The following is a 1,030,213-nucleotide window of genomic DNA, read 5'->3' as shown; positions in this document are numbered from 1 at the left end:
TTCAAAAATGGCTATACATTCTGGGAAGTATGCAAATCAAATTGCTTTGACTATCCATATCATTTTCCAGAATGTCATAATGATTCCCATTAAATTTTATCCTGTTTGGAACTGAAAAATATATGTGACTATACATCTATGAGGTAATGAGACATTATAAGAAATTCTACATTTTTACAATAAGTCATTATATCCTCCATATTTAAAGCAAGTTTAATAGATTAATATATTTTGAATTGAAATTATTAGAAATAATAATAATAAACTTTATTTTATATAGCACCTTTAATGGTGGCTTTTCAAAGCGCTTTACAGAATGACAACAACAATAAATAAAAAGAATACAGAAGATAAAATACAATTACAATATACAGAGGAGACTGTGGATGGTGGTACCAAGAAAAGCAGAGAGTTGAAGAATGGAACCAGTTCACTAAAGGCACTAAAGGTTCACTAAAGGGGACTCTCTGATATCCTTGGGCAGAGAGTTCCAGAGCTTGGGGGCATAACAGGAGAAAGCCATGTCACCCCTACAATGTAGACAGGCTTGGGGGACAGTAAGGAGACCAGAATTAGAAGAGCGAAGGTTGCGAGGTGGAAAGTAGGGTGATAATAGTTCAGACAGGTACTGAGGTGCCAAGCCATGCAGAGCCTTGTAGGTGACCAGGAGGATTTTAAAGTCCACATGGAATTTGACAGGAAGCCAGTGCAAGGACTCCAGGATAGGAGTAATGTAATCATTTGCACTAGACCTGGTCAGGATTCTGGCTGCTGAATTTTGGACATAATGCAGTTTGTTCAAAGTAGATTTAGATACCCCAGTGAGTAGAGCATTCCAATAGTCAATTCGAGAGAACACAAATGTGTTGAGCAACTTTTCAGCCACAGTTAACGATAGCATAGGGCGTAGTCTAGCGATATTTCTGAGGTGAAAAAAAGATATTTGACAATATGCTGCACATGTGTCAAATGTTAAGCCAGAATCGAATATAACCCCAAGGTTTTTCAATTTAGATTGAAGCTCAAGTACAGAACCATCTACAGATAGGGTTACAGGACTGGCTTTACGAAGTTGATGAGGGGTGCCAATAAGGATGACTTCAGTCTTAATTCAGGTGGGTAGCTGCGTCAGCATGCGTAGGCTGCAAAGGAACAAGTAATAGGTTTATTCCATGCTTAAAAAAAGAAGAAAGAACATATGTAGCATCTTACTACATACTATACATTGAAGGACCTGAGATTCCTCAAGAAGTAAAGTCAGCTCTGACCCTTCTTGTAAATGGCCTCAATGTTCTTAGACCATTCCAGTCTATCGTCGATGTGCACTCCCAGGTACTTGTATGAGTCCACCATCTCCACGCCACTCCCATGTAGACAGGAGTAGGTTTGTCCCTTTTCCTCCTACCTCCTACCACCAGTTCCTTCGTCTTTGTTACATTCAATTGCAGGTGGTTCTCCTCACACGACTCCACAAAGCTGCTGACCAGTCCCCGGTTCTCCTCCCGCCCACCCTTGATCCCACAATTGCAGAGTCATCTGAGAACTTCTGCAGGTGGCATGACTTTGAGTTGTATTTAAAGTCCGAAGTATAGAGGGTGAAGAGGAATGGAGAAAGAACTGTCCCCTGAGGAGCCCCTGTGTTACTTACAACCTGTTCAGACACTTTCTTCCAGAGCACAGGGACTCTCTCCAAGCACAGGCTCAGGTTGAACAGTCGCTGGAGCACTCCACTCAGCTGATCACCACAAGCCCTCAGAACTTTGGGACAGATGTTATCTGGTCCTGTGGCCTTACCCTGGTGCAGCCTCTTCAGCTCCCTCTTCACCTGGTCAGCTGTGATTGTCAGCCTGGCCTGGTGGATGGTGCTCATAGCACTGTCAGTGCTGCAGGTGTTAATGGCGGAGGTGTTGGAGAGTGGCAGCTGTGGGGGATGGGGGCGTTGGGTGTTGTAGCTGTAGGTGGCCATGATTGTGGGGGGATGGAGGAGGTGTTGGGCAGTCGCAGCTGTGAAGGCTTACGGAGCGTGTGGCAATGGGAGGATGGGTGTTTAGCCACAGAGGGCCCTGAATCAAACCTGTTAAAGAACTAGTTCAACTCGTTGGCCATCTCCAGGTTCCCCTCTGTTGCACCCCCAGCCTGTTTGAAGCCAGTGATCTCTCTCATGCTCCTCCATACATCCCTCACACTATTCCTTTGCAGCTTGTCCTCTACCTTCCTCCTGTAGACGTCCTTGCTCTCTCTTAACTTCTGCTTTAGTTCGCTCTGTACACGCTTGACCTCTTCCTTATCCCCCCTTCTAAAGGCTGTCTTCTTGTCATTCAGAAGAGCCTTAAGGTCGCTGGTGATCCAGGGTTTGTTATTGGAAAAGCAGTGTACGTCTTTGGTGGGGAAGTTAATATAGTCAGTGACACAGTCCACCATGCTGTCTATGTCGTCCCCATGTGGTTCGCACAGCACATCCCAGTCGGTGGCCTCCAAAGCACCACGTAGATCCTCCATAGCCTCCTGAGACCATCTCCTCACAGTTCTCATTGTTGCAGGTTGGCGCTGGACAATAGGCTTGTATAGTGGTGTAAGCAAGACAAGGTTGTGATCCGATCTGTCTGAGGTTGTTTTGGTGATTTTCATTGATGTGAGAGAAGTAGGTTGATCTAGCAGACTCTATAGTAACCTTATATTTAGACAAGTAATCTCTCCAAGCCTGATAATGTACATTTAGGCCAGAAAGATGCCACCTACGCTCAAGTTTGCGAGAGGCTGCCTTCAAATTTTGCAGATGGTCGTTGTACCAGGGGGCAGGGCGAGAGAAGGAGATGGTTCGAGTTTTTAAAGGAGCAAAGGTGTCGAGGGTAAATAAAAGAGCACTGTCACGTAACTGTATTCTGTCCTCTAGAGGGTCAGTGGAAGAGAAACAAGATAAGGAGGACAGAACAGAATTTGAAAACCTTGGGTGATCAATTGATCGCCAGTTGTGGAAATTTATAGAGCATGAGGGGGAAGTGTTAGAAACAGGTAATTCCAGGTTGAAAAAAATAGCTAAGCGGTCAGAGAGGCCTAGATCAAGGGGAGAGCAGTGGGAGACAAAAGAGTCATCTGCAATAATTAAATCTAAGGTGTGTCCTTTGTTATGTGTAGGGGTACAAGATCAAGATCAAAACATCCCAATAGATAAAGGAAGTCTTTAGCCAGACTAGAAGACCTTGAATCGATGTGTATATTAAAGTCCCCTAGAATAAGGATCCTTTTAAACTTAAGGCATAAAAATGAGAGTAAGTCAACAAACTCACCTAAGAAGGCTTCACTGGGTTTGGGTGGTCTATAAACTGTGGCAGTAGTAGTAGATTGGGGGATAGAAACATTTAAAACAAGGCACTCAAAAGAAGATGGAGGAGGTATAGTAATAGGACTTAGATTGTAAAAAAAGGTTGTAAATACATGTAACAATGATGCCCCAGAATTAGCAGAATGATTGTTAAAACTATATATAGCCATTTATTTACGTTTTACCGCAATGCACACCAATTATGATAAGAGTTTTAGTCTTATTGTGAGACCAATACATATATTTTTTTTATATTTTGCAGGTCTAAGAATAGTCTGTGCTTCACTGTCCTATCCTGTGGCACATAATTGTTGGTTTATTTATACCATCTATTATTCATAACATCATAAACCAAACTGAAAGCAAAGGTTTACTAGGTAGTAACAGAGTGGTGTGGGGGAGGTTTCTCAAAGACCAGATGTACTCAGTACTCAAACCAGCTCTGAGCTCCCTGAAAAGATGTGAGAATCTTGTGAAAGCTTCTGAAATCCACAAGGAATCCCACTGTGTGAGTACAGGTGTTAATTGGGTATCGATTGCATGTTCAGTTTAGACTTTATAAGCCTCTTTCATTTCACCTTTGCTTGTTAAACCAGGCAATACTGGGCTTATTTTCAAGGCATCTCTGCCTGTATCAGATTACAGTAATATTCACTCCTGGTCCTGAAAGGCAGCGGTCCATTTTTATTGGTTTTATAGTTCTTAATGAGTAAGGACGTGGAAATATTTTCATGTTAGTAAAGACCAATTAAGCAAATAATTGGTTTAAATAATGTCATTAGGGTTCCAGGAAGGAATTAAAACCAGCAGCCATAGTGTTCTTTCACGACCAGGAGTGAATAAATATCAGTGACCTTTCACAATGGTTCCCAACACTTGTCCTGGAGAAACATACTGTAGCGTCTGCTTGTTTTCAACCCTGCTGAGCGTCAACTCTCCAGTGCTAATTGATTGCTTAATTGATCTACTCACTTGTTTAGACTTTTATTTAACTTGTATCTTCTGTCAGTCCTGAATGTCAAAAATACCATGCTTCAGGGGTACAATATCTAACAATTTTAGCATGCAGAATTTTACAGTTTCTTGCTGACCATTATTTCTGACTAAATGGCCTTTACTAGTTGATCAGTTTATAGTTAATAGACAAGAGGGAGTGACACTATGTTTTGTCATGGATGTGTATCACAACAAAGTTTTTTTTGCATCTCAAAGCCAAAGAATGCCCTCATTTAATTATTTTGATGCTGCAATCCTAAAAATAAAATCAAAACACTTATTCTAAATTACTGTAATGGCATATGGTTAGAAACAACTCAGCTACCACAGGCGATTGCTTCTATCAAGTGCATTTTATTACACTACTAGAGAATTTATTGTGACAGTGAATGTAATTTAAAATTGTAGCTGTGGATAAACTATATTTTTGCATTTATCTATCAAATAGAACCAGTATTTTAAAAATCATGCAAATAAACTGTGCTGAAAACATAGTTGTATGGACCAAACTCCCCTCCTGAGGTGTCAGCATATTTCAAAGCCTATAATGAGATGCGTTACTGAGTATAACTCAACCTTGCAGAGCAGTGCAGTGTAAAAGAAACAAATGCAGGTTTCCCTACATGTGTCTGAAGTCACATTTACGACCTTAGTCCTGAACAAAAGATGGGATTCTGCCACAGTGCACGTAATAGACTGCATCTATTTGTCTCCTGTGAATAGAAGAGGTTTCCAATTACAAAGTAACAAGGCAAATTCACTTGACTATGCAAGCTTAGATTTTAAAAGGTTTTTCAAAAGCATTACGGCAAGAATATTTTTCTAATGACAGATGAGTTTGTCTGCTGCAAAATATTTAGCAGCAGTGCTTAGAACGTATATAAAATGCTCCGGATCAACCTTGTCTAGTCTGAAAATTAGTTTTCTAGGAAAGTAATTAAAAATAGGGCTCAAAGCTTTCTGTTTAAGCATAGCAGGTAATAGGCTCATACATTAAGTAATTGCACTTGTACTGTATATTGCTTTTCATTAGTAGGGATTCCAAAGAGCTACACAGATGTAGGAGAGGGCCCACTTCCTGTGATAGAAGAGCTGCCTGAGGGATGACATCACCTGAGGGATGCTCGCGGCCATTTTTGACTGCCCTGCAGATCAAATGGAGACGCGAGAAACTGCTTCACCATCTGAATTTAGGAGAACTTTAAGCAGGCCCAATTGCACAAGTCCAGAGTGGAATTCAGCCAGGACACTGGCATTAGCACCTTGCTCTCGTGAATTTACCATGGAGATCTTTAAAGACCATACGTACTCAGAACCTCGGTTTAACATCTCATCTAAAGCACGAATACTAATTTGTTACAGCAAGCAAGCAGCTCAGAGCATTAGTGCAGTCTTATTCTTTGTTTTCTTTAGAACTGCTGACCATGTGTGGGCTAATGAACACTGGGTTGCAAAAGGCCTGGAGCAAAAAAGACTCAAACATGTAAGCCTGTACCAGTATTGACTTAGAACAGTAAGATACATAATCACCAGTGCTTAGCTGAACTGTTTCTCTATCTCCTCTCTGGAGATACAAAGAACAGCCTAGTAATGACTAATTGAAAATGCCAGCCAAGCTCAGTCACTTAGAACTATGGCAGAAAAAACACTGTGACTATGAATATCTGATAAGGTTATGGTTCTAATTTAAAAGGCATTAGATTTGCATTTACAACAGGTAACAAACTCAGGACGTTTCAGTAAATTACATGTGACCTCTAAGAGATCTTGCAAATATTAATGCTAATTAGTTTTGTTTTCCTCTAGGGCTCTCAGATTTCATTAAACGTTTTTTTATTTGGCTGATTTACAGTATTTCATAGATAAAGGACAGACGCAGAACTAAAAAAAGTAAGTAAAACAGGATTTGTTATAATTGTGTATACTGTATACATAACAGTATCGTATGGATTATTTACCAGCATGGGAGACCTATAAAATATGTTATTCTGTTTTACTCCATTGGTTCTGTAAAAACATAAAACCACTGCCTCAACAAGGCCCAAAAAACACTTTTTGCTTTCCATGTTCCATGAACATATTTGCAATTCACTGCATTAACAGGACACAGAGAAAATGTGAGTGATCACAAGATTTTCACCATATTCAAAAAACAGTTCATCGCCACTTTACATGCAAAACCCTACAGTATTTCCTGGCTTGTCCAGCAGAGCAGAAAAGATACATTGTTATCTGAGGACCATCATTAGTTTCTTTCACTTCTACTGATCTTATCCTGATGATCTTTAATGATCTGTGCATACGAGCAGTGGAGGCTGGGAAGGTCAGTTCTGAAATAGCAGTTGTGCAGAGCCAGCAATGTCTGTCAGTCTGCTGCTTCAGTTTGGGAATTTGTAGAGGAGCAATGCAAGAGGAAAAAAAATAAAGAGGTTCTGAGAATATGATAAGCACAGAGCACAAGGCCTCATGTGAAAAGGTCAGGATAGTAAAATTAGAATCGACGATATTACTCAGCGACACAAATAACCAGCACAGCTTGTATTGACAAGCTGTAGAAATGGTAGGGTCACAACCCCCACCCTCCAAAAGGGCATATAGATCAATTCCTCAAGACCTACACACAGAAATGATCCTGCATTATATGTAGTACATATGAACTGGCAGGGTGCAAACATTGTTTTCCTTATCTGGATGAGACCTCAACAGGAGTTTCTAAAAAATAATCTATAAAGTTTTACTCTTGAACTCCACAAACATCCTGATTAATAATTGTTTTTAATCATAGTTGTCATTAAGATGTTACAATAATCATGGAATTCTGAATTTAGTGGGAAAAGGTTTATATTCAGACAATAGATTTACTTGCTGATGGTAAATAGCACTGCTTATGTATTGAACTGGTGTATAAATGTTCTAAAAAAACATTTGCTGGCCCTTGCGTGATTTTTTATAAAAGTGAATCAAATGAAAATGCATTCTTGTGACCACTGTAATGGCCTGGCCTTTGTCTAAATCAAAAACAAACATAAAAAGATTTTGTTGAATTATGTTTTGTTTCAAAATAAGCTAGTTCTCTACTGATTCAACTATACTACAGATGGCATGATTTCCATAAGGAAAACAATCAAAGTAGTAAAAATGCAACAAAAAAAAGTGAAATCATGCTATGTATTTCAAAACTGGCAGTTGCCTGCTCTGTCATAAATCCTTTGACACAGGTGCAAAACACCACTTCAGACAATGAGGAAGAAGTGCATTCTGGGAACAGATTGTTGACATTTTGATTTGTTTCCACACTGTGTGGGTCTGTCTTTTAAGATTAGATAGCCAAAATTAAAAAAAAAAACATTATCTACAATTCAGGGTGGTTACACTTTTTTAGGCTTGTACGACATGGCCATTTTATTCCTCTTCTTATATCAAACATCACTTAAGTCGTACCATTTTTAGTTTAAAAACAAGTATTTCACATAAGTTGTCCCTTATTGCATTTTATTTAAAAAAAAAATCCTCAAACTAAATCTAGCCTAGCCTTTTACTGATATAACTTTGATATCTATAGAAGGCTGGTCTCAATTAAAAGCTGGAAAGGAAAGAATGAGTTCAGCATTAACATTATATACCAACTATTTTAATGCCACCACACAAAAAATCTAAAGTTAAGTTCATACCTAAAACTTATTGCATAATAATCTATTTTCATTCTAGTGTAACTTCATAATACATATGACAAAAGCACAAATACTTTTTTGGTTGCTATATTATATGTATATATACAGCATGTATTTACTGAGCTGTTTTGTTAGTACCTCTCTATAGGTTGTATTTCTGCACCACATATTAATTGTGCACTGCCTCAGATAAAGGTGTCAGTTAATAAGCAAATAGCTAATATATTAACTTCTGGTAAAGAAAACATGATCTGCAAAGGGTGGCAAAGAGCATAGATTTAAATGATTTTTCCTTCTAAAAAGAAGATGTGAAACTGGACCATACCAGTTCTGAAAGAGCACCGATAACAGCACCTGTGACTATGTGACTCAACAGGAGGAAGCTGACGTAAGATGATACTGTACACCTGAAATGGCAAGAGCTCTCTCCACCTGCATGATGACATGGAGCCACAGCCCACAATGACACAGCAAATAACACAGTAGACCAGCATCACATGAGATCCATCTGGGTCTGGAGCATCTGAGAAAACAGCACCTGACGGTGAAATCTTTGTGCAGCAAATGTTTACAGTAGCTGTTGCGTAAACTAAAACCACAGTAATGGTACACACATCTGGCTTACAGCCTAGTTTACCCTGGAGCTAACGCCTTCCTTCTGGCTTTACCAATCACAACTGTGTTTGCACAAACAAACCATTTTACTTTCACCGGGTTATGGTATGCAGGGAGTGAAGGGGATCCCGTAGGGCACTGAGAGGCAAATGAAATTCAGAGATGAACAGCTTGCCTCTTCTGATCAATATAATCTCTCCACGCTTCTCACTGTGCTGCCAGAAATACCCACTCAGCATCTGTCTTTGGCTTTAAGGTAGTTTCCCTGTGGAAACGGTATCATTTTCACCAGAAACAGTACGCCACATGCAATGTCATGTGTCACACATCATATCAGAACTACATATAAAATCAGATTTTCTTATATAACATTATAGGATGCCAGACTGTATATAACATACGGACAAAAATCTGAAGTGTGAATCTTTATGGATCTGGAAGACCTGAAGCCCCTACATTAGCATTAGGGGGATAAGCAGTGGGTTGGTAGCTGCCATGCTAAGTCCGTAGCTCTGTCTCCCTGCCCCCCGGGTCTGTATCATTCTTGCAGAGTCAGGCCAGCCAGTGACAGGCTCAGCAGGCCCCCCGAGACACGCAGCACACTCATGAGCCACAGAAGGCCAGCAGGCAGAAGGGAGAATCTCAGCCCACATGACCAAAGCAAGCAAATGTCAGGATCAGAGCAATGACAAAGGTTAGAGCAGATTTAGATTTTTGATTTGTTTTACATGGCAGACTTCTGTAAAAACCCCGGGTCTCAGATACAGCGTCTCCCTGGAGTTTTTAAAGGTGCTAGTTACTGTACAGTGCATGACTGGGTGGGGAGGCATGAATCTAGTCTATATTTTAATGGATGCAAACATATACCAAAAAAGAGACATTGTAAAATACTCACAAAACACCTAAGGCAGTTCTATGTGGCAAACTCAAAATAAAAATGGAAATGAATTAATCTTCGCCTCATCTTGTTTTTCACACAAACCCATATCTTCCAAAACAAGAGATTGCACAATTCTTCCATCCCCTGTTCGTTCATGCCCGCTCAGATTCTAATTTGAATTGCGTGTATTGCTGAAAAGAAGTATATCCATAGATCACACAACACAGCATTTGTTCCCCATTGTTTCTGCTTCAGATGTTACCTTAGCACATTAGCGGCCCAAGATGTGCCTTCTTTCCGAAAAGCTCCCTGATATGAAAACATAAAATGTATAAATGATTCTGCTGGTGGTGTCACAGTACGAAACACCCCTGGGTCTGAGCTAATGGGGCCACAAGATAAGATGGATGATTCACTTTTTTGCTCCCTAATAATTATTTGAAGGCGAATGAAAGTATGGTTTGCGTCCTCAGTAATTAGGCATTGTGCTTTCCGTCTGTCTCGATATTGTGGCGCCCCTGGAGTATTTTCATTATGCAGCTAACCCTTTTTGAGGTCACTGCTCACCAAACCATACACGTTTACAGCTGACAATAATAGACCAGCCCCAGAGAAGTGCCTGTGATGGCAAATACTCTATTTTAAGCTGAAATTTACAGTTAATTAATGTTTAAAATAAGCCTTTTGGCATCATTTACTCTATCTAAATGAGAAAATTGATCATCCCACGTTTATTATTCTCTTAGTATAATTCCTCACACCCCGGAATGAAGAAATCTGAAATAATACTGTTATTCTCCTTCATAAAAGCTACACTTATCTCTGCTTTGCAAGTGTTTTACTTATTACTAAAGACCATGAACTAAAATGTGTTGCGAAATGTGTTTCTTTCATGATTCACTAGTTTCATCTATGTTCTATGTACATCTTTGAACACTTGGTGTAATTTCAGTTTTACAAGATGACTTGTTCTCCTTTTAAGTGAAGGAGGATGGGTGGAATAAGGAAGTGGAGCACATTCTTTTGCTACGTCATTAAGTGGTTGTGAAACAACAAAAAAAGTAGCTGTTCAAGCGTCAACGAGACGTTTCCTGTTCCTGATTAAATGTACAAGAAAACAAACCAGCCTCCCTGTGTGATTAATATTTTTATATGGGTATTATTTATATGAGTGTGCTGTATTATGTCTGGTAAATACGGTCCAGGATATTGTGGCAGAGGTATAGGTTATAATTAATGGACCCTGTCACGTTTAGAAACCTTCATATGGGAGTGCTTTCAGTGTAATGTTGAAGTTGTGTTGAAATGAAACACACTGCATTTTTTATTGATCAAGCAAACCAAAACATTTAACTTTTATTAAAAAGTATTACAAAGACTTTTGCCCTTATGAACTGGAGGGTTTGTTGCAGAGGTCCATAGCAAGACAAAAAAGATTAGACATGAAGTTGCCAAATAATTACTATTCCATTCCCAAGTCAAATGGAACCCAATAATGTGGTAGGATGAAGCATAAATTGATGTTCTGCAAAGGCTCACCAGTAGTTTTGGTGATCAGCACTGTTTACCAGGATATTTGCGCCAGAAACTGGTGCCCCTGTCACTTATAAAGTTGAACCATGAATAGACTTTACAACCCAGTATTGTATAGCAGTAGGCTCAATGACAAATGCTTAGGAGACCATGAATCCAGTGTTTAGGTTTCTTCTTGATTGGTGGCAAAGTGGTTAGCATTGCTACATTGCAGTACTGGGGCCCTGGGTTCAATTCCTAGGGTGCTTCCTGCATGAAGTTATGTTCTGCCCATGTTTGTGTGGGCTTCTGCCAGGTATTCCAGTTTCCACCCACAGTCCAAAGACATACTGGGAGGTAAATTGGCTTTGGGAAGTCTGGCCCTAGTGTGTGTGTACTGTATGTTTATGTCAGTGTTTCTGCTGCAATGGACTCATTGCAGGGTGTATCTCATCCAGGGTGTATCCTGCCATGTGCCTGTTGCATGCTAGGATAGGCTCCAGCTTTCCCATGACCCTGTACTGGATAAAGCAGTGAGGAAATGGACGGATGGATGGTTTTCAGTTCCTAGCAGACTATGTTATTGGTTGAAGACCGCAGGTCCAGAGTGCAGGCCACACAACCTGGAGAAACTGGACAGATTCATAATGAAGGAATGTTCTAATATCCCTTATGAGGAGTTTAAAAATGTTTTCAAGGTTACAGTCAAAGTAGGTACACAAAATACTAATATGAATGGATTTGAAGATAGAGTATTTAGTAATATACATAACTATTTTGGAGGATGGTCTAGTAATACACACAATGTTGAAATAAATACACATTTTGTATGCAATTCGATTTCTTTGTATTAGAAAATACTGTATGTACATCAATGTTTTCAATTTTAGTGATAGTTATGAAATGGAAGAATACAGAATGTTTGGTAATGCATTTGAATATACATAGATAACACAATAAAACAGCATATTACTGTGAAATAAATATTGTTTTTGAGGAACAGTTCACCTTTTTTACCATAACTGTCAAAATACTCTGTTGTTTTATACAAAATACAGATTACTGTATTTTCATATTCTGCTACTGTGCATACTGATTTGCATAATCTGATTCTGACGTTTTATCTTTTATTAAGTTTTGTTAAGTATTTTGTGATTACACATCATCTGTTACAGGAAATTAGTTTTATGTTAATTTGATAGATGCTCTGCTTTTATCACTATAAGTCAGTAGTTCCCTGATCCATCCCAGAATTGTATATTTTAGAAAATTGAAGCCTTACTTGATCTAAGAAGTTGCTTCATTTTAATATTCGCATTTTGCTTCTAGTCACAAGTTTGGGATTTTATTTAACTTATTTAAATATAACATTTAAAGCTCCAACGTGTTTAATAGCTTGGAACACAGTTTAAATGAACTTTTATATTATCAAGACAGTAAAGGGTTTGATTGTGTAACTGAGGGCTCAGATGGGTCAAAAACCAGCAGGTGTTTGGATCACCAGGACCAAGATTAGGAAATCTCTAGGTATTCATTTCAATAAAAAGACAAATATGAATAAATGTTCATGAAAACCACATTCCACATATTATTATAGACATGCTTTCCATATTTGTGGGTGTAATCCCATTGATTTAATTTCAAGACATGTCTGTCTAACAAAATAACTAATGAAGTCAGGGATTCAGAGATTGGCTGTGCCTGCAGCTAAGAACTGAAAAGGAAATGAAAAAATTCCCCTTTTGTTTCACACTAACACTGACGATAGAAAAGACGGTACCACTGCTCAGGGAACGCTCCGAAGTCTTATGGTTTTTATGATCCAGTTTATAAAGTCTCGGTTTACTTAAACGATCAAGCAATTCTACCAAATAAATGCTAAGAGGATGTTGGTAAAACATTAGCTAACACATCACGTAGCACTCCAAGAATCAAGCTTCACCCCTGCATTATAGTGAGTACATCCCCAGTTCACACTCTACTCCTGTACCACTACTGCACATGTTCTCCAGCAGCTTAGTGTGTGTTGGGTAGGGGTTGGGTGGGGATAAGTAAGAGAGAGAGAGGAAGACTCGCACAGCTTCCAGCGTTAAGTAGTACAGAATGATACTGTGATTCAGGACAGCGGATGCACCGGACAGCTGCTCAGCAGCTCTTAAGACGAGCATTTAGACCCAAAGCGTCAGTGCAAGAATTCAGTGGTGCGCATAGCGAGTCATTTCGTGAGTCTGGGAACAAAATTACATTCTGCTAAAGTCACAGGTGAGTCATCGGGGGGAAAAAAATGAAGGCACTAGGACCCAGGAGACTTTGTGTCTCACTAAGAGGACGGTGAGGGAGGGGGTCCTATTCTCATACTGACGTTTCTGTATCGACGTGCAGAAAGAAACGTGATTCTATAGTATAAAATCGTAGGACCAGGGGAGGGATCGGGAAAGAACCGCGACAATCGAGCATCATCGAGGTAAGAGCGTCTGTTACTGCAGTTCATTATGCGACTTGAGAAAAAAGTAGCCAGAGTGAACGACATCATCTTAAAGGGATTAAGGTGCATTATGCACTGCTATAATTTATTTAGTGCCAACAAGGCACTGTTTAACGCATCATCACATGGTACTGATGCGATTTAACCTGGAAAAGACGAATTTGGATTGATTGATTTCTAATGATTTTATGTTGACTGCATGTCACGTTTTGAAATGGTGGGGATTTAATAAAATAATGGGTTTTGAATTATAAATTTTAAATTATAAATCTATTTGGAAATTATCCAATTACATAACTAAGACCTTGTTGATGTCACCCCTGTTTCCAAGGCGAGTTAGATGAAGATGTAACAGGTTATCACACATTTTGTGTTGAGCCGGTGGTAATGATATCACGGTTTAACAGGGCACTGGAACAGGGGAAGAGCAGTAAATTGGTCTTTAAAATAAATTGTCGACGACTATAGGCTTTATCTAAACCGTGTTTAATTCTTAGGCGTTCCGGACACCTGATAGGCCACTGATGGAAACGTTAAAATTACAGTGAAGGCAATTAATTACTGCCCAGTTAGTTCACACTCATAAATGAAGATACATGTATAGTCGTTGATATTTTTATAACCCATAATACAATCAGAATTATACCATATATTTAATATAATTCATTTTACTTAAGAATTAAATGAGATTTAATTAAAAGGACGAAAGCGGTATCGACAAACACAGAATCATCCGGCAGTGTTTTTTTTTAAACGTGACAATAATACCAGCAGTGCTTGCATTCGCGTAATTTCACGTTGTACATCGTTTGAATTCTAATTTGCTACATTATTAACGGATTACGGATTGAATTACTTTATCATCACCCTGAAGTCATAGGAGCGCATTAAGTGGGTGAATGATTATGTCGTGCCAAAGGATGCTTTCTATTCATTTTCTCCTACGTCACGGCCACATATAGAAGCAGGAGCTTGAGTGATGTGAAACCGGTTGGGAAGAGAGGGTCGGGATTTAAAGAATATTTAAAACTGGCATCGTTTGGGACAGACATGTACATGAAATATATAAATAATGAATACATGAATTGCCTTGTTCCGGTCTGCATTATAAAAAGAAGTCCTGTCACGTCCCTCACGTCTCAATGCAGACTGTAGTCATCACAGGATACTGTAGGACTGGGCATCGTTTTACCGGTACACAGTTCGGCTGGACTTTAGTTTGAGGGCAGCTACAGTGTTCTGCTGGCGTAGACAATGAAACAGGGTCCTGCCTTCCAGCTAAAGGCTTATTTTGCTTAACTATATGCGGTCGAGCACGACTCATTTTTTCTCAGAATGTAATAGTTGCAGGAAATAGTGCAAATAGGAAATGATCAAATACTTTTATTGTAGCCTACTTTTGGTCATGTTTACGTCAGCAGAATAGGGGGAGATTTTTGTCGCTTGAATGGACCACGTACAGAATAATAGCTCTTGCTTAATACATTATTTAATCCGGGTTTTTACTATTCGTACACCATTTACTTTTAGAGCGGAAAAAACCGGTGAGTCCTTTAGAAATGAGAAGAAGCTACAACATGTACGAAATCAGTAACATTAGTGGGTGATAAGTAAGCTGGCACTGTATAATGAAGTCCGGCATGATTGTTCACCAGGTGTACATCAAACACCCAAGCAGCAGACCCACAATATAATTAACGTATAAGTAGTGAACAGAATCGGCGAAACGGTGGTTTATGCTACCTGGCTTTCATCGTTCAGGTTTTTTTCCAGGTCATTCCCTTCAGGGTCGGTGCCTAACTCGACCCTGAAGAGTAGGAATTACTACAACATATAATATTACTCTACAGGCTACACTGGATGGTGAAGATTAACGTATTAGTGGCTGGTAACAGCTGCGAATTCATTAAACTACATCATGGAAGAAACGAGTCATTTCTTCAAATATAATTTCCGTTAATGTCGAAGCTGAAACACTTTAACGATACATTTGTTTTTTTAAAGGTAATATTTAAGATAATCTGTAATGAAAATAGCATTGTGTCCTGAGCAACAACGCGGAAATATTTTGACATCAGTGACACAGTTCTTATATTTAAACCACGGCACTTAACAGATATTATCTAATTTGAATAAAGTGAAGGAGGCATCGATATATAGTCACGTTTCTGATGGTCTCCATTTGCCTTGCAGTTTTTACGCGCAACCAGATAACCTGAGCAAATACCGGGGGTTTTTCCCCCATCACAATCACCTAACTGTACATATACCCTGTCTTCCCGTTTCATAATATTAACGTCACATTCATATAAAAGACGTAGGCAATTCCTCGAACAGTGCTTTGCAATGTTCTGCTGAGCAATTCGTACGTTTGGCAGAGCAGTGAAGGAAAATTTCTCCGGTAAAGAACTGACGAGCTTCAAATGACAGACTGAGCTGCCTGGCGCTAGACACAGCAGGATCAGCGGCACATATTTGTGTATGTGTAAATCTGTGTCTGCTTTTAGCAGTGCCGTAGACATGTTGAAAGAAAAATAAAGTGAGCTTTTCTATTGCCCTGTTACTAACAAAATAAATTCAGTAAAGTGTAAGCATGTCAAATTAAATTAGATGGCACCGATATGGAAGTATATATGAATAGAAATAGAAAGTGATATAAAAAATTATGGAGTTGTACGCATGCCTTTATTAATTTAAAAACACACACCCAACGTACCATTAATATCAAAATGAAGTGCTGGAAATATTTTGGCAGTAACACTTGCTCCATTTGCTTCAGCGTCTAGAATGTACCTTTGCACCAAAGTATTGCAGTATTCATATGGGCTTTACATTTCTTTGCAAAATAAAATTTACTATCTCCAGTGTATTTTTGAGGATTAGGTGTGGTGAAATATTTAGATACTATTTTCTGGACCTACAAGTTCTTGCATTGTTTACCCTTTGTTAAATCTGACAAACTGTTGTGTTTTTACTTGCTGTTTGTTAACATTTTGCTGGTCTGGTTGGAGTCTGCCTAGACAAACATTACAAGTTTAATATTTCTTTCATACGTGGATACTTAATGTCCAGTCATTGAATGCTGAAGTACTCCTGATTTTATTTCCCAGTCCAAGTCCTGTAAAACTATCAGGACTGGCCATCCAGAAACAGGCGTCATTGCTACCCATCTTGGAAACCTTTTTGTGCCTACTTTGTATTCAATAAATGATGTGCTAGTTGCAAATACAGCTATCTAGAGCAGTGGGACTGCAGCAGGAGATGTATAGTGACCTTGTTTTATTCCATTAATGTCAGCTCAGGTTGTGTCTGAGGATCATAAAGGCTAAGTGCAGTGAGTCACTGCTTGTGCTGCTGCCATTTTCCTCAGTCTCCACAGTAAGCAGGCCTGGCAGTGCTGTTCACAAGCAGGCAACAAAATTGTAACTGCTGCTAGAACCAGGGTTTTGTAATCAATGGAAAATAATCTAATCTAAATCCAGGTCCCAATAGCTGTGAACCTCAAGGTTTGATTTCCTAGCAGATAAGATGCTTGGTGATGGGTGTGAGCAGGCCTGTGCTCCATATTTGGAAACAAACATGTTGAAATGGTTTCAAACAAAGACCTTACTTCTCTATTTCAATAAAGTCGCTATATCTTTTTAGTCTGTCAAAGGAAATGAACCAAGTCGAACTTGTTCACTATATCAACAATGTGACAGGTAATAAAAATGGATCTAGTACCTTAAAAATACAAATCAGAGGTATCAAAAAATAAACACGAAAGTATGCAGTATCAGTATAAAATATTCAGATGCTTTATCTGTTAGAAATGGGGCAACACAGCTGTCATAGGCTTACCTCTTGGTATAGCACGTGTTACAGCTGTAGCAGTTAATAGTAAAGCTGGTCTCTTGTTTTTTCTCATCACAACTGCATTAGAACAAGTAGTAGGTTTATTCCATGCTGAAAAGAGAAGAAAGAAAAACAACATTTTGGCTGAACGTGGTTTGTTGACAAAGAGAAATGTTCAGGCTTTTTTAGGAAGAAATAGTAACAATCTCAAAGAGGAAGTGTGGAATGAATTTGAATTTTATCTAACATATTACTGTTGTTCATAACCGAAATTAATCAAAGTCTGCAGTTTGTACTGTTTCTTATCCCTTGTATGTCCGAGAAGAACTGCAGAATTAGGAAGACATTGAATTTTCTGCTGTTGTAATGAGGGTACAATATACAGGACCTAACACAAAGCATTGGTCGAGGAACAGAAGCCCCCTAACACAATAGCTACAACAGTGAAGAAAATTATTTGTGATTTAGATTTTGTCACTGTACTATACATAAAGGTGCTTTCCCTGTATTCACTTAAGAGTTCTAGGGAATAGCCAGTTTGAATAAGAATAAACAGAAGCTGGGACAAAGCCCCCATTCTTCTGCTTAGCATTAGAGGAAGTAGAGGGAATTAAAGAGATGCAAAGCCTTGGGTGTTAGGATATGAAGCCCAGTTGGAGAGGGAGGGGGCATTGTGATTGTTCACCTCATGTGCTTTCAATTGCTGTGTCTATTGTTATATTAACTTGAATTTTTTACATTCGGGCTCATTGTAGGGCACTGTGATTTCAAAGGCTTTGAAATCTTTTGTCTTTATTCTGTTGTGCAAAGCGTGTTTTTGTGCTCTTCAGACTTTGAACCTACCTGCTGTAGTTTTCATGTCCTTTTGTCATGCAGAAAAGCTGAAGGTTCATGAATATTCTCCAGCTGACATGTTCTTCTATAGACTACTGTTGGCTAAACATTTCAGTCTAGCTGAAAAACGAATAAAATGGATTTTGTAAGTTTCTTCCTAATAAATCAATCCTGTTTAGAAGACTTCTCAACCTTTTGTTAGCAGTTCAATGGAGGCATGAACCTATTTAAATCTACTAATGCAATAATTATGGACATACCCGCATTAACGCAACTGTGATGTTAATGCCACTGGACAGGTATGAAGCCGGAAGAGTGCTAAAGGGGGTGTGTACTTTTTCAAAGCGGAGGTAAATGTAGAAGCATTACTTCTACATGGTGGTTTGTGGTTCGTCACAATAGTTATTTCAGACTGCGTGAACATCCCAGGATTGCCTTTGGGGTGTAGTGGATTGGACATGCTGTAGTATTTATTTTTTATATAACAATTATGTCTCTTATCTCACAAGTGGCAGCTCTTCAATCACAGCGTGGGCTGTGCACATTTGTCACCACTGAGTCCCCTGTCGCAGCTTTATAAATGGATTTGAAATAGGAAAAGGTGCCATGTTTACTCTGCTGAGTTTCGCATTTTTCTTCATCAGACTGCTTTTTCCTACATGAAGGAACCTGGGGTGACTTTAATCTGAGTTTTGTGGATGGTTCTTTAGTTTTGAACTTGCTCCATTAATAGGATCTTAATGGGATTTGACCTCAGCGAACTTTGTTGTACTGTTAAGAACAGCGCTAGTAATGGTCATTGTAACAGTAGTAATCAACTGGAGGTGAGTTAGCAGGTGCAATTGGTTCAAATGGGTTTCTAGGTTTGGAGGTACAGTACACCAATCCGTTGAAATCGCAATCTCTGCCCTTTGCTCACAGAATGTTGAAAATATGAATTTTAGTACGCAGGATTGAGATAATGTGATGAATAGACGAAACCAGCCCACAGTCATGCACAGAAGTAATTGAGTCACAGTCACTGGTTGGAAGTGCTTAGATTATTGGAGGTTTCACCGTTTGTCACTACTTCTGTGGTTAGTGTGTGTGTGGTGGACCTCAAAGCTACTTGAACCACATATGCATTCATCCACCTTGTTTTAATTTGTCCTCCAGAGACTTAGATTTAAGGTTTGTATGTCAAATTAGAGGGTAGGTTAAATGCACAACACCTCATATTCAGTGGGAGCCATATATTATTTTCAGAAGAATCTTTGGAATATCATAAGAATAACAGGGGGGTCTTCATAATGATCTGGGACCGTAGACTCATTTAGATTTGAACGGCTGTCTATGAGTATGTCTCTGGCAAAGACAGACATTGCATCATTTACTGCTAAGGCAGGGGATGATGATTAACCAGCTGACTGAAGACATGCAGGGGAAGAGAGAGGACTCCCTTGGCACCGCAGTTTGATCCGTTTCAGGATTTACAAGCTTTAGGCTCTTATGTAAACCGGTATCAACAGGTGCTGAATATTTCAAGCTTCTTATGTTATTTTAGGAATTCGCATTGAGATAGGCATGCAAAGTGCTTCTTCAGCACAATTTGTGCAGTGTCCTGCAATTTGTAAAGCCTGGAATGGATCAAACTGCTATACACTGAAACCTACCCATTTCCATGGAATGGGAAAATCACCATCAAAATCATGTAGCTCTGGACTTGTAATTGGAAGGTTTGAGTTTTAGTCCCACTGGACATTGGACACTGCTTTTGTACACTTCAGCTAAGTACTTCGTTCAGATTGTTCTGGTAAATCTCTGTGCATGGATACAAAGTAAGTTGCTTTAGGCAAAAGCATCAGGTAAACTAATAATTGTGAAAGCGACATTGCTGGCTTCCATGAGGGATCTATAAATGCTGGATTAGGGTCGGGATAGAGAAGAGTTCAGATTCCTGCCATCAGCCTGAAATCCTGGTATCAACTAGAGAGAATCTGAAATGTGTCTTGTGTGGATCAACTTGGTCCTGGTGTTGTGTAAGAATATACCTGGATTGTCAATACACAGTGTTTCTGGTTCTGTTTTAGTGATGCTAAGTGGACAATTCTAATGGTGTTGAAATAGTGAGGCTTTCTGGGAGGCCTGAGACATAATCGGGGATACATCTTGATTTTGAAGTAATGAAAATAAAAACTTGTAAATGAAATGCAAAAAAAAAGACAGTTCTCTAGAGACTTGTTTGTTTGTGTTTTTCTAGCTTTAATCATGAGGGCATGTCCAATAATCTCTTCTAATTCCTCCCTCCCTGTGTCACATTTTCAGCGAAGTGGATTATCTCTGTAGTTCGTCCTCTCATCAGCTGTAGTTTGCCAAGCTCCATGCAGGAATAAATAGTTGCGTTGCTTATGAGATAAAATAACATTTACAAAGAAACCTGTTGGAACCTGAAGGCTAACTGCACCAGAGTCTGCACAGTCATAGTGACTCTTTGTTTCAATGTTTGTATTAGAGGAACAAATTAAATGCGATTACATACTGCTCAGAGTGTACATATTGAAACTTCTCAATGTGATGTCAGAGATGGTTTGATAGCCTTCTCAATAGCTTTTAAGTACTTTACCTCAGTCATAACCAAAATGTTAGCCGGTGTGCCTTTCCGGAAAATTAAAAAACAGTCTTCTGTACTAAGACAGTCAAGGAAAGAAAGTGACACTGTCAGATATTCCGATAATCCTATCACTACCTGTTAATGTGGCTTTTATCATGCATTTATTTGCCATTTAAAATTTTAAACTAAAAATATCGTAAAAATTGATTGATGACTTCTGATGAGTTATGACAGTCTTTAGAGAGTACCGTCCTTCTTTTATGTTTACAGCCTTGTAAGTGAAGTTGAAACAAACGGCCAGCAGACATTGATATTCCACTTGACAGTAGTAAATTATAACAATAAAGAAGGGGCTCGGTGAGTTTTCTGTGGTGAGCTTCATGGGGTCCAGTTAAAAGCCAGATGGGAATATGGGGCTCTGTAGTGTGTGTAAATCTCTCTTTAGCAGAAGGGATTAATCGTTTACTGTTCAAACAGTAGGTGATCTTGGAGGGCAACACAGGCATACCTGGCTACCCAGAAAGGACAGACTGTGCCTCCTGTGTCAGCAGGAAAAGCAGAAACAGTGCTACTCTACAAGAAATACTGAGGGATTATAGCAACTTTTTTCCCAAAAATCTGATCCCAAAATTCCCACACCTGCCACACCTAAGAATTTGATTTGATCTCAAAGCCCTGTGTCTGTGACACAGACAGTCTGAGGCTCATCCTCCATCACATCCTGTTGGCAGATAAGGATGACATCATAAAGAGCTTGAGATGAAGGAGCTGGTTGCCTTGAAAGCTCCCCTAATCCCCACAAGATTTTCTTCTTGCAAGGGGTACATTAAACTGTATTTGACCAACAATACTATAGTAGCAGTAGCAGTGGACTGCCTTTCTATGGAGTGTGTTTGGATACTCTTGTTGCCCTTGGTTGAGAGTCTGAAAACATCACACAGAACAGAGTAACAGCCATGGCATTTAATTTAATCAATGTTACAGCTTGAATGCAGACCAGGGCTTTATTTATTTATTCTAAAAGCTCAGTCACCATTTTCAGCTGTGACATATCTGTGTGCTGATTTACAACAATGGAGATAGATGAGAGAGATTAATCTACCTGCTTTTAATGTAATTCTGCACTACTCAATAATTAAAAAAAACATACAGCTGAATTAATATTTTTGGTCATCAATTAACTTAATTTGCTGTAAGACTGATTTTTTGTTGGTCTCACCACATACACTGTTGGTTATGAAAATGATACAACAGGCTCCAAAAAAAGCATACTAGTTGTCTGAGATGAACATGAAGTGCTTATACTGTAGCTGCAAAGACTTGTAAACATTATGTTCTGAGGCCATTTATCAAGATTTAATTAAAATCAATTAAGAAAAAGCACAGGCTTTCTAGAGGACCTCTAAAGAACTGTAAGAACGTGGCTCATTGAATAGCGTGGACAACCAACAAAAGCAGAAGGTAATCAAGTCCATGGCTTCCTGTGTGGGTTTAGACCCTGGTTGAAAGGAAATGTCAAGGTCTTATTTTAGGAGCAGGATTATTATCCAGACACCCTCTTTAAGGGGAGCTTCTGCAGGGGCAGTGGGAGGAAGGGAGGGGGCAATTTTTAGCTAACGACTACAGGAGGAGAGCCAGAGATAAATACACAAAGACACATGAAAAGTTCAGACAGATGATCACATGCAGGGGGCTAAAGGGTAAAATAAGTGTCAAGGACAGGCTATCCTTGGAGTGTCAGCCTCCCCTCCATCCCACATAACGCGAACTATCTACAATGTTGTTTGCAATCTAATTCATGTTTAATTACTACTGCATTACCCCCTGATTTAGCGATGAATTAATCATTTTCACTCCTAAGGGAGCTTATTATTTCTCTATGATCTCTATACGAACTACATATAACTGAAAAGGCACGGACGTCACCATTAAGACCAAACGTTTAAGGAAAAAATAGTATCTCTATGGGCTGGTCATTTTTTTCCCAAGATCCTTGTGGTGCTATAGCTTGGGGTGAGTATCCCTGCTGTTACATTTAAAGGCCAGACTGTATTATTGTACAATGATATATTTGACTTCCCTGTCCCAAGGGAGTCTGTTTTTATCTGCAGAGAGGTATCCCTGTCTCTTTTGGCACCGTTTTGAAGTTTCTTAGCGGCCAGTTTGCCCTGGTATACAATAAGGAATTGCACAGAGGGCTACAACCTACCTAACATTTGTGGCTCATAGACGTCGTAGCGTAATTATAGCAAAAGGGTGTTGGCTGATGGCTGGCTGCTGACAGCTCCCTGCCGTGGCCAGGAGATAAGAGCCAGGGGAATGACAGGCATGCCAGGCCGCTGCCCGGCCTGCCACTGGGGCTGTGCATCTTGTCGGAAGAGCTGTCACTCCGAGCGGAGCCTGGAAAGGGAGGCGGCCCAGAACGGGTCGATAATTAATAGATGCAAATGCACTCTAGTGCTCTGGACCCAACTGTGGCGTCCGCCAGCTCTCTGGGTGTGAACGTCAGGGGTCCTCCTGTGCGTTTATTCTTCAGGATCTCTCTTGTATTGTCACTGGGGTGGTGGGCATTCAAGGAGTTTGGGGGGCTGGCTGTTGAAGTTCCAGAGAAAGCAAAAGTAGCACCAGTAATGCAAGAAGGAAGGAACAGGATAAAAGGCAACAAAAGAACAGTAGCCAAAAAAGAAAAAGTAGGTAGACCTTATTCTAGGCCTGAATGCATTAAAAAATATCATTTAAACTTCTAGAGACATTGGCATGCAGTAGTGAGAGGGAATGAGGAGTCATTTCAGGCAACATGAGGTGAAATATTGTTATACATGTGTCTTTTTTGCTTTGGTCAGCTATATTCTAACAGCATTTGATTTTTTAAACAGTATATACAGGACCCGTCAAAAGCTTGAGTACACCTCATTGAAACCAGGTTTTTCATGATTATCTGTGCTTTAAACTGTATAAACTTGCCTAATTAATATTTAATTACATGATATGTGTTCTTATAATCTTAAGTGAAATGCATTGAAAATGTTAATTTTTCATTTCATTTCCATTAAAATGAACACCTAAAGCAAGCAGATTTCAGTCTGAAGCCTAGGTTACTTACCAGGTTAGTTTGACTGGTACTGTATATTTAGCCAGAATATTACTGTGCTTAATAAAGACATAATGGAATGATTAGAAAAGAGAACCCATCAACCATCTATCTCATTTGGCTTTTTTGCTGTGTCTTATTGAGCTGAGGATCTCATCTAGCCATTTTTTGAAGAAGCCAGGATATCAGTTTTAACAACATGGCCCAGTTCCACAAGTGCCTCCTAGGTTCTTAGTTTCAAATGCATTTCCTTGTAGTGTCCGCCTGTGTCCTCTGAATCGCGTTTCTCTGCTGATTCTGAAGAAGTCTGTGGGATTGACTTTGTCAGTGCCCTTGAGGATTTTGAATGCTTTTATCAGATCACCTTCTGGCCTTCTCTCTTCAAGACTTAAAGGGGTTCGGTTCTTTAGCCTGTCAGTGCAGGCCAGTCCTTTTGTGTTCGAGAGTAAATCTGGTGATCCCAGATCAGAAATATGTTTTTGTATCTTGTGACTCAAACTTGTGCACTGTATTCTCTTTTTAGTCTTATCAGTAAACTGTATTGTACTGTTTTAATGTAACATTCCTTGATTTGAATTCTACACTTTTAACTATGTATCCTAACATTCTGTTTGGCTTTTTAAATTATTTTATCTCATTGCCTGAACTGAAAACATTGATTCTTATTGATTACTTTCCTTACCTTTGACCTCTGCTGCATTGCCTTTGGTCACCAGAGAAATGCCTATGTACAGTATAAATCACTGTTTTTACAGCCCCTTCACAAAAGACACTAGCATGCACGCAGACTTATGTCCCTTACTTAGCAAGAAGTCTCTAACTAGGATTTACAGGGTTTAAGGGTTGTAAAACCTGCCTTTATAAAACACCTGCCCGTATTTTGGTGCTGCATCCATCTCAATGCGAAGTAAAATGTCTCTAGGATATGAACAAAAAGGAATGCTGACTTTCCTCTGCCTGTTTTTCTTGGGTTCCTTGTAAATTGGCACCATAGACGACTATGGACCAAAACACCTTTCCGAGCTGCAGCTGAGACAGGGTAAATGGAAGAGATAATCTAAGAATTTTGATTTCAATTACTTCATAAGCGCATTCATCCAGATGCCAATGTAAAACATCCATGTCATTTAAAAAAGGACTTGTCCGAAGTTATTTTAAGCACAGAATATTCTGCAGATTTGTGTATGTACATTTATGTGCATAAGTAGATGTCCTTTATGTCATTCTTCAATATGGGTATTCAATTAAAGGCAGTGTTGTTAGCTGTTGAATGTGAAACGGGCGATTTTTTTATCAAGTGTTTTCCAACCCACTTAATGTTGCCTGGCAAGTGCTGACAGCTGAGTTGGGGTGGAGTAATGTGACTGCAGGCTAGGAGTACTGTGCTGTTTTAGACGAACAGTGTAAAGAGAGCCGGAGCCAGACACTGCAGTAAGGAAAAGATCATATTTCTGCTGTGCACAGTCTGGCAGTTGTGATGCATGTGAAAACATTCTCCAATACAGCACAGTTAGAACTGCCTTAGACAAAGGTCTCTTAAATAAAAAATGAGCTGTACCAACAGGGATCCACTGAACTTTACTTGGTCAGACAGCAATAATCTTCACTCTTATTCAGCATCGCTCAGAACTCTTATCAAGACCCATGAAATGCACTTTGGCGAAAGTGATTAAGATCCTAAACTTGTCCTGCATTTAACATATTTTTTTAGTCTGACATAGCAATAAATACCAATAACAAGATGGAAATGCTAACTGTTTGCATTGTGTGTAAATATTCATTGCCACTAAGGAAAATACTTTGTTCTCACTGCAAAATTAGCTTCACCTCAGATGTCTTTTGATCTCGATAGAAAGTAAAGTATTGCTTTGTTACTGTATTGACAGTCATGTATAAAAAACAAAGCCAGCTATCATTTGATTGGTTTTGAAGATCAAGAATTGTCTGAATAATTTCAGTCCTTTATCGAATGATCAACACACTGAAGAGTAACAAGAGTGAAATATTGCAAACCGGGTAGTAAAATGAAGGACGGAGGTGGTTCGTGCAATCATTCCTGTGACTGTCACTAGTCTCTGTTTCCCCACAGAAGTGAGATAGAAGGGCAACCATGGGCGCAGTCGCACTGGATGATGGCCCCAGTGGGGTGAAAGCTCCTGATGGAGGATGGGGCTGGGCAGTCCTGTTTGGTGGTTTCATCATCACAGGCTTTTCCTACGCATTTCCCAAGGCTGTCAGCGTCTTCTTCAAGGAGCTGATCCGTGAGTTTGGCGTCGGCTACAGCGACACAGCCTGGATCTCCTCCATCCTGCTGGCCATGCTGTATGGAACCGGTGAGCTCTCCTCTCTCCCCCCTCACCATGACGCTGCAGAGACGTTCAGTCTTAACAATCGATGCCAAAGAAAAAGTCATTTTTTATATTTAAGGCTGGACAGTGCGTTGAACAAGAAACCTTTTCTACTGGAAAGGTTTTAGTCACGAGGTACAGACATTTTTAGATCTTATATCTTGGCAAATTCTAAAACATACATTATTTAGAATAAGTATGAATATTGAAACCCAATTGAGGTCCAATTTGATCATTTTGCATTATTCAAACATCTGAACCTTTTAAGAGGTGGGAAAAACTCTTATCAGATCCAGGCCTTATATTATTATACCTAATTATATCAATTAGAGCCAACCTGAACAAAGACGAGGGTGTGTTGTACCCTTCAGTGACCTCAGAAGAATTGTTTTTTAAAGTATTTAAATTAGTTTAGTGACTGACATTATTGACTTCAAATCTTGGCCAGTGTCATCAAGTTTGCCAGGTTTGATGATGATTTTAATCAGCTGTCCTGTAAGTGCTGGAGATTGAGTGCAAATCTTTGTCTGTGCTCAGGTCCTCTGTGCAGCGTGTTAGTGAACCGTTTTGGGTGTCGACCAGTGATGATGGTGGGAGGCCTCTTTGCTTCCTTGGGGATGATCATGGCTTCTTTCTCCACCAGCATCATTCATATCTACCTCACCACTGGAGTCATCACAGGTAACCACTCTGTCCCTGCTGGGGCTGCTGTTCTCCACTCTCTGCTCAGGAAAAACAACCTCCTAGACTGCAGAGTTCAGTTTATCAGTGCTGCATTTTATGAGTTTGGAAAGATTATTTTGTGCTTGGGGAAAAAGCTTGTAGTGGACATCCCAGAGGTAACTTGATCTCTGCTGACTCTGTTTTAAAAAGTTTTAAAAAATAAAAAAATAAGCTTAAATAGGACCTAGTTTAAACCTGGGGTTTAAGGAAGTCCGTATCCAGTATACTGTAAATTGGTTACCCACAAACTTTTGCTGGTGTTTTTTTCTAGGTTTGGGTTTGGCTCTCAACTTCCAGCCTTCTCTGATCATGCTAAACAGGTACTTTGACAAGAAACGCCCCTTGGCCAATGGCCTGTCTGCAGCTGGAAGTCCTGTCTTCCTTTGTTGTCTCTCCCCACTGGGGCAAGTTCTGCAGCATGAGTTTGGCTGGCGTGGGGGTTTCCTCATCTTGGGGGGCATGCTGCTCAACTGCTGTGTCTGCGGGGCCCTGATGAGACCACTGGAAGCTCCCAAGAAAGCAGCAGACCAAGAGAACCTGGAAGCCAAGGCAGTGCAGAAGAAGCCACACAAGCTGCTTGACTTCTCGGTGTTCAAGGACAAAGGCTTCCTCATCTACACCATTGCAGCCTCCATCATGGTGCTGGGGCTCTTTGTGCCACCTGTGTTTGTAGTGAGCTATGCCAAAGACTTGGGCAATGAGGATACTAAGGCTGCTTTCCTCCTGACCGTCCTCGGCTTCATTGATATCTTTGCCCGGCCCACTTGTGGCATCATTGCAGGACTGAAGTGGGTGCGTCCACGCTGTGTCTACCTCTTTAGCTTTGCCATGATCTTCAACGGCACCGCTGATCTCATCGGCTCCCTTTCCACTGAGTATTCCCACTTGGTGGTATTCTGCATCTTCTTCGGTATCTCCTACGGCATGGTGGGAGCACTGCAGTTTGAGGTGCTCATGGCCATTGTGGGCACAGAGAGGTTTCCCAGTGCCATTGGTCTGGTACTGCTTATGGAGGCCATAGCTGTGCTGATTGGACCACCCTCTGCAGGTCAGTCAAGAGATTGGCCTGATCTCTTTCTTTGATTTTCAGCTTCCACCTCCCTTATTTAGATTTGTTTTTTAAAATTTTGCTACACCTCTCAGTTTGAGCCTATAAACCTTGTAACATAGGAAACTTTCCTCACATAGGAAAGATGGAGGAAGTGTAGGCAGACTCCATTGACCTGCCTACCTTCAAGTCAATTGACTTTCGACACATCACAAACAACACAGCCCTGTGCAGAAGGTTCAGCACCATTTGAAGGAGAGGTGTGACTCTCATTGACAGCACTGCCTGCAAACACACAAGCCAACTAATCCCACCCTAACCGCAGCAGCACTCAGCCAATTGCATGCTGTTGCTGAGGAGTTACTAGTCACAGTCGGATAGTGACATTACCTAGGCTCAAACCAGTGCTCATGGCACTCAACCAGCACATAGGCAAGTACACTAACTCATTGAGCTATTCAAGTGGCCCCTCAAATAGTTTACTTTGATCCAAGTTTTATCTCTTCTGGAGATTCGTCTCTCATAGATGATCAATCGGAGCACTGCTACAGCTTTTAAACAGTAAATCCAGCCTCACCCTTAATCAGTTTTCACAAACCGTCAGCTCAGAAGGCAGAAGTTTTCCTGTAAATAATGAGTAGAACAACACTCCGTACGTCTCTACTTTGACGCGTGGCAAACAGGAAAACAAGTGTGGCACCCTCTGTTGAAGAGGAAATTGGTTGAGTCTGGTGGTTGATTAATTCAGCAGCACCTCTTAAACATTAATATGAACAACACCTATTACATATTAATAAACACCTATTTTACAGCACAAAATGCAAAATATTCATTGCTACACTCCCCGTTTTAAGGTGTCGAATTAAGTACTGAAACCATCCGATGTCATTAACTTGGTTAACTACCTGCCTGTGCAAAGTGGAAGAAGGAAGTACATTAACCCAACTCTTCATCTTTTCTTTACACTTGCAGGGCGGATTCTTGATGCAACCAAGCGTTACATGTTCGTGTTTATGGTGGCCGGCGTGGAAGTGGTACTCTCAGCTGTGGTGCTGGCCAGCGGCAATTTCTTCTGCATTGGGAAGAAGCCAGCGGAGCCGGAAGTAAAGCAGGAGATGGCCGTGACAGCTACAGAAACGGAGCAGCTCAACAAACCCCCTGAGGAGGAAGAGGAGGTTGGGAAGGAGCTGAAGGAGGAGAGTGAGAAAGAAGACAAGGACAAGGACAAGGAGAAGAGGCCAGACAGTGTGAAATTGGACTCCATCGAGGTGGAGCAGTTCCTCAGGGACAATACAGACAAAAACGGGGAAGTGGTTACAAATCCAGAGACCTGTGTGTGAGAGGTGGGAGGTTAGGTAGCTCACTGAGACTAGAGACACTAAGCAGGAGGGAGCAAAACAAAAAAATATATATGTTTCCACAGAGAAAATGGAAAAGTGGGACAAGCAAGGATGTTGAAAATCTTGTATTTATTTTAGCTGTAATATAGATGTACTTTCTAAGGCTGTGCCATATCAGGGCACACTCCTAACAGGAAAAAAAATTAAAACAAAATATGGACAAACAATACAGATGCACCGGAGATGCACTCCACTCGATAACTAAGTGAAACAGCCAGGGCGGGGGCATCTCCTGCCAGAACCAGGCCCGTTTGTATGGCTCACTCAAGCAGTTTGTATCTCTTGTATCTTGTATCTTGTAGAAAACGGAACATGACATCACAAAATACTAGCAGGGATTGTCTGCTCCTGGTCTCACGTGTTTCAGAAGCAGAAGGTGATTGCTAGCGTGGCACCTGGTAGCTGTGCGTGGATCAGCAGTTTGCAATGTGAGGACTGAGAGTTCTGTAGCTGGTGCTCATGGGGAATATAATTCTGCTTCCTCTGTACCTAGTGTCTGTTGCTTCTGTGAAAGGGACTACCTACCTGTACCTGTTTAAAGGGAAGATCTGGGGGGTATAAGTGGGTCCCCGTCTGCAGAGGGTATAATAAAATGAGCAAAAAGGGAAAAGAAATCTTTAAGTGCCGTAAGAAACAGGGCCACACTGCCGTATTTTCAGTGAGCCGGACTGCAGCTGTACAATGGCGATCAAGGGAGAACTCTGGTAACCAGCCTTTGACAAGATGTCACGGGCTATTCAGAAATATATTTCAGGTCTCTTGTTTTGAAATGAAACTCCTAGAGACACTTCAAATCTATTCACAGTATTTATTTGCTAGATACCTGTATATGGTTCACTCTTATGTAGATGTTTCTCAAAGGGATTTAAAGTCAGCATATAAAGTATTAAGTGATTATATCGCTCCAGAAAAAAATACCATCTGAGGTATGAAATTCAAAACCCGAACCATAAAGTTTACAAACAAAAACCATGACGGGGAAGGGACATCATTTAATGAGCTGTGTATTGTTAAAAGACCAGGTGCTGGGAAGCAGTGCTGCCTAAAACAGAAATATTAGCAACATAACTGATTTACTGGTGTGTTTGCAGTAGAAAGAAGACTGTGTGCTATTTTGTGTTATATGTTGTCTATAACTGTGGGACTGCAGCTTGTAATTGTTCCGATAATGGGTTGAGGAATTAATTCCACTGGAGCTAAAACTTGAATTAGTAGAGCAACAACTGAGCTAGGTTTTGGGGTTCTGAATCTTACATGCAGAAGCTTATTTCTCCCCAGAATTGCAATACTAGCATAGTGGGAGCAATGTGGTGAGAAGGGAGAAACATGCAAACAAGTGCCCTCAATGTGTCCTGTCCTGTTAAAATCAGAAAGTGTCACTTGTGCTTACTGATGCATTGAGACCCACAGTATCTCTTATGAGAATAAGGCTGGAAAACACACAAACTGCAGTCTACATCAACTGCTTACATTGTCAATTTAATTTAATTTTTATTATTTTTATTTTTTTATTTTCATCTAATCATACCAGAATGAGGAATTTCAGCCCAAAGTTTTAAGGTATATTTTTAATGAAAGGAGGATATGTTGCTTCTGCAACCTGTTATAATTTAATTTTTATATCTTAAATAAAGAAAAATAAATGGATTCAGAGTTCCTAGCTGATGTGAGGTAGATTCTGATCTACACCTGTATAGGTGTGTCTGTGTGTGGCACACTGTTTTAAAAGCTTTGCTGAGTGTTGTGGGAATTTGTGCGTGTGTAGTATAGTAACTGGCAATTAAATAGATTTTAATACCAAAAACTTTTATTCGGTCAGATGGCTCTTAACCAGCTTCATCTCTAATGTTGATGTTTATGATTATAATGTTTAAGGAAAACAGACTGCACGCTGTGATAAACTGGACATTTTGTGGTAACACATAAATGTAAATTGATTTTATAAAAACAATGAAGACATTCTTCATTGAGGGCTTTTTAAATGTTGCTGTCTATAATCTGCTCCTTGCTGCTGCACAGAATGAGTTCAGACAGTGAAAGACTTGAAGAGGAAGGTCTTTGTTTGGACTGAGAATAATCAATTGGCAGAGAGCATGTAGAAATGAGAACAGCCATGTCTTCGCCCATTAGGATAAAAAAGTAAAGTCTGGAGAATTTCTTAGGATCCTCATAAGCTAATAAGCAATACAAATATACCTTCAACTCTCAAAAACATGACACAAGATCCATCATAAAGATCAATTAATTTACAAATAAAGGTAAAATACTTTCAATTACCCATGATTTAAACTTAAAATTAGAAATGTTTATGAAGTACTCTTCCTTTTCTTTATTCACTGCTGACCCACCAGCAGGAGAGAGTTATGGATAAGGGTCAAAATGCCTGATGAAAGCTGGATTCCATTTGATGGCATTGATTTCTGGCCAACAGCAATAGGCAATACAGATATTGACTAAGGAGAACATCAGTAGATGTATACAAAAAAAAGCAATTTCCAGCACCTCCTGTCTCCCATTCCCTTCATCACAGCACTGCAATCCACTCTTTTAATGAAATGTCTACCACCAGCATTAGAGAAGGGGCTTAATATTACATTAGATATAATTTGCTAGTGCCTTAATATATGCACAGGGAATGTCTTCATAGCACCTATATATTGCAAAGTCCATTCATGCCCTAAAATTATAATTCCAAAGAGTTTCCTGAAAGAAAACAGTTCCTTTCACATTCAAAACACATAATGGCATCCAACCCATCTTTTCCATTCAACTCTAGTCATACAAAAGAAAGAACAGCGTTAAATAAGATGTAGAGTAAAATAGCCTTGCTTTCCTATCCAGAGATTCCTACAGATTGATCCTCAATTTTCATAACCAGAGATTCCTACATTTGGATCCTCGATTTTCCTATTCAGAGATTCTTACAGACGGAACCTCGATTTTCAATTAATGGAATTCTCACCTTTTGCAATGGGCTATTCCAACTGGGCAGTCGGGCCAAGGAGTTTAAAACCTATTGCACACATCTGGCCACTTGCTCCAACCCTTCACAATTTTGAGAGGCTGAAATAAACATCCATTTATGGTCCTTCACTTTGATCGGCACTCTGTGCAGCACAGCTAAGTGTCACAGCAGGCCAGCTTGGCGTTTTCAAAGATTTTTTAATCTTCTGTCTGACCGAGGCTTTATACATTTGTGTCTTGAACTAGTATTGTGCTTGAAAGTTACAACAGCCATTAAACAACAGTGTTCTTTCACCTCTTCCCTTAGCTATTAGGAAATTAAAAAAGGGAAAGACTGTCTTCTGAGTACACATTTCATTCATTTCTTAACTTTTATTTGCAAGCATATTTTGTTACCTTTTCATCCACAATTCAGCATTCACAGTTAATTGTAACTTGCCTCTTCCAACTGTTTTTTGTCTCCATTAAAGCAATTCCTGTCCAATACTGGGTGGTACAGTAAGTCATATATGAAAACAAATTCTCTCTAATCAAGATTCTAATTTACAAAATCCCTTTTTGGCAACTGTATGCATTGAAAAATGCCTCCTATATGTCTTAATGTAGTCCTTCATATATTTTGCAAGTTTAAATAGGACATACAATTACAATCCTTTATAGAAGATATCTAAAAGGCATTTTAACTTCTTCTAGGGAGTACAATATAAGTAGTCTTTGTACTGTTCCTTTCCACGTTTGAAACCTCTGTTCAAGTACCTCTGTACCTTCTGAAGAAGAGTTGTGGAAATACAGAACAAGCAACCCAGCTATCTTGATGAAGTCGACACTCTGGCTTCTTTCAAGATGACATTTTTGGATATGGTTTCTTCGTTACCTCTAATTGGAATACCATCTATTTGCACCAGTACACAGGTCTTGTTCCTCAGTATAATGCACCTTTCAACATTTCTACTGCCTTCAAAAGGCTTGGTGTTCTGTAGAGGAGGCCAATTCTATAAAGAGCATACTGTCTAGTTACCTTCGTTTTTCTACACATTTTATGATCGATTGACTGAAGACATGGATCACTTTATTGCATTTCCAATGTCACAGAGAAATAATGTGCAATATGAAGCTGTTTTTTATCACCTAGTGTCATAGGGTGGGCGATTAACTACTTTTCCAAGACCTGGTGCCTGTGAAATGAGCTAAAACTGATGTTTTTTTCATTTTATTTGATAAAAACTAAATCAATAAACATAATTCAGAATTATTAGGAGCCTAGTCATTGAGAAGGCTATAATGTGAGAAGTAATTTCAAAAGTATAGGTCAAATTTCCATCTTTTTCACTGTTGGTGTTTGAAGGGACACGTACTGTACAAAGATATTATATTTAACCTGGAAAGAGGCCTGAGATGGATCAGTTCAATAGCTCTGAGCTGTCTGAGCAGTCTGCTTGGGATTAGCATGATATTTTATGCCCTTGCAGCTTCAGTCTCAGTCTTGTCTGAGTTGTTTTAACGGAGACAGAACCTTTTGCTAGACGGCTAATAGAACAGACCAGTTACTTCAGTAAATCAGGCGCCTGTCCTGTAGTGTTTTTGCAGGCTCTGCTGGATGCTGAACATTGTAATAGTCTCTATAACAGTATTTATGTATTTGTGTGTGCGTGTGTGTGTTCAGTGTTCCTATATGACTTGTATCAATGTATCATGTTAAGAAACATAATGACTGTAAACTGCTTGAAGCTGAAAAGGGGAGGGGTGTCCTAAACTGGTGAATTAATCTTTGATGCTGATGAACATTTGGTTCTGCACACTGAAGCAGACTGCTTTGCTTTCGTCTTTGTGCTACTAAGAGCATGATAGCATGTACCAGGTTTCTGAGTGTTGCAAAAGGGCATAAACTGCCACATAGCACTGCCATCTTTGATCTTTCTGGGACCAGTCTTTATATCATGAGGACAACAGAGAAAATGTACCTTATGCCACATTACCACCAGGAAAACTGCTACACAATAATAGACCTTGTCAGCATTCTAATTTGCACTTCTGTAATTATGTGCAGAAAAGACACCCTGTGGGTGTCCAAAAACTAATGGCATGAAGGGATGGTAAAAGGAAAGCTAAACCCCATTTGATCAAATGCACACTGAAGTGCATAGTCACGTCTGTCACATTAATCATATACAGCTATGCAACAGTACACCATTCCTATGAAATGCAAACACGCATACTATGTATTTTTGAGAAATGTGGATTACATAAAAATACACTATCCACATTCCTGACAGAAGAAGAAAATAATAGTGGGGTTTAATGAAGATGTTCAAATATTAATTTTGAGCAGGAAGTATTTTGCACTAGCCTTCTTAAAGCCCGGAAGTCTCTAAACTAACCACACTTTTAACATAGATTGTCATTCCCGTTCAAAGAGTCCTGTACAAAATGTGGCAGTTTGTCCATATGAAGTGCTTTGAAACAGAGGAATGTGGTAAAAGATCGAAACTCCCACAAGCATAAGGCAGAGGTGTGGGTCATAACATTCTGAGTCTTTTGTAACATATCAAGCATGTAGACGGTGTTCCCTGAATAACAATGTACGTCTACACAATTCAAATCACAGTGGTACATACTGTAGTTCTAAAATATTGCTGTTCAAGCATGGAAAAAGACTGAAACTGTTTTTGTGTAAGTGCAAAACTTACATGAAATCAAAGACTTCACCTTTAAAGTTGTATGCACGGAGAAAATCACATTAATTTTCTTACTGCTATTGACAGTTGGTGAAAAGACTAGTCATGGTGCAGAGTTATTGTTCTTAAACTCTGAAAGGGATAAACCAGCGATGAGCAGAGTTTCTCATCTACCAGACCATACGGCTTTCAGTTGAAAAGGCCACTATAGACCATTAGATCTCATTTACTAATTTCGAGTGGAGAACAAACGCTACCTTCTCTGTTATTTAGATGTTTGTTCTTCCCCAAGTGTAAGGATAGCACTACAATATCAAGGTCATTTCAATTCCTATTCTCATAGATAAAAATAAAAGCAATATTTTCTCCCCAACCTGATTTTCTCTAGTCCCTAAAAACCCAGGGCACATCGTTCCTGAAAGACTTATCATTTCAAACCAAGGGGCACTGCAGGTAAATCAGGAATTCTCCACTAACCATCCTTGATCTTGCTGTATCACTTTTTACTACCAAGCCCTGTACTGCTGCTAACTGCAGGTCCTTTGCAAAATCCCCCCCCAAATCAAATGTCATTAGATTATACTTAGAAAAGTAGAGGTCTGCTGTCTCAAGTCGTCTTTAGCATTAAGCCTAGAAGGCTAATGATCTTGTTTGCAGCTACAATGTATTTATATTGTTGCAATATTATTATTGCTGTTTTGACCAGAATTCAGTCTGCTGTAGTGTGCTTCTCAGTCTGGGGTGCTATTTCATTTATAGCCAGTATAAAGTCAGTCATTCCAGGACCCCCTCCAGAGTGCAGGGAAGAGGTAGTATTGAGGGTTGTGAAACTGTAAAAAAAATGTTTTAATTTTCTAAGATATTAGAAAAACAAGGAAAATTTTAAAAAACGTTATCTTACGGCCAGGATTGCCCTGTCCGTCTACACTGTTCTGCGAATGCACTTTACTCTCACCTCACCTGTAGAAGATACTGTATTTTTTACATGCTTTTATAGTGACCTGTTGCAAACCTAGTCAATAAATATTTATTCTGTTGAAACACTGTCTTAATTTTGCGTTTTTAAACTTTTTTACATTTTGCTTCTCACACCCATCCAGTTCGGCACTGCTAACAGTTACAGATGTCTCTGTTCAGCAGCGCTTGTCCTGCACCTGGAGAACGACAAGAGGCAGACAAGTACCACAGTGCTGTACAGAAGGGTTGGTGGACATCTGCAGTAACAGCGCATCCCTCATTAATATCACTGCAAGCCTGCGGAAGCCAGGAAATACCGTTTCACTGAAAGAACCCTGGTCCACTGCTAATTGTGCACTGTCACTCCAGGAACATTGGTCACAGTTGGCTAGCACTATGGCCCAGGCTCGGACCCACGACACAGGATAATTCTTCTTTCAAAGTCAGGGTGGATCACACTGGTATTATACATTTTAGCCTAGGAAGAAGGCAAAGAAGAGAAGGGACTCAAATGCTTAAAATACACAAAAACACATTTGACAAAGTAAACCAGAAAGTGGTTCTTCATTAGCCGCACGGGACTTGAATGCTCCCAAAGTAAAAGTGTGCAATTGTCTAAGACACTAGTCCACCAGTGTTGGGTGGACTTTATTAGTATTCTTGACTTGCCATGGTACTGCAACACTTGTTGATTTGTCATTGAGAAAATCCTCAATTTAGGCTATTATTCCTGTAAGGTTACTATGGAGGTTACCAAATGACCCAAGGATGAACAGTATAAACAAGAGAGTGTGTCTGAGGATCTCAGTAAGCAAGCCTTTGTTCTCTATGGGTGGTACAGGGAATATAATTGGTTAATTCGTGCTGACTGCAATCACACGGACTCCCTCCAGCACTGGTTAGCCCTAATCATGTCCGGGACAATTAAGGAAAGGTGACTCAAAAACTCACAGATAGCCTTATTTTCCAGTGTGCTCATGCAGCTGTCAAAAGAAAGAAGACAGTGGAACTGATACAGCCAATATGTTACTCCTTTGCCTCGGTGAACCTAGCTGAGGATCCAAGCTCTGTTAAACGAAAGCATGGCGATTCCCCAGAAACACATGGTCAGCTTCCTTATTTCGGCCTGCAAGGAGCTGAACTGTGGCCACCCCTGGAAACAGTTGTCACGGCAGCTTCTACGGAGACAGCAACACTTGACCTTCTCTCACTAAACTCATCGAAGGAGATATAACATTTTAAAGATCACAATTTCTGGCACCATATTTATCTTTCAGATACATAAGTTCTACAGCACAACATGTCCTGTCAAGAAAAAAAAGACAAAGGCTGAAGACGATTGCAGAACGTTTTAACAAATAAATGTTTGGGATATTAAAACAATTGGAGGCAAACTTACTAATTATAAAAATGTATTACTTGACAGAAGTTGCCTAAACTCAGACATGATAATAACTCATTCCTCAGAAAAGTCATATTTGATTATTTGTTTGGGTGGATTTTTATAGCCCCTTTCTGCCTCCCTCTATTTTGCAGTTAAGAAACTGTGAGGATAAATAAATCTGGAAAAAGGAAATGGGGTACAACACTTTTAAGAGGAAAAAAATAAGACGGTAAAACCCCAGTTAAAAATACCATGCTGGCAGAACCCTAGGGAAAACTTCTTGGCTTCTCTATAATGACAGCGTTGAAAACTGGTGCTCTGCTGAATTTTCTCTGCTCTTTTCTCTGGAATGCCTAAGCTCTTCAAGACACAAGACCCTGGGTATAACACTGCCCCAGAGGAAGCAGCAGCACATCCCATAATCCGCTTAATGCAGGATTTGGACAGTGTGGGCTACCTGACATCTACTGTAATTCCCCTGTTAATCCGCTCCAGTTCTTCTACAAAAGCATGTTTTACTGAATATTGAAAAATTCACTTGACTACATGTTTCTTTTTGGGGTACCAAGCCTCCTCATCCTATGGCCAGCAGGCAACCCCTTAACCAAGTGGGTCAAGCCAATACTGCTATACTTAATAAACAGAAAGCACGTGATTCTTGGATCTCATGATCCCTTTCATAAACGGAAGTTCCCAGCCGTTTTAAATTGGAATCATTACTTCTGTTATTCAGATCTTTGGCACATACCTTACATTGTGTTGCATTCACCCTGCCTCCACCTTTGCAACCCTCCCAGGATCAGCTTCTCTCTCTGAATAGGGTTCCAAGGATCACCATCCCCTTGACCAGGAGGCTACCCCCTAACCAAGCAGGTTAAGCCAAAACTTATTATACCTTAAGACAGCATCTGATTCTTAGATGTCATTATTCCTCATGAACTAACCCTGATCACTGGAAATTCACTCTTCTGTCTTCTGCCTTACTCTGTTTTGCATGTATTGAACTCCGTGGAAAAAAACCCAACACATCGGTTGAACTGTTCAATTGCTCCATTTAAATATGCAAGCAGTGCATGGGGTTAGCCTGGAAATTATGCTGGGATTCAACAGGTTACGTCACCTCATCACTCATGCCCACTGAACACTCACATGTGAAGTGATTTAATGCATATGCAACAATCACTCACGTACATCACTGTCATTCACGATCAATGAGGAAAACAATAACGCCAGACACATTTAATCAGCATTCAAAATTCTTATACAAAAATACGACACATTTGACGCTCAGTAGGTAAGGATGATTACCCACCTTGATTTTAAGAAGAACAGTATATAAAGAAAAAAAAGATTACATCGAATAAACATCATGCCCTTTTAAGATTTCCACCTCTCCAAACAGCTGTTGTATATAGCTAAAATGCCCTTGCCAGCTGTCCTTGCTAGATTGATTACAGCCGTTATGTCGCTAGCTCTGCATGGTAATCAATATGGAGCACCACTGCCCTCCCTATCGCTATGGTGATGAAACGTAGATGAGAGGTGGTGATTGAAGACGGACTTCAAAGGCAACCATTTCTCATGCTTTTATACACAAACCACATAAACAGGCTAAATGCACAGATATTTTATTCTAGGATACTAAGAAGAAGGCAAACTATTTTATTCATTCAGTCCCATGAGTCAGTAAATTACACATTTCCAAAGATGAACACTCTCAATAAAAGAAAAATGAACTAAAGAGAATGTTCTGAAATCTCAACCACACAATCCGCAGAAAAATCAATTTTGCATCAAGCCATCCCCTACAACAGAGAAAACGAGGTGGTTTTACATTTAAAATCATGAATAAACTGGGAATATGAGGCACGTCTCAATGCAAGGGGCTGTAGAAGTATGGAACAAACTACCCAGCCACATACAGTAGTTGAGGCAGATAAGCTTGTTTCTATTAAGCAAAGCAGGATGAGATCTTTGGATCAATAAGCTACTATGAAACATGCCACATGGGTTGAATGTCCACCTATTAACATCTATTCTCCTGTTTACACACACATGAGAAAGGCTGAAATATTCTGAAAACCCAGGGAGGTGAATACCCTGTGATATTTTCTACTGTTCATTATCATGCACATTTAACAGAAGGCACAGCGAGAAGGACCAATTGGATCAGTGAAGCTGAGCAATGACATCACTGCTCGGTATGTCTGTTTATACATAAACTAAAAAACAAGTGGTCCACAAAGTGCAAACTGAAGACAATGTGAACAAATTTCTCTGGTTTATATGAAAGTGTTTAAAACACGGTCTGTATAGCCTGTAGTCAGCTGCACACCAACATGTCATAAATCAGCCTGGTCATACAGGAAGCCAGAGAAGATGCAATCTAATTTCTCCCAGGGACTGGCTAGTGGCCAGGAGAAGAAAACATTGCAAAAACAAAATAAACCACAATTACAACTGAAAGGAAGATGTCAAACCTGCATAACAAGAAACTTAGCGCTTGAGCAATCCTTGGATCTTGTTTGAAATGGAAAAACATCATTTTCAACAAATCCTCTCACAAATTGGGATTTTGAGGGGGAAGGGAAGGTGTTTGGAGCCATTTAAAAAAATGAAGATAACAGCAAGCAACTGCATTTTTCATATTGGGATTAAGTAAGGATTACATTAAATATAGAATGAAATACAATTAGTTCAATATCTACATTTTGCTGGAAAGCTAACCTTGAATCATGCTTAACCTCCAATTTTCAGGCATATCTACATGAAACCTTTTACTCACCTGAGTCGAAAATGTGCTTCGATTAGTCTAAATATGAATCCCAGTCAAATCCTGCTTTAAACGTATGGTTTAGCATGTTTTAGAATTTTAGACTGAGTAAAGGTTAGAATTAAAATAATGTTGGTTTATGCAAAAAAAAATAGGAGAGGTTAGAATGATGAATGTTTTTCAACCGCTTGATTTCAGACCATTTTATGCTGCAATTAATGTTACAAAATGCAACATGAATAGAAAATTGCCAAAAAAAATTAAAGAAAAGGCAAAACATTACAATTCTTACATTACAATTGCAACCTAGAACACAGCCATGATGTGTTGAAACGTTTAAGGTTTTGGGGAAAGGTAACCCTAACCCTTAGCTCAGGCTGAACCCCAATTTGTCTGGAATCTATCAGAAACCATCTGAAATCATCTGACTGAAAATGTGTCAATCCAAATATTAGTCAGAAGCAATCAAAATCACCGCTTAAAGTTCTGTATTTTTTTTTTTGCTTTGATAACATCAAAGGGCAGAGTGGTGGCATTGTGGCGAAGGATCTGCGCCTTTGGCTGGCAGATTGCCGTTTCAAATCTCATGGCCGGCAGAGGAATCCTACTCCATTGGTCCCCTGAGCAAGGCCCTTCACCCCAACTGCTCCAGGGGTGCTGTATAAATGGCTGACCCTGCGCTCTGACCCCAAGCTTCTCACTCCCCCGTGTGTCTCATGGAGAGCAAGCTGGGGTATGCAAAGAAATTCCTAATACAATAAATTGTATATGGCCAATAAAGTGATCTTATATAGATTTGTGATAATTTTCATTTGAGACATGCCTTTTGAAAGGTCATAGGAACAGCCATGATGTTTTGACAGAGAAGCCACTAAACCTTGGCTTCAACTCTGGCAGCTTTTCAATGCAAAAAAATACTTAATTGGAATCAATTTTAAATTGCAAATACTTTTAGTAATTGAAGATGGCAACTTCATTTTCAAGAAGTTCCACCTTTGTGACAAATATTGCAAACATTGATCAACAGCGACACCTGCTGGCTAAAATGAAAAAAGTAGCACCATTTTAACCAAATCATGGAATTTAACAGTCTAACAATTTAACAAGGGAAACCGCAGTCACAATTTCTCAGGTTAGTTATAAAATCTAGGAAACAATACATTAACGGTGTATATATTATATATACACAATTTCGAATTAAGCGCAAAATTCTAAACTTTGTTAAAGTTCTGTAAATCGCCATGTTGTCGCAAACCCCTGGTTTCAGCACAGGCAAGGGCGAGAGTTCCCACGAATTGCGACATGATGATAATGACTAATGTAAAGCGATGTACGAGCGAATAAGGACAGATTGTGCAGCAGACATTTCACCGCAAAAATGTTCCGACGTGATTTGCATGCAGCGTTTACAAGACTGGGCAAAATCGTCTAAGTTCAGAACTATTTCTATTGGATTTAGAGATGTATTCCCAAACCTGTGTGTTTACAAGAAAGCCACTGCACCTCTCCGAGTTCTGCCTCGTTCTGAATCGCAGAATATGGCGTTGCGCCAGCCTAGATATTTCGTGATGTAAATTACAGTGTACACTTTACTTGTATTTTATCCGATCAGTTGAGGCCGGTCCTTTGTTCACTGTACATTGGACTAAATCTTGGACTTTTGGTGACTACGCGTTTACTGTTGCTGCTTCTCCGTTATGGAATACAACTCGGGACTCTACAAAATACATTTTCTACAAATCAAAACTCAATGCTCATGTTTTTACTAGGGCTATCTGTATGCTCTCATTTAACTTTTACTTTTTTCCTTTATAACCATTTAGTGTGACTGGTGCTTTATAAATTATTAAAACTCTTCCAGTACTCTCATTACATAGTTTTACTAGTCTGGAGTATAGAAGGACCAAAGTGTTTTCATTCAAAACGCTGGATACTAACCCACTAGAAAATGTAATCTGTGACCTAAAAAGAGTTGGGAGGTATTGACATTTGACAGATTTTTGCAGTTTCTTAAGCATTAAAAACTGAAATTGTGGCTGTTTTGGAACTGTCCTAGATGCAAGCATTAGTGCAGGTGGATTGCTGATAAAACGAGTCAACAGAACAAGTAATTATTAATTTATTTACACAATTTTAAAGTACACAAATGCAGTGGCAATACAAACAAAAAAAATAGTTTTACAGGGCTAGTAGAATACCATTACACAGGATACAGCAGAGTCCATGTATGGAGGAGTTGAAAGGAGTACAGCCAGCAGTAAAGGGACAGAGACTGGAAAAGACACGGACACTATGGCCTTAAAAGCTTTCAAACTGGGGAAACAGTGGAAGGTAGAAGGCAGGGGAAAATTGAAAGGGCAAAAGCAAGGGCTGCCTCCACCAGCCAGAGTTGTCACATTGATGACATATTATACAGAAGCCATGTTAAAAGTAGAATGCCCCGAACCAGAAGCTTCTGTCCCCTGCAGCACTTTTAAAGCTGGAACTCGTTCACTGAAGAAAAAAAGATCCGAAGCTTTAGTGCATGCGCCTCAATCCTGAACCTCACCAATGCCGATTTGGAAACACTTGCATCCCATGACAGGCTACCTTTTCTAAACCTTTACACTTAAAAACGATTTCAAGTTTGTGCCAAAATGGCACTTTATCAAGTCTTGTATTCATTCATTACATTGCACAAGAGTTAGGTTATCGTATTGAAGATGAACAAACTGCAAGCAAATCATTTTGGAAGGTAAACTTCCTAATGCAGACATACTAGATGAACACAAAGCTTCATTCAGAGGTTTTCCCTCTTGCTTGCTTCTGTTCACACCAGCAGTTAAGTGTCATACCTGTGTACCACAAAGGGAGAAATCCCGACAATACCTTTGTTGAATGATATCAGATATTTACTTTCATGGCATTTAAAATTACATTCCTTGGCTAAAGTTTTAACAGTCTAATGTGAAAAGAAGCCAACCTATCCTCTCCTCTATTCCATTCTCAACGGAAAACAACTATTTGACAGCTGAACGCTGGTATGGAGAGCAGATGCATATAAAAATAATTCCCATCAAGCATTACCTAAATCAAGAGGAGATATAAGTCCACAAGTGTAGCACCAGTGCTTCTCAGAAGAGCGATTCTTTTGGAAACAGTTATCAAGTACAAGTGAATTTGAACACTAACCTTCTACCCAATTAGATGGTTATGGTACAAGTTAGTCTAATTTCATAAAACAGGTGTTAACTGGGATTACAGGAACAGTTTTTAGTGGCCTTCATTCCACTGAAAAGATGGACTTGAAAAGCAAGGGTCCTTTATTAAATGAACAACAAAAAGAGATCTAAATAAACACAAAGAAAGACTTTCTTTGAAGTGACTTGGCAAAATAAGTACATCAGGACTGCTGGTTGTGGAGGCACAAGCACTAAAGCCATTCAAGCAATATCAGGTGCCACCTAGCCGTACATTTCTAAGTGAGGCCTGATAAACAGTAGGACTGAATAACTGAGTAAGAATCACCAGACAACCAATGGAAAACATTTACATTTCTATTGTACAGGTATTTCACAGCTTTGAAATAAAAAATAAGGGAATGCAATATATTATACAGCAACAGTCAATTGACCAAGATGGTGTTGATGTGGAAGTCTCTCAGATAAACAAAAATAACCCTAGAAGATTTCTAATATTAAAATATGTAAGAAAAAACACCAAAAACCCCTTTAGATTTTGATTTCTTCTGCATTTTCATACAGATCTTTCACTTGTTAATGCGTACAATCTGACAAACAGTCCTCCCAGACAACCTAGACGACTGCACAGTAGTGGTCACCAGTGCTAAAACTTGGGAAGTTACTTACAATCAACTTTGAAGAAACAGAAAGGGGCCTTCATAAAAACTAAAAAATAAAAATGACAAAATAAAATCAGTTAGAAATTCACATGAAACCTTTACGGATCTTAGAAGGAATTTCAAGTCTTTTCTTGAAGTATGAATGCTTTTTCTAATTCCTTTTTTTTTTCCTCGTGTAAATCACAGACAAAAGCAGTACACCGACACTACGCATCTAAACAGACCGGAGCCTGTTGACTTTAGCTTTAATATAAAAAAAGTGAATTAATGTCTATCATCATACAGTAGGATAGTAAAATTATTCGGCCAACAGTGGAGGGAGAAGAGAAATGGCGATTATACTTTATTCCGTGTGGTCGGTCTGCTCAGTGAAGCGTCTCTCGAAGGCCATGGCAGCGGTCAGCTGCAGACTGCGGGCAGCTCTTCTTGGTATGCCAGAGTGGCAAAGGCAACGACGGCGCAGAAAGGTCCGTCTCCTGTTGGTGATCTTCCGAGAGAGTATGTTACTTTCTGAAAGGCATTTAAATGTTTTTTTTTTCCTTTTAAAATTGAAAAAGAATCTGCTGTTTGGGACTGAGTTTTCGGTAGTTGCGGAAGTGAAGTTGTTGGAATAGTATTAGTTACAGATCAGCCATGCATTATCAGCCCTCCATGGCGCGGTGTTTTCTTTCATCGAGGTACAGCAGACTGGAGACCACTGGGGGTCACACGAGACAGGATCTGTATGTGAGGGAGACAGATTTGTAGAAGGTTTACTATACAATATTCTCTGGATACAGGGGCTTTAACAAAAACATTTGGCACACAGCTCATGTCATATTCGTCAATGTCCCTGTACTACAGTTTATGGATGGAAAAAGAAAAAATGGATATTCATATATTTCAGTTCTACCTCTGATCTGAAAGGTATACACTTAGTAAAAACTCCTCCGATAAATGATTTGATTTTGCATTTAAATAAAACACATGCGATTACAAATGGCTTGGTAGGCAGATCAAATAAAGTAGGAAAAATGCTGGGTGGCGCTTCAAGAGAACATCATCGACATGAGAAGAGTAATGCTGTTACTTCATTTTGTCTTTCATGTTATCACAAAATTCTAATACTTTGCATTATACTAGTCTAATAAAATAATTATATTTCTAAATAGTTCTAAAACATGTAAGTTACAAGTATTGGCCATAAAATGAGACATGCGCCTTTAGACAAATTCAAGACAAATGCAATGCTTGCTTAGAGAGAACAGAGACAATAGAATATCAATGTCTTCATTAACTGATAGAAGAAAATATCTGCTCAAACCCAGGGTAGGCCTTTTCATCTTCCTACTCTTCATCTATAACAGAATGAGACCTCCTTGGTGCTGCAATGGTAAGCAAACTTTACCAAGTTTAAAAACCCCACGTTGAACACAAGCAGCATTGCTTGCAATTTAGTTCAACCTAGCTGATGTGGAACAATTGTGCTTCTTCGCATATTACTCAATATTCGCTTATTTTTGACCCAATTAAAACTTTCAACAAAAAAGGCAGTGAAGCTACTGGTACATGAATGCAGTATGCCCGCTCAGTGTCTGGTGAAAAAGGAGGCATGCAGGAGCAGGGAGAAGGAGGTAAAGGAACAGCAGAGCAAGTTCAGGGAGCTCCCACACTTCAGGAATGAAAATCAAAAACTTCAAAAGTTTGATTAATTCCAAGCAAATCATTTGGAACATTCAGGGAAGAAAAAAGTAATCAAAACTCATTTCATGCGTAAGTCATCTGATCATGTCTTCTGTTACATTTTAAACACTTAAAGAACAACTATGACAAAGGGCAAAAACGGCTGTTCAGAATTAGAGAAAAATTTCATAAAACAAGACACCTCATTTTTAATTTTTTAACATATGTACCGAGACATTAATATAGAAAACTGCTGCTAAAGAACCTGTACTAGCTGAGGCTGTGAACACAAAATACTAAAGACATTTTAAGATAGCAGCTGATCTCCCAGACAAAAGAATGGGAGATGGGAAGCCAATCCAGCAAATACCCTCCATTCCATGGATCACCTATAAAGGGGGAAAGGAATTGCAAAAATTCTTCCATCTAGAAAAAAAATAATACGGAGTTATAGCTGTGCTTTCAGACATGCACACAGTTTAGATGTCATGCAAACTTGTAAATCTCACTTGGAGCTGTGGATTTGAAAAACACTGTTCAAATCCACAGAAAAGCAAAAGCTTTTCACAAGATCACCAATTCAGAATATGAAGGAATAGGGGTTAGATTAGTCACAACAAGTGTCCCACATTCTCCAGTGTCTTGCCATGTGACTTTCCTTTAAACTTGCTGTTGTCCGACTGTCTTCCGTTAAAAACAAGATGCCCGCTAATTAAGAAACATGGTGTGCCTATTTTCACTTACCATCATGGCTACTGAATGCTTTGCCTCAATACCTCAAGCACAGTTTACAGGTGATATTGATCACAAACTCCGATCCTGTTCAATTGGCATTTAAGGTCCTTTCAAATGTGAAAAGTTTATGCACTTGCTTTCAACAGTTGAATGACAATAGACAAGTAATGTAAAATCATTTACAATGTCAGTTTGTTGATTAATAATCTAAAAACACCCTGTAACTGGAGGGAATTCGTCAAATTGTTCTAGACTGCTAAAGTCTGTAGTGAAGACGAAATGACAGCCAATCAAATTTTAAAAGGGAGGTATCCATCCATTCTCTAATGACTTCATCCAATTCAGGGTTTGAGCAACCTGGAGTCTATCCCAGCAAGCAACGGGCACAAGGCTGGGGAATACACCCTGGATGGGACACAGTCTTAGGACTGTGGGAGGAAACCAGAGTGCCCAGAGGAAACCCAAGTGAACAAGAAGAGAACAAACGCCATACAGACAGCTTCCCAGGTCCAGAAACCCAGGGACCCAGTTCTGCAAAGCAGCAATGCTAACCATTGTGCCATTGTTGCTAAAACGGAAGTACTGTAAGTCAATGTAAAATAACGAAAATATAGTCACATTTGATGCAATAACAAAATGCAAGTCATACTGCATCAAATCATATACTTTCAAATTAACTGATTTATTGAAGAAAAAACTGCTTGTTGAAAGACAAGAGCCAAGGTGCATTTAAACAGAATGCTGAGTGTTCCATGATTTCATTTTTGGATCATGCAAAATCCTTTAAGATGCAATTAGCTCTCTTTTTATCATCACTTGAGACCAAGGTTGCAATTTGCTCTCTGAGTATAGGATGTTTATAATTTACCACTACTTAAAATCATAGCTCTGATTATGGTACATTACACATTCTGCTGAAAAGAACAGCTGAACATCTCATTTGATAACTGCCAAAAAAAAGCACATCACTTTCACATGGTAAACTGCTCAACTAAAATTTGAATTAAAGGAGCTCTAGGATAAGTGATTAGTTTCAACCTGTACAACTGAACTTGAAAGATTGATGAGGTATAACAGCAGCTGTGATGTGAAGTGAAAAGCAGCTCAGACCTTGTTTCATAATTGGCAATATTTCTTGGTTTTTAACAGGGAAACAGAACCAGCCAAAAAGCAGGTTTAATGGGACATGATGCAATGAAAAATAAAAACGCAGAAAATTACAAATCATTCTGCATTTTAAACCAAAAATTCTATTGTAGAGATAAAATTAAAGATTAACAGGATTTCAATGTTCGGACAGCCAAGGTAAAAAGCATGCTGGGTAATCAGGCATCTAGCACAACCCAAGCATTGCAGACAGACAAGAAGCAAAGCAGCAAGGCCAGGCACTATCATCTACTGGAAGATCAAACATTTGGAACAGGACAACTGAACATCATAAAGAAACCTTCACAATTGAAAGCAGGACATTTGAATCAAATTTCATAAATATTTTAATTTCCCCAGTTTTGCTTGACATCGGAACAAGACTGTTGCTCTTTTTCAAATACTAAAACAATGTAATGAGTACTATCTATCAAATTGCAAGTTTGTTTAAAAAAAGCTTATGAAGCAATCAATGTCGTAATTCATGTAACGGAGAATGATGCACCAAATGTGTGAGTAAGGGAGAGGAAGGGCCACAGCAGTGACTCTTTTGTTCCTTCATAGCCTTTTAAGATTGAGAATACAGAACACTGGTTGAAATAGGATCCTGAATTCCGAGAAAAAAGACGATCAACCCAATACTGAATGACCACATGAAAAGGGACAGGCATTTTACAAGTTTACCATGCGTCTGTGATGGAAGTTTACGTTTCAATGTCATAATGCTGACTGATGGACCAATAAATGTTTAATTTGCAGTTTGAAGGTTTCTCAATGCTCTGTGGTTAATCTTGCGTTTCTCCACATTAGTGCTTCACTTTTTTCTAATCCTTTAGTTTAACAAGTCAGAGCATTTAGCTGAACAATATGAACAGGCATCTTGGTATATTGTAGACTATCAGAATTATTCTGTTCGCACAAACGTGTGCATCAGAGTGACAAATTTTCAATCCTGGAAACAGTACGAAATTTAACACTTCTATGATATGGAATAAAGGACAAGCTCTGTTGTGAACAATTTAATACAGAACTCCTAAGATGAGTGTATTTCTTCATGATTCAGATGCTTACACAAAGTATCGGTAATGTACTGAGGTACATTTTTAAGGTTATATTTTAAAAATTTGCTATTAAAAGCTGCAATTGGTCCATACAGACCAATATTGCAGCAAGACTGTATAGTCTTATAAAGAGAATGATGATCTGGGTTCCATTTCACATGCCTTGTGAGTTCACTGGGACAAATCAAGTTGACTGAAAATACTTTGTGTACGTAGGCAGAGTACACTTCTGCAGTATTAAAGCACTTCAGATATTGGGATACCTACACAATCCAAAATTTAACATCAAAGCATTTGGAAACATCAGAATTAAATTCTGAATAAATGTTCTTTAGCCCCTATATCTATCAATCCTGAATATCAAATATTCCAATTAACTATTCATGACTGCATAATTGCAAGTCAAATTACTGTACTCCCTTTTGTACACAGTTAACCACCAGTCATCACGCTGCTTATCCATTAACAGCAAAATAGGTTCCTTTCCAGTCTCCTTTTCAGTGTATACTGAAGTCACTTCATTTTGACGGCTCTCCTGCTCATCAAAATGAAAAGCAGTAGACTTTCCACTAGTTTCTGGGCCACAGTGTGTGCTCATTCGTATATCTGAGATGTGCAAGTATGTGTGCAATCTACAATGATATGGGACCCAGCTGAAACTCACCCGGTGCTGCCTTCAAACAAGAACGTGGCGAGCAGCTACTTGCCGTGGTGATCGAAGGGAATGCTATTCTGAGGTGGGGGGGAAAAGACAGCCATTTGTGAAGAAAGAATACATTACAATGGGGCAAGTAAATCAAGTTCACTGCTCCAAAAAGTACACATTCACCTTTTTTCAGAGCACTGCAGAAAAACCATGACTTCATAATCCAACCTTTAACTGCAAAAATTAAACCTTTCACAAACATTCAACAGAATGTGGAGCCTAATTCCAGAATCTGTAGAACAATTTCCAACTTCCCCCAAAGTACTTAATGCAACAGTTCCACTGAATATCAAAAGAAGCTTAACTTATAAATGTTATTGAATTTGTTGAAAATTGACATTTTATGAATGGTCTCGATGTGACAAGATAGATTGCTAGTTAATGTGCAGATTACAATTTGACATCTTCAGTGATAATCGACAAGGTGCCTTACTATGATGGACAAATGTGTGGCCACTATTGACAGCAGATACAGTAGGTCATACATCTATGACAGCTGCTTTGAACCAGGTTAAAAATGCAGTCTTCTGGAATTCAGTCCCAATCTTCTAATAGAGCCTGTACAGGCTTGTCTGTTCATTGGTCCTGAGCCCTAGATGCCACATTATCCCAGTTCATCCTACATTGGGGGGCTCGCATCTTGTGAGCTTGATATCCACAGCATAAGTATCACATTGGCAGCTCTCAAGAAAGCCATTGCTACATGAACAGCATGTCAGTCTTGACAGAATTTGGCACATCAGGATGAGGAAAGGGTAGTAAGTGAGATCCCAGGACTTCATTAATGTTGCCTTTAATCACTACAAGTGGAGTTGCGTAGTGACTACATGCTCCTGCCAATTTGGATATTTCCAACAATCTCGGTGAGATATTGTGACTTGTGGTCTCCCAGGTCAAGGCGTATCGACAGTTCAGCTGTACCATCTTGGCAGGTGAAACTAATGGCTAGAAACGCCCTAGACAACAAACTGTGCTCCGACAATCTAGCCTCCAACATACAGATGACAGAATGGAGTTGTTCACCTGATAAGAAAGTTCACTTGCATTTCATTCTCAATTTTCACTTTCAGACAATCAACAAGTTAAATCACCTCATTAAATGAGGTGATTTAAGTTTACAAAACCGTTAAAAACCCAAGTGCTTCACAGGTGATCATGGATGATTAAACTAAGAAATATCAAAACACTATCCATATACTTCCTAAAAACATACTTCTGTAAATTGAGTGATAAGTTTCTTTTGATGTTCAGTATGCGATACAAGCTATTGCAGTTTTCCAGTTTTATAATGAATGTATTAATTCAGTTAACAATGGAAATACCTAAAAAAAATCTGTTTTGAAAGCACAATTCATCTATGAATAATTATACCACAACAGCATGAATACAATTCAGAGAAAAATCATTACAGGGTTGGATTACCAAATCATGTCAACAGACATGCTGGTTTTATTTATTAGTTACCTTATCAAATACAATAGTCCCAAAATATGCCTTCACATTCTCTTACGAAACCATCAGCCAATGTCTTCAAAGACCACAGAACAAGTGTGCAAACAATCTCGCCGAGTATAAACATCAGCCTCTCAGCCATTTAAATTGTGAACGTGTTTCAATTTAAACACTCCCATGCCAAAAGCCATAGCCACAGCTTTAGCCAGAAGACCACAACCTCCCTACAGTCACATCCAACGCTGTAAAGAACATCTTCACTGAAGCCACTGGAACTGAAGACCATCCAAGATTCCATTGTGTACTGAAAGATTATACCCTACAGTTGAAGACCTGGATTTGGCTGGAAATCAGTTTTCACTTGAGAAGATCAAGAAATAAATTCAACCTGCCTCACTAATGAATACTGCAAAAAGAGAACAACCTGCAATAGTATTTTCTTTATAATTCTAGGATTAGTGGTTAAATCCATTCAACTGTTCAATAAAATCTTATTCTTCATGTTCTTACCCTGCCATTTCCAAGAGTTCAATGACAAAGAATCGAGCCAAAAAAAGTTACTGAAGTTTACTAAAATTCTCCTCTGAAGTGAACCCTTTTGGCAAATAAACTGTGTTAAACTCTTTTCACTGATTGGGAAGCCAAACAAGTTGGGGAAAAAAACTCAATGAGTAATAAATTTAAAAACTGAGTTCAAATACAAATCCAAAAGTAATTATCCCCTTGTTCATTTTACTTAATGGGAATAAGAAATTTGTAATATTAGATTCAAATTTATCCACATTTTTCCTAAGCTAACAAGAGGCTAACATTAAGATCTCTTACATATGAAAACCTATTGTGTTCCACTTTTTCCAGTGTAAACCATTACATAATAGAAACACCAAAATCTAAAAACTCTGGAATATGTACCACTCCACTGGAATGTTTATGCAGGAAAAAATACTAAGTCTCATTAATTAACCTAAAGCTTACTATGGTTGTAAGCAATGACATATTACATTGAGGGTAAGGTGCAAGGGTTACAAAATAGCACCTGATACTTTAGAGGCTTGCATTAGCACCAACATTGTACCAGTAAGGATTATAATACCATTTTGCAATTTCCAACAAGTACCACAAAAGTTCCCACTTTGTGGAAAATAATTTAAATTTCTTTTCTCTCTCAGGGAAGGGAAGTTGGGGGCTCTTTCTGAAATAAGAGTCAGTGCTGAGGAGTTTTGTAATGTCTTGGATCCCGAGTTAGTCGGGGATGTGTGCCATGGGACTAGCTCGTACCTGTGATGTGGACATGCGCGAAGTGTCTTGCCGTCCAGTGAGGTCAGAGGATGAGATATTGACAGGAGCGCCGCGGTGTAATCTCATACTGACTTTGCGCTCTCTCTCCATTCCAGATACTGGGCGAGGGGATGTGTTTGCTATAGGCAAAATGGATAGACTTAGATTAATTTGACTATGGTAAATCATTCAATTCATTACTATTTTAAATGAACAGATCTGATACTTTTTACTTTATCTGCTTGCGTGAAAAAATACATAATTTAATTCCTGAAAAGTAAACTGCTGAAACAGCTTGATAAATTTTCCTCGACAATGCTCCATACGGTAACAAAGAATAACCTAAAATTACAAATGTAATAGTGTTACGGTTAATGGAAATGACTGAGGAGTTTCAAAAATCTCGGGATAACAGTTAAACATCTAGCATGTGTCAACGATTAGATGAGGTTCTAAGCAAGAAAGGAAGAGTTCACTTGGGTCTGAAGCAGTGATCAACAGAATAGTCTGGTTTACCTTGGTTAATTAGGTTCTGGGTAAATGATTAAGAGTTATCAACAGTTGAGAAACGGGATAAAAACAGGTAGGTAAAGAGACAGAGAACAGAAGGTGGGAGGTTTTTGTGCTGATTAATCTAGACCAGTATTTGGTCTAGATTAATCAGCAATTAATAAGACAAGTATTTGCACCTTAAGAGAGCTTGAGGAATCCTAAGTTGAAAAAGCCTCTTTTGGTTAGTGAATACATTTTTAGAACAGGGACATAGGTTTTCCATTTGTGGGTGGAGCACTGCCAGCCATTTATATGGCATCCCAGGATCTGCGCCTGTGGCTGGAAGGTTGCTGGTTCAAATCCCACGGCCCTTAACCCCAGCTGCTCCAGGGGTGCCGTATAAATGGCTGACCCTGCGCTCTGACCCCAAGCTTCTCTCTCCTCATCTGTGTGCCTGTGTGTCTCATGGAGAGCAAGCTGGGGTATGCGAAAAGAAATTCCTAATGCAAGAAATTGTATATGACTTAAAAAGTTATCTTATTTAGGGAATCTGATTTAAGTCTCCACATCCTGTACTTAAGTTGCTCACTAATTTTATAAGAGAATGAACGGCAACAGTAAATTAATCCACCTACGTTCTACCCATAATTTTCCACAGAATTACCACCAATTAGGCCTAAATTTCAAAACATCTCCTTAGGGCATTAGTAATCCATAACCATACATGAATGACTGTTTTGGGACGATTTTGCAAATTGTATGGTATTAATTATAATTTGTTCTGTTATACCATTCTACAATTCCAGTATGCAGACATTCAGTTTTCAAATTGCATCTTTTGTGTCTTTCCATTTCAAAAAGCTAATTGTGTTGTTCCTCAGAGGGTTCTGAATATTGCCAAGGAGAGTCAGAAAGTGTTTTTAAAAACTCTCAAGGTAACTCAAGGAAACGCTTCAAACTAAGTCCATGGTGCACTGGAATGTACCAGCTGTTTAAACTCAGAAAAGGATTCAGTTCCACTTTGAAACTTTGTGCATACCAGTGTGAGATGTTGGGGTTAGGGGTGTAGGTGGGGCAACATCCTGTGTTCCCCTAGGTCTTCCCGAGGCAGAGGGGATGCCCCTGGTTGCAGGGTTTCTGGAGTGTCTCAGTCGCTCCTCTCGGTCTCTCCTCTCACGCTCTGCATCCTCTGCTGCTCTGTTGGCACCCTAAAGCCAGATGTAAAATGCATAAATCTGCCCAATACCTTGCAAAATATTCAACTTACATCTTACAAGGAGACTAAGGATTTTGACCATTGTATAACCAAAGGTGGTGAATGTTTATAATGTCTGCCAAGAATCAAGGAATTAAACACGAGGCTTGACAATAAAAGAATCTTGAGGAGACTAGCTTTAAAGTACAGTTGACTGACCCTCATTTATGCGTTAAATAAAAAAAAAAGAAACCACACTTACAAACTTCAGCATGTTCCAGTCAAAAACGTAATCGTATGAAAAGCCCTGTCTGTGAAACAGATTTCTGAACAGCTGTCTCAGGTAGGAGTAGTCTGGCTTGTCATCAAAGCGCAGGGAGCGACAGAAGTTGAGGTATGTGGCAAACTCAGCTGTGGAGAAAAGGTCAGTATTGAGTTTCACGGCATAAAACGTCATGGGACAATTACAACTTTGTTGCAAAATCTTGCTGAGCTTGGTACATACAGGGGTAGCCCTTGCAGAGGACCTCAATGGGGGTAGACATTTTCTTCTCACTGATCCGCTCATATTTTTGTCTCTTAGTAGCTGCTTTCAGGCCCTGCCAGGGCAGAGACCCTAAGTTGAAGTACATCAGTACATAACCAAGGGACTCCAGGTCATCACGACGGGATTGCTCTGTGGGATGAAAGAGAAAGTTTGTAGCTATTTTAAAACTTAAGTCAGAACAAGATTTCAAAATTCAGCTGGCAAAATGATATGAAGGTGGCAGAATGCTGATCTAGAGAAGTGTAAAAATAAATAAATGGATACCAGAAGATGCATAATTTAACACAAACAGGATGAGCACACTGTCTTAAGATATTCAAGGCATCTACAGACAATGCAATCTCAACAGAAAGTATAACACCACAAAGGTTGATACAACGGGACTAGGGACATTATTCTAACAATCCAGTTGGCAACTTGTGACCATAAGCCACAGGAGAACAATAAAAAAAGTGAATTCAGCAGGTTCCTGCACATTGCATGTTCTAAACCATTAGTTCCAACCATGGTCCTGGGGGACGACTTTTGGGTGTGTATGCTCCAAGGTAAGCTCTTAAGTCATCGGCAAACTGATTTCAGGTTTAAATTTGGGATATTACCAAATTTGCTTTCAGCTCTTCAAACCTTTTTCCCATCAACCCTGTGTCAAATTAAGTTTCAGAAATGATTAAAAAGGGTCTGAAAATAAAAAAGGTATCATGGAAGTATCTGATATCGTCGCACCCAATTGCTGATTATAAAACAAATTAAGGGTGAGCAAGCTGAGGAAAGGCTATTTAAGAGTTGAAGGGATGGAAAATCTTGAAATATGAATTTGGATATTTCCAAAAACTAAAGAGATTAAAGTCAATAAAAAAATAGAGATTGAAAAATAAGATGGAACAAAAGCCTGCATATAGAAATCCCCCAGAACAGCTTGAACAAGTCCAAGTAATTAAACTGCCCTAAACACAAAACAGGAACATTATCTCCAAAAAGTAAACCTAATTAGAAACACTAAATTCTAAAAGCTTCTTTCACACCCAGAGCATTCCAGATTCAAGAGCCGCAAACAGAGACTTTAGTCTAAAACTTAAAGAATACACTTATGCACAAATCAGTGTAGAGGGAACTGAAGAAATGCTGCACATGCTGCCACATGTAAAAGTACTCTGGGATCATTCTGGATGTCAAACATAACTTTTCAAGCATTTGTATGCCAGGTACAAAACTAAAACATTTAGTTCATGCTCTTCTTCAATACAAAACTGTGAAATTTTGTGACAAAATGATCACCCTAAACTTTAATTGGAGAGAAGCCTTAGCAATCTCAGGACACCTCCTAAGAAGATTGCCCGTCGTACCTATTCCCAGGTGTGTGTTGATAGAGGCATAGCGAGCTGTGCCAGTAAGATTCTTGTTCTCGCGGTAGGGAATGTGCTGGTGTGTGCGGGCATCCCGGTATTTCTTGGCCAAGCCAAAGTCAATGATGTAAACAAGGTTGCCTTTCTTTCCCAGCCCCATTAGGAAGTTGTCTGGCTTCACATCTCTGTGGATGAAGTTCTTTGAATGGATATACTCAATACGGCTGATCTGAAATAAACAGTTCAAAAGCAGGTTAAATACAGAGAAGCATGATATTCTTGGCAAAGTGAATTTTATCTTTGGTGCACACATTTATGATCTGTGCTAGAGAATCTGTTAAATACAAGGAAAATTTAGTATTCCCTAGCAATGCTATATTCTAAAATGGTAAAGCTGATGCCAAAATGTAGATTATCATATTACATAAAGGCAAAATAAATGTATATTTTCTACTTCACCTTTAATAAAGTACAAAGTAATAAAATAAGGTGGGTAATCACTGAGAAAAGGTGTACACATACTGGCTACCTCCCTTACCATCTGGTCTGCAAGAAGCAAGACAGTCTTTAAGCTGAATTTTCGTGAGCAGAAATTGAAGAGATCTTCAAGACTGGGCCCAAGTAACTCCATGACCATCACATTATAATCCCCCTCAGCACCACACCACTTGATTGTCGGAATTCCCACTGTACAAGAAGATGATATCACACCATTAAAAAGTCATTTCCCCCCCTCCTGTAATGTGAATATCATTAGGGCTTTAAGCAACAATCACTGCATATATTTTCTCACATTGAAATACAAAGGTAACAGCTCCCTCTTGTGGTGTATAAATAGATTTTAGAAAAGACTGAAGGTGACCTACAATACGTAGTTGTGAAGCTCTGCACTGTAAACATGAAGGACAGAGGCCATTTGTGATATATAGATGTGATATAAAAAGGTCAACGCATTAGCCATCAGTGTCTTCAGTAGTGCCTATACCCTAATGATATCACAACTGCATGCTATAAAGCACATCAGAAGCATGACCTTGAAAGTAATGCAGGATCGCTCAGTATTAAAACTAGCCACATCAAACAATTGCAAGATTGTTTTTCAACATGTATATGATTCAGCGCATTATCGAAATCACAGCTTTAAATTGTTGCATTTTCACTCAAAAGTGTCATAAACCATGGCGTCACCCCATTCTACATTGAGGTCTACACACCTCCTGACTAATATGCAATGACTTTGAAAAATAACTGTGCTACACTGCTACAAAGAAATTGTGCTACACAAACAAATGTGATTCAATGAGTATGGAATAATCATTTCACAGCACTAGCACAGAACAGCTGCTGACACTTCTTCACCAAACCCTGCAGACTGTAGGCCTGGGCTATATTCTCCTCAGCAATGCATGTCATCACTCAGCAGTTTCCACTACTCACCTTCCAGGTCAGCTATTTCTGTTTTGTGCTTGGCAGAACCAGTACTAATTCTACCCCTATAAAAAAATGACCATTACCCTGTATCCAAGTGAAAGTCTAAATGGCATTACTTCCTGTGTCTGCATTTATTACACCTAATTTAGAAGCCTTTTCATTGTATTTTACTTAGTTTATATCCATTGCATATGTATTAAATTATATCTGGTTTTACTTAAAAGAAAGCTTATATTCGACACTTAGAAGAGTACTGATGTTCTCAAGGTTTCTCAATGCACTGTAAGTACAGCAATTTCCTAAGCTCCAGCAGGGTGAGAGAGAGACCATGAACAGTAAAACAGTCACTCCATGAAAAGATGTAAAATGCCAGCTCAAGGAATCAGTGAAGATAGAAGGAGGACAGTTTCTCACCAAGAATAAATGATAAGGAAATTGATGGAAGGCAGACTTAGCAGAAGGCCAAAGAGCAATGTGCATATAAAGAGAAAAATGCTGGGCATGTTTAATGGAGGGAAGATTAACAGATCAGTGCACACATTAAGCCTGAAGCTACCACCAAGACTGGTCACTCCAAACCATTTCTTTAAACAAGAAATGCAGCACCATAAAATGCTACGACAGGCTAATCGAAAGAGTGGCATGCATTTTACTTTCCAATCAAAAGCACTAGGAAACAATTAAATATTAAAAGTAGTGCTCCATAAAAACACCTGTGAACTTGCTGCATTATGGGGCTGTTCATTTCAGATGGGAGGGTGAGCTGGCAGCTGTTCAGAGTATTGAGAGGTGACGTCTACATATGTGCAGAGCCACATGGGAGTGCACCTCCACTGACCCTATGGCTGACAGACCCAGTATATTTACAGGAAATAAACCAGACAATTGCCATTCAGCCGAGTACTGCAAGGCTGAAGATTAAGACTGATGTTAAATGCCTCAAAATCAAGAAAAAACAGGGTACTGCTATTTTAAAAATAGCAGACCCAACAACATTATGCTCCTACTGCAACCCCTAGCAACCTATCAGTATTATGTCTGTTAAAGAGCAAATTGTTACCTAGGAATGTTCCAGATTTTTGGGACTCACTAACAGTTTTGGGATTTGTTGTGTAGCCTGTTTTTCCTGACTTTCTCTGAAACTAGAGAGACAAGATGCCTATATCACCTGACTACAGGTATTTGCAGATACTAGAGCCAGATCCTCTGATACTGTCCCTTTCGGTCATCAAGTTAGAATAACAATCACCTGATAAGTAATCACTAGAAAAAATGACGTATTGGGTATTAATGTGCATTAGAAAAAACAATGCCAAAAGGGAAGTAGCATGTGGCCTTTATGAAAAAATTATTGATGGTATTAATTTTTAATAGTCACAAACTATAGTTTATTCTCATTTTGTGATATTCTGAATTCAGATATAGAATTGGAAAAGAATGTACAATCCATGTTTAGGGGAATTTAGTCTGAATTAAAAATCCCACACAGGTGGTGGTATTTTACTAACAGACCTCAGCAACACTTTTGTATTAAATGGTAAATTAGTTAAACTGCTACTTCATTTATTGTGTTTTCTAATACATTTTTCATTTTACAACTTAATTCATTCTTGAAACAGTCTGTTTAATTGGTTGTTAACTATTAGCCTTGAACTGCTTTGTAATCATTAGTACTTAAGTTAACCAATGTTTACTGCATAGTGACAGCAACCTGAAGATCATGTGCTTGGAAATACACCTACATCCTTTCCTTCAAATGATTTACAACCTCCTCTAACCACTGCACATAAAATCAAATTTTAACATGGAGTGTATCTGCTACCCAGCTATCTGGCTGCTTAATACAATCCATGTCACTTCTCCAGTGATCATGACAGGCTGAAAAAAGCCAACCTGTTGATGACCACAGTCTTAAAACTACTGCAATGTAATTAACAAAATCCCAAATTTATAAATAATTCAGACATTTTCGGAGCTGTGCCAACCAAGGAAGAGACCTACAGGCAGAGCACAGTAAATGGCAGACTCAGCCAGTTAAAGCATATAGGAAAAAAAAACAGTTGAAGCACAGATCTTCCCAATATTTGCCAGACCTGAAGCTCAGTTGTTTAATTTGTGTATGCATTTAAAGAAAATGGCAAAAACATATGTACTTACACTAAGCCTGAAATGATTTATCTCTGTAAAAAAATTAGCAGTTCAACATCTGCAATTAGGGCTGTAGTAAATCACAAGTGCTGACATTAAGCAGCATTACAAAAATCAGTAGCAGATAACATCAGTGGCTACATCCTTAGTATTTTAATTTATGAATATGGACCAAAGGCAAAAATAATTGTACAGCTTTGTGATAGCTTGTTAGGAGTTCTGTAGTTACTGAAATAGGACATGTTTAAGAACCTCGGTCAGGTAAAAAAGTCCACATGGTAGAAAGAAGGGATTAATGCCCAATGTTAAGAAATGTTCTTTACTGTCCAAAATTGTGAAGGGGTGTTCTATTGTGCTTTTTTAAATAAAATCAAGACTCACCTCCTCCCTGCATCATTTTGTATATTTTGCTCTCGATGTGAAGCTGAGGGTGTTTTGTTTTCACACATTCTAGTTTTATGGCCACTTCTTCTCCGACCGAAATGTCTGTACCTAAAGGAAAGAGAAAACGTATAAGTAATTGTCTGGGACATGGGGAAAAAGCCTCAGAAGGTTAATACTCCATACAACAGTCATGTATAACAAGGAATTTCTGCTTACAATTTGCATTTCACAAGATATAGGGAAAGAAATTGTGAAGCATCAGGTTTGTTAGCCTCATATTTCACACTGACTAAAAAGTGTTACAATTATTTCAAAACACAATGTTCTTAAACATTCCAGCATCATTACATTCAATCCACTCAATTTTTGGGCATTCCATTCTCTAAACAAGCTTTGCAATAAGAAATACCATGAGTCTGTACTACACTTAAAATGTTGCGTTTCCAGCGTCTGCATTTTAATTAAGACCGATTTAAATGGTAGAAAAATGAGCCATGAGTGGCTACGTAAAACAGTGACATTTAGAGGGTTTATCACAGGGGAAATGCAAACCAGTCAGTCAGATGAAGGCCTTCTATAAAATCTACTCATAACCTTCAGGTGCTACTGAAGAGAAAATTTGTCAATTAAGAAACCCAGTGTAACACGAAGAAAGTTAAAAATCATTGTGAAGACAAGTTATTGAGTGGTAAGACTAATAAGAAAACAGCCAGCCACAACTTCAAACTTCACAAAGTCTACACTGTTTCAAGGATGTTTATGTCCATCTTTATCAACACATGCTTGAGTTGGTGCTAAAGTCCATAAAATATTTTTACGATGCATGACCCACTTCACAGCCACTGCTGCAAAACCATTCCACACCTGCATCCAACTGCACAGAAGTTTAAATGTAAGGATAATAAATTTACAAGGGGATAATCACAAATAGGTTAATCTGGTAAATTTTCAACATTTTATAATGCAAACGTGTCTTAATCTTATGCCTTAAAACAAATGTTTTATTAATACCATCCTGTGCTGAATATTCCAATCGGCTTTAAGCAGATAAACATTAAAAGGAGGAAAGCACTGTAGACTAAAATAAGTACAGAAAGTAAAATGCATTAAAATACAGTAAAGCACAAACATTAAAACAATAAATTAAAGGTTTTTACTTTTCAAGTTTCAAATACAGTTCAGGGTCTTGATTCTTTGTATGTATTGACATACAGTACCTATGAAATGCTATCAGTCTTGAGACTGGTGAGCTTCTACAACATAGGACAACTAGACATCTATTCTGAAATAAAGCAACTTTCAAACTCATTTTAATAACGTGGGGTACTGGAGAAGAAAAGAAAAGGGAATCACCCAGGTTCTGAAAATAATTTGCAAGTCTTAATCATGAAAATCAAAAAGATCAAAAGGAAACAGCAGTAATATTATTTCATCTGAATACTGCACTACTTGAATATTAACAAAAAACTTGAAACATTAAATACTGTTTCTTCAAAAACTGCACCAGCACAACTCAGGAATGCATAAAAATCACTTCACATTTATCACAGTGAAGTCTGACGGAAGCAGCCGTGTCAATAATTGTTGCAGTGGAAATAACTATTCAAATTTATGTTTACATTATTTATATTAAATAATTCAATTACAAGAAAAGGGAATAACGTGCCCATACCATAATTGCTTTATAATGTGCTTCCCAAATGCTTTTTAAACTTCACTCCTTGTTGTGGTCCTTGCAAAAGTAAGTGAAAATTGAGTGCAGTGCCGTTTTCCTTGGACAGCACACTTGCCACAGAAATGTGTTAATCTTAAAGCCATCCACACAAACTCAAACATCTTTTAAAAATAATCTTCTGGAGTGTTGTCTCATTGTTCACCAGCTAGCTTTGTTTTTCAGTTCAGCTGCAGGTCATGCCTGCTGATGTTTCCCCAATACATGTAAAAATGTAAGACGCAACCTTATGGCTATAACAGTTCAACACTAACACTGTTGTGCCAGAGTAGCACTTTATTACTACAATAAACCATACATGAAAACCTGCCTGCAGTCCAGCCTATAAATTAGAACTATAAGTCTAGTTTTGGAATATTTTAAACCATAATCATTCTGAATTTGTGAATTGCAATGTAGATAATACAAACTGTTCACTCAAAAAACTAACCGAAATTTTGAATCGCACACCTCTGGTTTTAATGACTTTCTTCACGCTACAAGAGATCTGATGGCCTGACTTACTTCAGAAGTAATTAAGACCTAAGAACCTCTCCAGCACCTGATGTGCAACTAAATCAAGCTGATTTAACATTATAAAGTAAGAAAATTAGTGGACTAATTTTGCTTGTTTTCTTACTGAAATATGCAGCTTGGCTGTAGAAAACACTTGGGCAGGTGACCTCTAGATTAGTAAAATGTTCAACATAGCACAAAAAATCACGTACACACCTGTTGTGATGCCACTACTAGTAGCAATGGTAGCTTGTACTCCTATAACATGTAGAACAATCTGCTTCTAGATATTCCTACACACCACTGTACCTGCTTCCTTGCTATTTAAAAGGCTTCTTTAGTGAAATGAAAATCACAAAGTAGGTATTGGTCTCAGTGTCAAGGCTAAATTCTGCTTTGGACTGGAACAATATTGCCCATCTAAAAGTTACGTCTCACTACTGCACCTTATCTACTGTATAAACAGGCTGCTGGCACAATGGTTGCTGCACGTCACTCAGGTGACAGAAGTAAAGAGGTTTGGGATCCTTTGAGACAAAACGCGCTAGACACATGGAAGGAATTACATTTTGTGTGAACTCTTCTACAGAAAAATACTGCCCATATAACCGATACTACCCTAATACAAATAAAAACCTGATAGATCAAACAGGCATTTAGTGAGAGAAATGGCCCTGTTTGCCTGGTGCTCAGTCTTACAGGGGAACCCCATAGTGCTATCACTTGGACAATCCTTGCCATTTGATACAACCACAGACCCATATTTAGCAATTCTGACTATCTTGTCTTGCACTTCAATAGCAGAACTCTGAAACCCTCACTTCATGTTAGCATCCAACAGATCTTTTCCCCTCTTAGCTTCGTAAGTCTACGTATTCATGGAAGACCTGTCTAAACACGATTATCCTCCACCCACTGGTGTGCAATCCTAAGCAGCAGGTTTGGGTTATGAAACCTCAGTGCCACTGTTATGGCACACAGCTCATTGATTTATTTACACGGCTTTAAACCTCCCACCTCCATAACCCTACGGCAAAGAAAGGAATACTGATAGGAAACAGTGTGCCATCTTTAATACATAATTCCCCCACTTCCTAATGTTAGTATGATTGTTTTTTTAATCCACTAGCATTTCCAAGATGCACCCCATTCCCAGCAACTGATATCAATGATATCATAATCTTGAAATGTATGTTACATACTGGCTGCCTATACTTCCTAACACCAGTTTCTTAAAGTTGAGATTAAGTGTTATTCACTTGTGCAACATTTAAATAAGAACTAGGAATCAACCATTTAAAAATACAACGTTATTAAAATTTGCATTTCTGGATAACTTATACCCCTCAGTAAGAATGATAATTATAGTAACACTCTTATCCTGTTATTGGTGGATCAAATATTACCAAACTATTGTGTCATTAAGTAAGGCAACACAGTAAGTAGAAAACCTGCATTACACTGAAGATTTTTCAAATAGCCTTCAACTTCTCATATATTGATACTTCATAAACTGTAGCACTCAGGTAAACACTCATCTTCAGGATACTTTTAAGTGCTTCTCAAAGCAAATGAAGCACACTGCAATGCTATGGCATTAAGGCATGAGTCTTTTACTCTTAAAATAGAAGACTTCAAGGGGACCTGATTCAAATATTTAAAATCCTCATACATATTGCCAAACCACTGGACTTCCAACATAGGATTAACAAACCAGGAAATAAGTGGAAGCGAAGAAGAATAGCATTTAAAACTCAGATAAAACAGCACTTTTTACACAAAGTGTTACTGGAATGTGGAACATGTTCTTTCTAGATTTCTTTCCAATTTCTTTCTAGAAAGGGCTAGATGATGTCTCTGATCACTTAGGCACTAGCAACTAAACGGCAAGTGGCAACCTCCTCTACTCTGAAACATTTACGTTTTTAACAGTAGAATTAATTCATTTGTATGTGAATCACTATATAGCAGAGGCACTGATGGTGCACTGTGGCATCAGCACATGATTCCCCTGCATTCTGATGAAAACGTCTTGAAACCCCCATAATATAAGCCTCAACAAAACTCAGGGAGGACAGAGCTGGCACAGTCCTAGAGGAATTATATCACTTCAGATGGGTAACTACTCCACTGTGCAAATGATGCGATTTACATCTCAATTGAGCTTGAGTATTGTTTAAAGTAGGGAAGCAGACGGACGAAAGCCCTCACAAAACTGAATAGTCAATCCCCACTGCTGAAGATACTGATGCTTTCTCAGATTCAATAAAAAGTGACAGCATGTTATCACTATACATAAAAATAAGAGATCTGACAGTGCAGGGCTTAACTGTTCTGCTCCTGATCAACTGACCAAACACTGAAACACTTTAAAACCCAATCTAAAGACCTGGCTTTCAGATTTCACACTGCATTCTTCAGACTGTTTCAATGCTACTGCAAAGCTAAGACTATATTTAAGGGACAAAGTTGTTGCAAAGTGTGGGACATGGCTATAATAGTGGGTTTAAAGAAAAATACATCACTGAAACAAAACTACAGTAGCTAGACTCTCACCAAGGCCCTTAATGTTGAACAGCACAATCAGTATAGTAAATATCCACTGGGTATCTGACAAGAACATGTTATTTAATCATTTTGGCACTGCTGTTACTTTTAACTGTTGATGTTATCAACTAAATTTTATTAGTCCCAACACTATGTTCACCTACAACTGCCATTCAGTGCCAGAGACGGGTCTAAACTTATCCCTGCTTCAACAACAGTGTAATCAGCACAAAAATCCAAGCTCCCACTTGCATCGCCCTTACAGAAAAACAATGGTCGATTTCAGTTTATCAGGCAGCACAGCACAAAGCAAAAAAAAACTTGATCTGGTCTTCAAGGGTTTTTCTAACCAGCTGTCTTAGACTACTCTAAAGCTCTGCTTTAGCTTTGCAGTAATATTGATGCACTCATACATGTACATGACAAACCAAATTCTGAAAGCAAAATCATAACAGTGAATCAAATAGCAGAAGATAGTAAAAATGACTAAAGTCTGTAAATTTTACCCCATCCCCCAACCTCCCACATGAACAAAACATTTCCTGAAGGACTAATCTTTCATTTAATTGCTGGTATTAAATCTATTTTTACAATTTAAAAAATACTAAGGTTATTTCCTTGACCATCATTTGACAAAATGCACAGCACTCTACAAACTTTGAATGCAACAGTTTGAGATGCAGATTAAATCAAATGTAAAAAAAATCCCAGAATGAGAAAAGGGATTGAAGAGGCATTTCAGCATATTCCTGCTTGTGGAGAGGTTTAGGTGTGTATACTACTAGCTATATTATCAAACCATACCAAAAAAATAACCGGTGGGATAACTTCTTTTAAATCTGTATTCAACCTGAGGTAGGAAAAATGTAGCCTAAACAAGTTAATCCAGACTTGCGTGAACAGTACATATCATGCAAACTGCTTGAGTCTCCTGAGAAAACTGCTACATGCATAAGCCTATATGAAGTTGTGACAATGCTAATGGAAATGGAATGGCTTAAGCTTAAAAACGATTACCAAAGAACCAAAAGTGGAATAGCAAATTACTACATTAATCCTGAAACATCCCATCTTGCATTACATTGGATTTCATAATGAATTCAAGCTACAGAATGAGCTAAGGGGGTAAGAGCTAACAGAAGCTATGCTCCTCATGGCATGGCAGACTAGCCAACTACAATGCAGTTAGCTTACTATTAGATGTGGCTGAAAGACGATAGATCCTTTTGAGTTACAAATCTCCCATTAAAAAAAGCAAGACTATTCCCCAAGGTTTAGGATTAAAGATAAAAGTCCAATAACCATATTGCATAATGAAAAGTGTACTTTTTCTCTAAATCTTATAGATCTCTCCCCCCCTACACTATCACATGTATTAAAACAGTCTCACAACACTTCTACTGAATCTGTTGTATAGCCATATTTTTTACATTCCTTTCTAGAGCCAATTTTCTGAACATTTAATATTAACAGAATTAAAGAGGTGCAAGTGCAAAACTAGAAGTGTACAATGTTTTGAAAATGTATGGCCACATTTTTAATGTTGAAACCAAAACACTGTCTGCTCAGGAAGTGGTGGAGTTGACTATGTGCCCGAAAGCATAGAGGAAACGGGATGGGTTCGATTGAAACTGATTACAAAGCACATCCTTGCACACCTCCCCAAACAATCACCTTATGTTTTCACAGCACTGCAACATGATCTTCAGAATCATTTTCTAAAAACATTGCCGGTTTAAGCCCAATTTAGTCAAGGTGCTTTGCGAGAGAGAACAGCTGAGTTGACGGCTTTTAACTGTAAATCAAGCCTCAGTTGACAAAACAAAAACCCTTAATAAAAGCAAAGCAATAATGATTCTATATTTAATCTAATCTCTAGTGTCAAGACCGCTTGATGAAGAATGCTAAACCAATAGCCTTCACCTACAATACTGACCATGGTGCAATACACTAGTCAGAAACTTCATATAGTAATAACCAGACAAATATTACACAACAGAATTGCCAATTAAGCAAAACAAAGCAAGCACACTGGACAATGTGACCAAGAATGAATCACGTGGGATACGTCAATAAAACCTGATCTCCTTAGAATAGTCACACCCGATGAATGGCAGCATGGTCACCACACCAAACTACCAAAGGGAAAATCCCACGTGAAAATATCAAAGGAAAGAATTCCCATGTCATCTACTCCAGAGCATTCCTGTCATTCCCCCATCTCCTCCCAAAAAACTACATGGATCTTCATCAGACACTTCAGCCCAATTATATCACTGCATACCTTCTAAGAACACCTTGAAATCCTAATACTAATTTATTCTGAATACTGTAATTTGTTTTTTAAAACACAATATTGCAACACTTCCTTGCAACATTATACCAGCAGTTTATAAATTATGAGAGTGATTAAATACTGTTATGCAACTGTGGTGATTCAGCTGGTGCATTGAAAATAAACGTGGCTAACTACTTATGAGCTTATATAAAAGCTCCAATCTTTCTGCTCCTGGGGAGGGGCAGAGTCTGACCTAATCAAGGCATGTTTCACTAGGACCCTTGCTGAGGAACAACAGAAAACAACTGCATCAACTCTCAACAGAAGTACATCATTGGCAACACTGAAAAACAGAATTGCATGTGTATTCACCCAGAGAGAATACATTACCCTGTCGATAAATTCTTTTAAAACTCATTGGTCACTTTCTTCGTACAACAGTATTTATGTAAACACTAGGCATCAACACCTCCATAGAAACAAATCCTGTATCAGACCTTTACTGCATAAGAAGCAGGACCTATCCTTCAAATAAAGAATACTTACAAACCAAGCTAAACACTTCAAAGTTAAAGAAATGGAAAAGTGAGCCACTGAGCCAATTCAAGAGAGGAATATGTCAATGGCAGCTCAAAGTTCCCCTGCCATTTCTCCACATAAAATAGCATCAGGTTTAGCAGCATCAGTATTTTAGATGGAGATGTAGCTCACAATGTGGTGTCATCATCAAGACTGCCACGTTTAAACTCAGTGGGGGTGAAAGATCTAAACAGTTGCTGCACTATGGAAGCCCCCCTAGTTTCTTGCCATAAAATACTACGCAATTTAGTACAACTGCTTCCACCAATTTAAAAGTTCAATGAAGTTATTACTTTTTTTTTAAACAACTCACAACTAACAGAAGGTCAATGAAAGGGTATAGAACAAAGTTCCTAGAGATGCAAATAAATTAATTTTAACTAATGAAGTAATTTTAAACTGCAAGATAAAACAGTTTTCTGCAAACAACTTCAAATTCTATAGCAATACATCAATGAAAAATGATTTAACGTCCACAAAAACTTAAACCATTACAGAATTCTTGAAACAGTGAACAGACCAAACTTGACGCATACAGTATGGCAAAGATGTCAACCCAAAATTAACACCAATTACTGAAATTCCAATTTAAAGGTCTTAATTTGTACACATGGAGGGCCTATTTGTTGTAACAAGGGTTTGTATATTGGGATCCTGAAAAGATAATAAGACTATAAGGCTTTTACCCCAGTAAATGTGAGGATGGGCATATTTTCCCACCCAAAGAACACATTAAACCCCCAGTATGGACAGTGAACAGTGGTTTATCCTTTCACTATCCAAAGAAGTACTTTTTCAGCCATTTTGCTTCTAGCTTCACCTATATTAACCATTGCTTCAAAAGCAAAGAACAGAGCACCAATGGCAAACTTATTTCCTGACCAAGATGGTTTTTAAAGTGGCTTTTATACTTTCCAGTTGCAGGGCTAGGACATGACTAGACTAGTAGTGGTCAGATCCAAGTCTTTTTACTGTTGGTCAGAGCAGTAGGAATGCAGAATAAGACAAGCTAAAGCACAGCATGCTAAACTATAAGCCTATCTAAACAGTTTCAATCATCAGTTAGATGGAAATGAAACAAATAAATTCTGTGACAATGTGACATCTGTGCTTCAGACTGTGGTGTAAACTACTGAGAAAAGGTGCCTATGGTCAGATTACTTGACATTGGGACTGCAGGGCAAGATTCATCACTGAGCTGGAAAAATTGAAACTGCAGTACTAATGAAACCTGACTACCCAGCTTGTCACTAAAACCAATTCTGTCCTGCTTAAATTTAAGGAGGTATTTTAAAATGCTGGAGGGGAGGAAAGTGAATGAAAACATTAATGGATGAAAAGTTGCTTTTCAAACTGCAGTTTACTGGGCAACAACAGAGCACTGCCCTGACATGTTGGAAGAGAGGATCAGGTAAGGCATTAACAAAGCGTTCTGAGCATATGTACTCAACACTAAGACTCCCAATAGTGACTGACGTCTTTTGATCATTTCAAAAGACTGAAAACTTGTAAACAGTTTCAACCACACAGGAAACCTCTTTATGATTTGCCTAAACAGTAGCAGACATGAGAAGATAAAACTTTTTTGAAGCAAAGGGGAATACTATGAAATAGATGACACTGGATTCACCTTTCATTTCTAGAGCAGAACATGTCCAAACATTAATGCAGTAAATAAAACCTAATACAAACTCAGATGAGGTAAGAGTATTTGTATGAGGACACCTCCATGCAGAAATACAAATCAAAACAGAAGAAATGTCATTACAGCTGGGGCTGTCAACTGTATTGAGCACAGCAAGACCAACGGACGTGACTTTCTAATATCGCTGGAAAAAAATAATTAGCAAAAAGTGTACATATTCAAGATTCAACAAATTAAAGAAAAAGAACATCACATTTTGCCTTGAAGGCACTGACCATTTAGTAACTCTTGGCAAGAAATGAGTCACAGAAAAGGGGAGAGGGTGATCAAACTGCACCCTAATCCACCAGTGCTTCTGATTTAGAAGAGCAAAGGGTGTTAAATGCCTTCTCCAGCTGACCGTGCCTTCACTCCACCCTCCTAGCCCTGAGGAGTGGGAGTTCTGGATAGCAACACCACAAAGGCACTTTGTTACTGAGAAGGGGAACACCCCTGGAACTGACAATTTGCATAAACCAGTCAAATCCCATCCTGACCCCCAGCAAAGCCTGCTTAGCTGCAGGAGAGGAAGACCCTGAATATAAGTCATTGGTAAAGCTGATGCACTACTTCTAACATAGTATAGATTCAATTTTATTCCCAATAAAGTTACAAACCAAAGGTGCTGCAAGTTAGCTCTATGCATTCCACCACAAAGGTACAAGGCTTTGAATCAAATGTTTTCTAGTCAGAGCTGTCCTTTAAAAGTGAAAGAAAGAAATTAGGAAAAAAGACATGACCCAGCTGTGGTTTTCTCTGGTATTCAAGTTTCCTATTAAAGTCTTCAAGTTGTAAACACCTGATTAGACAGCATTGACTCCTAAAACAGAAAAGAGGGAGAAGCTCAAGAAGCCTTCAAAATCAACACAAAACTTGTCTAAAACTACTACGCAACAGATAATACTGCAGCATGTAATGAATCTAAAGGCAATTCATGGGTTTCCAAAATTGAACAGCAACGTCAAATCAGCTGACTTCCACCACCACATAATTAGACTTCCAAACACAGGAAAATAAAACAGTACAAGAAAAACACACCATCCTCCACTGGTTCACTCCAAAACGATCTTTAAAATAAAAGATCATTGCAGGTGTTCCAGCAAACTACCAACTAGTAGTGGTGCAAAACTTAATGCTTCAATTACTGATTAGTGAATACACATTAGTGAATCAAGTTAATGCATCAGAACATGTCCAATTAGAATACAATTTTCAAGTCTCCTGGTGCCAGTTTAAACTAAAACATGTCAGAAGTTCATTTCTTTCAGTTGTAGTACATTGAATATACATGAGCGCGCTGTTATAATAGACATTCAGCACCTACGTGTGCACCTCAGCAGCAGGCCTATTTCACTGCAATTTTCTTTATTTAAATGATTTCTTCCCAGATATTCAAAAAACTGTCGGAACCTTTGAAATGGTAGGGTGACTAAACCATACATTATGCTTAGTTGTGTTGCTCACCTGTACTTGAACGGACTAACATGTGCCTAGCATGTGATTTTTCTGCTGGTGGTAACATTGTGATAGGAAAATGATCATGTGCTGCTATTGTGTTTATATTCTTTATATGCATGCAACAAATTGATACATAGTGGCCTGTATTAGATATACGCTATACAAAATCTTCCAAGTGCTTTTTGCTTGTTGCTAAATGCTCCTCCCAACTAACGTTACAAACACTGCTGAGCTCATTGTGTATGTACAGAATTATAAATTAAACTACAAGCCAGTTACATTAAAAGGATTGCTGAATTTCTAATGACTGATTAAATACCTGGACAGGCAAGTTTACATCATACCTTGTAATTAAAATGGCTTGTTTATGAGATCAGACACAAATGAATAACCATAGTAGAGGTAGAAATAGCAACTTAATAAGGTAAAGGGATATCTTACTATGCCTTTACTTAAAAACATAAAAGCACTGATTATTGCAGTTGACTGTTCAATAATCACATGCAAAGCTGGGCTATTCACTGAACCACTACCAACTAGCATTTATTTTGTAACTTGCAAAAAGGTTATAATGGTTAAGCTTCAACTTGTAAAAGACCAAAACAAAAGAGCAAGTTAAACTCAGAGTTAAGCTATTATAAAGCAAGTATTTGTAACTGGTGATGTATTCACTTACAACTGCTAACAACATTCTTTGACACCTTCAAGGTTAATATCAGCAGCCATCTGACATGTCTAATCTTTCAGAAGGGAAAGAAACTGATGGCAAACAAGCTATAACACCCTCACTAGGACCTTGGGGTGACCAATCTGTATAAGAAAACAGTTTGTGAATTCGCTGGCAGGCCACAGCATATTAATATTTGATGTACACCTTCAAAAGAAGTGCCCGTATGCTGGTCAAGGAGTAGCTGGGAAAGACACATTGTGAGTATTATTCAAGGATCAGTGTTGGAGAATTCTAGATGGGCTAAAACAGAACCTGGACAAACACCAGAGTATTAATTTTCTACATGAAACAAAAGAAGTTGGGAAAATGAAGGCATGCGTAACCTACACTGGGCAAATAAATCTATCAGAGAACCCAAAAACAAAGCAAAAATATAGTCCGTAAATGCCACCCATTTTTACACTACATTCACTAAAATAGGGAAATTAAACACCAAGACTGTACAACCAGGGATAAAGTAAACAAACTGCTGTTAATCTCTTTTTTTCAACAAAAAGGAGAACTACATGTACAGATCCCACAAGTGGTGCTTAGCCTGACATCAATAATCAAATTACTCTTCCTAGTACAGTGACAAAATTGAGCCACTTAAACAGCTAAAAAAAAGCTGTTTTTAGCAATGTGATTAGCAATCTGATGCACTTTATTCATAATCCAGATAACCGCTGGCTAGAATGAGAACAATGTTCCATAAACATTCTTCAATTTTACAACTGGCTAGTTATTAGGATATTGGTTATTGATGTTGGGAGTTAGTGTCATAAGAAAAATGTTTGACTTATATGAAGATCATGCATGAAGTCACAAAATGAAGAAAAAAAGCAACAGCAAAAAAGATGTACAAAATCTAGTGGTCATACACTTCACATTTCAGATGGATGTGAGCATTCAAACACACAAGCATTCACGTTCATATGCATTCTTACCCAACAACTTTTAATTAAAAATGAAAACCTAGATGCATATTGGCAGGAACTATCTACTGGAACACTTGCTGTAAAAATGGTGTAATTTCAACAACTGAGATGAGTACATCTCTTACAATACTGAACATCTCAAATTTAAAAAAAGACTTAACTAATTAAGATCTAAAATAAGTTTTAAAAAAATCAGGATGCAACACTGACTGCATGGCAATAGACAACATGGCCATGAAGGCTGCAATATTCTTTGCCTTTTCTTCCTACATAAACAACAGAATGTGCTGGTCAAATATGACTTTATAACCAAGGCACAGATCCCTCAATATATTTTTTTTATCTAAGTGACACAAAATTATTTTAATTTGTATTTATTATACAGTCTTTAACATGTGACCAAAGTTCCACCTCATGACAAACTATAGCACTTTCCACTGCTGCACTGTAACATCTGGCTGCTTTCAAGGAAGATGACGTGCAGCACACTTTGTTCCCTGGGACTAAGTAAGACTCTGGCATAGATGGTGCAGCATAACCCCGCAGGCCTTTTATTTCCGTCTTCAATTATCCACATCATGAAAACTACACTAGAGCCAAATAAAACCTATTACACAGTCCCCGATTCCCCAGCTCTGTTAAAGTATTCCCGTGTCCAAGACCTATAGCAAACATGGTGTGACCACCTGGTTCTGTGCAGCAATACAGAAACAAGCCTGTCACAAAGGAATTCTTCACTTGTACCTGCTCGATTTCCCACACTCAGCTGTAGTGTTATGGGTCAAGTCTGTCATCAGGACACTAAGTGGTATTCCTAATGCTATGATTAAGTTAAAAGGGTAGAGCTCAAGCAAGAAATACTACAGAACCAGAAACATCTTTCTCTTGTTGCTTCTGTACATAAGAGTATTTGCAAAATGACTTCCCATGCCACAGTCCATATTTTAAGGACTAGGACACCAGCAATACTAACTTGAATACCAATTTATGTTTGAACCATGCAGCCACCATTTTGTATTAATATAGGAAAACTGACAAGTATAAATCAGCTGATGGCAGTAAAGCATGTAGTTTAATAGGTCTAAAAAAATTGCTTCTCCAGATCCGGAGAAACAGGCCCTTCCAGTTTTGACATCAAATAAAGGTTTTTGCAGTTTCTCCAATCAGAGCCAACCATACAAGAAAAGGCAGTGAGATTAAACATTATAGAGGCGAGAAGGGACCGCTGGAGAAGTGGATAGTCTGCTGACCCTGATGGGGATTCAAGTAACCCAATAGAAGGTCCTTAACTTCCAGCTCAGACTAGCTGTAACTTTACCAAATAAACAAAAAAAACTTGGGAGTTGAAAACATTACAGAGCCTCCAGGTCTGATGCCAAAACAAGGACATTCTGAAGATCAAATGGATAGGACTAAGAATAAACACTTCATGTTATTAAACTTCAGTCAATGACAGAAACTCATTTTGATTTGCTATAAGTTGGTTTGCAAAAAAGCCAACTTACACTAAATCAGCAGTATGAAGTTAGTGATACTGCGCTAAACACCAGCATAACCAAGGCAGACTAAGTGTTTGAGCATCTGTTGACTACAACTGATGTAATAGGTTTTAGGTTTCATTCCAAAGCCATGATTAAATCCGTATTAATTAATTCCTTAACATGGTCTCCATGTTAGCAGCTGCACAAAACGTCCATCACAATGTACCAACATAAAAACTGTTGCGAGACAATGAAAGACAGAGAGCCTTTACAGAGGTGGCCTTGTGTGTACACCCAAAAGGAGATATATAAAATACAAAGCTGATTTAAGGAGAAAGTACAATTCATACAAAACAGCTCATCTCAGTAACACCATTTTAAAACACCTTATAGCTACTGTCATAACAATGGACTTCTAATGATGTTCTATGGGAATCTACATTTTCTCGTATCAGACAACCAGTGAGGACTTACCAGTCCATATTTATATCCCTGTATCGAATGCATCTTGAGAAGCCAAACCAGTCTGTGACACTAAAGGAAAATGCCTACCTCAATAGTAACAGATGACATCCATATGGGAAAGGTCACCCCCAATCAACAGGGATCGTCTTACACATCCCTTATACCGTTCGTCTTGCCCACAGGCCTTCTGGCTGTTTCTGGTGTTGTGTTATAATACTGGGGGAAACTTATCCTCACCTTTCCAACTTTACACCAGACAGCCAGAACTGGTAACCCACGAGATTCACATCCAGACCACGCTTAATATGCACTGAGTGCCTAAAAAGCATACAGGCGCTGCAAAGGACCATTGTTGGACACAAACAAACCCACCCGTCGTGACTCCTCTTCCAAACGAGAATCTGGGGGAAAACAGAACCTGCAATTTGCTCTACACGTTTTTTTTCCGCTAAATAAAGCATACCAGCCTCCCAGATCTTACAACTGCACACGTTATATAACGCATACTCTGTTTCGTTTTGATTTACACATCAACATCTATTTTTTTACACCCCCACCTCTTCCACTACGTTACGTGTGGTGGTGAACAGGATTTACTGCTACACAAGCCTCTTCGTGTTACGTTTTAACCGCTCGGAAGCGAATGTCGCCTGAAGAACAATGCACCCTCAAGAGAAAGGTCCTCCTGTTTGATGTTTCTCACTTCAGGTTCGACTGGGAAATTGATCAAAATACCGAAATTCGGATAAAAAAAGGACCATCCTCGGTTCGGAACTCCTTTGTGAACCCAGAACGCCGCACGGTGTATGTGCTCTAGCTACACAATGTAACAGTTAACATCTATGGTTAAGCAGTAACTAACCACTGGTAAAGAAAAGTATGCAGATCACAAAACAGCGTTTGAATTGGGGGGATTTGCGTACAAAAAAAACGAGCAAAAATACGTTTGTTTTGTTCCGGCTTGCGATGGCTGTGGAAACCCGAAGGTTCAAAATGCCAAGAAGCCAAGTGTCAATTTCTGTTTAACATAACAAAGGGATCTTCCAATTAGGTACAAAAACCCGAGATAGCATTGTGTACGGCGCCGTTTCCAACACTAAAAGGTAATATAAATGAGCGGCAGGCACGATTCACTAACCGAAGCCCTTGTCAGAGAAGTTGTTGGAATGAATTTGTTTCGGGTTTATTTTTAAATAGGAGCACTCCCGTCTAGTAACAAGGGGGTTGAGATACAAAGAGCTCGATTAGTTACACATCGCTTCACCTTATTTAGTACAAGGTATCCTAGATTCTGTGAAAAGGAACAGGATACAGCTAAGTTACTTGGACACATTTATACTACGAAGCAGATAATGCAAATACGGCACAGTAACAAGAAGTGCTCGTCACAGTTTAAGGGGAATGTTACCTTCTACTACTACAATTCACTCAAATTGCAGACCGTTTTCATAAATGTCATAACACAAGCACCCGTGTTCTTACACAAATGAGCCCAACTTACCTTCGTCCTGTCCAAAAAATAACTGTAGTTAAATTTCAATCTACAGAATCAATTTAGTCCACTTACCCAGATAAATGTCTCCAAAAGATCCACTTCCAATTTTCCTACCCAGTCTGTATCTGTTTCCAACTCTCAGTTCCATGGCTTTAATTCTTATATAAAAATGTAAACAGGAGTAATTTTCTTAATCAAACCCCCGGAAGGTTCGATTTAAGCCCCTAATAATATCCGAAACCTTCAATATTTCCTCTATATCTGCCCTTTTCACCACTCTCCCCCTTCCTTCCAATTTTTAATAATATTGTTCCTTCTGTCACAATCCAATTTTCACCATTCCTTTTCTACCTCCCCGATTTTCCAAATACACCAATATGGGGCTTATCTGAAAGCTTGAAATGTGTAGATTATGTTCTTGTTGTTTCGGATGGCATCCCTCTTAACGGTGGAGAGGATGGAGACGGATTTTAATGGCTATCTTCTCTAGCTTAAAATACTGACTACCTCTGCTAACCCCCTCCTTCTGTGTGAAACAGTCTGCCATAGTCCTGTGACATCACTTCCCCTAGCAACAGTGGAGAGGGGGAGGGGATTGGGTAGGGTCTGAAACAAAAACAAGTATAACGATGGATTGATTCAACCTTCTTAGTTTCTTTTGTCCAGCTTTCAAAATAGCGTAAAATAATATGCGGCTGTTTTTTTTTCCAAAAGCAATCTCTACAATAATAAGCTTCATAGGTTATTAGTAGATAACATGGACAGGACAAGATGTTCTCAAAAGACATTGGGCTATTCAGTGGGAAAAAGTTAATTCCTCATGACTACAAATATACATTTGTATTTTCAGTTGTATATGAAGCATGCGAAATGGTTTTAATCCTTTCATTGTGACAATAATTTAATTTAAAAAACATCAGTAAATATAAAATAAATACTGAATATGTCTGAAACCATTGCTAAATAGACACATAGAACATATATCCTTCCTGTTACATAGCTATACTTTTCCTTTAGAGCCTTAGTTCTATAAGCAAGAATTCCAGTTGAGTGACTATGATTAAATGTGTTGTAAATAGACAGAAGAGCAATGTGCCCCGTAAAAGACAAAGATAAACACACAGAACAATTGTTTTATATGTAAATTCTTGTAATATTGTACAGTATGTTGCTTCTTCCTGAAACAACAAAACAGTTATCACCTCATGTTTTTGAAACCATAGGCTCTGTGTCTGAAGCTAGAACAATTATTAAAGAAAGATGATACAAACATTTGTATTTATGTTTCTAACAGGGCCAAAAATCGTGCATTTTTAATTCACTGCTTTTCTTCCATCTTGTTCTCAAAGTTGCTCTGTTCCATGAGCACCGTGCACCTATCCTTGTTGTTTACACAGCTTCCAGTATTGTTCCAACTGGTTGCCAAACTTGTTTCTGTGGTAACATGTCTTCTCTTCAGTCTTCCTGTTTACACTTCAAAAAGCGTAAAAAAATTCAACTCATCTGTCCTTTGCCTGAAACAACAGGAAGTGATAAATGCAACCTTTTTTTTTCAAATTGTTTGTATTTTCTTATAGGGCTGGAATGTAATTATTTTAGTTGGACATCATAAAACATAAATGTATTGGTATCAACTAAAGACAGTCAACATTTTTCTCCAAAAGGCGTCCTTACATTACTATAATTGCAGTCAAACAAAATTATACTGCATCAAAAAGGAAGGTTCTGAAATATTTGATCTTAACCTTTTTTGACAGTACAATATGCTTTAGTAACAAACTTCAGTTTCTGTGAAACAGCAAGTCTTATTTTTATAGTCTATGAGTAAATGGATCTGTTCTATGTTTATCACATTTTTCATACAACTGTTTTCAGAAATCACTCAAAAAACTCATCTGCCTTTGACTAAGGGCCCACTGAGTACTGTAGCAGTTTATTGCTGACCTTTCCTTTCTTTCCTCCTTTAGGCCTTCTAAAAAGGCTTGTTCTTTTTTAGAAGTGTTATTGCTTGTTGAACTGTTCTTATTTTATAAAAATATAATTTCTAGGTTTACTGAAGATATCCTTGAGAGCAAGATATTTATTTCCGCTAAGACCATCCTCTATAAACCTTGCTAATCCATAAATCTTCTGAGTTATGGATTGGTACCATTTATTTAAAATGTATTTATTACACAAGTACACAGAATTTAGCTACATTTTGCTAACATAAACAAGAATACAAAAAATCCTAGAAGAAATGTCTTTGACAAGTATAACGTACCAAGGAAGATTACATTTAATAAATTAGTGTTTAATCTTGCTTCAGATACTGGGTTCTAAAGCAATCTTAAATAGTATCTGATTATAATAATGAAAGTCTGAACATACTATATCCCATCACATTTTAAAATCTCTTGATTTATTTAGATTTTTTAAAAATGTAAATAGGTGTGCTTACATCAAAATATAAAGAGCATATACAGTATATGGGGCAACCATTTTTTCTGAAGGCAAGACAAGAAATGATATTTTTTAGAATCCACAGATTTTAGGATATGTCCAAAATTTCATATAAGTTTTCCTCAACTTGTATTTTTGATTTTATAAAAATAATCTCCATAAGTCAAGTAGAAATATTTTATCTATGCATTTTCCAGACCGCCAAGAATATTATAACAGATTAAGGATGTCTTTGGCCTGCTCTTTTGCAGTGTTTTTACATTTTTACCACCCTACGTTTTACATTATTGATTCATTCATCAAATACTTCTGAGCTTCTGAGCTAATATGTTTTGACTAGAAAAATGTAAGGCCATGGATTTTTTTTACAAAGCTATCTGATGAATCCTTTCTGAAGATTTTTTGTGCATAAAAATATTTCAGATTGTTTCACAACTGTGACATCAACTCACTTATTTGGGTTTATTGTTTCTACATTTGACATTTTCCTTTACAAGGATGCACTTTGAAAAAAATGAAACACATCTTTTGAAAAACCAATGATTCAGCGTCTGTTTTCATGGCTTGCCATTTTAGAAAGTGAAAGTGTTTATGGGATTGGTACATCTAACTATAAACTTTGATTTCAAATGATCCCTAAAACATTCTTAAATTCAGAATACTCAGACAGGAGAGCTTATTAATTAGTTAAATATTTCTACAACCAGAAACCTAAAGATTATATCATGTTGGATAGATGGTCTTGTGGAGGTGTGCACTTTGATGGCACAGGGATGCTGCTCTTTATTAATTGGACAAAACAAACCTTGAAAACACTGAAAACATCTCTCTGAAAGAAGCTGTAGACACATTCAAATGAAGTGTCATGAATGATTTGATCCCTAAGTAATTTCAGATGACAGATTGTGCAGCTGTAGGATAATATGTATTTTTGTCTGTAATGCAAATCTGTTTTTCCCCCTGCATTAAGATCAATGTTCTAAAAGTATTTATTTAGTGTCATTTCAAATTATTTTAACCAAAATGGAACATGGTGTAACATGGTGAAAGTGATGAGGAACATTTTGTACAGTTTGTGCTTAACTCATGGTTCACTAAACTGATACCATGATGGTACGTTTCAAAATTCTTGGAAGAACTTAAAGTCTGCCAGTAATGCCAGGTGTTAATTTGAGATAGATATCAGTATCAGTTCTCATTGTGAATACAATCAGTGTCAAATCTCCTGTATACTATAAAATGTGTTTTGCATTCATGTAGAATTAAGAAAAACGTAATATATTGATTTAAAAGGCACAAGGTGTGGATTGCTCCTTTTATCGTGTAGCTGTTATTACATTGAAATTATTATTATAGTTATTAATGTTGTGCAGTTTGCTTGGCATTTTATGGGATTAGAGAACAAGTTCCACTTCCAGACTCTTGTACATGCTTATGTAAAAGGGTTCATTTGGTGTGACTCTGTTACAATCACATAACCCGCTGGAGCTTAAAAGGTGTTGCAATCCTCATGAGCTCATCTCAAGAGCCTGTTTAGGGTGCATTTTTAACTACAGCTCTCAACAGGCACTATACACACTGTTAACTGTATTGTAGCATTCCTGTATTGGTACCCATTCTAAACTGGTTAATATTTTGGGTAAAATAAGTCTCATATTCAGGGTCTTATCATTTTATAGTTTGTCTACTAGGTGTTGTTACAGCAATTGTTTTGGTACAATCGTCAGCAAGCTACTGCTGAGTAAATTGTTACTTTGACCATATTAAAGGTATTACAGTATGTAGAATTTTCATTCTTGGTTGGTTGCAATAATTTTGATTCTTGTATTATAAAGATTATATACATCATATACTGCAGACAACATACTAAAGACATTGTACAGATGACCATACAACACTATAATGGTATTTGTCAAATGAATTAATCAAAGGTGAATTTCAACATTTTCTTTTTTCAAATTACACGTTAGTTTCTCCAACATACAGATATAGATAAAGACAGGTTTGATAACTACAAACTACTATGCTGTTACCAAAGTGTATTTTTCTCATGTTAAGCTACAGCAACAACATCTGGTTTAAACAGCTTTTATGAATATTTTTGTTCACAGGGGAATATGACAGGCTTGGATAATTATAAACAGAGCACATATCCATGTATGTATCTCCTATTCAGTGGAAAAAAAACACCAAATATTGTTTTTTCCCTCAGATAGGTTAGCAGAGATCAAAATCACAGTTTAAAAAGGTGACCTCACATTAAGGTTTTATGGTGCAGACTTACCTGTGAGACTAACTTAAAACTGCTGTTTTGCCCATAACTTAGTACCTGTGTGAAAGACCAAAACATGGTGGCTGATAGAGATAAGGACAATTGTGGATGGGCTACATCAGCCTCGTAATGTTTGTCCTCCATCAAACTGTCTTCTGTCTGGCACACCACTAAACTAAGCAGTCTTCAAGCAAAAACTCAGAGATCATATAAACAAAGACTGCGAAATCTGCTCCTTGCACTTGGATGGCTTCAGATTAAAAAAATAAATTCTGATGATAGCATCTACTGTAAGCAGGCTACACAAATGTAGTTTGGGATGCTTTCAGACATCCTTCAAATAAAGTACAAAATATTTTAATTCCCTGTTGAACAAACAGATGAATATGAAAGGCTAGATTTAAGGAACAAAATCTGCAGGGAGCTCTCAGACCTCATCCTGTGGCCAGAGCCCTTTGCTCAGAACTACATGTGAGAAATGAGGTTAGGTTAAAAACAACTTCAACTCTACCTGTGCAAAAGAGGTTAGATTAAAAACTAAATTTTTCTGCATGCTTTGTTCATTACTTGTTCATTCCATTGAAGGCACCTCTTTATGATATGTAGTAATTTGCAAATACAGTAGCTGTGCTCCGGACTGCTTGTCAATGCAAAACCACAACTGCGCATGACTCATCTGTGAAACGTCACACTTTGGGTGTCCAGCTATTTTACTGCATGCTACTTGAGTCTGTCATGTAACATACATGTGTTTGTTTCACCCTGTTGACACTATATTGAAAGCTGTAAAAAAAGTGTAGCACTGCCTGCCTTGGTCTTTAAAAACAGTTCACAACTGTGTTTTCCAGTTTTATTTATTTTTGTGACATTTCAGATTTGTTTTCTCCAGTCTGGTAAAGACTTTAGCGGTCACCTACAGTAACAACTAAAAGTACAGCCCAGCATTCTAGAAGGAGAAGTTTATGCTTTCTCAGTCCATCTACATCACCTTTTCAACTGTCACATGCACTGTATGACTACTGCTAAGCTACAGAGCTCTTGAGGACTAAGCTCAGGCAATTTCCTCATTTTCCATCCTGATGGTTACAGCATTCTCTTCCATGGAATTTTCATTGTAGCCTGAAGCATCTCTTTAGATTCTGCTCCACCTCTCTTCCCACTATTACATCCAGTTATCCCATCACCCTAAGCACACTTGAACAAAACCTGAATTCTTTAAAGAAAAATAACTGTTTAACTCTTCTGTAGCCCCCATTTCGTATTTTGCATGAGGAATTTTGCTTGTCCAGAACACACTTTATAAAGATTATAAGTAGTGTTTAGTAGTGTTTGGGTACTAGTACCTAACTGATTCAAGGATTTTGTCTTGAAGGATCACAAGGAATTTGTGTCAATAGCATCTTTAGATCTTTAGTTTTAGACACCCACAAATCTTCATGTAAAAAGCCCCCTGCTTTGAGCCCTAAATACACTCCTTTAGGTCCCTGTTGTACCATTTGTCCCAATTTTCAAGTTAACTAGAAGATCTCTTTTCAAAAAGATTCAGTAGCTTAGGTCAGAGATGTGGCTGACCAATACAGTCCACGCTGGCTTTGAAAATGTCGCTTTGAGGGACAACTTTTGCTTTCAGTCACTTGAACTGTTGTGACCAGTAAACCATGTGGCAGACTTAAAGATCCCTGGTTTTCCTTCACAGCTGAAACTCAGCCCCAAAAGTACACAGAGAGTGCCTCAAGGTCATTTTAACTTTACTTTTTTTCCTAAACATTATTACGAAATGAGCCTTACCAAAGGCATGTCCTGACAAGTCTCTGACCAATGAAAGTGCAGCATGATTTCTCCAGGTGGTGCTGCGCTCTAGCCCAGAAGAGGTAAAGAATGTGCTATAGATGCCTGTACAGATAGCAGTTTCATCCCTCTGTTTCCTCAGATCTGGGCGTGTTGCAGTTCACCTATCAGGAGGATTTGAATCATGTAGTAAAAACTAGGTCAGAACACCTAACTTCCATACTTGCAACTATTGTAGAACGTTGTGTCAGTTATAGGTATGAGGTTGTATTGCAAAGAAACATTTTAACATAGGCCTTGCAGCTTATGCTTGGTATTCGCATAAGCAACACCCACTTTTCAGGTTCTCTGTGGATTTCATATTATCTTCTGGTATGCCTCTGTAACTTCTATGGAATGCGCATATTGATACAGTTTGACACATGTTGCCAATTTTAATAAAATTAATTCAATTTAAAATTTAAGTTAGTAAGTTAACTCAATATCTTTTTTTTTCTCTAAATTTCTTAAACATTCCAGTGATCCTCTGTTATTCAGGTGTATGCCATAGGAGCTTTAAAAAATGACTAAAATGATCATTTCAATATGATTGTAGTCCACCTCACAGAATTGCTGCTATGTGTTGTGCTTTAGGCTCAGTGGAATTAGCTGTCCCTTATTTAGCCAGAGCATCCTCTATAACTGGTTTCCACAGCTCTGTGATCTCATCCCATGAGTCAAACTATACTCAGCTTCCTGATTCTAAAGAACAATGCCTATCTATATCTGTTTTGTGGAAGGACATCCTTTAAAACCCAATGTGTTCAAGGAATATGAAATAATCCCTGGTATTCTATAAACACTGGGTAGGAATTCAGGGTAAAAGCTGCCTGATGTTTGATGTTTAAATCGGTAGATATTAAGTAAACAGTTTTCCTTAAAGCGTTTCCAAGAATATAACAATCAGCCTTAATTTAACATTCTGTAGGTTTCACAAGATATGGAAAGAAATTCCCCAAATGGCTACAAATGTTAATACTCCCTCTTATTAGTAAAATGAATAAAGAATTAAGTCAAAACACCCAAAAAGGACATAGCTTAGGTTTATGGCATAATGATAGTTCTAGTGGATTTCTCTTATCATATACTGTTATAGTACTTGTATTGTTCCATCCGGAGTCTGCTACACAGCTGCAGAACATGTAATTATTATAAGTCACAGCAGAATACCTGAATACCTGAAAGATTACCAAGAGACATTGGAATAATGCTTTAATTATGATTACTGATCAAAATTAAAAACATCCAATAAATTAAATAAGGCACCACATTATATGGCCAGAGTGTTGTAGAAATCCTCATGGAACTGAGCAGGCTATTTACTGGCTACAGTTGCATATGAGTCAGCTGCCCTTACAACTCAGATACATTTGGTCACGTAATATAATTTGTTAATGATTCACAGATTTTATACAGCACACTAAAGTTATTCAATATATTGATTGGGTATGTTCTCTTGAAATCCATGTCTTTATTGACTAGCTTGACAGTATGTTTTCAGTGGAAATTTAAAACACAAAGATATAAAATGGTTGCATATATGAAATATCTGTGATGCTCTTTTCTAAGAGGAACCATGTTATCAGTAGTTTTTCCTCTTAATTTCATAGATGAAGTCATGGAACCACAGTATTTTAATCTCCCACAGCTCAAACCCAAAGTAAAAAAACTGTTTCAGTTTCCATCTTTTTCAATTTAAGGAGCCCAAAGATGACAGAAGCTAAAAGATCAATGATCATTTAGAAGGATTACTAAAATTAGAGGACAGGTGTGTTTGGTTTTCACTGTGATATTGTCTTTTGTTTTTACTTTTACTTTAATTGCGTAACCATCCTTCTGATTGCTTACCCTTCTGAAGGGCAGTGTCACTGTAACCTTTGCCCTCAGAGTGGATGAAGGCATGGTCCTCTTGCCGAAGATAATGGAAGGTTTATACAAGGATCAGAACAGATTTAAGAAAGATTTAAATGCTGCTTAGTGTAAAAACACAAGTAATCCTTTGGTTTTTGGGTAACAGGAGTTTTTTTTTCCACATGCTTAGCCACTGGGGTTCAGCTTTCTCAGCTTTATTCCAGACGTGCATTGTGCTCTTTTTGAACAATACTGATCAAAGTTGTGTGCTTCCTGTTTAGAAAATGAATTGGTGCTAGTGCTCGTGAAATGTTTCAATGCAATGGTTTATAGGTCAATCAAGAGAACAAAGCAGCTCGTCTGCAGTGCCTGATTTGCATTTCAGGTTTAAATGATAAAAATATAGCTGGGCAATGCAAGATGTCATTGACATAGTCTACCACAAATTTTCATGCTTGATCTGAAACTCTGGCTCTGTGATACACTCCAGCTTTATGACTGGGCGAGTGTATGTAATGTATTCATGAGGGTGAGATATTCAGTAAAATGAAGGCATTTATAATAAGGTTCACTTTATAAAGGTATGAGTTTATATAAATTTCCATTTAAATGGTAATAATTATTTACATTTATATAGTGCTTTTACCCCAAAGGATCCCAAGTTACTTTATACATATGAGGGGACCCACTTTATCCTCCACTTAACTGCAACATCCCCCTGAGTGACACACATCATCCATTTTACTTCAATAGCCCCGCTACTAACAGATCAGACAGAGACGTGAGAAATTGCTTCACCAACTGAATTACAGGTGAACATTAGGCAGGCCAGATATTACAGAATGGGATTTAGCCAAGGAAGACCACCACGTAATGGTCCACCAACAGCAGCAGCAACTTGGTTTTGCCTTTATTTACAGACTTGCCTTTATTTAGCGAATTTTGGTGAAATTTAAATAACTTCATTGAGCGGAAGCAACATCACACGTTTCTACAAAAAAACCCAACACATCTTAACTACTACCATTGAGGGATACACACAAATGAAAAATTACTAAGGCTTATATGAATGAAAACTACAATTTTAATACATTTCGATTTACAACTGAACTGTTTCAAAAACTATAAAACTCTCATCACCAGGGAGTTCGATTTTGTTCTTCTGTCAGGAGTTGACTAAAGCACGGATACATTGACCAACTGATTTCTGACTTCCACTGTCCACACAGATGTACAGAACATGGATGTATAATCAAATGTGGCAGAGTCTCCAAATAAATTAAAACTGATACTAAATAAAAATATATACATTTTGAGAGATGAGGCTAAGAAATAGAAAACAAAGTCTCTGTGCTGGAGAGAAAACTCTGTGTGAATCACTGACAGGCTACCCTTAGCAACCTCAAAACAATCAGCCCACCTTAGTTACAGAACGCCCCTTAAACCCTGATGCAATCCAGAGGGAATTGTGATTGGTCGGGATGCGGGCTAGACCTGAATGGATCACATGGCAGCACGGATGTTGTGTGGATTACATAATGTGGGTCTCACATGTTAAGCAATGCGCTGAGCAGGAAGTTCCTGCGCCTGTTGTGTCCAGACTTTTGCATAACATGCTGAAAACTTCTCACGGAGTTTTAACATATTGGGGGCGAAGAGGGGGGAGTTTTGCAGCTAGTTCGTGTTTTAAAATTTGACTGGGCAGCTCTCTTTCAGTCCTTAATTTATACACCATTGGCTAACAATTATTCTTGCTCTATCATAAAGACACGTTGATACGTTGTATTTATTTAGGCACTTTAATAGTAATTATGCTTTTCGTTTTCTGTGCATATTTAAGTCGTATTTAATGTCAGTCGTCCTAGATAAAGACATCTTCTAAGCTAATACTATAAACTAGCATGGTTTGACTGATAGTAGTCATTTTTGCTTTGTAAAACCTTTTGTAAGACGAACCTTATCTTCATTTTTAAAAAAAATTAAAAAGTAGTGTAATATAAAACGTAATGTAAAATGTTTTCGCAAATTTATTGCAAGTTATAAAGACTGCAATGTATAACGTGTCATTAATAGAATGTAATCGATTCAAAATGTATTTAAACATTCTTGTCACGTTTTGCATGAAATGATTTTATGTTATGTGGACGGTAATTCAGAGCGCATGCAAGCTTCAGTTATTAAGGCAAACAAAGGGACTGTGATTATTACCTAACAGCGGATCAACACTAAAGCTATTTTCCTATGACGGCAAATTCTCGGGTTATTCAGTTGGGAAAAAAAGAGGTAAAAATACTAAAAACATCTAGCTCCCTGTAAAACTCGTGACATGATTGGGATACTACTCTGCTTTAAACACTCTAAGGCAGAAACAGTTCACAGGGATTCTTGGCTTGTATAGGGATGATCACATGCTACTTATGGCTATAAATATATAACTCCAAGCCATAAATAAACCAAAACACACGTAAATGCTTTAAGTACGCTGCTACGCACTCACACAAATGAAATCCAGTGAATCGCAAACACCGCATCATAGCGATTACCTGTGAAGTGTTATAGATTGTAATGGCTGTGGTGATAAAGATTTCTAGTTCGATTGAGGAAGGAAACTAATGTGGAATAATGGTCTTAGGTTTAAAGTTTCTTGTTTTATGATCGTAAAATCTGGCCTACCTACTGTACATTGCACCCTAACTTCAGCCACTTCAGTAAACTCTCTTCTCCACTTCGTCGGGTATCTAGCGGTGCTGCTGGCGCATAATGGCCGCCCTCACGTCACGGGATGTCAACATATGAAGTATATTGGTTCCTTTAGGATAAAATAGGTTGTACCGAGTCCAAAGAATAGAAGTACTTCATCTCCATCAAATGGGCACCAGTGTGAATGTGCTTATGGTTCAGTGCTGTATTTTTAAAATACAGAAATGTGTATCGTGATAATCCACTCTTTGCTCTGGAGAGCAGACTGGCTCTACCCTGATTTTGAATCAGTGGTTTAGGACGAACCCAGACTGAAAACTAGCGTCATGTGGTCACATAGGTTAGTGTAAGGTACAGTATTTGTAAGCCAGGTTTCAAAATAATGCTATTTTATACACGGCCAAATGAGATACTGACTTGGTATGTCTGATTAATCATGTGATGGCCAGTGGGATTGCTGTGTATTTTATTTCACACATTTATAGTGAGAGCTGTAGCTTTATATCAGTTACTCTGAAGGCAAAACATGTGTTTGTTTTCTGTCAGTAATATATCATATTGATTCCAGTTGTGCTACATTCTATTAGAAGATTTGTATATTAAAGGTATTTATATTAGTCGCTGCAGATAGGGAAATGATCCCAGATAAAAGATGAAAGACTCAGGAAGTAGCAAAGAGCAGCAGACTTGAGGGAGAGACATGGAGAGATAAGGCTGGAATGTCCTCAGCTGCACTACTGCTGCAATCAGCTCTGTTTTCCTTGTTCCTTCAGGGCTTGTGTAGCTTCCAGAAATAGGAAAACAGCTCACACAGCACAGTCAAAATCCACATACCACCAGTTCACCAAATTTAATCACTAAGGCATTCATTTCACCAAGTGAGACAAATCCCTATTGATAACATAAAGGTTCTGAGGTCGATGGATCAAAACCTTTTTCCAGTCAGGCGTGTTGTTTCTTGCTAATAATGCAAGCTCAGCAGCTTGGATCAGCTTCTGCCACAAGAAAGTGGGTCAGACTGAACCCACCGGTGAGAGCTGTACAGAGACAGCCCCAGGAGACCTTAAGTCAGACGGAGGCTTGCTCAAAATGATTTTCTAAGCTACGGCGCATAACAATATTTTATGCTCAGTTCATGTTTTAATATTAGCTCAATGGTGTCCACAAAAGAAAATAACCAGGTAATTTTCTTTTTGCTAATTTTAGCAAAGAAAATTGCTCCTTTGGTCATTCATACCTAATTGATTCAAAGACCTTACTTCACCAAGTCATTTTTGAAAGCAGTCGGGGTATCGGCTTAAACAGAATTGCTGGGTAGCTTGTTCCAGAATCCTCACAATCCTTTTTAGCCCAAAATGCGGTGTGTTCAATATCACACTACAGTCTTTAATGAATCCAAGAGTATTAAAAATGAACACATTTCCAAATTATATTTAAGGGCTTCTTTCTTCAGGCTGAAATATTCGTTTGTGATTCTTTGCACAAATATGGAGTTCCTTCAACTTTCTGAATTTACATTTTTCAATGTTTTCAGGTTTCTATGTTGTTGTGCCTCATAATATACAACATACGATATATGACAACGTTTTTTGATTAGACATTTCCTCAGTTGTCAATCAGGGATTTACTTACAGTGAACAATAATGTCACACACATTACATTTTTAAAATGTTATTTTACCTTACTGCACCCACACAATTTTTGTTAATACCTACACATAATTAAATTAAAATTTTCTACATTGTAGCTTTGCAGGATGAGAATTTCTACGCGATAAATCAATAATATCACCGACTGGGCTGGTAACAAGGTAATCTTTTTTTACAAATTGGAAAAATGTATGATTTTCCAGGATAAAAAATTAAATATTCAATTTTTTGGCATTATTGCACATTATTTTGTGATCAAGTCTAGACTGACCTCTAATGGACATTTCACAATACTGCTTTTAGAACATCAAGGTAGATTGCATGTAAAAACCTCTATCCATTGAATATACATTTCATGTTATGCAACTTGCTTATCTGAAAAGCACTTTTCTTCCGTGACCAAAATTCAGTTGACTTCTGACATGAGCCCCGCAGAAGGAGCAGTTCTCAGGTGTAGGAATGTTTCATACCTGTCGTAAGAAAGATGGGTAAACTGACACTCCAGGGGATAAAGGAGTTTGTGTGACAGCCAAGTCCATAAAAAGTGATGACAATACCAGTCAGAGATGCCTGCCTCATTTGGCAAAGTTTCTTATCTGGCTTCTATTCAGTACTGAATTTCAAACCAATACCAAAACCTCTCATTCTGAAAACACAACCACAAACCTTTGTCTTGATAATTTTCCTACAAGCAGAAATGTACGTAGATACACTGATCGGCTTTCAAGAGGCTTCAGATACGATCTCTTAGAGCTTTATTTAGAACAACAGTTCATATGAGTCACTGAAATGTATTTTGGAAACTCTATGAGCTGCTAGTGTTTAAAACAATTTTATGATGGGTAATTTTCACCAGTATAAGACTCAATATTTTACATACTGTAAGGATGATTTTATAAACCTTTTTTGAAAAGGCTTCACAATTAATTTAAAGGGATAATATGCCCTTCATGCAGAAGCTCTTACATTAATAGAATATGACAAACTAATTGATATCCACTGAAGTATGGTACAGCCACTTACATTAAGAGTATTTGCCTTTGAATGTGAGAAATATACTTAATTCAAGGAGGGTGGTTTTTGCTCAATTTCAGCCATTCACCAATGAGTTTGATCCTGATGGTGTGTGATATCAGCAGGACACACAGGTATGAATATTTGACTTTAAAATGTTCAGCAAAAGAATATGCTTATTGTGTGACTAAAGATATATGTAAATACCCATTTTATTATTACTATAGAAGGTTTTTAAAATGTCCCTCTGTGTGTAACATTTAATGTGACAACATGACTAGATCAGGCAAATCATTAAGCCTGCTTTTTTCACTTAGAAAGACAGCTCTGTTGATGAAAGGGCTATGTACAACACTACTGATGCGAGCATCTGACAGATGATTACTTCAAACATTCTATATTCTAGTAATCCAATAGCGTGTGTATTATGATGTGCTGTCCCTTTAAGAATATCAAAGGAATCTTGGGATTGCTGGCAAGTGCTACCAAACAGAAGCAGTGACCTCAGATGCTTCATATGTTTTCAGGATATTCTCTTAGCTTTTTATAAAAAACAACAGCTGTCGGCAATCCAACCTCCCCTCCCTGCTGACATGCCTTCCTCCCTAACAAAACCGACTGTTCATTCTCCATTCCCTGAGCTCCTCGCTATTAATTGTGGAAGGACTCTCACTCACTGCAGTGTCTTTGTACAGCAGGCTGAGTGTCTCAATGGGCTAGACATGTACTTATATTTATTTATAGACACTTGTATTCAACTTTCTCACCTTGACCAGTAGTAAGTAACATAAGCCTCATGCATGTCAATTAACAAATCTCACATCAACACAAAAAAGTGTGCTCTCAGTACATGCTGACATCTTAATTAAAAAGAATCCTGTGGCAAACACTGAAGGTGTTACTCTGGCTGCTACTGTTTACCTTTTTGCTGAAAGGGTGTCCCTGGAGGATCTCTTTGATGTGAGTATAGGGCATAAAGTTCCTCTCCTGTTCATCTTTTTTCTTCTCCTGGTATACAGTATCTGCTGCTTGGCTCAAGATCTGCCCAGGGAAAACAGGCAGCCCAGCCTCCTCAGGACTCTGTGAAAAGGGTTATTCTTGTTCTGAACCAGAAAGAGTACTGAGGTGTGATCTACTAAACCCCAAGAAGTCTTGCCCCAAATTCAGGGCTAGAAACTTCCATTGGGGAGCTGAATGCTGTCCTTGCAGACCAAATCTCCTTCTCTTCAAAAACCTGTCAGCTTCAGATTTATTTACACTTCAGGGATATAAACACATTTTACAAAAGCTCTGACATTGTTAAATGAAAGTTGTCTGATGCAAACTGAATTGCAATTATTTCTTATATACATAATCATTTATACACACTGCACCACCCTGAGAAACTACTGCTGCCAAGTTACCCCAATCAAGCCAAGTCAGTGGCGTTAAGTACAACCAGTAGCGCCACTCTAGCCTTTTTAAGGCTTTTAAATCAAATAGTTTTCACATTAAATCATATCTGAGCTAAAACTTTTCAGAGCCATAAATTGTTATTTTTCCCAAGAAAATATCTTAAAGGCTAACCGGTCACTGATAAAAAACGTCTTAATCTCAGGTTTTGGCATATGTTTGGCATTGATGACATCATTTCAGAGCTGAACAAACAAGACATTTTGTGCCTGGTGGAAATAAAGCAGAGGCAACATTTTTACAGTATTTAAGAAAAACTTTTCAAGAGCATAATATATTATGAGCAACTGCAGACATAAATAATTGATACAGTTGGAATTCCAATGTCTTACTCTATCAGCATAAAAGCTTGTGTATCGTGGATTTATTATTCTTTACAAGAATCTCTGATGCATAGGATAGGAAAGCAGAGCTAATCTGAGCTTCCACAGAGGGAATGCAAGAAATTTAAAGGAATTATTTTAGACCCAGACATGGGTGCAGCATTAGTGAAAATAATTGTTTTTTTTCTGGAGATATGGAAGAGTGAAGCTGGCAAGTGTTAGCAGTTCGAGCAATATTTGAGATTCTTCACAGAACTTGAGAAACTGAAACGAGGAAGAAAATTCAGTTTTTCTGAAGATATCAGAGCAATGATAACATTGACCTTTTTATAGGATCAAACCTCCCCCCCCCAACACCATCACGTCTTTCATACCTGCAGAATCGCTAGGGAAATTATATCCAGAAAACTGCCACCAAAAAGGCTTTTTTTTGCAAAAAACAATATAAAAAGTCACTCAAGAATCTGAAGCATAATCTCTTAAGCCAATGGTAAAATCCTTTGGTATGCTTTTTTCTTTATGATTTCCCCAAAACAACTCCTCTCCCTAAAACCAAGGCGTGTTGGCAGCTGAAGGAATTCCAAACAAGAGCCATTGATAAACAAGATGCAAGAGAGACATCAATTCGAAACAGAACCTTCCTTCCTGTTCGGACTCTGCCCAACCAATGGATATTGACGCTATAAAATGAAGATGCTGCTTTACTTTTAAAAAAATCACTTTAAAAAACCAACTTTCCCCATCCAAAAAAAGCAAATAAATTGAGTAAATAGAGGTTGGGTTTTGTTTTTATTTTTGTATTGGTCAAACTCAAGCCCAGTTGAGCTGCTGGTTTCAATTAAAAAATGTTTTGTGATGCATACTGTCGGCCCTGTTCCAGCACACATTTGTGTAACTCTGTGCCACACAAAGAGGAAGGACCATGCACTGGTATATAGCTTAGGAAAAGTCAGTAGACCTCCAGCTACACTGATGATATAATCAATTATTTGCTTTTATATAGTGCTTTAACATCAAATATCCTCAACTATATGACATATAGGAGAGCACCCACTCATCCACCACTAAAGGGCTGCATACACTTGCATGAAACACAGCAGCTGTTACGTGTCCCTCTACACTGCGTGAGAGATGACTTCACTAGCAGAATTAAGTGGGAACTTCAGATGCCAGGCTGTGCAAGAGAAATGTAGCTAACTGGTCATTACAGCTAAAAGTCTTATTTAAAGGATGGCACCTCCTGCAACATAGTATACCATATTGTGACATGGTGCTCTTACAAAATTTGGTCCAGTGGGAAGAACAACACCAACTGGTCCACAAACCGCTCTCCCAGCAGCACTCTGGTATTTCTTGGAAATCTCCCATCCCAGAACTGATCAGATGCTGGTTCAGCTTTGCTTAGCTTGTAAGATCTGCCAAGATCAGGTTAGAAAGGGGTTATGCCCCCATCAGCACATCACGATCACATATTCAAAACAGTCATGATGATTTTAGATAATGAGTGACACTAAAGTTGAATTCAATGAAATACAGTAGCATAAACATGCATCCTATCATCCAGTGGCAATGAATCAGAGACCAATCTGAAAGAAGTCAACAACTGCGTATATTTGGTTCACTTGCTAACAGCTGACAACCAGATGTCTGAAACAAAAGGAGGAATAAAAATAGACATTAGTAGTTTAGGAACATTAAATATAGGAAAACTGTCATTTTGCCTAGCAAGAATAGTCTTCAATTATTCAATTATTAGTGCTAGGATATTGGTTATTTTATCAAATTCAAAAGGATACAGGGTCTCATTTAATTGCAGGCTCTGTAGAATATACTTATGACAATACTGTACTGTATATATTTTATATTTTCTAAATATGTAGTGCCACCTAGTGTTCAAAGGAACATTTCAGCTCAGATATTACAGTACATCAAAGGACTTGACTCTTCCTTAAAAGGGAAAATGCAAGACTTTTTTTTATCTGCCTGCACTGTCCACTAGGGACAAGGATCTTAAGTCCCATTTGATCCAGGCAGTGTCTGCAAACAGTTCTCTATCCACAGAGCTCTTTCCATTATCCTCTGGGCTTGTGAGGCATTCTCGTGCCAGGCCCTGATGATGAAGTTTAGGCAGGAGAGAGGAGTGCACAAGGCTCTTTCTTACTCCTTCCTCCACCGCCCCCCACCTCTCTCGTTGCCTTGTTCTCTGCTTGCTTTCAACCCTCCCTTTCTTCCTATCAGCACTCCTCCCCTCTCTCTCTCTCTTTCTCTCTCTCCCTCGCTCATTTGTCTGGAGCTCCCAGCATTCCAGCTGAAAGTTGTGCTTGTGGAAGTCGGATTTAGATGCTAGAGACCCAGTGACAGCAGTGCACAGCGAGAGCAAAACCACTGCAGCCTGACCCGCACAGCATCTCTGAAGTACGATTACGCTACAGAAGGCTGCTTACTGTCCAGGAGCCTGATTTAACAATATAACAGGTAAGGCTTTGAAATAAACATCTGTTGAATGAGCTAGGGATTCCAATATTGGAGTTTCTCTTTTTTGACCAGTGAGCTCTCTGTACACCAATATTTCAAATTTCACAAAATGTAGTGAAATGTGAACAAAATTCTCCAAAAAAACTGATGCCACTTGATTGTCATTCTTATTTACAAAATAAGAAAAAGAAGAAGTTGTGTTCCTTGATAAGCATTATGTTACATAACTTTAAAAAACTGTTTCATCAAGGGGAAAACTGAGCAACACAGACTAAATTAGCTGAATGTGGTTTTCAACTGTTCTCTCTGTTGGAGGTTAGTGAACAGGTCTGATTTTAATTTGTTCCACTCCATTTTTCATAAGTTTTGTGTTTTTTCATAGCTTGGTCATCATAATCCTTGATTACATAATGTTTTTATTGTAAAATTGCCTGTGGAAATTTTCAGAAAGACTTAGCCAGCTTTTTTTTTTCCTCTCCAAGAACTGAATTTAAAACTCTGGCAGAGCTTATGTGGTCTGTGCAAAGAAATAGATGCCTATTCATATGACAGCTTAGAATGGTGTTTGCTTTTTCTTATGAGTTTTTTTTTGTACTTCATTTAATGATACTCTGCTGCATAAAGTTTCTTTATTTCATAGTTTTGTCAACAGTTGTACACTAAAGGTCAATTAATTTGATAAATACTTCATTATAAAAATTATACTCCTTGGTAAAAATCCATATTGCACTATATTGTTGTTGTAGTTTTATAAGGTGACAGTCTTGAACAAGCCAAACAGAAGCTGAATGATACAACCATGTATTAGACATTACATCCAAACATTTGCTAAAACAGGTGCTTTCTTCCCATTTCTATTATAAATCTGGGTATTGAGCTTCATTAAGTTTAAGTGAGGTCCTTGTAAAAACTTGTTAATGACTAGTATTCTAGATCCTTTAAGAAGGTAAACTAAATGCTATTCATTAGCAACCTCTAAACAAGGCAAGCTCTCAGATTTGTTTAGATGATATTTAAGTGTTTTTTAAAAGAAGGGTTCAAAATAGACAGCTAAAGAAAATACACCAGTTTCCTGTGCTGAGCTGAAAAAACAAATAAAACACAGCATTCCCAAGACAGAGAAAGAAAGGGTCTGAATGGTGAGCACAAGAGGAGACTCACAAAAAAAACTAGTTACATTGAAAAGTTGTTTAGAAAACGCATGAATAAGAGGGTAAAAGCTGAAGAGTTACTATGGTGAACTTGCAACAGTGGCACAATCACACACAAAAGTGTGTAAAACTTCAGTGTGGGTTGAAAAGGGCAGCCTACCAATAGCTTTGAACTTCTCTTGTGAGAGGTGAGGTGATTTTATTCAGACTCCTAATATTAAAGGTGTGGTTAGAACAAAAAACAAGCCTGCGCTGATTTCCACGACTAGCACAGCACATTCACGTACAGGCTGTATGGTACAGTACATGATATAAACAGACTGCACAAATTCTAGTTCTGGTGGCTGTCTAATTGTCATGGAAGCAGAGTTTGCACCCAGGCAGATCTTAACCTGCAGAGAGAAAAGGATACTCCAACCAGCTGCAATGATTGACTTGTGTTTTGAACCTCTCCAGCTCAACTTTCCCTAGAGGTTAAAAATGTTTTATGAGCCTCAATAAGCATATGATCCTAAATAAATGATAAACCTTCACTGGAATAATGTTTACTTTGCTTTTGTTTTAAGGAACAAAACAAAAGCTATAGAAGTTTTCTGTATGATACACAAACTATGTAAAGCTTTAAGGACTTCTGGAGCAGTGCATTAGTCCCACTTTTCCAATTTCAATAATATTGAGGGATATTTTGTTATAAAACAACTTTTTACATTCTTTTTTAGTGGAACCTTGTTAATAAAGTGCAGAGTTTAAGGGTTTAGTAATTTTTTTTTTACATAAAGCAAACACTAATAAAGTTCTGTAAATGTTTACGTTCTCTTAACACTGGTCTCTCTGCATTGTTTGAACATATATTCTTGTTACAAAACTTTGATATAATCACATACACTTGAAATACATTTCTGCAAATACATTGTCCATATCACACACCACACAAATCTGTCTGCTCTTGATCAATAAGAAAGGTTGCAAGTGTGATCAACAAATCAATAGAGACAGAGGCACAGAGACTTTGCAGTATGTGCTGATGCAATAGGAGTGACTATTTAAAAAAAAAAACCTTTACTGCACATTGGAATGTAGTTTGTACTTGCATCCTCAAAAAATGTCAGAGCTGTTTTGTGTTTCACAGAACGGGTACTTTGAGCTGTGCATGTTCAATAAAGAAAAAACACAGGAGGTGAGGGGTTTTGATTATGACCGGAGCCCATTCTGTGTTATTCATCTTACATTTGTCCATGTAAAAGGGCTACAGTAGGCGCCTGCAGCGCCTGAACAAGCTCATACAAGTCACCTTCCCTTCACTGAGCTTTTTCATTGTTCAAAAAGGCCACAGGCTTGCTCTCAGAGATACTTAGTGGGCTAGTTTATTCACATGCTACTCCGGCAGCTGGAAAATGAATGAAAACAAGCAAATGTAAACACGTAGAGTGGTTTGTGCAAGTTCATGTGACAGTTTAACCACCCCCACTCTCCTCTCTATTCTTCTGCTTTGTTGCTGACATTGAATAAGTGGGTCCATAGCATTTGTCAAGGATTTTGTTCTTGAGGTATTGTGAAGCTGCCTCTCTGTCAACCCTGGGCTGTATAGGCAGACAGGTGCTTTTGCCTGTTGAAGGTAAATAACGTGCTAGGCTTCCCTTCATTACCTGTTAACCCCATCTCAGGCCTATGCAACACAACTTCATTATTATTTTTTTTATTTTTTGCTGTGACTGGGCTTGGGTGCCAGCCAGCTCATGATACCTGCTGCCTGACATACTGTAGATACAAAAAAGACTGCAGGAGCAGTTCGCATACAAAGCCCTCTCCTTTCCAGACACCGGGAGCTTTGCACATCTCAGGACTGGCTGACAGGCCACCATGCTGGAATTCATCCCACAAAGTGCACTATGCTAAGAGGTCAGTTAGCTACAGAGGCTTCTATTTGTGTTGTATGGTGCAGAGCAGCAGGAAGAAACATTCACTTAATTCTACTTACCAAGAAATTAGATTTTATTTCACTCCATCCAGCTTTATTCTTTGAAAATGGGAGGCTTTATACCTTATTCTCTACTCTTCTTACTTCGAGCAAGAAGTTCATAGTGGCTTTGCATTTGAAATACAGAAGGAAGCCCTGACTACTGAGTAGGCAGGCATAGCCTTGCCTTTCACCACATAGGTTTAAATAAAAATCTTGTTCCCTTTCCAGAAGATTGGCCTGGGAGAAATAACATGGAAAAATAAGTGGCCCGTATAATGGAACAAAAAATTATGAAGAGACAGCAATTTCAATCTAATTTCAAATCCTGGAATTATTGAGAGAGAGGCTGCCATTTAATGACTAATGACTTACACATATCTGCAATTCCCATAACACAGTAAGGAACTTATGCTCTTAATGCAAGTCAGCAGAGGTTCACATTGGATTTTGTGAAGCTGCTCCTGGGTCTTTAATTAGCTTGGCCTGGAAGTTTCTTGACCAGATTAATAAACCTCGGATTTTTTTACACAGAAAACTAACAATGAAAAATTCCTTTCTGCTTTGTCTAACCTTCAGTAAAGGTCCCTGAAGCCTGACACCGCCCTGAAACATCTGAATAATCTTATGTTGACGGCATGAAGACTTTAAGATTTGCTTCAGAATCTTTCAAAGTTTCTGTTTAAAAAACAAGCATTGGGATGCACTTTACAGTATGCAAACACACATTTATGACCTAGTTTTGTTTTAGTGAATGCAAGCATTTTTGGGGATTTTTAGAGAATAAGAAACTTTCCGTAATACTGTATATTCTTCCTTATTGCATTTTTCAATATTTTGCTAAAAATAAAGAAGAGAAAAAAAAGAAAAACAAATGATTTGTAATGTAATAAATTCTAATAACTGGAACCGACCATGGGCAAATCTTAGAAAAACGGTTTCTGTTGATTGCTGTTTTAATTTTATTTTTATTTAAAAGATTAAGATCTTTATTTTTTCTGGATATGGAGTGAGGAATATGCAAGAACTGGATTCGAAGTATGTTTTTTTGAACACCGTAGACTTTTCAAAAGAAAATCCACCTTTCTTGCAGAAGCTGAACTTTAGTCTCCATTCTTTGGTTCTGAGGACATTTAATGTGGGAGTTTTCTGGTGTTCACCAAATAACAAGCTTGAGGGTGATGATTCCCAGTCAGGGGATCTCTGGGGAGCAGGAAGAGTTATTACATACCCTGATTATGTAAGTCATTTATGTTAAGGTCTTGAGCACGCATTCCAGTTCTTGACTGATTGCGTTTAAAAGCAGTGTGAGAGCAACAAAGCACTGGAACAAACTGCTGAGGCTGAGCCCAGGAGGCAGGAGTCTAAGAGATCAGATATGGACTCAGCTGTGTGGAAAACAAAGTGTCAGATATAGTAGCAGGAAAAGAGTACACATTTCTTGTTCCAAAAAAGACAGATTTAGATTCAGTAGTTCTATGATGTTAAGACGTGAAATATTGCTGAACTGTCAATCTGATAAAAGAGCAGTAAATGTTTAACTCTGGGATGAAGCAAGTGCCAATAAAAGTCCTAGTATTAATCAGTATACAAAGACAGCTGCTGCAGCTCTTTCTACTAAACGGTTTCAGAGCTACAGAAAATACGCAGCCTTGGAAAGTATACAGCTGGAAGGTCAGAGTATTTCCTGAAAAATGTTAAGAGGGACCACTAATGTCACTGAAAGAGACCTTGTCCAGTTTTGTAACTTTACATTTACTCTGCTCTCCAGTGAGTTGCTATGCGTTTCCACTGCTAATTCCTATTTAATTTGCTTTACCAAGATCAAGTTGTACTTCAGTAGTGTACTTTTATTTATCCAGCTAGTAAACAGCTCTTCTCATTCAAGTATTACTGCAGATCCACAGCATAATTCATTGTTTGTAAAACATAAAACATAAGTGGTCCCGTTTTTACATGGATTATTAAGTATGTATTACCTGGTATTTTATATGAGAACTAAGGTCAGATGACAGGTAATAGTAAACATCAAAAGATTGGTTGGAGATTATTACTCACAAACACGCAACTTAATTATTGAAGTACTTTGATCTTTTAAAAGATTTTCTTTTTACTAATTTTATTATAATGTGTGCGTTATTAATTTTCATGAAAAGACCAAACTTTACATTGTACTCAAGTAACTATTTACAGGAACAAAGCAGTGACCTAATCTAAGATGCTAATTGTGGATGATGAAAAGGTTTTCTCAAAATAAAGCAGCCCTGAGACACTTTGAGCATGATGAAGCAATTTACAGCTAGGTAAAGTCCAGACATGGAGAAGGCATGATGCATAGCAATCCAGCAACGGCCACAGCAACACAGAGTAAAAGGGTTTTATGGCACAATATGAGACATATCAAAATGTGCAAGAAAAAAATGTACAAAATGAATGACGGACTGTATGACAGACTTTATCAGGTAAGCAACATTCTAAGATGTGTTGTTTTCCAAGGCTAACAAAGAGAACCAGTGGAAGTATCTGTACTGTGTATAAGAGTATTTTAATAACCTGTTGGGCAACTGGTAATTTCCAGGCTAACTCCCTAGCAGTGCTGACGCACTTACGTATAAAGCTGGGAGGACTAGAGTCCTCGGCATCAACTCCTCTTGGTCAGCAATGTAACAGTAATGTGCAGCAATGAAACTCATAGCCTCCTCCCTCCTCCCTCCCATGTCCCCCTCTCTTAATGAAACTCATAGCTGTCTCTGGACCTAGAGTCCTAACCTTTACTCCATGCTGGCCCAGGCCTAACAGTGATTAACCGCAGCGACTGACACCTGTTACACAAAGGATTCTCACCTCTCTCTCCTGGGACACTATGGCTGTGGGTAACACAAAAATAGCTGTCTATTGCCGAGTCACTAATACAGACAAGGTGCTGTAGGAACCAAGCCTTGCAAAGTGGTTCAAAATACTAGAATACAATTTTGCCATTGAAAGTTAAAAAAAGTTCAAATAAAAGCTTGTGAAGTTTGTCACGATGGTCTTTTGTTTGTGCACGAGTACCCTGTTGGCTAACTTTCAGGGTCTGTTTTGAAACGTGAATTCTGTATAAGAGGACAAAATGCTGGACTGCTTAACCTGCAATGGCTTTACAACAGTTAACATCCACAGGCCTGAGAGCAGCAGGGGGTGGTAAGTCTAGGAAAGAGCATGAGACTCATGGCAGAGGTAACAGGCACATAAATCTTCTCGGTGAAGTGTCTTGTGTGAGCCACGCAGAAGGTAAACAGGCGGGCTGTGCGGACTTAAGAGAATGTGTCTCGCTGACCGTTGGCCAAGCACAGCAGAGTGGACCCAGATGGGGAAGAGGCAGAAAAACATGGTATTGAGCAAGCACCCATCTCTCTGCCATTTTACTGGGAGAGGTGGACAGTGTCAGAGCAAAGCATGCTTTCCTTTTCATCCTTTTGTAGGATACCGTTCAAAACATTTACAATGATGAAATATTTCTGCTTCGTATAAAGACCCTCCCATCTTTATCTAAAGCCATGTTACTCACAGGTTTACCGAGAGTAATAAATATTGTTTGGTAAGCTATTCTTAATTTTCAATGATGCCACATTTCAGCTTATACTCATCTGCCTTAGCAAATGATAGTCAAGGTGTTTTAGTGAATAGACCAATACAACTGGACATCTAGTGTTCTTCAAGTTCAATTATCTGAGACTTATTATTGTCAAATGGCCCGTGTGTAATTTTTTTTCTGAGCTTTTATAACACACAACATTAACATCCACAGTATACTGACAAGAATAAACAAAAAAAAGGAAGTGGAATAACGGAATACAGTAACTTTTTGCCACTCCCCAATCCCAAACAGGTATTGCTCTTTATCCTATTTTAACGACCTTCTAATACAGTAAGGTTAAACATGTTAAATAAAAAATGGCAAGCAATTATGAAGAACAAAGAAATATGCAAGTTACTTGTCCCTCAGCTTTGACAATGAATGTCTCCACACTGCCTGTTTCATGGAATAAATCAACCCTGTCATTCACCTTATATTCTCATGAAATTTTATCATCTTACTAATTTCACAGTAGGTTTTCAAGAGCAAATGCTTAGTTCAATAAAAAATGGCAAAACCTAGTCAGAGGATACTACATTAATATACAAAAAATGCAGCCTGACAACAGCTGACCAGAACAGAGTTTTTTTCTGTTGCAAAACTATGAATCACAGGTTCTAAAAAGAGCTGTGTTTTTGGCCTGTTGTGCTGCTGTATCCTTCAGGGTTTGGCTGGCTGTACTAGGTTAGCTCTGCACAGCACTTGAAAGCCTCTGATTCTATGACAGAGCAATAAACAGCTGGAAAAAGACTAAAATAAATAGAAAAGCATCAAACTCTTCCAAGCCACAAACACAGCAAACAAGTAAGAGTAAAAAAAAAATATTTTTTCAAGTTCAGGACTCTTCCAAAACTGGATAGATGTATTCTGTGAATAGATCCATGTATTTTGCTAATTTTGCTTTCAATTTTCTTAGTTACTGCAACACCTGTACAAAACGATCATTGAATGAAGTAGTGTGCAATTGGGTTTGGAGAAGAAATCAATATTTTCAGTTTATTCCATGCTGAAAAAAAGAAGAAAGAGAACACAACGTTTCGGCCGTGGAGCCTTCTTCAGGTGTCACCTGAAGAAGGCTCCACGGCCGAAACGTTGTGTTCTCTTTCTTCTTTTTTTCAGCATGGAATAAACCTATTACTTGTTCCTTTGCAGCCTACGCATGCTGACGCAGCTACCCACCTGAACTAATATTTTCAGTGCTTTGTGTGACATACTGTAGTTCGCCACTTGGTGAATTCCCTGAATTAATCAATGCTTCACGTGGTTCGTACTGTACATAAGCTCTTTCTATTACAGGTATAATGTTAATCCATGGGACGCCCAGTCTGGCTGTCTGCCTGTCTGTCTTGGTGCTGTCCTGTGCAGGCATGGTGCATGACCCATATAGAACTCACCACTCACAACCCGACCTGGAGCAATCCGAATACAAGGAGGAGCCCTACGCATCAGAACCCCAGCTGAAGGAGTACCACAAAGGCACCAGGTGAGCCCGGCTTTGCATCTCAAACCTTAAACTTTCCTTCTTAAAAACCTGCCTCTTTCCCAGACATTGAGATGTGTGCCACTAATCTCTTCGTGTAAAATGCCAACCAAATCTTTTTTGTAAGGTTCTTCCACACTGTTATTTTTTTTAAAAAGAAATGTTTAAGCACATTTACTCTGGTCAGCAAAATGACTTCCATGCTAGAGTACGAATGACCATGCTGTCGTACGTGTGTTCTTGTAGCTCATGGGCTGAGCCAAAGGGTTTGGGGTGCCAACGATGCTGCGATCCAGAAGAAGAAGCCCCTCAGAATGATCCCCCCTACCGGGTTGTCCCTCAAATCAACATCACCATCCTGAAAGGTAATTGGAAACGCCTACATCACCTCCAAACCCCACTATCCTGCCCACTTCACTAACCCCTGTGCTAATGCACAAATATTGGACAAATACAGCCTGGTAAGAATAGATGGGTACAGACAGGTACAGCATGAAGAGGACATGAGGATGACAAAGAACATTCAAAGAATGGTGATTAGGTATATAGAGCATGTTAATGTATGCCTTCCCCAAACCTGTTTTGGCTATAGAGAAAAGAAAAACTATCTCTCTTAAAGCATGGCCTTTTTCATTGGGTCTAGGCAGGAATCGATCCCGGGACCCTTGTAGTACTAGTGCCATGCTCAGAAACCCTGACCCACTCAATCTTCTATGTGGGGAGGCACATTTTCAATCTGGTAGAGCACAGTGCCGCAGTTTTAAAAGAGACAGAGGATCAATGGCATGCTCACTAGCAGTTTAACAGCCTGGTCAATCTTGTTTTTTTAGAGTTGAAACAACAAACAGGGAAAAGAGAATGTATTTACCGAAAGCTGTGTACTGAAGTGCACGCTGCTGCCCTGTGTCACTGTCATAACCACAGGAAGTACATCATAACTGTCAGGCTACTGTGGAAATCTCCACACTAATTTCCCAATGCATTCCAAGACAAGATCCAAGCAGAACAGGTTTTCCACTCTGTCCATAGAACAGAACAAAGTTCTAACAGGAGGACACAGGAAGTCTACTTGCTGGGGAGTAAACATGCGAGATGTGAGATGATTGGTTCTGAGGTCAGCTGGGAACTAAGGAAAGGAAACGGGACAGCAACTTTGGTCTGTGGCTTCAGTCTACACCCTGACATTAAAAACCCTCTCGAAATACTTGTGATTGCACTTCAACTGGTTAAGCCATACTTCTCCTGGCAGGATTAAATGGCTTCTTTTAAAGATGCGCTTAATGAATATAATTAAAAGCTGGGTAGCGACACATCAGCCACCAGACAATGCTGGAGGGAACATTCTAGACAAGTTTTCACCACATCATCCTGGCTTTGGAGTTGACTTAATCAATGGATGCTTCACATGACAAAAAGCACAAGCTATTTATACTACAGAGTTGAGAGAGTTTAAACGCATTGTAAGTCCACTAAAAAAAAAAAAACAGTTGCAGCACAGCTTTGACAAGCATGTTTGAAATGTAACCTCTAAGAAACAACAGCAAAATGGCAAAAATGATCAATCTGAAGACCACATAAAATGCGCAGCCCACAAAAAAACTTACAGGCGATGTTGCTGATAAATTATTATTGAGTAATTTGTCAGTTCAAATCATTAAATCTAATTTGGTGTATAATTAAGTAACAATAGGAGATGTTATTTTCCACAAACTGAGGTGACTTGATAGGGAAATAGCTCTCAGCCATTAAGAGGTGCTGCAGCTGCTGGACTCACTGTTTGTCTGTTTCCCTAGGTGAAAAAGGGGACTGTGGACAGCGTGGTCCCTATGGCAGAGTGGGGAAGAACGGCAATCCAGGCCCGCGAGGCCCCACTGGACTGAAGGGCAGCAAGGGCACCATAGGGCTCCCAGGGGATCCCTGCAAAACCTACTACTCAGCCTTCTCTGTGGGTCGCAAGAAGGCCCTTCACAGCAACGAGTACTACCAGACGCTGGTCTTCGACACCGAGTTTGTCAACCTCTACAACCACTTCAACATGTTCACGGGCAAGTTCTACTGCTACGTGCCGGGTGTCTACTACTTCAGCCTGAACGTGCACACGTGGAACCAGAAGGAGACCTACATGCACATCATGAAGAACGAGAAGGAGATGGTCATCCTGTACGCCCAGCCCAGCGACCGCAGCATCATGCAGAGCCAGAGCCTCATGCTGGAGCTGGAGCAGAACGACGAGGTGTGGGTGCGGCTCTTCAAGGGCGAGAGGGAGAACGCCATATTCAGTGATGACTTCGACACCTACGTCACCTTCAGCGGCCACCTGATAAAGGCCAAGAGTGAGGGCTAGTCACAGCCCCAGGTGAGAGCTGTACCCTGCCAACCCTGCCAGCCTTCTGTCATGCTGCTGTGCCCAGAGGATACACTTAACAAGCCGGGAGGTTGGGCGTCTCTTCAGACTATCTGCTTATTTACTCAGCTATCGACTCCCTTGTAAAATATCACTCTTTATATTTACTCAAGACAAAACCAGATATTCCAAGTGGCTTTGGGAATGTGTTCCAGGGTGATTTTTCAAAGCTTCCCGTTTCCTTACTGAACTTGCTCCATCGAGTAAGGAATTGCTGGCCTGTTCCTGGTTAGGGGAATTTACTCTACATGAAACCAATCCCCTTCTCTCCCCTCACCACTCATCTCCCCATCCACAAAAAAAAAATCAAGAAACTCTTGCACTGGATCAAAATGTGTGGCATCAGGTGACCTGCTATTGTTTCAAAATGAAAAAAAAAGATGCAGTAGCTTTGTACTTACACATATTCAAAAGAAAGTGTAATTTGCTTCATTCAGCTGATGAAAAGAGCAATATGCCCATTTGGTAATGTTGAAATTTCAACAAAGACCATTTCTGTCTTTCAAATGAATGACAAGGGTCCTACCAGCATGAACGGAGAATGAGAATGCTAGGAGGAATCCTGTTGATTAGTTTCCTGCCAGCAGCACATTCTTATTCTATTGGTGTAATGTTCTTTGCCTGGACACAGTGCTGCTCTATAATAAAATCACTCAATGTTTTGTTTAAATTTACATGCCAATTTACTCATTTCTGCAGAAACAGATTAGTGTCCTTTAAGAAAATATGAGGGAAATTACACTTCATAAATCAGTACAATGAAGGGCATCCACATAGTCTAGACTCTGTAAGAACATCCTCTGCAGAACAGACATAAAATTTCTGAGGGACGCAAATTTGAAAATGTTATTTAATACGGTGCATAATATATTACATACCTTATCAGAGCGCCATGACATTTATACTGCTTTCTTTTGATATTCTTGTATCTGCTTGCATACTTGTGTTTGAGTAAGTTAAAAGCTATTTAAAGAGTACTTAGCCTTACTAACCACAGAACTGAACAGTATTTGGTCTGGAAAGGGAGACACCAAGCTGCAAATTAGCAACATGCACTTATTAATATTTTCCTTAGATTTATTTTTTTTAAAGAATAACTTATTTAAAACATATATGTGGAAAAACGAGACTTTCAATGTAGTAGAAAAGCCTGAGTTGAACAAAACCATTTAATATTTAATTGCAAACCTTCATCAGTGACCTTCTCCAAGGTCAGATGTGTTTCAGGTTATGGATTACAATCCTTAAGGCTTAAAATACTTTTCCTTTTGCAAGATATCTAATGCACCAATTTTCCTGACGAATGAACATGTTCAGTGCTGGTTCAATGATTAGCTTGTACTGGACCTCTTTTCAATATCTTGGGTGACCAGAGCCGTATATCATACCAGAAGGGAAAACGCTTCTCAGAATGGGAATTAATGGTTCTGCTTCATCCCCCTTTAAATTATTTATCCATAAATGGGGTCAACCAGAACTGAGGTGCCTAACCAATTTCATACCTACTACTGACACATTTTATACCCCTTGATACTTCTTACATAAGAATGGTGCTTTTCACTTTCCAAATAAAAGTTATTGCTCTTTATGGTGCTAAAAACGCAATCAGCTACAATCCCAATTTCATGAAGATAACTTCATTTTAATAAAAATACATTTGTATATTTGAAAAAAAAACTTATAATGTTAAATTTGCTAAACATTATTGCATGTTTCATTTCTGTCAGTAGGTTGTGCCACATATAATTCAGAGTGCAAATGCAGATGGTAATTTAAAGCTTGGACAAATCTGTCAGCAACAGGCAGTCAGTAAAATGAGGTATAGCTGCATATTCCATCAGGCTTTTGTTCAAGGCAATACAATTTCCCTTTCCCTTAATGGCACTGTATCTGCACACTCTTAGAAGAACGTTTCGCAATGAAGATACTAAAGTGAGTCTTGATCCAAGTTAATGGCAATCAAAGACAATCAGAAATCTGACTGAGCAACCATGTGCAGATTATATAAACTCCATGCAGAGCAAACGAGATAATACTTAGCAGAAAAACAGAAGCTGTGAGAAAGGAAGATTTTATTGTCAACCACTGTAAATGCTATTTTCTTATATTTTTTTTACATTGGATTTCTCTTTTCCTGCTGGTCAGTTTGGAAGGATTTTTTACAACAAAAAATAATTTTGTATTTCATTTTATATACCGGTTAAAGCAGTATAATGTGATGCTTTATTAGAATCACCAATATTAAATTGTTAAACTTGCCAATGTGTGAATGTGTTTCAATTGTTTCCAGTTGCAGGTCTCAAGCTCTGAGGATGGTCCAAGACAAGGCATGCCAGCACTTTGCCTAGTTAACTAGTGTTTTGTCAGAAACTGCAAATATTATGTCGCGCTGAATAGTGAGTGCTTCCAAAAAGACTAAGCCAGGTTTCTGTCATAGAAGTGCGATTAAAACAGGCTGCTTGGAGCGCAAAGCACAGTGAGCTCATCGAGACTGCAAGTTAGGAAACGTACTGTTTAGTTGTGGGAGTGCCAAGAGACATTTAGCTGGAGAGAACCTAGTCAGTAGGCCATTCTCCTCTTCTTTAGCAAGTGTCAGCCTATCTGTCAATGAGATATTACAGTAGTTTACTTTGAAAGCCTTGCTGGCCTGTATACAGACTATCCTTACCATTATTGTAGAATTACTAGATCTCTAGTTTTCGAGTCACACCCCTAGACCTAGAATGGCATATTTAAAGAGCAAATGGTGGTGTTTTTATTAGAACCAGACACAGATGTTCAAGGTGTGTTCAGGACACCTGCAATAACATTTGATGTTACCTCAGCATATTAAATTATTGCTTTTTCCAAAGGAAACCATCCATCCATTTTCTAACCATTTTATTCAACATACCTGTTGGGTCGCAGAGGAGCCAGAGCCTATCAGGGCAAGCACGGGGCACAAGGCTGGATTCACCCTGAATAATAATAATAATAATAATAATAATAATAATAATAATAATAATAATGTTATAATTATCATTGACTCATCCTGGATGGGATGCCATTCCATTGCAAGTATTCCTGAGTATTGCAGTAGAATGGGAATTTAGTTAAAGCTGTAGAAAAAGCATGTTTGACAGCACTGTTTAACCAAACTTGGGTGCGCAGATGTATCTTTCTCTTCAATACAATGATGGACAAATCTGCCAGTTCCAGGTTTTTGTTAATGGTTCTTTCTGTCTTAGCTCATTTTAGATAATTATATATCTGGTCAGAGCCAGCCTGCCACTTGGATATTAGCTTTGGTTTTGCCAGCCACCATCTATAATAATAATTATTTACACTTATATAGCGCTTTTTCTGCTCCACTCAAAGCGCTTTACAGGTAATGGGGACTCCCCTCCACCACCATCAATGTGCAGCATCTACCTGGATGAAGCAACAGCAACCACAGTGTGCCAGAACGCTCACCACACATCAGCTATCAGTGTTGAGGAGAACAGTGTGATGAAGCCAGTTCACAGATGGGGATTATAAGGAGGCCATGATTGGTAAGGGCCAATGGGAAACTTGGCCAGGATGCCGGAATACACCCCTACTCTTTTCCAGAAACGCCCTGGGATTTTTAATGACCACAGAGAATCAAGACCTCAGTTTGACATCTCATCCGAAGGACGGCGCTTTTTTAGAGTATAGTGTCCCCGACGCTACACTGGAGCATTAGGACCCCAGGAGACCCCAGGGTGAGTGACCCTTCTGGTCTCACTAACATCTCTTCCAGCAGCAACCTTAGGTTTTCCCAGGAGGTCTCCCATCCAGGTACTGGCCAGGCTCACAGCTGCTGAGCTTCAGTGGGTTCTTGGTTGTGAGCGGCCATTGGGTCTGTCACGTGCAGCAGACCCAATCTTCACAGAAGCTAATTAATCTCCCAAGGATGTCTTTGGACTGTGGGAGGAAAACGGCACCACACAAACATGGACAGAGAATTGAACCCAGGGCTCCAGTGCAGCAATGTTAACCAATGTGCCACCATCCACATCCCCAAAGGCAGCCATTGCAAAACCAATTGAATAGTAATTGTGAGCTGTACTGTGCATGCCAATGTCTGGCCCTCTTTTTAATGATTTAAATATTTTGAAGGAAATAAGCCATGCATACTTATGGAATTGAAAAGGCCAGGCAGCAGCAAAAATAAGCTGAAAGGATAGAAGGGATGGTTTGGGTATAGAACCCACTAGCAACCCAACAATCACACTGCACCAAATGAACGGAATTCATTTGCAATCTTTCTTAGGTTCAATTAAGTCAGAAAGGCCAAGAGACCAGCTGGAACAATAGCTGGCAGATATAGGAGTCAAGAAAGCCCAGACTGTGAAACACTAGGGTACAGATCACTAATTTGAATTGGGGATATGTCTGTGTCACATGCTCTTGGATAATGTTTTCCATCTCGGCATAAATGCGGCAGCAACTGATTTTTCTTTCTCAGTAAGCTCAGGGGGTGAGGAAAGAAATCCGTTCTGATGTTTTAACTTGTTGACGTTTTAACTTGCGGGCTCCAGTAATCTGTAGAGATGGTCCTCTCTGGGGCTTGGACTCATTATATAGCTTTTACACACTTCTAAGCTTTAGCCCACTATATTTTGAGCAGGTCTGTAAATGTACTGTGGATTTTTTTAACAACCTCAGAAGCCAAAGCAAGCCAGCAGGTGCCAAACAAAATCAAGAAATTAATATTTTGCAGATAGGCCAACTAATCCCTACTCCACCATCAGCTGCTTTCACCCTGTTCACCGATACTTGGGGAATCCCAGTTTTAGGCAGCTATTGGCATTGAAAAACCAGGTTTTAACGTACAAAGTCTGGGCCATAAAGCTCCAGGTGAGATTGAGACAAGTGAAGTTTGGTACAATTTAATTGTGGGTTAAGATTTCAAAGCAGACTTGTTAGGAGATTATTATCAGACATTCTAATCAGAGATGGGTGAATACTTTCAAAGCCACACTATGTAACAAAACAGAAAAAAGGCAAAGAGTTGTTAATATTGTAACGACCGCGGGGTTCGGTACGGAATGGAGCAGGCGTAAGACTCAGGAAAAGGCGTTAAACACATGTATTAAACAGAACCGAGGAAAGGTACACACAAGGGGACTGGGGAGTTACAACTCCAGACCTATACTAACACAGACACGGAAGGGAAGAAGCCGGCTCATAGTCTCCGCATCCTTATATACAGTCCCGCCCCTTTCCCACAAGTCCCGCCCCTCAGGCGCTGTTCCCAGCCCACCTTGCGTGCGCATGGCTGAAGGGGACGGACGGAGAAGCCGAACCTAGTCAGGAAACCAATTTACAACTCATCTCTTTTAGCATTTCAGTTAAAATTCAAAGAAGGTTTCCCAGGAAATCTTCATGGTATATTAATTTCAAAGGTTTGCGGCCATAAATTGAATGCCTGATTTGGAGACCTGAAAACGAACCGGTCTACATCCGAGAACTAATGATCCTTAATCAAGAAAAGAAAAAAAAACATATTTTATCAAGCCCAATACTACAAATACAAATCAATAGATTCCTTTAAGTTCAGACATTAACATTAGACACTGTTCTTTACGTTAACACGTATTTGTCCTTACTTAATTCTATATTTCGGTCCGCTATTTCTGGATTTGTACCTGAGCGCTGAACCGGCCAAGCTCCCCGGTCCCCGTGTGACTAAAACAAGTGCAGCGATTCGCTAGGTTATGGAGACCTCCTCGCCAGGCAGCCAATCTGAAGCAATTAGGAAGTGTATTCCCATAAGCAGTCCGGTGTGTTTTGAAATAATTTGCAGTTCGGAATTATTGCTGCTCGTCGTTTGCAAAGTTTCCACCTTGGAAAACGGAGGGAAGATTTCGCAGCCGAAAAGTGGCGCCCGAGAGAGAAAGAGGGGTGCGACAGAGAGAGCTGCCGATGCAGGAGTATTAAAGCTGCAGAGAAACGAAAGGACAAGGCAAGGATCGGAGCTCACACGAACTCCCTGACGTCGGGCCTCATTAAAACTTCACCTGCCGCGACAAGTAGCACTTCATGCATGTTTTAATCCACGCAGATGGATTACGTAGGCGATTGGTATTATCTCCAGTGTATAATGGCATTAGAATTGGACCTGGAAAAGATTTGCAGTAAGAATGTGAAACCAAACAAATGCTAAAGATTTAACTAGGGCTCTCGCGTATGTTGTCACATATAGATCATTTGGAAACTAAAATAATTTCTCAGCAACAGCACACGCTGCAATGAATTAGTGGGAATGGGATGCAGTTTTCTATTACAATCAGTAGTGCATCTCTGCTTTGCACACCGATCCATGTCCTACAGCTCTTAATAAGCGAGCACTCCCACCAGACATATCTGTACCGGTAATATTTTACTCAGCGAGGAAGAGTTAAGTTCTCGCAGCAGAGCAATATAAACCAGTATTGTTTTTAACAAAAAAATCTACACGAAAGAGTTAATGAGATTTATATCATTTAAAATATTTGAGCTTTAGAGTATTTTCAAATGAAACCTGTAATTCCATAGACGCACAGAAAGCTGGAGCTTCAACACCAAGAACAAAAAACATGTACAACGGTACACCACCTGGTGGAGCCTTTTCATTACGGGAACGACTTTGTACTCAATTAACTTGTTCAGCGAAATTCAGTTTTCCCATTGTGTCTCTCAACTCTCGCAGAAAAGGCAAACAGTAAAATATAAAATTAAATTAACACACTATTATTAACCAAATCTCTGCGGGCAACAAATCTAATAAGAAAATTAATTCTGAATTTAAAGTATCCAAGGGATCTGTTAGAGGTTTTTCTTTTGACTGGTTGTAATTTCACTTTTTCAGCATTAATAAGATAGGAGATAAACTTCAGTATAAAGAATCCTCAGGGATATTAATAGTACCCTGGGCACTATGCACTCAATGCTAATATAGTATAACTGTTGGACATTTTTGAATATGAAATAAATTTTGCTAACGACACGCTACAAGTGACAATTTCATATTTAATATTGATAGAGGTTTGTCGTTCAGAGTTAAAGCTTCACGTGTGCTACTATATTTTTCCTTGACGCATTTTTCTAGACGTCTTAAAGCAGGGGCACTCAGCTCACACCTTCCAGGTCTGGGATCCAACAGATTTACTTTGTTTCTCTACGTCCATAGCTGAAGGGCAGGACTACATCTTGTCCAGTTGAACCTTACTTGGATCATTATAACCCTGCTCTTAGTCTTCATAAATTAAGAAGACTTAGAAAACCTGCCGTTGTCTGGACCTCTAGTTGAAATCTTGTGGTCTACACCTAGACACTGAGCGGTGGACCTCTTCTGCCCCCTACTGTATTTCGAAGGTACTTAGTTTACCCTCTGAAATATACAGTACCATACGGTGCGTTATTTCCATTTTAGTATGAGCCGATGTTACTTCCAGTACGGGCAATTGTGTTTTGGTTACTAGTCTTTTTCCCCCCCTAGTATGGAGTCTTCCTTGGAAATGCAGGTCGTGTCTGAAGTTGTCCAGTACGAAATATCATCACCTCTGTCAGGTACTTTTACTGTCTGTAAATAATTCTATGATCAACAAAAACATTTTGAGACCAGTGTTCTGAGGTGCACTAAATTTTCCCCTTCAGAAAGTCATGTGATCAGAAGTTTTATCAAATGTTTTTAAGACTTGTTTATCCTAATAATTTTAAATGTTTTGCTTCCTGGGGGATTTGGACAACAATTCCAGTAAGATTAACTTAGTTTTTTAAAGAAATATCTTCATGGTTTTATTCTCTTGGTGAATTACATTAGAAGATCTGATCATTTTCTTTATTTTGCTTGTAGTCTGCTGCGTGTTAGGGAAAGCTAATAATCTTAGTCCCCAGGACATTTACCCAGATATTCTGACTCTTCTTTTACAGCCAGACATTATGACCGAGACACCACAGAGCCAGTCAGCTTCAGCCTGAAGTCCCTGAATGAACTGTTGTCATGGGAACCTAGTGCTTCTGACCTTTTCAATGTGGCCACTGTCCCTCTGGCCTCTCGACTGCCTCCTCTGGCCAGTGGCCAGCCCAAGACACTGGTCTGTCACGACATGATGGGTGGCTATCTGGAGGACAGGTGTGTGTCTGATGTGGGAGGGAATACAGAACTAGTAAGCTCTATACTGGTGGGAGTTTTGCACAAAGGTTCAGTTAGCATTCATACCCCTGAACTGTCAGCTACTGAAGTGGACATTGGAGGCATTGAGTAACTACAGAATCTACTTTCTGAGAACAGAAGGAGGCCTTTATTTTTCTGTCTGCTATAAAAACAGTGATAGCCTGTGGTAAAACTCGCTCAGCTGCCTGGTTGAGCAGGAAAAGGTCTGTTCTAAAATGAACAAACCAAGCGTTCATTTTTCTGATTACATTTTTTATTGATTTTCTTCCTCCACAACATCGCCGTAGAATTAGTCAACAATTGGTTGCATACAACAATCGTACAATGACGAACGGGGAAAATATGTAGGTTGAAATGTAATGGTACATGAAAAACAAAGTAATAAGAACAGCTTTGTTCTTATTTTGTTTTAAGCGCCAGAATAAAAACACTGGGAAAGGGAGAGAAAAATAATCAAAGGTGAAGAGGTGTACAGTATGTGTGTAGGGGAAGCAGTACAACACTTCTGAATCTCCAGTGATTTGTCACCTTCCACATCTTCCTTTTTTGTGCTTTGATTTCTAGAAAGCCTCTAGATTTCTAAATTTCTAAATTGTGGGAGTATGGAACAAGTTGTTGAAGCACAGAATGCTGATCGTTCTGTGTTAAAACTTGAGTATTAATGTGGGTAATAGTACAGCTTTTGTACGGTACATTTTTGGCTGTGCATAATGTATAGTTACAGTATGTGGATTTTCCAGTAACTGTTTGATTTGCTAGGTAGCCAAGATAGATGGAGTGTTGAAGAGATTTCAAGTAGACGAGTCAAAATTTATTCAATCAAAGTGTCCATTTGTGTCACCGTTCTGTCACCCGATCCTGTCCTTGTATCACAGGTTTATCCAGGGAGCAGAAGCTGAGACAGTCTATGCCTTTTATCATTGGGAATACATCGACATCTTCGTCTACTTCAGCCACTACCCGGTCACCATCCCTCCTGTGTCCTGGACCAATGCTGCCCACAAACATGGTGTCTCTGTCCTTGGTGAGCAATTGGAAGTTGAATTGCATTCTTTGGCAGATTTTGGCCAATCTGGGTATCGTTTGAGAAGTGTGCATAGCCGATTTTTGTCATCACCTGTCTGTGTGTATGGTTTCTCTGGCATACAAGTCCTGTTTAGCTTAGAGCTGTTCAACATGTACTCCCTAAGGTAACTCGATTGCTTTGGAAATATTAAATATTCAAGGGGGATTGTAATGGATTGGAAGTGGCCTTTACATCGGGCGGCACTGATATTGGTTGTTTTTTGCTCAGATTTTAAAAGCTACTGCTTTGGCTTGTCAGGGTTTCTTTTCATTTAGCAAAGGCTGTTTGCCAGAGCCTAACCAAGCATGCAAGTCCTGCACACAAGACATTGATTGAAAGTGATTCCAGGGCAATTGTTTGAGTCTTTGTCTTTCAGGTACTTTCATCACTGAGTGGGATGATGGGAGCAAGATATGCGAGACCTTCTTGGCTGGAGAGGAGCCTTACCGCTCAGTAGCCGACAAACTGGTGCAGATTGCACACCACTACGGCTTTGATGGCTGGCTGATCAACATAGAGAACCCTCTGAGTGTGAGTGGCCAAGTCTGAGAGTCTTCTCCGCAAAAAACAAAAACACAGGGTGATGCCTTAAGTCAGTCTTAAGGACCTCACGGTCAGATTGCTGAAACACTTCAGAATTCACCACTAATGAATCCACTTCCAAGAATCCTTGTACTTCTTCCTCTTTTCTCACTCTGTTGGGCGTTGTGAAAATATTGCCCTTTTTTCCCCCTGATGCACTGACGTGTGACAGGGACAGCGTGACAGACTCCCTCTGGTGTTTGTCTGCAGGAGACCGCGGTGAAGAACACCCCTGCTTTCCTGCGCTACCTCACTGATCAGATGCATCAGCGAGTGGAGGGCAGTGTGGTGCTGTGGTACGACAGCGTGCTGCAGAACGGGGAGCTCAAGTGGCAGAATGAGCTCAATGATCAGAACAGGCACGTTTTCAATGCCATCGACGATCTTTACATGAACGTACAACCCGCCTTGCTTTGAAAAATAACTTTGCTACTGTTATTATTTGACATCATTATCTTAGGCACACAAATCTACTGAAAACAAAATTGAACTGAAGTCCTAGTACCTAAATGGAAGACGTAGTGGACGTAGATTGCCTCTTTTCATTTACCTTCTAGCTTTCAAATGACTTAGATGGCCTTAAAATCTCTCTTGCTTCTAACCTTTATGTTCTAACAGTTCCTAATCACTAGTTTTAATTTCTGGTCTTAATTATACAGTTTATAGAGGAATAAAACCCTCATAATATTGTGTACTTCGTCACTCCTTAATCACAGGTCATCATGAGCTGTGGTCTCTATCTGTGTCTGAAGGGTGTTTTTCCAGTCATGTGATGGCATCTTCACCAACTACAACTGGAGCGAGTCAAACCTGGAGGCAATGGTATCCCGTGATGCCAAGCAGATGGCCAACATCTACGTGGGAGTAGACGTGTTTGCACGAGGAGAGGTGGTTGGCGGGAAGTTTGAAACAAACCAGGTTGGTACTTAGCTGACGCCCTCACCATTCGTACCAACACTAACACTAGGGCCAAAACTAAAAAAAAAGCATAAGAATATTGTATTTTGGGTATAAAATATACAACAAAATAACTAAGTCATTGCTGGATGAAGCATTCAGGTCCTATTTTTCTCTTGGTCCCTATAACATCAAAGGGAGGGTGTAAATGCAAGCCGCGAGGTCAGTGTCTTGCATGGCCATCATCAACGTCAATGCCTGTAAGGCATCTGTGCCGCTTAGAGGCTGCCACACTGATGTGTTCTAGCTGTTGCAGCGGCTGTCTGAAGGCATTTGGCAAGGCTTGCCATTCAGCAGGTTAAATCACCTTCTTATCTGTGCCCATCGCAAAATCTCTCACTAACGAAGTGATTTAGTCATAAAAGCACCATGTAACTCAAGTGTCACCCTCAGTCATGAAACATCAATTACTCAAGAACCTTTTATCGATATCTAAAATCTGTAGATTTTATTTTTCTAAAACAACATGCATGCATTCCCATAATACAATAGTGGGATACTTTTGGCATCCTAACAACACCACGTGCTAGACCTTCACAGTCTGTGTACTTTCCTAATTCCACCCTCCATATAGCTTAGGGAGATGAAGGAATCCCCCTGGGTGTATTCAGGCACAGGCCCAAGCAGTATTATTAGTTTTCAGTCAATGTTCTAACAGCCCCGAAGCACTAATTCTGTTGCACACACTCTGCACAGTTCTGTGGGGCAACTGAATTATAAAGCGCTACACTTCACCTGCTTTCTTGTGTGTCTTCCAGGCCCTCAGGCTGATCAGGAAACACGGTTTCTCAGCTGCCATCTTTGCTCCGGGGTGGGTGTACGAGTGTCATGAGAAGAAAGAGTTTCGGCAGAATCAGGACAAGTAAGACCTGCCCTCCAGGACAGCTGTCCTCTCCTTGTCCCTACAGGAGCAACTGGTCTTTTGCCAATGCATGGAGTTACCACAGCCTAGCGAAAAGACTGAAATCCACTTGAGAGTGCAGCGTCTGCTTTGTGGCTAGATATCAATGATCCCCGCATTACCTGCTTTGAAGAAAGACAGAATTTATGTCCGCAGTAAATCACTTTTCCCATAAAGGGAAAAAAAAATCCAGTGCCGGGATTATACAATTTTCTATTGCTTTTTAGTATTTAAAGATTTTGTTTATAAGTTTAAGGCCAATAAAAGCACAACACAAAGGACAAAGTGCCTATAGTTTATACTTTAGGAAATGTAAACTATCAATAGCCAAGGTAAAAAGAAGCCTGTTTGAATCTTTTTTTACTGAAGACAGATTTATACTGTTCATCTTGGCACTAGGAATAAGACATAATCTCTTTATTTTCATTGCAAGGCTTGGAGTTCTGCCACTGAACCACTAGAATGAATAAGAAGCAATATAACATAAAATAAAGAAACGACAGGGTTTTTTTTATATAATGAAAGATATGTAATATGATTTAAAAAGCTTTTACTAGTGCGCAAAGTTTAAACATTGTTATAAATAAGAGATGAAAATGGATTAGCGTTTCAGGGTAATTGACAGTAGTTGTTTGAAAACTCCAAGCAAAGCAGAAAAAAGTGCAAAATGGTTCAAAACAACATCAGCAGCTCTCTCTTTTCTTCATATTGACTTAGGCCCATTGAATTAAAACTTTGACCCACCCAACAATCATAAAATCCAAACCCAATAGTTCACAGAGGTTTTCATGAAGTATTGAAAAGTATCTGTCAGTCAGAAAACTGTTATTACAGGAATGCTTATTTATATAAAAATGAGAATGTTTACTCTTTGTGATTAGCGGGGTTATTTTTATCATTATGAGATTGAGTTGATAAACCATTGCATTGCATTGCATTCCTACTCTGCTTACACTGTTACATCACCTCAACTAATCTTTAAAAATTCTCTTTCAGTTGATAACATGTGTTGGGGAGCTGGGTCTCATTTGAAAATTACCACCTTTGCATACCAAAGGTTAGAGGAAGAGATGACATACTGAGCCTCCCAGTTTTTTAAATAAAAGCTCATGTCCATATAAATCGTATCATATATTGTTTTGCTCTGTTGTTGTCCTCAGGTTTTGGGGCCTACTCTCCAAGTTCCTGCCCACTCATAGCGTCTCTCTCCTTCCCTTCGTCACCTCCTTCTGCCAAGGGTTTGGAAAGAGCTTTTTCTGCAAAGGAAAAGTAAGGACAGAACCCGTTTAACTGTCTGTCTGTTGACCTTCTAGGGCAGTTGTGAATAAAGATCCTAGAACTGGTCCTTGCTGGGCCTGCTCTGTGTATGTAATGATCGTGGGCACTACCTGCTCTGAGGAAATATATTGAAGATCTTTAGTTGTTTTGTATCAGTGTCCCCATGTCTGTTTGACACATCCAGCATTTGATTTTAGTAAATGAAAGGCTGGAAGGGGTTGGTTGGATTTGCTCCTTGCTTTTCTAAAGCATTTTCTCGTCTTTTTCAGCTTGTTAGGGTATGGTGGTGTTATGTCTCTGAATATGGTTACAGTGCGGCACAATGTTTTGCTCCAGACTATGAAGACCAAATTGACATTATGCACAGGAATGTCTGGGATGTTGTCATAGCAAGGGTGTAAAAGGTGATGTCACGCTGTGAAGAGCTTTCTTCAGCCTTTCCAGTGCAGTTCTGGTATGGGAGTCATAAAGACCAGAGAGTTGCAACTGCTAATGGCCCAGTAAAACACCAAAAAAATGCTTGTAAATGTTTAACTTCTGTCAAAGATTTTTTTGGAGTATTTTTAGAATCAAATTCTAACCAAACCAAAAGAATCTAGAACAACTGTGGTTGAATTAGTATGCTATAATGTCTCATTATCAGCATTATGAGTAGAATCCCTGTTAAGTAGTTTAAGTAGGTAGCTGCGTCAGCATGCATAGGCTGCAAAGGAACAAGTAAAGGTTTATTCCATGCTGAAAAGAGAAGAAAATAAACACAGCGTTTTAGCTGTGGAGCCTTGTTTGGGTGTGGAAGGCCAAAGAAGGCTTCACAGCTGAAATGTGTTTCTTTTCTTCTCTTTTCAGCATGGAATAAACCTTTACTTGTTCCTTTGCAATCCCTGTTAAGACTTTAGAACCATTCCTTTTGTAATCTTTAGGTGTTAAAAACTGATTTGTTGGCTTGGATGTAGATTGTTGGGGTCTTTTTGTTTCTTTAGGTGGAGGAAGTGAAAAGCTGGTTTAATCTGAGTGCGCAGGAAGTGCAGCCCCTTTTCATTGATCACAGCTCAGACGACGAAGAGGGTGGCTGGGTGAGGACCCGAGGCTGTCCTGAAGATGCCTGGAATGGGGGAAGTTCCCTGTTGATTGAGGGGATGATTCCTTCCACACATTCTAATATAGCTGTGAGGTGTGTTCATCACGTTTTCTTTGCCAGAAATGAATTCTCTAGTGGATGCAGTAAGATCTCCTCCTGTAATGTTTGAACCCTTCAAGAATTCTTTGGGATAGAAAGAACTATACAAATAAAAACTATTCTTCTTTTTCTTCTTATGATTATTATTATAGCATACCCAAATCCGTCTGCTTCAGTTTAAAGGACAGTTTGTCTGTGTTTGGAAATCCTGAAGATCCACTACACAAAAGAACAAATTAAAAAAATGATTATTCTTACAACGTTCATGGAGAATGTAGATCCTTACGGCTAATGTTATCAGTGCAGATCTCGTTTCAGATTTTGCCGTTGTGGTGGGTGTAATAGCAGGGTATCTCAAGATTCAGAAGCAAACAAAATTTAATCTTCCTTTACTAAACACTTTCTCTGCCAGAATGCATTTTATTCTGTTAGGGCTACACAGGGTTCTCAGTTAAGGGATTCTTTGGACTGCGTAGGTAGGATTTTAGTTCTGAAAATACATATATTTTAATGTTTCTGAAGTACAACTATTTAAACAGCCAGTACCAGGCTCTCTGTAAGTTTCTTAACATTTTGAAGCTGTCACATCCCATCTGTAAGGAGCTCTCTGGATTTCCTGGCAAAGTAGTGACTGTATGCTGCTAATGAGGGAGAAGATGGGAAATCTTAAATAGCTTGATGACTTAGTCCTGACTTGCCTGTTCATTGAAATCTGATAATGATCTTTATCTCATGCAGGCTGTTTTCTCTTCATTCTACAATTCCTACTAAGACGTTTGTCTCCTTTACCTACAAGCTAGAAGAATCTCCCAATGTTAAAGTTGCCTTGGAATTGAAAACCATTGATGCCCCTGTCTGTTTATACCAGGGAATCGAGGACGTACCTGGTATGTAAATAAGTCTGAGTCTATTTATAAGAACTGAACACCCTTTGTAAAGTGCAGGGATGGTTCCAGCAGTGTGTTTTGTGCCTTTGCCAGAAATCCTCTAAACACTTAAGCAGTGCTTTTGGAACACAAATATTTCTAGATATCCACCCTTGCGCACTCGAACATTTCTAGCACGTATTTGCATGATAAGCATATACTGTAAGTGCTTATAGATATGCAGTGCTAATAAGCATGTGGTATGAACTAGCCTGAAACTCCAAATACTAGACACAGAGTTAATCGAGACATTAGATTTTGACCTGAAAGTAAAGTTTTCAGAGAAAACAGAGACGTTATCAATGTGCAAATTAGTGTCCTGTGCCATGTGTGTTTGCAGGCACCAGCGTGCAGCCTCAGCCCCTGCAGGAGGGGGAGAGCTTGGTCAGCCAGTTCAGGCACCGCTGTGGGCTCAGGGACTCAGAGGGCTGGGTCACCCGGTAAGATGACCGCCGAATGAGGGGACACAGGTGGAAGGGAGTGAATTGTAAAAAAAGCCCAAGACAGCACACACAATCCAAGTCCAGACTAATAACGGTCTGAACCTGTGAACTTGTGATGCCTGGACCAAAAACGTACTCTAGCGAGCAACTTTAATGGGAGTCTGCACTCTTATTTTGACCAGGGGTGTTTTTCCAGGTGTTTTCTGGTGGAGTCGAAAGGCTGCTTGCTTCGGGACATCTTTATCAACGTGTCCCGTGAGATCTCAGGGGAGGAGGCCTACTTTGTCTGCAGAGTTGGAGAGATTAAGGTCAGCAGGCACTTTGTAAGGTCTAAGGATAATACAGCACTAGCTTAACCTCTAAACCATGAGGAGTGCTGATTCTTTTCCAGTGGGTTTGCACAGTTCTCTAGTTTTGGGGTTTTGTTCTTTTATCCTCATTTTCTTCCTGCATATTTTTGTTGAAATGCAGCTGCTAGCTCATTCCTGTGTTAGCATCTCAAACTGACTGGCAGTTCTTGCTATGAGCTGGGTTCCTAGAATGAAAATTTGAAGGAGGCAAGGTAACAGTTTCCAGTAGTATATGATCAAGGTTATTAAAGGAATATGAAATGAACAAGAGAGGAGGGGTGAAGTTTGTAAGCATTTTTTTCTGTAAAGGTGATATCATTCTTTTATGCCTCAATTCTGTCAAAAGCTGGATTTGAGAGTCCTGATCCTGCTAACTGGGGGACAAAATGTCAAAGAGCTTCCAAATCCAGAGCAGCAGGAAATATTCCTGTCTTTTAAACACAGGAATCAATCCTCTGTGCTCACAGCAGGCCTATTTCTACAGGAAGAAATGTGCACACAGTTTGGCCCACCTTTTCCGACCTAAGAGACTGGGCTTCAGAGTCAGAATAAGTCACAGGTGGGATGACTTCAGAGCTCTCAGTTTAGCCCACATCAAAAAGATCACATACAGCTCCTCTCTGACAAGTGAGAAGCAGCAAAGGAGTGGCAGGGAAAGAGTGTCCCTTTCTTTCTGCCGTAATCTGAACAAAAAGTTGAAAGAAAGAAAATATACAGTGCTAGGAAAAAAGGAACATGTACAAATGAAAGAAACCCGAAATATCTCTTCCCTCCATCACGTCCCAGGCCACTATACTGTTTAGACACTTTCAAAGGAACGCGATTTCTGGTCTTTCAAGGATATAAACAGAACTTGTGCTCAGCCATGTACTGTAGCTTACCTAGAGCATCACAGTCCTTTCTGTTTGTTCATGTCTGTTTGGAGAGTGTGTGGAGTCATTAATCCCCATTCAATAAAGCATCATGCCGTCATAAATCCTAAACTCTGTTTGTCCAAGTGATCTGGAAGCAGTTCTTTGTACTTCAGCGAATCACACAATTTGTCATTATCGGCCTTTGCTGCGAAACGGCAATGAAATCCGTCCGTGTCACCTGGCAACATCCCTGACCCACGGCACACCACGTGGTAAGAGTCACAGTAGTGGTTCTCCAGTGTGGTCCTATTGTTGTACAGGCACAAAGGCCTCTTTACATATACGTTGTCTGAAGACATTTAGAAAGGCAAATGTTTTTAAAAAGCCCAGTTAAAAAGAAATAAAATGCAAACATGGACATAAAATAAGAAGGTTGAGAGGTCAAAGGTTATAAGGCTACAAAAGAGAATATGGATAATGCAAATGTTCTCCAAGAGGTTGCATTCAAGTGTAATTCTGTGGTATTTTGGTGTCTATTGTTTTAGCCCAGTTGAGGAGGTCATTAGAGGGTTATTTCAAGCTCAACCCGCTTCGAACAGAGGCTTCCTGTTTCTCTTTCTCTGTTGCAGATTCTGGATGTTGAGAACCTGACTGCTATTCCTGCGCCTGTTCGGAACCCTTCCTTGAGTGAGGTAGTCTGGCGAAGGGGCGTTGGTAGCGGAGAGGGGTATGTCCAGAAGCTGTATTTCAATGCCACCCTGCATTGGCAATACCCTGCCAACCAGGCCAGACACTTCCGTGTCTACTGGAGGCGCCTTCACGACCCAAATACACAGGCATCCTCTGGACAGGAGCCGCAAGTCCTGATTGGAAGGGCCTATGCCACATTATACCGTGTAGTGGACTTGCCTGTGCCAGATGCTCGGGACACTGCCCCCTGCTGGCTGGAGTTTCTGGTGGAGCCCATCACCAGGGAGGGTTTTGCAGTATCTGAGTCACACTGGGGGAGACTGGTCTTGAAATACACTGAGCCAGCACGGGCAGAAACAGCCACAGGCGTGTAATAACAAAGGCCTCTGCGTACGCTTTTCACACACACCAGACAATGAAATATCAAAGTTATGAAGCAGAAAGTGAGACTCATATAGCCCTCACAGCAGTGTTTTCACTTCATAACAGGGATGGCTAGACCTGCTCCGTGAATAGCGAGCACTGTCTCGCCTTAAAAAAAATGCTATTGATGTATTTGATCAACAGGGAATTTATTAAGTCGAAAAGTTTGTCCAAAATTTTGTATGCTTTTTATTTGTCATGGAAAAAAACTTGTGCTCTTCAGGGAGTCATGAAAAGCAATTAAAGAAGTATTGCAGTTACAAACTGTTCTGTAGGATTTGTTCTGAATTCATCTTCTGCCCACTTTCCCGTTTTCACTCTCTGGTACTCGCCAGTGGTTGATACTCATTTCCGCAGGGATCACGTACCAAAGGCACTCAGAACAGAAACTGAGCCTAACTCAAAGCTAGGTGAACCGAAGTTAAGGAGTCTGGGAAATAAACGTTTAATTTTAGTATACAAGGAAAACACAAACTCGGATTCATTGTTCTGATCACATTAATTTAAGAGTTGGCATCATTTTAAGATTTTAAGAAAATCCAAGGTTTTCTTTTTTCAGAATAAAACATGAGGCTTTAGCTTCGGCTTGTACTGAATCTAGGGACTGATTTGTGAAGTGAATCTTAATAATCTTGGTAAATTTCTGTAAAATGTTGCATTCATTCCCATGATGTATTAGGTCATTAATGTGCTATTTAATTCTGCCCTTGTTATCATAACACAGCTTCTTTACTCTTATAGCATGTGGACTGTAAGAAAAGCCTGACAGGTTCCAAGGAATTGTTCCTGTAGTTTTAAAAATATTCTTTTAGTTGTATAATAATTGGATTCTTATGCATAACTAGTGTAACACCATGCTAGGATAACACTTTTTGCCAATCTGACATCCTGTGCCTGGCCTGACCAAACAAAATAAACAAAATAAGCAAAGAGCATAGCCTCCCTGGAGCTGTGTGGCTCTTAAAACCAGCATTTCTGATGCTGCTTAAATGGACTTGTGTGTGTGATTTGGGGTGGGTGGGTATGTGTGCGTGCAGAGCCCTTAAATTGTAGTGCAGTCTTGGCTCTTCTTCTCAGATTTAGTTGAATCAGGAGGCCTTTTGTGTGCTTTAAAATAACAAGATGGTTTTAATCAGGTTTGCCGCTTGTGGACACCAGAGGTTTCTGTTGTGTGCTTGTAATGGGAGCAGAGTTGTTATGCAATTCCAAGCACAGTGCATTTTGCTCCATCAACTAGGTACATTTCTAATATTAAGTATACAGTATTTATTCAGTTTTTGTATGCATACAGTGTATTCTTCATTAATAATTTATTGTGTTTGTACATTTTGTCAAAGAGCTTTACACAAAGGAACATATCCACTGAATCTAGGTGATGCACAGCAGCCTCAGTACACAACAGAATAATATCACTGTTCTTATAGCTCTTCAGGATCTTTAATGAAATTGTCAGGACTTCAGGTTACTCAAGGATAGCACAATGTCCCAGATCACCATTGGATATTTTGTGGTCATGGGGAAAGAGCACCACTTACTGGTCTCCAATCTCCTGGTGTCTAAGCCAGTATTAACCAGGCCCGACTTTGCTTAGCTTCTGAAATCTGATGGGGTCAAGCTACTAGCTCTTCTGTACTTTTTTGTTAATATACTAACTATATTCTCCTATATACCTATATAAATGTCACCTGCTGCGAATTTTGGAGAAGCTAATTTAGAGGTGATATTTCATCCTGGATTAACTTTTGACCCTCAGGTGAGGAACATTGTAAAATCATCATTCTTCTATCTCCGAAATATCCCCAGACTACCTCCCATGTTGTGTTTAACTGCAGCAGAAAAGCTGGTCAACACAATTGTCTTTTTTAAAATTGATTACTTCAAAACCCTGCTCAGTGGGGTATCTGCTGTAGTTCCACAATGAACAATCTCCAATATGGTCTGAATTCGGAAACCAAAATCCTGACCGGGATGCCTGGAAGCGATCAGATTACCCCTGTCTTTGCACTGGCTTCCTATCAGGTTTTGTGTTGACTTCAAAATCCTCATGCTCACCTACAGTTAAAGCCTCACACCTCGGTACCTATCTGACTATTGTTATACAGTATGTCCCCCAAGCTCTTTTACACTCTATGGGTGACAGGGCAGGGCCTTTTCCTGTTTTGCTCCAAAGCTCTGGAATTCTATCCCCAAGGATATCAGTCAGTCACCTTCCCTGAATGCATTGAAAACTAAACTCAAAAATGTCTTTCTTTTCAGAAAAGCTTTTATTTTATTTGTGTCTGTGTTGGCTGTATTGCCTAATCAGTATGTATCTCCTTCTCTACTTCACATCACTTGTTTCTCATATGCTTATTTTTGTAATTTTGTAACTTTTATTTTAAGTGTTTTTAAACTAACTGTAAAGGGCTTTGAGATGCTGCTTTTGTAGGTGCTATATAAAATAAAGAATACATTTTATTATATTTATTGTTATTACTCCCATTATTAAACCATTATTATTGTTTTAAATATGAGCTGTGATTCCTGCAGATATAAGATTGAAGTGAGTATTTATGGTTTTTTTTAATATATAAGGAGGACACTGAGAGCTTCACTTTTTACATTTGTTCAGCAGATCGTGAGATTTGAAACATCACTTCCTTAAGTGGTCAAGGGATATGCCTACAATAGTAGGGTTTTCATCTCAGGACTATACCACAGTGTCCACATGAGGGCAGGCTTGTCTGTGGCTCTTGGAGACAAACTGTCTCAAATGCGGAGCTTTTTCAACAAAGAATTTCACAATCTAGCATGAGCGCTGGATTTTATTGTTTGGAGAATGATTTCTCTTTTTAATATATGACTTACTCTACATCATTGATTAAATTGAGAAAAGATGGATAAGTAGGTCTAGCATCATAGTACAGTGCACATTAATTGTTGTCGATAGGAATACCTCCATTGAAAATAGTTTTCTTTTTAAAAGTTCTTCATATGAGGGATGCATATTTTCATTATTTTTGAACAGTAAACAAAGTAAAACCTTATTCTAAATTTTCATTTTTCTGCTTTTTAACTGCTATTTTTGTGCAGATATTTGATCTGCCCGTACAAGTTAATTACCTTTACAACTGAAAGATCATGAATCATAAATATGACTTCAACTTCCTAGATGTGAAGACTCTTACGTCAGTAGAAAAGTTTATGCTGGAGATCCTACTGTAGATATATTATTCACTGGTTACCCAAAGAGATGAAACACAGCATTCTGAAAAGGGAACAATGGAGTTTTTCCTAAAACATTTCTGATGCTAGGAAAGCTAACTGTTTATAGAAACTGAAAATGCATACATTTCTTTAGAGAGAGCTAGAAATAAATCAAAATGTCTTACAGAGTGTGCTCAAGAGAACAGAAAGATGACTAGAAACAACAATTAGTTCAGGTGACATACATGATCAAAGACAACCCCTTGCAGCCCAGTTGTTCAAGGAATTATAAAACATTGAAAAATGTACAACAGAATCAGCACTAAAATCTAAATGACCTCTCTTAGCTGAGTGACAGTGAAAAGCAGGTTTCCTTCTTGGTTTGAAACCCTGGGGTGCCTAGCATTGTGAAGTATAGCTATCAAGGTGCAAGATACATATTCTATACATGAAGGCCACCAGCAATATCAATTTTTAATTTGAAACGAACTTTGAATATGTTGCGGCATATTTATTAGCATATGCCGATATATTATAAATAATCTGTGTCTAAAGCCTACTGGCAATATTAATTTTTAATCTGGAATGTACTAAAATGTATCATGGCATTTTTTAAAATGTATTCCTGTAGATTTCATTTTCATTACGGTTTATTGTACATTAAAGATTGAACTCCAGCTGCTCAAAGAAAAAAGATGTGTGGGCCACAGGCTGACATCTGTACATGCAAAAGGTTTGCTGTTTTGAGACCTGTGTAAATACAAACGATTTGGTTTTCCACAGGATAATTCAAATTCTATAAATACATCTACAGAATTGCAGACACAATTGTAGGTAATTTGCATTGCAACATTTTTCTGCAATTTTAGAATTGTTTAGATGGTTATACTACATTTATTTGTCAATGACACATCTTTTAATTTTATTTTACACTCATCTTAGGAAGTGGTAGGTAAGACATTGAAATAAACAGTTTATTTCAGTTAACAATCATTTCAAGTACTAGGTGCCTGTATTTCTGTCTACAATTATTATAGCCTCATGTACAGTATATGTGAATGTCAGTATAGAACACTATCCAAAACAAACTGCTATACAGTACATATAATCCCTGTTCTAACTGCTTTATCCAGTACAGGGTCTCAGGGGAGCCTGTCCAGGCATGCAACAGGCACAAGGCAGGATATACCCTGGACAGGACACCAGTTAATCACAAGGCACACACAGACACACAAACACACCAGTTTCAGTCTTCCCAGAAGGCAGTTAACCTACCAGTATGTCTTTGGACTCCACACAGCACCCAGTAGTAATGTTATTTCCAACCCTGGTATTTGTGTTTTTAACACCTTGTTATGTATGGAATCTGAGGAGAGTCTGCAGATACCAAAGTTGCAGATAGATGTTACTCAAGCATTGAGACGAAGAGGGAGAAATGAACACTGCTCATGACTTTCAGCCAAGTGACCAATGAATCTGAAACTTGTAAGTAAGAAATACATACGTTGGCTATGTTATCATCTTGTAAACAGTGGAATTAAGGTTGTGGCACACTTATGTTATTTGTATTAGGATTATAAATCTGGTATACTACAGAAATGTCCTGTTGTTTACAAGATTAAAAACTGCATCTTATGGTCCAGCCCTTAGAAAAGGAATATTAAGGATTTTGTCCCCCAGCCATACTGTTTGTGTACTACAGTAGGTTCCCGCTTCTGTCTTGGCCAAGAAGAAGGGAAGACATTCAAAATGCTTATAAAGCGTTTGGGTGATCTATGTCTGCGGCCAGACTGATCAAGACACATTTATGCTGGGGGAGCCTGGTGAAAGTGCTCATTTTATTGTTCTAACCTTGTAAAAAAAAAAGGAAGAGAGCAAAAAAAAAATCCCTTTAGATTGAATTGCAAGCTTGGCTCCTTTTCTCGGATTTAGCTGAATTGGAGGCCTTTTGTGTGCTTTAAAATAACAAGATAGTTTTAATCAGGTTTGCTGCTTGCGGGCCCCAGAGGTTTCTGTTGTTTCGCTCGCGCTCTGATCTCCGCGAAGAACCATTACGCAATGCGAAGGGAAGCTCAGGAATAGAGCTTGCTGTAGAGCTGGCCGCTTGATGCTGCAAATTACTGTCTGAGCACTGCCTTTAATTATGCAGCGGCATGCAATATCGGTAAAATATTATATTTTATTGTGCATTTCTTCATATTAAAAGAAAATGAAAAACCATCCAGGGGCTCTTGAAGTGCAGATTGCTTAAGCTATGTTTGTTGTGGAGTCTTCTGAGCAATTACTCAGGAAATGCCAATGTGTTCCGGCTTTGAGCACGCGACCTTTGACCTGCAGGGCCTGCGAATGTCTCCCTATAGTCAGCCACAGCAGCCCCTGTTCCCACTTACACTTGCCAAGACAATGGCAGTGTCGCCACTTGTTCTCAAGCAAAACACCATGAAAAAATAATCAGCTTCCTTCTTGGAAGTATTAAACATTAATACACATGCCTTAAACTCCCCAACGCCTCGAGGGAGTACACTTTTAAAGCCTTAAAAAAAAAAAGAACGATTAAAAGTTTTTTTTTGCACAAAATAATTAAATCACAAAATATGGGCATCGGGGGGATCAGTCTGTTTTGTCTTTTCCCTTATTAAAATCTTTAATAATCCACAGATTTGACTCTACCTTATCATCCGAATTAACAAAAGTTTACATTCTGAAATATTTTTTCGCCCTCTCACTGAGGGATCTCCAAGATCCTTTTTTGCATTTTTCTGTCTCATGCAATGATTCAGTTTTAATTGTCTTCTATTAGAGTTTAGGTGCCTAGGGAGTGAGGGGGTGACTCTCTGGTGACTAAATATCATAAAAACATTTATTACCTGTTACGCTGTGGTCACAGGCCTAGTGAGGGACTATAAGCATACAGTGGGGATGTGTAAAGAGGGTACTGTATGTACACTTCAATTTTTTAATGCAGCTTTTATGGGTGTTAAATTGCAAAATAGCCTTTTAATGTGTACAAGCTCCAGATGCCTTTGTCTGTCTACGCTTGGTCTTTTCTCTTGGGTTTTTAATATAGTTCATTAATTGGGACATTAAAGATTTATTAGGATTATTTCAGACATTCTTTTCTTTTGTAATTAAACTCTATCAAATGCAGCCCTATGAGCACCATGGCCATTCCACAGTCGTAGCATTTTTCCTTCCAAGAACAGATGCTGAAGTTCTGGTTTAATGGCGAAAGTTTCTAACTTAATTACACTAAATAATTAAAGAATTAAATACGCGAAGCAGCCCGCTGGCAAATGCCCATACTGTTCCAGTTAGCTGTCAGTGGGGTCTATTTTTTTCAAGTACGATGCTTTTAGGGCCCATCTAGAGAATTTTGAAACACTTCAAACTGAATATTGTTGTGCAATAACCCTACACATCCATGAAATTAGAAAGGAAAGGGTCTCCTGAGTGAGTCATGAAGTAGAAGTCTCCATCTGGGTTTTTCATGCTTGGGATTTGCTGGTTCGTATCCAAGCTGTGCCACTTGTCAGGCTATACAGCTCCTGAATGGAGATGCAAATGCTACCTGGGGTAGAGTAGAGGTTGAAGGGGGTTGTGGAGTTTTATGAATTTGTGGACAGAATGGTGGGCTTGTGATATACTACCAGTCCGTATTACATGCTCCATTTTAACTATTGTAACTTGGATCAAAAGGAGGAATGTATAGGCTCTGATGATCAATGACAAAGTCTTGGAAGCTTGTTTCTGCCAAATGAACATAATAACAGTTACAAACGAGAGGAAGCCATTCAGCCCAGTCAGCAATTTTCGTGGTTAATAAGACAGTGTTCTAATTTGTTGTTACACTAATCCTGGATTACCCAAGTCTACGTGTAACAGTCCACTGTTGGACAGGCGCTAGGTGGGTTGCAAGAAACTAGCAATGTCTGTGACGTGATTGAGCTAGAGTCCTTTTTACAGACATTGATCAGCTAGTAAAGCTCTGAATAACAGGAGCCCCAAAGAAAAGTGCCAGATTCTTCTACCCAGAAGAGCCCTTGAAGAAGAAGTACAGTGTCACACAGAGGACAGTACTCCAGGATGCGTGTCTGGATGCGTGTGGGCAATACGACCATGAGTGCCTCCTTTTTTGGATCGGGTTCTAGAGAGGTTCAGCAGAGCGTGGAGAAATGCTATGAGTTCAGTATCCCCTAGTCCCCCCCCCCTCCCCTGCAGCTCTGACACCAGCCCTGCAAACAATAAAGGCTCATTTTGAGAAAATTAATATATCTGCTGCTGAACTTCCCTGCCTCTGGGGGCCCTAATCGCACAGATATAAATTACCTGACGCTCATGAAAAATGAAAAATCCTGCAGCCCCTCTCCCCAAGACTGTACAGTCAATGTTTCTTGTGTGTTCACACCAATCTTTGATTCTATTCTTAATGATGGCATTATGGATTATATTACAAATTATTTATAATTTTAAATTACATTTTAATACTAAATTACAATAAAAATACAGGTTTGATTCTATTTAAATTAATTTTACATGTACTATTCAGTATATTTATTTTCAGAAGAGCTATTGAAATTTAAATACACACTGATTATGTGGTACAATTTTCCCCCACCTTTCAAACCTTATAACCTTCTTAATTTATGAAACATGAATGTGAAAACGTGTGCGAGACAGGAATGTCCTGATAGCTGCTATCTGACTTTTGTTGAACAGTTTGAGGCAGCTAACCAGAAACACTACAGCAGGTGTTGTTTTACAAAGATATACAGTATGTGTGGAGTCTGGGGTCTACTGTTTTGGCGGAGGGGTGAGTCCTCACGCGCCTCTGTGTGATAAAGGCCATACTACAAAAAAGAGGGTTGATGACAAATTAAGAGAATACAACAGAGATGGTATAAAAGCAGAAAAAGAGCAAATCCAAATATGTTGAAGGAAAAAAATCCCGTTTTTAATTTGATTTTATAACACACTGTTGTCTTAAGTTGTGGCACTGAAACCGGGTCACGGAGAGGTTAAAACAAAGTGTACCATACTTGCTTTATTCTCCCATTATTGCAATTCTCTCAGTGGCAAACTAACAGCTTTAAAAAACTCACTACAAATAACCTTATCAGGGATGCATTCTCCAGCTGTCACTGCAGCAGTGTAATTAATCGCTTTACACATTCATTTTTTGTCAAACACATGCCAATGGCGTGCTTCTCTCCCAGGACAGAACTGCTATTAACTCCAGATTTACATGCGTGTCATTAAAGCCCAGGATCCCATGCTGGGGGTGCACTCCACAGCAAAGACTGGATCTGCTCCTTCCCTGTTGATGGCTCTACAGCCAGTCAGTTTGGAAATGAAGCTCTCCTGTCTGCTTCCACTTAAAGTGGTTGGTCCTGCTAGTGCTCTATATTTAAAGACATGGGCTATCTAGAAGCTTGCTGCGTTTAAATGAGTTGCACACATTTAATGACACAACACCAGTCACGAAAGAGAGCGCACACAAATACATCAGTGTAGGGCAACTTTCTTAAAGCTCAGGGATCTACAGTATGTCAGCGAGAGGAGATAGACAAGCTGGAGTATCTGTGTGTGTGTGTCTTCTGGGTAGAAGGTTTACTGTCAAATGAGACAAGTTTGTTGTTTTACTTGTATTTGTATTTTTGTTTTTTTACTGGCATGGCATGATTAGGTAGAATAGCTCATAACATTCTCAGCAGAAATAAAAGTCTCAGATAATCCACTCAAATGGGATGAGAAAGGAGCTGAAATTAAATCCAGGGAAAAAATAGATGATGCCGTGCATCAGCTACCCAATCTGCTAAAGCTTTCTAACACTTTAAAACAGTCTGGAAGGGTTTTGCAAATGCCAACTTTTGTTTTATTGAACCAGACTTAGATAAATCGCCTCCTTTGCACAGACCCGTCCCTTAAAGCAGAGTGTAAATGGGGCCAATAGTCACAGGGGCCCATAGCCATGGTAGATCTCAGTGGACAGTCAAACAGCCCTGAGTCCAGGATTATACTCCCGGAACGTGCACACACTCATGTATTTTGTAACACGTATTGATGTGTGCGTGTGTTTGCCCAGTCTTATAGCTCTTAATCTTCATTAATGCTGTTGATTAGGCTTTTGCTTTTTTTTTGTAGGTAATTAAGAGGCAACATTACATTTTGTTCAGTGGAACAGTTCTATTACAAGAGGTTTCACACTTTTAAAGAGAAAGTCTGCAGTTTTAAGGCCTATGCTTTTATTCTGTCCTGTACCGGCTATGTTCTTTTAAAAAAATAAATAAAGCTGTTTTTTTTTCCAATGCTGCAGTTCCTTTTTGAAAAACACGACATCTGGTTTATTAGACTGAAGATTCTCCTGGACCTCCGAGCACATTGAAATCGCCTTCTGAAGTTTGTTCTCAGGGAAGCCAAAGATTACTTTTCAAATTGGAGGATAAAAGGGGTGTGTCCTAGCTGTAGTATTTAGGTGTATCGAGACACTGGCCATTAACTCCAGCAAGGAGGTCACCTCTATGGATTTTCTCCTCACGTATTTCAATATCCAAACACCCTTCTGGCTATGTTCTGTGTAGTTCTGTGGGGGAGCAGGAAAGAGAGTAAGATGTAAACGATCTTCACGGAGAAAAGAAAGAGGGGGAGGGGTGACATGAGAAATACTTAAGATGTAAATTCATTGCGAGCAAGTGTCTTTCATTTTCAAGTCAGGCGGCATGTTTGCTGTGGGCTTGGAGATGGTGTCTGGGCACACACAGATCCTTACTTGTGTTTGTGCTTGTGCCGGGCGCGTTTGATGTTGTGCGTTTGGAGGTGACTTTAAGTCACAGCGCGGATTAGAGATCTCTTAGCCTCAATTTGCTATCTGATGACCTGCATGTAATGAGCTCTGTGCATGGGTGGGTGGGGGAGGAGGCAGTGGCAGAGAAGGGTTGTCAGGTGAATTCACTCCCATGCACTCACAAAAGCCTTTTGAGCTGAACACAAATATTTACGCATGTTTGTGTGACTAATCCAGCCTGGCTCAGAGAGCAAGTCCCTTTCCTTTCTCAGCGTCTCAATTATTTTCCTTTTTATATTCACTCCCCTCTCCATGTCCTCATCTCAAATGACTTTCCTATTGATTTTATAATTATTCAAACAATTGGGCGAGAGGGTGAAGAAAAAAAAATAAGGTTAACTCTTCGTTCCGGCATAATTTTCACATCTACGTGTCTCAGAAATTAATAAAACGCTGATAGACGGTGTCAGCAATACTTATCAGTAGTTTGGTGGCGTTTATTCATTCCATGCTCCACAGTTATTAACATTAAACCCTTAATCGACGACAACAAAAATAATTATTGAACAAACACTAAGCTTGAAGTGTGACCAAAATTTAATTTTGCACCCAAGGTCTTTCACCCCTGTTCACCACAGAGTCAATTGTGAACATTATGTTTTAGTTTGAAGCCTAATGGATTCTGGAGTTCAAGAAAACCACACAAGAAAACCATCCAGTTAAAGGTGGTTGCAGCCGTATGTTAAAATACAGCAAATAATCGACAACAAAATAAATATGGCACCACATTGTGTGCTTGGGTTGCCTTTCTTGAAAATGCATACCTTATCAAAACATACAAAGGGGAATGAATCAGAATAATGACAAGTAGCTTACAACTACATTTAAGTTCCTTTACATATTACTGGGGGTCAGATACATTTAGGATCCAAAGCCTTTAGATGCAAACATAACCCTGCAGTAATATATGCTGTACAATGAATTTTAAAGCAAAGAACTTTAACTTGGACTTGATGGTTCAAGAGGGCTATTTTTATGTTGCAGGTAAAAGGGACACAATGTCTGAAATCACCCATGGAATGAAAAGGTAATGGAATGTTTTTCCTTTACAAACATAGCTTCTGTCAAACACGGCCTTTACCCCAGCTACGATGACAGTATATTGATTAATGTGCTGTTTTGACAAAAAGGAAATGCATTTACGTATTAAATTGTTCATGAGCGGGGGGCACTGCAGTTTTAAAAATGAAAAATGGAGACGGCTGCCTCCGCTATCTCTTAATAACCCTACTATGAGACATGTGAGGCACCGCTGCTTCAAAAGTGACAAATTTTAAAGGGGATTTATTCCGTGGCGTGAATTACCAAGTATAATTAAAACCTTAATCTCTTTTTTCCCCTCAACAAAACAATTTTGTACTAACCCAGAAAAGCAATCCAAAATTAATTTACCGCACCAGTGATTATTATTAATGCGTTGCCAAATTTTCTTTTTACATGGAACAGCGATGAAACGATAGTCTTGTTGTAACATGCTATATCCATGTGTAATTAACACAAGCATTACATTTCACCCAGGCCTGCATGGTGTCTTAATAGCTTCTTCCTTAGGGATGCCATTTTTAGTCTTGTTTTGCCTTTGTTTTAGCTGTTTTGGAATTCAAACACCTTCACCAACCCCCACGTGTATCTGTAAAAGGCAGAGAGAAGGGACTGCACTTGTAACCTTTCAACAGTTTGTGTTTCAGCATGAGCACAATTAGACACACACAACTTTCATTTGGCAGTCATCTGCGATCAGCCTGGGAAAGCCCATGTTATATCAGTGTTAAAGAGCAGGGATCATCCCCTGATGCTTCCTGTAGCCAAGACACTAGAAATTACTGGGCATGACTTATCAAACAGAATGATATGCTAATACTGACCATCATTGACACAGGCTTCGCAATTTTCTCTGGCAATCTTACACTCTTGCACTAAGCAGAAAGCAAAGATGTTCCCCATCAAAGCCTATTTAGTCTTGTCAAGCTAATTATCATATCAGACTGTAGAATCCATTCATTACCCTGACTGCTTGCCAGGTGTGGCTGGTGCCAGTAATGGAAATTCATCTAATAAAGTGCGAGATGGTTAGTCTGGTTTAGTTAGAAAGAACTGATGAATGCTGTCCTTTCTTCCAGTGTTGGTGCAGCTTTGTGCGGCAAACAGTAGCAAGTGTAAATGCACTAGGCTTAGAAAAACTGGTTAATCCAGTAAGGCTTATGGTGTTAGTAGCTGTAAGCCACTTCTGGACAAACTTTATGAGCTGTTAGGCTTGGACAATGGAAATACTGTATATGAACGAGTAAAAAGTTGTATTCAATGCCGAAAAGATCATGGAATTCACCCATTTCAGCATGGAATAAACCTATTACTTGCTCCTTTGCAGCCTACGCATGCTGATGCAGCTACCCACCTGAACTACTACAGCCTACACCTGCTGCGACCCACTATGCCTTCCTCCAAATCTTTTTCTAGATCTCTTCGTCATACCTTCTCTTCCTCCCTGTGCCACTTGCCCCCTTCTCTCACTAAACCAGCATTCCGTCTCTTCACAGCGATCTGTTCCAAGACCAGGCTTTCTAACCACCTTCTATTCCTTCACAGATGTCGATGACATAATATCATTCCTAAAGGATTTCGCCTAAAATTTAATACCTTTTCTTTTGACTCTGATACCACCCAGAGTAACACTCAGAGACTTCTAAAACAATTTTCCAGGAAACGAATGCTCGTGTTTTCTTTCTTCTCTTTTCAGCATGGAATAAACCTATTACTTGTTTATTTACAGCCTACGCATGCTGATGCAGCTACCCACCTGAACTACTGTATGTGAAGGTGTACTCATTCACTGAAGTGAGTCTGGCCAGCCTGCTTGGTTACAGTAAGAGTCGCAGGTGGCCTAGTAATTTACTGCTGGGAATATAGTTACCCTGTTTTGTGCTACCTGCTTTCAGGAAAAAAAAACCCAATGCCATTTCAAATATTTTCTGATGCTGTGCTTGTGCTTGCAGTTTGCCACAGCTTACCTCTGGGTGCACTTACCTCAGCACACAGTAACAGCGTCTTCCGTTGTACACCCCCCAGCTCTGTTTCTGCACCATTGTGGTTGCTGTGTCTGGAGGCTTTGTTCTCTGGTAATGGGTACCACAGCTCAAGCCTATCCATAATATGGGGGTTGGGGCAGGGTGAATGACAAAGTGGAAGGGCTTGGAATCAATGTTTTAAACAATGAAGAGCTGTTTGTTACATGGCAAACATCCTCATTTTTTAGGGAAGGGGGAATCGATGCTTTGTTTGTTTTGTTTAGGTAAATGATCGTCCGTTAGACAGACAGATGCACTCCGTCTTGTGTCCCGAGGGAAAGAAGACAAATTGGCATCAAATGCCATCTTCTCTAATGCAGGTCCAGCCCCTCAGCTCTTGCTGTAAACCAGTAAAGACTTTGAAGGGGTGTATGCAAAAAAAATACCTTGTATCATCTCCTTACATATTTTATGAAATTCTGCATTTGATTTTGCTGTTGCTATTGGTCCTTTAACAACACCATCTTTTCCCCTTTCAGACACTTCCCAATCTTCTCTTTAACTGGTGTGACTGATGTGTTATAATGAAAATAAACAAAAACCTGAACGGCATCATCACTCTTTCTTCCGACTGCTGTTGATCGATTGATTTGGAATGAAACCATTTTCTTGAACTTAAAAGGCACCAGAAATAAATGTTCAAATGTTTTAGATTTTAAGATGTGACCTACCTTTACGCAATTTCTTGTGACAAAGAGATATCCTTAGAACTCCTATGCGGTTTAATTCATAAAAACAGATTTATAATGAAGGTCTTTAGCTGTACATTGATTGAGGGATTTCTAGTTTAAAATCTACACTGTCACTCACTGTGACTAGACTCACCCAAGAAGTGGCATATAATTAGTTGAAGGTTACTGGGTTTGCAGGCAGCCTAAGTTTCCTCAGCTCACCACAAAATAGCAACCTGTTTGGCTTTTCAGGTGTCTGTGAGTGAGCAGGGTCCTCAGTAAGAGCTGCTTCAGTCCTTCATCCAAAGCACGGACAAAAACAGGGTGGAGAGGTGGCCTAACAGAGAAAATATATCTGACAATGATTTCAGTTTAGAAGAGCCAACTTTCCCAGAAACCAATGAATCTATCTATCCGTCTATCTTTGGACTGTGGGAGGAAAGCAGAGCACCAGAAGAAAACCAATGCTAACAGAGAGAGAGCATCCGAATTCCACACAGACAGGATCCCATACATGGAACTGAACCCAGGGCCCCAGCTGCAAGTGTGACCCTTGTGGTTCTGCGCAGTCTCGTACCCTCTGCCGCTCCACCCCGCAACACCTGGGTTCGTGAACCCGGGTCTCCGGCGTAACGCAACAGGGAACCAACCGCATGAGCTAAAGGAGACGTTCCTCAGCCCAGGCGGCCGATGTCCCTGCTACGCGCAGGGAGGGCGATGGCGTCACCGTGGATGAACTAGCTCCGCTACACCAGGCATCGACGCTAACCACTGTGCCGCCATACTGCTCCAAAACCAAACTAGAAAAGTGCCAAAAAAAAAACAACAGCACTTCTCCATTTCGAGCTCCATTATTCCACTATCTGGTGCCAATAAAACAGCATCATGTTGCTTATAGCCTATAGCAGTAACACCTTGAGTTCAAGGTGAATTAACAGTACCCCCCCAGAAAAAAATAATTAACACAAAGCAACTTACAATACGTCAAAAAGATCACAGATTCTTGTTGAAGAAAGAAATGTTTATTAATAATAATATTAATAATAAATAATATAATTATATAATAAATAGTACTGTTCATTTAAAGCACATTAGAAGCATACAGAATGAGAAGAAACAAAGGCAAAGTTTAGAGTACAGAGCCAGAACAGCAGGAGTTTTCTTTATATTTTTAAATATATCTTTTTTAATTTGTATTGTTTCGGGACAGTTGCAAAAAAAAAACAGAAAGAAAATTATATTTTTTTGTCGCGAAGAGACAGTGAAGCACATGGAGAATGTTTTTTTTTATAATACAAGAGTACAGAGGGTAAAGGAGATGGAGAAAAGGGTTTTATGTACAGTTGGAATACAAAAAAGGAGTCAGTTCTGTAAGCGCACACGAACGGAACGGGAGGGTCGTCTTTCACGGGGACAGCCTGCTAATTTGCTACACCAGCCACCACCCTCGGGAGGGGGAGGGGGGAACGGGAGAGGAGACGAAGATGAACGCGAGAAGGAGGTGCTTTTTCACACCAAATGCATTGTATAAAAAGCGTGGACACGGGAAGCTCATTACAAACCGATCAGCGGCTTTTGTACCATCTCTGTGGGAAGTTTGGGAACGCTAAACTTACGTAGCAGCTTCTGTAAACAAAATAATTCAGGCATATATTTACATTGCTGACACATTGCTCCCTACAGCTCTCTGCCTTCTAAAATTCTAAAATTTTGGGCAGAGAAATTTGGCGTTTGTTTAAAACAGGAACTCTTCGCTTATTCCAGCAGCAATGGCATCAATGAAGCTGCTTGAAGAGGGGAAGACTTTTTACTGGGAAGCGGCAGTCAAATTTACTTTTCTGTCAGTATGTGAAAGCCTGTATATTATAAGTATGTACACGACACATCAAAGCAGAAAAAAAACTTCTGTGTGTCTGTATATATAGACACAAACACATACTGTATATATATGCACTGTATATTAACATTTCAACATGCCAGGTTTAGTCTGAAAGGACCATCAGGATTCACTCTCTGTTATCAGAATGACATGCTTTTAGGCTTTTGTTTGCGGTTGAGATCTAATTGAGATCAATCACAATATTTAAGTCTAATAATAGTTAAAAGTACTTAATTTATTGTAAGAAATTAGACTTAATTAAGCAAAAGATTTTTCTAGTTTCCTTTGCTCCAGATTTAGGCACATCAATACAGTTTCACTCCAGTGACACTAGTGCCTCATGAGCATACCTCATCATAGCAAGTGGGTAATGAGTAGAAATAACTTGAGGGGAAATAAGAAAAAAGATCAGCGTGATTTTAACTTTTCATGGACCATAATGATGAAAAACCTAGGCCTAAAGACATCATCTAGATAAATATCTAAAAAAAATAAGTTTTCATCCCTACAATGTTTAAAGGTTTTGATTTTATTTGAATCATTTAAGACTACAGCCTCTTGCTGAGAGATCTCAAACGTTATACTATATTCTAAAATCATATCTTGGTTTAAGAGAAAAATGTATATATTTTAGCTTACATCCCATACACAACTATATTACCTGTTAAATTTAAATGCTTTCCACAGATTTTCTTAATAATGATGATTTTATTTTCTTGTGAATCTACACAAATTTTGGAATCTCAGGCTTGCGTTCTTGTGTTCTGTTAGAGGAAAAGCAAAAAGTATTCCCCAAAGATTTCTAAAGTCAAAGACTGACTTTTACCAGCAGCACCTCATTTTTCGTCTTCCAAAACAACATTCGGCGTACTAGAGTTAAGGTTTCTCATTTACATACATTTACAGAACACGGTTTTAAAAAACACAACTTTTACATAAAAATTTCCAAGAGTTTCAAGTACATTCAGTAGCGGAACGTAGAAAAAAAAACAGCAAAGATGCAACACTAGTCATAAAAAATCTCTCAAAAGGTTACAACATGTAAGGTCCTGTCCAAAAATCAAGGTTTATATCACCACAACTTGGATTATTAAGGTAAAATACGTCCTGAGGGCTTGCAAATCACAAATAGAAAGGATTAGAGTCCATTAATGCAGCATTCAGAAATTATAACTGACTTTGTACCATGCTTACTGGCATGTTATAATATAACATTTAAATATATAGGAATCTTACTGAGAAGCAAAATTTATTGAAAAGGTATCACACTCTAATGAGACTTTGTTCGCAAACCCTTAATTAAAGTGGTGCCTGTCTTATACCACATTTCATTTCTTGCTGTACTGGGCAAAAGAGGAAGATGAATGACTGAACTTCAGTGAAAATCCCAAAGAGACAAGCAGACGACATCAATTCTCTTAAATTGTAGCCTGCTTATAATTTGTTATGGTGTATTACACTTTACAGCTACCAAAAAAAGGATGGATAAATAAATAAAGTTTGCATACCATTTGTTTTTGGACAACTATGCCTGAGGAAATTCTATATTATCAATCACCATAAATGTCTCCAGAAACTGTGAGCTGAGTGGTAAACAACAGATTTTTTCTTTCTAAATAAATTAACAAATTAATTCACAACAGTATACTCTGCATGGTCTGCCTGGAGAGTTTGTTACTTAGGTCACATACATACAAACAAACAAAAAACGACAAAAATGTGTTTTCAAATAGCTGTCTGTTGAATGTGTTGGAATTTAGTTGACAACAGAGAAGATTTAAACTGAAAAATGTGAACATGATAAAGTTCTTTTACGAAAATCCAGGTGCTGTCTGAATGTTAGACACTTACTCTGAGCTGTAATATACAGTTGTGTTGCAGCTAAGTAAAATCTTAAAGGAAATATAAAAGGGGCTATTTCACTGAAATCCATGTTTACCAGTCTCAATATGTTATTACAGAAGCTTTCTTGCAGATAGAGTGCTTCCATGTGGAAACAGGACGTTTTCGGTTTTAATTTCAAAGCTGGTCCACAGTCTGCTCGGGACTGTCTGGGTCTTTCAATATTATCAGTTACAGTAATTATTTCTCAGTTGGTAGCAAAATCACTGTAATCACAGTTCTAACCATCCAATACAGGTGAGATGACAGGAGAACTGAATACAAATGCTGACTGAAAAGTAGGGTGTTTTGTGAAACTATTTCTTTTTCTGTGGAGCTATAACCTTACATAACATATAACTGTAAGTCACTATGCATTTCTGTCTAGTACAGATGTCTGTCATAGCTAAGCCCTGGAGCAATTGAGATCTCCTCAGGACTGACATTAGAAGGATTGTGTTAGACATCAACACTAAGTGCTTCAGAAGCTTTTTGCTTGTAATCTTAACATTATATCACTAATGATATAAAAGATGGGTAGGGAGTGGTTCCCTAGATCTGAAAGTCATTGTATATCAAAATACTGCAGTTAATACAATGTCTAGCAGAAGTAAGTGGCAAACACAAATGTACAATTATTTGGACTTTTTAATGCATCCTAAGGCTTTAACAATCACAGCAAATGAATATGTCTTGATCAATATTTATTGATACAGTACTGATTTTTTAAAAAATGTTTTAAATATTTCAGTTGAGTCAAACATAAACACTATGGTCAAATAGGTAGGAGCCTCACAGCTTCAAGCTTTTCTGTTGTTGGAGCTGGAAGGACTACAGAACCTGTACAACACTGTTTCTGCTCCATGTCTAGTGGGAAGCCCATGTTTGCCATTACTAATATCACAGACATCCGAGCAGTGCAAATGGGGATTGGGGCCACACATTTGCTGCTAAAAAAGAGCTAGTCCCCAAAAAAACAAGTTTTTGAAAAGCCAGCCATTGGCAAACGCAGCTTTGTTGGCAGTACTGCTCACTATTATTTTTTTTTCTTTTTTCTGCAAGTTCTAGGAGAATCTGCCTCTGGTGGTCAGGCTGTCTCCCTCATCTAAAGTCAAGGGACAGTGTCTTGTTGACAGCACCTTTCTTGAGGTGGAGTATTTCTAGTGGTCAGTTGTCAGTAGGCCCTGGGCTCCATGCTGCCACTTGGGCAGCAATCACTGAGATGAGCAGCAGTTTCCAATAAGACCCTACACTGCTCCACAGCTCCACTTGCTCCAGTTTCTCTTTGTGCTCTAATCCCTGATATGACTCGTCAGAGGCCCTGAGATACCCCGTCCTGAAAGAGGGCCTTCGGATTGCATGATTAAATAGGTGCAAACATAGACGGGACACCCCCTGCTCCCCACCATCCTCACACCAGGAGAGGCTATGCGCTCCCCCTTCCATTTCAGTCCTTGACACAACACCCAAACCCCCCCTCCCCCAAGTCTCGACTGTCCGTTTTTTTGTTGTTCTTTTTTTTCAAGGTTTTTTTTTTACATATATACTTTTCTCAAATCCTTCAACTTAAAAAAGTTTAGAAAAATAAAATGTTTTTATGACGACCGACCGCTTTTTTTTTTCCCTCTCTGTTCTCTACCGCTGTCGCCGTCCTCCCTGCAAGGCTGTCCCTCGTGAAAGCGAACCAACTCCATACCTGCCCCACTTGAGCTGGGTTGACGTTTCTCCGCCTGGACGTCACCCTGCGCTTTCCCCTCTGACCGCTGGTCAGCCTTGATAGAAGGATTCCTTTTGCTTTTTTTTTTGTTTGTTTTTTTTTCATGGTTGTCGTTTTTTTGTTGTTTTTTTTAGTTGTTCGTTCTCAATTCCGCCCTTTTCGGTGATGTCCGCCGTTGCTCATTACATTATTCTTTTTTTTTACTAAAAATAGAAAAAAATAGGCATAAGTTTATAAATAAAGAGTTCTGGTTACAATTTGCATACTCTGTAACATTTATAATACAGTTTAGTAATAAACCCTTTATTAATCCTTAATAGCTAATGAATTCATAGTATATTAACCATTTATAGACTTTTTAGAAATCCAGTTATTAACATTTACATCTGTAGACTTCATATAATTTGTGTTGTAATATAAAAAATTGGAACAGGTGCCTTATATAGTGCACATTTGGCCATCACTCAGCTGTGTTGTCTGATCATTTTTTAATATATTGACTCAAAAAATGAAAACATTTTATAGGTTGTGTTTTGTTAGGTTGTCCACCTGTCAACTTGTCAATAATGCTAACGTTCATAGGTGTTTGTAAGTACTATATTAACAGTTGATATGCTACTGTATTTATTCATTAATAATTAAGTATTAATAAAGGATTGGTTTCTGTTTTTCAAAACTTATTCCATGAAAAGTGTTAGTGATTTTGAATATGTTCATTCAAGGGACATAGAGGTTTGCATTCTGGGAGACTGTGCATAGATAGGACCTGAAGTGGCTTTTTCTGATCCAAATGACTGCAGTGCATTTCAGGGTTCTGAGTGAACAGCATTCAAAATGAAACATTATGCCATGGTGATTTTTTTTTAATCAAAGAATATTAGTCTGCTTACATAAAACCTTGTATAGCCTCCTTGTTTTTCACATAGGCACAGCTTTTCTTATTTTAAGTGCAAACTATATACAAAGTATATAGTTCTAACCAGCAACATATATTGTGTAGAAAGAAAGCAATCTTGACTGCTTCAGTGGGGGAAAGAAAGTACATAGCATTGTTTGTATAGCCAAATCATTTGTAAGAGTGTTAAGAAAGTCTTAGAAGGTTGCAAAGAGTAACCTATCTGAATTAGTTTTAAAAAAGTGAAAGTGTTTTATTTGGTTTTATGATATGGACAGTGCCCCATTTGTTGTTAAATTTTTCATAAAAGGAAAAAAAAAGTCAAACCTAACATTCTTTCTGGTTAACCAGCAGGTGGTCATTCAAATATGGTGGAGAGTTCAAGTAATTAATAACAGAAATCAATCTCTATGTTGCAACAAGGGTAAAGCAAATCAATGGCTTAGAAATGGAGTGAAATGGACTCTTGAAGGAGGGTAATGAGTTGCTTTGGGCTTGTTAAAAGATGTTCTTTTTTCTGATAAGAAAAAAAAGATTTATTACAGAACATGAGTTCTTGCCTATAAAAGGGACTTCCTTGCACAAGCCCTGAGACTGAGATTAGAATTGAACCAACATAGTGATACATCTTCAGCTGGATGCTTGCAGATTCTTTTTTAATGACAACCTACTGGAATCAAGAAGCTGTGGAAGGTACCTAAATGTACTCAGATTTTAGTTTTTTTTTTTAAATTGTCTTGGGGCCTATGTGGTATTAGAGACTCCCTAATTCAGAGAGATATTCAGCACTGTATAGCTCTTCAGAAGAAAATAAAGCCAGACTTTAATTTTAACATCACTTTGTAGTTTCTCACACCACCCTGGAGAAATAAACAGATGTGCTGCGGAATACTAATCACACTCAATAATGCAGCTCAGTCTGCTACGCAAAGCCTGTTATCAGGATTCACAAGGGTTTTTTTTCCTGAAGATCTGCTTGACAAACACAGAACAGCCCAACACCGGTACAAGGACCTTGTTAAAAGTAACACAATATTAGACTTCCTTCTTTCTAACAAAATATGATGGTGGACAAGAATTTGCAAGATCGGCAATGTCAAGCATATTAATCACTCTGGGGGAAGAGTGAAAGGGGAAGTTAATGGTTTGAGAAAACCTGTGTTGCGTTTCTGCTCATCTTTTGATGCTGTCACAGCTTGTCCTGCATACTGTAGCTCTCTTCATTTCTAAAGTGAATAGAAACTCCACTACTGTGCCAGCTGATATACAGTATATTCACAGTTACCGTAAGCAAACATCTGTCCCTGATTTGTAATGGAGTTATTGAGATCAACTTATTAAAAGCAGCAGTAAATATCTGTACTGACAGGATCAGAATATAGGATTCCATTTTTCACCATGTGTTTCATTTTAGTTACAATTACAAGGGAACTGTAGTTTAATCACAAAGGAAATGCTGGTCAATGCAACAAAAAATCTGGTGACTGAAATAATTAGGGGATGCCAACAATCATTAAGAAACCTGAATAGTCTCTCATCATTTTATTTTCCCTGCAGTGAGAAGCCTCTAAGTGAAACTGGAAGCAAAGTCCCTTGAAAGAACAAACAAAACATGATGCAACAGATAATTATTTTCAATAAATATATTGAAGTGTAATGGTAAACATTTAAATGTGATCATTCTTAATTTTGTTAGGCAATCAAAGCCATCAGTTTCTTTACTGAAATATGTGACATAAAATGAAAACAATATATTAGAAAATGTAAGCAGAACAGAGTAAAATAATTTTTTCTTCATTTTGAATTCAGTTCCACACATCCTTGTTTTACATTCAGTAGGTTCATAAAAACTCAAAGTACCAAAGGTACAATACATTGAATACAGTATGATCATTAACATGAAAACAGTATAGCAATACACAAAAAAAGACCACAGGATAGAGCAATAGATATATAAAAGAAAAAGGATTCAATGACAGAGTGGTAATTGCCAACAGTGTACATGTAATTATATCTAGATTTTTTTGCTTTGTTTTGTTTTTCTACAAATCTCTTGACAGAATAAAAACAACATTTGAACAGACTAAAAAGGAAGAGTTTGAAAATACGCAATTTTAAATGACTTCATTAAAAAAAACCCTGATGAAGGCCAATAGAATGAATGCACCAAAATACAAGGCTTACTGATTCCTTCTCTTCATCAACCCTTTTATATAGCATCTTCAATAGACACTTGCCCACGAATCCCAAGTCTATGAGAATAAAGATAGACATCACTGATTCAACAGGTTCAATCTCAGCTGCAGCAATACTGTGGATTGCTTCCTTCCATAGGCTGGTAAAGGCATTTTACCAACAACTGAGAAATTTATCGGCTCTGATAACTGATCCATTTTACTCTTCACAGCACGCTGTTCTGTAGCTTACACCCCACGGTCTGTGTGATGCTGATGTGTGTCCTTTATGGAAGAAAGGCTAAGTGAAAACAGGATTGGAATCTGTCCTTCACACACACCTGGTTTTTACAGCTGCCTTGTTCTAATGTTAGTTCAAAGACCAGATGCCATACAAGAATTCAGGCCCACTCAGCACACTTACATGTTTGCTATAGAAATACACCACCCCACAGCTTTTGAGCAGCGCAAGGCTGTTGGGCAATGGGCAATACTCATTTCTGTGTTATCCTTTTAGAGTACAAGGCAGTAAAAAATTGTATGGCATCTTATCTTCTGGACACCAGCAGTGTGGTAAGAGGACATTCTGTCTTGGCTTGATTTCTTCGCACTGGTCGCCAATTTGCGACACCGATGTCCGCATTGTATTTCAGCTGCCTACAGTGGAAGAATAGAGCACCATTTTGGAGTTCCGTAGCAGCTATTCAAAGCTCATCTATTGCAGACTGATGTAATGCAAAGCCCAGAAGGTTCTACACAAGGAACTTTTCTGTCGTGTCAAATGGGTTAAAATAACTAATTGAAACCATCTTCTCATCATTTTAATTTACAATATTTTACAATCACAGTCTAAAGTAAAAGGCCAGTGTTGCGCCTTCATCCTCTTTATGTGATTGGCACTGCATTACCTTTGGTCTCAAAACCATTTTCAGCTGTAGCTCATTTCTTTATTCAGGGTTCTATTTCTCATTCAGTTGGCGGAAACGAGAGTCTGTTTAATGCGCAAAGCTGGTGATAAAACGACATTTCTGGGTCGTTTTGTTTGGAATTTTGTAAAAAAAAAAACCACACACAGCTGTTCAAGTCCTTACTAAAATAGAAATACATGACATGTTGATGAACATTTGAGAACTACTCCAGGTTGTCACGCCAGAAGCTGCTTTTGATTAGCGACACTGAAGCCCATCCAGCAAAAATGGGATAAACTATAAAAAGACTAATGTGGGGAAAGAAATCTTGCCGTACTGCCATTTTGTACTGGACACTAGCCCATGGTGCCATCTTACAAATGACTGCATTAACGGAGCCAATTAAACTGGCAATCATTTAATGGCTTCACTGCAGCATCCATGCAAGAAAAGGGATTTCATCACATCAATTGGCAAGCTGTAGGAATTAATTTAGATGCTTCCACTCTCCCTGTATTCTTTTACAAAGGTTTATTCATGCAATTAAAATCTTTCTTGTCAAGGTAGGTACAACAAAGTGGAATTAAAAACAAAGAAAAGTGGAGTGGCTCTTTCTGACAACCTTATAATGCTGAAAGAAGGGCCCAGCGAGTGATGGGAAATAATACACACAGGGTCAGAAACAAAATGGTTTGGTAGTTTAATTTTGTGCTGGAGTTGACATGGTCTGATAGGTAACGATGGGGATAAATCAATGAATAAAGAAACATTGACATTTGGCAGAGTTTTCATAGGGGAAAGTGATTGTATTAACTGTACCTACTGTATATCAATGCATAGTACATGTTCTACTCTAGAGATGTGTGCCCTGGCCCTGGTCTTGGGATGAACAGAGGCCCACAATGAACGTTTCTTTTTTTCTTCACATTTCTTTACATTTTAGTTCAGAAATTTAAAAACTGGTCCAAAGTTGACGTCTCCTACCAGTTCCATCCAACATCTCAAGAACTGAAAGCAAATTCAGAAATATGTCCCAGACAAAACTGAAATCAATCAGCCAGCAATTAAGAGATCAGAAAGGGCAAAGACCTGAAGCCACAGATGTCTCTCAGGACCAGGGCTGGGCACCCCTGCTCGGGAGTTTAAGGGTATAAATTGTTTAAAGCCCTTCAGATTTTAAGCCAAGGGACTTCATTTAATTAGAGCTAAAATGAAAATTTGTATATATAAAAAGGAAAGTTCGATTCTAGTGTTTAAAGCAAAATGAAATAATCTCATTTTTTATTTATGTTTTAAGAAGAAACCTATGTTGTTTGCCTATTCCATAATGGAGGAAGTTGATGCATGTCAATCCCAAATCCATACAAAAGAAAGGACAAGGGAAGTCATTTAAAATTGTGTCCATCACTATTGACTGAAAACCAAATAAACCCCTTTCACTTTCAGAGAGCAGCTTTAATTCCTATTAGTAATTTTGACACAGTGAATACATACAATAATATAGCTCAACAACACACACTTCACAGAGTCATGTAATCAGAAACATCTATAAAGACATCAGCTATCTCTCCTCTTCCAAAAAGGTATAAATAATGTTGTTTAAAGCATTTTTTCCTGAATTATATAAAAATGTCCCATGGTGTATCCCTTAATAGCATATATAAAAGGAAGAACATTTTATTTTCTAGTTCAGTGTTCTACTTTTCATTTAAATCTAATTAATATACTATAACAATTTTAATATACTAATAAATACTGTTTTTCAACACCTTATACTATAATACACAAGTACTGGTATGCATTTAGTTAGCTCTATAAATCAAAACACTTTGGAAATGTTCAAAAACCAAGATAAAAAAAATAAATTTAGCATGACAGAACTGTGGTAACAAAAATCCTTAAAAGACATTTTAAATGTTATTTACAATTATTGACAAATATATTTTATGTCAGTATTTTTGTGTTCCATTACCACATATAGCTGGTTTTAAAGGATGTCCATGTCAACTAATTTTTCCTTCTTCTTTAAATATGTTCCGCTATTGTTCCAGACTTGATTGTTTTACTTCTGTTTTTAAATATTTGCAAAAATGGTGCTTGGCAATATCAGAAATCAAAAGAGAAAGTGCATTTCTATAAAACACTGCAAGAAACAATATTGCTTTCAAAGCATCCAGAGCAACCACAGAAACAAAAATAAGGATTTAAAACAACATTTAAAAATGTGAAATAAATTCATGGCCCTGCAGAAGTTAGAGACAGCATAATATTTCAAGCTGACAATTTTCAATCTATTGATCCATTACCAGAGAACTGCTTATTTCTGGTATGAACTGTGGCAACCTGGAAGCACAAGGGGCAAGATGGGACTACACTCTGGACAGGACATAAGTCCATCGCAGGGCAGAGACACACAAAAGCATGCAGGGAATATGTAGTATGAATATATAGTATTATGATATTAATGATAATGATAACTGAGCATACACTTTACAGGGTCTTATTACAAGTTCTATTTTTTGTTTATCTCACTTGACAAACCGTAACTGGTAAAGTTTGGATTTTGATCAGATTCATTCAGAAATTTATACTGAGGCTAATCTCTTTCTAATCGTTCTTGAAACCATTTATTTTCCAGTTAAAAGTCACAGAGGCTGTAGCTGTGTTCTGTCAGTACAGCTGAACCATTGTTGAAGAAAGCTTTTGGTACTGAGCATAAGAAAAAAACTTATGTTTGAAAGGCTGGCTTGTACATGTTGAACATACTGATTCCAATCCAACTATTGCGTCTCAGTGTAAATCTTTGGTCTGATTTGCTTGGTCAAGAAACTGCATAAGTAAAAGTCTTAATGTGCATACTGTATGATTTTCCATTTTTATCAGTAAAACTCTTTCTGAATACATTTTACTTAGAATCGAGGACTATTCTGTCGGAGAGCAGGAGAGAGTTCTGTAGCAATTCTCTACAGTAAAGAAGACTCAGCTCCTTTTCACAATGCAGCACTGGTGCAAATGATCCGCTCCAGGGAACTGATGTGATGGCTTGAAGAGAACTGGGAAAAAGGTAAATAACCTGAAATTGCTCCCAGGAGCTACTGAATTGATCCAACCTGGCTTCCAGAAAATTGTGTTTCCTGGCTTGGATCCTGAAATGATTTGGCTGAGTGTATGTGTGCATTTTAGTTTGGTGTGATATTGTGTACTGCACTGAGAGAATCATTGAGGAGTAAACAATAATGGGGTTCCTAACTGTTTCTTGGGAACACAAGCCTCCACTAAACAGGCCCTAAAATGTGGAGGTGACTGATCCCATGCCTGGCCATGTTGCTAACCAACTCCAGTTTGGGTTTCCGTGAGGAATTTTGGAGTCTATTTGGAAGCACCTAGAATTTGGAATCTTGGTTATCATGTTTGACTTTACTGTGTCCTTTTTCCATCTTGCGTACATTTTTAAAACACACTAAATAATGCTTGTAATCTGCATAGAAAACTGTACAAGGTATTACAGTTGTTGAATATACAAGGGGCTGGGGGTATGTCACAAGAGTTCAGCACATTTGTTTCTGTGGAGGTACCTTGAACAGAAAATAATGAGCCTCATGGAATAGGGTTCACTATATTTGCACAAGCACTATTTGTATCCCCTCTGCCTGGCTTCTTTGGGTACTCAGAGGTGGTAAATCTGTTTTTCTTTGCGTCACACATGCCCTCATAAACAATATTAATTGCTAGGCCACAGTTACACAATCAGAGAATTACAGTCTAAAGTAATTGAAATGAAAAGACATACAAGATTTAATCCTCGTGTTACATTTTCCTTCCCCACGGAAAACGAACAGAAAAAAAAAACTATTTTTTTGTAAAAAAAAAACCCAATCAAATTCATATATCCCAATTGCTACCTTCACATCTGAGAATCAAGGGGAGAATATAACGTCTGGTACAACAGCCGTAGCAAGTATGGTAATAGACTGAGCTGGCTGTACTAAGCGGAGTTAGTCTAGTGTATCTTCAAATGAGATCAGTGGTTATTGACTCAATGGTGTTATCTCTAATCTGTGAAGTAAATTGCCTTGGATGCTAGTTTCCTGCAGAGTCTCTTTTTCTCCCCCATAACTCCTCCTTACAATGCCATTTGGAGAGGGCTGCTATTTATCGTGTGCCTTGTAAGCGTCTGTGACTCACTTGTGTTCCCTCCTCTTGGAGGGTATATGATCAACGTCTTTAGCGTTCAGTATTTGAGCACCTCAGAAGTTTATCGGCTTATTACTCCATTGTCTCCTCAGTCCCGAGACGTGGGTGTGTTATATTAACTAAAGGAAATGCACTATCATTGTTTCTCAGTACACTGCACACTGAAAACCAGGTGCCAGGTGTAAGGATACCTCCCGGGAATATTAGGCACAGGAAATAAGCCAATCTCACTTTTTCTGTCATGAAGAAACACTCCAAAGGATCTTTCAAGCCATAGAATGAAAAAGACTTCTAGAATTTCTTAACGGCTGATTTTTCCTGTGTGTCAGAATTTTCTTGTGTGTGCTCACTCCTCACATCAGGTATGGTATTGTTCAGCTAAAACGTGTTAGATAGAATTCCCCGTGTTGTTTCTCACAATAGATGTAGCCTGTAAACAAAAATCAATACATTCCAGTGACAGAACTGTTCCTTGTTCTTCTTTTCTATGCAATGCTGGGGCCTTTGTAATGGTTATAGCAAATTTAAAGTTTAATTTGACTTTTTTTTTTGCCCAAGGTGGTAACTTCCAGGATTTTTCTTCTCAAGTGAATCATGGAGCTAATTTGGAAAAGCAGAAGTTATCAGGATTTGCAGTAGTCAGGCCATTAAACGTGCATATATTTACTTAATGGGTAGCAAACCCGTGCAGCATTGTAACTTCAATTTGACTGAAAGGGATCTTTTTGTGGCAGCACACAGACCAGAGCAGCAGGGATTGATATAGGTATCACAGCCTTATAACCAGCAGTGGTAAAGGAACACTCTATTTTTACAAGCTCTCTGTTATTGGTACTATTACATCAGTAGCACTATAGATCCCTGTGTTCAAGTTAAACATCACTCTATTCCCTGGCTAGAGAACTATGGCTTTCCCACTTCATTTCATCAGGCAACCTTTTTTTACCATATCCTTTGTAACAGAGTTAGGCCTTATGAAGATTAACTACAGAGTTAACAACTTTGAGAGGAGCAATTCTATAAACCAAATGAACTGAAAGAGCCATAGTTGCCCATGTTTTCGTGGCCTTACTCCACGTGTGGTGATGACAATGAGCAGGCCCAGAGAGGTGGTACAGGTGAACTGCACTCACCCTGCAGTGCAATCACAGATGTTGAACAGGCACTTTTCTACTGTTCCAGTTCTTTCACTCATCACAGCACCAGCTAATGCATCTAGTCGCCAAAACAGTAATTTAATAACACAGATCTGGTAACGTTCTGAGATCTTTCTCACAGCGGGGAGTCAAAGCTCATGCTTAGCCCTGGAAGCTGTGGTAATGAAGACTAATCTCAGCATTAACCACTTGCCTTTGCCATTAGTATTATTATTATAATCTCCCTGAAGCTTGGTTCACTCTTGTAATGTATTCTTTCTTCCACACAAGCTTAGTGGTAGCATGTGACCAGCTGCCTTTTCTTATTTCGGGTACTAATAACTGTTTACTGCTGTGCATCGCCACATTAGTCAAGAGTCCAATCCCTTCGTAGGATATAACCCTGTTTCTTGGCACTCTATTTTCATATTTATGTCGACCCTACTGTAGGTGAACTATAAATATAGTATTCACTATAGAATGTCTTCCTTGGCATCAACAGTCTCAAACTCCTTTATCTCTTTACTCTTCCCGAACCACTTTTAATACGAGAGAAACAGAACCAACAAAAGCCAGCTGAACAAAGGAGAGCTTTTCAGAATCCAGCAACGAGAATCTTGAATGAGGTCAGGAAAGTAACACTGAAACAGTCCCCTGAAGACTGAACCTCGATCACACAACAGGATCTTTTGAAGAGTCGCCCTGATCGAGGCAGCCCATCCCTTGCACCTTTCTGAGCATGCTCATTTTAAGACTCCCGCCTCCCCCCCACGACCTCCCATTCCCTTCCCTCCCTTCAGAAATGCTTCCGAAGGACCCTCTCCAAAAGGGAGCTACCTTTCAGCACACAGACGGACAAGAGCCAGAAATACATTTGACAGAAATAAAAATGAAGCAAAGTATTAAGAAAAAGTTGCAAGAATCTTCGAATAAATTGACAAGGGGGATGGGGGGCCATGGAGGGGAAGAGGCCATCAGTGTGACCTGGAAGCTTTTTTGTTTTGTTGTTTTAGTTTTCCACGAAGAAGGAGGTGTCTGTTTTGTTTTTGTTTTTTTGTTTGTTTTTAACCATTCAGTTGGGGTAATGTTTCTCTTTCTTTAGTAGGGAGTGAAGCGACTGTACCCTCCTCTGTATAGGCTAGCCTGCAACATCAAAGATGAAAAAAAGTTCCAATCAGTATTAAGAAGAAAAACCGGCTGTTGGCTCTTTTTTTCCAAAACTTTTCTTCCCTTTGTAATTTTCATCCTGGACAATATTGTTCTTGTAAATGAAAAGCATGTAGTGGGCTGTAATGCACATTTAGAAAGGTGTAGGCACATATTTGTTTTGGCTGTGATTCTTTAACGTAATCCTGAATGAGGAGCGACTTGGTAGTGAAATGTCGTCAAACATCATAATCCTTAAAATAAAATTCGGGTTTAATCTATTGGATTGTACATTGCAATTGATATGATTCAGATTTTTTTAGCTACAATGGCAAATAAGGAGCTATATTTATTTGTAAATACGTCTATTTTTATGTCATGAGTAAAATTAAGGAATACTGATTACATACAGTACCAATTTAAATTGGTATTGTTACAGATATGTACTGTGCACCTGAAGTGTGTTAAAAAACTTTCTTAATGTGCATCTCCTGTCAAATGTAAGTCTCCTAGTCTAAAAGGCTGTATTGTGCACTAGTGGGAAGGGCTTCTTTCTAATCCCTGCTAGGCTTTGGTAAAACAGAGTGAACAAATCTATAATGTGCTCTCTTTAAACTGCGCTGCAGTTTGGCCTGCCTCCGAAGGCTAAAGTCAAAATCTTCAAAGGCTAAATTCTCCTAATTTTAGGGAACCCTCTTACTCATGCAAAATCTTCATAAACGTGGCATAAATTTGCAATTTCAGTGCGCTGGAAATGTGCAAAGAGAATTTTGTGCAACCTCTAAGGAACTCATTATTGGACGGCTTTCTGGTGCAAAAAGCATTCGTCTTTCCTTAGGAACTATTAATCAAATATGATTAAAGAATTACAACCAAACCAGTTCTCCTAGGTTTTCAGGCGAGCACTTTTAAATCTACTTCACAGTGTTTGTGCGCCATGCATTTCTGCAGAAGCATTGCTTATTCACTACCAATTCGCTTTTCTCATTAGCCCACGCATCCCCCCTCCCACCCAAAGCAAACCTGCATCTTTTTAAAGGGTGCAGGAGAAGTCTTTTTGTATGGCAAAGAGGGGGGAAATTGCAGAAGAAACAAAAGGAAGAAAATTTGAAAAAAAAAGGAAAGAATAAAAACTTCAGCAACACAGGCCACATTTTTAATTAAGTAAATGAAGAGGAAAAAAATTGTCTTAATTAATGAAAGCTTTTAGCTAGCAGCTGCACCGGGGAATTGTACGGTTTTAAAAATCACACGCATGTCGGCTTGGTAAATTCGAGTCATTTGTCTAAAGCAGAGCGCTCGTCCGATAAACCTCGTGGGTAGGGGAGTTGGGTGCGGTGGAATCATTTTTTCTCTCTTTCTCTCTCTCGTTTGTTCTCTCGCTGTAATCTCCCACGGCACGCCGCTGCACGCGCTTGATGGTCATTAATCTTTCAAAAAAAAAATCCTCAGCCCCCACCCCCCACCCGGAAAAGAAAACAAATCGTACTGGGTTTCTGTATTTGTTTTTTTTTTTGTGTGTTTTTTTTTGTGCTTTTTTCATCTTTGATGTTAGCTGCAAAAGCTAGCTAAAAACAAACATTAACAGTTTGACTGCATCCCTGCAAAATTCACAAGTGCTAAAAAAAAACTTAAAACTTACATTGATGTCATTTATGCAAAAAAAATATAAATGAAATCAATGGGATGCTTTCCCTTTATTTCATGACATTCACCAGAGAGATGCAACATCCCTTTTCATTTACTAACGTGGCAAGATCTCAGAAGCACATGCTACCTGGAATTAACCGGTGATCAAACATGTAGGAAAACACCCTGCATTATTTCACCATCCTTGATGAAATTGCAATAAAGAAACAACAATTTATACTTTATTCACATTCATCCTAGGTGCTGTTTCAGCCTTCACTTTTTTAAATTAAATAACAGCATTCTTGTGAAGAATCTCCGTATAAATGTAAATCTACACACATGATGTTAATCGAGCACGTTAAAAAAATCCCTTCAAAATCTACCTAAAATTCTGCTTTATTCCAGTAGGTTGTGCTAAAGAACATTATATAGATTTCTGTTTTTCACTCACCGGACCAGCTTTTTTCTTTTGCACCTCTTTATTGAAAGATAACGTACATCTACAAATGTTTTAAGGTGTGATTTCTCTACTCTAAATAAATATGAATTTCAGAAGCTTTGAAGAGGGAAATATGAACTTACCATAGTACCAACACTGTACGTGGCGGCAGGACCAATTGTGTGGTGATACGGGTCTGCGGTTGCATAGACTCTGCCGTAACTACAGTGAAGACAATTCAGACAGGAGTTTCAATAGGAGTTTGACAGACCCTCTATGATCATATTGTTTCAGAAAAATTAAAAAAAAAAAATTTGTTTTCTGATGGATAGAGATTATTTCAGAATCTGCTGTAATACAATGTAATACAACACCATTCTCTCTCTCAATCCACATAATCAAAGGCAACTAAAGTCAGTAATTGTAATATACAGTACAGTAGTTAACAGAAATGAAGGTAATTAAAGCACCGAAAACACAACAACTGGTCCTCAGATAATTAAAAAATCAGTTTATGTGTAGATTACGATCAAATAAATTGAAATAAAGATGAGCCTTATACCATCAAAGAATTTGCAAAATAATAGCCACACAAACGCTTGCTTTATTATTCTCGGCGTATACGTCACAACCCCGTTCTAAATAAACTATACACAGTGACAAACAATGTTTTGCGTGCAAACCCAAAGTCAGTGTTACCACAGTCAGACTTGAGTTCAGACAAGTACCATTTGATTTCTTCAGAGGAATTACCGTTACTCATAAGTAACTGCTTTCAACTCCCATCATCACTTTTTCTTCCCAAAGGCTTTCTTTGCACTTGAAATTAATTATATTCAGCACGGTTAAACTGCATAGCAGGTGACCACAGCCCGTATTTTACGGTGATATCGTGCTGTATAAGCGTATATTGGATTTTTTTTTCCATAGTGGGAACTTTTGTGCCTGACAAGGGCACTAAATCTACCTGAGGAGTATTTGGCATGGTAATTGAGTGGGCCAGTCAGACTGTCCTTGGCTGCTGTTCCACAAAGCAGAAAGGGTTCCTGTGTGTGGTCCTCTCCACAGCTCTCCGTGCCTGCCTGTGTCTCTCTTTTCTTGTTTACTCTCCGAGCAATGTGGGGAGACTACGAATCTTTTCATTGTTGGCGGTTCGGAACTAATCCTTCCAATTTCCTTCTAAGGCGGGACAAGATGTGTCTTATTTATTTACTTTTACTTCACTTTTTTTTTTTCAAACGAATGCTTTGCAAATGAGGGTCTGTAGGGAACAGATAAGGTTCTCCTCACTAAGGACTGAGGGCACAAAATCAGCAATAGCAAGGAAAGGGAAAAAAAAAAGGGAGGGGGATTATTTTGAAAGCGGAAGAACCAGACCTACACATGGTTATTATATACATACATAATATCAGATTTAACTGTGTTTTGTCATCTCGGATTAAAACATCAAAGGTTAGACCTGTTCCGTGAAATTGGAAAACGGAGACGTATTTTCTGGTTGGAGATGCGTTTTTTTTGGTCAAAAAAGCTGCAGGGGAATCCCAAGGTGGAACGAAATATAAGACTACACCTGACAGAGGTCCACACATAATGCTCAATAACTGTTATCACTGATATAGAGACTACAGCCATGGGTATGATATTCCCTTCTCTGTCTCCTCCACAGTGTCCAGCTGCTTCCCAGCATCCATCATGTGAATGTTGTCATGTCTAACTTGTTGCCATCTTATCTTGCAGTCAACCAAAATCCTCATTATCCCAGCAATGCGGCCATTTTGCAGACGGTAGGATAGCTTTTAACCAATTGGAAGGAGTGCACCAACTCAGAATAATCTGCTAAATTAACTGTGGAAATAACAAAAATGATAGTGCTGTGCCACAGATCATGCCCTGGTGTAATTCCTCTAAATCTCCTCAGACAGACTACTGCAGAAAATAATTAATTAAAATAAACGAGAGTTTGTTTAAAGAAAGTGGAACACAAACCATGAGACCCTGGGACCTTTAAAGACTGGACTACATCCACTGAGAATTTCTCAGGAATGCATGTGCACATTCTTCCATAATCCGAAATATCAAATTGAGGTTAGGCAGCTATGACTTTTTCAAATTTTGTCTTTAAGAGACCCCTGCTTGAAAAGGCAGAGAGCGGTTTCAATATTCAGAAGTTACACCGTTCTGTTTCTTTTAACAGACAATGCTGAGCTGAAAACCTTTACTTGGGAAACACTTCAAACTCCATATTGCCAAGCACAAAGCAGACAGTTAAAATGCCAGGCAACATCTTTTCAAATCCATGTTAATCCAATAGACAGGAAAATAGGTCCTCTTATTCCAAATAAAAAAATAGAATATAATTACTTTAAAGCATCCAGAGAAAGAAAGAAAAGCAAGAATGAAATAACTCCAGCAGGATAATGCAGCTGTCCAATTTCTGCGCTCACCGATCTCCCTGCTCATAATTTGAGCTGCCGGGAGTTCTGATAAATCTTACATTATCTAGGGTCTTCAGGCTTCCAGGCAGGGCGTATGTTATCACAAGTGACACGCTCAATCTCTCCAAGATTAGATTCCCAGCTGCCCTGATCCAACCTGACAGGGCCCTAGAAGGTCTGGATAAATCACTGACAGCTCCCCAAACACCACAACCTAAACCCCAGGGGCTGAAGGACACGACGCAACAGGCAAAAAGACGTCCCGCTGAAGAACTGCGACTGGAGGCGCTTCAATCCTCGTGTATCCAAACTCCTTCTATAACTAACTAAAACAGCAAGCGGAAGTATGTCTAAACTCACGTATGCATAAGGAAGGGTATATTGTAACCTACCCGTGCACAATGGCTTTAGTTTTCGGTCGTGATACAGAAGGGCACATACCTCTTGGTTGTTGAAAGGAAGAAAATCAAATTAAACCTATTTAAACTATTCAAGTATAGTTTAATTGGCAACCTATTATTCAGCTAATTCAAGATATTCCAGATTCATTCACCGTATCAACAAAACATTGGAAACTGGACAGGCCACTAAATCTGAGCTCCTTCTTGCAGGTAAAATGGCAATGCCACTCCCAGGCTGAGGGGGGCACTGTGGTGAAGCACCTTACCTGTCGCTGTAAGCAGCTGCAGCTGCGGCGGCGGGCTGGGCATATCTGTACGCTGCGTAACCCCCCTGCCAATGACACAGCAGCGTTAAACAGCATTTGAATACAGGTCAAAGAACATTAGAAAGGTTACAAACCTGAGGAGGCCATTTGGCCCATACTGTACATACATGGTAGTTAGATAATCTCTGGAAAGTGGCTTCAAGGATATTGCTGGGTAGCTTGTTGCATATGTAGGTTTGACTCAACGTGTTTTTAAAACCAAGACAAGCAACCAAGACAGGGAGGATCCTAGAGGCCAACACAGAACGTACTAGGCTTTCTTAGAGAGCCAAGCATTCTCCCAAATACTCACTCTGTAGGTCACACTCTATTCACAACACTGCATTTAAGAACATGTACTGATACTGTAAGGTCAGAGGTGCTAAACTTGCCATAATCCTCATCAGGTAATTTTAACTTGACACTCATGCAGGCACTCATGTTTTGTATCCCTACCCCTCCCCCCCTCCCCAACACACAGTGCTTTTGTCCACAATTCCCAAATTGCTACTGATAGGATTTTGTATTTTTCAATTTTTAGCTTTGGGTTGCTAAAAATAAAAATGCAGAGGGGGTGGCTTCAAAACAGGGACGCTGTGCAGGAATCCTGAGGTGCCAAAATATTTTTTTAACAAGCTCTGCTCTTAACACGCTGTTGCCGGTAGAGCATTCTGCTTTCCTTTAAAAATTAAAGCTGTGTGTGTTGGTGTTAAAAAGAGTGGGTTTGGTGAATTACATAGTGAGACTCTAAGCAAGAGTAGTGCTCCTTCGGGGAAGTTTAAACAACTTACGAACAATAACCCCAGAAGACTGCAAGTGAGCATTTTCTCTTGTTTGATTCATGATTAAGATATAACTCTATGTGCATTTGAGATTGTTTTGGTGGTACTTACTGTGATTATCTACTTCAAAGAGCTGTAGTGGTTTACAGTCCACTTACACAGACTATAATATTAAGGTGCTCTGCACAGAAGCCCGGCTTTAACTAGGGTTTGGAATTTTGTTTCCCCCTTACTACTGGAGTGTATTAGGGGGGAGAGGGAAAGCGGAAGGTGGGGGTTGTATTTGACACCTCCAGCCTTCCCTTTCTTCAAGCGCTGCTGCGATTAATGAGCTTTTAATTAATGCACCAGGTCCATTTGAGGCCTCTGGCAGACTGCCATGATGAGATTTAATGCAGGAGGCATTGTTTTACAGCAGCGGAAGTAAAAGAGAAGATTGATATCAGTCTTAACAGGGAGACCTAACAGATTAGTGCACATGGAAGTGGGTCTGTGAGCACGGCAGGGCAGCCAGTTCACAGCACCCAGGCCTAAATGGCTCGCCTAGAGACGCAAGGGGAAGGCAATATAAGAACTGCCATGCTTGGCAAAACCAGCTCGGAGGGAGGGATTGTATTGTGCAGCATTAAAGAAATCACATTTTTAAATGTGCTCCATAGAAAGCAATACTGGGAATTTGTTTTTTGGTTTAAAATCAGCCTAACATGAACGTGAGCCACACACAGTACACAACTTGTTTTAGAGAAATGTGATGAGACTTCAAGATTAATTATTTCATTAGTGATTATTTCATTGTCTCATTAGTGACACGAGCATACACTTTATTGACAGGAGAAGAAAACTCTTTTTTTTTGGTGAGATTTTCATGTTTTAAGTGGGATGATTCTCAAAGCTAGAGTGTGGCTGAGACGATGTTCTACCAGCTGGGATCTGAGCTAAAATGAAATCAGGTCACTGATGTTGAAAGGCTCCAACATCTTTAAGCGTGCTCTTTCCCCAGGGACCCTTACTGTGTTCAACCCTGAGCACCTAGCACAAAGGACTCAGCAAAGCATTTAGAGATTCTTTTGGGATTTAACACACTGGGGCAGCTGCCTTGTGATATATCTGTAAAGTAACTGTACTTACTACCATGGATGCCTGAGTTCATGCTGGTCCACAAATCACCAGCAGACAGGTTTAAACCAGAAAAAAAAAACAATGCAGGTATTTGCTGAACATTGCTCAGATGATAATAGGCATCATTTTCTTACTTCTTCTGCAATACAGCAACTTCTAATTTGTGTGACTATATTATTTTATTATTTACTGCCTAAGTGGAGAGAGGCATGTTAGTTCTGTTGCCTCACAGCTCTTGGGTCCTCAGTTTAAATTTGGACTTGGGTGCCTTCTGTGCAGAGCCTGCACACCCTCCCTGTGTTCAGCTGGCTTTTCTCTGGGTGTTCCTTTCACTTTTCAAAGACATGCTGGTTAGGTTAATTGGTATCTCCCAAATTGCACATGTGTGTGTGCCCTGAGATGGACTAGTATCTCTGTCAGGATATAGCCTTGCCTTTTACCCTGTGCTTTCAGATCTCTGTGGCCCTTATCAGGAATAAGTGGGTTTCTGATAACAGATTGATGGAAGCACACCTAATTAGTATCCATTTTTGAAAGTGAACTTGCTCAGTGTCAAATGTAGTGTAGGTTGTGTAGCTACATTGCTGAACTGTGCAACCAACATATTTTGTTTGGCAGGTTTTGAAATGCTTTACTTTATACCCACCCGACTTGGAATCACTAACTGTGTTTTTACATTTTGGCTCACAGCAACGACAGCTGTACCTACATTGCGAGAGCAGTGAAGTGCAGACAATCTCCTCTGACCTATTCACCCATCTAGCCAATAGACACAATAGTAGCCCTGCCCTGACTTACAGGAGGTTCGGTACTGACTGACAGAAAGCCATGTGCCTCACTGATGGCACTGTGAGTTTGGAGGAGCCCAGATTGTGGCAGAGGTTGTTGTTTCAGTGGAAGCCAAGAGCCCTCCCTGATAACACCCTGAGGCACTGCCACTTGGGGAATCCTGGTCACAGTTAGCTAGTGGTATGACCCAAATTCGAACCTGCCATATATGGATAGTATTATATCCATAGTATATAATAGTATTCAACCTGCATTCAGAGTAAGCAGCTTTATCAACTGAGCCACACGGGAGCTTTCATAAATATAATATTTTCCTATAGTTTACAATTTTTTCCAATAAGCGTCAGTTTGACACAAGTTTGGGTACATAAAATGGAATGAGTCATTTTGGAAAAGCCTTAGTTTTATTTAAACGTCAGGTGTTTATATTTTTGTCTGAAATCATCACTTGATATCCACATTCCATTGCAAATAATATCTTTGCGTGATACAGTACTGTCTAGAGAGGCAAGGGCTGGCTCAGAGTTCATCATTGCCTCCATCTGATCACCTGACAGCCTAATATTTTCTGACAGATAGTATTAGATGTCAGTTTAACAAAGGCTGAGAGTTGACGACTGAAGTATTAGTATTATTTTCTTTCCATTGTGAAAAATAAAAAAAAATACCAGAGAAGTCTATTTGCAGTCAGAGCAAAAGAACTTGACTGATGTTTATTGAGTAAGAAATGCCACCTTATTTAAAAAAAAAATCAATAGGTAACGACAAACATCTTGCACATTAAGCCAATACGGAGGACGAAAAGGGCAGAGAGGGGGAGCTGGTGTTTTTCATGCAGGGGCTGGCACACAGAGAGAATATTTCCGCACAAAACAAAACTAATACAGTACGTGGGACTTTGCCAACAGTGGTAGCAGAAAAGAGCAGTAAAAAAATGTCCGACAGGGGGAGTGATGAAGTGATGAATCCAATGGCAAATTGAAAGGGCACCAAAATGCACACCCTAGCTGTTTCCCAGTAGCCTGTGAAAGTCAGGAGGCGACACGTGGAGGGACTGCTAAGAGTAACACACTCTCAAGTGCTCAGAACCATATACAGTATGACATCTTTTCATTGCTGTGTGCTTGCAAATGTACACAATGTGCATGGCATTGCTACTTCTGTACTAAATGGAATAAGCTTACACCCTGCTTCGCAGCAACCAAGACAGTAGGGCAGAAATTATCTCAGTCTACCCATAGCAACAATTAAAGACTTCACCTTGGGATTTGCAAAGTGAAATTTATTTTTTACTGCTTGGTGCATTCAATGTTCTAAGGTAGTTTTATAGCAAACAAAAAAGCTACATGGATCTGATTAAGTGGCATGCAAGCTTGACTGCAGACAAAACAGCAAAAAACAACTTCAGTATCCTAATGGACAAAAATAAAACAGCAAACAGGAATGGCTTACTGATGTGCTTGGAAGTTTTATCCTTTCTACACTTTGCATTTTATACTTCGGACACTTCCCCTGTACATCTGTATATTTCTAATACTTATCTTACCACTGTTTCCATTTTTTCAAGTTACATATCAGCTGGAATGCTAAGAAAGAAACTGCAGTTGCTCCTGTGCTTACAACTGACTGAAAGGTGAGTTAGTTTGACTTGACCAGTGGGTATTGTTTTTAAACGGACCTGACGATACCCAATAAAAAGGGTGCAGATAGATCTTACACAGGCTGGTGAGGGCAGCCCTAGAACCTGTCTAATTTTAGAACGCAACCCCACTTGACATCAGCTTATGAAAGATTCAGACTCACTCAAGTGCCAAGGTCTGAGATCACAGTGAATCTGCACAGCAGAGCATCGCTGAAGGGGTTTTAAATTTTGTTGTCAGGCTTCTTGGCACGGCACGCAAAGACCTGATCAACACAGGCTTGGCAGCATTGCAAAAAAACATTCGGTAAAAGCAGGTACATTTATCAAGAGACTTCTAATTTTTTATAAAAATTTGAGGCAAAAAAAAATTAGTTGTACTTACATAAATTTCTGCACCATAAAAGCCATCTTGGTAAACCACTCTGTGAAAATAAGCAGGAGGTGCAATAAATTATTTTACAGAGGATCTATTTTGCATGATCTGAATTCCAGTTTTTATATTGTTCTGATTAAAGGGCCCAGATGAAGACTGAATGCCAAATACTACCTGCTATGGATGTTTTCAAATTAGTCTCTAATTAGAGAACCATTGAGATGGTTTTAAGAGAAACAGAAAGCAATGTTCACTCTGCAGATAAACATAACCTTAACTTCATGGTTGTGGATGTTTCCTGTTTTTCCAGTCTGACATAATAATAGCTACATCACAGAAAAATAACAAATGGCACATAAAGAAGAAAAATATAGTGATTTCAGAATCAAAGAACAATTTTCTACTCTATTAGAAGTGCTAGTTTGTTCTATAATAGCTGTTGAGCTGTAGATCACAGGGCCCACCAAACAGTAAGAATATAAACAATCTGTGTGACTATAATGAATAAATCATATAGAGACACATGAAAAAGTTTACAAAGTTAGACTCTGGGTTGAAAGAAGGTGGTTAATCATCTGTGAAGACCAATATTAAAATACAAATTACTCTTATGAAAAGAACAGAATGCCAGATCAAATCGCAGAAAAGTCCCATTTTAACATGTTTTAATCTTCACTTAAAAATTTATCATGCCGCTGGCATTTCCTTTGCCCCAGGCAGGCTTTAAGGAACCACCAACAAATTAATAAATTTTTCTATTACTTAGAGAATGAGAATGAAAGAAGTGTAGGAATCGTGTGTCATGACAAGGACTTAGATCATTGCATCTGTTGTTTGACGAGTAAGATGACCAAGACAAAAGCATCCCTGTCTCACAGGGGTCATCTTACCAAGTGCTTTGTTCCCTGGAATACTGGAAGAATTTTGCAAAACCTGCAGCCTAAGATCCATAATATTCAGCTTGCTTCTTAAATTTAATTCAGCCTTGATTGAGTTTGTATGTGCATGTTCTGGAAGTGGAATCATGAGGTTCCCTGTGAGAGTAACAACAAAACATCAACCTATGTTTCCTTCATAGGAAGTCAGAGAGGTTGGGGGAATGGAGAAACTAATGATCTAAATCACTTAATATAATGTAAATCTTGAAAATGAAAGGCCCGGATCAGAAATTTAGATCTGGGTTGATGCAGCCGTCTGCAGTAACTGTGGATTTGGGTTTTGATTTTTAGAATGGAAAGAGGCCTCACAAGCTCATAAGCAATGGGATATATACTGTAGGCTTCTAGCCACAGACTGGCTTATGCATGTATACTTACGCTCCATATGCAGGGATGGGTGGGGGAGGGGGGGCAGCACGGAATGTGTTGTAAACAGCACGACCCCGGCCTCTCAGGTGAGCACCTCTGTAGGCCACTGCTGCCCCTGTGGTGGGGTAGGGGAAGCCAGTTACTGCAGGGAGACAAGGGAATTGTAGTGTTAGACAGCACAATATAACACTCAGGCAATGATCAGAGTCCTGTCCCTGGTTACATGATATAGCTTAATTACTACACACGTCATGTATTAAATATAGATGCTGTTTCACTATGACATTGGTTTTAATCTGTTAAGCTATGCAATATCCTTAAACACCAAAACACTTAAAGAGAAAACTAAGGGGAATTTTAGCTTATGTTGCTTCATGCAGCAGGCCACAGGGAAACAAGTCAGCGTGTGCTAATTAAGCAAATAATTGGAACAATTAATTAAGTCACTTACAGTTCAGCTATATCTAAAAGCAGAAAGCACTGTGGCTCTCTAATGCTAGTGTCACAGATCTCTGCTTCAAAGGAATAGAAAAGCGGGGCTATAACCTGGAATTTACACAACTATTATAGTCTAATATAAAGAAAATCTACTGTTTTGTTAAATGAACCTTTGTGTTCAATAAAAAAAGCTCCAAAAGGTATACATTTCATATTTTCATCATCAGGTCTAGATTTTCAGTATTTGATAATGGATTAAGTACAGTAATCTTTTTTTTTTTAAAAAAAGGACAAAGTTGAATTATTTTAAAAAGAGTTTTAACAAATTTATGGTTTTGTCTAAATGGATATGTATGCCAACCTCAGAATTGATCTTGCACCTATGCAAAACAACTTGACATATTTTAGCTAAATAATCAGTCAAAGAAACAGTAAGACTCTGAAGCCAACTGGATTACCCATGTTCTGCTTGTTCATCTAAAAAGTCAAATTGTCAGTTGTGAGCTGAAGAGAACCTTCACCTCTGGTATGATGATTTGCAATAAATATAAATATAAAGCATTATTCTTACAAGCTGGTTCTTCAAAATATGTAAGAAAATGTAAAAATATCTGTACAGAAAAGGCTTAAATTTTGCAACCTTCATGAATCCAGGCCTCAGTCTGAGGACACTGTGCACCTTCTCATCACATGAGTCAGTGGTGAAGAAGATGTTGTTGTAGGTACTGACAGATTATGTTGACACAAAGAGTGTTGTACAGGCTACAGCCTGGGTTACATTAATACCCATTTTCATTGCTCAGATTTTTACCTAAAAATTCCAAGTGACTGTTCAATGGTACTGTACACCAGCAGTGCCCATCTGGGATTTGAACCCATAACCATGCAATTCCAAGTACAGAGCTCCTAACCATTAATCCATACAGCTGCAGCTGACCAACTACCTACAAAGCTCCTCTCTATGAGGTCAATTGAAAGAAGAATGAGATGAACAAATCACAAGAAAACATTACTTCCCTAGGGGAAAAAAACCCTGTGTGCACTGAGAATCACTAGTCTAGAACAGGGCTGCCCACATCTGGGTTTTATGGCTCTGAACCATCCAGTAGTTTTTGTAGAGCTCCTTAAATGGGTTTCAGACTGTTGCTTGAGGGTTAACTTGGCTCAGTTTAAAATTTACGTGACATAGTATCTCCTGAGATTCTCCTGAAGTTATGTGCAGTTAGTGATTTAAAGCAACTACCTAAACCTACTAATGCTTTTTCCATGAGGACTGGGTCTTGAGGGTCTTCTTCTAGAATATGGGTCCCCAGCTCTGGCCACAATATAGGTTTTTAGGTCTTACTGGTTATTAAATGATCAACAGCTAAAGACCCTTGGAAAATTGATTGATACGATATGGTTTACTTTTGATTGAACACCTTTAACCCTTTTTCCTTAGATCCCGAGCAGCGGAAGTTGTGAAAGTCCTAGAAAATATGTTGTATTGCAGTCTTGGAGAACTGGAGTTAGGGACACTTCTTCCAGTAGACCACAGAGTTAGGTACTACAACCAGAAATCCAAAGGTCCTGTGTTCACTGTACATGAAGCACCTGGACACTCAGAATGTGTTGACAATCACAAAGCACACTGCAACTGCTTTGCTCAATATGGACTAGCCCCAGTCTCTGAATGCCAGAACAACTGCCATAAACCTGCCATATCCCAAAAGCTCTCCAAGATTTACCTATCTCTTTCTCTTTCCCTTCCACCATCAGTGCTATTATTATTCTCTACCCTCTCTTTCTTTTACGAGAAGAGTGCTTAATAACATTTATTACAACCTACTTCAATTTCTATACCGGAATACCAAAACAGAGGAAAGACTGCAGCAGGGCGCGACAAAGAATAGCGAACCTTTCACCCTTGTGCTTGCACAAATTTCCCTGTATTTTAAATTGACATACTACACTGCCCAGTGCAGAAAAATGAGAACCAAAGAACTGAAATGATGAGCTAAACTATCGGTAGAGTCTCTCTGCCAGTATACCTGCATAACATTATTTTATATAACATTATCATGAGAATGATGAAGTGTGGGATCATTGTTAAGAACTGTTGACAGAAAATTTTAAGATGAAAATAATTTATCTTAAAAGTAAGAGTTTTGATATATGACAAACTATACATATATAAATATACACACGAAAAACAATCATTTTAGATTATATTTTTTATTCTGCACTATGAAAGCCAGCGGAAAGCTTAAATTATTTTTATGCATGTTAGATCACAAACTAACAAGAGGCCCTCAGATTGAAAACCTCATAGCCTTAATTTTCTGCAAAATGTTTTTCATCCCCTCCTCCACGGAATACTACTCTACCTTTAATAAGACTGACAGAAAAAACAGAGATGTGATGTTTCTAAGCACAGGCAGGTTAATGTTTTCTGCCATTAACATCACACTTCATTAGTGTTTTTCAGTGAATTAAAACAATACATCTCTATTGCAGAAGAGACATGCTGTGTTTGAAAAGAAAAAGTTAAAACAACAACAGCTAGAACACTGTGGCATATTTTGCTGAGAAGCTGAGACCTTCCAGGGAACCCAAAAACTAGTGTTCCCTTTTCCTGCCACACATAATGGAGAAGACTGGCATTTTTTAAATTTAGTGTTTCGAAATTCACTCTAAATCATCTTCAATTAAAGCTACTATATAGGTTCACAAGGTATTATACAAGAGTTCAGTTTTTTTAAGCGCCTTCTGCACTAGATGTATAGATTTTCCTTTTTTCTACCTACATGTTACATAGCTTTGTGATGTATGTGCGTGTAATCCTGAAATGAGTTATAGGTTAATGAGGTACGCTGATTCAGTAATAAACAATAAATCAAATGTGCTGTCACATTATAAAGCATTTTTGAACAACAATGCAAACTGTGCTCCGTTCCACAGTGGTTTCAGCATCTTAGTCTGAAGGAACTTAATTTTCATGAGGAAGCCTTTTGAAAATAAAGACAGCACAAACTTAATACAAAAGGACATGGTACTGTAGTTCTGAATTAGGATTGTTCGAGTAAGACTTTCATGTACAAAGAGGAAATCCCTCAAATTCACTTGAGCTGGTCTGTGTTAAGGTTATTTTCTCCAAACATATTGTATTGTGGGATGTGTAACCTTCTAGTCTGATACTTTTCTGCTTAATATACATAGCATGAAAAAAACAAAATACACAGGGGATATAAAATAATGTTTCTTTTCTATATCTTGTGGACTAACCTATTACTATTAGTTACTAGTGTAGAATTTCCAAAACCACATTCTAGCACAGTTGACCCTCAACACACCTGCTTATAAAAATCCTTACAACAGCAGCCAGTAGGCTTGGAGAGTTTGTGACGGTCTTCCGACTATATATATATTTTTTAACATTACTTAAACTACAGCTGCTGTAGTTCAGTTTATTCACGTCAGGCTCTGGGGTGTTAGTATAAAGCAGTCCTTTCTAATGTATAATAAACATGCCCCAGAATCACTCAGTAAGTAAAAAAAAGTTTTTAATAAGCCAGAACATCCCTTTCTACATGATGTTTTGAAATAGAACCGCAATGCATTATTAAATGGGTACTAGTTTTAGAGCATTGGGAAATAGCACTGTGGTTGGTATTGGTCTCTTCTTACCAATCGGTGTAAGTTCTTAAGCATGCTTCAAGGTAATTGGAAGCATAGGTACTACGTTATTCTTTTTCTTTTAATATGCCATTGTAGGAGAATTCCCCTGTACAGTTTGACACAACCATGGCCTCAGCAGCCCCTTAGCAATCAAGCCGGCTGTGCATGAAGCAGTCTGCATCACCCCAAATTATTCTCCGATTTTCCACCACACTGCTTCTTTTTATATTTCAGTCATATAAATTTAAAGATGAACACTTAATCCAAGCATTGGGACATTGAAAAACAGCTTAATCTAATCAAGGAAAGGATGCTTAATTATCCCCTAAATTTATCCTCCAACAATTAAAAGATCTATCTACATGCATTAAGGCAGTAATTAGGGTTTTTGTCATTTCCAGAGCTGCTTTGGTTTAATGCTTCCTTAACAAGCTTTGCCCTCCTCATTGCAAACCTAGGCTCTCGTATGAGGATTCATGAGTGTAGTAATTTCCCATTGTGTAGAATAATTCACTGATGTAATGTCCCATTGTCTCCTCACTCACTCAGTGGTGACATCAAAGCCAGGCTGAGTTTGTTCCTTTCAATCTCTGTTAGGAGAGTCTTTAACCTTATGTGAGCCTGTGTTAGGTTCTTGTTAAAAAAGACATGCAAGGTATCCAATGTTATTTAAATACTACAATTGTGTTCAGTATCTGTTTAGAGTTCTTCCAAAAGGGACTGGGATAATTATTACTGCAGCTACTTGTAATACTTGTTAATAATCATCAGCCAGGCCACAATATTGCAGAGACTCCTTAATCACTCTTTTTAATTTGTAGGCATATCAGAATGAAGCTAATAATAAAAATCCTAATATGATTAAGTATAATTGTGCGAATATCAAATGTCTGATGTTATGCCATGATAAACTCTTCATTCCCTTTGTGATGTGGATGTTTGAGAAACTGTTTTGCTCGCAACTCAGGATTGAACCCTGGCTCTGAGATATCTTCAAACTTGTTAGCCTAGAACATTTTTATGATATACAAAATACATGAATTAATTTTTAAAAGTCTTCTTTGTTTTGTTCAACATGGTGACAAGCTCTAAATGCATTGACCTAGGGCACAGTCAATCAATCAGTATTACATTTCCTTCATTGTCCTTCATGCACACTCACTCTGCACTGCTTTGCAAAGACAAAAAAAGGCAAGATTAAACAATTAGGTTTCCAGCACAGGGTCAACAGCAGTGCCCTGTGTCTACATTTCTAATTCGATCTAGAAGGGTTTTCCAAAACTTCCAAATGCATGAGCTAGCTTTGTGCTTAACCAAATGGGGCTGTAAACACTTGACTGCAGTCTGAGTTGGGTGGAATTCACTGACTCTGGGAAGAAAAGCGAGGCTTTCCTGGAAGAGGTTAAAAGCAGGCAGTCTCCAGACCTCATCCGTCATTCTCCTGAATGGGATTTGAGGACAATAAACCTGTAGCACTAGGACGAATGGAGACGAAGTATGCTGTCACCATGCCACGATTTATGGTGCCCAATTTCGCTGATCTCCCGCACAGAAACGAGGACTGATAAACAGTGATTAATCGCCTTTACATCCCATTTTATTCCTACCCAAAGTATATTAAATGTAGCCATAATTATTCTAGAATAAATCCATAGGCCTCTTGCACAGGATTTTTGGGAGAGGTTGTGAACAGGGTCTAGAAACTGGGATTTTCCTTATACTCACTATAACTACTTTCGAAGATACATTTCATTTGAGATTTTTTACTCCATAGCCACCTCTCTCTTGGGAACCAGTGAAACATATGGTGTCGTTTAGGCTTGGCAAACTTTAGCGCCGTGTTAAGACGACTTGAAAAATTAGCATCCAATAAATCTCGCAACCCCCCGGCTTCGAAGCCAGAGAGCTGAAGTGGTGGACCACATTAAATCTGATTTGATGTGATGTTTTTGGAAAGTGTGTGTCAGTATGGGTGTGTGTGTCTGTGTTCACATGCCTAGTGTGGGGGGGGAGGTGTCAAGCAAGGGAATAGTGGATGAAGGGAAGAGGGAGGGGGGGAGCTGAAATAAAAATGATAAATGACTGCTTTCTGTCACAGCCGGTTATTTAGAGGTTCGCAGTAAAGCTGTCCGGGAATGAACAGATTTTAGTCTAATGAGCAAAAAGGAAAGCCGTTAAAGTGGCGAGATGTGCTCAGCACTTCTTCCAAATGAAATAATACCATTTCCCACTCATTAAGATGCAAAGGGTTTGGATAAAGCATGGCAATAAAATTGCACGTGGACCCAGAAAAAAACCTGGAAAAAGTCAACATTACTTCATGAAACAATCCATGAAGAATACCAAACTAAAACAGGCCCCCTGCCAAGAAAGTGCTTTCTCTTCATCTTCCCTGCAAGTTAACTCTGCAAAGCAAAAGTCAATCTAGCATGCTTTGATAACCCATCTGTTTGTATCTGCAGACTCCACTATAGATTGTAGATCTCAATAAGATGGCCCAGGGTGAAATGCCTTGACTCTAAGTCACTGCTTGTTTTCCAGTTTTGTATCGTGGGATTCTGTGATCCTTCCTTTCTATCAGTTTATTTTATCTTTCCTTTCTATCATTTGTATTTGTATCATTTGTATATAACATTTTTCCTTCTGCATTTTGACATCTGATTTATTCTGAATTACTGTCATATTTTGGTTTCCTTTTGTTTCATCTATAATGCTGTAAATTCTGAGTGGTGTAATTAGGAATGTGATCTGATTCTGAAAAGAGCTGCAACAACGTCTGCATATCAACTAAAACCCCTTTCACTGAAAACACCACTTAAGCCACTGCAAAATGTATAGTACTAACTGCAGTCAATCAATGACATTTTCCTGCCGATGATTAGTGGATAATTTTTCCTTTAAATTGGACAGGCCAATATTAGTTCCAATCATGGCTCAGGAAGCTATTTTGATGTCACCGTTTCTTCACATAATGCAGAAAAGACTGTGATCTGATTGAGGTCAACAGTCTGAAGGCTCTATTAATTAAGTCTCCAGATTCAGTTTTGCAGGGCACTAGTTTATTAATACTGGTGTAGGGCAATGACAGGGCACTGAAAGCAGAGATAATTTGAATCGAGAGGTCAGGGTGGCAGGGCAAAGGCTAAAGTCAAAGGTGAAAGCACCTTTCACTCAAGACTAGTCTGGGAATGATCAATGACATCACAAGCTCCACTCGGTGCTTGGTGTACTTTTCCCTGTGACACTGTCTCGTATTGTATCTTAAGCTTTGTGGTCTGACAGTAGCCTATGACTAACAGGGTCAAAACAACACATGTTGAAAATCTACATGGGATCCCCAGTAAGCATTGACATGCTCGTTGAAATCACTCGGATACCAGTACTTCAAAACACCAGAAAAGGGCAAATTGGTACTGTATGTTAAAAACACAGTTTTGGAAAAAAGGATATTGTTTGAAGAAAATAGCTCTCTAAGGCTGGCTTTCTACAGTTGGCTTTGCCATATTCACGCTCAATTCTAATAGAGTCTTTTTTCTACCTTTCCAATGACTTCATTTTTCTATTCATGTCTGTATTGTCCAATCCAGAAAAAAGCTAAAGCAGCCCTCTGCAGCTGACCACTTTCCATAACCTCATGGAGGACCGTTATTGCAATCTTTTACCATGCATGTGCTTCTGACTGTGTAGCCATCTCCTTTTAGTTCGGTTTTATTGGAGGATTCAGCCGTATGGTAAGCAGTACCTGGGTCACACACTTCATGGAGTTTATAACGAAAGATCGGGTGGAATGACAACAGCCAAGTTCAATCAGATTCAGCTGTCAGTAATTCTCAATCAGTCCTGAGTATTATAAATACTATGTTATCCCTTTCTCATACATCTTTAACATCCCATCTCTACCTCATCTCCACCTTTACAGCTGCACCTTGGTCACTCCTCCCTGTGCATGGGGGTCCCAACCTCCTCGTCCTCTGGCCAGTTTAGCCCTCAGCTAAGCAGGTTAAGCCAGTTTTTGACTAAACCACCTCATAATCCTGTCAGCATACTTAATTTGGTGTATTACTCATAGTGAACAGGTACATTTTCAGTTAGATGAAAACTACTAGAGCCATACAGCTTCCAGTTGTTTACCTGCATAAAATTCAGGACCATAGACAGCTCCCACCACTGGATTCAGCTTCCACCCTACAGGGACACAGTGGAAGACAATATTAGAACTTCATATATCGTAACACACATTGAAATCATTAACCTAACTATTTACAGAGAGAGATCTAAACGTGATATGGAGTCAAAAGAAAAACCACGAAAGCAATAAAATAAGAGAGAAGAGAAAAATTGAAGAGGGTGGAGGTGAGGTTGAGGAAATGGTGGCTGTCTTGGAAAAAAAAGAGAAAAAGACTAGAAAACTAGAGAAAGGAGGAAAGGTAGCAGTAAGTGCTGTCCAGCTGCATGACAGTGACGGATGGAGGCTGCAAATCGCCCATTTCTTTTAAACCAAAAGCGTGGTTCGCTGATGGCAAGTGTGTGTGTGTGTGTGTGTGTGTGTGGGGGGGTGAAATGTCCACTACTTTAATTCCTTGCTTCGTTTCTCCCTCCTGCGCACCGATCAAAATAAATGAAAATCACTCCAAGCGCTGGCCCTGTGATGGCCTTGCACAGAATGAGCTATGACTTTCCCATTTAATCCCACCATCGTAGTTCCACAGATCTAGCTACCTACCCCCAAAAAACACCTGGCTTCCTGTGTGGAGAAGCCCAGCCTTGGAGTGTCTCTCTGACTCCCCCGCAGCAGTGTACACCACGATGACGGGCTTAGGAAGCCAGCTGAATGCTTTTTTAATTTAATGTTCTAATTTGCCTTGAAGTGATTATTATTTTATTATTATTTTAATCCAATTTAATGTGCTACTTATTGCACATCCTATTATGTGTTCTGCCTCATTTGCATGGCCTATGATATGTATTCACTAACTTTTTCTCTCTGCACATGCTGATTTTGCCACTGCTAATTATACCAGCTAAAGAGCCTTTGAAAAGTCTTCTTCTCCAAGTCAATGGTCAACAGCCAATCTCAGTTAAAGGATCAGTTATTCATTTTTGTTATCATACAAATGAGATATAAAATATATATGGCAGATATTAAAGTGCCAGTGATACAACCACTATGAGAAATGTGCACTGCACAAAATAATGCAGACTCTGTAACATAATTAATGAGGAGAAACAACACTTTTTATTAGTTAACATTTTCACATCTTTGCTAAGCACACAGATGCATAGAATGCTTGCCTCAGCACTTGATACCAACTCAACCCGCTGCAGCAGGTTATACACAGGTTCTTAAGTTCTTACCATTTGTGTAAGGGTTTGCCACTTTTTTGTTTGTCATTACTCTTGCTGTTGCATTGTTTACCTGTTTCCAAAGACAAAACATCCCGAGTTACACAACATTCAGCCACAATGTTCCTTGAGATGCTTTACAGACACTTTATGATGATTGTCTTTCCTGTAGGCTGCACAAAAAAAATGTTTTAAAACTACAAGTGAAAGTCCTGAAAAAGCCACACATTTGTAGTGTTTATTCGATTCCAGAAATGCAGGGCCTCAGTGGCTGTGGGGAGTGCTCTTGTTTAACTCCATGTCTGCTGGACTTGTATGTAAACATGGTTTGACCAAACCTTGAGACGGGGTACCATAGCAACATACTACCTGTCCTGTGAATAGCCCACATGACAGTACTCATGCTGGCCTTTTCAGATTCTTTCTAGTGCAGCTTTAATGTTTCATCACTGATTCCATCCATAAAAAGTACTTTTTTCCCTACATATAAGACAAATATCTGTTCAATTAATAAACAATAGTAAAAGAAAACAAGTGCACCACTTTCACTTTAAAGATCAAATGTTTTAAAGCAGGATCTACCAAATTCAAAAGTCTTTTTGGATATATTAAAGAAGATGTGACTTCTTTAAAAAATTTAAAAGTTGATTAAGCATTATTTTTGGTTTTCAACTTTAGAAATGAAAAAAGTAACATTATTTTGTTTCTGACCGTTAAATACTTGAATTTATTCTCAGTATTTTGTCTTGTCAGACATGAAAGAACAATTAAATAATAAGAACAGTTAATGAGTCAATGATTTGGAGAATCACCACATATCTTTTTTGTTACTTTAGCACAATGTACAGACAGGAAACTGGACTTACACTGTTTTGTAGCAGGGTGTATATGTATAACACCAGAAGCCAGTCAGCCATTTGCATAAAACACCATACATGCTCAACATCTTAAGCCTCAAATATTAAGTCTTTCTATGGTTTTGGTAACTTCCTTTATGCTCTTAAAGTCAAAGAAAACATAAAGGAGAAACAAAGGAGGAATTTAAGTTAAGGTGTTTTCTGCAACAGGCCATAGATCTTTAAAAAGACACAATATCCAAGCTTTCAGCAGTTGTTCACCATTGCTAGGGGTTGGGATATCTCAACAAGATTCAGTCTGTTAACTTAAAAGAGGTGGTCATTATCCTGGAATCTTGTAAACAATGCCTGACATCTTACTTCAAAGAAATACAGTGTTTCCTTCAGCGATGAGGGAGTGTAATATGGCCTCTGGCAAAGTGGTGCATTTTTTAACGCCATGTTAGTATTTCATTCTCATGTTAATTATCGCTAATGGCTTTAATTTCCACAGGGCCACAGCAGGTCATTTAGCTTAAGGAAACAACGGGTTTTAACCTGAATTGATAAATAAGCCTATGTATTGTTTATACATCATGTGAATTATCTTAATGGTTTGGGTAGATAAAAAAGACAAGTTAAAAAACAGCAGCAGAAGAAAGATGGAAAATACTTCTAAGTGTTTACTCCTGAGTATACTATATGAAAGAGAAAACAAACTGGAACTAGAAAAAAATAACAAGCAGGCTTTAAAGGAACACTGGCAGTGCTTTGATTCTAGCTCTTAAAAATGTGTATTAATAAAGCAGGCACTTACTCACAATAAATAATTTACAAATAGCAACAACAAATCTGAAACTTTTCTATACTGTATATTTTCCCTCAGGAAATTGTGTATTTCTTAAATTTGATCCTGTTTGTGCACATACAGTATTTCATGTTCTAAAAGTAAATTGTATACAGTCTTTCAAACAAAACTGAAGAAGCTGTTGTGTCAAATACGTAGATGTCAGGCTCAGTCTGGGAAATATATAAGGGGAGAGGTGGGAGGAGTGAAGGTGAACAGAGGACAGGACAGGCACAGGCAGGCAGTACAAGGGATAGGGAGACACAGGGAGAGGTGAGCGAGGAAAAGTAGTGGAAAAGGAAGGCACCTCTATTTTGCGTCCCTCTACGATTGTACCGTTTAGTTTCTCCCGCGCACGGTCTGCGTCTGCACTCGTTTCGAAAGTAACAAACCCAAATCCCTGTGAGCAATGGCAGGCCAGCCCAAGGAAGGAGATGAAGAAGGTCAGAGAGAGAGATGGGGGAAGAAAAGAAAAGAGAGAGAGAAAAGAACACGTACAAGATAAGTGGTACACGGTAAAATTTTAAGCAGCCATCAAACATGAGCTTGTTAGTAAAGTACAGTATCAAGAAGAAACATCAGCTACATTTGGAAGAGCAGGAGACAGACAAAAGCAGCACCTGAATGATTCAACGTGATACTTTATAAAAAAAAGAGTCCAGTTTTTCCTTGCTACTATCAGTTTACAAAAATACAAAATGAAAGAAGAAGAGACAAATTGTCTGTTATGCTTAAAAGGAAAACAGAAATGTAATTGTACAGAAGTAAAATAATATTTGTGAAAAGGTTTCTATTCATTTTAGAAAAGAAAAAGAAAAGCAAAAGTTTGACACATAAAAGGAGACGATAAGCAGTCTAGACCAGTCTAGACCAGCAGTCTAGACCAGTCCAGATGCAAGGCAAGTGATTGTTTTGTCCACAAATACAGCCAAGAAAAAAAATCCTTCTAAGTACAAATCCCTTCAGAACATCATAGTCATACAGTGAAAGTGAACAGTTACAGATAATAGCATTTATTGTAATAACTGAATAATGAGATGGCTCCTTTTTGTGGTGAACAACTTTGTGAGTTAAAAATTGCAAGAAACAATTGTAATAAAACTTGAGATTTTTAATTTTTAGGGGATTTAACGGGTTGTGAAAACAAACGTCTGAAAACGTCTTGCCACTCACAGTCAGCATAATCCTAGATAAACATTCACATTTGCAATGTGTATCTCCTTAAGCCACCAATTTTGCAAAGCGGTAGAATTCCAGACTCGTTATGGCAGTAATTAATACAGGCTGCAAAAGCATATTTACAGTGTAAAATTCATCCTGGTGCATTTTCTATAAACACTATATCCAAGTAACTGTTGTTTCACATCACTCCTGTTCAAGAGAAAAGGCCATTTAATTTCTCCTCATGGATTTGTCACTGGTGAGTTATGAGGACTGGTAGCCTAAACCTGATACCCCACCACAAGCTATTAGATATACTCCATGAACAAGTATGTACAACAAGTCCCAGTCTTTTAGTTTATATATACTATGCAAGTATGGGACAATAATTGCTTTCGGAGATAATGCATGTGAGCGCTGGAGAGCAGCGTGATCTGGTATGCATATACAGGTTCTTCAGCCCTACGTCTAGCATAAATAACACCGGAGCCGTCCTTGGGGAGAAAAAGATAAAAAATAAATTTAAAACTGAATTGAGGGCAAAATTAATCCTTTTGACATTTTGTGCTACTGCGTTCGCCCTCTTTATTTTTTTTATCATGCACAAATAATTAGCTTACACAGAGGGAGAGAGGAGCCACCATTTTTCAAAGGAGACAAACATATTGAATGCAAATTGCAAAAGCTTCTTAGAAAATAGATTGTTTATTAATGGTCTGGTAGGTTCATTATATAGCAAGCAGGGTGCGGAAGAGGCATCATGGGTAATGGCTTTGTTGGGCACAAACAATAAAAGCTTGTTCTTGTCTAGAAAGCAGTTTCGCTGGCACTTCATCTTCTTCTACAACATAAAGCGATGGCTTCAGGTTAAAGTGGATGGGTCTGGGTCTCTGTGACGAATATCTATGAGGGAGTTTACGCTTGGAGATTTCTGTGGGGTCTTCTGACGGTAGCCATTTATGATGAGCAGAGGTGTACTGAGCATCTTATGTCTGCATTAGGAAAAAGGTGAACTATACAAGGCCAACAAAGTCATTGAGGCTCATCTGTTCCCCAGGTAGACCACTGGATAGCTTATACTGCTTTGAGCTTTGAGAACTCCCAAGGAATAGTTAACTTTTTTGTTGTAGGCTGTGATCATGAGAACAGTGATCTGTGTCTTTTTGTGGATGAGCTGGACTATTTATAGAAACAATGACCCTTGACTAAGATTGAATTCCGGGGTGACAACTAAAGGATATGTGCCTTATGAAAGCTTATGAAAGCTTACCCTGGTGATATGTATCCCTTTATTTTTCCACTTTACCTTGATTTTCTATGTTCTAAAATGCTTTCATTATGCTTTGCTGTTCACTACACCATATTTGACTTTTGCTTCAATACAAGAATGCAAAGCAAAAGTAAAAATCAGTCACCAAAGCAAATGTAAGTTACAAATCACAGGGGAAGAGTAATAAAATTACAATACATCTACCATGGTAAACTTTCATCAAGAGGAATCTCTGTTTGTAGATTCTCTGCAATCAAATGTTTGTTTACCACTGAAGCTTTGCTCCCATAACCTGACCACAGAAAACCTATCCTTTATCCTTAAGATTAGAGTACCACTGTCTCCGGACTTCCTCCCTCTGTGAAGTCAGGATAGCATTATTTATTTGAAGTTTTGGTTGATGTTTATCTCTCTTCAGTAGACGTGTGAGGAATCAGTGAGGTTCTCTCTTACTGTAAGCTAGCACACTGCACACCCAGAGGTGCACCTGTTTCCTTGTGACTAGCAGAGAAAAGTGCCTGCTAAGGAGCTGCTCTAACAGTTCACTCTGTGTCCTTTGGATCTCTTAAAAAGAAAAAGGGGCAGCAGCAGTGAACATTTTATATGTAATTCCACTGAAGTAGAAGAACGTTTTATCCAGTCAATAAAACCAAGATCATGTGATCAGAAGATGCCATGATGGAAATGCTGCTCTGAGTCCAGCATACAGTAATATGGCAATGGTAGCTTATTGCTTTTATTTGCTTTTTAAAGGAAGGTGCTGAGGGTTGAACTCCAGGCTGCTGAGGCGACTGGTGAGTTGGAGGTGATCAATGTGTCACTGGCATCTGGAGACAATGTGAGGCGTAATTATCAAACAAATGAAAGTAAAGAGAATAATGGACAGATAACCGCTGTTGTTCCAGCTCACTTACCTTGGAGCCTCGCTCGTTAAAAATAATTTCGACGTCTAAAATTTTCCCAAATTGCTGCACAGAGAAGGAGACAGAGAGAAAAGAAAATAATTAGAACGCGTTACTTTTGCACTTTGTCTTGAGTCTCAAATGCCTGATTATAATGCTTACAGAAATAGAACGCCCTGCTCTATTTGTGCCAATCTAAGCTACACTTTGCTTTACATTACAGGCTGTTCAAATCATTTTTTTAAAAAAAAGGTCTAGCAGTCACTTCCCCCTGTTCAACAGACAGTTTTCTTTTTTACAGCAGATCCCTATGGCGTACGTATAATTTAGTTTTCAATTATAAAACTTAATTTAATAGACCCAAATTTTTACAGTCAGAGGGAGGAATGGTAGGAGCAGTGCATTAAGAAAGTATAATATAATTACAGCCCTGCATGAAAAAATCATTGTGCATGTATAAATAATGGCAGAAATAGAATTTTTACATAACCACAGGCATGCATTCTATATAAATAGATCTAGACACAAAACTGTAACCTTCAAGGTCATTCATTAAGTTTGTTGAAATATAGTTGTTGTTACGTAATGATATAGTTGTTGTATTGATATCTCTTTTTATGACTTTTTAAATCAACAACCAAACCAGTAATATTTAAGATATTCCAATGAATTAAGTAATGTAAGTTACAGTTTTCCCGTATAAAGATATATAGTGAAACACAAATTAAAACCTATGCAGACTCTTTTCATACTGTCCACATGCAGGTTCCTGAGAGCTTTTGTCAGGTAGAAGTTGGTGTTGACAAGACTGCCCCGTCAAACATGTCCAACAACTGCTTGATTGGGTCAAGACAGAAGTACAGTGGGGCAGTGAATGAAGTGAAATATATACACTAAGTGGCCCTTGTCTGGTTAAAAGATCACGCTGGTGTTTACGTGACAATAGGTGGAACAAGGTCTAGAAAAAATGCTACTGACATAACATTTTAAGACCGGCTACAAGAAGATCATCCCAAATGTCACCACTGATGATGATATTTTTACTTCACACAGACCACCGTACACCTTTTTGTTGCTTTCTTTATCATGTCAAAAGAGACTGAAAACAAGGCTTCATTAGAAAGCACCAACCTTTGTCAATATCCGGGGGGTTCCCATCTACCCCTCTACAATTCTGCACACATACATCCAACCTGCAGATGTGTTCACCATTGATGTGGAGTCACGTTGTGAGGAATGCTGGGTGTCTGTATTAGTTATCTAAGGCTCTCAGTCACCAGATGACTGGTCTTTCACAACACCCAGCAGCTATTGCAATAAAGAAATGATCTCAAATGATCCCAGCTAATTCCACCTGGGTAATTACCAATACAGTAACTGACTGGATCTGGGATGGTCATAGCCGCAATTGGCCTTATTGAGCTAATTTATTAGACTTATACACATGCACACCTCGCCTTTACATGTCCAAGCTCACAAGCACCCTATTCACACCACAAGTTTGTCATCACACTTTTTGGTATTTTCAAGCACAGGAAGTAATTAGGAGTACAAGGATGTGAGCTGATTTTCCACATGTTCTCATAATGTCATTACTTAGAATAGTTAAGAGATAAACTATGGTGAATTTCTAAAGTGTCTTAGTCTGTAGTCGTATGTTTGTCAGTCCTCATGCAACTTTCCCACCACGTAGTTAAACAATATCGGGTCATGTTGTCCTTTTCTGTTTGCAGGTATTCCAATAACATTCCACTACACACTGACATCATTTCATTTCATCTCCAACTTGAAAAGCAAATGCACTTTCAAAACAAAGACCTTCATCAAACTGTACATAGGAGCACTGATTGTACATTGATGGGGATAAGATCTTTTATTAGTTTAGTGGCACGTGTACTTACGAATGCTTTAAATGATAGATGTCAAAATTTTAATGACAACATCTTTTTAGGTTAAGTGATCATAATCAATTGAAAGTCTAAAGAAAAAAATGTTTTACATTTTCAGCATGGATGTACAGTAAAACACTGTCTACTGTAAAAATGAGAGATCAATGGGCACCAGCACTACTAAAATAGCATATTGCTCTCTCTTGTTATTTGCCATATTAGCACTTCCCACTTTCCTGTGAAATTCGCTGGATTGTTAAAAACTATCATTATGATATACCATATCATACATGGTATTTTCTTTTTATCCAATTAGCTTTGCAGCTTTATGTCATTCATTGAAAAACAGGATTTATTCAGGAGCTTTTGATTGCTCCCTAGAATTGAAGACTATTGACTCAGCATCTTCCTGCTGGGAACTGTCCCAGGTTTCAAACCTCAGGTTTGATTGTCAGCTGGACTGCAAATAAGAATTGCACTGCGATTGTTGAAGCTGAGGTGTAGTTTGTCAATGGAAGAAATTATTTTTGCAAAGTAACACAGATTGTATTGTTCATATTTGACTTCATGTACCTCTACAGCTACGAAAATGAAAGCATTTAAACTTCACATCACACCATCAAGCTTCTGCATGAGGCAGATTAACAGTGATAAGCACCTGTTCTGAATTCCAGCTTTGGTTGTCCTGTTTCAGCCTTGTTTGGCTTATAATAATTCAGCGCTTTATAGAACAGAAACAAGACCTTGAATAAGGTGGTTTATTTCCATAAATAAATAAACAAACAAGCCAAAGCTCGGCAAAGTCAAACCTTGCAATTTCAATACAGAGAAGAAGTCTGTCTGGTGGATCCATAAGGAGGGAAAACGAAGAAAGTCCAAAACAAGGAGAGCACTGTTTTAGACTCTCATTTTCTGGAAAAGTCAAGATGGATGTAATTTTATTAAATAAAGTTTATCTTTATAGATTATTGGCTTAGAAAAAAAGGAATAAACAAAACTGATAAACAAATATGTATTAGTGCGTCTGTCTGCCTTTTCTCCCTCTTTGCAAAAGCAAGTCTGGTGGTCTCAAGGGGTTAACAAGCTTAAGTATTCAATTTAACGGGTTTGCCTTCAGATCATTAGAAAACAGTGGAATGAAAGCAAACCTTAAGTTCCTCTAATGACTGGAATGAAAGCGGGTTTTAATTGCTGTCTACAATGGCCGTATTATTTCATTAAAACTAATTACCCTGTCAAGCAGTCCGCGTCGGCTTCATTTCAGCACAACAGGGAAGAAATGGGCCTTCAAGGCGCACCGCGCTCAATGGGATTGATCGTTCGGCTCGGCCACTAATAAGGTTAGGAAGAGACTGCTTTTATCTGCCCGAGAAGGGCTTTGGAGCACAGTACACAAATTGAGGGGTCACCAATGCAAAAGAGGCATGTTACGTCTTTTCCAAACAACTCCAGAACAGTAACTACTGGACATTTCTGTTGCAGGTCCTGCTCTATTATATGTTTCTGCGATCCCACCAAATTGTTCGCATGAATCGAGGCGCAATTTTCTACTAGCCTGAAATTCTCAAGCCTGAAATAGACAGCTGTTTCTTCACATCACCCTACCCTTGTACAGATGAAACCATTTTAACAATGTGACTAAATTTAACATGCCCAAGCTTTTACTGCTGCGAAACCGTTAACTAAATCCACAAATGCTCAGTTCATTGTGTCTGAAAAGCCAGACCTAAAATCTCAAACCATTTTGACCATTTTGGACGAAAGAAAAACAACCTACATTATGCATGGATAGGACAATGTTTTATTAACTTATTACAACGCACTAAGGCTATTCCTTAATGACCTGTACAACTACAAAAGTGAACATAAACTAGAGAAGCTAGACTAGAGCAGGGTTCTCACAGTGATTCTGAACTATCATATCCTTGTCTCACTCTGCTTATCAATAATAAATGAATAAACAAGTTCTTATCTGCTTCTGTCTGGGATCATAAGGGTGGCATCTGCTCTCAGAATTAATAAAAAATGTGTTTTATTATCCCGCTTGAAATGCTTGAAAATGAACAAAAAGGTTTATTTTAAAATCTTAAAAGCAAAACAAATGTAATGGGGACAATATGGACCAGTATATGAGTATGAAATCCCTACCAAGAGCAAAACTAAACTAAAAAAAACTGAAGCAGGAAAATGTGCAGTGTATTAATTTAGGGCCCAAATGAGCTGAGAAATGCACAGAGCTTTCAATAAACCTCAAGAAAATACGCTGCTCTGATTATTTGTATCCTGTTCTGCCCTTCACCATTCAAAACACAAACTGAAATTTTCCCAAAATGTTTGCTTACATCCACAAAGCTAATTAAATCCTTGGTATACTGTGAGCATTGGTTAGTAGATACAAAGTCTCCAGGAGACAATTTTTGCAGCTGAAGCTCTTCAACTATTGCTTGATTTTATCTTCTTTTTTGTCAAAGGAAAATTAGCTTCTTACCTGTTTCTGTCATTTGATTTTTTCATCAGGATTCTTCAGCCACACACTAATATGAGTCTTGATATACCCAGAGAGACTCTCCTGAGGTGTCAACTAACCTGGTATTAGTTGGTGAAATTGGCCACTTTGTTCACAGACATTTTAATTTCTGTCTACAATGTCATAACCAAAACCACTAAAGACATACAATAAAGTTACTATAATTTCAAAACCACTGCTAGGATACAGATGTATTGCCCATTGCACAGAACTTGTGTCCAAGGAAGGTTTGACAAGCTACTAACCTGCAGAAAACATTGTTTTTATTTCAACTTCCTGTGTACTTTTTCTCAAAACATGGTAAAAAAAAAAGAAAAAAATAAGCCATCAAGTACAGGATAACAGCCTGCACAGCTTGTTAAGATCAAATTCCTTAGAAGATCAGATCACTTTATTGGCCCAATACAATTTCTTGTATTAGGAATTTGTCTTTTTGCATACCCTAACTTGTTTTCCTGAGATACACAGACAGGAAGAGAATCTTGAGGTCAGAGCACAGTGTCAGTCATTTACACAGCAGCCCTGAAGCAGTTGGGGTTAAGGGCCTCGCTCAGGGGGCCAACAGATTAGGATTCCTCTACCGGCAATGGGATACAAACCAGCAATCTTCCAGCCACAGGCACAGATCCTTAGCCACAGAGCCACCGCACCCCATTGCCCGAAACCAGCCTGTAAGTGTTTTTCTGTCACATAACATATCTCTGTTGTTTTAAAAATAGATTATTAAAAGTTAATAAAAACATACTGTATCTAAGAGAAGAATATAATTTTAAGTTATAAAGCATGGATTTAGAATGTTCCAAACAAGCAACAAGGACAGCTAACAACACTAAAGCATAAAATAAGATAGATTCAACTTTTCCAGAAGTTTTGATAAGATCTCTCATAAAAGCATAGCACTAAAATGAAAAGTTACAGGAATTCAATACAATGTATGCACATGGATCGTGAACTGGTTAATGAACAGGAAGCAGTTTGCCATCTTAAGGGGTATAACCTCTAATTGGGCCGATGTAAGCAGTGATTCATTTGGCTCGTTGCTCTTCATCATCTATATGAACGATTTAAACCCTAGTATAGTTAGCAAAGTTAAACTTGCAGACGATACAAAAATAAATGAAGTGGCAAATACAGAAATACTGGGAAAGGAATATTCAAAGACAAGTGGCAAAATAAAACTTTCCAGTGATAATGGGTAATAGAAATGTATTCTGTGCATATTGCATGGATGATTCTGAGATTCAAAAATACATAATATTCAGAAATAGAATACATTCATGTTATATATATATATTTATGTAACTTTTTCCACATCCTCTTCAATACACTGTGTGGAAGCTATAAACCGGAATGTGTGAGTGTACAGCAAAAACTATGGAATTAGGTTCAGTGGAAGTTAAATTCAAGGTTTCCAAATGCACTATTAAGGAATCATTTTGAAGATTGTGTTCAGATGTTGTCAAATATCTCTAAAAGGATATTGCAGTCTTAGCAAGAATTCCAAGAAGACAAACAACAAAATGATTCCTGGTCTCAAGGGACTGTCATATACACACAGAGTGAAGGAGATAAATCTATTTAGTCTAGAAAAAATGAGATTGAATTGTTATATTAGATTGTAACGTATAAAGACCCAAATTCACAGTCTCAACAGAAACACTTTTTACACTGTAGAAAAGAAGGGAGTTTTTCTTATAAAAAGTGTAAAATGTTCTGTGCAATTGGAAGTTACTATCATTACATGTGGAGTGCTGTGCTGCTTTTTAAGCAATCATTTTGGAAAGGTATGTTTTCCAGGCATTACATTTAGTTCAGTGGATTTTAGGCCAGTGCTGACAAGGACATTTGAGTCAGTAGCTGCTTAAGTAAAGGCTCTTAAAGAAAGTACATGCTGTACCGATCATTGCATCCTGAGACTTAGGGGTTGTGTCCATGGCCTAATTTTAAATGAATAATATAATTTGTAAATATCAGAAATAAACAGATGTTAGGGGCAGGGCCACTTTCTAGTTAACCTGCTCAAGCCTTCTGCTGCTGCAAGCCTGCTATAAAAACAAAAAGATTTTATACCAGCTCCCCGCACTGTTTAATCTGATGTTGTTAAGGTGAGTCCTTTAGTAATGACGGACTGTTCTTTTATTAGAGGGGCAAGGGGTGATGAAGTGTCTCATTTACACTATGAAGACGTCATTCTTCACAAACAGCTGGGCTTTGAGGTGCAGTGTCATTAAATAAAAGCAGAAGGCATGGAAACGGTACTCATCATAGATGCCTACGCTTGTCTAGTTTATATCTAAATATACATCAAAGGGGTGTCCTTTAATTACTGCAATACAATAAAGTCTTGAGAGCTGCCATCTCTAAAGACCTCTTTATGCAGTGGTAAATTAATGTCAGTGCTGTACAAAGGATGATCACAGAGGAAGGAGGCAGCTGCTTGGTGTTCTTGAGGTGCACTTAGAATTTAAAGACACACTTAACAGACATTTGAATATTGTCTTAAGAACCGGTTCTACTTAAATAACTTCTTAAAGCAGCCAAGTGTACTCACAGGAGCTAACTCTAATACTTTAAGAACTATTTTATTACCTTGCATTACAACTTCACACTTATAGTTCTAAATCCCTGAGATATATTTTTCTCTTTTTTCTTTTCTAATTTCTAAACAAGCTAATATGAGGTTTAACGGTGAATGCTTTGTAGCAGTGTTGTTTTGAGACAACATGGGTCTTCCTAATCTTTTGAAAAAAGACCAGACGACTGCTTAATTCCCACAAGTGAGGAATGATGTGTTGCACAGAATTTTTATCAGCCTGTTAAACTATTTTCGACCTACCTGTTAGACTATTGTTTTAAAAACACTAATTTCATTTGACAGATGTGTATATAAAGAACAGAAAAGTAACTCTGAATGAGTTATGCAGTTTATGCAGCCGGTGACTTTCTTCCTTTTGATTTAATTTTCCATTTAAAAGTATAGAAATCCAAACTGTGAATTGAGAGGGCCAGATAAATTCCTCTTGCATTACAGTAAAATCAAAGTTTTTTTCCCTCAGAAATTCACCCAGTGTTTCACATAGACCTCTGATTTCAATTAGAAAACCAAAGTTTCTGTGCAAAAACAAATCCCTGTGAGGTCATATTTCATATATGATAGCTTGGGTGCTCCCAACGTTGAGTCCATTGTTTTGTTGAATGCCATAATATTCCAATATTGCTTTTGTTTGCATTGTTCTGCTGTTCATGCAGAGATGTAACAGCACATTGAGTCAGTGGCACATTATGGCAATTACCTCCAGAAAGCACAAGCTGCACAAAAGTGATCCAATTCAAGCCCATTGTAAGGCACCAGGAAACTGACGGGATCTTTGTTGCGAAGTGCTAGCTCTGTATACTCCGATTAATTCAAGCCTTATTTCATTGACAAGAAAGGGAAAAGTTTGCTGAGCTTCTAGATTTGCATGATATTTCTAAAAAGTTGTGTGCTTAAATGAGAAAATCAAAGTCTCAGGGCTAATTAGAAACCAATTTTAATTCCAATTCCAAAGGACTAATGCTGAAAAAAATCAATCGAACAAAAAAACTCCATACGAAAAACATAAACAAGTTTGTGGTGGCTGAAATTAAAAAGAGTAACTTACATCCTGGTTCTGTCAGTCCTTTTTCAATGTCATTAGTTAATTTTGGCTCCAGGTTTCCACAATTATATAGAATGCACTGTCAGTTTTCACAGAAATAGGTTTTTTTTATCCTTAATTCACAATGAACTCTTTTAAGTTTTCAACAAATTCTGTTTTTCAGAGAGATATATTATCCACAACCACACAGTACTTGAGCACACTCAGTTTAAAAGTCACATTAACGAATCAAGTACATTCAGTTCTTGTACTATGTCAAGACGCTAGACTTGGTAAGACTGGGTTCACTGTTGAAGAATTTTCTTTGTCTCTGTGCTGAGATTGTTTTTTTTCATTAGCATTTTGGAAGATTTCAACAAAACCATGGGAAAGAATATAATTCAAACAGTGAAACAACAACATACCAGAAAAATAGTCATAGTGAAAACTGACATTCAGATCTGACATACTTCCTCTTATCTATCCTTGGTTACCTCAGACATCTGTAGAGTGCACTTTCTTTATCTCAGGCCAGCTCTATTTCTTGTGTCTCTTCTCTTTCCAGCCAGTATCTCAGTGGCTAATTGCTCTTCAGCACTTGAGTCTTAATGAATCCTTGGAGACTTAAAGCAATAGAATTCCAGCCACCCTACTGGCTTCCTAAGATCTTTCCACAGGAGTCCATGAGCATCTAATTAGGATAAACTCCCTTTTAATTGCTGTGAAAAATACTATTAATTATGCTTCCACGCCTGGGACATTCTATCTTATAGCGCTCTACAAAACAAGGATGGGGAAGTCCTTTAGAAAATAAAGGATAAGGTACCTTTGGAGTGTGAAATAAAGGACTGTGAACAAAAACTGTTTTCACGTTTTAAGTTAAAAAATAATTTATGAGTCTTTATAAGATTAAATGTTATTGTCCGCTGCACTCCCAGTAAATGTTGGCTCGAAGTCTTAACAAGCCACGCCAACAGAGCATCAGTTTTATCACATTCGAGCAAGGCAACGCTGCAGTCGACCATGCTACAATCGATTGTACCTTGCTACAATCTCTATTTACAGGAGACTCAGGTTTAGCAGCACACTCCTCCAGCAGTGGAGTTTGTGTGGACCATTTGCTTATCTTATCTTTGACAGAGACTGTTAGACACTGGTACACTTCCTGTTTCGCTTTCTGGGTTTGTAGCCAAGACGTTCACACACAAGACAGCACAGTTCCAATAAAGACGGGAAGAGACCCCTGTCACCAGATGCCTCTCACAAGCAGGAACTCAAACATTGGAAAGTTTCTTGGAATATTCTTACTGCTTGAAGACATGGAAAACATTCAGTAAATTCTCTTTAACATTCAAGGGACATCCAAACAGAAAGCCCTTGTTTGATAATTTGATTTTTTTTAAATTATAATTTTCAAACAGAGCATTTTAACACTCCTTTCTATTTTGGGAAAGGTGTGGATCCAGCCAGCCACCCTGCCTTTTAATCCAACTTTGTTCCTCACTAGGTCCCCTGCACTAGCTCTTGGGTATGAGGACTGTATACTCTCTCCTCCAGAACATTCATTCTGGAGCCACTCGCTGTAACTTTCTGTGAGCTCCATAGCATCTTACAGCAGATTTAGCATTCATGGGAGGAGTAATGAGTCTTGTTAACAATAGCACAAATTCACGGATACTTGGCAAGGGCATTGACAAACAATGGCTTGTTCTTAGACTAGAAGCCGAGGATATCATGGCTGATGTAAGCAAGTCCAACCAATTGTACGTGACCACTTGAGTAATCCCATTTACAGATAAGTTATGATGTAGTTAGAATATTGAATAGATTTGTGAAGCGTGAGTGTTGGATATAAACAGAGATATATTACTGTTTAAGACATCTCCATCCATTCCAATGCAAAACGAACAAAAAAATGTAAGATCATCCAGTATTCAAAAGGCATACTCCTCCCATAGAAACCTTAAATCTAAACTTTTTTATGTAATTTGACAGACGCTATTTTTCCTATTGTAAATTGTCTACGATTTAGAGTGATTCTCCAATAGTAACATACTGTACTACTGAAAGGATGTGTGACACTCCAAATCCCAAATGTGTCATCATAAAACATTCATCATCTTGTATTAAATATTCATTGTTTAATTTAGAATGTACTAAAATGAACTCCTGCACTTATGATTCATAGGTTAAATTTAAATATACCTATAATGTGCAAACCCACAAGAGTTACAATTAAGAGAGAGATCATTCGGTTTTTTGTTACAATACATTTTTTATGTATTGTATGTGTGAAAGGATCATATAATGAGTAACTGCAGTGCATGAAGTGTTATAAAAGACTTTAATTGAAAGTGACAATTTGAAAAGTATATCTTTAGCAATACCAAAGGTTGATGGCCACAATGTTTGCAATAACGATTTAACTAAGTACTAATTATGTATCAACCTACAGTATTTCACTTTTGGTGAAAAAACAAAGCTTTTAGAGGCTGTTAGAAATCTGACCTAAGTTTAAAAAAAACATCAACAATGTGCTTGGCAGCCTGTACTATCTTTGCAAAATGGACACAGGCAAGGGATTTACCCTGTGCAGTGTACTGTAAATGCTTGTTTTTTTCACTGTCGTCTGTCCACACCATTGTGAACAATCGGCAAAACATTTGTGTGAACTAGCCAATTGTCCAGGAACTCACCCCAAACATTTGCCGTAAATCAGGGTCACGGAAGCGGAAGGGGATGTTAGAGACATGTAACCGTTTGGGCTGCTGCTTCTCTGAAGTGTCTGCAGGCTGTAGCTGTAGCTGCTGTGAGCCCTCTGTCTGTGCCACCTCATCTGTCTGCTGGAGAGAAACAAAGCACACGCTGTTAATGGGTTCCTACCTTGTGTTTGTGTTTTGGCATCCACCACATTACATTGCAGAAAAATGGGTCCCCTTTTTCTGTCTCTAAGACTATTGAACACTGATCCTGACAAAAACAACCACATGTTTTAAAATAACCAACCACAGTTGGCTCTTAGTTAAGCTTTCAGTCATGCTGCTTAAAGTTATATTTTTGTACAAGCTGAAACAATTAAAAGAATACATAATAAATATTGTAAGTATTATACAATAAATATGTTCAACATGGAGGATTGTAGATAATGGTAAAAAACTTGAAAATGTAGATTGTAAATGTAAAAACCTTTTACCCATCCAGATGAAGATTGCTAATGGCTGCTCATGCCAGGTGTAAAAACCTTAGGAAGGATATCTGAAATACTCCTTCTATTCAAAGCCTGAGCACAGATCTGTCCATCATGTTCACAGAGTGGCTGTGACTGTGGCACTTTACAGGATGAATGCTGTGCCTTTGAGCTCTTGTCTGTGACAACGAAGATTTATTTCAGACACAGAAGAGTCTTCATATTACCAATAAAAACAAAGTATTGTCTGATCTATCTGGGGATGCACAAACACAGTCTGTCTTTGACAGAGTGCCCAGACAAATCCAAAAATATTTAACTACGAAGTAAAGAATGGAATGCTTGTGATGAACAGCTGGCGAAATTTCAAAATACAAAAAAACTATTTTGGAAGAACAGAAAATACAGAAAATGTGGAGAATTAGAAATAAAGATGGAAGGCTTTTCAATTTAAAAAGTGTATAGAAATCAGGGACAGAGTCTGGTCTAATGAGAATATGCTGAGAAAGTATTGGTCTTTGCGCAAATATTTAAAATAGCCCCATACAACGATATACAAAGAATGAGAATGTTTTCTTTGTAAGGGCCTTAAATAAGCTTATAATGATGAATGGATATATCTTTTGTCTGGTCTATAGCCACAACCATGCACATTGGGCCTAAAGCACTTGGTTTTGTTTTTTAATGGTTAGTTAAAACACAGCTTTTATTCCTGTATCGTTTACTTCCAATTATTTCCCATTATTGTTGCATGCATCTTTTAGGGGGACCAGAAATGTTGAATGCAAATGCAAACCCCTATTTCCTTTCTAATTTTTTCATCAGCCTTTTTATTCATGTCCTCTATTCTTTATTCCAATACATACAATGTTGTTAAGACTGTTACTCTGCAAATTATAATAACTAGTACTACGTTAAAATAATGTGTGATAGATTAATTTAAAGTGTGTGGTATGGAATTGATGTATTAGAGCTCAGTGTCATGGATTTCTGGGGCAATGCAGTGCAACCAGGTGTCCCCAAACTGTTTCATCGCATCTGTCTAACAGACAAAGAAGAAATATGTTAATTCCAGAATAGCCAGGTCACCCGGTGCCTAACACAAGCACCAGCAGTGAACCAGAAAGAATTCACAAATCACAATAAGATCACTTTATTGACTCTATCCAATTTCTTGTATTAGGAATTTGTTTTTACACATACCCCAACATGCTCTCCCTGAGATACACAGACAGGGTGAGAAGCTTGGGGTCAGAGTGCAGGGTCAGCCATTTATACGGCACCCCTGGAGCAGTTGGGGTTAAGGGCCTTGGTCAGGGGCCCAATGGAGTAGGATTCCTCTCAGGCTGCAGGATTTGAACCAGCAACCTCCCAGCCACAGGTGCAGATCCTTAGCCACAGAGCCACCACAGCACCCCTATTAAATGTTAGTAAATTAAAATAACAGGAGAAATAGTAGGGCGAAGACAAGGACTCAAAAAAGCCACATTCCAACAGCCAGCAGTCTGTCTCTGTTGAGAACGGACTCCTCGCAGAGACGGATTCTGAGCTGCACTAGGCTCCTCAGCTAAGTACACAAGAGGCTGTTTGAATAAGATGTGTAAATCAAAAGGTCCCCAAGGCATTCCTCCTTCCGCACGACATTGAAGAGCTGCTAGCACAAACACTTCCACAGCATAAAGTGTCTGGCTCATATACACAGCACAGCAAATACACTGCGGAGCGGCTTTTTTGTTTGGGAAGACCCATGCACCTCCAGTCCTCCAAATATTGCCCGTGCTGAGTAGTTCTCCATCTGCAAAGATGCATTTTGAATAACTGTCATGACATTTGAACTTATGTCTGAACTGTGAAAAAAATACTTGGGTCTGAATTGTCTTACATTGTAAATACAGATTAGATTCTTGGCACACTTGCACCGGACACTCACAAATCCAGCTAATTTTCCAACTCCCAGCAAAACCTTTGGTTAAGTGCCAAAGCCCAATACCTCTAGGCTCCTGAAAAAATGGATGCATTTGTGAACTGCATATCCGTCTTCCCATTTCAGGTTGCTAATATCAAGTAGCTCCTGGCAGCTGGGAGATTAGTTGCTGTAATGAAAGGATGAGGGAAAGGGCCTCTTGAGTGCGACATGTGTTAGTGTGAGAGGGGTTAAGTGGTTGAGCCAAGCTGAGGGGGGGCTGGAGGAAAGAGGCGGGGAGGGGGGGGGGTGCGGGGGGAGATGCATTACACTGACAACTCATGACCGAAACATGGGCGGGGGTGGGCGGAGAGGGGTGATCAGGAAGCTTCAGGCAGTGTATCGCTGACTCTCATCTATCACAGAAAATGTTGCCAGTTTTGTAAAACCAGACCCAGCAGTCCCTGCATACTGTAGCAACAGTGCACGCGCATCTATTCGGCCTTGTGTCTGCAGCCACTTGGAACTAAATAGACCCAGACATGGCAGTGCTACTTTGACTCCTGAGGTGCTCTTTCTCTGCATTGGAGTGCTGAAGTTGTCCTGACTTGAACTCCACAGCTCTGAATACTGTTTGCATTGCGGCTAGAAGACTTACATTACAGCTTGCACCACAAACTCAAAGCACACATGTATATCACTAGAACCTCCTTGCTTTTAGCCTTTGGTAGTGTGCTGAGTTACTGTAATAAACAGTGTTCCCTGTTCAGTGGTAAGGGATAGATGTCACACAGCAATTCTAAGTAAACTTGAAGAAACACAACATCCTTGGTGGTCTATAAGGAAAGCTGCACAATAGTGATGTCTTTTTTTTAACCATTGTGTTAACATAAATGTGGTGGGTTTTGGTGTGAGATGAGTGATTGCTGGGGGGGGGTTTAAACAAGCCAAGACTCTTTTCAACTGTCACTGAATCAAACTGCTCCCACAGACCAGCAACCATCTAGCCCAGCCAGTCTGGCAAACACAGGAGCAGGCCTTTTTATGCTAATTACAGTGGTTCTCAGCACTCCAAATACACAGTGATAAAGACTTAAATAATTAAAAACCACTCTGAAAATGTGTTTGGTGATTATTTATCGGCGCATGGCGTTATTGATTGCCAACAAAAAGCAACAGTGGCAGACAGTCAGCCTCTTTGAAGATGAAGTACTAGCAACAGTGTTGGATTCCAACTTCTGTCCCCCAGCTCCTCAGCCCTCCCAAACTAATTGGCCTATTGTAGCTTGGCTGTCTCCCGGCTGTGCTGTTCGGTGCCTGAGTGCGGGTCGCTGAAGTCTCGGCAGATAGATGGGTTAAATGGCTGCGTAATTACAACTCGGCGTTACTGCTTCCCCTGGAGTGCCGTGTATGAAATCTCTCTGCCTCCAGGGCTGAGCGGAGCACATGTTCTATATCATTTATCATAAACGTGTCATTTGTGGTTAAGAGTCTGGGCTCACAGCAGTTCCCATCAGGAAAGGAAGAGAAAGTATAATAGCAAGTTTAACAGGTAACACGTACCCCCTCTCCCAGTTGTACTGCCTGCCTAAAAAATAAACAATGACTAAAAGATACATACTGTAGGGGCACCTGTGTACTTGGGAAATTAGTTTTTCATTAAATATTTTGCATATGTACATTTTCTTGTCTTTCGAAAAGGAAGGTGCCTATCCATTCACTTATCCCACAATACAAAAGCTGGAGATGAGTGTGAAAAGCAATAAACAACACAACTATACACTGCCATTCTATCTGTACTCCATAGGATTTTCTTCGGGGATACTTCCTGTTTTTCTTATTTATGTGCATGTTTGGGGAGCCATATAAGTTTTTCTTTTAAAATAAATAGGAGATAAAAACGGCCTCTATAGAGCAACAAATGTTTCAGAACCCTTTTGGAGTATTAAAGTGTAAACTAGGCTGTCATCTGCTGTTGGCTTGGAGATTGCGTTTCTATCTCTTCACGGTACACTCCCTCTGCTCTCATGCTTACTCTGCATTCCAGGGCTTATTCCCGCTCTCCGTCTCCCTGCCAGCTCACAGCCCACTTATCGGGAAATCGCTGTGAAGGAAAAGAGCTCTCCTGTGTGGTAAAAAGTGGCTTCGGAAGCAGAGAGTGAGAATACAGACAGATGCGCACAAGATACAAAAACATACCCCCACACACACTACTCACTCACCCATTCACCCATTCCCAGGGCTCTAAGATAACCGATCTGGTCTGCAGGAGGACCAGGACTGGGAGACAAGACTGAGAGCTTCAGCCAGTCTGTGCTTTGCTCGGTTGTATGCCATCAGGGGATAAAGAAAAGCCCATTCCTTAACAATCTCTTTTACCACCTCTTGAAATTCTTGTCCACCCCTCTGGAACAGTCCTGAAGTCTCCAAGGGGAGAGTGCAGTGTTATACTGAAGCACATAAAGAGGAACAGAGTAGCAGCACTTCACTCAAGGATGTGTCTGGTGGGTTTAATCTAATTACCCCAGTACCAACTCATCCCCCAGCCTCCCTTTTTCACACCGCTAAGGAGCCTTCTACAGGGGTTTTAGTTTAGCAATTTGTCTTTTAATTTGTGTTAATTGCATGTTAATTATATTGCAGCTTGCATGTGCGGCATCTGTCTTTCAGGAGATGAGGTTGCAAAGGGTTTTTCTTTTTCCTCATCTAGTAAGAAAATAATTAAAAGCCTCCTTCTTTGGAGATACCATGCTCCTGCAGTCCTGAAAACTGGGAGACTTGAGATCAGGTGTGTCACAGAGAACCTGCAGGCTGCTTCAGTCTCTTCCCAGTTCTTTTTTTGTGATCTAGTGCTTATTATTATTTAAAAGAAAGCACGTATCGAAATCACCCATTCACAAGATGATAAGAATGCAAAACTGGAGAAGCATCAGTTTTGAGGTTTGACAACAAATTGAAAAGATATAAATGTTATACATTTCACTGTTGAGTGGGTGTAGTTTTATCACTTATTTTGAAGCTATGACAATATAACACAGATGAGTATCTCTGGTATCTAATTCTTCATGTTTCCCATTGAGAGTACTATACAGTACTACTAGACGGTTCCTCAGTGATCCTTCTAAGGAGGTTTCTCTCTTTGAAACTCTTGACGTTTGGCGAATGACTCCCTTAACATAGAAAAGGAAACATTAAAAGAATTTAAAAAAAAAATCTGATTTAAGATTATATTTTCCTCATGACGCTAAGAGGCAAGGCACAATAAAATGTTAGTGTGAAAAGACCCTGGAACAGACATCTGGAGAAGACCCCAGCTTCCTGTGGCCCTTACTGGGATAAGTGGCTTTCTGAAAATGGATGGAGGAATGCAGATGTGTACGATTTTCTATGGACCCGTACAAACAGGAAAAAGAGAGTCCTCCTGCTTGAATCTGACTGGTCCTGTTCGTTTTGTCCATACTTAAGTGTTAGTGACCCTCAATATGCTTGTTAGTAATCTCTAGCGTTGCACTTCTATGACTTGCAGACCCCTTAGAAGACAATCTGTACTCTTTCTAGTGAGGAATTATGCTGCTCTACACTGGCAACAGTATTGACAACAAGGATCTTTTCTATGCATTTGAAATCATTTCATTCTGTGCTGATACTCAAACTTTTGCCCTGATTGTCACTATAGAAGATTCCTTCTCGCTTCATGGCACTGCGTTGCGTCCCTGCCAAGCAAGCCTGGAAGAGCATCAGAGTGGTGAGGCTGCTGAGGAAAATAATTGCCAGAACATTATTATACAAGACCACCTTCTGCACCCCTCTGTGGCCCTCCCTCCTCTCTCCCATGAGTCCTGTCACTCCGGAGGTGGTGTGAGAGACTCCCGCTACGCAGGCTGTTAGCTCGGTGAAGTAACACAGCTTCTTGTTCAGTCATTTCTCTAACATACTCATTCAGTGTTATCTGCAAATCACTTCCGAAGTGCTCTCCTCAGCACTTTTCCCCTTGGAATGGCAGTACAACCACATAATTGAAACTATCTGATTGGAAAGCTGCCAAGCAGGTAGATTACATCCGATTAGGGTGATACCGGCGCTTCACTTAAAGGGATTAGACTGAGCCACTTTATTTATTTTTTTTGTTCCTTTTTTTTTTTCAGAAGGAGTTACAGACAATGCTTTTTGTCACTTGCCAGCACTTTGGGAGAGAAAGGCTGCTTGCTGAACTGTTGTCACAGATAGCTTAATATTCCAGTGGCAGAGTCCTCGGTTATTTTTTTAAACATCTTTTTAAATATTCCTATTTTCTTGCAAAATACGTCACACAGAAATGTATTTATGTATTTTTTATGGCATTTATATGGCCCATTTTAAAGTGCTCTAAAATAACATTCGATTCTTATTCATGTGTCTCGTTCAATTATTGATAGCCGCATTATTACGTTATTACACTTTCTGTTACTCAAAATTGTTAGTTGTGATTTGCCGCTAGAATGTTAATACATGCATCCTTACATTAATTCAGGATTACATTTCAATAGCAATTCAATATCAAATTATTTAACAGAAGAATCAAATAAAAGAAGGGGTTTTAGGAGATTCCAATGATAATTTAAAAATTCATCAAAACTACTGCCACTGTCACCATGAATAATAATATTAACAACATCAGAAAAGGGAAACTGAAAAGAGAATGATCTGCACTGAATAAGGTAGACTGTGTTATATCCTAAAATTGATATAAGTCCCTTCATTTAACCATATGAATTACTGTGATAATGCAAAAAAATACGACATTTCTCTTTACATTTTGGGTTACTCCCATTAAACTTCAAATATTCACTTGAGTTATAAGTTGAGATACAAAGCTTTCTTCAGTTTGTAAATGAAAAAGTAGACTTAAATGATAGAAAATCTACATTCTTCACATATTTGGTAAAATCCAAACCAGATAGTTTTTTTTCAACCAAAGAATATCTGGAGGGCTTCTGCCCATTGGGTTTTAAAAAGATCTGCTTACTACTTTCATGTGAAGTTGTCTGAACTGGCGTTTCGAGAAAGGCTTAAGAGCACTGTGTGGACAACCCTGCGAGATGTCCACGAGGATAACTTAGGACTCAGACTCGGCACGAGCCTTTTCTGGGTTTAATAAACCGTAAAGAATACATGCAGAATAACAAATCTAAACTCTAAACACAACAAGGGCACAAAGGAACAATCCAGTCAGACGATGCTCTGTGAGGAAACGCAGCATTCGTTTTTACCGAAGAAAGGGTGAGCTGCACTCTCATTACTTTAAGGGAAACACTCTGTTTCATTATTTTTGCGATCTTAGCCCTTTAAGTTATAAATAATAAAAGCAGTAAGTGCTGAGCTGGTCACAAGCGATTTTCCCATTGGGTTTTGTAATCAAAGCCGACTCTCACCGTCTGACACCAAAGCAAACAGGAGAGGGCTGTCATTAAACCAGAGGAGCTGAATGGCTGCCTGTGAGAAAGCCTCTCGACTGAAGCTTTCTTCTCTTCCCATTCCCTTGGGGATTAGACCAGTGCTTATAATGCATTTTACTGATGTTTTGCCTATCATCATTGGAGCCTCTGAGGCAGAGTTGGAGCTATGTCCATCCACAACCTCAGACTGGGTCACGTCACTTTGCACAATATGAGAAGAAACTGGGATGTGACAGGGTCAAATGTGAACCAAGATCAAACGGAAGTCCGCTGATGGAAAAAATGAACTATTATAAAAATCTGCTTAGTATGTCACGTCTCTGAGATACTGTGTTATGTAGCCTTGCAGTTGTGTTCCTTGTTCTAGTTGTTAAGAATTAAACATTATGAGAGACCACAGAGGCCCACTAGTACAAATCAAATTTTGACAAATCAAAACATAGCAAAGCGCAAAGAATCCTATCAGGACATGTATTCACAACCATCTTCCCTCTTCTCTTCCTTTTGATTTATTTTAACAACTCCAGAAGATGAAAAAATATAAACAAAGATTTATGGTTCAAAAAGCTAGAAAACAGTAATTTAATGGTAGTCCTATCAAATGTTCAAATCCATCCATCCAATTTCTAACAGTTTCTTCCAGTTGAGGAGCTGGGGCCAATCCCAGCAAGCAACAGATGCAAGTTAGGGTACACTCTGGACAGGATGCCAGTCCATCACAGGGCAGGCACATAGACACAAATACACTCACACCTAGAGCCAATTTTCTCTGAAGCCAATTAAGCTCCCAGTATGTTTTTGGACTGTGAGGGGATGATGGAGCACCCACAGGAGACCCACACAAATAAAGGGAGAACATACAAAATACACACAGCACCCAAAGGACGAAATTTAACCCAGGGCCCCAGTGCTGCAAGGAAACAATGCTAATCACTGCACCACCATGCCACCCCAAACGTTAAACATTTGAGTACTAAATGAAGAATGTTATATATATATAAGCTATCTTGAAGAGGAAGAATGATTATAAATTAACTGACAGTCAAAAGAAACACAATACATGTATGTATGTAACATTGGAAAACAGAACATTCAGGTTTTGTATACTGATTTAATATTTTTTGGCCTTATTTGCATTAAAGGTTCATTGATGCTGAAAGTGATGCACTTAAGCGACCCTCAAGCTCTAACTCATCTCATTTATTAGAGTTCACTGGGCACAGGTGATGATGAGGTAATTTAACCTGTTCAATATCAATCCTATTGAAGATTAAGAAAGGAAAACTCAGAAAAGAACAACGGATTATGAAAAGAATAATGTTTTCATGTCATCGGTATATTGGAACAACACATCAAGTGGTTTTATTAGAAGTTCAGCCAAGTCCTCTTAAGTGATGAATCAAGGTTTTGTGCTGAGCACTCTTATTTATATCAATGAGTGAATATGCAGAATGATATACTAATTGTTGGGTGCACGACTGACTAATCTATGGAGAGGCACAGGTGAGATGGTCTGGGTAGGAGAGCTTCGTTGCTACAGATCTCCTTTTGTAGTGATTGATGGCAACTTGATTGTATGGTGCTACATGAATGAAGTCATGAGACCTTACATCCTCCTGTTCCAGTACAGTAGGCTTAATCTATGTTGAGAACACTCTGGTAAGACAACAACTAGACTTGAGCCAAAGTGAATGTTTGTATGATTAGCTGGAACAAGGGATGGCTTGGAAGCCTCAGAGATCTGTGAGCAGGCACAGGATTGTCCAGGTTCTATGACAGGAATGGGACAGAATCCCATAGGATTGCATCAGCCACCTGGAGCAAAACTTTCATCACAGATGTACCGCTTATATTGCTTACAGCAGTGGCCCCACACTACACATTACTCGCCTGTGACCTTCACAGTAGACCTCACTGTTGATGACCAATGTTAATCGACATAATGAATTCACCTAAATCACGTCTGTTCAATAAAAACATGTCAGAGCTACAGAAAAGATTGCAATTTTCCAGACGATCACTTTGTTTCAGGTTCGGCATAATTCCATCTATTTTATTCATCGTTTCCAGCAATGTTTTTGCCTCTTTTTCAACAACAGGTTTTGTAGCATTTTTACTGTTGCAATTGTACAGTATGTGAAATCTTACTCAGCTTTCGTCTCTTCTTATTATTTCATTATGCACAGGGATCACAATAAGATGGCCTGTCATGCACATCTGGTTGTAAGCTTATTAATCTAAATATCTCATACAGTACCTCTCATGTAAGAGGCTTTATTTTGCTGTGATCAAGATTTCAAAAGCTTTGAAAGCAAGAGAAAATATACACCCTAAATTCAGTAGATGGAAGCAGCCAGTGGTTCCCTGGCGAGCAAGTAAAATTTAATCATAGGGCAATAAATAAGGCATGCATGTTGCAGTGCCATTTTAATTCTTGTATTTCTGTGTTTGTTATGCGCACTACTAGTTCAGAAGCGGTGTGATAATTGTGCTGATGGTTGTTGCACCACTGGGTGACTTACCGGTACTGTCGTTGTGCCGGTGAGGGAGGGCGTGCTGGAATCGGTGCCCGGCTGCTCTGAGTGCGTCTGTGTGGGGGTGTAGATGGTCATGGCATGCTCGGGCACTGTGCTCTGCCCCGTGTAGTCCTGCGTGGGGTGGGGGTGTGGCGCTGCATACTCCGCAGGAATCCCGTTCTGAGGCGGCGGGGGGTACTGGGCCGGGGGGTACGGCTGGGCCATCGCTTCTGGGGGGGCTGTGGCCTCTTGGTTACCCTGTTTTTAACAGAAAAACATTTGTTAAATGTGATGCTAATCGTTCAGCTCTTGCTTAAAGAGAGGCAAACCAATGACCCTCCTCCCCTCCCCATCTCCACCCCTAGGTCTGTGTCGCTTAAAATTCCAAAACTGAATTAGGAGTGCCATTTTAACCCTGATGATGCTCACAATGCACTGCAAGGAAGACAAAACACATTTTTTAATAAGGAAGAAAGAACCCTAGAGGAATTGCGCCCATACTGCAAATTGCTTTCTTAAAAGAATGCTCTCATTTAAAAACAATCTAAATTCCACAAAGGGTGTTTGGAAGGACAAAAAATAAATAAAAAATGACTGACGCGAGAAAAGAATTGATTAAGAAAGGAACAATAAGATGCTTATCTGGAGGGAGTATTTAAAAGCAGATTCACTAGAACTGGATGAATAAATAAAGAGGCAACATTCAAATCTACATAGGATATCTGCGTGGCTGAAGTTTCTGAAAAGAGTCTTTATGACACAGCTGTTTAGACTCGAAGCAACATTGGGGAATACGTACACCATGGTCTGAAGTGCAGTTGGGAGAAAAAGGAAAGAAAACCGATGTAAATCTAATTTCAACTAAATCTGGTCATTAGACGCAAAATCTGTCTTCTGAAACCACTAGAAAATAAATAACAAAAAACATATATAGAAAAGGGTATTCCCTAGTTAGCTTTTAAGCAGCATACTATCAGCTAAAATTGGAAGTGAATGAAAACATAAAAAAGAAAGCAGTAGAAAATTGGTAGAGAGCACATTTTGGGGTCTCGTTTTTCATCTCAGATCACAAAAGGCTGGGGAAATAAATGCTGTCCTGCAAGCTAAATAACTTAGGGAAAGGGCTATCATATCGCGTTTCAGGGCAGATTAAAGAATCGCTTGATCATTATTACCCAACACACTTTATTTTGTAGAACATCGTTCGATAGCAGCACAGGGCTGGAACGAGGGGAATCTAAATTGCTCTCTTGGCAAGCACGAGGCGAAAGATCAATTAACTGATAAATTTTTGATTATAACCTTTGATTTAAATTACAGGTTTCTAATACTAGCAGCCATTTCCCTTCTGTGGGTCCCCCCCCTGCTCTCTCTTTCTCTCCTCTCCAGGCTGAGTGTCAGGGTGTGAATTAGAGTCATCTCGGTTTCTCTTTCTTGCGGTCAGTCCTGGCTCCTGTGCAGGCTTTGTCCTGACACCGTCCTGTCACTCTCAGCACTTGCTTTTCGCTCCCAGGAAAGAGTAGCCTTTCACTGTGATTGACAGCATCGTGTCTCTCTGGGATTCCTTCATCGGGCAGGGGTCATCTTCGCTGTCACTGTGTGATTGCAGGGGTAAGGCAGTAAGGTGGAGGGATGGCGGGTAATATGCTCTCATTTAGGGGGTATTAAGTGTATAGGGACATCCTGTCTGGGGGTAGGGTGGGGGCTGAGGGGTGTTATTTGAGGATATTAATCTAATACTAATCTAGGCTTGCCCTTTGAGACTCAAGCTTGACCCCTGAGCTGAGAACCTGCCACCAAAATGTACAGTTTCTCTCGGAAGCACAGAACAACAAGAAAGCAATAATCCTATCAGCCAGAGGAAGTTGTCTTTTTTCCAGAAGCCAGGAGACACTTCAACATCCTATCCATGGCTAAATTCTCGGTTTCCAAGGGCTAGCTCATAAGTTTCAAATCCATTAATTTATTGACTTTTTCCAGCAAATTGTTTCGTTGTCTTCTTTTTCCCACACATTGTCAAAGCCCAAAACAATTTAGGGAATGTGTCCCATGATCTGCTTACATTTCAGTCTATGTGTTCGAAGTGGAAAATAAATGATCTGTGGTACCCTGGTCCTTTTCATGGAACACTTTCAAACTCAGTATTGTATGTCTCCACCTACTTAATATTGTAAGCTGAGATATCAGTGAGCCATGTAAATTTAGTTTTTGCAATAATAACTGACAATAGACCTAGAATGCATTCTTTCATTTTTAGTCCTCTGACCTACTGTATTGTAAAAGTATGTATAATGTATGGAAAGTACTTTCTTTTTATGAAAACTGACCACTGATGCCTTCAGAACGTTAGATTTCCTTTTAAAATGAAAGTAAATTTATATTCCAGATAATTATATAATATTAACTAAAAATAACTGAAAGTATTTTTTTAAAACAGTGGGGAAAAGTACATTTTTAGTTACAGGAACAACAGGCAATTTAAGCCACTTTTGTTGCTTACTGCCACACTTTGAAACAAGTATGACAGCATGTAAATGTATCAAAAAATGTATCAGGACACTACAACAGATAACTAACATTTAAAAGGGGAATACAGCTCTAATAAAAAGATCATATATATTCTTGAATAAGGGAAGATTTCCAAGCAAGACAATAAAAAATTCAAACCAAATCAATGATTATTATTTCTTCCATTCATCTGTTTCGGAGATATAAAAGAAGACTACAGGGAAGAAAATAAATACAAATGTTATTTCAGTTTTCTTTATTGTTATTAGCCTTTTCCACTGACTAAGCAGCATTAGCTTTCACAGTGCGCCATCGATGATGTTGAAAGAGCCTCTATTTAATAAGAGTGCAGAGAATTGCATTAATGTAAATGTAGTGGAAACAATGAGAGCCGCAGTCATTGACATGTTGGCAAACAAATGAGACTGTCCTCTGAATTAGGGAAATGCTCCATTATCCAAATGAAAAACTATTCTGCTGTACCAGCTAGGAAGCTGGACAGACTTGGCGAGATCTGGATCCCAGGAGGGCTACAGCTCAGTCTGGGGGCTAGCTTGATGTTTGACCCCAGTTGTCTCTTCTGTACTTCCATGCAATGTCTCTCCACCCTTTCCCGGTTCTTTCCTCAATTCAGTTCTCTTCTCTTCCTTGCTTACTTACTAACCTGTTGCACACTGACTTGATCCTTTATTTTAACCTGTCTTTGTAAAGCAATGTGAGATGGTGCTAAACAAATGAAACAACTGAGTTGGGACTAAGGGAAAAAAAAGCTAAAGATGAGTGCTCTTCATTAAACTGTAAATGCACATGATTGCATTATAGCATCGAGCTAGACTTGAAGGTTACCAGCATCTTTGCCTCTACAACATGTCCCAGTAAACCATTCCATATATTGATAATGCGGTTTCTTACTATTGCAGTGAAAATGGCTTCTAACAAGTTGGCAGCTGTATCCTTGTTTTCTGCTAATTTGAAAGAGCTACTGGGATCATCGTGATTGATTCCCTGTAAACGTCTGAAGACCACAATCTAGTCTCTTTCTGACATTCAGACTCTTTAAGAAATCTGAAACTCCCCAATTGAACCTTCTCTTCACCATGTTTTTTACTGAGTCTGAAAAGACTCTCCTCCTCGCTTTCTCTGCCTCATGCTGTTCGTCCTGCTTTCAGCCCTCCTCTCATTCTTTTAAACTTTCTTTTCACCAGATCCCTCTCCATCCCGTGTCTATATTGTGTAATCTGGCCATCTCCTAGTTTCCGTCCACCTCTCCTTCTCTTCCTTCAGTTTTACATGGATGACTTACAGACAGGCTGAGCTTTTGGGAGATTTGACTCAGATCTCTTAACGTCTCTGACAGGGTCAACGAACTTACCAGATCAAACCAAGTGCGTTGAGAAAATGTGGTGAGGGAGCGTGTCTCAGCATTACATTACTATAAAACTCATTGCTTCCTACAGATCTTCAAACAAGGAAGACAAGCTCCTTGTTGTCAATGTGAATTGCATTTTGTCAAGAAACAAATAAACAAAAATCTTATTATGTTTGTTCTTCAAATGAAAGGAAGTTTTCTAGATTATATCCTATCCAATATTTTTTACGTTACATTTCGATTGTAAATCCTGCTTGGGTGTTTGTGCGTATTTACACAACACAGTGATTACATTATATATATTGTATGTTTACAACCAATTAAGAAATCTTGCTTTGAGCAATCTGTAAGAATAAAGGCAACGACGGGACCTACTGTAACAGTTAACTTCACTAGAATAACATGACATGAACCATGAACCATATGAGCTAAATATAGCAGGTTCATAGAATTAAATCCCATTGTGAAACTGTGTGCTGATCTGTTGACAGATCACTGTTTTTTATTGACATGCCAAAAGGTATAGCTCTAAAAAAAACAATTAGAAAAAACAGAGTGTAAAGTACAGTTTAAGCCAGAATTTAGTTTGCTTGCAAACAAATTGCTTTTCGATACTCTACAAACAAAACCTTATTCTTGATGCCAGTGCCTCAAACCTGATATAAATACCAGTACTGCTACGATTGCCAAAATGTCTTTTTAACTGACAGACAAGGACAAACACTGGTCCTATAGTTTGACGAGAAAATTGTCTTCTCAACCCGTCATAATGAGTTTGGTCAGGATGTGTCAACATCAGTGACCTTTATCATTGCTGTCCGAGTTGAAAAGAAAGACCAGAAGGATTCTTATATATTTGAGGTCTTCCACAGTATGTTAATGCATAAGTTGGAAAAAGCTTATTTGTGACACGAAAGTAAAATTGGACACAAAATAACCAGAGCTCACGTGTTTTAAGTTACACATTATCCTGGTGGCTGTATGTCCTTTACAGCTTTGAAGCAGCTTCTGTATAATGCACCACCCATTACTTCACACTTGTTGACAGGTCACTGTGAACAAAGGAAACTTGAATAGGCGACATAAAAAATTGCACTCAGCCTCTTTTATGAAGTTAGAAAAAAATTGCTTGCCTTGAAGTTTTCTTTTTAATAAACCTAAATCAGAAATTGATATTTAATATATCTCCCTGGCGCAGTGCGTTACGTTTTAATGCACTCGGCACCCTTTCTCTCGGTTATAAAAAATCGCCGCATCCACTTGTCGTAACGCTGGATGTTATTAATGTGGAGGAAAAGGGAAGAGAGAGAGGGTAAAAGAAGCTCGATCAATGTGACTGCAGCCGCTACACGAAAACATCCCCAGATCCTTGTCGACAAATTGCGCTGGTAAATGATTTCTCCTATGAGCTAAATCATATTATCTGTTCCTCTATCAAGGGTGCCCCCCTCCACCTCCACTCCCCCGAACCAGCACTGCAAATCCGAGTCAACGCACAGTAAATGAGTTTATTTCCCACAAGATGGGAGAATGCAGAGAAGAGAGAAAAAACAGACTTGCGGCTTCAGATTGCTTCTTTAACCCTTTGTTTAAACTCAACAAATGCAGAGATTGATTTGTAAAAACTTCATGGGTTTGGAAGGGACCTTCTCTCAGGCCTATCCTTTTGGCCTGTCTCCATCTCCAGCTTTCTCCTCCTACCTTTAACTCATGCATCTGGCCTCCTTTTTGTCTCAACAAATATGACTGATGTCTTTGTCACAGTGAACACAGACAACATTTTGAAACCTATTAGTTATTTGTCTGCTTGACAGCAGCAGATATCTAGGACCTATATACCCAGTATACTGTACACTCATGAAACTTGGTTGAACCAATTACTTTCCATGGTGAGATCCAAGTGCTCCTGTAGGGTATTATGCCACCAATAAAATTCATTTCACTGTTATTTTAGCTCAGTGGCATCTTGGTTAGCTTTGCTGGTTCATAGCTCTTGGGTTCTGGGTTTGATTCCAGATTGGGGTGCCTTCCTGTGGCTTCTCTGGTATCCTCCCAAAATCCCAAAAACATGCTATCTAGTGTAGTGTCTCTAAACTATTCCTGCATTTATATTCTCGAGATTGGGGTGTCCCTACCAGGGTGTGTCCTGCCTTGTACCTTAGACTTTGACTCACCTTGGCTCTGTATTAAGTAGACACTGAAAAGCAGGTGAATGGACCTGGATCTTCAAAATTATTTTAATGGCCTTTATAAAATATTTAAACTTGCCATTATTATAACATCTTCGGGATAAAGGTTTTGTGATTATATATTTTGGACATTTGTTTAAAAACAGATGGAAAATGTATTTAAATTGCAAGTAATACTTACACATACTGTAGCTACATGTTTAAGACTGTTCACTTAAGACCCCATGCTAATGTCTTTACAATAGCTGGCCTTGCATTAGCCTGTCTTTAATTTCTGTAAACACACCATTAGCTTACATTTTCATTTGAATGATTTTAATAAAAGCGACAAATGACGCCTACAGGGATAAAACAGACAACTTTGAGTTTAACAAGGGCGGAATTTACATTCAGGACTGTTTGCAACTTTAAAGTGGGTCCCTGGGAGGTAATTAAATGCCTCTATACAGTTTAGCTTACAGTCCTGTAACATTGCCAGTTTGCTTTGACCGTGCTAGGCTGCACTATTGTGGACTATAGTCGGTCCAGCCAGTATTGATCTCTCTGTGGAGCTGCGGGCTTTTTAAAACGCACTTCTATTGCACAAGGACCTGAGCCACCCTTCCAGCCCTATTATTTAGAAGCACTCTGCTATTGTAAATTGGATTGAAACCTTACTTAAGAAATCACTTCCAAGCAGAATTTTGTTTTGCAATCACACATTCCCCCAGTGCCTAGGCATAGGTAACCCAGCTTCCCTGAGGTGTCAGTCTTGGGAGTGCTGCTGCTTTCCAATTCAGCCTCCATATCAGATGCCAGCTTAATTTTGCACCAAGAGCTTCCCTCTGTCTGCCTGTTTTTCTTCCCCCTTTTCATCACAGCATCAGAGAGAGAGATTGCCCTTCTCCCGAAACCAGATTGGTGGAAACAAGGATTTCTATACAATCAGGTGACTCAGTTTAATAAAGCCACTTTAGATAACCGTTCAAGTACAGAAAAAAGAAAACGGCATGCAATTTTTGTATTTGTATTTCCTTGCCCAGAGTCATCAACCTGCTAGGAGAGTTTTATAGTATCGCAAAAGCCAAAGCTGACAGTACTGTATATTAGGCATTTCCCGATAGAGTCTAACCAGACTGTCTTGTCATATCTTATTTTTGAACAAAATGAATTTGAACAAGTTGTTGTCCTTATAAAATCTACAATTTCACCACCCTGTCTTGTTATATTCAATAGTTCTTCCTAATTATGTATCTATCCATCAGTTTTATATACACATGTGTGTTACATGAATGGGAGGCACACACTTTTGTAGCGGAATCTTCATGTGAGGCTCAGACTTTCCCACATTCTGAAGTGACAAGAAAGTGTCACTCTGATGAAGAGACTAGGAGGATGTTTTACCAGGATTATGCTTGCCTTGTTGAGCCTACATCCACAGGGCAGAACCAGTGAACTGAGAGTGAAGGGAGTGACACTACCTTTTCTTAGGTCCCTAAGGGGATCTTGCTGGAGCTCCCATCGCATTGCTATGGATCATAAGCTGGCTTGCAAACCTGGCACAGGGTCACTGGCAATACAGGGCAAATAGGGATGTAACCGACAACATCACACACACACTTACTGTACATTTCCTAGGAAAGGTGTTCCACATTGGCTTTCAAAAGCACTTTCAATCTGATGTGAAATGGCTGTGTGGGAAAACTTAGTTTTGTTTGTTTTTCCAGGAAACGAACCTCCTAATAGATTTTCTTGCTCAGGATGCCTCAAGACCATCACCAACAGGCATGCCATTTTCACAGAGGAGACGTCTGTTAAACCTAACAAGCAGTTCTGGGGTCAGGCAGTTGAGTCAATGTTGACTATAAATCAAATGCACCATGAGAAACGGAGGGGATTGCAGAAGCACTACTGAAGCCATCGTGCTTGAAAATGTAAATCTCAAACCAATAACCTTTTATTTTAACATAGTTCACAGTTGATAGTTTTCATTTTAACAGGATTTTATATTTACACAGATGTTTTGCAAAATGCACACATCTCACATAGATAAAAAAATGTCTGTCACATTTTGGTAAAGGCCTGCAAAATTGCACTTTATGAACAGTTAACAAGCAAGCTGTTAATATACTATACAGTACCTACAAAGTATTAACAGATTCTGAAATATAAATTAAACACATCCATAGAATTAGGGGTATGGTTTAGGCTATGGTCAGGACTACAGTTTATTACTATCATGAAATTAATCTACAGCACAAGGTGTTCATTATTATGATTATCATATTATTTCTTTAATACTTTCATTGCATATTCTATTTCTAAAATATTTACAGAAGGTTTCGGTAACACTTAATCTAAAGTGTTATCTAAAGGTCTGCGTGTCAGCAAGTACAGTTCAGTAGTCAAACCCAGAGAGGAGAATGCACATACTGTCTCACATGAAAAGAAATTTGAAAGAAAGTGTACATTGTTTAACTTGTATCAAAAGCTCTCTATACAGCAGAAAAGGAACACTTTTTTTGTCATGTATGAATATAGACAAATAAAAAATAAATGACAGTTTCATTTTTCATTGTTTTGCTTCAGCTGAACAGCATGCCCCTAGGACCAATCCTAAAGGCTCTTCTGCTTTGGCAGCTTGCAGAGGGAAATGATGTAGAGAGAGCTGTAAACGGGCAAATAAGGGCCTTTTCTCTGAGAGAGACAAAGACATAGATAATCCTATATCTTTGTTGTACAAAAAAAAAGAGAAAAATGTCACGGATTCCCTATGTTAAAAAAAAGAATGAACAAGTATTAAAGAAAAGTGGAAATGTCTCGATCTGTTAGAAGGAGGTGATGTAAAACTCCAAAATCAATTGATGTAATATAAATGAAACACTGCACCAGATGAGCATTTTAGTGCAGCGTGTAAACATGCTTTAAACTTCTTATTTTTCATTAATATTGATGAGCATCTAATTTAACTTCTGCAAACATCAGACATGGAAAGGCACAGAAAGACGGCTAGGAGTGATTTCTCTAAACACAGCAGACATTAAATCAGCAAACACAAATAACACCAGTCCGGCTGAACCCGTTTTTAATTAAACAAATTAGACCATTTATTTTATTTCTGCACTTTTTAGAAAAAAACTTCCTTTAAAAAAAACCCATAAAAATCTTTCACTCTGTGCTGTTCTAAAATGAAAACTCACAAGATGACCTTTTCTGCGTGCAATATTGCCAATTGAAAGGACAACTTCAGAGGAATTTCACAGAAAATAGACTTTAATAGTAATTATAAAACACCAGTTTTCTTACAAATATTTGTTTCAATCTTATAGAAAGTAAAACCTTTTAAAGGCCTTCAACTGAATTTGTGTTTAAAGACTCAGCTCCAGAACATAACATTTGTGAAAAGTTTGTGAATTAACTTGCTGCGTTTATAGAGCACATTTCATGCCAAAGCATCTCAAAGCACTTCACATACAGGAGGGAATCACCGAAGGGCAACACCCACCTGGGTAACATGCAGTAGCCATCTTGTGCCAGTAGCTACACAACAAACAGAGCACCAAGAGAAGTGAGCAATTTTTTCACCACCTAAATTAAGGGGAACTGTATGTGGAGAAGATAATGCAAGCCCAGTGGGGGATTATAGTGAGGACCCCCATTGTTTTGATAAGAGTCAAGGCATCTTCAATGTCCTGTCATCAAGACTCTTACAGTACAGTGTTACCAATCACCAACCTAGGACAGTGGTTTAGAAATTCTGATATAGAGAGGAGAGCCACTGACAGGTCCAGAACACCACATACAAAAGCAACCTGATTTTTGTGGGGGGGGGGAAGTCTGCCATTTCAGTACCTTCCAGGCCCAGTCCTGTTTCTGAGATCTGTTGCGATCAGACAACAAATAGATAATGCTGCTGTAAGAAGAAGGATCGCCCTTTGACGTTTTGAGCTACAAGAAACTACAGGTGCTATAAGTGCACTGATGTGTTTTCCCCTAGTTAAATGGTTGCAGAAGCACGGCTCTGCTGTACCGTTTTTCTTTTAATGTACTACTGAACCAAATAAAAGGTGATGTCAAGCGGTCAGGCCTTTTTACTATGTTTTTTTGCTGTAGCATGGAGAAAACTAATTAGGATCTGCCCATTTTAAGCTTAGCCGTTCCTCTTCAGGCATGAAATAAGGAACCAGGTTTGTATGAAACCCTTTATCGGATTTTTTGGTTTCCCCAGCAGCTGAGCAGAAATGTACTTTGCACTGCCTTTTAACCCTTTCCATTTCAACAAAACATTAAAGATTTTCAATAAAGCCAGAATCCTGTATTCTGCAACAACAGGGTGATTTGAAGGTTTCAAGGCTTTGAAAAAAAGATGTATTCAATTATAACTGGTAGAAATACCTAAAATGGAAGAGACATCTATTAAACCTGGATTATTCATGTAAACCTAAAGCACATAGTGGACATTGTAAAGTAAACCTCAATGTAAGTTCTTTTGAAAATATACATGAGAAAGGTCAAATAGAAATCTATCCTGTTCAGATAATTTTTACTGCTGATGACCCTTTCACAAGACTCTTGCTCTGCTTCCAGCTCAGCTCTCAGTTTACAGTTACTGTAAATGAATTTGCCTAAAAAATCAGTTTTTCCTCGTCTTAAGCAGCTTTAAATTTAAAGATGCTTTAGGAGCTGGCAGAATTCCAGCCCTCAAGGTCTGGAGGTGACCACCACTGTTTTCTACTCTGAAATGAAGAAAAACAACTCAGCCGGCATTTATGGCATAACTTAGAAGGTGTAAAGTAGGAAATATCCTTTAAAACCAGTAAACTTAAAAGTTCTGTCTTTTAAAGGAAATTTTCATCAATATTAGTCCCGGTACTTGTCTTTGGTCCTGTAAATACCTTACATGCCCTCACAAGGTTGTTCCTACCAGACTGTTAATTATTTGATTGATTCATTATTGTGCAGAAGCCAGGGGATCCAATAGAAAGACAACTATGATTGGAAAATATTTACACTGGTTGTGACCAGTGCAGCAGTACATTAATGCATTTTATGCATTTGCCCAGTTTAGAGAAGAAATTAAGTGTTGTGATCATAACCATACAGTATCTACACTCTGAGCAAGCCAAGGTGGAAAGGTCACACATCGAGGACCAGACTCTTCACAGAAGAAGGACCTTTATTTCAATCACATTTCATGAAGATCTGCACAGGACGACAGAATCCTCAGTTTTGAAATGAAAAATAAAGGGTGTATGTATAGTATAGTATACATCACCCCCCTCCTCTTCCTCCTTTCCCACTCCCCTCCTAACCTCTAGCACAGCAGCCCCTACCTGAATAGCTTCATAATTCCATCGTGTCTAATTCATTTTGTCCCCTGACAGCAGTTTTTAATAACTTTTATTAATTAGGGCTGTCGGATGGCTTGTCGCACGGAATATTATTTTATTCAGGGACCATTAGGCTGTCCTGTTTCGCAACCGGCACTATTCCCCATCAGCGGCAGCCACAGGCTCCGCGATCTATAACTCTCTCAGCCTCCCTGTTAACGGCCACGTTCTGGCGCAGATTAATCCCCGGCGCGCTGACAGCCAGAGGAATGGAGTTCCACTCACCTGAGCAGCACACTGCCCCTGTCAGGCGCAGGACTCCTCCGATTTATAGCTTTAAACATCTTTGCAGAATTTTTTTTTCTAGTCGTAGTATTTTTTTCCCCTTTCCAGTCCTGTAGGCAGATGTCTCGAATTGACTGCACTGGGTACTCCCCTTCCTCTGCTTGCCTCTCACCTTTCGTCTTTTTTTAAGGGTTGGTTGCTTAACTATTTATTGCTCTGTGTGTTTTTACTTTCATTACGGATGATTTCTCTGAACTGGCTACTAACTAGTGTGCCAAGTTGCGCCAATCAGTTGGCCTACAGAATGCTCACACCACCTGCAGTGATATGAATGGATTGAAGCTCCCCACTGACCGGTGCTGAAAACTAGGCCTGGTGTGTTTTAGAAAACATTGTTTCAATTGTCATTTCTTACTTGTTTCGTTTAGAATTTTATTATGGCTAGACAGTGGCAGACGACAGAAGAAAAAGCATAAATCTTTTCAAAAGACCAAATAAAATCTCCCTTCCGGTGTTCAAAGTTAAGCTGTTTGGAATTACGATGAAACACATCCAGAAACTGGGTGGGACACTTCTTTCTAAAAAAAGGCTGGCACCTTTTCGCTGTCTCAAATTTATTTGCTACAATGCAAGTTCATGAAATCACTTGCAAATCTTTGATTTTCTCTCTCGGCAGATATTTAACTCCTATAATAAATCATGAAATGCTTTTTCTCAACATTTGCAAAACATTTCTCAACATGAATTACAGCCAATCTAAAATCACCCACCCTGTGATTTCATTTAGAAATAAAAGTAATAAAGTCCACAGGTGGGGAGTGGGGAAGCTCTGAGGATATCATGACTGACTTCCAGATGTGACTTTTCAAATTTTCATAAACCTTTAATACATATGTCAGATCCCAGATTTCTGATTGAATAGTACTTTACATTCATAGATTCCCCCTATTGAAACTGTCTAATTATAAAGAGGTATTTAAAGACAAAATCATGGTGTATAATACTGGGAGAATCCTTAATGCTCTGGGAATACAGAATGTTGTAAATGCTAATAGACCCTCTTTTATACCCCCATTTTGTAGCACAATCCCTTATATACAAAGCTTGATTTTAACACTGTATCTGGACAGCAGAAGCTACAAATTTAGTGGGAGCCAGAGCTTCTGCAGTTCATTGTTTGCAGTAAAACACTAAAATCCTCCTTCTTTTGAGGGTCGAGTGTCAGAGCTTTGTCAGCATATGAACTGCAAAGAACAAGTGGAGGTTAAATCCACACTGAAAAGTATAAAGAACTAAGAAAAAAACTATTTCGGCCTTGGATCCTTCTATAGGAGTCACCCAAAACGAGGCTTGGCACCTGAAGAAGTCTCCAAAGTTGAAGCATTGATTTTTCTCTTTTTTTTTTTACTTTTCATGTTGGAATTAACCAGTGCTTGTTCCTTTGCTTCGCCTTCTTCTTCCCTCCCCAGGTGAATTCACAAGTGAGCAAATAAGAACGGACTCCACTTTTGATCTCTTCTCGAGCAAGATCTCCTGTTCACACGCTGTGCCTAATTTATAAATGTTGCTTTGCTAGAAGTTTTCAACCTATCATCCAGCAATCACAATATATGACAGCAAGTGAACAATACTGTCCTTCTGCTGCTGTGATACCATATTACAATTCAACTGATCTGAAGCCAGTTTTAAAAAGTGTCAACAGAAAGACTAAAGAAACTTTTTGCCATGCCACTCAAAATCACCGCAGGTTATAATATGTATTTAAAGATGAAAAGAATCCAAGCCATGCTAACCTTGTTTTGCTAGCACCATGATCCTCATTATTATGTAAGGAAACTGGTGTCACAAGGAATCATCGTGTTTATGCATCTGCTTTAAGCAATTACTTCAAGTACATGCAAAATGCAAAAAAAAGCACTGTAAGTACATGATTGGTATTGCTGTTATCTATAGTCAGTAAATGCATTCTAGACACATAGCAAAAGTGTCTACTGGTACACAAAAGTTTAAACACCTGTCCTTATTTATTTTTAGCTCTACATGTCAAATTGATTCTTTGATACTGCTGTGCTGGTTTTGTAGCTTAATGGTTTGCATCTTAGCATGTCTACAGGTAGACACGTCCAATCAATCCAGTAATGGATGTAAAAACACAGCCTGGCATTTAAAGAAATGTTCTGCAATAAGGGGGAAGCTGAGTGACAGAGCTGGAATGTGCAGTGCGCCCTCCTCTAGCTCATGCACAGAACCCCACAATGACACAACAGCACAAAACATCCACCTCTCTCCTTATATCGAGGTACAATAAGAACGTCACTGACCTGTCTTAAGGGCAAAAAACCCCCACTATCACAAGAAAGAGGCTGTCAGGGGAATCATGTACCTCAATTACACAGTACCTTTTACACCTCCTCTGAAGCTGTCATCTTGCAAAGGATCTGAAGAGAACCATTTCTCTATACCGGGTAATTGAGCATTCTTCAGTATATAACTGTCCGCTAGTACCATTATTGAAACCAAAAGAACCTTGTTCAAAATGTCCTCAGTAACTGTATTAATTCTTTAGCACAAGTGGGCTTTCCAAAAGTGAACAAGAGATAGATCACCCACAAATGAAGTTTCGCCATTTGTTCTAAAAAAAAGAAGCATAAAAGAAGTCAGATTAGACACACAATTTCTGACCAAGGACTTGTCAGCTAATCAGAATAATATGGAATCATATTTTTCTATAGTTTGACACACAGGGGGCACCAGGACTGAAGATGTGAACCTCAAGAACTACACTCCTGTGGCTTGACTGTATTAAGAGATCCCCAAAACCCTCCTCCCCTGTGTCCCACAGCCCTGTCCCCTAAGCGAGGCCTCAAGTGCAGCAGCATAGCCAGAGGAGGCTGATTTGAATTCTCTGCATGTCTCCAGTTCACTCGGCCGCTTGCAGTTCCCACTAGACCTGCTACATGATATTCACTAACCCCGGTAACAATGGCAAACATATGTAAATCAGGCGCGGTGCCGGATTCAATCAGCCCTCGTCACAAAGGCACTGACACGCTCCACACAGACAGCAGGGCAGCATGGGGGATGGCAGCGAATAGCAGAGCAGGAATAAAAGGACAAAAAGTAAAACTTCTGACTTCAGCTCTTTCATATTTTCTTTTTCCTCCTTTCTTTCTCACTGAAAGGCGGATACAGTACATTTTGTAATGATACAAGCAGCCTGCTGCCCTTTCTTTGCCAATGTAGAACAAAAAGGGTTTTGTTTCAACACAGTCCTGTCAACTGAAATCCCCCACTTAGTCCCTTTCCCTTCTGTGGCAGAGCTCAGCTAATCAGTGGCTAATTCTGGCTATTAAGATCTGGAAGATAACTTTGGCTCGTTACACTCCATCTCCCCCAAACGGTTAATTAACTGTCGTGGAGGCCTTTTTTGTCATCTTTGTCCACCATCCCTCCCCTCACCCGAATTTTTGCAAAAAAGATATTACCAATACTAATGACCCATGCTGCTCATCTCCTAAATGAGAAGGGTTATTAAGTATGATTATCTATGAAAAAATATTGGCGATATTTTAGATCTGAGGAGGAACCCACAGAAAAGCTGCTATAAGTTTAATTATGAATTCAAATTGAATGGAAGTGGCACTGTAGTAAAACCATCTGTGGAGATGCCTCAATAAGCTATTCAGGTGTTCAATGTTAGATTAATAGGTACTACCTTAGTAAAATAAATGATCAGTTTTTATACAACAATCTAGAGGTATTTACACTGATTGCTATCACTCGGTGGATATGTCCTCTGTACATCTGATGATCCTATGGTGTTTGGGTTAGAAGTGGCAAAGTCAGTTGACCATTCTGGAGAGGAGTGGAATATTGCAGTCACAAACCTATGCAGACAAGCATGTACAGAGTAGCAGCATGGTGGATAACAAGTATCAGGTTGATGAATTCATGCTTAAAGAAACATGAATGAAATTAATGAAAGGGCCTTTAAGCCTTACTGATTTGCTGTGTAAAATGAATGTGATTTTTCTGTGTGGTACATAATCAGGAAAGGAAGGGATACAGGGAAACTGCAATCAAGTGAAAAGTTTCCAAACTCATCCTCATGTTTTCATGCTTTGTTCAATGGCGGTTTTGAGAATGAGAGTCAGGTTGGCCCTATTAGAGTTGTGACAGGAAACAGCAGAGAGATAAGTGACGTTTGCAGCCTGCCTTCAGACTGGAGGCCTTCACTGAGCTGAGAATGATGGGAGTCAGACTGACAGCTGACTCACAGGATCAGAGGAGTGATAAGAAGTCTGGAGTAGGGTGAGACTACCCATGAGGAAAGGATCCAGCAGTGAGAGGATCCAGCAATGACATACAGTAAGTGGAGCAAGATGGAGACCTCAATAAGAGACTGAATCTGGAGTGAAGGTGGGACAAAGCCAGGAAAAGAGAGGTGGAAATCTAACTTTTTGTTCAGTTACTTCAGACTTTGGAACTGAAGATACAGATTGTTCTTTAATAAAAAAGGAAACTATGAAGACAACATTTTAAACATTAAACAAATTCTTTAGGTCTGCAAGACTGCAGGGAAGCTCTTTTGTTTCAAAAAGAACCTATAAAAGTTGTTCCCTTATAAGTATCTTATACTTGGGCCCTGGACCCTTGAGGTGTGCTGAAGAATGCTCCAAGGCTGAAACGTTGTGTTTTCTTTCTTCTTTTTTTTCAGCATGGAATAAACCTACTACTTGTTCCTTTGCAGCCTATGCATGCTGATACAGCTACCCACCTGAACAAGTATCTTATATCCTGGTTAAAAAAGTTAATTTAAGGAATGCACCTGAGACCTAGAGAGAAAGCAGTTGCACCACGTATTTGGCTCACCAAACGAATCAAGTGGCTGTTAAGTCTTCTTTTTACTTCTCAGGAAAGCTGATGTAAACAGAATTATTCATTTTGAGAAAATAGGCCTTGACTGAAAATCTATGTAATGTCCGGTAACATTTAGATATAACTTGCTCAAAAAATATGATCTGCTCTAGTGCCATTAACCTGTGATGTCAGAAGTTTCTCACAATATTTCAGAATTTATTCACGGTTCTTCCAAAAGAAAGTTTCTGAGCTGTGAAGTCATCAGGAGGTTCATGTGACATTTTTAATGGAGAAAACCTGGTAAATCTTTCATGCTTTAAGACTGTTTCATTGTAGAATTGCCAGTTCCAGCATGATAACAATGGTGAATTATTAATTTCTCTGTTATTTGAAGGTTTCACTCCTGGCTGCCTTGACTTTTAAGACTCCAAGGACTGATTGGGCAATGAGGAAGGGGGTATTCTCCTTAACTTTCGTACTCCTTTGTGACCTGGCAGCCACATTGGATTTTCATACAGCCCCCCTTCTGCTCCCCGTCTCCCTTCTCAGCTTGTCAGTCAGCCACAGACCTCTGGTCATCGCCTTCATCTCTTTTCTTACAGGAATCAAAGACCAAGACCCTTTTTAGCCTGGGGAGAAGGCAACTCTGATCAGCTCTCCTCCCAGCAATGATCAATAAAACACTGCTTCCACAAAATTCTAAAATGGAAATCACCATCAGGTTTGATGGATTGAAAGTCAAGACTTAGTGAGTACTGTCTGAAATGAGCACTGCACCAAATGTGGTAATATTGCAGCCGTATTTGCATGCTGCCAAGTAAGTTTGGATCACTGATTACCTCAGCATTACGTTTGCAGCAAAGCAAACCCCTTATAGAAAGAACCAGACATGAACATGTATCACAACCTTCCATTAAGGAGATCTAACTGTATCTTACAGATTAACTGCAATGGAAGTGGTGGAAGTAGGATTGAAGAGTAAGAAATAAACTTCCCAGCCATGCTGTTGAAGTCGATACCCTAGTTTCTTTCAAGAAATGACTGGAAGAGATCTTTGGATCAATTAACTACTACTGTAAATCCCAATGGGCTAGAAGGGCCTAATTACCTCCTCTGGTTTGTAACCTATTGTATTTCCTTATGTAGTAGAACATCATTGCTGAATATCAAGAACTACAAATCCAACGGAATCCTTAAAACTAAGAGAAACATCAAAAGAGAAGCAATAAGCTGAAGATTACACAGTGTACTATCATGCAATTCCTAAACAATAAAAAAAAAATGTTTGCTATCACACTCCCAAGAACAGGCTCACCCACATCAATTAAATCTTTTTAATTGGGTTCTGAGCGCACACCTGGTTTACTCTCTGTCAACTGCACTGATCCGTAGTAATCAATGTCTGTATGTAGAGGGGGATACCTACTGTGTAGAAGGGATTAAATAAGCATTCTTCTCTTTAGCAGTTTCAATGGTTTCCATGTCTTCATTCATTTAAATTAGACATAAGAACAGTAAACTCTCGGCATTCAAAATAAGCCACATGACACAAGCGATATGTATTCAGCTCTCTTGTCGTCTACCTACAGCATGTATAAAAAAAACAAATAAAAACATGAAAGTCAATGCAGAAGAATTTGTTTCCACTACAGGCTGCATTTTAATTCAAGTTGTTCACTGTTTTTAAGATGTACTGCAAATCACATATAGTTCCTTTATTATAAGATACCCAAGAGTGGACATGCAAATGTAATCTCTTAGAATAAGTGTCCTGGGAATTCTGAGCTCCTATAGGGAATTATTCTCATTCAATTTCTATAAAGTTCTGCTGCAGAGCTATTCCTTAGTGGCAGCTCCTAACATAACGTCTGGAGAATTCCTTAGACACTTTATAGGGACTGGGCCACAGCAACCTATAGTGTGATGTTCAAGAGTGTTTCCACCGAGTAAAGAAATGCATACAAAAATCCAGACATATTTTATCAGGAAATGCTATATTGCAAACATGATTGTGTAGTTCCTTTCATTTCCTTGTATTTAAGCCCAGAGAAAGTTGAATGAAAAAATGAAAAGTCTTTAAAAAAACCTTCAGTAACAGGTTCACTGGGTCTAAGGAATAAAGTCATTCAATGTAAAAACATTTTTTGGGGGGGGGGGGGGGGGGGGCAGATTGTATAATTTGGAACAACTGCCCCTCTGGAACTTTCCATGGTAGGGTAAGGACAGCTGTCAGAGTCTCTCGTGCTCAAACGCACAAGATCTCAGCTCTCTGACTGTCTAACAGTGCTATATGCTTCAGTCCCTCTCCACAATGACAGCTGGTGAAATAGTGCCTGTGCTGAGGAAAACTGAACCAGCAGTGCACACTACTGGAATCAAAGTCCTCAACTCAGAGAGAGAGAGAGAGGGTGTGTGTGAGAGAGAACCGACACAGTAAATAAAAATACAATTTCCCAGAGTGACACTTCCATTCTGTTAGGACCCTTCTGAACTGACGGTAATTATTTTAAACATTCTGAAAGATGGCTTTTCCCTGCATTATCCCCCCCCACCCCAACAATACACACTTACTCAACACTCCCAAGCCCCATCTCCTATCCTACCCAAGCCCCCTCCCAATCACAAAATCTCTCCCTCACAACTCCACATTTGCTCCGAGTTTGTTTCTTTTCCTGTAATAAAAGTGCCCGAAATGAGTTCCATTTTCATGCCATCCACAGCAAACCAGTGAACTGCTGCACGAAACAATTCTGTCATCGTCTGTATTTCATTACCGCTAGGTGCAGGAGGTGTGCAACACTTGAGACAAGACACTTGAAATATATATAGAGAGAGTGAGTGCATTATTTTAAATTCAGACTAGGTGGCACAGATAGTTTCCCTAGCTTTCTGTTCACCTCAATTGACATCAGCTAATAAAGAGAATTTATGATTCTCTCCAATTTATCAAAAATTGCTTCTGCCTCTTTAAATTTGGATTAATTAGCAAGGTCAAACTTCTACACCGGTTAGTGGTTAAAATGAAGAAGGCTCCACAGCTGAAACATTGTGTTTCTTTTCTTCTCTTTTCAGCATGGAATAAACCTATCACTTGTTCCTTAGCAGGCTATGCATACTGATGCAGGTACCCACCTGAACTACTTCTGCTTAAAATGTATGTTCACTTTGCTTACACTGCCTAATTGTATGCTGTACCAACTTAAATTATGAGGACCTGGAAAATCAATTATGAAACTGAGAGAACTGAATTCACATTTCAATAAAACATTTGAAGTTTAAAAAAAATATATGTATGCCCAGGTCTTTCCAGATTCGAGAGTTGGACTGAGTCAAGCTCTGTGGTAAAACTAAAATTTGCCTGCTACTTCATTTGTTTGTTAATCTAATTAGTTTTGAGACAGATCTGACTCCTAACCTAAAAGGGGAGTGTATACAGATTGCAGAACCGAAATGAAAGGGCATTTTCTTATCATCTAAGCGGGAAATAGAGTTGCCCTGTATGACTGTATGCTGCATGTTTTTCGCTTAGAATTCTTAGTCAAAAACCTAAAGAAGGTTATTGCAGTAAGTATCATGCTGCACATCTAAAAAATTCAAAGAATGTCTGGATTAAAGAGCACGAATTATAATACTTAAACTTTTATTATCCGCCTTTTAGTATTAGGGGGCTATCCCTGTATTCCGCTTTAAGAAATCCCAGGCTGGGAAAGAGTTTGTGACTGTGGAAATCCACTGTCTGCTCAGCAATGTGGAATGAGGGTCAAAACGATCCTAAGATCACAACTCTTAAACAAGCCTAATGAGTTACATTAGTTTCATTATGTTGCAGTTAATCATTTTCCTGATGCGCTTTTAGATTTTAAGGCCACTAAGCTTAACCTGCTCATAAGCAGCGGTAGCTTACACATTCTTACAGCTCTTACATGAGTAAAGTGTGAATGTCTGTTTCTTCCTCTGCTAGAAGTAGCTTCTAGCTATGGTGTTACAAGGTGCATTAAGTGCACTTTTACACCTTTCATGCCTAACAATTTTCTTTAGGATGTCATCTACTCTGGAATTTTTTTTTATTTAATTCCTCTGAATATAAAAATATTCAGAGGTTGGTACTTAATTTCCTCTGAATAATTCAAACACCATTTCTGTGAAATGGGTGTTTTCACAGTGGACGCTTACAGCACTGTCAGCAGGAGCACTCATTTTCCATTTCATCCCCTCTCTGTAGACACAGCCTTCCTCAGAAGAAGCCCTGCTGCGCTTGCCTTTCCACTCCAACCAAGGATATTTACCTCCACTCAACATATTTCCACGCAGAGTATTTAAATCAAAGAAGCTCTCAAGTGTCAGACAAATCACACATCTGCCAGTTCATCAGTCAGTGCAACTCAAGACTTTGTGTCTTGCGCAGAGACAAACGCTTTTCTGTTTTCCCACTACGTAGCAAGGGCTCTCTCTCTCAGGCTTTTGTACAGCAATAAAGTCAAAAAAGCAAGTGAAACATACCTAAAAGTGCAAACAAAACACTTTATTTTTCCATAGCAAGCAGATCTGTTGGTTCTCAACTGTACATGAAAGTATGTCTTTCTCCCTGCCAAAAGTCATTGACAGCACTTATCCTGAGGTGTTTTCAGTGTACTTCAAGGTAGGAATCTTTGCTGTATTTTTCTACCGACACTGGGGAATTCAGTTACATTGTAAGTTTCTTTTCTGGGGTCGGAATTCCAACATTTCTTACAATATTCCAGAATTCTCGAATCTGTCTACAAGAAGTCGGTATTCAAAATTATTTTAATTTTAAAGCCAAATTAACAGATTAATCACATTGCACATGGGTGTGAGTCAGGTGTGTGTGGGGGGGACTCTTCTATTACATTTAATGGAATTGGAATAAGTGGATTTTTTTCAAAAACGTTTATATGGTACTTTGAACCTTTAAAATGATATGCTTTAAATGAAAAGAGATATATTTTGGAAACAAACACGGGACTGAAAATAAAACTCTGCAGGTATGGTGGCAGGTCTAAGATCGCATCACTCAGTCACTAAGCTGCAGCAACACACAACCCTCCCAGGTGACGAGCGCAGTGTAAGCGAACTGTGAATCAAGGCTCTCAGGGCAGTCTCAATATGTGACAGCCATTGGCTGTCTGACTTGGGCAGGGCAGAGGCTGACCAGACAAAGCAGTAACTGTCAGTGGGGGATCGAGAAGGTCCCACCTGCACTGTGGCCATTAAATACCTTGACAGTCACAGAAACAGGGTTCCTGACCCCACTTTCAGGTTCGATACGTTAACCCTTCTACTTTCTTTCTTTGCTAAATTGTTGCCTTGAATGACGTGAGCACTTTTCTTCCTAGTTCTTCAGTTTTATTGAATTTATTTTTTGGGTCCTGTTATCTGATCAGCTGGCCAATAGTCTGACTCCCAGAGGCAGCTTTGACTCCCTTCAGCGCTGGTATATTCATCTTGAGTCATTAGAGGCTTCTCTGGTGTAGGTCTGCGCAGAAAGTGAGCAAGAACTTCTCCAAACAAGCTGTATGTACTACTCACACAGAAGACCTAATACATCCTTTTTATGTTATTTGGGGTTTTGTAGTTTTCTTCCCAACCCTACAGCAGGTTCACTTACGCGTACAGCTGATACACAAAAAAATCCTAAAATTGCTCTAACGTGGAGCTACTGTACATGGTGAACCTGCTTGGCTAACTATAGCCCTAGGCGGTCTAAGCGAGGACACCTCCTGATCTTCAATTACAGTACTTGGCTGCCAGTTAGCGTGAAATGGGAATTAGGGTAGGAAGGGGTAGCAAACCAATAAGTGGCCCCATTGACTTCCTTTCACAGGGCTTGTAATCCACAGTAGGCTGGGTGTGGAAAGGCTACAGACAACACACATGCTTTTAATGGGTACCTAGTGGAGTGAAAGGTGCAACCCCCCATGGTGAATTAAACCTGTTTGCTGAAGGGAAGAGAAGCTGGAGCAGTTTGCAAGGTTGGATGATTGCCGGTAGGTAATCAAAGGTTTGAATTCTGTTTTAACAGTCACCACAAAACCATAAAAAGGGAAATATGATCATGGCTGAACACAAGTGCCCTCAGTTCAACACCATTACATCTGAAATGGTCCACGGATAAAAAATGGATCCACAGCAGGACAAATACATTGACTTCATTTTAATTTAAAAAATGTTGGCATTGATTTAAACTTAAAGTTATCACATTATACCGAATCTTATCAAGGTCTATGCATTTTATGTCATTTTTAATTTATGTTATTTTAACTACCCACATGTTTTCTTTCAGAACTGAAGAACTGATTCCAACTACAGCTGTCATCTGTTGTTCTTGGATTTATTTGTTCATTATTGTGGTTTTAGAGTCGGGCTTGTTGGTTTGGTAGGGAAACCATGACACATGTTTCTTTTGTCATTTCTAGAAGTAATCTAGAACATACTCTTATCAAAAAAGGTAAAGACTAGTAATGGGTAGTTAAACCATAAAGGATAATCAAGATTCAAGCATGAGTTGAATGAGCCAGTAAAGGTGCTTACCATAAAGCACATGTTGAGTTCTATGATCATGTTGGTATGGGTTCAAGCCTGCATTAGGTTACTAGCTGACTGTGACCAGCACTCCCATGTAACTGGGAGATTGGAAAATTTGGTGAGTTTCTAACAGGCAAATTTCAAATTTAAATCATTTAAGAAAGCTGGAGTGACTTCACTGTTGTGGAAAGACTTCCCAAGATAAGGACACGTACCAAACTTAGAGATCTGGATGTCATGGAAAAGATCCTTTGCTTGATCCTCGATCATTCAAGAATTTGCTAAGAGGTCAGTTAGGTATTAATTTAACTAGTGGTGAGGGGCTGAAGGGTCATATATTATGATTAGGTCTTGACTTAAAAAAAAATCAATTTTTAATTGAGTGTGCTGGAGACGGAGCCAGGCCGTCCATCATTCTCAGCTAATGGGATTTCCTTCTGGGTTCGGACTGCTGACTGTAGCAGGATTGCAAAGGAGGGCTCTTTTAATTTTAAGCACTAATATCATACATTATACTGTTTTAAAAAAAGGATTATGAAAAATAAACCCAGCAATCTGCTTTGACCACAGCTGGTTAATGAGAAAAGGTCCCTTTTCCTTTGTAGACCATTTATCTTGTCAAATGTTAATATCCTTAAAGGTCAATCCATGTCAGAAAGGAAAAATATGCTTTGTTAAACTTTCTCTTCCCTTAATGTTTTTCATTTTCATTTTCAAAAAAGTTTTATGAGGCTTTGCTGAACAAGTCCCAATAATAATTAGGATAAAATGTTATATATATATAAATTGATTTTGAGAATTTCATGAAAACAGATCTCTGTTGGCATAAATTATGGATCAGATCAACTTTGAAACCCCAAAGTTAATATCTATATATAACTTCTTTGATTTCTTTAAAGTAGCTGCAATGACCTTCCAAAATTTTAAAATTGTATATTGATAATAACTCTCAAGTTAAACCAATTCCTAGGTCAGTAAAATTTGACTTGATGGAAATTGCTCTTCCAAGGTAAATTTATTTCATTGTAATTGCAGGTAACATTTCTACTGTAGAACATAGAGATGTGAAGATTCCATTTCCTGTTATTTGAGGCACAGAAATAAATATTTTTTAAAATAAGAAAATGTTCTTTGGCGAATGGTGGCAGGGATGCAGTCCTGATTTATGGAATAATAATAGGGATATATGTCCAAATCTTTACACATGCAAACACACAAGAGTTCTACATTAACTGCAACAATAAAGAAGATTTCTTAGCTTCATAAATGAGATGGAGTGGAGGTGGGGTGGGGGCGTAGGTTATGGACCATGTATGAAATCCATTGCATGCCATTCTTTGAATCATTGTTAAATAAAGGATTGCTGAAGATCATAGATACGAATCTGAGAAGTGTTCTTGTTCGGATGTTGTTTGTCAAGTTTAGCACAGCCACAAAGGTGGGGATGGAAGGATGGAGGGTGGGATTGGGGGTGCACCAGAGCAGGAATTTTCTTATTTTGAATTTTCAGGTGGAAGAAGGAAAGAAAAAAAGAAAAGAAAAACCTAAAGCACAGGTCCCGCCTGTGACAAGTGCCACGTTTGTGCTTCGATCCAGCCTTCCTTTTGCGCTAATGACTGTCAACATGGCAAGCAGGCCTCTGAAGGGAAAGAAAATTACTCGCTGAAAAGCAATTGACTGATCCCCATCATTTCTCAAGGAACCAGTGACCTGTGAATATTTCATTATGGGAAAAGTCGTGCAGTCCATACGAATGGGACCCAGGACTTCAGCCGCCCAATGCAGAGCTGTAATTCAGGGGAGGCGCAACACCAGCCCGTGCCTCTTTTCCCCCTTTTATTTCAATGCAAAGAAGAGGGTTCACAGAATGGATTTACATTTATAGCAGTTTATAGCAGTGTCAGCATGACAGTTAAAAAAAATAAACAGCAAGATTTTAATTCGCTGTTACAAGTTTATTGAAGTGTTTGCTGCTGGCAGAGATGGATAGCGCTTGGAATTGGAGGGAGGGAGGAAGGGAGGGAGAAACAGAGACAGAGAAAGGCCGATGCTACATGGGTGGAAAAGGGGTTTGTATTACCCAGATCCAAAACCGGCCTGCTTTGTTCAAACACTAGTTTTCATATATATTTTGTTAAAGCCTTGGAGAGGTCTATCTGTATAATTCCTAGACTACTCCTGTTCCTCTAGCCCTTCAAGTGCATAAACAATACGATCACTACTACTTGGATGCATCCTGATCCGGTTGAAAAATTATGGACCCAACTTCATTTGAAAGTGTATTTACCAGCTACCTACATGTTTGTATCTGTGCAGGGTCTGTCTTTCTGTAGTAATAATGAATCTTTTGAAAGATAAAATACCAAATGCTTGTGATATTACAAAGTACAGGACACAAAAGAGAAAGCTAAATTCTTTTCTTGTTTCAGTATGATAGAGTGCAAGAGCTTTTGGAGTCTTTGTCAGGAGACTAAAGTAACCAGAGCTGACACCGTCTGTTTTCAGAGGTAGCGCACACTCTGAAGATTGATACTCAGATTAAAGACATTAAGTCTGGTAAACAAATGTTTTGGCAGTAAACACGCAGGACTCCAGTGTATTAACTGGCAGGCTAATGCTTTATAAATCCAACATCCACTTTTCTTTTGGAAGTTTGACTACCTAATTGACTCATTTGTGCCGCTTAATAAAATGCTGTGTAATCCTGATTTATCTGCAGAACTTGAATAAGAGCAAACAAACAGACAAATAAAGGCATAAGCAAAAACAAAACAAATACAGTCAACCACAATGCAAATGAGAAGCACTCAGTAAGAGATCATTTTATTTTATTTCCCCTCCAGTATCAGTAAGGCCGTTCGCATTTTCAGCTGAAGTGGGCAATTTAAGTACAGAGCACTGACAGACTTTAACCTGTACACTGTCAACCTAAACAAATGGGACCTGCCTTCCCAATACTGGGCTGTCCAAAGGTGAATTCCCAAGATTGCACTTTTATTCTATCAATTTTGTCATTGCAAATACCCTGATTTTACAATGTGACTTATGTAATAAAATGACAATATTAGGGCAGCGTGGTGACACAATGGTTAACATAGCTGCCTCCCAGGGCTGGAGCCGGGTTCAATTCTTGATCTGGGATGCTATGTGTGGGGAGTTTGCTTGTTCTCCTTGTGTTCGCGTGGGCTTTCGCTGGGTGCTGTGGTATCCTCCCATAGTCCAAAGACAGACGAATAGGATATTTGTCTTCTGCGGAAATTGGCTCTAACGTGTGTTTGTATCTGTGTCTGCCCTGCATTGGACTGGAGTCCCATCCAGGGTGTATCGCCCATTGCCTGCCACGATAGTCTCTGGCTTCCCCTTGACCCTAAAGTGAAATAGTTAGAAAATGATTGGATGATAATATTATTCATGGCTAATGGTGCTTTTAAAAAGTTTGTTTGTGGCACAAAAAGGAAACATTAAGGAGGACAGTCACAAATTCTGTATTTCAGAGGAGTAATTATATGACTTTTTTGTGGGTTCCAGCAGTGTAGATCTAAAACATCTCAGGACTCCTTGCACTATTTTTGGCTAATTACTGTATGTGTTGTTTCCTAAACAATTATAGATTTATCACAGAAACAAATTCAGAGGCTCACAAAATGAAGCAGTGTCCATTGAAAGCACTGCCCAACAGCGCATCACAGCTCACAGAAGCAGCATTTTGGACTGCTCAGCTTCAGCTCAAATCAAACAGCAGACACCACTCTCCCCAGCCCCCCACCCCCCGCCCCCCTTGCCCACCCCCTCACCCTACAGGAGTTCATTTCAGAGAGTAATTTCCCCCCCAACTCCCCAGAGAGCAGGACTCAAGACCGCTGCTGCCATGCAATATTTTTTCAATCAAAGCCGGCGTGACAACAGGGTCACACGACAGAAACACTGGAAATAATATGTGTCAAGCCGGTCTCTTGTTAAGTAATTCAACAAGCAGAGTCACAGAGTGTTCCCTATGCTGGGAGAAAGGGACAGAACAGGGAAACTGCTGATCTAACAGTTAAAGCATGAGTACATAAAGAAAGGATGAAATGCATAAAGGAAAAAAAAATAAAAGCAGAAGCCAAAGCCTGATCATATATTGGATACCGAGGCACTGGTGTAAGTAATTGAGGGCGAGGTTAGAAAACAAGCGAGCTTGGATCCCGAGCGGCTGACAATTTCTACACGTTGTAAATGTTACAGCACAGCAGAGAATGGCAGCAGGGGGCAAATTGTCCACAACATGTTTTTACTATGGGAAGAGTCGGTGAGGAGAGCTGGATGAAAGCTTGTTCCGCATTCTAATAACACAGGTTTGATGATCTGCAAAAGCTTTGCGAATTCAAGAATCCCTTTACTTTTTATTGAACATGACAGAAAGAGACATGAGAGAAGAATTTCAAAGATGGTAGTGGGGGGCAGCTTTCTTTTCTTTCATCCACTGCAGATATTCGACCCCGGCCTCTGGTGAAATATGAATCAGTCTTTTTAGCTTATCTTCCTAAAATATCTTTCTTAATAAACTAGAGTCTCTCCAAGCTATCCCGGCCACTCTTCATCTAAATGCTTGAGGTGAGAAACATGAAAAATGATGTCTAATCCAGAATGAGAGCATACAGCCAACACTGTGACCGTGGTCTTAATACACACACAGGTGCAAACATAAGTAATAAGTAAGTAAGTGCAAGAAGTAAGTGGTTTTCTAGCAAAAAGCTCAGCTGTAAAAATGCTGAGTTATTAATTTCTTTCTGAGGCCAATTAAACGCAAGAAGCAAACTTAATTATACATATTCTACACAGACCGAAAACTGAATGATGGTGCAACGAACTTTGGTAATCATTTACCTTTCAAAGTAAAATGTTTATTCATTAGTATATTTCGATAAAAGTACTCCTCGCCTTTCTATTTAGGTATGTGATGGCGCTTTGTATATAGGGCTCAATAAACAATAAATATAATATCTCAATCTTAATCTCAATAAAATAATGATAAAAATATGGATATATAAATGAATATACAGTATATCTAAAAAAGTCTAAAATATCTTTAATTACTTAAATCCTAATTGATGAATAGATGCAGAACATGCCTTTTTGCTTTTAGTTTTCACCATGTTTTGAGCAAATCCAGTCCAATGTCCTGTAACTGCAGACAGTGCCAATATGGAGTAGACCATTCCAAGGCTGCTAAACCCATGAAGAGACAGAACAACCAACAACCAAGCCTTGGTCAACTTATCCTTAAACTGGATCCAACGCACCTAATATGCATTTAGTTGCGCAGTAAGGGATGCCAAGCTGTTAGAATTCCTCTGCGTTTATTGCAGAACTCTACAGTTTAGAGATTGTGGATTTAAATCTGGGTATTGTCCTTGGCTTGACTGTGTGTGGGATTCCTCAAGTAGGGAGGATAGGTTGGATTGGAAACTGGCCTGCATTGCTTTTGGCTTGCTGATTATTGCCTGCATCCTTGGTGTGTTATCAGTGCTGCTGTAGGTGAAGTGAGGTGGCTGCACAAACTGGAAGGATGACAGTGCATGTTTCAGAGAATGCTTCTTCATTTCTTATGCGTTGTACTTTTCCACCAAGCTATTTAACAATTAAAATACTGGATTATTGTAATACTTTACTAGCGTTTGCCTCTGGGTGTGTTCTTAGCCTTCAGCATGTCTCGAACTCAGCTGCTAGACTTTAACCTGATCCAGGTCTTGTAACATACTGTATTACTTTTCTATTACTTTTAACTGCTTTGCATTGGCTGCCTGTGAAGTCTATACCACCTTTTGACTGTAGATTATCCTTTAGAGTACCGTAATATAGGCAATGGTGCCTTCTCAACTGTGCACATACTGTACAGTATTGAATTAAAAATCTAGGGCTTTGTTTTTTGACATTCATCTTATAACACTTTTCTGCATTTAATATCTTGCTTGTAGATAAGTGCAAATTAGCTACAATAATACATTTCATATTTCAAATGGTTGCTATTGAACTGGAAGAAGCAATATGCTCTTGAGTTTCTGAGGAGGCAGCGCTTTCTTTAAAAAGTGTGGGTGAGCAATGCAAAAGCAACAAAATGCTTGGATATTGTCACGAGTATATTATACAAATCAGGAGAATTACTTATACGATGAATTAATTAGACCTTACTTTTTGTACTATCTTCAGTCTTGGTCACCACAAGTAAAACACTGCTCCTCCTCTAAAGATAGTATGGAGGAGAGCAAGCAGTCTAATTTCTGGAATGAAGGGAATATCAAAATCCAACAGACTAAGGAAACTAAATTTTTTTAGCCTGGATCAGAGATGATCATACACGAAATAAATATCCTGAAAGCCATTGACTAGTCAGCTCAGAAGACACCTTCAAGATCAGTAGTAATGAGAGTGGAGATAAAGTTTAGTGCCATTTATCACAGAAGGATTCTGGGAATCTGGAAACAGCTCTTCAGGTCATTGTCATGAAATCAAAAATAGTCAGCAGTTTAAAAACTTCACTAGAAAGAGAAAAAAGCAGGGAAGAACTAATTTTAGTTTAACTAAGTAGGGACCCACAGAACTTTGGCAACCTCAGTCAAGGGGAACCTGAACAATTATAGACACCCAGGATGGATTGCTGATATGTAATGCAGCTGTTCAGGATTATACCCCATCTCTGCACTGGGAATGTGTCATTATGTCCATAGAATTCTCACCTGATCCCATTGTATCCCATGGTATCACTTAACCTCACGTCCCCTTATAGTCTTTGCTAGAGAGGCTGATAACAGAAGACATGCCTAAATCAACTAAGCACATCTGTTATTTTTGCGCTCATTAGCCATTATTAAGCAAGTGCGGTTAAACACAGCTTTGGGCCGATAAAAGCTTGCATTGTTTGCGAGCTTTACAGCTGCCTTATCAAGGATAGGGGTATTGTGCTAATAAAACAAACGTTGAGAAGGGCTGACTTGTGCCACAGACAGGCACTTTTACACACATTTGCATAAAGATGCTGAAAAGCAGATTGGCAAGCCAAGAAGGAATGGTGCCCATAGGTGAGATTGGCCGTTGTGGTGACAGCGTTACAACCTGCCCGCTCCGCTTTCGATTTCCCTCACTAAAATGCGGTGAAGCGCGGGGCCGAACATAAAACAGGCGAAATAATTTTTTTTTTAGAAAAAGCATCTTCTACCCGTTCCTGTCTTTGTCAGTTTCTCCTGATAACATTTGTCAGCCCTTAAGTTCCATGAAGTGGAAAATGGACTTTATTTTTATGGTGTGGCAAATTAAAAAACTTCCAAGTCCACCTCATTAAACTGGAGTCCCTCCAAGTTAACTAGAATTCCCCAGCAATGGAGAGATGGTACTGAAGTGTGAACACTTAAACATAAGGAACATTTTCCCACACAAACCACTCCACTCACTACATTGCATTAATATATGCAGTATATATACAGCATAAATAATAGCTTGCAGCATGGATTTCCCTAATTTCTGAAAGGCTTGACCAGTCTGTCTTAAAAACTTACAGATCATATAAATAGTGAGTCCAGTGGAGTATATTTTATGCCTATATATTAATATATACAGTACTTAGGTAATTGTTTGCTTCATGACACCTGAATCATTCCCATGTTAAAAAAGTATAATACTAAAAATACTGATTTAAAAGTAACATACAGTTGGACAATATACACTGATAATGAAAACATTGTCCTTGGTGGCCTTTTTAGACAATATGGCTCATATGGTTCTGAGTGCCAGGCATGACAAATTCCTTTATGAATAGATTTTTTATTCTTCAGGCTTTGACATTGGCCCTTCTCCCCCCTCCTCAGCCACTTCTTGCTAAAAAGAGGGTAGAGAATCATGGAACCTAGGTAGACAGGCAAACCAGCCTGTTTCTACTCCTGCAGCTGTGGGACTGTTACTGGGAAGCAATCCATAAACTACAGAAGTAGTGACGTCCTCCATGCCATTAAAAATATATATTCTAAACCATTAAGCTAACTGCTTTACTGCGGGTAATTCATGTAAAGGCTGCTATGTTACAGTTTGCTGCTGGGCACAGCTAGATGTTTGTCTCCTGTTCTTTACTTTAGTACACAGCAAAAAATGTTTAAACAAAACATAGTAAAACTTTAACCTTGACCTCAGAGGGACTCACTTGTCATGAATGGTAAGGGCTTTAGAAAGGGGGGTTGTTGGGATCAAAACCCAGCTGGTGCACTGCTTTTGTACTGTTGAGTGACATACAGTCCACTAAAAGTCTTGGCTGTTTAAGTGGACCAACTTGTAAATTGCTTTGAAAAGTAGTCTTTGCAAGCTCTGATCCCACATCCGGGAACAGCTAACACGGTGAAACTAGGACAAAGTAATGTAAAAAAGTCCACAGGTGCCAGATTGTCAGATTCATCATTATCTAGAGATAGACAATGCAATCCTAGAAGAGAGATTTCTTCCTAAAATCATACAGTTCTTTTAAAGTTTCTTCCCTGCAGAGGCTAGTTTCATTTGCATTGAAAATGCATTGATCAGTTTATACTTCATACACATTCATATTTGTAATGTGTAAAGCGCACTATTTAAATATGGAAAAGTGCCTCCAGGACTTTTGTATAGGAGATACTGTAAAGTGATTCTTCATAATAGAAATAAAAGACTGGACAATGTTGTGTCACTACTCATCTACACCTGACCCCTATCCATACCCCTGAATCCTTACCCTCTACCACTTTATAAACACCTATTAATGATCACAAGGTACACTTGCATTGGACACAATAGATAATGAAAGAGATACTGGCTGGGATTGGTTTAAATGATGCAAACTCCATTGTGCTCAGAAAGAATCAATCAGTGCTTTTGAAATTTTTTGCAATTCTAGTCTATTCACAAAGGGATAGGAAGCAATTTTAAAATGGAAATGCCACTTGACTGACAAAGGAAAGGAGGAGCACATGCTGGAGGAGAAAAACGATTCCTGAGTACAGTACAACCGTTTCGAGTAAGATTGGTGCCTCTCAAGACTAAATGTTAAATGTTATTGTTATTGGTGAACTTAAAAATCTTCACTGTCTTAATTAACATAGAAAGATAAATATGTTCTGGTGGGTAGCTGTGTCAGCATGCGTAGGCTGCAAAGGAACAAGTAATAGATTTATTAAAAGAATAAAGAAACACTCTTTTTCGGGTGCGAGGGCTCCACAGCCGAAAAGTTGTGTTTTCTTTCTTCTCTTTTCAGCATGGAATAAACCTGTTACTTGTAAGATAAATATGTGGATGGTGCATTTACATTTTACCATTACAATTTGTCCAACAGAGTGCTCACAAGAGTTCAGCAAGCTACTTCTTCCTTTGAAGAGAAGCATTTAAGTGGTTAACATTTCATAAACAGTTGCATGTGGGCTATGCAACTGGAGGGAAATCCTTGACAAATCTGCAGTAATATTTAATAAGCATCTAATATAAAATAATGGAGAATGGAAGACTGCAACCCCTCACTAAAAGGTATCCAGGATTTTCCTTATCTAATTTCAATAACTGTGGTCAAAACTCCCTCTGTAGGCTTAGTTCCTCACCACTATCTTTTAGCTGATCTTAGACCCACACACCTCAGGGTTTCAGTTTAGTTCCTGGTTGATGTCTCTGGCAGACTGCTGAGAGATAATGTTTCAGCCGGGATTGTGGGGGACCTCATTATGGTGGGACTGCCAGGGCTGTTAAAGATCGTCTTTTCTGGCAAGGAATATTGCTAAATCTTTGATGAACTGAGTCACCACTCTTCAGAACCTATCCTACCATGATGTCTCAGCTTTCCTGAATTTCTTATGAGCAGCAGAAAACAAACGTGAAAAAATAAAACACCACACACAAAAAAAGCCCATCACTTTAAACCATGAGGAAGAAAACCCACAGATGACTCAAAAGGTCTCCAGCAGACCTGGATTAAGATATCAGCTTCTGACGTTTCATTCAGCAGATCAGTTCATCTGCTCATGTGATACAAGATCTTGAGCTACATTAGCCATATACTCAGTAGCAGTGAGATGATAGAAACAAAAAAAACAGAAGTTCGAGAAAACCATGTGTTTCAGTGGTGTTTGACATTATTTCTCAGTATGAAGCATTTTCAATTACAAAAAATCTTTAAAGAAGCAATAGCCAATATAGCAGTTTCAAAACTGCTTTAAAATTATATTAAATCAGTATAAAATCATAACAAGTTCCAGTGAGAGCCCTGAACACAAACATGTCTTTCCCAATCTTCATTGGAAATTGTTGTTTTGATTCTTGGCTTTCTGCAGTAAAGATCATAGAGCTTCTTTAAAACTTTGCATTCTTCTCCCATTATTATTGGTTTTGTGGCCTGGATTTTGTAACTGAAGCAGGCTAAAGAGCAATGCACTGAGTTATTATTGAGCTGAAGTCTGAAGAAGCTTAAAAATGAACACTGAAGATCCTGGTTTTGAAGACCAGGTCAGGTAAATACGACAAGGATAAGCAGTGTGGCTTTTTGGGGAAGAGTAAAAAGCAGAGCAATATAGAACCAGTGATAAAGTCATTTCATCCAAAAAAATAGGCACTTGGACAGAGCATGGAGATGCCAGGAAATGAACCCAGATGGTCTAACTCCAGGGTAGAATACAGTCTGCTCTGGCAGCTGCCCCCCAAGCCCACAGATTTCCCTTATTGGCACCCAGAGGGACTTAGGGTTAAATCTCCTTCAGTAACATTGTGGTGGTTTTGAGGGGTTTAAACAACAGAGAAAAATATTGCACAGGATGTCATTGTCCCTCTCCCACAAGAGGCAAATGTGATGAAGCTTGCAGCAGATTGGACTAGATGACTGGAACAAGGGAGAAATGGAGAGACACCACACTGGGAGGGTGTAGGATGTCTCTTCAGGAGGAAGAAACATTGGCAGGCTTTCGTGGAAACTAGCTGGTAGCTTCCTTTCACTTTGATAACACTTACAAGGAAAAGAAAAGGCATAAAGGGAATCCCCAGACAAAATAAAATAAATCTGACAGCAATTCAGCAGACGTGGGAGATTTCATATTGCAATAATAATTCTGCTCAATGGAACAATGAATTTGGGATATTTACATTCAACTCCTACGGGTTACTTGGGAAAAGGTAGCATATACTATGATTTCCTCATTACTGTCATCACAAAAATGAGAGATATTATTAATGCTGCACCTATGACAATCTTCTCAGTAAATGGTGGGAAAAGTCCTCGAAGATTTATAAAATGGACTGTAATGAAAAAACATCCTACTAATACAGAATGCCATGAAAGTAAGAGTGAGCCCTCCCAGAAACATGCTTCCCATCCACCTCTTGCTTATTTACACAGAGCCCCACTGCCTGTTGTTCTGTGGGCTCACCCACCCCTGAGCCATATCGGTCTGAAGAAAGTGACACTTGAAACATCACTCTACTGAAGGGACAATAAAAGACAACACATTGGACTTTCCGTTCCTGCTTACCCAGGGACACATGACAGGACTAGTACAACAGACAACCAGGCAAAGGGAAAACAAAAAGCTACACACAATGCAGATCTTAATGCCCTATAACTAAATATATTGCTAAGTACGTATAACATACATAAAACACTTCCATGCACGTCTAAAATCATCTTAAAATACACTGTGGGAGTGTTCTACATGCAACTTCTTCCAGCTATACTGATGAATATCCGCATCAGTCCTAGTAAAGACTACTTTGCCTTCTGAAGCTAGAACTGACATTATGCAGAAGTACTTATTGTTATGAAAGGAGTTATATGGAAGAATCCCTTACTTTGGCAACTATAACACAACAAATGGTTAAAAGGTAACAGGAATATCTTAGCAGCGATATAGTCACAAATTCACACAAACCCTAGCCAACCTGCGGTCCTCAGACCCCCCCCTTCTGGAAAGATGGTGCCTGAGGGCTGGCTCTCTGTGCAGCTCAGTAAAGGCCAGGGTGATGGCTGAGGAATTAATTGAGGTAGTTTGTTTCACACTGGGGAGTCTATTAAATGCCATGTCACTAAGATGCCAGGGGGAGGAGTACGCAAACAATACCCAGAGAAATAAAAACCCTGAAGTTTCAGGCTAGTGAATTACCAAGACTCTTTATAACCTGAATCGGACGCCCACTAGCAAAGCCCTGCCAGCCTTCTAATCAGCTGCGTTCCGCCCGCCTGTTCCAGGCATCGATTCTGAGAGCTGTTATCTGAGCCCCTTCAATAAGCCGCTGGGAAAGCTGGGGCCATCAGCGCCTTCCATTCTCTTTTTATTGTCCTGCTGTTTTACATTAAGGTTTGTCCTGATAGTAAAGGCCATCTCCCCAGCAGCCACAATGAAGTGCTGCTTTGCACCTCTGACTCCATCTCCCACTGCAATCAGGAAAGACACTGTTTCTGTCCCTTCAGCTATATCAAGTGGATCAGTGCCCCTGACTCTCACTGCTATTCTCCTAGAGGAGCGTCCCCACAGAGCTGCTGAAGCAGTGCTCTCTGTGTGGAGATTACTTATGGATGAAGCAATTAGCAGCAGTTACCATCTGAATGAACACTTGAAAAGATAAAGAAGAGATTTCTGTAAGAGGAAGTAAGAAGGTAACACCATGAAGATAACAATAATGAAAGGAAATGAAAATAGTCATTGCTATGACCTTATCCACAGTCTATGCTCGATTGCCACAAACAGTACTAGAGGCATGTTCAACTATATATAAAGAACTGAGTTAAACAATAACAGCTTACACTCGAAACCCAAGCTTATCTGTGACCTTTAGCTTTACAAGAAGGCACGGGTTAAACCAAGTATCCTACTCTACCATCTACTCACCAATGTAATACAATGCAGCAGTTATTTTTGTACCCTGGGGGTGGCTAAAGAAGGGAGGAAGGGCATGAAATCTAAAAACTGAGGGTTGCCAACTTTTGCCAACCAGTTCTGTGGTCAGGGATAGAACTGCAGTCTCCCTCAGACAATAGGAAGAATTGCTAAGAGTAAACAGAGAGAGGATTTAGAGATCTAGTCACAGAGTTATACATACAAATTTTGAGGGACAGAAAAAACATGGAAGACAGGAAGAGAAGTTGGAATGAGATATACTGCAGTCTTCCTGTAAATGAGAGGACTTCACATTGAGCATGGCCAAAAGTCAATTCCATTGATTTGGGAAAGTTCTGGGCTCAGCCCGAAAGTGAGGATTAATGAAACTGTGCCGTGAGCTCTTTGAACAAGCACCACAATGCAGGCCCTGAAAAAGTTTTGTGAAAATGCATATATTCCAAGATCAAGTTGTGAAGTTGAACAAAGAACAATCTGGAGAGGGACTGGTATGTAGTTAATCTTTTTTTCACCACACAAGCATTTTTTTCACTGTCCAGGAGACCACTCTTATGCTATTTTTGAATTCCCTTTCAAGTCAGGCACATACCTGATAAATAAAGAAACATATAAACAGGGATGAGTTCATAGAGCCAGAGCAGGCTGTCAGTGCGGTACATTCAAGCACAGGGGCACACAGCACAACAAACCAAACACTCAGATGAACCAGAAAGAGAAATAAAAAAAGAAAGCCAACAGTAACAAAGTTTTTCCATAGTGTGGAAAAAGCAAGAAAAAAATGAAAGCACCAAACAAGAAAATCATCACATAGATACCCCTAGCACTATATCACCCTCTTGTGGTGAAAAGTCTCTTTTCCATTAGTGTCTCTGCAGGCCAAGTTGCTGATAAGAGTCATTCTTTTAACACAAACAAGGCAGAGAGAAACACTGGACTGTCTCCAGACAGCTGTCTCTTTACTTTCACTGCACTCCTGCTTGGTTTTAGCAAGTTCAGCCCGAAATATTGACTGGCAAGCACTCTGCCCAATCAAATTAATTTTCTGTAAGACATGCCAAAGGCTATGCTTGAGAAAATGGAAAGAGGTAGTGTGGGGGTGGGGTGGAATAAGGTGTAGAGAGGACAGAGAACAGAGGAAGGCAAGATAAATAGATACGAATCCTGAAGAAATGTATACAACTACAATAACCATTTATGCTGGCAACACAAACAAAAATCAGATACTATGTATATATGTCTCCCTAGAGTCAGCTGATTATGTTATTCAGAAAATCACTTTGATAATTTTGAAATGATCCTTTTTAAAATTGACTCCCCAACCCCTTCATACAACAAAAAAGACTAATTGTAACCTAGGGGAAGATTTAAAATGAATCAAAGTAACACATGAAAAAATACAGAAGAGCAAACTAATAAATAACCTGCATTTGACTTTCCAGTCAGGAATATGTAAGATTATACTGTAATGATAGAATTGCCACCATTTCTGTCAGGCTGTTGTTAAACTCCCACGGAAAGAATTGCAACATACCATAATCTGTATTTAAAATAACTACACTTGAATAGTAGCATTATAAGAGCAAAAATAATCTATCAAAATGTGATTAATGTCCTTGGTTCCATAGCTTATTGGGCTGCAAAATAAATATCCCAGGGCACACCTACGTGTAGATACTAAATAAGTAATTGTGATGGATACATCATATTAATAAATAAATGCATTAAAAACTTTCACTTTTTCCACTCATCTGCTTCTTGGTATTATAGAGTGGTCTAGTTGACCACAGTTTACCATTTTACCATAAAGAATAAATCATTCTTAATAACATCAACTGAAACTATTTACCAAACAAGAGCCGCCCAGTAGTGCATTCTGACAACAAGGTGCTTAAAGTGCCATAAAGGCAAGACCCCATTGAAGCAAGGTCCAATTGCAGAGCTGAATCCAAATGTGTCTGACAGGATTTGAGTCAGGCTGAATAAGCAAGTGAGATAAGGGCAAGTCATGTGCATAGTTTAACACAAAATAAAATATTTATTCAATAAGTGGTACAGCATTTTGCCCTATGAGGAGCTTATTAAATTTTTAGACTTATATAAAAAATATAGAAGGTAATGCTCAGCAATTGAAAACAAAAGAAGTGGTGTTGTTTGTACATGGAGGAAGAGAATCACAGAATTGAGGCCTGGCCACCTTTACGTGGGCATCTCACAGCTCCTTTACCACTAACCCTGCTTCTACAAAAGCACATGGGATATCATTTCTCAGTTCTCATGATTAACATGAGGCTATTCAGGCAACAATTACATCTTTAGCCATACAACCTGCTCTGAATTCTGAGTATTAGTCCTGCAGATGAGAGTAAAGGTATGGAATGCCCAGCTCCCTTACTGATAACACCTAGGAACTGAGCTCTGAAATCCTGGGAGAAACAACTGAATGAAGCTAATCACTCCTATAGTACATGTCTTTGGAAGGTGAGAAGAGTATTCGGGGAAAAAGAGTAATAAAAAAAAGTATTAGGAAAAGACCAGCAAGATATGGACAACACGGAAACTCCTGAGACAGACGCCCAAATAAAACACAGGACCGGGAAGTTATGAAGCAACAGTATTGACCACCAGGCCACCTTACTGCATAGCGTATAATTAAATAAAGTAGCTGACCAAATATAAGCTATAATGACTGGCATCACTTCTGTATATAGTCCTATTTTGCATTGCATACTTTCCAATAACACAAATTTCTTGATCCTGTCCTGGCATATTCTTTTCAATCCATCACCTCATGATCACTAGCAAATCTGAAGTTGTTAAAATTGTATGGAAGCAAAATCTGGACCATAGGATGATGTGGTAAAGATTCAAATTGCTGTCTATTAGAAGTAAGGAAGGTCTGCTGGGAGTCAGTGCCTGCCTACTTCCTAGAGTTTGAACTCACAGTTACCAGATCAACATACTGTGTGGTTTTAATGAATGACTTAAAGATTTTTCATCCCTTAGGTGACCGCTTCCACTCTAAACAATCAACATAACACTACCAATGCGATGCAGTGCAAAAATGATACCTGGTCACTTACTATTGGAAACTCATCATACTGTATCAATGCCAAACAGTTCCTTTTTCCTCTGCTCCAAATTGATGGAACCAGAATTGAAAACACGCACAAAACACAATCTTACTAGACTTCTTTCCGTACAATAAATTTAGGTTGGTGGCAACACAGTCGGAATTTAAAGTGAAGTCCAGTGGTTAAATTAAAAGGGTTTTTAGCAGGAAGTTCCTAATTTGACTACTATGTACAACTCTGACCCAGTTATTTAACCTCCGGGTGTTTTTGCTGTAATGACTTAGTAAAGTCACTATGGAAAACAGTCTCTACTTATTATTATTATTATTGTTGTTGTTGTTGTTGTTGTTATAACACCGCAGGACTTGATATGCTCAAGCAGCAACACAAGTCACACATTCATGCCTGGTGACTCAGTCAAGAGGACTTCCAGGACCACACAGCACAGACTGAATCTGAAACAAGCATTCTAAGGGAAAGGAGGTGCTGATTTAACAGCAAAGTAGGGCAGAATAGTTAGGTGCTTGTTTAGGTGCCAGTGTGCCAAGCAGCTTAAAAAATAGCTTATCAAAATAGAGTGATAAAGATACATGATTAGATTAAACTGAACTAAAGTTAATTAGCTGGACCTGTTCAAGCATTTTCTACTCAAATTGCATTCTTAATTCACCCAGAGTTTAGGTTATGACCTCTATAGGGTAAATGCTGAAAGCTATAGTTGCTCAGGAGCTATACAGTATCTAATAGACAGGTTTATTACCAGGTATGTGAATGCTACAGAAAATGTACTGAAATGTGGAGGAGATATGGCATATGGCAGTTACCTTCAAACAATTTTATACAGTAGGATATGATCATGGAGTGCTGAAACAAGGCAAACCTACTGCCAGTGATAAGAGAGGTAATTTGGGTCTTCAAAGTATGAATGGTCATCTTGTTGCACTGATTTGATCTTTTCTGGCATCATCCTAATTACTCAGATGGGTCTATTTCAATCTCCTGATTTACAGGCAATGGTTACTTAGGTCTTGTGGTGCAATATATTTAAGAAAGTTTAAGTCTAAACTTAAAGACATAATTCTATCTATGGAAAGAAAAGGAAAATTACATTTCATTTTTTCCCAGCAGTTTGACACACTTCTATCAGTTCCTTGGTTCTTCAACATTTTGGTGAGGTAAATAATAGAGAAAATAATGAATAACTGGCTGTTCTATTTGTTTCTGTGTTGGTAGAGTACATTCACTGAGGAACTGTATAATGTTTTCTGGCACCAGACTCCTGTCAACATGTTTCCGCTATAATCACAGAAGTCGCTCAGTATGAACATCAGTGGTCATCTGGTGCTGCAAAGGGACCCATATCAATTACATTTTTTTAGCTGTGAAACAGTGTTTTGGGAAATTAAAATCTCATGCTTTAAATGACATGAATGCATATTGAATTAATGTCTCATTGATGAAACGTTACTTGAATACAAAAAAAAATACAGCTCGTCTGCCTTCACTGCATTTACCGTATGAACCAATACATTTCCATTTCTTCTTTTATCAGGTCGGCGGCTAATTGATTTGGATATGAGGACAGAAAATCTTTTACAATCAAAAAAAAAATTCTTTGTTATAAAATTGAATTGGAGTGGACATCTGCTCTTCTAAAGCTGGAGTCACTTTTAAAATTCATCCATCCATCTCTAGCTATTCCAAAGCTATTTGGAATTCCAGTTATTATGAATTATGGTAATATCTCCCCTTCAGCCAATCAAAGTGCCAGATTCCCATCATTCTGGTCCTCAATGTGGAGCTTCAAGATGTTGTTGAACAGAATGAAAGGCTGTTTGTCAATCTCAGGGGGCTGGAGAATAACCATAAAAACTTATCAGCAAAAATGGGGATGTTACTTATTCTACAAAAATGTATTTATAAGATGTTAAACATATACATGATAAAGATATATGTTTAACAGTGCAAAAAAAAATCACTCTTCCCTAGCTAATGTACAGCAAAACTTCAGCAATTTTCCCTGTGTGATTTGAGATAGACTGCTTGCTCTCAATTACTGTAAATCGTCCGCAAGTGAAGTGTTATGAAACATGAACCGAAGCTGAATGCTGACTGAACTCATACAGAACTAATTTCAAGTAAACATTCGCAGTGGACTCCAAGTGCATTTATTAGAAACGCCTAAACAAATGTATCAGAGACATAGAAAAGCACTTACTGCAATCCTTGGCCAGGGTGGACATCTGAATATTCATCTGATTTACAGTCTGTGTACTGTGCGCCTAAGGTTTCCGAGTAGCACCACCTAATTCTCAGCACCAATGTGTAATCTTTGACCTCTTTATAGAGTATATAATATACTTTTCAGGTGTAGCAGAGGGTATCTATAATGAATGAGACATGAATTACTATAGGCATTAGTAATGTATGAGCTGGGCTTTGGTAACGCCGGTCTGGGTCCTGAGGTCTCACCCCCACCCCTCACACATCCCCACCCACTGCCTCCTCTGCTATCTGACCCCCCACAGCACACATGCTCACACACACACGCTCACGCTCACACTCACACACACACACACTCTAGTAGCTACACTAACTCATGTTACAAGCCACAGTGTGGCTGACAGCCCCTGCACATTCAGCAGCGCCTGTCCGATTTGTATCTTGCTGGTGCTCGGAGTTTGAAAAGGCATGCTATGCCTCGGGGCTGGCGTTTACCGCTCTCAGCTTTTCTAAGCAGAAATGAGATGACGCCGTGCTTGCAGGAAGACGACCAAGCACTTTCTTATCCTAGTCCCAGACGCTGCTCTCCAGCCACTGCCTACTTGTGCAGGCGGGCACTGCCCCTCTCCCTGGGGCTGCCAGTTGGAACAGCAGCTCCTGCAGCAGGGCAGTGCAGCTGTGTGCAGATGCTGTATGTACAGATGCGCCAGGATACAGCTGGATTATATGAAGGGGATCGGAACTCTTTTCTTTTACTCTGCCTACAGTGTGTTTCCTGATTTCCTCCTTTCTAAAAAAAAGGATTTTCTAAACCAAAACTTGACAACCATATTCTTTCTTTTCTACCTGTAGTATTTGAATGTCCTTGATAACAGCGTTTTAGAACCACTGAATTGAATTTGGGTCATTATGTGATCACTGATAATTATTCTGTTTTTTTATTTTAAATTACTAAAGAATATTTAAAGAATAAAAAAGCACTTTATATTTACCAATCAAATATAACAGTATTAAATAGTAGTTATAGAAAGGAAAGCAAACAGGACAAAGGCATTGTAGAGCTCAGGTCAATGGCTATGAAAGCTTGGATGAACTGTAAAAAGGGCTCTCTTGTCTTCATTGTGGGCTCTTACTTATCAGTGGCAGAACCTTCTTTGAAACCCAAATTCCCTTTCTGGGTCCACAGTCCCCTGGTTAGTGTTTTAGACAGTACAATCAAGACTCACACAGTACAAAGTAAAGAAAAAAAGACCAAAGCCCAGGCCAGCAGAACTCTTGGTTCTTCAATATTCTTATCTGAATATTGAGCAATATTCAATGTAACAAAATGTATTGTAATGAGTGTAAATATAATACTACCCTCCCCATGTTTTATACTTTATAATTATGCAATAGTTCTTACTATTTTACTTTATACACTTTTAGGATGAAATATACTGTAGGTCCAGGAAAAATAAAACAAATTGAATTAAATCCAATGAGTCAAAAGCTAATTATATTTTGACACTGAGCAAAACATTTAAAAACAGCAAATTAAAAATGTTCTTCTTATCAGATGCATTAATAAATCACTAGCATGTTTGAAACTACTAAACCATACACAGAGCAACGTGTAAAATCTTGTTTGCATGTCCCTATATGCCATACCCCCCCACCAAAAAGATATTATTATAGTCAACCACAAGAAAGGAGTTGCTAGACAGGAAAGAACGTAATATGTTTCTCATGAAAAGTTGAGGATGAAGCCATTATGACAGCATACATCACTCATCAACGGTTTAGAGGGGTGTAAAAGGAGACATAAATCAATTTTGCGCCAATTATATCACAATGCAGAACAGCATGAGTGCAAAAGAATTAGCCGCACAAATTTGAGTATCATGTTTGGCTAAATTGATCCTTTAAAAAAGAGAGAGAAGGAGCAAGAGAGAGGCAGAAAGAGAGAGAGGAAGCAGAGGGAGTCATGGTTAGTTACGAGAGTTTAACAGAATTACCTGCGGCAGGCGTGCAATGCCTAGATGAAGCTCTGAGAGTAAAATCTATACCCCTGCTGCAATAATTGGGTAGATAATGACTCTAAGAGAGGTCCGTGCTGTGAGCTATGCCAGACAAGAGAATCATCTCTTCCTCACGAGGGCATAGATACACACCCCAGATAACACTCTTACAATCACACATGTACAGTATCTGCACACTTTTCATTTATCACCTCCTTCAACGGGTCAAATTTCTGTTCTATTTCTATGTTGGGAAAACAAAACAGACCTGGCTCTATATGCAACTCAGCATCATTAGACATGCAAGTAACTGAAGTGAAATTAGGATTTTCCACCTCCAGTTAGAAAAAAATCTGGTTTTCATTTAAAGAATCATATAAAACCAACTGGGTTTTAAATCCAGGAGTAGGAAACCCCTTCTGTACATTATGGTCTATTTCATACATGAAGAATAATAACACATTTAAATGAGAATAAATATAAACTAAGAAATATAATGATGCTGTATTTTTCTGAAAATGCCACATAGGTCTCATCTGTCAACTGCTTCTGTAAATCATGCTGTAAAGAAGAATTGTCGCATTCATGCTAGATGCCACTTTGAAATTTACTTAAAAAATTACTAAAGAGCAAGTTCACTCCCTCCGAAGGACAGTTTCACAGTCTTTTTGTTCAACCTTTTTAAATGGTTCCAACCATTACAAAGCATATGTAGACTGATTTGAAAACAACCATCAAACACTGTTCATTAAGACAGTAAAAAAATAATAATTTGAAGATTAAATGCACAAAGGCAATGCTGAATATTTGTAAATTGAAAAAAAAAATTCCCTTCAGAAATAGTCTGAAAATTCTTCTTATCTGCTCCAATTCAGTAGAATGGACAGACAATGAGTGAAAGTTTGTCATGGATACAGTTTTCACTGTAACCATCAGTTTTCACCCCCAAAAATCAGTTTTCACCCCCAAAGCCAGTAGACAATTTCCTTAATAAAACCGAGATTTTCAAAGACCTACTTTGAACTTTTGACCCTTTTCAGGTCATGATCTTTTAGCCTGCAATGCCCTTTGCCTTACAGCTGCATAGAAATGGATTAACCGAAGCTGAATCTTCATAGAAAAGATATCAGCATTCACCTACATGATACTAATCTTTACCAAATTATTGCAGTAATGCTTAAGAATTTTTCTTGTTTTTCTTTTGATGACGGGACAAATCTGCATCAAATATCTCATCTATGCAGGGCCTCTCTATATGCAAATTGCCCTTTGATCATGTTCCCTTTTTTGTGTAAGGAACTGAGACAGGCCAATGAAGACCACTTACAGCTATTGCCTGGAGCAGTTCTACCGTGTTTATTTCTTCAGAAACAGGTTCATTGGAAAAACAACTTTGCCTCCAGAAGACAGTTTATTTGTAGTAAAGTGATAATCCCAGAACAATCAGATGGCTGTCTCTATTACGAGTTCATGGCGATATACAAAGCAGAAAAAGAAAAGGGAAAGATAAAGGTTATGGCATTTCACCAGGCCCCTGCACACAGGCTTCACAAAACACTGTCAGATCAAATAGGTATGATAGTGTTTTCCTCTGGTTTCCATAAGTGGGCTACAGAAAGCTTCACTGCAGTGTGAAGGTAATGTACATGACTATGGATGAGACTTTTTAAAATGCGTTTACCCATGACGGGTGGCACGAGTGCAGTGATTAGCATTGCTATCTTGCAGGACTAGGGCCCTGGGTTCAATCTCAGACCTGGGGTGCTATTTGCTGAATTTCTATGTTCTCCCAATGTTTGCGTGAGTTTCCTCTGGATGCTCTGGGATTCTCCCACAGTCCAAAGACATACTGGTAGGTTATTCATCTTCTTGGAAAATTAGCCCTTGTGTGAGTGTGTGTGTGTCTTTTGTTTGCCCTATGATGGACTGGCACCCTGTCCAGGGTGTAGCCTGCCTTGTGCCCATTGCTTGCTGGGATAGGCTCTGGCTCCCCTGCAACCTACTGCAACAACTCACAACTGGCAACCCACTGAAGCTAAGCAGGTGTGAGCCTGGTCAGTACCTGGATGGGAGACCTCCTGGGAAAAACTAAGGTTGCTGCTGGGAGAGGTGTTAGTGAGGCCAGCAGGGGGCACTCACCCTGCGGTCCACGTGGGTCCTAATGCCCCAGTATAGTGACGGGGACACTATACTGTAAAACAGGCGCCGTACTTCGGATGAGATGTAAAACCGAGGTCCTGACTCTCTGTGGTCATTAAAAATCCCAGGGTGTTTCTCGAAAAGAGTAGGGGTGTAACCCTGGTGTCCTGGCCAAATTTCCCATTGGCCCTTACCAATCATGGCCTCCTAATAATCCCCCTCTATGAACTGGCTACATTACTCTGCTCTCCTCCCCACTGAGAGCTGGTGTGTGGTGAGCGTTCTGGCGCACTATGGCTGCCGTCGCATCATCCAGGTGGATGCTGCACATTGGTGGTGGTGGAGGGGAGTCCCCATTACCTGTAAAGCACTTTGAGTGGAGTGTCCAGAAAATCGCTATATAAGTGTAAACAATTATTATTATTATTATTATTATTATTTTTATTATTATTAATTGGAAGAATCAGGTAGAAAATGGATGGGTGGGTTTACCCAAAATTCCTACCTTTTTATTCAACTGGAATTTCACACTGAACTCTCGAGAAGTCACAATAAACTGAGCCCTTTCAGAACTGAATACACATTAATAATGACACAAATGTTTTTTAGCTATGGCAACTGGAGTCTTCACTGTGGAATGTGTGAGCTACACTTTAATGCAGGACCCATATGCACTCATGAATTTTGTTATTTATATTGAATAACTAATCTGGCAATGGAAAACCCCATATGGATCCCTGGAACTTGAAAGATTATTTTTGAGGTAGTGGTGATGACAAACAAATGTGCATGTGTTTCAAGGACCATCCCTGCAAATAAAGAGTACAAATAAAACAACCCCCCAAAAACATGGAGGCAGAAAAATAATTCTATTGCATATAATATCTAACTTTCATATATAAAGTTAAAATGCTTCAAGTATCATTATGTTAAGTCACTGCTGTATGAGAGTCTCATGAGTTTTTTACATATACAGTTTATATATGAATGTTAACACATAACATGTAGAGTCGGTACATAATGTGGACTTTAAAGTAGTCATATGAGAATATTGAAGTCATTTTCATATTACAGATGAAAGAGCGTCTTCACATTAAAGTAAGCATCTATTATTTATTACTTGAATATATATATATTTAGAAAAATAAGCCTTATAATTTATGCACAAATGTTGTGCATTTTGTGAGCAGTGTCAATTATCAGGAAATTTCACACAGCTCTGAAAAATCTCACATGGTTTCCTGAAACTTTAAAGTTTATTTTCTGTGGTTGTGATCTGCGACGCTACTACACACAGAATGTAAACTGACGGTGGAAAGGCTAACAACATTTGTGTAGTGTTGTTATGAAATAAGTAGCAAACTAGGTCCCCAGCAGTTAGTTCAGCACTAAACAATATCTATATACACTATTCAGTGTAAATCCATGGTATTTTGTATTTTGAGCTCATCTGCTTTTTCTAGACTAAGAATGAGAAAGAAAACTTAACTGTCTTTCCAGTGGCTTCTGATACTGCTCTTACCACACACACACACAAGCAGGCTTTGAGACACACTTGCTTAAATCACCATCTGTGTAAAAACTGTAATGATCCCTCCTTGAAGGAGCCAGTAGGTATGTAAAATCAAAGCTGTGGTAGCTTGCTGATTCATGCCTTTTCCTCCCAAAACTGTCATTTCAGATGTGTTAAATCATGTCCTGAACAGAAAATGGTAATGCCTATTTGAGTAGCGAATGACCCAAAGGCTTGACCTCCAGCAGATTCACATGTTTCATCATTGATATGTTCCTAAATTACAAACTGTTTAATAACAACATACTGTAATAGGCTTGATCTGTTTTTGCACTATAGCATAACAACTAGAAACAAAAGAATGTTGCCGAGTTTCCTGAATCAAAAAGAAGAACTGGACAAAATGTACGTATGTTTTGGAGAAAAAATAAAACGTTTATAGACCGCCTATAGATCTGTTCAGTGAAAACACACACTTCAATTATAATCAGAATTAATACTTTCAAAGCTTTTAACTACTGCATGTAGACATACAGTATACAACAAGCATCAGAGGTAGTACTTCACTCTGTTATTAAAGGAACTGTGTTCCTTGTAAACACAATATATATATTCATATATTGATAGATGAATGGAATTAGCCAGGTAAATGTAATGCCAACATTTCTGTTGGCACTGTAAATTTCCAAATCCTAATATAAATAAAATAGTCTATAAATATTTTAACTTCCAAGCCCTACCGTGAGTTCTGAGTGATATGCATAAATTACAATGTATAGGCCAGCATAGGCCACTTACAACATCCACTTGTTTGGGAATTTCAAAAGTAAGCATTTTGGTTGGTTGATGGTTGCTATGTTTTGTATCTTACACTTTCTTTTAAAGTTCCAAAATGTCATTTAAATTAGTCTTATGGTTGTAGAAGAAATGAAAAAAAAAAGTAAAACAAAATGAGACCATCTAATTTTATTCTAGACTAATTTGATCTACAGTATTATCCCTATTTATACATATCATCATGTTCCTGTTCAACCCTAGAGTTGGTTAATGGCTCCTTCTGAGAATTACATGTCAACCTCACAGACACACTTTCATGTCACCAAACCATGTAGCCAATCAGTTTCATTCTTTTATTGGGAATAAACCCATTAGACTTCTACTGCTATGGCCACCACATCAAATTGACCCATTCAGTCTGTAAATGTATGTTTCTACTTAAGAAGAAGTTGAAAGTACATAAGAATTTTTTTCACTTGCTGTATACCTGCTTGCACATGAGAAGAAGATAATTTCCAAGTATCATGCAAACCCAGTAGCTACACCATGTGAGGTGATCATTGAGGGCAATAGCTACAATGGCTGTAGTAATTTTGGTAATATTTAGACCTTCAAAAAGATTTGTGTCCTTTTTGATGGAGACAGGAAAAGGTAATAATGCAATGTTAATAATAATTAGGTTCTTTCTCTATTGTACAAACATTACTGTACATTCTTATTTCAATAATCTTTACAAACGCAACAGACTTACAAGCATTCTAGGCTTAATGTGCACTTTGACATTCCAACAAATTCTACAAGTCGTTTTAGGGGCAGTTTATTTAAATGATAAATGTCAAATAAATCTTTTTCACACCTACTGTATGTGAAATGGTACAAATAAGTCTGCTCATATTCAAACATACAATCCCTTTTGCATAACTTGTTCCCGTTTTTCCAAGTCTGTCTGCCCCTATTAATTTTTTTAATCTTGTTATTTTAATTTTTCAGTTGAATTTTTTTCTTTAAAAAAAATACATGGCTCCATCCTAGACTTTCACTGTTAAACTTTTACAATTGCTTTCATTACAGGGGTAGTACATTTTATTCCTGATGAACCTTGGAAAATTACACTGATTGTGTTTGATATGAAGAAATAGAATTACCCCCTTAAATCTCTAAACTAGCTATCCGAAGCAATACTGCAAAAGGACATGACTAGGCACTGTTCTGTAGGAGATGCAATAAAAAGAAAGAAAGCAAGAGTGTTAACCCTAGGGTTGCACTTGAATCTAATAAAGTCTAATAATATATGCCTATCCATAACTGAAAAGAATTTCAGGTTTTCCCCGAAACCTGGTCATGTTCTTTTTTTGTGCTGTGCCACTGATTTAGCAGATGTGTGCCTTGCTGTGTTTCACCCCTGAGGTGAGCAGGCTCTTCATTGATTGAATGACTGGTTGAGCTGAGACGCCATTATGCAGAAAATTGGTACAGTACCTTCAGTTTTGGTATATTTGCTCAGGCCTTACATTGGAACCTCAGCAGCAAAGCAATCCGACTCCACTTTCAGGCACACAGAAAGACAATGTATAGGTTCTTTTCCCAGACATGGTCCCCTATTGACCAGATGGCTTAGAATTATGTCTACAAAATACCTCCCCCCACCCCTCAACACATACTCGATACTTCTGATGCCTACTTAGCTATAAAGAGGCCGAGGGTCAATTTTTTCCAACTCCTTCTTCTCCATTTAACTAATTTAACCACGCAATAGTAACAAATTTCATTTTATTAGAGCTAGGCTTTTCAGTAGAATTGAATTAATAAAATCTAATTTTCTCCAAAGTGCTGAATGTGTAATTAAAGGGGGAAAAAAAATGATGTTCCTGACTGGCTAGCAAAGCGTGGCAGGCTGCTTGTGGGAGAGAGATTACGAGAATGTGCGTGTGTGAGCACCGCTCGTGCGTGTGCGAGGGAGTGCGTGTGTGACAGTGCATGACGGTGCCGTCGCGCGAGCAAGCGTACCCGTGCAGGGAGGTGAGCGTGTGTATCAGGAGTGTAGTTCACACAGAGGATTACATTAAGTCGACCAGTACAGATGAAGCAATATCTGGAGGCTGTTGTAATTAGGGCAAATTCAATTTGACTCAAATACTTCATTATATACCTGCCAACAACACAACAGAGTGATAGCCATATTTTCGTTTTCAATTTCTTTTTTTTCTCCCTTCATTAATGGTTTGGAATTAATTAAATGCCAAAGAAAGGTAAAGGCTTGTAGCACTGGGAGATTGCATTAGAGCCTAGCTCACTGAAGCCAAACCTTGCGCAGAGTCTTCAGTGCACAGCAGTCTTTGACATAAGTGACTGGCATGGCAGTCACAAGAAATGATGCGTGAAGAAGGTCATGCATCTAGGAGATTGCTGGTTTAAGTGGAACTTTTGCACTGTGTTAATTTTTGCAGTTCAGTAATTCGTCAGAATGCCATCATGTAATGTTATTTCCTTAGACATGCCCAAGACACAACTCCTTCTTGCTGTTTTCAACGTCTTTTGAATGTATGTCAGGAAATTACTTATCATAATAAGCTTGAGATGGGACTTGCTTGGATGCTACCACACAATGCCATATTGGCTTCAGAAATTCAATAAAAGGATCTTTGAAGTCCCTGGAGATATGTGTGAAAGCTTATCATGGTGAACATGCAGAATACTTTTCCAATTGCTTTTTGTGTTGGCTGCCAGGATTCGATTCTCTCAGGCACCTTCCAGGCCTGTACCCTGAGACATTGGTACTATACATACCATTCCGTGTCCCTAGTCACAGGAGAATTCAACACTATTGAGGTCCCTAGAGGATTATGTCATCACAATGGGCTCAAGGACCAAATGAACCACATTACACATGATGATGCTAACATGATTTTGGCATGTATTTAAAGGTAAGTATGTTGACTTTAATTTTGGTCACTGTGCCAGCACAGTGCTTTATTAAAAGGATTATTTAGGACAATTCAATTCCCAAGTGTCTTAGTCACGGAAGGTGTTTTTTAGAGCACAGGTTAAGACATAAAGTGCACATATTTGAGGTTCAGTTCTGGCCTATTTTAGTAAAAAACCTGGACTGAGAATGACCAAATAGTGGCAGATAACAGTCCAAAAACTGAAAGATCAGCTAGGGATGTATGAGAAACTCCACATGAATCTGACACACAGTTTCTGGAGACAATTGTGTACAGTCCAAATAGAGCAACAATGTTTTTATTTCCAATTGAGGGGGTAGGGAAACAAAATAAATTGGCAAACTCAAATTAAAAAAAATTAACAAGGAAGGTCAGCATTTATAACAAAAATACCTCAGGAGCAAATGAACAAACTGAAAGAGAAGCCATTGGCCAAGATTTGTCAATGGATTTCATTGGGAGGAAAACTAAAGGAGTCCACACTGAGAAATAGAGGCTGCTGATATTTCAGCACATTCCAATTAAGGTTTTATTTCTCCCCTACCTAATTTTAGCATTTGCATTAATATGAACAAGCTCAAGTTTTCCCTGAGTTATTCAGACATAAATTATAAGAGAAACTGTGTTGTGGGGCTTATTTCATTTTATTTTCTCGTTTTTGAATGCATGCGGGACTGTTTTTTTTTCACCCAATCTTATTGAAATATTTGTTTTCAAGGCTCAGCGGCATTTAATCTTGTGGAGATCCTATTTTTTATTTGTCTGCGCTTGATTTACTCCTCAACTCACACTGTTTACCCAACGTAATTTACAAGCCATTTGGAGGAACGGAAAAGCGAATTTGAAGTACATGCCCTCTGCTACAGCACAATGTCTCTTCATAACTGGAAATGGGGGAGGGGATACTGGAGAGAGCAGGGGGGTAGTGTTTGTTTGCTGAGCTGACATGTGAAAGAAGGGCAACTTCTAATCTCTCACAAAAAATGAACTTTACAGCATTAGAAGGTGTTTTTTAGGGTGCTGTTAAGGAGGCCAGGTACTATATTTTAGTTTATGTGCTGTAGAAATAAAATCAGAATTGCAGAGATCTTTGGTGAATAAAATACCAGGGCACACCGAGAAAGTTTCAAAGCAATATGTCACAAATATTACATTTGGAAAAGTTATGACATTTCTACACATGCTAAATCTCTCTTATAATGTGATTTATTATAAGAATATGATTAAGCAGTAAATTATCCTGTTTGGATTTTTTTAATGGAGTTACAGAACAAAATGGCAAACTTGACTTTTAGATTTGATACATATTGATACACTGGCAATAAATGTGTGATGTACAGGCAATTGATAGCCTTATAATACTAAGCCTGGAAAGAAATATGACAAAAGCAGTGAGGTTGTATGCTAGAACTCTTTATCTATACAGTAGGCAAGGGCTAAAGGAGAACACCAAAATCTCAAGCTGTATGAACTAGTGCTTCATAAAAATATTTTTTCTTTCTGCTTTTCATTCCCTTCAGTTCCCCTTAAAGGTAGCCTCACCTGCCGTGGAGGCTGCCAGGCAATTTTCTCCACAGCAGAGGGCTTAGTGCGTCCTAGCTCCATTATAAATGGGCTTAGAGCACCAGCGCACACACTGCTTACTAATGCATGAGACCTCTCTGCGCTCCTCAACAGGGAAGCCATGCTAAGCCAGCCCCATCCATTAGCTGCCTCGTCCCACATATTCAAGCAGAGCAAGCTCAACTGTATGCAGAATGAAACACAGACACCACGGAATGAGGGATTATTTGTACAACAGACAACTTTTAAAATCAAATTAAACTGCTTCCACACCAATTTGAAACTCCTGGACACTACCATTGCTGGGTAACCACAGAGGGACTACTCTACACAATCTCAGTTCTTACATCAATACCAATGTGTAAGATACAATGCAAAACAGTGTGAACAAACGTGCTACCGATAATTTAATTGAGATTTTAAGAGTGCACTCTAATAGTCTTATAAAGACAAACATTGTATAAAGGGTATATGGGCTCTTATCCCTGAGTGAGAGGTTAATCACTTGTTTAGATTTCCATCTAGAACTCTGAACGGATGTTTGTAAGCTTATAGTAACGTTTCAATAAGCTCCCCAAGAAAGACTGAGTGACAAGTGATCATTTAAAGTAGCATTTGTTTTTGTATTTGCTTTCTGAAATCATTAGAAAGCTCTATGACAGGATGCCAGGTAGTGCTGCATTATCTTTGATCTCAATTAAAGGCTGCAGGCACTGAACCCGACCAGAGCTAAGCTATAATATGATTTTGGACCGTTCCAACAAACATCAAAGCTCTATGAAAAAATCTGTAGAATATTTCAAATAACAGGGAGTAAAACAAATTCTGGTCTAATAACATGTAAGACTGAAACACAGAACTTTAGGCATTGCAACATCGAATTAAATAAGCAGCCAAGACTAGAAGGTAAATGATCGGTCTGGAGCAGATTGCCTTAGGAGAGTCCCACAGGACCGGATGGGATCTCTGCGGATCTGTGCTCCTTTCCTGCCTTCTCTTCGCAGGAAACTGCTGGGCTACAGACTGCCCGAGGGCTCCTCAGAACACTGCTTCAAATTAAATGTTAGTCAAGGGATGCTTATCAAATGAGCATTGTTCAGTAGTGCAACCAAACACAACAGAGGGCTGAGAATCCTTGGTGACTTTCCAGCATAGAAATTGCATTGTAAAAGAGGAGAGGCTGGCTCTGCAGAGAGTGCAGGCCTGAATGGAAGAGGTTAGATTTTAGGGGGCAAGTTGCTCAAAGAAGGGCAGAGCAAGGCCTGGGTGCCAGAGATGGTGTAGCAAGTGCCCCCGCAAAATCCTGACAAGGCTTAGCTGACTGAAAGCCACCTCCCCCTAAAAATAACTTTGTGATCCATCACCCATTCACATATGATTGAGGAAGAGAGGTAATCAATAGGTGGGCCTCGTGGCTGCCAATGTCAGGGATTTCTCCCCGTCAGAATTTATAAAAAAGGAGGTGTGAGGTCGGCAAAGTGCTTTCTGAAACTGCTGAGTTGCTTGCAGCCCACTGAGTTTATTCTTCTTATCAAATTACAGCCACCTCAATAACGCTTCCACTGGAGGAAGGGAGAAGATTTCAATCTTTCATTCTGCTTCTTTCCTCCAAGAAAACAAAAGCATGTCAGCACCAGTCATTGGGAGAAAAATTGTTCTTTGGTGGCATGGCGTGATGGCAGATGGCAGCTGTTGACTGTTGGAAGAAAAGCTGATCATGATACAAGAAAGTCTACCCTTCCATCCTGGTGTACTACTCTCTGATGAATTTCTACTGAGGTGCAGCAGAAACTCAAAATAGGTAATACAGAAGATTTACACTGTCCTTGGCCCCAAAATTATTTTTTGTTCCATACATATACTGTGATACGCAGTAATGGTAACAATAGCAATGCTTGTCTGTGTGTTTTGTTTCTTAAAAACATCTCTTAACAACTGAAGCAATTAGTTCAGTATGTTCTAAAGCAATTTTCAAGCAGCCTCTAGTACACAGTCTGAGATGTGTTGGGAAAACAGCTGTCAAGAATATTTCTGTGGAGAAATCGAAATGAATCCATCATTTTAACCTCCCTTCTACATAATTTTGAGTTTTGTAATGTTAAAATGATCTCTTTTTTACTTTTCCCTTTGTGATCACATGAAAGATTGGGTATGGTAACAATTCAGTTTCACAATGTCAATGGGAAAGACACGTGCAAAGAAACTGGAGCTGTTTTTTTTCTTTTGTGATACTTCCATATCAGAGGATGATTTCATCCAGTGTCACACCTCTCCTGCCTGCACAGATGCCTACAGTTCTGATGATGTTTTGAATTACTGTAATTGCAGATGATATGGCATTCTCCACCAAGTCTTAAAACACTAGTCTGCCAACCTGTCTCTTTGCAGTTGCAGATGCTTCAGGTTTTGCAGAAAGACACACACACAGGCACAAAAAGAACACTCAGCCTCAACAGCAATCATCTTAATTTCTAATTATCCTGAAATAATTTATGCAAATGAAGGTTAATTTAAACTTATTGAAACAATTTCTGAGCCACTTCTTCCTTGGAGAAGGTATACAAATTAGCATCAATATTTATCTTGTTTTTATTATTTAATTTCCTCCTCAATCCCACATTAATTGCCACAATTAGCACTAATTAACAGTTCGAGTTATTAAGGAACAGCCTGTTGATTAGCTTTTTTTATTGAAAAGTGTCATGCATCTGATTTACATGCAGCTTTCTTTACTTCCAAATTTAAAAGAGCTATTCCATATAAAATAATAATTCATGCTTTATTCTGTAGCTTTGGAAAAAAGCTTTTATTTAATAACTTCATTAAAAAATAGTAAAAGAATCTTGGTCATTTTATTCTCCACATCTAAATCCTTTTGACTTTGTTTTGTGACTGTATTTTAAAATTAAAGTGGGTTGGCTGGAATAAGCTTACAGAAACTGAAATGAAGTGAAAAGTGAAATATTCACTCACAGCTGGCTCTGTAGACTGACTGTTGGACTGAATTTCGAAACAAAATCATCCTAACTTCTCAATTTGGATGGTTTGAAACATCGATAATGTTTGCAAAACTTTCTAAATGTTGCAGGTTCTTTAAATGTTAAGAATAATGTATGTTATTACTTCACATTACATTACAAATTATCCAATATTACTCTGCTTTATAACTGAGCAAAGTTGCTCTTGAAAGTTAAATTTGTGCAAATAATCTTCTCTTGCATCATGGAGCAGATTAGTCAGAGAAAAAGCACTTTTACCCATGTAGGGGAGTTCAGTGGTGTCTCATGATGGGAGGGGCTCAATGATGCATCATAGGAGGAAGGAGATCAGTGGTGTCTCACAAGGGAGAGGGGTTCAGTGCTGCCTCTTAAAGGCGAGAGGCTCAGTGGTGTCTCTTAAAGGGGAGGGGTTCAGTAGTTGACCTAAGGGGCTAGGGGCTCAATGCTGTCTCTGATTATCCTTCTATGTTTTTCTCCCTCACCATTGCTTTCGACACCACACATGGATTATCAAACAACATGGAGTGTTGACTGAGCGGTGGGAATCCTGTAAGACTGCTACACACTGTGATTAAAGCTGAAAAAACCACTGTTTCATTGCTTATGAAAGAAGTGCAACCATGTCTGTGTATCTACTTTTGCATCCCAAGGGAATATGAATGTTTAATTCACTGCCTTGTTAAAAAACATTAAGCTTTTTCACTGGTTCATCATCTATATATTAAAACTTTGCATTTTATTTTTGCATTTAAATTGGCACTTGTATTCATGTGTTAAGTGGGAGGAAGAGAAAGAAAAGCAAGATGTACACATTGTTTAGGACAGTTACGTTATTCTTAAAAGAAAAATGCAACCCTTACAATATTGGGCTTTTTAATTAAATACATTTAATTATTCCTAGGTAAAATAAAAAGAAAAATAATAAGCATGTTCAAAGAACACAGAGCATAAATGGACCACAACATTACATCCTGAAAACAGATTTATCCAAGTACAGTCCAGGTTGGACAAAACCATTCAGTGGTAATTTTAACATTGTGAGCTAAAACACATTCTTGTTGAGCCTCTTTGAAAAGTGAAAGTTATGGACAGATTCCCCTTGTTTTAATCAATGGCATAGCTACTCCTTGGCAGGAAGGGTTTGCAAAGAGAGAGTGGGGCCAGTCTGGGGTGCTCAGCCCTGACAAACTCTGCTGTCCCTGAGGCCTGCAGCTTTGCAGGTCCAGATGGCTGTGAATACGGCAGCACCATGGAGAGCTCCCTGAAGGTACTGCTTGCTCAGTGGCTCTATTACTGCCCCAGCACCCTGAAGGATCCTGCTCCCACTCTGCCCACAAGCAGCCAAGTACAATGGAGGAATGCAGAGCTCACACTTGGGAAGGCAGAATGCAGCACATCTCTCTCACAACTGACAATACAGTGAAAAATCATGGACCTCAAAGCTCCATGAACACCAAGCTCTACGAATGCTCACTGCCTTCCCAAATTGTTAAGACAAGGAGCCAAATTTCAGTTTTGCTGAAAAAATCTTAATGTGTGATGTCATTCAATTAGAAGGTGTGAATAAAACAATTTAGTGTTTTGTCTAATGCATAAACAGAACCTTAAGTACTCTGCCTTATTTATCTATGAAGAATGTCTGACTATTTGATATCATGATTCTTATTACAGTAATAAAATGTTTAAACAGTTTTTATATAAAATGAAAACAAATACTCAAAAACACCTACAGAAAGTTAAATTCTCTCTAATATGCAGATTTTCAAAGAACTCCTTCCGACCACGATATTATAACAACAGGGGTCAATCCATTCCTTTACAGTTCACCATATCTCTCTTTTTCTTCCTTTAATGCTATTGTCTTCAGCAGATAAAGCAATTTAACAAATGCCTCTTTTTCGTATGTAGAAAGAGTTAAGATTAAAAGATCGAGAAACAGTTCTTCTGTTTTTGTGTTGTTTAATACAATTTTAAATTGAAACAGGTTTGTTAATATGAGGCATACACTGGAATATGTGCAAAACAAAACGACATCATTTTATTACATCCATGGTAATGTCATTATATGAGTAATCCAAAACCATTGCAAATAGAGAGCACTGCTGGCTGTTTCTCTGAAACTGGAAGAACTAATAAAATCAAGTAAAATTCATTTTGTTGCAGGAATAGCAATAATGTCTTGAGACGAATTTAGTTCTGTGTAGTTGTTTTTCTGTTTAGAGAATTTATTTTCAGCCTTCCTCAGCTATTAGCCTACTGCTCTGTATGGAATAAGCTCACTTTTTTTCTCCTCTTCAATAAAACTAAAACTAGCAAAAAATTCAGCTAACGAGCCCCCATTGCAAGTTAAGCATCACTAGGGGAAATTCTCCAACCTTTCAGTGCAGCTTAAAATTTATCAAAGGATTTTTGGAATAATAAGTATAAAGTATTTTAGTTATACATTCACAAAACAATTAGCACCACTCTTCTCCTTTGTAAAAACAAACTGTTATTTTCCAGTAGTGTACTGTTACCATAGAAGCTTTGAGTTTGTTCTTAACAAAACATAGCATTACCATTTTTTATTGAATAACGGATTTGTCTAAATTTCCAGAGAGTACCTTCAAGCTACTTCCTTAAAATATCTATAAATGTCTTTTTTTACAATGGTCTGCATCAGGCCATGCAGCCTACCACATGTATAGTGTTTGCTCCATTTTATGCACAGTGTTTTGTCGACATTATTATTCCAAAGTTGTTTGCTTTAATATGCCACAGTTCTGTGCTTTGCTGGCATGACTGCTGGTCTAGACATCTAAAAAAAACGTGGAAATAAATGTCAGCAGAACAAATTCTTTTTCGCTGTAGCTCTGTTTTGTGTGCGTGTATGGATAAGCTTAAAGTATTTATTTCAGGCGAAACCCTCTGTAGTTTTGATGGTCTTGGACTGTCATTTTATCTTGAACGTATAAGTAAACTCCATTTTAGGAAAATGCTTCTTCCAGTTAATGCATTCCATACACTGGATCATGTGAGAATTATTTAACTCTGGGTTTTAAAGTAAAAATAAAAACACTGCAGAGATTTGGTATTAATAACCTATCTTTCTCACTGTATAGTGTGTACTTATCTCACAGCTCTGTGTTATGCAAAGTCAATGTTTCAGTGTGAATATGTGGGAGTAAACAGTCCAGCATGATCTATACCTGTTAGTGCTTTATAAATTAAATAGCCCTCCTGCACTAAATACAATAAATCACTGGACTGTATTGCTACTGCACAAGCTTCACTCACACAGAAGTGATGTGTCATAAACATGAAGTCTACAGAAAATCACATCATACTGTATATGATGGACAACAGTAGTGTGACTTGTTCTATGAGTGCTGCTAGTTAGCAGACTGCAGTCCTGCTGACAGGAAGGACACTAGGCAGGATGTGGCCTCCAAAAAGTTAAAGCTACAGTACATTTAAAAAAAAGGTAAAGTAGACACAGAATAATAAACAAAATAAAAACTTCCCCAAGTTCTGACATGCAAACACTATTGATTTTGCTGAATAATGCCAAACACAATAACATTATTCTATTTTTGTTAATATGTTCATGATACAATCCATAAATCTGGTAATTCCTAGATAGCTTGGATATAAGTAGTGTCAAAACTCATGAAAGCTTCAATAAAAACTTTTAAAAGTAGCTCAAACGGTGAGGTATGGTATACAATGTTCATCCAAATCCAAATCTAATCCAACACACAGGAAGCAGATGAAAATGAGATCTAGCAGTTCATTAGCCATACCATAATAAGTGAAGAGACCTTTTTTAAAAAAATCAAAAAGTTGTTAAGTTTCTCTGTGTTTTGGTTGGCAATTTTAACCGAAAAACAAAGCCTGTGAGATGATGTGTACATGGAAGGAGAGTTGTGCAGAGGGAGAGACAGAGGCAGAGAGTATGAAAGTGAGACGGATAGGAGAGCTGTCTTTAAACACTTAATTTATGGAAGAATTAAAGTGGCTGAGCAGATGGAGATAGATACAGTGGGACACAAGCTGTCTCACATACACCAGCCCCCGTCGTAAATTACGCTGAGAAATGGAGAATTTATGAGGCACAAATATCTCACTACCAGCCTATCATTTCCTAAGCACTGTCACAGTAATTCTCTCCAAAGCTGTCCAAACATTCAGATAAAGAAGAGTTGTCCAGGGTAGGAGAGGAAGAGAGAGAAATCAGGGGGAGATGGAGAGAGAGGGGGTGGGAGAATTGTTAGAGATAGAGTGATAAATCAAGAAGGGACAGATCTGGATGAAACTTTTCATTCATCTGCTTAGAAAATTAGTGAAACACAAAAAAACTGTCTTCTACTAATGAATATCAAAACTTCTTTTTAGCAATTCTTAATATGATTTCCACTGTCATGCTAAATGGGGAACAGGTAGCCATTCCAAATTTACAAATTGTCTGTGCCATCATGTCAAAGCTGAATTTGTATCTTGCTAACTTAATTTCAGTATCATATTTATAATAATCCAAAAAAGAAATGGCATGGATTGAGTTACAGACAATCATGTTTTATAAATTCAATGCAGCACCAGCGGTTAAAAATGCTAATAAAATCCAACAGAGGCTTTCTTCTTGAGAAGTGAATAAAAGTAGAAAGTGGGAAAAAGAGGAGACAAAGTCATTAAGAATTCATGTCTAACTTTGTGATGTGTAAAATATTTTCAGTGTGGACTCACTCTGAGATTTTCGGCTTATAAGGGCTTATTAGAGAGCAGGTACAGTACAGTACAGGGGATTGTATGAGCACACTGCCCTGCAAGATTGGATTCCCATCTATGAAATGTAAGCACATCACCAGGAACACAGAACATTCAGCTGCAACAGCCTCCAATTTACAGAGCAATTTTCCGCTCACTCACTAGAGACCAAAAATAAGTCTTTTTTTTAATATTAACACCCCACACAGCCTTACAATTTAAATCAAATAGAGTTAATTAGCTCCTCCTGGATGAATGTCAAAAAGAACTCCCGTTGGTTAATTTTCAAAGTAATTTATTACAGTTCATTGAGGGAACCAGAACATACTATGATGAAGTAAGATAATACAGTTTTGTGTCAATTATGAGAGCTATCTATTTTATCAATATAAACAGATGGGTGATTAAATTATTTCTTCCCCTTGAAGACAATATCAATACTGACAGTACCACTTCACATTAAGAGATTAATTGCCTCTTTGGTCCATTCTAGTTTTTGGCAGTCGTTTTTGGTGTTCCCCGTTCTCCTTAAAGATTTGGATCAATTGCTATCTATATTTCCTTTTCTTAATGAAAATGACCCTAACTAAATATTAAATGAACGCATACATCAGTCCTGCTTTCATTTTGACAAGCCTTAAAATCAGAGAGCTGACTAGGGAGAAATCTTAAGTACACAAAAAAATTTTAAGTTAGGGGTTTCAGAATCTGGTTTTCTTAATAATATACTCCCCATAACAATAAATATAATAAAATACCCCATCCTTCTGTGTGTGGTTTCAAGAGCTGGACATTTATTACCTGCTCTGTATCTCTCTCAGTGCCGAACAGATTTTATGACTGAGTGTGTGAAGTTATGGATGAGCTGCGCTGACAGGACCAACAGAGAACGTCATGCCATTGCATAGAGTGCTAACAAGTAGAGGGTGAGAATTCAGACTGCAAAACGTGACAAGTTCATTTGGCACAGTGCTGGGGTCAGGCTGGGACCACAGGAGGTGCTGGTGGTGGTGGTGGTGATGGGACTGCTGAAGCCCCCATGCCAGATCTCCAGCTGGCTGCTCTTCAAATACGGGCGCTGCCAGCGAGGGGCTGTGAGATATCGGGCAGCTGCTGCCATCCCCCCTTGCAGAGCCTCCCTGCAGAGCACACACACAGAGGCCTGGAGAAACAGGCACCCGATTAGATTTGTGAGTTTTTAAAGGCAAGCAGCTTCCTCTGGGACCTAATAAAACCTCATAAGCACATTCCGCAAAGCCCTGAGGCAACTAGCTTCCCAAGCAGCTCACCTTGATAGATGATTTGGGGAAAAAAAGCACGGAGGAGACTACATATACCGGAGTGCTGTATGCACGCGAGTGGAATTGGTGCAGTACTTAAAACCGCATCCTTGAAAATGAGACCCAAACTAGAACACTGGAAAAGATTTCTAACAGAAAAAAGTAAGATGTACTAAATTGATTTTTCTCATATTTCATACTAATTTTCTTTGTTATTGTTCCAGAGGACATTTTTAATACTATAGAATACTTGTGCTTTGAAATGATATAGTAATTATAGCCAAATACTTTCATGCAGATCAGCACTTTCAGCAATGCCGTTATAGGAAAAGCAAGGGGATGTGCAAACTCCATCTCTAGCCCTTGCGACGACACAGGGATTTGTTTCAAAATGATGCCTTAGCACCACTCATTGGTCACACAGACCTCATCTACACCATTGTCTTAGCGTCCGGCACAGCATAAAAAGTAATTATTTTTTTTAATTCACCAGCCCAAAAGTTAATGTAATTCATGTAAATCTTTAAAACACAAGCTCTTTGCTTAACCAAATTGAACAGACATTTTTTCAAGAAAAAAAAGATAATGATAATGTACTGATATGGTATTATTTATTTACTAGAGTCTTTTATTGTTTAGCGTGACAGTTCAGCAGTCATTCTTCTTATGTCCAAAATCATGTTTTTTATCTTTAATCCCCTTCAGTTCAACACCTGGAAGTTAATGTAAACACCCCGAATCTTCTATTCCACAGTGCAGATCCCCACACCCCATGAACAGATAAGAAGTCCCCCCATCATCCTCCTTTCAGCCACCCCAGGCATAGAGACAGGACAATGAAAGCTGTGACACTGAATACCAGATGGTATTGATCTAATAATAAATTAGAAACATAATAATCACTGCTAGCTTGAGTCAAACACTGCAGGACAGAAGAAAAGAAACAAAAGGAGTAAAGATGGAGACAAGTAATTGGAATCAAGCTGTTTGAACTGCATTAGCCTTAAGACAACTGCCAGCCCCCTCACCGTACAAGACCCCCATCCGCCTTCTAAGCTACAAGCTTGTGTGAAGTCAGGGAAAATCTATATGCAAAAGAAAGGTTTTGCAAAAAGCTATGTGATGTTCTCTCAAGTCTACAGTCTGTAGTGCTGCACTTGGTAACTACTGCTTCATGGTAGATAATGAGTGGAGAAAACAGTTCAAATAAGATCAGCTGCCCTCGGTTTGGTTTCAGGTGGTGCTAGGAACAGTTATTGATACAACATAATAATGTCAATGATGTCAGTAACGATACTAAAGCTGCCTTAATATAATATAATTGAATATAATAATTTATATTCAAGCAATCCTTAAAAGATATAAAATGAGAAAACTGAGAACAAAATTACTAAAATGTTGTGTCAGAAATCCAATACACTTGTAGCTTTATTTGACTATACTCTCAGATTACATTTAAGATAAGACAAGATCCCTTTATTGTCCATAGTTCTTGTTATAGGAATTGGTCTTTTCGCATACCCCAACTTGCTCTGCATTAGACACACAGATAGGGAGTGAAGCTTGGGGTCAGAGCGCAGGGTCAGCCATTTACTGTGTATGGCGCCCCTGAAGCAGTTGGGGTTAAGGGGCTTGCTCAGGGGCCGAGCAGAGTAGGATTCCTCTCCCGGCCTTGGGATATGAACTGGCAACCTTCCAGCCACAGGCGCAGATCCATAGCCACAGATCCATTTGTATTCTAAACTAAACAAAACACTATGATTCCGGACAGTACTTAGTGCTGGTGATGTGTTGGTCAACAGCAACAAAAAACTGCAATATATCCAAAATGTTTCAATGGGTGAACAATCAGTCTAGTCTTCTATCTTCTCAATAAGTGATATCAGAGGGATTAACTGCTGCTGCTAATATTAGGCTTCATTAGAAGGTACTACCTGGTCCAGAGAGATGTCACTGTTGCAACTCTGAGAAGAACAAACAGATTATACCCACAAGTTGACTGAAACATTCAGTTTCAGTTGAAGAAATAGTGCAGAATTCACTTAACATGTACTGTAGGAACTGTCTTTATACAAAAGGTACATAACCAAATAACAACACCACCTCTCAGCTTAACAACAACAAAACAAAGATGTTCCTAAACTTTCCTAAAGATCTCACTCGACAGTAGCAGGTAATAGTTTAAAGACCATATTAAAAGCCAGTGTAGTGCTAACCACCCTTTAAAACACTTGGATAACACAACAGAAAGATTCTCAACAGGATCTCAAGCAGAAAAACTCACAGCTGCAACCAATGCATGAAGAAATAAATATCAGACTAAATAAATGATGATGATGTAATAGAATAATAAATAACAATATAATGCCGTCACATTCTCAAAAACAATGCATGATTAAAACCCCTGGATTATGAAACAGAAGTACCTTGTAAGTATGTTTATTAATAGCATTATCTTTGAAAAGGAGACCTTATATAAATCTGATGCAGGGTTTTTAGATAATTGCAAAATACAGAGATAAATCATATGCGTAAGCAATATTTTCTATGTAAATGCAGTTGCTGTACATCATTTATTGATGCTTTTTAGTGCCTGGAAAGCACTTCTCAGTACTAACAATGTTATTGGAGTGAAGAAGATCATTTTTTAAAGCCTTAGTTATCTTCTTTTGCAATTTTGTTTCATACATTTAAGAAAACACCAATTCAAGACAGGTGAACCGTAACAAGATGAAATACAATCTGCAAAGTGTCTAGACATACAGTGTTTAATTTTTAGATTCCCTCCAGAATTACAATCATTCATGGCATGATTTGCCTCTGGAAGGAGAATGATGTTGCACTAAAATCTAGCTGCCTGTAAACTCAATAAAATCTTTTTTTTTGATGAAAAGAAGGTAAAATTTAAAAATAACTCAATAAACTAAAGATATAAAATTCGCCATTTTTTTTCTTGGGAACTAGAGCACGGAACCCAGGGAGACAGGATTAGAACACATTTTTAAAAAATGGTGTTGAATGCAGACACTGATTGACTGAAAAAAGACTCGCTAATCCCATGTAGCTTCTACTCTCACCAGTCACAGTTGTGTACAACACGTTGAGAACAAAGACAAGACACTTCCTGCTCAGAAGGGTTTATGTTCTCTGTGTGAAGTACCACGATACCCTAAACACAATGAATCACTAATTTTAAAAAAATTGCCTGGTTCATTTCTTGAAATTATGTGATCACTGCTAGCTGGTCCATAACCCCTGAGAGTTCACTCTCCCGTGAGTAACACTGTTTGTGTGATACACTTTCTTCAGACTTCAAGCTACTGCTATTTCTAGCCCATGGTAACAATTTACACAAGTAAAAAAGTAAAACAAAAAAAAAAGAAAGCAAGAATTTAACATGGAAAATCCAAAATGCAATATATATGTATTTCAATATTCTTTCCACCTGTTTTCAGGGAAACACTTTTTATTTCTTCCCTTAGCTTCTCTCTAATAACAATGTGGCTGTTCTACCTGTTAAATCCTTTCATTAAAACAGAAGTCTACATACACATAAGCAATGACAAGACATACTATTCATGTAATTTGATTGTCACCACACACTAAAAAAGAGATTTAATTTCTTTGGAAATGGAGAGCAAATAAAAAATAAATTGCAGTTATTGTTACTTATTAATATTTGAAAGGAATTGTGAGGAATTAGAGATACAGTAGAACATTTTAAAGTTACATTTACAATGGGTATTCAATGTTGTTATATTAGATAGATGGACAGACACATAAAATGTGTGGTCGTAATTTGTACTCTTATGTTTAATGCTGCCTAAACTTAAAAAATTGTTGTGAGGGGGCTATTACATGCCCTATTCCTGAGATATGGATCGATTTCAAATTCCCCCATTGTTCTGTTGAAAATCATTGTAATTGTGATGATAGATGAGGGCAGATGGCAGTTTGTGTTTTCAATTGTTATGCAATTTATCATCCTCTAGGAGGGAATTTCAGAAGGTTCTAAGAAAACAGCCATTTTCATCATCATCATCATTATTATTATTACAACCCTTTTCAGAAGTTTCTTTTCTTTCTATTAGTGTATGACATTTAGAATGCAATAGAGCTAGCACTGTTCAATTTGTTTAAATATATACGTCCATTAATGGTAAGAAAACATCCATTAAACATTATGTAACAACAAGAAAAAGAATAAGAATAGGAAAGGAAGACTACTCAGAATTCAGCACAATTGTTTTTCATGTAGTATTCAGCCTACTATTAGGAACATATGGTTTATAATTATATATTGAAAATAATCAGAAAACCTCAGAGGTACAATCTGGCTGTGTACAGGGAAAGAGGAAAAGCTTACAGTAAAAGAGCAAAGAAGAGCAATGGAGGAAACACATGAAACAACCATGCAATACTGGACAGAATTTCAGACTTGTTTGTCCCTAACAAGTGCCGTACCAATCTCAGAAGAAAAACCTACCAAAATGTTTTTCACTAAAGAAGTGTGAGAAAGAACTGTCTCATTAACTATAATGCAACACATTGGAAATTTAAAAGCGATCTTGTGCAGTCACTCTACGTTTGCTGCTTTAGGATCACAGGGAGTGCGGAACAGTCAGATTCAACCCTGCTTGCATCTAGGAGCATGGGGAAAGCTCAATTCTCCTATCTATCATAAAAAACAGCAGGAAAATATAAATGGATTTATTACAGTGATGAAGCAATGATTGAGCAGGGAGACATTCTTGTTTGACATTAAGTACATCATTGAGGTGTTGCTTCTGATTTCAAAAGGCAAGGATTATGACTTCCCTTGCTTTTTAAAGTCCAAAATTGTTTTTTCCTTCTATTGGATATTGATTTCTTGTTATCAAGAAGCTTTTCACAATCCCTTCTACACAATTGTTGTCTACGTCCTGTGATTACAGTAAAGTAAGAATGCATGCAGGGAGGGAATGGGGAGAGGGAGAGAGAGAAAATTCTGCATTAACAGCATTAAGGGGAGACTGAGGCAAGAAGGAAAAATTAACTAAGTAAAAAAAGACAAATATGAAAGAGGAAACCAACCCCAAAGGAAAAAACGAATTGATGTTAGTAAGGCCGAAGGATTAACTTTATCTAAGATCTGAGGCTGTAAGAGGAGTGTACGACTGGAAAAAAGTATCTATTTCTACATCGCAGTGAGGGTTTGTTTAATCTAGGGAACCACTGGTTCTGCGATTCCATTACACTTTTGTCCCAGTCCTTGCAATCCTTACAGTGGGGCTCCAGTGAGTGTACTACACTCATACCCAGCTCCTCACTCCACTCACAGAGGCTGCACTTACTTCAGGAGTGTGATCACAAAAATGGCCTGGTCACTCTCCCCGATGTGTGCTCAGTAACGGCTCTGCAATGTGATACATTGTGCCGTGCTCAACCAAAGCCCTAGCCACTCTATTGCATTAAGACTGCCTCGAGAAAATATGGATGAATAAATCCAGTTAAAGGATTTTGATAAGATCAGAAAATGATTTAAAAAATAAAGCAAAGCCATTGTGAATCAAGGTTTAATTTCTAACCTTCCTAATAAAATGCTAATCCTGACAAAAACATCCTCCCTCCATTTTCATGTTCTAAAGCTGACCTCAAATAAAATTGGGTTTTGTTGCTTGTGGATCGTTCTCAGCAATTTGTAGTGACGAGAATACCATGTGTCAAAATACTGAATGGCCCTAAAAATGTGAAAAGGAAAACAGAGCTAACATTAGCACAGAAACTGAACAGAACTGAAGTGATAGCATTCAGTAAGACTAATGTACACAGCATGTTGTTCAAGATACATGGCATATTAAGTTATTCTTCAAATAGAAGTACACCTTTCCATGTTGCATATGTTCAGAAAATATTTGCATTGTGCAAGACACATCTGTCAGGACATACAGTATGTAGATGTTTTTCCTTGAAACAGATTGTGTATACCCTAGATGTATTGATTTTTCATATGGGCAACTAACACTATGACAAATAGAACCCTGTTAAATGATCCAACAATCATGAGCAATACTGATTTTGCATGTTTTCAGAGGGAGTTGGTAAAATGAAGTCTCCTGCATTCTCAGTCTTTGATTGTAAAAACCCACTGTCAAATGCACAAGGCTTGCTGTGAAGTTTATTGTTAAATGAATCAATTTGACATGAATAAAGCTATGGTTTATGAACAAACCTCAAATCCAAGGAGAAACTGTCTATTTGCGACCAAGTTTAATAGCGCTGGTACTAGAAAAAAACAGTAGTAAGACAGGAAAGAACTGTGTGAGAGAGTGGCTAACTCAAGAGGTAACAAATCAAAATTGCACGTAATAAAATAAGTGGCATTAAGAAATATACTGCATATGAAATATGCAAACGTGATTGTTTAACACATTATCTAAAAATATTCCTGTAGGTTTTATGCATGAAAAATGTAAAATATACAAAATTCATGGTTTAATTACATTGAAATAAATGAAAAATTGATAAGGGTTGCAAGATAAGGAAAACCTAGATATGTTTGTTTTTGAAATAGGATATAAAATACTTCAACTTCAACAGTGCCATAACAGAATAATGAAAAAGATTTTTACAACTTGAAGAAATAATTTGATGAAAATGGAAATTGTAGTTTATTTATTGCCATATAATAAAACTGGTTGCCACATGAAAAACTGCTACCTTTCTGAATTAGAATGCAAACAACCGATACCGTTTGAGAGGATTCTAACACTATTGAACTGATCAACTGGAAAAAATGCTAGAATATTGAACTACAAAATGATTAACTTTGTTGTGATGATTTTCCTCAAGACAAAAACTCTGAAAGGGAACAGCTGCAATTTATTCTTCTGTTACATATAGTATAGTTTAAAACTATCTTTAAAAATTGCTTTCGTGGTGCTACAATGCTACTTATAGTAGTGTAAATAACAAAAATATTGACTGATAACAGAAATGAACTAGCCTAAATAATATATTGTATAGGTTTTTGCTAAGTATTTTATTTTTTCAGTTTATACTGTACTTCATGCTTTAATCTTTATTACTAAGGTATATGTAAGCCATACAAAAAAAAACTTTTTGTAATTAACAGCTAAACTACCTGATAATGGATAAGTTAGGAAAGAGTAGCATAATTCCTGAGAATGAATCATATATGATTTAACTATAATTATTATAGTTAAAACAGCAACATACTGTACAACAGGTTCTCTGGATTTCTATTACAAGTTTTACTTTTAAATTCTACAACACAGAAGCTGCAGGTAAAAACGGAAAATCTGTTTACCAGGAATCTGTCTTGGAGTCTAATATAAAAAGGTGCCTTTTCTAAGAGACATATGGTCGGTTAACCTTTTCCAGCAGGTCAAAAGGCTTAAGAAATTCTTCTAACGCTTTTAAAGTGTCTCATTTACTCCTACAGCAGTGGTACAGGGCATTCCTCTTAAATGAAATCTCCTCTTTAAATGAAATCTCAAATAAAAAAAAATCCCCTTCTAGGCTTATGTAAGCATACATTGCTAATGATGCCGCCATAAGAATATAAGACATTAGGCAAGACTTACAAATACTGTTTCTGTTCGTAGCTGTCAATAGCAAATTATCCAAAAAAGGATAACTGTCACTGCATAGTTAGCATTCACTGGTCCCCTGGGAATTTTAACCCTTTAGCCTCCAATTGGTGATTGATGCCATTCATTATGTGCAGGATCAAGCTGTAAGTAAAGAAATAAGCCAATGTGGATTCTATCCAGCATCCATCTTACCTTCTCTCTCACACATTGTTAAGATGAATCAGTGAAGGTATTAGTTACAGTGGCTTAAATAGATCGCTGTTCTGTGGTATAAAACTCTGACAATGTTACATGCATCAGGTTAGGCCCCAACTAAGGGGATTCCAGAGTTAATGCTGAAATTTAAATCTATATATATACAGATCACACAGACACTACAACTGTTAGCTATAAAAATACTACAGAGATCGCACATCTGTTGCAATGCTAGTAATTTATGGAAAACTATACAATACTATTTATTGTTTAACGATATTGTATATGAGTAAAGATTTCCACTCCCGTGAGACGTTGTGAGTTGCTTACACAAGCAGATTTACTGCATAGTATTGACTTAAAGAGTTGAAAACCAGCAGCGGTGAAAAAGAAAGATTATACTATCAGAGTAAAAGAAATACACAGAGAATAACAATGAAAAATATCGCTCTGCTTTAAGAAAAACAAAAACTTATTACAAGCATACGGTATGTTCCTGCAAGAGTAAAGCAGCAGTTATTGCAGTGCTATTTGCAAGCATTTCTTTTCCTTTTTTGCATGCTTAAAATATTGAGCTGGAGCACTTTTAAAAGCAACATCTCATTTGTATAAGAGCCTAGGTGCTGCGCTGTGTGACACACTCACACACGCGTGCGTGCATAGCTCTCAGACATCGGTAAGGCTTACTGCAAATCTTAACATTCCTTCACTTTGTACATACACTACATATTCACTGTTGCTGGTCTCACTGCCAAGCAGCAGACTGAACAAATCAAATGGAAAAAGAAACTGCTGTTTGCTCAGTAAGAAATAAGACTTAACAGCAGCTTCTGAACAGCAGCAAAAAGCACACAACGCGCCTGGTAATCAATTATCCAAAGAGGCACACAAGAATGCAGCTGAAGTGCTAGAGAAAGCAGGCCGCAGAAGGACTAGATTCCCGAAGTCCTGATTTTCAATTTGTGACTAATAAATTGGATATTTTTTCCAACTTCTCTTCCCGAGGTAGAATGTAAAAAAAAATAGGAAACACTTCATTTAAAACAGTAATTCAATGTAATTACTTGTGAGAAGCACAGATAGATTTCAACAATTTAAACCGCCTTACTGAGGCATTTGTCTTAAAACATCACTCTGCCTCTGTTTAACAGCAGCAGTTTTCTTCTTTTTGGAGCAAATCATTAATTAGAATAAACATGAATCTCTTATTGTTACTGTACCAACAAAATAAAATGAGAAAAAAAACAAACATTAGGAGACAACAATTATCCAGTTGCCATAATGCAACCCTTCTTATTGGAAATGAAATATATGTACAAAATGTCAGTAAAGTGCTTAAAACTTGTGGTTGTTGTATGCAGTATACATTTTGGGATCACTCTACTAGAGAGTTGAGTGGGTCTGTGAAAACATTTGAACTGTTCGTCAACCCCTTTTACTCCTCTAACAAATTAAGACTGAGAAGTTGACAATCGCTCATAGTTTTACAAAAATGAAGTTCTGGTTTTTCACAGATAAGGCTCACATTCAGAGATGCTAAGAAAGACTATGCATTTTTTTTATTTATTCAGTACTATCCTTTGTGCCGATTCTCAGTGGAAAATGTCATATAGGAAAACGGGACTGACAAGAGCGACATAAATCAATAATCTTTCCTGCTATTTTCTGTTTAATTTTTGAAGTTCATTTTTAATCCTACAGCACACCAACACTAAACATTCTGGGGTATTCTCAAAGTTCTAACAGCCATTCTGTCTGTGAGATTTCACTTTCTCTTTGTTGCGCTACACACAGCGCCTTTTCAGCAAGATGTGTAAAAAGAGAGCTGAAGGAAAATGCAGTGACCCGCGAGCCTGAATCAAACTGCTGCAGTACAACAAAGAATGGGTCAAAAGGAGGGCGGAATGGAAAAAAAAAAGTTCATCTCCTGTCTGAACTATCTCAGAGGGTAATTTTACAAAACCCGGCTCTATTGGATTTGTTCTGTAGGTAGAATCAGGTACCTTGGTCAGGGAAATGTGTTTTAAAAAAATAAAATAAAAATTCCAGATATATCTTATTTTGTTGAATCTATTTTTGAATCAAACTTCTCCATAATTACAACCTATAAATAGCATTTAAAAATCAATGAGAGACACAAATATTGAATCCTGTTTGATTAATTGTTCGCCTTTTATTAACTGTTGACACTAATAATCCTGGTAACATTTTTTGTACCATATTTCTTGACTGTAAATATCTATTAAGATGTGCACTTGTGCATGTGAATGGATACAGTCCTTGGTATTAGTTCATATTTGTATAAAAAAAGTACCAAGCTTTTTTTTCCAAGATCAGACAAGTCTTAGAAATAAAACCAAAAGCATAGAACTTTATTGCCTCCTTGCTACTTAAACTACTCTTATTTCGCCTCCTGTATGTTTCGCAACTTATCAGATTTATTTTGGATGAAATTAACAAGCCCACAAAATCCTATATGCATGCACAGTCCAGAAACTGCATTCAGCTTACTCTATTCATACAAACACATCTTCTTCCAATAAAGTGCATCCACTTATACTCACACACATACGATATTACACACAGTGCCCACAACACAAGGAAATTGGCCACAGAATACCGGTCTTTTACCAGCTGACAGCTGCTGTGTAGTAATGTTTTGGGCAGAGGAGCAGATTTGGAAAGGCAGTAGGCAGTATGCAGGAGCCATAAAGGTGATCTGTGAGAGTGATTTGGAGGGAGGATGCGGCAGGTTAGGTCTCAACAGCCTTATTATTTTTATACTGCTGCAATAACAAACTGAAGGGAAACCAACAGTCTGCTGCTGCACATGTTGTTGGTACTAAAACAATCACACACACACACCAAACAACTGTCCCCCCAAAACGAAGAGAAAATGAAATCTGCCAATTTATGGTCATTGTCTTTTTCCAGCTTTTTATGAAAAATCTGTTCCGGTGCCTTAGTGGTCATACAAGAAAAAGTCAGGCTTTAGGAAGTCTATTTTGTGAGATGAAATCTCTTATACTGTACAACATATGTATTCCCACGTAAATAAAAACAGTGTTAATTCAAAGGTTTACGTTAACTGTCATAATCCTGACTTTAAAAAGGGCAATTTTTACAATGTAAATTTAGGAGTGCTTGCATTCACAGTTTATGAGTTACTTTACAAAAAATAAATACTTATATATATTGTATTACTATGAAGGGGCCTCATTATGATTGTGCAACTATAAAAACTGACTAAAGTTTAGAAACCACCCTATTCCTTACTGTCAATTCACAGCAGTTCCAAAGTAAACCCGATGCTGTAACCTAATTCCAACTTGCTACATCTACATCAGCTCACAACAAAAGCGGCAGTTTAATAGCTAACTTGAAAAGTGACAATGCTTCTCTGAAGATTTGAGATGAGGGGAAAGAAGAAGAAGAAGGGACAAATAAAGGCAGTAAAAAGAACAAAACAATCAACTCGCTCTCCGTATCGCTCATTCACTCGTTCAGTTCAGCTGCCCTGCACTGATGCATCAAAAAAAACACAACAAAACTTCGGGATAAAAGGAGGAAAAGAATGAAAGGAAGGCAGATGATCCCAAGCTGTGAGGAGTGGTGGGTGGGGGGGGGGGGAAGGCGACAAGAACACAAAGCAGGCACGTGCCAGGAGGGGAACACCAGAAAGAGAAGAGGATGAAAGGAGGGGAGCAGGTCTTACCTCAGGAAGATAGAGGAATGCCGGGGGACACTGGAGGGAATGAGGTAACATCCCAGAACCGGAGAGCAGCAGACAGCCCGAGTTGGCCATGGAGCACAGCATGTGGTAGCGGGATGTTTTGCGCATCAAGCAGGGAGATCCTTGTCTCTCTCTCACACTGCCTCTCTCTCTCTCTCTCTCAGGCTCTCTCTCTTTCTTCTCCTCTGCCCTTTTCTTTTCCTGCGCTTTTCTTCCTAATTTACCTTCTTTGTACTGAATGATTTCTTTATGTGCCTTTCCTTAACTCGAAGAAACAGGGACACACAAACACAGTAGGCATGCATGTGCCTGGACTCTCACACTGCCTCTATAATCAATGCTCTACTATTTACTTTAGTAGCAATATAAGCCAATATAAGCATGTAAAGGCAGAGGGGGAGGTTCTCAGTAAATTGGGAGGGGTAGCGGTGAGGCGGGGAGGGAGGGGGGGGGTGTTAGAGGGAGTGGGGGTGGTTGTGAAGTCTCTCGGGTATTCAAACATCAAACAGCCCACTGTATAAAATGAAGAGAATGTCTAATGACATTACAACAGCTGATCCTCAGCATTAACCCATTATGGGACAACACGATCTCCATTGTGCTGTTTTTAATTTGAGACTCCTCGGCAATTTCTGTGTCCTCTGTTGATCACATTTCTATTTTCAGGGAACCACACTACATAAATACATCAATATGGATATAAATGCATTCATAAAATCCTATATCATGCAAAAAGCCTGCAGCATTTAACAATCAGCATATCTTTTTCATATTTTCTAAATTATTCTGCATAGTTGATGTGTTTCTAACATGCGACAGCATTTTTATATCAAACTACCACTGGCAGAACTGAATACTGAATTAGAACAACAAACAAACAGTATCATGCATTTGGAACAATTAAAATAAATTATATTGCTCATTCACAGCTTGAGTACATTTTTCCTCACTTCTTATTTTTCTGTTTGGTTCAGAGGAAAAAAATGAATGTTAACCTTCTCACTGGTAGTATTAAAACAGATCTTCAGGACATGATAGATTTCTGATAAAAAGCAGATATTTTATGGATGAAAGCTCTGTAACTACTGTGTTTCTGTGCAAATTGCTAAATTCCTTATTCTTTTAACTCAGTTCCTGCTAAGGTGTGAGAAAGCTACAATTCAGTTTACAAGCACAAATTAAAAATGTTGAATAGAAATGAGCTTCAGTTGCAGTTCATCTCAATGTGTGCTCTGCAGGTTTACCCTTTAGATCCAAAGACACCAGATGTGCCTGTACTGTAGATATGTGAAACACCTGCTGGCCCCCTTCTCTGTCTCCCCACCTTCTAATGTTTATTAAATAGCCTGCAAGCAGAGCATCAGAGAAGGACACTAATGCAGGTGCTGTCAGATACTCCCCAATCCTTCCTCTGTAGGACCAGTCACCCTTTTTGAATTCATTTGTTTCCATTTTTTAAATTACAGTTGCTTTTTTATTTTGTCTGTTTGCATACAACTCATCAAATCACATGAATGTAAAAATAAAATGTTCAAAAATAGATTAATTTTGTTCATTACCTCTCAAATTTCAAATGTCCTCCCCCAAAAAACCTTTCAAGATTGACAACAAGCCCCTTAATGTATGTATACGTTACAGAGTAATGTGTAACTCTGTAGAAACATCAAGCAATTCACGGGAAAGGCACTTCTTTTGATATTGGTCAATTAAACTAATCATAATTTTTATTTTATTTTACTGTGGGACACTGTTGGATTTTTCACTAAAAAAGATATATACTGTTAATATTATATGCTTCTTCGTTACCGAATTTGCAAGTCCAATCACCCTGGATAGATCTGAATATAAAAAAAAAATATATATAGGAAAAAATATTGTTTTACTTCAAATAATTACTTTTTTAAACATATCAAATGGAGTTTTATCACATTCTGAGTTACAATTGTATGTGAATTTGCATTTGTTTTCACCCCCCACAAATTTTTCAATATTTGCAAACAGTGAGCAAAATATTTGTTCTGACTCTAAGGGATAGAGTCTATTCATCCTCAAGTATTTGTATTTGCTCCCAATTACGATTTGTCAAAGACACCATCTGATAATAACTTCATAATTAAAACATAAATGTGTAGGGTAATTAATTTGTGCACAGTAAGGACAAGAGTACATTTAACTTCTAAGAGATCCAGCTTGCATCAATGATACAGAAGTGAGACTTTAAGGGCCATGAATTCTCTATAATGACGAATGTAAAAGCAAACATATTTACACAATTAACACGCAATATCTTTAAGATTTAATCACTAGCATTGCAAAAGGAGTGACTGCTCTTCCCAAAACATGGGCAGTCTTATTCTCCATTCACCTGTAAAAATACCCTTAAACTACGTCTTAAAAAAGACCTGAAATTCAGCACTCCGTCCAGTTTTCCTATGCTCACTGTAGCTATAGAACTCCAGTGTGTAGACCGCTTTCCTGGTCACCTACCTTATTAAAATTTACTGAGCAATAACATAGTTAAAAGTCAGTAAAATGCAGTTAAATCATGCTTAAAGTGTGGTGAAGCCTATGGAAGCAACTAAGAGCACTTTCATTTGCTTGTTTCACAAGTCCATTTGGTAACAAAAGATTAGTTCACATCAGCAGACGTCTCTTCTCTGAGGTAAGGGAGTTATTTTTTACTCTAGAACAATCTTTAGGACTGTATGTATGACAAATGGATTTACCATCATGTATGTTTACTTTCATTTTATCTACGTGCATTTGTTTTCTCCTCACAGGACTATGTGCTTTGAAGGAGAGACAAGAAACAACTGGAGAAGATGGCATGCCTGACAATTTGGCTAAGATAGGCAAACAGCTGAAAAAATCAAAATGCAAATTAATCTAAGTGATAAGTGTTGTAGTGGAAACAGAGACACATTTGGATTTTAATTATGCTTTGATGTAATCTGAATTTTACAGGGGTGAAAGCTCTGATTTAAAGAATGTCAGGGGGTTAACAAAACAGAATTGAATAAACATCATCGGTATGAAAATGTGTAAGAGAGCGAGTGTGTCTGGTACCTCCACAAGGCTTTTCCACTTGAATCTGAGCTTTGAATTATTTTCAGTAGGGACTGAAAAACAGCCATACGCTGCTGCTGGCAGACCCTTCAGACCGGCAATCTATTTCTCTGCCGGTTTTAAAAACAGCCCCTCTTCTCATGATGTTGAACAATCAATCTATCCTACCATGTTTTACCACGGCTTTCTGTACCAGTCATTGCTATTATTATTCGCAAATTCTACTTTGGTTTACAAGTTATGATTTCGTTTCGGTGCCTCACCACTCTTATTTATTTTTTGATGCAGTCAAGCGTGTCAATCCTTCTGAAAGCAAGGCTTCAAATCTCTTACTACACGATGTGTAAATATTACCTCACTCCAAGAGATCATGGTGACAGATGACTCCAAACAGTATAGCATCCACTTTTGAATTCTGAAAGCCATGGTATAATAACAGACTTAGTATGCCACAAAGAAACAGCTTGCTAAAGGAATGATTTAACCTTTAAATTCCCTGTAATATCCATCTATCCATCATCAGAAATTTGGGTATTAAAAATATGCAGGTTCTATAGTTTTCTTTTCTGTTTAGGTTTACATAAAAAGTTGTCATTGAATTTGAAGTACAGTACATCTAGTGATCTCTGTAGTGAAGTATGAGATTTGGAAAGAAATGCAGTCTTTAAACACCATGATTTGTTTAGACAAAAGGTATGACAGGTGTCCTACCTGGTTCAAATGTATGTCAATACAATCAATTAAAATATCTTAAAATCATAGATAATGCTCTTTTTAATAAACAGAAACTAGGGTATAATCTAAAGCCTTCATTCATTCAAATTGATCATTTAAAAATCCTTCAGTCTAAAAGAAGAAAAGTAAGCAACAATAAAGTTTAACAGCGGGTAGCTTTAGAAAACCATTTATGGCCCGCAAGTCTTAAATAACTTTATATATGCCACTGTGGTTTAGTAAGTAAAGTAAACAACTGCAGTTATACAGTATATGCTTTATATTAATATTTTACTTCTGACAATTCAATTACAGTTTGTAATAATGCAAAGTGGCTGTCAGTTAATGGTTTGTACAAATACCTTCCTAATTTTACACAAGATATTTTTTTTCTGCAATAAAACAGATGCACCAAATACACCGTAAATCTTTGCACTGCAGCAGCACATACTGAATACCACATTGCTTAACATATTCGGATAGTAGAAAACGATGCACCCATTTTAAATTTGACCTTAAGAAACAGCAGTGTTAGATGCACTGTATTCTTTTAATAAACCTAATCACTATCTCCAGAGCACTTGCAATAACTGCATTATAACACCATCTTAAAGATCTCCAAGTGGCAAAGACATAGAATGATTTAGTGTAATATACAGTAGCTACAATTTCATCCGTTAAATCTGAACTCTATACCTTTCTGGGCAACAGAATACATAAATGAATTTCTGAACAACCACCTACTAAAGCTTTTGTCTGTTTTAGATTTGGAATTACCACTTACTTGTCTATTTTATGCCAGCCAAAATCAGAATATTTATCAATTTATTTCACTACCACTGTAAACCAGGAAAGGAAACAAAGGAAACGATAACTTCTACAGGATTAGCAGGAGGAGCCAAACTTTTACCCACCTACATAATAGCTCAGTCCATTGCGCACCGCCCTTCAACAAGTCCCAGTCACACATAACTATTGGCTTAATCAGTGAGAGCTGGACAATATGGCTCAATCTGCAAGTACCTTCACTGGCTGCCTCAAAGATTTTACTATTTGTAATTGGATGTCAGTTACTTTTGTATTCTATAATTTCCACTTACTGGATTTGTTTTGTTCTCCGAAATATTGACATGTCTTTTAACATTTTGTTAAGGAACTGTACCAATGGCCTAATAAGGTCAGCATCTGTGGTACAGATGAGCTTTAGACAAAACATGCCCAAGTCAGGTGGGATTTAAAAACAGTTAAAGATCTTAATTTCGATTTTCACATTGTCTGCAGAAATGGGTTGGAGATGGCATGGGCCATTAGATTTAAAGTAAGGCTATATACAATCTTAAATTAAAAAAGAATAATGTGGTCCACGCTGATGTTTAAGAAAAAAAAAGATATTGTCTCTTGCCTAGGTTCTTGTTAATGTAGCTGTTGCCGATTTTTGAATCAGCTGTGATTCTGAGAGTAATAATAATGTTGATGTTATAATGGACGTTGTGCAATTAAATCTACACTGAAGCAACAATATGATCTGAGCTGTTTTCATGCCAGGCTAGTGCCATTTACCAGTTGGCTATTGTTTACTGTCAAAAGAACAGAAGAGGCTCTACAGTGACTTGGCCAACCCACGGCCCTGACACCAGACTGTTAATAGCTAGTAATTAAAAATGAGTTATGAGGTGTATGAATGGCAAAGGAACACTGCTTTTCTACAGCAAGCTTAACTATACAAGGAATTCCAAGCACTCTCCAACAGCGTTCAAAAGCTGTGTGAGCTGGTAAATAGCTTCTGATGAAAATGGGACTCTTTTCTCCCATATTTTCTCTCCAAATATTGGTTCACCGTGAAGATTTTTACTAAAAATGTTAAATTTCTTCGACTTGTAGTGATGACTTCTGCTCTAAAAGCCTCTATTCTTCAAAACCAACTGCTTTTTTTATTGTGTTTGAAGGATTCAAGCTAGCATCCCATTGTTTTGTGATTGCTGGCTGTGTCTCTAAGCACTGCAGAAACCTTGGAGACTGCTGGTTGATTTCTCAGATTAATAAAGGTAATATGCATCATTAACTGCTAGCAGAACTATTTCAAATTATAAAATAAATTCTGAAATATAATCAATGTTAAGAGCTCTGTAACATTTTCAAACAACTTGTGAACAAAGGATTTAATTCCCTAATAAAAACAATGTAAGAGTCAATAATACTGCAGATGAGGCTGAAACTAAATTGTTACACTCAAAATGACCAAAATAAATTGACCAAATTAGTTAAAAAAATAGTCTGCTTATAGCCTCAGTTGACCTATGTAGTGTAGTATATCTACCTACATGAAGACTCAGCATACAGCTGTAGAAATAGATAGTCTATTTGCAACCTGTACCTGAAAAAAGGTTATTCAATACTTCATTCAATAAAATGGATATTTCTTGTTAATGTACACTTACTATATTTGTCAGTGATGCTTCTTTCATGTTTAGTGAGTGCTGATTCATTGCACAAAATAGCATTTAAGATGTTTTGGTAAATTTACTAATTTACAGAAGAGTGCCAGAGATCTGAAATCCAGGCATTTACAATACTTTAGCTGATTTTCTAGAAGATATTAATTGCCATTTGCTAGATGAAGGAATATTCATAAACCTAAAAGAGGCATCAGGAGCAAATAAACACAGAATAGTAAACTATTTAAATAAAATGCTGAATTTACACATATATTATGTAGGCTGCCAAATTTCACGTCTACTACTACATATATAGTACTAAGCACTCAGGGCTGAACTGGAATCCCTGCTCCACTCCTCGGACAGCTGTAGAACAACTAAATAATTTCGCCCTGACCACACTGAAACAATATCCTCTCAGCAAATAAATGTGAAGGACAAAAAGACAGCAGTGAATGTGAATATTTTGATTTTTCTACCTCTTCTTTTTCCAGCAATCTCAGGCTAAAGGTTACCTCCTCTGCGGGGCTGGTTTATACTGTGTGATAATCCTGCAGTGGTAGGAGACAAGAGGGTGAGCAGGGTGCTGTGTGAGGGCTTTGCTGTCTGTAGAAGGGTCGGATTACTTCTGCCAATGAGGCACCTTGAAAGCTCTCAACCAGCGCCGCTCAAAAAAATAACGAGAGCTGGGGAGCAGAAAATTGAAGCTTGCAAGGGCACTGGAATGCAATAAAAATGTGGCCAACCTGCCGCTGACCCCCTGTGACCTTTGTCTCTCTCTTCCCCTGAACGGGTCAGTGGAGGGTGAGAGAGGTTTAGTCAGGGGTCAGCCAGCACGGATAGCACCAGCCACCAGGGGTAACGCAAGACGAGAGCTCATGGCAGAGCTCAAGCCTGGGCATCTGGGCGCACACACGGCACACAAGACAGAACAAAGGCTGCGTCGGCCTTGCAGAAAGAAATCATGTTAGATCAATGACAAAATATTAATCAGAAGGTGGATTCCAGGACTTGACAAGTCTGTGTTTTTGCCATCGAGCTATGAACCCACTGGGTTTCTTACACCTATAAAAAGTCTGAGCAAACCAGTTCATTTTGTCTTTTATACCGAGAGGTGATAAATTCACCTCTTCCATATTAATTTTTCACTTGGAAATGTGAGTTTAAAATGCCGGGGGCACATTTCAACAGTACATTTTATTGACATTCTCAATTCACTTTATTAGTGCTCACTGCATTGCACAATTTTTATAAAATCAGACATGAAAAGCTCCAAGTTTGAAGTTACTTTTTCCAGATGTTCACAGTCTTTAGCAATTTCATAAGGATAGCAGCCATATCCAATTTTTTCTAAATTAATTTATTAATTTTTGTTGGCTTGTATTAACAATAAATAGGTCTGAGTCAAAGAGATACACAGAATAGTTTTACAGTAATGTCTTAAAAACATAAAGATTAACGTATAAATATATCAAAATGACTTGGAAAAAAAAATTAACATGCTGCCATCAGAAAATGTTTTTTCTGAATTGTGCTTTTTATCAGCACCAGGAAGACATAATACACATTTGCAATTTTTTTAATTTTGAAATTGAATTTTTCAAACACCAACCTCCTGTTCACTAGGAGTAAATGTACTTTAGTCTAGATAAAATTCATCAGCAGGTTTCTTATAAAGACTATCGAAATTAGAAAGTTTTATTTTAGGCTGCTTGATAGCCTAACCATGTGAAAATTAAACTTCAATATCCCCAAGGTTCTAAGTATTTGATCTTCATAAAATCTAATGTAAATATGGCTTTGTATTTTTTATAGATTATTTCTGTATTGATCTTTATGTAACATTGTTTAAAAAGTTCAGTGGGAAGTTTTTAATTTTACCCCTGCCTTATGAGAACTTAAAAGCCCTATGACATTGAAACTTCAAAGCTGCCGTGGTCTAACTTCAAAGGGGGTTTGAACTTATTGAAATATTTCTTTTTTCTTATTCTCATGGCAGATACTTTCTTGTTTATTGACACAATGCAAAAACCAGGATTTGAAAGAAAGGGAGGTAGGAAAGGGGGAATTGCATTTAAAATACGGGAGAGTATAAAAGGTACAAATGCCTGACGGATGTGGCCATACAGTACATAGCAGCCTTATGCAAAAGACACTGGCGTCTACAGGAAAGTCACTTTCAAAAGCAATGTCCCAGTTGTTAGAGCCGCATATGAAATCAGGAACGCCCGTATCAAAGGGGGCTGAAACTTGACAGGAAATTCGGCAACATTAGGAATTCTACTGCCTCCATCTCAAAAGGTTCTTGTCCTTTGCAAGGTGGAAAGATAGCAAGAGACTAAGTTAAGGCCTTCTTCTTTTCAGTTCCATTTGGAATTTATTTTCCCCTTTGAACTCCAACATTCAGAACATTTGCTTATCTTGTTCTTTATTGTTGGACTAGATTTTGCATGAATGGTGTAGACTTCTTTTTTAAATTTCTATTTCAATTGTACAGTATATCGTGTCATATCTGTTGCTGGTTTGCAGTGTGTGAACTCTGTGAATCAGTTCTTCTTTCTACATTAGGCATTATTTGTAGTTCTAACTATTCCAGTTATATAGAGCTGTAGCTATAACTAATGACAGCCTGAAACAAGGTTAATTCACTTATTTAATAACTGTAATAAATGCTGTTTAAGCTTTGTTTGTCAAGTACTTCCTCATCTAAGTTTAAAAACTCATTCATCCAAGAAAGTGTTAGCAAACTTGTTCAAATGGATTAAATGTACAGTATCTTAAGTCAGAATAGGGAAAAAGTGATTTGGCATCTCTGTCAGAGCTGCAGAAGGTAAATCTTGTAAATCTTTACAAGAAGGTTTTTGAATGAGATCTTTGAACAACAGTTTTTGCTGGAAAAGGTATATAAAGTGGGTAACAACTCATGAAGTGTGTAAAAGAAAGTGGATTGGGAAAGAAATTAAAAGTAACACCGAGATTATAAAGAATGTATCTTCTAGGACCCAGAGCAAAGCACAGGTGTAGTTTTAGTCATCTGCCTGTTATCCACTCCATTTCATGTTTGTCTTTTTTAATCCCCCTGATGATCTGTTATGATCTATAAAGTGCTCAAGCTCACTTACTGGGTGAGACTTGATATTCCCAGTTGGTTTGGTTGAAGTCCAAATTGCCTGCCTTCATTGCATGGTTACATCAATTGAGTTGCTATCGTTACACTCTTAAACACTAGGGAATCAAGAGGGGATGATATTTCAGCAAAACCTCTCTTGTACTATCTAATCACAGGTTCACTTTATTGCATGTTTCCTATGGTTGATCTTCATGTAGAAAACGCCTGATTTGTTTTATTTCACAGTGTTGCTTTTCTTTAAATGGTGCTTGCTTAACACTTAACACATACTGTACTGTTCTACACATCGGCTGGAACACTGAACACTGTGTTTATTTCCGTGTCACTACCATGTCCAGTGAAAGGAGATGGAAAATACAGAACCTTAACAACTACTGTGGGTAATTTCATACAAGTAACAATTAACTTGATGGTTTTGATACTGTTTTACATTTTATTTTAAAATTCAACATTTTAAACAAAACAAATATGACTTGAGCTTAACAGAAGGGTCTGTTGCACTACCACTGCAGAACTGATACCCCCTGGAGAAATGAGGTGTGCATCTAAGTCTCCCTGATGGTCCACACCCCAGAGAAATTGGCCTCTGAGAAACTAAAAATTGTAAAAATGGTCAAAAGCACAGGGGCATGTGGTTGCATGATGGAAGTTCTGATCATAGGCAGAGATTAATGGAAAGAGCAGGCACAGCCTTACCAAGATGGCAAGAATATGATCTTCAGCATGGTGGTCTGCTGATGAAAAAAATGTACAGTAGCAAGAATTTTAACCCCAGGAGTTTAGTGGGCAAGGTGAAAAATAATACTATATTTGTCAGGTAAATTCAAAATTAAAGCAAAGTATTACTTGTATCTAAATGACTACAGTTAAAAAAGATATTTCACTCCTGTTTTTAAAAGGTTCTAAAGCATTTTGCAGTATTCTTTCCGTTTATTAATAACTGCGAAAATCACCAAAGGAGAACTATTTACACATTTAGTACAAAAGTACAGAAAAGCTTAGAGGACCAGAAGTGATTTTCACTCATCATTTCAGATTCTGGTGAGCACAATTTTAGCACAACTGCACCTCCCCTCCCTCCTGCAACAGTGTTTCTGTTCTGTGCCGAGTCAACTGCTCTGTTGTCATTGGAAGAGGGGAGGTTTTGACACACCGATGTATGGCTGTATCGCGAAATTGTTTTCTTTATGGTTCCATCTGTAGTGCAAGAGCTCAATGGAAGCTCCTGTTCTCGACTAAACTGTAACATACCGGAGAATTTGTCATTAAAACAACAAAATGGCCCTAGCTGTATAGCATAAATAGATTGTACAGTAACATAGTGAATTATATCTAAAGCAAAGATTACTCAGTGTTTTGCATACTTTAAGAACTTCTTGCATGACAAAGTATTTTTCTCTTTTTATTAAACAAGAGTAAATTAGCTTTGAGATTCGGACCCCATACTGGGCATGGTTTTATTAGCAGAGAGAATAACACATCATGACTCAAGTAAAATGAGTTTATTAGGAAATAATTAAAAATATAATTGCAAACTAATTAGCATACCATTGTGTCGGCACCTTCGTTGTGTTCAGGATTATTAGATTGGTGCATAAATGGTGGATTTAAATGTTACAAACTAATTAGGATTTCATGATTAATGCATACCTAGCAGTGTTTTTTTGTATAGTGTTCAATGGATTCTTTCACAGTAATTTGTTACTATCTCAGGTTTAAAGCATGTCTAATAGTATGTTAATAACCGAGGATCGTCCAGGGAAAAACCTAAAGTTGCATTTCATTCTAAATTAACTTTTCATGCAGCATATTACTGTTGTGACATCATATTCTGGAAAATGAATTGCCTGCTGACTGCTGAACATTTGAATATTCCCATTACTACGTTTTTTTCATGCGAATATGATTTTTATTGTTATGATTTTGAAATTGTGCTGAAGTAGCTTTTTTTTTCTTGTTTGCGCTCCAGTGTTGCCATTTTGATGACCCAAAACTTATGCTGTAGACTAGAGCTTCAGTAAAACAATTCAAAGTGAAGAAATGAAACAATTTCTTTGAAGTTATGTGCGATTCAGTTGTTGATGTTAAGTGTTGTCAAGTTTATTTGCAAAATCAATTTATCAAAGCATTTTATATTATTGATGATTTTCAAAGAATTTTATTTTATTGTGAACTAGGAAACACACAGTACTTTATGAAAAATGTCAGAGTAATTCCATTCTTCTCTTGGATTGGCCTTTGATAGTCAGCTGCTCCACACTGCCAATCCGAAAACTCTATTCAATTCCCATGGCACATTTTTCTTAATTATTAAAATATTCCGCTGTATTCCTGAGATAATGCTAGACCCATGTCATAATAAGTCCTGTCAGGGGTGTTATTTCAGGCCATGTAGTCATTCAATACAACATTAATTAAGTAAAGATGACTACAAAATAGAGCATATCTGGAAATCCAAAATCCCCCCATGATGATCACTTTAGTTTAGGATGTTCTGTTAAAAGTGTTAAGGGGTGTTTCGCACTGCCGAAATACACAGGAGAAACTGATTCATTGAATATTTTTAAGAAGCACTAGATAACTAAATCAATGAGTTATTAACATCAAAATATTTAACTTCTCCGTTAAGAACTTTGTTATTAATGCCATTTCCTCAGACTAAAACGCCAGCATTCCTTAAAGGGGAGAAAGCAGAGCTTTATTCTGCAGTATTCTGATTAAGGTCATGGGTTTAATCACAGTGATACTCTTACCCCATGGGAGATGGGTGGATTTTAATAAAAAAAATGATTAACAAATGCTTTTATGTCAGACAGAAAGCAGATATACATTATATGTACTGTATATATATATATCGAGTCCTGCTGAAAAGTTCACTCAGTCCCTTGCTGTGTGGTGATTTGTGTGGCATGCCAAAGGGAATCTCCATAAGGCTGTCTTTTCATCTCTCTGGCTTTAGGCAGGAGAGCACTGTAGCAGAGTGCAGCGCTGGCACATAATAGAGGCCCTGACACTGTAGTATTTCATCCAGCACATGGACCCCAGCTTGCAGTTTGGGGGACAGAAGTAAAGACAAAGACCATTCTGGGAGGCCAGTTGAGTCCCACAGGAATAGAGCAAAGGCTCTAAAGCTCAGCAGCTCAGTTGTAAGCAGCATGCATCACCTTATATAGCTGCAAGATAAGAGTCCATCTGTAATGTCAAGCGTACAGTCCCAAAGTGTTTTATGTTTGATCTCCATAAATGGAGCACTTGCTGTATTTCTTGAACTGAAACGTAATGGTAAGAAATGAAAATGATTGCAACTAAGGCAATCGTAAGAAGGCAAGGAATCAGATACAAAATCTCTTTTTAAAAGCTAGTCAAGGCATTTTGCAATCAACAGTATGCGCTTGTCCATAAACATTTGTGACAAAGCTTCATGAAGAGATCTGCAATCAGATTTATTTCTCTACCCAAATGCACAAAGGATCAAATGTAAGTGTACCTCTATATTTAATTGCTTTGGAAAGTCAGTAAGATAGATTTATGTAAATTGCAGTAAAGAACACAGAACCTTAAGAAGCAGAAACAATGATTTCTTCAATCCACATTTTTTGCCACTTTTGCATGCATATTTAATAACATTTTATTTCTTAAATGTTCTTGTCTCTTTGCTTTGTCCTTCCTATTTTAGAATTAAGAAAATGTTTTGGTAGCTAGTAAAAAGGGTTTGGTTTAACCACCAAGCCTCATAGCAATTTTATCTCTATTCATCTACTAACTACTAACTCAACCTGAGTTTGCTGCAGCTAGAAACATCCATTAAACTACACAGAGCACTGCCTTTTTCCATACTGCAGATACATTTCTCACTGTTTTTTCTGGAATGTACAGTGTGAGAAAGCAGTGAAACTAGTTTGGAGAAAAGCACTGGAAGCATCTAGAAAAACTGTGCAAAGCACCTTTTCATGAAACATTGAGCTGCAAATATAATTTTATTCATTAAAGTGCAAAGCTTTTCACATATCTAGCAACATTTGTGATTTCCTTAGGCTCTCAAACCAATAAGTAATAAAAAATCATGTTTAGAATCAATTTTGAGTTCTTAAGATAAAACTGTCTGGACAATACAGCCCTGTCATGGCTGGTAGTCTAGAGAGTCCCTTTCTAGATGTTACTTTCATTGTCAACCCCTCCTCCTATTTTAATCAGAGATCAGATCAAACTCAGATCATAAAAACTTGCGTGTTGCACTTTCATCATCGGTCATTGCATTATACCAATTGTAATATACTGTTTGTTAAAAGTAAAACCAGGGGAGAAAATTGGTGAAATTTTTTTCAAATACTACCTGGTATCTGTTCATTTGGAGGTTCAGAAAGCTTTCCCCAGTTCATCAATGGCCTTTTTAGAAAGTTTCGGAAACACACATGTACCAACTGTTTTTTTAACTACGTTTTTCAGAATTTACATTTATTCTTAGTCAACAGGGCTCATTGCCAAAGCCCTTGTTCATACCCGGGAGAGATAAAGACAATAGATACATTCTCTGAAACATGTACTGATAGGCCATTTATTATTTTCCATTATGTGGGTCCACAGTAACCAAGCTGTGGATACTACGATCAACAGAAATGTTCTCCAACTCCTGATTGTTTGTATCAGAAATCTGTAAGGCCTAATATAAACTCTGAATGTTAGCTGAGCCAGCTGGGAGACTTCAATTCGGTAAATATGAACTTTTCATGTTGTCTAAGCACATGCATGGTTAGTGGTAAAAAGCAATGACTTTCTAGGTGGAACCAAAACAGAGCTTTATGAGTAACACTTTTATAAACAGAAAAGGCACCTTTGCCTACCTGACACTACACCATTCTCACAAACTTCATTTTTCTCTTTGAAAACTTAGTAATACGAAAGGAAATGGAGTGACTGTATTCTGTTTCAAGGTAAAAAAAAGGTTGGGGGGCAGTGCAATACTGGAGAGAAAAGCTTGGAAGTGGCAGGACACAATCTGGGCATCATATATTATCTATCAAGCGTGACTCGTAAATTTTCTGTCAGAAGCCACCACTGATTTATTCTCACTCCACTGGATGATTCGACTTAGCTCACAGTGCCACCTCAGGCATATTCGCCACATAACTCCACCTGTTTTTTTTTTCGATCTTTCCAAACATATGTCTTGAAAAAAGCATTTCGCAAGGGGGAGACAGTCGCCGTTTCCCATTTCAGGAGGCGTGAATCAGGTGGGAAATAGGAAAAGTGAAAAAAAAAAGATGTTGCAGCAGCTTGAGTTGAACAGCTGTTTGTGAGCAACATATATATCCAAAGCACTAACTTGTGTTTAAAGATTCGCACAAGCCACAGTGCAGTCTGAGTACACATAAAGTAATTGCATTTGAATTAAATTACTAAAACAAAGCCAACAAAGGCAAATTTGAGAAAGACCAGTATTAAACTGTTATTACGGAATGAACAATTTATTTCCAGCTTCAAAGTTACAATCTTAAGATCAGTTCAAAGTAATATGTCAGGCAACTAGCACTGACTGCTGGATAGGTCTGGATCTATAGATTAAAAAGAACCCCTGACTAACTTGCCTCACCTTGACACAGTAACCCCAACTGAGGCGCCCTGTGAGGTCAGTAGCTGTGACCTCAGCTGACCTCTGTTTTAATCAGTTCAGCTTTTTGGCAGCATCTGCAGGTTAGGCGTACAGGGTGAATGCAGAATATGTCTAGGTTAGGAGATTAGAAGGTGGTTATCGATCCATTTTGCCCACCTACAGTTTTCTCTGAACAGGTGAAATTTGAAAGGGTGTATCCAGCTGGCTAAACAAACAAAAAAAACAATACATAAACAACATAGGACCTACCAAACTTACAGAATGGAACAAAAAAAATAGTTAAATTTTAAAATAGATATCTCATCTCCGCTGATCAATTTATGAGGTTTACCTGGACAAAGAAACAGTGCAGAATAATATGAGAATGAGGGCTGGCATTTCTTGGTCAAGAAGGATATTGTGCATCAGCCTCTTTAAATTAAATATACAAATAAACAGTCAGTCGCGGAACAGGTGCATATGGAAATGGCTTATGTATCTGTGATGGCTGGGAAGCTGGTGTTATACAAAACAGAAATGCCCACTGGCAATGCTTCTTAATGTGCTGCCGCTGCAGTGTGTTACTACAGTTGTTAAATAGCGAAGAGCAGCTGGCTGAGACTTGAGCCTGGAGCCCGCGAGGCGGGTACCAGGTTCACTTGAGTGGGTTATGAAGTAGCATGGACAAGTGGGGCTGTGTCAAGCCTCAAACACGATGGCCCCCAACTTCCCACATCGATGTGAGTTTCAGGATGTTCTTTATTTTCAGGGTGAAAAAGAAACAGCCAGTCAAAGCCCCCTGAAGGAGTAACCAAACCACCGAGGGATTCACATACAGTATATGTATATATACAGTACAGCAACTGTTTTTACAAATGCCTCAAAAAAGACTTTTCTCTGGGAGGAATGTGACATTGGGCTGTGGATAGAAGTAGCGTTCAGTAGCAGAAACTACTTTGCTTTTGATTTCTGAGCTCTTTTCATGTGAGATTTTTCCAGGAGCCATACAGTAGCTCTCACTACATATTTCAAAGTGTACAGTGTACCGTAAACTGTACAAACCTGTATTACTGCCTAGACTTACAGTATATAGGCCCTGAAGCAGTGTATCATTTTCAAATAGATTGCCTGATGACCAGTGGCATTGTAGCATGTCAATATAATACTGCTTTTACTACGTATTTATACAAAGTCTATAAATCTATAATGTCTAAACTGTACTACATGTTCACTTTTTATTTTGTTTATAGAATTACAGTAGTTCCGGTAAGGTACTTTCCCCAATATTGTATTTCCCCCTTTTGTTCAGTTTATGTGTCCCCCTCCTCTTAGAAGGAACTATATACAGTATAACTACTTAACTGTGAAACTGTGATGTTTGTACAGTATGTAAACTACACGAAGACATTGTCCCTGCCTGAACCTTGTATTGAGCATTTTAAGTAACACTGGCAATATTAGATTGAAAGCGTTATTTCATCCATTAAAAAAACAAGTTCGAGGACGGTATGAGCCATCTGAAAGACGTCATGTACGATGTACTGTATGTTAAAAGGCACCACCAACTGTGTAGGCAGAAAGCGACTGCAGTCAAAACAGCCCATTGATCACAAAGCTGTTCTTTTCAGACAGACATATGTTACTGTGATGTGCACATGTCAGCATTACTACTGTACTGAATAATGTCTGGGAAGAAATCCACCTCAGAAAAGTAACTTAAAAAGTAGTGTTAACACAAATCTAGGCCAAGATAAATAATCAATTATTTCACATCCTTTGAAGAATTCTAAACAGAATATTGTTTTTTTTTCACAACATACTGTAATTAAATGTAATTAAATAGACTGTAAAATGAATGGGCATTTCAGTAAGACCTCCCTTTTATGAAGCCTAAGAAACAATTTGACAATAAAAAAATGGACCGAAGGTACAGTATTTCTCTTATTGTATATTATTGTTCAAAAACACTCTACCAGGGCTGAGCTAATCTCTTCACTGCCTTCTATAAGATGCAACACAGTAAGTTCCATCTGACTGTTCCTGCGCCATAATTGTACAGTTCAAAAGTATTTTTAAAACCTTTTTTTTTAAAGGGTCATCAGTACCTCGGGATAGAAACACACAGAGAAGGCAAAGAAAGATAAGGTGCACTATTGGGTAAACTCTATACACAAAAAATCTGCTTGGTACTCAATAAGGAATTCTCACATGCACAACTGAAACAGATTATATGTGTTTCATATATGGTGCAGCAACAATCAGATGGAACTAGTTAATTTCAAGATTGTACAGAGAACCTATGCAAGCACGCTGCCTTTACCTAACCAGCATTTAAAGCTACAAAAATAGATGCATTATATTCAGAGATTAAGAGATGCATTCAGTTCAGAGTACAGTCAGTCCTAAGAAACGAAAAAAAAGGACAAAACAGTTCCTACACACTCTATCCTTCGCCCAAGCCTTTCAGCTACAGTATGGAGGTCAGCTGGCTTTGGCTGCAGTGATAGAGCACCTGTATGCTAGAAATGTTAGATACAGGGTGCTATGCCTGGAAGTCCTGCAAGAGGGCTGAGTAAGGCTGTGAAACTCAGGTAATTCTATTATAACTGTTGGGCATGAGCAAAAAAGATTACAAGAGAGAAAGACCCTGCATGTAACTTTATAACTTATTGATGTGTCTGCTGGACACAGCCTGAGGAGGTGCTGGGGACCTAGTTAGGGAAGCTGCCTCTTGGTTAATAAAAGCCTCATAAGACCGTATTTCCCGTTTTCCACTGGCTCTGGAAAGGGGCAGGAATACAAGGTATTTCATCTTGAAGTGGTTTAGTGCACACACATGCCCTGGGCTCTAATAGGTGTGAAGTGGAATGTGCAAACTGCACCCCAACATCACCTGTGTTTTTAATAGGCAAATGACTTTGTATCCCCCTTTCCACTTTTTCTTACTTACTTCACAACCTTATGGTTATCTAAGACTCTTTGATGCTTTTCCTGCTGATATTTATATTTAACATATACAGTATACAGTATATTTTATATGTCATCTGTAATATATATATAACATTCATTTTTCAGGAGAAATAACATTTCTGAAAGCATCTGTCTGGGTGGGATTGGAGAAGAGGAGGTAGGCTTGTGCAGGGTTTTCCCCAATGAGCATCCCCAAAGAGGCTCCCTGCTGCACTTTCTCACAAACAGCTTAGTTTTACACCAGCCTCATTTTCTTCTATGTGTTGGAGTACTTCCCAATTATCTAACCAGAAACAAGAAAAGATAACCAGGCAGAACAATCACACAATGATATGCAAGAAGTTTGAAATACGAAAACAGAGATTATATCTGTTAACGGTGGCAGAGTTAATTACCTCTGCAAGCAAGATTATTAAAACATGCAGTCGTTTCACATCTCAAGCTTATCTGCTCCATGTAAAGCTGAGAGGAGTTGTCCGTGGCAATGTTTCATTTTAATAAAAAGTGCTAGCGATACTTCTGTGGAAAGGGTTTGATCAATGGCTGGTACAGTATGTAGGCTGGTGGATTCTGTCTTTCTGAAGTCAGCAGGTAAAAGACTACCTCATCAACTCAAGGAAAAGGCAGCTCATGCATGCTAATTCACACGAGCACCTACTTATAATATCCTGTACCATCCACTACCTGCTAAAACAGTCCAGAAAAACACTGCGGCAGGAAGAGACAGATTGATGCAAACTCATGGAAAACTGACACACAGACCATTGTTTCCTGATTCATCCTGAATCATCCTGCAATGTAAATACTGGCGTTATTTTAAATACACTAAATACACAGTCCTGAATTTTCAAAAGTGTAATATTTTTTCCCCACCATAATGAATGTTTTGTGGTTGTATTGATTAGCTCTACACATCTACCATAAAGTAAATGACTGCTCGTTGATTGGTAAAAAAACAGGTAATTACAGTAACAACTAGCAATGAGATCTAATCTAACTACTGTATAAGTCTTTTACATAATAATGTATTTTATTTTTTAGAATTCTTCGTTAACGATCATATACCGTACCTGCAGTCCAGAATGGGTATTCTCAACCAAAATTTCCCAAACCTCTAGAAATCGTATTCTGTAAAACTGACACAAAACGTTAAAAGTTTGCGTTTGAAATTGCTCTACGTTTGAAATTATGAAGAAGTCACCAAACTATGAAGAACAAAGATCAAAATATACGACACAAATTTAATTAGTGTTTTAACACCGATACATGTCCATTCATCCATATGCTGCTACATACACACAAACAGACTCACATCCAGGGTCATCAGTTCTGCAGTGCTTGTTGTGCAGTTGTTATAAAAGGTAGTCCATGGTACAGATCAGAAGAATATGTCTTTGAGATAGAAAGGGTTAGGAAAAGAAGGCTAGAGCAATTTTAAAAGGGGTCTTGCTGCAGCATTAGAATTCTAAGTATTTAAGTAGTGAGTATAAAAGCAGGTCCCGGGAGCCTGATCTCTCTAATCTACAAATGGCTTCTTGCTATTAAACTGCTAATTCTGGGGATTAAGGGATCCCTGAGAACACAATCCCCTTTCCGAGTTTTTCTGAGTTTGCTGAAGGTGCTGGTTTAAATATTAATGAACTGGATATCTAAAGACTGAGGGAGAGCTGAAATTAGCAGCATGTAATTTTGCTTTGAAAATTTGTAACTAGCTGCCTTTACTGAATTCAGTACCCATAATCCTACAGTTCTCCCAGATACCAAACACATGCTTTCCTACTAACAACCAACTCTGGAAGAGCAGGGAAACAGTATTAATGTTTAAACAGTCAGAATAACTACAGGCTAATTTCTAACAGTTGCTGCACACTGTAAATTGATTGCTGCTTTTCTGTTGTTTATTTTTGTTTCCTTTTACCGACAGTTGCATTGTATTCTCTTTTACTGTGACCAGTACTCCACTGAAAATACAAATGTAAAGCTTGCAGCCTCAGTTTCCCTTTCACATCAAACAATTAGATACTTGCATAAGGTTTTTGCTTGTTTTGCTAAAAGAGACTCCTGACTTCATGGATTAAAATCTGCAGACAAGTATGAGCTAGATATTTAATAATAATAACAACAACAACAATATCAGCAACAATATCAACAACAATATCAATAATAATAATACTAATAATAATAATAATAATAATAATAATAATAATAATAATAATAGTTATTATTATTATTATTATTATTATTATTATTATTATTATTATTATTATTATTATTATTATTATTATTATACATAACATTCAACTTTAGATCACTTGATTCAATTCAGGGTTGCAAAGGATCTGGAGACTATCCTGGCTATCAAGGGGCACAAGGTTAAGAACTCCCTGGGACGCAGGTCCATCACAGGGCAGACACATACACAAACATACATATACTCAGACTAGGACTAAATTTAAAGTCTATGAATGTCTTTTAACAATGGCATGTCTATGGACTATGGTTCTAAACCGGAGCAACTAAAAAAACAAACAAATGACCACAGGGAGATAAACTCCTGGTTGATGCCATGCCAGATCCAGAATTGAACCCAGGGTTATAGCACTGCAAGGGAGCAATGCTAACCACTGTGGCACAGAGCCCAACATCATTATCACCATCATTATACAGTATAATGCTTTTCATCCAAAGGATCTCAAAACGCTTCACATAAGAGGTGACCCAGTTTGTTAACGACTGAAGTGTAGGACCTACAGTACATGGGTGAAGTAAACAAGACGTAAAAAATGGGTGAAGTAAAGAAGTGACAAATGACTTCTAAAATGACAATGATCAATTGGACTAAGGATCAAATACAGGGAAGCCAGATTTTACAAGCAAGTGGAAATTTACTCAGGATACTGGGATTTTCAATTCAGCTCTTATGAAAACATTAGATGACATGGGATCTTTAATGATCAAGTTTTTAGGACTTCAGTTTGGTGTTTCAGGACAGCACCTACTACAACAGTGATCAAAATACAGGGACATCATTGTAGTTCAAAGGGAGGAGCACCACCAGATAGTTTTCCAACACCGTTTGTAGGCTGAAGATTCTCAGAAGACTTCACAGTAGAATGTCAGTATTCTACATTTATTTTTGTAAGATGACAGGATGTCCAAAAAAGTATAAACAAGTCAGGTCCCATTTTATCAAAAACATTACAAGATGATCAGATCATCTGATTACGTAGATGATCAAACTCTTTATGTAATTAATATAAAAAATTAAACTTGAAAACTTTATCACAAAAGTCAAAGCAAGTAGAAAGAGTAATAGAGGTACTATTACTGCATCATTTAAAGCAATATCACAAGATGTGCACCTTGTTGTGTTTTTCTTAACAGGCATACAACAGATATCTGTGGAATTCAATTTATATTATAATTCCATAACAAATCCATGTAGGTCTTATGGATACATTTTCATTCCTTCATTTAAAATACAGATACCTGACATGAGAATAAAATATTATGCACCAACAGATGCTAATAGGACACTGTCTCTTTTATTACTCCTCATGGTTAAATTAAGTCAGAAAAATCATTTTAATATTAAGGTTTCAATGCAAAATATTTGCTTTCCTTCAACAATCTCCTACTGAATGCAGCTGTTTCTTAAAAGAGGCAAAATTAAGTTTTATTTTGAAACATTTCCATAGATATTGAAGATAATCACTATTAATGGGGGTTGTGATGAGGCATTATACGTGATTATACACAGTAAGTATACTACATAATAATTATAATTATTATACAGGCAGGAACTTGTAGATACTACATTAATAATATCACTGTGTTTGTTAGTTTTATTTGATTTTCTTATTTTCAAGCCCAACTTTTCCTTGTGGGCTGCCTGGTGGCAGCTGTTTTCCCTTTATCTTTTCTCTGCTAAAATATTATTTTTAACAATCTGTTTTACTGCCTGTGAATGGTTCCCTTGCACTCCATTACAGCTGTAATATCATGCAGTGACAATGGAAAGACCTCCTGATAAACAAGAGGATGAATTGCAATTGACTACTGACCTAGTACAGCTTACTAGCAAATGAAATATACACTTTCACACAGTGTAGCAGGCCATAAATCTCCCTTTATTGAAAGATGAAATTTACAAAGCGTTAGACTGTGCTTAAACAGCTAACCTAACCCAGTTATAATCTGCACAAGCAATCCCACTGTAAGAACTCAAAATAAAGACTTTCAAATGAGCTACACGAGCTTCAGATTAAAGTGTAAGTACTTTTAGAATCAGTTGAATTGGTACTGGATAAGGAAACTGATATTTTTCAGATTTAAAATATATTACCTGTTATCTCTATTAAACTTTTCATTAGTGCAACAGGCAGGCTGCAGCCAATAATATACAGTATTGCCACATGTCCATTGCAAGCTAGTTAAAAACCTATCTGTATTTATGCTTAACATAACCAAGTATTACAGATTTAATAAATACCTATTCAGTTACAAAATGATCATACTGAAGCAATATTGAATTTAAGTATCATTGGGCATTAAATCCTATTTCACAAAATATTTCTAAAAACAAATAACATGGAGTACTACTTACTGCTACTCGAATCCATTAGTTTGTTTAGTGTAATATATACCCTTAAGAACAGGTTCCATAAATGTTGCAATATTCCAACTATTTTGGAAGCTCTCAGTGATACTTAGAGTACAACAGTCAAGTTCAACAAGCAGACACCTACATTGACACTGTGGCACTACAGAGTAAATACCAAATATACAAAAGCTACATCTACAACACAACCAGTCTTAGAAGTGTTGTCAAAGTAAATGCAACCACTGGTCCAAAAAGATTTCATGACTAACTTATTGAACCCTTAGATACACTGAAGAGTAAGTTCTTTCAGAAAGGTTATGGTAATACAATATAATCCAAAGGTACTTGTTTGCAAACACAGGTCATCGGGAAAACATGATTTGCATGACTGAGACACAGTGATCAATACTTTACAAACTGTTAGTGACGTGACTTGATTCTGTTTGTTTTTTAAGAATTTATTTTTCAAAGCTCATGACTTTGCTGTCAAAATCCCAACAGATTTACTGTCACTGTTCTACCCACAATGAAATTCTTGGAAAAGTCCTGACATGTTAATGAATACTGGAAACATATTGACTGATAGATGTCAGTGTCATGTTAATTCATGTAAAGAACTGCATTAAAGATGTTCTTTTCATTAAAAGCATCCATGCCCAAAGTTAATAACACCTTACCCTCGCACTCTAAATTATATGTGCAAATAAAGGTTCTCGTTGGATTTTCCTTTAAAGATGGTATCTCAGCAGAGACATATATATTTTTAGATAAAGGCGTTTACTTTAACTCATATTAAGCATCAGGTGAAGTGGGGAATGACCATAGATGAACCACATGACACAACAGTGTTGTAGAACGTGGTTCATTTTCATAGCAAAATATATATATACAGAAGCACTGTGTGCCAAATTTAATTAAAAGCATATCAATCACAAACTGAAATGGAACTTCTTGTTTCCATCAAAATTAATTTTATCACTTTTTCACATTTACGCACTGCACTTAACCAAAGCTACACTGATGTGAGTGCCAGATTCTTAAGGTATTAACAGCCTATAGCTCCCTTGTATACAATATGTGCAGCGACTAGTTGATAACCAACCCTGCCTCTGAACTGGCTCTAGATCTGTTCCACTTGGATCAGATTCTTCTCTGTCCAGTCTGTGTCTCGACAACTGACTCACTTTGGTCCATACAGGGAGACCTGATTGGGTTTCAGTAAATTTTGCTGTTGACAGCAGAAAAATGTCAGGTTTGAACATTAATTCTATTAAATGTATGAAGGGCTTCAGAATCTAATCAATGGTAAATGAGTTATGACATGCATTTTGACTTCAGGACAGAAGCTGTAAACATTTGGGCTTGCTTTAGCAACATTGTGCTTAAGACTGTGATAAAAAAAGGTTTTCTTCTCGCACGGGGCACATCCAACAAACAGTGGCTGCATCTCTCCTCATACCATCAACCAGCCCTGAAGGTCAACAGAAATACTCAGATGACACCAAACACAGAACAATGCAAGCCAATGACTCAATCACCTGTCCTGTCCTGCATTGCCACATAAACCTATCCTCCACAATAAACAGATGCTTTTCATGCTCAAGAAAGTAATATTATCCATCGTAAATTTCCCATTTCCAGTTTAAAACTCCACATCAAAGCAATGCTTGGTATGAAATCCTAAAGAGAAGTGGAAAAAGATGTGATATTTTTATATTTAGCATCAGCAATGCTGATTACAAGTTGGAAGGAGCCTGAAAGGACATTTTCTCTTTTTAAAACATTATAACACCAAACAATAACCTAAACGAAACAATGCAGAGATCTTTGCTTAAGCAACCAAAATGAATTTTAACTTCATATATAGTATGGAATGTTTACTGTACTTAGAAAAGGCCACAAGTACAGCAACCAAGAGAACAGAACCATTAGCAACACATACACTTTAGGTCAAGAAAGAGGTCTCGTGGATTTTTTATAATTAAAAAATACAATAATAGTTTTTTTTATATCCCCAATTTTGAATTATAAGGTTGGTTCATCACTACAACCCTTTTTGCAATAAACCCTGATGCATAAAGAGCAGAGTTAAGCAATTGGAGAGGACTGAATCCCTCGATGCCACTACTTTCACAGCTAACAGTGCAAGTTCACAGTCACTCAAAAAGTCTAAGGGGTTTCTGTTATACAACACAGCAATGAAACTCCAGTGAACTTTAAACCTGAGCCTCAGCCAAAACCATGCCACTACCTGGTTAATCCTCGCTTTATGGGGCTAGTGACACAGCCCAAATCCGCAACCAGCAATCGCTGGACAGCAGGGCCTCACCTGTACTACGTAAGATAGCCTTCAGAAAACAAGCTACTTGGGAGACCATCTGACTAATTTGGTTTTAATTGTAGTCAAAGAGGAGACGTTAAAACAAAAACTACAAGCTAAAAATCCAAGTAGACATGAGGTCCTAATGATGGTTAATCTTGCATGCTGTGGAAGCTCAGAAATTTCTAAGGTGGTGAGACTAAAAGAAGGTGGTAGGGTTAGTTGTGTTACTGGTTTGTGGCCTCTCAGATCTACTGTACTCACATATCCCTCTATGTGTTCTCTGCTACATTTAAACAGAGCTCACATCGCATTCTAGATTATTGTAAAATAATGTAGTACAACCATTCTCAAAATAACAAACATTTTTCCTTTACATCAATGGTATTGTACTACCCTGAATGCTAGAAACTATGATACTGTAACGCTTACGGCCGACAAGCACTGTGTGTAAGAGCCGGCGTACCAGAGCGGGTGACGTCACCGCCCTTCCCTGTGATAGCAGGACTACAGCTACTGGGCTGTAGAGAGATCTCTCTTTAGCTCACGGGGCTAGGTCGCTGCAGAGAGACGCGGAAGTCCCGGGTTCGAGCCTCCAGTCGGGATGGGGTCAACCAGATGCTGCAAGGGCGCCTGCCAGAGCACCCGTTGCGTTACATTGGTGTCAGAAGCGGGGTGGGATAGCCCTTCGCCGGGGACGGCGATTTAAGCGGGGGAGAGTGTAACGCTTACGGCCGACAAGCACTGTGTGTAAGAGCCGGCGTACCAGAGCAGGTGACGTCACCGCCCTTCCCTGCGATAGCAGGACTACAGCTACTGGGCTGTAGAGAGATCTCTCTTTAGCTCACGGGGCCAGGTCGCTGCAGAGAGATGCGGAAGTCCCGAGTTCGAGCCTCCAGTCGGGATGGGGCCGACCAGATGCGGCAAGGGCGCCCGCCTGAGCCCCCGTTGCGTTACAATACTTTGTTATCTAGTTTTTACTTACTGCAACCTATTTGCAAGAATTTCCAACAGTGATTGTCAGACTAAGTTTCATGAACATCATCTACTTTGCCGTCTTAGAAGAATCGTATACTGTACAGTAAGTTTAGTTTCTGTATAGCTATAGGACATAAACACAAGGGTCTGCAATAATGTCTTAACTGACCTGGGAATCTCTTTAGACTTAGACACAATTTTCCTTTGACCTTGTAAAACTTCCCACCCAAATTCTCTGCAACTGTGAAGAATCATATTGAAATGTTGCATTGAAACTGGATTGTGGAAAGTGCAAAATGTAACAATGTGAATCTTGCCAAAACCATTCAATATCCACAAAACATTTCACAAACAAGGGCAGATTTAGTGTGGACTGAAGTGGTGTTTAATATAAAGTCCTGATCCATTTTTTTCTTGGTATTTATGATGACAAAATTAAAGACATCCAAATATTATTTTGGGTTCAGTCTGGACCACTTAATCTACTCCAATGATAGTGTCTTGATATTTTACCATTTGCTGCAAGCTCATTTCCAATCCTTAAAAATGTATGTACTGTACACTTCCATCGTAAATTCATGCAGTCGTGTTACGGTAAACATCAAAAGAACAGTACAGCTAGCATCTGTGCAGTTTCTTATACATATGCAATAAATATTGCATGCTGCTGTCCATGGGAATATCCTGTACTCTTGCAAAAAATATATTATGACAGTATATAAACTAAAGAAGTACTTGTGATGCTGTGATTCATACATGGACAAATTAAATCCATATGTAAAAACAAAATGGCTTTGTATCACACAATAAAACACATCCTTTGAAAATCCTTTGATGCCTCCTACACCATTTGATATGATCTGGGCATGTAAAATAACAACAGAGGATTAGCTACAGCACCCTATCATTAATAAGAAAATATATTGTAATAAATCTTTAAAAAATTACTATTTTATCAAGTCCATCCAAATCAACTTCAATTCATACATTGGATGAAATAATAAAGAAACATTATCAGATGAGTTGTATTGTTAATACAATAAACATTAAACAGTAAGACCGGCAATATTTATGGTGCAATACAATTGTTTTCCTTATTAAAATATTTGATTAGAAGCTGGGATATTCACGCATTAAAGGTGACACTGCACTAAATAAAATCGATTCATTAATATTAGAAAACTGCTTACACAGTCCATATGTATTTGTTTTATTGCAGAGAAGAGAATCTGCTGTTAGGGAAAATTGCACTATGCTTTTCTGAGAAGTGTGTTACAAGCATACTAAATTGGGCACAGTATTGTTTGCATTCAGACAATTTACAAGAATGAATCTACTAAATTAGAAAAGCCATTTTCCTGCATATATCCAACCTATGCATGATCTAATACTCTTTTTAGACCTTACAATGGTATACATTACAATAACTTTATGTCCATACTGTGCTACTGAGCCTATGTTAGCACCCAAGTAAAATTACAACAATGCAACAACATGAGAGGAAAAGATTTCAAATGCGCAAATACAGAATTTTCAGAAACTTCTACACTAGCGATAACGATATATGCAGTTTTTCTTACACAGTCCAAGCCATTCATTTCTATCACTGTGAAAATGACACAGGTACAATTACATTGAAAGTGTGGCCATATCAGGAACCAAAGAAGCTCAAATTCTTTGGTTCCTGATATGGCTAGAACAGAATTCCAAATAAACAGAGAGAAATCCACATCACACAGGCCTATAGGTGTGCTCTTATGTTAGAAGGTATTTCATGCCAGAAAAAACAAACATTTTTTTCAAAACAATTGGTTTGAAAGAAACATAAAAAACAATTGCCATCAGAATCCATTAACTTTCAGAGAGCAAATGACAGAAACAAAAAGAATTGGTCTCACAGATCCTATGCTGAAAGTGCTGCACTTAGGTGACACCACACTTATTTTAAACCCTTTTAGTCTTCACCAGAGTGAGGTTAGGACTACCTTCAGATACAATACAGCTGGAATAAGACATTGGATATGAATTCAATAAAATAATCTTGGTGTGTGTTGGCAATGCTGCATCACCACTGGATTCAGGCCTGCAACACTTCAGATGTATGGTGGAAACATCCATTACCTGTCATTGAAATACGCCTGGATTTGAAGTTTAAACTAAACAGCTATGGTGCGTTAAAATAGTTAAACCATTTTACTTCAGGAAATAACACAGATTGTCAGTGGGGAGCACTGATAAAGGGGAGTACTTAATGTGATAGTTAAAATAAAAGTTTAAAAATGAATCTGAAGGAGCTACACAATGATAAAGTTCCCATTAACACAGAAGGCAATGTAATGTACATTGCACTGTTCATAACAGTAACCATTCCGACCAGATGAAGTGATAATCTGTGATGAAACTTAAGTTTTGTCTTTAAGAATGTGGAGAAAGCATATTACAGAATTTTAAACAAAATGGGATGTAGGATCTGAAATCAAAAAGCATTTAGTCACTGTCCTGTTTATAAGTCTCTATCCTAGTTTTTTTGGTGTTTGTGAGAAATTCAGCTTTATTTTTGTTTATTTACTGAACATGACCTGATTACTCGATGTACTTTCTTTGTCTGATGCACAGAAATGACACATAAAGTTGTTTCTGCAACATCCAGAGTTGGTTATTGTAATGCTTTACTTGTTGGTGCTTCTATACAGCCTTTAATAGGCTTAGCACACCATGTACACAGTTCTATCACTGTCACTTACTGTACATCCTAAGAAAATCTATATCTTGCAGCCATATAAGTCTCATTCAGACATTCTCACATTGGATGGTTAAATTTAGGATCGATTTTAACATTTCAATGTTGACTTACACAGCAATGGGTGCCCTGGTTCCAAATATTTATTTTTTAACTTACGAATATGAGCTCTGAACAGTAGGGGAAGGGACGAAAGGTTTAATGAAGAGGTATTGAGAATTTGTCTTTGATCATAACAGTTCCATTTCATCGTCCTATTGAAGTTCAAGATTCATAAATCAGTCACACATCACGAGCGTGCAGTGCACCTCACTGTACAAACACACACAAAAGCAGTTTGTTCCCATTGGTCTAGGGGATCTCTGTGTAGAACTCCACAGACCTGGGAGCATAGGAACACAAAAAACATATGAAAGAATAAACAAAAGGAGCCACTTGCTTCAAACTTTCACTGTTGTCTGTTTGACAAATAAAGGGAGGAAGGAGGAGGGAGAAAAGCTTGCGTGAATGCTCATAAAACCCCTTACACAATTTATTGGGAGTGTTAGAAATGTAGTGTCTCCTCGCGGGTGCTGAGTGACCTGGGTCATGCCAGCGAAGCAGTCTATTTCTCCCACTCCCTTTGACACTGTCTCTCGATTTGGGTCATAAATCCCCCCAAATCGGTCAATAACCTATAACGTTAATGTCACTGTCCTGCCATTAATTTTATAGCCCGTGTGTCCCCTCTGTATCTTAATGACCCATGACTGAGAGCGCCGAGAATGTAACCAGCTACATGCTGAATCCAGCTCTCCCCTCCACATGACAGGCTTTTACAGCTGCTTGAGGGCAATCAGGTGGTACAGGGGCTGGAGTATGGGTGACACAATTAAAGATCATAGGTAACCAGACGCCCTGTAAAACTCAGGGAGCCATAAACATTTATCCAAAGGTGACGATCATCTCTGCTTTTTACAACGTATGGTGAAAATATCAAATTATATTTAAGTGGAAAGGTGACAGCACTTTAGTCAGTGAGTGGACTATGTGGTCTTTCGATGACTTAATCCCATCTACAGTATGTTACGGTTTCATACATTTTTTGCTTGCTTTTCTCAAACTGAAATGTGTCCTCTCTTCTTTGACCCACAGGTGAACAAATGACCCTGAAGGCATACAAGAATTCTCTTGACCTCACTGTCAAGCCAGCCCTGTTGTTTTGCTCACTCGACCCTGATCACAGGGGCTCTATTGATTTCTAGATTTATTTCATTTCCATACAGAGGAATCGTTGATAGTGTATTGATACCGAACTGCGGCACAGTAAATTGCTACTGGAAACTCCTCGTCATTGGGGTGAACCCTGGAAAAAAAAACAGAAGCAAAACCAATTCAATCCCATATTGCAGTCGTAAAGTCCATTAGCGGGATCGCTGACATTGAACAGCGCTGGAGATAATGTCCTGAAGTGCACTAGGTGTCACACCGCCTAACGGAATATGGCAGCAGATAATGGCATGTCCAGATAATGACCCGTCCCGAGAGGTCTAACCATGTGCAAACAGCTCTAATGATAGCACGTATGATAAGACATTACAAGGCTCCGTCTATATCCGTATTTATATTCTTGAACAAAGCAGGTCCCCGATTTCCCCAGTGTAGATATCCTTTGTAGTTTTGAAAAAAAAAATCTCTCTCTTGCTCTAGTATTTAATCTTCTTATCAGAGGCACTACAGAGATTAACCAGGTGCCACACTGCAAAACCCAGCAAGAACAGGCAGCTACTGCATGATACAGGACTTATCATCACCAGAGTTTTATTCACCATTCCAACAATCCAACAAGAATTAGCTGTACTTCAGCCTTGGTCGCCCCCTGGGAAAGTTCATAAGTTCAAAGACCAAAGCTACAGCTCTTTAGGCCTTATTTCTCAGCACCCCTCCTTGTTTGGAAACTTGAATTGCAGATTCCCCCAAATCCCACCATAACTTCAATCCATTTTCAAAGCAATGAATCACGGCTGTTAATGAGCTCCCAAGCAAAGACAGGGAATGGTCGAGGCACATGCAGATGATTTGCAGTAGCAATAATTTATTAGACACACACACATCAAAACACAGTATAAACATTATGGAAAATGAACACAATTGTGAAACAGGATTCAAAGTGCATAGACTCTACATAAATCTGCTTGAGAATTTATGCATTATTAGTGAGGGAACTAAGGGAATGCTCACACAACCTAGTAGTTGAACTTAAGGAACACAGATCATGTCTGGAAAACAGAATTGCTGCTTGAAGAATTGCCTCAAAAATAGAAAGTATCAAAAGTTATTAAAGCTGTCAAGTAAGTGCGTAGCGACAGGGCACCATAATGGGGAGAAAAAAAAAACACCAATCAAAAGCTTTTGAAGAAAACGTGAAGAGGAACTGTTCTGGAGTACTAAAAAGCCTACTAGACACAACTTTGGATATTCAATGTCTGAGAACACAGATCAATTAGAATATCAACAAATGAAAACAAGCACTTCATTTAGCAATGAGACATCAAGACCAGTGACTTGCCGCAGAGAATTACATGGGTGATCAGAGCTGCTTCCGAAAAATTCCCCTCTTCAATGAATATGAAGTGGCTCTTGGTTGTGCAAATGAGCCTGACCTTCCGAATGGTATTTCTTAAACTAACTGCTGCCACGGCAGCACCAGGAAATTTCCAAAGGCCACAAATGAGCAATTGTGAGGGATCGTTTTTTATAATCAAGCACAATGCATTTTTAGTCGATGCGCTCTGAAAGTGATAAAGTTACATCATAAAAGAGGCTGCAAGCAAACCTGCTCCAGTCCAAGTCTTGTTATTAACCTTAGGTTTGCTAGATTCACTGTACAAACTCCCATGACTGTGGTACTACAGTTGCTTCCTCACACAGCACACATACAACAAGACAAGTTTATACCGTATCATCTTTTAGACCCCTTTTCATGACCTGCCACTGTGTGTTGCCTTTTATTCTTTATGCAAAAATGTATTTAAAATGACTTTTCATTCTTCCATGCTTCCACTGCTAACTGCACAAGTCTCACATTTTTCATAAGATAAGTTCCACTGTCAAATTCCACAAAATATTGCCAGACCTTCTAATTATAGTGATGTCCAAATGTTTAGACTTTACTTACAGAGCCTACGACTCATCAATGCATGCACTGTACTTCTTGTTCTGTTTTATTTACTGTATTTCTGTTGAAATTCTTTTTGATTGTATCACCCTATACTATAGCACCTTTTACTGTTTAGTAAATATTTTGAATGTCACCTTGGGTAAGGGTGTCAGCTAAACACTAAAAACAATAATCTGAAGTTTTTTCAGCTTTTCTTGTTGCTTTTAACACCACCAGCAATCAAATTCTGTTTGTTTAAAGAAACATAATTTCCACAAATATAAAATAAAACTATTTCTGTTGCAACTGCACATTTTCTATTCAGAATGAATAGAATGAATATTGATTATTGCAATATATTAAATTTAAAAATCACTTTGGTGTGTTGATCCTCATTTATTCCAGTGTTATCACAAACATTCTTAAACTGAAAAACTACACAATGTGTTCAGTACAGAAAATACGACTGACATTTTTGGTGACACCATACTAGGAGGAGAATTTTTTTTTACTTTCATTTGAGAAGTACAAGGTATCTCTCAACATGTATTTAAGAGAAAGGTTATAAAGTATAAATTACTAGAATAACTTAAAACGTATTTTTAAATGTTCTAGTAACTATGAATTTGAAGACTATTTGGACAATGCAATTTAGAACACAAATGCAGTGTGAAAAATTATGTAAAAATACTGTATACTATTTTGATCAAGCTATAGGGATGTTTTTAAATGAAGAACAACAATTTGGATTTGAAAATATTTTGGGCTATGTAAGAGAAAGGCGGACACAAGTTTCAGACATGATTAAAAAAAAACACACAGAAGTGTTTGCTCAAAAGGTCAAAAGCCATTGGATTTCTCATGACCGGCGTGTAGGGTGTGCAGAACATCAAACAATGATTAACAGCAGATGAAGAGCAACCAAGGTGGGAACAAGTAGTTTGCCATCACCACCAGAGAAAAAAGACTGCAAAGCCAAGTGCAGGCCACATGACTAATTTAACTTACCAAGAGAAGAGAGACTGAAATGTGTACTACAGTATATACCATCTCTCTACATACATATACACCTGCACTTTTTTCTGGAAAGGAGCAAAACACTGCTATACTGCATCAGTTAATTCTCATGATTTTTAATAGTTGTAATAAAAAGTCATATTAATGATGACCTTCCATAGTAATGTGGAGGTGACAGGGGATGAGGAGTGTCACTCTGCATATTTCTCTCTCTGATCCCTCTATTCTTGGACAACATGTACTCCATTCCCCCACTCCTGAGCTGCTGGTACCCACAGGATCCTAGTGTGTTGGCTCTTGAGTACACTTTGTCTTTTTTATACAAAACAAATTAAAAAACGCAGCCCTTCAGGGTATCCATTGGTCAGTACAAAACTGACTATTTCCTGCTGGGAGGCGTGCGACTCTGAACATAGATGTCAGAAACAGCGATGAAGACATCGCATTGTAAGAGTCTTGCACCAGGTCAGAGATCCGGTGCGTGATTGTACTAGTGTTTTTACAACCCGAGAGCTACAGTCCATTTAATAATCAAAGATCTTATTAGTGATATATAAAAACCTTGCTTTCTTTTACTAACAAAATTTCTAACATTCAATAGACAGACAATATCAAAGACTATAAAAGAGCCATCCATAAAATACTATTATTCCTGTACAAATGCATAATTGAGCATTCATTAAATAATATTTTCACTTCAATTTGGCACAGAAATGCATATCCATTCCCCACAAAAACATGAAAATGTATGCAATGAATGCCAAAAACACCACGCCAAATTTAAACAGAAAAGCTGGGCACACTTACTGTATGTAAATGTGTGTGAATTGGAGGTAGCAAACTGTTCATTAAGGTGGACTACAGTAATTGACTAATGATGGTAGAGGAGAAATAACGTCAAAGAGATCTGCTTGTTCAAATCTGAGAAATTATGCTTTTTCACCATCACTAAGCACAAAACCCATAAACACATGAAAAAACCACATGTGGATTTTTGATTAGGCCTCGTACATTTATTTAAATCATTGCAGAAAGAGGGAAAGAGTATGATTTCCATTACTCATATCAACTAACGGAAATGGCAAAGAGACAGCTATGCGTTTTAAATATTTTTCATCGGCTTGGAAATGCCAGTTTAAAATGAAAAGGGAAGAGAATTATTTAATATCCGAGAACAGATTTTCTGTGTGACTCCTACTTTGCAAGATGCTTCTAGCTTGGGTGGATCTTTGCTTGACAACTTTTGTCCATTTTTCATTGCAGTTAAGAAACACAACATTGGTCACTGTTGATTTCCCTGCACCACATGGACTGGAAAGACTAAACTAAAGAAAGGGGCAACAACCTCATTTGGTAAACAAAATGTTGTTTTTAAAATATGAATTCAAAGGTATTTTAAAAGATCTATTTGTTAAATCGCAGTAATATTCCAACTTGTGGATGTGAACAGCATCCAGTATAGTGTTTTGTGGTCCTATATCTGTACCAGTTGAACGGCATCTTCAAAACTTTACAGTCAAAAGGAATTGTAACCATAGGCCATCCCACAGAAACAGCAAATATTGATCCCAGCACTCTCCATAAGAAAATACACTTAAGTGACATATCCAATAATTAAGAGAATTTTCTGATATATACTCAAAAATCCTTAAAAAATCAGACAGCTCGTGTGCTAAAGTTGTTATTCGCGAAACAGATACACATTCAAAATATGTTTACCAGCCTTACTTGATCTGAAATGTGAAAAACTAATGATTGTATTTAGGGTAACCTTGCAATAATTCAGATTGATCGATATATAACTTTGGCAGATATCACGTTAACATGACTTTGATCGAATCAGAAAGTAAGTGTGCGCAAATAAATAACACGCGTGAGTCTTTTTGTCGTCCTCAACAGACCTCCTTTGAGATGTGATGAGGTGGTCAGGCCTCAGCGCACTTGTTATTTAGAGCAGAGGCAGCAGGGGATGGTTCGGTCGTTAAAGTATTGTTTTAAAGAAGATTGCCTTCTTTGCTAGCAATATAGGTGGGAGAGGAAAAGCAGGGGAACCAGTGAAGAGGCTGAGAGTGAACGCGTATGAGACAAATGGAAGAAAACACAGCTAACAGGGAACATGCCGTTATATAGCAGAAGAACGAATGACACAAAACCCACGTCTTCACACTGTTTGCGTGGGGCTCAGCGTACAGTTCTAGTGCAAACTTTAGCAGCACAGCATTTTTTTTAGTTGAGGCAAAGGGGACAGGTGAATAAGAAATCAAGGTTGGTGAAGTACATACCCAAAAATACATCATCATTTCGGAAGCGGGGCAGGTGCGGCCGTTCGATGGGAAGGATGGGCAGTGCAGAAGGACTGGTCCGTCCAGGAGAATCAGAAGGAATAATGTCCGTTAATCAATCTGCTTATCGGTCCTTCCTCCTCTTGATCTGTTCTTCCTCGGCTGTTTCCCACTGCTCAATTATTTTAGGTTTTTTCACTCTTTCTTGTTCTTACCCCCCCCTCCTTTTCGCAGCCACCGAGAGAGAGAAAGCTGGAAGGCGTCGGGAGCTCCTCTCTTCTTCTACTTTTCTCCCCCTTTCCTCTCCCCTCACTCACGCTCTCTCTCTCACTCTCTCTCCCCCTCTCCCTCTCTGTCTCCGGTTCTCCCGTATCTTATTGGTGAATCTTAAATCACTCGGTACAGTACAGTAGAGTACTGAGGCTCAACTAGAGCAGGAACATTCGGCAGTTTGCGGCTGCTTCCAGCATTCCTGCTCTGAGGTTCTTTATTCCTGTGCAGAGAGAGGGGAGCTACCCTGGATTCCGAGAGATGGTACTGAAAAATTCAAGAACCAAGGAGGAAAGGTTTCTTTTGCTGTTGTTGTTGATGTTGTTGGGTTCACTGTTGCTTGAAAGCAAGAGAGAAAGAGAAAATGAAAAGAAAAAAAGAGAGCCTGACTCGATTCCCTTTCAATGTGTCAGCCACAGGAACATAACAAAATAGTAATACCAAACTAAGCTGCAGACAGATTCCAGAGAAAAAAGGAAGAGCAGATAATGTTTTCTGTATGTTTGTCACTGCAGTGGTAGTGAGCTGGTTGATACTACGGTGTGTGGGAAAAGGAATTGCTGGTCTCAGTCTTAGAGTGCTGTGACCAATCAGGAGTCGGGCTTTGTGGTTAAATGCTGAGGGAATAGCTTGACAGGTTTGTGCTGTGGGTAGGTATGGATCATAGGAGTAGTGGGATAGAGGAGAGGAGTTTGTGTGAGTGTGCAAATGTTGTTTGTGTGTCTTAGATGTGTGTGTGCGTGCTGGTGTGGTGGTGCTCAAGAAGGATCTGGCTGGAAGGAAAGAGAAGAGGGGGTTGGGGTTCTTTTAGACAGCCTTGTAACATCTAGCCTGCCTCAGCAATTTTCAAACCTTACCGTCAATACCAGACTGGTGCTCTTGCTCTTAAGTATTAACCCCTGCACTTCTGCAGATGAAGTAGAGGAAGGGGTTTATGAGGTAAGAGGTTATTGTGAGATTTTTATTCTCATTTAATACACTGCATGTGAATGATGCACTTTGTACAGATGTATCGAAAACTCATTATACATGCCAGTAATTTTGATGGAGCCAGTGCACATAAAGATAGGGTAAAATTTCCTGCCGATTTAAATTGAGTCCTCATGATGTCTGTTTGTCACGTTCTCCATATTCATTTCAAAAACCGTGATCAACACAAATACCACACATACAGGCTCTGCATTTAAATAATGGCCATTATTTTTTGACTTTCAAACTGCACTTCTTTCCAATATTTCTATCTATACACTTTATCTGTACTTTACCAAGTACACATACATTAGTAAACATAGAATGCACCACTACCTGCCTTTTTCATTCATCTTTGGTGGGAAAAAAAGAAATGCTTTTCCAGCTACTCAGATTAAAGAACATGCTTTTTTCACATGCATCTATTTCAGGGTTCTCTCATAAATAACTTATGGGAGAAAGCACCAATGGAATGGGCTAATGCGCAGGGCATGAGGGGGTTCAGGAATTAAAAAGAAGGGCACCATGGAGCAACACAATCAGAATCTGAAGGTGTTTTTAACAACACATAATCCTTGCACCTCCTTTTCTGAGAACTCATTTACCAATGTTGGGGAGAAGAGAACAACTGAATTCAGCAGCACGGAGAAAGCCCAGTTGATCAAGTTTTTTTCAGTCTTTTTCTTGCTCCCTCTTTCTTTCTTTAATGTGAATTTAGCCTGGCTTCTTTGGATGTTCTGTGTTCACATCAACTACTAGAAGACTGCCTCTGGAGCTTTTACCTTCCACTGTACAGACAAGAACTCTTTATTTTTTAAAAGATAAATTTGCCATATTCTGTGTCTGTTTATTCTTTGTTCTGTGACCCAAAAAATTTTGCCAAAATTTTATGATACTGCCTAAAACTGCATACAAAAACAGCTGAAGACTAAAGGACTCATCCCTCATTCTAGCCTGGTCTTTCACTTCATGAACCAGTTCAGAAACTATTATTTAGTTACTGAACCCAGCAAGAAAGTATTCAACCTCAATGATCCCTTAGCCTAAGAAGAAACTCAAAAATCAAGGTACAGTAGCTGTGGTGTTGTAGGCTAATTGTTTTCTTCGTGGCCCATGGGAACGCAGATGTCCAGGAGGTGCCTGTGGGTTCACTAAGTGTGGACAATGGTATACCAAGTCACGAGAAAGACTCATTTAATGTTTCCGTGCAATGGTACACTGTTGTAAAAAGCCAGTAAAACACAATCTAAACAGACACAGGGTGTTGGGATAAGTTATAATAAAAATGTAGGAAGCCCATACTGTACAACCAATCAACCAATATGTAATATGTGTACCTGTATGCCCTTACATATTTACCATGGTAAGCTTTCAGGTATTAGTATCTTCTACTCAGTAATTGCAGTCACTTTTCATTTTTTAAATCTGTCCAAAATATTTATTGTACAGGATCACTTCTCCCTGTTACCATTAGCTATGTATTCCAACCTACAACATTAAGAGTGTGATAAGTAAAATACAAAGAAAAGCTGCAATATATTATCAAGATAGTAAAAACATTTTTTTAGTCAGCTTTACCTTCAAATCAATGCAGAATTGAACAACTTATCTTCACTGATTAACCTTTAAGACTGTTGTGAAAAAGCACAGTAGACTTGCCTGGATATGCCATGCACTGCCATGACTGAGTTCTTAGTCTTGACCAAAAAAAAAACATTTACACTGCACAAAGGCATATGACTCACTGCTTTCCTGGCACTGAGGATATTAAGCTCGGCAATGGCTTTGCGCAAAAGATCATATATAAAGAAACATCCAATTGTTCTTTTCAGACAGAAGTCATCTGCTTGAATCCAATGCCCTGGGCTTTGAAATTATGAGAATGTGTGCTTTTGACCATACAGTCAACCTGCATGCCTCTAAGCCTGGGAAGGTTCTACCAGAACTGTTTGACCAGTAATCTTTTACAACTTTTAAAACCTAAGAGGAGATGATAATGAAAGACACCCCTGTTGCTAACAATTTTATGGAGGTCTATTATTCAATACTGGCAAGAAAAAAGCTGCAAAAAGAAAAAAGAAGGGAAGAATTGGCTAGATAATTGTGTCCAGAAGATACTCTCGGGAAACAAGACAGTCAAGATCCACACAAGGTGTTAGGACTATTAGGATAGATGAGTTACTAAAAAAAAATGTTAAGACTGTGAACAATTAACTTCAATCAGATTTCCCTGGAAAACTGACCAGACCTTCTGCTTTAGAGCTTACGGTTTAATACTAAGTAACTATGTAGTGCCCTTTGTTGACAGGAAAGGAGTTTACTGAAAAAAGTGTTTTCAAGAACTGTACTGTACCTAGCCTAACATTTCAAACAATCTTTTTCAGAAGTAGGAGTTTCTGCCTGCTAGACACTTATTGTCATGAAGATATAAGGAATGTTTTACAAAAAAAATCTAAATGTTTTTACATAAATTCTATTCTCAAATGTACATTTTTTTCAAGAGTGCAAGTTTTGTATTTTTTGAGTTATTTGAATGTTAATCTGTAAAAATACGATACATATTTTTTTCTCATACTTGAAATCTGATAAAGTCTCTACGAGTCATTAAAATTATTTTAAAAATTGTAAAACAAATCCTCTATATGTCAAAAGAAAAAAAAATCCCAATATACAGCATGTTGTTTGAGAAAATAATGGTCATATACAAGTAAATGAGCTGGTTTCTTCTAAGTTAAGGATTATGAAATATGTTTAAAACTCATTAGAGCTTTAAGTTCACTGTTACTATTTTATCTGTTGTACTAGTCTGGACTGATTTCTCTAAAAAGAACATATTAGATTGCCAAACCCAGTTTTTATTTGTCAATATACAGTCTCTCTACTTTACAAAAGATTGGGGTGAAAAGCGACCTTTGAAGACTAGAACAAATGATTATATATATATACACAAATATACACAAACTGTCCAATGAACATTCTTTATGTTCCATTCCCCAGTGTTATAATGAGGGGTGTACGATAATGTAAAGAAGATTTCCTTGCTCTTCGACAGGGATCTGAAAGTCTTACACACGAGAGAGCGCAGCTCAGCCTGATTATAGCTGGGCTGCTGTCAGGCAAGAGTGCGCCAAGCATAACACAGAATACGCTATAATGAGGGGGATTCTTTTTACAATACTTCATGCCAAGCTACCACAACTTTACATCAGCACAGCATCAGTGCAGTTGCCTTCTAGAAACAGGTAACGTAAAGTATAAATAGAATATGATAAGTCTTAGCTTGCAAACTAAACAAGTTTTACATTGTCAGCATCACACTTTTCTCATTATTGCTATTTTTTTTTGCATTTTAGCCCAATAATTAATTTCACAATCAGAAGCATTTCTGTAGCCATCATTAACTTGCTCATGATTTTTTTCTCTTTAGTTATTTGAGTGTCAACTTAAAACGGTGCTACAATTTTCCACCCGCATGTGTAAAAAAGAATACATGTTTTTCTACTGTAAAATAATAGCAGCTTACGTTTCTTACATGTCTTTTAGAATGGATGTCTTTTAGAAGTGGTTCTCACAGACATCTAAATCAAACGTGAAATCTGACAGTGCAAGAATATCATTTAACCAAAAGTAAAAATATTCAGGTCACCAATTTGAAATCTTACAACTCAAAAGTAATGTTATTATACATATTGGACTGCATTTTTGTGTTTTACTAGTTAATATATTAAAGATACCTATGAAAATTACATATTCAATAATATTTAATATACATGCATTTTCCACAGAAAAGAAATTGAATTATATTTTACAAACTCATCAAAAAAGACTCCACAATGGGCTGGTGTCCCATCCAGGGTGCTCTGATTCACTGTTGCAGTCAAAGAATTAAGCTGTTACTGTGGCTGGATGAGTGGACAGATAAGCAAAAGTTTTTTTTCCTTAGCTTTAAATCTGTTTAAGTTATTTTAAGAAAAACAGCATATTTCTGAACACAAAGTAAGAAAACATTTAATATGGAAATTTGCATAAGGTCATCAATATATTTTTTCCGAAATACCAAAACATATTATACAATGTACCCTTGCTTTCACTGTGAGATACATACAGTACAGTACAAGCATTGCATAAACTGATAAAAAAAAACTTCCTGTTCTCACCAGAACTCCAGCTATCAGAAAAAGCTTCATTGCAAGGACACCGATACCATGTAGGCAGGGCAGAACAGAATACATTCATCTGATGATCTTTTTTTCTATTACCTAACTTTCTCGTCCCCCTTTTGTTCTGATCTATAATATCTTTTTATTTTGTCAACCCTCTCACAACCAAGACCACAAATTTATTAATGTATTTTTTTAAACAATATTAAAATGAGTGTCACAACACATGTAGTTGTACTGTTTTCATTATTTTCACATTGTTCACCTTCATAATTCACTTTAGTAGCTTGCTCCTCAATGTTCTGAATAATCTAACATTATACTCTTTTGTCCTGAAAAATACTGTACCTAAATGCTTTGGATTCATCGCTTGTGATTCATGATAATGAGACACGAGACAGGATGATGATCCCAAACTAAAGCAGGATGTCTTGAGTGACCAATCCCATGCCATGTGGGATCAAGCATTATCAAGTTGAAGATTAAATTCCATTCATGCCAGAACCAGAACTGCAATCGGAGGACCTGTCCTAAAGTGTGTTTAACACATTAAGACTGACATCACTAAACCAACCCTTAAGTAGGCATTGATGCTCTCACACTCTTATTAAGTTTCTTATACAGATATCAGAGGACTTGGTGGTTTTTCCTGAATACTGTACATGCACTTCATTCTGGTCAAATGAGACAGATTCAGTATTCAACAGAAAACATCAGCAAGGGTCTCCATATTTATGCATAAATTACAGTACATACAATCAGAGCCCAGTGGCATTGTGTTTTGAGAGCGATCAGCAATAGATACCTGTAGTTCTCAATTATCTGTTGATTGTAATTTGGTATTAAAGGTTTATTTACAATTGTTTTAGTATTCGCAGTTGAATAAAATTATTACCTTTTCAGGCCTTACTAAATGAAATAAAGATGCCATTTAGTTGTTCCACATCCATCAGTAATCTGATAACCAAGATGTATTTTAACTTCTGCTTTTTATGGTATATATACTGTACATATTTGTATATACAGTATATTGTATATATATTATATATTAGCATATATACAGTATTTAGTCTGTGTATTTAATGTTCAAATCATAATCTAAAAAGAAACAAAAACTCAGTACTGGGCAATTTAATTCAAAAGGTGTATAACTAAAATATAGATCTGTTCCAAAGCAAGATTACTTGCACATGAAAAAGCCCATAGTGCTATTAATCCATATACAACCACAAAACTGCAAGCACATCATTTTCCTTCTACACACAAAGCAAGACACCATGTTAGTTTCACACATGCAAATAACACTCTATACTGTACACTTTTAAATATACTTGGAGAAACATTACACTGGTTTAATAAAAATGTACATTACTCAATACTGGAATACAAACTAATGCTAATGTAATGTTCCTGACATGCTTCTATTGTTCTTCAAATACTTTATATTTTCTTCAGAAATTATAATGCTAATTTTGCTTCAGAGGATTCCAGATTAGATTGTATTCTTAGAATGGAACCAACATCAGAGTTCCTTGTGACACATTGGGGGATACACACTACATTAATCTTTATTAATTCTTAATAACACAGAAACTTGTAATTAAGCACTGACATGTGGTACGATTATAGTGCTTAATTAAAGTTTAATTATGATCTGCTAATTTTCAATTAGTTTGTATACATGCATCTACATTCAATGTATTATTTAGTGATATTTATCAGTCAGAAGAGATGAAACGCAGTGCCATTCATTATCTAGTACAGTAGCTGTGCATTTCTAAGAAAAACGTACAGAGGATCTGTGAAGTGAGATCAGTTCTAAAGTGAGATCAGTTTTGAGCTATACTCTCTGTGCTGAGGGCCTCAGATAAGCTCTATGACTTATAAAACTAGCAAGAAAACTAAAACAGTCTATAGCCTATTTTAGTCTCTCCCCCTACAAAAGATACAGTACAATATCAAGCACATCTGTTGTCTCATTTGTCTGGCACTTAACTTAATGCCTCCACCCTTTACCTTTCAGGTTTTCCAATCTAGGCGCATGACATTTTCAAAGACTAATACACTCAAAACAAAATACCGACTTAGGATTCTAAAGCACTTCAGAAAAACTGCAGATACTTAACACAATAGTAGCACAACATAATGGAGACTGCAAGATGTTTCTTTCAGGTTAGTGCTGGACACATTCAGCTTACTGTAGACAAGCTAGTGTTTCATTAATATGCTTCATTTCACAACAACTTTACTCCAAACACAACAACTTTACCCCACGTTTTAAGAAGGGTCCACCATAATCTCAGGTTATTTCCAGTAATAACATGAAAGGAAAAGAACAGGTAAATCATAGGAAACCCCAGCACTGCACTCACCAGTCTTGTGACGAGGGGTACCCCAAAATGCCAGAAGTGATCGTTCAGCAGCCCACTGTACACTACGTTTCCAAAGAGAGCAATGGTTCCAGATTTGCACAAAGCGTTCCCTGGTTTGGTTTCTGTGGAAATAAAGAAGAATGCTTGTCTATAGGACTGTTTGGGTTTTATTTGACACCAGAGTGTTGGAAGTCAAATCTGATCCTGCTATACCAGTTCCTAATCTAAAACAAAATGTGGAGTCTCTGAAAACACATACTGTATGTTGTACTTATCCAATTTTGTTAATTATTTTGAAACCTAGCAAACAACTCTAAGCAACTTCATACAGCCAAGTAAAATAGTAATTTGCAGATTACCAGAGTAGAAATACTGTATACGGCAAACATATACTTAATCCAAAACTATAAGCAATAAAATATACATCAGAAAAACCTTCATAGCACTATTTCAGTGAAGTGATACTGGGAAACTTTCCACCTCATGCTCAGGAAAGCAGAAGGGTGGCCAGTGACATTCCCAGGAGATCCCTACAGCTCTGTGATTATACCTGATTATACTGAACTCTCTGTATACTTGGCATCAGAATCAGGTTCTGGCTGCTGATCATAGCCCTGGTCATCCTTGCTTTTAACTGTTCCAACAACAAAGGGCCTGAACTGACACTCTGCCTCTTGTCTTTGGCACTGCATACTATCATACAGTATATCGTGTCTACAAAAACTAGCACCATCTAGTTCCAACACACTTGCCATGCAATAATTTGCAGCACGGTATGGCAAGTAGCATACTGTTTACAGTTCCGCTATCATCATTGATTCATACACAACAGAAAGGAACTGCAGCAGGCCCTTAACTGTTCTGAGCATTTCTGAAACATTCACATTCAGTGTTTGCAAAAGTTAAAAAGATAAAGAGCAATTCACAAATATCTTTACACCAGTCAGTCACTGCACAGAGAAATGTTCCATATAGCCAATATCTTTACCATTCCATTGATCCTACAGAGTTTAATCACGCAAATGCTTAGCAACAAGCAAAATTAAGCAGAAGAAGCAAGTGGATAGTGGTAAGAAACACTATTAAAAATAAAATAAAAGCACAGTTAAAATGTCATTTTTTGCGGTTTTTCGCTGCAGTGCTGCATGGATATTAATGTTATTAATGGGACTGGCGTGAGGGCAATGTAACAGCTTGATTGTTTATAGCTGCTGCTATCTGCAGTCTCTCTGGGCTTGACTGTAAAGCTCAGGGTTCATTCTGAATGAGCTCCAACTGGTGATATAGTTTACAATTACTATATGAATATTAATTGAAGAGGCTTAGCTCCACTGAATTAGAGCGACAACTTTATATATTGATACAAAACGAAGCAGGGTCCTACCACCCCAAGCTCGTTGAAGTGTGGTTCGATGGCTTTAAAATATTTTCTACTCAAATTATCAAAAAGTTTGAAGAATGCTTTTTTGTTTACGTCTCAAAGGACTTCTCAAAGGATTTCAATAGAAAACTAGCAAAAGAACAACAGATGCTCATTTACAAAAGCTTTTATTCCATATTATGCTTTTTAATGTTGGTAAATGTATTTAATCATTTTTAGTAGCCTTGTCTACTGTACAGTATATTATTTTACATTTGATTTGTGTAACATCTGCTTATGGACTGAGAATGGATCTTCTTGTACTGTAACTTGATTCCATCATTGAACTACGCAAAGCCTATTGGCAAACTAAACTGCATTTAGATTATCACGTAATGCATTCTTAATTCTAAGATAGCCACTCACAAAAGGGTGTAATTTATCAGTACTAGGACCTGTCACAGGCAGAATTTTTTTATTGTTTTATTTATTTTTTTCTTGGCTGGTTTGAAGATTTGATAGTGCCTTTAAACTGGATAAAATGTCAAAGCTGTCATAAACATGCAAGTAGAAATATTTTAGGCTTAATAAGGAAGCAATAACATCTCAACACACAAAATGGCAATAACATCATCATCCCTAATCTGGCATCTCAACATCTGTGTCAACCTTTCATCAAGTTGCCTATTTGACACTGTGCAGTAATTGAGATGGTGTATTTATGACAAACAGAGTTTAACTAGACACATAAAGGTTTTTATTCCTGAAAGTCCCTTTCTGAGTTTTGCAAATAGTGTGCTTTTTGTGATTAAAATATATATTGCAATTCATAGAATCTGACCAAATGCGCTAGATTCATACAAACCATACAGTATACTATCCCAAGAGTGAAAGTATACATTTTTTTAGAAAACACAATAAGTGGCTAACAGTTAAAAAATAATGGCCATTTCAATTTAACCAGATTAGACAAAAAGTGACTCCGAGTAGCATACTGACCTTTACGTAGCACAGAATAGCAGGAACTGTCTTTTAGAGGCAGATAAAGATATATGCGGAAGGTACTATTGATTCTGTTTCAATAATAACACAGACTTTGCCTTAAGAGGGTCCCGTAATCTGTTATTTTAAAACATGCATCCTGTCCTTCCTTAAGAGCCCAAAAAAGCAATGCATTATCGCCTTCTAGTTCCGCATGGACACCAGAAGGGAATGCAGGCGTAGTGACCTACTGTACAAATGGCTTAAGTGCTGAAATTACAACAGCTGCAACAACAAAATATCTTTTGAACTTGCCACATTTAGGATGGTTATGAATAGGTTTTCGGTTAGTTTTACATTTTTTTTTTTAAATATAACACCCGCTAGTTTTGATTTTTATCTGTAATGTGGGCCAATTGTAATCAGAAACATTACTATGCTGTAGCTACTTCAGAAACTTTCACTGTCACACTGCACTGAAGCATATGGGACAATCAGTAAATTGTCCACACTGACTTGGAGGCAGCCAGTTAAGCATTATGAACTTCAGCTGTGCACATTACCTATACTCTTTCACACCTTAATTCCTGACATGCATTTCCAATGTTCACTGTTACTAGAACATTAATGTAGAAGAATAAACACAGTTTAAACCATAATATTCCAAAAGAATTGCAAACTAGGACATAGGAAACATTCTAAAGCTAATAATGTGGAATTAAACATACATGCTTCACAGCTAAATATGGCAGAATTATGTGATAATAACATTTGAAACAATCCCTATAATTCTCAAGCACAACCCAAATCATTGTATAGACAGGATGTAAATAGGGGCCAATATATTTCTTCAAAAAAGAATATAAGAAAAAAAAACAGTGTTATACACCACTTGTCTTTAAATAATACCTTATTGTATAAGACAGCTCTAAGTACAGCAATCCCTTTCATAGATGTAGGCTTGACAGTTTGAAGAAAGGAGTTTAAATGGGTATGAATGTACCACGACCAATCCTGTTGGAATTAGGCCCGATATTACAGGATTAGTGAAGGTGTATCATGTTTGCCCTTCTATTTGTTTGCCTGCCTGCAGCAGAGAACTACAGAATCTCATTCTGACAACTCAGCAAGAGAAGGTGGATGTGTTTTAGTAGGCATTTAGAGTTCCTGTTTTCAGATTTTATATTCATTTGTGTCATGACCATTACCAGGACAAGTAGATTGAAATAGACGGATAGATGGGAATTACTTCTAAGGGTAGGACTATATATTATTACTGATATTTATTTTTAATAAATATTAACAATACAATTTAATATATTAATAGTAATAATCGTGTTAGAATATTCTTCACAGATACAATGAGGTATTGAAAACACCAAATCTTATATGATGTTTTATGTTTTGATCTTTGGAATCACTAAAACCAATATTAGATTTAACATTTAACCATGAATGTTTTTTTTTAATTCTATTTTTACATTTTAATGAAATATAAAAAAATGGGAGAAGTGGTGGAATGGTGGTTTAGCTGCCTTGCAGAACTAGGGTTCAAGTGCTGGGTGCTATCTGCGTGGAGTTTTTATGTTCTCTTCATGTGTTTTGGGGTTTTCTCTGTGTGTTCCTGTTTCCTTTGACAGTTCAAAGACAAACTGGCAGTTTTTCTGGATTGTGGGAAAATTGTCCTGGTGTGAGTGTGTGTGTTTGTGTCTGTGTGTGCCCTCCGGTGGATAAAGTGGTTAGAAAATGAATGGATGAATAAATATTTAAGAGATTTTTTTGTGAGTGCTTAATACAGTGGGTATACACAGTATGCAATTGCTGTATATTATATATAGTAATATAATATTTGTGCATGTTATCTTTAAGAACAGCTCAGTTTTTTCAAATGAAAAGGGCAGAATTGCAAATAGAGGGATGCTCTTCTGCTTTCAAATGTTTGAGCATCAAGGGTTACACATAGATCCTGAGCTAAGCCTGTTTCTAACGACTTTGCACTTTGCTACAATGCAATAAAGGGAAACAACAGTTTAAATAATTCAGGCCCTGAGAAAGAGATGGGGTAGGACGGGGCTTGTTCAGAGAGAAGGACATGAGGTGGAGGGGGCTAGCTAAAGGCTGGGAAAAGCCTGTCTATATTGCTGCAGAATGGCTCATTTAGCCCATGCCACATGTTATTAAAGTTGTAGTGCCCCACCCCCCCCCCATTTTACCAAAAGCCTGTAGGGCGCACAGTAAAAGATAGCAGCATTTAAAAACAACAGTAAGGCCTGCAGCTCCAAATAAGAAAATAAATGCATACCTCTTAACCTCTCTCTCTTATCTGTTCCTTCAGGTCCTGAATCCTTCATCACTCTATATATAGTTTATATCCTGCAAATAAACTGTAACGGGCATGGGGCATTCTCCTTTTCAACAACTCTTTGGGATTATAGTGTGCACCAGCTTCAGAGCACACTGCTCTATCCCGTCTGCTGCAGCCTGGAGCATGATCTACACCAGGTCCAGCAGAGGCGACATTACAGTAATTTCAACACTGAAAATTCAAGAATACTGATTGAAAGAAGAAAAAAGAGGCAAAGAATAAAAGGCTTTAAATTTAATTTATTCTAGCTGTTAGTAGTTTTGTATTTTTAAATACAATACAGTACACATCTTGCTAATACAGTGTAACACATTCTGGAAACAGAAGGAAACAGTCACAATGGCTCCCTCCATAGTTATACAGTACATGCACTGGGTTTTGTTGAAAGCCATCCCTTCAATATATAGAAATTGAAATAAGGAATTAATTTAAATTTACCTACCCATTTCTTTTTTGGAAAACTGCAAATTTCTACACCTGTTTTAGTTTCCATCTTTAGAACCGCCAAATATTGTTGAATGCGATGCACTGATGCTAGTGTACCAACCCTACATTTAACTAGTCAGAGGTGGTGCAAAAGTCAACTGTATTTTATCTCACTGCAGTCCTGACAAACAAAACAAGGCCTTTTGTGCAAAATGGATTTCAGACAGCTTTGCCAGATATAGCCAAGGCCCTGACATACCATACAATAGTCAAGATCAAGAGCTACAGAATATACAGTACTAAACAGCAGATTCCCATATACTGTAATCCCAGTAGTGTACACCGGTTGTGTGTCAATGCTTGGACACTTCATCTTACTGTACAACTGCCTGCTTGAATAAACACCAGTATCCAAGCTAAAGAACACATCTCTCACAGTCAGGTTAGGCTTTTATCTGATGAACTAAATTATTTTTGTCATTTGTGTAATAAGCTGGGCTATGGAACTCCTGTCGTGAGGAAATTGAAGATGCATTTTCATTAATTATAATCCACTAACTGCACAGCACAACAAATATAATCTCTTGGAAAGTATGATGTAAAGTGAATTTTAGAAAATAATGATAATATTGCCTAACATTTGAATGTGTTAATTGCTACGTTACAACTTAGGTTTTTCACTTCAGTCTTTACTGGAAGGGTCCTTCCAAAATTCCCTCCTGTTCCCTGTCCCACTCTTACTGTGCTCTGCGGGAGAGGGAAGTCAGCACCTCATTCCAACCCAAACACAGCAGCACTAGCAGCCAGTCCATATGGCTAGCACTTCTTGCTGTTCCAGGACATAAATCAGCTCAGCCAGCTCTACAGTAGAGTGAGAATCGAATGAAACTTGAACAATCACAGTGAGAGATGCAAACACAAACAACAGAACCACAGTATCTTGAGGGATTGAAGTATTCAAAAAAATATATTGCTTTCCTAAATGATGACCCTCTGTAAAAAAAATGAAAAAAATGCTTATGTATCCTTCTACTGCTAAACACTGCTATCTCATAAGTTCATTCAGTTTTCTGATTAATAAAAGCATTTCATTCTCTCACATTGGATATAGCTGCAAGGTATACAGGATTAATATCTACCAAGGACTTCCATCAGCCTTTAGGAAAGCAGAGGTGATGAAGACAGGAGAGCACTTTACTATACAGTACAATTCCATTTAATGTTGCTTTGATTCAGGTGGATGCTACCATCTTCGCTGCTGTCATCATCATGGTAATTTACAGCACACATTTTTGTGTGCAAAGCACTGAGCTACAAAATGACAGAAATAAAAACAGTGTAAGCAATCCATTGAAGTTACAAGTGCAACAAGAAGTAAGTTTCCAATATAAATCAAAAAGTTAAGAGGTAGCCTCCTGTTTATCTCTAGAGACTAAGTCTCAGAGCACAGTGAGAGTCAAGTTTCCCAATAATCTGCAACGTCAATACAGACCATTAGTGCATCTTTGTGCATGTAAGCACTAATAACTTTTAGTGATCAGTGGAATAAAGTCATACATGCTTTAATCTGTCAGCTCTGGTGTTTGGGCAGGATGGACAAACCAGCAGGACAGCTAAAAGGGTTGTAGTGCAAGCTGAATGCTGTTCAGAGATGAATGAGTATTGTAGGTCTTTTCATTGACAAAACAAAAAACCACAAATCGTGGTGCATATGTAGCTTTTATTGGTCAGCAACACTGTAAAATGCCATATAAGAATCATTTAAAAAATCAAAATAGAACAATAAACAAAGTGCATTTATCAGTTTTTGCTCATTTAAACCTTTCACAGTGCTGGCTTACAGTATGTCAAAATGTGCCTTTGAAAATTCCGTTATGAAGTATAAAGAACACAGTGGCGGGAAGAGGCAATAAAAATAGAATGGGAACTCAGAAAAACTTTGTAATAGAGGAAATGACTGTTTCCTTAGGATTATGATTCGTCACGGTAAATGCATGACATATCTGACTTCATCCTCTCTTTTCTTTGATTTTTTCATGCTTGCTGCTCTATTGTTGTGTGTAGCCTGCTTTTCTACTACAGTCTAACATAATATATTAATATATGGGTAAATCAATGCTCAATGTCCTTACAGATTACCTCAAAATCATAAACAGCCCTGACAGGAAATACAGAGTAATACAATTTAATTAAACTCCATATCCCCCCAGTGCACCAAATGGGAAAATAAAAAATGATTAAACTGGCAGTCAAATAAAACAGCTTTTAATTGGCATACAGCACAAAAGCTGTTTGCATGTTTATTTAACATTGCACTGTATTAATAAAAAATTAAACCCCTAATTGAGTAAACTTGCACAGGCTAGAGTGCGAGCAGGCTGTGCTTCCCACTGTTTAATGGACTGTGACTGAAAAATAATCCCAGGCTAGTTTAATACTTCTGCAGTCATACTTGATGAAAATCTTACTCTGATTGGCGCTCCGCCATACATTAAAAAGCAATCAAAGCTACCTGTGCCTGATGGAGAATTCCCAGCAGAGTAGGCCACTCAAGCCCAGTGTAGACAGGGAGAATCATTAGCGAATATCCACCACGCTGTCTCAGATAGGACAGGGAAAAACGTTTCAATAAGCCTGTCTTCTCCGCCCCATTCTGCAGTATCCAGCTCAGCAAGTCACTGGAGACAGCTGTAGAGTTTTGCCTCTCAATCCCTGTCAGTTTAGTGTGCCGAGCTCTGAAACAAGCTCCCCTTTGATCTACTACCAAAATCCAACAGCCAACCCTTGTCTGCCAGCTCGGAGTATGGACGTGATCATTACAGCATTATTTATTTATATAGTTACCTTCTCTATCCAAAGGTACTTTTACAAATCTGCAAAACACTAAAAGAGCACGCAGGTTCCAACACAGTCAGATCAAGTGTCCTGGGTGTCCATGTGTACATACATGACAAGAAGACCACACTTTTTGTAATCTGAGGTCTCACAGACTTTTTCCAGGCACACCAACCTGAGCCAAATCCACCTTTATCACAAGGATATAAAGGAAGCCCACTATAAGCAGAACTGTAGGTGGACAGGAAAACTAGGAGCACAAGTTAAAAAGGCTGTAGAGCCAGTTGAATGCTGTTCAGATATAAATGAGTAGATCTTTTATTTGTGTCAGTCTTCACTGACAGAGCACAAAATCTCTCTGTTGCAACACATATTTACTACTATCTAATTTACTGGAATTATGACAGATGAAGAACACAGTATACAGTATACAGAATACAGTAGATATTATTTATTCAAGGATTTCTTAATAGTAAGGTAATGTGTCTCTGCTGTGAGCTTGATCATTCATACAACTTCACTGTTGAAAGTATTAGGCACACAGAGATTAAACTGCTAGAGAATAGACACATAAAGTACTGTACATAACATGTATAGTACAGTACATAACCAGTTCTGTGTTCTATTTACTGAGAGAAAGTTTGTGATGAAGACTGTTTTGGTCTCGAAGTGTTTATGGGAATACTTCTTATAAACAAGTTTTATGATTTATTCAAGTGTTGCGTTCAATTATTTTTCTCATTTTGTTTCCGAACAACAAACAATTCTCTTTTTATTTAAGTAAAAATGGTACAACCAGTCTTATACTGTATACATACAATAATCTTTAATGTTCTTTATGTCAAAGAGGTACAGTATGTTAGGCTGCTCTCTAAACATTAGCACCAGTAAACAGCAGTGTGAGTATTCCCAAGGGCTAGAAAGTCGTCTGTAATCTGTGGGAGCTTTACTCCACATTTGCTACAAGTCCTTACTGGAGCACTGGGAAACCAGTTAATTTAAAAAATTGAGCTGGCTGGACTACATAATGTGATCAATGGTGATTTAATGCTTAAATCTGGAGACAAATTAATGTGCTTTAAATTCAATTCAATCCAGTTAAAATAAATTTAAAGAATCAGAAAGCCTTAAAAATTAAACTTTTTAGAACCAATGCTCCAAGTATGCTTCTGAAGTTGGATGAAAAAAACTTTTAATTTTGCTTGATTGAAAGTGAAGGTGAATAAACAACTTTTTTTGTTTGCAGTTACTGTGAGTCAGAGATAAGAGTGGTATTTGAGTACAAGAACAGAACTCAGACCTGAAAAGCAATAATACTGTACGTGTGTGTCACATGAATTTGTGTTCATATCACCGGGTCTCCAGTTCTCAAGGTTTTGTGAAACTTAGAACACTTTTGGAAGTTTTACTTGTAAACAATTGCTATTTAATATTCTCTGCATTACATAGAATAAAAATTTATAATTGTATGCTTTTATCTGTGCAAACGTAAAATAAATCATGGTCACTGATAAGTTGATGATTTCAAAGTACTATCTTGACATACAAAAAACAGATTTGTTACATTATTAGCAAACAATTTAAATTTTGCACCCGCAACACCTGTTTGTAGCACTCTTCTGTATATTAGGACTTTTGTCCAGTCAAAAGAGATGTACTTATCTAACAATTATACAGTATTAAATAGTTATCCCACCAACAGTACAGCAATAATAACAGACTTAAAATGCTATTCACTAAAGAACGGCTTGAAACACACAACAAATCCAGAAATCCTAAAACGGAGATTTAATCATCACTGTCTCTAATCGCCTTCAGGGACTTTCAATGTGTGCGAGCTGATACATGTAGCCTTTTCTGGACTTGAATGCCCAGAGGCAGCTTGTATTGGAAATCCTGCACAGGAGGTATAATTGAGAAGCAGAAAGGGGGTCTATTAAAGATCAAAGCTGATTGATTGGACGTGACCTTGGAACCCGCGTTTTCTTGCGAATTGGCCCAATGGAAGCATTCCATTAACAACCGAAGGGTCAGAAAAGCCTTTGTAGGAACAAGCTGCCTTCAATTGGTGGATGGGAACAGGCAACACATCCTACACATACAGCAAACTCTGTGCCACACACAGAAATAAAATCCCTGCTCTTGCTTCTTTGATTCTGTCTTACTAAGGCAATGAAAAGTGCCACAAACCAAGAATGTTTAAATATCTCAAAAAGTATTTCCAGGAATATATAGAAGGTGTAACACACGTGGGGGGAAATTCCAGTGTTTGCAAGACATTCATATGAGGTGGGCCCCAATAATTCATGCACATCGTCTTTTCCCCAAATAGTACAGTCACTATTGGCTGCATTGGAAGATTCTCTTGCCTATCACTCCTCCCAGGCAAGAACAGCCAGTTGAAGAGATCGAAGATTGGCATCTTTGAAATCATCATCCTGGGCCTTAGCTTTCAGGAGCTCATTTGTTATGCAGGCTGTGGGTGTTTGTGAGAGTCCAACTAAAAATACAGCAATTAAAAAACTTTGGTGCTGCATTGAAACATTCATGCTTATGAATGCTTTGCAATGAAAAAAAAATGAGGAAAAATCATTAGGATGATATCAGCTTGATCTAAGCCTATAACATTCTACAGTACGTAAGATAGAGATAATGCCTATGCCTACAAGTTTGCAAAATTCTGGTATGGGAAAAAAGTGAGATATTAAAATGTTTGCTAAATAACATGCAGATTTTTCAAGGTTAAATTTTGCAACTTAATGTGACTATCAGCTTTTTACAAGCACATGTGTGTTATGTTCACTGAAATGAAATTCTGCAAAATTGATTTTCATATGCTGTGAGTTAAGTGTGTTGAATTATAGGTGAAAAGAATTATAATGATGTGTAACAGTGTAACTGAATTGTTTTGGTATTAGAAAACAGAGTTAATGGGGCCTGAACCCACTTTTTACATTGCTAGTTCCAAAATTAAACCATACTAAATATTGGAACCACACCATATGGTTGGTTAACAAAGAACATGTTGTGTTAAATATCATACTTTTTGGAATTATATTCTGAAATACACTGTGATATTCCACCATCTCCACCTGCCCTGGAATGCATCGGTTACAGCTAGCTTGCGTCCAACTCCATACTGGGCATTAGTTTGTAACTTGTGGACTGGAGAGAAGAGTGCCACCTACTGGTTTATCAACACTACCTCCCATGGCATCCTGATTTCCTTAGAGGTGCTACTGTATATCCCAGTCTTGCATAGCTTCTAGATTTATCAAGCTGAGTCTTAAAGGTTGTATAACAGACAGTAACAGTAACAGTAAGGAAAGTAAAGTGTCTGCCTATGGCATTTCAAAATGTTTTTTTTCCCATTTTCTCCTGGAAAAAGCAGTAAATCTTTACCCATAATCTAAACCAAAGCTGAAACAATGACACAGAACATATATCAAAGCAAATAAGAAACAGGATATTACACAGAAAAGAATGAAAAATTCATAAACACCTTTAAGTATCTTTACAAAAGCCCTCTTTCATATCAAAGTGCCAAAAAATAACATAGCATTACAAATGCGAAACCAGTGAAGACAGCTCTGGTGTCCAAACAAGCATCCCAGACTAAACTTGTTTTAGACCTTGTAAGTTACCTTTACAAAGTAAGAGGATTCAATGTCCCGCTGAGACTTGTTGTAAGAGATTTTTAAAATCAAATCATTACAGACAGCTTCTGAGACTGGCATATTACAAGGAAGTCACAACACATTAATATTTAAACTTGTGTATGGTTTTTATACAATTCATTGATTCAATTTAAACAAAATCATTTGAAAGTGATTACTACAAGTTAAGCACAATTGCATTCGATTAGAAATGACAGAAATAATAATAAAAAAGAAATCACCCACCCTAAAATGTTTTGCTACTCCTTGTTATGTGAAAGAATACTCAAAATGGTAGAGAGAAAGGGGCTTTTCATACAACACTTCTCTTGCACTGACTGATGACCTGTCTCTCATTATGTGAAAGAAAATATACCTGCAGACACAGTCCAAACAATCCCCCATAAATTTTTGATGGAAGCTCCCTGCCAAAACAGAATGATTTACATGATCATTGTTGCAAAACTCTTGCATCCCTCATAGCGAAGTCAGCCACCCCTACAAAACTCAATAACACACACTCTGCCAAAATGTCAAACACGCAAGCTGTAGTATTTATTACAACTCAGACCCCTTTACTCATAAAAGTGCCATGCTAGTCTTTTTTTTGAAGAGAATAGCTTGTGCATTTTCACACTGTAGCTGGTGTAAGCACAGCGCAGTTTGAAATGGAAACGTGTCCGATATGGGGGTTACAGAATAACTAAAGTGCTGCAATACCTGTCTAAGGGCATGCTGTACTGAGAGGAAAAAAGAAACATCACTCTCCAGACACAGAGCACAGCCACCACAGATGGTGAGAAAACAAATGCCTTTTTGTCAGTTGTACTGAAGGGGAAATTCTGTTGCATTTTCTGCATTTCTAGATCTTAAAAAAATGAATTAGAAGAGACTAAGCATGTTTCTGCTTTCATAAAAGAGAAAATCTTTACCATCAGCCATCTCCTGAAGGGTAACCAACTGGCTTTTCTTCCTGAGTTTAGGAGTCTAGCTGAACACTACACTATCTAAACACGTAATCACTGCTCTATCTTTATGCAATTAGCCCCAGCTGTTTAATGAAACACTGAAAGATCTGAAATCTTTTTTGGGGGGGATGAGAAAAGCTGATGGTGCTCATATGCCCTTATACTGTACCCTTTCTAAACTTTTTCATGAAGGAGCCAATTGGGAATTGATGAGGCAGGATTCTGGAATGAACCAGGTGCCCTGTCAACTTGATGCCTCATCTCTTAATTGGAATTATACTCCAAATTACAGTTATTAATTAATTCTGCTATATAACAATAATTAATTATTAATGATGCTACAGTATATAACAACAACTGGGTATTGTATTTGCTAGGTCAGGCTAGGTCAACTATCAAATATCAACTGATAGGTCAACTATCATCTGTGTGTACCCTGCGATGGACGCCAGTCATTTTTATACTGTATCCAGTTAAGTCAATTAAGAAAACAATTATAAACATTCATACTGAATCTCAGATTTACACAATATTTTTAAGAGCACCTTTTGAGTGAAGGTTCTTGTTAAAGAGTTTGAAAGGTGCCCTCGAACCCACAACCCTCCAATCCAAAAACAACAGTACTACTCATTATTCCACACTTCCTCCCCTATTCCTGCTTGTGTAATAGGGCCCAGATTACCAGTTTATTTAATGTCTTAGCTTTTAGATCACTTTACTAACACTACAAAAGTATCTGTAAACCTAAAGGACATTAAGAAACAGTGTGCATTCTGAATTCTACTACCCTCCAATATATCCCACACAAATAAATCTTCATACCAAAAAAGTTTAGAATTTTTTGTTTACACAAGGTTGGAAACATCACTTTCTCAGCATTATAATCTACTTTGCTACTGATACTGTATGAAGATGTAAGTTACAGGAAGCTATAATATTCATAGTCTAACCTGGCAGAAGCTGTTACTACAGTACTGTAGTGTATGGGCTTTTATTCAGATGAATTTCAGCATGGTCGCTCAAATCATAAGCAACAAACCTCTACTATGTTTCTTTATATTGAACAAATATTGGGCAGAATTGTTCAGAGCAAACCTGCTAGCCTTAGAGAAAGAAGGTGTAATAGGATGATTCAGTACAAGAGTAGGTGAAAAGTAACTCACGATTCATGCGAGCAATCCACACGTTTCTGTAATATCTAAACAGCTACACCATAAAAATTTCATAAAATCAATAAACTTCCAGAGGGGCTGGAGATGTAAAGGATTTAATATCGCAAAGAAAAAAGCTATTATTTCTTTTTTAATATATATTTTTTCCACCTGAAAATTAAGAGAAAGTGTTTTCCAATGAATCAGCGATTCTCTAAAATTATTCCCACTCATCTTTTGACATTTTACAAGGGAGGAAATACTTTCTAAGGTTAAAATCTAAGGTTTTGTTTATTCACTATATCTGCATATTCAAATAGCAATAAATAATTTTGCAACTAAAATATTTACAGGTCTGCTCTGCTATTGAAACTAGCCAGAGATATTGCACAACCCATCATAACACAAATATTCTAAATTTAGATTTGTTTTATTAGAAATATCACAGAGATAGCAGGGAAAAATCACAGCATCTTTTTCAAGGGTGTCCTATGGCCCTAAAACCTCTCATGGTACATCAATCACACTCTGCTTCCTGGTGTGGAACAGATCAATACTGAACACAGCAACTCATTGATATTGGACAGCTCCTGACTAAGATATAGCATAACTTTTTTGCTGCCTAGTGTAGCAATAATCTCCAAGGTCAATCTGAGTCATTCCAGATCGTTGTGATACATTGATACCAAGGAAATGTGGAAGGCTGCAGCTCAATAATGTGTTGTGAATGGTCACTTGTAAAGACAAATGCATTTTCTCTACTCTGTATAGGCCTGTTATACAAAGAACTATATTATCTTATACATAATATGAAAAATATATTTGGACCAAATTAGTGTATTATTTTTAAGACCACAAATGATCATTTTCTTTATAACCTCTAATTTGTATTTACTTAAGATTCATTCATTCACCTTACTTACTACAACCACCATAGAAGACAACTGTTTCTCTATTAATCACCTTATTATGTGCTGTGGTCTTTGCATTTTAAGGATAATAAATGCTATTAATATAAAGTGTGATTAAATAAACTGTAAAAATAATTTGCCTTTCAATACAACAGCATCACTCATATAGTAATCACTTGTCATGAAGGATAATAGTCTTCCAAGAATCCAAAGGTAACTTACAAGACCAATACAGGAACTGTACAGTCTTTGGTAGGTTGAGGTTGAGCAAGTGTTTTAACATGAGATATCAGGTTGTCTATTCTGCAATTTGGTCATTATGAACTCTCTTTGATTCTTTCAATTTGCTTCTACCTGATGAAACCTTTGAGTCTCAAAGTGCTTGGTTCTTTTCCATATATATTCATTCCATCAGGTTTGGCGAAGGACCATAATAATTCATAAGAATAATTCGTGTTTATTTTTTCTATATCTCTGAAAAGCTTCTTCTGTCCTTTTCTGGTGCAAGCACCCTGGTTTAAGTGGGAGAAGGCCTACTCCTGGAATCTGAAATCTGACCCCTGTATGTCACAACCAGCCCAGCAAATTTAATTGCAGATGGTCATAGCTTCAGTGATTGTAGTGTCTTGAGATGACATTGATATTGGTGTGTCTATCTTCTCACTTAACAAATGAAATCTTCTGCAAACAGCATTAATGATACAAGGGATCCTGTCTGTAAACAAGTGTACCATGTCACTCAAATATTGAAAATAGAGTTGGGGAGGAAATGGACACGTATTTGAATCTTATAAGAACTTCAAAGGACTCTGTAAATATTTTAGTGACAGTTACTGCAAGCATACAATAACAGGCGAAGGATGCAGATGAACTTTAGTGGACATCTACACTTCAGGAGCATCTACCAGAATACCTCATTATTCATAGTCAAACATCTTTGTAAAGTCAAAGAATGCTAAATACTGTAGAGAGGTTGATGTTTCTCCTGACGTTTTGCCCTGTAATTGACAGGTTGTAAAAAAACATACTGACTGTGCCTCTGTCAGTGATTGTCAGCAGAGAGATTGCTCTGTAATTTCCACAGTTGGGTGTGAACTCTTTCTTGAAGATTATTAGAATCATGGCATCCTAGAATCCATTTGGGATTACTCCCTCATTCCAGATCTGAATGATGATAACATTGAGTTGGAGAGTTATTTCCTGTCCACTGTGCCTAAACAATTCAGTGTAACATAGGGCACAAACACAAACAGACCTTGTGGCAGTAAATCTGTTCTTCATGGCCAGCTTCTTCTGTTTGGATATTGCAACACACTGCCAAGCACAGAAAGACTCGCGCTTGTGATCAATTAGCTCATTGATTACCTTGTCATTGTAATCAATCGAATCCTGGTAAAAGTGGTAAAGATAAAAGTAGATCCTAAAATGGTGCTCAGTTGCAGTTTCAGCTATCAAAATTCACTTTGATTCACTCTCTTGCCACTAATTTTTTTACAGCCATCTCTGTACCAGATCATATCTAGAATCTTCCAGACATCACTTTCTTGCACCCAGTACCATTAGTGGGTCTCCAAAGCCCTTAGAGGATGAGCTGGGGATTGCAGATGCCTGCACATGGCATCTTTTAGTGTGGAAAACCACTGCACAGCAGCTTCCACACACTTCTTGACAGAAAGTAGCGTAAGCAAGCAGGCAGTTTTCAGGTTGGCATGGTGACCAAGAAAATTGGAAGTCTCATTAGCTGTAGTCTTTTACTGTCAGAAAAGCCATTGTGATATTCCAGTTTGGTACATCTTCTTCTACCTGTTCTTCCATGTACAGTGGGACTTGCTTGTCATTAGCCCCATGTATGGAGGATGCAGAAATCGTAGCAGGCCTTCACCTTTTTACTTCACCCTGCCAATGCTGCCCCTATGTCAGTCATTGTCTAGATTCTAAGGCTAGGAAGGGACATAGAACTTTGACAGTCAGCGTCATCAGTAGAGATGTCTACTGTAGCATTACCAAATTATGCCACATTGGTAAAGCATAGTGAAAGCAAAACATGCATATATTTAAATAAGGTGGGTTAAAACGATCTGAACTTACAAAGGTGATACTGGGCAGTGCAGAGAGTGTTATTGCAGAGACTTTGTATGTTTTACTACCAAAAGAACTCTTCAGTAGCCTGTTTAACACCCAATCCAATCACTAATCACTGATTAACACCGTGGAAATCCTTTTCATCCCCAAGCATTACTAATTACACCCCATGTGAATGTGGACTTAAACACCACTAATAATCTCATTAATTAACTAATTATCACCCCTTATGTCTATATATAAATATTACAGGCCTTAACAACCTCTAGTGGCAGGTTAACGTCTGCAAATTATCACTAACCAAAACAAGATTTTTTTTCTTTTTTTAACATCAGAGTGTTTTCATTTTATTTTATTTTTCTAGACTTTAGTCTGGAATAATGATAGCCTTTACTGCCGTACTGAATGATTATAGTGTAAAGAATAGAATTAGTTTTACTGTATTTACATTCAAAACACTGGATGTATTTTAGATCTATGTGTACCATGTGAAAAAATGTGCTGAGAAAAGAAAGGTTTTAACTTATAATCATGCTTCTGTTTCCTAATGGATTGGTATACCTATTCTGTACTGACATGTCCAACCCTCCAGTAGTTCGTTCTACTACATATACTTATACCAATCAGGCCTGCAGAATCTTTTCTTCTGGAAAACTGTCAATCTATGTTGGTTGGCATCCATATGTAGAGAACATATACTGTAAATGTAAATGTACATATATATGACATACAAAAAGGTCTACACTATCCAAAAAGATTAGAAGAAATGCTGTATAAGCAACTGTAGAGTCACATACAACAATATGGGAATGATGTAGAGAAATGCATCATCAATGTTTGCAAAAGCAAGAAAATTATGCACACAGTCTACTGTTTGGCAATAAAATGCTATAATTTATGTGCTCAAACAATTTCACCGCATTCATTTCACACTCGGAGGCTGGGCGCTAGAGAAAAATAAGACAGGGCTTTTTCTTTATGGTTTCTTTGTGTTCATACATGCAGCAAGCCGGAGTACAATGTTTGGCATTCCACCCTTCTTGAATGTTGGTGTTTAATATACGCATGGAAAAATTTTGCACGGCACCTCAGAGGGTTAACCGCCTGACTAGTGGCTGAATTCCGATTGAGAATTCTTATGATAATGAAAGCTGCCTGCCCCTGGCCTCCCTGCCAGCTGGCCCCAGTGTGAGCGATGCTGTAAGGAGGAAGCCATTAGGGAAGTGCTGGAGGTGAGCACTAGGGCCCAGGTAATTAAGTACGAACACAGGCAGGGAAAACTAGGCCTCCAGATTTATGTAGCTTAATAATGCACACACTGCACTCCGTCTCCCATCTCAGGCACACTTTACAGGCAATCTCATAAAGCATTAACTACCTGACCATTCAAACGTACTCCATCATTCTCTATTTTTTCTGTCCTTTTTCTTTTTTTTTTCCTTTTTTTTTTCTTGAACAGTCTGCCAGCAGGCACCTTTCCCTGTGTGGCATAAGTGTTAGCATAAGTGCCACCTGCCTGTCTGCCAATGCCTGGCGAAGCAACATCACTGACGAGTGAAGTACAGAATAACAAGTGTTTCCCCTCCTTGCCCTTTTCTCTATTTTATACGCATTAGCAACAATTAAAATAACGCCTCTTTTGCAGAAAAAAAGGTCATGGGCTGAAATCCTGGAAGTACATTATCTTAAACAATAAGTCACATCTATTTATAGATCCAGAAATGAATAGTTTGTGCATGTTCCGTATCATGAAAGCATGCAGCGCAAATGTAAATAATTGTGGGTGAGGCACAAAACACACCACTCCAAGATAATTCATCTGCAAAAGAAATTAAGCAAAATATGCTCACATGATTCATTTGAATCACAGTGCTAGATTATAGTTTGATTATATTGCTTTCATAATGTGAACCGTCCTCAACAACTGTAGGACATAATTCTTTTGTTGGCTTTGCCATTGATCCCAACAAGGAAGACAGAAAGTGAGCCAATTCCCGGCCTTCATTTTATATAGTTCTGATACATGCTGTGTAAATATGTTTTAAAGACGCGGAAATGCTGAAAAAACGTCCCGTTTGTATGCTTCATTCAGTGAGGAATTAGTCTGACACTATATCCTTCATATGTCCATACATTCTGCTAGAAAAACAGACTTTAAATCATGTTACAGTATATTTATAAAATCAGGTAGATGGAAGCAGATGGACTTGCTTTGCTGGGTGTCTCATTATAAACGGACACAGTGTATTGTCTGTCCGGGGGGGCTGTATATGAGTGAAAATTCAGAGGCTCCCTGTGGCTGAACTGCTGTTGGCTCTAGCTGAAGGGCCAGACTTCTTGCCACTGATGTTGAACTGTGCATGTTTGAGGAAACAAAGGACTCTGGCAAATGATGTGGACATGTAATCAATAACAGACTTACTGACTCATAACTTGCTGGTTAGTAGCTTTGTACCTACATTTTTGATGAGATGTCATCACTCTGTTATCGGAGACGAAGAGTAGGAAAAGAGCTGCTCTGGGATCTCTTTCCAAGTCCATCAGTTAAATTCTGTAGTTTGAACAAAATAGATCAGGGTGCATATGAAGAGATAACTTCCTACCTGCTTGGTAAACAAATCCATATTCATTCCCAGAAAGGCACATTCTAAAATCTTTCTAAGCATTTAAAAACATGAGTGGAGGCAAATGTTTCTTTTTAACACTTAACAGTAAAAGGAGCCCTGTAAGTTAACAATGGAAAATATGAAGAAAGACGCATTTTGACAAGGTGAAATTTAACACAGTGATATATACTGTAGGTTTGCAGTATCTTATGTATAATTATGTGCTATTGTAAAACAGTAGCATGCAGCTGTAAGGGTTGTGTTTCTGTCTGGAACCTGTTTATGTTACTCTTATTTTACTTTTCTTATTTAAACTCCTTATGTTATTTCACTCTTCTTATTTACTCTTCTAGGCAGCAGCTATATCTCCCCGCAGCTCTCAACGCTACCCACTGAAGCTAAGCAGGGTTGAGCCTGGTCAGTACCTATTTGGGAGACCTCCTGGGAAGCTATGGTTGCTGCTGGAAGTGGTGTTATTGGGACCAACGGGGGGCACCCACCCTGCAGTATGTGTGGGTCCTAATGCCCCGGTATAGTGACAGGGACACTATACTGTAGTGGGCGCCGTCTTTCAGATGAGACGCTAAACTGACTCTCAGTGGTCATTAAAGACCATTTCTCGATAAGAGTAGGGAGTTATCTCAGTGTCCGAGCCAAAGTCTCCCCCTCGGCCTTTACTGTGACCTCCAACTTGTCCCCATGTATGATTGGCTTACACTCGCCCTCAGATGGACTGGTTTACCCTGCCTTGAGCTCGTTGCCTGCTGGGTAGGCTCCGACTTCCCACGACACCGTATGGTATAAAATGGTTTGGAAAATGACATACTGTAGTATGACATTTACTCTTCTTTGTTACTCTTCTTATTTCAATAAGAAAATTTGATCCCTGACTAGGTAAATGTGATAAACCATAATGATTCACCATCATCACATTGCATAAGCAATCTGGAACATCTTAAAGATTTTTCGGTGTTCCTGGTACTTTTGCCATGAGTGAAATGCCCCCTACCGCCATTGGAGGTCATGAGCAATTTATTGGCCTTAACTGAAAAAATGCACAAACAGGAAACAATGTTTAATAAGCGTTTGCATTGCAACAGTTGCCTTACTCTGCATCATTGAACAAAAAGGTTTATGACATTGCATGAATTACTCAGAACTCGTCAGAAGCCTGCCAACAGCTATTTCCTGTCCGCAAGTTTGATTAGCAGTTTTGTTCAAACCAATCTGCAGTGCAGGCAGTAGGGGCTAAATAGTAAATAGCATAACATCTTACTTTAAAACTGCAACTACCAAACCAGATTGAAATGCATAGTGTTGTTAGTTTTATATCAGCACTTAAGTATACTAAGTAGACATTTCATTTGGCTTAATTGGACCACTTTTCCTTACAGATAAATTATAAACATATTTTTGTGAATTTTATTCAACATTTCATTGAGGTTTTTTTTTATATAACCAATGAGCAGGATGACTCAATAAAAACACAACAGGTTGTGTAAATAAAGATATGGATTTCTCAATAAATGAGAGGACTGGCCTCCACATCCCTCTTTGCTTGAGGTTTCTGAATATGTCTCGGCATGAGCGTAATACTTTGTGTTATATTCCAAAATCAAGTAGGTAAACTGGGCAAGGGAACAATGTGAAGTGCAGCACGTACAGTATATTTATTCCTATCAAGCCATAAAGCATGTTTTTATTGTTATCTTAAGTGTACATAAGGACACAATACATATTAGTTTATGATTCTCTCCAACTACTGTATTCTCAAAGTCTCCAGTCCCCAGTTTAACCTTAAGGTTTAATCCTTGATGATAAAAATATGGATAGTTCCTTACTATCACATCTGAACTAACGATTCACCACCACGAGCTCACAGTTACAGGGCTACTCACATTGTGTACAGTCTATCCAGAATTCATTATTGTAAGTCAAAAACCCCAAACTGCTGTGATTGGCTGAACGGAAATGTACTGTACTGTAATGCTCAAGTGTCAGGGTGAAGATGGCAGCACTAAAGCACACAGATCCACCGCTGTTTTCCTATTATATCTCCAGCAGCGACTGCCTCTGCAAATATATCTGATATATTAATTATCCTACAGTGCTTCCCCTTGCTAATAGGAAACCTGTTATTAAATTTAATTGAGCACATAAATTAAGAATATAACGCGATTTTCGTAAAGTGGGATTTCTTCTGCTGAGCTCAAATGGATTGTATCAGTGAATCATCAGTTTCTTTTTTTTTTGAATAGTTCTATTTAAATTAAGAATTCCCAGAAGAAGAAGACTGTGAAAAGTTTTAATGAGTGAACAATGCAATTTTAATACTGCATTAGAGAATGAAACTGTTGGTTGACATTACTGATTTACTCTTTCATCACCGCTTTTATCACAATTAAAAGACCAAAAAAGAGTGCCGAATACACTGACAACATTTAAAAACCAGTACCAGTTAAGCTAAAGAAATAAGAAATACTATTTAAGGTGGCAGTTCTAAAACTAACGTTTTCAGGGTAGGCTTTATAAGTAAACGTCTTCCATCATAGAATATGCCATGCAATGGATGGCAGTTTTTAACTCCAACAAGCGATATAGTTATAATATTTCCCATAGGCTAAGAAGACTGACCCACATCCAGAAGAACTATTAACATGTTATAGTATACCTGATTGACAACCAGAGCCTAATGAGTCAGGGATCTGACTTGTCTTTTGATTTTAGGTTCATAGCCCCCAGGCGCATGCAGTATTCTGCAATACTCCGTCTTTCACACATGTGAAACCATGGACTGGATTTGGGAATGACAGGTTGTGGATAGAGTACGTCCAGATTTCCACTCCTTGACTAGAAACTCCTCTGCTGTGCTCTCTTGTTCCATGACTGCCCACAGTCTGCTCCCCACTGTGCTGCCCACACACACTCTGTTTATCACATGGCACTCCATTTTTTGGACTAGAGCTCTGCATATTCCACCTGCCACAGATGTTACCTACCTGAAGCAGCCAAAGAAAATTTTAATGTTGGAACAATGATGAACAACCTCTTTACTTGGGGAAAAAAAACAAACAAAATGCTATTTTTCCAGGGTTGCCAGCTTCTGGAAAATCTATAATTACCATCTGGGCCTCAGAAGACAGCAGGTTTGTGTAGGGGCAAATAAGTTTGAACAGCTGTCTTCCAGAATAGGGCACTGAAGGAGAAAAAAAACCTATTTGAATTGCACAGTATTCCAGGTGGATGAATCCAAGGGGGTATCTGCTGATCGCTACACTGGATGCCACAAGTCCACAGCAATAAGGCCACTGTCATCATTACTGTGCAGGGAAAGTTCTATTTTATGAGAAGATCTTGCTGGTAAATTTTCTGTCAGGCTGGTGTAAGGCAGCAGTCTGGAGGTGGTTTAATAACAGAATACCTAGAAGGTCATCAGTCCCAGTCATTCAAACTAATAATAAAAAAATAATAGCAAATACACTTGAGAAATCCTACTCTATGCAATGTACTGAGAAGCTCCTGCTAAATCACAACTTCTAACTCCCTGATACCTTGTTAAAGCTCAGAAATATTCCACACTGTTCCTTAATGGGTACTTGTTGCAACATTAGAAGAGCCTTTTTTAAATATATTCTTTGTAAAGAGTATGCTTGGAGTACGAATTATGTTTACCAAGTGTTTTGCTTTTTGCATTACAAAAATGGAAAAGAAAAAAAAAGCTGTTGAATTTTATATATGGAAAAACAAAGTACCTTTCCTGCAAAGAAGTCATTCATTAACATTCAGGAGGGTTGTTTTGCAACAATGGTGCCTATTTTTTGTTTCGCACTGGGATCAAGAAAGCTTGGTTAATTTGTCCTCATGACATAAAGACAACATCCTTTATGGGATTTCTACGGGAATTGATTTTGAAATGCATAGCGGGGACCTCATGAGTTGCTGTCTGACGAGCAGACAAGAACAGTGTCTGAACACACATTTCCTTCTGCAGAAAAAGACACATACTAACTCAAAATTAACCTTGAAACTTTCCTTGTTCATTCACAGCCAATCTGAAAAATAACGAAGGTTTGTAGTTTTAGGGGGATGTCACACTGTTTGAGATATATTCTCCTGTTGTGTTAGAGAACAGGAATGTGCTGTCTTACATTATTCAATGTCTGAACAATGCCGGTAATGTCTTCTGTATTTTAGGACAATCAATATTGAAAATAAATTATATTTATTTCAATGTGCATTTATTCAATATTTACTTTTCTAACATTTATTTCAAAGTTTTATTATTTTATTTGTAATTTTGACATAGAATATCTTCCATGATGCATGATTTTGCAATGTGTTTACAACAATGGATTTTTTTTCTATGCTTGCCCTTTTGTTTCTGCAATAGGAAACACACATTTTTCAAATCTCCATAAACCACCTCTTTTCAATTTATTTTCCTTCTGTTGATTAAATCAAGGATAGTAATATTATTGTACTCTTTTAACCTGGTTAAAGAAGATTCACATGACACTCCTTCACATCTTCTGCCAGTATAGATTTGGTCATGATCAAATAACTCTTAAACTCACTAAAATCTTCTCAGTTGTCTCCTTAAGCCAACTGCTCAGTCTGTGCAGAACTAGAATTCTGCTGATTTAGATGACATTCCACTCATTCTGCTTTTGCAATGTGTGGACATTTCAAGCCTTTAGTGCATAATGCTGTACAGTTGATCTCTCAAAGCTCTTATTTTGCTTCTTAAAAAATGTCACTCATTAGAATATTCTAGCTACAAGAAAATATTGCTGTTAAACTCAAACTTAAAACAATTTCTGAAGGTTAGTTCTCAGGTTAGAAGCTGAGAAAAATGTCACCTAACACGTCATGACCAAACAAGCTTTCTGAAGGTGAGTTTGGGTGAGTTCTAATACCATAAAGTGCCTCTTCCATATTTTGGATCTAACCTCTTAATGAACTTGTCTCTTTCTTTAGTACTGTAGTACTTTCTTTAGATGCCGAGAAAGCATGTCATTGCTTGGTATTGAACTACCTGCAGGCTGTTCTAGGATGCTTTGATTTTCAGTATTCATTTTCATATGAATCATTTACACCCTATGCAATGGTCCCATTATTTGTTTCCAGACCAGGGGCTAGAGGCTTGAAGATGAATTACAATTGCCAGCTTACTTTAATGTTAAATTAGTCTACCAAAAGAATGGTGGGTTAAGCTATCTTTCAACAGACTGGACTTATAGACGCCTAGTCAATCTCACAATCCAGTGATATTGTGAATAACATTTAGGTCAATCACTGGAATGAAAAAAACAAACATGGCTGGTGGCCATGGAAATACAGTAGTGATACACATCAGCAGAAATATCCTGCCCCTTGGAATGGTATAATGTTGCAAAGGGCATTATTACAGGACTGTTTTCTGGAATCATCACCGGTAAGTATCCATTAAAGGGCAAAATTAAAAACAGAAGAGGTGAACAGCTCTGTTTTAGGACCCACCCATATAAAACCTAATGTAAAACACTGGCTTGGGTCCTGAAATATGAAGTCTTTGTTTGTTCCTGTGAAACTCAAGCCAACCACTGAAAACTGCTGTGAAAATATCTGAAAGTGCCTAATGATTCCCTGTGGATGGCTCAGCTTCACAGTGCAATCTAAGAAAATAAAGACAGCTGAAAAAACAAATAGACATGACTGATGCTGGTTGAACAGTATCCGTGTTTCTCGGAACAGTGCTGTACATTTTCAAATGTGTTACTAGCTTGTAGTCTGATGTTGTGGCTGCGTCTGGTCAGTACTGGGATGGAAGATCCCCAAGGAAATCCAGATTACTACTGTAAGTGGTGCTTGTGGATTTACAGGTAGCACTCTTTACTACCAGACAAGAATTTCCAATCCAATGCCTACAGTATAGTACGTACAGTATGAGAAGTTAAAACAAGGTTCCAGCTGCCTGATCATTAAAGATCCCATGGCACAAAAAGAAAGGGAGTCTTGGCTTAGTTCCACTCGGGGCTGGTCTGTTAAGTTTCCCTTAGTCTCATTGATGAAGCAGTATCTCAGTTCTCTACCTCATCTGCTGTTTTGCTGGTGCATAAAAGGGTGCTGCACATCAGCCAGGCAGGTGCTACACTTCAGTAGTAATTGAAATGGGTCTCCTCCTAAATGTAAAGTGTTTTACATTTTACATTTAAGATCCTCTTATAAAAGGACTTAATATTGATTATAAAAATAAAAGCATTAATTACTATCAATCATTTATGGATGTATTTAGTCTGTAAGGTGTTTATTCAACTTCAAAATGTTTACAATTTAAATTATAAACTGCAAATCAGTAAGGAAACAGAAATGACCCTTAGAAATTAAACATTTAGAGTTTAAAAAATATACCGAAACACCACATTTTTATGTATATATCTTTTTACATTATTAAATAAAATACAATATTGTAACGCATATGGCCGACATTGCAGGTTGTTCGAGCCAGCTTCCCAGTGCAGTGACGTCACCACCCTTCCCTGTGAATAGCAGGGACCTCAGCCGCTGGGCTGAGGGGAGATCTCCCTGGGTTTGAATCCTCAGTGGTAGGGGGGCCAACCTGAGGCAGCAGCAGTGAGGGCACATACTCATGTGAACCTGAGAGTGCTACAATATAAACTAAAATGGAAATGTCAACCTTTAACAATTGAACAAATAAGAAGTAATCAAAATATTGAAAATACAAATCATAAATTTAAGTGAAGTGCATCAGTTGTTGTCTTGACAAAGTTTTGTAACTTTATTAAATAAGCTTAGATTTCAAGTATGTTTCTTCCTACAGTATGCCTCAGTTTTCACATTGCCAAAGCAAACAGTGAAGGGCCATGACTTTTGACTGCTAATGGTTTCCATGGAAACACAGATCTAAACTGTTAGCCTAAGGAGTCTACTTTTTTAGAAAATAATTAGTATTAATTTTTTATTCAACTGACTATCTTGTGTTATACCAGTCTAAATGAACAGATTAAGACAATCTAGTAGTTCAAATTAGTCTAATATAGCATTATGCAACCAGCTATAGGTCATTTCCCTCATTTCACATTGGACAGAGGAAAAGCAAAAGTTATCATTATTGTTTGTTCCTGCATTAGAACCACTGGCACAGTATTAGATTAAATGCTATTATCAATCTCTATTTCATACAAGAGACCAAACATTTTTATTTAATTCTATACTGTTGACGCTCCCTTGTTTCTCTCTGATATTTCTAGTTTGCCCTGTTGAAAATAGCTTTTCATAGGTAATTGTGACATCTTCATAGAAACCCATAGGTCATATTTAGGTTACTTTCGTAAGGGTAGTCCATCACGTTAAGAATCTACTTGAGACTATTACTTATTTGCTTAACAAATATACTTACAGACAACCAGAACTTACAGAATATATAATCATACATAAAATATATATAATTCAAATGCAGTTATAAAACTACAATAAAAGAAAAGATAAGTAACATAGGAAAAACAAAACAGTGTGGGAGGCACATGTTAATATGCATTATAGCATAGAGAAGAGTAAAAACAATAAAAATTTACACTTAACAGCATATACAGTACAGTAGGTAGGAATCACTGATTACACCAAAGAAAGAAGGCTGTGTAGCAGAGTACAGTACGAGCTGGTTGAAAACATTCACTGCAGCCTGAGAGAGATCAAGGTTGCTGTTTTAACAGACAAATCTTAAGAAGATACAGGTGGTGGTCAGGGACTGCACATTTTATTTCTAACACCACTACTGAGACAAGCTGAGAAGGAAGGGAGAGGAGGAACAGCACAGACAGTATGAGGAACTCGAGATGGACATGGACAGAGTGGTTATGATAGTGATGGACACTAATAATTGTCTATAAATGGATGCGTGTAGCAATACGACGCCAATTAAGGGACTGGAGTAGTGGTGAGGCATGAGAGAGATGACGTAGTGAAAGACCAGAAGAGTAACAGAATTCTGAATAAGTTGGAAAGGGTGTAGAATGTGAGGTGGAGGGACTATCAGGAAGAAGTCACAGTAATCCAGGTGAGAGATCACCTGTGTCTGAACCAGAAGACGATAAAGACATGTTAGTGAACATGGAGCATCAGCTTCATGAAAAGGTGGCACTTGGTTATAGTCATTTGCAGCTTCATTTGTGCATATGGGCAGATGAATGGCTAGATTGCTAGTGCAAAAACTATGAACGTCTGGTCAGATGCTTTTCACCTTCAAGGCCTGTTCAATTAGGACCCCTGTTTTTTGTGTGAGAGCACATGGATATTTATTATACTTAATATTTGCATCCTTGGCATGCTGAAAGAACTCACGACAAGTGAAAACCCAAACTTTTTGCACCTATTGATCTGCCCTCTCCTTCTCTGCCCATCCCCATCCATTTATCATACTGTATTTCGAAGCTGGTGGTTATTTGATTACTAATCAACTCATTATCATCTATTCCGCTAATAATTATTTTGTCAATACAGCTGGATTATTGGACCAGAATTCTGAGATTTCCCAGTTCAGTATCGGCATATTGAGTAAAAATTACTCTTGGCTTAACTGCTGTCTCATCAGGCTGAAAGAACATTGTTTTGCCTCTTTTCCTTTCTTGGGCCAGCATGTTTTGATGGGACTTGCATTCTGGATACAATCGTTTGTTTTGATTTACATTATTAATATTCTTTTCAGGCTGTAAAATTGAACACCTTTTGTGACAAGACTAGATTTTATTTAGATTTGTATTCACCATCTACAGCAATGACCACAAAGAAATTAGTGGTTTTGCCCCCAGAAAAATATCAAATACAGTATCCTATTAAATTAAGCCTAACAACATTTGTCAAATTGCTATCTTTCAACAACTTCAAAGTAAAATCAATGATCCAAAGAAAAAATTGTATTTTTGTTATTGTTTTTAACTGAACTTCAGTCCAGTTGTACTATATATATATAAAATATATATTTTGACCTGAACATGATAAATTGTGCAATATAAGAACTGGACTTCCAACATCCCAAGCAGGCAAAGTATTATATCTCTTAAAAAATAAAGGTGAAATGACTAGACAAGAATGTATAGTATTCAAGATTTTTAATTATTTGAACAAACCTTTATACTTCTACGTGCATTCTCAGCATAAATGCCTGTTAAATAGAGTGCAGAGAACTAAATTAATGAATTATTCTGTTTTCTAGCCTCTGTTTCAGAGAATGATGACTGGGCAGAAATGCTGTCTACATGCATGTGTAATATCGACTTTAACCCTGGATAGTTCTACTTAATCCATTCATATGACTGCTGACTACGGTATGTTGATTCAGAGTGTCTCTTTTCAGCTGGACCACCTGCCTATTTGCACAACAGAAGAGATATACAAATAACTTTCCCTTACATATATATTTCAATTGGCAAATTAATAGAGTAAATATGATTCACAGGCTCCACTGGATGTTTCATTTACGTCTGCTAATTCATCTTTAAGCCTCTAACAGAGCATAGGGAAATACATAGTGAAGTGAATCTTCCATTCTTTCTAAAATGTGGAACAATTTCTGACTTCAGAAACATATTGTCGTCTTTCTGGAAGCTGATAAAACATCAAATCAAGAGAGCTTTAGATTGTATTTCTTTTGGTTTAAAAACAGGGAAAAAATAAGGATCTATTTAAATGGTATCACTTGCTATGAAGGTAAACTTGCTATAAAACATCACTACCCCCAAAGAAAACGGTTTTAGTGTCAATATTTTTTTAGTGGCAGACAGCAATATATTTAAGGGATTGACTTTTCACTCTTAGCTCCTGAGTGATATGGTTTGTTTTGAATTCAGGAGAATAGGAGTATTCTGTGGCGTCCACTAGCTAACATTAAACCTGCTGACAAGAAGGCAGCATGAGTTTGGGATATTGCTGTTCTGTGAACAAGGGAAAAATTCATAGTTCATCCAAAAAGAAACATGTACTTGTATATTTCTAAAGACTTGCCCTGTTTCCTTTTATTTGTACTGTACCTCAGCTTATGAGCAATTATGAAAAAGCCACAGACAACATTGTGCAAACTCAGCAGCCAACAGTGCCAGCATTCATTTGCCATGCTAAAATTGAAAGCATTGCAGCACCTTGAAAAACAGCGAGAGTACTAAGAGGTATTAAAAGAAAGAGACTGAGATCACATAAGAATGCTTCAGCTCTTAGCAGAATGCAAATGCTCCGAAACTATTGGAGGCCAGGAAAAAGTTCTTTCTGCTTACAAAAACTTTAGAGTGCATAATACTCTAGGAAAAGAAAATATTCCCTGAACTCAATAGAGAACATAGCCTCAGATGTCTCTGACGGGACTATGTCAGGGTCCAGCATGGTACAGTATTATCAAGTTCATACTAAAGAAAGAAGTGATCTAAGATTCAATACTGCCGCACTTTGCTATACAAGAGGACCTGCATCAGCAGAGGTAATGCGTTCTGCAGAGCTACTCCAGTTATTAAAGCATGGCTATAACTGTGCTTTGCTTCTGTATTAAAACTGAAATTAATTGAAATAAGCCAATTCAGCACATGCTGTTCAGCAAGTCCCACACATTTCTGTACTCCATTGGTTTTGTTCGTGTCATTATCATTAGAGGTTATGACCAAAATTAGCTGCAGCCTTCCTAATTATCTGACAGTCTTAGCTAATTACCCTGCTTCAGATTCCTACCACTGCTCACGAGTGGGTGACCAACTTGAGCTGAGAATTGAAACACAAATTTGTGGCTTCCTTGATGGTGACCCAACACAGATGTTAAAGTAAATAAAGAAAAAAAAACGGCTTCCAGAAAAATACATTTATTCAATGATATCTTTTATGTCTAGATTAACTTCCCTCCAGTGCTTTTGTTAAACTGCTTTCCTCCTTAAATCAGCTCTCAAAGCAGCACACATACTGTAAAGTGTCTGCTAATGTAAGTTTGCTGATATACAGAAGAGATACTTTATAAGATCAACTGTGTTTCCATGTAAATATTACTGAATGTAACTATTTTAATAAACTGGCTATATATTTAAAATAAAAATGAAGCACATTTGATGGAGACAGAAGGATTCTAACCCATTCTCTTGTACTCTTTTGCAAGGTTTATCGTATTTCCCAAACTGCAGATGTCCTTGTTTTTGCCTACTCCAGAAAAAAAAAGAAAAGGGAAACGATGTGATTTGTGATGATCTACTCAACTTTAGGACACTGCAAATCAATTTCTAGTGATCAGCCAGTTAATTTCCATGAAAAATAAGCATAATTACAACATTGGCTAATCAATCTTCAAAATCGTACTTGCTCTTGGTGTTTCAGGTTAATTGAAACGAAGAAAGAAATGCCGTAGCTACAATTCCAAGGGGAGGGCTTGTTTAGAAGGACCTTGTACTGGGTCACATACTGACCTGGGGTTTGTTTCTCTTACTAATTATTGGAAAGGTCAGACCTGAGAAAGTTTCAGTGATGGAGGCTGCTGGGAAAGGCAGGGAAAGCACTGAGCTCTCTCACATATTCTCTCAATTTGGACACATAACTCTGTCTTAAATTGTTACATTTCTACTATTTTTATTACAAAAATCAGAACAGTGTGTCTTGCTCCATTTAAACCTTGGACTTGGAATCTGGACTGAAATGTGTTAAAGCACTGTCCAACACAAATAAATTTGCTCTAGTTTTACAAAACTGTGGCTTGATTTCATGTCGGGGGAATAAATCACAAAGGCGACTTTAACTTTTAAGGCTATCATTTAATAGAACTCCTCATAAAAGAATATATTACTGCAGTTTATTAGAGTATAAAAAATAGTGAAGCATAACAAAATGAAAGCCTGCAAAAATAAATGTACAGTACCTGAATAACACTAAGGGGTGGTAATGAAATGACATTTTAAAGCTTTTTTTTCTAAATCTTTGTAATTACCATCAACACTTAATTCTTCTTAATGAAAAGAAAGAAGGGAGACTCTGAGTTGTCTTTCATAAAGTGAAAAGGACCCTGCAGATGTGCTACAATAAAGTGACCTGTAGACAAGGACCGCTGGCCCATTCCTGATAAAAAATCTTCACCCTTCTTTGACCGCTCAGCATCATATTTGTTTTCTTGTTTGGGGTTTTTCTTCCAAGCGCTGCAGGAACCAGTATCTAATGAGCAGCCACCCACCCTTTAATTCGATCCAGGCACGTAACCCTTAATCTGTGACTTAACCTGCTCACCATGCTCTGGTGCTGGCAGGATAAATTATAGCTCCCGAGCCTAAGGAGGCAGAGCTGTACCCCTCTCTCTCGCCGCTTAATTAATTCACCAGGGAGGCTCGCCATGCTAAATATAATTTCAGATCAAAAAAAGGTTTCAGTTTCAGTCACACTCCTTGCCCCCTGCCAGGAGACAGGGTGAGTGAATCAGGGTTTTTTTGGGGCTTTTTACCTTGTGCTGTTTCACACTAGCCTGTGCTGCAGCACAAGTGCCACACAAGAAGCACAGAAACGTGGACTGGATTGGTGGATTTTGGGATGGTGTTCCATAGATTCAGGGTTCAGCAGGAAAATTCCAATACATCTATTTCTCCACAGTGTTACTGCCTCTGCAACAATGCTTTGACAGTTTGGATTAACAGGTGTATAAGTCTTTCAGACACCCCACATATATTCAATCAAATACATTTTCATCTTTAAAACCAGCTAAAAAGGATTGTGGACCAGCTTGGAATTCTGTAATGCTGACCCCTACAGTTTGTTTGAAATTGACACAGTGGCAGTGACAGGGTAGTGGCATATTAAAACTGTCCTTTTAAAAATCAAGGTTGTACAGCAATTTAACGATATGCATCCCATTACATGTCTTACAACAGTAAGACATTAGAAATGTGCTTTCTTCCACTTAAAAGGGGAAAAAACACTGGAGAAAATGTCAATTGAACAACATAAACCTGTATTCCAGCCACTTTCAGGTTTTCCAAAAAATTGAAATCTACCATAAGGCTCATACATTACCATTCCCGTTTTTATAACCCCCATGATGTTCACTGTGAATGCACTAGAGTAAGCACCTCTTAAATACTCTCCAATTAAGTCATGATGCAGTAAGTTGCATTCTAAAAGCGAACACTTAAAGTCTTTTTTAAATCACACAAAGGGAAGTGTTTATTACTTTTGTCCGTTGGAACTAATTTTCTATCAATTTGAGCTCATGCTACCGCGAAGGTGAGCAATCTCTGAAGTTCAGAACTGATTTATCTCTTTTCATTAACTTAATCGATTCTTATTCTCTCCTTTTTTTTCTTTTTTTTCCTGTAGCATCTCATGTTTTATTAAACAGTCAGGCTACAAACCAATACAGATGCCCACAGGGAGAAGACAAAGACTAAGGTGGTCTTACTGCACAAACAAAGCCACGCGTTGTCACTCACTCTTACTCTTCCAGAAGCTGCACTCTTGCTCAGCAGAAGGTTTTTCTTCTTTGCATTGGCAATAACTTATATATTTTTAATGTTTTATCAGTTATTACAACAACACATCCTAAAATATCTAACATGTTGTAGATTTCATGTCTTTGCCAAGTGTTACTTCAACGTCTAATGTTTACTCTTTATAGAACTAATATTTCTGTGGAAACAGTCACACATCATGTGACTTGTCCTATCACCAGCTTGAATACATGCAGTTTATAAAAGAATAAAACACTTCCACTGTTTAGAGAATATCAACTGAAGCCGCATGGCTTCTTTAATTTTAATGAACAGTTTTGTGGTAGACAAATAGGCAATAGCTTAAAAGACATACATTTATTACTACAAGACACGAAACCACTACAGGTGGAGTGAATTCCAGATCCCAAAACACTGCATTCAACCGTTGCACACTGAATTTCTAAAACAAACACTACTGCATAGATGGATTGTATATATTTAGGAGGGAAAGTAGTAATCTGTTTGTAAAACAACTGATCCTACACAGATGCTGCTGCTCTCAACAAATGTTATAATGAAATGACCTGCAGCCCTTATCTACAAATACATGCAAATATACATGACTGAAAAACTTTGCCTGGTGAATAAATATTTTCACAATTATGTAAACTATAGTTCCTTTCAGAAAATGATTATCTACCTTGCCAGATATTTTTACTGTGTATTTCTCCCTTTTTAGTACAGTATAGCACATGGACACATGAGCTGTGGGTTATTTTCTTGGAAACCATTTAAGAGCCATCTGGTCTCCACTCAACTTGGGCTACGATTCGATTAGATTAACGCAGCTGCACAAAGTTGAGGACTCTTGGGGGTTATGCTACTGTTTGTCGCACTATAGCTGAGCTATAGTATCAGAATTTAGGACTAAAGGAATCCTGGGGCAGGTCTGGTATAAATTAAAAAGATTATTATCATCATTCCAACTGGTGGTTTTATCCAAAGTGACTTTCAATGACCTGCATATTTTACTGTATATCCATTTATATCCATTTTTGGGGCCTGTTTGCACAGTTGTGTTTGTTGCAGCACCATCTCGCTTGGCAGTACAGGAACAGTTGTCTCCACCTAGGATCTGAACCCAGTCAGGAGTCCAGAGTCCCAGCCACCATTCCACATGTCCAGAAGTATCCCATTCACACCCTCCCTTCATCTCTCACAGTATTTCTGTTTTCCATCATCTTATACTGCCTGACGGAGAAATCAGTCACCGAACAAGACTAATGATGATTGCTTTGGCCTGCTAAGTGCCCAGATTACAACACTTTAGGAGGACGCACTCCCCGCCACACGTTACAAGTCTGACATTTCAGCTGACAGCTGTAAAGCACCTGCCTGATGGAAAACAAAACACACCATGGAACACGAAGGTAGATTATGACATTATGCAACACTGCAACCTAATTTCCCCACCTGACAGGCTGATTAGTAGCTTAAGTAAGAATTACTGTTGTCAGTGAGTAATATGTTCCAATCCTTGGAAGTGAAGAAAATCCAGATCTTTCTTATATCCTTAATATGACATGAATGAGAGTAATCCAATTTTTTTCATAATGAATTTCAACACCAATGAAAGATTAAAGCAGTATCAACAGTGGTTCTGTATTAAACTGTCCTTTACTATTTAGAATATGACTGTATAACCCAAAGAGAGTGTTAATGTATCTATCAGTTGAGCTATTTATGCATGATAGGGACTAGCATAGAAAATAAAAGACTGTTATTTGCCACCAGCTATTTCTTATTTGAGACTCCCAGATTTTGTATTTCAGCATGTTACTTTCTAGCATGCGTTAATGAAAGTACGCCAAAATACACCACTCACGCTCAATACAGCAATTAGATGGTTAACTATACCATTCAATAATAGCCTGAGGACATGTGCAAAAATAACAACAACTACGGAAAGAAATGGAAGTTTTCACGAAAGATGGACGTTGCCCTTTTAAGCAGCAGAAAGAGTCATAATAGCGCTGCGCCTCACACTAAAAGCATGAGTGTCGTTAAATCAATAATTCATTTACTTTAATGAGATAAGTACTTTGAAAACTAATTGCAAACTGCTCCATTTACTCGAGCTAGTTAGGACCTTAATGCAAAAAAATCTCACTGCTATTGTAGCAGCGGGAAATTAAAAAAAAAAAAGGAAAAAAACTCTGCAGGGGTAGTCTTGGGTAAATATTATTATGGTGAGCTACACTAACCTCTGATTGTTTCAACATGTACATACAGCAGTCTCGGTTCCCAAACTGCTTTTCCAGATGTAGAATCCTGTCTGCATACAAGTACACATACAGTACACACACTGTGATTTTTAAGAGGAAACCCTTGACTGTAAACTGTGAAAAGAACAGTTTTATCAATAAATACAAGCACAGCAGTGGTACTGGATGTATGCTCTACATGAGTGTCAAGAATGTTTCTGTGTTACACCGTTAGGCAGGGTTTTATCACAAAAAAGATATATTTAAAATATTTGATTAACAGCTCAACACAGGAACATTTTTAAATGACAGTGGTTAATTTAGATTTGCATTTAATATAGGTAAATAGTGAATATCAGGTAAATGAGAGTATGGAGAAAAATAAAACTGTTATATTATCAGAATCTTTCAAGGCCAATGCGATTAATCCGATGCCTGCCTGAATGGAAAATCATGTCCAGCTTGTGAGCATGACCAAACCATAGGTTGTCTTGAAATTCTATTGTCTCCAAAAACTTGCAAAGAGATTACGTGTAAGATTCTAGGAATACTTATCAGTACACATTTTACAAAATAAAAAAGTTTAACAAGACACTCCATCAATCCTTATTAGGGGCAACTGTCAAATAGTTGTTTTGAGAATTTTTTTAGTGTCTCTCTATTTGGCTTCTCTGTTTTATACTGTCACGAGTGACCGTTAAAGAATAAAACCATAGAAATGCAAAAAGTGGACATAGCTATTAAACACACAGCATGAATGATCTAATCAAATCTAAACAGAGCATATGGTAACTTGCTTGTTCTCCTTGGAAGGTGTTTCCAGACTTAGACAACAGTCTGGAGGGTCCTATGATCAACAGATACAGGTGTGGATAAATATAAAAACATAGAGGAGAGAAAGCCTAGTGTTTGTTTTACACAAACAAAGTTTACATTCCCTGCCTCCAACCCAGTCACAGGCAGTAAACATCCCAGAAGGAGTCTTCAGAAATTGAATCATCACTCACCGCAAAAAAAACAACAACAACAAATCTACGACAATACACAGCAGTCAACATCAGTAACTACAGTCAATTTTATAAAAGTTGGAGGGGGTTCCTTCTGTACCAATTTAATATTACAAAAAGCACTCTGCATACTGAGCTAGCGTGTTACTCCCATTTGCTTTATTACTCAAAAATAAATCTTCCCTGAAGGCTATTTCCTCGTAGAGAAGCACAAGCTGCTTTGTCCTGAACCCCTGCAGATTTATTTATTTATGCTTCCATTCATTCATTGTTAATGAAAAGGCGCCTCTGTGCAACACTTCCTCACCTCCGTCTCATCACCATCCCTCCTGCGCTTAGCAAGATGATGTTTGTCCACAGGTTCTATCCTCTCAGCTCCAGCACTCTCAGATCAGCCCTGCTCACTAATCAGAATTTACTAATCTATCTAGCTGATGCTTTTATCCAAATCGACTTAAATTTGCACCTATTGATGCAACTGGGTATTTTAGCTGAGCTATTGCTTAAGGATAGAAAAAGCAATACCACAGGTGGGATTTGAACCTACGGTCTTCCAGCAATGAGTCCAGAACCCATCCCACTACTCAACAGATCATCAGCCCAAGAGCTTTCTTAAACTATCATTCACTCCATTCACCCTTGTCGAATACTGTATATGGATATTGTTGGAACACCTTAGATACCAATCACAGTCCAACCAGATACCTGTAAGAAAACGGGTTGGATGTGATTCGTGTAAGTCTGAATTTCAAAGTGTCTGTGCTTCAAATTAACAGGATGGCCCATATGCACGTCTAGCTTACAATAAATGAAATTCATTGGTGAAGAGCATAGTTGAGAGCATTGAAGAGCATAATGAAAAGAACTGTACTGTTGTATTTAAGGTAATGGTAAGTAAAGACAAGTGTAAAATTGCACACAAATCCTCCATACACTCTACCTCTACCTCTATCCTTCCTACTTCATATGACAGCATAACTGTATTACCCATTAGGCTACTTGTGTGAGATGGATCATGTCTGCTGGCTGATTTTACAGATTAGCTAACAGGTGGGAAGACCAATATCTGCAGCTCTGATAATTGCATAATGAAATTTTCCAGAAGACCCCCTCAGGCCACTTCAAACTGTTCATCCTCTCCATCTGTGGTTTAGAGAAAAAACAAACTAAAAAAGGGCTCTTTGGAATTCAATTGAGTACTGCATCCTTGCCAGTTCACCCCCACTGCCTAGCTTGGGATACCTTAGGGGAGAACTAAAAAATGTATCTCTAACTTAGATTTACAGGCTAAGAGTTGGAATTAGATCTGGGAAACAGATTACATTAAGCATTTGCTGCCTATAGATTCCTAGATTTTGCAGATATTATCAGAGTAAGGACATTGTAAGAGCATGGGACCAACTATAGGTTAAATCCAGCATGGTAGAATCTCCTAATTTTGCCTGATAAGGTCACGTAAAGAAACCTAAAGAGAATGGAGAGAATGGAGGATTTTAAGGAAAGCTGAAAAGTGACTTGTAAGAGCCACAGTTTATGTTTTTAAACTGTATGCTTGTGTGAGTGTGCTGTACAGTATGCCTGTGTTTTTGAGCAAATGTGTTGTTGTTTTTCACTGTGACCAATTCTTGAGAACATTCCCATTAGGCAAGTTGTAATTTTTATATTAGATTTTTCTTATTGTATTTTCAAATTCTGAAATCATCACTGTTAAAAAATGAGACCTCGTGTAAGGGGTGTGTGGAAGGGTGGTGTGGTTGTTAGCACTGCTGCCTTGCTGCCTTTTATCAATCCGTTATCAATGCTGCCTTGCATTCCAACCTTGTGTGTGGACTTTTCGTTTGCTTCCAATGTCTGCAAGTGTTTCCTTTTTTTAGACACCAAGTTAACTATTAGAAACAGTTGTTCCTGTGTACATGTGCCTTGTGATGTACTGCTGTCCATAACAGAGTCTGGGTTGTTGTAACCCTTACCAGGAATAAGTGGCTTTCTGATCATTGTTTTTTTATGGATTCTCTGTCAAGTGGTATCCTCTACAAATTGACTGTTTCTACCCATGACTCTCTAAGTCTGTCAAAACCCTAAAATTTGCTGATGACACCACTATAGTGGGGTTAAGAAAACCAACAAACTTAGCACTGAGCTGAAGTTGACAGTCAATAAAGTTATTAAAATCGTACTTGTGGCCCTAATGCATTGTTGTCTTTGCAAACCAGGAATAAGCAGCTTTCTAAAAATGGATGTACAGTATTAAACATATTTTTAGTTTTACCTTTTGTCTTTTTTAAATAGAAAGAAAATGGTTGAGTCCCTTCAGGATCAGTTTTCTAAGTATAACTTTCTGAAACGTGCATATTTTCTTTTTCACTGTGATTTCATAAAAGCAAACAATGTCAATACAAATGCATGGTGTGTTTAACTGCTTGTTCAAGCATGCAACACCTACTGTACGGTAAAATCAGAGATACTGCATTTGGTTGCAGACACTGAAGAAATGGGTTTATCTATTTATGGTTAGCTTGGAGCTTGAATACGAATAGGATGTCAACCTTAATAGAACTACATATACAGGATATAAAAACAGAAGAAGAAAGCCCTAAAAAATAAAAATGCAAAACAAAAAGCAGCCATTAAAACATACTGTAATAGTCCAATGACATTTGTATCTATGACTTCTAAATGAGGTATACTGTCCAGAAAGGCTCTGAAAACAGCCCTACAGTAAATCAGTAGATTTTACCAGTAGATGGATTTTAATAAGAGCCAGCCCTATGTATTGTGAAATTCTCAAGCACAGGTAAAATATAGATTGTTATTACAGTACATTGGGAGGGCTTCTTTGGGGAGCAAGCACTATACCACTGAGACTTTCAGAGAAAAAACTCTGGGGCTTTGAGAGACAAGAAACATAAAAGACAGGAACATGAACTAAAATATGTTTGGTTTGTTTTTGTTTTTTCATAGCATATGTTTTTTTTTCTGACCTCTCTGTTAATGGGCTGAAAAATGGAAAGAAACCCTGGAAGCAGCACATCCTGTTTAATATGCACAGCGTGTGGCTGGATCAGATCAGGGTTCAGGAGACTTGGAGACAGTGGGGAGTTGTGAAGGTGTTCAGAGACATGTTGGGGTCTTTGAAAAGTGGGACCCCCTAGTTCTGTTGTCCTCCTCTGAAGGAAATCCCAGGGTAACTTATGTTATTTTTTAGGCTAACCTGCTTTCACTGAAAGTGATTTAATTACATTAGTATGCCATAGCAGAGACTGCATTAGCAAGTGTTTAATCAGATTCAATTAAATTATAAAAAACAATGAAAGAAAATGCTGCAGGTCTGAAAACACATGGGTCAGGTACTTTCAAGTGTGCTCTATGAAACGGAATATTTTAAGACTTCAATCAGAGAAAAGGGTTTATGTTATGCATACAAGGTTTAAGTGGTCAGGAAATGTTAAAATGTTTGTTTTACAAAACAACTCAATAGACATGGGGTGAGTTATGGAAATTAGCATGCCATGTCTTACTCTAGTTAAATAGTGGAACAGTTAAGTGCACATTTTGCAAAAAATCACTCTAATCACAGTGATATGAGCATCTTAGAAGGGAACTGCAACTCTAGCTTTATATTTCAGGGTTAGAAAGATCGACCTTGATGAATGCATTTCAAATCACAAAGAAAGTAAAATGTACACAGTAAAGTTTAAAACCTACAACTTACATCACAAAATAGACTGCATTTCCAGGTGTGTGGAGTGCCATATTGCCATAATTGTCTGTGATTCAAAAGGAGGCAAAAAAACTTCCAATGATATGATGTGGCCCTAATACGTTGTAAACAGCAGGCTTGTGATCTCATCTCGTTTAATTCAACAGAAATATTGCTCTCAACTTAGAGATGGTTTTGCCATGCCAACTCTGCATGCAGATCATGTTGGAACATTTCTGCGGTGAAACGTGAGCTACACAACCTGTTTTTATTCACTTGTTCATCTCATTACATTAGTTATTACAGTGACTAGTAACCAGGAAGGTTAAGTTTAAGTCACAATTCTCTCAAACTCTTGCTCGCGCCTGTGGCAACATGATGACCATGCAGTACTGTATGTCCAGAAAGTTCACAATTTTGGTTTACTTCGGAATTTGTAAAATATCGTGACACCATCAATTAATTTATCTTGTAACCAAGATTTAATAACTGGTCAGAAAAATTTAATTGGAAAAATTGGAATTAGAATGTTGTGTACAGTTTTGGTCAAGGGGCTTGTAGAATCTTGTTTGTAAGTTTTCATATATTTGGACAGGATTGTCTGATTTGAGTGATCTTTGTAACTTTTTTTCAGTCACTTAAATATTAATTACAGCATCTCCAAAGCAGTTGAATAAGTCTTTTTTATAGGTTCTCCATGACTCTCTATACCATATAATGCTATACTGTATACAGTAACTGCCATTCAGATGCAGTAACCAAAGCAGCAATGGGGTATAATAATATAATAATATACTGTAGTGTATATATTAATAATAGATAGTAATATACCAAGAAAGTATATTTGACACTAACCTACTCCTAAATTAGGAACAAACAAAGGCTAGTTCTATGCTAAAACATAGAAGGGAAAAATAGATCATTTCAGTTGTTGAGCCTTCTTCAGGTAAAACCTTGTGTATCTCCTTTTTGTTTTTCAGCATTGAATTAACCTTTACTTTTTACTTCACAACCAATGCATGGTGATCCAACTCCTAACTTGTACCTCTTAACTACAGTACATACACTACCGGTATTCGATTAACAAATTAGCTGACACAGTCCCCATGCACTGATGGTGCCTGGACATACTGTACACTATGACTTCACCATCTCCTGGACATGTCTTCTTGAAGCATTACTAGATGTAAATTTGGTTTTGCTGTCTATTGACAAGTCTATCTATTCAGCAGTCTGAATAACTAAATTGGCATGGTATATACAACTAAAACACAAACATTCAGAAGATTTTTTCTTCTGTTTAAAATCCTGTACACCATATTTCAGCTTTATAACAAGCACAGCTGCTCAAATCTTTCTGTTGCTTCATTAAAATTTACCATGCCTTTCACAGTAGTGATCTACAAATACACTGCACTACAGTTTCTAATATATAAAGAGTTTTTCTTAGATAAACAGTGCATATTTTGCAACTAAAAATTGAAACTGTTCTAAAGTTCTTATTTAGCAAATATTAATGCAACAAACAGATAACATGCTACACTTTCAATTAACACATTTATCTCTGCGTCAATACCTGGTAAAAAGCTCAGGATCCTGTATTTTTAATGATTACAAGATATTAAATGGTTTAATGCTACCAGTGCTGAAGAGCCATTATAATAAAACATTTATTTTATAAACTACTTCCTGAGATTTTAATTCTTGTCCTTTAGACACCACCTCACATACTGTACAGTAGTGCCAGAAATTGTACCAAGGGGTACAAGCAATGGCAAAATATTAGACATACTTACAGCAGTCTATCATTGCTTCTCCTCCCATTTTGAATTACATTTGTTGCCAAATATTTTTTCTCTACTTTGATAAAGAGCTCACAGTCCTGTCCCCTATGGTGTTGGCCAATTTTTAAAATTAGATTTGAATTCAAAATATTGAACAAGAATTCCATAGCCATCCCCTGCAGATACATTCACCAGCCATGTTTCATTTTCCTGTCAATTCCTTTGTAATGTGTTTTGGCATCTCATCATGTTTAAAAGCAAGAGGACAGTGGAATTGGTGAAAATGGAGAAAGTATTTGTACACAACATTTCAATGTGATGCTCAAATCTAATTGTCCCTAGATATACTATTTCCTGAGTATATAATATGTGATCATACTTTGGAGTTTTAAGATTTCATTGAAACCTTCAAGTATTTGGACTTTTACTGATTTAAAGATAATAAGGATGGTCAATCATTTATGTTATCTATGTATTTGTGAATTTAAACAATACACCTACAGTACTTGTACTGCGCTGTTTAACACACCTGTTAATGACATTCATATCAACCCATCTATATCATCTTGTAGTTATTTCTGTAGTAGTGCCTACACACAGAAAGATAAACATTTTAAACCATTAATTCTATTCAGACAATATATAATTTGGAAAAATTCCGCTTTATCAAGCAACGCAAGAAATGTCAGCAAACAAGAGGTGAGCCATCCTTTCTGCTTGGACAGCTGTGATTCATGGCGTCTCCTAAGAAATGAGGGACACTAAGTGGGAGATGATGTGAACGGATTGATAAAAGAGAAGGAGAGGGGGGTGTGGGGGTGAAAAAAAAATGAATTTATGAATACTTTCAGCAGAACGCTCAATAGACGTCTGCCTCAACCCGTTCCTTCCTCCCAGCCCCCCACGGTGTGAGTGCGGAATGATTTAAAGGTGCTGAGATTTGTGAGTTCAACCCACGGCCAGACGCGCTGACACCTCCATAAATCACCCAGCGCAGGGTGGGCGCAGCCAGCCATACTGCCTACCTGCAAGCTGCCCCCGAGCCACGGCTGAATTGCTGACACCTTTTTTTCCCTTCTCTGGCCACCGAATTTCAAGCAGGCTTTTAATTAGCTCCAGTTTTATTCCTCGGGTTTCGAGCTCCACTTTTTAGCTATTCCTTTTAACATTTTACACTTTTGCCTCCACAACACCTGTTGACGATCAACATCAAGTGCCACAAGAGGAGCCATTATTCAGGCATTCAATCAAGACCATGTCAAGATGAATGCTGAAATGAACCTCCGATGGGAAAAGTAATTTTTTGTCTTACAATTTTATATTCTTTGCCTCCTTTTTCAGTATGATTAATTGCTTCTTGCATTTTATTTTCAGCTTCACCACAGTCTCCATCAAAGGTTTATCCCTGTCCCCTAGTTTGCAATGCTTTTTGTTATTGCTTTTTTCCAAAGAAAATTTCACTCGCCTATGTTTTAGGTACTTTATTTCTAAAGAGTTAAGGCTTTAATACCCGTACACTTACTCACAGAGACACTCACATGCACTGTGATGAAACACCTCACTGATCCAGGTGTGCTGAAGAAACATGATTAACAAATGCAGGAAATGTGTAGCCCTTGGCACCAGTGGAATATACCAAGGTGAGCTCACCATCAAGACAGACACAAGATGTCAGAACGGCAAGAACCTTCACCTGGTGACTTTTAATCAGCCTGGCACTGTCACCACCCTTTTTAGGATAAACTTTAAGGATTCTGAGCGTGCCATACCCTGGCATTCTCTGGACCTGTACTGGAGGCCATGCGGCACCAGATCTTAATTAAAAACCCAAAGCTCTGGGGTCTCCTCACTGTCATTCACACAGGCCAGGGTTAGTGCAGAGGCAGGCGACTGCATTTGCTGTAGAGAAAAAAAATGAGCCAGCTAATAAAAATAAATTATCAGCATTATACTGTTACCAATCATTCCTTTATAATCCATGCTGTTTCCTTCGCTTTGTCCTTGGCGCTAAGCTATAATTAAACATTAGTAAAATGCAGTTATATCCTCATTTATTAGAGTTGTGACGTGAGCTCTTGTTCTGTCTCCTGCACTGCTGTACTGAAGGGAGCAAGACAATTCATTTAAACAGATGCCTGTTCCTTCATATGATGATGGACAGGGATATGTCCACTGATGACCCCTCCCATGCTCCACACACACCGATACATACTGTACTTAGAGTACACATTCATACTAGCAGATCTTCATTTATCAATCACTGCAGGCCAAAGTTCTAACATTTCTTATTTTTCAGGTTAGATGATACGTCCTGAGCAATTTGAACAGTTTTGGCAAACCTTTAAAAAACAAGAGACACTACTGTAGGTCCATGCATAGATTTAGCTATGTGTCAATGAATAGTATAATAATAATAATTCCTAAATAAACTTACAGTACAGTATACAGTATAGCACTTTCCTGGACACTCCAATCGAAGCACTTTACAGGTAATGGAGACTCCCCTCCACCATCAATGTGAAGCATTCACCTGGATGAGTTTACTCTAATACACTGTAATGTTGTCTTTGTACAGAAGTACAGTACAAGCACTTTTCAAGACAGAATCCTTGTCCATTGCATTTATTCCTTAAGGTACTTGGAAGTGCTCAGGGTGTCATGACCTGAGGTGACAAAGTTCTTCTAATATTCCCACAGTTCAAACTAAAACCAAATTACACTGTTTGAAAAAAAAACTAACAGCCAAGCCAGACAGAGACAGACACATCTCTGCCCAGGCTCAACCCCTTGTCCTACACAATTCCATTATTATGATCAGTCTGTAATGAGTCTAATGTGACTCTTTAGGTCTCTAAATGAGTAAATGATTGATTTTAAAGCTAAGGCTCATGTTACCAATGATGAAAAGCTGTTTAGTATCAGTAGCTTGGGGTCTCATAGCTGTCAAATGATGCTTTTGGATGTACAGAGCCACAAGGTATCACAACTACAATAATGAATGCACATTGCAACACAGCATTGTCACTCCCTTGCTTTCACAACTGACATGAAACACTGAATTAAGAACTCTTCCTTTCTTGGCTACGTAATACTCATAAATGCATTAGCAGCAACATATTAGACAAAAGATATACCTTTTGATTTCTCTTTTTCTTATTAGTATTATATGCAGGGTGGCATTACGCGGGGGCGGGTCCAGTGTGGGGGCGGAGCCCTGTTAGAAGGGCGATGCCTCGCCTTTGTAGTCCCAGCTGTCCTGGCTTCCAGCTAACACACCCTGACAAAAGGAGCAGGGCCACACCCAGAAGGGGGGTTGCACCCGCGTAAGGTTTTCTTTTTCTTTTTCTTTTTGCCTGTCCCATCACGCACTTTCTCTGGGGCAGGCATTCACATGCATTTTTGTTATGCACTAAGTTCTTGTTTTATTTTTAACTTATGCGCCCTGCTCACCAGACTGGACCCCGATAAATACGGTCAGTGCAGTCTGGTCACTGCTGTGCTACCGGCTCTTTTTTTCCCTAGGCTAGACCCTGTTAGATGGGCTAAGCTCAGCCTGCAGGTAACGCAGCACAGCGTTACTCTTTGTTTTGCCTTTTTGTTACAAAAAGTGGAAAAATGTATTATTTTTTATCCCTGCTACCCTCACGCGGGGCGTTGACTTTTTACCGGTGCTCGCCGCGGTATTGAGTTTACAGTACATCTTCACAGGAGTAAGAGAGTTTACAGTACATCTTCACTAATTGCAGCCATTTTTAAAACTGAAATTAGTGACCAAAGACAATATACAAAAGTATTGAAGTTTCTCGTTATATACAGTTCTTGTCATGTTATCATGAGGTGAATAAAGCACAACAGGATGATAAGAAGCTTAATAAGATGATTTTAAAAAATGATTTTACTTTAAATATTCTTTGAACTTTCATTTTAAAATGTCTTTTCAGACTACCCAATCAAGGCAATGATTTCTAAAAACTAAAGTGTTTTTTCAGATGTGAAAACCACGTGCTTCTTCCTTATTAATAGATATCTTTCTCTATTTCACTAAGAGAATTTTTTAAAAGAAAGAACCCCTGTTTCAGGTGCTGCTCTCATGTGTCACGTGAAAATGGGCTGTGTATCGATCACCCCCCTAATTAGATTACAATGAAAATACAAAAATACCTTTGGATGCATATATTAGTCGTTCCATGGGACAGCATTGATTTTTAGCTATTCATTTCTTCATTGGAACAGTAGGAACAATTCCTTCAATAAAGAGTGGGAAAGACTGTGTTGAGGAGAGGGGAAGAGCTGTCCTCTGCTCCCATTTCCCTCTAGGAGTTCCGCCACCACCAGTAATCCGGCAGAGTCTCGCAGCCCTGCAGTGTGTGGATCAATCAGAAGCATCTCAATTAATCTGGCGAGTGGCGGATTGATCGGGACTCTAAATCGGGTCAACAGGATTGTCTATTTAAAGGCCAGGGCCCCTTAATCATCATTTCAGCTCAAATAAAGTGAGAAGGCTGCCATCGTATTGCTGTGTATGTTTGGTACAATGGAGCCCTTCTCAGACACACGCAGCTCTCATGAGTTCATGAAAATAAAATTTTGCAAATGCTTGTCATACCACAAAAATAGTAATTGGTTCCAGTGTTGGGGTAAAATTTCTGTATCCATAAGAGATGTATCCATTTGAAGAAGTGTCCACCATTGTAAGGAGAGACATCTGACAAAATCAGTGAACTTTGAAGATGAGCCATTTACTTGCTTTGAGAAAACTCAGCACAACAAGCATTTTCTTGTTTTTAATGAGGATTATACTATACAAGCTAAAATGGATTTACTGGTGCATGATTTGCACCAAGAATGCCTTTTAGTAAGTAAGAGGGTGATTGTCAGTAGAATTCCTTTAACAAGATAATGCAATTGAAACAGAGCACATGTTTAGTAACACAGCATTCCTTTCTCCAAAATTATTTGGTACAACAGGAATAATAAATTCACTACAAGGGGAAAGGGTTACAGTTATGCTTGGCAGAAAGTGATTTCCAGCATTTTTAATGCTTCAAAAGAAACAATGTGAACACAGGTTAAGACTTCGTATCTTATCATCTACCATAAAACATGTTGTACTGTATATCTTCAATTTCATTATTATCTTGCACTTAGCTTGGTCATTTACAGTGATATGAGATTTGATCAGTTCTTGTCCATTGTATCCTGCTGTTTGGTGAATCTTTGGAGTATCTATCCATTATTTGATGTTCCTCTTTGATCAAGGGGCTAGTTGAAGTAATGAAATCTAACCCCGGATGCCTATCTGCACTATACTAAACAATATGAGTTTAAATTCTGATCCAATTCTCAGACAGGATCATAGCTTGATCCTTCTATTTCAGAACCTTGGTTAATATATCTATCATGTTAGCAATATATACAAGGCAACAACATGTACCCCACTTTTCAGTTTGTGATAAGTAACATGCCTTACCAGTACCAATGTTCACATTTCCTCCCCAAAATCCACAAATGCCTTTCTGTCTGGAAAAAAAGCGGATATTTCTGCAGGATTGCCCTACAAATTATCATTTTCTTTAACAGCGTAAGGTATAAATATACTCTAGTATAGAGAGCAATATAGATATGATACAGACAAGTGAGCGACTTGGAAATGCTTAGTGAGCGTAGTTGATGTTTATCACAGCCTGCCCTGCATGAAGAAAAAAAATGAATGCTAGCAGAAAAAAACACTCATTTATCATTCCAAAGCTAACCACAAGATTGTAAATGCAGCAAAACGGCTAGTATTCTTTGGCATTTAAACATTTACAGGTTCATTTCTGTACTTGTGTATCTGAATTTTTTACATTATTATAAGTTCCATACATCCATCCATTTTCTAACTGCTTTAACAAACTCAGTGTTGTAGTGGAGCCAGAGCTATCCCGGTGAGCAATGGGCGCAAGGTGGGATACACACTTGACAGGGTGCCAGAAGTTCCATATACTGTAAAAAACTTACATAGTGTAGCATCCATACCCTCTCTCCAAAATTACCACCAGAGCTGCTAACATATTGGTTAAAAAAATCAGTGGGTCTGATCTGCAAATGACAAACTTTCAACTTCTGCCTCCACTGAGCCCAAATACACTCTTGTTGATCAATCTCATTAGTACAAATGGCCCATACTCTGTGATTACCATAATCCGTCAACTGTTTGTCACTTTTGTTCAACCATGTCTTGCAGAATGCGTCTGCAAGTTTTTGTGAGCTTCCTGATGATGCTTAAGTGGTCTTGGTGATATCTGTCTCTCTCCTTAGAACAACCTCCACTGGGGGAGATAAAAAGAAAGACCTTTCCATCCTTTCTGCCTTTTCCAACACCTGGGGGAAAGACAATGGCTCTAACAATATCATATCTGTAATGCTGGGTTTTGAGAAGAGCTCACCATGTCAAGCAAACTTTCCTTACATGCCAGCACTTGCTGCTAAACAGTTATGGAATAGTTAACTATTTTTCAAAGGTTTCAACAAACATGAAACAAATGAACATCTTTTCCTTTTGAATTTGAAACCGTGTTATTATATATTTGAAGTTGCAGTTCTAAATGTTTAATGTCTCAAAAATAAGTCCAGCAATTAATCTGCCTATTTACTCATTATTAAGCATATACTGTACTGCATTTACTGTATGTACACCTAACCCTTAAGTAAAGGTAGTTATACAGCACTTAGAGACGTACTGTAGGACAGGTTAAATTATGAACGCATAATACTGCCACTCATAGTGCAGAAGGTTTCGACGAGGTTGTACATATCCCAAGGGGTACTTCTAAAGGTCATAGAAAGTATTACAGGATGAGTCAGTAATACAAAAAGTTAATTCATTTGATTGAATGTATTATTCAGATGTATTTTAAATTATCTCTACATGTCTTAGCATTTATTTCAAAATTAAAATAACATCTGAAAGTTTACTTTGTTACTGTGTACTTTGAAATTGTCACTTAATGGCATACTTGGCTAATTTCAATTCAGAAGGTTTTAGTAACACGGTGGAAGAGCCCTTGTATCATTTTTTTAAATACTCCAAAATGGATATGCTTTTCACTTGCTAAAGAAAAAAAAAGAAAAATACAAAAAAACCAAGGTAAAAATCAAAAGTGAAATAATATTATACAGTAGCAGTTCCTCCTTGCAGCTTACTTACAGTTATACAGTAAGTAAAAAAACATGGACTTTTTATCAAGTATATTGTTTCGTTGAAGGAGTTCTCAAGCCATCATTAAAAATGGAGACATGTGGAGACAAACATAAGAAGTTCTTCACAGGTAACATGATAGAAAGCTAAATAAAAACCCCTGAAAATTCCTTTCAAAATTTTTCAATTCAAAACGCAAAATGAAAGGAAACATACTGTTTAACTGATAATCCATCCATCCTTTTTTCTAAGCACTTTATTCATGATGGGGTCATGGGCGTTACTAGTAACACTTTAATTATTTCTCCTTTAAGTGCAAATTTGTAAAGTAACCCTTCATAACTGGCAAACACAAATTATATACTGTAGATTCTCAAATAATTACTTAAACTGCATGAGATTGTTAGGGAGATATAGGAAATCTGCAAATGAATTCAAGAATGATAAATCCATACTTGGATAAAAATGGTTTGCAGCTGTTAGTATTTGTTTCCTATGTTGAGGAAAAAAATCAAAACAACTGATATGCATTTTTGTATTAAGTTGAACAATGTTTATCAAAGTACAGTAATTAGGATATATCTGAACATTTCAAGAGGCACTCAATTAAGGAGAAAAGTACATTAAATTACAAGCTAACATGATAAAACAGTACAATGCATTTCAAATAATAATAAAAAAATGTCTTATAGAAATGTGTCAAAGATTTAAGCCAAGACATCTTTACTATTTGGTATTTGGGGGTAATTCAGCAGTGAAACCAATTGTTTGAAATGAAAAAGTATGTGTTTTGTTAAATGTAATTTGTCATAAATTTGTCATAATAATCCAAAAATGAAAAGCTATAAACATCTGCCTTGAGCTGACATTTGTGCCCAAGTGCATATAGTGTGTAGTGGTCTACTGTCCTATTTTAATAGTCCCATGATGTTTCAGGGTGTTGCTAACAAAGTTGTCAAAGAAGATGTTAATGAGAGCAGGGGAATGTGGATAACAATGGTGATTGTACTTATTCCCTTTAATAACCTAATCAAATACATCATGATCAGTTTTCTGGATCATCGATTGTACCAGTGAAATAATTTCACAATTAATAACACTTTGGAAGGTAACTGTGACAGTTGATTGTCTATGTTAGGAGAAGTTAGTAATGAAGACTTTACAACCCCTACAGCTATGCAGTTGTTTATTTAAAATATTACACATTTTTTGTCAGAACCAAGGAAAGCCAGAAGAATCTGTCAGTGGAAGAATAAAACATTCTGAGCTCTATTCTGTACATCAAAGCCTGAGTTTTGGTTTTGTCCAATGACCCTTAAACCTCACACAAAAATATACTGTACATATATAACTATTGTAGTGAAAATTAAAAATACACTTGAAGTCAAATATCACAAGTGAGCAAGCTTTGTAAAAGAGGAGAATGAAAAGTAATAGACATGGAAGTCACAGCACCAAGGAACTGACATTGAAAGCAATAGATTTCACAGAATGTATAGGCTCTAATGTTTGGTGTTTGAATTGATTAAGAAGCTATTGTGTATATATACATAAATAGCCATTCAAAAAGCCATAATCATTGATGCAAGAACAATGAAAGACACAAGTATGCACTGCTTGAGTAATAAAAGATTTTCTGTTTACCATCTCCATTATAAAAGGCAGCCTGTCTGGGAGAGAATTTGCCCAGTGAATGATTCATTAATCAGAAGACTAGTCCAAATAAACTAGGAAATCAGCTTTCTGAGGTTAATCATATCCATCTTTACAATATTTGTAAAGTATTTAGACTATACTGGTCACAGCACAATAAATCCTAGTGTTGACCAGTGCACCATTAGAATGACAGCAGTTTACCGTTTATAATGAAAATGATCTACAGAGGCTGTTCAGGGGAAACGTTGGCAGCTGAGAGACAAAGTCTCTGCTTTCTGTGGGCCAGAACACATCTGAAGTTGCAGCAGAGAGAGTGGTGGAGTATTTTAATCACAGCTGAATGTTGTTTTTGCCCTTGGCAGACCTGATTGAAGACAATGTGTAAAGATGTCATGGGAAGTTCTACGCCAACTCTTGTACTTTCCAATCTAACTAGCAGGGTAGTGGAAGTGTACTGATCTTAAAGGATATTAAGGATACTAAAGGAATCTCCTTTAGTACAAGAAATACTTTTGGTGCAGGTTAATGGCAACCTTTCTGCACAGCAATACATTGACAGAGTCTTTAATCTAAAAGTTATTTTCTTACTGGGGTCCCATAGATCACCTGTGGGATCAACATGCCAATGCTATCAAAAGGAGACTACAAAAACTGTCCAACCTTTGCATGCTGGCTGCTCATTCTGCCAGAATTGTATTAATGGTCGGAGAGGTCATAACTGATGCTAACTATGGAATGTTTTCGTTTTGATAGTGTTGCATTGTAAATTAAAACATTTTGTGTTTTCTGTATTCTGGTTTCCATTTTCTGTGGTTTCATTTGATAACTGTGTTTATAACATGATTAAATCTATTGGATCTGAGCACTGCATTTCATTTGTGCTTCAGTATACAGTACAGTATATACTGTATATATTTTTTTTCTGATTTGCAGGCAGCTGAAGGCAGTAGAAGAAGAGCATTAGAAGTATCCATCTGTGTTCTGAAATAACGGCAGGAGCACAAATGGAATGCTCTAAAATATTTATCACAACCAGCCACTTCTCATGTGAATGTTTGAGTGTTTTTCTAAATGATGAACTGGTGATTCTCCTTATCCGTCTGGATATGTTCCACTTGAAAACGTGCAGACTCTGGGTAACACTGGAAAAGAGGCAGTCTCTTTTCTCTGTTTTTTCTCAGAATGTGCTCAGCCTTCAGCTCGTTAGCAGTAGATCAGCTGCAGTGCACTTGTCTCTCACTTCAGAATGGTTTTCTCATTGTTTAACCCTTTAATCTCCCACCCCCTGCTGTTCAAGCTCCAGAAGACCTTCTGTTCCAAACTGTAGTGCGCAAGAACACCAGGGCCTAGACAAATTCCAAGCCAAGATCAAACACTGTACACAGTCAGATCTGAAACTAGTGGCCATGCGTTATGACTCATATTACATGTGACTCAGATAGATAGGTGAATTACAGTACAAAGGTGAAAGCAGTACACTGCTTGAGGTCAGGTGGGATTTAAAAGTACCATCTTTTATTTTTGTTGTTTTAATTCTATTGATAAGATGGTAATATTGTGGTAATCCAAAAAAAGGTACTAAAGAGGTCTGGAAACAGGGGAGTGTAGTGTTAGCTCTATGAATTACCATTGTTTGCTGTTTATCGAAAACTACTTCTTTAGTAGTTCATTTCTTAAGTTAAAAACCTTCATGTATACAACTAACGGTATCTCCAGTCTATTCGTCTCCTTGGTGTTGTAACATTGTTTTGAGTTCACACAATTCAAACACTGTTACCAGTCTTTCAGTGTGCCATTGTTCAATAGGAGATATCAGTTCTGCAGTACATTATATTTTATTACAAGTTTGTATAAATAATATATTAAATAATGTATAGACAAATGTGATTATTAATTTTAAATGAAACTCATTTCAACCATTGGAGCAGACATGATAAACTACAGTATACTAACAAAGCTATATATTCAATAGAGCATCAGAGACACTGTTTGTACAGCCATTTCTGATTTTTTTTCTTTTTTCCACAACTATTTATGTAGCACTTCATGTTCTTCTTTAAGGAAATATCACACACATTTGCACACATAGCACAGTATTTTTGTTATTTATGTATTTTGAATAGGTCACCTGCGCACTGGACCTACAGTATAGTACCTGTTGCATTCAACTGAAATGATAGTGCTGTTTGTCACTCTGTAAATAAAGAGTTGTGAGGGGTTTTAGGTTATGTTTGAAGCCAAGGGACTTAAATGTAAGTATTGTAAGAATGATGGTGTTGTAATAAAAGAAGCTATTTTATTTATTTGTAACTTTTGGTCATTATCCCCTATAGGCAGAGAGAATTCCCATTAATTTTCTCTATCAGCAGGAAAGGGTGAAGTTATGTTTCGACAGGATCGATTACATGTAGCACACAGCTCGTCTCCGAGCATAACTATTTCATACTGTGTTGCACTTTTTCCCCTCCCTGCCAGCACTCTATCTTCCTGAGGGGAGGCAAAAAGCAGAACCCAGGTGTGCAAATCGACATTTGTGCAAATCAGTTGATTGCCACATTCATTAACTGATAAATCGATTAACGAGCATGCTTTTTCTTGAAGAGGCTGACACACAATGATGGGACGGTTTCAATGCTTTTGCAGAAAAAGAAAGTCCCGCAGCTGCATTTTTTAATTCTTGCTAGTGTGCTGGCATACTGAAAGTAGCAGCACAAGCTATGCTCAGGAAGCGTTACTTATGGTTACCTAAAGCCTAAAAGATTTTACAACAGAACAGCAGTTGCATTCAGACTAGACTTTACATTTGGCTATGCTAGAGTCTCCTCAAACCCAAAACCCCAAAGAATAAAATAATAATAATAATAATAATAATAAACTTTATTTTATATAGCGCCTTTAAAGGTAGCTTCTCAAAGCGCTTTACAGGAATGCACCTACAGTACATATTTTTTACAATCAGAAAAAAATAGATTTCACAGAATATATATGCTGTTCTCGTGATAGTGTATACTTTAGATAGTAATGGATTTGTGTTACTGAAATTAACATTTTTATTTCCATACATCCATTTTATACAGTATCTCCTTTATCCAATACAGGTCACAGGAAGCCTGTTCAGGCAAGCAATGGGTGCAAAATGGGATATACCCTGGACAGAATGGCAGTCCATCACAGGGCACATACAGACACAGACATGCAATCACTAATAGGCTAGTTTTCCCAGAAGCTTGGAAGTGAATCCAGGGCTCCATGACACCCGTATTTGTACTTTTTTGAAGAAAATACATCACATGCTGCACCCTTTTAAACATACTGTAAACAGCAACCCAGGGTCTCTTAACGTTGGAGTTGTTAAACCAGCTGCCACCAAGAACAAAATATGAACAAAATGCAAGTATTGCATATGAACCCCTCAAAGTTACACTTCCTGGGAATTTCACTTGATCTTTTGATAGGCTGTAAACACAGATATCAGGCTTTGGACATGAACTTCTACAGATTGATTAAATGGACAACCTACAAAAAAAAAGCTAATTTAAAATGAAAGGTGGGGGGGTGGGCTTGGCCTCTTAAAATAAATCAGGGGTCCATGGCAGATTTAATCAAAGAAGACTGTAGCTTTCAGGATTAAATGGGCAGTTAAGAGTGTGCATATGGGCGCAGTAGAATTACCCTAACAATTAAATGTAGCTAACTGCTTGCAGTTTTGGGATTTGCAAGAGATGCAAAAAGATGTTTAGGGTGGACAGTTTAATATGGTCTGAAACTGTTCCACTTTAATGCCCAATGGTTTGTGTTTCTTTAGTGAGAATTGGGGGGGGTTAGGTGATAAATAATGTTTGATCTCAGATGAGTTACCAGAAATAAATGTTGATGTAATGAAATGATCTCCCTTGTACACAGTACAACAAGACATTAGAATAAAAAATAAGGTAATAAAAATGTACTCAATCCAGTTGCAATTTATTAAATTTCATTAAAGTTACACTTTAATCACACTGTACAGCACTAAACAGCACATCCTATTACATTTTATTAAAAAAAAATATTTTGACACAGTGCAGTATGTGTATTGTACAGCACAATGGATTCAAACTTTACAAAGGTACTTAATAAAAATACAAGAGTTTCTGTGTCCTGGCTTATTTTACATTTTAATTATGGACTGTATTTTTCAAGGGGTGTACAATATAAAATGGAACATTGCTCACATGAATAATGCTCTGTGTACACCAAAACATTGGAATTTAAATGATTTAAATAACAGTTTTTTTGGGTATGCTTGGACACTTCTACGGTTTCCATACATCAGATTTGTTGATATGCCTGTTTCTGTTTTCCTTTTCCATCCCCTAAGATTCCATCAATGGGCTCTGTATTCAGACTATGTAGGTACTGCGGAAAGCTTCTCAATCCGAAGTAGAAACATCAGGAGGGAATACAGTGCACAACTGATTGCGACCAAAGGACGTTTCAGGTTTTACACACCAGATGCTAATAATCCTTCATTATAATCAGACGCTGACCTTTTTAAATCGATCATGACAAAGAGGTTGCCTGTGATAGCACCAGACATCATGATCACAGAGCCTCAGGACAGCAGGTCAAAGGTCATTCATCCACTATGCCTTTACAGCAACAATAACAAAATAAATATGATATAAGGATTGATAGAGAAAGAAGAAAAGCTTAGTGAGTCCATAAATGTTTTACTCATCTTGTACTCAAAAAAAATATATATACATACATTTTTAAAGTGTTTCACTTGTTTTGAAGAGTTTAGAAACACAAGGGAAGGGATGATGGGTTTTTTGGATACCAAACCTCACTCAGATCATAGAAGGCTGGGATGAAGAGAGAACAACTGGAATCTTAATACAAGATGCCTGTTCAGGCATTTAAAGCAATGATCTTTTGCATTCAGCCTGTGGAATTTATTGAAAAGATTCAATTAGCATAGGGGTGAGACAGGAGGTGTTTAAAATTAGACAGTGACTTTGGCAGCAACCTGTTTCTTCAAATGATAGGATAGATGTGCCTGACTGATGCTGGCCAGGGGGAACTGCAAGGGCAGAAAATTGGAAAGTGTAGAGTTGAAGCATTTGATTTACAAATGATGGGACCAAATGCTGAGTTACTTTTGGTTGATTTGGATTATTTTTTTAGTGGATGGTTGTGTTTTAAGAATATGTACAGAGCTTTAAGAGGACACTCTCCACAAAGGCTTTCTATAAAATAAAAATACAAATTATTGGACGTTTTTTTGCAGACTTTATGCAAACTGCACTAACATAAGGGTTTTACTGTAGGGGCTGTGCAGTTATAGGTTTTAATTGAAAAGCATTCATGATGTTTCATGATTCAGTCGAGTTTCAGTAGCTACAAGCAAACAGATGCAGAACAAGTCAACACAAATTCATAGCCATATGGAAAAGAAACACAAGCACCAGACCCCAGCTATATGCCCTGTAAAGACACACACACCTCCGCAACCACACAGAGAGCCCCCTCTCACAGCAAGACACAAAGTAACGACATCGACCAGCAGGCTACAGCACCAATGTCTTCAGCGGGTTGGAAATGAAAAATACCTCAAATACCAGAGGTGGAAGGGCTGACAGGGCTCTAGCTAACAGCCAATTTAATGGAAAAGAAATGAAAAGAAAAATTAAAAAAGAAAGACAAAAATCTCTATTACAGCCTGATTTAAACATATCAAATATTACAGTGAGTTCTGCGCCCTTTGTTACAGACAACAAAGGGAATCTGAAATTCATATAATTTTATCCCCTTTTTAATTCACGTGTAGCTGGTAACCAAATCCCCTATGACTTGATAGGAATCTAATTAACTCAGATCAATATTATATCGAAATCTCTTTCTCTCTCTCCTTTTTCTCTATTTCATTGCTGATTTAAACACTGTGAATTTAATTGCTACAGAATGCCACCCTGAGAACAGATTAAGATCAACCAGCTCCTTAAAGAAAAGAAGAGGGCTGTGGGTCCATCTTCTGTTTTAAGGACAAAGTATTGCATATTATACTGAAGGGCATTAAAATTCTAATGAATGAGTAATATAAGCAAAGGATTTTTTAATGTTTTTAATGTCTCTTTATATGATGGTATAAGAAAAAGTTAAGTGCTATTACAAAAGAGGTGTTTATTGCTGTTTCAGGCACTTAAAGTAGATGTTTGCTACACCTAGAACTTACAATTGCAAACTTTGAAAGTCCTTTTTATACATTTTATATTTGTTCTTTGCATTTGTTAAATACTGTACATCCTTTTAAACACTTCACACTGCTAAAAACCACTTACATTTTTTTTTCTGAAAAATGGCTGAAACGATTGTCTATGTATTTGTGGTCATAGCACAAACTATAGATGGCCGAGACACACAGTTGTCAGATCCCATCACTCTGTATGTAAAACAGATACGAACATGCTTGTTCGAATTGTGCGTGAATGTGTTGATGATGGCAGCTGTGGTTGGTGATTCTTTGCTGTATGGGTCACACGGTCATTTAAAAGATAGCTCTCAATGCTTCATTCTATAATTAACCACTCTTATGTACAATACTGTATGTACACTAACATTTACAAAATATATATTTTGAATAAAAGCAATTTGAAAATTAATTCCAACATGGGGAATTCAGTGACATCATTCATGGACAAAGTGCCACAGGGGTAGACAGTGAGAATTTAGAAATGGATAATGTGAGAGAACCTAATTGCCAAGATTATGCACTTTGTACAGTATGTGAATTAAACCACTCAACCTGACAAGCACTGTGCCATTGTATCATTTTCATATATTGGAGAGTGATTACCTACCAGTTATTATAATAATCTGCTTAACCTTTTATTTTGCATTTATTGAGGTGTGATGATGTACTGTACTATATTGCTACAGACCTTTTATACCATAAAAGTGATAACATTTCTCTTTTGAACAAATATTTGTTTTGTGCAATAGGTTACAATGTTAAATGTTAGGAATTACTGAATGAAAAAAGTATCCACTATTCCAAAATAGAAAAAAAAGCTGGAAGAAAAGAAACAAACCCTACTCCTTTGCACACTCGTTAGCTACACTGTGTGTGGAGGGTAGATCAAAGAGGTTCTGCTATGGGCTTGTTTGAATCTATCATACAAAGCAATGTTATCCGATTCTTGGAATCCAAGGCACAGATGGAGCAGTTAATCTAAAGTTTACGAGCAGAAAAGCATATATTCAAATTGAGTTTAGAAATATGCAATTTTCCTCTCCCACACTCTGAGTAATTTCTATTGTAAAAGGAGGATAAAGCAATGCAGAACAAAGCACTACATTGTAAATATAAGTAATAAAAATTCAAAGATGCTTTCCAGACATGAAAGAGTTAAAGGTGGCAAATTGCTGATTCAGTGAAAAGCAATCATATTTGGAGCAGTAAGACAATAGGGTGCAGCCATATGCTGTATATAGCGCAGTTGGCCTTTTCTAACGTGGCTGTGTAGATTAATTATGCCCATTGGAGGTAGAGGTCAATTACCATAAATCATACTGAAAATAATATCATCAAACCTGCATTCTATAATTGGCTTCACATGTCTTATCGCACAACCTGATCATTTTTTAGAAGCAAAATGTTCTCAGTCATGTTGTCTGACATGCCCCAGACTGACTAGCCAGGTCATAAAGAGGGGATGCACAGATAAAGAGCTATCAGAAAAGGGCACTTGATATAAACTCTTCTGGCCAGAGCCAGAGAGATGGCTGTGTCTGCTCCACTCTGATCATTTACACTGGAAGGACTGATGCTTTTCATTTACTCATTGAAACACAAGAAAGAAATGTTCTGTGACATAGGTCACTTTGAAATTAAACAGGAAACTTTTCCCACAAAACAACATTTTCAACCAACCTTGTTTAACAGATGACTTTTAATATTCTGTTTTTTAAGGGTTTCTTCTTACTGGCAAGAGCTGATTTTAACTTGATCTCACTCCCAGTGCACGCACACACAGGAATCTGCGACTGTCTTTATGCTGACCTTGCACTGGCTCTAATGAAGAGCAGATTTACTATTCTAAACTCCATGGGGGAAATGAATCACTACTATCAGGAAACTTTGGGGGAAATAAAGTGCTTTTGCATTGAGAGCTATCTTTTAAATGACTGTGTGACCCAGACAGCAAAGAATCACCAACCACAGCTGCCATCATCAACACATTCACGCACAATTCGAACAAGCATGTTCGCATCTGTTTTACATACAGAGTGATGTGATCTGACAACTGTGTGTGATTGAATAATTTTCCGCTTTGCATGTGATATCTGTCCCCCAAAGACCTTGCAATGAGAAAAATGTTACATCTCAATTGAGGGACAGAGTGAGGGGGAGTTTAAATAAATCATATTCTCATACATAAAGCAACAGTTTGCCTACACAGTTACTTCTCAGTTGCTAGATGGAATGACAAATGACACTGGTGACTTCTCAGACCAGGGTAAGTTTGTTTTAAATCAGCTATTTTTAAAATGTCATGACTATTTTTGTGCTATTATACTTTTGAAAGAGGATGGATTTTTTCAACGCATGCTTGTTTTTTTTAAATAATTCTCTACTACCACTTAATATAATGTCTACTATTGATAGCAGATTCCAAGTATAAAACCAGGTGTTTGCAAACTTAAGTGGTTTATAATTATCCTATATATTTCCTAAGTGAAATGGCATAAGGCAAAATTCAGACTTACCAGGAAAGCAGAGAAAATGGGTCTCCTACAGTTTTGTATTGAAACTATACATATACTTATATAAATTAACGATATTAAGGTTTACAAATGCAGATTTGCTATTGATTCTAAATATGAAGAGTATTTTACTCCTGCTAACAGAACAAAACCTTTTTTACGTGAACAGAGCAAAACCGTTTGCTCTGTTTTGTGAGTGTACATACTGTATAAATAGCAATACAGTGCACTGAAGCAGTGACAGTTGTATTACATGACGTTTTTGATTATGTTTTTTTGTTTTCAAGTTTTCATTAAAGTTTGGAAAGTACAGGTAAATGTTTATATCTGTAAAATGAATCATATGTACATACAGTAAATCAGAGCTCTGTTCTATAGTGAGAACACAGAATAGGAAAACCCTTCAATTCAGATAGTAATTTACAGTAAGAGTTTCACAAGAGTTTCACAAAGAAGTCCATCTAGTCATTACCAAAGCACAGAAGACCAATTAAAGTGAAAAGGTACCTGTCCAAACATTTTTAACCCCTGAATATTGCTCATTAAAATGATGATGAACCTCCATTTGTCTTCCATAATGTGATGGCTATAATGAAACTGATTTTTCCTCACTGTGGGGTTCCTTTATAATTACCCATGGTTTTAATATGTTCTAATAAGTTTGTATAAAAACCAGAGAAAACGTTAAAGCTTTTGCGTATGACTTGTCCTGGTGAATCAAGGTCACATGAACTTGGGTTTAATGGAAAAACTCAGACTGGTGGGCTACATAATAAAACAACACTAGGGTCCAGTAATACCAGAACTATAAATGTCTCTCTAGCCATATTCCCCCATGTTGAAAAGTTTATTATTTTTTCCAATGAAAAGAAAAATAATATATATCTAAGATACTGCAGTGTAATCTGAGCAAATCACTAAGAAATGCAAGAGTAATCAATTATATTTTTTCTTCTGTTCCCTTTTGGGTTGGTTTAAACATTCCCAATGGTTCCTAATTGAGGAGAATGTTACAGTATATTGCAGTTTAATCAAGAACAAAGTGGTTTTAAATAAACAGATATTAAATGAGTTGTTTAAACACAGTCTGCAACAACAATACCACTTAAGTTTATGCTGCAATAACCTACAGTAGGCTGTGTGACACCAGGTTTAAAATGTATTTTTCTAGATGTGAGTTCACAAGCAGAATTCAACCTATTCAGAAACACAAAGGTGTATCATTCATACACAGTTGTACACTGCAGTACAGGACTTTGTAAATGTATTGTAAACACATGTCCTAAATTATTAAGCAAGCTAAAGGATGCTCTATGCTTTTGCAGCATGATACACACGATGACAGTTTGGATACACTTTAACAAGTAGCTGCCTAAGCACCCATGGACAGGCATTAAAAATGCAAGCGCTGTTTGTTTTCATCTCTCTGGCACTGTCTCTCAAGACCCATATTTCACCTGCCAATCAACCTATCAGCTGTCACTGACTGCATCATTTCCAGATTCTTCAAAAGTACAAAACTAGGTGACACTGGAATAAATTTGTCCTGCTAGTGACCAAGGGCATAGTTGTCATGACTTCTAAGACAGTGCTGAACTTGCAATTACTTGATAAAATAATGACAAACAAAACAACAATGTTTAAACTTTAACTGGTACATACAGTATTTGTCCTCTCAAAATCATATACTGTATATTTAATGGACTTCACTTATTTAATTTTTGTAACAAGACTTAATAAACTCCCATGTTTGTAAACTAATAACATTACTTTAATATTATTTCCCTCATTTCCTTTTTTTATAAAGCATCGATTACCTGTAATACTGCGGGTGTATCTATGTAATTGCCTGCACCGATATTTTACAGTATGTAAGCACTACCAAAGGTGTTAAAATGAATGGTCAGGTAGAAACACAAAGTCTCAGAAGCACAAAGTCTCTATCATCCTTAATACTGTTATAGTCAGTCTAGTGTCAAAATACACAATACAATTTGCAAGAAACATTTTAAAACCAGGTATGGGATGAGTGCTTGTTATGTAAATATTCAATATGACCTTTTTAAAGGGTTTGCAATCCAATAAATACTAATTTCCTGATGATCTAATTAGTCTCAGAGGGCTTCTTTCATTTATTATTTAAAATAAAACCACAGACTATCTAATTTACTGGAATTATGACAGATGAAGAATACACTACATATTATTTATTAAAGGATTCCTTAATAGTAAGGTAATGTGTCTCTGCTGTGAGCTTGATCATTCATACAACTACACTGTTGAAAGTATTAGGCACACAGAGATTAAACTGCTGGAGAATGTGCAGATCTGCTCCAGGGCACGTATAGGAGATCCTTTAATTAATCTTATGCAAGGCTTTAGCAGCTAATTTTACTTTTTTCTTCATTCATCTTGTACAAAGGGTGAGGTGCTAACATTACTTAGGCATTAAAATTCTCTATGTAAGACTAAGCCCTGAGATTCAAGGCCTCTATGTCATGTAACAATCTTAAACCCTCATTCCTACAACGCATGTCAACAGCAGTAGCAGCATTCCACATAACGTAGTGTATTAATTGTGTTTACCTATTCTTTCATTGCAGTTCACCCTCACTAAGAGAGTGCACAAAGCAGAGCACAAAACACATACTGTACAGTAGTTTGTTAATTCATACACCCACCGTAGCATCTCAGCACATTTCTCAAAGAGAAAGTCCACAGGTGAACAATTGTCAGAGGTAACATTTATCTCTTTCAAAGCCTATTTTTAATTAATTTGCAATTAATTTATGGAACACACATTCTGTTCCTTTTTAAATGTTTGTTTCTCCTGTTGTATATTTTTATTACCCTCAATTACCATTTATGTTTGGGCAATGGCAATTATCAATAAGCACAATCTTTCATTTAAATATGCAGGACACAGCATTTCAGTTATTTATTCTGCAAAACAAAACAGTACGCTAATTGCAGGTACTGTAAATATAAGAAGACCAAACTTCAGTCCATAGCTGTTATACAGCCACTAGATAAATCTTTTTGTTTTCATAGTGCATTCTTACAGTGGTTTCCAATCCTAGTCATGGGGACACAAACAATTTGGAACTGAGCTCTTTTCTTTAAAAAAACTGCGTTTTTAACTCAAAATTTAATATAGATCTTAAGTTACATATGGGACACAGCTCCAGAGAGCTACACTGATTTATATTTATAGTGTAAAAAAGAAAAGTGAATAAATTAATTCCTTTGTCAGGGGCTTTAAAATTTAGACTGTTCTTAACAATAATTCCAATTATAAAGTCAGTAGACTACAAAACAGAAGTCACAGAACATTAAAATAGTAGCCCCATTTAAAAAAAAACAGCTTTATATTGATTTCTTATGGAGCCTTAAAAACATCATGGTGATATATATTTCAAATTAATCTTAAAATTACTACAAATACAACATATTTACAACATTAATCTTGTACTGTTATGTCTTATTCACTTATATTGATCTGTTGTAGAAATAGAGACAAGAAGGAGGAAATTTAAGAATGTTAAAGTGCCTGTCTGCAGCACAGTGAACTGACCAAATGTGTTGATTGTGTGTGAAATGTTCATGATGGCGTTGTGTAATGAACAATCACGTAAAAAACACCTTTTTTCATTTATGGTAAATGATCCCAGAAATTGAAAGAATTGCAATTTGACTGAGAAGATGAATTATTGGGGAGAAGTTATAAAGACATTTCATATGAAGTCAAAGGGAAACTGAAACTCAGGAATTCTGTGACAGTGACAAACTATCCCACAGATCGGAGATGGGCAGGTCTGGGTCTCGAGAGGTGCTTTTCAATTAGTAACTGATTAAGATCCAGAACAACAGGTGATGGGATGTCTTATCCAAACAATTAGTTCAATTAAGTAATTAAAATCAGAAAAGGAATTAAAGCCCTTTACACCTCAGGGAGTAGAGTTGTCTATTCCTGCCATAGATCAATTATGGAGAGATGAACCTTATTACAAACACTGAATATGCAAGGTTTTATCAACAGAGAACGAGTACATACTGAGTTGAAACTACACAGAGCTTGTATATATAAGATCAACACCTATTATAAGTGTACCTGTATGAGGATGTACTGAAATCCTGAACTGACAGTCAGAGGTAGCTGTACTGTACATTTCTCCCCCATCCTCCATTTCTGCTTTATTTCTTTCCTGTGTTCTTGGTTTGGGTGACCAAAGTGAAAAAGCCAAAGTAATTAAAGCCATTGCTCTTTTGTACCCAATAACTCATTAGGACTGCAAATGGGCAGTAGCTCCAGGGGCTCCCACAGAATGCAATTTACTGTTAAAATACCAGCCTGTTTAACAATTTATATCATTAGGGCAAGTAACCTGCACTAATGCAATTTGTTTTGTTAAAATAAAAATTACAGTACCCCTGTTTTAGACTTAATCTGAACCCATTTGTTCATTATATACAAAGTGCTATAAAGTGTAAAGGGTAGAATAATTGCTTTGAAGCCTTAAGTATTTCACCTTTTTTATTGGGTTTTGCATGCAAAACAAAACTTTTATGGATTTAAGGTGAGGATGTATATTTGTATAACATGTAAATACAAATCATTGCAAATCATCTTGTCACTTTTTTTTCAAAATAAGTCTTCATACAGCTCATCTTGGAGGGGCTTGGGTTTGGGGCGTCAGTCACAACAGCCTATGAAAAATGCAGGGTGACCTCTGTGTCTTTGATGATAATCTGTAGCAGAGAGGAGCAAGTACTGTACATCCTGCAGCAAAGGCTCTCGGCACCTACAGCCTTGTTTTTGCAAGGGGTCAATAATATCACCGTCCAACGGGACTGGTCAACACATTTACAGTCTCACTCTGCAACAATCGATGACCTCACAACTTAACTATGCAATTGTCAATCACCTTACAAACTCACTCTGCAATGGTAAATTATCATTTACAGCTCCACTCTGTGTCAGTCAATAACTATACGGTCACACAGTACATGTCAGTGTTCTTACTACCTTTTGTTACAGTAATTAATGCCTGATTTGTGCAACCAGAAGCGAGAAATGAAAAATATTATAGCTTTCATAATGGTCATTGCCTACGTACAGTGGCCTACAATGACAGTTCGAACTACGGTTTTACTTTGATGAGAAGTGGTCACTCTACAATCTCAGGGTCTTAGAGCCTTTATTGACATGAGTCATCGATCACAGAACTGTACTTTGTGGGCTTAGTACAGTACATACGTAAATTGTATTCAGAAAAATTGCAAAATTATCTGTAGTCTATAGAAATAGTGTATCTATACATCTAAGCAACATCACAAGTTGATTATCATTATTTTTAGAAGAGGGAATTTTTCTGTAACAGAATATTTGGGTATTCTTGAGAAGGTTGCATCTAATGTTACAAAATGTTACAATTTTGCAATGTTTCTCTCAACAAAGAGATCAAACAAACAACTTTGTGTAAATAAGAAACATTAAATTGAAAAATAGTAATTCACAATTAAATTAAAGTGTAACTAAGTCGGTCCCTATCTGTGCATACTTGAGATGAGCGCAGGTGTGGTAAAATCTTCTGGCAGTTGCTCAGACCTTCCCACTTCTGAGAGTACGGAGAGTCCACCCAGTGTCCTGATTCCTTCTGTTCAAATCTGTTTCGTTGCACCTTCTTCTCCTCAGCAAGTTTCCTGGTTCAATTCCACATGTATTTGGTGAGAATCTATAATCAATGCTTTTAGACCATGTATTATTCTTTAGAACTCAGAGCTTTTTTTCATTGAGCACCACTCATACAGTATGTTGAGTTTACAGAAAATGAACAGACAGTCCCCTCTATATTTTGGAGTCAATTCCTCTATTAAAGAAGATCATTCACACAACTATTTCTCCATCTATCCATCCATCTATATTTGTTCTGGTAAAAAATGAGTTCTGTATTATGGATTACATATTTTAGGCTGTCAGGAAAACTAGCTTAATGAGGTTTATCAATCCAGACAAACGGAAGGTATCTACCTTGACGAGCTGATAAGTATGTTCTCATTCACTGGTTCTTATGCAAGCAGGATTGCAGCATTGCCCAATCGAATAAAAAAAGGAATTGATGAAAGCTTGGCACTGGAGCAAGAAAAATAATTTATTCCATAAAAACTACAGTAATCTTTCTTCAAAAATGACTATAATCTTTCTTCAAAAACTGCTGTAATCTTTCTTCGGTGTTTCCAATGTGCCACGACATGATTGCCAAATGCATTTTACTATATCTTCCTGTAAGGTTTCTGAAATGACCTTAGATCACAAAAGATGTTTTACAAATCTTAGCCCTTGGAAAAGGTGCAAATGGCAGATAGGAACTGCATCATTAAATATTTAATTTTTGAATTTCTCAAGTGTTTCCCACCCTAAATCTTTAATGAAGATTAAACTGTTCTCACAAAGACTAATCAACATCCTTAAAGATAAGAATCTGAGTGTAAGAGATGTGTAATGGAGTCCACAGCTCCCACCTTTGACACATACAGATGCTTCACTAACAAACAGACTTCTCGCACACAGATTACTCTTGCATACAACCTGATTCTGTGAAAGGAGTGACTAGGCTGCATTTCACATCTCAAAAATAACTGTTAACAAGCCTGCAATGTGTCAATGAATGGATCTGTGGGTGAGTGTGTCACAGGAGCGTGTCCATATGTCTCATTGTCTCCTGCATAGTACAGGAGTTGCTGCTGATTCAAAAACAACTGGTGATTTTAAATTGGATGAGTATATCATAAAATATAATGGATGATACTGAATGTCTAAAAAACAGGTTAATTTACACAACCCATGTAGGTAGAGCTAGGCCAGTCATTGGGCATGTTGTTATGGTGGTAAAATTTCAAAGCTCATTCACTTATAAATATACACATTTTCTTATGTGTAAATATACACAATTGATTAATATTTACAGTATGATTGATAACACTGTGTATCAAGGAATTGTCATACGTACAATATATATTAAGAAAAATAAACAATGCTGAATATTTCTGTATGCCAACATACAGTACAGTAATTTCTTCCTGAAGTCTAGTCTTCTGGGTTCATTGTAAGCAAAAGGACTTCTGAATGCTACAAGAATAAAACCTAAATCATGTGTCCACCTATTATTAAGAATAAAAACTTGGTTAACCAAACTAACCAAAATTAGCCAGTGACCTACAGCTCATACAGTATCACACATGTTGTTTCACTGCCCCTTTCTAAATACAAGGTAATATTCTTATTGTTTTTCTTCTATGTTCAGAATATTTTGCCACTGTAACAATCAAGATGACTTTTAAAATCTTAGATATGCTGTCTGAGGATTTGTGAAATTACCAGATGACTAAAAGACACAATAAATAAGTGCATAAATTATATTTATTTTTGAGCAAATCTTAACAAGGAGTGTGCCCATCCCTTGATTTAATAAATTAATTACAAGCTAATTAATAAAAAAAACGGAATAAATATTTGAATGTTTTCATCAAACCCTACTCAGTTATACTGGTTAATTATGAATAATTTTGTAACTTACTGTAGCTATTACAAAGGTTGGTGAAGACGCTGGTAGTTCATACTCGCTGAAATGGAGTGCAATGACTGGGACATTCTCTCACCTTCCAAATGGAAATGGAAAACTTCAGGTGTGTCAAAAGGTGAATAGCTCCCAAAGATAGAGATGTGTCAGTGAAGCATATTTGAACATTCTCATTCTGGCCATAAACTATCTAGCAATTCTAAACTGTACAGGTATACAAAATGTTGACAAATCCTTTCTTTTTTTTCAGTGGAGTGGTACAACACAGTAATTCCAATTCTAATCATTTAAGTCAAATATCTGTTTCTTTCATTGTAATTGGTTTGACTTGAGTAAAGGGGACTGGCGAAGGTTGTGGTTGGGGTTAACATGGTAAACTCTATAGGGAGCCCAGGCTCATGTGTGATTTATAGGGCACGCTGTTTATTGACATATGAAGTGCTTTACCAATAGGTCACCTGTTCGATTTTAGAGCAGGTCTGTTGAGAAACCAAATGGACACAAAACAAAACATGTCTATTGGTCTGTTACAGTAAGGATACGTTTTCTTTCCAAAACCTATATTCTTAAAACTCATACTGTACACCTAGGTCTATAACTCTGCCAAGCACAAATAATTGCTGTGAGGCAGATTAGCCCATGTGAAGCCTTTTAGATTATACAAACCTAAAAATTCAAGGAAAGGTTAACTTCAAGGGCAGTTGTACTGGCATAATTCATTATGAGATACTACACACATGCATGTACAGTAGATGTTCTCAACTGATTAATCATCATCATTGTTGGAACCTATCATGCACATTATATTAGAAACCCTAGGCTGAAATTATACAGTTCAGAACATTGGGCTCCAACTTTCAGCAGTACAGAATGTGTGCCCCCAATCAATCAGGGAAGGAACACAAATCAAACATGTGCAACGACTATGAGTCTACTCGAAGATTTTTCATTCCACACTTCCATGTAACATGAGGCAGCTGTATTAATAAAGTGCCTTCATCTGTTAATCTCCTCCACATAATTTGTTCATGACATTCAGAGGAATAAAACCCACATACACACAAAATAAATATAGAATGGTGCACACAAGCAGAAATATATAAATTGATTCTCGTCATAGCATAAAAAAGCCCTCCTTGACTCTTGAATTCAGAAAATCGATGCATTGCAAACGTAAACAACAACAGGAATGTGAACTCCGACTGAAGCAGAAACAGCTGACACTGCCACAGAGATTGGAAACTCATCGATATCATGTCATATTCCTTTCAGCTGACCCTCCTGGACTGTCAGAGAAGCACTTCAGATAAATAAGAATGTTATCCGTCCCCCTAAGAGACTTCAGAAAGCTTTCCTTTGTGAGCGAGTGAGAGAACCATCTGACAAGACCAGTCAAACCCCCCTCCTGGCAGGGAGAGGAATGAAGCAGGCAGCCACAAGCGGCTTTTATCATAAATACAAATCTAACAGCAAAACCGATCAGCAAAAAAAATGGTAACAAATCCATCGGGAGTTAGGAACAATTTTTTTCCCTCTTTTTATAAAGTTTTATAAAAGAAGAAAGATAAACAGAAAACATGGCCTGGTAGGACAGTGGGAAAATGGATGTAATATGCTGGTTAGACATATTTTTTTACTTGTTCTTGCTAAAGTCCGTAGGCCTAATTTACAGAGAAAAACCAAAAGATGTACTGCATTTCCCTCTTGTTGACTACAAAAACAATAAATTACTTGAAGGAATTTTGATGCTCAAGTTTGGTTTGTTTGCACATTATTATTTCAAAGTACAGTGGGTTCTGAAAACTTGTGCAGTCTTTGGTATATCAGCCTCAAAAATGTTGACAAGACATCAACGGAGTTAAGTTTACTATGTGATTTGTTTCACTTAATTTTAAATATGTTCTTTTATTCTAAGAGACAAACTTCTGTCAAACAGACACACTTAATGAATATTGTGCTCCTCACAGATCCAGATATTTGTTATGATCCAATGGACCCTTTAAGGCCTGGCTCAGAAATGGCAATCCAGAAAAGATCAAGGCTTCACCATCAAAGCTAAGTAATATACAACTGTGTAGGTGTCCCACCTTGTGTAATGGTGATTCTTGATTAAATTGCATTAAAACAACTAGCCTATATTTGAAACAGGGCCAAGAGAAGACATTTGTATCCTGTTTCTACTGCTGTAAAAAATAATGTAAGACTTCAGTACTGAACATGATACCAACTCTATGCAGTTTGCAAAACCACTGGAAACGAGACCTTCATGTACTGTGACAGAGACAGCAGTAAGACTACATCAATGCAATTTGCAAACAGCACCTTCACTGTCCCTTCAGCCCATGCAACACACACACTCCCATATACACACACATCAGCATGGCACGAAGAAGAGCTGACTTCAACATTTTTCTCCACTTCACAAAAGTAGCTGCTCATGTCAACATGATAAATGAATGAGAATGGAGAACTGTGCACACTTATAGCAGAGTGCTAGAGAAACAGATCCAGCATGGCTTTATTTTATGCATTGTGTAAATAACAAAAATGAAATAATAAGCATCACTTATGCTTCTTACTTCAGAGAGATGAAAAAATAGTCACTCAAATAACTATTGAATTATTTACATTATGATGAGTGTAGCATTAAAGTAAGCTAGAGCAGGGTATTGTTAAATTGTTTGTGACTGTCTTCCTGCAAAGCTGATGTTTTAAAGAATCACCAACATGTTACCACACACATCAACGTTTTTATTTCAGGCTTCATTTATTTTATGTTAATCAAAGCTATATGATGTGTGATAGTTGTATGTCTGTGTTCTGATTGGTATCACCCAAACTGGGCAGGAATCTATTAATAACTTTTATTATAAGAGTTTATTATAAGAGTTTCTGTCTTTTCCTTAAAATTTAATCTGTGCCTTTTTTACTCATTCCCTGATAATGACATAATGTTCTGGCAATCAGAATGGTAATGGCTATTTGGAAAATATCCAGATTTTATTATTTAAAGGAAAATATATAGTCGGTGCTTGTCAGACACTGCCTGGCAGTTTGGCTATATTCAGCAGACAAGACATATAGGTGTATCGGCCATCTCACTCATTAGAGGTCATTGGTATTTCAGTCAGAATTGCATTGTGCATGAATTTTGTTCCGGCAAAGGGAAGTGATTAAATTCTTCACAAACCAGGGTTTGTGGATATATGGAAAAATATTTATAGAAATGAATGACTGGGCTGGTCCAGTGTGAATAAAGACATCTATCTGACTTATACTGTTTATAATAGAAATTTGAAAAAATCAACTGCCTGTCCTTTTCACTTTCTACACAAAATATTTTTGTAACACTTTAGTAATTGAGAATATATGAGAACAATTGGACCTTTGTTCAAAACATGCATCACCAGGTTACTGGCAATGGATTTAGGCTCCATTAATACATTACAGGTTATGAATAGGTTATAAATAACTCATTCCCAATATACTGTACAAACTAAAGCAATACCAATGTTTATTTGATCATCAAAGCTATGAAGTATTATCCATCCATTTTTTATTGCTTCTTCCTATTAAGGGTTGTCAGCCTTTCCTGACGGGCAATGGGCGCAAGACAGGATAAACCCTAGATAGGACACCAGTCCATCACAGGGCGGATACACAGACACTCACGCTTAAGGCCACTTTTTCCCAAAAGCCAATTAACCTACCAGTACATTTTTGAATTGAAGGAGGAAAACCGGAGAACCCAGAGGACGTATTAGTTCAACAAATTGTATGGGCACCTTTGGAGGTATAGATCAGCAGAGGAATAGATCTGGATATTTATAGGCAAGATCTATTTGATCTCAGGATAAAAAGATGAAGCCACAAGTACAAAGGAAAAGGTCCTGAGAATTGCTTAGAAAGGATTTCTAGTGATTTGCTTTCATCATATGCTGTGGTATTATCATTGTTTGGTACAATATATAGAAAATGAACAAGGAAGGAATCCTGTCTTAAACTGCACATGTGCTGAATAGTATTCTTTTCTGGTTTATGGGACATGTGTCAGTTTAAGATTTGTGAATAGGGGATTATTCAGAAACAACAGTACAGTAGTGAAAGGGGAAAAGTATTATCTTTATCACCTCTCCCTTGATGTCACAACAGCCTATCTTATTCTCCCTGATATGGAGATAGCTGTCCTCTATGAGTGAGAGCATGATGTTATACATTACCTAAAAAGAAGGCCTCAACCACAGTACACTCAGTACTCCTCTAGAGAAGGAACAGAAAATAACTCAATTAGCAACAGAATCAACTAAATACAGTATCACTAGGTTATGTTCTTGTAAGTCGTTAGGAGAGCCAAAAAACTCATCATGTATTTATAATATCTACATTGCTCATTAAAATGGGAAAGAAAGATTAATGGGCAGTGGGATCTTTTTATTACATTTGATTGAAAAGAAACAAAATTGCTGTGGATTTCTGCCAAGAAAATCAATAAAATCTACACCATGATTAGAATGTCCACCACATGCACACAACACTCAGCACCTATTAGCATAATAGACCAGACCCTGCAATAGATTACAGAATTCTAAAACATGAACACACAAGATTAAATGTATCTAATCAGTGCAACCCTGCGTATTGACACACCCAGCTGACTTCAGTCAAGGAAGTACAGTAGGCTTGGTTTCAGTGGTGTGATTTAGGATTCAAAACTTTTAGTTCCCATTTCATATTAAGATATCATATTAGCAGCAGTGGCATGACTCAAGACGTGCAACATCTCCTCTACTTTAAAAGTTTTTGATCCAAAAAGTAATGTTTCCTGTATTTTATGTCAGAGTTAAAGATAAATGTTTGGTACCACCTGGTGGACAGCGGCTGTCGTATTTTAAGGTGAATTTATCATTTTATCAAGACCAACATTTTTTTTTATTTTCACATTTTTTTCCCAGGGACTGTTAATAGTAGCTACTGCACAAGATCATATGACTGAAAAACTCTAATGCAATAGCTGTTGGACAAAACTTTTTCTATACGTACAAACAGCATATGAAGCATGTTTACAGGTCATTTAAAAGCAGCTTAGTTACGGTGGAATAAGGAAGGGCTACCTCAAAAATCATTCCGTGCTCAACACCTGGCTGAGCATCACAGACTCTGATAGTCAAGGGGGAAAAAAAGGAAGCAGAAATCCTGACTCATTTCTGTTCAAGCATAAAGAAAAGAACATGAAGAGTACAACACAATGTAATAAATTAAATCAGAAAGTTAATCATATTCTACTGAAATGTCTCTAATGGATTGAAATGAACCTAATTTTTAGCGCTTATAGAATGAATGATTAGCTGTCAATAAGTGTCTTATTAAGTCGACAGGGTTTAGTTAATATTAATTGTTAATATTAATATTAATATTTAGTTCATAATTAATATTTGGTTCATATTCATTGCAATAAAAAACTATTATAGCGCTCATACAGAGGCCAGAGACCACTGACCTCTCCAGATACCTCCGTAGACGAAGCAAGGTCAGGGACCTCTTACACAAAGAGTGGTGAATGTATGACAGAATCTTAAAAGATGAAAGGTAGATATGGTACTTCACTGGACCATTAGAAGGCATTTGGATCAACAGGGTCTTAAGAATAAGATGAAGCAGCACATGACTTCCTTTTCATCATTGCCATTCTCACGAGAGAATAAAGAAGCCATTCAGCCTTTCTAGCTCATTTGTGTCATAGTAGCTAATTGATTCACGGACCTCATCCAGCCAGTTCTGGAAAGAAGTTGCATTATTGGCTTTGACAACAGAGCTGTTTGCTCCAGCTATTCATAAAAGATGGTTTACAAATATAAACTCAATGTTAGGTCTTCATTTTGTCCACCTTTTAATGTGTGCTAGGCTGTCTTACTAAAGCCAAGTTTTGAAATTTCACTTCTTTTTTCTTTTTTGAAGGTTACAAATGGCACAGTTGCCATTCTCTAAGAAATTGTGGAGTGAATAAGGCACTGGAGTAAAAAAAAAAAGAAAGAAAAATTCTCTGGAAATCACCCAGCCTTCCCATCCATTCCTCTCCATGTGAACAGCAGTTCTGGCACACTTCACACTCGCTGGCCCCCTCCCCTCCCTGACAGCCCCACAGGTCTTGTTGGAGACCCATGTGTCGACAGGAGCCTTTCAGTACTGGGTCCTTTCTGGTGCTAATCAAATACCTCCCTGTCCTTCAGTTGCTGCTTTACTCTGAATTTCAAAACCCATTAGTAACAGCACTCGGTTGTTGCCTCCAAGTTCTCAGATCAGGCCTCCTGGCACAACGCGTTTCTGTGCTGCAGACCCAGAGATTAATTGTTTTGAGTTTTGTTTTTAATTGAACACAATTCTTCTTCCATGGAAAATAAAACCTTTGGAAGACCGATTTTGAGCTTTTTTATTTTAGTAGATTTTGTATGCTGTATTATTGTTGTTTTAATTGTAATTGGGGATTTCAAGACTCATTACCTTTTAAGAAAACATTTTTATATTCAGGATTCTAGAGAGAAAACAGACATGATATCAGAAGATTTTGTAAACTGAACTTTTTTTTTTACTTTTTTTCAGTACATTTGTGGAACTGCTGGTGAATAGCTTAAGGCATGCTGGAAGATATTCTGGTTTTCCAAATTTAAAAAAGAAATCTCATTAAAAAGATGAAAATGATTAGCTTTAGTTCAGTATGATCAGTGAATTCCAGAATCTGTTTTCAAGTGAACAAATCAAGACAATTATACTTTTTAAAATTAATATTATTTTATCACCAAAATGACAGTCACGTTTGAACCTGTTCATTTACAGCTGTAGCTCAGAATCCATATCGTTACATGCGATGCCTCTTGCTTCATTTCCGAGTTTTGCTGTGTCTGCCAAAGAACGGTTTTCATCCCATCTTTCAAATAAATAGACGTGTCCAGAGAAGCCCGGCTGAGATGCCACATCTCATTTCCAGCCGGACAGCAGGGCAGGAGGGCAGCATTGGCTATTCATGAGCTGGCAATCTGCTTAGGAATTGCAGTGAAGAGGAGAGCTGGACACTGCATGATCATACACTCTCCCTGTGAACTGGCACATACAGAGCTAAGCACAACACATTTAGCTAGAGATCAGCTGGTCAGTTTTGATTATTGCGCAGCCCTGTGATATAAAATAGGCAGCATAGCACCTATGAAGCAGACACTAGCACATTATTTATCAAACAAGTCTGAAATCCAGAAGATTACACCACTACTTTGGTGGAAAGGGGTAACTTATTTTATATGATGGGGGCTCTGTGTTACTTTCCGTTTCCATATAAACAGAACAAGCAGGCAAGGGGTGTGCTCCTTTTAGTGGCCCTTCTGCAACTCAGGCTTAACCAGTTATTTACAGAAAAGTGTGCATTTCATTAGCAGGCTACAGACAGGGCAGGATACTCAATGGCAAGCATCTGTGCGGCTCTTCACTCCAACTCTTTCCAGCAATCCTGTGAAATCATCCAACTTTCTAATTAAAGTCTTGTCATACCAATTTTGAGTTAAATCCGATAAACGCCCCAAGGGGGTCTTAACAAATGCTGATATAGGAATACCAGGCTGTGTCTGTTCAGTTTGCCTGTGCCCTTATTAAGCGGGAGGAATTTTAAGCAGATGCAGATCTTTGATAGTTAGTAAACCCACTTGTCATGAGTAAAAAAAAAATAATTGTAGGCAATCCAGCTACATAGCTAACTGGTCGTACTTATCCATTTTTAGCACAGGGTTCTGTACAAGTCAGAAACGACATAAGGACACTGTGCAGTCCACAAAAGAGCAATTTTCTGACCATTCACATGTGCAGTGTGCAATCCAGTACATAACAAACTGAAATATCAGTGTGTTCTGAAGAGAAGTGTACAGGTAATACAGAGTAATAGAGAGATGGCTCTAAATAAACTGCATAGAAAATTAACTTCTTGACAGATACAGCAATTAAATGGCAAGAAGTGATAGACAGGAACAGAGTAAAAGAGAAACGCAAGTAAACTGACAGATTCACAGAATACAAGTGCAAGCCAATAGCTGCAAATATGCTGTCAGCAATGGGGGCATTAAACAGAGTACTAGATTAAAACTGGATTATTTATATGAGGTCCCCAGGGGTTACCAAAGGTTATGGTTATTTAAAAAAAATTCAGAGAGCTTGAGAAGATTGTACAGATGAATACACTTTGATATGGGGTTTATGAGTCTGCAAAGCAATCTAACTCCAGGTCTCCATCATGACCCCGTCCAAATTGAGAGTTCCCCTTCACCTGCCTGGGGCACACCGGGGTTCTTTCTGAAATGCATATGGTCGAGTGTCTAACAGCGGCGATTTAAATGCAAAACAAACACACCAAAACAGTGAAAGTGGAATATTGTGTGTGCACTTCCACAGGAGTAATTGGGTTAAGATTGATCGTTTTCCTGGCAATGAGATTTCCATTGACGGAAAAGTAAAAGCTGCTTGCGTGAAATGGAGAGGGTCAGTAACTGGGTGCAATGATTTGCACATTTATTCAACTCAACGTAATTTGGCTCCCCCACCCCACACACCACTTCATACACACACCCTTACCCTCCTCTTATCCATGTAATAAATCGTCAAAGATGAAGAATCCTTAGTGTCAGATCTTACATCCATTTTTATTTCCAATATCTCTTTTCTATTTCTGCAAAGTGGCCAGATTTTCAAATTGTATATTATTGACTGTTTTGAAGCTTGACCAAGTGAGTTTGATGTAAGGTATCAGAGGTAATGATATCTGAGCCACTACAATGCAATGACCAGCACTGCTCTGGACATTAGCCAGGACTTGCAACCATTAGTCTACAAAGAGGCCTCAATGGCTTTGACCTTGTTCAGTAATGGCAGTGTCAGAGCAGATTAAAGCGATACTCAACACCATGTAGCGCTTAACAAACTCATTGCTTTCCACTGCTGTCTCTTTGGCTGAAGGTATTCTCACAACAACTTTGATATTTTTATTCAAATGTCCACGGTCATTTATCATCTTGGAATGCATTCCAAACACATCTTTACAGAGCTCTCAAGAGCAATAGGAACTTCCTATGAATTCCAATTTAAGTTTAGCAACTGTTAAATCTTCTTTACTTTAAAACTCAGCACACACTCTCAAGACAGTCATAAGAAAATACTAGGGAATGGATAAAGAAAATAATAACAAGAAGAAATAACAAAAACAACTACTTGACACAGTTGAAACATTTTTTATAACATTTCTAAAACTGAAATACTGTACACATTAATCACATTTTAGGGCATGACTAATACTTTTTTCCAGTTTGAACAAATGTGAAGAATGTTATTTTTAATCAAAAGTACTTAAATCTACTGTAGCTTTCAATGACTTGAGGCAAATACCATTAAATCAACAAAAAAACACATTGCTGAGTATGCATACTTGAAACCTGATGATTGTTTCTTTCAACTCAATCCATCAAATATGGCTGTAAACAAAGTACACTCAAAGGTTCAGATATTAAGCAAAGAGTTTGTTTCCGGTACATCATGAAAGACAACTTTAGATCTCTGAAAGAAAATACCCTTCCATAAAAGCAATACAAGAAGGGAGCTAGTGTCTGAGAAACAACACCCTTCACTGAAAAAGTAACAGTGTCTGGTGAAAAGCACGTGTAAAACAAAATTAATGTACCACAGAGACAGAAGGCATACCGTACAAAATTGGCGAAACATCATGATTTTTTTATTCCAAATCTTATATTAATGGACTTACTGTATGAGATGCACTTTACAATGTATAAATATTGCAAATTGCATTGATACAGTATGTCCACATTAATGTTCTAAATGACATAACAGTGTCAGAGGCATGGCAGTGCAGTGGTTAGCATTTGTGCCTGAGTTCTGAGTGTTGAGGTCCAGGAACCAATTCCTGGGATTTGTATGTTTTCTCAGTGTTTGCCTGGGAGTGCCCTGTTTCCTTCCACAGTCCAAAGACATGCTGGTATGATAATTGGCTTCTGTAAAATTCTCACTGGTGTACAGTATGTGTGTGCAAGGGTGCAATGGACTAGCGTGTATCCTGCCTTACTCCCAGTGCTTTCCTGGATAGGGTTTTGACGGCTGGAACTCGACTGGAACTCTGATGTGATTATATACAATTTTTTTGAAAAGTGTATTTTAATGTAGAACACATGGCGCCTTTCATGAAATGTGCACAGTACTTAAGAGGTTATGCTGCAGAATCTTTGAACTTTTTTATTTAATAAATTACATCCACGTCTCAAGTTTCATTTTTATTCATTGGAAATATTGACATCTTATATAGATCGATGAAACAGTTAAAGTAAGTACAGACAGCTACCTTTCAGCTACAAATTCTTCAAGGTTATAGCAGCTAACACTATAAATAGAAAAGGTACTGAGTCTTTCCTACTTAAGTTAAATACAATAGTATGTTCTTGAATCATAAATACTGAACTGATGAACAGCAGTGCCTTTGGGGTCCATTTGACACTGCAAAGTTCTACAGCAATTTCTGAAATAGGAGGTGGAATAAATCAGTTGCTTAATGTTGCATCTTCTGACCTCTGAAAGGATGACACTGATACAAATTTCTAGCTTTGCTAGAAAGCCAAAAAAGAGTAACATTTAAAAAAATCAAATTTACATAAAAAAATCCTGAACAGGGTTACAGCTGGAACAAGGCATACCTGTTGATGCCAATTTATCACCGCAACTGAAGCAATTAATTTTTTACAACTTATTCCTGGTCTTATTATTGCACTCCCAGCAAAATCTCTTTAGGAGATACTTACTGCACACTGAGTGATATACAATAGATAGCTGGTTGGATAATCAAGGACTTCAGCTGTCAAATGCCACAACTAATCCCAAATTCATCAGAAAATTGAGGAAAGAAGGGGGCAGCATTATACTGACACACTACAAAACATGGAAGAGAAAAAAAATCAAGTTTCAGCTGAATTAAATATGGAGTTATAATACATATGCAAAGCTTTTATATTAAAAAAAAATACATCAATATTAAAAACTTGCTGTGTATTGCACTACATCAATAGAGCCTGTACCTCTCTCTGTCTTTCGAACTCCCATTCTCATTCGGATAAGTTATTCTTTCAATAAAGTCAACAATGTCTAACTCATCACAATTAGTGGAGCAAAAAGGAAGTGTTAAGCATTGGTGCATGGGGTTTCCAGAATTCATAGGCTGCATTTTTATAAAGAAGAATACTTGAAGCCAAGTATTCAAATATTCAGAAATCTGAATTCAGAACTCAAGGAGTCATTTAAATGGAGAAATTATAGACTACCAAGAAAACAGAATCATTAGACAAAACCGAATTTAGAAACATGCAGAGCAGAACACATAAAACACTTCTTCACACAATAAACTGGTATTCTGAAATAGATGCCCTAGTCAATCTGCAACCTTTTAACAGGTGGGATGCAATTGATTAAATCCTTAGATCATTAAACAAATTGCACCAAAAGAGTCAAGAATCTACAAATTCAGAAAGTCTCATGCTCTTGTATTTACACAACTAATTCTGAAGTTAAACATTGAGAATTAAAGGTATAGCAAAACTGAATAGTATTCCATCTCCTTTAAAGCCCTGTCCAACATCATGCACATAAACAGAAGGAAAAGAATAGAAGACAAAAAGCTGTAGGTAACAATCAATGGTGGGATTATGGGATATTTACATTGCATTGCAGATCATCTTGCTTCCAAAGGATGCAATCCATTAGAAGTCTGTAAGGTGATCAAGTTTGACAACTGCAAAGCAAAAAAATCACCAATTGACAATGCTGACTGGAAAGTCCTGGGAAGTCCTAACCCTGATGCTGTTCTGGGATAAGGAGGGGGAAATCCATTGGGATTGAACATCCTCACTGTGAGCACTTAGCTGAGACCAGACAGAGCAATTGGAGCTGAACTCCATCTTGCTGGGTTCAGTAGCTCAGCAATAACCAGTGATTGGGTTCAGCGGGTGGAACAAAGGTCTCGGCAGAGGGTGAGAGCAGAGGACAGTCCTCTTCAGTCATATGAGGGTTGCACTAGTGATGTGAAATTTAATGGAGGGGCACATTGTCAGGAGCAAGGTAAAGGAAGATAGTGGCAAAAATCTTAAAATGAAGAAAATCATTCTAGGTTGTATCATGTGGTCAGTGTATGTGTAGGGACAATTTTTTGGGGGGTATCCTGATATACAGTACCTTATGGTGTGACAGGGGTGTGGAGGGAAGGGTTTAGGGTGAATCTCCGTGCTGTCATGTTTAGAAGGTGCAGATGTAGAGAAAGACTCTGCATTAGCTTCCAAAACCATCTCTCCAGCCACCCTGATCATCAGTTAATGTAATGACAGGCTGTGGTGCCCCCAAACAATTGGTGAGATAACTGTTTTGATTGCAGTGAAATCGTTCGGCTTGTAGCCCCTGCTCTCCAGCGACATTGCTCTGTGCTGTGATGCTAATTCTGTTTCCCGCATCATAAAAATGAAAATCAAATGCCTGCAGCCCCCTGCTTTCCCTCCCCCACTTCTTCCTGCCGTGTGGGGTGAAACTAAAGATGGGTATGAAGGACGTCGATTGAAAAAGTATTCAGTGTGCAATGGAGAGGGTTAAAGAGGGGGTGCACTGATTGACATTAGCAAAAAGTTTCTAAAATATAACACTGCCAGATGTTTGACAGTATTAAGCACTTCTTGCATAGTGCAATCAATAGACAAGAGTCCTGGGTTACTCTGGCACTAAGGAAACTGGGTTACAAAATCAGATTTGTGATATAAAAGACAATTAAATAACAAAATGTGCTACAGTAAAATTGTGATAAATTAAGACACTGCTTGCAGTTGGGTTATCTGCATAATGTTACAGTATGAATGTCATGAAATTCTAAGAGGGGAGGTAAACCTTTGATTGCATTTCAATATGGATCAATGCCATTTAAAATCAAATGTGCTTGCATTTGATCTTATTTCAAATAATTTTAATTTTAATCATGAATTCAATATTAAAAAAACATGGCAAAACAATAAACAAATACGTATTTGGGTCACATTAAAACAATTATACATTGTTAAGGTTTACGCCATGCAGAATATTAGTAGATTTCCTTCTTCTTACATCTTCTGTTAGATTTTTTTTCTAAATAAACTTGTGACTTCAGCATTTTCAATCTTTTTTTAAAAGGTTTTGCTTTTTTTCCTGGAACCAAAAGCCCTGAAAATCAGCCTGTGAGCTGGAGGTCGGAGGGGAATCCCCTGAGCTCAGAGGGAAAACTCTTTGCAATCACAGAAAGAACAAACAGAGCTCACCTGTACTAAACAGTATACTGTAGATCAAGCCACGGTAATTCGTATGGTAAAGGAATCATTTTTTTAAAAAACTTTTTAACAACAAGTAGGGACTCCAAATTTGACTTTCCATGGAAATTAAAAATACAATCAAACACTTAAAAATATCCTCTAAAAGAACAGAAACACTTTCATAAAAATAGCCTTATAAAAGGTTTTGGGGAATATTTAATTATCAGAGATAATTATCAGAGAGAGTTTACACACTGTCTACTCATAGAGTGCATGTTTTAATGTTTCGTAATCAATTTTAAATACTCCAGTGAATTGGGACAACACTCACGTTCATTTTATAATGGAAGAAAGCTAAGATTTAGAACTGGCTGCCCTCTAGCCTTGGTAAAATCTGGATGGTCCTGCCAGTATCAGTGGGGAAGACCCAACACCGCTGCCACAAAGTGTCCATATCACAGCTCTGCCATCATGTCGCTGTTTAAACACAAGAATGCTGCTGCAACAGAGGTTGAAATGAAAAAAAACAACCAAAAACATTTAATGTGGAAATGCTTTTTTTTTTTATTGCAGCTTCTGGTAAATGAATAAATACATAAATTAATTAACTAATTTAACAGAAGGAACCAAAAAAAAAAAGAATTCCCAGGCTTATTTCATACATGCCAGGATTAGGGACAGCAGCAGAGAGAGAATTAAAAAGGGGGGGAGGTGGGGGTAAGCTGTTATTTGTAAATAATATTTAATTAATGAGATTTTTAAATAATAGATGGGCCATATGTAATTGCAGGCGTTTTACGATGGCAGCTTCTGCGTTGCAGGGCTCTTTCTCCCCTTTTCAATTACAGCTCCGGAATAGGAGGGAAAAAAGGGGGCCTAGTGGAGGCTGAATTAAAGAGGCTTTTTGTCGCGTTTAATATCAATTCATTCCATGGACTGCTGACACAGCCAGCTCGAAGAGCTCAGGATTTATGGCTCCCTCTAATGGGCATGCTCCGAATCAAATTCCTGCCGTCAGCAGAAAGAAGCTGCCGTCTCCCTTTTAAAGACGCAGCCGCCTTCCACTGCGCTTCAGTCCACTCCGCTGAGTATCGCAGCCGCTGACAACAGGGGCGTTGCTGGTCAGCTGTACTGCATTGGGCCATTAGAATAGGGAACACAAATAGCTCCCCAAACAGGGAAACAGGGAAAGGGTCATAAACAGTAGCACTTTCTTAAACATACAGAACGCGGCCAAAGGTGAGTAAAGCAGTCTTCCCTTTTCTTTTCCGCAATTCACAGGATTCCAGCCTTGGCTAAAGAAAAAGTATGCTGCGTTATTTAAAGAGGAGTCTTGATTCACGCCTTTCAAAGTGTAAAACACCGCTAGATTTTTTTTTTTACTTCAAAATCCATCATAGTCTACAGTATGTTTGTGATAAGGAGAGGGCTATTCTCTTCCAGATGAGTAAATCTGGCCAATTAAACAATTTGTACTGTACAACATATATAATTTCCACATATACTGTATACGTATGAAACTGGATCAAGTGTTGAAAAACAAACAAAAAAATAAAATCTCAGGAAACCTTCCTGAAGTCTGATACAATTTCAGAAGTATCACAGTCGCCAAGTACAGGGTAATATTACACTTCTGTCCCAATCCAATTGATGTACTTCCAGATCATACAACATGCCACCTTGTATGAAAGCCTTAAGTAGTATTTACAGTATTTGCTGCATTGCATGACTAAAGATGAGGTTTGTATGGATATCACACTGTACAGAACATTGAAAAGGCTTCAGCAACATGATCGACATTTCACTTTTTGCGCCAATTTTTCATTCTTCCCTAAACTCATAATAGAACTATGCAGGGGTTAACATGCAGAAGCTGCCTTGACTCCTGACTTCAACAGGCTTGGATGTGCTTTACTCATCTTTTAGAGAGTATACCTCACAGATACTGAGAAAATGTTTAAGCCAGCGAAAGTGAAAATGATCTCTGATAATGCTTTTCCAATAATGGCGCTGGATAATGATGATAATGCAATGCGCCCATGTTCCTGCACTAATAATTAAGAAACGAGCTTTACTTTAGCTGTTTAACTATTTTCTCATTTTAACACTTCTAATGCATCCCTCCATTTTCATTATACTTCTGTATTTCATTAAAGTTTGTAGTAGTTTGATTATTCTCATTAACACAACCTTATTATTTTTATCAATAATTTGGCATTTAAATTCAAACATTTTCTAATAGACTACATATTGTGTCTACATTACTCTTCAGTCTCATACATCACAGCCAGTAATGTATTTCCATACTTGGGAGTGCTATTTTGTTACAATATCCATTATAATCCATAATAAAATATTCAACCCGCCTAGCAATCAAAAAGTCCTCTTAGTGCCAGTGATTGAATGAATTGAGCAGTGAACCTAATAAGACAAAGTACAGTGCTGTCATTTGTTTGCAATGTGCACGGATGTTTCAACAGTTCAATATGTTATTATAGATTTGCATTGCTTGACCCTGTGCATGGTTGTTCCTTGTTCTATTGCTAACCATAAGAAACCAGTCGGGTTCATTATAAAATAGCTTCAGCTAAATTAAAGCTCCAGTGTCCCACCGTCAAGTTTAATTTCCAAGATAAAATATTGGCCTAACTCCCTGGTGTCTGTTTGCTTCATTGTTCCATGTTTAGCTCTGCCTTCTCTGCACTTTTATTATTATTAAATGAGATTATATTCCTTGTTAGCAGACCTTTTATGTTGATTCAATCGCAGCGTAGTTGTGTAATTGTAGCCGAACACCTCTCCAATGTTTCAAAGTAACTGCCATCTTGCAATGCTGTAACTGCTTCCTTGTTCAATCAGCCACTACAGGGAAGTGTGCTGATAAAGTGCATTAGAAAATACCTCCCTGCAGGGAAGTTATTGATCAACCTGTGACCACAAACAATAAAACATTTTGAGGACTTTTCTCTGTTAATTGTTGCAGAAAGGGCTTCAACAAAAAGGTTTTCCAAGATTTTTAATTTATTGCCCATTCATTTTAATTCCCACCGTGTATAAAATTTTGGTTCACTTTTACGACAATGTAAATATACCTTAAACATTTAATATTTATGGTCATAAACCTTGCAGTGAGGCCTCAACTAGCCATAGCGCCTACAGGGAAAGCTCAATAACTGACAATAATTTAATAACATCCATTCCAGCTAGAACCCATCCTTTGGAGGAAAACTGAATGTCATTGTAAAGCACCTGATATTATGATCCAGTGAACTTCATTACACTTTTTAATGCCATTAAGCACTTTTTCTGTCTCATCTGATTTTGAGTTTGTACAAGTATAAATCCCAATTCGTACATCATATCCACAAACAGGCCCTAGTGCTTGGTTCCATTCACATGGAAAAACAGCATTTTTTAAAAAGAAAATGCCACAGTGGAAGGCCACTCTTTGACCCATTTGTAGAATCACACCTGCTTTCCTCCCAGGTACTGTACATTCACTGTGCACGGTCTCAGGATCACAGCAGGGATTTTCAGATGGTAGATGGACTCCATCAACAAAGAAACATAATATACTTCCAGTCTTAAGCATTCTAGGTAACCACTGATCGTGGATTTGTGTGTCTTCCAGGGTACATCCTAGAGAAAGTAATCGCTACCGCAGCACTGTTGAGTCTCTTTCTTCCTACACAGTACAAACTTCAACATGTGTTTTTCCTTTTTAGCTCTAGTCAGAAAGAAGGTTATGAATGCACATTAATGTTTATTAAAGTAAACACTTACAGTAGTGCAAATACATATATCTAGCAGAAATGACAAATCTCTGTCCAGGTCAATTGTGAGATGTCAAGATACAGTAACTAAGATCTTTTCAGGATCAAACTGAAACAGAAAAAAGCCACATAAAATGGTCCCTGGCTGCCGTGATTAATGTGCAATGCAGAGATCACAAAGATTTGTGTTCTTTTTCACTGTTAGAATGCAAATTTAAAAAGCTTTTTATTTTTTCAATAAAAACAGCCACAATGGTGTACACATTCTTCCCATGGTCAATATAAAATCAAAAATGTTATTTCCTTTAAATAAAAAGAAATGTATACATAATTTCAACTGTATTCAATATATGCACCTAATGGAAAACAAACAAAATAGCTGCCAAATGCTGTAATATTGTCAGCTTATTAGGATATAGTTCATAGAGGTCATAGAGACATTATTACAAAGTGGTCTCAAGACAATATCTAATAGCAAACTGATGTATACACTCATAGTCAATAGTTTTTAACCCTTTCCAGGAAAATAACTTTCTTGAGCCCTGACAGCATTTCTCAGATCATACCTCATAAAATGATAAAATACAAAAATGAAGAGATTAGGAGTGCAAGAATAAAGAACTTCATTTTAAATATAATGCTAAAAAGTAAATAATACAGGAAATGCTTTGAATAATAAATCATCCTCAAAATAAATGAGTTCAGCACACACATGCAAATTCCAGAACTCAAAGCATTCTCAATAGGATGCTGAACAGAAACAACAATCTTTGTAATAATAAGATTTATTTTAAGTAGGATATTTGAAAGCAATCATTTCAAAGCTTACAATACATGAAAAGCACATAAATAAAAATTAAATTACAATTACAAAGGTACATAAGAAAACTCTAGCACAAAGGACAAAACAATCACAACAAAAAGCATTTGTAAAAAGTAAATCTCATTGTTAGATTTGAAAAATGCCCAATGTGGCCGATTCACAGAGTTCTTTGGGGATTGTGTGCCAGAGCTCTGAGTACAGATCGTAAAGTACAGACAAACAGTGTGCCCACAGAGTAGAGACACCAGCCAGATACTGAGGTGCCATACCATTCAGAGCCTTGAACATAAGCCTAAAGAGTTTAAAGAACTCGAAAGAGCACACTGATGCAAGGAATCCAGACATGTGCTTTGACGACTAATGCATGATTATGTCAACAATAGAGGGAGTCCTTACACATTTTCACAAGGATATACCGTAAAATATGAGGCATATTGGACACACTTGACCATCTAAAAGACAGGACATCTTACAGGATGTTGAAACAAAGTTTTTGAGTGGAGAGCAACACCAGGTTGTTTCAGTTGAACTTAGAATGAGAGAAGTCAACATTGTAAAAGAGCAATAAGATCCTCACAGTGTTATTAGGCCTGCTACAGAGAACCTAGTAAAATGAATGAAAGGCGGAAAAACAATCAATAAATAATTCCAGCAGATACAATGATGATCTATGAAACTATGCCCCGAATTTGCTTTATGAAAGCAAATCAGTTCCAATCAATGCTTGATGGAGGTCACAATGTACTTACTGTGCATGTGTGTTGTTCTGGCAGATAATATGGAACTATCGCTACATGTTGATGTTAGAGTCAAATGACCAGTGTGCCATGTACAGTACAAGGGAAAGGCAAGTTGATATTGGTTTAGTTTGCTTATGAAAGCTAACTCAAGACAGCCAAACATGGGTATTGCAGTGAAAGATACACAGACCCTAATTTACTGAAGAGGGAGAGACAACAAAGAAACAGTGCTATTGTGTGAGGAGAAGGATCTAGGGACCTTGAAACGGATATCTTTCTTTTAGACCACAGTCCAACAGGCTGTCCCAGCCTTCAGATTGGCAAAAGCGACTTCTCATACAGTGAAGAAATCCCCAGCAATAAAAGACTCTATCTGGTGAAGACTTCAATGCTGTCCAGGTTCCAAGGAGCGTACATTACTCTAACAGCACCCAGTATCCCCATCTACTGTCTCCTCTCATTGTATATTTTCATTGTGCACCTCTTGTGTATTTTTTAGATTGTTGTTCTTCTGTAAAGTGCTTTGAGAAGCTACCTTTAAAGGCACTATATAAAATAAAGTTTATTATTATTATTATCTTCCTGGATTAAACTCTTTTTTTTAAGTGGAAAGAAAAGATATTCTGTAATTATTATAAGCTGCATATTAATGACAATTTCCACAATGGTTTAGTGAGGTCAGCAGGAGATCTGAAGGTTGTGCGTTTGATATTTAACTTTAAAGAAGATTTTTTATATTTTTTTACCTAGCAGTTACATAGCACAAAAACTATGAAAAGGACAAACCGGATTTCCTATTATGGCTAGTTGCATTTGGAAGTTAGTGTTCCAAGATTTATTTTTCCTTGCATTTTAGCCATACAGGAGTAGCTTTTCAATTTATTTTTATGTACTTATTTATTTTTTAAGACAGCCAAATTTCCTGTCAAGGCATCCACCTACTAGACTGAAGGAATGCTGCATCTTTAAAACATAAGACAATGATAAAAAAGGCTCATTTCACCACTCCCACACAAAATACAGGAAAATAATGTAGGACAGAAATGATTGTATAAAACCATGATGGTGACCTACTGAAGTAGCTTTCTCTTTTCCACAGATTTTTCTCAGCTGGGGGAGAGAAACAGTCCTCCAAAACAAAGAATCAGAGACATTTGAACATGTTTACTTGATTCACTTCATTTTTTTTATCTGTTTTTTAAGTCATCATGAATTTAATTACCTAAATTGTATAATTTTGGGGGCGTAAATTGTATCTGTCAGGGTGAGACTTAGCATACATGAAAACATAAGAAAGGTTCAGCCCATGTTGTTCTTTTGGTTGCAAGCGGTTTACTGTATGAATCCAAGGATTTTGTCAGCTGTTTCTTGAGGGATCCCACAAAAAACTGTAACAATTAACAACATCTTTGGACAATTAGTTCCAAACCCCCACAAACCTGTGTAAAAAATGCATTCAGTCATACTTGTTCTCCCTCTTAGTTTCTCCTTGTGTCCTCGGGACCTTGTCTTACTATATTGGGTTTGGTTACTACCCAGAATTCCCTCTCTGGACATCTGGTTTCACAGTCAGTTAAGGTCTCAGGTGGAAAGAGTTGTGGTAGAGTGAAGTGAGAGATCTCAGCTTAAAAACAGCCAAGCAGGTGTCTGAGAGGTATTCTAGCCAAAAAGAAAAAAAAAACACTGAATAAGGGCCAGACTGAAGAAATGCTGTTTTAATGAAGCTGAGGTACTTTGTTTCAGGTTGTACTGTGCTGGTTTCATGACCTGATTGTCTATTGAAAATTTATTTTTACCATCATCAACTAAAAGAAAAAAAAAGGTAATCTGACATTTTGGTCCCTGAGGAACTAAAATAATCAGCCTAAGTAGAAAATACGCAAAATACACAATAGGACAGGTGAAATGATGTTCAGTTCTACAGGTGAAATGCTGCAAACAAACCAATGTCAACTACAATAATTTATTTTTCATAGAATAATCAATTAGAACACAATCAATTAGTTACTGCAATTTCAATTTATACAGTATGTACACTGTATAACCTGTACCAAATTAAATTACATGGTATTACTGTACAGTAAAAATCTAGAACTGTCAAACAGTATACAGTATGTTTTAATTTTAATAAGAAAAGTTCAAAGTTACAATGCATAAAATATTATTTTAAGAAGAACTTAAAAGATAAAGTATGCTGTAGTAATTTTTCTAAATGATCATCTTTGGGTTTAGGCTTGTCTAGCTGAGAAATTCCTTTCCTTTGTCTGATTGCATTAACATCCCTAATATACAGTATCTGAGGGACAGTATTTGCTCTATTCCCATCTCTAATATTGTGTCCAACTTGAAGATTGTGATTACTGCCCATATTGGTAATATCCTGATACAGTATGTATTACTATATTACAACATTTAATTTAAAGGGTTATATGAGTGACATTTTTATCATAAGATTATCAACTACAACATCAGATCTGGAAGAATTTTAAATCAGACTATAAAGCCATTGACCAGGTGGTAAAACATTTTATACCGTACCAACCAAATAAAAACAATACACTTCTCATGTAGGTCTGCAAAATATTTGCAAAATCGTGTTTTAAATGCTGACATTGTTACAGTACAGTATGTATCATCACAAGAAGCAGCACAGAATCACGGGAGACATATCACAACATATTCAGCAAGTAAAGATCCTATAGGATAACACACAAACCACTTTCCATCAATGGAGTGCTGTTTCTCCATCTAGATCATCTAAGCAAGTTTTGAACAAGAGAACAAAATGGAAATTGTTCAACCCTGAATGTATTCTTCCACAAGCTATCATATTTCTTTAAACAAAAGAACGTACAAGTTAAACCATTCCATTCTTGTCACTAGCCCCCAGTTCTCTAACCCCCCCCCCCCCCCCCCCACACACACACACCACTACCAAATAACAGCACTGACCTGCCCAGCTGGGGGTCTCCATGTATAGCAGGCTGTGCCGTGTGGTGTGACTCACTTCTGCTACAGGTAGCGCTGACCCCTGCAGATGAGATGATGTAATAGCATAAAAGCACAGTAGCTACTAAAGGCTGAATGCTCAGCATCTTTTAATCGATGATCTGTTTGTTAAAGAAGGAAACAAAAATAAATATTTAAATACTTCGAACCAACCCCGGCTGTGGAACAATTCCGTGTGATACAAAGGCAACTAAACTATAATTATTCTGCGGTATTTCTACTTTAATGTTACTCGTATTTCAGGTCTTCCTGCCTTGCTTCAGTCTTAAATCTTCATAGACATACTGCTAATTACTTCTGCATATTTAAGGAAAGGTAAGACAGTCTCAGGCCCATTATATTTGTCTTTAAAGATTTTTGCCCAAGGTGGAGTAGGAATTAGTTCTGATATTCATGGGATATAATATAACTATTTAAACAGATTCGTTTTTGACAAACAACTAAAAAATAATTAGAAATGTAAGAAATATTTTGGTTTTTCATCATGTTTTCCGGCAGGGCCTCCTTTGCTTTCATTTAATTTCTAAAAACGAACAACAAAATGTTGCTTTCTTTTTCATCAGCATCTGCAATGCCAAGCGAGCAAAGCAGGGTTTTGCAGGGTTTGTCTATTCAGTTACTAGAATGAGAACCCCATAACTTTTTAGCATTTACATTGATTTTTCTATGTGTACCACAGCACTACAACATATCAGTAAATTGTCTCCCTTTAATTAAAACATAGCTTTTTTTAAAAAACAATCTGCGCTTGAAGTTAATAAGCTATCGGAGACATTGTTGATCCCTTCGTTTAGTGTGAGATGTTTTATGATAGGTGCATCACAGTGCCCTGCTTCTGGATTATACACTAATTCCCTCAACCAGCCCCCCCTCACTAAATGACTTATTTTGTTGTGCTTCTGTAGTGTAACTAATCATTTTCTAATCAACTCTTCAGGCACCAGAAGCAGCCAGGCGCTTCCCTCTGAGCCAGTCTCCAGTGCACTCTAATTATGCAGATGGAGGCAGGAGCTCGTGAAGAGAGGGGAGAGGGTCCTGAAGGGCTTTGATAAGCTCAGGACAGCCAGCAGCTTTCCCCCCTGCTTCTCTTCACTCCAGCTGCGGTTTGCTGTTATTTCTGTACGGACAGAAGCACATGTTCAGATAACATACATACTGTACTCCACACTACACACCGTACTACACATATATACTAAGCCTACCCACATGCACCCCATTGACCTCTCCACGGCCACGCCCTGTCTTGCCCCTTCACCCCTACAACCTGTCCTGCTTTGTTCTTTTCACGGCACAATGATTCAGAAATACTTTTCACTTACTAAGGGGGGCCAAAATATGAGTGATCAGACCCCACAGGATTGGGAAAAGGTATACTTCAAGATGAACTCCCTCTTTTGGAGATCTCTAGCTCACTAAACTTAGATAATTTGCTTTTTGTTTAAAACAAGTGCAAATTAGTTGTTACTCTTACTGCAATAATACATATTACTGTAATTAATAAATACATAATGAAAATGTATGTCTTTGTTTACTGTATATATCTTATTTTTAACACAAATTTTAAGACTTTGTTAAAAATAGTATAGCCAGTAGCCATGAGCCAGCTACCATACCTACAAATTTTAAAGTCTGTGGCATTCTTTCTTTAGCAGCTGCATCACTTAACACAGAACCTTAATTTTATCTAAGGACCAAAGAGCATACCGCATCCTAAGAGTTTAAATGATGTGCTTAGGCAACCTGCAGCCAATCAGAACTTGGAAGCACCTGGCGATAAGTCCTTTCTTGAATTGCTGGACATCCTAACTGCCTTCGCGTAGTTATAAGATATAGTAAAGGCGAAACAACATTGGAATTCAGTGCTTCAAATCAGCAACAGAAGAGGGGAAACACAGGGGAACGTGCTAAATTAAAAAGGAATAAATGACTAAAAGACTGATGATATCATAGTTCTCTATGAGAACCAACAAAAGCTGTAATTTGTGAGCCTGCAGCACTGACATTTGCTCTGTTTTTTTGTAAAACCATTATATCTATAGATCAGTTTAATGTGAACTATTTTAGTTACGTGTTTATGGCAATGCTTTTATGAACTGTTTTTAAAATTATTGTGCAGGATGCATTTTTAATCATAATGACTGCAATTTTAGCAATAATGTGGTTATAATTAGGATCGTAAAGAAAGAATTGTTTGCACTGTACACTGCATGGTCTCTCTTGGGTTTAGTAACAGTACTGTAGCTGTTCACATTTTTTTGCAGGATTGTCATTTTTTTTCCTTTCAAATCCCATGGTGTTTTGAATTCCCAACTTGGTAAAATTATGCTTACTACTGTATATCAAAACAACTGGGAATATGCCTTTTACAAGCAAGTATGTAAAATAATAAATGAGGCAATCGAAAGAAAAACTTAACATCATACAGCCAAGTTATTTTGAGATGACCTATGGTCCATCAAATCTCCACCATATTCTGTAAATGGAAAGGTTGTGTGGGTTGTCAGGTTCTCCAACATAAAGAGTGTGCACTCTGTGCGTGAGTTTATGTGTGTAGTGTAGCAAATGACCTGCCCTTTGTGTGCTTAGCCCAAACCTGGCACTAACCCAGAACTCAAATCTCTGAACCACAGAGAGCTTATTGATTTTTTTACCCACAGAAATCATATCTCCCACTTCTTCTCTCTTTCACTCCCCTCCTTCCTTTAATTAATTGTGATCCCATGGTTCTTGGTATTTTTTGGGAGCTGTGCCAATACAATTTGTCATTTTATCAGAAGTAATTAAAAGCTGTTCTTTTGCCTGTTGCATGCGATCTGTTTAATTGTCGAAACTAAAAGAAAAACACTGCCAAGTAACACAACACAGGGAACAAAACATATAAAAAGTCTTTTTAAAGCCTTAATTCTGTAACAAGATAACAGTTTAAACAGTTAGCTCTTTTGTACTTACTTAATAATCCACCACTAAATGACAGTTGTTTTTCTAACATTCTAGAGACAATACAGTATATAGTGATTTAAATATCCAGCTTCAATGCCTGTGTGTTTTCCCTTCTCAATACTAGTTCTAATGGTAAAAACAGATATTTTGCATTTCTGTCTATGTGGTTATTTTAGCAGTTTCCAGAGCAGCACAGCTACTGATATCAACAACATGTTTTATTTGTTTAAACAAAGTGTATGTTTTTTGTATGTATCTGTGTGTGTAAAACATGGAGGAGGATTGGAGGCAAAACATACAAATCATACAAAGTATTATCATAATGTATAATTTCGTATAATGTATAAAAAATCCTTATAGCATGAAAAACTAATGTTATGAAATGAAGTGGTAAATTCTTATGAGCAGATGTCTGTTGAAGGCCTTTCTCTTGAGATTTTGGGGGCCTTCTGGACAAAAAGATTCAGCAACAAATCTTATGCCAGCAGTGCTCTAACATGACTACATTGCTTTTCTGTACATCTGCAGTTCAAAATGGGAAAGGGTTAAGTACTGTAGGAGGTGGGAGGTTTATAAGGCACTCAGAATTATCTAAAGAGTCCCTTGACCCTTACCTTCAGAGGACTGCAGGGTGACTGACGCTGATTTGATTAAACTCACACTAATTCATCACAAGCTTAATCAAATAAAATTTAATAACTCTGTAATAAAATTTCAACAGTCTCTCAAGAACTCTAGGCAGGGTATAAATAGCAGAATTAGTGGCTACAGGTTCTTTTGCCAGACAGGTGTTTCATGGCAGACAGAAGCAACATTGTACTATTTAAGAATATTTCTTTAGTGTAATATAGCAAATTAATAAAGTGCCATGCAGTTTCAAATACAACTTTGGTTGGAAAAACAAATTCATTAAAAAAAACTCAGATGGCAATACATACAAAGTAACAGTACAGAGTATCCTGTATATGAAAGAATATCACAGACAAAAACAAAAAGGATAAAAAGAGTACCGTACATCACAAACAATTAAAAAAAAATCAAATACCATAAGTAAAAAGTTTGGAACTGAGAAAATAGTCACAGGCTCAAAAAAGCAATTAAATTCTGCAGTAAGATTTTTACACAGGTTTTGTGCATAGACGTTTACACATAATATGCAACTTGTTTCTAGGGATAGACAGTAGATCAGCATCAATTGAATTAGTAGAGTAGGTACAGTACAGTACTGTATATAAGGACTGCAGATTCACAACAAATTTATCAGTAAAGTACTTCCAGACCACTTAGTGAATTGTCAGTTAACAGTGACAATTTATTTTAAGGAACAGGTAAAGGTTTATTCCATGCTGAAAAGAGAAGAAAGGAAACACAACGTTTTGGCTCGAGAGTCGTCTTCAGGTGTAATTCCACACCTGTGACTTGAACAATTTCTTTTAAACTGAGAATTTTGTGAAAACATTTGTATACTCAAATTACAAAGACATCCACTGAAGACACTGAAAACGATTGTGTGCTACTAGGCTAAGAGTAATGAAGGCTCAAGATTGGAGAAATATGTCAAATGCAAAGGTGTAAAATTACACTGGAAAAGTTACATGGTAGAATCTAGAATAAACATTTATCCTCTAAAATTGAAGCCAGTAAGGCAAAACTGAGGAGACGTGTGATAAGCAAACAGAAAAGAGTGATTTTACTTTATAATACTGCAATTGATTATGGGTCCCTGCAGCTTTGTAACCTACTTTAGCAATGATAACGCCCAGCTTTGCCTCATAAGAGATTTAATCTCTAGTCTACAGTTTTGAATATTGTCTTTATAATATTCTTTACCAATAGCTTAAGCATTCCTTTGAAGACTGCAGATGGACACACAGGAGGCAAAGAATTACATTGCTCTTTGAAAAAAAAACATAAACTCACCATGGAAAAGATCCAAGAGGTTTTGAGATTCATTGCTTATGCCAAAAAAGGGAAATGCTCCGAATGTTTAATTGAACTTTTTTTCATTTACATTACTATTCTTCATAAAACTTCGCTTACCTATTTGTTTTATATTTATGGATATTAATGCTGTAATAACGCGTCTCTGTAGCATTATCCCTAGTGATTTGGTTGATGTATATCTGATAAGCATGGTGTGTCCCAGGAAAGTAATTGCTGTCTTAGGAATGTGCTGTAAAGTACCATCTCTTGGGAATCAAAGAGACTTGGGTAGATAGAGGAAGACTCGTAAGCGCGAGTGTGTGTGTTTGGAGGGTTGGCTGCAGTAAGGGCTGAGTTGCGCTGCCAGTTGGAGCTATTTCGGGAAATGAATCAAGTGTTCTTTCTTCCCTGACAAAAAAAAAGTACCCATAAGGCACACCAGCTCCTATTAACCACTGCCCGATCACTTTAAAAGCCATCAAGGAGCTCATGCCATGCCGAAGCAGTATCAGGGAGGCGTGCTGATGAAACAACCACAATAGAGCACCAGGTCATTACTCAGAGAAGATTGTAGAACGACGAAGCGACAGCTCCGAGCCAATTATAAAAACTGGAGCGCTTCACGCTAGACTCGCTGCTTGGCGGGGGCACCCTGGCTTTGTGTCTCTAATAAACAACATGCAGAAAATGTTAATGATAGCTCTGAAATGCCACCTCGCACCAGGGGCAGCACTGTTAAATAATAATAAAAATTCCAGATAAAAATGGATAGAGGATTGGGTGAGGGAAAAAAAACACTTTCTTAAGGCTTGTCTTTATTGAGCTCAGTCAAGAAGATTTTTTTTTCTGTTAGGAGTTGCTGAGAGGAATACATTAACCCAGGTGAATGGAGTCTGTAATTACCCACAGGCAACATGTGCTTACAGAAGTGTCCATTCCCTGCCTCAAAAAAGCAGCTTAAGGCAAGGGAATCCGTTTGGACCTCACATGTAAGGTACAAACTGTAAAGGTGTTTCTCCAGCAGATGTGGTCTGCCTTAAGCACTTACTATACTATAACACTACACATTCAGGAAAGCACCTCCATTTCTCACAGCCTTAAATTTTAAACAGATTGCTAGTCAGAGATGAATGCTGAGAAATAACAGTGACTCTTTCTCCATGACAACACTGATCCTTAAAACCAGCTTGGATTTTGTACATTTGGCTTAGGCACATTTCCGTATTGAAAGATAGTCTTTTACGTTAGTTTTCTAGAGAATTCAAATACACCAGGTCCTTCTCTGGTTACAATTTATTTTGAGCTTACGGAATTGCAGGCATTTTCCAATTGTGTCAGTAACTTTTGGTGGTGGTGGGTGAAATCCTGTGTGAAATTATTGAAACATGCTCATCCCGACTTTCACATTGAGTGGAGGTTAAGTAAAACAGAAGGAACTGACAGGAAACTCATGGCACAGTATACAGAGAATACACATAAGATAAATAAACTATGATAAGTAACAAAATTATGGGAACCAAATTCAGTGACCAGGAATCAGCTCGGCTTCACTTACACGTTCCATTAGCAGTGACAGCTGTCACCACAAAGAAGGGAAATACTGTACTTTCATTTCGAAACCAACAAATAGATTTGAAAGACTTTTAATATTAATAGCATACATGTCTCTAATTATTTTATTATTACTTTCTAACCTTTGATTTGAGTAAGACAAAATCAACTGCATATTAGAAGTGGAAAAATAAATTATGTAGATTAAACTGGAAGATCTGGAATAATAAAAAGCAGATGGAATAATGCAGGGAGCCTGCTGATGTGGGGAATGTTAAAATGAAATATGACAAACAGTAAAGCCTATGAAATAAAATGAAGAAAGAAAAAACACATGAATAATTGCAAACAACGGGATGGTTTATTTCCAATTTGTGTTGATTTAAGAAAACATAAATGTGCACTAAAAAGTAACAAGGAAGTAAACAATATCTATAAAAGCATGCTGTGCTTTGTTGTTGGGGTCTCATCTGTTTATACTAAACACAAGGTTATGAAATGTAATTTCCTGTTCATGTTTACTTTGTCAAGATTAAGCAAAAAATTAAAACAGGGCTTATGATCTGTGAAAAAGGCACACATTTTATAGTGCTTGTAGAAGCCTTTCTTTATGTAATAAATCCAAAATATATTGAAATTGTCCCTTAGCCAAAGACGATGTTGAAAGAATGGATTTTTTAGGTGTTTCTTTGAGATGGTGAGAAATCTGAATATATAATATGAAGGAAATGCTTTAATTAATTACAAAATCATTAATATGTTACATTTCCCTAGACATCCTTTTATATGGACAATTATGGACAATATATTTCAACAGCTGGGAAAAGGATACAAAAATGCAATATTTGGTATGATTGCATGTTATCGCCTACAATTTAACGATGGCATATTGAAGATACAGTACCACAAAGAAACAGAGAAACCTAACATTATTTGTTTAATACACCTGAATTAAGGGTTCAATATGGATGCAATACCTGTGAAGACTTCCTATTAGAATATGTTCATTCAGATATCGTGTTAGCTGACCTGCAATTACAATAGAATAACTGACAGTGATTGCTAAACTGTTACTGCACAAGTGCACCTCTTTTTCTGTTTTTATTAATGTGCCTCGGAAAATACCGAGAAGCAGGCTCGCCCTGGTAGAGAGAGTGTTGAGTTCTAATTATACCAGTGATGCAGACTAATCATGTTATCAGGGCCTGCGATTATGTGTGTGGGCCCACGTCTTTTGATATTCTCCCATTAATCCTAAATATAAACACTATTACCAGCAGCTTGCAATCGTTCCTTTCAAATGCTCAGCCAACGGACATGGAGAGCAAACAGCGGTAACACGTGCCTCCAGTCTTCCAGCTTGTTCTGTAAAAGACTGATCATACTCTGCAACTGCAAAGAGGGACAGGACTGTCTCAAGCAGTTCTTTCTGTTTTGACACACTTTGAAACAGACACACGCATAACTCTGAGTTTTGGGCACTGCTTTAAAAAATGATTAAAATTAAATGCTCCGAGAAATGTGACCAATCAAGCTCCTGCTCAATTTGTGTTTCAGTCATGGCACCCAAAAAGGCATCCTATTTTTTCACTGTGATAAGTGCCATTTTAACAACCCATGAAGGATGTGGAGTGTGGAAGAAAATGGACACAGTCACTCACCTAAGGGGATTTCCTGGTGCTTGTTTCTTTAAAAACTTCAAGCCCCAATAACAGGAGCTCAGAGCAAGCAAGCACAGAGAAAATTGATTTTCCATTCATTGCAGGTTTATTGTTTATATCAATAAAAGGTAAGAGGATGAATAAAACAGATGGAAGCCATTCATATGTGAACTCTGAAATATTAGTCTTACTCCTGATGTTTATATGCAAAGGATCTGCATATAAACCATATCCTTTGTCCTTTTTAGACAAAGGATCTGGTGTTTATATACAAAGGATTTGTACTTTATGCTTTAGTCACAGATATTTGTAAAACATGGATTGCAAATGCATTACAGATTAAAATAATAAAGAACTACAAATACAATAATAATAGAAAATCAAAGGAATCTGGTATAATTGAATATGAAGGTGAATAACTTTGATTGCATTTGTACCATTGGTTGTACGTCTGGTATGAAGGTACAGTTTAAAAAACACAGCAATAAAAAATTCTCTCCAGATACTGCTGGAGAGTGACATAGTCCCCAATAAGTGGAATTGAACCCCCTCATCATATTATGGAGGTCCTCAGCAAGGTGAACTGGAGAAGGGACTGCAGTAACTTACAAAAATAACCAGGGTTCAAGGAGTGCAAGACACCTCTGTGAGGGGAGACTGTTCTGCATGACCAAAGCTTTTTGGAGAGCTGAACATTTTGTAAGCACGAGAGTCTTCATACAGGAAACTAAATATCAAACAAACAGATAATCGTGCCCTTCAGGAATGATGGGACATTATGTTATTGGAGGGTATCATTGCAAGGTTGGCGCAACATCAGCAGCTTCAAATGTCAGGCGGAGCTGTGTGGACTAACCTGTCTCTTTACTAGAATTCTTGAGAATTTAGCACCAGCACACTGGTTTACATAGAAAACCAAAAGACTCTCTTGATAGCTAATATCAAATCATTCTTATATGTACAGTAGCTAAGGTAGCCCAGGGAATTCAGTGCACAACTGAAAAGAAGTGACATACTATATGTAAGCACTGTAATAATTTGGAAGGAATAAGGTGGAATGTACAGTATATACAGGTATGACAAACACTTGGCTCAGGGAGAACAGAACAGGGAATGAAATATAGAAAAAAATGAAGAGAAAATTAGGAGGGAAACGCAGAGAGGTGGAAGCTGAAAGAGTAAAACCAAAAGACCGCTGACTATGAGGTGCATGTGGGCAAGCGCATGTGCCAGGCAGGTGCAGAGTGACGTGTGCACACATCCATTTTCAGAAGTGAACTCTATTTCACGGGTTAGTAAGAGACGCGCAGCGCTGTTTGGGTACTACGTCTCCCAGGGAAGGTTTATTAGGTGCAATTCCATTGAGAGTCTGGAATCAGTATTTGCTGTTTTGGGTGACAGTCACTGAGCGTTCATGGAGAAAGATGACATAGCCCTTCCTGAACTGCCTTTCTGTGCTACTGAGGAGGGGTCTGACAATTCAGACTCTGAAGTTCTAGGCATCAGATAGGAAATTATAAGATAGGCCACTTGAGCTACCATCAAACCCACACAGCTTAACAAAATAGAAAAGAGTAACTCTAAAACCGCAAACTGGGCAGAGCAAAGGCACCTCAAGTACAATCATAACAAACATCTACTCAATACAATTGCAAAGGCGAAAAAAGGAAGGCCACACACTTCAACCCCACAGGAAGAGCCCAAAACACCACAAAGTTTGTTTTGTAATAAACAAACAGAAGAGAATATAACTTAGAACTGATCTCACACTTAAACCAAATGATAATATTTGAAAACAGCTTCCCAGCAGCAGAAGGGCAAACCATTTGGTTTTAGAACCTTCAAATTGTGGCCTCATGGTTATTCTAGTAGTACAATATAACCATACAACTTACATTATAACAAACTGAAACAATATCTAAAATGTGACAGTACCTGTCATGTTATTATTTGCAGTCTGATTTTATAAATAAAAAGGAACGTTATCTATTCTAGAATTACAAGCAGCAGCAGGAGGATGAAATATTCCTCTTGTTGTTCCTGTCTTCTTTGACCGCTCTATGGAGAGCTGTGGACAGAGCACACTGGGGAGCAGAGTGTCGGCTTGAATTTCATATGCAGTAAGCCAGGAAGACTGAGACAAACTACAAGCAATAACAATAATCGAGAAAATTGCTTCTATACATGAAAACACATTGATAACAGCTGATATTACCCCAGATCGTACAAGCAGTTTAATTATTAATCATCTGAAAGTGTCACTGCTGTAGCCCAGAGCAACAGCCTGAAGAACAAGTGCTGTGCGGATAAGAAGAAGCCAACATTCTCTTAATAACAGCCACTGCCTATTTTAAAGTAAACGTTCATAGGTCCAGATGTGCCGATACTAGAGCACCTGCAGTTTTAGTCACATCAGCGCAAGAGACAATCTAAGGGCAGTTAGTGGCAAAAAAAACATTAGATTTGAACAATAAAGGAAACAACTTCTATCCAGACCAGGAATGGTGAATTAAAGGTAGAAGCAGAGACATTCAAAAAAGAAATGTATTAAATTAATTCATCACATTTTTATTTTCTTTTGTGCTCCACAGACTGTGCTGTTATCTAAGGGCTATATAAGTGCAGTTGAAACCCAATACTCCGATATTGTATAAAGTCTTTTATTCACCTGGCCTAATGTATTGCACAGAGAAATACAAATAGTGTCATTATGATGCATTGGGGCTTTTGTTCTAAATCATTTACTGTACCATCGTGATCAGTTTACACATTGTTTCTTTCCAAATAACATAAATCATTGAACATCTAAAATTAATATGAAGATATCAAGGACTGAGTTTAAGTCTTTAAAGGAAGCTTGGTAAATTTACCAGAGTATTTCACTATGGCTTTACTATAGTTTACACTTAACCATGACAAGACCATATTATATATTGTTAAAGGTTCTAAGGACTACATACAGTATGATCGTATAGCATGATCCAGTATAGTATATTACAATGAAGGCACACTAAAACAGTATCAAACATGTAATTTACTAAACAATACGGTGTCGGGGGGAAAATGGAGCCTACCCAGCAAGCAACAAGTGCAAGGCAATCATACAAGGGGACAATTTGGAGGCCATGGTAAAGGCAGAGGGGTAAAATTGGCCCAGACACCAGGATAACTCCCTACTCTTATCAAGAAATGCCTGGGGATCTTTAATGACCAGTGAAAGTCAGGACCTCGATTAAACTTGGTCACACTTTTCCAGCAGCAACCATAGCTTCATAGGAGGTCTACCATCCAGGAACTGACCAGGCTCTACCCTGCTTAGCTTCAGTGGGTAGCCAGTTAAGAGCTGCAGGGTGATATGGCTGCTAGCTCATATAAAACATGTTACAAGTGCAATTTACCAAGGCACCTTCATACCTTGGGTTTTAACTTTTCCTTTTTATAAACAGGCAATGGCCATTGCAAAAGAATCAATGCATCATAACACAGGGATCTAGAATAATATAGTAACAAAAGCACCTCTTGTACAGTAGTTCACTAAATAGCTCCTAAATAATGAATACATCTAATTTCAGTTTGTATTCATCCTCCTACTTCATGAAGAATGCAAAATATGTTTTATCACAATCGTACCTTATATTTTGTCATAATAGAGTAGAGCCACAGCACTCCCTAATAATATGTCCCCATTACTGGACTGTAGTGCTACATACTACACTGTCACCTTAGGTTAGAGATGTCCAATCCTTGTCTTGTAAGGCTGATGTGTCTGCAGGGTTTTAATTTCAGCTCAGCTCTGAATGAGCTTAACCAGGTGGTTACTGTCTAAACCAGACCAATTTACCAGATTCCAGCTATTTACGTGCTGCAGCATTAAAAGAGACTTCAAAAACCTGCAGACACACTGACTGGCCCTCCAGGATCAGGATTGGACAGCTATGCCTTGGGTAAATCTTTTTCCCACCCTAAGGTTTGAAATGATTTTGATTTAAGAGTGTTTCTCCAGTAACAAAACCCACGGCAGCAAGAGGGCTTTATCTTGCCTGCACCCAGTCACTCAACCTTAATTTTCCTGGGCACATAAAAATTAGGAAATGCATAAATTACTGTAAATGAAAAGAGGAAGAAAAAAGAGGAGATAATATTAGACAGCAGCACAACAAGGAGCAACTTCAACTTGATGTGAAAAATGAAGGTGGGATTCAGATGAAAACAGAAGAACACAGGCTCCCACATTCAACAATCATTACTGCTCACACACGTGATGACACCCTATAGCTTTTAATTTTTAATGTAAAAAAATATTCATCCCATTCATTATTTTAATAGTTTCATTTTTTTTCTCCCCAAAGTGATGATTTACAGCCATAAAATCCTGCAGTTAGGTTGATAGGGATTTATGGTCATTTTTGGACCACGTAGCCTCCAATCATGGTTCATTATCCTGACAGGCTATTAAAATGTCTGGGTGATTAAACAACAGCTTTGAGCTTAGGTTGCACTGCTTCTACCTTGCACAGGCATGGGTTGAAAAAAAATATCTTTGAGAAAAATGTGCACACACCAAGAGTTCCCTAAATCTTTTCACAAATAAAAATAAATTTGCTGTGGATTAGAACTAATACACAAGAATCAAAGGCTCGTCAGTCAAGATTAAATTGATTTTAGATTTACAAGTTGAATACAGAATGAGGAAATGGAGATCTTTTGATGATGAAAATGTATGGCAGAGAAACAAGTCTGGAAGAGCGGTTTTCATATACATATGTTAAAGAAATTCTTTGAAATACAGTAAGTGCAGTGTGGGTAGTTAGATGAGCGTGTATATACTGTATACAGTATGTGGGAATGAGGTGGAACACAGTAAAGATCATTTTATTGGCCATATACAATTTCTTGTATTAGGAATTAGTTTTTATGCATACCCCAGCTTGCTCTCCATGAGACACACAGACAGGGAGAGTCATTTGTACAGCGCCCCTGGAGCAGTTGGGGTTAAGGCCCTTGCTCAGGGGCCCAACATTCTCCAATATGAACCAGCAACCTTCCAGCCACAGACGCAGATCCTTAGCTACAGAGCCACTGCACTGCCAAAGCATCCAGTAGAGTGTTATAATAAATGGTAATCAAAATCCTATGAACCCAGGGCAAACTACATTAAAAACAAAGCAGAAGTCAGAATCTACAGTAACTTTCTCATTTCCATAAGTAATCTTTTCACATAAGGATTGATTATCACTAGTTGGTCACTGATGACTCATAAAGCTACTGTATATCATGAAACACAAGGATCTACAAAAACTTTTTTCACACATTTTTCATACTACAAACTAGATAGTATTTTGATAACACCTGTTATCATATTATTTATCTGCAATGTTCATTCAGGATTATGAAATTCCTTATACTGGACATGGAAGGTGTCTAAATAAATACTTTTTTACATTTTAAAAAACATATTAAAAAGATTCTTGTTTGAAGACTACAATGGGATCTGATAAGTAATTAAAATCTTCGAAGGGATTAACAATGTCAACTCGGCAGTCTTCTTCAGAATAAACAGTGAAACATGAAGAAGTGGGCACAGTTTAATTGATGTGGAATCTACTGTTTGTGGAAAGGCATTAAAACTGAAAGCTTGAGGAATTACTTTTCCCAAAAGGTGGTGGGAGAAGGAATATATCACCCAACCATTTTGTAAAACATGATACTCTGTCTTCTTTCAACAAATGGTTGGATTAGATCCTTGGATTAATTAACAACTAAATACAGTATCTAATGGGCTTTAAGGACCAAATGTCCCCCTATCATTTGTAACCATTCTTATGTTGTTTTTAAACAATGAAAGAACAAAACACAGAATATCATACTGCAGAGAAAAGAGCAGAATGCACTTCTGGCACTTGAAAGACTTGCTTTGATCATATGTTAGATACAATATGTATTACCTATAATTAAGACTTCAGGAAATTTTAAGACAGCACCATGGAGTTCCTGTTTAAATGATTAATGAATTTGATTTTAACTAATTTTAAGGATACAAAAAATGTACAATGCATGAGAAGTAATTTTAGCTGTTCTTTATTCAAGTTTAAATTATTATGCCTCAGTTGCAGCATCCTTCATTCAAATATTACAAAATTCCAAAAGAAAGCACACCTAAAAATATCCTGTCAACGACCATACAGCTCTCCAAAAAGAAAAGCTTTTGTGCTTGCTCCACAGAATGCTGGGCTTAAAGGAAACTGACCGTGAACAAAACAATGTTTTGAAAATTGCTTTTTCTGACTGCATGCGCAACATAAATCTCATGGCTACAGGTGTCATTACTGATCCCCAAAGCAGCCCATGTCTGAGATATACCGCTAACTGACAGGTACGATAATTGCCGTGTTGGGTCTCCAGAAACTTGGCTCTGTGACGTACTGGAAGACAGCTGGTGCCACAACAGGGACTGCGACAGTGCCGTGAGGAAGAGCCACTCCTGATTGAAGAGTTCATCTCATCAGTCTCCATAAACTGGGTGGAGTTGGGCACCATGAGTCTACAGTATATTCTGCAGGTATACAGTGTGCATGTCACTAAAGCTACTGTAGGTGCCCTTTACACCAGAGAGATTTAGTACTCAGCACACAAAGACAACATACAGTAATGCTAGAAAATTTATAATTGAAATTTTCTTGAAACAATTGAGCATGGACACTCTAATGTGATATTAATGGGTTACACTGGGAAAGTGCTTTTTGAAAACAATAACAGAAAAAAGTTCACTGTGGAAAACATATTGCCAAGTGTAAAAAAAAAAAACAATGAAAATCTGATTGCCATGTTTTAGATTGGTGTTGTTTACATTTTCTAAGGTGCTGTGCAAGTGCCGATTTAAAGAAAATAAATAAATATTTATAGGTGAAATTTGGTAATCCTGTTGAGAAAAGGCATGTTGAGAGGTTCACATGTGTTATTTACCAGTGCTTGGCAACAAACGTATGGGGTAAGACCTCAACAGCTTTATTTCATTTTTTCTCCCTCCACTTAAGCTCTTTATAGGTGAGGAGAGGCAGTCAGAGGATTACATAATCCTTTTTGCAGAAATTCATCCATCACTTTTCTTTCAGTTTTATTATAGCCAAATTGCCTGGAGTGCTCAGAGTGGAAACGAATTTCAGCAGGTATGGCATATCTGTTTAGTTTGCAGAAAGCACAACCACTAAGGAAAGGAGAGATGTAGGAAAAAAAAACTTCTTGGGGTCTGTCCAGTCAGGGCTTGATCATGATGCATGGTTATGGACCATCTGCACTATGAGACAATAAATTTATGATTATGGCAAGAGAGCTAAAAGGCTGTCCATTACTGTAACATAGTGCCCTCTGTAGAGAGCTTCTCATCACGCACAGATCAGATTCAGCAGTAAAACTGGACAAGGCTCCCAACATTAAGCAAATTTACATGCTACTGCCATGTGTCAATCAATATAATGCTGGCAGTTATTGACACGGTGGGGCAGATTCAGTCAGTCAATTTTTTTTCAAGATCTGTTTTTTAACAAGTTGCATTGTGTCGGAGAAAGGCGAATCATATTTCTTGCACGGCTTTTCAAGTGTGTGCATGTGAGAGAGGGAGACAGCGTGTGTCTGTGTGAAACGATCATGACACATAAAAAGGATAATTCTGCTGACAATTGTGGCAAGACAATGGAAAAACACCCACATTCACACCCATGCGTCAATGACTCTTGGTAAAATATTGATTCCTAAATGGCAGAGCAATATAAATTGTGTTAAAACCTTTATACTCTATCAAACACATCCCTTACACCCCCCTTCTCTCTTTCAAATAGCTTTAGACTCCCCCTCAGCTGCAACTACGGATACACATTCTGCGCTGGAAGGCAGTGCCTTAGCGGCTATAAATGAAAAAGGTTTCAACAACACCTTGGCAAATTGATAGCAGGGATCACCTCAAGTCTGTCATGTGTCCACTGCTGCAAATAACACCATGTGCAATTAAGAAAGTAAGCAATCATTATCTTTGGTCTCTAAAGTAGAATGTTCCCTCAGCAGTTTTGAAAGGCTAGTTCTTGCTACCAGTCTGTGATGGGTCGGCTTCTGTGCTATCTATGATGCTATTATCAATAAGATGTTTTCTGTGAGGTGCTAGTATATTACAAAAGCAATGCAGATCATAAATGTATGCAAATACATTAATCAGCCAATGCTAAAAAAGCTTTTCAAGGGAAGTATGGACACTAATATTTTCGTTCTGCTAATAATTAAGAATATCAGATTTAAATTGATCAGATTATCAGTTTAAGGAAGTCTCAAATGACAAACTTACATACTTCAAAACAAATATGTTTTTTTCATGCACTTCTGCATCATTCAACAATTAATGTTAAGTATTGGTGCATTAGTTTTTTCATTTTTATTTATGTCAAGGAATATATACATTTTAAATTATGCCATTTTAAAATAATTATCTAAAATGCCACTTATGTATCAAATGTCAATAAAAAGTAACCCATAAATTAAAAAATAAAAGATGTTCAATTTTCTAACTTTAAACTGATGCAAACTTGTCATCATAGTTACACTGTTACACACTTTAAAAAGAAATAATGAGATTCTATTGGCTTCCTTATAAGATAAAATTTAAATTACGCAGTGCATCTTACTTCAGGATGCAAGTAAGGCTATTTTTAAGATACAGAAACTTTTTTTTGCAGAGTTAGTAAGTTCTTCATTTCCGGGCAATGCATCTTAATTCCCACCTGATCCCATTTGACATACAAACCAAGATCCACAGAATCCATTAGAATGATCCAACGCTGAAAACAAAAATATTAAAGAATATGAATAAAATCATTCAGTAGTCTTGCAACATATTCTGTACCACAATGCTTTTTCGTGGTAGATACTGATCTTGTTTCTTCTTTTTTGTTGCAAGTTCCTCAGTCATGACATCACAGTCATCAAATGCTTAGGTAATAAAGTAAATCTGAATCTTTTTCTTTATAGAGTTTTCTTGCTTCAGTACCTCATACTTTAAGAAGTGCAGTTTCACTGTTGTAGGAGTTATTCTGACTTAGAGGCATTCAATCATAATCCTGCAGATGGTAGCTTTGCACCATTTGCTCTTCAGCCTAGCAAAGACACCAAATGCTTGAACCTGCCGTTGCTCTTTAACTGTGCAGGATTAGTATTGAAAAACACATTATCAGTAAGATAAAACTCACCCTCACCCTGCTCACATTCCCTAATAGTGGGTGAACAATCCATCGCTTGGCGAATTCTGCATTACAATGTTAGGAAGAACCAATGTTGATGGACAGTAGACATGGTTCTTATAGTCTCTTCCTTGTACTCAAGGCTATCATCCAGCCTACACTATTGGTGCTACTTTATCTGCCTCTTATGAGATAAAGATATGCCCCTCAATAAACAACCAAAACCCAATGAGACTATACAAACATTTCAAGCAATTAACTATTATATAATTAAACAATCAGTGAGCTATTCACCAATCTGCAAGTTATTTTAGCCATCTTCATGAGAACACTATTATTACTACAGCCCTAAACTGGGTAGTGCATCACAGCACAACACTTTAACTTGTCAGCTGTTGTGCCTGATGTCCAGAAGCTGTCAGCTGTTACTACATGGCATTCCCAACTTAAACCTTATAAAATAGTTTCAATTTGATTTATTCACTTTAGTGATTCAAGAACAAAATTCAGAAAACAAATGTGACCCTGAAGGAAAACTGTCTGTATATTTGCTTGTTACTTCTTCCTAATGTTTGAAACTGACTTCAGAAAGTATCTTTTCATAAAATATTGCAGATGATAGGTAAGAAAAGTAAAAGCAGTCTCTTGAACGTTTTAGCTGGTTCAAAGGCAAGACTTACCACTGTGAAGAAATGAAATAAAAACTGCAAAAAATGTATAGTACACATTTTGCCTTTAAATAGCAGACATACTGTAAATGCCAATAGGGCATCCCACAGAGTGAAAACTGGCAAAGCTACTATAGTGAACCCAATGTATTTAAAATACCAAAGCCCCATCTGTGTGTCAAGATTTATGTTTATCCTTTGCTTCACTTTTAACCAAGTTACATTTTTTTTGTATTTGATACAGTATTTTGATACACTACTTATGAATGATATGACCACATTCTGAAAGGTATCATCTTGTGCTCTGCCTCTCAATCCTTCAATCCACAGACTTTATTTATCAGAAGATACTGGCAGTGAGTGGTGCCTATGGGTGAACGTCAAGGTCAAAGTCAATCTTTACTCTGTACAGCCAACAGAGTCTTACCAGGTCTAACCCAGTCAAGGAATCAAGGGAGTTTAGAATAGTAGAGTAGATCATGGACAAGAAAAATGACAAAAAAACAATGAGATTTAACTAAATGTTCCATGTAGAGCTCTTTAAAGCTTCCTTAAACCTTGTGTGTGGTCTAACCCTGTGAACTGACTTCCATGAAGAAGTCAATTTTAGTCTTATAACAGCTCCGCAAGTAAACCATTTCCACTAACTGTGTAATTTAAACTGAGTTCCTCATCGACCACACATTTGAAACCAAAAGAGCCAATCATTAAATTAGTTGATCTTAAAACAATCAATTTGTATGACTTTGGGTTTGTTTCAGATGTGCTTAATCCATTGCCCTGTCGCTTACAGAAAGGAAATCGCTGATGTCAGCAGGGCTCATCCTGTCTGCTTGAACCTTTCAGATAAATCGATAGAGCTGCTTCTGTTTCCTTTTTTCTCCTTTTCCCATTTTGGTTGAGGTAAAAGGGAAAGAATGGGAGGGGGGGGGGGAGTGGTAGAGGTTGTTGTAGGGTAAAAGGCAAATAAGTGTCTGACAAGAAAGATAAAGGGTAGGTACTGTTCAATCTGCGGTTTTTCTGTGATTGTGTCCATCATTCTAGCCAGCATGCATAGTTTTTGGGAGGGAGAGATTAAATAAAAAATAAAAATTTTAGAAGCATGTCAGTGCCATTTGAAGAGGGAGCGAAGCACTGCAATCGCAGTAAATGAAATACGTCACATCACTGCCACTGCCTTAATTAGGCCTGTCAATCACAGAGTCTAGTAAATGTCAAGAAAACTGTCTCCTTTCACCCCTCCAAAATAGGGTGTCTAGACCAGGCAAGACTAGAGCCTTGCTTTCCTTTGCTTTATGAAGTGCAGCTGAGAATCATTGGGGAGTAATAGTTTCTTAACAAGAGCAGTTTAACACACTAGTTCATAAATGACAAGCGACACTTTTCAAACTCTAAAAGAGAGTTGCAAAAGTGTTCCTGTACGTAAAAGCACAGCCAAAAGTGGCAGTGATCCCAGGCAGTGGGTTAGTCTTTGGCTGGACTGCTCCAGCTCTAATAAAAATGGGAACAGCAATTATCTTACCTTCCCAAAATTTAAATTAACTGTTAATCCATTCAGCATTTTCTCTTTGACACCTATACCAGTTAGGGAGGGATAGGGACCCTACACTTTTCATCGGAAGGATTCACTTGTCGAAGCTATTCACTTGCTATTTTTTAATGCATGCTTTGAGTCCCACCACATCTTCAGCTGAGCTAGCAGAAACTGGAGTGGTGATGAATCTCTCAGCGATGGTGCTAGGTCACAAATGCCTGGGAAATCACAGGGGTCACTGATGTAAGGTGTAAAGACCCAATCGTAAGCCATCCCAACTGTGCCATCACTTGACCACTTGTGTGCCATCAGGACTTGGAGAATGCTAGTCACAATCAGCTAATGACATAATCCACACTGGGCCTGGTGATATTCTTATCATAGAGTTCAATCTGCCCTCCAGATAAAACCAACACTGTTTATCTTTTTTTCTACCATATCAAGAACAAACATTCTCCTAGTTGCTTATTTCAGGAGTTAGAAACTAGAATAATTAGTTCAGAGACTAGAACAAAGAAAGGAAGCTGGGCCATCTGCTTTGGGATAATGTGCCTTTTCGATCAATGACTAGGTCTCTAAATCAAAAATATATATATATACTTATTTTAAGCTGAGATGAGCCTGATATGAAATGCTGACAAATCCCAACAGCATTTTTATTGTCAAATGCAAGAGTCTGTTTTGCTTTACTTGAAAGTACTTCACATTCTCACCGAAAAAGAACCAAACCAAAATCTTTTGGGAGTTTTGTCAGCATCAAAAAACTGTTGGAAATATTGAAAACAAATCAGCAATTTATTAAACTCAGATTCAATATAAAACAAGAAGAGGAATTGGTTACTATCAAAAGACAGAATGAAACTCAGCCCATTTCTGTCTATGTCTCTTGCAATGTTTTGCTTCCTCTAGGGTAAAACAAATGAAAAAAGCTGCACAAATGCACAAACAAGTGAGTTGAACAAGAAGCTTGCATAGTCAACGTCTTTTTTCCAACTGGCTAACTGTGCATAATCAAGCTATGATTGACAAAAATGCCCCTCACATGGAATAAAGAAGAGAGTTACTGTACAGTAGGTGTTAATGTTAAACAACTGTTCTGTTTGTCTGTTTTCAGTTTTCCTCATTGTGATATGATTTATGATAACTGAAACCTGTTACAAACTCAGTATTTTGTTTTACTTTTTATCATCAAACCGAGTGTTATTATACCATTTTCCTTACAAAACTATTTTTTGATGATGTAGTCTGTGCAGGAAAACTGCAAAGTAACAGTATGATGTGACACCAGGATTTGAGGCACAGAACTGTCTTTTTTTCCACTCTTTACATCCCTTTAATAAATAATCCTCTACGACCAAAAAAAAAAAAAAAAAAACATAATATAAAAAGCAACGTGAGAATAACCAGTGCTGCATTACAGGGAATTTACTTTAAATGGAAAGAAATAAAACACGTCTCTCTTTCAGTGGCTCTTTCTCCTAGCTGTGATTGCTCTGTTCTCCGTCTTTCCCCTACAGATACAGAAAGCGAGGCAAAATAAATGTTCAATTCCTTGCCTCCCCCAAAGCCACGCACTGAAGGAACACTGTCAGGGGGTATTAGAGTTAATGAAAACAATGTGCTTTCCTAATCACATTGCGCGGGCCTGCGTTTCAGCTCTCTGCTTTATCACTTTCTATTCACCTTAATATTCATCAAAGCTGTTGTTTTATTTATACCCCCCTCGCCTTTCTAAGGCTTTCCCAACCCTAACAACCCTCCTCCTCCCTCCAAACCCAACACCACCCCCCTCTTTCTTCTATGAAACTTATTATTTGCTCTTTGTGAATAAAACATAAACCTTCCCTTGAGTTGTCAACCTAAATTTCTATTTTTGCGAAGAGCAGCAAACTTTATAATGTGAGCACTTTATTGAGGGGGGGTACTGCTTGAAATTTAAGAGCTTAAAGTGCTGAAAAACAAACTTTTAATAACCACCTTGCGCATATGTCTTCGGTTACTCTATGAAGTTCCACTTTGTATATTTTTTACGACTACTGTTGTTGTAATATTGATTTCTAGTGCCGTCCCTCTTTTGACAGGCATGTCGTGGTTGATATTTTCTAAATGTCAAAGAAGATGGGAGGATCCAAGACACAGGCAGCTCATCAAAAACGAGGTGCCCCGAGGCGCTTATTTAAAATAACAAATTGTATATCTAAATAAATATATAAATGAACTGCACAATCTTCAAGGTCTGTAGCATAAAAGAGATGAAGTCAAATAGTGGGTGCTCTTAAAAGACTATACATCCTCTGGCTGAAGCCTGAGCTCTTTGGACAGTTCGTAACAAACATGTTTTGAAGTCAAAAGAGTTGAAAGCTATTTCATCATCAGCAGCAGAATTATAATTAAAAAGCTAGAAACAGCTCATCTCTGGAGCCAAGACAGCAATATATATGGCTAAACAGCTGATATTATCTGTGTATTCAACATACTTGATTTCTGGTACCTGTATTTTAAAGCCCATTGGCTCATAATGGCGAAGAGAAATGATTAATTCTATAGTCAAGAATGGGGAGACTCATTCATGTGAAGTTACTTGGAGAGCAAATGTAAGATGCTGTATCTCAGAAGAGTGCACCAGTCCTGCCTTCTAGATCTTCTGCATTACCCAGTACTTGAGAATGATGGCTTTAAGACACTTAGTATTTAATGGTTTTCTTATTTCACGTGGCTTGAAATTTACTCTATCCCTGCAAAATATTTATTTTGTAGGGATCAATAACAACTACTGACAACAGGTGTATACTGTTATATGTCCTTGCAGTTCATATTGTACATTTACAATACAGACATATAAAGTAGTAAAGGAGCAAACATAGACAGCTTTTAAACAGTAGAGTCATCATTACATTGTAGGTCAGCAAATTAAAAGACCAGAGAACATCTCTACCTGACTTAAGCTTTATTAAGTTAAAGACACACAGAAGTGTAATGCAAGACTGAGGGCCATAAATTAAAATGTCAATAGGTAAAATCATATTGAAATGTTGTTTAAAAAAAGTGTTACATCAATAAAATTCATATTAACATGATAAAGGAGCCATTATAAAATAAAGCATTGATTCAGATAACAACCTTTCTCTAGAATGTCCAGACTAGACATGTTAATAATTACCGCTGGGTTAAACTGTGTGGAGGAAGAAATGATTCAGTATTACCAGGGGAAGGACTCCAAACTAATCATGGGCTCTACCAAAATAGAGGGATGATGCAGAATTTGGACTGGGGGGACATGAAAAATAATTTGCCAGATTTTTCAGTGGATCGGACTGGTTAAAAAGTGATTTGTCCGATTTTTTTCTCAGTGGCTCATGTGTTTAAGGCAGCACAGCTGAGATCTTTGTGAGGAAGGACAAAATACAGTATCTTCATTTTGATTACTGTTAGAGGTTCAAACACTAGGAAATAGGTTTCAGATCCTATCACTGTGGAATTACAGAGGAATTATCCATGGGGACTAATTGAAATCATGGAAGCAGAGCTCCAGAAAAAGGCTCCTTGCACCAGACAGAGGAGCTGCTCTTTTGGTACTGAAGATAAAGAGAGAGTTCTTACAAACAGTGGGACAAATAGACACTTGTTGATCATACTGTAGATGCAGAATTTGATGAATAGCTAATTGACAAATAGCTTTTTAAACAGTAGAGTCCCCTCAACTGAGATGGGAGGATAAAATAATCAAATCTATAGTTTTTTAGTAGTAGTATCTATAGTTTTAAGAATTGTAACCATTTTATGGGACTTAATAGGGAGTGTATAGTTTTAACAGAACACAAACTATGTCTGTTTCATTACTACAGCAAACAGGAAGTTACTTTATATGACTCCATGTTTTAAGGAAGAAAAATAATGCCTGACAAAATTGTCTTTTACTCCCCTGCCTTGTTATTATATCCGTGAGTTTGCTCAGCTACCTTTTAGTTCAATAGCTCTCAATAATGAAGTAGTGTATGTGTTTCTAAAGGTAATTATTAAGCATTGGCAATTGCTAATGTATAGTGGACTCCAAAAAGACTTTTCTGGTTCAGCTGACAAAGGGTCTCTACAACAACTCTGTTTTTAAAAGGAATGTTCTGTTGCTATAAGAGCTTTGTGGCTTTGGCTTTGTTTTGCAAGACTGGTGCACGTCAAACTAATTTCTTGCACAGAACTGTGAGATCACAGGCTAAACTGAATTAATTTATATTCAAAGACTTCAGAAATGCAACATGTATTTTCATCCTTAATTAATATTAATTATGCAATGCTACCTGATTAACCTGTCGGAATACGATACCATGAAAAGTTGTGATATGCCTGTAGAAAATGTTAAAGCTCTTGTTGTCTTCTTATCTCTCGAATATGAACTGACAAAAAGTGTGACAACAGATGCATGATATGAAATGTGTACTTGTTATTTTGCATATGTAAAGGTGATGTTTGCATACATAAAAGGCAACAGTTTTAATCATACTGCAGTCATGCTAGAGCTTAGAGAAGGAGTGCTGCAGGCAATTATATGAACCTTCATGTTGCTACTCTAGGGCATTTAAAGCCAATTTTAAGTCAATCCATCTACCATTACTGGACTCTAGCAGTGCAATGACAATTATTTTGGACCCAGTCCAATTAACACAATCAGTAAAATTGGAGGACCACTAAAGGTAATGTTTCCACATACAGTAGGCAACACCACTGGCTCTTAGTTCAGCCGGGCAACCCTGAAAATAAACAAATCTGGTTATAGACAAAACACAGGCCATTGTGAGACGCAGATGTCCTTGGTAATGCCATGACCTAATTTACAGTGTACATGACTGCATGGATGATAACTTATTGTACATTGACAAATGTGATAAATCTTTGTTCTGCATATTATTTGGCAATTGTAAAGCACTTGCATTAGAACTAGAGAGGCCACATAAGGTGTCATGTAGTCTATTGTACGGTACGTTAGAAAGCAATATTGAGAAGATTAGAGAACAATCAATCAATCAATCATTTAATCTTATTCTCGCATTTACAGTGCCTTTCAATTGAGAGCATTTCTTACATATTCTAGATTGATTGATAGTTCATGTTTTAATCATTATTTAGAAATAAACATCCATGTTGATACAAGCATTTTCTCTCACTACCATATAGAGGAAAAGATCAGAGATGTGTGTTGTGTTGAAAAATATGCTAGTGCTGGAAGAAATCAAACTAATAGTCCCCCCCCCCTATCATTTTACCCATCCATTTCCCAGCGTATTGAGAAAACCTCATCACATCAGCACAAACATGTATCAATGAAAACAATTCCTACTGCAGGTTTTCGAGAAAAATAATACTCAGTCCCCATTATTTTTCATACAGCTTCATCTGCAGAAATTTGTAGCAATATCTTCTATGGATATGAAGACTCAAAAAGAAGCAATCCTACATTTTCAGGTAAAAGGCACTGTTGTTTATTTGCACTGTAAACACTGTAAATGAAACACAAAAGTAATGCTACACTCTTTCTGTCATTGGCATCTCATATAATTTGTTTAATTCTCCTTAAAAACAATTACTAGAAATGGAAATTTTCATATTGTGTTTGCTGATACAAATGGTGCCCAGAATTGCCTGATATTCATAAAAACAGAATGATTATAGATGAGGGGAGGCCATTCAGCACATATAGCCTGTTTGGTAGTAGTTAAATGACCCAAAGATCTCATCCAGCCACTTCTTTTAAAAGGGATATCGGCTTCAACAACAAGTCTAGGTTATGCCTATTCCCCACAGCCCTTTGGGTAAAGAAGTACTGTACCCACTGTTCTCAGTTTTAAATGTACGTGCATGCAGTTTCCACATGTGTCCTCTGGTGCCTGTTCTGTATGGATAGGTACAGCGCCTTTAACATGTTGTGCTTCTGTGAACAAGCAGTGCTCAGAAACTGTCATTTGACAGTAAACAGAAGTGAGAGAACTGTTAGATCCTGTTTTGAACTTCCAGCTCTCACAGTTCTGACTTCTTTAGCAGTTTCTGAGGAAATCTGAAATAATCTCACTCAGCTATTATTGAACTCTTTTAATTCTGCAGCTGCTCTATGCAAAATGCATTTTCAACATTTATCATTAACCGTATTGAATGTCAGCAATAGTCCATATAAACGTTGAAATTTTAGAGTCTGACGTCTGGAAATGCTACAGAAGCAAAGTTATTTGTAAAGGTGGGCACTTTTGTTGTTTTATGATCACACTTTGCTATCCAATGCAATAAAACATCACATTAAACACTCGCTCAATATAAACAAGCTGTGTGTGTCAGTGTCTAGTGTTTACAGTGAGTTTGTATGGATAAAATGTTCATGTGGGACTGTACAATTTCTTTATGCATCATACTGTAGGTACTTCTAATTGGGAAGAAGTGCTGACTAGGGAAAGCGTATCTTTAGACATTTATTTTATTTTTTTTAATCATTGTTTTGGTCAAAAAGCAAACTGCAATAGGATAGTAAACCCAGAGATGTGTGGGACTTTTACCAAAATAAATACACTGAACTGAAAGGGAATTTCAATTTGATGGGTCAGTTTTGACTATCGATTTTATCGAGGTTATGTTGTGGATGAGTTGCAGGGCACAATTGGTGGTATTGTTCCTCTGCACACTTACAGTACACACTCTGACCCAAAGTAGACATACACCAAATAAGTCATTCAGTCTTGGTGAGATGGAAGAACAGCTTGAGTAGGATGTGGCAATTATTTCACAAGATTCTAAAACATTTTCAGCTTGTTCCACTCTTAGTCTTCTAGAAGGAGCTTTCCGTTGAAAGAGCATATTTACTCTACTGGGGTGTTCCACTTAGCCTTCAAAAAGTAACCTTTATCAAAGGAATTCCCCAGTCACTGAAGTTAGTATTACTATATATATGAGTCTAAGAGAGAGAAGCCTGGGACGGGATGTCTTAAGATCATAATTAATTAGTGTGCCCGCTCTCTGCTAAACAAACCAATGTCATGTTCTCTACTGATAATATACAGTACAGCCCGCTTGCAAAAACTGAGACTGAGGCAATGCAATACAATGTATGATTTTTTCCATTCTAATTTTTTGTTTTCTTTCTTTCCAGTCTGACTCAGTGACTGTGTGACAGAAAATGAATGTACTGAGTTGTTGTTGGCATACACTTGAAGTAATTAAGTCAATTCAAGTATTAGTTATGTGCATTGAAAGAAATGTAGCACTATCTACAGTATGCATTTATGTTGTTTTTTTTTAAATACTGATTTTTGTTATTGAGCAAATGTTTTTGGCATCATTTTTTTATAAAAAGAAACGTTGGTGTCGCAAAAAGATAGCTCCTAATTGTAAGGAATAGGTTTTCTTGTGGTCAATTCATCTTCTCTATTATTGTGTTCTTTTTATCATTTTTTGTGAAATCAGTGGTTAAAAATTAGGCATCATCCCAGTCTTAAAAAATAAAGATGTTAACCCCAGTAAACATGGAAGATTTGTTAGTTTGCATAACAAAATCCTGTAGCTATTTCCTCTTAAGCCCTCTGTGCTTCTAAGTCCCTCCCATATACAGTACTCAATTGGGGTAAGTGGCACAAAGCAAATTCAATGAATCGCTTAAATACCAAGGGAGCAACTTAAGGGCTGTGACATGTTGGCAATGAAAATTCACCAGGAATATTAATTGGTAAAATAAATAAATAAAAGCACTTAAAAGAAAAACAAAAACAAGAAAGAAAAAAGCTATAGAGTGTTAGAGACTTTTTTGTTTGTTTTGCTTTACTTCTCTAATATAATTAAATTATATTCCTATGGAAAGAAAAAAAAGCCCTACACAATATGAGTTTTAAATTAGCTTCTTTAAAATTATACAATAACAGCTGTAAAACAATTTGTGCTTTGTGTATTGGAGATAATTGTTCTGAGGTTTTTTCCCTCCATCCTCAGATTTTTAATAGAAAGCACAGAGAAAATATCCTTGTTGAGCATGACTGTGTTCATATTGATTAACAACAGGGATGGAAAATAAATTGAATAATAAATTTCAAAAACTGTTGTACATTTCAGGTTCACTAACTCAGGCGGAACTAGTCTTTTTGCAGTGTCTACAGTTAAAGTACCTTAGTTAAAAATGACTGAGTTTGCAGGGATAAAATCCTTTACATCTTTATAAGGCTCTGGTATCATTTTCTAAAGAATAAACTAAGCCTTTCAGCAGTAAAACATTAAATACATTTAATCTCATGGAAAGTGTTACTGAAAGTCGTCTTTATCAGGTTGTGTTAATTTATAAACATGTTGCTAATTTATTCCCATGTAATAATGGCATGTTTATTAGGACGTAAAACTGGTTGGTTTATATACAGTTTAGATTATTCTTTTTGTGTTCAACAAAATGTCAATGACTTACTGACATAAAGAACATACTGTACAGAAGCCACTTTCAGTCTGTTCTATACAACATTTTTTCATTTTTATTCAGTTTATTTTTTTGTCCTAGTCTCTTCTTTGAATTAGTAGGGTTTTCAATATTTGTTATCACTGAAAGATGTATTTCATACTGTATATTTCAAATATGTAATGTAATATATAATTACAGCATATGGCAAAGGAACAAGTAAAGGTTTATTCCATGCTGAAAAGAAGAGAAAAGGTTAAAATCAAGGTTAAAATCCCTGGGAAGGGGAAAACACAAACACACGCAAAACATGGAGGTCCTAGGATGACGAGGCGAGTTCCTCCTGGCAAAGTTATTTAAATTTCGCATTAGAAAGTCACATCTTAAAAAGGAATAAAGTTAGAAATTTTAGTCATGACTCTTTAAAGCTCTATTACTGTAATGAGAGCCTGTCCTCCCATGAAGCGAAGTTTAGGACCCTATGCAGATGGTATAATCCGGAAGTAAGTGGAAAAGGACAACAGGGCAAACATGATGAGGAATCAGGACAGGATGACAGACAGGGGGGCATGATGACGGTGATCTGGTGCTCGGGGGGTATTGGCACAGGCAAACAAGTCAAAAACAGTCCAAGGGGGAAATCCGGGGCACAGTCCAGGGTCCAGGAATCGGGAGAACCATCAGAGACAGATTAATTTAAAATCTGGAACCGGATCCGGAACAGAAACAAGGAGTAAAAACAGGGTAACGAGGCCGGGCACTCCACTGGTAAGCGGATCCATCTCCCAATGCTGAGCCAGGAATAGTGAGAGCACCAGGCTTAAATAGTGACAAACAGGGGGCAAGTGCACGTAATAAACTAAAATACAAAAGGGTCAGAGCGCCCTTAAGAGGAAGGATGACGATCGTCACAATTACTGAATATAGAGATTGAAAGCTCCATGTGAATAATTAACTTGAAAGAGCCTTGTCTTAAGAAAACTCAAAACAAATAAATGCTTCTTAGACTAGCAAGAAATACTACAGTTTAATTTACAGTACATACAAGGTCACTACATAAAACCTGGGTAAATCAAGGAACATAGACATATTTCCCAAACTGTTGCCTTAGTAGTGTAGAGTATGTTATAATCAAATATTTCTGAGACTTATTTATCTCCATAATGAGTATTTACAGAGATGGGCAAAGGTGGACTTTTCCCAGTCATTTCCTAGCTTGCTGCAGTTGTTATAATTTTTTCATCTTTTTTATTTTTAATTTGGCCTATGGTCTGCACTTTTTATTGTTTAACTTTTATTGTTTACGTACATTACAGAATTTGTTCTCTTACTTCATTTGTATCCAGTATGCATGGCCTTTTTAATACAGCATCCTGCTACTATTCATTTATTTGGAATATTCTGGCATTGTGGGACTATATTTTTAAACAGACTTTTCTTAGTTTTGGAACGACTGCCTAAGTCAGTGTTTCCACAAACAGGAACGTTGACAGTAGAAAGTGTGGCCCTCTCTTCTTATCCACCAGACTGTTGTTCGAAGGCCAAATGTAAAAATAAAAAAAAGCATACTCCTTCACCCAATAAATCAAGCAAAACCCACCAATACATACTGCAATGTTTAAACTGCTTGAGCAGCATTCAATATTAATGCTTCTACATTTATTCATTTTGCAATTCAATACGTTTTAATTAAAAAATAATTTGATAAGAACATTTCTGCACAATCAATAAATCTTTCTTCCAACTTACACTTTAATGAAAGGGATATTAAACTTTAGTTATTCTTTAGTAATTTATACACCTCTCTCGACTAGAATAACAGTCTTCCACCCAGACAGGCAAGGTTTCACTGACTCAGAATAAAACTAGATGGCTATCCTTGACTGAATAATACAGTGGCCATCTTCATCAGGACACTTCATTACAGTAATCCTTTATTTATCCAGATTTAACCAGAATCGCATTTCATATGGCACCATGATCAAGAGGCTTCCACCAGTGTTACACAGAACGTATAAAGAAAAAAAAGTAAAGGATAATCAATAAATCTGACACAGGATGTGATTTTAAAGCTGCCCCTACATTTAAAGACATAAAGTATAAGATAAGATGTGAACAGTTGAACAATGGTGCTGATTTGTTTGAAAGTATGTTTGAAGGTTAACTTTTCTAGTAAATACAAACAGTACCACACATTTACTGGCAACAGGCATTCAACACCAGCTTTAATCTCAGAAACGACATGTTTGACAGATTTAAATCCTACCGTAAATTGAAATACATTTGGAAATTAGCAAATTCAGCAATATGTCTTTACTGACATGTAATTCAGGCACATGGTATGAACAGTTGCATAATAGTACTGATTTGTATGGTCAATATAACAGACATTTAATAGCAACGTTGATCTCACAAAGACATCATGCTGAATTATACATTAACATCTTTCAGTTTATGTGCGATTTTTTAAAATATCATTCTATGTCAAAGTATACAGGTAAGCATGAATTCATATGGTCAGCTTACTGGACAGCCATCCAAAAGTTTGACTAGTGCAAATAGGGAGTGTGGTGCAAATGTATTCTTTCTGTACAAGATGGAACAGCCAAGCTGTAGAAAAATGACCTATTTAGTGGTTCCAGATTTTTTGACATGATAAAGATCTGTGTGGAACTGAGTTCTTTTTTATCTGCAGTTTAATGGATCCTATAAAGTGTAGTATCTGGAAAACATCCTAGTTTTACCAGAGTGAAAAGCACAGTACCATATCTAAGAGAAATGGTGCCAACTAATAACAGATAAAATAAACTCCTTGGGTCCAAGAAATGATTCATCACTCTCAATTACAGGACAGCCCTTTTTGGTAATAACTTTAATGAATTAACCTCACTGAACTCTCCATTCTTCCAGCTACTAGAAATGCAATAAATTTTCTTTCAAAACTTCTGGCAGAAGCTTTTCAAAGAGCTGAGGTTGAAAATTCACAACTACTTCCCAAAAGATATAAAACTTGCAACACTTCGCTTTAGGGAAAAAAAATATGGGCAACTGCCAGAAATGAAAAATAAAGAAACGTAGGTTAGCAAAAGGGCCTTAAAAAATCAAGAGAAATTATAAGTAATGAAATAATTAGCGCTGCCACTGCATTAAACAAACAAATCAGGCAAGCAAAGGAGGGCGCTACTGAAATTGGACACAGAGTCTCCCAGTAAGTGATGATTTTATTAAAATTTGTTTTCAAGCTGCTGGCTCAGAGCCCTGTTCTTAATGGAAGGCTCCACGTCACTTTCAAACTCTTAAGTGCAGTGAGAATCTTGATGTGCTTGATCTACTTTTGTCTTTCTAGTAATGCTGCTGAATGGATCCAGCAATCAGAAACTAATGGTATAATATCTGGAAGTTACTCTTGCCATTTCATGCTCTTTTCCTTGGAGATGCTAATAAAATAAAAAAAATTAAATAGAGTGTTGACATTTTTCTGATTCTATATATCTGAATAGATGCAAACCTCTGTATTTAAGGGCCACATATTGGTAGGTTTTGCACCTTCAGGGAAGCATACATGTTGTGCTCATAGACCCCAGGCTAAATCCTGGAGCAAGTGTTTTGCAAGTTTTTGCGTGCTTGTGCAGTAATCAAATGTAGAATCAGAAATATTTGTATGGGATTCCATCAACTTAAAAAAAATGCAGTTACTACATTTTTGCTTTCTAGGTGGTTTTATAAAATCTGATTAGGAGACATTGTGCTCTTGGAGTCTTAGAGAGGGTGAACTTGATCTGTTTCACAGCAGTAAATAACCCCAGTGAGAGGTCTTCCACAGTGAACACTGTGCTGCTGCTGGCAGGCATGGAAAAGAACTTCTCATAGTGTAAGAGTTGAGTTCCAAAAGGACAAACTCCTGAAGAGATAAACTAATGATTGGTGGCTAGCCTTGGCTAAGGTTTGTTTGGTCTACAGTAACAAGGGAGCAAAACAATCGTTTGCAGTGTCATTTAATAATGGCCACTAGCAAATCTCATAGACTTTCATGCCTCACTTGGGTAATTCATTTATTCTGCTCCTCTGCAGTTTGGCATTTGCTGCGTTTTAGTTTCTTGCCTTCCAATACAGTTACAAAGATTTCCAATTGTTTGCAGACAATGGTTTCAGAAGGCTATAAAGGGTCATCGATTTGGGGTTTTCTTGCAAATATCCTTTCCCATACAGTGAAATGTATCTCACACTGTTGCGTTCAGCATTTCTACACTTTAATAGATAGCTTATTGAAATTATTTTGATTGCTTCACCAAGAATGTGTGGCATTGACTAATTCAGCACATTTACAATGAGGTCTTTGGGGGATGGAGCCAGCTTTAAGTTGTGCAGACAAAGAAAGGTATAAAAATACAGCAATGAAGATAAGTCCAGCAAATTCAAAAAAGAAACATTGATATGTAGCATTTGTAACAATTATTAATGCACTTCTTTTTTAAATACTTCTTTCAGTTATTACATTGCACATGGTAAATAAGACTGCAGTCAATAAACAAATACAGTAATTCAAAGTGACAAATAATTGATTAAAAATTGCTATTACCAATGATTGAGAAAGTAGGTGAGTAGATAGGATTGGAATTCATACTGATCAATGTGCAAAACTCATGGAGTGTATGATTGATGTTAACCATGGCAAATTCGGCAAATGACAAGAAGCCTTACAGCCTTCATAGCCAATCATGCTGATAGAAGATGACTAATACAAGGACTTTATTTCACTTGTTCCTGACAGATCTTTGGCCATGTTAGGTCATGGCTTAAATAATGCTTAAGTAATGAAAAGGAGAGAAAACACTTTATCCTTCTGCATTTAACATGTTGTTGAGGGAGCCTCTTCAGTGTTTCTACATGTGGTTTCTGGATATGAGAATCATTAGAAAACCATTTCAAATGCTAGAGGCCCTGTCTAAAGAAAAACATTACTGTCTGCTGGTCTACGAGTCCAGCTATGCTATGCTCAGTCCAGTCTGAGTATCTCCAGCATTAAAACAGATATTTTAGAATAAACTGTTCAGAGTAAACCCAGGGATGCCAACTCCTGTGATTTATAAATCCAGAAAATCTCTCTTAAATAAGTAACCTCCATTACTCCTTTTGTCAGGATGCCCTCAAGGCATTCCTTCCTCAAAATTATCAAAAGAAAAATCTTGCATTTTAATTCAAGCAAAATGGCAAACTGTTCCATCTTAACTAAAATAATAAGGTACAGTATAGAGCAAATACCAATGATGCCAAGATTCCAGTATTGAGGAAGAAAGGCTTGTTTAACACAGCATTTCTTAGAGACTACTAACTGGGTATTCCTAGTTATTTACTCCTGATTCTAAAAAAAATGCAATGTTCAACAAATGTGAATAAACTGAAGCAAAAACTGGTGTCACTGTCTTCAATAATATAGAGACAAGATGAAAGGACACCTAAGACAAATGTGCATGCTTACATTAAATTATGCTGGACTCAAAACACTAAAGCCATACCAATAAAGCAATCAATGCAAAATTAATCTCTCAGACCTCAGAGGCTCTTTCAGAAGTTGTACAGCAGGTGAAGGGAAGACAGCACAATGTCTTTGTAATTCAATGAAAGATGCTCAGGCTCATTTGGATGGAAGGTGGAATGTTAATTTCATCCCTCTCTCTTTTAACCTACTGCATTTTAAAATAAATATGAGTATTTGTGATGGAATAATTCTAGCGGCGGTTGAGGAATTAAATTTGCCCGCAGTGCCATCGCGGGCACACTGGGTCAGCAAAACAACAAGCAGCCAAACAGTAGAACTGCTGGGAGGTGTCATCGGGTCAAGGAAGCAGGCAGTGAGATGTGTTATTTCTCTAATGGCTCAATAAGGCCAGTTATAAAAATGACCTGTTATTGCTTGTAATATCTCAAATGAAGAAACTCTTATAAAGTTTGATATTGCATTAAAAACACATTCATTCAGTTATCATATTGTTGAGTTGGAATATCCATCTCATTTCCCAAAAATATGTATTTCTGTAACTGAACACCAAAAGGTGAATTACTGTAGGTAAGGTCCAAACTTCCCAAATAATGATGTTGTTGCCTCCACTCCCTTTGGTATTACCCAACTTCGGGAGTAACACAATTACTGCTGAAAACTTGCCTACGTAAACTGAAGCTTTCAAGCAAGTTTAGCACTGCAGGAAAAAAATTGGAATTAAAGTCCTGTTGACTTGCTCCAGCCCAGTGACATCTGACTGGGCCTGGAATATAATCTGTCAGACTGAATGCATGCTTCTTTGCCAATAATAGGTGCCATGTTTCGATGCCAGTGCATGCATGGCAGAGTGGGATAAGGCTGGGCACTGTGGAGCCAGGGGAGGTCATGCTGTCTGGCTGGCTGACAGGCGCTCTGCAGGATTAGGCGTGTGACATGGCTTGTTTGGGGACACTTGACTGGGTAAAGCTAAACTTTGAGGACATTGTTTATTCCAGCAAGGCTGGAACGCTAAAGGCTTCAATGTTTGTAAAGCTGCACCATCACAATTGCACCTACAAAACCCAGAGACTGGTCTTTACTTCCCAAGGAAGCAAAGCGAACAGGGCTGGCACGTGACTGAAGGAATTGCAACTCAGCACTATGCTGGCTTTCTAATTTTGTATGAGTGTACTCAGAAATATTGTATCATATTAAGTTATCACTTGGACAGAGAAACGTTTACCATCTGAAAGAATAAAAGTTTTTTTTACTATCAAATGGCTTTAAACAACAAAAGTTTTATAACTGCAACATCTTGCTGAAAAAAGGAAGGATTAATATTGGTATTAACACAATACACACAGAAACAATTAAGTACAACATGTCTATGATGGAGATAAGGGATTACAAAAAATACTGAGTGACTAGAAAATAGTACTTTCAATATGCAGAAAATCCTTCCAGTCAAATAACCAGACTAAGTGGCAGGGAATACGTGGTTGGCACATGAGGTACTGTACTGTATGTGACAGAGTTCCATTATCTTCCATAATAATAATAAACGTTATTTTATATAGCATTGTCTGTGGAAGATCCCGAGATATAAGTTGTACTGTAAAGTGGATGGACTGGTAGAAATAGTAAATGGGTCTGTTTGATTTCACACATCATTATCTTAATAAAAATCTCAATTGAATTTGATGCCCTGCAAAGTGAATAAAACGTGGTTAAAAATATTTAAGAACCTTGCGGGACACACAGCACATTTAGTTCAAACTGTTCTTCCCTCTGGTTGGACATATGATTTGATGGGGAGTTCCTCATATTATAGCATGAGTGAATGACTTAATGGCCTCTTCCAATTTGTAGACGTTCTGCTGGTCTATCACAAATGGCATTCTGGAGTTCCTAAAAATTGGGATATTCAATTCGATGCTTCAAAATTAGCATCTGAAAGAAAACGTAATCCTGTTAATGAAAACACTTTAGTACAGTTCCAAATGTAATTCACTGTTACTTACAGGTGGCTTGAGTAATTTCCATGGAACATTGAAGGGTTTAATATTACAAAATTTGTCAGTTGAACTCCGTTAACCTTTATTTGAAAATAATTAAAGTTCAATCTTTATACCTGCATCTACTGGTTAAGGAAGAATTTGTACTAAGTAGGGATACATTGATTCTCGCAAGGCTGACTTCCTTTATTTGTCCTGACTGAGAAAGAAACTAATAAGGTCAAGAGAGGTGAAAAAAATATATAATGCACTGGTAAGGTAGATAAAACATTGCTTTCATGGAATTGCCCCTCCACCTCCATCATCTGCTTGTCTCTAAAAAAAGTGTAGTGTTCTTTAACAGTAACAAATTCTCTCCCGTAAATGAATGTTGGCTTAATGCTACTGCTCCTACCCACTGTGTTTCTGCACAATTAGCTCCAGCGAAATCAGGAATCACGGCTCAGATGGGGAGCCAAGATGAATGGTGAAAGTTGTAGAGGTGAAGGGAAACTGTGAGAAGAAAAAAAACACATGTACATGCACAAGCCAGGGAAGTAATAGCCATTGTCAGCAAGCTTCCTGGTCTTAATGAAAACACATTGCAGAGCTCTGGCATGCCACATTCCATCCTGGCTCAGGGATTGGGCAGGTAAAATAGCAAAACGCCACATTCTCCACACGCCCCTTCCCGGGAGACCACTTTAATTACACAACACACCATGAACAGGGGACTAAGCCTACTGAGTAACGTTCTCTGATACATTCGTCAACTGTAACACCTACACACTTCACACAATGGAAAGGGGGCTTTTGTTAAGAAACTGTGGGGGTGACAGCAAGCTGGGAAGATGGCCTATCAAAAACACAAACAGGGTTTTTGAGGTGTTCTTACATGTGATACCATCTCTCCCAGTGAATTGACAAGTAAAAGTAAAAACAAAATATATAAAACTTGAGCTCTCCAGTCCTGACATTGCTATAAAAAGTTTACATTCGGCCTGTACAGCCCCCCTGCAAGTTGCCAGGTGCTTGAGAGTTTTCAGTGCTGTCTTTCATAGACACGGTAGATGATCCACATCATTCACTATTGAAATGCAGCAGCCATTGTATGCCAACAGCCATACAACAAACCACGTGAACATTGTAATAGAAACTTAAATGATCGTGTACTGTAGTTAGGACCCTAGTGTCTAATTTCTCATTTAATGTCTCATTTTAATGATACAATCTGGTCACCGTTCTGTTGCAATGGATTGGAAATTCTGGTACTGTACAGAGGGAAGTGATCAAACTACTAGTCTACAAATAACACTTACTGTACATCAGAAAAGTGATTGTCTTTAGAAAGCTCTCAACTCTATACTGACAAAGCCCAGACATGCTAGCTTCTGTCTGTTTACAAGGTGGTAATGCTGCTGAAAGTTTCGTTTGGTTTCTTAGATTATCTTTTATTTTAAAGGCCATTGGCATGCTGCAGGCAGGCATCTCATGTGCCAGCGTTGCCAGACACTATGGAGTATTCCACTCCACTGTGTCCTGACTGCAGAGAAAGTTTCAGCAGACCGGCAGGACAGATGACCATCCAAGATCTGGTCACCGTCGAGTGACCACACCAGAGCAGGACCGACACATCAGATTGGTCCATCTCAGAGATCGTTTCAGATCTGCCACTGGTACTGCTGCTGAAACTGCCGGCAGACACAATGCCCTCATCAGGGACAGGACAGTGAGGCTCCATGCTGCTGGCCTTAGAGCAAGGAGACCTGTCAGACGCCCCTTGCTCACACCTCTTAGATGTCACACCTGACTGGCTTGGGCCAGACAGAGGCTACGATGGACTCGTCAGGATGTGTCACTCTTCAGCCTGTTCCACGCAGACGGGAGGGCCAGAGTATGGAGGAGGAGGTGTTGCATTTCTTTTTTCCATCAGTATATATACAATACTGTATATTTATATTTTTCCTTTCAGCAGATAAAAATGAGTGCCAATCCCCCCAGTAAACTTGCCAATAATGAGAAGTTCATTGACAATGCTACTGTAAAGTTTTTTCTCTCTAGAATTTGTGTAAACACAGTTTATTCAAAAGATTATCTCATAATAAATCTGTAAGGAGCACTTGAGTTGCAATGTCATCGTTTTTGGTTGGGGTTTTGCTATGAAATTACTGAATATCCACTCCCGGTGTGGAGATGTATGGAGACCCAAGCATAGACTTGTAGCAAGGGACACGCATATTGTAACGAACAGTTCTTTCCGGACCCTATGCGGACGACACAGTCCGACGGAGTGGGGAAACACTGGGGAAACATCATGCAGGAAAACGGGGCTGAAGACAGGGGGGCGTGTCCAAGGTGCGCTGGTGCACGGGGAAGGTGTGGCCGAGGCGAACAATCCAAAAGAGTAGTCCTTAGAGAATATCCAAAAAACATGAGTAAGTCCAAAACCAGGAGATCCATCAGAACAAAGAATTAAAACCACGAAGGTCGGGTCGGAACCGGCGGACGGGGAACAGGAATGGGAATGGGAATGGGAACAGAGGTTAAAACCTTAACGGGACCAGGCGCTTCCAGGTCCCGGACTCGCATGATACGGAAATCAGATGCAGAGCCCGGATGACCGTCAGCGCCTGGCTTTTAAGGTGGGCTGGGAATAGGGAGCAGGTGCATAGAATAAAGTCACAAGTGAAAGGGCTGGAGCACCCTTAAGGAGGGGGGACTATAATCGTGACACATATTAGTGCTTGTTTTAACTGGGGAAAGGAAAATGAAGAGACGATATGCTGCTGTTTATTGATTATGCAGTTTAAAATACCAGTCTTATGTTTGGGACTTTTTGCACTCATCAAAAGAAGTGCAAAAGCATTCAAGAAGATTTTCTGAAATAATTAACTTTGTATTTTACAACATACTGTACAGTATAAGTAAAATAAATGCTGGATTAGGTGAACTGCGGCATGCATTGTGAAGGCAAATGGAGTTTTTTGTCTAGGTTTAATTGGAATCTTTAAACAAATTATGTTGTTTTTTAAAAAAGTGAAAGTGAGAAACTGAGTGACAGCCTAGATCCTTTCAAAGCTAATTTAAAAATAAGCCAGTGCGGTGAGTGCTGGATATACAGTAATTTATAGTGTATAGCACAACACTGTAATGAAACTGCATATCCATTACTGGTACCATGGACATTTAAATCACTATTAATGAAAAGCAACCTACAATACATTATGCTACATTCCTACAAGCAAGCAAAAGAACACAACAGAGAAATTGTTTTGTAGCTACCAACAAAGATCAAGTTCTATGGCTTTAACATTTTTTAGAAATATTTTCCAAGATTCTGCCTCTTATATATTTTTCCTTTCGTCAAAGTACAAATTTGCTGAATAGTCTAGCCTGCCTTTACACTGTACATTTCATCTTATTTATTCATACCCACGACCCAGAGTTGCTTTACACAGAAAAGAATCAATGAAACAATGCACAACAGAATCAATAGAATTCATGTACAGCAGAATGCAGTGAAGACTGCAGGAGATAAGCAAATTTGCACCTGCATGTCAAACAACATTAGTTTTTGTCTGTGTCTGAACAATTTGCTGTTTATTTTACTACAGAAAATATTAATTTATTCACTATTATGTGGATGGTCCATCAAGGAGACAACTTGATTTATCTTGGGATCACATTCCTGTTAAAGATTTGAATGAGTGCTCCCATGGGTTGCACCTTTATAACATGCAGTTTGGGTTCTTACTGTGTTTTGGAAAGCACATGTATTTCAATCTATGGTTTCTTCCCACGTTGTGTAAAAAGGAAAGGAATGATACTGTGAACTATGGGTCCTTGCATCTAACTAGCTGTCTAACCAATTTCCATTTCTAAAAGACCTAACCAGCAGACATCATTGATCTGCTGAAGAGGATGGCACTGTACTGTATCTCCATGGATGTCTACACATGATAAGGCATGCTGGGCATTTTCATGTGATTCACAACTACAATTGATCAGTTCCCCTTCAATTTATTCTATATATTCGAAACTAAAGATGTACACTTTGGGCCCTTTAGTCAGGTTAGCCAAATTCTAACCTACTAATTATTACATAATATGTTTGTATAATAGACATCTTTTCCTCTAAGCCTCTCTAGATCAGACTATTTTTCTTTCTTTATCTCTCTTAATTGTTTTAGGGCTATTTAGAGAGTTTAGTTGTAACTTTCAAACCTAGAGAGTATTTTGTGCCTTAGGTTACTGTTATACAAAGATGTGTTTTTCTCAGTTTCTAATGTCAGTGGATGAATTAAAATTACCTAGATTGAGGGAAAAGGCTCTCACATTTAATTTGTTCCTGATTCCAAATAACGCTTTCTTCTATGAATAAACGTTTATACTCTTCTATTTAAGATTACAAAATACCACACAAAGCAAGGTGGATGGTATAATGTAATCCTCATCAGCTTTAGCTAGAGGCATTAAAATCAATTTCTTTTCTAAGCAGGGCCACTCAATGCATGTGCTCTCCAATCCACTCCAGTCCAATGAAGGACTGTTTTTTTTCTCTTACTGTCCATAATTATTTAACTGAATCAAGTAACAATCAATTAGATAATTAAGGTGCTGGTTGAACAAACAATTGTGCATTAGAATGGATTACAAAAGATGCAGGTTGAGTAGTCCTCATTTAAGTCATTAGCAATTGAAGGGTTTCAGATAGGAGTGTGAATATTCCATGGCATTAATACTGTAGATTGAGATTTTTTTAGGCGCAGGATAACTGAACTCTAAGTGTTCTCATAGACTTCTTAGCTGGTTTGAAGATATTTTCCCATGAGCACAAGACTAATGCAGAGATGATAGCGATGGAAGTATACAGAGATCAATAGATGGTCAGAACAAGACGTACTCTAGGCAACACTGAATAGATCTACTAACTACAAACTCATGTTTCAGTCAAAATCTGTGTGTTGTCTGTTAAGCAAAAGCTGTGTTGTCACACAGTAGATCTTAATGCAGCAATAAGAGGAGTTGGAGACACGTAGATTTTGTCAATATTAGATATGGAGGATTGATTTTGAGTGTGTGTGCCCCTATGTTTATATTCATTTTTCTCTCATTAAGTCTCATAGACCGCATTCCCTTCTGAATTATAAGTCATTTGCTTTTGGATTCTTTCTTTTTTTAACTTCAGCTTTTAAATCCCTGGTGTTAAAGATTTAAAAAATGAAAAGAAAAGGTATAAGAAAGTGCAAAATGACCAGTTTCCAACTGATGTACTGTACAGGGTGAGATTAATAAAGACTTGTGGTAAGTAAAGTGAGCAAAAGCAGATAAACCAGTTGGGCTAAGATTGATGCGCTCTTTTCTCCTCTTCTCCCTGCTTGCACTGGCACTCTGTGGGATATTCCTGAACAGACCTGGGTTTTCTTGGCAAGAGCAACCTAACCACATAGAAACACCTCACCTCATTTATTACACAAAACAAGAATCTCCTGAGAACCAAGCAAGTCTTGATTTGCATTTCATTAACTATGAAAGGAAAATGCTGTAGTCTTCTCACAATAATTTGTCATTGCTTCTAAACTTCCTTCTTTTTCTTATCACGATTATGATATTCTATATCAATCTCCCTTCAAGGAACACAATGTGTACTGCTGCAGCACACATAAAGTTTTCTATAAGAAGAAAGAGTATCATTTGGTTTTGAAGTTGGGCCATTTCAAAAGGACAGCCTTTGTCAACGTTTTTGTTCATTATGCGCCGAAGACGAAAGACTCAATTTAAGAGAGGTGAGGTACAGCATCCTGCAGATGTTTATATATTTTGCCTCCCGTATATCTGCACCATTCAATAAATGTTTAATCTTAATTGTAACTGCAAATCCATCAGTATTTTTCAGATATATTGTATATGAATTATATATCTTCTTAGGCAATAGGGTCAGGAGTGAAAACTGATCATACAATGCTTAGGAGTAAAGACAAAATTATTATTACATATTCTGAGAAACAAATTTTGGCTGTGTCAATTTCTTTGCATGATCAGTATATCATCAGTTTTTGTTGAAGCAAGACATTCTATCTTTATGATTGGTTTAAATTGTATTTTTTTAAAGAAAAATCATTTTAGAGTGTAATCCTAAACCTTAATCCATGTTTCCACTTCAAGTGAGGTCCACCTGAACATTTTAGCTCCCAAACTTTGCCATTCCAGGATGTATCTCCTAATGAAAGTTCAAGAAACATATCAGATTGAACTTTTGATTCATCTTCTTTAACAGAATGAACACACTTATAAACAACTTATTCTCAAACTTTTCTGCAAATTAAAAGCATAAAATATAGTTGCTACCAAAAAGCCTTGTTTCCTTGTAGAGAAAGCCTGCAGGGATTATAAGGATTCTTTTTTACTCTTTTCCACTTACTTTGGAAAAATAAGTACTTTTTTTAAAAACTGCTCGTGTTTGAAGGGTAGTCAGCAGGTTTTGCTGGAACAATTAAGCCATTAAACTTCTAAAAAAACTGGGGGCTTACATCAGCCAAAATGATGGACTGACCATTTATTCCAGCCCCTATAAAACAAATATTCCTATGCTGCGCAGTTTAAACTGAAAAGTCACTAAAATAATTGTATGCCTAAAACGGGTCATATTTTGAGCAATGCACTCTACCATGCAAACTGCTCAAAACCTCTTCGGCCAAATGTCTCTTTACTTCATGAATGAAAAATTCAAACAGAAAATCAAATTCAAACAGGATGAACATACAGTACTGTACTGTATGTGAAAATGGGTTTCTGTGTAAACCAAGATAATTGAGTGACCGCCATTGCTTTCCTGCATTGCTGATTAACTTCTAAGTCTTACCCCTGCTCATGTTTGTAACTCATGTTTGGTCAATTACTGTAAGTACAACTGTGGTACCATCCTTGTGAACAGACTATTACTGTATATGAAATATACTGTATGACACACTGCCATTCCTGCAAATGCCAATATGGCTGCACAATTGCTATTTTGTTTCCACACTGCTTTTGTTTTGGGAACTGCTACCCCTATTGAATTTAATGAGCAGCCAACACTGGTTTCTGGTTGCTTTTTAGAAATTGCTGTGATAACCTTGTGAATATGTGAAAATGACCAACCTTACCTCATCTGACCCAGTAAGGCCTCTTACACAACTCTTCTTGAAAGTCAAATTTTCAGAGACTGTTTAGTCAATTACCTCTGAAGCTGGAAGGGATTCATTCTACAGGCTTACATGTATGTTTGAAAAGTCAAACTACCATTGTCTTGTGAATTACTGCCCTGACTCACTTGCTCACTTGATCTGCTTCAGAATTGCTCATCACAAGTTGCATTGATACTACTGAATGTACACTCACACATCGACTGCTTGGTAAAATGCTCCCAATAACACTACCTGTTCTTCTTCAGAAATTGTTTGGCCAATTAACTCTAGACTTTTAAAGTCTCATTTTAGTGACAATACAATCATTTTGAAATGAAAGGCTTGCTTAAACAAAAATGGCTTCCTGGCTGAAATTTTGTTTTCAGATTGATACTTACTGTACCACTGTCTGAGGAACCACTACATTCATGAGAGTGACTTAAAACCTTGCAGGTTTTATCACCTGCTTTAGACTTACATCTCACATGTTGTAGTTTTACACCTCTGAGTGGTCTTCACCTGGTGAAACACATCTCATTCTGCTAACTTTTCTTCTTACTGTTTGACAACAAACTCCAAAGTTGGAGGGTGCCATTCTAGTTTGCCATTAGTTCACTTAAATTGTTTAGGGAAGTGGGTAGGGACTTCAAAACTGCTTGCAGCCTTTCTCATTCTCTTTTTATCTTACTTAAAATATAATATTCTACTTATAAATGGTTAAATTCACAATCTGTATCACATAACATCTTATACATTATTAAAATAAAACATATCAAAACATTTGTCAAAAATGTAATAGTTTAATACTGTTTGTAAGCAAACTTCATAAGGTAATATAATAAGTACATACTGTATGTTATAACAAATATCTGTTCCAAATATTACTGCAAGTAGTCTGCCTAAAAATACTGCAGTTCTGATGGCAGAGAAAATTGAACTGCTTAAATTAGGCCAATCAGATTGAACATAACTTGGGATATCAGTGGATTTCCTTATACAGGGAGTTAGGTACAAATACTGAATCATTCCTCTACTTGGTCTACAAATAGTGTTTTTGTGAAAGCATGCATTCGTATTTTCTGAAGCACTGTAGCCTTCCAGCCATCAGTATCTTGCTTTGAATTCCTTTACCTGCCTGCTGCAGGTGGGGGAGAATTACACACTCAGACGCACAGCGACAGCGGCTCATTATGTATGTGCAGCAGCCCCTTTCCTTCCTCACCCCCACATCTCCCGCGTTTTATTGCCGTGCACCCTCCATAATAGCTCCTCACATCTCTGAACCCCCCTCTCCGGCTCAGCCCTTCTGGCAGCAGTGATCAGCAGGCACGGAGCCTGCTGCTGCGTGGATTTAATTGCATGTCATAATGAAATCTCTTTTGATGAAGAACAATTCAGCTATGGCTCTGCCTAATCAAATTAACAAAGTCTTTTTTGATTTTCAATTATCTCCTAGTGGCGGAACACTTTATCCCAGGCTCCAGAGCGACGGGCTGACAGGCACAGACTAACAATTAAGGAGCACAGGGGCCACTGTTCGGTAAATGTAATGATGAGACTTGCATGCTTTCTTTATTTACCCCTTTGTTTGTTCTCACCTTCTATACTTAAGTACTTATTGACTGTGCCCTTTTTGTGCTGGTGAGATCAAAGGTGTGGCAGGCTTGGAAAAACAGCTTCGCTTACCAACACCAGTCACTCATCTAAGGGCCCAGAGGAAGCCAGGGTCAGCTGACTGATTACAGCAGCCTCTAAGCTAGAACCATTTTTATTTTTTTTTCTTCTTCTGAAATGACTTGCTTAATTTCACAAAACTTTAAAATTAGTGTCAGACATCAATATAGTCTGTCAATGTGTCTCAGCTCAATAGGATTAATTAAAAACAACCATTCTCTGCCAAATTTGGGAATGTACTTTGGCTTAATTACATTAACCATATTAAAGTCCATAAAAGAAAAAAATATTTTATCTACGAGTGAAGAAAATATTTGCAACAAACATACAGTACATGGTTGTAAGCAATCAAAATACATCACCAACCCTTTCCCATCCCTTATGTGATACACCCTACCTTGACAAATAAAGGAGAGTGCATTTAGCCAGCTTGTGAGTTATATCTTATAAAACTGTCATTATCACCTCTGGACTCCCAGTGAAAACAGCCTTCAGGGGATTTGTTTAAACCCTACACAGAGCACTGCATATTAACACTCTTAATCTTCACAAGTCTCCACTTAAGACATACGTTCACTCCTGAATCAAACGTATTAGACAGATATTCTTCTGAGGATGACATGGTTTTGCTCATGTGAAAAGCACTTGTGCTGAAAATGTGACCACGCATAAATACTTTATTTGAGGAATATATAGTATAGTATAAATGCTATAATCTATTTTAGTTATGTAATGTACTGTAAGATATCAGGTACAGTGAAAATTAGTGGGTTGCGTCCCAATACTTTTGTTCATAACATATTTTGTTTACACACCCAATAAAGTATTTCTGTCCTTTTCTGCAAGACACTGAATTGCTGTATACTGTATACATAGTATGGATATTACCTTTACATCTACAGCATATATATATAATTTCCTGTATTATCTCCTTTAGTAATCAAACAACAAGAGGCTTTAGTAGTATTTCCTCGTGGTTTTACAATTCAGTAGAATTTGTACTTGTGCATTAGAGGAGATGAACAGAAGATGTCTCCACCTTTCATTTGTGTGCTATTTTCTGTCAGTAGAGAAAGTAAAAAGAAAGCCTCGGAGCCTTGTTTCTTTACACTATTTTTAAGCAAGTAAAATCCTTTTTATTTAAAACACCTTCTGTGAGCATTAAAAACAAACAGAAAGCCTGCGCTGACAACATTCGACAATTGCCAGCTTAATGACTTTGAAATGTCTGCTTTGTTTTCCCATAAAAGATTACCTGGTGAAAGAATAGCAGCCATGCTTAAGAACACAATTAGACATTGTGTTAACACTGCATCTGGCACAGAAAAATAAAAGAGCACATATTACAGCAGCTTTGCATTTTTTTCACATTGTTTTAATCTCTCATTGACATGCTCATTCAAACAATATGCCATTTTAAGGCTCACAGCTCTGAAGATACAGTACCATTGTTCGTAATTATTCCTTTGCATTTTGCATTTTTTTTCCAATATTTGGTCATTCTTAAGTGCTACTTGTGACCTTTCTTTAAATGGAAAAATACTTCAAAACTACATTATAATAAAGTTGATCAAAACAACTAAAGTGGCAATGATGTTTGCGATGTAGCATTTTGGATATTTACAGTATCTAACATTTAAGAATATCATAATAACTTGGCACTGTGGTTTGCATTGTTGCCTGGGTTCAATAATGGACCTGGGTACTTTCTGCATGGAGTTTGTATGTTTCCCCTGTGTTTTCATGGCTTTCTTCCAGGTGCTCTGGTTTCCTCCCACAGTCAAAAATCCTACTGGTAGGTTAATTAACGTCTGTGAAAATTGATCCTAGTTGTGTGTGTGTATACTGTATGTTTGTGTCTGTCTGCCCTGCGATTGGACATGTGTCCCTCCCTGTCTTGTTTCTTGCCGAGATATGCTCTGGCTTCCTCACGATCCTGAATTGGAAGAAGAGGGTTGAAAATGGACAGATTGAAGGAAGTAATAATTTTCAATGTTATATTGGAATGCCTATGTGACAAAGGCCTGGTGCACATGACCTCTGTTCAGGTCAGTTACTTATAAACCTCTGCCTTGCTCACTTGTCCTTGTTGTCCTAGAACAAAAATACATTTTCTTAGTTCCTTTTGGTGATGTATATTATTGTAAAAAGTTTGTCCAATGTATACTGTACATACTGTAGGCTGTTTGTTCCAGTCTTATCCACTGTGGATCTATGTAGTCTTCCTCTTATCGGTTTGTTCCACCATTTTATGCCAGGGTTACAGAACTTGTCTCACTCCTGGTTTAAATGGAAGCTTTCTATCCATCTAATTAATATGGGGGTGGTGAAGGTTAGGGTACTTAAACTGGCACTCTTGGTTTTCTGTGTCTATCAACCTTGTCTGTGTGATAGTAACACAGCCTGGTGTTTGTAAGTTTGTTTTGAACTGCTAGTAGGAATTAGCTTGGAAAGGTGCAGATTAAAATTCTGTTGAAAGTTCTCTCTTTTGTGCATGTTTTGCAGCATAAGAGCAAGTCAGTAAACAGACAGATATTGCTACTGTACATTACAGACAGTACAAAGGAGTAGCCACTTTTATTCAAAGCCTGAAGGGAATGTCGTACTACAGCAGACTAAAGGAACTGAATCTCTTCACTCTGGACCAAAGAGGGGGACGTGAGGACTTGATTCCAGTAATCAATATCCAGAAAAATACTGACCAATTCAGCTCAGGGGGCTCCTTCAAGATCAGCAGCAACATGAAGATACAAAGACAAAATTGGAAGTTAACTTTAGCGTAATGTAGGACTGAAAACATGAGAAACTTCTTTATTATAGAGCATTGAGGGAGCTGACTGTGGGATCCTTTATGAAAGGGATAGAATAAGAACATTAAACTCCTAGCAATCAAATGGCACCATCTAATTTGCAACCTTCCACATGTTCCTGTGTTCAGTCCATTACACATCCATCGCAATGTAACATGTAAAAATGCAGGCTGGCACTCACCAACAGTACATGGGAGAAAAATTGCTTTCAGAATAAAAGCACTTTTTTTCTAAAATGGGCAATGCTCTCTTTTTGTGATAAAGAACATCCTATTGTAGGTGGTAATAACATTCTCCAAAAAGTATAACATACAATGGAGGTAGTTCAATAAAACACATAAGTGCTTTAGGCCAGATTTACTGAGCATTTATACCAAAAGAAATGCACCATTATGTTCATTTACTAAAAGTTAATGTTTAAAAAATTGTCTATTAAATGAGAAACAATGGTAATTTAAGGGCCTTTACATGAACCAACATCCCTTGTTTTTTTAGTAGCAGTCTAATGTACACTGAATTTTTATTGTCTTCTTTATAAAAAAGACAGCAGGCCCCCTAGGGTTCACTTGTCTTTGCTTCATTATGACACAAGCTATATGTAGGATGCATTAAAATGTACACATGACCGATTTATTTAAACATTTTCTACATTAATAGATAATTTACCAGTTCTAACTGCTTTCTTAGACAGATAAAATGCAAACTTTAGAAAGGAGAAAAAGATTTGTATCTTGAGTTAAATTTCAAAGTTGAGCAAGCCAGGATTTTTAGAGACAAGCATTTCTATAGCATTTCTGTAGCACTCCATACATGCCCCAAGATACAGTATAAGCTGTTAAGTATATCTTTTTTTCATAAAAAAGATATACTTACCTTTTTTAATTTAAAACTAGTTCCAACAGATAGGCAGATACCCCATCATGAGTTCAGAACAGCGACTGTTTACAACAATCCTTCTGTCAATCTTCAATAGCCACTTATTTCACTACAGGGAAGCAGTGAACTGCAATGGGTGCAAGGCAGGATACACACTGAGACACAGAGCAGAGAGTAATGTGAAGGTCAATTGTAGAGACACTAATTAACCAGACAGCATGTCCTTGGAGCACATGGTAATAGCACACATGGCCAATGGGTGAACATGCAAATTCGAAAGAGAATAGTGTTCCAGGCCACAATCTAGAGCTACAGTATGAGGCAACAACAATAATCACCATTGTACTGTCCTATGCATTTAATGTTTTGTAACAGCATGGAATAAAATAATATTATGTTAATATACTGTACATAACTGCAGTGTAAACATTTCAAAAATGGTTATTGTATTACAAAAAGTGTATGGTGATACTTTTAATATTAAAAGGTGCTTCATTTTTATTTCATACAGTACATTAAAATTGTGTAGGTGTGAATTACAAATGGGTATTATTTGATTCATTTTTTTAAGAATTTTGTGACCTAGGTCAAAGTGCTTCATCCATACCAATGTGTTTCACAATATGTTACATGTCACATTTTAGTTTAAGCACAGGGAGACAGCCGGACATAAAGGAAGTAATTTTCTCGTTTTGTGTTCCATCACTGCTTTTAACCGTGATCACTCAGAGAGAGTGATAATCGCCTAACCTGGATGGCACTGACACAGTAATTTGACCCTTTAAAGAGAGCTTTCAAACAAGCCTGGCTAATTGTCATTAATTTTAAACTATCTAATTGCTTTCTGTTCCCTGAAGAAACCACACATGGAAAACATACAAGGGAGATCTGCATATTTAAGAAGTCTCATAGGCAACACCAAAAAATGTTCTTGATACCTAGTGGCTACAAAAGAGCTGTCAATTTTCCTTTCTTTAATTGTGCAATATGAATCTCAGGATTTTGCTTCATAACACCCTAAAACCCTACCAACTTAAATACTCTAGACGATGTTTGTGTTATACGCAAACAACTTTGATGTCTGGATACAAGCAGTAATAGTGCCAAGATTGCATAGTGAGCCATTACAAAATGTTATTTTTTTAACATTCTCCATCTATAGCATCATTCAGTTTGGATGGTGTTGCATTTTTGTGCTTTTCAACATTCCAATAGTTTGGTTTTACTGTACTCCAGAAGCCCTAAAAATAAAGTGTGCTCAAAGTAGGAGCCATTGAAATGATTGTGTCTTTTATTAACAGAGATTAGTGCCCTGGTGTCCTTAACCAGTCTCAATTTTCTGAGAATGAGACCCCCACACACATGCATGCCACCCTCCCTTCCCTGGACACTTCTCAGAGTTAACACTTAATGAATGGAGCCTCTGTGTGGAAACAAAAAGCCTCCTTCTGTCAAGATGTGCCTTTATTTCTGCTCCTTAAGAGTCCAATTATTGCACAAGCATTAAATGTAAAGGTCAGTTAGGCAGCAGAATGGGCTTCTGGTGGAGACGATAATCGAAGAATTATAGAAGTTATTAAAGGGAGATACTGAGAAGGAGAGAGGCTGGCTAACGTCTGATTCACAGCGATAGCAGGAGCTGGTTCAATAGATTAACACTGTGAGGAAATTACACTTTCCTGCTTATTTTACACAAATTAGTGTTTCTTTCTCCTCAGTTATTCTTTTCTTTCACCCACCTCCCCCCCCCCCCTTCTCCCACCCTTCACATGAACAAGTCTAGAATGAAATACCATTGTAGGTAGAGTTGTAAATGTGAAGTGAAGAAAATGCTGCAACAAAAATAAGAGGGACAAAAAGTGAAACACACAAAAACACATCTCAGCTGTGTTTTGTGTGAATACAATCCCATACATTTCTCATGTTGTTGTTCATGTGAATTTAGAAAGAATAATGGATTACAATCCTGAAAAGAGAGAATTAAATAAAGAGAATTCACCCTTCTATGACATCTAGAAGCATTGTGGCACAATTTGTACAGGAACAACATTCTGTACATGTACTGTACAGTAATTGTTCATATTTCAGTTTTGCAGATCATATATTTACTATTGCTTCAGAACAAAAGCATATTCTTCAGAGGCTTCTGATTACTCTGATGATGTTTACTGTGTGTTTTAACATTTCCTAAGATTTCTATAGTTTTAAGGATCTATAGCTTAGATATTTACCTATTTACAGATATATAGCTTTCAACAACATTTTATTAACAAAACACTAAACACGCACTATCCGCAATTCACTGCTTTGATGAAAACTGATAAACGTGAAGACATATAGGTTAACATGTCAAGCCTTTGTTTAACTGCATTATCTTCAGAAACCTCATACTGTATACAGTATACAGAATAGTAGACATTTTTGCATGACAGAATGGGCTTTGCCATTTTAACATAGGCAACTCCTAAATGATGATGTAATTAGAATACAATTAAAGGAGACCTCTGAATAGTATTTTATGCTCACATATCAGCTATTATAAATTCACATCTATGATAGTGCATCACTAAAGAAAGTTTAATTATGTGTCGAACCAGTGATCCCGAAGTACTGTGCAATCTGTTGACTGGTCTATGTTGTCTGATATTTTCCCACAATTCTTTCGATGTGCTTCAGACATCTCAATCCTCTAACTCTGTTCTTCATTGTCAGCGTATGGTTATAAGTACAGTAGGTACTTCATAGGATATGAGGTAAACAGGCTTGCTTTAGGGATCTGAATTAGAAAAATGGTTTTCACGCTACTGTATTAAGGAAACTGATATCATAGAGCTGCATTTTTACCTTTGTGTGCCAGGATGATACCTATACCTTTGGCAAATTCAGAACTAATAGTAAAATTGTTTGAGTCATGAATCTTGAACTTGAGATGTTACCTGAAGAAGCTTATATTTTTCCATGTTCACTCAATAAACAATAAACGACAAGAACTGGCATTGTTGAACTGAAACAGGGCTTCAATGTCTTCTTTTTGATAACCGGCAACTGTTTACATTTGGTATTATTTTGGAAGCCCTGGAGGCAGGTCTGTTATGATGTATCAGAACTTACCAGGTTACGTGCAGCATTTCTTTTTTTAATAACCTGCTAGCCGTGTCAGACAGGGAGACAGACACCTAAAAGAGAAGGGGCCCAGCTCATAAATTGGGGTCAGCTCTTCTGTGCTTTCAGAGGCAGGAGATTGGTCTCAGTACAGAACTCCTCTTGACTGGTGCTTTTCTCTCCTTCTCTATTTATAGTTACAATGTGTAATTTATTTACTTTATTGGTTTAATAAACCATATCACCTTTGACATTGTCCACTTGTATCCCTATATTAATGCACTTGAAGGCAAAAATTCAGCAAAGAACAAAAGAAAATCTTCTCTGATTTATTTATGATCCAATTGGAAAAAATATTCTGAAATTAATGCTTTCATATCTAACCCTTTCTAACTCAAGTTAGGTTCTTAAGAGGGATTTCAGGGACAGACAGTTCACAGGAGAAAAAAAAGGTTCATGGATAGAATTTTCCATCACAAAGGGGATTTAGAATAAAGACTGTTTTAGCTAAACTACAGCTGGAGGAAATGATGGGTGGGTTTGGATGGCTAATGAGTTTAATTAATAATGGAAATAAATGCAGCGTTAAAATTCCCTGGAAATTAAGCTTGAAATCTGAGCTATATGGATTATTTTTCTGCAATAACATTGCACTGCATGGTAACTGGCAATCTTTCTGCAAACAAAGACTTGCTTTTCAATCTGACTTATGCTGGGCAAGGCTGTGAGTCTTTGAAGAAAGTAACAGCAACTGAGACCCAAAGGCAAATATACTGTAAGACTGCAGTCCACTAGCACTTCAGTAAATAAGCTTAACTACAGGGCTTCATCATTCTACCCTAGGCTACAATTCAATGTGCTGTAAGAATGCAGTTTTTAAAAGTGTGTTCTCTGTTCCAAACACAAAAGTTGAGCACTCACAAGCATACTGTAATTACTATCCACCAGGCAGTGATACATCCAGATTTACCAGTTTATCTATTACTAATAAGAATTTAAGATGGGTAAATGCACTCACAGCCTATTCTCTATTTACACAGCCAATGGGTAAACACACTTCTGTAAAAAGCACAAAAAGAAAAACTAGAAAAAAACTCTATTGTGCTCTTTCAAAAGAGCAGTGTAAGAAGTGATAATTAACTGGTAATTAATTTTGCAGTCTTTATCTCAAGGACATTTTCTGCTCTTCCAGTGAATAATGAGGCTTTCAGTTTAGCAAAAAGTGCTGTTTTAATATTTTTGATTTTTGCTTTTTTGTGGGTAATTAATCTCGTGTTTCTTTACAAAAGACTGAGTATGTCAGCAAAGCACTGGTGGGATTTTTTTTTTCTTTTAAACTTTTTTTTTCCTATCTGTGAGGCAAACATGTTTATAAGACACCCTGTGTCACACATGTGCTTCAAGTTCAAGTACAGTCCAAAAGATTTGTGTAAGACCTTATTCCTTATTCCCGATTTCCTAAACTCATTTTTATCTGTATTAACAAATTCATTGCACATATTGTAATATACTGTAAGGTAATTATTCTGTTTCAAGGGACAAAGCCACCTGCACTGTTCCTTGTGTTGTAGAAATGACTTCTCTTGCAGGACAGCCTGAAATCTGCCTGCAGTGCACTGTGGCATGAAGGAAGTTTCTTGCTTGTGTACAGATACTGTAGTCACCCAAACAGACTACAATTTGAAGGTACTTTAATTGTGCTGCCCCAGAACTACTACCCTAAAATCTTTGTTCCTTTTTTGCTTTACATATATAAATGCTTCATTAGAAATGTGACATCTGCCCTATGCCTGATTCCTACCACAAATTATTAAACTAGATTCTGCATCACAATCTGAAAATGTTCTGTGCTGCTTTAATACTGTAGATACTGCACATTAGGCTCCTGCACAATAAACAGTGAAAATGCTGAGAGAAGGTAAGATTGTTAACTACTGTAGTTAGTGATAGTATTGTGGTTTGAATGAAGGTTTACCAGGCATTATTAAGAAAGTGAAACAAAGAGACGGAGATAGGTTTTTTGCTTCAAATGAAGAACAGCACAAAAAGAGTCGGGGGTCACCTGCATCTCTGATGCAGCACAGGATGTTTCCTGTCCTTTACTAATATCTCTCCAGCCATTAAGAAGCAGAATGATCAAGGTATAGCACCATGGTCACTGTACAATACAACTCCTCTCAAATAGACATTAGGTTTATGCTTTCTGCAACTGCACCTCAAACACAAATATACAACCATGCGAAGGATTCTGATGTCATTCAGTGTACAGATAAAGTTTAAACAAAGAAAAAACAAATGCTTACAGTTCAGAAGTACACTTTACTTCCTTTTCATACCGTACTGTTCAGATACTGCAATGCCCCTATTTGAAACTTTGTAGTATGTTGGCTCCACCTGCTGGTCAGCAAAGAAATAAAATACACAGCCACAGGATATGGTCCCTTTCCAGGTACAGTAAGAAATGGGCAGAAGGCAGGAAACATCCTGGACAGGACGCCAGTCCATCATAGGGCACACAAACACAAACGCCCATACACTCACACCACAGCCATCAATAGGCATCAATGCTTATCACTGCTCCATCCTACCAACCCACATTATATATTAATGTAATAACAAGTAATAACAAGTGATCTATGAGGTAATTTCGGATCTACAAAGTAATTTCTGTATAAGCCCAGTCTTGTGCAAAATATCAACTATACAGTATGTTGTAATTAGAAAACTGGAAAATTTACATAATAAAGCATGGATGCATTTCATAGTTAATAGCAGTTTCTAATGAACATGCACATGTACAATGAGATGACATACACATGTACAATGAGTGCAGAACTGAACCCTCTTTATATAGTAGCAACATTATTTGTAAACTGCACCCCACATGTTTGGAACTATGGCAGTAACATGTCTAGGAATATATGCAGTTTATAGATGTACATACACACAGATTAGAACAGCAAAAAAGCATTGCTGTACCATATATCTTAAAACATGTGTGATCTCATGAAATAAGTTAAATACAATTGCATTTTGAAATTGTTAATTGCATGATGTCCAAGAGCCTTTTCTGCAGGGATTGGAAAAGGTTTTTATTTTTCTGATGATTTAACATTTCTACAAAGATATTTTTGTGAGAGCCATCATTTACTTAATAGCATGACACTTCTGCACTTAGAGAAAATGCTATCAAACAGCTCTCTCTGCTGTCTGCACATGTGAATAGCAGATGGGACATACTGCAATTTCTTATTTAATGGAATGAAAACTCTAACATTTTAAAGAGAGTTTCAGTAGATATCTGAGCATCACTTACTAGTGTTTTTTTGCATTTATAATGAAAAACCAAATAATGCCCAATGTTTTAATGAATAAAACGTAATATTTCACTACAAATGTCCTTGATTGAACTATGAACTTAGTTATTAACATGATTCTAATTAGATTTTCATCAATCCTATGTTTATAAAAGTGTACTGTATTAGTAGTATATACAAGATATATAATCACATTTAAAACAGGTATACTTTGTTGCGTTTGTTCTGTATATTCCTTTTTCACATGTACACTGAGGTTCAGACTGGAGGTTGAATGGGTGCCCTTTAATTTCAGACTGAAGTCTGTACTGTTGATACTTTCCAAGATAATTCAAGATAATTAAAGGGTACAGTACATCCCTTCCAGGAGGACACTGACCTTGAGTTCCATTTGGGGGCGGGGTTAAAGGAGGTTTAAGATATCCACTTAAAAGGTAGTGTAATCATAACCAATAATCAGATATTTACAAATTTAAAGACAAAAGGAAAAAAGTTTTATTACAGTACTTTTCAAAAATGCTAAAAAACATCTCATCGACATCTTTCCATGTGGACTTAACCTTTAACATCATACATTTCCTGACTGTGGTAAATGAAATATCTGTCTGTGCCTCATTACCTCTGTTAACTGCTCCAAACCATCATTGCTGTTGTAGCTGCTGTGAAGCATGCAAAGTCATTCGAAAGATTTTCATTAAGTCTGCAACAAACAATCTGTGACAATTATCTTCTTGACAGTGATCAGTATTACTGATGAGTGATGTCTTTTTTCTAGGCTTTTCAGTATAGAACCTGTAGCATTCTATTTTATATTTCAGAATGTAGCCTTATATAGAAAATTATTTACTAAATAATTTATTAAAACTCATGTAACATGAAGTTCTTCTAAAGCTGTATAGCTGCCGAACCCAGCCAGAGTCAAGAAGACTGGCTATTAAAGGCAAAATCATTGAAATTGCCATTTTAAAATAAACTGAATTATTTGACACCACGAAAAGAAATTAAATCAATTGTTGCTGTAATTGAAAAGTGCTTGTTTTTTTAATTGTTAGAAAAAATGTAATAAACACGAAGTAGAGTTTTACAACATGCTTATTCAAAGCTATGTTTACTGTTAGTAAATCCTTATACTGTACTACATTAGGCTAACAGGAGGTTTCTAGTGTTAATGTCTAAGATTGAAACTGTTTAGATGTTCTCATCTTCTTCTAATGTTTCTTCTGGATAGACAGCTGTGGTCTTAAACCACTGCAATTTATTTTCTGTGCAGTATTAGTATGCTCATCATGCTCTGTGTACTGACATGACCCCAGGACTTCAAGATGTGCAGCCCTTTTCTCAAACACAAATCCACATATGTACAGTACTTAATAAGGTCATTGCCAATTGTCAATTTCCCACTCCCTTACCTAATAACAAAACTGGGATTTGTGTGAAGAAGGGCAATCACTCAGGCCTGTGCTCTTTAATAAACAGATGCAAATATTAATAAATTAATAAATTTGAGTGTATTAACAGAATTGAGTTAAACAAATTCTTGAATGCACACATTGTAAAAATAGCCATTACAATAACAGTCTAACGGAATTTAAATATTAATAATGTAATATCACACTTAATAAAGCGAGCATGGAAAGAGTGCAGTGCTTAGGTTTGTCCACAAGATGTCCCTACCATTAAAGAAATTTTTCAGCTGTTGATTTGTTTTGACTGTGGTCTTTAACCTACTACAGTAACTCAGACTACAGCTATCATGTTTCATAGACGTACTGTACATACAATTCAATTCACTTTGACTTGTGTTTAATTTTCAACCACTAAACGAAACAAAAAAGTGAGGTGAATTTTAATCACAGTTAATTAAATGCCATTGCAGTCTGTGATGTGAATTTATGTTTACTTTTTAACCGCTGTCATGCTGAAGGACTGAAGTGTTTAAAATAAAGAAAACATCTGAAATTAGCTACAGCAGACACTGCAATCTGTCAGTGAAGTTAAATATATACAGAAGATCCATTTTAGCTTTAGTGATCAAAATATATTATAACATCACAGACAAAAATAACTTATTCATGATATATTTTAAGGTAGAACTACAGGTAATTTTTACATTTTCAATTAGTGACTGATTAAGATCAAAAAGAAAATTGGACAACTTTTTTGATCAAATCACTTTAAATAATCAATATTGGAAGAGGAATGAAGTCAATTACTACATTGTTAACTTTACTCCAGTAAAACAACCAGCTACTGTATATAAACAAGTGCAAAAGTCAGTCAATTTGGAGTGTCTGATGAATTAGACATATTTAACTGTACCGTCCAGTTAAGAATTCTTTAAAACCTAATAGAGACCAGTTTATTAAGCATCCCTTGTAAAGAGGCAGTTTACATTCTTATTACATTACCAGTAAAATTAACTGCTAAGCATTGTGGTTTAGGTCATATCAAAAAACAGTTTCTAATTTCTGCCGGGACCAACTGAACTAACTAGGGCATGACAACTATCAATTGCAAAATATACTGTTCTTGTGGCACCACTAGCAATTTAAAGTACAACTGTTCTTTAAATTGGGCAAGAAATAATGATGTATTTATACCAAATGCTGATACCAAACTAAATATAGTATTTTAAAAAATATTATAAGCAACGTAACAGATACACCAGGAGAAAACAAAATGCCTGCATTCATTCTCTGCATTTAAGCATAACAATTTCATTGAAAATGAAAGAAGAAACAAATGAAACTTAACAAATTATGCCTACACAATAATTAGGATAAGAAGTGTGTCCATCTGCATCTAATTTGACAAAATCAATCATATTTTAGAACACTATAATGTAAATATAGTTTTTGAATTCAGCCAAATTCTACTTTATCATTTCAGAACTACATTATGGAGATGTTAATATTATTTTTTCCTGTAATGTTATGTGTATCTTATTGTTATATTGCCATGTTTCTTGAACATAAGTTTTGCTATATTTACTGTATGCTGCACATTTCTCAGTTCACGCAGTTTGTGCGGAAGGTGAAGAATAAGTTGAGTAACTCTCCAACATGCATTTAAAATCAGAGAAAATGAAAGTAGTTCAGGTGGGTAGCTGCGTCAGCATGCGTAGGCTGCAAAGGAACAAGTAATAGGTTTATTCCATGCTGAAAAAAAGAAGAAAGAGAACACAACATTTCGGACGTGGAGCCTTCTTCAGTCACCTGAAGAAGACTCCACGGCCGAAACGTTGTATTCTCTTTCTTCTTTTTTTTCAGCATGGAATAAACCTATTACTTGAAAATTAAAGTAGAACAATTTATCGTCACACTTTTTTGTACAATTCATTACATTCTAAAAAAACAACAACAAATAAAACTACACAATGTAAAACAAAATGCTTCAACAATAAATAGCTTTTTAATGATCTCAAAAGTGCTTTTGAAATAGGAAACTGATAATCTGGAAGAGTCCTGCTCTGAAAGTCAAGCCGTATAGAAACCAGGATTGATGGAAAGATGTTTCAGCATTTTGACGGGGAGTAACGTAATTCACAAAAGTGTCATGGATGTGGAGAACAAACTAATATGCTGCACACTGGGATGCTATAAGAAATGGTTTGATTAGATTCTTGGATCAATAAGCTAAAGACAAGCAAAAATTGAAGTTGGGACATATTGCCACATCTTCTTTCACAATATTCTTATGCTCTTCACCAGGTAATCCTTAAAAAGCTTTACACTTCATCAGAGATTATATCAGCCTCGTAAACTACAATTATGATGCATGATGTTGAACTCATTTGCTATAAATGCTTGGGAGATGTTGATGCCTATCTTCTTAACACTGGCAGAGAAGGCAGCTGGAACTTCCTGCCTGTTAATCAGAAATCTCCACCTCTGGATCCCATAAAAATTTACTGAACAGGGGTCTCCATTGTCTGCTGCCATTCTCAAATAAATTAAGTGAACGATGGCCGCAATGGGGACAGAGCTGGCATGTGCTTTCTCTCTCTCTTTGGCAGCACTGTCTAAAAGTAATTATACATGTTTAATAACTTCCCACACTATAAAACCCCTTGTTAGAGGAGCAAGGAGGTCCAGTTTAATGACAGTGATAAAAAAGGAGAGGAAAAGACAGAGATTGGCGAGAAGAATAAGGGAGAGGCCTGCTGGCCCTTTTATTAGCTCCCATCCGAAGCCCGTTGTTAAAAAATGTCAAGGAAATTAGCAGGCAGTGTCATGTCGGGTTTTATGGGAAGAAGTGAAAGAAGTCAACTCCATTGGTATGTCAGAGTAGATAACACTTACTCATTCATTATCCTTAATCGCAAACTTTTGCCAAAGGTATTGTACAAGCAGCTGAGTCCATGTGGCATTTTACTTTGTGTGCTCTTGGACGGTCTTCTAAGAAATAGTCTTGACTCAAGTTATCATCTCTAATTCTACAGAGGGATAAAAAAAGAAAAACTTCTGGTGAGGAGAATGTCTTGCGGTATGTTTTTCGCTGTAAGCCAGCTGGCTGAAAGAGATGAAATAACAGCTCCAGCTCAAAGCAAGGCAAGCTCTGCCGTGAAAACCTGGCCCAGTCCGCAGCCACTTTATTGAGACTGCATGTGATCCTAGGGATGTGCTATTCTTATTCATCTGTTCACAGGTTCTTTTTGTGTGATTTTTATAAAGCACAGTGCAAGAACCACTGAATTAGAACCATTACTAATCTCTCCCTCTTTCAAAAGACAAAATACTGTAAGATCTTTTGAACAAATATGAGGGCATTTAAATGTAAATGTATCAATGTTTACAGTTAAAATGTTCAGTTAACTGCTAAAAAGTAAGAATCTTTTCTCATAACTCCAACCATTGATTTGGTTACTATATTTTTACATAACTATTTTCAATGAGTATCTTATTTTAGTTTCTTTTTTTAAATTTTCTAATTTTCTTCTAGGGAAAGCTGGAAAGAAAACCTTACAAATTCCTCCTCTGCCTCTTTCACGATTCGCAGCACTTTCTGTGTGCAAACAGGCTTAGTGCACGGGCATCTGATTGGCTAACTTTTTTTTTTTTTAAGGCATACTGCTGTGTAGAGGACATTCCTAGTCGGCAGGTAGAGGAAAGCTGCTCAGGAGGTCATCCGGTGTAAATATAACCTGTGATAAATAAAGAGAGGAACCCTCTCACTGCCACGTCCGCTGCTCCTTGCCAGGCTCCACGGCCTTCCGGCTGCTGGCGCTTATCCCAGCCCAGACCAAGGAGCCCCGCAAACAAGGCCTGGCAGCCAAGCCTCCCCTGCTCCCCCCTTCCCCTCCTCTCCTTGCCCGTTTATCCTCAAGTCACTCCAGCACCATGCTGCTCCACTAAACCAACATGCTGTACTCCGGCAGCACTGGCACACAAAGCAGAGCCGGCCCATATGTCCGCATGGTGGAGTGTGGGTCTTTACATCTGTTCATACCAGCACCACCCGCTACGGGCCAGCTAACCTGCCGACACTGCAGACTCACACTCGCGGACGCAAACATACATATGAGGGCAGTGACACACACCCACACACCTCGGCCTGCTTTCAGGACAGGGCCATCTGATCACGCCAAGCCAAGGGCTCGCCAGGCTGGGAGCCTCTGCACTCCTGCTGGAGCGAACCAAAGGCTGGAGAGGGGAATGACTGCAACACCAAGGATGCAGTGCCCGGCTTCCAATACACGCTGCTCCTTTCTCTTGCCCAATGGCAGGAATCACAAGTTTTTCCACCTCTGTGGTGGAGCGCTGTAAAGGTAGGCGGAATGATGGCAGCGACATTCTGAAGGTCACCACACACTGAGAAAATGTGCTCTGAAAGACCGTTGGGAGAAATCAGAAGTCTAGCCTTTCAAGGGTGCACTATTTTCCAGTGTATAATGGCACTGATAACCTTCACAGGGCAGCATTATATTCTAAAGAGATGATTTTTCCCCTGAAGTTATTTCATTAATTGTCTATCAGAAGTTAATCTATTGAGATCAATTACTCAGTATCAATGGGCACTGGGAAGCATGAATATCATTTTATGGTAGTTCCACAGAGGTTAGAAGTGAAACCATACAAGCTCTTTTCACTTGTATCTTCACTATAATTATACATTTTTTTCCTTAATAAAGACACATTATACTAGTTTAAAGCTTTGCATGAACACGGCATTATGAATGTAGATAGATAAACCTATTAAAGACTGTATTGGGATAATATTACTTAGTAAAAAATAATTACATCCACGTAAGTACTCAGCTGTAACACATCATGTTATTAATTTTTTTTAAATTACATTCATTTTAAAGACAGAGTGCCTGACAGTACAGCATATGATGCTAATTGCTGTTAATATGAAGTCGCACAACATTTGTATCTTCATTTGTACAAGGGCCTTGTTGATGAAAACACAATTACTGTATTTCGATGCTGTAATTCAGAAAACGTCTGCTCGGAAAAATACATGTTGTGAGACTGTTGCAATGGGTTTTCCAAGAGTCCCCCGACTGGGAGGCCTGTATTTTGGAGAGGTGGGTTAATGGCTAGTCTGTGCAGAATGGATGAGAGGGCCCTGGACGAGCCAGACAGTGGTTCAAGTACTGTATGAAGTCTGCACTGCAATGGTCCGAGCTGTGTGGGTCAGGTGTTCAGAGCAGTTTGAGTCAGCAGTTTGACAGCACATGCTATGTGGTCGACTAAAAGAACAATTGTGAGCAAGAATTCAGGATTTCACTTTGAAGAAGAATTTTCTTTCAATTTATGTGAAATGGGAAAGTGGGCTCCCAACTATCCCTTATGAATATGTCAACATTTTAAATGGTATAGCTTGGATTAATTCACTACAAGACATCGCCAATGAGCTATTTTAATTACTAATTACTGTTACCATTAGTCTATACTATTGTTGATGTGTCAAAACAAATTTTGAAGTGTTCTATGGTTGTTGTAAGGGATTGTTTCACAAAGAAGATTCGAACTAAGGAAGATAACCAAGCATAAGGTCATTTATTTCTTTACTAGAGGATCATAATCACAGTTGCCATCCCCTAAACAATATTCTTTATTACTTTTTGTATTTTCATAATTAGTAGAGGGTGCTACCAATCAAGTGATGTCCCCAAAATCAGAACGATGTACACAAACACATTTTTGTCCCATGTTTGCAAAAGAATACGCAGGATTTATAAATTAGATACAAAATTAAATAAGCTACTAACATTCGAATACTACATTATGCAGAAAACATACAAGTCACTTTTATGTACTGTTCTATATGCAATCTTGCATATCTTGCAGAGAACAATGTTCTCTGAAGTAAATCCTAAATGCTGGTTTTCAGTACAGGAAGAGGTCAAAATTGTATTACTCCCGCTGAGCACGGATACAAAGGTCAACAGGTGATAACTTTTATTTGACAAAATATTAGATTTTCATAGGCAGGCTTTTTGTCCAGCTAGATTTTCCCTTGGGCTGAAAAATAGCCCATGAAAGTCTTAAAGGCTATCCAATAAAAAAAGAATAATTTGAAACTCCTTAACCTCTTTCTTTATTCATGAATTCCCACTGAAACAATCTTAAGGTTTTTACAAAGGGTAGCTCTGCAAAAAAATGGTAATTTTCATCTCTGTTGGCTTCTCCTTGAATACAAATAAAATTAATTACTGTACTTTAAACACAAGTAGCCTGCCAGCTTTTTTTCCAGTTTACAATGATTTGGTAAAGAAGGCTTTTGGTTTCAGATCACATTGTGCTTTGCTTCTTACTTTACTCCTTTGGATTAAATTTAAGATGTTGAAATTAGGATGCCTAAGGGTCACTAAGGAAATAATAAAAATTATAAAATACAATAACAATATACAGTAAGCCTTTGGATAACATTTAGGGTTTTAATGTAAATTCCAACCCTGACATACTGTACAGCACTGTACTGATAAGTATTCTTGGTCAATGTGGAAGTATTTTCTGTGCATTTATATTTTTCTTTTCTATTCTGATGTTCACGTTTAAAGCAACAAACTCTTTTCAAATTTAGCAAAATCTAAGAAAAAACAAGCAGTTTAGAACAGTAGTGATCAGGGCAGGCCACATTTTCCAAAGCACTAACATATACATCTAAGTTTATTGCTTCGATTCTTGCATTGTCAAATGTCAAAAAAGGGGTTTACAGAGAATGAGTTTTGAAACATCTGGCTTTAATGGTCATGATAATACTATGTGGGAGGAATATTGTGGTAAACTCAAGATGCCAAGGTGAATATCTACAACATGCACAGGATCATGCTATCTACTAGGGATTGTGATTGCTTTAGGGTTCAGTCTCCTGCACACCATTGGCCATTAATTTGCACATTTTTACACATAATGAAATTTCAAAGCTGCCTTTTCTTTTTTCTAATGAGGGAAATTAGCACTTTGTAACAGATGTGAGAAACATACGCTAATGGTGACCATCTGTCACTCATCACTGGGAGGAAAAAAAAATGGTGCTAGGTCTTAATTTGATCACCTGGCTGAGGACCAGACTAAACCAGGGATGTAGGAGGGAAGAGAAGACCTCCAGGCAAAGAAGGAACGACAAACGGCCTAAGGAATCTCAAAATCCTGGCCCTTGAAGATTTGCCCACACTGCAAGGCACGTCAATAAACCGGTTCAATTTTGCAAGTCAACACCCCATCCTGTGCATAAATTAGCATAATATAGTACAAAAATGAAGATGCATGTAAGATTGTCCAGCCGCCTGCTTGTTTTAAGACAAGTACAGTATGTTTTTGAGTGATTGATTTTAATCAGTAGGAACTGGTGCACCTTATGCTTAATGTTGTTACTGAGTACTTCTTTACTGAACAGTTTATTGCACTTTATAAGTCAGGGAAGTACCTCCAGGGAAGACCACAATTTTATAAATGTTACTTTATTCTTGGAGTCTCGTATGTGCCTTGGGATGAACTAGACTGTTGTATTTGAACAACGTCTAAATTCCAAGTTAATGTTTCCAGTTGTATGCAAATATTTAAACCCTGTTTGTCTTGTATAATTACGCAATTCATGAATTCATTCGACTTCATCACTTGACACATAGTGCTGTACATGAAGGCTAGAGACAGAAAAGCCCGAAAAAGAAAAAAAAAAAGAAAACCCAAACATTTTTTAAAAAGAGTATATTTCTTTAGGTGTGGAGCAGGGAAAATTTGATTCCTTTTGTGCTACCTTGTCAGGGACAAAGAAAACAAATGGACTAGGAGAACAAATGAAAAGTACTGACCCATTAATCACAATGTGTAATGATGGCTTAATTATTTTTTAACTAGAAAAAATCTATTTGACAACAGGTGTAAATTAATTCTTCATTGTTTTAAAGAATAATTGGTCCAGGCTGGCTGGGAGAGCTTGCAACGTAATTAAATCCAAAGGCGTTGAAAATAAATGAAGTGGGGAGTTGGTGTGTACGTTTCTGACAGATATTAATGTCTTCCAAAGAAATTTCAAGACATTGTTAATAACACCATCATAGACGTGATCTGTGAGTCTCAGGGTAGAGCAACAGCAGGATGTTGTGGTCAGATGCTTGGTGGTAAGACAATGTAATGTGTTGGACTTAATAACATGTCTTGTCTTTCATTTACGGAACCTGAAGTCAAGTAAACCCAGATCAAAGTGATGAAACCGCTTTTCTGATCTCTCTTGTCACTTTGCGGAGGTTTTTGCCTTCATCTCTGGGAACACACATGTGCAGCCTTTTTAGAAACAGCCCTTCTTTTCATTAGGATTTCATAAAACCAAGAAGCAATGGTCCACATAACAACAGCCACACACTCTGGCTTCGGTGCGATTATATTGTTAGAGGAGTTTGTGACTGCTGTTATGGCAACAGGACAAGCGTCACCTCTCCAGTAGTGGAAAGGAAATTGGAGAAAATAAATGGGGTCAAAGTCAGAAAAACCAAATCGGATTTCACAGACTGGCACTTTCTCCTCCTGGGCACTGCTCAGGATCGACTTTTCTAGAGTGGGCCACAGCATTCCATCCACAGGGGCACTGGTCCCCCTCATGTGTTTTTTTCCCAATAAAAACTATTTATTGAAAGTTGTCTTGTGTAAAGATTTAAACAAGTTTTGATTTTTTCAGAGAGAAAAGGCCTAATTTGCTCTAGTGAAAGTATTGTAATATATCACAGTAGAATGTTGTGTATTTATTCATAATAATATAGAACATTAATAATAATAAGCTAATACAAAAAAAAGAACAGTGAAGTAAATCATTTTCAAGAAAACAAATGCAATGGATTCTAAACAGATAATTATAAAAACATTGTGTGTATTATACTGTATATAGTCTTACATTTGCTTACTGTGTAGATTTTCCATGAAAATTTGAGTAAAAAACCTAAATACAAAAAATATTATAACACTGTGCAGCTAGTTATTATAAGGAAACCAGCTTTTTTTACTTACAGGACATGGAACCAGCATTGTCTACTGCAACAAATCTGCTTTGAGCAGAAATAAATAAAAATCGAATTAAAAACCAAAAGGAAGGACGGCCAGGACTTTTGGAGTAATTCCACTAATCTGTAGCCATGAGCATGGCTCTAGACAGCAAAGGAAAGACAGTCTCATCAGCTTTTCAGATGCTGACATGCACAGAGAGCCCTTTAAGACTTACAATATGAGCAGAGGATGGAAATGTTGCTTATAAAAAAAGTAACATAGGAAGCAAGCCAGTAAATCAGCCCCAAGACTCTCCTAAGAATTGAAGTAAAAATAATGAGTACAAAAACTGGCTGTTTTATTTCCGCAAGGAATGAAAACAACTGAAGTAAGGAGCCTGTGTGAATGCAGGCCAAGAAATAAATGCTTCCTCACATGAAAAACACAGATAGGAAGTAATTCAGTGTCTGATGGCATAATTGCCATTAAGCATTTATTCTCTATTATATCTGCAGAAATAGACCTAATCAACACAAAATTTATTATTAACATTAATAATAGTATATACTGTATGTTTAGCCATGGAAATGCTGTACCTTTTTTATCCAGAGCAATCACTGCAATTATGTTTGATCCATGGGTTTTATTTTGATTGTGAGAATGAGAAAAGAAAGCGGATATAAGTCAAATAAATTCTTGCCACTGAATTCATGTGAGTGCATTTTATTGTAGGTTATGTGGTGGTTTAATTAGTTATAGATCTGTTATGGTTTGTGAAAATCCAGACGAGGAGTAAATAGCATTCAAAGACTGAAAAAGCGGGTTCTAAAACTACTGACTAGGTGCCAAAGTGGTCTGAAAGTTACAAATGAGAAGGAAATAACATAAAAGAATATCTGTTCACAGTCTGAAAACAAATGTATGCTTATTAAAACTGTCACCACTGTAAATACATGACTAAATGAAGACAAAATAGTGTTGTCAATGTTAAATGATTTTGTAGCATATTTGACATAATATTATACAGTATACAGTAGGTATTATTATAGAATATCTTAATTAAAAATATTAATACATTAATAGGAATTATGGGTATTAAAAAGGTAAAAGTAGAATAAAAATAAAATATTCCATCACATCACTCATATTAGTGCAAGCTAGAGCTTGTGAATTAGAAGTCAATTACAGTACTTTTGCATTGTATTTTAAGAAATACCATTAAATCTGTGATGTAAAATGTAAAAAAAAGTACATTTTAATTCAAGGTATATAGTACTTATCCTACAAGTACTTATACTGTTATTGTATGTTATTAACAAAGCATCTCTGAAGTGGTCCTGTGACAGCTTCACTGAGCCCTAAACATGAATCTACATTTTTCTTGATCTAACAGTACATGATGGAGGGTAACAGAGATGTCAGTTTCCCATTCCACATGAACTTTTAATTACTTATTTGACCTAATTGTATTTGAGCTAATTGTTTGCTTGATGAGACTAGTGTTCAGATAGTCTCAGGTCCTCATATTGTAAGCTGATGGCTTCTTTAAGAGTCTCTGAAATCCTATTGCAAACAGCCCCAAGAGGACCGAGGCTTAATTACTGTACATGAGACTTACAGTTACACTAGTGTCGAAGTGCTAGTCTCAATGATTTAGTCCCTTTTGTACAGGCAGTAGTCAGAAACTACGACCTGATACACATTGTGGAGGACATCTTATGTTTTGAGAGTTGGACACACCCATCAGGCCCCCACAGCAGCAAGTATGTTAATTTTACCTGAGTTCTTTATTACCACTTAGTCCAAAACAAATATCTACAGTTATTTGACTCTTTGAGTCTTGTCAGGGGTAAAACTTAAAGCAGAATATCACAAAAAATGTTCTAACAGGTTTCAAAGAATCATTGTTCTTTGACAATAACAGGTGATTTTCATTGTCAGAGAAATGATATTCAAAATAAATAACGCTTAGAAGCAAAGCCCTGTGCGACTTTAAAGAATTGACAGAACTCTTCAGTGCACTGTGAAATCAGAGCAAATTAGCAAGTATCCATGTTTTTTTAACCCTATTAGAGTCCATTACCACTTTCTTGGTTATTTACACAGTTTATTAGAAACTGTAAGCCTATTATTCATGTTATTAGTCATTTGAGGCACTAGTAATTTCACACACTAAGGTAACACATTGAAAGTTTGTGCCACTCATGACAAATAATAATCATTGATTAACACTTGAGACTTAAAATAATCCTTCATTGTGATCCATGTAAATCACTAATAACAGAAGAAGAATTGAATATTTTGATTAAGCCACTTAATTTCTTCTTATTTGAACTTAAAAGCTTGAGTCCTGAAAGCACTCTATAAACCAATCTTATGAAAAAAAATACAGTAAATATTTGGAGAATAATATGACCAGTGAAGTACATACTGTACCTATACATGAAATCCAAATGCACAGTACATCTTTTAGCAGAGCCTACAGCACTTGATAACAGAATACACTCAAAGACCAGCTTTCCTTTTAAATGAAACTCCATGGGCAGTGCTCAGAGAGACAGAATCATATATTGCTTTCATAATAAAACCTTGGAAACCCATGCAAATAACTGTGAAATTGCAATATAATCATTTATGTAAATGGCACGGATGCTCTGGTGAAGCTCCATTATTCCCCACACACTCTGATGAAAGGCTAAATGAAAGTAAAAAGTAGAAAAAAGAAGAAATGCTTCTGTTTCTAAGACAAGAGAAAAATCAATAGCATAAAACTACCGAGAAAAACCTTTGATATACAGTTCAGAATGAATGTACTGTAGAACTTAATCTTTTTTTTCTTCATCCCTGGATACTTAAACTTTTGGTTTAAAATGCAGATGGTGCTTCTGCATTGCCTTGGATAAGATTAGAAACCAAATTCTGTGAAAATCCAGCAGTGGAAATAAAGGTTTTGAACTTGGACCTGAGCCTTTAAAAAGCACAAAGTATAATTACAAAGATCTGAAACTTAATTTAGCTTGGATACTGGAATAAAGAGTTTGCTAACGACTAAATGCAAGAACATAAAGTGTGACACAGAACATGCCTGCATCTGTCTTTACTAACTTGTCATTTTTAAAAATGCATCTGAAAATGTAATTCTGTCATCAAATGGCACTGTGTTATAAAATCTTGATGACCAGGAAAGGATAGAAATCATCAGTGAGTTGTACTGTACAGTACATGCAACATTCCAAATGTTCAAATATGAAGAATAAAGAGACTTAATTCAGCAAACTTTAATCTGTCTTATTTGTGCTACTTCATTTTTATTTACCTACATTATTGTATTTTAAAAGTGAAACAAATTTCAAATGAAAACAAATGGCAATCAGAGAACATTATTTGGGAAGATTAAACATGACAGACTGGGATATAAAAAGATACCTAAAGCAACAGTTACAGTATAAACAAATTTTCAACAAACATCAATCCCTGATAATATTCAAATTCAAAAATCACAAATATTAATTTTGATACTTGATGGAAGCATTTGTATTTCCTAGTAAGAGGCTTATTCTATCTATTTTGTGAAACGTTGCTGTCATATAATGAGATGACAATTTGTAATAAAGAATTTGATTTAATCCAAACCCACATTCACAGTCACATTTCAGACAAAGCTAAATTGTCCTGCACTTTTCTGCGATTTATTTAATATACGCTTTTATGTAAAGCCTTATCAACTAATCAAAGTCTCTTATTTATATTTACTATTGTACTAAACATGTCTAATAACATTAGCAAATTAAAAAAATACACTATTAATATACTGTAGTAATTAAAGTTTCAAACAAGTTCTTTGAACTCTTAATTGATTTTCAGTATATTCAGTATAGAAACTTTCTAGGCATATAACTGTTCTTTGCACAAAATGTGTAAGAAAGGCAGCTCCAGAAGTTTTCATAAGGTACAGCACTTAGTAAAGCGGGGCAAAGCACAAGGCTTCATTTTATGAAAAGTCTTATTTTGTAGGTTACAGAAGACATCTTGCCATCTCACAAGGTGCAAACTGCATTTGCTTTGCGACTGACATTTTAAACTTGACACATCATAAAGCAGCAAAGACAAGTTAGTAGATGAAAGTGAGCAGCATATTGTAAGAGCAGTGACTCATATCATCTAAATGTCTGTAATGTTTAATTTCTCTCATTTGCCATTGATTTGGTCTTTGTTTCAGTGATCTTGCTTTTCATGCACTGTTTAGCCTTGACATTTTTCCAAGTTGATTCTTTATTATTATTATTGATATCTATGTGGTTGGAGCTGGATGAATTGCTTAAGCTGACATATATAGTTTTGTTTATTCAGGGTTGCGTATTCCTGGTCTGCCAGTCCAAATGCCGTCCTAATGCAAACATGTAACTTTAAACCTTTCAGATAAAAACTCTTCCACAGACCACAGTTTGTGGAAAACAGAAATGGAACAATCCGGAAACAAGAAAAAAAGGTGTCATGGCAGCATTGTATTTTTGACTGCACCTGCCATCTTCCTCTGTTTAGGTCTGTTGCGCTAAGACTGAAAATATGAGCAGGCATACGGGCCTGTCAAAATATTTAGGTTTGCCAGTGTGACAGACAATGGAGATGATCAACCAGGGGAAGCTCCTCTCCCTTCAAAGAAAGATCACAAAATTTGTGAAAAGAGGAAAGTCATCTACTGTACACATCCTAATTAAGAGAAAGCTACTGATTGCCATCTGTGTTTAAGTTTTTTTTTAAATCATGAAGATTTGAAATGATGATGGACTTGCCATAAGCCCACAATTTCGTATTTGCTTATGGCACGCTGACAAGAACATTTGAAAGGATATTTTATGTCAAATTAGCCGAGAAAAAAACAAAACAAGCTCCAACATCTCAGTGGAAGGTACTTCAAAATACAAGGATGAAATGCATTGTTGCAGCTGGACGGAGAGTGAGAAATTAAGAGTTCTCTGCAGACTCTGACTTGGAGGTGGACTTGAGAGAAGTGTTTAAAATAGCGACATTTCTACAATGAGAACACGGGGATGGATAATGAAATAAGGCCTGTATGCATTTAGGACTGAGATAAGGAAGTACTTCTTTAAACTAAGGGCTTGTGTGGACCTGAAACAAACTACCCTGTCCTGCTGTTGAAAGTGTCCCTTAGAATCAATGGGACAAACACTTTAGTACACACACTAGAGAGAACAGGTTCCCAGGGACAGTATCAGTGCACATCTGAGTTCAACCACTGTTTGCAGCCAGGATGGCATGTATAGATCCTCAGTAAACATTGGTTGATACTCTTTGGTATTTGTTGAAGTTGTCCATGAGAGCATGCTGCCCATGGTACTATTTGTTTTATGTCATGTTTAATTGATCCCAAAAAGCACAATTATTATGATAATGTTTTTATGAATATGACAATTTTATAAGCATTCATCTCTATCCTGCTTCAAGCCTGTGGCTCTTAAGCATTAGTTTATATAAAATGCACCTGTTATGTTAAGGACTATTAAGACTAATCTTCTTTGATTTGAAACGGCTGGTTCATTGTTTTAGAAGCTAATTACATTCAATGTGCTAAATATCCATTCACTGCAGACATTTAACTGCTTTGATGGCAATATAAGAAGAATATCTATATTTAATGTTTATCAGATTGCAAGCTTGCTTTGTAGAAACATATTGCATTTTCATTTAGTAATTGATTATTAAGATGTCCTCCTAATACATATTCGAGCCTAATATCACCCAGTTTCTAGTATCACCCACTTCTAGTTCCAATTTACAAAGAATTTTGTTGTTCAAAATGTTGCTGATCCAAAATAAAAACAGATAATGTTTCCATCAGAAAATACTTAGAAAATTACTTAGCAGGATCATTTAATAGCTAGAATAACTTGTTTTAATTCTGCAGTTTACAAACTGCATTACATGGATGCAATCAATCTCAAAAGCACTTCCTCTGAGTTAGCACATTGGACCACAGAACATCTACAGAAATAACGACAAAACCCATCCTTAAAAGCAAGGGAAGCAATGATCTGTTATCCAAATTGTGGATTACCTTTCTATGGCAAATGAAATAGACTTCTTCACCATTCAGAACCCTTTGTGCTGCCCTCAAAGTGCATTCCTGATCATAAGCATGTTATGGCAAGCTGCTGAAAGGAATATCAGGACCCTATCTGGTAATCTCAGAGTGTTAGGCAAGCAAGCCAAATCACTAGGCAAAGACGCAGTCAGTAAACAGGCAAAAATCCAAAAGACCAAGGGTTAGGAACAGGAAGTAAGAGAGAACAACAGGTGAGGTAGGAGCTCCAATACCAATACCAAGCGCTGACTGATACTTAATGACGGGTTTATAAGGAGTTGCGACTTTTGTGGGGTTAGTGAAGGACAGCTGAGACTGACTGATTAACACGTGCGGTGGTGCTTTGTGGATTTAGCCGGCACTGGGGACTGGTTAGAGCGTTTTCTGGTAACAGGTTTCTGATTGCTGGTCGTAAACGTGCAATAAACTGCACATTGCAGTGGTACATAAAGTATGCTTAAAACAGTTTCATAAACACAGTTTTTAATTGGTTATTTATAAGACTCCTTTTTCACCATGTTTCACCTTTAGACAATGTGACTCTAAGGATATGAGCATATGAAAACTCCACCAGGAGTGCAGAAGACATTGTGCACTGTTACTAGCAGGTCTTAAGACTGAAAAGACCAAAAATAGCCTCCTAAAAACCAACTACTACTAACACTGTGAGAGCCCTTTATATACAGTACCTACACTAATCACTAAATAACACCCATGTGAGAATGTGTAATCTAGCCCTGACCAACAATGTAATGATAAATTAATTGACACCCAGTACAATGATTTACAAATGATGGAGGCCTTTGGCGACCTGTAGTGGGATGTTAGCTGTTATTACAGTTAGTTTAAAGATTGGCCTGCCACAACTTCATTTCAGATTGACATGATTAGTTCAGGGGGCAATAATTAGCATTTCTGCCTTGCAGCTCGGGGGCCAAGGGGTGAAAACCAACACTAGGGCTCTACCTGCTTGGAGTATGTACTGTATGTTCTCCCTGTGTTTGCGTGGGTTTCCTCTGGGTACTTCGTCTTCCTTTTCCGGACATACTGGTAGGCTAATTGACGTCTGGAAAAGTTTACCCTAGGCATGATTGTGTGCATGTTTGTGTCTGTGTGTGCCCTATGATGGACTGGATGAACTCCATCCAAGACGTGCTCCTGTCTTGCGCCCAGTGCTTGTGGTTAGAAAATGGATGGATGGTTGGATGATTGGTTTAGTCAGGCTGTCTGCTACATAAGCAGGACAACATGGTAATTTTCACCTTTTTCAATTTTCAATTATTTATTTTAATTTAATAATATGCAAGAGAACTGTCTCTTATTAATGCAAGACCTAATGTATCTGTCTCATATTAATGAAAGTAACATTTCTACTATTTTGTTCATGCCCTGTACTGTATATGACTAAAAGCAGAGTACTGCATGTTTCCTAGGAAACACAGGTGGAGCACATAGGTTACAGTTCAAAATAGGAATAGTAATGTCTAGTCCTTCTGTTGAGTCTCTCTTGACCTAATGGTCAGGTGCCATAGAAATGTCACGTTTCTAAAAAGAAATGAATGTACAAGATTGTACAAGCTTTCCAATGCAGTATTTGTAACTTAGATTAGATTGTGATTATTCAACAATAGTAACATAGTTAACCAGCCCAACAATGTTTATTACTACTCCTTATTTAAAATGCTTATTTAACATAGTAACAAAAGATTAGTAAACATCATTACAGTATGTGTGTGTAGTTCAGGTGGGTTGCTGCATCAGCATGCATAGGCTGCAAAGGAACAAGTAATAGGTTTATTCCATGCTGAAAAGAGAAGAAAGAAAACACATTTCGGCTCTGGAGCCTTTTTCGGGTGTAAAGGAATGTTATGTGTGTGGGTATATTTACATAAAGGCTTATTCTTTTATGTTAAACCAGACTGTTGTATTACAACAGGTTCTTTTATCATTGTAGGACATCTGCGAGTCACCAGGGTGAAGGATGAGTATACATACTGTATACAGTAGGGCTGCACCTGTCACACTGGAGGCCAGATGACTCAGGTATAGTAGGTGAGAGGGCTGCTGAGCTCATCTCTGTGAAGCCAGTTTATTGACAAATTTCAGTCTAAACCACCAGACAGATGTGATGCCATCATGGTCTGCTAGTGTCGGTATCATTCCAGGTATTGAGGCTGCAGCTCCAGATATCAAATATTTTTTTAGTGATTTTATAGTTACATTTCTTGCAAGAGCAAGAATGCAGCTCACTCACTACAGCGCAGTTTTGGGAATTCTGCAATTAGGCATACTAAGGTACAGACCAGACTAACATTATGAGAGAATGAGAATTAGCACATTCCTTGAGATACATTACCCTTTCTGGATCTAGGTATAGGATGAATTCCATTCCCAAAAGACAGGAGGACAATCCCTGCAATACCAATGAGGCAAATATACTGTATATAACCAAGAGTTCTCACGTGCCTTAATGCCTTTTATATAGTAAAAACTGTAAATAATAGCGATAATAATAAAACAGTCCCAAAAAAATATCAACAGCTCAGGTCAAGAAAGATGTTGGTTAAAAGAAAACATTTTAAGATTTTTGTATAAACAATGAAGAACTACAGAGTATTTGTAGATAGAGGGTGTTTGAACCTTTGAGTGTAGTGTAGAGGGCACGTTTCCATCTCGAAGACAGTGTCCCTTAAGTATTCAGTAATAAATTAGCATGTTGAAGGCTCTATACAGTATTAAAGCCCCAGTCCTCATTTCAATTTTTCTCTCTGTTAATCCAAGTAAGTGTAATGGATTCAGGCTTCACAATTCTTCTCTAACAATTCCTCTGGAGCGAACCGTGCATGAAGGCTAGGCTTAGTCTAGACTGGCTTCCTTATGCCAAGGAGAGAGTTTAGATCACACCTCTGCTTGACAGCATGCATATGAAGTAGGGATTTTGTACAAGGGCAGGCAGATTTAAACTAAAAGACATTGCTCTCTTAATTCTTAAGTGGATTACCACCTTTTATAATCGTTTTTTCTTTTGGACTACATGTCAAAAAGGAAAAAAGAAGCCAAATAAAAAAAACACCTTAAAAAAGAAAGAAAAAAACATTGGACTTTATTTCTTAAAACCAGTCTGCAACTGTTCCATGTGACCATAACATTCATTTTAAGGCTTTTTTTTGTGGCACACCAGAACTGACTATTCTCTACATTAGGATTTCCAATTTATGTGGTACATGAGGTTAAGCACAGTATCAGTAATGGATCAGGAATAAACAACTGTTTTCATTATGCTGTCTGCTTAGTAAAAATGTTTCGCTGCTCAAGTACTTTTTTTAAAAGAAAGCTTTGCCCTTAGATTAATACAAATGTATATAAGTCTCCTTTGTAACTATTCGAGCATTATTGAATAATTCAAAATTGACCCCTATGTAGATCTGGGAAAAACCGTGATTTTTAAATTAACATCCTAAGAAGTATTTTCTACTGAGTTTTGAGCCCTGGAGTCGTTTCACTCTCATTAACGAATGCTCACTGTAGCCTCTTCAGAAAGGAGATCAGTATAATGACTTAGACAATATCAGTGCAGCAGGATACACTTTCACACAAATTATCACTTCAGCTTAACACTTCATTTTCAGAGCAGGATGAGCCTTAATAAGGGTCCCGAAGGAGGTGGCCTTAAAAACACTAGGCTGTAATTATAATACAACTTTTCATAATCAAAAGTTTTAAAGCTATGTACAATGACAAACCATTTTCATTACAACAGAATTTTCTACTCAGAAAAGCAGCTCTTGGAGTTTTGTAAGAGAGGAGAACTGCAAAGCTTTAGCTCCATGTCATCTTCTAAACTCTAATGTAAACTTCCTAGGGTATGTAACTCACATCACCAGCCTCTACCAAAGAGCAAAAATGCTAGAAATCAATTCAGTTCATTTTTCTTGGGCCCAGTGTTACAAATACCTTGTCTCAACCACCTGAAATATGAAAGTATATACACACATATTTTTGTTCACCAGGCAACATGAATCAACAACATAACATAAATATAAACAAGCCTCGACACAGTTCAAGGCTCCGCAAAAGTAGTATGACAACCAGGTTATAAACTTTCATTGGTTGTTTTTTTTCCCCTGCTTTCACGGTATTAAAAAGAACTTTGTTTTCACTTTTCTGCTCCCTGATATGTGCTTGTGCTTATTGTCAACCGGAGTGGTTTCAGACCTGCATGTGAAGTGGGGTAATTTGAATTCCCTCACCGCTGTCTCAGACGCAGCAGGTAAAAGAGGCATGGAAGGAAGTTCTGAAGAACTCAGAAGTTCAAGGCAGAGAGAATCTGCAAAGAGCGGAGGCGGTGTGCAGAGGGAGATGGAGACAGAGAGGACTGCACATGGAAGGGGGTCTGTGTGAGATGGAGGTAGGAGGCGGTGATAGTGGGCATTGATACTGCTCTCCCCTTGTCTGCCTGTGATAAACAAGATGGGGAAGCAGAAACTTGCTTTTGAAGACTCCTGATATACCTTTCCCTCTTTCTCCATTTTCCCTGCCTCATTATCAGGTTCGATAAAGGATGTGGAAGGAAAATGCAGGGAAGGCCTGAAAAACAAACAGTTCTGTGATAAAGGACACTTCATCCCACATCAGACTGAGTCTCTAAAGAATTCAGTGCACCTGTGCAGCAAGATGGCAGCTTTGCGTGTTCTGTGTGAATTGCAAAACTTCCTTTAACTTATTTGCAAAGAGGAGAAGCTGTAGTAAGGTTGTGATATGGTATAGATTGGGTTGAGATTGGTATGTGGTGTGCTGCTGTGTAATGAAGGGCCATGATATTATACAATTTAGGGGTAGCCTACCAAGCTGAAAAGACTGAGCTTGGGTGTCCTGCTTCAACACATTAAACATGAGCAACATGAGTCCTGGCTTCAGTATCCATTGCACTCCTTGAGTGATAATGGGTCTCATAAAAGCAGATGAAAAATGCAAATAAAAAAAAGGGTAACTCACTCAGCTGAGCTGAGCTCTAATATACTGTATGGCCTTATCTAATAGGAACAAGCAAAGGTTTATTCCATGCTGAAAAGAGAAGAATGGAAACACAACATTTCGGCTGTGGAGCCTTCTTCGTGTGTGTCAAGACCCCCCCGTGAAGAAGGCTTCACAGCCAAAATGTTGTGTTTTCTTTCTTCTCTTTTCAGCATGGAATAAACCTTTACTTGTTCCTTTGCTGTATACAGTATGTGTGTTCTGAAGTGGGCTGTTTTCCTGTCAGCACACAAACAGCAACTCTGAGACTCATCCTTCACCCTGGTGACTTGCAGATGTCCTACAATGATAAAAGAACCTGTTGCAATACAACAGTCTAGTTTAACATAAAAGAATAAGCCTTTATGTAAATATACCCACACACATAACATTTCCATACACCCGAAAAAGGCTCCACAGTCGAAACGTGTTTTCTTTCTTCTCTTTTCAGCATGGAATAAACCTTGACTTGTTTCTTTGCAGCCTATGCATGCTGACACTGCTACCTACTTGAACTGTTTGTATGTTTCTTTCACTTAGAGCTCTGGTTTCTTCCCATCTTCTAAAAAAATGCTGGCTATATATGATTTTATTCTTAATTTATTCTTAATTTTCCCTTTCTCTCTGGCCTTGTTGTGCCACCCAGGCAGAGAGCAGTTACAGTATGCTTATGTGCGTTCCCTTCTCCCTTTGGCCCTCAGTTCCAGAAAAGGCTCTGGTTTTTTGTGACCCTGTCCAGATAATCTACTTTCTGCATGTTATTAAACTTCTGAAGCACTTGAAATTGTGAAATGTACAGTAAAGCCTTTCAGGAGCATCTTCTATCAATTTACTGTACTTTCAGGAAAACCAATCAATACTTTTCCGTGAACAGCATTACGATCTCTAAACTAAGAGATTAAGCACTTTGAGAAGCCACCTTTAAGGCGCTATATAAAATAAGGTTTATTATTATTATTGTTATTATTATTATTAATATTATTATAAACTATGTGGAGTATGAGGGGATGCAAATGTCAGCCTTTTGTCTGGAGGAAAGCAAGCACTTTAACTGTGGAGGTTCTCTGCCTGTGCTTTGCCCACTGGTAGGTTATCCCTTTAAAGCTTTAATATGATGTACTGGTAAACACCAGTGGTAAACTTGCTGTAAACAAATTTCACATCTCCATGACAACCATTAAAAATAGATCTAAGCCCAGCACTCCTTGCTGGTAATCCATTGTGCAGTTTCTCTGAAGCTCTTTCTTATAGCTTTCTAATTACATTTTTTTTCTTCCCTCTGTGCAAAAAAAGATTAAAACCTCCTTAGAACTATCCCCTTCTCTAATATCTCTTCTCTGGGCTATCTTTCTATATATTAATGAGGGCAACCAAAAATGTTTTTATTGATCGTGAAGGATATGCTTACAAGTGCTTGTAACCCTTTAAGGGAAGACATCCTGCAGTAAAGCAAAACACAAATTTAGAAAAGACAGAGAAGTTGACCCACAGCAAAGTCTCCTTCAAAGAACTTCTTAGGATTTATTATTTGTTTTTAATTTCTAAAATCTATCTATGGCAGTTTTCTGTTAAGACCAGAATATCGGAAATATCACAGAATCCTGAATTTTGGGGCATATATCCTGGTTGGTACAGTATGTTATGTGTTATTTGTGTTACAGTATGTATCTGTATGTTTATACTGTACAGTATGTACTGTACTATGCAGTACATGTACAGTAACTGTTGTTGCTCCTCCTTGTATGTTAGGCTCCCATATGAGGGAGCCTAACATATATGGTTTTTGTAGGCTCAAGGGATAGTAAGATCCCTAGGGAATCCTTTGCTGTTCCTTGTGGTGGAAGATGACTGTCTTCCATGGACCAGAATATGATTGACAAGACCAATAAGAGATTCACAGACTTCCAGGCAGGTTTATCAGGAGTTTGAGTGACTGTGACTTTCATGCCACAGAGACTAAAAGTGCATCTTGGGTGTAAGCTGGTTTTCATTAGATTTGCTGCGAGACACCCGATCAAGAATGCAGATCTTGTGTTCCTGCCCTGGTGTGTTTCTGTTAAAGAACTCCATATAATCCCGCACTGGCTGACAGGAAACATTACATGCCTAGCCTCACTACAATCACCCAAATGAGGACCACTTAGGGTAAAAAAAACTTTTAAAAGTATTTAATATTGTTGCTTTTCTATACAGAGCAAATGTAGCACATCTCACCAGGGAGCAAGCCAATTCTCACAATGAAGCAGAACAGGTTTTATTTTTTTTTCTTTCTAACAATGCCTTCAGGAGTTTTAAAACATCATTCCAATGATGGATGCTGCATGAAAAAGATCCCTCTAGACAGCATACCTGCTGTGAGAAAAGACAATCAAAAACTTCTTCTGACTTTAAATTTGATGGTGTGCATGTTTAAAGCAAAAGTGTCAAGTGATTTCTACTGGTTTAGAGGAAAGGCAAATTCCTGAGGGTCTCTTATCAATTCATCAATTGTTTCCAGACTATCTCAATTCCAGCGGTCCAGGTTTTTGATCCATCTAGAAGTAATTAATTATTTTCAGATCTACACCACTTTACATTCTCTGTAAGACACTTATGTTTCAACTTTAAAATAAACAATGACATGTGAATTTAAAATGTAAAACGGCACAGAACTCAGACTAATGGAAAGGATGATTTAAAAATCTCATGTGATGGCTGGTCCCAAGGATTTGAATCGAGAACTCTGGCTAAAAATAATGTAAGAGATGTCACAAATACCATAGTTACGTCCATATAATCCTTTCAATACAACATGTGTTGTTAGTCGTGAAAGAACTTAAAATCTTTGAGAGACTTTTAGTAATGGCATTAATACCCCCAAAAATCTATAAAGCTTTTTAACTACAGCTACAGATTTCAACTGTATGATATACTTATATAATGTCTGTCAGTAAAATTAGATTAGTACTGTAGTATTATTTTGTAAATGCATGCAAGAAATAATGTTTAAATATTAACATTTCTTGAATTATGTGCAAACCAGCAAATTTTAGTCCACTCATCAAAAGCCATAGACAAACTAGCTGTGTTTGTCAGTATTGAGATTTAAAGAACAGCTAAAAAAAAGTTTACACAAAGATAAGCTAGATGAGGGGTGGGGGTTGCAAGAACGCTTCAGGAGGTGTTATGCATTCTTTGTTACATAAGTACCTCATTTAAAGTTTTTCCTATAATTCACATAATTGAGGTGAACTTCTTTTTTTTGCAATGCACAGTAAAACCTACGTACAGTGAAAGACCTGAGATTAAGCTATTTTACAAATCACTGACAGCTGTAAGAGAAAAAAACTGTCAGGTCTAAAAAAAACCCTAAACATCTAGCTTCCATGCAATGACAACAACAAAACAGACAAGTGTGTGGAGATATTAATGGTTGTCTAAAAGAGTTCCACTGTCATTTCTTTGTTTCTGCTCGCAAGAAGGGATTACTGTATTCTGAAAGATGTCAATTTTTACAAGAAGGTTCAGTTCAGACAGCCTAATATGAAAGTTACGTATAATTTTTAAATATATGCTGCCTGGAGGAACATCAGAATACCAAAAGCACGCAGTGTATCTTATTATACCTCCATTAACTAACCACATAAGGTTTAATTGTGAACTATTAAACTTGTAGATTTGCTCTGTTTTTAAATGTTTTTACACTACTTAATATATCATTTGGGTAGAGAAGGGGAGATTGATATATCCCAGAAAATGAAATTCCATTTGTAAAGCTAAAGTTGATCATAGTAAGCCAATTTATGTCATGTTCTCCAAGAATGCTGTTGCTGAGTACTGTACGTGTCTCAAAACACAAGTTTCACCCATGCAGGTAGACACGTATATATTTATCAACCAAGAGATTTCCTTTAACATCAGAGCATACAATTCTGCTAGATTTCTTTGTGGTCTGGTATTCCAATGTTGCACACAGAAACTCCTGACTGTATTTTTCGCTCTGCTGACTGCTCTTGACACCCACTATCAGTGTACATACATCAGAGCTTCAAACAACATAAAAAAGAAAAAAAAAAGTAAAACTTCTCAAGAAGAAATGTTTCTGTCCAATTTGTAAGATCTCCCCGTCAAAACACTGTGTGCTTTCTGACTGTGGAGGCCCAGGTATATTCTATCAAAGGACTTTTGTTGCCAGAACCCGTTCTAGTTAAGAACAAAATGCAGCGCTCAAAAAACTTCAAAGGCCTTAGCAATGTTTCTAATTTGTACCTTGCCCTTTTTATTGTGAAGTTTTCTTTTTACCCAAGATATTGTTTAAGAATGTCATACTTGTTACTGAATAGTTCTTTTAAGCACTGCTAAAAATAAACAGAAAAATAACCTTAGGAAAATAATGTCTTTGAATTATCTGCCTAAATTGCATATGCCACCTGCAATGTTACACTCTCAGTTTTTAAACTAGTACAAGAAATTATAGCTATGATAACAATTGTTCTGCACTCCTAACAAGATTTTCCTTCGGACACAAAATGCTTGATCAAAATAAAAAAGGCATTTACTATTCCTGTCAAGTGACTCATAGCAGTTTCTGATCTGAAACAAAAACACACTCAAGAATACCATATACTATACAGTATTTGTGTTCCATAGTTTCAAAGTTGTGATCAATATGATGGTTGGCAGACCACTCTAAGGTCTGCTAGTGCTCTAGTATTTGCTTAAAGGAAATCTGAATTATATTTAGTGTAAAAAACAACTGAGGTCACCGCTAGTACTATTGCCATTTTAGTTTCCTGTCACACATTCTTTAGTTAATTCTTATATTTCTGTATTTAATTTCAAAGTGCCTTGGATTGATGTTTTTACTGTTTATACTCAATTGAACACATTATTTATTTAAACAAATAAATTTTAAAAAATCGTATAGTACCTGTTGGTTTCAAGTCCCAGAAAAAAAACTTTGAATTTTTTATCAGCTGTGATAATCCTGCAATCCTGCATGGAAATATCAAACAGTTTTTCAACCATCTTACACTGTCTTGTAGCATCTTTAAGAAAGATTGCAACCAACTGCCCTATACACAAGCAGAAAGACCCAAGATTCAAAGCAAGACCTTACTAAAAATCCCTAGCACAGGGCGAAGGCAAGAAAAGCAGCTTGCGTGTGGAGAGAATAAAAAGGGTTTTGCGCAGGAAGAGCCTCCAGCGTCTAGCTACTACTTACAAAACCCCGCACTTCTAAGCAGAGGAGACATATTAGGGAACGACTATAACAAGTAATAATAAGATGTAACATTTTACAGTTGCCTCTGTTTCAAGGGTAAAATTTGAAGGAAAAAAAAAGCAATTTCACATTTAATATCTGGCACAATGAAAGTTTGCTGGAGTGCTTCTCTCTTCTGCACCTCTTGGAGCTCTGCGCCTGCAGGGGTGAAGAGTGGAGAGCCGCACAGAGTTAAAAGTGTTGAAGCAGAGGAAATTTCAAAGCTTCCCCTGCAGACATGCTCCTTCTTTATGCATTTTAATGCTGAGATATTCAAATATTCGACTCCCAATTTTTATTTCAAAAGCAGTTTTTATGTGATTAATGGTAAGCAATGGTTTAGAGGGAGAAGCCTAATTTGGGGAGGTCTCTGGCTCCTCAGGGTTAAAGGACCTTGGAAGCTGTTTCAAATTCAAGAATCCTGTGACTGAATTAAATTGAATTAAATTGATTTTTTGAAACAGGGTTGGGGGTTACAAGGTGCTCTTCTCTGTAGAGGCTGTCCATTAGTGAAGCTGTTATGGCTTTGCCTCAAAAAGCACATCTGGAGAATGAAGGCCCTTTCTAGTAAAAACTGTTTCACTATGACCATCCCTCCAATATTCCTCGCTTTTCTTTTCTTGATCTTCTAAATAAAACCAATATTACAGATTCACTTATTTAGTGACAACATATTCCTGGATTAAATTGCTGATACACTTTTTTTATCTCAATCAAACAATATAAAAACTAGAAAAATAAAATCCCTTTGTGTGCAATATTTGACTATCAGCCAAATGCCCTGATTAAATAATAATAATAATAATAATAATAATAATAATAATAATAATAATAATAATAATAATATCACCTTGTAGCCTGAGCTTATCAGAAGCTGAGAAGGTTTGCCGTGGTCAGTGCCTGGAGCTTTGCTGCTGTTTTTAAAAGTCCCAAACTGGAAAATGCTCAAGACTTAATGTTTACTTGAATTTAAAAATACCACTACATTGTTCATAATCAGAAGGGTGTTAATGCCAGTGTTCTGGCTATATTGCACTCTGGGCTTGCACAACCTGTCCTCCCTAAATATCCTCTTTATTGATTTGAAGTGAACCACACAAAAAGTAATCAAAGTGTTACAATTGCTCATGATAAAAGTACATAAACTTTATGGCAATGATTGTCAAGGAAGTATGACATGTTCAAATTGAAAACTTAACAGCATAGAGCCATGAAGTTAGCTTAGATGTCCATTACCTGCTGTCTTTTATGTACTAGAAACTCAGAATTTCTATATCATTTTCTCTGGAATGCATATTTCTTGTCAAATGTTTTGAATACACATCATGTGTCTCATCTGTATTATTTTATGTATTAAAAAATGAATACCTGTTAAGCCAGAAAATTAGCTGTGTTCACAATAATGAGCTTTATTCACAATAATGTTATGTAACACGTAAGAATGTTTAACGAAGTTTTTTTTTCAATTCCAGCAACTCTTCTCAAATCAATTCCCAAGCCCACTTCCTTTTTTATAGTCACAGATTTGGAAATAGGGCTTGTTGTCAAGAGGGCAGTGGAATAAAAACACTGGAATAGACCCCAACACTAATGATCATTCCAAAAACAATGGCTTTAAATGTGGCATGCTACAGTATGTTGCACACAGTGACATGACAGTGCCATGTCTCGGCCCTCACAAGCTTTTATGTCCTTCTAGTTATGATCTGTGGTTGGCTCTGTATGTGTTTCTGATGGTTCTCAGCAGTTGGCTTTAAGGCACGATTGAATGTTATAAGTCACCCACCCACAAAAAGGGCAATTAGCCCTAACTTCAGAGAGAAACAAGCAATAGATCAATTTTACCTTGCTCTGCTGTAGTCTAGGAATTAACAAGCCCAGAGCCTGATTCCAGTTTCGGCCCACGCTAACAACCCCTGCCGGCAAGGAGCTTGAAATTTACACCGGCCTCCAAGTGTTCAGCCATCACCCTAGTGCTCTATAGATCTTCAGTTTAAAAAATAAATCAAGGACTTGCATGATTCTGTCTCTCAAATGTGTAAATTATAAATCTGGGCTTAAATATACTGTGCCTTTTAGTGTATAAATGATAGGCCACACTTTTATATACACTACATTTTCATTTCTAAAGCTAAGTCTGTGTTTCATAATGTCATTTTAATGTGTTATTTCTTAGAGAAATATGACAACCTTGCACAGTCTATTACATTAATGCATAATTGATAAATCTCTGAGGCATTCAGTCTTGTTTGTATGCAGAAACACACAAACGCATGGGATAAGGGATCTGTCATAAGCACACCTCGTGAGGTGTCTCCCATCTAAAGGATACTCTTTGATCAGGTTTCACAATGGGGTTGGACCTTCCAGCTCTGCTTTGGCTGGCTCTACAAACAAAAAGGGTCAATGAGACAGGAGCATCTGCTGAATATTCATGCTGGTGGCTGGACTGCCTTCATGTAGCAGATACCTGCGAGCCAAGTCATGTACTAATCTGCATGGACAAAAAGCAGACTGCTCTCCAAACTCTCCTACAGGCCATATGCTCTGTGCTCAAGGATCAAGTGTCAGCCAAAAACAGTGTCATTTTATACCTTCCTCTGCAAATACAGAACAACAAGCCCTTTCAGTGCCGTTACAATCTGCAGCCCATTTGTAAGGCAATTACAGTTAGTAAAGCTAATCGGACAGAGAAAACATCCCTCTCCTCCCTGTAACTGATAAATGGTTGGCTCTGTGGAGACCAGCACCCCCACACTGTAGTTGTTCTGACAGGAAGTCCATGAAAAGCTGTCAATCACAGGGATCAACAAAGAACAGATAATAAGCATTTAAATCTATAGCTCTGAACAAAAGAGTGAATTTGTCAGCAGACACATCAGTGAACAAAGGGTTAATTTTTGCTTTTTTTTTTTCCCAAAGGGGAGCGATTGTTTCCCACAGCCAATCCAAAGACTGTCACTCAAGACTCTTTGACCTTGTAGCTCTGTCTGCTCTGACCTCTTAAGATGTGTAACTGAGATCATATCATAGCTAGCAATACCAGCGCTAACAGTGACAGTGGAAATTGATTCTGCTACATGAAATTCACTCATATCTCAAGGAAAAAAATGTTATTTATATCTAGTCAGTACTGCAGTCCAGAGATGTGATCATTATTGCCATAATCATTATAACCTGACATACTGCATACTGTATGCTGTTGTGAAGACAGTCACTGAGAAATTGTACAGTGCACAAACACAATCAGCTCTATTGAAGTCAATATACTATATGAAAATAAATCAACTTAATAAATGCGAATTTTGATAAATATTGTTTACATTTCATATTATTTTGTCTATACTGCTATACCGTTAGCACTGACTTTACAGTACACTCCATAATTGTTGTAACCTGGGAACCATTTGACCAAAAGGCTGTATGGGATCATGACAACAAAGCTAATATACTCAAATATAGAATCTAAAGCATTTATGGCTAAATATTAATTCTTAACTAGCCAGGATTGGAATATGTTAACAGCTATGAAGGTAAATGCTTTTTGATGATATCAGATTTTGATTTCAGTAGGGGAAAGGCACTTTGGGACTCTTGCCAAAACCCTGCTGTCTGAGTCAGTTTGGTACTCTATTGAAAATAAAAAGCTGTATCTTAATTTTTCAGTGTTTTAATACAGACTGTAATCCTGATTCTATCAAATCTTCCAGGCAGGCAATTTTTCTTAAAGTATTGTTGCCCCTCACAACCCTGTGATGAAACTCTAGTTTCAAACCTTTTTTTTTGTCCAGACCACAATCTTAAACATTACTTGTACTGTATGTCACATGATTCATTCATTCATTGCTTTTTGTTTCTCCAGACCAAAGGGTAGAAAACAAACAGAATATAATTCCTTTAGAAAAGAAATCTAATCCATTTAGATAGATAGATAATACTTTATTAATCCCATAGGGAAATTGATGTGTTACAGCAGTCCAGCCCAAGACAAGCAAAAACAGACATCAGAATAGTTATAAAACAAAAGACAACAAAATAAATAAACAAAAAATAAATACATAGGTGTGTGCAAAATGTGATGATCATAATCACTATAAAAACAATAAAATATGTGCAAAATGTGCATAGGTTTATACAGACTGATTGTTGAAAAAGTACAATGGAGCAAACATGCTGTCCATAGACGAGCAAATGAAGGGCTAACAGCGTTATACACCCTGACAGCCGCCGGGAGGAAAGACCTGCGGAAACGTTCCCTTGAACACGGTAGCTGGAGGAGTCTGTTGCTAAAAGTGCTCCGCTGCACTGTACTGCATTTAAACCAAGGAATTAAAAACAAAAACAATGATGCAAAACCTCCAGAGGTGTAAGTCTTTAAACTCAGTATATCTTGTTGGATTCAGAGAACTGAAGTGATATTAACAACCTACCTGTATAAGAATAAAATGTCTCTAAACCAACTCAAACTTCCAAAGATTTCAAGCAAAAACCAAGCAGCGGGTCACACCTGAAATTTAAAGGAGCCAGATGATCAGTGTCCAACATAACACAAGTCAAGAAAAAAGACATTTTTTTTCTGGGAAGCAAGTTTAGTCCATTTCTTTGAATAGTCTTGGAAATATCTATGTTTTATTACCTAGTTACCAGAACTGAACACTGATTATGAAAACAATGCATTTCATGGTACATCATAGCAAAGTGCTGTACAAAAAATAGACAAACAAAAGTGAGTTTTAAAAGTGACTGCTGAATTTGATCTGGATTGGGATATAATTCTACAGTACTGGAGAAACAAAAATCTGATCAAACTTGAGCAATATATATACAGTATACAACACATTATTCTGTACTTTTTATGTGCTTTTCTAGTCATACAATACTGTGCAAAATTTCTACTGTGTGCATTTTACAAAACAGTATTTTAGGTTCATGTACTGTACTGTATATGCACCTCACATGAATCAATTTGATTGGATTGGAAAATATGAAGGTTTAGCTATAATTAAACTTAATTTTGGTCTCTCGTGTATAGTTTACCCTGAGTGGCTGTGATTACATTTCTGAAAATTCTGATAATGGTGAATTAAAGACTGTTTCTTCTTCTTTCTAAACTCCTGTATTAATAAGAGTCAAAGTTGTTCTAAGAGTAGGAAGCACTAATGGAAGCTTTGAGTACATTTTTGATACCACACATGAGAACTAATGAGAAAAGGTCATTAGGTTAGATATATTTTAGCTCCTGATTATGCTTGTGATGTAATGTATAACAGTTCTGCATAACAGCATGTACTGTATAAATGTATAAAGGTTTTCTATTTACTTTTTAAATCTCTTTTCCATAGGGTCTGAGAACCAACAGTGATAAATCCTCAAAAAGAGGTGTTATGAGTGGATTTCATGTAGATCTAAAGAAGTTTTCACTTCAGACTCAAATAGGCCAGTTTGATGAGTTCCCAAAAGCCTTCTAAATAGCATATCAAAAAATATTAGCGTCCTGGCCAAATTTCCCATTGGCCTTTACCAATCATGGCCACCTAATAATCCTCATCTATGAATTGGCTTCATCACTCTGTTCTCCTTCCCACTGACAGCCGATGTGTGAATAATGTACTGGCGCACTATAATTGCAGTTGAATCATCCAGGTGGGTGCTGCACATTGGTGGAGTCCCCATTACTAGTGAAGCGCTTTGAGTGTAGTGTCTATAAAAGAGTTATATAAGTGTGAGCAATTACTATTATTAACAATATATATGCAGTCTAGCCAGAGGTTTGATTATTTTGTCATGAAATATCATTCTATCATTTAATTTGGTCTGATTCAGTAATTAGAATAACAATAAATACTGTATGTGGCAACAGACAGTACAGTATATGCTAATATGAAGAATTTGACAAAATCAGCAGTGCACCTAAATCTATAATTTCATCAGCAGTCTTCAAAGTGCCACAGTGTATTACAATGGAAGTCCATTCATAACAGAAAGATTTCACCATTTGTAGTGATGTTGTTTTTAACAAACACTGGTCTGAAAATGGCTGCATACCTCTTTAAGTCCTCAAAAATGTTTGTTACAACAAGTTCTCACAAGTCACTGATTTAAGCTAAAAGTATGAGTAGCCAGAGGGCCTCCAAAAAAGCACCTTCAACTTTTATTGCCCCCTCAACCTGCAGCTAAATAATTTATGGTGTCACTAATAGTTGTGTCGGCACCATAACTGTGATTTGTTTGCTGGAATACTCTGAATAGGTTCACTAACCTTATGGATGCCCTGTGGAGTGCTTTGGAATGCTCACATTAAAGACCTGACAGAAATGTCAATTGCTCTGCACTGCAACTTTGCGTTCCCCTCAGTAGCACAGCTGATTCAAAGGAGAAGAGCCACTGTCTATGTGAATTTCAAGTGAGGTCATGAATGCAGCTCTCCTTGCGACAAAAGGCAAAAAAAAAGAATAGTTAGAAAGTATAAAGTCAAAACCATTGAGGGCTGGGGCCTTTTAAGACCAGCACAACTATAGTTCTCTCATGATAGAGGCCTGGCTCAGGAGAGAGCATCACTCACTATCAGGGCATGGCCCTAGTCCAGGTGCGGCTTCTTCACTAATGAGGCAGGGAGTTGGAGAGAGAACACGATCCGCAGATCAGGCAAGGAGAACCATCCCTCTGCATACATTATAACTTACCTTTAACACTATCCAGGCATGTTGAAGTGAGGGGTCTGTCTTAATTATCCAAGAAATATTGCATTCATTAAACAGGGCATCCTGATAAATAGATGTTTTCAAGTATTTATTGCCAGCACTCATACTCTATGTCAGTGATAAACTGTGGAAATTAGGAAAAGCAAAATGAAAACACTGTTGGGGAAAAAAACTGCATACCGGATGCACGACTTTCATGTTCCAGATCAATCGAAGGTAACTGAATACACTATGTGTATGGTGGAATATGTTTGAAAACAACGAAATCGTCTCGTTGAATCCTACCACCTGTTCACAGTACAACCTCCAAAATGAAATAAAATACTCTGTAGTACTGAGCAATTTAAGATGTTTCCTAACCCTGGAAAAAACCAAAGTAGCTTCAAAAATAACTTTCATTGAAAGCAAACAAGACAAGCATCTCTGTCTAGTAAAGCCCAGTAAAAGAAAAAAATCTTACAAATACATCTAGACACCTGATTAGTGTAACACAAGCAAAATATTAACACAAAATGTTAAATTGATTAATAAATATTTCCACAGATTTAGTAACAGTAGTGGAAAAGGATGCTCTGTCTATCTATATGTATTTTCCTATGATCCCAGCTAATTCCCCAAGGGGAATTTGAGATTTTATTGCTTGAATATAGCTTTAATATAGATTTTATTCAGCTACTGGCATTTGCTGATTCTTCTCCTATACACATCTAATTATAGTTATCTACACTTATTACGTACTGTCTTCTGCTAGGTTAACAGTTTGCTATTTATATTGCTATTACTGTAACTGCTTGCACCCACTAGGTATATTGTTATTCCTTTCAGATCTCCATGTCCAACTTTCATGCTGCAGATGTAGCCTCACAAACGCCAGGGATTTCATAGCCTTGATTGGTAGAAGGTAACCTAATCATCTATAATTGGTAGAATGTTTCTCATTTATCTTGGCTAACTTTATTGATCACTCTCACAGGCGGCCCATCATCCACTATAAACAAGGCAAGGGAATGTCAACAAATATTCACATGCTCACTGACCAGAAAGAAAGAGAAATGTACTTTGATACTTACTGTAACATCAGTCACATGTTTTTTTTGCTTTATACTGTATGTTGTCTTAGCTAAGATAAGACCTGGCTTCGAGATTTCAAAATGGGCTTTGCATATTTATTTTCTAGTCAGTGAAACTATAAAATTACCATCAGAGTAAATTTATATATGATAGAAAAATATGATAGAATTTAAAGATTTATTATTGTTTAAATTAAACACAATTATTGTGTGTAGCAGATCAGTCTGTATGTTTATGGTGCCAATGAAGTTTTTCATGTGCTGAGCATTTTCTTCGTAGTGCCAAGTCATTTTGTCTATGCTGTAACAAATGACATTTTCAGATTGTCCCATGTGCATAAAAAGGATCAGTGATCAGTCCTTTAAAAGGCAAGCCTGAGAGGTGGTGAAGAAACCACCCATGCAACATGGAAAATATAATTAAATTTACACCTTTCATTTAAATAATAATAATAATAATAATAATAATAATAATAATAATTAGTAGTTCAGGTGGGTAGCTGCATCAGCATGCGTAGGCTGCAAAGGAACAAGTAATAGGTTTATTCCATGCTGAAAAAAAGAAGAAAGAAAACACAACATTTCGGCCGTGGGGCCGAAGGGTACACCTGAAGGGTACTCCTGAAGAAGGCCCCACGGCCAAAATGTTGTGTTTTCTTTCTTCTTTTTTTCAGCATGGAATAAACCTATTACTTGTTCCATAATAATAATTAGGTCTTACAAAATGTAACCCCAAAAGGCTATTACATTGCAAATTTCAATACAAACTACAAAGGGGGTCCATTTCAAAAGGTACTTTAGATTCTGTAGTTTTCCTAGCCTCTGGTTAAAAAAGACCTTTCTTCAATAAATTCTACTGTCCTAACAGTCAACCCAGATGAAGACTTTTCATTTCACATATTCATTAAAAAGAAATATTTAGCCTTGATAAAAAGGAGAAAAAATCTCAAAAGGAATATTTTTTCGAGTGTCTTTCAGATCAAAACCTAATGCTTTGATTATTCAGCCTTTTATAGATTTTGTACAGATGTACAGTGTACTGTATATTAAGACGTAAACAAAAAATCTTCAGCACAGCTTTTAATTACCATACCAATAAAAAACATATTAGTTAACTAAATGCAGCAACAGGGATACGACATAGTATAGTGCATATTGATTTTATTGTACTGTATATAATCAGTTACTGCTACAGTATGATTGTTCAGAATTGTTGGAGTTGGAGTGGCTTCATTTTTAAAATGTAATGATGCATTGTTCTTTTTTTTAGCTCTCTATTTAATTTACAGCATGTACAATTTATTTAAAAGTTATGACTTATCTACAGTATGTGTTTTTATTGATGTAAAGTTCAAAGAGAGATCTACAAGAAATTATAGTCCATCAGCTCAGAAGGTATCAAATTTAAAATCATGCTCTTGTTTTTACATGACCAACAGGAAAGCCCTGATAAAGTCTTCCTTTATTCTGATCTCCCTTTTAAACGCAAACATGCTGAGTGAAGAGGAATGACAGGATAGTCTGTTCAAACTCTGGCGAGATGTACAGAAGAATAGAATTAGCTTGAGTTTTAAAACATTTCAGCAAAACACTCCCTGAGCAGAGTTCATGAAGGATACTTCAGAGCACTAATACTCCAGAGATCTTACAGTACATGTTGTTGTAACGCGATTCTTCATAGACCAAAGCCACAGGTGACACCACACAGGTTTAATAAATCACCACTTCACTGTTAGCATGATGCCTTTGTAATGTGGAAGCATGTACAGAGCACAAAGTGACAGATACAAAGACTCATAGGGTACACATTAGGTAAACTCTTGTGCATTTATAGATTGGATCATTTTATTCAAAACTACCAAACGATGTTCAAATGCAATATTTTAAGTAAAGCCAAGAGTCTAGTTGTTTCTTAAAGCATTTGAAAAAGCATTATTCTGCACTTGACCAATTAAAGAATTAAAGAAAAAAACATATGATGAACATTAAAAATATTAATCTCATTTCATTACTATGGAAAGAAGCATGTATCTCAACTTTAATGTAGAAATTTTAAATTTACACAAATCAAAGAATAGAATCAGAAGATTTTTTTGTTGCAATCATTAATGCATGAATGAGAGCATGATGGGGAAAAAAACTGTTCTCTAAATATAAAAAATCCATTATTTATAATTATAAGTACAGTTATTATAATTATATCTCAGCATCAGTACTGGCAATTAGTTGTTTTCCTTGCTTGTCTTTGATCTAATAACCTCGACAATATTTTTAGCTCACTACACTACTGCAGAGCTCATTTGCTCGTAGTTTTCAGACCTTCATTATCTGCATGTGCTCTGGCTTGAGCCCCCTCTCTGCACCAGGTGCTAAATCTATTAAATTATTCCAGATCTAGGTGTAAACAACACAGCATTCTAGGAATACAGCATATGTGTGTTGATTAGGGGTATTATCTGTGGGATAAAGTAGACTATCATTCACAAAATAAGCTCGAAAAGACCAGAATCCTTATATCACAACCTTAACCTCCTCAACAAGCCATCAATGCAGACATCATTTAGATCTTTGCTCTCGAAATGAGCACAAGAACCAATTTACAAAGGCAACTTTGGATTGAAAATAAGTACTTGGTGGGATATACAGTACTGTAGTTCTAGGTCTGGTTTTATTCTCAGCGACGGCCATTTTCAACATTTCCACAAGTGCTACTGACAAGAAAAGTTAAAAACTGTGTATGATGTGGATGGCAGGGGGAATTCAAATTTGGAGCACCTCCTACATGCCCCCAATATTTTCAACTGCACCTTGAACACAAGCACAGCATGGTATTACATAGACTGGCACAAACGTTGCCACGTGGACCAACAAATTTGCTCTGTGAAGCAATAGCCAGATCATTAGTAGGTGACATTGATATGCCTGCCTTGTACCGAAGGTGCTTCATTCAGTTAAAATCCAGAGATAATGTGCACAAATACAAAGCTGGCCCACTGCGTGATGTTTGTCCTTCATTTACTGTACGTCCCACCTTAACTTTTGTGGTTGTCCTGTAAATACAGTTCCTACCATTAACAAATGAAAGAAAGAACTGACATCATCACAAAACAGCACCATTTGCTGATATCTGGTGGGGCTTCACCCAAATGGAAAATAATATACAGTATCTAATACTTACAACAGGAATTAGCTACATAGTCAAGTTTCTGAAGCTGACATTAGCTACTAGTAACCAAATGAGATTAACTAAATGGCCACTGATTGCATTTGTGGAGCCCAGTGATACTCTGTCATTATGTTACCATACTGAGGGGGTGGCCGTGTATTAGTTAACACTACTGGCATGATGACTGCAACCAGATTAGTACTGTAAGTCTGATGCCCAATAGACCTATTCTAATAGATGTCCAATTTTGTTTGCAGATGTAGATGTTTTTGTACTAAAGGGTACCCTCTCACTCCTGGGAAGTTACACATAAATGATCGAAGTTAGGTTGATCAGGTGTTTTTTCCAGTCAGTATGTTTGAAGTATGTTGATAGTGGATACAGTAGATGCACTCCGATTGTCCTATGAAAATAATTTTTCACAATTTCTGCACATGACATTTCTGGACCCCATTTCAATGCCAAGACATTGTGGCAGAGTTCACAGAACTGGCAAACCTGTGTATATTTTTAGTGTGCAAACAACAACTTTGCAGGTGAAAACTCACAAACATACAGTACATTTTGTATGGTCAGTTTCTTATCATTTTACCATCAGAATTGAATGAAGAGTGAAAAAACAAGACACGAGCACATTCCACATATCCTACAAGCACATTCCATTCCATTGTAACATCATACTCAGATTAATTGATAAATGTTGTACATGTATAATTAATAACTATGTGAGAAAATACACGCTGAGTTTCTTAAGTGCTTCATTATCTGTACAGAACAGCTTCCTAAGTTTCTGTAATTCTGAACATTTATATCACACATATAGTGCTCATTAGCAGACGTTAAATTTCCATTGTGTTGAAGAATCAGACGCAGCTCCACTATCATGAAAAAAAAACTGTTCTTGATATAGGGTTTCCAAAATATGAGGACTGGCATTAAAGATGCTTTTGACACAGGAGTTAAACTCCAATTTGAAAGTGATTCAGGTGCTCTGATACAATTATTTACACCCACCCATGCTGTTTAGTTATATAACAAGCTAATAATTACAGGTGTTTTTCTGATTACAAGTTGGCAGGGATCAACGCCATGAGCACTGTGAGGTTACAGTATGAACAAACATCATCAACGAGATACAAACAAGAGAGACATCTGTGGAGATGCTCCCTCCAAATTTTCAAGGAGCCACATTTGTAAAAGCAATCTCAATGGCTGTCATGGTACTGTAGAGAACAATTTCACAATATACCTTATTCACAAGAGTCCACTAGTGTTTACCTGCCTTTAAAACACTGAAGTACAACACTGATGAGTCTAGAAAAGACTTTTAAGACTCTGTGAAAAGACAGCTCATATGCACGTATGGCACTTCATTCATTGTTACCATATTATGAAAGAAATATTTCCTCAGGCTTGGTTAAATAAAGCTGAACACAAACTCTCATTCCTTTCCACACTTGAACATATAAAATCTGAAATCATGTGTTAAAAAGGTTTTAACAGAACAAGAGCATGCAACACATGAAAAGGAAAAAGGGGGAAGACTAAAGTAAAAAGGAGCAGAAAAGAAAAAGCCTATAAGAATAATGAAATATCCTGGAGTTTTTGAATATCTTGTACACACGCCGAAACTTCCAGCTACTTGCACCAGCTGCAACTGCACTAGTTGGTCAAAACAAAAAACCAGAACACTTCTATGCCGCCTCTCAGCTTAGGACTCCCTTCCTCTCCCCTTCCTCCACCCCCGGCAACACGAGCACCCTACACAAAACACCTCTAACCCTGACAACCGCACAAGAACCTCCAGCTCTTTGTTGTGTCGTTCTATGTCTTGTTCCGCACACCAGCAGGAAAAATATAACAGATTTACAAAAAAAAAAAACTGTGTAAAAACAAGGAAGAAATTAGCATGACAATACTCACAGTAGGATAATCCAGGCGGTCGCCGCGGTGGTCCTCTCCACGGAACCTGCACACAAGACAAAACTCCGTATGAGCGAGGAAGAAAGGGGGGGTGAAGTCGACCAACGGTTGTACAAACTGAGAACAAATAAATACCATCTGAAAAAGAAGACACGCCAAGGAGAAATAGAAAAAAAAATAAGGGGTGGGCTGTCTTAAGGAATAAAAAAAGAGACCTAAAGAGCAGGAGAGTGTGTGTTCATATCTGAAAGGCTTTTGTTTAACCACTACTCCCTACATCCTTATCTCAACCAATTTTCTAAATCCTTTTTTTTCTGACCATACAAAGAGATTTCACAAGTCCCTAGTTAATAGAGAGATATGTGTATAATATATATATACACTAATAATTATCATGAAGCAGAGATACCTTGCATTAGTGGTCTCAGGGGGGAATTAAATGCCACCTTCTACATCTACTCCCCCTCCCTAAACCCCTTCATAAAATGTGTCTAATGTTGTAATGCTGTAAATGAGCAGGAGCTGTCCCACTGGCATTGAAGTAATTGCTGGCAGTTTCATTTTTTTCCTTTCCACTTGCTGGCTGGTACTGAGCATTTTTTTTCTTTCCTAGGCATATGCCGCTATTAATGTGGCTTCTGTCATGTCAGCTGCTCCATCAGATTATTTCATCTCCGATCCCCCAATCCGTGTCAGAATCAAGTGTTTCGGCTCTATATCATCAATGCGAACAATCTGTTGATCAACAAATTGCTTCTGAACGCATCTATCCTGGCTGCGCTTTTGACAGACCTGTCGTGCAGAAGAAAGCAATGAAATTCCTCCTTCCCTTATCAGTGCTCACAGGACGCTGAGCACTACTTTACAGAATAACTTTTCTTCTGTTTCTTTCAATAAAGGGATGCTTTGAGTAGAGATTGCCTTGACCACATTCACAGGAGCAGTTAAACACAAATATACACAGCGGCGGCAGACTAGATTACACATTTTTTGTGAAAATAGGAGGCAAAGTACAGTAGATTCATTCTGAAGTACAGCCTTTTGAGTAGTGTCATGAAAAAATATTACGGTACAAATATGCCATTGTCCCACTCCTCTTGTAATTTTCATCTCATCAACATCGACACATCAACTAATTCATTACTTAACGGCCATTTAAAACCAGTGTGGATGTTTAAAACTGCATTAACCAGGTGGCTCCCACAAACTTGGGCAGAGGCGTAGCACCTGATGCTGTTTCTCTAATTTTAAATTATGCTAATCATATTTATTAATTAACAGGAATAGGCTGCCATTATTACCTTAACATACCCAATACTTCACCATTATATTGTGGACACAGTTTTCACAACACTTCCCTGTTAACAATTTAATGAGGGAAGTAATGTTAATTATCTAGTGCACTGAATAGTCTCTCGGAAAAAGCAATAGGGCCACAGTGTCACAAATTAAAACCACTGAGAATCCAACACAAATCAGCTGCAGTTTTCATGAGTAACTACATTACATGCTTTGCAAACTAGGTTATATTTCTATTTTAAGCAGAAAAGGAGAAGATCTGCTTTGTAATATCTGCTGATAATATGATCCAGACCCATTTGACCAAAGGCCCTTTTCTGAATATTCGAAGGCAGGTCACTGCACCACCACTGTAGACGCGAAAAAACGATCCCAGCAAAATATATGTGAGCCTTAAAAAGACCACAACAAGAAGTCTACAGACACAGGTCTGGTGCGAGTTTCCCATCAGCCACAAGAGGCCCCCCATGATGCATTAGGCATACTGTATCTTTTTCATGTGGCACAAAATTCCTTAACAACCCACATGAATGTGAAAATCTGTGTAAATGTAAAGATCTTTGTATAACAAAATCATATGATACAATTGATAATTTCCTCTTTAAATAAATCACCTATTTTTGCTCCAATATTTACAGTACATGCTGAAGAAATATTTGCTTATGATCACTCCTGAGAGAAGAAATGAGTGCTACAGTACAAGCATGTGCTAAAACCCACAAGCTGTTCAGACTGAAATGGATTGGTGAAGTCCAGAATGCAATGCTATGGGGTTGTGCTTTCCAATACTAGATTTGTGCTAGTATTATAAGATCAGGTGTCAATTTGTCTCCCCTAAAATGGTTGAAAACCATTTCTAACCTGAACTCATTTGAATATAAACATGCTCATCCTATCTTTGAGCCCACTCACCATGCTACAACATTTCCTCTTCTAAACAGGAGCCTGCTTTACAAAAGAAGGAGATACTGTAGCACAAGATTCTAAGAGGAGCTAGGTTCAGCTAAAGGACCTTACTACTGTACATAGTAGAATATGGGATAGTCAAGGGATATATATATAATTAATGATGTGGAGAAAGCAACCTCTCATATCCATGTGATCCCTAGAGTTAGAAAATAAACACGAACTTCAATAGCAAAGAATGGTGATTCATAAAGCTATGCATGGAAAACAGTACTACACAGCAATTAAGTGCAGGGAACAGTTTTTATTCAGCAGGCATGTTTTCTAAAAGAATTCCTTTCCTCTCATAATCTATGTTTCAAGGACATTTTTCTCTCAAACATGTTTAGAAACTTTACATGGTCCTTAAAATTAAGACTGTCGAAAATGCTTGTCTTTTACTTTACTAAGTGAAATATACTATATAAAATTAATAAAATGAAGCAATTTTAAATTGTTAAAAAGCAGGTCCCTCTCAGCACTTTATATACTCCACTACATGTGATTATGAAACATCAGAATTCAAGTTAAAAAGAGCAGAGAAGAATTTAGTAACTTTATTTCCCTGCCATGTTTTTCAAATCTCAACAACAAATCCCAGCTTCCTCTTTCTCCTCATCTATAATCCCCCTAACAATCCAACCAAGACTGTATACAGTACTGGCCACTGGTATGTTTTCAATTGGACTTAAATATGTTTATGACACATTTCTCCATGCTGAAATGCATCCAATTAGAGTGGGTCAGTACAGTGAAAGCCAAAAGAGGCCACTTCAGATCCACAGCCACTTATTCTGTTACTGTTCGGTGATCCATCACACTTTTCTGTTACTTTCTTTATTTTCTTCTTCCTCCCAAAGGGCAACAACTAACTCCATCACTGGGACAAATGACCCATCAGTGCCACCATTCATCAGAGTCTGAGAAATCACAGTCTGTGCCCACACAGCAGGCCAGCAGTTCATATCCCCAATCTGAAACACCTTGGCAGGAGACATTCCAAACAAGCCTGACCCACAGGCGCACACCACTGTGGTACACTGAGCCGTGCACTTTGCTGCTGTTTCAAATATGGTACATATTTATAGCCAGTCCTTCTCTTCAATGCTAAATAGTCAGGAGACCACACATTATGCCTCTGTGTGGTGTACCTGATTGCACTGGCTCAACTAAAGATGAAAACAGATTTGAACAACTGCAAGGGAAACAGCTAGGCACCTCATGTCCAAAACAAAAGCTATTAATTTTGTTACTACTGTAGCTTCAAACAAACCCTTTTTTCCTTAGTGAGAGGTAATTAAATACAAATTTGTCAGTGACTCGCTGAGGGAACAGAAGCCTGGCTATGAGGATGAGGCTAATGGAACCTCTCCACTAGGTCAAATGAGCCAAAGAGCTGCCTTAAGGGCTGTGATAGGATTGAGGGGAGGGTGTGAAGCAAAGGATGTTGGGTACTAGTAAAGCAAAATAGCTGTTTTCATAAAGTAATCATTTTTACCTTGTGTTTTGAACTTTCCAAAAGCAACTTCTGTAAGTTTAGCTAGTGGAAATATTCTGTCATTTTTAAAAGAGCCAAATTGTACAGTATGTTTGCAGATATATCTTTTGCATAGGTATTCAAACATCCAAGAGGTTCTCCTTTATCTTTTAAAATATTTTTCCCCAGCTGTAAACAAATTTCTAAACGTCCCCCTCTAGTATTTTTTTTCCATTTTTATTCATTGAGGCCCAGGGAAAATTAAATAACTTTAATTTGATCAGGGGATAATGCATGTCCCTGTTAATGGGAAGGACAGGCTTTACAATGTGGTGAGATTAGTTAGGTGGAAGCATTGTTATTAATTAAGACAGCCTAATTTCCATGAGTCAAAGCACAACGTGCTGGAACAGTGTGGTGCAACAGAAAAATCAGGATTTGAAAAAAAGGAATTGGAAAGAAAAATAAAAACAGAGGGTTGACAGATGGTCTTTCATCAGAAATAGCTTCTAAAACTGACTTTATACAATAGGACCTGCATTTTTTTCTTTGACTTAATTTTAAGCAATTAAATACATTCTAATTCTCAGGAAAAAGAAACACATGGGGACAGTTTCTGGGTATAGCATCTGGACCTGGTTTCCATGGAAACTGATCCAAACTCAATAAAGAGCTGCACAAATCTGCAAGGTGGATGTGGAAGGTCTCAGGAAATGTGAGAACATGTACAGTATAATGCCTAGAGCAGCAGTGAGCTCTGAACCCTCACCCCTGCTTTTGCAGGCCACAGTTTGCAGGAAGCTCTACACTCTGCAGTGGCTGTAAATAACCTCAGCACAGGTCTCAAGGTCTTCAAGAATTAAATCCATTGCTTCTGGACATTTCACAAAGTTAATCAAATTCAATCTTATGATCAAGATAAAACATCTTGATTCCTTTGTTATTTGTTTGTCATTCTCAACCCATGCATTTTCTTAAGGTACCCTTTTATGAATGCATTTAAATCTTTGTGCATGGCTATGAGATGCCCAGCATATATGGTTCTCAGACCAGATCAGCTAGAGTTTTCCCACAACACAAATTCAATTTCCATGCATCTTTCTCTCTGCTAGTTAAAATGCCTTTACCCAGAAGCAAATTGTATGCTTATACAGTTTGGTTCATTCTAAATCCTGGTGTCTCTCAGATCAGGCATAATCATTCTGAGATTTTTTCACACAATAAGCATCATACATAATTGTGCAATTAAAGATGATTCTCTTTCTAAACATTATAATGTAAGGGACAATGAGATATGGACACTTCAGGACAGATTTTAAGTAGATGGACTAACATGTCACAAACAACAAATAATTGTCAAGAGTGAGAGATTAACTTTCTTCACAGGTCACTCATTTACTGCTAATATTAAATATTATACTGTGTGAGTATAAGGAAACAAAATGCCTAATCCAATTCATCTGACTTTTAATGACCCTTTCCAGAGACCTCTCTACGTGAGAAAGTCATAAAAAGTGTTATAGTTCTTTGGTTGTGAAATGTAGACCAACATACAGTGGAAAAGTGAAATAATACAGCACTTTGAAAGATTAATTTTGTTTAAAAAAAGTGTTATTGTGTCATAGTAACCTCTTCTGTAGCAATGAACATGACTTGTATCATTGGTCCTAAAGCTGCTCAATTTACCACAGCATCACAGCATTAAGAAAATGCTTAACGTACATGAGCTGATCCCAGTGGACACTAGTGGTGACCCCCCCAGGCGGGACTTCTATAGACAAATCTCCATTTCATGTGGTCACAATTCATTACTACAACTCCAGTGCAATGAATATACGATGAATACCAAGTGAATGAAGGAAGCCTTCCCTAAGCTGCCTTTAAAACCAGAAAGATCTCATGGTCTATTTGTTATTGTAAGAATGAAAGCTACTACTACTACTACTACTACTACTACTACTACTACTACTACTACTACTACTACTACTACTACTACTACTACTACTACTACTACTACTACAACAACAACAAAAGTAAAGGCTATAAATCTCAGTCTACTTCTCATCCTGAATCCTCATCCTTTATCAAAGAACTCGTGCTATGTGGAATGAACCTACAAGAGATCTCTGGGGTTAAAATTCACATTAAGAAAACGCACTAGATATTTTCCAAGATTATAGTTCTAAGTAGTGATTAAATATCACAAATTCTCTGTGCCAATGAAACCTTAGTAATAAGAGTTTGGATGCAAAGAACAAAGTGGGGAGCATTAATGTTAACCCAATGCAACCTGCTTTGAATACTAATTGTTGAAGGACAAAGAGCTTATATAATCATACATATTCATGAAGCAGAGACTTCCCAGTATATAACACGTGACACTAGTGAAAAGCTGGTGCACAATTGTTAAACCACCATACTGTATAACCCTCTAAGAGATGAAGGGAAAGGCGACCACAACAAAAAACATGCTTCTGATACTTCATACAGTATATGTACTTTAAAATACGTGAAAAGGCTATATCTCCTCATCACGCTTTCATTTAATAACAGGTATATGATCAAATTTGAAGGTATCGTAGTTCATACTGCATATTTTTCAATCTACAGTACTACTAAAAATTGAATATTTTGATAGATGATAAAACAATAACATTAAATGTTATTAGATTTAGAGATTTCTGTAAATTCCATCTACAGATGTGAGGAATGTGTGGAATTCACATTTTGGCAATTTTTAGCACTTCTTCTGTAGATGTACAGAGAATATTCACAAATTATCTGTGAATTGAACCCCATTAGTAAAGCAATTTCTAACAACTGCTGTATATGTAAGCTGAGCTTATTAATTTTACAGTGTATCTGCCCACTTCAAAGTGCAAAGTAGATCAAACTTTTTACAGAGCAAAACGCCAATGAGAACTTTGGACTAAAGGATGTTTTTTTTTTTTTGCCTCGTTGCAGTATGGCAACATTTCAGATGAGGGCAAAAATATTTTATAGATCATTTCACCCACCCACAGCTCTCCACTTGTAACAGAGTAGTCACAGCTTTGTCAAAAATAGGTGGTAATCTTAATCTGGTACTTGTTATCATACATCCTCTGTCTGTAGCATACAAATGATGGCCAAGGCCGTTAAAAAGTTAGAAGAAAGCCATCGCTGAAGTGCATAACTACACTCCAGTGTTTCTCCCAGAGGGAAAACACCTCATCCATCTTTTAGAATTCCAGGTTTTGTGATTACTTTCTTATGGAGGGTATAAAAAAAAACCCAAAATAAGTCAATTTCTTTCTGAAGTAAGAGTTCAATATGAAGGATCCAGTCAGTGGTAAAGGTATCATCTTATATACAATAGTGAAAATCCCATTTGAATGAATGAATACATAAGCAAGGGAAACTCCGTAAAAGTTTTATGCAGTGTAAAATGGAATATTTTTGAATAAGACATCAACTTTAATGAAGTTAATAAAGATGTGGGTACATGAGGTTATTTATAGGTCAGTCTACCTTTTCTCCTAAATGCACTCAGACAGGTGTTCCTGTCACACAGTGCATGGGCATCTCACAGCTGCTGCTCCGATACAAAAATTCCTGCTGTGGCAACTGTGTTCACTCCATCTGCATTTCAGCTGTTCTTATTACAAAATTCTCTGCTAATTGGAAGCATGCCTTATTCCTCTACACCTTAATTTCTGCTTACTGCCATGCTCTAAGATTAAGAAGATTAAGACACTGAAAATAAAAAAAAATGTGCAATTAGAAACTGTAGATTGCACAGCTAGTGTTGACTCAAGTGCTTTGAAAAATTAAAGTTATTTTAAATAAATGTAATAATGATTGCAAATATAAATTCACCAGCATCCTTGTCTTCACATAACTAAATGCGCAGGATTTGCAATCAAGTTTTGTTGTATGCAATAAAGCCACTTCATATTTACAATTTTTTTATATTACAGCATTTCTTATAATTAGCAAACATTTTTCAGATCTTAGGCTTTAAAGACATTGCTTCCTTGTAGTGCTTATTCGCTTTTCAAATGCAAAATCTACTGTAGATCTTTAAGACTTGAGTGGACAATTCTACCATCACTTAAATAGTTTTTAATAAATGACTTTTTCTCAATGTACTGTATGCATGTATTTATGCATTCATAGTCACACCATTTAGCTATTCAAACATATTTTTTTACTTATCTTCACTTTTTCACAATTTTAACAATTTCAATTAGATTATTTCCCAGTTTTTTTTTATTCAGCTGAGTGTTTTCCTTGAATTTTGAACAGTATTGACTACAGAGGAAAAAAAATCTCCAAAGAATATGGCTTTCACACAGTAAGTTTACATTAAAGCAAGTAGAATAAATGCCTTCTTGTATTATCTATGGTTATTTTGTTTTCTCCATAATGCAGACCTGCACCCTTATCTAATACCCTACATTTTCTAATTATGAAAAATATAATGTAATTAAGAGATTTGCTCCATGTTTTTAATTTGAGCAAAAAAATAAATGTAATACTTGTAGACGTAATCCCTCTTTGAAAGAAACAATGCCTTTACATCATTAAGACAATTGCCAGGACATGTCAAGCCAGACAGCAAGATCTCAGGCCTTAAGGATGTGAAATATACAGTACATGTACTTCCGCTCGCATACACTGCATAGCTTGGGTCTCATGCTGTGTGAGTAAAAGTCATATGAGCAGCGATTCACATGGGTGAGTTTCATTAATTAAGCATGATAGGTTTGTAATTGGAATAAACTACAGTCATTTGCACTTTTATGCCTTAACCGATAATCATAAGTAAACATTATACATGGCATGTTTATGTGGAGAAGTGTATCTTTTGAGCTTTAAAAGGTTTCAAATCAGCGAGTTCAAAAATGTTTGCAGCAAATTTGAGAGATTTCTCTTTTTCTAAACAAGAACCTTACATGCTACGTGGCTGTGGGGCACACCGTAGAGCGGGAGAACCTGGTAGCTCTTCTGCAGAGTGAGTATTACTCCTATATCTCCTCCAAAACTTCCAAAACTGAATTACAATATCTATAGTGCAGGTAAGGACGTTTGTATGCTGTAGGTCAATTCATCACACAACCACAAAATAGCCTGTAATAAACATTTCAGCATCTCCCTTCTTCATTTTGATATAGTGTGCTGCACTGAAGAAGATGGATCTTAAGTTTTTTGCTGATGCCAGTGTCTTCTCCTGGCCTTGAGCCCTAGGAGGGAGTGGCACTGTCTGGCTGGGTGTTCTGGGAACCATCGTCCGGAGCTGCAGCCCACGGGAGTTGAGATGATTTCTGCTTTGGATACTGAGAGAGCCTTGAGACCCAGGAGCACAACATATCAATCACACCACCCGCCAAAGCCTCCGGGGTTCTGTAAACGATGTACCAAACCAAAAGCTGTCAGGCGTGATTTATTAAAATATTACGCAGACGAAATTAACAAAGAAGCTGGTACTGTTTCACCGATCTCCAACTGTAAATAACATATGGGGGGGGGGGGGGAATCAATGCAAAAAATAGGGAAAGCATCATGAATATTCAATTTATATCTTATCTGTATAGTTTAAATAAAATCTATTATTAAAACAATTTATCCAAACGGTTTTGCCTTGTTGAACAATCATAAAAACCTCATCAACTGTCTATTGCACTTCAAATATCCAGGACACAGGTATAGTATTACACTTCTCCTCATCTGCTGTGTGCACAGGATTGAGTGGCAAAAGTAACTTGACTGAACCTTGATTTGCTGCTCACTTCCTACTGTCTAGGTATCTCAGAAATTTGGCAGGAGCACTGCAGATGTAAAAAAAGGAAGAGTATAGATATTGTTTGATCAATTACAGTATGGATTTTGAATAACACCTTCCAAACCAGACTATGAAAAAGGGGAAGATTCTCCCCACACATTTATTATACAGTATATACACTATAAAATACAGATCACAATTTTCAGTTTTCTACATGGCAGATTCAGTCTTACCAAAGGTGGGTCCTAATTTTTGCTTGGGCTCTTCCCCTTGATACCTTCTCCCGTACCTCCTGTAACCAAACTCCTAGTGAAGTCCAAATGATTAAAAGGGGCTTGACCTCTTCACAAGCTTTCATAAATTAAAGGTGGTATTAATTGCTTGCTTCTTCACTGGAATTTCTCTTTAGATATATAGTTTTAACTTGAACTTGAACTATATTGCCATACTGTATGTAACCGGTAGATGTACCAGTGCAATGGAATTCTTACTAACAATCTCTTGATTGTTAAAAAGTGTTAAAACACAAAGTGCAGAGAGTGCATCAAGACAATATACAAACAAACAGTAGACAATGTACAAGTAAACTGCAGGACTGTAGATGAGCAATAAATAAGAAATTATAATGAGGTAGATGGTGTAGGTGTAGTCCGAGGGGCATGGCCGAGTGTGTTTGGCAATCGCATTGTTTGTGGGTAGAAGCTATTGAAGAATCTGGTGGTAAGTGTACTTGCTCTTGTACCTCTTGCCTGAGGGCAGTGGGGTAAGGAGCTCGAGCCCGGGGTGGTGACTGTCCTCTGTGATGGCCAGAATTCTACCATGGTAGCGGTCCTCATAGAGCTGTTTAATCCCTGTGAAACCACGGCCGATGATCTTCTGGGCCACATTCACCATCCTCTGCAGTGCCTATCTCTTTCGAGAAGGTGTTGCTGTACCACACGGTGATCGCATTGGTGAGGATTCTCTCGATGGTGACGTGGTAGAAGTTCACCAACACAGGTACTGGCATCCCCCATTGCTTGAGGCACCTCAGGAAAAAGAGGCACTGCAGAGCCTTCTTCAACATGGAGTTCATGTTGACATTTCAGGTTTGGTAACTTGAAATGTGAATTCCCAAAATCCTAAAGTTTTTGACTGTTTCCACTTCCGTTCCATCAAAACTTAATGGGCTGTGAGTGTGCGGCATGTGTCTCGCTATTAGCTCTTTTGTTTTAAATTGCATGGATTGCTTTAACTTGATTAAAATCATCCTGTTGTAGTAAACCATGAACTCTGCTTAACTATCAACGTAGCACACAGCTCTAGAAAGCAATGAACACATTCCAAGACAAGACAATTCCATTCCCCGCACCACTTTTCCTCTACACATTTGTGGTCAGTTGTGAGACGAGCAGAAAAAGAAAATAGATTTGGAAGGCTGTGATGATGATGGGACTATACTCTGCATGTGAGGTTCTTATTACAGGTATGTGAGTTTTGTTTTTCGGCTCAAGTTCATAAACCTTCCATTTCCTGAAAGTGATGTACAAGTATCACATTTGGTTAGTACTGTTCTCCTGTAGCAAAGACATTTCTGACGTGCTGTTCAGAAGATGTGCTATGGGCATAACATTTTGTTTCTGTTCGTTGAAACTATTATGAAAATGCTGGAGGTACTGCAGAAGAGAAGTACTGCAGCTCTCAGGAGTTTCTCTCCACTGTGCCCTAGAAGCTCCATCAAGCACACCAACGACTTTCAAAGGCTTCCTTTGAGCTCCACACTAATCATATCCTGGCTTGTAAATCTCCTGAGCTTGAAAATGACTTCTAACGTGCAGCTTCGCATTAAAAAGGATTCACCTCTAGATCCACAATACAATTCAAAGCAATTGTGCCAGATAAATAAGGATGAATTGTTTGTCATTTACTCTGCTGCTCTGAGAACATCCTCTTGTGAAATGTAAAGTGACAGGTGTCCCTATTTGCTCATGGGGGGCTGCGTCATTCTCTAATGAAGCTGTAGAGAACAGTCAGCCGAAGAGAAATAGACTGTTGCTTGAACTCTGAAGGACAGACAACCTTTAATCACTAGGTCTAGGTGCTATAGGGGAACTAAGGTGTGGCTACAAAATACCAAAATTAATTTCTTATTAACACTTGACTTGTCTAAAGTAAAGAGCAATAGCATATTCATACCAAAATACAAATATATTCAGTCGTTTAGAGGAATTCTCATTGTCAGTTGCACGATCTTGGTTTTGGTCATGCACTGCCTCTTTTACAAATTATTATAAAAATAAAGTATATATAGTATTGCTATTAGTCAGTGCTTAATGATTCCACATTTCTTACACAAGCTGCTTTGAAGTTTCCTTAATATGACTTTGTAATGTATTTTTATTGTTTTAGGCTAATGAATTAAACACAGCAGTACTTGCTAAAAGGTTAATCTCCCTTTTAGATACATTCTATTATTTATTACAGAATTAGAACTTCAGAAGAGTATTTACAGATGCTTTTTTGCCCATCATAATAGATCTGAAAACACATCACGGGATCTGAAAATGTTTTAAAATGATTGACAGCAAAAAGTATCATATGCTTTATCAGTTTACTGACCGCTACATTCACTAGAGTTTTGTGTTTACTTCACCATTTTTGATATGCCCCTGTTTTCCTTAGAATCTTACTAGCACCTATTGTTTAATAATTGGTCTTGGGTTTTTAGCTGTCAATGACATTTCAAAAACAACATCAATATTAGGTGTCAAAGAGTCAGGTCAGGAACTGACCACATTTGGTCCAAACTGACCTCTGAAAGATAACGAAAGATGGGGTGTTTGGAGACAGATTGTGCTCAAACTGTGGTAAAAAAGAAAGCTCTGAGGTGATTGGTTATGGAAATGGTCATGTTTAGTTACAGGATAAAACCTAAGACCAACCATGTCTTAGGGCAGAACACTGCTTTAGCAGAGTTCCAACACCATATACTGTATAGAGCAGTCGAGGAACAGATCTGAACCCTGAGAACAGCGGACTCTCATTAATGACCAGTCCTGTCTTATAAATCATTTTAAGTAAGCAGGTGAAAATTTAATTTCCAAAGAACTAAACAGAAAACAATCAAAGATAAGGTCCTATAAACGTCCACTTGTAAATATATTTAAATTCAGCTCCAACGCTTGTTCTCTTTAGACTGCTCCAGTATGGCTGGGCCTTTGCAACAGCATCAGAATGCCATCCAACCCATCCTTGAATCCCTAAGCTTAGCTTACCAGTTCTTTCCCAAGTTGAGCTTTTCCATGAAATGGAACAGGTAAGGGTTTGTTCCATGCTGAAAAGAAAAGAGACAATATTTCGGCTGAAATGTTGTCTCCTGCGCATGCTGACGCAGCCACCTACTTGAACGTCTTTCCCATGAAACACCTTTTCCATTAACTTGGCCTACTGTACCTATTTCTGCTTGGATTTTATTTAAAATCTCTCTTACTTTTTACTCCTCTTACTATGAGCAGTGTTATTTCAAATCCCTCATGTCATCCTCTCCAGTCTTCTTTGTCAGTTGTCTCTTCTTTCCCTGGTGGAGAACCAGATGCCTGGAAGCTTCAGGATTTTTCATGACCTTCTGTCAGCTACTTAAAAGCCATGGTTTCCCTGTTTGTATGATTCTACATTGTAAATGCAGCGTTGTGTATTACATTGTCAAATATTTCAGTTAGATTTAACGACACATCAGAGTCCTGCATTTTCATTAATGAAATATGTTCACATTACAGTATTACTATATTAATGCATTAACTTCAATTTCATTGGTACTTCTCTAAATTACTTTGTACCTTTAGTATTTTACATTTCAATTATATTAAATTAAATTTATCAAAAGGATCCACCATAAATATTATTATGACTGAACTATAAGAAGTAAAAGAGCAATAGATGCCATGCAGAATGGACCTTGTCCAGTCTTTTCTGTTTCTCTAAGGTGAGATGCAGGCATAAAGTCATGTGTCATTGCTCCTGCTAGCCTAACCTGCTTTCAGAATGGTTGACAACCAATGGGAGAAACACTGGAAATGATTTCTCTTAGATCAAGAAAAGGCCCCTTTTCATTTTTACAAAGGAGAAAACTAAAAAGGCTAATGATATCACACTGTGTCAATATCTGTGAGTGCCAACCTATTTCCCCATGGGTGCCTATTTGGATATGAAACTAGGCAGCTGATTCACCATTTCTTTCCTCAGAAGTCTTCAGAATCTTTTTCCTCTAGTTGCGAAATACGTCAATAAATTGAACCTTTACCGCTAAGCACCTGTGCTCTTGAAATCTAGCACCTGATGAGATGCATTTATTCTGTTTTAAGATATGTCTGAACAGGGTTTAAAATCTCCAGAGACCTAGCCTTTTCCTTTACGCCTGCCAAGTTAGAGAGTGCCGATGTTCACAAGCCTTCAGACAAATTTTATTTGCATTCATCCAACCGGAGCCAATGTGTAACAGCAGCATTACCACCTTGTAGCCTGATCGTGTCAGAGCTCAGACGCTAGGCAAGGCTAGGCTTGGTCAGTACTTGCACAGTATAGGACCTTTAAGGAAACAGGTGCTGCTTTAAGTAATGTTGGTGACCCAATAGCAGTCTTCCCTCGAGACCATAAATTTCAAACCAATGCCCCAGTATAGTGACAGGGGACACTGTTCTATAGATGGTGTTGTCTTCTGAGATGTTTATCTGAGGTCCTGTAATTAAAGATCAGATAGCATTATTTCTGCCAAGAGGGGCATTAACTCTGGTGTCCTGGTTAATGTCTGCTCTAGAGTAGCAAAATCTGGCCTCCCTAAACTTCCCCTGTAATGAAAGTGTTGAAGCAGTTTTTCTCTACTCTGTTGTGGGACTGCTGGTACATAATGACTTCAGGTGCAGATGAAGTATGTCCCCTCCTACATGTGAAATACTTTGGTGTACCCTCAGATAAAAAGCAGTATACAAATGCTTGCAATTATTATTGTTATTACGGTTACTGTTATTATTACAGTACAAATTTGACATGAGAACTGTAATTATAGCATTTCTTCAGTGGTGGCACTGTGAGCCATAACTTCAATAAATAAAGGCAACTAAAATGATTTTCTCCTAGTCATCTGTATAATTACTGTCTCAAACATAATCAGTTCTTCAATTTCAACTGTGAAAGATAAGGTCTGTATAGTTTCTGGTGAACTCAATCCCTTTTCTCTCCTATCTGCTCCATCTACATGTCACTAATTAAATCTGCAAAAATGTTACAAACCACTCAGGACATCTGAGTGATCTGAGATACCAGATTATCGCAGCCATCAGAGGCATTAGAAATGAGTTGCTTAGCCCACAGGTGGCTGAGCCATCGATCGGAAAGGGCCATTAGATACAAAGATGTCAAGGTAGATTACTCTTGTAGCACAGCAGTTTGCAGGTCAAGCATTTTGCTGGTCAACAATAATCAGAGAGACACAGGCCTGGTGAGATGATACAGTTCTGTCTGTTTGACAAATAACACTACGGCTATCTGGTTAGTACTGCTGAATGAGAATTGAGAGGCTGTGGACTGAAAGCTGAGGTTAACAGCAGTGAAGGACTAAAGTACTAAAAGATTCTGTGTTTGAAACCCAGCTCAGATATAGTCTTTTATTATAGACAAGTTGGGAAGAATAAAATTTCTTCACCAAGAGCAGCAATAATGGGCAACTTCACAAGCCCTCTGACTCCCACACAGATTCCCCTTTGCTCCTTAGCTGTAGGAATCCATCAGTTATATTTTCCTTCAACCTCAGCAGGTCAAACTCTTCTTGATCACTTGTTTCAAACTACCATGAAATGCCTCAGCCAAAGAACTCATTTTTATTTTTATGTTTTTGAGAAAAAATATTACTGATTAACATAGTCATTTTAATGTGCCAAAACCTTTCTACATTTGTAACTTGCAAAAACTAATACAGAATAAGAATGTGAATTATTGTTGAACATATTAAACATTCAAGTGTATGAGTTAAACATTTGAACTTTGTGCATAAATGCTTGTTAACCTTTTAAGTATTATGGCAGTTGATTTAAGTCCTGATAATTTCTTGTAAAGGGAAATATGAGAAATACTGAACAGGAATTTGAAATGTCATTATAACCTGATTATAATACTGTACATTTGTTATACACCCTGTTTATTTGCATAATACTTTGTAAGCACTTTAGAAACGTTAAAATTAAAGCACTGTTTTGGGAGGTGCAGAAAATCAATAATAAGTAATAAGGAGATATATTACATTATTAATATCACTGTACATAATCCAAATACTATATTTTAAACAATTTTATTACTTAAAGGAAGCATAGATTATGATGTATGGAAATGACCGAAGTTCATGTTAGGAATTCTCCTAACACCTAAACAAGATTAAATTAACAATCAAAGATCAAGAAAATTACTGTAGATGGTACGTTAGATAAAAATATATAAATATATATTTGATTTTATTTTAATGCACTTAATTGAACAAATCTTTTTTTTCTTTATTTAAGGTGCAGAGGCAATGCAGGGCTCAAGCTATAGGAGGTTTTCAGGAGTTGTTAAACCTGACTACCTGGGCATTAAGGATCCTGTGATTGAAGCATTTTCTCACTTCTACCTGAACTGCAAGGTACTGGAGCTGTCTGCCACATGTCACCGAAGTGGCTATTAAACTTCCGTGGTGGATGAAGTGTCTATCCTCTTTTGTACAGTATGTAAAGTGCTTTGGGATTCTTCAAGATGAAAAACACTGTAAATATGGGAATTTAATAATTAACCATCACAGGTTATTATTCTCCATACCATCCTCCGTTTCTTGAAGATTGTTTAAGATGGAAGAACAAGATCCCTCCAAACCTCACAGCCAGTGAGAAGAAAATTTCTTTCTGCTCTGGTCTGCTTGTAAATAAAATGAAACAAATTACACTTTGGTGAAAAACGCTCTCTGATCCCAGATATTCTACAAATTTGCAAAGAATTGCAACAGTATGCATTACAATATCTCTAGTTTCAAGTCATATTGACAGGCATCAAAAACTGCTGATGCCACCACAAGTAATATTTCAGCATGCATGTTTATACAGTAACATGCTGAAATTAATATATATATATTATATACTGTATTAAGAAAGGTAGATGAATGAAGGTAATACATATATATATATAATATATTTAATAACCTAATAAACTCCACAAACATGTATATGGAGGTTATTAGGTTATTAAATATACCGTATAACATTTTTATATACAGTGATGACCAGTGCAGGAAAGCTTTGGTACTTAATTAATCACTGTAGAAGACATGATGCATGAATCATGTTTTTGTATTTTATTTTTATATCCCAAAATTTTTAAAGTTATTACTGGGTTCTGCTGAACACAAGCAATAATGTATAATCAGTACATTTTTAAAAGGATTGAGATGTTGTGGTCATAACAAACTGTCTGCCCTTGTGTGCTTCTATGTGTAAAGCCTCTTCTCTACAAGTCACTTTATTTTCTTCCAGGTAATTGCTGCATGACAAGGTATCCAGAGGTCCTGATTTACTCTCAGACAGCAAGAAAAAACATGGAAAAGTGATAAATAACGGGAATAAAGCTGAGAGGGAACAAGTTGTGGACCTGGCAGGGTTAGCAGTAAATCTTGAACACAGACAACAGCGGAGATGAGCTTTTTATTTGAAGACGTAAGCGCAGTGACACAGTAATGAGGAGAGATGCACATGCTGGAGGGCCCTGTGTTTCAGCAGCTAAGCACTCTGAACCAGCCACATGGAACTTACATTGCAGTTTACATAACACGTTTAGTTTTTAACACATGGAAGAACAGGGGGAAGTGAAGTTGGTAATTTCACAAAGAGTTCTTCCTGTTCACTAATTGAGACACAGCATAGTCTTGCTCTTTGGCTATTTGTAATGCATTGGTCCAAGCATTGTATCCAGCTGTTTCTTGAAAGCACATAGTATCACCAATTGGGTAAAGTGGTGCAGTACCCTACTGCAGTTCACATCCTTAACAGCTAACTTCAATGCCTCAGACTTAATGCACGTCTGCACTATGCCCTTTTGCATGGTCTACCATGTTTTTTTTTCTTTCAATAGTACATACTGTGTTTATGGCTCTGGCTGTATTGTGTGATATGTTGTAATGTGCACTCTACATTGTGTGGTGTTATCTGTTGTAATATACAGTATATGCACTGAGAGATCAGCGTGAATAAGTTTTCCAATGTACAGTACATACAGTATGGCAATAAACCCCTCTACCTACCTCTACCTGCACTTCCTCGAACGAATACAGGATCTACACTTTGCAGTATATTCCAGTGCAATTCAATTCCTTAACTATAGGTAGTGAACTGAGTATTTAGTAAAAAAAAATACTAACTGGGTTTCAGAGTTGCTTAACTTTGAGTGCAAGTTGACCTTCGTGGCCCAGGTGCTGTGAGTTTGAGTAGGTAGTAGTAGTTTTTTAGTACTAGTTTTTTAGCTTTTAGTAAAGCTTTGACCAAGCTTTAATTATAACCCCCCTGCAAGGTGTTTTGGTGCCTGCGCACATGTAAATGTGACCATTCCCTCCCAACTGTAAAACCATAAAATGCTGCTCAGATGCACTGTGCTACAGAATGTGCAGTTTGTGTTTTCATATTCATTAATTGCAGGTGAGCCATTGAATGACACACCTGTAAACAGACTTTTAGTGAGACTGCATGCCCTAGTTTTATGATGCTCTGTGTAGGGTCAATAAAGACAAACCTACTTCATCTGTGACCTTGCACAACATGTAAGCAAGCCTCCAGAGTTTAGTGAATCCAAACTGGCTGGTTCACTAAGATTAGATTAGGGTCCTATGAGAGACATTCTTGTGTTTTCCTACATAATCCTTGAAGTATCAGTATTTTTTCAACCTAATTCAATAATATTTCTTTCATCTGGGACTCCACTGTACTGCAAAGTGCCTTGGGACATTTGAAAAGAAGTTATACAAACAACATTTGGAGAAGTTATGAAGAAACCCAGATGGTTTTCCTACTTGTCAGATTTTTTTTTTCTGCGGGGGTGTTTATTTTTGTTCAATGCAATTTGGGTTTTATTAAAATAATGGTTCTCCAAAAACAACAAAAACACTCATTTATGTATTCAGTTTTTACAGTTTCTAGTTCATCTACAGTTTCATTAGCAAAAAAAAACCTGCCATATGTGACTTTAATTTTAGAATAGTATGTTGCATTTATAGCTGCAGCAAAAAAATAAAATCATTAAAAAAACAATCTCCTTTGGTCTGAATTCCTTAGAAGGTCACCTTAAAAACTATTCTTTTTTGAGTGCTAAATTGTTGAAAATGATTACACATCAATTTCACAAGTTGTTTATTTCAATTTATTAAATTATATTCAGGTTTGTTTCCTTGCCATCATACAACTTTAAGCAAATACCTTTTTGGCTATTACTGTATATCTTACACCTCTCAATCTTGCTGTACATTAATCACAATGAAACAGAACGATTACAAGGTGTAATCTTTATAATCTGTCAATTTCTGTCTTTCCTAATTGTCACTTTTATCTTGGGAAAAGGCTTATTTTATAATCAGCTGAGAGCAGCGAATAAATATATAGCTTCACTCTCCCTTGCCAGTTAAATCAAAGTACATTCCTTCTAACAAAGTCATGAGAAAAAAGAATCTAACATTCCATCTGGTTATACTGACAGGTGCAATGCCAGGAATATGGAATTATGGGATCAGATAACTTTTATTATTTATTTCATAAATCCAAAGAGGTCCATTAGCTTCATTTGGTCCTTATGACACCACAAAAGTCAATGAGACAATGTGCACTCAAAATAAATAACCCTTTTATCCACCAGACCAATTCTGTTCAATGAGATACTATAGATACGGCTTCTTGTAATCTGCTCAGTCACACCATCTCATTAACTATTGCATTGCTTAGAATGAAGAACACACACACAACTCAAAACTTCCAGCAAAGCAAGATATACAGTAGCTGTGCGAAAATCTTCAAAACGTCAGCCACAGTAAATCCAAGTACGAGAATGAAAGGCTCTCTCACAAGAAACTCAACATTTAAATAAATTCATCACCAGACACCAATTACTGTCACTGGGATGTTAATTACAGGGTCATTAAAATCCAAGAAGGTGTGGTTGAAAGGTTTTTCTTATTAAACATATATGCTTATATATTGACTTTAGTCTTAACAACCTCAAGGTTAAATGATCATTACATTTAATTAGTTTATTCATTTAGTTTTAAAAGGTGGCACTAATAAGGGTGCAGAGGAAAATACAGTAGTTGAATTTGACAGATTGTGTCTTTCAGTGCCTGAGTTTTAAATGAACTTTACAGGTGTGTTTTGGGCAGGCACCAAAGGAACAGCACATTAGAAGAGGTAAGAGCACTTTCCTGCACTGGAAATTAAAGCCAGCATTGTCAGAGACAATAGTGACAAATTAAAAAGAGTCACTTGACACCCTCATTATCATAGAATAACACTGCATATAAACGTTTGCATTGCAATGCCTACATTTTATTTATAATGTTTTTGTCAAAGTATTCTATCTAAATTCAATGTTTACGAAAACGGACATATGATCAACCAAAATGAAATCTGTAAGCATTACATTAGCAGTAAACTAACTAAAACCAAGTGTTTATCAACAGGAATTTTCCAAGTCATGTTATGTTTTGGTGTTCTCGGTAAGAACAGACGTTTTCAAAACCCATTTGCAATTTTTGAAAACTGTGTGAAAGCTGTTGTCAGCAACTGCACAGACACACAATAATTACACAAACACAAGAGACATGAAAAAGCCGCACATTTACTGTACATACAAACACATTATTCAAATGCACAGCATTCACTTCTTATACAGCTGATTACTCATAGAAAAGCCCTTGTCAAAGCTAATGATTCTCATACAGTACACTGTGGGAGTAAAGCACTGTAGAGCTTCAGCTGTGATACAGGGATGTGGGAGTGGAGCTCATGGGCCGGCACAGTATGTGGGAGGCCTATTGCTAAACACAAGATTCAATTCAGCTGTTTTAGTGGGAGAGGAATTTGCCCTTGCCTTACTGGTTTGTGGGATGTTGTTTTTTTTCTTCGTCTGTTGTTCTAGATTAATGCTGAGGAAGCAGTGGGTGCATGATAAGGTGTTTTCCATGGATTTGCAGTGCACTATATTATGAGTGGGCAGGCTGGCAGAGAACTATGCATGGCATTACTGGATACTAAAGGCAAAGTGGGTCAGATTGGCTTGGATGATTATCACCGTGGGTAGCTAGAGGCTTAATGCTAGGTTTGGCACTGTATGCATTCCTATTTTGGTTTCAAAATTCAGATTCTCTTGTCTATAAATTGGGTCCACTACACACAACCATAGATCTTTGATCCCATCCCTGCACAAAACTGTGCCGGTGTACCAGGAACAAAGAATATAGGTGTTTTTTTGTGCGTCAAACAAACGAAAATTAATGCACACTCTGTATTCCTGTGGCCTGGGGCCCACAGTGTTAAAAGGCTTGCTGATAAAATTTCAGAACCTCTTAGACAATCCATGTAGCTGTGAGAATGTGCAGAGGGTTAAAAAAAATCCCCAGCCCTGACTGCCATTTGCCTTTAAGCTGTGAAAGTGAAATGACAGCTTTAAAAAAGGAATATTAAAGGGAAAAATCTTAACTATAATCTGATTACTAAGTAGCTTGAAGCACTGCATTGTGTAACTGCGCTGACTGGAGAGCTGTAATATGAAAAAATACACTGCAGAACCTTTTCTTAAGTTCTATAAAATGGATGGTTGCTGAGTTATTTTATAGCAAAAAAAAAAACCCTGCTCCTGAATATGCTGTGTCCATACGCTATAGAATAAAGATAGAGTGAATGAAATTGCTATTTTTAAACCTGTTAATTAAGGGTCTGCTAAGCAAACTACTTTAAAAGGAAGAAGTCTCAAAACTAGAAGGAAAATGTCGTACTTTATAAATAGAATCCAGCTTCCATGCACACATATTATTTAGCAGCTATTTGTTATCATCACAAACAGGTTAGTATTTCATTATGAATCATTGCAAAACACTAAAATTTGCAGTGAATCTAATAAAACTAAGAGGCTAAAAATACAGAACTTGATTACACAATTTGCATTTGTATACATTTGCTGTACATTTAGAAGTTAAATTCAACTTTAGGGTTAGGGTTAGGGTAAGGGTAAGGGTTAGGGTTAGGGTTAGGGTTAGGGTAAGGGTTAGTTTTGTTAAAATAGTCTTACTGTGGGTTTATTTTAAGTGCAGAAGTAGTTTACTTTTCTTTAGTAAATTTGACCCACTGCATTTTAAAACTGCAAACCAATATTCGAAAACAAAATCACCCAATAAAGTTCTGCTCCATGTAAATGCATAGTAGAGAGCCTGTAAAGCTATCATGATGTGTCAGTAATTACTTAATTATAATCGCGTAATACATTGTTCTGGGTTGTCTGTAATCTGCTGAGCTTTTTGACTTGTTTTGCAATACTGCTGTAAGCTGTTTTGGCTAAAAAGACCATGAAAAGAATAGCAAAAGCCCATGGGACAAAAGGCACAGGGCATTAGATAAAAGCCAAGACCGAGACTTTAAACATACAAGCACAATATAAAAGGTTGCTACTGCATCCACTGTTTTATGATCTGAAGAGGGTATTACCCATTCAACTTTACTGTTACCCTGTACATAAATAACAACATTGACCATGGATAAAGAAGTTCAGACATTTATTATGATTCATGCTTCTGCAGAAAACAGTTTTATGTAAATCTGTAAATGCCTGGGGATGATGGATAACAGGCCCTGAAATTGACTATTTGGAAATGAATATAACAACTAACACATTCCCCTTACCACTCTCCGCAGAGCGGAAAAAGGCTCAGTAAAGTCACAGTGTGACTCGAAGTACACAAGGTTCTTTTTCTTCTGGTCTTTATCTGTGAGTAGTCTGACCACTTTTTTTGTCGCTTTCACTTTATACACCCCCTTTGAAATCGCCAGTTGTTTCTTCATGTCTCTGCTCAGAGCAAAGACTTCTGGAGTGCATGGAGAGATGGGGAGAATGCAGAAGGGCTGGCATTTTCACACAACCTGCCCACTCATTGAGACATTCATCTTTCAACACCATGCAAGCACCTGACAGCCAATTGGAGGAGCATACGTTCCTGCATACAGTACTTCCCGACAATTTGTTGTACCAAGAACCCTGGCTGAGTAAATCTCAGCACCACCCTGCCAAAAGTACACTGCCACTTGTGCAAACCCAGTCACAGTAAGAAAGATTTAAATAAGATTCCAATAGGCAGAATTATTTTGGTTACATACCAAACAAATTCTCTTACAAATGCGCAAAATGAAAAAGAAGAAATTAGCAAAACAAAAAGAAACTAATCTGTTCATGTTTTGGCCTTCAGCAACAAATTAAACAGAGAAGTAAAAGGTTGTCCTTAAGGATTTTTACACTTTGTCTCCCTTAGTTTCTGAATAGTCACTGTGGGCCATGTCAGTATGATCTCTAGGGTACCCTGGTGAACAGCATCAGGTGTCACTGTAATCTACTCCTAACCTAACAAAGATCTTCTTCAAAAAGATTGAACTGGGGACAATAGTAGAACATTCTTTTTGATTCTATTGAATCACAAGTATTGTCCCTATCAAAAAAAAGGATACCATTAATATGATAACTATAATTTAATTTAAATTTTAGTTGTTTTTTTAAACTTTATGTAAAAGAGAAATAAATTATGAAATCTTCCCAACTTAAAAGAGCTACGAAACCCCTCTCCTAACATCCTCTTAACCTTCATCTCTCTACAAACTCAGCTCGTCTCCTGGATTCGCACAGCTAACCAAGCATCTACTCACCATCAACTTGCTGCAACTGTGAACTGAAGTGAAACCAACATGGTCTATAAACTGAAACAAAAGGAACTCAGAAGGTCATCTCTTCATAATTCACAGACACACAAGAAACTTCAAAACTTTGCTTTTGCTCGTTTCATTTACTTTGCTTCTAATGAAAAAATAATTACTGACAATCCTAATAGAGCAATATTCTGCTCTAGGATGGCAATGAAAATCTGATCATTAAATATATATACAGTATATACAGTATATTGTAAATTGTACATCATTTACTTTTTTCTTCCACTTCAAAGCTTATGCAGCCACAATCTACATTATGTTTATACATAATTTGTGTGCTTATATAATTTGTTTTCATTGGCAAACTTTTTCAGTGAAATATTAATTAAAACTGCACCAGTGGCTATTTTAGAATAAACCAAAACTTTGTGAGGCTTTTATTCATTAAAAGTGAGGTTTACATGCACGTGGGTGTCTTCTAACTTCTTTTTATATACTGTAAATTGTACAGTATATGTCTTTTCTTTTTGATGACTTATTAATGCTCAGAAACATTGTGAGAAACATTAATTGTTGTTTATGGCTAGGGCATAATCAACATCTAAACCAAGGTGAAAAGTTTTTAAGTTCCCATGTACATGTACCGTATTATCAGGGAGCTGTTCACTTCAAGTAAAGGTTGTAGTAAAGTTTAGTCCAGGTGGAACTACAAACTAGTTACAAACTTAAATGTACATTTGCAAACCTAAGAAAAGTTAAAGATTTTCATTTAAACCTGCATTAAATCTATTTGTGAATCTCTGTCAAATTCCATAAATTAATAAAAGGAAACAGTGCCTCTTTGTCCAGCACACCCCTATTTTATACACACTGCTTAGATACATTTATTTAACATGAAAAATAAGTTCAATAGCCCTCCAAAACTTAAAGTAGGTTTTATTAAGATGGAAACAACCACATGAGATCCAACGCAAAGACAGCCCATGAATCTTTAAATTAAACAACCATTAAACAAATATCCATTCTTCCACTGACTATCTCATTTCATAAACAGTGTAAGGCTTGATCCATTTGCTTGTCCATTGGAACACAAATTGACAGCAAGCTGCTTATTTGAAGGAAGCCAGACATTCACAGAGGCTTAAACATTAACAAAAACAGATTAAAGATGGAGAAAAATTGGAAAATGATGATTACTTGTTTGACAATTTCACTAAAACATATTGATTTTCAGGAGGCTACTAATGGATTCCATGTTTCTGAGCCATAACCAGCCTGTCAGTTACACTATCATGAAATGTTAATATCACTTTCAAAGCTCTGCCTGCATTGCCTTTGGTTTGTCTGCTACTGCAAGAATTCTCCTCTTTGATTGCATCTGTAACAGGAAGAAATACACCCTCAATTCATATTTATACCTTAATTACCATAATCGCAAGAGCAAATTGATCATAAATGTTATTTTCTACAATGTTTTCCAGATGGAGCTGATGTTTTAGGAAGGCCTATCAAATGAGAGTTCTGTTTAGTTTATTATTAAATGTTTTTTTAATAGCTGAAGTTGAAACTCAGCCACCAGATAATCTTCACAGAGGGTTTTAAGAAGTGCAATGAATGGTATATAAAAATGTAAACATACAGAGCCCAGTCTTCATGTTTTGCCTCTGTGAAAAAATCATGCAACTGTGAAAGGATGAGTTCTTACATTCTCAAACCGTAAGCAGGTCCAAGTTAATTTTATAGTCATGTCTTTTCCAATTGTGCTTGTACCCTACATTCAAATATTTATTACAAATGTGTGTTTACCTGTGACTTCTTAATTCAACTTTTTAATGATGTAGTTATTTGAGAACTATTTACATTCATACAGCCCCTTTAACCTAAAGGATACCAACGTTCTTAAAAAAAGTTGACAAAACCAAAGAACCACAGACATTCCGAAACAGATAAACAAAAGACAGATTGCATATCCCAGAAGACATATCTATCTTTCCAATAATCTCTCACAGGATAGATTATTGAGTTGCAGTTTGTGGGTAAAATGTGGCCAAGGGACAAGGAGAATTGAATGCCTACAAAATGAGTTGGCCTACTAAAAAAATCATGTGTCCTTGAAAACCATGCACCTTAGAACAATGACATTTGGAGCCCTTACAAATGGGACCATAGAGAATATATCCCCATGGACAAAGACATGACATGCCATCATAAGGTATGCTGGTGATTTTATACCCTAACAATGCACTGTGTGCTCTCTGGTAAAGAAAATACAAAACAAATTGATTGAAATTAAAAAAAAAAGATTATTCCTTGGTGTGTAGATTTCTAAGCCAGTTGGTTGAAGAGGTCACAGAAATTTCTAAGCACCTTAAGCCACTTGAAGCTTTCCATCTCATTCTTACTCCTTTGTCCATCTGCTCAAACAGGTGGCTTAGACATTTTTGTCATAGCGGGTTATTATTTAATGTTGGAAATGAGGGAGATGTGATTTCTGCTAACTAAAGTGTCAGGAACCATCGGTGTCCTACATCTCTGATGTCCCTTTCCATCTGTGGCAGTTACAGGGCAATGACCAATGCTGAAAAGAGAAAACAGTGCACTAACAGGCCTAGACTGAAAGATAGGTCTTTGCTATCTCCTGTGAGCTTAGCATGTGACAGTGTGGTCAGAGAGGTGAGAGCGGATCTCAGCTCTTGGAGATGAAAGCCTGGCAGGAAGAAGGAGGGGGGCAGGGGCTTAGATTTCACGCTGAATGATTGTAGCGATTAGGACTGTGGGCAAGGTGGGCTGGTTGCGTTTTGAAGAATGACCATCTTGTGCTCCTATTGATGTGTCACAATGATTGAGTGTTGGAGAGGAAGCAATGTAATGGCTTCATCAGCCAGCACAGTGCATGCCGCAATCTCATTCCACTCACAACACACATCCCCTCCCAATCACACTGGAAAACTGTCAGAATTAAACAAAGCTGTCGGTCACTCAACTCTCCCCTCCCCCACCCTCTTCTTTCCACTTCCTTCAAGGCCAATAAAATCTTCCCATTCTTCAGGCTTTAAGAAGCCAATTAAGAAGATTGTTTTCTTTCTTTTTTCATTTAGGAAATACACTAACGTGCACTCCGCTGATGTCTAATAAAGCTTTTATTTGCCACACTTTTTTTGCTATTTCTTAATGATCCTCTGCTCTCAGATATTATCAGAAATATATTGTAGGTTAAAACAATAACTAAGCAGATATTATAGGAGCCCCTTGCATTTCTTGTTTTAGCAATTGTATTCCATGCAGGATGAGCTTTAACATGACATGCACTGTAAAGGTGGTATGGGAGGAAACACACTAAAACACATTGCAGTGAGTATAAAAGGCCAAAAGAAAAAAAAACACTATGAGTCTGAACATATCATTGGTGGTAGATACTTTGAAAATAAGTACAATCAGATGTAAATCAATGTCTTTTAATGTTTTCTTAATGAAGACAGTTTTTGACCTGCCTCACCGATGAAGAGATTTTGAGGTTTCTTATTCTCTGAAGACTACGTTTTGCTCATGCAAGTGCCTTGACTTTATGAGGCCCTATCAATAAAAATCAGTGCACATAACAATGATGGCTATGAGTTCTGTAATGCTTTCTTTAAACATTGCCATTCCCATATAAAGATAAAATTTCACCATAAAGTAAAGATCTCATGGAGGTTTGGATTTAGGGAAGCAGGTGAATATTAAATTTTACATATATTTTTGTTATATGATCTTGCTTTTGATATAATATATTTTAAGGGAATTAATTTCATAGATTAATTTCACAAACTGTGACTTCAGTTTTCATGTAACTGTAGTAGGTATATGTGCCGTCCTTTCTTCCCACATAAGGTTGAGAAAATCAGGACATGAGTGAAACTGCCATGACAAAAGACACACTTTAGTCGCAGTGTGGTAATACAGTATGCAAGAAGAGCAATTTCACTGAAATTTGCTTTAGAAGACCACTTACTCTTTTTTTATTACTGAAGATAAAAAGGCTAGAGAATGGATTTAATCTGTGATCGGATTAATAAAAGTTTTTATAAAGGTTACATTAATAGCACTTATGATCACGTAACCTTAGTATATAACAAGCTTATGAAAGGGTGTATTAAACATTACAGTCAAAGAAAACTAATAAAGTATCAAAGGTTTAAAAAAACAGCAACAACGTGAGTGCCTGCTTGATCACATACTGTAGCTGTATACACACAGATACAAAAGGCATTTATTAATCTGTCGATGTCCTCAACATTATTTACTCATTGGAAATTAAATTGTAAGAAGTGAAGTAAATGGAAGAATCAATTCTGTGTGGAATGCAAAGTACCTTTTCCTTTTATGTGGATAAAAAAAGACCCCATTATATTTTGTTGTCCTGCGGCACTAAGGATGTCTAGTTGAGCAAGTGCCAATTTGAAATATCCCACACAGATTTTTATAAATTTATAATAATGACTTTCATTAGTAGATTTCAGAAGTATTTATGGTCCACTTTTCTTTTTCAATTTGTAGTACTTTAATTCCGCATTGTGTAATAGTTTCTGTCGCTATTATGAGCAATCATCAACCTACATATGGTTTGAATAATTCATATCAATATTTATTAGCACTCTGTCATGCTTCTACAATTAACTAAATAATGATTTAGCATCAGTTTAAAGCCCACAAGCTGGGAGATGGCATTACACAGCTAAGAGAATGAGAGAAACGACCAAACAAAGTGTTACTGCAGAAGAATGCTGTGATTAGCAGGATCAGTAATATGATCATTGTATCAAAATTTTCTTTGCATATTGAAAAGCACAGAAAGTACTGCATTAAAGTTACTTAATTTAACAATTTAATTTACGCTTTCTTGTGAATGAAGTGAAACCACAGTAATTCAAGTTAACCCCAAACTAGTACAAATTTAGGTTTACCATATTTTAAAAAGAAATAATTGCTGTAACCTAAAACTCATTATCTCTGAATACTCAATTAGAAAAAGAAGAGATAACTTAATTAATGTTTCCTGAAAGTTTGATACAGAAAAACATTCTTCCTTTCACATGTCAGGTTTCTATATTATTCTGCAGCATCACAGTGACCTAAGTTTACGGATCATCCTATTCTTTCACGGTCAATAGTTTTTCATTCTCAGTCATGAAAATGCTCTCTACCCTCTTCAGTGATACATAAATCTAATCTGTCCTTAGCTGAATTTTAATTTTACATACAATATTACTTTTAAATCAGCTAAAACAGAATTAGAGTTTAGTGCCATATCCTATCCTACAAAAGTAAAACTATATAAAATGTGTTTCAATTTCAATTTATGTCCACAATTCTGATTACTTTACATATCTTTTACTTTTTGACTCTAAAACTTCAACTTTCATAAAATACTTTTGTATACTTTTATAGTATTTTAAACTATTTTATTGTGTTTTCTCAATTCAGACTTCTTTAATGTTTTTTAAATACAGTACCTATATATACTGGTATTTATTTCTTTTGACTGATTTGAAACATTGTTCTATGAGCTTTAGTAGTGACCTTTATTATCATGTAATGACCACAGTCATTACTCTACTCTGTAAATTTGACAGCATTAAAATCTTAAGCTCTAATACTGTATATAAATTGTTAGGGTTTAGCATCCCTTCCTCTAGGGGGTGCTCCAAATTCCCGAGTCCTAGTTTGATTGACTTATTGATTGATTATTTCCAGGTGTTAAGAATCAGTGTTGATATATAAGCCTAGAGGTCCCGATACTCAGAGCTCAGCGTAAGGACACGGATGTCCAGAGGCTCGCCTATAACCAGACCGCGGAGTCGTCTGAGGGCACAGGCCTTGCCAGACGCATCACACCCCTGATCCCGGGGGTCTGGAGGACGGGGCCCCGTATGTTCTTGGACTGTTCCTGATTTCCCTGTGTCTGTCTGGGCGAGTTGGATGGATCGCCCAGTTTAGGATCATTGCACTGGGCCCTGACTTACTCCCATGGATTAGCTTGTACCTGGATGCCCTGTTTTCCCCTGTTCACCGGAGCACCTGTTGTCACTGAGATCTACCTTCACGAATAAACCCTTGTGTGTTTTCCCTGATGTCCACCTCCTGTTTTCTCGGGTTACACTGCACTGCATAGGGTCTAATCAGCAACACTCCGTGGAAGGCTGAGGCCCATTTATGACATAAATATGGTAACAATACTGAAACTCTAAATGCTATGTTTGCCAAAGAACTAAGAAATCAAATGAAAACACAATTAAATTCCATTGCACATTTGCTGTTTCAATTAAAACAGACGGAAAATATTAATCACAAAAATCATGGAAGGTAGAGCATACATTTTACAAGCAAGAATGTCTTTTAAAAGGATAGACTATGCTCAGAATTCACAATGTCACTCTGATGAACGCTAAAAACATCAATGCAAGATAATTCAGGTATATGTTATTACCACAAGTAGAACACAAATCATTTTTCTTTTATAGTTTAATTCTATATTTTGATGTCTATTTCTGTTTTTTCTTTATATTTTCTGATGTATTCTCTAATGAGTTAGCCTCCTTTAGGAGCACAATTATTTATCTGTAGAATAAGTCTAATTTCGGTAATTTAAGATTTTCCCACAAAAACAATTAATGATTATCTATGCAAACGCATAACATTTAAGTCTGATTTGTGTAGTTTTGTTTTTAGACAAAATCTTAGAATATGATTACCCTTCCCAACTATTCTATGGATAGTCAGGGAACAGACGGAATAAACTGGAAGGGTCTCAAATTTCCATTTTATTCTCTCAAGAAATATCAGTGTTTGCTTCCTGAATCAAGACCTCAAAATTAAAACCAAGTTGCTGTAACAGTGGGTTTGTGTCTAATGGATGATGGCTAATGAAAGAGAAAGGCCCACCTCCTCAAAATGTCACTCTCTAACCCACAAGTGGCAGTTTATCATCAGTCACTGAATTCACGGCCAGACAGAACAGTGACACTACTTTGTCTGTTCCAAAAAGTTACAAGAATGTCAGGTTATTCCTGTAACCATAACATTCTTAAATTATGTAATGGTCATCTTTTTGGCAATACTGTTGTGTGATGCTGTGCCATCTCTAAAATCATTTTGCAGATCATAGGACCAGTTACATCCAGGTACTAGAGCCTTGAAACTGTGTGGTTCTGGAATCAATAATAGTGCCATGTTTTTCAGTATAGGTAGGTGTATTCAGGCACAGATTACAATAAAACTGGTGCAAGGAGACATCAAAGAGTATAGAGTTCTGAGGTGCAGAGCTCTATATCTCCTAATGATACAGTATAAGGTGTCCTTGTAAGATTTATTGTTCCTAACAGGCATCTTAGTTGATATGAATATACTGTACAAGTCATTCACCTTAGGAGTGGCAATATCCTTTTGTCAGGAGTATACTCTATGAAATGACAATTCTAGATTTTGTAGTTAACAACGCACTGACAGTGCATCCCATTCCCAAATTTAATTCCAATATCCTCAACAGGCAGGAACCTGGAAAATCGATCTAAATGAGTATGAAGGTGAGTAAGCTTAAACATTTGGTAAAATTCACCCAATCTTCACCAGCAACAACACACCAATATGGTTAGTGTACAAATGGGACAATGAAGACCTACGAGCAAAGCTTGAACTTGAACTTTATTGCCATATGTAACCGGTACTGGTACAATGGAATTCTTACTTACAGAAAGTCTCTCGATTGTAAAACAAGTGTAAAAAACAAGACAAAGTGCAAACAGTGCATCAAGACAATGTACAAACAAACAATAGACAATGTGCAAGTAAACATGTAGTCAGTTTGAATGTAAACAATACAGACGTGTAAACAATGACCGGAGATGTGAAATAGATAAGAAATCATAAAGAGGTAGATGGTGATGGTGTAGGTGTGGTCCGAGGGGGATGGCTTAATGTGTTCGCCAGTCTCACTGTTTGTGGATAGAAGCTATTGAAGAATCTAGTGGTAAGTGTCTCTATTGTCTTATATCAAAGCTTAATATTGGTTCCTAAAAGAAAAGGCAAATGGATTAACTGAGCCATCTAAACTTGTTATGATATTGTTAAAGAGACTTTTTATTGAATTCAGATGGGATATCTTTAAAAAAACCTTCCATGTGCTTCTGCCACAGCACACAGCAGTGAACATAATGTAATCATGTAGTGGACATTCAATAGCAGTGCACATAGGAAAGCTCACTTGATAACCATGCCACTTTGAATTACACTCCACTACCACTTCTTCACATCTCAGCATAAGGTCAATAGCCCTCCTTCTATTGTGGCTGATCTGCGATAAGAGCATACCTGCTAAAACCTCAGTTTGCCAAAGAATATTGCAGTTTTCAAAGCCGAAATTTAGCTCTTTTCAAGCAGTAAATGCAACCGTCAAACCAGATCAGCCAGCAGCATTCTGCCTGAGATTGGCTATGTCCTGATAATATAATGTCAGTGAAGTGTGAGACTGATGAATGTTTTAAATGGGTAGCAGTGCAGGAAAATATTCCTCTTTGTTTTTCCTCTTGTCGTCTTTTGTGGATGTGACTGAACTGCACCCTTTTCACTGAACAAAGGGGCTTTTGAAGATTCATCAAGCACAAGACCAGCTCTTCAAATTGCATTTTCACTTTTTAGAAAACCAAAGTGATCACAGACATATCTTAACCGTCTTTTCCAATGCACATTATAATACTTCAATCAGCATTGTGACAAAGATCAGATTTTCAAGGTCCCAAATTTATCTGCATCCTTGAATGTACTGTATGTTTCATGTCAACATCCTTTAAAGGGATTGTACTGTCCATGACTGGTGCTAAATTAAGCAAGCAAAAACACCATGGTAAAAATGCCAAAGTAAAGCATAATACAATTTTAAATCATGATTAAAGCATAGTTAGGTCTCTTACATCCTGTAGTTAGAAGTACCTTAGGTATCATGCTTCTATGGACAATGTGGTATGTGAGGTGTGAGCATGCCCCGCCACTGTTGTTTCAAATAAAAAATGCATGGTCCTACTCTGTGGTCATGTGAGTGTAATAGGATTAAAGCCCACTAAACCATGAATTGACAAATCCAAAACACCTAATAGATAAAAGAAAAAAAAATTGGGAAACTACAGAAAACAAAATGCAGAATATACTGTAGTCATGGAGAAACCAACGGAAAGTTACTAAAATACAGTTTAGAAGAGTATAAGAGGAACTGTAAAATGAACTTTCAGAATAATATACTGTAACACCTCCAATTTACCAAATTTGAGATAAAACATTAAAGACACTTTCCATCATGCCATGTTGAACTCCCATGTTCACAGTGGTGTTTCACACAAGTCTTTCTTTTGTTTTGAGAACCAAAAAAATCCAGATTAGATGTTTTGTAATTCTACTCTTAGCACTACAGAATATGTTCAGTTTTGCCATTTTTAATGTCGGTTACAACTATGAAAGGGATCCAGTAATAGACTATAATTTAGGAAAGACACATCAGAGGTAACTGGCCCTTAATTTCAATGAACCCAGCCACTGAAAGCTCTCGTTTTTACAGCGGGGGCATAGACAGCACAGAACAGCTCAGTGGCTTAGATCGTTTAAGAATAACATTGTGTGCTGTCACTGTTACACAATTAGACAGCCTGCCTCAGAGAAGCTAGAGAGATCAAAATCACAAAACCAACAAGGACACAAACAATAATAACAATAATATTAAGATTTCATGCCGTTCCTTGAACAATGGGAAAGAGATGTGGCACAGGGCAATAATTATACAGCACACAATGAATTATAATAAGGGAAATTACAGGTCAAGTGTACCCACTGTTTATCATTAGAATCCACAATGTTCACCAAGGGAAGAGCTCAGTACACCCAGACACACTTAGACATACAATACAAGAGCAAAATAACAAAGCTAGCTATATAATGTTTTTTTTATTTTTATAAAAAAAACGCTTTCTCCATCAGCATTTGCCTTCATTAACACCATCTGACTTTGCCAGTTAAGGCACATAGTATGAGAATTCATAAAAAAAGTACAAAGGTTTGAGTTTAATGATGGTGCGTTAAGCAGAGCTTTTTTGTGCGTTTTTATTCAGCTTGTACAGTATATCGGGATCCGTTAACTGTTATCACTTGCATATTTCGAACATAGCGGCTCCCTTGGACATTATGAATACTTTCGAGTTCAAAAATTATTTTGTTCAAGGTACTTTAAAAGTCATAGATATGCCAGAGGAAATAAGAGCAGCAAAGAGAAAAAAAACGCAAGTAGGCAGTTGTATTACATTAAGAGGGGGACTGCGTGGTGTGGTGTAGTTTACATAACAGGACAGAAATCTTTGTATTGTTGCAATCCCTCATCCCTCCTGTTTTATCTTAAATTAGAGGTAACTGAGAACATTAATGCTTGGAAGTAATTTTCAAAGAATCCTTTGAGGTTTAACACCTTAGTTGCTGCAGATTCCTTACAAGAGAAACTTCATAAACAGTCTTCCAACATCCCAGTATCACTTCACCACAGACAACATTGTGTTGACAACGTGTAGCCTGTTTCAGGATAAATGTCCGGTGTGGTGCAGACTGAGACCAGCTCATATGTCACGTCTCTTAAGAAAATAAGGAGAAGCTAAAATGCCACTTAACTGGATTATTGCACCGGCTAAGATGAATACAATTTTATAAGAAGTATCATTACTAACATTACCTTACTACCATGTAATGTAGCCCAACAAGGTTACATTACTAACAAGGACTTGCCTCCTGACATACAGTAAATTAGATAGGAATGCAAAGGCAAAAGTCTTGGCCAGTTTAAGCCCAAAATTTGACAGATATTTACTCATTAAGAATAAAACATTTTCACATGCAGAGGTAATGTGTCACAGAAAAAAATGATTAAAAAAGCAATTGTGAACATAAAAGGCAGATTCCAATATAATTGTGAATCTATTAATACAGACATCATCGTTAAAAAGAGCAGTGGAACTGAACAAGCAATTTAAGTCTGAATCTCTCCCACCAAAAAAGAGCTATCATATGCAAATGTCTCTGCACCAGACCTGCTGTATCTCCTGTTTTTTTTGGAGAGTTTTATGATCCAGGTGACACAAATCCATTAACGTAATGGCAGGATATTTTATAGTTAGACTTCTGACACTTTTCTTGACAGAACATAAAAAATAAATCATACAACTTAAACCACATGACTTTGTTAGAATCCTGGATATTTCAACTCTGACTTCTCTGAATTCTCCTAACCACATTTTAGTTTTTTTTTACCTCCCATTTTGAATATTGTTTTGATCTTTATTCAAAACCAAGAGCAAGAGATGTTTGCACTGCTGAACCTTTACTGCTAAAGAGAAGTAAAATATTTCAAGCAACAGTAATGAGAAGTCCTCACATGCTTACCTTGCTAATACAGTACACTGTGGTAAAGTGATTTCTTCTGGCATGCAGAGTGATGAAAAGGTGAACAAGAAGCATACAGAGCTTTTGATATTGGAAAAAAAGGCACACCACAAGCCATCGTCTGGTTTGTCGTTGGTACAGGAGGGAACAAAACTTGGCTTTATCTGTTAGTTGCTGCCATAATGACCTCTACTAAGAAGACAATCTCTTTATTTATTTTAAATAAGGTTCTTAAAATGATCCATTTAATCAGACTCTAGAAGTATCTGTACTTTAGTGTGACATTAAATGATGCTCACTGATCAACAGTCCTCTTCAATCATGACAGATGATGTTGTCAAGTTGATATTAATATTAGAATAACTGGTGCTGTGTACAGTACATTGGTGAGATTGGTATTATTGTACAGAAAATGTTATTATGTATTAGATTGCATTTTCTTTTAGGTGCATATTCTAATTAAGTTATTAGGAGATTAGTGTTGTAACATAGAACATATTCTGTCAAAACCTACTCTGTGTTCACTGTGGAGTGTATTATACAAAACTGAAAATGTTTTCTATTGTATAAACAGCAGCATTAAAGCTTTTAAATTAAAGCTTTTAAATCAAAGCAGCTGTTAAAATAGCTTATATTATCTTTTCTAACCTCTTCAAAACATGCAACATTCCCTGAGGATGCCAAGGTACAGAGACAGCCTTTAGAGGCAGCTGTTAAGGGGTTAATCTCAGTGACTGTGTGTCAGTTCTGCCCCCTGCTGGAAGGGCTGCATCTGTCCATTCTTCACAGAGGTCAACATTTCCATTCCCACCTCCGGCAGGGTCCTTAATTAATCATTCATTAGAGTAATCATCACCAGCTCAGAGTGTACCAGAAACTGCAAAAAAGCCCAGCTGTGAGTGCAAACAAATCAAGGAAGCCAGGATGGAAGAAGAAAAGGAGGTTAGAGTAAAACTAAGCTTTTATTCAGCGGGAGTACTTTTGTATTGTAACGTGTGAACTGAAAATATTTTTCTGGCGCATGTTAAATTTGTAGACAGCAAATTTGTGCTGATCAAATACCAAGGTGTATTAGTACATTCTTCCTAACTTTATAGTATAGTACAGTAAAGTGTCTTACAATTCTGTCCATTGCTGTAACTTAAGAGGATGCACTCTTTCTACTCAGATCGTTGTGCTGTTCTTTAACAAACTAGCTAGTCATGTGAAGAAATTAGCCAGTAGCAACCAAGCAGGTGTGATGAGCTGAATGACCTCCTCTTATTTGTAACTATTCTTATGTGAATACTTCTTTTTGTATGGATCCTGCTCTCTTACAGAATACACATTGGAAAAAATCTACTGTTTTCTGTATATGAGCTTTGCATTACAATAAAACAACTATAGTTAAATCAAATGTTATACTATTTGTTACTTATTTGAGAAGTAAATTTGTATTGGCATCTTTATATCCTGCTTCTGTATTCTAAGCCTCCAAATGACCTTTTTTTTTGTAAATTTAGGACCTGCCTGGCTCTTTAAGGAGTGCAAGGTCTTGAAGTGACTAATGTAGTCAATTCCACTTTAATATGAGGTACAGTGAGTTCAGACTTAAAGCCCTCTGCAGTGGGACCTTTTTTCCTAAAGAACTTGATCTTCCTCCCAAGACCTTAAGAAATCAGTATCCTTTCTTCAATATACCATTTTTAGCCAAAGTAATTACAAAAAGTTTTGCTGACCAACTTTATGACCATCTCAGCAGTAGTGATTTGCTGGAGAAATTTCAGTTTGGGTTCCACTAAGGTCATAGCCCTGAAACTACTTTACAGAGAGTATACTATGATGTTGGCGACAGACTCTGGCATGCTGCCACTTTCTCTTTTGTTAGACCTTTCTGCAGTCTTTGTCACTGTCGAGCATGAGATTTTCTTACACTACCTGTAGTTTCCTGTAAAACCAAACCAAGCAACTGCAGACTAACACATAAAATTCTCACTAATACATACATATATAGTATATCATTCTTATTTCTAATATAAGACAGAACACATACATCAGTCATCCTGGTGGTTTAACACTGAACAATTTTCACAGTAGGGTCAGGGTAGAGTTAATGCACTTTGAGAAGATGGAAGGTGACCCGGAGACAGGTCAAATGAATGAATATTGAACTAATTTGCAGCAACATGGAACATAAATCTCAAGTAATTCCTGTAACAATGTGAGATGGCAATGTAAATAGACAGTCTTGAGATCTGTCATGATCCAGATCCAGATGTTTCCAGATCTGATGGCCTTAGAAGCTCACAGATGGTCAGTAGTTAGAACATCTTGCACTGCAATAAATGCTTAAAACACGTGAGGCAGACAGTGATCCCAAGGATAGGCTCCTATCCGTAATTCCGTGGCTGGGTACCACTTTAGGGGTAAGAGAATAGTTGGTCACCGTTGGTCAAAGGGAAAAAGACCACTCCCAAAAAACAATGAATTTGGGGACTCTGACAAATTTAAGTGATCTTTTAGTGGCCACAACTGCACAGGCTTTGAGATAAAAGATAATATAATAAGACATTTTTAAATCCTTACAAATAAGATTTCAATTAGTCAATAAAGTGTACATTTTTATTTCAACATTTAATAAAACACATACCATTCAGTATTTTAATATTGTTAACTAGTTATGATATTCACCATTTTATATGATGACCTCTGAAAGGGGTGACTGGAACTGAGAAGACTGAGAAGTTATTATGCAGAGAATTAGAGGAATGATAGGAGTGCACTTTTGAGCCATCCTCCTCATTAAAATAATTCTGTTCTTGAAGCCTAGACTCAGCACTCATGCTCTTGGGATTAGTCTGATTGCTCTTTAGAGAGATGAGTCTAAAGCTCAAGTATTTTGTTTTAAAAAGAGAAAGGAAGATATCAAGTGGGATCTTGCCATTGTTATAGTTGGGTCAAGTACAACTAATAACTGACAGCATACAAAAATATCAAACAAGGTGCCAACTGACATCAACATATTTAGTTATGGTATGTAGTAGGTGGAAATTATATAGGCAACCAAATTAATTAATTATCACACTGCAACAGTCTTTCGTGCACATTCATATTTCTTTCACAATTATAAAAGTAAAAGTATGGAGGATAAGGATTAATACTAGATTAAAGTATTTAATGCTTTTTTCATTCTGCTCTAGGTATTAGATCCATATCAAGTGATAATAATGTGTTATTGTGTTCATTTGGTGGACATACAAAAGATTTTCTGGATAATCTACAGTAAATACAGCAGGAGAGATTAACATTTTTCCTTTGTGAATGTTTTGCTCTTTTATGCGATATTCAAAGTAGCATCACTGCCACCACCTCTCCCAAACTCCTGCTAGAACACTTTCTAGCTGTGTATAAACATAAATGATGAGAGGATTTCACCACACGCACCGCCAAAGAATTCAAAGACACAAAACTGTTCAGCTGCTCAGAGACAATAAACATTAATAATGCAGGAACTGCATGTTGATTATGTCTTCTCTTGCTAGATAAAGGTTTAATTGACCCTGTATTTAATCTCAGAAGCTTTTTCACATCCCGCACTAGATATTTTTAATATAGTTTACCAATATCAAGCCTCAGGCATTTTTAACCTACATTAACATTTAATTCCCCACTTAAATTCCCACCAATCCAGCATATTTGCTTTCTCAGCAAGGCCAGCAGAAATTAATCATGAAAGGAAGGAAAGAAAAGGAAAATACACAAATGTGTGTACATGTGTGTCTATCCTTCGGTGGATTGGCATCCTATCCAAGGTGTACCCTACCTTTTGCTCATTGCTAGCCAGGATAGGCTCCAGCTCCCCTGCAAACCTGAATTAGAAGAAGTAGTTATAAAAATGGATGAATATGAAGAACTGTGTATTCCAAGTACTTCTCTCAAGTCAGGTTGTTACTACTTAAACAGTAGTAACAGTAGGGGCGGAGCAATGGCTCTGTGGCTAAGGATCTGCACCTGTGGCTGGAAGGTTGCTTATTCGAATCCTGCTGCTGGCAGAGGAATCCTACTCCGTTGGGCCCCTGAGCAAGCCCTTAGTCCCAGCTGCTCCAGAGGCACCGTATAAATGGCTGACCCTGTGCTCTGACCCCAAGCTTCTCTCTCCCTGTTTGTGTGTCTCATGGAGAGCAAATTGGGGTATGTGAAAAGACAAATTCCTAATACAAGAAATTGTATATGGCCAATAAATTGATCTTATCTTATCTAAATTCTGAAAGTATTACAGAACCCTACAGTATGTCACAATAGCTCACAATGGTGTCCAAAAGCTTGCCATTTATGCTATGCCACCCCCATGAACCACACTATGTTCAGTATCAAAGAATATGTACAGTACATTGGATATTGCTCCTTTTTTCCAGTTATAAAAATAATCTTTTGACCTACTGTATGTCAATAATATAGTTGCTGTAAGTCATTCAGTTAGACAAAAACTGCTATTCCATCAAATGTACTTTGTAATTTTGATTTCAGAAGTAGCAATTTTTATGTTCTCCCATATTTTAAAGTCAAACTGCAAAATGCCCCTTATGTATTTTTCTCCAAGGTTAATGTGCAGTTTGTGTTCAAATTTCAGAACAAATATTCCTTCTTTTTATAATTACATCAACTCACACACCAGAATACATGTAGTAATGAGACCTGACTTCAGATATTAATAAGACCAGAGGAGAAAAAATAACTTATTGTATTCTTTCGCATTAAAATTCACAATTGATGCCATATTAAACATGAATGCTACAGGGACAGCCCTCTATACCACTCTGACAGAGCAGTCTTTTTTTTTTAGTTTAATGACTTTCCCCTATAGGAGATACAGTTGCGTTCAAGCAGGATTGAATTGAACAATTTACACTTGTTATAAATGAGACTACAGTTACTGCCATCACATACGGTTTACAGTATTTGAATGAATTATACTGCCATATTGTATATATACATTCATTAGAAATTAAAATACAAATAACATCATCTGGCATTAATTGCATTGCACACAGAAATGTAAGTTATGTGGCATACTGTATTTCTGAATCTAAATAATCTGCATCATCCACTTAATATGTTCAAATCAGAAAGAAGAATATCAACGTGCAATTCTACACCAGAATCCAATGATCAGGGTGTCCTTAGCTCTTGTATAAGTTAGCATCAGAAAACCACTGTGCTGTTTATCTCTTAAATTCTCAGAGATGTTATTGATAGTTGATAGTTTTGAATGTTTGCCTTCCTAGAGGAAAACATCAAGTTTTTATGTAATTGTGCATTAATAATCGAAGAATCTAGTCTGTTTTCAAGTTGCATTAAGTTAGAACTGGTAGGTGGGCTAGAGATGTAGACTGAAAATACAGCTACTGTAGGTGGTGACTTTAGAGTTTCAGAGCACAAATAAAATGATTGGCAGTTTAGTAGCACAGTGACACGTAAAGAGTAGAGTCCAAATGTTAATACATCCGTTACAAATGGATATCATATCTGTGATCAGTAATGTGCAACCTGAGTGATGCATCCTCTAAAACTTCCATTAGCAACATATGAGAAAACTGCCATAAAACTCAGTTACTCCTTCAATACATTAATAATGCAAGGGAAAGGAGAACACCAACACAGAGAATTTGTCAGAGGTGAGCTTGTCATGAGTTGTCAAAGGAAGGATAACACAGGAGTTTATCCTGACAAGCCCACATAACATAACATCATTGAACAAGTCTGCTCCATGCCAAGACATGGAAACAGTCAAGACAGAGCACACTTTCCACTTTGCACCTAAAATGAAAGAAATTCAATGACTTTTGAATGAACCTGAGGAACAGAAGCAAATCCTGGCTTCCTGTGAAAAGGTGATTAACTGCGAATGATATCCTATAAAAACAACACATGGCTGATAACATGGTGTGCTGGAAAAGACTTTGTTTTTACTTGGCCACAGGAAACCTTTCTAGGGTGAAGGCTGTCTGTACAGACATGACAGATTGCATCTGAATGAGATGAGTTCCACTTGGCTAGAGGCAAGGATCTACAACGAAATTCAAAAACTAGAATGGAACAGTAGAGAATCCAAAGAAAATCAATAAAGGAGATACAAAGGGACTAATGTCAGAAAATGGATCCCAAGAGAAGAACAAAACATCAAAAGGCCAGATAATTCAGTGTTTACACCTTGGGAGAGAATGGACAGAAAATGAATCAAGATAATCTACTTTAATCACAGAACAGTCATCCCATGACAAAGAACATAAAAGTCAGGAAAGCAATGGCCCAAATGGTTTAATCAATCAATTAAGAAACATTTAAGGAGCAGGAAACTACTTTATAAAACTAGTTAAAAGAACATCATTGAATATAATGAAAGGAATTACAGCCACATGTAAAAAAAAGGGATATTGGAAAGTCCAAGAAAGAGAAAAAAAATACAATGGAGACTAAAATAAAAAAAATGTCCAGTAAAAGATTAATTAAAATGTCTCAGAGAAAATGGAACGTGTAAAAGAAAATTCTCCCATATATTAAATTAATATTTCACCCAGGTACTTACCAAGGAAGACACCGACAACATGCCTCAGGGTGGGAAACAGAAAGTCCTACATTAAATAACATTAGTATTGAAGGGGCAGAACTGTCACAGGTATTAGAAGCACTTAAGATAAACAAATCTCCAAGACCTGATGGTATTCTATTGTCTGTACTTAAGGAAACAAGAAATGTTATCCACAGGCCATTAACAAAACTCTTCCAGCAGTCACTTAAGGCAAGAATTATACCCATTGACTGGAAAATTGCTAATGTAGCACCTATCCATAAAAAGGGTGACAAAATTGAACCGTGTAATTATAGACTAATAAGCCTTACTTCTATTACGTGCGAGGTTTTGGAAACAATAATTAGAATTAGACAGATTATCTGTAAGGCAAGAGGAACTCACTGCTAGTCAACCTGAATTGGGAAAACTTAGGTCTTGCTTTTGAACATTTAACAGGAACATTGGGATACAAAAACAATGTGATATTTAAATTTTTAGACGGCTTTTGATAAGGATTAGCATAAAAGATTAATTGTTAAATGTATATGTGATACAGTAGGCATCCGAGGTAATACACGGATTTGGACTAAGAACTGGCTATTATTTAACAAAGTACAGAAAAAGGAAGCATTCTCAAATTACATAGGATATACTGCATTTAGTGGAGTGTCACAGAGACCTATATTAGAACTGTTGGTCCAAATTTCGTTAAAGATTCTTACTGTATATACAGTAGTAAATTAATCAGATTCACAGGTTATTCCATAATAGGCTGATTAGCTACAAAATTAAAAACTGGACAGACACCTGGCAGATGTCATTTGATGATAGACAAGTCCAGAGTCTTACATTAAGGTAGCACAAACAAAATAAAAATATAAAGTAAGAAACTATGAGTTTAAAGAAGCTACAGGTACCTATGAAAAAGATTGATACATGTACCTCTTTCAGACAAAAGGCTCCCAACTAGGTGTTGAAGAACCCTTGGGGATCTTTAAAGGACAAAACAAAGAAGCTCTAGGTTTAGCAGAAAGCACACTTTTACATAGAGCCATCAGCTCCTTTAGAATACTGTGTACAATTTCGGTCACCACGTTATTCAATAGATATTGCCAACACTTAATTAGTTTATATAAGAGACCAGATCTATTCCTGACAAGAAAAGATAGTATGACTGGTTTTTGTCTCACCCATTGTTTGATTTGAATGGCAAGTTGATTTGTGGATTTCACCTTGTGCATGGTTATAACTGACAAGCAATTTATTCATGCTGCCAAAAGGTGTTGATTTGCTCCAGACACGTTAATTCCTCTTGTTGAATATGAACGATCCATGCAGGAATCTGTTAGTGGTACATACTGTAGATACTCAATGTTACCAATTTGGTAAAATTCTTATTCGTACCTTAAAAGGTTTAGAGAACTCTTCTGTATGCAGCCATGGTAGTATGCGTGCTGGAGTGAAATGAATTAAAGGATGCATGAAAGAGGACAGAATGAACTTGGTTGCTGCACAGCTTAATACCTTAAACAGAAACACATTACTTAATATTTTGTGATCTGTATGCAGATTTGTATCCCTCCAAATTTTAACTGTAATATCTTTGAACTGTAAAAATGTTTAGTGTTGCAGCATACAGCTATTTTTACAGTACATCTTGAACCGATTTGTTTGAATTTTGCCGTACTTAGTCTGAAGTGTAGATTAAGGCATTCATCACACACAGCTTGGTAATACTTCCTGACATACTCCATGAAAAAAATATATATTACTTTACCAAGAAGTGTATACTGTAGAAACATTCTGTAGTGTCTCAGAACACTACTTTTGATGAACTTCCTTCTTTCTTTGTAACTTCCTCTGCCAGTAATTTCCTCGCTTTTACACAGCTCGGGTTCATTTCAGAAAACGTTATCTTTCCGATTTTTGTCCAATTTGTACCTTGCCAGGCAAGATGTTTGGACATACTTAAAGATCAAAACCAAACTTTAAAAAAGCTGGAGAAGTAGGTGGTGATATGATAAGCCTTTCTAATTGTAAAAATACGTTCTAAATGTATTTTGCTGTCCTTCACCATGTCATTAACATTGCAAGAAGATTAACAACAATAATCCTAAGTGAATATGTACGATATAGATCTGTGCAAATGATCCCATCATGAAATGTCAAAAGCCTGTCATTTGTGTATGTCAAAACTGAGTTTAGTGAATTACACCCATTGTCTCCTATTGACATAGTGAGCTAAACTGGTTTCCCTACACTGTCAATTGTATTCAAACATGGATTGACCCTCATTTGTCTAAGGGTCTAAGGAAGTTCAAAAACTAACCTCCATTCCCATTACTGAAGAGAATCCAAAAGTGTTGTGATGGCATTAGCTTTGCCAAGTGAATTTCTGTAAAGTTAGCAAGGGAAGACCTCAGTCTTACAGGAAAGACTTCTAAAATTTGAGCCAATAGCCTGATACTACCCTTTGTCCATTAATACCAGTGATAAGACATTAAAATAACTCTAGAATACAAAAAGGTTGTGTAAATATGCCAGATGCCTGCACTGTGTCTTCAGACCCATACTTTACTAACTAATAATCTATTTCTAAATAGTTTAAAGAAATTTCCATACATAAGTACATTTTTAGAAGACAATTAATAACCTTCATTTTAGTTATCTTCATTAATACATTATTAATGATGATAAAGTTAAAATAATAGAGCTGGAGTAAGTTTAAGTCCAATTAATCTGAAGCTAAGGATGACATTTATCACATCTGTGTGACTATTAATGCTTTATAAATATATTTCATTTATAAAGTCATTTACGGTTACTATGATACCTCAGTAAAAATTACATTTTTAATAATACACCACAATCTGATATCTTTAACATCACTTCTAGTATATCATGGTTGTCATAGCACCTCCCCAGTATCACTACAGGGGGGAAATGTTTTGCCAGAACACTTGTACTGTGAAATTTTGTTTATAGACACACAAATACTGTACACACATAATTAAAGAACTTTAATGTAGAGACATACTGAAATGCTTAACTAATATGTACACTGGAACTCTTTTTATCTTGTACAGTAGCCTGCACAAATTGTAGTTTCACTTTACTTTAGAAAACTTCTTTTTAATTAGACAATTTCATGATATCTACTTAAAGCACAACATTGTGGAGACTTTTTCTCCACAATATGTAGCGTTACTCTAATCTGTATATCTCACAAGACAAGCTTTCCAAACACACACATATTGTAATTGCTTTGAATTCTACAAGGAATTTTAATGTTGGGTACAATGACAGACAGATTCAAGGATTTCATTTATGCATGGTGCAATACATTCACAAATCACATCATTCTGCAGATGCTGAGTGTAAGTATGGAATTCTGAGAAAATTAGATCTTATTTCAATGCATGCAATGTGAGAGAGTTAACTCTGTGGCTCAACCAGTAAAGGCATTCACTTACATTGCTGGTTGACAGCTGTGGCCCAGTCATCATTGGTTTAAGTTTGGCCCATTTCAGCAGAAGACCGTGACAAGTACCACATAGCCTTGGGCCTGGGTGGGGTTTTTTCAGCTATGGTTCCCTCTCTTTTGGCTCAACAGCAGCTCCTGGTGCCTACTGGGTGCTAGCAGTTACAACAGTGAGAGTCACTGCATTGCTCCTCCAATTGCCACTCACTCTCCTGTAAAACAAGGCTCGCTGGCCCCTTTAGCCTAACACGAAAGCCTCTGACAGATAGATGTGTCAGAGGAAAGTTTCCACTGGTGCTCATTGCCCTTGTGAGGTGCAGGGATTGTAGCCACAAAAAGCCAAGCTAAAAAATCAGTGTCAATTCCAAATTCTGTGGGTTTAAAATAGAAGAAAAATGGTGTTTCCAATTTAAACTAAACAGCATGTGGCTGGAAAAAAAACTGCATATTCTGCACAGCAGGTCTGTCCGTGTCTGAGAGAGTCTGAGAAACTTTCTTGAGGATGATCAGCCTATATCACCATATTTACTGTCAGTAAAGGGGGAATGTAGAAACTGGGAGCTTCCAGAGGACTGGACATGCTTACTGGCTGTTTACTGGCACTGAGAAAAAAGGACAACAACAGATAATGCTATTTTTAATGAGAAGACACAATTTTTTATTCCTTAGCGTCTGAATCAGGACTTCAGCACTTATAACGTTGATTTTAAATGTTACCAATCTGCCAAACAAACCTGAATGTAGTTAGGCATATGCTCTGCATGTGGTTTATTTTTATCTCCCACAATAGTTCATTATATTCTTTTCAAATACACATGCACAAGGTACTATATTACACACAGTCTTCTTTTGGGTCTACATTTCATCATCATATTTTGATAAATGGCATGAATTCCATTTTTTTTTCATTTAACTTGTTAAAACCACTCTTTCAGTTGCAAGGGTGCATAAATAAAAAAAATATCATATATCTACTTGTAATAATAGAAGATAAAAAAGTGATGGCCATGTGTAGGACAAACAGAATACATTATGCCTGCAGTTGGGAAGACTGTGCAGTTCTACAGCTCTTGAGACGAGACCTCGGATAAATCACTCGTGTCTTCTTCACCTCATGAAATATGAGGTCTCTCTCGCGTCGAAGAATAAATGCGGCATCCCATAGGCAGCCATTAGCGGTTTTCTATTTATAAAAGTAATCCGGCTCCACCATGGTGAAGCAAGTACCAGGCTTTACAGTTTCGCTCAGAACAGTGCAGCAATCCTGCTGGAAATCGACTGCCTCAGGCTGCCTCGCTGGGGAATTCCGCAGCACAGGACTACCGATTCGCTTACCTTTCTTTAGGGAGTTTTAGCAACACCATCATTTCAAGAGCTGTACATTCGCAGCCCTCACAAAAGCACTGAAGCAGGTAATCTAACTGCTGGCTACCGTTTTGAACCCCATTGGCAGGTACACAAGTATCAAATCAGCAAGGCCAGGCTTTCTGAGCCAAGGCAGAATGCCTCCTGCTTCCACACTGTCAGAAAGCCTCATGTAGTATTCTAGTTCAGTTACAGCCAAAACCAGGCGCTGTGAACACTAACCTTTATTTTCATTTATTTATTAAATTCTCCGTTTGTAATCTGGAACAAAAGAATGTGTAACTGGAATGGGCTTACTTTTTTAAGGCGTGAGTCAGTTTCAGATACAGGCAACGACAATTAAATCTATGATCGCAGTAGATATATTTGTCATGTGAATCAAACATTTTAATACAGCTCTGTTTTTCTTCAGGTGTCTAAGCAACGTGGATCATGGCGAATAAAGATGCCTCGAATGTGGCTTGAGCTAAACTGAAAACAGAGTGAAAAGAACCCATTGAATTGCCATAATCCTTGTGGAAAAAAATACAAGAGTAATCCGGGGAAACACTAATGCACCCTGTGCATGCACACTCTTATAGAAATCAGCTAATTCCAATGCTCTTTTTCTTTTTCCAGCCAGGCCTAAACTGTTTTTATAATTGAAAGCTATAGGCTACCACATCCAAAAGAGAAAGCAGAAAAAAGAGCAACTCAGCCCTCAGGCTACAGTCGAGTGACAGCTAAAGACGGAGTAAATGAGAAGCGAAGGGTGAAAACAAAAACAGCCCTCCTCCAGATGAGAGCGAGGATGCAGAGGAAGTCCGTGAGTTGAGAAAACTGCTTTTTGTGTGCCTTAAAATATATTTAAGAAAATGGCCCTACAAAGTCAGTAGCGAATAGTGTACGTGGGAATAGCTGCACAATGGAAATTTTAGTCTCTATAAAACAAGTGAATGGACAGAAAAGCAGCAAATTGGTTAGCAAAGTTGTTTCACAGTGCTGGGTATGATTCCAGACCAGGGGTGCTATCTGCTTGGAGTTTGTATGTTCTCCCTGTGTTTGTGTAGATTTCCTCCAGGTGCTCCAGTTTCCTTCCACAGTCCAGGGGTTGCCCTTGCTGGTTGGTTGCAGAGGCTCTGGCTCCCCCACAACCCAAAACTGGATAAAACAAATTGAAATTTCTTTCAAAGTCCAGAGGGGCCAAAACACTTAGCTTTCACCCCATATCAAGATATATTTTGGCAGAGTACAGAACATTAAAATTAGAATGGGAATCAATGGGAAGTCCCCACAAGAATAGCAATAAAATGTGCGAATGAATTTTGCACACCTCTTAGTTTGTTTTCTCAGTGGAATTCCTGACAGAAAACAGGAATGGAAGGAGGATAAAAAAGGACAAAAATCCTGGTTATGGAGCCCAAGGATTATTCTGTAACAATAATAATGCAATCTTTAATCATGCTTTGGGTTGGAAGGGGACTGAGGATTTCTCATGTTCATTGTTTCTTTTTTAGAGTAGACCTGTAAGAGCTGTAAGAACTGTAACATCTGTGTTTTACATGAATGTTAATGCACAATCTGGCCGTCTTGAGCTCCTCCTTAATTCACATGGAGCAGCAACGTCTCACACCATTTCTGCTGTGTAGTGTGACTGCTGACACATATTGCCTGTTGTGTATCATTCAGGGGGCTTCCGCACTTCAATGGTGAATATAGTGTGTTCCTTTTGCTTCATAGGTAATACATACTGAATTAATGGGATCCAATGCAACAAAAAAACGTCTCATCAACAATAAAAAAAGGTAGTAGCTGATTAATCTAAGAATCACATCTAGTCATGTCCTAAAAGAAGTCAGGGTATCAACTTCTACAATGTTACTGGCTATCTTGCTCCAAACTACCACAACCCTGTGAAAAAGGGAGTTCCTCCTGTTCTCAAATTTAAAATTACCTTAACAAATGACCAAGAACAGGTATTTCCCTTGTTTTAGGCAGGTGAAACTACACGTTCATAATTTAATACACAAAACTAATCTCTGGAGGCAATACAGCAAGTGATTAGTGTTTATTACACAATAACCTGTTGTAGGTTAGTCACAGTGAGTGCATTTAAGAGAAAATCAAATTATCAGAAGTGCTGTTATCATTAGTATACAGTTTTCATTGAGAACTGTTCTGCTGGGCTTAAGCTAGTGCACCATTGAATTTTCAGGAATTATTGAATAACAACTTATCCTGGTTGCCAAAGATAGCTTTAGTTAAGCAAAATGCAAAAATAAAAATTGTACCCCCACACACAAAAAGAAAGAGACAGCTACAGGAGGCACTTTATGTATAATATGCATACTGTATAAAGCATTGTTTTTATGACTAAATTATAAAAGTATTGCTATATTAAGGTATGAAAAAGGTGAATGCTGAAGGAGCTGGCAAATAATATGCCTTTAAAGTGACATACTGAATATCTGCACAAATTGGTTTATAAAGGAGAGCCAGAGATAGAAAATGAGACAACAATACAGAAAGAGATTGAGCAACCACAGCAATGGCTCACTACTGTACCGTGCTGGGTTCTCCTGTAACATTACTGAGTCACATTGGCATCAAACTGTTAAAAAAAATAAAAAAACAACAACATCCTTTGTGCTTACACAAGCCTGGAGTGTACTGATAAGATGGCTATCCACAAACACGCTTTGCCAAGAGAATACGATGCCCCTCAGTCATTGTTCTGTTCTGGAAACTTTGAAAAAAAAGGTGTGTGAAAGAGAGCTTAGGATACAGTCAGCTGTCATTTATACAGTGGTTTAATGCACTATCGGCACAGATTTGAACCGCACATTAAGAACAAGCAGGGTGTACTGCCAAGATATTTCAGGATTAGGTTTTTGTATTGAGAGAACTTGCAGTGCTCAAAAACGGAAGTGTGAGCTCATTTACTCAATGTTAAGCAGTTGCCAACAAAATTTAGAATTAAATGGGACAGCAGTTTATTTATAACAAAACATACAAAGAAAGCAGTCTAAACTGCGAGTCAGAACTCTAATTCACCTGCCCAGTGATCTGCAAAACTAAAACAACAATTATTTTAATATTATCCGATTATGTGATTATTTCAAAAGCCAGATTCTCTAATGAGCAATTACCACAATTACAAAGAACAGAGTATTCAAGAAATCACCTACAGTATTGCAGTATTGCTGGCTTAACTCCTGTTCTACACTAGCTACCAGCCAGTAGTGTTTAATGTAAATTAACTACTTTATTATTTAAAAATGAAAAGGTTCAGATACAAAGACTTAAATACTACAGTATACGGCTAATCAACACTTCAGCATTGTCCTTCTCATATGCTTTTCCTTCTTTGGACAATGACTCGATTCTGTGACAATTTCCTACTGTCATTTTAGGCATTTTATTTCCAGCAAAGAGTTGATCTTAATAGATCTGTTTTCTGGTACAAAAAGTAGTCTTTTAAACTTATGGAATTGCGTAGTAGAACAAACGATATTAAAGATGAACAGTTGACAGTCAAGCTTGACTGGTAAATGTGATGGATTGGTTTCATTATTAGCTTAACATTGTATATTGGTTGCTCATGAATAGTTTATCTTGAGTTATTATGATCACATTTTTGAAGATTCCGATCAATTTGAATTAAAGATTAGAAAGTGATGAACTTGGATTCTGATAAAAATTATTTGTGTTGCTATAATAGTAGAACACTAGTTAAAACTGTGACAAACTTGTTGATGCTCAAGATTCATATTTCACATGGTTGTGTCTAAGATGTCTTAGAAGAATATTTGATCTGAACTTTGTCCACTACTATTAAGGAGTGAAGAAATCCAAGGTTCTTTTTTATCAACTATCAATGTCCAGTTTAAAGTATGTTTGTTCTTCTGAAAACCAAATAGTGATAGATTAACACTTGCATACATTCTGTATTATCTTTTAATAAAGGTTTTTCCTTAATACAGCAGATACAATAGGAATTACTAAAACTTAAATAGTGAACACTATTCATTTTTAAGAAGCACATCTTTTCATGAATATAGGACCAATTCAGAGACAATGTTCTGCACAGTTCCTGGATGTTTTTCAGACAATATAACTATCATTTGGGCAAAGGCACTATAGATTAGTTTAACCAAGGTGTATCTTTAGTGTTCTCTTTTACTTCTCAAAGGAAATGCAACTGATCATCAATGTTTTCTAATAAATCTAATGGCAGCCCACTGGCTGAATGAAGCAGCATCACGATGGACAAGCCCTTCTTGGAATCTGCTGGGGCCACTGTATTTTAATGCCGAAGATGAATTTGCTTTTCCTTGTCAACTGTTTAGAAAACAGAAGATAAATCTGTGGCTCAGATTGCTCTGGAAACCTGAGGGGAATCAAGATTGAGCTGTTGGACCAGGAAAGATAGCGCTGGCAAAGTTTTGATACAATTCACATCTTAATATAGATCTGCCAGTTTCTACCGACATTGCACTTTTTTCTTTTTAAACTGGATGGAGTTTTCCATTACGCCATGCATCACCAATAACACAGCCGTTGGTAATGTCATTTTATTCCCTTGTATTTCAAAGTGTCATTTGTGACAATGGCACTCTGAAGGGTAAACATGATTATGAATAAACATGCTGAATGTGTACTAGTAGAATAGTAGACTCCACAATTGTTACATTTATTTAGGAATTATAATGTTAATTAAAAAGTATTTGCTTTTCAACACTGATTGAACTCACTCTTACTGTAAATTAACTATGTAGATTTTGTCTTGATGCAATAGCCATGGTCAAATAAAACAACTTTCAACTTACTTTACTACATTTATAAAGCACTTTTCATCTCAAAGGATCTCAAAGTGTTTTACAGGCATTTCATCCACCACTGAAGTGCTGCACCCACATGTATGACACATTATGCAGCCTCAATACACACCAGATCAGGTTGAAAAGTGAGAAATTGCTTCACCAATTGAACTAAGGATGAACTTTAGCTATGCTAGATCCAGCCTTAGCTCAGCATCTGAGATGTGATGAGAGCCAGCTAATTGTGAGATATGAGTATATGAGTAGGATGGCAACATGTGGCAATGATCGACTGTACTGAGGATACCTTTCACTGTTGGATGAATGTACACCTATAGAAATACAGCCAAAAAAGACCAGAACAGGATATTGACTCTGTAACTGAACATACACATTTATCTTAGCAGAGTATTCATGTATTCCTTTGATGAAAAGCACAGGTGCAGTACTTGATTGTCTGTGATGAACTACAGGTAGCTTCCCATCCAGGATATAGTTTGAAATCAGCTCTGGGTGTCATAGCCCTAAATAAACTGCTTTCTGATAATGGATGGGTAGATGGTGTATTTAATGATGAGGAATGATTAATTTCCTTTAAGAGACAATGTTAAGCAATTTGCATAATCTTTTTTGTTAGTTTTTTGTTCTGTTTAAAGGACATCTGAAACACAAAGAGAAAAGGGGTTACTGCAGCTCCCTCGCTGTTACCTTGCACATCCATTTTTAAAGAACCACTGCAATTGTTTTGGAGGCATGCTATTTAAAGCCCTGTCTCTGTAAGTAATATACAGTAATTATGGCTTCAATGGAAAGTCTGAATATACCAAATTGTTCCTGGTCCCTTTACTATGTTCTGTGAAATCCCTAAAGGGTAATAACGAAAGCTGTTAATTTAATTGTCATGTATAATTAATCCAAACAGTTCAGTACCTAATGCTTTTGAAAGTGTGATGGTGAGAGACAGAGGAAATAGTGCAAGTGTTACAGACTCCACAATTTAACAATAAACAGTCATTCAGCAAGACTGCACCCTCAAGCTCTCAGTCTAAAACTGCATCTATCATTGTCTCTTGTTTGTTTTACCTTTGCAGTTGAATGTTTTCCATTTGTTCACTGAACTAACTTAAAAATTTCATTTGGGCTGAAAGACCCTATGTCCTCATTGTACCAACCATCTGAAAACACAATGCACACTAAATGTTTCAATATTTAGATTATGAACCAAGTTCCTCAAAATGCCAAACACCTGTTTCCATCGTTGTCTTACAAAAATGACTACAAAACTGAACAAGAAAATCTAATTTCTGCTGAGCTCTGAGATGGTCAAATCAGAGGAAGCCTTCAAGAGCAGCAACAATACAAGGGACTGGACAACCTAGACAATGTTTGCCTACCTTTTCTTTCAAAAAGTTTGGAATGTGCTATTTCATTTAATTTAAATAACCATCTCATTGCAGATAACCTCTTCATACCCTTCAAATCTGTGTAAAAATTGCACCACACAGGAAATGCCCTTGTTAAAGTTACCAACAATCTTGTTATGTCTGCTGCTTCTGGGTCTCTAATACTCTTTATTATCCTAGACCTCAGTCCTGCTCTAGACTCTGTTAACCATGACATCTTACTTTCTCATATTGAGACTGTGTTGGAGTTTCTGACATTATCATAGACAAGTGAACTTCTACCCTACCGATCACCGACACTTTCTCTAAAGTTGGGTTGATTAAATCTGGTATTCCTCAGGGCTCAATACTGTTGTCTATTATTATTATTATTATTATTATTATTTACATCCTATCAGATTTTGTTTTTGACTTCAAAATCCTCATGTTTACAGTATGTGTAAGGATGTACACTACATGATTTGGCAATTTTAAAAAGCCAACAGCAATTACAGGACCAAGCCACATCACTATATCACTGAAAGTGACTCTGTAAGACCCTTTAACAAAATGGCTTTTAAGCACTGGATCAGATCAAGTTTGCTTGTTTTTCCATTCAGAGACAAAAACTAATTTTGGCATGGTTTAGTCCTACAATGTGTCAAGAGTATATTGTTGAGACTCTGTTCATGTCCTGACAGAAACTCCATTTTGAAGTCTGACTTGACAGTTTGTCGAAGGTACAGAGGTCAACATTTTAGTGTTTGGAGTCCCGGGTATCTCTTGAGGTCACTGCAGCCTGGCCTGATGTGGCTTGCAGTTATTAAAATGTAAAACCAGCGAGAGTTAAGGCTGAAGTTAAGTACGTCTAATCGAGATGAATGAGTCTGTTCCCTGAGCCTCCCAGCGGATGCGTCTGTACCCGGGCCCTCGACACTTCACTCATTAATTACCATGAATTAATGGTTTTATCCGTGGCAAGTAAATAAAAGATTGTCACAAGGCCACGAATCAAGTGCAGCTTTTATTAAATACTGTGAAAATGTCAGCCGGTTAGAGCTGAATTAAAGAGACAAACAGATCAAACTCCATTCCAATCAAAAATAATCTTCATGTTACAAGATTAAATTATCCATTCCCTGTTCCAGAGAGGCTCAAGATGTATTGTCTTGCTCCACTGTAATTCCAAGATTAGAGACGGCAGTCATTTGTAACCTGTGCCTAGGAGCACCTCTGAAAAGTCCCCTGATTGCAGACTTGCAGAATTGAGATGAAATGAAGTTATGGACTGACAGCCCTAGAGACCAAAACCCCAATTTGGACAGTTATTTAGCAAGCATGTGTTTTAAAGTGGATTCCTTGCCTCAGTTTTACCACTCGTGTAAGCCTGTACAACCATAACTCTTTCGACTAAAATACAAAGGAAAGAGAGTGGCAACAATGCTTTAAAGTCTACAGAAAGGTTTTTCAAAACAAAAGAGGGAAATGTCATTTAAAATAAGGTTAGCTGGCTTCATTTCCTGCCATTTTATGCACATTTGTACTTTAAAAAATGTTACTCTTATATATACTTTCTCAAAATAATAATAGAAGCAATGATAATCCTGATGATGCTTAGCTATTATTAAGCATAAAAAACAGTAGCGCAGTTGCTACATCTGAAATAATGTATGGTGACTTTAACAGGAAACACTCATAAGGGATGCCGACCTGCAAAACACACTCTTCAGCTGGCTTTATATCCGCACGCTAGTTTGATCTGTGTGTCATATTAACACTGTAAATTATCCTTTGAAACCTAATTTGTATGTCATTGCTCAAGGTTATGAATTTTTGAGAGAATAATGTGCATTAATTACTTTTTTTTGACTGACAGTTGAATGTTTCTTACCCATTTCTAGCGTGTTTACCCAGTCAATCAATAAACCTCAGTGGAGGAAAAATGTAAATGAACTTAAAATAAGAAGAGAATCACTTTGAAGTAGCCTTGGTTACTTTGGAAACGTTTGCAGGGCTTGTAGTAAACCGCTAACATACACCGCAAACAAAGCATTATGCAAATCACTTGCCATGAATCACTACGAAAGGGTTTCATAATTTCATTATTATTAATGGGCTTTGCCAGTCCAGGGGGGTCATCTTATTTTTTTAATAGAATGCAGTATTTACAGCATAAATAGCATGAGTTATGTGGGTTATAAGAAGGGCATAAAGCTTAAAATACAATTTCCTTTTTTGAAGGCTATAGTTGATTTCAGTTCTGTCCCCATATCATTCACATTTATGAAGCTATCAATTTATTTTACTTTTTATAGGTCAGCTCTTGGCTAACATATTTAAATTATTTATTAAAAATGGTTTACAGTTTTTTTATTCTAATAAGTAACCAAAATATACTGTTTGTGCATCAGGGACCTGAAAAAATGTAAACATCTACCAAATAGTGCTAGGCTTCTTGTAAAATGACTGCCGAATTCAAAAGTTGTAAAATAGGCTTATGAGTCATGATGGAATTTTTGTTTTTAATTTCTAGGTCAAAGATATAAAACTGCTGAAATAAAAATTCTTAAAAATCCCAATAGCAATGAAGATAATTACTGCTACTATTATTTCAGTTGTGTCTATTATTAGTGGAATTCTACATGGAGTTGGCTGTCTGTGATCATCAACACAAATTAATCTGTTTTTGCTAAAATGTGTTTATTACATAAATAATAGGGCACTATATTGTATGTCCTTGGAGAATGTGAAAACTAATCGTCTCTCGAGGGGTCACCTTTACCTGGCAGAGCTTGAGGGACGAGGAGCTATGATGGGGAAGCTATAGACTTATTTGGAGGTAGCAAGGGGAAGATTAGAGTATTGATTCAACTGAGCAAAAATCTCAATCAGCGGCAGGTTGGAGTTGGGGCCGTGAGTGTGTGTGTGTGTGAAAGAGAGACGGAAGGCTGGAGCCGATCGCATGGTTCTGACTGCTGAGTGGTGAGGGGATTGATTGGTGCCTTGAAAAGCTTGGATAGCTGAGCAGAGAGAGGGGCAGAGAGAATTATTGTTTCCTCAGGCAGTGGAGACGGAACACCACAACACAAGCCAAGAAACCCAATCAAAGTTTGTTTTGCAGGATATTCACTCTCTCTCTCTTCAAATCCACATCACATCTCTGGGAATGCAGGAGTTGCAAGGTGAAGAAACTTTGGCAGGTATGCCATAGCCCCAATGGCAGTTATTATGTATGAGGTTATCATAATTTTAACTTTCATTTATTTATTGACACTAGATTTCATGCCATATTACCTTCAAATCTAAGAAAAATCAAAGTTAGAAGGAAAAAGCATTTAGAATGTCCACATTTTGCAGCAAAAAACTAGTGTCAATAACACCTCAAAATGTCTTGCTGTACAGTTACTAAACACTGTTACATGCTTTCTAAGGGAAAGCTGAGCTCATGCAATACTTTTACATTTTAGTATCTTATTAGTATAACTCATTTAATATTATCACCTTATCATATTACTGTTTATTTCTTAAAAAAACAATTGATTGTGTGCTCTAGTTGGAGCTTTGTACAATGCTTGAGATAAAACAGCAGAAGCAAATGTTTCCAAACAAAATTGAATGCCATCTTCCTGAGACATTCAGTTGCTTACTTTGCTTTAGAGCCCAGTAGGAAAGGGCCAGAATGTGGAATTTCCAAAAACCAGTGATAAAAAATCAGATCAATGTATAGAAATACCGTATATATTCAGAAAGTAACAATACAAAAGTGCCAGGTAAGACACAGCAGCCCTGTCTCCCGTTTTGCTGACCAGTCCAATCTTTGATAAATTCTGAGGCACCTCGTCTCCTCCCTCCCCCCCCCCCCATTCCGCCCCTAAAGCTTCCCCCAGTCTGCTGCCACACCAAGTCTGCCTCCAAGGCCCTGTCTTGCAGAGCAGATGGTGGAGTGGGAGTCAGGTACCATCCTCCTGGCACCACAAACATCTGTTATCATTACAAAATGCTAATTGCCATCAATCAGGACAGCACCTAACCACATTTATATGCAGGGATTGGAAAGAAGAAATAGAAGAAAAAAAAAACGTGATGTCTAAATTTCCCCGAGAGTGATGTTCACCGCATGTAAAGTAGCCAAGCAGTTTTGTCTCTTTTACCTTGTTAATCTGAGGACCGGAGATGTGCAGTAAGGTGCTACTTACCTTATTAATAGTAGATGTCTCTTAATGTAATAACAGCATCCATCAGCCAAGGCTGCACTACACAGCGAGACGCAGGGCTCTATCCATTTAGAGAAATAAAAAGGCACTTGCTCTTAGGCTAGAAGTGGGATGGATGTAATGGAGTTTAAGCGAGGGATTGTATGCTTTAATGTAAAGCCACGACTTAGATGTTTCTCCCAAAAAAGTACACGTTTATTTATACCACATTTCTTTTGAGCTGTACATCTTATTAAATAAGCTGTGATAGTTCCTTCAATAGAAAATATATTACACATAAAACAACAAACAATATTAAATCTACTATAAAAACAGCCATTAAGAGAAGACAAGGAAAAGAATACCAGATTCAATAACTGCAGTGTGAAGAAAGTTTTCTATTAGTTAAAGTTAAAGTGGTTAATAAATTAATCACCCTATGTAGCCCAAGTTAGTGTCTTTATTACTACCCACAGACATTCACTTTTCTACAATTTTCCTACACAAAGCCTGTTTGTCCTTGGTATAGGTCATTGTGAAAAAGATGCATCAGCCTCCTGTCTCTGTGCAACTGGTGTGGGGGTCCACATGGAAAATGGTCCATGCCAGGGCCCATGTGAAGACACTTGTGTTTACGTCTGTAGCCAATCGGAGAGAAGAGGCTGACTAAGCTTGATGTTGTTGGATCAGCATATTCTACCCAGCACTGTGGGATAGGAGTGCCAGAAAGGACCACTGTGGCCGGCGTCTGCTAGCTCTGCAATGATCTCCCCATCTTCTGCTGCTGCACATATGCACAAACCTTAGGGAATATCATTGCTTTCATGGAAACATTAGTCGGCTTAGACATTTGTTGTAGGCTTGTATTCCAAAATGGAACCATACTATTGCAGAGCATGTTACTATTACCAAATGTTTTTGCCTACCATATTTACCATTGGTGTTCCCAGCAAATACTATCCAATATCACCCTTTTACATAAACACAAATTACAAATGGACAAAAAAAACACAACTGGTATAGTGGATGTAATCAAGAGTTTTAAATAGAGATATTAAAATTGGAGAAATGTGAAAATACATTTATCATAGAATCATATGAAATGTGATGTGTCCCCTGAACTTTCAAATTAAAAATATTTGAATGACCCACAGATGTTCCATTAGACTCAAGTCAGGAGGAAACACTGGCCATGGCTAGAGCTCAACATTTTTTCCTGGAAGTAGTCCTTAGCACTGTGTGGTCCTACATTGCTTAGTAGGATGGAAAATGTGTTGGTTCACGGAATTCAATCAATGTATCAATGTGTAGAAAGGTCAGTACAGTATGTTGATTGAGATTTCTTTCTACATCATAATACTGTACATCCAATACCGGGAACCATCCTCTAGTGGTCTTGAACAACAAACAAATCTGCATACTCTAAGATGTCTCCACACACACTCTCTTCCAACAGATCTGTCAAGGGCAAAATAAGCATCAAAGAATAAAACACTCCACCACATGCAGTATCTCTTCATACGTTCTTTGGCACACGAAGGCAGTGATATCGTCTCTCAGCTGTTAAGTTGATCCCAATGAATGGCCAACGAACCTGCAGATCATTTCAGGAAAATGATGATATTCTGTTGAAGTGTACTGTAGGTTGTCTCCTCCTAAAATTTCTCTATCTGTAGCCAAAAGGCTCTGAAAATAATTACATGGATGGATCACACAGATGTGATGGTCCTGGGTTGGTATGGTGACTTTCTCTGAGGACTTAACATGTCTCAAAATGTCTAGTTTGGTGGTACTACTCTGTTCATTTTTGAAGCAGGTGTTTTCATTCTCTGGGTACCTTCTCTGGGTACACAGACAGTAATCATCTGTTTTTTTAAACTATGAGAAGAATGGTACGTTACTTGAGTTGTATTGTTTATTTTTTAATAAATTTCTGAATATAGGTCTTGTGATTTTATACAGTACAAGTGCTGAGGTACTGAACAAATCAGGTGTTTGAGTTGAGATAAAAATGCTAAAATACGTTTGGAATCTGATTAGATTTTTTTAATAATAATTTGAATTTAATGAAGTACAGGAAAATATGTGACCATGCCCACTTAAAATTGCCCAGTGAGCTTTTTAGGTAAAACTAGCCTGAAATGTTCATGTGGGTTTTTGTTGCACATTCCCTGTTACTTCTTCATTTATAGGGAAATTCAATTAAACCAGCCCAACTAGTACAGCTATGCAAGGGCATTAATGTCAAAGTTACTTGGTGAAACTAAGCTCTAAATGTATCTGTGTCTGTGGGAAGATACTGTATGTATTTGAACTGCAGATGGAGATTTTACTCCAAAATTGTATAGGAAATAATTGCTAAATCAGTAAAAATTAAAAATCTAACATCAAAGTCTGCTTCAAAGTAGATATGGATTAAGTTTTAATCTTCATTTCAAGAGTATGAATGTTTTGGCTTGTATGTAAAATGCATGTAAAGTGTTTTTGAGATTAGGTGATCATTATTATACTCTACAGATAACAGTACACTGTTACTGTATTTCAAAGTATCTTTTCAGCTGCTGTATCTTTTTAGCTTTTCACATAAGCATCTCTGGCAGTTAAGAATAAAATAGAACAATTGTTTGACAATATTTGTCAAACATGCTAGTATCAAAACATAATTGACCAAGATCAGCCTTTCCAACGATTTTTAAAATCTTTCTTACAGCTTTCTGAACTATAGCTTTGAATGTTTTTGCAACAGCTCAATTTAATTTCCTTGACTTGTTTTTTATTAATTTGTCTTGCTTCTGGTTTATGCTCCTGAAAAATTACACCTTCTCTTACTTATGTATACTTTCTTCAGGATATACATATTTACAGAGAATAACAAAAGGTAAATCTGTAATCTATACCAGAGCTGCAACAGCAATTCAGCAAGCCAGAGCTCATCTCAGTTTCTGTAGCTTTAAGCAGACTAGAGAGCATGTGACTCCACCTCTGGAGAGGATACCAGTCTTTTACCCCCAGCAATGTTGGTTGACTTAAGTGGACTGAAGCAAATGGGGTAAAGTTCCTCTCTCAAGAGTACAATAGCAGCGTCAGTTGGTGGGACTTCAATCCAGTCTTCATGACTGTCAGTCATGTGTCCAAAGGATTACCCGCTATGATAAGCTGTTCCATTGCAGACAATATAAAAAATGAAAAATAGGTGGGAGCTAGTGTTAAATATTGCAAGGGACCACAAACGTGAGAACCACAAATCGGACCCAAGGGGAAGCACATTCAAGATCAGAACAGGAGGCATATTTTTCCACAAAGGCTTTGGTGGAGTCAAGAACATACTGCTGTGCCATGTATTTGAAGCCAATATCCTAAATTCCTTTGAGTTAGAAAAGAACATCAGATCAAATAGCTGCTAGAAACCAAACAAGTTTGTTGTAACCTTTCTTAAGTGCATGTCTGCAGAGTGTCAGAATAATCTACACAGACAGATAACAATATCAGCATTACAGTTAGCTGTTCAGTGGGCTGTGTGTGTTAATTCCCAGGGAGACCAGTATGTTGGAAATCTGTTGAAGGTCTTGTCCATATGGACCATGAGCAGCTCAGCCAAGTCTAATTCTCATACTACGAAGCACATCTGGAGCTCGCTTCCACTCTTAATTGCCATTAATTCCTGAACATGCATATTAACCAACACACAACAGCAAGACAAGGATTATCAAATGAGGGAGCCTGGGACCCGGGTGAGCATAATCTAGCTCTCCGTTAATAAACACACCTGACTAATCCTACAGTATAGTTTATACTGCTGGAATGTTTCTGGTACATGAGCCTTACAGTACAAGATGTCACAAGTTAGAGGCAGAATAGAACATAAGATTCGTATTGCGACTCTATTATGAGATGCACTGTATAATCCAATTGAACAACCTGCCAGAAAGACATTACATTTGTAATACTGGAACTCTATAAAAATATCGTTATATTTTGATGGTTAGGGTATAAGATAGCCTTATCTTTCATTCTTAATTAATTCTATATAATTAATATAATAATATAATTAATTCTCCCAATGTTAAGATCAGCACAATGTATTATACTGTATGAAACCCCATATTAATCTAAATCTTTCCTCAATATTTATTTTCATTATAAAACACTCACTTTAAAGCATTATCAGATTAAGTTCTTCACTTTGGCCCTTGAAGACTAGTTAATATTATAGTCCTTGAGCTGAAGCACTGTGGGTCTAGAAACCTCTTTTAAAGTCGACTTTAAGTTGATATTAAGAAGGAAGGCTGCAGCTGAGCTGCAATGTTCATGTTATTGCTCCCCCATAGTCTTCAGTAACACCTCGAAAAGATCCTCTTCTCACTCTTGGCTCAGATTGAAAAGCAGTTTTAATAAGAGATTTATTTAACTACTCTGAAAACGCGTCTCAATTGCAGTCCTAATGGGAGAGACAAGAGGTCTTGAAAGAATTCACAAGCACCTTGCCTGCTGCTTTGCTATTTGTGAAGTGGTCCCCGACAATCAGCTAGAAAAACAGTGATTGTCAAGGGATGTCTTCGCACACAGAGTGGCAGAAACCACTGTGCAAGGCTGGGCCACCTGCTCCAAGAGAAACAGGCACACAGACTGTGTTTCCTAATATTACCCCGAGACTTAAGTTTTCATTACCTATCAAGGGGCACATAAAAAAGCAAAAAGAGTAAAAAAGTGCTGTCATCCTCAGCTTAAGACTGGAGACTGGCAGGGTGCCAGAATGCACAAAGTTTAGCTGAAAAAAAAATCCAATTTTGAGTTATGGAGCAGATGTGTTCTTTGATGAATTTCCAAACCAATACAGTTTGGACAAAAACATTAGAAGCAGTGGTAGCATAGGTAATAAAGGGGAATCGCAGAAAACAAATCCCTCTCTTTTGCCTGACAATATCCCTAGCACAGCTCTTGACACCTCTCTTTAAACATCCCTGGAAAGAGTTACAATGCTGCAGTCTTGAGACACTTACTGTATGCCACCCCACACAATTCAGCAAACATCTGAAGTGTACACCTCTACAGTATCAATATTTTGCCCTATATTTTGGCAACAAAAACTTGTGGCAGTTGTCCCCACACTGTGATCATAAACAGAGCCTATATAAAGAATGCTCAACTCCAGAGATTGCAGTGCCTATCCCAGGAAAACCACAAAACTGTAGGATTATAATTTTTCCTAAATTGCCAGTCTCTTGAAATTTGAGTAAATGTACCTTTTAATCCATTTAGCACGCTTACTTAATTAAATAAGAAGTAATTGGTCTTGGTCACTGAAGATTTCAAGTTTTTATTCAAAAAATTCTATACATTGCTTAATTGAACAAATTACCTGCTTAAATAGGTGAAATGAAAAGTTCCCAATTTCCCAATTCTTCAGAAATTGGAAAGTGTAGTGTAAGCCATAAAATCTCCAAGACTGTGGTTCTCTAGGACTAGTGCTAAGAGTGTGACCATTTAGGGCTTAAAAAAGGATGGACTTTGCATAAAGGGATTTGGGGATCTCAAGCAAACAATCCATTAATGATGTTGAAGCACATTCCCTAGTATCCTTCAAGCGACAACAGGACAAATTCCTCAGATCAATTATTTTCTACCTAGCTGACATCACAAGAGTTCTGATAGAGGGATGGTGTGGTGGCTCTGTGGCTAACGATGTGCACCTGTGGCTGGAAGGTTGCTGGTTCGTATCCTGTGGCCAAGAGAGGAATCTTACTCTGTTGTGCCCCTGAGCAAGGCCCTTAACCCTAACTGTGCCAGGGGTGCCATATAAATGGCTGACCCTGTGCTCTGACCCCAAGCTTCTCTCCATGTATATGTGTCTCATGGAGAGCAGGTTGGGATATGTAAAAAGACAAATTCCTAATACAAGATACAATAAATTTTATATGGCCAATAAAGTGATCTTATCTTATAATGGTGCTGGAAGGTTGTACTTTTGGGTACAGTATATTAGACATAGCATAGCACTGTAGTCAAGTTACAGTCATTGTAACTTAAATTGCATACATGTTTTTAGAAGCTTTTATTTAGGTGATGTTTCATACACATTAAGATATCAGAATGATGTAAAATCTCAGTGTTATAAATGAACACTGCAGCAGTAATGTGTTTACATAATACTTTGGTTGTGAAAACATCCAGAACTTACTCTGTGTAAAAGAAGGCTTTAATTGCCACAATACTTCTATGCTAAGCTGAAGTTTTTTCTTATGGATTTTATGCAATGTTACCTGGTTAGCTGGATAACAATCAAATGAATAAGATATGCCAAATGAATACATTTATAGCCTGGCTTATGTTCTTATACTCTAAATAACTACAGTATAAGTGCCTCATTACTTATGAGACTATTTTGGAATAATGAATATTTAGGCTGTTGAGTGTGACTCGTTTGAGTTAATTTGACTAACTGTGCAGAATAACATCACTGTCAATGACATATCTTGAATTTTAGGACACATGGTGTGTTTCTATACAAAAGCGTGATACAGTATAACTAGTGTAGTAGAGATTATATTGTTCATCATACTACAGGCCAAACGTAATGACTTCCTTCTTAATTACTGGAAGTTAAACTAAGATGTGGCAAATTAATTCACAGAAATGTAGCCTCTCAGGAGAAATTGCAGTTTTAGATCTAATTAACAGGATTGATGTTTTCAAGCTGTAACACAACTGTCACGTGTAGGGCATCTTTTAAGGAGGGGGCAACTACATTATGTTGAGCAATATGTTAATTGTAGATAGTAAAGATTGCTTTCAGTTTGTGGCCAGGACTGATTACATATAAATGAGCAGGGGAAAAAGCAGGACAGCAGGACTTGAAATAAATATATATATATATCAATTTCAGATTTTCCATTAGAACTGTAAGCCCTTGCAACCTGCATGTCAGAATGAAAAATACCTGCAGTGGATCCCCACTTCTAATGTTCAATTATTCTTTTTAATTCTGTACCCTTAGATCTTAATCATGATTAAAGAGTGGACAAAACTACTAAATATCACTGTTTAAAATATTTGGAATCCCCTTTTATAATGTTAACATGTTATTGTTAACTAACCTTGTAGTGTCTAAACACTTAATGCTCAGCATTGTGTCACTGAGCAAAACAATTAGAAATATACTCAGTCTGGCTTTTCAAAAAGTTATGTATTAATTTTGTAAATTGAATTTTAAATATTTAGCAAAATATTACACTAACTCCCACGTCCCTGTATTGAATAAACCAGCTCGAAAATAGATGGACGAATTACACTAACTCTGTGTAGTTATACATGCTCCATCTATATTTTAAGTATGTCACGCGTAAAATTAAAATTAAACGGGGTCCCAACTTTCCTCACATAAATTCCTAATCAGTTTCTGGAAAACATTTTGAGAGGCAACAAATTGGGGATTCATTTCTCTCATTCCCCATAGTAGGATAACAAAAAGTATCTTAGAAAGTGCTCAACTAACTTAAACATCGACGGCAACATATTCTCAAAATAAACAGCATTCTAAAATAAATCAATGATGGTGAAATAAACTTGTCCATGCACAATTTTCTTGAGAAGCACAATCTGTTCTCCAGAATTTGCTCCTTTTGTTTCTGTTCTAAAGGTCATAGCGTTTGTTGTTGCAATCCTGAGACGAACACCGAGAATCAGTTCACAAGTTGAACTGCCAGCGAAGTGTCCTCCCCCTTCCCAGCAGGCTCATGGCTGAGTGGTGAACTGCACCTGTCGTGATGGATGTCACTTTAACGGCCTTTAAAAACAGGCCGACAGGCCAGGGAGTGATGAATAGATGTCAGCCGCTGAATCACTCAGAGATGATATATGGGCAGCCATGTGTCATCGTATGGCAAGGATGTGTGGAAAATACATATTTCACACTTTTTCTCTTCACTTTAACCACACAAAAATTCTCTGGGTATTCCTGGCTCAGCGGGTGTCTGGATTAGCATTAATGTTTTTGTTAAACTTTCGTATGCTGTATGCAGTGTGTGTTTGTTTTTAAATGTTGGTATCTTATCTACCGATTACAATCTGGAATATTGGTAAGGAATTGCTGCCAATGTCTTAACAGCTCTACTGTAATGCTTCTGTATTGAATCTGTATTCATGGAAAATATCAAAATTTTCATTAGCACAGCAAACTCCTTCCAACCTGTAAGACTGTATCAGAAGTACTTTTAGGGGTCCTCATACTTTTTGTTGAATTGCAACTTTCACACAAGAACATTGAATCATCAAATAGACTGTTCATCATGATTACAGAATCATAGAAATTATCTCAGATCATTCAAATAATTGCAACTCCTGTTCTTACTATGCATACTTGTTTGTTGACAAAATTCTTGCATCGTTGAGAACAGTAGTAATGGTTTTAGAACATTAGGTATTAGGCATTCCACTCTACCTTGCTTCTTTTGTTCAATAGTCCTTGAAATTGACAGCTTGTTTTCCCAAGTTTGAGTGTCAAAGTTCAGGAAACCTTGAATTAACCCAGGTCATCAACTTCAGTGCAGAAAACTCAGCTGAGTGGATTGTGAAGTTTAAGCACCTAAGACTTTCAGCAAACACTTCCCTTCGTTGTTCAACAAAATCAATCTCAGCTCAAAGACAGCTCTGAGTTTTATGCAATGCCTGTTGGCTTTGTGCAAAAAATATCTGCAAACACTGCAGTGGTGAATACTAGAAATTTGGTTTAAAAAAAGTATGCACTCTGCTGAATGCCTGAATGCAGAACCATTCCTGACCGTGAGTTCTGGATATTGACTAATCCTGCAGCTACATTGTTAGTCCTGTCATGTAACTCAGACTAGCCCAGAAATGCACAAGATCTACGATTCACAAGCTCTGAATTATTCTAAACAGTTTGCTGCAGTAAATAGCCGCAGTCTTTACCTCTAACAATTCTCTTCTAAAGAATATTCTATTTTGGCTGTCATAGATTACTATTGTAGCAAAACATAAGATATGAATTTTTTATTACCCCAAAAGTTCTCTTTAAAGATTCTGAGTCAAAAAGATGTTTGTTTGACCTAGGAATCCTCATTTTTCACTTGTGTTCAATGATGAGTCAGAGCTTTTTTCCAGGTATTCTTACATAGAAGTGTGTCTCAGATCCTACTAAGATTAGCCCTTACCAGCACCTAAGAGCTACACAGATCCTCCAGTACCACTTCAGAGCATCTACTCAGATAAACATTGACTTTCAAAACAAATTAATCATCCGCTGAGCACTGGCAAGCTGAATGAGAGGAACTGAGAGGACTGGCACACTGGGTGAGAGCTGCAACTATCACAGTCATATCTCACAATGAAACTGCAGAACAATTAGGAAAACACTATAAGATTTTTCTTTTAAGAAACAGAATTAGAAGTAGCATTAAAAATGTGTTACCATCTACTGGAAAGGATAATTAAAGTACCCAATTTGTATATTATGTACCTATGGTAGGTTTCAGTTTCAACAGTTCGTTGCCTGAGGAGTTAAGAAAATACAAAAACACATTTATTTTTATTTTACCTTTCCAAGAATTCTCTAAGAGTATTGGAAAATGGCCACCAAGTATGATTAAACCTCCAGGAATCAGGTTCTCTGAACAAAAAAATATATATATTCTGCTCCATAAAATACAGAAAATTAATTCTGCAAATAGGCCCACAACAGGCCAGTCTCTGAGTCTTTTTGCTTTGGATTGTTTATTTTGCTTTGCCTGAAGGAAAACTAAAACAGCTCTGACTTACAAATTTTGTAGAATAAAACAGATAATGACAACAGGTCAAGCCACAAGTGAGCAATGTCTGGTCTCCTGAGAGAAAATGATTACTGTCACATCCTAGTGACAATCATACTGTAGATAATCCTATTTCTCACATGAAGCTCAAATTATATTATGTCACATTATATTTTGCACATGCTATCAAAACTGGATTAAGATATGCCAACTATCTGAAAAGACAGAGCCAGATTATTGGAGGGAAGAATTAAAGCACATCATTATGTTGAGCTGTCTGGTTTCTAAGCAACAATGATAGCTTCTCTTTGGGTTTGGAAACACAGCATATATAGTTTGTATACTGTGAGCAATACGCCCAGATGAACAGATGGCTTCATCGCAGTGAGGAGATTTGTTTTATATCTCCATCAGACCCTGCCAAGCGTTAAACGTTTTTGTCATTTGTTATTTTACGGGATGATGTATACATACTTAAGCTAACTGGGAGCAAGTGTTTCTGATTTTTTTTCTCATCTCCCATCAGGGTCCTCTCTACCTCCTTATACTTGTATATTTCTGAACCTCTGGAATACGAATGAAGATGTGAACAATCAAGATGATTCAGTACTTAGGCCTGAAATTCCAGAAAGAGAACATGTGTTTTTTCTCCCAGTCAAAAATGCGAAAATTCAGCAGTTATTGAAGGAAGAGCACACTTACACTCAGCAATATAGATTACACAAATACTTCATGACATACAGTACACTGCAGTGCAAAAGTCTTGAGACTTAGACTTTAGTCTGTTATGAGAATAACAGAAACTTGCCATTTAGCAATCTTTAATTCACATTGATCAGAATCTTAACAGTACTTGAACAGCCAATATGAAGGGTTGTGTTACTGTAGCTATTCCATCACATTTGCCAATCAAATCTAATTGTCTCACTGTCTGACGTGCCCAATCTTAAAAATGTTTGTTCTAGTTTGCACAGCCATAAAGCTAGAAGCAATATTTTTTATTGGAAAGACTAGATCTATCACCATTAAACTAAACAAAAAACTGCTAAAATGTCAAGTGAGAAGTGTGGAATGATGCAAAACATTGAGTTTTGCACGGCAGTATATACACACCTTGAATGATATCACTGGAATAGTTGACCTGGTAGAGAAAATATTTAAAGTCGAATCTCATCCCTTTTCTGGACATATAGGTATATGTGAAAGATTACAGAGTTTAGAAGAGATTAGAATCAAACGGACGGGTGACAACAACCAACTTCAATTTGATGTAAACTGCCCTAACCCTTAAACCTTCCTAATATAATTTCCTAAAATACGAAAACCATAAATAGCATATGCTATCCTCTTTCTCTTTCTTTTGCATTCATCTTCTGCATCCATCCATCAACCCATCACCACCTTTTCAGATACCCCTTGGTTTACTCCTCATTCTGCAAAACAGTCCTAGTGTCCTCATCCTTAAACTAGGAGACTGGTCCACAGCCAAGTGTGTTAAACCAAATTTTACTATTATTTAACACTCAAGCATTTCTCAGTGTATTTAATTTTAGGATGTTATTCCTTGTAAAATAAATTCTATCATAAATGATTGAATCATAACTGATTATTCTTTGTATACTCCTGCATCCATTCGGAACATGAGATTATTACTGCAGCTTTGTCAGTTACTTTGTACAAGTGTACCCAGTTGTGGGAGATAAAGCCTGTGCACACTTTACTCTGACACGTACACTTGTCAGATCCAGCCTCCATTTTCCTCCCTAGCATATGTACAGTAGGTGAATTAAGCCTTGATTATAGTAATACATAATGCACTGGCAACACTGTGGCCTCACAGGAATTCAGCAAGTTATGAGACACTGTTGCAGGATAAGCAAAGGATGTCCTGGCTAACTCAAGCTCGAGCTCAGAGAGAATTTTGGCTAAATGCACTCAAATTACATCTTATCTACTGCTGTTGTATTTTATAGGTATTGTTATAATTATCAATATTGGTGTGTCTTTTAATTTAATTTAATCCACAAAACACAAAATTCACAATTCTCTGCTCCACATTGGAACACATACACTTCTCATATCAAATTATATGTACAATTGTGTATCGTTGTATATTTGCTAGTATAGGATGTTCTCTTAATAAGAGCTTTTCTTTTTAATAACAGGGTGTGGTTTAGAGTAAGCATTAACTTCAATATGTGTTATGTGAGATGGCACAATATGAATCATTACATAGGGCCATCTTTAAAAAAAACAGCAGGAATGGATTTGTCAGAGATGTGCTCCAGGTCACGTTTAGCAGTTAAAAGGCTTGAAGAGATTAGCCTCTAACATTAGTATTAAGAGATACACACTTATTAAAATTGATACTTTGGTTTTTCTTCATTGTGTTTTGCTGGTAAAGTGACAATAAGAAGCTTTCCAGTGTCTGCTGGAGAAAGGTACAAATGGCAAACTTCTCTAGATGTCATTACTTATACAAGGATGCCCTTGGGAGTCTTTGCACTTGTTTATAAAGAGTTGCAGCACGGTCTTTCATGCTGGGGTGGGGAAATGAGCCTTCCTGTAGCAATTTGTCCTGGACGCCACTGTTTTCAGCCCCTGCTGCTTTTCAACAAGTACGGAGGAACCTCTCATTGGAGCTCATGGAAAGGAACCCAGCTCCACGCCTCATTCAAGTGCAGAGCATTGCATAGCACCATGCTGGGGGTGGCGGTAGCCTGTGTAGGAATTGACCCCCTGACCTTCTGTCCTAATGTTGAGAGTGCTGCCTACTGAGCCACCATTCAAGCATGGCTCTGTGCTGTCAGGCACAAGAGCCCTTTCAGAATGTTAATGTTAATGCCCAGCCTGATGTGCTATTGCATAAGATTTCTGTGATATGACACTTTCTCTCCAAAAAAAAGATACAAACACATAGATAAAGACCCCTTCTCTTAAAAAAAAATCATCATTTGTTGCCCTGGCAACAAATCACTGAAAATGTGGCATGAGAGAAGCTTTTTTTGGTGAAGAACAAAATGTAGTTTAACAAGTTCTGACATCCTTTTCATGTTTCATCCCACAGCATTTAAATCATAGAGTGCTTAATTGCTCCAAGGCAACATTATCCCTATTGCCTTCTGCCACTGGCCTCAATTCAGTGGATACCTCAGATACATCTTTGCGCTACACAATACAGCACCTAGTGATGCACATAATCCTCTCAGGATCTCCTCTTCAAATTGAACAGATTAAATTCTAGGGTGATAAGACCAAACAAGGTTTTCTTTCTTTTTCTTTTACTTTTTAGGTATACCATCTAATCCAAACAACAGATCTTAGAAATCAAGATCAGCACAAATGCACAGCATATTTTTACAGTGTTCACATTTTTAGGGAGTATCTTTAAGTTCTCTCAAGACTCACTTAGCTGCAGTATCTGTGCTGATTTTAAATCCAAATCAGGCTTACAGTCTCAGAGCATATAGTCCTCAAGGCTCCTGCTATTCCAGCCCACTTTCACAAAACAGAATACTCTGTGCTTGTAACTCTTGTAATTTAAAGGATGAAAGTGAGAAAAACAGGGCTCCAGCACTTTGAAATAGGATATATACCGTAAATTAAACTTATTTGTTTAGCTAGTCTTTCTGCTTTGGTACTTCATATTTCCTAATAAAACATGTTTCAGAACAGGGAGTTAGACATTTTTTTTAAACTATTCGGAGGCAAAGTTAAGTGTGCAGCAGCAACCTGAAGTCCTGGGATACAGAGACACCTGAGGGTCTTAAGTGACGCTCAATGGAATTTTCGTGGATGTATACAAGAAGAATGGACATTTCAACTAAGATTTGAGGAGTGCAACACTATAAGCAATGATATTTACATTTGCATATATAAATGTGCTTCAATATCACCTGAAATTGATTGTCCTTGACTCAAAATACTATCATCTGGTAGACAGTATAAGACCCACCTGTGTATGGATGCCCCTAAACTGAGATTCCGGGACTCTTTGCCTCAGTCTGCCCTCTCGTCTGCTCAGTGATACAGTCTTTGGTTCTGTCTTAGCGTTCAGTGAGGCCTCACAAGTTCAGCATCTCCTCTTCAACACAATGGCCTTAACTGCAATGGAACAAAGAAATGTGGAGTTCACTCAGTTTTCAGTATCTAGAAACCTTAAACACCTTAAGCTTAACCTTAAAACATCTCAAAAACCTTAAACACTACAACAAAGTATTCAGATCCATAAAGTTTAACCCAGTCCAAGGGAAAAAGGTGAAACCAACCAAAATGGTAGGTTAAATAGTCCATTTTCAGCAAATAAAGCACTCACCCAGTTCAGCTGTTCTTGAATAAATATGTGGCCTTTGGGATGCAACAGTGATTTCAGATGTAAAGATTTTTTTCTCCCTCTTTTGGCATGCTCACAAAATTGAACAATGAATACTTCTATCAGAATACACTGTGCGATGTTACATTATACACGGAATTGCGGCCTCCAGAGGCTCAGGCACTGCTTGTTAAAAGCTAGATGTGTCAATATCTATGGTTATCACCAATGCACACCTGTCTGGGAGGGACGAAATCTAAGCAGACAGCAGTGTACTGTACATCCCATATCCCTGAGGAAATACTCCAGCACTGCCAAGCCCAGTAGCCTCTGCTCCACTAGGGTCTCTTAATGTAAACTGCTGGAGGTCAAATGGACGACAGATGTTGCTGACAAAGAAAAATACAAGGACTTTAAAGCATACCTGCACATCTGTAGAAATAGATAAGGGCCAGTTTACAGCAAAGAACCATCAATTTGAATGTCCTTGTTTCCCCCTCCATACAATTTTTTTCTTCTTTTTTCCTATTTGACAGATTTGTGTATGAACTCCAGTTTGGAGAAGATGGTCCCAGTTCACTTTTTTATCTTAAGTTTGTGAGGGTGAAGTGCAGTTACATTTTGTCAATATTTCATTTCTACACACCTTTAGTAGAACTGATAATACTAGGAAATTGATAAAGCCATTATACTCTTTGTAGGACTAATCAAATAATGATTTTGAACAGAATGTTTTTTTCTGCTATAAATGATCATTTTCTCAAACAAAACAAGTCCAATTTCAGAGTGCTAAAAATGAAGTACATTTCTAGTTTATCATGTGAAGTACTTAAACTTTCTAAATCTGTTTTGTTGGGAATTGGGTAATAGGGTAATATTTGGTATGTAATCAGAATATTAAATTACATATTTTTCAATGAAGTTGGCAGCTTCTTTTGTTCTGAAAACAATGCAGGTAAAAAGATCAAATTAAAAAATCGTGCAACAGAATATACATCTGTCAGACTCTTAACAGCACTGTTTATCGGTATCCTGTATCTGTTCCTCACATCACTTGATCAAGGTATCCTTACACAAAGCTGAGAAACACAATGCTGGGCCAGACAGCTTTGAACAACCTGGAAGCACAATAAAGACATTTATAACTTTTTATTCCAGTCTGTTCCTCTGTTTCTCTGTCCCTTGGCTGATTTGAAAAGCCAGCTCAGATTGATGCTTTTTTCTGACGGTCCAAAAATAAAGGATAGGTTTCTTCTTTTCTGTTTTGAAAAAAACTATATGAACTAAGATATAGTAATAAGGCAGTGCCAAAACATGTACCTTAGCAGAAACTAGTTTTACTTGGCAACATGGGAAACAGCAAGTCTCTTACAAGCAATCTTAGTGCACCAATAGAAATCTATGTATAGTACTCCACTGTAACAAAATGCTGAAATAATCTGCTTGAAACAAAAATGACATGTTTGTGTGGCACAAAACTCATGGTTTGGTCACAACCTTTTCTATTCCAAAGAATACAAATCCATATACAGTACCAAGGGCACACGTAATTTAGGGGATTTAGTAGGACTCTGACAGTCAATGTTGAATTCGTAGAGTCTATTATTATTTTTTGCCTGTTGAAACCACATTAGGGTGGCACAGTGGTTATCATTGCTGCCTTGCAGTGGTGGAGCCCTGGGTTCTATGCTGGACCTGAGGTGCTATCAGCATGGGGTTTGTATGTTCTCCCAGGGTTCGTGTGGGTTTCCTCTGGGTCCTCTGGTTTTCTCCCAGTCTAAAAACATACTTGTAGGTTAACTGGCTTCTGGAAAATTTGGCCCTGGTGTGGATGTGTTTTTTGTCTGCCTGCCCTGGGTGTACCCTGCCCAGGGCCCATTGCTTGGTGAGATAGGTTCCAGCTCCCTTGTGACCCTATTACAGTTTTTCTAAATAGTTAGAAAATAGATATAGAAATAGATAATACACCATGATATTACGCTCACAAGGGAAATGCTAGAAACTCTTGCAATTTGCCTCTGACTTCGACTAAATGTAGCATACAATGTCTCTCTATGCTCCTGCAGAATGAATGAAATGCTACATGGACCTTTGGTACAAGGAATTTTGATCTGTGGAAGAGAATTTCTATGATTAAATATGAGTTTTATACCAGACAAACATGTTTCCACTTCCAGGGAACTATTCCAGTGTTTTAAGCACCTGCAAGTGTCATATTTCAATTTCGTAATGTTTTCCATTAATTACATTGTGATAACCAATTCCTAACACATCTAAACTATTTTTTTTTGTTTCAAGTGTAATTGTGTTTTTGATAGTTTCAGTAATAGAAACTGATATTATCAAATTATGGTCACCTTAGAAGGGTGAACAGTTAACCACTGTACAGTAGCTCAATGCCTAATAAAAGTGTGATTTCTCTTGCAAAGGGGTTGATATTGATCCACTCACAAGCTTGTAGAGGCAGGTCACCAATTGGATTTGCCTCCACAAAATAAATGTTGCTGGATTTTCCAATACAATAAAGTTGCAAAAATATTTTAGAAAACATGTCCATGTTATTTCTTTTCAGTCCTTTACATATGCAAAAACAAAGTAAAAGAAAAGAAGTTGATTGCGACATTTAAAATACACAAGAGGAGATTGCACTTTAAACAAAATCCCAAAACATTTTGGAGACAATAGTGCTTGAAGGTGCTTTCCAGAAACAAAAAAAAAGATCAGACAATTGCTATTGATTGATAAAAGCTAATTGTTAATTGATAGAAGTTAAAGACAAGAAGAGTGAAAAAGTGTGTCAACTCTGAAGTATCACCAGTCATTTCATATTGTTTTTATTTTTGTTCAGAAAACAAAAAAGATCACACCTTGGAAGAGATGGGCAACGTAAAACTCAATATGCTCAGCACAGCTCTAGGACAGCAGTCATGATCCTACTACAAAATGAAGCCAGAAGATCTGTCAGGATGTGTTTGTGTGTTTACGAATAGATCTGAGAAGATGTCACCCAACCAAGAATTGAATTGAGGAATATGGTGTGGGATGTACACAGCTCAAATATTCCTCATCCTAGGAGACTTTCCAACCTCAGTTGCTCAGTTGGCATCATCTGCCCATGCTGCTTGGCTACCAGCTGGTATAGATGGTAACTTCTTCATGGGTTGTGTAACAGATTCAAAAAATGTCTGGGTTTTACACAGAAAAGCAATAGTAAAATAATAAAATACTGTTTTCAAATTTTAAAGCACTTCATTCTGACATTCTACATAAATGACCTGGTAAAAACATATTGAATCCAATTAGTTGTTTTATTCCACTGAACAGTATAAGGATAAAGTTTCTAATCAGATATGTAATTTGCACATGGTCTACAAAATATTTAGAGAGAAGTGAGATAGGATTTTTGTCATGAAAATCTACATACTGTAAAAACATTCTGATTTGTTAGCAGCTCAAATGTCATGTAGGGTTTATACAATACATGGGCAAAATCTTTTATTGATCTTTGGTAATTCTCTCTCAACCAGTAACCAGTAAGTGGAGATGAATTATTTTATAAAGGCTCAGATCACAGCCCCCCCTCCCATTGTGTGTATAATAAGATCTCAGATACATCTCATCCTCTTCCAAGGAAAAGAGAGATATTGCAGGTTGTTGTTTTTTTATTATCAAACAAATTGTGTTTTTTGTTTATTGTGTTGTGTAATAATGCCTTTTGGCTACATCCTTCAGTTATAGCTCATAAAGCAAATTCGTTGCTCTCTTCTGTGACAGCCTGCTGAATAAACCTTGTCTGAAATGTCCTTTCATGACAAACAAGCCCCATCTTCCTCTGCAAATCTATTGCATTCCAACACACACCCACCTTCCTGCCAGCCTGCTGCCCTCACCTCCACCGCAGACACCTAACTAGGAAGGCTCAGGATCATCAGAAAGTGGCCATAATTCCAAACAATGACACTCTAAATTTAGTAAAATGAGAATTTATACCTTCTGTTTTTCTGTATCACTATATTAGATGTTCTCCTCTGATCATCATCACTTAAATAAGTAACTCTATCAATACACAAATACATTACAAAGGGCTTTAAAGTAGCGACAAAGTAGCTGCTGCAATATAAATGCATTTTTTTAAATTTTTCTTATTTGCAGCAGAGCAGGCTGAACAGTGAAGAGCCACAGATAAACAAAGGTTCACAATCTGTGGGCACTAATTTCTTAATTAGGAAATGACATACAAATGTTTGAAATTAAAATGATTACATTTCTGTGATCAGCTGCAATCACAGTGCTTATTAACGATTTATTTATAGGAACTGCTACTATTTATTTCCAAATCAGATTGGAAGGAAGAGAGATGTTTTTGAGGTTCGTGTAGCTGAAACACTTATATGTACTGTAAGGTAGCGTATAAACAGGTGCTTCTCATTCTTTTGTCAGCACCCACTCCTCAATCATCACGATGCAGCACCTTCAAGCAGAGCTTCCTCTCTCTGAAGTTTGGAGAGGTGACAATTTTGATTGATGCGTGCACTGGTAATTAGCAATCTTAAAAGACAGAACTTCGTGTTCAGAGGCTGATTAAGGGATAGAAGGAAAAAAGAGGGAGCAAGAGTGAAAGGAAGAAAAAAAGAAACAATGCAGCTTTTAAATTTCAATCTGAAAATGCAAGACAAATGCAGAACTACACATTGCGGAGAGTGTTATTGTCTTTCTCTGTTAAATAACTGCCTGGCTCTCCATTTCCACTGCAGGTGCTGGAATTTTGGAGCTCCCCACTTCTCTGCTGAAGTGCTAGGAGAGCCCCATGTGTCAGCCTGTGATGGACGATACTGCCTCCCAGTGCTGCTTCCTTGCCTGCAGCCACAGAGCAGTCAGCTGTCTCCTCATCCAACCCGAAGCGGCGCTAAGACAATGAAGGCTCCCTCAGGCTTTGCAAGCGCACCTGCCAAGCATAATTAGGGATCATCTAACCCTTTCAAGCTGCCTGTGCACAGTTAGTAGGTAGCCTCCAGTTGCTCAAGCTGTGGTTTTGCTAATTCTCCAAGTGCATATGCTACTGTACAGAGTGTATCATGCTAAAACTTTAGCTCACAAAAATAATCAAACAAAATCCAAAGATCTTAAGTTGTAAACGGAAAACAGAGAATCAAAATAATCCCAATGACCTGGCCAATAATTCATGGTTTTAAAAAACGTCCCTTCATCTCCTAAATGAAGCTGTCATTCACTTTAGGAGATGGAGATGAAATAATTTTGAGCTGTAAGCCTAAAGAAAAACACATTTTTGGTATTCATGTTCTATGTTCATTCATGAATATGAGTGTATCTCATCCTAGTGTATATCTGATAAAGATGAATCCTCAGCTTTGTCAGCTACTGTATACCAAAGCTTCACATTTAGTGCTGCAACTGTTTGTACAACCTGACAGAACAACGTCTTGCTGAACTCATAGAGGGTAAAAGTCCTATTAAAACTCAGTGATCTTAAGTTGATTCATGTTGATGGCATTATAAATATAATATCTTATAAGGATACAAATTGTGATAAAAAGGAATTAAGCTCTTTAAAATCCCCCTCCCCCACAACCAACATTTTTTAGCCGGGAATGCTCTCATGGGTGGTAGTCATTATTAAGAGAAAAACAGCAGTAAATATATAACAACAATTTCCCTCTCCCTCATGAAGATGTGGGCAGTTGAAATCTGATGAAAATTTCTTTATAGGGATAAGACAAAAAGACTGCAGAAATTGTCAGACTTGAAGAGGCTGGCAATTACCAAGCAATACAATCTACACCAACATTAGCATATTAAAAGGGAGATGCTACTTGAGGACTAAGATAATGACTGTATGCCTAAAATAACTTGTTTCCCCTTAACAGGAGGAACACACAGTATTTTAAAAATGAAAATACTATATACAGTATATATAAATCATTTGCAGAAGTAATAGGGGAAACACTACTAAAAAGTGAATTAAACAAAATAGAGTAGTTTAGTTAAAGTAGTAGTACTGAGCAAAAGAGACCCTCCATGGAAAAATTAAATGACTTACAGTACAGTATATACTGTACTGCCTGTTACTATCAGTATCTTACTTTCATTTTAGTAAAGCAGTTTTGTGTTTTCTAATGGCATTGGGCCAGAAATGTCAGAGCTACAACAATTAATCTACTGAATAAATCCAAAGGTTAATGATGTGTCTGGTTTCACATATCTCACTATGTGACAGTTGTCAGGCTACTCTGTGCAGTGTATCTACCTATGCTAAGATGAGGCTGTTAAGGATTAGAATTACTTAATTAGGTTTTGTTGGATTCTACATATATATAGTTAATTCTGCACCTTCAAATAATCTTAAAACATCAAGGTGAAGACTTCAATCTCAGGGAAACAGCTAGTTGTCTGAAATTGAGCAACAGACCTCTGAGACTTGTTTTCCAAAGACTGGCTGCTGAACAGCCAGAAGCCAATCTAAAGGCTGTGTCTGAAAGCTGTACAAGTACAGTAATTGTTTGGTTTCACCAGGCCATCATTTCTGTGCTGCTGAATGGCAGATCATGACATGTACTGAGGGAGTCCTGCAGTCACAACAAACTTCTGACCCACACACTGGAACTTAAGGAAGTAAAATAGATTTAACAGCCCTGCCCTCAGTGCTCTGGCCACTGGAAGAACTGGAGCCTCACTGGGCTCACAACAGTAAGCCTTGCATGTCACCATAGCCTTGGGTCTGCAGTGCACCAAGATGACAATGTGGGATGGCCAAGAGAAAAGGCTATAGCAGTGTCACATTATGGCCATTTCTGGGCAAAGTGAGTGGGAAGCACCTGACCAAAGCATGTCATGGTCATATTGATTTGATGGCTTCACATCTTTCAGAGACCAGTGTAAGGGAACCCAGTTTACAATATTTCTGAATAAAATGTAATTTTGTTTGCATCACTTCTGTCAGCATTGTGGATAAACAAGACTGAGAGTTTCCTGCAAGGATTAGATCACATACAAGTTAAATCATTTTGAACAGTTTTCTGTCAAACCTGCAATGATAAGAACGGTTTCTGTTCAGCTGAAGAATGTTATCATTGCAGTCTTATTTTCTCATGTGTTTGCTCAGATGTGTTTCTTCACCCTGGTGTGAGTTGATTTTCTGTTTTTCTATAATTTGTCTTTTATAAACAGTGTTTAGACTCTAGCGGCTGCTGTGAGGAAACCTGCGCTGTGTTATTACCTGTCTGCCCTGCTGTGCTGATCTGCCTACAACACCTTCCTGTTTACCCACTTCAACTCTTCAGTTTCATCTATAAATGTTTTTTGTGCCTCAAACAAGACTGGGCTCTTCTTGCCAGACTGCATGACTTCAAGGCTCTATCCCCACCTTATTTTAAAAGCTACAGTATAAAAGGTGTTCAAAAGGCACTACATATACTGTATATATCATATTCCATTGAAGACTAAGTCTAAGTCTAGATCAGCACACAGCCAGACCTTGCGACAGTAGGTGTAATAAAATTGAAATGTAGGATGAGTGGCATGATATCTTTTCTGCTGCCCATATAACAATGGGCAGTCAGTCATCCTTTCCACTGGTGAGTACTGGTGAAAGCTTTAAATAGACGTGGCCATGGCGCCGTGACAAAATCAAATTACAAACCACAATAAAACAACAACAAAATATTTTTTCTTCTTATACATTGCATGAGTCTTGTGAAGGAAGGAATACTGACATGACATAACATTAATATTGCTGGCTGAGATGTCCAGACAAAACTCTTGACAAACAAACACGTTCTTTCTGATGGTTTCTCGCCCTGGCCTGACTCTGCCTGACACTGCCAGTGCTATTTGTGATCTTGACACACTGCACAGTTTAATTGCTATGTGATTGACAGGAGCCACTTTGATTCTTAAAAAAATTAAGCCCCTTATGTAACATTTTTAAGAAATATACTCTATCACAGTCAGAGCCTGAAAAGTCATCGAGCTCCTGATACATAACTCTCTCCTTTTACTTTCACCTGAGTGAAGAGTTAGATAACTTGAGAATAGAGCCAATGACTTTATCTTTGACAGTTTGTGCTACAAGCTACCTGGAGCACATCTGAATGCATATGTATTGTCATATTGATAAATCATCTGAACATTAGTTTTAGAATATGAAACAACTACAAAATCGTATCATATTTTCTGTCTATAATTTAATGTCAATAAAATGACTTTAAAAATTAATTCATTAAAAATGGTTATTTGTTCAATCATATAAGTAAATCAATCTTTACTGTCACTTCTATTAAATTAAAATCTCAAAGTGATTGCTTATAAAGATAGTACCACTTCTCAAAAGGATCAAGCATAGATTTTAAGGCTTTAGTGGTGAAGTACAGTATCTTCGTCTCTCTCCCCTGTGCATGTTGTTTCTTTCTCTACCCAATGAAACTTCTCATTAGCTGAACAGACAAATGTGAGGTTTCCTCTTAGTCTGACAGCTAACCCATTTATGCTTTGATACCCTTTTATGTTTTAATAATCTTAATAAATAAAAACTTAAGACAAGGAAAGAATTCTTTGACTTTAGGACTCATGTTCTTTCATGCGCTTTTTCTTCTCCATTCCCAATACACTGTAATTCCCTCCTTGCTTAATTACAATCCCTCAGAGGAGACAGGCGTGCTGATTAACATGCGTTCCCAGGTAGGAGCTCCGTGAAAAGCAGCCCTCAACCTACAAGGTCTGATGGCCATTATCCAATCCAATGGCAGCCGCTTGATGCGGATCTCTAAACCAGCTTTTTTCCGGCGCCTTAATTAGCTTAACAACTTCTCTTCTTTCTTATAAAAAGAGAGAAAATGAATGATAAACTGGGACAGCTCAAGGAAAGGACAGCTCCTGCATTCTGAGCAACAGGAAAGTGCCACAGAGTTGACAGCTTGGGCCGCTTCTCTTATCCTGCTCAATCCATCTCAGCTCTCATGCACCAAGGCTAATGTTTATTTATTTAATTGTTATTGAAAACCTCAAAGTCACTGGATTTCTTCAGAGTTACATGGTTATGTTCACTGATTTTGCTTCCTTCAAATAAAGTGGACAGAGTGTTTACTTAAACCTCTTCCTTCATTAGTACATCTGTTTGGACTAAGTTTTCATTCTATGGGCTTTCTCTCCTTATTATATATTTTTCATGACAGACACACCAACGACTATTGCAACAAAAAGACATGCAATGCTGCACAGAATAAGATACAAAACAATTGGTTTTACCTTCACTGTCACCACGTCACCACCATGAAATCACCTAAAGCGTCAAGCTGCAAATACTATTTCCACATTACGTCATCATTACATGTACATCCAGATGCAATGATATTATATGACACATAAAATAAAAACACCCTTCTTTCTTGTCATTAGAAATCTTTCAAAACTGTCCTTCAATGGTTTAGCAAATTAAAGATAAGTTTATATTTATATTAAATGAATTAAATAGCATTTACTACCAAATGAATATCTACTTAGAATAATAAAATGACTGAATTATCCTACAGGTACTTGATGTGTTTATTTTTATTTCTTTTTAATACTTCTCCCATACCCTAGCAACAGGCACATGTGGACATAGTTTAGCGTTATCCAAAGTTACTATGGTGACGGTTCTGTAACAGTGACGGAATCGTGTTCTTACCAGAACAGTGGTGCCAATTAAAGGCTGAAGGTTAAAAAAAACAACGAAAATGTCAACACACACGCACATATATAAACAGTAAATATATAGAGACATACACAAGTAAGTCAATAAATAAGTGAATGTGTGAATTCATCTCAAAATGCAATTCATTTGTGGGGAAGATGTATTTTACAAGGCAGTGCTCCTGCACATCCTTTCAATTCTGAACTGCTTCACAAATTCACTAAGATCCTCAAAACAAACTGATGCTGCCCAGTAACTGAGATATTCTTACATTGCCACTTGGACCTGTTTGTCATTGATGAAGTGTCTTTTGAGAGCTTTCTTCTTTAGGCCTAAGAGATGGAAATTCAAAATTTAGTAATAAGTAGATAATTCACTTTACTTATTTACCCATGCTTGTTTTGTAAGTTTTTCACCATGGTGGCAGGTAGCACCTAAGAGGATAATCAGGGACCTTCTGTCTCACTCCCCCTTTCCTGCATTACATATTCCTCGCACTGCGTTCTGTGCAAATCACTTTTCCTTTCAGCCACCCTGCTGCGGGGGTCTAGGGTGGTCGATTTCACTAGTTTTGACAACGTAGCTTAAATTAGGTCAAAACTAAGAGGTGTTATCTTCTCCCCGGCAGTTAAATCATAACAGTAATGAGGCAGGTTAGAGAATTACGCCCACAGGCTGCTTTATTCATGGGCTTGAAGAAGAAAAGAGAGGGAAAAAAGATGTATCTGTGCCATCAGGCTTGCAATGAATATTGTTTCTTTTACTTGACTGATTATAGAAATACAGGTCTAGAAAAGCAAAACACTTTCCTCGACCAAACACAAATGATCAAAATTATATCTTCTTTCCTTAAGTGTATTCTGAACAAAAGACCAAAAGCAGCGCCTCGCTGATTTTCATGCTCATTTGAGTATGAGACGAGATAAAAATAAGATCTTGGAACTTTTCGATTTTTCATCAGTTTCCAACTATAGCTGTTTTTGCTTTTGTCACACACAAATAGTGCATATGTTGGAATTGTGCAGGTAAGCACCCAAATAGTAAATATTACAATAGCTGCTGTATGGCCTATGCACTTATGTGACTCACTACAGAAACCACAGAGAGCTCAGGAATATTCTAAAAGGCATTGGTAGCCCATGGACAAAGATTGTATAACAGGATTGATTTGAAACCTCACAGAGGAAACAGAGGTGCTTCCCAGTTCTACAATAACAAAACAGTTGAATTATATGAGAATTCCCACTAGCATCACACAGGCAACAAAAGATTACACACCATATCTCTTTTGTGAGCACAGCCTTGTGTCATGTAGCTGTTGGCATCCACTGCCTTGCATGCTTTTGGGTTTATTCAGTATGGCAGCTAGTGACTGTTTCACTGAGAACTGTGACCATGTGAGGTGATGAGCTCCAGGGAAAAGAAGAAAAGTAAGGCTACTAAATAACCACTAAATGAGCTACTAAATGACCAGGGGAACTCCAGCTCATTTTTACTATCCATCTCTGCCCTTCTTGCTTTCTCAGTCTGATTTTCCCGTGGACTCTACTTTAGAGTTCTTTTCCTCTGTTTTCCCTTGCCTACCGCTCCAGAGAGGCAAGTGGGAAACAGGTTTAACACTATACTTTTATGTTAAATGATAAACGGATCCCATGTCACAGACCGCTGTACAGTAAGGGGGCCCCAGGACTTTCTAACCTCTTTTTTTTCCTGCAATTCTCCTTTACCCATGCTAAAAGAATGAGAAGACTCTCAGACAATGACATGACCAAGACACTCAGTGGTCACTGAGTACTATTTTAGTGTGATTCAGTCACGTGCAGGCTAATATAATTACCCTAAAGATTTTCTTCAAATTATTGCCTGATATAACCACTAGAGTTTGTCCTGAGGGTCATCAACACTGTCATGGCAGGGGAAGAATCAGCAGAAAACAGGGTGATATTCATAAAGAATTAGCCAGTAGGAAGCTAAGTTTTGTAGTTGTGTAAAGGTGCTTGTGAGGAGTGTTGCTGCACGTTAGAAAAAGTGTTTGAGTGTGGGTGTTTGTGTATCTATACACATATGCGTGGAAGCAGAGGGGGCTTCACAGGAGGTTGACTGTTTATTATTGTCTTCGGCCCACTTAGCTCTGACAGTAACAAAATGAGATGGGGAGAAAAGCGAGTGCCATTAATCACAGTGTCGGATTGGAGCGCCAGAGTGGAGAGACATCCATATCCTGTCAGTCTCCTGGAGAAGAGGAGCGTAAAGTGATTTCAGGCTGTCTGTCCCACAGCCGGCTCCGTGGACCCCCTCCAGTACGGCTGTGCTCTGGCCACTCGGATGGAAAGAGCTGGAGAGCTGGTGATGTGTACTGTATGTGGGGGTGGGGTACTTCTTCACACTCAGTCTCTTTCACCACTTGGCTTTAACGTCCTGACTGCCTCCTGCTTTCTTCCCAGAACCACCTGTTTCTGTGCTTCCAGTCCTGAGTACAGAATTTCAGAATCATCAGATTTTAGGAGAGTGTCTTTGATTGGTTTCTGGGAATCTTAAGGTCAATAAAAAAGCTTACTCTCAGCACACCGATCCATCTTTTCTTAAAAGGAACAAAATCCTCAAATTAAAGTGACATCTTAGATGTCCTAAGGAACAACTGTTGCATGAAAGTTGTGTTGTAATTCTAATGAACAGCAGTGTCCTTTAAGCCAGCCCATGTCCAAAGGACACCTTCCTACACCTGTGTCATGAAACACAAGAAAAAAGAGAAACCAGCTTTCTTGATCACACAACACATTCAGGGTATGCTGTAATAACTGTGGTTAAGCTCATTTAATTTGTACTCAGTTTTTTTTATTAAAGCAGGGAGCAGTGACCAATCTTTCCATTGCAGAAAGACATGCTGGGAAAAGTGTAAAACTGCAGGTGTTGTAATTAAAAAAAAAATCAAGCTATTAGCCAGCCCAGGTTATTTTTTTTCACTATAATATCTTTTCAGCTCCACCTCTATGAGACGAACATATAATCACTGTACCAGCTGTGCCATTTCATTCCCTTTCTTACAAAAACAGAAATCCATCTGACATTCTCTGCTGTAGGTACAACACCCTATCAAAGCCCACCAGAGACAGAGTACCTGGACTCCAACACTCGTAGCCTACTTTATCTGTCTGATTGACACATCAGCACTCGACAGCCACTCAGCAGAGTGAACAGCACTGTGTGCTGGAATCCACTATCGCTGACACCCAGATGTGCAAGTACAGCTGTTCAACAATTAATTCCACTGTGTTACCTACCTGTTTCTAGATAGACTACTAATAAAAGGTAGTGTGGTACTCTGCGGGTCTAAATATTTAATTACAGCAGCAGGTGTTATGTTAATTCACACTGCATATTTCAGAAAACTGAAGAGAAAGAAGGTGGTCACGAAGTGTCAGAAAGCGTGAAGGATGGAGAAAGCAAGGAGGAAAACTAGGAAGAAGAATAGAAATAATAGGACAGGAAATAATGCGGATTAATTTCAGCAGTTGCTCCTCTGAAGCACCTCTCTCATCTGAAGATGCAGCATCTACCTCTGGAAAAATAAAGCTTTGAGAGGAAAGAGTTCAGCCTCTCTCAGGTCATCAGAATTGGAGATGGAAAGGACAGGCTTGTAATTCACCTCACAAACAGTACAACTGCCTGAGGATAACAAAATGCAAAGTGTTCCAAATTTCACAATGATACTTAAGACAACAACATGTTTCTTCAGCAAGCAATTTAATTAATTAATCAATTAATTCAAATCAAATGACAGCATTTAGCACATTATGACTAATTATAGCTTGCTACCAAGTCTATCATTTTCCAAGCTACTCTATTTTTTGTGTCAGAAAGTCTAAGGATTACGGCAAAAACTATCAAACACATCCCTTCCTTATTTGTTGTGAAAGACAAAATTCTTAAATTAAATATCCTTTCTTCTACATAGATATTTCGTCAATTAGTGTTTGGATTCAATAAAAAAAAACGTTGTTTTCTTGGGAAATGCCATCCACATGTCAGCATTTAGAGGCTGACAGCTCCCACTCAGTGCTCCCTCAGAAGGCTTTAGTGTCAATCGAGAAGAAAGCCAGTGGATGTGAAATCCTGCCTCGCAATGGCCTGGCGACCTGGGCTGGCCCGGGGGACTGTCTCTGAGCTCAGCCCTGGCACCTCGTCGACGCGCTGCCTGTCTATCCCAATCCCAGCACAGCTTCTCGGGCCTGTCAGGCTCCACTTGTTAGAATATTTATTAGCACAGAAAACAGCTTTTCCTCATTCCTGCTGTCATGTCTGAGAGAAGAAAATGGGAAACTACAGTCCACCAGCCGTGTCTCCTAGTATTTCTCGTTCTTGATCATTACATTATATAAAAAACTATTTCCATATCATGGGGAAATTTTGTTAGCAAAGACTTGGTAGATAACCAGTAAAACAAATCTTCCACTTTCCCCTCTGCTCTGTTTCTTTAGATATACAGAAGACTTAAAAATAATGGATGAAAAATTGAGCACAGTAAATGCTGTCAATGGATTATTTTTTATTTACATAAAAGTCAATGCACAGTGGCTTCATTCAGGGTGTCACTGGTGTATCACTGGCTTAGCTGAGCCTTGTTAAGCTCAGGTTGTAAGACTCTCTATGGGACATTGGTCATCAAGACGCATTGAGTCTTGCATATGGTCATGTAAACTTCAGGGAAGGATGACTCATCAAGCTTAATAACAGGCTCCTAAAACTAATCCAATCTGTTAAATTAGTGAAAGGTGAGACACATGGGGAAAGCATTTGCTACATTTGCCACGTCGATACCCTATGGGGCAGGTTTTGGTTAAGGTATGGTTTCTAAAATAAAGTCTTCTCAGCACTAGAGGGAGCTGCTTTTCATACAAATGCTATCATTGGAAGCATGTGGTGTGTTTTTGTGTTTTCCATTATGTATGTATTTACCTGTTGTAATTTATTTTTTGTTTTCTGATCAGAGTAAGCCTATGGCCCGAAGCACCCTGTCACATTCTCTGTAGCTTCAGTAACCCCCAGGCTACAGTTTACTGCTACTGCTCTCCAGAACAGGTGTTACGTGAGTGCTTTATATCTGCTTGACGGGCTCCATCATGAAATATATATATATACAGTAGAAAAAGGAATACTATTTATGAGAAGAGCTCTAAGCAAGCAGGAGCATCTTTTTTTTTTAAATTAACTATTTTTCTGGAAGGTCATGGGCTTAACTCACATAATAGTTGCCATTCTGGTGCTAGTTTACAGGGAGCAACAGGTTGTTATTTCTATAATTATATTGCTGTCAATTTTCCCAGTTTCCCACTTGGCAAGTATTAAAAGTTGCTGAGGTGTTAAATTTGAAATCATTTGTAGAGACACTGCCAAAACTTAATGTAAGGCTTTTTATTTTCAGCAATGCCAACAAGAAAAAGCAAAGCCAAACTGGTAAAAATACAAAACATCAAATAAAGAGATAACAAAATAAACTATGAATTTATATTGTGCTTCTTTTTTAAAGTACTTGGAAGAAGGTTTTGAATAGATGGCAGTGGATGATTAAATCATCATTCTGTTCATGGTGCAGGTCTAGCACTTCACTGCAACACCTCTCTGCCGAGTTCCTCTCAATATTTGTCTGAAAGAGTGTATATCTCTTTTAAAATGCGTGGCGGTTATTATTCTTTCAACTAATGACTTCCAACCTAATGAAGATAACCTAACTTATTTTATCTCTTAGACATGCAGGATTCAAATGAGAGTGGCAGGTTAAAAAGGCTGTTGAATTGAGCTCATCTATCGCTAGAAGCCTCCTAGAGGAGATGTCCTTAGATTAAAAGCCTGTGAGAATCCTGCGCCCCGGAAGGGCACAGTCTGCTTGTTTGAGCAGTTCTGGCAAACTTGCTGCACAAACCTAAAGGAAATCACTAAGCCTGAGTGCCCTGACCTTCACTGACTGTGATGTATGGATTGGAGTTATATGACATGGTCAGAACGTATCAGTTGTGCACAAACAGAGCCTTTCCAACAGTCAGTTTTGTGCATGCACATACAAAATCAAGTTATTCACATTTATATGTAAACAAAAATTAGAATGTCACCACATTTTTTACCATAGAGAGCATCTTCAACATAGTACAAACAGTATGTACCTGTATAGTGCATTCTGCTTGACTTGGCCATTACAGTACTCTAACCCTAAGCATATGCAAAAACAGTAGTTACATATTGCCAAATTCTTTATTCTCAATATAAGATTTGACTTGCTTTGGTTGTAATAAGTGGATTTATTTAAGATATCAGTATGGATTCTTTTCAATTGTACATTTATTACAGTCTAGTCTTAATGTAGTACAGTATTTGAAACAACAGATTAAACAAAATCCTTCTTATTTAATACTATAGCTTGTAATGGCTATAAGAAGAATTAGTTTCTAATCCTGGAGAAGGTTAACGAAAAGGAACAATTTAAACCCAATTGGAATCTTCTTTAAGCCCTTCACACAGCTCAGGTAAAACAACATTGGGAAACTTCTATCTGATAGCACAAGATTAACTTGAGGCATCATTAGAGCTAGAGACACTACATTCCCTCTTTTGAAGGGCTATCAACATCTCTCATTAAAAATGTCCCATGCTGCCCAATGCAGGGCCCCCACAGGGCGCAATACACCTTTAATTAGCTCTCTTACTCATTAGTTTGCACCAAGCAATTAAGTGGCTTTCTTTACAATGGTTTACAAGAGGACAAAGGAATCCCGTGAGTTATTAAGGAGAAAGTAGGCTCAAAATCAGGAGTTCAGACAAGACTCACTTTCTGAGAAATATAATCCAAGACTTCAAACAGCTCAGCATCTGTCTTTTTCCATCTTTGTTATCAGACAGCTCCCACCAATCCAAGGAAAATAACAGCAGGAGCTTATAAAAATTAAAAGAACCAAAAGGACGGTACAATAATCACTAGATCTACAATGATTTTGGATTCACATTTAAAAAAAAAAGATTTATTCAAGAAACTTTGTTTTCATGTAAAGCTGTGGGGCAGGTTGTAGGCCTCATTCTGTTTATCAAGCCCTTATTAATTCCCCTTCCCTGAGTGACTGAAGAAGGTGCCTTTTGAGAAGCTTTTCTGCCCTCACATTCTGGTGCTGAGTTGCAGTAGGTTGGAAGGTACTCCTTAGAAGTAAGCAGGCCTCACAGAAATGGTGCTGTGTCTAGTGGATAGTGACAGGTTCACGTTACGTGGCCCAGTTCTGTGAAGTGTAGCTATCAGGTACAGTGCTACCACACAGTGCCACATTTAGAGACCTTCTGCCACCACAATATAATTCTGTCACTGCTAAATAAGCCAAGGCATTCTTGTTAAATTACAGATTAGATACTTCTAAGTCTAGATGCATGATGGTCTTTGAACCTTGTCTCAATTGTATGCAAGATGTCACCAATCAAGAAGCTTTTTTATTATTTTATATTGCCATTATTAATAACTGTTTCATAACACCAAAATAGAATTTGAATGTAAAATAATGGGTTGACTACCTGCAAAGGCAGACGTTTCATTGTTTGAATACATGAGTACTGATTGTATCCTCACCTTCTCAAAACTGCAATGTAAAAATATTCAGTGTTCTCTGCATTCATATAGTAATTGCTTGGCATGCACATATAATTTAGAATCTTACACTGTTGGAGTTCTCCTCCTCTTTTGTAGTTTGAAAATTGTCTGAAAATTAAATGGTGTAAATAAATGTGTTCATTGCAAAATAAATACAAAATGTGTTTTAAAATGAAATGTTGAAAATTATGTTGAAGTGCTGCTATTAGTTAATTTACTAATTAAATCAGAAAGCTTAAGAAAATATACTTTTAAAAGACTCATCTTGCTGTTAGGAAATTATTTTATTTTTTCTTGGGTGCAATATTGAAAAGACCACTTGTGTAGAACATTTTGCCATAACATCTCGACAGAACATAAGATATGTTCCAAGAAGCTGTGAGGCTTCCTTCATATATTTATATAAATGCATGGCAGGCTCTTGAATGCTGTGCCATTTAGGAGAGACGAGCCAATCTGCATGTTTGTGACATCTCATTTTACGCCTCAACATCTGAGTCTGCTGGAGAATCTCGTTTATGTTTGCAGAGGAGTTCATGCTGAACAAAGTGATCATATCACCAGGCATACTCCTTTTTTGATGTGTTTTTTCTCCGGCATTCTCAACAGCTGCCAAAGTTTGAAAAGAAGGCAATGGAACCAAATGAACTTGGTCTATTTTCTTCCATCTCATAAAATCACAGAAGAAGTAAAAAATGAATACTGTCTACAGTCACTTGAAAAGTTCTACATTGAAACAGTTAAAAAAGAAAACTTTACTAGGTCCTAAGAAGAATTTGGGGCAGACTATAAATTGACCAAAGAATCGAACCCATTGGTGGAAGAAAGAGATAAAGGAAGGTAAGTCCAATTTCTATCCAATACAAAGCTCAAGAACAATATATATTTCTTTAGTACAGATAAGTCATGCTTTTTAAACAAATCCTGTAGGTTGAGTTCTAAATGAACCTAACCAAAATACTGTAAATCATGTTTTAAAATCTTTGGATGTCAGCCACAGCTACTCAACTGTTTCCTTGTCTGGACAACCACAAACCTCAGCTCCAAGCATATTCATGCCATCCATAAAACTGGTTGAAGCTTTAATTAAAGTGAGGGAGCTCTGTGATCAGAGGCTCTCAGAAATGCGTGTCTGAAACAATAAATAATAATGGGAAAAAACTTCAATGATTAGTTTAGTGTAGAGCATAAAAACTACTCCTTTTGTGGATAAAGCTTAGATAGCTCAGAGAAAGTTGAAACTCATTACCTAAAAACGGTAACTATCTGATTTGACCTTGTGTAGTAATACCTAATTTATAGTAGCCAAGATCGTCATAGGGAACTCATTAAGGGAAAGCAGTTTCAATCTCTGAATCAGTGACATCTGATTGATATAAATAATGAGATTTATACCAAACCAGTCACCACAGGCAGACAATTTGTCCTATCCTAAATACCCAAGGAGCAATCATGTTTTGAAGAGCTTTTGTTGTTTTGAGGAATGTCTGTTTTATGCCCCCTGGTTGAGTGCATAGCATGCCTGCAGTTTCAAAGGTGACTTTGAGGTTAAAAAAATATTGAAGGTTACAAATCCCATTGAGTTAAGATTCAACCAAACACAAGAGACAAAATCATAATAAATAATTTAGCATTATCTCAAAAATCATAAAATAGACATCAGAAACCTAATGGTTTTCCTTCTTTCCACTGTTAATTAAATGGGTAACATAAAAACGCACTACATATCTGTTTTTTTGCTTTAGGGTTACATTCAGAAATTTACTTTCAAATAAGCTTTTAAATCAATCAAAATTCTCCCACTTTTCTTTTGAGGGCTGTGTATTCCCTCAACAGGCTTTGGTCTCAGATTTGAACAGCAGAAGGGCTGACCTACTGTGTCCCTTTGTTGTGGCATCTAGCCCCTCCATTAACAGCAGAAAATGCTGGTAGTCATGCTATCCACACTTACACCATATGTGGCGTTTCAGTTAATTACTCCTCAAAAAATTGGCAGAAGACATAAAATAACAGCAGGTAACAGTTACAGCCCAGAGCAAAAACCAACAGTGACTGGTCAACACAGACTCTGTGATCATCTATTGACTATTGTATATAGAGTGCAGTCATCCTCACAGCAGCACATTCATTAGAGATCAAGGAAGGTGCAATTAGCAAGAACCCCATACCGGCTGATAATTACCTTAAGACATCTATTTAACCAAGGACCATTATGTATCAGTTACTCTTTCCTATCAGGAACCACACAGCATTTATGCCAAGAGTTGTCAGGCAAAGCCATGAATAGGCCGTTAGTGGCTGTGAACAGCACTGTTGTGCCGCTACCTAATGAACAGAAATGGATCAAGGATAAAGTTGAAAAGTAAATTCAAAATCAACCACATTACTTCAGCAACTGGAAATATTACATTAGCATGCCAGATTTATGAGGAAAAAAGTTAATTTTACTGCCAATAATAAAACACGCATGTGATCCAATTGTATTTAGTAGATGTTAAAAATAGGGACGAGGAGAAGAAGGGACAAAATAGCTAAGTAAGAAAAACAATTTTAGCTGTTTACTGTGCTTAACAAATTAGTTTAAATTCAATTGTATAATGTGTGATAGTATGTGGAAAGTGTGAATCGTGTTAAACCACGTAGTGCCCAACATCTCTATATTTGGCAAATAGTAAAATTATAACAGATACCCCATTACTAGAGAGCACAGTTGTAGAGAATTTGGATTTCCCCAGATTACCTGCTAGGCAGTACCCAAAATGCTCTCTGATGAACACAGATAACATTTTGCAAATATTTCAGTCTTTCCACAAGTGTAATTCTAATATGGCATCTCATGCCAACACATAGCAAGAGCTATAGTGCTTTGCTCTAAGAAGCTTGGTTTTGAAGTGTTACCCAACCCACCTTATAAGACAAGATCACTTTATTAGTCATATACAATTTCTTGCATTAGGAATTTGTCTATTCGCATAACCCAGCTTGCTCTCCATGAGACACACAGACAGGGAGAGAAGCCTGGGGTCAGAGCACAGGGTCAGCCATTATATAGTGCCCCTGGAGCAGATGGGGTTAAGGGCCTTGCTCAGGGACCCAACGGAGTAGGATTCCTCTGCCAGCCATGGGATTTGGAACAGCAACCTTCCAGCCACAGGCATAGCTCCTTAGCCACAGAGCCACCGCACCACCCGTCATAGTAGCCCAGATCTCACACCATAGGATTTTCATGTTCGATTCTACAAGAAATCCATTGATAACAACAAATTTCAAATAATTGATGTGAGAATGAATCACGGACCAGCCAATAACACTTAAGTTTGTATTTGCAGAAGTGTATGGATGTGTAAAAGATAAAATGCTAGAGAAGGCCTTTCACTATAATTAAAAGACAGCTAGTAAGTGTATTAAGTGTATTTGGGGAATAATTCACAGATTCACTTTTCCTTTCAATGTCACGAGCAGGAAATAATCTCCAAATAAAAAGCAAAGGATCTACAAAAATGATTAAATGAAGAGTCAAAAATGACCAAGGGGTGAAATTAATGGGTGAAAATTACTTGACAGACCTTCTATGGGTGTTAAATTCATCTGTGTGATCAAGCACTGTGGAGAAGCAGTGTAAATACAGACTGTAAATGCAGTGTGTAAAAACCAGTGACACCATTTGCCACGTTAAAGCCAGAGGTGTTACTCGCATGGTGCTTTTTCCAAATCAGATATCTTGATTTTTGACTACACCTGCTGTGCATCCTTTGCTAACATATCTGAATATTCTCTGTATTCAGAAAATAAGTATTTTATAATGCAAATTAAACACCAATGCAAATGCAATAGTCTTCTGCCAAGCAAATAACATATGAAAGTATTTTCTGCAATACATAATTTTGAGTTTGAAGCAAAGAAAATGTGTTCTTAAGCCAGTCACTAAGTCTTGTATTTAAGTCTCCTGCCAGGGTCCTACACAGGATCACCTTTAGATATAAATCTAAAGATGTTACCTTAAGGGTAAGAAAAAAAAGAAAGATGGGCAGCCAGAATATTCGAAGAATGAAATTGAGTCTCATGGTTGCCCTATAATGATGCTCATGAACTTAAAATGTAATTTTGTTTCAACATTTCTCATCTATCCAACAGCATGTTTAAGTAACTGTCAGGGAAGTCAAAATGAAATTCTAAACTTTGGGCTGAGTAGTATTAAACTGTGTCATTCCTTGTTTTATTTCTGGACTCTATGAAGCAGAAGTAATAGAACTGGTGATGGCTTGCCATTCTAGATTCATAAATGAATGTAAGGGACAGTATCTCTGTATTATTTTAATGTTCACTCATCAAGCACCTTCCTTTAATGAAACGATCGCTGACAGCCCGCGGCCTCATGTGGATTATTATACCTACTTTCTCTGAACATGGCCTCCAGACACAGAGCAATCAGCTACCAGGGTGCTTACTTTCACAGCCACAATATAGCTTGCGCTAGCTTCTGCCTATGGAGCTCAACCTGTCAGGTATATGGCACAGTTAATGCAGCACCGATTTATATTTTATGAAGTGCTTTAATATGGAAGTTTCTCTTATTCATATGCACAACAACACCACCAATAATAATAATGGCTATGAAAAGTAATATTCATCTTGCAATAAGGACAGCAAGATTACCCTGTAATTTCACACAAAAAAAATGTGGTAACTGCTTTCCATAGCTTTATGATAAGATTAATTGTGAAACCCATTGAATTAGACTCAAGAATTCTTGTATCTGCTCTTGACCTTCACAAGGCTGAATGTGGTTGCAGACTGAGAGAAACAACGAACAGAAATCTATGAATGGGAAATTTCTCATGACAGAAAGAAAAGTTTCGATTCCGATCTGTTCCAGGAGGACACAGGCTCCTTCTGGACCCTTTGAATATACTTGAAGTGGCTAAAGAAGAAGCACCACTCTTTTCGTAGTATTATTCAGCTAAATCAAGGCATCAACTTTGTAGTATGTTTCACAAAGCATCCCAGAGTGCTTTACAAAAATGCCACAGCTGGACTTATCACTGTGCACTGAAGTGAGCCACCTCCTGCAGCTCAAAGCAGCATCCATTATGTAGCAACATGCCAAATGATCAGAGAGGAAATTTCTTTTTTAAAAGAGAAACCGGACAGAAAAATTATTTAATCTAAATCAAGACTGCGATCATGCCGATAGCATTGTACATTACACTTTTGTTACTTTTCAATTATTTGTTTTCCATCCTATCATTTATTTTGGTTTGTGTGGAAACTTATGTCAAAAGACCTACTTCTAAATCATACCCTTTGATACTACTGGAAGTCTGTTGTTTTTTTGTTAGACGTTTGTGAGTCTTGTTGAGCAGATCATCACCATTTATTTTCAGTGATTTCATCCGTTTCAACAAAAGGACTGAAGTGATGCTGCCAGCCTTAGGGAAAACAATCACAAAGCAAAGTTTAGAGTTCCTGTGGTTCCCCCTCTTCTTTTTACATCTATTTTTTTTTACAAAAAATGATACAAGCCTTCCAAGTGCGAAATAAATATGTGGGGCTTGTAAATCAATAGATAGTAAATGAAAGAAAATTGAATCTACTACAGCAAAATGATATGCAGAAAATTAGCCAAACAAGACAAACCAGAAGCCACAGCAATAGACACAATTAATGACAAAGGCAGTCTCAAAGCCCCAGCTCATTAGTCTCAAACAGCCCCCTGTGTGCTGGCAACACTTGTGCACACAAATGCAAAGGAGAACTGGTAATGTTAATGGAGCAGTGCCCCAAACTGTACTGAGATAGTGAACTCTGGCTGCAGCCTTCTGGTGCACCTGAGCAGGAGCCATAATTACATATGTTGACCAAAACAGGTACTGTATGTGACTAAATGAAAAAAAATAAACAGAGCATTTCTTCCTTACCTGAAGAATGCCAAGCAGCTACAGTAGGTGTGAGTAAGAAACTTCCTCTGCGTGAGTGGGGTCTCTCGATCTGGATTCCTGTGTTTTTTTAAGGCTTGATTTGCATTCGCAGTGCAAAGTAGGGATGGTAATTAGCGGCAGTGATTAACCGGTCGGAGGAGCGGGGGGCTCGGATGGGAGCAGATTGATAGAGCTGGCCCTCCTAACCCACACGGGCTCTACTGCATTTTAAACAGGAGGGCTGGCCGCAACCGCCAGCCAGTGATTAATGTTGACACAATAAGAGGAGACCATCCTGTTGACATCCATTACTGCACTCTCTTTAACGAGTCCACACAGCTCCACAACAAGGGTCTCGAGTGAAATAGGGCAGACATTCCGCCTGCTGCTCACACCAGGCCCTCTCCAGCGGTGTCTGAGGTAGAAACTTTCCCAGGTTGAAGGGTATTCCTTTCCATCCTGTTCACTGTAACTGAGAGTTAAAAAGTGGCCTCCTGATGTACGTGGAAACACTAAACATTCATTTATATAAACTAAATTGACTGAGAAAACTTGCAAAATAAGGTATAAGGAGATGTATCAACTCAGGATCAGGAAGGTGTCTAAAACACAGCTTGACACCCTTATATCCTGCAAACTGAAACTAAATCTACTGTACTATACAGTATATTCTTCAGCACTATCATTATCGTCTGCCATAGGTACTGATTAATATCACTACTACTATTTTTATTACCACAAAATGGCTAAAAAATCCCCCATTCAATTAGGAGCATAAATATCATTAGCACAAAATGAATACAATTTTAAAGTATAAACTTTGAAATTTTGCATTCCACTGAAGCCTTTTGCTGGTTCAGAAATGTCAATATTGACTCATTTCTTTGTTAGATTGCTCTGCAAAGTGAAAGAGAAAAACAAAATATCTCACACAAGAATGTCAGGTTGCCGCTCTGCTCGCACCAGCAATAGGTACTCAATTAAGTGCTGAAATGTCAGACACGCAAAATGTTTCTGATTTAAAATGAGGTTTGTAAAAATGCATTGAAGGATGCTAATGCTGAGGTAAATGTAGACAGAAGTACGCTACTCGGATGGTAAGAGTAATGGAGCTAATTCAGGGGTTGACCATTTGGAATTGGTTGGAATGCTAAGAGAAATAGGCTATAAAAAAATAAATGATAGTGCCGGCCATACTGTAAATGCTTCTAGAAATGCTCTTCCTTGCAAGAAAATGTGTTAAAAATATTAATAATATAAAACTATATACAGAACATAACTGAATTCAGAGAAGCAGTTGGCTATCTAAAGAAGACAGCAAAACCATTCTCTTTCTAATGCAACTCAATTTACAAATGTTTGACTTCCCAACATTCAGCATAGTGACTGTGATTAAAAGCTACAAACCGCTGTGCACCATGTCTTTCATTTGAAGGCAGAACAGAATGCTCTATAACCATGACTCACAGAAATCTATTTATTGATCTGTCTCCCTATTGACTGATTGGTCCAAAAATACAATATTTATTAAAGAGATGCTTGAGCTTGCTCTGGTATATTTGACACTGGGTCAAAATGACCTCTGTTTGACCAATTACTGTATAGCTTTTGAAAAATGACTTTCAAGAAGTGCACATTATTTTAGGCATTGAATGTTGGGGTTTGGGTTTCTAAAATTCTTTTAGGCTTCTACTGCTCTAGACACATAAACACCTTGTACAAATGCAGCAAGAGACATGCCATACATCCTGTACAATAGTTTCACTTACTATTGCCCTAAATCAGAAACACATGCAGGTAAAACCAAACAATCTTACACATTACTCTCACTTTAAATATAACTGCCTGCTAAAATCAGAATTTGTTTGTATGTTCTCCCCGTGCTCACATGAGTTTCCTCCAGTTTACTGCAACTGCCGTAAGGCATACTGGTAGATTAAATGGCTTGGTGTGTATGGCTTCAGTGTATGTATCTGTGTGTGCCCTGCGATGGAAAGGCGTCCCATCCAGGGTGTATCATGTCTTGTGCCCATTGCTTGCTGGGAGAAGCTTCATCTCCCACACAACCCTGTGCTGAATGAAGAGGTTGTAAAATGGATAGATTGGGTTAGTTGAGCAGTGAATAAACTCAAAACTGCAGACATTAATGCATGAAGAATCCATTCATGATCAATAACAATTAATTGCATTTATACAAATCTTTAGATCAAGAAAACTCAAAGTGCTTTACTGTGCATCATGAAAGGGACCCACTTTATCCAGCACCCACCTGGGTGACATGTGGTAGCCATATTGCTCCAGGAGTCTCGGTACACAGCTGATAAGGTGAGAAATCGCTTAATCAATTCAATTTATAGGGAGAGCAGATAGACCAGACTGAGCAGCAGGGTACAATTTACCCATGACATCAAAGATAACACCCCCACCCTTATGAACAGCGTTATAGGGTCTATCCTGGACATGGAGGTCTCTTATCTCAGTACTGACAAGGCCCAGTCTTACTTAATGTCTGAGATCTGACAAGATCAAACTACCACGTGGTAAAGCTGCTGTATTAGACTAAACACACTAAGGTACTTTAGTACTTTAAAAAACAGACCTTTCAAATTAAGATAAAAAGTGTTCTATTGGTTACTAATTACAAAGCTTAGTGGATGGTAGTGCCAGTAGGAAATGAAAAAGACATTTTTAAGTTACTATTACCTCAATAGATAGACCTCAACTAATAAAACTAATGACATGCCAGGTACAACCAATGTTACATCAAAGATTGTTATTTATAGTTACATCAAAGAGTTAAGAAGATTGCTATGGTGACGGAGTTTTAAGAGTTTGTTTTATACAGTAGGTAACGAGACAAACTATAAAATGTTCTGTGGGCTAGCTAATAATCTTATTATGTAACTTCAGAATGTGATGAAGAACCAAAAAGTGCCACATAATCCTTGAATATATCACAGAAACTGCTTAAGAAGGGGTCTTGATTTCTTCAAAAAAAGAAAAATTTAATACATAGCTCCCCAACAACCACCACTACATCCAACTACCCTACCCAATTTGAGATCACAGTATTGTATCTCCCTTTCTCTCCCTGTGCCTGAGGTCTGATAGTATCGATTGGACAGTCGGAGCCAGGAAACTCCAAAGAGACTGGAATAATTACAAGGAGATAAGGCTATCTACTGTAATTAAACACTCTCTCCTGGCAGGCACTGCTGCTCTCCTTTTTAAGCAGAAAATAAATTATCCTTCAGAGCTTGCCGCCGCTGAAATATAGGAACAATTAAACAAGAATTAATTCTAATTCATTCGCGCTCCTATCACTAAAAGGACATATTTTAACCACAGCATTATAGAACTATTAAGTGAAAATTAATTGTGAACGTATTTTTTTGATCAATGTAATAAATTACTTTTTAAAGTGCTCTAAAGTGATTACATTAAACCCATTGTCAAGGCTTTCATAAGGTAAGAGATGTTTTTTTTTGCCATTTTTTGTATCACACATGCACTTTTTTAATCACTGTGAAAATAAAAATTATGTGCTTGACCATCTTGCAGGCACTCTGTTGAATCCCTTAAGAGACAGAGCACAGTAATTCAAATATATGACAAATAATATCTTTTTTCCTTTGCTGTTGTGCTGCATAAATGCAAGAAATACAGTACGTTTAAAACAAAGCTTTTACACCACTTTTCATCTGAAGTTGTAAGACCCAGAAACTTTACGTGTATCCCTTAAATACAAAGTTTATAACAGCTAGTGATAATTCATGATCAACTACTCAATCCTGACTGGAATAATAAATGTTGTAAAAAGTAAAAAAGAGTTAAACATTTCTGTGGGGAGATCAGCCCTAATATACCGAAAACTAGTTTTGTGCTTCTACCAGCTACACCATGGAGGCACACTAGAAAAACAGCAAATATGGTCAATAGCTGACTTACAGTATCCATGATCTGGCTAAATGTGAGGGAAGATAGGATATAAGGGCTGTAAGAAATGATAAAAAAAACAAATCAGAAATGACTTTTAATGCGAATGAAAATCAAACATATTCAGCAGAATCTATGCAGAAAGAAATCTTTTAAGATAAAAATGCAGTAATAAACAAATATTATCTGAGTAATTTCAGTCTGAAGATTCTTATACTACAATTTAGAACACAAAAAGTTACATGGATGCTACTGTGATAAATTATGTTATCATTGGCTGAAAACATGTGTTGTTTTACAGCAAAGGCATAAGACCTTCTGGCCTAACCTTGATTTAGCAGGACTTGAAAGAGGTGACATCACTCAAGGTGACAAACCCTCAGAGTAACTTAAATGAAATGAGCCCTTCAAATAACATTTAGAGTTGTTTATTTCTAGTTTTGCTACATCAACATTTTTTATATTATGATTTCAGCCAATTTTCCAGTGGATTACTGCAATGTCAGGCTTCTTACTCCTGGTGGACCATTTTAGATTTTCTGGGAGACTGTCAATGCAGTTTGGCTTTGAGCAGTTTTTTTCTGTGCCTTTCCCAGATTCCATGTAAGACTGAACACCACTCAGAACTTTTTAAAAGAATTTTAATCAGCATACAGCAACCTCAAAGGTAATTAGCTGGGGGATAAAGCTTGGCTGAAGCTTTTGATTTCACTCCTGTTTGAACTGGCGTTAAGGAGTGCGGCTGGGATGCATTGCTCTTCTGGAATGCCCCCAGCATGCACTTGAGAGACAAGACCTTGTCGTGCTACCTGGCAAGTTTTTGAGCTGAACTCCAAATAGCTTCACATTTATTGTTAATGTTTGTTCTTGTTTGAAAATAGCCTTTACATTCACCATCATCCAAAATTCTTCTAACATGGGAAACCCTCTTTTACATGATGAACGTATACTCTTCTATACTGTACTTGTATACTCTTTCACTTGTATACAACCTTTTGACAAATCAAGTTCACTGAAATGATGCATCATGAATTTTAAACTGCATATTACCTTTTACATGTTACTTTACAATAGTCCTCTGGATATGAAGCACTTTGAAATCTATTTTACTTTTGAGAAATGAGGGGATGAAACAGAGCTAACAATAAGGACACAATGTATCTGGGCTCATAACACCTTTTACATATCTTCAATTTTATAAGGCCTAGACTACAGACACAACTGAGTAATAGGTCAGGGCACTTCATTTAGGACCCAATTAAAAATATAGTGCTGTTCATTACAATAGGAAACGTGCTTATCGGCAAAATTTGTAAATCACAAACCGTTAATATAGAAACACAGCTGAGAGTATACATCAACTAAAGAACTGCTGAATAAGACATCTGAATATCTGAGAGAATGAAATACTTACACTGGTGTGCACATTTTTAAACTTACTCTCTATACGGTTATTAAGCACCCTTTAAAAACATTTGTTAGTTATATTGAAGGCGAGGTTATACTGCAGGTTTTGAATAAATGAGCTCATGTAACTGCTGACCTTTGTGATATGGCTCCTAGGATAAAGTGCAAAGAATCCCTCTCCTCAGTGTGTACCTTCCTATGTGGAATCAGCAGCCCCCACTACAGATTGTGGAGACAGTGAGGTGGCCTGTTCACTTGAGCACAGGTTTAGCCAGAGGACACTGCTGTCAAAGAGACGCAAAGTCAGCGCAGAGAGGCGGCGTGGTACAAACACACCAGGCGCCCCAGCCAAAGGACAGCAAGGCTGTAGCCTGCACAGGAGAATGGATGCTCAATTCCAGCCGGTCGGGCTCCACCGCCAACCTGTCACATAGACAGAGCCACCTTGCCCAGTTGCATAAAACTCATATCAGAATGTTTCTTAGGGTTGCTTCAGGATTTTAATAAAGGGGGTGAACACGTTGACATGACTATGCAAATCAAGGGGAAAGGCTTATATAATTAATACTTCAAGATGTTTGTAAGACAAAAGCCAGACCCCAAATAGTTTTCTTTGCTCATAAATGTCATTTCTATGGTCAAACTGGAAATGAGACATTCCTGATGAAGTGGTGGACGACTTTTAGGACTTACAGTAGTTTGAATATTTAAAGAATCTACACAGGATTGTTATTTACCTGAATATGAGGGGAAGGGGCAGATGACATGTGATACCTATGGAGAAGCTCTGGCCTCAGCCATGCTGCAGGAAACCAGCTGGGGTGCCAACAGGAAATGGACAGAAAGACAAGCCGACAGTCAGTACTGGCACACGGGAGAACCTCTGTAAAGGTCATGTTAGGGTAGATGGGACATTTCTCTGCTTTGTTTACACACGATAGGAGATGATGTATCCGAGGGCCAGGGCGGCTGCTAGAAACGCAGCTAGCTGTCAGGCGGTTCTGCTTGGCCGGTCAGCAGCGCAGACAGAATATTTTTAGCTGAGGGGAGTGTGTCAGTTATTAATCTCCTCCTCGACGCACTAGTGACAGGAGCTTTGCTGTCACACGGCCTCCAAAGGACACAGCCCTGGGATGCAGAGAACATTATTGTCAACCCAAAGGCTCCCAGGAAACTGCCACACCATGAACACCACACTGAAGCTCTTTCCTGGAAGACACACTTGCTGCAAACACAAAGGTACAAGGTTTTCTGACAAAATCTGTCAATTAGAATTAAGCAAAAGCTTAACCCTTTTTTGGAAATTCAAAAAATTACTTATTTAAAATTACTTATCTCTATTAAAAGTTAATACATTGTCCCGGTGCGAAACAAAACTACACTGAAATTGCAGTAACTACATATAAGGTTTACTGCACTGTTTACTAAGAGGTTCAATAAATATTTTCATGTCAGAAAACACTACCTACAGTGAAACTCACAAAATAAAACATAAGCAAACCCAAAAACACTGCTACTCATGGATTTAATTAGGTTCCAGGATGGAAGAACTCGTGGTCTTATGGTACCATGGGGCTGCAGAGCTGTAGTCTCTCTCTGCAAGTCAATTCCTTAGAAACGCTAAGAGAAATTAGCCCTCCAGAGTACCATTCCACTGCCTTGAGTAAGGATGTAGGAGGTTATATTTGTCTATGATAGATGACATGGAAAATAGGGGCTCCTAAGAAGATTTACCATGGTATCCCCCTAATTTTCTTGGAATTTTACAGTGCACCATCTTGTTATGGCTTACATAAGACAAGTTACAATATAAATATGAGGACACCATCTGGCCCATCTAGCTCATTTGGTTGCAGGTTTGGTCTCTCAATATGTCATGCCCCCTCATGATTTACCTTGCTTTTACTGTGGCTTGCAAAACTTCAGGGTTGCTGTTCATATGATATCCTGTACTATAGAAAAAATTTATCAGCAAAAGACAGAAAACACTCAAGACAGAAACATAAGACAGGTCATTAGAATTGTTCTTATTCTTACTCTCATCTTTCCCTCTGTGTCGCTTTGGTAAGTGATAGTTCCTCATTTCCCCTTTGTGTTATTAACTTATTAACACATAGTGTAAAACCTCTTCCATTCTTTCTGCCTTTCTTGTTCACATAAAAGTAACTTAAATGGTATAGCATCAAGTTTATTCAAAGTTCTTGACATTTTCTTTTGTTCAACACGTAATTGTGTTTTAAGACAAGACAAAAACTTATTTCAGATAAGTCAGGATCACCTGTTAGTATGTAAACAGTGGGAAACTCAGAATTTATCTACTTTAATAGAAGACACACAACCTGCCACTAGTCCAGAGCCTTAACCACTACTCCACATTGCTGTCAACTGCAACTGCAGAGCTCGACCATTAAGACTATAAAACGGTAAGGATACTGAGTCATCTTTTCGGTTTCCTCTTTTATTGAAATCTTGTCATTATTTTGTTGCCACAGTATCATCAATGCAACTATGTTTCTCCTTGTCATACACAACCATGACTTGCTTTGGGTAAAACCTACTAATACCTTTGGGTATTAGTGCTAAGGGCTCTGGACTCATAACTGGAAGGTTGCAGATTTAGACCCCAGTAGAAACAGTGATCTTGTACTGTTGAGCAAGGTTATTCACCAAAATTACTCTAGTAACATACCCAGCTGCATAAATGTGTGCAAATGTAAGTTGCTTTGGATCAAAGTGCCAGTCAAATACATTAGTAATGTCTCTGAAAAATGTTGTCACATCAAAAATAGAGTTTCATTTTCTTTTATAGTTTTTATATAAGTCACATGATTTTATCCTTTAAAATACTTAACTAGATTTATTTTATTTTTTTCCTGGGCAGCATTTTGTAAATAGAAGATGTTAACAGCAGATTTTGGAACACAACTGCATATGAACTGGTTTTATTAGTTCTAATTAGTTACAGGTATAAGTAATGGCAAATTAAGAAGGAACTTGAATAGCCACTGTTTTGAAAACTGAGCTGGTTAAGATAGGTGCAGTAAAAATAATTGGCACAATACTTTCCTCAAGAGTAGTGTAGGTGGAAGGTGGATTTCATTTTTTTTTCTTAAAGTCTTAAAATGATAACTTGGAAGGCATGGGGGTGGGGTATAAAGTACACTTGTAAACTCAGAGAGGAGAGGCACTTGTGCTCCTATTATGAAACGTTCACTTCAAGTCCTGACAGCACTGCGATATTAAAAAAATAAAGAAAGTGAGAGAGGAAAACAAAGTTGGCAAACTGTAAATGCAGGAGTATGGGAATATGAAGGATGACTACTGAATTTCGTCACGCCTAACTTCTTTTTTTTGTTTCATAAGATTCAGAACAATCTCAGCGGTTTCCTCCTTCAGGTGAACATCTTAAATAAACAAAAGATTTTTCATCCAACATGAAATTCCATTAGCAGAGAAAATAATATTGAGGCACTCGTCTCCAGGCTCTCCCCATTTGAAAAGGGTAATCTCCACACACGTACTGCCCTCCCCCTGGGACAATTATGTTTAAAAGCTTTTAATTTTGAATACAATTTAAACACAACCTGAGAATTTAAAAAGGGAACTTCAAACAAACAAATAAGAATAATAATTCTGAAACATGAGCTTCTATAAATTCCTCAAGGGAACTATAACTTATTTGAATCACAGTTTTTAATTTTAGACGATTACAGATGAGGGAAAAGTCTCTGGCTATCCCAGGCCAGGTTTGAAAAATGACAAAAACATAAAAAGGTGAGGTAGGATGCTAGTTGAACCCCTGTTTAAGATGTGTTAGATGGACCTTCCTATGTTGATTTAGAAACAACATGTGTTTTTTAAAGCAGGAAACTTTAAAAAATACAATTACAGGCCATGCTTGTTCATTCTAATAAGGGCATAAAAAAAAGAGAATGTAAATCAGTCAAAACAAACTTTCTCCTACCATGAAGCCATGAGAATTCCCAAGCTCTGGGTTCTCTCTCTTAGTTTAAATTCTGTCCATAAAACACAATCTTCATGTCAATAAAAAGATAAAAATAAATATAACCTGCGTGCATGCCATTTATATACCACACATTTTCTTGTCCAAATATATGTACGTTAAATTTATATTATGAACTATAAGAGTGAATCTATAAAAATGTTGTGTGTAAATACCACTTATAAATAACAAAACAGAGAAAACAAAATATTTCCCTTATGTACATAATAATTTCACCATTTTGTAGGCAAGCAATGATATGTTTTACTCACAATATAAAGAATAATATGAATATATTTAGCTTCAATTTAGGGCAATGTTTGAGTCTTATTTTACATACATTATGACACATTCTGACATTTTCCTATCAGAAGCTGAACCACTGAGGATTTCAGTAGGTGACATGAATACAGTTATCCTGCACCTTTGAAACAAAAGTTGTTAAAGATTTTAAACAGAAACCTTACATTTTTAGATGATATATTTATATATTCTATTGTGGGATTCCATTTAGACAATTTATGAACGACAGTTACTGTATGTAGTTTGAACATGCTCAGAACTGCAATGATTAAGTATTTTACAAGTGAACAATACAACCACAATTCTGATATTCTTCATTTTTTAATAATCAGTATAAGAGTGTAGCACAGTATACTGTGACAAAAGCACAGTGTAATGATCGTAAAGTACACAGAAGAAAGGCTAGCAATGCAAGTAATATGAAATGTTGGTGAGTCAAAGAAAATACAGTGAAATGAAGGGAATACTGTGGTAAAACTGTGAAATGGCCATGCATGTGTACTGGGGCAAGCTTTCATAATGGAAAGCTTAAGGATATCACCTTTCTCTTTCGCAAACAGTGCAGAGAAAGCAAAGGAGGCAAGCTTCATTATTCCTCCATTCCAAAGGGGCCAGTTTCAGACTGGGCGGTAATTGCAGAGCTAGAGTTTCACTCTGGCACCCGCTTCATGTTTTCCTGGCTGACCCTCCCAGCCTTCATCTTTATCCAATTATCTGCTGCCCTTGCGGAGAGCCAGCATGTAAATATTCAGGCGGGGGGAGACCCAGCTCAGCGTGATCCCAAGCTCAGCTGATCAATGTGGAAACGAAACGCGACCCACCGCGGATGCACCTTGACAAGGCCACAGTCCCAAGGACCAGCTCCTCGCCTCCACACAATTATATCAGCAGAACTCGCAATGACAAACAGCTGCCCAGAATGCTAAGCGGAAGGCCATGTGGCTTGGCACATTATATCAGTCAATCGGTATACCTGAGGGCAATTGTATACAGGACCAAGCACATCTCTCGAGAAACAAGACGGGCCTCCTGTGAATTCAAAACAGGCAGAGGAGAAACAAAAATGTATGATTCAGAAACGTCCCAAATCTGCCTTAAGAAAACCTAGTTAAAAACAGCTTAGTTAGAAAATTTAGTGAGCTCCCTCTGGCACTAGTAACCTCCTGCGGGATGAGTATTTCATCTAAATTAATTGAATTAGACCAGAGTTAAATGACAATATTTGGGAAGATCAGAATCAGGAAGACAGATACATTAACAGATATATTCTCTTAATAGCTCACCTGTCTTGTTGATTAAAATAAATAAATGAGGAAAAATGTATGCTCATTAGTAGCCAACACAATTTGAATAAATGAGGTCATAGTTCTTAAAATCTAATTAGAGAAATATATAATTAAAAATACTGAGAATATTACTGGTTAGTCTATTAATGAACAGCTTCATCTGATGTATGTATTTAGATGAAAAAGAAGGCTTGTATCCAATAAGAAAAAAAGTGAACACTAAAATTACTAAACACATTATTGAAATATACTAATGAACACTTTAATAATTATAAAACTAATAATTATAACAAATATGTCTAAGCTGGACCTTTTTTGGTGCCTGCTGTTTGCAGATTTAGCCATTCAAAATTTGGTGTAACAATGGGAGCTTAGATGACCACAGTGTTCAACTGTATACACACATATTCTCCTATTATTTCCTGACAAGTCTTAATAAAATAAGAAATGAAAGATATGAAAATACTATGCAATGCATTTAAAGATAAAATCAGTAGTCCCATGTTCAAAGATTGTAGGCATTTTAACTCTTTGCTTGCTAGGCATAATTTTGATTCATACTTAAGACCATTAAATTCATATCTAAATTAGAATCTTTTTGTCTTAGAATAAAGAAGTCAGGGCATGAAATCACATAAGAATGAAGCAGTGTTAAGCTAGAGGTTAATGTGTTTTGCAGAAAACCTCAGTCAATACCAGTAGTTTCCAAAGAGAATCATGCGAATGTAAGCCAGTAAAATGTTAATAAGAGAGTGCATCCACACCAGAGGCAATCTAATAGGTGGTATGTTTCAAAATATAGTGATAAATACAAATTAGCTGTACCCTGCATGTTAAAAATCTCTAGTATGCCAAAAATTGAGGTATAAACTCTTTGAATACACATTCAAGTTAATTATAAAGTGGAACAAGAACCAATTGCTTATCAGATGGGCTAGCAAGAGCAGAGATGATATTGACACACCATGTTACTGATAATCCATATTGATCTAATTTCCTTCCCTATGGAAAATGACAAGATCTCAATTCTGCCAATAAACCATGACTCTCCTTGCACCTGAAAACTCCTGACCCTTGACCTGACTCCCTTCCACTAGCTGTCTTGGCATCTGTTCAAATCAGGCCATTCTATAGTACTGCCTAGTCAGCAGACCTCTGCACCCTGCTCACCCTTCTGTCACCTTTAAGTAAGACCATCCCATGTCTTCAAACACAGCTGTAGAACTTCCCTAGTCCAACTCTTCTTTTCCCAGATTAGTTTCCACAATAATGCAACTTGCATGTTTTACCCCCTCAGTGCTGAGACTTTGAATAGAGTACTTTCATATTTATTATCTTAAACTGGGGTACGACATGATATTTTTTGGAGCTATTTGCATTCTTTTATTTGTAAAATACATTTTTTCTAGAAGAAACCATGTATCAATAAACTCAGCCAACTTATAAAGTCAATGTTCTAGGAACGGAATTTGGAATGGGTGGCATCACACACACATTATTTTTTTATGAAAACACAAACCAATATCACCCAGCCCAATAACCATCCAACACATTAAGAACAGAGTTTTTATCCTAGTCCATGACTGTCCAAACATAAAGGTTTAACTTTGTTCAATCTAATGTTGCATCCTTGTCATAAATAATAAAAATAAAAATACAAAAGGAGTAAGTAGCAACACATCTGTGTTGAACTTGCATTTAGCTTGCTCTGGAGATATTTTGTCAGAAGAGTGTTCAGATTCTGGGCGAGTTCTCACAAATTGCCTCAATCCCCTGACCTCCACAGTGCCAGGAAAACCGTAGCGCATTTCGAGCAGTGTATCAGCCTGCCCAGTGACCTGAAAGCTGTGCCTGGTGAATTAGTATTGGAAACCACACCAATCTCTGTCAATTATGCTACAATATTTGCGTTCTAACCGGCTCCAAATTGAATCAGGGTGCAATCATCAGTTTAAAGGGCCCCAAACCAGCCCTTTCAATTCTAACAGCGCCAAAGTTATACATTTCATAATGGCTGTCTCTCAATAATAAACAAGAGAAATAAATTAGATTCCGAGGCGAGAGTACATTTATGCAATTTCATTATGCCCCTCCTGAGCGGGCTGAATTTTCTCAGTGATATAAAAAATGAGCTCTCAGCAACATTCACGCTGAATAAATGAAATAGTTTAACACTATAACAAGCAGAGTAAAGAGCCCAGGAGCAATGTCAAATCCTGACACACACCTCTCCTTAGTGAAGCATGGCTAGCTTATACACGAAGAAACATACACATTATGATACAGATATTTTGTGACACTAGGAGTCATCTAATCAATTTTTGATGAAACACAAAACAGTGTGTCATATAATTTGCAGATATTTGAAAAGCTTGTGATCAGTGAGATGTCCAGCTTGAAACAATCTTTAGTTGTCTGATAAAAATATTAGTACCATGTGTGGTTTCACTTTAAAATGTGCTCCTATGTGGAATTACAAGCTACTGTATGCATTTTCCCCTGTCTTATTTCGAATTAATGGAAATGATTGATTGATTCTGACCATAACAGCAATCTCATTTTGCGGGCAATAAAAGTTTCCTTCTTATGGAATGCAAACCCATGGAGATGGCTTGTAATTTCATACTGTGTGATGTTCTTGCCCAAACACTGAAATAAGGATTTCAATCATGTACTTTTAATCAACACTTAGAACTATGTAAAGACATTAGAAAGAAGCTACCTTCTGTGGAGATCTGTTTTTAATAATTAAGAATAATTCATGACTAAGTGAGATATGAATAATTGTTTATAAGCACAAAAGTGTATTTGACCATATGAATAAGATACAGTATGTAAATCTGCAGGTAATATACAGTATGCAAGGAGTTCCCAATGAGTGTCTCTTTGGAGATACTGCATGTACAGTGCAGTATGTGAGTTCATATTAACACACCTGCATGCTTCTCTTATCTACTGAAGAAAGTAGATTGTTTTTCATTTGAGCATGTACACACGTATTTGCTTATAAAACAATTCCATTCTTACTGTGTCTCGTAGTAGTGTCTGTGTATGTGGAAGGGTTGGGGAGTTTTAACCTTTGGCCACAAAATTACCTTTGTTTCTTTAATAATGGCTACTTTACCATCTCAATTAATGCTGAGCTGTACTACCAAATTCTACCCACAGATAAACACAGGTAGAGAGATATCTGTAAATTAATGAGTTTGCTTTTTTGTGTTTCAATTGAGAATCACATTCATTGTTTGCTTTCATTTTTAGAAGCCATTTCTGAAGTTACTGATAGCAAAGAATTACAAGAGGCAGTTACAGAATATAAGTCACCATCCCATGAACTCCAGTGGCAGTGATTTTTCCCCATTGTCCAGCAAACTGAAGATCTTCTTCTGCAATAAGAAACACACCTTGTGACTGAAAGACCCAGGCACTGGCAACAAGAGCACTCAAGACCACCTTTTTGACGTGCAGCAGTCCATCAAAATCGAAGAATTTTGCTTGATTAATCAGGAATGAATCAATACACACATGGGACAGATACTGAAATGTTAGATGTCAAGCCATCCTTTTCTGTACTGCAACCTGATCATCAGCTCAACCTGAACAATTACAGAATTCTATCAACTTTAGTCATTCCGTGGGGGTAAAAGAATTCCGTTGGAAATTAAAACAAACTTCCATCAACCTGGTTTTATGAAATTTTATCAATAATAAGACTCCAGGGAGATTTGCATGCACCAGTAAAACCAATACTAATCAGTAACAATTATTTTAAAAAATCTCAGAACATTTTACAACATTTAAACTTCATTCCTTTTTTACGCTCAGCACAGGCTGATTTAAAAGGACTATAATGTTTCTTCATGACATAACATGACCATAATCCATGCTTGACTAATGCGGTATGTCAGTTATAATTTCCACAGTTAACTTAAATAATAAGTGAAAGACATACAGTATATATGAAAGCCTGTGCCCTAATTAAAAGTGGGCTGTATCCTAGAAAGCAACAAGTAACATTTAAAAAAAAACACGTCCTGCTGTCTACATCCATTCTTTGAAGGAGCTCTTCATGGTAGAGTAACAAGAGCTTTAGCAGCCAAAAGCCTCCTCCAATCCTGCTTGCCTTTTTCTTTCTCTCTGCTTTAAGGTAACTCAAACTCAGCCTAAATTATTTCAGGAGAGGCACAGCAGGAGGTGTCCTACTGGATTGCTAGATTTTTGGGGAATTCTCATTCCGTGCATCGCAGCTCTCTTCAAACTACCTTTGTGGCCAGGGATCACAAGGAGCTCTCCCCTCCTGGCACTGGAGGAGCAGTCACACATAAAGGCAGGGGAGGTCAATGAAATCAAACAATGCCGGACGCCTGACTGACACATCAAAAGTTCTCTTCTTCCACCCGGCTGCGTTAAATTCTCTGCCTCCCTTCCCTTCCAACCAATTTCACAAAATCCAAGGGGAAATTCCTAATCCCTGCCTCTCTGAAAGGATGTTTAATCAAGCTCTTATTAGCAGAAACCATGGGAGCATTTGAGGTGCATTGTACCCGGACTTTTCCCCAAGCTAAGAGGCAAACAGAGCAGAGATGACCTTTTTTCATTACAGAATTGTCAGCCTTCCCATTTGACTTTCAATGCAATTATTTATTTGTTTTTGCCTTGTCCATTCTCCTCATCAAGTCAGTCTTTCTCTTGATTTTTCTGTTGTGTCTTTCTTTCTCTTCATTCCTTTCATGCATGTGAAGGGGAAATAAAATCTACAGTTTTTTTAATTTCTTTTTTTTTGGGGGGGGGAGGGGGGTGTTGTTGCAAGTGTCCTCTGGCTCCCAGAGAATGAATTAAACATCACAGTGTTGGAGGGAAGTACTCTGTATATGCAGAAGGGATTGAATGCAAAGAGTTGCTTCCTGTTGGAGCCAAGCAGCAAAACTGACAGCAAGGCTTTGCTAAGGGGATCGAGTACGTGTGGAGGGAAGTTTGACCTCCAGGATTCGTCCTCTGCGTGCTTGTCCTTTTATTCTAAAAATGTTCCCTTGCTGTTTTTTCTTCTACTCTTTCTGATCTTTTTCCTCCATCCTGTCTCTTTTCATTCACTTTCTGCAAGCTGTTTCATGTTCACTTCTCATACACTTCTATAGAACCCTTTAATTAACATGTATGCCAAACAAGCATTCCGACACATGATTCTTAGACACTGCTTGCAAGGGTAACTAATAAAACAGCCCCCTAAAGCATGGTGCACTCTTCTGCATCTTGAATATTGTGTACACATATTGCTGTATATGGGTTTAAGCTGTCAATTAAAGCTGATTAGTTCAAACATCACTCTAAGCATATTTCAGAGCAGTGACAAGATCTTGGAGATTAATCCAAGATAGATATGAGTGCTGCAGGCACTGATGTACAGGTTATAAGAAGCGGGACAGCACCTGAATGAATGTATAACTTGCAATAGTGGAGTTTACTAGAACAAACTCTTTAATTTGGTTGGGAAGCTGAACAAGCAAGGTTACAAGTGAGCTAGATCACAAGAAGAACTGGATTAGCATCTGCACCAGTGAGAATGCTTAAAAGACTATAGAACACCAAGGACGTGGAAAAGAAAATCAAAGGTAGAGCGTTTAGAATACTGTCTCTCTCCATAACATTGTACAATACGAAACATGGGTTCTGAACAAAACTGATAAGTTACAGCTGAGATGGCACTCCTGCCAGGAATACTTGAAGTAGACAGAAGAGACAGAAGAAGGACTGTGAACATTACACAATAATTTTTAAGTTTATCACCAGAGATATTTGGAAATCATTCAGCAGAGTCGATTGTTTTAATGCACCACAAGGATGGTATGGACAAAGATGGTCAGAGACTCACAGACACATTTGCCAGAGATAAAATGCTGTAAGTGCTGTAGAGGAAAGTTACAAACAACACTTTGTTTTTGAATGATTCATTCAATCCTCTACAAGCCACATCCAGGGTTACCCTAGACATGTAACTTGGTCTTCAACACAGTTAGAAAGGCTCAACTAACGGTCTGGACACAGCACAATTAAAAAACTGCAAGAACCTTGTATCTACAGTATTTACTGTATCTAAACATTAAAAAACAAAATTAGTTCTTAAAAAGGGATTTACAACGTCAAAGGTAACATGAGAAGGAATTCCTCAAAGTTAAAGGAAATTCAATAATGGTCAAAGGACTAATATACAGTGCAATCTTTCAAAGAAAAAAACACTTCATTTTGTTCCATATTCTTTCCCTTGTAGAAAAAAAGACAATGGAAAGTATATGCTAAATTGGTTTAAATTGCCATAATTGGAGGTTTTCACCACAAAAGCTGGTGTCTTTACAGTTCTAGGTTTGATTTATGGGCCTGGAATTTTTAAAATCAGTTCTTCCCACTGCCATAGCAAAGATTATCATTTTGCAAATACTAGAAGGAACAGATTGTATAAGAGCACAATATGCTAAACTGGTAAATTAAACTAAAAATGGCAACAGTTCAAATTTTAAAAAGAATAAATGTTCAAAATGCTTTTTTTTATTTCAGCAGTAAGGCACTATGTTGAATATGACCTCCAATTTAAAAAAATAACAACCAATGAAAACATTATGAGTTCTTACAAGTAAGGTTATTATGATATGAAAGACTTGAAAAGTCTTTTTACATTTCTAGGACTGTCTCACTGTTAATTAATGTTATGATTTCTGAACAAAGACAGAAGTTATGGCTCTAAAATTATTCCAGTGTTCAGGCCTGCTGGGGCAGTCTTAGTCTTCACACCAACCATAACAGATTCCCAGGAGGAAATCTGACTGCTGCAGTTATTCTGGTATGATCCCAGCTCCAGGAAAAAACCTTTATTAATGTTCCACACACTCTCCCAGTGCAAAGTGCCCTCGGCATTAAAAATCCACTGACATCAACTCTAACATATACTCCAACTCTCCATTCCCATAAGGCCTTGTGGCTTATTAATATTTTTGCATGTCAAATCAAAATGTGCTTTTGTCACTTGAGATTTCTCCTCTTTCATTTTTTTCTACATTCATAAACTCTGAATATTTTAGATGCAATTCAGACTCACCAGAACAGTTGTTTCAGAAAGAAGACACTGCTCATTATGTACCATTAATGATGGGACTGCTCTGTTACTATGTAAACCTTTCCTGACATACTCCTGACATACAGTGGCAGAAATCCATTCAATGTTAAACAACAAATACTTCCTTTGTCAATTGTCTCCTTAGAGGAGTGGACTGAATCCTACAGAAGAAACTTTGGAATGTTAGAAGCTGCATGACATGAGACATATTTGTTCCAGATCACCAGCAACCCTTTCATAAAAATAAACTGCTAATTCTTTTTTGTTTTCGGTTCAGCAGCTATTAATCTTTACAGTACACAGAACCTATTAGGTAATTGACCTTGTCTCCTGTAAAGTGCCTTTGCTTTCTGCTTTGGATTCCAAAACAACTCTGTGGTCAGCCTGACTGATTCATTATTCAAGCATCCCAGTGTTGAACAATCACATTTCCTGAGACATTAATTAAACAAGTTCAGTTTCCTGTTTTGTGTCTGAGGTTTCTATCAGTTTCAACCTGTGACTGCTATTCAGAGCATTTTAGGTCACATAAATCGAGTGCAATTTGTACCATTTTTAAGAAATATTACAGAATTTATCACAAGCACCTTTGAAAGTTTTAATAATGCTCCGTTTTGAGCCGCTTATTACAAAGCTTATCATAATACCTTCCCACCTGTCATTCCAAAGGCACCTACATTGAAGAATAAGGCCTCTAGATAATGTTCTGAACATGTCCCTCCAAAGCCAATATTTCATAATGCAAAGTACAATATATCTCATGATTTATCCCTTTTGGTTATTACACAGGACACTTGAAATGATCCATTGGTTTATGCTATCAATTGAAACATGATATATCAGCGTTGAAAAATTGACTATTATCTAGCTTGATGTTATATAGAGATTTTCTCTAACGAGCCAGTCAACCTTCACATTGTAGCCTATGCCCTATCTGTTTCATATGAGTTTAACAGAAATATGTTTATGCAAAAAGAAAACACAAATGGCAAAAGACAGAATAACTGTTTTCATTTACTTCAAACCAAAAATATATTTCCATTTATTTTATCATAATATGGTAACAGGATATGTACAGTAACTGGAAGATATGGTGCATAGAGAATTTTAGATGGTGAATGGTATTACTACAACTGTATCTGCAGTGTACATTGCACGCCCTGGAGACAGTGGAGTGAGCCAAAAAACAGGTTGGTGGTGTGTAATAAACCTACTATGGACAACTACACCAATGCCAATTTATTCCTGCCCTTGACACAATACAACTTGTTTAGGGAATAAAAATGCAAAGTTGTGGGAATATGGAACAAGCTACTTAACCATGTTGTTGAAGGCATATTTCATGAATTGGCTGCATGGAGGCCAATTAGGTACTAGGAATCAAACAACCTAGAAGGGCCAACATTTTCTTTTGTTATATAAATAAGTGAAAATGTAAAAAAATTAAAACTATTAGACATTGCAAACAAAATCTGTTCAAAATAATGGTATATTTTTCTAAAGCAACATTGTGCACAATTATTCACACCCCTGTGCTCCTCCTTTGGCTTTCCTATAAGCACATCCTATACTATTTTAATAGGTTTAAGAGGTTTAAGCATCTTTCTGTAGAGATGAAAGTTAATGTACAAAGTGCTCCAAATATAAAAGCCATATCAATTAGCTTAGACTGGAGAAGAAAACAGAAGTGTTCCTCAAGGACCAGAGTTGGGAACCACTGTTGTAATTGTAAGGCCTGTGCTTGCAAACTGCTTTTTTCAGTTCATCCTTCAAAGGTTTAATTGGATTGAGGCCTGGGAGATATTGACAGTCAATGAAGAACATGTGCCTTAAATGTGCTTGATGACTTGGCAGTAAATTTGGAGCCGTGCCATTTGCAACCAAGCTTGAGATTGTTTTTGGATGCATCAGGAATATACCCCAATATACTTTGGAGTCCATCTGTCACTCAGTTCTACAAGTGCACAAAGACTTATACAGTATATTAAAGCAGAACAGATCTATTTTGACTCCTCACAGAAGGAAAGCTTCACCTATGTGCTAATTAAACTGATATTGAGACTTAAAAACTGAATTTGTGTTTCATTCCACCTCATAAGGTATCACCTGCAGCACTTTAGGAGTCAATTAGTCACTCTTTGGCAAATACTGTATATGTTGGATCTTCTTCTGATGTCAAGGAATTAAGCTGATGCAGTTTTTCTGGACGCATCGGATCCTAATGATGTCAGGGTTAACAACTACACGATTAGCCGTGAACATCTTGGTGATGTACATCACAGTTAAAAGTGCTTTGTTTTTTTAACTTTCATTACAAATGAGGAAGTTAACAATCTTTTACCTTACATCTTTGGACATTTCTTTGCCTTTCACTATAATGACAACTGATGGCACTGAATGTTTGGTGCTGTGAATATCTTCATTTAAAAATCAGATGACAAAGAGGGTGACAAAGAAGCTTCTAAAAAAACAAAGTTTTGTGCTAAGTGAACTGACACCTCCAAATTATGTCCTGTATGCACTTTTGTGAGTCCTGCAATGGACTAACATGCCATCCAGAATGTACCACACCTTGAGCCCACTGTCTGTTGGGAAAGGCATACAGTGACTCTGTACAGCATGCTGTTGAATATTGATGGAGGTACGATATTGATTTATTCTGTACTCCTTTTCATATATTTTATGACACTGCCATTTTTGTGCCAAGACAACAAATAATAACTTATTTAATAAATAAATGTAGTAAATTTTAATAAATTTAAAGAACTCCATAATCTCTATAGCACTTCAGACACCATGTTATAATATCGAAACAGGTTTGCTTTGACAAATATTTACTGTATTTATTTACTTCTGCAATGTTCTGTAGTTAAGAGTCTTTTTCACTCAAAGTCTTTACACCTTTCCCTATATAAATAAGAACCAGTGACATTATAAAAACTAGTAAGAAACAATGAATTAATCATTTTTCCACCCTATCGGAAATATCAAGACTATTTTCAGACTGTAAATCTTTTAGGCGTCTTCCGCCAGGAGGCAAAAAGGCTCTGTGAATCATCTTAAGGAACATGCATTTGGTTTGACAACATGATCCAGCACCTCTCTACGCCCACTTAAAATTCAGAATAAAGCCCAGCGGTTTGTCATCAGATGGGTACATAGTCCCCTTGCATCCCCTATTAACACTCATTAGGGCTTTAAAAGCTGCCAAATTGGTGCTTTTTATTAGTGTGAATGCTTATAAGTTTAGGGATGGGGCCTGTGCTTTTTCTTTTTTCCAGTATCACACAGATAATTGAAGATATTAGCACCTAAATTGTTAGAAATATGATCTGCAAGGTGTGTGTTTAAATAGGAATGGTGGTGACAGCTACTGAGACAGCCTGCCTGCGTGCTGCTGTAACGAGGGACTGTCAGAAGTCGCTCTGTGTTTATCACGGATCATCTCAGGGAATTTAAAACCCGCACCTTCACAATTCAATTCTTTATAACACGTCCTTTATCCAGAATGATTTACACAGGCTCAAGCCCTCTCATTTGATGAATGAAATGTTCTTGAAAGGTGTCAGCAGCTGACAGCAGTGGAAACTGCAGTCCTCTCTCTATCCTCCTATCCCTTGCAAATGCAAGGACAGTGGAGCTGCACAGCAATTTCAAAGCTGGCTCCTATTCCCATGCTAATGCCAAGCATTTGTCGGCACTTTACCATCTGAAATATCAGGCATCATCCATTCAATATGCTTTTGTACATATTTCAGCTCTCAGCCTTTTCACGCAATGCTAAAGATACCCCACCTGTTACACAAATTTCTAAATTTAAAGATTTGAATATTTCAGCAAAGATTGGAAATCCACAGGTCACTGAGAGATATGCAAATACCCAGACTGAGTCTGTTTTTTTATCATTGACATTATATTTCAATTGAAAGGAATAATAGTGGCTGTTCTAAATCTGCATACGACATGATGAGTGTGAAACACACCACCTTTAAAATCTTGGTATACCAATGTGACAGTTTCCTGTGGAAATCAATCATATTAAATCAAATTGGTTGCCTCCTTTAGCTGATGCACAAACAGGAACTTGATTAATATCTGAAAACTGAAACAATATGAGGAGACAAGCAAACAATAGGGGGAATACAAGATAAAGCATCATTTACATATATTACACACTCATGGTCCTATATATTAGGAACTCAAATGAATGGATTATCAGTGACAGCCAGTGACTTCCCTGGCTAGAACAATTCCCAGAACTCAATCCCAATTATAGCCTGTGGAACATGATGTTCAATCCACATACCATTAGTCAATCCTTTTGAATGAATTGCATGTGTTTAGGCTTTAAATATTTCAAAATCTTGCGAAATATATGTCAAGTCCTGTACAAGGAAGTTTTATTGCTGGCAGAGGTTTAACACATTATTCATTGGTGTGACTATGTGTAACCACGTGACAAGGTGGTGGCACACAAGTCAGGAATAGCATCTTCGCACAGGCTGGTAGTTAGACCCCCATGTATAATAGCTACCTATTACTATCACTACGGTAAGGCATAAAAGGGACCCGTGATGTGGACGTGATCAGGAAATTACTGAGGGTGTTTTATGGAAATTGTAGTTCCTCAGCAAAGACGGAGTCTGTGAGCGATCATAGCCAGTTTCTAGACCTGGCTCCCATCGGATTGATGTTAACTCGTGTGTTCTAGTAGCTAACTAGTAGCTACTGCCTGCCTTGAGGAAGTATTAAGACAGAGTTACATCTAATTTGCAGAACTGTAAGCTTTGTTGTGGCCTTTTCTTTTTTCATATGCATGGTGAGATGGAGGTGAGGTGAGGTGGAGGCATGCAAAAAAGCAGGGGATAACATAGTATTTATAGTGTTTTATGTGAGGAAGTGGCATCTATGATATAGAATTACACCCGAGTCTGACTGAACTCGGCTGCTGTCATCCCTCCCGACCTTTCGTTATAAAGTCAGTTAAGTTGCAGGTAGAAAAAAAAAATCATAATCTTTTTAGGTTACCATTGACACTGGACACTAACTAAGATAACCTAGGTCCAAGCTTTAGCTAAGACAGCCTTTATTGTATAAGCCAACTGTATAAAGATGCCCTTGATGCATATTTTGTAAATATAAATACATGACAGGCAGAATTACAACCTATGTCAGAGACAGTGGAACCAAAAGGCAGTGTGGACCCCTCCTTCAGGAGCCCTCATCACACCTGGTCAAGCACCCAACAGAGTGTGAGAGACAAAGTGTTCAACTTGCATTCAAATACAATACAGAAACACATTTACAAACCACTTTACATGACATGCACTCTCTTGCCCGCAAGAAAACAACTACATAAAACTATACAGTCCCTTAAAGTGCTGTAACAGACAAGAACCAGTTTAATCAGACACAAAACATATAGATATTATACTCCAATATGTGATGTCTTGTCAAATAAGCTCTTCCATCTATACTTACATGGTTTTAAAATCGGTTTACAGCATAAAAAAGCAGTTCCACACAGCACAAACAGTTCTAGATTATATATAAAGAACGTACACCATTTATCCTACTCTGCTGATAACCCAGTAATAGCTCAGTACAGGCAGTACAGTCTCAGACTTAATTATTAAAAGACAAGCAGTTGTAGGCTGTGGAAGATTTTTCATAGTGTCTTTACAATTGTAATAATCCATATAATTTCACAAGAATAAAGCATGTTTGCACTTAACAATGTATTCATTATACTGTAAGAATGAGTCACTTATGGAGGATCAAAGATGTTTGAGGAAATGGTCTCATTCTGTCTGAAATTCTGCTGCATTTAACTATAAATTGAAAGAGCAATTTGTATTAGGAAACAGACATATTGATAGAAAAGTGAATATAATCTTTAGAGCCACATTTATGCACAAACAGTATTCTTCCACTAGATTACAAAAAGAAATGTGCTCACTTCAAGTCAGAGACGTCAAGCCTGTTTTGGAGTTATAATTTATAAAATACTATCCCTGTACAAGTCAAAAATGACACTGCCCCGAAGGAAGAAAGCCATATCATGAAACCATTTTCCTGCCACCTTTGTCGACAACTAAGTCAACAGCTCGGAGATTTCCATATACATACTGCATTATGGTAGCTTACAGCACCATGCACAACACAAACGCCTTCAAGACAGCTAAATTGCCATTTAACGTCTGCTAAACTGTTTAGAACTGAAAACACTGACATTTTCATTAACAATGCTTTATATATTTATTTTTTTAAAAAACATGCTGTTTTAAATGCCAAATTAATTAGCACTTTGAATTTACCAGGGATGTCATTATGTAAGATAACCTAGGGATAGATAGGGTAGAAGTTTTTTTGGCTTGCCACACAGCTCATGATTTTAACTGCAGTGTTTGCATTATATGTGGCACAAAGACGTTTCTAATACACTGCTAAGGAAGATGATTTCTAAGTTTGAGTTTAGTCCAATCACAGAATTCAATTAGAATTCATTTTTTAAAAGGGCCAATATGAACCTACCTGAACAAAATCCACTTAACTTTTTGTACTTAAACATTTAGAAATGTTTTAGGTTCTTTAAGGTGAACCATAATGATGTGCAGCATGGAATTCCAATCTTTTATTCTTTACAGTCAGTCCATGACGAATCTAGACACCTAAGCATCCTTTTAACACAATACCATCTCAAATCTGAATGAAACTGTTACTAAGGGTGTTATGTATTGTTTTATTATTAACTGGTAATCTCAATTTTTCCTCTCTGAATTGAATAGACAGCCATACAAGTATAGTTTTAGGTTTTAGCAGACCCTATTTGAGCTCAAGTCATCATTGGTTTTCACCGCAGAACATTTTTCTTGGAAATGTGCACTATATAAGGATTGATGATGATGAACTGATGATGATACAAGTCAGTACATTAACCTTCTCAAAACCTGTCTTCAAGTCTCCCCTCCATTAAAAAATCTGAAGAAGAAAATTAGAAGATTTTAAAGTATTAAAGTCCTGGCTTTTTAGCACATTTTGTACCTGATCACTAGTTTGAATCTAGGCTGTTTTTAACTGACTCTGAGCAGAATTCCCCAGGCATAGATGCACATTAGGATGAGAAACACCTGCAATAGAATAGGTGCACTTCTGACAAGGCACATTTGGAATAAAGTAGGCACTTTCCTTATCCTCTTCTGTGATGTTACCAGGGGCTTAGCACTGTAGCAACATCCCTCCTGTTAGCTGACTTGTTTACCAATTATTAACTCCTTACTTTATTATTTGAAAAGCAAGTAATAGTAATACTTGAAAAGGGCTGGGGTGGAAGGGTAGTGCAGTGGTCGGCATTGCTGCCGTGCAGCACTGGCACCCTGGTTTCAGTTCCTGACCTAGGCTGCTATCTGCACAGAGTTTGCACTGTATATTCCTACCGTGTTCACATGGGTTTCTTCCACATGGGTTTCCTCCCACAGTCCAAAAACATGCTGATATATCAATGGGCTTGTGGGAAAATTGGCCCTGCTGTGGGTGAGTGTGTGTGTCTGTGTATGTCCTGTAATGGACTGGTATCCCGTCCAGTCTGTACCCTGCCATGTACCCATTGCTTGCCTAAATAGGTTCTGGCTCCCCTGTGGTCCAGAAATGGATAAAGTGGTTAGAAAATGGATGGATGAATGGATGGATTTTAGGTATCTGTTCTCCATGTCTCCTTGAATCTATAGCTCCTCAAAAGGGTAAACATCCTACTGGGAATCTGAGTGTCAGAGAGTAACTGTAACAATAAGTTTGTACTAAGTTGAGATTAAATTTCTGTACAGAACTTCCTGGGTAACACAGAGTAATGATTCAGCCCCAGTGCTTGACCACATGTGGAATAAGAATAATTTGCAAACCTATGACAACATTGACCTCAGTGAAAACAAATGGGAAAAGCAAAATATGTATTTCTTGGTTCATTTAACTAGGGAGCACTTATAATAAGCTAATATGTCTAGCTGGCCATTTCTGTAACAGCTGATGCCATGCATAGATTTCCAATTAAAGAAAGATTCAGCATTTTGTGATATTATCCAGAGATTTTCAATCACATTTCCTAAACTCCTTTGCCTATTTTTGAATAATTCTTATAGTTACAAAAATACAACATAAGTATATACTGTACTTTATATACAGTTTTTATTTTGTGGCAAGGCTGTTTTTGTGGAAGCTCTCTATATAATTTAGTTACACTTTTATATGCAATTCACTGGCTTACTGTAGGCCCACAAAAGAAGACATCTGCCTTATCAAGCAGGTCAAATTGGTATATTGACTTAAGCAGAATGCCTGATTGAGAGCAACTTACAAACTAAAGCGAAACAAGCAAATTGTGTTCAGGAAGTTAAAATCATATTTTTTTTATTCATATATAAGCAAAAACATAAAATGTTGAATACAAAATTGAATTATAGGAAGAGCGACTGCAATCCCAATGTAATCCTACAGAAAAAAAGGAATATTACAGACCTGGTCATTTAGTATTAGCCTGTGAAAAACTTACTTCATTTAGGATGGGGAAGATAAGATTGTGCCTATTTGGATATGAATAATTTACCATTCAAATTTAATTAGCTCTTGTCCTCCTGATACAATCATTCCCCCATTACTGAAGCTTTTCACTCTGCATTAGGATAAAAGCGCTAACACAGGACTGCTCGTTTTATGCACTTGAGATGGCAGCCATTTAGTGAAATAACACGCTGTTTTAAAGGAAGAGAGGAAGAAAGCTTGCACAAGTTATTGTCTGGGTGTGAGTAGATTTTTGCCACAGGGTCTGCGCTCAGACAACAAGATTAACTTAGCGTGCATTTATTTTCTGATGTGAAAAAACAAGCAAGAAAGCAGGAAAACACACACAGCAAATAACACCACTGAAAGTAAGCATCTATTGCAACCCTTTCATAGAACTCCATAAAAATGCTAGTATTACCAGTGGAAATGGATTGCATTAGTAAGAAACATAGCCCACATTTCTCACTCTGTTCAAATACAGTTTATAAAGAAGCATAAAAATGGGATATGATCTCATTCTTGATAAAAAAAATAGCTTGAATTCAATTTGAAAAAAAAAGTAAAGGTTAAACGCACTTTTTTGGGAGGGGGATATCATTTTTGTTATAAAGCAAGGGAAGACTCAGAGCATTACATGATCTCTACGGTTTAAATGCAATTTCATTCTATTATGGCAAGAGATGAAAAGCCATAACAAGAACCACAGGAGTTTAGGCAGAAGCCTCTGTTTACGTAATCCATAAAATCACACCCCAAACTGGAAAGAATGTGCAGAAAGAGAGACAACGGATATTTCTTCATTTTAAATCCACAGCCCATGCTCCTCGCAGCCTTACTGGAAAATGGATTTAGAAGACAGGCAAGACTCTATATAAATGGTAACATTTCAACATTTATGTTTTTTTTTATAAAAGTAAATTAGAACTTGCATTTGGTGTAAAAAAAAAAGAGTAAAAGCACTTTAGATCTTTCCCTTCCCTGCTGAGGAACAAAATGTTGCTCAATGCAAGGCTGAAAACAAACTCAAAAGTCAAAGTTCACATCCTTAGATGGACAAAATTCCAACACAGGGGTTTCAGGGCTTACATGCTTAACATGGAAGCTTGGAATCAATTGTAATCACACAACATACTATGTAATACCAATCTACAGTATGTTTCAATGGTAGATTGAGAAAAAAACACAAAAGGAAGGCTTCATCAAAATTTTAGATACTGTCCCTGTAAATATATGGAATATTACTATATCTCACTGCTATGCAGGCACTTCCAAAGTCAATCACTGTTATGTTTCTCTGTTATTTATTTATGCACGTTGTTGATTTTTAGCCTCTAAACAGGCATATTATTAGAGATGTGTGTGCATAACCAGGAGGTTCCTTCACCATTTTAGTGTGCTCATTCCCTTACGTTTCAGAGTTTGCTGATTTGAATCTCACTGTTTAGTGTCCCTTGTCATTACCCATGAGAATAAGTCTCCTATGGTACTATTGGAATGTGTATTTAAATTTATATTGAGATTTTATGATCCACTTGGTTGCACAATTCAACTAAACTACTGTAAAAATCACTCAATTAAGTCACTATGAAAAATCTTTTGTAAGTAGAGTGCACTACTGGCCACCGGTGTTTTCGGCAGACTTGTTAGTTGGCCAGATAAATTCAGGTGTTATTACTGGTACCGCAAGTGCTGATCTGTTCTTTCTCCCTTGTCTTGGTTGTGCCATTTTTGCTGCTTGGATTGCAGTTTGAAGCAGGAATCCCTTACATTGTGCACTGTACTTTCTGGTTGACCAAAATTAACCTTTTTCACAAGTTGGGGCATTAATAAAAAACTTAAGAGTCAATTCTATTTTTCGCATATTGAGTAAGAAGCCATTGAGTTTTCTATCAACATGTTAACAATGCACTTCTAGTTTTGTAATAAAACAGCTTAAGAATACAGTATGTTCTGCAGAAGAGAATGCAAGTCATTATTTTCTCATGTCTTTTCTGTATATGATAAAACTCTTTCATCAAAACATGGGCAATTAATCCCACTTGACTTGAAATTAACAAGTTATTATGATTAGATCGCATTTTTCTAATATAACTGATTAGTTCCTGTTATCGGTATTGTTTCTTTTTCAGATTTGCATTACTTTTCACATCAAGGAATGAACCTACTGATATGAATTGATGTGACTGCAGCAAACCCCAGGCACATTAAAACAGTTATAATTATTTTAAATTGTCAGATTATAAGATTTGAATTAAAAAAGTCTGCTTGGCTCTCACTCCTTTCTTTCTAATACAGTTATTGCATAGTTTTATAATAAGTGGCAAAGGCTTAGCTCATGTCATTAAACAAAAGCTGGATCCTGCAATTCAAGAAATTTGTCAAGTTCGTCTTTGCCTGTCAAGTCACATCACCAAACTAGCAGCCATTTATTAAAGAATATTAGCCCTCTTCAACTAACACAAATGTTTATTGTTAATAATTATATCCAGTTCCAAAAAGCCACTTATTAAATTGCAGCACCATGAATTGTGTCAGCAGGCATGAGGAAAAACTAAGAGCATGTAACTGCTCCCACCCTGGACAGGGTGCTAGTCCGTCTAGAGAGACTGACATCTTACAGCCAATTAAACCAAGCCGGTGTATCTTTCAGTGACAGGGAACCAGAACTCCCAGGGAAACCCACATGATCATGGTAGGAACAGGTACTGTAAGGCTTGCATGGGAGGTGCCGCAGTTCAGAATCGAACCTAGGATCCAAGAGCTGTGCTTCCCTGTTAAGGATTCCATTTTCTGAACTTTACAAAACATATGACAAAAGAAGCATGGACCATTTCCCCCCATTCCTGCAACTAACAGGAGTCTGACTCTAATTAAAATCTACCAATTCAAGGTCTTTCTTTGATTGACCGTAATGCTTTAGTAATCTTGTCTGCCTACTCTGACCTACCCTGTCCTAAGCAAGGATTTATGGCACCCAATTACTAACTGAATTACCTAACACACCACACAGAAGAAGGCACCCTGCGGTAAGGGAGGCCAGGACATTGCTCCTTCAGAGTAGTAAGAAACCTGCTACCTACAGCACTTACATATAGTATGAAACCTTGAAGAAGGAGCTTCATAGTCCTTGGCAAGGAAAACACTTGCTCTACTTACTACCTATAATACTCTTCATTTGGAGCCATAGCAGAATACATCTTTGGAATCCTTCCCCTTGCTAGAATTTAAGTCTCAAGTGAATCAAAAATCCCAATTTACCAGCTAGGACTTTCTGCTTGAAAACATCCAAAATGCACAGATCACCACTGGTTCATTTCTCTGTTAAAGATACAAATAAGATCACAGGCCAGTTTATTGCTACGCTACTAAAAGGTACATTAGTTCAGGATTATATTACCATTACAGTTAATAAAAGAATAACAAAGCATCACTGTACTTTAGGGGGATAAAGAGAAATTGTAGGAGCAGTAAGATATTTCTGGGGGAGAATTAAAGCATCAGCAATCATAAACCCAAGAGAAAGTTAACAGATTTACATTAGCATTAACAGTGGAAGATGGCTAACATAATGTTTCATTTCTGCAACACTGCAGACAGACGAATTATCGCTGTTAGTGTCAGTATGAATCACAAAACAAATATTCAAAAGATTTATTGTGATAGATCTCCCAAAATGGTTAATTGCTTGAATTGAAAATTAAAGAAGCAATCACATATTAATGTTGCATCCCCAAAATGTAAATTCCAAATAATTAATAGGCAGTGCTGATTATATATAAATGTTCATTTCCAGATGTGAAAGACAGCAAATGCGGCATGATATGTTTACCACAAAACATTACAAAGAATCAGAGAATAGAGTGGTTCACCCAACAGAGCTGCTAGCCCAAATTCAGGTTGACCCAAATTCATCCATCATGGGTTTGAGTCTGAGGTGTGTCACATGTCACTGTGACCATTGAATAGGACTGCATTATACCTGTACTAAGTGTTATGGGACAGAGACATATGTTGAAGTGGATATCAAATCAGTTACATAAATCTCTTCCTGTATCAGTTTCATAAATCTCTTCTTGTATTACATTTTAGTCCCTCACCATACAGGATTAAGACATCAATTTTAGTTGCTATATGACAAAAATGGACACTGTTGCTCTGGTAGCCTAAGGCCAGACAGATATGTCACATGAAGATACATTAAGTAGCCATCTCAAACCAGTGATCTAGGGGGACAGCCTGTGAGTTGGTCAAGCCTTATTAATGTTCCTGAAGCTCCATATACCAAAGGTTAGCAAATGTGTATACTACCATTGTTGTTAATGTTACCACAGTCAAGGAAATGTTTTTCTGCCTTTTGCTTTACATTTCTAAGCTCTGAACTTGAATGAACGGCAACTTTACTCCTTGCTACCTGTGCACAGGGGATTCAGAAAACAGGAGCCAGCATAATAAATGCTGTGACAAACTTTTAAAAAAAAAAAGAAAGCTGAATAAACCTGTTTAGGGAGATGCAAAGTACTACACAGCAGATGCAAACATCTAGCAGGAGGATTTAAAACAATAAAAACCCTTCTTCTGCTCACTGGGCTCAAAGCAGTGACAGCTGCTGCTATGGAGACAGGTGGAATCTACTTTTCTTACACATGGACTGCGAACGCTGTATGCAGCCAAATCATTCATATGAAGACAGTCATTGAAACCCAGAAACCAAGGTCTTAAGACTTACTTCCCAGACAAGAACACCTCTCCTTTTCACCAGTGCCCCAAGTGGACATAAAGGTAACTCAGTTAATAGCAAGTAGCTATTGCAGGAATGCTTTAAACCCAGCAATGGGATTCAAGGCTCCTCCTGTAGAGAATTAATGAGATAGAACTTCTGTACCATAATCTTAGATCACAAATCATTTATTCAAATGAAAATTACTCTGACACCAAAATAACTAATGGGTCCACAAAAGTTGTCAAATTATATTAATTGCCTAATTATAAGATTGCATTGTTGGTCTGGGGTTACAGAAGGTCTTTGTCCTAACAGCACTATAAAATGGGTTCACAATAATTGGAATTAATGCAAAAAACAAGAATGAACAACATACAGTACCTTGATCTTGTGCTGCTAAACAATCCCCCCCCCACCATGTTGTCCTAGTGCTTTGTATTCATATAGCTCAGTGATACACCTCAATACAAGTCTGCTGTTTTTCCATGACTAGCTGGAGCACTCTTCAAAGTCAAGCTATTACTAAAATACTGCTTTATCATTTTCCACAGAGAAAACATTCCTCACATTTAAACAGATATTAAACAAGGAACTAGGTTTCTCAAACTCCTAAAGTGTCTCTGAGAATTATTTGAGACTAACACGTAGTCCTGCACAATACTGTTGACACAATATGTTTCAAGACAAGAACATGTCAAAGGATTCTGTCAATACTGCCGTTTTTCTTTTAGCTCTACTTTTTAGAGCCAGCTGTTGCATCCAGGTCAAGATCAACTTCTAAATACTGTACCATCAACAATAGCCTCAAAACTTATTCATAGATCAACTTTTGATTTCATCAAGGATATTATAATTGTCAACCAACCATACATCATGCGGTCCATTCTGACCTGGGAATCAGTAAGTTGCTTTTTAGTAAACTCATGTGTTGTCTTTTTATGCCATTTTGGATTTCTGCCATAAACACCAAAACAAGAGGTCAAAACCTCATATGGTGTTCTTGGAGATATTATATCTAGATGATGTCATAGCTTTTCATAAATACCCCCATTGTTACCTTAATGAGTTAGAATCCCAAAACACTTTTATGATGCTACATTTGGGTATTACATTCTTTGTAGTTAACCATCTGCACCATTACGCATGGACGTGTCCAGTGTGGAGGAGGAGCCCTGGTAGAAGGGCGACGCCTCACCTTTGTAGTTCCAGCTGTTCTGGCTTTTAGATGAGCCTCACCTGGGCAGGTCGTATAAAAGCACACTAGACATGCCACGAATGGACGAGCAGGGCCACCTCCGGAAGTGGGGAGGGAGTTGTTTGCATTGACAGTCCCGGAAAGGGACGTCACCAAAGTAAGGCGCTGTTTTTCTTTTGATTTTGCCTTTCCCATCACGTTTTTCACCGGGGCACGCATGCGCACATGCACCCTTTTTTGCGCATTAAGGTTTTGTTTTGGTTTTGCCTTACGCGCCCTGTTCTACCAGACTGGATACCGGTAAATAGGGTAAATCCAGCCTGGAGGTCACGAGGCCCAGCGGTACACTTTTGTTTATTTTTCACTCTTGTTGTGTTATTTTCGGTCCCAACTAACCTCACGCCGGTGCTTCCATCCTCTCACCCAGGGCGTTGACCTTTTACTGGTGCTCACCGCAGCGCCTCCCACTACACACTGTCACACATCCCATTAGCCTAGAACTTCCCAATGATGGAACACAGTTCAAACTGGACTCTGTAAAGACTTTGTTCTCATACCTGTCACTCTAGTGGTTAAGGTTGAAAATCTTTAGAAAATATCTGACTCTTTCGATGATGGCACAGCATGGAGCATTTTTCCTAAATTTTCTTTAATCCCCAGTGGGGAGAAAAATCGATTTCTAAAAACTTCTATAAGTGTTCTAAGGTTCTGTGAAACCATCAGATGACTAAAAGACATTAGAGAATTAAATTGAAAATGTTTTCATCATTAATCTATACATTGCAGACATATAAATCTGAACATTGTGCTTTTAGAAGTAAATTACTAGAAAATAATATGTTCTAGCTATTATATAAATAAATTCAGTTCTGCATTAAATACATTTGTATCACTTTTTACTTCGAAATTTTAATGAGAAGAATCAATATGGAGGTTAGTGTAGTTACTAGACTGTGTCCTTCTCAGCTGGATTCAGATGACATCCAAGTAGTAGAAAGAGTCCTCTTCCAAACTCTTTAGTATGCTTATTAGGATTACAGTGTTTATATGACAGAATGCATTGCACTAAAGCAGATGTTATAAATAGGTTGACAAACACAGAAAACAGCTTCATGAGTTCTGTTGCAAGAACAGGTGATGATTTTTCAAAACTGAAAATTACCTTTTGCTTTTCTTATAACCATAGTTTAAGGTGAGAAAGGCCTTTAAAATATATAAAATATATATATGACTTGAACATAGCATCATTAGTCACACACAACATTAAGGAGAGAACTCATGTGATGTTTTTTTTTAATATGCAATTTATATGAATTCAGTATTAATCTAAATGTTGATTTGTTTTACAAATTTGAATTAACAGTACATGCATCTTTATTACTTCCTATGAGTTCATTACTGTTTCATGCACTATTAAAATAGGAATCATGATTAATCAATGGGAATCATTTCAGTGCCTTTTGGACAACTATTTTTAACTGTTTGGTACAATAACTTCTTCTTTGCTTCTCTTTGTACAACAGTTTCAAATGTCTTTGTGGAAGTCAGCTCTATTTCCACACACTGCACTAAAATGTCAATTTTATACTTAAATTGTGCAGCTCAAGACTCCATTGTTTTTTTTTTTAGTTTTATTCAAAATATGACATTGGACATGCACATTATTTTCTGTGAAGGACAGATTCCCTATTTTTATATCATCTGTCTTTTGCAAGTTCTGAAAAATAAGGGCAGATTTCATCAGAGAAGCACAAAGCTAAATGGCCGTACAGTGATGGGATAAGTTAGCTCTACCGGATCAAAAAATGTATACAAAATATAAATAAGAAGACTTTTGGCAACAGTTTCATTCTGAGTTCACTCAGTTATTACCCCTTTTGAGGTAGATTGCAAAGGCTACACTGCCTCTGACCAGCAGGGGGCTCACTGTGGGACTGACAACCCTGAGGATGACTTCAATACCTTTTATGTCATGAATAATGCCCTGTCCACCCCTATGGGGGAGACCATTCAGAACTCACTCCCTGTGGATAAACAATGTTCACCAAACGCTAGCATTTAGCATCAAATTTAACTCAACATGTGCACTATCATCCTCTCTACACACATCAGATTAATTGATGTTTGGCCTTAGGGAAGAATGAAAAAATCTTCCAGCCACATTCTCTGTAATTCTGCATTCTTCTCCAGTGCTATACATATAGAAGACCAGAACTTTGTATGCCTTAAAAAATTGGCATACAAATTGTATAGAAAGACCACTATACAGCTACACTACTGTACCTTTGAACTTCCTAGGGCTCATGGAAGTATAATAACAGTCTTATCTTGATCATGTGTGATCAAGTACTCACTATTATTTGCCTTTATAGACCTTTAAAAGAAAAGCGTGGTGGGGATATGGGGAAAAGATGCATGACATTGAGTCCTTCTCTGTGTGTAATCTGTAAACATGGAAACAAGTCACAGTCACTTCTAAATTACAAGTTCGATATTTTGAATAAAGTCATGGTCTCCAAACCATACTTTAACTGGCTAATTTCCAAACAAAGCACTCCTTAGTCAGAAAAATCTATAGAAATTGATAATGCCTGAGCTGTAAACGCACTACTGAAAAAACAAAATATTTGTTTTTGTGATCACCCAGGTAACCTTATGAGATGCAGTATCTCAGTACTTATATGATGCTTCCTCATTGACAATGGAAGGTACTTCAACACGGTCTATACCTGAAATCTTAGGTGTACTGTATATTGTATTGTACTGTAGGCATTATTGTCAATGTCTATTCACTTTACCTGCAGATGTTCAACTACAGCTCCTGCTGTAATTCAGGCACATTTCTATTGTCCAGTGTGAAAAGCTGTGCTAATGCATTGTAGATTTGGTTGCTTAATGTTGTATTGTGATTTATTACAATTAGTCCTGTCACATGACTTGCTATATCTTAGTGAATCTCCAATGTCATTACAGTCTAATAGTGTACCCGATTATGGGCCAATCTCTTGTCTATGCTCTTTCAAAAATATCTCAAAGACAAACAGAGCTGATTTGTGGTGAGCATTCTGGTGCACTATGGCTGCCGTCGCATCATCCAGGTGGATGTTGCACATTGGTGGTGGTGGAGGGGAGACCCCATTACCTGTAAAGCACTTTGAGTGGAGTGTCCAGGAAAGCGCTATATAAGTGTAAGCAATTATTATTATTATTATTATTATTATTATTATTATTATTATTATTATTATTATTATTATCATCATTGAACCACATGGTAGAATGTGTAACGAAATGATAAAAATAATAATCCAGAGCTGCTTATTTTCTTTAAGGGGTATTTCACTGACACAAACCTTGAATGCAGGCGAGGCACACACAGTGCATGTGTAACAGACACAGAGATGGGGGAAGAGAGAGTTCCTTGGCCTAGTTGTCAGATGTGTATGTACCTTGATTGGAATATTGTCATTCTGTTATTTACAAATGAAAATAAATCGAATCCTCCATGACCTGACCTCCATTAGAACACTTATTCAGTGCTGATGAGGCGTGATAACATCTGCTATCGATCAGAGGAAAAAAGTCAGCATGGCAAAGGAACAAAAATACCTCCCCATCACGACGAGGTCAGCCCAGGCAATTTAGGGAGATTGATCAGGACTATGGAGCTGCCCCTCAGGGCTACTTGAGACAAATTAACACAAATGTCTGAAATGTGTCATGCCCACAACTATTATAATATAGTGGGAAAAGTCCCAAATCTAAATGCTAATCACCTCTTTAAAAGCCTGCATGTCCTTTAACCAGGAGTAGGAGAACTGAGGTATAGATCTTTGTGTCTGACAGCTCACTGTTGCAATATTTTAACCCAAGTTAAACCATGACTTGCAAAAGACCCGAGTAAGGACCAGTGTACCAAGAAAAAAAGATGACCATCTAAAAGCTATTGAATTCAACAATTAGTAAGATACAAGTTTAAGAGTCTGATGCTATTGTTCTGGAACCCATGCTGATTTTTCAGACATTTCTCTAAAAGCTTTCTGCATCAAAAAGAAGAGCTGAGTATGAATACTGTGATAAGGAAGCAAAGGATCACTGAAGACCCTTTATCAGATATTAATGTGGTTGTGTGGTGTTTGAGCAGACCTCTGGTGTCAGGAGTTCCCACAAAAAATATGCCAACCTACCGCACAAAGACTAGGACATCAAACTGACACTCCCACTCAATGAGTTTTGAAAGTGATAAAATTGCATTGATTGTGTATAATGAGGGACTCTTACATTCAAGTTAATATTGGATTATTAACATTAGCATTATGATTGTTGTATTTCAATTTGATCTAATTATTCAAGCAGAGTTTTAAAATAGGCCTTAAGGATAGAAGAAACTGGCCAAACCTGTATTGAAGAAGTAAAGCAAAAAGTGATTCACTCAGTATGAGCAAAAATGGCGTCTTAGAACATAAGATAATTTACAAACAAGAAAAAGTCTTTCAGCTCATTTAGTGTGTTTAGCTGCTAACAGCTAATTGATGAGAGAATCTCAGTTAGTCTTTTTATGTCTATTTAGAAACCAATAGTTTTAGTGTTTCTTCAATTACAAAAGACCTTTAAGTGCAGATCTCCCAGCATTTCAGCAAATTAATCTTCCTTTAAGATAAACATTTGACTATGGAAAATATTCAAATCAAAGAAAAATCTTGGAGTGTGTTCTATTATTTGGTCTGTATTAAGTATCTGTAGAAGAATGATTGTGCAGAGAAATCTGTACTTACTCTCTTATATAAAAGTAATGTATTCCAGACCTACTATGGAATTTCCATAGAAATCCACTTATAGTGAGCATACAGAGGTAGGGCACATTACCTGTCCCTTCAACTTTTTTAATATATAAAATTCTTCATTTGTGTCAAGACATGTCCTTAATGTCCACAATGTTCAGATTTATAGCAATATAACAGAAAAACACCACCCTCATTGGTAATTCCAAAGATTCCCATCAAAAATCTCCAGAAATGAAAAAGTGCCACAAAAGTGATAGAAATACATTTTTTACACAAATACACAGTGTAATAAAGACTTAATAAAGTGTAATAAAGACTTGACCAATATCGGCTCAATCCTACGGAAGCTTCTTAACACCACAGAGAAAAAATATCTATTGCGTTTATATGAGATAGAACAGTGTTTAAATTAGAAAATTATTGTGTTTATACTGGAAAGTGTTATGTTTAAATGAGAAAATTATAGATAGTATTGCATTTCTATGCAAAAATGTACTGTGGTTACATTACACATTCATTAATATTGTCCCATGTCTTGACCCCAAGACTTAAAAACGACACGCGTTTAACGCAGGAATGCTCATTGACACGGTTTTTACTGTACTTTATGTATACAAAGTACAAGTGCTCATTTAGATTTTTTTTTCCCAAAAGAGGAGTATGATGATATTCTTCAACTGTTAAAGTTAATGCAGTTTTGCATGGGATAATATGATTGCATATGTAATTAATGATATTAATAAAGTGGGCTTTTTTAACACAATTCTATCTCATATAAATGCAGTAGGTTTTGTGTTTAAATGCCATACTATGTTGCATAAAGCAATAATTTTCTTGTTTACATTTTCTAGTATTAAATATTTAAATACTATCTCGTATAAATGTGATTTTTTTTTCTCTGTGGCACTAATAAGTTTCCATATATTCCTCCACATCCCAACATTTATTTGGCACAAGAATTCCAAGTAGGAAAAGTAATATAAGTATATATAAGTAAAGACCAGATCCAGTGATGCTATGGGAGAGAGTGTGGATATCCACACTTCTAGGTAAGCCAGCCACCTCCCAGGTAAACCAGAGATCCACATCTGTTTCTGCTGCTGTGAAATATCAAAATTGGTCCTTATTTAAAAGGAACACCAAATGTAAGAGCAAGGAAATTGTTGTTTTGAAATGTGGAATATGAAAGAAGAAACCTGTTACTTTAACTTAACCTGCACGATCCTAAAAAATATTTTAAAACTACCTACAGTTCCCGACGGATCTAAGAGACAAAGGACAAGTTTCATATGATAATGCCTATGGGTAAAAAATACTCTGCAAAGAACATGTAAGAGAATCATTTGAAGATAAAGATTTTTAAAAGTTACTTTTGCAGTATGTTGTCATAAACATTGTCCTAAGAAATTTAATTCATATTATCAGTCCTTATTTCAAATATAAGTACTGCAAAGATGTGCATGAAACTTCTAAAGAAAACTGTAGAGGAAGATAACCTTTTTGCTTTACCACCAAAATCTAACAGCTTATGCATTGAGTGTACAGACAGCCCAACTCCCCAGGGGATACTACAGGCATGTTTACAGAAAGGAGAAGTAAAAAAGAGCCAGGTAGCTCATACTGAGATTTTTAACAAATGAAGACCATCCTCATTAAAATAAGGTACAATGTGCATAATTTCATTCATTCCAAAAAAAGCATAAAATTTGACAAAAATATATTGAAATTGTTTACTGTGACAACATGTGAAGCAGATTAAATGTCAATACCAAGGACTCAGAAGTGATTATCCAGCAGCACTAATTAAGATAGTCCAGCTTTCTCCTTTACAAAATTTAAAGGCAATAATGCAGACCCCGACCAAATGATTTTATACCCTGATGGAGCATTCAAATCATCAAAAATGTTTCAGATATGAGGAAGGGATTAGGAAACATTGCCTACATACAGTAGAACAGTATACTATTCAAAAATATAATTCAAACAATGTTAGAATACATAGTTAAAAGCACAAAATTTAGATCAAGAATGATGCCACATGTTAAAACTGTACAATGCACTAGTAAGACCTCATTTTAAGAAATGCCCTTCTTGTACAGAGACCTGAATCTGATTCAAGTATTTAAAGTCCTCAAAGGCATTGATAAATTCAACTCAAATTGTCCTGTCAGAATTATGTTGAAACACAAACCAGAGGACCAAGCAGAAATAAGGTGGAAGTGCATTTATATCTAAGAAGAGGAAACACTTTTGTTATATGATACAGTATATTGTGGGAGTGTTCATGTTCAATCTGGTATCCTGGTATCTTTCAAGATACAACATAGGATCTTCATATCATTTAGCTCTTAGCAACCAAACAGGCTAAAGAGGCCAAATAGGCTTCCTTCATTTATCAATTTTCTCACGTTCTTATCTTACTGTATCTACATAGAGTGATATGCAATATTGTGAAAAGACCACAGAAGAAGACAATATGTTGTGGGTGAACGCAGGCATCCCCAATGCAACTAGGATGAATACATTGCCTATCAACTCCATTTCTGAATTATAGGTGTGTAAAAGGTATGTATAGAACAGATTCAAAACACATATAATCAAGAAGTGACTACAGATATTGCCACTCAATCCACTGAAAAGTCTCCCCATTATCCAATAAATGAGAGGCACAGGGAGAAGCAATATCTGTAGCTGTGAGCACAAACCAGAGGCAGCAGCAGGCATTCTAAAATCCAAGGAATCTTTTAATAACATCTGTCTGGTCATGGTGTACTAGTTTGGTCATGTAGGTTTTCATCACACAACAGAATGGACTATTGATCTTCCCTCAATAATAGGTAAAGTATATAACAACTGTATACTGTATAACAGCTGTATTAACTCTTTGAAATGATATGCAAAATTTCAAGTTGAAAAACCAACTGGGGCCCAAAAAGTCAGATAAATTTCAGGAGACATGCCATCTATGCCAGATGACTTACAGTATGCTCATTCATGTTCTGCTACGGTATGTCTCCTTTAGCTCATACAATGTTGTAGGTACAGTACCTCCAGTGCGGATATCTCTGCAGGAGAAATAAAACCAATGGAAGAGATGGAAAAATCTTAGACTATTTTACGGTCACATAGGATGTCAGAACTGTATCATATAGAATAAAAAGGTGAAATGTGGAGTTTATCTTGCACCCCCTGTGCCAAAGTGTTCATTACTGTGGAGTCACAAAGCAAATAAACAGATGAGTCAACTGTTAAAGTAAATTCTGTCTAGATCTATGCATAAGAAATGTGGCACAATGTCTAAGCAACAAATGTTATTCTTTTCTAACAAGTTTGGTTTCCAATGTAGTAGAATCAGAAAAAGTGAGTGGTTAAACACATTCTAGAAAAGCTCTTTTTTTCCAACTGAATAATTTTACTAAAATGGGATTATGTAATTGTGAAGCAGATACAGTAGAATTATTTTTAATAAAGCATTTGACCACGTCCCAGAAATTGCAGGGGTCATTGATCAAGCCACAATTCAGTCCAAGAACCTCCTCCAATTTAATCTGAATTAATGTCCAAAATATAGCAAGGTTTTAAAATGGCAGCAAGGGAAAGTGAACACTTATCAGCTTGTATGGTCTTGCAGAAATTGGCTTGGTGATCCAGTAGTGACTAGGGCCATCTCAGCACAGTGCACAAAAAGAATAAAAAAACACCTTGGGAAACAGGTACACTCATGTCCTGGACCATGTCACCCCAGGAATGTCAGATCAGGGTTCTGGAGGCCTGAAATACTGGCAAGTATTTTAGCTCTCTTTAGAGCAGCAGCACCTGAAAGGCTTAGAGAAGGTATTAAATTCCCAGAGTTAAATAAGTAATTAGCTGAATGACTGTAGCTTATTAAGAGTGGAGTTGGAACTGAAACCTTCAAACTCTCGGGGGCCTTCAAACAATAAAAGTAATTTCTCAGGCCAAGGGGTTAAAAAAGTGCCTTACGGTATATCCACCACACCCAGATTAGACACAGAATTTCTGAGCTCTATAGATGTTAGAGACCAGGCACTTCTTTCTCTTTCTACTTAGATTTGTCAAGTGTATGACAGCATTCATATCATATACCCAGAATCACACCAAAAGTCAAAAGGTTCCAGCTGGAATTTAGGCAATCTATGTTTCAATCTTTGCAGATATACAGTACTTTCACATAATATTAAACATATACTGTAAGAACTATTGAACTAAGAACTATTCCTATTGTATGTAGTAGATATAAACAGCTGGTATGTGTCATGGGTTAATTTAGTCAACATACATTCCAGGACAAATAGAAACTTTAGTTGTGGGTATTAGTGATGAGATTCAATATCAAAGGGGAATATACAGTATGTCTTAAATATAAAATATAGCATAGCAGTCCCTAGGTCAAAGTGCAAAGTCATAATATCAAAGAGAGAAATAAAATGTCTAACCTTGCCCCTAACAGGATACCACCAACACCCACATCCCAGAAAACAGATGAATGCCCTTCAAAAAAACCCAAGAGAAGAGGTTTGGGAACCCTCCCCCCTTACAGAATTTAGGTAAAAGTCAGCAGAGAAAAAAATTGTCCTGAGTAAAAACCATCTCTCTGTAATACCTCTAGAAAAATATTCTAAACACAGAATCAAAATGTCATACAAAATGTATATACTGTATATGTACAGAGTATATATTTATAAACAGTCTCAGAACAAATGCTAGGTTGTCACTTTGGATAAAATAATAACATTGGCAGAAAGTTTACGTCAATGAAAACTCAGTTCTAGATTCTACTCAATGCATTTGGAAAAACTCTGAGGTGATGCCACTGCGTGAAATCAAAAGTCAGTCACAACACAGGAATGCAGACAAAGAATAAACTAGGTCAGATCTAACCCCCATGCACAGCTGTAACAAGTGAATGCCACAGACAATTTTAATGATCTGCAAAACAGAGTTGTTATTCTATCCGGGTGGGCAGAAATGCATACTCCAAATCTAAGGAATTCCTCTGTTGGTTGCAAGCTGATGTAAACAAATGCTGCCTGCCAGCCAAAGAGGGCATTGAGCACTGTCGGGATAAACAACAAGGAGTGGACACCACCTTTTTCAGTGATTTCTTCACATCAGAAAAGGCAGATCTCACCTGGGCTTGTAACCAGTGAGCTCACAGAAAAGATATTTCATTGCCAGCAACTACTGCTGAACGCTGTATTGTTGTGCATTTCATATATAAACTTTGATTGATTGATTGGGCAGGCACTGGATTGTACAGTAATCTGGGTATAACTTCAGCACTTAAGCATTCAATGCAAATGGGATCACAGCACTTGTTTTTCAAATATATTACATTGGGAATAATAAGAAAAGCAAACTGGGCAGGAGACAAATGGCGCTCCAATCTTGAACTACCTTGCTGTGTGCAGGAAGTTTCCAGGTCGCATGATTGTCCAGGTTATTTAACAATTTATATAAAACACGCTGAAGCCTAGAGTTCATTTTCCGTGAAGCAACAGTGTCAGTTCCTCTTGAGAAAACAAGCTGTAGTCTTCATTGTCCAAAGCAAATTCCTAGAATGTTTTCTGTGCAATGACTATGTAAACAGTTATAGGGGCCAAACTGCATTGACCATGAATATACACCAGAGCAGAAAACAGGAAGGAGTTCTTAACACAAAGTGTAGTTAGAGATGCATGAAGAGAGGTTTGATGTGTTCCCTTGGCTACTAGCAGCCAAGCTAGGATGATGGGTTGAATGGTCTGTTATTTGTGTAATCTTTATCTTCCTCTGTTACTATACTTATGTTCTAAGGAACACTGAAGAACTATCTGCATTTGCTCATTTTTTCTTATCCACAATGTTAATTTCCCAGTTTCTATATTCCATATGTCCTATTCAGAATGGTGATGGAAACAGTGCACTACACAGGATATGCCTAGAATCTCCACAGGAAATTTGAATGCTTAATTCTATTTAGCTTTACACCTTGTCTTGCTTCTGGATAAATAATAGTTCACTGTAAAGCATTACTGATATAATCACTGCACATTAAAACATTTTTCATACACAAAATACTGTATAACAGGCATACGACATGCACTTTCTTAGGATAGCCCTGCATGAACTAATAAATCTACTGTATAAGGCGATAAAGGAATAAACTCAGTACATCCAATTCAATTTAAATCAGACAGCCTGTATTATTCCACTCTTTATTTCCACCAAGATTGTTTTCTCTTGGTAGCAAAATACAAACTAAAGTGCTTTAGCATAATGCATGTGGAGAGAACGTTTTGCTGAGGAAAATGTAGCTATCTTGCCCTGTGTAGAAATAACCATCTTAATATTCTGCATGCAGAGAAAACATTTTTGTTAGATAGGAGTAGATTTAGTCATGCTGTTTCCACACAATATATACCAGTGCATATCACATGTCTGAAGAAAGCAGTTGGGACATCTATAGAAAAGGAAGTTAAGGACTTGCCCTGAAAAATAGCAGAGCTGCAGTTGAGAATTCAGTAAAGGACTATATCCCACAGTCTACCTATTAGAGGAGAGGCTAGCAAGATTGAATCATGCAGGTGTTCCACTCAGAAAAACACAGTCAAATAAAATCTTTGTGGGACTATTCCTTATAATCAATTCAAATGTAGTAGTTCTTTCTTTACTTACTGTATGTCCACCCATTGTAGCACTTCAAATTTATTGCCTAACAGTGTTCCACTGCACATTTCAGGTTTCATATTCCTTAAAAAATTCCCAGGAAGTCAGGATTTGGTAAACCTAAAAATGTCCTTACAGGGATCTGAGCATACTGTATGTAACCATGCATTCCTTATGTTCTCTTTAAACACTGCTTGTAATTGTAACATAAGAATCCCCTTTACTTTTTCAATGTTACAATCCAAAATATCTTATTGCAATACATCCATTACATTGAAAACATTAGAAGGATTTTTCAGATCATTTTTTATCTGCCACATTTATTCAGAGTGACTTCCACTTGCACTCATGCAGCTGAGTGTAAACCACTAGAGTAATTTTGATAATTTACTCAGGGTACCACAGCACTGCCCAATATGGAATTTGAATCCAAAACTTTCCACGACTAAGTTCTACTGAAGAAAATTCAGCATAAGCTAAAGCAATAAAGATATATGATCCCTAGACTGTTATGTATTCTTATGGAGTTCTGAGGAATATTTTCATCAAATTCTGAGGGTAAATAATGAATAAGATGCACTAAAAACTTTCACATCTGTTAGAAAATAGTGTAAAAATATAATAAAGATTGCAAATAGGAGGATGCTTTTTGTCCTATCCTAACTTGAGTTCAATCATCTGAATTCATATTATTGATACTAATTGACACAGAATGCTTTGTTAAAGTATTTTTAGGTTGTCTTTCTCTTTTTCTTTCATTGTAATGTTTACTGTTCTGTTAGGTCCAACAGTTTAGTAGCTATAGGACCTCTTTCTTCATTAGAATTTGCTGTGTTCTGAGTCTTACCACGGCAGCAGACGTCAGAGGTCAGCCAACGGGAGGCAGCTGAGCACAGTGCTGACAAAGTATCAGCATTGCTGAGGATGAAAGGTAATAGCCCTCTCTACTAACCAGCGTGAGTGTGCTCCAGCCCCTGACAGACACATTAAGTCTGCAGTGCGTTCACCAGCCTTGGTCAGAAGCATTGTGTTAGTACAAGACCTCGTCCTTTCTATACATGGTGACTGAAAGTCAATAAACCTCCCTCTCAGGTTAAGAACCCTGATTAGAAGAATATTATGTAAACTGGAAACTGCATTGTTCTAAAAAAAACACAGAAAAACAGAGAACAATACATCTCCCTTTAAAATGTTTTAAGACATTTCAGGCTTCTCCATGAGCTTAATTAGAGGTATCTAAAGCTGGGTTCCAAGAAGATGTCTAATTAAGCTGAGGAACGATTAATTATCATAACAACACTGTCTGAAATGCCTTATCCTACTAAGCACTGGGAATATGTTAGTTTCTCAGCAATTTTATCCTCTTTATATTGAATCAATTCATCTTGATTTGAATGTAAAATGGTAAAAATGTATGATTATGAAGTAAAACATCTTAGGGTTAGTACATTAACATTAGCTAACATTAGCTAGTAGCAAATATAGACACACTCCATTCTGTAATACAACAAATTTGCAGTCATTAAAGATTATTATGGTATTTCACTGCAGAAGTCCAAAATAAAAAGTTAAAGAAAAGCTGCAGTGTCAAATGTTAGCTAAACACTCAAAACACCATAAATTCAAAAAAATATAAAAGAACTCGAGAGCATCTCTTCCTAAATAACACTTAAGTCATATAATGTCCATAATGGAAAAACAGAATGCTTTCACAATGCATATTTCTTTTTAATGTTGATGGTAAGACATGGGTCCCCCAGCAATACAAATGAGACAAGGATTCTAATCGCAGTTTCTATCTGTCATAATGATCTTCATTAATAAAGACCTTTGATAGTGTAAATCTCTTTAATGGGCTTTGGAGAAGGATATCTGACATAATCTGATACTGTCTTAATGGTCTATAAATTAAAGTCTTTGTCAACCTGAGCAAAAGAACATGGCACCTTATGGAAATTATATAGAAATTACATGCTGTCAGGGGGAAAAAATCCATACCTGAACCTTTTACACTGCATACCAATTTCAACTCAGCACTTGTACAAGTGCAGCATGGGTACATTCTAAACACCCATATCTTAGGTGCTGTCGATACAAAACACACACAAGCTTGTTTCCACTAGCCCATAGTAGTAACAGGGGGGGCATTCTACCACAGTATTCCGTACTTATTGACAAAATGTCAAATACTGGTTGATAACAAAACTCCCCTTTACAATTCCTCTTTCTGATTCTGCAGTGGCTTTCTATCAATAAGTGGAAAAAAGCAACATGTGGATATTCCAGTAATGATTGATTTCAATGAAGCTAAAAAAACACCATAACTCCTTCATAAACACTACACAATATGATATAAAGACAGGCATGATCATTTAGAACCATTTGTGCAAATGACTTTACAGGCACACAATTATTTGCAACGGTTCATAATACAGTGGTTTCAGCTCAAAGCTAACAGCAGAACTCCAGGTAGAGGGAAGCAAGATGAAAATGATGGAAGACACCATTAAGGACCTGAGAGCTGACAAGAACGTTCTGTAACGCAGCTTAGTAACAGTGGTCCTGATGTGAAATTTTATTTTGCTATATACTTCCTTGCATATTCTTTGTTATACAGTGTTTATTATGGAGTTCCAGTATGCTGGCGTTTTTCAGCAGCAATGAAGGAAAGCATTACCAATATGCCAATAAGATCAAAATGTACTGTACATGGTTGCTGTAAAGAAGAACTAACATTAACTAGACAGATGAAGAAAAACTTCCCTAACAAGGCATGTCATTTTAATGAATAAATATGTACGTTATACTCTTCAAAGTACACTAGTGGACTTGGCTGGTGAGTACAATCTCATCATGGAGTCAAAACTGCAGAAACCGTCAGATGCAAGTATTTTGTATTGTATCTCTGCACCTTATTTGCTGTATTTAGTCCATATGCACCATTCTACAATGTATTTCAACTTCACCTGATCGCTTTCTGCATTAGGTTTATGTTGTACCTAGTTTTGCATACTTGTATGCATTTTTATTACTGAAAATGTTCTCATCCACAAAAGTGCTAACACTAATGTTGTTAATAATTTGAATAGACAACATGGATATGAGCTATCTTTCTACCCGAGTCTTTTTTTTGGATCTTGAGAAGCATTGTACTATTATTAAAAGTCTCTAAAAGCATGATTCTGAAAATGTTTCTGAGATTATAGCCTTTAGAGAAATGGAGTCTATATGCCAATATAAACCAGACTGGAATTGGCCTCACCTGCATACCTATGGTGAAGGATCAGCAGCTTTTCAAGGTTCCCTGCCTGTACTGCAGGAGAGTGGAGGCAGACATGATTTTTCTGCCCTCAGTGAACCGGATGCTAAACAAGGCTCCCATTACATGTTATGGTCAGTGCTATTTGAAACAAGTTCAGTAATGTTCACCTTTGATAGTTACAGTACTCTAACAAATAGAATTTCCTCACACTCAGACAAGTGTAATTATTTTTTATGACTCTATTCTTTATCATACATAATGTTATTTTTGGTGGACCAATTACCAAGATCTATTTTCTAATGTGATTAATGCTCTAGCTTTATCCTATGCAGCAGTGATGACAGCCTTGTAGAAATGGAAAAGGTGATGAGCACGTCTTGAGACGGGGTAGAAAGAAACCTAAAAAAGAGAACAGCAACAGAAAACTAAAAAAGACCAACAGCCATATTCACTGGTCCCTCCTGTTCTCGTGGCTGACGATACATAGTTAAAAAAACTATCCAGAGGTAACTGCTGGATAGTTGGCATTTTAAAGTTGCTATCCATTATATATACACGCTTGGATTATAAATGTCTATAAAATAATTTAAAAACAAACAGTAATAAAAGATGTTTTTATGATGCACTAATACTCTATAAAAATGTGCTGTCAAAATTTTCTCCTGCTCCTCGTTTCCTGGACTGTAGATCAGGAAGCGTACAAGCTGACAGCTGAATAAGATGTTATTTTTTTTCTCCGTGTACCTCATACATTTTTAAGCTACATCTATAAATAAAATAATCAGACAATTATTATGCGTCAAATAGCAATTGACAGATGTGCTGACCTTCTGTCAGTGTGTCATGCAATTGGAGAGCTGGGGGTGCTTATTAACACATCTTTCTTGGGAATGTCTGGGATTGGTTTATCCTCAGATAGACTGCATATAAAACATATTATATAAACAGTAATGGATAAAAGTATTCACCCTCCTTCGTTAGCTATGCATAACAAGGGAAATGCATTACAAATTTAAAAGGCAAATACAATTTAACTATACATTGCACACGACATTTGATCAAAACTGCATTCCTAAACTGAATTTGTAGGCTTGTTTGATTTCAGATTCCTGTTTTTGGTGTGCAGGGAATGTAGTAGCTAATTACATACCTTTTAAAGGTGATTGCTTTAAAGCTGGCTTTGTCACTTGTTAACAGCTTCTTCTGCCTGACCACAGAGTGATGAGCTTACCCTTTTAAAGTTACAATTGTCGATTAATTAGCTGTTCAGCACTCTATATTAAACAGCTTATATCCTAAATGCAAAACCACCTGCTATCATGTTATTTGGTCACAATATAAAAATAAATCGTTGTAGCCATTCAGTATTGTCCATAACATTTAAAAGTGTTTGGACCAGGAGGTTTGTATTAGTTAAATCCAATGTTTGATTTTCAAAATATGTTTACATTTCAAGTCTTAAAGCAATGAGAACATATTAGTTTTAAAAGGTGGAGAACATTTTTAAATTTCAAAGCCCTTTTGTCATGGATCGTTGGAATGATTAAATAAGCCAGAAACTCTGTAGATTAATAGGCCAATATTTACTGCAACATTTTGTACGCAGCAAAAATATAAACTTGTCTTTCTTTAGCTCTTGAGCTGGGGGGAGGGTAGGACAGACGTGGGTGTGCCAGCCATCCAATGCAATATCTACAGATGTTGTGACACATCTGCACAATCACAATGGCTTCTCTTTATATGGTTTGAAAGGAGGAAAACCCTACTATGTAATTTACTGTACAGTATGATTACACGCTGCATGCATAAGGTACAGGGCCTGACAATATGTGTTACAGACATGTTCAAAATTATGACACATACCAAGGAAAAATGTAACTTGAAAAATTAGGCAACAGACTATAGTGTCATTAGGTACGTGAAAATGAAATATATATACCATATATCAGGCATGTCAGTTTACCTAGTGTGATTAAGACCTAGTGACCACTACTGGAGAAACACTGAGTACACCCCAGCTTGGATGAGGTGCCACATGGAACACAGTGGACCCCTGACATCTGCATGAGACTTCTTTCTTAAAGTCAGCTTGTTCCTAACTTGCATGTAATGGAGAATTCTTAATTTTTCTTTGCATTACCATATAAAGACAAATAGTAAGTCACCTGGAAAAACCTCTGCTTATTTTTTTCTTGTTTGCATTTAACTAAACAAAGGTGTACTTTTCTTTACTGCAGGTATTTGAGCGCCATGCTCTCTGTATAAAAGTATTCAAAAAGAATGTCACTCAGTCAATTTATTGTCTGGGCACAACTGAAACACAAGACTCTATTTTCACACCCTGCTCACTAACCGCAGTAGTTTTTTTTGGCAGATAAAGAAAGTTTATCGTATGCAGTATGACAGTATGTTACATGTATGGTATTAGCAAAACCTCCTCACAGCTTCAGGGTCCTGGGTTCCCTTTCACCTTGGAAAACCTGTCTTCATGGAGTTTGCACAGCTCTCTTGAATTTAGACAGGTTTTCAACAGGTGTTCCAGAGATCACCCACCCCTCTGCAACAGTAGCGATATGGTAAATTGGATGCTCTCTTCTGCAGCTTTCTCGACAAGATGGTTTTATTCCTGAGAAGGAAATGTTTTTGCTTTGTTTTATATTTTATGTGATGTCTTCAGAAATGAAATGGTTCCAGCAAAGCACCTAGAAACTTTAATGTCATAGATAATATTATTGGTGAACCTTAGCATTTACAGCACATGACCCAAATAAGTGGTAGAACTCCATATAAAAACTCTACTCAAATTAAAATTGAGTAAATGACTTAGCCTTGCAGGTAAAGAGTTAATATTTTTTCTCCAGCTCCTCCTCTCCTAGAAGGACAGGCTGGCCTGAGCTGAGCTGTCAGTTTTCTCCTCTGTTACATGGGCTTGATACAGAGGAGCTGGCAGCAGCGATGGATGTAGTGTGCTAAGGGTTTATGTAAAATGACAGCTACTGCTAAATAAAAGCACACAAACTCCGACAAGGTGGAGGAAAAAAGGACAAGTGCTTGGCCCTCGGTTCACACAGCTTTAAAATGGGCTTTGCCCATTGAAGAAGTGGGACAATGTAACTGAATAGTGAGCAAGTGCTCACTGGACGCAATTGCTCAAAACAATTTTTGTCAAGTACACTGAGACAGCCATCACAGATCACCCAAAAATATACAGATTGACAATTTTAAAAAGCAACAACAAATCTTCAGTGTCACTTAACTACTGTGAATAATGTAATAACTTAAATAATGTGAATTTGACAATTCTGAATAACTGAATGTATTTTTCTTGGTGAAACAAATCTTATCATTGTTATCTATCAAATATACAAAATACAATTAAAAATGAAAAGAACTTACTACCAACCTCATTGCCACTGAACATGTTGGTGCTGGCCTGCTGACAGAGAGACAGGCATCACTTAAGCAGGAAAAACAAGATTGTAACCGAGGGGTCAGAGTCTCAAAAGCCTGAACTAGCATCTAATTCATCGATGTTCAGGTATGCCTATAATATGCCCCTATTGTGCACTAAGAAGAGGAGCAGAGTGGTCATCATGAAGCAGTTACACACAAAATGGGGCAGAGCGGTGGCTCTGTGGCTATGGATCTGCACCTGTGGCTGGAAGGTTACTGGTTCAAATCCTGTAGCTGGCAGAGGAATCCTACTCCATTAGGCTCCTGAGCAAGGCATTTAACCCCAACTGCTCCAGGGGTGCTGTACAATGGCAGACCCTGTGCTCTGACCCCAGGTTCTCTCCTTGTCTGTGTCTCATGGAGAGCAAGCTGGGGTATGCAAAAAGATAATTCCTAATGTAAGAAATTGTAAAGGGTTAATAAAGTAATGTTATTATATAAAAAACCCAAATTGCCCACTACAGATTAAGCATTCCAAGTTTTGTCTCCAAGTTGTGTAACACTCTATCTTGCTCTTATCAGTGACTCTGTCAACCTCTTTGGTTTTAAGGTCAGCGCTTCATGTCACTTTTTGTCACTTGGGAAGGTGACTATCCAAACGGATGCTGTACCACTGTGTCGACACATCCTCTTTTTAAAATGATAGCTACTCCAGGAGATGCTTATTAATCAAATGTAGATGTAAGACCAGGGACAAAAATATTCACAGCATACTCCTCACAGAAAATCAAGAGATCGGAATGCATGTTTATTACAAATAAATACGTAGATTTATATGCATGGAGAAACATATTAATATTATTAGGGGTTTAAGGATAATTACAATATTATTAGAGGTACAATAGCAATACTGCTATCTTGATAAGCAGTCTTAAAATGTTATTAATATATAATTAATAACAATGGGCATAGAAGCAAAAAGGTGACTTTCACAGTGGCTTGGCTGTATTTCTGGCTAAAGAGTAATGCAATCTGCAAAAAAAATCTAATGATCATCATATAAGGCTAGATTCAAAATGTAATGCATTTTCTTAAGTTTAAATGTTTATTTGTACTTGGACTTTTGTCTGCATTTTTTGCGTCTTAATTTTAAATTATGGTAATGATAACAGCTTTCTTAGCTTGATTCCCAATACTTATTTAACGTGGCACAACTCTCAATCTGCAGGCTCTATGATTAATCGATTAATAGTGACACATATCATCGCATGGCAGACGGAATCAAAGAGGTTCTGCTGGTACTGCAGATGCTGTCGGCCAGACTTCTCTTCTTACTATTTATCTGAAATCCAGCCCGGTGGCAGACTGAACGCCTGGCAGACATAGAGAAGATTCCTTTTTGCTGGGCACGCCAACTCTTTCACGAGTTAATACAAGTTCACCCTTTTTATCCCTCCCCCCTCCCTCTTTCACTTTTATTCAATCTCACTATCTTCCAACACCAGCCTCATGAAATACCCGACACAGCCACAGAGCAGATCAACCGGCTGCAGATTTTAGTTCTGAGGCTAGACCTCTCCTCATTACGGCCACGCTCGCACTGTTCTCAAACCCCTCTCTCTAATCACTGCCACCAGACCCTGGCTAAAAATGAGATAATTAACGCTGGGGCTCTGCCTCAAACAGCTCGCATGTTAAACAGCTTTTCCGCTTGTTTTGCGGATTCTGTCAATGCAGGAGACCCCCTGGGGACCAAGTCGCTCAAGCCATCCCTACAACAATTTCTTTCAGATAACCAACTCTCCCTGGACCAATTGCGCCCACACAAAAATCCCACTTCAAACGACATGTGGATAAACCAAGTCTTTCCCCAGCCAGTCAATCCCCCCCCCACCAACCCAAGACTACCCCCCCACCCCGTCTACTCAAGAAAAAAAATCAACAGCTAAGCTTTTTTTTGTTTCTGTGTTTGTAGTCTTGAATTGACTCTTTTTTCATGTATCTACCATCCTTCCTTGAATCTCCTGTGAACTGACTTTTTTTCTCCTGCAGTTTTTAAGGACAATGAGCTACTTGTTTATCTCTCGATTGTGATCTCCTTTTTTCACTTTTACAAAAATTATCTTATTAATATCATAAATATTTAACCCTAGTTGTGGGGGAAAAAAACAGATAACTAGAGAATAGGGACCATACAAAGGGATTGTGCATGAATTTTTCACACTCTTCATTTAAATCCCTCATCTATGCTGGCAATTCCTCTGCCTGCCTTTCATGCCAGTACCAGACAGTCCCACAGGAGGCCCAAGCAGAAACACCTCTGCTTAATCTGTCTCTTCGAACAGCAGTTTAGTTAAGGACTGAAATGCAACCCACCCCAAAACACTCTTCAATCAATGCAAGACAGTCTCTTCTGTGTTGCGAGTGATGTCATTATGAACTTACTATGTTGTTCAAACCTCGGGACTAAACAGAGAATCCATTATTGTTGTGCAGAAGTATATTCTATGCATACTTAATCTGACTTCACAGCTTCAAGATTACCTTCCCTTAATATTTCTGAAACCGCAAAGAAGAGGCATACAATAGTATCACAGAACACATCATAAATCCTTTACTTCCACAATACACCAGATTGTTTTTGCTCATATTGTATTCATCCATTTTTAAATTATCTTCAAAAGGTTAGAAAATATTATAGGAATAGATGTTAGAATTGTGAAATATGCTTTTAAGAAAGACAAAGACAAATAAAAAAACAGTAAATGGTATTTAATCTGAGACTTTGGAATACAATTAAACACACAGGTGTAGATATTCCAGGTGACAGTAGAATCAGGACCTTTGGAAAATAATTAGAGGTGAGGTGAAAGCCAAAGGCAAAAACAGAACCAAGGCAACCAAGGGAAGCTATGTTGGTAAATTGCACAAGCAGTAGAGAAAACAAATAAGTCGAACTATTGTCACAATACCCTAATAAAGCAGGGAGAGATGGTTAGCTCAGCAATAACCGTGTGAGTGGGATAGGAGCTGACTCTGGGCTATGGGTGAAGGTGACTGATTTATATCCTCATGTTCAACAGTGATGAGAATGGACATAAAAAAAGAAGAAAAAATGTTCTGTCGAAAGAAAAAAGGTGAATTGTTTCTCTCTTTTTTATTACTTTATGACAAAGGGTTATTTCCCCAGAGAGACCAGGACACTGGATTATCTGACACTTATGTAGTAAGCACCAGACAAAAAAACAGGCAGCGTTTAATAGCCAGTACCATTCTGAGATCAACATCGTGTGCACAGGACAAAAATAAAATTAGGTAAAAAACAACTGTTACATGCAAGCTTAAGAGATGTGTATTCACCTTAAATAACCTCTATTTAATTACAGAATTAAATGAATTTAGGCAAACAGAAAATCAGAAACCTCTTCTCTGGCTTTCCCTTCAGAGACACAGTATACTGTACTCTTTCATAGATACAGGGTTCTGCAAGACCAAGCCATGCAACTTGACCTCTGCATTAGTGTCCAAACCTCTGGCTTGTAGATTACACTGCCTGGTAGCCTGCATAAGAAAAAAAGCAATCCCACTATACCCTGCACCACTAAGTCAAATTCAACAGCACCATCTCTGGAAAATGTGTCAATCAACTTACATGTACCAAACAGAAGAAATAAACTCACCTGCCACCTTTTCATAATACTTTTTAAATAAGTTAACTTTTGTACAGTATGTAATACTGTTTGCAGCAACAGACTGTGGCACACCATTTTTAATTAAGGAACGAAGCAAAACTTTGTTTAATTTTATGTATCAGAATGAGCACTATGCCACATCATTCTTCATACACTGCATTGCGATAAATAATAATGACATTTTGACCACCTCATTTTGACCTATCCTGGCACATGCTATATATACAGTAGCCTCTAAATTTACCCTTTGCCCTAAACTAAATGCAACTAAAGGTTGATTTAGCATGAGAATTCAAATGTGTATTGTGTCATACCACTGGTGAGACTTTCCTAAAAACAATTTGCATTCCATTCAGCCACATCTTTTGGTCTCACTGGCTTGAGGATTTGGAAAACTCTTTTTCCTTCTTTTGACATTCTCGTGGGATTCAAGAGGTCATCCTGGGATGGTGGTCTTGGACTAATGAAGCCAGCATTTTCTCCATCATTCCCCTTGGGTGTGAGTCACCCTTACAAAGCACTTCTTTGACCACACACTCAGGCAAAACATTCTTGCATCCTCTACCTGGCAGTATAGCAACCATCTCATTAGCCTTGAACATCTTGATGGTGGACATCACAATTGAAAGTGATAAGTCTTATAGAATTTTTATAACCGGCACTAGAGGTGTTCAGGTCAACAGTCTTTTGCTTTAGATCTTCGGACAATTCTCTGACTTTCCACATGATGACACAGTTCTTAGTATTTTGCTTCTGTGTTCAGCCACCTTTAATGCCCTATGTCAATCATGATGACTTGCACAAGTTTCTACAAACGTTTAGGCTTTTGTGAAACTACCAGATGACTAAAAAACTGCAGAATTAAATTTCCAAATTATTTCCAACATAATTACAGGGAATTAATACCTTTAAACTTTGCATACATGAGCAAATTGTTTTACAAGTATGCTGTTGTAATATTCAATCATTCTTTTAATACATTATTATGGCATTTGAATACAATACCTAAATATCAACGAACTATGATGTATATATCCAGAAATTTCTAGTTACAGTTCATTAAGGGTGTGAATAGATTTGGAAGCTACTGCTTATTGTCAATAATGAAGAAAAAATAAACAATCCTGGCTAAACGAGCAAAAGTGTGGAACATGTTGATCAAAGCTATTTTTGTTGTCCTCTAGAGAGTTCTAGAGATGATGGTTATTGCAGTTGCTGGTGTAGCTAATTTGTTTTTGGTAAAACTCCCTGCAATTCCAACACTGCAACCCAAGGCCTCAAAATAAAAACTAAAGTACAGGTGAAGTCACAATCATGTAGCAGTTCTCTGCAAATACAGCGGTGATAGAAACATCCATGTATCTTTATTGTTCCTAAATTTTAAACTCTAAATTAACATTAGGCAGATTTCCCCAAACCACTTCCTACTAGAAAAATACATGTAGGACAACACTACAATCCATGATAACCTATGTCAGGTCTCTGAATCAAACTTGCAAAAAATGACTCTCAAATGTTAAATATAATAAGGTATGTCTGCATACAGTATTTTTTGCTTTCTCTCATCTGTTATGACTTGACCATGATTTGTTTTCTAATATTCCCAGTTTGGAATCGACAATTTCTAATCACCTTGATTCAATTAAATCCAATCATACAGGACAGATGGGAAAGACAGCACACGTATCTTATTTGTAATGTAAATCCACACATCTGACGAGAGGCCTAGGCACCACTAGATGGATGCAGTTCTCACGATAACAAGCTTGCCTGCACCTGGCTAGCTACAGGGGTCACTGTGGTGTGACAATCTGAGAATCCCCTAGATAAGTCATACCAGGTGATCACCTGTAGCACTTAGCAGATGTTGACTGGCTGTACAGGGTATCCCAATCCCAGATGGATAATGTTGAAGCCCAGATTCCTACTAGGGATGTCTGGACTATAAGGCTGAGCCTGCATTCTGAACTAGGTGCCTTATCTGAAGGAGCCAATCACAAAATTCCAGTAGGTGTATTTATGCAACACTATTTCTTAAGGCACAATTATCAATAAGTGAAAGCGAATAATATTGCAATGCCACCAGATGTTGAGATAATCTATTCAAATACTTTGAAACTAGAAAAGACTGAATGAAGTAGCTTTTCTGCAATTGTGACTGCTACGTAGCAGTGTTCAAAATGTTTAAAAAGAAAAGGCTTGTAATAAAAAAAATTGAACTCAACCTTTTCGTTCCATCTCACAGTAGTGTGGTCTCACACTACAACTCCCTCTTTCTATTACCTGTCTTCTTCCAGTTTCTAATTCCTCCAGTAGCATTTAGTGATTTATTTAACTGTTTTTATATTTCCTTCTCCTGGTTTGGCTTTCACATCAGGTTACCAATAAAAGTTAAATACACTCTTATGGTCTCTCTAAAGATGATCTCCTGTGATAAGTATAATCGCAGGATATCGGATTTCAAAGAAACCATGATGATGGAAATTCCTAGAAATCTGTGATTCAGAAGTTAGAGCTTTTTTTGTTTCTTTTTTTCATATCCCTCTATAGTGTTTGACATGGAACAATATTCCTGCCATTTTTTTGGTGCTATTTTCTTGGCATTGGCAGTCTAGGGGCCTTCGGGTTTTTTTGTGGATTTCCCTACATCTGCTTTCTTTCCCCAACATGGGTTCCAAAAATCCTTGTTCTATTAAAGCTGAACAACAAACCTCCCCTCACAGCAACACCTCAAAGTGACTGCTCATGGCCTGCCATCTTACAGGATAATGTTTAATAATGATCACCCCAAAGCACTGCAATCACAGGGTAAGATACAGAGGCGGATTTTCAATAGGTATGGCTTATGTGAGCAAAGATAAATGTAGCACATGGTTTAGCAGGCTCCAAATCCCCCAGTTTTATAAATAGGAAGTAAAATTGAGCTCTGAGCAAAGAGGGGCCTGTGTATTAAGATTCAAATGTAACACAAAATGCTTTTTTTTTCATATGAGCAATAAATTCTCATTAAATGTAGTTCAAATCATGGTTTTGGTCTGTGTGCTACAATGAGAGCTTTATTGCTCATCTAGAGTAAAAGCAAGTTCATAAATGCTGCTCTACCTTTTGTAATTTATTAACTGAAATGCTACCATATTAATTAATTTGTATAGTACAACACAATTAATAGCCTTAAACTGAACCAAAGCAAAAGTGAATGAAATTGAAGTATTTGTCTACCTGTCTTAATAATTAAAATGCGATCTTTTGCATCCATAATAAAAATATGAATAAACCCCTCTTTTCCTGTGTTGAGCATCCTCCCAGCTTCCAATGTATTTTGCTCACCAAGAGTATAGTTGTGTAAGGTCACAGATTACACAACGTGCTCATATACAAAGGTGTGCTTTAAAATCAAGGCTCATGCAACGGACTATTTTAAGTTATAGCCAACGACTTCTTTACCTAAGTCAACGTTCTACTCTGACTGACCTCACTGCAAAATGTCCTTTTCAAATAAGGAATAAAAGAAATTAAATGCTGAAAAAGTGTGCAAATAAGTCTGTAAACCTGGATTTGAAATATTCCATATGCTTCCTGGGCAAAACATCGGCTCAATATAATTACTGTATGTATACTGTACATTTGTTTTCAATTTCTATAAATTAAAGCTTTTGTAAAATGTATCAATATTATTATTTTTATCAATATATCACTCAATTGCATGGTAAAAAGCATTTGTATTAACAAAAGATCACAAAAGACATATACAGGGAACAAACATTTCACCTATAAAGTATTAAAGGACAATAATTTTAAATATTACAGAACACCAATAATTCCTCTAGGAATCATTATACAATCATAAAAAAAAATTCAAGCTTTCATTCTGCAGTGATTCTACAGGTTTTCTGAAGGTCTGTAAGACACACACTCACATAATAAAAAAAAAACAAAGCTTTCCTACCAGTGCCAATAGAGACAAACCAAAAACCCCTGCCCCTCTGCACCACCCTGCCTGGGATAGAGGCAGCAGTTATCTCCAAGCATCTCCTGAAAACTTTACAGGTCAGGTTTCTCCACCTTTCGTCTCTTCTGTAGTTAAGGCATACAGTAGCTGAAAAAACCTTGATCACATCAGATAGTCAAACATCCTTTATAACACTGCACCAGTTTAATACTGCTTAGAAATCTGAATGTTCCAACAAGGGTACAGACACAGACGCCTTGGCAGATTTTATCACGGAAACTTGCTGCAAGGACACAGGTCTCATTCACCCAGAACTCCAAACCTCAATTCCTCCAGCTAAATGAAAATAAAGAAAAATACAGCTCTGTAAACCATTACATCTCTCAATGATATGTCTACGCGTACTTGCATTTTGACATCACATCACAAGCAAATTTGATCATCTTCGTCAAAAAACAAATCCCAGTTCTAAATTCGTAACCAAAGAAACTGATTTTCCTTGTCTAGGTTTTGAAACACAAATGACTCTTGTTTAAATATTTTATAAAGCTATATTAAAAATACCAGTATGCCAAAAATAAAACACAGCTCACACAATGCTTATTCTTTTTACAAGTGTTGACTCTCATGCTTACAGCAAATTTGAGCTGCTTAAACAGACAGATAAATAACTCAGTCACCAGTGCCAATTTTATTAGCTAGTAACAAGTGCAAGGAATTGGAACTGGCATGTGCCACTGTTGCTTTCCTTATTAGACCAAGAGTACACTTCAGAGGAATTGCAATTCATGTATTCAGAACAGAACCGGTGTCCGCACTTACCAGGCTGTGATGTGCTATCATATAATATCCTCCAGAATACAAATGGACGTAATAGGCAGGAGAAGATCTCAGCCAAAACCAAATCAAAAGCACTTCACTACCAAGATTGGAGCTCTGAATCTATGAAGTCATTTACCTTTTTTGGTTGTGTTGCCTGTTTGCATTTGGGATGTAAGATGCTCAGAACTAAAATTATAATCCTGTAAAATTCCTTTAATACTGTGAACCTCCAAACACTTTCCTCCAGAGATTCTGCTGTGCCACACAGGAGAAAGGTGTATTTTAATAGGTTTTGCCATTTTTTTTACCCTTTAATCATGGATCCTGTATCTACAATTCAGCTGGGTTTTTTAGATCTTTTCTTTGTTTTCATTCTATTTTTTATCCTCTTAGATATAAAATCAAAATTGTGATTTCACATTTTGCAGTGAAGTTCTACACAACACCAGCAAACACCTTTTCAGGTAAAAAGCATACCTAAAAAAATATCAATCAAAATGACAAATTCTAAGCTTCATATTACAGTCCTTTCAAGTGGCAGAAAGAATATAAAATTGCTCTTTCAAATTCTAAAACCATTTCTAATTGTGTGCGCTTCAAAGAGCGTTGTCTCAAGAGTTACTCTTTACTCCATTGCATACCAGTTCAATCCAAAATTCTCACAGTGCATATTTTGACCTTGCACATATTTTGCTGCTGCTGCTGCTGCTTTTTGCAAAGAGATTAAAAAAAGAAATGGTCATTTTGGTTTCCCTCTGATGAGTTCCTAAAATGATACTAGAATTGTTGTGCGATACTTGCGCAATAAGATAACTATCACACATAAGAGTCATACAATATATACAGTATGTGCACATGTAAGTGTGTGTACATGTCAGTCTGAGAGAAAATGTGAAACACTTGTCTACTTACAGTTGTGCTCTTATTTCCCTCCAGTCCCACGCAGTGTCAGAACCTCATTCCTTCAGCTGGCATCCCAGGGCTGGGCAGTGAAGTGAAGAGGGTTTTTTTCGCTTTTTCTGTTGAAGGTATTGGTAGGAGGGAGGGACTGAGGTGAGAGAGAGAGACAGAGAGAGACAGAGAGAAAGGGTTGGGGTGCGTGCACGCAATTTGTCTGCCGGTCCAGGAAGAATGGTTGTCTTCAGTGGTCTCTGAGTTGCAGGCTGCAAGCACGCTTGCATACAGCTTCTAGCCTGCACTGTCAGGCACACGCGTATACAGCACACACAAACACTCGCACGCTTACTTGCTTGCTCTGCTCACACTCTGAAAACACATCACAAAGAGAGAGAGAGATAGAGAGACAGGGAGAGTGGGGGGGGGGTCTGCTGACAGTTTCAAGCGAATGTTTCTCTTTGGCTCCAAGCACTGCACGGGCTGACAGGTACTGAACGATGGCTTTGAGAGGTGACCCCCTCCCCACCCCACCCCCATCTCCCAACCTACTCTCTCCACAAACACGTAGCCCACCCCCCCTTTCCAATTAACATGACCCTCCCAGCAGAGAAATTAGTGTTTTCAAGACTCAGGCATGACTCAAAGCTGTCTCCTGCCTTATCTGATCTTGTTTAACTGTGCTGTAATCAAAAAACACAGCTGAGCTATATTAATACAAGTATAATAGTTCCACACGGGGGGTCTGGTGCGAGCTGCAATCATCTCACTGGAGTGAATGTGCACTCCGAAGACCGAGACACAGCAGTAGAGGAGAGGATTTAGGGTAATTTTATTATTATCATGATTGTTGTTAGGGGTGATTCTGCTTTGAAGTCCATTTTAATAGACCAGCACATTGCAAAAAAGGTGAACGTTTTAGTCCCTTCTAATATTTTTTCTTTTAAGTTTCATCTTTGTTATATGTAACACATCCTTCACATGAAATCTGCTGAATTTTTTATTGCCATCTTTGTATTTTGGTACATTTTTTCCCTTTAGTGATAGGCTTAATAGGAACATAACATAAATATTTAATATACAAAGAACATAGCTCTGAATGCATGACTTTATATCAAGTTGTATATACTGTATAACACTGCGTTTGATGATTTCCAATATCCGTGCTTCCTTTATCGTAAATCTAAACATCCTTGTTTTCATCCAGAGTTAAAGCTCCAGTGACCGCTTCGTTTTCTGAAACAAAATCCCAGGACTGCTGTTCTCTGTCCTCTGCCATGACAGAGTGCACACCACAGAATTCAATTAAAAGTGAAATTAGCAAAGGATCCTAATCTTATAACAATGATCTAATCTGTAATTCGTTAGCTGGCATTCCCCGGAGGTCTTGGTTGATGAAGTGGCTCAAAGCCCCTTGGTGTTAATCGCAATGAGATGCACATTAAACACTTCATCACCGCAGCATTTTTTCTGTACAGTCACAAGTTTGCAGTTCTTTTTTCATTTGTAAGTTGACAGCAGTTTTCATATATTTATTTATACATGGACATGTTCAAAGATGCAATATTGATGAGGGCAGCTAAAGACAGTAGTTACTGGAAGAAATTTGGGCTGGGCAGTGTAGCAACAAAATGTGAAGACGATTAGTAGATCATGGTTCAAACAATATTATTTTATATTCTGTAGCTATTGTAAGAAAAGGATAATCTAGTGCTGATTCAGTAATCTCTTATGATGTTCAGAAAATGGAGTAGAGTTATATTATACATTAGCAATAATATAAAACCTTTCCTATTATACAGTTTGTCAACATGAAAGGTTGATTTAACATGGAGTTAAAGACTGATGAGTATTGACAGCAAACTGCCCTCTCACCTTCCAAGGAAACTTTTCCCTCCAGAGCCAAATTTTCTTTGCTAAATTAAATTCAATTTCATTAACACATGCAGAGTTGAGCAAAGGAGAGCTGTAGATCAATAACAGACCTCTAATCTAGGTTTCATCTTATAACTTTTTGGTACCCAATGCCAATAATAAGCAATTTTTGGTAGTAAGCAATTGTATTCAAGAAGTCGGTTTATTTTCCTTGAGCACGAACAGAGGACCACTTGAAAAGAAGGTGCAAGGGAATACTGACGTAAACTCAGTTTGATTCAATGTCGTCCTTCTCACTCATTTGGAATGATAATGCCCATTTGGTCCTTCTTATGGATGCTTCTCCATATACCACTGGAAGATTAAGTTGGGATTTAAACTGATGTGTCCTTCATAGCTCTGAGTTCTAACTTACAATATCAAGCACTTTTCCACAATATACCAGCAGATTCTCATTGTGTTTGGGTTTCCTGACAGGTCAAGTGATGCGTAACCCCTCTGTATTTCTTAATAAACATTCTTGGACTCAAGAGGATTTACATTTTTACAGTGAAGCAAGCGGAGATACAGAAAAAGATGTGGATTGGTTGAACTGTATTGCCCTGTGTTTCTAAAATCAGACAATGTTTACTCAGTGTCCATATCTATTGGCTGCTAATAGGCTTGTTACCTGGCAACATTTTATACTTTAGAGGATTGTTTCTGCTCTAACACAAGTGGTGTGTATTAGTTCAGGACCAATTACAGACACCACCCCCAATGTGCACACACAAATACTGATTGCTCTACTCCACTTATTTAACTGTCCTTAAGTGCAGATCCCTAATGGTCACCCATCAAAACAAGTTAGTTAGTACCCAGTGGCTCAAGTAAAACATGTCATCCTCCCTTTGTCTCACCAATTCATTTCTATGATTACTCAGGGAAAAAAATGGAAAGCCTGAGTCCATACACGTGTTAAACCACTTGTTAAGAACATTCTCAAAACATTCTCAATAGGGACTAAAGAAGGTTTCCACTCTTTGATATTAAAAAAAGAGCCACTGAGTCCAATAAATAGGTCATGTGACACAGATAATCCTGTTATCTGTAGAAATAGCATCATGTACTCCTTGGGTCAATTTTTACATGGAATCTGATCATTCTCAAGATATATTTTCAAATCCTTTTGTATTAATTTTGTGAATACAAGATGCAGATGGTAGTTATGGCTATTGTCTTAAGAGAAAAGAATTTTAAAAAGTGCCTTTTATTGCATAATACAGAAGCAGACCTACAGTATCATTCTAACCTACCTGCAACTGAATTTGATAAATATATCTCTATTATTAAAAAATGCAAAGAAGAAAAAATGTGAACTGCACCTAGCCACCATATTATGGTTAGCAAGGTTAACCTGTAGTGGATGCCAATCCAGCACATGCTGACCTGAAATGCAATTAAAGACAGAAAATCTCGCAGCCCCTGGTGATGTTTTCAGATTGTGTCAGGCATGCTGTCACCTCTCTGTGAAACCAGAGGCCCTGAGCACCAGGGAAGCTGTCACAAGCACTTCCACTCTCAACAAGCACCAGACACTGCTACCCAACATGAGACCGACCCATCAAACCGACAGAGAGCCAGGATTAGACACCTCCTCAAAGGGCTGTGAATGTAGCTACTGTGTGAAATGCATTTGTGCCCTTGGTGTATTGTGGCAAGTAGATTTGGCTAGCTAAGAATACGGCAAAACAGCAGCTTAACTCTTTTTCAGATCTTTCAGTGTACAAAATTCTTCACTGGAGTTTAAAAATTGTGTTTGTTTGGAAAAGACTGCTACACCTAACTTTAGCTGGAAAATGTTTTTTTAAGTAAAACAGCTGCTTGTTGTTCCGAAGGAGCTACAGTAGTATGCAATGATCGCCTTTCTCCATTAGCCTGTGTCAGTCTCTCAGTGGCATAAGTAGGCTCTTTAGGGCCTGCGGCAAATTACCTCTGCAGGACGCCCCTTGTCTATTTTCTTTATTTTGTCTTTATGCCGATTGCAGTAGCTCTAGATTATACTACTGCTCAGGCAATCAGTCGGATTCAGCTAAAACAAATCTAATGCCTTTCTTTAGCTATAACACTTGAGTTACAATGCTTGAAAAGAGAGAAAACACTAAAGGTTGTTTTCCCTTCTGGTGAACAAAGCTGCTAAAATTGGCCATAGCATTAACCAAAGGTGGTGGTGCCTGACTTTTTTTTTTTCATTTTTTCTAACAAATAATTCTCTGAAAATTGATTTGTGTAACAACTTCCAAGCCCCTAGCAAGTGGCTTTAAAGCTGCCATGTCCAACAATCAGGTACAATTTTACACTTCAGACATGTTCTATTCTGTATATCAGCCTTAAATACATTCTTTCAGCAGATTATCACACTGCCTGCTGCTACCTAGGAGTTTGCGTGTCCACCAGATTTCGAGACCCTCACATCAAATTTAAATTGTTTTTCTTCTTTATAGAAGCACATGTAGGATTGGAAAAGTGAGGCTGGGTGAACTGAATGCCTTCTGCATGGCGTTCCATAGAGTATAACCTACCAGTCACAGAGTGTGAAGACACTGGCAAACCCACTCCTTGCAGTAGTAGAACCACTCTCATCGAGCCTCCTTCTCAGCTGTGGTTCAACACAAACACAGCCAGAGTGGAAACGGTGGGTTCCTGCGTTGGGCACATGTGCCACAATGCCACCTGCTGTCCAAATACCACAATTCCTGCACAGGCTTATCCAGGGAAAATACAGAATTCCTGAAGATGCATTTGTTTAAATTATATCTCTAAGAATTTCCTTTGTTTCATACCATAAAATGAGCCTTGTTTGTCTTCCTTTAAACACTGATGATGAAATATGATTTTAGAATGACTTTAGAGAGTACAGTTCACTTTGAGTCTAAAAAAGCATTTAAAGTGTAACCTGTTCTTTCAAATATTATAAATGTGTAAGAAAACAAGTTAAAATGCAACCAAAATGTCAAGATACTGTAAACAGACAGATCCTTAAAATCTGGCTTTCCTGCTATATAATCTTGTATTAACAAGTTCTGATAAAGTCTGAATGTCATGGGTGATAAAAATCAAAGTCAAGCACTCTACATAAGTCACCAAATCCTGATGTGCACATAACACAAGCATGCCAATGGAGTGGCATATCTACGCAGAAATGCTACATACTGTATGAGTAACAGAAATGTTTGTCCATTTCGTCTTAGAAACACCTTCTACACTAATTATGTTATGGATATTGTTGATGTGCATGTCAACCCAGGTAATCCCACAAGTATTCGACTGAATTAAGGTCCAAGGATACAGTGACACTGATTTCAGATTGAAGCAGAAAGTCTTGAGCGACCCTAGCTCCATGGGGACAACATTATTGTGCTGAAATATAAAGGAATTGCACAGTGACGCTGGCATTTCCATCACAATTGGTAGAGAACAGGTCTGAAAGTATCATCAATGTATCACTGTGTGGTGAGATAACCATGGACAACTACAAACATTTCTAAACGTGACATTCATGGCACCCCACATCGTTAAGGAACTGCCACCAAAACAGTATCATTTTCTTACTCACAGTAGATGTCAGTGAAACTGGGAGCCGTTCACACCTACAATCATGTGCACATCCCAACACACAAGCACAATTTCTTTACTACGCATGTGCTGCCACTGTTTCTCATTTCTCATGCATTTCTCAAGCAATGCAAAAAATAAAAACGTGTGCAAAAAGCAATTATGTCCTCTGATATTTTACCTCTTATAATATACACTTAAAAAACAACAACAATCAGTTAAGAGCATATCATTATATGGAGATGGAAAATGTTTTGCATTTCTAATATTATCTATAACAGTCTTATTATATATAGATGCACAGTTATAGTTATGTACTGTATAGACTAATTATTTGCAAGACACTGCTACATCTAAGGTGTTTATTAATTAATAAGAATTATCTTGCTTCAATTAATAAGAGTTATCTTGTTGTACATCTTGACAATCTCAACCAAAATGTTGACGCATTAAAGAACAAGAAACTGAACTGCATGCAATTTCAGCATTCACAGGACATTTCTGGACTTGAGATAAAGATATAGTTGACTTGAGATGCATACAGTATGCATACATAAGGATGTCCTTATTGAACCTCTGGGTAATACCCTAGGTTGGTTTAATTGGCCAGCCTTTTTTGGCACATGGCATTCAAGACCAGAGAATGACTGGGGTTCGTGGGAGGATTTCATGGCCTATGAAAGGTCTATAGCCCATGTTGTTTTCTTGCACTTTTGGTGAGAAGTACCAGGGGGAGCTTGTTTTACATTGTTCTCTAAATATTCTGACTGTGATCCCACTGTGAAAGCACAGCATTTAACATATGAGGCTTTTTATCCTAATTCACAGTGAAATGGCTTGGCGATAGAGGCCTGATTATATCAGGAGAACAAGAGCTAATTAAATTTAGTCTGATCACTGAAGAGTAAATTATTTAGCATCAGAGACTGAACTCCCTTCTTCAGATCCTGAGCTGAAGCTTGCAGTATTAGTCAATTCCTTTCCTTTTTAATGCCACTTAACTATTTTTGTTTTTAGCAGATTTAAGAGTTTTCTTCAAGGGGAGTGACCATGAATGCAGATGAGAACTACAGTGGAGGTATTAGAACGACCAAGCTTGGATGTGATTGTCCACAAACACAATTGGAAAATTATCTCATTTTAAATGCAGGTGTACTGGAATTCATGGTTGATAACTATCTATACAAAATAAATTGAAAAAAGCTTCTCATCTCTCCCTCAACATGAAATAGAATCTGTAAAAAGGGGCAAAAAAGATGGATATGAACCAATCCCTGAAAGTCCCACATATATTATCCCAAACATCCTCTGAATAGTTTTATTGAAAGGCAGTCAAAGGATAGATGTTTCAGGTCAAAAATGCTTTTGTCAGACCTCACCCTTGCTGTATATCTCGATAGACCATCTCAGCCAAAATGGTGCTATAAAGAACAAGGAACTGAACTGCAGGCAATTTCAACATTCACAAGACATTTCTTTAAATTGATGGTAATTGTCACTGAAATTAATTAGTTCTGTTGTCCCTACTGACCACGAACTTTACCTTCTCTTCAGCAGTGGAATCCACTGTTTCTTAATAAAATTATTTCTTAATAAAAACTGGGATTCTGGAGAGATTCGATGATCAGTTCCAGGAGGCTTTTCCCACATTCCTTCTCCACCCCAGGGGTGCACAAATAATTTTTCGATTTATTTTTTTCTGTTAAAATGTTCTTTTCTTCATGACCATTTAGCTTTTTCAGACACACTGCTCTGTAAGTGGCGAGTGGCTGATCTCCTGCTGTAACAATCTGACTTTGAGAGAAATATATCTGTCTTAGAAAAAGCTTTGGCACTTGGGGAGACAAGTTTGAGGTTCAGTGCCTCTTGATCCTGGCAGCAAGGAATCAACTGTGATATTCTGCAGTTATTTATCCTTGTAAATTGTTTATTGCCACTCTGTTATTACAAAACACTATATGTATCACTCTACTTTTAATCTAATTTGCATTCACCTCTACAGGGATTCTTATATAATACTCTCTAGGCAGAGTGTTCTTTGTTAATGGAAATTTTAACTTAACAGACTATGACACTGGGTACTAATATACAGTATGGTTATCTTGGTGGGGGTGGAATTTTTCAATTCAACAGAAAAAAGATATTGGTTTTGGTTTGCTGTAGAAGTATTTCATAGTTAGAACTACTGAAGCAAAAACAGCTTTGGAAACAGGGGTCCAGGGTTATAACATAAGTACATTTTTGACAATTCATTTAAATCGGCATGCTGGAGTTTCTTCTCACTTGGCAAAAATAAAAAATAAACACTAAGAGATCATTTAGTTTACTTTTCCCTTTCCCAAGTACCCTCTCTGAAAAGCCAATGCACAGGACAATTGCCATACAGCAGATCCCCATAGTAATGCTTTGCCACATACCTGTATGTTTTTCCATGGACTTTTTTCCCTCTAAAAATATGCAATCAACTATTTTTTGTATTTTATTTCTCTGATTATTTTAAATCACTTGTGCTTTACAATCACTACTTAGGCAAAGCAATTAATTTATCCCACAATTTAAGAATGCACACTATGAGATGCAACACAGAAGATCACTTTGGGCTCAGGTGCTCTTTGGCACTCTGCTTTCCATTAAATTGGTCTGAAGTATTCAATATTATTTTTATGTCATGCCACGCTAACATTTTAAAGAAATTAAGAAGGCTATTAAAATTGTTACTTATAAGAATGAAAATCCTGTTGTCATGGAGATGCAAACTGGCATTATGCTCTTGAAACAATGCCAAATTTAAAATAAGAAATAGTGTATTTGGAATTCCTTTTTAATTTAATGCCGAGACAAACTAATTTTCCAGCAAACACATTTATTTTTTTAAATACCTGTCTAGAATGCTGCATAGGTTATATGGGCATAATGCAGTGAGGTCTAGGAGATTTTCAATTATAAATTCAAAAATCAGTCTTAGAGATTAAGAGAAGATTAAGGCTTGGCTTTAAAGTTCTTTAAGAGACACCTGAATGAGGATTTAGAAGTATTAAGTTGCTGTTCATATGCTTTAAAAAATAAGGAAACATTAAGTGCATACCAAGCTCTAGACTGTCCTTACTTCATCCACATTCCTGAAGTCCTGTATGTGACTCATCAACAGCTGAAGGGCCAGTCTTTATGAGAGTTGCCTCCAGCAATACCTTTACCCATGAAAACTCTTAGGTGGAATGGGCCACATAGGGTAAAGTACACTTGAGGGTGGAAACAACAGTAGTGTCCACAGCACAAACATGAACCAAAAACCTCCCAGAGGACCAGTTTCAGATCACATCTAGGTGAACAGGTGAAAAAAATTTGTTCAGAAGATCTAGTCTGCAATGCATCTCTAAAGGGATGTCAGAGGGGGCTCACATTCTGTTACACTTATGCATGTGGGAATTAAGAATCGTGTATTTGTGAGAGAATTGTGGGTTTTAGAATGCTTAACAAGACATTGAAAATAGTGTAAAAATGTGGATGATACTGAAAAAGGAGGCAAAGAAATTTTATTTCTTTAAATCTCCATCAACTATTCCCATCAGTACTGGTAACAACAGATTATTAATTCCAGTGTCATCACAAAATATCAGGTCTTCATAGACCTGAAAATCTAATGAACAGGGCTTCACCAGAGCCATACTATCCTTTTCCACCTCTGTGACAATTTTCAGCATGTAGTTCAAGTAAGGTATCTCTGAGAGTTTGTTAAATAATAAACTGTTGTTTGGTTCTGAATTTTAATATCCTGTAAATTGCTTAAAAGAAGGCAAGTCAAGAAGGAGGACAAAAGACAAGAGAAAGAAAACATGATTCCACATCTAAGATTGTCTTTTACCAGGGAAAGAATCATTATTTCGTGTAAAGACAAAATAATTATTTCTAAAAGGAGCTGCCTCCCCCACAGTGTCACAATTTCTAACCCTCAAAGGGAGTGTGGCTGCCACAGCCAATCTTTTATCCTGTCTGTGCTTAAAACAGCAACAGCAACAAATACTAAACCAGTTTTCCAGAGAGGAAAATGACTCGTCAAACCTGTACAAAAAGGCCCAGAACTTAGAGCCAATTGTATAAACTAAAATACATGCAAATTCTTCATGGAGTACATGTTCAAATGCTCCAAATATCATATTGTAACCTCCTATGAAACTAGGGATTGACTAGTGCAAGGTTGGATTGGAGGTTTAATGGAAAGGTTACATTTTCTTAAACAAGATAATGACCTAAACCTAAAAAAAGAGAGGATACTTAAAATACAGGAAGCTCCATTTGAGGTTACTGAGAATGTCCAGTGCTAACTATAATGATACATGCATAATAAATGCAAAATACAGCAATACGTGTAGTTTGAGTACAGACACCAAAGGGAAACTCAACATTTCCATGACATTTGAATTCTGGAGGGCTGCACATAACCATGTTTTAACATTTCTGATCTATTGCATACACCAGCAACCTTGATAAGACACATACAATATTTACCAAGGATTATTTGTCATTTATCTGTTTATGTATGGTACGTTAGCAATCCAGATCAGGGCACACAAAACCTTTTTTCTTCTATCTCAACACTGCTAGCACTGCTCATGTCAAAAAGAACCCTGGTGAAACCAAACCTCTCCTCAATTCATTAGTGATTATATAGTACTACCAATACTTGGATTAAATAAGGTACAGTACCTCAGTGCCTCAAATTATTTTTTTTTTGCCGATTTTGAATGACGTTCCATCACATATAATTATCTTTTATATTATATTTTACATTGTCTTTTCTGTGTCTACAGTAGATCCTGTAAAAGATAAAAGCACTCACTGGTCTACCATCACTGATATTCATACAGCAAAATCCATTCATAAGGAACATTAAAATTTAAATTAACCAATTACCTCACCGCTAGATCAAAGTGAGAACCTTTATCTAGACAAGTAAAAAAATATTTACAGTGTACACAGCAAAATTTGATCTGAATCAGAATAATTTGCTGTAAAGGAGGTCACAGCAAGAAAAAGCAAACTTAAAGCACTGTTACAATGGGTTTTTGCCCTCAAGGTAGGGCAAATGTAAAAAAATGTTTTGTTTTAAAAATTACCATGCTCTGAATATGTATTTGTGAAATGGAGTAGTGCATACAAAATTGTACACAAATTGTTTACAAGGCATACATTTGTTTTATCTATGGGCTAAAATTCTGATATTCACTTCACCAGGCAAGGTAGAATTGGAGACAAATTCATGTTTCACCCCTAAGACACAGAAAAGTACTACTTCTGTACCATCAGTTCACAATGTCATCTACTCAGAGAGGAGTGCATTGTTTATTCTGTGGCACTAACTCACATTAATGGTAGAAATGGCACCAGCGATGAGAAACCTGAATTTAACAAATGTAACCAATGGCATTGCAAACTATCTACTGAGGATCTGGGGCTAAATAAGAAATAATACGTTCATTCATTGGAAGACACAACTACTGTAAATGTGAACAAAACCCCAGACAGCAAAAATACAGAATGCCAAGGATAAGTATGTGAATTATCCACTTATTTTTAACACATTTCAATGCACACCCCAGCACTTCTGCCATGGTTTCACAAATTCGTGGATAGCCTTTTCATAAAACGATTCTGGATGGTCCTTGGCCCATTTCTTGACCAGCCACCTGGACTTCATTGGCATTACTCAAGCTCTTACCTCAGAGAACTTCCTTTATCAGGCTGAAAAGATAATCACAGTCTTGTGAAGGAGCAGTCATACTATACGTGCAGAGGTTCCAAGGTTTTCTCCATCTGTGAAACACTGGGTAAATTCTCTTAACCTGTCCCGTGTGGAATTAGCTTCTGTCTGAAAGATGGCCACATTATCTCATGAGATAGCAAAGCACCATGGTCAAAACATCAATATACTGTAGTTCCTTTTCAGAAATCAGCTTCTGACAGGTAAGAGAGGCAAATGACAGACTTACTGTACATTTACAGATGGTGGATTACTTCAAGACAGAAAATCACTGGTCATTAAAAGGGGTATTTTTGTTTCAAAAATAGTTTATCACTTTTTCAAAATTAAAAAAAAAAAACGTTTTTTGGTAAAGAAAAGGTAAAAAGGCCTTCAGTGCATCAACAAAAAAAGAATGACACTCAGGGAAAGATCTACCACACAGAATAAAAGGCAAACTTATTCTAAAAAAACAGGTAGGAGTTTTTGAACCTGGAAGCTAATTAGGCAGGTCGCACCATTTGAAAAACTTATTTTTTGCTCTTTTTGAAATCAGTCACTACACAATGATTTGAATTCATAAGTACATCTTTTCAAATGTACAACATTTAACAGCTTGTTAATATTGACTATAAACCTGTGTTCCCCAACAACTGGCAGAACTGTGTTAAACAAAGAATACTGAGGAAAATAGATATTTCAGCAGTTAATGTGCAAAAAGCAGTTGCTGTAATATTAAATGTTGACGGTAGTGACAGTTCTCCTCATAATGGGAAAGTCAATTCTCATAGCTTCAAAATAAATGCCTCTAAGCCCACAAAACAGAAAGCAGCTGCTGTTTCATCTGATACACTTTAAGCAATATTTGATTGCATATCATACTGACTGTATTGCAATGTTAATTACTGCTTAAATTTAAATGTATTTTTATCATACGTTAAAGAGTCAGTCTTAGAAGGGTTAGAGTATAAACCAAACTGCAATTGTTCTTAAATATAGAACGTTACATTGTACAATTAAGTAAGGATATGCCAAAAGTTTTATTTTCTGAAAAACAGGATTTCAACATTAAGATAGATGTTTGGAATCTTAAACTCTATTAGGTAGGTGAAATACATAAGATACAGGAAATCAGCATGTCCATTAATAATTATATTAATTCTAACATATTAATAATAAAATAGTTTAAGACATTGCACTTAGAAATAGGGTAAACATTTGAAAACTATCTTTATGCAAAGTTAGATTCTTAGAGGATAGGATGGCACGGGGTAAAATTATATGGGTTAGTATGAAACAGTATGAAACTTTTGCATTGTAGCAAAGCTCCTGTTTCAAAAAAGTTGAAGACAACAACAAAAAAAAAACAGTTGTGTCTTCAATGTCCTCACAAGTACTTTAAAATAACTATGGTATTTTTTTTCTAGGTACGCAGTGATGGAGTAATATATAAGCAGTTTTTTTTTGCAGGACACCTAATTATAAATCTCTACCAATATAAAATTATGCCTCACAACAAAAGGTAATAAACCATAATCAAGTCATGGGGCTCCCCCATAGCTTTCTGTATAGAAATCTATCATGCCATGTTTCAAAATCAATTTCTGCTTCTGTTTTTCAGCCTGTTGAATCTGATATATTCTGAATCTGTAGAGTAGCTTTTTTTAATCAGAGCCAAAGGAAACAGGCAAAACAGCCAGAAAAAAATGTACTGTGTAAAACTTTGAAACAGTAAGTGAGGTATGAGGTGTATCTGAATATCTTATCATTTGCAGAGAGGGTTTTCAGATCAGTTTCAACTCCTGGTCTTCGCTGAGGGCAATGAAGGGGATTATAGCTCTCACGCCGTGTGCAAAGCAGCCCAGCAGTTGTCTTATGGTTAGGTCTCTTGGGAAGGGACATTATTATTCATATTGTATTTGCATAAAGCCTTAAGGTCTGCTATAGACATTAATTACCTTGATACTGCATTATTCCTTGAATTTGCATATCACACAAGTCCTTAAGTACTTCCCAGTCTATTTAAAGGTCAGTTTTAATCATTGCTATAATAAAAGTGAATATTTTTATTACAACTTGTCTCATTAAACTCTATTCCTAATTATTGGAAATTATCCTTCACAAGTGCATCAGTTTCCTGTTTGGCAAGGCTATTGTGAGGTTACTTCCTGTACACTGGGCACTTTATCATCTACACTAACCACAGTTTTCTACTCAGTGATTATAAGTGTTAATAAAGCAATGCCATTTACTAAGAAAAAGTAAGGTACTATAAAACTATTGTAACACTTATGGCTGACAAGCACGTCACCGCCCTTCCCTGTGATAGCAGAACTACAGTTACTGGGCTGTAGAGAGATCTCTCTTTAGCTCACCGGGCTGGGTCCCTGTTGAGTGACAGGGGAGTCCCGGGTTCGAGCCACCAGCGGAGCATGGCCAACCTAATGTGGCAAGGGCGCCCACCTGAACCCCGTTGTGTTACAGTATGGAGTTTTGTAGATCCATATAAAGAAGAGAGCAAACCTTTATACATTTTAGTCATAAATCATTGTTAGAACATACGATGTATAAGAATGCATTATAATGCATAAAGATAGAAGTTGTATATTTATAAGAGTTCTTCCTGAATCTATGAATTCGACATTAAGCTTTAATAATGCAAATTTATCATGCAGTGTACTGAAATGCAAAATGTCATTAAACTGGTAGTTTCTGGTAATATTCATCTGATGAAAAGATTACTTAGTTATACACCATTTAAAATTAAGCATACAGTCTAATTACAGGTATTAAGAAAATCACCATTAAAACAGTGTATCACTCTAAGGTGTTGCTGCCTGCAGTGCAATACAAGGCTACTGTAAAACTGTTTAGCTGGCTGATGACAGACGTACGGACACATTTGAACAGAGGGCAAAGGGAAACAGAGCCTCTTGGCTGTTTCCTGTCATCCCCTGTCCTGGTATATTTTTGTTACTTCTCACCATTTACTGAAACTTCCCCCTGTTGACATTTACAGCCATTACCTACAAGCGGAAAAGCACCCTAAATGTCATCAAGTGTGACTGAAATGGGCCAAAATTGCTGATTTTCTACTGAAGTATAAAATGCCAGCTCAGGGGCCTTATAAATAGCAAGAAGCAAGCAGTCAGCTGGAGTTGGGCTGGAATGACAGAGCGCCATGGACTTCTCTGATGAATGATAGAATGGCACTCCATACCTTGGACTAGGTGAAAAAACAATGGTAATAGACAGAGAATATTCTGTATAAAGCACGGCTACTTACATTCGCATATACTCTTGCTTTCAAAGACTCTTGCTCTGAAAATATGTTACTAACTATTAGAAGTAAAAACAATGTTGCCACAACAGTTCATCAAAACAAAACAAGACCCAATAAGACAAACAACTGCTGGTAAAGATTGTTTGGCCTATGACCCCCAAAATCAGCATTTATAGTTGTGGTGAGAATACAATTAACAAATGGCAATGTGGGGTTCCTGTATAAAATGCATGTCTGCCATTTTGTTTTTAAACTACCACTTTCTTGAGAACTGGTAAACAAATTAATTGAAACTTGCCAGATCATGTCAAAAACCAAAGATACATCTGATTTACACCTCAAAAGATTCTACAAACATTTTAAGATGCACACAAGGTGAACACTCACTTTGCAAAACATGACTTATAACACAAACAGCTCCTGCTAAAAAAAACATTAGACCAATCAACACCAAACGTTTTTTTATGCGTAATCCTCAACAGGATGGTAATTTCAAAATGAGGTTATAAATTGTAAGCATCGCTGCCTCACTGCTCTGCACTGCTTTCCTCTGGGCACTCTGGTTTCCTGCTAGAGTCCAAAGACATAATGGTAGGATAATTGGCTTCCAGTAAAATTGGCCCTTGTGTGTATGTCTGTGTGTGCCCTGTGTTGAACTGGCATCCTGTCCAAAGTGTATCCTGCCTTGCACCCACTGCTTACCAGGGAGGGGGGAGGCAGCCAGACCCTTTCCAGTATTGGATAAAATATTTAGAAATTAGATGGATGGATGGCTCTTGCATGAACCTGTAATTCTGCCTGACTACATTTTCATTTTGTCCTTGTCAAATTGTGGTCCAAAATACAAACTCCCCCCACCTTTTTGGAAATGAGCTGTGACTGATGAGTAAACAAGCAAACAGATACTAGACAAGCGGTGCTTGTAACTCATTGCAATTGCTATAATACCATCCTTGGCCTCAGTTGCCTTCTAGTGTTATTGATAGAGATAGAAATTTCTGGACAACATTTATGCAACAGTTATTTGCTAACACGCTTATAGTCTCATGAGTTTAAAAATTATTTTCTCATTTTTAACTAACATGGTTCATATCAGTGTACCTATCTCATTAATACGCCATTATGATGTAGTAGTAGTTCAGGTGGGTAGCTGCGTCAGCGTGCGTAGGCTGCAAAGGAAGAAGTAATAGGTTTATTCCATGCTGAAAAAAAGAAGAAAGAGAACACAACGTTTCGGCCGTGGAGCCTTCTTCAGGTGTGAGAGAGACAGGGCAGTAGGCAAAGGTAAAGTAGCGGGAGAACAAAGGTTAGGAGGGAAGAGGAGTGAGAGGCGGGAGCAGGGGACAGGACTACATTATGATGTAGTAGCTAGATATGGTATTAGTAAAGGTTCAGTTCGTGTACTGGACGTACAGAATACAAGTTATCAAAGCACATCATTAATGACAGCCTGTACTCTCATCTCTTGAAATGATAAAAGTTTCAGCAGCAGAGGTCAAAATGAGATTATAAGTACTGACAATCTCACTGCGAGGCATTGTTAAATTTATTATGAGACCGATAAACTGTAACAGGAGCCAGTCCAGGCTCTCGCGAAGCGTAGTTCAGGACCCTATGCAGATGATATAATCTGGAAGTAAGTGGAGGACAATGGGGAGGAGACGACGAGGATTAGGACAGGTTGACAGACAGACAGTCTGGAATGGGATCCGGGAAAGGGGCAGGGAATAAAAACAGGATGACGAGGCCAGGTGCTCCGAGCCCCGGACTCAGATGGTCAGGACGCCATGATGAAGCCTATGCCGTCGGGTCTCTCCTGGAACTTCTGGGAGGTGGGCTTCCGGGCATCCATCTCCCAATGCTGAGCCAGGAATAGCGGGAGCACCAGGCTTAAATAAGGAGGGGCAGGACTGGAGACAGATGCATGTAATCAGGTAAAATACGAAAGAGCCGGAGCGCCCTTAAGAGGAGAGATTACAATTGTGACACTGTACTGGTGAAAAACGTATTCTCTGATGTCTCTGATTTACAATGGCAGCTCTGAATCTTTATTATCCATCTAAATAACATTTAAATTTCTCCTAAAATTGTTTATGGGATAACGTACAGGTAGTTTGAATTATGAGTGGGATCCCATCTTCTCACGTGTTTAAAGCATATTCCTGGCAGCTGAAAGGAATTCCACTCAGCAATTCTTTCTGATTTTGTTACATTTTCAGGCAACAGGCTCCACACTGCCTTTGGAGCCATTTGTTTCTTTTCTTTCACCAATATGACCTTATTGATTCTTTTATTAGACATGACCCACGGGCTTTCTGCTTCACTCGTTTTTGCCCATATTTCCCCCTTTAAAAAATTCTTCTTATTTAGATTATTTAAATCTGGTTCTAGCTGACGATTGTGTGCACAGTACTTGAATTCCAAAAATATGCAATAATAAAATGATTGCTAGTACACAAGTATTTTGAATAATGTACCAGGACTAATCACTTCATTGTTGTTAGTCATAAATTAATCCATTAACAAACTTTGCAGCAGACTGGCTCCTCTAGTCTGTGCACAAAAAAGTATGCTAGGAGTAGGATGTGGATAAGGTTTATGTTCCATGCAGATATTTGCCGATATTTCAGGAGCCACAAATACTGATAAGGTGTTGTAAATTGGAACTGTCAGTATGTTATATTGTAGTGCCGGCACTAGATTCCAACATTACAATTGCTCAGATATTCATTAGTGTGGTATGAAAACTTAAGACTGGAGTTTTGGGTTGTTGTATGTGTGAAGCACTATAAACTATCCTTTGTATCAGACAGACAAGGTGGAAGTAATACATTAATAGAGTACATAGTGTAACAGACGTTCATCATTTCTGTCAAGAATAACATATCAGAAAGAAGGACTTTTTGTTTGTGGATATATATGAAAAATGTTTGCTAATGCATTTGGATATCAGTCTGCACTGTAATTGTATATTGCTGCACATACAAAGGCAAATGAACAAGAATTGAACAAGAACAAGAATGGCATTGAACAAGAACACAAATCTGAAACAAGAGTGGCCTCTTTCAGGTTTGGAAGTGGATAAATACCTGAGAACAAAATTGTCTCATCAATTGCTAATTGTATTGACCCTTGCTTAATGTTAAACTCTTTCAGACTCTTCTTTACTGCAGTACATGAGGCAGATCACAGAGGATCAGTGCCTGCATGCAGCCTTGACCTATTACACTACCTGTATATAAACCTGGCATTTTCAGTCTTTAAGAATGTGTGAAATGCTTCTGTTAGTAGAAGCAAACAAGCTGCTCTAAAGTGGGACACTTACAAGGAAGGTATGGAGGGCTCTTTACAGCAAAATGTTGTAACCTACTGGGATTTGCAAAGCACAGTCTTTGGCTCTGATAATGCTTCCTGGACATCACTATCCAAGAATTTATCACAGCTCTGTCTCTGGAGTATTAAACTCAAAGTTAAACAGTAGGGTGACTTTTTGAAGTCCTCGAAATGGTCACTTAAGATGAGGATATAAAAAATGTTTCGGTCCCCAACCACACAACCAGTCATTTTAATTAACAACCACATTTTAATTAAACATTGATTACCTGCTAATTAGTCTAATGATTGTCCCCAGATGAGGGGAAATAGGTACAGCAAGTGACAAGCAAAGAAAAATGAAGAATCTGAGCCGAGTGGAAATTGTATTTTAGATCCCCTCAGGGGCAAATGTTTTGTGATTATTTTTGTCTGTTATAAATGATGCTTTCACCACACATTTCTCTAATTTATGTTTGTCTGATGGGGTCCCGAATGACTGATGCGTGGTAGATTGAGTTTATACACATTTTCATCAAATTTGGACAATTTTCTGCCACTGGAAAAAAAACGGGGACCCACTTAGATGCAAATCTATATTTTGATAATAAAGGCATTTCTCTGACAGAAAAGCTACTTGGCAGCTACTAACCGTGATTCTTACATCTCTCTTTTGAAAGTCACCATAGCAAAAAAGGCAATTATTAAGAAGTGTTTTCTGTATTTCAGTCCCTTTTCAGCTGCTATTTTTATAAATCTGTCACCTGCTAAAATCTGTGGGTTAAGGATACTATTCATATGTGATAATGTACAGAAAAATGCAATTATAATATACCTCATTATACAGTACTCCCTGAGAATAATGGCACATTCTCTGTATACTATGCTACATGCTTGTTGTTTTTTAAGGTAACATTTACTGACTAAAAATCATTAAAATGCTACAGCTACTAGCAAACATACAGTACTATACAATATTGGTCAAGAACAAACAATAAATATAAGTTACAGTAGGATATATGTTAAGGCATCATTTGACATTGATTTAAAAGCATATAAAACACAATTTACAATCTAGGTATACTCGTATGAAAAATGATGAAGGCAAACAATTTTAAAACTCAATTGTTTTGAAAGTATATACTCTTATAAGGAATTACTTTGTTTTATACATCCTTGGAACATATTAACATGATAATTAAACTCTTTTTTGTCAAAGAGACACAAGACGGAAAGTACAGTAAATCTTGTTTAAGATAAATATATCAGTAAAATTTACAAATAAGAAATGAAGAAGGGTAATACCTGTTGGCAATAGCTGTAAGACTTGAGTGATTGTTTTAGGGTAAAAATAGTAAAACCTTCACATTGTTTTCTGTCAGGATAGCAGCACTTGTATTTATGTCCCCGAGAAAATATTAAATGAAGATAAGCCAGTCATTGCTTGGAAGACATCAAGACCAACCAATCATTGTTTGGGTGATGGCTCCAGAAAGACAAAGAAGCTGTTGTCGTGTACTTGACTGTTTCCAAGGATACCACAGCTTTGACCTCTCCTAGAATACTTTAAAGTTATCTGAGTCTGAAGTGGAATTATGGCTCTGTTTTTGAGGTTTCATTAACTGAGATCTATCGTTGGTTTTATTTGTTTGTGACATGAGTTAGATGATTTCTGTTAGGTTGTATATTGCTTAGGACCAAGAAATCCATATAACATGGCAACCTACCTGATGTGCAAACTAAAAGCAGACTAATTCAATTAACTTTTTGAGGGAAAAACAGGTCTTTGGAATGTATGTCTTGTACAATTATGAGTTGTAACAAGATAACTCATGTGTGTTCGTGTGTTTTACCTATCATCATGCAGAGATAATGTAACATCTGGATTCCTGTCCACCTTCCTCCAGGATTACAACACTGGAAAATATTACTTCTAGAACATTGAAGTATGGTATAACGTTACCATGGTTACCACTTGCATAACAATCATAGAAAACTCAAGAAAATATTAACCCAGTACACACGTGCACTGCAGATATATTAACAATTGGGTGAGGATTTGAATGTCTACAACTTCCCTAATTCATCTGATTCTGGAAAATGCCATGCCACAAAGGAAACCATATGCTGGAGCATAAAAGAAATGCAATACTCAGGTCTAATGGATTCAGTCTAATATTTTAAAAAAGTTACAAAAATCAAACAAAATGTTAAAATGTAACATCCGTTTCATTCAATTTTTTAACATGACACTATATTAAAATGAAAACATTACAAATGTACAAGTTAGTATTGGGTATGATGTTTCTGAGCATTAGCACAGTCCTGGTTGTGTTGACATACTATATATACATGTACAGTACCTGATCAAAATTCTCTCATCCTGTTTATATGCAGTTGTCTCCTGTTGATGACATTGGCAATGTGCTCCTACAGATATTCTACTGGATTAGTGTCAGAAGAAAAAGCTGACCATGGCAAAATTTCAGCATTTTCTCAAATATTACTATAATTCTAGCACTCAGAAGACTTGCTCTAGAAAACTGACACTTCCAGATGTAATTACAGGATAGAAAAGACTTTGGTAATATATTAGTGAGCAGTAAAATTGCCCTTTATCTGCACCAAAGCCAATCTTATGTTAAAGGATATTGCTCCCCACCCCCATCCTTTACATTTACGCCATCTTACCAGTCAACGTGATCAATGCTATAGTAAGTATAACTTTCATCACAATGTTGTCTTCCATTAGGTTTGTCAAGGGCAAAACAGCATTTGTAGATGAATATAATATACCATTTCTCTCTCTTCCACTACTTCGGAAGTTCCCTGGCACACAGAACATGAGGATTTTATCTCTCAGCTGTCAGTATGTTACTCCTGTATTGCCATCAAGCATGCAGATTTTTTTTTTACTACTACTCTTTTTTACACACAATTACACACATGGATCAGACTTCTCTCACAGACAGGCAACCTTGAATCACATAACATGCAGGTGGTCTTCGTTACTCAAGAGGAACATGGTCAAATATTTCACATTTCCTGCATTTACTTAAAGTCCTTTTGAAATGTCATTTATAGAGACTTTTAACTCTGTGGTTATTCTAGCTCTAGTCAAATACACCACTAAAAACTTTTATGAAATCAGATCACTCAGTACTTTGACATACCCATGAACAATGCTACTCAAGACTCAACTATATCACTATGCACATATGTAAAAAAACTGTTTCATTGTGCATCAGTATATTTCTTCTTACATAAAAATGCTCCCCAATATCAGTAACCAATATTTTACTTAAATGTTATACGTTTACTCCTGTATTATTTTCTCAATTCATTAGAAAATGTTGATGGAAAACAAGCAACAAAATACAATATCAAAATGACTATCTTCAAATGAGATTAGATACACCAGCAACATTACATTTTATCTGTGGCTGCTCCATACACCTATTTTTAAAGCCCCAGTTTATCATTGGTTAGTATTGCTTTCTCGCAGCATTGTGGCCCAGGGTTCGATCTCAGGTGCTGTGGCTTCCTCCCACAGTCCAAAGACATACTGGTAGGTTAATTGGTGTGTGGGAAAATTGCCCTGGTGTAAATGTGTAGGAGTACTTGTGTGCCCTGTGATGGACTGGCGTCCTGTTCAGGGTGTATCACAGTTTGTGCCTGTTTCTTGCTGGGTTAGACTCAGGCTCCCCAGCAACCCTGAACTGGGTGATGTGGTAAGAAACTGGATGGATGAAAATTTTGCCTTTATATAAAACCTATGTTTTACTATTCCCGGATCCATCAGTACTTTGTTTTTGCATAGTATGGTCCTCTTAAGTTAATAATCACTTTTCACGTTTTTGTTCATTAACAATGTACCTACATGTATTGCATTTTGTCATGCTCTACTAAGATATTATTAAACAAAAAGCTGTGTTTGCTAGCCATTCTGGCATTTTACTTCTCTAGGTTTTACCACAATCTACAGAGGTTTGATGCACAGCGTCTGTGATTTTTTTTTCTAACTCCAGAACACAATTAGGAACCTTTTATTTACCTCTTATGAAAGGTAAAGTGAAAAAAAATCACATCAAAGAAGATATTCAGACAAATCTTCTTGTAGCAATTTACACTGCTCATATTCACCACAGAGAGGCTGAATAAGTCAGGAAATAAACAGTCTTGTATAGAAGACCTACATCCTCAGTAGAAGCAAAAAAAAGGCAAAGGGAAGAACAGCAACAAGATGATACAGTATCTTAACTGTCTACATTGCTGTGTGTCACAGACTCACTCCACCTCAGGAGCAGTCAGACTGAGACAAAGAGGTGGCAAGGACATGGAGCTGAAGGTCAGGGGAAAGGTCATGCAGTGGGACAGCTGATGCAGCCATGCCTGCACCTTGGGGAACAGAGAGACACAAATCATGTAGAGCCAGGGACACCAGAGGAGCCTCCATCATTCCCAAGGAAGTAAATAGCATCACATATTGATCTGTGTTCTCTTCAATTTGTTAGTAAGCAAGGTGGGGAGAGAGGAATGGGGTTGGTAATGGAGGTGGAGGGGGCACTACTAGCACAAGAAGAAGGCTACAGTATGAATAAGCAGAAGTAATTAAACTGCACAGTTCTGCATAGAGAAGGACCTTTTAAATGTGTAATATTGAACATATGCAGGTCGACAAAGTCTGTTCTCTATCATATGTGAGGGAACAAGGAAAGGTTAATTCCATGCTGAAAAGAGAAGAAAAGAAACAACGTTTCAGCCATGGAGCCTTCTTCACACCTGAAGAAGTCTCCACAGCCGAAATGTTGTTTCATTTCTTCTCTTTTCAGCATGGAATAAACCTTTATGTTTTCCTTTGCAGCCTGCGCATGCTGACGCAGCTACCTACTTGAACTATATAATATGTGTGCTATTTCAAATTGGACTTATACAGCAGCAAGGCAAGCATAAAACCTCCCTACAGTATGTCTCCCTATGCTCTGACAAAACAGTTTCTTTTAAAACTGAAAGCACTCCAAATCTGGTCTTTTGGCCCTGTAAAGCAATTATACCTCTCACTAAAGAATTGGTTCAACTACAAGACGAGTAGCTCTTGTACACAATATGTATACCAATATTTAACAAGCTCTGGTGGTGAACCAGCCTCTTGGAATGAGGACTGAACAAATCCATTATTCAATCAGACTTCTAGTTCAATGGTACTGAGTTTCAGAACTTTTCAAATTTAAAAAGAAAACTTCACAAGTGTTCAGTAAAAAACAGCAAAGTGAAATTCTATCAAGTGTCATTTCCAGAAGGTGAATTGAATTTTCAAAAATAAATAAAAACCAAGTAAGCAAATATTCCTTCATATCTGGACATTTCAATACAGCAAAACCAGACTATACAATGTGGCTGAAGGATAGCTTCCATTAACATATTAAGTAATGAACAGCTGAATGGATCCATATGTTTTAATAACAGGAAAATCAATATACAATACACAGTCTTGGTAAATGTCTAAGCAGCTAGAGGAAAATGTTGAGAGTATTTTAGTTCTTAATTATGATATAATATTCTCACAAGGGTAAATGATAAAAAAGGCATAATATAGCACAAATGTAATAGGCTCCTTTAGCAGAATCATTGATTTATGTTCTGTTCTCTTTCAAGATCATTATAGACACATTTAGAAAATGAAAAATGGACACTATCAAAGTTAATCTGAATGTCAAACATAAGTATCATATTCAGCAATGGAGCAAAACAATAAAAACATATGTGGTGGTTTTCTTTCTTTTTAATTTGCCATCTTACAGCAAGTATTCTTTTTGCTCATTTTTTTTCATCTTGCAGTACTGTAGTTCTTCAACAGTGATTCTCTTGATATCAGTCTTAATTATGTTTAAAGTTATTGCCACTTACTATGTGATATTCTCTCATTTGCTCTCTTAACCCATTCCTTTGCATTGTTATTATGACCATACTTCTGTACTTTATGTACATTGTGTTACATTAAATGTTCAATTTCTACATCCATACACTATGTTAATATGTGCAAAATACCGGGGTATAAAACCTGACCAAAGACACCTAATTGTTCAATTTTTCTACCTTCTTGCCATTTATTTTAATTTTGATAGTTATTTGTCAAATATCAATTTAAATACTGTATCATTACATTACTTTAGAAACAGAAATGCATAATTCAGAACACTCAAACAGGCACTCTGCAGACCATTCAGACAAGCTACTGTAGCAATGTAAACTGTGATTAAGAAACTACAAACTCACAACAACTTTTACATTTTTCTTATTAGAAAACAGGCTCCTTGTATCCAAATAGAAATAAAAAATACCTTCAAAATATCCTGAAAGAAATGTCATCACATTTAAGTAAGACATCAGCACATAAGAAATAAAGGCAAAACAGATCACTAGGACACAAAATTCAACCAGAAAATAATGGTAGCCACCAAAATAAATACGTAAAAACACTAACAAAAAAAAAGAAAAAAATCATACAATTCAATGCTAAGTTACTGGATATGCTGTTTTGCAAGATGGTAAGGTTGCATATCACTGAGGAAAACAATCTGTTCAGCTGTACTATCAAGTGAAATGATTGAAGCATGAAAAAAGTAAATCTAAGGCTAATGATATGGAAAAATATGTTATGGTAATAAAAGAGGAAGGTAGGATCACAGTCAGAAACTGAGAACTAATTGTTAAGAGATGTGATCAATTTTACAAGAAATTATAGAAGGACAGCAGGACCAGGATTGCAAATAGAAGACAAATAAGATTCAGATCATGGATGGTCATGGATGAAATACCAGACATTCTCCCAGAAAAAGTAAAACATACTAACAAGCACGTGAAAAATGAAAAAGGCATCTGGAGATAAAGGCATATCAATCAATACCTTCAAAAAAGGAGGAAATGAAGCTGACAAAGGTGACAAAGGCATAAGTGCACATTATGGAGACCTCAAGAATTACAGACCAATCAACTTACTACCTGTAATATACAAGATTTTCAGTAAGGTAATCACAAAAACATTACACTATAACTGGAACAATCAGGATTAAAAAGCTAATCCAATGCTACAAATACGTTACAAGCACTGTGACAGACACTTCAAATTTCCAATGAGTGTAAGATCCTATTATGTATAAGGTCCAGCAATTATGATACACAAATGTATTAAATATTTACAACAAGGGTTTTGGACATCCTAAAAGGTAAATGCACTGAAAAGACCTGCATTATTCTAATCATCCACATTTACAAGTAGAAAATGTCAATAAATCTGCACAAGTGCTACAAGAGACTCAAAATTGGGAAAAGCTTGCCAAGGGGAGACATTACTCCTGACATTTATTACAACCACATTGGAACAACTTTTCAAAACAGCGGATTGGGAAGGATAATGTCTGAAAATTAGTGAAACTCACTTAAATCACTAACAATTCACTGATGACATAATTATATTTGCACTAACCCAATGGACCAATTTCAAAAACTGTGCAGCATGGAGCTAGCAAAAAAAGCAGACCCTTAAGGAAAGCTAAAATGTTTGCAGTATAAATATATAATGGATTTTGCTGAGTCAACACCCAAGGGCCAAACGTTTTCATTAAGTCAGAAGTTGGGTGTGCATAGCTTTTGATATTGGGTTAAATACAGAGGAACTATGAAGTATTTTAATGGAAAGTATTTAACTTCATTTGTTGGAGACAGAAACAGAAGGTGGTGGGAGTAGAGGAAGGCTATCATGCAGAACCCATTAATTGTTCTCCTCTAAATGTATTTATCTCAAATACATTATTTTATTAGAAGCTGTTACTGTATTTCTGATATGCAATTTAACTCTCAAAGCCGTCATCTCTCCATTCCTAAACAGCTTCAGAAAAATATTGAGTGAAAACAAAGAAAGGAACTAGTTGAACAAAATAAATATATAATTCAAAAGAAGATTACAATTTAATGAATGATAAAATAACTATGTGAATAGTTGTAATTAAAATATATCTGATGAAAAATGAGTTAAAAACATCTCTTTAGTAGTATTATATTAGGTGAACATTAGGGTGTAGAGTAATAAAGAAGTAATGAAAAGAATGCAGAAACAATTTCATTACTTTCACTACAACTTCAACAGAAGATATGTGTTTTAAACTAGAAATTCATTACAGCATTATTAGTAATAGCATTAGCAGCAGCAGTAGTAGTACTGTAGTTGTAACCCTCATGAGGACCACCAAACTGGGTGAATGGATAATTACTGTATGATTATGAGGATTATTATAATTATTTGCTTTGCAAATTCCCTTATGCAGAATGACTAACTGCACTACATTCATCTTTAACCACCTTTCCTCCAGGTCACTATATAGTTTTTTTCATTAGGCATTATTTTCATGCATGTTATCAAAAATTGAAGGCTACCAGGCCAAAACTCTTTCATTCCCCCAGTGAAGTTCAGTCGATTGCTATTCAATTGTCCAGATATAAGTAATCCAATCTTCCCTGGCAACTATGTCAGTATACCTGTATCCCATCCATCAATCCATTATCAGTCACCAGCTGTCTATAATCTTTCCAGTTAGCAAAAATAATTTAAATAAATGCAAAGAAACAGTAGTTGAAATTATTTCATAAATGCCATTTAAGGAAACAGAGGTTTTGTGCATATTGTTAAAACAATAAAAGGAAATCTCACCATAAACTCAGATTTGGGCAGTTGACTAGACAGAATTGGGTATACAATAGATGTGTGAGATGATATTTTGTATAAAATTAAATGTTAAATGTTTGATCATACTCAATTGTATAAATGATTATCTTTTTTCAAAATAAATTTAATATTTTTCCCATCTGCAAGGCATATATTTCTTTTTGTGAAAAATGAAATAAATGTTGAGACTGGTAGACGACTGAATTAAGACAGTAAAATCTCATTCTCTGCTAATTCTTCACAGGGTTCAGTGATGATTATGAGTTTAGTGGTGCAAGGAACAGCATCAAGAAGACTGGCATGGAGCAATCGATTTCTGTTTTTACAGAGTTAATTTAATATGGGCTATTTAAACTGGCAGGGCAGAAAGAAATTAGATTTTATTTGGTCTTTATGGATTTTCACCAACTGAAAGCTGCAAAGCGCAAGGGGGTATAGTTTACAAGCCCTGACACCATTTAAAATATCTAGACACGTAGAAGGGTAATCGCTGTAAATTACTTTTCATTGATTATTCGATATTTTAAAACATCATAATGTTGTTTTCAACCCAGCAAAAAGTCCTAACGTTATTAATACTTATTATTGTTGTTGTGAATGGGTTTGGTGTTGCGCTTTGCAAAACTACTCAGTTGTCTAAGTAAAACTTCTCATTTAAATTTGTGAGATTGATGTGTTTTTTTTCCCCTTTGTCATCAGAAAGGTTTTGTATGTTGATGTGTTTGTCATTGGGGTTCACTCAAACATAGAATTGACATGAAAATGAAAATAAATTCCTAGATCCTGCTCTACTCTACTCTGGTGTGCTTTTCCAATTTGTGAAGGTCTGGTTAGCATTCAGAAAAATGCATCCATTTAGATTCAGAACCAGTTAGTGAATAAAAAACAGTACGGATAAGAGGTGAATGCTCAAACAGGAGTGATGTTATTAGAGGTGTACCACAGGAATCCATACTAGGACATTTGCTCTTTCTAATTTATATCAATGGTCTAGATGATGGTGCAGTTATTAAATTGGTGATGTTTGCAGATGATACCGATGATGATATAAATTTAAACTTTAGAAACTGCAAACTAAATTTAGTTTAAGACTAACCAAACACCAAACAGATGTTTACGTTTTTACAAGCAGAGGACAGAGCTTGAGAAAACTGTTTAAAAAAGCCTTTGGTGTTTAATGTTGACAAATCATTTACTTTTACTAAACGATGTTTAGTAAAACGCAAAGGAAAACAATGTAAGGATATATTTAAACACACTGAGTTCATATCAAGGGATGTTACACCACATCTTCCCTCTCACACACCCTCCAATCTCTACCTACTCACTCCCAGTATTCTGCTGCTTCTCCCACTGGATCTTGATCCTCTTTCTCTTCCAGAGTAATAAAGCTACCATTTGCATTCAGGAACACTTTCTAATAACCTATTCTTGGCTGCCACCCATAATTTCCTCTATAACAAATCTCTCCTTTTGGGCTGTTTTATCTGTTCTGAAAAAGCTCTTATTACACCTCTCTTGCCATCCCTGATGTCTCACCCTTTCAGAACATCTTCCTCCTCTCTCTGCTAAAACCCTTTAGTGGATGATACAAGCATTTAATTTTCCTCTTGCAACACTAGCTTCTTGATCTTCTGCAGTGTGCCTTTAACTTGACACGTTTCACAGAAACCGCTCTCCTTTCTGTTACCAGTTCTACTTAGTTCATTCTGCTTACCTCTCCTTTGTCTTAATTCTTCTTGATTTTGTTTTTAGGAACCAGCAATACCTACAAAACACCCTATTTTTTAAGGGAATGGCTCTGCAGGATTGGATAGTGCTCATGTGTGGTGTTTTGGCTTCATTTTCCCCTCATGCAATGAATGCAACATCTGAAACAAACCATCTTAAAAGAGCACCTCCTGTTTTCCATCAATTATTCTGGACAGACGTATTTTTTATAGACTCATGTAAAGTGCTAAAATTACAGAATGACAGTACATGTACAAACAGTTGGCAACCCTACAAATTGTTGTATGTTTTTAATGAATTTCATTTCCATTTTTAATGTTGACGATGATCATTTGTTTTATTTCAGTTTCTGACAGACTTATTGTTGTTACCTTAATATGCATTAACGACCTTTCCTTGTACTAATATTAAACGTACATTTTCTGTATTTCAGGTTGCCCTGGATGAGAACTTCTGCTGGTAAGTCAATAAATAATATCAGCACTGCTTAAGCCTGAGCTAATGCAACATATTCTGCCCCTTTTCCTTTATAAATGATGTCATGCCTTTCCATTAACTAATAGCATTGTTCTGCAGCACACAGCTATTAAGCTACCAGATGCCAAGTCTTCTGTTTACATTGTTGGCAAACTGCTGTATCATTTTTTTCTTTGGATTTCATGCAAAATGCAATCCCTTCCTCTTGATGTAGGTAAAAAAATGTAGATTATTTATTGCCGTGTCAGGTTCCTGTGTCTTAGGGCAATACTAATGGGAATCTCCGACTTGTTTGATGAATAAAAACCTTATCTGGGAGGTTAGTTGTGGGAGTGAGCTCTCATTATTTCTACCTAATTATCAACAAGCAAGCAGAATTTCACACAGCATGGCCAGGTACGCCACATCATTAAAGCATGGCAGTCTTCCCTTCTGTTCTCCGGAGTGGAGAGAATAAAGAGGGGATGAAAGACATGCTCTAACATGGAGGAAGACTAACTGGCACAATTAAGAGGAGTTAGCTGTGACCAGTTCGTCTAGGGTCCTACTCCTGCAACTACAGTTGGGCACAAATGCTCCATTCTGAGCACTTCGTAGTGTGGAAGGTTAATATACAGATCTTTCAAGCTGCCATGCTGGCATGCCCCGGGATCAAATTCATTACAGGGTCACAGGCCATTTTTTTTCCCTTGAAGCCTAGATTCCAATGAACGTTTCCCCAGATGGGATGTTTATGCACAAGAAGGTTAAACAGCACTTACTACTACTGCTAAAGTATGCAATACCATTACCTGCATAATTTTGTGATTGATATAGTTCACAAATTCTTTTATCCCCTTTATTTGCTCAGTGGAGAAAAAAAAAGTTTATAGACTGTGTGCTGTTTCTGCTGTCTGTTTACACAGACCTTGAGGGTGACATACCTTCTGCTGTTTCCAATAAATACATTCTAAATTAATTAAGAAGATGCTTGATATCAGGAAAGAGAGAAACCTGCCTTGTAAAAGACAGAAGTCATGTTTACTTAAGAAAACTGATTTAAAATGTAAGTTTTGTAGGGAGATGGCGGAAGCTGTTCTGTTCGCTTAATCTACATCAATAAAATCTCCTCAGTAACAAACAGGTACTGAAGGTGTCTTCTGTCTCTCAGGAGGTGACTGCCTAGCTCGAAAGGTCACTTACGGGAGCTGGCTGAACAAGGTGTGAAAAGGAAATGGTGTCATATGCTCCTTCACCAGGGGACTGCAGGAACAAGCTGCTAATGGAGATGTTGAAAGTTCCCTAATTTCACAAATTAGATCTCTCCATAAAGCTGATGCTTGATAGATAAGCACAGAAAGAGAACATTGTCAATAGGAAAAATCGAGAGTGGGATTTAACCACTGCTATTCCACATCTTCTCAATATTTTAATATCAAACCAGTCGGCAAAAATCAAATTTGAAAATATCGAATAACGCAAATTTGTTATTGTGGGACTCCACCCAGGAGTGGCACAATGCAATTATATAATGATTACAAAGATGTTTTAGAGGATGAAAAAGTAAAATAAGACTCCTGAGTGGCTTATTTTCTAAAAGCACTTTGCTAAGAGCATGACTGGGCTCTACAAAACAGGCATCACTAATTTGAGCCTGGCCCATGCCGCTATGATTAGGACTCCCCAAATGATGGCATACTGTACAATTAGAACAATGTGGACTTGGTAAGGTTATAGTAAGTTAACCAGGGCTTCTCTTGACTTTTTGACTCCTACAACTTGCTGACCATGGCAGACATGCAGCTACAGTATGTCAGTGACAGACACTGTCCATCCACTCAGTGCTCATTCTCCTATAAGATGCAGTGCAAAAAAAACAACGTTAAATGACAAACACCTGTAGCTGTAAGAGGAGAAGGTCCAAATGTCTCATTTGCACCCACAGAGATACAGGAGTTGGTACTGGAGATCCAAGCATTGAAACATTAGAAATGCCACATCATGAGAATCTACAATATAATAAGACTCAAAAGGATACTTTTAAATATTTCCATATATATAATGTAAAAAAAAATGAGCAAACAAAAATGCTCTACTTTTCAAAATTGTTTCAGTTCATTTTTGAAAACACAGAGTAGAGCTTTCCAAAATGTGTGCTGGGAGACACTGGTGTGCAATGGAAAAGTCTCAGTTGTGCTGTGCTGTGATGTGAATCAGAAGAGATGGAGGTTAAGAAGTGTGGATCAGGGGCTTTGTGTAGCTCTTTTCAGCACTGAAGCAAATATGAATCAGTCATATTCAATGGAGCCAACTCCCATTTCACATTGAAATTCTAGTCAAAAAGTGAAGTAAAAGTAGTTCCCATTAAAATTGTAGTCTACAGGCATGTTCATATTTGAAATAAATGTTATTTCTTGTAATATTAGCACCGATTATTTTGAAATCATTTGGTGTGCCATGGAAAGTCTAGGACATTAAAAGTAAAGCTGAAAAGATTTGGGAGGAACTGACTTAAAGTATCAATTTCCTCAGAAACACTAGTATAAAAGCACAAATGAAGGATTTAATTAGTTCTATCTGGAATATGCAGAGTACTTCTGAGAATTAAAGTGGAAACTTTCAACTGAAGACAAATACTGATATATCCACCTGCAATGTGCTATGCACTTATTTCAGTAACATCATAGAAACACACCTTGGGCATGAAATAACACATCACATTAAAATGTGCTGATCCATGTCATTGTATAAGAAGGAACCTTAAAAAAGGTGCTTCCCCAAATGGCACACAATGGGCATAAAATGTAAATCTTCTCAAGAATTCTTAACATTCACATAACAGTTCCCAAACATGCCAATATTTATCAATACAGCGTCCATACATCAATGCAGTCAGGTCAAGCAGATCATTCACTGAAAATGAAAGCATCAGAAATCACTCTTTCCCTTACACAACGACTTTCAACAAGAAGGCCCTTCACAAAGTAAAAGGAACTCTGTGTATACAGTATGTAACAAAACAACATACAGTATACCCCTGGAAACAAAATGTCTTTAAAACCAAACCTTCATAAAGCCTTTTAAACTGCATTGGTGTTTCATAATAAAAGCTGTACTATTATCCAAAATGATGATAATCATTATCATAAAAAAGGCTGCTACATAATATTGGGACATTGTGAGAAATTATTATACAGGGGCCGCGGGCTATTTGGCTTAGCACCTCGATCAAGGCTATGCCAGTCTCTTTCCTCTAAAGAAGGCTGTACAGATGCAATTTATAATATTTTGACAGCCAAATAAACAGTTCTGCTGCTAAATTGAGTGAAAGGTAAAGTATTAAGAAGTCAAAACTGTTCCAAATGGAAGCTTGAATAAAATAATCTCAGTTTAAGATCTATTCTTGGCCAGCTAATTTAAATTTGTTCAGGGTGACAGCTTACTGGAAAACGTTATAAAGAGACATAATGGATTCCATTATTATCAGCGGTAGAAAATTGTAAAGAATGTTAACTCTCATTATCAAATCTTTCCTGTACACTATAGAAATGTGTTCTTAAATTACCAAATGTGCCAAAAAGGATTGCATGGAGCAAATACTTTGAGATATAAACTATGATTTATATTGGAAAATAATGAAATATGTAAAACTACAGCTTCACTGTATCTTTTATAGGGTGCCCTTTGCTGTTTGGTTAAATGTTTTTTTAAAAACTCCACATTTACCAAGCCTGGTTTAATAAACGGTGTTCATGAACCAATTGCTGTACTATGAACAGTATGTCTGATTCTTACTAAACCTCAATTGGAGCTTTTTTTGAATAACTGTAAGAATAATGTAATTGTGCCTTTTGTTGTCCATTTTTGTCTAGGTAATAACACTCTTAATAATGCAAACTCATCTATATACCAAGGGCTGATCTGATCGATTTCTATGCCTGCAGGATAAAATAACCATTTTTTTATTACAGAATGTGGCACTTGAAGGGAATCCCACAATGATGCCTAAAGCGCCAACCTCTGATTATTTTGGGATTACCTCTAAAAAACAGGTGCTTGACACAATCCAAAGGGTTTCCCTAAGGCTTTTGTAAAAAAAAATCTAAACCAGTGGATTACATGTTGATCCAATCAGTCCCCTGTCTTCCTTTAGTTTTGTCACAATTTATGACACAGAAAAGAAATTTATAGGTCTGACTTTACAGTGCATTTCTGGCATTACAATGATAGATGAAATGTTTTGAATAGCAAGTCAACAAGGAATGACAGGTGATCAAACTGACAACAAAATATGTGACAGTTCTGTCTGCTGTGAGTATGCAGACTTGTACTTTGTGTGTGAGGCATGTGTGTCAGGGGCATAGCCAGGAATTGATATTTGGGTGGGCCTGTGCAAAAGTGGGTGGCCCCGGCTCTAACTGACCATCCTGCCAGCATAGAGGCACCCCTCTAATTTATAATCTAATCCTCAAGCAGTATAATCAAACAGCAGAATGTGCCCCGGATGTGTGTAATGGGTTTTTCTATCATTAATTGCTCGAAATAGAAAATATGATGAAGAAAGTCTGAGATTTTTAATGCAGCTGTTGTTTAAGAGCTATTCTATCAAACCCCCAATTTTTTTTTTTGGTCTTGCTGTTTTTTTTTGTTTTTTTGCCTGATTGGAAACTGGACTGTTTTCATGCCATGCGAACTCAGGTACATGTCACCTACTCTCAGGCACCATAGCAGAAATCTATAGTCATACTTTAGTTCCAGGAATAAATGCCTTGGGCCGTTGAAACTAATGTATGAATTTAAGGAGCCTCTTACAGGGGGTGTAAAACTGACATCCCAACACAAAGGGTTTCTATTTATAAAGGACGGATGAAGAAAGAAAAACGTCCACACGTGCTGGGAGACGTCACCATACAGCTCCGTTACAGGTTTCTGAACCTGCACTTGTTTAAAAGGAACAGATGAAAACAGACAACAGCAGGTCTTCACATTGATCCCTTTATTACAAATCAGTGAGGGACATATCCTACATTGGGGGGAAAAAACTAAAGTGTGCGCGTATAGTTCGAGGGTGCAGGTTATTAGTTTTTTTAATGTGGAGGACGCAAATCGCACTGGCACTGATGCCTTCTCTGAATTCCTCTGACCCACACCCTGCTGTGACAGCACGCCAATCCCCTGACAGAAGCTTTGATTAATAGCACCTTTCAATCCACTTTTCACATCGCCACGTATTATTTTTTCTTTCTTCCCTTTGGTACTTCAAGACTCGAAAAAAATGACAGGAGTTAACACATTGAATTGAGAGGGATGGTTTCCTTGTGATTCAGAAACACACACAGACACCCCCACCCACCTGTACAGCCCCATGCAGGATGTTTACAGAGTTGTTGAGGGCTGCCATTATTCCTTACTCTGAGGGGAATGGGATGTCACAACCAAGAATGGTATGTCACAATCTTGACAGACGAAGCGACTAAAAAGTTTTTGTTGTCATGGCTCCTTCCTCTCAACAAGCAATGCCACTCCAAACATTTCTTAGAGAAAAAGGTAACAAACACTTGCTGAAACGTTATTCACTTATAAAGACAAGAGAATTTCAAATGATAACTCCCCCTTTTATCAGTTTGCTTTTTAGTCCTTTCAGAGACATTTTGCCACTTAGATAACATCAGCTTAAACTCGTCTTCTTGACTCGCAGTTACTCAAGTCACTAAACTGAAATAAAAATAACTTCAAAATGATACTTGCTGTCTTCAATAGCTATCTGAGGATTCAGAGTTCAGCTGAATGGCAGCTACTCAAGCAACAGCATACTTAGACCATAATTATTTTATTACAAATGTAGTCTTGTCAGTCAGATGTTAAAATCTGTCAGTCTTGTTAACAGCAGTGTGAATTGATAAAGATATACTATCTTTGCATATCTGATCTGTCTTGGATCATATGGATGGGACTGTATGCAACATGGCATAATATTACACCTTTTAGACCTGCATTTGTAATATTCATTTACTATAACAGAATAACATTTCTAATTTTGTATTTTGTCATACCTTACATCTTTATCAGAACTATTTGTGATCCACAGATTTTGAAAGAAAATCAAGGAAATCCACAACAGAAAATGTAAGACTATAACAGTAAATTTTCTAAAACAAAATAAAGCACCAATACACACAGAAAATACACACTTTATTTACAGAATTCCTTTTAAATCCACTATATATCTGATAGCTTTCACAGTAGTCCATTTGTTCACATTGTGTCCTTGAACAAGATACTTAAAATCAATACAAGTTATTCTCTAAAATACGTAAATCAAATATGGTTTATAGACCATAGAAAACAGAGAAAACAAGAAGCATGCTGGTGAAACAACCAGCATTGTTTTCAAGAAGAACTTGAAATAAGAAATTCCTCAAGGGTGCAGTGAGAGCTTGAGAGGCACTGCCAAAAACACAACACCATTAACTGTCAATGAAAGCAGATTCTAGTTGGTAAAAGACAACTCTGCAGAGCTAAACTACGTGTGATTTATTGTGGAACTATGCCTTCACTTTGGATTGGTATCCAGCTTATCACTGCAAACCAGTACAAGCAAACAAAAGAGCCAAGTAAAATATATAAATGTGTTTATATTTTTAACTGGGAGTACAACAGTTTTATGTTTTCTTCTTAAACTAGACAACTCAAAAAAAGAGTCAAGGTAATTGAGATAAAAAACATAATCCGTACCATAGGCAGGCTTCGAAATTACCCGTGCAGACATTAGTTAGGTCCTTGTTTCTTAACCCATCAAGAGCTGACAGCAAAACAATGCATCAAACAGGTGACAGAAAGAGACCAGAAGGAGAGTAAACCAAGGATTCTGTAATCTCACAGGACACTGAGAATGTGAGTGTGTGCAGTACCTGATTGAAAGAAAGGGAGCAGGAAAAAAGAGTACAAGAAGCCAAATGGTTTTGAATAAAATGGGCTGGTTTCTCCTGCTGCCAGGAGTGACTAATGCTTGTCCAGGCCAGAGCACAGCATCCCCTTTATCCTGAGTATCAAAAAGCAGCACAGACTGTCTTTGGGAAACACTGATACAAATTAAGGAGGAGGTTGCATGCTCTGAGGAAGGAAAGCTGTTTTTACTGTTCAGCAGTTCTAAAAAAGAAGAGTTTTCTGAGATTTTTATTCATACAGTATAAGACGTTTTACTGTGACATATGCACTGGACAATGTTGTGCCATTCGCTACTTATTTAATGATTCATATACTGTATTTGAAGTTGTCAATTACTAAATTAGATTCATTTGGTAGCAGAAGGAAATAATGCTTAAATATGATAAAAATTACATGGTACTCTATAAAACCCTATGATCATTATGTGAGCACATTTCCCTGGAGATATAACAAAAATATTAGATAAATGTGCTTGTTACACAACATGATGAAATTACATTAACACTTAGAAATTAAGAAATATAGCTTTCATATATAAAGTAAATGGTCTAAATAATTTTAAATCTTTGCAATGACCACACATTCTGAAACAATTTTTTACTCAAAATGTTAATGAAAATTTGCAAATTGAGAAAACAAAATATTGAGAAACAAGCACAAAATAGTACTGTGCACACATTACACTAGATATGTACTGAACACAGTACCTAATTATCTTTAAAAAAACAAGCATTTTTAGAAATGACAAGGTACTAAGAACAACAATCTAACTATAGAATACAGTACCATCTTTTTTCTGCCATATAACATCATGAAATGGAACAATCTTAATTGATGATAGGCTCTTTTAATTGCAAAGTAAGTAGTTTAAACAACTTCATAATATGCAAATTACAAATGAATAAAACACATTCTTCAAGACTACCCTACCTTTACAAAGATGTTGGCTTATTAACCACACTTAATCAAGGCTCAAAGATAAACAATTAAGATTCACCTATAAACAATTAATTATGACTCACAAGCCAATTATTATGATGAACAAATCAATAAACAATTATGAATGTCAGATAATGCATCAATCACAAGTCAGTGATAATTAAGGATCATCAAGAAACAATTAATCACAATTCGTTAATGACCATGATGAATCACTAAACAATTCAATAACAATTCACTCACAAATCAAAAACAGAGATGCTACAAGAACCAATAAATCTTTGCATCTCTTGCAAAGTAGCAAGCGTTACAGCAAACAACTAGATTTTCCTAACAATCTGCAGTATGTGCCAAGAAAAAATTGTATAAAACAATATACCTTTGGAAGCCTATTAGTGCCATGGAGGAAAAAACTTTGTTTTTAAATTGAATAACATTGCATTAAAACACAATAATTATTGTATTTAATTAATAATTATTGTGTTTAGAGGCAATCTTTTCTCATTTAAATGCAATACATTATTTTTTTCACAAATAGACACTAATAGACTTCTGTACATACCCAAAATCGACATTCATTATGTTTTATCTTAACAATATATTTTTCCCCAGTCTTAAAAGCTGAGCATTAAAGAATATAAAAGCTGTTTTAAGTCAGCTTATGTTTATTTTACCCATATTTTCTAATTAGTAGCAAGTCAAAGTGCAGTTCAGTGAAGAATTGAACTGAGTTTTAATTTTTAATGAAAAAGGCCACTACTGGATAACTCCAGATAAGATATATAAGGTTCATGCCACAAAGTGCTCTGAATTCAAGCAGTATTAAAGGGATTTTTGTAGTCCAATTACAGATTTAATTACCTTATGTTATTACCAATTTATGACCATTGCATACATATTAGATCTATAGAAAATACTATATAAATAAATAAAATAAAACACATAGCATAGTATCTGTTCCCAATAATGTTATCCCCACATTTCAGTTATTTCTGAAATTTAAAATGCACTCAACCTAGGGTCAGGAGGAACAGCCCTAGTCTAGGATCAGATTTCTTCAATTTGATATATTAAGATAAACTTTTAATTTATTCAGTCTGTTTTGTGGATCACAGTATTTATGCCTGCTAGAGTATAGTGATTGGTAATCAGGAAGGTATGTAAGAAAGATGAGATCATAATACTGGAAGATTTCAATTTTCCACATATAAATTGAGACATGATGCTGGGAACACAGAAGTTGAACTTGAGTGATGATAATGATTGCTTCTTAACCCAGTTTGTAATGGTACCTACTAGGGAAGATGACCTTACTGATCTACTTTTTTTAAAACAATAGCTCACAATTAGATATGTGACCACAGTATTCAACCTTTTAATCTATTTCATCTTGCAGCACAGAATCACCTATGTGATATAGGTAGTGCAACATCAGACATGACTAATTACTGTCTTATGCATTAACATTAACATTACTGGCTTAATTAGATCAATGAAAGTGTTCATGTGCTGCTACAACCCTAGACTACCAGCAGATATACTGTACCAGAGATTCAGGACCAGGATTTGTCTGCCCTAGTATATGAGTATATTACTATTTCCTACAGGATGTGGATTGCTTTGCATTTATCACTAAATTTGCCTACTAAAGCAACAGAAAAAGCTCAAACAATACTTGCACACTTTATTTATTTAGCAAAAAATGCTAGTAAAATTCAAGGGAAGTGATATTCAAGCTTTACAATGTACTGATAAGTCTACATTTAGAATACTGTATTAAGTATTGGTCACCTTACTACAAAAAGGCATTTTAGCCTTAGAAACGTTTCGTACAAAAGAATCAAGATTTATTCCTTGCCTTAAGGGATGTTGGTCAAATAAGGACAAGTTAAAGGAGCTAACTCTTTTCAGTCTAGAACAAAGGAGATTAAGAAGCATCTAAGTATAAAACATTTTAAGGGGGGTGTGCTGGATTAACCCAAGGTACTATTTCACAATCAGTAGTGAAACAAGAACGGGGTTCACAACTGGAAAAGAAAACTCATTTAGAACGGAACACAGAAAATGCTTCTTTACACAAAAAGATGTGGGTATCAGGCTTCCCAGGCACAAACGCAATCCTCTTTCACTTACAATACCTACTAAACTAATAAATGGACAAATACCCATTGTTGGGAACCACTTTATTGTCTGACAGCAGCAAACATAAACATAAACATAACATGGTAATATGAAGATATATATATACTGTACATTTAAGAAAGTCAGAATTACAGGCAACAGCTTACCATGTTTGTCACTTTACAATTAACCCATGAAAGCGTTAACTTACTTGAATAATCAATTCAGAGATATTGTACATGAAACATTGACCATGTCTGACATTTTGAACATTAGAATTTCTGGTTGTCATATCTTATATATACATGCTAGACAGAGATAATACCCATGCCAGGAGTTCCATAGCCCATGATTTCTGCTAATGCAAATAGACCGACTAATGGTGTTTCAGGTACACAACTTAATAGCTTAATTGGAAACCAGTTAGATGAAGCCAGTCCACTGACTGAACAAGTGCTAAAGTAGCACCCGATCTCAAAGAAGAGCAATAGAACTTAACCAAGAATTAATATTAATATTTCAATAAGATAAACTTTTAAATTTGAAATCCACAAAAGATGCAGGGTTGGTTCATAGATTATAAAACATGATTTAATGCAATGTATCAGCATTCATTTCACTGGCTAATAAGACATTGAAGAACAGAATGGTTAGGGGTATAAAAATAACTAAATACTTTTTTCTATCTTAATTCGCCTAAACTGGCAACTGACATCTAAATCTAAAGTAAACACTCAATGGATAGACAAAGGATGACCTTTCATTCACATTAAATAATTCTAAACCTTTTAAAAATGGCTTTCAGCTCAGCTTTGACATGGTTTTTATCCCAGTGACACTTAACTGTCCATTACTTGTGGCTGGGCCAGTAATGAGTGCGAGGTTTCTGACCTCTGTGATCTAATGAGCTAAGTGTCACAGTTAAAAAGTCTTCTGTGCTGTTTTCAGGGCCAGACACCTCCCTGAAGGACAGTTACAGAGTAATTTGATGCATCGTCTGCCTCGGACTGGTCAATAAAACAGTGAGACTGCTGCCAGAGGCCCTGAGCAAGATTAAACCACAAAAATCAGAAGCAAGGATCTTTGCAGCCATTCATAGGTAATTTGCAATTTTTACCAGTCAATCACTTTTTTCTCATCTGACTGGCTCATACAACAGTCCTACATGCCAAAACCATGGCAGGCACACATTCTTGTGTACATACTGTATAAGAAAGTGCCAGGAGCCCATGCTCAGCTATCGGATTATGAAAAAAATGAGGGATACGTTTTATGCATGAATATGGATGCACACCAAAGATGCATGGAGTGTGTACATTCCTAATGATTTCCTTATTCAGTTTCCCAGGTCCCCTTTATTTATTTATTCTCCAACAAATGAAAAGAGTTACACAAAATTTACTTTTTTTCTGACTCCATACTTAAAAAAGCTAATTCCTTCTCAGTCTTTTTTAATATAAAAAAATGCAACATTAATTTTGTTGGAATTCAAAGTCTTAATTCAAGTATGGAAGCAATAGATAAGTGTCCCATCTCTGAATTTCCTTAAGTTCTGGAATTCTCAAAATTGTCTTGGTATTTATTAAATTAAATTGGGTGTTGACATGAATTTGGTGTTAAATAAATACATCTTGATAATCTTTTGATAGCTTCTAATTGTGTATATTTAAACTATATAGGTGTTGAATTCCTTTTAAACTCTTCCTCTCAAATGCAAACATGCTCACTCACAATATTTATGTTTTTAATTCAGTATCTTTTCCTCCCATTTCCCATGTTCTTCACATCTGTATCTGTAGCCACCTACAGATTAGAATCACAAGAAGTCGATGCATTAAAAAAAAACACCTCCCTTGCTGTCATCAAGAAAAATGACGCTGCCATGTGAGAAATCCGCCGGGGGTTACCCACAATTCACAGAGCCCCGCTGCACAATAAACGTTTATCAATAACTTTGGAGCGCACTGTAGAGGGTATGACTTTTATGTCTCTTCTGGAGTTTGTTAGCTGGGAGGGAGGGCTTCAAGAAAGGCCAAACACTTGAAAGTGCAAAATCCCACCCTCTTTAACCTTAAGAAGGATCCTCAGAAAATACTGGTTAGTTCAGCATTGCATAAGTGATCCTCCTCCTTATTTCCCCAAAAAAAGATTAAGAAGAGATTTGTTAACGCTTTGCTAAATTTTACAGTGATCTACCAGAGCTTTTATTGCACTGATTAAAGGTTTTGTAAATTGTCGCACATCAGCACAACAGCAAATGCGTTTTCCTAATCCACCCACCCATTGCATGCATTTGCAATAGCTTTAATGTCTTAATTGTGAAATTAGAATAATAAAAATGTAATTTCTTTTGGGAGAAATGCACAATTGCTTTGTAATGTTTTATTAATTCAAAAAACTATTTTAAAACGAAAGATTGCATCTGTGTGTTGTGTTATCAACAAAATGGGGCACAGTTTCAGTTAAAATATGCGTCTCATTATGCAGAATTGACAGTAGCCTGAAGCATGCCTACAGAGTATAATTCTTCTACTGTGGATGTAGAAAGACCAGCTGGCAGTGATGCTGTCAGTCTTGTCATTGCTTTGTCATTTAACAATCCCTCCTTTGAAAATCAAGCTATTTATTTAGTTCAACAACACTCCAAAAGTTTATAACACACCTTTTTATTTCAGATTAACTGAAGAACAAAAAAAAAACTCACCAGTACACAATGTTACAGCATATCTTACAATTGTTAGAGTATAAAAAGTTTTTGCTGAAGAAATAAAGGCCATTGTGTGAATTGCAATGTAGTAGTTTAAAGTGTCATGTTCATTTTTCACATCTTGTCCCAGGACAGCTTAATGCATGCTGATGAGTCTCCCATGATAAAAGTGACGAAGGGCAAGCGCAAGCAATTCAGACAAGAATGGCTATAAGGTCATCACATGAAGACAGGAATACACGTGGTGGCAGTTGTGAGCGCACTGCAGTGAATGATATCCTAATGTTTCTGGCAGGTCATTAATAAAATCATGTCATCCTTACATTGGCTTTAAAACTTTCAAGCTTTAAAATATAGGTTTATTAATTTTATAGAAGTCAAATAAATTAATGAACCTGGAAAATGCTTACTTTCCATCTGTGTGTGCACATACATGATGACCTGGAGAAGACCAAGTCCTCACCAGAAATGTGGATACAGCAATGTTCTTTCACATTTTTTACTTTAACCCTGTCTGCATTCTGGGATAGTAAAAACAATAGAAAACACTGAAAAAATATTTTGGAAGGATCTAGCCAGGGCAGATACTCTAAAGAAAATGAACCAAATCTTTTTTTTTGCTTCTCAAACTATAGCATATCTATGATTTGGATAAAGGTAGTTGATAATTTGATAACTGATAATTGTTCACATTGTAAGCATTGGATAGTTTTTGGATTTAGAGCAATTGTAAGCTGAGGGCAACTTACAGCAGTGAAGATTGATTTGTTTGGGGTTTTGGACAATCAATGAATCAGAATAACCAATAGATATGAAAAACTTTAGTCTAACCACGCTACATGTTCATGACATGATCGCACATGTACTGTGTTGTACTGAATGTAAGTGAGCATTTATAAAGTCCATATGCTTTTATGTGAGTCTGCATTTGTGTGTATTTGGTTGATGAATGTTTGTATGATAAGTGTGTATTTCTGGCATCTTGAGATGTACATAATGTACTCCCCTTTGGCTGCCATGCTGCTCCACCAACCAGGAAAAACAGGGGCCAGCCGGCTGACCGGAGATACACTACTGTTCTGTTTTCTGGGAAGAGGAGCTCTCTGGCAACTCACACTGAGAGCCAGGAACTACCGTGTGAACACTAGCCAAGCTTTGACACAGCGGCTAAGCTCAGGCACAGAACTCTCTTACATTCTCACAGGCATGCATGATCCCAAAGCATGCTATTTATACACATAGTGAGAAAAAGCCCTTATTTTCTTCAACACTAACATTTATGCACTACTAGAGAGAACTCCACACAACGTCATAACAATCCTTGTTTTACCCGTACATACTGTACCAGTGTAAATCCCCCTTAATAACATATCAAACAGTGTTCTCCATTCACATCAGTAGGCTTTTTAAAAAGCAAAATAAATTTCTGACAATCATGTGGAAACACTATCACAAGAACTGCATATGCATGGGGTTGGCAGAAACTTCTTTTCAAATATAAGTAGAGAAGAGAAAATTTTGAAAGGATAGCACCTATTATCCTGAGGAAAGCCAGGATAGGGGCAGGAATCTGATTTTGATTACATAACAGGTTCAAAGACCTTTTCCACCTGCCTTCCACAATGACTCCTATTGTAAATATTATATTTTGCTCTTCTGCGTTAATTGAACAGTAATGAAAGATGACAGGGCATGGATAACTTCAAACTGCAGAAATGGCTACTAGTACATCTGCATTTGGTTTCCTGTGTACCCCCAATAAATTGCAATTTTGGTAGTTTGGTTATCTCCTAATAAATGTGCAAAATATATGAATATGTATAAAGTTTTTTTATTTTGTTTAGTTTTCTACTTGTTTAAACAATCTCTTGTCTGTCATATGAAAGTTATAGGGTAATAAAAAAGAGGGTCTGGTTTAATCACAACCCTTTATTTCTCTTTTCAGCCATAGTTACAAAAATGTCAAGTGCCACCGTATCTATGCCAACTAAAGCTTTCCAATGACCAGGTGAAGATGAAGAAACTCAAAGAAAGCTGACAAATACTGACAGACGTGCACATTAAGCTACTAGAGCACAGTCCTTAAAAAAGAAGCCTGATAGAGGAATCATAGCAGAGGCACCCTGTAGGCTAGCAGATCACCTACAGATATGTTGTCGAAGACTACCTTAAGGCTGTGTTTTATTAGCTCTATGTATATACATGTATAAATAACACTTCTACTACCACAGGGGGTCTCCATTCCTGGCCCTGGGCAGCTCCAGTCCATGACTAACCATTTTTCGTAAATGACCATTAAATCATTAATTTCTGAAGATCGAATTTAAGTGCAATTTCTTAAGTAATGTAGAGATCATCTTTGACATAAATCAGAATACCTATGACCATTTAAGGACCGATTTACCCTTACTAGACAAAATTTTGCCTTATTAATCAATAAATTGAACACCTAAAATTTAAAGTTACTGTCCATCTCCCAATGCTGAACCCAGAATAGCAAGGGTGCCAGGCTTAAATAAGGAGGGGCAGAACAGGGGGCAGGTGCATATAATCAGCTAAAATATGAAAGAGCCAGAGGGCCCTTAAGAGGAGGAATGATGATCGTGACACTGGATACCCCAGGTTTACCAACTATGTTGTACTATAACAATTCTATTAACAGATAAAAACCTAGTGATCCCACAAACACATTGACGCACTGTGGACTTAATTTTCTAGTGTACCAATTAACTTTTCACCAGCATAAACAGCATGGAACTAGAACTGGACTAGCAGCAATACTGAAAAGGAGATGTTTAAAAAAACAGCAGATCAATGCCAGTTATTCTTATTACAACCTCTAGAGTAGACCCTCTGGAGTAAGGCTGCTTTTATTAGTGACAAATGGGCAAAAGCATAAAATTACAATGTAGAGTTGAGTCAAGTCAAGAGGTACAGTGTTAACTAAATGAGAAGAAAGCAGGAAAAATCATTCTTAGTTAAGTTGCATCTGCTACTCCAGTTTCCATAACAACTAATAAACTCACCCCTTCACACATCATTAAGATACTGTCTTTAATCAGCAGGGGCACATTTAAATCTACATTACCAAAAAGGAGGGGGAAACTTTTTTTTAATGTAAGCATTGTTTGCAGTTCCTTTACCTTTTCCTTTCCCGATAACCAACAGAAAAAAATTCTGCTGCTCAATATTTGATCATACTGGTTTGTCTGTAACACGTTTAAGAATCTGACACAAGAGTCTTACTCCTCACGGGACAAACAGTGCAAAAATAAAAGCCCAGAAAAGTCCAGAATTGAACCAGGGGCACCAGTATTGCAAGGCAGTAATGTTTACCACTGAACCAGCACACCACCCATGATTTTACTTATTCAATCAAATTTTGTAATGAAGTATAACAGCAGGTTCTGTATCACAGAAAGCACTGAAACTTAAAGCATCCCTTAATATGGTACAGTCAGAAATACATGAATGGCAGCCCCACTGATAGCAATAATATTCAAATAAAACAATATTTGCCAACTTTCCTAATTATATGATGACCATCATCTAAAAAGTTTCACACATCAAATATATTAAACCTAGAAAGCTAGTACTTAGCACAATAGCAACCCCATTTAGCATTATTGCTGGCGTATTTATTTTTTCTGCATAATTATTTTTAAATTACACGGTGTAATTGCTGCACAGTTTTCTCCCATGTTTCTCTCCCACATCCCCTAAACCTTGCCTGAATAGATCCAATATTTCCTATTCTATTTTAGGCTGTGATCAACAGCATACTTTTCATGCAGCAACTAGAGAAAATGAAAGCAAATCCCTGAAAGAGTTCAAAGGTGGGTGTTTTACCCACTAGAGTACAAAGAGCATGACATATGCTGTTAATGGAAATTTAAGTAAGCCTGTACAAGATATTTCAGCTCACTCTGCAATGAAACTGAACCAATCATCCATGCAAATGAATTCACATACACAGACATATATATATAGATGACCTTTAAGACTGAAACTTTATAATAACTTAAAAAAACTGAGAATGGCAAGGACAAGCTCAAGGTTTAAACATTTGCTCTTAATTCAGTCTCTAAAGTGTCTCAGGATTATAGTTTATGAGGTAAAGATATATATATATAAAGTATGAAAGAAAGCAAAAGAAACTTGCTAAACTGCTAGGAGATTCTAATATCATTTGAAATCATTACAGACTGCTGTATTTCAGTCTGGCTTCTGCACCACTAACCTTGGATGTGTGCTGGCAAAGTAGGCCGGTCAGCACTGAGATTCTGAACAGGAGACACGTTTTCACTTAAGCATTCCACTCACCAGGCGCCCAGGGGGTTATAACCCTGAGAATCTGTATTAGTTCAGCTGGAGTCTCCATTAATACACAGTACTGGGCCACACCATAACCTTTCACTACTCATCTCAAGGGTGTCCTTAGAAAAACGTAGCTTTGTAACAATTGCTCAAGAGGACTTTCAAAGTGACCTCTTGCTAAAGTCAGTCAAATTTGTTTTCCTTTTTCATTTTTTTCTCTTCTCTCTCCCGTTCTCTTTCATTCTCCGTCTTGAAAGTTACAATGGTCGATGGTGTCTCTGCTTTACAGCGGTGCCTGTCAAAGTGAAGGGATGGTTACAAACCTCACTGGATTCAGATTAGAGCCTTTGTTTTCTGCTCTTTTCCAGCACTTCGGCAGGTACATAGAACTGGGGCTCGGTTCTATAATCCTGGGCTTGAGATCGTCTTTGTGTTATCTGCCACAAATTCACACAAGCACAGAAACATGACACCCTACAAGACTCCTTCATTCTGGAGGCAACATGAAATAATTCTACAAGATTTTATTTTGGGTTCAAACTTTTTTTTCAACTGTACTATTGAGATCATATAAATCCTCCAAACAACTGCCGACAGCCCTTGACATTATTTATACCATGAACCCATTCATCCATGAGAGAGAAACAGTTGACGCAGTAAGGAATTAGGGGCTCTTTTAAGACTGCATTTACCACTGTGCACTCAGTTTTGTTTTTGTGTTTTTACACTACTACTTTTGTGGAAGCAAAACAGAACAAGCTATCCAGCTGTATGAGATCTTTGATATCAATTACTTACAAAATACAAAATGGAGTAAAATGCGCCAAATATCCTGGTATAGTTTGTAACTGTCAGACATTCCTATAATTTTAAACCGGAATTTCAGCACATTTACCAAATATCAATTCACAAGTATTCAGCTTTACCCACAGGTGTTCAACTGAGCTAAGAGATACCAGTACAGAAGCTATTGAGTGGCTCAACCAGCATGCAAATAAGCTCCGCAATCCAGTAAATTTGAGTCTGGGTCATTTCACTACCCAGTAGTGACCAGGATTCCTAAAGTGGTCAAACACAACTGGCTCAGGAAACACCTCCTTATATCTCACTGTGAAGCCTGTAACAAAAGATGGGGAGGTGGGGAGGTCAGAGGACTCTATAAGCACGTCTTCCTTCTCCCCACACTGGTCACAAGTGACAATTCCAAAGTGCCTTCCTTATGCCTTATTATATACCAAGTGGTAATAATCAGGAAATAACTTGCAATTCTATTTTTTTAAAATATGTATGACCCTTGCCATTCAGGAACAGACATCATCCTGTTGAAAGATTAAGTGTGGAAGGAACAGACATTTGAAGCTATCATTAAGATAAAGCTGTGTGGTGAGATTATCACTGACAAAAATATCTTTTTGACAGTGGGCATTAGAGAAAAAATAACTGACATTGCTGCAGAGTGATTATACGTGGGAAAACTGTACCTATTATGCATGCAAGTATAACCTAAGTTCATGGAGACACACAAGAACACATTTATTAACAACTGTGTACTGTCACACATTTTGCCATTTAGTACTCAGGAAGTAATGAGGAGTGAAAAATGCATTTTACAGGCATAATGCTACACTTAAAACAGGACTATCAGATAGCATTGCCTTATTGTTGATTAAGGAGAAATAGTTGCTCATTTTATTAGTAATTTGCTCAATAGCCTGCTTAAACACAAATACAGGAATATCTTTAAACCTCCCTTGCTCTAATATTAATAAAAAAAACAAGAAATGAAAAATCAATGGTTATTTATAGATGCAAAGTACAATTTTATTTTTTATCCTTTTTGTGAACATATTGTTCAGTTCAGGGGTATCCAATCCTGGTCCTGGAGGGCCAGAGTGTTGGTAGGCATTCCAACATAACTCTTAAAATATGATTTTTGAATAACAAGCCATCTGGTTACTGGTTTAAATGGACTTGATTAACAGCTGATCCTGTCTCTTCAAGCACAGCTGCTTTAGAGAGACCTTGAAAATCTGCAGACACACCAACCCTCCAGAGCAAGGACTGGACACTCCTGCTTTTATAGGACCTCAGCTTTTCCCTTTATTGCCCTGCCCCATCCCAGGTGTCCATTTCAGTATGTTGATCTCCTATTGTACTACCCTATCAAATGCCATGTTATCATGACCCTGGGAATCAGACAAAGTGAGCCATTTGCCCTACAACTTCTTCCAAAGAGCTAGGCATGAGGGACAAGCTCGCATGTGAGATCTCACTGTCCATTTTAATATTCCCCCAAGAGCGAAAAACAGGCAGAAAATCAATACCTTCATTTTTTTCAATATTAACAGAAGGACATGAAGAAAAGAACCCCCAACCTCATGCTATAAAATCCAAGATTGGTTTTAAAGCCATTTGCCATTTTTATCTTTGATAGATCTCAAGACAAGCCTCTTGGGCAGAATTATTTGATTAATTGTTTTTTCTCTTTGTTCTGACTTTTGTGTGTGTGGGGGGACAGGGGTGTATTATTGAGAAAAGTTTGTGTCAGTTCTCCCTTTGCTGTGAATCAGCGGTTTTCAAGTTTAAACTGATGTTTAAGTATATGAAATAAGAACACTTTTTAAGTACATTTTCATTTCACATAGCATACCGATCTAGTATTAAAAGGAATATAGCTGAGAGAGTTACTGAACAATCTCTTCTACTTCACACAAAGAGACAAAGGATCTGTCACAGTACACATACTGTACACATACAAAGCTTGTATGCATATGAAAAGTATGGAAACCAATATAAACACATTTTCCATTTAGAATAACAAACACGTTTATAATGTTTTAAATTTCAATATTTTGTTTGGTTAGAAGAAAGTTTATGACAATTCAGTAAATCAAGAAACTTTCTTCCTAAAGAATTGTGCTCTGTAGAATGTAAAGTATGTATTCTTCACCCTACTCACTATTAAAGTCCAGTTTAACTTCTTGATCCTTAATAAACCTTGGAGAAAATAAACATTTAATTACAATTATTTGGATTGAATTTGAAAATAATTATTTTGAACAATCAGCAGTTAAATAATAACACACTGTTCCAATGTACTGACAGCTGATTTCTTTTTCAGACCTAAGGCACTGTTGGCAAAATGTTTCAAACCACAATCCAAGTTTCTGACCCAAATAGCATCTGTTCAATTTTTATATCTATGCTCCTTTTAGAAAACAAAAACACTAACTTAATGCAAGGAGTATAGATTTAAAAATGTTATTGGGTATTTGTACTGGATTAAGATATTAGCACTGTATTTAAGTGATACCATGATAGCCAAACTGATATGATTGAATATGGATATAACTGGAAAAAAACATTTCTAAATAACAACAATAGTTAGTGGTTTATAGTTATGAAGGTCTGGACAACTTCCTTTTTTCAAAGAAAGAAAAAAGCAAAATATCACATAAGTCTGCTTCATTTTTTGCACTGTATGTTGTGATGAACAGAGGGTTTTAATCAGACAATAATATAAATTCCAGGGGGTAGATGGTGCACTCTGGCTTGCAGGTCTGCATGAATTTTAGATCAAACCTTGAACAAGATGCTGAGCCAGGTGCAGATGCTGACTTGCAGGAAGTTCAGGAAAAAGCAGGACAAATTAGCATGATTACAGAAAACCTCCCTGTAGAACAGGTGCCCATCTGTCACAACAGTAGTTAGGTAATCTGGTGGAAAATCATATAAGATCCGACTGCCACAGGCTGCTCCTGTTTAGCAATGCCAGTACAAGTCTACAAACAGAATTTCAAATCATCAGAGCCATTGTTTCCATTCTGCTTATAGAGCTCCACATGATATTGATCTCTATACACTATATATATATTGATCCTGAACATGTGGGTGTGAACCCAAGAGGAGACTTTTCGATTTCTGTGTTAGATATTAATAGTTTGGGGGCTCTCAAGTGGCTCAACCTGTACATTGTGAACAGTATTTTCCAAGCAATAGCTTACAGCTGGCAGTGCACCAAAGGGGCAGGGCTGGCACCAGTCAGCTAGGAAGGTCTTATGAGAACAAAGACTCCTGAGCTTGCAGGTTTGCAGTGACATCAACAAAAGATGCACCACTCCTCCAATCATCCATGCCCCTCCTACCAAGCAATGTGGAGCTCGCAGCATGTCACATGGCAACTGACCCATGCTGATGGTCATGTCGGAGCAGCATGTCTGCGGGTCTAATTTTCTCCTGAGCAAGTGCAGGAGGCATCACTACAGCCCCTTGATTGAAAAAGAGTACAGAACTGTATAGGAATGTAAAAAAAAAGATAATTCCAAAAATATAATGAAAACAGAGAAACAAAAAATTCACAGCACTTCAGAATTTGATGCCTCACAAAGTGTCATTACAATGGGTTTAAGACATAACAGATAAAAAACTGGGAAAGGAGTACTTTATAATGTTCAGTAAGAAAACATGTGAGGGATTAAGACTGAACTACGGCATGCCGCTGATAATGCCAGCTGTCCTAGGAGTCTGAGGACGCGGCTGATTGACCCAGTCAGGCTCCACACTTGTCAAATCGGGTTTCAGTTACAGAGGCTGTCCCCAGCCCTGTGCTCGACCCCACATAATCTGGAGCAGACACTCTCCCGCTGAAGCACAGTCACACACAGTCGCTAAAAACCTCCCTGATCGATCTCCCTCCTGTGTCGGCAACAGCATCGTGTTTAAAATTGCAGACCTGACTGAGGCAGTTTTTGCTGGCTATTAAAGAGAATCTTTCCTGCATTTATCTTGATCTCTTTGTGTTGAACAGGATTTTTCAAGTGCCCCCTTCTCATTTAAGTTTCATGCATGACGATGTAGAGTAGAATAATCTTCCTACAATCTTCTTTTGAGCTCATGTTATTTGCTGAAATTGATAAGTGAAGGTTACTGACTAGCTGTTGAACTCATGAGGTGCTATTTATTGTGAGAACCATCCTCTGGGCTTCCAACGTCTTCCCAGATGCATGGGTTAATATACGGGATACAGCATGCCTTGTGCTGTGTAATCAGACTATCTCTAATGGCACTCACCTATTAAAATATTAACACCAAAGAAGGACAGTATGTTCTACACAATCAGAATGTGGAGCACTGTAGTTTACTGTGAGAGCTTAATTGGTCATCCTGTACAAGGGGTTAAATTATGAAACACAATAATGGAATAAGCTCGGCAAGTATAGCAAGGAGGTCACAGTGAAGCCAGTTCAATGGTGGGAAGTTTTGAAAAAAACAAGCTTTTATCTCATAAAGCGAGAATAATGGGAATAATTTTCAGTTCACTGGACACATGCAACCTTGCTCAGAAAAAAACAGTCAATTGATAAAAACGAACAGATTACTCACCAAGTGCTGTCTAAAAATCTCAATTAGGAAGGAGTGAAAGAGACAGCAGCACTGAGCACAAAAGGGTTACAGAGGGCATCTTTCCTATTTTGTGGTTTCTTCACCATTCATAAGTGTTTAACATAAAGAATCTTTCAGAGGGAAGAATTCATCTGACTGGAGAAGTGGGAGGGGTCTTCAATATCATTGGTTGTGCTGAGGGAATATAACTGAAAAATAAATCTTTTGATTCACCCTGATGTTCAAAACTCCAAAGAATTCATGACAGTGAAAGCAGAGGGCAAGCAACAGCATGACTAATGTCAGTCTAGACATCTTTTTCATTCCCATGGCCTATGAATGAAGAAAAGAAATGCAGTAACATATAACAAGGGAAAATGTATTAAATCTAATAGCCCTGTAACAAAAACCAAGCATTCAAAATAATGCGTTTCGATGGGATTCTCTTATCGTCATTGATTTCCAATAATAGAGATAATATAAAAAGGGGGTAATTACATTGTGTGAGAAGAGGTCATCCTGAACAAATATCATTATCATCAAATTAGAAATGAATGCTCGTTTAGTTTACACACAGTACAGGAATGGGACCCGGTGGACCAAGCTGTTACAGTAGCGGTGATGAGAAATCAGAAACATGACTGGCCTGATCAGTAATTACTTGTACAGAGAAACCCCATGGTGTTACATTCCTTCCATAGAACAGAAACAGTTTAGTCTTTCTGGCTTTGCATCCAGTCACAAAAAGAATAAAGAGCACTGAAAAGAGCAGAAGAGTTTCATCAAAACAATCTAGACATAGAAGCTAACACAATGACTTAATATGCACAGTTGCAGAGAATATGGAAATTAAATAAAGAAAAAAGCAACACAGACACCATGCATCAATATCACAAAAGTGGACTAGATTACTCTCAAGGTCAACTTATTTTAAAAAGACAGGTTAAATAATTATTATTACAGGTTATAACAGAATTCCATGCAATATGAGGTTTGCTCCTCTTTAAGTGTACTCCGCAGTAATCTGCCACTATAGCCTAAACACAAGTACTGAGCAAAAGCAGTTATTGGCTTGCTCTGCAATTATCTGAAACACGATTATGTGTGTAATTGCATAAAGCAATGTGAATGCCGTCTGGTACTTTGCATAATGCATGAAGATGCATTGCTGCTTCCATGATGACTAGATCTGAGCTGAACTGTGTCCACCGAGGTCTCAGGGCATTTCCTGCAAACTACACAAATTAAAAATCGCTGTTAAAATGATACTGGCCTGTAGTCTAGCGAGTGGTTTGTCTCTGCTGGCCCAGGCTGCAGTACTGATTCAATATTCCATTTCCACTCACTGCAGTAATTAAATAACATATAAACCAGAATAGTAAGGCTGAAGGAGTGTGGATGTAATACCTGACCCTTAACTATTAGAGACAAGAATTCATGATTAAATCCGGTCTGAAATTTCTAATCTCTCAAATTCTTATTTAAAAACAATTCTGTTTGAAAACTGTTTTTGTAACCAAGCAATAATCTCTGGTGCAATACCATTATATACAGTAGCTCGTGTCTCCCTGTTGAAGCTACAATCTACCTGTATAGTAACATGACATACCTGGACCAAGATCTCTTTCTTACATTGTTCATCAACCTTATTGAGCCCTTCATTCCATCAAAATTATAGAGCAACATTATTCATTAGTGGTATTTATTTTACTAAATATACAGCCAGCACAGGTTGTTTGTCTCCTCCCCTACCCTCTGTCCCCCCTCCAAAGCTGCTCTTGTAAATGAAATGAGACTTAACCATGCGTTTTATTCATCAATCTCGGTGTGATGGCTGCTCAATCCTGATTCATGGCTCCAAACCTTTTCTGCTCCTTCATGTACAAATACTTATGAATAACATCCCCCATCCCTACCCCAATGCCACCCTTTCCTGGGACAAAATACTCACAGGACACCTTTTCCTAGCCTGTCCCCTACAAAGCAAACATTACTGTCTACCAGAGGGATACCTCGAAATGTGCCAGTGTGGCACATTTATGGTAAGTCTTGTACCTCTAGACATCATGAGTTTCTTTACATGGAACATATTTGCTTCTATTCCAATTCTGATGCAATATTGCCACCCTTACTATATGACATTCACCAGATCCCTTCTAAAAAAAATGTTCTGAAAATACTGAGCTGTTTGGCTGAAAGAGACATCCCTGTTTTGTTATAACCTCCCTGATACTTTATTACAGAATGTATGATGTTTAAGTCCTTACACCCTTTATGATACATGAAAAAGGATTACTACTGGTCACCAAGTGATCAAGAGTTGTCTTCTATCATTTGTAACTTTCCCCAATTCTCAGTATACCCAAAGTAATGCCCTCATTAATGAGAAATTGTCTCCCATGCTCATCCCCATTTATTTACACTCTTTGTAGTGATTATATCAGCTGAATTATTTTACATCTTCTTTTAAAATCCAGATCCTCATTAGTCTGCTGGTGGTGCTGCTTCAGTACTCTACCCATATGGAATAAGTAATATGCCCCCAAAAGGACAGGATAACTTTTGCAGCAAAAACATGTTTTCTTAAAGCAATACATTTCACACAATGTATTACATATCAATGCACTTTGTATCAAGCACAAAGAGATAATTAAACTCAAGACTTAATACTGTGTTTTTCCTGTAGGTTCTATATATGCTGCTGACCAGTGACAGGGTGTAAGAGTTTGCTTGGCCAAAGCCATTAGCATAGATAAGCTAGACCTTCTATGGTCCCTTGTCAGTGGCTGTCACGCTGAAGCTAAAGAAGAACGAATGGTGCATTAACCCCAAGGATTATCACATGTGCTGTCCAGCCCACAGCCTGCGAAAGGGATTAACTCTCCAGGATTGGTATCAGGGTCTTGTCACTCAGTGCTGATGAGGCTCCCTCCTCCACCACTCATGGAGCAGAAAGGGATACCTTGTGTTTGCCAATCTTGTTACAGCTGCAATGTAATTCTTGGCTATATTCCATGAGACCCGTCTGCTTCACCTCTAATTACATATTGTCACCTGTCCTCATGAAATGGCACAGTCTGCTGACCATACATCACACTAGGAAACCAAAGAACAACTGACAGTTGCACTATGTTGCGCTATGATCTCTTTGTAAACAAAATAATGAAACATTCTGGACAAAAAACAGTCTCTTTTTGGGATTACCATACCGGTGTCATCCAAACCATACAAAGAGTCAAACAACAACAAAAGTAAAAGTAATGTTTCATTTGTCTCAGTAAGTATGTTTTAATACCTTAAGTACTTCTTTAAACCTAAGACCACAAACAGCACAAATGCAGTCATAAATTAAGATGTAACATATTACCAACACCTAAATACACTGCATGATCAATTACTCTTTGATTAATCAGATCAATAAGGAAATATTAAATAAAAATGGAAAGGAAATGGGAAACTGAATAAATAAGTGAAACCTTTACTTCCATAACAAATAAAGAAAACATGAAATATAAAGTGTCTTTTGAATAAATGGCACTAAAGAAGATTATAAATACCAATGGGAAAAAATACACCATCATCATGTTAACACAGTAAATATGCCTGAGGGTGGTTCCATGTATTGGTCCTCTTGGACAATATACTGTATACTGTACATTATATACTGTACAAGGCTATATATAGTATGTTGGATGCAAAACGTTGAGCTTCTTCTGGAGAATGAAAAAGTTTGTGCTTTCAGCCATATAGAATTAATCAGACATAATTGCTATCTCCATGGAAAACATACTGTAAGAGAGAACAATCTGGCTTGTCGTATCTGATGAAGGTGACACAGTCTTTCTGTTATCAATATGCAGGTTTTCGCCAGGCTTTTAACTGCAGATGGCCAGCCTTATTCTTGTTCTTCCCAGGAACCTTGCTCTTGTAGCACAGCATGAATCTGAGAAAACCTTCAATTTTTGTAATTGCCTGAAATTTAGTAAATAGCACTTATCGTAGCTGTTGTTACCTATTCAATTATCATTTAGTTTATAAAGGCTTGTTTATTCAATTGTACCTAAGAAGTGTTTGAATGCAGGAGCACTGAATTTTCTACATCAGTCCCATGACTGTGTGACTGAAGGCTTATCTCTTCAAGTGGGATTCAATTTGGTAGGAATCCTCTCACTGTGAGGCAGAATATAAATTTAACTCAAACTTCACTGTGCTTCTATATGATTTCTAAAAATGGATTGTTAATTAGTCTGTTCCATTCATCAGAAGTAATCTTGGGTAGACAAGTCGAAAACAATTGTGGAAAAAAATTAAGCAGAGAATATTTCTGTAGGTCTCTACTTTTTTTCCATCACACTCTACACCACACTATTTTAATTTAGCAATTTCGCAGTGACTCTAAAGGTAGGGTGACAAATTGTTCCACTACTGTGTCACTGTACGTGGCACATAAAACTCCCTTTTCACATACTGTGTCCCAATGTAGTTGACACACGCATGTTGGTAAAAGGTAATAGCACTCACTGTGTCTCGGTGACCCAGTGAAAAAAGAAAAAGACTTTTCAAATACATCAGGCAACATTGCTTCATGACCAAAATAGATTTTTTTGTTATGTGATGGAGAATAATAAAAAGAAATTAGGATAATGTACAGTGATCTTCCAGATCAGAGGCTTTAAGAAAAAGAATCAAGCTATTTTGCATTCTCTGATGTCCTTCCATTTGCAGAAACCACTTAATCCTTAGAGGGCTACAGGGAACCAGAGCCTAACTCTACAGTCATAGTGTAGTATCACACTCTGGAGGGAACACCAGTCCAGCACTGGGCAGTATAGTTCACTAACACAGATATGGAGGGGAATTTATAGACTTGACTTTGGACTGTGGGAGGAAACCAGAAACTGACTGTAACTCATTCTCCCATTTCTCACATTCCTATTCAAAATAACATATCAGAAACTAGGCCTAGAAACTTTACACATATAACATTTTGCCCTAAACCTTTTTTTTCTGACACACAACTCTTTTCAGCAGAGAATGTGCTTTATGGTACCAATGATTGCAAACAGGAGAGCAGTCAATCAAGGCCAAAAAATAAATACATGTTTTTAATGTCTCTCAATAGAAACTGGAAAATGCAAAATGAGTTATTTTCTGGTTTTCCGATTTTTGATTCAGAAAGATAAGCAAATTGAACTGAATGTACACAGTCTGCACATGGACAACAATGTCCTGAGAACACAAAATTATCTCATCAGGCATTATGCTAATTTTAATTTGAACTCCCAAATTATTCTTCTTTCTGTTTATTCTTTATTCATAACCAGCATTGGCTGTATTCGTTTAATAAATCAAGATTTCTTGCTGAATTGAAAACACCCTGTCCTCTGTGCCTTCCCCTGTTATACACGTCAAGGCAGTTAGCCGTGTTGCTGCTTCAGTGCTGAGAAGTCAGTGTGCGAGGTTTTTTCAGCTAACATCAGCGGGTTGAAGAGGATACAGCCACTCTTACACCGCTCGGATCGCCTTGATCTGTAAAGAAAATTTAAATGAGGTTTTCTTTTTTCCCTTTTTTTTAACCTGCTCAAGAATGGGTTGCGGTTGGCTGCCCTGCCAGCAGCATGCTCCTTTGAAAAGAACGACTTTTTAAATTACCCATAAATCACTGTCAGCACACAAGGGGCTGCCGTTCTAACACCCTGCACACAGCTAAAGCAGGGTGCCTCGGTGGCACAGCAATCTCAGGACTGTTCCAGGCCAGGCATGACTTTTTTTTAGCTTTAAATGACAAATACACATATTGTCACTGATTTAGCTCACTTAAAACACTCAGTCATTTAAAGTTTCAAAAGTGTTTAAAATCCAGAGCCACCGTGATTTCAATCACTACAAAAACAGCATCTGATGGAACACGTCTGGTCTACACTACTCCTATACCATTCCTGGTATCTTCCAGGCTTCAGATTCAGTACGTTGTCAAAAATTTGGATACCTGTAACAGCACTCAAGAGAATAGTAAAATCTTACAAAGAGTGATAGCTGACAAAACAGCTCACTAAGGAATCATGTTGCGGAGGAGTTGCGACTTCATTTCCAGACTGCAAAGGAAGTAGTGAACAATGGCATACAAACTGTCTAAAAATAACTTGTTGCAGTTGCTGTTGTGAATTTCATAGAAAATGAAGGAGGGACAAATTTCTTCACACGGAACAAAAGACAAGTTTGAGTATGAACCTTCTACATCATGTGTGTGTTGACCTTCTCTGAAGTTTGGGAGAGATGTTATCTCAGCCATCAACTGATCTAAATCATTATCATTGCCAGCATTCTTGGCTCTAGTATGCTGTATGCATACCATAAACAAATCCCCTTTCTTCTGCACTTCACCTCATTCAGCCCTCCTCCATCCCATCACCACCTTTGTAGCTGGTTAAATGCTCACTCCTAAGTTCCTTGTCCTATGGCCATGGGGCTCGCACCATAGCCAAGCGAGTTAAGCCAAATCACACTATGACTGAACACTCAAGAAACATTCTGAAACACATTTAATTCTTTGGTGTTGTTATTCCTCATGAAGTTTCTTTTGTCTATGACTTTCAAGCCATTACAAATGCAAATGAATACAACTAAGTACTGTTCCCACAGGTATGTATTGAAGGCATCTTCGTTGTTTACAGACGTTTCCATTATTCCATTCTACCCTGAAACCTTTATACATGTAATAATACACGGCACACACAATCCTCGTGTTACCTTGGTATCACTATTTTTTATTTCCCTCCTCTTAATTACATCACTTACTTCATAGTAAACTCAATAGTAGTGTGTCCAACATCAGCAAGATAACAGTGCTACTCTATGGTGTAGCTAGGAAATGCATAATCCATACAAAAATGCATAACAGTCACAAATGGTGCTGTATCTTCCACTGAAGCTTAAAGTGAAGTAAAGCAAACTATAGGGGTTAACCAAAGGGTATACTAAATTCAACACAATTTTGAAAAGAAACACTGTATCCTAATTAACTGATACTCGTATAAATATATATAGGAAGAAAATGTCACATAAAGTGGCACCTGTCCTATGAATAAATGGTGCCTCCCAGTGTTGAAATCTGTAAAACCCTGTCCTGAATTTGGAATAACCCATTCGTGCAGGTAATGTCTGACATGTTGTGGAGCCTGGGGCCCATAAGAAACACATGAAGATGTCTATCCCATGACAGCACAAGCCCAAATAATGCATCTTAAAGTTAAATGTGCAAATAATTATACGAAAAGTAACTGTATACAAGAGGTGGTGGTAACATTACTGTTGAATTACAAAACAATTTCTAAAGTAAAGAGTGAATGTTCAGTACAAGATAAAAAAATGAATTTTCATCTTTCATTTGTATCGGTCTGTAAAATGTTAAGACAGAAGAAACATAAATTAATGTCTGGAGTAAAACAACACAAAGGCAAATGAATTTCATATCTCAGCTAAAGACTTGGCATTTAATTAAAGTGCTAAAAAATAGCTGCTTGGTCGACTGACAATATGAACTCTAGAAATGGATTAGGGAAATGAATTATTAGCTTCCAACAACAGAAAGAGAATGACAGAGCTGCTCAGGGCAACTACGAGGTGAAGCTTAACAGGAGGGTGGTTATGAGATCTCACAGCTGTTCATGACAGCTGCCAAAACAATCCTGTTTTGGCTTGTTGGAGGGCATCTATAACCTCAATCTTCTACAAGAACTAGAACTGAATGAAAATTCAATTGAAATTGAAAAGTACACTACAAAACCTCCCTGTTGCTAAAACTATTTCTGAGAAAGGCAGCAAAGAGGCAGGGCTGATAAAAGCAGAGTGTTCTGTTCCAGTGTGAAAGCTAGTTGTAACTGATGATAATACCTCTTAAATCTTTAATCGCTGTTGTTCTGTTACCAAGCTAGACCCAAAGGTGAGGGTCTCTTGCTTATTGTTTTTTTTTACATCTCAGTGTGAGACTTTACTCTTTAAGAAATGTATACCATTCCCAGTGTCTTTTCCATTGCACTAGAATTTCCTAAGAAGACAGTTCATCAATTTCAATGAAGTTCCTACATGCCAGACCTCTATAAATAACCTTGTCAGTTTTGCACTCTAGCTGCTGTAGATCATACTTTCCAATTGGTACCAAACAGGAGTCTTAAACTGGTCCTCGTGATGATATGTTAAGGTCACAACGGAGTTAGCAAAAAACCTACACAGAGGCAAGTGAGTGCAACATACATTGCAATGTGTCTTTCAATTAAAGATTTTATAGCCCTCTAAGTGAAACCACAATTTAATGCATTTTGGCATCCAAACATATTAGGAAACAAGCAATAAGACACATGGAAATCTCCGGAAGCAAAGATTTAAGCCAAGCTAAAAGTTCAGACATGGTATCATCTACTCACATTTATAGCTTCTAATGACAGACCTAAAGAATAATTAGCATGGCTAAGATGAATTATTATTCTATTATTTAGTTATTTATTAAGTTATTTCAGCAATCTCCAATATAATATCAAGATTGGTATGGTAAGTGTAGATACAGTCACAGGGAGGCAGGCTTACAGAAAGATATAATGTAATGACCATAATAATCATTATACCATTAAATTTCCCTCAATGTTGTCACAGAGGAGCCTGTCACGAGGTACAGGTAGCACAGGAAATACACTATTTATACACGTTCTGTAGAACATTTGCTAGATAAGTTCCTGAGGGTGCACACTCAGGGCTTGACTAATAACTGCTATTACTTAATTTCACATACATTCACATACATAAAACACATACTTAAACACAGGAATGAGTGAGTATTGTGGTGTGAATGGAAAGCGCACTCAAAATGGATGATACTCACTGTTTGTTTGGTTTTGGTACTTCCAGGTTGGGTCAGCCTATCATGGCCTCAGAAGGCCAAACCTAACCCCACTTCTCAAGGTTTATTTATGGGGATGGGAAAAACCACATGCATGTAAATTAGAGAAATGGTTTGTTCCAGAGGGGGAGGGGCTTACATGCTATTTAAGATGGCTCCTCAGCCTAAGAGCGTTGTTGTTGGTGGTGGTTGGTGAGTATGGTAGTGTGACTAAACACTGAAAGAAAGCAATAAGAAAAGGAGGATTTATCTTTATTTGAAGAATTATTTTTGTTCCTTTTTGGGATTTTGTTTTTCTGGTATAGGGGACTGGGAGCACTGTAAATAAACTGCACTTATTTCACTTGAGTGCTTTGCGGCAGAGCCAATCTTTTCTAAAACGGACCCACTTTGGCCTTCCTCAGGCCATTGTGTGACAAATGTCATAAGATTCATCAATATAAAGTGCTCGCTGTAGATGACAGCAAAACAGCAGGCCAGTAGGTGGAACCAGAAGCAAAGATGAAAAACTATAGAAAGATATCCATATCTATCCTAAGTCAATTATCCATACCAATATGTTTACCGACAACACCTTTCTATTGGTGTTGACAGTGTCAAACAATACAATACATATAGTAGAGTAATGAACCCTAGAAGCAAATATGATTGATTGATTTCTGTTATTAATCTAGAAAAATACAGTTGTCCTTTCCCTGCCTCACTTAAAAACCTGTCTCTAGAGCAGGGTTCTCAAACATGCAACCCACAACGGCTTACATGAATTAACAAAAAGTTACCAATAAAATTCAGTCATTTTGGTCATTTGATAAATTTCTTGTTCTATTCATTTTCTGTTTCAATACTGTAAATTGCCATGGAAATATTGTAGCACCCTTGCCAGGAAGCGGAGGCGCACCCGACTAATGCAAGTGCCTGCAGGCTGGAAACTGTAGTCGGGAAATGGTCTGAGGTTTGCAGAGTGACCACTAGGTTACCTTACTTATGTGAATAGTGACTATAAAACCTAATGTCAACAGTAGTTCATTGTTTACTCCTGTTTTTTCCCTTGTCTTGTAAGTACCCTAACCCTGCCTATGTGTCCTATTCACAGCCCTTGTGAGTGCATTAAGCTGAGGAGCTGATGTGTACGTCTCTGTTACCTGATTGCCAGCTGACAGGAGTGCTATCAATAAAGAAAGACAGAAAGGTTTAAGAGTCTCTGCGTCTGCTAGAATCTTAGTAAAGTTTGGCGGTACACATGTGAACAGATTTTTATGTCAATGAAGATCAACAAGTCAGTTTTACGGTCAAGGCTCACTTATAAACATTTAAGAACAACATTGTGGTTGGCTACATCACATGATATCAGGTCTAATGTTGACATTCTGGTCTATGCAAAACACTGTAAACAAAGCCAGCTAGAATGAAGAACTTCAGAAATAATCTCACATGATGTCGAGAATATTGAGTAAAGTTTTTTATGTTTCAAATAAAAAAATCAGTTTCAAGTAATTTTTTCATATATGATGCATTTTGTATGTGTATGAATGTGGCCCACCAATTAGCGCATTTTATCTGATGCGGCCCCCATATTCATCTGAGTTTGAGACCCCTGCTCTAGAGCATTTAACAGCCTTCTGGGGGCTTGACTGAGTTAAAGGTTACTACAGGATGATATGAACTGAACCAATGCCAAATATAAGTTAATGAATATAATAGAGTATAATGAGTTCTTATAACCTCTTTATCTTATCTTTCAAAAGATAACATGTCTTCTTTGAACCTAAATCAAGGACAGAAAAAAAGTATGTTTGTCCATGGGGCATCTGATGGGCATTGATAATGGCACATCATAAAACATAGACAAAGCAGGCAGTGAGACGCATTAGGTGGTTACCCCCACCAACAGGAAACCATGCAAGATGCAGTTACAGCCGTTTTCTTTAGAACTTTTACTGAATATTTTTATTTTATAATCTCCCCATTAAAATACTTTATTATGATGGGTTTTAATTTAAGACAACAAAGATGAGAGCGAATTTCCAACCACCAATAACCTTGCAGTTACAGTCTTTTGGGATTTTGAAAAATACCCACATTAACTCTGGATGAGCACATCTGTTTTTCATGATTTCTACCAGTTACAAATGCACACACAAATATGGTTGAAATCTTTCACATTTTAAATAAATCATCTACAGTCAATTGCTTTCTTATTGGAAAAGTGATGCACTCATCCAAGGTCAATTAAACAAATTTATTTGAAACTATAAAATACAGATGTACATTCGAGTGAAAATTCAAAGATAATTCACTCTCAACTTGTTTTGTCAACATCACCAAGACAGAGGGATGGATTACAAAAATAGGGAAATTCTTAAATGGAACAACTTCTCTTATACCATATCCTGCAAGAAATGTGCAACAGAATTCTGTGACTATAGTTATCCCTGTGACCTGACTAGTGAACCTGCTCTCAGCTCACTTCATATTTTGGGCTGCTGAGAACAGGAAGATCAATTCTTTAAAAAAAAATTTTCAGACAGCAGCAGAAACATTCATTGACTCACCAAACTTCAAATGTCCGCTGTTTATCTGTTTAAATTCATCATTTCAGCTGAACACAAGGAATTGCTTCAAAGTTGGATAGCCAGAACTTTGTTCATACACTTGAAGCTTTCAGGTTCTAGGCATTTGTTTCATACAGCTTTTTCGTTTAATTGTTTTAAACCTCAACAATAATTGCAGTTGTTTTTGCTACTAGTTTATCTAAAGAGTTCATTTTTTCATTATTTAAGGCTTCCAGGGAGTGGAAAAAATTCTTAGGATAACTGGTCTACCTAGTAACTTTGTTCTAAAGACATATACTAGGACAGATTTTCCATTACATTTTAGACATATAAAAGAGTCGACCACATAGGTGGCCTGTTCAGTGAATTCAAAAACCCTTTTCTTAAAAGGCACAGAAAGTATTTTACCAAATAGCTCCAAACATGGTAGTTTGAAACATGCAGGGAAGCCTAAGAAACTGTTTGCAGTGTTTCACGTATTAGGAGTGCTTTTTGTTTTAAATTCTCACATGTACACCATATTTTCTAATTTTTCATAACACAGCAATACTGTTATAAAGAATAAAGTTATAAACATATTCCTAGACAGGGTTTGGACAGAACTATCAAAACAAAAGACTACCAGCAGAAGTGGACTAATATGTGTTTGGCATGAGAGAATATTTTCAGAACATATTTAAATATTAAAATATGATTTAGCATAACTGTGTTAAACGCATCAGCATGCTACTTTCATGCGGTATCATTTTGATTTTGATTTTGTTCTTGTCACCATCTTTATATGGCAGAAAATCAAAGAATAATCATTTAGTCAAAAAGCAATTGTTTAGAGAACAATAATTGAAATAAGAAAAAACAATCACTTAAACGAGCCAATGAAGCAAAAAAAAAATCTGCTGAACAATTGCAATCTGGCAAAGGAGATAAACTTTGTGATTAGATAAGCAGGAAAACTTTGCTCATCATAAGCCATGTGCATAGGAGCAGTGCGCTCAGAGGGCTGCAAGGAAGAAGCAGTGTGTGCAGCTGGCAGTGTGCTGATCATGGTGTCGATGCTGTCTGTGTGCTTCCTGCTGGCGTCTCTGGCCCTCAGAGCTCCACTGAGCAGCACTGCTCCCTGTTGTCGAAACAAGCTGCTGCTCATCTCTTTCGATGGTTTCCGATGGGATTATGACCAGGATGTGGACACGCCAAATTTGGACGCCATGGCACAGGATGGGATCAAAGCCACATATGCCACACCACCGTTCATCTCCATCACCAGCCCTTCACACTTCACTTTGATTACAGGTGACCTCATTGCTTATTAAACCGTTTTCCTTTATCACCTTAATTCCCCAGGGGAACTCTTCTTTGTTGAGAAATGCTTATTGTAGTGGGGGTGGCATGGTGGTGGTTAGCATTGGTGTTAGCTGCATGGAGTTTTTATGTTTCTCTGTGTTTGCGTTCCTCCGAGTGCTCTGGTTTTATCCTGCAGTCATGTTTGCAGTCACATATACTGGTAAGTTAACTGGCTTCTGAGAAAGTTGGCCCTGGTGAGAAAGTGTGTGTCTGAGTTTGTGTTTATCTGATGCTCAACGGACTGGACTGGCATCCTGTCCAGAGTTTATCCCACCATGCATCTGTTGCTTGCCAAGATTGGCTGCGACCCTCATTTGGATAAAGTGATTATAAAATGGATGGATGGATAGATGGATAGATAGATGGTTGCTTATTGTTGCAGTCATGAACTAATATTCCTCTTTTAACAACTGCCCTACAGCAAATAGCCATTGCCATATCTCCTAAGCTGTAAAATTTAGTACAATTTTACTTTTTTCAGGGAAGTATGTGGAGAACCATGGTGTGATTCACAACATGTGGTTTAACACAACCACCGGAGAGAAAAAGCCATACTACATGACTCAGTTTGTTAATGAATGGTGGGACAATGGCAGTGTACCTATCTGGATCACAGCACAAAGACAGGTAAAGAATGTGTACAGTATTGCTAAAAATGTCACAAAAAAGCCACAGTGGAGTACAAATCCTGTAAACTAAGCTTCAGATAATGCAATCTAGTCTAGTTTTGAACTTAAGTAATAGTAATTGAAAGGGTACAAAGATCTCTTTCCTAATTTGAATAATTTAGGTGATTTCAGGATATGGTAGCTTTGGGAAAAAAGAAAACAAGATATTTTAGACAAACGAGTAATTTAAAAAACTGTTCTGTTCTGTTAACAAGAGTGCTTGTTATGAAGAACAAGCCAAGTTAAAATGAACCCTACCTCAGCTATCTTGATTTAGTTAAGTGTTCATGACAGGCTAGCTTGAAAAACAGGGTGAAGTGCCCTGTCATGGATTTATAGTTTAGAGGTTACAATTTCTATATCAGTGTTAGAATATTGCCGATGAATCATTGATACCTACTCTATGATGACGACGAGTTGCGAGTTAAAAGTTATCTACTGGACTATGATTTAATGACGTATATCAGCATTGCTTAAATGTTCAACTATCAGTTTTTCTAATAGAATATAGTAGTTGAATGAATAGCACACTGGTAGCAATTACAAAACAACAGTCCTGACATGAGCAGAACTTCTGAAAAATAGGTTCTGACAAATGGTCCTTGCATGCATGAGAGAAAACATGTTTCTTCCAAAGCATTCTGAAAAATAGCATTGCCATGTCCTCTCTCTGTGTCTCACTCTGGCGATGTGCATGATGTCCTCCACCCAGGGTCTGAAGGCAGGTTCGCTCCATTTCCCTGGAACTGCTGCCACCTACCAGGGTGAGAAGGCCCATCTGAGTGAGGTGGAGCCACGTTTCTATGACTATTCCAATGAGACTCAATGGCGGGAGAACGTGGACAAGGTGATGGACTGGTTCACGGTACAGCACCTGGACTTCGTGGCACTGTATTTCGGAGAGCCCGATAGCACCGGACACAAATACGGACCTGACTCCCCCCAGAGAAGGAACATGGTAAAGCAGGTCGACCGTACTGTGGGGTACATACGCAGCGTTGTTGACCAGCGCAGCCTCACGGACCACCTTAACATCATCATCACTGCCGACCACGGAATGAGCACTGTCCACAGAGCACCAGTGGTCCAAGAGATCACCCTCTCCAAGATCCCAGGATTTTCCTTCAAGGACCTCCAGTTCCACATTGTGGATTACGGCCCTGCCAGCCTTCTGCTCCCCAAGGAAGGCCTGCTGGATAAGGTCTATAATGCCCTGAAGAACGCACACCCAAAACTGCATGTGTATAAGAAGGAGGAAATGCCCAGGCGACTGCACTACTCCAAAAACTCCCGCATTCTGCCCCTGTTTCTATATGCAGATCCAGGATATGTCATAAATGGGGTGAGTATGCTAAAAATTCTTCTACCTTCTTCACACTGGCAACAACTTGTACAATTATAGTGCAAACATGAAGTTCTCAGATTAGCACCCACATCCATGCATTGCTTGCCTTTACTAACCTCTTTATAATTCCAACAGGAGGGCAGAGATTTTTCTTTGTTTGCATTATGAGTTTACAGTCTGAGACTGATAATGGAAAATTTTCATATCTCTCTGGGGCTCCTGGAAACTAAAGGGAGTGATTTTGTTTTCATCTCACTCCCAGTGGCAAGTGAAAACAGACTATTAATCCCGTAACAAGCAACTGCATTTTATCAACTCAGTCCCTGCTGGGATATAGCGAGGAAATCACCATACATTCATGCAAACACTATTCTGGGGTTTTCTTGAAATGACTAGTATGAAGTATTAAAAATAAGGGAGTCCCTGTTGTTTTGAAAAACCATACTGTATATGACTTTTTTCCTATCACTGTTATATAAGTGTTAATGTCTGGTAGAAAGCACAATCATCTTGGCAGCTTGCGTCTTTGAGGAAAAAATTACTACATATTTAGAAAACTATATGTTGATAAGATTGAATTGAAGGGTAACTATTGCCATCCCTAGTACTGTTGTACTCTACATTAAAAAAGATTCCCTTAGGACAGAAGTACAATCAGGTGCTAGTTTTTTTTTATATATACAACTGGTAAGCATGTGGACTGAGAAAAGGTTACATTAAAAATAAAAATTATAGATCTGGGCTGAAAGCTCATATTGGGTGGTAGCACAGTCTGTACTAAAACCACTTTTCTTCCTAATTTATGTCAATGATCTAGATTCAGGTATAGCTGGTAAACTAGACAGGTTTACAGGCCACACCAAAATAAGAGGAATAGCAGATGCTATTGAAGCAGGAAATAAAAATTCAAAAGATCTTGATAACATTCAAGAAATGCAGAGTATTATCTGTAGGTAGTAGACATATAACTACAAATTCAAAATAGGAAGTGCAGTGTTTAAAGAGGCTGCTTATGAAAAAGCTGGAGATAATATGTTCACATCATTTATATCCTCTAAACAACGTGAGAAGGCAATAAAAGGGCAAAGAAGTTAAAATGGTAGATTTTAAATCAAGGGATATACTGTCCAATGTACTAACAGAGTCTTATTCAGAATATTATGTACAATTTAAGTTACCGTTATAGAAAATATCTTTCTGGTCTGCCATCAGTCCAGAGAATATATTAGCCACCAGATATATTCTGGGATTTAAGAGAATATCCTATACTCATAGACTGAAGAAGCTGAATCAGTTTAGTCTTAAACAGAGATAACTATGAGGGAATCTGTGAAAATCCTAATTCAAAATCATCAAAGGCACTGATAAAATTAACCCAGTGGACTTGGACAGAATGAAGAGTGAAACATGAACCAGAGGACACATGTGTTTAAAATTAGAACAGGAAGTCTGTGCACAAATGGCTGTATGAGTATGGAACAAGCTACACAGCCATGTTACTGAAGATAATAGCCTGGTCTCCTTCATGAAATGGCTGGGTGAGATCCTTGGATTAATTAAGTAATAACTAGAAAATCGGCTATATGGACAAAATGTTCTTATAATAAAACATATAATGACTGCTTATACCTGATTTTAAGATGTTCAAGACTAAGCAATCTGTTTTCAAGTTTTGCATGGACAATTTACTCATTTGTTTTTCAACTATAGAGCATGATTCAGCTGAAGGAAAGTAGTTTATTCTTAATAATGGCAAAAAAACATAGTTTGTTTTTAAAGCAAATTACAATACAAGGAAGGTTTTGGCAAATATACCAGAAAAAAATACAATTAAGGGGAATCTCATTGAGAGTGCATCTGGTTTCTGTATCATTTTTCAATTGATTTGTTTAAACATAAACTACACTAAACCTCTTTTCCAGTTAAACTTACAATCGGAAACACTCAAGGGACAATAACATAAAATACAGACCTCAACATCAAGCTGTTTGCTGAAGTAAGCTGTTACTCAAAGTTTTCTTTTTAACCATGCTTTTAAATATAGTTTGTAATGTATGACAGTTAATGTTTATGTTTCCCTCACTGACTTCTGTGTAACAATATTTAACAAAGCCATACTACAGTATTCGATAATGGGGATATATTTAATCGCTATTGTAGTAATAGCTGATAAAATTAAGCTAATTGTGCAGCAGGAAGGACAACAAAGAAAAATATCTTAAAAATCCATATTTTCATCATTATGAAATCTGAACTGTTTTTTTCAAATTAAGCATTAAATTAAGATGTGTCTAATCTGTTCTATTAACAGCTCATATATAGTATTCAACTAATTTAAAATGAAATTAATTCTTCTACTAATTGAAATAAACGTTAAACGTTTAAAATGCCGCTGTTGTAAACTCAGGATTAAATTTTTAGTGAGACAGTATCGCCCTCTGCTGGTTGTGATATGAACATGTACTCCTATCAGATCAAGTAATAGGTTTATTCCATGCTGAAAAAAAGAAGAAAGAGAACACAACGTTTCGGCCGTGGAGCCTTCTTCAGCAAACAGCTTGATGTTAAGGTGGTTCGCCAGAGTGAGTTCCTTTGCAGCCTACGCATGCTGACGCAGCTACCCACCTGAACTACAACCTCCTATCAGATCATTACACAAAAAGCATGTGTAAAGTGATATTGTATTGGGGAAACTATAATTTCTAATCGGTTTAATTAAAATAAAAAGTAATAAAAGTAAACTAAAAATCTCAAAACGAAGGGTGAATATACAGAAATAGCTCGATCTCTTACAAAAATGAGAAAAAATCGGCTCCTGCTTTTTCTTGTGCATTTTTACCTTGAATAAGCGCGCCTTGTATTCACACTGCATGCTCTTGAAGCAAATAACCAGCCTTTAAAATATTTTTTTTAAGTTTTATAATAAGAACAGATTCCAAATACCATCTTACATATTCACGTTTGATTTATTTGGCAAGAAACATACAGACTGATCAATTCAATTAAGCGAGTGCCACTGACTACGGTGAGCAACGAATGTCAAAGTAATCTTTAAAGTAACGTATTTTTATTGTTGTTTCCTAAGTTGATTCCAGTACAGTTCAACAATGGGGAACATGGCTTTGACAATGACGCCATGGACATGAAGACAATTTTCCGGGCAGTAGGGCCAGACTTTAAGAAGAACCTAGAGGTGGAGCCCTTTGAAACTGTACATGTGTACGCACTGATGTGTCACCTGCTGCGCATTCAGCCCGAACCCAATGATGGGTCACTGGAGGTAACCCGGAACATACTGCAAACAAAAACAAATGAAGGTAAACAGCAAAACTGTAATTACTGTACACTACTGCCCACTGTATCGTCATACTTCATTCATCTGTGTCAGCGACAAGTTTCAAATCCTTGGTCCACAGAGTCTGCCTGTTCTAGTATTTCCATATGTAAAATATACAATTAAAGCCCCGATCAACATCAGCTGTTTTTTAAATGAAACGGGGCAAGGAAACCCAATTTGCACCCAGTTCCTTAGCTGGTACTGAGATAATAATATTATTATTAACATTAAAAATCCTTTTTACATTTAAGAACAAAGCTTTAGAAGAACAGATTAAAAATTAGTAAGTTGAAACCAATAACAACTTTTTTAGAAATTACCTGGATATAAATGTAATTCTATTAATCAAAGGGGGAGTAATTTGGGAAGAAGAATGCGCATCCACTATTCTTACACATCAGTTACAGTAAAAGCTACTTTGTATTCTTCCTTTAATAACACAGATATCCTTGTTTTTCCACACACATTTTAAGTAATACAACTTCGAGTTACTTAAGATGACAATTTAGAACTTTCCTTTCTAAAGGAAATAACAACAGAAGAGAAACCAAGTCAATCTGTAGGAAATGAATCCTGATCTGCAGCCCACAAACACGTTACAGTATTTGTTTCTGCCCATCTGATAAGACCGTAATCTCTCAGATGGCTGTCAGCTCAACCACTTCACACAGTTTCAGAAGTCTGAGAAAAGATAAGACAAAGGCCAATTAACCCAGACAATTAACTTTAGACTTACATATAAAACTGAATAATCTTAGTATTGTTAGGTATAAAGTTAACGATCCAATAAAGAGTAATATATAGAATTGACATGTTGCAACAAGAATTCATCAATTTATAAATTCCTTAAGAATTTCTTAACCTCAAGAACTAGCAATTCACTTTTCAGAGATGCGAACATCATAAACATTTTGCCTTGTTCCACCCTGACCATTCAATATTTTCCCTTTGTTATGCAGAAACAGTTCCAGGCTAATCTTCTTTTGGACATTTGCACCATATTGTTTTAAGCAAATAGCCTTAAATCTGTATTTAGTGGTACAAAATCTAGCCACCTAACTTTATGGATGTGCTGGGAAGAAGTTTGTGAATTGTTCCAACTTCAGGCTTTCTGAACTGAGCACTTGAATAAATGCCCCCCAAATAATAAGGTAAATACTCAGTTTAAGGTAAAAAAAGGTGTCTAAGATACCACCTTTATGTAAAAGGATACACATTTAACTGTCAGCAGATACCCTTTTAGGCACAGCTAGCACCTCTCACAGCATAATATTACCAGTTCATGTAAACTCACAAATTAATGGGAACCCAAATAAATAGCAATTATAATAAATCTCTTTAGATTCTCTATATGGCAAAATATGTATTTTAAATGCATTAGAAAATATAATGCTATTAATGCACTTTTACTCAAAGACTCTCACTAAATAAACCTTGTTCATTTACCTCATCAAGAAAGAATTACTGTATATAAATTGTCTGGAGGACAGAGGGAAATGTTTGAACAACCCGAGATAAATCTGAATTAAGTGGCAATTATACTGTAAGATGAGACAAGGCAACCCATGTGTCTTTCAATCAGATAACTAATCATTGCTAAGTCATCTATATCTTATCTTTTTACAGCTTGATGAGTGTTTTTATGCTTTAACCAATGTTGTGAAAGGCATCTGCAATCCCAAAGAATAATGCTGTAAAACGTGTGTCATAAATGGGCACAGTAATGTATCTAATGGTCTAGAGGACATCTGTTGAAGATTGACAATGAGGACAATAAATAAGAGTTACTTCATCCCCACCACAGCTCCTACACACAGATGTATCCACACATACATTTTTATAGGTAATGTTGACTGTGCCAACATTGTCTAACCCATTCAAATAAATTAATAAATAAGCAGAAACCCTTAAAGATTTAGGATTGCTAAATGAGCACACTGGTCTGTAAACAGAGCACTTCATGAATCACATTAGGCTGGCTATTACGTTGATCTAGGAAATGCCTCAAAACAATTATTGAGCAGAGGCATTTATCCGATGAACTAATCTAATGCAGCAGAAGCAAATTTGAATGCAGAGTAAACTCATACTGTACTACTAACCCAAAACAGTAGTGATTTTAAACAGTGGTGCTACTGTCACCCAAATTTATGTTTTGATATTTACTGCTGCTAACAGGTCTTTCTATTGTTCTCCTCTCTGATGTGTCTTGAAGGCTTTGGTGTCCTGACCCAGGTATTCATTGGTTTGACTGCAGCAGCAGGGTTCCTGGTGGTGGTGTTTGTCATCATCACTGTCCACACTGTACACAAACGGAGAAAGAGCCAACACAGGTACAAACAGCAACTTTCTGCAGCTTTTGTTCTGCTAAGTTCTCTCTTTGCCTTGTCAGAAAACAAAAAAACACCACAGCTCTTTTCCTAACTATTTAGTGTATTAAAACAAAACTTGTGTTGGTTCTAACAGACAGAATATAGTTTATTGTGAATACAGAAAGCATGGTGCAGCATAAACCTTGGCTTGATGAAGAAACATAAGAATCTCATCTGAACAGGAGAAGTGATGGGGTACCCAGAATCCATCATTTAAAAAATCAAATCACTATCATAGGTCTCAACAATGCAAAAAGTACATTAATGGGAACCCACATAGATAATGGGATAAACAGACTAAAAGGTGTCTTGGCATACGCACAAGAAAGCCAATCAGTTCTTGTAAATGAGTTTCAGCTGTGACAAAGATTTATAAAGAAAATGTAGTTTCTCTTTGGGACCAGTAGCTTTCCGTGGCTTAATGCGAGTTTAGGTGTTTTGCAGAAGATGAATACTGTGGTAGTCAAAAATACTTTCAAACACAGGCTACCTTTGTTCCACTAATGCGGTGAGAAAGTCTGCAGGTTCACTTATGAGAGCAGCTAGTTTGTTCTAACAAATTTCACACAACTGTGGTGCAGAGAAGGATAGTCTGTGTGCAGGTTTGCCTCACTAGATAGCAGGTTTTCAAAGCAAGACCAGTATTTGTTGCAGGACTTCTACCGCAGACAGCAAAAAAATATTTTTTGCACTTCTTTCATTTTGTCTTTTGTGAAAACGTCTCTGGACACCATACACCGTATGAGAACGATAACATTAGTGGTGGCGGGGGGGCATTTCCTAGCTTATTACAAGATTAATTAAATCTTTTACCTTTACCTTCCTAATTCACTCCTTGTCTTTTTACTGGAACAAACAAACTCTGAAAAATTAAAAAAACAAATACCTACCCTCTAAACCCATACTTGGACATGTCCTAGAGCCACAGTGCCCATAAATTCAATTAAATTTCTCTTAACTGAGGAGTATTGGCCTGAGATGGCTGTGTTACGAACATGAAAATGCAATAATAAGAAGTTGCGACTTCTTCTTTGTATTTGATAATATGACTCATTCATAGTAACACAATCAGCAAAGCATCACATGTGCACTTTCAGTACACGTACAGGTCTTTTTCAAGAGCATTCAAAATATTCAATGACAAAACCTATCACATTAGAATTTGCCAGGTTTCCCGAGAAATACACTATATTAATACAAGCAAGTTAGATGGCCTATTATATGGCGCAAAGAAATAATTGAATTGCTTCACACGTACTGTAAGTAAAACTGTGGGGACAATGTGTTTACGGACAAAGACAATGGACACTGAAGTCAGTGCAGCTGTATACTGTACCACATTCTTTGAATCCTGTTTTTTTTTTACAGATCCAAGAAGAATGGTCTAGATGAAAAATGCCCCAAGACAAAACAATCAAGATTTTGATAGTGCTGTTTAGAATATGAAGAGTACCACATCTGACCTTGTGAACACTACTGATGAACATGCTAGCAAACTTCAGTGAGACCTCCATTTCACAACAGGACACCAAGAACAAATGTTGCCTCCTATGTACTTTATGAGTTCATAAGTTAGCTATGCCAGGTTTTACTGTATATGCTCTTGTTATCTTCTTCATCTAAGAAGCTTTGTGTTATTTAAGAACATAAGTAATTTATGCCTTGGACACAGTTGACATTTTGCATCATCATATAGAAAACCTTATGTAGATAAGGGATCACATCTTATCAAGCCAATGAAGTGTGATTCAGTCCTATTGAATAATAGCTTTAACTTATTCAGCAAAAAAAAAATCCATACAATGCCTACAATGCCTAACAATAGCATTACCTTGCAAACTGGAGGCCTTTCTAAAAACATTGAGAGGTAATATTCATGTTGGCTTTTGATAACGAAATTGCAGGCCATGGAAAGCATCACAAAACAAGCATATTATTCTTAAACAGTACAAAGAAGTGTTGTGACGGATATTTGGATGTGGGTCACTTTATTTTTATTTAATTATTTAATGTTTTTTTCTTGCAAAGCTGGCTTAACTTCAGATTCATTGAGTATCATGAACAGGAATTTTAATGAACAGAAAACCCTTTTACAAAGACAACGGATCACTCATCAAAAATGAACAAAACAATAAATGAAGAAACACGTTTTAAAAACTCCATCGACTTTCATACACAATGAAAGGCGCCACAAACCTGAATTTACTTAATTTGCTGAATCACAGACATAATTCTCTTGAATTTGTACTAATCTTGACTGCCATTTCAAAAACAAATTCTCAGGATTTTGCAAACAGAAGAAATGTTTACTACAGATTTAAAGAAAGTATCTCTTTTTTCTATTTTCTTCATACAAAACTGTAAAAAACTGAAAGCTTTTAAATAGGTTTACCTTTCATAAAGGGACAATATTAAATTAATTTTAAAACGAATCTCAGGAATATTCTAAAAAGTGGCAAGGCAAATGACATTAAACTGCTATTTTTCACATAATATTCCAACAGCAGTAAAATAAATAAAATATTTTAATTTTGCTATAAAGTGTGTGAATTAGTCTTCATTACCATGGTGCCAAAACCCATGAAGGAGTAATAATCTGTAAAGGAGCACTACAGCTTGTCATGAGAAAAGTTCATTAAGTAGTTTCTAGTGGAAAGGAATTAATAAATGCAATAAGTGATGATAAAAGTATCCGCACAGTTGTGAAAAAGTGTCATTAAACATGAGAAGGAATGACAAATTTCACATTAAATGGTCTTGTGAGCCATTGAAAATTTCTAACATGTTAATGGATACTTTAGATCACAGTAAACAGGACATAACAGATACAGTAACTACAGGATCTATAGAAGAACTGTATTTGTGAAGTATGCGGCTGAATAACACGATTGATTTTGTGTGCTCATTTCACTATATATTATAAATGCATTATACTGTAGGTGTCATGTACATGTGTAATATTACATACCTATTTAGTTTTTACGTGAATATTTTAGATGGTCTTTTATCTACCCGCTATAAAATTGGTTCTATTCAAAACTCCCATTTACTTGATAATATACAGTATCAACTTAACAGAAACAGCATTTCACATACAATAAAAAGATATTGCTTTCTATTTTAACGTTATATAACACTACAATTTTGCTGAATGCAGGAAAGAAGAAAGTTACTTTGCATCTCCGATAAACATCACGCACAGGGAAACACAAAGCAGAGCACACAAGTGGAAATCGTGTGGAGTATGGGACGAGCTACCCAGCCATGTTGTTAAAGCCGATATCCTGGTTGGCTTGATGAGATCGTCGGGTCAACTAGCTACTTACTATCAACCTAGCGGGATTACTTCTCGTTTGTTATCCTTTCTTATTGTCTTAACATAAAGAACAAGTGATCCCATTTTCACCCAGTGAGTGGCACTAAAATCAATCAAGGCTCAAGGTATTTTAACAATTATTATAGGAACTATCGGTCAACATTTGTTTTAGCTTAACTTTTGAACGCAGGAAAAGTTTTTATTGTTTACCAATCGATCTTAAAATAAGTTGTTAATTGTAAGTTACAAAACACATGCAAAACTGTTCTTAGTAGTTCCAGTAGTAGGCTTATAAATAATAATTACAATAAAACCTCGTGCATTTTTTTTTCGAATAGTTTTGTTACAAGTCACTAAACATGCTAAAAGTTCAACCAAGTAATTTGTTTTACACACGTTTTTAAAATAAATGTAAAGTCCCATAATCTGTATATTACATTAAAAATGAGTTTAAAACGCTGTGTTGCTACGTTCTTTTAATTCCGTTTTAAGTAAAGCCGTATAATTATCGGCAGCAGCGAATAACCCAAGATAGGCATATTCTTTGTGGTTCTGCTCTTGGTTGCAATTAAAAGGATTTCAAACTGCAAACAGCCCTACACTTTGAACCCAATTTAATTATGAGGCTGACCTAAAACAACATGCATGTCTATACAAGTGCGTAAAGGCAAAGGCCAAAAAGATAACCCGTCCTCTCCAAAAATCAAAATCTCTCAAATTCGATTGGCCGAATTAAAGATTTCAGGTACAGAAAAAACTACAAGAAAAACAAACAAAAAGTGACGTCTAACTCAAAACGTTTTCTACAAGGAAAACGGTACGGTGCGGGCAAAGGGACAATCTTCATGCTTGTTTTCTTTCCGCCCTCTTTTTTTCTTCTCGTTTAATGAAAGAGGTATAGTACTGCAGTAGCCATGGAGGAGTTGAGCGCCGTGGGAGAACAGGTTTTTGATGCTGAATGCATCCTTAACAAAAGGCTCAGAAAGGTTAGAATTCGGCGAAGACGATACTTCAGATTCGAAAATATTGGCTCGAAGAAGGATTGCGGTGATCCGCTGACATTTTCACTCTTTATTTTTGCAGGGAAAGTTGGAGTATCTGGTGAAGTGGAGGGGGTGGTCATCTAAGTAAGTGCTCGCTGCTAGAGGCTCGAACAATGAAAACAACAACAACGTGTCGCTTGTTGCTCCTCCAGAGCTCTAAGTTGCTTCTCGTTGTAAAAGACTTTGTCTAGATGAGCAGTAGAAAAACATTGCAAGACAAAAAAAGATCTCACGATGTGTTTCTGTAGTTAGATTTTCATTAAAGCTGTGAGCACAAGTTTAAGCTAGAACCGTAAAAAAGTAACCGCTCATTCAACAAAACACGAACACAACTGGTCTGCATTTGAGCTTTTTCTAACCAAATAAGTACCTCCAGTTAAATCAACAATTCTACTTCGATTGCGCCGTATTTGTCCTATATTATGTTTAACCTTTTAAGGTCTTTTTGAAATGCGTTTTGAGGCATTTTATTGATCGAACTGGACTGTCTTGGTTGTTGTTTTGTCAATAATGTATAAGTTAAAATAGTGCTGTCTGTATATTTAGCTTTTCTTTATCTAAAATTCGCTATTTTTTATTACGTCTCGTGTGATAAACTGAATTTATTTCTGGAGGGAAAACGCAGAGTTGATTTGAATAAAAACCGTTATTGATGGCAATACGTATATACAATACCTATGCCTGAGCTCTTGCACATGCCCCAGCATGAACAATTCCGATTTAAATGTTTGTTAATCGGATTTGTATATTTTTACCCTCTCGATTTAAATGTCGTGCACCTTATTAACAATGTTATAATGGGAGAAAAATATATACACTCTTTGGGGGGGGGGGGGGCGGGGGAACGAGTTGATATTCTAGAGAAAGCAAATTAAAAATGTTGTACTTAAGGAACACTGTCCAATATTGCAGACGCAGCTGCCCTACCAAATCTCTCTGGGCTTTCTTTACTTGTGCATGTTCCCATTTCACTGCCCTGTCCCCCTCATCTATTCTCTCACATTGTTGCTGCTAATCCTCCATCGATGGGACCTTGCCCCTCTATTCACTTCGAGGTGTAGCCTTCCTCTTTCTTACGTGTTCCGTTTCCTCTGCAGTAATACCGTGTTACTGGATCTGAGAGTGATCAATGTGATCTGATCAGTTTTAATGTTCATCTGATGTGTTTTTCCATGACATCTTTTGTTCAGATTTTAATTCGGTTGCATGCCACCTTTGATATAAAGTATCAAATTTCGTAAGGATTAACCAACAATTTAACTTTAATGTGAATGGGAGTTTTTTTGTGCGTTTGTGAAATGCTAGTCACTTTGAAGCTCTGCTTCCCTCTTGTTTAAAGTTTTAATCTGACGTTCAATCCAGTGGGTCTGTTTGTTCCTGTTGAATCCCTGTTGTGTTACTTCGTTCTTGCTTTCTCATGTAAACACTTTAATATTAGTTTAGATTTATGTTCAAATAAATAATGAGAGTTATGAGAAGCGAGTAACATCATGAAGTTTAAGCAGTGAATATACACCTGCCCTTTCTCTTTATATTTACACTTTATTATTCAAATATAATAAAAAGTTCATCCTAACAGAACACTTAAAACCAAAATACATTCTAATTAACTAACATATGTAATCTAGACGTAAAATGTCTAGACATCTGTATTATGTGTAACATGTTTTATATAACATCTGTTTTATGTTTAAAAAAATAACTTAATTTAGGTAAAATATAAAGTGACCGTAAAGTAGTATTTCATTGGTAATACTTACTCATTGGTAATACATTAAAAACAATATTCTTAATAAAAAAATGATTTTTAAAGTCTCAGTTTAAGATGATCATTATTTTTTATGTATAATGGTTGGTAGACTGTTCATACAGAAATTTCTTGCTCTGTATCACAGTTCTGTAATTACATTACAGCTATAGTTTTCCTTTGCTCATTTGCATAGCAAGTGCAGTGAAGACTATTCGTTTATATTAACTGCAGTGAAGCCAAGTCAAAATGAAAGTGTGTGGGTTTTATAGACTTAAAACTCACCACCTTCTCTTGGTTCAGAGTTTCCCTTTGATGTGATGTTGTAAATCTAGCCTTTTATAGCTCTTTGAATACTAAAAAAATCTTGTTGGCAATGACGTTAGAATTTCATTTTAAAGTTTCAAAGTAAGAATTGTAATGCATAGACACTCATTAATCTGGGATTACACTGTAAAAATAGCGCTAAAGACATTGCACAAATCAGAGTTAAGAGGTAAACTTGTTACTAAAACTGGGCAACTAACAAAGCTCAGTCAGGAATGTATCAAAGAATTCCAATTCTTTGGCAGTCAGAGTATTCAAATATTTAATTTACAGTGCTGACATTTACAATTTCCGTCTTTCGGATGAGACGTTAAACCGAGGTCCTGACTCTTAGTGGTCATTAAAGACCCCCGGGCATTTCTTGATAAGAGTAGGGAGTTATCCGGGTGTCCGGCCCAAATCCCCCCCCCCCCTCGGCCTTTACCGTGGCCTCCAAATTGTCCTCATGTATGATTGGCTTGCACTTGCCCTGCGATCGACTGGCGCCCCTTCCCTGCCTTGCGCTCGTTGCTTACTGGGTAGGCTCCAGCTTCTCGCGTATGGTATGAAGCGGTTTGGCAAAGGACATGACATTTACAATTTTAAGTTACAACCAAATGACTCAAGACCCTCCCTCCACACACACACAAATACATTAAATTACAATTTTTTGGAGCCCTTCTTTATCAGACATATATTATTATTATAGTGTCACTGGATTTCATGACTGGAAGTTTTTTTTTTTAATTTATTTCAGACACAATAGCTGGGAGCCTGAGGAGAACATCCTTGATCCAAGACTGCTGGCTGCATTTCATAAGAGGTGAGTAACTGCTGGAGCTTCAAAGCAAGGGGTCTGTGCCATAGAGCTATTAAACATCTTTTGTATAAACAAATGTACAGGAAAGCTGTGCCCTGTAGTGAAAGACAATAAAGATGGAGTAGCATCCAATTCATCGTTAATGGTTTAATATATCATTTTGGATATTTTTTTCTCTTCTGCGAATAACCAGGTAGTTTAAATACCAGGTCCAGATTTCTCCACAATTTAAATACCGAGAACAATTTCTCCCTGGCAGAAAGTTCAGACTGCTTTGACTTTCACTATATGATTTACAGGGAGTGCCATGGGACTGACCTGGCAATGGTATGAATTGGCAGCGTATGCAATGCAACACAAGATTTTGAGTAATTGTTATTTTCACCACCCTTCAAGGATTGTTTAAATGCAACATTGTGTTCTGTACCATTGTACAAATATGCTGCTGCGTCCTCATACTTGGAGTTACTTTAACGTGTAATGTTTAGGTTATGAAACTTTTTTTCTTCCACTGCATCTGCTGTAGAACAAATGATGACATGTTTCAAAACAATGCCTGAAATTAAATAGTGGAATTGACTTTGCTATGTAAAAGCTTTGTTTAGATACTGTAGGTGTAAGTAAATATCTTGTTTTACATGTAACATGGACAATGTTAGTGAACAGGAAGAGAAAAAAAACATAAAACAGATTACAATTGGCAACGATTTATGATTGTATAATCTGGTTCTCTGTTTATGGTTATTTACCAGTTACTCTGAAGAGCACTGCAGGTAGTTTTTAATTTAACTGCGAGATATTTCACAACATTATGACACAGAGTCTTAATTCTGATACACAGAATTGGTCACTCAATGCTGATTATCGCTGGTCACGTTATGTTAGGGCCTATGTAATATGGCTTAAACACATAGATCTCCACAAGTTACCTGTTTCTTTGTGAAAAAACTAAAGTTGCACAGTTGTAAAACAAACTGTGCAAGACTAGATGTGATTTCAAGTGGAAAAGGTGAAGGCGGTGATACAGGAAAAGGGCTTTTAGAAAACTATGAAAGTAGTGGCTGAACTACCCACAATATGAAACATGGAGGGGTATATTTTTCCTACTCTAATTTTTTTTCTCCATTGCACACAGGAAACCTAATCATACACACAAAAGCAGCGTGGGTATTTAAAGAATTAGTTTCCTGAGGGTTGCATTTGCTATTCCCTGTGTGGGTTTAAATTTTTTTGTTTACATAATAGAAAGTTAGTTCTGCTTTGAGGCTTGAATTTTGATTAAATAGAAAAAAAACTGTTAATGTCAATAATTTATCCCCTGTGCCAAACATAACCAGTACCTTTTGTCAGTACTTCTTGATCTCAGTCTAAACTGACAGCTGTTGCTCCTTTTAAAAAGAGTACCTGTTTATAGTGAATGTCTTTTCTTCATCACCAGGGAACAGGAAAAGGAAATTTTATTCCGCAAAAGAGGAAAAAGGCCCAGGGGAAGGCCACGGAAAAACATGGTGAGTATAATTTATTTCTGACATTAGGGACAGTCTCGACAACCTAAATATCTAGTGGATTTGAATAGGATGTAACCACAGACATCCTGCGGAGGACTTAAAATGGAGAACTTAAAATGATAAAGTAACTTGGCTCATTTGCTCAATTCCTCAAAGGCAAATTAGTGAAACTGAGGTTTAGGGGTAAGATTAAGTTTACAAGTAATATCTGTATTAGGCCATTACGAAATAATAAAGATGTTCAAACAAGTTCAAATTCCTGAGTCCATTCTAATCAGATGGAGTGTCCTACCAGGATTTCTAATGAGTGTCCCCTCGCCTGTCTTGTATGGTTTAGGAAACATCGGCTCCTGTAGTAGCAAAATCAAGCAGCTCTTCCTCATCATCATCTTCATCAAGTTCGTCTTCGTCCTCTTCCTCTTCGTCCTCTTCGACGTCCTCCTCCGATGAAGACAATGACCCCGAGACAAAGCCGGGTCCGCGGAGCCGTGAACTCCACCCAGTGCCACAGAAGAAAGCTCAGATACTTGTTGCAAAGCCAGAGCCAGTGAAGAAGAAAAGAGGAAGGAAAGCCCTCCCCCCAGAGCTGAAGGCACTTAGACAGAGCAAGAGTCCCCGCAAGGCTTTAAAGACAGCCGCTAAAGACTCTCCTGTCGAGCCAAAAGTTGGCATCAAGAAGCCACTTCAGCCAGCTAGCTTCACTTACACAGGATTGAGCAGAGGTACAAGGGACTTTATCTCTGGCAGTTCTCAAGGCGGGGGCTCTTTCACACAAGGCAGCTCTGTGAAAAGCTCTTTGAATACAACTGGAGCCAACCGGCCTGTGGCCACAGCCAGCCCTTCCCTTGGCAGACTGGCTACAAACAAGAATGCTTCAGACTTCAAACTGTCTGTTTCTGACGTAGGTAGTAGCGCAGGGTTAGACTCGAAAAGTGCTGCCTCCAAGTCCTCTGGAGTTGCAGCACTTAATTTACACAATTCAAAACTATCCAGCAGCAATCAGGGTGCCCCCCAGACGCCTCTCGGATCTCCAAATGGGCAGAAGAAGCAAGAGGGGCCTGGGCAGAATCCCGTGGCACGGCTCTCGAGCAGCAAGCCAGCTGCTGTACCCTCCCCTTCGAAAGGCAGCACCAACCAGGCACTAAGCCTGCAGGCACTAAACCTACAGAGTGTGAACAAGACGGCACAGAGTAGCACCCCCTCAGGGAATGGCACCACTCAGGGATCAAGCCTGAAGAACACAGGAAGTCCAATCAGAAAAACTATGGGTAGTACCGCTAGGCATACGAACAGCTCAGGACAAAATGTCCCAACTACAGGGAACCAGCATCCTGTACCAAGAAACAGCCAACCTGGAGGAGATGCTGGAAAGCTTGAAGAAAACAGTAACAAGGGTCCAGTTGAAGGTGAAAAGCAGAACAAAAGGACTGGGAAAGTGGAAAAGAGCTTTTCTCAGAATAACCAGTCAGCAGATGGTGGAAGCAACAAGCCAAGGCAAGAGAGGACATCTTCGAAGGACAGCAGCAAACCTACAAAGGTCCTGAGCGAGATGAGCACTGGGGAGGATGAGACCAGTTCCGACTCAGACCAGGATTCCCACTTCTCCAGTAACAGGCAGAACATGTCCATTGCTGTGCAGACCAGCCAGGACTGGAAGCCCACACGCAGCCTGATTGAGCATGTCTTCGTCACTGATGTCACAGCTAACTTGGTCACTGTGACAGTCAAGGAGTCCCCAACCAGTGTTGGGTTTTTTAACATCCGGCATTACTGAATATGCTGATTGGCACCTCTTCACCATTGTCTTTATTAAACTGGAAATACCCTACCTAGGCATGGGGACGTTAAGCAAGAACAGAACATGAATTTAGGGGAGGAGATAAGCTATAAGGTCACAATAGAAGAGGCCTTTTGACCCACCTAGCCTGTTTGCTGTAGTGGTGACAAATCTAAGTATTAATAATTATATTTGTGAGCTTTTCCATCTTGTGCTTTGCACTTTTTGTTTATAGTATTCATCTCTTCATCCTTTTTACTGATAGAGAACAAAGGGAAATTAAGAATCAAAATATTTTTCCAAGGCAGACCTGTAGTTCCCAAAAGTCCTTCTTTGATACATTTTTGAGAATTCCCAGAAATGCTTAAAACATTTTTCTGTGTTGTGATCTCAACTGTATTCAGATGTTTCAGAAGTAATTAAGGTTCCTTTTCCAATTATTCTAGATATTTTTCTTCCAAATGTCTTTTAATACTGCTCTTTCCTAAAATCCCTTAGTTTTTAAGCTTATATATGCTCTTCCCGCTGTTTGTAATGATTCAAAAGGAAATTACACCAGCCCAAAAAGTTTGCAAATAATTTTAAAACTCAAATTAATTGATTAAAAAACACTACTAACCTGAAGTAGACCTTAATAATTAAATCTAAATACATTGCGATGGCTTGTAGGTTACATGCAAACATTTTTTAAAACTTTGTAAAACAGGCAAATGTTCTACAGAATGTTTATAAAGTGCATTTTTCTGGAAGAGTCAGTTGCTTCTAACTTTTGCATATTCCCGATTTTTTGTTCTTTCTGCTGGAAAGACAGTTTGACCACAGGCTTAAAGGTTTGTGTTGATCTGATAGGTTACATTTAGAAATGGCCAGATTTTCAGATGATGTTTTCAATTTAGAAATGTGTGTGTTTGTAGGAGTCCTTGAAAGCCTGGATTCACCTGCAGCTCTTCTTGAAAACACCTTATCCTGATGACCAATGTTACTACAGAAATCCTGGACCCAGAATATCTGATTAAAATCTGCCAAATCCTAAAAAATCATGAATGAATTAGAAAACGAAACAAACATGTACAAATCATTTTATGCAAATTCCAGTCTGCTTCCAAAACCCTGTGTAAACCTGAACCTTGAAATATATGCATCTATACCTTTGTGTCACTATTACACAGTTTACGTGAACTTTTTATGCTTTATTCCTTGGGTCTGTAAGTAAACAAAAGCTCTTCAATCTATCCTGACAAAGTGATACTTCTTTTAAACATGTGACAAGATAAGGAACCCGTTTATTCTTGAAGTAGTCTTGGAATAGAATGAAATGTCTGGTAACTACTTGATTTCAAATTTCTGTGAGACTATCACGTTTCTCATCAGCCCTGGATGATGTTTTTTCTCAGATTTGGGGGCATTTGTTCGTTCCAGAACTTGCCTTTTACACCCCAGGGACCACCATTATTGTCTTATAACTGGTAATATTTAAACTGAACAAGAGCACAAACTTCTCAGAGTATTTGAAGCAGTGGTTTTGTTCTTGTCGTGTGATGGTGGTGTTGAAAACGTTTTCTAGATCAGACTGCTGTACCAATGAACGAAATGTTGGTGGTTAAGTCTAAAACACAACCAAACCAACAAACAAGATTACCAAAAACTTGATTGGTTTTATATGTCCTCTGTCTTCACGAGTTTCACAAATATTAGCATAACCCTGGAGAAACAGCATTGCTGGAAATATTTGTCAAAGCAATGCATTAGTTACCTATTCTCTACACTCTTATTTAAAGACAAGGAAGGACATTGACTACCAATCGCTTGTTTGTTTACCTATTCAAGGTGCTTTACAACTCAGTCTTGCTGGATACTTTCCTCATTATTCCTGCAAAAGTGGAAAGGTCACATGGGCATTCTAAAGAACAGTGGGACTACAAAGAAAATCTCTTGATACAAAACAAAATGCATGTCTTTTCCTTTCCTAACTGTGGTGAAAGGCCATTAGAGACTTTTTTATTGCAAAGTTTGAAATGGTGTGAACTTTGTTCTCACATACATACTGTACACAAGGATACAGTGTATCTGCTACACTGGAGGATATGTGGAATATTTGGAAAAGGGAAATGTCAGGGGAAACTGAACACCTTTGGCAGACTGTGGGATTTTTTAAATGTGAACAATCCATTTGAGCTTAAAACGCAACAAAATGCTAAACAGGTATACATTTCAATGGACCTTCAATGTTACTATCATTTTGCATGACAAACTTTTGTTAAGTGCTTTTTGGCACTTCCTTTCCATACTTAATGTATTAGCAAGCTTTTGTAAAGCAAATTATGTTGAACAGTTCATGAAATCTCTCACATAAACACACTTTCTGTAAGCATCTGTCTCAAAATGTGATTTACCTTTTAAGTTTAAAATAATTGAGACAGAAGTGCAGAAAAAATAATGGCTGGATAAGTTAAAGGAGTGGACAGATGCAGCATTTAAATGACAGCAGAATTAGAAAAGAGAGATTTCTTAACTGTCTCCTCATAATTCTTCATGACCAAAATTTTCTGCACAAATGTGTAACATTAGTACTGTAATATATACTAAATCCTGTTTCTAGGCCTGTTTCTAGGCCAAACAGGGAAATAAAAAATGTACAGTGTTGTGGTGACAAATCTAAGTATTAATAATTATATTTGTGAGCTTTTCCATCTTGTGCTTTGCACTTTTTGTTTATAGTATTCATCTCTTCATCCTTTTTACTGATAGAGAACAAAGGGAAATTAAGAATCAAAATATTTTTCCAAGGCAGACCTGTAGTTCCCAAAAGTCCTTCTTTGATACATTTTTGAGAATTCCCAGAAATGCTTAAAACATTTTTCTGTGTTGTGATCTCAACTGTATTCAGATGTTTCAGAAGTAATTAAGGTTCCTTTTCCAATTATTCTAGATATTTTTCTTCCAAATGTCTTTTAATACTGCTCTTTCCTAAAATCCCTTAGTTTTTAAGCTTATATATGCTCTTCCCGCTGTTTGTAATGATTCAAAAGGAAATTACACCAGCCCAAAAAGTTTGCAAATAATTTTAAAACTCAAATTAATTGATTAAAAAACACTACTAACCTGAAGTAGACCTTAATAATTAAATCTAAATACATTGCGATGGCTTGTAGGTTACATGCAAACATTTTTTAAAACTTTGTAAAACAGGCAAATGTTCTACAGAATGTTTATAAAGTGCATTTTTCTGGAAGAGTCAGTTGCTTCTAACTTTTGCATATTCCCGATTTTTTGTTCTTTCTGCTGGAAAGACAGTTTGACCACAGGCTTAAAGGTTTGTGTTGATCTGATAGGTTACATTTAGAAATGGCCAGATTTTCAGATGATGTTTTCAATTTAGAAATGTGTGTGTTTGTAGGAGTCCTTGAAAGCCTGGATTCACCTGCAGCTCTTCTTGAAAACACCTTATCCTGATGACCAATGTTACTACAGAAATCCTGGACCCAGAATATCTGATTAAAATCTGCCAAATCCTAAAAAATCATGAATGAATTAGAAAACGAAACAAACATGTACAAATCATTTTATGCAAATTCCAGTCTGCTTCCAAAACCCTGTGTAAACCTGAACCTTGAAATATATGCATCTATACCTTTGTGTCACTATTACACAGTTTACGTGAACTTTTTATGCTTTATTCCTTGGGTCTGTAAGTAAACAAAAGCTCTTCAATCTATCCTGACAAAGTGATACTTCTTTTAAACATGTGACAAGATAAGGAACCCGTTTATTCTTGAAGTAGTCTTGGAATAGAATGAAATGTCTGGTAACTACTTGATTTCAAATTTCTGTGAGACTATCACGTTTCTCATCAGCCCTGGATGATGTTTTTTCTCAGATTTGGGGGCATTTGTTCGTTCCAGAACTTGCCTTTTACACCCCAGGGACCACCATTATTGTCTTATAACTGGTAATATTTAAACTGAACAAGAGCACAAACTTCTCAGAGTATTTGAAGCAGTGGTTTTGTTCTTGTCGTGTGATGGTGGTGTTGAAAACGTTTTCTAGATCAGACTGCTGTACCAATGAACGAAATGTTGGTGGTTAAGTCTAAAACACAACCAAACCAACAAACAAGATTACCAAAAACTTGATTGGTTTTATATGTCCTCTGTCTTCACGAGTTTCACAAATATTAGCATAACCCTGGAGAAACAGCATTGCTGGAAATATTTGTCAAAGCAATGCATTAGTTACCTATTCTCTACACTCTTATTTAAAGACAAGGAAGGACATTGACTACCAATCGCTTGTTTGTTTACCTATTCAAGGTGCTTTACAACTCAGTCTTGCTGGATACTTTCCTCATTATTCCTGCAAAAGTGGAAAGGTCACATGGGCATTCTAAAGAACAGTGGGACTACAAAGAAAATCTCTTGATACAAAACAAAATGCATGTCTTTTCCTTTCCTAACTGTGGTGAAAGGCCATTAGAGACTTTTTTATTGCAAAGTTTGAAATGGTGTGAACTTTGTTCTCACATACATACTGTACACAAGGATACAGTGTATCTGCTACACTGGAGGATATGTGGAATATTTGGAAAAGGGAAATGTCAGGGGAAACTGAACACCTTTGGCAGACTGTGGGATTTTTTAAATGTGAACAATCCATTTGAGCTTAAAACGCAACAAAATGCTAAACAGGTATACATTTCAATGGACCTTCAATGTTACTATCATTTTGCATGACAAACTTTTGTTAAGTGCTTTTTGGCACTTCCTTTCCATACTTAATGTATTAGCAAGCTTTTGTAAAGCAAATTATGTTGAACAGTTCATGAAATCTCTCACATAAACACACTTTCTGTAAGCATCTGTCTCAAAATGTGATTTACCTTTTAAGTTTAAAATAATTGAGACAGAAGTGCAGAAAAAATAATGGCTGGATAAGTTAAAGGAGTGGACAGATGCAGCATTTAAATGACAGCAGAATTAGAAAAGAGAGATTTCTTAACTGTCTCCTCATAATTCTTCATGACCAAAATTTTCTGCACAAATGTGTAACATTAGTACTGTAATATATACTAAATCCTGTTTCTAGGCCAAACAGGGAAATAAAAAATGTACAGTGTTGTATTTTTTTATGTTGACACAATGGCCTTTTACTCTATTGACATGATGTAATCAGTGAGGTGCATTGTAGACATGTGCCTTGATTATGAAGAAAATGTGTATGCATGTCATATAAAGCACCTATAGTAAATCACAATTTAGAAGGTTACAAATAGATTAGGATTATTACTATCAGTATTGGTATAAGGCTGTTAAAATAGATTTGTTTGTCTTTTTACGTGCTATAAGGAGCATACAGTTGGGATTGATGTGATGTAGATGGAGGAGCTTTACAGAATTTGTGCATGAAAGAGAAATTACTTTGAATGTGAATGCTTGTGTGAACAATTTAGCATTGTTAGAACAGCTTGCTATTCTTCAGCGATTGCAAGCAAACTATCTCAAATTTGATAAGGGGATTGAAGCTGCAGTCAGTCAATCAGGCCCTATTTTGTATTTCATCTCTGCTACACACTGAAGGACAGTGTTACTGAAAACAGCATTTAGAAAAAGTCATGTATTAAATGCAGTTGTAAAGTGTATATATGGGGTGGGGGATAGTAATGGAAAACAATAGAATTGATTACAAAAATCCAGAACCATTCATTCAGGAGAACGATGTGACTGAATCGCTGTTTATAAAAGTAGATAAAGTTAGCTGTCTTTCATACATTAAGTAATTGGTTGAACAGAAAAATCATAAAAAAGAACACAGAAAACAGCCTCTGCACCACAATTCAGCTGACACCTCTTGAAAGATAAGTCTATGTTCAAGTGTGTATCATCTTGAGTTCTGTGTACAGAATGTAACCAGTTTTACAGTGATGCACCAGCTAATGATAAGTAGCAGACTATAGAATATTAGTCTTTCTGCTGCTCACGAGTGGGGAAAGAGTGATGCAGGAAATGCGTTGAACTCATCTAGCTACTATTTCTTTATTCTGTCGAAAAGTAATCTGACAGCCTCAATGCAAAGCAGAGTAAGGAAATGATGCCATTCCATTTCTTGTCAGAGAATCGAGTTTTTGCCAGCAGGCACTCGGAAAGTGATGATGTCTTTACTTAGCTGTAAATACAGATGTGACCAGGCTTTGGAGTCAGCAAACCTTACATATGTACAACAGATATGCTGACTACCAGGTTTGATGAGCTTTTACATTTCTTGAAAGTCCATGTATGGATAAATGTATAAAACTGGAAAAGTATTATTACAGTTCTGACAAACTGAACACAAAGCAGAGTTGCTTCACCATCTATCCTAAGGGGTGGTGTTAATATTTTTTAGGAGATACAGATCACTTTGCTCCTTGTTGCTTTACCATAAGGGCACTCAGGAGATCTGAAACTCAGCAGCAGGTCTTCAATTTGCAGTTGGTGAAACTGTAATAACCAACGAAGATGTAGAAAGTAGGAATGTTTGTTTAGGGTTTTGGATTTTAAAATAAAACTGGGACTGTAGAAAAATCTTTGCAAATGTGGGCTTGGTGCAAAGGTTGTTATTCTGGTCGACCCGCTATCTCATACATGTACAGTAGGAAGGGCAAAAGAGCGAGAACATCCGTATAACCTGAACCACAGAAACTGTGAAACGTTGCTTATATGAGCTGCAGGAGTTCTGGATGCATAATCACCTAAGCCTGCAAAGAGACTGGAGTTATAAATCTGCAGGTCTGATAGATGTTTCAGTTCACGTTTGTACCTGCCTTTTCTAGAGGTGCTTCTTCTCCATTAAGTTTATGTTTAGAGTGAAGACTGTATCTAGACACTATTTATTTGAAAAAGAATAGCAAGGTGCTTCAGGTCTTTTTATTGTTCAATATTTTTATTAACCTTAATAAATAGTACTTTCATAAGTGGGTTTCTCTCTTTGTGTGATTTAAAGTGTGCTGTGTTGTAACATCTGCTCATATTAATAGGTATTCTAGTATTAAGTCTGAGGTCACATTGAATTGCAGATATCAGTTTGACAATGCATATTTTATAACCCCCCCCATTACCTTAAAATGCATGTTTCATTATTATCACTTATCAGAATGTTCATATACATGGGACTTTGCCAAGCCATAACTTTTTATGCAGGCTACTTAGTAAAAATGAATATATTACAGCCTGAAGTATGACATTTTACGTGTTGTTCGTATGGTCAGCAAAATTGTCCTAAGTCAAATAAAATACTAGACCGCAAAGTGGGAATGGAAGACATGATACCAGTGGTTTTCAAACTATTAGAATATATTAATATAAATCTACTTTTTCTCACCCCTACCCAAGAATCTGAAAATAGTTTCTGTACATCAGATTATTCTTTACATCAACTACTCTAATCTCAAAATTAGTGCTAACCTGATCTATGAAACTAGTGCATGATTTTGCTTTCGTGTACACAGTGCTGTGCGTGTTCAGACACAAAACCAATGACATACTGCTGGATTCACAAAACTTAAAGGAACAACACCTTATTTAAAAGATCATGACTGCCCCAGTGAGAGAACATGACAGCTGACAAATTAAGCACCATTATTTTTTTTTATTTGAAAACTCTTGACAAGTGGAAAAAATACTTGGTTTACATATATAAGAGATGGATAATTTACACCACATGGTTTTTATGTTAGCAAATAATTTGCAATAAAAAACTTTAAAATATTTCACATTCCTCACATTATTCAGACAGATACAGAATGATCAGAAATTGTATCAACATGCATCTTTAACATTGCATGTCTTCTTCTGCATGCTTTGTTTGCATTCAGAATGCTTTGTTTTATTTTAATTAATTATATACAATTTAAAGCTGGGTACCTGCAGTTACATGATACTGAAAAGGAAATTGATTGGTTGTATTATATAAAGAATTCAGTTATATAAGAGCTCCAATGAATAGCTACCCAGAGAATGGAGTTCATCACCCCATAGGCAAATACATTCTTCATTTTAACCTTATCCCAATTATGGTTGCATTATAGTAGAGTTACTGCAAACAGGGTGGATTAATGAGAGAGGGGTACCACTCCTGCACATTGTGGATCAGGAAATTAAGTATAGTAACAGCAACATGTCTCTGGGAGTTGTGAGGAAAACCTTAAATCGGTGGAACATGAAACCTGCGCATACAAGGTGCTCCAGCTTGGAATTAAAACCAGTATCCTAGTATTGTGAGACAGCAACATTAACTGCTACATGACTTTGCGGCCCAGTTGTGTAATTGGAGTTTTGCATGAAAACCGGTGAGGTCAACCCCTAACCTTGCCCACTATCGGGAATGTCTGCAGGTGACTCTCCTTCTCATTATCACTCTTGCTGCAGCTCCCTGGCTCCCTGTTCATGCAGAAAAATTAGTATTCCAATAATTTCATCCTTATGGTCAGGTCTTATATTGTTCACTAAGCCAAGGTTAAGTCAGTGTTTAAAATTTCATATTACACTTTATTACATCTTAAAAAGGGATTGTCTGAACAAACTGCTACAATTGCCCTGTTCCAGAGTATTTACACATTTCATCACAATTGTACTTGTAAATTGCCTTTCTTGATATTTTAGTCAATATTCTTTACAATTTCCTGACTTTCATATATATATATGTTTTATGGGTTGTCTAATGACATCGTGATTCTATAAGCTCTATAACGCAAGTGGTGTTATTATTAATCTAGTTATTAACTGCATAGTTTCCATTTTTTACATAGTGACAACTTAATTCTGTTACAGATTAATATTTGAGAGGGGGTATAAGGGGTACAAATGAAAAATAATGAAAAATATGTTTAAGAAAATCTCAGTTATTTCTTGCCTTGAACACATACTGTAGCACATGCATTCTAAATAGGAAAACACACAGAGATCATTTAAAGCCATTGTATGATATCACCTATAACTAATCCTCAGTCCTGGCCCAGGAAAGCCACAGTACTGCATTTAGGTAGGGAAACCAAGCTCTTCACAAAATTAGCTTTAGAAATGTTTTTAAATGTAATTAAAATTAATTTAGTTAATAATTGATTCAGTTGAGCCACTAAGAGCTCAGGCAGAAACCCAACCAGTCATTGTGCTCTTTCTATATCCTGAATAAATACAGATTATAATTAGTTGTAGTACATTTTCCCTTTAAAATTCCATCTTTATAGTCAAGATAAATGTAAAATAAAACTAATACAATTAAAGCATAAGCTATATGAAAAAACGTCTTTCTGGTATTGTTATGCTCATTCACAACTAGTTTCTGAATTTGTATTCTGAACTTTATTGTATCAGTCTGTGTACTTTTTGCAAGTTATAACAACGGGACTTTTGTGTTTGACAGTACAGGTGCTCTTGAAAATGATGCAATTCAGAAATGTACCTGGAGATGTCTCTGTTGCCTGTAAAATCAGTAGACTTCTACAATGAGCCCAGTATCATGTTACATATACTGCACATCAGTGACTAATTCTTGACCTCAAGGGCCACTAACCAGCTGGCTTTACAATTCATTTTAAATCATCAGCTTCTTAAGGCTCCAATTTGTCCAGTTTTCATAAACAAGTTCTTTTTTTAAGAAAGAAAATGTATGAATTTCTGATTGACTACTCTGTCAACTGTAAAAAAGTAGAACTGTCTACAATGTTAGAAAAAAAAATAATACACAGGATAAATTACACCAAGAGAGCTTTCTTTTATAAGAAAAGAGAAACACAAAAGTTTGAAAAAAGATACTATTCCAGATTATAACTATTACTGTCTTTTTTTGTTTCCTGAAAAGTTTGTTGGTACAACAAAAAAGTCATAAAATATTTTAACAGAGCACCAATGTTAAACAAGCTTAATTTAAATATTAATTAATTTAAATATAAAAATTTAAATATCCAAAGTAAAACATTACAATCTCTTGTAAAATTAGATTTTACACAGTGGTAAGTAATGCCCAAGGCTTATGGACAGGGATTTCTCCCGTTTAATGAAAATGTGAATCTCCTTACTTCTGTGTCTGCCTTTAAACACATAATGTAAAAGGACTCCATCTTGTGGTAATTCTAAAACCATGCATTATACAGACAAGAGTACAGTGAGCATTTTAGTTGCTCTGCAAATGCCTTAAGACGTTAGTCATTCAGTACGTCCTATAACTTGCACAAGTGAAAAAGTGCATTCACTAGTTTAAGAGGTGTAAGTTTTCACGAGAGAAACTACTTCAGCAAAAAATGCTTTCTCTCAGGTCAATTGAATTTGAATGGCCGAGCACACACTTAACTAAGCTGACATTCGACCTATAATGATAACAGATAAGCAAAGTGGTCTGGACCCTGTAACAGAGGATAACTGATAAAGAGTTCAGCAGACTGTAATCTTAGCTGAGAAACCACTTGCAGAAAAAGTTTAGAGGACATTTAGAAGGACATGAAATACTGTTCCCTAAAGGTTTGCACCTTCTAATTGTACAGCAAACATAGAGTGACATTTTGAAAACCTCTTGTGACCACAGGAAAGAAAGAAGTAATAATTTACTTTCATTGTTGTATTCTTATGCGAGTACCACAAGAGTTCTATCAAACACTTTAAAATCATTAGATTATGATTAATCTTATCTTCAGTTCCAAAAGGAGCTTTCTAAGCTGCAGTCAATATTAATACCCAACACATGCATCCAGTATTAAAACATGGAAACTGAACCAGCCACTATACACAACCTTACAGCTATGTTAAATTTGTAAGGAAGTTACTATTAAATAACACCTGACAAAACCATCTTCATTGTGCCATATGTAAACTATTAAGGGGTAATTCATATTTAATGTCTTATTTAAAAAGAGCTTTGAAATAAAGTATTACCACAAAGTCCAAAGTTAAACCAAACATCAGAAAACATTTTATGACTGTCAACAGCCTGCAGTTAGAAGTGTTCCCTTGTTTCACGAGTACACTATTAAACAGACTTTTCTAGCTAGCTCCTCCAAACTCAGTCTACATTAAATGTAAATAACCTAATTTAATAAAGATTATCTAAAACATTTGATAACATTTGGTCAATACATACAGTACGTAGTCCAAGCATAGTGTAAAAGTCTAGCATCAGCTAGTGCATGATTGATTCCTTTAATGTGTACAGTAAGTAGCAAATTTTGCTTTATTGAGGTTCATTTTGTAGGGCATTTATAAGATCCTTTTTTTGCAGATCACAATTTAGAAATGCTTGTTTGCAAGTAATAAACATATAATCTGCACTGTGGAGTGGTTCCAACCATCAATTAAATTTAATTAAGCATCAGGTAATCCAAGATTAGTGATAATAAGGGTCTGTGAGGTTTTACCACTGGTAAAACTGATACATTTATGACTGATTTCACAGACATGTTAGAGCTAGATTTGTTTAACTGAAATAACATAAGAAAATCCAGGTCTTATGCTGATCTGGGACCAGTGAGTTTGCATTTGGCAATTATTACTATCTAATCCATCCATACATACATTTGTGCATTTTGTAAACCAATTATTTCAATTAAAGGTTACATGGGAGCCAAAGCCTATCCCAGCAAGGAACAGGCACAAGACAGGACACACAAGACACCCTGGACAGGATGCCAGTCCATTACAGGGCACACACAGACACACCACACACATACTAGGACCAATTTCCCCAGAAGCCAATTAACCTACAAGTATATCTTAGGGCCCACACAAGCACATACAGAAGAGAACATACACAACTCCAGACACATATTGCACCAGGTGCAGAATTGAACCCAGGGCACCAGCTCTGCAAGGCAGTAATACCAAGCACTGTGCCAGCATGCCACCCCATTTCTTACCAACAAAAGAAGCTGTAGTATGCTAATAATACCAAATTAATGTCTTACTAACCAGTTTAATATTTTGCAAGAGCATACTAACAATTTTTAACATTCTTTAATCTTTCTTAACGCAAATCATTTGGAGGAGATAGTACCTGATATTCAATATAAAGTTCTATTTATTGTAGAACTTTATATTGTTTTCAGTAGTGGGTCAGTGACTTACACTAGAGTCTTGGGTCTCTTGGATTTTAAATAAAGTTGTCTTCTACTGCTGTTAGAACCAAGTCAATGTGTAGTACATCTGGATCAATTCATGTTGTATATCAGTATAAACCAATGAAGAAAATGCAAGTACTGCTATGTAAGTCAATCAGTAATACAAAAACAAACGTTAACAATATTTAAAACTTACTTTTCTAAATTATTATTCTACTATGATTTACAATCATTAACTTTGCTAAAGATTGTGTAGAAAACATTTCCTAAATAACCATTTAACAACTGTTTTATATTTAGAACACTTTTTTAAAACTTAAGTTCATTTCCTCAGTTAACATTTAGGTAGGTTTACCCAATAAACTCACTACCATTTTGTCCAGATTTCCTCTCTCAGAAGCTCTTTGCACTAAAATATATTAAAACATCTTTCTGCTGGTATGTCCCTTGACATTTTTATGAAATATTTCTTCACTTGTTCCCTGATACAAAAGAATGTGCACTGAAAAATGAAAAGGTTTAGAGGTTTAGCAGAGTGAAAAGCAGTATTTTAACCCTAACATATCATTTATTTATACATTTCTCCCCTGACCTATTAAGCTTCCTAGGTATGGGCAGGTCTCTTTGACTACTGCTTTACTAAAATTCTACTCAGACACCACTTAAAATAGTGCAGCAAGATTAATCACAACTTCATGGTGAAAGTGACGTGGTCAGCAATTAATATCTACTTGCTTCAAAATATGAATGAACAATTCTCTATTGACAAAATGGTGTACCCCCTGATTTCATACCCCTCTCACCTTCCCTGTGTTAATGATACCTTACGTTCAAGCTCGTTTCTTTTTACGTTTTTTTAGAAATCTTTGCCAGTTCATAAGATGTTGTCAGTGCTCTGTCACTGCAGCATGACTTTAGTCTTCGGGATGAAACAGGCTCTGTTTAAATTTCTGCCCATAATAAGGGGGAAGGTTCCAGAAGCCATTGAGCATGAAAAACTGCATGCTTCTATTATTAATAGTTTGGAAGACTGCAAGTGGGTCCACTTGTATCACCCTCTTCTCCATTCCCCGTCACTACCCTTGCTGTGCATTTATTTACACACTGTTAAAACATCGTATGAAAAAATAAATGACTAACAGAAGTTATCATTACACAAAGCTACAGATTCAATGATTTATAGAGAAATCCTGTCCAGTTCTGTGGAATTTTCCCAAAATAAGTTCATGTAAACAGCTCGCGACAAAGAGCCACTCAGTGCTGCCTGGTATGCATAAACAGTTTGAACAGTGCAGTGCAGTGTAATCCCTACAGGACTACAGGGCAGTCTGGAAATATGGAGTCTCCCCTGGCAAAATAAGCCAGACTCCAATCCATCTTCCATCGCAATAGCACAATTCTGAAATTATTTCATTCTATGAGCACCTTAGTTCTCCTATAACGTGCTTTGCACAACTGTCTTTTAAGATTGTTTTCATTAATGCTGAATTCTTCCACAGACAAATACTGTAGTACAAGATGTTCTGGCTAGCTCCCATTTCTAGATTTAAAAATAGGTATTCTCTTTTCATGAAAAATGCATGAATTACATTTTTAATATTCTAAACAAAAACAGGGCTGTTTTATTATGAATCTTTTACGTCTTCATATGATTACAGTAGCTTCCATACATTGGTACTAATATGTCAGTTCCATCCTAGTGGTCAGCAAAGGAAATCTAGCTTTTATAGCTTCTAAAGTGTAAAAAATGAATCTGTCAACTACTGGCATTTATGTTCTCTGAATGGTAGCTGATAATATCAGTCTTATTTACAGTATGTTACATATTATTGATCTGTTACAACTACTTTCACTAGTAATTGAATTTATTTTTCTGTTATTTAGGTCACATTGTCACAAATGATTTAGATGCTAAAGGCAACACGTACCATTGGAGAGGTGCATGCTATGAAGAAGAAGAATGGAAAGATAAAGAAACAGAAGGATAAGAGAACCAACAAGAATCTGTGACATCGCAGGCAGGTAAAAGACATGACACTATATACAGTACTTTACATTTAACACAACATGAACCCATTAACAAATGAGAGACATACATGTATGTTGAGAAAGAAAATATATATATATAAAGTAAAATATACTGTACAATCATTTGTCAAAATTAAGCAGTTTAATATCCATGGGAATAAAAGATATACAGGAATAAAAGTCCTATTGCACTTGAATCTTGGTAGTCTTAATTGGTACCATTTATTATTTGTTTGTTTGTTTGATGTAGATGTCTGATAGCTGTAACTGTTGTGCACCAATATGTTTTCTGAGTAATATTATTATCCAGCTTAGTCTGTTTTTATTGCATGTGTTAAGGTTACCAAACCAGGCTAAAACAGTAAATGTCTGGACAGATTCAATAAAAATTCTTTAAAGTGATTGTTGTAGTTTCCACATTAAAAGAGCAAAGTTTTCTAAGGAAGAACAATCACTGTTGGCTCTTCTTACATGTTGTATTTGCATGTTTCTCAAAAGTTAACATAAAATCAATCATAGTATCAAGATGTCTGTAACTGCTGACAATTTCAATTTCTTGCTCCTTAATGACCATTTGTTTTGCAGCTGGTAGTTGCTTTCTAAAATCAATTATCATGTCTTTCGATTTTGACGCGTTACGTTTAAGGAAGAAGTGGTTACATAATTCAACAAAATAATCCACCACAGGCCCAGGATAAGTTGTGGAGAAGACTGACATTGACAGAGTCATCAGTAAACGTAATGATGTGTCCTCACAAGGGCTTCTAAAGCTGTCTGTATAAAGAATCTATAGAATGTAGGATAGATCACAGCCCTGAGGAGACCCAATGGAAGATTAAGCTGCTCTAATATAAGACCATTTACTTTCTCTTTTTGTGATCTGTTGGTATAAGATCCAAAAGTATAAGATCCAACCAACAATATTAAAGTCTAGATTAAAATTGGGAGAAGGGGAGAACAAAAATGGTCTTTGGCTGGACATACAGCAAAGAGAATGAATCACTGTCAAACAAAGAAAAGTTTGAAAATTCCGGAATGCCAAAGAGGAATATGTGGAAGTTACAGTACCTGGGGATGGTTTCATCTGGCGGTGGCATGAAAAAGCCAGATGATAATGATGTTATATTTGTAATTTGGGATGCCCTCTTGTTCAATTCTGTCTGCAGGCATGTTTTATGTCTGTTTTACCAGGATCCTCTGTAAAAACAATCAATTAGCATATACTACATTACTGTTAGTTAGAGCTATTTGGTGTTCAGATAATTCTGTGATACAACAATGTTGTAATTTAATACAGACTCGTAGAACAATATGTTGAAGCAAACTGGCAATCGTCATTTTAGTGCTATCAGTGCCCATTATTGGTCTAAATCTAAATGGGCCAGCAAATGCTAGCATGGCTGTCCGTGATAAATGAGGGAGTGGAATTCACCATGTATAAAAACTAGATCAAAAGTGGCACCTCAGGGTACAGAGGTGTTGCTGCCAAAGAAGTGACGATAATTAAATAAGAAGTGGAGCAAAGAGCTGCGCTGGCACAGCCAGTAGGAAAGAGCAGTGGAGAGGGAGGGGGCCCGGATACCTGTGAGGGCAAAAGAAGACTGATGGGACAAAATCACTTTCTCAAGAAGTGAAGTGAAGAAACAAATGAGGAATTCAATTCCTTTTTTGACACTACTTTCCTAGATCTATTTTCTTCCAGAGCTCTTGTCTTGCCCAAATAGTAATGATAGTGGTTTTTATATGATGCATGTACAGTGTTCTTAATGGCTTTGCAAGTGCATTGAAGCAAGGAGCAGAGGTTTATGCTACTAGTAGGCTCTTTAAATGATATTACAATAAGCTTTGATTCCAATAAGCATGTCAACTTTTGCAACGTAAAAGGAAAGTAGTTTGCAATGACATCCCACTTGTGTGAACTGCATTTTTAATAAGCATCTAAGTAAGATCCTATTTCTGCAAAAATAGGTTTTGGCTGAATTATTCTCCTGCATTAGGAAACAAAAAAAATAAGAACTCTAAGAAAAGATAGGAGAACATTTGATGGATCTTTATAATTGATTTAAACTCGTTAAGGACCAGTCATGCCACTCCATTAAGTTTGAATATGTGATTGATTAGTCGCTGCCTCTTGCTGAGGTGATTACCAGTAAGTTTTGGAAGAGTAAAAATAGGATGAAAGAAAGACTGAACAATTAAAAGAGATGTTGACTACATTTGTTTAAAGATTGTATTGGAGCACGTAGCATAAAATGGATCTATCCTCTGCCAGAACCACAACACGAGTTTCATCTGATTAATCTATTACATTGTCATTCAGGAAGAAATACTGTAGCACTGTAAATTTTGTTTATGGAAAATCATTGGCTCATTAATTACACATTTATCATTACATGTGTTGATGTTAAAATAATAAAATCTCATTGTCATTGTTAACAGTATTTTGTTGCTTGAAATGCAAATGTCAAAATTAACTATTTTTATGTCTTAAATATAAAGTGTTGCGGAGCCATACATGGTACTCTAGGAACTAGAGTAAAGTAGTAAAGTAGTAAAGTAGAAGTGAAAGTATATTTGTTTTCTTGTCCCTTGAGTTTTCTAGAGTTATTTTGTGTTTCACGCCTATCCATCCTCCTCCTTAGGTTGCCCACAGTGGCTCCGGATAAGTATTTGCTCAGCTTGAGAAAAAATACCTCTTGGAGCCACTGCTGTTCTTGTGTTGAAGTGTGATCAGTCAAAACAAACACTGTGCTGGGGAGATTGGTCAGAGCAACTTAAGTGGTTTACAACATATATTATCCAAAATGCCCTAAACTTCTCAGATCTAAGGCTCATATTTAAAAGTCACTTCACCAAATATGGATAGCTCACCTCTCCCCCTTAAGCCAGAGAGAAGCCATACCTAAGAAAAACAGACTATCTTACCTTGTCTGAGGAATCGTGTATCCAGTCGTTACTCATAATGTCAAATGATAAGAGCTATTCAGATGTGCACAAGGTTAGAGCCATTAAGATTTCCAAGGCAACAATTTGCTGTGGAAGAAATATCACTCACTGGAAAACCAAGCAATTATATGTAATGTTGAAAAATAGTATGAAAGTTTTCCTTTTGAATATGATAGATAATGATTAAGCTTTTTTATATTGTTTTTAATCATTATCCTCCCTCTTTCAAGGCTAAGCTTTTGCTTTATGCTTTAAGAGCTCCATCTTTTCTTTGTTCTACAGAGTGAGTGACAATGATTGTGCTGCGGCCTATTTAGGCATTGCCTGCAGTGACTAAAAGAAATTTGTTTTCTGATCCAAAAATGAAGAGATGATTCACAAAGACTTGATATTTTGGCATTTGTTTATTCCCTTAAAACAAGGAGTACACCATTCCCTAAACGTGACTGTTACCCATTCAATTTCTCCTAAGAAAGCTCTCCTACAGTATGTGCTCTTTTAGAGTGGCTTCCATGTTACAGTTCTATCTAGATAGCTTCATTTCAGTGCACAAAATGAAGGTTTATGTGGAGTATAAATGTGCTTTGGAATCTTTAGCTGTGAGAAAGAGAGTTGTACTAATGTGGGCTGTTCATTTTGCCTTTATTAAGCTAATTGATAAATACATATAACCTGTATAGGAACCTTTAAATTATTAAATTTAATTTAGGTATTACCAGAAAGTGGTTCCCACCATTTAAAATTGCAATTAAGCCTTTTTTTTAACAAGAAAATGAAAATATGTCTACTGCACTTCATGCCTTCTCTGGAGAGGGCTGTGTGGGCCCAGATCATTTCAAAGAAAGCACAGACATCTGAAACCAGCACATCAAGCAAGAGGTTGGCAGAAAATCTAAAGGCAACAAATGAACTGGTTGGCTGCTGTCTATCCTTACCCTATTTCATCCAAATAATTTTATTCAGTATATAAAGCTAATGGAGCTGTTTTTGGCACCACAATATCTTTAGTTTACCAGGAATAATTTGCATATAAATATGCAGTTGCTTTCAGAATCTTGACAGGGTCAGTGTTAGAAAAATTACAATATTTTTAATATTACATATGTAACAGGATATATAGTCAGATTCCAACAACTGGTGTGAGACGGAGAGTATTTCTGAAATGAATTGCAACTTGTAAAGAGCAGAAAAAGGAAGTAACATTTGTTCCTCCATTACTTAAAAGGCACATGGGTGAAAAAAATATAGATTAGAACTAATACGGGTTATTCATTTAAATAAGAGCCCCAAGTTAGCATACATCTATATAATTGTTAATGATCACTTCAATGTTAAACTTACTTTGAAAAATCTTTAAAAAAACACCGGAGCTCTACAAGTGTAGGTCTGCAGTTGATATATTATTGGTCATAAGTGCAGGGCAAAGTTCAGACTCCATAGGGAAAGTGATGCTTCCCCAAGGCACATTTAAATCTTTGCCTGTCTAATATTGATTCAATTTAAGTTTTTATATTTTTTTTCTTAGCTAGACTGTGGGGGTTCTTTCTGTGCACCCTACTGATCCATCAATTTATCGGAGGTGGGGGGTGCATTTCCTTTCTAACCTTAGACAGGGCAACAGCACTCTCATCAACCCTCAACCCAAATGCACTGACCTTTATCCAGGGACTGAACACATAAAAAAGGCCATATTGGACTTTTATGAAATTATGGGCACGCAGAATGTGGGGGATTCTTCTGCACATAGGCCTCATCACAAGGTATTGCTATCATACATTCCAATACAATCTTTAATTGCAAATTAATTGCTGGAAATTGTCTTTACCACAACAAGATAATAATTTCAGTTTTATGTGTGGAAATTAGATACACATGATACCCTGATATATTTCAATTTGTTAAAGCTCTTTGCAATGCTTTTGCATATACTGTACACATATACAGTATATACACAGCAACTGTAATGCAATAAAAGCAAACCAAAGTTACAACTAGAGACTGTGTTAGACAGTTATTGTAGTAAAAACCATGTTAGACTTGCATAACGTAATTTTAATGTGTACCTTGACATTACAGCTCTGCAGGGTCTAGGTAAAGGTCACTTAAATGTTATATGATCTGGAGGGAGCCTCAGCACCAGGAGACTGATTATGGCATATTACTGATTGCAGTCCCCTGGCTCAAATTCAATTAGATATGGACAGCTGAATTTAAAAACCCTATTCTACACTGTTGTTTTTTGGATTAATAACTTAAATCAGCAGAAAACCTCTAATTTTATTCAGAGCACAACAAGGACTTTCATTTCATAGTAGACATCCTTCCGGGACTGGTAGCTTTGGAAACACACAATCTTGTTACATGGATTCCTGCCATTCCTCTTCCTACCCATATGCTTCAGATTCAAATCAACGGGACAGGGAGCAGTCTAGACCGATAACTCAGTGGAAGGACCCCAAGATGGTCCTCCCTGCCTGAGCACTGCAGAATGTCTCTATTGGTAGATTTCACAGGTCATTAGTCTGGCTCCGACCACCACAACTTCCAGTGGCTTTGGAGACTAAGGCAGACAGCAAGCTTTTCTCTGAGACGAGAGCTTATCTGGCTTTATGTTTGCTAAATAACCATATCTGTCTCACAGCAGTAGATAAATGTGCAGATAAAGAACTGTTCCTTAGGAAACCTGAAGAAAAACATACATCTTTACAGGCTTTTGGAAAAATAACTAAATTCAAACTGGCTTACCAATTGCCATTCCAAGTAAAAATGTTCAATAATACGTATTTTTGCTGTTTTTGATCAGTCTTTGCAGTTTTCAAAATTGTTCATTATATATGGAAGTTAAAAAATGTAAAACACTAGGGACAAGGAAAAAAGTAGTAATCCTTTATTTAAGCAAGCAAGAGAAGTATCTTGCTCAAGTATACAGCCGCAGTGTCCCACATGAGATTCGAACTCACAACCCTCTGATCTAGAATTTGCCCCCCTAACCACTAGTCCTTATTAAAACAAATGAAAAACTACATATTTAAGGAAACAATTTTAATAAATTAGTTAATAAATCAAAAACCTTTTTGGTTTTAAATTAGCTTATGATTGTATTATCACAGAATAATATCACATACAAATAGAGGGAAGACTAAGGTTTCGGAAGGCACTGGAATATAAATCAGAATACTTGATATAAATTTGCTTTCCTGTTGAATCCCGTAGAAGACAGGAATCTATGACTTCATTGTGAACATGGGTCAGATTGTTTGGCAGAGTTTGATAGTTCTCTTACTATACAAAGTTCTGTAGGGTGGATGGCGACTAAATATTCTTAAGAAAGGAATTCATGTTCAAGGAAGTCATGTTCCTCATTTTGAGCACATTTAATAGACCATATCAGTATCAAGTATAAGTATTAGACAATATAAGACATTTTCACATATAGTACCTAGTAAGGCACAGAAAGTATAGTTTATGTCTTGAAAGGGATGGTAGTGTGTGCTTGTGGGCAGCAACAAAATCATCCATAGTGATACTGGAAAGAAGTGATAAAAATCAATCATACAACTCCATATGGAGACTGTTAGAAAATCTCCTTCAAGAAACATGCATTACATGCATGCTGTAACAATGAGCACACAGCAATAAAGGTGTGCAATATGACTTTAGCAGAATGTACATGTAGAATCCAAGTTGAGTCATGCAAGATGAATACAACCAATTATTGTCATTACATCAGTCTTGGTGTTTCAGAGGGAAAAAAGTAATACTGTCAGACTGCAGGAGGTAGTTAATCTTTATTTGTATAGAACTGATCAGGCCAACACAAATCTTAAGGATAGAAAATCTAATTTTCAAGGCTGCCGCATTTATTAAAAATGAGGTGTTTGAGAAAGGAAAATAAAGACATGACTGACAATCAGACTGAAAAGCTATGTTACTATGAACGGTATACAGACAGATGATTTCCTGTTGAGACACCAAACATGACTGCAGCCATGTCATCTTACATCTTACATCTTACACCTGTCATCTTATAAAGTTCAGCATATGCCATTATTCAGAATGCAATTTAAAATAATCTCTTCATTCTGAACCACATCAGGACTTGAGTAAACACAGAAAACATGCATTCTTTACAAAATGCAAGGAATTTAGAATTTAGAATAAAATTTCTGTGCATTTTCCTGCCATCCAATATGTTACACTTCTAATGTTGTCTTTTCTTTCACAGTGTTTTGTTATTTGTAATACAGAATGTCTTTTGAAATGAAATGTTTTGTTGATAGTGTACCCTCTGTTACTGTTCTTTTGAAATTTGATTGTGATGATTTTTCCTGTCTCCAGGGCTGTCTAAACCATGTGGCAGAGCATCAAAATAGAAAGACACTTTTAGTTTCTTGCAAGCCTAATAAACAATTCCATGGAAATAAAGACATATTTTCCATTCCTTTCTTTGTATTTACTCAGTAAAATCTTTTTTTAATATATGTTGATTCACTTATTGTAGCCCTGCATTTCTGTGTGATGAAATGATGTTAATCCACGATTGCACTTGGTATGCGAGTTAGAGGGTGTGAACTCATGATTATTCATCCTCATTCACATGATCAATACCATCTGTGAGAAAGCAAGCTTAAACAAACGCTCGCAATTAAAGACAAATGCATTAAACGCCCTGGAACTTCTTAGTCAAACAATGGCAAGCACTTAAAGTATATTACAGCAATATTTTAAGTGGTCCAAACTGAGTTTATTTGAATAAATACAACAAACAATTGCAATGATGTCTGCAAACAATATCACAGCATTTTGATTTAGATAATCACTGCTGCTTAAATGGAGCTAATATTTCAAAATCATAAAACGATTTTTAGATCTCCAAAAGGCTGTATTTGTGTTCACATAAAACAATTTAAAAACAAACAAATTGTAAGTGCAAATCTCAAATTCTGCCTACACATGTGGAAGTACACGGTTACCCAAATAAAATGATAGTAACAATGGAAAAGAATAATAGGTTTAAATGTTACACCATAAACTCCAAGCATCAAAAAATTATGTCCTCAAAAAAGTATTCATTTTCTTAAAGAATACATTAAGCATTTTAAAGCTTCATGGTGAAACATGCATTATCAGTTAACCACTGTCATTTGATCATTCATTAACCAAAGCTATGTTATATGATGAGGCATCACTACTGTTGATCAAATGGGAGAGAACAATAAAGCTCAATAAGGATACCTCCTGGCTTTCTTCAGGGTTGTGGCTGCAGAAGGCACAATGTCACTGTGCTTTCATCTGCTTCACATAGGACACAGTTTAAAATTGCCTTCACAGCATTAAGTTGGCCTTTTGCTAATGACATCCAGTGCTCTATGCACTGTTATTTCCAAACATCCAGGCAACTGATGAGTTTTCACCTCGGAGATTATTGTTGGGATAATAACACATTTAGCCTCTGACTTCCTTTGAGTGCTAAAACACCTCTGGGATGAACGAATTAGAATCCAGTGGGCTACTGTTGGAGCCACTGCTCAGAATGCAATCAGAAAGCACTCAAAGAATGCCTGGAATACTAAACAGAAAGAATGTGAGTTCCCATCGTTAATGGAATTGAAGCACTTTAGGTGGAAGCATTTTTGTAGCTCAAAATGGACAAAAACAAAAAACGCACAACACATTTCTAATGGTTTATTCCCCCCTAGTAGTATATTTGGCTTGAATATAGGTGCACATCAGGAGTGCTGTGCTGGTGTACATATGGGGATATCCCATAAAAATGTTAGACATAAATCCATGCACAATGTTGCTTTCCAGCCACAAGACCACTGGCATAGGAACAGTTGTGGGGAGAATCAACCAAGCAACTAAAAGGCACAGGCCAGCATAACCTCTGCTCCAGTTAGAACTGTAAAGGCGTTGCAATATTAAAAAACAAAATAAAGTCAAGTATGAGGAAAACTATTCTCGTACTGTTTTTAAATCACTAATAGGTGTCTTTCTGCTTCACCTTCAATTCAGCAATTTGTGATTATATCAAAAGGTCCAAAGTAATTGAAAGTAATAAAAAAAAATCAAATATTAAATAAAATGAGAGAATTTCCCTTCCTGAAATAGAAATTGACATTTTCCACATTTGTATCCATACATGTTAATGGCAGACAAGCAACAGCAAATTAGTAAAGCTTAAGATACAATGGCATAGTTTTCATGTTTCTCTTATAGAGTATAAGCAAAACCAGTGTCCCTACACTGAAATGCACACATTGAGAACAATATGTTGAGGGACAGAGGAAAACAGCTGTCTGAATCTTGTACCACTAGAGGGCACAGAATCACTAGACTATTCTGAGCAATTTAAAAAAGACTCTAGCCAAAGAGATTTCTTCACTATTGTTTAAGTCATCTCCCTAATATTTTGAATAAATCTTAATAAACTAGTAGAAATTTACAGCTGTAAAACTAGTTTATGCATTAAAAAGAAAGAAAGACGGTTACAGTATGTATTGTACAATTACATAATTGTATTTTCAATCAATTTTATTACTTAAACCATGCAGTTGGAATGAAAGTCTGCTCATAAGTGTAAATTAAAAATAATACTAAAATCACAATGTTGTAGCAAGAGATCATGTTTTAATTAGCAGTTCAATATAGAAGAAACAGATTGTACACTTATACATAGAACAACTTTTTCTTTGTTGTTTCTACGAATAACATAATAAATCTGCAGTTAAGTAACAGAATGAGTACTGGAAGTTCATCTGAAACTCACCCTTTTTATATTCCAGGCATCAAGAAAGGAATAATAGAGAAAAAGTAGTAATGCTTATATTTTAACTTCATTTAATTACCCCATCTAACTAAATGGCCACTAAGACCAGAGAAAGACTTCACTTTGTGATACCATGTTCTCATTATCTTAGTCATTGGGTGACACAGGATGATCATGTGCAAAAGATATAGAAGCAATTAACTAAAGGGTAAGATGGCCTTCCATCCTTCTTTTTCACTCTGGGGTTGGAGTTTTATGAAACATGATTCTCTCTAATTTTTGAGTGTATGAAAACAGCATCATGAAACTGACACAAATGTTTATACTAAAACAGAAAAAATGTGTTAATTCTAGGTTTTTGTAAGAGACAGGAAAAGAAAATCTTTTCTCTACTACTTCAATTTTAATCTTCTTTTGTTTAGAGGAAGATGGTGAAAGATTCCCCCTTAAAGCTTTTCTCCCCTCAATATACAAACCACATTTTAATCAAAAAAAAAACAGCCAAAGTTTCACACGTGCTGCACTGAGCTGTTCTACAAACTGAATATAAGGTACTTTACACCTTATTAGCCAACTGCAAAACTTGCCTTAGGGAGAGAAATGTTTCTCCACTAGTAGTTCAGGTAATAAATCAAAAAGGTTTCTTTCTCTTTCAACCTGATTCCTTGTCACATTCAGGAGTAAATGTTAATGTCCTTGCTACACCTTGAACTCACAGCAGGCCTTCACTTTTTCCTTTATCTAACTTTTTATACTCCACTGTTTGCCCTGGGTAGGGAAGTTTCTTTTTTGGACCACTGTGCGCCACCTTGTAGTCACTGAGCTTTCAAAGCTATGATAAACACTCTTTTTTGTGTGTGATTCCTGCACTGTGTGTGCCCCTGTTTGCTCTTCAAACAAAAAGGCAGTTTTTCGTCTCTCTGAAAAACCTCCACTGAATGTGCACCATATCTTGGGCATGTGTACATGAACTACAGGACTTGTTTCCTACAACCATGGTGTTTTGGAAATGTATGAAATACAGACCCAAGACAATGGAAGCCTTTCAATCCATACAAAAAACTGAGGTCACTACTTTCAATCCTAAAAAACGTGAGCTAAGTCATTATGACTTCTTATTTGGCATGTCCTTTTGGTTTCAAGTTCATTCTATCATGCTGTAGCCAAGACCAAGATAACCCTTCTCTACACTTGTAGATCAATGACAAATTCAGGTCCTAATGATTAAAAACAAAATATTTTCTTATGTTAAACACCATGCCTCTTGATTGAAATTAAAAAAGGACCAACATTTATTATTTTTAAACACCGCATACAAAAAAAATTGACTAACATAACTGCCACAAATTGTTTAAACATGTTTAAAAAGGTTAAACATGTGCCAGGTTTGTCTTTAACAGACTGCTTTTAATTTTGTTCTGATACTGAAAGAAAGTCACATGTTTTGGGGGGTTGAACAGAATGTTAAAAATAAATTAAGTGTCAGAGTCTAAACCCTGATTATATACAGAATCTACATTCGAGTATATGAGACTTCCTGCAAAGCACACAAGAAGTTTTGTTTAAAGAAAGTGATGTTGTGAGATGTTTGATAAACACATGTGAGTGACTTCAGCAGATCACAATTGTCTTGTTTTCTTCATTTCTGTGAGGGTTTTATGTTTGTGTTTTTTTAATTGCCATAAATAATTGTCTGACATTTAGGAAAGCGATACACACAAAATATATATGTAATTTAATACATAATTATTTGGGCTTCATATCTGAAGCAAGGGTATTTACTCATTCATTGTGTGTAATACAATTGTTAAATGTAATTTAAAGGAAAAAAGTTTAAGCTTAATTGCACACAGGTGCAATCATCCAGGTGGATGCTGCACATTAGTGGTGGTGGAGGGGAGTCCCCGTTACCTGTAAAGCGCTTTGAGTGGAGTGTCCAGAAAAGCGCTATATATGTGTAAGTAACTATTATTAAGTGAAAAAGGAGTGAATTTGCACTTAGGATTGAAGCAGAATACATTTATGTGTACAATGGGTTGTGGGTTTCTGAAAAAAGTTACCCAGACTCATTCTCTTGGATCCTTCAAGGAAAGTGTGTGTTAGTTACTTGGATCAATAAGCTATTGGCAACTAAACACTCAAGTCAGGCCCACTGGTCTGATCTCAACAGTTCTGATATTTTATGTTATAACTATAATTATTTCTCATGAATGCATCTAAGCTTTTCCAAATAGTTATTCATCCCAGCAAGTGGTAGTTCACATATCCTAATGCACTAGGTTATAGAATGTAAATATTAATGCCCACAACATTTTTGAAAGTTTCTGAGTATAACTGGAATTAAAAGCAGATATTACTGCATTTAAAAGGTGTTTTCTACATTTCATCTTCCTGACCTGGTGTTCTTAAGTGTAACAATAACTTGTGAAATTGTTCCCTACAGAATTCTAACATGACACATTTTAAACAGTACAGGATATATTTATTCCTCTTTTCTTAATGAATTAATCTACTATTTTAGTACATAGCTTCATAATAAGGAAATGATCTTCAACACACACTCTTAAAAAATGATTATTAGGATTTGTCAGCTTTAGCACAATGAAACAAATATTTTATTTTTAATATCTGTTAAGTACTCTGTATTTCTACCATATAATTTTTAATTAGTTGAGTGATCTATTTAAATGGTATTTGAAAAAAAGGAACATGCTGAACAATGAATGATGTGAGATCTCCTTGCAAGCGACATGTTTTTTTTTTATTTTAATGTTAAAGAGAAATAAGGCTCAGGAGATAATGATAATGAATTACTGAAGGCAAAATAATTTGTTTAAAGTTCAGCAAAGGATGAATAATGAAGTATTTATGAAATATCAAAAGAAATCATCAATTACAATTAATTTCTTGTCAAAGAGCTCAGAGATATAAGAGCATTAAGAACAAGTAGCTAAGGTGCAGTGAAAGCTAATGAACCATTTCCTTGTTAGGACAGTGATAAACAACACTGAAGAAGGAATTGCAAATGGGAATTCTTCAAAGAACTAAACAAACGTATCTAGATTCTCTGGAAACATCAATTGATTACAAAAAACTTAAGCATAGGGTACAGCATTTGGAGTACAAATATCTCCCTGTAAAACTGTTCTTTCTTGAGGTACTTTTAATCCTTGCTGGTAGAATGCAAAACCAGCATCACATACAGTATCAAGTTTGTGGTAGGAAGACATTGATAAACACTATTTACCTGATAAAGGAAGACCTAATGACAGTCTTCTACAATGTGCAGGCTACAAAAGACTGTTGATAAAGAAATGCAAAATGATCTATGTAACATTATCACACTGTGGAGCAGAGAATGTTTAAGATCAGTGCCAATTGAAAATGGCTTAAATGTTAAATTCTAGATTAGTGGATAGCATGGTTACCAGGGCAGCCATTTTGTTAGACCATTCCAAAACAGAAAGGATACAGTAAATTGCTTAAGAGTGAAATTGATGTCAAAACTCAATCAGATAAGCATTTTTTGACTCTTCACTTTTATTTTAGTGGGGACTCAATCCTGTGTGCATCTCATCTGAACTCTGGACCAGGACTTTAACAGACTTTAATCAACAAGCCGGGCCCTCTAGTTTTAATTTCATGTATGAAATAAAGATTTGATTTGGTTTAACTAAATTATCATTCTGATGATAAGCTACGCTGCATGATTTTAAGGGCTTAAAAAATTACCTATACAGTACACTTTTTAATAAATATTGAATCAGTTAAAACATACCAATAAAAACCACAGTGGTGCAGCCCTTGAGGACTAGGAATGCCACTTCTCTGGTCTAAAATCTAGAGTGGACTTTGCAGCCTGCAGGGTGAGCTATATCTCAAGATCATAGCGACTGAGAGGATTCATAGAAAGGAATAGAGCTGCTGGAGGTAGCTAAAGGATGGAAAGAAGATAAATTAATTTGGCACCTCTCCAAAAATTGTCCAAAAATCCTTCAATTGTTCCATTCTATCTGGACAAAAGCTTATGCAGTGGCTTGACAGTACAAAGCAACTTCACTCAAGAAATAGTGTACAAATCACAAAATTAACAGTCCCCTTTATTTAATTTATTTTTCTATGTGAAGATTTGCCTAGCATTAGCTGGTATTCTGGCTATAGAGGGAGGACTAAACACTGAAGAGTAGGACAAACCAAAACAGACTCGGGAAATAAACAATTCCCTGGTGTCCTTATGACCTGAGCAATGAAGGTAATGAAAGATCACCTTTTTAATTAGTTTGCACTGCTCTAGTATGATGCATGGCTTTAAGCATCAAGTAATGCACATACAATTAAAACATCAAGAAAGAAACATTTCTTTTTTAATCTGATGAGTGGAAAGAAGAATAAGATAATAGTAAATAGCATTTTAACTGTTAATTGAAAACATCAGTAAATTCTAAATTAGAATTTACAGTACTACAGTAACTGCTAATTACTTAAGCTGTTGTTTTAAGTGCTACATTCCACTGAGCTCTTCAGCAAAATGTTTTTTAAAAAGCAGATATTATGGTTGTGACTCCCTTACATCTTTAAATAGCTGGTCACAGGTTTCAAACTATCCTTTGCAATAGCATGTACTCCAGGCACAAATCTTTTGAAATTTACCACAAGGAGGTAACAAATAAATGGCATTTTTACGCTTGGCATCCCTAGACGGTGCTACTCTGCTTCATGACCACAATGTGCAATATTGTATTATTAAGAACATACATCTTGGAACTTTGGCAGTGCTGCTCTGAGCCATAAATTTAGGTGCTCATCCACACTGCAAATAAAGTGATATTGTATGTTTCTTTATTCTAAATGTAATATTATTTTTTGATTACTACTATTAAACAAGGATGGCAATGTTGGGTTGCTCCCTGTTCTGATTTACTGAGGACATTCAGTAATTTTATTTCTTAAATGTGCTGACATTGTATCTTTGGCATGTATTTTAAGGACAGAAACTCAAACATCCCTGCTATAAACTCTTCATATGACTATATATGCACAGTATATGTTTTTGGATGTGTATGTATTGTTAAATACTGTATTTTAAACCTCACATAACAATTTCACAATTTAAGATAAATTGTATTAGCATGCCTTAACAGTTATTTAAGCTGTAAGAATTTAAACACACTGACAAAACTGCCTGATCTAAGCATTACTTAGTGATTACCTTTTATCAAGAGATATAGAGGCCTAACCTTTCTAATGAGTGAGGATGTAAATCACTCAGAATGCCTAAATAATGCTCTCCTCTCCCTCCCAGCTTTGCCAAAATTCCAGAGTGGTACCATTTTAATGACCACAGATCATTCAAAGGATAATTACGATTTAATTTGAAACACAAATCCACAGAGAACATATGAGGATCAAGACTGAAAATACATTAAAAAAATTGGATTGCAGACAAGTTGCAGAGTTACCTAGGGTATTGGATCAGGGTGTGTACTGTAATTCCTGGCAGGCTTATGTAGTGGATGAAAGGGATGAGTGTTGAGATGTTGAGTTTGTGCCTTGTGTTTCTGGCTACTGCACAATCAGAAGTCGGGTAAGAACAACCTAAAGTGCTCCCCCACAGGGTACAGCATGATACAATGAGTTACAAATTGGATGGAAATTGTAAACAGGTTTTAACGATGCTGCTGGTCTTCTGGATCTCATTCTCACACAGCAGGAGGACTAGGCTAGATGCTGTTGGCTGAAGGGGGGAAGCCCCCCACTGGAAGGAAAAAAGCTCCCACTCTGTCACAACCCTGGGCATAGGAAGGAAGGCAATTAGGGGTGTCAGCTCAAATATTGGACCAGTCCTGAGCTCTAAACTTGTCTTTCATCCTCCTTCGAATGAAATTAACGTTCCACACATTGGTGCCAGAAATGTCTTCATCTTCCATTTGGCCTTTGGCGAGACACACTCAATACAGACCTTTTTTTAACTATCCAACTAGATACAAGTGGATTTTCAGTGTGGATTGGAATTCAATTCAGAACAGCCAAATATCTCTAGGAAGGCCAAAGTTCTACCACTCAGCAATAGTTGACTTAATTTTCTAATTCAGTTTCTTGCAGTGAGGGGGGAAAACGTGAAAATGTCACCAGTAGTCTTGTCATAGCAAGTGGTAGCAATCAGTTTCAAGCAGGCCCCTCCCTTCACAAAAGCACGGCTTCTCTCCAAAAATTAAATCCAAGCATTGATAGTCAGTGGGGCTAGAGGGAGCAGCAATATTTATGTCAGCTGCCAAAGAGGAAAGTATATCCAAGTTATATTAGAACAATACCTTTCTGCAAATGCATGGCACGTACAGGTCACAATTCTGTGGTTCAGGCACTAAAATGCTGGAGTCAAAGAAACATGAAAGGAATGATGGAAAACTGACACGCCAGGTATTGTGTGGGTATTACAGAAAGGAGTCATGAACTGAAACAGTGTGACAGCCTGCCAAGTGAAGAAGAACAAAGGGCTTGGAGCAGAGTTTTTGATTGAACAAGGCACTGCCCACAGAGTCTGAAGTTTTCATATTTACATGTGATTTTGAGGAGATAATTGCAAAAACATTCCAGAGCCGAGAACAATGTGATCTAGCTTTGTTTTCTTAATCCGTTAATAAAATGCATAGCACCTACAAAGCAGTTAAAAACAATCAAACTACAAGACAAACAGATGGAACTAGATGGTAAACTTGGAGTGGTCTCCAAGGTACCTCTATAATAAAGATAAATATGCTTTTATTTCTTTGAAAGGCTTTGTTTTAAAATTGGATTAAAAGCAAAAAAATCTAACCAAACTGTCTCTTTAACTTCTAAGGAAGAAGAATTTGTAATGCAATGTTCAGTTCAAATACAATCTTCTATACAAATATTTTTTTATAATAATGACATCTACAGACATGTAGCTGCATTCTGAGAATTGTACATTTGGTACACCCCTAACTCACCAAAAAATGATTATTCTAAGAATGTGAAAATGAATTATGCTATCAACTACTTCTGATATTTCTTTAAGAATACTGAATAAGAGGAGTTACTGAAGTGCTGATGGACACTCCAATTATACATGTTTTTGGCATAAAGACTTTAGTAATGACCTGTTAATGAATTTGGCTAAATGGAATGTACTTTAAAACAATTCTTTATTTGTTTGGAAAAAAATGCTGTAAGTAGAGCTTTGTATTACACTTCACTCAGGATTTAAGATGAACAGACCCCAAAAGTATGCAACACACTAATAGACTTTTAAATATTTAAAAAGGATACTGTAGTTGTAGAAACTGGCCTGAACAATACCAACAAAAATACTTCAAAGACCATCCACACAAAATGGCATTTAAACAAACAACAAACAGACATAATGAATACATGATACATGTTTTTAAATCCTGCAAAAGAGTATTTTCGGTACATGAGCTGGTTCTGGCTGGAATGGAGTGTAAACTGATGTTTACCTCATATGAAGGTAGGTTATGCTACATCGCCAGATCACATATTAAATGGAACATTCACTGGAAACACTTCCAAAAACAGAGACTTGCTATTATATACATCGTGACTTTTATATATGTTTCTGGATAACATATGGCTTAGCAATAAATAATATGCTCAGAAGTCAGTATGGAGTACTATGCTGCCTCCCCAGCGCAAACAATCATCTGATTTTTAGCCTTTACAAGGAGATCTTTTATAATTTTTTTTCAGAACATTCTTGTGCAGCATTTACTCTCAGCCTGATGTTGTCAAGCAGTACCAGGGAACTAGAGCCTAGTATAGTATATCCCATTTTGTCGATATGGAGAAAAAATGATTAATAAGGATTATTAAAATTTAAAACACCACAAAAACAGAGCATGAACATCAGACCAAGTACCAAAATAATTAAAAAAAACACAATAACAAATAACAAAATAAAGCTGCTAACTTTTAGTTTTACTGCAATCTGGTTTAAAAAATAACAAGACTGATTTCCATGAACTGTCTAAACCACCTTGTACATTTACGTTTCTTTTGAGGTATCAGATTGCAAGTTAATCATGCCATCTACGTACCACCACAACTATTTCTTCAAAACAGCATCTTTTTAATTTACATCTAGATTGGTAACCATTTTTTTGCTGAAAGAAATTCCAGTTGTTACTACTTACTAAATTAAACTTCAATATATCAAGGGAAAAGTATATAGTATAATAACAGTTGTATAAAGCTGTTGCACTTGTGAAATCACTTATTTCTTTGATACTACCCATTGCCACAGACACAAACTTGGATTAAAGGGGTATGTGCTACTTAGGGTTCCAAAAAATAGCAGGTTCAATTTTTTGAAGATTCTTAACATTCAAGACATACTCCACAAATCATCTTAGTTTGGCAGAAATCCCCCATTGCCATTTTAGCATTCAAGAGAGTTCCATAAATTACTGCCAGATCCTACACACTTGTCTTTGCAAATTGGATTTCTTTGGAGTCCAGCACTTGAGTAGGTGAATGTGGATTACATGAAACTGTTACACTAGGAGGTGTGATATAGAAGTTTTAATTTAATGCTCTTGACCTAGGGACCTAGAACACTCTTCAATGTAGGATTCAACTTCTCCTGGATCAGGCTGCTGGGATCTGACAAAATTAACAAGATTAGATGGTCGTCCTTTTCCATTATTTAGGCCTTTGGGTAAGGCGATTGTAAGGAGGATTTTTTTCTTCTTAATTTTGAAACTATACATGTTGGAAGACCAGACAGCCTAGCAACTTCACACTAAGCCATTGTGTGACAAGAGCTGGTGTCCTTAGGAAACCAAGAGGACAGTCTGACCTACAGATTCAATATGCTAACAAACTGCTAGTGTTGAATTTAAATGGAGATTTTATTAACTAGCACATGTAGAATTGCTAAATAATTTCAACACGAACAATGTTTTTTTGAGAAACGTGGCCCATTATACAGATCACATTAATTGTTTTGTGATAAATATTTTATAGAAGTAAAAATCTTCATAAAATTATTGTATATGAGAATTGGATTCCTACTGTACATATACTAATATGGCCACATGACCACCATTACATTTCCTTTGTTAATCAAAATGTTTTTTTTTTAAAACAGCTTTGCCAACTAAATCCAGACATGAGTTTAATATGATGATTCATTTTGGTGACTATACCATTAACATCTGTTACACTACTATTCTTGTGTACATCAAGATGTTTTATTCTCACAACTCAAGCTGCTTCTTTCTTTGGAAACCACACTGATTTAATCAAAATTGGCATGACGTTCTAAGTTCCTGTGATGATTTGCCTACCTACTTTAGGCTATTAATAGCATGGCAAACTCTCTGTTCAAAGACTGTTGGGCCAATTAACCCAAAATGTAGTACAGTAAGTATCATTCTAGTGACAATACAGTTTAACATACAGTACATTTAAATGAACTTGCTGCAACTATTCACTAAATCCAAACATTTTCTAACCACTTCTTCCAAATCGGGTTCACTGGGGAGCTGGGACCTGAAAGCAACCCAGGAAGCAACAGCCAAAAGGAAAGGTACAACATGGATGGGACACCAGTCCCTCGCAGGTATCTTTCTAACAACAGTTCAAGTAGAATACAGTGAACTAAGTTTCATGATCAATACAGGATGACCACCAGAACACCATTATGTTCTGTTGTCAATACCACTTCCTCAAATTGGTCCTGGGAAAAAGGTGCTTCAAAAATGACTTGGTAGGTAACATTTTATATTTGTTTACTAACAGTTCTCTCATATTGTTAACACAGACAGTGATTTTCTAGAAAGCCCTATATGTTTCTGTTCTTCCCATTTTTAAAACTGCTTGTGTTTGAAATCTTGCCAGCTGACCAACTTCACGCTTGGTAGGCCACAACTAATTGTTTTAATCTACTGTCATGACACTATCACTGTGCATTTCTTTACTGTACTGTCACAGATAAAAAAAGCCGAAGGGAGGCTCTGTGTGGCGCTGATAGTTTTTCACGCACAGTAATCCAAAAATGAAAATTAATTTATGAGGCAAATAAGATACACAGAGATAAAAAGCAATTTAAATAATGCAAGAAGTTCTCAGAATAAAATTGAAGGGGGTGGTTATCGGGCAACAAGCATGAACAATAACAACAAAAGACAGAAGACTGATCCAATATACAGTATAGCATTCGATTGCCTCCAGTTAACTTTGAGATAACATAGACAGAATGGAGATGTTTACAGAAAGAAGAGCTGTCATTATCTTTGGATGATCCCCAAATTCCACTCATGGAGAGCATCTGTTTTCTGTGCCTGTGCTGTGTGACTGACATATGGTGTGAATCATCCCAAACGTGGGTGCCATCTCCCTGTGACTAAAAAGAACTAGAAAAGTTCTTTTAAGAATGAGTTGGAGGAGATGACACGGCCCTTGGAATTGAAAACATCACAGTGCTTCTGAGGGATTTCAATTCAGATGAGACCCCAGTAAAATGGTCTCACTGATCAATTTCCATGAATGTGGGAATCTTGCTGCCAAGCTGTCACAGTGAAATGTCTTTTCTAGAGTAGTGCTGCAGGAAAACTAGAGAAAAATGAACAGGCTTTTCAGTTTTTTACGTATTAAGGTGACAAAGTGGTTAAACTAACTTACGCTTTTTTAGCCAGCTTACCCTTTTTTTGCCAGTGCTTGGCAAAGAGTACAAGTGTATAAATGATACCCTTTCAGTAAATAAGGTTTGTAAAATGTGCCACATTTGCCCACAGTAAAACTGGCAGCAACAGAGGCAGAAAGCTCTCAGGGACAAAAGAACCCCTGGAAAGTGAATGATCAGAATGGAATTACAATCAAAGAACAAATGGACTTTAAAATATGTAAAAATATATTTATTTTCTATTAAATTTCTTGTTTTATCTCTTGTTTTAATGAAGCTAGTTTATTCAAGCTGTAGCTTGTATTTGCAAAGGCAAGGAGCTATTTAAAATAATAAAGAAGTATTGTTCCAGGTTGCACATGGCACAGTGGCTGGCATTGCTTCCTCGCAGCACTAGGGCCCTGGGTTTAATTCCAGACCTGGCTATCTGCGTGGAGTTGATGTATTCTACCATGTTTGTGTGCATTTCTACTGGTGCTCTGCAAAGCTAAACTGGTAGGTTTCTTGGCTTCTGGGAAATTGGACCTGGTCCAAGTGTGTTCATGTTGTGTCTAAGTGTGCCCTGTGAGGGTGTCGCAGTTTGTCCCGCAACGGTGTCCCATCGGCCTTGTGCACATTACTTCCTGGGACAGGTTCCAGCTCCCCTGTGACCCTGAACTGGGTGAAGCAGTTAGAAAATGGATATATGGATGTGGAGTTCATTTGCATCACGTTTTCCCTACAACATTTACCTTACAACAAAATGCAAATGGACAGATTGTGAAGTATCTCTAAAATGCGATATGAGCTAAAAAGCTTTATTGAACTATGGTGCCAATAAAGAAACTCAAATATTTTGATAGGCCTTTGTGGTGAAATTGAAGAATGGACAGCTTTTTCAGTTCTATCATGTCTTTAATAGGATGGCATTCTACTGGCATTACTGTCTCAACATGCTTTGGTTTTGTGTTCTTGATTCTGTTCTGAGGTACCTTTTATTTGGAAAATTCCATGTTCTCATCAGATGTGCCTGGGTTTTCCCTGGTTCCCTCTCAGATGTGCTCTACATTGTCCCAATGTGTATGTGGTATATATGGGATACCAATTACAGAATGTAGACCTGCATGTCAGAATAGGCTGTATGCTGCCATGACTAACATTTACAACTCAGTTATTAATGTAGTCATATAAATTAACTAATAATACAGTTTTGTAAACTTTTGTATGAGCTGGATATACTCTGAGCTTCTCTAAAACTCTGTAACCCTTGAGTGTTTTTGTACAGCCCAAAGCTAAAGCCAAGACGCTATGAATTTCCTGATGCACAAACACTTTTGGGTATGGAAAAGAAACCCTTGAGTGCAGAGTTTTTTTGTTTCATAACTGGTGCAGGAGTTTTCCTTTACTGTAGGTATAGAGAAGGCTTTTTACATTGATAAAAAGCTTTTAAATGGTTAAAAATACTATTTTTAATAGATATCTCACTGTACTGAGGGTCAGCACAACAGCTGCAGACGGAAATATTACACTTCTGACAAACATACTTTAGGAGCACATCAGTGCAGCTCTATCACTAGTTGTAAAACTTCATTTCATGCACAAACCATAAGGTTTCATTCTGAATGAATGACCAGTCTGTGCTACTGTAATATAAAATCAAACATGAGCTTTGTATATCCATGGCGTTTTATGTCTTGTTTAATAAGTCACTGCTTTGACCTTGCTTTGAACAGTTTGCAGCAAAATGCCCTCAGTTTTTGCGATAGGGCAATCAAGATAACAACAATTATTTTTAAGGGACATATACAGTATATAGATATCACTTATCTAAATATATAGATCTTTTTTTAGTCACTAAGCTCACAATAAGCCTTCATGTACAATTTAAAGATATTCTAACATCATGATTTCAGATCAAACCTGGTACTACCACACTTGTGCATCAAAGCACACATAACCTCGCGTACCTTGAGTTCGGTCATGTACTGTACCTGGAGTTAAAATGCCATGACCTGACTGAAAAAAACAGCACTTATGCCATTTTCAGTGGCATCAACACTGAGTCTGTTCAGAGAAAGATGCAATGCAGTGACCTTCCAACAGAACAACCTGAACCAAAGTTTCAAAGGCCTCCAATTAGTAGACATGTGGGAGTACCCACTAAGCTGGCAGCAAATACCATTTCACTGGCTTTCTTCAGATAAAGCATTTGACCTTTTCCAAGTCTATCTGTAAACCATGGGGAATTTCATTTAAAAAAAACAAAATAATCATAAAAGATACTGCTTGCGATGTATTTGAATAGCATGGCAGTAATTAATTGCAATTTATTTTTTTTGTAAATACACGAAGAGCAAGCTAATTAAAACTTGGTAGAACATACTGTATTATACCACAACATGACGATGTTTCAGCAATCAACCGGGATAAAGAAGCATTTTTAATTTTTCGAGCTCCAGAAAATATTTGTGGCTGAAAATATTAGACATCCAGGTAGGATGTATTAATCTGGGTTATGCTGTGTGCTTGAAGAGGTGATTCTGTGTAGCAATATGCTATCTTGATGTGAAGTATTTTTTTAAAACACCTGACACAGGAAAATATTGGCTTGAATGAAAAAAAAAAATAACCAAAATGCTAGTGCATCTTCTCACTTCTATTGATGTATGAAAAAATACAGTTTATAAAAGTTGATTCTCAAAAGACTGAATTCAAATGTGTGAAATTTTGTAACACCTGGGCTTATTGTAGCTGCTCTTCGTTGAATTATTTTCAATGAGAACAGAAAGCAATGAAGGAACTAGAATTGGGCACAGCATGGTGGTGCAGTGGTTAGCATGGTTGCTTTGTAGCACCGGGGCCCTGGGTTCAATTCCAGACCTTGAGTGCTATCTGTGTGGAGTGTATGGTCTCCCTGTGTTTGTATGGGTTTCTTCCAGGTGCTTGAGTTTCATTGCACAGTCCAAAAACATACTGTACTGGTAGGTTAATTGGCTTCTGTGAAAAAAGGCCCAGGTGTTAGCGTGTGCAGGTCTATGTCTGTCTGCCCTGTGATGGGCTGCTGTACTGTCCAGAGTGTACACCTGTTGCTTCCTGGGATAGACTCTGGCTCCCCTGTGACTAAATTAGGAGAAGCAGTTAGAAAATGAGATTGGTAAAGAATCTTTCATTTGGACCCAAAATCACATATCATATTCAAAATTGCAGTTAAAAGTAAATAGATTAAAAGACAAATTAAAATAAGATTATTTTGTATTATCCCTGGACTATGGATGTTAAGCAAGTTTTTGTTAAATTCTATTAAATTTGCAGATTTTTAATCCTTAACACAAATGTTCATGTTGTGGACATTTATATACAGAACAATAAAATAACAGTCAAAAGGCTAGCACCTCTTCACAAAAAGAAATCATGGTGATGTTATTATAGAAAAGAACATGACGCTGATACAAATTAATTTTGCTTTCCTTGAAACCGAGTTGAGCAAGCTGTTGAGTATACAGTAAGACAAGCATTACTTAAACTTATTCTGATGTTCCACTAGAATTGTAAAGCTCCCTTGAGGGTGGGATAGTGAATTTAAAGTAACTCTGATGCTGAAAAATGTTATTGTGTCATGAGAATTGATTATTAATTAATCCCTTGCTGTTGTTAGAAACTTGAAATACCCTAATGAGTAACATTAAAGATCAAACACTGGCTTGGCAAAGACATGGCCCATCTCCTCTTTTTACAGTCTGTACTGATCTACGAACATCACAGATTGTTTAATACCAATGCAAAACTAAGAACTCAAAGCATATACTCCACACTTGGCTCCGAATTCCTCATTATGAGAAAATATTGCATTAAGTTGCATAAATCAATTAACTTGTTAAAATGCTTTCATGTCATGAAGGAGTTTTATTTGGAACCACACATGCTTTGAACCTCAGAGCAATTAAGCAGTTTTGCAATGCTGTGATTGCAGGCCCAATACTTTGAAATCTTGGATTCAAAATATATCAGAATGTTCCACCAGGGAAAGCTTGTTTGTTCCTGTTAGTTTTACTGTAGAATCTTTATTTCATTTCGGTAAACAGCAATTAAAGATCTTAGTCAAGAAGGACTTTTGACTAATGAAAACAAATAATGAAGTCAGGAATATTATCCCACAACCGAAAAAAAAAACAATAGTAGACTGAAAATAGTGCATGATTGGAAAAAACTTTTAAAAAAAGAAATGAATAAGAATAAAACATCTGTGAAAAACATACAAATAAAACTGTATACAAAAATAACTGTTTTACATTCCTAACCCATTACATTGGAGAAGGTAGGCAACTCACTTCCAGGTGAATAAAATGTGATTAGCATATTAAGTAAAATTGTTATTTCAAAAGAATGTTTGACTAACTCCTCATTAATCAAAATGTTCTGCAGTTCTGTAAAATAAAAATGACTTCTGTCAACCACAAGGTCAAAGCCTCTAAAAGAGAAACATACACCATGTACCGTTATCTCAAAATACTTTTTTTTATCCCTGTGGGGGGGAGGGGATTAAAATTATCCTAATGACTGCAAACAATAGTGAAACTCTTTAAGTCTAATGTTCTCTGGATTTGAATCATGCAAAGTCATACTGAATAAAAAGTGTAGATGTATCATCTTACCATTTGTATATTTCAAAAGAACTAACCCTAGAACTTGAATTCTACTTAAGTTGTAACACTTGTTTATATACACTTCTATAAAAACTATAAGGATTTACAAATTATAAGAATCAACATTTTACTCAAAGCTTCCACTTGCGTTGTAAACTATTTTGTCAAATATCATTTAATAATACAGCTTAGTTGGGGAAGAAGAAAAAAGGCATTCCATTTACCAACCTTTAGTTGATATTGATTAAAATCTGCAAAAATGTGATCACAAAAACAAGATAAACTGTTCATGAGCAGGCAATACAAAGTGTTGTATGAGGTAATCCATCATAAAAAATATTAAAGACACAGTATTGGGTATTCTTCATTTTTAACATCATTTGATCCTCTGTAGTGATGATTCTCACCAGGACAAAAGGATTTACAATGGATGGCTGATCCTCCTTATCCTCCTTTTGTTGCTGTTAGTGGACTGTTAGTTTAAATCAAGACGGCTATAATTTCAGAAGGTCACCCCAGAATTGTGCAAAATACCTAAAATGGTTTTCACAGCAGTGCTGTATTAGCCAATGTTCTAGCAGCTAAGTCCGATATTTAAAAGTTCCTTGCTTACTTTTTAAGATGTTTCATGCAGTGTAACTTTGAAATTATATAAAAACACTTAAGAGACAGTGGGGTAAAAAGCTTATAAAGATTGGTAGCTGTATGACAATGAGCACTATTTAGAGTTATAAAAAATTGGTTGCAATGATTGATTGCAAAGGATTGTGTCATGTTTTCTGGTCATCCAATTACCTATATCTAAAAATCCTTTCTCCTGTGCTGCAGGGTCTATCTTTGAGTAATGATATGCTAAAAAAAAGTTTTTGAAGAGTTAATAAAGTTAATCAAATCTGTATTATGCTAAGCGATTAGTGGAAGAAAAGGATTATCAAAACCCATGATAAGTAGGGCTTTAATGAAATGTCAGCCCTGGTGTTACAATGTCATAACTTCCTTTTGACAACTTGCTTCACTGCAGTGTTTCAAGGCAAGGAAGATATGAAGATTTCTAAACATGGACAGTTGTTTTAGGCACTTACAGTAGCTCTGTGAAAACAAATACTATTAAACTAAAATTCAGTTCCTTTTTCCCCCACTAACTGCTGTTTTTACCTTCACTAGAGTTTACAGCATGTATTGGTGGTCACCAAGAGCAATGTCAACAATTATTACAACACCCAAATCTTCAACACTGCATTTTTACAGCTTCAAAGGCATTAAAAAAACTATATAAAATCTTTCAAAAGTAAATTGATAAAAGGCAACAAAAAGAGAAATTGGAATGGAATGTTAAAAGTATCTACAATTAATGCAGAAATCAAATCTTAAGGATAACAAAATCACCTTTAAATTGAAGTCCGAATACAGTATGTTCTCTAGGGAACGAACAAGATGCAAGAACCCTAACACAGCATTAAAGAAAAAACATTACTGAATATTACTAAAACTTTTATCCAGACTTCACTGGGAAAATATTTAAACTTGTTTGGAAAGAATAATCCACATATTGCAATTCTTCTCTATTCTGCCTGTCATGTAATTTAATGCTACATAATGTGTGTCTATCAACGATAATAATAGCAAAAAAAGGCTATGCTGACAGAACAAATAAAGACATTTAAAAAAAGACTAAAGACCTTGGCAAGATAGAGATTTATTTAGTTTTGTGTTCTTGTTAGGATTTGAGTCGTGCAAAGTCAAACTGAATAATAACTATTGATGTATCATCTCAGCAGTTACCTTCAGGATAACACAAACCCTAGAACTCGTATTCTGCTTTAGAGGTAAACCTTGTTTATATACACTTTTGTCAACACTTAAGTCAAAGCCTTCATTTGTGTTTTCACCTATTATAGCACCTTTGACTTATTAATACAGCTTAGTTTAGGAAAGAATAAACAAAGCTTGCCATTTTTCAACCTTTAATTGGCATTGATTTGAATCTACAAAAATGTGATCACACCAAGGTAACAAGGTAAACTATACATGAGCAGCTAATGTAGTAATAGCAAAAAAAGACTATGCTGACAGAACAAATAAAGACACCAAAAAAAGACTAAAGACCTTGGCAAGATAGAGATTTGTTTTTTAACTATTACTAAAGTAGAAGTTTGCTTGTCTATTAAAAACAAATGGCTTAAATCCAAAGATATTTTTTTCACATTCTAGATCATTTTCAATGTTTTGCCATTTAAGGCTGCAAATTAGATAACCTGTTTCATATCACACTGTCTGCACCAGATCATTTCCCCTTATTTGAGCTATTATTTTACGAATAACAGTAAGTTATGTTGTTGTTTGCCATGGTTTATTTGAGCTCTCCACATCCCTCAATTTTTTTTCCATGTCAAGTTGCTCGACACTACTATTCATAACCTCCGACACTCAAAGCACTCTTAAAACACTCCGTGCAAAGAAAAAGCTAATACATCATCCAGAATGCAATCCACAATGTTACATAAAATTCAAGCAGTAATTGCTGAAAACATAATTTTTGTATTTACTACAAACTCAACTTTACATATTATTCCTTGTATACCTAGGAGACATTTTTTATCCAAGGGAAATGTTTGAATTAAGGCTAAATCTGTATGAAAGTAAGGTTTTTTTATTGTTCTCATTGACCCTACATTTTTTCTTAGAGGATTGTGCAACGTAAAATGGTGCTGATTAAGTTTTGTGCTTTCTGGATACGGATAATACTCCTTGCTCACGACTGGAAAAAAAAAAAGAAAAAACATGAATCTCCACTTGAATTATCTAAAATTGGCTGGCCATTAAATTAATCATTTCATAAGCCATAAAGTTTGTTATGGACACCTCTCAAAAGTCAAAACTTAAATTACAAATGTATCAGCTGTCCAACATGACTGTATACCTCTTACTCCAAAATCCAAGGTATGACTGTGCCTAATGGTTGGATGTGAATAAGAAGCTCACTCCACTTTCTGCACTTCATTAAGAGCCAATTAATTGACAGACATTCTGATGATTTTTAGAATTCTGTTGTTGCTTGTTTGGAGAGTAAGTCAGTTTGGTAATGGGGATGAGAAAGGAGCACCCAGGCAAATGGAGAGAGGCTCTCACTGGGTGGAATGAACTAAAGAACTGCAGGGAGGGCAACAATGGAAGAAAGTGAAGAAATTAACATTCTGAGGTGTTTACTTCTTATATGTATGATTATGCATGTGCTAATATGGCATGAATGTCACCTAATTCTATCAAGCCAAACGGAAAAAAACTACATTGTAATAAGATTATGTAGAGTTTTGTACAAGAGGAAAACGTGTTCAAGCTAGTGTTTCATCAGGCAAAACGCTCTGTATAGTAACAAAGTGTCCAGCAGGTGGCGTTGATGTATATTTCAAATGTGTAATAATTTAGATGGAAGAGAGAAATAAATTTGAGTGTATTTAAAATGGTCATACCATTTTTCTCCAAATAAACTTTTTCTCAAAATATTTCAAATGGCTGACAACATTTCACTTGGGGAGCTCTAAGAATGGATGATAAATTTGATTTAAAAGATTATGCAGTTTTGCAGCCTTTCCTAAAGTTGATTTACAAAATTCAAATAAACGCACTGTGAAAAGCATATCATAAAACAGATTTATCCTTTAAAATTGAGAAACAAAGCTTTAAATTATACATGATCTCTTAAATTTACAAAAAACTTAACCCCAAGAAAACAAGGTGGCAATATTCTGACCCTGTTATAGTTCACAAAGAGCTCCATTGGAAGTAATTAGGTTTATATTTAAAGGGTCATTACAGGGCCCTGCACACCCTGCTCTGAATCATTGAAAGAATTATTGAAAATGCAATTACCTTTTACATGAAGTAAAAAGGGAAGTATAATCATATTAGTTCCATTGAACTTTGCCTTGCATTCCAACTGAGATTATTACCAACACGGTAAAAAGAAATGTTTGTAGGCATGGATTAAGTGTAGTCTTTAGAACGGAGAGATTAAAGATTTTTTTTCTGTTTTTATGATCTAAAGAGATTATCTATTTGAAGACCTGAATTGTTTAATATTCCATTCAGATATAATTCTTCGGTTAAGGAATCCATCCTTATCAAAAGGTAAAGCAGTCTCACTAAATTTGGGTGAGGTCATCACATCTCATCCTCTCCAACTGTACAGTTGTCCAGCAGCTATATCACCCCGCAACTCACAACTGGCAACCCACTGAAGCTCAGCAGGTGTGAGCCTGGCCAGCACTTGGATGGGAAAGCTCAGACTGCTGCTGGAAGAGGTGCTAGTATGACCAGTAGGGGGTGCTTACCTTGTGGTCGTTGTGAGTCCTAATGCTCCAGTATAGTAATGGGGACACTATACTGTAATAAGGTGGCCTCCTTTGGAGGAGATGTAAAACTGAAGTGCTGACTCTCTGTGTTATTAAAGGCTATCACTGGAAAAAGTAGGGGTTACATTGGCATCCTGGTCAAATTTCCCAATGACTGTTACCAATCATAGCCTTCTAATAATCCCAATCTATGAATTGGCTTCTTCCCACTATGACTGCTGTTGCATCATCCAGGTCTGTGTTGCACATTGGTGGTGGTGGAGGGGAGTCCTCATTACCTGTAAAGCTCTTTGAGGGGAGTGTCCAGAAAAATGCTTTATAAGTGTAAGGAATTATTATTATTTGTTGCCTATTGAACTTAAACTTTATTGCCATATGTAACTGGTACATATACTGGTACAATGGAATTCTTACAGAAAGTCTCTTGATTGTTAAAAAAGTGTAAAAACGCAAAGTGATGACAGTGCATCAAGACAATATACAAACAAACAGTAAACAATGTACAAGTAAACAGTTTGAATGTAAACAATGCAGACATGTAAACAGTGACTGCAGATGAGCAATAAATAAGAAATTATAATGAGGTAGATGGTGTAGGTGTGGTCCGAGGGGCATGGCCAAATGTGTTAGCCAATCGCACTGCTTATGGATTGAAGCTATTGAAGAATCTAGTAGTCAGTGTCTGTATGCTCTTGTATCTCTTGCCTGAGGGCAGTGGGGTGAAGAGCTTGTGCCCCGGGTAGTGACTGTCCTCTGTGATGGCCAGAATTCTACCATGGCAGCGGTCCTCATAGAGCTGTTTAATCTCTGTGAGACCACAGCCGATGATCTTCTAGGCCATATTCACCATTCTCTGCAGTGCCTTTCTTTCTCAAGAAGAGGTGTTGCCGTACCACACGGTTAACCCGTTGGTGCGGACGCTCTCGATGGTGCAGCGGTAGAGGTTCACAACCATAGGTACTGGAATCCCCCATTGTTTGAGGCACCTCAGGAAATAAAGGTGCTGCTGACCCTTCTTCCAGATAGAGTCCGCGTTCACAGTCCAGGTTGAGGACAGTTATACATCGGCCTGACTGAATCCTACATTTCTGGGTTAAGAAGCTCAAAGGGTAAGGTATACAGTTTCCTCAGAGGCAAAATGGTCAAGCTAAAGGAACCATAGGATAATAATTTTACTTTACTAACTTATGAGACATTTCAAGATTTCAAGATTTCAAGATTTCAAGAGACAGGAAACCAAACCAGCAAAATTGCCAATTATGAAAGATTTAGTTTAATGTGTGTGTACAGAATGTATGAAAAACATACAGGGTGCCCTTTCTGATAATATGGCCTGCCTTATTTGACAGCAAGGCTAGAAACAAGCTAAAAAATATACACCTAGGTGATGAAAAGAGATCTGAAGAAGGTTCCACAGTCGAAACGACGTGCATATTTTCTTTTCAACATGGAACCTTTTACCTGTTTCTTTGCAGCCTACGCAGCTACCTATTTGAACTTGTATAACTAGTTGATACCAGGCAGAATTCATATTAGGAAAATCTGACCAACTAAAATTCCAAATGTTTTGGGACTTTCATTAATGTTTTATGCCTAAAAGTGAATACGCTGAGCCAATCCAGATACAATTATTTTCCATTTTATTATGAGTATTCTAGTATGCTCTTATTGACAATGAATAAGACCGATAAAAAGTGAACGCTTTAAATTATTCATATTCAAAAACGGAAGAAAATTAGTTCTGAGGTACAAAGACCTAAAACAAAAGCTCTCTCAGATCGACACTTACTCGGACATAACCGCGCAGCATAAATGATCTCCGCAAATTACAAAACACAACGTCGTTCAAAATGTAACATCATAAGCCCTTCCTGATTTGCCACCAGATTCCAGCAGCATTTTGTAAACACGTTGCCATTTTTTAGAAAAGAAAGAGAAAATTGTAGCGTGAGGCAAATTAACGGTATTTGACAGACTTAATTGACCATACTACGCTCAACTTCTTAGCAACCCAATGGTTTATTTTTCTTATAAAGCTCTGTCCGCAAAGTGTTTATAATGGATAGATAGGCGTGGGAGTAGAAACACAGTGTCTGGGATCTGTCAGCAGTAGCAAATACTGTGAATAAATAAATCCCTGTTACACTATCAGCAGTTACATTTGTAAGGGGTTGTTACAGCAGAACTTCACAGTTTGGGTGAAGTGTGTTGACATTTTAAGAACTTGGCGGGCATCCCGTGGCAAGCTACGGTTTTATTAGCATAACTTGCGTGTTTCTTCGTACCGAATCCATCTCGTAAAGTATTTGTGCAAGGGGGGAAGACGCAGTGGGAAGCCGGGAATAAACAAGTTGAAGTATTGGCTATCTTCGTGATGAAAAGACTGGGGGGGAGATCTTCGAATACTTACTTCGAAGGAACGCTGGATGTAGGCTAATGAATGAGGGGCATTAAAGATTATTTGGGGACTTGTCAAAAAATTTTCTAAACAGTTCAGTAATTTAGAAACGTAAAAAATCTCAATATCCTCTTTCTTACTGAGACAAGTGAAGTTTGTTTTCCTTGACTGGAGACTGAAGGTAGCAGACATCGGAATATTTTTACATGTGATCATCCATCCAGCGTGTCTTTCAGGCGCCACACAGATTAAATGAAAGAATCGTAAGATGAAGGTCTTTAACATTTAATCCTTTTACAAAGACCCTTCAGATTGTCTGGGGGTTAGGGTTCTTTTCTTTAAGAGAAATAATGCCGCTGTTCCTATTTTCCATAAAGCGAATGAATGTTACAATGTCTGAAATAAAAAAGGATCAGATTTGCAATAATATGAAGGGCTGTAGAAGACAGGCTACACCAAATAACTTTTAAACAAAATAAACCATAACTCGATTTTTGCTGAAAGGTAGGAAAGTATTAACACAAAGTCTTGAATTATGCCTTTCCTTTCTATTCTAATGTTTAACGCCTTGTTGAGCGTAGCATAGCAAATGCCAAATATAGCTATAAGGATACCTAATTCATTCTGAGTGCAGAAAACGTAGTAATAATAGGAAGATAATAATCGTGACAGTGTTATTGATAAAACTTTAAATTAGGACTGAAAGGTAAATTCTGCGAATAAGAAGATTTATTCTTAAACATAGACGAAGGCGGCTTTTTAAAGTAAAACACCACTGGTATAACCTTTTATTTTCCTTATCACATGATAAGTGAAACGCCGATAAAACACTAGCATCTTAATTACCTTTATTACACTAACAAAACGAGCACTTATATTGCAATTAAATAAATAAATGCATTAAGCCAGACTTTAAAATGACAACGTTTTTAACCCTCCACACTCGACTTGCTGAAAAAGCCAGCTTTGTGTTTTACGTCTAGGGCAAACAAACTGAAGATGAATAGTAAGTTATGTGTATTAAATAAGCACTATAACTTAAGGAACTCCCGGAATGGGACGCAATGGACAAAACAGTGATGCAAGTTGTTAGTATTTTAATATTTTTCGCACTCTTATACGGTGACCAATCTGAATATATTTATGCTATTTTGTTCAATTCATTGCTCATGGAATATGGTTAAATAGAGCGTTGCTCTATAACTGCATTGCTACTTAGTCTGAAATGTTCAGAGCTAATAGGACAGAATCGTATCGCTTCAAGTAGTTTGTGGGGGAAAGTCCGGCGTGTGATGGGATCAAGTAGGATAAAGCTAGGAAGGTGTCTGCGATAAAACGTCTTTGAGAGGCAGTGCAAGGGGTCAAGTTTCAGCAATGTCTGTCCACAATAGTAGGTGTGAAAGACACGTGTCTCCTTGTAAATGAAATGTCAAGGATAGAAAATGAGCGGACATCCTTTCCAAAGCATCATATAAAGCACTGAATAAAGGGAAATAAAACTCAAGAAGACAGCCAACTCTTACCAAAGTCGTTTTAGTGGTTTACTTTTAATTTCTTTACTGGCATTTTACTACATGAATATAAAGAATAAATAGCAGGTACTCTTAATTTACATGATTAATCATTCAAATTTACCTCTATATTTACAGCTCTCGCAGCTGCAGAATTACACTGTAATTTATATATTGCCGTCTGAGGTCCATAAAACCACTTTTTCCGAAGAATGGAAAATAGCTTTAAAGTCCTTCAATAAACGTCTTTTTTGCTTCGCAATGCGAAGTGCTCTTCAATATAAATATAAAGATATATACATTACAACCAGGATATTTTTCCCAAATACAGTAGACGCTGGTTATGCATAATACTGACCTTTTTACAGGTATGTCATTAAATGGCACCACATATACATAAAATATACATTCCTACACTCGGCAGTGCATATAAAAATAACCATGTAGCTATTATTTATATTAAAAGTTCATTTCAGTTCGAGCAGGAGCATTTGCATTCTGAGATAATAGGGTACTGAATTGGTATCCAAGCGCATTTCTGCCCTGTTTTTCGCTGCAGGCACCTCCATCTCAAGATCGTAAAATGGGCCGATTTGGCAGGTTTGCAAACCATCCCTTCTGGAACAGAACAAGACCTCTTACTGTAGCAGCTACCCACTTTCACATAGCGCGGCCAGAATCTGTTCCCGAGGTCGTTCCACGTATAAACAACTGGGCAGAAAGCGTAGGACCACAGCCACAGTTGCAGCCTTCTTCTAAGTTTTTTACTCGGTTTGTGCTTCTTGCCATGAAGAAAGTCAAAAAATTCCATGGATTTGATCTCTTTAGGCATTGCCCCGGTAGGTTTTTGCCTAAGTTCCAAATCAGCCAGTTCATCGTTCCCAGTGTATTTGTCCTCTGGGGGAGATACAGACATATAGTGAGAGTCAAAGTTGCTGCCCAGTATACTTCTCAGTTCGGTCTCGTTAAGGTCCCTTTCCTTAGGGTCAAATACAGGGTCCGGGTGTTCTATAAGCTCCACAATTGGTAAATTGTCACTGGGAATGGGACGGAGGTGATAGTAATGTTGGCACATTCCTTCTTCTATTGTAAGACCGAGGGACAAAACCAGTACATACATAGCTATAAAATACTGTGAATGATGCATCTTTCACAAACGTGAAGTAAAAAGTTACAAAATATGATATAATAATCCTTAAAAAGCTGGAGCAGGCATCCAGTTAGTTCGTAGATTAGGAGTCAGAAAAGAGCCAGATCCTTTGTAATTCTTCGCTGCAAAAGGCAAAAGCTGGTACCACAAAGTTATCTCTTGTCCCACCGCTCCTCTCTTTTAATGTTCTTAAACTTCAGGTAGTTGCTTGCACCATAGCAACCAGTGACTCTAGTAAGAGTAATTGAAACTAGTAAGTCCAAGGATACAAACCTCCTGTCGTATGACAACAGAGTCCATGGCAGGGGTGACTTAATGATCCCTTTTAAATTTTCAGAAAAGGTAGAAAAAAGTGTACACATTGACTTTTCTACATATAATTCGTTTGTGGCAGCATCAAAAACCCTCTGTAGACTCTGACTCTTGCTTAGTTGTTTTTACTTTCACGCGTCGTACCAGCTTCAGTCCTTCAGCACTCAATTTTAAGTCCAGAGGTCTCAGTATTAGCATGTTTTCTCTTTTTCTTTTGCTGGAAGCCAAACTGAAAATTACCTGGCTCGTCCGATTTATCCACACGGGCTGTGATGTAATCCATAAACCCATTCTGGATGTAGGTTTGTTGCCAGAGATCCCCGACACCTCCTTCTCTCTGGGGGCGGGGGTGGGGTGGGGATAAGGGGTGGTCGGTCTTGGGTGTCGGAGCTCCGAATTAGATCAGTTGGATTTTGCACGCCCTCTACTGGGAGATACGCATTCTTGTAGTCTCATTGTAAAAGAAACCCCCCGCTACATCACCACCCCACATTTCTGGCTTGTGGTAAGCAGAACAAAAAGGAGTCGATTAGTTTTATTGATATTTTTATTATTTAGTTTGAAAGGGAACATTTCTTTAACAAAAACAGGGCATGAAGTGTTCATCATGAAAACTATAACTTATATATAGTTTTATTTGGGTATTTTAACTGCGGCAAAACTTGTTTGGAATGATATAGAAATATTATTTTCGCAGCATTTTTATTCTTAATGTTCTTAATTGAGTTTTGTACATAAAGAATCCCCAAACGTCTCAGAAGACATTTCTGAATAAGCATGTAGCAGTAGCCAAGGACTTAATGATCGGTCAGGCAGGTCACATTTGTTTTACAACATCTTTATTTAAATGTCACACCACTCAACTCAATCGCTGTCAATAAATCACATGCTACCAAAATTGAGAACGTGTCGACTTTTTGTATTGAATGCACCAGTGTGCGTTTTCGTGTACCGATAAACTGTGGAACTGGGGTTTTACGAGGCGCCTGTCCCAGAGCTTAGTGGAGCCAGAATCCTGGGTGTTCGGCTCCTGCTATATTTACGCGTCCCTGGCCTCTATATATCACTGAAAGGTGCAAATCATCGCCCCGCTTCTCTAACTATTGTCTCTAAAGGCATCTCATGCAGTGGTGAGCGCATTTTCTTTCAGCAGAGTACTATAAAAAGTAACTCTTGTTTCGTATAGACAGAATGAGAAGTTAAAGGCAAATGGGGAGGTTGTTTGTGTACCTACATTTTATTTTGCGGACGTTATAGTCAAGGTTAATATCCAGTAAGTGGTGGGTATAGGAGCGATAACTCCATGTTAATAAAGATCTTTCCAATATATGCGAAGTTCTCTACTCATCGTGGGACACAGATTAAGAGCACAAGAGGGAGTGAAACACCAGGATCACAGTAGTCGGAATTTCAGTTTTGTGGCAGGACTTATGGTCATGTCTAATGCATAAACAGTGCTAGTGGGAGGAAAACATCAACAACAACAAAACAATGCCAGGAATTTTTGTAACTCTGCCCATTAAGACAGATGTCAATTAAGATAAATCTCAAAACTGTCGTCAAGGAGTAAAGATAAGGGGACGGTGATTAACTGAAGCATATAACAGTAATGAAAAAGCTTCAAAAGTCGTCTAGTGATTAATTTGTTCCAGCTACTGAACGGGCTCAATACATAATCCAATTTCCCTCCCATGTTATATAAAAAGACCCATTATTAACAGCCACAGAGCTCAGTAATGCTTTATTGGTAATTATCTAATGACACTTGATGGATAGCTGGTTTATAGAAAACGACAAATATTTTTTTCTGAACCACTTAATTTTCCCTGCTGAAAAAAATGTTAACCTCCATTTTCAAGCAGATGGCAAGAACACATTAATCCGCGTTTTGTTCTGAGCAAACGACTGTGGTTTACTATAATATTAATTTATCTAAGTTGCGCAAAGGCACCTTAAATAGTGCTTAATAATTACAACGAGTAATAAGTGTTTTTAAGCCATGCAAACATCATTCTGTTATCGGTGAAAAATGTGATGTACATCGCCTAAAATGAAAACTGGTAACATTGGAAATAGTCCGATTGAAGAAAGGGGAAAAAAGAAACTATTTTAATAAGGTACTTCTTCACAGTGTTACTTCTCTGTGCAACAATGAGACGTGAGTGTAGTAAAACAAGCTGCTTGATCTCTTTGCTACTCTTCTCTTTCAAGACGAAGCCTCAAACACTTCCAGCTGTTTGTATTTACCCAATATCTAAAGTTACATCTTAAGAGTGTTTGCCCCTCTTAATAAAAACGTCCCGGGTGCTTCTGTCGTATACAACTCAGTTTTAATGAAAATCTAATTTTAAAAGCCAAGTAACAGGCTCCATTGTGGTGATGAACACTGATCATGGAAATTTATAGGCGAACCTTTGTCAAAATGTTCAACGTTTTGCAATATTTTCACAAAAATGAAAAGAGCACTCAAAGACGAAAAGAGTTGAAAGAGCACTCAAAGACGTTCCATCTGAGTGCAGAGTCGCGTATGCTATAAACAGATTTTCCAGACTGCGAGAAACTAAGTTAAATAACATGACTAATGCACTTGACATTTTAAAGATTCATTGCGCATGTTACTGAAAGTCACGGTATTCACTTAATTTTAAAGTGTTGCGCCCCCTGAACCGTTCTGTAGACTGGAGTGAAGTTACACCTTGTTACTTGCCAATGACACCCTGAATAGTATGATACACGGTATTTACGTACCTTCACGAATCCGCACTAGATGGCAAGTTATTAAAACTGCCGTAACTGAGACACTGAGTAAACTTTGGAGCAAAAGTACTTCAATTATGTAATTTTACGCAACTAGCCTTCCCAGATGAACTCGTAACATGTCGAGGTTATACATAGACGTAATTAATACAGCCAGTTCTAAAATAATATACAACCTTAAACTAAGTCTATTTTAATTAGACTCTCAGAAAAAAATGGAGGTACACCCCACCCCCTTTTCTTTCATTTACACACATACAAACGCTCTCTCTCCCTCTCCCTCCCTCGTCTTCTCTCTCACACACATTCCCTAGTTTTAACTGGCGCCAGGTTCTCAGTACTGCCCTGTGTTTGTGTCAGAAAGACTAGGACAATATTTCAGTGTGGAGCCAATCCACAGGGAACCTCTCAATAAAACCTGACCAAAATAACTCCCTAATGAACAAGAGCACCCTTGCTTGATCCTGCAGTAAGTAAGCAGGCATGGAAAATCATTATTATTATTATTTATTTGCTTAGCAGACGACCTTAAAGTCTTCACAATCCACAAACCTAACAAACTGTCTAATGGTATGACTCGTCCTTTGAAAAAATGAAAGGAATAACTTACCTGCTGCTGTATCTGCAATAAACTATCCATTTAGATAAATGCAACCCTGTTCTCTTTAAATTAGCTATTTTACTCATACACATCAACCAGTGGTCCATTTATCTAGTTAGAACAGCATGCCTAGTTTACATTCAACCCGCAGTGCCAAGTCTGGAAAATTCACAGCCATATTTTAAAACTGACAAATTAAAGATTATAAACCATAACAGAAAAACATACACGTGTTCAGAAATGAAAGACAAATTACATACAGTATTACTCTCGGATAGCGCTTAGTGCTCTTATGCAGGGATACACCTTATCGTATTTACGAACAAGAAACGTTCTCCAATATTCCATCTAGTGAACAAGAGGTAACATAGGTGACAAGATACAAAGTGTATATTTTGTTAAATTGCCAACACTCAACACAAAGATACACTGAAAATAAACTAAATTGCAATACACATCTTGGTCCACATACAGTACTTCAGTCGACTACAATGAAACTGCAGATTTATTAGGTCTCTAAAGTTGTAGCGCCATTTGATCTACATTGTGATTACGATGTAATTATCATTTGCTTAAACGACTTGATTGCTGAACAACTCTTAATTTATTACAACAGCAACAAAAATAGTTAAATTTACTTTGTTCAGAAAAGGTAATACTTTGTTCTCTACAAATACTCTGGACAATTTGAAATACGAGATTCTCTCTATTCAAAGACACCGTGAGTTTACATACAGTACACGGATAGGCTGAATTGGTACTATGTTTTCTTTTGATTTGCATTGTGAAATTAGGAACGGAGAATGCTGTGACGTACACAATTAGCCCCCCAAAAATGACCATTAATATCTTTGGATTAGATGATGATTTACAATAACCACAGAGAATTAACATCTCAGATTGTTCAAATCAAAAGCACCACAGTGCATAGTAACCACTAAAATCTGGATTTACCAAGTGTCACTTTTCACCAATTCATCCCTCAGTAAACCTGTCAAGGCTGCGTCCTGACTCACCTTCGGTATCCTTTTCAAAAACAGAACGGAACATTGCCAGGAGCACTTCGGCATATTTATAATTAATTAATACGTTACAATAGACTTTGCCAGTAATTACAGTTTCATTTTGATCAAGCACATGAGTCATACCAAACAGACACGACAGCTTTTAAACCTGGAACACTGTGAAATGTTCGAGTCTCACAAGTTTCTTAACAGGTTTTGAAAACAAGTCAGAAACATAACAAGGAACATGTCTCATACATATTCTGAAAAGGTTTAATATAAAGTATATTCATTTCAACTTCTACGATAAAATAAATAGTTTATTTATTAACTTATATTATTAATGAAATAACTAACATTTTTTCTTTCCGTTGTACAAATAAACTGTCGTCATAGCCGCGTTTAACGTTCTTGTGGAAGAGGGACAGTGAACTTCATTTCAGTTGTTTCAAACAAAGTCCAGAGCAGGCCTTCGGTATATATCGTTAAAAAAAAACGTACATAAAATGCTGTTCAAGTTATGCATAACGCGTTAATTAGTTAATTTACATATATATTTTGTTAGTGCCCTCCAAAATAATGTATTTGTATCTGTATATGAATTGTATATAAAAATCTGGACCATAAGAATTGATGAGAATGTGTAGAGCTGACGTTGTAATCTGTCTGGGAGAACTAAAATAATTACATGTTACATAAGAAGTTAAATATATATTTTTTTAATTTTCGGCTAAAGGCAGCGGGCGTAACCGAAGCACAGTCGGTGCTTACCGTTCTGTTTGAACTGCACATACTCGCGATCCTCACAGTATTCGCACCGAGATGAAATGAGTTTCTTAAATGGAGTTTTCTTCTTACAGGTGAGACACACAGGTGCGCCACATCGTCAGAAACTGCACCTTATACGTAGCCAGACGTGATTAGTATTTAGCTCGTTGGTGAGTGGACGCTGAACAGATAAAACAACATTAAAATGTAAAAATGTGATTAATGTTCGTTCCGCACTTTATGCACTTAGGCAATTTATTATATTTATGAGACACTCAACTAAAAAAATCTAGCAAGGATCTTACTTCATAACATCACTAGTTTTACACTTGACATCAAAAGTTGTTCTTACCCATCTGAACATGCACATGTACATGTACTGTATATACTTGATAAACTAATCTGTGACATACAGTACTCTTCTACTGTAATTAGTATAAGCCTACTTGCCATTGATATCATAGTACTCGAAGCAAATATCAAATATGTTGAAGTAGTTCAGTTGGGGAGCTGCGTTAGTATGCGTAGGCTGCAAAGGAACACGTAATCGGTTTATTCCATGCTGAAAAGAGAAGAAAAAAAATGTTTCGGCTGTGGCGCCTCTTTTGGGTCAAGGTCCTCCAGGTGCTCTGGTTTCCTCCCACAGTCCAAAGACGTAATGGTAGGTTCCTGGGAAAACTGGCCCTGGTGTGAGCGTGTGAGCATCGGTGTTTATGTCTGTCTGCCCTGTGATGGACTGTGTCCCATCCAGGGTATACCTCATTTTCCATCATTACTTGCCTGTCGGAAAAGCAAGAAAGCAGTTAAAAATGGATGGAAGTTAGGGAAGAGCATATTTTTATTTAAAATGTTATATGAATAAATACATGTTCCTTTGCACATGATACCACACATAGGTTGTAAATCAGAGAGAAAAATACATGATAGAAAGGTTAAATATAAAAGGTTTGTAGGCCTAATTAAATTTGGACATAATGTGGAATACAAGGCTTTCATGACACCACTTTCACATGAAAAAGGCAAAGTGGGTTTTGTGATTCAAAATATACAAATTGGTTACACAGGAGGCTACAGTGACAGAGGTATCACTTATGGGTTTTGTTGAGTGACCTCAATTCGGTTCTTGAAAAAAAGGGGCTAAAAACAACCGATTTTAAATAGAGCAAAATGTCAAAGCAAATCCTTTACTTCTATACTTTTCTATACTATTCTATACTTTTTAATATTTATTAATTATAAAGCTAAAGTTAATAGCTTTAGAGCTTCAGAAATATCCTGATTCCAGAAAAATAAATTAATGTTATTCTTACCATAAGTGATATACTGTATGGTCAAAGAACTTTGGGAGAGGGAATTATTGACAACATAATGCCAGGCTCATTAAAATAAAATAAGCTCTGCTCATTATTGAGATTAACCTTTGCCATTTTGTTGTCCAGTTAAATGGTATATACTGCCTTTAAAAGATAATGCTAAATATTTCTCTCCCACTGTGAGATCTATTTTTGGTAAATTCTACTTCGTTGTTCAAATCCCATTACATACAAAGATTAGCCAAACACAGGTTTTCACTTTGACGGCAACCTTTGAGGTTAATACAAGTACATTAGTCACACCTATGAGCATTTATTCTTAAAACAGTCGCAATGTTTAATTGAAAACACATTCTAGCCCTTCAGCTGATGTCTTTTTCCAGTAATGAAACAACTTGAAAGTCAAACATGAAAGGTTATCATGATATGTTCAGGCAGGCTGATCATACAATGTTTCTTCAGCTGAAATATGAAGCACAAGGGACACTGTAGACAAGCATTAATTTGTTATCTGAAGTTACAGAGGAGCAAACTTCAGGGGCGATTTTGCTAAATGTAAAAAGGTAAAGAAAAGGCACATGACTGTCAAAGTCTGTGTTATAGACAATTTAATTGAAGTTCAGTAGCCTAATATTAAATGGGGAAAAGGTCTCCTGGTGTTTAAATTTCCGCTTTGCTTGTTTCAGTTGTTTCTTTATTTCTTTCTTCCCCTTTGACTTTTAAATTGACCTTGGAGTAATTTTCTGGACTAATACTGTGACAATACATGTCGGGCGCCAGTAGGATGTGATATCTAACTTCACAGAGGAAATGGGGGTAAAATTATGTTCCCAAGATAAGAAACCTACCAGTGGTGACAAAGTACTAAAACATCTCAAGAATAAAAGTTTGGCCCAGGGGAGCATATGAGAACACATGCTATGCATTTTCAAAGACAGCAGTTCATTGACAAAATGTGTGGGATTAATAACTCTAGAGGAGTAACTACAGGCCTAGTCATATTATTTCCTGTATTAATATGGCACTTACTAAAAATGCAACATTTGCATATGAAATTCCATATCTATAAATCAAGCAGAGCACACTTTGGTGTTAACACATACATTACAGCTGTTTCCCTCTGTCATTAATTACTTTACCAGATTGCTTTTACTATTTGTCCAAATGATAAGCAATCTAACAGTCTTTTCCAAACTTAGTCAGGAAATATTAATAAGAATGAAATACAATGGACTCTTTTTCTAACCAGAAAACTGTACTGTCTATGGGAATGACAGGAAGCATTTGATTCTTTAGGAAATACAAAGGAAAGACCCTTGAGAGTTTTTCAGAAGCTCTTACAGATACTGTACTCCTTTTGGAATTGTATTTTAAATTGTATAAGGATAATCTTAGTGCCTAAAGTTTTAAAGAACCCCAATAAAACATGGGTAAAAGTAATTGTTTGTTGATATGGATAGTTGCCAACTAGCATTTTATTGAGCAATGTTTTTAGCAGCATGATACCACCTCAGAAAGACATGGTGGTTTAGAGAGACGCCTGTTTAATTGAGGGACTTAAAAAAAACAAAAAAAAACAAAGTCAATTTCCTTAACCAATAAAGCAGCCAAGGTAATAGAATCCTTTTCATGGTCTGCTCCTTCACTGAACAAATTTATGTGTTATATGAGGGATTTCTCTTGTTACTTGGGGGTATGTGATAAAAATGAAAGCATACAATGACTTCACAGGTTTTATACATTCCCTGCTGATTTTTAATTCAATGAGATATTCCAGATTACAATTCTGGCCACCATTTTAAAAACGGATCTTAAGGCATGCTCAGGTAACCCTTATTAACACACTGGTAGTGTTTCATATCTGTTCTGTTTTTTAAATCTGCATAATTAGCATTATATTAACATTATATTAAAATGTGTCATGTAATTGTTTTAATTATGCTATTTTAATTCATCCTTATTAATCAAAATGATGTTTAGAAAAAAAACATGATTATATGTCTACAATGCAAGTTCTTTCTTTGCTTTTGTTGTTGTTCCAAAATATATAGTGAATATTTTTTAAATAAAAAAAGAAAGGGAGCCAGGCTGAAAATATAATATCCCCTAAGCCTTCATTATGCTCCCATGTAAGCTGTCATAAGAAGATAATCATGCTTCATATTTGTTTGTTGATGTTTTAAATGCACAGAAATGCCTCATAACCGAAGTATAAGTCTTTTGAAAATCTGTTAATGTACATTATGTAAGATTAAAAAAATGTAACCGTTATATGAGTTCATCGTCATGATTTTCTATCTTTAAGTGCAGTGAAAGTGGTAAACCCTCATGGAGGAACTGCAGAGAATTCTACACAGAACTACATTATTTCCATAGACGTGGGATTCTCGCTGTATTTCAATTTTCCTAATTGGGCTTATTACTGATAAGAGAAGACAACAGTGGCCAGAGACTAACCAACTCATCTGAGGGCTCTGAGCCTCCGTTTAATTGTCTGAGGCTGAACACTGATGTTCATCTGTAGTAATAATGGCTTGGCTCAAAACTGAGATTAGCAGATTAATGCTTATTTGCATTTCTCCTCTCTTCTGACAAATTTGGGTAGGAAAAATAATACCGATCCAACATTTCATTTTCCATATGTTGCTCTGATGCTGATATTAAATAAATGCTTTATTAATTAATTAATATTGCTACCACTGCCAGTCATTGTAATTCAAATCACCAGCTTTACCTTTTCAAAATGTAATGGTACTCTCTTGTCTTTCTGAAATTTGTTGCAGCGTGTTTTCCTATGTAACAAAGTTCAAAATGCTTCTCTATAAAACTCTCAGGAGAAACTGTGTGGCACTGCCAACCCCAAGCAATACATACCGAATCAGCACGTAAGGAGCTCTGATGATAAAAAACAAAGCATTCTTAATCTTAATAAAAATCACTGCCCCCACCCCCCCCCACCCCCAGTTGTCAGGGCAAAATTCTTTATTCTTTCGTGACCTAGCCAGATAAAAGATTTTGTCGTTTGTTTTGTTTTCGTTCCCCACAAAGGCCTTTGAAGATCTAACAAGAAAGCAATTTGAACGGTCGATTTGTCAGGGTGGCTGCCTGCGAGGGTTTACTGCAGCTCAAACTTCATGCAGGCCGACTCACAACCGTGCGTTAGAGCTTCGGACCACCTCAGCAACAAGACGCTGGACAAGAAATTCAGCATTATTTTTCTCTGCCACAATTATGTGAACTTGTACCATAGATACAGGTATGGACATCCTGAAATCTTAGTATCATTGCACCACTTACATAGTGCTTTCATTGCATTTGAAAATATAATTTATTCATTGGCTTTGACATTCCATTTCTTGGAGATTGTAGTAACTACCAGTGACCAACCAGTGGACCTGGAGCCACTTTAACTTTTTGCTCCTCTAGGTTTACCCCACAGTGCTTGTCTAGACTAGGTCAACACCAGCTGAAAGGTAACTGAAGCTCCACCTCAGTACATGCAGAAAAAATAACTCATTGGGTTCTAAAAATGGTAAAGAATGATGTCTGGGTCAACAGAGCACAAATTGCGCAATACTGGTGTAGTCCAAAACTTTCTCCAAGCACTACAAGACAGAAACATCAGAAACAGATGGTACTTCAATTTTATGTTTCATTTTTTTTGTGCATGCTGCACAGTCTTTTCTTCTCTCTGAGACACTTGAGGCACCACAAACATAATGGTGAATGGACATGTCTCTTGAAAATTATTCATTTAGTCAAGTCTGAGTAGAACCATACAGAATTATTCTTACACTCTCGATAATATGTATTCCCTGGATTCTATATATACTGATGTAAAAAGAAAACGCAGTAGTTTTAGTTTGGGCGGCATGGTGATGCAGTGGTTAGCCCTGGGTTTAATTCCAGATCTGGGGTGCTATCTGCATGGAGTATATATGTTCTCCCTGTGTTTGCGTGAGTTTCCGACAGGAGCTCTGGTTTCCTCCCACAGCCCAAAGACATACTGTTAGGGAAGTGGCCCTGGTGTGAGTGTGTGTGTTTACGTCTGTATGAGCCCTGCGATTGGCATCCTACCTTGCCCCACTGTGTTTTAGGATAGCCTTCGACTTAAATGGGAGTCCTGTATTGGATAACGTTGTTAGAAAATGGATGGTACGTTTTAGTTTATATCAATACCTTATTGGATACATACTTCATGCTATTAGTTACTAGGTGTAACTATTATTTTTTTTTGGAAAACCAAAATGCACAGCTCAAGAAATGGGATTTTCTAAAAATGTCAAATGCAGAGCCAATTGGAGTTGAGTTAAATTTCCCAAACTTAGTAGAGTAAAAATCTGTCAAGTAGCTATTCAAAATCAAAAAGACATGATTTTTATTTAGGCAAAAAAACTAAAAACAAATGATTAGGGCCTGATTACTATTGTCGTGATTGAAGGAAGCGACTGGAATAACAAACTCCTATCCTCCAGCAATTAGAAATGAGTGCAAAGAAACCAGGAAACTGACCCTGTAGCTCCTTGTCTGCGTGGAAATGTTCTGTATGTTTGGGGATGTATAGTTCAGGGGTGACATATCGACAACTGAGAGACAAGGTCAATCTTATGTGGGTCACAGAACATCTAAGATGGCAGCTAAGGAAGTGGTGGAGTTTTTTATTCACTGATGGATTATGTGTTGCCCTTTACAAACCTGATATAAGACACTGTGTGCAGACACATTACGGTGAGTGTTACGTTGATTGTGAAACTGTTCAAGCATACTGGTGCAATGGTGGAAGAGAGAAGATGTGAGGAGAAATCTCTGGTAACACAAGAACAGCAATAGTTTTGTTTGCTCCTACAAGCCAATCTGTTTAATGTTCCTTTAGGACAAAAGTAAGACCACACAGTAACTGAGTTACATTGGCTTGACTTCATGGAACATGTGTCAAGGTTTTATTGTGGCCAGCTTTTTTTCTTCTGACTAATAAGAAATCCACTGGGCAATACTGTCTGCAGGTAGTAACCACGAGCAATCTTTATACCTTAAAAGATACTTTATTTACAGAATATATTGAATAATAAAGAACATAATAAAGATCATCATCATAGGCGGTTGATTGTTTATATTTTGACAAGTAACATATTTGTCTTTACTGCTACTAAGTACTCACTTTATTTGAAACTACTGTATATTGTATTTGCTAATTAAATTGGGTGGCCAGCTGTTCTGAGTGCTCTAACATTTGGAGACAGTACAATGTGCACAAGTAATTGAATAGCTTAATATATTCAGACTAAATTCAAATAAGTAGTAGAATAGCTTAATATGTTCAGACCAAACAGTGTTTATTACAGAAATTCACAGCGCTTTGCTAGGGGGAAGGTCACATGACAGTTGGAAGAAGTATGAAAAGAGTGTGTGGAATAAACAAGAATATGAGGGCAAATAAAAGGTTGTGTACTACAGTAGCTTCAGTTATGGTACTGCAAAAGCCTGAGACCTCAATAACTAAAGAGGAATCATTTTCAAGGAACAGGCTCAATCACATGATTTTTTTTACGTTCTTTCCTGTAATTTGCATGATTACTGTTGTCCATTCTGACTAATTCTTTTTTCATGCTTGTGAAAAGTGACTTCCTCCAAAGGAAAATGTATACAGGGAGTTATAAAAGTGTTCCACATGTCCAAGCGCCTTATCTGTGTCTTTCTTTATATGCCTTATCTAATGTGTGTGACACTAGGCTGCTTCCCCTCAAAGCGTCCAATCAATGAGAATATTTGTTTCCAGAATCTGTGACATTTATCACCAAAAGAATACCAATCACAGATGAAACATTCATAAAGAGGAAAAAATATTCAATAAATAAGTACAAAAAACAAACAGTAAATAAAGGAAAAATACTAGAAAAACTAAGATAAAAATTGTACAACAAGCTGTATGCTGCAGAATAATGATAAATAATTATTTGAGCTGTATAGGAAAGTATCAATTTTAAATAGGCTCTGACGTAATATAAAATGTAACATTCATGACATGACTGACATTATTCATTGATAATATATCAATATGCAACCAAATTGATTAGCTATAGCTTTAGCAACATGTTCAAATCAAAGGATTAGAAACGTCACCCACTAACAATTCTGATCAACCCCATGCTGAATATCAATGGCTACATTTACCAAGCATAGCATCCATGCAGAATGTGCAGAAAAAAAGTTTACAATCTTTCAAACTCTGGTGTCATGTAGCTTAGCAACACAGCTAAGCAACAAACCATAAACAAAGTTTTTAAGTCCAACAGACTAATAGTTTTTCTAAAGCTCAAAATGTACAGACTAGGGACTATTCTGCTACCATCGTTAGAAAAGTGATTTACTATGGTAACTAGCTGACTTTGATTTGCAAGGTCTTCTATAATTTGTATTTTTTTTCTTCTGTTATCGGGAAATATTTATACAAAGTAAATCCTGCATGACAACACTGAATACTCTGCTTTTCCTACTAAGGCAAAAAGACACATTGCTTGGGGGATCAGTTATTTAAACACTGGTGTACCTAACTGGAGATTCAGTCGGGTGGGGGCAGGGTTAAGAGTTTGAGGATGAATATTGGCTCTGACAAGCCTTGTGAAAGTCAATTAAAACATCCAGAAACAAACAAAAAAAAATCCTAAAAACATTGACTGTTCTCTCTTTTTGTTCCATATCTGTTGAAGAGTCCGTCACAGTGCAGCAATCACCCTAAATAGGACAATGCACCTTAGTGTTTCATATATATGGTTTTATAAACTCAGTTTCCTAAAGGCCAACAGTAACAAGTGCAGTTCCTGTGTAATTAACTTACAATTTAATAAAATAATATTTAATAAAAATACATTATTACATACAATACAGAGTCTATAAAATCTCTATAGAGGATAGAGGATTACTGAATTACAAGAAAAAAAATGGAAATAGTGACCACACAGCTGAGTTTTAAATGCATACGTTTTTGACAGTCTCCTTTTTTCTGCACAGAAGTATAAAACTATAGCAGTTTCTCCCTTTTAATCAGGTAACCACAGAAGCCCTGGTTCAGACTTGCTGCTATGGATGTTTGGTCTTTCTGTTACTATGGACTCACTCTGACTGACAGTTTTCCTCTGTTTAAACCTAGTAAGTCTGAACACCTTGTTTGCCTAAGCCTTCACCAATTAATCAGACCTGTATTGAGCTGAGTTTCACTGAGCGGCATTTTGTGTGGTCTTTAAAGAAAATTCTATTTCTGAAACTGTTGCCTGTTTGTTAGGTATCAGATCTCATATGAAACCTGTGCAGAAAAAGTTGTCCCACCAATGTTATTTCAAATTGAATTTATATGAATGGTATCATCTTTATTTTAAAAACAGCTGTTTCAGTTTTTAGCAGGTTAATGAAATCTATGTAGATACTACTTAGGTTTGGAGCGATATTGGATATTGTTTCATCAATATATAAGTTGGTAACGAAATAAGTACGAACACAAAACATATTTCATAATTATTGCAGATTTTCCATAAAACTTTTATACTATGCATTGCAAGTAAATAATCTAAAATTGTGTGTGAAAGCTTTTTATATGGACAGGTTAAAATAAGTCCTAAGCCTAGAATAAATCAAAACTTTGCCCAGCCGGTCAATTGCCAGTTATCTGTTTACCAGTTATCTATAGTGGATTTCTTTTGAGTAGAAAGTTGCAAAGTGAAATCTGGCATAAAGTAGTATGTTTACAATTAGGGATTTGCAGGTCTGATCTGATTCTGTGCCCCAGGTTAGCAGATGGATCAGTTCTTCATTGCCTTTTGTTACAACTCACTTGTCCATTTTGTTATTTGTGTGTTGTGATTGGTCAAAAGTCGGTTAACAAAATTATTTAAAGCAATTATTCTAAAGCTTGCAAATAAACAAGACTAGTGTGCTTAGTTCAGGAGACCAGGTGTTAGTTTCCCATGTCAGTAAAAACTCCTGCATATACATGCTGATTTAATGTATAAATGACAACAGTGACAGTACCTAATAATATTGTGACAGAATCAGCGAGTGCTGATGTGCTCACTAACTGCAGAATGAGTTTTCCACAGTAAGAAAATAAGCGTAGCGGTAATAAATGAAACCGGAGTGATGTAAAGGTGCCTGGCACAAAAACACTGGGTAATCATTGTACCAGCCAGACCCCAAGCCACCCAAAAGGAATAAGGCTGGCATTTTATCCAGCCCAGTCAATGTTGCCTGTATATCCCCACTTTATGGGGACAGAACTTATCACCATCTTGGGCTTTTGCAAGAATGACCCTCTCTAGTAATGTTACAGTACCAACATTTTTTTTTATTTCAGGTACAAAACGTCAAATAAAATCTTTCAGATATGCATGTATATAAGTTATGTTTCTTTAACTTTGTAAATACCAAATACCAGGGACAATATAAACAGATATTTTGATAAGGGAAATAACTATTTAATCTATCTAATGATTTGATAAAACCCTTCTTTACAGGTTTGTACTACAGGCAACACTCCTTGACATTTCATAACGTTTATTCTTTTCGAGGCATTTTATATGGAGCAAAACAGAAATAAAAGAAACTGAATCTAAAGCTGAACTGAAGCTAAATTTTATGGCACATTTTCTATTTTGGGGTGGCAAAGTGGTACAGTGGTTAGCACTGTTGCCTCACAGACCTGGGTTCCATTCCTGGGGTTCTATCTGCATGGAGTTTGTATGTTCTGCCTATGTTTGCATGGGTTTCCTCCAGATGTTCCAGTTTCCTACCACAGTCCAAAGACATGCTGTTAGGTTAATTGGGTTCTGGAAAAATTAGCCCTAGTGTCAATGTGTATTAGTTCCTGTGTGTGCACTATGGTTTCCCATCTAGGGTTTATCTCATCTTGGGCTTGTTGACTGCCAGGTTAGGCTCCAGTTAAAGGAGTTAGAAAATGGATGGCTGGATTTTCTCATCTGAATTTATGTGGCTTATTGATGCCAACCACTGCATTGAAGATATCATTACCAAGACTGAATGTGTGAACAACACATAAAACAAACAGAACAATCAAAACCTTTTGCTGTTATTTTTTTGTTTCACTGTAACAAAAGGACTCCTTTTTAGACTTTTATTGTTTTTCAGGGATACAGTCACTTTAAGTGCAATAGTGTACAAATAATGAATGAGCAGACACACAAGAAGATTTTACATTGACATGTGAAGTTATTAGAATAGCATTAAAGCCACAGAAGAAATAAAACTAGTATTTTACAAATATAACAGTGGCACATCTTTATTTTTTGAAAATAAAGCAATTTATTACTTTGTGTTTCATGTTACTGAGAACTGTTTATACAGAAGTGGTACACCATGGGTGTATAGTAGAAGTACAGTAGGTGTGTAGAAGTGGGGCAATTAGGTGCACTACTTCATAATACCTGGGACCTAAAGAAAAAGAAAAATATTGTAAAGTAATACTGTCAAAACAGAACGAACAAAGAAAAGATCAGAGAGCAAACAAGAGCTTGTGACAACAATAGAGTGAAAAACTGGACTGGGACAGAGAACAAGATGAAAGGATCAGAGTTGGACTAACAAAATTGTGAACTGTATCCCTGGAGATAAGACAAGACCAACAGGGATGTTTTTACAATACAGGAAGATTAACATTTCTGGAGCAACACAGAAGCAAAGAGCAGACTGTGCTAGGGGAAAGAAGGTTGGGATAGAGCTTTCTCAGGAACCAAGATTGCTGGTACACTGTTGAAGGCAATAGCACACATGTCTAATGCTTTCATTCAAAGATGAAAAGCAGGACCTAATCAGTGGTCTTCTCTGTGATGCTGCCTTTAGCATCAAAACTGAACAAAAATATTAATTCATAATTCATGGTACAATTAGTTACTTGAAAACATATGAACCAAAGAACATTTTGTAACCTACTTATGTCCCTGCCTGCTGGAGTTCCTATGACCTTGAATAAAGGATATGTTTTTCATACTGCTTTTGTAACTTCTTAAGGTCTTATTGAAACACTTACACTTGATAGTTTTAAGGATGGGTTTGTGTGGTCTTCAACCCAATAGGAATATGTGGGATATCTTAGAGTGCTGCACTAGATATAATTCACAACTGAGCATGTCTCATATAGAGCTCTGTCAGCTGCTGTTGGTCCTACAGTATACCTAGTGAAGGCATTCTCTAATATTTTTGCATTATATACACTATAATGTGATAATATAGATTATTATGTTTATAATGCATTTTTACCTTCAAAAAGGTTCCAAGTCAGTTTTAAATACTTGAATCTTCTGTTTTTTGTAGTATCCAAGCCACTTTCTTATTGATCTTCATTTATCAAAATGACTATTCAATCCAGATAGTTAGCAAGTTTATGTACATTGATGATTCAGATAAATTTAAAGCCACACAATTGTGGCTGTCCAGAAAATGGGATTGTGACTTTCTAGACAAAGGGCTAACTGCCCTTTTTCTCATGTTAGGATTTTTTTTATAACACAGTTCATTTGTGATTAAGGATTAAGCCCAATCAGAATTTTGTCTTTCTTATTGTGAAGTGTTTTGTTACTTTTCCTTAAACAGCTGCCCTAAGGAAGATGGAAGTTGGAAAGTAAATTCGACCCACCACTGCTCTTTAATAGGGGTAAACATAGCACTTATTTGTCATCAACCTTCACTTTCATATAATTCCTGTAATCCTAAATTACCTAGATTGATTTTAATATTTATTCAGTGAAAAAAAATCTGATGTTGACACTGCAAAGCTAAAGGTGACAGTCTATTCCCAATGCACTGAGTCTGGTTAAAATGGAAAAGCAAAAAGGTTAAGGATAGAAAGACACTAACACAAAGAATGTCCCAAGCTAATGCTAAAATCTTGCACTAACTACATAAAACACTGCAAATAGTAGGTTTTTGTTTCCACCTAAAAATGTAAATTATTGATTGGTAACCAATTGTATTGTTGGATTGTTGGCTAAGTAATCAGGAGTGATTTTTATTAATAACATTTAACTTTGAGTCTGGTACCCCAGAAAGGAAAAAGGTTAAATATTTGTTAGGCTACTTGTTGTTTACTTATGGACTGTTAATGATTAATTTTAAGTATGTTCTTTGAAAAGCTAGTTTTTACATGCCTCATGAATTACTAGTGTAACTAAATTAAACGGTTTACAGAACAAAAAATGGATGCTAAAGGTTCTCTCCAGCTGACTCCTGTTTCATGATGACATGATGTAGCAGAATTGATATATTTGTTATAGTTCTTTTTACAATTGATTACCTAAAGTTTAAACAAATTTTGCAAATAAAGACATTTTAATGGGAATATGTGAAATTAAACATTTATTCAATTAGGTAGACTTCGAAAGTACATTTGCTAATTCATACAAAAATATGCAATATGCACAACTTGAGCAGGAATTAATTTGGATGGCCAAAACGTAACTTGTGAATTCTAAAGTAAAGCATTCCAGTTACTCCTATGAGCTCTGCCACGATCATCAATTCCTTTTAAATGCTTTATTTTAGAAATTACACCCATCATATAAAAAAGACCATACTGTCTTGGCATAGCCCCCATCTGCTTATGCCAGTTTTCATCAATGCAATTAAAGAAACTCACTAAGAATGAAATTTCCAGCATGCTGGCGGTTGGCTATATCTTTTCCATTACTTCTCCTGTACGACAGTGCCCCTCTGGGATCCTCCCAACATCCTCTGCAGACATTTCCTTACCAGGTCTGGTTACATCTTTGTCTGCGCCTCCTAGACCTCATTTTTTAACAAGAAACTGAAGATTAAATTGGCTGCATTTAGTTCTCTTAGCTATCACTCTACAAAATGTCAAAACAAAGAATTATTCTCATTCACTGAAAAATGAATTTGTCTTAAAAGTACGTTTGGGTAATTTTTTTTTCATAAATTCATAAATGTGTTTTTTAAGCGCATGATGAAAATCTGCTTTTAAACTCACTGCTGGAGGCCTTCAAACCAGATTTTAGGCTAGTGTAGCATATTTGCTTCCATGTCATGGATTGTGTGCAGGTTAGAAGTGGTGAAGTTGTAAAAGTGATGCTACAAGCCCACTTAATGATTGTTGTATTTAACATACAAATCATTTTGGGACATTGGAAAAAAATCCAAAACACCAAACTACTTCAGACAAAGAGCCCCAGTTTTGAGAATCACAGTGCTGGCAGTCATTTCTCTGATCAGGGTGAGGAATATGCAGCAAATTCCCCCCTAAGCAGTGTGTTGATGGGAACTTTCACACCTCTTCTGTTTCCAGCTGTGACTTATTAGTCATCACTTAAGGAAAATCTTTAAGTGTTGTATGCCATTGCTGTTAGTTTAAGGAAAATAAATGCACACAGCCATTAAGCACTCCTTTGTTAGCAATTGACGGATCTTGCTGTTGGATCCCCCATGACAGGAAATTGTCTCTGTTTTTACATCAATGTTACCCTTGAACTACAGAACTATCAGTGTCTGTGCCATGTCATACAGGGGTGTGAGGGAGATAAGAGACAAGTGACAGGCTACCAACTTACCAGCAGGTTCCATAATGGAACCAACACTTACCCTGCTGTTTCTCAAGCTTGATGTGTAGTAGAAACACAAATGACACCAGCAGACAAATGCTGTTAGATCTGAAAGAGTAGACTTCATTACAAATATTACAACTGTTTTTTAATGTTGCAAGAAATACCCAAAACAAATTAATTCACAAATACTGTTCAGTTATATAGAGTTTTTCAACCAGCAGAATCCCAGAGCTCTTTACTTCACAATATAGAATGGGACTGAATCTATTTATCACTGTAGCACAACACCCTACCATGGGTTGGTAGGTTTATAATCTTGTAGCTGATTACCAGGATCTGTTTTTATGGAACATTTACTTTTCATTAAAATGAGGACCATGTACTGTAGGTCTCAAAAACCTTTGTACATTAAATAGTAAACGTTACTTAAAAAATAAACACTGCATTAAATGGTAGAGAAAATTGTGTTGTGTGTGCCTAGACAAAATTTGCTTTGAAAATACTTGTTTCTTTGAATACCTTTCAATACAACAAAACCAAGGAATATAACATCTGCAAACATTAGGATTAGGGGTTTTAGTTTGTTCCTGGTTCTGCAGTTTTAAGTTTTAATTCTAGCGGTGCAAAATGTTCTTGTCTGTCTGATTACTTGTTCTTTCGACTGTTTGATTGGGGTCCCAAACACCTCTAATGTCATGTATTCCAAGATGGCAACAGTGCTCTGGGTTGTTTCCATAGTTACCAGCTGCTTTATATTTAGCCTTTTGGTAAACTAAAGATACCCAAAAGTTTCCATAGCTACTATCTCCCCCCATCACTTATTGGAAATTGGTAGAGCAAAGAGAAAGGGAAGTTTCTGTCAAACACATCTTTGCCGACTGAAAACATTTGATAACAAAACATCTTTAATTTCAGTGTCACTGGAACACTGCTCTGAAAGACTACAAATAAGCAAAGGGAATAATATTGATTAAATTAAAGTACAATATATTGAAGATCCATACTTGACAGGTAACCATGGTAGATTAATGGGCTCATTAATGTCTCAGGTTGTGGGTGTGTAAAAAAACTGCTCAAGTCATGTTGTGGATGTAGAGTCAGTAGGAGTATTCAAGAAGAGTTTGGTGAATGTTTGACATCATTAGTTTACTAACAATCTGATGACCAATAGAAGCACAGAGGTTTCATTTCATTCATAGCAGTAAACTAGATTTAGATATAAATAGCCACTGTCAGTACTATGTAATGCAAATAAATACAAACTTTCCTGTTTGGTCTGTCCTGTAATGCTATTATTCGGAAAAGTGTGGTGTTGCTCTTTACCAAACACCTTCAACTCCACCTCCATTGTTATCTAGAAAATACACTACTGTTTTGGGATTTGCACTATTTATTTCCCTTGTGTCACTCTAATCTTAAAATACTGTTTTCAAACAAAACTGACATTCAGAAGGTGTTTAAAGAATAAAATTTACTGAATAAAGCAACAGTGTGCCCTTGTTTCAAGATGGCAACAACAAACATCTTTGTAGTAAAATAGCAATCCACAAACATGCCAACAGTTAAGGCTTTTCCTCTGTGACTAAACACAGTACAGTAAAACATCATAGAAGAGAACAGCCTTCTTTACATGTTACAAAATAGTCCAGTGTGGTGATCAGTAAATTTACTTGATTTGTCCCAGCATTGATATCTTATCAATTATGAAAGACTTCATTCACATTTTAAATTGTCAACAAGACTCCTTCATACAAAGACTAATTCTGAAACAACAGAACAAAAGCACGTGAAACATGCAAAGCTGGCTTCAACATTTCTTTCTATATACAAAAACCATCGATTGATAGGCCAACTTAAATTAACCATTCTCTTTCCTTAAAACCAAACTTAGTTGAAGGAAGTTTCAAGTTTTCAAGTGAATTCATTTTTTGAATTAAAGGTTTAGGATTTCACACTGCCACAGAATTACATGATTTAATTGTAAATATAATTAACAATATATTACAACCCAGGTACCAGCAAAGCCAATCCCCCCTTGGTTTACAGTGTTATGAAACGGATATGGATATTAAGTGCAGAAAAGCATATCAAATCAAGAAATCTGTTTCCTGTTGATACTGAGATAATGTTTGTAAAGATCTTTTTTCAAAATAATGATGTCTGATTCCAGTTCACATTGTAAAACTCCTTAAAGGTGAATGCACATTTATTGCCTCACACGGATTTTTCAGCATATCATTTGAATTGCATGAGCAGCATGGTAATATTTTCTCTGCGGAGTGGTAACTCGCTTCTAGTCTTGTCAAGTGTACGGACCACTGTTTTTCAACCTTTCTTAATTTGTATTTTTACAATGGTCAACACCTCTGCATTTCACACACTGCAAGTAACTGAAAGGGACTGACTTCATGCTTTAGACACACAATTAAAAGCCCTGCCTGCCTTGTACTAGTCTCACAAGCATTTGAATTTCAAGGAGGTAAAGTCTGTCACTCTGTCTGTCAGTTCTCATTCTGAAACACCCAGCTATTCTAAACTCATTTTACTAAAAAACATAATAAAATCACATTTTTCACTAACACAAAAAATAGATGATTTGTATTAATAGTTGTTATAAAAATGTTCCTTTCTTAGTACTATTTTTACTGTTGCAGGTTACCATCATAAACATTTTCTTTGAAGATAATGCCCACAACTCCACAACTAAATAATTTAAAATAACTGCTTTGAGGCTGTAATTTTACACAGTATGCAGAAGATCTGCTTTATTGCATACTTTGATGCATTTACTAAAATCCAAAATATTGTTATGCATTTTGATATCTTGGACAACAAAACTCTTAATAAACCTTGGGATTTGCCTAATTTTTGTCTCATAAGAATAAAAGTCTTTGATTTCTAAGGGAAACTATTTAATTCAAAGCTTGTGGGACGTACAAAAGGCATATTCATACTCGGTTATATTTTTATATAAGATCTCAACTGAATGTTTTGGAACACAGCATTGAAATTCACTCTGATCACAAGTGAAATATATGTATTTACAAGGGCCAGTGATAAAGCATACATTGACAATCTTACATAAAAGATTCAACTCCATTATAGTTCAAACACAAAATAAAATATTTAGCATGCTGACAATGAAATATAGACACAAATTAAAAAAATAAAATGGGCTATGTTAAATGTACATCATATGGAAAAGCCCAGCTTTCCTGAGTGAAATTAGCAACTATGAGCATTAAATTTCAACACTGAGAAATTCAAAACCTGTTTTGTGGCTGAATTTCAACTTTCAAAATTGGAAAAGTCACATCTGTAGAAAACATCCTCAAAACTGTTACTGTAATGTAGTGCAAAATAGGTATTTAGAAATTACAAAGGGTTATAAAGCTGATCAATACAGTACAAATGAGTTGATAGCAGTTTAATAATTTGTTTTACCATAGCTATCAAACTGATATTTTGAGTTTTTTAGAGCACATCAAAACTGTGCAAAGATCAGTTAATTGGTCTTGCATTTACTATATAACACCAACGTGTACTGTATTAACACTGCAGTAGTGCAACCTGCTGTCCAATATTTACAATCTCGAATATCTAATTTTCATACAACCCTTTGCACATTTGAGTATAATTTTTTTTAACACTTTCAGAAGATTCTCGTTCGATAAATCATGTATAGCTATGAAAGACCTTCTGTGTCTTTGTGTTTCTTACCTGTGGTATTTATCTTGAATTCTCTTCACCATGGCTTAGCACACTTCTTTTGAAATCTCTTGACCGTGGCCAAGCACTGGAAAACCTGTACAGATATTTATGGTTGAGGATAATACTTCCAGCCTTGCTGTATTGAAGGATTTGTCCATATTGACAGAGAACGCTATGATGCTATTTTTCTCCTTCAAACCAAGCAAAAAGGATTGTTAGAATGTCAAGTATACTTACTAAAACTTGAACAGAAGCAATGAATGAGGTATTTTAAAAATAACAAGCTTGATTGTTTCATGTAGAATTTGCTCTACAATGAGTTCCGGAGACAATTTTTAAACCTAAATGTGAAATGTGCTTCTTTGAGAACTGTGCAAAATCTACCATAATTAACAGCAGTCTAGTGGAAAATAATTTATATCTATATTTTAGATGTAATCAATTTTGCCTTTTTAACAGTCCTGAAAAAAAATTAGATTCCCATTAATAATATGAGAAAATAACATAAAAAATAAAACATTAATTGCTCTATTAAGGACAGTTAATATTTGATTTTGTAATCACTGTGAAGCAAATACATTTAACAATTTAACAATCCTTACGCTGGTATTGTGTTGTATCGTACAGTATCTGACAGCAACAAAACGTTTGCAAATATAGTAAGTGTTTTTAAATTAAATTTGACCAAAACTGAGATCAAGCTGACAATTCCAAATTCAGAAATCAGGCCAAGCGAAAGAAAGGGAGAATGAGCCTTGAATTTGTCTCCATTGAACCAGTTCAAAATATGCAATGTCAGTCAGTTACAGAGCACTTAATGTCAAAGCCTTGTTATGCACTATTTATGAAAAAGATACACATATTTACAGGTTAGGGCAATTTGGTGCTGATAAAATACATTTTCTTTCAATGCAAATGATTGCAGGTAAAATATAATATTTATGGAAAGTGATATTTTTAAGAGGCAAATAATTTAACTTGTCTGTAAATATAGATGTAGCACAATTTCCAATAATATATTGGACTTTTGAAAACTCTTAGAAATCCAGTGGAATGTTGATTATCCGAGCAGACAGCTTCCCCATCTGCACAATTCAATGGCCACTGTAAGAGCCAGTGCAGGATTCCAAGATCTGCAGTTTCACTGCTTCTATTAAATGCCATGCAAATGAATACGAGCCAGCCACACATTTTGGTTTCATTCAAACCAATTTAGTAGGTGACGACTGATGCAGTCTCTTTATGGAAACGTGTATTTTCAATGCTAGAAACACTCTGAAGTTCACCCAAACCATAGGGAGATATGTACTGTAGTCCTACAATGAAAATATTCTATTAGTACAACAGTTAAAAGCATGCAGTATCATAGGGAAACAAAGAAGATGCTCTTTGCAAAGCACTGTGATCCATTTCAGGTATTACAAGAGCTGCAGGTTCTTTCAAATGGAATTAATTGAACAGAAAAGAAATATGTTGTCAATTCCACACTTCTGTCTCTGTATATTTACAAAAAGGCTTTTACCATCTAGCAACTGGGGTTGAATTCTGTAAGTGTGATGAGTGTGGCTCTCCATGTGACTACTGGAATTTGATCCTGGTTTCTCATGGGCTCCAAACATGCACAGTGCTGTCTCTAGACAGCAAATAACTGTGTTACACTAAAAGTCTGGTCCTTTGTAGTGGTAGAGTTTTACGGCGATTTTATGTGGAAATCTCAGACTTTCTCTAATAGCAGTTTAAGCTTTTCAGTTAGTGGCAATATTTTCAATGTGAAAAGGTAGGTTCCTTCCTTTTGTCTAAAGCCACTACTATGCACAATACATATACCAGTCTCCTCAAGTAGTTTCAGACAGTACAGCATGTCTGGAAGCATACCTAATGCCTTGGCCTCTTCCACTGCATTAGGAGGAATGACTGTCTAGCTTTCAGAGGGGGTAACATCACTCCTGTAACTGGCTCATGCACGATCCCCGTTACATATGACATTGTAAAACCTGAAACAAAACATAACACTGCAGTGCAATGGGAGTCTTGTGTGTTCTTGTAGAATTTAGGAAAAGTAAAATGAATTTAAATGTAAACAATGTTAAGCTGTTTTGCTTAAGAAATTACTAGTTTCGCATCAGCTCATTCAAACTATAGAATGTAGTATTAGAAGGGAGATTACAATGATAATACAAAATAGGTTCAATGTACATCAGTACCAATTATGGAATGTGACTGGTTCTGAAATCCAGCATTCTCCTGCATGCATTTATTGAAATGTTCAAAAATATCAATTTAATACACAGATAAATTGTATTTTTTATAATTGAACTATTGTTAAATCACTTGCCTTTTCTGGTAAAACCTTGCGTGGAGGCAATAGTTTTAAGTTAAAATGTCCAAGCAGTGCTTCACTTCATGTTGCATTGATCATTGATATAACAGTCAAAAGCCAGTGAATTTATACCTTAAGAGTCGACCAGCAACTTTAGATTTTTTTAACATTCTATTGAAATGATGCATATCCATTTAAGCCTGGTTTACATTAAATAGAAAAGAATTCAGTGTTGCATGCTTTTTTTAAACAGTAAATGCAATAGACAGAGCAGGAAAAATGGACTGAAATTGCATAAAAAGGATACAGCATCTACAATTACATCAGATAATTTACTCCTAGAGTGTACTGCTGAATATTTCAGATACTTGAGAATTAGTTTGGTCGTCAGAATCCACATCTTGAGCCACAGCGCATTCAAAACCAACCACCACACCAGTGGCAGCTTCTGACTCTCCTACATTCAGAGTCCAGGTGTGGGTATCTTCGCTCAGGGAAGTCTTTTTGCAGGGCTCAACAAAGATCCTGCGCACATTCTGTTTCGACTCTCGGTGTCGATTCTTCCCGTCTTCAGGGAGGCTAGAAGCGTGAGGTAAAAAAGAACTACGTGGTAGCTCAGTGAAAATATTCATAGCCCCTCCAGTAGTTGATTCCAGAGGTAAATCTGTCTCCCGCTGCTGAGTGTACACACCTTCTGACAACGAGACGGCCTGGCTCTCACTGTGCACCCGCAGCCAGCGGTGGTGTCCGCTGAAGTAGCTATGGTGTTGTTGCTTGGACAGCAGCTTCTTCTTACTGCCAAACTGCTTGCCACGGGAGCCCTTGTCTGCGCCTTTGGAAGTGAGTCCAGATAACGTCAAGTCCTCCATGTTCTTGGAGCAAAATTCACCCTCTGTGTCAAAGCCACTAGACACTCCGGTGTCTTCTTTTAGGCAGAAGGAGTACTTCAGGTCGTGCACCTGCAACACATCAGGGGCGCTCCCACTCAAGCCACAGACAGCCTGCTGAGAGATGTCCTGGGAAGAGGAGTAGACCAGGTCTAGCTCGCGGGGGCTCAAAGCATCACTCGAATCATAGTCGCTATCCGTAGGGAGAAAGACTTCAGAGCATCCATCTTCATCGGAGCCAGGCTGTGAATCTAAATAAGGAAAACACAGTAATGAAGAAGATTTTGCTTTCAAAGGTAGAAACCCACTATGTTTTATGTGCATTATAACAACACTTGTATGTTTAGTGTTCATATGATATGTGAATTTAACATGGGCTGTTAACAATGAACACTATGCAGCACAGAGGAACTCCATGTGATTTAGTCTTCTGACATTAAAGAAGTCAATATTCTGTAACATGCAAAAAATGGAGTTACATCAAATTTATTAATCATTTACTAAGATGAGCTAACTGCTAAGGTTATCTAAAATACAATATGTTGTTTCTGAGAATTTTTCAGAATTGCCTTTAAATTAAGCTACAAGCAAAAGGTTTTATGGTTTCTTACCGCTAACAGCCTTTCTTCTGCGCATTTCAGGTGAAGGGGAAGGAGTGGGAAGATAGTCCATGTTAGAAGACGTGGAGTCATTCTTCTCCACGGAGTGCTCCACTGTTGTGTCAACAAACCAGGTGATTGGTACGCCACCTACAGGCTGTTTGTAACGGGCGTACTGAAGGGCGTCCATGATCCACCTCATTTCTCGCCACATTTCATCCATTTGCTTTAAATTTGAAACAGAAAACACAATCAAATAAAAATGGAGAACATGTAGCACAGTAGCACAGCTCTTTCAGTCAGCAACTGCAGCCCAGAAAAGTGAACAATGGTTTCTCAATGAAAGTGTGGTAATGCTAATGGCATATCTAATGAATTAGATCAAACAATTACACGATTATTTTGATCCTTTTTTTAGGTTTTGATGCTGATGAATGGATCAGTTCCACAGAATTCACAAGTCAATTAATATACATTACATTCAATGGACAGAGAAAGAAACTGTTACCAGGGCTTGCTGAGGTAAGATGAGGTAAGACGCTTAACAAAAAAAATTCAATAGTTTTAAGATGACCAACACTGTGTGTATTTCTCTGAATAACAGACAAATACTCCACAGATTTAAACCTAGAAAAGATTCTTGTAATAGCTGAATGTACAATGCAAGGAATCTAAATAGGTTTTTCACAATATGGCCATATGAAGTGTGTAGACACCCACAAAGTCACACAAAGCAGGTCATGAGCATACGTTCAGATCTTATCGTCAGTATGACTGTTTGATTTCTACACCACACTCAAAAACAAATGGTAACATTATATGACAGTCAGTCTTGTGAGGTGATACCATGTGCTCCTGTATTTCATTTTGTATCTTGTCTTGATTTGCTTATGTAAGTTCTTTACCAGTGGTGATGCCAAAAAAATGGATATACATCCAAACTAATTATTCTTATTTTACTCCATGTAAAAATACAAAACAAACTATATTCAATTTCCTTTCTAAACCAACACAAAAAGGGTCTCTAAAAAAGGGTGTCCTCAAAACTCTTCATTAGTTCAACATACCAGGGAGATACTGTAATACCAGAAAAAAACCCATAAGGAAATATTATTCCACCCTACATATTATAAAATAGATTACCTACATTAGAGTCATATAAATGATATTATGACAAACTCTGACATATCTTGACTCAACAAGGTAATAGTTGAACATTAAGAATGTTAGTCGTGCACTCCTACACTGCTAATTCTGATTATTTGAGATGACTGCCTATACAGTACATGAAGGAATGTCTCTGAAACACAATGCAGAGTAAAATTCTGAGTTGATCAGTATTCTTGTATATTGTAGACCTTAAAGGTAATTAGATCTTCATGAAAGTCTTAATAAAGGCTAAGATACAGTATATGTTTAATCAGATTAACACAATGACATAAAATATAGTTAAATTAGTTAATGAACAAAATGATCAAATAGTAATAGGTGGTAGAAGCAATGACTTTAACTAGACATATCCTGTAATGTTAACGAGTCTTTCCCATCAGCTTTTATGAATTTCTGCCCTTACTGGTCAGTAACATTTGAGCGTTTCCTTAAATCACAAGTATCTTTATTTGTGTAACACATCTAATCTGGTTATCTTAATCTTTTGTTACGAGTTTAATGAAGATCTAATTACATTTTAGGTCTAATATATACATGAATACATGTATATAACAAGGTTCTCAAAGTTTTTCTTGGCACTGAAATTATTTTCTTATACCACAAATGATTCTGAAATGAATCTCTAGGTTAGTATTTTTTTGACAGTTTTGACTATAGGGATACAGCATCTGTGCTGAAAGGAATGCAATCATTAGCGTAAATTATGAAAAACAATATTTTATTGTTCTAAACTACCAATATGATGACATATAGTATTGCTATGTTTATCATTTTTTCACTGGATTTTGTCACAAGAAAATTTTGAACATACTGGTATCCTTTTTTCAATGTAATCCTGACATTTCAACATATCTTTAACCTAATTTCAGTTTTGAACGGTGATTGAATAATCATTTCAATTGAATTTTGTTGATCTTCCACTTCTCAGAAGGAAAGTGACAGAAATGGCTAGTGTACGAGGGGAAAGATTTGCAATAGATCAAAGCCAGACTCACAGATGAGTGTGACTTTGATGTATTGTTTTGAGACAATGTTTGAGCAGACAACTCAAAAACAATTCAACTCCTCTGGAATATAATTTTAATCTGACTTGGCTACAAGCCTCCAAAAAACAGATTTTGTTTCTGATAACCAGTAACACATTCATATGTGTTCTAACAGTCGAAGCTACTCAGGTGATGTTTATCTTATTTACCAGGGGGTCAGTAGTTTGAAAGAGTCAAATTCCTATGCAGAAGCAAATTCAGAGTAGAGGGAGCAAACAGATCCCTTTCTGGCAGATAGGAAAACCGTGCCTCTTTAATGAACCTTGACACTGTAGGATGACTCTTTATACAAAATATGCTGAGGCTCTTATGACGAACAGGGAAAAATGCCAAGTCAAATGGTATGGAGGGGATTTTTGATTTCAATACAAGAATTAGATCATTTGTCTTCTGTTAATGGGAAGAAGATATAAAGTGAGATCTTTGCTACAGTATAAGGAAACATAAAAGTTTATTTTTAAGAAATATATTCAATGTACTGCAGAAACCACATATGCAACACTTAATGGACAACAGGAATGCAATTTACTTCCTAACCTTTCTATCTAACCAACTCTTGTTACCATGCATCTCTTAACATCTTGTCTGTAAACAAACTAGGTCAGATTGCTTGAAATAATATGTTGAAATCCATATTGTGCATTTATTTTGTAATAAAAAAACAACTACAGGGAAATATTGAGTTAAAAACAAATGAATATATAACCTAGCACTAATAATACACTGGAACCTAAATTAAATTAGTTGTCATTTTTAGCAAAAAGATCAGTAAATCTGGGCCAAATAACTTCAACAAAAAACAGATTAGAAAGAGCCATCCAACGCTCAATACAGAGAAGGGATCATTCAATTTATAATCCCAACAAAAGGTAATCATGGAAACAACTATGAACATAATGACAATCTCATGAGTAGTTAAAACCATGTATGATTTTAAATCTGGAATTAGTTTACCTGTCTACCATGAACTATAATAAGAAAAGTTTTCTTAATTCACACTTCTTTTACAGAATTCTTGTAAAGAATAGTTAATGCAGGAGCACATATAAATTCTTGGCTATAGTGTCTGCCTGGCAGTGATACAATTTTAAAAGCTGGATGAATGTTATCTATGAAACCCATCAAGTGAGATTTCTGTTTTAATAAATTTGTGATGCCTTATTTTAGCTATATTTTAAATAAAATGTGGGGCCCAGGCCTCAGGTTATTTATAAATGATGTTTAACTACAGGACGTGCTGAATTACACAGGCCAAAAGAGAGGGCAATGAATTAGGAAGATGTCTGGTGCGTTGGAGTTCATATTTAAGTTTATTTCATAACCGTAAAATCCTAAATGTAGAATTTAGTCATTTTTACTGTTTTGGATTTAGGTGGAATGAAGGCAGGACATAAGTTTAGAATGAGGCATTTGGAGGGCTGTTTATTTCTATAACACACAATGTGTCTCAACATTTTCAAAAATAATCGTTTCAAGGGGAGAAGAAGGGGTTTGTAAAGTAGAGAAAAGTAGCACCCGGACCGCGCGGGAAATCCAAGTGGCCGATTGGGTTGGCTGACGGCAGCCTCCGGGGCGTGAAAACACCGCTGACTCGCAGAGAGTCACTTGATAGGCTCTGCTCTACTACTGGGAGCTAGGCCCTCAGGGGTAGGGAAAGAAGAGGAAGGCTCCCCTGACTCCTTGAGGATCGCTTTGAGAGGCACTTCCTCACGACCAGGCACTGCCCTCAGGGGATAGAGAGGAGGAGATAGCCCCTTGTCTCGCTGAGAGTTGCATGAGAACTGCTGGGAATGAATCCCTCAAGGGGGAAGAGAAAGAACCTCTGACTGGAGGAATCACTTTGAGGGGCACTGCCCGAGGGGTTGAGAATGAAGAGAAAGCTGCTCGAGAAGGAAGCGAAAGAAGTCCCCTGACTCGCTGAGGGTTGCTTTGAGGTGCTGCCTCACAACTGGGATAAACCCTCAGGGGACCGAGAGAATGAGAATTAGTAAGTTAGAGTTCTCGAGAATAATGTGACCAGGCGTCCCCTCTGGCTCGTGCTTAAGAACCTCCCCAGAAAGGCTCAAGGTGGTGAGCTTAACTTACTCCCCCAGAGGGAACCTGATGCAAAGGCAACACGATAGAAAGAGGAGGAGGGAATTCAAAACTTTAGACGTGTGCGTTAGTGTGGTTAGGGTTTAAATAGGGAAGAGAAAATTGGATGATAGAGGAAGGGGCGGAACACCCCTAGCTTCTCCCCTAGAACTCCACCTATAGGTTTCCATGTAGGAAAGTGTGGTATGTGTCACTCGGCCACAGCCAGCATCCAGTTGGGCACTTCTTAGGCCTGACAATGACAAAGTCCTCCTGTTACAGACCTCTTATAGAATGCAAACAAACGATTAGTGCAAAAAGGCTTCTTAAAACACTCTTCAAAGTGGATCCAGCAGCAATGCGTTAGGGAAACAAACTTGCACTGCACAGTATCAGTGACTTTCAAAAGTCAACGTCAGCACTTCCTTTGGAAAAAGCCTTTTTAGAAGGTGTAGTAGACAAGGCACAAAACCAAAACCGAGCAAAAAGTTCAAAATAAGAAATGCAACAGGATGCATGAGATGATTTAAAAGCTTCAAACTCCCCTGCAAGCTTTCTCTTTGAAGTTTTCAAACTGCTAAAAATGAAATCCTCTGCAATTGCACAAAAGGAAGGGATCTGATCTAAACAGGTAAGGGGAAAAACCAGGTAGTGTACCACACTCATAATATAGATTGCTAAAGCTACTGTTAGTATGTCACCAACCTGTATGTAGTCTAAAACATGCTGGTGCCGTTGTTTTGCAGTTGCCACCTCAGTGTCTGAAATGGCCTCTCTCAGGGACTGCTGGGTAATGAGCGAGTCGAGGTCCAATACAGCAGACAGACGACAGTATAGGCTGATGAATTTCTCCTTATAAGTGCAAAAGTGAACTGAAAGCAGAAGACCAATACATCAATGTCTTCAATAGCACTGCGAAAAAACAGTGTGGGGAACATCATTTTTAAATGTGTCACACATGATTATTAACCAGTGCTTCAGTTGTCTTTGAAGCTCCCAAAACAAAAACAAAAAGACATATAAGCAAAGCAAATACATACTGTTTATTAGTATATTTAATTATCATCTGATCTTAAACTCAAGTTTAAAATGTAATTATTCATTTATTGTCACTGTTATTGTTATTGCCAATTCTAAACTCTAAGCACTGATTTCACACTGCCTGATGATTCCAAGAATAGGACTTATATACAAATTTAATTATAAAATTACACAGTCTACACTTAGGCCTAATCAGAGACTGCGAAACTAAAACTAAGTGAAACAGTTAAGTGTGCCTAACCCAATCATGAGTGTAACATCACGATGAATCATGATGATTTTAAAACATAGGTGCCATGTTATTCAAATATAAAATATACTTCATTAGGTAAAGAATGGTGGCAAACGGAACTGAACATTGAATATAGTACTAGAGTTTTCTAGAGCAGCATGAATAGTATCGGTACTACTTATAGATACTGTAAATAAGTTAAGAGCTTCTTAGAATACTTGTGGTGACTTGTTCATGTAGAAACATGCATAGATAAATCTCTAAGAACTATTTGTTTCTAATTATTCATATGGATTTAGCAGTTGTTTCAACTTCAGCGTAAATTTGCAACATGCTCCTTGAATCTGTATTTCTTATGAAAAAAACGAATTTATTATACAGTGCCCTCTAAAGGACTTGGACAGAAAATATGGGCAGGTATGCCCAGGCACATTGCTTTCATGCTTCAGAATCTGCTTGAAAGTGCAAAGCTAGCCAGGAGAATTTTGGAACCAGGTTTTATAGACAGATGAGACCAAGATAAACCTTGGCTGCCTGTGGAACCGGCTCACTTGTCTTTATTGATGGTTTAACAAATGGTGGCAGCAGGACAGTGAATCTGGAAGTTTACAGCCCTTTTTTGTCTGCTTATGTAGAACAAAATGCTTCCATACTTATTTGGTGCTGCTTCACGTTGCAGTATGAAAATGACTGAGGTCAAGTTTCAGATTTAAATCCCATTGAACATCCATTTTTATGCTGAATTTAGAAAACTCCAAGAATAAGTAAGAACTCAAATTGGTAGCAGCAAAGGCTTTGTACTGAAATGTTTCACAGTTACACAGAGTTTGGTATTTTCAACATGTTGCAGACTTTGTGCACTTATTGCTTTAAAGTAACATGCAAACAAATACTTTTCAATCAGAAATTTACATAAAGTTAATTTGTTCTAATGTTAATAGCCACTTGAAATCAGTCACTTGATTGCAACAAAGTGTATTATGCTGGAATATGATGAGTATATATAACATACAGCACACAGTGTGCTATATTGTAATTATCACTCCTGGTAATCTTATGACCAGAAATACAAATTGCTTGACTGCTATACAAAAATAACAGTTTAGCCTTTTCTGTTCCAATGCACTTGCAGGGTTTTTAAAATATTTTAGTCTTTCTAGTTCTAATTAAGTAGTCTCTTTAAATGTTGTTTATATTGGCAATGTGTATTTCACCTGAATGATTTAGATCAGTGGTTCTTTAGAAATATGCAGAAATGTTTTTTTGTCTATGACAATAATTATAAGGAAGATGATTGTGATTATGATTGAGTGGGTTATTAAATTGGATGCTTTAAGATTTTAAAACATCTGTATTAGTTAATAGATGCTGAACTAATGAGGAAATAATAAAGCCCATTAACATTATTTCCAACAGTTTTAAAATATATTCTACATGATTGGGATTTTAAGTGCATGATCAATTATTTGCAACTGCCAAAGGTCTTAGACAGCCCTGTACAGGACCTACATACATGCCAGCCAGCAGCCCAGGGCTTGTGTGTGATTTATTGGTGTTCCACTGGGAGCAGGGGGAACAGATAGGAATCTGTGGATTTTAACAAGGCCACTGAGCTAATATTGTTGGTGAAACAGAAGGCAGTATACCTAGCTCAAACATTTGAAGAGGGAGGTTGAGGAACCCTGAGTGTGGGGTGTAAGGATTATTTTGTCCTGGGGCAGTGCAGACATCGTCTGAAGCGGGGAGCAGCAGAAGAATGGAGACATTGTGACCCAGCTCCAGTACCTCCTGCGTGTAGATCCGGAAGAGCTTGGCCTGTGCAGAGACACATGCGCACAAACACAGGAGGAGAAAGTTGCTGGGCTGCTCTCGCATAACATCAGCAACGCCGTCAACAAAGACAGGCCAACCGAATACACTAATTAATAGGGATCCAAAAAGTCACAGTATAGTTCAGTGTGCTTTTACAATAAGCTTATTACAAAATTCTCTCTGGAGAGCTGGTCAGGGAGTCATCAGTATTTTCAGCCTCCCTAAGCTCCTGAAGTCAGACATTTCTAGGTGCCTATACACAACCTTCATACCTATGTAAGAAAACTAGTCTCAGCAAATACCACACAATGTAGCCACTGTTGGGGTGCACAGTCAAAATGAGTGATACAAAAGCAAGTATACATGTCATTTTTTCCTTTTTAGTCAGTTACACTGTCAACAACAGATTTAAAGAACTGAAGTAAAAAATCCTTAATATGCTCTGTCACAAAGAATCCAAATCAATCAATCAAATACTGTTGAAATTCTTTCCACTTTCCACACATCAAGTGTTTTTATTGCCCCTTCAACATCTTTATTTGACTGCAATTATACAGCAAAATCTGTAATTCCATACTGTGTAGTAGCAAACATGCTCTCTAGTCACATTTAATCAGGCTACATGGTCTTCACATAGTATCCAATCTGCCACTACTTTACTGACACCTTTCAAGGGGAAGGTGGTTGTGACTGTCCTAGATACAGTATATGGACACGTTTAGGATTTAAAGAAGAATGATGACATTAATGAAACTTAGATTTATAACATCAATCCTCATGAAAAAAAAGATAAGATTCTCAGATTACCTTACTGCAGTACTAAAAAGCATCACTAAAACTGAATGTGTGAGGAAAGCCTTTTAGAACTTCCCAGAATAATGACAAAATACCAAGGCATATCATATAACTTCTTCTGAAGACTGCAAAACTTCAAGAAACAATACACAATACTCTAAAAAATGAAACAAAAGATTGTCTCAGCCTTAGCATAAGCAATATCTATTTAAAATGTCTTGATGGGGTTTAAATATAGTTATGAAATACAGTAGCCATTTATTTTAGATTATACTTGAATATAATCCATATCATCATACAGTATACCAAAACAAAACAGCTGGTGAATGAAAGTATAATGAGGGTTTCAATGAAATCCTGTTTCAGTGAAATTATGATTTCATAGTTTCAGGCTTTTAGTTTCTCATAAAGGATGCTGTTTGTAAAAATACTGATATGGTTTAATAAATAAAGTGGATCACTCCACTCAAATTTACTATTTTCTTATTTATATATAAGTAGAAAAATACATTATTATTCACACTAAAATAGGTTATAAATATGAACATTCAAAAAGTGGAAAATGTAGTTTTGAAGTATAATACAGTACGTTCAAACATTCCAGAATCAGGAGCATAATATTTCCAAAGCACTCTTTAGAAAAATTAACACTCGCAAACTTTATTAAACTAAAAATGTAGATTCCTTTCTCATTTTTATGAGTTTGCAGCCCAAGATACTACACAATTAGTTTAGAGTATACCAAAAGAGAACTCCACACTGTCTGATTCTCACACATGACCTCATCTTCTTAATTGCAAAGTACAGGGGTACCAACACACAGTCTAAAAATTCATTTATATCACAGTGTAAAACTTTTGACATACAATACATTGTAAATGTATATTGAAGCATGTACCTGGTGCAGAGGTAGATTGATTTGTCTGAGCAAGCCTTTTACAGCCATCTGGAGCTCATAGAAGAATGGTGGAGTGTGGCAGACCGATGTCTGATCTGCACTTTCCACATAAGCCGGGCCAGACAGTTTTTGGAGCCATTCCCACTCATCTCTGGATACAGAAGGAGATACTTAAAATGAGTAAACAGTGCGTTTCTTTACTTTTCACAGTGCTGTATATTTTAATATATCCCTCCAGAATTGGGGTCAATGTTGTATTCGATTAATTCACATTAAGACAAATTTGTATAAAACAGAAAAAACTCAAATTAAGAAAATAAATAGGAAACAGAGGTGAAGATCTACCAGAGAAGTATTACAGTCTTCCATAGTTAATCATCATGTACATTTGTTTTGAATATTTCTTGTTACATTATATCTGAGGTTTAAACTTTAAAATGTTCTGCATTTTCTCTTCAAGACATTTTCTATACTTACAAATGTACACATTCTTCCATTTATTCTTTTTCTAAAATATATTTTGTACAGGTGACCAAGTCATTTTAAGCCTCTGTTCTGGCTTTGTATAATGACTCAAATTAATTTATTACTTATTAATTCTTTTTTTACTTCAGTTTCTGTAAACCCAGTTGAAGCTCATTGTTTAAGTTTAATGTGTAACTTTAAAAGATCTATGAATTTCCCATCTGCTGTAGTTATCTTCCAGTTTGATATAAACCTTGTTTCATTTTTGTTGCAATATGTCCAATTAAAATATTTAAGTTTTATTTAAATATAATGCCAAATAAAAATCTTCCAGAACATCTTCAAAGAGATATCCTTAAGTTATGAAAAAAACGACTGAAAATGTTTTTGTGGTTATGCCTATACAGGTACAGTATGTCATGGAGAAACAGCGGCTTTGTGACAAAATATTGGAGATGTTATCAAAACAAATGCAAAACATTTGCACAAAAATTCTACTGTTTAATAAAGTGATGATTTGGTGCACAAATTAGATTATCCCACTGTCAGATAAGGAATGAAAGATTGAAAGATGTGTGTGTAAAGAAACAAGGAAAAAAATAACTGGACAGCCTTGTTTGTGGAAAAATGGTTCTCTGCAGGTTTTCTTTTACTGTGTTTTTCCAAGACGTATGTATGCATCATCTCATGTGAGCTTCATGTTTGAAACATATTCTACTGCCCTACTGCCTAATGTATGAACAGCTATAGTAAATTTACTGTTTAACGGCCACATTAGGTGAAAGGATAATAAGTTCCTTGTCTAGATCGACCCACTGGGGTCACAGTCATGACCTTAAATTAAAATAAATAAATAGTTCATTACTGAGCAAAAACAAATAACATTTTTGTTTTCATATAAAAACTTTTCCAAATATGGGAAAAAAATCAGGTTGAAACTGTCCATTACAATTATGGCCTGTATTTTCTCAAACAGTTGATTTCCATTTTTTATACTCGACCTCCAAAGATGCGCTCCTGTCATCTTCAGGAGTTAGTTCACCCTCACACAAGGGGAAGGGACAAATTCATAAATCATTATCATATATTGAAAGGAGTTCTGTTACTATGTAAAACCACCAAACGTGCCTCCAAATCATAGTTTTAAAACATCCCATTCTGGAATGCAAGTGACTTTTAAATATACAACTTCTTAAATCTGGGTAACATTCAATTAGCAACAGTATTTAATTTTATATTTGTGAAGCTTTTTCCAACTTTCAATGGAGGGAGTCAGATGAAGAAAAAATGCAGCTGTAGTTTTTCTCTGTCTTTTACACTTTCCAATGCACACCAATTCTGTCACCACTCCAAAAATACCAAACCAGGAGCCTAGTGGTTTACAAATATTCCTACCTGGCTGCCGCAGACCTAGTTAAGAGGAATAATAACATCTGATAGTCCCCAAATAAACAATTCCTAATGAAGGGCCTCCTATCACAATATGTATCAAATATGATGAAGTTCTTCAGAAGATTATTAGAATTTGCAGCTCTACTTGATTATATAAAACATGTTTTGACAGCACACACAGTGAGAAATGAGGGATCCACTGTAACACAGAAAGTAACGGGCTGTCAGAACATGGACATGAAGTTTAAAACTGTTGTACTACAGACTTCAAAGTAAAGCGTCATTGTATTTCCGTGAATCTGTGTAATGAAAAATGTATCTTCTCAAATCCTCAATCAAAATCATAATGTCTAGGTTTAAAATAACCTTATTTTAAAAGGTGTTTTGACTCTCAGTTTTGCTGAAATTGACATACACCCAAGGTGGCCAATGTATTCCTACTTCCAGGACAGAGCAATCTAAGGTGGATTACTCTCACTACACCATATTCTTATGTATAAGAAATAATATAGTTGGACTGATACAGTAGGTTTTTCTTGGAATTTGTTTACTGATGACAAAGTGAAAAGTAGAACATTTTATCCAACTTCAACCCTCCATTTAAAAGGAAGAAACTAAAACCCAAAATATGGAAGGAGCACAGAAAAGCTTTCCTAGTGTTTTAGGTCCAGAAATTTTAGAAAAGGAGAATTGCTACTTAGATGTGAAGACTCAATCTTGACACACCTCAACCTCACCTTATGCTTTTGTACTTCTTTGACCACTAATTTTCTCCATATAGCTGGGTTTCCACTGTGATATCATACGGTGGACAAAATGAAACCTAGGCTTAATCTACTATACTGTGCCTGTCCCATAATGTCTCTTAAATTGAGGGCTGCCTTTGTCTCTCTAATGACCTTCATTGCTGACCATTTTTTCTCCATTCTGCCTCCCTGATGAAAATATGAGAATTACAAGATGGATATTTCTATATTAGCTTATACCAAAACCCATTTACCTCGAAACATTGCAGTTGTCTCGGATTTTAAAATGACACAGAACATTGGGCAGCCTCTGAGGGACAAGGACTTTGATCTGGTCTACAGAACTGCAGAGCTTCAGGTAGCCCAAATACAGGCCTGGAGATAGGCGATGCTGGCTTCGTCTCTGATAGGACAAGATATCCTGTGGGACACAAAAACCACACACGGACATTACCAAAAGAAACGTTCTCCTTTCTTGAAGACTCATTTTAAGATTCAACAGCACATACTAACATATGTTCAAATGACATTCAAGCCAAACCCCTTGAGAAAAGATATGTTTGTGAACACCAAGAGAGTGTCTCTGCCTGATTACCAAAGTAAGGCAATTCTGCAGCTAGAATAAAAGAATTTATAGATTCAGATCATATTGTGAGGAACAACTAAAGAAAGTCATCAAATCCAATAAATGTCACTATGGGAGCAAATGCCCAGGTATAAATTATAAAGGAACTTGGAAAGGGTCCAAATTTGCTAATGAAAGGCTAAACATCTCTTCTGTGAAGCTACTAAAAACCATTATGTACTTCTTCAAAAATTAAAAGAAAACTTTGCATAACTGCAAATCATACACATATTGAGACTTTATAATTACCTATCTGCACTTCATGTATTTAAAATGTTATAAGTCAGGGGTGTCCAGGCAGGTCCATGTCTACGGGTTTCATTCCAAGACTTGACTGTTTTTGAGCTAACTACAGGTACCTAACGCAGCTCATTATTGGTCTAAATTACCAATTTAACAATTCCTCCCAGATCTTCAGATGCTGCTGCTTCTTCAGGACCTAAAAAAACCTGCATATACAGCAGGCTTCCAGTACCAGCATTGGATGCCAGTGCTGTGATCCAGCTGGACGATATGTTTTAATTAAAAAAGAATAATGCACTTAAACTCATGTGCACTTTTGAATTAGCACTATCCTTATATTTTATATAGGCTTACAGTAGTAAGTCACTGTAAAAGTAGAGTAAACTGCAAAAAAGAGTAAAATCAAAATTTGGAACATGGTAATGTACAGAGGTATGGTAAACCATGTTATATAATGTAGCAAATCTTGGCAAGGTGAAGTACATAGCATGGCAAATTCAAACGAAAGCTACAAAGCAAAAAAAGTAAATAAGCACTTATGCTCATACCTGGATTGTAATCAGCAGTATATCTAAGGCAGTTGGCTCCTCTGGGGTTGAGAGGGATTTCCTCTGACTCTGCAACTTGGAAATCTGCATCCATTTGCCATTGAAGAAGGAATAGAGGCTCTCCATCTCTCTTATTGTGACTATCAGTACATTCCCATGCCTGTCTTTAATGGGTTCATAATACACACGTCCCAGATTATGGGTCCCAAGCAAGTTCTGCAAAGCAGTAAAAAAATAATAATGACTAACTGGGAGCAATGTTTCATTCCAGCACTGTCAGGAAATCCAATGGATTTGGGCAAGGGAACAATACAACTCCATATTTTTGTAAACTGATGGAAGGAAGACTCATCTTTACACCGTGAATGGTCAATCTGTAACATGGAAATAGTTTGCCTAGCTGTGCAAGTTTCTTTTATGATCCAAAAAGGCAATGATGGCTTTAAGACATGCTCGGATGTTTAACTGGATGAGTTAAGTCCTTTCTGGATGACATATTATTAAAAGGATTCTAATGCTAATTACACCACTAACTCTTTTAGTAACACGGAAGTTTAACTAATGCTACAGCTATTGAGCCGGCTCAATATTAAGTTACTGTATTTGAGAATGTTTCTATTAATATTTTTCTTTTTGTACCAAATTAAATTAGAGGACAGTTCTACTCTTCCTGTAATGCACTGTTTTATCTCATATCTATTGTTAGATATGTAGTATTATATAAAAAAAATAATACTATACCTAATTGCCCCTATGTACTCTCAAATACATGGGCAGTTCTGCTGAAAGCTGGGAAATCTATGTCCAGAATACTTGCTCTTTCCTTGCCTCTCATTTTTCTCAGAGGCAATCATGTCATTTCAAAGTCGGCTGTTTTTTTTTAAATCACCAAGAGAGACACTTAATTGATGGCCTCTTTCTGAGCACATTGACTAATAGTTTAATTTCCCTCTCATAATGAGCTGGCAAACAAATCCAGGATCCTCATTAAGGTCCCTGCTTGGACAATTCAGTCACATAAGAAGAAAAATGATGAACAGCAGAATTCTCGCTGCAAAAGAGCCATTTATATGTAACAGCGAGAGAGTACAACTGGACAATATGTCAGCTAGGAAATGCTACCAGGTTTCTGAGAGGTTTCTGAGAGGAGTTAGGTGTAAAACGGCCTCAATGGAATTGTAACACTTAACACAATAGAAGATATTCTCTCAGTCTGTGGGGAACTAACGAGGCCCTTCTGCAAATTGCGAGTTGATCCAATACCCCTCGATGTCTGGTTTTCCTTTACTTTTTTCAAACAATGATTCACAAATAATTGACTTTTTATTTTACTTTTAGATTTCAATAGCTCATAATAATAACAATAATAATAACAATAATAATAATAATAATAATAATAATAATAATAATCTATAACTGGCAAGAATCTGAAGACTGCACTCTAGCTGCTTCAACATGTACAACTTCTAGAGCCCTTTGTCACTTGATGTGTTGCACCTGACAGCAGACGTAAAGCCAATTTGAGGCGCGGCGGCACGTCTCTCACTGACACAGCTATAAGCCTGCATTTGGCCGGCAAATGACAAGAGTTGCTATTTTTCCGGAAAACTGAGTAATCCTAACTAGCTCGCCAGGCTCAGCCAGGCAGTGATACAACCCAGCTCCAACCTGCAATGTCTGGATTACACAGCTCAGCCTCAGGTCTGAGGGAGTCTCACTACTGGTTGAGCCTCTTGGGAGCTTCTGTAATTATTTTTGTACCGTAAAGGTTACACAATTGTTATTTGTGCTATTTATTTTGTGTTAACAGTTATCCAGTTAAAGCATAACAGTCTGCTCCAAAGAGTTACTTTTAACATTTCAGAGTACAACTAGTGCACAGCGATGTGAATATTCCCGTTGGCAAATAATGGGAAACCACTTGGATGTCAAATCCCTATAATAGTCAATGTAAAGAACCTCAGGTTTTGTGGAAGGCTGATAATCAACCATATTAAGTACTGTACAGTATGTAACAGACAGATGCAACAGAAGGGGTTCTGAGTTTTGTGAAGGATTCCCTAGGAAAGCTTGCTGGCACAGTGCAGGATGAATTGAGGCTGTGGATTTTCACTGGATTTAAAATAGTTGTAAAAACCTGAGGACTGACAATCACCTTCTTGAACTGAATGTTCTCAGCAAAAATGTGTTTGAAGAAATCTATATGTTCCATATCCATTTGTTAATCTATCCACTATATATGTCATATACTGTATGTAAACTCTATGTTCTGATTCTCCCTTTAACTCCTGCCTAACCCAGACTGGGAGTTAGGGTGGAGCGGCACTGACCTGTAGCTGTCCTGCAGCAGACAGCATCTTCTGTCGGGCTTGAAGAGTGGACGAGGAGGACATAGACACCGACATGCTCTGCCTGAGCCACCGGACATCTTCCCACATGCAAGATAGCTGCCAAGACAACAACCTTGATCTATGTCATACTCTAATTGTTATCAGTGGGTGCTGCTCATGAATGGACACAGAAGAACACATTCATCCTCAAAACCCTTAGGGCTAACCTAATGGTGTACAAAACTCACAGGTGAGATACAAATTGATTTGTGCTTCTTAAATTATTATGCAACAGTTTTTGGGCATATTATGTGTTTTTATTTAATATTTATGACATAATGCAGAAAAGACTCTCAATATTTTGGTAAGGAAATTTTATTTTGATGTGGGTGCAATATATTACAATCATCACAACTGTGATGTTTTATTTAATTTTGTACTCTGAGCTAAATCCTGTACAATTCCTAACTATTTAAGAAAGAAAATGGATTTAATCTCCCCAAATTACCAAATATCTAGAGCAAATGTCCCTTGAAATCCTTAATATCATGTCCTTTCCTACCACTTTACACTAGAAGCCAGTATATAAAGAAGAAAGTTCATACCTTGGTAAACCACAGAAAGTCTTGCATGATGGAACTGGTGTAAGAATCATCTATTTCTACTATTGGTATCTGATCCTCATTGGTCACTAGAAGACTGTCCTTGTGATAAAATACTGCTGCCACATACAGTCCCCTGAAAGTAAACGGTAAGACCCTTACTGATTTAATCGTCTGGAGACATACTACAGTGGTGCTTGTTTCACACAGTTCTTATGTTGAGGGCGTAAGACAGAAAGCACATTTAACCATTAAGCCATTCATGCCTTGAAGGCAGTGCAATGAAAAGAGCTATAATGTGAATTCTGCGTGTAGTTTTCAACAAGGTCGATGCAATGCCCAATAACATGAACTACAAAATTCAAATATATGTAAGAATAACTTACATCTATGGTTTCAAGGGAGAGAAAAAATAAAAGCTATTTTTTAATTTCAACATATATAAACATATCTGGTAAAAAAAAGTGCCAAAGCAAATTGCTGTTATGTTTTCTGATAATTTTAGCTTAATTTAAGGCTAAGATACATACTGGATTCTAACAATAACTGGGCTTATTGGAATAAATAATATCCTGTTCTGTAATTAAGCACTAACCTTGGGTTGCATATGGAATCAAGAGATATTAGCATACAGATGTTGAAAAATTTAGAAATCTAAATATGAAAATCAGACTGTATAATTTAAACAAAAGGCATAATTGTGGTTATATACTAGAAAGCATATATTCTGCCTTGACTCCATTTTCATGTGCAAACATTTCACACTGGATTTTAAAGACACAATATAAGACCTTTACCGTTTTAGTGTTTTCACAAACTTGTTTGACGAATGAAAAAGGTGTTTTAGGCTTCTTGAGACAGACTGCTTGCGACTAGAGTTCTGTAACTTAGAAGTATCTGAAAGACACAAACACAGTAAGCACATTAATCACCCATACAGAACTGCAGTGATACTGTGCATAGGTGCCACAATCAGGTTATGTTTTGCATGTTGACATTAAGTGTTTTGCATGTTTACATGGTAGGTCTCTGAGCAAACAACAGGTATTTTGATTTAGATAACTGACATATTGTAGCTATATGCACAGTTGCCTTTTCTTATATTATTATTTTTTAGAATCTGTCATGTTGAACACTACAAACCAATGATACATGAAATGATCTTGATTTCAACATGCAAAACTTGTTTTCAATTCTGCGCAAACAAAGAACGGTGTCTTAGTTTGAACATATTTCTTTTGAAAGGTTAAAATGCCAAGTGCTTTGGCAATGGAATAAGATGGCCCATATGCAAAGGGGAAGAGATGAGTTATTGTGCCTCTGCCTTGAAATACCTTCCATAGAAGATATAAGTGGATATATGGGATATAGGTTATGACTGGCAATAAAACAGGTAAGAAATATTGTGCATTAATACTCCCTAGACTAAATACAGTATTTACAAACCTGATAAGATTTCAAACATTAATGATATCTGAAACTACTTTTACAATCTAAGATAAATGGCATCATTTTGAGATGCAAAATGTGTTTCTGACCAAAGCTAACAAAAACATGCTTCAATGTTAAGAACAAAAACGTGTTTGATTATTACAGTAAACAATTTTTAATACTTCTCTTCTACTGTGTCAGCTTTAAGAGTATATTTTTTAAATTCAAAGACAACATACTGTAGTATGCAGTTATTTTCTCCTTATCAGTGAATTGCCACGTTAAGAAACATCAGAGAACTGTGGTTAATAGAGCCAAGAGTTCACAGAAGGGTTGAAATGTAACATACAAGAAAGGGACACTCAATTCATACAGGAAACTCAAATGGGTACCCAAAATAAGCATTATAAACACAAGCGGTGCCACTGATAACAAAGGTCAGTTGTTATGAATGGGTTCAGTGCAGTCGAGCAGTTCTGATTTACCAGTTATCTCTCAGGTTTCAGCTGCGTATCTCCTAGCTGAAGCAAGCATATCGGCAGAGATTTCAGTGATGCCAATCTTCAGACGTCCTTTTCTTTAAATTAAGCATCACGTAATTGCCTTCTAGTAAACATCAGGCAGACGGAACACTTAATTCCTTCGAAACAACTGTTTATGCCAGTAAAGTTGTTGTCAGAAATATGTAATCACTGCAATTTTGTCACGCTACTAGGGCTGCGCTCTGTGAAAATGAATGAACAAATGACTTTGCTCTATTGAATGTTTTGGCATTTTCTAAAACATTAAACCTAAAAAGACAAGAGTGGAACAAATCTCAGGATCATTCCTTGTCTTCACACTCTACTTCCATGTTGAAGCTATGATTAACAAGTACGCAGAAGAAAATCCAAGTCTGTAGACTGTTCTAACTGTTCATTTCAGTAATTAAAGAGGATTGTGGAATTAGTGGCTATTTTCTTGTATTCACCTTTAAAACCAACACACAGGTACTGAAACATTAGATACAATTTATTTGTAACAATTACATTTGAACATGTACAAGTGAACATACATCACTTCATAGATTTATGATACATAATTACATAAAGCTTCAGATATAATTATTCGCTCACTTCACCTGATGAAAGTAATTGACTTGTTTATTAAATGATTTAACCAATTTAAGTCAAAGCAAGTTTGTTAAAGACCTGAAAACTAACACACTCTTACATGATTTTACTTACTACTGTAACAGCTTAAATTTAATTTGCTATGAATTAATCATTCAAAAAAGTAAAAGTATAAGTGAATAAAATTAGAGGTTAAAAAACTATATGTATTCAATTAATTAATTAGTGAATATCCTTGTTAATAAATAGTCTACATAATTCCTAATCCTGAGACAAGTTACTGATTACTTCCTTGATTAACTTTCTTCCTTTTGTACTGCCTGGGAGGACACTGAAGAGAACAGAATTTTTGCAAATAATGTCATGGCTTCCGTCAGTATTAGCCAAGCACTTTGCAAAATTCTGGAGTTCGACATCAGCAAATTACAAACTAGAACCTTTTGTAATTGTTTTGAGAGGAGGGCATTTGGCCAATCTAGCCCATTTGGTAGTCAGTAGTTAATCGATCCGAAAATGTTATGCAGCCATTTCTCGAAAGAAGACAGGGTGAATGTTTTAAGCAAAACTTACATGAGGAAAACAGACACAAGGAGTCAAGAATAGGAGCCAACAAGAAAAGGTAAAAGCAAATTTACAGCTTGTGTTCATCATCCCACAACTTTAAACTAGCTTTTTCACCATTTGTAGGTAAACAATAATGTAGAATGCTGACTTATCCAGCTCTCCACATTTAAAAAAGCATTGCCTAAAGTTTTTATTGACAAAGACAATGCATCTCTAAGATCTAATGAAGTGCAGAAGAAATACATTGAATAGACAGTAACATAAACTACCCTGAAAAATTGGACTTTAATATGGAGTCATGCCCTAGCAAAATAAATTGCTTTTCAATTTATTTATAGAAAGCAGGTAGTTATTTTCAACATAAATATTAGTCAACATTTGTCACAAGTGATTTACTACAGATAAGAAATTAATGGTGGATGTGCTTACTTTAAAAAAATATATTTTAAACATAAATTTTACCAGTAACAATTGGGCATATGTCCAAAACTGCAAATATCTCAAAATTAGTCATCAACCAACCAAATCCCCTAAAAGACTTTTTCACTTTCCCATCTGGAATGTCTAATCCATTCCATGGAGCAAAGTATCACGTTAAACAGAAGGAATCAGCATAAGTACAAAAAATATCAAACAAGTATACCCTGAGCTTAAGAACAGGTGGAGAATAATTCAAATGAAAACACCTCATTAAAACAGCGAATGCAATGTATGTGAGAGTCAAAGACGCAGATAATTGAGAAGGAGCCATGACTCCTATTGCGTGTGTGTATATATATATATTATTTTTGGTACATGACAGCTAAATGTTTTTGATAAGTGGATTGTACCTTGTATCTTCACCGCAGTCCAGGTGAAATGTCATAGTGACTAAATTAAAAAAGAAATTCCTTTCTCATTATATAATATAAATTACTTCTGATTAATGAGGAGGTGCTCCATCTGTCTACATCACAAACAAAACATAAGCATGAAACAAGGGCTTGACAGAGGCCGCACTAAGGAAAGAATGGTGGGGGCAGGGGAGACTTCCAGACTTCCATTTTTTTATATGTTAATATGGGTCAAACTTGCCTTTTCAACACTTGCAAAGGTAGAGGGCTCATCTGTAATGACCATGGGCAATACGTTCCAACCTTTCATGACAGAAGCTGCTTATATAGCTGGGTAGTCAGTGCCTGTATGAGCCAGCTGTGTTGGGGGGTAGGAAAGGAGGGGGTCTGTCCGTCTCGAGCTGGAACACAGGGTGCTGTGTGCACTACACACCCCTAAGTCTGTGTGCAGACTCTCAGTTCTGCATATACACATCATAAATTAAGATAACCTCCTGTTAAATGAATTTATTTTTCTCATGGTTTTTATAGAAGTGTCATTGTACCAGTACTGATTAATTCTCAGATTTATTTTTGAACACCAACTCTCCAAAAATAAACTGAGTAAATACAGAACGTTCTCAAATATATTGCATATACCTATGAACATACACATGGAGTATGTGTATGCAAATTATGAATGTAGAGAATTAATTTGGAGGATTTGTACAAATTCATAGATTTAAATTAATTAAATTATTGAGTTTTCTCAAAAAACAGTTGTGTTCATATTAGCTTTCTAATTTTTTTTATGAAACAGTAGCAATAGTTGAAGCCATGTGAAAGGAGAGAGGTGTAATTCTTACACTCAAGAAATCACTGCTGCTAAAAACTGATCTGAGTTGGAAATAAATTAGTTTTCTTAGCAGGAGGCCACATTTGGGAGATTCTGTCAAATCCTCAGAATGGCATGATTAAGGGGAAAAAAGAGAAACCTACTCTCATTTTCAAACAAATAAGACCTTTTATATAAAATCAATTATACGGTATAGTTAGTGAGACTGGCAGCATTCCCTCTGACATCATTAATGTTGACTCATAAACAGATGAGTGATGAACAAGTTTTTTTTCTTCTTAGACAAATGCATATATAGTTTGGTAATGAAGTTAGTGCTTGTGAGAGCTGAAGGACTGTCAGCACTAGAAACAGCAGGCCTCTATCCCTACAACCACCAAGTGGATTAGAAACAGGCTCTTTGCCAGACTAACCCACAGACACAAGACGTCTGCTTGGACCTATGGATGGTGTACTTTAAGGAGGCTGCTATATTGCAACTACCCATTTCAAAAATATTTTGCTTTTAATGATTTACAAAGATACAGTGTATGGGTGGACCACAAAATATCTACAGTAAAAGAACGCAATATAAAATCTACAAAATAGACAGGCTTATACATTAAAACATATATCAAGTCATGTTTGCAGACCAGTTTATAAACTCAAAGAATTTTAGTATCCATAAAGACGTAGGTATGCATATTGTTTTTTCAATTGAATACAGTACTTATGAAGTGCAATTAGATTTATTTATTGGTGAGGTAAAAAAAAAACATTTTAAGAAAAGACTAGCTGACTTTTAGTGAAGTACCTGTAGTGAAGGGTATACAAAGAAAGTATATCTACTTTATTTCTAATTACTAATGTCTGCCAGTAATACATAATTAACAAAACAAATGGCAACAAAACAAAAAAAACATTTGGAAAACCATCAGGAAATATGTGAAAGATATCAAGAGATATTCAAAATTAACACAAAAACAAGCAAAACAGACTTGCAGTGAAAAGGAATAAACATGTACCAACTAAAAGTAGAATCTGTGACTTGAAAGGAACTTTGTAGCAACAGGATAACATGGTTCTGTCTGCTACCAGAGACAGTTGTGTGCGCAAACACCTGATGGCAGAAGGTACCTTTCATTCTGCACTGCAATCTAAAGCAAATAAAACAGGACTTTTTGGCCTAGAAAGACCAAGATCACAGTGAGCTGGGTTTTTTTCCTGTCATCCTACTATTTATCTTGGCATCACCCTTAATCATCTCACTTTTTGTAAAAAAAATACTACGATTCAGTTGATTTTTCCTACACCGCTATGACCCAAACAACATTATTAATTTAACACAGGAAGGTTTGAAGAGGACTGATACCCAGATACGTAGTTGGTCCTCTGAGTCTATATGTTGTGGCAAGATGTCAAGAAACTTTTTTTTATCTTTGGTTATAACAATACAATTTGCACAAACAGTTGCTTCACAAAGTCATGCCGCATTATATAACTTAAAATATAAATATTAAAAGTACAAATATTAACATGTAAGTATTATTCATTCATTCAAAATTAAGTAAAATGAAAACACTACATAATACATATACTATACATATTGTAAAACAACAGAGTTAGCAAAACAACGATGGGAAACCATGTGTACTATTGTAGCTCTTTCCTCAACTCAGTTCATGTCAGATCAAAGAGACTCACACATTTATGCAGGGAACAATTTAGGGAATTGATCTAAAGAATATGTCTCTGCACTGTGGGAGGAAACTAGAGAATACCTTTTAGAAGGGATTCTAATTTAGAGGCTTTCAGTCATAATCCCACACATAGTAGTCTCATACTGTACCATTTGTCCTCAGACATAAAATGTCCATACCTGCAGCTGCTCTGTTACCGAGCAGTATTACTTCCCACTTCTCACACCAATGTAACGCCCGGGGGCTCAGGCGGGCGCCCTTGCCGCATTAGGTCAGCCCCCACCGTCAGGGGCTCGAACCCGGGACTCCCACGTCACTCAACAGGGACCCAGCCCGGTGCAACATTACATAGCATTTATATTATTACTTGATCATTACTTTCTGTGTTGTTCATTAGTATTCACTACATCTGTATATTATAAACTAGGATGAAAGTATGTATACAGCAATTGTTTATGTGTACAGGATAATGAAAACACCACAATGAAGATATTTCTTTCTTGTTTTGAAAAAAAATTACATTTACTTCTAGCAGTATCTCCATATCGATTGAATTTTGTATAATTACATAACATTCAATCCATGAAAAAGGTTCTGCTATAGTACTAGCTGCTAACTGACCATTCAAGCCCCAGGGCTAAGGCACACACCTCCATAATATTTCTATAGGTCAACAGGCCACACGCTTCTTAGGCCAGAATACTAAGCCAGCAATGTAAATAGTTAATTGCAAAAAAAGTACACTTTGACTACAGGCATCAAAATGGGTTCTTTTTACACATGTACCCTTTGTTTTACTTTTAACAAACAACCACCTCACATCTTCTACAGTATGTATAATTTCTAATTACAGGCTGTTTATGCATACAGAGTCTGGTCAGGTAAAAACAGACATCCAAATTGTAAAGCACATTTACATGTACATTGTGCATGTCTATTTATTCCTAATCAGGCACTGCGTAGATTTATTTATATACTACTGTGACACTGCAGTGTGGGAAAGGAGCAGGGTAGTACATCTTGGTTCCTTTCTGCTGCAATGTCACAACACACAGGTTTATTAATAAGTAAATATAGACACATGTACATATCAAAGCAATGTTTTTCTTATATAATTTCCTCATTACATGTTAGTTTGGATGTTTGGCTGTGGTGTTCATACAGTAGTTGTGAACGTTTCAGTTTTCTGCTGAATGTCCTTAATTTCAATAGACTACTGAACTGTTCGCCCTGAAGCTTGTGCTAAGAAAAGGCTTCCCTGAGTTATAACTATTAAAATACAAGAACAATACATGCATTAACATGCTTTGCACCATTATCAAAGTTTCTTCACATAAAAATGCTATTGAACCTAAGTCTCAAAAGCTATGCTGGCTGCTGGTGTTAGCACAAGTGCCGCAACTCTGTACAAAGCGTTCCTCTAAAATCACAGTACATGTAAATAATGCTCTGCTCTGATCTTTGTTAACCACATGCTTACACATTTGCCTTTGCTTCAGTGCTTTAAATGGTTAACACAATCTGGCCCTCTATGTAAAACGTTCATTCACAAAGGTGCAATTAACATGCAAAGCTAACAATTCAAAAACAGGTCCTCTGGAATTACATGATTTCGATTTGCTTTAAATGCTTTACTAATAACAAAACCATGCACCCAATTTATACACAGATAACACAAAAAGAGAATCAGTTCAACTGATCTTATAAAAGTCACATCCTCACTAAACTAGAGGATTTGAGGTGTTAAAACCTCTGCTCAATCTCAAGTTTTGTGCTACCTACTGGCAAAACTTTTCACAAAGAATGGAAATATTCTTGCCGAGATGTTCATATTCTTAGTAAATGGATCTGAATTGCTCCTTTATGTGCGTATTTTTATAAGCCTTGTTTTGCTCAGAATAAAGCACTCTTTATTATCCTTTGGATTTTAAAATATGTATAAATAGCTTAAGTTTTCTTATTATTTATACATGAAAAATACATACTACCTCTGTTTTCTCTAAATTAAATTGCTTCGCCTTGATGTCTTCCTTAAAAGCCTACTTTTTTTTGTTTGCTTTGCCCAGTTCCCCAAATCTTGAAAGAGGTGAACCAAGCACTTGGGAAAAGAACCACTTTATTTGTGTCTTGCAGGGGGCATTGAATTATTTAATGATCGGGTGAACAAGTAAGCCAAGGGGAAACACTGTGCTTAATTCCATACAGTTTATTTAATTTACTCACAAAGACATAAGCTAAAGAAAGGGGGGGGGGAGGAGAGGTTCCCTGCCAAAGTCACTCTAAGGGTTAAAGTAAGACAGTAAAGTGATTCCAGATGTGCCAATATTAATAATATCTCTTTTCCTGATGAATGGGAAGGTATGACCCAGTTAGAATGCAGTTAAAATTACAGGCGCCACAGAGCCCCTGACTGTTGCCCTACCACCCAGGAATGTTCTCCTCACCTCCGCAGCTGTAATGCTGATGTGTGGCTCGAACCTGCTGAAGCAGACGTTCCATCGCCTCAATCTGCCCCCTGTGCCGAGGTTCTCTCCCATCACACTCTTTCCAGTCTGGAGGGGGGGGGAATGAAACAGATATACAACTGCATGAATCAAAAACCGAAGAAACGAAAAAAAATGGAACGGTCTTTTCCCCTTTGGAAAGGCAGCGCACCCGTAAACACAACAATTAACAAAAGCAACAAAATAACTACATTTGAGTTCTGAATTCAGTTTGACTTATTCAAGAACACAGAGGTTGAAACGGTACTTTTGTGCTGTAAAACGATCTTCCATCATGAGGAGATGGAATGGAAATCAGAGACAATCCTTTTTTGGGGGGGAGGAGTGATGCGTTTTATTTGTATATAACAGACAAATATAACTGTTCACAGTTTTTGCTTGCAGCATGGACTGCTTAAAAAGGTTAGTGAAATCAAGATATGAGCATTCAAATAGGACACACAGGAAACATACTGTAAATACATATTTGTGTTCTATAACACCAACTATTTGGTCAGTATATTAATAAAATGCTAATGAAAGCTCATACATTCCACTAACTTGTATCCTTCAATTGCTTGTAGTGTATTACATTTTTTGACTGTTTTATTTTTTGCTAGTATTGCATAGGATATTAAAGCTGTTTTTTTATTTCTAAGCTATTTTTGTAGGTACTATGGTACATGGTACCAAGGTAAAACAAATGTCAGCGTTAGATATCGACTTAGATCCAAGCATCCAAGCAATAAATGAAGAATCAGGAGTCTGATCAGCGCTAACTTAGTATCAGGCACTAAGATGATGACAAAACATTAAAGGCTAGAGTTTTACAATACTGGTTCTCTCTAAAATATATAACCTGTTTACATATTCATAAGCATTATAATATATATTTCATTTCACTTGATATATAGTATAAATGATATCCTGAAAACTGTTCTGACAAGAAAATAGCTTTTTACATTTGTGATTGTCAAACCCATAATGGCTGAGTTTAAAAAAATCCCAACTGCATATTATGTGAATGTACAAATGCTACTTTTTGGAATTCATTCACACTGAGCACCTTTTAGCAGCTGTTGAGTTACATCGCTCAAGGTTACTTACAGATTGTTTCATGAATGTAAAAGGTTCACTTTGACTTATAACCTGTGAATAGTGTTTGGATAACATCACTTCACATTTAATCGAAATTGTACCTGTTTTTCTTCACATAAGCAACTTACTTGAGGGCACTGCAAAAGGAGGAGTAGCCAACTGTGCTGGGCCCCAGCCCTTCATATTATAGGCAGAAACCTGAACATAATATGCCTTGCCCTGCAAGATAAAATTAATAATATATTAAATCAATAACAATTAAGTTTGAATATTTCATGTAGTAACAACTTGCAATAAACATAACTGCACATATGCGATACACCCTGTACTTGATTATCTGAAATGCAACAAAATATGTTGCCAGCAAGTTAGCTTTTCAATTACAGTATGTATTATCATAGGAGATGGAAATAAAAAAATCACTGAATTTACAAAGCAATTTGAATATATGAATATTGGCATTAACCTCAATTTTCTCTCCAATATTTTGACTTCCCATGTATTATATTTTATTTATAATACATACTGTATATAATCATTTATATAAAAAAGAGACTGAAATTTTGTTTAATAAAGCTCAATTCGATAAAGGCATCAGCTTAACCTACAGTACTCATTATCCTTCCTCATACAGTTGGAGATTAATAATGCCATCTTTGTATCTTGTTTACCTCTCGTGAGAATAAGTGTTCAATACATTTACAAAAGTACAACTAACCAGTAAGTATATATTCACAAAGAATATTATTCTTAATAAACTACAGATAATTTTACTTCTGACATTTCATGGCAATATGTCATCAACTGCATTTTGCTGCCCACTGCTTTCTTTCTGTAACAGATTAAAGGATCAAGTTAATTATATGAAAGCATTATGAAAATGAATAATTGCAGGTTTTCACCATCTTACTGCAAGATTAAAGAGCAATTAAGAAATTTAAGAAAAGCAGGGTAATCAAAATGACTGTTAATCTCCTAATAACAGAGCTATAGTATATAGAAATCTCTGTAGGTGGGAAAAGAGATGGAGGGTTTCTGTTATTTTAACCATCAGACATGCAGTCAGAGCTGAATCTATCAGAAGTCTGACCTCCGTGATTCTGAAGGAGATTATAGCATGAGCCTGCTATATCAAGCGTTTATGGCTCCCCTCTCCCTGCATGTGGCCAATCTCTTCTGATCTCTCCACATGACAACTTACAAAAATGGTTTATGCTGTCTACTTATTCCTTTGTGTATTTCAGCTCATGGATACCAGACAAATTATGCTTAATGACTGGCAGTTGTTGCCAGAGGAATGGCTGCTTTGCTCTTATTGCCAAGAGTGCTGAATGCAAATGTCAGAGCCCCTACAAAATGGTTAGGAGAAGTTGAGATCTAATTGAATGATTTGGCATTTACCGTTGTGAGACCTGTGATAGTGCACCTCAAAGTCTGAAGATTGTCCATGATTAATTCTCCAGCCAGCGAGGAAAAGTCTTTCAAATAACTCCACTCCACTGCAGAAAGAAAACCAACAGTTATCTTTGATTATATTAGGAAAAGAATGTAGCACACAGAAAATGGCCTTTAACTTTTCTGTGTTTATATATATTTTTTCTGTGTTAAAAAGTATTTGTTTTTGTTTAGAAACCCATTTAAGGGCAATTGCTAATCAACTTAACTGTACACAACAACACATTTCATATTTCTTGAATATAGAATATTACTGTGACAGACTGACACTGTCGATTGGACTTGTAGAAGACACCAAAACAGTCAGTGTTTTTAATGGTGACAATTTAAAGCTTTTACACAATTTAATACTGTAACAACATTTTTTAATTTAAAATTCCAGTTAAGGATTATTATGTAACTACTTAATTTGGAATCACTTATTATATCCTTGCAACTCAGCTTATAGCCATTCACCTTTTGAAAATTGACAAGCTCTTCAGTGACATACAGGAGAGTCACTGACAATTGGAAGAGATCACGGAGTCCAGACACTCCCAGGCTGACATTCACATCAACATTTTTTCATTCATCAGTATACTGACTTATCGTATCTTGTAGTTATTTTGTATAAAAGAACTGCACACTTTCTGTATAAAATTGCTTAGTTCTGTCAAACACAAATACTATTGAATGAGCTGGATATGTATTTTAATGGTAACAATGTATGAAAATTACTAATTAATGATAAAATCTCTGTGAGAAAGAGTAACTTAAGACTGAATTTACCTAGGCTTCTCGTGTGAGAAGCACTGTTGACTTTGGACATATTTTATACTTGAAAATAAATGGGGCAATTATTTCAAAAGAAAATATCTTGCACAGACACTTGTGAGCTGAGGACTGGCTCTGACATACGTGCAATTTCATTTAAAAGCTTGGCACCACAGAAGACTTCAAGATTTGTGTGGGTGGGAGTGACTTGAAGGCAAACAGCCTCTCATCATCTTCATAATATTGGTTATGTATGTTATAAGATCCCACCGCAGTCCAAGCCACAAATCCCTGATTATCTGTATTGTTTTCATACCTGTCTGCTTTAATACTTGGATCCCTCTAACTGAAGAGGTGTGTGGTAAACGTTACAAATTAAACCAAAGTAGGATTTTGGTAAATGAGTAAACATATTATACAACAGAAAGTATAGAAGGAAACCCAAATCTATCTCATCAGTTCTGGAAATACATATTTCTTTATAATGGATGATAATAACAGGACAGAAGCCTAAGGCCATAATGGTATACTAATGCTAAGAAAAAAATACACTTAGCTTTATTATTTTTTTTCTCCTGCAGAAACGGCCTCCTGTAACCATGACAGGAAGGTCATGTATTTGCAATACAGAAACGGATGGATAGATCCCACCCTCATAAAGGCAAGCTGTCCTCTTCTCAACACTCTGCTCCTTCTTCCCATTTGTTGAGCGTAACCATGGTACCAAGATTCTAAATATAGACCCTACAGTGAACTAATGCATTGACAGGCCGACCACAGGCAGGTGGAAGGACAGACAGATACCTTATTTTATACTTTTTTGATTAAATTGTTCTCTTGTGCTTTTTAATTGTCAGGGGGGTCATCTGTGTGTGTTTATGAGGCGGGCAAAATCCCACAAAAACCTTTCAAACAAAAACATAATCATCTTTTAGCTGCTCTCTAGAAAGTAGAGAATATTTTTAAAACCAAAGCAACAATCACAGAAGATGAGCCTTTGAGTCAGACTATCCACCTATCACTTTCATATCTATCTTAAGAAAGGAAGAATCAGTGCTCCACTGGGCACAATTCAAATCCCAGAAAATGTGATTATATTTGTAGCTAGATTATGCATCCTGAACTATTTACAGTGAGCTTTTTATGAATAATGTGTATGTTATATAAACAATCAGAAAGCTGTCTTCTTTAAGATAAGTCTAAGCAATCAAGTGTTTTCCAAAGGTAAAATTCTTATATAAAATCAAGATGAAAGATGGAAGAACTGAACTCGATATTTATTTTGATATATACTGTATAAATTATACCTTCTTACCTTTGCATTTAAAAAATCTGGTTAAACAGCCATTTCCAGAAGGGAAGTGTGCCTTGTGCTTGTGATTAATCTCATTATGCAGAAAGCTGAGCTAAGCCCTAATGAAAATTTCTGTGTGTGACTGATTGATGTTGTATTATTTTTCCTTCATGCAAATGTATAGCACAGTGTCAATAACACAGAGAGTAATAGGTCATTCTTTTGCACTGACAAGATCATTTTTAGAAAGAAATGTAAATTTAATTTACAATATGACGTATGAGTGCCACTAGCTTTCATGTACTCACTGTTCTGTTTTTATGGTATCCAATATTTTTAATTGTGTAAGGAGACTGGTTTTGTTGGCATAAATTACAACAGCTCATGGCTCAAAGCAGCTTCATTTCTTACTTGCACAAATATGCTCAGCAGGAAGACATGGGAAATGCCTGGGGTGCTTTTTAAATACAGTTTATTAGTCCTTTATGTCTTTTCACAAACTTGAACAGGTTTAAAATTGTCAGTGAACATCAAGAACTTCGCACACTGATTTGCACACTGAAAAGGGTTTCTTAAACAGACGAAGGGCAGGTGATTCACAGAAAGTACTGTATGGTATATCTCCATATCAAAACAAACTGTAACGTTGATAATAGGCAATATCCTCAGTCCATACTGTATGTGTAAGAAGCTTACATTTTCATTATTTGATTAAAAAAAATGAAATTGGTAGAGGAATTAGAATCTTTCTATTTTTATTTTAGTTTCCTTATTAGCTCCAATTTTTACAATGGCTATTGAAGCAGGTTTTTGAGAATACTGCACGGGGAAATATTAGGAATAAAAAAACAGTGGATGTATTTGACATGTACTGTTGCTACTGTATGACCCACAGCTTGTGATGTTCCTGGACAATGTTTAATTTTTGTTCTCTTCTTTTTGTATTAGCATAGAAAACAGAGAATGGAATGTTTCCAGTTAAAATCCATGGTGCTTCTTAGGTTTGGTTCTTTTGTACCATATATTTCTTGTTGCAATTCTTTGTTTCTCTCATGTCACAATTTGGAGACAGATCTGTAACAAGCAAACTGGATTCATATCATCATGGGCCATCATACAAAAACCAACCAAGCTACGCCAAGACAGATTAAAATGAACAATATTCTAATCATAAAGGAGAAAAAAATGTAAAACAGTACTCTTAAAGGTACTGGATGATTGAGGAAACAATTATGGCCAAATTAACATACATAACACTTAACCTTATGCGTTTCCTAAGCAGGTTTATTTCACCTCTAAAAATGTCAGTACCTTTGTAGCCAGTAATTAGTATCTTAAATGGAAAAGGAAAATGGAATACTGTCAAAGCTAAGCATTTTCAAATTAACTTTTAGCATTGCTGAACTGCTGGAAGCTAAACACTTTTCAGGCACAGCTTAATGTTCTCTCTATTTTAAATTGCTGCAGATATCTGTTCAGCAAAGTGCACAATTTATCCAGAACTAGAGTTTTCAGCTTTTTCTACTTTGTCTACTCTGTTATTACTAAAATAATATTATTTTGAAAAATAAATGTTCAATATATAAATGCAAAGTCATCATATGATGCTGTTTATCATGTCACAAATGAACATGTACAGTGTGCTACAAACAACAGCTTTCTACCTCAATAAAAAGCCACACCAAAATTGAGATAGCTTATTCTTGTGTTATGACCAATGCTTTTAAATGAGATAAAAAGAGAAAGGACATCTTAAATATAATGCGACTGTTGCACTCAGCAAGCCTTTTATAGTTAAGGTGGAGAAAAAAACATCATCCACTAATTGTACCCACTGAAAACGTAGCAAGGATAATTCAAAAGTTTAATTTAGCCATTTAATTTAGCAATATTTATTCACTGTTCTCTAGATTGATACTATTTTTGTAATGTGGTGACTGAAGTTTATATATTCTAAATGATGTCCTTAGTGAATTGAGTAGTGAATTGTATTATTTTAATATAACATTCCTTAATTTCAGTTCTATGCCTTTAACTATACAGCTCATCACTCATTTTGCCATTTTAATTGCTTCCATAGTGTCTGAAAGATGAAAATAGTGTCTACGTAGACACTGTCAGTCTTGTTTATAAGTAGATTTTTCCAACTTAGCCTTTTCTGTCTTTTATTGATGGTTTATGTTTTTCAACCTTAAGAACATCTCAAAGAACAGCTTACCTACCACAATTAAGCTACAGCCCACTGTACACTATCTGTAGGTGGAATGCATGAATAATAGAAGGACCTCCCTGAAACTTATAATTTCAAAACTACAGAACAATTGAACAAACTGTGGTCCATTTTGTTGCTTGATGTGGTATTATTGCCTGTTTCTTTGTAAAATAAAATGATCAAAGTAAATCTAATCATGTTAATAAATATCAAATAAAAACAGAATAATACAAAAGACCATCAAATCAAAAATTACATTTTAGTCAACAGCCCATCAATTATGAAGATTAGCCAATAACACAAACATGAAAACAAATGGGCAATTCAATGCTAAGATTCTAAAAACATAAAACCTGACTGAACAAAAATTACTTAATCAATTAAGGGCATAGAACCCTGCAATAAAGTAAGACCACATACTAACATTATTAACATTTCTCTTTATTAATCTAAATAATGAGGACCAATTCTTTGTCTGTGGTGTTTTACTAATTCTTTACCTTTCAAAAAAAGTCTTAATATGCTGTTGCAATATGTTTTGGGAGACAAACTCTGAAAATAAGGTAAGTGCTCTGTATTTTAAATTGGATTGGCAATTTAGATCATGAGAGGCACACATGCTTACACCTACAGTATACAACTATGGCATTTTGTGTTTTTTCTTAATGTATTGGGTAAAAACATACTCCAAAAACATAAAGCCTTTAGCTTACTTTGAGCATTTGTTTAGCAATAGGACACAGGTAGAAACTAAATAAATAGCAATGATGGTAATGTTCCTGTAGTCATTTTGTTACATCACAACTCATTCATAAGAACCGTTGCATTTTTAATCAACTGAGGAAAGAGAAATATAGAATTTCCAGCCACTTATTAGTACAATGGTATTTTCTTCTGTGGGCCTCTTGAGGCAGAATTCAGTCCAGAACACTTGGTTTGGCTCAAGTGACACACAGGATGACTGAATAGAGACATCAGGTTTCCCAGCTTCCCTGCAAATTGCCTGCTGCTATTTACCGGTACTGTATTTGGGAATTTTTTTCAGTTTATGCTACACTTGTAAGTCAAAATGTTTGACTTTCAATGTTGTACCTAGTACCTTTATGCTGTGACTGACCATTTATAATACATTTTGGCCTAAGTATTTGAAAATGTGTTTGTGTCAGGCAAAGACTGGTGAACTTGTAAAGTAAAATGAAAGGCTGACATTTTATTCCACTTCTTTTGTTTGTGGAGTGGTTACAAATTAATGAGACATCTATCACAAAGGACTATTTAAAACGAACATGAGCATCTTCAGATAGCTTAATTCCACCAGCCTTTCTTCTTAATTCCTATTATATAAGGTTTTTAAACCTCTGATGTCTATTATCAAGACTCATTCTTTTCCAGATCTGCAATCAACCTCAGATAAATCAACCAATGACCTTATGCCTCACAAATTCAAGATGAAAAGAATAAAATCTTTATTCACCACAGCTGTATATTCATTCACATTCATTTTTTTCTAAATGGCATCTGATTGTTAACTTCTCCTTGGACAATGGCACAAATGATAACTTTCTTGTGTCCCTATTTCTTATCATACTCCGTTCATTGTTCAGTCTAAATCCATCCATCCAAGTGAAAAAAAAGTCACCAAGCCACACTCAGTAATGTCCCTGATGGCTTCAAACAAGAGTTTCTTTTACAAGTTATACTGAATAATAATGGAGTTTAAAATATAACATTCTTTATTATTAGAAACCTATTAAATGTGCTATTTGTTTTTTCTAACTTACTGGTCACAATTGAAATTAAGTGAGGGATGTGATCCAAAAAAATAATCAGATTGATTTTGAAAGCTGTCCTGAACCAGAACCAAAAAAATGTCATTTCTGTATTGTAACTATGGAAAGACTTGAACTGCAGTATTTAACAAAATAGTTCTCACAGAGAAGCTCGTAAGTTAAAAGAAGTATTCAGTTTTTAGAGGACAAGAATCCAGACAACCAAATAAATGTAAATTACCAGAAAAGCATGTCACACACTGCAAGAAATAAATTTACTGTCTAATTGCTATGTTTTGGATTATTAATACTATAAGTAGGTCTGTACTGTTTTCTTTCTTCTGTGGCTCGTACTACAAGGCCAACATTTTTATTACAGAAATTGGAGCCATTTCTGAATGTAGAAAAAAATGAAATTCTATGCCCGTCTGTCCATTGTTGGCTACTAACAGAAATTATAATGAAAAAAACTAAACTACTGCTTTTGAAATTAAAAACGTTGCCCCCATTCTGTTACAAGTATACTAAAATATTCAGCATATACACATTTTTACTGATAATTTACATAAAAAAGAACAAAATAGTAGGATTTTAACTAATGAGCAGCAACCATATTAATTAAGAGATATTGTTTTACCACAGAAATTAACATCACATTCACATCACCACACTCTACATTTCTTTAAATAAATCCATGTACCAAACATCTGGAACAACCATTGAATGATTGTTTAATCTTGTATTTTTTTTAAGTTAAAAGTATAAGTAAGACACTTTTTGCAGAGACTTCATCAGAAAATCAATTTAGGTGCCGTTTTGCAATACAAATACAAATTGAATTTTTTTTTTTCAATATACAATCAACATATATTAACCATGTAAAAAACAACGTCATTCTAATTGAAATACTCCAAAATATAAAGGCATAAAAAATACTATTCTGGTTTCAATGAGTTATTGTGGTAGAATGAAAAATAAGCTTCAGGCAGAGTTTAAGCAAAAGCTTTTAATTGAATTGCTATTAAAACAACCAAAAGTACCTTGCAATTATCTATCATATTTACTTTATAAAGCAAACAGGAGACATTATATCTGTATCTTCAAAACCACCAATAGCAACTGACTTAGAAAAGCCAAACATTTTTTCAGACCTCTTCCTCTTTCCCACTGAAAAGGTAAATACAGAATTGTGGAGACAATAGCATGAGAATGCCAACTCTTTAAGCAGAAACATTTTAGATTGTGTTAATGGAAAACAGCATTGAAATGATCTTTCTTTTTTTTCCAACATTATTGAGAGTTTAATTGGGTGTAAGATGAGCAATGCCCAACCAAAAGGTTAAAAACAAAGCAAACAAACGAACACAAAAAACACCCCTGAAAGCAAACATGCTCTTGTGACTTTGAAGTGTCTCCACAACAGAGGGAAGGGTGAGTCCCTAGGCACAGAGACCCTTCACTCACATTCCAGGGCTGCCAAATGGGCTGAGATCCAAGGGATGGTGCCGATTTTCAACTCTGATTCATGCCAGACAAGGACATCTATCTTGACATGATGAAGTGGACAAAAGGATGCATGAAATCTATGGCATGATTCTGCAGGAAAAGGCCACAAGGACGATACCCAGAGTTTGCAAAAGAATGAAGCCTTCTTTTTCAGGTTTTTTAAGGCTGCTCCTTCCAAATTTGTTTGAATATGTATGATCAGGATACTATTTTTTTACTTTAGACTTTGATTTAGTGGATGTAGGAACAAGGTTAAAAGAGTTTGCAACCACCCCACTGTAAAACCTCTCCAATGATCACTGGACCATCATACCATTTAGAAAAATAAAGGAGCCAGCCTTGGTTTGTGAATTTAATCAGAGCTGTTGTTGTACTTAACCATGGAATCAAATATCATGAAAACGTATATGCTTTAAGTAGCTGTAATTCTTGAATGGAATATCATAAAAAGCAGAATTGTGAACAAACTTTTAAAAATTAAGCAATAAACATTTAGTTAATTTGTGTCTATGGTTCTATGAAACAGAACTTTAGTTACCTTAATTAGTTAAGGTTAACTTAGTTAACTTTAGTTACTTTTTCCTCAGTATTGCACTTATTTATTTGCACCTCCTAGGCCTTTGATAAACACAGGCCGACAGACTTTAAAAGGATTTCTTTGTATGTATGCAAAGAGTTCAGTTTAATGACCTGTGGAATGGACCTGGTTGACTTTTAAATTCCTATAAATAAATGGAATTCTGGAAGGCTAAGCCACACAAACTGAGTTGGAGTAAGTGGTCATCATGCATACAAAAGCAAACAAAATTCTTACCATTTCAGACAAAGAGAATTCAAGGTTTGAATTATGAAATATTGTACCCATTGAGTAGATAAAACATTTTCTCAGGCACTGTCTTCATTGCTGCCTTAGGGGCTTATGGCAAAAACATAATTTCTTTCAAATAAAAGAGAGAACCACATAGAAGTAAGAACCAATGCAGCTGAGAGCATGAGATCATGTTTTTTAATCCACCATTGAACTGTTGTAAATATTATGAAGGCTTTCTTCTGGGGGTACCTAAAGAGATTGTCCTGAGGTATCACATGCTCAGGAAGCATGCATTTGGGGCACAATAAAGAGAAACTGAGAAACTGAAATGCCTTCTCAAAAGCTCAAGCACAACTGCTGCTACTGAACTGTCCAGGTCTTTGGAAACACTATGTTTCACAGAGATTCCATACCAAAAGGTTAAATAAGTTTACTTACTTGTACAGTATTTGTGGCTGTATACGAGAAACATGGCATCATATTCTAACTACAGCTATTATTCATGAATGATAACTAACATTACCCTGTACTGTTATCTTACCATTACTCTTCATCTAATGGAATCATATTTTCTTCAGAAAACTTGCCAGTGTTAGGCTTGACAAGAAATGTTTTGAGCCCTTGCACAGAAAAATGTGTTTATGTTGGGAATACATTATTTTTTCATACTGAAGGCCAGTTAATGCTATGCATAATTATTAGGAATATTGTATCTATAAAAAAACTGCTACTCCTTAATTTTTCCCTTGGAAAAGAAAATATTTTCAAACTTTAAAGGGTGTAGATTTTATTGCTTAAAATACCATAATAAATCTACATCTGAAAATATGAGTGCCCTTACAAAAATGACTCCTACTAACCATGTTGTAACAATTAATTAGGAGTCACTCAAATTACCTGTAACTGTTCCAAAGATTCAGCTAGAAGTCTACACACCAGGAGGAGACTGGAGCAGACCACCCAAACCCTCAAAGACTACTCTCTTGTTGTTTCTGTTAATGACTTAAATAGCAGTGGCAGGCAAGCACTATCAGCACGCCGAGAGCATTGGGTTTTGTAAAGAAAGTACTGAACATTCATTTTGCCAGATGTTGTCTTGAGTGACTGATGGTGGGTGGGTACACTACATAAAAAATATGACTTTTACTATTTCTAAAATAAATACCACACTGAAAACTATACTAACTCACGTCACTGTATTGCATTTTAATGTGTATTTAACATAAAGAATATTTTTTTTATAGGTAAGATATCTGTTACCATTCCAGCATGAAATAAATAGCTGGGAAAGTACTCCAGTCCAGTTTTTAGTGTTCAGTATATCAGGAATATACTAAAACTTAAAAGTGGTGAAAGGCTATTTATAGCAATGTTTTAATTTGCGTATAGCAAATTGTTGTCATCTTATTTTTAATCATTTAAACAGATTAAAACATTCTAACATGGTTTCAGAAATGTCTAGCTTTGAATGACAAAACAGATTCAATCAAATAACATGAAATGTAGATCATGAAAGTTTTTTCCACTTCTTCACCCTGAATAGTGTTAATAACCGAATCATCTTTTCGGATGACAGAAGTCATAAATACATGAACAAAAGAGCCAACGTACAACAGCTGACAGTAGAAGCCTTGAATCTAATGCCTCAAATACCTTTGTATTTGGTGACTACTGCTGAGTTGATGCTCAGAGGCTCCTGGAAGGTGACAGTGAGTGATGTGCTACTCGTTACACTCAGACGGACACTGGACGGCGTCTCTGGGGCCCCTGGGACAGAAGCAAACGCCAAGAGGTCAGCAAAAACAAAGCATTTTCTAACCCCTGTTTTTCAAACAACACCAAAATAAATAAGACCACCTAAAACAACAGAGGGCAAACACCTTCTCTGGCCACCCTAAAACACAGTGCCGAGGAGACAAATGTATAAACAAGCAAAGTTTTTAGAGTTCAATTATATATTTTTGCTTGATTATTTTATTTTTTGTTCAAATATGGTTTCACTTGTACATACTTCTACGATCAGAATGTACAGCCAGACCGAGTTTCTACTTTTTAAAAATGATGACTAATGATCATTAATGATGATTGTGTTCATTTTACTCCTTAACGTAAATAGTTGCTAAGGATGGCCAAATTGTTATCTGTCATTATTAGACTTTGATCAAATTTTGATAGATAAAGAACAGAAAATACATTCTTTCTACTTTAAAGCTCGTTTTGGGTGCTTTGAGTTGCATTTTTCATTTATAACTCAAGCCAATATGCCGAAACTAATCACATCATCCAACTTCATTTCAATACCACTGGTGTCTGAGCTACAAATGGCAAATCCTAAACACAATTGTTTTAAAAAATACTCATGGCAGTTCACTGTATCTTTTAAAAGCCATCTTGTTTAGGCAGAAAAGGATTTGATAGCTTAATGAACAATGCAAAAGTACTCAAAATCACAACCTTCAATTCATACTTGGGCAGGTCATGTCCCTCATTTGGAAACTTGTTTAATCAAAACCTTTAAAACCAACAGTCAGAAGTGCCAAGATACTGTAATTCCAATTGACTGGAAGATCTGGTATTGGACTATTCCTGATAGTCACTGGCTTATAATATACATTATTTCTCCAGTGTGTGGTCTTCTGCCTTGTGTTGTTATATAGTCTTGTCTGTGTCTCTTTTTAAGAAATTTTAGACTAATGAAAAAACTGCCTCAAAAAATAACTGCATGTTAGGCATCGGCAAGCATAATTCAAAGACTTTGTGAAGGTGAGGTTGTCAATGTGGTAAACATCTTTTTGAACGCAGTGTCTTTTTCATCTGGTCAGCTGTGCCTTTTTAAACCCGGGGCAACAGAGTAGACATTGAGAGTGGCATGTTGTTTGTAGAATTGCATAGTGCAATTTGCAAACGGATTTGTGAAACAGACATGTTTGAAGAGCATCTGGTCATTACATTTTTTTTAGCTCTGAGATGTGGTCTTTGAAACTGGCGGGGATGTCTGACGGCTTAATTGCATGGAGGAGAATCATTATGAATGGTTGAACTGATTTACATTTTTCTCATGATGACAGTGTAGGTTGTCTGACATAAAGTTACATTTTCCACAGATTGCTTTTTAATTTGCCACCACTGCAGATTTTTCTGTAAACTTCACAGATGTGCTCAAATGAATCCACAGGGATCATAAGCTGTTTACATAATGCATTCAGGTATACACAGTGTACAACAAAAATTGCTAAAAAAACTAAAGAGAGCTAGGTAAACATTCCATTCTGATACACAACTCTGTACAGTAATTGTTTTTTTTTAATTCAGCCATATTTTATTTTTCACGAAATAATAAATTAATTGAAGTATGTAGAAATAAATTAATTCTACTATAATTACAAAAATGTGTTGTGCAGACACGTTGGAATACCTTCAGATACTGTTTGGTTATATTGGAAGTTTCACAAATTTGCTTCCCATATTCTTTTATACTGTTTCTGCCATAGCTGGTTTATGGATTTCCTAACACTGGTAGCAACATTTTCCACCTCTGGAGGAAGGATTAAAAAGGGCCATAGAGGGAAATATTAATTACTATATATTTAATGTTTTAACATGATAAGATGAAAGGGTTCACATTGATCAATAATACATTTTCTTTTGCCAAATTGAAAGTTTAACAATATCCATTAGACTTACAGAGAAGACTTGTTTCAGACACAGGGGACCAGTGTTTATGTACAGTTTCTGTAGTACCAAAGTAATTAATACAGTACCATTCTATATATATACAAAAAAGACCAATTAAAACATAACAATAATAATTAAGCAAACACTAACTTGCATGTTCAAACCCCGTCTTGATGCGCTTGTAGAGTTTGTATCGCCATTCCCAGGCCTTCAGTTGTTTTTCCTTTTCAGAGCTGTCCAGATTCAGTCCTTCACTCAGCACCTGAGCTGACAGTTCACTCACCCTCTGTTGGGCTTCCTGAACCACAGTGGTGAGGTGCAGGGCTCTGCTCTCCAGGCTAACAACTGTAAGACATTACATGATCAATACGAAATGTGCTTCCACTCTGGAGTCTGGCTTTTCCTTTCTAGTGTGATAAGTCAATTTTATTACAGAACACCCATTAGTCACACTACATTTTTCTTCCTTTAGTTGTTCATCAGAGATGAATGTTTTAAATTTCAATGGCCCCAGAAGCTGAAACATCAGAGAACAGAATTAAAAAAGTATAATTCTGGGATCTGCATTCAACTTGTTGACAACTTGTAGGTAGGAATCATTTGCAAGAGTCTCAGAAAGAAAACATGTTTCTATATGTCATAAAAAAGCACAGTATACAACTTTAAGGTTTTCCTTTCTTGGCACTACAGAAATATTACAAGTGATGCCAAGAATCAGGTATTCACTCAAAGAACTTCATGCCTGGCTGTTGCATTTATTCTGGTTCTCTCCTGATGTGCAAATAGGGTGTTTTGTGGAAACACAAAGCAAAGTCCCTTTTGAGCAGAATTATTTAAATTTTATGCCCTTAAATTCCACTGTCATACAGCTATAAAGCAAGCATTTGACTGATTTGATAAGTACAGTATTCAATGCTACATAGGACACCATACCTTTAAACACTGTAACAATTACCCTCCCTGGGTAATTTAACTTGTGTGGCAGGGAAATATACACAGCCCTATGTGAATCTGACCTGGTCTGTCTTAAATTAGCTATGTGTATTAGCTGTCTGTGCCTAAAGTATGCAATGTATCAGAAGATTGAATCATTGGCTAGTAACAGTAGTGATTCATAAATCATTTACTTATAATCTTTGCCTACAACTCAAATAAAGGTTATTTAAAGTTTTCTAAAATTAGAAACATAGGCCAATAATAAACCAAAGAGCTTTGTGTTTCCAGTTCCCATTTTCAAAGAATTACTGGAATAGCTGACAATGTTTATATTCAACAATTGATTACTAATAATTAGTTTTAAAGTCATGGATGGTGGATTTGTGAGATTTACTGTAACGTTTTGCATTTATTTGATTAACCCTATCACTCCTTCCTACCGCATTTGCCCTTTCATCGTCTATTTCTTGTAACATGTTTCTAACAACCTGTTTTCCGATTCTTAGAAAAACCTCAAAGGCGAGAACTGATTCATAGAAAATGGGATCAAAGAGCAGGTCATCTCAAGCAAGTTCCTACTCCACTCAGCATTGTTACAGTAAGTAAAAAAGTAAAAAGCTATGGGTATAATAAAAATATTATAAAAATACATTACTTTTCATTTTGATTAGGGTTTATTTATTTTTAAATTGCATTGAAAAGATTGACTCATTTTCTGTTAATCTAATATACAGTACTTACCATCCATCCATTCCTGTCTGACATTTGATATGTGATATTTTTACCGATTTTTTTTATTATACCCACCCAATTCTTGGAATCTCTAATTGTGTGTTTTTTGACATCTCAGCTCATGGTTTACAGACCCTGCAACCTCACACAGGAAAGAATGAGGAAATGTAGGCAGAGTTTTCTGACCTACCAATCTTCAAGCCACTCAACATTTAACATGGCACAGGCAACACAGCCCCATACTGGAGCTTCAGTGCCAATTGGATGAGTTGTACATCTATGACCAACAGCACCACAAACCTGCAAGCACCCAATTGGCCACAGGGGTCACTGTGTTTCCACACTACTCTCCACAGCACTCAGTGAATTGTGTACAACTTCTTGGTAAATACTGTACGACCCACAGTTGGCTAGTGACATTATCCAGGCTCGAACCCAAACTACTAGAGTTCACACTACACTCAGGTGAGGGCCTTTACCATCTGCGACACCAAGGAAATCTGTGTAATATTTTCAATACTCACAGCTCTTCAAAAAAAAGCTACAGCTTCTTTGATTTAGTGCACTTTACACTGACATTGTTCTGTTGTCTTCATGTACAGCAAGTGGCATTCATATTATTATGAGAACTGTTCCATTTACCCACCTGGAGCCATTATATATTCAGTGTTTAACTTTATCAATACTCATTTCTTATTAGTTAAGCCTCCTTATACAGGGTTGAAATCAGGACTGTATTACTTGGCTGTTGGTATCATTATTTTTATCGAGAAACCTCTGGAGGCTGGCACTGACTTTAAAAGAACTGCTCTATAAAGCCTTACTTCTTGAACTCAGATTATACTTCTTGTGAAAGGAGAATTTCTGGAGGTTATTTATTCAAATTAACTCATACTATCGAGTTGTAAATTGTAAAAATCGAACATACTGTATCAATAGCAATGCTTAGTAAGAATTGTAAATGGATGATTCAATACATATGTTTGATAACCTCCAGATTTCATGAAGCCTATTCACCAATTAAGAGATGCTAAAAATTAGCTACATAATAAGACAAAGAAAATAACTGCTACTGTAAGTCTCTGAAATGGAATAGTTTGTAATCAGCCTGAAGTTCATTAAAAATAAAATAGCATTTTTAATTTCTTAAATGGTTTAAATGGTATCTCAAATATGTTGATACAGAAATTCTTAAGCACACAACCTAGCAGTATACAAATGGCAACAGGAGCTAACAAAGGTGAAAAAATAATCAGATTTGTTTTTGGAATGAATTCAGTAGGAAAACCAAGAAAGAGAGAAGAGAGACAATCACGGGTGAAAATGCTTAACAATAAGAGGAATATGATCTGTTAAATCTTCACAGTTGCAAATAAAGGATTAGTTGCATTAGACCATTAGAAAGTCTATGGTAAAATACACACTTCTATTTTTAAATTGATTGCCGTTTCTTTCATTGTTCCTACAGGAGGATGACTGATGGACATGGGTCATTGGAAAGTCATTGAGCCAGCAGGCAAAGTTTACAATAGCACCTGGCTACCACTCTATAATTTGGTATCATGGGACTAATTGGAATGCAGAAAGACTGAAAATCATTGGAGAAATGAAAAATTGGAAGGCAGTTGGCTCCAGATTACATGTTTGGGTCTTGGCTGGCACTTGTGGCTTAAGGATAACTGAAGGGCTACTGTCTCCAGCAGCTTTAAATCCTAGAAGTTTACGAGCACAAGGTGGGTCTGTGGCTTCTCCGCCATAATTATTTACATCCTTTATTGAAAGCTGTAAATCCTGTTCATTGTTTTTTTTTTCTACATGAGGAGTGAGGTTGATCACTGCTAACAAGCCACGAGAAAAAGAAAGTTGTTTCTGTTCTCTTTATCACCGACTTTAGCAACGACTTTAGGCTTAGAATTAAACTAATGAGGCCTTACACTGTTGAATTAGATATGGTAAAAATCTAAAACCATGAAAAGATTTATATTTTTCTACTGCCAGCACACATTCCAGTTATGTCAAAACAGTTCTGTTTTCTTGTTATTGGAGTTGAATTCAATAATTATACAAATGTATACCTCATTGAACTGAACAAATTGTTTATTATTATTAGCAATTAATGGGAGGTTAATTTTTATAAGGGAGAATTCAAAAATCGTACTAGGAAAATAATTATAAATGTTTATCATCCTTTCTGAAAGTCATTTTAAATAATTTTCTTTTAGCAGCACAAAAAGACACTTCTACCTTTTTACAACTGTTTTTAGTTTTGTAAATTTGTAAATAAATACCTGTACATTTTTCTTTTACAAAAAAATACAGTATTTTTAGATAAACCACTTGTTGATGTTAGAATAATAAGCTATTTTTTGCTGAAAAAACCTTTATTTCTGGATACATTCAAAAAGGTAGATGAGCTATTTCATTTTATAGGCATTCTCACTATTAAACTGGTATACAAAACACAGTAGGTACAGAAGCTACACTCAGACTAAGATACAACAGACCAAGAAATATATATTTTTCTTGATTTTTGTCAAGAACCTTAATTAGGACCTTTTAAATTAAAGATATTAAAATAAAGTGAAAATTTCTCATATAATATTTTACCCACAACTTAGTGTTTAGCTGTCTTGACTATAGAATAATTATATTCTACTCTTGAGAATGAATTCAGTGAGATGAATGACCAAAAATAGAACATAAATCCATATTAAAACAATTGAGCAAATGTATGGGAATTGAATAGGTCAGGAGTTCATCATACACAGGTACAGGAAAGAAGTGATCTCATTAAAGACCAATCAGTGAGAAATTAAGTACACATACTGTCCATTCCCTCTTTGAAAAAATAAATTAAAAATTATAACTGCCCATGCTTTTCATCTGTCTTAATCTGTTTAAAGACAAGATCAATGAAAGAAATAAAAAAAACAAGAATACGAAAAAGAGAAAGTCTCTTTTGGCTACTGTTGAGAACACAATACTTTTTTGTGAACATACAAAAACCTTTCAGGTTTTCATACTAAAATGGATGCTACCTTCAAAGTCACTTCAATAACCTAAATGCTACTGCATATTCTTACGAAGCCTTAGTAATGAACCATGGCAATAAAATAAACAAATTAATACGTTGCTAAGAAAACATCTTTCACTGGGTCTTCTCAGTGTATGATAAAGTAAGTGTTGTAGACATAGAAAAAGTAATAAAGGTTCCCCCTTACTTGGAAGTCTGAGCTGCAGTGGAAAAGCTGGCAATATTAGAAGCCTTGAGGTGCAATTTCCTGTCCTCTGAAGATTGACATCTCGGTTCTAAATGTGGTTAATTGAACTAACTATAAATTAATGGTCGGGTCTGTCAATAGTGACCTGAGAGACACAGTTCTCATTGTTGACTGACTGGGAATGCCCTAAATATAAGCATTGAAAGGCCTAGGCAATCCTCATAAATTTTGTGTATGTTTTAACCCCCAGGTAAGGCGTCTGAATTGTCAAGACTGAGGCTGATTGATTTACTTGGTACTTATGGAATTATATAAATTAATACATAATACCTTGTGGGAGAAATATGGTCATGTTTATTTTCTGTTTATTTACAAGGATCGGATTGTACTGTGGTAAGAGCTTGTTTAAAGAGTTACTGCAACCCAGGTACAATAAATCACTTAATATAATTGCTGTGTGTTACATGTTACATTGGAAAACCGAAACCATCTTGTGACGAACTGTGTTACGTTTTCATAAGGTTCATCTCTCTTTGCTTTACCACATAAAATTCTGAGCCACAGTCCTTCATGTTTTATTTTAAACGGCCTTCGCCAATATACAAAAACACTGAAAAATTTGAACACTAAGGTCTTGTAACTTTTACTGTGCTGGTGAAGGGAAAGGACACCTGCTAAGGCTCTGTCACTGGAGCCGGTGGTTTAATATGCCAGCCAGACTACAAGTTATTTAAACTCCTTTGGAGGGAAACCTGTCCTGAAATGTATGAACCCTTTCTGCTGAAGTGCAAAGATCATCCATGCACAGCACACATGGATTAAAAAAATAAAAAACTGCCAGCATTATAGTTCTAATAAATTCAGTATCTTGTACAAACTGACATTTATTTAAGATTTCAAACAATACAAGTGAAGGCTGTTACCTTTATTAAAGCCTCCATGCAAGTATATCTGCTTTGATTTTTTAATATACAATTTTCAATCTTGCTGTTTTCCCATGAGAATGCAGTGCAGCAAAGCATGTAAAATTATATCTGTACAGTATATCTTTATTTTTTTCTTTTAATTTATACTTCAAGCTTCAACTATAGTACATGAAATTCACAGCTGTTGTAAAACTGCTACTTAAAAAACTTAAAGAAATTGTCAGTTTTGAGAGACCACCACTGTCTACTCCATCTCAGCTGCTGTAAAATTTAAATAAGCTTTTTAAAGTCTGACTGAAAAAGAAGAGAAAAGATCATAATTGTGAAAGATATACTTAGAATTGGCATTTGTTTTACTGTGAAGTGAAAAAGAAAAAACAGGTGAAACACACTTGTCATAGATCAGTGTTCCATACTCACAATGCGGGCTCTCTTTGGCTCCAGCCTTCAGAAGGAGCTTGGCCATGGGAACGTTGTTGGTCATGATGGCGATGTCCAAGGGCGTCAGGCCCTCACTGTTGGGGGTGTTGAGGTCCAGCTCATCGGCCGTGTACTGATAGAGCAGGATCTGAACTGCATCCAGGTCCTGCTGCTCCACTGCCTCAAACAGGGCCTCACTGCACTGTACATTCTATCATTCAAAACAGGGAGAGAATGACACACAGTCACTGCAGAAGACCTACCACGAAACCCCATTCACCTTCCAGGATGAAACAGTGTTATTACCTAGTCCTGAGCCTGCATACACATACTGTACTACAATCCCTTTCAACTTAAATCAGTGATAATCTTCACATTTCCTTTTGTTTTTATCAATTTTATCCATTTGTCAAAGCCATCAAGATGAGTTATGACCTATTGTAATAAGTAGCATCCTGGCAAGGAAAAAAAAATAGGTACTTGTCCTATTTCATTATGGTTAGCGATTCTGACTGAAGTGGAGGACTTGTCATTGTGGTTAACAGTAATGACAATTGACCTCAACCATAGAGTTCATTGCAGATATATGAGGCAAAAAGATCCCCATTCATTTTAGACAGATGACATTAGAATTTTTCTTTCTAAAATGACCATGTCCAGCAGTTCATTATAAAGTGGTCGATATTTCTGATCTGTCAACACAGATTAGATTAAATTTAATTGACATTATGCTTCACTGTACCAGACCTTTCTTAAAACAGGCAACGCACTGACATTTTATGTTTCATAAAGATAAACGCATTTAAATAATGTTTATAAAACAGTAATAATAAAGAAAAAATAATTTAACAAAAAAACGAAATATAGAGAGTTTTCTGTAAAAGCTTGTTGTCATATTTTGGTTAAACGCTCAAAAATACATTCCAAAAACTAAGTAGTAAAGGAATCAGCTTCATTTTTGCGATAAAAATGTGATAAACTGACTTTAAATTTAAAATTTAATTGCAAAGACAGTTGTGAAATGTGCTATAGTTGTCCCCTGCAATTAACACTTATTTTCATACAAAATGAATAAAATTACATTTAATGTATGCCCATGACAAGACAACAAACACAAATCACTGACAGACTGAACAGCTGTGCTCTCCACTATGTTCTACAAAAAAGACACTAAAGCCTGGTCACAGAACATTATGCAATATTTGTTAAAAAGACACCTTGACATAACACCATATAATTCTACTGTAAATCATAGCAGGACACAAAACAGTAAGATTTCCAGAACCGCAGGGATGTCTTCCCTTTTCAACCCATTCCTTTCTCAACTATTCATTCCACTGTGTGTAATTGTGTAACCCCAATATACATGTACATGTACATATACAATATACTGTACACGTCCAGTACTATATGTCTATTTGACTGTGGGTACTGTGAAGAAAATGTAATGAACAGATTTCCATTCAAAGAAAATCACTTATGTCTGCAAAGAGTTGTGGCACGTAGGACACTATCCCAGAAGCACAGGGCGCAGTGAGAGATTACCCACATAGATGGGACGACACTAATCAGTCACTCACAAATACAATGTAAATTCAGAGGCAGCAGTTAAACTGGCCAACATGTCCTTGGAAGTTGAGGACACCAAAGTAATCAGAAAATAGCCACACAGATATACGTGGAGAGCATGCAAACTGTACTGGGCAGTCTGGAATGAACTCCAGGACCCAAGAGTTATGAGGAAGTATCACTAATAGCCATGCCATTGTGATGCTTCTCCCACTCCAACAAATTTCCCCAGGCAGAAAAGCCTAATTTTCAGTACAAGGCAGAAATAAAAGGGCTAATGCCTAGTACTTTATAAGACACCTGGAAAACAGGAAAAGGAAAAGACAACAGGAAAAGACGTGAAAAAGAAAAAGTTATCTGTCTTTAACTATCTGTCTATAGTGATATACTGTATGGTCTTTATGCCATATATGTTATCAAAGGGTTCCTTAATAACATTTTTGTTTTTGTTTTTGCATATGCATAAATTAAATTTAACTTTAAAATGCCTGTTGTTTTTGAAGAACTAAATACATAATATATATAGAAATAAAAAATAGTTTTAAAGACATAGTTTATAGAGTCCTACACATTACACGTCTAAAACCACTTTTGGAAAAATTCAGATATTCTACATTTAGTATGTATTTACATGTCTCTAATATAGTCGGTATAGCATATACGTAGTGATAATGTAACACAGGAAAACACATTAGAAAAGCATAAAAAGACATTGTCATTCTGCTAAACACATAAAAGGTACTACAACGGGGAAGAATGAAGAAGGATGCATACCCCAATTGCAAAAATCATGTAATTTAAGGAGCAGAAATCAACAAAGCACTACAAAAACATTTGCCTGAAACAGGAAAAAATAACACATTTTATGAGTATCAGGACTTCAAAGCAAAAGTTATTACAAAATTAATTTTGTTTCTATAGCACCAGTAATGAAAAATTTCCGAACACTGTAATTAAGAAAACCCAAAAGGAAATGCTCTCATAGCCCCGATAGACAGTTTAATTTTACACAAGACACTGTAATAAAGTAGCAGGGCTCAGGAAGCTGATGCAGACACTAACGAGCGTGGGAAGCAAAAATTATGCAAAGGAGTATAAATCCATGAAAATACTTTCTTGTTTTCCATTTCTAAATATTTATATAACATTCAAGATGTGGAACTCTACAAACCCTAAACTGAGCAAAAGTGAACTATTTTCCAATTAACTAATAGGTGTCTAGACTAGAAACCGTTTGGCAATTCTGAAGAGGACCATGGCCTATAGATTGGTGGATTCTATACAGTAGGTCTGAATCTAATAATTATGTTTTTATTTGCCTGCTAACCCTTTTTTCAGTTAGCGTGCGTGCGTTAAGGAATACCGCGTGAAACACTCACCACAGAAGTTTTCCTGAAACGATCAGAACGGCCAAAGAAATAGGCCTCATCAAAAGAGGAGTGACTCCCTTTGAGCTTCTCCGAGAGGTTGCGGTAGAGGCGCTTGGCGGCGCTGGGCGAGGAGGGGCCGCTGCTCTTCTTGGCATGTGAGAGGTGCAGGTTCTGCATTTGCTGAGTCATACTGACAGAGAAATTCCTGTGGAGAAGCATGGAAGCCAAAAGTGTAACTTCCCTTCATGGGCTACCACAGGCATGATCATTTTCAACCTTTTCATTCTCTTTCAGCTCAGAAAAAATGGACATGACATGTCTGGAAAGGGATTTCTCATTAAGTTCTCAGAGGTGGAACAGTTAATACACAAAGTAATACTTTCCATGCAGAAAGGGAAAGAAAGAGACACAATTTTTCAACTGTAGAGCCTTCTTCAGGTGTGGTATCTCTTTTTTTTCCCTTTCACCATGGAACAAACATTTACCTGTTCCTTTGCAGCCGACACCTGCTGACACAGCTACTTACATGAGTTTTTTCAAAACAAGAGTTTACCCTTTCTATGACATATTTTATACAGAAAAATGAATAACACCTGATTTGCAAAGATTTGCAACTGGTTTATGGAATATATTCCATCATGTCAAACCTGCATGCGTGCCTCGCAGTGAACATTCCAGAACAGAGATGAGATCAACATGTTTTTATTTATAACTTTAACTTTTTTGAAAAGGGAAAAATGACAAACAGCAACAGTGTTCATTTGCATTGGATGCTTAAGTTTGTGGGGTTTGTCATGATGCAGTAGTGAAAGTTATAATAGAAACTGGGCTGTTAGCAAGATGTGATCTCATAGAAAGAACATGGAATATACGGACCATGGAATCAAGCTGTGTAGGGTATAGAAGACAGAAAAATCAAGTTCTAAATCTAAAAGTTTAAAAACTAGCCTTGTTATGAAGACTAAATGTAGCTATAAATCACAAAACCAGATTTTCATGACAGACGCTTCAGATCCTGTGCACTTTGGATTACACACAATTGGTCTCAAAGATGGAGAAAGCAATTTGACTTTGCTAGGTTCACATACGAAGCCCCAAAAATTCACAAACAAAAATTGGGACTTCTGTAGGTGCTTCTTTCTACATTTTCCCTCTCCCATGTATTACTAATGTGACATGCCCATAGGCTCTGTAATGTCTGACATGATTAAATTAGCATTGAAAGGTAAGCAAGTGGAAAGTGAGTGGGCACAAAATGTCTGTGTACATTAAAGATGTGTTTTCTCAGAGAAGCGCAGATTTCAGTTTAATACATGCTGGAGTGCAGCAGCTCCCATGCTGGCCTGTGTGAAATGAGACGAGAGGCTCAGCTCTTGCCTGGGGAGAACTGCGCTTGTTATATAACATTATATAACAAGCCACTACAAGATGCTATCTGATTGAATAACCATTCAGGCAGAGCGTGTCTGAAGAAACTGGATACGCTTATTAAATACAGGAAAAATAATATACGCTTTTGCAAGGGGACATAATATTAATAAAATATAGGTATTTAAGAGGTAAAAGGTAAAATAAGGGCAAAGAGGGGGTAGCTGATTATCACCCTTTACAAAACTTTAATAATACACTAAAAGCATATCAGAAAATCGAAAAAACAATACTGAATGAACATTTTGATTTATCATTTTTATCTCTCCTTTTTATGGTTTTACTTTAAAAAATTGAAATCACCATTTTTTTTTCTTTTTATGCAACCAGTTTTGGAACTGCCAATTGTTAAACTATTCATTTTTTAGTTAGAACCATTGTACCAGCATACCAGCACAGGAAAGACCCATAGTTTACAGTCCTTTAAAATATACACATCAACTGCATATTTATATTGAGTAGTTCAAGTACTGTAGGTAGCTGCGTCAGCATGCGTAGGCTGCAAAGCCTGAAGAAGGCTCCACAGCCGAAACATTGAGTTTCCTTTCTTGTTTACTTGTTCCTTTGCATATTTATACTCCAGGTCCTAAAGCTCAGGCAGCAAAGTTATGCATTAGATGGAGGCGAGAGTCAGTACTCACTGATTACACCACTTTAACATACTGTAACTCACTATAACAACACAGGCAGCCAGCAAAGCTGACTGATTTCAGACTCTCCCAAACCTGGCACTGCTCTGCCAGATACACTATGTTCTTCTGTATTCACAACTGGCTAATGATCTATTCCAGGCTGAAACAAGCATTTGTTGTGATACTAGCTGAAATATGTGACCCAAGCAAAAGGTTATGTAAAACGCTGATATAGAGCACCTGATATTGTAAGCACTGGCCAAATGTTGGGAACCTAAACCCAATGTGTTTAGTGCCTCTCTACATGGCAAGCACTGCACTATTTGATTGGCTTCAGGAACAGACTTTCATCGCCTTCATTGGCCAGAACAATGTTCGGCTGTCACTCCAGTTGAAAATAGTAAAACCAGTAGAACCTGCAGTTCAATTCCACACACTATTAACCACATAGAGTGCATGTAGCAGATTCCACTCAAACAATAGTAGGAGATTAGGCTGAATAGATTTATGCTGTTCTTGCTACTGTACTTACAAAGGCTCAATACACTATTCAATAATTTTCCTAATATTTTGGCCAGGGCCTGTATAATTTTTTTAATTAAGTTCAGAATGTTTTCGGATTTACAGATCATCCCTATGAAGAGCACATACAGCACACACATTGGTTATACAGTACAAAATTGAAAAACATCAAAACAAAAACTACATTTTAAAAATCTGCTTTAATTTCCTTTCAGCCGATAGAAGAAAAACAAAATGTTGCAATATAATTGGCGGTGACAAAGCAAACCATCTTTCTTAACATAAGGACAGATTTTTTTATGATTTACATCACCTCAGAGCTCTTCAGCATAACAAATATGAATTTATAAAATTCCCTCTAGATCTGTAGCAAACACAAAGATAAGCTAAATCCAAGTCAAACTCCTTTTCTAAGACAATTGTATCTCTGCAGAGACAAGTAATGCTTCCTAAATTATAAATTGATTGGGAGGTTTATCAAGGCTATAGCTTTACACTGGCATAAAGCTCTGTGGTAACACTTTCATTTTTTAAATGGTTCACAGTTTCATCTTCCTAGATTACATTAATATCTAGAGCACGTAATAAGAGACAGTATTTCAAAGAACTGATAACTGCATGTTTTTCAGCTGAAGTGATGGAAACAATTTTTTTATTTATTAAAGTTTATCACTAAAGAGGTGTAGGTTTGCACATAATTCATCGAAATTAATATAGATTTTCTTAGTGTCTTTGTGGCTTATTACATTTACTGTATATGCGATAAAACAATTTAATTTATCCTGTGGCTGAAATACAAGTAAAACAAAATTAATTTTCTTCATGCTTTTTTTCTTACAATTATAGCACTAATTTTCAAACTCTACAGACACTTGATAGTCCCTATCACTCAATAGTTTACAGTCACATGATAAGGGAATGAATACAAGCTACAATAATGTTTATGAATCAGATGAAGCATCAGTCATACGGTAGCTTAGACTGCTATGCAGTGAACAAAAGAATCCTAAGCACTGATGCACTTTGAAAAGTTCCACATTTCTGGACAAATGAGGTTAGTAAACACAATCAGGAGCTACAAATATAAGAAAGGTTACTATTGGGAGGAGGCCATTTGGGTCTTCTAGGCTATCTGGAATTTTGTAGTTAATTGATCCAAGAATCTCATCCCACTGTTGCTTGAAAGAAACCAGGGTATCGACATCAACAACAAAGATTGACTGCTTGCTCCATACCCCCTCAACCCTTTGAGGAAATAAGTGCCTCCTGTTTTGGGTTTTAAATGTAGTACTTCCAACTTCCAAAAAGAATGCAAGGCATTGGATATTCAACAGCCAAGAAATTAAGACATTATAATTAACGTACTGTATATGCCAGCAAGAGATGTGAATGGTGATTGAGATTTTAATGAAAGTTAAGGATGGCAGCCAACAAGTAAACTCTGCTACTGTAACTCAAAATATCACAACAAAAATTAACACCTATATTAGACTGGAGAGCAATTTGGGCATCTAGATAGCCCGAGCAATGAAGGACATGCATATCATGTCAACCTTTCCAAGATTAACCAGGAGGGACTGTTTCAATTTAAACCAACAGTCATCTAAAGAGGGCATTATTCTAAAATAAAATATTGAGCCATGTTATAAGAAAAAAAGCAGACTATATATCACAGCTTCTGGTCTATTCAGTAAAGAGAGAAATTTGTTGAGCAAGTAAAAGCTTTGACGTTCTTCAGAATTTGAGCAAGTATGTCCAGTTCTGGGATTCATCATATTAATTGTGTCGATTCTTCAGACCAATATTGGTTATACCTTGCATAAGGAAAAGTTTAGAACTACACTATTTGTCATGCACGGGTGAATGAGATTGGGCAGACTTTCTATTAGACTGGTTGTCTTCCAATTAGGCAGACAATCTAGCTCTTAATCAGCTCCAAAGGTGATTACAGTATTTAAGGTAGTTTTCCCCCACTGATCAGTACTTTGACATTTGACCAAAGCGACTTATCCGCTTTCCAAAAATAAAAGCTTTTTTCTCAGATACGTCTTAGAGTACTGATCCAGTGGACACTCAGCTTCAACCTAGCTAACAATTACCAGCCTCCCAATCTGCTCAATCCGTTGATTTCCCCCTATTTTTCTCTAGCTGGTTTCGCTGTCATTTTTCAAAAACACCCCCATTCCCCCTTTACCAGCGCTGAAAACCAGTCAGCTTTTTTCCCCGCTGGACTTCAGCTATCACTCAGCTCACCCAGCTACCTCACATCTCCATTCATCAGCTTCATTCAGCCTGCCTGCTTCTTCTCTCATCATGATCCACACACAACACAGCCACTCTCTCTCCAAGCCTCTCCAGAAAACCTCAAAGAGCACTCCGAGTTCTGTGCTTGGGCTTCGGCCTCTCATTCGGCCTCTCTGGCAACACTGTAAGGATCATGTTTTTCGACTTCTCCAGTGCCTTCAATACCATCCAGCCCTTACTTCTAAGGAGGAAGCTGGAGGAGATGCAAGTCGATGCCTCCATGACCTCGTGGATCACTGACTACCTGACGGGCAGACCACAGTCTGTGAGACTTCAGAACTGTGTGTCTGAACTGGTAGTGAGTAACACAGGGGCACCTCAAGGGACAGTTCTTTCTCCATTCCTCTTCACCCTCTATACTTCGGACTTTAAGTACAACTCAAAGTCATGCCACCTGCAAAAGTTCTCAGATGACTCTGCAATTGTGGGATGTATCAAGGGTGAGCAGGAGGAGGAGTACAGAGGACTGGTCAGCAGCTTTGTGGAGTGGTGTGGGGTGAACCACTTGGAACTGAATGTTACAAAGACAAAGGAACTGGTGGTAGATTTCAGGAGGAAAAAGGTCAAACCTACTCATGTCTACATCCATGGGAGTGGCGTGGAGATGGTGGACTCGTACAAGTACCTGGGAGTGCACATCGACGATAGACTGGAATGGTCTAAGAACATTGAGGCCATCTATAAGAACGGACAGAGCCGACTTTACTTCTTGAGGTGCTACACATGTTTTATCAGTCGGTGGTAGCGAGTGCCATTTTCTACGCAGTGGTGTGCTGGGGCTCTGGGATTAGAGCAGTAGATTCCAAAAGGCTGAACAAGCTCATCAGGAGAGCAAGCTCTGTCATTGGGTCTGACCTGGACCCCTTGGAGGTAGTGGCTGAGAGGAGAATGATGTCCAAACTAGAGGCCATCATGGACAACTTCTCCCATCCCCTCTATGACAGGCTTGCAGGAATGAAGAGCACGTTCAGCAATAGACTGATTCATCCACGGTGCGACAGGGAGCGCTACAGGAGGTCATTCTTGCCGTCTGCCATAAGACTGTACAACGCATCCACCTTGCGTCTTGGCAGAGGCAACAGCGACAGTGACCTGTTTCTGGACTAAACGCATATACACATCTACTGCTACATCTGTTCTCTTTCTTTTTCTTTTTCTTTTTCCCGTTTACAACCACTTTTGTGCAATATATGCCAGGGACCTGTGCAATACATTTATATTTATATTTATATCTATGGTTACATCTATATTTATATTCATACGTGTGATACGATTTTCTGTGTACTGTTCTGTTCTAGTTTCCTCTTGTGTGTCCGGACTGTGAGTAACTCTTGTATTGTATTGTATTGTATGTATTGTACTATTATTATATAATTTGTTACACTGTGGCTGTGTTGTGTGTGTTAAGCTGCTGTTGCACTGCAATTTCCCTCACGGGATCAATAAAGTATCTATCTATCCCACTGCAGCTCTATTTAAGAGCAGCTGCAGCATAACCGTATTAATCTGATTCATGACATGTCAGTGACATGAGCAGTTCAAGAAAACCCGTGATTTTTCAAAATTGACCAACAATGATCTTTGTTACTTGCTAGTTGCTAATTGATCCAAGGATGTCAACTGTATGTTTCTGCGTGGTGCATCCTGATTTCATGAGTCAATGACTTGGATCATCTCAAATAAGCAAAATGTGGACTAAATGACTAAACCTAAGCTCACGAGTTCCTTATTTTGACTGGCAATGCTTTTTCCTGTGAGTTACCAATTGAAATTCAACCAAGGATAGTCTGATTCATCTGAAAAGGCCAACAACAGTGGCACATGTTGCGTGTTATGTTGAGCTTTGATTTATAGGCTCAATGATTCACCATAAGCAGTTTGTTTGATCCAGCACATTGTGACTCAGGATGATGAAGAATCTTTTTAAAGACATAATTTTAAACATACTTAATAACATAAACATAAAGCAGCTCTATGCCTTGCACTTACAAAGGTGCAGGAAACATGGGTTAAGTCATTAATGTAACAAAATTCTAGTTTCTGGAAATTTACATTTCACACTTGTCGTACAGCTTCAGAATATCAAGCTGGATAAGTATATTCTCAAATATACAAAAGTAACACAGGGAAATTCACAGTTGAGTGAAGAGTACCAGTACTTTGAAGAGAAAAACAGTGCTTACATATTTATACTTTTTACAAGTTTTTATGACTTTTAAATAACTGACCATTCATATTTTTATATTATTGGACTGTACATCTACCAATTAGGAATCAGCAGTTGTTTTAAGATATGGCTCTTCTGTAATGAGTCTTGTTCCCACAGTGGGAGAGAATGAGATACATACTGTATACATGCTCCTCCAACACACCTAACTGCAGAGCCATTTGTGATTTCATTCACTGCATGCCACACAGTGCACAACAGCAGAGGAAGCGCCATACATAGGACTTGCACCTCTCTGCCTGATGTCAGTTACTCAGGAATATGGAGTTGCTGCATGCAAGAAAACTGATTAGCTGGGCCAAAAAATCTTAATTGAATCCACACAATATTCAAAATAGGCAATGCTGTGACCCTGCACGGGGACCCTCCACTCACAGTCCCCCTTGATATCTTCATGACTTTTTCTTTTTAAAAGTTGTTTTAATCTTCCAGAAAAAACATTCTAAGTTTCTGTTCAGTATCTTTAACTTAACTTAATGTGACAAAACATAAGGTAAAAACAAGTTAGCTTTTCATGCTCGTAGGCAGAAATTCTAGGAGATTCCGAAGGATTTTTACAATAGAACTCAAACCAATCAATAAAATTTCTAGGTTCACATAGTACTGTGACGATAAATGATTATTTCTGTTTTCTAGTATTTGTAAGGCGACATGACAGTGCCAGTGTCACGATTTGAATCCCTCCCCCTTAAGGGCTCTCCGGCTCTTTCGCATTTCACCCGATCTCCTGCAATTGCCTCCTGTTCCAGTCTGCCCTTTAAAAGCCAGATGCTCCCACTGTTCCGGGCTCAGTATTGGAAGACGGATGCCACAAGGTTTGCCTGTTTTCCGGGTTGTCTGAAGGCAAGCCTTTTCCCCGGCGTCCTGACCATCTGCGTCCAGGGCTTGGAGCGCCTGGCCCCGTTCCCTTTTTTATTCCCCCGACCCTTCGCCAGATCCCGTTCCGGCTTTTAACTTAATTTGTCTTTGTCTTGGATTGATCACCTGGCTTTGGACATATGGCTACCCATGGATTTCCCTACGAACACCCTTTGGACTTGTTTGCCTGGACCTTGCCCCCTGAGCACCTTCATCACGCCCCCCCTGTTCGTCTACTAGCCATGTTCCTTGTCTCCTCCCCATGTCTGTTCACTCCCTTCCAGACTGGGCGTCCGCATAGGGTTCTGAAAGACGCTACGTGACAGCAAGCATTTTTCAGAACCCTAAACTACTGTGGGTTATCAGAGATTCCAAATAAAAATGGACACAGTGAACCTGACATTAAGCTGTAATTAAATTGTAACAAAAGCATGGTTTTTGATATCTTCCCTAGTCGTAATTCAGGCAACCTTTGCCTACTACTGTTGCTTTAAAGTGAAGATGTCCTAAGAATTTTACTTAAAATCTTGATAGACTGCCAAAGATAGAACTACTACTGAACTACTGATAGAGTAACGATCATTTATACTATAGATTTATTGTTAAAGGTTTGTGCGTCCTATATTTATTTTTTAGATTTGAAAATGGACAATTAGCATTATACTGTCTACAGTACATATTGTACATAACAAAGCTTTGTAAGTACTGTACCTATGGTATTGGACATTTTCTCTCAAGGGGTCTATTATATCCATGAACACATACTGTGACAATTACAATTATAAATTTTGTGTAGCATGAAATGACGAAACCACTGCAGTAAAAGTCTACTTTAAGGGCTGTTAGTTCAATAACCACATGGATAATCTCATCTACAAAGCATCTTGCTATGTCGGCCTCATTTCCTATGAGAAAGAAACTGAAGTGGGGAATCCATAATAGGACCACACACGGAGTCCTGTCAATAAAACTTGTTCTGCAGGCAGTAGTAACCACACGGAGCAAAATCTTTTCAATTTAAATCATCAAACCATTTTAGTGAAAATGTCATATTTTTCTTCTATTGTCCTTTCTCCAGTGAAATGCTCAGCGTTACAAGGCAGGAAACATCTCATACCTGCCGAGCTCTTCTAGTCTGCATTAGGCGAATGAATGCACACAAAGAGATAGAAGTACACCTGCTGTTGCACAACAGTTTGAGCTATTTCATATTTTATGATGTGCAGATTCCTGAGTATCAGCCAGTGCTTAGTACCAGACATTTTGTGCTTTACCTTATATTCAGTAAACTTTCTAAATATATTTATCATTAAAACCTTCAAATGTATTTAAAAACATTCATTTGTTTGCTTCATTGACATTTTATAAGAATCTGGAACTGGCAATAACTGAAATGGATGATGTTAACACACATTGGTGGCCTTATTTCCATCCTTGAAATATCCAGAATTTTGCCAAGGTTTGTGTAAGTGAAATTACAAAGGAACATTCTGGCATTTACCGAACAACTGAAGACAAAGCTGCACTGGAAATTGAGAACACTTTTGACCTGAGGCATATTCAACCTCAGAGAAGCTTCAGGATAACAGATTTCACCTGTTACGACCATTAAAAAAAGATTAAAACAAACTAACCTATGAGAAAAATCATTTTCAACATTGATCATACTTGAAAGCATGTTAACTGGAATATTTTAAAAATATTGCTTAGGAAAAATCAAGTAAAAGAGAGAAATTTCAAAGGCTTCCACACTATACTATAATGCTGTTGTTAATACTTCAATGAATAGGTTGGCTTTACATGACAAATAAGCTCTCCTTAAAGGACTTATATAACTATGCTATACAGAGCAGTATTAGTATAGCTACTGTATACTGTCTGCTCCATAGTTATTAGTCATATTTTGCATTGTGTTAAAACTACATATTGCCTTATGGATATATTGGAGCAATTTTAACACAAAAGACTAAGATTACAAAAACATAAAAATCCATTCAGAAAAGCATGCTTTCAGATTCTTAGTCACATTTTTGTTTAGCAACAGATATACTGCATTTTCCACACTTTGAAGACGTATGCCAGTGTTCCAACAGCCCCCCCTCCTCCCACCTCCATTGAGTTTCCAGCCAAAGAACTAAGTCTTTATAGAAACAGGCAATAAACACCGGCTCTTAAAACATGATACAAGAAAGGCATGTTGCAAGGTTTGCATATTTATATTCATTTTGTACACTATAAAGGTGTAGCAGAGAAAGGGAACTGCTAAAAAAAAGTGCAGAATCTTGATCTTAATATTCACTGACAGTCCCAGCCAATGTAAGCTCTCAGCAGTGTACAAAAGATGATAACAGCTTTCTATACCAAGAAGCAAGAAAAAAAAATGAAAAATGAAATGCATGCCTTTGCTATTTGTTTTCACTTTAATGAGAAAGATATTCTTACACAGAGACACTTGGAAGAAATGGACAGATGTAAAGTAATAGCTGCTCTGATAAATCAGGAAATTGTGTCCAATATCTTTAATACTGGAAGCAGCTAGATTCACAGCTGTGAAATTCAAATTAAACCCCAACAGGCAGATATGTCTAAGAGCACTCCGCTTGGCTCAGGTTTGTTCTGCTCAGGAGTTTTCCCCTTTATTATAATGAAAGATTTTTTTAACTAGAAGCAAAATTATCTCAAAATAGCAATAGTTGAAATTAATTACTGTACAGCACACATTAAAGTGACTTCAATCAAAAACAAAATCTATTAAAAGAGATAATGTTTCAGATATCTCCTTCTTTAAGATTACAAAGGATATCCCTTTTGAGTAATTAATAACAAAAAATGCTTAAGCAAATATCATTTTCAGATAATTTAAAATAATTCTAAAAGATTTATATTACAGAATTCCTAGACTTGTTTCTTGCTTGCAATTTAAATCTATTTCTTTGAATTGGATGACACTGACATTTTCACAGCATGCAACTCAAAACAGAACGCAAGAGTTGGCATGCAAATGCTTAGGCTTTATGAAAATATTGCTAAAGTTCTTCCTCAAAGTAACCACAATATCTCTTCATAAGGAAAGGATGTCTTACCTGTCTAAGCTCTGTGAAGTACCAGGAGAACCTGTTAGAGCCAAGTGTCTAATGTCCTTGTTTAGTGCATCACTCTGACTTTGGTCTCTCGGCTTCTGACTCAGTCGCTGTGCGAAACGGGCAATCTTGTTCTCTGTCCTAAAGGAACATCAAGAGAAAGTGCTCCTGAGATGCAATCACATGCAACACAAAATTCAGGGATATATAATCCAGTATTCCAGCGAATCCAGCAATGCAGAGGAGATGCTCATGCATGGAGACAGCTGGGAGCACCTGTTTCCTTGGAGTCCGTTGCACGAAGATTTCAGCAGCATGCTTTCTTTCCTTTTTTTTCAATTCAGAAAAAACAGACCAACCAGCGGTAAATCTGCTATCACCAGAGATTCCCTTGTGAAAAGAAAAGATGCTCAGGTAAACAGCTAATATAAAATAAGTCTAAGGACACCAGCAGCTTAGCTCCATTGAAACTACCAGCTTGAATCTCCAATCAATAACATGCAAATAAACTCACGACTGAGCCGACCTGCTCTATATACCAGGAATGCTAATCTACTGCTCTTATTCACAGCCCTTATCTGTTCATAGCTGCTGCCTCTTCTAACAACAGCACAAGCAGTAACCACTCCAAGTGCAGTGGGACATTTGCAACATCATTTCCAAGCTTTAGACTGAGCAGTAAACCACTACAAACGTTTTTTTTATTAATAAATCAGACATCAAATTAAATCCCAGCCAGATCACACCTCAACATTGAGGGGGTCTAATGGAGATGTTTTTTTATGGCTTTTACCTGGTGACATTTGAGCGCAAATGTTCATCTTGGACATTTAATGTATACTGCCTTAAAATAGTATGAATTTATCTTACAAAGAAAGGGGTTAAAATGTCCTATGTTTTATATCTATCATCAAATATACAGATATCCAAAAAACAGATGATTTTATCTCTATTCTGTTTTTCAGTTTACTCTTCTGAACTAATTTAACATAAAAGCACCATTAAGTACCTAGCAACAGCATAAAACATAAAGTGGCTGTTAAGGTTAGAGTTATGATACTTCATCAACAAATATCCACAGTAGTTCTAAAAATTATGGCATATTTGGTACCCCTGTTTGACATTACATCAGCAATGCTTTACCACTTTCTAAAGTGAATGGAAAATAACAAGTATCCTAGCCTTCCTTGGGTGCAGATAATTTTTAGAAAAGGACAGGCATTCATTCACAATTCAAATAACCTACATTTAAGAAAAAGTCTCAGGATACACATGTGGATAAAATAAAAATTGTTCCACAATCACTATGTATAAAGCCATTAAAACTCATTAAATCTCAGTAAATTACAGTGTAATTCACAAGTAAGGAATAAGAAGATTGTACTACACCTGAGGGTACCAACATCCTTCCGCATACAGGTTTTTTTTCCATTGGAAAGGGGACGGAATTTTCTCTATTCAGATGGTGCCTTGCAGCACAGTAGGATTCTCTATTTTCCCTCCCCAGAATTAGATAATAACATTAAAAATGTTAGCCTGTAGTGCTAGACAATTAGTTATATTAAACTTTTACTTAGCTGAAAATTAAACCTCAGGACACATCAAAACATAAACACAATAGCCTGACTTGTGAAGCCACGGTGTATGTTCCAGTGATTGTGGGTGTATATTTGTAAATATCTACTGTATGTAAAATAATGCCTTTCCTTGTTTTATTCCAAGATAAATACATGTGGCATGGTTATTGATTCTACAACCTTTAAAAATCTCTCAAGCACACAAAGTATCTACAGTATATATTTTAAATATTGAAAATTCTGAAGAATCTTCAGAAAACCAATACAGAACTGCATCATAAATAGAGTAACAACATTTAATTATCAGTCAGCCATATCTATATCCAGATGGATACATTTAAAATAATTTCTCTTGCTCCATGATAGACAGTTATGCAACAAAAAGAAAAACTTCAAGGTCTGTTCAAGAGCCCTCATATAATGTAAGTATTTCTGCATGGTTTCACAGCATCTCAAAGCCTAGTCATACACTTCCTAATATTGATACAGAGTATTAGCCACATCTTCAAAGAAGCATTCCTTTGTTTGGTAGTGAATAAAACAGGGACACAGTTTAGCACGAAGAGCTAAAGGAAAACAATCATTTTAAATAATGTCAAGAGGAAATATGGCATTCTTTATTTACTGTGGAACTAGAATTTATGCTTTTTGAATCATCAAAAGCATACGGATTTTAAAAAGGGCTTCAAACCAGAGAAGATATATTAAGCTCATTTGGTTGCTTAAAGCTAAATGATTTAAGGTTTTCATGTAGTCATTTTTTAAAGGATCTCAGGGCACAAGCTTAAAAAATTATGGTTAGGTGAATACCCTCCCAACACATCCTTCATATGAAGGTATACCTAATGTTCTTAGTCTTAAATGTACAGTACATCCTTTTAATTTCCATTTGTTTTTCTCACCTGTGTTTCACTTCTTTTTCAGTCTATTCATTTGACTGGGTCAGTACCGTTCAGGATTTTGAATACTTGCTTTGTAATGCTCTTTGTTAAAACGCTAAAGTTCTTTCAGTTCCTCTGTCTTTGCAGGATATTCATTTAACCCCAATAATACCTATTCTTAAACTGATTAAACCATGCAAGCAATTAAAAAGCCAGTAATTGATACAAAGCTGTTATATATAAATGTATATAAAGCTGAAATTGAAAGTCCAAGAACGGAAAGCGTGGCGAGAGATGGCCTATAGAATCGCCGAGAGTCAGATCCGAGTGACCGGATTACATCATCATCATAGAAATACATTTATACAAGTTGTTGGATTTTCGAACTAGTTTGTGGTTTCTGTAGCATTAAGAGGTAAATGGAAATATGCTTGGGTATAACACTAAATATACTGGAGGACTTTGGAAGATGGGAAATATTGTTACACTGTACATCTCAGTGAGGAGAATCCCAACCTCTTTGCACAATCCTGACAAATAGAGCACAACTTGTGTCTGTCGTTTAACATTTTGTTTAATGTGTTCCAAGTTATAACCCAACTGTACATGTACTGTATATGATTTTGACATAGCACTGCACTCCTACAGCAAGCTAATGAATACTCTGTGGCAGCGCAGATGGTTGTACCTCCAAAGGAATTCTCACTACCCAAAGCAAACCACATGGTCTCAGCTGCAGAGGGACAGCAGTATTACCAGCTGTGCCAAAAAGATTAACTTCTACAAGCACCACAGCCCAGGGCAGAACACCCTGCTATGCACCCCATTCTCCTCTCACACTGGGTGAAAGGTATTCTCAGAAACAGAAGGTAAGCAACTAAAAATAAAACCTGTGACATTTGGATACCCTAAAAATTCACTCATTGCCTGATTCTCAGTAAATATCGCAGCTTGACAGAATAGAATGTTCCCTGGAGCTACTACTGACCCTGAAGAAAAACTCAGGAAAAAACATATATACACTTATCTCTATAATATTACAATAAATACCTTTTCCTCATTTGTCAGATTATCCAAATTATTTAAAAACATTTAAGCATTTTTTTTTAAATTGCCTTCTGGAGGGTAATGTTACAAGATACATATGAATGAAAACAGACACATGTCATTTAAGATAAATCTAGTATGCAGCAAATGTAATTTATTTTTTTAAATTTAATCAAACAGCCATTAAGAGAAATGTACATCCATAAAGAAAACAAGCAAGGGCAACAGAGTATGTTGTAAGTCAGCTGTACAGGAGTTTTTTGGTGGTCTATTTTAATGCTTGCTCAGCTGCTGAAAGTCAGGTGTAGGCTCCATTCACAACCAATGGACCACCTTTAGTTTTCTGGAAGAATGTGTTAATATTTCACCTAAGGACACATGGACATTTGTTTTTCTATATTGTTTGAAATTTCAGTTCAATTCAAATTTGTGCAAACCAACCATTTGCAAGTAAGGATATTTAATATTATAGTATATGAAATATTTCACAATCATGTACTTCAGTGGTGAGATACAAGCATCATGAGTCATTCTGAAGCAACACACATCACCAGTAGGGCAACTGATACAAATATTTTATGCTAAACATTAGTGAATGTCATAATGTGTATTATGATGTGTTGGATTTACTGCCTGTTTTGTTCTTTATTACAGTTATTACAGTACATACTGTGTGATGATGACTTGTTCATTTCTAAACTATACTGTACCAATTAGTATATGATGAGGTACTTGTGATTATGCAGTGTGTATCATATTTGTTATATATCATGTGAATGAAGATATGCATGTATTATAAAAGATAGAAACTTGTAAAAGGACATAATTGGAACTCCCAGTTACTGTAAGTGTGAATAACAGAGTTTATATGAAAACATATCTGTAAGATATTAAAGTGGTTAGTGAGTCTCTTTATGATTATGATTAATTATCATTTGTCCATTTTATCACAAAATCTTCACCTAAAAAATCCCTGTAATACAAATGATGACCGTCTGCTTAAAGTGTTAATATTTTAAGAATTATATGGCATTGATTCTTCTATAATCAGAGAAAACAGAAAGGCTAATCCATTGATCTACTTCTTTTTTCATTTCTTAATATCCCAAATTTACTCACACTAAACATAACTTCACTGTGTTATCCAGAAAGATAAAATAGCTTATGTACATTTTTTTAAATAGGCAAAAAAATGTCTAGATGATTTATCTTAATGGTGAATACTTGTGCACAATATTGTTTTGTCTTCAGATTCAAGCTGAACTGAAGTTTTCTAAGTAAACTTTTCCTTCACTTCATTAATAAAATTAGTTTGATATAAAATGTATAACATAAATTATAATAAAAACTATAATGGTTGAACTTCTGCAAACAGAACAACCCATTCTATGATTCTGGTTGAGCAACTGGTTACCAACATATTATGGATTTTTTGGACATTTGCATTCAAACCAGTTTAGAGAGACTATGGGGTGACTGCTGACTGCATCGATAATGCTACAGACACACTTAGAAAAGGATCTCAGTTTTGCTTGTAATCTGAAGGACAAAGAACAAGGTGGATCAGCAACAAGCTCAGGCTAACACAAAGTGCGTCACAAGCAAAGTCAAATCTTGAATCACTGGACCACTCTCTGTGTTCTGGAACATAATGTGAAAATGAGAAGACAATACAGTGATCAGGAAATGTAATTAAAGAATAATATGCCTACACATTACCTCACATATGATGCTTTTAAAGTTACTGCAAAATATATTCTAAGGTTTTTATGTTTAAATGATACCAACATGACGTGTTTTTTTTCACAACAAGCATTAGATCTAAAATCCTTACAATCTACCTTTCTAATGACCTTTTCATCAGCACAGCTATCACTACCAAGTGCTTATTCTGCCATTTTCAAAGAACTGTCCATTTGTAAGGAGACTAAAGAGTTGCAGGCAGGGTCAGTGCAGAAGATACAGAGAACACAGTGTTCACTGTATTCTTGTTGTCATTGTAGTTGTCATCTAGTTCTTTAGAACTACACTCTGACAGTAGTCAAACACAGCCACCATCAAGTTTACAAATAGCAATTTTTCTGTTTTTTTTAAGGATACCTTTGTCTTTGAATAGAAATAACATTGATCATTGATTGAGAAATATAGCACACAAATATTGGATTTTAACAACCATAACACCATACCAAAAAACATGTTCTGAGTTAACCGATTTTCTAACTGAGGAAGAAACGACTGGTTTGTATTGTAGCTGACAGGCAGCACAGTTAAGATCATAAGGAACAAGCAGGACATGTATATTTGGAAGATTTAAGAAATCTCTCATGATAGAACAAACAGCTGTGACAGTGTCATTCATATTCTGGAAATAACCAATTGGGCTACAGAGTCTGTGTACAGGGAGAACATACATACAAGCGTATGGTAATGGTACGAGAGACTATCTCTAACATTAATGAACTATATTTGGGTATCAAAAACTCATTTAAAAATGCAAATTATCTGCCATTTATTATGTAACCTGTTATTAAAACTGGAATACAAGAGGTAAGTGAACATTATTCATAAAGCACTTAGTACTCGGTACTCAGCACTCAGTAAATGCTACTTTGTTTTTTTTAACCCAATTTTTTTAAATATCCCGTTTTATTACATTGATTTGGGATATATACATTTCCCCTTGAACTACTGTAAATAGAGGAAGGTTATCTTGTTCCAGGTTTTAAACACAATACATTCCAGTTCTGGCCAGATTAAACCTTACATTCAATATAGGTTTTGAATAAATTAGCATGAGAAGTGCTCACATGTACAGTAAATTGCAGTAAATATGATACAAAAATGTGTCCCTTTGTTACTTTTTATGGATTTTATGGGTTTGGTGTTAACAGCATCTTGGGACATAGCAATTATGTCCAGGATGGCAAGGCTGCAAATAAAGTACAAAAATGTATAAACGGTCTTAAATGAACACTGCATCTTGCGATTCTATATCTTCTCCCCCTGCTCATCAAGGCCAATGCATGTGGGACAACAGCATGCACAGCACACTACATTGGGATCAAATTGTTTTAATTGGTACATTTAATTGTCATTAAGTATTTATCACTTGGCTGAAATCAACAAGGATTGTGAAGTAATATCAGTCAAGAGTTTGGTGATGGGTACATTATCATATTTTATGGCGGAAGGGAGTAAAAACAGTGAATCAGTGAACTGCATTCATTTTATTCCTCAGAAAAGCACTTTTTCCGAATCTACTCATTGTTTCATTTCTGTCAAAATGAGTGAAAGAACAGTTCCCTTGGCAGCGATGATTCTATAGTAATAGTGTTACTGGGGGAAACCTCAGAACAATACATCTTTGTGGCATTCAGAAGAACAGCAAATTAGATGGTCACATTAGCAATGCACATTTACTGTAGGAGCACATACAGTACACTGCAATACCAGGAACTGTGAGTCTGCTTCTGAATTACTGCCTTTTTAACATTTTGGAACATACAAGATATAAAAGTAATGCAGTATTTTAATTGTTTTTGTTGCCAGAAATTATTTTGATAATGGGAAAAATGACCATGCATAAAGTAAGCCTATATATTACATTTCAGACCACCCTTAAACTGCAGCCAAATCTTCAGTCATAATGTAAAGAGAATTTTGACTTGTCACTGAGCAGAAATAATGGAAAGATCTCCATACTGGCTTTGATTAAGTATCAACTGGCACAGACTTCATTCATTTTTTTGCGTGTAGTGTAGAGAAGCTAATATTCACACGTTCCAATGAAAATAAAACTGCAACTCATTATTTACAGATAGTGAATGCAGAAACACCAAGAGTAAGAGTGTTGAAGGGAGGCAAGGAATAATACTTCTGCACAAAATGCCTAAAATGTTTTTCTTTCTGATGATTTAAACTAAAGAGATTCTATTCTACATTCTACATTGTTAAGTGTATTGCTGTCTTAGTTTTATTATGTGCAGCTATGGCCTGTGAATCCAAGGTTTCCATTTAAAAAACGTTCCCCAAAATTCATTTTTGGAGCAAAATAAAAGTAATTACCATCATTTCATCTTTTTGTGATTCATATATTCCATTGATGAGGGTTTTGAGCTCAATGAAAGCAAAGGCACTGTTACCGCATTCACAACACAATACAGCCTGTGAGGTTTATTGAGATTAGTGGAGTTCTTGTGTTACCATGGTTCCCATTCACTACTTGCTCAGAAAAGCACTATCAGTCCCTTTGCCCTAATAGAAGCCTTGCTAATTGAAATGGATGCAGAATTATTTATTCCAAGTAAATCAACAGTTACGTTGTGTGTAGAGGTCAAGGAAACAACAGTCACATTTCTTCCATTTATAAAATGCAGATGCCATGACCTTAATAAATAAAAATCAGAATTGGAAATTGCAAGTTCTAATCAATAAGATGACTGTTTTCTATAACATGCTAAACTCACCAAGCTTCCGTCTAGTTTAATATCCAGCAGTATTTAAACCTACTGTACCTAAAATTGTCATAGTAAAATGGTATGTGTATTTTTCCTTTTACTTTGTTAAGGCAGAAAACATTTTATTAAAAACAGGAGAGTTAGAGAAGTGCACTCACATCATCATCATTATGATCATCATCATAACCATCATTGTCATTTTCATTACTGACTGCCAGCTATTAAGCTTACAACAGCGAACCAGAAAACGCTTCCAGGCTGTCCTATCTGATGTCATCCTGGATGCTCCAACCACTGATCTCTGCTTAGACTAAAGAAGGGACCAATTTGATCAATTATATACTGCATATTGTAGAACAATTGTAGAAAAATTAACTACACAGTCTCCTTAAGGTTGGTCTGTTTATACATCTGTGACTCCTTGCCCAACCACCATTAACTCAAAATTCCTTTGCATATACACACAGTATATAACAGAGCTTACAGAGTATTCAAAAACTGTGCATTTTGTTCAAAACAAGGAAACTTGAAAAAAAAACAAAGGCAGAAAGGAGAGCTCAAGGCCTTAAACAGGAATCACAAATGAAGGCTGACATCAACTACATTTAAAAAATATCTGGCCTGCAGGAGTCAGCCCTATTCTCCTCATATCTGGTGTTTTGCTTTCTATTCTAGTGCAGAGAACTTCTTTGGTGTCTTTTGTGTGCATTCACAACTTTATTTATTTAGAGATAACCCTGTAGCATACTCGCCTGAGGTCCTGACCAACGAGGGTTACTATGACGATGGTTGATGAGATGGTGTCTTGACCAAGACTGCATCAACTAATTGTCTTAAACAACGAGAGAAACCACACTCCGTTTTGCTCTTTAGCAACACATTTCCAACTCAGTTCAAGGCCTTGTAAACCTCAGCATCACCGAACTGGAAGAGCAGGCATTGCTGCAGCATGCAGTAAAATAAAAGCCACTATTGCCCTCCTTCCCCCTCTTTGTTCAAACACTTTAATCAACTGAAAGCATGACATTTGAGTCAGCCTGCTCATTCCCTATTTATTTATAAAGTCTAAATTTGAATGATCCTGTTTTTATTTTTGTGTATTTTTAATTACATGAAAGAATAGAGTCTGCTTACTTTAAAAGGTCAACAGCTGAATACAGCGTGGTTAAATAAATAGAAAAAGAAAACCAATATTTTTAAAGCAGTTCTGTTAACATAAACCAAAGCTGCCAATGTAACAGAATTGCTAAGACAGTATAGTTTATTAAGGAGCATTTAGAAGTAAACTTTATACCATCACAAAACCTCATTGATAATCACTGAAGTGTCATCATTGGGATACATTGGTTATAACTGCCAAAGAGACGTAGATTACAGCTTAAGCCTACCATTCCTTTACATCTTTTGTAAGTAAAACTACAAAAAATACAGTTGTTAAAACAAAACTTATGTAAGACCACCTCAATATGATATAAATGTACAAATGTACAAATCGTGTATGTGTATTGCCAAATTTTTAACCATTATTCCTTTTACTTTATTCTTGTACTAAAACTGACCTTGTAAAACATTCTGATCTACAGCTCAGCTAAAACAAAATCTTCCTGAAATATTCATAATACGAAAGAATATACTGTAAGGAAATTACTGCTTCCCCAGGAGAGACAGTGAAATAGAAGACATAGGCTTTATTCAGCTTTGCCAGGGTTACAGTGTGGTCAGAAATCACCCTTAACTGTCAGTATCCTACAGTATAATAAGTTAATTATTTCAACAAGGTGAAAATATTTAAGCCTTTATTATTTTGGAAGAGCACAACCTTTTACCAAACATACGACTGCAATTACAATCTCCTTCCATATAATTGCACACCCTGTAGAAACCCCAGAAATAAAGACTGGAATTACCATAATAATAATTCTGAATTCTGAATGGTCAGGTCTGATAAGTAACTGAGAAAGATGTTAGTTGTGACCCAGAGCCTAACTAACATCTTCTGACAACGTGAAGGAAGAAAAGGTGATCTTAGAAATTAGAAAACAGGGTACTGACCTGCATAATGCTTTGATCTAGTGAAGGGCTCAGAATAAATAAGAGTAAAATGCTCAGATTAAGTTGATCCTCAGAAGTGAAGAAAGTTACCAAGTACAGTCCTGCAAGAATCCCCTTTTCCCAAACTAGACAGTCTAAAAATTAGATTGTAATCCACTGGTTTTCCCCCTGAGCTCTAAGCAAAAGAATCACGTGAGATCCAGCACACTATAAAACAGGCAGCAGGCACAAAAGATGGCAAGTGTTTAATGACAGCTGAATTCAACACACAGAAGACAACCAAATTCCTAACTGGCTAGCTAAAAGATCACACATTTTTTAGATGTGCTGCAAAGCTCTGATTGCTGTATTTGCATAACAAAACTCTTTCAGACAACTTTCTTTAGAGATGTACTGAAGTCCCTCCAATCCTTGAGTGAACCTACTACAACAACCAGAAAAAACAACATTCTGTTTGCTTCAAATGTGCAACTTTCTTCTCTTTGTTTCTTCTTAGAGCAGGATACAAATACACCTTTCCTTCCATTAAACAATTTCATTGTTATCGAGAACATTTTAAAAATGTTGTGCTTGTGACAGCAATGCTAGAATTTTTTTTTCAAAAAGGATTCCTATTTAAGTTTCTTGTCTAAGTTTGGCATTGTCAAACTGTCAAATAAAAACAGATACTAGAAAACTATGGCATGAGAGCTCTCTAGATGTTTCCTATGTTGTTTCCGATTATTTTTTTCTTTTTCTTTTCGTTATCAATGACAATGTATAAACACAGGCATTTGTATGAAGCAAATTATTTTAAGATTATAATTCATTTTAACAGCTGAATAGAAGTTCTCATTTAAGATTTATACATACAGTACTATAATTTTAAGTTGTCCAGTTCTTTCTCCGGGTGTGTACATATACATCAAAGAATATTTTGATGAACTATAAAAAATACCATATAAAATATATAAAACTATATAATTGATGAAAATTAATGTTTTGTTAGATGTTAGATGATACTTTTAACGTGACTTGCTGTGTCAAAGCCCAGTACCAAATTAGAAAATAACAAAGACAATTTTGGTTATGGCACTTGGTTAAATTCAAGGTCACAAATTGAATTTACAATTTCCCTGTCAGCAGCCACACTGCAGGTCTGTTGCATAAAATAGAAATGGTTTGGCAATTATTGTGAATCATCCTGCCATTTCAGTGCAGATTGCCTGAGATAACAGTTGTAGGAATTACATATCAGCAGGTATTATACTCTCCACTTTTTATTTTTCTTTTGACTGGTAATGACACTAAAAAACATGCTTCAGACTTCACTAACGTGGCTCAGTGGTGAAATTTAAAAAAAAATAATTGCCAAGCAAATGTCTGTCACATGAGAAGTTTGATATAATGCTGGAAATGTTCCTGAAAAATCCATGGGTATGTTTTCACAACACATACATAAGTAGAAAAAATAAACTGCTTTAAAAAGACCACCAGATAGCAAACATAAAAATGTCATTTGAGATATCTGATATTTTATGAATGACACAACTGACTGACCAACACTCTCTAAGAAGAATTAAACCACAATAAGACTAAATTATTTTTTTCTTTTATAAAATGATTCAGAAATTAAATGGTTCAGTGCTGTGAGGGTTTAGAGAAAACAAGAGACATTATGATTTTCAGCATGTTCAGTAATATAGTTGAAAAATTCAAAAGTCAATCAAAAGTGAGAAGTCATTTACTAGTCTATGCTGATATTGTACATTCTTGCTTTATATCTGCCTGACTGTTTTGCCTTATAATTACTTCAAAACAAGGAATGCAGTAACTGAAATTCAAGATGAGACAGTACCGTTTTGTCCTTGAGCAACCTACTTCACTCAAATTGTTCCAGTAAGATGCCCAGCTGTATGAATTAGTGCTAATGTAAGTAGACTTGGTAAATACATCAAACACAAACAGTATGTATACAGTATATAAGTGCAGAATAATCCTAATTGGTCATTGAATATATTCATTTTTTTATTGTACATGTTCCAGTGTATAAATTGTCAGTCTGGTGCAGGTACTGTAATAATAATAATAATAATAATTGCTTACACTTATATAGCGCTTTTTCTGGACACTCCACTCAAAGCGCTTTATTTGCAACAGTTTCCATTGTTTAAAACTCTTATGTAACCTACAGTAATCAATTATCATAACTTTCTCAGTGCCCTGACTATCACAAAATACAAAATGTTATGTATTTGGAGCTACATTGTAATTAATAATAATTTAGTAATTGCTTACACATATATAGCTCTATTCTGGACACTCCACTCAAAGCGCTTTACAGGTAGTGGGGACTCCCCTCCACCACCACCAATGTGCAGCATCCACCTGGATGATGCGACGGCAGCCATAGTGCGCCAGAACGCTCACCACACATCAGCTATCAGTGGGGAGGAGAGCAGAGTAATGAAGCCAATTCACAGAACACTGTACACTACTCCTTACAATTGACTCCTATTTATTTTTTCTCCCACCAAGACATGAACATTGATTAATGAAATGTGTGGAATGTTACCAATTCTAGATGACCGGCAACATTTTTTTTATTATTATTTTTGCTTTAGCTGCATGCAGAAAATAATTCCAACCACTTATTTAACAGCATATACACTGTACAGTATTACCAATTTTCAGTTAATTCAATTGCACAACACACTCAGCAGCATTTAGAAAAGTCAGACAAATACTGAATAAAATGAATATTCTGAAGATACTTATTTAATGTAATTACAAGCTAATCAGGAGAAATGATGATTCCCATCTTTGCCCCTTATTCGTACAATACAGAAATGTAACATCTTAAAGGCACTCAAATGTGAACAAAACATATTGTGTAGCTGTGCTACTGTGAGAAAATGATTTCTGATTCTTTATTCGTTTTTTAACTTTAGGTCAGATTAAATAAAAATGTTTTGAATTGCTTCATTGGATAAAATTAAATTGTTTTTTTAAATCTAACTGTTTTCTACCTCCATTTGTCCTACGCACTTTAAAAATGTTTAGGACAATGTAAACTCAACAAGACAACCCTGTACCTCTTTAGAAGGTTAAACCAAATCCAGGGGATTCTGTATATTTCACTATAACAAACTTCAGGCTGACACATTCAGGAGTACTTTGCTCTTTGGTGTATGGTGTTGTGAGGTTCTGAAGCCAAAGTTGCCCACACAAATCACATTGGTGGCATGACTCAGATAACAAATACTAATTTCTCTCAGTTTCTGAGGTTGCCGAGGAGAAGAAGGATGGATTTAGAGGAGAATAATGTAAAAGAGCTCATTTGGCATCAAACCTGTTATAGAAGATGACATCATTCATCAGAAATCTGGATAGTATTGAAATTTCCTGTGGCAGGAAACCAGGCCTTTTGCATTAGCATAATTCTCTACTGTGTGAGGAGTGGTTTTGTAGTTCTAAAGCTTATTATTGTCCATAATCTGTTCTGATTGAATCCCATCATGAAAAGAGGAGTACCCATATCTGGTAAATAGTTTTACAAGTTTACTCACAGGTGGGATATTAGTCTTACTGTAAAAATGTTTCCTACTTGTGTTGTTGGTGCTGTGACTTGGATCACTGGGGCTGATGTCTGTCTGTCACTGAGGTTGCTGTGGATTGTGGATAAGACATTTAGAGGGAGAAAATATTTCTTCAGTAGCAGGTAGTTTTTTACAGTAATCATCTGAAGCTTGGAAGGCACTTCAAAAGTGTTCAGTCACATGACCAGTCTTTGCCAGCCTTTGTGCACTGTGCAGAATCAGGTGACTGAGATTTTGGGTAAAACTCACACATGAGACAAAAGTTTACAATGGTAAATGGGTCATTGCAGCTAATGATTTAAAAGAGACACCTGAATCATGGTACAACATAAAAGTCTACTGACCCCTGAGACCATGGCTTGCATAGTATAAAGCTATCCAATTCTCAGAAACTTAGGCCACACTATACAGTATAACCATCAACCAAGAGTTAAACAAAAGCCACAAGAGACTGTGGGCCTTCTGTGCAGATAACACTTTTGATTAATTAATTTTCTTCTATATTACAATTTTATACCTCTCCTTTAAGATACAGCTTTTACACATTTTCTTTTTTGCTTTTTAGTCATAACTGATTTTTATGCATTTTTATTTTTAAAAATAAATTTATATAACTTAAAAATAAATAAATTTAATAAATTAAAAATTTAATTTTGATGTTCATTGAGATCAATATTGACCTTACCAACAGTATAAAATCACATCCTTGCATTTCAATAACACCAGAATATGCACCTCCACAATGTATATTAATTTACTCAAAACATTTATACACTGATGCCTAAGGTCAGGAAGGACCTTACATTTATCAAGTTTACAGCTATGTCCTTTCAATTTGCTTAAATGTCTTATTGTCTTATTGGAAAGTATTATACTATTTCATTAGTAAATACATGATCTCTTTCCATAATATTGTAAATGGAAGCCAAGGAAAATGAAGACAGATATAATTGCTATCTAAAAGAAGTGTAGAATTGAAACACTGAGAATAAGAAATGTATAAAGTTTCTGTTAGATTTACTAATGTTCAACTGAACATTTTATAATAGATCTGCGTGACAGTAATACAGTAAACAAGAGAGAAGAGCTTTGCCTTGGGTCTTTCAGAGTTAATTTAATGTTTTTAGAGAGTGAAAGTTGTCTTTTCATGCACTGCATTTGTCCTTGAAACATACGGTACAGCAAGGTAAAATATGCAATTCCATTAGATGAAACAGACTAAAAATACGTGTGTTTTTCAATGGCAGTTTTGAAAGACCTTCACTTGCATAAAATGTCATGCAACGTCCCAAAAATGAACGAAAATAGATGACATAACAAGGAACTTAAAAAGGTGATTCTCCAGTTTTGTTTATTGTGCATTGTGTGAATCATTCTAAACATGCTACTGACTACAAAATCCAAAGCTAGGATTCAATGTAAACAGGACTCATATAGAACCAATGCTATTCACAAAGATATAACGTCTAAAAATTATCTACATCTTCATTAATACGTCATGATGCACAATCAAGTTATATAAAATCACAGCAAAGTAATGAGGTAGGCAAGTCTGTATTGAAAGGATGTTATAAAGAACTTTCTTATCTTCACTGTTATCTAATTAATGTTTTTCTACTTGGCCTCAGAAAATGAAGGATCTGTAATTTGTAGTTAACTTGTTTAGAAAAAACTAGTCCCTGCTAATAGTCAAGGACATTAACTGAACCCTTACAAAAACAAACTGGAATATTCGGCTGGTGAATAACTGCTATCTTAACTGCACTAATATTAACCAGAAGCCAAAATTAAAAAAACAATTCTGCTCAGAGAAATCAAACAACCTAATGAGACTTTTGCTTCAAGAATGCTGCCTGGGGAAGAAATGTCTATTTCTATTGTTTGAAAGACTATTATGTTTCATTCTAATAATAAGCACCAGAGGCCACAAAAATGTAAAGAACTAACTGTGCTTATAGCAGTCAATATCACACTAAGTTACAAGTTTTGGAGTTGTTATCAAGGATTATGTTTTCCCTATTTACATTACAATATCAACATGTGTAAATGATGAAGCTTGGAGGTATAATTTCAGAAGCATCAGTTTAAAGTTTATGTTTTGATTAATTTTACTGCATTTGTTAATCAGAGACACATTTTGGCAATGTCCAATATTGTACATAGATAATGCCTGCAAAATGTGGCTTAGACTGTTCTTCAACAGAAATAATTTGAAACAGCATTCACATGGTCATCTTTGTTTAAACAGGTATACCATTTTACAATATTTTAATTGCATTAACCCCACAATGATAAACACAAACAGTGGTTTTACAGTAATTGGCTTAAAAGGTTTTACATAAAGTAGTTTATACTTGTAGTAGTTTTCTGATATATTCAGCGCAATAATTTTGGTATAAAATATATCACCATAATTTAAGATGAACCAAGGTAAAGCTGGTATGCATGTTTTGATATGTGTCAAGTTTCCATTGGCTCACAGGTTATGAAGAAAAAGAACTTGAAAAGCATTTGGAAAATGAACTCAGTCCAATAGTACTGTTACACTTATGAAGTGACTGGGAATATACCGAACAATTTTGAAGTAAAACAGACCAGAGACCACAGCTGCTGAAGACAGTTGGGAGTTTTCAGATAATTTAGGATTTGGGGTGACTATGCTTGGAACTTGAGTTGCTGGAGAAGCTGCATTTTGACCAGGAGCAAACCTTTAAGCCAAATGTTTTCAAGGAAGAGTTCTGGAAGACCACCAACATGCTGCTTCAGCCTTGGAACAATGGATGTGAAAAGATCTGGATGATCTAACTCAGGTTGCTATGGGTTCCTCTAGATGTGTTGAAGAAGTTGTGAAACAGTGTGTCCCAGGTGTGCATCTCTAGAGGTCATCTGCTGGCACTCCAACCTTCCAAGAAGGATGAATTGCTTAGCAAGGCAATCTGGGGTCGATGATTAATAATAATAATAATAATAATAATAATAATTGCTTACACTTATATAGCGCTTTTCTGGACACTCCACTCAAAGCGCTTTACAGGTAATGGGGACTCCCCTCCACCACCACCAATGTGCAGCATCCACCTGGATGATGCGACGGCAGCCATAGTGCGCCAGAACGCTCACCACACATCAGCTATCAGTGGGGAGGAGAGCAGAGTAATGTAGCCAATTCATAGAAGGGGATTATTAGGAGGCCATGATTGGTAAGGGCCAATTGGAAATTTGGCCAGGACACCGGGGTTACACCCCTACTCTTTTCGAGAAGCGCCCTGGGATTTTTAATGACCACAGAGAGTCAGGACCTCGGTTTTACGTCTCATCCGAAGGACGGCGCCTGTTTACAGTATAGTGTCCCCATCACTATACTGGGGCATTAGGACCCACATGGACCACAGGGTGAGCACCCCCTGCTGGCCCCACTAACACCTCTTCCTTTCAGTCTCAGATGGGTACAACCAGCAGCCATATCACTCTGCAACTCAAAACTGACAACCCACTGAAGCTAAGCAGGTGTGAGCCTAGTCAGTACTTGGATGGGAGACCTCCTGGGAAAAACTAAGGTTGCTGCTGGAAGAGGTGTTAGTGGGGCCAGCAGGGGGTGCTCACCCTGTGGTCCATGTGGGTCCTAATGCCCCAGTATAGTGACGGGGACACTATACTGTAAACAGGCGCCGTCCTTCGGATGAGACGTAAAACCGAGGTCCTGACTCTCTGAGGTCATTAAAAATCCCAGGGTGTTTCTCGAAAAGAGTAGGGGTGTATCCCCGGCGTCCTGGCCAAATTTCCCATTGGCCCTTATCAATCATGGCCTCCTAATAATCCCCATCTATGAATTGGCTTCATTACTCTGCTATCCTGCCCACTGATTGCTGATGTGTGGTGAGTGTTCTGGCGCACTATGGCTGCCGTTGCATCATCCAGGTGGGGCTGCACATTGGTAGTGGTGGTGGGGAGTCCCCATTACCTGTAAAGCGCTTTGAGTGGAGTGTCCAGAATAGAGCTATATATGTGTAAGCAATTACTAAATTATTATTAATTACAATGTAGCTCCAAATACATAACATTTTGTATTTTGTGATAGTCAGGGCACTGAGAAAGTTATGATAATTGATTACTGTAGGTTACATAAGAGTTTTAAACAATGGAAACTGTTGCAATTGTTTTTATTTTTAACCATGCCTCACATCTTGCCCATTTTCTTATCTGTGTTTCTGAGTTGTTAGGTAGCAATACTTTGAAAGAAAGGACATCTCTAAAACTCTCGTTAATTTCAAGTGGTGAAGCATTTTATTAGTCCACCTGATCTGCTATACAATGCAGCTCCTGACAAACAATGCCTGCTGTTAGGCACCTCTCGTATACAGATGCAGCCATTCAAAACGAGCGGAGTACACTGCAGTAAAACGCGATGGGTGTGTCGCTTCACAACGCGTCATACCGTATAATAACGCAATACCATATGATAATAGTATCCAGAATCACCACCAGGTGGAGCTAATAAAGCTTAACCTCTCATGTACAGCATTTAAGCTGTGACCAGAAAACACCCAGTTTCAAATCCTGGTCACTGCTGAAGGACAATCCTTTTCCAATTAAGAATTTAAGTTGTATACTCTTTAGACTTTTAAATTAAAACTGTGTATTACAGGATGTTAATACATTGTAATGTACTGTAGCTCAAACAGTAGTATAATACACTTTCTATGGATATGTGTGCTTCAGTTTCACTCCTTTCCGCGTGATGGCTTGTGTGTGCCTTATAAGCTTGAGGTCTGGCTTTCGAACCCAGTTGTCGCCATGAGTTTTCTTTTAACAAATACAAACTAAAATAGCAAATATTATGGACACTATATTGACATTTTTTATATTTCTAAATATCACAACATGTTTGAAGATAAGTCATTTATTAATAACAATGAATAATTTGGAGCTGCTACTACTGTCATTATTACTGATAATAAATATTATCGACACAATATTGAATTTGCTGGTATTTCTAAATATCACAAAACGTTCAAAGTTAAGTGAGTTAAGTGATTACCATTTTCCATGAATACTTTCGCTCATTATCACAGTAAAAGAAACTCATACATTAAGAATTTAATTATAAATTAATGATAAAACTAAGACTGCCACATCTTTGTAAATTTTCCATCAGCCTGTATATTCCAAAAAACTATTCACCACGTTAATTGTATGATTCTGGGTTATGAGTCCATGTGCAATGAAATACTTTCCTGATGCAATGGCAAGGTGGATCCAAACTCACCTGCACCTGCTGTCTTGGAAGGTTTCCAGGTAGCTATACAGTAAGTCTATCAAGACCCTTTTGTACTAAAATGTATTAACATTTCCTTGAAGAAACGTTAACTCTTGTGCCTACAGCAAAGTTGATCATAAAACGTCTACTAGATCATGAAATAGCTCATGCAAACAATTTAACCCTGAACAAATTGATATCAGTTTCTCTTAGAATTATTTTCTTCAGCCATTCCTAATGTCACCAACACCAATTTCATGAATGCCTCTCATATTCTCAGATACAACACTGGGTTAAAACATGATATTGAGCTATAATATTGATGATCAAATTAATACATTAATCTGTTATTACTTTAATACATCTATTTCTTTACACCCAATATATCAAACATCATTCACTGGATTACATTCAGATATGGCTAAAAATTGCTGTGATTCAGACTCCACTTGACTTTCAACTGCAAAAGAACTCATCTCCGACATGGGACCTTGAAGGTCTAGACTTGGGCCTGAGTTTTCGGAAATGACTCAAGACTTGAACAACTGGATTTTGACTCTGGCTCCAGCTACGTATAAAAGCAAAATGTTAAATGATTTAAAAACATTAAATAAGAGCACTGAGAATGTCAAACATAATTAAGCAGGAACCTAACCAGAAAAGTTCCCATTGCTTAAGTCACCACAGTCAGTCTCAGGAGCTCGAGTGACTCAAATCAAAACTTGATTTCAAGACACAATCTAAGAGAACAGATCCTCAACCTGGGACACCACACACACAACACAATCAAGTTTATGCCTTTCTTGTATGTTTAGAGGTGGACCTGTTTAGGAGCACAGAAGTTGCTGTTCTGAATTCAGTGCACCAATGAAAGCTGCAGAAGTGCTCCCAGAACATAAAGGGGTTTCAATTTTAACAATGTGGTGCAAAGCCAACAACTTGGAAGAAGAGAATAACATCTTTATAAAATTCTCTATGAGAATGCCTACACTCATGCAAACTCTTTTGCATTCCAAAGCTTTTCTTACACATTTCAGCATTCATTTATGGGAAATCTATTGTGTTGGCAGTAACTGCTGCTATTTTGAGCTCTAAAAACTGAGAAATTATGTTGTTTCATTTAATTTAAAGAATTATCAATTAATAGAAGAAAAAATAAAATGACAAAATGACCTGAAGCTTAGGCTAAGAGAACAACACATAAAATATTTAAAAATCTGTTAATTTAATAAACAAATGACGTGTATGAAATTTGCTTGAAAATGGACATGCAAAATTGTGAATGCTACTCACAATATCCCATGCAGTCTCATGTTCTAGGTTTGAGCAAGGGTTGGCTTAGGATATAGGTTTAGGAGTGTCACTGTAATGAAGCAGTGCTGCTTCATTGCTATAGAACCCTGGATTTGATTTAGACTGGATATGTTTTTTGTGGAGTTTGCAGATTCTCCATGCAAACTCCTGAGTTTTCTAATGGTTCTCCAAAAGATATGTAGAAAAGTTTATCGTGCTAAATCACCTATTCTACAAACAAAACAAAAAAAATGAGTAGAGCCTTTAAAGACATTAGGAATAAAGTTTAGTTCACGAAATATTTTACTTTGGAATTAGGGTTAGGGGTTAGTTACAGTAGCTCTACAGAATTTCTGAATTCACTAAGAATTTTGCTGACAGCTGTTTGTACTGAACTTTCAATTGCACCAACACCTTGTGTATATCTAACATTAGTTCTCAAGTATTATTCAACTACTATCTGATTGTGTCTCTCACCCCCTCCACTGCAAGGTGGGAGATATTTCTGTGTCCCCAGGAGTAATACTAACAGACACTGGAAATCTTTCATCCCCACTGCAGTATCTCTTTCAAACAATGTATCGTAACTATCTCCTCTCTATTAACTTGCTGTAACACTGTTGCACTGACTTCTTGGTTGGTAAAATTATGTCTGTCATTGTGTTGTTGGGAGTGTGCTGTAAAACAAATGTCCCCAATGAAACAATAATGCTAGAAACAGAAAACTGAAATTATTAACAAACATTACAAACAAACTCATAAACATTCAAGAAAAATAAAAAAGGAATATTAAGCTGCATTTTTATTTATTTTTTCTCCCAGTGTTGACAAGAACAGTTTCACGATTGTCACAACACATTACACCATTTGAATTGTTATTGGCTGTATTGAGCATTAAGATCTTTGGCTTCTCTCTTCAAAATTAAAATGTTTTCCTTTACTTAGTAAATATATGTCTCACATTGCACAGTGATATACTGCATGCAATATTCTGAATGGACAATGTTATTAGTGCATATTGCCCATTGTTATTAGTTTAAATACATTTTAAGTACTCTTCTGACTGTTTTAAAGGGCTTGCAGAGATTAAACAAACAAAACACGTAAAGGGGAAACTAGCATATAAATTGTAGCACTAGATGTTTTTGGACATTTTAATGAAAATTCTGTTTTTTGAGAATCCACAGGTCTCAACTTGAATTCTATCCAGTATTTTTTAAGTCCAGTTAATGACTATAAAATTAAAATTAATCACGAACACAGTACAGAGGCAAGCAAGTGTATATGTAGAACTTTATTCTTTGTGGAATTCCTCCAAATTTATACCAGCAAAAATTGTACTGCTTTACAAGCACAAAATCTGCTTTGTGTAATGTAACATTTCAGTATATTTCATACTGACTTGCCAACAATATAATTGTTAAATTGAATACAAAATGTTTTACAGCAGCACTCAAAACCATAAATGCTGAGGTTGTTATTCTTATTATTGTTCCTCTTTCAAAAATAATTTAAAAAATAGCACCAACGAAAAGAATCTCTCCTAAAGTGTTTGTTTAACTATGTTTTTCTCCATGATGAGGACTGGGGTTTCGGTTAGTTTTGCATCCAGAGCAAACGTTCACTATAAAAAAGAGACCAAGAAAAATAAAAAAACAAAAAAACTTGGCATAATTCAAAAAGAGTCTCAAACATATTTGGAAGGTTTTCTTTCTACACTACAGAGAACCAACCATGTTAACTTCCAAAATATTTTCAATTGCAATTTCTTAAATCTTACTGAACATTTTCCATAAAAAATGAACCAGAGACGTCAGTTTCCATGGTTGCAGCTATTAACTATAGTGCCCATTCCCTGTTATGTGTGCACTCAAAGGCAAACGCTTAATGAACCATGACATTAATGACACAGTGAGATGTGCATTTGCTACATCCCATATCACTACAGTTTACTTTATTGGTAATGAGATAGTCTTTTAGGTATTAACTGAACAATTCAGAGCTGCAATGTGCAGATACTAGAGAAAGTGCAGAATATGCATTTATATTTAAATTACTCTGGTTCAGAGCAGATATAGGAAGAATTTAATACACATATTTCTGAATTCATTGTTAAATTTGTTTGTTGTGCCAGTATCTTTCATGCCTTAAATATATGCACATATGCAGCCATAATATAGGAATAAATTAATAGTGAGAAAGTAAGAACAGTTTTTCCTTTAATATAGTCCTTCACTGACAGCCCTTTAAATTTGCCAGTGGCATGTCTGGCCAGATTAGTGAGATAGAGACTCATCTAATAAAACTCATATAATAAAACTGAAAAGCAGCATTGGTTAGCTCCCAGTGCTAACCTAAATCCAATAAGGCAACCTTTTAATGTTCCTAGAACCTTCCTAGAAGGGACAAGATCAAATTTAAACCTGATGTTTACTAGAATTAAACAGAAAGTGTCCACAATATGACTACTACGAAGAAAGAACCTTTTCCATGACAGAAGAATTTGTTTGTGCCCATAAACATTACTCTTGTTTAATTATTCCAACTGAGTTGTGGTTTTCTAAGTATTATACTCAAGACAGCCGAGATATTGTATGAAAGTAAGTAAAGGCAGTCATGAACCCAAAAAGTAGATTATCACAGATCTCAACTATTTGTCATGGCTGCAGCATCATTCATGGAAATTGTTCTTCATCGTTGTGGGGATGGTGATGATACCGTAGCCAGACAAAAACTTTTGAGCCACTATGACATCTGATCTGTCCACGCAGTAATTATACCAAACATTGAAATCTTACCTTTAAAGCTACTGCTTTTAAGCTACATCTGGGCTCATAGGAAACCAAGGTAAAATCACTATTCATTTAACAGGAAAAAAGGCATACACATTTTATCACTAAAATACTGTTTGGCATCTTTACAAATGTGATATTACATAGGAAGGAAGACAGAGTACAACACATACATCACAAAAATCCATTAAACAGTTGTAAATAATGCACTTCTAGATCATCAGTCTATTCCAAGCCAAGTGTTTGAGGACATGATATGTAAAGATTAGACAGAAAGAGCGTAGGAACATAGGTGCTAATAAGGCTAATGTGATGCAGTGGATTAAAAATAGCTCTGCAGCACACACGCACATGTGTATGTAAAGAGAGAGGAAGCATTGTCTCCAGTCACGACTCCAGCAGGAGGGCGCACACTTGCTTGTCACACAGAAATGCTACAGGGCCTTTGTGTGCTCACCGACCGAGCAGAATCAAATCAAGCTTGCTGTTGCAGTGCCATGAAAAGACTCCATCATCCTTGTCGGATCTGACCTTTCAAGCGGTAATATTACACCACTGAAGTTCTGAATTCTTCTTGTATTGCACAATCAAACCTAAAATGTAAAAAGTAGGAGTCTTTAAATTCTTCCTTATTTGAAAACATATGAGAAAAGCTGTTTGTGCTTCAGGCTCACTCTCTTCACATACCCACACTTAGCAAATAGACCTAATCAGGAGTTCTCTAAATTTCTCCAGCTCAGGAGGACAGATCTCATCAAAGGCCATTTCCACTTAGCCTCCAATCAAGATCAGCAACACATCACAAACAACGCTATACTTATCTCCCTTGTTTCCTAATCATTAAAGTAAAAAAGAAAACAGATACCTCACTCTTCCAATGCAGAAATGTTTTTAAAAATATATAAATATTTTATATTTGATTCAAATGCATTCCACACAGCTACAATTTGGTCACTGGAAATTATACTCACAAAGGTTTTCAGTCATCTAACTTGACACAGTTTTGTATGATGATTGAATAAAATGGTAATCTTTTTGTTCCCAGACCTGATTTTGGACTGCGCAGAGTGCAATACTAATTTTGAGTTGCATTTAGTTCAGATTTGTGTAGCTGTGAACATACTAGAGCCATTGGCTGTGGATGATCATCATTCTTTTGCATACTTTTACATTTAAAAAATTCATGTTCAGGATAAGTCATGGGGAAATTTTGTTTTCATCATATATGCACTGATACACACCCAAAAACATTTTTGTCTTACATCAATAACTCACTGGACATCTACAGAATTTACACATATATTTTTTAATAATAAGCAGGTAAGTAGGCTCAAGACATTCCATCTGATCTGCCTGAGCACACAAATTCCAGGAATAATAACCTGGACATAAGCAGAACGACAGTAATTTGTCATATTCAGGAAAATGATGTGTATGATCAAAATCCTGTTAACTGTATGGACATGTAAGAGATGAAATCTTCATCTTCTGTGGTCTGGAGAAAATCCAAGCTTGAGACAGAGATAGTTTTGCAGTTGATAGGCATGATAAAGACAATGTGAATGGAGACATCATGGCAAACATTGTGCTGACTTTTTCAACAAGTCAACAAGTCGGGTGGTAGCAGTGTGGTGCTTTAGGGAGCATGCCTTTAGTGCAGATTGAGGGCAATCTTATGGTTTTGTAATAAATTGATGAAGTAACTGAGTAATTGTATTTTCCTTCTTTCAAGCCAATCTGGTTGTGTCAGCCAAACAATAAAACTCTACACATTATTAGGATTACAATAGTATAAATAGAATATGCTTTTTCTGCTTACCTGAGTCCAATCCAATATTCCAATAGAACATCTGTGGTAATGAACTGTGGAAACCAGTTTATTAATGCAGTCAACAAAAGATATCCAATGCTTACAAATATATTTAGCAACACAAGAAAATTGGCAGAACATCCCACAGCAGACTGTCCTAAGGCTTATCGGTATTTATATCAACACTACCGGGGTTAATGTTCAGGAAGGTAATACCCGATGTTAACTGAAATGTATTCACTTTGACAGTACATCATGTTTCATATTGATTGTTCATTTGAATATTCATATTCAAGTCAAATTTGTCTTAATTCTTGACATTTGTCTTTGTTCAAATTATTGTGATTTGTTTTATATCTATAAAACTATTTGATTATATCAATTAGACTGACACAAACACAGAGATACACCCACTAACACAAGGCCAATGAATCTACTAGTACAGTATGTCTTGGTACTGTGGAAGGAAACTGGTGCCTCTGGAGGAAACCCACGCAAACACAGAGAGAACATACCAACTCTATGCAGATAGCACTAAAGGTTCTGAACTGAACCCAGCCTCCCAGTGTTACAAGGCAGCAAAACAAAACCAGGGTACCACTGTGCCACCCACAATTATACTGTACATAAATGGCAGTTGAGAATGTACACCAGTCATTCCTCGGACTAGTGTGACAAACGTGTTGTGGAAGTGCTCTGAGAGACTTCCGAAAAAAAAAACCTTTCTCTGTCCCTTTCATCCTTAAGTCAGCCGATCAGTTTTATTATCAGAGAGTAGAAATGGGGAACTTCAGCCTGGAGACTTAGGGAGCACGACAAAGGATGCATCCAAAGGAGAGCAACAAACTAAAATATCAAATGGCAACAAAGAGAAGGAATATAAGGGAAAACTGGAACAAAAACTTTTGGCACCCCACAGAGGAGATGGGATTTGTTGTACTTTTAGGCCAACTGTGCCTCCTGTTTCCTAGAACCTCATCAGTAATTCGCAGCCAGCTTTCCATTCTGAAGCCCTGGTCTTGGGGATGACTATACTTCACACCCCCTGGGATCAGCCTCTTTTCCTTTCTCTTTGATCAGCAGCACAACAGATAAAGTTGCAGCCAGTGAGGTCAATCCTTGCTTATTTACTGTCCCGGAGAAAGGCTTCGGAGCCAAGGGCTGCCAATCCTTTTAGTACAGAAGCCTGAGGCACTAAAACAGCAGGTACTAGTACACTGTGACAAATGAGTGAGGGTCAAGGGAGACTGTTTAAACAAACAGCTGGACGCCAGGGAAGCCGTCTTCAAGTCGTAAGATCTTGGTCTCCTTGTCTCTCTCTTTTCTCTTTTTGTTCTGTTTAACAGGAGATGAAGCTTTCTGTGAGTATGAGCTGTTGAAAGAGACTCTCACTGTGTGTCATAAATATTAACACTTTGGGAAAGAGTCTAGTGGCTGCTATATGCTGTTTTTAATATACACTATTTCTATATTAGATTTGTATTAAAAACAGTTCAAAGTTTGTTTACTTTTCTCAAATATTTAGGGTTCTGTCAAAAGCTTTTAAATGAAGATATTCTATAAATCAGTTGTAAATGTATTTAAAGTTTATATAGAATTAAGCTTTATTTTACTTTTGCCATAAATGACACTCATTTGAAATCTTACTGCTATACTGTATATAAGCACTAGAAAAGAGACGCTACATCACCCCAAACTAAAGAAGTAAAGCAACTGTAGCGACGGCCTAACAACTTGGTTATTTTCTTAATAGGACTCGTGCTTCAGTTCCCTGAGAATTAATCTCCATAGCAACCCCAGTCATTACCATTTTTGTTAATGGCTATCGAGTGCTCCTAAAATTCAGACTGCAGGTATCACCATCTGATTCAAGTTACTGTTGTGGAACCAACATTTCATAGCAAATAAAACTAATACATCATCTTAATATGATCATTGTGTGCAGGACACAATGAAAATGGAGAGTAAATATTTAGAAATGCAGAATGATTCTTTTGCTAGCTGGCACTGAAAATTTGAGAAACAATAAAACAAACAGCCACATAATCAATCAGATATAACACTGGAACTGACTGGTAATTAATTTTCTGTGTCTTCCTCTTGAAAAAGACAGAAAGAAAACAGCAGACCTTTAAACAGTCACTCTGCTCCTGAAATCCCTGGAAACATTGCGTTAAGAAACTGAAAAAAAAGATAAGCCATTTCCTTCATAATGCCTAGTTTAAAACAGCAGCAGTAGACTATATTTTCTATATACATTGCATTTACATTTTAATACCAGAATCATTTCAACCATGAGTACCAGAAAATTGGAAGCACACCTTTACACATTAAAAAACGTAAATGTGTTCTGTTTTAGAATGCAGTTAGGGAATGAGAAAATATACTAAGGCCATTTTTTCCCCCAACATCTATGAAATGTTCTTGGCTGTATCTGAACATGCATTCTTGACAGCATATAACCACTGCCTGTGTTTTCCAGAAAATGAAAGCACTTGTGTCAATTTGGAAAACGAAAAAATTAAAAGTCCTAACTAAATCAAAGCAACTAGTAATTAAAAATGCCATTTTTAAATAACAACACTGTACTGGGATCTATCTGTATTTTACACAAAATGATCCACATATTAAACCACAACACAAAGTGGACCAGTTCTCTTACATTTCTATGTAGGAATAATGATTTCTAGCCTCTTCACTTTTTTATCTGTATGGATTGTTTTAGGAAGAAAAATAATTTTCTTCAGAAAATACAAAAGATGATATATGTTATTGAAAGCTATTGTAACAGTGTTGTATAAAATGTAGCTTAGATTTACACATTGTGAGTAAATAACACTTTAGCAAGAACATTATATGAATATATATACACACAGTATAGAACATAAATAGATTTCATCTCATCCAGCATCGTTTTGAAAGAATCCAGGATGTCAGCTTTAGCAACATAGCTTAATAACTTGTTCCATACTCCAACAAACCTTTGTGTAAAGAAGTGCCTCCTGTTATCAGATTTAAATACCGTACACTTCCACATGCTTTCCACTTTTGACCTCCGGCTCTTGTTTCACTATTGATATTGAAGATATTTTTTGTTGACTTTGTCAGTGTCTTTGAGGTTGTGTATAGTCGTGTCAAAGAAACCGTGGCTCTTTACACAGCTGAGCATTTTACTGAAGCAATCCAAGAGAAGAGCTTTGCTCAAGGGTACTATACTGTAGCTGTTGAGACCTCAGCATCAGGTGGAAAGAGCAAAGGATGAGGTGAAAAGTGGGATGGAAAACAATTAACACTTGGAAAATTGTGTTTTTACCTTGATATATATTTACTTAAAATAGTAAAAGGGTTTGCCCAAGCTCTTTTAAAGTTTTGTTATACCTGTCAATTTTTCTAACGTATTCTAGATATTAACATTTTCAAATTAGCCTGTATTTGCAAATATACACTTGATAAGGTTATTGAAGGTCATAATTTGAGTAGAAAATAATTTTGAATATTGTCATTTTAATTAAACTGTAAACTGTAAATTATTTTCTATTAGTATTCTGTCTAATACTCACATAAACACAAGAATGGCAACATTTTCAAAATCTACTGCTAACTGACAATACCTCTGGAGATATTCTGGAAGTGAAAGATGTTCATGTAAAGAAAAGCTAATTTCAAACTGATAAATGGCCCTGTGTCCTGCTCACCATATTCCTAAGTCATGTTACAAGTGCAGCAATTTCAACTCTGCTGCATTAATATGAATTTTAAAAGAGCAGATGACTCCCTATTGAAATCAGAACCAATTGAGTTCTGTGTTATTTGGATGATGAAAGCCTACCAAATTCTTAGAAGAGATCATACCAATACACCTTAGGTATATTAGGCATACAGTATAAGGCACAGTATGGCTTATAACAAGTATGGCTTAAAACAAGTATGTGACAAGTATTCCTGAATATAGCTACTCCAGGCCAAAATAAGTGGAGTCAATAAAGATGAGTGAAGCCCAAGGAGCACAGCAGACCTAAATTAATGTAAATACTGTACAAAGAGAGCACAACCTCTGATGAAATAAAACTGCAGGCTTCCGTGAGCGAAGTCAAATATCACAGGACTGGGTGGTTTCAGTTTATCAGCAAATATCAGGGGTGGAATTCTCTTGGAGCTGCCTTATGTGTTAGCAGCATATGGGAAGCCATACTTGTTTTTCCTTATCATTCATGTACTGTATGCACCTGTAAGAAGTACAGTACTTAAATTGCTCTCCAAAGGGCTATGATTTTTTGTGAGCCTTAAGATCACATGCAATCTCCAATTCTCAATGTGAAACAGGGCTATTAATAAGGCATTTCTACCTTTTAGTAATTCTCCTGGTCCTTTATCTTATTTGCTGTAAGATGGCATTACCATCCTTTACTTACTAAAGTATTGCAAAAGACAGCAGTGCATAGCTTATGATTTAGATAATAAATTTTGTTGAAATAAAATCCCGCTGTAGGGTAAAAGTAACTATCTATTTTTTTCTTAAGCTCAAGAAGATATCATTTGGCTTACTAAATTGTGATCCCCACCACTGCAGCCTCCTGACATATTTCATAGCAGTAACGTGATCTGCCGAGAATTCTGTTTTTTATTGCTTTAATAAAAAAGGAACTTGCTTGGATTACTGTTTCACTAAAATATTTATCAGCTTCTTTTTCATCGAGGACACCAATAATGCATTCCTTTATATTTATTTAGATGAGCTCTATGGTATAAACAATTTCAGTTAATTTATGATCACTTATCTACTACTGGAAATTTCTTTGACCATATCTGGCACCAAATGCTGTCCACATAAAAGTGGTTTTTAGTCTGGACAGCATAAAACAGCTTAAACTCTAAATAAAATGATCTACAGATGATTTTTTCCTATATACCTTCGGTAAAAAACAAAGTATTTTTCAGGGAAAAACAAGTGGGAAAATCAATAATTACTTCTGACTGTAAGTAAAGTTGGAAAAAGTCAACTGTGTTCAAAAAGCTCAAATAAAAAACATTAGAATTCTGGAATATGTTCGTAACATTTGTATTTTTCAAACCTTTCAGTAATTTTGAGCCAGACCAACAAGCTTGTTATAGTAATTTATTATCAACGTATTTTTAAAGAAAATACCTACATATTTTCTTATTTATTATGTGGATTTTTGATGTTTAAGATTTTGTATAGGGAAAGTCTTATGCCTCAACAATTCAAATCAAAATGAGATTGTGCTGAAAACACTGTTTGATATTCAGCAAGGTCTTTCTGATTAAATATAGCATACAATTAGTTAACAGTAGCAGGATACTGTCCAATATATAATCACTCCATGACAGTTTACTTTAAAATTAAACGTGCTTATTGCCAGAATATTTTAATAGCTCTTACTATTGCTCTTTTTTAACGTTTTCCAGATATTTCCGTTCTGTGACTCAAGTAAAATGCAATGAAAAAAATATTAATATAAGTTTCAAATGAGGTGTTTGGCATATTTCTGCCTTAACTTTCTATTGCAATATGATCTGTTTGATTAGAAAGACATTACGTTTTTTTCCTGCCCTTCAAAAGATTTAATGCATATATGCTATACTTTAAAGTAAAAAAGTCAAATTGACTTTTTCATACCTTACTTTGTGGCACTGATTTGATGTAACATATGTACGGTTCTGTGCAAAAGTATTAGACAAAATCAAAATTTCCAATATACAGTATGCACATCATTGACATCAACAACTTATTGAAAGCCTCAACTAGCGCTGTCTACTATTATAATAACTTTAAATGTTAATAAAGAAACCAGTTTTGCAATTTAGCAATCTTTTATTCACACTGATCATAATCTTCAAAAACCTGATAACAACTCAAGGTGAACTACACATGAGCAGGGAGTTGTTTTATTAAGTTGTTTAAAAATTTCTAAAAACATTCAACCAGCTTTGTATTAATCAAAACACACCAGTTATCTGAAAACACAATTTCCAATGTGTTTAACACATATTAGGCCAGCTAATATTAGAACAATGTGTTTTAATATTACTGTAGATTGTTAGGACAAGATATCGTGTTCTTATTGTATTGATGGCAATGACACAATAAAGAACTTGTGCAATACTTTTTGACCTACAAGTTTGTGCAGCTTCTAGAATTACAAGGTATATTATTCAGCAGTTAAAAGCATTCAGAATGCAAGTCAAGAGCATTAGCTTTTGATACAGTACGTTGATGAAAAAGATACAAATTCTTTTACAGAACAATGAAAAACATACTCAAGGCCCTCATGTGAATAATTAACATGTGGAAAATACATTACGGCAGAAAAGCTTTGCACTGTACAAGATGATATACACATCTTGGACGGCTAAGCAACCATGTCTTTAACTGCCCTGTGATACCCTGGATGCTGAGTTGACAATCAATAAAATGAACTTAAGTAAGCGATATCCTGGCCTTTCGTCAAAAACATTCAATGCATTCCATTTCCTGCAGACAAACATGGGTTAAAATAAAAACATTAATCCTTAATTTATTTCATTCTTTAAAATTATTTTTAAATGAATTTAACAATTATTTATTTCCTATTTTTGTACCTATGGTTAACAGTTAATCGACTCTGTCTTCTGTTACCACTCTTCTACCAGTGCAGAAACTCCTCTGACAGGTCCACATGTCATTTCACATGTTGTTAGCTTCAAAGTGTCTTACAGGAGAGTAAGCACTGATTGGAGGTTTATTCACTGAATCACACCAGTAGAAGCTCTCACTGTTCCCAGGAGCTTCTGTTATTCTACAAGAACACCCAACCCAACCTGTTTTTATCCAGCCCTGGCAGTGCTATAACAACTGTGGGCTGTCACCTGGGGAATCCTGTTGTACATTATTGTTTTTTACATGCCTTTGGAAAAACCACCAATGCAATGTATTACAAGATTTTCAGACTCAGTGCTAAAGAATACATGTTTTATTAGAACCTAATTTTATTATTAATTTACCTTGTTAATGTTAATGAAATACCTATGGAGATACAGTACAAAGCATTTAAGCATTTAAGCAGAATGGTACATGAAAAGTACAAACTACCACTGAAGTGATGTTTTGTAACTTCATCAAAACAACAGTAAATTGAAGCAGATGGGGATTACAGAACAGATGAATTTCCTTCAAGATCTGACACATTTGTAATGAAAATATATTAAAAATGCTAATGATCATAAACATAAGTTCCTGGTTTTCATAATCACTTAGGCTTGAAAAACAAACTTTATGTAATGTGAGAAAAAACAAAGGCTTTGAAAAATCTTTCAACAGCAGAAGAAGCCAAGCTAATCTTCCAAACCTCTTCAACATTTCTATGAACAGTTATGGTTGCTTCAGTTACTTCAGCACTGTAATTAGTGGTAGACGGAATCAAAGACTAAGAATATATAGTAAACATGGCTGACTACAATTTTATCATAAGGATTTTGCTAGCATGATTCTTCACAACACAAAACTCTTTCCTATAACCAATTTAATCTGCATTATGCTTCATACAAAATGTAGATTAAGTATTCCTTTACATTTTCTCCAAAGCCCCTGCTGATGCGTGTTTTCAGTGATGCTTTTTCTCAAAGGAAAACAGGCCACTACCTTTCAAAAAATAATCTTAATTATACTTGGAGACCTCTCTGTGCAATTTTTTTCTTCTTTAATGATAACAACACTGGAGCTGCACCTTTACGAATGTGGTTCTCTTTATACTTTTAAATGCATATTAGCCTTTTCTTAGGCTCTTTTACTGTTAGTCAGTGTGCAAGTAGAATTAGTGATGCAGCAACTCCCTTTGAACCTGTTGCTGTCTGTTAACACATGAAAGAGAACAGTAACAGCAGTAAGGAATCGAAGTCATTTAATTACACCAAAGAGAGACAGGCGCAACTGAAAGTGGTTTCTCAGTGGCTTAATAAAGCTAATTAGAGACATCAGATTTGAACCTTAAAGGGAGGATACAGAAATAAAAAACAACATTATTTATAGGATAAATAAAATATAGTGCACATTTATGCATTAATTTACCTAATTAGTGAATAACCCTTTCTTGAATTTGCTTGAATTTGTCAGAGTAGTGCAAAACAGAAGACTTCTCAGGCTATGTAAAGTGGAATTGGCATGCATTTTTGTCTTTATGCCAAACAGCTGTTTTACTTTCCTCAATCATTCAATCCCTTCCACTTTTGAAGAATTACATGCATAAGTTATTTCTGCTGGAATAGCTCACAGTCTAGTCAGAAGCCAAATTATAGCAACCATAGAGAAAATTGTAAAGAAAAGAAAAATAAAATCCTGATTATAAATTCTTTACAATAAAAATATTAAGATTTAAATACAGTAGTTCTGCTTTTACTGTACAGATGTTAACTCTATAATGGAACAATTAATTTTAAGTCCTGAGCTAAATTAATAATTGAATAATTGAGTTAACTCAAAATGACTTATCATTTTAAAGAAAAAGCCCCATTGTACAAATGGCACTGATTAATAAAAGCTTAAAAATAAGTAATGAACATGTTAATTCATGAAGTGGCCACCCCCTTTCTGTGTGTCATTATTAGTAAAAGATTAAGTATGATTAACAGCTCTCTGTTTATTTCTCTGGCAAAATAGTTTAAAAAACAATCCTAAAACCAAAGGCCTATGTTTTCTAGTAAGATAAACCTTTTACTAATGCATGGAATGCTTGTTCAAAGCGATCTCTCTCTTTAAATAGGTAATTTACCTTCCAATACAAATTTGATTATTCCCAATTACATACTACAATCTTTAAAGAATAAAATATTCATCTATGACAACATGTGGAAATGTGAAAAACAACATACTAATTTCAATATTTCTGTTAAATTAAAAATAAAAGCAAGATTTTAAACATAATAAAAATTGAAAATTTAATTTCAAAATTGAAACCATAATTTCCAAATGCAATTTCGTAGAACCTAAATAAGGCATGATGTGGTATCACTTAGAAAGGGAATTCATAAAATCAATTGAAAACTTAAGTAAGGTTAAATAATGTTTTAACTTACAGCATAAAATCTAAACATAATGGCAGAAACAGGAATACGTTAACATAGGAATTAATAATGCTTGTCATTACTGATGCTGTCAGATACATAAATAAATTGGTTACATTATTCTCTTTTCAATAACTCAATGTTAACCTTCATACACAAGCTTTCTAAAGACTCTTTTGTACTGAATATGATTATCAGGCATAAGCAGATCAACAAATGAAATGCAAAACAAAAAAATCAGTGAGCTACGAATGGCACATCTTGCCAAGATGGAAGTGTACTGGAATTTGTCATCACATTTTATGAAATGTTAATGGTCCAGTCATGTGAAACCAAAAGTGGAAGACCTGACTCAGTGTTTTATTGGGGGGGCATTGTTTTTATTAAGCATTCTTTTCAAAGCATTCAAAATAGAATATAAAACAATACTTACTGTCTCTGTGTTTCACATCTGCTTGGGGATCCAAGGCTCTAGAAAACATACAGTAAAAGAAAAATGAAAAAAATGTATGTATATTGACAGCAAGAAGACAATAAAACATATGTTTTAAGAACAATAATGTCAGTACATAATGAACGTACAGGTTAAAATTTATTTGGAGACATCAATATGCATACATTTCTAGTCAAACAAGCATCAAGAACTACTTCTGCACAGGTTGATAATTATAAAATATATTTTATTTGACAAGAGATTTAAAAGTAAACTGTATGTAGCTCTATATGCAGATTAGAAACCCAAATGCTTTCACCTCTACATTTCTGTTACACTATACAGTACATGCAAAATGAAGCAGTAAAGCATGATACTGTACTTTAAATCTTTCCATCTCTATCTTTTAAAACCTTGGAAAACAAAATTCTCTGTGTTGGGATCAACATCTTCCAGTCTTGTATTTAACAAGTTGATTTAAAAGCTTTGCAATCTTTGCAGGTCTTAAAACCAGGCTCCTGTTTCATTTAAATTGAATCATGTGGTCTGAAATTAGCCTTTGTAGACTTGCAGTTCGCCACAACACTTAACACAATCAGGCACCATGCAGATTGAAAAGACTGTTCTTGTTTTCACCTGTTGAAATTGGCATACGGAGAACAACAATCTGCATTTTTCCAGTAGAAAAATGAATTATGATGTGCTTGGTAAATTAATACAGATTAAATATTAAATATTACAAAATATGACACATACTGTAAGGTAGAAGTCCATGCATTAGAAACAGCACTGTTAAAAAAACAACTCTCTTTATGGTACCCTCTACTTAATAACCAGTTACATACCAAGGAAATGCAACATCTTACCCACTGATAAGACTATAACATCTTAAGATAGAGCACTCACCAAGTAATTTTTTACATAGCACTTATGAACAGACCCAGAAATGGAGTCAAAATCTCAGGCACCAAGTTTTTGAGAATCTACAATGAAACAAAAACTTAAAGGTTTAGGTGTGTTGAAAATTCAGAATAGGAGAGAAAATTCAGAATGTGTTTATGCAAAGGACTGTAGAAGTATGTAAAAAGCTACCCAACTCTATTGTTGAAGCTGATACCCTGTCTTCCTTCAAGAAACAGATGGATGAAATCCTTGGATCAATTAGCTTCCAGCTACCAAAGGGAATAGATGGGCTGGAAAGCCCTCACTAACTTGTAACCATTCTTATGATTGAATGGCATAGTGCAGATCAGTCAAGTTTCAGTTCAATGACCAGACCCTTGCCATGAAGGATCTGAACATTCTTGAGAGTACTGAGAAGTGATGTCACCACAATGGTTTCATCTTACACTATGAGGCCAGCTTAACTCATATGGTTTTTGCACAACATGAATGCATCAAATCCAAAATGTTATGAATGACATCATTGTAATTGCATCACTCATCTACACACTATGAGACCTAGTATATTCAGGTTGTAGGAGACCAACATTTGCAGCTTTGTTACCATTATAACAATGTGATTTTGTGCTAGACTGTTGTATGAATATAACATTAGACAAAAAGTAACTAGTCCCTTACCAAAGCAATTACTGTACCAAAGTTTTAGTAGGCTTTCAATAGTCGCAACAGCTCTTTGTTACAAAACTAATACAAATTATTTCATCCATTAAAGGATTACATACTTTATAGTATTATTTTTCGTGTCATGTTTCTCTGCAATTTTTCATCGGTAAGAACAGATTTTGCTTCTTTTTAAATCAAACTTCTGATGTTGATGGATGTTTGAAAAAGGAAACGTTTCTTTTTATTTCAAAGCCAAGTATAATCATACAGAGGTATATGACATGAACTTTTACGACTGTCTTAAGCTGGCAGACAGTAAGCATCTTCAACATGTTCTAATGGAATGAATAGGTCTACCTTGTTTCAACAGCATCAGTAATAAATATAAATAAATATAACCTCTAAACATCTCAAAAGTCTTGCAACAAAAACTGAAAAATACTGTAATAAGACAGAAGCCAGATATGTGGGTTCTGTATGTGCTCAAGTACCCCACTATTTTTTACCACTTATTGTTAAAGCAAAGGTGAATACATTTTCGTTTTTCATGTTTGGGAGATTACCAAAGGATTGCATATACATAATGTTCTAGAATTATTTTGTTTTGTCACAGACTCCATAATCAATTTATCTGTTACCTGTTATCTGACAAACTGTAGTAAGGAGTCTGTAAACATATTAAATTGATATTTGATCTGCAAAAGTATCTGTGCAGGGCAGCTGCTGCCAAAAAGTGAACTTAAAGGAAACACATATTTCCTAAATGGATAAAAGTGTAACTGGGACCTAACCAGCTCTAAAAACAAATACACATAAACCCCAGTACTGTACTGTACATGCGGCTAACTTGACTTCTGGTTTTGAAAGCATGAACAAGCTGACTGTTACTGCAAAGCCTCTAGCAAAACAATGAACATGCAAAATGGTAGGTTTGGCGAAGGAAAAACATTTTGTGTCTTCATATTCATGGAGATTCTGTTTCACTGGCTATAAATTACATTTTAAATAACATTAAAATAAGAGCAGAAGCGCAATGTGAAGGATCATTTCTTGAATGTTAATGGTTAGAAATGCTCTGCTGTTTCTTACCATTAATGAAGGTAAAGAAAAACTTTCTAATTTTGTTACATTCTCTCTATAAGAAAGAGAGATGCTTTGCTAATGTGAATATGTTCACAAACACATTATGAATTCAGATAAGCACCCCCAGTAGTTTTGGAAAATTAGCTGCAATGGATTAAGATAAGATAGAAATAAGATTTTATGGCATAAAGAAAATTGCCTTGAGAAATTCAATGATGAACAAAATTATAAAAAAGATCTGATTGATCTTTTTATAGTAATAAACAACTTGTCTTTTCAAAATATAGAGTGCTGCATTAATCATACTTATAGTTATTATTTTAATTACTTAACTGTAAAATGTTAAATGTTTTTGGTCTGATTTCATATTAAATTAGATGAAGATTTTCAATGAAATAAAATCTCAAGTTATTCTTTTCAATTTGGCACAAATGTGCATTAAGATAGAAATCATCATTCTTGGCAGTTGTCATGGTAACTCAACATACTTTGAGACATATACAGGAATGTTTTCTTCTGTTAACAAACACTGCAGATGATTCCTAACAATTTTTTGCAAAAAAAGGGCTGGAGAGGGGCAATTAAACACAAGATTATCAATGTTATTTGACTCTGTACAAGAGCAACATTACAGAGACTGGTAGTCTCCTGTGCTCAGACTCTTCCTTACATAATGGTTTGAAGTATTAACAACCTGAAGCAGGCATTTTACATTTTACAATCTAAATGGTGAAAATAGCTCATTGCTTCACAATACAGATTGATTGTTATATGTAGCTGATCAGATCTTCACACTGCCAGCAGCTGTGTGAAAGAAATTTCTCTTTTTTTTCAATTACCGCAGCCAGCTCCAAAAGGCCAATTTAAGCCAATCAGTGAAAGTATAACCAGAGGCTGTAATTTTTTAATGCATTAATTTTTAAGAGAGAACTTGTGCTGTAATTAAAAAGAATTATTTTCAGTAATTTAAAAAAAGACTTTGTTTATTAGTGCAAATATTACAGTAACTTTTAGATTTTAAATGTTTTTTCCCAACCCCTTAGCCTCAACTTTGACCTGGTTAAAGAACAAAACTATAACTTACGAAATGAATAAATTAGTTTCTACTAAACTTCTTAGCTCTTTGTCTATGTAGACACACAAAGATCTTTAATGCCCTTAAGCCTTATAACTTATTGATTCCTAATTTTAATGCCAAGAATAGAAGTTCATATTATTTTAATTAACATTACCAGAATCTTCCACTATTTTTTTAACTGTTGACCTTACCTATTTTTTCTCTGTATCAAGCACATAATCATACTCATAAAGTTTAGACTATTTCTCCTTTGGGTTTGAATTTTTCTAGCTTTGGGTTCCATAGCATCTCTATTACCTAAATAAAGCAGACATCTTTTTATTTCAATTCCAATTGCAATTAGCCAGCAGTCATTTTACCCTGAAACTCACAACTAACAAGCCACTGAAGCCCAGCAGGTGTGAGCGTGGTCAGTACCTGGATGGGAGACCTAAAAACTAAGATTGCTGCTGGGAGTGGTGTTAGTGGAGCCAGTAGGAGGCTCACCCTGCCATCTGTGTAGGTCCTAAAGCTCCAGTATAGCGACGGGAACACTATACAGTAAAAAAGCACCGTCCTTTGGATGAGATGTAAAACCAAGGTCCTGACACTCTGTTGTTATTAAAAAATACCGAGGCATCCTGGCCAAATTTCCCACTGGCCTTTACCAATCATGGCCTCCTGATAATCCCCATCTATGAATTGTCTGCATCATTCTGCTCTCCTCTCCATTCTAGATTTGTCACAGCATAGACCACCCACATACTGAAATTTTCCTGGTTAAAAATCAGTGGGAGGTTGGATCCCATGGCATTATTCTGCACTTCCTCCCCTAATATTCAATTCTGTTGGAACTGTTGGGTCACAACACTATACAATGCAGTTGCTTGCAAAATATTGAACTGGTTACTGGCTATCACTAGGCTGACTTGAACCAAGGACATTAAGATTAACCTGTAAGCTCCTGAAAATATTTTTTTTATTTTTAAAATTGGAAATGCCGATTAATCCATTCCTGCTCAGTTTGGAATTGACAATTAGTCACAATTTGCCAGCAGCCATATCACCCTGCAACTCACAACTGGCAACCCACTGAAGGAGATGTAAAACCGAGGTCCTGACTCTCTGTGTTTCCCAGGGCGTTTCTCGAAAAGAGAAGGGGTGTACCCTGGCGTCCTGGCCAAATTTTCCATTGGCCCTTACCAATCATGACCTCCTAATAATCCCCATCTATGAATTGGCTACATTACTCTGCTCTCCTCCCCACTGATAGCTGATGTGTGGTGAGCGTTCTGGTGCACTATGGCTGCCATCGCATCATCCAGGTGGATATTGGTGGTGGTGGAGGGAGTCCCCATTACCTGTACAGAACTTTGAGTGGAGTGTCCAGAAAAGCGCTATATACAGTATAAGTGTAAGCAATTATTATTATTATTATTATTATTATTATTATTATTATTATTATTATTAAAAGTCCCATATGGGGAGAGTACTTAAGAACAGTCACAAATGAGTGGAGAACATCCAAGTTATTCAGCAGTAGCTAACTAATTCAAGCAGCTCACCCAGTTATTTCTTGAGAGAAGCTAGGGTACCCATTTCAACATTATGGCTGAGAAAGTTGTTTCATACTCCCAGAACTCTATCAGTAAAGAAGCGCTTCCTGTTCTCCATTTTAAAGGCACTTCCATGTGTTTCCTTATGTATCCTCTGGTTCATATATCACTGTTAATTCTGAACTTTGTTACTGGGTAGTATTTGTAAATGCCTTTAAGAATTTGAATACTTTTGAAAATGAAATGAATTAAAACCTTTTTGGAAAACTCCTCCAACACAAACTCCTGCCACAACTATTTAACAAACATTTTTTGTTTGGCATGCTGCAAGTTCCACAGCTTCTTGCAGGAGAGGTTCAAGCTGGAGAAGCCACGCATTTGTCACTGACAACACTGGAGGCTTGAAGGCACCCAGGAGGTCCTCAGCACTGGTTTTGCATGGCAATGTGTTGAAGGAAAACCCAGGCAAACACAAGCCCAGCCAAACCTAATGACACTCAGCCAACCGCACTCTGCCACTTGGGGAGTCTCAGTTACAACAGGCTAATGACATAGCCTGGGCTCAAATCAGTAATGTCTGCAGGGCTTCCTTAATATCTAATGGCTAAAAGTGAGGTCTCTGCATGAACCATTAATGGAAGTAAAGAATTAAAATTTGACTGTGTAAAGGGAACTTGCCTCATAGAGACACTTTGGATGTATAGCAAGTATGAAAAAGAAAAACTGCAGTGAGAATACAGTAGCTTATTATCAATAAATCATGAGCAAATAAATAACACAAGTATCTATCAGCCTTTAAAACCCACTGAAAAGGCAGTAATGAAAACTCGCATGGCCATTGTGGGATGAACAAAACATTAAAAGGGTACAATGTTATTTCTTTTGTACATCTTGTTTTTCTTTTCCTTACTAATGCCTTTTCAGTCCACAAATGTTTCACAACCTTGGGGTGCTTAGAAGGAAAAAAAGGAACTTGGATATCTGCCTTGAACATTCTGACCACTCAACCTTACAAAACATGTTTAATAAAATTGTGCTGAAATTTACTGATTTAGACAAAACAAAGGGCAAGAGAAATGTGCTGCTTATACACCAGAGACAGTTTGTACTTCTACATTATTAAAGACTATAGCAAAAAAAATCACGACTCTGATTGCTTCTGTGTCCCTGAAACCACCCTTTTCATACTGACTGCAAACAAATGCGATTCCTTCTTTAGCAGTTCAATGCAGCTTCTTTTATATGTGAAGAAGCAGAGAAATTCAGTAAACTGTTGTATAAAACCACATCCACTGCGGAACAGAGTCTGTTCTTAGGGCTTATACAGGATCTCAAGGCTCTTCAAAAGCAGCTGTATTCAATCGAACAAGACCTAAGCAATGGTGTTTGTAAAACTGCTCCGATTCAACAGTTCAGGTTCTCTGCTTTGTAATGTACTGGTGTCAAAATGTTTGCCAGTTTCAATGTCAGTGATACTTGCACTTCACTCTACAGCTATATATCTACAGTTATCCTCTCTCTCCTAGCATTAATCCTGCATCAGCAGGGTCCACTTGTCGGCACAACAGTCTCCATTTGGTGGTTTGAACCAAATCTTTGAGCTGACATTGCCATTAACTGCGACCGAGAAATACTCCAACCGGCACTTCGCTCCACCTGCCGTCAGAGTGGGGTGGGGGGGAAGGAGAAAGTAATGTAGCCAATTCATAGAGGGGGATTATTAAGAGGCATGGGAAATTTTGGCCAGGACGCCAGGGTTACACCCCTACTCTTTTCGAGAAACACTCTGGGATTTTAAATGACTACAGAGAGTCAGGACCTCAGTTTTACGTCTCATCCGAAGGACGGCGCTTATTTACAGTATAGTGTCCCCGTCACTATGCTGGGGCATTAGGACCATTCAGGTACTGACCAGGCTCACACCTGCTTAGCTTCAGTGGGTTGCCAGTTGTGAGTTGCAGGGTGATATGGCTGCTGGCACATCTACAGCTATACTATATATATTTTATTTACTATTTGTTTATTTTTGTTTTGCTATTGTTACTTTCATTCCATTGTTATTCCAGACATGGCAATTTGCAGCCCCTCCATTTTTCAGGTAGCTTCACTTAAGAGTTATTGTCTTTAAACACACGCACAGATTTTACACATCATTATGTCCTTGACTAATTCTGAGAAAAATTATGCACATGGAATATGAACAAAGGGATGGAAAGGAATATTAAAAACATTTACTATATAAGTCAATATATAAAAAGGAGCAAAAGAAATGTATACATTTGTGTGGCCAGTCAGATAGGATGCTTCAAACCATTACGTCATCCTCTTGTTCTTGTTCTTGTTCTTTGTAATACATACCTAGGGTACAGACACAGAAAGAACAGAACAGACAGCACTACATCAGTCAGTCATTTGAAAATGCCATTTAATATTCCATTGAAATACAGTATTGCGTAAAAGAATATAGATAGACTAAGATATTGAAATTATACTTTTTTATTTTAATTGTCAAAAGAAAGCTTGGATATTAAAATGTCTGTTTTTGGCACTTGCTGGCTTTTCCTGAGAACAGGACACAGCACCAAAAAAAAAACATGGTCATGTCAAAGATTATAAAAAAGTCACCCACCACCTGCTACTGTATAGTTACATAGTGCTTATCTGCAATGTTACTTCTTAATATTAAATGCTAGCTTAAACAAACAATACTTTAATTTTTGTGCTGTAGTGTAATTGTTTTTTCTACTCATAAAGAACCTCTAAAATAACATCACCCAAAGTGGTATTACTGTAAGGTGTATATCTTCGTATGTGTGTGTGAAATGACATTTATAATACTGTCCCACAGGATTTCTAATGATAATTATAGTTTTCTTCTACTCTTTGAGGCGGCTTCAGTCAATGAAAATGCAGCCACAGATCTACTGCAATTAGGCACTTCACTCAGTTTTATTTTTACTGTATTGTAGCATGATCTATTGTTGTAGATAGTTAATCTCTCTGAAATGTCATTCTCTGACTATTCTACTCTGGACAGAACACACTGCTGCCCTCTCCACGCATGCTATTTAATGTCAGTGAACTTCTTCAGCTAATTTAGTAGCTCTGATGTGACAGCTCTAGATACCTTCAGGTTCACTTCATAAAGGTCCATTATTGGTCTGGACAGGAACGGCGACCAAATTCTAAGGAAGGCACCCATTTCTTTCAAAAACTTCAAATACAGAAAGATAAAAGCCTGCAGAATTTAGCAGTACAGTACATCGATCCGTCCATTTTCTAACCACCTTATCCAGTACAGGGTTGCGGGGAAGCTGGAGCTTATCCAGGCACAAGGCAGGATACACCCTGGACAGGATGCCAGTTCATTGCAGGCCACACACAGACACAAACACGCACACACTCACACCAGGGCCAATTTTCCTAGAAGCCAATTAGCCTACCAGTATGTCTCTGGATTGTGGGAGGAAACCCATGCAAACACGGGGAGAATATACAAAGTCCACACAGATAACACCCCAGGAATTGAACCCAGGGCCCCGGTGCTGCAAGACTGAAATGCTAACCACTCACCACCATGAAATCCCAGTACATACATGTGTGATTGAAACATATTGTAATATGATCTTCAAACAATAGTGTATTTCTTAAAAAACAGTACATAATTCCTCTCTTGAAGTCCTTTAGAATTCTGAGTCATGGAGAATACTGAACAAGAATAGAAAAAACAACATGCTCCACTTTCAAATGAATGCATATTAGTCAAACCTGATTTTACTTTCTAAAATCTTTGTACAAATGTTGGTATACTATAATCAAAATACCTGAGACTGTCTTTGCTGAAAGAGCAAGGGAACAAAGCACTTTCTAAAGTGATTAAAGCAACAACTTGATGGGTGACATACATTATCAAAATTGCAATGCTAGGAGATAATAATGGGTTATTTGTTCCCAGAGCATGGTAAACGGTTGTCAGCAAAACATTGATCCAATGGGGTGCAGAGGCATGAGGGAGACATGGCAGATGCATACTTTTAGAAAAGGCTCAACCAAAATCAATTCAGAGTGACAGAGATTTATGCAGAAGGTCCCAAACATACCAGCTGCCTCTTCAGGATGTTAAGAATAACATATCTTCTGATGCCTTTATTTCTTTTTATGATATTAGGATCACATACACAGGGATCAATACACACTTAAAAATCATTTAGCAAAAATGTTTCCATTCCATGTGCATTTCCTTTTCAAAAAGAAAGTATTGGGTTTTCTGGGGCTTAAATCATACTTAATTCATAATGTACATACAATACAAAACAGAGGAATATGGTTCAATTGATCAAATTTATTGAACCAATTTTAACATTTTTGGTGTTAACCTGATGATTAAAAACCTAAAACAATGTGCTGGACTGCCGCCTGTCAATTACAGTACATTTATCAAACCCTTAGTTTTTACCTTACCTGTTTTCTGGTTATTGCACAACATCAATCATATTGATCAATGATCATTGACCCACTTAAGGAAAAGGTGTTGTTGGATATTTAACACTTACAGTGTTTAATAATTACTGCTTAAGGATGTTTACGGCAGCCAGTCACAGAAATGTGGAACCACGCTTTAGATTAAGATCAAGAGGAACTAAGATATTTTATTCAAAGTAAATATAAAATTTGTAACAAATTCAGGTCTGCTACAATACCCTTAAAGGTATCTCCAGCCTCAAAGCCACCACCAGAAGGTTACGGGAATATTCTATTCAATCAAATACATCCAGGTTCCAACGCTCACATTTCTAAGACAGGGTCAGTGTCAAATCCCATTTCATTTTGCCCCTGTAGTCCTCTTTGTTCTCTGCTGCTACTGGTACCTCAGTTTCAGTCTCTGTGAACCAGTGTGGCAGGTGCAACGATGTCATCACTGGGATCTGAACACCATCACTCACGGGTATTTTCAGTTTCTTAGCCAAGCAACATCTGTAACTAGCAGCCAGTTCCCCTGTGCCAAAAGGCTGGGTGCCTGCTAGAAAAGAAACCAAGTTCTAGAGGGATAGTAACCTTTTATAACAGGCTCAATGTAACTGTACATGAGCCCTGTCAACCAGATATGGAGTTTTTTACACCATCCTTTGTAATAGTACAGTGAATAAAAAAAATATTAATATTACTAGCAAAGCACAAATACAAATAGAATTCAACCACCAGGAAGCTCATGCATAAAGGTATAAATCAAAATTGGTTTTTCATCTAGAAAACACACTTCAATACTCTACAAAGCCTAAAATCCTCTTGATGTGTCTTGATTTTACTGGCTTGACATTGGAAATGCCTTCAAATATTCAAATATATAACAATCTAAAGTACTGTTTTCAAACCCCAAAGCTAGTTCATGGAACTAAAACTGCACGTAACTCATCTCCTACTGGCAGTGTCTCAATCCAGTAAGTTATTTACTCAAATAGTGACAATACAGATAAGAACAACTATGATAAAGCAAGGTATTTTACATAAGAAAAAGAAGTGGTGTGAAATCGCTTCTTTTGAATAGTGTTGAATTCAAGATGTACACAATGAAGGCACTGGTTAGCACTACTCCCTCACATCTCTTGGGGTCTGTTTAATTCCCATCTAGGGGACCTTCTGTGTGGTGTATGCATGTTCTCACCAATGCAGCATGGGTTTTCTCTAGGTGCTCTGGTTTGCTTCAACAATCCAAAAACAATGTTGCCTGGGTTATTTGCACCTCTAAATCCCCCCACTGTGTGTGTACTGTATGTTCTGTGATACACAGGCATACAATAGAGGGTGTAGTCTGTCTTGTGCCCACTGATTAACTGGGTTTGTAGCCTTTTAAGAGCTGTTATTTCAATATACAATAATTCCTTGTCCTTTGCTATTAAATGCTGACATTACTGATCCCAATACACATGAACATCCACTCTGTGTTGTGGGAGTTTTCAAAAAGCCACTGTACTGATGACTAATTATGCTTGATTGTTCAATAGCAAACACAGAACAGTCAAACTCCTCCACTTTCTTTAAAAGAACAGACTGGTTGAAACTGTTCATAAAAATCATGTTGCTGTTAACTTGAGCAAACAAAAAGTACCATAATCTCAGAATATCTGAATTTCTTTCAGGCTGGGAATGCTAAAAATCCTTCAATTTCCAATGTTGTTTGTAATGTAAAATGAGTTCAAAAGGCCACTAGCACCTCGTCTAAGTGACTAGAAACACACATAAATATAAAGTCATTAAGAAAATAATTGAATGAGACTACATCTTAATTATTTATATGTATGAATATCTACCTGAGTTGTGGATCAAATAAAATTATTCTAAGCATATTTGTTCAGAAATATGGGGACCATTTAGAAAAAGGTGCAAGGTAGTCTTATGTTTGCTTCTTAGCTTCTTAGAAAAAATACATCTATATTTTTTTTATTAAATTAAGGAGTGCAAGTCAATACAGAATTGAAAAGAAAAGGGCCAAAATTGTTTGCCACCCTCTTGTATACTGAATACGTCCAGTTATCTACAAAATGCTGTTGTTTTTATCTTTGCTTCATTCAAAACAAACTGTCACATTAGCATCTCATGTTTCAGATACCCCGGCTCCATTTGTGCCAGAAGACATAGAATGCAAACTGGGAACACAAGCTCTGAATTTAATCATTTTTGAAGGTTTTCTTGCCTGCACTTCCAAATGGGTTATTACACGAGGGAATATGATGCCATAAACGCACAAAGCTGATAAATGTGACCAAAAGAAAGGAAACTGCAGATAAAATGTGTAAGAATCAAGTAAACCAGCAGGGATGGCTTAATGTTCATATCCAGCAGATATTATATATCTTCACTGCACAGTCAAAATGTACAGTACGGTACACAGTATGTAATAAATTGAATTCTTCTTGTCTGGACTACAAAACCCAAAAGAAAATATCAAGATGTTGCTCTTTCATCTTTTAGTTGAATGAGCAAATCAATACATGCCCCCTGGGGGTTCTCCTGTTCTAGCTGTGTCTCAGGCTCAGGAGCTTATTTCTCTTTGTCTGAAATACCCTTTGTGTCCCTGTTTCAGGATGCTGAATCAGACATCTCAATCTGTAGGGAAAAAAACTAAATCAGTTGAATATGGGATATTAAGACTCTGATGCATGATACTGTACATGTGCATTAGTACAGTAAATCTCCTACAAGATGTCTATCTGGTATTGTTAAAACCAAGTCTGTTATTGACTGGATCGATAAAAATGTGCATAGATTTAAATGGGGTTATTAAAACAGCTTTTGTCTTTAAAAAAAAAGAAGATTTATGAGTTAAATTTATCTGATCCTGGCAGCCCAGGATTTAAACGTCAGCCGGGTATGACTTAGCACCAGAAAGCTTCTAATGTTAAAAAGGTTCTGGAAAACAAAGCTGCTCTAACACTCACAGGACCCTTTCAATGGCTGATGTTCTATTAAGAATGAGAAACTCCAGCACACTATCATAAAATTTCAAATGCCAGCTACAGCTTGATTCCTCATTTTCAAATCAATTGTCCAGACCTCTGAATCTCAGACAAACCAAAATAAATTAAAAAGTGGAAATGTGAGCCTTCTCCTGAATAACTTCATTGTGTTATATTATGAGTCAATGGCCATGACAGTCCCAAGATCACTGGCTAAAAAAGGAGTCTTGATCCTCGGTTACCAAACACAGATACAGTATATTCACTATAACCCATAAGCAGAGCAAATAAGATGATGGAAACTTTTTATTGAGAAACCGGATTTACAGTATCTTTGAGAGGAACATATAGTGTTGTTATATTATTGTTTTAGTGTGCCAAAGCAAAAAGTATAAGTTTATTTAATAATCCATTTTAAATATTGGAATATTTTATGATGCATCAATAACTTTAAATAACTACTTTTCAAGACTTGAAAATAGTTACTCTCACTGGCCATAAAAATAAGAACCACTTGCCAAAATGAAGAGTATTTCAATGTAGAGTCAATTCGAAGAACAAGGGACATTTCCAACCTCTCTTTTCCAAAATAAACCCTAATTCTACAGTAAGTAATATTGAAAACGAGTGGAAGTTGAAGTTCAATCCCACATATCATCTCCTCATTACAGTCTCAACTGAAGGCAATCACATTAGGCTTATGGATATTTTTAAAGCGTTCTGGATGATATGCCATGCTCTGTTCAAACTATCGGACTGAGATGTCTAAATAATTATCTCATCCATATCAATAACCTACATGTGTTTCTTTAAGGACTCCATGTATTAAACACAAGTGCAAAGTACTGCTAAAATATTTTAACCATTTGCTGGGAGAAGAAGAAAAATACAAATTAATTTTCTTTCATGTGGAAGAATACTCCTTCAGAAGTCAAAGATACTTTACTACTTTTGCAGAATACTTTGGTTGAACTCTTAGCACCATTTTGTAGAATAACACCTTATTATGCACAGGACAACAGGCAGAATAGCACCTGCTGGAATGCCATAAACATTTGATTAAATCATGCCCCTGTTCTTATGTTTCTTCAAGTCACAACATTTTGCAGATTAATGTGTGAAAAGCCCTGCTAAAGGCACTATACTGTTTGCTCTGCAATTAAACAATTTAAATCACATTCATTGAGTGATCATTAATTACACAGAAATAAAAGATCCTGTCTACCTCTAGTCTATAGACCCATAAATGCCAACTTAAAGAGATTGGTTATTTTCTGTTGTCATTTCCCTGTACATGTTTCTGCGGCTTGTGGTCAATTCATTGTCACAGCAACACAAACAATATACCATTATTTTCAATACAACAATGCTCATCGCCTTATATCAAGGAACATCAGGCTTTTCTGCTTCAATCTGGAATCAATGTCATGCACTGATCTGCTGTACTGGTAGATCCTTAAACCAACTGATCCAATCTTAAACCATTCTATAGGTACTTGCAATTACACTCTTAAAGTCATTTTGTTACATATTTTACATGGGTCCTGAAGAATGGACATATTGAATCTTTCTTTTTTCACTTTTATTTAAATAGGCAGAGTTACTTCACAGCTCGGCCAAGTGTTTAAACACAGTGTAACAGGTCCAACCAATGCACAGAACGGTATGCCCCAGCACCCTTCTAACTTATCCTAAACCTTGGTCATATTCGAATGGGGGACTATCCCAAAAAGAGACTGTACACACAGTGGTTCTGACAGTACGGAGACATTCAAATCTGGGACAATTAGCATTACAAACAGAAGAGTTAGGCAATTACACAAAAACACCACCAGAGAGAACAGTTCACACACAAACTGGGCTCTCATCATTTCACCCATCAGGTGTCACAAAGAGTCATTATAATTTCTCCACACCAGTGCAATATTATTAAGCAACATGTGTTTTAAGCATTAAAATAATTGTTGTTATATCCTACAGATATATCTTCAAAATTCACAGGTTTTAGGCTACTGTGGAATCTATTTTGAATTTGATATGCACAACCATTGCTTTCAATCATATTTCTTAGAACAATTACCAGCAACAATAAATTATAAAATGTTCAATTATATAAAACTATTTTTGCAGTGTACACAACATGGATCTTATATTCCCCACAAGCTGAAATTAAAAAAAATCCTTCAACAATTTGAGTTTTTGTCTTCTTTAAGACAATGGAAGTAATCTACTGAATTTTTATTCCATCCCCAGAAAAATAAGTTTTACATGCTGTAAGAAGAAGATACTGAACTGCTCCCAAAGTGTATCTTGGTTTCCATTTATTTCTCAGAAACACTGTCTAAAAGAATGTAGTTAAATTAAAATAACTTCAAAAGTTATAGGCTGATACTGATAGGTCAGAAGTAAATTCAATGGTGTGTGAATCAATATCAGTGGATGCTAAAAACATTTAAACATTAAATGCCTGCTCTCAAAAACGTTAACACCTTTTATTTGATGTAAATATAAGCTGCTCTAACATGAAGAGTTGTAGCAATTCTCTAACCAGACACAGGTTTTGATTACATAGTTAAAGGACTCAGCACTTGTTCTGGATAGTGCTTTGAAGGAATAATATAAACCTCATGTCACAAAACATGTTTATGTTTACTCATACTACAAGTTCTTCTGTTCAGAATTTAGGGATATTAGAACTTTTGTGTGACTTCCAAAGAGTAGATTGCAGCTGGTTGTGTAATCTTTCAGAGCATGCAGTGTCCTCTTAGACCTCAGCTGGTACAGTACATGTTTTGATGCAAAGTACAGCCAATTACCATATCAGACAACACTTTTGCCAGGTCTTTCAATACATTCTGGAAATTTTCACTTAGGATTTGAAGAATATAAACACTCATGTTTACTGCAAGTGTGTTAGTCAAGAAGTTCAGTACACAAAATCTGTCTTTCTCTAGATGTTAATGTTATCTATCTTTAACCACATTGCTTCCATGGCTATGTTTTCACTGTTGAATGAAATGTAATGTTCTGACTTCTTTAGAGTGCAAAGTTGGTTTGTGCCCTACCCTACTGTATGTACTTTGATATCTTTGATGACTGTGTAACATGTCATATTTTGAAACACTATGTAAGTGCATATGACATTTTATCTTCTTGAATTCAATAATTTAACTAACTGGTGAAGATAAAAAAATATTCCTCAATTACAATGCATAAACTGTGCGTCTAAGAGCACATGAGTCAAATTCAACAGAGTTGTATAATACAGACATACAATACTAATATGGTATAGCTCCCAAAATGAAGACTAACACACAGAAAGCGCCCACTGTCTACAATGTGTCCACGACACAGTGAGGATAAAATACTGTCCCTCACATAAATACAAAAAAGACAGATTTTAAACTAACACCTAGATCGGGCACTTACAGTACAAATAGTACTGGCTGTATAGATTTGGACTCTCCCCAAGGATCTCCCGCTGAGTCTTAAGTCATGTTACTATTTTAAAATTCTTAGTAAGGTCACCGTTTTCAAATCTCATATGCCATTCCCACATACAGAGCCAGTTATATTTAAGCTTCTAAATGGCTGCTTATTCATTTACAATCTAAGACTTCATCATTTTCTGTGCCAGGGTTATGCATAGATGCACTATTTATACAAGCACATCTGAAGCTATGGATTTGAAGCTAGTTGCTTGAAATATTAAAGTTTTGGTAGGTGGGCTCTGCTTTTTAGTAAAGCCATTTTACTATGTCAGTGGATGGACAAGAAAATGGAAAATTTGCTGCAATATCAAGGCTTTTGGTAACCTATTAGAGGTCTCTGACCTATCAGGAAGAAAACAATTAAATAAAGGACCGATCATGGAACCAAGAGCAATGAGCACCAGGTATAACAGATCATAGGATTCACGATTAAAGAGTGAGAAGAGTAAATGACAGCAAAAGGGCTTTTCATCCAACTAAGGTATAAAGGTGGCACAGTTTGCAGATCTCAACATTGGCCATCTTGACTAGAAGAAGAAAATACTAGATGGAGCTAACTGAAGTGCTGACAAATTAAGTCATACATTATTAGAGAGTCAAGAGTTAAAGGAGAGGTCTTTGGAGACTTCTAAAGCTTTTCTGACTATGGCTAATGGTCTTGTCTCTGCTTTTTAAGACCAGAAAAACACTTGAAAATAACGTTCCACAAATAATGACAAAATACGTTCACCTTGTCATTACCACTAGACAACAGCATTTGTAAATTAAACATTTCACATATTTTCAAGATAAATATAATTTATTTGCCCTTATAAGTATCCACAGAATCCTTTAAAATATTTCCCATTAAAAGTTCTGTTCTTGTTTAATTTTCCCTAAACCTTGCCTTTCAATGAGGGGTTTTGCTAAGGTGACTGAAAAATTAAATTGCTACAATTGTATGGTTTTGTGTTCTAGAGGAAGAAGAATAGAAGAAACAGTTGAAGCAGGTGACTTTTTAAATAGAAAAAAACACTAACCATGTTCTTTAGTGCATGTTTGTACTGTAATTATGTTTCTTAACCACTACTCACTCCATGAACTTAATCAGTCAATTCAATGAATTTTTCTGAAAGGTCTAAAAGATACACTTCTATAACTACCATGCTAACTGGATTGTTTATACAGTCACATTCACAGCTACCGTACAGTAATACTACAAAGACATACAACATTCTTGCACTGCTCCCAAACCTCAGTTTAATATGTCTGAATAGAGTACGAAAGTTTGGAAAATCCACAAAAAGAGAAAATAAATCTATTAATATATATCCAGATTCACTGGCTTAAAGGGCGGCATTTGTTTTTTGATTTCTTGGCAGAGCTTTATTCCATTGCATAATTAACAACTATGAAATATGTATCAGAGTTTTAAAAGAGCAATGAATGTAAATACTGTCCTTTGTGAAAACTGGAGACAGAATAAACCACAAACTTTTTAGCCCAAAGTGTGAACTAATTGTTGGAAAAAAGTGTTAATGTCTAACTCCAGTCAAATAAATACACTGCTGGCAAATGAACAGCAAACTTATGCATTTTAGTAAGCAAATGTAAAAATACCCTGTAAACAAATAAGCACTTAAAATAATTTTCACAGAGGTATTACTTGAAATCCAGGTACAGCAAAAGTGTTCTAAATGCCACTTGAGAAATATGTGATTTTCACTCCTGAATATAAACTGAAATTCCAGAAGTCAGCTAAATGCCCTGCCTTTCATGAATCCAAAACACTTCTTTGGAAATATAACATAATTTATAGTATTTAAAACTATTTTTCTTATCGTTGTTTCTTTATACCTACAGTAATTATCACATTTGGAGTTTAGTGTAAATTGCAGTATTACGTATAATGAAAACCTGACTTTATTTTTTTTCTTAACGACAAACTACATCTTATACACTGATGTATCAGAATGAGACAGTAGGGTTTGGAACATAGGCATCAATAAGATAAAAACTACATCTTATGTTATTGATGATAAGTATTTAAATCACTCTCGCAATAATATACAAATTGAGAGGAATGCTTTTGATTTTATTCAAACAGAAAAGCATCCAGTTTGGATATATTTCAAAATATAAAGACAGGTTTTATTTTCCTATCTGAAAAAAACAAAGCATGCTAGCACTTTCTATAAGCTGGCAAAGATTTAGAAGGTTCAAAAAAAGGAATATATTGAATGAAAACCACAAAACAGCTAAACAGATCCAGGAGTACAAATATGGCAAATGATAAGAAACAATCCTTCTAAAAAGAAAGAAAAACAGCTTAACATGAAAATCAAAAACAGTGCCGATAATGTATTTTTCATGTTCCTTTTAGTCTCTTGATAGTACATAATGCCAAATGCTGTTTTGGCTGTCAGTAATTTGTGGTTGTCAAAGGGAGCCATCAATAAAGAAACCTAGAACTACTGTTGGGTGCTGGATATCCTGCACAACAAAACCACTTTGGGTTATACTCCCTGTTTCTTTGCTGAGTGATTTTAATAAATTTTAAATGTTATTTCATTAAGTATATTACACAGCTTCATAGAGAATAATAGCTTGTTTAAATCATAAGTGCAATGTTGGATATTATAACAAATCCAAGTAAGGAAACCAAGGATAACTTTGATTACATAGAGTAAGAAGCCCAGTTATTCTTTTGTTTTATAAAAAATTAACTAACAGGACTCCCCATAGAACTAAGATGCCAAAACCTTCTCTTTGGTTATTTCAGCAAAGTTTGAAAACTATAATGACAAACAGGCTGGAAAAATGATCCTATAAATGAAACTGGCATTTGGAACAGGCTGTGCTGGACTTTAAAACAGCGGCGTCCCAAATATTCCTTCACACTAAGGCACTTTGTTTTTTTAAAACATACCCCCATAATCTCTGTGGTAGCTCTTATACTGAGCTCTTGTAACCAATCACATTCCCTTCACCAGACAGCCCCCTCTTTAAAAAGTCACCCAACCTAAGGGGGTTTGTGCTATGCCACTGAACCTTGGAAGAAGAGATCAAGCATTTCTGTCTGAGCTCAATAATCTCCTGCTCTGGATGGTAGCTCTCTCTGCAATTTTATGCCTTTATCCTGTTGAAATTAAAAGGCCAAAATGATGCTCCCTAGGGCACTCCCTAGCAAGAATTGTACGTTATTTAGGCCAGAACATGATTTCTACAGTAGAAACTAGCTCCAGATTCCATTGCTTTACACATATTTTGATGATCATCTCATCATCCACACTCAAGCAGAGAAGCACATCAGCCTAGAGCTTACAGTACATTGGTTTCCAGACTGTTAAGCTAACTGACAAGTTTTTCATTCCCTCCTCCTCTTTGTCAATCTCAGTGATATCCTAGGTTATCCCGGCACTGATATATACAACTGGGTGGATTGGAATTAAGGAGGTACAGAAAACTACCTTTCTCATGCGTACAGAGCAATATCTGAAGCAAGGTCACAAGCCCACAACCTGGAGTTATGAGTGCAGAGTCCTAACCACTAATCCACACAGCCCTCATTTCTCTCTGTAAGCACTTCAATTTAGCCTATTCAGCTATTTATAGATTCTATAGACAGTTCAGGAATTTGTATCTTTGGAGATGTAAATGTCTCCTGCCATTTACATCTGCGAAATAAGAGAAAGACAGATTGAATATCTTAAGCAAAATGCCACAATGGTGAGGATAACAGTCGCTTCTGTTTGTTCCTTATGTACAGTAATCTCTCCTGGCCATGATTTCACTGACCTTTCTGCCAGTATCCTTTCACAGAGATTCAAAGAATCCTACTGCATTCAAAGTCACAATTATCCTTAAAGTAGGACAACTCTGCACCAGCTTTCAATGACCACTAATTTCTTTCTTCAAATTCACCATTCATTATAGATTTCCACCCTTCACAGCTCACCTGGAATACACTGCCCAGTTTCTCAATCTTTGACTCTACTTCCTTTTCACCTCCACCTTCCCATTCTCATATTCTTTATCTGTTGTTTTTCATACTCACCCCTTTGCTTCATATTCTTGTTCTCTCCATCACTTACCACATTCATCATTTCACCTGAATAAGACTCCGCTTGTCAAAATATTGTGTTAATATTGTGTTTTTTCACCTATTTTTTAATTTTATTTGTATCTGTATCTGTATGCTGACAGACCTCCCTACTCTAACCCCTTCTTGTAACCCATGCTACGTTTTAAAAAAGGGCTAGAGGTTACAATTACAAAGAATTTATTAAAAGCACTTGGCTTTACAACTATAGTACAATCATGCATATTACATCTTAAGAGACTTTCTTAGGGCACCTAGAATCAACTGGGTTCAGGTACGACACTTGTTTGTTGACAGTGCTGGCAAAAACATTCAATTCATTCGTATCGATTATTTTGAATGAAGTCTTAAGTATCCAATTTAGCATACTTCCTTATGTAGTTCAGGTGGGTAGCTGCATCAGCAAGTATAGGATGCAAAGGAACAAATAATAGGTTTATTCCATTCTGAAAAGAGAAGAAAGAAAATACAACATTTTGGCTGTGGAGCCTTCTTCGAGTGTGGCTATCACATTGGTTATCACACCCGAAGAGGACTCCACAGCCGAAACATTGTGGTTTCTTTCTTCTCTTTTCAGCATGGAATAAACCTATTACTTCTTCCTTATGTTATGTTATAAATCCATCATAGATACAACAACAGTCTGAACAACAGCTTACAACAGTGTGATAGCATTCACTACTTTATAACTAAATGTTTCAAAAATACATGGCCTTAATACTATCACTAACCCTACTACACTATGACTTCTATACTGACGGGTTATATACCATTATACTTGGGTACCAGTTATGTCTTTACGGGCTATAACCATTAATGATTCTAAGTTTGCATGTACAGTATGACAGTATAACTCTGTGAAGTGTTATGGAAACTGCATTAAACCACATTCAAACTAAGCATGAGGTAAACATTTTATAAAGATAATGATTCTGAAACTCTTACACTACAATGGTAGAAAAACCCCTGTACCATAAATCATCTTTACAAAGGAAAAAAGTTTGCAATTGATTGCAGTTTATTGCAGGAATTTAAGAATGTAATTATACTTAAAGCTGATAAGCTGTTCAATGGAAAGTAAACTCTAAGGCCTTGTCTGATCAATCTGAGGAAAATTATTTCCCTGCGGCAAGCAGGGGAACCAGGTTTATAATGACAGAAGCTTAATGAGATAACTGTGTCAAATACCTATGAATACAAATAACAAATCACACTGTATACTGCTTGCAAGTGCTTTGAACACATTACAGTGTAGATACTGTAATCTGCATTCCTGATCATGTAAAATCCATATTAACTCTCAAACATGTTCATTTATTACCAATAATGAAAAGCATGCATTTTTAGTGAAGCAAAATGTGTCTTTAAAGGGCCATGCAAAATACAGTAGTAGTATATACAACAATTTTCCTGATAAGCTCAGATAAATGGGGTGCATGGCACTTTCCCTCCCAGTGTCTTTTGAGTGTCTTTCCAAAACTTTGTCAATTGAGCAAATGGAAAACTGAAGGTTATAAGTAAATTCTACAGGGAAAATCACTGCCTCAGTACAGAGTGAGTGTCACACTATTTCTTTTCTTTATAGCCCTGATCAGCTGACACAGCCTCTACAGTGCTGTGAAAACGTCTGCCTTCCATTCGCTAAATGAAGTTATCACTCCCTCTAGCCATTAGAGTTTTTTTTTTTCAAATCAGCAGCATTCCATGATGAGTTTGCTCCCAAGTAGAGCTTTCGGTCTGGCCAGTAAGTGCGTTTTACCATTTCCTTCCATAAAACTGTCAAAGTGTCACATACAGTAAGCTAGTATAAGAGCCCATTTGCTGTACCTTTTAGAACTTGAAGGCTGAGCGTAGTCTTTTTAAGGTCTCTATTGTGCTTGTGCAAACATGCTACATACAAAGAGCTTAAACTAAAAAACATATGAACTGCAAACACCATTTCCATTTTTATATTGCAGCACTTTAAGGTTTTACAGGAGAAATAAAATTGAAGCTGTAGTCGCTTGAATACCATTTGACACAGAAAGAAAGAGGTACTTGAATAGACATTCTAGACCTGCAATAATACAGGTCTTAACCACACACAAGTTTCCTGCCCAAATACAAATGGGGTGTATATGAGACCTTTATGAGAGGTAGGTGTCTATTATTATATTTTGATGTAGAGGCAGAGGTACGTGTCTATAGACACCTATAGCTGTACAGTAGGTGTCTGAATATTACAAATACTTCAGACACCTACCTCAAAATATTACATGAAGGAACAAAACTATTTTCATGCTAAGGCCTTAATACTAAAACTCACCCTATGTTTTTGCTGGTTTCATTGTATCAGGACACCTTAACCCTTCGGTATGAAGAAAGCAAAAGTTTTAGTTACTGAAATGAAAAGTCCAATATCCCTAATACTGAGGAAAGGATGCCATTCCACTGCCATTGTTTTGAAAAAGATGTAAAATCACAACAGTTTTTAAAAAACTATTGTTCCAATTGTCTTGTTTTCATTGATATATTATTGGACAATCACAGTCAATTAGAAACATAGTGATACTATTTCATTGGGTTAATTGAGGACTTAGGATAGTGTATAGAGCAGAATTTGAACTACTTTTTTCAAAGTGTTATTAAAATAATCATTGTATTAATCTAATTCATATACCAGTTTGGAATCTTAATTTCAAACAACTGCTTCAAATACTAACTGAAACTCAAGTACCGTTTTTTCAGTTTCACTTACAACAGAAATTAAAAGTTCATTTCAAACACCAAAGTTCAGCAAAATAAATAATTACAAAACAAGATATGACAATCTTATATTTAAATAATACATAAGGAAATGCAGGTGTAAAAATATAAATCTAATAAAAATATTATCATCAAAATATGTCAAAATATAGCAAAAAAAGATATCAAATGTTGATGTTATTAAGATATTTAACATTTTAATTAATAATTCTAATTTAGTCCTGGAAGCGATAATAACACATACTGTAAAGGATTTAAACAAGGATCTGCAACCCAGGCCTAATGGAATTACAATATAGTGGGAATTTAACGTTGACACTGTTCAAAAAGAAAAAGAATCCAAGGAATCTTTGCAATTGTTCTTAAAAAGCAAGGAAAGCCTGTGCTTGGAAGCCTAAGCATGTATAGTATGAGCCCTGAACAACAGGTATCCTTCCCTGCCTAATACATGTACTGTACAGTATGTGTCCTATACATGTCCTATACATTTCGTTTAGCAATTTTTTATTTTGATATACAGTATATCCCCATAATTGATCTATTCATTCAGACAGTATCATTTGGTCTACACCTACCTACTATACAAGTATAATGATATTAAATGATAAATGATATTAATTAGTAATATAAAACCATAAGAAAGTATATTTGTAAACTGTGTACACTGCAAGAAAGATGTTCTATTTGCCAAGAGAGAAAAAACTTCCATCGATTAAAACACCATAATGTCTGCTTAATCTTTTGGAAATCAATTATTTCGCGTGAATGGGCTGTGAGCAATTAAAACTGGCAGCTTTGTACTCAAATACCCAAACAAGGGTGTCACATAATTCCTGGTCAGCTGCTGTGAGGTGTAATCTTTTTTCTTGTGTGCATACGTGTCTGTGATACGAGAACTGCTTAATGAATAACGAAATGCCACAATTTGCTAATGTGTTGCAAACGCCCATGCCATGTGAAAGCTGGTTGTCACCTAGACATATAAAACAGCCGCACAGGCAATGAATTTCAGCAGTCACTTAATGTTGTAGCCACAAGGCCCTAGGGCTGCCAGGAGCTGTCTGCCAGCAGCACCAAGACTACCTCCACTAACTCAGGAACACAAGTTTGACTATGAATGCTAGCATTGCTGCCCTAATTAGGCCTGGGAGAGGTCGAACAACCATGCTACAGTTTAGCTGCTGACAAATATAAAAATAAAGCCTTGTTCAAATTAGCAAAGTGAAGTGAGAAGTTCTAGAAGCACCAACTGTCTGAGTAGAAGCAGTGGAACTGGTCTAATCTATGGAGAGGTTATTTCAGTTCATAAACTGCTAGTATATTACCTGCAGGAGGTCCCCCTGTAAAATGAATTATAGTTAGCTATATGTGATAATTAACTATGCATTAGCAAATGCTCAGAGACAGAGGGACTTCTGTTTTTCCTGGTGAGCTCTGAGTAATAAAAAAAACCTAGGAACGCAAATGTGTTTCAACAAGTGATCATTGAAGATGTGGAGTGATTAGTATATTGGAGGAAAACGGTAAGCAACAGAAATTGTTGTTGAAGGGCTTAGATTTTCCACACAGAACATGGCAAAACTGTAACCATGATTTGGAGCAATAACAAGTTATTGCTCTTAATAATCTGGTTTGACATCCACTAAGGCAGAAATCACAGTATAGATATGGGTACTTTTCTGTAACGATACATGCAAATAGTCTAATAAATCAAGCTACATGAAAATGTTGAATTTGTTACAAATACTAATAATTGTTGCCTACTAAATAATGCAGGAAGTACTGTACAAAACCTCAACTAAGACCTCAATGTAATTTCATCAGTGTTAAATATTAAAGCAGGTTTAAATCTTACCAAAAACAGCAAAGAGCACTTGATTACTGCCCATGAAAGGTAATATAAATTTCTATTATGCACAATTATAATAAGATATAATTATGTAAACCTTGTAAATGAAAAAGGAAAAATTTAATACCCTCAGGGAATCTAGGAAATAAAGCTTAAGTTATATTCTGTGGAGAGTTCTACTAGGAGAAAAGAAATCCACAAAATAATCTTTCATTATTAAACTTAATAATGGTTATTCTGCTACAGACAATTCAATATATTCATTTTTGTTACTATATGGTGGTGTTATAATTAAACACGCAATTAAAATAAATCAGACGCAAAAAGAACATACAGCATAAGAGAAGAAGGCAACCTCTAGCAGCAGAGTAAAAATAGGAAGTCAAAGGTCTTGCCTTTGTCAGTGGTAAATTAATTTCCTAGAAGCGATATTCATCTTAAAATACAATTTTTGTACAATAAAATACAAAAATGTAGCCTTCGAAAACTGGTCCAAGAAGGGGCTTTAAATTCTTCCTCAGAAAATAATCTCCTTTGAAACTGAAATAAAAGAATGTAAAGCTTAACGTAACCTCAAAACTAAAACTGTGATTTAATAAGGTGCTACAGCAGTAGATTTTTTAAAAATATAGAACTTTTAAAATATTTTAACTCTTTCTTTTATTTTGTTTTTAAAGGTAGGCATGTTTATTTAAACAGATCAGTGCTCATATACTGTACTAATCATATTATTGCTATATCATATAATTGCACGTATACTTCCCTACTGCTAAAATACTGCAACTTAAAGGACTGTTTAGGTCTGAGTAATAAAATACCTCTCAATGTTTTAAAAATGTTTGATGTGACATCACTGAAACAGAATGAATGGAATTTATCATGACCAGTCACACTACTATAAAAGGAATCTGTAAAAAGAAACCAATTTTGTGGGAAGTCTATCCATTTTAAAGTATAAAGGTACATATTAGCCTCATATTCTTAGGTCTCACATTTTTTTCTATTTGTATGACACTCTATAAAGACAACATACTCTCACATCCTCTCCTGGTATGATTAAATCATTCCAGGAAACAGATCTTCATAAAATTCCATCTTTAAGCATCATGATTCACTGGTAAGCTTTCCCTCTTATCAATATAAAGCTTTCACATAGTCAGAAGGATAGGGGATATAGCCTCAGTAAACTCAGTTTTAAAATCTTTAACAGAGAAGTCCTTCCAAAGCCTACTGCCTTTGGGCCTTATACTGGTGTCTAGACAGATTGTTTTTCCTCTGAGATAAACGGACAGTTTAAAATCTTTATGCACTACGTGAAGTTTTGGGTGACAGAAGAAGTTAAATAGCTCCCACACAAATATACTTTACAGTAAAGTGCAATTAGATTATACAGAAAAAAAGTGTTTTATTTCTCCCTCCACAGCTTTCACTGTCTAACAGCAAGAAGACTAATGAACAAAACTGATGCATTTTCTTTCTTTTTATTCCTGAATTGAGTTCTCTTAAAGTATAAAGCATGTTCCTAACATGAGCATCTTTGGTCATTAATTTTAAAGTTTAAATCCCACAAACTGACAGATTTGATTACACATTACAGTTTTTTTTTGTTACTGCTCTTTTTCAGGTATGGGTACAGACTCACTATTTCTCATAGTTTCTAGCAGGGAAATTAGTGTCCTTGGTTCAAATGAAAAAGGGAAAATAGTACCCGGCCCCTGAAAATGCAATTAGAGAAACATTGAAGAGAGAGATACCTGTACTTGTTGAAGAGGCATCCACAATTGCAGAATAAATTAAATTAAAATGTATTTTTGTAACACATTGCACATTCTGAAACGTCTGAGATTCTAAGCTTTAAATTATCCAACTGTAGATCAAAAGGTTTGGTGCATAAACTGATGATAAGCAAAAATACTTGAACCTGACATATATTGCTTAACAAGGATACAAATCTATTAAAATATGTATGCCAAATAAGCTTGGAGTCTTTATCAGTAGGAATCAATGTACAGGATTTTAGGTTTAGACACTAAATGAAAATGAATTAATCTCTTCTTAAAAAAGGCATATGAATAGAATCTAGTTGAAACGTCAGATTTGTTTCTGTTTTAGACTTGTTGGCATTAAACATCTTAAACGAGAGCTTTAGAAACAGCTTTGATTTAGCAAATTCTTTAAAAGGAAAAACTGGTAGCTACTCAACAAAGTTCTGTAACATTATTTAGTATAATTGATGGGAAAATATATCAAAAAGTGTTTTAATCAGCTCACAAAAATAAGCAATGACTTTATATTTTGAATTTTATAAACATCAGCAGACTTGAGATCGGTCTCCAGATGAAAAGCAATTAGTTCTTTTGAGGGACACATTAAAGCTACAAACACTCCAGTATTTAATATGTTATAAACCACTGTTGAGTGACATATTTAACACAAAAGTAACAGACAACCTGTGCCCTTAGTTGTTGGACATACCTACCATACAAAATGTCAGAAAAAGCAGGAGAGGAAAAAGTTTGGACACCTGAACTCAAACCCTTTAGAACACTCTTGAGAAGTCCACTGTTATGCTAAATGAACTCAGTCCTGGTCAACCACCACATGACTTCATGTCTGGAGGAAGGCTAAACCATTGGGCCTTGGCCCCCTAGTGATATTTTTTCTCCTTCAGGAGGTTTTTATTTTTCTCTCTTCAACATTTAATGGTTGTTCTGTTGGCTCTGATGTGCTCATTAACAATTTCTGAGAGCACTTCGTGACATTTTCAATTGAACTGAAGTAAGAATATACTGCAGTTAATGTCAAACTGACAACACACTGTATGATCAGAATGAAGTAAGAGGTGTTAAAGCACCCAAAGTAATATAACAGAGAGACACCAAATGCTTGAACACTAAGTGCAAATGTTATCTACCAAACATGAACAAAGAACTATATAGATTAAATAAAAGCCAGGCCTCAACTCTGCCTAGACCAAAACCTCTAAACTGAAAACACAAAATATTAACTTAAAATCATAACAAATGAGAAATTAATTCAGGAATTAAACTGGGGGGGCATTTAGATATGCCAGATTTGCAAGACCAGAATGGAATTTCTTGAAATGCGAGTGAGGTTAGTACCTCACTCATAAACAGTGCCACAGGATCTATGAAATCTATAATGATTATGTTGGATAATGTGCTCCCACTGATGATGCCTGCCTCCAGTTGTCGTTTCCAAGAATTTTAGTTTTTAAGCATTGAAAGTAACACTTTCTGATGTACTTGTATCTCTAAAGGCTACCACCTGCAACAAGGGCAGCTACCCCTCCCTGCTCTTTTGAGGACCCAATCTGATGCCATCACTGTTATGCCTAAGCCCCTGACTCAAAAGCCATGATCAGGTCACCTTTCGGTCTGCCCTCCCTCTTACCAATCAGGCACACAATCATTCAATTATCCTTCAACTCCCATTTAATCCCAAAACGCCACTGAACAAGTGGTCCATCACTGAGCAATCAGTGCCAGTATTGCTTTTGGCACAATCCCCAGTTGACGTGCTAGAACGCTCTGTAGGCATGGCAGATCCCAGAGCTTGAATACTAGACTATAAGCCCAGTGTCATCTACCCCATTGGATGGCAACCTCTGCTCCAACTGCAACCACTGCTACCTAAGTTGGTAACCAACCTCTGCTGTCTCCAAGTCTCCTCATCCGTCGGCTGCGACAACCTTAGCCTCTCTGGTCCACTACAAGTTTCAAGATGTCTGTCCCTGCTACAAGCCTGCTGCAATATCTACAACTTCACCAGTCTGCTATAGCCTCTACCAGTCAGCAGCCAACCCCTGCTGCAACTGCAATAGCCACTCCAGTCTACTGCTAGATACCTTTGTGACAACTTTTATATATAAAATGGTGTTTAGATAGCCAGTGCCAGGGGGCTTCGACCTCTCCATCTTCCAAAGTCTCCAAACCCCCCCCCCCAAACCCTAGCACATGGATTCCAACTTGAACACCACTTCAGTTGCCTCCTGTGCAGAGCCGCATTGTAACAATCACTGTTATTGTATTACAAATCATGAACCACCCTCTCTTCATCATCTCATATGACTCTGAAAATAGTAACCATAGCTCAAGTCCCATAGCTCAATTATCAAAAATAATATGAACAGACATTCTTCTTTTAATTACATTTCCTTTTCAAATGTACCATTTCTGTCTAAGCTACTGGCATGGGTGGTTGTTTACTGACAGTAGGCACATTTACAGTTCATTAGACCTCTCCACAGACAGGTTTTACACAAGAGATCACCAGGTTTTGTTGCATCATTTGGAATGAGGGACACATATTACAGGCACTATATTAAATATATTCCTTACTGGCTGAGAACAATGTGAGTGCCTGCTTTGGGCCCTATTCACATGCTTTCCCTTGGTCATCTCATCCAGAATAGAGTGTTTGATTGTATGCAGATGATGGTCATATTTACATCACTATTAAACCCATTCTATCTGAAGATGACTCAGTGTTGTCAGAATATTTCTGTGATATTCAAAAATCTGGACGTGTTACAACTTTTTCTAATTAAATATAAACAAGCTCAAGGTCGTATGTGCCACATCTCAGAAATATCCCATATGTTCGAGTAAATTACATTACATCATAATTTCTTTTACATCAGTTACATCATCAAAGAAATTAGGTGTCATTGTTGACACTGAAGAAGAATATTTTATCAGTTTGTAAATTATCCTGTTTTCACCTTAGAAATGCTGTTCTCATACAACCTTATATTGATAAAACTGATACAGTGATAATAAAAGAAAAACTTTAATTAATCCATTTATCACCAGTAGGTTGCACTACCATAATGCTGATCTTGTTCAACTCATTATTGCCAGGCTATAGTAAGTTCAAAACCCAAATTGTTAAGCCAATAACCTCATCATCCTCCATCTTGTCTCATCCCCAATGGCTTCTCTTGACTTAAAAGAATGGAATACAAAATTATTTTTCTTACTGTCAAGGCCCTGTATGGACTGAAAACTTTCTGAACTTACATCCCAAATTGGACATTGGAATACAAGCTGACATGCTCTGTGTGCCCTCCTTTCAGGCTGCTGACTTTTTTTTTTGCACATTTTGTTTAGCAACTATCAACTAACAATCCCTCCTCTTAAGGACGCTCCGGCCCTTTTGTTATTTTAGTTGATTTCATGCACCTGCCCCCCCTTTTGTCTGTCTTTATTAAAGGCAGGCGTTTCCACTGTGCTGGGCTTAGCATTGGAAGACGGACGCCCGGAGACCCGCCTAGCATCAAGTCACCCAATGTCCGCAGCTTGAGGGCTTAGGCTTCCAATCAGCGTCCAGACCTGCTGAGTCTCAGGGTACCTGGCCTCGTTACGGATTTTATCTTCAAGGTTCCCTGTCCCTGTTCTGGATTCCGTTCCAGATTTTAACTGTATTTGTTTCGTCTTGGTTGGATCCCCCAATTTTGGACTTTGGGCTGCGCCCCAGATTCCCCCCTTTTGGACTTCCTCAATTTGTTTTCCATCGCCACGCCCCCTCTAGCACCAGATTACCGTCTGTCATCCCGTCCTGATCCTCTTTGTCAACTCCCCCGATGTCCTTCTCCACTTACTTCTGTATTATAACATCTGCATAGGGTCCTGAACTATACTTCGCGGGAGCCTAGATCGGCTCCCGTTACAGCAACTTATGATCACTCCACTAAGGACTTCTACACCACTTTCTTGCACAAAAACAAAAACTGTTTTGATTGATCGGTACAACACAGTACTCATTGGTAGTTTCTAATAATTTGGCCACTGGAAGTATAGGTGAATACACAAGTTGTCTATAGATCGAAACATCAATAATGTTCACAGATTAGAGAGAGCTATTTTATCTTTAGTCATCAAGTACCTAACCCTAACCTCTAGTAATACTTGAGAACAATATCCCCAACCAGTATGAGCCAATCAAACCTAACCTGCATCTTTCAGGATTAAATCCAAAATGGTGGAGCTGTAGGGCAGCACCGCTACAGTAACTGCCATGACATGGTGTCACCCTGATAGATAGGATTTTGATGTGACACTTTAATCAAACCTCCCACCCAGAATTCTCCAACAAACCTTTTCTTCTCTCTCCATTACAAAGGAGCTAACGCCGAATTTATTAAATGTGATCCCCTTCCTTCTATGTAGAATGTTTTTTATGTTTAAATAATAAAGCAAGTGAAAACAAACTTGTAAACAGATAGAGAAGAAACTGACTCATGCACTAAAACCCATTTTTTTATTAAAATAATTACATTATTTTGTAATTCTTGATAAAAATGTTAAAACGCTGCAGGTAGGTTAAGAGTGTAAGGTTGCCCCCTTTTGGTGTTGTTTAGGAAGTACCCTCTTTGTACAAGGGGAAAAAAAAAGAAAACCATTCCACTACACTCTATCCAAACAAAATGTGTAGCTCATTTGACATTTAGTGTTTCGTATTGCTGTGTTTGACTGCAAGCCTGACTGTGGGTCTGGATTCTTGATTAAAGTGATAGACATGCAGGAATTCTCTGCTGCCTGCCAGAAACCACTAAGGAAAGGAGAGGACACTAAGTCTGAAGTCAGTCGAGAGGTAAACATGAGAAGCCCTCCAAGGAATGCAGAGCTTGTGTTGGCCCATAGTGAACGAGAAGGGGGGAGGTGTGGAGGGGAGGGGGGGGGGGGGGGGTTAATATACAACGCTATTCCCTTGAGCAATTAGATTTTTTTACTTAAATATAAAACAAAAAAGCAAACGAAAATAACTCATAAATACTTCAGAAACAGAGATTAACCTAAGCATTAAAACATCTAGATTTTTTATTTTATGCTAGAAATGTTTACTACACTTCATGAACTAAGCAATCTTAGAAAAAGAAAAAAAAACAGCCCTGGCACACACATACAGCAAAGGTAATTCATCTTTATTTTAAAGCGTATTTATTGTAACCATGAAACCAGCTCGGGGCTTTAATTACGGTATGAAGCTCATTCTTGCTGGCCGCTTCTTCAGTGGCAGAGCAAAGAATTTTGTTTCACTAAGCCAGTCAGACATATTTTGTGGTGCACTCAGGAGACAGAAAATAAGTTCTTTCTTGTGCTAATTGACAATGGGGGATTCCAGATTTAAATAAACAGATATTTGTCATTGCTTGTTTAATGCAAACAGTGTTAATAATTACAGTATTTTTTAGGATTTCAGAGTGGTCTAAATTTAATCCAAACCAATTTTCTTGATTAAAACCAGACAGAAAGTTGACTTACAGTAGTTTCTAAATCAGCATACAAAATTTAATGTGTATGCCTTCTTAATTAGGGTAAGAGACTGTTAGTGGATGCAAACACCATGTCTGACAATAAACATCTTCCTTATAAACACACAACTAGGAACATGTTAAAGTCTCTCATGAGTGAGCGCTGAATACATCAAGATCGAGTAATATAAAATTCAGTTAATTGAAAATAAAAATGTTATATAAGTAAACTTTTCTTTGTTGGATGAAATACAAGTTTTTTTTTTAATTTTTGGTAAGGTTCCTTGATATTAATTTCTCAAACAGAAAAAATCTAAACCTTACTTTTGTACAACACTATTTTTGATCCTGATCATTATATTTCTGATGTGCTGCACAGAAATAAACGTGACTTGATTTAGTAAAGTAAAAGTCAAAGTACACCACAGCTGACTTTACAACATTTAAATTAAGTTGTTTATTTTATTTATTGAATCAACTATTTTAGATCTCACTAAAATGTCTTTAAATTGAACGGGCTTTTCAAATGCTTCAAACAATGGAATACTACAGTGATACCTCATATTGTTTACAGTATCTGTTCACAAGAATCATGTTTATATTTAATACAATATGTTAATTGTTTGTGTAAAAATGGTCTTCAACATACAGTAGCTGAGGAAAAGCTCAGTCACAATTACAATATAAAATATAATAGTAAGCATAAGTCATGACAGTCTGTGTCTGAAACAAGGTTAAATATAAAGTGGTATTGGTAAATTATGTAACTTTGTACCTTCCAAAAGCACTTTAAACAAAGAGAATGTGGAGCATTTTTTTAGCACAGACTTTTTGTTAAGCACTTCCTTGCCTTTAATTCTTTAGTTCTTAATTTGTTCTTCAACATCCACAACTAACGTACCTCACAATCAATCCACAATGCAGAAGTGACCAGTTATGCTATTAACATCAAATAACACTGTTTAAAATAGAGTAATTAAAAAACAAATGAAAAAAGCAATTGTATGTTGGAGTTATCTGTTCATAAAACCACTTCATCTAGGGTACACTGCCTGTACCCTACAACAGGGTAGGGTAGACTGCCTGTCTAAAAATAATTTGATTATTAAAGAACTTATACTTCGATGTTTACAGCTTTATGTATGTAAATGAGTAATTTAATGTTTTTTATGAGTAACAGAACAGAAATATAGCAAAATAGCAAAAGAGCACTGCATTCATACGGATGCTTCATATTATATAAAATGCTGCAGCATTACACACAAATTTCATTCTTGCAAACAGCTGGAGTCATCCTGTAGGTTTTTGTCTGGGTGTTTGTCTCTTCAGGTTGTTACACTATGTAGCAATGATAAGAAACAAAACGACAAATGCTATGTGTACACAACACCTGCCCCAGCTCTGAACTGACAATACTATGCTGAAATTGTTGGATTTCAAATGTCAGAATTTTTGTTTCACACAGAAAACTCCCTGTTGGATACATGCCTAGGGTGGATTTTTGAACGGTACAACTTCCCTTGCTGACCCCAATATCTTGCAGTCAATTTTCAAAAATGTTTACTATTATAAGATTTTGCTAGTTTCATCAAGTTCATATTCTGACACTATTAAAAAGATCCTTTATATTGTCATCTTGTTATACAGTACAATGACCTTTTCTCTGCTGTTGCTTTAGACTCTTCAACATGATTCAGTTTCTAAAGTTCAAGTTAGCATTTGCTACAGCTGAATTAGCAACTATTTTGTACAATGAAAGAATAGTAGCTGTTGGAAAGGGCACTACAAATTGTAATCACATATGAAAGAAACATTGCTGAACTGTACTGAAAACTGTCCCACACCATTTAAAAAAATCTGTCTTCTGCCAAAGAAAGATTAAATACATTGAAATCACTCAACCATATATCAAAGGTTCCAGTTGCCCAAAGTACCTTTAGTATACTTTACATCTTAAGTGAGCTAGGGGAACTAGTAGAAGTTAATTCCACACTGTAAAGAGAAAAAACACATGCAACAACAATGACCTAAAGAAATCTCCAAACCAAAAACACTTATTTTCACTTTCAAGCAAAAAGAAGATTTTCTGTCTGCTAGTATTGTATTTAATTGATCACATCCAGCTATTTCTTGAATGAAGCCAAGAGTTAAGCTTCCACAAAATATCTGAATAATGTGTTCCATAATTCCACAACCTTTAGTGTAAAGAAAATACTTTTTTGCAGTATGCATACCTTTTCCCCATAGTTTCACTTGGGTCAACTGGTTTGTGTTTCAATGTTGATACTTTAACATTTTTTGTAATATGATTCATTTTCCATTCCTGTGCATAAATGCTCTTTTGATGTATATTTTTCATAATCTTTATACTTTTCTCTTAGCCCTCTGTTTGTGATTCCAATTACATCTTAATCACATGCCAATGAGTTAGATTCATTTAATTTCCTGGTCTTTAGATTCTGCCCCTTTCCATTTAAGCCAAAATATTTTTAAATTTTTCACTATGCATTTTTGTGCTGACTGTTTTGCATCACACCTGGATAAACAGATTCTGAAACAGAAAGGTTGAATCCTTCAGTACACCATGACTTCAGCTAACTGCTGTATTCTATTCACAGTTGTTGACCTTGGTGTAGACAGGATTCCTGAGAAGACCAGTGTCTTGCCCGTGCCTTTAGTTTGTATCCAAGGTTTCTTGTCATTTATCCCAATATTTATAGAAAATAACAACAGGGTCTTCATATGCCTATGCTAGGAGTTCATCTCCAGACTCTGTCTATAGATAATGTCAGCTCCACGTAGATGGCATCCAGATTTTGAGTCAAGGTTCTTGATTATCTTGCAAGGAGTCTCCAATAATGACAACATCTCTTTTGCCTGTGGGTTTTGTCACATCAGTGACAGTGAAAGTAATGGTTAAGTGGTTGAAGCTGGTGTCTGGAGTTCAGAGCTTGTGATAATGGCATCCTGGAAGCTGCTGCCTAGGGCTTATAAGTCTAGACTGTCTGTTACAAGCCTCTGGGGTAAAGCAAATCTGTTTGGTGATGTGCTGTTATGTTAGGGGGTATCTGGATAGGCTTCTGCCTTTTAATTGCTTTGACAACCTGGGACCAGCTCATTTTGTCTGTAGTGGTACTATTGACAATTCGGGGTGCATACTTCAAAGAATGTGCGATTTGAGTCCCTCCATCTCATTCTCTCTCAGTTCATGCAGCTTCAGTGCATTCATCAAGAAGGAAACGGATTTGATGGAATTTTATGCCAGGATTCCTAAGAAAAATGTTGTTTAAGTGCTGGGTGTCTTCCAGGTTGCTCCACATGTTACACAAGTCACAAAGCACACAATTTGCAGGTTTGAGGACCAATTTTAATATATATCTTATGAAAGGGAATCCTCCCATGGGCTGTCAATGCTTCTCTGCATTAGTAAACTGCCAATTCCTTTATTTGAGCTCTGAAGTTATTAAGTAAAACTTTATTCTAAATCTAAATTTCTAGACAAAACTATCAATAAAGGCTGAATGCAACTCAGAAACAGATCAGAATCCTCAATTAATAATGTGGACTTAACAAGATGGTTGTCTTATTCTTAAAAATCATGCGTTTACAACTATAATCTATAGCCTTACCAACTGTATCTAAAAGTTCTGCTGAAGTGATTGTGCAAGTACAGTAGTATTAAAACTAAGTACTCTGGTACTCTATGGAAAAAAGGTGTTAGCTGTGGTAGTATTGAAACTAGCTTAACAAACAGAAAATAAAAGTTGATTATTCTGCATTATTCTATCATAAAATCTGCAATATACTAAAAGTCTAGCATACAGTGTAACTCTTTTGATGTTCGCAATGTTGTCATTTAAACAATTATATTGTACACCTTTCAATCATGTGATATGCACATCACGTGACCATAACCCTATGTTGCCAGGAATAATGTGTGTTGAGATCATGCCCCAGCAAAACCGCTTCAGTCAGTATCTCGCAATTTCATGAATTGTGGAGTTCCATCAAAACTATAACTACCTTCTTAATAATCTAGGTAAATTCTCCCACCTTGTTAAGTGAATGTCATCTCCTCTTCTGAAACTTATTTCCTTTCTTTGTTTTTTGTAAGCTACCAGCAGAAAGAAACAAAATGTTGTTTTTTTTTGTGTGTACATTTTTAACCACAACAGTCTGAATGCTGGTACTTCATTTATGTATTTACCTTATCTTGGCTGCATTGATGTACATACAGCACAAACAAGACAGCATCTCTGAAGTTCAAAATAACTCTGTTATGAATATAGTTATTAGTATAACTTTTACTGTTTTTAGTGGTCATTTTTTATATTAAAAACATATTGATTAAAGTAGTGTTCTATAGAATAGGTTAACTACAAGTTGTAAATGATCTTGTTGAAAAGCTATGAAAGTTTTTACTTGCAGAGCCACTGAATGAAAATGCCAATGAAACAGAATATATTAATTAAAAAAACATGGAATGTTTCAATGAAGGGTTCAGAGCTTGTACAGCAACAAATACAATCTCAATCAATGTGATTTTCTGTTCCATTGATTTCAGATTGTTCTTATGGATTAAGCAAGTTCTTATTAGCTCTTTCTATAAATGGTAGTATCCTGTGAGGGCTGAGCACTGTTTAGCATGACTAATCTTCCTGATGCCTCAGACATACCTTCCCCAAGCACAACATTATGAGGATTTATAGGTGATACTTATCAGCTGCATTTGTTAATAGGCACACTTATCCAGAGACCATATCTTTTTCCATGACTCAAACTGATTATATAAAACAACTCCTTAGGGTTTTTCAAGCCAAAAATTACATACTTTTCATGCATTTCTAAGACTGACATTTGCTTTCTTATTTGCATTATATAAGGTTTTCTACAAGCAATAATAATGTATTGTATACTGTACCAGAGTAGAGGAGAACTCAACTAACAATAGGCACTTTCAATAATTTCAACAATTTGTAGTCTAACAAGTCCAGCAATCTTGTTAAAAGTTGGTATTTAACCATTTTTTAAATGTCCAGTACATAAATCATTTGATTACATTTCGATTAAATCTAATATTTTATATTTTTGTGCAATATTAGAATGATTCTTGCATTTTAAATTGATGCATGATTGTGTCATAATTTCAGCATGCACATTCTTTGACCTTCTGTTAAATTCAAAGAATTCAAACATTTTCTTAAAGTTCATAACATTTTTAAGAATACTGTACCCATTTCTGAAACTACAGATGAGCAAAGCAAACTCTTGTGTGTGTTATGTATTTATATGCAACAAGAGAGTAAAGCATCTGTAATTTGGTCAGCAACACAATAAACTGTGAAGATGTGTACCTCCTCAGTTACAACATAGCACACTAATCCAAATGCTAAATGCTAAACTAACCACACCATCCATTTCATAGAATTTGATTGCTTATAGTTAACTAACTGAAAAAACTTAATGTACCATATACAGATTTAACAACAAAAATTAGTGTGTAATCTTTTCTCAGGGAACTGTGTAATTTTTAAGAATATGAAAATTGTCCTCAGCATTCAGCAACCTTTCAAATGGTTAAGCCCAGTTTGTGATGACTGCTACTGATCACAGTTAGGTCACAATATATCTATTAAATATATTACAGCTAATAAATCATTCTGGAAATGAAACAAAAACAATTGTATTGTCATCCACAACATGATTAAATATATGCTTTAACCTCAAGAAAAGCATTTTCTGGGACTATTATAATGTGGTGTGAATACTCACTGATAAATTCTTAGTAAGACAGAGGAAAATGAAAAATGCCACAGAAGACTCATTTTTTAATTCACCAACACAAATCTATAACTGCAAGTGACCACATGTGAGGAGTGATCAGCATAGCCTATATTTCTTTGCTAAGCCACTTACTGAGTGAAATGGTCCTAACTCCTGACACTTGGAACTCGGCAGTATCAATTGATTCTAAAATCTACATCAATTTTAAAAGGTCAAGGCACCAAACTGGGGAAATTTTATGGAATTTTAAAATCATTGCTACCATTTTCTGACAATGCTCTAAATGTACAAAAAATAGACTGCAAATTTTTCAGTCCCATGAGTATAACCTACTTGGTACATTCTGACTCCAAAAGAAAACTGCACGTTTAAGTTTGCTGTTATGGAAATGTCCTCTAAATAACTTCCATTTAGAAATCATAGAGGGGTTCCACAGCATGCCCTGGAATAAGATTCAGTTAATGAGTACTTCACGATTATAAGGAATTCTATACCGTTCTGAAAATTTTGTTTTATGTATTTTCCTGTTATTTTTGCTATACCCACCAGATTTTCTAGAGACAATTTTATTTTTCATGGTTGCCACTATAGACCCCATAACTGTACACAGGGGACATTGAGGAAGTGTAGGCAGTCCTCTGACTTGCCACCTTCAAGTCTACTGAAACATCACAGACTACACAGCCCTGTACTCCACCAATGTTTACACTCCACTCCCCTCATGATTGTTATGTTTGTTAAACATAAGGGGAGGCTCATCTCTCACCACTACCAACGCAAGCCTGATGAGCCCAGGAAGCCACAGAGATTGCTATGTTTCTGAGTAATTCCACCCTATCCTCAGTCAAATGAGTACCGCTACATTGAAAATCCAGGCCACAGTCAGCTAGTGTCGCATCCCAAGCTTCAACCCACGATCATTCAGGAGGCCAAAACAAACAGTTTTAACTATATATCCTAACATTCTGTCTGCCTTTTTATATGGTTTCCCCAGTTTTAAAGGAAGAAAAAGACACACAGCGCTCTTCAAGTTCAGTGTTTCCCTTTTTCAATCTCAATTGTTTTTTCATCTGCAAATTTTACTAGTTTATATAATATAGCAGAATCTAGATCATTGATTTAAATCAGGAACAAGTGGTCCTAAAACAGATTGCCTGTGGTACTCCCTTAATTAAATTACCCCAATTTGAGTGTTCACCCCCTATACATTGCCAAGTTTTAACCAAAAATACTACTCTTCCCTTGCTGAGAATAAATATTTTTAACAAAAAGAAAAATGTAGACAAAATGATTATATTCTGTATAGCAGAATCTCCAAATTCGAATTAATATATAACATTTATTCCATCTACCTTTGCATAAACAAAGCTTTTCTGGCACAACTTAACGAATGCAAGTACCAAGTTCAATTTTTCAGCTGAAATCCGACAGCAAGACGACAAAGAACTTTGGTATGTTTGCGTCACTTTGACTTCCTTCTCCCAGTCGCAATCATAGTTTATTTACCTGACAGCTCATCAAGAACACCAAAAAGAAAGGCATTCCTTCTCCAGCCCATAAAAAAATCAAACCACAAAAATCTAATTCTTCTGTTTCTTTTTTCTAATCCAAGTCACATCCCAATTACCCATCACATGTCTGGCCTTGGGAGAACCAGTCAGCACATGCTAAATGATCATTGTAGATTACCTCTTCAGACACGCACATGCACAAATAACTCAGCAGAAATGTGACCAGAAAATAGAAAACTGCTGTTTATGAGCTTTACAGTTTACATTAGTTTCTGACATTATGAACCACAAACAAATGGTGACCAAACTGAAAAAAAATGTGTTAAGCTTTTTATTGGAAGTTATCTCAGCAGAGATTTGGGCAGGATTACAAACCAGCAATATATTCATCATTGAATGTGACAATATTCTCTGTGTATGAATGACATATGATGCTTTTGACAAAGTGTATTGCTAAAGCTTTTAATTGACTTCAGCACTAGGATGTTTCTTTCCAGGTACTCTGTTTCTGGGATTTCAAAAGAAGGCCTTTAAAATAACTTGTTTACGGTATGCTAATAAACAGATGCAAAAACTTTAATAATTAAAGCTGTCACATTATTCCTCGCATTACAATACCTAAATAAATATTAAGGAACACTACAAAAAATGACAAAAACTGCTCACAGATTTCACCCTCTCACATACATTGATTTTATTCCCTCCATCTCTCTGGTTCAGGTGAAAAACATCTCCTCGTAGGGAAAAACATTCCCTACAAGCCAGGGTATATTCTCACTACGTTTCCATATCATTTTCAGATTTTAATCAATATCCAAACATACAAAGAACAAAGCCATAACTTCAAATTTTAAGGAAGCATTTAAGAGTAAATATAGTGACAAGTGACACTATACTGTAAAAAGGCGCTGTCCTTCGGGTGAGACATAAAACCGAGGTCCTGACTCTCTGTGATCATTAAAAATCCCAGGACGTTTCTCGAAAAGAGTAGGGGTATAACCCCAGCATCCTGGCCACATTTCCCATTGGCCCCCTAACATTCTTGGCCTTCTAATAATCCCCATCTATGAACTGGCTTCATTACTCTGCTCTCCTCCCCACGGATAGCCGATGTGTGGTGAGCGTTCTGGCGCACTATGGCTGCCGTCGCATCATCCAGGTGGATGCTGCACATTGGTGGTGGTGGAGGGGAGACCCCATCATCTGTAAAGTGCTTTGAGTGGAGTATCCAAAAAAGGACTATATAAGTTTAAGAAATTATTATTATTATTATTATTATTATTATTAATATTAATTTACATGTAAGTCTCATATGTACAAATAGAAAAACAGAAATTGCACAATATAAAATCCTGGCTACTACAGAGCTTCACAGTATATCTGGTGCACTAATAAGGCAACTCTTATGAAACTTTTTTTCATTTTTCTTTCTACAGACTCCAGTTTACATGGTGCCAGAAGGGAAGATACATAGGCTGGGGGGTATACAGTTAGATTTGGGTGTCATATGATATAAACTCAAAATCCACTTCTATGATTTGACTGGTGTTGCACAGATAATGCATGCCTTGAGCTTGCTTTCACAATTTGGGCTAACACCTAATACTTTTCTAGTATCAATTGCCAATTTTTCAAATTATGCCATGATCATGTGATTTTTAACTCTACCAAGCTGCTAAGGTTTAATACATTAAAATACATTACAAAACATTATGTGGAGCTATTTTGAAAAGAGATGGAAGTGTCACTATCATCAAACTCTAAAGAAGCATTTTTAACAATTTACTTCTGAGTAGGATGAAAAAACATTTCTAATATACAGTGAATGACAAGTAAGAACAATAGTGTTCTTTAGAATACCCCATTATAATTGGAATGGAAGAAAAGATTAATGCATTAAATTGTAATCTTACAGTTTGTATGCAGAGCATTGAAATATTTTACCACTATTCTGAAAAAAAATCCCTCCTTCTCCTAACAATATACAATACATATTTATAATTATGAGTATAATAAATTCTTATTTTCATTGTTCACACTTTTTGGGTGTACAGTGCAGTATAAAGGAATGATTTTAGGAAAAGTGAAAATGTTCATGCAACTCTATATTTTAACATAAAATGAACTTGATTCCAACATTAAATTCACTTTGATGAATGCCCCCAGTTGCACCAGAACAACAAAAACTTTAGCCACTGCTAAATCGAGTGCAATCTTGAGAAACACATTTGTGTTTCTATGGTTACATGGGAAGAATAGGAGGTCTTTTTTACCCTTTCTTTACCTTTACCTTTAGCCTAAGTAAAATCTGAAGTTTACCCTCTTCCCTATCTGAAACAATATTAGTCATGGTAAACAGAATACACCACACATCCTCTTTAAAATACATGGTAATGGAAGAGATCTCAACAAAATAATGTTTCAGATGATGAAGGCCATTAAAACATATGTTCCATATATGTGATGCCACATATCTTGATTATAACTAAAAGTTCTTGTAAATTGAATATTGTATTACAAAAACATATTCCAGTAAGAGAAAGAAAAACATTTAACGAATGCTTCAATAGGTGTTGACTATGAAAGATGGTGAAGACAAAGACTTGAAACCTGGGTAGTGAAAAGCAATTGTGAAATATTTTTTTAAAGGTCTGATACTGAGAAAGGGAGAAACTGTTGAATGATTTAATGACTGAAACTCTCTTTAGAGAGAAAACAAGAAACGTTGCCTCCTAGACAATGGTTCATGGTCACAGATTTTGCTGTTTAAACGTAGGAAGGTAATATTTTCTAAAACCACAAAGTTTTTTACGTCTGAAGAAACTTTTGTTTTTTCAGCAACTGACCACAATATATTTGGATAAAAGCAGAGATAGCCTTTGAAGAAGGAAAAAATTTGCCAAACATGAAGGTGTTTCCACAATGATATGGGGCTACTTTAGCAGTGTGGGAATGGAGCAGCACACTTTCCAGAAGATTGTTCAATGCTGGCAAATATCAAAAGAAAAATAATTCCATCTGCTCATAGAATGATTGGTTGGAATTACACATTCCAATAAGAACCTTTAACATACTGTAAAAACACCAGCTGGAGAAAGACACAATAGCTGTCCTTGACTAGCCAGTTCAAATGCCAGACTTAAATCCAATTGAAATACTATGGACAGAGCAAAAGTAAGCCATTGTAAAGAATCACTTCTCTGGTTAGGTGGAGCTGAAGGAAGGAAACAAAATCAAACTAGGACAGAATAAGAAGTCATAAGAAGGTAAAGCACCAACATCAACTACAATTAATGAAAAACACAAATGTTTACTAGACTCCAGGTTTTTTAAATAAACTTTTTGAACCAAAAAAAACATATTATAAATTGAAGAAATGTTACAAAGATTTATATTTGCAAGAGCATATTACATTAAAAACATTTTTTCCATTCAATTACTATGATTTTTCTTGAGTCTGTGGGTTCTACTCACCAGAACTGTGTATATATTATTTAAAGTCCACTTTATGAATTGAATTATGAATATGAAATGAAAATTGGTCAACATAAGCATACACAAAAAAAATTCTAAACAAAAACAAAGTATAGCTTATGGCTCATTCTTATTGAAACTGATATGGATTTAACAAAATTTTATTTCAGTCTTGAAGCAGCTATACTATGCTGAACACACAGGTTTTTATCAAATGTCTTTCACAAAGACAAAAGCAAAGGAGACAAACTGGAAAAGGGAGAGTTGAAGGAAACCCAATACCTTTTTTTATGAGATCCTCACAGCAAAGAAAATTAGATATAACTTCACAGGCCATTACTCTAACAGCTTTATCTTCAAGAAATATATCATTCCTTAAATGAAGCCTACTCTAATATTAAAATCTGAATCAGGGCTCTCCTGCATGCTCACTGTATCTGTAGCTTATGTCTACTGGCTCAGTCAATTTTCTTTCTTCATTTAATACAAAGCATTTTTTTTTATTTTTGCCTCCTTTTTAGTATAAGGAGAATTTCCAGCTTTTGTGATTTTCTATTGCTACTGCATGTAATCATTAAATCCACTTGAATATAGCAGAAAGTCAAAAATGCAGACCTAGTCTCCTGTAACTTAATAAAAGCTGTTAATTTAGGCAAAAAGCATTTTGATTATTCGAATCACACATAAATTACATAGCAACGATGAATGGAAAAGAACATGAGGAAGATTACAAATGCGAAGAGGGCATTTGGACAACCTAGCACAATTTATTGGAAGAAGCCATGATTTCAGTTTTGACAACAATATAGTACCTGACATTTTACTGCTATAACTAAAGAAACAAAGATGAAATATTTAGCTCATTTGTTATTTAACATCTCAGAAGCATCTTAAAAGAAAATTGATTTAGATCACACATTGGTGCAGAGCCTAAATTATTTTTGAATCAGTTAATAGGTTTAAATTCCATGCATTGATGTGTATGAAGTATTACTGGGTAAAGAGCTCTAGCACAACTTTGATAATGATCTGGAGATGCCATTTAAAAACATTAAATTATATTCTCTTTTAATAGCAAGTCACACTTAAAATAGTTAAAGGCAACATTAGTTATCTCTGTACGTTAGAGTAAAGAAAGCACAGTATTGTGACTGTGCACAGTGATTTATCAAAATTAAGTCCATTTAATTTGCAGCTGCTAAACTAGAACATTATTTTTTTACAAGTAACTAACCCATGATTGGTCAATTTTACTTGGGTTAAAACTGGCAATATAAAATATTTTTATTCCAAAACTAACTGTACATAGTGAATATGCAAAATGTTGGGTTTTAATAAAATCAGTCCTCATGACAGCTTGTTTTAGCCTTACTATTCTGTTCTTTTACTTTTAGCCTTTTTATAATTTTGCACTTTATAGTTACAAAACAAAAGAGAAATACTTTCTTTTAAACTTCTAGTATTACAAAAATGTGGTCTGCCTGCATTGAAATGGTTACACTTACACATTTACTGCTGATATTTATAATGTAGTCTGTTCTTTAACCTGTGATGTTGAGACTGTGAGCACAGTCATAAAAAGGCCTGTACTTTTTAACTGACAAATATCATACAGTAGATTTGCTACCTCTAGCAGCAAATAACAGAAAACACTATGTTCACAACATAAGATCCTAATGAGGTGTGACATTAATCTCACAATACTGCTCTAAAAGATCAAAGATCCAAATGGGGCATGTGACTGAAACAATGAAAATAATAATGATTTCTTTGTTCAAGAGATTGATCTGACACACAATGACTTTGTGGACTCCAGTATTACACAGAATATCAGAATTGGAAATTAGAGCTGAATGTTCTTCAGGACTTTAAAATAATATAAATCACTGCAGTATAGACACATCATCCGTGCTACATTGCCTCAGAAATAAATCTACACCAAAAAAGGATTATTTCTCAAACTATTCTAAACTTTAACTACTGTATACTATATTTCTCTAGATTGATTTATGAGGTTAAGGTAGCAATGGCTGACTATTAAGTTAAAAAATAACAAGCCAATAATCAATAACAATCTCTGCCAATTGTGTAGCGGACCTTTCTACAGTAAAAAAAGATTTTGGCAAATTCATCATTGTTTTCTGTCTCAACACTAGGAGTAATTTCAAGACAATTTAATTAACATATAAAGTACAAGGGGTGGCTTGGTGCTGCAGTGGCTGTTGTCAAAGACATACTGGTACTGTAGGTTAACTGGCTTCTGGGAAAACTGGCCCTGATGTGAGTGTACAGTATGTACAGTATTCATGTGTGTGAGTGCTCTGCAATGGATTAGCGTCCCATCCAGGGTGTGTCCTTCCTTGTGCCCATTACTTGCCAGGATAGGCTCTGGCTCCCCTGCAACCCTAAATTCGATGAAGCAGTTAGAAAATGGATGGATAAGACTATGTAAAAGATAAAGGTTTTCATCTTTGCTTAAGAACAAAAATGTCTCTTTCGAATATTGCACAGAGAATGTATGAAATTTCTCGTGCACATTGAAGACTATCAGCAATAAAATCGTCATTCAAACATCAACATCAATGACTCATATCCTGAATAAACACATAAAAAAAATGAAAAAGGCATACAGAAAAAAATAAATAAACTCAGGCAAAGGGAAAATTAATGACAAGGCTCTAGCTCAAAGAAAAGTGAAGCATGCCAATACAATTGAAACTATCCTCTTTCCAGAACATTATGTGCTCATGATTCATTTACAACCCATAAAAAACCTTGAACCTTTTCACAAAAAAACTCCATACCCACTCATAACATGACACTCACTGGAGTGTTCTGCTTTCTGCACGGCGTTTATAAAGTGACACCAGAGCACATGCAGTGGCATGTCTAAAAGTTAAAATGGCACATGAAAAGCTTTGATTGTGTTAATGAACTATATCTTTCAAAAAGGAAAATTTATTTTTCAGGCCCAGAATTCCAGGACATACAATACTTTAAGAAAGACAAAGCTAAAACACCCCCTCACCATCAAAAATACAGTGCCTTCATATCAGAAAATTAAGACTTGGGGCTTAAATTTGGGGCCTAATCCTAGGATACATAATGCTCAAAGCAGTTAAACAAGACTCTCATTTCTGAGTAAATTAAATTAAATCAGATCAAAACCAGGCTCTAAAAAAAATAGACAAATTAAAACCACAGTATTGCATGTGGTATAATGTCTTCGTCTATCATAGCCTTTTTAATTGCAGATAATTTGACATAAATTCTGACCTTTTGCTTTTAATAGTCTTAGCTTTACATGTGTCATTAGCAATGAAAACAAAAGTCAGGTAACATGCAATTATTAAATTCTATCTAAGAAACCAGACAGCCTGTAATAATTACATTACTATTTTGTGTTCAAATAATTCAAACGAACATGTTGGGACAAATGGTAAACAAAACCACATGAGATTTTGTTTTTAAATGTTCTCATTGATTGTACAATTAATCCTTTAATTGTATAATTTGCTGAACAAAAGATTCACACTGAAAATTGCTGGTGCCATGTGCTGTCATAAGGTTTAATCTAAAAATATGCTTTGTATGTTTAAAACATTAGCTCTTTCCAAACCTGCAGATGAGAACACGTATTAATGGGAAATCTCTAAATCAGTCCCTTTGGGCATAATAAATCAATCAATGAGAGCTAAAAATTTAGGAGCAGTCATTCATAGTCTAACAACACAAACTGAAGGGGCGTGAAAGAGGAAGATGCCATTTAAAAACAGAAAAGTTGGAGCAGTGACAGACAATTTTTAACATGACAGGGAGTGCTTTAACACAGGTGTTAAACTTCAAACCTATTTTAATGTTCCATTTAGTCCATTAATACTATAAACAGTAACATCTCACAAGCCTGAAAAAAATGAATTAATTGATGAGGTAGGCTCAAAAGCACAACATACACAAAATTCAAGAATTCTTTTAGGAGAAGGATTTACGATTTTTTTTTTCAAAAAAGTATAACAAGGTCTATTAGCTGTGCCCTCATCTTTGATATGGCCAGCAGCCATATCACCCTGCAACTCACAATGGGCACTCAATGAAGCTAAGCACCTAGATGCGGAACCACCTGGGAAAAACTAAGGTTGCTGCTGGAAGAAGTGTTAGTGGGGCCAGTAGGGGGCACTCACCCTGCAGTCTGTGTGGGTCCTAATGCCCCTGTATAATGACGGGGACTCTGTACTCCAAAAAGGCTCTGTCCTTCGGATGATACGTACAACCGAGGTCCTGACTCTCTGTGGTCATTACAAATTCCAGGGTGTTTCTTGAAAAGAGTAGAGGTGTTAGCCGAGCATCCTGGCCAAATTTCCCACTGGCCTTTACCAATCATGGCCTTCTTATAATCCCCATCCTTACAGTGCATTGACTTTATCACTCTGTCCTCCTCTGATAGCTGATGTGTGATGAGTGTACTGGTGCACTATGGCTGCTGTTGCATCATCCAGGTGAATGCTGCACATTGATGGTGGTGGAGGGGAGTTCACATTTCCCATAAAGCACTTTGAGTGGAGTGTCCAGAAAAAGCACTATATAAGTGTGAGCAATTACTATTATTATTACTATTATTAATGCTCAAACACTAAAAGCACTCACATCAAGTGCAGGCTGAACTGTTCGCGAGCCCCGAACCCCAGCTAGGTCACTAACAGACAGCAATAAGGATTTCCCAAGGAGCGGCGCACAACTCGCTTAGCACCACTGAGGTAGGGGGTAGCATTGGGATATGCAGGCCAGGGCTCTTGCAACTTTCTAGCAAAATAGCAACTGACGTTCTAGCAGAAGCAAGTGACGTCACTCAGTAACATCACTCTAGAAGGTTCAAGTTCAAGTTTATTTGTCAGTTCTGCCATACACAAGTATACAGAGGAGTGAGATATCATTCTCCAGGTCTACGGTGCGAAGACAGAAAAACATTGACAAGACAATGCTATAGACAATGTGGACATACAATACACATTTCTGACAGGGTACATAAAGTGCAATGTGCAAAGGTGCCACCTCTCCCATCAGGCGCTCAGGAGCATGATGATGAACGGGTTACTAATGTCCTTCGTTATTGAACGATTTTGGTGCTCAATAACATCCATCCATCCATTTTCTATCCACTTCTTCCAGGTCAGGGTCGTGAGGGAGCCAGAGCCTATCCTGGCAAGCAACAGGCACAAGGCAGAGTACAGCCTGGACAGGATGCCAGTTCATTGCAGGGCACACACAGAAACAAACACACAAATTACACCTAAAGCCAACAAACCTACCAGTTTGTTTTTGAACTGTGGAAGGAACACAGGGAGAACATACAAACTCCACACAAACAGCACTGTGCCATTGTGCTACCCACTCATCAATATGTTATACATAGTTTTATAAGTTGATGAACACCAACATATCAGGTAGTTCTACTGAAGCTTTTGTAATGTTGTAAAGTAAAGAGGGAGGAAACATGACTGCAAGTATCCAGCAAAGATTAGGAATTACATACAGTATTATAAAGTACTTAAGCAACATACTTTGGTCCATGCTTAAACTATCACTGCTCTTCATTTTAAAAGGAAACTGCACTGTTACAACATGAACCATACAGTATATCCTGGTTGTGCCAAAAGATAGACAAAATACTGGATAATGGATATTACATATGGATAAAATTAAACAATGCCACACCAAAATCAATGTTAATTATTAAAAAATAAACTGTAACATTTTAATACTTATAATATACTGCAAGAAAATTATAATACAAATGAAATCTCTTTAGGAACATAAGGCGGTGTGGTAGAACTCTAAATTCATTTTTATTTTTTTCTCAAAAACATTTTACTTTGTTCCACCTTGGTATTAAGGCTCAAGTCAAGGCACTCCAAGTTCCTTTTTGTTTGAAAGCCTAGTAATTTAACTGACTTTTTGCTTGTTGAATGAAGCTTTGTTTGAAGAAAGATTAATGGACGAAAGTCAAACATTATCTTTAACAGCTACGCCTATCCAAAATATATAAATACATCAAATTCCCCAGCAGTCTGCCATCTTGTTGATCTTTGAGTTCCTGAATGGGAGCACTCTAAGACAATATTATGTCTGATTATGTTTGTGAAAAGATCATTCATTACCACAGCAGCAACCACAAAACATTGTCCCTCTGTAATATATTGCCTTAAGAAGGCCAGTGCGTTACCCACCAAATGACTTTCACAAGAAAGCTATTTGCGGTTACAGACAAGCATGTTTCTAAAAACAGAAAAAAGTTAAATAATGAATGTTTTCACAGAACTATTTGAAGGCTTAGGGAAAACCTCTTTCACAGCATTAGAATGCTCTAACACAGCAGTAAAATAAATATCAGGTCATTTCCAAATAGTATGAACCCCTCTAACTGACAAGTTACAAGTCTTTCTTTCTATCTTTCTTTTATTTAAATGAGTAAAGGAACAATTCTGCGATGTACAGAACATACATTTTCCAATTAAATTTAGGTTTATTTATGAGAAGCTTCATACTTCAGGATTTTTAAAATGTTTCTTATTCTGATTAATTTCTGACCAGTCCTTTTTTTTTAATGATGTCTGGGGTGTTTCAACATAAATACAAGATTTTTTAAACTAAAATCTATTTATTGGATTTATAACTATAAGATCTCTACACTTGAAAGTCTGTCTATTAAATAAGTAAATTTAATTAACTTTTTTGCTGTTATTAGTCATTATCATATCCCAGGAACAAATGATTACATTGTCACACCCAAAGAAGGCTCCACAACCGAAAGGTTTTTTTGAGCATAAAATAAACCTTTACTTGTTCCTTCGCAGGCTACGCATGCTGACACAGCTACCTACTTGAACTATTATCACATCACTTTCAATAATGGACTATCAGATTCAGGGTCTCAGTGGACCTGAGACTATCCTGGGAAAAACTTTGAAGAAGGCACAAGACAACCTGAAAGGGATGAGAGTCCATCACAGGCCACACACACTCAGAGTAGGGATAAAACCATTTTTGGACAGCGAGAGGAAACCAGAGCACCCATATAACACACACAAGAACATGGAAAGAAAATACACTGTAACATTGTTTGCTGGAAGTAACAGATCAGTCTATAAACAGTCAAACGATTAACGTAAACAATTAGAAATTTAAAAGCAGTTAATAAAATATTATGAAAACTTTATCATTATAATAGATGTGAGGTGTACAAGTATACAGCGGGTCAAATGGAAACATCAGTAAATTAATTGAATAATTAAAAAATACTCCCTTAACTAAGACATAACTGGCACCACCTTACTTCATATGAAATTATACCATATGCTGTAGCAAAACCGTATGGAACATAACTACCAAATGGGAAATTCATCTATGCTGAATGTGAAAATACGGTAATATTAGGTTACTGATGACAAAAAAGTCCACGAATCAGAACTTTGAGAGATGTCTCATGACCTCTATTTTATGAATGACTATCAATCAAGACAGTCAGCGGTACTGTACATTTTTATAAAGGCCTTTTTAGTCGTTTCCATTTGCCAACAGCTTTTACTGCTTTTTTGTGCTGACTTTCATGATTGTCATTAACTTACCATATATAAAAGTGCAAATGTTATAATATTAGTGCAATTGGCCATCATCATGTATTCCAAAGTGCATTTCAAAACCCTCTGTGTTTTATCAATAAAACTAAAAAGTAGAATCAGGTTATTCACTGAAAACCATCACTCAGAGTCTATGTCTCAGTTCCCAAAGGACCTCCCACTGCCTTCAACCATATTTTTACAGATTCCAGACTTACAGTATGTTCTAAGCCTTCTTCAGAAAAGGTAATAACAGCCCACACTCAAAGCAAGCAGTTACAGAACTGTTTGCTTGTTGCTGTTGGAGGATGATTCTGGCCACATATGTCTTTAAAAACCGCAAGAAAAAATGTACTGTCATCGAACAGATGACACACTATGAGGAAGCAAACATTTCACTGGTGTTTTGTGAGAAAGCACTGTAATGTAAGAAATTCTTAGACCACCTTTGCTTCATTACTGAGCCATATGTGGGTTTTACTTGACAAGCAATTTGTAACATAAAAAAGATCCATTCCTACGGTACATACAATAATGATTCTGCAGCCTACTTACTGCTGTGACGAATAGCAGAAGGTTAGTATGAAGAAGCTAGAAAACCCCATCAAAACTCATTCAGTACCTTGATCACATTTTCAGTAGAATAAAATCACTCAGCAAAAAAATAGATTTCGTGATTGGTTATGCAGCAATTAATGAAACAAGATAAATCAGAACATGAAAAACATGTTCCAAAGATGTTTCGGAAGAACACAGCAGTTTTAAATTCTTTAACCGAAGCTGTTTTATTAATTCAGGGTTAAAAGATGAAGACAAGGAAAGTGAATCACATATTCATTTTAGTTTTTAAAAATGAAATAAAAAAAATCCAGTGCAAAAGAAACATAGGGTAGCTCATGTAACCTTTTTTCATTGGAATGTGTTAGAACAGGACTGTTTTTCTTGTATACAAGGAATTAAGAACTAACGTGCCATTTTGCTCCGGACAACTGCTTTGCGATTCTTGCAGTGTTTTATATAATTCTTACAATAACGTAACCCTAAGAGGTAAAATTCAATAAATACAGTGCAGGCTTTCCTAAAAAAAAGATGAAATGATATTTATTTTAATTCATTCCATGCCTTTAGGGAAAGAACAGATATAAAGGGTTCCATGAAAGGTTAATATTAGCATAAGTGAACTGTTTCAATTACCTTAATACTGAAGATACAGAAAATGCTATTTTCTTTTCTTAGAGCCAAAAATAATAATAATCATACTTCATGCTTCGTAAATATTATAAGAGTGGTAAGTATTGTTTAAATATTTAAAAGATTTTAGTTTTATTGATCAAAACTTGAAATATTAGAAAACAGACTTTTGGGGGGCTTTCTGATATGATCCCTGTAGACTCTTCATCAGTATGCATGATTTTTCATGGCTAATTTCTCATGTGCTCTTTTAGTGCTATTCGTAACCTATATGTTGCATTTAATTCATGGCAGATGTTATGGGCTTTTGAGGCAACAACATGCCAGCATTGTATTGAAAAAGCACCCTTCAAAACATATGAAGTTTGTGCTATTCTAGAATGAAAACTTTATGTAATCAACTTAATGCATTATTCAACATAAATTACCTTTTAACAACTGAGGATTTTTGTTTTAACCCAATGAACAAACTGGCAAATATACAACCTAATAATTCTGTGGTAAAACGTAATAGTTTCAATCTGCTTCCAGGAACACACTGAAAAGTCTTTCATATGCTATGGGGAAGCTAACATCCCTATTCTACTGTGAGAAAGATCATTTTTACTAGGGGAGACAGTTATTAATCAGGTATCCTCTACACTTAAAGTGTAGAACTTATAAGGACAAATGTCCTAATCATAGCATTCACAGCTGTGTTAGGGTCTTAAATGTCAAGCAATCTTCTCACATACAGTATACAACAATGTTGCCAGTGTGAAGATACTAGGCAGTTCACTCTCATATTATATGTTCAGAATGCATCCCTGCCATCTTACCAATATCATTCCATGTTTTCCATAAAGAATGGCATGAAACAACAGTGATGTAAAATTTTACTCACTTCTTTTTATTGATTTCTGACCACATTCTAAAAGACCCAGCAGTGAGCCACCGACGCAGAATGGCTGCAGGATACACCATAAGGTGCTGCATTTCAGTTGGAGATGAAGTCAGCCCTATTCTATAATGAATGTACTGTACAGTGGTTTCATTATCTAAAGCATCCACAAGTACAAGGGATCATTATTATAATATTATATATTATTTGTTATACAAAATATCTACTGTTACAGAATTATTTCAAATTAGGAAAACACCTAAATGCATTTCTCATAATTTGTAAGTGTTTATTTTTTCATTTCCCAAGAGTTCAGACAATTGATTTTATCATAAATATATTTCAATTTTGTGATACTTCAAATGAATCATAAAACAATAATTCTATCACCAGAATTAAGAGCTGCTTCTCCAGAAAGGTGTTTAATCAAACAAAGAAGACCCACTCCAAAGGTCTGTCAGAAATTGGTCTGTCACATGTTCTTCATGTTCTTTCATGCTTCTGTGCAGCTTGGCTATGAGTGACCAAAGGCTTGGCCAGTTCCAATTGCTTTCTTATTGATGGCATTGAGATGACCTCAGAGATATTCTCCTGGACTCGTGTCAGGGGAAAAAAGCTGGCCATGGGAAGATCTCAGTATTGTTGTGACTTTGGAATTTTAGCACAGTGTGGTCTTGTGTGGTGCTGCTGGAAAATTGAAACTTATAGACTATGATTTTGCAGGACCAGAACAACTTTTGGTTCAATGACTTCATCAGTCCACTCCACTACAGTATTTTGAAATTTTCAACATGTAGCACTCACTACAACATCTCCACCTTTTTGTCTTCTGTCAGGTCTTTTAAGAGCAGAATGGTAGTATTCAGTAATAGCCTTCCCATTGAAGACAGCAATAGCATTTCTCAGCTGTTGATGTTACCCTTGCACTGCCTCTGTGTAAGAAAGACTTTCATTCAGGTTGTAAGATACAATAATTTTGGTTAGAATTTTTCTTCCTTGATTTTCTCATGTTGTAGACTCTCTGGTGAGAAAACAGTTCAACAAGGTGGATCACATGGTTGTGGTGGCCCTGGGATGTGACACATCCCTGAGAACTGGTTTCCTGGTTTCTCTGGACTAGTCTGTTTGCTGCTGAAGCAGAACTATCATTCTCCAGGCAACGTCTTACACAGAAAGGCCTCTTTATTTGGCCTATCTTATATGAGAAATGGTTGTATATTTCATTATTCTTGCATTAATGCCAAGCCTTAGTGTCCTATTGAGCATCATTTATACAGACTTCACTATGATCTTACGTGGCAACTTCAACAACTTTTCCCAAATAACAATTAGGACCTATTTTTTAAAAAATACAATCACATTCCAAGGAACAATACTACGCAAACACTCCATTCGCAAGCAAAACCTATTTGCTTACCATGTAAAATGTACATGACATTTTTTGCAAGCTCAATAAGGTGCTAATACTGTTATAGTTACTGCTATAGCTTCATTGTGCTTCAGTATAAGTTAAGCAGTCCCCAAAGAAGCAGCAACAACACACTGTACATAGACCAAAAAAGCATACTTATATCCCCAAACCTACAAAAGCCAAAGCAAATAATTTCTTTAGAAAATGTCAAAGCACTTGATATGAGAATCCCATGAACCCCCCCCCCCCCAACACACACACACCTTTTCCCAATTGAGAGAATGCTACTCACATGTATGCTCCTCAGCTTGTTCTTGCTTCTCTCCAGTCTGCTAAGCAGCTTGTGTTGCTCCTTGTGTGGCTGCTGGAACAAACGATCATCAACTGAGATGCTTTTCCTCAGAACTGGTCTGTGTGAGATTCCCCAGATGAACACAGGATCATTTTTGTCACTGTTAGAGTTGTGCTTCTCTGCAGATGCAGGCAAGGTTTCGTCTCTGTCATATCTGCGCTGCTGTGCCCCTAGTGAAGGGAAACAATAGATACCCAGTGACAACTGATAGCCTAGGAATACTCAGGGGATAGCAAGCTGAGATCTTGAACTAACACATTTCATTACAATGATGCTGTCCTTCAGGTTTCTCCCTCTGACACTGTCAACCCTAGATAGACCAGTGTATGACTCCACTGTTTTATCAGGCTTCTGTCAAACTATCACCTGTGCCAAAACCTAAATGCCCCTATGAAAAGAGAATGTCACTCAGATATGTTTTTTTTGTAAGTTTCCCTTTGAAATGCAGGATAATGCAATACAGTAAAGACACTCTCTTTAAAGCGCATCCATGAAGCAATAAAAAATTCCAAGTTTCATGTGTTTATACCATATACATGAAATAATAAAAGGTAGGTGGATTTAGAGAAAAATAAAACACTGTTTATAATCAAAAACATTTAACTACTGAGTCTATAACATCATTTTTTTGTGGAAAAAGTAACCAGTGAATTCTCATTGGTAAGGGTAATCTTTAGATTACTTTTTTGTCCACATTTTTTAACAGGACCTGTCCAGTTCAGACAAAGAATATAAAACTACTAAGATCTGCTTTGAAGAGATGCCATGCAATGTAAATTATAATTAAAAACAACTATGGTTAGCAAAGCCAAACTAAAAACTTAAGTCATAGTACAGATGCATGGCACATGTAACTATAGGTTTGTATCTTTACTGATGAATTTTATATGTACTGTTCTGCACCCAATTCAGCTCTGATTTCTCTGAATATGTGGTTTGACCCAACTCCACCCCCATTTGGAACTTGAAAAGATCTTTTTCAGTTTTATCAATAACAGGTGGCCCCTACCTGCATTTCACAATGAGGCAGGAAAAGGGAGACAGCAAGAACATAGAATGGAGAGAGTGTGCCTCAGAGAGAACATACTGTACCATCGGCACTCTTGATCATTCTCATCAAAAACTTTTCTAATCAAAACACTGACCTTCCATTTTTGTACAGACAGATGTTTAATGTTTGGAAAACAATCAATAACTGTAGCAGGAGGAATACAGTTCATGTGGTCTTATTTTGTAGTAAATCTACTGTGTGTGATTATACAGTATATGGGTGTTTTAGGGAAAATAAAACCTATAACTTTCTGTGATAACTATAATCTTCTGTGATATTCCTTTGTATGGCAAGAATATGTAACACATTTAAACACAAATTATTTCTGTTATATATTTAAGGGGGGAAGGGGTATTACAACCAACTTATTTCATTATCAACCTACAGACAACTCATGTGTCATTAATAACTCTGAAGTATCAGGGTTGCTGCAGAAAACTTTAATGATTAATCTCCCTTATATTCACGTTTTTTCCAATAAGAAACTAAAAATTGCTGTACACTGATTAATGAGTAGGAATATACCAATTGAATAAAAATGTCATGAATCAACCTGAAATATGTGGGATGAAAGCAGGAAATGGATAAGTGTGTAATTTTCTCTGGAGTAATGTTTAAACTTTCCTTGTTTTTTTTTTACTGTATAGTACATGCACTGAACATTTTGTCAAGATAAGATGTAGTATAAAAAAACAATGCGCTTCTACTTAAACAAAATACAAACAACTATTCTGAATTTTAAAAATGTGAGCAATTTTACATTACAAACTTTGTATTAATGGGATAGACAGTAACTCAGGTCTTTTGTACTTATTTGTGCCAAATACTGTTAACTCCCACATTACTCAGACAAGATTTGTTTTATTCTGTGGTATTTGTTATCATTTGTATATAAGGAGTTATATAAGAGCCCTCCGGCCTCTATAAAAATTTAATTATTTGTTTCTGAACTCAACTCCTAATGTGTTGAAACCCTTTAAGCAAGCCTAGAGGTAACCTATATTATCATTTTTGTGATTAAGTTACTTTTTTCTACAACAACCAAGATGAGTGACAGAAGAAAAATGAATACCTACTTAAGTCAAAGGTTTTACTTCCTTCTTAATCCTGGCATTAGTCATGCTTCAGAGTATATTATACACACTGTGGATGGATTTGTAAAGAAATGTCATTCATTTCTGACCTTATTGATTTTGCATGACTGTGTGCACACATGCATCTGGTATCTACCTCCCCCCAAAATACAATAGACCTCAACCTATTTTTTTCCAAATCTCTCAGGTTTTACATCTGCATAGCTTTCCTTTCTTTAAATATAAGCACTGTCCTTTCACTCCCCAAACCCCAGCAAAGGCTTGGAAATTATGATGGCTGTTAACATTAACTGCGGACGAACCAATACTGAACCACATTGTAGTTAACCCATACTGCAATCACAATAGCACCAGACCAACAGAGCATACATTCATACCAATATCCTTAAGTATATAAACTTTAAGTTCTTAAATAAGGTCAAAGACGTACTGTATTAATGTCAGCATAATTTATATTACAAATATACACAGAACATGGAGGTGACATTCATATGTTCGTATTCTCTAAATATAATCTTATTCTGCAAGGCCAACAAGGCTGCTGTTGTGTCATATGGTTTATGGTTAAAAAGGACACACTCAAGCCTTCTGTATTGGTCACAAAATAAAACAGTATTTCAAATATTGTTAAAAATATCTTTAAAGACTAAAGTTTGAGATGTTTGCAATACCATACAAATGAAATTGCACTTAATGTAAAAAACCCTAAAAACCTGAAACACTTTAATATAGAATAAAATGCAAAACTTTATCCAGACCTCTATTTTTTACTGGACATGACTTGGAAATCAAACATTATGTACAGTATGTTAAAGATCAGAGATTCATTAAATTATTTAGTCAGTACAAAAATTACATCCCTTTTCTGTCCAAATTAACTCTGTTACATTTCACGTTCAATGCATTATTGGACTACAAATAAAGTAGTCCAATACAAAGAAAAGAACTGGTGATCATTTTCTCTCCATGTGGAACAAAAGTATTTGACTATATTAAATTATATATTTTACATATGTCAGTAAATGAAATAGGTCTAAATATCTAGTCTTCCTCAATTATACTAATATCTTTTATGATTTGACAGCTGCATTTTTTCAGAACACCATATAAACATACTAAGAATACAGTGAAATGGACTTGATACTGAAGATCCAACATAGCCTGTGTAAGTTACTACCTGGGGAGAAGGAACAACATATATAAGCACTTCCTGTATGTCAAAGTGTTTGGTACAGTTCCCAGAATTGTTTGATGATACAGCTCTGTAGGTGCCATTAGAGCATAATCAGAGTCATTCCTGGAACAAAAAACAACAGTAATGATCACTGATGAAACAGTTAGCAATGCTACTAGGGATGAATAAACAGAATCATATTCAGCTTCCATCTGTGAAGCTTTTGTCATGACATCTTTTGTCATGACAAATGTCTGAGTAAGATACAGAAAATTAGAATCTAAAATCCTTTTCCCAGACTTCACTGTCATTTTAAGAGCAAGTTTAATCTCTGTTGTCTGATGTTACAGTTACAGCTTTCTCTCCCCTGAATACAGATAGGCACAAAGTCGTTAAAAGGGAAGACAAGAGGTTTTGCGAGATTAAATTAACCTAGTATTGAGGTAGCACGTAGCACATTTAATTTTACCTATTGAGGATAACACATCTTTATTTGATTATGAGATACAGGCTCCAGCCCAATGAATCTTTGGAGGATCACATCAAAAAGTGTTCTTTTTCAGCGAGATACACTCAGTCAGTTTCTTGGCATACCGAACTGTTCACTTTACACATGATTAAATCAATGTCTAAGTCCTAGTCAAGTAATTCTGGTTATTTCTTGTTATTTCCAACTGTAGTTTTGCAATAGTAGGAATTTAATATTGTATTATGGAAACAAAACAGTGTAATGACTTATAATTGTCAATATTGTAAATGCCTCACTGCAGTCATAAAGTCTCTAACATAGTGATCTGGAATGTTCTGTTCCTAAAATGATTCCATCTCAATTCAGGGAAAAAGACATAAAGAATTACCATCATAGTTATACCAGATATTGGATAAATACTTGACAATATTGACTGAATACACTGCATGTGTTCATAATTGTGTTTCTCCTTGTGGGTATTATTTTTAACCTTCTAGTCACCAGCAGATCGGGAGCTATCAAATGCACAGAAAAAATATGGGAAGAATCTAGTGCTATGACAGTAATGTCATGAGCTGCCCCAGAAAAAAAAAATATAGTCTTTAGAGACCAGGGAAACAACTCCTGCCATGCTGGAAGCCAAATAATGAAGAACAAGATGAACTGAAGATGTACAGGAAAACAGAAATGGACAAATATGTAAGAAAAGTAATGTAAAGTATACTATCAAATATCTCAGCTTTTTCTTGTGCAAAAATACATTTAATAAGGCCTATAAAGAACTATAAGGAACATGTACAGGGCAAGAAAGCCAATTAAAAATTAAACTGATATAAGGTACATTAAATATACACTTGAAAATCTAGGTACCCAAGTTATAAACCTCATCAGTGTTACATCCAGCTCTAATGCTGTTCTTTGTGTTGGTTTATTATACACAATGCTCCCCTGGATGCCTGCTGTGCTACACTAGTCTTCCTTCAAAAAAGGGCAGATAGAAAACAGGCATAAGGTTTCAGTGCACTCATTGTAACAGATGATGTATGTCCTCAGCCATCATATGCTGAAGACAAGCATGGATAGAGTTCTTCCTGCAGGTCAGAAGAGATCCTTTTGCCATTTGTAAGCGTGACTAGGTTCTTAAACAGGAGGCCAATTAAAATTTCATGACTGGATTCTAGCAATTATCTAATTGAAAAATGGCTTGCACACACCAGGCCTCACTGGGAAAAAAACAATCTATTTGCAAATACACATTATACATGCTTTATTTATACAGATCAGAATTAACAAGCAAAGCTTTCACTATTGTTATAATCATTTTAAATTAATTTTCAGTAAAATGTGTGTGAAAATTAGCTTTGCTGCCTTAAAACTCAATGGGTCCTAGGGCTACAGCACATTCTGTGTGGAATTTGTACAGTATGTTCTCCTCATGTTCAGATTTTTTCCACTCTCTGAGTTTATACTCACTGGGTTAAATGTTGTGTCTATATTGTCTCAGTCCAATGCACAGACAAGCATTGTGTGTGTGACCACAAATGTCCGTTAATTAACTGGTGTCCTGTCCAGAGTGCCGTCCCACATTACGCCCCATTTCTGGTCCACAGTCCATGCTGCTACGACCCTTTTCAGAAATAAGTAGCTTTCTGATAAAGGTTATACAGTATGGATTAATTATATGGCTGCATGCCATTGTGATACAGAAGAAGACTGCTGTTAATTAGATTCCATTGATCTCTGCCTTCATTTTAAAATAATTTATAAAGAAACTTTAATCAAAACAACAGTAGTCTTTTATTAGCCAAAAAGAATATTATTGCTACTTAAGAATTTGGATTAGATCAATTTATTCTGGCTAAAGGAACGAAAATTATATACTGTTAAAGAGCACAGCTTTCAAGTATTCTCATTCAGCAGTTCTTACCAGGTTTATCTTTGCACATTTTTTACTGTTTGGGTATAGCATAACTATAAATGCTGAACATTAACTGTTCTGACAGACAGCCCACCAGTCAACCTCATGTTAACTTCTGTTCTTGCTTGTGTCCCTGTTACCATAGTGATTCCACTAACTGCTCCTACCAAGGTGAACAACACTAGGAAATTTCTTGCTATGAAGCTTTGCTTATTGTTTTGCATAAAGAATGATAAAAGGTTCATCATGGAAAGCATACTGTAACATAGCATTCCAAGTCTTGTCCTATAGGATCTAGTTGTGGTAAGTTTAAAAACATTGTAAAAAACATTTTCCAAATGGATTTGAGCGCAAAACTGTGGTGGCAAGAAAGAGCATCAAAGTAATTATTACAGAGTTTCTTAATATGGCAAAACACTGTTTATCTGTTGAGATTAAAAAAGAAGAGTAGCTGATTAATATTTTCATTAGAGGTCACCAAATATCAATAACATATGTGTGTTCTCATGTTCTTAAAAGCAAAGCATTTCATTTTTACTGATTAAGTCACCAAACAGGGACTTTGCATTATCATTTTATTCAGCTGTTGAGTGCTTACCGAAAGCTGTGCAATTTCCCATAGAGGCAGTTGTCAGTATTCAGCAGTAGCAAAAGGTCAGAATAAGCTAATTTAACCATGTAAATCTGAAAGATGGATAATGTGGAGGCAAATAGGAAAAATAATAAATGTTATACATACATTGAGTGTCTTTGTTATCAGCTTTATAAGTATAAATGGGGAGTGTCATTGTGTCACTGATGAAGCTAGAGTCCTGAGTTAAAGTCCTGTCTGGTCGCAATGAGTAAGTGAGTTACAGTAGGTACCATACTTCACTGCATTACCATGGGAAAACTGGTTTTGGTGATGATCTCTCCCTGTCTATAGGACTGAAATAGTTAAAAGTAAATAAGATACAGAAGTAAAGCCTTGTAGAAGTATTAAAATACATTTTCTTTTAGTTTTAGAAGAAAATACTTTGAAGAAATAATTATTTTCTCTGTATTGTATGGTTATAAAATGTAAAGATGTAAAAATATATTACCTAGCCAACTGAATTCTTAAAACACTTACAGAACAGATTTTTAGATTGTGTTGTTTCAATCTTATTAATGAAACTCACTGCAAAAGCAAAAAAACTGAACTGATTTACCTAAAAATGCAATATGTGACTGATGTATTGCGGCACCTTTATAGAGCTCTTACAATTTTTGTTCTATTCCTAGTTTTTTACTTTGCTGAAAAAAACAAAATACAGTATAAGTACAGTAATGTAAACATGACCAAGAGTAAATTTTGTTTACTCAAAAATCCTTTAAATATGTCTTACTTGAGTCCTATGAAGCCCTATGAAATTAATTAGCACACTTATTACTACAAATGCTAGTGGTGTCATGAACTTATCCATTTTGTGCATTGATAGGTGCATTATCAATACACCATTATCCAGAAACAAAAGCTTATATCTCTTTTTTAGAAACTATCATGTGTCATGGTAAGCAAACTGGACTGTAGATGCATGTTACTTAATACCATATTTTAAAAACCTAAGGTACAATTGTTCAAGCTAATAGGAACACATACAATACAAAGTCCAAGGAACTTTATAAAAGGCCTATAAGTAATTTTTACATTGAAGGAGACCTGACATCAAAAGAAAAAAAAACAGATCTTTTCATAAATATGAACTTAAGGTGTGCTTTAAGACTTAGCTCCATAACGGTTCAGCATCTTATAAAGGTAAATTCTCAATTTAAAGCCTATTATCAGCTTACATTTATTATAACAATTGCCATGTATTTAAACCAAAGACTAATACCATACATCATTGCATTGTACCAAGCAACATAAACAGTTGCCCATTTCCAAGGAAATGTCTCTTTCAAGGGCTCCAATGATGTATGTGAACAGAATAGAATGTCATCTGTTTCTGACAACACACGGGAGAAAAAAATCATTTTGTGCTGTACAAGTGCACTTAACTGCATGCCTAATTTCATTAAAAACAGGAAATCGAAAGAATAAAACAAAGCAGGGCCAATCATAATGAGGAAAAGGCCAGTTTCTATGACAACAGCTGTCGCATGCTGTTACAGCCACAGTGAGAGGTCTAACTAGAGAGACAGACGTTGACAGTAAAATACCAGGCACCTCTATTCTCTCAGTCCCTGCGCCAAAAAGAACGAGGCAGTTCCAAAAAAATCATTCTACTGAGAAATGAGGAACAAAAATTGACACAACAGTTGGTTACTTTTAAATCACGCAATCAAGCCCCAGTAAGTCCTCTCAGCTTTCTGAGTTTAGGTTTTTTAGATGGCTCAGTTGACAAATATTTTAGTGAAGTAAGTTTGGCAAAATATGTGCAATGCGTGAAAAAAAAACAAAACATAATGACTTTGTCCTAACTGGGGCTTTCTGACTAAGTCTGTTAAAAGTTAAATTTTACATAAGCAGTCTACTTTAAATGTGATCTGCAATAGCTTACCAATCGATACCTCCGTTTTCTGTATTAAATACTTTACATCCTGTATTATAAAGACTAAAATTAATACAGATTATTTTTAATTATCATTATTCAATATTGCCTTTATTTATGTCATCTGTCACATTACAACATTTCTATCTTTAAGTACTGTGCTTTTCCTAAGTTTGGATGATGAAGGAGGGTTTCCCAGGTAAAAACATAATGCAACAGACATACAGTAATACATAGAAACCAGAGATTAAAGTTTCAGGTAAAGCACAGCTGTGAGATGTCAATATAACTTGTAGTTTGCTAAAAACCTGAAATCAGATGTGTTACCATTTTGTTTGGAGTCAAACATGACAGAGGATTTGGGCTCCTACTGAGCAGCAAACATCTGCTAAAATCTTAAACTGGGAGTCATTGTGGAAAGGAATAATAACACTGCAACTACAGACAAGACTCAGAAAGGTGTCGCTAACACAAGCATGTGCTCCCTCAAATCAGCAAATAATGAAGAAAAAGATGACTTCTATGATAAACTACATCAGATGCAGCACCCAATAACAACACAATGATACACCATGGTGACTTCAAACTGGAAATGACAGAGCTTGATAGGAAGAAGTACTTGGAGCAGAAGCAAAGAAATAGCAGACAATGGAGAAAGACTGCTGAGCCTGTACAGGTATATTGAAAGCAAGGCCTTCAAAAGTCTTTCTTAAAGTCCCAGTCATCCAAAACTTCATTACTGTATTTTCTGGACAATGTATAAAAGCATGCTTTATTAAGAGCAACAGATTTTACTAAACACAAAAATTGTATTTTAAAAAAAGTAAATTTTATAATACCCTTATTTTCACATTTTACCTTATATTTTATATAGGTAAATAACCAGGAACCTGAAACTCTCTGTGGCTAAAACTATAGATTAGTATATTCATTTAATGTCTTTACAAATTATCGTATTTGCCAGGTGTATAAAATTACTCCATAGCAACTCCTGTTACAACTAAGTCATCCATTAACAGAGATAAACTTTAGATAAACAAATATGCATTTCTAGATATTCCTCACTAACTAAAGTCAAAAACTTAAAAGGGACGAAAAGATAATTCATAAAGCCTACTGTACATATTAAACCATACTGTTTTATTCTTTTCATTTGATTTTCTGTCTGATGTTTGTATGACACAAAACTGTCATCTCAATTCACAAATTGCTTAAACTGGTTATAGAAATATCTTCTTGGTCCTTGGCAGCTGGTTAAACATATCAAAGCACATGCATTAAAATATATTTAATGTAGCTAAAAATTTCTCCACCTTTTTTGTACTTCTAAATAGTTAACGTTCGTTTAATTTGAACATCAGATTTGCTCTAGATTCAGAGCACTTACTGTAATTTCATTGAAAAGTAGTCCATGGTTCAATGGATGGCATAAAACACAGCATAATACTGATATATTTAGTTTACAAACAGTATTTTATTGGTTCACTTTAACTTCATCCTAGCATGCATGACTAATTATTGTGGTAAGGTGTAATGAGTCACCCAGCGAACAAGTAAACCAACAAAAAGTGAATTACATGTCAACTAATACTTATGATTACCTGTTTATCATTTGCACAGGAAGAGAAAAGCCTCAGGCCCCTGGCTAGCTAAAGGATGTCTAGCTGAATCATCATCGTCTTAGTTTATCTGTCAACTAATTGTGACCATACACTAGTCACAAATCAAGCTCCCATATTTTTTGTGCAAACTGCTTCTGTCCCTTAACAGATTCTGGCAGACCTGGGCCATCTGATAATTGTTACTGTTTAAAAAATCCCCTCAGTTATTATTCATGGGCTTCTTGTCAATTGAAATGTAGCATTACTGAAATCCAGTGTAGGTTGATAGGTAGTTTAATTATGCATTCACTAAAGACTTCAAAGTTACATACTGTACTTCACTCAGATTGTGTTTTTATCAAGTTTACCAAGTTATGGTATTGCAGCAGTGTGATAAAAACACTTGGTTCTATTACATATGCAAGCATAGCTTGCCAATGTAAACTCAGATGAACACATTCCTTGCCACTCATGCATTCACATATTGTTTGCTATTTTATGTTCAGAAAGCAACAAAAGGCAGTTGAAGTGTGAGTTTTAAGATTTTCTAATGGCATAGTGTATTCTCACTTTTTGCACAGGAAATGCTATGAGCTCCTCTTTGTTAAGTTGAATGTTCTAACAGATGAGTGGCTGCCACTGGTCCTGGGCAGCAACAATCTAACAGTTTTTACAACAATCAATTTGGAAAAATTAAACCTATGCAAGTTTCGATCAATTTAGGACATTTATTGGTTAAATTATGTCAAAAATAGGCAACAGTTGTGCTTGAGAGGTACTGTACAAGTTACTGGTATTAGCTTTTCAAATGATCTATGAAATGACTTAATCAAACGTATCACCTGCTTAAGTGGTCAAAACACAGTTGTTCCAAGTATTCCCATGCTACACAGTTTGGAACACATTTAAAGTTATAGAGCTTAGCAATACAGACACTAAGATGTGAACACAGAAAACAGTTTAAGGCAGTAGATTAAGACTGCATAAATGATACAGTAGCTTTTACAAGTCTGTACAGAGTTATCAGTACACGGGCAATACTCGAGACCATCTCTGTTTTGAGATGGATGGGACTTCTAAAATATGAAAGTGCAGGCAGAAACACAACAAAACAGAAATCAATGGATAGCATGAAATTGAATTCTTTCAATGTCCCAGTACCTGTACTGCCACTGTACAGTATCATAGCACCTTATGTTTAATGCCACCTCAGTCTTTATCTGTCCACCTTTCGGACAAAAGCAGACGCTAGTTGAAAATGTTATCTAAAGCCACAGACCTGCTGTCATTTGGACAGTCTTCCAGTCTTCTCCAGAATTAGAAGAAAATAATTTAGTAATTCTTATTAACAACTGATTAAAAGCTCAACATTGAACAATATACGTCTGAACTCTAGGACAAAACCTTAACTTCAAGCAAGGCCCTTTAATGGTTGAGCCACTTTGTAAGCATATTCCATATTTCGATAACTTTAAAAACAACTGTTTTTCTGTCTTCATTTAACTTTACTAAAATAAAATTGAATTCATTAGGACTGCTAAATTAAATAAAATAATAGCTTTGGGCATGTCACTATTTTCTCCAAACCCCATTACTATTACACAATAGTTTTGGGTACAAGATAAAACAACAGGTACTGGGAACAATTTTGATTTACAATGCATAGATATGAAGTTAAAAATATCACTGCTACAAATCAAAGCATTATAAACTGAAAGAGCATTTTGAGTTTGTCACAGTTCCAGGACTTTTCTACTCAAGGTGCGTTAAAGCTTGTCTCTATACATTAATTTATTTAGTATTCCACTATATAACATTTCAGCTATTCAAGAGTTAAAATGTTCTGGTATTCATAACTGTATTGTTTACTGCACTTTCTACTTTATTGGGGTATCAGACATCTTAATAATTAATAAATATCAATTAACCTTATGTACAATATGAAAGTTTATTAGATGTACCTAGATATACTTCATATATTGTATACTCTCATATACTGGACAGGTGCCCATTTGAATCTCTAGAGTAATCACATAAAACAGTTTCATTTGTGATACTGGAGCCAGAGTTCTCCACAATTTCCAAGACACATACAGCAGTTGACCTTAGTGTATGAGTTATTATAGTATATCTTAATCTTTATATACTATGTTGATTAATGTTGTTTTAATAAAGACAGCAATTGCATTTTTGTAATTACATAAGGAGACAGCTAGCTATAAATCTAGCTATAGCTTTAAGGTAAGCATTTTTTATGTCTAATTTGAGAACAAGAACAATGGTCCAATGTAAACAGTAAAACATGTGGTGAACTTTGTGTGGACAGGAGCATTTAAAAACAAAGCCTGGTTTCAGCAATGGAAGCTGTACATGTTGTTTCACTTCTCTGCTGGGGCTCTTGAATTACGGTGCCCTCTGTTGGATAAGAGTAGATGATGGTTAAATCGACAAAAGGCTGCTAATCTTGACCTGTATTAAACCAAGCTAATTAAATTAATGTCAGCAGATAAGTAAGTTTCCCTGTTTAGCAGTACTATGAACATATCTGCTTTTCATTTTTACTTAGATGCAATGTGAAAATCAAGTTAATTGCTTTTCACCACCAAAATTAACATCTACATTCAATATATCCAGAATAATGTACACAAATATGCCTTTTAATTAGGTCTGCAAAAAGTTTATTTTAATCAAAACATTATAAAAAACTAATCATTGTTTTCACTGGAAGTTTTTCCTCCAGACATTATAATAATTGTACCTATTTTTTATATTTTTCAATATATTTTTTTATCTTATCATGTTGGTGTCAGCTTCACATTAATAAACAGAGAGAACCAAAGTTTCATTTGTGCCATTCAGTCCTTAACACTCTGGTTATACTATACAGTTTGCATTCAAAAAACATTTTTAAAAAATACTATAAAGTCTCTCTATACTTTTAACCCAGACCCTAAAACATTGTATTACTGAAAATGTGAATGATAACAATTTCCACTCTAGTTTCTAGTAACACAAGAAAAATATATCTCTAAAAATACAGGATGGAGAAAAACATGTATGGTAGGAGTCGTCTAAGACAAAAAATCTGATTCCAGATACTGCTTAATACCTTCCTGTTCTTCCCAGAACAAAATGTTCATATAATGTAAGTTGGTGCTGTGCTATAAACTAATGCTACACAACACATTAGTCATATTCTTTACTGCATTTTCATGGAATAAGAGAGTGATCGCAGAACACAACATTTGATCAAGAGTCTCATATTGCAAAGTTGTTTGCAGAATTGACTTTTTTGTAATGAAAAATAGAATAATCATTTTAATAGACGAGAGATTTTGTGGCTTGGCAAAGGTTTTATAGACTCTTCCTGCATTACTAGTCAAGTAATTTATGATTTATTTACACTTGTGCCTACGGCAGAGATAACAAAGTTATGCCTTTCAAACATACAGCTCTTGGATCAATATCGGCTTGAACATGATATAATTGTTAGTTCACTTGGAGTGGCAGAGACCGTTTATTACCTGCTACAGCAAAATTGGTAAAAGTTTGGGAAGGTTCGAGGGCAAGACTTTAATTTCCAAAACAATTTAGCAATTGATTTTCAGTCAATGTTTACTAAGCTACCGTATCTCTGGGAATACTAGTAAAGCCAGAAAACAGGCATTTGTAGAAAAAAAAGAAGTGTTCTTAAGACAGTGGTTCCAGCTTTAATTTCACTTGTAGTATCAATACTTCAGCCCATTTTTTTATTTTCTCATTTGTACATTAGTGGCTGTCGTATTTAAAAGATGCAATTGATTTTTTGAATAAATTAAATGTTGTACATTGTGTACTCAAAGATTCCACATGAGTCTGTTTTTTTTTTTAGAGTATGCAGATTGATTTATCATGCCCATTTTATTCTGCAGACCTTTGTGCCAGAATATTATCTACAGTACTAAGGGAGAATGGTTCATATGCTAATTTGTACATGAGTAAGTTGAAGTGATTTAACATTAATGAGGATGTATTATTCCAACAAAATATGTGTGACATGCACGTCATGTTGTCTGTAATGGAATGCAACAGATGTGGTTTTGCTTGAACTTCTGAAGTAGAACTCTGAAGGGTTAAAGTATAACAAACTATCAAATTTCCAGATACCAAAACCAATTTTGCAGTTACATTTAAGGATGTGTGAGCCAGTTTATCAGAAGGAAAAATGACAAAAAATCTGTTATGCGGACTGATTAAAACAGTATATACCATAGTTTGGTTAGATCCTAAGAACTGCGACAGAGACATGAGATATGCAGAGTGCATTTGGTGTTGATGACATGGCTGAAGGAATTGGCTGCTTAGACACCCCCCTTTTCAACAGGGGCAGGGGAAAGGGGGTACAAGAGATGCTCCATGGGATATCCCGAATGTGAGACTTAAATATTGAGGCAAGTGGAATTGTGCTGCAATGATTAGGATCCAACCTTCCTTTGCAATTTCTGTTATAACTTCTTATTAACTCCATTTGAAAGCATACAGCTTTCACCATTCAGCTTAGGTTTCTCTTACTCACAATTTGTTAGATTGATAGAATTGCATCTGACCCCCTGGAGTTACAATGAAAGACAAATGAAATTAATGGTGGATTGTTATTTCGATTGAGGCTATAAGATTATGAAAAATACATTAGCACAGAATAGAGGAGATTTCTTTAAACAGGTAACAAAAGAGAATAAGCAAGTGGAAAAGTGTGTGTCAGCACTGCACTGAGAATGCTACATCAAGTGACACTGCTAAGATTATTAAGAGAAATTGTCATCTCAACTGAAGAACACTTTTTACAGCCCACTACTTAAGTCTTATAAGTGCAAAAAGAATCTAGAGAATTTGATTCTAGTTACTACCTAGTGTATACACAATTTCTGGAGTTGTATAAACATATTTGATAGAGCTTGATGAAGGTCTTTTGACCAAAATGTTTATTATTAAGTATACTAATAAATAAAAAAGGCTGAGAAGTAATTAATTTGTGTTGTTTTGTGGACAATTGTGTAAATACTCAGGATACTCATTTAATTATGAAATCATAATGCTTAGAATCTGGTCTGTGATTAAACTCAACAAATGCTGAGAAACTCTTCATATCCACTTTATTAAGGTCTGATACAGACATACCTGTAGATGCCAAACTTTTAATTGCCTTACCTTTGGTACTTTTACTCAACTCCAAGGCACAATTTTTGTGCATTAAAGGTATATACAGTAACATTGTTGATTAAAATGAAGTTATGTGAACAGTTATTTAATTACACGTTACTGATTATTGTCGAATGGACACTGGACTATTTGAGGTGTGGCAGAAACCAATATTCCAACTGTACCCTCAATATTCGCACTGTAGTTCTAAGAGAAATGCAAGTGAACACATCAAGTAGTTATATGAAGTATAAAGGTCTGAAAAGGCCTCCTGTGAAGTACAGAATTTATAATAATTAACTTAAATACCTGTTGTATTAAGACATTATTTTTTCTATGGGCTAACCAATATATTGCCATCTATACTGTACATTAATTAGCAAGTATGAACAGAAAAAAAATCCTAATCAGGTGTATAACACTAGAAAGGTTCAGCTCCTCATCTTCTCAGTCTCCTAAAATCATAAACCACCCAAATTACATTCTGTATTATAACAGGATGTAAATTAGTCTATATACTGTACATGTATTGTAGAGCTCTTCCTTCCAAAGACTGATGGGTGTGATGCCCCATAAGTGGCATTCTTGTACTATCAGGGTTGACATGCTTAGGTGAATTTAAACAAATCTTCCCTTTGTTTTTGTCATACAGCTTAAAGACAGATAGAAATTATCCTGTTAGGTCTCCATGGGGCTCTGGTTTAATTAATATACAGTATGATTGCAATACTAATCTCCTGCTCTGATACATAGCACAGTAGTGATTATACAAAAGAAGATTTGCAACAGCATTTTATTCAGCTTCTTTTGGTAAACTACAATTCTGAAAGACAAAAAATAAACTATTATTCGCAAGTTGTCACAACTTGCAGACAACACTGACAATTCTACAATACACTTACATTCACCAAAGTCACCAAGAGTACGGTATAAAGTGAGTGGATTACTAAGAATCAAAGGATTCACACACAGATAGAAAAAATGAATTGAAATGCCAAATAATACAAACATATAACTGTGAAGTATCAGTATCATAAAGTCTTTCAATACCATTATCAGACCCCCTTGATCTCTACAAATGGAAACTGTATTATAAACCAGACATCAAAACACAGAATTAAAAAAACAACATGATTCTGGATAATGGAGATAAATTGAGACTGGTTATTATAAAAGATAATCAAAGGCAGTATCCTAGAGATAGATATTATAGGGCAAACTGACAGTAAAGAAGACGGGTAAATGTTCAGTACCTAATCGCAAATTAATAACAAACAGCTACACCGCTATTTATTAATGATAGCAATGGACACATAAAATCTAACGTAAACGTTGACACTAGGCTTATTCAAGAATGTATTCCACATATTAATAACCCAATAACCAGCAAGGAAAAACAGCAGTTGTGCAAGCACAATAACTGCAAAGATATGTGGGACTCTTTGTTTCTCTGTCTAGATTTTGACAATATTTTAAAGTTGTTTTTGCTTTTGAGCTGAAGGCTTTGCCTTCTGTCATAATAAGAAAGAGAAAGATTAACACTTCATAGTTTTGAGATACACACAACAGTTCTCCTGACAACAGCATGAACTAACACATTCAAGTTGACTTGAAACCTACATTACTGTCAGAAAGTAAAAATGAACTATCCTAGAGACAGATTTTGCTACACTATACTGATAAAACAACTCACATATACATTAAGTTAGCATTAATAAAAATACTCTTATATCAGATACCTACTGTACATCAACTATGAAAAATGGAATAGAATAACATTCCTATTGAAAAGAGCTACCACCAACAGCTGAGTACTGTATGTGGTGTTTCCAGGCCAGTGAATCACATTCTACATATGCAAATGAGGAAAGAGGGCATTTTGATGGTATTGTCTTCCATCATATGATCCAGCTTTCAAGCCACTGCATCCTATTTATGGACTACAGAATGTCACAAAGAGGAAATAACAGATTTTATTGCCATAGTAAAACAAAAGGTAGGTTTATAGTTCCAAAATAAGAAACTCACTTTGACAATTTGTAAAATAAAATACATAGCAAATAAGGTTTATTTTCTGAATCTGCTTCCAATGAACTGCATTTCTACACATTTCCCATAGCTGAGGTTAATGATGAAATTGATTTCCTGCTTCACCCACCAAGAGAATTGTAATGCCCCTTTCTCTGTGGGGAAATTAGACAGTTGGCTTGTTTCCTCAACACATTTCTGTAACAGGATCATTTACAGAATAGCTTTGGTAAATTAATTGTTTATTATGTTGTATAAAATGCTTGAGTTTTAGGATGTTATGAGTATCAATAAGTGTCCACAGGTTACAGCATCTCATAACCAGTAAATCTGATTATTCACTCTTACTGTAAAAAAGGAATGATGCAGAAATCTTATGTGGAAGCCTCTGATGCTTCAGTATATATGCTACTGGTTCCAGAACAGTAAGCATGTTTCAGCACAGTGCTGAGATAGTACTGTATATTGAGAGCAGCTATTCTGTTCAATTCTGTTGCTCACATGAAAGATCACAAACTTCAAGGTTAAAATCACATAGGACAGAGGTTGAAGGCATGTCACTATGACAGTTGATAGAGAAAGCTTGCCTTTGTTTCAGATTGATTACATGAAAACAAAGCATGGCTCTCTTACCAACAAATTTTCACATTGGGCTATGTATAATGCAGTGCTTAGTTGATACCACTTTTCTTTTTAAATGATAGTGAAAATTATCAGTGCTGCAGCAATATGAAGTGTGTATCTGTTACACATTAAAATTGACATATTTTGCTCATTTCAACTTTCAAGAACAGGCATAAATACCTAAGGTTTAGCAGGAAAAAGAAAAATCTAGAAGCTATCATTCAAATTAACTTGTCAGCTAGCACCTGTAGATTTGTTAAAGCTGCATAACAGCAGCAGAATCATTCTCAGACATGGCTGTTGATTCTAACAGTCCCTGACAAACTCTTTCTCCCCCCTGGGATGGTTTTGTGAAAAGATTATGTAAATCATACAAGATTACAAGATGATACCACATATGCTGCAGCATCCAGCCATAAGCACACATATTGAGACAGTATATCTCAATGTTTTTTGTATCCTATTAGAATGTTGGCTGAGCATGTTGATAGCATCAAGCTGCTGTGCTTTCAGAAAAAAATAAGATGTGCTTAAAAAAACAGTCCTGGTTTATCTTTTTATGTGATCATTTGTTAGCTGATGAACTGTCAGTGTGCCATCTGAGGCTGTGGCAAAGCAAGCATAGCACAGTAGTGATTATGCATTTTGCAAATTTTATTCTATGTGACATTAAGCATACTTGAAACTAAAGGAAATATTTATCTTATTCCTGCTTGAGCTTATTACATACTGTACGTTCCCTCCTGAGTTATACATACTGCACCAAGATATCTTACAGGTATATACTGTACATATTCATATACTAAGACAAACAACGCTGGAACCAACAGCATTTGTTGCCTTTTTAATGCCTTTTAGTACAGTTGCAAGAAAAAGTTTATGAACCCTTTGGAATTACCTGGATTTCTGCATTAATTACTTATAAAAATGTGGTCTGAACTTCAACTAAATCACAACAATAAACAAACACAATCTGCTTAAACCAATAACACACTAACAATTTTACTTCTTGTCAGTACTGAACACATAAGTAATTAATGCAGAAATACAGGTAATACCAAAAGGTTCACAAACTTTTTCTTGCAACTGTACTGTATAATGTATTGCTGAAACAAAGACATATTTGGAAACAGCAGTTCATAACAGGATTTTAAAATAGCAACCATAAAATTGTGATAGATACAGCGTGCAAAATAGACCAATAGTAGCTGTCAGTTTCCATATCATCATATAAAAAAACACTTTTTACAGATTACAGAGCATTTTATACAAATTAACATATACAGAACATGTTTTATTAACTTTAAATTTGGTGGTAGGCAGACTGGTTCTCAGAGTTAACGCTGTGAATAAATGTAATTATAATCCAAAAATCAGAAGTAATGTCTGAGAAGGGAAGGCATGTCTTAATGTATTACTGATCTGAAAATCCTAGAGCAAAGGATACAATAATATGAAGCAAAAAGCAAGTGTCCTTCTGTACTGTAGTTTTGAGTATAACAAAACGCTTTTAACCAAACACTAATCTTGAGTCTAAGTGCATTTATTAAACTCATAAAGTGCTAACTAATATGACATTTTTGTTTCAATTAGCATGGAAGGATAAAAAAAGATAAACAGTGGGATCACAACAGTTCCCATAATGAAACCTTTACAAACAGTATACAGTAAGTAGCTTCAAACCAGACAGAAGGAAATCACAAAACAGAAGACATGGGAGTTAAAAAATGCCCCAGCTTCTCTAACTGTAAGGACTAAGGTACAGTATAAGCAGCAAAAAAAAAAATTAAGCGAATAGCATAATTGCAGATATTTCTTTCCTGAATTTAGATGTAATTTGTGAAGAAAGTTGCTAACCCATAGACAATGCAGAGGTAGCACATGGTCCACACACTCCCAGACCAGCAGGTATCTGTCTCTTGTGACTATACAGAATGTGTTAGAATGGTGAGTGTGAAAGAAGCACAACTGCCTGTAGAGCAGACCTGCACCCACATTACTTGAAAATTACTTAACACAAAAGTAATCATAAAATGAAATGTAATTGAAGACCTTACAATTTTGGGGGAAATTTAACTTTCTCTACTATTAGTTTACCATTACAATTAGAACAATGCATCTTATATAACAAACTGGTTATGTAACTTGACTGCATTCTACTAATTGTTGTTGTTTTCATCTCATAGTTTAACTTGTTGGTTGTTGTGTTGGAAACTAATTTTGAAGCTGACTGCCATTCTGGTTTTAGAACTTCAGGGAACAATAGTCTGCACATCAATTTCAGTTTGACTACATCTCTTATTTTTTAGACTTATACTGTATGTCTCTTTAGTTTAATTCCATCATATTACTAATAATAAAAACTTCACTCTTTTCCGAAAGGCATTAGAACACACTAAGAAAGCCTATTGTACCTGATATAACACTGAAGATGTCAAAATTATTTTGACAATATCCACTCCTTTTTACATACTCACCTAGTGAATAATTATTCAGTTATGATTACCATCTTCAATGGGAACCTAGTTGAGTGGATTGTTCAAGTTCAATCCTAATTCAAGTTCATGGATTCAACGCCCCCTTTCACCTTTAATTTTAATTTGATTAGTCAAAATGTAACTACAATTTGTTTGGTTTAACTAGAGGTAATATAGTAGTATATATTGATACATACCCAGTCTGAGGTACTGTCGATTTCCCACTTGCCTTCCTATAGTGTATTTCTGATATTTCTATGAGGCAATATTCTGTGGAGCACTGCACTAGTGTGAAGCACTCGACTTTGCCTTTACTGAAAATGAGCATATGTTTCAATTTGGTCAAATAACGTTTGTGACAGAGCAGCCTAGCGGGTACTGTACCTGCAGTGTTCCAAAGAAGGCCCCCAGGGCTGCAGGGCAGGCGGCGGCGCTTCCTCAAAGCAGTGCCTTCTTGCCCTGAATAAGGGGATACTGGCACTGGAGTGTTATCCAATAACTGGGTCTTGCCCAGCACTGGGGCTTTTCTATCCAAAGGCCTGAAAAGAAATAATACATCATATGTGTAAGGAATCTGTGAGTGACCTGGCTGAATCCAGGGAATTGTCTCCTGATGCTCTTGAGAAGGACTGGTCAGGTGACAAAAAAGAACTACAGGTGTTGCTGCACTGCTGGATAAGGCAGCATAACCCTGCAAGGGACAATAATTATAATTAATTATGTCTCAGAAAATCCTACTGGCAGGATGCTTAGAGATAATCAGCAAAGATTAAGATAAGGCAGGTCTTGCTTAATTGACCTTTAAGAGTTTTTAAAACAAGAATCAACAGTTATGCACATAGTATATGTTACTGTTCTATTGAGTTTTGCAGAAGTGTTCAGGTAAAAGTTCAGAATTAAAATCTGGATATTTTTCAAATTGTACAAGTACAAATTGTACTAGTAAGACTTAGAATATTGTCTTCAGCTTTGATTACCAATGCAAAAACAAATATTGCTACTCTGGAAACAATTCAGACAAAAATGACTGTATACATTTCTGGACTCATGGAATGTCCTTCTACAAACTAAAATATATATAATTTTAGTCTCAGAGAAGTTCAAAAGAGGATCTGATTCAAGTATTCAACATTCTCAAAGGCAAAGTTGACCCTAATTTGCTTCATGTGAAGCAACTCGAAAAAACGAGACACAGGTGAAAACTACAGGAATGTGCATTTACTGCATGCAGTAACTGATACCACGAGTCACTTCTTTACACAAAGCCTAAGCTGATACCCTGGTTAATTTCTAGAAAAGATGGGTTGAGATCTTTGGATCAATTAGTTACTAACTATCAAGTTGGTTAGATCATTTGTAACTGCTTTTATATTCTTGTGTCCTGGCCACATTGGAAAAACCTATAACACAACTACTTTGAGTAAACGACTGGGTAAGATTTTTAGATCATTTAGCGTCTAAAAACGAAATGAACTAAATGGGTCAAATGGCCTCTACAAACTTTGTTATGTTCTTATATTAAATGTGTATTTTCCACATATGTATTTATGTGTATCCCCAGTGTTTTCAGACTCCAATCACACAATAAGAACCAAAAATGACTAATATTCTAATAATACACTAATGTCCAATAGATAACCAAACTATTAACTAGTGTGCATTTTGTTGTGTTATTTAACTATAAAAACCTTTGTTTCAAATGATTGATTTAGGATTGACAATTCAACAAAACACCAACTGCATACAGCTGCTGTGAATAAAACTGATAATATAACAAATACAGGTTTAGATTTTATTCTTATGTTTTCCAAATTTCCCCAAGAAAAGTAACTGAAAGATTGATTTCAATATTTACATCACATTACAGTATATGCAATATTTTTATGGCCTCTATAGATATTGAACTGGTGTGTTCACTAAGGAGAATTCAGGTAAGGTAACGTCTTATGTAAATCTGGCCATTTTTTTATCAAGAAACAAATTATTTCTTAAACAAATAAAGAAAATATGTTTCTAAATATTTTTGATCAAAAGTCTACAGTCTTCTGTTTGCTGGACATACACTATTTTCTGTACTCTAACACATGAAAGTTAAATAATTGTTCCTTAGATTCCGTTGATATAATTTAATCTGGTATAGTTCTTCATTTATTAACATAAACTTTAGTCAACAATAACCAAAAATTAAAGTAAAAACCTTTCAAGCAAGCTGTCAGTAAAAAATTAGAAATGTATCATGAATGTTGTTCTCATGAAATACTAAATTTAACAACAACCAAAGCCAATTCCTACACAGAAGGCTACGGTATATCAGTTATAGGTTAAGATCACTTTAACATGATATTTAAATGGCATTGTTTTTCTTCCTCAAGAACATGCTATACCTGGAGTCTGAGACGATGTAGCTTTGGCTTTTCCAGGATCCTTTTCTGTAAGATCCAGTCTTTCTTCGTCGTAGGAAAAACTCCACAAGTTTCTCCAAGATGAACATGATGTCTGTCAGGTCAAACTAGCCTTATCCAAATCCATTTTAATGGCAGGTAACACTGAACACAATTTTTCTTCTACAAAGATCTGTTGAAGCTGAAGCAAGGCATCTTCACTGCAGTGTGCCTTAAAGAAAACTTGGCTGTATTTCTTTTGCCATTTTGAAACAATCCCTTCTTTAGTCGCAGTAACTTTTTAAATGCCAAATCTGTAATATAATCACAGGTAAGGCAGAGTATTTCTTTACATGATACAATAACTCCGGACAAACTTCTTTTCACTATCCAGGTGGTATCCAATATCATGAATATTTAATTTCCCTCAAAACAATGGTCCAATTAATTGTGCTCCGTAGCTAACGCCAAACACAATGCCCTAAAATTTCACTGCAGGAAATCAAGGCGATCGGGCATTCAAATATAAGAGGTAAATGGATTGGTCTCGTCTTTTCTAATACCACAGCATGAAAAATAATATGGTCTGCGTTGCTTCTGATTGTTTTTGGTCTTTGACTTTTTTTCAACTTCTCTTCCAAAAACTGCAAGACTTCTACCTTAGCTTAACCCATATTCTGCAAATTGTTGTCTTCCTTGCACTATGTTTTATCTTTTTGTAAAAACAGTGTAGTGATGGGGGAAGCAGTCACTATTAAAAAAGTTGTTGGATCTTTAAATGGAACTATTTCTGCAACAAAAGATTGGTGGCACACAGATGCAATAAATCAGAATAAGAATGACCACTTTAGGTGATCAACTTGTGGATTGTGAAAAGAATTCTTCACATGACGGAAAATTGTGCTTTTGGGATTTATCTGTCCTGATTACATGTAAAACTTTTCATTAAAAATAGGAAGTTGCAGATTGCTTGAATAAAACATCATTAAACATCAAAATCTTTATCTTCTCACCAGCCTCCCACAATTTCTTTAGGTCAAGAATCATATTCACATTAGGTATGGAGATACAATGTGTGAAATGAAAAATAAGTAAAAAGAATGGGAAAACAAAACCAGTTCTCTGAAATGCAAAAACATTGTTGTAAAACTTTTAGTAATGAAAAATGAACAGAATGCAAAAACCTTTATCTTCAAAGACATAGATGCAGAGTCACTGGCTAGCGCTGTAAGAGGGCAGCTGTCTCCCTGAATAGTCTGTATCGATTTGAGCTGTTTTTTTAATTGGGATAGTTGACAGCAATGGGAGGACAGACAGTTTGCCTATGGAAGGACTTGCTTTTTAAAGGTTAGAAGAGCAAAAGATGGTTGATTCTCTCGCTATGAAGGGGGAAGCACAGTTCTTTCTTCCTTGTGGTGAAGAGGAGATAAGCACAGATCATTCTTCCATAGCATTAGGGGTTAGGAATGGAGGAGCATGCTCCTCCATAGCAAGGACTGGGCAGAATGGAAAAGCACGGTTCACTGATCATGCAAGTTTAGAAAAAAGGCTAAATCCAAATAATGGTAATTTAGGACATGGACCAAAATATTGTGTGCCAGTAATTATACCAGGGTTGGTCTATATCTTTATCCCAACATTTCGATTCACTGAAGTTTATTATCTGCAATTCATAAGTCGGGGTATAGTAAATAGGGTGGAAGGACCCTAATAAAGGCAAAGGGATTATAGCATGTAGGTCCAACAGAGCCATACCACTCAATTAAGGGGAAGTCAGATACCCTAAAACCTAACCACATCAACATTTATTAAAACCATAATGGTAGAAATCCCTAGTTACTGTATGTTTCACATTTATTATCTAGAACTATAGCCTGCATCAAAAAAACCAACAACCATTGAAAAAGTACTGCAGCATGCAACCAAAAACACCACAATAATAATAATAATTCCTTACACTTCTATACTGTAGCGCTTTTCTGGACACTCCACTCAAAGCACTTTACAGGTAATGAGGACTCCCCTCCACTACCGATGTGCAGCATCCACCTGAATGATGCAATGGCAGCCACAGTGCACCAGTATCTCACCAATATCAGCTATAAATGGGGAGAACAGAATGTTGAAGCCAATTCATAGATTGGGATTATTCAGGACTTGTATTGGTAAAGACCAATTGGAAAATTCACTATCTAGGGGCATTAGGACCAACACAGACCAGAGGGTGAGCGCCCCCTACTGGCCCCACTAACACCACTTCCATCTGCAGCCTTAGTTTTTCCCAGGAGGTCTCCGATCCAAGTAGTGACCAGGCTCACACCTGCTTAGCTTTAGTGGGTTGCCAGTTTTACACAATGCTTTCAGCCATCTTACAATACAGCAAGAGTTTTAATAATTAGAATAAGAATCTAATACTTTCATCTTTGTTTAATTAGGATTAAAAAAAACTTCATTATTAAGCAATCCCATCCCATTATTGTTTACAATGCATTCTGGGACAAAAAAAATTAAAATGCCAAGTTAGTTTCTTTGCACACCTTCAAATATTTCTTCAAATATCAAAATCATTTTGAAAAAAAAGGATTTCAAATGCTCTAATGGAGATATTTTGGGCAGGAAAATAATTATCAGCAATATATTTAATATCTAAATAATATTAGAAGCAAATTAAACACTACTCCAAAAATGTTAGAGCAAACATAAATGCAACTCTTGTCAAAGCCACACTTTACAAGCCTCAGGGTTTCTGTTTTAAAAGAAATCTTTTGTGCAACTTTCAATGTTCTTCTAGTTTTTTAAGAAGCCTGTTAGAATGGGTGATGCAGTGCATTTTAAAAGAAAATAGAATTAAAATTAATGACGACAGAGAACTGAAAAACCAATAAGGTAGCACAACACAACATTTAAACATTAGACTCTGAGTAATGTCTACAAGACTAAAGTACACACATTGTCTGTGCTTAGTCACAGTGAATAACAGGCCGCATAAAATTAGTATGATATGTTTAAAAATAATAACATAATCCACTGTTCAAGTCTATGGGACACCACAATAACTTAAATTTGGCTGAAACAGAACTTTCACAAATGTCTGCAAAACTACAATGCACTAGGAATTCCAAAGTCAACTGTAGCTCATGAGTACTTATCCCTAAAGAACACCAATATCTATAAAGGTAATTATGAAAGAAGAGGCCAAACAAAAAACTACCACACAGAACATTTATTTTGTTACTGCTGGCAGACACCAAGGCACCTGGGATATTTGATCCGACATTTAAGAAAAGCAGGAGTCCAAGAGCAAAGTATATCAATTTCTTTAGTTAATTAGGCTTGTATATTACCAATCAAAGTAACTTATTTCAAATACAATCACTAGCCAAGAAATATATTTGTCTTTTTTGCAAAAAACTGGCAAAAAATTACTCGCAGGGAATTAATTTCATTTGATAAATTTCTAAGACGAAATGGCTAGATTTCAATAATGACCTTCCATATAATATATACATGAGTTTGTACAATGTGTATTTGTTCATTTTACAATGCCTTTAGCTCTTATTATTATTCCAACAATAAATTTTATAATTGTGGAACATGCCCTGAAAAATAGCTGAACAGGCTAATGTGGAATTCATACATAATAAGGGCAAGATAAATATTCATTGAAACAATGCACCGCTTCATTCTGGTTTTAAACAAACCTTCATATGAAGAAAACAAATTCCCCATCTTGAAAAGAATCTACAAAATAATTATAACACATGAAAATCTCTTGAATTAACTGACAGAGTTACTGAAAAGAATCTTATCAGTTTCTTACGTTTGTTTTATTACCGACGATAAAAGAGGTACAACCCAATCCTACTGATATTGTTTTTGTAATACAACACTACTGCAGTAGCTGCTTTGTTCCACATAGGAAACCTATTAATGAGATTTCTCTGCTGAGTTATGGGAGTGCGTGTGCAGATCTGAAGCATCCTTCAAGTTGAAACTTCGGTTTAATGTTTGTTAACTTAGCAATAAAGAGATTTCATAATAAAACCATGATCCTCTGAAAACACTCTTCATTTTTCTGTGGTAGAAAAGTGTTTTGATTTGATTAACAGACACTCAGCACACATTACTGAATTAAAATAAGAACATACCCACAAATCATGTATTTCAGATTAATGAAGGATAATTGCCATGACTTGTCCGCTTACCAAGAACACAAAGTCATGCATTAAAATACTGAAAAGGGTTTTTTCCTTTCACAAATGCATACAAAAATCATTTGTGTTTTATGTGGACATGTTCAAGTGTGTGTATGCAGTCAGACATGTCTCACAATAAACAAAAAGCCTTAATAAGGAGTAATGAAAAGTTGTTTTGCACTTTTTTGTGTTTTTAGAGCCATAGGTTAAATGTGTTGGTATCTGTGAACCATTAAAACTGTTTCCAAACCATTCGTATAAATTTACAACTAAGTATCTGAATGAGCCCCTACATTGAACTGGAAACCAAGCACAATCATCCAGTTGTTATCCCAGTGTATAAGTGGCCTTACAGCATATCAAGGTTTGTCAGGCGCTCAGGAGAGCTTCAGTTTTGTGGGTCCCCAGAGGTGCAGACAAGTCAGATGATACAGTGAAATCAAATTAGACCACAAGATCGGCTTTTACAAAACGCTAGAAAGAAACCTATCAGGGCTTTCTTCTGTTCCATGACTGAAACCTACACCTGAAGGCCACTAGCTGTTAATGAAACCTGAGACCACTCCACTTAAACTGTGTTTTATACAATTAGGCAAAGAGTATTGCTAAATGTCAGTCACCATACTACCTCTGAAAATCAAGCACAATTCACTTAAGATTCTCTCCTCTTTCAGCCAGTCATTTCCCCCAAAAATCGGGAAAGAAACAAAAATGAATGCCAGAAATGTCCACATTTCTCTTGCTAGGACCAGAATCATCATTAAATTTTAAAAAATTAAATATGTTATCTACATATTAAATATCATTTTGACTATTTTTACATTTGACTATTTAAAAAAGCTTAACTATATTTAAAATTAAAATTAATTACTTATTAAGATAACAGAAGTGTGCTTACTCTCTATCCTCTGTTTAATAATGATAGCCCAGACTAAAACCCTAACCCTAACCCTAAACCCTAACCCTAACCCTAACCCTAAACCCTAACCCTAACCCTAAACCCTAACCCTAAACCCTAACCCTAAACCCTAACCCTAAACCCTAACCCTAACCCCTAACCCTAACCCTAAACCCTAACCCTAACCCTAAACCCTAACCCTAACCCTAACCCTAACCCTAAACCCTAACCCTAACCCTAACCCTAACCCCTAACCCTAAAACCAAAACTTTGATCTAAGCCCCATACTTGATCTCTACTGGATAAATGTGGGTCTCTACTGGATAAATGTAACAAGCCAAAGATTTAATGATTGACCAATGGTTCATGATATATATATACACGCTTATCTCTCATCAATGCTATTGTGTTCTTTTCTGTTCTTTTTCTATAAAGATGATTTTGTCTTTGAATAATGGATCTGGTGTTGAAGACTACTCAGTACTTTCAGCTAGTGGTACTGTACCAATTGTCAAAACAATCAATCAATCAATCAATTAATGTTTGCTTTCATCCAATCCCATAGGGAGAACAAAGAGTTTGGTACCAATACAGTATTTGGTGCCTCAATACTGTAAAAGTTACATTTAACCAAAAACATACTATGATAACTGCTGACATGCACTGGTAAATATTGTTTTAAAAGCAGAAAAGGCAGGAGCTGCAATAAAGGGCATCGGAAGTATGAAATGAAATTTACCAAAGCAATTAAACTGAAAAAAAATGTTTCTTGAAGATTTAACATTTTGACAGAAAAGAATGTCATATCATGTTTCATCAGGTTGCTGTGAGGAGTGACCTTGAGTATTACAGAGCTGTGTTACGTAAGCACCCTGTCACACTGGCTTACATGTTCTTAGCTTGAGCGTTAAGAGCATTAGTATAGTTCTACTTTATTGACTACTGTAATGCTCTACTCACTGGGGTATCTAAATCTACTTTGAACAAACTGCAGTATGTCCAAAATTCAGCAGCCAGAATCCTGACCAGGTCTAGTGCAAGTGATTACATTAATCCTATCCTGGAGTCCTTGCACTGGCTTCCTGTCAAATTCCGTGTGGACTTTAAAATCCTCATACTCACCTATAAGGCTCTGTATGGCTTAACACCTCAGTACCTGTCTGAACTATTATCGCCCTACTCCCCACCTCGCAACCTTCGCTCTTCTAATTCTGGTCTCCTAACTGTCCCCCAAGCCCGTCTACATTGTATGGGTGACATGGCTTTCTCCTGTTATGCCCCCAAGTTCTGGAACTCTTTGCCCAAGGATATCCGAGAGTCACCTTCTTTAAACTCCTTCAAATCCAGACTCAAAACCTTCTTCTTTAGAAGATCCTTTACTTAACTGGTTCCATTCTTCACCCCTCTGCTTTTCTTAGTACCACCATCCACGGTCTCCTCTGTATATTGTAATTGTGTTTTATCCTGTGTATTCTTTTTATTTATTGTTGTTGTCATTCTGTAAAGGGCTTTGAGAAGCCACCTATATAAAACAAAGTTTATTATTTTTTTATTATTATTATTATTATTATTATCATTGCTCAGTGTTGTTCAGCATACTAACCTCACACTGTAAGGAAAACAATGAAAGCATTTAAAAAACATAAGTAAAAAGATAATACACAAACTACTGATAAACCTGCGATGCTTTACATACAAGATAGTGATTGCAGAATGTTAACTAAGGATAAGACAAAATTTAGAACACCATTAATGGATTTTAACAAAATAAAATTACCACAGTCTGAGTTTTAAGACTACTTGCCTTTTACCTGATCAAAAAACCAATAATACGTGATAATTCTAAATTTGAAAATATGCATACTTAATGTGTTTTCCTACTAGGCATCAATGTTATTTTAAAAACTGAATGTACTACATGACAATATTGCTATTTACTTTATACTATACAGTATATCATTTTATCAGTATACTGTCTGTAGCATATAAAGAGCTAACTCAGAGAACCACAATCTTTTGATCCAATGTTCAACCAACTTTGAGCTCTATGATATTTTTGGTATACTTAACTTACCATGATGGGAAACTTGACAGAAAAGAATAAGCAAATTATGTCATCATAAAAAATGTCAACATTTTTATTCCATCATAATAAATGATCTGTGCTTTACAATGGTCATATTAGCAGATAATTAAAGACAAAATTAAAAGCAGAATATACTAATTTGATAAGTGCAGCAAAAATATTATTATTTCATGTTCCTTCTAATTTTACAATTATTAATTACTCATAAATGTTTTGTAAGGATTCTAAACAAAACTGGGGAATGATCATAAATGTAAATCATTTTTACAGGGAACATGAAAAGGGCTATTCTCTTTCCTAAATCCCTACTTATTTAATCAAGTCTCAAAATGTCTCAGACACTTACAGGAAAAACACATTAAAATTTTAGTACCATATGGTTACATTACCCATAATAGCCAATCCAAACCTCTGTGAACACTAGAAGCTGTCAGAAATAATTAGTTGACAGCTCATTCTTAAGATGAATTAGATCAATAAGGTGTAATCAAGGGAGTTTTCTTTAAAAAATAAGTATATTCTAATTGACGGATACATGTGTCACAGAAGAATAAACAGACTTTGGAATATATCCACAATATATGCATTTATATGATGTCTGAAATTTTAGAAATTAGCATTATATCAAATTTAAGATGCATTTTTAAATAATTTATCAATTTGTGATGACCTTAGATAGCTATATAATGTTTTAGTTATTCCCATTAAAAAGGTTAATTATTCCCCAGATTTCCCTGTGTACCAGACGGCCTAGTAAAAAGAAAAATCACACAGGCATTAACTCTCCTTTTAGAAAGTATAACATAAGCAAGGCTACAGATAAGCATCCAATAAAGGAGGCCTGTGGCATTTACCATAACTGCAATCAATTGCTCACTTTGACATCAATAAATGAACCAGAGACAATCTCACATATTTCTCTTTGTCCTCACTCGCACTCCTCAGACATTTTAACAGCCTAGCAAATCGAGGTATCAAAAGCAAACTTTTTTTTCTGGCCTGGTTTGCTGACACTCTGTGTACAGAGCATACATCCCATGCGCCTCCAGGAATTCCTTGAGCAAGTATTTTAATTGTCACTGGTTCCATGCTCATCTCTTCCAGTTAATGAAATTTCACATTCTGTAATAACTCCTTCTCCACCAAAGATCATGAAAACGACATACCGTTTCCTTGCTAAGCAACAATGATGAGCACTCAGTGTTAAATACAGATGATCTCTAAATTGATCCAAATCAACCCACCACATTTGGACTCCACAAAGTCAATAATTCATGCCTGTTGTTAAAAAATGTATGAACCCCAATGACTTTTAAAAGTTGAAGCTGAATTTCTATAGTACCGAAACATTTCAGGAATATAAGTTCTGTGACAAAATGTCTAACCCCCTTCAGATTTTCTGAATTTTTGAGAGTTTTAGGAGTCAGAAACAAAGTTATCCAACATTCAATGCCCTTGTGTAAAAATGTTTTTGCCCCCATAGTTCAATCATTTCAATTGAAGGGATAACTAGGGCTGTGTGAATACTTTATTAAACAATCAGAGCTGATTTGGGCCAGCCATCTGCTACATAAAAAAATCTCACAAACTGGCTGTCATCATTACAGTGAAAGTCATAAATGCATTCAAGATACATGTTAACAAAAGTTTGTTCTAAAAGTTAAAATTTCAGCTTTTTCTGACATGAATGTTAATAATAATAATAATAATAATAATAATAATAATAATAATAATAATAAAAATTGCTTACACTTATATAGCGCTTTTCTGGACACTCCACTCAAAGCGCTTTACAGGTAATGGGGACTCCCTTCCACCACCACCAATGTGCAGCATCCACCTGGATGATGCGACGGCAGCTATAGTGCACCAGAACGCTCACCACACATCAGCAATCAGTAGGGAGGAGAGCAGAGTAATGAAGCCAATTTATAGAGGGGGATTGTTAGGAGGCCGTGATTGATAAAGGCCGCACATGTGATGCATCTGGGTCATTACACCCAATTGATTGAGTATGGCTGGATTATGGAATATACCATATGAGTAGAGTTGCCTGGTTTGGTAATTGTGGATGAAAGAGCTGTCAATTCTCTAGTGATGTTTTGTGCCAACAATATTGGCACTACGATGTAATTAAAATGTTATTTAGGTATATGCACCATGTTTGTATATACTGTATGCAGACTACACATCACAATTTGTGGCACTGTGCACAGAAGAAAGATCCACTGCAAAACAGGACATGAGCTTTAACAGTCTACACACGGATATCGTAATTTCATACTCTCAAACACTAGGTTGCATAACCGATAGCATAACCGATAGCATACATATTTGTATACATACAGATTTCTAAAGTGCTTATTTGGCCACTGCTCTCATATTTCTTTAGGAACAAAGCACTTTACTTCTTTTAGAAAAGTGAAAGGAAACAGTGCAATGCCGTTGTACTTAATAAAAAATTAAGCCAGCAGCCATATCACCCTGCAACTCACAACTGGCAAACTACTGAAGCTAAGCATGTGTCCTAATGCCTCAGTATAGTGACGGGGACACAATACTGTAAAAAAGGCCTTTGGATGAGACTTAAAATATTATTTGTGCATTTTACAAGAGCTTTTTATTTACAGTATATTGTTAGCATTTTAGTGTACTTTTTTTTAAATGACTATTTAAAAAAACATCAAAGCATACGAAAAAGTCTGTAAGCAATCATTATGATGTGAAAAACTCTGGTATTTCTGATTTAACAGACACTTTTCCCTTTGCCAGATTTTTTTCTGTTCGATCCAAAGTCTGTTAAATTGAGGATTTACGGTTTTCATAATGGACGTGAGGGATGAACGACAAATTAGAAGCACACTCTTCCCTGATATTCCACAAATCTGTTGTCACTCTAGTGCATGATATTTCATGGACTGAACAGTTTGATATATCTTCTACAGAAAATTGCTCCTCTTTAGATTGCGATACAGCTAGGGGCTGTATAAACACACAACCAGTTTTATACCAATGGGAAACTCCTCATATATTGCCATCTTTTTACATGACCCTAGGTTATGGTCAGTTTCAATGCTTATCCAGGAACTGCCAGTACTGTACATGTAGGAAAGGATCCATTTCATATGCTAAACAACAAGAACAGTATTCAGGATAATCTCAACACACTTAATGTCACTTAAAATAGTGTCAGAACAAAACTACAATTTTAAGATTTTAATAGGCCCTGTGTAGCAAAATGCTTGGTCAGACAATTTTGTCACCAGTGCAACTCCCTAGATTACTGCAAGCATCAATTTTTGTATAAAATAAATGTAGAGCTTAGTGCAAAGCCCTTTGTTATAAAATGTTGCAATAAAACCCAAAGGATAAGTTTCTGAGCAGTGGAGGCAGATGTGTATCGCAGTCATCCTCTTACAGTACATAACTGTGACGTTCAGAGCAACAAAAAGCACTGGCTTTTTTCTCATCTGATATGACTTCAAATGAGTGGCAGCTAATAAATCTATTTTTAGCATTATTATGTTAATCGTGATCCACTGACAAGCCAGGACAATACATGGGCAAAAGACACATCTTATCTGGGAAAAACTGAAATACACAGCTTCTACAAATTAAATGCTAACGAATAAAACATTGTTTTTGTTTTAGCTAATAAAAAATAATTTTGGAATGAAAATACATTACTTTGTAAACGTATTACACACTTTTCCCATTTCTTTTGCTTTGAAGCAGAAATTTATATTTGTTATGTACTTAATGTACTTCACACAAAGAAAAAAAACAAAAGAAAGAAGTAAATATACAATTAATATGAAAGAAAAATGTAAAACGCATGAATACATAAGCATTTAAAACCTTTTACTGTGGTGCACCTAAATTAATTTACTTTAACGAGCCACACAATTAGTCGATAGGCCTCTGTTTGTATGTAATAATTGTGGTACACATTATTTCAGAATAAATACACCAATTTGTAAGCTCCCTCAGTCAAGTAGTGATTTTCATTCACAGATTTAACAGAAAACCTCTGGGGTGAATTGTATAAAGGCAGAAGAAAGATATAAAAACATTTCAAAGACCCTTAATATCTCTTTGACCATAGTGAAATCAATTATTAAGAAGTGGAAGGCATGCAGATACAGTCTAGATCAGGCTGTCCCTCCAAACTGCAACATCCTGGCAAACAGAAACTGGTTAGGAATGCCACCTCGAGGCCAATGGAGATTTTGAAAGAGTTACAGAGTTCAGCAGCTATGTTGGGAGAAAATGTCCATGAGTCAACAATATCTTTGTCAATCCACAAGGGGGCTTGTAAGGAACTACAATATTTCCTTCTCAATGTTCCTGCAGCACCTAAGTAATACTGCAAACATGTGGCAAAGGTTTTATGGACAGACAAATAATTGTTTTTGGTCTAAAAGCAAAGAGTTACATTGGATGTAAACTCACCATAGTGCATCACTCAGTCACCACCATCCCTACTGTCAAGAACACATCAGCAGCATTGTTAAACATTGTTATGCTTCTGATTAGCAGGGACTGATAATGAAGAGGCAAATCTTAGAGAAAAGCCTGCTTCAGACCTAAACGTGAGACAGATATTTACCTTTTAGCAGGGCAATGATCCAAAACACAAGGCCAGTGTCTTAAGAATTAGAAAGTTGATGTCTTTGAGTGACCCAATCAAGTGCAGACTTGAATCCTACTGAAAATCTCTGGGAAGACTTGAAAACTACTGTCCGCAAAAGATCCCCAAGAACTTGCGAGACCTCCAACAAATCAGTTACGAAAAATGGGCAAAACATGCACCAAGGTGGTGTGCAAAGTTGGTAAATGTTTATCCAAAAAGATTTGCCAAGTGCATATATCAGATGCAATCAACACATTTCTGTGTTTCCTCTTTAATTTTTCCTGACATAGTATACTGTAACTTATATTACATTTAAAAAAGTGTAATGGGACACAGTATGAAGAGTCTGAATGCTTTTGCAAGCCACTGCACAGTTTTAAATATATAGAAATAAAGGCAATCTACTCCTTTAACAGTGCCACTGGCAAAACCCGGAGCATTTCACTGTTTTTTTGCATTTTAAATCATTATATTAAATATATTATTCATACTACCTGCATGGTAGTAGTACGAGTTCAAAAAACACATATTGTACTTTATCACGTTACAGTACCTTTAGAGAATTGCATTTCTATTTTATGGTCACAGCAGTTGTCAGAATAAAAATCCCAGATAGATCTCGGCTACTAAAATAAGGCTTTAAACAAAATATCAGAATTGTGGGAACTTAGATGCAGTTTATGTCACAGGCTACTTCCATTCTACTGAGAATTTAAGAAAAACATGCCATTTTTGTTTAACTCTGCAGTAGTACAACAGTCCTGGATCATATTATTTTATCATTATTCTGGTAAAGGATCTATTTATTAAGAAGTGTTACATAGAAAGTGTTCAATGAAAGAGAGTATTTTCCACTTTCTACATTTTTTTTCTCAACTGTGCTTTTTATTAAGTTCCACTAATATCCCTTTACAGTTCTGCTTTTTCTGGTAGGTAGCCTTTCAGATGAAACATTTCTTCATTCTAAGGAATAACTAGCTCCACTGAGTTAGGGAGAAATATTCTGTGCAGTTAGTAGTGTGTGTATTGTAATGAACCCTAGCGGTGTGTAGTCCTTATCACTGGTAAATTAAGACTGAAAAACCAAACAGCTTTATTAAGAGCTCCTGGCATTGTGTGAGGCCATGGAGCAGAAAAGCCAGGAGTGGATCACTACTGACAACAGAAATTCACAAGGGAGATCTCAAGGCAGTTTGGAGACTTTTTAAAGAATTTTTGTTTTGTCTGTTGCTACATCTTCACTGCTAGGCCAACTTACTCATTGCTTTGAGATGAAAAGCTAAAGCACATGCTGGTCAGATTATTTCACTGAAGCCAGGTAAGTGTGCTGGTCAGCCTTGTCTCTCCAAAGGCCAGGGCATATATGCCTGCATCAGATTGTCATATTAATTTCACAGAGCAGGAAAATTGGCTTTTATGGGAAATTACTAGGTTGTGCTTTAGAAAAGTGCATTTAAACAAGTGTTGAATTGAGACTGCAGTGACAAGCTATTTATCACTGATGACTATACATGTCTTTATTAATTTGAACAACACGTCCCAGGCTTCTAAAACCTGTCATGGACAATTTGTTAGCTAATCGGCATCTCTGTTGTCTTAGTATTTTTAAACCTGCCATTTTCTAAGTCTATAAATGATGCCTCCCCTGCCCCACGCAGTTAATATGGACTGTGAATCAATCTGGTTGATCTGTACTTCAGACAAGAACTGTAGCTACAGTATGGTCAAATAATATTAATTTGATTTTATATCAAGATATCTCAAGGGTTGTACAATTAAGAGAATAAAGAAATGACTATATAGAGGTAAAATAAGACATGATGACCCTGATAAACAGAAAGAAAAGCCATGAGCAGTCATAATCAGGAAAGGCACATTTTACAATAGTTGGCTTTTACAGAGACTGGGAGCCTCACAGAGCAATCCAGAGTTAAGACAGTAAACTGTAGAAAGCTTGAATACTCAAAAGTTACAACATATAGGAGTACAAAGCAACCAGAATCCAATGACTGGAACTGTCAGGGCAGAGTGTTACAGCTCTGCTAGGGCTTTGAGATACTGCACCAATAAGATCAATTAGGGCTTTATAAGTTAGGGAAAAGACTGTATTCCTTTCAGTGCTAAACTTTACAGGAAGACAATGCAGGGAGGCCAAAACGGGAGTGATGTGCTTGTAGGGCCAAAATCTAGTTAAACTTCTAGCAGCAGAATTCTAAACATACTAAGGCATGTTGATACTATGCTTAGAGGCGCCAGCAGGCAGTTCATTACAGTAATCCAATCTAGTAAAAACAAAGCCATGTGCCAATATCTCAGCATCTGACTTTGACAAGATAGGTCATAAATGGGCAATATTACACAGGTTAAAAAAAGGACACCCTTGTAATATTTATGACATGAGTTTCAAATATTAAACTGGGGTTGAAAAGGGCAATGAAGACTTTTTACCTGAGTTGCTGAACTAAAGTCCAAACCACTGATGACCTTGTAAACGTCCTTTATGTTATTTAATAAAATAGGGACCAGTATTGAGCCCTGCAGGACACCAGAAGTAAGATAGGAACTAAACCAACTATGAGCAGCTCCAGAGGTATGAATGTTGGTTTCCATTTGATTAAGCAGGATGGTATAATTAACTGTCAAAAGCCACAAAAGAGCTACAAAGGAACACATACTGTACCATGCCTGAGTCTGAAATATTGAATACTTTTTAACTTCCTTTCAGTAACTGGATGCTTGGATGTCAATGACCATTTAATTTATGCTGATACCATAAACTACTCTTGTATTTCACTCCCAGACATCTGTACCTACAAATGTCACAACAATACTGCATATTAGAGAGGCTACTCAATGTGTCAACGTGACTGTACTTAGGAAAAGCATGAAGAAGTTACAGCTTCTTCTTTACATTGCAATACTGTATTTGTATTATACTAGAAACAAAACTGAATTTGTAGTTTTCACATCCACCTTTTGCTTCTACACATATATAAACATATGAATAATTATACAAAAATATAAATCTTTTTATACAGGCTACCAAAAAAAGAGTGCCTCTGAATATATGGATCTGTTGCGTATGCACATTGATCACTGTGAAAGTATCATTTTCATATGTGCTTTCTGCTTAGCTATTTTCTTTCATACATGTCTTTGAATTGTTGGTTTGTAAAAAAAGAGTCACGAATAAAAATTCCCAGTCAAAAGACTTAAGCAACACTTTTACTAATGCTAAATATACATGTATGAAACTTCTTCCCACTATCTTTAGCTTTTAGGAATGCTAAGAAATGCTGTATTTAAAAGTTTTAACACCATTTTACAAAACAGAATGGTCAAAGCTGAAAGAAGTAGTACCATTTTAAATCTTCTTCAATACTATTTTTTAATACATGCAGAGAAGAATATTTGTTCACTACAACCACATTACTCAAGTGACCATATTAGTAGAAACAGAAACATTATTTTAAGATCGAAGAGGATGAAAAGAGAACTTCTGTCCAATTGAAACAAATTGTTCTTAAGCAAGGTAATTATTTAAGCAAGGTAAATTAGTGTTGTCACATCCACAGCATAATCACATTTCTGCATATTTTTCAAGTTAAAACCTGTCTCGGTTTTTAAGAACACGTGTAATGTGTTTCAAAGTTTCAAACAGGAAAAAAAGTGTTTAAAAGCATATTTAAAAGAAAAGGTACTGAACTGATTTTATAGCACTGAACAGTAAAACTCTCAAGACATCAACGCTAATCAGTCATTTCCAAACCAAAACATATTTAACGCAATGAGGAGAACTCTACATCCTTACAAAAACAAACAAATACATGTCTGCTAGTACTGACAACCAGCTAAACATAGTCCCTGTACAAATTACTGTTAAAAAATATTCACTACAATTCTTAATCAATACCACCCTAAAACATGGGTGCTATAGAAATAGAGTCGCAAGCACAGATACAGTACATCCCTCACTAGATCCCCCTGAAAATCTTTATGCCAGAACAGAACAGTTTTTCCAAATATATACACTATTGGAAAAGAGACTACTAAAATGTGTATGAGTGGTTTCATTTATTCAGAATTACAGTGTTCTTTTATTCTAATTTCTATCACTGAAGACAATTTTCAATTTTTTTCAATTTGTACTCTAAATGGTCGTCTTCTGCTTTATAACAGTGACACCTATTGGACAGTATAGCAAGTGCAGGATTATGACTCTTAAACTGCAAATGCATAATACAGAAAATAAACTATTTGTTCATCATATTTTAAATAACAGTCCTAAAATAATAGTTTTTTCAAAATATCCAGACACTGTAAATTGTAAAAAAAGAATTTCTGCAATGCACTGTGTCAAGTATAGTATGTTACAAAAGTGAAATACCCTAACCCATTCAAACTATGCAAACAAATTGTTTTCACATCAATTAAATTCCAATGCAGGAAATGCTACCTAGAATTAGAATTCTTCAATTTTCAAAATAGATTACATGCTCACATCAGCATTCTTCCCCTCAACAAATCTTTTCACTTACGGTAAACAGAATATTAATATTTCACTACATTTAAAAAGGGGGATCATTAGCAAGCACTGATTTGCAGTTACATCTGAGTAATGTAACATCACAATATATGTATTCCAACAGGATGTTTTTAGAACATTGTACTGTTTGAGCATTCCAAGCCCAAATTTTGGAAACCTACTTTCTTAAAAGGTAAAAGGAACATTTAGGTAATCAAATACTTGGAGCCTTCCCGTACGTAACAACTATTCCAAATGCCTCTTTTTAGTGCAGATATTAATACAACTACATTAGATAACAATTACAAATTGTATCAGTACCATCCACTGCACAGTGCTTCAGTCACCATACCGTAACAAGGTGAAAGTGGAGTCCTTGAGCTCACAGTTAACAAGACTGCAGCCCAGTCAAGTCATGGTTCTAGGGCGTGGATCTCAAGTCCATGACGTTGGAGCACAAACAAATTTGATGGGTTTTGTTGTGCTGTTTGTAGGGCGGCTAACTTCACCAAGCTGATCTCCCCTACAGTATATAGAACTATCACGTTTGTGACTCAACATGAACCTATACCAAGGATGGAAAAACTGGTGAACCAAAAAAACTGATTCACTGAACTTCTCACAAATACCTCTCTGAGAATCAAGAATCATCTACTGTATCTTCCTTCTTGTCGAAAGCGTCCCACTATTAGATAACAAAATGTACAGCATTAAAAAACACTTTGCTTCTGCTTGTGCTGTGGGTGCCTACATGTACGCAGCTCAACATTCTATTCTCTGGTCAGCTTCAGCTGTTCACCTTACATTAACACAACTTCTGTTTTGCAAGTTAAGATTTATAACTTTGTCTACATGTCAGCAAACTTGTCCTTTCACATCCTCTTACTTAATTCCTATCAAGTCTCTCTTAACAGGAGCTTAACCCTGGGAGAATTCCACCACCAAACGCAAATCTTCAGCCTCTACTAACAGAAACAAGGTCTGGGGGAAGCTTAGAATAGGTTCTTTGATCATTTTTCTGAAACACTGAAAGGAATCCAATGCCATTTCTACACATCACAAAAAACACAGTGTGAAATAATGTTTGATGGTCCAACTTCCCAAAAAAGAGCCTCTATTGATCTGAAAAGGATCTGCACAAAGACTATGAGTGATTCAATGACCAAAATGGTCTTACTTAATATTTTCTTCTTACAATTTATAGTTACTGAAAATGAGCATACTGCAGGAAGGATGGGATTCTGCTTTGTCCTGGACAAAGAATGTATAAATATACCAGAATTTCAATTTAATACGGTGGAGATTTTAGACTTTCTGCCATGGAATTTTTAAAAAATGCTGCTGCAGAATTCCCTATAGAATGTTTTATTAACCCAGAGGGCTATAAAATATGTACCTTGCTCTCAGCTCCAAGTCTGCAGCCACACTCTGTGTCAACAGTGATGTCGTTTCTCCAGATGGCATTTCTGAACTCCTAGGCAACAGTGCAGATGGCCTGCATAGCCAGGTTTCCAGGTCTGTAAACTTTGAGTAGCTCAGCATTTGCAGAACACTGGAAAACACACAAAAAGTACAATAATAAAGCAATTAGCCAATAATAAGTAGTGACAGTTTCTGAGGTTTCTGTGTTTTTAAGGCAGAACTTCTGCCCTCTGTTAGAAGACAATACATTAATGGCAAATAAAGTCCCGTCAGTACTCGTTCTCTATACTTAGCACAAGCTGTATTTCATCATGACATTTGGCATTATATGACTGAGTTGAAAGCACATGCCTACAGTATGTATCACATTATTTTAAAATCAAAGAAAACACCCCAATCCATGAGAGAGTTCTCTATGCAGATTTATTTTTGTAGACTTTATTTAGAAATAAGGAGGTAGAGAATACCATGAGAGGATATCTGAAAGATCATTTCAAAGATGACAACAGAGATTAAGGAGTGCTAAATGCAAAATAGAAAACTATTTTATACTGTATTTGCCTGGTGTATTACATAGTGTGTAGAAAACTGACTTAGTAAATCTTTAAAATTAAAAGAGAGACAATTTGCATACCGTATAAAGTAAATAACTATGTACAAATAATACAGACCCCAAACAGTGTCCTTGTGGGTAGTATTGTACTGTACATTTTGAATATCTGCACTGAACAGTTATAGACACTCAACCAGGTTGAAATGTGAACTTTTAATATAAAAAAGGGCCTAAAATTGAGAATAATACCTCACTAACACAGTTGATTTCACATTTGACTTTTCTTTCTTTTGGACATGAAACTGAGATAAATGATTATTTTTCACCTCAGCATACAAGTGTACGGTATATCCTCTACTCTTGTTTTCATTCACAGGATGTTGGCTTATCCACCACCAAACGCTTACAGGAATGATCACAGTGAAAGCAAGCAGATTTGCCAACTGAATAAAGCTCTTTCTCAAAAACTGACAATTGCTGCTGCTGCAGCAACCAGCAACAAAGTGCTCAAGACATGAACCTAACTGGATCACAAGTCTAAGAAAAGGCAGAACAAGACAACTGCTTCATGCAGACTCCAAAAGGAAACAGGAACACACCTGGTACAGCACCTCTATGAGAGAATCAGGAATAGCTGAATAAATACTAAATTAAAGCCATAAAGTTAAATCAATACCTGTCTTCTCCTTTCCCAGGGAGCTCTGCTTTGTCTTCAGGCTGCAGTATCACACAGGATGCTGTTGGTTTCTGCTGGGAACTCAGAGGACCATTTTCATCTGTCGCTAGGGACATCTTAAGCTGTCACTATGCTGCAGTTATAATGACATATGAAGTATGATATATAAAAATACTTACAGAACTTTATCACATTTTTATCACAAAGAATACAAGACAATCCAGATCTTTCATCTTATTGGTGTATGCTTCTATAGAAATGTTATTTCTTGGCTTGGAGTAAATAAAGCTTTCAACAAAAGATCATTATTGACATCTACTGGGTTCGGGGCTTTTCATCAAACTGTCACAAACAGTTCAGGTTTATTCAAATATTTTGAAAACTTAGCACGTATGCATGGTAAATTAGGCAATTTCAAACACGAAGTTAATGGTAAAACGTCTTACAGATTCATTTATTCAGTTATTAAATAGCATTTATCCTCAACTCAAAACGGTGAAGTAATTAAATTAAAGACAACTTTTGATGTGGTACACACTGGAGAAAGTTTTCACCTCATTCAAACGATAAAACTTTAAAAATACATTTTGGCGTTTGCGTTGTGATTTATTGACGATATGCAATTACTTTATGGCCAAAATCAACTAAGAAATATTAGTTTATTTTAACCCATAATTACCGAGCTTATGCAATTCGCTAGAATGCCTTTTCAACAGGAGAAGCTGAAGGCATACTGTATCGTTGTGTGCAGTAGATTCATCCAAATAATTTTCGAAGCATTTTCCTCTCAGTTGAGTGAAAACAAAAAGTACCTTCCCCTCTCCTGTTTAATTTACAGCAACTCTTGAAGACCTCCCGTACAACACCGCAAGGAGTGCTTTCTCTGGAACATTTCTCCACGTGGCTAATGTTTTGGCTCCTGAGTAGATAGGGCAACACCCTGGAGATCGAACAGCGAAGTTTAGGCTAGTTAGGAGGACATACTGTATTAAATCACAGCTAGGATGACAACAAAAGTACGCTTGAAGAAAGAATTTGCACTGGAATTTGCACAGACACTGCCTAGCAATATGATCACAGAAGAAAACCTGTTTTCTTTTCACCGTTTTGGAACATACTGTATCGATGCATAGTTAGAAGGAACCAAGAGAAGCAGATAGAACATAAACACCCGTCCCCCCGACAGCCTCCGAAGGCTTTATAGTCAAAGAGGAAAATAAGTTGTGTTTTTAAAACTCGACCATTTTTAATTACGGACTTCAGTAGCACCATTCTTTCACTAGCAACAGAATTCAAGCAGAGAAACGTTCCTCACTCTAAAAGCGTCCAGAAAGCACTATGCAGCTGAATCAAAGTTCTTTGTTTTACAACACAAATAATTTTGCTTATATTTCAAACGACAGTTTACGTTTAAAATAAGCATTTTTAGTAAAAAAGTGTTACTTGTTTTCTTTTACCTTCTTTGTCTTCGAACTCCGGCAAGCAGACGACTCATCAGACTGCATCAAAATCAAAACAGCTGTGTTCACAGAGCATGTTTGAAAAGTGGACTCGGACAATGTCTTTGTCTGAGACTTCTTAAACTTGTGTTTCTTACGAGAGAAATCAGAAAGGTGAAATATATGGTATTTAAAACTGTTTTCAAACTAAATGTGACTTGCCTTAAAAAAACTCCTAAAATACCAAGTCTGGAAAAAATAAAAAAAAACTTACCAGGGTAGTACCCACTTCAACATCAGGAAGTGTATGACCCTGGCTTTAATTCCACCCCCTCTACCCTCAAGAGTCATCAATAATTAGCTTCTCTTGCGAAGAGATATTACATATGGTCTGAAAACCAGGGACTTAAAATATTTGAATCAATAGAATGTACTCAGGAATACCACGACAGCTGTACCTTTCGTGGTGAACGTCCTGTGTTTGTCTATCCATGGAGCTATATTAAAAGGGTAGAATTACAAAGTGCATTTCTGCATCCAGCTTTCAAAGGGATGTCTGGGAAAAGATAACTACACAGGAAATATTTCGGCACTTATCCGCCTAAATTGCAGTACTCCAATTAAAACCTTGTAATTTAGATAAAATATCTATCTCAGCTAAAGGTACTATTTTAGGAAATCTATACAAACTGTACAGTACATACGTGCATACAGTACATACTGTATAAGTCTACAGTATATATATACACACTGTGCTGTAAACAATTAGAACGTTGTATACCGTATAGGTATATACTTTATGAAGCCAATGTCATACAGTACACGTTTTCTCGAGAATTATTTATCATTCACTTGCTAGAGCACAATATCGTAAGAGTAATACCTGCTGAAGATCTACTGTATAACCAATGAGATTTCTGCTAAAAAAATTAAGCGAAATACTTACTGTATGTTGTGTTAATTGTCTGACCATAGGGAAATTATGTGGTACAATATTCCATGTGACTGGTTAAATCACCAGAGACTGTGATAATATAACCAATGAAATATTTGGTTATATTAGTCATCAACATAACAAAGAAATACAATTTAGAATGTACCATATGTTAAGAATATATGTACCATATGTCTTTAATAAAGGAAAAACATTGGAAATATTGTCTTTATCGATTACATTAATCTTTTAAATAAAGTATTTGATTGCTTCAATCCTTTACAATATTTTAATAATATTATAATAAAAACATTATTTAGCATCATAAATTGAAATGACTTCTTCTTCTTGTAGCTTCAAGCATTAGGATAACATTATATTTTGATTCAGGATGAGGACTGATGTACAGTATTGGCTAAACTTAAGATTTTGGTGTTAAGACCAAAGACTGAATAATAGAGAAATGTTCAGCATTTTAAACATTTATATTGTGCAAGGCATGCAACCCGTACTTTAATAAGTTGATGGTTTAGTGGATGTTTCCAATATTAGGAATCATTCTCTGTTCACTGGACAAGTAAAAATAAATTAATCTAATACAAGAGATTACAAATATGCAGTACTTTGAGTACTGTACCCTACTTTTTGTCTTTGTGTGATGCTTTCTGTAATTCATTAACAAAGCAGGCACTTTTGTTTACTCTTTAGCACAAATCTATACCATTTCAAAATCCTGTGATTGCAACATTCCATACATTATGTTCTTTATTTTCACTGTAAGTGTTTTAGGGTTCCATAAGTAGATTAGATGCTACATTAACCTTAGATTTAAGGTACTTCATCGTGAGTCTATAAAAGCTTTCAAGCTCTGCCGAGTAGGTCTCACATACCAAATGCACCAAGTTTACTCACTTACAACTAACATCTAATGCTTAATGTATTTTTCCATAAACTCTGACCTTTTTAGAATCATAGGGGCCTAATAATTTTAGACTTGTACACGCTAAAGCTTTAGGGAAGAATTATTCTTAATGTATAGAGCTAAAAATTGTGTCTGATTCAACAAATATTCAAAACAATCACAATCACTGTAAAAAATGAACAGTTTTTAATATATGTTAAGCACAGCAGGACATTTAGGGAAAAACACTCATGACAGAACAATAGAAGACAAGTAAGGATCAAATAACAGGGAAGAGATAATGACATAATAAATGAGAACCTAAACTGCCTGAAAGACTAAAAACATTTTCAGCAAGCAAAAGCACTATGATTTTTTATTACCTTTGTCTTATTTTTGTATTACTACATACTAGTAGACAGTATATGGATTTGTGGAAAAATTCAGAAGCATAATATCCTTATCCAATTCAAAGAGGCAGAATGTACTAACTATATAGTCCAAAGCAAAAGCAAGCGCCTGTAGAAAATGTCTTTCAACCAACAACATAAGGCAATTGCAAAGTACATAAAGAAAAAGGCTGCAAGACTTATCTCAATAAGTTACAGTTAGTTACGGGGACACACCCGGAACTAAGTTTAATCAAGTTAATCTTTTAACTGAATTAAACAGCAATATAGTTAAATAGAAGGGTGCAGCATTATAATATTGCATATATTTTTAATATCGAATTATGACATAAATGAGATATTTTAGAATTACATTTTATGGGTTTAAATTTTATCATAAAACTGCATTTTACGCACCCATTCTATAAACGTGCACAGACGCTTACTGTCATCTAAATTGACTTGAAATATTTCATATTTGGATTTACATGAAACACTAGATGGCAGAGTACTGCCAGACACTGATGAAATTGCACAAAGGAAGTGAGTTTCTTGTGTTGTCATCAATTTCATATACTGTACCAACAGCATGAAGAAACACATGCTTTTGGCTTTATTTTGCTATTAATTGACTGTCTGCACTTAAAAACAAATGTGAATTGGAACTTCATAGTGTATATCTAAAGGTCATTGGGGAATGAATCTTATGGCATTCATCTTCAATCTGGAATTATGCACTACCAGTACTTAGCTACAATCACCATCTGCCATAGTCTCCTTTGCATGACCTGACTTTTTTTTTCAGAGAAAGGGGATGTGCTTTACAGTACATTAGCCAGGATATCTCATCTGACTTGTTAGATTTCTCATTTTTTAAAGTGACAGGCACCCTTGTTTTAACAAAGTTTGCCAGAATCATATTGTTTTATATGATACACAACATTCACAATAGTGATTGCCACATTATGTGAGAGATGACAGTCTATTTTACATTTTTGTATAGTCTTGAATTTTCAGGGAAGGTGTACTGATACAGTAAATTAAAAAATAACTGCTGTAGTTCTGTAATAATTCCAGGGCCAGATTATATTATATGTATGAAATATAATAAGAAAGAAAGAAATTAGTAGTGTAGAAAGAAAGTACTGTAAATGCTACTGTAGCTGAGCAAGTAAAATGAACATCTACATTACTTCTGAAGAAAAGCTTTTTTAGTCCATGTCCAGATCTACTCTTTAATAGGTTATACTTTCTAGCATTACACATAAGTCCAAAACCTACAGTATGTGATTGTATTTTAAACAGTTGTAGACACTGAATGTTCAAATCAGAAACAAAAATCTGTTTACTCACTATCTAAAGTAGCTGAGAGCAAAATGCATCCATGGGCGTCATATCTCAAGCAGTGATATGTCTAGCTTTTATTGTATCAGTACACTGAAATGCTCAAAAACCTTGGTCAGATTACAGATAAAATCATGAAGATAACATTTCAATCTAGTAGAGATCTTCATAAGGGCAAAAAAGAGTCCAGCATTTTACTTTGCTTCATGCAGATAGCATTGACAACTAGACATCCACTCTATCAGTCACTCTTTAAAAAATAGATTACAAACAGTAATAATGGACTAGAAAGTACAATTACAGTAGGTGACACCTTCAGCATTAAGGAAACCAAGCATTGTTAATGCAGACACTTTCTTTTATGTATTTATTATATATTTTCTAAATGCGCATGCAAATGCCTGTGTTAGTAAGCATAAACAGATAGATAATATATCTACATTAAAGCATACTAAATGAGAAACAAGGGTTGTGAAGTACAAAATATTCGGAGAATAAACATGCTCAAAACATAGCATATAAAATATAGGGATCAATTTTTTTAATTGTGTAATTATATGTCAACAGCATTTGAACAATTTGAACATTTAAACTTTTTAAATTCTGAATCTGTTATAAAATTACTTTGCTGGTTGTCTAAGTGACCACAAGAGAGAGCCAGCAGTACACCAAATCAGAAAAAAATGTCCACACATTAAAGCATTTATAACATTGTTGCACCAGATATGACCTAACTGAAAGCAGCTATGCACTATACCTACTACAGATATTAAACCACATGTTTCATATAATACATTAAAAGAACATATGAAAATGACTTCTGTGTTTTGTTTCATTCTAGGTGGATGCAAATCTGACACACTGTGGCAGCATTTTAATTGTCATTATTATACATCCTTTACACATGATTCTCTGTGGAAAAAAACACTTCATTTTAGAAAATTAGATATGTAGATGGGAAGTATTGGAATAATTTAGCAATTTTCCTCATGTCCTAACCTGTTTCACACTGATGCCACAGAAATATATTGTACCCTTTGACTTATCAATGAACCTTTGATTTCAGTTTAGGATTTCATCTTCTGTTTCATTAAAATAGAGAAAAGTATGTTGAATCAGGTTAACCATTTAATTTATCATACCTATGTAAAAATGTGCTGTCAAAAACCTTCACCAGTTACCTAACCAATTAAATAATATTCACCAGGTGTCTATTTACAATAACAGAGGCCTTTAGTGGCAGATGGGCTGTACTGTAATTTCAGTTCTTCCAAGGCATTGTAAGACAATCCAAGGAGACAATTATTTTACCGAAATGAAAACATGGAAGCATTTTTACTTAAATAGGTTAAATTCTGTATGCAAATGTTAAGACTGCCAAAATCTGGATGTTCTTATCGGCTTTTACACCACAGTTGGTATTTGTTAATGTATATTCATACAGTACATTTGTTTAACACAACCTACTGTCTGTTCTGTAGGGAAATCAGTTTTCAAAACATTATTGACAACTGAATTTACCTCATTGCGAAATGGTTGTTTTTTAAAGTAATTCTTTAGGCAGAAAAACATGCCATTGTGTTTATATCCAGAAAGCTATAAATTCCCTCTTGTAAATCTGAAGATACTGTAGGTTGTTATAAAGGGAACAAAAGTGTAGCCCTTAGTTACTAACATTATTATCCTATATTGTGCATAATACTGTATAGTTTCACATTGGTAGATTACTGAACAACATAAAACATAGCTCTTGTATATCAGAAGCTGATGAATTACAGTATATCAGCAACAGGCACATAGCCAAGCTGTGAAGACCTTATACTTCTATGCCAATTAGAGAGCTCCACACTGTTGTGTATCGTGCACCTCAGCCCTTCAGAAAGCAATACCCAATGAGGGCAGTAACTTAAAGAGGCACAAAGAAGCTTGCTGTTTCTAAGCCACCTTGATTACTGTCGCCACATGTTAATCATACAAGAGAGAGGCTCTCATGTGTCTCAGTCCGGTGGCCATTTCCATGGAAACAGCTACAGTTTAACAAAAGGTTCAAGTACCCCCACACTGTTAACCAGCAAACTAATCTTACATTTTCATGTTTTTATCATTCTCATAATCATATGAATCATGTGTGTGACATTTAACTACGTTGAAGAGTAATTAACATATTTTATAAAACAAATTTAGAAGGTAATGTGCATGGTACAAGGTACTAGACAGTGGTAACCACATTCACAGATGATATAAATGATGCATTTAAATTCTTACAAATAATATCAACGTACAACTACAAAGGTTACAACATGTGAATATGCTTATATAGATGAGGATACATTAGTCATAATAATACCAATTACATAATACAGTAGTTTACACCGCAGTAGGTGCTTCATAATGTACAATACATAAAACATTAAATTATAATATAAAGTGTAGTTAAATGACATAATTATATATACTCCGTGGACCTAGACACACCTTTCAGTTATACAGTGTATATCACACAGAAATATAGGAAACACAGTAAAGGTTTCAGGTCTACAGCGTAGTGAGGGGATTGTTGCAGTTGGAGATCACAGGGATAAGACAGGAGAAAATATTAGGAACACCTGTGGACAGTATTATTCTTATTTGACAAAAAAATGACACAATCTAGGTACATTTCAACCAGCAACTGATTAGAATCAATTATATATGAAGGACTGGATAATTATTTTCAAATAATTAGTTCAAAGCAATTGAGATGAGAAGTGGAGTGAAAACCAGAGAGGTCCTGAGAACTCTCAAACTGATATATATATATATTAAATGTGCCCTCAATTCTTCAATGGGCCTGTGGTGACAAGTGAGAATAGACACTTTGGTAGTAATTCGATAACAACTTAACAGGGCTCCCTCTCGGAGCACCCCTGATAGCCCAACAACACTAATGATTGGTGGCTGCTGTCCTCCAGTATGGCCAGATGGGTTTTAATCAGGGTTATCTCCTCAAGGTTCTGATTCTCAAATGGATCTGCACCATCTTCAGGATCAGAGTCGACTTGCTGTCTTTGACCGGTGATGACAGAGCGTCTCCTTCAGCTGCTGAAGGCAAGATCAGACTGTCTCAAGAGTAATGTTAACATTCAAAGAGATGGAGCAGCCTGCTAAAAATCCTGTACCTCGAAGTCATGGTACTGTAGTTCACAGGCTGGGCCTTCAGAGGAACGTGCAGTGTCTGCACAGCTTCCTGGCTTTCCTAACCTTCATTTTGATAGTGCCTGGCTCCATTACTGATTGCATTTCTCAGGGGGTAACATATCTCTGTGTAGTTGTGAAAACTGGCCTTAGGTGAATGTTTAACAATTTTTTTTTATTTAAAAAAGTGGGAGCATAGTGTGAGAACCCCAATATTAAGTCACTTAATCTCCCATCTTTACAGATATTTATTACACCCAATAAATATCTGTATTTATTTACTTACCCATTGCTGCAAATGGGTAAGTGCTGGCACTTTTGGTGTATCTGTGAGTATAAATTAGTTACCACATTCCTCATATGTACTTGTAATTCACTTAAAAGGACACTGTAATTGAAGAGTGGAAGAAATGGGTAGGGAGGGAAGTACTTAATGAGTAAACAGTCCCAGGATTTCCTACAAAATAAAATGCTTTCCTTCTTTATTGTTTCACTAGGGTTACAACAAAACTCTCTATTGGTACTTTAGGATGATATACTGTACAGTGCTGCCTTGAAGCAAAACCATCTAGGTTTCTTTTGTAATCAAAGCCCACCATAAGCATCTACTTTACAGACACAAAACAAATCATTAGGCCTCAAAATTAAAAGTAGGCAGCATCAAAACATCAAAGCTGGGACAGCCGGCAGATAAACCCTCTGAGTACAATTTGAGCTTCTCTTATAAGGCATGTAATTAATAATTAATGATTACAGGTGCTAATGATTGTGAGGACTGTAGTCATAAGTTACTGTTAACCCTTTGATAGGTCTAATTATAACCTGCAGCTGGTTTATCTTCTGGAGCTCATGGCCAGTCAATTTGTCTTTGCCAATCAATCCTTCTAAGGATTTTGGGGATCCTTTGCAGAACAGAGCCCACTACTCCAGTCTTCTTCTGGTATGTTTATGAACAGACTCATAAAGGCATTTGTTGAAGTATCGTATTTGTAGTTGTGAAGTTCTACTGTTTATCATCCAATTATAATATAAGAACCCATACTTAGTCCTAATGTAAATTATTTTGTCTAAATTTTATTATGATTAAAACAGTGGAAAATTACCTGCACTGAAAAATGTGAAGTGCTACTTAAGGCTTAGTACAATAAAGTCCAAACTGCAATCAAAAATTCCTATTGCTGCAGCCAGCCAGAGTACTTAGAGAGTTGTCAGATGTTCTCAAGTAATGACGGTATCTCCTACGGATGATGCACCAAAAGGAAACAAAAGTTGTCTTTGCTCAGGAAACATCTGGTTGATGCTCCAGTTCTTAAACAGGTCAGTGGTTATTTTATAAGTCAGCGAAACACATGAGTGTGGGAAGAGCAAGAGAAGCTCTGGTTTCGCTTGGAGCTAGCAGACTGCCATAAAATAGTAAGAGCTGTAAGGAAATGTCATCCAATACACTGTTTCCATGGAGAGCTCCGCAGAGCTATAGAGCACTACCTCATTTCCTATCCTGGGAATGTAAATATTAGAGCCACCTTTTTTAACAGCTTTGGTGGGTCGATCCAGGAAGAGTATACCTGCTCCGTTTTCAGGCAATTGCTCTTAAGGACACCCCATAGTCCACAACACACAAGAAGACTTTCACTGTTGTACAGTTCCAGTTCCTGACAAATGAAGTACTATATTACTGATAACATTAATTCTTATAAGAATCCTGCAACTTCAGCTAATTTTGTCCTGCAATATTTTTTCTTTTCTGAGGAGGCTAAACAAATGAGCACATGTATCCATCCATCAACCCATTTTCTAACCCCTTTATCCAATTCAGGGTCACGGTTCCAATCCAGACAAGCAACAGGCGCAAGGCTGGATACATCCTGGGGATGGGACCCCAGTCCATTGCAGGGCACACACTCACACCAAGGCCAGTCACATCAGGCAAGCTGGAGGAAAACCCATACAAACACAGGGAAGACATACAAACTCTACACACCCCAGAAACTGAATTTGGGGTTCCAGCGCTGTGTACCACTGCGCTACCACACCACCCAGCATATATACTTTTTTGGGATATAACATATATTATTTTTTTAAATTACTTTAACATAAGGTAGTTGTAAGTGGCGATCAATACCTCACAAAACTGATGCCTCCCTACTCTCCTTGTGATCAGTTTATTTTTCAACCAAAGGACTATTTCAAATAGTGTTCTTTATCAAACACATTTAAATTTTAGAATACAGCACAGTAAAAAATATTTAGAAACCCTTTGAAATTTTTTTTATTTTTGTACATTATAGTTAAGAAATAACTTCACCACAGCCACCACAACCTAAAATGAAGTTTTTGTTCCCACGTGAAAAATAGATGCTAAATAGATAATAAAAATAGTGCTGTATACACAAAACTGTAAGCTACCATTCAAATTACATAATATAGTAGGATACAAAGTTGCACCTCATGTCTGACATTTTCATGAGGTACGTGAAAAATCCTCCATTGGAAATAAACTGTAAAAGTTAGGCCTTCCAGCGCCAATTAACATAAACGTAGAAAATGGATCACAACATGACATTTAAAAATAAATAGCACTATGTAATGCTGTATTTTCCTTCACTGTGTAACAAACAAATAGTCTTCCAGGAGCTGCTTTTAGACTGTCGATCAATTTTCAGGAACAGTGGGACTTACCTACTGTATGTCACTTGTAAACAAGACGTCTACTGCTATCAAAGAGGAAAGCAGATCAGACTTTCCCAGGGGAAATATATTCTAAAGGTCTTGTAGAAGAACAAATTGATCATTTTCAGCTGAGATAATGAAAAAGTCACACTTGTCCGAGTATGAAATTTAGCTGCATAGATCTTCAATTAAAAGAGCTGGATTTTTTGGCCACGATTTTTAAGCTTCACCTTTGGGAAATAAAGACATTGTCGGGTGGGAAAATAGATCAAATTGGTGTATAAAGATGCTGATTTTAGACTCTTATGTCTGCCAAACCTCAATTGATTGTGATAATGACACAACAAAAATCCTGAAATAAACAAAAAAGGAATAACTTACGTAAAACAAAAATATCCTTTTTAATTGGCAAAGGAAAACTAAAAATGGCACTTTAGTAACATGCACAGACAGGTTTTTCCTGCATTCTCTTACACTTTAAGAGATTATAAACCCCTGCAAGAAAAAGAATATGTTATTTATTACAGTATATTTATTTTTAGCATCCTGCTCTCAATGGAGTCATTGCATATTAAACCGTCAAAATGTTTCAAACCTTCTTCAAACATTGAGGTGAGCTTCCCTCTTGATAATTAGGCAATGGCAGAAATGACAAATCAAGTGTTTTCAATGTGAATGTTTAAGTAATTCAATCTCAAACAAAGTTTTTACTTTTCTAGATGTTAAGATTCTGAGAATTTGAGTCACTAGTTTACAATAAAAACAACAGGATAACTGGTTTAACTGACATAATATCATGTAGTATGTTACACCCATGTGAGCTTTATGTGTGGCAAATGTATTTTAGGTTTGAAGACTGGAATCCTTGCACAATCCTGTGAATTGTTGAGTAAAGGATTACATGTATTAAAATAGATTGAGTTTTATCAAATAAAACAGATCTACTTTCCCTATCAAAAGTTAATTTTGTGATAAAGGTATCTTCAGATGATGAAATATAAAGGATTATGAAAGTTCAATCAGATTTAAAGCACATTATGGCATTTTCCCAGAACAGCTCTGCTCTGTTCGTACGTCAGCAAAGCAAAACAAAGCCAGACTGCTTTTTTAATCTGAACATTTTTATTTACAACTGATAAATTATAACAAATAGTTTCTACTGTGGTAACTATAGCTTTTAAGTGAGCTGCTAAACTGACTATAAAAATCCCTTTGGAAATGTTTTACAATAGAACAAGGTGAAGAGTTAAAGATCTTCATCAAGAAGTGTAAGAAGAGATTCATCAAGAGTTAATAAAGAGGTATTATACCATTCTTTCTACATGGTATCTACAGATTAACCAGAGTACCCCGATTCCCCACTATACTCAAAAACATGCAAGACCATGAAATAAATCGATCATTACAGGAGTCTTGGGTATCTGTGGTTAATTCGGCACATTCCCAGCTATACCATATTTCTTGAGAGCTTTAACAGTTTCCAAAGTAATGCAAACATCCCCCCTATTGTTAACATAAACAAAGACTCAGTCACATTTTAAATTAAATAAGTTTAAAAAGATATCAGATGTAAAGAATCACAATAGAATCAAACAATGTTGCAAAACTATCATTGTTTTCACAACAGCTTTCTTGTTCTTTTTGCAGTTTGGGTCCATGTTCATATTACCTGTTCAGCCAACAACTATATTTGCATAAGGCTTAGAAGAGCACTAATAAAAATACAGAGAACATCCCAAAAAAAATATTTACAATACACACATTTATGCCAAAGCATATATTGAAAAATAAGATAGATCATCAATCATTCAGGCTTTCAGTGAAGCAGTTGTATCATAGGATAACTAGTGTATGAACACAGTCTAGCATTTGCTGGTATAATTCACATAATTTATTTTAATCTGTATTTATTAAAATAATGCATCTTATACAGCATCCGTGACAGCTCCTTTTCTAATTAAAAGATGGAAATGATAAGGAATAATTAGATGTCTGGGCAAACACGATTTCAGAGTTTCTTGGGAATCCACTCCCAGTTAAGTTTCATTGTCGTGAATCAGTTACAAGAATGTCTGAGCAACTAAAGTCTTTAGGAGAACATTATCTCTGCAGGAAACCGCACCTTAAAAAAAGGATTTATTTCCAGAAGCCTACAAACAAGCTACACTCCCCAATTAATCTCCACGGATGCAAGTGAGACAAACAAAGCATGAAAAAATACTGCTTTAATCAGCAGTCTGATTCAGTTTGACTGACAGTGTTCAGTTGGCCCAGTAAAGAGATGCTCATGCTTTGTAGTTCATTGTGAAGATTTACAAGGCTTTAATGATTTGTAATCCAGCTGTGGTCCAGCTGTTTAGTGTGCATTCTGCCAGCCACAGGGGTCAGCATAAACACAAAGAGCTGGAAAGCAGTCAAGTCATTTTATTTAACTCTCTAATGTACTGTATATTAATCAACCCTATCGTTTCTTACAAGTTTCCAACAGCTCTGAACATACTTTTAATAGTGAGAACAATCTATAACTATTAGAAGTCATTGTAGTGCATGTAGTCACTGCTTACTGTACAAGTAATTAATATTTCATTTAGTTTTAATACTAGAACATTATTAGATTTTACTTAAAAATGCTAAATCTATTTGATAACAATATTACCACATCCAGATGGTCAATAAATGTTTGTACTTAAAATGGTTCTACTGCTCAAGTACATACTGTCAAATAAATATTTAAAAGGACAAAATAGTTTATCTTACATACCAGAAATTAGAAACAATAACATTGACCATTCCAATTTTATGTTTTAAAAATTAATTTGAGGCTATACAGTATGTAATATTTACTGTATGTATAAGATTATTATTATCTTTCAAGTATACTTCAAGGATTTTTGTAATAGCCATGTTTTCATAGCATGTGCTATGCCACTTATTACCAACTAATAAATCCATTTTATGGTTATATTTTATAAGAACAGGTCACTGTAGTGCAGTAGTTAGCATTGTTGCTTCATAGCGCTGGAACCAAATTTTGGACCTGGGGTGTTTATTGCATTTAGTTGTATGTTTTCCCCTGTTAATGCGAGTTTCCTCCGGTTGCTCCAGTTTCCTCCCAAGGACATACTGGTAGGTTAATTGGCTTCTGGAAAAACTGGCCTTGGTGTGAGTGTGTGCATGCCTGTGTCTATGTGTGGCCAAGCGATGAACAGGCATCCCATTCAGGGTGTACCCTGCCTTGTGCCCACTGCTTGCCGGAATGGGCTCCGGCTCCCCTGAGACCCTAAAGTGGATGCAGCAGTTAGAAAATGGATGGATGGGTATTATTAAACGTTCAGGACCTCATGGGTTCATCTGGCTTGAAGAACAGTGTAAACATATCTCCAATTACATTGAACTGAACCAAACAAAGCCCAGTGAGACAACTGGACAGAGAACAGTTCACTTTATAAACATAAATGTGAACAAAACAAGGGATTTGGTTTGTTTGCAATCAGGAAATGAACTATATTATAATAACAGCTCTGGGAAAAAAACCTTTTCTGGATTAAAGCAAATGTGTTACGTAAGTATATCCAGGGGAAGCAATGGATGAGGAAGGAGATAGAAGTGCTATTAGAAATTATGTCAGACAGTAAAATTCAGATGGAGTTTGATAACACACAAAAGCATTTACCATTTTGTCTCAGAGGTCATAACAGACAGGATGTGCAAGATGTTGCTTCCAATGAAGGTCAAACAAGAAAAGTATTTCAAATTGCAAGACAAGCTAAAAAACTAATTAAGCAATGTATCTAATGTAAAAACATAAACATTGTGTCTAAAAGGATTTAAATTTACTTGATTCCAAGTGGCCAGTAAACAGATGTCACAACTGCCAACATACTGATGTGCTATAGACATAACTTGCATTGCAGATGAAATCAAGTGTCTGTTCATTTAAAAATATATTTTCCTTGACAATAAGTGAATCACGAAAATGAATTCTAGCCCTTTTCAAACTCAATACAGTTGAGCTAAATGAAATATGAACATCCAGCAAATTGATAAATTGTTTCAAACCAAACTATCTGAACTACTGTGGGTTTATTTGAACTGAGTCTAGTGTCAATACACTCTAAGAGTATAGCTCAGGTTTCTTTTTTAACTTCAAGGTTGGTGTTCTTGTCACTGGTACCAATAAGAAGGAAATGTAATTAAAAAGATTGGTCCAGATGAAATTTGGAAGTAGATGGAATAGGTAACCAAAGAGCTGTTTGATCAAAACAAATGACTCAGAAAGTGGAAAGATTTATCTGAGTGGAGAGCACACATATTTTCCAGACAAAAACAGAAAGTGAGATAAATGTACAAAGATGTCACAACAGAGAATCATTTACAGACCTACAGTAACATCTGGCATTGCAGGTGAAATCAAGTGTCAGTTCTTTTATTTTTTTTCCCCCCTAATGACAAGATCTGACTCAAAAGTAAACAAATGTAAACAATTGATGCAAACAACCATACAGTACAAAAGGGTGACAAGTATCTCTCTATGAAACAAAAGCAACTTAGTTAACTCTTAGTTAACTTAGAAACTTGATGTTTGAGTTGTTAAATGCGGAAGCATTTTGGATTAAAAAAAACAAACACTGCAGGAAATGTCTAATCATGGTAGTTGCCAATTACTGGTCGATTCAGACATTGTTTTAATGATTTCAGGACTTAATTGCACTAATACCAGACATCGATAGAAATAGTTTCCCATTTTTTAAGATTCTTTTTATTTGCTACCAGCTCTGTTGAGCCCAATTATTCAAGTTCATACAAGAGGACAATTATCAGTGTATACAAAACTACTATGGGATTTCTCTGTCAATTATGAGATTGCATAAATTCTGGTGAACCCCTGTTTTTTAGGTGAAATGTTTCCAAATGTTTCACCCCTTGTTTAAGGATTTAGTGATTTAATGCAAAAGCAAAAATTTCAATGCAGTTTACTCAAAGTGACTGGAAAGGAGAAATATGACTATTTTTTAACCAATATTTATTGAAATTAGAATACTATATGTAGAATTCAATAAATGTAAAATTCACTTACCACACAATAGAAATGTGTGCAATAAAATTTATCAGTTTTTGAATACCCTTAATCCTTTATCTTCACTGACTAAAAGCAGGAAGAACTGTAATGTATCTTTGATTATTCATCTGGTGACAATATATTTTTTAGGACTGATTTAAATGAACATTTTGAAAATAAATCCATATATTTATTCAAGCAAGTAGAGAACTTTTTTTTACAATCTTTACAACTTACTCATAATTGCACAGAAAAAAAAATAGCCTGCCTGTACATTACCATACACAAGATGCATATGAATCAGAGAAGTCATTAAGTAACTTATGTAAAACATATGGTGAAATATCTTTCATGCATATAATATTTAACATTCACTCATTAAGACATTTCAGGAACGTCTGAAGCAATCTTGAAGTAGAACTGCCCTACAACAAGAACAATTTTAATTAATTTTTTAGGGATAGGTAAATAGAAACTACAGTAATCAGCAAACTGTTTTGTTTATCTGGTTTACAGTGGTTTAGAACAACTTATGACTTCACTCACAGTGCACCTGGGGTACATCTGAATTATAAAACACCTGGACTCCCTAAAACACCTTTGTTTCCTTTACTTAAGTAACCAAATATATATCACATATACAGTACTTATGGAAACATATGTGGTGTGCCAACAGGCAGGTGTACATTGAAAACTTACCATACTTTAATTCTCAAGAACTGCAAAGTAATAAAAAGTCCTTTAAAAGTTAATTGATTAATGTATCCAGTGTAACACATATAGCAGCAAATTTTAAATCTAAAGCAGAATTTCAAATTAACTACATTTTCCTGAATATACTGTAAAAATAAGCACCTTAAACTTTACCAGAATCTGTATATTAACACCATTGAAATACCCCATTAAATGCCCAGTCACAAAATTGGAAGAATTATTCTTGAGCTTTGTAGCATTCTAGGAAATATACAAAAGGCACACTGCCCTGACCCCTAGCTTTTTAATTTTGCCTTCTTGTAGTAGTCAGGGTAATTGTTGCAGGACTCCTGCAGGTCTTTGAGGAATGATGGCACGCCGGTCTGCAGAGGAAACAGAGACACCTGCTTGAAGCAGATTCACACTATACTGCCTTCACGAAATAATCATGGGAGCACTGGAAAAACCCAACTGGGTGGATTGGAGTCCACATCAAAGAAGCAATGTGTGAAACATCTGAAAGCAATTAATTCCATCATGTAAGACTCAGTGGCATCCCAGCCACTAACAGAGCTGGCTAAGGAAAAAGAAAATAAAATCTGCAGCTGCAGAGCACGGATTTTGTTTTCTATTCAGAAAAGTGTCTTCATCTTTGGCCAACTGCTTACTTTACTTTGTTTCTCATCCCCTTTAAAAAAATAGATATCTTTTTTATTAGCAGGACTCAGCTGTTAAGTGAGATTCTTGTTTTTGATTTACTCTGCTAGACCATCTAACTTCACATTTACAACATCCCAGTAAAGGAAATAAACACATATAAACAAAGGGCTAGGAGGTACTATAATTTTACAGATGTGGAAACTGAATAGCTTTTTGTGCGTGCATCTATCACTATCTGCTTCTAAACCAGTAAGTCTTGAGGAAAGCAGTAAGGCAGAAAAACCTTTCAAATCAGCTTTGCAGAGGACACAGCATTGTCTTTTTAAGAACTAGTGTTCTACCCAGCTCCCTGTATTGTCATGAGCTGGGGTTTCCAGGACATATTTCATTATTTCATTTTCTGTAATAACAGGAAAGCAAAATAATCGCAGGCTTAGTCAGGCTTAGTCAAACTATCATAGTACTCTCAAAAGATAAAACTTTGGCTAACAACTATACTCTATGAAGAAAAAGGAAGACCTAGAAAAGTATTTGAGACCACGAAAACTCACCTTCGCTGCCCAATTTATAAGCCAAGCTGGTATCATCCCACCCGGGTTATCAAAGTAGTTCAGGAAAACTAAAATAGAAGCCAGTAAAAATAGATGAAAAAAACAGTATCAAAAAGCCAAAACACAAAGGACTATAAAACATCTAAAGATGTGTGGTATAACCTATTCCAGCATTCTTTTGAACACTCAATCCCATATTATTTAAAAAATGAAATTTTATGTTTTATTTTTTGTGATACTGTTGAAAGGAGTAAAGCTACCAGTTCAAAGCAGTTTCTGACAGCAGAATGGAGTAGTCGTTAGGGCTCTAGAATCAGGACCAGAGGGTTGTGGGTTTAAAATCCAGTAAATGCCATGGTCTTTTAGAAGCATAGTAAAAACCATTCATCTTCACAGATACAATAAAAGAAAGGGCAAAACCAATATGATAAACTCAGTAAAGAACTCAGAAATCATTCAGTTCATTCAGTTCGGTATTCATCATGTCCAGTTTGTGACCTAGGAATAAGATTACATTGTTTTAGTGAACATTTAACCTAACATAAATCTAACACTTATTGAGTGCAATAATAATACATTTAGCTCTAAAGCATAAGATTTGAAAAACATTTTTGCTGAAGACCACAAATTACTACTGTATGTTCAACAGGAATAACTGGAACAGTTTACCTTTAGTGCCACAGTCACCATCACTCTCAATGGCCAGGCTCTGTTTATAGTCTTTCACTCGGAGGATTCCAGACTTCTCAGGACACAGGGAATCTGAGGCACTCTTTGCCAACATGACATAGATTTTTCTTCCATTGATGTCCAGATCTCGCCGTTCTCTCACGTAAACATACGTAGCACAAAGTTAAAGAAGCTGGAGAGATACTACATTAAACCCATTACAAAGGAAAAATGGAGATACTGTCAAAAAGGATACTTGATACCAGTTAATGTGATGACATTTAGAAATGTCTAGATCTACATTTACTTTTAGATAAGTATAAAAAGTGTTTATTTTTGAGCAATCATTCCTAAAATTAGCTTAGAAACAATTATATGTTAATTACATGCTGAAAAGTATAAAGAAAGAAAATGTGTCCATATGAAATCTTTAAAAAGTATAAGTACAGATCATGGCCAGCAGCAAAATTAAGCCAAATGTCTGTTGGCACAGAAACTGAGCTATAATAGGAAAAGGATACGTCTCTGTTTGACAGAGGAAAAGGGTATTTCACCTCCCAGTAAATTGCTGTCTGCCCAGCATAGCTTTTTTCATAGAGCTCTAATGAATTCAAAAATGAAAAAAAAAACATTAGATATAAAATCCATTACTATTAGGCAAAGCAACTGAAAAAAAAATACGCATTGAAAAACAATTTTGCCATGTCTGAAAACTATATAGGATTTTTTGTTTTGTTTTTGTTTTCTCTGAATGCAACTTTCTCTGTATCCTTGGCTGGAACTAGGTTTGGAATCATTTTTCCTTCAACAGCTAAACGTAATGAATATGTGCTACCTTAGAAGTTATGTTTCCACTATCGAAAGGTGGAATCAATCTCTATGCCAAGTATTGTTTGTTTATCACACTCTCTGTCAGCATAGATAATACAACTACTTCCCTCAAAACATTTAATCACCTGGGCGGTATGATTTAAAACAACAAGAGTTTCCAAAAATGTGCTATCCTGCAGTTCCAAGCAAATAGACAACACAAGTCAGGATTTGAGCATTTGAAGTCCGACATTACACAGTTCTCAGCACGCATCTGATAAGTTCCTGAATTTTTATTTTCTAATCTCTGGTGAAGATTAACCCTGCAGTAAGCACATTTTAATACTGTATACAGTGTGGGATCAGGTGTATTTCTCAAGGTATCTGTGAGCTACTGTACTTCCACAAGATATGCAGAACAAAAAATCCCTGATTATTTCCCCATTCCTGGTAATTTTTAAAACAAATATATGTAAGCTCAGCTATTGGTAGGACAGCTTTGTTTTTTTTTCCATTATTGTAGCATTATCTGAAGCCAAGACTGTGTTACTAATGAAATAACTACTTTTTCTTCATACAGCCTGTTCATCTCCCAATTATTCTAGCTACTGAACAATAACTGCACTATTGAAGCCAAGGAAACATATCCAAGCAAGTCTGACTCATTTACAGATCTTGCAAGCTGGTAAAAAAAAAGAATTACAATGTAATAATTTACAAAGGGGGACAGTGCAAAAGAATGCCTTTTCAGGCTTGTTGTCTCTTTTCAATAGAATACTATGTATCTTTAAACAAACTTTCTCTTCAAATTACAGAGTTATATAATTCACCTTGACTAAGAAATCAGACCCAAGACTGGGAGGGACAAACCACAGTAAAATGTTGCTTCCTGACTAAAGTAGCTCTAGAGTCTTTAAAAGTTGGCTCCCCTGTTCTGACCTGCTGACTCTCAGTTACCACCACACTCGAACAGAGCACACAAGCAGCGGACAAACTATGACAAAAGGGCAGGAACCCTACCAGTAAAGGATCTTACGTGTTAAGGCCAATTATCCAGACATTGCTAGCCTGAGCCTAGGTTGTGTCAATAACTGACTATGACTGTGTTTCCCTAAACTGGTTGCAATCCTCCAGACCTGGGTTGGCATTAATCAGCCAGGGCTCCATCGACTTTCCAGAAAACAACACAATTCCTTTGACCTGAATGTCAGAGAGGCCTGACTTCAGTGATACCGTCTTGACTGATATGACATTACATAAACGATGAAAGGTCTGCAGGTGGTCATATCAGAGTAGCATATCCATGTCATTCTCTTCTGAATGGTACAGAACTCATACCTGGAGAGCAGAGCCTTAAAACAACTAGCAATTCCAAATGGCAATTCAGGCAGTTGCCAGTTGGGATTGATAATAATTAGCAATTATTGGAAAATAATTAGCAATGTCACATTTATTTGTAAACTCCAGCCTCTTGGTGTAGGAATTTTGAATTCTCTTGAGACTACTGAGAAAAGTACATCACCATAGTAATCTCATACTATGTGACAAGACCTGTTACACAGGCAGAACAGTTTCACAGGGAAGGAGATAACAGATGCATGATGGCGCCTCTTCACAACAAACTACTTACATCTGACTAGACTATTTCAAAAGCAACAGAACACAACAGGGAGACCAATACAAACAGCTGTTCTATTTCAAAAGTGCCAGCTTTCATTACCTTGTGGAGTGTTTGAAGACTGAAAACAATGGAAGAAAGATTTGCAAATCAAAGAAAGCATTTCTTAGAAGCAGTGCAGCACTCCACTTAAAGCTTGGAAAACAATGTTTCAAGTCAGTCATGACCCATTTGTGATTACAATACTCGAACCCTAAATGAAACCTGACAATTCATAATCTAACTTTTCTCTTAAAAAGTTAAAACCTTAAAAGTTATCTATTCTTCTTAAAACAATACTTGCAAACAACAAGAAGTTTTTCTTCAATGTAAATTCAGTAAAAAAAAGGACTGTCATACAAATCCATTTGTATTTTGCTAAATATTTGGAAAACAGTTATGAGACTGTAAAAACAATGTGACATTATGTGCTCAAAAATTATTTGCAACCACAACACAATCATCTTGGAAAAAGAACTGAACAATTAATGTTTTCTTGCTCTGGTTACACAAAAGCAGTTGTGTACTGTAGTAAGATTTCAGCCTCATGCTCAGTAGAGGCATCCTGACCTAGCAGTTTTCTCTATTTGCAAGATTCCCTCCTGAGTTGCTCTGAAGTTACTGCAGGAATGAAATTATGGAACTGAAGCACTTGATGAAAAATCGTGTCACTGCAAGTTTTATGCAGCAGATGATGAGACAATATATCTCAATTGTTTAACAAGTTTGATTTTAAATCAATCTATAAAAGAAGTGGCTTTATGTCTGTGGAAGTGACACACCGATTAAAAGTTATTTTAAAAATTGTCAAAGCAGTGCCTCTTTATATATACTGTATAATGTCTTTATCCTATTATCTAATTAGCAATTGCATTATCAAATGTACAGCTATTATAATTTACAACACCATCAATTGCCACAGAGCAAATGTAAAATTGCCGTATTCATAAAGATTCGGATTGGAAAGGTAGATGCTGCATATACTTACCTTTAACATATCCATCCCATGTCTTTCTGTACTCTAAGTCCATGTACACATCAGCACATGTCTCTGGGGTGCAGTTGGTAAGACTACCAAAAACCTTATACTCATATAGTCCCGTTTGCTGTTGAAAGGTTGAAAGAATTGTTAATATAAACACATAAAATACTGTAAATCTGTTGCCAATTTTATCAAGCAAGATTAACAGATTCTTACAACTGTGCACTACAAGTATGTTCTGAAAACCATTCACTCAAAATATTCCAAACTTGAATTTGTTTCCAGTGTATAACCCCACAGTCAAATAACAAAAAGTAATTTCAGTATTTCAGTATTTTACTTTTTGTATTATTATTCTTCCTTTCTTTTCCCACTTTTCCCAAACACAGTTCCATTGGTAACATGCAAACTACTTAACCAAAATAAAATCACGCACATACAAACAATAATTAGGGGTATTTTGCATTGAACATAAGCAAGTTGTATGATAAGAATGTTCTTCTGCTACATTCTGCTTATTATTTCTGTCTTAGTAGCACCAGCTAAACCCTTATAGTTTTGAAATGTACTGTGAATCATGAATGGCATTAGAACAGAGGGTAGTTCCACTTGAAAAGTAGAAAAAAAACATTACGTATAGGCTGTGCGGAGTCTAAAGGGCATTAGACTTGTAAAACTTGTGCTGCCACTCCTATCAGAAAATAGTTAACAGTGTGCGTTAAGGCCTTCATACAGCGCCGTGATTTTTTTGTTTTTTTTTTCAGTTACAGAATTCAGAAACTATGAACCCGAGGTCTTAAAAAGTCGATTTAGAAATGTACAGTAACGGCAAGATGAGAAAATATCATTTATTTGGGTATATAAATGTGAATAATAAATGTTTATCATCATGCAAGCATGTACACCAATAATCTCTAAATTCCATCTGTTTTCTAGTACAGTTTCTAATAGTTTTATTTTGCTTTGCGTACATAACTTGTTTCAAAATTATGCAAAAAACGAACAAGAAGTGCCTCTCGTCGTGCCCCTTTGTGGTGACGTCACAGATTCAAACAAGGTAGATTTCGATGTAAACATTTACAGGCCCGCACTGTGATACTTCTTTACTTGTGGGATGTTTTGTATATTGTATATTTTAAACGTATTATAGTTCTGCATACGTAGGCTTATTTACCCTGTTCACTGCATTTTCTTGCAGTAAAAATACCTAAACCTTTCCTGAAAAGAAAATAATACTACAAACCGTGTCTTATTATTGAACAATCATGCATTTTATTTAAAAATAAATGTCGAAGCACGTCTTAAAAAGGGTTCATATTAACAGTAAAGTAAACCACAAAACCGAAAGAAGACTGAACGCTCCCCCTTATCGCGTGAATTTTAGGGAAGGAGGGTGGGTGGTTTTTCTGAAGTGTCTGAATTGCCCCTGTATTCTGCTAGAGACTGGCGTTCAGCTCAGGATGTAGTCCCGCCTTGTGTCCCGTGCTTCCGGGATATACACCGGGTTGCAGCAGCAGAGCCCCTTATGGTAACCAGAAATAAGTGTTACTTTTATCAGATGAAGAACGACGAACAGAGCTGCCCACTGAAATATTTCCTTACATACCGCGCTTAATTTTGATTTCGTAAACCTTGCACATTTTGCATCGTCTGACAGGTTTTTATGATTTTTCGTTTATCAGTATGTATTCATATTCAAAGCAGCTTCACAAAATTCAGAAATCTACCTTATCGTAAAGCCGGTAAATTTTTATCCCACTTGTCTCTGTGAAGAACTCCCATCCTCCTTCTAGCTGGGGTTCATCCAGTTCTTTCCAGGCTTCCTGAAACTGCTCCTCTGTGAACTGCAGCGCCATGTTTTCAAAACCAGTGTAACTCGATCATGTGAGCAGAAATCTGCAGACTCCTAGCTGCGGTAGACACCTGCTCTCACTATGCCAGCTAATGAGAAGTTAGTTTAGACGCGATACCGTATTTCATTTCAACCTTCTTAAGATTTCTTTCATTAAGGAGAAAAAAGCAAGTTATATGCAGAACTGTAATTGTTGCCGATGAAGCTATTATCAGTATTAGATTGGATATGAACTCTCTTAACTTTCACTGGAATATTATTGGAGTGTCGTGGTTGTAGGAGCCTATAATTTAAAAGAAATTCAACATCCTCGTTCTAATCAGTTTATTTGGTAAACACCATTATTTGTAACTGTATCGTTTATTGTTTAGTGCACCAGACTAAACAAAAGGTTACTTTATTACTTTATTAAGGTTCTGTGAGGCGGTTCCCCTCCTCTGGCTACTCCTCAGTTGTCTTTTTTTCGATATACTTCAGGGATCTTAGATGTTGTTAAGGCTTCTTTCTATGTGTAGTTGTTTTCTTTTCTTCCCTTTGGCACTATAACATTTTAATGATCTATTATCTGATTTTAACAACTTTAAGACCTGTTAACTTTGGACCACTCCTGAAGCAAAATGTAGGTACTGTTTTGATAAGAGGAAAAAGACATAAACTGATAAAATCCTTAACATATTTTATGAAAAGCTCTGGATAAAATATCTTTGTTGGTGTTTTCCGTGTATCCGAACACATGGAGTCTGACATTTTTTTTTGCATACTGTAGAAACTATATTCAGGCCCACTGGGCCCTCAAGTGCCTGACAGATCTTCTCATGTCTTTGTTTTTACTGTATGCTAGAAAGTTGCTTTTTCATTAATGACATGGTTGAGTTCCCAGCATTGCCTATGTGGCTTCCCTCAAGACAAGTAAAGATACTGTACTGTATATTTCTTGGAATTGTGTGCTTTACACACTGTAACGTAACCAGCTACACTCTGGGTCCACCAGTGTCTTTCATAAAGGCAAGGTTGAATGTATTTCTATTTACCAAATCTTTTAAGTAAAGTGTCGAAAATACAGTATCTGGGACACGCTTGGAAAATGATCTTACAGGGTGTCAGAATGTAGAAGCTCAAACTCAGTTTCTCATGTAAGATATCCACATCAGGATTTTTTCAGGTAATTGTATTTATAGTTATTTAAGGACTTTGAGAATAAGGTCTTCTAAAGGAGAAGACAGGAGGAGTCACTGCTTCCTCCACTTGAATGGAAATCCTCTGCTTTTGTTGGAAAATGAACTACTGTAGCTCAGGAATGAAAAACAAAAAGGACAATGCCCCATATCAATTGACTCTATATTTGAACATCTCTCTTTGAAATGGGGCATTATAAATTAAGCTTAGACATAATTAAAATGGTTTGACGCTGTGTATAGCGCTTGTAAATGTATTATTCAAGATTATGAAATCAATGGTGGATTATCAGAGCACTTAGCCACTACTTCAGCCTTTAGTTTTGCATTAGACGGTAGTTACGATGTAGGCATGTCTGAGAAATGTACTGTAGGTAGGGCAGCCGCAGGGGAAACAGAAACACCTACTTGATGCAGTTGCTGTGCTGACTTTGTGAAATAGTCATGGGAGCCCCAGAAAACGCCAATGGAGTGGACTGAAGGTCACATCTGCATGCAATTAATTCCATCATCTGAAACACAAAGGCACCCCAGCCACTAACAGAGAAAGGGAAAAGAAAAAAAAACGCAGCTGCAGAGGAAAAATCTGTCTTGCGTAATATAACCACACAGCTCATACTGATAAAAATTGTCTTTGTATCTAACTGGCTATCTGACTTTCTAGTCCTCCCTTTTAAAATATATTCTTCATTAGTGCTGCCCAGATGTTGAAGTGTTTTTGATTTACTCAGTTGTACAATCAGGCTTAACATTTACAATATCATAGCAAAGAAAATAAACACAACTACCTGGGAGGGCTATACTGGGCTAAAGGTCTACAGATGTGGAAGCTAAACAGCTGTATAAGCCTATCATCATTTGCTTGTAAACCACTGCAATTTTAGCCAAAGAGATAAAACCCTTTGAGGGAGCAGTCTGCAGTGAATACTGTGTTGTGTTCCTAACAATTGGTATTTCCGTCCAGCCATCTGCGCTGTCAAAACTAATGGCTTCAAAATCATTTTACCCCCATAACCTTTTAAGCAGCATTTGTTTATGTGAGTGTTGAAAGAAACAAGGGATATAAGCTTCTACAACATTATTTTTAGTTTGTTCCAGCCACCCTGAACACTTTGTGTTAAAAAGTGCATCATATTACCAGTTTAAATGCTCTTTACTATAGTTTCCATTCCTTCATGTTTCACCTTCTGTAGAAGTCCATTTCATTGTATTTATGAGTGTGTTTCAGGCATTTAAATACTTACAAGTCTCCTGGAAATCTTATTTTTTCAGCTCTGTTTGTCAGAGCGGACATTCTCAGAAGACATTGGGTAGGGTTACGATTAGGGTTGTATTAATGCAACATGGCATTTTAATATAATTTAATACATGGCTTGATTTAAGTTCACAGTTTGTAACTTTGTATACTAACATTGTTTGTCTTTTTAATTTCCCCAATATTTCTTAAGTTTTGTCAACATAAACATATGATACAGTAGAGGTGTTTTCATAGATAGCATCTTCATGCTCAGTGTTTCCCATCTTTTATTTATTGCTGATTTGTCTGCTACCTGCAACATGTAACATTCTCCACTTTGAACATAAGTAATTGGGCAGTACCTCTCATTTGAATAACTATCTATAGAGTTCTGTTAACAGTCATTATATAAATTCAGTGTTCTTAGAATTTTGATGACCAAATACCTAAAAAAGCTCATATTTAAATATTTAAAGGGCTGCTGAGGAAATTATCACTTAATCTATAATTATAGGAAAAGTAGGTTGTGTAGTTTTACCAGCTATTTTTTAACATTACAATACAGTCCTGAACTTCCATAAGAAAAGTGAAGGCACATAACATAGAATAACAATATTAGGAAGAATATAAATATATAATAACATTATTAGGATTTATTATTTTTGACTTTTGAATCTGTAATAGCAATGAGAGAGAGAGTTATTTCTTTTTTTTGACATCTTTGAGATGATACGATTTGCCTGGGACACAAACCGAAATTCAGTTTACAAGCACAAAAGAAGGAATTTCTTTAGTCAGTAATTCTGGAATACACTCTGTAGCTATATTGTTTAAGCTTTCTCCATGAAACCTTTAATGAATGGCTTAATGGGATTCTGGAATCATTAAGGTACTAGCTGCCAAAGAAGCATGATGGGCCAAATGGCCTTCTACCACTTGTTGCTCTGTAAATGATTGCCTTTTAAAACACTTGTGCTGGCATGTACAGTAGCTTAACTTTAGTGCCAGAGTGACTATCATTCTCAATGACAAGGCCCTATTCAAACTCTTTTACTTGGATCGCTCCATAGTTCTCATGAACTACAAACAGAGGCAAAGCAGAACTATTCAGAATCACTTAAGGATTTTTAAAACATTGTATTATTAAGGTGACCATGTATATAACTCAAAACTCAACTTCACACTGAAACATAAGGACTCCAAGATAATGCATGCTCGTTGATAAGGAATTGGTTGATAACCACAAAGAACAGGGCATTGCTAAGGGCATTATCTCTGACTAGATTTAGGTGATTGTTGTAGTACTGCAGGGATTAATATTAAGATCATTACTCATCTAAATCGTCATGATAGATGTCTCTGGTTTAGCTATCCAATTATGAGATAATACTGACGCAAGTGAAGTAATAAACACTGTTTCTGCAGTTGAATTGACACAACATGATTTATACACTACAGTATATACAGTATGATTATCCATTATACCTGGGCAGACACTTGGCAAATGAAATTTACTCTGAATACCTTTGTTTTATAATGTGCAGACAGCAGGACTGTACTGTGTAATTGCCCTTTTTGGGGTGCTGAAGAATAAGTAATAACAAGTAAAAATCAAGGAGTTCATATGGACCCATAACCTTTCTCTTCCAGGCATTAAAATAGCAAACAAAATATTTGGATTTCTAATTAATAATGTAAAGTTTTAATCAAATTAGATTGAATTAATTTAATTACGTTTTAATTAATTAGACTATTTGCAATGTTGTGTTCAGTTGTGGTTATGATTCAACTAGAGGCAGTACAAATGAGAGAAACCAGACAAATTCCTTGTCTGAAATTTTATACTCAGACTAGAGGAACTTAATCTTCCCTAGATGGCATATGGATAACTCATATTTATCCATTTACCTCATATTTACATATGAGAGTTGGGGCAGAGAATGATAAAGTATAACATGTTGTTTACCTACAGCATATCTAGGTAGAAAAGGTTCAATGGGATACATACTGTACATAGAGGCCAACTGTACACAATTACCAGTACACTAATACTATTTTAAAAGTGCCAACTTCTGTTATCTGATAGATCAGAACATAAAGAGTAGTTAAATAATCTGAGGATCTCACCAGTTATTTCTTAAAAGGAACTGGGGTATCAGCTTCAACAAAATGGCTGGGCAGTTTAGACCAGATACCTACAGTACAACCCTGTTCTGAGTGTTAAATGCACTTTTTGTAGTTTCCACTTATGTACTTTCCAGTATGTACCCCAGTTTGTGTTTCTTCAGTTTCTTAATTTGTCTGGGTTATGTTATGAAAACAGTTGTTCCAACTGTGCTGATAAATATTATCTTTTTTCCTGAAATATGAGGGCACAGTCTGCAAATGTTGTCCAAACCTCTTGTACAGACCAACATTTAAACAGCAGGCTGGCCTACCCTTGAACCAAATCTAAAAACCTACTAAACAATAAAATGAGTGAAGTATTGACGGGGGTCCTGTCTGGATAATAATCCAAACAGGTACATCCAACAGCATTGAACAGCTTCAACAAAATGAGACCTGTTTTTATTAAGAAATGCATTCTCTCCATCAGTACATCAAAACTGAAAACTTTTACATCAGGTTCTGCAAGCTAACATATCACTAAGGACTTTGGATTGTTCAACTGTACATTGATGAGAACAACAAGTATGTGAAAAGTAAATACAAATGGTCAGGAATAATCAGATTCTTTCGATCAAGCAATAATATTATCACAGAACCTGAGAACTGAAGAAATTCAAAAGAGGTAAAATTATTATGTCAGGATATAGACAATACAAACTAAAAGGTATGTATTGATTTCAGATCAGGATCAAGTACCAGGGGCTCTCCCAAAGTAAGGGAAATGTGTTATCATACACGTGAAAATTAAAAAAAACACCTGGAGATGATGGCATATTGATTAATATCATGAAAGAAAAAAAAACTGATTCAACAAAGGCATTAGCCAAGCTTTTAAAGAATGTATAGCAAATTTAAGTTGAAAAGAAATGTAAGAAGAAGAGGTTTGATCAGGTGACATCTTCATTTACAAAGGAACACAGTTTTGATTACGTTTGCTCCTGGAATGATGCTTGCCAGGGTTTGGAGAGCCATCCATCCATTTTCTACAATTAATCTAATTTTCTTCCAATCCAGGGTCATGGGGGAGCGGGAGATGGAGCCTATTTCAGCAAGCAACAGGAGCAATGGGACGGGACGCAAGTCATACGCAGACACACACACACTCACACCAACTCCAATTGTCCCAGAAGGAAGGAAATGGGAGAACCTGGAGAAAACCCACACAAACACAAGGAGAACATACAAACCCCATGTACTGTAGATAGCACCCCAGGACTGAAATTGAACAGTGCTGTGTTATTTGTTTCAACAGAAGTGGTATGAAATCTTAGAAAAGTACTGTAAATCAGGAAGCCATCTTGGTTTATGAAGGAAAACTGTATTCCCAGACTTGAATTAGATTGTCCCTGGAATGATGCCTACTGTACAAAGTTTATAGTGTACTGGCACAACTGTTTGAAACATACTGTACAGTAAGCAGCTGGAGTTAACAAACTTTAGCCATTTCGAGGTAGAAATGTATCAAAGTATGCTTTCCAAATGTGAAATAGACTACACATTATATTTGCTCAGTTTTACACCATAGCACTTGATCGGTTTGCTCACCTTGATCTACTGTATGAACAGTTAGAAAACAGTAAACACAGACAATTCACAACCAGGATTTATTTCAAGCAGTAGCATTTAAGGAAGACCTTAAAAAAACCCTCTTAAAATCAATATAGGCTTCCAGCATAAGGCTGCTTAGAATAATTAGACTGTGGGAATAAAGCTCTGCAAAGAAGTGAATTGGAAGGGCCAATGTTTTCTCATCCCTGCATGGAAATCCTCTGTCTCTATTGGGAAGGGATCTAGTTCAGGAAGGAAAAAGGTCAAGACAACACCCCATATCAAATGACTACGTGTTAGAAAATCTTACTTTGAAATAGGGAGTTATAAAGAAATCAAGCATTCCATAAAGACCTACTGTATATACAGTATACAGTATATATTTCTTGCTGAGGTTTATTGTTGATTATCTAAAAAATGATAATAGAATAAGGTTTGAAAACCTACACTTCTATAGGACCGATTCATAAAAGTATCAACAAGAGAGGAATGCTATAATCCCAAAATCTGTTATTATATTCGAATATGCTTAGGAACACATTTAAAATAGGCAAATAAACATAAGGATGGCTTTGGGATTTTTTGTAATATCTTGGATTACAAATTTTGTTTCATGCATAAAGTTCTATATTTTGATCATTTACTGTACATCATTTTTACAATGTTCAGGTAATCCAAATTTAGCAAAATTACATTTGAGCTATGCTTATGCAACAGTTTGTTTTTAATTTAACAGTGCTTTACAGATTACTTTAAATATTTTATTCCACGTCTCCTATAGCATGATAAGGTGGGAAATAATTATTTCTTTTTTTGCTCCTGAAATGTGTACTAAGACGGGAATTTCAGAAATTTGCTACAGTAAATAGAATAAAGTATGCAGTATAACGAGTGCGTGGCTACTGCGTTTTAAAAAGGGTTAAAACTTGTCTTTTCAGATGCGTTAAATGGGGTAAAAAAAGCGTTCAGCTTTGTTTGCTACTTAGAAACTCCCCTCCTGAGTCACTGACAAATTTTAAACGTCCTTGCTTTCCTAAGACGATGGTATTCAAACTGACTCTTTCTTACACACCAGGGAGCACATAGGGGACATCCGATGAATGAGAGTCGGGTTCCCTAATCGAGCGCCGGCAGAGCAACATTACTGAAAGCAGCCCTGGAAAGCATAACGCAACGCGAAGAAGGACTGCAAGAGAGGTTAATCGAAGTTCTTGATTACTTTTTTTAAGTCACACAAAAAAAGCTTAAATATATACGCATCAAAAGATTGCAAATTTCCTTCTTCAGAAGAAAGCTTGCTTGGGAATACATGCTCACGTTTGCTGTAACATACTTGTGGAATCCTTCTCATTTATTTTTCGATTCTTGGGCAAAGTGAGGGACACACAACAGACTACACATCTTGAATAAAGGTCTGTAATGGAGAGCGAAAGCTTGAGGTAAGTTTATTTCGATCTATAGCTGTAAAACCGAGAGAGACGAAAACAACTTATTGTACAACGGAGGTTGTGCTGTACGTACAGTATGTGCCATGCATTGGTAAATGTCAGATGTTTTCTATTATCAATGAGCACTTAACCGCATGTACGCTTACGTCTTAATGATTACCTGGCTGAAGTTGCACACATCTGTATTACACCGAATGCACGTTCTGTTCTTTAAGGGTAAAATTGGAAAAAAGGAAAGAAACAATTTTCATAAATTTGTATTGTAAACCATTCTCTGTATCTTTGCAAAACGTTCTAATTTTCAGCACACGTTATTACTTTATATTAAATAAATATAATTTATAATTAACTTTTTAACAAAACTTAGTACTGTTACAAAGTTGTTTTCAAGAGTTTGTGTTTCATGTAACTGTTTGAAATATCAGCATCGCTTTTCTAGGCAATGGGAAAGAGGGAGACTTCTACATTATTTATTTACTGTACTTGTTGTTTGTTGGCCCAACGTAGTTTCAAACATCTGTGAGTTATTAAAGAGAAGATGGCTTTCATTATACATTAAGTGTGTATAGTCCATGGTACAGACTGCAGACATTTGGTGTAGGGAAATACACAAGTACAGTACCCTATTTTGTAACAATGTGAGATAAATAAAATCTACAACCCCAAAACAAGGAGGAATTATCAATAGAATCATGGACTTTATATACCATCAATGTCTTTCAGATTACTTGAGTAGTCTGGAGGAGCTGAGTAGGTAACTTCGGTATTGTGTGATAAAGTTTAATTTTTTTCTGCACAGCTTTGAACACACTGAACACAAAGGACCTGAAGACCACTGGAAATAAGGACCCATTGGTTCTGCAAGCATAATATTGAGAGCAACTATTTGCAATGCCAGAAGAATCCAGCAGAGACATAATGAGAGTCCCCAAAGCTCCTGAAAGAGTCATAATGGAAAAGACCAATAACAATGACTGTGTGGTGACTACTGTCCCACTGGTCAATGAGGTTCAACTGACAGCTGCTACTGGGGGAACAGAGCTTTCCTGCTACCGTTGTATGGTCCCATTTGGAATAGTCATCTTCATCGCTGGGATAGTTGTCACAGCTGTGGCCTACAGTTTTAACTCACACGGATCTATCATCTCTATCCTTGGGTTGGTAGTTCTATCCACTGGACTTCTCTTGCTGGGCTCCAGTGCTTTGTGTTGGAAAGTAAGACAAGAACGAAAGAAAGACAAAAGGCGTGAGAGTCAGACAGGCTTAATGGCGAGCCAAAGAAGTAGCTTTGCATAAGAAAATAAAAAAACTAAGAAGGAAGAGAAGCAGGAACACAGGGAGTTTGTGAACTGAGGAGATGACTCTTCTTGATGCCCTTTCAGTTATGAAAAGCACCCACCTCCCAGATTGCTCCAGGATCTCCAAAGAAGTGATAAAACGTTCTAGCATTGAAGGCATTGCCTTGAATTCTAACAGGCTGGACTCATCTGGATAGCTTGGAAGAGTTCTAGCCTGAATGGATTAGAATCTAACAGAATAAAGACAAA

The 1,030,213-nt window shown here is 36.9% G+C and overlaps 10 protein-coding genes and 1 non-coding gene across 29 annotated transcripts; 6 read left to right on the top strand and 5 right to left on the bottom strand.

Moving 5' to 3' along the window:
- Positions 1–13,055: 13,055 nt before the first annotated feature.
- LOC102685749 (monocarboxylate transporter 4) lies at positions 13,056–36,029 on the top strand. 3 transcript variants are annotated; one of them, XM_015356428.2, is made up of 5 exons: positions 13,056–13,258; positions 25,920–26,163; positions 26,716–26,859; positions 27,173–27,949; positions 28,922–36,029. In XM_015356428.2, exons 2-5 carry the CDS (start codon positions 25,941–25,943, stop codon positions 29,287–29,289), a joined length of 1,512 nt encoding a protein of 503 aa, XP_015211914.1. In that variant the 5' UTR covers positions 13,056–13,258; positions 25,920–25,940; the 3' UTR covers positions 29,290–36,029. The 3 variants fall into 3 exon arrangements, with proteins under 3 accessions (XP_015211914.1, XP_006635197.1, XP_015211915.1); XM_006635134.3 differs by lacking the exon at positions 13,056–13,258 and adding an exon at positions 13,352–13,460; XM_015356429.2 differs by lacking the exon at positions 13,056–13,258 and adding an exon at positions 23,140–23,429.
- Positions 36,030–42,204: 6,175 nt separating this feature from the next.
- csnk1db (casein kinase 1, delta b) lies at positions 42,205–75,938 on the bottom strand. 3 transcript variants are annotated; one of them, XM_006635131.3, is made up of 10 exons: positions 75,457–75,938; positions 59,521–59,631; positions 56,099–56,247; positions 55,561–55,789; positions 54,176–54,346; positions 53,933–54,081; positions 53,515–53,683; positions 51,984–52,123; positions 49,212–49,279; positions 42,205–44,663 (listed from the first exon to the last, which is right to left on the bottom strand). In XM_006635131.3, exons 1-9 carry the CDS (start codon positions 75,530–75,532, stop codon positions 49,247–49,249), a joined length of 1,227 nt encoding a protein of 408 aa, XP_006635194.1. In that variant the 5' UTR covers positions 75,533–75,938; the 3' UTR covers positions 42,205–44,663; positions 49,212–49,246. The 3 variants fall into 3 exon arrangements, with proteins under 3 accessions (XP_006635194.1, XP_015211844.1, XP_015211843.1); XM_015356358.2 differs by having other exon boundaries at positions 49,212–49,274; XM_015356357.2 differs by lacking the exon at positions 49,212–49,279.
- A 17,251-nt stretch (positions 75,939–93,189) lies between these two features.
- Positions 93,190–106,255, top strand: c1qtnf1 (C1q and TNF related 1). The gene is made up of 4 exons (XM_006635382.3): positions 93,190–93,389; positions 101,410–101,596; positions 101,840–101,958; positions 103,387–106,255. Exons 2-4 carry the CDS (start codon positions 101,415–101,417, stop codon positions 103,935–103,937), a joined length of 852 nt encoding a protein of 283 aa, XP_006635445.1. The 5' UTR covers positions 93,190–93,389; positions 101,410–101,414; the 3' UTR covers positions 103,938–106,255.
- Positions 106,256–109,705: 3,450 nt separating this feature from the next.
- Positions 109,706–124,248, top strand: engase (endo-beta-N-acetylglucosaminidase). The gene is made up of 14 exons (XM_006635381.3): positions 109,706–109,968; positions 111,484–111,554; positions 111,918–112,119; positions 113,037–113,185; positions 113,604–113,758; positions 114,020–114,168; positions 114,562–114,727; positions 115,525–115,628; positions 116,828–116,936; positions 117,926–118,116; positions 118,861–119,009; positions 119,389–119,488; positions 119,688–119,799; positions 121,325–124,248. Exons 1-14 carry the CDS (start codon positions 109,721–109,723, stop codon positions 121,757–121,759), a joined length of 2,340 nt encoding a protein of 779 aa, XP_006635444.3. The 5' UTR covers positions 109,706–109,720; the 3' UTR covers positions 121,760–124,248.
- Positions 124,249–136,581: 12,333 nt separating this feature from the next.
- Positions 136,582–650,386, bottom strand: rbfox3a (RNA binding fox-1 homolog 3a). 14 transcript variants are annotated; one of them, XM_015356549.2, is made up of 19 exons: positions 649,973–650,383; positions 566,401–566,549; positions 496,054–496,099; positions 402,026–402,104; positions 384,612–384,651; positions 332,899–332,990; positions 313,705–313,826; positions 305,934–306,542; positions 198,260–198,511; positions 187,909–188,055; positions 177,192–177,245; positions 174,154–174,246; positions 172,176–172,236; positions 170,952–171,005; positions 162,735–162,867; positions 161,428–161,467; positions 156,675–156,739; positions 153,716–153,794; positions 141,258–151,498 (listed from the first exon to the last, which is right to left on the bottom strand). In XM_015356549.2, the coding sequence occupies exons 8-19, from the start codon at positions 305,949–305,951 to the stop codon at positions 151,454–151,456; spliced, it is 1,041 nt and encodes a 346-aa protein (XP_015212035.1). In that variant the 5' UTR covers positions 305,952–306,542; positions 313,705–313,826; positions 332,899–332,990; positions 384,612–384,651; positions 402,026–402,104; positions 496,054–496,099; positions 566,401–566,549; positions 649,973–650,383; the 3' UTR covers positions 141,258–151,453. The 14 variants fall into 14 exon arrangements, with proteins under 14 accessions (XP_069050611.1, XP_015212035.1, XP_015212037.1 ...); XM_015356551.2 differs by having other exon boundaries at positions 305,934–306,536; XM_015356550.2 differs by lacking the exon at positions 384,612–384,651.
- A 63,150-nt stretch (positions 650,387–713,536) lies between these two features.
- On the top strand, positions 713,537–724,379 carry LOC102682988 (ectonucleotide pyrophosphatase/phosphodiesterase family member 7). The gene is made up of 6 exons (XM_006635380.3): positions 713,537–713,813; positions 714,346–714,491; positions 715,245–715,874; positions 718,963–719,194; positions 721,430–721,547; positions 722,955–724,379. The coding sequence occupies exons 1-6, from the start codon at positions 713,567–713,569 to the stop codon at positions 723,010–723,012; spliced, it is 1,431 nt and encodes a 476-aa protein (XP_006635443.1). The 5' UTR covers positions 713,537–713,566; the 3' UTR covers positions 723,013–724,379.
- Positions 724,380–725,796: 1,417 nt separating this feature from the next.
- On the top strand, positions 725,797–732,543 carry cbx2 (chromobox homolog 2 (Drosophila Pc class)). Its single transcript, XM_006635379.3, has 5 exons — positions 725,797–725,888; positions 725,986–726,029; positions 728,756–728,821; positions 730,257–730,326; positions 730,664–732,543. The coding sequence occupies exons 1-5, from the start codon at positions 725,817–725,819 to the stop codon at positions 732,098–732,100; spliced, it is 1,689 nt and encodes a 562-aa protein (XP_006635442.1). The 5' UTR covers positions 725,797–725,816; the 3' UTR covers positions 732,101–732,543.
- Positions 732,544–779,482: 46,939 nt separating this feature from the next.
- Positions 779,483–781,202, bottom strand: nog3 (noggin 3). The gene has a single exon (XM_015356027.2). It carries the CDS (start codon positions 780,610–780,612, stop codon positions 779,938–779,940), a length of 675 nt encoding a protein of 224 aa, XP_015211513.1. The 5' UTR covers positions 780,613–781,202; the 3' UTR covers positions 779,483–779,937.
- Positions 781,203–801,381: 20,179 nt separating this feature from the next.
- Positions 801,382–998,887, bottom strand: ankfn1a (ankyrin repeat and fibronectin type III domain containing 1a). Its single transcript, XM_069194507.1, has 25 exons — positions 998,763–998,887; positions 998,118–998,245; positions 997,306–997,438; positions 996,051–996,206; positions 976,320–976,474; positions 955,749–955,978; positions 901,435–901,472; positions 867,204–867,341; positions 856,159–856,354; positions 853,211–853,421; positions 847,126–847,320; positions 844,954–845,067; positions 834,902–834,999; positions 833,629–833,719; positions 832,364–832,471; positions 824,263–824,362; positions 823,469–823,601; positions 822,864–822,980; positions 820,534–820,749; positions 819,372–819,538; positions 816,515–816,665; positions 814,656–814,824; positions 812,442–812,608; positions 807,460–807,673; positions 801,382–807,099 (listed from the first exon to the last, which is right to left on the bottom strand). Exons 3-25 carry the CDS (start codon positions 997,419–997,421, stop codon positions 806,300–806,302), a joined length of 4,080 nt encoding a protein of 1,359 aa, XP_069050608.1. The 5' UTR covers positions 997,422–997,438; positions 998,118–998,245; positions 998,763–998,887; the 3' UTR covers positions 801,382–806,299.
- Positions 998,888–1,012,427: 13,540 nt separating this feature from the next.
- On the bottom strand, positions 1,012,428–1,021,138 carry pctp (phosphatidylcholine transfer protein). The gene is made up of 6 exons (XM_015356731.2): positions 1,020,965–1,021,138; positions 1,019,244–1,019,361; positions 1,016,310–1,016,389; positions 1,015,789–1,015,960; positions 1,015,120–1,015,187; positions 1,012,428–1,014,291 (listed from the first exon to the last, which is right to left on the bottom strand). Exons 1-6 carry the CDS (start codon positions 1,021,091–1,021,093, stop codon positions 1,014,205–1,014,207), a joined length of 654 nt encoding a protein of 217 aa, XP_015212217.1. The 5' UTR covers positions 1,021,094–1,021,138; the 3' UTR covers positions 1,012,428–1,014,204.
- Positions 1,021,139–1,026,864: 5,726 nt separating this feature from the next.
- tmem100a (transmembrane protein 100a) lies at positions 1,026,865–1,029,562 on the top strand. 2 transcript variants are annotated; one of them, XR_011190483.1, is made up of 3 exons: positions 1,026,865–1,026,927; positions 1,028,294–1,028,657; positions 1,029,466–1,029,562. It is a non-coding gene; the product is annotated as a transmembrane protein 100a (transcript). The 2 variants fall into 2 exon arrangements; XR_011190482.1 differs by lacking the exon at positions 1,026,865–1,026,927 and adding an exon at positions 1,027,838–1,027,887.
- The last annotated feature ends 651 nt before the right edge of the window (positions 1,029,563–1,030,213 follow it).

Source organism: Lepisosteus oculatus, chromosome 9 (assembly GCF_040954835.1).
Source record: "Lepisosteus oculatus isolate fLepOcu1 chromosome 9, fLepOcu1.hap2, whole genome shotgun sequence".
Classification (NCBI taxonomy): domain Eukaryota; kingdom Metazoa; phylum Chordata; class Actinopteri; order Semionotiformes; family Lepisosteidae; genus Lepisosteus; species Lepisosteus oculatus.
Note: the sequence above shows the minus strand (reverse complement) of the source record. Positions and strands in the feature narration are given on the sequence as shown.

Bases quoted from the DNA above. Each gene is read 5' to 3' on its own strand.
- LOC102685749 (XM_015356428.2), top strand. From the start codon at position 25,941: ATGGGCGCAGTCGCACTGGATGATGGCCCCAGTGGGGTGAAAGCTCCT. The intron at 26,860-27,172 runs GTAACCACTCTG...GTTTTTTTCTAG, and splicing joins CACCACTGGAGTCATCACAG to GTTTGGGTTTGGCTCTCAAC. The intron at 27,950-28,921 runs GTCAGTCAAGAG...TTACACTTGCAG, and splicing joins GATTGGACCACCCTCTGCAG to GGCGGATTCTTGATGCAACC.
- csnk1db (XM_015356358.2), bottom strand. From the start codon at position 75,532: ATGGAACTGAGAGTTGGAAACAGATACAGACTGGGTAGGAAAATTGGA. The intron at 59,632-75,456 runs GTAAGTGGACTA...TCTTTCCTTTAG, and splicing joins TTTTGGAGACATTTATCTGG to GTACAGACATTTCGGTCGGA. The intron at 54,082-54,175 runs GTATGTACCAAG...TTTTCTCCACAG, and splicing joins CCTCTGCAAGGGCTACCCCT to CTGAGTTTGCCACATACCTC.
- c1qtnf1 (XM_006635382.3), top strand. From the start codon at position 101,415: ATGTTAATCCATGGGACGCCCAGTCTGGCTGTCTGCCTGTCTGTCTTG. The intron at 101,597-101,839 runs GTGAGCCCGGCT...GTGTTCTTGTAG, and splicing joins GAGTACCACAAAGGCACCAG to CTCATGGGCTGAGCCAAAGG. The intron at 101,959-103,386 runs GTAATTGGAAAC...CTGTTTCCCTAG, and splicing joins CAACATCACCATCCTGAAAG to GTGAAAAAGGGGACTGTGGA.
- engase (XM_006635381.3), top strand. From the start codon at position 109,721: ATGGAGACCTCCTCGCCAGGCAGCCAATCTGAAGCAATTAGGAAGTGT. The intron at 113,186-113,603 runs GTGAGCAATTGG...TTTGTCTTTCAG, and splicing joins ACATGGTGTCTCTGTCCTTG to GTACTTTCATCACTGAGTGG. The intron at 119,800-121,324 runs GTCAGCAGGCAC...TCTCTGTTGCAG, and splicing joins GCAGAGTTGGAGAGATTAAG to ATTCTGGATGTTGAGAACCT.
- rbfox3a (XM_015356546.2), bottom strand. From the start codon at position 402,047: ATGGAGACCCCCAGCTGGGCAG. The intron at 162,868-170,951 runs GTAAACAACTGG...GTCTCCCTGCAG, and splicing joins TGGTCCTGAATTTTATGCAG to TAACTGGCTTCCCCTACCCC. The intron at 161,468-162,734 runs GTAAGTATACAT...TTATTTTCACAG, and splicing joins CCCATCCCTGCATATGGAGC to AGTGGTTTACCAAGATGGCT.
- LOC102682988 (XM_006635380.3), top strand. From the start codon at position 713,567: ATGGTGTCGATGCTGTCTGTGTGCTTCCTGCTGGCGTCTCTGGCCCTC. The intron at 714,492-715,244 runs GTAAAGAATGTG...TCCTCCACCCAG, and splicing joins GGATCACAGCACAAAGACAG to GGTCTGAAGGCAGGTTCGCT. The intron at 715,875-718,962 runs GTGAGTATGCTA...TTGTTTCCTAAG, and splicing joins CAGGATATGTCATAAATGGG to TTGATTCCAGTACAGTTCAA.
- cbx2 (XM_006635379.3), top strand. From the start codon at position 725,817: ATGGAGGAGTTGAGCGCCGTGGGAGAACAGGTTTTTGATGCTGAATGC. The intron at 725,889-725,985 runs GTTAGAATTCGG...TTATTTTTGCAG, and splicing joins TTAACAAAAGGCTCAGAAAG to GGAAAGTTGGAGTATCTGGT. The intron at 728,822-730,256 runs GTGAGTAACTGC...CTTCATCACCAG, and splicing joins CTGGCTGCATTTCATAAGAG to GGAACAGGAAAAGGAAATTT.
- nog3 (XM_015356027.2), bottom strand. From the start codon at position 780,612: ATGCATCATTCACAGTATTTTATAGCTATGTATGTACTGGTTTTGTCC.
- ankfn1a (XM_069194507.1), bottom strand. From the start codon at position 997,421: ATGTCCCTAGCGACAGATGAAAATGGTCCTCTGAGTTCCCAGCAGAAA. The intron at 996,207-997,305 runs GTATTGATTTAA...TGTGTTTTCCAG, and splicing joins CCTGGGAAAGGAGAAGACAG to TGTTCTGCAAATGCTGAGCT. The intron at 853,422-856,158 runs GTGAGTGTTTCA...TTTGAATGATAG, and splicing joins GTTTCAGGAAAACTTCTGTG to AATGTACAGTGCAGTGAGGC.
- pctp (XM_015356731.2), bottom strand. From the start codon at position 1,021,093: ATGGCGCTGCAGTTCACAGAGGAGCAGTTTCAGGAAGCCTGGAAAGAA. The intron at 1,019,362-1,020,964 runs GTAGATTTCTGA...ACCTTTCAACAG, and splicing joins TTTACCGGCTTTACGATAAG to CAAACGGGACTATATGAGTA. The intron at 1,015,961-1,016,309 runs GTATCCTTTTCC...CTTTGTGCTACG, and splicing joins TTCCTCTGTCAAACAGAGAC to TATGTTTACGTGAGAGAACG.